This window comes from Alligator mississippiensis, chromosome 3 (assembly GCF_030867095.1).
Source record: "Alligator mississippiensis isolate rAllMis1 chromosome 3, rAllMis1, whole genome shotgun sequence".
NCBI lineage: Eukaryota > Metazoa > Chordata > Crocodylia > Alligatoridae > Alligator > Alligator mississippiensis.
Genome location: NC_081826.1, coordinates 61,772,236 through 62,815,223, shown reverse-complemented (window position 1 = coordinate 62,815,223; position 1,042,988 = coordinate 61,772,236). Strand labels below are relative to the sequence as shown.

General features: G+C 43.8%; 2 protein-coding genes and 2 long non-coding RNA genes across 16 annotated transcripts; 3 read left to right on the top strand and 1 right to left on the bottom strand.

Moving 5' to 3' along the window:
• The first annotated feature begins 85,808 nt into the window (after nucleotides 1-85,808).
• On the top strand, nucleotides 85,809-631,058 carry C3H8orf34 (chromosome 3 C8orf34 homolog). Of its 10 annotated transcripts, none has more exons than XM_019498590.2 (15): nucleotides 85,811-86,350; nucleotides 134,827-134,974; nucleotides 137,376-137,507; nucleotides 157,859-157,987; nucleotides 179,758-179,786; nucleotides 188,117-188,289; nucleotides 200,558-200,724; nucleotides 277,622-277,757; nucleotides 334,288-334,373; nucleotides 346,398-346,471; nucleotides 364,532-364,652; nucleotides 371,854-372,356; nucleotides 378,347-378,440; nucleotides 384,501-384,562; nucleotides 386,672-393,781. In XM_019498590.2, exons 1-15 carry the CDS (start codon nucleotides 86,282-86,284, stop codon nucleotides 386,768-386,770), a joined length of 2,022 nt encoding a protein of 673 aa, XP_019354135.1. In that variant the 5' UTR covers nucleotides 85,811-86,281; the 3' UTR covers nucleotides 386,771-393,781. The 10 variants fall into 10 exon arrangements, with proteins under 10 accessions (XP_059579982.1, XP_059579981.1, XP_019354135.1 ...); XM_059723997.1 differs by lacking the exons at nucleotides 384,501-384,562; nucleotides 386,672-393,781 and adding exons at nucleotides 629,932-629,990; nucleotides 630,686-631,058 and having other exon boundaries at nucleotides 85,814-86,350; XM_059723996.1 differs by lacking the exon at nucleotides 85,811-86,350 and adding an exon at nucleotides 104,693-104,714.
• LOC132249300 (uncharacterized) lies at nucleotides 475,101-486,443 on the bottom strand. The gene is made up of 3 exons (XR_009460707.1): nucleotides 486,216-486,443; nucleotides 476,617-476,757; nucleotides 475,101-475,985 (listed from the first exon to the last, which is right to left on the bottom strand). It is a non-coding gene; the product is annotated as an uncharacterized LOC132249300 (long non-coding RNA).
• Nucleotides 631,059-707,003: 75,945 nt separating the features above from the next.
• On the top strand, nucleotides 707,004-711,715 carry LOC132249076 (uncharacterized). The gene is made up of 3 exons (XR_009460468.1): nucleotides 707,004-707,115; nucleotides 708,012-708,107; nucleotides 710,488-711,715. It is a non-coding gene; the product is annotated as an uncharacterized LOC132249076 (long non-coding RNA).
• A 154,777-nt stretch (nucleotides 711,716-866,492) lies between these two features.
• On the top strand, nucleotides 866,493-1,042,360 carry SULF1 (sulfatase 1). 4 transcript variants are annotated; one of them, XM_014606809.3, is made up of 23 exons: nucleotides 866,493-866,977; nucleotides 899,811-899,875; nucleotides 902,779-902,875; nucleotides 952,084-952,156; nucleotides 952,437-952,656; nucleotides 964,716-964,955; nucleotides 977,899-978,050; nucleotides 980,261-980,430; nucleotides 1,000,962-1,001,112; nucleotides 1,002,568-1,002,743; nucleotides 1,003,691-1,003,819; nucleotides 1,004,084-1,004,140; nucleotides 1,005,294-1,005,423; nucleotides 1,019,858-1,020,074; nucleotides 1,025,134-1,025,386; nucleotides 1,027,623-1,027,719; nucleotides 1,027,809-1,027,903; nucleotides 1,028,897-1,028,962; nucleotides 1,029,451-1,029,623; nucleotides 1,030,942-1,031,084; nucleotides 1,031,191-1,031,314; nucleotides 1,032,253-1,032,286; nucleotides 1,039,912-1,040,025. In XM_014606809.3, exons 5-23 carry the CDS (start codon nucleotides 952,485-952,487, stop codon nucleotides 1,039,940-1,039,942), a joined length of 2,610 nt encoding a protein of 869 aa, XP_014462295.1. In that variant the 5' UTR covers nucleotides 866,493-866,977; nucleotides 899,811-899,875; nucleotides 902,779-902,875; nucleotides 952,084-952,156; nucleotides 952,437-952,484; the 3' UTR covers nucleotides 1,039,943-1,040,025. The 4 variants fall into 4 exon arrangements, with proteins under 4 accessions (XP_014462295.1, XP_059579973.1, XP_019354104.1 ...); XM_059723990.1 differs by lacking the exon at nucleotides 1,032,253-1,032,286 and adding an exon at nucleotides 868,277-868,373 and having other exon boundaries at nucleotides 866,497-866,977; nucleotides 1,039,912-1,042,360; XM_019498559.2 differs by lacking the exon at nucleotides 1,032,253-1,032,286 and having other exon boundaries at nucleotides 866,497-866,977; nucleotides 1,039,912-1,042,360.
• The last annotated feature ends 628 nt before the right edge of the window (nucleotides 1,042,361-1,042,988 follow it).

Here is a 1,042,988-nt window from a genome sequence, read left to right as displayed (position 1 = left end):
AAATCAGGAAGGCCACTGTGCAACTGGAGTTGCAGCTAGCACGGACATGAAGGGTATCAAGAGGGGTTTCTACAAATATATGAGCAATAAGAGGAAGGTCAGGGAACGTGTGGGTCCCTTACTGAATGGCAGAGGCAACCTAGTGACAGGTGAGGAGGAAAAGGCTTAAGTACTGAATGCCTTTTCACCTTGGTCTTCACAGGCAAGGTCAGGTCCCAGACTGCTGCACCGGGCAGCACAGTATGGGGAGGAGGTGAGTAGCCCTCAGTGGTGAAAGGAGAGGTTAGGGACTATTAGAAAAACTGGATTCGTACAAGTCTATGGGGCTGGATACAATCATCTGAGGGTACTGACGGAGTTGGCTGGTGTGACTGTAGAGCCACTGGCAATTATCTTTGAAAACTCATGGCTATTGGGGGTGGGCCTGGATGACTAAAAAAAGGGCAAATATAGTACCCATCTTTAAGAAAGGGAAGGAGGAGGTTCCAGGGAACTTTGACTTCACCATGTTGGTATCTGTCAAAGTGTGGTCAAGTTGAGGCATCAAGGTTTGGGCACACAAAACGTAGGCTTGAAAAAAAGATGTGTACTTTTTAAAAAATTCCTCTCTGATAAAAGTTCAGAGAATAGGAAATGCTCTAGGAAGCTTTGGAAGTGTCCTTTACAATGTATCAAAAACTGTAAGCATGATTATTTTGGTGACAGAGGCCATAAAACAGCATTGATAAGTAATGACCATGGCATTGTAACTATATGTGGTTTATAAATAATCTTTCTATCCTAAAATATCTTGAAAAATAATGCATTGTAGATGGAAAACTCTTCAAATCTGGACTATCACAACATCTTGGATGGAATAATGTAGTTTTTCACTGGAGTGTAGAAATAACCTGAGATATAGGACAGGAAGTTACTGTTTTTATTTGACAATTTTCCTTTTTGGTCAAACAAGCTCTCATATCTAGAGTTCGGCTCGGAAGCGGCGGGAGACGCGCGGGTGAAAGATCGCTGTGCCCCCGCTCCCCTGAAGCCCCCCAGAAACCCTCCAGCAGCCGCGGAGCCCCCCCGCTGACCCCCAGCACAGCCGGGGTAAGCAGGGCCTGTGGAGAGAGGGGGCTAACCCCTTAGTGTGTGTGTGGGAGGCGGCGGTTGAGTGGAGCCGGGCCGGGTCAAGCCCCGCCCAGGCCCCTACTTTGCCCAGCCCCCCAGGGAGCCACGCGACCGGAGCCACGCTAACAGGCTGCGCAAACAGGTGCGCTTCTCTGCCAGCGCGTGAGTTAGCGCGAAGTTCGTGCGGGAGGGCACAAGGGAGGGCCCAGGACCCTGCCTGAGCACCCCCCAGGGTAGACAGCCCCAGCCGTAGCCAGCCTACCAGAGGCATGACACGGATGGGCACGTGCCGCACCCCGAGGGTCCCCTCGGGCTCCGCGGCCCCCCCTTCTGGCACCTCAGAGACGGCCACCCAGACGGAGCCCCTGGTTCCGGCCTCCACGCAGACGGAGCCCCTGGCTCTCGGCTGTGGGGGCTGCCTGTCCCTTTTTCAGGCTCTGGGGCCTGGGAGCATGGCGACCTCCCCTTGCGGGGTTTGCTCCCTTTTGGGGTCTCTGGCGCACCAGCTGGAGGAGCTCCAGGCCACAGGGACTGCGTGCCATCAGGGACTGCGAGCAGGAGATAGACTCCTACTGCCAGGCCCTTCTCTCCTGGGAGGCGGAGGGTAGACCACAGTCTCCCTCCATGCCAAAGGAGGACTCTGGGACCTCCTGCTGTGTCCAGCCAGGGGCATGGACCAAGGTGGTCAAGGGCCCTAAGGCCCGCCGCACCAAGGCCCCTCCCCCACCAGAGCTGAGCAACAGGTATGCACCTCTTGCTGCCCCAGCAGAGCCTGCTGAGTTGCCGGCCCCCACAGGCAACATGGGCCTAACTGCAGCTCCCGCCCCTGCTCTCCCCAAGACAAAACGTAAGGTGTTTGTTGTGGGAGACTCCCTCCTGAGGGGGACGGAGGGGCCAATCTGCTGCCCCGACCCCTTAGCCTGGCAAGTCTCCGGGACATTGCGGAGAGGATCCCCAAGCTCCTCAAACCCACAGACCACTATCCCATGCTCCTTATTCATGTGGGCACCAATGACACGGCTCGGAGCACTCCCAGCCAGGTCATGAGGTGCTACAGGGATTTGGGAGCGGGGCTTAAGGGTCTGGGGGCACAGGTGGTGTTCTCGTCGATCCTCCCAGTCTCAGGCTATGGGCTGAGAAGGGACAGGAGGATCTATGTGGTCAACCAAAGAGTGCAGCGCTGGTGTCGTCAGGAAGGCTTTGGCTTTCATGACCACAGCCCGCTCTTTGGCGAGAGAGGCAGCGAGCTGCTGGGAAGAGATGGTCTCCACCTCTCTCCCCTAGGGAGGAGGCTCTTCTCAGCCAGACTGGCTGACCTGCTCCACCGGGCTTTAAACTAAGCCCGTTGGGGGACGGGGGGACTACTGCCACTGCTGGCCCGCTGAGCAATCCTTGCAAAGCCAGTGGATCACGGCACTCAAGGGAGCCCACCCCGGCCCCAGCCCTGGTAAAATCTGTGGGCAAGGAAAAAGCCCCCCAGGGGGCACTTGCCTGCCTGTACACTAATACCAGGAGCCTGGGGAATAAGCAGGAGGAGCTTATCCTCCTGCTCAGTGCAAACAATTACGATGTCATAGGGATAACAGAGACCTGGTGGGACTCCACCCATGACTGGACCACGGGGATAGATGGCTATACCCTGTACAGGAGGGATCGTGTAGAGAAAAGGGGCAGGGGTGTAGCTCTCTATGTTAAGGAAAGCTACGCGTCCCTGCATGCCGATATTGGCGACCAGGGTGGACGGCTGGAGACCCTCTGGGTTAAAATCCGTGGGGAACACGGCACAGGGGACACAATGGTGGGAGTCTATTACAGACCTCCCACCCAAAGTCCTGAGCTTGACCAGAAGTTTGCCCAGGAACTGGCTGAGGCAGCTTGCTCCAGGACCATGGTTGTCATGGGTGACTTCAATTACCCAGACATCTCGTGGGAGGATCGCTCAGCAAAATCTGAGCGGTGGCAGAGCTTCCTCTCGTGCGTGGATGACCTCTACCTGACTCAAGAAGTCTATGGGCCAACGAGAGGCAAAGCGCTGCTCAACCTGGTACTGGCTACTGGGGATGACTTAGTCGGCGACCTAGTGATCGATGGGAAGCTGGGTGACAGCGACCACGAGCTGATCACCTTCACCATCCGCCGAAAAGCTGGCAAGTCAGTCAGCAACACGCAAGTCCTTGACTTCAGGAAAGCCGACTTTGACAAGCTCAGGAGGCTTGTCAGTTAGGCCCTAAGGGACTGTGACCACAGGGAGAGGGGAGCTCAAGAAGAGTGGTTGCTCCTCAAGGGAGCGATCCTCAATGCACAAACTAAGTCTATTCCATCTCGGAGGAAAGGCAGCAAGAGGGCACAGCAGCCCCCCTGGCTCTCCAGGGACCTAGCAGACCTCCTGAGGCTAAAAAGAAAGGCCTACAAAGGATGGAGGATGGGAGTCACCTCCAAGGAAGATTATTCTGCACTGGTCCGGTCCTGTAGGGAGCTGACCAGGAAAGCCAAGGCTGCAACTGAACTCCAGCTAGCTTTGTGCATCAAGGACAATAAAAAGTCCTTTTTCAGATATGTGGGGAGCCGGAGGAAAAGCAGGGGCAACGTTGGACCCCTGCTGAACCAGATGGGGCAACTGACAACTGATGCCCAGGAAAAAGCCAACCTATTAAATAGGTACTTTGCATCAGTCTTTCATCAGCCCCGTGGGATTCCCATGCCTGCTACAGGGCCGGGAAGTCCGGGTGAGGGTGATCCCCTGCCCTCCATTAATGCTGACTTCGTGAAGGAACATCTTGAGAAGCTGGATACCTTCAAGTCAGCCGGCCCTGACAATCTTCACCCCAGGGTACTCAAGGAGCTGGCGAGCATCATAGCCCAGCCTCTAGAGCAGATCTTTGAAAACTCTTGGCGCTCTTGCGTACTGCCCAAAGACTGGAAGAAGGCCAATGTGGTGCCTATCTTCAAGAAAGGGAGGAAAGTGGATCCAGCTAACTATAGGCCCATTCAGCCTGACTTCTATCCCAGGGAAGATCTTAGAAAAGTTTATTAAGGAGGCCATCCTTAATGGACTGGCCGATGCCAACATCTTAAGGGATAGCCAGCACGGGTTTGTTGTGGGTAGGTCTTGCTTGACCAATCTCATTTCCTTCTACGACCAGGTGACCTATCACCTGGACAAGGGAGAAGAGATTGATGTCATATATCTTGACTTCAGAAAAGCCTTCGATCTGGTGTCCCATGATCGTCTCTTGGAGAAACTGGCCAATTGTCGCCTTGGGTCCTCCGCGATCCACTGGCTGGAAAATTGGCTCCGGGGTCGGACCCAGAGGGTAGTAATTGATGGAAGTCCCTCATCGTGGTGTCCTGTGACCAGTGGGGTCCCCCAGGGCTCTGTCCTTGGACCCATACTGTTCAACATCTTCATTAATGATGTGGACACTGGAGCCAGAAGTGGACTGGCCAAGTTCACAGATGACACCAAACTTTGGGGCAAAGCATCCACACCAGAAGACAGGTGGATGATCCAGGCTGACCTGGACAGGCTCAGCAAGTGGGCGGATGAGAATCTGATGGTGTTCAACGCCGATAAATGCAAGGTTCTCCACCTTGGGAAAAAAAACCCGCAGCATCCTTATAGGCTCGGCAGTGCTATTTTGGCTAGCACTATGGAAGAAAGAGACTTGGGGGTCATCATTGACCACAAGATGAACATGAGCCTGCAATGCGATGCTGCGGCTAGTAAAGCAACCAAAACGCTGGCTTGCATCCATAGATGCTTCTCAAGCAAATCCCGGGACGTCATTCTCCCCCTGTACTCGGCCTTAGTGAGGCCGCAGCTGTAGTACTGCGTCTAGTTTTGGGCTCCACAATTCAAAAAGGATGTGGAGAAGCTTGACAGAGTCCAGAGAAGAGCCATGCGCATGATCAGAGGTCAGGGAAGCAGACCCTACGATGACAGGCTGAGAGCCCTGGGGCTCTTTAGCCTGGAAAAGCGCAGGCTCAGGGGTGATCTGATGGCCACCTACAAGTTTATCAGGGGTGACCACCAGTATCTGGGGGAACGGTTGTTCACCAGAGCGACCCAAGGGATGACGAGGTCGAATGGTCACAAACTACTACAAGATCGTTTCAGGCTGGACATAAGGAAGAATTTCTTTACTGTCCGAGCCCCCAAGGTCTGGAACAGCCTGCCACCGGAGGTGGTTCAAACGCCTTCATTGAACACCTTCAAGATGAAACTGGATGCTTATCTTGCTGGGATCCTATGACCCCAGCTGACGTCCTGCCCTTTGGGCGGGGGGCTGGACTCGATGATCTTCCGAGGTCCCTTCCAGCCCTAATGTCTATGAAATCTATGAAATCTAAGAGCTTGTGAAATCCTTATATGTGTGTGTATATATATAATTCCTAAAACACTCCAGGAAAGCCCAAGTTTCAAAGATACACAGGAAAAAAAGACTAGATTTATAATCTTCCACTTCATGCTGCGAAAAAAATGTCTAGTGAAAGAGACAGCCTCAACTCTCAGAGCTTCTTAGTTCCAACCTTTCTTCATTTTAGCAGAATGCAGAAATGATGTGAAGCAGAACTGAGGTCTCACCCAAGATCTGACTTGTTTGTTAACCATCCTGATTTTCTGATGTTTTCAGTACCACTCATTACTGATATCCACAGTCTTCAGCAATGTACAGATAGGGCACATCCAGATGAGCCAGCACGTGCTTCTTGCAGCATCTCAAACTCCTTTTGAGATGCTGCAAGAGGCATGTGCAGGAACAAGAAAAGGTTCCCCCTGCTGCAGGTTTGCACAGTGGGGGCAAAAAAACCTGCACAGAAAAAAAGCAGGGCTGGGCACAGTCTCAGACCATGCCCTGAGGCAACTGGAGGCTGGGTCCTCCATAGAGATGATCTGGCTGCCAGAACATCTCTATGATTAGCCCTCACCCTGGTGCTGAAACATGAGCCAGTAGCATGCCAGCAGCAGGGAACTGGACCCAGAACCCCTGCCGGCCCCGCCTGCTCCCCCAGCTCCCCGATCCCTTCCCTGCCTGGCCCCACCCCCTGCCTGGTCCCCAACCCCCGCATACCCTTCTCTGCCTGGTCCCAGCCCCACCCCAGCCCGCTGAGCTGCCCCTGATCCCTGCCCCCACCCAGCATTGGGAAAAAAAACAACAACAAAAACCAACCCCGGCACTTACTGGCAGTTTGAGCTGCTTTTGAGGTCACTGGAGCCCAGCCCACACATGCAGGGCAGGGTGACAGCCCCAGCATCCCCAACCCAGGCCCTGCTGCTCTCCGCTGCCTTGCACTGCCCAGGGGGCTCTGCCAGGAGGCCCCGGAGCCCCCACAGCCCTTGCTTGGTGCATAGAGGCTTTGGGGTTTTTTTAAAGTCCCAGAGGCTGGGGTTGGGGTGGGCAGCCATGGGGGGATGGGGGTGCAAGTGGGGGATGGGGCCAGGCAGGGCAGCCATTTGGGGGTCTAGGGAACGGGGGCTTGGGCTGGGTGGGGCAGCCATCATGGGGGCTGGAGGATCTGGCAGGGGATGGGGCCAGGTGGGGCAGCAATCCAGGGGGATGGGGGAGCAAGTGGGGGTGGGGTGGGGCATGGGGGCCCTGCAGGAAGAGCAGCCCCTATGGGGGCACTATGGAGGGCTATAGCCCCTGTTGGAGGGCTGCAACCCCTGAGGGGGGAACTGTAGCCCCTGTGGGGGGCAGCAAAATATATATTCATGAAACAGGTATTTAGAATGTACTTTATTATTATGATAGAGACACTGGTAGTCTTTCAAATTGCTTTAACACTGTTGATATATCAATAAAGCATTGCCCAACTGATCGCTCTCTCTCTCTCTCTCTCTCTCTCGTTATAGTGGTCTTTTGTTTTAATCAGGGAGGAACATGCATTTTGGGGTATTTTACAGAGTGACTTTGGGATTTTTTTTTTATCAGGGATTTTTCAGTTCTCCAGAATTCCTGCTAGGGAGGGCAGTGGCAGGACCCTGCCTGCTCAGAGCTGGCACCTTGGACCCAGCTGGCTGTGGCTGACCTCCTGGCCCCAACTGGCCAGGAGGACATGCTTTGACAGTTCAAAGCAGGCCACCACACCTAGAACGTCTTCCGGGTGATAGCTGCCCAGATGGCCGGGCAGGGGGCACACATAGCAGTGGTGCCGCACAAAGGCCAACCCTGCAGCCACAGCCCACTGGCAGATGGCCCAGAGGGGCAGATTCATAGATTCATAGATTGTAGAGTCAGAAGGGACCACAATGGATCACCATGTCCGACCCCCTGCCCCTGGCAGGAAAGAGGACCAAGGTCAGATTATCCCAGCCAGGTGACTATCTAGCCTCTTCTTGAAGACCTCCAAGCTAGGTGAAACTTGCTAAATGGGTACTTTGTGTCCATCTTTCACAAGCCCCATGGAACGCCCCTGCCCATTATGGGGACAGGGACGCCTAAGTGAGGGTGGTTCCTTGCCCTCCATCAATGCTGACCTTGTGAAGGAACAGCTTGAGAGGCTGGACACCTTCAAGTCAGCCGGTCCTGACAATTTACACCCCAGAGTACTCAAGGAGCTGGCTGGCATCATAGCTCAGCCCCTGGCACGGATCTTCGAGAGCTCCTGGCACTCTGGTGAAGTGCCTGCCTCATCCAGGTCTGTCAGGTGTGCAGCAGGTCACAACCAGGCAGCAGCCCCCAGTGCCAGACTGCTACAGTGGGTAGAGGGTGCAGGGAACTCTCAGCGCTGCCTCAGCAGTCCAGCTGGCACAAGGGGTAGTGTCCCCAGGTACCAAGTGGCCGGGCCCCAGAAGCTCCTGAGAGCGAGTAGCCCTGAACTACTTTCCAGGGCAGCTTTTTGTACTGCTGGGGCCAGGACAGGGCAGCTTTTTATGCTGCTGGGGACAGCACAGGTGCTGGCCCTGAGCTCTACCTCCCCCTGGCCGCAGATCCGGGAGGAGCCAGGCAAGATTATTTTGCCCCAAGTGGCATAATTTGCTCCACAACAATGTGCATGTCCAAGCACATGCACTGAGGCAAAAATCCCCGCCTCAAATTTGCACTGCTTTTATTTGAGCTGCTGCAAGCGCATGTGCTTGCACGTGTGGACACACCCATAGAAATGAAGGACAATCATTGACATACTTTCTGACTCCCTCTATCAGTACACATGCCCTGAAGCTGAATCAATAGTGTTTTGGGGAAAATTCTTAGAAATCTGTTGCCACAAAATTGAGCATGGGAGGGAAAAAAGAAAATACACGATGATACAAATTCTTCAGGACTTCTTACATTTCAGGGGAGACCCTTACTTTAATTTTTCCAAGGATGTTCATATGACCTAATGAGTGCCTGCAGGCAAGACACCTGTGAGAGTGCATTGCTGCCTTGTATAAAAATATGTGCCAAACACTCTTCACTTAAAGGGGAATAGTGACTATTTCCCTTTAAATGCTATTCATAAACTGATTTTTGTATTCTATGACTACTGTTCTCCCAGGAAATTTTATACAGTCACTATATTTTTAATTGCTTATAGCAAGATATACGTATAGCAGCTCAATAGCAATTATTTAATTTTTCTTGTAAAATATTATTTCTCTAAAATCATTTCCCCTTGTCTTATATGATTTTTTCTTTGATACATTTTTCCCTTTGGGAAATACCTGATAGTAGAAGTGAGTCTGCAAAATATAACAAACCACAAACTTGAATCACCTAGAAGTCAATTGAATATGCTTCCCAGTTTTGTTGAGGTACCAAAACTGCATTTTCAGCATTCTCTTTGTCAAATCTGCTTTACAGGGTCTTGTACTGAGTGTATAATCCTGAGAAACAATTAACACTTCTTTCTCAGCAGAAAGAAGAAATACAACTCCAACAATTTGTTAAGTTAGAACTGACCTATTATCTTTACTGGGCTTGTCTACACATGCAAATGCTCTGGGGTAGGTTTACTTAAGAGTTTCTTGTGAGTTTACTCTAGAGTAAACCTGCCCTAGGCAGGCATCTACATGTGCAGGAAAATGGGAGTAGATTTGCTGCTCATGGCAGCAGTCTGTGCACACCCTGTAGGCTCCCCCTGGGTTTTAGTCCAGGGGCTAGCAGGGAGCACAGGGCCAGAAGACAGCTATCTGCTGCCAGGGTGGGCTCCACCACTGTAGCCTTGGCAGGAACAATGTTCCCCTGCTCTGGCAGCAGGGAGCTCCCAGCCCCTGCTCTGTGATCATTGTCATGGGGCCAGGAATGGGAGATTCTTATCTCAGCCTGGGACCACAGGGCTGGAAGATAAGAATCTCCTAACCCTTGCTTCCTGATTGTGATCACAAAGTGGGGGTTGGGAGCTCCCTGCAGCCGAAGCAATGGGGCACTGTCCCTAACCAGGCTCTGTTGGTGGAGCCCGCCCTAGCAGCAGGCAGCTCCCAGCAATCTCCTGCCCCCTGCTGTCCAGTTGACCGTGAGCAAATGTGTTCCTCATTGGCCTCTATGTGTGCTGTACTGCCTGGCTGACCAAAAGCACATTGCTCCCAGCCGGCTGTCTACATGTGTCGTACTGCACAGTAAGTAATTGGGAGTGAATTTGCTACTTGTATTTACAGGTAGCTAATTTGTTCCCAACTAGAGCAAATTACTGTGTGGTGGGTGTGTCTACATGTTCACTAATACTCCATAGTTACTGCACATTAAGGACATTTGTACACATGTTTGCACTGCAGCACTGGGTATTTTAAAAAGTGCCTGGTGCTGCAACACATGCATTTGTATAAACAGGTAAATCTGTGTCAGTGCTGAGAAAATGGTGGTGGTGTGCTTTTGAACTAAAACACATCATGGTGTTTTAAATTCAAAAGCACACCACCACCATTTTCTCAGTGCTGATGCACATTTCGCTGTTTATCCAAATGTATGCGATGCAGCGCTGGGCACATCAGCTTGCACATGGAGCAGACTCAATCCAATCTCTGGTGCATCAGAGCAGACAAATGTATGTGTATAAATGCCCTTAGTTTAGTACTTGGATGACCAAGTACTGAATCAATGTGCAGTAACTTGTACTTCTGCATAGTAGCACCAGCACATGGGTTTTTGTGGACATTAACTATGCAGTAGCTTACTACTACTGTGCAGTAGTGTATTAGCACAGGTTTTGCCTGACATACTACTGTGTAGTGTTATTAGGCTACTGCACAGTCGCTCATGTAGATGCACCCAGTAAGCATCTGCACATGTAGACAGTGATACTTACTAGGCAGTAATTAGCTCTAATCTACATGAGATTAAATTCTGTTTGAATCCAAGATTCTACATGAGATTAGAGCTAATTACTGCCTAGTAAGTATCACTGTCTACATGGGCAGATGCTTACTGGGTGCGTCTGAACCTAAAGGACAGAAACAACATGACAGTGTAAGATAGAGGCAAATCCTCAACAGTGTTAAACATGAACAAATGTCCAGAATATTTGGCTGTAGCTGGTACAGTTGAAGAATAGATTCATTGTGGCTGGACTGCAGGTACTTGGCATGGCAGGTACATGTTACTAAATTCTTATCTATTTGAATCCAAGATTCAGTGTAAGTTCCTATTGTCTTGATTCCTTATCCAGGAACTGGGGTATCTGGAGGTGGGTGGGGGGGGGGGAAGGGAAGAGGGGGGAGAGGCAGTGTCACTTCTTGCAGTTGTGTATTTTACTGCTGCTGAGCATGAAATAGTTGCTATCTTTAATTACAAAGCATAATGTCTTCTGGAGCTGACATACTATATATTACTACTATGAATCCAACTATCAGAAAGATCAATAGCTCCTGATTCCATTTTTAATTAAATGACTTACCAAATTGCCAGGCTTCAAAGAATGAATCCAAGATTAACGCATCAGAGCCTCACTAACTGAAAATTTGTTGACAGCTTTAACTCACCTAAATAAACAAGCTAAAATATTTTCCCTGTTGGAAAATCAGAAGTAGACTAAAGGTAATCAAATGAGAGAGGAGTCATTGAAAGCAGCCACCGATCTACAATAAGATAGCAAACAACTGCTCCAATCTATAATAAGATAGCAAACAACTGAATGTGATCAATAGTAACAGATCTGCCCATCCCTGAAGAAGTCAGTGGTCTTAATAGAATATTAAGATTTTATTAAGATATAAAATCACTTTTGATCTTGACTAGTGCCTGCATCTACATTGTAGTGCAAGGCTGTCTAACTGACGGCTTGTTGGTCACAAGTGGCTCTGAAAGGGTTAACGTGTGGCCTGTGAGTTCCTGCCCAGCTGCCACTCCTCTACCACTTGCTCCTTCTGCATGTGTTTCCCCTTCCTAGTGGCCCATGTCTTCACAGAGCACCCCATCCTCTCCTGGCTGTCTGTGCTAGAGGGGGAGGGCTGTTCCCATGGCGAGTATGGTGGGAGGGGGCAAAGGCTCCCAGTACACACAGTGCGGGGTAGCGAGGTTGGGGGGGGTGCATCTGGCAGCCCACATGGTTGGCAGGGGACCCAGGAGGTTGCTTGCCTGCCTACCTGTGGCTCCTGGGTCGGTGGCCTGTTTGGCATGCTGCCCCTGGCTACCTGAGAGTTGGACAGCCCTGTTGTAGTGTGATTGAAATCAGACTGATAACAATACTTAAATTCAAAACCTAAATTGAAACTAATCAGGCACTTTAGCAATACATTAGTCAACAACAGAATGATGCCACTCAACAATAGAAATATTTATTGTGCTTGTAGGCACCTTTCATTGAGAGGTGGGCTTACAGTGAGCTAGATGGTTTGGAATTATGACAGCATACAGTGAAAAACTAGTAGCTTGAGTAATATATGAACATAATTGGCACATGGTTAAAGTACATTGTGGGCCTGAGATGGAGAGAACAGACTGTAAGCATTTATTTCTGGACTAATTCCCTGGCCCCACTTTGAGAGAAAGCATTAACATCTGAAACCTCAGAAAAGGACTAAATTGCATCATCTAGATATTAATCACACAAGGGACAAAAATAAAATTTCTAGTGGCTTTAATTTTAACCTTCCTAGAAGGAAACACAAATTCTATACCGCTAAGAAGAAAAATAATAAAGATATCTCTCTGGTGCACTTAGAAACAAACACAGGTTTTAAAAATGATTCTGAGATTTCCCTTACCGTTTACAGTGATAGCTGAGAAGTAGTAACCCATATCTACCTACACAGTTTGCTTGCATTTGCTTAAAATGTTATGTATAAAAAATGTCCAGTGGCAAAGAGGGGGATTGTGTCTAAGTCCCACTGGTATTCCATTGGAATTGGTCTCAGAGGCTTTTCACACTGTGAATTTTTTTTTATAATGTGCTTGGTTCTTTCTGCACAGAAAAGAAAACTGACCTTTGTTTCAGGGATTTTGGGCCTATGAACAGAGGCTGCTGGAGATGAAATGGAACAACATCCAAGCAAAGCGATCAAGACATTTTTGGCTCAGAGTTTGGTAAAAGCATCTGTGTCAATCAACTGAAACCATTTACAAATAACACATTATAAAACATCCTCCACTGGTACTTAGACTTATAGGTCCAATTTATGGTTCATATGTGTTACAGTAAGAAATTTACCAATTAGGTTTATCACTTAGTTAATTTGAGGCTAAAATTTGGTCTACCTTCTATAGTCTTTACACCTTCAATTACTAGGAAAATAGGAATTGGAATTTTTGAACCAGTTAAATACAACTGGAAGAATTGTATACGCTGTATATTAAATAAGAATGTTTACACAGTGCTTGATTATTCATTTTGAAGAGGGAAGCCATCTTAGATCAAAGGGTCAATAAAAGACATGTCTTCGCTTGGAATTGAGAGTATTTAATGATAGTGCTTAAAACAGTAGCAATGGCGATACTTAGAAATGTTTTTGGTAGTGGAATATGAAACTGATAATAGGTCAGACTGTGGCTACTGTTTTCTCTTTAGAGAGATATTAACATAATAAGGATACATCAAGTGGGGTGAAAATAACAGCAATATTAGTGGGGGCTGCCTTGCTCAAGGGAATGCTAATGGAGTATTTCACGTATATATTTCTAATTCAGATAAGGATCACAGTGGATGCAAATAAAGATCATCATATGATGATGGTTGTTTTGTAGATGATGTGAAAAACAGCAATAGCAAAAAGTATCTAGTGTCTCTGCTATAACCCAAAATATTCCTTTTCCAAAGCAGGGGTGGTCACATCAGATATCTTCCTTTCTGGCTGACTCAATAAGTAAGGAGGCATGGAAATGAGCTCTATCTAGATCTAAAGAAGGTATGGCAGTATAGTTTCAAAGGTGTTGGGCAAAATGGCATTTTCAGTCTGTCATTTATGTGGCATATTTCATAGAGCTAGTTAGGTATCTTAGTGGAGGGAAGAAATAGAAAGTGCAGTCAGATTATTGCAAACTGCTTGCAGCTACCCTGCTTTCTGTTGCCAAAAACAGGCACCCAGAGAAGCATAGTGCTCTTGAGGATGCTGCTCTGGGGCACAATAGTTTACTGCTTAGACACAGCCTTTCCCAATCAGGGAATTCCAGACTGGTTTGGGGGGGAAGAGGGGGAGGAGGCAGTGCGGAGTCTCCTCTGTGGTATCCACCAGATCTGAAAGCAAAATATGCACTGTTCTAATCTAATGGCAAGTACAGTCTGCACTAGTCTGGAAGCTCAGCCTCAGCCACCAGTGTAGTACATGTAAACCAAACCTGTGAATTATGATTGTTTGCCAGTTTGGGAAAGAGGTAATACTGATTATTTATTTTCTGATAAATTTTCCAATTTGAAAGTTGAGGCAGTTGTTTTTGTCAGTGGATATCATAAATGAACACTTCCTTTAGCCACTTCACTGTTGGTCATCTCTCTACTGCTTGCTATGTATGTTAATTAGAATATATACATTAATTGTTAATATAAAACATGGCCAAGCATTTTAAGGACAAAAAGTCTTTCCGTTCAAAGCACAGAGTACCAGGTCAACAGTAAATTATTCTGATCTATATAGTATTTTGTAATAGTGCTGATTAATTGTAAAAGTAGATTATAATAAAGCCTAGTACAATCACTTTAATAAGGGGATTAGCTCTAATTTAGCACCTGTTGACAGATACAAGGAGTTGCATCTTTTTCTCTATGTTCCTAGAGAAATAATCTAATAGAATTATTAATGCCTAATAAGGCGTAAGTTACTTATGGCAAGATTCATTAATTTTCCGGCATCTACCCACAGAATGGCTGCAAAGAGACATGGCATTTATCCCAGGATAAACCATTTTATCCTGGGAAAAAGTGCAACCATACAGATGCCTATGTCCTTTACCCTAGGATAAATCTTTAAAAAGTTTCCTGACTAAAAAGTAGTAACAGTTTATCTGTGTATATAGCAAAGTACACCTGTACAGTTATTCCAGGATTGCATCATCGAATCAATTGCAGAAAAGTGGCCCTGCATTCAGTTGCTCACTAAACCCTGGTCTGTACCCACCATCCTGGGATATTTTTGTTTTGGGATAAACAAGGCACAACTTATCCAGGGATAAATGCAGTGTTTGTTTCCAACCAATGAAATCCAAATTTCAGAGTTAGGTGCCTGAGTTCCCTATACAAGCCTCCTAGAATTGCCTCAAAAGGCACTTAAAAAGCCCCATGTACTGAGCCATCTAGAGCTAGTAACTAGGAAACCCTAAGCACAGGGGATCCCTTTTTCAGATTCCAGGCATCTTATCCCAGGCATCTTACATGCAGGCATGTACCACTGTCCACTAAGGATGTACAAAAGCAGGCCTTATTCGATTCAGATTTGGATTTGGCCCAAATCAGGGACAGTGACTCAATTTGTTAATTAGGATCATTGTCCCTGATTTGATTCAGCTTGTAACAGGAGACCCTAGCCCTTTTACCAAAAGGCACGGCTGCCCCTTTAAAGCCAGAACTTTCTGGGCATGGAGGGCTGGAAAAGAAGGGGTTAAATGCTGAGCCTGGCCAGCTAGTCAGCTGACTGGAAGGGGCAGGACTATAAAAATCCTGGGCCAAGCGGCAGTTAGGGGGGTAGCCGTTGAAGGGGAAGGAGTGCCTCAGAGAGCTCCATGGAGGAGCGGTCCAAAGGTGGGAAGAGGGGAGCCCCGGAAGCCCTGGAGAGACAGGCAACCACATCACAGCAAGGATGTGAGCTCACAGTGGGGAGCTGAAGCATGGACCCTGTGAATGTAAGTGGACATGCTGCTTTTCTTTATCACATTAGCTGGGGGCAGTTATTACCCCTGGATGGGACTGTTTTGTTTTTTTTTCTTTTTGATTAATGAATAAAACCAGTGGTTTGGGTGAGGCTATTAGGGGAAGGAGACGGGCTCATTTTGGGGGACCCACTACAGAGTGGGGACCCCAGTGCCAGCGAGGGCACAGCTTTTGGGGGGCACAGGCCCTGGTGCCAGCAAGGGCGTGGCTTTTTGGGGGCACAGACCCCAGCACCAGCAAGGGCGCAATCTTAAAAAGGCCAGGGAGGTCTGGTGCACCTGGGGTGCAATCTTGTTTTGTTGAGGGTTTTTTGGATTGAGAGGGTGCAAGGTTGGGGTCGTCCCCTGGTGTTGAACCTGCGGCCCCCTGGTTGTGGGGCTAGTGCCCGGGACTCTGGGCCAGGGAGGGCTGGGCTCCAGATTGGAGCAGAAAAAGAGGCCATGAGCCTCAAGACAAAGGAAAAGGGGTTTAGTGGGTTTAGACGGGGAGGCTTAGCTAGAGAAAATCAGGGGTCAGGCCCACATAGGGGAAAGGCCCCAACATGCACAATACAATAGGCAGCCTCCCACTCACAAGAACATCATCATAATAATTTCCATCAAGACGTGGCAGAAGAGTATAGGGCAGGACATAAGAACCCCAAAGAAGGCTTCAAGTGTGCCCCACGCAAGGCGTGGATTATAGATTCATAGCTGTTAGGGTCGGAAGGGACCTCAGTAGATCATCGAGTCTGACCCTCTGCATAGGCAGGAAAGAGTGCTGGGTCTAGATGACCCCAGCTAGATGCCTATCTAACCTCCTCTTGAAGACCCCCAGGGTAGGGGAGAGCACCACCTCCCTTGGGAGCCCGTTCCAGACCTTGGCCACGCGAACTGTGAAGAAGTTCTTCCTAATGTCCAATCTAAATCTGCTCTCTGCTAGCTTGTCACCATTATTTCTTGTAACCCCCGGGGGCGCCTTGGTGAATAAAACCTCATCACTTCCCTTCTGTGCCCCCATGATAAACTTATAGGCAGCCACAAGGTCGCCTCTCAGCCTTTTCTTGAGGAGGCTGAAAAGGTCCAGTTTCTCTAGTCTCTCCTTGTAGGGCTTGGTCTGCAGGCCCTTAACCATATGAGTGGCCCTTCTCTGGACCCTCTCCAGGTTATCCACATCCCTCTTGAAGTGCAGCACCCAGAATTGCACGCAGTACTCCAACTGCGGTCCGACCAGTGCCCGATAGAGGGGAAGTATCACCTCCTTGGATCTATTCGTCATGCATCTGCTAATGCACAATTAAGTGCCGTTGGCTTTTTTGATGGCTTCGTCACACTGCCAACTCATGTTTCTCTTGGAATCCACTAGGACTCCAAGATCCCTTTCCACTTCCATGCCACCCAGCAGGTCATTCCCTAGGCTGTAGGTGTGCTGGACATTTTTCCTCCCTAGGTGCAGCACTTTGCATTTCTCCTTGTTGAACTGCATTCTGTTGTTTTCTGCTCACTTGTCCAACCTGTCCAGGTCTGCTTGCAGCTGTTCCCTGCCCTCTGGCGCATCCAATTCTCCCCATAGCTTTGTGTCATCTGCAAACTTGGACAGAGTACATTTCACTCCCTCGTCCAAGTTGCTAATGAAGACATTGAAGAGTATCGGTCCAAGGACCGAGCCCTGCGGGACCCCACTGCCCACACCCTTCCAGGTCGAAACCGACCCATCCACCACGACTGTCTGGGTGCGACCCTCTAGCCACTTCGCCACCCACTGGACTGTGTAGTCATCCAAGTCACAGCCTCTTAACTTGTTCACCAGTATGGGGTGGGATACCGTATCGAAGGCCTTCCTGAAATCTGTATACGACATCCACCCCTCCTTTTGTGTCCAGGCATTTTGTAACCTGGTCATAAAAAGAAACTAGATTAGTCAGGCACGATCTGCCTGCCACGAACCCGTGCTGGTTTCCCCTCAGCATAATTTGTCCTGCCGGGCTCTCGCAAATGTGAGCCTTGATAATTTTTTCAAAGATTTTGCCAAGGATGGAGGTGAGACTGACTTGCCTATAGTTGCCTGGGTCCTCCTTCCTCCCTTTCTTGAAAATGGGGGACCACATTGGCCCTTTTCCAGTCCTCCGGGACTTGGCCCGTGCACCACGAGCGTTCAAATATTCCTGCCAGTGGCTCTGCAATGATGTCGGCCAGTGCCTTCAGCACCCTCAGATGGAGCCCATCCGGGCCTGCTGACTTAAAGGCATCCAGTTCTTCTAAGTGACTCTGCACCATCTCAGGGTCTACGCATGGTAGTCTGGCACCTTGCTGCTGCCTCTCTACAACCCCAGTGAGAGACTTGTCGTGTCCCTCACTTAGGAACACTGAGGCAAAGAACTCATTGAGGAGTTCAGCCTTGTCCCCCCTGTCTGTCACCAATTGTTTCCGCCCATTTAGCAGGGGTCCTATTCCTTCCTGGGCCTTCCTTTTACTCCCTATGTATCTAGGAATATATCTCCCTATATATTATTAGGAAGATGGCGCGGGGGAGGGTGACCTGTTACACCGCTGAATCCAAATCTGAAGATTCGATGCTGATTCGGCCATAGACGCAGTTTTAAATGTTTTTTCTACATACCTTGAGATAGTAGGCATGGCTCATGAACGTGGTGATGCTGTGGTGGATTGAGCATCCCACAGGAGTGTGGGGGGGGGCCCTCCACGTGCTCAGCAGTGAACCTGAAAGTGGACCAGAAGTACTTCCAGGTCTGCCAGGGAGAGTTCTGCCCCCCCCCCCTCCAGTCCCCCAGCTTGACAATCAGCCATGAGGGGACCCCAGGTGCCCTGCCCAGACCCAGAAGGCACCACTCACTGAGCTGGTGTGGGGGTGCGGGTGGCCCCTCCTTGTGCATTCCCTGACAAACCCAGAAGTGGACTGGAAGTGCTTCTGGTCCACTTCTGGGTCTGCTGCTGAGCGTGCTGGGGAGCCCCTCGTGCTTCTGTGGGATGCTTCATACATCTCAGCTTTGCAGCACTGATAAGCCACCTGTTACCTAGAGGTATGTAGAAAAAACATTTAAAGCTGTCACTATGTCCAAATCTCCAAATCTTTCTGAATCTCTCCATATAGATTCAGAGGTTTCTGATTTGATTCAGAGAGATTAAAGGGTCCTCTGATTCAGTTCAGATTCAGAGATTAAGTCGCCAAATTCGGCTGAATATCCACCAAATCAAATCAGGGACCGAAGCTTCGCACAGCCCTACTGTCCACTTGGAAATCAGACAGTAGGTGCCTGAAGCCATTCTTTCAAAGAACTGAGAAGAGCTCATTCCAAACTCAAAAACTTCCAAGGAGAGTGCCCTAAACCACCAGCTGCAGGCTATGCTTGGGAAGGGGTGTTCTACACACTCCTGTTTTCTGTGCCCTTGGGTATGTAGGAAGTACTACAAGAGGTAGACTGACAGCATGCACAGGGAAGAATGACTATGTTTCCCAGTCATGAGAACACTCTCCTAAGAGTCAGATTCTTGGCTTCTGGTCCCTGCACACAACACTGTCTATTTTATCCAATATTTCTTGGAATTTCATACATTAAAACAAAACAAACCAACAGGCGTTGTGTTCCTGATGTTCTAGGGATCAGGTCTGTGCACACTCTCTAAGGCATATACAAAGCTCCAGTGTTTGGCACTGTCAAAACAATAGTTTAGATTTTCCATCTATTTCACTTTAGTATCTTGTCTAAATTTGGCTTGAGTCACTGCTCTGTAGATCTCTCCTTGCAACTAACAATTCTAATGTATAGCAAGTTATATTTAAACCGTAGTGGCAGAAAAAGTGAGTTGCTCAAGCTTTAAGAGCTCCTGGCTTCTGCTCAAAGCTTCTCCAACATTTGGAAATAAAATGTCCTTGAATTTGTAACTGTCTCAGCTTTGCATATTAGATGATAGCCTTTCAGGCTGGCTTCTGCCCATGGCTAACCCCATAACTTGCATTCAGTTTGTCACATCATAAGTTCCCCCATGTCTAAACCATCTATAGTTAATAAAAGGTCTATTCATGATTTGGAAGATTAAAATCCCAGTGAATCTGTATTTCTGTCAAATTATAATATGTACATAGCTAATTCCCCTTAAAAATTCATTAGGGATAATTGCTGTACAGTGATTATGGCTGTGCTACTTTTCAGTTTTCTAGGCAGTTTTCCATTGCACAGTTCTTAGTCATATACAGTTTCCACATGAGTATTGTTTCCATTGGCCTGGTCCAAGATTTTTAATTAAGTTAGAGAGGAAAGGTGGGGTCTAACAAAGTGCAAGTTAAGTTTCTAATGTTGCCATATACTTATATAACCTTGAGTATATTGCTCTGTATCTCTGTTTTACCATCAGTGTGAGCGTGGGTGTATTCCTGACCTACCACTGTGCTGTAATGCCATTGATCCTCATCATGCTCTCACCCTTTCCTGCCATGTCTTGATGATTTACTTCTCCTAGGAAAGTTGAAAGACTCTTTGGGAGAAGATCTGTCTGGTGGTGGTGGTGGGGGGGGAACCTGCTCCCTCTGCCTACGTGACTGGCATCCCATACCTGGATGAGGGGCTTGGGCTCCCTGGTGAGCTAGAGACTGCCAGTCTGCCCAGCAACTATTGATGCATTTCAAATTGGTTAGCTGATAGCCAACAGGTGCTGGCCTCCATTGGACCAGATAAATGAGGTCATAAGGGATATATAAGTTAAGGACTGCCCAGGAGGATGGAGGCAGCAAGCATGAGGAAAATTGAGAGGGAGAGGGAGAGGCGGGGAGGGGGAGGGGGAGGGAGAGGGAGGAGCTGGACCATCTGAAACTTGTTCTCTCTTTCAAAACATGATCAAGGAACTGCCTGCCTCCAGAGGGAATCTCCACCAGCCTCTGGATGATACTTGTGAGTAAGTTACCTGAGCTCTAACTAGATATATAGCTTGCAGTAACTCAGATGTGTGATCAAAGGCTACTCCAGCCACCCTGTTTACTCTATGGGATCTCTCTGATACTATTCAACTCTGTACCCTATTCGAACCCTACTACTTGTAACCAATAAAGTTCTCCTTTGTACCTGGTGTAGGAGACTTATTGGGAGTGGGTCTAGATTATGCTTTGGGGTCCCCTTGGTTCGGCTGACTAAGGGAGACTACTATTTGTGCTTCCGACTGAAGGAAGCTTCCCAAGTTCTTGAAGTGAGTCAAGTACCCTCAAGGGCTACTCGGCCCGTGTTTCTCAGGGGGCACAGAGCCAGAATCAAGTATATCCCTGGGTGGTGGCAGCTCTACCCTCAGGCTAGCAGGTGTGCTCCAAGAAGGGGGTCAGTCAGACGTGAGGCATCCCCAGGGAGGCAATTGGATCCTGGAAGGTGGTCAGGCACGGTGAGGTTGGTGGCTCAAAATAGGAGCACCCCCTACGGGTCCACCACACTGCCAGCATGGATTCTCCTGCCCAGCCACCCACTTCACTTAGTTTTCCCAGAGGGCCAACTGGATCCTTGCTCATGGTTTGCCTGGGCCTCGGCAACTCAGGTGGATCCAGCTGCCTGAGTCCTCTTCTGCCGTGATCTGTGCAGCTCCCAGCTTTGCTGTGTTTTCCCTGCTCCTGGGGGATGCCAAACAATGATGGTCTTTCTGATGTATCTTTAAACCCTCTGCTCTTTTCTCTCAACCAATCAGAGCTGTCTCCCTGAGGCATGTGGTCCAGTGCCCCTGGAGGCCTGCTCACCCCCTGGCTTCTCCCCAGACACTTTTCCCCAGCATGCCCTGACACACAGCCTTTCTGGACCTGCCCTGGGAAGCCTCTTGCTGACATAGCTGGTCCCACAGGTTGATAGCAGGGGCTTGCCCCCAGCCCCTGCTGCAATCAGTAAAAATATATCCCCTTTGTTTTCTTAAATGTCTAGGGGTGAGACTCACAAAAGTATTTAGGCATCTAGGCTCACTGATCCAGTAAGATTTAATTAATACACTATTAAGGTGGGGGAGGGGGTGGGGACAGGGTCTGGCCAGTACCCAATCTAGGAGACATGCTTGAAGATGGCTACTGGACCAGGCCCTCCTGATAAGATATTCAGAGAAACAACAAGTTCTACTCTGTTATAGGACTTTGGCAGAAGCTACATGCCTAGCTTATCAGCACTATGAGGAATTAGGCAGTTCTGGGCAAGACTATGTTTCTAGGAAACTTTTTTTTACTCTAGGCACTTCTAGAATTCAGGTGACTCAGATGGAAGCTAAGCAAGGATTTTGAGGATCTAAATTTTGAATACTCATGCCTGTAATACATCAGACAGCACTCAAGACTAATAGAGTAATGTAATTTCTCTCCCCTCCCTGTCCTCTTTTCTGCTTAATAAATCATGCCATGAAAAATGAAAAATATGGAGGGACAGAGATGCCGGCCCCAGAATACTATGGGGCCTGGTTAGTGCACTTATGTGGGAGATGCTGGTTCAAATCCTTTCAGAAAGTAGACAAAATTACATGTGGGTCTCCCACATATTGGATGAATACTTTGGACAGAAATGGGTCCTTCCTCCTTTGCCTGGATTTTATTAAAAAAAAAAAAAAGAGAGATGGCATAGATGTCTAATTCCAATACAGGTTATGAATTTCAAGTGGAATGAAGTGTCTTTCTACAGCTATGAGCTGGGTGTCTAACTCTCTAACAGTAGCACTTAAGACCTCTCATTCTTCAGTATTTTCTGTTCGATAAACAGGCAGTTCAGGGCCCTTCTTGGATGTCTAACAGTCCTTGTGAATTTCATAGGAAGCTTGAATGCTTAAACTAGGCAGATGTATTGTATTAGGCAGCCAGATACCTACAGTTTAGAGACTGCAACACTCAGCATTACAATGCCTAAGACCCCTGATGGGTCTCACCTTTAGCATGTAATGTTTTCAGGATAAGAACCATCTTTCAATAGGTGTAAAAAGCAACACCAAGGAAACCATTTGAAGAGCACGACAACAGGAAAGCTTGTTCGGCACTCAGGAACCATTCTATATATCCTAATGTGTCCTCAGCAGGCTCCATATTTATTAACTATTTACATATAGACAGACAACTCTCATAAACTAAGAATCGGTACCACACATTGCATAATGGGGACCTGATCTTGGCTACTCTTACCTATTCATAACCTTATGCTGTTTAAAGAAGCTGGAAAATATCCCTAAAGGAACAGTACAGTAACTACCTGGATTCCTGGGGCAATTTCTTTTGTAGAGGGACAGGTTTGCCAGCTAGGTTGATGCACTTCTGAATGCCCTTTTTCTGTTGTCAGTGATATGAGACACATTTGAGTCATAATTGTTTCAGAACTGTTTTGTGGATAAATGTTGTAACAGAGAAAATTCAGTCATGCCAGACTTGCCAGCTCAAGTCCATGTCAATTGCTTTTGAGGTTATTTGAATGATGCTTTTTCTAAAGTTTTCAAACCAAATACTATGCAATTTGCAGAGCCTGTAATCCAGTTAGTGATAATTAGTTATGGTTTTCTATATACCTCCTCAAAATAGGATATTTGCAGGAAAACATGTTCAGCAATATTGCATTTTCAGTGTAAATACCTAGCAACTCAAGCAAAGTCCTGCATTCATCATTTGAAATGCCTCCCATGCTTTGGGCATGCAGAATCTTCCGGCCTTGTTAGGTCCTTTTTACATGGTAATTTTGGGTGGCTCCTGGACCCCTTAACCCTTGGATTGCCTGCACATTAACACCTGAAACTGGTTTTAAGTAATTATTATGCAGCTCAAAGTTACTGGCATAATCCTCCAGGGCAGGATTATCTCTGATCTGTGTTACCCAGCTCATGTTACACTAAAGTGTAGCCACTAAACCAAGGCCACCCCCCACCCTCTCAACCTGGGTTAGGCCCACTGCCCCCACCACCCTCCCAAGCACCCTAGATCCCTGCTCACTGTCCCCTTCCTCCCCACTTACTTGTGGTTGCCTGTGCTGTTATGGGGAAGCAGGCAGGGAAGGTTAAAATGCCTTTCTGGCCACCTACAGCCTGGTGCTTCTCTATACCAGAAAAGCAGCAGCCTGGGAGCAGCAGGGGCAGGGCAGGCAGGTTAATCCTTCCCTGCCTGCTTGCTTGGAACAGACTGTGGGGGGAGCAACAAGGAAGTAATTCCCTAGGGACAGGGGGAGGCAGGAAGTAGGGGGGAATCTGGGGGGGGGGGAGGGCAGGAACAGAGCCCAGAATTATGGGGGTGGGCATGGGATTCTTACCTTTCAGTCAGGTAGGCCCCTGATGGCCTGAAGTGTGATGGGTCCAAACTCAAGCTAGTACTAACACCAATCAACATTTGTGTGACTCACAGTGTAAGGTGTAACAAGGCCCTTACACATCAATTTTAATTGTCTCTTGGAACTCTTAACCCCCCGATATTGTCCAGAAATCAACACCTGAAACCAGTTTTAAGCATACTTTGCACAACTTAAAAGTTAAGCCACTCTAGGATAGGTTTAATCTTTGATTCATGTTACCAGCTCACTTCCATTAATGTGTGAACTCTCCCCACAGATGAGCTACCCAAACTGCAGTCCTTCAGCATCCCAGGATGTATTGTCCACTCCCCTACACTCCTGTTCTGTGTGGATAAACTTTCCACACCCTGAACCGTACTACCCAGGGGAGGATTCCAGCACCAAGTCAACTCCCCCCCCCTGCCCCAGGGGTGCAACCCTGTGCAAAAAGCTTGCAGTGCACATGCTAGCTAGTCATATCACAAGGCATGGACAGGCCTGGGAGTGGGGTCTAGGAAGGCATTGGAGGGGAAACAAGGTAAGGAGCCAGACTGAGTCTCTATGAGCTGGGCCTTCTTCCCCAGGGCAGGGGCCATAGTTCCCTCAAAAGCACCTTCCCTCCCAGCTCCCAGCCACCATGGAATGAATGACCAACAACCCCCACACCCCAATCCCAATCCAAGTTTATTAAAACATAAAACCTTCTTTAATGTGCTTCCTCTTTATTTCCTTTTAAATTCTTTTTTTTTTTTGCTTCTTTTTATTTTATGTTAGAGTTGCCGACTTTCTTTATTTCACCACCCTTTCCCAACCCAGCTTCATGCTCTCAGCTCTCAACCCATCTCTCACATCCCCCCACCTAGAGCAGAAATAGAAGCTTTCCTGGCTCACCAGCCCCCTAGTAGCATCTCACAGCTATTGCTCCTAGTCCAGCCCCTGCTTATCAGCCCTTTAGTAGCAAGTCATAGGTGTGCAGTTGGGGGACAGACAGGAAGGTTTTTAACCATAACTTGCAACTGCTCCAAACTCAAGGTAGTGCTAACACTGATCAGCATTTGAGCAGCTCAAAGTGCAATGTATAACAAGGCCCATCTTTTCCCAAGTATTTCCAAAACTCCCTAGGCCAATGAAGAAGTAAGCAACAAGCTAGGAGGAGGAGACAACAACCTCATCTTGTAGCACAGATTTAATGTTTAATTCAACAGCCTACCGCACTGGCTGCAACATTTTAAATTTATGACTTATTGCTTATTTATATCTATTCAGTCTAGTTAGCATTCTATGTAGGGGCCTTATTCCAAAATAAACACTAAAGCTGTCTGTCTGTCTTCACAAGTGAGGAGGCAAGGAAATCCTCCCTTAGACATGCATTCCTACATACCAGGCAGGTGAAGAATAGGGAAAGCAAGCAAAACCCACAAATGCCATCAACAAAACACCTGTACTTGTCGGTAAATAGCAGATGCTTAGAAATGGTGACTGAGAAAGCGTGGGTATAAAAATTAAAATCCTGGGAAAAACATCCCCTGTCTTTCAGTGGGCAAATACATAGTAAAAAAAGAGAATAGGGAGAAAATAGAATGATGGACCCACCCTCTCTATTCTGTTGATTCAATGGACTTTGGATTGCTTTCATAGAAAGGAAGTGAGGTTTTCAATGAAATCTATTCAGCTAAGTAGATTATGACCTTACATCCCAATTACGAACTGAACTAAGACAATTCTGTAAGTCCTAAGTCAATAATTATGTAAAAGTTATTTTGAGGACTTCATTACTGATGTGTTTGTTTCATTCTTCAGAATCGATGTTGAAATAAAATGAATGATTGCTTCAGTGCTAGTGAGCAAATTCCATTTTTTTTTTTATGCAAGAAGGATGCGTTTCAGAGTTTAATGGGATGGCATGTGAAATAATATGTTTGGGGGGAGCTAAGAAGGAGACCTGCTTCTGTCCCACCTCTCAATGTATAGTTGTATGTGTTAGGGTAAGATGAGCATTCTGGCAGTAAAAGGACAGAAGTCAGAGCAGGGGTGTTTCATATAAAAAAGTATGTGATGGATTTTTATAGTAATATATGGTATGTGTGGATTAGCACTTTAAATATTTTTTTCTGGGAGAAATAGTTTTATAATATTTATGGGAGAGAGAAAATCACTCCCATTTTCATTGTGTAGGTCAGTGCTGCTCAACCTTTTTTTTTCACTGTGGACAGGATGGGCAGTGCCCCATCTGTCCACAGGCCAGATCCCACTAGTGGTCACTATCTGGCACCAGGGTGGATGCGCTGGGCATGATTTGGCCATTTGGAGGGGGAAAGTGGGCCACAGCCCAGCTGCAACCTGGACCCACAGGGAAAGGGGGCATGGCTCAGTTCTGCAGGGGAAAGAGGGCATGGCTTGGCCCTGCAAAGAAAAAGGGGTTGTGGCTTGGGCTGCAGCGGGGAAGGAGTGTGACCTGGCCCTGCAGAGGGGGAGGTGACATGACCCAGCTCCATAGGGGAAAGGGGGTGTGGCTAGGCCTCACTGGGGGAAGGGGCATGGCCTGCCCCAAACCCACTCTACATTGGGGGTGGGGGGATGACCCAGTCCTGATCCAGATGCAGGGGAGGGGGTGGGGCCCAGCTGCAACCAGCCACACAGGGCCTGGGTTTGGGTAATTTGGTGAGGAGTGGGGTGACCATATTAATGGCCACTGCTCCCCTGCTGTCAAATTTCCTGCCCCATGGGGAGCCCTGCAGGCCAGATGCAATGGCTCCATGGGCTAAAGGTTGAGCACCCCTGGCTTAGGAGGTTCCTGATTCATTATATAAAAGCAAAGAAAGAAAATTGCTTTAAAAAAGTGTTCCACATTGCACTTTGCTGAGATTTTGTTGTAGGATAATTCCTGTCCTGAATTAACAGAGAAGGTACCTTCATTGCTATGTGTTTGGCTCCTTATCAGACACATACTTTCTGCATCTAATAAAGTGTAGCACAGAACTCATTGATTAATCACTTATACCTTAATGACTACATTCAGAATTTTCAAAATCAAATAAATCAAGAGATCATAAACATTCAATGTTTAATATTGCATTTCTTGTTCATTCTAAATTGCTCCTAACATGATTTGGGGTACAGAAAGAACATATAATTTTACAAAGAACATACAGCTTTTCAGAGTTTGCAGTGAGAAATGTACAGTCCTTTTAGGTTTTCATCCCTAGATACAAAGTGCATATATTCTTCCTCAAAAATGGTAGATTATGAAATAGTGCTGTTAACAAGACAAAGCAGACACCACGGAGAATGTTTTTTTCCTCCAGAACAACCTACTGTAAACAGAGGCAAAATGTATACAATGGAAAGGTACAGAAAAAGGAAAGACTATTATTGGCTATTGCAAACTGAATTGAACTTTAACTCCAGGAAAATAAAGAACTGGCTTCTAGCTTCACTGAAATATTCTCCTCCTTTTTCCTTACTGACACTGATGTACAAGTAGACTCACTTTACAGAAACGTAAACAATTCATTTCACTAAAGCAAAGAGAAACACAATGACAACATTAACAGTCTCTTTGGGGAAAAAAAGACAACTGCACTTTCATCATTTGGTAGCAAGGTTTGGCATTGCTACTGTTTTCTCATGTATCAACATAATATATGCTGGATTTCTGACATTAATTGTAATGATTCAAAGTTTTGTATTGGCCCTGCTTTCTCAATAGTCATTTAAATGACCCACAACAGTTTAAACAGCAACAATCACTTTGTAATATATTTTTTTTGTCATGGTTCTGTGTTTCCTGATATTCCTCAGCTATGTAACTTACCATAGACTCTTTCCTCTCCTGAAAATTGTGCTCCAGAGATCAGTTTACGTGGAAACAAACATTCACTTACTAGGGACAGCTGAATGAATACATTCCTTCCCTTCATGCATAGTTTGAAAAAGAGAGATTCCCTTACCCAGTCAGCAGCTCTAGCCAAAGGAAGCTAAGTGACTCTCACAAGCTAGGGAGAAGGCAGGGTAGTACATGCTTACTAAATCAGTGATGTAATAACATACATTTTTGTGAGCCCAAACTGACTTCTTCAGATGCTCACAAGCCATCCAGAAACAGCATTTTACAAGTTGGTGTGGGATAGAGGGAACCTTGGCAACCTGTCTCCCACTAGAAGAAGCTGGATAGGTAGAAAGACCCTCTGTGCTGTTAAATAGCATAGGGCACCTGTACACAAGCAGCGAGGCGCTGTAACTACAGCGCTCCAGTAGGCTCCAGCGTCTTGTGTATCAGTGTCCCCACACTTAAAAATGGCAGCACTTGAACTAAAGCTTGTTCAATGAGCTTTAATTAAAGCACCCCCCACTGCCATTTTTAAGCGTGGGGACACTGATGCATGAGATGCTTTGGGCACTTTAATTAGAGCGGCTCTCAGAGCTGCTCTAAAAAGTCCCTCCCTTCCTCCCCCCAGAGCATGTGTATAAATGCCCTATAGTGATCTGAAGGCTAAATCCAGACCAGGATTTCAGAGTCCCCTTCTGAGTGGAGGGAAATTGCAGAAACTAGAGCTTTGACCTCTGCACTTTGGGTAATCACATGCACCTCAGTCTAATTAGGCTAACAGTTTGGGGATGGAGGGAGTACAATAGGAAAGGAGTTTTGCTGGGAGGAGTTCCCACTCAGAGGTATGATGCTTACCTTATTTACATTGTTTTAGTGCCTGGATTGCTTGTTGGGAGATGGGCATTTCTCTACTTAAATTTATATATCTAAATTCAAGTGCTGAGAGAAAGTTTGAAAAGGTCATGTTGTCAAACATGAGACAGCGATTTGGGAGTGCAAGGCCCAAGTCTTGCTGAAAGGAAATAGAGCTGAGAATGTTAAATGCCAAAGGGCCCCTCTATACATGCAGGTAAAGGCATGATGGGATTTAATGCATGATCCACACAACTGCTCCTTCTGCCATGCTACACGTGCATGGCAGGAGGCATGATTGTGGGATCACACATAGATCCCATTACTTTTTATTTCAGTGCACCCCATGCACCCTTGGGGCTGGGAGATGATATCTGCTGCAGTCTCCCAGCTGTGGGGTGCATGGTGCACCCCCATGGCTGGGAGTCCTGTCAGTTGATGGTGCTCCCAGCTGTGAGGGAATGTGCTCCTGTGGCCGGGAGTCAGGGTCAGTTGGGAGCTCCCATGCTCAGGGGTGTACATGGCCCGCCACAGCTGGGAGCTCCAATAGTTGATGGGGTTCCCAGCCAGGGGGGTACAAGCTACATGTAAAAATTAAACTTGGATAGAAACCAGCTATAAAGTTATTATACATTTTATAGCAATAACTTTATAGCTGATTGGACCTTTTTAAAGTGCCATAGTTAATTTGCATGTGTAGCCAGTCTAAATTAATTGTGCAATTTACCAGGTAATCACGTAATTCATGTAATGGGTAGCAGAGGCCTAAGTCACCTAAGTTGTATATGCTGGACAGCACTGAGCAGAATGATGCTGAAGTGCCATTAAGAACACAAGCTTTGATGTGCTCCTGGAAATTTTAATGCAGATCTTATCTGTTTGTCCACAACACAGAGCTTTCAGCAGTTAAACTTTTATATATTTTGATGTGAGTAAATATTATTATAAATATAGAGCTTTTGTCTGGTTTATTTTTTGCTACTCTTAATTTTCTTAAAGCTGGTGACATTGACCAGATTTCAGTGTTTTGATTAAATAGAAATTCTAGTTTGTTGAGAAAATCTCTTTTTAAAAATGATGAATAATGATGGCATATCAACATGATTGGTTTATAGGCTCAATTCCCTCCTGCAACACCTCCATTGACTTCATTGGAATTACACAAGAACTGAGTATAGTGTTAATGATCTGATTTAAAAAAATTTTTTTTTTTAAGGATTCTGAGAATCAGCAGCCCCAATGATTTCACTAAGAGTCAGCACTGTTGACAGCTGGGCTATGCATTTATTGAATAGAAACACATAACATGAAAATATAAGCTTCATCTACTATCTGAAAGATTCTCTGATTCAATTGGGACTGAAATAAATTTCCTAACAGTAATGTCATTAAATCTTTACTGTTTACAAAATAAGGAAATGAAATAGAAATATAAATCCAGATAATGAAACCTATTAATGAGCAATTACAAAATCTCATCCTCTTTTTCAAAACAGTACTAATATATAAGAAGCCTCTATAGACTTACTATTATTGCTTTTATTTTTATGTCTTGTATGGAACAGTTCAGCATTTGCAGATTTAATACTGTATCAACAGAAATGCTAAACCTAGTTAGAACAGAGTGGCCATTTACATAGTCAAAAGTAAACAGTACACCGGTAGATCAGATTTGTTGATGGAAGTGAGAGGGACAGATCAAATTCCTCCCAATGATGTCCTTTGCACAGCTATGGGGACAAAAGCATGATTATTATTATTATTATAAGATTAGGTGTGTGCCAAACACCTTAGTGATTGCACAAAATTGCCAAATGAAAGGCACAGAAATATGAAGACTGAATGCTTTGCTACTTCTGATAAGACCACTGATGGAAGGAAGTGTAAAAGAAATTGAATGCTTTTGGAAATTAAGAACAGATTTTTAAAATGTTTTAATAATTTCCTTGCAGGTATCTAGAGTTATGAGGAGAGATCTGCATACTTAGATCTATGAGGGAGAGACAGACAGAGAGATACAATTAAAAGACAAGACTGCCAAACACATTTAAGAGCCAGCATGTAGATGGTGACATTAATTAAACATGATTTTGACTAAGCCAAAATGTCTCTGTTATTGTTGAAAGTTTTATGTCAGGAGCATGCCAGAAGGGGAAGTGAAGTGGTGGTGGTTCACCCACTTAAGCAATGAAACTAAACGTAGAGATTAAAAGTGGTATAGGTTGTAGCTCTGTTGGTCTAGGCAGACAAGGGTAAATATGATATCTTCTATTAGACCAACTCAAATAGTTGGAAAAAATTCTTCTTTGCAAGCTTTTGGTCACAAACACCCTTTGTCACGCTGAGGAAGCATCTACAGTTGGTCTGTGCTCTTCCTGGATGGAATAAATAGTAAAGAAGGCAGAGGCTGGTAGGCATGCAAGAAAGCCAGTCAATGACAATGTAAATTTTAAGGAGTCAATGGGTGAGAGACAGGTTTGGGGTGGGGGGTGAGGAGGAGAATGAATGTAGCTGGTAAATAGTGGAGAGGTACCTGGGGAATCAGATGTTAGGCAGGTTATAATGTGTCATAAATCCAATGTCTATTTTTAGTCCATGATTTTTTTTGTATCCAGTAGGTTGATAAAGTGAAGTTCGTAGGCTCATCTGTGAAAGGTGTTTTGTAAATTCCCTTTGAGGATTAGAACTGAGAGATTGGAGAAAGAGTGGTTTTCTTGTGAGAAATGTGCCCCCACAGCTAGTTCGGTATTCTTGTCTTTGATACATTTCTGCTGTGCGTTCTTTCAGGTTGCAGTTGTTGTTTGGTCTCTCCTACATATTTTCCATCAGGGTTTTTTGGTGCATTGGATGAGATGCATTACATTTCTAGAGGTGCAGCTGTAAGATCCAGGAATGGCGATGGTTCTGCTGTGAGGTGTAGTAATTGTGGGGGTGGTGGAGATGTGTTGGCAGGTTTTACATTTCTTGTCATGGCATAGCTGGGATCCGTTCAGTGTGTTTTGGGCTCTAGGAAGTATGCTTCTGGTGATGAGGTAGCCTCTGGGAGGAAGTTGCCCATGCACATTCCTGTCCCAGGCTGCTGCTGCTGCTAGCTTGGTCTCAGGAGCTTCTGGGAAGCTGGCTAGGCCCTTTCCTGCCTCTGGCTACTATCAGCTGCTGGCTTGTTCTCAGAGCTTTTGGAGTAAGTTGGCCGCACCCCTTCCTGTCTTAGACTGCTGCTGTTGTTGCTGCCCCGCCCCAACGGGGGGTCTTCTGCTGTATGCTGCTGGCCTCCCTCAGGGAGGGGCCCACAGCACCCCAGCACTGAACCCCAGCTTCTGTACCCCTGTTCTGGCCTGCTGCCCATCCCGCCACCAAGCCGCAGTTGGGGACAGCCTGGGGAGGGAGATTTTGCTGCCTGCGGGCTCCTCCTCCACCATTCCTGCCAGAGCCTAAAGGTACCTTGCCTGCCCTAGCTGCCTTGACAGGCCACCCCCACCTTCACTTCCACTTTCACCAGAAGCACACCCTGAGTGGCTGAACTGGACAGCTCCTACCATAACTACTGCTGTTGCTGCTGCTGCCGTTGTTTCTGCTGCTGCCCCCTCTCAGGAGAGAGGGAGATTCCCTGCTGCACTACCTGACACCACACCTGCACTGGATCACTTCCTAATTGACTGACTGCTCCTGCCCTCCCCCACAGCTACTTCACTGCATCTGATCCTGATTTGTCTTCCTGCCTACTGCTCTGCTGCTGAGTGCCTGGCTGGAGGCCTGAGGGGCTTCTGGACGGATCATCCACAAACAAAGCCCCTCCACTGCTCTAGCCATCTTTTACACCTGCCTCAGCAGCCTTCCCTGTGTGTTTTTTGCCCTTGTGTGGTAAGTCCTGTGGTCCACTCTCCCTGACCTGGTGTTTGTTGTGTGGCTGAGTAAGCCAGCTCGAGTTTCTCCAGCCCTTCTGTGTGTTTCTTTTGTTTGCTTTCCCCACCCCCTTCTCAAAACATAGGCCTCCCAGTTCTTTTTTTCCTGTGGGGCTGTGGCTCAGTGAGCTTCGGCCCCCTTCCTCCCTTCCTGCCCCCACAACCCCAGCCTGCCTCTACTAGATTCACCAGCCTCATGGGATATTTTGTTTTCTTTATTATATTCCCTGCCCTCATGTGAAATAATGGCAGGGCAGGAACCTTCTGCGGGGGGGTGCAGATGCCCCCACGGAGCTTCCTGCAGCCCCCACTATAGGGGTGGATCCCAGCCAAGCCCCCAAGGGGACACATGCCCCTGCAGCCTCCACCCTGGAGACAGAGTCCAACCAACCTCCTTCAGGGGTGGGGAAGCCTACAACCTCTGCTGCAGGTGCAGGTGGAACTCCGGTAGGGAGCAAAGAGGGCCAGGGGGTCGCACCTGGCTAGGCCCCCCCAAGGGGTTCCCAAGCTCCCTCTCTCATCATCAGGACCCAAGGGCAGTGGGAAGGGCCCCTCTTCAGCCTCCTCCACAGCTGGGGGTGGAAAAGGCAAGGGCCCTGCCACCAATGCCTAAGGGGACCAGGTGCACTACACCAGCCAACACAGCCAATCAGCCTGTCCCTGGCCTTAGCCCCAGCCCCACCAATGTGGCCCCTGGGGGGGGGGGGAACCACTACTATGCACAGGCAGCTGTGGGGAGACCTGAAGCTGGGGAGCCTGGACCATCCACCACCAGCCCTTCCAGCTCGGGCAGCGGGGCCCCCTTTCCAGCACAAACCCATAGGCATGGCATGAAGTGCCAACTGCCTGAGTAGGAGAACCTGCACTTTGAGATCTGGGTGCAGGCCCTGGCTCAGGTAATGGGGGCCCCCAAGATCATGGTGGCCTCCTGCTTTCATGGCAAGGGGATCTTTTTCCTTGCCTCAGAGGCTGCTGCACAAAACGTGGTGGAGAGGGGGTTTGTGGTGGAGGGTGAATACGTCCCCATTGAGCCTCTAGAAGAGCTGAGAACAGGGTGGTCCTCGGCTCCATCCCTCCCTATATTCCCAACTGGTCCCTGCTCCCCCAGCTCCAAATCCTGGGGAGAGTTATCTCCCCAGTGGTGGCCCTCTCACTGGGGTGCTGAGACCCTGGCCTGTGCCACAGGCACTCTTTCCGTCACCAGGTCATGATCTAGCTGGCAGCAGGAGCATGACTGGAGGCTGAGGGGTGCCTGGCAATTCTTTATCAGGGTGGTCTTGTGAGGATTTTCTATACATTTCTGGTGCCGTGCCCTGGGGCACTTACATCATGAGTGCATCTGTGGGCCCCACAGCAGGTTTTGAAATGCGCAAGGCCCCTGCTGAATCATCTACTCCATCCCCCCAACCATGAGGTCATTTAAGATCATGACCCTCAATGTCAATGGCTGTAGGAAAGGTCTCTGGTGGTGCCATGTGCTCTCTTTCCTTCAGGAGGGAGGGTACCCCATGGTATTCTTGCAGGAGACCCCGATGACTCCAGCCAACAAGCCAAATTGGCAGCTGGAGTGGGGAGGCAGGGTCTTTTTAGTCGCCTCTCAGCCACCTCATGTGGAGTGGCCACTCTGTTCTCCCCAGCCTGCAGCCAGAGGTTTTCCAGGACACTGAGGTGGTGCCAGGCCGCCTGCTGCACCTCCAGGTCCAAAAGCAGGGGCTGGTCCTGAACCTTCTGAACGTGTATGCCCCTGCAACAGACCCAGAGTTGGCGGATTTCTTCCATGAGGTGGCCACAATACATCAGCACCCTCAACCCTCACAAGTGCCTGGTCCTTGGCGGGGACTTTAATGTCACCCTAGATGCATGAGACTGGTCAGGCAGGAAGCAGAACCAGGCCACCATGGATGTCTTCAAGGAGATCCTGATGGACTACTCCCTGGTGGATGTCTGGCGTGCCTGTCACCCTGCCAATCCCCCTGCCTTCACCTATGTGAGCAATACACATCCTCTGCCAGCAAAATGGGGTTGGAGGGGCAAGCTGAAGGGCTCTGGGTCAAGATACAAGGGGGGCATGGGGAGAGGGATTTAACAGTGGGGGTCTACTACAGACCCCCCCCAACCAAAGGGAGGAGCTAGACTGGGAATTTTCAGGCCGGCTTGCAGAGGCACTTAAGGCAAGGGATGTAGTTGTCATGGGTGATCTAAATTACCCAGACATCTGCTGGGAGGAGCAGTCAGCCAGGTCGGACCATTCCAGGAGGTTCCTGGCTGAGATACAGGACCTCCACTTAACCCAGGAGGTGCACAGTCCCACCAGATGAAATGCCCTGTTGGACCTGGTCCTGGCCACAGGTGATGATCTGGTAAGGGGGCTCTGGGTCCTTGACCACCTGGGTGATAGTGATCATCGCTTGCTGGAATTCATCATCCAGCGCAGGGTGTCAAGGGCCTGCAGCAAGGCGGTAGCCCTAGACTTCAAGAGGGCCAACTTCAATGAGTTGAAGAGATTGGTGGGAGAGGTGCTGGGGTTCTCAAGGGCAGGGGAACTCAGTGCCCAAGATGAGTGGTCGTTCCTTAAGGAGACGATACTCAGGGCCCAAGGGGTGACGATTCCAACAAGAAGCAAGCGGGGCAAGAGTGCCCAAAAGCCTCCCTGGCTCACCAAGGACATCCAGGAATGCCTGGTTGCCAAAAAGGTGGCATACACCCGGTGGAAGGGGGGGGCTATCTCCAAAGAGGAGTATACCTCCACTGCCCGGGCCTGTAGGGGGGCTGTTAGGAAAGCTAAGGCGGACATAGAGCTAGGACTAGCGTCCAAGATCAAAGATAATAAAAAGTCCTTTTTCAAATATATAGGGAGGATGAAGAAAGCACTGAGAAACATGGGGCCCCTGCAAGATACGCTAGGCAATCTAGCGGTTGCGCCAGAGGAGAAAGCAGACCTCTTTAACAAATTCTTCACCTCCGTTTTCTTCTGCAGGGACCGGGACTCTCTCACCGGGATTCAAGACGGACTCGAGGGGAACACCTCCAGACCTAAGGTTGAGAAGGACCGGGTTAGAGTGCTTCTGGAGGGGCTGGACATGTTCAAATCAGCAGGTCCAGATGCTCTCCACCCCAGGGTGTTGAGGGAGCTAGTAGGGGTTATTGCAGGGCCCTTGGCATGGCTTTACAAGCGCTCGTGGTGCTTGGGCCAGATGCTAGATGATTGGAAAATAGCCAATGTGGTCCCCATCTTTAAAAAAGGGAGGCGGGAGGACCCGGGCAACTATAGGCCCATCAGTCTTACCTCAATCCTGGGGAAACTCTTTGAGAAGATCATCAAAGAGCACATCTGTGATGGGCTGGCATCAGGGATGATGCTCAAGGGCAACCAGCATAGTTTCATTAGGGGCAGCTCATGTCAGACCAACCTGATTGCCTTTTACGATCAGGTCACAAAAGCATTGGATGCAGGTGTCACCGTGGATGTAGTCTTTCTGGACTTCAGGAAGGCCTTTGACACTGTCGACCACCCCATCCTCATTAAAAAAACTAGGCGACTGTGGCATCGATGCCCACACAGTCAGATGGATTGCAAATTGGGTGAAGGGTCATACTCAGAGGGTGGTGGTGGATGGGTCATATTCGACCTGGGGGGAAGTGGGTAAAGGAGTCCCCCAGGGCTCGGTCCTTGGGCCCGCACTGTTCAATTTCTTTATCAGCGATATGGACGATGGGGTGAAAAGCAACCTGTTTAAATTTGCTGATGATACCAAAATTTGGGGGGAGGTGGGCACGCTATTAGGGAGGGAAAGACTGAAGCAAGACCTGGATAGGCTGCAGGGGTGGGCTAACAAAAACAGGATGCATTTCAATACTGACAAGTGCAGGCTGCTGCACTTGGGCAGTAGTAACCAGCAGCACACTTATAAGATTGGAAACTCTTTTCTTGAGAGCACGGAGGCAGAAAGGGATCTTGGAGTCATTATTGACTCCAAGATGAACATGGGCCGACAATGCGAGGTCACGGTCGACAGGGCTAACAGGACCTTATCGTGCATCCACGGGTGCATCTCAAGTAGGGCCAAGGAGGTGATCCTCCCCCTGTACGTGACACTGGTCAGGCCACAGCTGGAGTTCTGTGTCCAGTTCTGGGCACCCCACTTCAAGAGGGATGTGGACAACATTGAGAGGAGGGCCACCTGCATGATCCGGGGACAGCAGGGCAGAGCCTACAATGAGAGGCTACGGGACCTGAACCTATTCAGCCTTCACAAGGGAAGGCTGAGGGGGGACCTGGTGACTGTCTATAAACTCACTAGGGGGGACCAGAAGGGTTTGGGGGAGACCTTGTTTCCCCTAGCGCCCCCCGGGATAACAAGGAATAATGGCCACAAGTTGTTGGAGAGTAGGTTTAGATTAGACATCCGTAAGAACTACTTCACAGTTAGGGCGGCTAGGATCTGGAACCAACTTCCAAGGGAAGTGGTGCTGGCTCCTACCCTGGGGGTCTTTAAGAAGAGGCTTGATGCCTACATGGCTGGGGTCATTTGAGCCCAGTTTTCCTCCTGCCCAGGCAGGGAGTCGGACTTGAAGATGTACAAGGTCCCTTCTGACCTTACTTCTATGATTCTATGTGAGGGAGGGTGGGGGAGGAGCAGGCATGCCACTCCTGGTTGGACCGGGTTTATATCTCTTTGCCACACTTTGCCCAGGTCCACTCCTCTGGTATCTGGCCGACCCCTTTCAGTGATCACCACCTTGTCTGGGCCCAGGCTATGCTAGGGCCTGGGCATCTGGGGTCAGCCGACTGGCATTTCAATGCCAGTCTGCTGGAGGATTTGGGCTTCAAGGAGGCCTTCTGGGAGTTCTGGCTGACCTGGCAGGAGCAACGGGCAGCTTTCCCCTCAGCTCGGAGATGGTGGGATGTGGGGAAGGTGCACATCCAGCTTTTTTTGCCGCAGCTACACTTGGGGGGCACACCCAGAAAATGGAGGCAGTCCAGGAGCAGCTCGAGCAGGGAGTGATAGAGCTGGAGAGGTGCTTGACCATCAGCCCAACCAACCCCTCCCTCTGCATAAAGTGTTGGGAGAGCCAGGAAGAGCTTTGTGCTCTGGACAATCACCATGCCCATGGTGCATTTGTCCACTCATGCATCCAGCTCCTTCAGGAGATGGACCACAGATCCCACTGCTATGCCCTGGAAAGGAGGTGGGGGCCATGAAGTACATCACCTGCCTTCTGGCAGGTGCATCACCTGCCTTCAAAGGGGTTTGAGATGCTGCAAGAAGCACATGAGGGTTCATCTGAATACGCCCATGGATGCTAACAGGGCTGGCCTGTCCTATCCTGTGGAAGCTGCAGTTGCAGGGGGGCCCGCAGCCAAGGCACCAGCGGCTGATTGCCGATAGGGGGGAGGGGTCCCACAGTGGCTGATCGTTGACCCCGGAAGCACTGGAGGCAAACCAGAAGTGCTGCCGACAAAACTGGAAGTGCCACCAGTGCTTCTCGAAGGGGGTGGGGTACCGGCTGGCGCTCCCCACTCCCTGGCCAGCAAGGATCAATTTCGGGGGGGCACATGCCCCACCATGCATTGCCTTTGGAAAACATTATTATCATTTCAATCCTTGCTGCCTTACTAGTTTTAGATGTTTGGGCTGTTCCTTTCTGTCACTAAACTAGTAACCACAGTGAATTTTGTTGCAAGTCTATATTTGGTTTAAGAACCTATATGCTCCATTTAGAAAACCATATCTTAATTAGCTATAGGTTTGTCTCCTTAGCTACTTCCTATTTTCTGTTGATAAGTACTGCTTCTTTTTTGATGCAACTTTATTTGGCTTCACTATGATTATTTATCAAGTCATTCCCATTTTGACTTACTTTTCACATGGTTTTTATTTATCTCTCATATGTATGCTGCTTTACTGAGCTGCAATAGGTTTTTGCCACTTCAAGTAATATGTTTATTCTCGTTAAATCTAACTGCCAGTAATCCATTAGCTCTGTATCAAAACAGGTAGATTGTTTTTATAACATAATGAAATATAGCATAGGTTTACATTTGTTTAAATTATTTGACAACCTCTTACACTAACATAGTATCTATTAATCCAAAGAACTGTAAATTTATTTAAAATCTGAACATACATGTGAAAATCAAGCTATAAAAGCATAGGATTATTATGCAAACTAGTCACAAATTTACCTATGTCATTACTATGGGTGCTATAATGAAGGAATTCTCAAATGCTACCATTTAGTAGCTACTGTGCTGTGACAATTCCAAGACCTCAAAAATCATGAGGTTTTCTTTCTTTTTTTTTTTAAATAAATTTTTGGTTTCTTTTTTTTTTATTTGTCATCTTTTTTTATCTATGTGTATAGATATTTTTGCTTTGCAGCCATACAGACTAAAAGCATCTAATATTAAAAACCTCTCAGTATTCTCACATGTAACACAAACATCTCAGACTTTAAGAAAAGCACTAAATATTTGTAAATTGGCAGGCCAGATGCAACTGAAAATGTAGACAGAATATAAATAGGCTACATATTATTCAAGTAGCACTTTCTTTCATGAGTGTGTATTCATTTCTGTTGCTAATTCCCCAACATTCAAAATGCCTGATTTTGTGGGTAAGTGTCCACATACAAAAAGGACAAAGTCAGATTATGCCATTTCTCCACTTTGATTAGCATTTCACTCTACCAATATTTTCTCTTATTTATCTGAGATCTTATGACTAAAATTCCCATATAAATTAAAAGTGTTGCTATTAAATGGTCAATAAGGTTTTATTTTCAGTAAAATCCTATTGAGGATGGATTAAGGAATTGGCCAGGAACTGGGTTTTATTCTTGTTCTGAAAATGAAGTTTTCCAAGAGTTCAGTGCCTTCTGGTCAATTTAATTTTTCTTCCTAAGAAACTGCCACGTACTGAATCTTAATGCGACTTGCAACAGTATCTATGTGCATCTTGCAAATCTGTCTTCTAAACTTGGCCTAACCTGCCCTTATTTAGCTTGTGAGACCTGCTAAGATCACAGTGAAGCAATACACTCTGATGTTCATTTCTGTTGCCACAATAAAAAAATAACTGTAATCTAATAAGCAGACAAGGTTCCTTGGGTGAATTTGATATCTTTTATTAGACCAACCCAAATGGTTGGAGAATAGTTATTAAGCAAGCTTTCGGGTTCAAAAACCCTTCGTTAGGGTAAGGATGCTGCAGCAGTTGGTGTGTGCTCTTCCTGGATGGAATGAAAAGTAAAGAAGACAGGGGCTGGGCTGGGCTGGGCTGGGCTGGGGAGTCAGTTGCCAGGCAGATTGTAATGTATCAAAAATCCAATGTCTATGTTTAGTCCCTGATCTCTAGTATCCAGCAGGTTGATGAAATGGAGCTCGTAGGCTCGTCTCTGGGATGTGTTGTGTAAATTTCCCTTGAGGATCAGGACTGAGAGATTGGAGAGAGAGTGGCCCTCCTGTGAGAAATGTGCCCCCAACGGTAATTGGGTATTTCTGTCTTTGATGGATTTCCGGTGTGCGTTCATTCTGGTGCACAGTTGTTGTCTGGTCTCTCCTACATATCTTCCATCAGGGCATTTGGTGCATTGGATGAGGTATACTACATTCCTGGAGGTGCAGCTGTAAGATCCTGGGATGCTGATGGCTCTGTTGTGGGGTGTAGTAATAGTGGAGGTGGTGGAGATGTGGGGGCAGGTTTTGCATTTCTTGTCATGGCACGGTCTGGATCCTTTTGGTGTGTTCTGGGGCTGAGGAAGTTTGCTTCTGGTGATGAGGTTGGCGAGGTTCGGTGCTTGTCTGAAGGCTAGGATGGGTGGCTCTGGGAAGATCTTTTTAAGAATAGGGTCTTTTTCTAATACGGGTTGCAATTTTTTGAGGATTTTCCGTACAGGTTCAAGGGATGGGTGATAGGTCATAACCAGCGGTGTGCGATTTGTGGGTGTTTTTCTTCTGTACTGCAGCAGTTCTTCACGTGGTATCCAGGTGGCTCTTTCAAACGTGTGATCTACCTCTCTGGAGGAGTGTCCTTGCTGGGTGAAAGCCTTTTTAAGATTGGTGAGGTGGCAATCCCGGGTGTTCTCTTCAGTGCAAATGCAGTGGTATCTGAGGGCTTGGCTGTATATCACAGCTTTTTTGGTGTGTTTCGGGGGATTGCTGGTTCTGTGCAGATATGTATGTTGGTCTGTGGGTTTCTTGTATACTGTGGTCTGTATTTTACCCTTCTGGATACTGATCCTTGTGTCTAAAAAGGGGATGTTGGTGTTGGAGTATTCTAAAGAAAGTCGGCTGGAGGGATGGTGACTGTAGAATTTCTGGTGGAACTCAATCAGAGATTCCAGGTTCTCACTCCAAATGATGAAGATGTCATTGATATGTCGTAAGTACAGCAAGGGTTTGATGGTGCAGTTCTTGAAGAAGTCTTCTTCCAGGTGGCTCATAAAAAGGTTGGCATACTGTGGGGCCATTTTAGTGCCCATAGCTGTTCCCATCGTCTGGAGGAAGTGTTGATTATTAAAAGTGAAACTGTTGTGTGTGAGGGTGAAGCGTATAAGCTCAGTGATATCTTTGGGTCTGTATTATGGGTTGTAATCTTGTTCCTGTAGATATGTAAGGCAGGCATGGGTGCCATCCTGGTGTGGGATGTTGGTGTATAGGCCGGTAACGTCCATGGTGGCTAGGAGTGTGTTGCTGGGAAGGTGGTCTATGTTTTTAAGTTTCCGTAGCAAGTCTGTGGTGTCTTGGACAAAACTTGCTCTGTGGGTGACAAGCGGTTTTAGGATGGATTCAACAAAACCTGATATTTCCTCAGTTAGGGTCCCATGGTTGGATATGATAGGTCTGCCAGGGTTCCCTTGTTTGTGGATTTTAGGCAGCATGTAAAAAGTCCCTGGGTTAGGTAGCGGGGGGATCAATGTCTGTAGTTTTTCTTGTAATCTTGGTGGAAATGATTTGATGGTATTGTTGAGTTTTTTGGTGAAAAGGGGAGTAGGATCTTCTTGTAGTTCTTTGTAGTAGGTGGTGTCAGAGAGCTGTTGACTTCCTTTATGTAATCCTCATGGTTTAGGATGACTATGGCTCCTCCTTTATCTGCTGGTTTTATTACTATTTGGTGGTGTAATCTAATAATGAATACAATGGGATTCTTCAGCAGAAGGGGACTATAAAAACTCACCAATTACTTGAGTTGATAAAACAAATTATTTGCAGGTAGATAGCTTTAGTCATAACAGTAGTTAAGTATTTCCCAAAGCACTCATTTGGAATAGGAAAGTACAAATAATATGATAGGGTGTCTATCCATGTGCTCCAGGGTGGAGGAGCAGATACTTTAGTTAGAGCAGCTCTAGGAGATAGAGCTGCTCTAACTAAAGTGCCTGTAGCATCACATGTATTCAGCATCCCATGCTTCAAAATGGCAGCCACTACCTTTTTGAAGCACTGGGACTCTAAATAGACATGACACAGAGGCTTCTGGAGAACATTAATTAACACGCTCCAGCAGAGACAATTAATCCTAGTTATCATGCATCTGAGCAGATATTCGACAGGTGTATGGATCCCCATAGATGCTATAGGCCAGATTCTATTCCACCTAGTAGGTGCCCAAGTAGATTTAAGTGGCTAAATATAATGGTATTCCACCCCATTCAAGTTCTGGAAATCCATTAATGCATTTACAGTACCTGTATAACACACCACACTCTTACCCTTTATAATGAGTCATTAAAAAGCAACAGGGAAGAGGGGAAGGACCCACCCACCTTCTGTATTAATCGCTTTTCAGGGTTTTTAGGGAACAGGGTGGAGTAGAATCACACTGAAATGTTTAAGTCCACTTACGCATCTTGTATGTAGAAGAAAAGCATATGGCCCTAAGTTTACCATGTGGTTATACTGAAAGCTGCTGATGTCTTCCATCAGAGATGGAGAGTGTCTTTGATCTAGTGGCAATCACAGACCTTGTTAAAGATAATGGTTGCTGCAAACATCCTCCTTCAGGTTCAGAAGCAACAAAGCCACTTTATACCATAGAGAGAGCTACAGAAGAATGGAGTCTTCTGCCTGAGGCATAGCTAGACTTGGGCTAACCCTGAAAAATGGCTCTCTGGTTAAAATTTTTGGGAGCTAGGGTACTGCTTTTGCTTTGGAAACCTCTGTCTTCACTGCAGAGTTAGCACAGAGGAGGAGGCTATCCCAGACAGCGCATTCCTTCTGATACCCTTATCTGTGTCAGTCTTATATGACTCTATCAGTGCTGGTACTGTATTACATATTGTAAAATGCTAGGACTGGGGAGGGGAGAGGGATAACTCATGGCTCTTTGTGCTACATTAAAGTGCACCAATTTATATATCCTTTCTCAGTATATTTTGGAGCTTGTCTGCCCTTCCTCAGCCTGTGTATGGAACTGCGTTTAGTCTGTCAACTCATTAAAGTAAATCTCTTCCAGCTGCATGCATCTGACTCAGGATAATGACCTATTCCTATTGCAGTCAGTAATACCACCCCTTTTCACAGCCAGAAACTGATGCAGGGCACAAGCCGCTCTAAAGGGCATGTTGGTAATAGCTCTAAGAAGGGGTAGCATGTATGGCTGAGGACCTTCTGCAGGCTGCATGAGGAGTGAAACCAGCTGATGTGAGATTTTTAAATTCCAATTTCTCTCTCCTTGGTATGCTATTGCCTCCATTTTTCTGCTCAGAAACTGCTGTATGCAAGGTTCACCTGACTAAAATAATAGTGAGTGTTTAACATGTCTTAAATGAAAATTTGCACTTTATGGGCATGTCCAAATGTGCAGGGACATGCTTTTGCACCAGCTCAAATAGAGGCAGTACAAATTTGAGCTGGGGCTTTTTGCCTCAGCACACGTGCCCAGACATGCACTTTGGTGTGGGACAAACTGTGCCACTTGGGGCAAAATAACCCTGCCTCGCTGCTCCTGGATCTGCAGCCAGGAGGAGTTAGAAGCTGGACCCAGCACCAATATAAAAAGCTGCCCTGGCAAGTAGCTTAGGGCTACTCACTCTCAGGAGCTTCTGGGGCCTGGTCAATTGGTACCTGGGGACACAACCCCTTGTGCTGAAGTAGCCCTAAGGGTTCCCCGCACCCTCTACCCACTGCAGCAGTCCGGCAGTCGGGGCTGCGGCCTGGCTGTGACCTGCTGCCTCCTGCAACAGCACATGGCCCCAAGGCTGCATGCCTGACAGACCTGGATGGGGACTGCATGGCCATTAGAAGTATCTGCACCTCTGAGCCAGCCGTCAGTGGGCCGTGGCTACACAGTTGGCCTTTGTGCAACACTGCTGCCCTTTGTTCCACCGTCTGGTCATCTGGGCAGCTATCGCTCAGAAGGTGTTCTCAGTGTGGTGGCCTGCTTTGAACTGTCAAAGCATGTCCACCTGGCCTCAAGTGGCCAGGAGGTCAGCGTCCTCCAGCTGGGTCCCTGGTGCCAGCTTTGAGCAGGCTTCTCTGCTTGGGTCCTGCCATTTGGCTCATTAGCAGGAATTCTGGTGGTCCCTATTTAAAAACTGCAAAATCCCTGATAAAAAATCCCAGTCACTCTTTAAAATACTCAAATCCATGTTCTTCCACAAGTAAAACAGAAGACCACTAGAGATATATACTAGGGCTGTGCAAAATTTCACTGAGTGTTTCATTTCAATACTTTTTTGACTCATTTTGAGCTCAAAACAGCATAATTGAAATGAAATGAAAGGCTTCTAAACAGCCTCAAAATGAAACGAGGGCACTTAAAATGTTTTGAAAGTTTCTAAATGTTTTGAGTTTTGAAGCTGGGCTTGCTTGCAGGGGAACAAAGTAAGGAGAAGGAGGGGGAAGAGGGGGGAAGGACTGCTCTGATATTGACATGTATAGCTGGCCAGTGACTGTGATTCTTCCCTGAGGTTCCTTTAAATCCCAGTCCTCTGGGAAGGGATGGAAAAACATCTGGGCCTTAACACAGGCACACGTCACAAGTTTTGCTTGTCAGCAGCTTAAGGTACAGTTTCCCAGAAACCCCTGCACCTATTTCCTTGAATATTGGCAAGTTTCATGGCCTCAGACGGGGCTACCATCTCCGAAAGTTTCATCTGAATCAGGCAAAAAATGACAAAGTTATAGGCAGTTTTGTGCTTCCCCATGATAGCCTATGGACAAGATGTCAAAACATTGTTGAAACAGCAAAACAGTTTCGACTAAATGAAACAGAACAGTGCTTTCAAAACAAAATGAAATACAAAATGAAACATTGTCCTGTTGAAACAGCAAAATGGAAGTCGAAATGAAACAGTGCTGTTTCGTACAGCCCTAATATATATATTAGGTATGACAAGTGGTCGTTCCTCAAGGACATGATCCTCGAAGCACAAAAGAAAACCATTCCCATGAAGAGGAAAGGTACCAGAAGGGCTGGCAAGCCCTCCTGGCTTAACAGGGACATTGCGGTCCTCTTGAAAAAGAAAAAAGAGGCATAAACACAGTAGAAGCTAGGGACAGTCCTCAAGGAGGACTATACAACCGTGGTTTGCACTTGTAGGGAAATGATTAGGAAAGCTAAGGCAGTGACTGATTTTAAGGTAGCCTTAAGAAGTCATTCTTTAGGCATGTATGGAGCAGAAGGAAAATAAATGGAAGCATGGGGCCCCTGCTTTACACCTTGGGATAGCTGGTAATGGACACTCAGGAAAAAACTTAACTCCTGAATGCCCACTTTGCTTCGGTATTTCACTGAACCAAGGGGAAAAACAAACAAGGATCATGGGGGGCATGGTGGGAATGATAACCTTCCCACTGTGGATGCTGAGCTGGTGCAAAACCAACTAGAAAAGCTAGACATTTATAAGTCAGCAGAACCAGCTGGACTTCACCCGAGAGTGCTGATGGAGTTGGCTGAGGTCATTGTGGAACCCCTAGAAAAACTCTTTCAGAAATCGTGGAACACAGGGGAGATCCCTGAGGAATGGAAGAGGGCCAACTTTGTGCCCATTTTCAAGAAGGGAAAGAGGGAGGACCTGGGCAACTATAGGCCAATCAGCATAACCTCCATCCCAGGGAAAATCCTGGAAAAACTCATTAAAGAATCTATGTGCGATATGCTCATTGAGGGTAAGATTCTGAACAACATCCAGCATGGATTCATCATAGGTAGGTCTTGTCTTATCAATCTCATCTCCTTCTATGAACAGGTCTCTCACCACCTGGACATAGGAGAGAAAGTAGACATTATATACCTAGACTTCCAAAAGGCTTTTGATCTAGTATCCCACAATATCCTTGTGGAAAAATTGGAAGATTGTGGGCTTAACTGCTCAACAGTTAAGTGGGTGAAAACTGGCTGCATGGTAGGACCCAGAGAGTTTTCATGAATGGATCTGTGTCATCCTGACAAGTAGTGGCCAGTGGCGTCCCTCAGGGGTCCGTGTTTGGACCGGAGCTTTTCAACATCTTTATCAATGATTTGTATGTGGGGGTGAATTGCTCCCTGGCCAAGTTCAGGGACTACACCAAGTTATGGGAAAGCGTGACCATGCTTGAAGATAGACTGCAGATACCGGCGGACCTAGACAGCCTGGCAAGTTGGGTGGATTGGAATCAAATGAGTACTGGAGAAGGGGGAAGGGGACTATGGGGTACCCCCACCTAGCCCCAGCCAACACTTACTCCCCCAGGCCCTCAAACACCACCCCACCTGCTTCTAGCTCCCCACTGGCTGCCCCACACTGTCTGGGAGGTGAGGCCACTCGGGCCAAGTGGTGCCAGTCTCTGGGTGACAGCTGGAGCTGCGCCAGCTCCCAGACAATGTGCAGCACCCTGCTGAGCCACACTGCACCCGTGCGATGGGGCAGCAGCAGCGGCAGCGCTGGTGCCAGGCTTTTGGGGCCAGTCCCTGCTGCCCCTCCCACCCTGTGCCATGTTTGGGGGCTCTGCCATGAGTCCCCAGTGGCCCTTATGGCTGTTGCTGCAGCCAGTGCCAGTGAGTGTGGGGCTTTTTTTTTTTTTTTTGGAGTAGGAGGCTGAGGCCAGGCAGGGCAGTGATGGAGGAGGGGGTTGGAGATGAGCCCTCCATCCCTGGTCCCTCATTGCCTCTCCTACTAATGCCCTGAGCCCGTTGAAATCAGCATTTTTTTAAGTCTAGGACTTCAATCCTGCTAGTCGATGTGTCAACCTTGCGGTGGACAGTGAACCTGATGTTGCTGTCACCTAGGCTACCCTCAATGTTTGAGTCACAGAGTAGGGCTGGAAGGGTCCTCCAGAAGTCATCTAGTCCAACTTCCTGCCTGAGGAAGGATTATTCCTATCCAAATGATTCTATACAAACTGTAATCTAAACTCTACATATCCAAAATGGCCTCTGATTTTTACTTTTTGTCCAGCAGGCCAATTAAGAAAATGCATCTGATTTTATTTCAGGATTCCACAACACCACCAGAATCATACATAGCTTTTCCGGGTTATGCTAGAATGTTTTATTTTACTCACTGTAACATTATACTTGCAATTATTTGGGATTCATGTACTAACCAGTTTACCACTCCTTTTATCTCTAAACCTAACTATCAGCTTGCTGCCTTTGGTCTTTAAAATTACATGGATCACTTTAGCTATCCATAATAGTTTTCTGGAAATGCAAGCATTGCCCTAATATGGCACATGTGCTAAGAGGTAAAAGGATGCAAAAATATCTTCCTTCTTCAGTGGCAAGGTGGTACAGTACTTCTAACTAGCACTTGAGCATTAAGAAAACAATGCAGCTTGTGAGTGGCCCAGTGGCACATAAACCCAGTTTAGGACACTTGTGTCCCTGTACTGCATGGAATTCCATGTGGGTGCATATTCAGGTAGCCCTGACTTCATGGGGACATTGTGTGAATATCAGGATTTGCTGGCATGAGGCTCATTGCAAGTTTAGTCTGTCTGCCAAACAGTGCATTTATTACATGCATTGCATGTTGTTTCTTTTTTGAAACAAGAGTCAAGGCATCCAACCATGTCTATCCCCACCCTAAACCATCCTGTCTACTGGGTATCTGTTGGGTTTTCCTGGGGTTGTATTGTTCCACATTCTCTGCAAACATACCCTGCAGGACTGTGATATGTAAGGGCCAGATTTTATGCCATGTATGTAATTACTTACTCCAGTAATTTTGACATATATAACCTTCTCTTTCAACAACTTCCTAATTACATTATATTCTCATGAAGTAAACGACAATTATAGTCAATTTCCTGATTTAGCTATTACCCAGTCCCAACTACACGCATCTCTTTAAACATATTGTATACATTTGAATTTCTGCTATTTTTTTCATGCTCATGTTTGAATGCAAACCAAACTGTATTCCATGTTGCATTATCTTTTCTTTTAAGGAAAGTGTGTTTTTTATCTCCATTTATTACCCTTGTGTGTACAGCTTAAAATGCTTATCTGGTGGCAGTGTCCCTGGCCAGTCTCCAACTAGTAGGAGGGGAGGGCTTTTGACTTTTTCCAAAGATGACTTTGAATTATTGTATTATATATAGCTTAATTTTCAATAGAAATTTGGATGGCACGTTCTCACATTTGCCTACTTGAGACTCCAGTTTGTTAAATGTAATAAGGTGCTCTAGATACCAATTTAAGAACCTGACTTGACAAACAGAACAAACTAGAAAGTAAACATGGTTTATTTACCTTTATGGGAAGAGGGAAATGTTGTTCCTGAATATGAGTTAATTTTGTTGTGAGAAGATATATAATAACTTGTTAGCTTGTACCAGAGTATCTAATTGAATTTATGTTGGAATGGGACAGACTAAAAAAACAACTGATTAATTTGATTGGCCAGTAATAACACAATAAAGGAAACTTATTTGTACAGGGCACCTTTGCTGTCTTGCATGATGAGACAAACAGAGCTTTCTATAAACTCAAGAGAGACAAAGATTTAGTGGCAATACTTGCAAAGAAGCAACTCAGGAGAACGGTGGAGATGATGTTCATTAGTTCAAAGAAATGAGGTAGAACATATAACTAGACTAATGATAAGGTACTGTGGGGAAGGGAACAGAGAGGATGCTGACATTGAATTAGTGCAGTGGTTTGGAATGGGAATTGGTTGCTGGGAAGTTTGAAAGAGAGAAATAAGGAGGAACATAACAGATTAAAAATCAGTAAGGTAGTTCTGAATTGGATGGGAAGATGGAACGAGGGCTGGTGATAACTCAGGATCTGAAGAGTGATTATATCCCTGCCATAATTGTATTAAAAGTTTTATAAGAAGTTAGTTTCAGAAGGACTTTAACATAGGTGGAGTCATCCTTCACAAAATTATCTTGCCCTAGTCTGGAAAACCCTTCTGTTATAGTCAAAGATCCTCATCCTCAGGTTAGTCATTTATTGTTAGCTTGATTCAAGCAAATTTCTACTTAAGTGAAGCTACTTTAGTGAAAATTGTGTCAAAGACATAAAACCTGTGCTTTTAAGCTAGGTTATCTTTATTGACAGTGTTCCAGAGACAGTAAAAGGCAAGTGTAAGAGACACCACAAAGCCTAAAATAAAAAGGATAATATTTCTAACCTTGGAACTTATGTCAGCATCTGAGGTAAAAGTAGTCATTGTGAGGCCTGGGAGATGAGACCTTTTTTAGAAGTACTCTTTGAAGTATTCACAGCATGCCACCAAAAATGGAGGAATCAGATGATGGAGGAATAGGGTCAAGCAGAAGGACCTGAGTTAGAATAAATTTAGTAATACCTAAAGTTGAGGTATTTAGTTAGAAAGAGACCCCAAATATATAGCATATTCCCTAATTTCCATATGGAATTATGAAATGTACATTATTAAATGTAGGCAGCAAGGGGCTCTGTAACCAGGTTATGGTATGTATGATGTTGATAGAGGTATTTTTTTGGTCCAGTGCTGATGTGGTCTGTGTTGATGAGGGGGCACAGCTGGATTCTGGGGCTGTTGCAAAGCCTGGTGGCTTGGTGAGAATGGGAGTTTGGGAGCCTGTTGCTGGAGAGACATTATTTATTTTGTGAGCTACTTTCAGCCCCCAGTTTGAACACATCTTTAATGACCTTCAACCCCTCCTATAAAATGATGACCCTCTCAAGGCAGCCTTGGGGGGCAAACCTGTCCTGAGTTTAAAGGCTTTGTATTTAGACTACTTTGTTTCTATACATTACCTCTTTTGAATGCAAGTCCAGTCATAGCACCTGACAAAGTAGTCTGAGCCTACAAAGGCTGATGCCTCTCCGAATGAATTATTCTATAAGCCTTCTGCTTTTTCTTGTAAGTGATACTTTGTAGGCTTCTAGTCATTTTAGTTGCCCTCTGCTTGACTCTTGTCTAAATTTTGAAGTGCAGTGTCCAAAACTGTGTCCATTACCCCAAGTGAGGCCTAACTGATGCTGAATAGAGTAGAAGAATCTTTTCTTTTGACTTGCAGGTAATATGACTGTTAATACAATATGCTATTGGCTTCTTGTTGTTGTTGCAAAAAGAGCATGCTGTGGACTCATTCATCTGGTAGTAATCTATAAATCCCCTTAAATGTCTTTTTTCCTGTGGTACTACTATCTAACCAGTCATTCTCCAATTTGTGCTTGTTCATTTCACTTTTCTGTCCTAAGTCCAGGAATTTGTATTTGTCATTATGAAATGTCATTTGTTTAATTTTTGATCTGGTCAGGATCTTTCTGAATCCAAATCCAAAGTGTCTGCAACTCCACCCAACATGGTATCCTCTGAAAATTTGCTAATTGATCATTCAAGCCCATCTTTCAAGTTGATAATGAAATATTGAATAGTGCTGGGTTGAAGACAGACCCCTGGGGAGCCCCACTCAATACTTCCTCCCATTTAGACATTGAGCCATTGATGACTACTCTTTGAGTATGATACATTCACCTTGAAGTAGTTTAATCTAGATTGCATTCCTTAGCTTACTAATGAGAATGTCATGGGAGACAGGGTTGAAAGCCTTGCTAAAGTCTACATATATCCACTGCTCTTCCTCTATCTGCAAGGCCTGTCACTTTTTGAGAGGAAATCAGATTGTTCCTAATCATTATGAATTTCTCTTATTTTTCAGTTAGATAGCACTTTCAGAGTTAGCATCCCCATTAGGAATGAGAAGACCAGTTCTTAAATATAAGTGCTTAATTAAACTCTAATTCATTTCTCTAAATTAAAACATATTGAATAAGTGAGTAGGGTAATGGCACCGGGATAAGTGATTAAGGGGTGGGTTCCTTACTGAATGAGATGACAGGGAATGGGTACTTTAGTGAATCTAAAAGCCCGCTGCAGTGGAGGGAGCATATACTTTGCTAAGTTAATCTTGGGCTATATTCCTCCCTCTATAATAAACCCTGCCATCTTGAATAGGCCTACTTATTTTTTTCCCCTTATGATCCAGCTCAGTGCCATCACTTTTTCTATTTAACCAGAAAGACTGATATCATCACTTTATTTCTGTTTTCCAGCATACAGAGAATTTTGTAACCCTTCCTGTAAAGTCTCAGGCCCTGTTTCCTGTTTGCCATTTATATGTATATTGTGGGTCTAATGCTGTGCTGATTTGACTTCATGGGAACACAAGGGATCCACTAGGTGGAATCTACGTGCCTTTGCTGTCTGTGGAATCAGCTCATCTCTCCTTTTCTCATTACGCTTCACCACAGGCGCAGGTAAACAAGTCTGTTATCTATTTTTCCTGTCATTTTGACAAAACTGTCAGTGCAGCACAGCACAGTGACTTTGACAATCATCATTGAATAAAATGGGTTCTTTCTGGTCTACAAACCTTTTCATATCCTCCAGTGCCTTAATCTGCTGTACACGGTATGATCTGGCAGTTCATTCACTTGCATTGTTCTCCTTATAGTTAACTAGTCATTCACATTTTTCCTCATCCAAGAATTTTCCATTAGCTTGCTTCATTGTGCCTCCATAAATGCTGTTTCGATTTATGTAATCCCCTCCCTGTTCCTGAAGAAGGGTGTTTGTACCCAAAAGCTTGCAAAGAACAATTTTTCAACTATTTAGTCTAATATAAGATATATTTACCCAAAAAATCTTGTCTCTTTATGTTAATTCACTTCATGTATTCCTTCTTTCTTCAGATTTGTCTCAGCTTAAGCATTAATTTTATCACTATCAAAATCAAACAAATGCAAAAATCTTTCTTTTGCTCATCTCTGATAATACAGTACTGTGCATAAATACCACAGCCTTTCATTTCTCTAGCCTGTTTAATAATGCTTATCCCTCAGTTAAAATATATCTCTGGTTCTAAAGATACAATGGAAGAGAAACATTCTCTTTGCTGACTGGGCACAGTGGATCAGGAAAACTATACTGTAATGACAATATACACTGGAAGTAGATTATGGCTCCCAAACGCACTTGCCACATAAAACAAATAATTCAAAATTCAGTCCACAAACTGAGTTAGAAGAGTCATAATCCAATTTGTTTCCATAATGCACTGCAGGGCTACGGACAGATATTACACATAAATTGGTTTAAGTGATCAGAAACTAGTTTAAACCTGTAACAGAACAGATGTTCAGTGCACATAAACCAGTTTCAAAATGGCCGAAACTGGTTTGAGGTAGACCCGGCTGAATGTAGTATCAGACTTAACTGATTTGGCTCAAACCGCTTTATTGCAATGTCTGTCCCAGACCCCTTCCTGGTTTAACTTAGCATCTCGGCATGCTCTCTGGGCTGGCCCCCATGCCCCAGCCCAGCTGGGCTGGCCCTGCCCCTCTGTTCGCCAGGCAGGGGTGGGGGTCTGGCCAGAGAGGGCCAGCCCTCCTCTCTCTCCCACCGGCAAGAACCTGAGCTGGGTCTTGCGGGTGCTTCCCCCCTCGCTGCAGCAGCAGCAGGGCACCATAACTCCTGAGGCAGAGGGGGGAAGGGAGGGAGGTTAGTGTCCCCTGTACCTCCACTGGCAACCAGGTTTGCCCACTATTGCCCCAGCACTCAGTCCCTGCAGGGAAATAAGCCCCCTGTTGTCCCCTCCACTGGATGCCAGAGGGAAGGGGGATAACCCCATCCCTGCCCACCCCCAAGGTGCCCTGCTAACATCTGGACAAGCCCCTGCCTAACCATTGCAGGTGGAGGGGGCAGGGCCTTTGATGGGGGCAGCAGCTCCTGTCATAATGTCATGGAGTGCAATCCTCTTCCCAGCGAGAGGCCCTGCTGCAGGGCGGGAAGATCTGTGTTAGGCTGTTCATGGCAGAATCAGTGTCTGGAGCAGGCCAGAGTGCTCCAAGCCCCCCACAGTGCCACCACACTCCACAGCAGCTCTGCCAGCCCTGCAGGATGAACCCCCACCAGAAAGAGGCTTCCACTTGGGGAAATTGTGGCTTGGGCAGCCATGTTCGCTCACTGCTCCTGTGGCTGGGTGGGGGTGGGGCCAGATAGCACCAGCAGGGCCCCTGGGGTGGGGCAGGGAGTGGGGTTATTCCCTGCTCTGCTCCCAGGGCACTGTGGGCACTGCAGCCGGGTCTGTCCAGCCCTGAGTGCAGCAGTGGGGCAGAAGCAGGAGCCGGAGCCAGAGTTAAAGGTGAGGGTAAGAGAACACCTCTGCTGAACCCAGCCAGCTTCCACTTTCCTCCAGCAGGTATTCCCCTGGGGTGGGTGGGGGATGTTACTTTAGCACAGAGCTCTGGCTCTGGCTCCAGCTGCCTTGCTCAGTCTGCCCAGCATGATGAGCCAGTAGGCCTGTGTGAAGCGACTAGTATTTGCTTCAGCTTTGGATTTTTTTTTTTTTTAAGAGTCGGAAGCAGGGGCTGGGTGGGGTAGACATGGCGGGTGCTGGGGGATGGGGCCTGCTGGGGGTCCCCCCCCATGGTCCCCTCCCCCCTCCCACAGGCCCCCCTTCCCTGACCCCTACTTATCATCATGGAGTTTGGGTCCAGCTCCCTGCAGCAGCAAGCAGGGACTGTCCTATTTTCCAAAAATCTCCAAATCTTTTCTGAATCAATTTGAAGAGCTTCAAATTGATTCAGACCTTTTAATTGGTCTCCTGATTCAATTCAGATTTGGAGATTTGGCCGCTGAATTGGGCCGAATCTTTTCCAAATAGAATCAGCACCTGAAGCTTCGCACAGCCCTAAAGAGCAGCCCTGTGGGAGGGAGTGGGTGGAAAGCAGCTGGAGCTGGAGTCAGAGCTCTGTTCTCTGAGCAGAAACCACTGGGCTAAAGCTACTCCCCCCATCCCGCTTGGAGTGGCTCAGCAGGAGTAGGAGGAGGAAGGGGAGTAGCTGCTGAAGGGGATGGGAGAGGAAGCTTTGTGCTGGCTGGGTTCAGCAGGGCTGTTCTCCTCCATCCACCTCTGACTGTGGCTCTTCCCCACTGTGCAGTGGTGCTCCGTGTGGGGTGAGCTTCAGTCCTGTGGCTGCAGCTCCAGCTGCTTTCCACCCACTCAGCCTGGTGAGCACTCCCTGTGGGGGAGGGGAGTGGAAAGTGCTCTGAGTTGGAGCCAGAGCTGGGCAGGGAGGGAGGTTATTGTCCCTTTCCTCCAGCATTTAGCAAAGGGGGCAGGGAAGGAGTTTATCTCCCCACTTTCCCCATGAAGGAAGCAATCGGTACTGGCCCAGGCAGGCAGACCTTGGCTGTGGTCCCCCAGCACTGGAGGTGGAAATAACCCCCCTCTCTTCCCTCTCTGTCTCATGCTGGCCAACATCTGGCCATGCCTCTGGCTCCAGCACTGCTGCATTGAGGAGGGAGCAGCACCTGGCAGACCCTGGCTCTTGTCTGTGGAACAGGGAGGGGGAAATTAAACCCCTCCTTGGCCAGTTCACGCCAGGCTACTGCTTGGGCTGGCCATGCCCCTGTCCCCCCACAGCTTCCTGCAGCCAAGGGCTCCTTTAGTGCCTGCCCCACCTCCCGGCTTCTGGCTGAGCCACTGCAGGCATGTGCCTGCATTTGCTGAATGTCTACCCACTTGTGAATTGATTCAATTTAGGCAGGTCAGACTGACCTGCAAATATTGAATCAATTCAGACTCCAGCTTTTTGAATGTCTGTCCCCAAGAAAACTTATAAAGGGGACTAGTCAATAGTTATCACACTTATGACTGATTGTTGAAACACTTACACATGTGATTAACTTGATGCTTGTGAATAGCCTGATTTTAAGACTAATCACACACATAAGTGCTTGCAGGAAAGTAGCCTATGCTTTCTTGCTTTCAGATTTTCTTATGTGCCACCCTCTTTGTATACCTTTAATTAAAAAAACTCTAATTATAAAAGGCAATAAATAATTGAATCCTGGAATGCAAATTTCAAGATAAATAGGAACCTATATCTAAGAGCAGGATTGTACAAGAAAAACCATGTTTACACAAATACAAGACAACTTTGAATTTAAGACAACACACCACTAATTAGATTCTATACAAAGAAAATTAAAAACTTGTAACTTTTCATGTATAAAATCAAATTACTGGGGGGCTATCTTAAATCCATCCCCTCCCCCCCCATGCTGGTGCCTATCCACCTCCTACTTGATCCTTTCAACTCGTGCCTCCCTGACCACTGACCTCCCCCACCCTTGCTGCTCTGGCTCAGAGGCAATCAGTAATGGTAGCCCCAGTCCTGGCCAAGCCTGGCAAAAGCTGAGGTAGGGGCTCCAAGCCCAATTGGGATCAGAATCAGGGTCAGGGTCAGGGCCAGAGCAGAAGAAAGACAGAGAGAGAGGAGTGGGGAGGTTGGGACAGTGTGTGTGGTCTCCACTGCACTCTCCCCTGCCTGCTCCCCTGCATAACACACTTTGTTGTCTGGGTGCTACCATGTAGTGTCTCCCAGGTGCTCCTTCCATACTACAAAGTCCATCCTGTGTACCCCCTGCCATGTACCCCCTCCCCTGCAGCATGAACCCTGGCCCAGGGCACAAGGTGGCTTCACTCAGCCTTCACCCTGGTCCCAAAGCTGGGGCTGCAGGAACCACCTGTCCCAGCCGGTATGTTGCACAATTTATCAATCGCTCAAATGACTAGTGAGACTTTGAGGGGGATAAGGCAAGATGCTGCATTTATTGATTAGAATATTCAAAAGAGGGCTCATACATTCACACATATTCACTCCTAATTACTCTGCAGATATTATAGTTACTGAAGTTCGTTGCTCAGTACTACACTAGGTGGCCAACCTAGAATTATGAGATGAGGAGTGGGGCCTCATACAGATGCATGTCTGTGCTCCAGTGAAGTATGCAGAGTGTTACCCAATTTCTTGATGCTAAGTCTCTCTCCTTTATAGGGGGCATCAAGTTGGTATTGGGTGACCGATTATGCCTTTCCTTACCCCGTGCCTCCTTTGGGTGAATTCCACTACTTTTCTATTCTGATTAGTGGTCAGGTTCACACATCATTGTCTGTCCCAGGTGTTGATCCTTAAGCAGTCTGTTTACCACATTCCTACATTATCACTGGTGTAGGCCATGCCAGGTGCAGATGGGGCTTTCAACCTTGAAGTGTTGCAGGCAGTGTCTTCAATCTTGTTTCTTATGCTTATCACATTTCTTGCCTGGTAGAGACTGGATTTAGAATGACATCTTCAGCCTTTTCTCAGCTTAGTCCACCATTTGGTAACTTATTTGTTAACACTTAGCCTACCCTGCTTTTACCAATCACTCTACACTCATTCATCCACACATCCCAAGTATCATAAAAATACTTTTTTGCTATATAAGTGTAGCATAACAAACTTAATTCATAATAGCAAACTTAAAATTGCTGCAGGTTGTTGAATCCAAGGTGAACCCCCCCGCCTCAGCATGTTGACTGGGGAAAAACCTCATCTTGGATTTAAATACGGTAAGTAAAAAAAAAAATTAATTTATTTGAATTAAGTCTCCAACAAAACAGGTGCTTATATCTTTTAATAAACTCAGATAAAGGCAATCAAGCAAATAGTAACCTAATCCCCAAATGATCCTTTCAATTTTTTTCCTAAAGATAATCCTTTACTTAATAAATTGTTTAGGACAAGACATCTTATGAAATGTAAATTGCATTATCAAGAACTTGAAAATTAATTATACATTTAAAATAAATTTTAAAGTTTTATTAAGGATATCATACTAGTAATCATAAGCCAAGTGTATAAAAGGAAACTTCCCCAGGAGACCAGGGAGCCAGCAAATAGGGGTTTCAAATAGGGTAAGCAGTTTGCAGGCAGTTTGCTGGTTAGTTCCTAGGCCAGTTTGTAGCCCCTCTCCCCCTTTTTGAGGGGAGTGCCTTTTAGCTTGGCATGAGGAAGCAGGGAAAAAAAGGAATCTTTTGGGGCCAATGAGCAATAAACAGGCCAGCTTCAGGCCAGCTTCCAAGTGAGTTCACTAGGGAAAGTGTGCTTGGATAAAGAGCAGTAAGAGACAGAAGGCAGATTAAGAGACCCAGGGAAATGGCTGGAGGACGTTGCAATGCCAGAGCTGCTACCACTGCCTCTGCTTGCACCTGTGAGGTTTCTGTCCGGGCAGGACCACTCACCATCAATGCTTCCACCCAGGTCCAGGTTTTGCACTGTGGGGCCTGTGGCTTGCAGGTTCCTTCCAGTGATGGCCAGGTCAGGGAGTGCCTGCGGAGTGAGCGGTGCCTACTGGTGTCTTTCAGGGAACAGGCAAGATAGCTACAGGAGGAGGTGGCAAGGCTCTAAAGTGTCCTCTGCCATAAGGAGTTAATCAATTCGATGCTGGAGGAGACCTTCCGGACTGCAGAGGAAGAAATGCCAGAGGCAGCGCTACAGAAGAGAGAGGATATGGACACATAAGAGGGTAGAAGCAGGAGGCTTGTGACTTCTGGCAGCAATTAGAGATCTTGACTTGTAGGACACATATGCAGCCCTAGCAGCAGAGAAGAAAGCGCACATTCTATTGGTGGAGGAAGACAGGCCAGGCCTCACCAAGGTGATGGTGGTTGGAGATTCCATTCTGTGGGGGATGGAGGGAGCCATCTGCCAATCTGACCTGTTGTATTGAGAAGTCTGCTGCTTGCCTGGATTTGAGATGTCACAGAGGAACTACTGAGGCTCATATGTCCCTTTGACTACTACCCCATGCTGATCATCCATATGGGCACTAACGATACTGCCAGGGTAGACCCTAAGCAGATCAAAAGTGACTATATGGCTCTGGGTACAAGGATGATGGGGTCTGGGGCTCAGGTTTTATTCTCATTGATCCTTCCAATCAAGGGAAATGGCCTGGGCAGTAGCAGGTGCACTCTGCAGATCAACACCTGGCTGCACAGGTGGTGTCACCAGCAGGGCTTTGGCTTCTTCAACCATGGGATGTTCTTCAGAGAAGAAGGATTGCTGGGAAGAGCTGGGATCCACCTGATGAAGAGGGGGAACGGCATCTTCACAGGCAGGCTCACTAACCTAGGGAAGAGGGCATTAAATTAGGTTCACTGGGAGATGGAGACCAAAGCCCTGAGGTAAGTTGGGAAGTGGGAGACCTGGAGGAAGAGTAAGTAGGAGGGGGTGACAGGGAAGGTGCTGTCATACTTCCTGAGAAATCAGAGCAATCAACTTGTTACCCCAGATGCCTTTATATGAATGCATGGAGCCTGAGAACCAAGCAGCAAGAATTGGAAGGCCTTGCACAGTCATAGAACTATGACATGATTGGAGAAACAGAGACTTGGTGAGAGAGTGCTTCAGTCATGCGAGCTGTCATGGACGGGTACAAACTGTTCAGAAAGGACAGGCAGGGGAGAAGAGGAGGAGCAGTTGCATTTTGTGTAAAAGAGCCATATGATTTCTCAGAGCTCCAGTAAGAAACTAGAGATATGGCTGTCAAAAGTCTCTGGGTTAAGGTCAGGGAGGAGAGAAACAAAGGTGATGTCATGGTGCGGGTCTGCTATATACCACCAGACCAGGAGGAAGTGGTGGATGAGTCTTTCTTCAAACAGCTAGTGGAAGTTACCTGACCACAGGCCCTGGTTCTCATGGGTGGCTTCAATCACCCTGACAACTGCTGCAAAGTTAATACAGCAGTGCACAGGCAATCTAGGAAGTTTTTGGATCATGTAGGGGACAACTTCCTGGTGCAAGTGCTGGAGCGACCAACTAGGGGCCATGCTTTTCTTGACCTGCTGCTCACAAACAGGGAAGAATTGGTGGGGAATGTAGTAGTAGATAGCAACTTGGATATCAGTGACCATGAGATGGTAGAGTTCAAGATCCTGAGGAAAAGAAGAATGGAGAGCAGAAGAGTAAGGGCTCTGGACTTCAGAAAAGCAGACTTCTACTCGCTCAGAGAATTCCTGGGCAGGATCTCCTGAGAAGTTAGTCTGATGGGAAGAGGAGTCCAGGAGAGCCAGTTGTACTTTAAAGAAGCCTTACTGAGTGCAGGAACAAAGCATCCTGATTCACAGGAAGACTAGCAAGTATGGCAGAAGACCAGCTTGGCTTAGCAGGGAACTCTTCAGTAAACTAAGTCACAAAAAGGAAGCTTATAAGAAGTGGAAACTTGGACAAATAACTAGGGAAGAAGTTAAGAGCATTGCTCGGTCATGCAGGGATGAAGTCAGGAAAGCCAAAGTACAATTAGAGTTGCAGCTAGCAAGAGATGTGAAGGGTAACAAGAAGGGTTTCTATGAGTATGTTGGTAACAAGAGGAGGATTAGTGAAAGTGTGTCCTTAATGAATGGGGGAGGCAACCTTGTGATAGAGGATACAGAAAAGGCTGAAGTACTCTATGCCTATTCACCTCAGTCTTCACAGGCAAAGTCAGCTCCTGGACTACTGCACTGGGCAGCACAATTTGGGGAGGAGGTGTGCAGCCAACAGTGGCAAAAGAACAGGATAGGGACTATTTAAAAAAGATGGATGTGCACAAATCTATGGGGCTAGATGTAATTGCAGAGCCAGTGGCCAACATCTTTGCAAACTCATGGCAATCAGGAGAGGTCCCAGGTGATTAGACAAGGCCAAACAGTGCCCATATTTAAGAAAGGGGAAAAAGGAGGATCCAGGGAACTACAGACAAGTCAGTCTCACTTCAGTCCCTGGAAAAAGCATGTAGCAGGTCCTCAAGAAATCCATTTCTAAGCCCTTAGGGTGCATCTACACATGTAAGCATGTGCGCTTGAAGCAGCTCAAATAGAAGCGGTACAAATTTGAGCTGGGGCTTTTTGACTCAGGGCACGTGCTCAGACATGCACTTTGTTGTGGAGCAAATTGTGCCACTTGGGGCAAAATAACCCTGCCTGACTCCTCCCGGATCTACAGCCAAGGGGAGCTAGAGCCTGGGGCCAGCACCTGTGCTGTCCCAGCAGTATAAAAACCTGTCCTGGCCAGCAGCTTAGGGTTACTTGCCCTAAGGAGCTTCTGGGAGAGGAGACTCTGGGAGGAAGTTGGCCACACCCCTCCCTGTCTTGGGTTGCTGTTGCTGCGCCCCCCCCCCCCCGAGGGGAAGGTCCTCTGCTGCATGCTGCTGCCCCCTCAGGGAGAGGCCCACTGTACTGCACCACACCCTAGCTTCTGCAACCCTGTTCTGGCCTGCTGCCCAGCCTTCCACCAAGCCGTGGTCAGGGGACAGTCTGGGGAGGGAGCCTGTGCTGCCTGTGGGCCCCTCCCCCACCATCACTACCAGAGCATTAAGGAACTTTGCCTGCCCCCACTTTCATCTCCACTTTCACTTTCTACCATCACTACTGCTGCTGCTGCCATTTTTTCTGCTGCTGCCCCCTCTCAGGAGAGAGGGAGATTCCCTGCTGCACTACCTGACACCACACCTGCACTGGAACACTTCCTAATTGACTGACTGCTCCTGCCCTCCCCCACAGCTACTTCACTGCATCTGATCCTGATTTGTCTTCCTGCCTACTGCTCTGCTGCTGAGTGCCTGGCTGGAGGCCTGAGGGGCTTCTGGACGGATCTTCCACAAACAAAGCCCCTCCACTGCTCTAGCCATCTTTTACACCTACCTCAGCAGCCTTCCCTGTGTGTTTTTTGCCCTTGTGTGGTAAGTCCTGTGGTCCACTCTCCCTGACCTGGTGTTTGTGTGGCTGAGTAAGCCAGCTCGAGTTTTCCCAGCCCTTTTGTGTGTGCGCGCGTGTGTGTGTGTGTGTATATGTGTGTGTGGGGTTTTTTGTTTGTTTGTTTTGTTTTTTCCCCCCCACCCCATTCTCAAAACATAGGCCTCCCGGTTCTTTTTTTCCTGTGGGGCTGTGGCTCAGTGAGCTTCGGCCCCCTTCCTCCCTACCCGCTTTCTGCCCCCACAACCCCAGCCTGCCCCTACTAGATTCACCAGCCCCACGGGATATTTTGTTTTCTTTATTATATTCCCTGCCCTCATGTGAAATAATGGCAGGGCAGGAACCTGCGGAGGGGGGAAGATGCCCCCATGGAGCTTCCTGCAGCCCCCACTATAGGGGTGGATCCCAGCCAAGCACCCAAGGGGACACATGCCCCTGCAGCCTCCACCCTGGAGGCAGAGTCCGACCAACCTCTTCTATGGGTGGGGAAGCCTACAACCTCTGCTACAGGGGCAGATGGGACTCCGGTAGGGAGCAAACAGTGCCAGGGGGTCACGCCTGGCCAGGCCCCCCCAAGGGGTTCCCAAGCTCCCTCTCCCATCATCGGGGCCCAAGGGCATGGGCAGTGGGAAGGGCCCCTCTTCAGCCTCCTCCACAGCTGGGGGTGGGAAAGTCAAGGGCCCTGCCCCGAAGCCTAGACCACCAGTGCCTAAGGGGACCAGGTGCATTACACTAGCCAGCACACCCACTCAGCCTGTCCGTGGCCTTAGCTCAGGACCCATCAACATGGCCCCATGGGGGAGAACTGCAGCTATGCTCAGGGAGACCCAAAGCCGGGGGGCCTGGACCCTCCACCACTGGCCCTTTCAGCTTGAGCAGTGGGGCCCCCTTTCTGGCACTCACCCGCAGGCATGATGTGAAATGCCAACTGCTCAAGCAGGAGAACCTGCACTTTGAGACCTGGTTGCAGGCCCTGGCTTGGGTAACGGGGGCCCCCCAAGATCATGGTGGCCTCCCGCTTTCATGATAAAGGGGTCTTTTTCCTTACCTGCCGCTGCACAAAAGGCTGCTGCACAAAAGGCTGTGGAGAGGGGGCTTGTGGTGGAGGGTGAGTACATCCCCCTTGAGCCTCTGGAAGAGCTGGGGACCAGGGTGGTCCTCAGCTCCATCCCTCCCTATATCCCCAGTTGGGTCCTTATATCCCCCAGCTCCAAACCCTGGGGAGAGTTATCTCCCCGGTGGTGCCTCTCACTGGGTTGCTGAGACCCTGGCCTCCGCCATGTGCGCTCTTTCCGTCGCCAGGTCATGATCCAACTGGCGACGGGATCACGGCTGGAGGCTGAGGGGTGCCTAGTAATTCCTTATCGGGGGCCCAGGTGAGGATTTTCTATACACTGGGGGACCTGCGGTGTTTCCGGTGCCATGCCCTGGGGCACTCGTATCATGAGTGCCTCACGGGCCAACCAGGGAGGGCATCTGCAGGTTCCACTGGAAAAAGGGGTGGCTCCAGCTGTGCCTGGACCTTCCTCTTGCCTTTATGCCTGGAGGGGACCTGTACCCACTCAGCCATGGGGTGGTCCTCAGGTGGACAGGCTCCAGCAGGAAAAGGTGAGGGTTAGGGGGTTGAGGCAGCCACAACAGGGGTATGACTAGGGGCACAGGGATCCTGCTCTCTCTCTCCCCCGGTTGCCGGTGCTGACTCTGGGACTCCACTGGGCTTGGCTGGGGGGCAGGGTCCCTTAAGCTCACTGGTGGGCTCGTAGTTGTGGCTGGGGTGCCAGAGGGGCCTGAGGGCAGTGGAGCACTGGTGGTAAGGGCCTCTTATGTTGAGGACTCCTCTCCTCCTCCCAAGACCACCACATGGGGGAGGGGAAGGAGTGGCTCAGCCTCCAGAGGCCTCCCCAGCTGTGCCTGACACCCCACCCCTGGGAAAGATCAAATGGATGATCCCCATGGAGGAGGTTTCAGGGCTGCTAGACAGTCCTGAACAGGAGCTCATGGGGGAAACCCTTCATTCTGCTGACCAAGGCCTACACCCTGACACCGTGGGTGCCAAGGCTGCAGCCTGCCCAATGGAAGGCCTGGTGGTAGAGCCTCCTCCCCCTGATCTAGAAGATACAGAGGCCCTGGGGCTCACCATGGTCAGTTCTGAAGGAGGAAGTCCCCTTTCTCAGGACCCCGAGGCAGAAGCCAGAGCCACCCTGGTGCCTGGTGGGTCTCTTCCCTTCCCCTCCCAGGAAAACCTTACTTGCAGCCTGCCCCATACCCCCACAACAGAGCAGGGCATGGTAGTCAATGGGTTGATCTTGTCAGGGACCCTGCACAGACCACCCAGGGCTCCAGCTCTACCCCACCATTTTGTGTACACCCCTGCGAAGCACCTGGAGTTGGCAGATTTCTTCCACCAGGTGGCCACATACATTGGCATCCTCAACCCTCGCGAGTGCCTAGTCCTTGGTGAGGACTTTAACGTCACCCTAAATGCGTGAGACCGGTTAGGTGAAGAACAGAACCAGGCTTCTGTGAAGTTCTCAGGGAGATCCTGATGGACTACTCCCTGGTGGATGTCTGGTGTGCCTGTCACCCCACTGAACCCCCTGCCTTCACTTATGTGAGGGTGGGGGAGGAGCAGGCATGCCACTCCCAGTTAGACCAGGTTTATATCTGTTTGCTGTACTTTGACTAGGCCCGCTCCTCTGGCATCCGGCCAACCCCTTTCAACAATCACCACCTTATAGATTCATAGATGTAGGGTTGGAAGGAACCTAAGTAGATCATCAAGTCTGACCCCCTGCCCTGGGCAGGAGAGAATACTGGACTCATATGACCCCAGCTAAGTAATTATCAAGCCTCCTCTTAAAGACCCCCAAGGAAGGAGCTATCACGAATTCCCTTGGAAGTTGGTTCCAGATCTTAGCCTGCCTGACTGTGAAGTAGTGCCTTCTAATGTCCAGCCTGGACCTACTCTCAAACAACTTATGGCCATTATTCCTTGTTACTCCGGGAGGTGCTTGGGGGAACAGGATCTTTCCCATTCCCCACTGGTCCCCCGGTAGGTTTATAGACAGCCACCAGGTCCCCTCTCAGCCTTCTCTTGTGAAGGCTGAACAGGTTCAGGTCCCGTAGGCTCTCCTTGTAGGGCCTGCCCTGCTGTCCCCGGATCACATGAGTGGCCCTCCTCTGGACCCTCTTGATGCTGGCCACAACCCTCCTAAAGTGCGGCACCCAGAACTGGATGCAGTACTCCAACTGTGGCCTGACCAGTGTCGCATAGAGGGGGAGGATCACCTGCTCGTGATGCATCTGTGGATGCATGACAAGGTGCGGTTAGCTTTACTGACTACATCCTCACATTGGTGGCCCATGTTCATTTTGGAATTGATAATGACTCCAAGATCTCTGTCTGCCACTGTGCTTTTGAGAAGGGAGTTTCCCAGCCTACAGGCGTGCTCTGGTTCTTACTGCCCAAGTGTAGTACCCTGCACTTGTCAGTATTGAATCCAATCCTATTCTCATTTGCCCATCCCTGTAACCTGTCCAGGTCCAGCTGTATCCTGTCCCTCCCTTCTAGCATGCCCACCTTGCCCCAAATCTTGGTGTCATCAGTGAATTTGAACAGGGTGCTTTTCACCCCCTCATCCAAGTAGCTAATAAAGAAATTGAACAGTGCGGGGCCGAGGACCAAGCCCTGGGGGATTCCACTGCCCACATCCCTCCAGGTCGAATATGACCCATCTGCCACCACTCTCTGTGTGTGGCCCCTCAGCCTGGGTGTGGTGACCCATCTGACCGTGTAGGCATCAGTGCCACAGTCGCCTAGCTTTTTTAATGAGAACAGGGTGGGAGACAGTGTCAAAGGCCTTCCTGAAGTCCAGAAAGACTACACCCACCGTGACACCTGTGTCCAATGATTTTGTCACCTGATTGTAAAAGGCAATCAGTTTGGTCCAACAGGACCTGCCCCTAATGAACCCATGCTGGTTGCCCCTGAGCATCATCCCCCCTGCTGGTTCTTTACAGATGTATTCCTGGATAATTTTCTCAAAGAGCTTCCCCAGGATCGAAGTAAGACTAACGGGCCTATAGTTGCCTGGGTCCTCCCTCCTCCCTTTTTTGAAAATGGGGACCACATTGGCCTTCTTCCAGTCTTCTGGCACCTCGCTAGAGCACCGTGAGTGCTCATAAAGCCATGCCAGGGGCCCCGCAATAACCCCTGCCAATTCCCTCAGAACTCTGGGGTGGAAAGCACCTTGTCTGGGCCCAGGCCATGCTGGGGCCTGTGTGTCCAGAGTCAGCCTACTGGCATTTCAGTGCTAGCTTGATGGAGGATGTAGGCTTCACGGAGGATTTCTGGGAGTTCTGGCTGGCGTGGCTGGAGCAACGGGCAGCTTTCCCCTTGGTTCGGAGATGGTGGGATGTTGGGAAGGTGCGCATCTGACTTTTTGGCCGTGGCTACGCTCGGGGGCACACCTGGCAGAGGGAGGTGGTTTAAAAGCAGCTTGAGCTGGAAGTGTTAGAGCTGGAGAGGTGCCTGACCACCAACCCAACCAACCCGCCCCTGTGTGGAGAGTGTCGGGAGAGGTGGGAAGAGCTTCGTGCTCTGGACAACCACCACGCCCATGGTGCATTTGTCCACTCGCATGTCCAGCTTCTTCGGGAGATGGACCGCAGCTTCTGCTTCTTCTATGCCCTGGAGAGGAGATGGGGGGCCAAGAAGTACATCACCTGCCTTCTGGTGGGTGACGGCACCCTCCTCATGGATCCAGGCGAGGTGCGCCAGTGTGTTGCAGGCCTTCTATGAAGAGCTCTTCTCCCTGGATCCGACCAATGCCGAGGCCTATCAGACCCTATGGGAGGGACTCCCACAGGTCAGCATGGGTGACCAGGACTAGCTGGAAGCTCCTCTCACTCTGGCTGAGTTTTTGGCTGATCTCTGCCTGATGCCTGGCAACAAGGCTCCAGGCATCAATGGGCTGACCTCAGAGTTCTACCAGGCTTTCTGGGACACCCTCGGCCCAGACCTCGTTGCGGTCTGGGCTGAATCCGAGGGAAGTGGGGAGCTCCCCCTGTCATGCTGAAGGGCCATGCTGAGTCTCCTGCCAAAGAAGGGAGATCCCTGTGACCTAAGGAATTGGCGTCCTGTGTGTGTGTGTCCCACCTCTGCATGGACTACAAGGTGGTAGCAAAGGCCATCTTGCTGTGCCTGCAGTCTGTGCTGACAGATGTGATCCATCCCAACCAGACGTACACAGTGCCTGGATGTTCCATCTTCAACAACCTAAACCTGGTTCAGGACCTCCTGGAGCTAGCGCACCGGGAGGGCCTGTCTTTTGCCCTCCTATCCCTGGACCAGGAAAAGGCATTTGACAGAGTGGATCACAGGTACCTCACAGGCATGCTGCAGGCCTTTGGTTTTGGCCCCCACTTTGTGTGGGCTCTTCAGGTGCTGTAGGCCTCTGCAGAATGTTTGGTCAAGCTCAACTGGACCCTGATGGATCCCATCCCATTCAGGAGACAGATGTGGCAAGGCTACCTGCTGTCAGACCAGCTGTATGACTTGGCCCTGGAGCCCTTCCACATTCTCCTGTGGAAGCAGGTGGCTGGGTTGACGCTCCAGGAGACGGCAGTGCAACTGGTCCTGTCAGCGTATGCTGACAACGTACTCCTCGTGGTCCAGCATTCAGGTGACCTGGTGCGGGTGGAGGTCTGCCAGGCATTGTACTCAGCAGCCTCCTCTGCCCAGGTCAACTGGGTCAAGAGCTTTGGGCTGGCGGTGGGTGATGGGTGGCAGGTGGGCTCACTCCCACCCACACTCCACCAGATCTGCTGGGGCGTGGGCTCACTGCTCTACTTGGGGGTCTACCTATCCCCCACAGACCCCTCCCTGCCAGAGAACTGGCACCAGCTGGAGGCAAGGGTGGTGGAGTGGCTCCTTGCATGGGCAGGGCTCCTGCAATGTCTCTCCCCGTGTGGGAGAGTGCTGGTGCTGAAACAGCTGGTCCTGTCCATGCTCTGGCACTGCTTACACACCCTGCCTGTGCCCCCTGAGGTCCTGGTGGGACTCCAGAGATGGGCTCTGGAGTTTTTCTGGCTGGGATAGCACTGGGTCACTGCAGAGGTCCTGAGCCTCCCCTTGAGGGATGGCATCCAGGGCCTGTTTTGCCAGGTCTTGGCATTCTGCCTTCAGGCCCTGCAGTGACTTCTGTACTGTGTTGGTGGGCATGGGGCTACCTGGGGTGTGCTTTCCTCTGCCACTTCCAGGGGCTCCAATACAACTGGCAGCTCCTCAGCCTGTGGGGTTCTTCCTGTAGGATCTGCGAGGGCTGCCAGCTTTCTACCAGGACCTCCTCCAGGCCTGGAGGCTGGTCTCTGCCTCTAGGTCCCCTGCAACATTCACCCAGGATGCCAACCTGCTCTTTGAGCCCCTCCTCTGGAACCCCTAGCTGGAGGTACTGATGGCAGAGGTACCCTGGTTGTGACAGAGGTTGATCCTGGCTGGTGTTACTCATATTGGAGACCTCCTGGACTACAATAGGCAGGAGTGGGTAGACCCCTGTGCGCTGGCCTGGTGCATGGGTCTACCCATGACACGTGCAACCTGCCCTCTGGTCCAGGGGGAAATCTGCTCTACCTCCCGACGCCTTTGCCTTTGTTGACTAAGTCCTGCATGGTGGTGGTCCCCCCCCCCCCCGGGTCCTCCAGCCCACCGGAATTGGTCTTGGGGCTGGCGCCTCACCCTGCTTCACAGCACTTCCCGCTCCACCACCTGAGCTGGCTGGAGGACACCAAACCAGTCCGCTTTTCCACCATCCATCGCTGTCATGTCTATATGCTTATGTGCTGCACTGTCCATCATGCTGCCCTCGCGTTCCACCCAGACACCAAGTGGTGGGACCTGCTCAGCGAGGGCATGGCTGGGGCACCCCAGTGGCTGAGTCTGTATTCCACCCTCATCCCACAAGCCACTGGGGACCTCAGCTGGCAGCTTGTCCATGGAACTGTTGTCATGGGTGTGTATGTGGCAAGCTTCACGGACACCCCGGTCTCCTGCTCCTTTTGTGGGCAGAGGGAGACCCTGGCGCGCATGACCCCTGAGTGCACCAGGCTGCAGCCCCTCCACCTCCACCTCCAGAGCCTCCTTTTGAGGTTCTGGTTGAATTTCACCCCCCACCTTTTTGTTTTTGGTCACCCCATCTGTGGCCCCACCAAGTCCCAGGATCTCCTGGTCGACCTCCTCCTGGCCCTGGCCAAGTGGGCCCTGTATTTGACTAGGAAGGAGGCTCTGGCCAGGAAGGTGCCCAGTGACTGTGGGGCCACTTTCCTCTCACTTTTCCATGTATGTCTCCGGGTGGAGCACCAGTGGGCGGCATCCACTGGCTCCTTGGATGCCTTTGAGGACCAGTGGATGCAGCCGGGGGGGGGGGGGGCGCTCTGCTCGTTATCCCCCTCAGGTGCACTTATGTTCACATTTTAACCCTTTGACCCACACAACACTCCTATCCTGTTTTTTGCCTTTTTTGTCTGAAGAATTCTGTTTCATCTTTCACCCATTGGCCCCACACAATAGGGTGGGACTTAGAGCCCACGATACTTTAAGGATACAAATAGACAGGGGCTTCTGGGGCCCAGGCAATTGGTACCTGGGGACACTAGACCCTTGTGTTAGCTGGACTGCTGAAGCAGCATCCCAAATTCACTTTTTAAAATACCCCAAAATCCACATTCTTCCACAATTAGAACAAAAGAGAGAGAAAGGGGGATTGATCAGATGGGCAATGTTTTATTGTTATATTTACAATGTTAGAGAAACTTGGAAGCTTATCAGTGTCTCTAGCATCATAATAAAATAAATCCTAAATCTATATGTTTTAATGTTTGGTTTGGGTTTCCTCATCACATGGTGGGTGTGTGATGGGGGCATGCGGGGTTTGCAGGAGGGGGTAGGAAGTGGGGTGGGGGGATGTGCGTCACTGTGTGGGTAGGTGTGGGGGCTGCTTAGGAGGGGTGGGTCCCCTGCCTGAATGCTGCATGCCCCCAGTGGCTGGTGGGGCACGGCATTGCTGGCAGTGGTGGGAGCATGGTGGCAGTGGTAAGCAGGGAGCTCCTGCAGATGTCACCACCACTGTCAGCAGCAGGGGGAGGGGTGGTGAGTGGCAAGCACCCACAGACATCACTGGCAGTGACAGCAGTGGCCAGAAGTGATCACTGACTGCCCACAGACACCACTGGCAGTGTTGGCAGCACTTTTTTGAGGGGGTGCACTGCCATGCTCAGGGAGTGCATGTGCACCCCCTATGCATTGCCAATGGTCCCTTGCCCCTCACAGGGCAGAGGCCCCCCCCAGCACATGGACTACCCTGCCTGCAGGGTCCCAGGCCCCCCCAGGGGTTGCAGCTTCCCCCCCACCCCAATGGTCTCCAGCCTCTGCTCATTCCCCTGCTCTTCTCCAGACTCTGGAGGCTGGAGATGAGCAGGAGAACAAGCAGAAGGCTGGAGAGAATAGGAGAATGAAGAGGAGGCTCATTTCTCCCCCCCCCCGTATTGGTTCCCCCGGCTCCCCATTTGTTCCCCTGCTCCCCATTCATTCCCCCAGCTCCCTGCTTGCTCTCACAACCCCACCACACTCACTGGCAGAGAATGAGTGGGAGGCTGAAGAGAGCAGGGGAAGTCTCCAGCTTATCTCCAGGGGCTTGTCTCCAACCCCCTGCTCCTTCCCCTGCTTGTCTCCAGCCTTGGGAAGGAGAAGGAGGCTGAGACTGCCCCTGGAGACATTCACCTGTTGTCTCCAGCTCCCTGCTCCTTCCCCTGCTTGTCTCCAGCCTCAGGATGCTGGAGAAAGCAGGGGAAGGAGCAGTGGGCTGGAGACAGTCCTGGAGGCATACCCCTGCTGTCTCCAGCCCCCTGCTCCTTCCCCTGCTCCCCTGAGGCTGGAGACAAGCAGGGGGATGGAGACAGCTCTGGGAACATTTCCCTGCTGCCTCCAGCCTCCGGAGAGCAGGGGACAGCAGGGGAATGCCTCCAGGGCAGTCTCCAGCCCCCTGCTCATTCCCTTGCTGAAGACATCCTCCTGACGTCCCCTCCCCCCTCCCCCCCTTCAGACCCGCAATCCCCTGCTTACCTGGCAAAAGCTGGGTCTGCATCCCTGTAGCTTGCATCACTGCCTGCCCACCACAGGCAGGTAGCATGCTTCAAGACCGGGAAAGGGTCAATCATAGAGACACTCTGACACTCTGCCAGAGCATCTCTGGAGGACTGAGCCTCCAGTTGCCTTAGGTTCAGCCACGGAGACTTTCCCCTGCTGCCTCCAGCCTTGGGAGAGCTGTCCCAGACCATGCCCTGACCCATTTTTTTCTCATGGGTTTTTGTTTGACCCTTGGATATCATCTAATTTTCTCCCCATGCTGCAAGTTTGCAGCGTGAAGAACATTTTTTTCATTCCTGCATGTGCCTCTTGCCCCACCTCAAAGGGGTTTGAGATGGGGCAAGAGGCACATGTGCGCTTGTCTGGATGCACCCTTAGAGGAGAAAAAGGTGATTTAGGAACAGTCAGCATGGATTTACCAAGGCCAAGTCATGCCTCACCAACCTGATTGCCTTCTATGATGAGATGACTGGCTCTGTGGATGAAGAGAAAGCAGTAGATGTAATATACCTTGGCCGTGTGTAGACCAAATGAGGGGCATGTGTAAACAACACTTTAAAGCAAGTTAAATGCATTTGTACCACTTTAATGGTGTTGGTGTTTCTATGCTTCAGTGGCATATTGTGCATTAATTCCACCCGCTGCAGGAAATTCGGCGGCATAATGTATCTTAAATGACTTGGGGCACAGCAAACTAAAACTCCTCCGAGGAATTTTAGTTTGCTGCCCCTATAGCTGTGGAGTAAAGAAATGGCCTCTGGGCAGCTCCGTGGCTCTGCAGGAAGCCCTGTAGGCAGCCTGGCAGCAGCCTGGGAAGACAGACTGCCCAAGAAAAGTGGCGAGCCTGATTTACCCCACCCCCGAGCCTGCCTGCCTGATCTGCATGGGGGCCCAGTGCTTCCCTCCATGGCTGCGGTATCCTGCAGGACTGCCCAAGACTGGTGCCTGTCGGCGGATGCCGCCTGGAGTGGGGGGTGCCATTTTCACAGAGGGAAGTACCAGCCCCAGACGCAGCCCAGGGACTACTTCGCCTGCCAGCTGCTTGCCATCCCCTCCCCGACACTGGAGAGGCAGGTAAGTGTTGGGTGTGCGCACAACACGGGGGTTTCATAGTTTCATAGTTGGTAGGGTCGGAAGGGACCTGAGCAGATCATCAAGTCCAACCCCCTGCCATGGGCAGGAAAGAATGCTGGGGTCAAATGACCCCGGCAAGATGTCTATCTAGCCTCCCTTTGAAGACCCCCAGGGTAGGAGTGAGCACCACTTCCCTTTATGAAGTGGTGGGTTTATGAACCCACCACTTCAATTTAGGGCCCCCATTTAATCTACATATGCCCCTTGACTTTAGTAAAGCTTTTGATCTGGTCTCCCACAGCATTCTTGCAAGCAAGCTGAGGAAGTATGGGTTGGATGAATGGACTATATGGTGGACAGAAAGCTGACTGGATTGTTGGGCTCAATAGGTAGTAATCAATGGCTCAATGTCTAGCTGGCAGCCAGTATCAAGTGGAGTGCCCCAGGAGTCAGTCTAGGGCCCCAGGGGTTGGTTCTGGGGCCAGTTTTGTTCAATGTCTTCATCAATGTGCTGGAAGATGGCAGAGTGCATCCTCAGCAAGTTTGCAGATGACACCAAGCTGGGGGGAGTAGTAGATACACTAGGGGGGTAGGTCTAGGATGCACAAGGACCTAATCAGATTGGAGGATTGAGCCAAAAGAAATTTCATGAGGTTTCACAAGGACAAATGCAAAGTCCTGCACTTAGAATGAACCAGTACAGGCTGGGGGCTGACTAGCTGGGCAGCAGTGTTACCACATTTGCCCATCACTTCGGGGTGCACTCATTTATTCAGGATATGTTTCTAGGGTCATTGTAATTCTATCAATGTGCTTCTTGTGTGTACTGGTGTTTCTATATGGAGCTGTATCTCTCCCTTCTGCAACTCCTCATCCCCAATGGTTGCAAGCTCATAAGTGCCTGTGATAGACAGCTGTATGGCTAAGACTTTGTGCATCAGGTGGAGAACATAATTCATTATTAGAGCAAGAGTATATGAAGATCTGCACACATGCTATTTTAATACCAGGACAACAGCCTGTAAATTTAATCAAATGAGGTTGTAGCAGAAATTTTATGCCCCAAATTACATAGCAGAAATACTGATCTTCCTTTCCAGTTAAACAAATCAGCCATCATTGGTCACCATGTATCCAGCAGTTTCCACAAGAAGTGGCTTTCTTAGGGAAAGAATCTCCAGCTGCACTTCATCAGATACATCTGCAATAGAAACTACGCTTGATTCAGGCTATGCTTGCCTGGCAAGGGAAACACTGTGACCACTGAAGTGGTCTTCCTAGTTGCACCCGGGGAAGACCGCTTTCCAGGCACAGGGATAGTATCTGCCAAGGTAATGATAGTAAAGCTGTCACTTAGCTGCTGGAGTGGGAATGTCTTGACTTTATGCCTACTTTATAGAAAGGGGAGATTCCTCCCTAGCTTGCTCCTGTGGCCATATGGATGAGGGCAAGCAAAATTCAGGGGCATCTGAACCCCAAGTTTCCGGGTTTTGGACCTGCAAATAGGATGCCCGCCAAAGGATTTGGAAACATCTGAAGTCCTTGATGGGGGTGGAGGATGTTTGCTGGTAGTCGGGCCACTTATGGTTCTGGACTGACTCATGGATTTGGAATTTGATTTGGCAAATTTGGCTTGGAATACAGAACATTTAAATTAAAAAAAAAAATCTGCAATAGCCTGAATGATGCTAATACCCACAGCATAACATATTCCCTTCATAGCATTTGATGAAGTAAGCTGTTGCTTATGAAAGCTTCTCTGATTTAGTTGGTCTACAAGGTGCAACTCTACCCTGCCTTCTGCCTGACTTCAGATAAGCATGGCTAAATACCTCTCTACCTGTGGGTGACACTTTCAGCTGAAGGAAAAGGACTGCAATCAGTCTACACAAACTTGCCCAGGTACACTCAAATGTCTTCTTTCTGATCAGATGCAAGCAAATTAATACCATCCCAAAAGGACTTCCAGTGACCAATGCACGACTCTATGTATCACACATCCTATTCTGACAAGTTATGCTTCACCTTCTCTGAGAAATTAAGAAACAACCTCTATTAGTAGGGACCTACCTAAATTGGAGCGAGATAAAGGGTTTTCTGTGGCCCACTCATACTGTGCACAGCCACTTTCATGGGCATTTTGCAGTGTCCCTGCCCCTCACCACTGATTGCCAGAGAGGGCTTCCACTTGTGTGGCCCACCCTTTGCCGCTGACTGGTGGAGAGGTCCTAGTGTGGAGGAGAGATGGGGGAGTGGCCGTCATCTTGGCTGCTCCCTTTCATGCCTCTCCGCCAGCTGGCACCATCCCATCACTGCTGGGCTGTGAAAACGAGCAGCAGTGGCCATGAGGATTACTGGCTCCTGCTGGGAAGCCAACATTTTATTTTTAACAAGTTTGAATTTTTTTCTAGGCAATTTTACAGGAAATTGCAGCAAATGCCATTTTTCATGGTGATTGCAGAAACTGCCACTTTTCTGACTTACGAAGGTCCCTACTTATTAGTGTTCTAAAAACATCAGAGTTGCAGAACTAACAAACTGTATGGAACCACCCAGACATAATAGGCGTTTATCAAGAAGAGATATCTGTGTCCACCCCTGAAGTATCACAAACACACCTTCTCTCCTTTAAAGAAGATAAAGGGAATAAAACTTTCTAAACTTACATGTTCCAACAACACCCCTACAACCTGCAGTAAGATTGTCAGCCTATTCAACCATATCCTCAGCCCAACTGAGGTGTCTGTACTCTCCCTGGGTCTTTCTTTTTGCTCCTTTCCACATCTCCGCAGGGTGCATCTATATGGAGACCTTGAGGCTTTTTTCTGCTACCTAAAACCAAGGGAATATTTCCATGACAAAGGAACCAGGCAGTGGTCAAACCACAACAGACCTGCCCCATACACATCACAAGAAGGAAGACAGCTCCTGGAATCTACCTGAGGACTACAGCCCCACTCTAGACCTAGATATAAACTGCTTCCACCTCTGTGACCACTCTGAGATTGCCAGAAACCAACAATGCTTATGTTACAACCTCAGTCTTGAGGAACAGAGATCCACACTGGGTCTTAAAAACAACCCTGATATTATCATACAACAGGCTGATAAGGGGGATGCCACTGTTGTTATGGGCAAACAGCATATACTTGAGAATCAACTTTCCAACACAGTTTGACAAACTCCTTGCCAAGGACTCCATGGCATAATACCAGAAGGAACTAAACAGCCTCTTATAAATACTACCTTCAGAAACACAGGCTAAATTGAATGCTTCCACCTCCTGAGAACCTAGGCCAGGCAACTTTTATTTATTACCCACAATCAACAATTCTGGCAATCCAGGATGCCCTGTTTTCTCTGCCACTGGCATTATTACAGAGGAAGTTTTTGGCTACATTGACTCAACTCTATTCCCATATGCCAATGGAGCAGTCATCAACTAGAAAGACACCTGATTTCCTAAAGAAACTAGGCTCCATTGGCAACCTTCCTGTTACTCGCATATTACATACCATGTTTGTCACATCTCTATACACCAATATTCCCCATGAGAATGGATTACAAGGTATAAAGAATATTATCCCAGATGATGACACCATTTTTATTTCCATCACATTCTCCCACTTTGTTCTCATACATTACTACTTCACATTTGGAGAATCCCTATAACTACAAACCAATGGCACTGTCATGGGCACACGTATGGCCCCCCAGTATGCCAAAGTATTTATGACAGACCTTGAAGTTCACTTCTTCCACAATTGCCCTCTCCTCCCCTTATTATACCAAAAGTGAATCAATTACATCTTCATCATATGAACCTCGGAGAGGAAATCTCTAGAGAAACTCCATCAGGACTTAATAACTTCCACCCCTCCAACAGACTGACTCTGGAATACTCTACCCACCATATACATGTCTTAGACACCATGGTGAAAAATTGCAATGGTCATATCACTTCCACATTGTATTGGAAACCACCCAACCACTACATGGTCCATCATGTGGACGCCCAGGAAAAAGCCAACCTATTAAATAGGTACTTTGCATCAGTCTTTCATCAGCCCCATGGGACGCACATGCCCGCTACAGGGCCGGAAAGTCCGGGTGAGGGTGATCCCCTGCCCTCCATTAATGCTGACTTTCTGAAGGAACATCTTGAGAAGCTGGATACCTTCAAGTCAGCCGGCCCTGACAATCTTCACCCCAGGGTACTCAAGGAGCTGGCGAGCATCATAGCCCAGCCTCTAGCGCAGATCTTTGAAAACTCTTGGCACTCTGGTGTAGTGCCCAAAGACTGGAAGAAGGCCAATGTGGTGCCTATCTTCAAGAAAGGGAGGAAAGTGGATCCGGCTAACTATAGGCCCATCAGCCTGACTTCTATCCCGGGGAAGATCTTAGAAAAGTTTATTAAAGAGGCCATCCTTAATGGACTGGCCGACGTCAACATCTTAAGAGATAGCCAGCATGGGTTTGTTGCGGGTAGGTCTTGCTTGACCAATCTCATTTCCTTCTACGACCAGGTGACCTATCACCTGGACAAAGGAGAAGAGACTGATGTCATATATCTTGACTTCAAAAAAGCCTTCGATCTGGTGTCCCATGATTGTCTCTTGGAGAAACTGGCCAATTGTCGCCTTGGGTCCTCCATGATCCACTGGCTGGAAAATTGGCTCTGGGGTCGGACCCAGAGGGTAGTAATTGATGGAAGTCCCTCATCGTGGTGTCCTGTGACCAGTGGCGTCCCCCAAGGTTCTGTCCTTGGACCCATACTGTTCAACATCTTCATTAATGGTGTGGACACTGGAGTCAGAAGCGGACTGGCCAAGTTCGCCGATGACACCAAACTTTGGGGCAAAGCATCCACACCAGAAGATAGGCGGGTGATCCAGGCTGACCTGGACAGGCTCAGCAAGTGGGCGGACGAGAATCTGATGGTGTTCAACGCCGATAAATGCAAGGTTCTCCACCTTGGGAAAAAAAACCCGCAGCATCCTTATAGGCTCAGCAGTGCTATTTTGGCTAGCACTATGGAAGAAAGAGACTTGGGGGTCATCACTGACCACAAGATGAACATGAGCCTGCAATGCGATGCTGCAGCTAGTAAAGCGACCAAAACGCTGGCTTGCATCCATAGATGCTTCTCAAGCAAATCCTGGGACGTCATTCTCCCCCTGTACTCGGCCTTAGTGAGGCCGCAGCTGGAGTACTGTGTCCAGTTTTGGGCTCCATAATTCAAAAAGGATGTGGAGAAGCTTGAGAGAGTCCAGAGAAGAGCCACGTGCATGATCAGAGGTCAGGGAAGCAGACCCTACGATGACAGGCTGAGAGCCCTGGGGCTCTTTAGCCTGAAAAAGCATAGGCTCAGGGGTGATCTGATGGCCACATACAAGTTTATCAGGGGTGACCACCAGTATCTGGGGGAACGTTTGTTCACCAGAGCACCCCAAGGGATGACGAGGTCAAATGGTCACGAACTACTTCAAGATCGTTTCAGGCTGGACATAAGGAAGAATTTCTTTACTGTCCAAGTCCCCAAGGTCTGGAACAGCCTGCCACCGGAGGTGGTTCAAGCGCCTTCATTGAACACCTTCAAGATGAAACTGGATGCTTATCTTGCTGGGATCCTATGACCCCAGCTGACTTCCTGCCCTTTGGGCAGGGGGCTGGACTCGATGATCTTCCGAGGTCCCTTCCAGCCCTAATGTCTATGAAATCTATGTGACCAGTTTTCACCCTAAGCACAGCATTAGATCCATTGTAACCATCTAGCTCTACATTACAACCTTATCTTCTCTTGTCCCACTGACTGGGATACACACCTTAAGGATCTAGAGCAGGGATTCCTACACTTACAACACAATCACAAAACCATAGCCACTCAAATCAAAGGAGCAGAATATGAGTCTGGCTCTGACCTGCTACAATATCAACCTCATGACAAGCAGAACAAAATCATTACAGTTGTCACCTGCAGCCCCCCAGCTTGAACTCTGGACACATCATCCTAGCAAATGACAACCATCTTAAGGTAGCCATGGGAGATGAACCTGTCCTGACTGAGAGACAGTCCCGAAAACTGAAATGGCATTTTCCCAGAGACACACTACCTAACACTCCTATTCTCCCAAAGGCACCAGACCTTGCTCTGGATTCAGATACCAGCTGTACTCCCTCATCAACACAGACCACATCAGCACTGGACCAAACAACACAGATTATAACATCCAAGGTTCACTTATCTGCTCTTCTACCACCATCCTGTATGCCGCTACTTGTTTTCAGTGCCCCTCTCATGTCTACATTGGACAGATGCGGGCAATTCTTACATAAAAGAATGAATGGTCACCAATCTGACATCAATTCCAGAAAGACACAAAAGCTCATAGAAGAACACTTTAACATCCCTAGGCATTCCATTAGTGACCTTAGGATAGTTGTTCTGAAACAACATAATTTTTTAAATCTGACTTTAATGGGAAATTGCAGAGCAAGAAATTATCCACAGACCAGATTGTCTTAAGTATGGTCACAGAGACTCTGGATTCGTATCCATTTACTTGAACTAGATTTTATAAACCCTATGACTATCGGTGGGTTAATGGGTTTGTTTTTTCTCTTTTTTACTCAACTTGCCTCTCTTAGCAGTGCTACATTGTTACCTTCCCCTTTTCCTATCCTTTGTACTTAAATCACTGCTTTCTGTTTCAAACCTCTGTTCTCTGCAGTCCATTAATAATATATATCTGTTGCTTAAAAAAATTATGCATCTCTGATTTATTTAGTCTGTAAGGTGCAACTTGTCGAATGAACTTGAGATAAAGTGCCCCTGCTGCCACTTTGAAGCATGGGGACACTGATACATAAGACATGGAGGCAGGATGGAGCATGGTAATAATCACACTCCAGCAGACTTGTAATTACAGTGCATCGGCTCATGTACAGGCCTTCTAAAATACTATGAATAACCAGAAACAAGTTCAAAGGAACTAGGGGTGAGATATGGCTGCTGAAGGGTTGTTGAGCTCTCTAGTTCAGGAAATCAAGATGACTTCTTATCATCTTTTCTTTCCTCCTTTTGAGCAAAATCCAGATGCATATGTTTGAACAGATTTTTACATAACAAAGGAGTGACCATAATCCCAATCCCAGGCTATCCTTTCCAAATTCAACTCTAATAAGGCTGATGCCAAGAACGAAATGTGTTACCCACTCTCACTTTTTCGTTATGTATGGTGTTCTTTTTTTCAGCTTCTGGAATTGAAAAATGATATGAAATCTTTTAAAAATGAAAAACTAAGATTTCCAGTCACTCATAGAATCATAGAAAAGTAGGGCTGGAAGGGGCCTTGTGATGTCATGTAGCCCAGCCCCCAGCTCAAGGCAATAATTGTAGGGAAACTTAAAAACCATGAGATAAATAGGAACCCAAATTCATGTGTATTAAAAAATAAAAACAAACAAACCCTCCCCCCCTCATGATTTTTTAAAATCTTGATAATTTCAGTTGCAATTCATTTGGTAGTGATGGTATTGTTCAATAGTTCTCAACCTTTTTAAATTCAAGGCACCCCTCATTAGATGCAAGGTGCTAAAGCTTTTGCTTTTTTTTACCACAAATATAATAGAGCAATTCTCTTGTTGAAAAGAACTCAGCAAGACTACAACAGGTCAGAGTGTTTGGATATTCTGAATTCCTATCTGAAATCTCTGGGTTTATCTTGTGAATCATGTGTAGATGTCTGCATGCCCAACAGTGCTAATATTGAGCCCTGATCCTTAAAAATATCTCATAGCAACTCAGTATGCCATGACATCCTGGTTGAAAAATCACTATAGACCTTCCAAGAGGACATTGACTCTTGGGTCTGCTCTGGAACTAAAAAAATACATCTCTGATTTAACTACCTTGCAAATCTACCTTGCCTTCACTAAAAAAAACCAGTAAGAAAGCCAACCTATATGTCTCTCTGAGAGTTTTCTTTAGGTTAGGACAATCCTCAAAAAACTTTAATTTCCATTGTTGAAGAAAAGTAACTAAAATCAGAAAGACAGTGTTCTACTTGTTATGTACATTGAGTAATCTGAACATTAGCTAAGGACAAGAGCCAGGAAAGCACTTTAGCATGTCCTTATCAGATAAGCACAAGTGTTACACTGAAGCTAACCTTATAGACTAACTAGTTTGGAGAGACAAAAGCTTTTGTAAGCGACAGCTGGCTTCATCAGATGCTATGAATGTTGGCTATGTACATCTGATAAAGCAAGCTGTTGTCTTCAAAAGCTTATGTTTTCCCAAAGAAGTTAGTATTTAAGGCTCTACTGTACCCTGTCATAGACCTTGGTATCAGAGGACAATGTGCATCCTTAAAAGCTGTGTGACTACAGCCAAATCCAAAGCTGCCTGGTGATATAGGTATGGTATTTGCATATGGAAGATTTGGGCTCTTTTTCACAAAGCAGGTTATAAATGTAAACCACACTAGCAGAATGTGACTATTTAGCCCCCTCTAGTGGCTGGCCCACATAGGACTGTCAGGGTATTATTACAGGGAAAAAAAAATGTTCATGTGGGCTGGTATCAATACAGGAAGATTTTTTGCTAGAATCTTGTTATGTGCTGCTAGCATTAATTAATAATGGTGAACATTTAAAACAAGGAAGAGGAATACAACTTGCAATTTCTATGGCAAAAGTGTCATTCATTATTAGGTTTGTTGGTTGATGCTATTACTGGAAACAAAGCTGGCCTATCAAGGAATCTATACCCTTAAGCTTTGAAAAGGTGTGGGTGCTGAGACCATTGCCTGTCATTATTTTTACTGTCACATTGTTCCCTTGTACTCCCACATTTGTCTCTATCCATCCAGACTGTAAGCCGGTTGGGGAAGGCACCATCTTTCTTCACTGTGTTTGTAGAGTACCGAGCACAGTAGGGTTCTTCTGCCTGATAAGGATTCATAGATACTAAAGTAATAATAAAATTAATAATGTATCATGTATCAAGCAGAAAAATGGTTCATAGCTTAACTGAAGGAACATGACTTTGATAAGTAAACTGACATGTCTTAAGCCACTGTTTATTTCTAATGTTGCTTTTTGCAACCCTCCTTTTGTCTGCAGTTTTCCACTATTCAGATTTTTCCTTGAGCTTCTTCCTCAATAATGCTGAGACTGTATGTGTATACAGGTTAGACCTTTTAGTATACTAAGTAAACCAAAACTCTCTTTCTAGGTAAAGAGTAATCATACATTTTCTCTTACATAGAGGCTGAAAATGGCTTAATATAATATACAGTGAACTAAATCAACAGTAAAATAAAATATTGAACTAAAGAATGAAAACATTCTTATCTAGTTATGGCTGGGTTGTTAATATGACCTTAACTGTGCTTGACTGGTACACATTATGGTTAGATGAATTTTCCGGTCCAGAAATGCTGTATGCTGAATAGAATTAGGAAAAAAAATCCTAAATCACCAAATGAACAGGGTAAGGTGAATGCAATGAATGAAAAATTGCATAACTCCCATCCCAGAATAAGAGGAAACAAAGGAAATTCTTTCCCATAGGCACAGCTATTCATTCTCCTTAAGACACACAATGGGGTTTTGAATCCGGGATTTCCTAGTGATTTATTCTTGTCTATGTTGCATGAGACTTTGAGGATAATAAATCATCAGATTCTCAAGGGTTCTCATTCTACAGAGAATAGGAAATATATGATCACTGAAGCTAAGAATTTGTGGCCACTGTCCTGTTTAAAGCACTGCTGTGACATTACTGAAGATCACAGGCTGTTCAGGACAAGATTCAGACCTACATATATCAAGGTTGAATTTGGCCCTGTTTTTAATGTTGTATGTCCCTTGTCTTGATGTAACTCTCTGAAAAAGGGAAAGAAGCTTAAGGTTGTCTAAGCTTAAAATTATGTTTATACAGTGATAGCTTTTGTTAATGCCATTAAAAAACAAAACAAAACAAAAACTATACCAAAGCTTTGGCATTTGAGTCATTCAGGTGACATTGGTAAATGAGGTGTGGGAATGACTTATCTGGGATGGAGGGCAAATTCAACAGCTCAGTAAGAAGGATATAGAAGGCTTCAATTTATTCCCAAAACTAGAATATTCCTCCATTGTTAGAGTAATGCTAAACAAGAAGCTAATGAAAAGTTTCTAGGTCAGGACCTGGTAGACCTCCATTACTTTAAGCAGCATGAAGCAGTGAAATATTCAGATGGTGTGTGCGCTTCTTAGAAAAAAATTAAAAAGGGGTTGTGGAGTTCCAGATATATAATAGAGGGGGAGAAGGATAACACAAACACTTCCTCCACAGGGGCCCTCTCTTCCTTTTGAAATATCTAAGGTACATCAATGATATCACCATCATATGGACATGTGGGAAGAAAGCTCTAGAGAAATTCTACCAGGATTTAGTAACTGCCAGCCCTCTATAAAACTGACTCGGGGAATACTCCACCCAGTATATTAGTTTCTAGGACACTACTATGATATTATGCCATGGTCACATTACCACCACATTGACTTCCCTGGCTGATGACCATCAGAAAGCAACCAACTGCTACAGCTACTTCCAAACAAATAGCTTTTGTCCCAAGCACACCACTAGATCCATCGTTTACTACCAAGTTCTACATTACAACCATGTCTGCTCTAGCTCTAATCCCACTGATCAGGATACATGCCTTAAGGATCTGGAGCAGGGATTCCTACATCTACAACACAATCCCAAAAATGTAGCTACTCAAATCAATGGAGTCCTCTCCAGCCTACCACAATGCCAATTCCATGACAAGCATGACAGAATCCTTATAGTTGTCACCTACAGCTCCCAACTTGAACACCCCTTGGATACATCATTAATGACTTCCAGCCTTTCCTGGCAAATAACAGCCATCTCAAGCTTGTCCTGGCTTACAGGCATTGTCCCAGCCTCAAATGGCATCTCTGCAGCAGCAGACTACATAAATCCTTATCTCACCAAGCCAACAGACCTTGCAACTATCCCAGGTATCTAAGCTGTGCTCCCTCATCAATACAGACAACATCAAGGCTGGGCTGAACAACATCTGGGGTTCCTTGACCTGCTCTTCTACCAACATCATATATACCATTACCTGTTTACAGTGCCCCCTGCTGTCTACATTGGACAAATGAATCAATTCCTACATAAAAGAAGAAATAGACACTAAGATGACATCAGTCCCAGAAAGACACAAAGGTCTGTGGAACCTTAACCTCCCTGGACATTCCACAAACTGAACTGTGTCTGTCTTGCTAGAGGTAGATTTAAATCCTCTTTTCTTTTTCATTTAATTTAATTTCATTTAATTTCTCTTCCTTCCATCTACATTTGTGAGAGGCTTTGTGTTGTTTTAAAAAAATACATTTTGAAAGCAAAACAGCATATAGTCAGCAGTAGTTGACCACTGACTGAATGACTCTCTCACCTCTGTCTGATATAGATATTGGCTGTGCATAAAAGTCCAGAAGTAGAAAATCAGACAGCAATAATAGAAGGAAAAAAGAGTGGAAAATAGAAGTAATAGTAAGATTTTCTTTATCTTTCTTTTTCTGGATTCCTTTGAAAGTATGGAGATTTTTGGGGTTTTTTTTTGAGATTTTTTAAAGGCAAATCTCCTGTCTCCCTGTTTCTTAAAAACCTTATAAAGTAGGCTGTTCTGTAAAATTATTTCTTATTATAGAAAAAGGTTTTTCTGCAAATGACACTTAATTTTGGGGTTAGAAAACTCTCCAAGAATCTGGCAATACTGACTTTCTCTTAATGTCAAAATCTAGTAATTTTTAATTTAGTTTCCAATTCCTGCATAGAAAATCCAGTAAAGAATTTCAGAATAACAACAGTGTAAAGAACTTACTGGGTGCCACAAAGCTGTGTCCATCTTGGAGAAATATATGTCTTTATCACACACAGATTTCTCTTAGACATAATGAAATCTCTCTTGTACTCTTGTATTCCAAATGCCATCTGGAAAAAAAAAAACTTCATTCAAAGCATATGGATCAACTTTTAGCCAGCACAGAGGGAAATTATTGACTTGGCGCTGGATATTTGTGACCCACGGGGTGCTTTTACAGACAGCCAAGTCATCAATTTCCTTTCTGCCAGGCAGTGGTTGTTTTATTCACTCTGCAGAATACCTCCTTTTCATTAACAGTCTGATTTTTTCAGAAGCTTGGTCAATGAAAATTGGGCTCTTATTGTTAGAAATGCAGTGAAAAAGATTTTTTTTTTTTTGCGATTTCTTAGTTGATCTAATAAAAGGTATCATCTCTGAACCAAGAGTTCTAGAGTTTTACATTTCTTTTTTTCTCAGACCAACACATCTACCAAATGTATCCCTGTAAATAACTCTTGGTACTTTAAGAGGGGTGGCAAAGCCATTGAAATTATGAAAAATGTTATTGTGGGAAGTGACATTATTGGATGGACCCATAGAACAGAGAAGCTGCAATTAAGGGCCAACACAAATATGACTTACCAGAACAAGAAAATATACTGTACCCATTTTTCCCTTGGGAAGAGGGTGAGAGAACAAACCTAACAGATATTAGTCAGGATGCTTAATGCACTACTGGAAGGCACTTAGAAATGACAAAGATGAGAGATAGTGAGAATGAGAATAGTATCACCAGGTTATGAGATTGAGACCACTTCTGCTTTTTTGGCCTTCTTATCCCTATTTTCAGCTCTGTCTGTCTTTATTTACCATTAGTGTTGCATGTAGCTTGAAACTGATGCCTCTGAAAGCACTCATTTTGTAGTACTTAGCTCTCCATTTTCCTCTGTAGATTTCTGCAGCCATTCTGTTTTCACAGTTCAGTCCCAACTATTGCATAGGAGGTATATATGTTGTATTCTCTTTCATGGAGACTTTATTATTGACTTTTAATCGAAGACAACTCTTGCCCTACTGAATGTGTGGTGCTTGTGTGTGACAAGTCCTTGTTTTATTTCTTGTTGGATATCTAAAACTGCACTACAAGGAGGCATATTAATGTTTTGTTTAAAGTAGCCTAGTATAAAGTTCCTCATATTAAATGGAATGCTCACATAGAATAAATTATACATGTTCCAACCTGCATTTATGATCCAAGAGGCTTTAAAAATCTGTAATGCTTTGATATTAAAATGAATTGAGAGTCAATTTTAAGACTCACTATTTTACCATCCTTTGTCTTTTAAAATCTTGTTTAAAATTTACTACTTTCTTGTAAACATGCTTCCCAAGCTTCCAGGGGAATAGAAACCTGGAAATTAGAGCCACTTATTCATAGAAATCTTAATGTTGCTGACAACAGTGTTGAGCACTCTAGGTACAAAGGGAAAAATAAAGGTGAGGGGGGAAGTGCTAAAAGTTGAAATTTCTCTTCCTGTTCCATCATTCCAGTGTGCTCAATCTCTCTTTTGGACAAATCCCCAATTTCTTATTTAATAGTATTCCATTATAGAGCTGTTGGAAGAAAACAGTAGTATCCACTCTTGAAAGCAACTTTTAGACTTTTGGTAAGGAATTGTCTGTTATCATTTCTCCCTGTTTTGTTTGGTCCATTTACTGCCATGAGACCTGATTCATAAGCTCAGGGGGGGGCTTTTGTTTGCAAATCCATGAGTTGTGCTCTTGGTGCTGAAGACCACAGTTGCTATCTGAGGTTTCCCACCTGTGGTGAGTTTTTTATCATGGTCACTTAAGCTTGCCTCTAAACTGGTTACTTTACAGCTGAATGTGGATTAATGGTGGGGGAGAAAATTGCAGAGACATAAGAGAAAAATTATATCAACTCGAACAAATAAACAGACTGCCTCTAGGTTTTAAAAGATCTTGAGGTTCAGCTAAATTGCATGTTGAAAAGTGACTTAGAGGGGTGGCCTCATTTTAAATGTTGCTTACTGACACTGCTGCTGGTTGTGTTTGCATTGTTGACTGTGGGGGTGGGGGGGTGGGGTTGGTTGTTTTTTTTTTACTGCATTCCTTATTACAGCCTGTAGAACAGTGGTAGTTTGCTGTTCCCATTGCACTTTTGCATTATGTCAGAGTCTTTTAAGGTCTGCTATAATTTATGCCATCTGTAATGGCCACAAGAGGCTGTAAAAGTACAGCTGTCTTCCTCTTGTGTCTCACATAGAGTGGAGTAAGAACTTCTATATTGGTTTTTCACCATTGAGGCTTACCTTTGTATCAGGCTAATCCTCATTGGGCTGATCAAATTTTGTAATGCCAGATTATTTTAGTGTTCCTGACAGCTTTCCACTGGAGGATATATCCTTACAACTCTGAGCTGATACAGATATAGAAGACCTGAGAATGAAAAAGATCTACAAATCTTAGATCCTGAATGGAGAGAGAAACATCCTACACAGCTTGGGCAGCATTAGTTATATTTGAGGATGTATTGCAAGGGTGCAGGATAAACTGGCTTTTTAAAATAGGCTCACACATACCTTCTTCCCAGGTGTGAGTCTAGGAGTAGTAACTAGGACTTTGAAATTCATGGATCTATACATAGTGGAACCAGAACTTACCATCTCTTGACTCCAAGCAAAATTCATTTCCTCTGGAAGCAGGAGGAGCTTCTACTTTTGCCCTTACAGCCTGATTCAGCAGCTAGACTGACTGTTCTGCATAATCAGGCACAATTTTGAGCACCGTTTGCTGTTCTTTCATTTTTCATGGGAAATTAAAAAAAAAGAAAAGTACTTTATTGTTAAAAGGCACTAGGTGAAGGGGGAAACTAATCCCTGTTGCTGATTGAAAGTGCAGAACATTTTAAATCCTGAAACCTATGATGTGGCCTTTCCTGGTAGAATGGGAATGGATGGACCTGCACTGAAGGAACTGGCTCGGTTTCTTTGAGGTAGATGGTTACCTGGCACCTTGGGAAACCACTGAAGTTTTACCCTTCCCTGCAGTGAGGCTTAGCAGAGCTGGTTAGGGCTGGAGGGAACCTCCAGAGGCCATCCAGCACAGAGGTTCCTGAACTTTTATCATAGTGTGTACCCCCTTCCAGATTTAGCAGCTGCCTGCATATCTCTAACCCTTAAATGGCAATTTATGGTAACCCCTTAAATGGCAATTATTATTATAATGAAATCTGTCATGACAACTTCTCCTGTGTACCCCAGTTGGGGAACCCCTGCCCTAGTCCAACCCCCTTCCTGAGGCAGGATCACCCCTATCCAAGCCATAACCTAAGTTATATAAGCCAACCCTGAAGCCTGACACAGCACAGATTGAACACCCTCGGTTGCTGGGGGGGGGGGGGGGCGTGGAGCAAAGGGTTTAGCGGGGAAAGTCTCTCCCTGCTTGAAGTTGTTTTATTGCAGCGCACAGTGCCCCCAGTGTCAGGGAAAGATAATATAGCCGGAGGGGGGATTCAGTCCGGGGGAATGGAGACACCTCCCCTCCCCTTTCCTCTCCGCCACTTGACGGCCGGTGCCAGCCGCCTGGCAAGTTAGATGTGGGTCTTTGGGAGCCGACGTGCAGGCGGGTGCGGCCCGACCGCCGCGGACACTTCAGCGAGGCGCTGGGCGCGCGGGCGGGGCGGGGCGGGGGGCGGTGTAGTCGCTGCTCTGCCCCCGCGAGCTGCAGCGCCGGGAGCCGCGCTCGGGAAGCGGCACCTAGTGCCATTGGCTCGGCGAGCGGCGCTGTCGCCAGGAAGGCAGCGGCTGGCGGGGCCGGAGCGGCTGCTCCGGTAACCAAGGAGCGGGGAGAGACGCAGACACACACACGCCGGCCCCGCGCCATGCGCCGCCGCCGCAGCCCCGCGGCCGCCTGAGGGCAGCGCCCCCGGCCCGGGCTGGTCCCGCGGGCGGGCTCGAGCGCTCGCCGGAGCACAGGACCCCCGACCCCCGCTCCCGGCTCGGCGGCTCTTGATGGCGTCTCACCAGCAGACCCGGATCCAAGCCTACCTGGAGAGGAACAAGATCGGGCCCCTGTTCGAGGTAGGCGGCCAGGGCGAGGCGCAGGTGCGCGCAGGCCGGGTCCCTCCCGGGCATCCTCCCGGCGCGCTCCTGCCCCCCGGGTCCACGCAGGCAGCGCGCTCGGGCGGGGGGTGCCCGGCTGCCGGGGGGGCGTTGCGCTGGGGGAAGCTCCCGAGCCGCCCCGCGGGGAGGTCGGTGCCAGCATCGTGCCCGGCAGGAGGACCGGGAGCCCGGGGAATGCGGATCGCCAGCCCGGGAAAGCGCCCCTCCCCGAGCCGGGCACGCGGGAGCGGCTCCATCCTCCTTCCTCCTCCGATCCGGCTGCGAGGATCGGGCTCGGCCAGGATCTGCTCGCCCACAGGCTGTCCCCATGGGGCTGTAGGTGCTCCTGGCGCTCGCCACAACCCACAGGACCGCAGCCCGTGCGCGGGGACACCGCCCGCTACAGCGCCGAGAGATACTAGCTAGAGCCGCCCGAGCATAACGTCACCCCACGACTCGGGCTTCCCGCTGGCGTTATTGCCCACCCCGCCGCCAGAGAGATCTGTGTCTCCGTTTTACTTCTCCTTAACCAGGAGAACTTCCTACAAAGTAACACTACGGGGTGGGGGGGGCACCCCCCTGGGGGTGGGAGAGAGTTTGAATTCCTTCTTCCCAAATAATTGTTTTGGTGGCATCTACCAACCATAATTAACCACAAAAAAAAAAAAAAGACATTCACATTTTTGGTAGAAAACATGTTGCTGAGGGACAGTTGTGAGGTCTCGTAGGGATTGAGGCTGTTATGATGGATTAAATTGCCTCAAATTGTGAGGGAGAGAGAGCGAGAGAGAGATTTTTATTTTGGAACAAACAGGCCTTTTTAACATTACAATTCATAGTAGGTGCTAATCCAATCTGTATGTCTAGCTTGTTACAGAAAATAAAGCACACTTAGGTGCTTCTAGAACATAAGACATATTCGCAGTTGAATTTTGATGAAATGCTACTTTTTTATAAAGATAATTAACGGGAACCCAACTCCTCCCTGGTAGTCAGGTGCCAAATTCCTGTTTATTTCATGGAAGTTAGGCACCTAAATATATTACTCTTTAGGATCTGGGTCTGGGCAACTATCAGAACACTTCTTGTTGAATATTTCCTGATCAACCTGCTCTTTTATACTCTTAAAATTCTAACAGCAAACAAATCTACTTGGCATAATTTTGTTGAATGTAGCTTACTGTCTCATAACCTAGTTTTTCAGGCCTGTAAGATGCTCATTTCTGTTAAGAGAGCAGTTTCCAGTCAAGAAAGGGCGTGTGTAGGTGAAATGGGGGCCCTAAATTGAAGCGGTGGCTTTTAAAAAACACCGCTTCAATTTAGGGCTGATTAAACCCCTGAGTCATCCACCACCCCTGCTGACTTACCTGCTTTCCGGGCGGGGAGGGGACGGCGAGCTGCCAACAGGCAGAGCAGTCCCTGGGCTGGCGGGATGTGGCTGGTGCTTCCTTCCAAGGCAGCAGTGGTTCTCCCCCCCGCTGCAGCTAGAATTAATGCGCAATATACCACTGAGGCATGCAAACACTGACACCATTAAAGTGGTGCAAAAGCATTTAGCCCCTTTTAAAGTGTTGTGTACATATGCTTCTTGTTTCATCTACACACGGCCAAGGATGGGATTGAAAACCATAAGAGGCTGAATGTATTGTGGTATTGCTATTAATTAATTGTAATATTAATTGAACATTGCTAGAGACCCACATTCTGCTACAGACTCATCCTGGTGAAGAAAACCTGTATAGGGTCTTGCATATGACTTAGAGCCTGCAAATTGGTTAAAAATGGAAAGACCATCAGTGCATTCTAGTGCGCCATGGAAGAGTCTCTGGGCCAACCCGTTTAGATCAGGGTATAAGGCGGGTTTGCTAAGAGTGGTATAGAAGCCTTACAAATGATATAAAGGATCTGGAGTCTTTCTAGCTCTATTTCTCCAATTCCGCCTTGCCCCCTTCATTCATTTACTGTCTATTCCACTCGTTTCCACTAACCCTTACAGGTTTTTCCTTATGCAGGTAATGTGAATTTTGTCCTCGAACTTGCTGTAGACTTGTAGGTAGTGTTTGATCGTGCCATCCAGAGATGAAGAAAATACCTTTAGAAGTTGGTGGGAATTTGTCTTGAACAAAGACTGAAAATCATTCTCGTATTCCATGCTAACTATACTTTCTCTTGTCTGTGAAAATATCATGTATATTAAGAGTTCAGTAGGTAGACAATTGGATACATTCAGTAATACTTTAGAACTTCTCATGTTTATAAAAGTTTTGCCACAAAGTAACACCTCAGGTTTCAGTCAGAAGTCCATAAAGCCCTCTTCACCCTACTTTGGAAGGGTTTGTCTCACTCTCCTTCCTGACTGTAATTGTTTGTCTTTAATGGCAGTTGGTCTTTTGCAATGTGTACAAATTTTGTGGGACCCAGCCTGTATATAGTGAAGTTAGGCAGAGCTTGGTATGGTTATATTTGCTCAGCAACTTATGTTTATAATGGTGTAAAAAACTGTCGCCAGGCTTGGTTCAAGGGAGTAGGTTTAAGGAAGTGTATAAGTACTCCTGATTAATAGTGGATAAACAGAAACATCAGAGAGAATGGGTAGATTGTCAGCAGATTTAGTCAATGAAGGTTCCTGGGAGGAAGTCGGAGAACAGAGAAACTTGCATACCTGCTCAGGTGAATGAGCAAGAATCAGAAGGAAGCTGGACCTTACTAGGTATACTGGCACAGCAAACTGTCGTCTGGAATGAAAAAAACTCAGAATTCCTGATTTATTAGTAGTTGTGATTTATTAGTAGCTTGTGGGGCAGAGGCGCCTGTTTAGTATCTGGTTTCTTCTGTTTCAAAAGTTCCAATTACTAGGGTGCTGTGTGTGATGCAGTGTATTTGTTCCTCTTTCTTCTGTGCTAAGCTGTCTTTGCTGCTTCTCCTTATCTCGCTAACAGTGGCCAGATAACACCAGCTCTTCGGAAATCCATCTCCTATTACTTCAACATACAGCACATGGAGATCAGTAAAAAAGGTACAGTTGCTTGAGAAAGCTTTACATTGTATGACTCCCTAGTGTATAATAGGAAATAGCGGTCAAAGAGGGTCTAGACCATCAAGCTAGATTAACAAAATCATTTCTGAAGAATGTCTGTCTGACCTGTTCTTAAAAACCTCTGAAGACAGAGATTCCAGTACCTCTCATCCTTTTTTTTGTGCATTCAAGGCAAGGAGTATTTCACTGAAATGTCAAAGGTATTAGCAACTGAAGTAGAAAATGAGAGTATCCCGTGTTAAAGTATCTTAACACGGGAAGATGGTGACTACCGCTTCTCTTACGTGCCTGGTAGAACTAATGATCTTGTCACAATGAGTCAGCCGGACTCAATTAGGACCTGCCTCTGCTGCTTTTCTATTGCAGCAGTAAAGTTTCCTCAATGTCTAAAGTTCTACTTCTGGGTACGTTATGAACTGTGTAATTGTTGACAGTGTTGAACAGCAAGACACCTCGCTCACACTTAAACTATATTGGGATGTACAAAACAGGTATTCTTTGGCCTATGTTGCTTGCGGGGCCTGGTTTGGTTCCTGGTCTTAGAGCAGGGGTTTTCAACCAGGGGTATGCATACCCCTGGGGGTACTTGGGAAGGCTTCTGGGGGTACTCAGCAGCAGGTGCTGCCACCACTTCCACTGCTGCTGCACTGCTGGTACTTCTGCCGCTGACACTTGTACCACTGACACTTTTTGCCACCACTGAGGGACCCCCCTTCCCTTCCCTGCTTGTTGACCAGCTGCCAGGAGACTCCTTCCTTCTTGACTGGCTGCCAGGGGTACACTAACCCAAAAAGCCTGTTTTAAAGTATGTCTTGCACAAAACAAGTAGAGGAAGATGTGACATCTCTCTTTTTTTATTTAGTAGTTAAATCCCTTGGTAAGTAGTGACCTTTTCTACTTGAAAGGATTTGAACCTTCATTTCCCTCTCCTGCTGGATTAGATGGATGCTCTAGGGCAGGCCTTTTTCAGTCTCTCTTGTTCAAGCTGCTTTTCTTTGCTTAAAGTACTTAAGGATTCATTGGGCCAATGAGAGAGTTGTTATGGCCCTAAATTACCTTATTTACTCGAATTTAAGTTGACCCTGAATTTAAGATGCCTCCACAATATGGAAGAATTATAAACTTGCTATAATTTTCCAGATATATAATTATTGGAGGGTGTCTTAAGTTCATCCCTTTCCCACTGCTACAGCTAGTGGTCAGGTAGCCCCCTTGCTCTCTGTCCCCTTTATTCTTCCCTGTATAGCCTTCCTGCCCCAGCCCTGCAATTGGCATTCACCCACCCCTGGGTCCTGACAGCCTCTGCTCCTCTGCCTCCTGCCTCCCAATCTCTGCTCCTTCCCTCTTCCTTCCCAGTCCCTGCCTCTGCTTCTGCCCCGCTCCTCCCTGTCATTGTCAGATGCTGCTTGGGCTCTGTTCCATCCCAGAGCACAGCACATGGAAGTTCGGCCCTAGCTGGGCCATGCAGCAGTGTTGGCACTGCCAATTGGCCAGGCAGGCAATGCAGCAGTTGACACTGCTGATTAGCTGGGCAGGGGACAGAATTTCCATGTGTTCTGTGCCCGGGAAAGAACTCAGCGCAAGCCAGAGCTAAACTATGCCTGACCATAACGGCGGGGGGGGGGGGGGGGAGGGCAGAAGCTGTTGAGGGCAAGCAGAAAGGGGGCAGGAGGCTGCTGTGGGTCTGATTCTGGCCCCGACCTGGACTCATGGCCAGAGTCAGAGCTACAGAAGCCACCTTTCCCGCACCCTGATTTGTATTCAAATCAAAAACAAGGGGCTTTTCCATCCATTCTCATTTGAGTAAGAAGCGGGGGCAGCACCTCTTCTGGCTATGTTTTGTTAGGCTTACGTACCTTTAGGAGAGCATTCTGGGCAATGGATCCCAAACAAATAAAAATTTACTTGAGAAACATACAATCAATCTAATGTGTGTGGCTAAAGAATTATTCATTGTACCATAAAAAATTATGTGCAGTATAGTACATTACTTTCGAGGAGAAATATATACATTTTATTTTATTTATTTTTCATATAATTAAAAGGCAGAAGAAAAATATTTGAACTCACTAAAATAACTAAATTTTTTTCCAACTTACAAAGTGGAAAGGTACTTTTACTTGCATCATGTTATCAGTTAAATACAGTTAGTTAAAGTAACTAAAATACCTGTGTTGTAAAAGCAAAAATTAACCTAAACCTGAATTTATCTCTGAGAATATTGCTATTTTTGTACAGACATTATAGAATGTCTGGTAGCTATGTTAGTAAAAGGCTGAGAATAAATTGTAGAGTTTTGGGCTAGCCTCTAGGAACATTATGCCCTCAGTCCTTAAATGTACACATCTAGGGATTGTCAGCTGTCAGTTTAAGACTCTTTACGATGTCAACCCCCTCTCCCCTTTGTAGGGAGTAACTTTTGGTACATAAATCTTATCAATAGTCTCATGGAGATGCTGTTATCCAGCCTGTTCAAGAATTAACATTTATTTTCATTTCAGTTTTAGACAGCTATATGGTTACATTCTGTCTCTAGGAAGAAATATACTTGTGCAGCATATGATTTTTACACTGAGGAATGGTTAGAATCAGACAGCTAGGTGGAGCCCTCAAAAGTGTTTCCATAGTTCATAAGCAGAATTTTAGATTGCAGTGTTCATAGTAATTAGCACAGTGAATCAGATCAGTGGCTGATTTAGCCCAGTGTCCACTCTTTGGAAGTATTCTATATTAAATGTCTCCAGAAGAAGATATAAAAATCCTCTAAAAATACTGTAATAAAAGGGTCACTTTTTCTTAACCCCATACAAACAGTGATTGGCTTATGCTGTGAAACATAAGGGGGTTTTTCTGACAGATATACTTTTAGAATATTTCATGTGTGCCAGAATGCATATTGTTAGAGTATTCACATGTTTGTTCAAAGACTGCATTCTGCAGGAATGTAAATTTTTTATTACTTTGAAAGTGTGATCTCCCCTCTGTGATAGTGGCATATCGTTGTGGATCTAAATTTAGACACAGACCAGTATATGGTCTTTAGTAGAGCCTTTTTACCCTAGGGAATGCTTTTATAAACGCGCCCGTGCATATGAGAACCGGGACTACTAGAACAGTCCTTGGATGCCTTTGAGGAAGTAGAGGTAGAGCACTGAGACTATCATTATGCTTGCATTTATAAGATATATGTGTACAGTGTTGAGGAGGTTCTTTGTCTGCTGGTTTCATATGTAACTTTGAAAAGTTCCTGTAGAATCTGATGTTCATTGGGAGCTATATTTTCAAACACCAATTTTTGTGCATTTCATTTTCCAGACTTGTGTACAAATGTATTTGCATGTCACATGCATCTTTTCCCTCCCCACCTCCCAAACTTAGGGTGTGTGTCTTAAGCAGGAAAATTGATTTTCTTTGGAATAGAAGCATGGAGTCACAACTGTGGTGCAAAATGGTTACCAGCTACTCTGAGGCAGCAAGCCAGAGGGATGAAGTCCAATGTTAACTATTTCGCAGCTGTTCTCAAATTGGCAACAGTTTTTGCCTGAGCAGCAAATAACTGCTGCCAGTTTGAGAGCAGCTGTAAAAAGATTAATATTGGACTTCACTCTTCCTGCTTGCTGTCTGAGAGAAGGCTAGCATCTATATTGCAGCCAGCTTCTCCATGACAAAAGTAGCTCTAGGCTGTGACTGACAGAATCTTTTGCATTTCAATAACAAGGTGTATGTCTTACTTGGGGTGAGGGGGACTGTGGTATGCAAGAAAATGTGGGTATGTTTGTAGATTAATGAGCAAATTGGTAATTAATTGTATATTTGGAAACTGTATTCACTCAATATGGGAATGTTGAATGCAAATGGACCATACTGCCGGTATCAATTACATTTTTTCCATATTTAAGCATGGATTTTTGTGCAGTGGCTGCCTAAGCAAATTTACAGGTACAATTTAGGAAAGTAATTTTGGCCTAGAGTGTTTGGAGATATGTACAGCAAATTCAGTAGAAGACCACCAGCAGGCTTCAGTGCAGAACTCTACATCCTGATTGACACACAAAGATAACAGACATTCATTATTACAAGTTATAAATGAGATGGGAGGCTTATTTTTTCTCTCGCCAGGTTTCTGTTGAGTTTTCTGGTAGGCTTAATGTGGCAGTGAATGTGAAGCCAGGTGGTGGGAAGCTAAAGTAAGTTGCCAGGACAGGGAAACTAACATAGGCTGGAAATGTTACATTTAGCTACAGAATATCTTTTGCTCTTTGCAGAGCTCACTACAGTTGAGCTCACTGACTCTGAAGAGTTGCTTTTTTATATGAAAATCTTAGTAAGATTATCTGTAAAACGAAAAAAAAAAAAAAAGTGAAATAAAAGCTACAGACAGGGCCTCTTTTCCAGTAAAAATATTTGATGTTTTTAGAAGATTTGCTTCTGTTGCTTTTTGAGAATTTCTACAAAGGTACCCATAATGTATTACAGCAAAAGCCATGTTATCTGGCACTTTATCAACTGGAAAGCTCCACTAACTGGCATCTGAGGGACACGGCAAAAGTGAAACTGTAAGTCCCACTTCCAGTTTCACCGCCGCAAGCAGAGTTCTTCTTTTTCTTCACTTCACTTCTTCAGCCCATGGCCCATGGCAAATTTGTGATGTAGATTTTGATTAAAAGTTATATTTGTTAAACTCCTTCAGTGATGGCAAATTGCCTTTCAAGCTCTGTATCTGAAGGAGAGCACAGTAAAAGTAATTGCAACTTCAAAAGGAAAGATGCAAGATCTCATTATTTTGTTATATTATTTTCAATGTCTTGTGACTACTTTTAAATGTCACTTTTTGTGTGGCAGAAAACAATTGATTTATAATAAAAAATCTGACATACAAAATTCACGTCTGTTGAAATGAATATGGGTTTTCAGGATACTGTCTGTATTTGTTTGCTTTATATTTGTCTTTTGTGTTTTTAGTGGTTCTCATAACATATGGATATATGCTTGCTTTTTTTTTATTAAACAGTGAAAATTATGTATTTTAAAATAAGTCAGACTGAATCCTGGTGTAAGGCAATATTCACCTAGTTGTTAAAATATGTTGAAAACATTGACTCTTTTCTGACTTTGTCGTGTGGTATAAGCTCTTGATAAAAAGCTTTCTCTCCTTCTATCCATTTAAAATTAAACCCAAAAACTGCCTCAATGCCAAATTGTTCCTTTAGGACATAATCCAGAACAAAGATGGCTTTGAAATTTTGCTGCAAAGCCAATGTAGTAATGTATCTATTTGAAATGAATCTAATGGAAATAAGGTCACATTGTTGTTATATATAGCTATATATATATATTGCTACTTCTGATTGGATTGCAAAGGGTTTTTCAACTTTCAAGTATTTAACGAATTATAGTGTAAAGAAAAAGCAAGTTGAGCTCCTTAATTGTTATCGTCATTTGATTTAATCCAGCCTCTTAATTTTAAAAGAAAATTTTAATGATGATCTTTTTAAAGATTCTTTTTTTTCCTATGCTCAGAATCAGAATTGCTTCTCTGTTATTGCTGACTTGTTTCTAGCAATACTCACAGTGTGCTAAGTACTATACAAATTCTCAAGGAATCATGACCTTTGATTTTTGATAGTTCATAGATTTTTGGAGAGAGAGCACACTTGAAAGTGTTAAAATGGACAGTACTTTAAATAGGATTCTTAATCTGTACAGACCTTCTGTAAAAGAATGGTTGCTTTTACATTCTTTCATAGATTCATAGATGTTAGGGTCGGAAGGGACCTCAATAGATCATCAAGTCCGACCCCCTGCATAAGCAGGAAAGAGTGCTGGGTCTAGATGACCCCAGCTAGATACTCGTCTAACCTCCTCTTGAAGACCCCCAGGGTAGGGGAGAGCACCACCTCCCTTGGGAGCCCGTTCCAGACCTTGGCCACTCGAACTGTGAAGAAGTTCTTCCTAATGTCCAGTCTAAATCTGCTCTCTGCTAGCTTGTAGCCATTGTTTCTTGTAACCCCCGGAGGCGCCTTGGTGAATAAATACTCACCAATTCCCTTCTGTGCCCCCGTGATGAACTTATAGGCAGCCACAAGGTCGCCTCTCAACCTTCTCTTGCGGAGGCTGAAAAGGTCCAGTTTCTCTAGTCTCTCCTCGTAGGGCTTGGTCTGCAGGCCCTTGACCATACGAGTTGCCCTTCGCTGTACCCTCTCCAGGTTATCCGCATCCTTCTTGAAGTGTGGCGCCCAGAATTGCACGCAGTACTCCAACTGCGGTCTGACCAACGCCCTATAGAGGGGAAGTATCACCTCCCTGGACCTATTTGTCATGCATCTGCTGATGCACGATAAAGTGCCATTGGCTTTTCTGATGGCTTCGTCACACTGCCGGCTCATGTTCAACTTGGAGTCCACTAGGACTCCAAGATCCCTTTCCACCTCTGTGCCACCCAGCAGGTCATTCCCTAGGCTGTAGGTGTGCTGGACATTTTTCCTCCCTAGGTGCAGCACTTTGCATTTCTCCTTGTTGAACTGCATTCTGTTGTTTTCCGCCCACTTGTCCAGCCTATCCAGGTCTGCCTGCAGCTGTTCCCTGCCCTCCGGCGTGTCCACTTCTCCCCATAGCTTTGTGTCATCTGCAAACTTGGACAGAGTACATTTCACTCCCACGTCCAAGTCGCTGATGAAGACATTAAAGAGTATCGGTCCAAGGACCGAACCCTGCGGGACCCCACTGCCCACACCCTTCCAGGTCGAGACCGACCCATCTACCACGACTCTTTGGGTGCGACCCTCTAGCCAATTCGCCACCCACCGGACTGTGCAGTCATCCACATCACAGCCTCTTAATTTGTTCACCAGTATGGGGTGGGATACCGTATCGAAGGCCTTCCTGAAGTCCAAGTATACGACATCCACCCCTTCTCCTGTGTCCAGGCGTTTCGTAACCTGGTGATAGAAAGAGACTAGGTTGGTCAGGCATGATCTGCCCGCCACAAACCCATGCTGGTTTCCCCTCAGCATAATTTGCCCTGCCGGGCTCTCACAAATGTGAGCCTTGATAATTTTTTCAAAGACTTTACCAAGGATGGAGGTGAGGCTGACTGGCCTATAGTTGCCCGGGTCCTCCTTCCTCCCCTTTTTGAAAATGGGGACCACGTTAGCCCTTTTCCAGTCCTCCGGGACTTGGCCTGTGCGCCACGAGCATTCGAATATTCCTGCCAGTGGCTCTGCAATGACGTCGGCCAGTGCCTTCAGCACCCTCGGATGGAGCCCATCCGGGCCTGCCGACTTAAAGGCATCCAGTTCTTCCAAGTGACTCTGCACCACCTCAGGATCTACGCATGGAAGTCTGGCGCCTTGCTGCTGCCTCTCTACAATCCCAGTGAGAGACTTGTCGTGCCCCTCACTTAGGAATTGGCGTACTGTTCACAGATTCTCCTGCTCTGTGTGGCTGCTCAGTCAGTGAAGGGAATCTTATTGTTAGTGCTTGCTTGGTACTTCTAGAGTTAGGATTTCCCAAATGAAGCATTTGAAAATATGAATAAAAAATCTTAAAAATAATGATTCTGTAAATTTGCTTTTTTTTTTTCTTTCACTGTTAACTTTCTAAGAGTGAGAATCCAGTAGCTTACCTTTCCTTCTTCATTCCCTTTCTTATTCCTATTGTCCCCAACCTGCTCTACCCCATTTCTGTTTAACTCCTAATCTCCCCACAGTGTCCAGTATAATCCCAGTTTGCCCCCTTCATATTTTTTCTCCCTTTTCCTCCAGTGTCCAAATTACTCTGTCCCCGACATCAGTGGTGGCCTTAGGGTTGGGACCCTGGGCAAGAAAGTCATTTGGGACCCCTTAAAGGCTTAATTTTGATGACCTATAAGCAAGTTAGACATTTTCAATTTCAATTTCACTTTGCCCTATCCATGAAACTGCAATGAAATTATCTTAATACAATATTGATAATAGAAATGTTCAGTGTAATTAATTTTTATTTTTTATAAAGTGTGGGGCCCTGGGCAGTCGCCTGGTTTGCTCTCCCCTAAGGCCACTACTGCCCCATTCCCGTACATAGTCCCTGCATGCTCCTTATTTTCCACATTCCCTTTCCATCCTTCAAATTCCCCCTCTGCATGTCCTCAGTTTCTTCTTGCTGCTCATATACTTCTGCATTGCCTTATTAACCCATTCCCTCCTACATGCATACTGTTGCCTAGTGGTAAAGAGTTACAGCCTTTGCTAGCAAGTCTCATTTCTGAATGAAAAGAACATTTTGGCCATCTTGACTGAAGGCTTTCTGTGGGTTCACCCTCATTGAAAGCAATGAGAGAGCAACCACTTGATATAAGGAACAAATCTTATGACTTTCATTCCAGGATTTAGGGGATCTAAGTAATGGCTTTTTTTTTTCTTTTGTTTGTTTTAAGACACATTCCGGCTCTTCAAAATGCCAATAAAATCTTTCACATTTGTAAGTATATTTTACACTTTTAAATAGTTTGAGAGTGCTCTAGCTATGCTTGCTATATTCCAATGGATTCCACTTTATAGAATCACTGGTTAATAGAATCAACCACTTATTTGAATCAACATGGTAAAACCAAAATTATTTGTATATTATTACAAGTAAAAATTGTGCTCATATTAGAATCACAATTTTTGGTTTTTGGAATCATTTTACCGGAGAAGCCTGGGGATTTTGCAGTTTCATGAGGAGCCTTCAGCAGGCTGGCAGAGTTCCAGCCTGCAGGGGGCTGGGAGGGAGCAGAAGGAGAGCGGTAGGGCAGGGAGCGCCATGTTTTAGCTAGCACATTCCAGCCCCTCTTACAGGTACAGTTCTCCCATCTTCCTTTCCCATTAAAACTTAACAATAACAACTAAAAAAAACAGCATAGTACAGAATTTCAAATACTTGTAATCCATCTTGTGACCAAACTTAATTAGAAATCTTCAAAGATATCAATGCTTCTGTTGTCAGGTGACTCAAATCTATTAATTCTGACCATGTCAAGCCACTCTTTAAGTTGTCTACGGACAACTTACTTGTTGCACTTGCTGTCATACTACCTCTGGAGTGCAGCTTGAAACCTCCCCCTCAGACTCCACTAAGATCTATGTCTATGTTGATTGGACAGGTTTGAACACTACCTAGTGTAGTCACAAATTTTTCCTACCTAGCTCACCATTCTAGGGAATCCTGCAGTGAAAGCAAGAGATTTACCTTTGCAGTTGGAAGAGAAGAAATGTAGAGGAAAGACAACAGGCAGACAACGTTTGTTAGGTGAATCTGATATCTTTTATTACACCAACATAAACAGTTGGAAAAAAATTCTTAGCAAGCTTTCAGGTTTAAAAACCTTAACAAAAATTCTTAGCAAGCTTTCAGGTTTAAAAACCCTTCATCAGGCTGAGGCGGCATATTGGTCTGTGTTCCTCCTGGATGGAATGAATAAAGAAACCAGAGGCTGGTATGCATGCAAGAAAGGCAGTCAGGGATGATGTAAATTGAGGAACTTGATCAGTTAGGCTCAGAAGTGGCGAGAGACGCGCGGGTGAAAGCTCGGTGTGCCCCCGCTCCCCCGAAGCCCTCCAGAAACCCTCCAGCAGCCACGGATCTCCCCGCCGCCCCCCAGCACAGCTGGGGTAAGCGGGGCCCGTGGAGAGACGGGGCTAACCCTTACTGAGTGATAGGAGGCGGCTGAGTGGAGCCGGGCCGGGTCAAGCCCTGCCCAGGCCCCTACTTGGCCCAGCCCCCCAGGGAGAGAGAGAGGAGGGGGGGTACTCACCTGTCCCCCTCCAGTAGGGCAGGGTCCCCCAAATCCCAGGCCAGGCCCCCTTATTGCCCTAAGAGCAGTTTCCTTGACAGCAGGCCCACTTGCATGCGCACAGTTTAAAAGGGCCCGCCAACTGGGAAAAAGCCCAGTTAGGCTCGGAAGTGGCGGGAGACATGCGGGTGAAAGCTCGCTGTGCCCCCGCTCCCCCGAAGCCCCCCAGAAACCCTCCAGCAGCCGTGGAGCCCCCCGCTGACCCCCAGCACAGCCGGGGTAAGCGGGGCCCGTGGAGAGAGGGGGCTAACCCCTTAGTGTGTGTGTGGGAGGCGGCGGCTGAGTGGAGCCGGGCTGGGTCAAGCCCCGCCCAGGCCCCTACTTTGCCCAGCCCCCCAGGGAGCCACGCAACCGGAGCCGCACTAACAGGCTATGCAAACAGGCGCGCTTCTCTGCCGGCACGTGAGTTAGTGCGGGTTTCATGCGGGAGGGCACACGGGAGGGCCCAGGACCCTGCCTGAGCACCCCCCAGGGTAGACAGCCCCAGCCATAGCCAGCCTACCAGAGGCATGACACGGATGGGCACGTGCCGCACCCCGAGGGTCCCCTCGGGCTCCGTGGCCCCCCCTTCTGGCACCTCGGAGATGGCCACCCAGACGGAGCCCCTGGTTCCGGCCTCCACGCAGACGGAGCCCCTGGCTCTCGGCTGCGGAGGCTGCCTGTCCCTTTTTCAGGCTCTGGGGCCTGGGAGCATGGTGACCTCCCCTTGCGGGGTCTGCTCCCTTTTGGGGTCTCTGGCACGCCAGCTGGAGGAGCTCCAGGCCACAGTCCAGAGACTGCGTGCCATCAGGGACTGCGAGCAGGAGATAGACTCCTACTGCCAGGCCCTTCTCCCCTGGGAGGCGGAGGGTAGACCACAGTCTCCCTCCATGCCAAAGGAGGACTCTGGGACCTCCTGCTGTGTCCAGCCAGGGGCATGGACCAAGGTGGTCAAGGGCCCTAAGGCCCGCCGCACCAAGGCCCCTCCCCCACCAGAGCTGAGCAACAGGTATGCACCTCTTGCTGCCCCAGCAGAGCCTGCTGAGTTGCCGGCCCCCACAGGCAACATGGGCCTAACTGCAGCTCCCGCCCCTGCTCTCCCCAAGACAAAACGTAAGGTGTTTGTTGTGGGAGACTCCCTCTTGAGGGGGACGGAGGGGCCAATCTGCCGCCCCGACCCCTTAGCCCGGCAAGTCTGCTGCTTCCCAGGGGCCCGCGTCCGGGACATTGCGGAGAGGATCCCCAAGCTCCTCAAACCCACAGACCACTATCCCATGCTCCTTATATGTGGGCACCAATGACACGGCTCGGAGCACTCCCAGCCAGGTCATGAGGTGCTACAGGGATTTGGGAGCGGGACTTAAAGGTCTGGGGGCACAGGTGGTGTTCTCATCGATCCTCCCAGTCTCAGGCTATGGGCTGAGAAGGGACAGGAGGATCTATGTGGTCAACCAAAGACTGCAGTGCTGCTGTCGTCAGGAAGGCTTTGGCTTTCATGACCACAGCCCGCTCTTTGGCGAGAGAGGCAGCGAGCTGCTGGGAAGAGATGGCCTCCACCTCTCTCCCCTAGGGAGGAGGCTCTTCTCAGCCAGACTGGCTGACCTGCTTCACCTGGCTTTAAACTAAGCCCGTTGGGGGACGGGGGGACTACCGCCACTGCTGGCCCGCTGAGCAATCCTTGCAAAGCCAGTGGATCACGGCACTCAAGGGAGCCCACCCCGGCCCTAGCCCTGGTAAAATCTGTGGGCAAGGAAGGAGCACCCCAGGGGGCACCTGCCTGCCTGTACACTAATGCCAGGAGCCTGGGGAATAAGCAGGAGGAGCTCATCCTCCTGCTCAGTGCAAACAATTAAGAAGTCATAGGGATAACGGAGACCTGGTGGGACTCCACCCATGACTGGACCACGGGGATAGATGGCTATACCCTGTACAGGAGGGGTCGTGTAGAGAAAAGGGGGCGGGGGTGTAGCTGTCTATGTTAAGGAAAGCTACGCGTCCCTGCAAGCCGATATTGGCGACCAGGGTGGACAGCTGGAGACCCTCTGGGTTAAAATCCATGGGAAACACGGCACAGGGGACACAATGGTGGGAGTCTATTACAGACCTCCCACCCAAAGTCCTGAGCTTGACCAGGAGTTTGCCCAGGAACTGGCTGAGGCAGCTTGCTCCAGGACCATGGTTGTCATGGGTGACTTCAATTACCCAGATATCTCGTGGGAGGATCGCTCAGCAAAATCTGAGTGGTCACAGAGCTTCCTCTCGTGCGTGGATGACCTCTACCTGACTCAAGAAGTCTATGGGCCAACGAGAGGCAAAGCGCTGCTCGACCTGGTACTGGCTACTGGGGATGACCTAGTCGGCGACCTAGTGATCGATGGGAAGCTGGGTGACAGCGACCATGAGCTGATCACCTTCACCATCCACCAAAAAGCTGGCAAGTCAGTCAGCAACACGCAAGTCCTTGACTTCAGGAAAGCCAACTTTGACAAGCTCAGGAGGCTTGTCAGTGAGGCCCTAAGGGACCGTGACCACAGGGAGAGGGGAGTTCAAGAAGAGTGGTTGCTCCTCAAGGGAGCGATCCTCAATGCACAAACTAAGTCTATTCCATCTCGGAGGAAAGGCAGCAAGAGGGCACAGCAGCCCCCCTGGCTCTCCAGGGACCTAGCAGACCTCCTGAGGCTAAAAAGAAAGGCCTACAAAGGATGGAGGATGGGAGTCACCTCCAAGGAGGATTATTCTGCACTGGTCCAGTCCTGTAGGGAGCAGACCAGGAAAGCCAAGGCTGCAACTGAACTCCAGCTAGCTTTGAGCATCAAGGACAATAAAAAGTCCTTTTTCAGATATGTGGGGAGCCGGAGGAAAAGCAGGGGCAACATTGGACCCCTGCTGAACCAGATGGGGCAACTGACAACTGACGCCCAGGAAAAAGCCAACCTATTAAATAGGTACTATGCCCCATGGGACGCCCATGCCCGCTACAGGTCCGGGAAGTCAGGGTGAGGGTGATCCCCTGCCCTCCATTAATGCTGACTTTCTGAAGGAACATCTTGAGAAGCTGGATACCTTCAAGTCAGCCGGCCCTGACAATCTTCACCCCAGGGTACTCAAGGAGCTGGCGAGCATCATAGCCCAGCCTCTAGCACGGATCTTTGAAAACTCTTGGTGCTCTGGTGTAGTGCCCAAAGACTGGAAGAAGGCCAATGTGGTGCCTATCTTCAAGAAAGGGAGGAAAGTGGATCCGGCTAATTATAGGCCCATCAGCCTGACTTCTATCCCGGGGAAGATCTTAGAAAAGTTTATTAAAGTGGCCATCCTTAATGGACTGGCCGACGTCAACATCTTAAGGGATAGCCAGCACGGGTTTGTTGTGGGTAAGTCTTGCTTGACCAATCTCATTTCCTTCTACGACCAGGTGACCTATCACCTGGACAAGGGAGAAGAGATTGATGTCATATATCTTGACTTCAAAAAAGCCTTCGATCTGGTGTTCCATGATTGCCTCTTGGAGAAACTGGCCACTTGTCACCTTGGGTCCTCCACGATCCACTGGCTGGAAAATTGGCTCTGGGGTCGGACCCAGAGGGTAGTAATTGATGGAAGTCCCTCATCGTGGTGTCCTGTGACCAGTGGCGTCCCCCAAGGTTCTGTCCTTGGACCCATACTGTTCAACATCTTCATTAATGGTGTGGACACTGGAGTCAGAAGCGGACTGGCCAAGTTCGCCGATGACACCAAACTTTGGGGCAAAGCATCCACACCAGAAGACAGGCGGGTGATCCAGGCTGACCTGGACAGGCTCAGCAAGTGGGCGGACGAGAATCTGATGGTGTTCAATGCCGATAAATGCAAGGTTCTCCACCTTGGGGAAAAAAACCCCGCAGCATCCTTATAGGCTCAGCAGTGCTATGTTAGCTAGCACTATGGAAGAAAGAGACTTGGGGGTCATCACTGACCACAAGAGGAACATGAGCCTGCAATGCGATGCGGCAGCTAGTAAAGCGACCAAAACGCTGGCTTGCATCCGTAGATGCTTCTCAAGCAAATCCTGGGACGTCATTCTCCCCCTGTACTCGGCCTTAGTGAGGCCGCAGCTGGAGTGCTGTGCCCAGTTTTGGGCTGCACAATTCAAAAAGGATGTGGAGAAGCTTGAGAGAGTCCAGAGAAGAGCCACGCGCATGATCAGAGGTCAGGGAAGCAGACCCTACGATGACAGGCTGAGAGCCCTGGGGCTCTTTAGCCTGGAAAAGCGCAGGCTCAGGGGTGATCTGATGGCCACCTACAAGTTTATCAGGGGTGACCACCAGTATCTGGGGAAACGTTTGTTCACCAGAGCGCCCCAAGGGATGACGAGGTCGAATGGTCACGAACTACTTCAAGATTGTTTCAGGCTGGACATAAGGAAGAATTTCTTTACTGTCCAAGCCCCCAAGGTCTGGAACAGCCTGCCACCGGAGGTGGTTCAAGCGCCTTCATTGAACACCTTCAAGATGAAACTGGATGCTTATCTTGCTGGGATCCTATGACCCCAGCTGACTTCCTGCCCTTTGGGCAGGGGGCTGGACTCGATGATCTTCCAAGGTCCCTTCCAGCCCTAATGTCTATGACATCTATGAAATCTATGAAAGCTCTTGAAAAGTAATGGAGAGTTCCCCTTAGAACCATCAGCCAGGGACATTTTGGTCAATTATAGGCAATATATGTTGGGGCAGTTGAGTTCTATCTATGTACCAGAGCAGCCAGGTTCTGTGCAGGGGTTGGGGTTGAGGGAGTGTGGGATTCCTGGAGGACAAGCCAGACACTAGTCACAGGAAGCTTGGTATCTTCACATAATATTGAACCAGTTCAATGTAATAATTGATTATCTGGGCATACTTTTGAAATGGTTACTGAGGTTTAAACTATTCTAAACTGGCTTGTATGTCTGGATTCTTGAGGCTTCAATTGAGGTCCAAGTGTTATGTCTGTCTTCACCCTGATGGTCTTCAATTGAATCTCTAGTGTTAATAATCCAATGAAATTGGCATCAAACATTTTGAGCATCTCTTTCAGCTTGGATAGGAGGAATGGATAGTAAGAATGTTGAGAGGCATTAAGGTCCCTATTCAGTCCATGTGAACATGCTCTTCACTTGCAGAACTGAAATCAGTGGGATTCTTTATATAGCATATAGGGCTAAGAACAGACAGTCAAAAAGCCCAAGGATGATTTCAGTCAGTATTTGCAGGTTAAACTGCAGAGATTAAATTGAAACAGAAGTGAACAGACATTTACCTTTGATTCAGGGAATGCAGCAACATGACTGCAGTGACTCAGGCCAGAAGCCAGGGGGCACTAAAGCATGGCTTGCTGGCACTTAGCAAACACACAGTCCATGCTGGCTTCCTCTTCCTGCTGCCCCCAAGGTCTCTGGGATTTGAAATCCAAAATCACAGCAGGATTCTGCAGGGTTGCTCATCACTTTCTCTTCCTGCTTCCAGGTGCTTCTGGGATTTGTCGTCCACAGTTGCTGCCAAGCAGTAAGTTTGAATGGGGGAAGGGGTGTTTAACCTCTCTCCCTGGCTCCAGGCCCCAGCTGGGGTTTACCTGGTTGGGGAGTGGGGGAGCATTCTGCCCCCTGTAGACTGGGCTTGCTTCCCAACCCTTGTCAGCCAGCCCTCATTGCTCCAGCTAGGGAGCAGACGCAGGGCAGCCCTGCTGTCTGGACACAGATAGCTCAGCCCAGCCCAGGGCTGCTAAACATGCTGGGGGACCGTGATTGAACTTGAACCAGGAAGGGGTCTGGGACAGAAATTTCATAAACTGGTTTGACCTAAGTCAGGTCAGACATTCAACCAGGTTTATCTTAAACCAGTTTCAAGCAGTTTGAAACTGGTTTATGTGAACTTAGCTTCTGTTATGTTACAGGTTTAAACCAGTTTCTGATCACTTAAACCAGTTTATGAGTAACTTCTGTCCCTAGCCTAGAAGTATAGATTGTTGTAATTGGGCAGAATCACTGTTCCTTTAAATGTATAATATGAATAGAGTCACCAGAAAATGGTAATGGAGTAATCAGAATCAGATTGGCAATCTTAAAATTTGAGTATTTTTCCTATTATCTCTATAAAAGTAAGCAAAGTTATAGTTTGCACATATTATCGAAATAAAAATATTTAGGAAGGGAATCCAATGACATCTTGGCTGTATAAAAAGTTACAAAAATACACAAACAGTCTTCTGGGAGCAATGTGGAGACTGTTCCAGCTTGTAGCTATGAAGGGACATTTAATTTTTTTTATTTATTTATTTGCTGTCCTTTCCAACAAAAGCATAATGCATCTTACAATAAGAGAACAAATTAAAGGCCTGAATCTCTAAAGCAGAGGCGGGCAAAATGCGGCCCACGGGCTGGATGCAGCCTGCCAGGTCATTCTATCCGGCCCACAGGGCCCCTAAAAAATTTGGAAAATTAATATTTTGCTGCCCCTGTCTGCCTGTCAAGCAGCCCTCGATGGCTTGCTAAAACTCAGTAAGCGTCCCTCTGCCCAAAATAATTGCCCGCCCCTGCTCTAAAGGTTACTCATGCAAGCAAATTATACTTATGCCATGCATAATTCCTAACTACAACCCGATGAAACTACTCTCTTGTTGAAAATTTTCCTGTGACCTTAAGTTGTTGCATTTTCCATCTCTAAAACAAGTCAATAATGCTTTCAGCATGGAAAAAGAAATATTTTTTTCTCTCTTCTTTTTAAGATTAGCCCATCAGTTAGCTCAACTGTACACTAGCTCTCTTGTGTAGCCTAGCAAGGACATGTTGACTAAATTGTCTATGACAGTTTACATTGTAGAATATATTCAAAGGAACAAATGGCAATTCTGCCTTTGAAAATGTACCCTGTTGTGTTTTAAATGTGCGGCTTGGAAGTGATAAAAAATGATTTGTGTGATATAAATATTAAAAAATTATGAATTATGGCATCCTATAGCTATGTATATTGTTCTTCACAGTTATTTCTTTCACTCCTAGGAATATGTAGGTTTCTTAGTTTACATTTATATTACCCAGAACTAACATTTATCTTAATTATTTCATGTCTGTTACTTTTCTGGTTCATAAAAATATAAATGACATTAATAATTATAGTAATCTGTAACCTAGTTAACCTATAACTTAAAGTGGAAAGTACATCCTGCTTATGTAAGCTTATATTTATTTAGCTGCCCCATTATCTCATACTTACTTTAGTTTTGGACACAATATGATAACTGTGAGCCATACTTCTGTGCAACCAACACAGTTGTCCTTTCACAGGCCTTATAGCTGCCATGCAATATCCCCTCGTGTGTTGCACTTGTACCAATTAAATTTGCAACACTTCCTTAAGTAAATATAAATTGCACATGGTGCCAGTGTTTTTCAGATTATTTACTTGATGGTTGATTGTGCAAAGGTTTAGGCATGGAAGTAGCTTTACCCATATTTGTCTCACTGAAGTCAATGGAACTAATAACAGGAGAACAGGTTTCCCTCACTTTATGCTATCTATACATGCGTTACTGGAAAATGGTGCATAACTTGAATTTGCATGAAGGGAACCCCCTCTGCAATTTGACAAATAGGGATACATTTCAAGTCTTTGACTGTACTGACTCCCAAATCCATTTCTACCACTTTTACAAGACAATTTTGGTAATCACCAACAGCAGACAGTACATACAAGCACAGGGTACTATCATAATGGGGATAGCAACTACAGAAACACGTGTTGCAGACAATGAGTGAGGAGCACAGATCCACACAGGAGACTATATTTTGGTGTGCGGTGCTCCTACAACGCACCACGTAAAGCAGCTGACTGCAGGCTTCTACCACACTGATTGCAAAAGAGTGAATATCCCTCACATATGATGATTTTTAAAAAATAAATAGAGTCATTGCATAAGAGTGAATTCACAGACACAGAACCCACATAAAGCAAGGGAAACATGTAGTTATTCTTGCACATAAGCCTTTGCAAGATCATTGCATTTAAATCCAAAGCCTTTGGCTGAAATCCTTAGTTTAGTCCTTTGAGTCCAAATGGTTTGATGTAGTAGCAAGGAGCAAGAAGGTTAGGTATTAGTAAGGAAAAGCAACTAGCAACACGATAAAATCAGTCATTCCTAATTTAACTTTTAGTTTCTTAGATCTTTCCCTGAATCCTCAGGCTGTAAGTACAAGATAAGTAGGGCTGTGCAAAATTTCATCGGCTTTTTCGTTTCAACACTGTTTCAACTTGTTTTGAGTTCGAAACATTGAAATCAAAATGAAACAAAGGGCTTTAAAACAGCCTCAAAACGAAATGAGAGTTGTTGAAATATCTCGAAAGTTTCCCCTGCAGGGAAACAAAGTAAGGAGAGGGAGGGGGAAGAGGGGAGAAGGACTGCTCTGACATTGACTGTGTAGCTAACCAGTGACTGTGATCCGTCCCTGAGGTCTCTTCCAATCCCAGTCCTCTGGGGGAGGGATGAAAAAACAGCATAAAAGGCAGCATTGTTTGAACTGGCCAGCTTTCTGCCTTGGGGAAAGTTACCAAGCTATCTTCCAAAAGCTCAGGAGCATTGGGCAACAAAAGCTACTAATACCATTGATTTGATTTCCTACTTGCTAGCCTAGCAAGTGGGATTCCGCAATACCTTTTGCTTTATTATATTAATTGATTTATTCTTTTCAATTTCATAATTATCTTTGATATTATACTATAGAATTTATAGAGGATGGCACATTCTAAATGTATAAAAATAAAACTATATTAATGTATATCTTGGATATTATAATATAGAATTTATAGAGGATGGCACATATACATTTATATATTTTTATAAAGACAAGGCACTATGAAACACACCATGAAGTGTGCTGGGAAGGCAGCTGGCAAACCTTCAGGGAGGGATGGAAGAGGGGGTAGAGGTAGAAGTATAAGTTCCTTCCCCTCCAAACTGAGATGCAGTCTCTTTCCTACAACTAGCAGGGATGACACTTCCAGTTCTACAGGCAGGAAGGAGAGGGGAGCAGTGTCAGTGCCACTGCCTGTGCCTGAGTCTGCATCCCCTTCAAGAGCACCAGCCACCTTCCTCCCACCCTCCACCATGACAACAAGCAGCAGCACCAGCACCACCATGGCAGTCTCTTCCACCCCCATTTCACTTCCCATACTGAGCCTTCCAGTGCCAGAGGAAGGCCTGGAGCTGGACCTGGACCTGAGTGCCTTAGCAAGGGAAATTCTGGGGAAGGAGGGGGAATCGTCTGAACTTGTGCTCCACACCCCTCAAGTTTCCCCTAGAGCCAGGTCTCCTCCCCAGAAGGCACTTCAGAGGAGGATGAGATAGAGGTTGTGGAGGCAGGTGGCTCAGCTGAGTCCACTCCTTCCGTTGCTATGCCTCTACCTGCTGAGAAGGGGAAAATTGCAGCACACACACATGTACCCACACCCCAGATGTGAGCTGGTAGTGTGGTCTGGGATCATTTTGAGCTGGCAGATGATCCTACATATGCTGTCTGCTTGCACTGCTGAGCCAAAACCAGCCAGGGAAAGGGAACAAAACACATGAGCACCATGGGGATGCTGATGCATTTCTGCAGGCACCACTCCCTTGCCCTTGGTCCTCCTCAACCTGGCACCAGTGGGAGTGGGCCTGAAGGGAAGTTCCCACCCTCACTCCAAAGCCCCTGTTCCCCACAAAGCAGAGGCAGGCCACCCTGGAACAGTGGGGGAAAAGGGGACAGAAAGGGGGGCCCATTGCAAGGGCAATTGAGATCACCCAGAGCATTGGAGAGATGCTTGCTGTAAATGGCTAGCCCTTCTCTTTAGTTGAGCACCCAGGGTTCAGGCAGCTCATGGTGCTCGTGGCTTCATCATACCAAATGCCTGCATGTACCACCTTCAGTAGGAAGGTGGTGCCCTCCCTGTATGAGGTGGCATGCAGGGAGTACTTGAAGGAGCTGTGCAAGGCAGGTCTGCAGGTGGCCTTACACTTCACTTCACTTTGGACATCTGGAGCAGCCAGGGTGGCGATCATGCCTACCTCTCCCTCACAGGGCACTGGTGTGACCAGTCAGGCCATTGGTGGGCTCTCCTTCAAGCCGAGGTGATGGATGAGTCGCACACGACAACAGAGATGATGGGGGTCGTGAACTGCTTGGTGCAGGGGTGGTTCATTCGCCAGGGCAAGCTCATCCTCAGGTTCATGGTCACCGACAATAGGACCAATATGGCCAAGGTGGTCCGTGTTGCCAACTTTGTTGACATTCACTGTGTGGCACACAGGCTGCACCTTGTAGTCCGGGATGCCTTGGAGCAGGACAGGGCTGCTGGTGATGGTGCCAGCACCACCAGCAAACTCATTTCCAAATGCAGGAAGGTGGCAGGTGGAACTCCACATATCTGATGCTCGAGAGGCTGGTGGAGCAACAGAAGGCCACCCATGAGATGGCCTTGCTCGGGGAGATTGGGATTCGTGGCCCCCTTAACAGAGCTGAGTGGGATACCATCTCCCAGATCTTGGTGGTCCTCAAGCTCTTCCTTGAGGCCACCAAGACCCTCAGCGCTGGCATGCTGTCCTTAGCCAGGTGATCCCTGTAGTGAGGGAACTTCAGAGACAAATGGGGAGCTTCCAGGGGATCAGTGTTCCTGACTGGGGAAGCAACTGTCACCAGATGTGCAGGCATTGGCTAGGTGGCTAAAGGAGAGCATCAGGAAACAGCTTGATCCCTTGCAGTCCAGTACAATCCATGTGCTGGCTGCCATGTGTGAACCGAGGGTAAAGGGCAGTGTATGTAGCAGCCAAAGCCTGAATCAGTGGATGGAGCTGCTGGTGAAGAGTGTCAGGGAAGCAGAACTGTGGAGGCAGGGGACATGGAAGAGGGGGATCCACTGTCCCATGCTAGCATGCCATCCACCAGCCAGTCTCCTCCTCCACCACAGGTACTGTCAATCTGGGCTAAGGGCATGGCTTCCATGGTAGGGTCGAGAGGAACCACCCCACCATCAGGCTATCAGGTAGTGCTCAGGCTTTGGTGGCTGCCTATCTCCCCAAGGGTGTGGAGCCGCTGCTGTGCAACCCCTTGGCTTACCGGGCAAACCACAGCCAGATGTGGCCAGATCTGGCCACGGTTGCCTAATAACACCTGTCCTGTCCACCAACCAGTGTTCCGAGCTAGAGGATATTCAGCATTGCTGGGGATGTAGCAACACCCGACCACACCTGCTTGGATCCTGGTTTGGTGGAGCAGCTGGTGTTCCTGAAGGTGAACCTCCTGCTCCTAGGGTTCCGCAAACTCCAGGTGCAGATGGAGTGAATGCCACCCTTCTCACTCAGTCTGCACATATTTCCTTTTTTATTTTTTAAAAGCCATTTAATGTCCTACTCTCAGGGCTGGAGGGGGCACTCGCTGCCTCACCAGCCAGCAGGGGAAGAACACGTCCCTGCTGAGCTTCCATACCCGGACAAACTTGGAGGTATGGACTGGGGCAATGGGGAAGGAGAAGACCCCAGGTCCTGGGCATGACCATTAAAACTGAACTGTGCCAGGGTCAGGAGGCCTGGTGGGACTGTGGGCTGTGTAGCAGCCCCAGGAAATGCCAGAACTGAGGATCCCTCTGGTGAAAGGCAGGTAGGAGGCACCATAACTCCAGCCACCACATGCACACAGACAGTCCTGGCTGGGGAAAGCCCAGGCCCATCACGCCTTTGACAGGCCTGAGGCTTGCTGTTTGCAGTGGAGTTGTGAGTCTCCAGGTGAGCTCAGCTTAGCTGCCTGGGATGCCAGCTTGTGGGTTGAAAAACCCTTCATCAGGCTGAGGAAGCACTTGTAGTTGGTGTGTGTGCTGTTTCTGGATGGAAGGAATAGTAAAGAAGCCAGAGGCTGGCATGTGATGCAGGCAAGAAAGCCAATCAGTAAAAATGGAAATGGAGGCATCAGGGGGTGAGGGACAAGCTGGGGTGGGGGGGGGGGAGGGGGGATGTAGCAGCGCAGGTAAAAGTGGAGAGGTACCTGGGAGTCAGATGTCTGGCAGGTTGTAGTGTGCCTCTGGCTTTTTTTCTATTCCTTCCATCCAGGAACAGCACACACATCATCTGCAGGTACTTCCTGAGCCTGATGAAGGGTTTTTCAACCTGAAAGCTTGCTAAGATCTATTTCTGTAACTATTCAGGTGGTCTGCTAAAAGATACCAAATTAGACTGAGCCAAAGGAAAGGACCTTGTCTGCCAGTGCCATGGCCTTAGACAAACACCTCTAATGCCTGACCGGAAGGATTCAGGGTCCTGGGCAGATCTAAGTCCCAGGGCTGGGGCTGACAGGGAGAGTTCTCTGGCAGCTGCTGGAGAAGAAGCTCCTGCTGGAGAGGAAAGAAAGGCTCTGTGACAGTTTGGCTGCCTGAGATGCTGCTGGTGCTACTGTGCTGCTCACTAAGTTGTTATTAGTATTACCTGTCATTATTTAAAGTGGTGGACTGACCTGAGGCTATAGGGGAGGAGGAGACCTTATTGGGGCACACTACCGTGTTGTGTAGTGGCCCCAGCGCCAGTGAGGCCTTAACACACACACAGTCACACAACACAAATTTTGCTTGTCAGCAGCCTGAGGTGCAGTTTCCCAGAAACCCCTGCACCTATTTCTTTGAAATTTGTTAGGCTTCATGGCCTTAGAAGGGGCTACTATCTCTGCAAGTTTAATCAAGCAAGAAATGACAAAAGTTATAGGTAGTTTCGTGCTAATCCATTATAGTCTATGGGCGAAACGCCGAAACAGTGAAACAGTTTGGATGAAATGAAACAAAATAGTGTTTTTGAAATTAAATGAGACTCAAAATGAAACACTGTCCCACTGAAACAATGAAACTGAAGTTGAAATGAAATGGTGCTGTTTCGCACAGCCCTAAAGATAAGTAAAAGTGTGTACATAAGACTCCAAAAGTTAATTTTTGTTGAATCTGATGAAGGCAATCAAGGCACAGTTTAATTTTGTGTTAATAATATATTCTGTGCTTGCCAGGCTGGTGGCACTCTTTCTCCTTTGTGTCTGCAGTCATTTATTTCTGTATGCTTTTGGACAAATGTAACAACTAGTGACAAGGATGGGATCCCACAAACAGGGCATGCATTAAATCAGCCTTAAGGATATGCCTTAATTGTGTGTACTTGGAATATGTTGGAACTCAAAATGGCTACTTATATTGGAACAATTGGAGCTTATGGCTAAGTACAGATGTTCAAAAAGCAGGGCAGGGTGGGCAGGGCAGGGTCAGGTTCATATGGCCAGGTTCACCATTACCCCTCTGCCCCAGCTTCTTGACAGCTGCAGCCAGGAGCTGCAGTGAAGGGCTGCCCAGCCCAGTTTTTGCTGTCTTGGAAACTGGGACCGTGGGGAAAGGAGCCCTCCCTGATGTAAGTCACTCTTGCCCAGTTTGCTGGTTGCCCTCTTGGGGGTGGGAGGAGGCTGGGTTGGGTCCCTGTCTTCCCCCCCTACCCCCCCCCCCCCAGTTCCCAGCAAGGCAAAAAGCCAGAATGGGGTAAAGGAATCTAGGATGAGGGGTGTCGGCACATGTGCACATGCAACCCCTAACTCCATGCCTCCCAGGGGCCCTGATGGAAGGGCAGGGTGGGGCAGCACAGAGGCCTGTGGCTGGGCTTCATCACCCAGCTGGGAGCAGTTCCTCCCACCTGGGCCTTGGCAGTGCCAGCAGTGGCAGGGCACAAGGCTGATAACAATGGGCAGCCATCCTGGCTGAGGAGTGGCACCCAGCCCAGCCTGCCCCCCTGCCTCCAGCCACTGCTTAGCAAGAGCCAGCCTGGGCACTCTGGGTGGCAGTAGTCTCTGCTTCTGCCTAGACCAGCTGAATCCAAGACTTTTTGTTTCAGTTTGTGCCAATTGGCTAGAATGCTGGAATAGCCTGTGAAATTCATGACTATTCTGGCCAATCTGGAATGCATGGTCAGCTTATCCTATGCCTGCATATACAGTTTTGGAGATCATAGATTCATAAATGCTAGGGTCAGAAGGGACCTCAACGGATTGTCAACTTTGACCCCTTGCCTAGGCAGTAAAGAGTGCTGGGGTTAAATGATCCCAGCCAGATGCCTATCCTGCCTTCTCTTAAAGACCCGCAAGGTAGGGGAGAGCACCACCTCCCTTGGGAGCCCATTCCAAATTTTGGCCACCCTTACTGTGAAGTAGTATACTTGCCTGGTGGTAGAGCTACACAGACTTGGTGACTGAGCTCTGCTCAGTCAAATTTTGGAACTTGATTATTGGCCTTTGCCAAATTGAAGTTGGAACTGATTTGGCCTAGAAAAATATTTTTGAAAAACTTGTATTCTCTATAAGTAGGTGCAGTAGTTTCAAAAAAGATAAAATGCATCATTTTGGGGTGAACTATGTCTATGGGTACTATATGCAAACTGCCACAACTATCTTAATTTTAAGTTTATTTTTTTCAAATTTGTTCCTCACTTCTATGTGCTCAGGGAGGGCAGGATCTGATAGTAAGGAGGGGGGAGAAAGGCTGCAGGGGGAAGAAGTGGTGAGGGGCAAAGGGGCTACCTGGCCCCCCAGATTTATTTTCCTTACTGTAGTAGTAGGTGATTGACAAATTCAAGACAAACCCCCAATAATTAGATTCTATGCATGGAAAGTTGTATCAAATATACAATTTTTCTGTATATAGAACCTAATTATAAGACAACTCCCCCAATAATTGAAATAATTTTATATTTGAGTAAATACAGTAAATATGCAGTAGAAGAGCTAGTACAGACTGATGTGTGCTATTGGTGTGCAAAATGGTCGCTTACTCTGGTCTGTCACCATCCAGTTGCTGGTTTGAGGAACGCTGCTGCTGAAGTAGGGGGAGAGAGATTTAGCAGAATTGATCCAGTGCAAACTTACTTACAGATGGAATTAGAAGAAGATTCAAAGGTTTACCTTAGCATAAACATGCAAAAAGGGCTGCATTGCCATAGTGAGGTGCCCCCAACCCACCCAGCAGAAGCAGCAGGGAGCACAACTCCATGCTGTTGCCACTGCCCCCATTGCTGCTGGGTGGGTAGGGGGTGTCTCAACATGTCAGCACGGCTGGTGTGGGGCTCCCAGTGACAGCAGCAGCAGCAGCATCAAACTTTTAGCAGGCAGCAGGGTGGGGAGCTCTGAGCCCTGTAGGGTCTGCGCTCCAGTTTGGCTGCAGCAGCCGCCACCTCCTGTGCATGGCAGCTGAGACTTGTGTGCTGCTGGGTCAGGCAGGGGTCTGCATAGCTCTGACAACTGGGGGCACCCTCCAGTTGAGCTGGGAGGAGCAGGGGGCTGTGGGTCAGGAGTGAGGGGCACCAGCAGGGGTAGGGGGTGGGAGGCTGTGGGTTGGGAGTGAGGGGAACTGGTAGGGCTAGGGGGCTATTTGTCAGGAGCGAGGGTTACTGGGGATGGGGTGCTGTGGGTTGGGAGTGAGGGCCATTGGTATGGTCAGGAGGCTGTGGGTTGGGAGTGAGGGGCATTGGCAGGGCCTAGGGGACTGCAGTCCAGGAATGAGCAGCACCAGTTGGGTTGGGCGGGGATGTGGCTTGGGAATGAGGACCAATGGCATGGGCTGGGGCAGGGCACTGGCATATCAGGGCTGCTCAGCGCTACAAAGCAGCAGGGGTGGGGGACAGCCTGAGCTGGATATGTCTTGGTAAGCAAAAGGGACAGAGAGAGCTCTGATTTTCTATGTTAAAAAAACCAAAATGAAATGCCAAAATATATAGGTATTTAGAATTTATTCTATTATAATGATTGAGGCACTGGCAGGTTTCCAAACTGCTTTAAAATTATAAATATATCAGTAAAACACTGTGTTCAACCGATGCCTGTAATTATAGTGGCTATTCATTTTAATCTCAGAAAAGCATGGATTTGAGGTTTTTTAAATCAGAATTTTGGATATTTTATCAGAGAATTAATTTGTAGTTTTTAAACAGAGAGAACCAGGATCCCTGATGATCACTTATGGTAGCAGAACAGCATTATGTGCAAATAGACAAAGTAGCTTTAAGTCTGGTGTGGGGAATGAAGAAATTTAACCAATACATGTATGAGAAACGCTTTACATTGGTCACAGATCAGCAAAACTTAGTTTGAATTACCATCCTAAGAAAGGAGTGCCTGGGACAGGTGCAACATGTATAGAACAGTTGGCTCTATCTGTCTAGTTGGTTACACTTACACTGCTGAATACAAAAGACTACTAAAGAGCTTCCATTGCACACATAGCTTAGTCACATATACATTCTATAAATAGATAAGAACCTTTTGTATTTTTGCTGTGATAAAAATGAATTTTCACATCCTTCTGTTGCAGCAGATTTTGATATTTCAGTAACATTTCAAACTCAGTATTCTCTCTTGTAGTAATGAATAGTAGATCTGTGTACAGGGAGGGACCTAGATGACTGTCTTAGAGAAAAGATGACTGAGTGGGTGATATGATACAGTTATATGAAATCATGAATGATGAGAAAGTAAATAGTGACTTGCTATTTACTTTTAGGTAGCAATTTTAAAACAAACAAAAGGAAGGTCTTTTTTTACACTTTGTGTAATTAACTTGTGGAACTCATTGCCACAGTGTTGTGGCGAGTGATAACATAACCAGGTTCAAAAGGACATTGGAAAAATTCATGGATGATAGGTTCATCAGTAGGTATTAAAATATGATAGGAGTGCAACCTATAAATTAGGTTTTCCTAGGTCTCTAAATGCTGGAAGCTCTAAGGGAAGGCAGGTGAGGGACAGATCTGTCTGGATAGGTCATGCATAAATACTATTTTCTTTAGCGTGCAGTCTGTGCCACTGTGAGGTACAGGATACTGAGCTAGATGGACCTGTGGTCTGACTCAGTATGACCTGTCTTATCTTCTAAATTGTTAAATATCTTTAAAAATCTGTTTACATGATTTTTTTCTTATTTTACACATACACTTTAGAATGTCATTCCTTTTAAGTTCATTTTTAAATCTACAGATGTTGCTCTTTCTCTTTAAACATTTAACAGTCATAAAATTCAATTGTATAATCTTTAGTTGTTTTACTAGGACAGCTATGATTTTCACATCCTAGGTTACATAGTTTTAGTTAAAGTCCTTCTCTAGATTCTCTTATCATCTCTAGCACATGAGCTACTAATTTCCATAACTATTTACTTCTAGACCCTTTATCATACATTCAAAGGCTTTTGTAGTAGCCATATTATTTCAACATTTGCAATATTTTCTGTATTCTTATGCCTTTAACTAAGATTAAATTTGCTTTGTGGATTAATTTAAAATGGATGGTAATATATTTAGTGGATCTTGACCTTTGAGAATTCAAGTTATTCTGCACAAGTTCAACCTTCTTTAGAAAATTGAAATCCAGTATTGTTATTGCATGCCTTCTCCTTTAATCTATGTATTGTTTATCACTATTTTATATGCAGCAGAAATATGCCCTTTTTCATTTTATCCTAATCCTCATAAATATTCCATTTGCAACATCTATAATATCATCCAGTCCAATCCTGCTTGTGCAGGGATGTTACTTGAAGTATGTATTCCAGTATTTTGCCATAAATATCCCATTACATTTGCTGGAGTTTTCTTCTAAGTATCTCATTTCAAGCTCTCTGAATCATCCAGTGCCTACTGATTATTTTCATGTATCTAGTGGACGAGGTGTCATTTGTTTCCAGACCTCTTTTTAACAAGTACTTCTCATTACTGCCTGACTAGGAGCACTGCTATGGGACTCCAGCTGTAGTGGGAAAGGATGATACAAGTCTGTTCAATGAAAAAAAATGGACTGCCATAATCAGTACTGACTGAATATGTTTAACTAGTGTTAAGAAATAGTGCTTTAGGACCAGCTTCATTCCAGACACTTAAATAATGTCAGAAAGCATTGTTGCAAAATAAAGTTTCAGTCAATTCGGTTAGGGACAAAAATTACACGTAAATCAATATAAGCGATCGGAAACTGGTTCAAATCTGTAACACAACACAAGTTCAGTGAATATAAGCTTCTTTCAAATTGGATTACACCAGTTTAAGATAAACCTGGATGGATATAGTATCAGATTTAAGTGGTTTAGGTTAAATTGGTTTATTGAACTTCTGTCCCACTTCCCCTCCAGATTCAAGTTAATTTACCTTCCCCTCCTGCAAACCCTCCTTCCCCCATGGGATAGGTGGGCTAGCCTTGGCCTAAGCTATCTGTTCCAGTTGGACAAAGAGGCCTGTTGTAGAGTGCCCCGGCTTCTGGCCTAAGCCACTGCAGGCATGTGACTGCATTTTTGGAATAAAAAATGAATGCCTGTTCACTTGCTTACTGGTTCAATCTATGCAGTTTAGACTAACCTGCTAAGATTAAATTGATTCAGCCTCAGGCTTTTTGACTGTCTTTACTTAGCCTTTGAAAGTAGTTTTATGAACTGAACTTCTGTTGTGTTACAGATTTGAATCGGTTTTGCATTGTTTATACCAGCTTATGTGTAATTTCTGTCTTTAGCCCAGGTGTCTGACTGGAGCAGGAACCAGAATCTTGTGTTAGGTATCTAGGCTTTCTACAGCATGCATGGGAGTGTCAGAAGCCTGAAAATGGGATCTGAAACAATAAGCATGCTGAGTAGTGAGTTGTCTAGTATATTCATGTAGAAGCTCTAGAGCTGCTGAACAAGGAAATACGGAAAACAAGGCTGAGTCTTATATCTTGCTTTCTAGACATCTTTCTTGGGCCTGCAGAAAGTCATTTCCATCTACACTGGATTTATGGTGTTGAGCCTGTTTGTTGACCCCCCATAATTTTAGAAGTAGTATTGCTGAATATGCTACTAAAAAGGCTACACTGATTTTGAGCAATTCAGCTGAACCTTAAACTGATTTAGTTTATAATAAAGCCATACTCAATAAAATAAAACATAGTTATGTACTAGATCAGGGCTGGCACTTATTTCAGGCGGAGGGCCACATAACAAGTTTTGGCTTGCTGTCAGTGGCCACATAGGTGGTGCCGCCCCTTGACAGTTGCCTCATCCCCTGGTCACCACATTGGGACCAGAAGTCCTCCCCCTAACCCCTGACCTTTGCCATCAGAAGTCACTCCCCTTGCTGCTTCCCCCCTCCCACCCACCAATACTACTTTTGGGAGTTGGGGTTGCTATCTTAGAAACAGAAAAAAACAAATCACACACTAGAAGTCAAACATGTACTATATTTTAATTTTATTACAAAAATATTTGTTATGACGTGATTGTGTAGTGTATATAGAAGGGATTACAAAATAACTAAAAAATAAAGTGTCATTTTTATATTGTGTGGGGGGGGTTGTGAGAAGGTGTGGCTGTGTAGGGGGAATAGGGTGTGCTGGGGTGTATGTATATGTCAATGGGGGTTGTGGGGACAGGGTATGTGGCGTGTGAGTTTGGGGGGGTGTAGGGACCCCCCCTCCACACACTCCCCTCATGGCATGCAGCCCTGCACTGCCTGGCAGCAGCAGCAGGCGGGGAGGTCAGGGTGCTTGTGCCTGGTGCAGGTGAGGCTCCAGTCAGCGCTGCGAGTAGGGAGGGAGTGGGGCCTGCCCTATCGCTGGGGCTCCACACCGTGCACCTGCAGCTCCAGCACTCGCAGCGGGGGGGAGCCCCGCACTGGAGCGTGCTGCCTCTTCCACTCCATGCTGCACAGGTCCCCGCTGTGCAGGTCCCTGTACTCTGCTGGGAGTGGAGGGAGCCCCAGCCCCTCCCTCCCCACCTGATCCAGTGTGGGACTTCCCCACTGTGAGTGCAGAACTGCAGGCATGCAGCACCTGAAATAGAAGCGGCTGGGCAGGCTGCACAAGGTGGCACTCCTTGCTCCCAGGGCAGTGCTGGCCATCTCTATCGCAGGGGCTCCATGCCATGCACCTCCAGCTCCAGACTTGCCGCAGGGAAGCCCCATGCTGGACTCTGCAGGAAAGCAGAGGGTAGAGCTCCGTACATTCCTGGCAGAGTGGGGACCTGCACAGCATGGAGTGGGGAAGACAGCAGGCTCCAGCATGGGGCTTCCCCCACTGCAAGTGCTGGAGCTGCAGGCATGTTGCATGGAGCTGCAGCGATAGGGCAGGCTCCGCTCCCTCCTCCTGTGCAGCACTGTCTGGAGCTGCGCCTGTGCTGGGTGTGAGTGCCCTGACCTCCCTGCCTGCTGCTTTTACCAGGCAGTGGGGGCTGTACACCATGGGGGAATGTGTGTGTGGGGGGGGGTCCCTACACCCTCCACCCTCATACCCACACTGCTCAGCTGAGCTCTGCACTCTGACTGCCCCTCTGCATGCAGGTTCTGTGCTGCACTCCTGCTTCCACCCAGCTGGAACTCTACCCCCCTGCTGCTCCGAGCGAGCAGGTTCTGGCTGCAGCAGGAGCCCTGCCCAGAAGCTGCTGGCTGGCCAGAGCCCTTCTGCCCAAGAGGGTGGGAGCGAAGCCCCATAGGGTATGTTGGTGGCTTGTACATGTGTGTGCCTCACTCTAACCCTCCTGGGTGCAATGCGTTGGGGGTGCTGTGGGCTGGATGAAAGTTCCTGGTGAGCTGGATTCGGCCGATGAGCTGTATTTTGCCCACCCCATACTAGATCATGCCTGTCCCTCAAATGTAAATTTATTATAATAGATATCATACAAGAACGTTGGTAGATAAGTAGATATTCCTAGAACTTAATTCAGTCCCATCTTGTAGTTCTACCATGTTATGCTAATTGACGTAATGATCTCAAAACAGTTTTCATAATAAAACTTCCACCTGCATAGCACAATATGCCAAATAGTATGATTTAGATTTCAGTTTGCAGATTAACAGCTTTGTCATTCTTAAAGAGAATGCCCTCTTAGGTTGGCTGATATAATACATGGGAATTTGTATTATCGACTTTCAAGCAGAACTAGAATTTCAGTTACTAAAGCTAGAAGATTCATAACTTGTAGAAAGTAATAGTATGATCAATCTCTTTGCTTACATGTGTGTGACCCACAGGCACTAACACTGACTTTGTCAAACCACTTGGCCCAGGTACTGGTAGAGTGTGGTACTGTACTTATACTTCTATTTGGAAGAACATTATTATTATAGTTAGTGAATGGTAGGCGGGCAATTGGGGCAATGAATTCTGCATGTTACCTAAGTTGGGGGGGAGGGGAGGGTGTTGCCAGGATGAAGCCAGGGACCCTTCACCTTTTCGTTCCCCATTCCCTTCCCTACCCTGTACCCCTCCACGTGCCTTGCTTCTTCCATGCAAAGCACTCTGCTCCAGCAGTAGAGCAGTGGGGAGGGCAGAGCAGTGGTGATGAGATTGGTGGTGTCTAGGTGGTGACAGTGCATAGTGAAGGGGCAATGGCCAGCAGAAGCAGTGTGCTGGAGGAGAGAGGTGCCATCAAGGGTTAATGCTCATCTCCTTTTTTACTATCAAATTGGTGTTTATTTGCTGCTCTACGCGCATTTTGGCAGCTAAAAAAGTAGATGATATTTTCCCTGCAGCAGCAAATCTCAAGCCACTGCCCCTGCACCATGCGACATCACCACCCAGAGTGCAGAACTGACTAGCGATGCCTCTGGTCTTGCTGTCTGCGTTATTCAACTGTAAGAGTAGATTTATGTTCTTTCCGCATCCACTCCTGATAGGTCATCCTCTTGATTGTGGAATACATTCTTTATACCTTAACTGATGATTAAAGAGGCTACTGTGCTACAATCTCCAGGAGGCAAAGACCAGGATTTGGTTTATTGGAAGACTACAGAACCCTGATACAAGTTTCTTTTGTCAGCCTCCAAGTGTGTAGAGAAAACGACGAGTGGAAAATATCATCAACATTTCATATACCCGAGGAAAAAAAATATTTCTGATTCCAGAACATCACAAAACCTACTTCATTATTGCTTTTTTACATATGCCTCTACAACAAGCCACTACAGATTATATGCATATATTCAGTGGATTCTGTATGTGTGATACAAATACACAGTATAGACTTGATTTTCAAAAGCGTCTTGTGACTTAGAACAAGATGGAATTCTCTGGTTTAAAAAGGCTGGTACCAACCCCTGTATTTATATTGACTCATATTTTCTATTATCAAAGATTCTTGTGAGCTTTATGAACATTTTTAATATTTCTCATGATAATAACTTTTCTCATAAAGTTTCTCTAATATATTTATTAGCTGCAGCCCTTTGAAAATCTGTAGTAACAAAGCCCTAGTCCTAGAGACTTGTGTTTACTCACCCCAATAAATGTTAAAATTCAGCTTAACTATAAATGGTTTAAAAATCAAACTTTCCTCTTACTCTCACCAGTGATGTTACTAGAATTTTGAAAACTTGCCAAAACAAAAACTGCACAAAAACACTTTAAGGCCATACTGTCCTTGCAGTAGGATGTGTAGGACTTGTAATACATAGAAGATAATGGAGTTACTGGAGCGGAGGGAGTGGATAATCCATGCTAAATCCTCCCTTCCTATTGTTACATTTCCTACCATTAAATGAAGCATGATCTCTCTAGTCAGGAGACTGCATATGAGGCAGTAAAGGGAAGGCCAGGATTATCACATACACAACCAAACTATAAATTTATGGCTTGATTATCAATCTATGAATCTTCTTATCCTGCAATAAACTGAAAGTTACTGCATTGAAAACCGGAGTTATAAGTGAGACAAGAATTGGGTTCTCATTTTTATACCTGTGGGGGTCTAACCTTTTTGGCAGGCATGCCATGAATTAGCCCCATACCCTCGCTGAGTGCCACTCGTATCCCTTTCTCCAGTTTCATCTGCTGCTCTGCTTTCAGCTTCCTGCCCGGTACTCTTTTCTCAATATTATGCTCTGGTTTCTGTCTCCTGCCTTATCTGCTACTGTGCTGTATGTTCCCTCCCTGGGCCATGTGTCCTACACAGAGGTTTCCTGTGATAATTCTGGTATGCATACCACAGCTTGGCCACTCCTGTTTTAGAATGACTCAATCTGGCTCTGTTATTGTGTGTCTAGATCAGTGGTTCTCAACCTTTTCAGACTTGAGGCACCCCTCGTTAGACTCAAGGCACCCCTTGCAAAATGACAATTTTTAGTTTTTCACTTGTCTTTTCGACTATTGGGCTAGGGACAGACATTACACATAAACCGGTTGAAGTGATCAGAAACTTTTAAATCTGTAACAGAACAGAAGTTTAGTGCACATAAACCAGTTTCAAAATGGCTGAAACTGGTTTGAGATAAACCTGGTTGAATGTAGTATCAGGCTTAACTAATTGAGCTCAAACTGGTTTATGCAATGTCTGTCCCAGACCCCTTCCTGGTTTAAGTTAAATAAGAGTCCTCCAGCATCCCAGCATGCTCTTTGGGCTAGGCTGTCTGGTCCAGCTGAGCAGGGCTGGCCCCGCCCCTCTGCTTCCAAGAAAGAGCAAAAGCAGGGGTCTGGCCAGATGCTGGCCCCAGAAAGGGAGCAAGGAAGAAGTTTATCCTCTCCCACCCTGCTGCAGCAGCATGGGGGCAGGGCTCTTGATGGGGCATCAGCCCTTGTCATAGTGTCAGAGAGCACGAGCCTCTTCCTAGTGGGGAGGCTGTGCTGTGGGATGGGCAGAGCTGCAGCGAATGGCACATATCAGCACTGGGGCTCTCAGGGGGCCAGAGCCCCACTGAGCGTTGCTGCTGCCACTCTGGTCCACAGCAGCTTTCCCTGCCAGGAAGGGGCCCGTGCTCCTTGACACCATAACAGGGGCTGCTGCCCCCATCACAGTTGCTCCCCCTCTTGCTGCTGCAACAGCTAGGCAGGGGCAGGGCCAGACGCTGGGTAGCTGGGCACCTTATGCAGGGGGCAGGATTGGGGGGTTATTGGAATTGGATTCCTTACTAGAGCATAGAGAGTTCAACAACAAATAATGGGGCTAGATTCAAGAAAAGTCAATGCATTAAATAAAATAATCACTGAATAAAACTCTTTGGCTTTTGTTTTCAGGAGGTCACACAGGAATATATTGCCTTTTCCCAGCCTTAAGCTATGTGTATGCTGTCTCCAAAATAGATCCTGTAAGCCTTTAAAAAATAATTTTAATTTTCTCCAATTTAAAATATAAACTGTTTTTCAGGCTGGGAAGCATTTCAGTAGCTAATGGAGTAGGTGGACAACTGAGGAATATTTTTTTAATTGTTTAGGTAACCTTGCAGTGTTTCTTCTTTACCGTGAACAGGCCTGCTTGATAAATACTTGTTACATTCAGCTATTGATGTGATTTAGATAGGCACAATCATACAACTGATACTGCTAAAAGAAATTTAAATTATTCTGACCACATTTACATGTGTGATGGACAGCGCAATTGTTACTTCGCAGTTATTTAGTACTTGCATAAAAAACGATGTTACTGCACAGTACTGTCACCGCGTGGTTTTTGCCCAACACTACTAAGCAGTAGCAATGAGCTACTGCACAGTAGCTCATTACTATTGTGCAGTGGTGTCACCACATGGTTAATGCCTGGCAACACTACTGTGCTGTAACAATAAACTATGGCACAGTAGCAATAAGCAATGAGCTAGTAGCTCATGTAGATGCACCCTCTGTGAATATACTTATAAAAAAAAAATTGTGATATGGAGGTTGTACAGAAAAAATGATCTTGTTGCTAGTGTTGGTATATATGAGATATAATGGTCATATACAAGCATTATATTTTAATGGGAGAATCACTGTTCCCTTGGTAGCAACCACAAGTGTACAGATGTTCACAGTATTAATCCTGGATAAAAAATTCATAGATTCATTGATTCATAGATGTTAGGGTCGGAAGGGACCTCAATAAATCATCGAGTCCGACCCCCTGCATAAGCAGGAAAGAGTGCTGGGTCTAGATGACCCCAGCTAGATACTCATCTAACCTCCTCTTGAAGACCCCCAGGGTAGGAGAGAGCACCACCTCCCTTGGGAGCCCGTTCCAGACCTTGGCCACTCGAACTGTGAAGAAGTTCCTCCTAATGTCCAATCTAAATCTGCTCTCTGCTAGCTTGTGGCCATTGTTTCTTGTAACCCCTGGGAGCACCTTGGTGAATAAATACTCACCAACTCCCTTCTGTGCCCCCGTGATGAACTTATAGGCAGCCACAAGGTCGCCTCTCACCCTTCTCTTGCGGAGGCTGAAAAGGTCCAGTTTCTCTAGTCTCTCCTCGTAGGGCTTGGTCTGCAGGCCCTTGACCATACAAGTTGCCTTTCTCTGGACCCTCTCCAGGTTATCCGCATCCTTCTTAAAGTGTGGCACCCAGAATTGCAAGCAGTACTCCAACTGCGATCTGACCAGTGCCCGATAGAGGGGAAGTATCACCTCCTTGGACCTATTCGTCATGCATCTGCTGATGCACGATAAAGTGCCATTGGCTTTTCTGATGGCTTCGTCACACTGCCGGCTCATGTTCCTCTTGGAGTCCACTAGGACTCCAAGATCCCTTTCCACCTCTGTGCCACCCAGCAGGTCATTCCCTAGGCTGTAGGTGTGCTGGACATTTTTCCTCCCTAGGTGCAGCACTTTGCATTTCTCCTTGTTGAACTGCATCCTGTTGTTTTCCGCCCACTTGTCCAGCCTATCCAGGTCTGCCTGCAGCTGTTCCCTGCCCTCCGGCGTGTCCACTTCTCCCCATAGCTTTGTGTCATCTGCAAACTTGGACAGAGTACATTTCACTCCCTCGTCCAAGTCACTGATGAAGACATTAAAGAGTATCGGTCCAAGGACCAAGCCCTGCGGGACCCCACTGCCCACACCCTTCCAGGTCGAGACTGACCCATCCACCACGACTCTCTGGGTGCGACCCTCTAGCCAATTCGCCACCCACCGGACTGTGTAGTCATCCACATCACAGCCTCTTAACTTGTTCACCAGTATGGGGTGAGATACCGTATCGAAGGCCTTCCTGAAGTCTAAGTATACGACATCCACCCCTCCTCCTGTGTCCAGGCATTTCGTAACCTGGTCATAGAAGTTGCAGTTCTGGGATCAAAATAACTGCTCCTGGGAGAATTTCTTTCAGGAGAACAGAAGCATGTGCACTTGCCTGCAACTTAACTTCTTCCAGGGTCCAAAAGCATTCAAGCTTCAGGGAAAGGTTCCAAAGCATTCTGGACTAACTACAGAAAGTCATAAAGCCCAAGGTTGAATTGATTTAATCTTCATAGGCTAGTCTAAGCTGTGTAGATTGAACAGATAAGCAAGCAAACAGGCATTCACTTTTGAATCCAGTAATGCAGCCACATGCCTGCAGTGGGCCAGGCCAGAAGCTGGGGGTGCTAGAACATGTCTCCCTGCTCAACTGGTGCACATAGCTTGGTCCAAGGCTAGCACATCTATCCTGTGAGGGCGGTGGGTTGTGTTGCTGGGGAGTTGCAAAGCATCCTGGGATGTTAGGGGGCTCTAAGTTAACTTGAATCTGGAGGGTATGTGGGACAGAAGTTCAATAAATCAGTTTAACCTAAATCAGTTAAGTCTCATACTATATCCATCCAGGTTTATCTTAAACTGGTTTTAGTCATTTTGAAAGTGGTTTATGTGCACTGAACTTCTGTTGTGTTACAGACTTGAACCGTTTTCCGATCACTTATACTGGTTTATGTGTAATTTCTATCCCTAGCCCTGGAGACTAGGGTCACCCTGGTATGGAGAAAGGGTGGTGGTTCAGCTGCTCCCACCCCTCCAGTAGACCTGGAGAAGATGGGAAAGGAGGGGAGGAGTAACTGGCAGCTGCTCCCTACCAACCTCTCTCACACCAGGGATTCTGGTTTGAGAAGCAGATGCAGAGGGTTTTTGGCACTGCCTATTCTGCTTGGCTCACACTCACTGAATGGAGGGAGGAGTGCCACAAGCCCCCTGCCTGCTTCTCTTATCAGAGTCTCGGTTGGGTGACAGCTTTACCCCACTGCTTCACTCCGCCTGGGAATAGGAGGACTTGAGGAGATGCTGATCCCTATGCTTTTTGCAGACCAGGATCACCCTGGTCTTTGGAAGACTCAAGAAACAGGGGAGAGAGGGCAGTTGCAGGCTGAATTTCTGTCCCAATCTCTCTCTTGGAATAATTTCTAGCAGTGGAAGTTTTCCAACACTAGAAATAAACATGTGAATGTGGCCAATGTCTTTAATCTTTTGTTCTTTTTATATGAAATAGTGTTTTTTGACTAACTTGATACCCGTTAGCCCTTTTATCTCTTCAGACAGTACTTTTGTCTAAAATGAGAACCTCATTTTAAAAGATTATTCTTAGAGGATATCTTTTAATAATAAGGCAAAGGTGCATGAATTTATTTATTAATGCACAAGTGGTACAATAAAGATAGGAAACAATATATGAAAAACTGTATATGTGATAGGGTGATAAAAATAGAAGGTACAGACAAAAAAAGTTCAAAAAGTGCCTCACTTAAGTCTCATCATTGGGCAATCAGAGCCCAGGAAATCCTCCTTATAAAGCAACAAGAGAGGAATAGCAATTCAGGAAATGTGATGTCTTCAACCTCCCCACAGCAAAGCAAAGGGTGCATTCATGTTCTGTTTACCACTGTGACCTCATCCATTATGGTGATCTCTATTATTCTCTTATTCCTTATTATCAGTTTGATTCAATTTACATTAATTGAATACAATTAAGTTTGTATGACGAAATTTTAACTGCACAGAATGGTGCATGGTATTTGAAGAATTCCAGCATAATGAAGATTATTTCAGTTATTCTTTTAATCTTTCTGGCTCCACCAAATTCATCTTTTGCTGCACACAGAGACACTTAATTTTGTAGGGTAGGCATGTGTTACCATGGCAAGTAGTAGTCTGCTCAACTACATTATACTACTCAGCACAGGTTTTTTCCTGAACTAAAAGTAAAGTAGCTGCTTATGTATAGTGCTGCAGATGGGCTAAATTACAGTGTTAATTAGTCTCTGCAAACAAAGCTACATTGTTTCCAGTTCAGAAGGTAGCTTCTGCAGAACAGCCTGGCATGTTTGAGGCCACTCTTGCTTGGCCTGGTAAGTGTGGGACGTAGTTTGCTTATGGTAATGCCAATATAGGAGGTGTCAGAGGTGATTTATAGAGGAATTCATTTTGTGTTGAATAATTTTGTTGAATAGTTTAATTCCTATGGAGAAGGGTGTCAAATAATGATCTTAATACCATGAGGACTTATTCAAAAAGAACTTGCCATAAACGTTATGGTAATTTTAAAAAATGGGTTTCTTCTTTTAGTTCTGGGTTGCTCAAGGGGGTATACATCCTATTTTATGAAAAAAAGACTTATGTTGTTTGATTGCTACAAAATATATTTCTCATGAAGAGTCCTGATGGTTTTGCCTATGTGTTCACATTTCAGATCAGCGTGCATTTATTTTAGTGAAATAAATCAGCATGCTGAGATGTATTCTTCTTCCTCCCCTGCCAATTTAATGCTACTACTGTATGAATTGTTTTGGGAGTACTACAAGACATGTATTTCATAGCTAAAGCTGCCTTCTAGTTTTTCTTTTTAAACTTATTTTTCCTCTCTATTTTGATTTTAGCTATTGACTGCATTACAGGCCTAATTCACTACTCTTTCTTATGCCTTATGTGGTCCTTTACACCCTGTAAAAAGTGGATGTAAAATACTACATCAAAAAAGAATGAAACGTCATTTATGTAAGTGAGAATGATCAAATAAAATCAGGCACTGGAGAATTGAGATCAAAGTATTTTGATTTCTTTTGAAAACTCCTTAATAGAAGAAGTGTCTTGAAGCTGTTCATCTAAGAAGCAAAACCATATTTATCATTAAACTAAGATGAAGTGCCTCTTTCACCCATGCCAGCCTGTTCCCTTGCACTGCTGCTTTGTTTTAACAACAGTTCTCTCCCTGCATTCCAAGGGCTAGGTATAGAATTAAAAAAACCTAAGGTGGAGTTGATCTAAGTTATATGGTTTTTGTAAGCAACATAGTTTAGATTGGGAGTGAAGAGAATACACAGTTATCATTTGGTGGAGTAGGCAAATCTGCCATTTTAAAACTAGTCTATGTGTACTGAACTTCTGCTCTAGGTATAGACCAGTTTTGTAGGCTGAACTTCTGTTATGAGTATAGACCAGTTTCCAATCACTTATAATGGTAAAAGTGTAATGTCTGTACGTGGCCCAAGGGTTTGGGGTTCCATCTATTAGAGGAAATTACTTGCTACTTTAACCAGAAATAACCCTGGAAGGAGAGATATACTTAGGCAATAGAAAAAGCTGGTTCTAGGTATCTAGTTGGATCATTCTTATAGATTCATAGATGTTTGGGTCGTAAGGGACCTCAATAGATCATCGAGTCCGACCCCCTGCATAAGCAGGAAAGAGTGCTGGGTCTAGATGACCCCAGCTAGATGCTTATCTAACCTCCTCTTGAAGACCCCCAGGCTAGGGGAGAGCACCACCTCCCTTGGGAGCCCGTTCCAGACCTTGGCCACTCGAACTGTGAAGTTCTTCCTAATGTCCAATCTAAATCTGCTCTCTGCTAGCTTGTAGCCATTGTTTCTTGTAACCCCCAGGGGCGCCTTGGTGAATAAAACCTCACCAATTCCCTTCTGTGCCCCCGTGATGAACTTATAGGCAGCCACAAGGTCGTCTCTCACCCTTCTCTTGCGGAGGCTGAAAAGGTCCAGTTTCTCTAGTCTCTCCTCGTAGGGCTTGGTCTGCAGGCCCTTAACCATACGCGTGGCCCTTCTCTGGACCCTCTCCAGGTTATCCGCATCCTTCTTGAAGTGTGGTGCCCAGAACTGCATGAGTACTCCAACTGCGATCTGACCAGCGCCTGATAGAGGGGAAGTATCACCTCCTTGGACCTATTCGTCATGCATCTGCTGATGCACGATAAAGTGCCATTGGTTTTTTTGATGGCTTTGTCACACTGCCGACTCATGTTCCTCTTGGAGTCCACTAGGACTCCAAGATCCCTTTCCACCTCTGTGCCACCCAGCAGGTCATTTCCTAGGCTGTAGGTGTGCTGGACATTTTTCCTCCCTAGGTGCAGCACTTTGCATTTCTCCTTGTTGAACTGCATTCTGTTGTTTTCTGCCCACTTGTCCAACCTGTCCAGGTCTGCCTGCAGCTGTTCCCTGCCCTCCGACGTGTCCACATCTCCCCATAGCTTTGTGTCATCTGCAAACTTGGACAGTACATTTCAGTCCCTCGTCCAAGTCACTGATGAAGACATTAAAGAGTATCGGTCCAAGGACCGAGCCCTGCAGGACCCCACTGCCCACACCCTTTCAGGTTGAAACCGACCCGTCTACCACGACTCTCTGGGTGCGACCCTCTAGCCAATTCGCCACCCACTGGACTGTGTAGTCATCCAAGTCACAGCCTCTTAACTTGTTCACCAGTATGGGGTGGGATACCATATCGAAGGCCTTCCTGAAGTCTAAGTATACGACATCCACCCCTCCTCCTGTGTCCAGGCGTTTCGTAACCTCGTCATAAAAAGAGACTAGATTGGTCAGGCACGATCTGCCTGCCACGAACCTGTGCTGGTTTCCCCTCAGCATAATTTGTCCTGCCGGGCTCTCACAAATGTGAGCCTTGATAATTTTTTCAAAGACTTTGCCAAGGATGGAGGTGAGACTGACTGGCCTATAGTTGCCCGGGTCCTCCTTCCTCCCCTTTTTGAAAATGAGGACCACGTTAGCCCTTTTCCAGTCCTCCATTCTGAGTCACTCCATTGACTCTATATGGTTTGTAGGTACCTAACTCTGTCAGTTTGGATTGTTTTCTTGAGCCCAGGTGCTTAATTTTTAGGTGTTGTAATTCCTAAGTGGAGGCACCAGCTTGACGTGCCCCACAAGTGGATAGTTTTCAGAGATTCTTGAATAAATGTAGAAAAAGTTGTAGCATTTCGCATTATAGTGTCATCTTCCTGCTAGTGGTCTGTCCAAGAGTCTCATGAGATGTTTTCTAAGAACAGCACCTGAAAATGCTTGATTCAGATTTATTGAAAGTTGTAGTATAAGGTTGCTCTTATCTTAGATTATTATTATGCTTATGGCTGTTGAAGTTTATTTGTATCATAAAGATATGCAATATCTGGTATAGTTTAGAGGCTGATGGAGTATGTCAGGAATTTGGGAGTAGTTATGGGGATTTGCATTCCTTCCCTGATGCAAAATTCTATTTAGTTTTATTCATATACTTAATGCCAGCTGTGGAAATCACACACAAGAAGGGTATTTTAACCTTTGAGGTTTAGGAGGTAAGTTAGATCATGAAGTGACAGCACCATGGATCCAAAATCTCTTCATGTTGCACCAGAGTCTGTAGAAGGTGAAAAATAAAACCTGTGATTGTTCTGTAGTCACTGTTATCAATTACAAAGCAGGATAGAGTGTCTCTTAATTAACTTAATAACCTGATAGGTGCATTTAGACATAACTAATTAGAACTTTGTTGTAATTGGGCCTTTGATTAATGGACTGTAAAGGCTGCTCCATTTTTATTAAATGCATTCTACCCAGGAGAGCACACAGTTCACTAGCAGACTCCTTCTATACCTGAAGAAGGGTGTTTGTCCCCAAATGCTAGCAAAGAACAGTTTTTTCCAACTATTTAGTTGGTCTAATAAAAGATATCACATCTACCCAAAGAACTTTGTCTGCCTCTGAATAGTCACAAGAAGATTAGAATTTAAGACTGTACTGAATAGTTAACAGAACACCCCATGGTGAACATACCCTCCCTCTTCTCCAACTTACTTCAGTCAGCTTCTGGCACTGGGAGCAGCTTGTGGGATGGGGAGGTTGGCAGGTTTGGGGGATGGTATTGGCTGGCCCATGGTGGGGAGGGTTGTCTATCTGGGGGAAGGATGAGTGTCCAGGGGGCTAAAAATAAGCCCTGGGGCTGGGGCCTGTGGCTGGGCTTTCTCAGCCTTGGGGCTGTGCTGGGAGCTATACAGAAGTTCAGTTGGACCTGATCTAAGTTAGACTACCTTGGAGGTACAGTTAACTTAGATTGGGCCAGCCATTTTTAGACCACTCTAAACTTCCCGAATTTCTGTACTGTTCACACTTAGATCCTTAGTTATGTCAATCTAAGTGTAAAGGTCTGCACCTGGGTGAACTAAGTTAGATTGGATAGCCATTTTTAATGCAATCTAACCTCCTAGTAACTTCCCTGAATGTCTGTACCTATCTTTTGAGGATGGATAAGCATTGGAATGGGCCATCTAGTGACTTCGTGGAATCTCCATCCTTGGAGATTTTTAAAAGCAGGTTAGACAGTAGTTAGCTGGTGTGGCTTAGGCTGGGATGGTGTCTCTGTAAGTAGTGGGCTACACTATGGCTAGGGACAGACATTACACATAAACCTGTTTAAGGGATCAGAAACTGGTTTAAACCTGTAATAGAGCAGATGTCCACTGCACATAAACTTGTTGGAAAATGGCAGAAACTGGTTTGAGACAAACCTGGTTGAATGTAGTATCAGCTTTAACTGATCTGAGTCAAACTGGTTTATGCAATGTCTGTCCCAGACCCCTTACTGGTTTAACTTCAGTCTGACTCCCCCAGCATCCTGGTATGCTCTCTGGGCTGGGCGGGACTCTTTGCTCGACAACAGGGCTGGCCCCTCCTCTCTGCTCCCTGGCTACAGCTCCAGCAGACTGCAGGCATCTCCCTGGCTTCCCTCTGCTCCCCTCCCTCCCCTCTAAGCAGGTATTCTGCCCTCTGCCTTACACAGACACACGGCATTAGCTAGCAGACCACAGGTCCGTGCTGTGGCAGATGGGACAAAGGCAGGTATATGGTAATGTCAACAGGTAGCTGGTAATGTCCCTCTGTTGTTTTCTTAACACAGGGGTGATAAACACTGTGTTATCAATTCCCTTCTGGGCTGGTCAGAAGGTGGGGAACCCTTCCCTAATCAGAGTGTCCTGCTGGGACCTGGCCATGCCCCATTCAGCTTAGCATTGTGGAAGGGAAGGGAGAGCTGCTCTAGTGCCCCCCAGCTTCTAGCCTGAGCCAGTGCAGTCACGTGCCTGCATTTTTTCAATCCAGAAGGGATGTCTGTACAATTACAAACTGGTTTAGCCAGGTTAGATTAACCTGCAAACATTGAATCAATTCAGCTGCAGGCTTTTTGAATATCTATCCCTAGGCTATATGACCTTATAAGGTCCTTTCTAGTCCTGCTTGCCTAGTATTAGGATCACTTAATACCAGCACAGCCCATTTTCCACCCACATAGATGAAAATATCCCATTTCTGTTGTATAAATGATTTTTTTTTTACAGGTTCTTACAGAATGAAAGTGGGGCCAACATATGTCTACACATCACGTAAGATATTTTTTCAGGGAATAAAGTGCTCTATTAGCCTCCTGCTAGCATTCTGAAAATTATTCCAAAAAAATATACAGAATATGACATACATGAGAATATTATGGAACAACATTTTTAACTCTCTGATGTTTTAGTGATATTCCTTTTACTCAACCTATTCTATATAGACATGTAGGCATTTTACAATTTTTATTTCTTGAGTATCGTTTTTCAGTACTACATTAGTTTTTATAGCAAATTGTTAACTTTTCTCATTCATTTCTTCAAAAATGAGCAATATTGGGGAACTTGTATCAACTTACACCTTCCTGTTTAGATTAACCTGACATGGAGAAAAGTCTTGCTTATTCTACACTACAGATTGTTTTGAGAAATGATACAAATCATAATCTTTTTCCTACATAATAGCATGATTTTTTGCTAAAGTGCCCCCCCTGTTGAATTCCTTTCTCTGCTTTGTCCATGATAAACATGAGATAAATCCTTTCCTGATACAGCTTCTGCACTTTAGCCTGTTAAAGAATACTGCAGTAGTTGATATGATGTTGCCAAGCAACAATAGATGGGTTACTCCAAGTAGTTGACAGCCTTCTGGATATAAAAATCCTACCATCATATTCCTTTTCTGTAGAATGGCCTTCTTCCATATGATGTGAAACATATGTGCTTGTTCACATGAGTGGGAGACTTTCTTGGTAGAATCTTTGTGGGTTAAATTCCTTTTGTTCCTTTTGTGACTGGTGCTCAATTAGGAGGTCCTCTTGTTGAGAAATGTATTTTGGCTTATCATAGATTTAAAAAAAAAACAAATTTAAACCCAGAAACCAGATATATTTTCCATCTTGGCTTCTTAAGATAAAGTTCTTACTCTCCATTTGGAGGTTTATATGTACCTTATTTTCTATTATACATAATCCTTTACACCACTCTGGAAATAGAAATGGAACCTCACAATCAGTAATTAGCTCTGTCTTTCTCCACGTGCTCCTTTACCAAACTATCTTCTCTGAAAGCAACTCAATATTACATCAGACATCAACTTCTATTAATATTGGAGGAAATATCTGATGAGCAGCCTGTAGAGGAGGACTGAAGTAGGGATGAATTTAAAGTTGTGGTGTGCAGTCTGTATTATATAGTGTTTGTGGCAAGGCATGTGCCTTGGGTGGATCAGGAGATGATATAAACTCTTTTCAAGTTTAACTTTTCACTTCTTTGGGTTTATGTCAGTTATATTAGACCTGTTCTAGCATAGCTACTTCACAATTTTTTTGGTATATTTATTGGTTTTGAGTTTGGTTTGCTTAGCCAGATGTACAGAAATAGACAGTAAAGCAAACTATGCAAAATATTTTGGTGATAAAGTAAAGTTTCTAATTTGTCTTGATTGACATACTGATCATGCAACATTCATTTTACATTCTTCCAACAAGGTTAAAATATACCGTACCATTTATTCACCTGAATCTTAAATAAACAATTCTGTGTGTGACTGGCAAGAAAACAGGTTGCTTTAAAGTGGGAAGTCAGGGTATCCAGCATCTTGCATATCTATACATTTTTGCCTTTATTCATAATCTATATTGCGACGTGTATGCTTTTTATAATGTTAGTCTGTTAAAGGATAGCTAATGGGGCATATACCATGCAGGTTGCCTTTACTTATTGATTCCATTGCATTTTCTAGGGAGACTCCATATGTTTGGGACTAAAGTACTTCAAAACTCTTAGCCATTTGGCTTCAGACAATTTGTAACCTCTCATAAAATATTGTACTATAACTACAACTGTTTGCAACTGCTGCATTCATTTTTCAAACTATGTACAGTGAAAGCAAGGACAACTCTGCTGTACAGTCATATTCATTGCCCATGAAAATCATTCATACAGCAATATCTATAAGACGATCTTCTGAGTTTCTGGGCCTAATTCTGGATTTCACTGACTTCAGTGAAATTTCTCTCTATTTGTCATGGTGGAAAGGGATCAGGATCAGGAAGTGTGCTCTCCTGAAATACTGCTTATTTGAATATATAGGCTTGTGTATATATAGGGGTCTGGAAGACATATTACAGAAGTGAAGTTCCACATGCATGCAGGTTTTCACAGATTGAATAATTTCAAATTACTAACAATTTAAACCCTCTTCACAAAAACTGAAGACATGTTTTGGCTCAGTTAATTACAGTTATTGATATTCTTTTGTTTGTCAGTATAGTGCTTGGTATAAGTTATTATACTAAATTGAATTGCATTTTTTAAAATCTGTTTAAGGAATTGATGACCAAGCTGATAACAGAAACACCTGACCAGCCAATCCCATTTCTCATTGACCATCTTCAGTCTAAACAAGGAAACCGCAGTCAGCTTCAGAGAACATTGTCAGGATCTGCTGCTCTCTGGGCAGAAAGTGAAACATCAGGTAAGCATGGGATAGTTGCGTGCTTTGAAATAAATGTTGGAATGGGCTAGTCTCCTGTAATTTGTTCAGACACAGGATGCAAAAACAAGGAAGAATTTTTAAGATGAAGAAAAACTAATATTTTCAATAAGTGATTCTTTATATTTATTTTATGTACCATTAAAGGGATTTTATGCGTTCTATGCATATGGCATAGAAGGTCAGATATTCTCCTTATCAAGTTATTCTTCTTATGGTCAAGGGAAAGAGTTTTAGTTTGCAAAATTTCACTTTTCTGTTTTCTTTGTTTCATCCAAGAATAACTTCTGAGTACACAGGAAACCGGATAGTGAGTAGGGCTGTGTGAAACAGCGCTGTTCCGCTTCGACTTCTGTTTTGATGGAACAGTGTTTTGTTTTGAGTTTAGTTTCATTTTGAAAGCGCTGTTCCATTTCGTTTTGTCCAAACAGTTTTGACACTGTTTTGATGTGTCACCCATAGGCTATAATGGATAAGCATGAAACTGGAGGAGGAGCAGCCTTCTGTGGTTGCAGGCAGAAGTGCGGGTGGGAGGCTGCCACTACCACCTAGGACTGGCACTGGGAGCTGAGCCCAGTGGAGGGAGTGTTCCACTTCCCCCCACCAGGCTCAGTTCCACAGGGTTAGGAGCTGCTGGGTGCTGAGCCTGGTGGAGGGAAGTGGTGTGCAGCCCCAGTGCTGTGTACTCCCTCCCCACACCAGGCAGCAAGCCACTGGGAGCTGAGCCCAGTGGAGGGAGGCGGCGTGCAGACCTGGTGCTGTGCGCCATCTCCCCCCACTGAGCAGCAAGCCTCTGGGCACTGAGCCTGATAGAGGGAGGTGGCATGCAGTGCTGGGGCTGTGCACCACCTCCCTCCACCAGGCTCAGCACCCAGTGGCTTGCTGCCCAGTGAGGGGAGGCAGCATGCATTGCCAGGGCTGTGCTCTGCCTCCTTCCACCAGGCTCAGCTCCCAGCGGCTTGCAGCTCCATGGAACTCTGTCCAGTGGTGGGAGGCAGAGTGCAGCACCAGCTCTGCCTGCCTCCTGTCACCGGGCTGAGCTCCATGGGGCTGGTGGAGCTGAATGGAGCACAGCCTGGTGGTGGTAGGTGGGGAGAGCCAGGTCTGCGCTACACCCCAGGCTGAGCCACATGGGGCTGCGAAGCCACTCGGAGTGCAGCCCTGGCTTTCCCCTGCCTCCCACCACCTGGCTGCTGCTTTGAAACTTGAAACGTTTTGAAACTTTCAGAATGTTTCAACTGGCCTCATTTCATTTTGAGGCTGTTTTGAAGCCCTTTGTTTTGTTTCAATTTTGCTGTTTTGAGCTCAAAACGAGTCAAAACAGCCTTGAAAGGAAACAGCTGGCAAAGCTTCGCACAGCCCTAATAGTGAATGATTGAGGATTTATATGTCTGAGAGTATGAACAGCCAAATATAACAAGTGTGAGAGGAAATCCAAGAATGAGGACTTCTGAGCTGGTTTGTGAGGCACTGCCTCCTGTCCTTAGATTTCTACTATATTTGTGGAAAAATAACTCTATGTACATTCTTATGGGACTGGGATTACATAAAACCCCTGGCTCCATCATTTAGTTCTCCTCCTAGTACAAAACCCACCAAGATCTCAAGCATTGGTTATGTGTTCAAGTCAAAAAGGGCCACAATGCAACATGAAATATATAAATTATAAGAACTATAGCATAAGTAGAAATAATAATATATAATAGTTTAGGTTAGGGCTAGGCTGTAATAATGCACATTTGTAATAATGCACATTTTAATTTGATTTCCATGAACATTTAATGGGAAGTAGCCATGTGGATCCTTGTGTAATGAATTTGTTTTGAGATTTTCAGAATAAAGGGGAAAAAAAGTTAAATAGCCTGTTCTCTAACTATAAAATAGAAATTCTACCCTTCAAGGAAGGTAGTGTTTGCTGTGATTTTGTAGCAAAAGTTGACTGACGCTCATTACTAGACTATACCAAATCTCTTTCGGCAGCTGGCAATTAAAATGTCAATTGCTTGGTGAACACACATTTAATTAATATCAACATTTAAGTGTAAGCACCATAGTTCTAGAACTACTAAAGCTTCTCTGTCAGGAACAGAGTATTGACCTTAACTTCTTTTACAGCACTAACGATTGGCTGCTATATTTTTAATCAAGGGCATGTTCATAAATTTCTCAAGGAAAATGTGAAGAGAAACAAGCAGTAATTTCTATAGTCTTGCACTGATATTGTTTAGCAAGGAAAGAGAGGAAAAAACTTGACCTTACCTGTGTTCTTCCATTGGTACTTTGGTTTGTCTGGATAATCTAGGTATATTGTTGCCTAAGTTTATTGTTATCTTGAAAAATAACTAGGCAAATGTAATCCTCTGATTGTATTGCTTTCAAACAGAAAACAAAGGAACACGAAGAGATTTCAGAAGTTATGATAAACCTTGGCAGGTTAATGCAAAGAAGCCTAAAAAGTCCAAGAGTGACCTTGCTGTTTCCAACATTTCTCCACCGTCACCAGAATCCAAGTCATGTAAGGAAGATTTAATGTATTTTTAATCAGAGCACCATCAAAATAAACAAAATATGATACTGTTCTGAAGCAAAATGCAAAGTAGGGTCATCCCTTTAAATTGAAATAACCATATATACATCTTGTTTTGTTTTAAACACAATATGGAGTGTTAGCAATAACTTGCTATTAAATATGAAAATATGATTAATTTAACAAAATCGAAGTTTGGGTATCGTTACCTTTCTCAGGTTTAAATGTCAATTTTGATTAATATTATGGTTTTCTACATGTGTGCACCAAACCTACTTCCTATACCTTTAACCCTAATAGTAACAGATTCTTCAGTGGGATCAATCAATATAAAAAGTTACTGGGAACTCACTGGTTTTATTTACAGAAGCAGTGTTAGGAGAATACGAATGTTGTTTTGATTGCTGGCGGGGTGTATGCACTAAATCTTATTTCAATTTGCTTGCCTAAATGGCAGTTACTCAGCTGTGTAACTGCTATTTTTGACACTTTCACACAGTTTTAGATTCTGTTTCATCCTACATACCTACCTACTGGGGCAAGGGAGGAAATCCTCCCATGTTTTACCTCCATAGACTAGTCCAGGAAGCTGGAAACCCAAATTCTATGCCCCCTTCACCCAGAGTGGAGCTTTGAACCTTCATTTCTTCCTTTCCGGGACTGTAGTTGAACCATCATCCCACAGGTTAGGCATTATCAGCCATTTCTCCAGCCCTTCTCTTGAGGAGGAAGGGATAAGCTAGAGGTTATGTGGCTCAGCGAAATAGATGCTATTGTGGATTCCCCTGTGTTCTAGCCTGGACCCTTGTTCCAAATGGGACAGAAATTTCTCTACTGGTCTCCCTTCATTTTTTTTAACAAATATTAAACCCAACTACAGTGGACGAGTTTTAAAGTCATTAGCCCCTGCCCAACTGCTAGTCCTTTATTTTTTGCCAAGCTGCACTTTTAGAGCTTACCTTACACATATACTTGGGTAAGTGTATAGTGCCATCTATCTGCCTGGGGAAAATGCAGCCCTACTGACCATGCTCAGTGGGTGTGGGGATGTTTGCTTGCTCATGCTGCACTCAATATACAATTTGAAACTGACTGTAACTGCCAAAAGCAACCCTTACGCAGTTGGGAAATTGCTATTAGGCATGAAAAGTGCAATAGGATTTAGCCAAACTATCTGTTAAAAAGAAGGTAGAAGCTAAATTGAATGACTGAAGAGAATATAGATAGTGATTTGTCAAGTGAGGTAGTAAATACAGTGGTAAAAAATAACAATTAGGCAGAGTAGCATTTGTGCCTACATGTAAAGCATCAAATATTACCACTTTTAATTAGTGTAGGTTTTATTGCATTTTAATGCAAGTAAGCTGATGCTTCATAAATCATTTTGAAGAATTTAAGATTAAAAAATATAATTAATATTGCATTTGGAGGATTTGTGTGTTCCTTGCTCTGGGGTCTGAGCAAAAAAGTTATTGAAAAGTGAAAGGTATAGCCCCCGTGTTGGGGACTTTGCTCTGTCCACTCTGAGATAGCTGACAATCAGGGATCCTGGCTTTCTGTGGTTAAAAAAAAAAAAAAAAAATCCCCAATTTTTGGATTAGAAAGAGTAATCCCAAATCCACATTTTTTCCATGATTAAAATGAAACACCACTAATATATATAGAGAGCTATGTAGTGGTGTTTCATTTTAATCATGAAAAATGTGGATCTGGGGCTGCTTTTCTAAATCCAAAAATTGGGGATTTTTTTATCAGAGAAAACCAGGATCCCTGCTGATAATGCTATATTTCTTGCATAGACAAAATGCAGCTGCTGGAAATTGGGGTGCATATCATAATTAAGTAAATATGGTAACAGCAGTTTCTGTTCTTAAATCTCTGCTAGAGGAAAGGGAAAGGCTGCATATGCTGCATGCAGAGGTCTCTAGCTGTTGGCTGTGGACATTTTCTCTTCTCCCTTCTATCTCTGTCTCCCACCTGCCTCTTTGAAAGGATCTCAAGGAAAGATCTTTCTTCTTCATTCTGCCTTTAAAAAACAAGGTGCATATTTTATTTTATGCATGTTCTGTGAGAAAAAAAATATAGTATTTAACTTTCTTCTGCTTCAGGGAAAGAGTTTGCACACAGGCAGCTACCTCAGAGAAGTTGACAAATAGCAATTCACCAAGCCACTTTTATTATGTAGTAAACAATTTGTCTGCCCATACCCTAGGTCACAATTATGGAAATCTGGTGTAAATACATACATAAAACTATTTCTTTGAGCCCTACTCTTATGTTGGGGGAAGAGAACATGCAGAGAGCTGGTATACAAAGGCAAAAAAAGAGCAAAAGTGTACTTTAATATAGAATGCTTTATGCTCCCACTCACACTGTAGGTGTCAGAAGAAATCATGGGTCATGTTCTGATGTTTGGCTCTAAGAATGTCAGGAATGACTTGGCTCCCTACTGCCACATAACTCAGGAACATATCAGGCTGGCAGAACCCAGGAAGTGGTCAAAATCAGACATACATGTAGATCTTCTGTAGAATAGTGCTGTGCAAAGCTTCGGATCTGGAGAAGCTTTGGATGCTTCAGGGTCTGAAGCAGCACATCTGGGTTGAAGCTCTGGCCTTGTTAGGCTTCCCCAAGCGGTTCGGAGCTTCCGAAAAGCTTCAGAGCTGCCTTGGAGATCCGGCCATAGGGTATAATGGGGAAACAATAAAATATCTATAACTTTGTTGTTTTTTGTCCAATTTGGATGAAATTTTCAGGAGTGGTAGACTCTGCAGAGAAGATAAAGTCTGCCAAGCTTCAAGAAGATTGGTGCAGGGGTTTGGGGGGAACAACACCCCAAATTTATGAAAGCAAAACTCTTGTCATGTCCATGTGTTACAACACAGGGGGGTCAAAACTGCAGGGGTGGTAGCTCTTACTGAGGCCACAACACCTGCCAAGTTTCATGGAGATAGGTGCAGGGGCTTGGGGGGAACAGCACCTCAAGCTGTGGACAAGCAAAACTCGTGCCATGGGTGCATGTGGGACTGACTGTCTCTGGCTTGGGGTGGGGAGGGGAGATACTACTGCAGGCCTGGCTGCTAATGTACTGTGTTACCAGTTACCAATCAATCAATCATGATTTACTCAGGGACCAGGGACTCAGGGACCAGCTCAGTACACAGGACCTGGCTACTACATAACGACCTAATGAGCATCAATTAGCACCTACAAAACCAGGCTAAGGAGAGGAAAGAATTAATACTGACAATCAACTGCCCCAAGACAGAGACAGTCTTGGCATGAGTTTTGTCTGTCAGCAGCTAGGTGTGCAGGGCCCCAGAACCCCCCTGCACCAATCTCCTCGACAGCTGGCAGGCATCGTGGCCACAGCAGGGGCCACCATCTCTGCAGCTGTCAACCCGCTGTGCCTTAACACACACAGGGTCACCCATGGCACGAGTTTTGCTCATCTGCAGCTTGAGGTGCAGTTCCTCCCAAACCCTTTCACTGATCTTCTTGAAACTTGGCAGGCTTTGTGACCTCAGTAAGAGCTACCACCCCTGCAGTTTTGACCCTCCTGTGTTGTAACACACAGCCGTGACATGGGTTTGGCATTCAAGAATTTGGGGTGCAGTTCTCCCCAAACCCTTGCACCAATCTTCTTGAAACTTGTAAGACTTTATGATCTCAGCAGAGGCTACCACCTCTGCAAGTTTCATCCAAATGGGACAAAAAACAACAAAGTTATAGATATTTAATTGATTCCCCCTTATACCCTATGGCCGGATCTCCGAGGAGGCTCTGAAACTTTGGAGCCGCTTTGGCCGGATCAAGGCAGAAACCCAGTCTGGAGCACCAGATCAGATTGCGGCCATCCGAAGCGGCCGGATCCAAAGCCAGATTGGATCGCTGCTGACTCGCACAGGCCTACAGTGGATATTCCTGGGCAACCTCTGAATTTTTTTTTCATGTCTGTGTACATGAAATTCCAGGTGTGCTACCTTGCAATTGCAAGTCCAAACTGAGGCACATGTATATAGGAAAATAACTTTTCACCTACTGAATACAGATGAAAACTGTAGATATTCAGGCCTATGAACAGGATGTGTGCATTACAGTGAGTCTTATATCCTCTTAGGCATGCTTTCCATAAGTGAGACTTATGATTTCACAATCATTACCCTGCCAGTGGTCTAATCTTCCCCACTGGAGTATCATGTAATTATCAACTAATACAGTAAATGAGAGAGTCCCACAGAAAAGAGGAGGAAAAGAAAAACACTAGAAGTCTGCCTATCTTGAAACAAACTAAAATAGCAATAACAGGTTCTTCCTTGCCCAGTGCAGACATGTCACATAATGATACATAGTATACATCTTAAATCATTATAGCCATAAAAAATACTTTAAAAAAGTTTCATTGAGTGAGGTGCAGTTCTGTAGCTGTAATATTTTTAACACAAGGGTAGAGCATTAACACATCCTGCCAATACACATTTTTGTTTTAATTTGTCCATCTGTTGACTGCACTGCAATATCTGTGCTGAATCCCTGTTTCCTGCTGCCTGAAATATTTCAGGGCTCTAAAAATTTCAGTGTGGGATGGTGTGTCACAGTAGAAGCGATGATGTGGACTCAAAATTATGGATTGTAAAGTCCAGGTTCTGCATTTGTATCTTAACCATTTTTTTTCATTTTAATAATACAAGAACACCACTGAGATTTGAAGCTGTGCAATTTCATCTCACTTGAGCTTTCAAAACAGCATCTGAAATGAGGTGTCATAAAACCTGTAGGAGTAGATTAACTGCACGAGGAGCCTTCTCTCTGTAACTTTCCTTCAGAAATGATTTTTGCAGGAGATTTGAGGCACAAGGCTACTGAAAGCTACTACATAAACTTATGCCTTCTGCAATATCTAATCTTTGATTTTATTCCCCACCTTCTTAGTGATGCTAGTTTTTCTCGTTACCTCAGTTTTAATAAATCCTGGTAGTATATCATTTTGTCTCAGAAACTTAGATAACAGAATCCGATGTCGCTTGAAGAATTTTGCACAGTGTTTATCCTCCCACAAATAAATTTAACAATTATATTTTAATCCTTTAAATCTTTCAACTCATTGAGACTTTTATTTGTAAGAACCAAACCTTTTAGGGTTCACACAGCCACCTGGTCTACATTCACACAGCTTATATACTATATTCTTGAAAGCAGTGTGTGTAGCCATTTGCTGTTCCTGGGAGCTACATGAGGTGTATAAGTAACTTGGGGTGGGGTGAGGCAGGTGGGACTGGAGTGGGGTTGTTGGGTTGCCCAGTTGGGGCGAGGGCTTCAATGAGCTAAAAAGAACCCAGCTGGGTCTGGATTGGTGCGGGGGGGAGTGGGAAGAGCACAGCCGTACCACTGGGGTAAGTGGCTGGTCTTTCCTAGCCACTGGGCCTCTCTAATGTGTGCTGCCCTTTATGAGCTCAGGTGAACCCTTTCTTAGATCAGGTTAACCCAATCTTGTTCTGAGTTAGCACACCTCCTACGGGCAATCTTTGGACAATTTAAGCCTTCCAAATGTCTGCACAATTGGGCATTTAGATTGACTTAAGCCCGAGTCATATGTACCCTTAAATAATTTCAGGTACAGCAGATTGGACAGATTCACACACTAAATATATATAGGAAGTTGCTGTAGAACAGGGGTGGGCAAAATGGTGGATCTGGCTGGCGGCTGGACTCCATTTCCCAGCAGCCCCTGCTTGTGTGGCTGGGTCCAGTTTCCATGGAGTTTCCAGCAGCAGCTGCGCTTTGATAGCATGAGGCCAGGGTTTCCATGGAGACTGGCCTCAGCAGTGCTGGCAGGGCATGCAGTAGCATGTGGAGCTGGTCCAGATCCTGGCTGGGAACTTGTGGCAGTAACAGCATGGTCCGGAGGCAGGGCAGAGCTGCAATCTGCAGCCTGCACGCCCCGGCCAGGGGCATGCAGGCAGCAGATCATGACTCTCCCGGGCTCTTTGCGGCAGTGACAGCATGGTCTGGAGCTGGGGCAGAGCTGTGATCCGCTGCTTTCACATCCCTGTCTGGGGCATGGAGGTTGTAGGTTTCAGCTCTGCCCTGGCTCTGGACCATGCTGTCAGTACTGCAAGATTCCAGCTGGGCTCTGGAGCAGTTTCCCACCCTGCTGCGTGCTCTGCCAGCAGAGGTTTGGGGGGGGGGGGGGGGGGGCTATACCCAACCCAAAATTCCCAATAGCTCTCCATAGCCACTCCTTCCAGGGTGCTGCCGCCACTGCCTGCCTTGCACAGACGGCGGCAGCTGAGCCTGTCCCGGCAGCTGAGCCTTTCCCCGCTCCTAACTGCAGCACCGCTCCTTCTCAGGCCCTCTTGAATCCCTCCACAAGGAAGAGGCTGGTGCCTCTGCTGCCTGCCAGTGCTGCTGGGGCCATTCTCCATGTAAACCCTGGCCCTGCGCTATCACAGCGCAGCTGCTGATGGGGTCTCCATAGAAACTGGCCCCAGCCACGAGGGCAGGGCTGCCGGAAAATGGAGTCCACTGCCAGCTGGATCTGGCTTGTGGGTTGGACTTTGCCCATCCCTGCTGTAAAATAGTTACCATTGTTCCTCTTTAAAAAAGAGGATTGACATTTTGGCCCCAGAAGATAAGAAAATTGAAATCTAGGGCAAAATTCTCTAATTTCAGTAGGGACACAATTTTACCAGAATAGCTCAAAGTCCTTGGAGAAAAAAAACAGCTTTCTTTCTGAAGGATATTAGCAGAATGAAATTTCATAAATTTCTCATTTTGGATTGAGAGTAAATAGTTATGGCAAATGTAGAAAATGACATAAATGGCTGAACAAGGAGAGTGGTTTGGGATTCTAAGGAGCAAATCCTGCATTTTTTTTAAAGGATGATGGGCATTGATCAGCATGATTCATTCGTTTTATTGTCCAAGCAATGGAGTATTGACATCTGTTTCCTCTTCATGTGACAGACTCCTCATTCATACCATTTTCTGTGTGCCAAAATGAAAGCAGTTTTAGGGTAAGTTTAGGATTGGGGCAAGTCCAGTGGATCTGTAAACAGAAAAACTAATGGCTAAAATTCCCTGCAGAAGGGACAAACCAGCACCAGAGTTACCACCAGGTTTCCAAACCTCATGAAAAACTCCTACTTATAATAGCTTTTCCCATTCTTCTCCAGCTAGGGCCCTGGACCTACCTATTAGTCATGCTTCATGCTGGACCCCTAACTGTGGCCAGTTCTCTTCCTGCTTCTCAAGGAGACTGTGTGTGTTGTATTTCCTGGTTTTCATATATTTAAAATTGGGCTACTTTAAGGCACCTGCCCTAGATCTTGGCTCAAATTTGGTGAAAGAGGGGCTAAGACTACGCTAGGGATATAGGGCCTCCCCATCCAAACACGATTCTATGGTATATTTGGATTGTACTAGTAACGGAACGTTTGTATCTGTTTCTTTTGCATGTGGCAGAGGAGTCCTCTATGCTGGTTCTCTTTGTGCTGATGTTGAGGTGGTTTGAGGGTCTATTTAAAATGGGGGCAAATCTAAAGTGTTTATAGGTAGGGAAACACAGGGAGAAGGAAGAAGGTCTTAGACCCCCAAAGGGGATAGCAAGATCACCAAGGTCCTGGCTTGTGTATGGAGGACAAAGAGGTCCTGGCTCCTGTATGGAGGACAAAGAGAAGGGCTATCATTTCTAAAAGGAGCTGCACCTTCCAGACCCCAGTTCATGGGGAAGAGCAGGAAGAAGAGCTCAACTCATGCAGAGTTGGGGATCCGCCATATCCTGAGCATGGGCCTCGCATATCCTCCCTTCAATCTTGGAACACTGTGTTCTGTATTGTTCCCCTGAAGGGTGGCAACTGTCATATTGAACTAGGGTGATGAATGTCAAGTGACTCCTAATTCATGTTCCCCCCAACTCTGACTATTAAATGTTGTTTCATTTGGAGGGTTATGTTTCAAGTGTCTTTGGCTCAAATAATTTCAGACTTGACCATCATGGCCATGTCCAGATGAGCATGACCATGTGGTACGTGGTACAGCAGACACATCTACAGCACCACATACCACACATTCAGCTGTTCTCCATGTTGCAAGGAAGCAGCGCAGGGTTGTTTTTGTTTTTTTGACCTTTTTGGTTTTTGTTTTTTTGGATTTTTTTGACCCCTGGATATCCCCAGGGGTCAAAAAAACCCACGCAAAAAAAAGTGGAGCAGCACATGTGGGGGCAGCATGCACCACTCAAAACTGGAGCCTGGCCAGCCAGAGCCATGTTTTGGCTGCCAGCTAGGCTCTGAGCAGCAGGATAGCCACTGCTGCAGCTCCAGGAGTTCCCCAGGACCACAAGTAAGGCTGCTGGGGCCAACCCAGTGCCGGCCCTAGCCTCCCCTTCTCCCCCCAGAGTAACCTGCCGCATGCCAGAGAGTGCATGGAACAGGTGTTCCCTGGGGATAACTAGTGGTAGCATACGTGGACACGGCCCACGAGGCACAGCAAGTTTTAGTGCAGCCTAGGCAAGCATATGGATTTTAGAGCAATTAAAATAGTCCACCTTTTTTTTTTTTAAAAAGGTTTTGTTTTTTTTCAGAAAAAGGTATGAAGTGTCCAGTTAACTGTGTATCTGCTTCAGTTGAACAGGAACACCCATGATAGAGCCTGAAACAATAACTGATTTGTCAACTGCTCCATTTATCTCAGTGAGGGCTTTCATTTCCCAAGCCCCAGAGGCAATGTTTGAGAATCCCCCCAAATCCCCACCCCAAATGCTCAATTTATCCTGTGTCACTTTGCTTAACCCCCAAGCTTCCCTGTTCTTCTCCCTCAGTGTGCCTCTCTTTTCCTGTCCTTCCCTATCATTCCCACTTCTGCTACATCTCTAAACCTTCTCTTCTTATTCTGTCTGTTCTTGTACACTTTAATTCCCAGTTCCACTCCCTGTAATTTTTTTGCTTATGAAATTTATTTTCATTGTGAAAATACTTTTTATATCTTCTGAATTTTCTGCTCTACTTTGATTATATTTCATTGGAAGGAAGTGAAAGCTTTCCAGATAGAAGCCTTTTTTATTATGCCTGCCTAAATTTGGTCCATGAATTTTAGGCTTGCACCTGGTTAGGCTTCAGCTGGAATAGTGTGTGCAGTTCTGGGCTCTGCATTTTTAAAATTGATGTAGAGAAACTGGAGAAGACCCAGAGCTGAGCAGTGAAGGTAGTAAGGAAATGGAATGCAAGCTATATGATAAAAGATGGAGAGAGCTTGGGTAGGTTTGGTTTGAAGGAAAGGAAATGATGGAGGGAATGTGAGAGCAGTTTTCAAATATTTGGAAGTCTGCTATTAAAAAAAAAAAAGAGGGAGAATAACTTTTCTTCTTTGCCATTGAGGGCAGGGCATGAGATGTTACAGGTTTAAATTGCAGAAAGTGAGAAGTATTTTTTTTCTGAGGTTTAATCCCAGAAAAAAATGTAAGAACAATAGAATGATGTGCCCAGGGACCTTGTGAGATCTCCTTAACTGGAAGTTTTCAAGAAGAGACTGGATAAGCATTTGTTTGGGATGATTTAAGAATGTCATGTCCAATAGGGTAAGTGAGGTGGGAGAGGGGGTGACTGGGCAAGATGCAAAAGCAGCTGTTACTGCAGTGGCTGATTGCGCTACTGTAGTTGGCACAGAAGCTGGGCACTGTACAGCCACCCCAGTGTGGAGCAGTGCTGTATACCTCTGAGCACATCCTGAATCTGTGCAGAGTATTGGATTAGCTAACCTTTGAGATTCCTTCCAACCCTATGGGTGCATCCCCACATGGAGGGGTGTATGCTTGTAGCAACAAAAATAGTAACAGTACAAGTTTTTGCCACTACTTTTTACCACAGCAGATGCCCCTGCATGTATGTTTTGGTGTGGGGCAAATTGCCACACTTTGGGCAAACTGCTTTTTCCCCACTCCCAATGTGCTGGAGGAGCTGGGGTGCAACTAAATGAGTGGAGATGGTTTGGCCAGCAGTCAAAGCATCTCCCTGGAGGACCAAGCCTCTGTGTCTGCCATTGCACACTCCTGTCACATGCACCACACTGCTTTTTTTCTTGATTTTTTGCTACTGGGATTTCTGGATGTGGTCTGCCTATGAATCTGCCTGGGGAGCTCAACACTTTTTTGTACACTGTTGAGAAGCTGTTTTGCACTTGGCAGTAGGGCATGATGGGAATATGATCCCACAATTGTGCTTCCTGCCACACATGTGTGGCAGGATATGAGGTATAATTGTTGGGGTCAGGGATCAGATCCCATCCCGCCTTTAATTGAACCTCTGACACCAGCCATAGCAATATCTGTAGTTACACACACTAACAAGTACTTGCTGTCTCATCTCAGGACATAATCTCCTTGCCATGAAGTAATGGCATGGGTTGCCTAGGAATTTCCCACCACCATTAGATGTGTATTTTTAATATGTGCAGGTGGGTGAATGAATAAACAGCTAGGTGCCATTACACTGTTAGGAGTAGCCTTCTCTTGAGCCTATTGCCAGAAGACTCAGTAAATCAAGGACTCTTTTTGGAAAGACAGTTGAATGTATTTTAAAAAAAATTAAACAAAATCGAAACAAATATCCCTCCTTTCCCCATCCTCCTATGAAGTATAACAGAATGTTCTTTTTTAGGGATAATGGTTTAATGAAGAGACTGTAGATGAGTGTATTGTAGTTGTGCATTATTTGGAAAAGAGAGAATCAGAGATACTGAAAAGGAATTTCTCAGCTTTCCAAGATATCATTATAAAATAAACATTTCTGACATGAAATCTCATTTGTATAAAATGGAAAGCTAAGTAACTTGCATACAAATTCTAGGAACACATGTCATAAATCTCTTAAATTGAACTTGCGTACTTTCAAGACAAAATATTTCTCTCTTTGAAATAACAGTGAAGGCTAATGCAGGTAATATGATGGAGGATTTAAAATACTGACACACTAATTTTGATGAATAATGGAACATAAAAAAAGTGGAAGAGACCCTGCTTTTGCAGTGGATTATATTACAAAGGGATTATACTAAATCTGCGGTGAGAAATGGTATACAGTATTATACAAGGGACCAAGCATCACAGAAATGTCTCTGCCTGTAACAGAGCTTTTCTGTAGTGGTATTTTTTTTTGCTACCACATGTAGGCAAAGTAAAGCCAGTCAAAAAGCCCAGGGCTGAATCAATTCAGTCTTTGCAGGCTAGTCTTATCTGTGTAGATTGAACTGATAAGCAAGTGAACAGACATTCACTTTTGATTCTGGAAATGCAGCCACATGCCTGCGGTGGCCCAGGCCAGAAGCCCAGGGGGGAGGAAGGGACGAGAGAAGTGGGTGACACTAGAGCATGCCTCCTTGCTGGGCTGGAGCAGACAGCTTGGGCCAAGGCTAGCATGCCCATCCTGCGAGGAGGGGGGGAGGGAGGTTGCAGTGGAGGTGCAAAGCATCCTTGGATGCTGGGGGTCTGTGAGTTAACTTGAATCTGGACAGGATGTGGGACACAAGTTCAATAAAACAATTTAATTTAAATCAGTTAAGTCTGATACTACATCCATCCAGGTTTATCTTAAATCAGTTCTGGCCATTTGAAAGCATTTTATGTGCACTGAACTTCTGTTGTGCTACAGATTTGAACCAGGTTCCATTTATTTATACAGATTTTATGTGCATGGGTGACTGGTGCCTCCTGAGTCAGCCTGGTGACTGGTGCCTCCTGGGGCACGTGCCCCGCCAGCGGCCAGTCACCAACCAGGAGGGGTTCCCCCCGCAGCCAGTCACACTGACTAGGGGGAGGGACCCCCAGTAGCTGATCTTGCCATCCTGGGGTGGGGGGTAGGGTGCCAGTGGCACTCCCGGAAGTGCCAGTGGCACTTCTCCTGCTGCCCCCACACTCCCCGGCTGGTGCTCACAGGGGGGAATGCTGGCTGTGAGGGGGTTCACCAGCACTCTCAGGGGGTGCATATGCACGCCCTACGCACGCCCCGGGGGGATGGAGGGTGAACAAGACAGCCCACCATGGACCAGAGCTGCAGCTCAGACAGGACTGGGGACAGCAGCTCTGTTTCCAGCTGCTGTGGTAACCAGTGCTATCATGGTGGTGGCAGTGTCAGAGACTGCTACTGCTGCAGGGATCAAGACAGCTGCTGCTATAGTGGCAGCTACTATTTGCCAGAGTGTGGCAAAAAGGGTCAAGTGCTGGTCTGGAAATCTCCAGGAACAGAAGTTACACATAAACTGGTTTAAGTGATCGGAAACTGGTTTAAATCTGTAACAGAACATAATTTCAGTGCACATAAACCAGTTTCAAAATGGCTGAAACTGGTTAAAGATAAACCTGGTTGAATATAGTATCAGACTTGACTGATTTGGGTAAAACCAGTTGATGGAACTTCTTTCCCAGACCCCTTCCTGGTTCAAGTTAAATCACAGTCTCTCAGCATACTTTTCAGCCCTGGGCTGGGCTGTGCTTTCTTCTGCAGAGACCAGGGCTAGCCCTGCCCTTCTGCTCTTTTGCTGGAGCAGGCATGGGGGCATGGCCAGAAGCCAGCCTAGCATGGCCCCCTAAGGCAAAAGGGCAGGGAGGGGGTTTATTCTTTATCCCACCCCTCTCATCCCAGAGCCTGCAACTAGGGTCTGCCTGGTCGGGGCAGAGCAGCCCCTGTCAGTGTCCTCCCATGCCTCGGTGCTACAACAGTATGGGCAGGGGCATGGACCGATGCCATCGGGCATGGACCGATGCCATCTGGCATGGCCCTGTCATCTGCCTACCTCACCCATGGCTAGAGCTGTGGGGGCTGCGCCAGGTTGGCCCATGGGGAGTGCTGAGGATGGATGTGGAGGGGCTGGGCTGTGCTGCAGGGGCAGGGTCCTTCTCAGCTGGATGTGGCATAGGCTGGAGCCTCAGGAGCTGTGCACCTATATTGCTCTCAGCCTCCTAGGCCAGGCTGGGCTGTCATGGAGCCACAGCCAGCTAGGAAGGGCCCTGACCCTGCAGCCTGGCCTGGACTTTCTGCACCCACCTTCAGCAGTGGCCCCAGCTGGCTCTGCTCTGTCCCGGGCAAGGCAGGCAGATAGTGGGGCTGGCACAGGCTGGGCCATGGGGGCAGGGCTCTTCCCAGCCACCTGGGGCTCCATGACAGCCCAGCTTGGCATGCAGGAGTGTCAGCAGGCTGGGCAGTGGCATGGAGGTGATGCTGCTATGGGCAGACACCTTGGCAGCTGGATTGGACACATGGGACAAGTTTATTATGCCTGTGGATGCCCGAGCAGGCTCAGAGCCCAGCAGCCACCCACAGTGGGGATTCATGTGCCCACAGCTGCCACTGTGGTGTGCCCTGCATGGCAAAGGACAGGAGGTGTGGCGGCTGTGGACACACGGGCTCCCATGGTGGGTGGCTGCTGGACTCCGGGCCCACCAGCACCTCTGCATCAGCCCAGGCATCCATGGACATGATGAACTTGTCCTGCATGGCCACTTAGGCTTCCAAGGCATTTGCCTACAGTTGTAGCAGCATTGCCTTCATGCCACTGCCTGGCCAGCCGCCGCTCATGCATGCTGGGCTGGGCTGTCATGGAGCTGCTGCCAGCTGGGAAGGGTCCTGCCCCTGTAGCCCAGCCTGGGCTGGCCCCGCTATCCCCTGCCTTGCTTGGAGGTGAGCAGGGCCAGCTGTGAGCACTGCTGAGGGCAGGCATGGAGGGGCTGGGCAGGGTCCTTCTCAGCCAGCTATGGCTCCATGACAGCCTGGCTTAGCCTGGGCACAGGGAGCTAGGACCAATCCAGGTGCACAGCTCCTGCAGCCCCAGCCCAAGCTGAAGCTGGCTGGGGAAGGCCCTGCCCCTGTAGCCCAGCCTGGGCCAGCCCCTCTACACCTGCCCTCAGCAGTGCCTGTGGGCCAGCCCAGTTCACTCCTTGAGCCCCAGAAATGGGAGAGGTGGGTGGATGGCAGGACCATGCCAGCCTGCTCTGGCCACACCCCCCACCACACACATGGCCAGTGAAGCAGAAAGCCAGGCAGACCTCACCTGGGGTCCCCTTGCCCGAGAGGGGAGACAGGGGAGTTTAATCCTCCTCCCTGCCTCACCTTCTCCTGAATTGCTGCCCCGGCCAGTGCCTTGCCATGCCCTGGGACAAACCCAGCAGGGGATGCTTCTCACCCCACTTCCCTTTCCGCCTCCAGGCACACCCCTGCGGGGGTCCCTACAGGCCAGGGTGAGGGTTTCAACTTCTCCCCAGTCATACTTAGTGGCCTGCTGGGGCCTGGCCACACCTCCCCCCCCCCCATCAGCTTCTTTCTAGCCTTGCGGCTGCTGCCAAAGGGAAGGGAGGGCTTGCTCTAGTTCCGCCCCCCCCCCCCCCCCCCCAATCCCGGCTTCTAGCCTGAGCCACTGCAGGCACATGACTGTATTTCTGGAATCAAAAGTTAGTGTCTATTCACTTGCAAATTGGTTCAATCTACATAGGTTAGACTAACCTACAAAGATTGAATCAATTCAGCTCGGGCTTTTTAAATGTCTTTACTTAACCCTGGATAGCAGTGGGTATTCCTTGCTGCCCTTCTCTGGAGGGTGGTGGCATGTCAAAAAGCCCATTGCTGCCCCAGACCTGGACCTCCTTGAGCTTTCCCTGAGCTGTCACAGTGTGCTGGGGCAGCAGTGGCTCCTTGCTGTGCTTCCACTTCTGCCCTTAAAGATAGTGGGGATCTGTAGCTCTGCTTGCCTATCACCCCCACCAGAAGCAGTGGGCTGCTCTTGAGTTCGCTACAGTGCTGAATTGGAGCTGTAGCTCTGCTTGCCTCCTTGTCCTCATAGGGTATGGAGAAAGCTGGTAGGAAGCCTTGCTTCTGCCTCCAAACTGACAGCTGCTGCTCTGTTCACCTACTCTCTCCCTGCTACTTACATGCCGGTTGTCAAGAACACTGCCTGCTGGGCACTGATGTTCACTGATCACTGGCAGTCATCCTGCTGGTCTTTTTTTCCTGGAAGAGGTTAGGGTGTGAGCTGTCAGTGATTGGGCTCCTTTTCAGGGACCAGAGGAGCAAGTCTCTATCCCCCACAGCTAATGACTTTGTAACACTGTTGGCAAAAGGGCTGTGAATGCATAGCACTATATTTTTGTACGCAAGTCTATCTATGACCTGAGATATACTGAGAACAATCCTGAAATTTTCATGGAAGATCCGTTCTGTGCAGTGGGGATGCAAAATTGAAGTGTCAATGAGATGTTTTGATTGTAGAAGATTTTGATGATTTGGGTTGTAAACTGCACAACGAAGATGCTGATTTGGGCTGTAAACTTCAGAAAGACAAAATTAATTTAGATTTTTTTTAATATAATCCAAACACCTGTGACAATTCAAGAAAAATGGTTGAGAAATAGCTCATACCTGAAACAAGTTTACAAGAATGGCCATAAATTATTTTTATTACCCAACTGTTGATTGGGCCTTTAATACACACATTTTAAGAAGAGGTTTATATTTCTCGAAGTACTGAGGATTATCACTGCTCAGGAATTTTAGAATGAAATTCAAACTTAAGCAGAAAATGTTGATTTGTTGAAAATGACAAATGTTTGAAAATAGATATGCTTTGGTGAACTTTCATTAAAATACAGGTAATAGTTGGGTGTAACCAGCCAAGCAGATTTCTGCCAAAAACCTACCAGCTCATCTAGGAGGTTGCTCAGAAACTCAGGTTCCTCGGGTCTGTTTGTCTCGAGTATACCCACCATTCATTTAGATGGCCCTGGGACTGAGGAAAGTTCTGTGCTTTCTGGATCAGTTGCTTCCAGGATCAGGGAATCTGGAAACCCCTGATGTCCCTTTAATAAGGGTACTTCACGTGGCAGGGTTGCCTTGGAACCCCCCACAGTTGCTGAGGCATATCGACAACACTCAAATCCATCTCATTTAGCAGCTGCCTACATCTCTGGGGCTAGGGACAGACATTCAAAAAGCCCGAGCCTGAATCAATACAATCTTTGCAGGTTGGTTTAACTTGCATAGATTGAACCAATTTGCAAGTGAACAGACATTCACTTTTGATTTTAAAAATGCAGGCACATGCCTGCAGTGGCTTAGGCTAGAGGCTGGGGAGGTGGGGGAACATTGAGTAAGCCCTTGGCTGGAGGGAAACTGAACTGAGGTGGGGGGCATTGGCAGGCTCCTGCAGGCCTGAGTGTGACTGGGGAGGTGTTTAAACCCCAACCTTGGCCTAGCTGGTGTGTGCCTGGAGTGGGAGGGGAGAAGCAGCCCCTACCAGGTTTCCCCAGCCCCATTCACTTGTTCACTGCTCCAGCAGCAGGAGTGGGAGCATGGCCAGACCCCAGTAGCCTGAAGAGAAGTGGGGTTTCAATCCCTCCACTGGGGAGGGGGTTGGTGCAGGCACTGATTGGCTGTGCTCATGCACCTGTGGCAGCGGTGGCCAGAGGAGTGGTGTGGGTACCAACACAGCACTGCCTCTGTCCCACGCTAAAAATCCCCTCAGGCAGGGCCTGTGCTGCAACGCCTGGGCCAAATTCCTCAGAGGAGCAGTGAGTGGCTCCCAAGGGCGAGGCAGGTTGAGCTGTGGGGAGGGGATGTGGGGGCAGGGATGTGACCTGGCTGCATGTGTGGGGGGGAGAGGGCAGAGGCAGCTGGGGCCAATTATGGAGCCCGACTCACCACTGCATCTTGCTCCTGCATGGGGGCTGCAGTTTGCAGACAGACTGCAGCTGGAACATGGTTCCTTGCCTCCCTCGCTCTCCCAGCAGTGGAATGATCCATCAGGGCAGGCAGAGGTGAGGGGCATGTGTCACCTGCCGCCTGCTTGCAGTGGTGCCAGGTACTCAGGTCGGGCTGCTGTGGGCCAGGGGCATGGGCAGTGGCAGGGGAAGTCAATGGACTGCCACAGCCCAGTCTGGCCTGGCCCCGCAGTGTGTACAGCAACTGGCCTGCAGCAACCTGCCCCAAGCACCTGGCACTATCACGAGCAGGCAGTGGGTAACAGGTGCCTCACCTCCGCCTGCTGCAGGTGCTGCTGCCAGGAGGGGGGAGGGGAGAGGGAGTGGCACATCATCTACAGCTTGCCTGTAAACTGCAGCTCCTGCATGGGGCTAGAGGCAGGAGGTAGCAGGTGCTGACCCCCACCTCCTGGGGCCACCCCAGCCTGGGCTGCACTGTTGCAGCAAGAGGCAGCAGTGAGTTGGGCTGCATGATTAGCCCTGGTTCAAATGCCCCCTACCCCACTGCAGCCAGATTACCTACCCTCTCCCCCACCAACCCATCTTGGCCTTGGGTGTAGCTCCTCCAAGGTACTCTGTACTCCTCACCTGGCTCCTGGGGCCAAAAGCTTGAGTACCATTGGTATAAAAGATAGGATGGCTTTTAATAAACTTAAGAAAGCCTTTAAAAATCTTAGTATAAAAAGTAGGATCTATAAAATAGTAGGTCAGAAGTTAAAAGGATAATTGATACATCAAAAACATAAAAAGGTCAGTTCTCTCATTGTATTATGTCTCTCCTGTCAGTGCTAATGAGTATCATGGTCAAAATATGGAAAGAATTAGAGCTTGATTTATGCTTATCTGTTTGAACAATGATCTCAGATTGCTACTGGGGAAGGTAGCCATGATACCCTTAGGTGTTTCAGTCCTTCATAGTCTGTCCAGAGTCCAGGCAATGGACCTGTCTTGTGCATTGAGGCTTAGCCTTAGGGTTTGATGTTTTTGAGCTAGCTACAACCCATGGTCCAACTACCTGTCCTCAGAGTCTAGATGTGGCTCCGTAAACTCCCTCTCTAGTTTAGGCATACTGTTCCGTAGAATCCCACCCTCCTACTTCTGATGTGCAATTTAAGTCTTTGTAAGTCATGAAGATCTTCATGGAAGGTGCAAGGAGACAGACATAGATAGTAATAAGTTTTGCAGCTTCAGAACATGCCATTGCTTTACTTAACAGACAAAACATTGTAAATTATGGATTATTAGGAGATGATAAGATTTCTGGGTATAGGTCCTCTCACTGTAGCTGCCCTTTTTGTTTGAGTCCATCTATCCTTAGGCAGGCAGGCAGCTAATGTTTTGTTTTTTTCTGACCTCAATCAGTCCTGCAACTTGAACAAGGTGGCATACCAAAAAAAAGGTTTTTTTTCTGCCCTTGTCCTGCCCTTCGCATGTCTCCCACAGTCTCTCAACTGTAGGTTCTTTTTTAACTCCTTCTTTGTCACTTCCTTCTTTTTGGGTATGTCAGTCCCACAGTCCAAAGTTTTGTTCAGTCCACTTGCCTGAATATTTACTCATGGTCGTGAGTGGGTTTTGCAAAGCAAGCCAAACCCTACATTACTGTATACTGCAGTGTTATCAGTGACCAAACTAGTTCAGTTGAAAGCTCGCTCAGGTATGCCTTATGAACTGTAGTCACACCTTTGTGTGCATATGGATATGTAGGCATATCCTTTGTCTTATTTATGGCAACTTTCTACTCTTTCCACTTTCCTCTCTCTTCAGACATGAGCAGAAAATATATTCTCACAGCACAAGTAGGGCCCTTGTTCCAAGGTGCTTCATCTTGAATAAGTGGCTGTTGAGCTTAGGGTACTCACTCGCCTTTGTTCCTGGTCTGGTAGAGACAGGCAGCAATGCTGCCATCCCAGGTGGATTCCATATTTCCTCAGAAGCATTAGTCTCAGAGCAGTATTGATAGTAACAGCTGTACAACAATCTTATACTATCAACGAGAATGTGTAACTTGTAATGGGGTCCCAAAACCATTTTAAAACCTGAAATTATTTCAAGTACCAGTTTCTACTGCACAGGTGCCAGGAATCTTTATATTATTTTTCTGTATTTTATACATACGTAGTTTGTAAATATAAAGTGAATTGAGACAAATCACAGTTGAAAATATGACAGCAGTTTAAATCAGGTGGGATCAGTGGTCATAGTTGCTTGTTTCTAAAGTTATCTTCCTCTGAATTTGATATGACTACTGTACTAGCTCCTTGTGAAGAGAGTGTTCAGACATCATCACAGATTCACTATTTCCAGATATGCCCATGTTATACACTGGAGTAATGCTGTATCTACAGACAATTCACATTTACACTTAATAAGCACTCTCCTACCAATACTCTAATTACACCAGTGCCCCAGAGACAGCTATATTCTTCCTATTCAGTTCACTTCTTTAAGCCATTCAGGGTGTTCATATTGATTTATAAAGCTGCATATGTTTTGGGTCTATGCTAAGACACTGCCTCTCTCTTTGCTCTGACAGCATTTGAGCTCAGCTTGGCAACTCAGATAATTCACTCTTCAGAGAAAATCTGGGTTTTTTTGTAAACCACAGTAAACAGAGGACCCTCAACTCAGGCTTTCCAAAAGCTAGAGCAGGAAAAAAGAAATGTATACAATCTCTTCTAATGCATAATGGAGTTGTATTTTATTTGTCTTTTTAGATTCTGCTATCTAAATTTTATAATTGTGATTTATTTAATAATAAATAATGTTATTATTGAAATAAATATTTTATATTTAAATAATGTTTTATAAAACAGTATTGAAATATATCACAGATATAAAAATTAGTTAGTAGAATATATGTATAACTTAGTTCAGATATTTCATAGGTTAGGTTCTTAATTAAGCTTAATAATGATTTACCTTGAACTAACTGGAGAATGGGTTATGCAGAGCTATAGCAAACTGTGGCACAGGACCTCTGAGCTGTTTGCTGCAACTTTTATTTCAAAGGGCACTGATTCTTCAGTCAGTTTTGTGGGGTTACTGATGAGACACAGCTAATTGTAGACGTAGCACCCTTTGAAGTCTGCTGTTGAATGGCCTTTTCTTATTTTGGCAATCTACCACAAATGAAGCAGATCGTGAACCATTCTAACTTAAATCTTGGGCCTGTTGTACACACATTAGCCTGAGTACTTGAATTGTTTTGTTTATAATAATATTTTAACCGAACCCAAAATTGTGCCCCCCTCCCCCCCTCCCCCCTCCATTTTTGTGTTCTTCTCTCCTCCTTGGCACTTACGGCACTCATTTCAATTATGATATTGATGCAGCAGTTTTAGTTGCACAGCATTATTTACATTTTACTTTTGTCTGAGAATTACTGGTTTAGTTACTCCTAGATGTTATCCTTTCTGTGGACTTGATTTTCATGTAGCTATTCCGCCAACCAAAAGAGAAATCTCTCCAGCTAGTGCAATAAGGAGGGGAAAACTTAGTCCAAAGTTATGAAGATTCTTGATCTTGTTGACTCTTTGCTTAGCTTGTTGCTACTGTAGATTTCTAAACCATGAAATCTAAACTTTATATATATTTTACCTAGTGCCAAGGTCGATAGAGCATCCTAAATGGGACTGGCGGACAAAAATAGAGAGCCGTGATTTTGATGAATTAAATCATATTCTACAGGAGAGTAAGAAGCTGGGGAAAGCCCTTGAGAATCTCTCTCGCAGTAAGTGGATTGACTTACATTTTTAATGCCATCACATTAAGCAATATGCATTTCAATAATATGCTGTGTGTGTATATACTAAGAGAATGTTGTTCTTGTTTATAATGGCATCATTTAGGAGTGACCACTATTCAGTTCAGTTTTGTGAAGGATTTTAAATTTGCTGTAAGACTTTCTCTAATACCTTTGATTCTACATTTGGGTTTGAGGATAGGTAATTTTATCATATTACTGGGAGTGGGTGGTATGGCTGCATTTCCCAGTTAATTTCCCCTTCACCATATTGTGGTGAAAGAGATCCTTGATATTCTATGAGCATACCTTTTATTTGCCATTATTTCATTTTCTGTTGGTTTAACCAATAGCATTCTGTATTATGCAGCTAGCTGATAACCTATCAACAAGCTAAACTGAGGTGTACGTTATGGGAAAAAAATTCAGAATATTCACTTACTTTGATACATGTGTATAGTCTCATAGCCTGTTCCAGTGCCTATGTTAGAAGTTTTTTCCCTTTGCATCTAACCTAAATCTTCTTTTGGAAATTAAGCTGATTAATTCTTGTTCTATCTAGTGTAGTGGTATTATAATTGATCACCTTTTTCCTTGTAACAATTTTTACTTATTGAAAGATGATTATCATGTTCTAGCACCAGTCTTCTTCCTATACTCGACAAACCAAATTCCTTCCAAATGTCCTCATATATCATGTTTCTATACTCCTTACACATATCTATATTCCTTCTCATTCTTGTTGCTTTTCTCAGGATTCTCTTCAATTTTTCTATATCTTTTTTTAAAGTATGGAAAATGGATACCAGCCAATATGCAGCCAGCTTAGGTATCACCAGTGGTGAATAGAATGGAATACTTTTCTCTGGTATCTCACATATTGTCATATATAATAAGATCTCCTCTTCATACATCAAAGAACAAAACTGACATTTTTGCAACAGTATCATTTTTAAAAATAATGTTCTGTCTCTGGACCTCTGTAACCTCAAGATCCTTTTCAACAGTACTGTTGTCTGATCAGTTATTTTCTATTTGTATGTTTCATTTTCCCTTTATAAATGCAATACTTTGCCATTGACTTTACTGAGTCTTATCAAATTAAAACCATTTCTCTGATTATCAAAATAATTTTGAATTCCAGTCCTACTATCCAAAGTGCTTGCAATGCTTCCCAGTATGGTGTTATCTGCAAAGTTTTAAATGTCTGCCAACCTGATAATGAACCACTCATAGGTACTTGTTGAGAACATTTTTCCATAATTAATTAATCCACCTTATGTTTATTTAACCTAGAGCACATTTCTCTAGCCTGCATTTGAGGATATCATGTGGAATAGTATCAAATGCTGTAGCAAAGTCAACATATAATCCATCTGTTGTTTTCCCCTTATCAGGTAGACTAGATAGATGTCCTATCAAAGGAGGTAATTTGATTGGTTTGAAAAGATTTACTTTTTATAGAATCATAGAAAATTAGGGTTGGAAGGGATCTCAGGAGGTCATCTAGTTCAACCCCTTACTCAAAGCAGGACCATCTCCAAATAGATCATCCCAGACAAGGTTTGTGTATCTGGGTCTTAAAAACCTCCAAGGATGTAGATTCCACCACTTCTCTGGATAACCTGTTCCAGTGCTTTACAACCCTCCCAGTGAGAGTTTTTCCTAATATCTAACCTAAATTTCCCTTGCTGCATCTTGAAACCACTACTCCTTATTCTGTCATCTGTCACCACTGCAGAGCTGCTGCTTAGCCAATCAGTCCCCAGCCTGTAGTGGTGCATGGAACTGTTCCATCCTAAGTGCAGGACTATGCACTTGTCCTTCTTGCACTTCAGGAGATTTCTTTTGGTTCAATCCTCTAAGTTGTCTAGGTCTCTCTGAATCCTAGCCCTACCCTTCCCCCCAGCTTGGTGTCATCTGCAAACTTGCTGAGGGTACACTCCATACTATCTTCCAGTTTGTTGATGAAGATATGGAACAAAACCAGTCCCAGGACCAACCCCTGGGGCACTCCACTTGATACCAGCAACCAAGTAGACATCAAGCCATTGATTACTACCCTTTAAACCTGATGATCCAGCCAGCTTTCTATCCACCTTACAGTCCATTCATCCAACCTGTACTTCCTTAGCTTGCTGGCGAGAGTATTGTGGGAGACCATATCAAAAGCTTTGCTAAAGTCAAGGTATATTACATCTTTTGCTCTGCTCAATCCACAGATCCAGTCATCTCATTAGAGAAGGCAATCAAGTGGTCAGGCATGACTTGCTCTTGGTGGATCCATGCAGATTGTTCCTAATTACCTTCTTTTCCTCCAAGTGCTTAGAAATGGATTCCTTGAGGACCTGCTCCATGATTTTTCCGGGGACTGAGGCGAGGCTGACTGGTCTGTAGTTCTCCTGATCCTCTTTTGTCCCTTTCTTAAAGATGGGTGCTGTATTTTCCCTTTTACAATCATCCAGGACCTCTCCCAATTGCCATTTTTCACATTAGTCTTATCAGCCAACTCCTCCAGCACCCTTGGGTGCATCATGTCCGGCCCCATGGACTTGTACATCCTATTCTCGAAGAAGCCAAAGCCCTATTGATGACACTATTGATGACACTATCTGCTCAGCCATGCATTGATCTGAAGGATGTGTCTGCTTCTGCCTGGGCCCTCCGCCTTGACTGGTAGGATCGAGGAGAACACCATCTGAGCCCCTGTACCCTTCGCCCTTGCACCCAGAGCCCTGTAGTCACTTCTGATCTGATCCAGGTCACCCCCGCAGTATCATTGGTGCCCACATGGCTGAGCAGGATGGGGTAGTTGTCAGAGGGTCAGATGAGTCTGTGACATCTCCTGGACACAGGAGGAGGGGTGGATGTCGTATACTTAGACTTCAGGAAGGCCTTCGATACGGTATCCCACCCCATACTGGTGAACAAGTTAAGAGGCTGTGACTTGGATGACTACTCAGTCCGGTGGGTGGCGAATTGGCTGGAGGGTCGCACCCAGAGAGTCGTGGTAGATGGGTCGGTTTCGACCTGGAAGGGTGTGGGCAGTGGGGTCCCGCAGGGCTCGGTCCTTGGACCGATACTCTTTAATGTCTTCATCAGTGACTTGAACGAGGGAGTGAAATGTACTCTGCAGTTCAACAAGGAGAAATGCAAAGTGCTGCACCTAGGGAGGAAAAATGTCCAGCACACCTACAGCCTAGGAAATGACCTGCTGGGTGGCACAGAGGTGGAAAGGGATCTTGGAGTCCTAGTGGACTCCAAGATGAACATGAGTCGGCAGTGTGACGAGGCCATCAGAAAAGCCAATGGCACTTTATCGTGCATCAGCAGATGCATGACGAATAGGTCCAAGGAGGTGATACTTCCCCTCTATCGGGCACTGGTCAGACCGCAGTTGGAGTACTGCGTGCAATTCTGGGCGCCACACTTCAAGAAGGATGCAGATAACCTGGAGAGGGTCCAGAGAAGGGCCACTCATATGGTTAAGGGCCTGCAGACCAAGCCCTACGAGGAGAGACTAGAGAAACTGGACCTTTTCAGCCTCCGCAAGAGAAGGTTGAGAGGCGACCTTGTGGCTGCCTATAAGTTCATCACGGGGGCACAGAAGGGAATTGGTGAGGTTTTATTCACCAAGGTGCCTCCGGGGGTTACAAGAAACAATGGCCACAAGCTAGCAGAGAGCAGATTTAGATTGGACATTAGGAAGAACTTCTTCACAGTTCGAGTGGCCAAGGTCTGGAACGGGCTCCCAAGGGAGGTGGTGCTCTCCCCTACCCTGGGGGTCTTCAAGAGGAGGTTAGATGAGTATCTAGCTGGGGTCATCTAGACCCAGCACTCTTTCCTGCCTATGCAAGGGGTCGGACTCGATGATCTATTGAGGTCCCTTCCAACCCTAACATCTATGAATCTATGAATCTTGGTTCCAGACTCTGGGCAAGCAGCAGACCCCCCAAGACAATGGGAGATGGATGCCTTTGTCCCCTGCAGAAGTGAGTCTGTAACCACCATCAGCTGTTGCTTGCTCTTGGTGGCAGTGGTTTTGATTCTCTCAACCTTGAGATGTCTGGCCTGGCCTCTTCCACCAATGGAATGTGGTTCTCCTCCTCTGTTGCTTGGGCTTCATATCTGTTTCCCAGGCAAACTGCTACAGGTAGAGATGCAGACTTTTGCTTGCTGCCAGAGGTCACAAGCTTTCAGCTTCCACCATCCTGGGAGTCCATGTCCTCTTCCTTCTCTAGCTTTTGACAAATCTGTTTTCATATTTTTATCACTGTATCACTCTGTAGGTGCTAATAAGCTGATTGTTTAATGATGCATTCTAAAAGCTATCTGGGGGTATGAACAAACCAATATTTTCTTTAGCCATTTTGAAAGGGGTATGGGAGGTTTTTGTTTAGGAGTGTACAGAAGCTCTTTTTCTATAAGTGTTATGTCAGCATGATCTTGCAGTGATACAAATGAGCTAAATTGCCCTAACTTTGACTCTAAATGAAGCAGGGTTTCAAGTCAAGTGACTTTGATACTATTACATCACTACAGAATCATGTAGACATAAGAGCTGCATCATAACAGCTTGTGTCTGTATCCTTAAATAATGATACAGTTACATCTACATATATCAGGGGTTCTCAAGCTCTTTAGACTTGAGGCACCCCTCAGAAAATGCCAGCTCCTAGTTTTTACTTATTTTCTGACTATAGGAAAATACTAGAGGAATTCTTCTGTGCAAAGAACTCTGAAAGACAACAACAGAGGAGAATGTTTTTGACACTATGGATTCCTATTTTTAAGTCTCTGCGTTTACCTTAAGATCATTTTTTCACACCTAAAATTGCTAACATTGTGTGGTACCCTGCAGCATCCTTGAGAGGATCTTCAAGGCACTTCAGAGTGATGTGGCATCCTGGGTGAAAATCTATATCCCCATACTGAGAGCAGGCCCATTAGTCTATAATTTGTTTATCCTTTTTTCCTTATTTGTCCTTTCCAATCCCTTGGCATCTCCCCTGTTCTCCTAGAATTTTCAAAGAGTTATTAACTCTCTTCTCATCCTCCCATATTCTGCCTTGTATTCCTATACCATTCTTTAAATCAAAGACATTAAGTGTCTGGTCACCATTAACTTTTTTTTGTGAAGATGGAAGTAATGTGGGCATTGAACATTCAGTCCCTTCTGGGTTATCTGTTATTTACTCTCCTTCCTTGTTACATAATGGACCTTAGGTTTTTTTCTGCCTTCCTTTTACTTCTCATATATTTATCTAGACTTTTGTATGGCCTTTTACGTCTCCAGATGTAACTCATTTGTTCCTTAGCCTTTCTGATTATATCCCTAAAGCCTTATACTATTCCATTATACTCATTTTTAGACCTTTGTCTAAAGCATAGTAGAACCCAAATATGGCAGTATGGTGAAGAGAAACTTTAGCTTGTACTGAACAGAAATATATTGCTTTCCTTACTTTCTGGCCCTGGCTTTTCCAGCATTGTCACGGCTTTGTTCAGTTGTTTAGGTCCAAAAAGTCTGAGTTTCTGTTCATTTGATTCTAATATGAACTCCAGACATTATGGAATTTCCTCCTCCTTCCTTTTCTGTATTTGGCTCTTATGTCTATCTCAGTACAGCACAATAGGTAGTTGAGAACAGCAGTAGTTGTCATGCACAGCATCAGTGTTCTTACACGGAAGCCTCAAATTTCTTTTCTCCTCATTTATAGCTAAATGCTACTTAAAAATGATGAAGACAGAATATGGCTTTCTATGCTGCAATGTACTTTATATCTGTTTTTTAAAGGCAGTTTTTGGATTCCCACAGTTGCTACACACTGACTCCCTGGGTATGTCTGTTAACTGTCAGAAGGCGAGTTTGCTACTTGGTATTTCAGCAGCTGTTGCTTGCCACAAGCAGTCATCTGTGTTGCTTATCCTTCTGGTAGTCAGTCGCGACCTCTACTTCAGGATGTGCCCATGCATTGCACCAAAGCCCTGATCCTTTTGGAGTGTAATGCCCATTGGGTTCTCGCACTTCACCCATATTTACAGAATTTCTCTTCCAGCCATGGGATAGATTCTGATAAAATAGGTCCCAACTACTTGATCCCATATGCGTGCACTGGAGACTGGCAGTTAGATAGAACTGTGTGTGCATGCATGTACACACACACACACACACACACACACACACGCAAGACAGTAGAACACTTGCATGCAGTCCCTGTCTCAGTTTCCTCACTACTCTGAGCATTCTTTGGGACTTGGTTGGAGTCCTGTGGGGTGTTTCAGCACATGGCTTTCTCAGACCATGAAGTCTTCCTCCCTTCTACACCTCTTAAGCCACCTTACTTCTTCTTTCCACAAATAAAAAGAAGTCTTGTCTCCTACAAAATTATTCTTCTCCATCTCCTCGCTAAGCTGTGTTTGTCTCTGTATCCCTCTGAAGCTTTTCAGTTAAAAACATTTTTTTTTGACCTGCTTCTGGGAAAATTCCATTTTTTCAAAGCCCACAACCATACCCAGGAAACTGGCTTCATTTAGGGTATGGTTAATCTTTTGTTCTCCCTGGGTAAGATATATTCAGTTGCTTTTAGGACTGACCTGTTGATGGCTAGACATGCAGACTTTGTTCCCTGTCTCCTTTAGTACAGGGAGTGAGGGGCCAGAACACAGTAAAAGATGGTCATATGATATAATAAGAGTGACAGCTCTTAAAATCAAACTGGAACAAGTTGTTCATAAACTCATTCCTTGGATTGTTGTCCTTACAGAAGAGACTGTGTCCACACATTCCCAAATTGTTAAAGGATATAGAGAGACTCATATATCATGAAGTACTTCAGTACACAACAAAAACTCAATGAAATATATTAGAATGGGATTTCTTAGATGTAGTTCAGAGGCATGAGCTTTTGTAGACATTGTCAGATTAACAAAGTAAACTGCTGCCTATGAAAGAGCATGCCTCCCTGAACCAGTTAGTTTCTAAGGGTACCTGTAGATGTGGAGGGAGGCTCCTTTGATGTGCTGTAATTACAGCACATATTTATAGCACGGGAGAATGCTAATTAGTGCACTCCAACACCCTCCACATCCCATCTTTCAGTGTCCCCGCACTTCAAAATGGTGGCGGGGTGCTTTAAGTAAAGTTTGTTTAAGCTTTTGTTAAACTGCCATTTTGAAGCATGGGGACGCTGATACATGAGATGCTGCAGGTACTTTAATTGGTGTGGCTTTGAGAGCCGCACTAATTAAAGCATCCTCCCACCCCTGGAGCATGATGCCACCCTGGCCTACCCTATGCCTGGCTCCTGACTAACATGGCTAACTATGTCTCTACTTAGATTTATTGTTAACCTAACTGTATAGGCTAGGTACAGACAGGCAAAAAGCCCAATGCTGAATCAATTCAGCCTGTGCAGGTTAGTCTAAACTGCACAAATTAATTTGAAACAGAAGTGAACAGACATCTACATTTAATTCAGGAAAAGCAGCCACATGCCTGAAGTGGCTCAGGCCAGAAGCCTGGGGGTGCTAGAGCATGCATCTCTAGCCGTGTATTCACTTCCACTTCCTGCTGCCCTCAGGGTCTCTGGGATTTGCAGTCTAGAATGACAGCAGCAGGACTCTGCAGGGTTGCTCATCACTTCCTCTTCCTGCTTCAAGATGTCTCTGGGATTTGTAGTCCACAGTTGCAGCCAGCAGTATGTTTGAGCAAGGGAAGGGGTGTTTAACCCCCTTCTCCCTGGCCCCAGACCCCAGCTGGGGTTTGCCGGGGGGGGGGCTAATCCTCCTCCCCCTCCCCTGCAGACTGGGCTGTATCCCCATCTGGGATTCCCCTCAACCCTTTCTCAGCCAGCCCTCACTGCTCTAGCTAGGGAGCAGTGGGTGGGGCAAGCCCTGCTCTCGGTGCTGAAAAACATGTTGGGATGCTGGGGGACTGTGATTTAATTTGAACCAGAAAGGATCTGGGACAGAAGTTTCATAAACTGTGTCCCAGCCAAATAAAACCGGAGGCGCCTGGAATGGCCTCCTGTGGCGGGACCCGAGGGAGGGGCAACCTGCCCAAGAAAAGAGAGAAAGAGCCCTGAAAAGAGGGCATACTTACCTCCCTTAGGGAAGGGAGAGCAGCACCAAGAAGAGCCAGGCACACGTGGTTTATCAGCCGCTTTTATTGCCGGCTGGCGTTGGCGCTGGTGGATGATGTCATAAAGCCACCGGGTGGCGGTTTTTTAAAAGCTGGCAGCAAGAGAATGGTGAGGCAGATGGCAGGAATGCCAGAGAGCCAAGTTGCTCCCCGGCCGCCATCCCAAGAAGGTATGCAGCTCTGGTAGGGGCAGTACCCAGACCCTCTGAAGGGGTCTTATCCATATTCATAGATTCATAGATGTTAGGGTCAGAAGGGACCTCAATAGATCATCGAGTCCGACCCCCTGCATAAGCAGGAAAGAGTGCTGGGTCTAGATGACCCCAGCTAGATACTCATCTAACCTCCTCTTGAAGACTCCCAGGGTAGGAGAGAGCACCACCTCCCTTGGGAGCCCGTTCCAGACCTTGGCCACTCGAACTGTGAAGAAGTTCCTCCTAATGTCCAATCTAAATCTGCTCTCTGCTAGCTTGTGGCCATTGTTTCTTGTAACCCCTGGGGGCGCCTTGGTGAATAAATACTCACCAATTCCCTTCTGTGCCCCCGTGATGAACTTAAAGGCAGCCACAAGGTCGCCTCTCAACCTTCTCTTGCGGAGGCTGAAAAGGTCCAGTTTCTCTAGTCTCTCCTCGTAGGGCTTGGTCTGCAGGCCCTTGACCATACGAGTGGCCCTTCTCTTGACCCTCTCCAAGTTATCCGCATCCTTCTTGAAGTGTGGCGCCCAGAATTGCACGCTGTACTCCAACTGCGGTCTGACCAGCGCCCGATAGAGGGGAAGTATCACCTCCTTGGACCTATTCGTCATGCATCTGCTGATGCACGATAAAGTGCCATTGGCTTTTCTGATGGCTTCGTCACACTGCCGGCTCATGTTCCTCTTGGAGTCCACTAGGACTCCAAGATCCCTTTCCACCTCTGTGCCACCCAGCAGGTCATTCCCTAGGCTGTAGGTGTGCTGGACATTTTTCCTCCCTAGGTGCAGCACTTTGCATTTCTCCTTGTTGAACTGCATTCTGTTGTTTTCTGCCCACTTGTCCAACCTATCCAGGTCTGCCTGCAGCTGTTCCCTGCACTCCGGCGTGTCCACTTCTCCCCATAGCTTTGTGTCATCTGCAAACTTGGACAGAGTACATTTCACTCCCTCGTCCAAGTCACTGATGAAGACATTAAAGAGTATCGGTTCAAGGACCAAGCCCTGCGGGACTCCACTGCCCATACCCTTCCAGGTCAAGACCGACCCATCCACCACGACTCTCTGGGTGCAACCCTCTAGCCAATTCACCACCCACCGGATTGTGTAGTCATCCACATCACAGCCTCTTAACTTGTTCACCAGTATGGGGTGGGATACCGTATCGAAGGCCTTCCTGAAGTCTAAGTATACGACATCCACCCCTCCTCCTGTGTCCAGGCGTTTCGTAACCTGGTCATAGAAAGAGACTAGATTGGTCAGGCACGATCTGCCCGCCACAAACCCGTGCTGGTTTCTCCTCAGCATAATTTGCCCTGCTGGGCTCTCACAAATGTGAGCCTTGATAATTTTTTCAAAGACTTTACCAAGGATGGAGGTGAGACTGACTGGCCTATAGTTGCCCGGGTCCTCCTTCCTCCCCTTTTTGAAAATGGGGACCACGTTAGCCCTTTTTCAGTCCTCCGGGACTTGGCCCGTGCGCCATGAGCGTTCGAATATTCCCGCCAGTGGCTCTGCAATGATGTCGGCCAGTGCCTTCAGCACCCTCGGATGGAGCTCATGCAGGCCTGCTGACTTAAAGGCATCCAGTTCTTCCAAGTGACTCTGTACCACCTCAGGATCTACGTATGGAAGTCCGGCGCCTTGCTGCTGCCTCTCTACAACCCCAGTGAGAGACTTGTCGTGTCCCTCACTTAGGAACACTGAGGCAAAGAACTCGTTGAGGAGTTCAGCCTTGTCCCCCCTGTCTGTCACCAATTGTTTCTGCCCATTTAGCAGGGGTCCTATTCCTCCCTGGGCCTTCCTTTTACTCCCAATATAGCTAAAAAACAATTTCTTGTTGTCTTTTACTTGGGTTGCCATCCTCAGCTCCATGATAGCTTTGGCCCGTCTAACTGCCTCCCTACAAGCACGAGCAGAGGAGGTATATTCATCTTTAGTGATCTCACCTTGTTTCCACTTTTTATGTGCTCCCCTTTTGGCCCTTAGGCTGCCCTGGATTTCTCTGGTCAGCCATGGAAGCCTCCTGGCCCCTTTCCCTCTTTTGCCTCGCTTGGGGATCGTCTTGATATCATATCGATATTGGAGAGAAGGGACAACATTGAGGGACCAGAGAGGACCACAGGCATCGGACCCATGAGTGGGGTGGGCAGAAGCCCAAACCCAGATTCTTTTGGTTTTTTTCTCGTCGTTCCACTTTGTATTTGGGAATGACCCAGGGTTGTGACCAAAGAAAGACTCTCCACGGGTCCAGGGTCATGAAGGAAGATCAAGACCAGATTGGCTGGGGCCGTGGAGGAAGGTTGGTCATGAATGCAGGGACCATCGTATGCCTCCAAGCCATCTGGGATAGGCAAATCGAGGATCAGGCCGATGACCCACCATCTGGCGGTCCTGAGGGTTGACACATGGTTGGGGTGTAGGGGAGATGGAGCCCCAAGAATGCCTCCGGCGGGTAGTACCCAGAGCAGCAAGAAACCCTGGGAAGGAGCCTCCCCACTGAAAAAGAGAAGACCAAGCCGTGGCAGGAGAGTGTTGCGGCTGCATTCAGGGTGGAGTGCGACCCAACACCTAAGTTCCAGGGACGTACCCCTTAGCCGGAGTCAGGTGAATGCTTGAAAGCTACCCGAGAATGCCTCTACGAGGTGAGACGGAGGCAAACTGGTTTGTCCCAAATCACTTATGTCTGACAGTACGTTCAACCAGGTTTATCTTTAACGAGTTTCAGCCATTTTGAAACTGGTTTATGTGCACTGAACTTCTATTCTGTTACAGGTTTAAACCAGTTTCTGATCACTTCAACCGGTTTATGTGTAACTTCTGTCCCTAGCCATAATGTATGGAGTGCACAACTGAGAGCTTGCAAGATATGCAAAACAAACAAACAAACAAACAAACTCCCAGAGACCTTTGTATATTCCCAATAATGCAAAAAAAATCTGATGATAATCTAATCAGAAAAATATAAGTGAAGCAGGCAGTTAGATTTTTATCAGTCACTTCATGCTGGTTGCATCCTTTGAAGATTTAGTTTTTTTCAGGTAGGCACAGTTGTTGGTCTGAAATGCATTTTAGTCAGTAAAACAAGCTTACTCATGATCAATTTGGCATTATCCCTGAATGCTGTTGTTATGTACACTGCTCTGCTAATCGAACCATAGTACTAGCCATCAAAATTCTGTAAAGGTTTTGTTTTTTCTTCTCTTCAATCTGAACTTTCAAATCATGTTGTTCTTAATTGACATCAATGGTTGTGATTTATTTTAAGATTGACATTTTTAGATAAGTTCAATCAAACCTGTAAAGAAGATAATTTTATCTCAGTATTGCAACTACTGTATGATACTGTTTTTTCTATAGAATTAATTTGCTTTCTGTGTGATGTATGAGTAATACTACAAAATAATGCTATTTTTTGAGCTTGAAAGAGGAGGAATGTGCTAATAATTACTGCTATTCTGTTCTTAAATAAGGCTTGCATGACTTAGAGATCTCTGTGACTTCAGTCATAGCTATCTTCTTCTTACACTCCTTAAATTTTTAATTAATTTTGCTGGGCTATTTGGCATTTTACTCCAACTTACTGCAAATTAAAAATCTCTTTGTTTATACATGTGCTCCAGCAGTTGGTGGGGTGGGGGGTTTTAATTAACTAAAGTGCCCCTGCCAACATTTTTCAGTGCAGGAATGCTGATACATGTGATGTTGGAGTTTGCTGGAATGCAGTAATTACCACACTCCAGCAGACTCAATTAATTGAGTCTGCTCTGATACTGTAATTACAGGCAGTCCTCGGAGTTATGACACAATTGGTTCCTGAAAACTGTGTCTTAAGTTAAAATGTTGTAACTTGGAACCGATTTTCCCATAGGAAACAATGCTTTAAATGGGGGATTGGTTCCTGAACCAAGGCCCGATACCCTATTTTCACCAGAAATAACCCAGAATTTTGTACTCAATCAATTATAGATGAGTAATATAGCTACATTAATGTATTTATATTGTAAATAGCAATCATATTGATTTCAAAATACTTTTTTGAGGTGACTTTGCTGGACTTTTTGAAGGGCTCTTGGTTGGACTTTTTGAAGGGTTCTTGGCTGGAATCTTCTTAGGAGTATTGGCTGCAGGTTTTTCTGGAGTCTTGTCTGCTTTCTTAAAGAAAGTGTCCAAGGAAGTTTGGACAGATGTTCTCCAGGGAGATGGGTGACACAGCAAACTTGTTCATTGGCACGGCATGGCATTGGATCAAGCGTTGTAAAGTCGAAACTGACGTCAGAAAGTTGAAACAGGGTGTCAATTTAAAAATGTTGTAAGTGCAAAACGTTGAAACTCAAAATGTTGTAAGTTAAGGACTGCCTGTACAGCACATCAGAGCAGCCTTGATGTATGTGTATAGGTGCCCTTTGTGGTTACAATAATTTGCAGAGCAAGATCTAACCAGCTAAAGAATATCCCTAGCACAGGATGGCCAGTGAAGAGCTGGCATATCAGTATGTAGATCTTTATGCCATTTCATTTCTCATTCCTACTGTAAGGGGACATTTTGAGATGTGTCGAGGATGGTCTAGCTATTTGAGCTGCTATAGAATCAGTTGCAGCTTGTAGTAGGTGAGCAGCCTAGTTTGACCTGACCTACTGAGATCAGCCCTGAAATCCAAGAGCTATGGTGGACTTCATGATGACATGCCCTCTTTGCTGGGCGGAGGAGCAACTTGCCACAGAAGAGGAGCTGGGTCACAGTATTTAGTTTTTTATACTATTTTTTGCCTCAGATATCAATTCATTACTCATTAACCTGATTCTGAAACCTTTATGCTCCTGTAAGTGCCACGGAAAATCATTGAAGTTTGTCTGTGAAATGGCTATGGAGCCAAGCCCCCAAATTGGCAAGTCTTTTTTCTTTGGATGCCCCAATCCAAAATACAAATTTAAGAATTAACACTTAAGGAGTGCCCTGTTTTCCCAGCATACATCACAAAGATTAAAGCACTTTTTTTTTTAAAGACCTGGCCTTATCCAAAATTTCCCTCCACCCTATTGGATATTCATTGGTGTGTAACTGCATTGCATCTTGGATGTAACTTTGTTTCAGTGGCATGCTATGGCTTGTATTCTTAAGTAGAATTGTTACATAATTCATAATGGAAGGTAGTATGAAAAAAGTAACTGATTACTTATAAAAAGGGACAGAGACATATAACAACATCAAGCTTTTGATTCCAGGTCTCTGTTGAAGATCAGTGAATTCTTACTGAGGATGATAAAATTATGGAAATGTCTTCTGGGTAGAAAGGGACTGAATGGATCTTATAAGAATTTAAGCAAGCTAAATGGTACTTGGAAGTCTTTGAAGGGCCTAAATCTCCTATTTCACAATATTTAAGAGTGGCTGACCTGGCTGTTCTAACTACATTGGCCAAAGTCTATGAAAAATAGTTCCATAGCCCTTGTATATAAAAACCAGAGTGCCTTATTTGACTGGTAGAAAAACTGGCTTGTGGGGGCTCTGTAGCCATCTTATGGCAGTTCGAGAAAATGCAGTAACATGTTTGTATTCACAGTTACTGAGCTGGCTAAAGGTGATTCTTTTAAATATAATATATTACAAGTAGTTTAATTTTTCCCCAAATTTTGTGCATGATACAGAATTCTTAGGGACATGGGGTGATTGCAGGCATAGAAAAAATCCCCCCAAAACAGTGCTTTACTTTACACTCGTCATGCTCCCATGCTGAGCCCAACACATGCGCAGAAGGGGTAGTGCGTTAGTTGCACCCAGCTTTCACAATGCCTTTAGAGATTACATGGTTTAGCTGGGCTTTTTTGGTGCTTTCATCTAATAGCTGATTGAATCAGTTTAAGCTAAAAGTTCCAAAAAAGTTCCAAAAGCACCCAATTTCTACAGATGCTGCAGAGCCAGGTAACGTGCTGCTGCTTCTGGTAGAGCACGTTTCTTTCCCTCCCCACCCCCCCCCCCCATCTGTCAGCACCCATGATTTTTCAGATATTTTTGAGGAAGTATACATGTAGAAAAAATGGTTTTGAAGAGGAAAGGAACTGGGTTTAACTATTTACACGCATTGTGTTCTCTTTCCAGTTTGCTCCCTCCCTAGGGGTGAGGGAGGGAGTGGGGCTGGGGCAGGCCCTGTACAGTTGGAGTGGGGCTCAGGATGGAGCCACAAGCGGCTTGTCTGGGGGGCACCCAGTGCAGGGAGGGGTGGCAGCTCCTGCCACTGCAGTTACCCCAGGAGGGCATGGGGGGGGGGGGAGTGTGTATTGCACAAATTACCAATTTGCTCAAATAATGAGTAAGACCTTATGAGGGGGATAAGGCAAGATGCCACGTTTATTGTTTAGAATATTCAAAAGAGTGCTTATACATACACACACTTACTCCCAGTCACTCTGCAGATGTTATAGTTACCAAGTCCACTGCTCAGTACTCCTAGGTGGCCAGCCTAGGAGTATGAGATAAGCAGTGGGCATACAGACACGTTTCTGTGCTCCAATGAAGTTTGCAGAGTGTTACCCAACCTCTGGCTGTTAAGTCTCTCTCCTTTTTAAGGGTTATCAAGTTGGTGTTGGGTGACTGGTTCGCCTTTTCTGATTCTGTGGCTCCTTTGTCTGAATCTCAGTACTTTTCTATTCTGACAAGTGGTCAGGCTCATGCTCTTCAAACACTTTATTTACAACATTCTTTCATTATCGGTGGTGTAGGCTGTGTCTGGCACAAAAGGGGAGATGTTGCAGACGTTGTCTTCAATCTTGTCTTTTCTGCTTATCTTTATTCTTCGCCTGGTACAGACTTACCTCTTCAGCCTTTTCAGCATGATTCACCATTTGGTAACTTGTTTATTAACACACAGTTTACCCTACTTTTACCAATTACTCTACACTTATTCATCCATACATCCAAATACTTGTTTTGCTATATAAAGATACAATAACAAGATATAAAAGTACAATAACAAGCTTAATTCATAATAGCAAACTTAAAATCGCTACATGTGCCCCGGATCTGTGCGGGTCAGGGTGGGCTGCCACTGTGGGCTGGGGGCTGTACTGGGCTCTTCCCGGTGGGGTGTTGGGTTGTGCTCAGGGTGGGCATGGTGGCACTGGGAAAAGTTGTTGGGGGCGGGAGGGGCTATGACAAATTTTGGGGTGGCTGCAGCCTCCTCCATACTCCCCTTCCCAGTACCACCACTGCCTGCCCCAAGCACAGCTCGGCACAGCCCTGGCCCCAGCCTGCAGCACCAGCCCGCCTTTGCCCTGTGTGCAGATCCTTCCAGCCGAAATAATTGTCCGTTCCGGTCTTGTGCCTCTGCACAGGGTCAGACTAATCACCATATTTGGGATCAAGAAGGTATTTTACACCATGGTCAGATTGGCATGGACGGGGGGGGTTGTCTTCCTCTGTAGCTAGAGGGTGTGGCCCTCTACCTGAGATCTCTTGAACATATATTGACAATATTTTATAGAAGCAGGACATTGGCTGTGGCAGGTTAGGGTGTTAGGTCTACGTTGTGTCAGGTTCGACAGTAGTCTTATGTAGGGTTTAGATTATGGTTTGTATGCGATGTTTTGGATAGGGATGATGCTGCCTCAGGCAGGGTTTGGACTAGATGACCTCTGGAGGTCTCTTTCAGCCCTGCTTTTCTATGATTTGATCTATGAGTCTATAATTGATTGTAATAGATGAAGTACCACTCAGATAGAACACTGCATTCCCTCTCTGCAGAAAATTAGAATAATGTGGCTATCACAGAATTATAAACTACTGCATGATTTAAAACTAGACAAAATGTCACTACTCAGAGTAAAAGGTTATTTTATTTCTAAATAAATCAGTTTGACATTAAAAAAATACATTTCAGAGAAAGGAACTTTTTGGAAATGGTTCCTCCCTCCACTTTTCTGTGAGGTAGTACTCAAAGGTCTGATTCTAAGTAAAGCTAGCACCCACAGCTTCCATCTACTTTATTTAACAGTTCATGACACCCCCTAACTATAGCAATGCAGAGAAGTTAGAAACGTAATTTTCAAGAACTGTTATAACAAGTCCACTGGATTCAGCTTTGGTGGCAATTGATGTGTTGGCCTTTTTAGTCATTAGGATTAAATTGTATTAAAAAGGCACAGGTCTGAAACACTGGGAAAAAATTAAGTGAAATGTTTACTTGCTGACCATTAGTAATATGTGTGTATGGATGCAACACAGAGAAATAATTCTATCATAAAGTGACAACTTGCTCGTGTCCTATAAATGATTGTAAAGTAATGAAACATTTTCCTCTTTGTCTACCTGACAGTTTTTGTTGTCTTCTAAGGATATTTTCTTTTTTTAAATTTTTTTTTAAGATTGCTTTCTCTTCCTCACACTTGTGAAAGACCCACATAATGGGAAGTACTTGACTACACAGGTGCCGCGTCTACCTGAAACGCCGACTGCACCATTATTACTGCGTAATCATTTAGCACTTGTTTAAACTGGAGTTACTGCACAGCCTTGCCAAGGAATGGCTTTTTCATGATGCTGACTGCACAGCAGCCCATGACTACTGTGTAGTAGCATTACATCATGCTTCCTGCCACGCAGTGCTACTGCTCAGTAGTCGTGGACTACTGTGCAGTCAGCATTTTCTGTAGACGTGGCCAGGGAAGAGTTAATGTGACTGTAGGCAAATTGATGACATCAACAGAATGTAGTTTTTAAGCTGACAATGCATTGCCTTAAAATTAAATATGTGAAAATAACCTGGTTGATCATCAAAGAGTTGACATGTACCAACAGTTAAGGGAACGTCTGCTATCTTAGATACCACAGAGTGGTAATTCTGATAGCATTTGAGTTCAAGATTCTAGATTTAACTCCAAGAGGATAACCTGCAAAGTTATGGGTCAAGGTAGTCAGTCTTAAAAACTGGAATCTTCTCTGAGTAAGAGCGGAGGAAAACTGACGCCGAGAGCTTACGCTAATGAGCACAGAGAAGGGACCAGCTCTTGTGATCTCTTCTCTACTGCATGGATGCAGGATGCACACTTCTAGAATGCTATTCCTTTCTCCTTTTCAAGTTGACAGAGTACTGCACACATTTTGAGTGTTTGTATGTACCATAATTACTCAATTCCAGAATTAGATTTTTTCCCCTCATTCAACATGGAGGTGGGGGAAGGAGAAACTTTGTCTTGTCAGAGGCTGGGGGGGCATCTTCGTTGAGGTAGTGGTTAGGAGTGTCAGGCTGTGGAGATGAGTTGTCCTGGGGTGTGGGAAGCATGGGAACACCAGGAGGATGGGGCAGGGAGCAGGAATGCCTGGAAGGGGGGTTGCCTGCAGCTGCTTTCCTTGGCTAAGCCTGGCAATGTGTGTTGTCACTCACATAAGCCCAGCAGACTCAACTGTCCCCCGTCCCCTGTGGCAAGCCCCTTCCTTTAAGAGCCAGTGAGCAGGCTGCCTGTCTCTCTAGGCTCTGGTGTGCTGTCAGGGAATGCCTCAGCCATTATCCAGTCTATTAACATGTATTCCTTAGGCACTGGGCTGCATTGCCATTTGACAGAGAACTGAGTCAGGCCCCACTGTCTTCTAGTGTGTTTCTCAACCCATGGGTCACCACCCAAAAGTGGGTTGCAAGAATATTTCAAAGGGTCATGAGCTGTAGCAGGGTAGAGGGATCGCAGGAAGGCACCTGCCCCTTCCAATGGAGGAAGGGGGTAGGGGAGAACTGAATGGCGAGACTGGTGGCACTGGAGTGCCCATGCTTGGAGGGGTAGGGCAGCCAGGAGACACTGCTCAGGGGTGGGAGGGGCCATGACCAGACTTCCTGGTGCAGTAGAGCAGCCCCAGCTCAGGGCAAGGTGGGTGCCACAGGCCTCTCCTCCCTCCAGCCTGTGCTGAGGCTGGACTTGCTCCGTTGCTGCCTGCATGAGTCAGAGCCACTGCAGCTACCATGCTACAGCCCAAGTGGGATGGGGAAGCTGGGGGCCCCTCTGGCAGGGCTGGGGGGGGGCAGGGGGCTGCAGGTCGGGAGCGAGGGACACCGAGGGGGCAGGGGACTGGGGGTCGGGCACCAGGTGTGGGTCAGGACAGGCCATGGATCTTTCTAAATGGGTCCCAGTTGGGAAAAGGTTGAGAACCACTTTTCTAGGGAATTTTCCCCCTACAGGGAGGTAGTGCCTCCCCCTGGAAACCCCCCAGCACATATTTACTGTCCTGAAGTGAATGGAACTACTCGGGCACTAAAACTCATGCATATGCATGTGCTGTTTGGAAGATCTAGGTGAAAAAACATTGAATGTTGTTTCTGCAAAGCCTGGCAAAAAAGCACCCGTAGTTGTGAGATTGGTTCATTTTAGGTTTCTAAAAGAAATTAAATGTTCTGGAGACTGGATTACAGAGTTGAGCAGGACTAAGACCTCTAAATTAGCTGTTTGCTCTACCTTTGCCCAGTGGTCATACAAGTGGGGTCAGAGTGGATTTCAAAAGAGATTGCAGTTCTTCTGGATTACCCTAAAGGGACAGACATTCAAAAAGTCAGAGTCTGAATTGATACAATCTTTGCAGGTTAGTCTAACCTGCCTAGGTTGAATCAGTCTGAACACAGATACCTCTCAGGTAAGCTAGCATACCACATGCCTAAGGTCCATGGGGCTGGAGTCCATGCTGTGGGAGGGAGGGGGAAAGCAGTGGTGGGGTGGGGGTAGGGGTGCGGGAAGCAAGACAGACCCTGCTGTGCCTGCAGTTTCCACTGGAGCTCTGGCTAGGGAGCAGAGGGGCAGGGCCAGCCCTGTTCTGTGGAGCAGAGAGCCCAGCCCAGGGCTGCAAAGCAAACCAGGGGGACTCTTGTTTAACTTAAATCAGGAAGGGGTCTGGAACAGACATTGCATAAATTGGTTTGACCCAAATCAGTTAAGTTTGATATTACATTCAACCAGGTTTATCTTAAATAGGCATCAGCCATTTTGAAACTGGTTTATGTTCACTGAACTTATGTTCTGTTACAGGTTTAAACCAGTTTTGGACCACTCAAAATGGTTTGTGTGTAATGTCTGTCCCTAGCCGAATTGGTGCATCTTTCTTATCTGCATTCTGTATAGACTTCAGTATAGTTTGTACTAATATAACCAAATAAAACTATACAATATTGAAGATAGATTAATTGCTATGAAGAGGGGGGAGAACAAAGTGCATTTTACCATAAACAATCTACTTGTAAACACTGACAGGCTAAGAAAATATTTCATTACTTTCTAGCTTATGCATTGATTGGTGCTAATTACAGTTGTTTGCACTACACTGTTTTTTTGGAACAAAAGTCAATAAAAGGAAGTCATCTGGACTGGAAATTAGGAAAATGCTGCTAACCATTAAAAGCACATCAATAAAATAAACAAATCCTGCAGTTAGGGCACATTAAAGAAAATATAAACAAGTACTGGAAATAACTTGCAGTCTTAATAGAAGTAAATCCTTACTGATGCAACAGTTTAAATTCAAATGATAGATGACTTCTCAATTTAGCTCCTAGATATAGATATAGGTATATATGCCATAGCTTATAAAATCAGGACTTGTACCCCTGAGAGCAGTATCACTTTACAAGGCTTTAATGAATGAGTTGTTACTTTAAAAACAGGCAAAATCCTGCTGGTGATTTTGCTGGTTTGCCAGTAGAAGAGGGTATATAATATTGCATAGAAAACAAATCTCTGAACTCACAGAATGTTGATCTCTTAATTTTTGTTTCCTCATTGCACGTCAGGAGTCAAGAGGGACCTTTCAAGGTTTTATGTCTGCACGTCTCTGTATGTGTTTGTTTAAAAAAGAGAAGAAAAAATAAAGCAGAGGCTATTACCCAAGCCTACCAATTGCTCAGTGTCAAGGCACTCATTTGAAATGTGGAAGATCCAGATTCAAGTCTTTTGGTTGCCTGATTCAGATGAGGGATTTGAACCTGGTCTTTCACACCATGCTGTAGCAAGGAAGTTTGGCACCTGGGGCAAGGCCGCAGCACCAGTCTGCCCTTACTCCATGTGCAGATCCAGAGGGGCACATGCCCCACAATGCTTGCCTGGAGGTGCACGCAGCAGTGGGAGCCGCCCCCCCGGGATGAGCCAGTTGTGGCTCTGCCCCACCTTGGCTGGGCAGTTCCTGCCCCAGCCTCCCTCTTTCCTCACTGCCCCAGCCTCCCTCTTTCCTCACTGCACTCCCATTGTCCCTTCCCTTCCCCCACAACAGACTCGCCAGCCAGACGGTACTCTCTAAGCTGCCAACCTGGCTGCATGCATGCTGTGGCTGTGCACATGCACATGGCATTTATCAGTCACATCAGCCAAAATTTTTTGAAATATTTATAACAAAATATGGACTTGTGACTCGCTTGTTGGTGGCCCTTCGCTTTGGAGTCCAGGGTGATCGCCCCACTTGTCCCCCCTTCTACCCCCCCCCCCCCACTATGATACTGCTTTCACATAGAAGAGTGCCCTGATCAGCAAGGTTTTCTGGGATGTAGTGTAACTGTGGTTTCTACCAGGAATTTCAACTTTGAGCATAGAAATCTTCCAATCAAATTTGGTATGTTCTCATGTAAAGTTTGCTTTTAGTGAATCAGCATTTTCTGATGCAGTCAAACAATTCCTGGTTGTTCTTTTCATGTGATGTGAGCTGTCTCTTTCCATAGCTCACAGGACTCCGCTGGTGGCTCTCCACACATCACTATGACATATACTGTGGTATATGATGTCATGAATTGATGTAAATGGGACGTGGTAAAGCCTTAAACAGGCAGCTGTACACATAGTCATTGGTAGAAAGGCTACTGTAGAAACAAATATATGAGCATTTCTCTGCTCAGAGTTTGGAAGCACTTGCTACTTTACCATTACATTAAGATGTTCCACTGAGAGAGAGACTGAACACAGTTCTTCCCTCTCACTGGTTTTTTAGCTCCATTGATTTTAATGGACTTCTGTTTTCAATGATGGCAAAAGAAAGTAGTCAGGCCCATGTTGGTCTGCAGTGCATTACTTTCACCAGATGTGTATCCAGCTGTGTTCCAGCTGGATACCGTGTGGGTGTTTTTTGGTCACGCAGGATTTGCATTATACTGTGCCTACACTATAAATATTAAGTTATTTCTGTTTTATTTTAGAAAAACAAAGAGTGGCTTTACCACTTTAATTGCATCCACAAGTTTCATAATTGTTTGAAAGTTTAGTTGGAACATATGGTACCTGAAGAAAGTTGCAGTACATTTCTTCTGATCATCTCCACTACTGGAGTAAAATATAATGATAGCTTTTATTGTATAATCATAAGCAGAAAACTGTGTGTTCTTTTAGATTAAACATTTGTTATATTTACTGTAAAAACACATTTTTACAAGGAATGTTTCTCAATTTGCTTTTTAAAATCTGCTTTGTTTTTAGGCATTGCTATTTCTGATGAACTGGATAAGGTAAGAGAAACTCTATGCCTAATGAATAATATAAAAAATAGAAGCTTATGATTATTTTGAAGAGTGAGAATTCTGTTTTGCAAGTTTTCTGCATACATTGAACTCACTGGGTTCAGAAGGAATTTGGAAACCTATCAGGTATTGATTGGGTTTGTTTATATTATGAGACTGATCCAAAGGTGACTGGAAGTTGTAGAAAGACTTTGGTTGGCATGACATAAATGTTATTGAGCTCCATGGCCTACTATGCTAATGACTTATAGGGATAGTTTTGGAGCATACTAACAGCTAAATGTTTCCATGAGTGAAAATATTTTTGATTGATTAAATCAAATTATTTTAGATTTTATAATACTTAAATTGATTATCCTATATGTTAATATTTTCAGAAATATTAGTTGGCCCCCAACCTGATTAGTTATGCAAATGTACAAGCCAAAGAAACAAATGAGTATTAATTTCAGTTTAATGAAGCATAAAATGGTCTGTTCTATTCTAGCCACTTTAAAGTGTATAGACTTCTTCTCAGGTAATCCAAGATGCTAGTTTCAAAGTGGCTTGAGGAGCACTGAGAGAAAACCATGTGCATGTGAAAAAGCCCAGTCAAAACCATGCTGTCTACTTCCAGCTGTTGTGTTTTGACCTTGATCTTTCCTTTGTCTAAAGTTGAATAATCCCATTGATTTAATTAACTATGCACATAAATATATCAGAAACAGAACCTGTTATTCCTACCACTGACATGCAACTGTAACCACACTCAGGAGTATGTATAATGAATAATAACAAAAGAACTCTTACCATCTGAGTAATTTTACTGAGGTCAAGACACAGATTTTCGTTGTTTTGATTACTGTAAATATGTGAAGTTTTACTATTTTTGAAGAAAAAAACTTTTAGTGGAAAGTCCTTTTCCTCGCAATTTTGAGGGAATATCTAAAAAAAAGTTGACAATTAATTTTGATGAAGGTCAATTTTTACCTCAGACTATGCAAGCTTTTGAAATGTCATGTTTCATTTTAAAAATGCTATTTTATGGGAAGTAACATTTTGATGGCATGGCTAAGATATTAATTTTTTAGCTACATTTTAGTAAATGTTTGCTGCCATACTTATTTTTTTTTAATATCCTGAAATATTTTGGTTATAATCTTTTTTTTCCCTTGCATTTCTCACCAGTGCAAGCAGTTTGACACCTTTACAGTGTTACATCTGTTTTAACTTCTGTTTCTACAGAAGCAGTTGAAAGGATACTATTGTTTAAAAATCAGGTTTTATTTTACACTCCCTTACAAGTTTTCAACCGTAGTAAAGCTCCTGCTGGATGTTCACCATTTTTGTTTTGGGTCCCATTCCATTTGACCTGCATATTCTTAAGCTTCCCATATCTAAATCAGTCCCTCCAACCCCCTAGCTACATTCAGCGAGGGCCACACATCCCCTTGGTCACATAGGCTAGGGACAGAAGTTACACATAAACAAGCTTAAGTGATCAGAAACTGGTTTAAACCTGTTAACAGAACAGAAGTTCAGCACACACAAACCAGTTTCAAAATGGCTGAAACTGGTTTAAGATAAACCTGGTTTGAATGTAGTATCAGACTTAACTGATTCCAGACAAACTGGTTTATGAAACTTCCATCCAAGACCCCTTCCTGGTTCAAGTTAAATCACAGCCCTTCAGCATCCCAGCATGTTTTGCAGCCCTGGGTTGGGCTGTTAGCTGATGAGGGGCTGGAGGGGGCAAGACAATCTAGGCATAGAGCCCAGTCTGGGGGAGGGGGGAAAGGGCTTCCCCCCCCCCCCCGAGGCAAACCCCGGCTCGGGGCTGGGACCAGGAAAGGGGATTAAATACCCCTTTCCCTGCTCAGATTTAACGCTGGCTGTGATTGTGGACTACAAATCCCAGAGGCAGCTGGAAGCAGGGAGAGGAAGTGATGAGTAACCCTGCAGAGTCCTACTGTGATTTTGGACTGCAAATCACAGAGACCCTGGGGCAGCTGGAAGAGGAAGGTAGCACACAGCCAGAGAGCCATGCTCTAGTGCCCCTGGCTTCTGGCCTGAGCCACTGTAGACATGTGGCTGCATTACCTGAATCAAAGGTAAATGTCTGTTCACTTTTGTTCCAGTTTAATCTATGCATCTTAGGCTAACCTACAGAGACGGAAGCGATTCAGCCTCATATTTCTTGACTGTCTGTACCTAGCCATACTTCACAGCCTGCATACCATGCCCTGCTCCAGGCATCCCACCCACTAAGCTGAGTCAGCACCCCTGCTCCTTGCATATGCTGCTGCATGCTCTTCCTCCCTATCAAATGGAAGCCCTGCCTCCCATTGCGTTGTGCCTTTGCTCCTGGACCATACAAGGTCCTCAAGTCCTCCCAAACCTTCTGATTATAGGTTCTGATGGCTGCACCACCCTCATAAGCAGGAACCAGGAGGTGGAAGCTGGAGGAGAGAGGAGGGACCTGGAGACTCTGGTTGCAGCATCTGCAGCTGGAGCAGTGGGTGGGAGTTGGGGAGGTGGGGAGGAAGAGGCAGAAGCTGGACTGGACACCTGAGAGCCTGGAAGGCCTTCCTGCTTGCCCTGTTTTAGGGGTGTCAGTCATGTGGCCTATACAGCCTGGGGCCTAATCTGAACAAGCCTTGGAGCCTATGACTTGGTCCTGTCTATCAGGGCACTCCACACCATCCCCATGCATCATGTGCAGAGCAAGGACTGGAGTGGGTTAAGCATATGATGCATATGGGGCTGGACTGGACACACAGGTCGGCATAAAGAGTGCTGCATGTGGTGCCATGCAGCATTAGCTCTGTGTGCTGGCTCTGACCCACAGAATGGCCCAGTGATCCTAATCTAGCCTGTGGGGCTGAAGGACATTGACACCCCTGCATTATATTATGTAGACAAGTTTGCTTCTGCTGTAGCTCTTCCCAGTTTGACTCCAGTGTGCCTTCTGAAAACAGAGGTTCATAAGGGAGTTTTACCTGGTGGCAGTAGCATCTATCTACAGGCGGCAGCTGCTGCTGCAGTTGCTGTTGCTGTGGGGTAAAATTGCCCTGTGTGCCTCAGGTTTCAGAGGGGACGTTGGAGTAAAACTAGGAAGGGCTGTGACAGAAGCAGCATGCCTGCCTGCATAATGTAATAATGTGATTCAGGCAAGGCTACAAGCAGCTGCTTTTCAGTTCAGCTCCAACTGCTTTTCAGTTCAGCTCAGCTCAGTTGTGCCTCCTGAAAACAGAGGAGTGCAGGGCAGGAGGAACTGTTTCTGGGAAACAGCAGGCAAGGTCAGACCAGGAAGGGCTGTGCCAAGTATGTGCTCCTTCCACAGCCACTTTTTGATCTGACTCTGGAGGAGGCGCGTGGCCCAGCTGCATCTGGCCACAGTGGTGATAGAAGTGACTGCGCTATGGCAACAACTTGGCCCGTCCCTCCTCACTCTTGGGTCTTGCCTCTTTTCCTCCACATCACCAGAGTTCCCTATGTTCTGCCTGCATACCCCAGAACCTTGTCCCTGCCAGCCAGATGACCCTGGACTCTGTCCCTTACAGTCCCAGGGTTGTACCTTACAGTCCCAAGTATTGTAATTGTAATATTTACAGTACTCATAATATATTTATATTCATTTCAAAATGGGATACTGTTACATTCAGAGAAGTTTTGGAGGAGTTCCTTGAATCTAAAAAGCTTGAGAAGTTTACTGGTTCATATGGAGGGAGAGATGAATGATTGTTATGTTACTTCACAGGCAGCCTTGCAAAACCCAGAGCAAGTCCTGACTAAGTAGGGACAAGTGTGAATGGTTCACTTGCTTATTTTCTATTAACATACGGAGAAGGCTTGCTGGTTTCTTGGGCTTATTCATATCTTAGGGAGGAATCTGAATGATGTTCATCTCTGGGTTCAACTAAGAAAGGGTAGGTAAGGGTAGATATCCTACTGGGTACCTAGAGGGATGAATTGTATTAGTTTGTAACACAAAGTCTCATCCTCTCCTAAATCAGAATTTTCCACTATTGATGCTGTGCTAATGAGCAGTGATTGATGTGGTGCTATTGCCACTGGAGATGTGCAACTTTTTTTCTAAGTACAGGCAGTCAAAAAGCCTGCAGCAGAATCAATTCAATCTAGGCAGCTTCCTCTAAATGAAATAAGTTGAACCGATAACCAACTGAACTGACATTCAGTTTTTAATTGGGAAAGGCAGGGGGAGGCCTGTACTGATCCTGGACAGTAGGCAGGGAGTGCTAGAGCCATTGCCAGCCCAGCCAAATGTCCCCAACTGCCTGTTGTCCCCCCACAGTGGGTTAAGGAGCTTCCTCTCTGGGTGCTGACCCACCCTGGGGGAGCCTCCCCTTCAGGAGGTTTCCCCCAGCCTGGGTTCCCCAGCCCAGGCAGCCCTAGGGAGCCGGGGCAAAATTCCCCCCACATTCCCCTTCCCAGCTGCTGATTGTTTCAGCTGCTGCCATGGGAAGGAGAGAGAAGGAGGCTTCTGGGCTGTATGCCTGCCCATGCAACCCAGCATGGGGCCAGCAGGGAGCCCCTGCCTAGGGTTGCTTCCCCTCTCCCCAAGCCAGGGCCCCCAGCCCAGGGCAGCCCCAGGAAGCTGAGGTGAAGACTTCCCCTCCCAAACTCCAAAGCTGCTTGCCCCTGCGAGTCTCAGGGACAGCCTGAGGTAGCCTCAGGGAGTGGACAGAAATTCTTCCACTCCCCTGCAACTAGTTTTGCCTTTAGGCAGGCAGCAGTTTAGGCAGGACCAGCTGCAGAGGAGCAGGAGAACTTCTCTCCACTCCTGATGCTGCCTGAGACTTGCAGGAGCTAAGACAAGCAGCTCCAGGGTTTGGAACAGGAATTCCCCTCAGCTCCCTGGGGCTGCCTCAGGCCTGGGGTGAGGGAAAACCCCCCATGGGCTACCCCCATGCTGGGCTGCAGGGGCAGGCACCTGACAAGGAGGACTGGGAAGGGGGAGGAGGGAAGGGCTGCCAGGGTAAAAAAATCTCCGCCACAGGGGCTTTTCCTCCTCTCATGTGCTGTGTAGACCCTGGCGGGGGGAGGGGGGATCTGGTGGTCTGTTTCCCTGCTCTCCCTGCCGTCTCTATGGGCTGACTGACACAGGCAGGAAGCAGGCTATAGAGCAAAGGGGCAAGGCAGTTCCTGCTCTACTGGAACAGACAGCATAGCCCAGGGATGCAAAGCATGCTGGGATGCTGGCAGATTGTGAGTTACCTTGAACCAAGATGGGATCTGGGACAGAATTTCCATAAACTGGATTGATCTAAATCAGTTATGTCTGATACTACATTAAATCAGGCTCATCTTAAACTGATTTTGGCCATTTTGAAAGTGGTTTTTTTTGCACTGAACTTCTGTTGCAGGTTTAAACCAGTTTCCAGTTGCTTAAACCAGTTTGTGTAACTTCTGTCCCAAGATTTTTTGGTGAAAGTTTATTTGATCAGTTTCACCAAATTTCTCCTGGAAAAATATGGTGGGAGTAGTCTTTTGTCTCCTGGGTGGAGGAGAACAGGTTCTACTTCAGGTTATGAGCCTCCTGAGATTGATATCCACATTTCTTATGTCTAAGGGGAATGACTTAAGCATCAGAGGATATGGTAATTTGGGGCCAGATGTTCTCAGTCTTTTGATACATGTTCCATTTTGCAGAAGTAATTAACATGTACAGGAACAAGGACTTGGACTGAGATGTCTTACCTCCCACACAGATTTCTTAACCACCACAGCAGAGAGTTATTTCTCTTTCACACTTTTTCTCTGGTTCAGTTAATATTTATTTGTTCTATGCAATGTGGAACAGCTCCGGTAGATGCACTCCAACAGAGTGAAGAAGCCGAAACTTTACTGAGGAATCTGGATGTTCTTACATTCTCCTGAACCCTAGGAGGCCCAGCTTTCAAACAGTTTTGCATCTGATTCAATGTTGGGACATGAACCAATATAGTAATTGAGAAAGAGTGTGACTAACTGTGTAATTAGTACAATCACCTGGAAAAATGGCATACCTGAGTTCCATTCCCGGCTTGGGAAATGGTTGTACAAAGTGGAATGCTATCAACAGAAGATATTGGGAGCTGTTCCCTCAAAACCACCTATTAGCTTGGTGATTAGGGCACTTTTGGTGGAGGTTTAGTTCAAGTGCTCTCAGTTGAGGAAATTTAACTTATTATCCCCCATATGCTGAGTGAATACCTTAATTGCTGGGCTATTGAATAAAAAGAAGTCATGACTGTTGAACTAAAAGATCAATTATACCTGTAACAGGCTCCATATTTATTGTTTCCATCAAGTACCCTTTAGCTCCCTGGATGTGGTAGAGGTGGATCAAGGGCCTGACAGATAATTTTTTTTAATTGGTCTGAAGTATGTACCAAGGCATTTAAAACATAATTGTCTGATTTAAAAATGAAGCTTCTGAAATAATCAATAGAATTGCCAAATCTTCCAAAAACAATTAGAACCCCCAAATCCAGAGACTGTCTAAAAAATCATGATATTTGACTACTTACATATCTGAGTGTTTTTTTTTTATTTGGGGGCTGATAAAGACCACTTGGCATGTATTTTTCAAGCTTTTCTCCAGTGACAAGAGGACTAGAAATATATTTGATAAAAACTTAGTTTCATTTTAAAAAACAATGAAAGCTGAGAGTCTCACATAATTACAGACCTGCACCTCTCATATAGGGTCACATTCTTTCTTATTCTAAAGTGCTCCTGTATCACTACATGATTGCCAAGGTGCTTTTAAAAGTCCAAAACAGGCAGCTGAAGATTTCTACTTGCATACAAGAAGTCCTCTGTTGATGCAGAGCCAGACACCTGCTGAGTAAACAGTATTCATGTGTATGTATACACAATAAGAATCAAGAGAGATAGATCACATATAACTTGCCTTTTAACTTCTACTTTACTTTTTTCTACTGTACCTGGGTATGTATAGATTCCAAACCTTAGTATAATTTTGATTATTTTATTTTATGAATAATTGCTAGTATTTCATACTGTACATTTGCTATAACCCAGATTAGTCATTCCAGTTATTTACAGCCCATTTAAAGACTGTTTATTATTCAGGAGGATAAGAAAGTATGGTTGCTAAGCTAAATAATCACGCTGTTGCTGTTTCTCTAGATGCCATTGTTAGTACTGTCTTGTTTATATAGCACAAATATTTAATGAGATGTAGAACCAGATAACAGTGACCAAAAAGATGTCTTCCCAAAATTGTCTCCCGTTACAATTAAGAATCTGTTGCATCTCTTCTAATTAGACGCACTGTATTTGAAATTTCTTTACTGTGCTGAAAATTAAATGTATGAGAACAGGATAAGTATCCCCATCACATCATTCCAGATGACAGTTTTGGAGTGTAATATTTTTTTTCAGTTTATGCACTACTGTCCCACTTCAGCTCTTGCTGTGCATATAAGCGTGTACTACTGAGAAAATGAAGAAGACTTACCTAATATCTCAGGTCAGTCTTGTTACACAATTCACACAGACAATTTGTTTCTGTGATTTAAATCCTTAATGTAATGCTGCACCAGTTATATGTTGTCTCATACTCATAAATCTTGCCACTTATCTTTTTACATACAAATTGATACTAAAATATATCTTAGAATGTCTTTAGAAATTCTGTTTATAAGCATGGCAATACATTGTACTTACTATTAATAATCTATTTCAATGCATGGAATATTAACCAAATAACACTTATTTTGATTTTGAATTTAAGAACACACACAAAACAAAAACCCAGCCTGATCATTTTTATTTTAAAATAGCTAGGTGCTGATTCCCTTGCTCAGTGAGATATACACACACTGAATTCATAATTCAAGAGAAAAAGAGATGTTCAACTGTCATATATTACTTTGGTTGTGTTCTTCAATATACAACTGACCTAATTCTTTACTTAACATAATTGAAACACAACTTCCTCTAATACAAGTGGGTTTATTAAAAATGCATAGCTTAAAGCCATATCATGAATGATGAATAGCTGTAATTCCTGTTTAAAATAACTGAACTCTAAAACAAAAAAGAAGGGATGTTTTGAATCCCACCCTAAGCAATGTTGCTTGAAATGTTTGGTATCTTCCAATGTCCATGAAAATTATTGGAAGTTTTTCCATAGGCTTCCAAGGATGTTTATCAGTCATTTGACATCTTAATGCACTGTTCTATTCCAGTAAGTACCAATACACCAGGCTAAGCCAAAAGCTTTCATTTGCTCCTTTTTCCAGTATGTAAACTTGTTTTAGAATGAAAAATGCAGGGTTGTATTTTGGTTTTTTATTTCTACTTAGGACACAACCGGTTTTAATGCTCCTCTTCTAAGACCTTGTGTGATTGGAGAATGGATTGGCCGTGAGGAAAACGATGCAGATCCGTTGGCTGCTGAAATGTTGCAACCACCCATACCAAGAAGTAAAAATGAACAATGGGACAGTGAGGATAGCAACAGCAGTCCTGGAGGAAGGTGAGTTCTTTGTTCATTTGCAGTCAGTTCCTTCTAAAACTAGGCTCATCACACAAGGGAACAGAAATTCAGTGCACACAAACTGCTCTCAAGAAGGGCAAAACTGGTTTAAGATAAATCTGGTTGGATGTAATACCAAACTTAATTGATTTAAATCAAATGGGTTTATGGAACTTCTGTTCCAGATCTGTTCCTGGTTCAAGTTAACTTGCAGTTCTCTAGCATCCCAGGATGCTTTGCAGCCTTTGGCTAGGCTGTCTGCTCCAGTGGATCAGGGACTGTCTTGCCCCTCTGCTCCTTAGCCTGCTTTCTGCCCACATCTGTCAGCCCATAGGGACTGGGGAGTGGGGAATAGACCACCAGACACCCCCCCCCAACTAGGGTCTACACAGCACATGGGGGGAGGGAAAGCCCCTGTGGTGAGTGCTTTTTGACCCTTGACAGCCCTCCCTCCTCCCCCTTCCCAGCTGATGACAGTTTCAGCAGCTGCCACAGGAAGGAGGGAGAAGTCCTCCTTGTTGAGTACCTGTCCATGCAGCCTAGCATGGGAGCAATGGGGAGCCCCACATTGTGGGGTTTCCCCTCACCCCAGCCTAGGGTCCCAAGGGGAATTTCCCTTCCAAACCCTGGAGATGCTTGTCTTAGCTCCTGTGAGTCTGAGGAAGCATCTGAAATTCTCCTGGTCCTCTGCAGGCAGTTTTGCCTGAGCTGCTATGAGTCTGAAGCAAAACTAGTTGCAGGGGAGTCCCTGAGACTGGCAGTGCTGAGGCAAGCAGCTCTGGGGTTAGGGAAAAGGAAGAATTCCCCTCAGTTCCCTGTGCCTGGGGGACCCTGGGCAGGGGGAAGCACCCCAAAGTGGGGGCTCCCTGATGCCCCCATGCTGGGTTGCATGGGCAAGCACCTGTCATGGAGGACTTCTTCATGCTTCCTCCTGTGGCAGCAGCTGAAGCAATCAGCAGCTGGGAAGGGGAGTAGGGAGGAATGTCCTTCAGCTCCCCAGGGGTGTTTGTCCCTAAGGTGGGCCAGCACCCAGACAGGGGGTTCCTTAACCCTCTGTGGGTATTGGGAAGCCTGTTGGGGACACTTGGCTGGGCTGGCAATGCCCAGCAGGCTGGAAGATGTGCTGTTGCACCCCATGCCTACTGGTCTGGGTCAGTGCAGGCCTGCCCCTGCCTTTCCCAATTGAAAACTGAATGTCAGTTCATTTGGTTATTAGTTCAACCTATGCAGTTTAGAGGAAGCTGCCTAGATTGAATTGCTTCTGCCTCAGGCTTTTTGAATGTCTGTGCTTATCCTGGTTGCATTTCTGGGAAAGTGTCAGTGTCAACAGTGATCACTCATGCTTGGGGCTGGCTTTCCAGCCCTGTTCCTGCTCTTGTTCAGCAGTCCAAATAGGACAGGGAGAGAGGAGGGAAGTTCTTTTACTTGAAAAAAACAGGAAAAGTGAATGCTGTATCTCTTTCCTCAGTGGGAACGAGCCAAAATCCTCACTTGAATATAGGGGGAGAAAAGAGAGGACCACTTTCTGGGCAATATAAGGCTTCAACAACAAAGTATGCTTTAATTTGCAAGGAAAGATACACTGAAAGAAGTCATTGTCAATGACATAAGGAAGAATTACCATCTGAGAGAATAATTTAAGGGGACACCAAAAATAATGGAGTTGGCCTCTGAATGGAGTGTTTGAGGAGAAAGCATGCTTCCTACGACTGCTTCATATACGGAAATAATAATGGAGCCTTGAGGAGTCAGTTTTTAGATGGTCAGGGCCTGGTTGGACGTCAGTATAAAGAGTTGGGAAACCTAATTGTAAGTAGGAAGTAATAACACACCTGGTATTAAGGGATATACATCATGGATTTCAAATTTATATGGAACAACTTTTTCCTTTTGTACCATTTTACAATCACACCATCAATGAATTTTGCAGAAATGCACAAAAATCCTTCTTATGTTTGCAAGATCCGAACAGACCAAGCTTCATCTGGAGTACTGATAGCAGTATAGTGATACAGCACAGAGCTCCGCGTGGGCTGAGTTACCAAGTATTTACACAGTGTCATGAATAGTACCATAATCTATGCTGAGCCTTATGCTGTTATAGCCATGCTATTATCAAAATCCTACCTTGGCTATGTCTAAAAGAGCTACAGTTGTACCTTTGAGTTTCAGCAGGGCCAGCCCACAATTTGTTGGGACCCCCTGATCCATCAGCAGAGACGACCGTAGCAGGGTGTGGGGAGTGGGGCAAATCAGCTTGTGCGGGTCTCCTTTTCCCATCCCACGGCCCACTTACACCGGTAAATGAACATCCTGGCACACCGGACACGGGGGAGAGGATGGTGACCAGAATTTATGGCTGGAACAGTTAATCAAACATCCAGCTTGCTGGGTGAGTGGGTAGGCTACACTGGAAATGCGGCAGCCACTGCCAAATGCGGGAGGGGCCGCGGCTTCTCCCTCTGGCTCTGCAGGGCCCCCTGTGGTTGCAGGTCCCTCAAGATAGGATGGACCGGCCCTGCGTTTCATATCCTATGTGGAATACATGCAGTATATGCAATAGACAAATATGACAATTAGTTCTACAGCACTGTTTAACTAAACTGGAAGTACATTCCTCTCTTCATTTTCCTGTAGTAATTGGAAATTGGGTTGTGCATACCCCCAGGCTCTCCCAGGGAGTGCACAGCAGTGGGAGCTGCCCCGGACAACCTGCAGCTCTGTCCTGTGCCTATCTTGCTCCACCCTGGCCGGGCAGCGCCTACCTCAGCCCCTGTCCCACTCCCTCCCTCACTGTGGGGGGCATTGATCTGCCCCCCCCCAGTCTCCTTCCCTCCCCTCTCCCTTTCTACCACAGCAGACTTAACCAGCTGCATGCAGCTCTCCAAGCTGCCGGGTTGTGCTCCTCACCACCTGCATGCTGCACTGTGGCTGTGCACATGCATGGGCATTTATCAGTCAAATTATTGGCCACATCAGGCCAATTTCTGATACAATCGATTGTCTTTATATTGGTGCTGATCCAATATCGCACCTCTAGTATAGCTATTTGATAAAGCGCTCCAAGGTAAGGCACTTTAGAACAATACTACATCCATCGAGAGTTAACTTAGAGCAGGATCTGCCATTTTTGAAGTGCTTTACATGCCATGAACATCTGTTCTGTTATGGCTGTAAGTGCTTTCTGCATGTCTAACATGTATTAAGTGTAACGCCTGTACCTAGCCAAGCATTAGCCTAAAATCTGGGTCCGCAATGCCGCAGTTTTGAACAGCCTGAAAATTGCCTTAAATCCCCACTCTTAAAAGACACCAAAAAAGGAGAGCCATCCTAAAAGACCATGCAGTGTCTGAGCCTAGCCAGAAAACAGCTCTGTTGTGGCCACCAAGTCCTTCCTTGGCCCCACATTATGTACTGCTGCAGTGTGTTAGAGGTGGAATAGAACCAGTCTGAAATGTGCTGTGCAGACATCCGCTGTCTCAGGGGTATAATTTGGAAATTAGATTCAGTCAGTCGACAGTTTGCAGTGGCGGCATACTGCAGAGGTCTGGAGAAATGCTCATAACACACAGAAAAGATACAACTTTTATATTAAACCAGCTATACATAAAAATAAGCATACGATAAATGTGTGGTTGTTATAAACAGCAACAGCAGTTGGTTAGATTTAACTGTGGTGAGCATAGTTCAAGTGAAAGTTTAAGTTTAATTAAATATTTAACAATTATATCTATAAATACTGGGAATAGCATGTTCTTTGTTTGTAGGTCTAATAAAAATTCAGCAACTATTATACTTTTAATAAATCACAGCGTTTTGTTGACTATAATGTCTAATTTACATTGTTATTTTGTTATGTAATTGTAACTAAGTTGTGTAGCCTAAAGTCATTCAGTTACATTTTAACTTGTAAGTAAAGGAGAAGGCAGTTCATAGGACTTAGTTTCTGTTTTCAGATTAATCTAATAAAATTGAATTTATCCACATTTTGAATTCGTTTTCAGGCTAATGATTTTTGATAGTCACTTGGCCATTCGTTATTCATACCTATGTCTGTGTTAACCCTGTAAACTACTGAGTACAACAGAGAAAGTGAAAACAGCAATTGGCCAAATATTTCCATGCCACATATTTTCCTACCCTTACAGCAATGTAATAATGCAACTATGTAGAGGTACAATCACTGTAGACTGAGGCCAAACTGGTAAGCCTAGACTAGCAGGAATGTTCTCACAGGTGCCTTATACTTCACACCTACCTCCCCATCCAAGTTCTTGTGATGGCTTAGAGTGTTCTTGTGATGGCTTTGTCAAAAACTACATGTTGAAAATTAATACTGTTTACTTCAGTAATGGCTTAGAAAACTAGGGCCATATAATGCTACTTTGTATATTTCCTAGAATTTGCTTATTCTGTCTCCTCTGTTGCTGCTGCACTTCCTTCATCAGCCCTGTTCCTTTAGCAGAGTGGATCAGAGAGGATGTTGATGTCATATGGCACAGTGGGTACTAAGTTACCAGTCATATACTTCCTCTGCACTGTCCTAAACCCTGGCTTGAACAAGTTTTCCCTAGTTTTCCTTCTTTCAGTAGCAGGCAATGGAGGGGAACATATCCCTTTCCCCAAAGATATAATCAGAATACCTGAGGTCCTAATCATATGTAACTCATCCCTATTTTTTGGAAATTGATTAAATATGAGGGTGAAGTTACTAAACCTATTTGGAATGGTAATGCAATCAGATTTACGTAGCTTTGTTGACAGAGGTTTGTAAATTAGACCTTGATGAAGGTTCTCCTGTATCTGTTTTCTGCAAAAGAAAGATTGCACTCATCATTGATTTTTGTTTTGTGTTGCTGTCTGCTGTGGGAAGAAAGCTGGAAGAGTTAATATATGTGAAATTGTACCATATAAAAGTGATGATGGCCATCTTTCTCTCCTGATATCTGTGTTCTGGGAGTTGGAGTGGTTTGGGGTTTTCTCCTTTCTTAAGTATTCTGCTTTAGACATTTCTGTAAGGTTCTGGGCAGTTCCAGTTGTTTGCCCTTCAGGTTGAGGATAAAAGTTAATGTTCAATAAGAAGGAGTATGAACTTAACAGAAATACATCAAAATATGTGTGTATGTTTATGTCTATGTGTGTACACTAGCGATGTGAAAAGTTAAACGTTTAAACATTTAAATGATAAACATATTTATAGCAGTAATGCATTACTGGTTAACGTTTAGCATGGGAAAGGGAAGTGGCGCAGTGCCTCAGGAATAGGAAGGCATCATGCAGGCAGGAGAAAGCAAGGGAGGAGCAAGGAGGAGAGAAGGAATGATGGGAGATTACTACCCATAGTTTATGAGGTTAGAGGAAAACCACAGGAAGCCTAATGACTCATCATTTAAGCAATTAGCTGTTTGTTCATAAGTGCCAGGAAGCCTGGGGAGCTGGGGTGGAGATAACAGGCTACTTGGGCTAGGTACAGACATTACACACAAACTGGTTTAAGTGATCAGAAACTGTTTAAACATGTAACAGAAGAGACGTTCAGTGGCCATAAACCAGTTTGAAAATGGCTGAAATGGGTTTGAAATAAACCTGGTTTAATGTAGTATCAGACTTAACTGATTTGGGTTAAACCAGTTTATGCAATGTCTGTCCGAGACCCCTTCCTGGTTTAAATTAAACCAGGTCCCCCAGCATCCCAGATTCTTTGCAGCCCTGGGTGGGGCTCTCTGTTCCATAGCAGGGCTGGCCCCAGCCCTCTGCTCCCTAGTCGGAGCTCCGTCAGAGTCTGTAGGCACAGCATTGTCCACTTGGCTTCTCCCTGCCCCTCCCCCACTTACCCTCTCCCACAGCATGGACTGTAGCCAGCATGTGGTATTCTAGCTAATGCTGAGAGGTTTCTGTGTAAGGCAGACAGGACAGTGTCCACTTAGGGCTTTTTGGAGCTAATCAACAGGTCAGCAGGTAATGTCTCTCCATTCCTTCCTTGGAAAAAGTTTAAGAAGAGTTTGAACTAATGATAGAGGCTTTTGTTTTCTTGATGTGGTTCTAAATGCTGTATTATCAACTCCCTGCTGGTTCCCTCACCAGTCAGGAGCAGCAGGGGGTGGTGGACCCCTCCCCTCCCTAATCAGAGCATCCTGCAGGGGCCTGGCCATGCTTCCCCTCAGCTCAGGACTGTAGAAGGAAAGAGAGGGCTGATCTAGCATCTCCCCCTCCCCTAGCTTCTAGCCTGAGCCACTACATGGATGTGCCTGCATTTCTTTAGTTCAGAAGGAATGTCTGTATGGTTGCAAATCAGTTAACCCATACCAGGTTAGACTAATCTGCCAGGATTGACTCAGTCCAGGCTCAGGCTTTTTGAATGTCTGTCCATAGCCTTAAAGTTTTAAACCTGTCCCCAGCCTGCATTGCCTGCTCCCTCCCTTCCAGTGCGCCGGAGGCTGCAACAGGCTAGAAAAGCCTCTCACCTGTTGCTGCTGCCCATGGCTTCACATGGGCTGTGTTGTCTGGTGGAGTAACCTCCCCCTTCAAGGGCCCCAGGGAGTAGCTCCTAGCAGCATATGTCTCTGAGTGGGTCTATGCACAACCCCTGGCTCCCTGTGCTGCTCTGGGCAGGCAGTTGTGGCCCTCTCCCATGGCATGCCAGGTCAAGGCAAGAACTGGCCTGGGGCTCTGCACCCCACAGCTGGGAATAGGTATTTGTTATTGGTTAACTATTTGACTGATATAATTAGAGGAAGTTAAACGTATATTTTTTAAAACAATATTTACATCCCTAGTCTACACACATATATATGCACGATCACATGCCTGGAAAGCGTGATTTGTGAGGAAAAGCTGAAAGAACTAGGATTATTTCGTCTGGAAAAGAGAAGACTTGCGGGAGGAGGGCGGGGAGGAGGACACGGAATTTGATAAATTCAGGTATCTGAAAGGTGATTATAGAGAGAATGGAGGTCTTTTTTCTATGGTTGTAGGGGACAGAACTAGAAGCACTGGCCTCAAGCTGCATCAGAGGAAATTTAGATTGGAGACCAGAAGGAACTTTCTGACTATAAGGCTGGTCAAACATTGTGGAACAGGCTACTTTGAAGCTGTGGAATCTCCATCCCTGGAAACTTTCAAGAGCAAATTAGATAGATTTGTGGCTGGGGTGGCTTAGTCAGGGATGATCCAACCTTGAGATGGGGCTTGAGTAGGTGACTTTAAGTCCTTTCTAGCCCAATTTTCCTTTAATCTTGTGATCAGTCAGTAAAAGAAGTAAAACCAATCATCCAGTTAAAAGGTTTGTGACTAGTACAAAATGCATAACTCTTTGCAAGGCCACTTAGCCTAAAGGCTCCTTGCATACCCCCCAAATCCTGCAGTTCTGGGACAGAAGCAAGCATCTACTCCTTTAAAAAGTTGCCAAGGCCCCAGCCACCCTTCGACATGTTCAATTAGTGACGTGATAAAAGGAGGGATAAGCCACAAAATTATTCCACAAAATATGCATAGTAACTTTGTAGCTTATGCCATTAATTGAACATGTAACCAGGGGCCTCTGTGGCTGGGAGCCCCATCACCTGATTGGGGGGCCCCCAGCTAGGGGTCCAGTGCACCCCCCGAACCTGAGAGCCTGCATCTAATGTGAATTTCTAGCCATGGAGGTGCTTCAGGTGTCCGTGTAGCTGGGAGTTCTGTCAGCTGATGTCTGGAGCTCCCTCATGGCTGGGAGCCTGTATTAGCAGCAGGATCTCAGTTGTGGGAGTGCATACTGCACTTCTGCATCCGCAATAAGGCATGATGAGATTCATAGATTCATAGATTCATAGATGTTAGGGTTGGAAGGGACCTCAATAGATCATCGAGTCCGACTCCCTACATAGGCAGGAAAGAGTGCTGGGTCTAGATGACCCCAGCTAGATGCAACCTCCTCTTGAAGACCCCCAGGGTAGGGGAGAGCACCACCTCCCTTGGGAGCCCGTTCCAGACCTTGGCCACTCTAACCATGAAGAAGTTCTTCCTAATGTCCAGTCTAAATCTGCTCTCTGTTAGCTTGTGGCCATTATTTCTTGTAACCCCTGGGGGGGGCCTTGGTGAATAAAACCTCACCAATTCCCTTCTGTTCCCCCGTGATGAACTTATAGGCAGCCACAAGGTCGCCTCTCAACCTTTTCTTGCGGAGGCTGGAAAGGTCCAGGTTCTCTAGTCTCTCCTCGTAGTGCTTGGTCTGCAATCCCGTAACCATGCGAGTGGCCCTCCTCTGGACCCTCTCCAGGTTATCTGCATCCCTCTTGAAGTGCGGTGCCCAGAATTGCATGCACTACTCCAACTGCGGTCTGACCAGTGCCCTATAGAGGGGAAGTATCACCTCTTTGGATCTCTTCATCATTCATCTGCTGATGCGTGATAAAGTGCCATTAGCTTTTCTGATGGCTTTGTCACACTGCCGACTCATGTTCATCTTGGAGTCCACTAGGACTCCAAGATCCCTTTCCACTTCTGTGCCACTCAGAATCATCTGATGCATCATCCCACATTCACACTTCCTGCCATGCACATGTGGCAAGGCAGGGAACACAATTGTGGGGATCATGCACATTTACCTTCATGTCAGGAAGGGCCCTGAGGCTAAGTATAGAGAGTCAAAAAGCCTGAGGCTGAATCAATTCAATCTTCCAGGTTAGTGTAAACTGTGTAGATTGAACTGATAAGCAAGTAAACAGGCATTCACTTTTGATTTTGAAAATGCAGCCACATGCCTGGAGTGGCCCAGTCTAGAAGCTGGGGGTGGTAGAGCATGCCTCCCTGCTTGGCTGGAGTAAGCAGCTTGGGCCAAGGCTAGCTTGCCCACCTTGCAAGAGGTGGGGGGTTTGCAGGAGATGTGCAAAGCATCCTGGGATGCTGGGGGAATTGAATTAACTTGAATCTGGAGGGGATGTGGGACAAGTTCAATAGACCAATGTCACCTAACTCAGTTAAGTCTGATACTACATCCATCCAGGTTTATCTTAAACCTGTTTTGGCCATTTTGAAAGTGGTTTATGTGCACTGAACTTCTGTTGTGTTACAGATTTGAATGGTTTGCGATCACTTTTAGTGGTTTATGTGTAATTTCTGTCCTCAGCCTAAGTGTGTATCATAAACCTGTCTGGTGGGTACCCTCCAGAGCTCCAAGTTTCTTCCTGCTGTCCTGCTGCTAATCTCAAGGATCACACCAAGGTTTTTCTGGAATAAACTCCTTACCCCTGCAAGCCTTAGCTCCACTGCCCTTTTACATTGTGCCCTTTTTATAGAATGGGCTAGCCTGGAATATCGCTGACCCAGAGATCAGTCTTTCCACAGGCAATCAGTAAAGAAACAAAACAGCAAATGGATGTGTTAGAAGAAAAGAATCATACAAGGAAAATTGGCAATAAGTTTGAAAACAGAATAAAAAGACAAGTAAAGTTTCTTATCCTCTCATGTAGCTATACCCTATCCCTCCTGAGAGTCTTGTCAGTATCTCCAGAACTCAGCAATCCTGATGATTCTTCCATCTTCGGTTGCTGGGGCTTTGGGAAAAAAAATCAAACATGCTGGCCACCCTACAGGTAGCTATTAAATTATCTCTAAGCCAGCCCCTGCTCCACAGGCCCTGTTCCCCATCAGTGCTTTAAAAGGGCCTGATCCTATGAAAATTGAACCCTTCATTCATAGATTCATAGATGTTAGGGTTGGAAGGGACCTCAATAGATCATCAAGTCTGACCCCCTGCATAGGCAGGAAACAGTGCTAGGTTCAGATGACCCCAGCCAGATGTCCATCTAGCCTCCTCTTGAAGACCCCCAGGGTAGGGGAGAGCACCACCTCCCTTGGGAGCCTATTCCAGATTTTGGCCACTCTAACTGTGAAGAAGTTCCTCCTAATGTCCAATCTAAATCTGCTCTCTGCTAGCTTATGGCCGTTATTTCTTGTGGACCCCAGGGGCACCTTGGTGAGTAGAGCCTCACCAATTCCCTTCTGCACCCCCATGATGAATTTATAGGCAGCCACAGGGTCTCCTCTCAACCTTCTCTTGTGGAGGCTGAAGAGGTCCATGTGCCCTAGTCTCTCCTCATAAGGCTTGGCCTGCAAGCCCTTAACCATATGAGTGGCCCTTCTCTGGACCCTCTCCAGGTTATCCACATCCCTCTTGAGGTGTGGCATCCAAAACTGCACGCAGTATTCCAACTGTGGTCTGACCAGCGCCCGATAGAGGGGAAGTATCACCTCCTTGGCTCTGTTTGTCATGCATCTGCTGATGCATGATAAAGTGCAGTTAGCTTTTCTGATGACTTCATCACACTGCCGACTCATGTTCATTTTGGACTCCACTAGGACTCCAAGATCGCTTTCTGCTCCGTGCTACCGAGCAGGTCATTCCTAGGCAGTAGGTGTGCTGGACATTTTTCCTCCCTAGGTGCAGCACTTTGCATTCCTCCTTGTTAAATTGCATTCTGTTGTTTTCTGCCCATTTGTCCAACCTGTCCAGGTCTTCCTGTAGTTGTTCTCTGCCCTCTGGTGTGTCCACTTCTCCCCACAGTTTTGTATCATTTGCAAACTTGGACAGAGTACACTTTGCTCCCTTGTCCAAGTCACTGATGAAGACATTGAAGAGTATCGGTCCAAGGACCGAGCCCTGCAGAACCCCACTGCCCACGTCCTTCCAGGTTGATACCAACCCATCCACCACCACTCTCTGGGTACGACCATCTAGCCAATTTGCCACCCACCGGACTGTGTAATCATCCAAGTCACAGCCTCTTAACTTGTTCACCAGTATGGGGTGGGATACCATATCGAAGGCCTTCCTGAAATCTAAGTAGATGTCAACCCCTACTCCTGCATTCAGATGTTTTGTAACCTGGTCATAAAAAGAGACTAGATTAGTCAGGCATGATCTACTTGCTAAGACCCTGTGAGGGGTTATATGAGGGTTTAGATGAAGGTGCTCTAAAGCAGAGCACTTTCATTAACTTTTGTCTGTGGATGCCAGGAGCAGGGCTGTGCTGATGCAACCCAGCCCTTCTCCTGGTGCTGTTTTTTTTTTTTTGTTTGTTTGTTTTTGGGGGGGGGAGAGGGGATACAAGGAGCTCGTTTTAGAGGTTGCTCAGCTTGTGCAAGACGATGGGGTGCGTGGAATGGGGCCCCACCGGGGTGGGAGGGCCTCCAATATACTCATCCCCCTACTTCAGCACAGCTAGGGAAACCTCAGAATGGACCTCCCTCCCCTGCCTTCACCCTCTCCCTTAGACATAATGAGAGCTGGGAAAGAGGAGATGGGGGTAAGGGAAGAGGTTGCAGAGACATAGCCTCTCTCCCTCGATCAGCTCCAAACTGGAGCTCGACCACCCACCCTCCTGACCCAACAGTGAGCAAATATCCAGGTTTTTGCTTTACCTCCACTCCTCCCAGGCATGAGCAGCTTGCATGCTTGTGGCTGCTAGCAGCAGGCAAAGTGATTGGCTGTCGGTGGTCACATGCTCTACAGGGCAGAGGCTCTGGATTGGGGTGAAGGGCAGTAGCAGGGCTGTGGGGCAGGGGCTGTGGATTGAGAGTGAGAGGCACTGGCAGGGCTGTGGAGCAGGGGCTGTGGGTCAGGAGTGAGAGGCACTGGCTGGGTTGTGGGCCAGGGCCTGTAGGTTGCAAGTGGGGCACTGGCAGCTCTGGGGGGCTGGGGCTTAGGAGTGAGGGGCAGAGGCAGGGCACAGGCATATTACTGCCCCCCCACAATCACCTACCCCTCCTGCTCCCCCCCACTCCCCACTGGTTTTCCTCCCCCCACAGGTGTCTTCTTTTTTGATCCTGGAAATATGGTAACCCTAATACTGCACTTTCTGTGAAGATGATAGTTTACAAAGTAATCATGGGCCTATAGAGTCACAGCAAACAACTGCAACAAACCACTGAGGTGTTCTGGCAGTTTACTGTTAGTTTTATTTTAAAACATGTTGCTTCTGTCCACTGAAGTTGGGGGAGTTTTCTAATGACCATTGCATCACATTCTTATATAGGAAGCAAGAGGTAGTACAAACTTCATTAAAATGAAAACAAAATTATGGGGCTGATTGGAGTCTACTAAGCATTGGGAAATGAATAACAAACTAGCAGGGGCTAAGAAAAAGGTGATGTGATATGGAATGAAGGAAGGACAGTTAATACAAAGTGGAGTCTTGTTTCATGTTGCAGCAAGATTTTGACAAACCTTGGCCAAAATTTTTGTAGAGAGAATAGTAATAAAAGGAGGTTGTGCTTTCCCCCTAACCAGCTTAAAGATGGAGCCGAAGACCAAAGGATTGAAACAACAGCAGCAGCAACATAAGAAGCTACTGGCTGCTATGCTTTCCCAGGACTCCTTTGATTCTGTCCAAAGTACAGCTCCTTCAGTGACAGAGGAAGATATTGACAATGAGGATGATGCAATGGAACTGCTGGGTAATTGAAAAAGTTAATTTTACTTTATTTATTTTTCATCTTTTTTCTTATAAAATGCATAGCAAAATCAGTGGCGAGCCTAATTCTGCTTTCTGGTATATAGATGAAAACCCGCAGTAACTGTATAGAAGTTTAATATAGTTACTACAGATTTATTTACATCAATGACTTTAAAAACACATAGAAGAACAGTACAAAGTCTACCCCTAATGGTACATTCTAATTCCATCACTCTCCTGTAAAGGACTTAACAGTGTAGTTCAACTAAAATAATTATTTTAATTTTACGTTTTCCAAACATAAATGTGCTTGAAGCTTCTAATCAGAAAAGGTATTAGAGCTGTCAACAGAGGACACAGTCTACTTCACAGGTTTTTTAACTCACTCTGATCCCCCTCAATGGGAATTTTGTTAGATGTTAACTAGCTGCTAATCATTGGTAAACATACATTATGGTTTATTCTAATCTGATTTTAATTATAATTATTTAGTAGATTGCATTATGTGTTAAACCTTATTCTAGAAGGCCATCTCCTTAAAAAAACTTTTTCCATCCTGGAATTCTGATTTACTATCACTTGAGTTAAAGAAAAGGAATAGTTAATTATATGATCTTGCTTGTCACATTTTTTTTCAAGGTCCCAGTTTAAAATGGTCAATGAAAACCACCGACTTGAGTGTTTTCCTAGGTTGTATATTGCAGACTTTTATGTGGGATCAAGATGCAAAGCTCTTACATTTTTGGGAGCAATGTAAAAATGATTTTTAAAAGAAAAACTGAGCTACAGTCTAAAGCCCAATATGAAAATAGAAAGACATGTGACACATTATTCTATAGACTGCAACTCCATAATTGATGTGTTATTACACAGTATGTATTGCATTGTAATTTAATGTATAATTCCATGTACAGTAATTTCTAGTTTGATATCACTGTACTATTTTATCAGACAGACAGCAATAATAGCAAAGCTTCATCACCCTTGGACAAGAATGAGCTAGGAGGCAGGAGCTGTTTCACCTACGTCATTCTGTTGCTGGTAGGGCTTTGCATGGAATGGGTTGGTGGCTCCAGAACCAATTTAGGGATTATAAAGAACCTTCTAAAGGCCGAGACAGTCTCCACATACAGCCCTGTTGCTTCTGCATTTTCTCCTTCCGCCTTGCTGGTCTTCCTTTCAAATATATCAGAATGGCTGAAAGGATGCTTGAGTACATTTCCCTACTGCTGTTCAGAGATCCTAAAGCTTCCCTAAGGTTGGGTTCCATGACATCTAAGGAGTATTCCAAATAAACTTGTATGCCTGATGCTTAACAGCTACATTTTGTATTGCCTTGGGGAAGACTAATTTTTAATTTGGGGGGGATAAAGGATGAGAATGACATGAAGAGCATGCCCATCCTGGCTGTGCTTCTTCAATACTTTCCCTCTGGATAAGTAAATTCCTTAGCAGGTCTAGGAGTGGAAAGATGTGACATTCTTCCATTTTTTCAGCTTACATGTCAGCCCATTTATGCACAAAGAACCCCTTATTGATGAGGACTCAGTGTAGAGGCTTTTTTGATGTTTTTCCTATGCAGGTATTTATTTTCTAGAGCTCTAGAAATGCTTTTAATTCAGGATTCTTCATCTCTTTTTGACTTTGGCATTTAATTAAAATATTTTATTGCTTACTATGAATTTTGTGTATTCAATATTCATCTTGAAAGCATGAAGTAAAACATACAATGGGGAGACTCCCCTTGGGTTTTAAAAGTTCATATTAGGAAAATTATATATTTTGGTCATAGCCTGTTCCCTCAGACCTCATTTGCTATGCATGGGATCTGATCTTATTAGTTGCTCTGAGAACTGCAGGTGCTCATCATCTGGTAGAATCAAGTCAATGGATTCTTATTAAACCGATACTGGTGTTTCTATATTTTTTAAGCAGACTTTTAATTTTCATGTTGCATTTTGCTTACTCTTCAAATTTTAGAACCAGTGTTAATTTCAACATGCTACACAATTGCTTAAAAAGTAGATGCTGTGGCAAAATGTCACACCGAAAAATATTTTATTTATTTTCTTTTAAAGTTAACACACAGAACTTAAACTTCTGTCATCAAGTACAGGTGAATTACATTGCTGCATTTTTCCAGATCAGTCATTATATGATGGCAGGAGTGAATTGTGATAGTATGCATAGCGTTACTCTATTACCTGCCTTCATACCTTTTATGCATCTTTTTACAAGACCTTTCCAAGCAGGGCCTTTCTGTTATCAGTGAGTCTCAGCACATTGATATATATAGCTACATGACTTATTCCATTTGCAATTTGCTGTTTGTTGCTTATTCAGGTTTTTCTGACAAAATTCAAAACCCTTATGTTTCAAAGTTTGAACCTTGGAAAACACCTCCATTATTAATAATAGATTATTTCAATCCATCTTCAGTTTATAATGACAGTTTTCAGTAGAAATGTTGCAAGCCTTTTAATTTGCTCAAATTGCTCATGAATCAATGTCAGAAGTTGGCTGGTAGATTTAGCTATTTAAAACATAAACAGTGCTGCAGATAGATTACTCTTTGAGTGCTTCTATCAATGTTATCAATGCAGTGCTATTTAGAATAAAACAATCCTACTGAAGAAGTGTATTAAAATATCAACATTCAGTATCATAGTCCAAGCTAGTTTTTGCTAATTTTTTAGTTCCTCAGCAATACTGTAACATTTTTCAGAGCAAGTTTTATATTTTGACCAAATCTTTTCTTTCCTTCACTTTTACCTGAGGCAAGTTGAAGGATGCCATTGATGTTTCTGGTTCTGTGCCTTATAGTTGTGGTGTGTGAGGAACTAAAACTAAACTATTTTAGGAATATTTAGGAATAAACAGTAGAGCTGTGTGAAGCTTTGGTCCCTGATTCAATTTGGTGGAGATTCAGCCCGAGTTAGTCACTGAATCTCTGAATCCAAATCAAATCAGAGGACCCTTTTATCTCTCTGAATCGAATCAGAACCCTCTGAATCGATTTGGAGAGATTCAGAAAGATTTGGCGATTCGGACACAGACACAGCTTTAAATGTTTTTTCTACATACCTCTAGGTACCAGGCAGCTTGTGGATGCTGGGGTGCATGGAGTGTCCCACAGAAGTGTGGGGGGCTCCCCAGTGTGCTTGGCAGCAGACCCGGAAGTGGACCAGAAGCACTTCTGGTCCACTTCCAGGTCTGCCAGGGAGTATGCTGGGGGGCCCCCCATGCCCTCCTGGCTCAGCAACTGGTACCTCCTGGGTCTGGAGGGGGCATCCAGGGCCCCCCTCCCCCCCCAGCACGCTCCTGGGAGGACTCCCCAGTGGACACGGATGTGGACCGGAAGTACTTCCAGACCACTTCCAGCTTCACCGCTGAGCATGTGGGGGGGCCCCCTGCACACTCCTATGGGATGCTCCATCTGTCCCACCATCGCAGTGTTCTCGAGCTGCGTTGGTACCTAGAGGTATGTAGAAAAACATTTAAAGCTGTGTCTATGGCTGAATCGCTGATTCTCTGAATCAGCATTGAATCTTCAGATTTGGATTCAGCCGAGTCGAATCAGGGACAGTGATCTGAATCAGCGAATCGAATCACTGTCCCTGATTCAGAATCAAATAGGGCCCATTTTGCACACCCCTAATAAACAGTTGTCCATGAGTCCAGGGGATTGCAGATTTAATGGCTGAGTCCTAATGGCCTTTTCCAGTCCTATGTTTTCAAATGTGGCTAACATGCAGGAAGTGAGAACTGTGAGCAGTGATTCTTTCTTGCCCATTACAAAGTTGATGATCAGAACAAAGGACCAGACTTGAATGAGAGTTCAGCTTATTGTTAGCATCTGCACTGGGACTGGGACAGCCTTGATCCTGATGCTGAAAATAGGCTGCTGGGGGAGCAGGTTGCAAAGGCTGCTAGGAGCCTGGCAATCCCTGTGCCTGACGGTCCTTTCCTATAAAATGCTGGGCTGCAAACACAATTTTTAAAGGTCTCAGTGCTCTTGGACCACAGGGGTGATCTCAGGATCCTGATGGCTGTCCCAGATAGCCCCAGGTTTCAAGATGCTCCCTGATCCTGGGGTTCCCATGCCTTGGGGCATCTAGAAACCACATGTGCAGCTGGGCTGCTTGCACATTTTTTAAAGGTCCCAGTGTGGTGGGACCCTGTGATGAGGGAGTTCCTTAAACTGGAACTGAGCCTGACAATCAACTGATTGTCAGCACTGGTCCCAACAGACCTCGTCCTGTGGCTGCTTCCATCCCAATCCCCATGATGAAGCTGGGACAGCTTTGAGCCATACTGGGACCTGTATCTGCCTGTACCCGAATCTCAATGCTCAGCTGAGCATTGGGATTGGACATGAGACAGACCCAGCATCCAGGACAAAGCTGCCCCCTTCCCAATCTTCAGGATCAGGCTGGAGGCAGCTTCACAGTGGTGTAATGTGGATATGAGGAATTTTATGCCCCATCCCATGTCTGGCATGGCAGAATGTACATTTTCTGATGGGGCATAACATTTCTAAAATTCCAATCTTGCCGTTATTTTAACATCTGCCAGGGGTCTAATTGTCATTTTACAGATGGGGATAATCATCAGTAGACAGGTTAATTGGTCTTGCTCAAACCTACCCAGGGAGCCAGTTGTACACTTCCTACTCCTGTATGCAGTCAAGTAAACTGTACTGCTTTTCTATCCTGCCCCTCCAAGCCTTAGTGCATGTCACTCAGGTGTATAACTGATACAGTTTATGTCCAGACCAATGTGTGCAAGATCTTCTGTGTGTTAACATCACTGAAATGTACGTGACGCAATTATTTTTAAAAGCCAAAATTCAGCAGTGAGAAAAGGTGATGAGATGTGTCCTGGGCACACCAGTACCTCTGCCCATGGAATTGGCTTCTCCTAGAAGCGAAGCTCTTGCCAACACCAACCCTACTCTGGTCCAACCTTACAGCTGGTTTTCTGGCCTGGTCTTGGTACACTGCTTCAGGTGCAGTGTATAAAGGGAGTGAGGGAGGATGAAGGGCCAACCTGCTTCTATTCTGGTGGCCCTCCTCAGGTAGTGCTTGGGGCTTGTGTCTGCATACCCACCCATAGTTATGCTACTGATGTCACTGGCAAATGCTAGGGATAGCATTTTTATGATACCACTGTCTCAGGACACAGGTTCTTTATTTTCATTAGAAGTTATAGCACCCTTGTTCTCATATTTCAGAACTCTTACAGAATCTGCTTTGGCAGCATCATTCTTTCCAGAAATGTCTAGCGATCCTGTCTAAAACTGAGACACTAAAAATCAAATGAAATCTGAATTCAGAGGCATGCAATACAACTCTGTGTAGGTCCCATATGCTGTTAATATGAGGAAACATTTCAGAACAGTATGGTTGAGACTGACTAGCATTAATATTCTCCTTTCAGCAAAGTGCTTTCTGTTTTTGTCAGCGGGTACAATGGGTCCTGTATCTCTTTCTGAAAACTGCTGCCCACTTCTTTATTCTTTCTTGCCATGCCTTGATGGAAACAAATGAAGTGAAGCTAAATAGTGGAACAAAAGATAATAGCGTTCTCTTGACAGAGGCTATGTCCTCTTCACAGGGCTCCACCTCCCCTACACCCTGCCCTTAGCACACATGTTGAGTTGGACCTATGACCTTCAAAGTGTCTCTGAGTATCTTGACCAATGATTCACCCAGTCATTCAACACTTATTTAGACCTTTCTACATCATGAGCTCCTCAGGGCTCAATTCGTGTTTGCTCCCCTTCAATTCCTATGTATGCCCTCGATCAAAACAAAAAACAGTCTTTGGTTATGGTGTCTCATCATGAGAGTCCAGCATCAATTGCTTAACCCTTTTGCATGCTTGAGTGAGGGATTTTTTATCAATCAACTCGGTCTCCTTTTTTAAGTCATCAATTACATCTCTACCGTCCTTGGCCATATCAACACTGTACCTTACTTGATGTGATCCTTTTGGCTGGCACTACCATCACTGGCCCATCTGCTTAATACTCAGGTTCCCAGAGAGGCCTTGCAGCTACTCCCCACATGCAGAGGCTTATCCGCCATGTCCTGAGCCCAACATTGATGGGTTGCATTGCTGGCTCTTCTTCACTGGTTACCCTTTACCAGCTTGCTGTAGTCATTTGTGGTTTGCCCTAGGCTTGGACACAGGTTTGTAGCACTCCTGGTCTTCTTCTGTGCCTCTGCAAGACATGCACTGCTTTCCTCCAGGAGACCATGCACTCCCCTCTCTGGGGGTTTATGGTCCTTGGCCCTCTTACTTTTAAATCCGCTGGGTCCCTCAGTGTCCAATCGCCTCTCCGGCTCCCCAGCCACATGGTTGCCATCTGGGGATTTCCAAAAGCTGGAGTTTGCTGGCATTTCCAAGTTCTCTCCTAGACAAACTGGCTGGTGGTGGTAGGAACCTGGTGCAGCTCCTGGCCGGGACAGGCATGGACCTTGTTGCTGCCAGGGTCCCATTTGTCTCTGGCATCAGGGTCAGCTTCCAGCCATACCTGGATGAGCACACTGGCTACTACAGAAGCCTGGCATGGCTCCCAAGTGAATAAAACAGAGACCCCAGTTGTATGTGGGGTCCTGCTCTTTGCAGGGGCTGGGAAGCAGCTCCCTGTTACAGTATCCTTTCATAGTTTTCAAGGCTATTTCATAGTTTTATAGAGAGGGGATTTTTTTTAAGGATCTGCATGCTTTCACTTGTGGCTTACAAAATAGGGATTGAATGACTGAACACATTTGTATAAAAGCCCTGCTTTACAGTTTACTGTTCCCTTCATGGATAAAACAAATATCTGACAAATATTGCTGTGTACTTTGCATTTAAAAAAACAGTTGGTGTTTGCATAATTACTTCACATTGTCCAGACAATATTTTCTCTTTTGGATAGCTGAGTGTATGATGTATAACATAGAAAATAGATTAAGGTAACATGTAAGTGGATCATCTGTAAGATTTTGAAGAAAAATCAGGATCATCAGAATCTAGTTAAAAAAGAATACTGGTGAAATATCTTAAGTTAAAAGGATGTTGGAGCTCTATTAACTTGTCAGCAATCTCAGGGAAAATGGAAAAGTATGGTAATAGAATGTATTGTTTGTTATATATTTGTTTAATTACCAACAGATCTATTGGCTTGTAAAGTCTGGTCTGATGATGTAATGGAGAGCTGGGAGTTAATATAATAAAATATGTGAATGGACATTTAATTTCAAATTATTCTTTGAAGTAGGAATATGTTTGATTGTGAAGTTCTCTAGAGGTGCCCTAGGCATATGATAATTCCACCATGTTTCCTAATGGCTGCTTCATAGTATTACACTAAGCTTTCCGCACTCTTCTATTATATATTATTATTTTCTTCTTTCTGCAACCTTTCCAAATAATGAAATAGCTAAAATGATGCCTTCCAAAAGTATATTTTGTTTTTAGACATTTAGTGTTCCTAAATTAATATTAGTGAAGTAAATAGAACTGTTGCATTCTACAAACTTTGTCATACTGCCAGAAACAATATTAGTACACTATAAACAAACATTTTAAATATCTGGCTAGAATGGATGAAGCATCTTGGATTTTGCTCTAGGGAAAATGTATTTGATTTTCTAAGTGTTAGCTGTTCTATACTACATTAGTAAGGAGTTCTGGACTATTCTAAGAGCTAAGCAGTTAAAAAAAATCACCCTGAAGTATACAGGTCTATTTGATCGTAGGAAATGCAACATTTGTTTTGGTACTATTCAAAATGGGGAGAGGTTTCATTGTTATATTGGAGAGTGCAACTTTTTTGGGTTCTGAGTTCTAGTTTCTAACAGGAGTTCTATTTTTTTCCTATAGTGATGAAGGCTGGCATTACAGCCCTTAGATTGCTTATATTGTAGCTGTGCATTGCTTGGACTATAATCATTTGGGATGACTTTGCAAAATTGTTCCCAGTACAAATGGGAATTATGGCAGCTATACAAACAAAAATGAGTCCAGTATTGTCTACATTGATAATCTGCATAAAACATAATATCTGAGCATATACAATGAAATGGAGAACATTTCAGTTTCTATACAGATATTCATTAGCATCAAATAACAAATTGTAATGAAAAAAAATCTATTCCTGAGCTGGTACTACTTGTATAGCAACTCCTCTTTCTCCTTTTAAAAACATATTTCAGTATACCATTGTCCATTCTGTCCTCTTTGGGCTCCTACACACTTGCAGGAAGCCTGCTCTGATGCACTGGAAATCCAGCTTGTTGGAGCAGACTCAATTAACCAAGTCTGCTGGAGCATGGAAATTGATGTGCTCTGGCAGCCATGAGCCATCACAGGCATCAGCATTGCTGTGCATCTTTATGCTGACAAAATGGCAGTGGTGCAATTTGAAATAAAACACATCCAATGAGCTTTAGTTCAAAGTGCCATGCCACCATTTTTTCAGTACAGGGATGCACAGCGATGCTGATACACACGACACGTGGCTGCTTTTAATTAGTGCAGATCACTAATTAAAGTGTCCAGTGCCACTCCAGGAACACATGTAAAAATGTCCGTTTACTCTGCTGGCTAACATATGGATTAATACAATCAGGAACAAGTTAACTCATTAATGAAAGTAAATTGCATACATTCTAAGGTCATTATATATAATGTGTATTCACATGGGCCAGGGGCTAGATACTGATAAGGTCATGGGGGCATAAAGTAGGACTTGATCTTTACATGCCTATAATCTATTCATGTTCATTATAATACCTGAAATAGAACAAAGTGGACTATAGGGGAGAGATGCTATTCTGCCAATTAGACATCTAAGTTGATGTCAGTTGACTTAATATGTGTCCCACCTATTCAAGTCCTGAAATCCATTGATGAATAAATTGTTTTAACACATCATCATTTTACCCTTAAGAATGAGTCATAAAAAACCAATGAGGAAGGAGAGGACTCACTCACTTTTTGCATCAACTGTGTTTCAGAAACTCAAGCAGAATAGAATCACGGCTATATGCCTTAGTCTCTTTAGACACCTAATAGCCAAAAAAGAATCTGGCCTTAGGTGTTAAGGCTAAAATCATGATCCTTGCATCAGTGAATACAGGGGGTAAAATGAAACTGCCAAATATTGTGCAAGAACCCAAAATGGAGGAAAGGAGAAATAGAATTTTTTTTAAATTATCTTCTAGTAATTTTGGGTGTTGCTTACAATAATGGTAAGTAAAACAATATTTCTCTCTATCTAATGTCTCTCTAATGCAGGGGTTCTCAACTGGGCTGCCACAAGACCCTTTCAGGGCATTGTGGTGCTGGCATTGCTGCCACCACACCTAAATTAAACCATCAGGAGGAACATGTGGAGCCTGATTGGGAAGCAGGTGATTGGGAAGCAGGTGCTCCTGCCTGAATTAGGTTTACTTGAACACTCAGCTCAGTGCTCCTGCTATCACCCATTTTAGTTCAGCCCTACCTGCTCCTCCTGGAAACAGAAGCATGCATGAAGCTTCTATCTGGGTGACGGCAATGGGGCAGCCTGGAAAAATACAGGAAACAGACAAAACTAATGCAGGCAGGAGTGCCTGCTTCTGCTGTAGTCAATGAGGATCTGCACAAGGCATATGTGGCATTTTCTCTTGACTGTTAGAGGCAGCACCCTGGTTGAGGCAAGCTGAGGCACCACAACAGTACTTCTCAGCCAAGGTGCTGCTAAATTCAGAAACATTATGTGCCCTGAATCTAAAAAGGCTGAGAATCACTGCTGCAATAAATTTAGGAATTTTCTATTATTTTGGGTTATAAGCTCTTCGCAAGCTTTAGATTTATTTAGTTAGTTATGTACTGCAACATTGCCCTTTACTCATTTAATCATTTTTATTGATAAATTAAAATGGATTGATACTGAAATTGAATGTCATGTATGTTACTGAAGGGAAGTGCAGGGAGACAGATAAAACAAACTCTCTTTATGGTTATATTTCCATGAGCTGAAATAAGTTGCATGTGAGCTGTTAAAAATATGAAAAAGGTTGTTTATTGCAGACATATAGGCTAGATAAAGACATTACGCTTAATTCAATTTAGGCACGCAGAAAGCTGTAACACAAAAAATGTTCATGACACATAAAGTGCTTTAAAAAATGGCAGATCCCACAGTTAACTCTGATTGGGTGTGTACTAACCTAAAGTGCTTTCTGTTAAAGCACTTCATTGAATGTCTGTGCCAGATCCCATCAAGGATTAATTTGGAGCACAATCCTTGTCATCCCGGGTGGCATTGCACAGGACTGCATTAGGCTTGGGCAGACCCAAGCTGGCCCTTCCCCCTTAGCTGTCACTGCCCAGAGTCAGTGACAGTCTCTGATCCCAGCCCCATGTGCAGCCTGGCCAAGGAAGGGGGGGGTTTGTCCCCACAGCTGCCCTAGCCCCATGATGCATTGCAGCCTGGATGTGGGGAGGGGATAGCAGGGGGTGCTGTGTGGGGGGTGTCTGCCACTGCCAAACTAGCTCATCTCCTCAGCCCTATCCCGTCCCCCTATCCCCCCCGCTAGCTGGTGATTGTCAGCAGCAGGTGGTGGGGAAGTGGGGATGGGAGCTCCCCTACCATGGGGGACCCTCATAGGTTGCTGGTTTGAGGCTCAGTTGGGGGGTCTGGGTTGGGTCCATGTGGCAGTGGGGCTTTGTTCACCCAACCCTCTGCCTGAGCAACCTGTCAACTGCAGTCAGAAACTGCAGAGCAGGGCTGATCCAGCTTTTTACCATGCTGGGAACTGCAGCCAGAGGTGGAAGGGAGCCCCGCCTCATGTGAGAGCTTTCCTGAAGCTTGCTGCCCACCATCAAGGGAGGGGCAGCCCAGGTCCACCTGGCACAGGGGTTCTCTTTGCTCCTCTGCCCCAATTCCTGGCTCAGCAAAACATGAAGCTAGGAAGCTCTGCTGCAGCTGCTGGTTGCCACAGTCAAGAAGCTGTGGCAGGGGGAAAGTTAACCACCCCAGCACGAGAATCCCTCACAGCTTGCTAGCTGGGGTCTTGGTGGGAGGGGGGCGTGAGCTGGCCTGGGCTGTACAGTGGGAGGGCTCCTTTCCCCACCATTCAAGCCTCTTGACAGCTGCAGGAGGGGCAGCTGGTCCCAGCATTTCCTTACACTGGGAACTGGTGGCCACTATGGCTCCCCCAAAGACTCCAGCTAGCAAGCCATATATATATATATATATATATATATATATATATATATATAAATGATGGAGGGCGGGGCTCCCTTCCCCCAGTTGCAGTCAGCAGTGGTAGCGCAGGTTCCCTGCACCACTTGCTGTGCTGGGAACTCTGGCAGGGGTGGTGGAAAAGGGGGCCCTGGCTCAGCCCCCAGGAAGACCTGATACAGGAAGCTGGTTGGGGTAGGAATGACTTTCCAGCAGGGGGGATCCATTTCCACTCCCTCTACCAGAGTTCCTAGTGCCTTGAAAAGCAGCACAGGGAACTCACACTGCTGCTGCTGGCTGCAGCTGGGGGAAAGGAGCCCTCCCACTGGGTGGGCCTCCCTATCTTTCTGGCTTGGGTCTTGTTGCGGGGGGAGTGGAGTGCCCCTCCTAGCCCTGCCCCCACCAAGACCCAAGCCAGGAACTGGGGGGAGGGGCATGCAGGGCATCTGCCAGGGTGGATCCTTTTGCACCAGCCCCACAACAGAATTCCTAGCACAGTGAAAAGTGACACAGGGAAGTAGCTCTGCCACTACTGGCTGCAGTTGGGGGAAGGAATCCCCTTGCCATAAAAGCCCCTCCCACAGCTCGCTGGCTGGGGTCTGGGGGGGGGGGCACGCTGGGTTCGTACAGTGGAGGCGGGTCCCCTCCCCCTCCACCAGCTTCTCCTGACAATTCCCAGCTTGCAGGGTTCTGGGGCTGGGGGGCCACTCTGGTAGCATCCTGGGTAATGTGCAGGAGTCCTCCTGCTACCTGTTGGTCTTGGCCACTGCAGGTGGGCACTGAGGACCCCCGCTCCCCCAACCCTCCATGGAACAGGAAATGTCTGTTTGGTTGGAACTTACTAATTTACAACTCTTTAAGGTATGATATTTAGAACACTTGCCACCAGGGGGGGTTTGACTGTCTGTACATAGTCATAGGTTTGTTTGAAAACAGAGGAAGTATATTCCTATGCCTTATTGGAAAATTAAGAGTAAAATAACTTTGTAAAAGTTAATTTAATTTTACTAATATATGTTATTTTATATAGCCATAGGTTTGTTATATATATATATCTATATATATATATATATATATAGATATATATATATAAATAAAATAAAGGTATTTTAGAAGGCACTGGGTCTCATGAGTTAATGTCAATGAGACATCCTCTTGGCTCTGGAAGCACTGGGGATCTTTAATGAAATAGCTAAATTCTTCAGAAAAGACAATATAGGGGTCATATCATGCGGGTGAAGGATAGGGTTCTTACATCAGGCTTAAGTCTCCATCTGTCAATTTCCTCCCCCTCCACCCTCACCATACTGAACTACAAAGGACTGGGTTGAATGAGACCACAGAGACAGTTAATGCCTCTCCTTGCCATCACAGTTGAATTCCCAGAATGTTCAGAAAGAGAATCTGGACCCACACAATTGAGGGTTTCTTGCTTTCACACTAATTAATTAAATTTAAATTCTAAAATTCTTCCCTTTTTGTCACAAACTTCTATTTCTAGGTTATATTTTTCACTGTGTCCTTGTAGTCTAATAAGATCTTGACAAATATTGTTATAAGTAATCAAATTAAGATTGTAGGTTTTACCCACTTGGCTAGTTCTATCTTTAGAATTTGCAGCTATGAAACAGCATTCATGGATAGTATGGAATGGGATAGAAACCTGCAGTAAAAACTTTGAAGAAAGTAACATAATGAAGCATTTTTTTTTCCTTTTTGCCCATGGAATCATTTTAATTACAGAGTTGTCACTTCATAATGAAACAAAATGCACTGTGCATTTTAAAAATCCACAAATCGGAGTGTAACGGTTTTCAGCTCTCAAGATCAATTTGTTCTCATTTGTTTTTCAGGTTAGTAATAGTTCAGCCTCTTAGAGAATGAATTTGCCAATTTTCTTTCTGCATGAATCTTTTATTTCTGTCTACAGTAGAGATTTGTGCTATTTTGGAACATAGCTCTTTCAAATTTTCCTGACTTTGAGAAGAGACACTACTGAAACCATTGTTCAAATTAATAAGAACTACATATTATTCTCCTTAATTTCAAGCATTTTTTGTGACACTAATTAAAACTTTAAGCATGCTCAGGTACACGCAGCTGGAACTGTAAGATAATTCACATTGAATTACAAAAGCTGAAATAAGTGCAGTCAGGCCTTAGGATATATAGTGATATAATAGAAAAAATGATTTGCTACATCTAGTGGTAGCACAGAGTACTGCCTGGCATCTTATAATTTTCATTTAAGTATATATAGTAATTAGCTAGAACTTAAATTTCCTTATAGCAAATTATTTTAATTACAAAAGATAAATGGAACATTCTGATATTTTCTGACTTTTGAATGTTTGCTTTGTTTCCTTAATAATATTACTTTAATATCAATTTTGTGGTGGCTGTTTTTTTAACTCTGTGTGTGTGTGTGTGTGTGTGTGTGTGTGAATTTCCTAAGATTTTAAACAAGGCATCTGAAAAGAAAGTGAAATTCCACTAGCAGATTCAGATGTATTCATTCTAAAGGGCTTTGGAAGTGTCTCACACCCCATTCTAATTTAAAAGCTAGGTGACTGTGGCATTCATGCCTACACAGTCAGATGGGTTGCAAATTGACTGAGGGGCTGCACCCAGAGAGTGGTGGTGGGTGGGTCATATTTGACCTGGAGGGATGTGGACATTGGAGTCCCCCAGGACTCGGTCCTCAGGCCCGCATTGTTCAATTTCTTTATTAGCTACTTGGATGAGGGGGTGAAAAGCACCCTGTTCAAATTCACTGATGACACCAAGATTTGGGAAGAGGTGGGCACACTAGAAGGGAAGGACAGGATACAGCTGGACCTGGACAGGTTACAGGGGTGGGCAAATGAGAATAGGATGGGTTCAATACTGACAAGTGCAGGGTACTGCACTTGGGCAGTAGGAACCAGCAGCACACCTATAGGCTGTGGAACTCCCTTCTCAAAAGCACAGTGGCAGAAAGAGATCTTGGAGTCATTATCAATTCCAAAATGAACATGGGCCGCCAGTGTGAGGACGCAGTAAGTAAGGCTAACCGGACCTTGTCATGCATCCACAGATGCATCACAAGCAGGGCCAAGGAGGTGATCCTCCCCCTCTATGCGACACTGGTCAGGCCACCATTGGAGTACTGCATCCAGTTCTGGGCGCCACACTTTAGGAGGGATGTGGCCAGCATTGAGAGGGTCCAAAGGAGGGCCTCTCGCATGATCCAGGGACAGCAAGGCAGGCCCTACAAGGAGAGGCTACGGGACTTGAACCTGTTCAGCCTTCACAAGAGAAGGCTGAGAGGGGACCTGGTGGCCATCTATAAACTTACCAGGGGGGACCAGCGGGGAATGGGAGAGACGCTGTTCCCCCGAGCACCTCCTGGAATAACAAGGAATAACAGCTATAAGTTGTTTGAGAGTAGGTTCAGGCTGGACATTAGAAGGCACTACTTCACAGTCAGGGCAGCTAGGATCTGGAACCAATTTCCTAGGAAAGTGGTGCTAGCTCCTACCTTGGGGGTCTTTAAGAGGAGGCTTGATAATTACCTAGCTGGGGTCATATGTGCCCAGTATTCTCTCCTGCCCAGGGCAGGGGTCAGACTGGAAGATCAACTTGGGTCCCTTCTGACCCTATATCTATGAATCTATAAAGGTAAGAAACTCTAGTGTTCCATCTTGTTCCCTATATATTTGAAGCCATTGGGGTAGGTAGAGAACATATGAGCTACCATGCTGTCAGTATTGTGATTAGAGATGGGTGGGGAAAAATATTCCTGTCTCACAAAAATTTCTGATTTCAAAAATCTTTCCATGTGGCAAACCTAAGACCTCTTGGAGTTTTAATAGACACTCTGCAGTACTGGGGGGAGGGGATTGTTTTGTTTTTCCTGAACAGTTTCTTCCCTATTTGTATAGTGTCATTATTTTTTTGGAATATATGCTGGGTTATGTTCTATTTTTAACTAGCACATTATAAGGAGTTTTAGTAGTTGCTGTGGTTGTGGAAAATTTTTGATTCTTGAGTATGTAGACACCTGTTAATTCTATTTTTTTCAAGCACTGATGCATCGTGTAGGATGCCGTATGAAAACTATGGCTAAGACCTCAAGAATGCATTAAATTAATTTTCTTTTATGCCTCAGGTATTTTGCTCACCTCATACTTGAAAAGACTACTATTTACCTTTGCAGTACTATCTGGGGGATAGTCGCATCTCTTTTGTCTTGGTCTAAAATGCTCAAGCTACACCTATTTCAGCATATTCTGTGGTCAGAAATAATTTCTGTCTTCCTCTGTGGCCCTCAAAGTGGTTGTCTCTGCCAAATGCTGTGTGGGGGACTGCTGGGTGTGGGGGATGGGGGGTGGGTATGCTGCAGATGGGGTGTGTGGAGGGTGTGTGTGTGGGTTTATATGTTCTATGTGTGTGAGACTGTTGTGTGTGTGGGTATGATGAAGGGGTGGGGTATGGGTGCGTGTGTGGGGAGGTGTATGTGTCTGTGTGGGGGGTGTGGCTATATGTGTGGATATGTGATATGTATGTAGGGATTGAGGTATGGGGTGTGTTTGTGGATATGGTGTGGGTGGTGTGTGTGCGTGTGGGGTGTAGGTATGGTGGGAGTCAAGGTGCGGGTGTATGGGTGTGGAATATGTATGGTGGGCTGTGTTGTTGGGGTGTGGGGTGTGTGGGACAGTATTGGGGGTGTGTATGTGGGTATGGTGAGGACGGCGGGGTGTGAGGAGGCATGGATGTGTGAGTGGGTTGGGTGTGGGGGCTTCCCCCTTGCCTGCTCTTTTTGTGGCTTAGCCCGGCTCCTCCATGGGTGTGGGGAGGGGATTGGTGCTGCTTTCCTGGCTTGCAGTGTGCTGCAAAGGGCAGGAAGCAGCTGGTGCCAATGGGCAGCAAGAGGAGCCCCTGAAGCGGGGCAGGGGCGGGGAGCAGGGAGCTGAGCCTGGCACTTCCAGCTGTCTTGATCTTTGTCCCACACCTGCCTGGTGGGGTGCAGCTGAACCAGCACAGGATCCTGCTGCTGTTGCTGTTGCTTCTGTCTCATGTGCCTGCCTGGCAGGGCTGCACCAAGTGCATGCTGGCTCCTGTTGCTGCTCCCCCTCTCCCTCTCCTGCCTATTCCATGCCTGCCAATCAGGGCTTTGTGAGCTGCTGAGCTCCTTCACACCCCCCGACTCCATCCTCATGCTTCCCTATCCCACATAAGCAGGACCAAAGCAAGCTGCAGGCAGAACCCACCCCGCTTCCCTCAGTGCTGAAGCTTCCGCTCCCTATCTGGTGCCTGGAGTGCTACAGCAGGGGTAGGAGGAGGAGTTGCTGGAATCTGGGGGAGCCCAGCAGTTCCATAGACAGCAGCAGCAGCCCTGCTCAGAAGCTATGCCTGCTGATGGGGGAGGCTGGGAATGCAGCATGCGTTGCCCCAGGTGGGACTTGGCCGCGTGCAGAGCACAGCAGGGGCAGCCACCAGTGGGGCCAGATGCAATGAATTGGTGGGTGCCTTCCTGTGGGCTGGATCCAATGAACCAGTGGTCCAGATGTGGCCTCCAGGCCGTATTTTGCCCACCCTCGCTTTAACTCAGTGAGAGGGAGGAGGTAAATGCTATCATGCTTTAGCATACTTTAACATATTTTGTGGGCATTGGCTCAAGTTAACAAGAATGAATGATTGTTTCTACAATGGTACAACAGTTCTTTCCTAGTTGCCAGCTTATTCAGAATACCAGTAACTAGAAGTCTAAGTAGCTTCCCCACAGCTAATGTGTTCATAACCTCTCACTTCTCTTCATAGTATCATAGTTCTTAGGGTTGGAAGGGACCTAAACAGATAATCAGGTCTGGCCCCCTGCCCCAGGCAGGAATGGGTGCTGGGATCATATCACTCCAGCCAAATATCTGTCCAGCCTCCTCTTGAAGACCCCCAGGGTAGGGGAGAGCACCACCTCACTTGGGAGCCCATTCCAGAGCCTGGGAGCCCTAACTGTACAGTAATGTCTCCTGATGTCCAGCCTGAACCTTCTCTCTAATAATTTGTGGCCGTTATTCCTAGTAACCCCAGGTGGTGCCCGGGGGAACAGAGCCTCCCCCAATTCCTGCTGGTCTCCCCTGGTGACTTTGTAAATGGCCACCAGGTCCCCTCTCAGCCTCCTCTTGTGGAGGCTGAATAGGTTCAGGCCCTTTAGCCTCTCTTCATAGGGCCTGTCCCACTGCCCCTTGACCATGCAAGTGGCCCTCCTCTGGATCCTCTCAATGCTAGCCACATCCCTCTTGAAGTGTGGCTCCCAGAACTGAATGCAGTACTCCAACTGTGGCTTGACCAATGCCGCATAGAGGGGAAGGATCACTTCCCTGGACCTGGTTGTGAAGCATCTGTAGATGCATGATGAGGAGTGGTTAGCCTTACTGACTGCTTCCTCGCATTGGCGGCTCGTGTTCATGCTGAAGTCAGCAATTACTCCAAGATCCCTTTCTGCCACAGTGTTGACAAGAAGGGTGTTCCCCAGCTTATAGGTGTGTTCCCCAGCCTCTTGATGTAACCTTTTTCCATTTCACCTGAAAATGCTGCATCCACTCCACTGGCATGCCTTGTTCTAGAAGACCCCAGTACAGCAATACAGTGTGTTTCTTTCTGTAGACCAGTCATTACACATCTTTGAGATAATATGTTTTTCTTCTATTATTGGAATTGGCTAATGCGTTAACTATTTACTGTTTCTATGGCTCTCATTACTGTAGCATCTGTCTGCCTCAGATATGATAATTAATTTATCCTATCATCCCTGAGAGGTGTAGAAATATTATTATCTCTATTTTCTAAGTAGGGTAGGGCACTGAAATGCAGCCAGACTCTAATTTGCCCACTGTGCCTGACAGAAGGAGGACTCCGGCATTCTCCCTTTCTGTGGTGACGGGGACTTGCATGTTTTTGGCTTTTGGATAATGCCGCAAGAAGTCACTCATGTTCTTCCTTTTGGGGCCAGAAACATTTTGGTCAAGGATTACATGCTACACTCCATATGTATTTACTTGAAGAAAGGTGACTAATGGTCATTTGCATATGATTTCATCGGTCTCTTCAGTGGTTCTTCCATGCCTTTGAAAGAATATTTGCACCATTTAAATTGGGTTAGCCTCTCTGTGAAAACTAGATGTAATCTGTCACAGGAAGTATCATATAGTATTATACTAACAATGAAACAAGCAAAAAAAGACTTCAGATACCAGTAAATTGCCTATTAAAAACAAATCGTTACATGCAGTATTGTTAATTCAGTTCTGATTTGGACTTGCAAAATTGACATACATAAGGAGGTGCCATTTGCTGTCTGATGTTCCCATACAACCATTAGTCTGCATACATACAAATGTGCTTTGCTATGCAAAATTTGAGAGGGAGAATGTGATGGATAGTTGAAGTCATTTTGAAAATCTAAAAGTCATTTCCTTATAAATCTAAAATTGCTGGTAAGAATGCTGTCTTTCATTCTAATTTTGGACCTCATATAGCTGTTGCAGAAATTTGCAATATGTTAATATGTGATACATGCTTCAACCTTCTATGGTTGTCCTTGATATTAATAAGAATGGTGACCCCTGAGTTCTGGTGGATCTGAGGAATATCTTGGTGTGAAGAAAATATTGGAAGGTGAATGCCCATCTCTTCTTTTGCCCCAGTCTTCTTGAAGTCTTCCCATGCCACCAGCTCCCAATATAGGTGTATCAGGAGTATGTTGGTATCTAGAGGGAGTATAACTATTATTTTGTATCCTGGCAGTCACTAAAGGGCTCACGTACATGCCATGATTTTTGCCTATTCATGTTTGCAGGACTGGGATTTCCCAGTGCTTTAGAAGTTTTTCTTATGCATTAAACTAAAGCTCCTTGGACTTAGTTTACTTTGGCTCTCCGGGAATTAAAGCATTGTGTCCATGAATTCATTGCGTGTGAACACAAAGGCACACAAAGATGTGTAGTGAGCCTTTTTGTCCACCAGATGGCTCTGTGACATTTTTGTAGTTCACCTCTTCAAATTGCTTTCACTTTCAAATTGCTTCTGCTTTATATTTTTTTTCTTGTGTGGTTTGCCAGCTCCCTGCTTCCACAGTTGTGTGGCAGGGCATGGGCCTGGGGTGGGTGGGCTGCTCTGGGCCAGGGGGGCAGCGCTGGACTGTCTTGCTCTCCTGAGGCACTGGCTAGGGTCCCAGCTTAATTCATTTGAAAACCTAGTGTGTGTAAGCACAGATGAGACGCTCCAAAATAAACAAGTTTAAATTTTATAAGCCTATTTAATTTAATGAGGATTAAAACCCATGGTGTTTACAAGCACTCATGAGATCTTAATTTTAAAGAAACCTCAGGTCTTTGAATTATGCAGGAGGCTCTCTTCAACCCCAGAGGTGAAGTTCTAGAACACATGAGGATTTGTGTATCTAGACTAATAAAAACACCCAGGAGTTTTAAAGCTTGTGATTTAGGTGAAGACATAAGACAAATATTAAATCAATATAGGATCATTCACAAGTATAGTTCTATAAAGAAATTGAAATATTAATTAGTTTCAGGCATTAATTTATCCGAACAGTTAAGTGGTGCTTCCGAGCTCAGCATTCTGTTTTCAGCATCACTTGAATGTCCTATCCACTCAGATATTTTCATTGTTTCAGACTAGATGCAATGGAATAGGGCATATGACAGTCAAATACAAAAATTAGATAAAGAAAATTGGAAAAAATAATATGTAGATCATTCAAACTGTCTGCTGGACTCTTCTACGCAATGCCAGTTTATTTTATTTATTTTTTAATTCCCTTTACTGCCACTTAAGTAATATTTAGAGAGTCTGATTTGTGTTCTGCTTGATTGCTTGATTAAATTAAATTAAAAGCTAAGAACCAATTCCTTTAGTAAAAAGCCTGTTTGATTTCTTCCTGAGATAATGGGATCAAAATATAAGATACCACTAAGTATCATGTTGATTAAAGAAACATTTAATATGTTTTAATGGCAGTTAAATACCTGATCCATAAACTCTTGATCTGGCCTTCTCTTTTACTGGAGCACTTCAAAATATGCATGAAAACATGCAGTGCATTGGTATTCTCCAACCAGGGGGAGGGAGTGCAGGAATCCCTGTATACCATCTTGACCTCCAGTGTTTCAGGGTTCCCTAGGACAGCCGAGTGCTCAGGACAGTACTTACTGACTGTCCATTATGATACTCTTGAATGCTGGAGTACTGCTGGAGCATACAGATTTTTCTGAAAATGCTTTAAAATGAAGCACTTGAAAGATGTTCCTCATTTTTCAAGGGTTATTTTTGAATTCCGGTTGCAGCTATATACACCTGTACCCTCTCTGTTTGGAGAGTTTCAAAGGCACTTGGAACACTTCAAACAGCATGTCCGTCAAGAGCCTGTAAAGGCTTGTCCATATTGTGGCATGTTCTGGCCAGGTCTTCATAAGCATGCCCTGCACATGTGCTCTAAATCTAGAAGTATGTTGGTGAGGCCATTCCAGGTTTATCTTTCCCACTGAACATATTGGGACACCAAGGTCTCAAGAGCAGAGGAGGAAGAGAGAACACTGGAGAAGCCTCACTAGCATATTTGTAGATTCAGAGGATGTATGCCATTCAGAAGGATGTTTTGCATCAGTTTAGTGCATCTAAATTGTTTTGTGGCATACCAAAGAAGAAGCAGTGGAAGACCCAAAAACCTTTGATCTTTGGGAAGTGCCAGGGGAGGGGCTACAAGGTGGAAAGGAATTCAAGCCTTAAAGGGTCAGAAGAGAGAGCAAGCAAGAAAAAGAATAACTTGGTGTCCTAGCAAGTTTGTCTAGGGCTGAAACCCTGGGTTATTAGTACTATATTATTAATTAAATAATTATTGGATAAAATGCATAAAGAACCTCAGGAACAGGTCCATAACCCATGTTTGCCTATCTCTTGGTGATTAATGTTCAGTTGTATTAAGCTTACCAACATGTGGGTCTGGTCACTATGAATATTCTTTTTAATCTTCATAAGCAAAGTTTGATTAAAGTAAAATGACTTTTTAAATGTAATATTTCAGTTCTCATCTGAAAACCTGCTACTTCAAACTTTCTTTCTTGCTAAACATGTATATATGTCAATATTCTTCTGGAGAAGAAATAAAACCAAATTAAAAAATTACTTAGCAGTAAAGAAGATGGAGAATTGGCTAACATTTTAATCACATCAATATTAACAAGCAGCTCATTTAAATTCACAGTGGTCTCTGTAGCCAGATTTTTTGCAGCAGATTGGTTTCAGGGGGATTAACAATCCAATACCACTTCAGTCTCTGCATAAAAAGAACATTTGGAAAAAAATATAGATAAACCACCATGTTTTGACAGGCAGAAAACTAGTGTTTTAACAAAGCAGGTACATGTGCAATGCATTCAGGCTGAGATTTACATACTGCAGTGGGAGCTGCTGGTGTCAACGTCCAAGGGGATTGCCACTGTTTCATAGGTGATTACCTGTGTAGTTAAGTATCTAATTTTAGACTCCCCAGTTTGCTATTTGCTCTTCCATTTTTTTTCAGGGGAATGTAAATCAGAAAGACATAATTACATAGATAATTAGGTCTGAGAAGAACTGGTCAGAATGCAATATCTTTAGTAGGATACATTTGGTAGGCAAACATCAGTTTGTCACATACGTACACACTGCACAGCAGAAGTCTGAGACTACTAGACACACCACCAATGCAATTGAATAATAATTGACTGAAAGTGGAATAGAAAATGTCCATCTCAGAAATTTGTATATTATATTTAAAAATTATTACAATCTGAAATAGAAAAACATTAAGAATGTTGTGTTTCTCAAAGCTGTAGGAACCTAATATGTGCATAATCTAGTCTAGGGCTATCAAACATCTGGTCTGTGCTGCCACTCCTCCAGCCTCTTGATGGGCCAGGCAGTTTGTGCTGCAGCTAGAAATGGGTGTGGCCTGTTGCAGAATTCAGGACATTGGTATCAAGGTGGGAATGACCATTGATTGTAGGGAGTGAGTGAGGACAATGCAACTCAGTTGCCTTGTGGCCACCTGGCCCACTGCTGTTTGCATGCCTTTGCCACAGCAAAAACCCTCTTGGCCTGTGGCCATTTGCCACAGTGCCACCACCACTGCCCCATGTCCTGTGCCAGATCCAGTCTACAAGGAACCCCAGGGTAGAGAATGTTCAATGTAAAGAGGGAGATGTCCCATGACACTTGTCCTGACATTTGTATGTAGTCTTTTTATTATTTTTTATAATATGACCATTAGGCGATACCCAGTGGACAATGTCTGATTGTAGTGAAAGTGATGAAGGAAGGAAATTGTGTTGACAAATATACTGTGTGGACTGTCGCAAATAAACTTTTGCTAGAGTACAGTACATGGAAACAGTAAAAACAAAGAAGACAAAGTAATGAGGAAGCTACTTCATGATTACAAAACACAAAGGATTTTATGCTGTTAGCTTTAGATAATTTATGTTTAAAAATGAAGAAATGTCAATGGCATATATACCATATTTACTCAAATACAAGACAAAGCTGATTATAAGATGACCCCACCAATAATTAGATTCTCTATATGGAAAATTTATATATTTGGTATAATTTTCCAGGTATAGAACCTAATTACTGGTGGTTTGTCTTGAATTTGTCCCCCTCCCACTGTTGACCTGGTAGCCCCTTTGCCCTTGGGCCTTCCCACCTTCTTCCCTCTGCAGCCACCCCCTCCCCCCCTCCCTTACTTTCAGACCCTGATCTCCCTAAGCACATGGAAGTAAGGAGCAAATTTGAAAAAACTGACCTTGAAATAAACATAGCTGTAGCAATTTGCACATAGTACCCATAGACTTAGTTCATCCAGAGTGGGTGCATTATACTTTTTTAAAAACTGCTGCAAGTTTTAGTGCAGGTACTCTGTAAACACACTTTTAAGAAGTGCTTTGGCACTTATTGTAGCACAGTACTGGAGTGCACCCTTTAAGAGCTCAAGCAGCCTGAGAGGCAGCTTGCAGATGGTGAGCGGGCTAATGAGAGACTCCCCTGACCAGAAGAGGGCTCAGGCTGGAGCTATATAAGCCCAGGGCCTGAACCACTCAGGTAGTCTCTGCCTGCCAGCCACAAAGTGAGGAGCTTCTGGCAGCAGAGCAGCCAGGGCTCCTGAAGGTACCTGGATTTAGGTAGAAACCCCCCCCAGCAAAACAAAAAAAACTCTGCAGGCCTGGAAACGGAGGTAAATCCCCTGGACAGAGAAAGACTGGACTTCACAGTTAAGTGGGCTTTGGTTTATGTTAAACCTGTAGAGGGTTTGAGGTGTCTGCCAGAGGGCTGTGATACTTCTTATTTATTTAAGTTCTACTAGTCACCCAGGAGCCAACAGACAAAGAGTGGGGCCCAGTAAGGATTCCAGTTGCCTAGGAAAAGGCTGAGACCCAGACCAAAGGGTATATAAGCCCAGGGAAGGACTGAGCTGGACTAGAGAATCCCTGAGCCCAGAGGAGGGGCTTCATATGGGACCTGGAGTCCATGAGCCCAAAGGAGGGGCTGCGTGCAGGACCAGGGGTCCGAGAGCCCAAAGGAGGGGCTGCATGCAGGACCAGGGGTCTGAGAGCCCAAAGGAGGGGCTGCTTGTGGGACCAAGTGTCCAAAGACCCAAGAGGGTCAAGTGTACAAATAGTTAACATCAAAGAAAGAGAACACCCATGAGGCTTGGGGTGTGATGTAGGGGAGGAAATGGAACCACACATTGAGCTGGTAAGGCTAAGGGTGCCCTGGAGGGGCAAGATAGTAGCCCTTGAAGCTGCAGAGGCCCTGCAGGGGCACAGGCCAGCTTAGGGGACCTATTGAGCTTGAGGGTTGAATCAAGGTTGTTGGGGGTCCAGGAAAGACCCAGTATACTGCAAAATGGACTAACACTCTAAGGCCTGTGGGCAGCCTCCCTTATTTAACTTCTAGTAAGAATAAGGCATGGCAGGAAAGCAATTAAGGGAGGGCTGTAATAGGGAGTGAGCTGGATGGCCGCCCCTGGGGCATGAACCTGCCACTCTTATATATAGTAAAAACTATGCTTGATATTAATCCAAACCCACAAGATTAATGATTTACCATATTTCATTGGGCTAGGCTCTAGAAGAGTTCATGGCATTTCAAGCTATGGTGACCCCACAGATCAGCACTGCTCAGTTATATGTGTGTACTCTAGATACCACCCCCCAACACAAAGGCTTCATGTGCTAATTATTCACCCAGTCATAACTGGAACAGTTTCTTGTCATGAGTCCTGGGATCCTTCAGAAATTTATGTGCAGATGAGGCTTAAGGCCATCTGGTCTGGCTTCACCTCATGGAGGGTGGGCCACACTAATTATATATAACAGGCTGAGAGAAGAGCTGACAGAGGATTTCTGGGTAAATTGTTTGGGGCCCCATTTGGTGATGTTTGCCAGACATTTAAGGCTGGTGAAGAAACAGGAATGATTGGAAATGGAAAAGAAAGGTATAACTGAGCCGTGGGAGTGAAGAGGAAGTTGAAATGTATGCAGTGTAGTGGCTCACCATGACTTGAAGAAGAGTCAGTTCTAAGGGGACTGCACTCAACGGGCACTACTGTATATCTTATTTAGATGAGTTGTACTAAGCTGTCCTTGTGGCAAGTTCCTATCAGCTTCTCAAATGTAGAAATTTTGGTTCAAGGGGATGGTGTCAGGTCTTCTGGCGTCAGCCTGGTATTGCAGTACCTCCAGGCCCTATGCCAGTTCTCTGTGGAGAGACCACCTGTTTTTTTTTTAAGAGCTATTAAAAAAACAAACAAACCAAAAAAGGTTCCTATCAGCATGTTTGCCCACTGTGGGCCATGTGTTTTATAGTTATGCTCAATATTGGCTACATTTAATAAATTTCATTGTTGCTTTCAGCAGCAGTTCAAAGATGGACAGTGTATTTTATGTAGTTTCCTTGTATGCAAATGTAAGATGAGGGCTTCTTTTCCTTCATGTTGTTTAGGCAAAAAAACTCATCTTGTATTCAATTAAATATTGTACTCTAGTAATAGAAAAGATATATTTCTCATCTTTTTTTTACTCATCTCTTATTGAATATCAAATGACAAATATGGATTTGAGAACAGATACTAATGTATTGTTTTATTAATTGCAGTCTAGTGACATGTTCATTTAGCTTGAATTCTTATTTACTTATAGAATATTAGAAGTTCAGCCACCATTGTAGAGTAATAAAATGAACATACAAAAGAAGGGTTAATATAAAAAAGGCTTTGACAAATAATTGTAGGCTAGTGCAGTTGTTTTCACTCTCCTGAGACCTATTACTCCCCTGAGACCTGCATTTTGATTTGCCTGATACTGCTGAGAGTGAATGCTTTGCATTTTATATTTGGAACATAGAGATCAGTTTACATTGCTGTTTGATCATAGGATATGATCTCGTAGAAAAGAGGTGTTCAGTAATAATCAAGAAAAAATAGTGTATCAGAGGTCCCAAAGTCAAGGAACTGACAGATTTTTTGTTTAAATTCAGCTAGGATGGCAGAATGAGGGGTTGGATGGAAGAGTCAGTCTGAGGTTGAAGTTGTAAGTATTCTCTAGTGTGTAATCTGAAGATATATTTAGACAAGATAATTCATCTCATTATGCAAGGCAAGGTGCAGTTTTATTATCAACACTTGCTGTAGAATGAAAAATCCCAACAGAGAACCAATATTTTTTTCCAGAAAAAAACAATGAATATACAGTAGTCAGAGCAAAAAAAAATTAGTTAAGCACAACTGGAAACTTTGTTTGGAGGAATATAAGGTGATAAAATATGCATGTATTCAGCAGGAGGAAGCAGATCAAAGTGACACATGAAGTTTCCACAGACAATAAGCAGCACCTCATGTACCCAAAGGCACCAAAACTGTGTGTGTGGTGTATAAACCATGATATAGAAAACAAGGCATGATTGTTTAAAATTCAATAAATGGAATTGCTTTACAAACATACGTGGCTGTGACCCATAAAAATATACTTAATTTTGAATGACAGTTAATGGTCACATGTTGCAGTGGAATGGAGATTGAGCACAGTATGTCTCCAGTTCTTACGAAGCCAAAGGGGTAAAAAAAAAAAAAAAAAAAAGTTAACTCAAAGATATAGAAGAGCTAGCATCACTTCTTCCCCTCCAGTCTTTTTAAGATAGAAATCTTTGAGCCTATGTTGTAGCTTTTTTTTTTTCTGGTAAGCATCCTTAGTGACACTGCAGAACACTTGTTTCAATTCCCTGCCATGTTACTGACTTTCTAAGTGCTTCCATTCCCCGTTTGTAAAAAGACACAAAGTAGGGAAGGATGGCATTTTAGAAACTAACTAGTATGAACTTTGCATAAGCAATGACCTACTTCATCAGGTGCTAGGAATGGGCAGCTAGGAATAACATCTAGAAAAATATGTTATTGCCTATGAAAGCTCATGCCTCTCTGAACCACTTAGTTTCTAAAGTACTACCCTACCCTACCTTCTGCCTGACTTAAGACTAACATACTTAATTACCTGTGTGCATTTGTAAAAAGGGGATAATTGTACTCACCCATGTCACAGTGTTCTATGAATACACACATTCAGTCTTGTGAGGTGCTTATAAATAAGAGTAATGGAAACGTATAGATAACTAATATAATTCTTCAAGAAACTGATTAGGGAGGGATGTCAAAAGGAGGAAAGCTTGAAGTGGGGACAGAAAGATGGATATTCAGGATGAGCAAGCTGCAGTTAGATGAGTGAGAACTTTTCTCATTTAAAAAAATCTGTGGTCCAGTCTCTTAAGATCCTTTCTTATTTTTAACTTCTTACAAACTTCACACAAAATGTATTGATCTCACTAGGAGCATGTCTGTGGACTTGTCTTCACTGCTAAGATAAGTTAGGTTATCACTTGACTGGTACCATAACTCAGGTGTTGCTCACACAAAGAACTTATTAATTCTAGCATAGTGATGCTTCTTTAACCTAAGTTAGCTGACTCTTCAGGTGATACAGGCTAAAACTTAAATGAGCATAACTCATTAGCTGGTATCACAATCACTCTGGACATAACATCTGCTTGCAGGTGTGGGAGGAAAAACAGTGCTTTACTTTAAACTTGGTGCATTCCTGCACAAGCTTAGTGTATGCTCAAAAGAGGCATTGCGTTAGTTTGACCTGGCTTTCCCAACATCTGTATAGATTGGGCACTTTAGTGGGGCATTTTTGGCACTTATCTAATAATTGATTGAGTCACTATTAGATAAATGTGCCAAAGTGTCACGCTGAAACTCCCAATCTATACAGACACTGCAGAGCCGTGGGAATGTGTTTCATCTAGGGAGTTCCCTAGTACACCCTGCCCTCCCATGTCCTCATATACACACTAAGCCCAGTAGTATGCGGGTGGTGACCGTCCAGGATGTCTTAGTAGTCACTCTTAAGATCTTGGTCTCCAGTCTGATGTTTGAAAGTGCCTGCTCTGGGTGATTCACAGATTCATAGAATGTAGCCTGGAAGGGACCTCAGAAGATCATCAGGTTCAACCCCACCTGCACCAAGCAGGAAAGACAACCGGGGTCAAGTGGCTCCAGCAAGGTGACTATCCAGTCTTCTCTTCAAGAGGGATGTGGATAACCTGGAGAGGGTCCAGAGAAGGGCCACTCATATGGTTAAGGGCTTGCAGGCCAAGCCTTATGAGGAGAGACTAGGGCACATGGACCTCTTCAGCCTCTGCAAGAGAAGGTTGAGAGGCGACCTTGTGGCTGCCTATAAGTTCATCACGGGGGCACAGAAGGGAATTGGTGAGGTTTTATTCACCAAGGCGCCCCCGGGGGTTACAAGAAATAATGGCCACAAGCTAGCAGAGAGCAGATTTAGATTGGACATTAGGAAGAACTTCTTCACAGTTAGAGTGGCCAAGGTCTGGAACGGGCTCCCAGGGGAGGTGGTGCTCTCCCCTACCCTGGGGGTCTTCAAGAGGAGGTTAGATAAGCATCTAGCTGGGGTCATCTGAACCCAGCACTCTTTCCTGCCTATGCAGGGGGTCGGAGTCGATGATCTATTGAGGTCCATTCCGACCCTAGCATCTATGAATCTATGAAAGTGTGATGGTACATTAGCAACATGTATACAGTGTGTATACAAATATAATTTTTATTTTGCAGGGCATTTTTTGTACAACATAGTCCAGATATTGTGACTTGAGAAAGTTCCAATTGATGTCAGTGGAAGCTTTGCTTGAGTAACACTGTGGGTCAGGTTTGATAAGTTTATATCCTATGTTGGAGGTTGAGGTGGCAGCAGGCCAGAACAACCAAGCTTGGATCAGAGGTGGGCTGACAATAGGACCTGGCTCCCCACAAAATGCCTCCTTTTGCTGAAGTGCCTGTTGCCTGGATGCAGGGTGGAGTGGGCACCCTCACCTCCACTGAAGACTCATTTTTATGCATATGTGTGTAATATGTAATAATCAAATGTGCACATTATATGTTTATATTAGGAGTGTGCAAAATGGGCCATATTTGATTTGGATTCAGCCCAAAATGGGGACAGTGATTTGATTAATTGATTTGGATCACTGTCCCCAATTTGATTTGGCCAAATCCGAATCTGAAGATTTGATGCTGATTCAGAGAGTCAGTGATTTGGCCATAGACACAACTTTAAATGTTTTTTCTACATACCTCAAGGTATCAGGCATGGCTTGTGAATGCTGTGATCCTGGGGTGGATGGAGCATCCCACAGGAGCTTGTGGGGTACTTTGGGGTCTGCTGCGGAGCACCCGGGGGGGCCCCTGCATCCCCTTGGCTCAATGATTGGCTGTGGGGGGACCCCAGGTGCCCCCCAAGACCCAGGAGATAACAGTCACTGAGCTGGGGGATGCGAGCCCCCTCCCCCCCTGCACTCCCGGAAGTGGACCGGAAGCCAGCATCACAGCATTCATAAGCCGTCTGCTACCTTGAGGTGTGTAGAAAAAACATTTAAAGCTGTTTCTGTGTCTGAATTTCTGAATCTTTCCAAATCGATTTGGAGGGTTGCAGTTTGGTTTGGAGATATTAAAGGGTCTCCTGATTTATAGATTCATAGATAGATTTCTAGGGTCGGAAGGGACCTATTAGATTAACGAGTCCAACCCCCTGATCTGGGCAGGAAAGAACACTGGGGTCAAGTAACCCCAGCCAGGTGTTTGTCTAATTTCCTTTTGAACACATCCAAGGTAGGGGAAAGCACCACCTCCCTTAGAAGCCCATTCCATATTTTGGCAACCCTCACCATAACAAATTTCTTCCTGATGTCCAATCTAAATCTACTCTCCTTCAGTTTATGGCCTTTGTTTCTAGTAACCCTGAGGGGTGCCCTAGTAAACAGAGTATTCCCTATTCCCTGCTGACCCCCCCGATGAGTTTGTAAACAGCCACAAGATAACCTCTCAGCCTTCTCTTGTGGAAGCTGAAGAGATTCAGGTCCCTCAATCTGTCTTCATAGGATCTTACCTATAGGCCCTCAGCCATATGAGTAGCCCTCTTCTGAACCCTTTTCAGGTTATCCACATCTCTCTTGAAGTGCAGTGCCCAAAACTAGATGTAGTACTCCGGCTGTGGCCTCACCATTGCCATATAGAGGGGAACTATCACCTCCCTAGACCTGCTCACGATGCACCTACTAATGCAAGAAATTTGGAGATTCAGCCACTGAATCGGGCCGAATCTCCACCGAATAGAATCAGAGACTGAAGCTTCGCACAGCCCTAGTTTGTGTGTGTGTTATATAAAATGTATAATCACACACACGCGCACACACACACACACACACACACACACACACACACACACACTATGTATATATGTGTATGTGTGATTATATAATGTTTTAACCAGGACTCATTGTGTGTATTCATGCATTGTATAATTATACATACATATAATTATGTGTATGTGTGCATATATATATAATGTTTTAATGAGAACACATTTTATATATTACACACATGCACACCCACATGTATAACTTCATGTGATTATAGAGATAGATATATAATCCTGTTTTAAAACATTATTGTAAAAAAAAAAAATCTTATTGATGGCCAAGAGACTATTCAATAAGATTCATTTATGATTCAATAAAGGCTTGTGCTGTATTAAGTATTAACCCTATATTAATTTGTTACAGTTAAGATTGGGCTCAATATCTGTTCTTGCTCTCCTTTTACTTTATAACCATTTTAGTTAATCTAATTGCTTAACCAATGAAGTAATTGTTAGTTACTGGTTATGATTGATTGTTTCCTTAGTTTTAATTTTAAATGCCAAAACTAATAAACAAGGGTAAACATAATTAATTTTCAGCTATGTCTGTCTCTGAATTGAAGAAATTTTGTGTATGATTGGAAGTATAAATGTTTGCATGTATGCTTTTTGGAGTTAAACTAAAGAGCTCTCTTGGAATTTACCAATTCAGTCCAAATGTCTTTGGGGCACATACAAATGTGCATTTTTTGGTAATGGAATTCAACACAATTATTTATACATCATTTTTATGGCACGATGAATAATTTTTGGATATGGTAGACTTTGCTTTTAAAAGCAATTTGTTTCCACTAGGGGGCACTAATGTTTTTTCCTTATTATTTCATTAATCTAAATCTAGACAAGATTAAATCTGTTTAAAAGACAGAACAAAGTGCTTAGCATTACAGAAACAAAATTACCATATGTGCGAGAAAATAGATGAAACAGGCATACCGTATCTTCAAAGTTGCTTTGTCTCAAAAGTTAAGTAAAATAAAATGTTTTATGTTAGATGCATGCACATTCAAATTCTGCAGATCGTATCTGACTGTTTAGTCACTGAAAAGTTCTTAAGTATTCCAGTACTGCAGCTCACATTATGTTTTATTATACTTACAATAAGATGGTTACTAGCTTTATTTATTTATTGATTGATTTATTCATTTATTTTTTAACTATTACAAAATGTATCAATTCTAAAGCCTGGTTTGGTTTTGGTTTTTGTTGGGTTTTTTTTATAACACATAGGGAATCTAAATTTCAGTAAAAATGAGGAGAGAGAAAGACCCACTGCTTTCTCATGTTAAAGTGAGTGAAAAATCATTATTTCTATGTCAGGACACAAGACAACTCATCCAATTTATACATGGAACACACACAAAAAATACAGCAGAGACTTTCTATGCCTGAAGAAGGGTGCTTGTGCCTGTAAACTTGCAAATAACTTTTCTCCAACTACTCAGTTGGTCTAATAAAAGATATCAAAGAACCTTGCCTATGAACACAAAATAAGGCCTTTCAAATGTGTGCATCTCTTGCATTATATTGTTTTTAACACTGTCTTCTTTGAACAAAATGAGTTATACTGCCTCCTTTGGTCTTATTTTCAAAGCCCTACACAGAGGGCAAACATATTGCATGCTCTACCTGATAGAATTTTAAATATCTTTCTTGAGACTGTGCCATCCCAATTAAGGCAGATGCATAAAGACTATAAGTGGAACACTAGTTAAAAGGTGGCACAATTCTAACATATCAACAGTTGAGCAGGAAGCGTGCTGCCAGTTAAAGTTGTACCCAATGTATTCCACATTTCAGAGAGTTACAGGCCTGCTCACAGAGGCACATTTGTAATTTTCATAATTTTTATAAAAGCAGTCAGATATGAAAATACAGGTTAGGGAAAGGGCTTACAGGGAAGAGAGAGGTGTTCTTTCAGCTACCTACTTTGATGTTTATACTGTGCAAAAGTGCTGAAATATTTTTTGCTGTCAGGGATTCTTAATTTAATGATACTGTATTTTATAGCATTTTAATTAAACATAGCATGTAATTCATGTTGGATTTTTTTGTATGGTACCACTTAGGTATAACTGGAAAATTATTTACCGAACTAAGTCTTTGCTTTCTATACAACATGACATAGGTGTTAATATACAGTGAATTTGCATGTGCTACAAAACTACTGTCAATTGGTATAGGACTTGCTGAAGCAATCTGGATAGAGCAAAAGGAGATTAAATTGAACAGGGGTTCTTGGTATTCTGAAATCTGCCTTTTAACTCAACCTTTCAGTTTGACTATCAACATAGGCCTATGACTTAAATTCATACAAGTCTCAAAAATGTTTATGGTAGAAAGGGATTTTAAAATTAATTTCTGAACAAATGTCAGAAAATATAAACTGTCTGGAAAATGAATGAGAAAAAACCCCCAAAAGTTGACTGAACATGTCTGGTTTCCTTAATCCGATCTGTGAATGATATATTTTCTCAATCCACACTACATAAAAACAGAACAAAAATTAAAACATTTTGATTCATCTGGATTCACTGTTATTTGGATGAATTTTTATAGGTTGGATAATCATAAGGGAAGTGTAGGAAAGAGAGACATCTTTTGTGCTAAATGTAGACTTTTTATTTGTTTTTAACATTGTAAATTACTGAACTTCATACAATTTTATGGGATTCTGTAAGATTATGTTTATTATCATAGAAACTGACCAAGTATAAGTGAAATAGTTGCTATCATGGGAAATCATTTTTTTCCTTAAATGCCAGACTACATAACATTGTAGGAACACATGGCTGGTCTACTAAGTGTGTATGCAACCATGAAAATTTGAATAGCTTCTTTTTGTAAGAGAGCAAGGTTTTTATTGTGTGTGAATCACTTTTTCTTTTCAGATTTAACTTCATATTTTTAGCATTTAACAGACCCTTGTCTTTGGTAGAATCTTGTGGCAAATTTGGACTCCCAGACCAAATGTTAAATGATATGAAGCCTGCCATTTTATTATAGTTGACTACATTCATTACGTCAGATGTGCATTTCACTTTGTATCTGGAGGTATGATTAAATGTTTTCTGTCTTACATATATCAACCAGAGCCCATTTTAAATAAGCTGGTTGGAATAGTTAAGACTGTTGATGTAAGATAATGCTGTATATCTAAGTTTATCTGGAATAACTGAACTGCTAGTTTGGTACTCAAACTGATATGAGTAAAGAAATTCTGTTTTGCTAATGATCATAGGTCACCCAAGGGAAAGTACTATCTTTATGTGAATTTCAGCTGGATGTTACCCTAAAATGGTAATGGAAAGCCTTTGAGGCATGCACATCAAAGGGCTTGCTGGCCTGTAATGGAGGAAATCACTCCCCTTACACAGCTATTTTGTGGCTAGTTTCTTACAAAAGATTAGAGCTAACCTATTCAGTGGCTCCAGAAAAATCATTGATTGTGATAGAGGCAAGATAGTGATGTTTTTATTCTGTTGATCTACAAAAGTTTATACTATTGTTAAATTTTTCTCTCCTATACTTTATATAATTTGTGATCATTTTTACAGTAAGCTAGAAAGTGCATGATGGATACTTTGGAAAAAAAAGAATTCCTGCTCTTTGCTAAGTGCAGTCAAAAGAAAGGAAAACAGTGTAGAAAGAAACTCTCCATTCTCTAGACCAGAACAGCTGGCATGAGTTAGTATGAAGAAGGAAAGTGCTGACTAGGAAAAAGAGGCATGATCCAGCTTTATATGTAGAAACTGCAGTTCATTTATAGGGAACTTTGCTCATGAAAAAACTGTGAGGTCTGATCCATTTGCAGGATTGATCTAGGGAGCAGGAATCTTGTGAATATGCAATCAGTAGCTGGATTATCAAGTGGGTAATACACGATAGGGTTATGCAAAACACCATTGTTTTGTTTCAACGCCCATTTTTCAATTTTGAAGGGACAGTGTTCTGTTTCGTTGTTTCGAAGTACTGTCCCGTTTCGTTTCATTGAAGCTGTTTCACTGTTTTGACAAGTTTCGACATTTTCCCATAGGTTATAGTGGAGAATCATGAAAATGCCTAACACTTTGTCATTTCTTGCCTGATTTGGATGATAGCCCCTTTTGAGGGCATGAAGCCTACCAAGTTTCAAAGAGATAGCTGCAGAGGTTTCTGGGAAACTGTACCTCAAACTCTTCGAAGTAAAAGTCTTGATGCTTGCCAGCAACAGCAGCCTCCTGTCATCCAGCATGCAGATCCAGGGACCTGCACCCCCAGGAGAGCTGTGGGACTGTGCTGGACTCCTCCTGGGGGTGAGACAGGACAGTTTTCAAGCAGTTCACAGGTCAGTTTGCCAACCCTTCTTTGAAGGGAAGCCTGAAAAATAAGTTTTGCTTTTTTTTAATGTAATTAGGACTGAGTAACCTACATAGTTTTATTTTAGCAGCTAAAACTCAGCAGCTAGACCAAGGCTTAAGACCCTTGTTTAACGAGAGACCAGGGCAAGGGGCAGTTTGCTTGGAAAGTCTCTCTCACATTCCTTCACTGTAAGCTTGCTGAGAAGAAAGAGGTTGCAGGGAAAAGAGAAACCTTCAGATCAAGGAACAGCAAACAGGCCAGCTACAGAAGAGTTTGCTAGGGAAGGTCTGCTTGAAAAGAGAGGCTAGATGTGAGAGGCAGCAGATTAAAAGACCCAGAGACATGGCTGGAGGACATCACAATCCCAGAGCCACTACCACTTCCATCTGTTTTTCTGCTCCCACCTGTGATGTCTATTCAGGGAGGACCACACACTGTTGAGGCCTCCACCCAGTACCTGGTTTAGTGCTGTGCAGACTGCGACTTGAAGATTCCTTCCAGTGTCATCCAGCTAGGGGAGTGCCCACAATGTGAGCAGTGCCTTCTGGTGTTGTTCCTTAGGGAGAAGGCAAGAGAGCTACAGGAGGAAGTACCAAGGCTCCAAAGCATCCTCTGACATGAGGACTTCATCGATTCCATGCTGGAGGAAATCTCCAGGATTGTAGAGGAAGGACTGCCAGAGATGATGCTAGAAAAGGAAGAGGGTTTGGCCTCCTAGGGAGGTGGAAGCTTGTATCTGCTGGCAACAAGAAGTCTTTATTCCCATGTGCAGTGGTTTGCCTGAAGAACAGGTATGGAGCACTAGCAACAGAGGAGGAGCAGGAATTCCATTGGTGGAAGAGGCCAGGTCAGGAATCCCCAAGGTGGGGAGGATTCAGACCACTACCATGAAGAGGAAGTGATTGGTGGTGGTCGTTGAGGACTCCTGTCTGCAGGGGATAGAGGGATCCATCTGCTGGCCTGACTTGTTGTCCTGGGAGGTCTGCCACTTCCCTGGAGCCTGCATATGAGGTGTCATGGAAGGATTGCTGAGACTTGTCCAATCCTCTGACTACTATCCCATGCTGCTTATCCATGTGAGTATCAATGATACTGCCAGAGGTGACCCTGAGAAGATCAAGAATGGGTACAGGGCTCTGGGTGCAAGGGTGAAGGGGATGGGGCACAGGTAGTATCCTCCTCATGCCTTTTGGTCAAGGGGAAGAGCCCTGGCAGGAGTGGATGCATCCCCCAGATCAATGCAAGGCTGCACAGGTGGTGTCACCAGCAGGGTGTTGGCTTCTTCAACCATGGGAATATTGTTCCAAGAAGAATTGCTTGGGAGAAGCAAGACCCACCTGACAAGGAGAAGGAAGAGCATCTTTGCAGACATGCTTACTAACCTAGCATGGAGGGCTTTTAACTAGGTTTACAGGGTGGGGTGGGGGAGAAAGCCCTGAGGTAAGTGGAGAAGCAGAGGACCTGGAGGAAGCACAAGGAGGATGGAGCACCTGAGAAAGTAGGACAATCGGCTAGTCACTTCAGGTGTCTCTACATGAGTGCATGGAACCTGGGAAACAAGCAGGAAGAATTGGAAGTCCTCACACAGTCAAAGAACTATGATGTGATTGGAATAACAGTTTTGGTGGGATAGTCCACTTGACTGGAGTACTGTCATGGATGGGTACACAGTGTTCAAGAAGGACAGGCAGGGGAGAAGAGGAGTTTTACTGTATGTAAAAGAGCTGTATGATTGCTCAGAGCTCCAGTATGAAACTGGAGATAGGCCTGTTGAAAGTCTCTGTGTTAAGGTCAGAGGGGAGAGTGACAAGGATAATGGCATGGTGAGTATCTGCTATAGACCACCAGACCAGGAGGATGAAGTAGATGGGGCTTTCTTCAGAAAATTAGTGGAAGTTACCAGATCACAGGCCCTGGTTCTTATGGGGGACTTCAGTCACCCTAATACCTGCTGGGAGGGCAATACAGCAGTGCATAGGCAATCTAGAAAGTTTTTGGATAGTGCTGGGAACAACTTCTTGGTGCAAGTGTTGGAGACCAAGTAGAGGTGATACTTTTCTTGACCTACTGCTCACAAACAGGGTAAAATTGGTGGGAGATGTAGAAGTGGATGGCAAGTTGAGCAGCAGTGACCATAATATAATCATGTTCAGGATCCTGAAAAAAGGAAGAAAGGAGAGCAGCAGAGTATGGACCCTGGACTTCAGAAGATCAGACTTTGCATCCCTCAGGGAACTGATGGGAAAGATCCCCTGGGAGGCCAGGAGAACTGGTGGTATTTTAAAGAAACCTTACCAAGGGCACAAGAACAGACCATCCTGTGCAGAAACACAGGATGCAGATGTGCAGAAAGAATAGCAAATGTGGCAAGTGACCAGCTTGGCTTAGCAGAGGACTCTTCAGTGAGCTTGAACACAAAAAGGAAGCTTACAAGGAGTGGAAACTTGGACAGACATTTTGGGAGGAGTATAAGAATATTGTTCAGGCATGTTTGGATGAAGTCAGAAAGGCCCAAGTGCAACTGGAATTGCAGCTAGCAAGGGACGTGAAGGGTAATAAGAAGGGTTTCTACAAGTATGATAGCAACAAGAGGAAGGTCAGGGAAAGTGTGGGGGAGGCAACCTAGTGACAGATAACGAGGAAAAGGCTGAAGTACTAAATGCCTTTTTTATGTTGGTCGTCACAGGCAAGGTCAGCTTCCAGACTACTGCACCAGGCACCACAGTTTGGGGAGAAGGAGAGCAGCCCTCAGTGGTGAAAGAAGAGGTTAGGGACTATTAGGAAAGCTGGATGTGTACAAGTCCATGGGACCGGATGCAATGCATCCGAGGGTGCTGAGGGAGTCAGCCAATGTGATTGCAGAGCTGCTGGCCATTATCTTTGAAAACCTGTGGTGATTGGGTGAGGTCCCAGATGATTTGAAAAGGAAAAATATAGTGCCCATCTTTAAGAAAGGGGAGAAGGAGGATTGAGGGAACTATAGACCAGTCAGCCTCACCTCAGTCCCTGGAAAAATCATGGAGCAGGTCCTCAAGGAATCCATTTCGAAGCACGTGGAGGAGAGGGTGATTAGAAACAGTCAGCATGGATTCACCAAGGCAAGTCATTCCTGATCAACCTGATTGTCTTCTATGATGAGATGACTGGTTCTGTGGATGCAGAGAAAGTATTGGATATAATATACCTTGGCTTTAGCAAGGCTTTTGTTATGGTCTCCCACAGCATTCTTGCAAGCAAGCTGAGGAAGTATGGGTCGAATGAATGGACTTTAAGGTAGATAGAAAGCTGGCTGGATTGTTGGGCTCAGTGGGTAGTAATCAATGGCTCAATGTCTATTTGGAAGCCAGTATCAAGTGTAGTGCCACAGGAGTCAGTCTGGGGCCAGTGTTGTTCTATATCTTCATTAGTGATTTAGAAGATGAGATGGATTGCACCCTTAGCCAGTTTACAGATGACACCAAGCTGTGGGTATAATAGATATGCTGGAGAACTAGGATTCTGAGTGACCTACACTAATTGGAGGATTGGGCCAAAAGAAATCTCATGAGGTTCAATAAGGACTGTGGTGAGCCAGTAGGGGGTGCTCCTGCATTGAACCACCCACCTCACTGCACCTGGCCACCGTCCAGGCTCCGAGTGCCGCCCTGGGGGTGCCTCACATCTGGCTGACCCCCTTCCTGGAGCATACGCACTAGCCTGAGGGTTCCACTGCCAGCACCCAGGGCTGGGCTTGATTCTGGCTCTGCGCACTCTGGGAAACACAGGTCTAGTTGCCCTCGAGGGTACTTGATTCACTTCAAGAACTTGGGATGCTTCCCTTAGTCAGAAGCACAAGTAGTGGTCTCCCTTAGTCAGCTGAACCAAGGGGACCCCAAGGCATAATCTAGACCCACTCCCAATAAGTCTCCCACACTAGGTACAAAGGAGAACTGTATTGGTTACAAGGGGTAGGGTTGGAATAGGGTACAGGGTAGAGCAATATCAGAGAAATCCCATAGAGCAAACTCGCATGGCTGGGTAGCCTTTGATCATGCATCTGAGTTACTGCAAGCTATATATCTAGTTAGAGCTCAGGTAGCTTACTCACATGTATCATCCAGAGGCAGGTGGAGATTCCCTCTGGAGGCAGGGAGTTCCTTGAGCATGAGTTTTTAGAGAGAGAGAACAAGTTTCAGATGGTTCAGCTCTCCTCTCTCTCTGAATCTTCCTCATGGCTGCTGCCCCCTCCTCCTGTGCAGTCCTTAACTTATATAGCCCTTGTGACCTCTTTTACCTGGTCCAATGGAGGCCAGCACCTGTTGGCTGTCAGCCAACCAGTTTGAAATGCATCACGAGTTGCTGGGAAGACTGTTGTCGCGGACAGCCAGAGCTGACTCGAGGTAATTTAGTAATTACTCGTTTGCTGGGCAGGCTGGTGAATAGAGAGGCAGACAAAGCTTAATGGTTGCAAAACTTTACTTATGCCGCTTGTAGCCGCGACGCAGACGGTACGGTCATTTGAACAACTATGTTAGTTGCTCCAGCTGGCAAGGCTTAGGCCAGCTCATCCGTCCACAAATCAAGCCGGCGGGGAAAGGGTATGTCAAGGATCGCGCTCGGCGACGGGGAGAAGAATCGATAGGTGATCAGTCTATCGATCAGCTCAGCCGCAAGTCAGATCTCTTTTAGAAGCACTCTGCAGCGTGCTCGAAGTTCTCCGACTTGGGCGGAAGTTGCATGAAATTTTGAACTGCTAGCAAGCCAATTACTAACCGCCATGTAGGAATAATTTAGAACTGGCCAATAGCGGGACACAAATTTGCATTCGAATGGCGGGAACTCTCTTGCACCGGGGTTTTTCTGTTGCAACAGAAAACCTTTGCTTTGCAAGAGGCTCTCATGTGGCGGGAAAATTCCATCATGCCGAGGCACCAAAATCACTGGGTTGTGACATGCCCCCTTGCCAATGGCACAACTGGAATTTTAGACACATGAGCACATCATAAGGCATCTTTGTTTCGGGATTTACTGACCTGGCAAAGCTTTAACAACCAATAAAATATATGTGTACAAACAAACAATTTGATAGACCGGTCTTTTCAACAAATTACAAAATACAACAACTTGAACATATAACAACAACTATTGATCATCGTCTGATTGAAGAACATCTGCTTGGGACTCCCCTCGGTTAGTAGTCAGTCCGTCTTCTATTAACAGACAATGTCAATAAAATACTTAATAAAATGAGAGAAAATAGTGTCATAGCAAGTCCTGAGCGAATTCACTGTCTCAGTGCTTCCTTCACAACCATCACTCTATTGACTCGAATGAATGGTAGTTTGGTACTCAATGAATCTCACAATCGGGCGGTTGTGGATTACTGCTTTGCTGGAATTAAACCTGTGAAGAAAGAGAACAACAACACAAAACAAAAGAGACTCATAATTGGATTCACTATAAGGATACTGGGTGAACGTCGGAGCGGCGAGTCATCCAGTTGTGATGAACGATAATAGGAGGACGATCGGGCTTTTCTTCTAATTGGACAGAATAGGTATTAGGATATTGTCCCAACCGTTGAACTGTTCCTTTGTGAACTTGTGGATGAGACTGATGGGGGTGCGGTATTGAGATCCACACTAACTCATCTGGCTGGAACTTGGGTTCCCAAGGTGGGGGTTTCTGGACATTAGCTTCGTCCCATAACGGTTTAGCGGTGTTCAGTGAGATGAGAACATCATGATTGAATTTAGTCCAGTTTTTAAACGTCCCTCCTCCTCTGAGGCGAAGTTGTTCTTTGTACAGACCTATGTGTCTTTCCACAACTCCGTTGGACTGCGGGTGGTACGGCAGATGGAGATGCCAGGCTACATTGTGAAGACAAGCAAATTTGTCGAGAGCGTTAGAGTTAAAAGGGGGTTCCCCATCAGACTGAATCTCATGAGGAGGTTGCCAGGTGGCAAATACAGCAGTTAAGGCAGAAATAACAGCAGCGGCATTGGTTTTTCATAAGGGAATAACTTGTAACTGTCTTGTTCCCAAGTCAACAACAACTAGTCCTTTATTTGGTGGCTTAGACCCTGGGAGAGGTCCTAGCAAATCTACCTGCCAAACTTTTCCTGCCTGAAACTGTGAAGAATCGAAAGCTCCGAGTTGATGTTTGGTTCTATGGCACTTTTCTTTTGTACATATCTCACAGGCCTGAACTACCTTTTCCCAATCGCGCCGAGCTCCGTATGGGGCCGGCTCCGTAAGGGTTCGGCACCAACGTTGATGGCAAGCCCATGGTCCTGGATGACCCCAATTTTCATGAAGCCACGCGAGGAATGGATTTACTTCAGGACCGGAGGTAGATGTGATAGGCAAGACTATGTTGGTCCGGAGTGGATCTTTTAAAAGCTTATCAATGACCTCATGTACTGGATCAGTATCTGGACGGTGGGACTTAGTGTGCCTAGCCAGCGGGAGGCGTGCAAATTTAGTTAACGTTTTCCAGATGTCTTGCCAATCATTCAAATTTTCGGAGGGAAAAGCTGTACCGGTAAGAATTTTATAAATGTATTGCAAATCAATTGTGATGATTGGAACGGGGAGTGTATCGTTATGATGTGTCAGACAATGTTCTAGTACCTTGAGGAATCCTAACAATTCACATTTTTGGGCTGAATTATCATCTGGGTCGGCTTGAAATATTTCCTTATTGTTACAAGCCTTGCAATAGTACCCATAGCCTCCACCATGTCGGGAGGTTCCATCTGAGGCCATCCACGCTGGGGCAGAAGTTCCATACAGCGTAGGGACCTTCTCCTCATCTTCTGGGCTTGGATCAGGTGCCGTGTCTTCCAACCTCCAACAGTGCCAGTTGTAATGGTGGGTAAGCACTAGCGTATTCCAGGTCTTAGACTCCCCTTGAAAATGTGGGTCAACTCTTTCCGCATCCAGCAAGGGTAATAATGTAGCACCGGGAGTGCGTAACGTCCCATGCCCCCTTGCTAATGGCTCCACCAGTTGTTCAGCTAGGAGGATTTTTCCTACAGCTCCATATCGATGTTGTGCCACTTGAAGCATCTTATGGGCCGTGTATACTAGCTCATCGTGAGGGTTATGTACAACAGCCCACACGTGGTTTGTGGTGAACCCAAGGGTTACAGTTAGTGACTCACCTAGATCGATGGCATGGAGCTGTGTATCTTTAACCGTGGCTAGCAGGCAAAGCAGGTTCCGCTGGTCTCCTTTTGTCCAGGGCGTGGACTTTCGAGATTTGTTACGGATCTGTCACTGCAATCTGGTGAGGAGTGCCAAATCACTGTGTCCAACATAATGTCGATACCAATTCAAATGACCCAAAAGCTGTTGAAAGTGCCTCTTAGTGACAAGGAGGAATGTTTTTAGTGGATCAATGTTAGGACCATCATGCGAGACTCCGTGGTGGATGGAACCAATGTATCGAGTGCCAAGGAACGTGATGTCATCTACAGGATGTAGGCATGACTTTTCCTCGTTGATCGTCCATCCCTCACTCTGAAGGTGAGCGACTAGTTGGTTGACTATACTAGCGACTACGGAACTATCACGAACCATGATGGCAATATCATTGACATAACTCCGAATTCTCAATTCCTCCTCTGGGGGAAGAGAGTATAAGGCTTGAAAACTCTTTAGGGTATTATTCATGGCACCAGTAGCTAATGACGGAGCGTTGCGATATCCTTGTGGACAAACCGTCCACCTGTACATAATGCCATCAATGCACATGTTTAGTATTCCTTCCGGGTCAGTTATCGGGATGGAAAAGAACATGTTTTTTAGATCCAATGTGACTCCGACCCACTTACTTTGTTGGAACTGTGCCATCTCAAACGTACATTGTGGCAGAGTAGAAGGATTAGGTTGTTGAAGTACGTGACATCTTTTATTAACCTCTCTATAGTCTATGACTAGTCGGGCTTCGTTAGGCTTTCCAGGTTTTGCAACTCCCCATCCTGATGACAGGTAAGTGCTGGCAGTTACAGTCTTAATACAGCCTCATCGCTCGAGTCACTGCAGGAGGTCAGTAAGGGACTGTTTTAGAGGACCCTTAGTTGGGATCGGTCGATATCACCAAGTGGAGGTGTTACGAAGCGTTGGTCGATGCCAATCCTGTTCTGGGATAATAATGGGTAATGCCTGTAGCACTTGTTCTTTAAGGTCAAGCGCTCTTATCCCCGGGATCCCTAAAATGTTGATGCCCCCTAGGACAGCCTCTAGGGGGTATCGGTGGCCCTGGACCCAAAATTTGACCTTCGTTGTGACGGCGATAGCATTAAGCCCTTGTACCTTGATCGTTTTGGTGGTCTTTTGATGAGGTATCATTGAGGTAATCACATTGGTTTGAGCTCCAGTATCGAGAAGGAAGAAAACTTGTTGTTGGTCATCCGGATCAGTAGGGTTGTAAACAGCGAGTTCGGCGTATGGACGAGGATCAGTGGGGTCAGGTTTGAGTTGGAGAAGGTTGCCAGCAGAGCCGACGGCCATTATTCGTTTTTTGGTGGGTCTTCGAATTTGAATCCTAATGTTTCGGCCAGATGACACTGGGCCCTTTCTCCCAAAATTCGCAACTGAGTCTTTGTAAGTCCGGAACGGGCGAGAAGAAAACCAAACATATTCCTTTCCTTTGTAGTTCTCTCCTTCGGGGTTCTTGGAGGTGACCACCGTGGCTCTCGTTGGGGGTTAAACTCTTGTCGTCTGGGTCTCAGTGTTTCGGCTGGGTATGCTGAAGGTCGGTCTCTTATATCATCAGAAGTTTCTCCACTTTGCTTCATGAGTGCCTGCAGTCGTGGGAGATGGCCTAAGAGATTTCCCACTTGTTGACCCGCCATTGGGTTCAAAAAGAGTCGGAGTGTAACGGCATTTGCTCCTCCGTATACCTCCACGCAGGCATCTATAGCTTTCAGGGGCGTTGGAATTGCCCCGGGGTTTGATAGGTGGCGTTGAGCCCATCTCTCTTTGCGTTGGACTGCTGTTAGTCCCATTGGATTCGTTCTCGGACTCCATGAAAGATATGACACCCCGACTATGGCCAGGAGGAGTTGCTCTGCAGTAGCCTTCTGTGGGCGGCCTTCATGCCAGGTGTGAAATTTGTGGGTTACCTGTCCCACTACAAGCGCCGGGAGCAGGATGGGCCAGTGGGCACTGTCCGTGACCACATTCAAGTTGGTAGCACGCCCTCCGCTCCATGCCGCTTGTCGGGTCAGGGCACTCGCTTCTTCCTTGTCTAAAGTGTCAGAACCAAATTCCACTATTAATCGTCCTAACCACATGGCCAAGGTTTCTTCTGGTTTTATTTTAGATTCTCTACAAAGTTCCTGAATTTCTGGTCGGGTGCGTGTGTGAGAAATAACAGTGGTACGCGTAGTACCTTCTTCATCCGCAACATGCTTCATCACAGCTATTGGGTGAGCTGCAGCAGAGAAAGAGTTAAATTCTTCATCTGGGAGTTTTGGGTACATCCCTCCTCCCATTGCCCCCTCCCCGTGGCAAGGAGGCGGGGCCGTTGGGAACGACATCACCTCAGGGGGTGGAGTCACTAGGTGGATCCCCGCCGGGTCTTCTAAAACTCCGCCCCTCTTTTCCGGGTTCCCCGGATGGCTCGCGCTTCTTTCAGCACCATTTTCTGCTAGCGGCATCATACGGCCGGTGCTTTTGATAAGCATCGCTCCGGAGCTCTTTGCTGTCCACTCCAGTGACTTCTTACCCGTCGTATGCATCTGTGCCTCTAAATTTGCGTATTCCCTTAGTAGACCCACTACTGTACGGAACAACACATTCATCATCTTTCCCTTCTTCCATTTAGTTAGACCCCATCTCGGCACATGACGGCCCTTAGTTTCCAGATCCTCCCAGAGCTGAACGAGGAGCTCATGGCCCCGCGACCCAGGCACCAAATCCGGACAGTTGAACCAGTCTGTGGGGGTGGGTTCCCCTCCTTCCCTTGGGTATCGAGTGCATTGAGCGAACTCCTGAGCGGGGGTCAGCTCTTCTGCCTTCCGCGCTTTCACCCCGGCTAAGGATATGGTTGACGTTTCCTCTGGGGGTCGATAATAGACCCGGTCACTCCCCATTATGCATCCGGACTCCCCAAGGGATAGCTTAGTTCTCCATTCTTTCATGACTGCTTCTTCTCTCTTTACAGAGAAGTAGCCATCAATATTTCTTTCATTCCCTTCTACTGCCTGGTGGTAAGCGATATGCGCCCATAGATCATTTGCATTCTCTACGCGGCGGGTCCCGGTGCGCCAGGGGCAGCACCCGATTAGGTTCATCTCTATCACCGTGCCCTTAGATCCCATCCTCGTCGCCATGTCTCGGATGGCCAGAGCTGACTCGAGGTGATTTAGTAATTACTCGTTTGCTGGGCGGGCTGGTGAATAGAGAGGCAGACAAAGCTTAATGGTTGCAAAACTTTACTTACACCGCTTGTAGCCGCGACACAGACGGTCCGGTCATTCGAAGTTCTCCGACTTGAGCGGAAGTCACATGAAATTTTAAATGGCTAGCAAGCCAATTACTAACCGCCACGTAGGAATAATTTAGAACTGGCCAATAGCGGGACACAAATTTGCATTCGAATGGCGGGAACTTTCTTGCACTGGGGTTTTTCTGTTGCAACAGAAAACCTTTGCTTTGCAAGAGGCTCTCATGTGGCGGGAAAATTCCATCGTGCTGAGGCACCAAAATCACTGGGTTGTGACAACTGTCAGTTGCTAGATCCCCAGGGAGCAAGCCCCTCAACCAGGTATGTGATGCCAGTCATATAGGCAGAGGGAGCAGGTTTCCACCCTCCCTCAGGAATGTATCCAGCTCAGGTTACCTAAAGAGATAAGGTAAGGTGTGTATCCCCTGCTGGAGCCCATCCTAACCAAATTGTCACAGAGCAGAGTTTATGGGGAGAAACAGAGGTGGCCTTCTGCCACAAGGACAAGTGCAAAGTCCTGCACTTAGGATGGAAGACTCCCAGGCACTGCTACAGGCTGGAGATTCATAGATTCATAGATGTTAGGGTCAGAAGGGACCTCAATAGATCATCGAGTCCGACCCCCTGCATAGGCAGGAAAGACTCACTGCCTAAGCAGCAGCTTTGCAGAAAAGGACCTGAGTGTTACAGTGGACAATAAGATGGATTTGAGTTACCAGTGTGCCCTTGTTGCCAAGAAGGCTAACAGCATAGTGGGCTGCATTAGTAGAAGCATTGCCAGCAGATTGAAGGAGGTAATTATTCTGCTCTAATTCTGAACTGGTGAGGCCACATCTGGGGTACTGTGTCCAGTTGTGGGCCCCTCACTACAGAAAAGATGTGAACATGTTAGACAGAGTTCAGCGGAGGGCAATGAAAATGGTTAGGGGTCTGGGACACATGGCTTATGAGGAAAGACTGATGGAACTAAGGGAGGAATAGGACCCCTGCTAAATGGCCAGAAACAATTGGTGATGGACAGGGGGGACAAGGCTGAACTCCTCAACTAGTTCTTTGCCTCAGTGTTCCTAAGTGAGGGGCAGGACAAGTCTCTCACTGGGATTGTAGAGAGGCAGCAGCAAGGCGCCAGACTTCCATGCGTAGACCCTGAGATGGTGCAGAGTCACTTGGAAGAACTGGATGCCTTTAAGTCGGCAGGCCCGGATGAGCTCCATCCGAGGGTGCTGAAGGCACTGGCCGACATAATTACAGAGCCAATGGCGGGAATATTCAAACGCTCATGGTGCACGGGCCAAGTCCCAGAGGACTGGAAAAAGGACCAATGTGGTCCCCATTTTCAAGAAGGGGAGGAAGGAGGACCCGGGCAACTATAGGCCAGTCAGTCTCACCTCCATCCTTGGCAAAGTCTTTGAAAAAATTATCAAGGCTCACATATGCGAGAGCCCGGCAGGACAAATTATGCTGAGGGGAAACCAGCATGGGTTCATGGCAGGCAGATCGTGCCTCACCAATCTAGTCTCTTTTTATGACCAGGTTACGAAACGCCTGGACACAGGAGGAGGGGTGGATGTCGTATACTTAGACTTCAGGAAAGCCTTCGATACGGTATCCCACCACATACTGGTGAACAAGTTAAGAGGCTGTGACTTGGATGACTACACAGTCCGGTGGGTGGCGAATTGGCTGGAGGGTCGCACCCAGAAAGTCGTAGTGGATGGGTTGGCTTCGACCTGGAAGGGTGTGGGCAGTGGGGTCCTGCAGGGCTTGGTCCTTGGACCGATACTCTTTAATGTCTTCATCAGCGACTTGGATGAGGGAGTGAAATGTACTCTTTCCAAGTTTGCAGATGACACAAAGCTATGGGGAGAAGTGGACACGTCGGAGGGCAGGGAACAGCTGCAAGCAGACGTGGACAGGTTAGACAAGTGGGCAGAAAACAACAGAATGCAGTTCAACAAGGAGAAATGCAAAGTGCTGCACCTAGGGAGGAAGAATGTCCAGCACACCTACAGCCTAGGGAATGACCTGCTGGGTGGCACGGAAGTGGAAAGGGATCTTGGAGTCCTAGTGGACTCTAAGATGAACATGAGTCGGCAGTGTGACGAAGCCATCAGAAAAGCCAATGGCACTTTATCGTGCATCAGCAGATGCATGATTAATAGGTCCAAGGAGGTGATACTTCCCCTCTATCGGGCGCTGGTCAGACCGCAGTTGGAGTACTGTGTGCAATTCTGGGCGCCACAATTCAAGAGGGATGCGGATAACTTGGAGAGGGTCCAGAGAAGGGCCACTCGTATGGTTAAGGGCCTGCAGACCAAGCCCTACGAGGAGAGACTAGAGAAACTGGACCTTTTCAGCCTCCGCAAGAGAAGGTTGAGAGGCGACCTTGTGGCTGCCTATAAGTTCATCACAGGGGCACAGAAGGGAATTGGTGAGGTTTTATTCACCAAGGCGCCCCCGGGGGTTACAAGAAATAATGGCCACAAGCTAGCAGAGAGCAGATTTAGATTGGACATTAGGAGGAACTTCTTCACAGTTCGAGTGGCCAAGGTCTGGAACGGGCTCCCAAGGGAGGTGGTGCTCTCCCCTCCCCGGGGGTCTTCAAGAGGAGGTTAGATAACCATCTAGCTGGGGTCATCTAGACCCAGCACTCTTTTTCCCGCCTATGCAGGGGGTCAGACTCAGTGATCTATTGAGGTCCCTTCCGACCCTAGCATCTATGAATCTATGAACTCAGTTTTTTAATTTCCCAAGGAAAAGACTGAGAGGGGATTTGATAGCATTCTTTAACTACCTGAAAGGTTGTTCCAAAGAGTATGGACCTAAACTGTTCTCAGTGGTGACAGGACAGAACAAGGAGCAATGATCTCAAGTTGCAACAAGAGAGGTTAAGGTTTTATAGTAGGAAGAACTTTCTCACTTAAGGGGGCGGTGAAGCACTGAAACAAGTTACCTAGGGAGGTGGTAGACGCTCCAACCTTGGAAGTTTTTAAGGTCCAGGTTGACAAAGCCCTGGCAGGAATGATGTACTTGGGGATGGTCTGGCTTTGAGCAGGGGGTTGGACAAGATGACCATCTGAGGTCCCTTCCAACCCTAATTTTCTATGATTTTGTTTTGGGAATGGCTGAGCCATTTTGGGGGGCTTTCCCCTCTGCTAGCTCCCCAGAGTAGGATCCACTATCTGAGGGGGAACTGAGGGCTTGTCTGCTGCTACTTATTCTGCTTCCAGCAGAGCAGAAGAGCAGCCTCTCCTTGGTCCTTCCCACTCCCCAGATTGGGGTTAGAGCCTGGTGAAGGAACAGAAAGCAGGGAGGGCAGGGGGAAGATGCAAGCTGAATGCCTGTATGTTTCATCTCCCAGAAGGATTTCTGCTGGTGGAAATTTCTCAGAATTTTCCACTAGTAGAAATAAACCACCTGTTTGTGGCGTCAGTAAAAGAGGGCTAAGCTACCATATGTGAATTCTCAAGGGACTACCAGGCTTTGTGGTACTTCCTGGGGTATTGCGGCCCCTTGCTGATGAGCCCAGGTCTGAATTTCTGTTAGTGTAGGAGTTCCCAGGATATTCAGGTTCCAACTTGGAATCCTACCCTGTGTTTCTAAGGTTCCTGGCTCCCAGGTGGACCTTCCAGGCAGACTGCTAAGCTTCCATTATTCTTGCCTCTGGGACAAGCCTGCCAAGGGGGCTGTGCCGGGACCAGACATTGGAATTTCCATGGTCTTCAGCTTGGGGAGACATCTACTGAGCAGACTGTCCCAGGGGTAGGAACCTCAACAGCTATAACACACCCATCAGGGGGACTGCCCTGGGGCCAGGATTCCAGAGGTTCCAGTTTGCAAGGTTCCATTAAAATCCTACCTTGGATTTAGCAAAATGATGAATTTAAAATGTTTTGAATGAGACATTTCAGGTTCAAAGGACCAACATTTATGGGTGTAGGTAAAAGAATTAGCATGGACATATGAACTTAATCCATCCTTTGAAGTATAGCAGTACTTTGATCAGTGTAGTCTCCATACTCTACCTATGGCAAATGCCAGAATGATAAGCATGAAGGGTATCTGAGATCTCCAGATAAAAGGTTGCTTTTCCACCAACACCTCAATAAAGGAAGATGAGACACAGGAAAACTGAGATACTTTAAGAGAAATTATATAATATATGGATTTAACGGGTCATTTTTAGGAAGATTATTCCTTTACCTCACATAAGGAGAGATTACTAAATTTTAACTAATGGTGGATTCAAGCTTCTCTTACCCTGATTTTTTGTAAGCGCTAAGATGTCTAGAACAAGGTTATAGTTTCTCTAGATCTTCAAGTTGTGCAGTGGACTGAATTTCAGATAGAGTATATGTGGCAGACAGTTCTAGACACTTGTTTGTATCCTTTTAAGGCAGTCTGCAATACAAATTGGAACAACTTTGGCTGTTCAAATTACATAGTTTTTGACAATATGAAAAAGATCTGGCTGCATCAGAGTTTAAGCAGCCAAAAAAGGGGAAGAGTTTTATTGGCTAAGACTATGAATGCAATAGAGGGAAAGACAAGTATTATCTTTACTTATACTTCAGAAACTTTGTCAGAATAATTTAGATTCCACAATCAATAGTCTAGCACCGACTCATAAAATAAGTTGCAAGTCTACACCCAGGTTAATTATAAAGGTGACATCCAAATACAGAATGCTTAAGAATCACTAAACTTTCATTTCAGTGTGGTGTGTCTTGCCAGAAATTAGTAAACAGTTAGCAAGGTTTTGCTTTGTTATCTTATTGCCCATGCATGTACCTTGTCACAAAGGCATTCAGCCGATGCTAAAGGATTACAAATTTACTTCTTACTCTGTTGGTCACCCTATAGTGGAAATAATTTATCAGGGGAAAAAAAAAATTTTAAAGGCAAGAATAAATTGAAAAAATTAGGACACTTTGGTGTAGAAAATTAAGAAAAAACATACTAAATAAAACAGAATGTGGAAAGAGTAAAGTAAAAATAGCAACAGGAGAAACATACCATCATGGGAACTGTTTCAGCACATCTGTAGGACAAAAGGGTGATTAGGAACAACGAAAATAGATTTACTGCCATAGGTTAAAAATTTATGCTTAAGCAATCTGATTTCCTTCTATAACAAAATGTCAGGCTTTGAGGATGGGGGAAGAGAAGTAGATGTCACATGAGGTAAACTAAGGAAATACAATCTAATGAAACTACTAAGGGAGGTGCATAACTGGTTGAATCATAGTACTCAAAGAAATGCATGGAATTAGATGCATCCTTTGAGGAGCAGAGTTTAAGATGGGCATTTGAATGAGCGAGTGACAGGAGGGAAAGGTTTGTTGATGGACTAAATACCATTTATCAATTTACAGTTTCCTGGAAAACACAGACACATCTTTAGTTTCATAAGATCTTTGAAGTATAAGTCATAGGGGGAATGTACGTAAACAATTGAAATGAAAATAATGTATATGTATTCTTCCAGTTGTTTACAATTCTGGTAACAAATATAAATAAATATTCATATAACCAGAACTTTTCCCTTTTAATTTTTGACCAAGTATTTCTATCTGTACAAAGAGAAACAAATCTAATTGTACCATCAGAATTTTTTTTCATTTAATTAAAATTGTGTTTTAAAAGAAAATGTTCAGTATGATTTATATTAAAACAAAAATATGGACTTTTCAAAAGATTTTCTAAATAATAAGAATAAAAATATTCTTAAAGGTATATTTCATAATAAACAGTGATAAACAGCATCATATTTATTATTCTCATTAAAGATATAGTGTATTTTTTCTTACCCTAACCACTGTTTATTGCATTGAACATTTGTTAATTTTATGACAGGTTTGAAAATGTTGCTAGTTTATTTAAAATATAAATAGTGCTTTTTGAGCAAAGAGCTACAGGACTAAGGTTCTATTAGCCCTTGTTTAAAAATTCTCACTTTATTTTTGAAATGTTAGTGCTCCTAAGTTTAAGATTGGTTAGTGAATTAATAAAATTCACTGTAAGAGAGACAGAAGTAATTATTATATGATTTATGAAATATGGGCATATAAGCAAACTAAGTCAAAAGCATCACACACAGTTGGAATCCAGCTGTGATTTGTAGGTTTTGGCTTGGAAATGAAGTTTTTATGGAGCAAAATTCTTCTCATTGCTTTCATATTTCTGCACTCTAGATGAAGGGTTAGTCACTGTTTTTTAGGACCATTGGCTTACCCTTCCTAGCTGGTTGTTCTCTACTGAGACTGGTATTCCATATGCTTAGTTTTTAACCAGCTACTACAGCAATTCCATATGTAATGTTATTCATGTTGTGGAAGAAAACTTCCCTTCTGATGCTGTTATCCTGATCAGAATATTCTCCCCTCTTGCTGAGCATACAAAGAACACTATCATAACTGATCTAACTTACTATGGCCTGTCGAATTGCTTCTTTTCATTCACCTGCTGTATGGCTGACAGGCTTTCATTCACATGTGGCTTACAGGCCACTTTCCTCATCTTGCTGCTCAGGGAGATGTACCCTTTAAAAGGGAATTCACCAAATATTTTTCTTTTATGTGCAGAACCTTTTGACATTTTAAAATAAGAATGTGAAGAACACATTTTCCTGCTGTTACTCAGAAAGATTACAAGGCCACTCCACCCAGCTCTGTGGGGCCCCCCAAAGCATGGGACCCATGGCAGTCACCCCAATTCACCCCAATTCATTCACCCCCAGAGTGCTCCCTGGACAACCTGGAAGTGGATTGGAAGTGCTTCTGTCCACTTTCGGATCTGCTGCCAAGTGCGCTGGGGACGCCCCTGTGCTCCTGTGGGACGCTCCATCTGCCCCACCATCGCAGCATTTACGAGCCACCTGGTACCTTGAGGTGTGTAGATAAAATATTTAAAGCTGTGTCTATATCCGAATTGCCAAATCTTTTCAAATCTCTCCAGATCGATTCAGAGAGTTCTGATTCAATTCAGAGAGATTAAAGGGTCTCCTGATTCAATTTGGATTTGGAGATTCAGCCACCGAATTGAATCAGGGACTGAAGCTTTGCACAGCCCTGTTGCTTTCCTGTTGCAGCAGTGGGGGAGGGGGGAGTGAATTTAAGATGACCCTCCCATAATTATGTTTTATACCTGGAAAGTTTTAACAAATGTATACATTTTCCATGTATAGAATTAATTATTGGGGGGGAGGGGTATCTTAAATTTGAAATCATCTTGGATTCGGGTAAATATGGTAATGTTATACTTTGATTTTTAAATATAGTCAGTTGCTTATAAATGTTGACATCTCTTGGTGGTATATGAAACTGCACCTTGAAGCATATATGGTTAGTGCCTTAGGTTTTAATCTCAGTCAATTGGTGGCCTCTGCAAAAATTGTTATTGCTCCAAAGTCTTTGTAATTTCACTGTCTTATTTAAAGAGCTCAAAAAATTGATTTAAAAAGACTCAGCTATATATTTATTACTAAATAGTCTTTAAAATCCATGTTAAAATACCAGAGGTCATAAATACTTTGTATTAGCTTATTTCATGGACTCAAATAAGATGTAGGAAAGTTTACAAGACAAAAGGCACATTTTGATAGCTGGAGTGCTAGATCTTAATCTCCTATGTCAGTGTTTTAGCTCATTATCAGTTTAATCACAATAGAAGGTATCAGGTTCTTGTAATTTAGTTTAATTGCTGTAGTGAAAATAGAAAGGGTATTCATATTTTGGCACGTTTAACGCGTGTTTTTTTCAATGAAAATGTCCTATCCTACCACAATTATTATTAACAATTTATTAACATGTCTTCCATTCATATACATCTGAATTTTCTGTTAAGATGCAATTTTCCAGGTTGTCTGGGTCTTGGAAATGGAAAAACTCTCTTAACTCTAGGTTCCTTGAAGGCAACAGTAGTGGGGCTGAACATATGGCAGGTTTCCTTTGTTCAGCAGATGACACCCCTTGTCATGCATAAATTTCTCTTTTCCTCTCTGTTTCTGGCACTTCAGCAGACATTTACTGCACTTCCGCATTTGCTCTTTTTTTTTTTTACCACTCGTGTCTCTTGAAATAATTTGCTGTTGCTCTGCAATAGTTTTGGTGCATATATGTCTAACATCTGCAAGCATTAGTGCTTTTTCTGCATCTCAGTGCAGAAAAATTGCCTTTATTAGTCTCTTTATTAGTTGCATAGCTGTAGACCTTGGTGCTATAGGTGTAGTACTCTGGGCAGCAGCTTTGATCTCTGTGTACCAGCACCTGGGTTAACAGTACTTCAACATCACAGAGTGTTTTAGTCCATTTTAGGGCTAAAGAACCAGAGGTGCTTGTTAGTTGTTGATTCAGTATTTCTTCCCATGTAGTGGTACCCATTTTCTTTTCTCTTAAAATAGATATTGTAGTTTTTTGCATACTGTCAATAGGATATTTAATTTAAAAGAGTAAAAATTGAAAACCTTTCTCTGTTTGTATTGTTGCATAGCTTTCATTGTACCTTTAACTTCTTTTCACTTTTGGAATATCTTCAAGCTGCTCACCCTCCAGGAATTAAAATCTTGTACACGTTTCTTTTTGGGAAAGGAATATTACTTAACTTGTAATTCTATTTCCAGGAATATCTCCTGTTGTAGGATATACAGTCCTTTATCCCCCTCTCTTCACAGTATGAAGAGTAAACTTTCTTTAGGCTTTCTATTCTCTTACGCCTTGATCTTCACAATTCTGTACGATACTTTTTCTATCTTCGGTTGAACTGGCTTTTATTTCTGGGAGCTTTTCCTCCCACTTAATTGAAAGAACTGACTTGAATTGTTAGCCAGCAGTATTTATACTCAGCAGGGGATGATGTACAATGGCCACCAGGGGATCTGGCTCGTGTTGTATTCCACTGTTGTTGACCTTGAGGTTAAACACATCTCAAGAGCTATCGGAGCTGGACTAGTTTTGTAGTGAGGAATTAAAACCCACAAGTGAGATTCCTGCAAGATTATAGGTGAAATCTTGGTGTCTTTGAGGTCAGTGGCAGAACTCCTATTGACTTCAGTGGAGTCAGGGTTTTACCTATTATAGCTGAAGAAGTAGAATTATCACATATTTTTTATGCCACACTTCTCCGTAGTGTGGATTTATCTAGTCCTCATCTAGAAAACAAAAGTAATATTTAGTGAATTGGAACATTTCTGTTTTTTAAGATACATTTCATTGCATCTACAGATTAAAATTATGGTATCTTATGCTTCAAGAAGTAATGTAGATTGTAGCACTTGTGCTGCAGGTTGATCACCCCTGCTTAATGCATGCTTTTTAATGCAGAGGCATTTCAGTGGAACATTACTGCTTGCTCCTGACTGATTCTCCAAGTGGATCCTGAAGAGTTTTCACAGTAGAGAAAATTAGTTTCTGCCTGAAGTTAGGCTGAATAAGAATTTGTGCCACCAATCTATTGTGTATGGTGACCCCCCTCTCCTCCCCCCACATCATTCCTGTTGCTGCTGTGGCTAGGATCTTTGGCTTCCCAATCTATCCCGCATCCAGCCATCCCACCTCAGGGCCTGTGGGGCCTGTGCAGTGTGCAGCTCATGCAGCATGAAGTCCCTGGCCACCCAGAAGTTGGGACAGTCCTGTTTTAGAAGACAGATATGGTCCATCACTGTACTTGTACAGTACTGACCCCAGCCTTCTCTACCACCTCCGTGGTAACTTGCCGCATGCCGAAGCACACGTGGCATGGGTGTTCTCCAGGAACAAGCATCTGCGGCGCAAGGTGTGCCGATGCTAGTTGTCCCTGAGGAACCAAATAGCCACACACATCTGGATGCTATAGTGCAGCAGCCCATGGATGCTATAGCGCAGCAGTCCACAAGCTTTGAAGGCTGCTAGCTGAATTGACCTGGTTTGAGTCAGAGGTGAACTGGTAGGTAGGAAGGCCAGTGCTATGACCCAGATGCCACTGCCACTTTTCCCTGTTGCTGGCATGGGGGAATGCCCCTGCCATCAGCATGGGGAAAACCCGAGCCATTGCTTTTCCCTATGCTGGCATGGGGAAAGCAACTGCTGCCACCCCCCCCCCCCCCCCGACCGCTGCATACCACTGAAGCTCCATTTTCATGGGCTGGATCCAGCCAGGGGGCATAGGTTGCTGACCCCTGCTATACAGAATGACACATTAGAAATGTTCGTAATAGTAACATTTAAAAAGAAAGCTATTGCAAGGTCTAGGATTACTGGAAATATCTGTCAGAAGATTATTTGGGGTTTTCATGATTCATCTTGACTTTCATTTCAGTGAAAAGTATACACATTTCTAGAACCACTTGACAATCTAGCAAAATTTAACTGCCAGAAAACTGGTAGAGAAACTTTGTGGATGCAAAGAAACGTTAATGTAGCCATCAATAGTTGCACAAAAATTGATTTACACAAAATTAAACAGCTCTATGGAGATTTGTTGTCTTTCTGCAAATTCATTATTTTATAACATCAGGGGAAAGGTCTGATCCATGAACTATGACACAACTTATTTATTGTAATTTATCCACATTGATCAGCAAAGGTTTCAGAAACTGCATATTACCACATGCAAACTGCTATAGTTCTGCAAATCTGATTTATTGAAGCCACACATAAACAACAGTCATGTGAACTTCAACATTTTGGCTCTATTTCAGGAAGCAAATGTGCTAAAATACTTCTAAAAACACACTTCTCTCCTTCAGCAAGGATCTGGAATGCAAAGAACAAACAAACAAACAAAAATCCCAAACCAAAAATAACACCCAAAAAACTCTTTAAAACATTTTTTTAATTCCTTTGTTGTTTCTTTGATGTTTTGATGTGGCTCATTATCAAATGTACATTAGTTTAAACACAGAAAATGTTGTTATGGTTGAAAAATAGATTCTTTGGTCTATTTTGTTGACTAAAAATAGCTGTAAGATTTAAATCAATGACGAAACTTTGTTCGCCAATGGCACATTTATTTAGAAACAGGAAAAGCCATGCACTCAGATACTACAATAGTATATGCAAATAAAGTCAGAAAGTAGAGATTGTCAAAATCTTTTTATTTCAGTATGTGTCTGGATGAAATGTGCTGTTTTATCAAAACAAACAGTAAAAAAAATGAAACTTTAAATGTTTTCCATAGGGAACAATAGTTTGATGTCAAAACAATTTTCTTTCAGATTTCTCAGTTTTGAAATACAGAATTTCTTTTCAGAATTAAATTAAATTTTTAACGTTTTATTAACTTTAATGTATTTATTATATATCAGTAATAGTTAAGTATAATATTAGTCATTGATTGATGGAGTTAAGCCCTTACTGTCTAGTATGGTGATCTATAGGGGTCTTTCCATCCAGCAGCATTTCTGAGTTTGATGGCTTTGACAGATATATTGATGGTCTGTCTTGGTGATGGTAGTGCCACTCCTAGATCTCTCAGGAGGCTCCAAGCATTATGGCTTCAGTGTGTAAAATCTAATGACTCCATTGCTTTGGTTCATCTTTGTCTTCTGGATTCATTGAGTGAGTTCAAGATGACTTTGCAACATTTTGGGTTTCTTGAGGCCAAGAATTCCTGGAACAGAGATCACTTTGTTCACTCCAGCATGGAGTGTATTCTGCTGGGTAGCCCTTGGGGATGTGTAACTGGGCTGCTTTGAGCACAAGCTTGGTGAAGCACTCAAAATTTTCCGGTTTTGGTGGAATCCAAGAAACAGTGAGCTCAATATTCTTAGTAAAACTTTCCCAATTAGCCTTTCTGAAGTTGTATCATGGCATGGGAAAGGATGTTATTTTTGGAATTTCAATCCCTATGTGTATCAGGACCGGCCTGTACTGACAGTTTGGGAAATTGATTAATATCGTTCTTGAACCAGATAGCGGTTCACCCAGGCTATCACCTGAGACAAAGCACAGATCAGGGTTTGCATCCTTTCTCCATCGTGAGAGTGGAAAGTGCTTCGATCTTTAGCCACAAATTGAAGGAGCAGGTTTCTGGTCATTGCCCAGTCAATGACTTGTTCTCCACAGTTTTTGTCATCTATGTAACCCCAAGCCATATGATAGCTTTTAAAATCACCAGCAAAAACTGCTGGATGGTTAACGGTAGGCAGCATGCTTGGAATCTATGTGGCATTTGGAAGTTTATACACATTTATCATAGATATATCCTGATTTTTAATGGTGATAGTCATAGGTGTATTGTTTTCCGGATTTGTGTTGTGGTGACAGTGCAAGATATCACAGGAGCTGTTTTCATCAATTTATCATCAGCCTATGATTTTGTATGGTGATATGGTCTCCTGCTGAAGGTGTCAAGGGTCATTAGGTGCCAGCAGACCTTCCGACTCTTATCAATACTCCTGTCTAACCAGTGATACCATGTTCATCTAGCGAACTCTGTCAGCAGAACCCATCTACTAAATAACATTCTCCCACAAGGATCAGTGCTTGCACCAGCACTTTTTAATGTATACATAAATGATCTTTCTGTCACCGCCAACTGTAAATTTGGCTATGCCAATGACCTAGCTAGCACTTGCTGCTCAAAGAAGGACCCAGACTGAAGTCCAGATAGATCTTTATTAAGGCCTTAAGTTAATTGAAGAGTATTTTGCGTGTTGGAGACTCCTCCCAAATCTGAGGAAAACTGTCATCACATCATTTAATTTAAACAATGCCCAAGCCAACCAGAAACTCACCATTGCTTTCTGTGGAAAAGAGGGTACGCATAAGAAGTTCCCAAAATATCTTGGCATAATTCTCAATTAGAACCTCCCCTTTCGTGAACATCTATGGAATGTTGGTAAAAAAAATAATGAAAACATGAGTTAACCTTGTGAATAAACTGGCCAGAATGACATAGGGAGCAAATGCAACCACACTTTGAATGGCCACTCTAGCACTTGTTTTTTTCTGCAGCAGAATATTGCTTCCCAGTATGGAACAAAAGCATGCACACAAAGATTATTGATACACAGTTAAAAGCAGCTATGTGGATTATATCAGGAATGCTAAAAAGTATGCCATTGCCATGGCTTCCAGTCCTATTGAACACTGCTCCCTGTAACAGGAGGCCTTTTCGGGGCCAGTCTACCAATGGCCTTCCCACCTGTTTTTGGGCCAACTGCCCATCTTCTCACCTGCCGTGCCTTGTTATAATTAGGATGTTAATTAGGTGGGAGGCTGCCCATTTCTTACTCTGATGCCAGGGGGTGCTATCTGTGGCTCCGTTCCTTCCCTACACCACAGCCCGAGCCTCGCAGATGGCATCTATAGATGTTAACATTACCAGCCCCACTCTGGGCCCCAGAATCCTACATTCTGGACCCCACTTGGATCCCTCTGCTCAGGTGGCCTACTTCACCTTCCTTCTAGGCTCCCTGGCTCCCTGAGCTGTTCCCCCTTATGGGTGTGGTCCCCCTGGGACCTTTGGCTACACTGGCCCTGGCCTCACCTCCAGGCCAGTCAGAACCCCAGGCCCTCAGCTCTGGGCATCCCTCGCGGTGGGCCCCTGGCCCTTTGACCTTTCCAGTCCTGGCCCCAGCATTGACCAGTCGGGGGATTTCAAGACAGGTTTCTGAGACTACAGCCCCACTCTATCTCCTGGGTCCACCTTCTGAACCGTACTAGTGGATAACCCACCTGGTTGTGGGAACTGGGGTTGAGGCACCCTGACCTGCCTTTCACTGGGGTGGTAACTGGCCTGGCATTTCCTGGGGGCTCCCACACCACTGAGAGCCCCACCAGGCTACCCACTCATGACAGGGTACAGTTTTAGGTCATGCCCAGAACTAGGAGCCTCCAAACCATCCCCTACAGCTCCTGCCCTTACCTCCAGGATGTTCCAAGCAGCCGTGCAGAAAAATGCTCTGTTTATATAGGTGGCCAAAGATCTAAAATGGCTGCTGCAATCAAGCACTTGTTGGCTGCTTGGCTCAGTTCTTAGTGGCAGGCACAAACAGTGCCCTGCCACACTCCCCCACAGCTCTGCCGTGAAGTCGCATAGATAAGGGAATACCATAAGGCCATCAGTAACCCAAACCTCCCAATCAATAAGGACCGGCCCACCACCAGATAGGCTAAAACCTAGAAAACCCTCCTAGAAATATACCGAGAAGCTCTATGATGATAAGAGCATTGAGGAACAATGAAGGGAAGCCTAGGCAAATACCAACCTGCAACAGAAATACGTTGTTAGCGACCCTACAATCCCCCAGCCAGGGTTTGACTTACTGAGAAAGATTTGGTCCTCCCTGCACCACAGAAAACGTGGATACTTACTCCATAAATGACGAATCAAAGAGAGTCCAGGTTGTGATTGTGGTGCAATTTTTCAGATGGTGCAACACATTGTGAATGATTACCCAATTAGATCATTTAATGGTGATCTAAAATCAATCCATGCATCTACCCCTGAAGCAGTCAAATGGCTATCAAATTTAAATATTAATCTGTGAATGTTGTAATTCTAAAATGTCATATGAAAGAGAGATTAATATTAGTAACAATAGCAAAAATTTTACATGTATAGTCCAGCAGTATAAATTATATCACATATTTCTCTTTATTTTTAAAAGTACTCATATCAAACCATTACTTATTTATTGTTGAACAAAGTGTCAAACTTTCATTGCAACAGAACCAAGCAGCATTTTGTTTCAGTTCTAAGGAGTTACTGGTTTTCATTATTTTTAATAAAATTGTTGCTGTATTCTGTTTTTTTCAATTGTATGTTATGCTGTATTACAGCATATTGATAATAGGTATGCATGGCATTCATAAGATGCACCACTACAGTTAGCAACAACTTGTTAAGAAATAATTGGAAAATAATATAAAAATTAAAAATGCAAAAGTGAAATATTGCTGGAACAGGAATCCTAGAAATCCAGAATTCTGCAGTTGAAATTGTTCAGGATTTTCAGTTTTTGAGAAGTATAAAATAGAGATTTTTCATTGGTCAGCCAAATGATAAATAATTCAGAATGCAAGTTCTGGGTTTCAACAGTTAATAGTCAAAAGAAACTGTCTGAGAAGATGAAATGCTGAGAATGATTTGTTCTGATCAGAATATCAGTGTGGTAACAGAGAGTAGGGATCAAAAAGTAAGAACTTGGAAATTGGAGAACTGTGGATGCAAGGCATAAGCTTCTTTGCTCCCTATAATAAAGCAGCACTACTGCATAATCTTTCCCTCATAATGATCTTGGCACAAAAAGATTCATGAGCATGGTGTGAGGAGCTGAAGGGTACTTACCAGGAATGCCTCCCTGGCCAGGAACACCGACCCAACCAGAACAGGACCTCCGTGCGGTGGCAGGAGCTCCTGGTGTGCCCCAGCCCAGTCTTATCACCTTGGCAGGTGAGATGGATTGGGGCAAATCCACAGCCAGGGCAATATCCAGGGGGCCAGGGGCAGAGCTAGGGAGAGAAGGTGAGGAAGGACTAACTGGCAGGAGAACGAAGGCTGGGAGCACCCGACGCTAGATTGATGCCTGGGAGCTGGGTAAGCACCCGATCAGGCTCCGGGTGTAGAAGAACCTCTTTAAAGACAGGAAAGAGAGGGGCAGAGGGAAAAAGGAAAGGAAGCCAAGGAGAGCAGATGCTCCAAAGCCAAGGATGCCGGTTATTTTATTTGTTCAGAGATGGTGATCAAGTGCCGCTGGCTGCCAAGTAACCCAGGCGCAGCTGCTGCGGGGAAGAAAATTGATAAGTGAAAGTGAGAGACCCGGAAGGAAGGAAACAAAACCCAGCCTCTCCAAGGGCCCTGCAGCCTACACCCTGAGGGAAAGAGAAGCCAGGGCTGGCTCAAGAAAGAGGGCAGGGAAAGCAGTGTCCTCTCATGGCTGATCTTTGCAATTTCATTAGAGTTGTTTTTTGCTTGTTAAGCAGCTGCGCACCACCAGTCAAGCCCGGTGCAGTCCCAATCAGCCCGGAGGGGAAAAGGGAACTCCCCAACTTGCCAGAGAACATGGGAAAGCCAGTGCCGGGAGAAGCCTGGTAACGAGCCCAAGAGGCAATCAGGACTTGCTTCCCAGACAGCCAAGTTCTCCCAAATGTTTTAATGATAAAAATAATTTTATAAAAGGAAAAGGAAGGAATCTCACCAGCCTAATCATTTAGCTATTTTCCCTGTTTGTGGCCTCAGGAACTGGGCGGGAACTGGCGGTCGGTCACAGTGGAAGTGGGTAGTCACCACCTCCCTTTCATTAACATCTCCAATAATTAAAAGAAAGATCCTTTTCAACATCAACGTCATGGCAGGCAGGAAGAGAGAGAGCATGGGAGCCCCCACTTAAACCGACCAAAGGTTGTGAGCACCCTGCGTGGGCCAGTGAATGTCCATCGGATGTAAGGGCACACGCCCCTACCTGGTGACTACCCGACACATGATCATGGCATTGCTTTCCAATACCTATATTCCAAAGTGCTTGTCATGGTGTAACAGGGAACCCTAGCCCTGTTACTAAGAGCCAGGGCTGCCCCTTTAAGACCCGAGTCTACAGGAACACCAGGCAACAGAATGGTAGGGGTTAATAGTCCAACCACCAGGTTGGTCAGCTAACAGGAAGGGGATAGGCCTCTGGGCACATATAAACCCCAGGGCCAAGGCTGGCAGGAGGCAGTCCCTGGCAAGTGGCCAGGGGAAGAAAGCTCCTGCACAGCAGAACTCCCCTGGAATGCTGTGGCTGCTGGCCAGACTGCTGCGGTGGCTAATGAGGCTCCAGGAGTCTACAAGGTACCCTGAGACTCATTGGACGATGCTCAATGAGTGAGGAGCAGTTTGGGGTTTTTAAGGAGACAGAGTGTGACTTCTATGACTTGTATTATGTTATAGCCCAGGGGCTCATATTTATGTTATTGTTTTATCAGTTGGACCGGGTAGGGCTATTTGGGGAGGAGGAGGTCTCATTGGGGTACACTACCGTGCAAAGCCCTGGCGCCAGGGAGGTGCAGTGACAGGGTGATCAGACCCCAATGCCAGGGAGGCGCAGGAACAGGGGGTGATCAGACCCCAGCGCCAGGGGCACAGTGCCAGGGAGCGAGCTGACCCAACACCTTAGGGTGCAGGTCAACATTTATGTACCATCTACGAGGCATGGGCCACTGTGTAGGGGTGATTTGGAGTGTCAGATAGTGACCCCTAGCATTGGGGTAGTAAATGGGCACCCTCCCACCTGAGTAACACCATAATTATTGTTCCATCAAGGCATGGCAGGTGAGATAGGTGGGTGGGTAGCCCAGAGTGGGTACATGGTGCAGTGAGGGGGACATCTGTGCAGTGTATGCCCTGGGGATCCTGTGGCTTGCCTTGGTGCAGCCTGTGGGTGTGTGGCCTTTGCTAGTGCAGCCCACTGCTTAGAAGTTGGTTAACTCTCCACTCAAGCATCCAGTTTAAATGCTTTTTACTTCACTGATATAATTTATTTCACTATATCATTTTATTTGATTGCAATGATTAGTATGTGCTTTGTCCACATACAATTCCAAACTCACAAGCATCCATTTAAATGTACTCTATGTAGAAACATGAAGCACATGTCAAAATGTTCCACATCTTTGTGACTGGTTTGTATGGCATCCTAAATGTGTGGCATGTCCCCGTACCCTTGTTGACAATCAGCTGATTGTTGGATTGGGATTGGGGCTGTCCTAATCCCAGCACCACCAGTTAGCTGCCTAGGGGGGTCAGCAAGTGAGAAGTGGAGGGAGCTGGTAGACTCCCCATTCCCAGAACTTGTGGACTTCTATGTCCAGCAGCCCCATGCAGAGCTGCATCAGTTGTGGCTTTTAACTTGCAAGTATACGAGCCTGCAAGCTTTTAATTTACAGATGTACATGGAGCCCTGGATCCCAATCCTGGGCTCCACATGTACTGGTATGTTGAAAGGGCATCATTGCCTGTGCCTCCAACACATGATTGGGATCTGATTCCTAGTCACCAAAATTGCATTTCCAACCATGCATGTGTGGCATGGCAGAATGTGCAGTTGTTAGGATCTAGAAGATCCCATCACACCATTAAATTAACATCTGCCAGGGGTGTAAATTGAAGCATTTAATAGGTATCTTCTCTTGCTAGTTCTGGTAACCTTAGAAACCATTCCTTTAGAAACCACCATGCTCCAGAGACGCTTCAAATGTCTCTTAACTTGATCTATCAACATTTTCTGGTGCTTCTAGATATACCTTGGTTGGCTGTTCATGATCCACAGATTACATTGCCTGTTAGATACTAGCTAGATAGTAGCAGTAGATGCCAAGCCTGCATTGATCTTGAAACCCATAAGTGATAGGACTGTGGATCAGGAATTAGCATTCAGTGTCAGGATGCTTTTACCTGAAGGCTTGCATATTGCATTGATCTATAAGGTATGACCTAGCCACATCTGAATTTCTACTGTAAGAAGATAGTCTTTGCAGTGCAGATGTCCTGCTGCAACTTGAAGTTTCCAACTTCGACAACTTGAGGCTGTTATAACTTGCTACTCGCCAGACATTTTGTTCAGCCTAAGACCCAGAATGTGACGTTATGAGACTTTTTATGGTCAAGACTATAAAATTATGTTAATAAATATGCAAGTTCCAGCATCCTCTCTGAAAATCCATATGGATTCCTTCAGCTCTTATCTACCCTACTGCAACCTTGGTTCATCATGTCACAAGATTTTATTCTAGGCCTGCCCCATTCTTACATTTGCTCTGTGATACTAATTTATCTCAAACATTCCCCTCTACCTAAGAAACAGCCTGCATAATTTAAAAAATGTTTTCCAAGTGCATCGTCTGCTAACTGACCATGATATTAATTTGTGTCTTACTGCTGCTGAGAGTTCTTTAAACTTTTTAGAATTAAGCTCCTGATGTTATCTTACTGCCTATAAGCTAATGGTGAAATAGAGTGGGTAAATTAGATTCTGGAGCAATAGTGCTGCTATTTTTTGAGGAGAGTAAAGAAGTATAACACACAAGCAGAGTGAACAAATAGATGGCAACAAATTTTACAGTGTGTGTGTGTGTGTGTGTGTGTGTGTATAGATATAGATATATAGATATAAATGCTGCAACAGGGGGATTAATTTTGAATGAAGCATCTTCTGTAGCATGGGACTCTTAAAGTAAATAATATAAATGTTTTATATGGAAAATTATGAGGCATACCTCTGACTTTTGGGGACAGGTGGGATTCCAAAGTCACATATTTATCAGAAAAAGTCAGAAAGTTTTGGATCACATTGTTTCAAGTAAAAAAAAAAAAAAAAAAAAAAAAAAAAAATTACAAAAAACCCCTAAATTATTTTAAACTATGTAATGATCTTTAACTGATAATCTGCAGGGATCTTATACTGTTTAAGTCATTTAAAATTGATACTATATATATCTAAGTATGTTGTTCATTGTTTTAAAAGTCCTATTTGGTTATCATCTGGTTGAGACAATAGAAACCATGACTCTTAATAGAAAAAAAAAAACACCCTAAAACTTGCAGGTGTTTTTGAAGACAGAGACTCTGCAGCCTTACTCAAATGGCAGTGAATTACTGTCTTACTAAAATAACAGTGCTGAAATTCTGAGTACACAGATGCAATTTTTTTTTTCATTTAGCAGTAGACTGTAGGTAAAACCTCTGTCAAAGGGTTTACATCTGTATAAGTAGATGAAAACTTTTGGCCACAGACTTTTAATGTTTTGGGCTTTGAGATATTCATTGCAACACAGGCCTTATGTTGGTAAGAGTCAGTTTTTCATACCTTTCTGATGAGACTTAGGTTTGGTTTCCAAATTTGTGGTTCCCTGTTGTCTAGTATGCTTCATATAAAATCACTGGGCATGTCTACACATGTACATTTACTGTACAGTAATTGAAATTATTGCATAATGCAGGTGCACATCTACACATGCATGCCCATACTGCACAGTAAATATGGAGACTTACATGGACTTGAGCATAAATTTGATACCTGCATCATGCAGGTCTCAAATACATGCCTGATAAGTTACTGCACAGTAATGTAGATGACTTACTGTGCAGTAACACTGTGTGTGGACTAACTTGGGTCTAACTTTAGTCTGAAGTCAGACTACACACAGCACTAATGTGCTTTAATGCCTGCATGTGTAGATGCCGGCCAATTCCCTGTGCAATAAATTTAAGCCAGCATAAACATACATGTATATACACCCACTGAGTCATATTGTAGGGCTAGGATTGTGTTCCATGACAGAAAAGTAACTCTCTCTACAGCAGTGATTCCCACCCAGAGTAATAGAATAATGTGGGGTGCTGCCAGATCTTTTGAAGGGTGATGTGAAGTTTAAGGAGGTAAGTGTGCTGTTAGAAATTTAGCAGATAAACTAATTGGATATGCACAGGCTCAGGCTTGTCCCTTCCTAAATGATCCCCCATTTCCACTGCCAGGCCACTTTGCAAGAAAGTAATCACTGTAATCTATAAATAATTTTTTTTTTAATTGGATACCACTCAATTCACAAAAATTATGGAGGGGTACCATGGGTCCACTGTGAGGTGCCCTGAGTGCAAAAAACTTGAGAACCATTCCTGTACAGGAATATTACAATGGAAAGAGATTAAGTGGAAGGAAACATACCTTAAAAGGTGGCAGGAGGTGGGATCAAAATGAAAGTAACATACTTATCTAGGCAACTTACGCTCTTGCTCTAGAAAGAGTTTCATTTTCTATACATGCCCAACCATTACCAGACCAAACTTACGTGGAAGTTGTGTGAGGCTTTGAAGGACTTTACAATGGATGATGGTTGTTCTCTCACTCTCATGCAAGTGGTCATCCTCACAGAAAATGAATTAGGTCTTTTTATTTCTTTATAATCATGCCTTCTTTTTGTGGAAAATACTTTTGTCAATTGATTACCCTATTGTTGCTAAGTAAAATCACCCAGCTATGTTGTCAGTATTTGGTCTAACAAGGGAACAGAAAAAGAAACAAACTCAGTGTTCTAGGAAGAACCAATGGGTCAATGAGAAGTGTTTTAGCAGCTGTTGATGTTTCTTGACATGATGTTACATGAAGTATTGAATGTTTTTGCGTATTATTGTATATATTTTTGTATTAAACTTAATAACACTGCTATTAATGATCAGACTCCAGAGAGTATGTATCTGTTGCTAAGTAATCTCTTCATGATGTAGATGTTGATATACTGCATTGTTGACTGGGTGATACTAGTAATAACTGGTTGCCAGATAATGACTAAAATTATGGAAATCAAATCCAGCGTGTTTTTCATTAGTATTCTCAAAACGTTTTAGGAGTTGAAGTTTTATATGTTCAGGAAGATGGCCAATACATTCTGCTTGTTGCATGCAGTATCCTTAAAATTTGATCACAGCCCTCGAAAAATATTGGTCAAGTTTTGTGGCTACCAAGAACCAAGCAGTTTCTTTACCACCAGTGAGGAGAGTGTAGCATCTGCACATCCTATCTGATGTATTCAGAAATTACTGAAGATGCAAAGTACGGATGGGGGCATACTTAACATTTGTTGCATGTTAAGAATCTTAAAAGTTCAGTAAAAAATTAGTGGAAATTATGAACAGTATTATTGCTCTGCAACTTAGCCCTTCCTGTATCAAAAGTAGCCATGGGTGAAACAGGGATAACTGTGTTATGCTTTAGAATGAAGAGCATTAAGTTATATCTTTCCACCCCAACCCGTGCATAAGGGGGAGTTGGTTAGCTCAACAGTAACTCAGAGTGCTTAGCCTTCCTCCTCACCCACCAGGCAGGCAGCCACTCAGTGCTAACTTCCTTACTGTTTTGATGCTATAGGCCCAGCATGACCTAAAGTTTTAAAATTTAAGGTGCAAAGGTAAGTGGTTGCTTCTCATCTCCCAGCAAATATTGTTCCTTAAAAGCAAGGCAAACTCTCTCGGCCCCCTACCTGCCAAATTGACTAGCACTTCAGAATGCTGGGATCTGCACAGTGCTCCACGGCTGAAAGCAAGCAGAAGTCCTTCGTCATTGAAACCAGACCATTTGTGGAAAGACTGTGTTGGAGATGGCAGCTAATGGGTAAAACTAGAAATGGTATTGGCGTGAGGGCAAGGCAAAAATCTTTAAGTCCTGGCAAGAGGGCATGGAATGGCAACTAGCTTTGAATTTCCAGTGGTAATATAAGGAGCAGTCACAGTTGTCCTCACCAGAGGCAACCCTACTCCTCAAGGATGGAACCATGGAAAAATGGGACCATGGAGCAGGAGGTGTGCCAGCTATTAGACAGTTCAGAGGCCATGGACACTGTCAAGGATTAGCTGCCTGAGTTACCCAGAGGGAATTCCTGCATGGTTATGTATGGAAATCATTAGTGGCCACATCTACACTTGCACTTTAATGTGCATTAGCCTATTTTAATGTGCACTAAAGTGTCACTTAAAAACCGTGGCCTTTAGTTAATGTGCATTAAGACAGGCTAATGCACATTTTCCTAGTACCACACAATGGAGGTACTAGATTTAATACACATTAACTAAAGCATGTTAATGCATGTGTAGACACACCAAGAGATTAGCAATGTACCTTGATTCTGGAAGGATCACTGGAATCCTTCCCTATCCTCCAGCCAGCTACAAGCACCTAGAGACCTGCAATGTATAAGGCCTGTAGCGTGTAATGTAGAAGACTAGTTCTAGTTGCTATTTCCTTGTCAGGTGGTGAGGCTGTAGATGAAAGTGTCTGGGCCCCTGTCAGAGAGACTTCAAAAGTGGGAGGTGGAGTAGACCTTGAGAACAAAACCAATCTTACATTCTTTAATCTTGGGGCTTGCAAATATTCATTTCTAGATCGATGGTTTCTGGCTATTCAGCAAATTGGGAGAGGAAGTAGTAGTTTGGGGGACTTCTGAATTCATCTCATTCATGAACCAATGATGCAACTGTGACCATGCCATAATCTTATTTTTGGGAATGAAATACCAACACTGCTGAAGGAGGACATGGGGATCATACCATAAAATCTACCATATCCAGTAGCTGGGAAAAACTCAGACAGGGTAGAAAGATGAATAATTAGGTTAAAAATCTCTCCTATTAACATAGATGGCTTCACCAAGATTCATAGAACTGCTTGTTCAATGCCTGTAAGGTGAAGAAAAATAATATCCATACTCTGCTGCCACTGGGAATGCAATGGGTGTGTAAACAAGTACAGTTCTTAACCTTAAGAAGTATTGCCCAGAAGACTGGAGATCAGATCCCATAAGGCTTTGTAGTTTCCACCCTGCAAGACTTAGAGGAATTATAGCCAAAGGGAATTCTGAGACCACTACTCCTAATTATCTACCTGTGAATTGGCACAATAATATTGACTTCAGCAACATTCAAAATGGCTTTGTTAGGAGAGGAGCATATATCTATGTGCCTCTTATACCATGCAAATTAACTGCTTTACATTCTGACTCCATTTGTAGTATGGATCTGTCCAAACCCATTCTTGGGAATGCAATTTAAGTTAAACAAATATATTTGTTAATCAGGCTTTGGTTAAATGGAATTGCATTTATAATTCCATTCTGAATACCAGTGGATTTCCACATAGCTTGCACAATAGATTGTTCCTACCCCAATACCCCATGCAGAGTACTGCATTATGTAAATGAGAATTCTCTGAAAAATCTGGTAATATTTGTTTAATTGTAATAATTGTATATTGTAGTATATTTAAATGCTGTTTGGTTAAAAAAAGAAGGGGAGGACAGTGATTTAGTTCCTGCATGATTCTTCATATTTGTCTGTAGATGCAAGTAAGCACATTCGTGACATCTAAGTTTCTAGCCAAACTTCACTTTCTATTGGCTGGAAAAAGCCAGAATAGTAACTAATCAAATGTTTCACTGAGTGTGAGTGAGTGACGAGTAGCTTGTAGTGTAAAGAACGGAATATAACATTTATGATGGAGGCGATCATATGATCATAGCACTACTGAACCTTTCAAAGTTGTAGTATAGCCGAAAGTTAACCAAGAAGAGAATTGTTGGAAACTTCATTTTAAACAGTAACATCTGTTCATCTGTTTGGAAAAACTGAGGCATATGCTGCTATTTCAATTAAACTCTAATCTATTCAGTGGTTTACAGCTACTCAAGAATTATGTAATTTTCCACACCTCTTAAAAACAAAAATAAAGAGAATTTACATGTTTGTATTGAAGTTTACTGCTACTTATTCTGCCTTTCTGTTTACATTTATATAATTCATTGCATGGACACATTGACGACACCTTGTTTATCAAAGGGAAATAATATTTTTGTGAATCTGATCCAGCTACACGCACTTTAAAAGGCAGTGATATGTCAAGATTATGAGCTGTGATCTCAGCAGTTATCATAAGCACCAGCAGACTTGGTTCACACTTGAGGAAAACCAAAGTGCTGCAGATATTGGTGTTGGCCATTCAACACCTCAGGTACAGCAAGGTATCACTCCACTCCACGTCTCCACTTAATCCCCATTTTAGAACATGGATAAAAAATGTCTGTATAATTTTTAAAAAATGCTCAGTGAGTTTCTTTCCTAACTCTGAGGCCTTTACTCTCTCTTTATGACCATCTAATATTTTCAGATCACCTGAAATCTACTCTCCTTCTATTTATGTACTATTTCTACTCTTGATATGACTCTTTGAAAACTGTGTATTAAGCTTGCATAATAACAGAGTATTGTTCATTGTAGTGGTAGGACCACAGTATTAAGGGGAAAAGGACTCTAAAACCAAACATGATATACTCATGTCTACTTTATTTTAAGGTTTACCATCCTGTGATGGTGGCCTCCCTTCAATCTGGGTCATAGATTCATAGATCGTAGAGTCGGAAGGGACCACAATGAATCATTGTGTCCGAACCCCTGCCCCTGGCAGGAAGGAGGACCGAGGTCAGGTGACCCCAGCCAGGTGACTATCTAGCCTCCTCTTGAAGACCTCCAAGCTGGGTGATAGCACCACCTCTCTTGGAAGCCCATTCCAGATCCTGGCCACCCTTACTGTGAAAAATTTCTTCCTAATAGCTAACCTAAATCCACTTTCAACTAGTTTACACCCGTTATTCCTAGTCACTCCCTGGGGCACCTTAGTAAACAGCACTTCCCCTATTCCCTGTTGACCTCCCTAATAAATGTATAGGCAGCCACAAGATCTCCCTTCTGCCGTCTCTTGTGAAGGCTGAAGAGATTCAGCTCTCTGAACCTCCCCCCATAGGGTCTATCACGAAAGCCACTAATCATGTGAGTGGCTCTCCTCTGGACCCTCTCGAGATTCTCCGCGTCCCTCTTGAAGTGCGGCGCCCAAAACTGGACACAGTACTCCAACTGCGGCCTGACCAGTGCCACATAGAGGGGGGGGGGGAGCATCACCTCCTTTGTTCTATTAGTCATGCACCTGCTAATTCATGACAAGGTGCGATTAGCTTTGTTGATGGCCTCGTTACACTGCCGGCTCATATTCATCTTGGAGTCAGTTATGACTCCAAGATCCCTCTCTGCCTCTGAGCTGCTGAGAAGGACACTCCTCAACCTATAGGTGTGCTGGGAGTTCCTCCTTCCCAGGTGGAGTACCTTACATTTATCTTTATTAAATTGCATCCTATTTCTCTCTGCCCATTGATCCAACCTGTCCAGGTCAGCCTTAATCTGCTCCCTGCCCTCCTGTGTACTAACTTTGCCCCATAACTTGGTATCATCAGCGAACTTGGAGAGGGTGCTCTCCATGCCCTTGTCCAAATCGCTGATGAAGATATTGAATAATATCTTCCAGTGAACAATTCTGTCTCTTGAGAAACATCCATTTTAATCGTGTTCCTTTGTCCTTCTTTGTTCAGACTTTTTCTTCTCTGGATCTTGTACCTCAGCTGCAGAGGCAGCAGAATTGTTAATAATGGTGTTTCTGTCACTGACCCTTAACAACTCTTAAGCCACTTTTTAGCCAGTGTCTAAAGCCATTTATTCCTTTTCCCTGTTTTTCCAGACAGATTCTTGTTGAATTAAACTAATTTTGCTATAAAGAACGCACACTGAGAACCATAAATTACCATGAGGCTCTTTGAACATATAACCTTTACTTACAGTACAGGATATCCTGCCTTTATATTTAGTTTGATATTTTAAGTCTCACTGTGGTCTAAAAAAGTATCTATGGGCAGAATCCTACTGAGGTTGAAACTGAGAAATTCAGTTATATTCATGGAGCCCTCGGTGTGTGGTTAGTACAGACTTCAGCTTCAGGCAGAATATCTAATTGTCTCTAAATCAAAGAACCAGAAGGTGGTAGCCTTCCAACTTTCCTGATTGACAACTCCCTCCCATCTGAGCTCTGACCAGCTCTCCCAACATTTAAAATGCTGACATCCTGAATCATTTATCTCTCAAACAGGTGGGAAAAGGAGGGTTGACAGTAACCCTGAAAGGGAGGATATTGCTATGAGAGAGAGGGGAAATAGAGGGCTTGTTGCATGATGCAAGATGTTGGAGGTTGAAGGATATCCTTGAAATAGAGGTAGATTTTATAGAGAATTGGCAAGGGGACATAAGGAAATGGAAAGATGGAAAAAAGTCCTTACTTGGTGCAATAAGTTTGGCACATTTGCAGGCATATGGACACATTTATATGCTCTTAAATTGATACACGCAAGTACCCGATTATGGAAGATGCATTCAGAAAATTTTTTTTTGTACTTTCACGATAGGTATTTGCCCATTGACTGGATCTATAAAACTGTGTGCTTGCAGTTGCATAAATCTAACTGAAATTTTTTTTGTGATGCACTGTATAATGTAACAAAACAATAGTATTACCCAAATATAAATTCTATATTAAAAGGCCATTATTAACATTGCATAGTCAAACACCCAAAAGTTAAGAAATGTCAGAATTAGTATTACTGATGCACAGCTAGGCAATATTTTGCTCTTGTCCTTTTGTTTAAGTCTTGGGGTCACGCATTGTATATTACAAACTACTCAAACATAGACCTTCCTTTGGGAACAGAATTACCAATTAGCTTATAGGATTTTCTATGACACTTAACACTATGAATGCTTTCCAAACATAAAATTATCTTAACAAAACTCTTATGAGGTTATATTAACTGCATTTTAAAGATAAAAAACTGAGATACAGAAAGATTAAGGCCAAATTTTGGTGCCCAATTTGCATTGCATAGAAACTGATTTTTCAGAATACTTAGATTTGTTTAGCATTTCATAAATATAAGCATAGCTTGCATTCACTTGAGTTACAGTTGTGAGAACACTGAACTTCTGTAAATTGGACCCCAAGGTATTAAGATAAGTATAAATAAACAGGGAATACACAATTAGTTTGGTTGAAGGGATTTTTTCAGCATCACCTAGGACCTTGGTAAGAGAAGCAGGGATAGAATCTAATTCTCCAGGGTAGCACCCCAGAAACCTTTAACTCAGAAATCTCCTTTTCTCCTGTTGCAATTCACTGTTTTTATTTGCTTTAACCTGCTGTAAAAAATGAAGCAGGTGTCCAGCGACAACAGTTTTCCTGATTATACAGTTCTTCATTGTACATTCTTAGAGCAGGTCCATTCTGCATACTGAAGGAAGCAGCATCTTTGAGAAGAAATTGCATATGGTCATATGAATTTAAGGCTCTAGCATACACACAGTGGCCACATCCACACATGTGTGGATGTTTGGTTCCCCAGGGTCTCCTACCCTGAGTGGGGTAGGGGAGTCCGGGGACAGCACTCAGATGGCCCCACCAGCCTTTCCTGGGATCCTGGGGGCCTCCCAGGTCTACAGCAGTGGTGATCCTGTCACATGGAGTCTGGCCAGCAGCCAGAGCATGGCTCTGAGTGGCCTAGATCCAGGTTTGAGCGGGGCATGCTACCCCCGCATGTTCTGCTTTGCTTTTTTTTCTGCATGTTTTTTTGAACCCTGGATTCAGGGGTCAACCCCTCCCCGCGCTGCTCCCTTGCAGCACAGAGAACAACTGAATGTGCAGTATGTAGCACCACAGATGTGTCTGCGGCACTGCATACCACACGGCTATGCTTGTCTGGACGTGGCCAGCGAGGATGAATTAAGATTGCACAGTGAAGGTTAACTCTGCCATTTCCTAACTTTTAGTGTTTACTTTGCAACCTCAATAATGTTTATTTAACACAAGTTTCCTGTAATTTCCTTGCTCTAAAAAAATGAAATAGATTAAACATTAGTTCCATAATGAGTTGTCATATTGATACCCACCAGGTGATTAGCAGGATCAGAACCTTTATAAACGCTGTTACAAACTAACAGAATAACTGATAGCAATAGTTGGTTGACATCCTCTATGTAGGTCAGAGATAGGGGGAAATGAGAGAGACATTTTGGTAGTGGATTTCATAGTTATATGTGGACAGCAGAGCAACTGTGAGCATTGGAAACCATGTATTCTATTCCAGGTTCTTGAGGACAATGTTATCTAATGGGAACAGACTCTTCAATCTGTTCCTTTCCTTTCCTTTCATTTCCTTTCCTTTCCTTTCCAACCTATACCTGCTTCAATCTGGTCTCTTCTCCATCTCTGCCTCCTTGTTCCAATCCTTTTCCCCTTATCTCCCAGTCTTCACTTCTAGTGCCAGTCTCTTTGTCCAGCCAGTTATAGTCTTTTTCTTCAAGATCATTGTCAAAGTTACAATCTACAACTGTATTTTTTAGACTCTTTCTCTTCCTCCCACCAAATCCCAAATTCCCACACAAAGCATCATTTGATAGTTTGGGAGAGAGTAAGGAACTGACAATCTCAGTTTCCCTCTCTGAGTTCCTCATCCAATCTCAGTTTCCCTCCCACATTCCTTCCCTAGCTCATTGTCCTTTTCTTTGTCCAGCCAGTCCCAATTCTCCCCACAATATTGCTGTTCCTCCATTCTGTCTTCTCTGCTTCCTAATCTCTGCATTCTTGTCTATCCAATTCCAGTTCCCCCAGTCAATTAGTTCCTAACATTCCCCATTTCCCTTATCAGCTCCTAGTTCATACCTTCCAAGTGCAAAGTCCTGTACTTAGGACTGAAGAATCCCCTGCACTGCTATAGGCTTGGGACCAACTGGCTAAGCAGCAGCTCTGCAGGAAAAGACTCAAGGGTTACAGTGGATAATAAGATGAATATGAGTCACTAGTGTGCCCCTGTTGCCAAGAAGGCTAACAATACACTGGGCTGCATTAGTAGGAGTGTTGCCAGCAGATCGAGGGAAGTAATTATTTCCCTCTATTCTGCACTGGTGAGACTACATATGGAGTACTGTGTCCAGTTTTAGGCCCCCCACTACAGAAAGGGTGTGGGCAAGCTGGAGATAGTTCAGCAGAAAGCAACAAAAATGGTTAGGAGACTGGAGCACATGACTTCTGAGAAGAGGCTGAGGGACCCTGGGTATATTTAGTCTGGAGGAGAGAAAACTGAGGGGGGATTTAATAGCAGTATTCAACTACCTGAAGGGTGGTTCCAAAGAGGATGGGACTAGACTGTTCTCAGTGGTGGCAGATGACAGAACAAGGAGCAATGGTCTCAAGTTGCAGCAAGAGAAGTTTAGGTTGGATATTAGGAAAAACATTCTCAATAGGAGGGTGATGAAGCACTGGAACAGGCTACCTGCAGAGGTGGTGGGATCTCCATCCTTGGAGGTTTTTAAAGCCCTCTTGACAAAGCCCTGGCTGGAATGATCTAGTTGGGGATGGTCCTGCTTTGATCAGAGGGGTTGGACTAGAAGACCTCCTGAGGTCCCTTCCACCCCTAATTTTCTATGGTTCTATATCTACCAATTCCGAATCCCTTGCTGAAACAATCCCAGCCCTCTCTCCCAATCCACTCCACAGTCCATGCCTCCCTACCATGTCTGTCCCAGCTTCCTGTGTCTGCCTCTTTTCCTGTTAGATTCCATGTCCCAATCTTTTCCTTTTTACTATAATCTGGTATGGCTCATGACCTCTCTGAATTATGGGATGGCTTCCTCCTCCACAATGACTTTGTGCACATTGCTTGGTGGTCAACTGAGAATACAAGCTCCCTGCTCTAAGTTCTAATGTCTGTACTGACTTCTCTGGAGCAGCAGGGAGTCTCATTTAGAAATGCTTTCTGAACTCCAGCAGCCTCAAGTTGGAGTGCTCAGGAGGGCTGAGGCTTGAACAGTTTCATCATATCCTGGAATCATGAAGTTCAGACATGCTCTTCAGCTAAGATAAATCTCTACTGAAAATGTGTGAACTATATTTTTTTTCAATGGGTATAACAAAAGGCCCATCCCTGACCCAGGGTCCACTTCTTACAAAATTCAAATCCATTTCCAAAGAACATTTCAAAGAACAGGTTTCCAGGCCCTTCATCTCTGTGTTTTAAGAAGGACAATATCTAGTTAATGTCCCACTTAGAAATAGGTGAACTGTGTTGGCTGAAACTTTCAGGAAGGAAGGAAGGTCAGCTTGATGCAACTGCCGATCATGGAAAATTTCAGCACAAATGGTTAAATTATAGAAAAGATACCAACACCTGAAAACAAGATTTTATGATGTGAAATATTGGGCACCTTTAAAAATAGCCCAGGCTTCAATCTCTGCTTATTATAGATCTCTATAAAGGATAATTTAATAAAGAAATTGCTCTTTTGGGAAGTAAGAGACCTGTTTTGAATTCCTGTCTTACCCAGAAATTCCTTTGTGACTTTGGATGAATCAGGTAATGTACTATATGTTTTAGTTAGTTCTGCATTTGTGACATGGAAGAAATCTCTTTCTCACAGAGGTTTTATGAGGATAAGATATATTAATGACTTAAGGTGCTTCCATATTATGGTTATAAAGGTCACATAAGGACACACAGAATATGTCATTTATTTGTATAGCATAATATATGTTATATATACTCATATGTAATGTAATATATTATTTGCCAGATTAGGCGGGGTCTCCTTTGATTTTAAGAATGCCTTTTCAGTGTGAGATGACAAGAAAATACAACTATGTCTAAAGACAACTATAAAGAAGATACATGTATTCTTCTAATAATGGCTGCTGACAAAAACCACAAAAAACTGCACTGTACTGGAAGAAGCAGCACCTTACTTTGACCCAGCTCTGCAGCATCTTTATAGATTGGGTGCTTCAGCAGGGCTTTTTGGTGCTTTTATCTAATAGCTTATTCAATCAGCTATTAGATAGAAGCACCAAAAACACCCCACTAAAGTGCCTGATCTATACAGATGTTGGGTGAGCTGGGTCCACCTAACGCGATGCCTCTTCTGGGCATGCTCTATCTAGGCTCAAGAGTGTGCTGGGAGTGCATGAGTTTAAAATAAAGCACTGTTGTTTGGTGTTTTTTTCCCCAAGTCTGCAAGTAGCCTAGACGTCTGTTTTGGATTGGATCCTTTATCCCACATATCTAAATGGAATTGTTGGATGCTGTCTCCCACAGATAAACTTACAAACTTCTTGTAAATGAATGGGCAGAACAGAGCCTGGAAACTCTGGCAGCACTGCTGAGAAATAATATAGAATATTTTTTTTAATACTGTATATTCTTTTTGAGACTATGTTAACCTTTAAAGAGATGACAAAATGCATTTGTAAAATGATACCTACAAGTACAAGTAATTGTGCCTATTTTCTACCTCGTATTTGGTCACTATGTCAATATTTAGTGATTGTAGAGGATAAACATTCTTATTTTTGTGACAAAGTTTTTTGGGTAAATATGAGATCTTTTATTAGACCAACTAAATAGTTGGAAAATATGTTCTTTGCAAGTATTTGGGTACAAACATCTTTCTTTGGGTACAGGGAGAGTTTGTTATTGCTTTGTGTACTCTCCTGTGTGGAATAAAGCCAGTATGCAAAATGCAGGTCTGGGGTTATCAGATGGCAGGCAGGTTATACATAAATCCAATGCTGATATTTTATTCAAGATTTTTTATATTTTATATTATTGTTGTGCGATTTCATTTTTTTCATGGAATTTAAATTTAATTCATCCAGTCATTTGTGTTGTTGCAGAGGATCTTGATGATTTAAGAATGGAAGGAGTAACCAGTTTGATGTCTTCTGGGAGCAAATTTAACCAAACTCGAAGTGCACATCCTGTTGAACCTCAGGCAAAGGTCACACTGAACATCTGCGCAAGGTGTGCCAGGTAAGCAAAGCAGACAATACTAACAAGCAGATTCTTAGTCCATTTTCTTAGGTGACTATCGTGATTACCCATGAGCCAGGCAATAAGTTCTCTTTTTTTAAGGACATGTTTTTTGCTCCTAACTATCCTTGGTCATGAAGGGCCAGTTGAGTTGTAGAACCTACATTTATGCATGATACTGCTCATATCAACAATGAATCAAGGCGCGTAGGCAATCTTCACCCTTACTTCACAGCTTGAAACTATTTTAAGCCCTTCTCTCTGTTATTTGAGCTTCTGTGGCTTTTCAAAGGATGATTTAGAGAATTTGGAGTTTCAAAACCAATTTAAAGAGCATTGGTATAAATCAAAATTTAGTTGCACAGATGCAGTTCAAAAATTTAATCAGTTTGATCCCCATTTGGTTTTGGCAGCTGGAAGTAATTTTTGCACTTACAGTATGAGGGCCAAACAACCAGCTTGATATTCCTGAAGCCAAGTCAATTAATAATGTAACACTAGCTGAAACTCTTTAAATTTCTTAGATTCAGTCTTTCTGTATGGACAAAAGCTCATTTGGAAAAAGGAGTTAATCCTGTTTAAATGACAAAACTAGCCTTCTCACCCTTATGTAAATGGTGCAGATTAACAAGAACAATGCAGAGGTCTGCCAATATTATCTCCTTGCATTTACCCTTGACTGCTCCATTGTCTTGTTTGAGAGGGGATTAGTAACCTGTAAATAGGAGCAACCTGTGGTGATCTTAAGTCAAAAGTTTGAGCATGTGCCATCCTACTTTTTTATTTTATTTTAAGGTTACCACATTTTAAAAGGCCACTTGTTTAGGGAGTTTGTCTGCAAAGATTAGGGACAGACATTCGAAAACCATGAACCTAAATTGATTCAATCTTTTCAGGTTACTCTAACCTGGCTAGGTTGAATCAGTTTGTAACCACAAAGACATCCCGTCTGGACTGCGGAAATGCTAGCACATGCCTGCAGTAGCTCAGGGTAGAAGTTGGGGGGGTCCTAGAGCAGCCTTTCCTTCCATAGTGCTTAGCTGAGGGAGGCATGGCTAGGCCCTGGCGCAATGCTCTGATTAGGGAGGGGTTCCCCCACCTCGTTGATAACAGAGCATTTATCAGCTCTGATAACAGCATTTATCACCTCATCAGAAGACAAAGCCTCTCTCATTAGTTCGAGCTCTTCTTAAACAACTTTTTCCAAGGAAGGAATGGAGCGACGTTACCAGATAATTGTTATTTAGCCTCAAAAAGCCATAAGTGGACACTGTCCTGTCTGCCTTTGTCCTGTCTGCCACAGCACAGACCGGAGCCAGCATGTGGTATGCTAGCTAATGCTGAGAGGGGTCTGTGTAATGCAGAAGGGAGGGGGGAATCCCTGCTTAGGAGGAAGTGGTGAGGGAAGGGGGAGAGGGAGCAGGGGGAAGCCAGGCAGATGTCTGCAATCTCTGCCAGAGCTCCAGCCAGGGAGCAGAGGGGAGGGGCCAGCTCTGCTGTGGAGCATGGAGCCAAGCCCAGAAAGCATGCTGGGGTGCTGGGGGAGTCTCATTTAATTTAAACCAGGAAGGGGTCTGGGACAGACATTGCATAACATGCTTTGACCCAAATCACTTAAGTCTGATACTGCATTCAATCAGGTTTATCTTGAACCAGTTTCAACCATTTTCAAACTGGTTTATGTGCACTGAACCTCTGTTCTGTTACAGGTTTAAACCAAGTTCTGATCACTTAAACTGGTTTATGTGTAATATCTGTCTCTAGCCAAAATGTTTCCTGGTACTCCTAATATATACCCACAGACATGCTAAATCTCCATACTATACTGTCCCATCAGCAGGACAGTTCCCAAGACATGGAGCCTTTGAGAATGACATCTCAGTGTGTTGGAAGAGAGGCATTAACTATACTGCCACGTAATTCTTAGAAATTTTGTTATCAAATGTGTGTTAAAAGATAGTATTCCTGACTGTCTTCCTAAATCACAGGGAACAAAATGCTTACATTGTAAATGTTTCAAAACAACCAAATATGTGGAAGTAACTTATTTTCTCAATAGTCTATTCAGAGCACCTGTCAAAGTAAGCTATTGTCTTATGAAAGTTCACACCTTAAAGAGTTAGTCTCTAAGGTGCCATGCTGCCCTACCTTCTGCCTGATTTCAGACTAACACAGCTAAGTACCTCTCATTTTCTCAGCTGGCATAACTTATCTATATATTAAAGGTGATAAATAAATTATAAAACTTTGGGTTTTCCACACACTAGATATTTCTGTGTGGTACATGTACAAACAGAAAAGTACAAGGGATGTATGTCAAAATTTAGCAAGGATCTACTCCAGTGGTACAGAGTTGAAAAATACCTTTGCAAATAGCTTAAATGACAATATTGTGTCAATTACTATATAAGATTATTTTGTCCTATAATTTCACATTCCAATATCTGTTATTTTAAAGTGCAAAAATAAGCAGTTCCCTGCTCAAACATCTGGCCCTTGTGGTCTATTGATCAGCCACACAACTGTTATTTGCCATTTAAATTGTTTCTGCCCATGATCAGTGGGCCCATGATCAGTTTTTGAACCAGATGTCTGTTACTGTAGATAAGTTTACACTGGAGTAATTAGTCTATACACTGGTGTAAAAAACCAAAAAGCCACAAACACATGACTTGGAGCTCTAGACCAGTGTAACTTACTTGTGTCTGGTGTCAAATTGTCACGGGAGAAATCAAAAGTGAAGCTATGTTGGTGGATTACCTTGATTCCTGCCATGTGTTCATTTAATGCTATGATCTGCAATCCTAACAGTCATGCCTCCAACTGTACCACATGTCCATGGCAGGAGGTGGGATTGTTTGGATCAGGGATCAGATCCTATTTGTGCCATTACTACTTGCTAGTGCAGGTGGAGCCTGGCATTATAATCCCAGGCACTCCCTGCACCAGCAAGTCCAGGCTTATTTTGGCTCTAGCCCCAGGGAGCCCACCAGGTACTTAAACCTGCTCCAGTGTGGTCTGGGGCTGAAGCTGACAACAGTTGATTGTCAGGGCCAGAGCCAACAATCAGCCTGGACTACGAACCATACCAGAAACAGTTTAAGTCTGCAGTGTGGTGAGATGACAATCAGCTGATTGTTAGCCCTAGCTGGGACAGCTTTAGGTCCAGTTGCAGACTGTGATGGCCTGCTGGGACACAGGGATCAGAGGCTTCCAGTTGTTGTGGGGGGGGCAGAGCTGAAAGCTTTCTCTCTGGGGTTTTAAAACCCTTCTGGGAGACTTTGGGCATTTATACACATGCTCTGGGAGTTGAGGGGAGTGGTGCTTTAATTAAAACAGCTCTCAGAGCAGCTCTAAGGCACCAGGAGTATCATGTGTATTGGTGCCCCTCTACTAAAAAATGGCAGTGGGGGTGCTTTAACTAAAACTCATTGAACGAGCTTTAGTTAAAGTTCCGTCACCATTTTTCAGTGCAGGGACACTGATAACATGATGCTGGAGTCTGTTGGAGCATAGTAATTACCATGCTCCAACAGACTAGATTAATTGAGTCTTCCCTGACATGCTGTAATTACAGTTTGTCGGAGCAGCTTCACTGCACGTGTATAGGCAGCCACATACACCACATTCAGCAGGAGCCCAGCCAGGATTCCCACATGAACCAGGAGCCCAGCCAAAGTTGCAGGCACTCTTTAAAGCTCCCTGATATTGGGAGCCAGAGATCAGGCTCCCTCTCCCTGCTGTCTGGGTCCAGGTGCCCAGGGAGAATTAGAAAGCACAGCCACAGTCCAGAGATAGGCATGGTTTTTAAAGCTCTATGGTGCAGGGCATGGGAAGCTGGGGAGCTGAGAGCACCCAGCTTCCCAGCTGCCATTTACACAAATGACTAGGAACTTAAAAAAAGCAGATGTGCAGGTAGGGCTCCAATTGCATGCCTGCTTTTTAAAGGTCTGGTAGGCAGTGAGCCTGAGATTGGGGAGATGTTCCCTGATGTCAGGCTTATGGAGCCCTCCTATCTGTCTCCAGGAATCCAGTGGAGGGAAAGGGAGGTGAGAGGCTGGATCAGGACCTAATGCTACCCCCAGTCCAATCCCACTGATTGGGTAGGAGATGGCTGTGTCCCAGACCCTAGGGCTGCCAACACCAGATTCCTATGCTCAGGTGTGGGTCAGGATCTGTTATGGGTCAACCCTTACATGTCATACATTCCTTTTAAGACATCATACAAATAAGCCACAAAATATATTGCGTATTATATGTGGAATATCTTTGTGGCATGTTTCCTATATTATCTCACCAGAAAGTATAGAGACAGACATTCAAAAAGCTTGAGCCTGAATTGATTTAATGTTTGCAGGTTAGTCTAACTTGGCTAGGCTGAACCAGTTTGTAACCACACAGACATCCCAGAAATTCAGGCACATGCCTGCAGCAGCTCAGGCTAGAAGTTAGGGGGACTAGAGTAGCCCTCCCTTTGCTTCCACAGTGCTGAGCTAAGGAGGGGTGTGGCCAGGCCCCAGCAGGATGCTCTGATTAGGGAGAGGATCCTTTCCTCCCTCCCTAATCCCCCCTCCCTCTGTAATCCCTCCTTCCCTAATCCCACGCCATTGACAGAGCATTTATGAGCTCTGTTATCAGGATTTATCACCCCATCAGAAAATAAAGCCTCTCTCATAGTTCAAGCTCTTCTTAAACAGCTTTTTCCAAGGAAGGAATGGAGGGACGTTACCACCTACCTGTTGATTAGCTCCAGAAAGCCCTAAGTGGGCACAGTCCTGTCTGCCTTACACAGACACTTCTCAGCACTAGCTAGCATACCACATGCTGTCTATGGTCCGTGGTGTTGGAGAGAGGAGGGAGGGGTCCCTGCTTGAGCAGCATGCAGTGAGGGGGTGGGGCAGGGGAAGCCAGACAGATGCTATTATGCTTGCAAGTCTGCTGGAGCTCCAGCAAGGGAGCTGAGGGGAGGGACCAACCCAGCTCTCTGGAGCAGAGAGTCCAGACCAGCCCAGAGAGCATGCCAGGATGCTGAGAGACTCTGGTTTAACTTAAACCAGGAAGGGGTCTGGGGCAGACATTGCATAAACCGGTTTGATCCAAATCAGTAAAGTCTGATATACTACATTCAACCAGGTTTATCTCAAACCAGTTTCAGCCATTTTCAAACTTGTTTATGTGCACTGAATGTGTGTTCTGTTACAGGTTTAAACCAGTTTCTGATAACTTAAACTGGTGTATGTGTAATGTCTGTCCCTAGCCAAATTGTCTTTATTGTCTGCCCAAGTTGCTATTCGTGGTGCAATTAACATTTTAATCACATCCTAAATTTGTCATTTGTCAGGGCTTTTTGTGCAGGTGTTATGTCCACAGTTTATCCCCAGATAGCTGTTTGTGTGCTCCCCTTCCACCTCTACCCTGTGGCAGGGTGTAGTAGTCACAGCCTACTGGATGCAGCTGTACCAAAATAGCGGGGTAACTGTTCACTCAGATCCCAGTGTAGTTTATCTTCATGTAGGAAACCAATGTAAATTTTAATGATATAAATGTGTTATGCCTAGGCTGCTTTGCAGTTCTCTAATAGTTGCCTTAATTGTATTCTTTAATTTACTACAGGGGATGAACCAAGATATGTGGGAGGGGGCATGAGGGTATCATAAAGCCCTCTCTGCTTTCTCTAATGTATAATGCTTTGGTACACTTATGGATTAAGCCCATAATAGCTTCCTCTTCAAGCTCCTTTTAATTGAAAGTTTGTCCACCTGTCTTTTTTTATAACACACTTATTACTTGAGTACCTAATTACCTGCTTCTGTAACTTGGACTCATTTATCGGATATAAGTCATGGTAGAGGTATACTTTATAGACCAGTGGGGGCCACCTTTTTTGTCAGCCTAATGAAGCAAATTAACACCACACATTCCCTCCAGTTCCCTTCCCCTGCCCAATCTGCTGCTCTGCTTTCTGCTTCCTGCACTGTCTACCACTGGGATGCCCCTTCCCTCCCAAATCTGCTGCATGCCACATGCAGAGGCTGACTGTACCACACATGGTATGTGTGCTGTAGGTTGCGCTCCCCCCCCCCAATTATAGACTAACCAAATCAGAGGTGCATAAACTTTTGTGATCAACCCTGACAAAGTGAGCTGTTGCTCATGAAAGCTTATGCATATGTGATTCAATTAGTCTTAGAAGTTGCACCTCTACCCTGCCTTCTACCTGACTTCAGACTAACACGCAGCTAATTACCTCTCTTTCATTGATCAGTTTCCTTATGTGTGAGAAAGCATTTTTCTCCACTTTATCACCAAGGAGGCAGAAGCTTGAGAAAGGTAGTAATTACCACTGAAGGCCATGTTGAAAGGAAACAACATAATTAATTAATTATTCATTGTTTAATAATCATTTTCCAACTATTTGGGTTGGTCTAATAAAAGATATCAGATTCACCCAAGGAATCTTGTCTGTGAAAGGAAACATTAGCATTTTTGTTTCCAAATCAGTAAGTTGTTAAGGATGCTGTTGGAGTTTCAACTGCTTGTGACACAGTGTATGGCAAGAAAGATACTTTTTTTCTCTGTACACAATAATACAGTGGCTTCCAACCTTTTTAAGTAGGAGATCATGTTCAGCATTAAAAGTAACCCCCAAGATCTACCGTGGGCCCACTGCCACCCCAGCAGGTAAGTCTGTGGGGAGGGAAGTGGGGGGGAAGATCAAGGCAGAGGGAGAAGAAATTACTTGGGGGCATGCGTCCCCAGCAGGTAAGTCCCACCCAGCTGGGGCACCACTCAACTTACCCCTGCTCCTGCCTGTGCAGTTTTGTCCCTCACTGGGGGGGGCCTCAATCTAGCCCCTGCCCCTTTCCTCCCCCATGGACTGACCTGCTGGGCTGGGGTGCATGTGTGCATGCACATGAACACTCAGCCCCCACCCCAGCCTTGGATGAACTCCAAGAGGATCCGAGATCTACCGGTGAATCAAGATCCACTGGTTGGTGAGCACTGCAATAATACAATTACCTGGATTTCTCCAAGATTTACTTGCAAGAAGTGTATTACTTAGTGGTCCAAAAACTGCTTTTGTTTCCTGTTTGTTTTCAAGTGCAGTTCATTATGGTGTTACTGACCTTTAATGCACTGACTACCCAAGAGACCACTTCTTCTCTTAGGTTCCAGTTTTGCTGACACTCCCTAGCACTGAATGTTTGGGAATCTCAGGAGAGGTCTTTCAGCTCTGACATTTATTTCCCTCATTAGTATAATAAAGCCTTTTTTTTTATCTTTAGGGTATGGTACAGATTCTACTTGTATATTTGGATCCTTTCCTGAGGGTGGGAATTGTGTTTTTATTTTATTATTGTATCGTCTTCTCTGTTTAATTCATGATTATAGTCATTATAATATTATGATTATTGTATCGTCTTCTCTGTTTAATTCACCCTATGCTGTATTTATGCTTTTACGAAGTTGGACCTTAAGAAATATAAATCAGCATTAATAATAATAATCCATACTTTTAAATACAGTTAAACAGGTGTCTTTTCCCTTAACTTTGCTTAGTTTATGCCTGTATAAGGAATCTTGAAATTAATGGTCCTGTTTAACTTCAATGAATATTCTGCAGGTAGTAGGCTTGTCAAATCAGGTTACCTTTTACCATAGGTATTTTGGCTTCCTGTGGAAGGAATAGGAGTTTTTGCCTCATGCATTTCTGGCAGGGATTCAAATGTTAGGAAACATGCTTCCTGGATCAGACAAAAATGTGATATTACCCTTATGTTTTCATATCCAGATCCTCTCACCTTGCTGTATTTTTAAAATAAGTCCTATTTATGTTATTATCAAGCAAAAACTGCTTCTCTGATACATCCACTGGAAGTTTTTTATCTTCCTAACAGAAGGCAATACTGTTTGGAGAAGACTTTATTAAATAACTAAAACAAATTATCTAGCTTAGCCTAATCATTATAATTAATTTATTTCCTTTAAATCTGAAAATGATACATAGTTTACAGTTTGCATCATAAGTTTTCACCATCATCTCATTTTATTCAATGTGTAAGATAGGTTTCCACCTCATTTTCGTGCCATAGATCAAACACAGCCATTTTAACACTGCAAAAGTTAGTGTAATTTAACATTCCTTGGCTTGACTGTTTATTTTAAGCTGTTATGGGTTCATTCTTTACATTATTTATATAATTTGGAAAACTAATGTTTTTCACTTTAATCACCAGTAAGCACAGAAACCCAGATTCTTTGCTTCGCCAAATTTCTGTAGGCTTCCAGACATCAGAAGATCTGTGCAGCCCTTAGACCTGGGCTCCTCTAACTTATGTCAGCTGGCAGCTGCTTTTAAGAAACAGCCACATACCAATGGAGTACAGATGGAGTACACGGTGATCTACCCCACGTACACCCATACATATATTCCTCGCCATTCATATTCTATATATGTGGGCTGAGTGAAGCAGAGAGTATGGCAAAGCAGTAGGGGGCATCATGAAGAGTTCCCACATACAGGAGAAATATCAGAAGGCCACATCAAACTGCTTTCAACTCCCTTGCACAATAAAACAACTCAGATCACAACATTTAGTCATATAAAGCTAGTTCTGGGTGATTTATCCCATCTTTCTCAGCCAGTACAGTTTTTTCCCCTTTTGCACATTAACTAGACTTTGGCTTAATCTAGTATTAAATGTGCCAAATAATTGGCTTCCTAGGACTTCCCATAAACTTCACTAGCTAATAGACCTCATCTTGTAGCTGTTATAGCTCTTATTTCTGATGTAGTATTAGAGGAGCTTCTTGATACTAAGCAACATCAAATGGGAATAAATATATCTAAAGTTACAAATCTAATTTGTTATAAATCCACTGTGCTCTAAATGAAACCATATTTGTATCAAGTGTAAAAGCTTCGCTAATATCTAGGCACATTAACCAGAGCAGTCACTCTTATTTCAGCTCACTCTCTCAGACCTTGTTTTTTCTCTCAGGAAAACTGGGAGATTTCTGAAGCAATGAACAGGAGCCTTTGACTGAGCCTATTTTGAACCAGCAGCAAAACTTCTTAAGTTCCTCTTTAAATTGATGGGTTTAGAGACAATTACCTTATATTCTTTCTCTTTTTCTAAACCATAAGTGTTGATAATTTCACTAATGCTCTTCAAATGATAGATATATATCAGAAGCTAGATCAGTACTATTAATAAAACTGGAAAATAAAAAAGCAGGTTTCTTTTAAGTCATTTCACCAAATAGCTTTGTGCAGCTTTATGATACAAAAAGAGAGGATTAAATCTCCAGGACTATAAAGAGGTTTGTTGACTAGAATACAGCTGTGAGAAACAGAGAGCTTACTGTTTTCCATGTAGATGTTTCACACATGGTGAGGAAAAAGCAGATGGATAACAGCTTAAGAGGGTTTTCAAACCGGAAAAATAGCAATAGAACAATGTTATTCCCATAGCTCTTCAAAAAATAACTAAATTGCAAGTTAGGCACCATATTAAGTCATCTAAACAAAAGGGTGACATCATTTATGAGGTGAAACAAAGGAAGGTTCACAGGTAGCAGAAAATATAGGTATTTAAAGATAGGAGTATATACGCAAATAATCATAATCAGGAAAGCTTGTCAGTTAAAAGGGAGAATTAACAAAGAACATCATAACTCAATTTGATCTAAATTGTTTGAGTAAAACATATGTCAGTTCTCTTTCAGTAATTAATTTCCATTCTTTGGCACAACTATCTCCACTGACTCACAAAATGGATTGATTCACTCTACAGTAGATAGTATAACTCCTTGCTCATATACAAGTAAAGCAAAATTAATTTCAGTTGTTGCTGATGATTCATAATAAGACATCTTCACACATAAACAAATAACATATGGGTTTAATATATGCCTAATTACAGTTTAGCAGAAAAGCTTTTTATATTTTGCTACATTTTCTGTCTTGCACTATGTTGAGTTTTTGTAACATTTTCACTAACATTGTGTCAGAAAGAAAAGGATATGTAGTCACTAAGGCATTAGCTGAGCAGGTATAAGAAAAAGCAAATGTCTTCCACAGAATGGCCATTTCAGTGGAGTTTATGGGGATTTTTTATTGAAGGACCACCCATTAGCCTTGTATGCCCATTGCCATGCTCAAAAGTTAAACCTCGTTCTTGTGTACTCCTGCCAATGCATTCCTGAAAGTAAGAAGCTTTTTGTTTTTAATAGTGCAAGGGTTGCATTCATCCTTCTTAACATCAGTAGCACACAAAAAGGGGTTGCATGCGATTAAAAAATAAATAGGATTATAGAAAACATACTGTGCCACAAGCTTGAAGGTTTCTGAACAAGAATGTTATGAAGGAGTGCTAGTTGCATGCAAATACGCATTTAAAACAAAATCTGATGATGTTGGAGATAATGTATATGCATCCATTTAAAAATTGCCTTATAACAAGTTAATCTAACAGGCCCTTAAAATTATGCCTCTTGTCAGCTTGCCTTGCCTGAAAAAGGCTTCCTTGAACTGGTCTATGAATGAAGGATATTTCTCCGGATACATAAAAATGCCCTCTGCTTATTTCCCTGGATCCTACTCAGAAGCCTTCAATTGCTTCATAGCTACATGTTCATAGCTAGGTCTTTGGCTTTACCCTGTCTTCATTTTTCCCCAACCAACAATCTCCAGGTTTGCCTATTTATTTACTGAAGCCTGTCTCATTTCCTTTAACCAATCCAAGTCTTTCCCTCTTTCCACGTGTTCATTTGTCTCCACCAGGCTTAAGCACCTCCACATTTTTTCTGGTGCCTGAAGTATCCTTGTACTATATAATATAAAAAATAAGTTGTGAATTGTATATGGAAATTATGAAAGACACAGCTGAACCTTACATGAGTGGTTAATAGGAAATGGTCATTGGAACCAGGAAGGCATAGGGAAGCCAGGAGAATGTCTTGTGTAAATTAGCAAGGGGAAAGTGAATATTGAAAATTTCTCTACCGTCACAGCAGTCATCAACATTATTTTCTATACATTCATCAGCAAAATATTTACAAAATGACTAGGGAGAAAATAGAACTGCTGTCTGAAAGGACTGCAATACAGCTTTTAGGAAACAGAAATAGTAAATTGTTTGGGCAAGGGAATACTCTGCTGTTAATTTTACATGGGCATTTCAGATTCATATGGACAGCAAATTGTATGCAGCAGCATTATCTGACTATCAGAAAGCCAAAAGGATACTAATGGGTTTGGGGGTCATTAAGAAGCCATTTAGTGGAAAATTTGATAATGAGCTATGCAGATGACAGTGTCTGAGGATTGACAAGTGAATCTTATGTAGCTATTACAAGCAAAAATGTTAATGACTATGTTTAGTAAAAGGCTTGCTGCTAAACAGGCCATGCTACTGTTTAGAGTTTGGTATAGTTATCTGCAATTCCCAAATAACTTTACCAGAACTCCAGGAAACAGTGAGAGAAATAAATGAAACCATGTATCTACCTTATGAAAAATATTAACAAAAGAATACATTTAAAATGGAATTAAAGAAGTTGGCTCTATGTAGGCCTTCCCAACCTTACTTATTGTTGTCCTTTGTGGGGAGAAGAGAGATGGCTTATCATGCTTCCTCAGATTTTATTTCAGGATGCAACTGGCTAGCCTTCCTTAATATTTATTGCAGGGGTGTCAACCATGGGCCAGATCCAGTGTGCAGAGCCATATCATCCTGCCCCTGGTGCTGCTTTTAGGACAGAGTGACCCACAGACAGCATGCTGAGCATGCTGGGTGGCTTTGTGTCCTGGATCGGCCACATGCTACTCCAGGGTCGTGCTGCATGCAGTAGCCTTTCTGGAACCATGTTGCACAGCCTTGCCATTGCAATGGCTCTGGGGCCAAACTGCACATCCCCACAGCTGTGGTGCTTCTGGAATATGGGGCTGATCTGTGAGTAGTGCAGCTTGAAAACCAGCCTGTCCTAGAGAGTGGAAACTGCCAGGGAGAGAGTGCCCTGGCGGGACATAACGAGCACAGCTGTGGGTTGCCCTGGCAACTAATGAGTCAGCTGGCCGGAAGGGGCAGGGCTTGGCCCTCATAAAGCCCAGGGCTGAGGCCAGGCTGGCAGTTCCCTGTTAGCAGCTGGAGAGGCAGGAGCTCACTCGGTCAGGATATAGAGAGAACCCAGATTGCAAGTATAGCTCGCGAGAGCTCCAGAGGCTGGAGCAATGATGTTGAATTACAGCCAGGAGGCTTATGTTGTTAGGGCCCAGTGCCTTGTGTTTTGGTTGTAGTCAGGAGGCTTGTGGTTGCTTTAGTGTTGTGTATTACACCAGTGATTTGGGTGAGGCTATTAGGGGTTGGAAGAGGCCTCATCGGGGACTCACAAGGGAGTGTGAGGACCCCGGCGCCAGTATGGGTGCAACTTACGGGGTGCGTAGACCCCAGCCCTGGAGAGGGGCGTTTTGAGAAGCCCCAGTGCGGGCACAACGAGCCCCAGGAGGGGGCAGTACCAGGAAGCCCGAGCGTGGGTGTGGTGAGCCCCAGGAAGGGGGCGCGTACTTTAGAGAAGCCCAGCGTGGGCACAACGAGCCCCAGAGAGGGGGCGGCACTATTAGGGAGCCCAGAACGGGCACGGCGAGCCCCGAAGAGGGGGAGCGCCTTATTGAGAAGCCCGAGACGGGCGTAGTGAGCCCGGTTGAAGGCTAGCACAGTGGTAGACCTCAGACAGGGGTAAGGTGCTGCGGTGGGCCCCGACGAAAGGGGTTAGCAGTACGGCACCCCAGGAGCAGGGCAAGGTGCTGCGGTGGTCCCCGGCTAAAGGGGATAGCAGTGCGGTGAGCCCACATAAGAGAGGGTAGCAGTGCGGTGGGCCTAAAGGACCGGAGACCCGCTAGAAAGTCCTGTAGCAGGCTAGATTATTTTAGAGAAGGCCCAGAGTGAGCTCGACTTGAGTCCCAGTGAGGAGCCGCATATTAGAGAGAGCCCGGAGTGGGCCCAGGGAGAGCCCAGGAGGGGGAATTTCCATAGAGCTTACAGAGAAGGCCCAGGAGGGGGCTAGACTACGGAGGAGGCCTGAGGAAGTGGGCGTGTTGACAGACCAACGTCCAGTACATCTGCGAGGCTTGGGGTATGGTATTAGGGGTTGGTAGGAGCCACGTGTAGCCCATAAGGCTAGGGTGCCTGAGAAGCACCCAGAGTACAGGGAGACCCCCGGTGGGTCCGGGAGACCACGGGGACACAGGTCCCAGCTAACCGTGCCGAGGAGACGTAAGGCAGCCTTCCAACTTAACTTAAGATCAAAGACGTGGCGGGTGAGAATAGAGGGTGCCCTTGGTCCAAATTGGCACAGACAGAGGACCTTAAGGAGATCACGGCCCTCCTATAGGACCCCGCCCTGACACAGCCCCATGCCACGTATCCAGCTTGTAGGGCTGGATGTATTCAACACCCTTAATTTGAGGGGTAAGTATTACTTCCAGACATAGTGAGTGCCTGTCCACTGGGCCACTCACACTTTTAGCATTACACTGATCTCTTTTAGGGGAGATATTTCTTAGTTGGGACTTGGGTGCTCATCAACCATAATCTTTGCGAAGGATTGGATAAAGTCTCTTATTGTTCTATTCCTGTCTTTTGTAAGGGAGTTCCTTGATTAAAGCAGTGGGGTTCCTTCCTGTTTCTTTTTTTAGTTGCTGTTAAGGTGTTGAGTATGAGAAGGATTCTTCAGCCAATGGATTTTCTCTTCTTCCTCAGTGAGCTCTGTTTTAACGATGACAACCAATGGGAAACATTTCAAGATAACCATTTATGTGACTAGGAGCCAACAAACCCTAGAAGAATCTTTTCCTCTTACGTTATTCTGAGCATACTTATCAGTGTATAAAGTATATGTCAAACTGAGGTCATCTATGCTGTGAATCACTGGTGAGACTGCAGCTGGGTACATAGGTGACGTGTAGGGGGAGTATGGGGGAGCACATGCCCCCCCTGAGATTGGCCCTCAACAGCTGGGGGGTGATGGCCGGTGCCCCCCCAAGCTCATGGGGGCTCCAAGAGAAGCACCAGCAGCACTTCTAGGTTTGTTGCTGGCACTTCTGCTGCCGGTGGCGATTGGCTACTGCCCCCTCACCTCCCCCATCAGTGATCGGCCACTGGTACCTCCCCAGGATCAGGAGGCACTAGTTGCTCATGGCTGGGTAAACATACCTGAGCTAGGGTTAAATAGACCAGCAGCTGCAACTGTACTGTTATCAATAATTAAGATAGCTGATTTAAAGATTATCTACATATATTTACATAAGGTGCAATTACACCTTTAGATTGCAATGTAGATATACCCAGAGAATGCATGGAGATAGATAGAGGTGGGCCCTAACCCATGAAAATGTAAAGTAGCCTCCTCTCAGTGCACTGCTGTTATCTAAAGGGATAACATTATAACCCTGAGTTGGGAAGCTTTTACAACTACAGCCCCCATCAACCCCCCCCCCTAAAACTAGAACATGCATTTTATAGTGACAACATGGATATGGTAGATCCAGAAGCTCAGATAACTAGCAATTATGGGGAAGAAAAGGAAGAAAAGTAGAAACAGCAGTACCACTAAGCCCTGATTAACAGCTTCCTCTTGTTATATTGTAACATCATGTTATAATTAGGGCTGTCAAATGATTTTTAAAAATTGATCATGATTAGTTGTATGATTAAAAAAAGTTGCAATTAATCCTCATGTTAATTGCAGAACTATAAATTCAAAATTATGTGCAGAAAAACTCAAAAGTTTTATGCAAAATTCTGCAGACACTTTATATGGTTGGGAGGCAGGTGTGGGGCCTGTGCATGTGGGGAGGAATTTGTGAAGGTGTGGGGGGCTATGGGTGTGTGTGTGTGGGGGGGGGGGTTGGAGCCTGGGGAGGAGGGTTCCTGCATACCCTGGCAGGATGTAGGGTACTGTGGGTCAGGAGTGAGGGGCAGCAGCAGGGCTTTGGGGGCTGTGGCTTGGAATAAAGGGCAGAGACACACACACACACACACACACACACAGACACCGCCCACCATGCAAGTGTGGAGGGGATGGGCATGTGGGAGGGAAGTGGTGAGGGGGGCAGATTGAGGCCCTCATGGTGAGGGTGGGAGTGGGACAGAAGCAGGGGCATGGGCTGGAGTGAATGGGGCCCTGGGGCTGGGGCTGGGGCTGGGGCAGGTCATGAAATGGAGCTGCGGGAGGCTCATTCAGGCACTCCTCTGTGCACACCTCTGGGAAGGCATAGGTGACATGTGCTCCCCAGATTTGTGTATGGGGTGGAGGCAGGCTGCTGCTGAGCTCTTGTCTCTGTGCCCTGCTGCTGTTGCCCCAGGAGCCACACAGTGCCATGCTGTGTCTCCCACCACTGGGCAGGCAGGGGATGTGGCACAGCCAGCATGTGGCTCCTGGGGTAAAGGCAGCAGGACGCAGACCCTCAGCCCACATCAACAGCTCGCCTCTGTCCCATGCACAAATCCCAGGGGCACATGCCCTCCATGTCTCCCCCAGGGTGCGTGCAGTGATGGTTGCCCCCCCCCCCCGCAACCCTGGACAAGCTGCCCATGGCTCCATCCTATGATGTACCCTGCCCCTGGGGCCCCTTCCACCCAGACCTTGCTCCTGCCTCTGCCCCACACCTTCCCTCACCATGGAGGCCTCAATCTGCACCCCCATGCCCCTTCCCTCCTACAGGCCCTTTCCCCTTCATTGACTTGTCTACTGGGTGCTGCTCCACACACTGCTGGGCTGTGTTCCTGGCTGCCTGCAGGCTGCGGCTACGTGTCTGTGCCTGGCTGTGCCCTTCCCCCCACCACTGCAGCTGCCTGGAGCCCACACCTGGGCTGCCCTGCAGTCCCCATTGTGCCACAGCTGCCCCACAGGGCAGCCTGGAGGTGGCAGTGATGGTGGCAGAGCTGAGCCCAGGCACAGGCTTCAAAACCACATGCACAGTTAATGGATTTAAAAAAATTAATGTGAACAACAATTAACACAGTAATCGTGTGTATTAACCACAATTAATTGACAGCCCTAGTTATAATGCTAAGTATAGGCCTATTGAAGTCTAAGAATTTCTTTTCTAGGCCCATCCATAGCTTCTGGCTGCATATTTTCTTGTTTTGCCATTACCTAATTACCTTTCTTTCTGCATATAATAATTATTATTAGTTTTCATTTTAAGCATTCCAGGTGACTTGCATCATATTTTTTTCTTTGCTTTCTTTTAATTTTTTTTTGTGTAAACTTCTCAGTTTTGTAGTCAACTTCTTGCACCTGAATCATTATGATCTCCTTTTGTACTTTCCTTAAAACAATGTGCTAAGTTAATGTGTATATTTATAATATTTTAATGTATATGGTTTTGTCTAATGTGCAAGCTTTTATATAAAAATGTAACAAAGTACATTAGCATTTCTTGTTTAATTCCTTAAGTTTTGTTCTTATAAAAATGTCTAGTCTTTTCCTTGTAAAAACAGCTTTGAAAATATAAACTAATTTTTTGGTTTTAAATGAACAAGCAATTTAACTTCACTTGGTCAGTAGAAGGATTATGGGCCTGAGCAATTCCCTTATATACTTTTTATATAAAATGTATCAATTAAATTGAGGTTTATCATGAAGCTGGCCCAGGCAGGAGGAAGAGTCTAGACAGGGGACTCATCCCTCTGTGTCTTCCTTGACTGCAGGCTTTTGGTTTTTGTCTGAAAGGCGTAGTTATGGAACCTGAGATGCTGGATCCAGCATGGTCACCCAGACACCTGCAAAACACCAGAAACATGTATGTAGATGGCACTGGTGACATAAGAACCAAAGGGGATTCTTGATGTGGGATGTTAGAATGGATAGTCTGGCAACTGCTTGAACTTGTGGTGCTGCAGCACTTGAACAAGTTACCCAGGCAGTGCAATGCTCTGCAAAGGTCCAGGAATGAAGTCTATGGATGGCCAGCCACTCCCTGAGGGACATCTCACATACTACTGTGGAGTTGAGAGAGTCACGACACCAGGATAAAGAGTTTATGCATAGGATCAAACACTGCTATGGGATCCAGCTATGACACCCCTGAATGGCATCATTGCTCTCCTGGGCTGGAGTGGTGGGGCAAGCTACCAATACCCCCTGCCTCTGAGCCCCCCCATCCCCCCCGGCATGGAGAGCCCTACTCCAGGGACTCCTCTCTGGGATGACGTGCCTGAGAGTCCTACGCAAGGTGGGGGGCTCTGGATGGCTCCACACTGCACGTTGATTGGGAGATGGGGGGGCGGGTTGGGTCCAGAACAGGAGATATGGTTTGTGAGAGCCATTGACTTTTGGTCGATTGAAGGTATCCAGTGGGCCCCACTCCAGGGAGAAGCAGTGCAGCAGGGGGGGTTGTTACTTAAAATTGCCAATAGCTCAAATTAAGAGCGAGACCTTAAAAAGGGGGAATAAGGCAAAATGCCATGTTTACTTGATTACATGAAGCAGATACATAAGCTTGGAAACACCACTTATACAAACAGACATACACAAGCATACATACAAACAGACATAGACAGACCTACAGACAAAACCACTCCAGTAAGATGTTATAGTTACCAGCAGATGTTACTCAATATTAGCACTGTATGGCTGGGTCCAGGCTTATTGAGGGTGATAGGAGCGGGGGAAGAATGGACATGCATGCCTGTGCTCCAGGAGGTTGCAGAGAGTGGATTCTCCATCTTGGCTTGTCTGCATCTCACTTTTATAGGGATTTCAAATCTTTGTTCAGTACTGGGGTTTTTCCATGCTCAGTTTTTAATTAGAGGTTGTTTCTTCTTGTTATCTCAACTTGAGGTCATTCTAGTAAAGCTGGCATCTCCATTGGTATCTCAATCTTGATCTTTGCCTTGAAGCATTGTAATTCAAATGGCAGGATATGCAAAATTCCTTCTTCTTTGCACCTGATCACAGACAAATTCTTCAGCCATTCATTAATTAGCTTAATTAGTTTAGTGTCTGGTAACTTATACATTGGTGTCTTGTTGCTTACACAAACAGTTAAATCTTCTTCTGTTTTCATGCAAATAGTTAACATTCTTTCACCATTCACCCTCTCACACAAACAGTCATGTACACAGGGCATACAAAGTTCATCTACTCATGTCTAGAAGGGAACAAGCACAAAATGGAGTTTTAGTTGTTCATACAATCATAGAGGTTGCAAAAATTCATACTAGAGAGGGACACCAGGTTGTTAAAGACCCGATGCCAGGGCCGGCATTGTCTCAGCCCACCCATCACCAGGGCCAACTCACTACTACCCCCAGCCCTTGGCAGTCACCAGCATAGGCACAGAGCCCCAAAGCAAATGGGGGAGGGGCAGCTTACCAGCCCACTAGGCCTGATTCCTACTGTAGGGGATTGGTGCAGCCTCTGCAAGGATAGGTAGCCCCTGCCCCCGCCCCCGCCCCCCCTGGGTTTGGGTCCAAGTTTCAGAGTGGGCAGTTTTCCACAGTTTTTCTTCATTATGTACACAGAAAGTTTAGTAGCTGCAGCATTTAATTAAACTGAGGGGTACCAGTTTTGCACATGGCATTCCCCTATGGCTCTGCAAGGATAGGCAGTCCCCTGGGCTTGGGTCCAAGTTGCAGGATGGGCAGCATTGCACAGTTTTTGTTTAATAAACATACTAAACGTTTGGCAGCTTCAACATTTGATTAAAAATGAAGCACATTTCCTCTTTGCGCCACATTCCCCCACACCCCACTGTGTGTCCCTGGGGGCAGTTGTGGGGGAGAGGGGAAGGGGATCGGTGTGGGTTGTGAGTAGCAGTGACAGCAGGAACACATGGCTGGAGGAGCCCAGGGCTGGAGAACCATGAGTCAGTGCCAGGGCATGGTCACTCAAAGCCCTCCATTCCTACCCATTTGGGGAGGGCTCCCAGTCTATGCAGATGAGGAGTGGGGGTGGATACAGGCATCTGGGACACATGCGCATGTACACACACACACAGAACCAGATGTGTGTGACATGCGTGCACAACCCCCCGCCCCCCCACCCCAGGCATCTGACACACACACACTTGGTGGGTGGACAGGGCACTGGGTGGCAGGAGGCTAGGTCATAACAAGCTGCTGCTGCATCATGTCCAGGTGGGCAGTGTTGGTGATCAGCCGATCAGGAGTGACTTAGCCATAACCCCTCCCTCCCCCCCCCCACCTGCTGCACTAAGTCCATGCAGGCAGGCTCCAAGCCCTCTGCCCAACCCCCCAACAAAGGCTAACGTGTGTTCAGTTTCCTTCTGACCTAAACAGGGGTGCTAAGAGTAAAGCTTGAAAGTTAGAGTGCTTCTACCAGTCTTCTTAAATGCCTGTACTTAACCTACAGTACTTGCTTACAGGAAAGATTGCAGGAAAGTGAAGGAACACATTGAAGGAAAACAATAGTTCTGACTGGCCCTAATCCACATTGTAAATAATTAATATAAATTAATTTGGAAAATGTAATTGATTGAACTGGTAAATTATCAAAGCAACACGTTCTCTTTTTCTTCTGTCTGCATTAATTACTGTCTCACTGGCCTTTCTTCCTGGAATTCAGAGGATATAAACTATACTGTCAATGCATTTTAGATCATTCTAAAACCCAGAAGTGACCTCTCGAATGTTCGAGATATAATTCAAAATGACTGTGTTTTAATCAGTTTCATAGAGAACCAACCCCTTGGATTTTTCATTTAAAAACAAGGGCCTGGGTCTCTCAAGTCTCAAAATCATAGCTAAGTCCTGGGAAAAACAATATAAAACAGAAGATTTATGTCAACTGTTCAGCAGACTCCCAAGGGCACAGATTTTTTCTGTTAAGTCTTAACCAGATTTTTCCACTGGGTAAATCCCACAGCAACAGTTTCAAACCAGAAGTTCTATACATGACGTGATAATCAAAATATTCTCCATTATCAAGAATTTGGTAGGCTGTAAAGAAATTTCTATCTACAAATGTAGCATGTATCTCTGAAAAAGGAAAAGGAAGAATCACTGGGGTTTACAAGCCCATGTATTACATAATATTTTCAGAGATTACACTTTTCCCATTGAGTTTGTCTTAACAACTGTATTATTTCCTTAGAGGCCAAACATATGTTATGTAGTTGTTTTTGGCAGAAATAATTATCAGTCAGTAAGGGAAAAACACAAGAATCTTGTTTGTTTGAAGATGCATATAATTTAAAAAATGGAAGGTGTATATAGAACTTCTACCTGCATAGATACACAAAGCATTAACATACTGCTATAAGGGTGTGTCTATGTGAGATGTTTACTGCAGAGCTGGTTAATTTGTTCATCAGTAAATGTCTCAGAATATACACATTATTAGGGCTCAGGAAACTAATCAACTCCACAGCAGGGTAGGACTTGTTATAAGTATCTAGGGGAACGTTTGTTCACCAGAGCGCCCCAAGGGATGACGAGGACGAATGGTCACAAACTACTACAAGATCGTTTCAGGCTGGACATAAGGAAGAATTTCTTTACTGTCCAAGCCCCCAAGGTCTGGAACAGCCTGCCACCGGAGGTTGTTCAACCGCCTTCATTGAACACCTTCAAGATGAAACTGGATGCTTATCTTGCTGGGATCCTATGACCCCAGCTGACGTCCTGCCCTTTGGGCGGGGGGCTGGACTCGATGATCTTCCGAGGTCCCTTCCAGCCCTAATGTCTATGAAATCTATGAAGTCCTACCCTGCCGTGGAGTTAGTTTGCACACAGCAGTACTGTATACATATAGAAGCTCACCTGGCTAGCTGGAACATGAGGGTGCTTCAGTGAGGGGGCTACTTGCTGGCTAGTCTCACACTGAAGCACCCTTGTTCCCCTGCCAGCCCCTCCACAAAAAATTGAGCCTGGACAGAGCATCCCTGGGCTGGCAGGCTGACCCCCCGGACCTTCTGCCAGCCACGACTGCTCCAGTCCAGCTCAGTGTGCTGTGGTCTGGGCACACCTGTAACCAGCATGCCCTGGAGCTTTCCACGAGCAATAAACTCCAGAGTTTATTGATGTGCATTAATGGTAAATGTAGACGTGCCCTAAAAATTCTTTAATATTTGTTACTGTATAATTGTGACAGCATCTGATTTTAAAAGAAGGCAGTTAACCTGCATTCACAAAATATGTCTGTGCATACAGGTTATTGTACATATATCAGCATGTATTTTGTGCAAATAAAATGCACTTGATTGTGCATGTCGCTACATCTTATAGAGTTCGTAGATGCTAGGGTTGGAAAGGATCTCAAGGGATCATCATGGCCGACCCCCTGCCAGTGGCAGGAAAAAGTGCTGGGGTCATGTGACCCCAGCCAAATGCTTGTCCAGTCTCCTCTTGAAGACCTCAAAGGTAGGAGAAAGCACCACCTCTCTTGAAAGCCCGTTCCAGATTCTGGCAACCCTCACTGAAGTTCTTTCTGATGTCCAACCTAAATCTACTCTCTATCAGGTTGTGGCCATTGTTTCTGGTTATTCCAAGGGGTGCTCTGGTAAACAGAGTATCTTCTATTCCCTGCTGCTCCCCCCCACCCCCTGTGAATTTGTGTACTGCCACAAGATCCACCTTTTCTTGCAGAGGCTGAAAAGATCCAGGTCCCTCAGCCTTTCCTCATAAGGCCTTCCCTGTGGGCCTCTAACCATATGGCCCTCCTCTGGACCCTCTCAAGGTTGTCCACATCCTTCTGGAATTGTGGCACCCAGAACTGGATGTAGTACTCTAGCTGGGGCCTGACCAGTACCGCATAGAGTGGGAGCATCACCTCCCTGGACCTGTTCGTGATGCACCTACTAATGCATGACAAAGTGCAGTTAGCTCTGTTAACTACTTCATCACATTGATGACTCATATTCATCTTGGAGTCAACAACTCTGAGATCTCTTTCTGCCACTGTGCTGCTGAGAGGGTCATCCCCCAGCCTATAGGTGAGGTGGTGATTCCCTCTCCCTAGGTGCAGCACATTGCACTTGTCCTTGTTGAACTGCATCCTGTTGTTCTCTGCCCGCTTCTCTAACCTGTCCAGATCTGCCTGGATTCAGTTTCTTCCCATCAGTATGTTTCTATGCCCCATAGTGTGAGAATCTGAGAATTTGAACAGAGTGCATTCCACTAGGACTGTGCGAAACAGCACCATTTCATTTTGATTTCTGTTTCACGGTTTCAACAGGACAGTGTTTCATTTTGAGTTTCATTTACTTTTGAAAGCACTGTTCCATTTCGTTTTGTTGAAACTGTTCCACTGTTTCAATGCTGTTTTGACATTTTGCCCATAGGCTATAATGAGGAAGCGTGAAACTGCCTATAACTTTGTCATTTTTTGGCAGATTTGGATGAAAACAGCAGGGATGATAGCCCCTTCTGCAGGCATGATGCTTGCCAAGTTTCAAGGAGGTAGGTGCAGGGACTTCTGGGAAACCACATCTCAAATTCTTGTAAGCAGAACTCATGTCACAGGTGTGTGTTAAGATGCAGTGGGGTTAAACCTACAGGCATGGTAGCCCCTGCTGAGGCCATAAGCCTTCCAGGTTTCAAGGAGGTAAGCAAAGAGGTTTCTGGGAAACTGCACCTCAAGCTGCTGACAAGCAAAACTTGTGACATGTGTAACTGTGTGTGTGTGTGTGTGTGTGTGTGTGTTAAGGTACACCCTCACTGGCACTGGGGCCTCTACATGACACAGTATTGTGCCCTAATGAGGCTTTCTTCTCCCCAAATCCTTGGTCTGGTCCACCACTTTAAATAACAACAGGTAAAATAATAACTTAGTGAAGAGCAGCACAGTAGCACCAGCAGCATCTCAGGCAGCCAAACTGTCACAGAGCCTTTCTTTCCTCTCCTGCAGGAGCTTCTTCTCCAGGATGTGTGTTAAGGTGTGCCCTCACCGTGTCCTTCCCCCACTTTTCCCCCTCCCTCTCCTTACTTTCTGTTTCCCTGCAGGCAAGCCCAGCTTCAGCTTCGAAACTCAAAATGTTTTGAAACTTTTGAAATGTATCAACTGCCCTTGTTTCTTTTGAAGGCTGTTTCGGTTTGATTTTGCTGTTTGGAGCTCAAAATGAGTTGAAATAGCATTGAAATGAAACAGCTGGTGAAGTTTTGCACAGCCCTAATTTCCACGCCCTCATCCAGGTTGCTGATGAAGATATTGAACAGCACCTGCCCAAGGATCGAGCCTTGGGAGACCCCCTTAAGTCAATTTGCCACCCACATGACTGTGTAATCATTTATGGCACAACCATTCAATTTCTTTATAAGAATAGGATGGGATTCCGTGTCAAAGGCCTTCTTAAAGTCCAAGTAGATGACATCTACCTCGACTCCTGCATCTAAGTGTTTAGTGACCTGGTCATAGAAAGAAACAAGGTTGGCCAGGAAAGATCTACATGCTATGAACCCATGCTGGTTGCCGTTCAGCATTATATTACCTGCTGTGCTCCAACAAATAGAGGTGAGACTAGCTGGTCTATAGTTACTCAGATCCCCGTTCCTCTCCTTCTTGAAAATAGTTACCACATTGGCCCTTTTCCAGTCCTTGTACATCTGTATAGGTATCATTAGGTGATTCATTTTTTAAACATGTAAACTTAATGCAGTATATTCACTTCTGGTGTTACTCTATTGGAATTTGATGACTGCAGATTACTATCTAGTTTGGGTTGTTCTTAAAGAAAATTACAACATACAGTATTGTGAGTTAATATTGTCTCATTACCTCATCTCTTAGAACTAACATTCAGTTGTGCCTAAAATGTCTTTTTTTCTAACTAAGTTTTGTGTGGAAAAATAATATTGGAAGAAAGAAGTTGGCAGATTTCAAAATATTTTTAAAATTCATTCTGACAAGCCCAGAAGAAGACAGAATTAAATTACTTGCTGCTTTAAAAAAAATGCTAGCTTTTATTTGCAATATTGGCACAGGTACAGCATATTTTTATAATACATGTCTAAAAAAATCTTATCTTCATTTTTGCCTGCTTGTGCAAAAGAATTATTACTGTGTGTTCCCTTACCAGGTTGACTTTGTTTTAAATGAAAGTAGTGATTGTGCCTTTTCCTTGTCTTTCTGCCACCTGTAGAATTCAAACAAAGCCCCTGTTTCCACCTCCTCATATCAAATTTACAATTAATAATAAAAAAAAGAAAAAAAAAAGAAAAAGCTGAGCCCTTCTAGTGTGTCCTGCAAGCTAATTCATGGCAGTGTCAGTAGACTCTTTCAGTTTGGTGCTGAACTGTGATGAATATCAGCAACCGCAGCATGTCTGCTGGATGCAAACTGTACTGGGAGAATGACAGGGAGCTCACAAGCTTGGAGAGGCTTGTTTGCCAGAGTTTGAAACTCTGGATAACAGTTTAGTGCAGCTTTAAAAAAACAAACCACAACCCTTTCACAAGTTCCGAAAAAAAAAAAAAAAAAAGGCTCACAGAGGAAGAAAGAGAGTTAGGTCTGAAAAGACTGACAAAGATTGTAATTTTTCTCCTGTGAGATAATGGTTTGAAGCCAGCAGCAGATAAAAGATTGCCATAAGAATGGCTTAATTCTCCATCTTGTAAAAGGATTAGATAATTCAGTCTCTTTATGGATTCCTTACTCTGGGAAATGTATTTCCACTTTTGGTTCTACTCAGAAATAGCTGTAGAATGTACTTATTGAAATGCACAAAGCAGCACATTCATACGTTTTGAAAAGGCAAACACCACACAGAAAAGGTTATTTTTCAGACCGTGTCGGTGTATAACTCTTGCTCAGCAAGTGAACATTCTAACTTCACCGACTAAAAATGTAATGGCCTATAATAATAATAATATATTTTCTATTCAAATCTTTGAAGATTGACTAAACATGAATGTATTTAATTTTTGAAAAGTGAACAGATTGCAAAAAGTCCTTGTTTAACTATTATTTCAATGAATTTCTGAATCGGTTCCATTGTTTAAGTGGCTAACACTGAGAAACAGCCATCCCTTTAAATAAGGTGCAAAAGAAGGAGGGTGAGATTTAGAATCTATTAGCACTAATGGACCTAGATTTATACCTGCATATATAAGGTTAGAATTTAGCTCAGAGAATGTAAGTGTTCTTCAGTACCACCAGTATGCTTAAGTAGTTCTACAACTCTCTTTATCTAGTCTTACAGCTTAACACTGGAGGAATTTGTATGTTTATTCTTAATGGCATATTATATTAGTTTAATCTGCATGTCTTTATGAGCTCAGTATCTTATGTCTGTAGGGGGTAGCTCTTTCCCTAATTATGGTATATCATGAAAATAGAAAATATGGCATTGATTTTTATTGCAACAAGGAGGCATTTTGCAGGGATAGTTCAATCTTATGAAATGTCAAGAGGTCCCATTGCTCACTGACTTCACAGTTCTGCATATTAATTTTTGCTCTTATAGTACTAAGATACTTTTCTTTTATATCTTGGCTATCTAATACTACCTACTGAACTTGTCTGCAGTAGGAAGTATTTTCCAATATAGCTGTACTGGCAAACAAGTATGCAATTTCTCATATACAATCTATAAATAAAATAAGCTACACAGGCAAAGGACGTTCTGGCCATTTTCTAGTAAATGCATTAAGGTATCTCTGGAAATAGCTTTTTATGTAAAATATATTAGTAGAATAGACAGTAGACCAAAATTTGCTGTGGTTTAAATGGGTGATTTCTATCTTGCTTTGGATTTACACCACTGCAGCTGACCGCAGTTTGTAGGAAAAGAACAAGGTAAATTAGGTCTGACTTTGGATCAGTATGTTTTAAAACAAAAAATAAAATCAGCTTGGCATATTATAGGCAAATCAATACAAGGGATGATTACTAAGCCTGGAGCAGAGTGAGTGGTGTCATAGTGAGGTTGCTAGGGAGAGGTTCAAGAAAACAATGTGTGTTCTGACCATTTTTGTTTAACCTAAAAACAGAAACGGTGGGCTTCTAAGACTTTTGTTCTGTGTATCTGCCCCATAAGCTCCCTTGAGGGATAAGAGTGTTTGTGTCTTAGGGAATTTCTAATTCAACACTGCAATGATGTCAGAGAATGCTTTACAATCTGGAAAGGAAACAAAGACAAGAGAAACTCTAAATTACTTGCTCTGGATGCTTTCTGAAATATCATTATAGAATATATTTTTAATATTTTCCTTTTAGCTATTAATTTTAAAATATTTTTGAAGACTACAAAATTTGTATTATGTTATTTGAAACTGAAACCAATTTTATAAAGTAAAATTGCACTCTTAAGGAACAGATTACTAGGCTGAAACCCCCCCCCCCCCCAACAGCGTGCTATTTTTTTTAACTGAAGGAGACTTAAACCTGAATTTTCCCGTTTCTCACCAACATTATGTAGAATGAGTTAGTGAAATTTGTATTATGGCTGGCTGGGTTGTTTTTTGGGGGGTTTTTTTACAACTAAATCCTTTTTCATTGGAAAATGATGATTCATTGAAACCAAAATGCTTCGCATAAATGATCTAGATTTGTCAAAATGTTGCTGACACACAGACAGGGCAGAGAACCTGGCTCATACTCTCAGCGTTGATGCTCCCCTGCTGTAGAAGAGGGAGTCTGGAAGATGAGGGTCACTAGATGGTTTAGGCTTCTTGTTTCATGGTGTAGGACTCATTCTTCAGACCATTACAAGTGGGGCAGCCCACTGTTCTATTTTGTTTTGTAACAATCCTGCAGAAACATTTCGATAAAATGTAACAAAACTTTTCAGATTCCCATTAAGAAAGAATACACTTTTAGGTTTTTCTTCACATTCAGAACAAAAACATATGCAAAATATTAACATCTCTCAAGGTATAGTGAGCTAATTGAGTGCCCAGGTCAGGGTGGAGGGTAGTGGGGTATGCCAACCACTGTAGATGTAGGGGGGAGGGGAAATGGACAGATAGATGGATGTGGGTGAGGGGAAAGGAAGGTGTACCTTCCTGCTTTAGCAGTGTTAGCTCTACTCCAGTGGCAGCAGCCCCATGGATGGGCTCCCTGCTAGCTGGTGCCATATTTAATCCCTCCCCTTCTCACATATATGTAGATATATGGGGCTGCAAGACCTCTAGGGCAGGGGAACACCATTTTACTCACCTCCTCACCCCCCAAATATATGATTGGTACAGCATTGCCATACTTGACTCCTGTGGCCAGACAGGGGCAGTGCAAGGCTGCCACTGCTGTGGCAAAGACTTTGGTGGGAGGGGATCCTGGCATGCCCTTGTAATTGGCATCTGGGGGAGGTGCTTCCCTCATCCTGCCCTAGTTACCTTACTGACAGTTCCTACATAATAGCATTTCTAAGTTTTACCTGTATTTCCTAAAATGAAATTCTCTCTTTTCACCCCCAAATTGTTAGGGCCAGCCACCTTCTCATGAAGTTCCAGAGCTATTGGAAATGGTCATCTCAAACCAAAAGAGTACACTAAGAGACTGTTCCAAAATATATCTGAAGAAGAGAAAGATTCCTATTGAATTCCCTCACCTTGGGCTCAGACTGACCAAAGCTCAGACTGTGTCTGTAAATGAGCAGTATTAATTAGAACATTTTTCAATCTATCCAGCAAAGCTTTTATGCAAGCTTTTTGTTCTATTTGAATATATGCAAACACAAGGAGGCTACTATTTGCTGGTGAAGTTTTCATTTGAGCAGTATGCTTACATAGTATTTTCCACCACAGATACTAGTTTCACTCTGGTTATTTGCACTTTTCATGCAAACCAGAGTCACAACCATTGGCTCCATCCTGAGCCTGGTCTATGGCTACATGTTAGCAGTAGAATATCAGTTTTGTTCAAGCCCAAATCTTTTCACAAAAGCCAAGAAGTATGCAAAAATTAATGATGCACAAAATCTAAAATTGGTATGATTTTCCTATCTGTTCTATGAACATTGGACACCTGTGTAATTGATATGGTATTGTTTAATCTTTCCACCATCAGTCATTTATGTATGTGCATGTGCATCTGTCTGTGTGTGTATCTGTCTGTCTATTTCCATGTAGTTTTTTAGAATTTAGGATGATCTTTTTTGTAAACCCTCACACATTCTTCCCCCTCTATGGTATCTAGAGTATCCTTTTACTCTAACAATTAATTTAATATATTTAGAAAGCATCAAGTACCATAATGTCAAGGAGCCATCTAAATGATTCACAAGCATTAGATATTGAGAGATATTGGGGATATTTGAAAACAGCACTGTCACTTACTATCACTTTGTCACTTCAAAAGAATGGAAAAAGGGCTAATATTTTTTAGATGATTAAAATGAAGAAGAACAGTGTGTTCGCCTGAATTTGACAGGTGATAGTGATCTATTTTTCCATCAAAACTGGCAAGTTCAAAGAAAGGAATATTTAGAGAAGGGTGGTTAATGTTAACTTTATCACATAATTTTCTAGTACCAGCAATAGCAAATGGAAAAATCTAAAGTTGTTGCGCTAGATTATGGTTGGCATACAAACTCTGCCTATGAAGTTGTAGTGTATTTGTCGCAGGGCACCTCGGTACCCCCTGCTCCTAGAGAGGAGAAACTGCCAGGGAGCGAGTGAGCTAGCCCTGGCCTGACATAACGAGCCCAGCTGAGGGTTGCCCGGGTAATGAGTGCAGTTGCGGGTTGCCGGAGCAACTAAGGGGAGCCAGCTGCCTGTAGGAGGCAGGGCCTGGCCCATATAAAGCCCAGGGCTGAGGCCAGGCTGGCAGTTCTCTGCCAGCAGCCAGAGAGGCAGGAGCTCACAGGGCAAACAGCAAGTACTGCTTGAGTGGAGTTAAGCCATGAGGTTAAGTTATAGCCAGGCGGCTTTGGGTTGTGTTTTGAGTTATAGCCGGGAGGCTTGAAGTTGTGTTTGTGATATTACAACCAGAGGTTTGGGTGAGGCTGTAGGGGTTGGAGGAGGCCTCATAAAGGGCCCCACGGGAGTGTGGGGGCCCCAGCACCCGAGGAGGGCGCAGTGTCCTCATAGGGACCCCAGAGAGTGTGGGATGCCCTAGCGCCAGTGAAGGTGCAGCTTCCACACCAGTGAAGGCACAACTGGTGGTGAGGAGCGCAACCAGTGGGTTGTGGGTGCAACCAGTGGGTTGCGGACGGGGGACACAGCCCCCGGGTTGTGTGCGGGGTACGTAAACCCCAGCCCCAGAGAGAGGGGCGATTCTATCAGGGAGCCCAAGGTGGGCATGGCGAGCCCCAAAGAGGGGGAGCACCATATTGAACTATTGGGAAGCCCAGTGTGGGCACAGCAAGCCCTGAAGAGGGGGAGCGCCATATTAGGAAGCCCAGGACGGGCGCAGCAGACGCCAGCAAGGGCGTCACTTGCGGGGTGCATAGACCCCAGCCCCAGGGAGGGGCCATACTGAGGAGCCTGGGAGGGGCCATACTGAGGAGCCCTAGAGTGGGGCGATATTGAGGAGCCCGAGAGGGGCAATATTGAGGAGCCCTGTAACAGGCTAGCACCGCGGAAAACCCAGAGGAGGGCAAGGTGCTGTGGTTGCCCCGAGAGGACGGGGAGTAGCAGCGCGGTGAGCCCGTATCAGAAAGGGTGGTAGTGCTGTGGGCCCAAAAGACCGGTGGCCAGAGAGAACGTCCCAGAGGGGACTAGCCTAGTATAGAGAAGGCCCAAGAGTGGGCTAGGTTATAGAAGAAGGGCCCGGGAAGCGGGCGTGCAGACACAACAACGTCTTTCACATCTGCGAGGCTTGGGGCGTGGTATTAGGGGTGGTAGGAGCCACGCATAGCCCATAAGGCTAGGGTGTCCGGGGAACACCCACCGTATCGGGAGACCCCCAGGGGTCCAGGAACACACGGGGACAGAGGTCCCGAGTAGCCGTGCCCAGGGAGTCATAGGCAGCCTCCCAACCTTATATTTACCAGCAAGACGTGGCGGGCGAGAATAAGAGGGTGCCTTGGGCTGGCCTTGACACGGAGCGAGGGACCTCGAGGAGATCACGGCCCTCTGAGAGGACTCTGCTGTGACAGTGTTCATTAAAATTATCTAATATAACTAATGTTCTAACACTTACCATTACCATTTATCTGTCTTTCTCAAAGCACTTTTATGCTCCAGGCCTTTCTACAGCAAAGTCTTGACAATGTTCAAGTACCTTATGAAATACCTATTGCTTGTCATGATAATATAAGATTAGTCTACGTTCCTTCCTCCCTTTTTCCCATTTCCATACCCCTTAAGGCATATTTTAGTTATCTGAAGAGTAAACTGTAAAAACAGTACGCTTGCCTGGAATGCCAGCATCTGGAAACTTGCTGCTAATTACTGTGGTTGCAATTCCTGACCTGAATAGACATATATGGAATTAAACTGTAATTCTTAAGTGAAGCAAAATCTAAAAACCATTTAGTTATCCTACTGAGATGCCAGATCAGCCCAGTGCTTATATTTTAAAGTAGTTTTTCTTCAACTAATACAAAAAAGCATTATCTCCTAGTGAACTATGTTAAAAGTGTGAAGTTACACATTACAATTAGAGCATACTAACTTTGTGGAATGTTAAACTGTGTTAAAGTTAGAAAATGCTTTAAACAGTAGCATATTAGGAGTTAATATGAGGCTGCTCACAGGGGTTGGAGGTGTTGGGAACAGACCCTAACACTCCTGGGGACCCCGGTGCTGTGGAGAACTTACCCAGGATGGGGCCGGGGCTGGGGCCGGGGCCGGGGCCACGCGAGCCAGTGCTGTGCTGGCTTTTCAAATGTCTGTCAGTCAGGCTAGGCAGCAGCCAGCTGATGACATCAGCTGTGACTGCTGCAGTAAGAGATTTAAAAATCCTGGCAGAAGCTGGGAACTAATGGGGCAATGTGCCAAGCTCACCAGGGTGCATCCCAGCCAGCGCAGGTTCCCCATGATGCTGAGCTGCCAGAGGTTGGCAGGAGCAGTGTAGGGGAGACAGAACAGGCTTCCCATGCAGAGCTCCCTGAGAAGGGGTTTTGGGCTCTGTCACTGCCTTGTGAACTCTGGATTGTTGCAGCTGTCCTCGAACCCACAGAGGGCATGGCTGTTCCAGGCTTGGTGAAGGGACAGAGAAGGGTCAAGAATTAGGGATGAGTGCCAGGCTGAAACCACAAGCCTGCACTTCCCACAGAGGCTGAAGTGGGTGATGCCTGAAGGGAGGCCATAAGGGGCTGGAGCCAATAACTGGGAATGGCGGCATGATGGCCCATGCGGTTGGCGAATGGACTGGGGTGTAGGGGAGGCAGAGGCCGAGGACCAGCCGCACAGATCCAGTGAGTATTACTGTCTCTGGGACAGCACAGGAACACCACTGAACCCCTCTCTTCAATCACATTTCCATCAAGTCATGGCAGGAGCACCAGGGTGCCTGGCCCAGGGAGCAGGGAGATACTCACGCTACCAACTGAGGACATCACAATAGTGTATTGTCCAAGAAACTGATAGAGGATCAGTGATCCCGATCCCAGCCATGCAGCCAGCAGCCATGGACCACACAGATCTCCTAACTCAGGCCATTCAAGCTATAGGGCAAGTGCTTGAGATGCAGCAAAGGCAAGTGGTGCATCAGCAAGAGCGGATGCAACAGAATGCATCCCTGTGTAAGGTGCCCTGAATGACTAGGGACGATGACCCAGAAGCCTATATAGAGGCATTTGAGTGGACAGCCAAGCAAATCAGGCTCGATCACTCACAATGGTACCCACCAACTAGAGGCCCAAGTGGTCAATAAGGCCCAAACGGCATATCAGGCATAGTCAAGAGAGGAAGCCCACAATTATGAAACCGTAAAGGCCGCCATCCTATACTGGCTCAATCTCACCAGAGAGCTAAAGGCAAGCTTTCCAGGCATGAAAGGCATTGGAAGCAAAGAGGCCTTGTAGCCTCCTGCAATATCTGAGAGATGCCCTCCCTGAACAAATGACTCCCTTTGAAATGATTTCATCAGGAGGGCATAATAGACCAAGTCCTACTAGAGCAGTTGTTATGGGACTTGGAAGATGAGAGACAGACATGGGTGAGGTGGCATCAGCCTCGAAGTTGTGAGGAGGCATCCTCAGTCTCAGAAATTGAGCGTGGCCGGGGTTCGGGTTATGCTCCTTGACCGTAAACCCCATACATGAGTAGGAGAAGAAGCCGGGACCTCAGCAGGGGACAACAAAAGGGAGTGGTTTGCTACTGCTGTGGCAAGTTCAGTCATGTTTCCCAGGAATGTGGCATGGGCCTGATTGATTTAAACTGTGGGGTAGCACCAGTGCCTTTTCCTAGAGACAGGCCCAGGGAAGCAGGGTGTGGTGAACCCATGGACCGTAGTTTCAGGTCTGCATCACAGAAGGGCAAATGGGAGTGCCCTGTAGTGATGGCATGGATCAGAGGCCAAGCTGTTCAGGCAACCTTACACACTGGGTGCTCACAATCTCTGCTCCACACTGACCTAGCACCACAAGTCAGTGTGAGGAGGGCAGGACCCCTTCCCATGATGTGTATTCTAGGAGGAGAGATGCACTTTGAAAGCTGTTATCTGCCCTTCAAAGTGATGGAGTTTCACGACAAGCTGAGGGCTGGGCTGGCACCATCATTGGCCTGCAAATTGATTATAGACAGTGAGTTGGATCTGATCTACACTGTATTGGATTGGGTTAGAGCAACTGAAGAAGAGAGGAAGCACCTGCAGAGTGGCAAAGGCTGGGCAAGGGAAGCAAGTCCCCAGCAGATGGAGGAGGATGAGGCATATGTCAACCTGGATCAAGTGGCTAGCGCAGCTCAGTTTTTACAGGCCCAGCAGGAGGACACAGAACTACAATGGCTGGTGGATGAGGATCCATGGGAAGGGACATTGACGACAGAGGTTCACTGTGAGGTAAGGGGGGGGTCTACTATATTGGGTCCAGAGGGGGCAAGAGACTAGGGTGGAGAGACAACAACTAGTGGTGCCAGGTGTGTTCTGCCATCAAATCTGGTGATTGGTACACAATACCCCACTGAGAGGGCACCTGGGACACAGCAAGCAAAAGGCACAGATCACCCGTGAGCTCTTCCGGCCACATTTGCAACACGATGTAGAGCAATGGGCTGTGGCATGTCCCGAGTGCCAAAAAGCTCAGGAGTGGAGGCCTCCTAAAGCCCTCTTACAGTCAGTGACCATAATTGAAACACCATTTTCACAGGTGGCATTGGACATTGTGGTACCGTTACCAAAGTCCAATGCTGGGCATCAATACATACTGGTCCTGGTAGACTACACCACACGATTCCCAGAGGCAATACCGCTCAGGTCAATCACACAACTTGGGTGGCAGAAGTTATTAAAATGGATTTCCTGTGTCAGGATACCTTGTGAAATCCTCACCGACCAGGAGATTAATTCCATGTGGGGAGTAGTGAAGGCCCTATGCAGCACCTTAGGCATTACCCACTTGAAGACACCCGTGTACCACCCCCAGTCCAGTGGATTAGCAGAGAGGGTAAATGGAATGATCAAAAGAATGCTTCAGAGGTGCTCCCAGGAGGATGTGCACAAGTGGGATACAGTAAGATTCATAGATTCTAGGATTGGAAGAGACCTCAGTGGGCCATCTAATCCAACCCCCTACCCCTGGCAGGCAAGAAAAGGGTCACCAAACCTGGGGTCATGTGATCCCAGCCAGGTGTCTGTCCAGTCTCCTCTTGAAGACCCCCAAGGATGGGGTGAACACCAACTCCCTTGGAAGCCCATTCCAGATCCTGGCAACCTGGACCATGAAGAACTTTTTTCTAATGCCCAGTTTAAACCTACTCTCCAGTAGCTTATGGCCATTGTTTCTTTTTGTTCCAGGGAGTGCCCTGGTAAACAGATCATCACCTACTTCATGTTGCTCTCCCCTTATGAATTTGTACATTGCCACAAGGTCCCCTCTCAGTCTTCTCTTGGAGAGGCTGAAGAAGTTAAGGTCCGTTAGCCTTTCCTCATAGGGCCTTCCCTGCAGGCCTCCAATCAGATGATTGGCTTTTCTTTGGACCCTCTCCAGGGTGTCCACATCCCGCTTGACCTGCGGTGTCCAGAACTGGACACAGTACTCCAGCTGCGGCCTGACCAGTGCCACGTAGAAAGGAAGAATCACCTCCCTGGACCTGTTTGTGAAGCACCTATGGATGCACAACAAGGTGCGATTGGATCTGTCAACTACTTCATCACAATGATGACAAATGTTCATCCTGGAGTCAACAGTGACTCCAAGATCTCTTTCTGCCTCAGTGGTGCTAAGAAGGTCGCTCCCCAGCCTATAGATATGATGGCAGGTCTTTCTCCCTAGATGCAGCACCTTGCACTTGTCCTTATTGAATTGCATCCTGTTGCTCTCTGCCCTCTTCCCCAACCTGTCTAGGTCAGCCTTGATCTGGTTCCTCCTCTCTGGGGTTAGCTTCACCCCATATTTTTGTGGCATCTGCGAATTTGGACAGGGTGCTTCCCACCCCTTCATCCAGATCACTGATGCAGATGTTGAACAGCACCAGCCCCAGAACTGAGCCCTGAGGGACTCCACTGCGCACATCTTTCCAGGTTGACACCAACCCATCCACCACCACTCTCTGTGTGTAACCCTTGAGCCAGTTTGCTACTCAGTCTACCGTATAATCATCCAAGGCAAATTTCCTCAGTTTATTTATAAACTGCTAAAAGGGGAGCATATAAACAGTGGAAACAGGGAGAGATTACCAATGAGGAGTATACCTCCTCTGCTCGTGCTTGTAGGGAGGTAGTTAGATGGGCCAAAGCTACCATGGAGCTGAGGATGACATCTCAAATTAAGGATAAAAAAAAAATGTTTTTTAGATACATAGGGAGTAAAAGGAAGGCCCGGGGTGGAATAGGACCCCTACTAAATGAACAGAAGCAATTGGTGATGGACAGGGGGGACAAGGCTGAACTCCTCAACGAGTTCTTTGCCTCAGTGTTCCTAAATGAGGGGCACGACAAGTCTCTCACTGGGGTTGTAGAGAGGCAGCAGCAAGGCGCCAGACTTCCATACGTAGATCCTGAGGTGGTGCAGAGTCACTTGCAAGAACTGGATGCCTTTAAGTCGGCAGGCCCGGATGAACTCCATCCGAGGGTGCTGAAGGCACTGGCCGACATCATTGCAGAGACACTGGCAGGAATATTTGAATGCTCGTGGTGCACAGGCCAAGTCCCGGAGGACTGGAAAAGGGCCAATGTGGTCCCCATTTTCAAAAAGGGGAGGAAGGAGGACCCGGGCAACTATAGGCCAGTCAGTCTCACCTCCATCCTTGGCAAAATCTTTGAAAAAATTATCAAGGCTCACATTTGCAAGAGTCCGGCAGGACGAATTATGCTGAGGGGAAACCAGCACGGGTTCGTAGCAGGCAGATCGTGCCTGACTAATCTGGTCTCTTTTTATAACCAGGTTACGAAACGCCTGGACACAGGAGGAGGGGTGGATGTCGTATACTTAGACTTCAGGAAGGCCTTCAATACGGTATCCCACCCCATACTGGTGAACAAGCTAAGAGGCTGTGACTTGGATGACTACACAGTCTGGTGGGTGGCAAATTGGCTAGAGGGTCGCACCCAGAGAGTCGTGGTGGATGGGTCGGTCTCTACCTGGAAGGGTGTGGGCACTGGGGTCCCGCAGGGCTCAGTCCTTGGACCGATACTCTTTAATGTCTTCATCAGTGACTTGGATGAGGGAGTGAAGTGTACTCTGTCCAAGTTTGCAGATGACACAAAGCTATGGGGAGAAGTGGACACACCGGAGGGCAGGGAACAGCTGCAAGCAGACCTGGACAGGTTGGACAAGTGGGCAGAAAACAACCTAATGCAGTTCAACAAGGAGAAATGCAAAGTGCTGCACCTAGGGAGGAAAAATGTCCCGCACACCTACAGCCTAGGGAATGACCTGCTGGGTGGCACAGAGGTGGAAAGGGATCTTGGAGTCCTAGTGGACTCCAAGATGAACATGAGTCGGCAGTGTGACGAAGCCATCACAAAAGCCAATGACACTTTATCATGCATCAGCAGATACATGACAAATAGATCCAAGGAGGTGATACTTCCCCTCTATCGGGCGCTGGTCAGACCGCAGTTGGAGTACTGTGTGCAATTCTGGGCACCGCACTTCAAGAGGGATGCGCATAACTTGGAGAGGGTCCAGTGAAGGGCCACTCGTATGGTTAAGGGCCTGCAGACCAAGCCCTACGAGGAGAGACTAGAGAAACTGGACCTTTTCAGCCTCCGCAAGAGAAGGTTGAGAGGCAACCTTGTGGCTGCCTTTAAGTTCATCACGGGGGCACAGAAGGGAATTGGTGAGGTTTTATTCACCAAGGCACCCCCGGGGGTTACAAGAAATAATGGCCACAAGTTAGCAGAGAGCAGATTTAGATTGGACATTAGGAGGAACTTCTTCACAGTTCGAGTGGCCAAGGTCTGGAACGGGCTCCCAAGGGAGGTGGTGCTCTCCCCTACCCTGGGGGTCTTCAAGAGGAGGTTAGATGAGTATCTAGCTGGGGTCATCTAGACCCAGCACTCTTTCCTGCCTATGCAAGGGGTCGGACTCGATCTATTGAGGTCCCTTCCGACCCTAACATCTATGAATCTATGAATCTATGATGTTATGGGATACCATGTCAAAAGCCTTCTTAAAGTCCAGATACATAATATCCACCTTGACTCCTGCATCTAAACATTTAGTGACCTTGTTGTAAAAAGAAACTAGGTTAGTCAGGCAGGACCTGCCCTCTATAAGCCCACGTTGGTTACCCCTCTGTATCACATTAGCCAGCGGGCTCCCACAGATGTGTTCCTTGATAATTTTTTCACGGATTTTCCCAGAGATAGAGGTAAGAGTGACTGGTTTATAGTTCCCCGCTTCCTCCTTCCTCCCTTTCTTAAAGATTGGGATGACATTGGCCCTCTTCCAGTCCTCCAGGACCTGACCTGAGCACCATATATCCTTGCTAGTGGTTCAGCTATGACACTCGCCACTTCCTTCATTACCTGTGGGTGGAGTCCCTCTGGCCCCGGTGATTTGAACATGTCCAATCCCTCCAAGTGTCCTTTTACTGTGTTGGCACTGACCATTGGTCAGCTGATGTTCCACTTGTTGGTATCCGTGATGCATAGTGAGGGTTCGTCTAGATTCCTATTTAAGAATAGAGGCAAAAAACTAATTGAAGAGCTCTTTCTTGTCCTTGCTATCTGTCACTAAGCCCCCCTGCCTGTCCTGTAGGGGTCCTATGCTACCCTGCACCCTCTTTTTGCTCCCAACATACCTAAAGAAGGACGTTTTATTGTCCTTAATCCCTGCTGCTAGCCTGAGTTCTAGAGCTGCCTTGGCCTTCCTGGCTGACTCCCTGCAGGTGTGGGCCAAGGAAGTGTACTCCTCCTTGCTAGCTACCCCCTGCTTCCACTTCCTGTATGCTTATTTTTTTGCCCTTAAGGTATCTTTTATGACCCTGGTTAGGCAAAAGGGGCTTCCTGGCCCTTTGCCCCCTTTCTTCTGCCATGGGATTGTCTCACTCTGAGCCCAAAGAATGATATCCTTGAGGAATGACCACCCATCCTGGACCCCCAAAGCATCTAGGCTCTTGGTTCCTAGTACCCTGCTAACCAATCCCCTGAGCCTATTAAAGTCAGCCTTTTTAAAGTTTAGAACCTGTGTCCTGGTAGGTATAGTGCCCACCCTTCTCTGGATAGTGAATTTAATCATTTGGTGATGGCTGTCCCCTACGTTGCCTTGAAACTGCAGGTCCCCCAGCAGGTCATCCCCTTTGGCCAACAACAAGTCGAGCAAGGTGTTACTCCTGGTGGGACTCCTTACCTCCTGTGTTAGGTGGAGGTCCTGAATACAGGTTTAGAACCTGCGTGAGCAGTCAGATCTACCTGACTGTTCCTCCTAGCATATGTCTGGGTAGTTAAGGTCCCCCATGACTACCATATTTCTAGACCACACAGCCTCTGAGAGCTGCTTGGAAAATTCCCTGTCTACCTTGTCCTCCTGGTGCAGAGGCATGTAGTAGACCCCTACCACCAGGTCCTTTTCCCCCTGACCCCTTTGGATCCTAACCCACAGAGTCTCTGCTTGTCCATCCTCTGATCCCAATTTGATTAGGGAAGATATGTACTGTTCTTTGACAGAGAGAGCAACACCCCCTCCTTTTTTCCCTCCTCTATCTCTCCTGTACAACCTACAGTCATGAGTAGAGTCCCACCAGGTTTAAGTTAGTCCCACTAGGTCAAAGTTATTGCTTGCAAGCAAGAGTTCTAGATCCTCCTGCTTGTTTCCCATGCTCCTGGCATTTGTACATATACACTTAATTCCCCTGGTGACTGCCCCTGGAAACCCCTTATACTGCTGTCTAATAGGTTCTTTGATATGCACAAGATCAGCCCAGGTAAGTGTTCCATGGATCAGCCCAGGTAAGTGTTCCATGGATCCATGGTTCAGTGTTCCATGGATCCATGGTTCAGTGTTCCATGGATCCCTCTGTCTCTGTCCTCCCCTTCCCCCAATGAACCTAGTTTAAAGCCTGCCAGAGGAGATCAGCCAACCTGAAAGAGAACACATGCTTACCTTTGGGGGAGAGATGAAGACCATCCCACCTGAGCATGTCTCTGGTTCAGAAGTATGGGTCGTGGTCCAAAAAGCCAAAGCCTGCCTCATAACACCAGCTCTGAAGCCACAAGTTGACCTCCCTGATGCAGGTCTCATGGCATCGTCCACCTCTGCTCACTGGGAGAACAGATGAGAAGATCACCTGTGCCCCTGTCTCCTTGGCCCCCAGAGCCTTGTAGTCCTTCATGAGGTGTTCTGGACTGTTCCTGGCCACATTGTTAGTGCCCACATAAATTAGGACCATGGGGTAATAATCAGTGGGCCAGATAAGGTCTCGGATCATCTCTGTCACATCCTGAATCTGAGCTCCAGGCAGACATGAGACCTCACATGTCATGGGATCAGGGCAACAGATGGGCCCCTCTGTTCCTCTCAGGATGGAGTTACCAGTGATGAGCACCCAACGTCTCTTCTTCTGGCTGTTCTGGCCTCTTCCCATCTGTGTTGTGTGTGGAGTGGCCTCCTCTCCAAGGGTTTCCTCCTCTCCTTCTCTTCCTCCAATATTGCCAGGGCCTCATACCTGTTCCTCAGCTGGACTGGGGGAGCTGATACTGTGCCACCGCGAGCAGCCCTGGCTCTGGAGGGAACCTTCTGCCATTCTGCTGTAGAGGGCACCTCTTGGGGTGCTTCTTCATTTGGTGCTTGGCCCTGCAGAGAATGGAAATACCCATCAATTTCGTCCTCTGCATCCCTGATCCCCCTTAGCCTGCTAACCTCCGCCTGGAGCTCCCTCACCTGCCCCTCCAAGGCCTGAAGAAGGTCACATGTGGGACAGGTGGGGAGACCCCCACTCCCTGCCCCCCCTGGCCCTGCAGGGCAACCCCTACAAGCAGGGGGACAGGGTGTCTCCAAACCCCCATGGACCCTGTCTGGGTGGAGGCCTCAGAGGAGCCCTCCGGGCAGGGGCGCCCCTGGGTAGGGTCCCTAGCAGCACCCTGCATCCTTGCCATTACTGTAGTGTATGGTGCATTTTTCTCTCCCTTGCCAAAGACTTCCTCCTGGCTTCTCCTGTTTGCCTGCCTGAGAGAATGCTGGTGCGCCCATATAGAGGGTGCCTGTTGGCATGCTCTGTTCATGTGTGCGGCTCGGGAGCGTGGCTCCCTGCCACCTTAGTCAAAAGGGATCTGGGGGGGTCTGCAGCTGTGCCAGCTCCTCTGCCCCACTTACCTTTGGGGGAATCAGCTGCTGCTGCCCCCGCCGCTGCCTCTGCTGCTTCCACTGCCGGTAAGGCTAGGGGGGCACATGTACGTTTGGAGACCCATGTATGCCCAGTTTGCTCCTCTCCACTCTTCCCTCAAGCCCCAACTCCCTCAAGCTCCAATTGACTCAATTCTCACCCTTCCAATTCCTGATCAGGGAAGAGTGGGAGAGGCTGGTGGGACCTAGGGTCACAGCAGAGGGTTACCACTGGGAGCTACAGGAACAGCTGTATTGAGCACAACAGGTCACTAATCAGAATCTGTAAGAGTCACAATTGTGGCAGAAGGCCCAATACGATCACAGAGCAAGGTTGAGAGCATTCCAGCCGGGGGGGTATGGTACTGGTTCTACTCCCCACATCCATGAGCAAACAACTCATGACATAGCAAGGGCTGTTCAAGGTGGTCAGAGAGATGGGACCTATAGACTACAAGGTCTTTAAGCCTAGACACCAATGGGAACGCCAAATTTACCACATCAACTCACTCAAAGAGTGGAAGATGCCGCAAGACTGGATGGCATTACATAATGAAGAGGACAGGGAGTTGGGACCCTCTTATCTGGAGCTGAGAACTGGCAAGATATCAAAGACAAAAGTCCAATTCAGGGAAGAACTGACCACAGGGCAACAATGGGAGTTGGCTGAGTTGGTGAAGGTGCGTTCCAGGAGACTCCTGGACAGGCTAGAGGAGTAGAACATGAGATTAGAACACCACCAGGGACACTAGTCAGAGAAAGATGCAACCCATCCTGCAAAAGCTGCAAGAAGAGGTCCACCAGGAGATAGATAAAATGCAAAAGCAGGGCCCATCCCGTAGCCCATGGCGCAGCCCCATAACATCTGTCGCCAAACCAATGGGTCACTTTGATTGTGTATTGATTACCAAAAATTAAATGCGTTAGCAACCTGTGACACCTTCCCCATTCCCCATGTGGCCCATCTATTGGAAAAAATATGAGAAGCAAGATTTATATCAACCATAGACCTAGCCAAGGGATACTGGCAGATCCCCATGAAACCCTCACATTATGCCAAGACAGCATTTGGAACACCATGGGGCTTATTCAAAATCTTATGTATGCCATTCAGGCTTAATGGGACTGCAGCCACTTTTCAAAGACTGACGGACTTACTACTGGCCCCACATGTGGCCTATGCAGCCGCCTATATCAATGATATAGTTATCTTCACAATGGAGGTGTCATGGCCAATCCAAGCCCTGAAGGCCATCCTTAGGGGAACTAAGAGCAGTTGGAATGATGGCTAGTCCTAAGAAGTGCAAACTCGCTGGTCAGGAAATCAAATATTTAGGTTTCTGTATTGGATGAGGAATAATCAAGCCCCTAAAGGATAAAGTTGATGAGATATGTCGCTTCCAGGAACCACATGACGGATGGCAACTACGATCGTTCCTGGGGCTCATCAACTATTATTGTAGATTCATACTGCACTTTTTGGAGCTAGCCACAGCCCCTAATGGATGCTTTATGAGGTAGGTCCTCAAGTGCCCCACAGTGGTCTCCCGAGATGTTCAAAAGTTTTGAAAAATTAAAGAAGGTATTGTGTAAGGATGTAATGGTACATACGCCTGGTTTTGCAGCACCTTTTATCTTGCAGACTGACCTGTTGAACAGCATGTTGGGACACATCCTGCTGCAACAGTGAGAAGGAGAAGAGCTCCTGGTAGGGTTCACTAGTTGTAAGCTTAACTCAGCAGAGGTCAGGTATGCAACTATCGAGAAGGAGTGCTTGGTGATTCGCTGGGCAATAGAGTATTTTATATATCTGCTAGGTCGGGAATCTATAGTAATCATGGACCGTGCCCCATTGCAGTGGTTAACAAGGTCTCACATAGAAAACGCTTGTATAACCTGCTGGGCATTGGCCCTACTGCCATGTGAGTCCCAGCAAGGACAACCTCGTTGATAATTTTCTTTCTAGGTATATTAGCCAAGAAGACCTGGCAGAAGAAATGCTACAAATACACCAGAGGCAGCACCAGTTGACACTAGAAGACTGACGAAACATTGAGACACCACAAGACAGCTTAAAGGGGGAAATCTGTGGTTTGGGGCCTCTCACAGGGGTTGGAGGCATCAGGAACAGACCTCAATGCTCCCAAAGGCAGACCCGGGGACCCCGGCACTGTGGAGAACATACCCGGGAGGGAGCCAGAACCAGGACTGCATCAGGTTTTTAAATATCTGTCAATCAGACTGGGCGGTGGCTGGCTGATAATGTCAACTGCCACCACTCCTGCAGGAGATTTAAAAACCCCAGCAGAAGCCAGGTACATCAGAAATGAATGGGGCGATATGCTGAGCTCACCGAGGTGCATCCCAGCCAGCGCGGGTTCCCCACAACGCTGACCTGCCAGAGGTGAGCAGGAGCAGTGTAGGGGAGACAGAATGGGCTTTCCACACAGAGCTCTCTGAGAAGGGTTTTTGGACCCTGTCATCGCCTTGTGAGCTCTGGATTGTTGCAGCCATAATCGAACCCATGGAGGGCACAGCAGCTCCAGGCTTGGCAAAGGGATGGAGCAGGGTCAAGAATTAAGGACAAGTGCCAGGGTAAAACCACAAGCCTGCACTTCCCACTGAGGCCGATGGGGTCGATGCCTTATGGGAGGCCATAAGGGGCCAGAGCTGGTAATTGGGAATGGCAGCACGACAGCCCGCACAGTTGGTGAGTGGACTGGGGTGCAGGGGAGGCAGAGCCCCAGGACGAGCTGCACCAAGCCAGTGAGTATTACTGTCTCCAGGACAGTGTGGGAGCATCACTGGACCCCTCCATCAGTTACTTTTACATCAAGTCATGGCAGGTGAGTTGGGGTGCCTAAGTCAGGGAGCGGGAAGATACTATAACACCAACTGAAGACATCACATACTGTTTCTTGTCTGTAGAGCTCTGACTTGCTACTAGTGGGTTTTCCTATGAATGTAGGTACCGTAATCTATGGGCATTTTTACAAATGTATGTGTTGCAGTGCGGGGCGCTTTGAAAAGATTGAGAGTAGATTGAGGAGTCAATGGGTGAGAGACAGGCTGGGGGGGGAAGAGAGAGAAGGGGGATGAGAGTGGAGAGATACCTGGAGAGAAGGGGGATGAAAGTGGAGAGATACCTGTGGAGTCAGATGTCAGGCAAGTTATAATGTGTCATAAATCCAATGTCTATATTTAGTCCATGATTTTTAGTATCCAGGAGGTTGATGAGGTGCAGTTCATAGGCTCGTCACTGGGAAGTTTTTTGTAGGTTTCCTTTGAGGAAATGGAACTGAGAGATTGGATGGACTGAGAGATTGGAGAGAGAGTGGTTTTCTTGTGAGAAATGTGCCCCCACAGGTAATTGGGTATTTCTGTCTCTGATGGATTTCTGGTGTACGTTCATTCTGGTGCGCAGTTGTTGTTTGGTCTCTCCTACTTATTTTCCATCAGGGCATTTGGTGCATTGGATGAGGTATATTACATTTCTGGAGGTGCAGCTGTAAGATCCAGGAATGCTGATGGCTCTGTTGTGGGGTGTAGTAATAGTGGGGGTGGTGGAGATGTGTTGGCAGGTTTTGCATTTCTTGTCCTGGCACGGTCTGGATCCCTTTGGTGTGTTCTGGGCTTGAGGAAGTTTGCTTCTGGTGATGAGGTTGGCGAGGTTCGGTGCTTGTTTGAAGGCTAGGATGGGTGGCTCTGGGAAGATCTTTTTAAGAATAGGGTCTCTGTCTAGTATGGGTTGCAATTGTTTGAGGATTTTCCATACAGGTTCAAGGGAGGGGTGATATGTCATAACCAGTGGTGTGCGATTTGTGTGGGTTTTTCTTCTGTACTGAAGCAGTTCTTCACGTGGTATCTGGGTGGCTCTTTCAAACATGCAATCTACCTCTCTGGAGGAGTGTCCTTGCTGGGTGAAAGCCTTTTTAAGATTGGTGAGGTGGCAATCCCGGGCGTTCTCTTCAGTGCAAATGCGGTGGTATCTGAGGGCTTGGCTGTATATCACAGTTTTTTTTGGTGTGTTTAGGGTGATTGCTGATTCTGTGCAGATATGGATGTTGGTCTGTGGGTTTCTTGTATAACGTGGTCTGTATTTTATCATTCTGGATACTGATCATCGTGTCTAAAAAGGAGATGTTGGTGCTGGAGTATTCTAGAGACAGTTGGATGGAGGGATGGTGATTGTTGAATTTCTGATGGAACTCAATCAGAGATTGCAGGTTTTCAGTCCAAATGATGCAGATGTCATCGATATATCTTAAGTATAGCAAGGGTTTGATGGTGCAGTTCTTGAGGAAGTCTTCCAGGTGGCTCATAAAAAGGTTGGCATACTGTGGGGCCATTTTGGTGCCTATAGCTGTTCCCATCATCTGGAGGAAGTGTTGATTATTAAAAGTGAAATTGTTTGTGTGTGAGGATGAAGTGTATAAGGTCAGTAATATCTTTGGGTCTGTATTCAGAGTTGTAACCTTGTTCCTGTAGATATGTAAGGCAGGCTTGGATGCCATCCTGGTGTGGGATGTTGGTATATAGGCTGGTTACATCCATGGTGGCTAGGAGTGTGTTGCTGGGAAGGTGGCTTATGGTTTTAAATTTCCGTAGAAAGTCTGTAGTGTCTTGTACAAAACTTGCTCTGTGGGTGACAAGCAATTTTAGGATTGATTCAATGAAACCTGATATTTCCTCAGTTAGGGTCCCATGGTTGGATATGATAGGTCTGCCAGGGTTCCCTTGTTTGTGGATTTTAGGAGCATGTAAAAAGTCCCTGGGTTAGGTAGCGGGGGGATCAAGGTCTGTAGTTTTTCTTGTAATCTCGGTGGAAATGATTTGATGGTATTGTTGAGTTTTTTGGTGAAAAGGGGAGTAGGATCTTCTTGTAGTTCTTTGTAGTAGGTGGTGTCAGAGAGCTGTCTGTTGGCTTCCTTTATGTAGTCTTCATGGTTTAGGATGACTATGGCTCCTCCTTTATCTGCTGGTTTTATTACTATTTGGTGGTTAGATCTTAGAGAGTCTATGGCCTTTTTCTCTGGTATGTTATGGTGGTGTGTGTTGCTGATTATTTCATTGTTCATTCTTTCACTGAAGCAGTCAATGTAGCGGTCAAGGTTACGGTTTCGTCCACTGTGAGGCGTCCAGTCTGATGTTTTTGGGGGCTTTTTGGCGTTGATCTTTTCCTGAATGTTGTCAGAGGATGAGTTGTTGTTGGGAGTGGGTTCAGTTTGGTCGTGGAAATATTCCTTGAGGCGGAGGCATCAGAAGAATTCTTCTAGTTCTCTACATTGAAGTATTTTATGAGGGTATTTTTCTGGACAGAAATTTAAGCCTTTGGAAAGGACAGATTTTTCAGTTTTGGTAAGTATGTGTGTGGAGAGATCGATAATATTTGTGGGTTGGTTGCTGCTTTCAGTTTTATCAAGTCTGAGGTTGGAATGTTGTAAGGTGTTGGTGTTGTTCCTCTGATGGTTGTTTTGTGGCTGGGGAGCTTGTTCTTGAAGTAATTTGTTCCATTTCTTCTTTTTATTTAGGATGAATGTTGTAGAAAGTTTTTCGTAGTCTCTTTGTATACATTGTATATTGTTAGGGAAGATGATTGGATTTCTGTCTTTTAAGTTGTTGTAGTATGTGTGATTTGCTTCCTGAGTTGGTCTCTTTTGGAGTAGAGTAGATGAAGTAGATGATTTCTAATTTTCTCTGAAGTTCTTCTGCATAGGTGTGAAGCATATTTGGAGTTGTGTGTAGTAGAGGATTGTAGATGTTTAGTCCTTGGGGAATGAAGTCCTCGGGGAACGAACTGTGAAGACTACATAAAAGAAGCCAAGAGACAGCTCTCTGACACCACCTACTACAAAGAACTACAAGAAGATCCTACTCCCCTTTTCTGCACAGAACCAGCAATCACCCTAAACACACCAAAAAAGCTGTGATATACAGCCAAGCCCTCAGATACCACCGCATTTGCACTGAAGAGAACACCCGGGATTGCCACCTCACCAATCTTAAAAAGGCTTTCACCCAACAAGGACACTCCTCCAGAGAGGTAGATCACATCTTTGAAAGAGCCACCCAGATACCACGTGAAGAACTGCTGCAGTACAGAAGAAAAACCCACACAAATCGCACACCGCTGGTTATGACGTATCACCCCTCCCTTGAACCTGTATGGAAAATCCTCAAACAATTGCAACCCATACTAGACAGAGACCCTATTCTTAACAAGATCTTCCCAGAGCCACCTATCCTAGCCTTCAAACAAGCACCGAACCTCGCTAACCTCATCACCAGAAGCAAACTTCCTCAAGCCCAGAACACACCAAAGGGATCCAGACCGTGCCATGACAAAAAATGCAAAACCTGCCAACACATCTCCACCACCCCCACTATTACTACACCCCACAACAGAGCCATCAGCATTCCTGGATCTTACAGATGCACCTCCAGAAATGTAATATACCTCATCCAATGCACCAAATGCCCTGATGGAAAATATGTAGGAGAGTCCAAACAACAACTGCGCACCAGAATGAACGCACACTGGAAATCTATCAAAGACAGAAATACCCAATTACCTGTGGGGGCACATTTCTCACAAGAAAACCACTCTCTCTCCAGTTTCTCAGTCCTGATCCTCAAAGGAAACCTACAAAACACTTCCCAGAGATAAGCCTATGAACTCCACTTCATCAACCTCCTGGATACTAAAAATCATGGACTAAATATAGACATTGGATTTATGACACATTATAACCTGCCTGATATCTGACACCCCAGGTCTCTCTCCACTCTCATCCCCCTTCTCTCTCTCCCCCGACCCCCCTCGCCTGTCTCTCACCCATTGACTCCTCAATCTACATTTTCACTGACTACCTGTCTTGTATGCATACCAGCCTAGCCTCTGGCTTCTTTACTTTTCATTCCATCCAGGAAGAGCACATACCAACTGCTGAAACTTCCTTAGCCTGACGAAGTGTTTTTGAACCCGAAAGCTTGCTTCATAATTATTTTCCAACTATTTGGGTTGGTCTAATAAAAGATATCAGATGCAAATGTGTGCATTTTTGCATAGTAGTTCATAGGATTACTGAAGCAGTCTTGTCATTCATAATTTTTTTATTTTTGAAGTGAATATTTCTTGCTAAGGAAAAACAGACTTAATTTCTTTTATTTTTAGATGGGTAAATCACGTTTTGTAGTTTTACAGTCAGTGCCAAGAAAATAATTAGTACTGTAGTTAAGAGACTACCTCTATTTAAGCAATGTTGTCATATATATTTTAAACAGCTATAAATTTTAAGCTTAAGTGTCAGAAGCATTTGTAGAAAGTATCACCCTCTCAGGAGATAAAAATTCAAAACAAAATATTTTCCTAATTTGACCATAATAGGAACCTATGTATTTATTATCTCAATGTTGTCGTTAATCACTGCCATTTCTTTCATAGTTTCATTCTTTGATAACACTATGCTTGTGGATTTTCAGATGTGTGAAAAGAAGCTTTTCATAGTAGTGAATGAAAAAACTGTTCTAATTTAAAACCTTGGATTTATTTTTTGTAATTGTGGTGTCTTAACTCTGATGAGGACTTGTAAGATTTTGATACAAATGTTTTAAAAAAATGAATGTAACCAACATATTTTATTCTTTTTCAGTAGCATTATTATAATATCTCATTTTCTAACCCAGGGGGCATTATTGCATTCTTTTACATATATGCCTGTCTATACTAAAGGATCCATTAAAATTATGCCAGGACTAATCTTTAATCACATACAGACAGTGGAAGTCTTGTCAGTTTAAGTACTGCAACATCAGGCCATAGCTGAAAAGTCTGACAAGTAATGATTTTTGTATACAAATGTACAAGAGTCAGAGTAGACAAATTGCTGTATACTCTATAGTTCAGAATTTTTTCTACAATTTGAAAAATAAATTCTATAGGGCCAACCCTAGATTACATCTTTGTCAACTATTTAATTGAGACCAGGTAGTGGCTCTGCATGAGTCAGTGCTCCTTGCAGCAGAAATAATATCCTGTGGAATTTCTGAGCAGAGATTTCTAGGCGGACCCAGAAGTAATATCATAAAATCACTTGTTCCACACCTTGCTGTCCCCAGACTAATATACACAACACTATTTCTGCTGTAAATCTCAGGAGAAGCAACTGGGAAATAGTGTTCCTTGTCTGTGGGCAGGGGACTGAGTAAAATACATGAGAACAATTATTTTCTTATGCTTTAATATAAGGAGAACAGGGCCAAAGGGAATGGCATTGTTAGCCAAAATACAGTAAAATGATTTGTGTTTATCTGTATCTGTGATTGCTGGAGACCCAAAATGCAGCTAGTTACTCTTAACTGTACCAATGGCCCCAGGTATGAAAGATCATTGCAGAAAAATATTTATGTAGAAAAATTACTGGATTACAAATATTGGAGAAAATATCCAGTAATGCTAGAGCACAAATAACTATTTTATGAAGATCTAGTTATCTGATTTGAATGTTGCAGGATACATAAGCAGCTTAGGAATCATGGCCAAAGATTTCAACGCTAGTCATTGTTTTTAGGTGTCTAATCTTTTGGGGTGGTTAAAAGACAAGGGGTCTCATTCTCTATTACCTTCAACTTTGCATCATCATCTTGCATCCATACCACGAGTAAAAAATACTACCAAATGGATTTGCATGTTTCTCATGGCTCTAACTCAGAGGCGGGCAATTATTTTGGGCACAGAGCCACTTACTGAGTTTTGGCAAGCCATCGAGGGCCGCATGACAAGCAACCAGGCGCATATAAATATTAATTTTCTAAATTTTTTAGGGGCCCCGTGGGCTGGATAGAAAGGCCTGGTGGGCCACATCCAGCCCCCAGCCCACATTTTGCCCACCTCTGCTCTAACTAGAACTTACCCTTAGTCCTGTGATGAATCCTGGTCAATAGAACCTCATGCATGAATTCAGATCTGATCATTTGCAGGATCAAAAATGAAATAGTTAATAGTTCTCCCGTGGTACACATCTTCCCACATACATGGTGGTTGAAGCATGATGCAATATTGCTTTCCTTAGGAAGCATTCAGGAAGAATGAATACAAGAAAACTGCATAAAATTAGGAAAGAGTAGAAAATCTGAAACTTTTTAAAATTGATGCTACTTATTTTATGTATAATACCTAGATTCTAAAGTGACGACAGTTAGAGATACTGAAAATAGAACAAATTAGGTAGAGGCTCCTCTTGGATGAGTGGAGACAGAGTTCATCTCTGATTTGATGTATGGTATTTGGAGACTTTAGTATAGAATTTAAAACACATTGTATGAGGATAACATTTATGTTTGTGTTTGCTGAAACACTTCAGATTATAAATATTTGTGTAATAGAAAATTAAACAAAGAAAACATTTGGGATTTGAGGATTCTGAAGATTGCAGTCAGCAAAGGAAAAATATTTGATTATTAAGAGTCACAATTGTTTTGGTTAGCAATGAAATAATTGCCTTCTTTAGTGGAAGAGTCGTGCAATGAGAGAATTTGTTTTATGCTTAATAATTGAGGATTTGTAGAGGTTGTATAATTTGACCTTGTAAGAAGCGTTGGGGAAATCTAATTTAATTTTACAAAAGGAAAGTCTAGTCTAATGCAAAGCAACATGGAGATAGTTTAAATAAATGTATCCTTGCAATATGAAATGAAATCCAGATTATGCTTTATTTGCCCATAGGATGGGGAGATCATATAAGTAGTTTTTTCTGTATGACCCTTTATTCAGTCCAATCCCATTAAATGGAGGATTTATGTACTCTTTTAAAGGGGTTATATCCTGAAAGGCAGCAGAGGCTGCTTGTGTATGATCCTATTCATCTACAAGATCAGTCCTTTGCATAGGGAGGTAAAAGACACCTGTATTTATTGGAGCAGGAAGAAAAGAACTATTGGTAGATGACAACCATAAACTGAACTGGACTCCAACCAGATTATCCACTGTTTTCATATCCAGTTCTTGTCCTGCTGCTTCAGTTGGTCAATGAATGAGATTTACTATAATTATAAAACTGCGTAGGTTACTAGAGATGGCCTGGAGTTTTTTAGTGATTCCCTTCCCCCCAGAAAATGTAAATTAATGGAAGGCAAAGCTTTTCTGGGAAAAAAATATAATCAAATCTTTAAATATATGTACATTTTAACATTTTCTAGATAAATCCTTTGGAGGGGATCATTTCAAAATAAAAATTCATAATTAAAAAATGAAATGCAGAAATAGAAATGTTTTGAAGTTGTCAAACAATGTTTTTAATGCTATGTTGGTTTTTATAAATGTTTTTGTGCACATAACTGATTTGGAACTGGAAAGATGTCAAAATCTTGAAAACCTTCATGGGATGGGAAACTCGTATCCCACACATTTCTAGTGATTATCCTTGTGTGGCTTCAGCATAAAAAAAGAACCATGTTCTTTCTGGGTGTTATACGTTTTGTTAATTAACCAAAGAAACCAACTAGTTTTCTAGACATATAGATAATTTAGTGCAGGGGAAAAGGATGGGGCTTTACTTAAAGGTCAGGTGGCCTACAGTAATTATCCACATACAAGCTCTCTCCCCCAGTAAGTAGAAACTAAACTGCAGTAAACTGATATAGTTTCTACATACTTCAGGATAATTGTCTGCACATGGTCAATTACCATAGAGCTGCTTACAAGCCACAAAACTTTTCCCTGTTTTTCCCTGAGGTAAATTGCTTGTATATTTACACCAGTGATGCTCAGCTCAGGTTCCATGCCACCCTAGGCTGCTGTGAGATCTTAAGGGTGCTGCAGCACTCAGACCCTAAGCAAAAAAGGTCAATAAGCCTAGGTTTGTTTGTTTGTTTTCTAATTAAAGAAAATAATAACAGCCAAACCATAGGTCTCTTTTGCTAAAGCCACACAGGGATAATCACTAGAGATGTGTGGGATATGAGTTTCCTATCCCATAAAGATTTTCAAGATTTGACATTTTTCCAATTCCAAATAAATAATTCCCCCCATTTTGTGCCCCATTCCTGTCCCAGCGTCTCAGGGACAAAGTGAAAATAGCTGCTCTTCCAGAGCATGGTGCTGCCATCTGTCTTCCAGCAGTCCCTGAGTTGGCAGTCATTACACACTGAACAATACACTCTGCCATGGGTAGGTGAGGGACATGGGGTCATGTTTTTCAGCTCTGATCATCCCTTCTGCTTCTTCCATGCTCCCAGGGCTGGTGGAGGGTGCTTGAGGGGGAAGGTGGCTTTAGTTATTGATATATGAAGGCCCAGAGGAGCAGCTCTGGTGGCTTGGGACATGCTTGCCCTCTCAGGTAAAGACTGGGGACAGCAACTACAGTCAGTCTCCTCAGATAAGGACTGGGGACTATCTCCAACTATCTCCAAGCCAGTCTCCTTTTCTTTTTCTTTTTCTTGTTGAGCCAGCATTCTCTTTGTGTTTATGACTGTTTGGAAAATCTTTGCACAGGTTATGAATTGACATTGAAATTATGAATTTGTGTATAAATTTAACCTTAAGCGTCTTAAATAGCTGTTTGCTGACAGGAAGCATATTAGGTATAATGTCCCTTATCTGACAACAGCTATAGGAAAATCAAGGACTTTATTACTTTACTTGGCAATTCAGTCAGTATCCCAGAGAGATGGACCACACTTAGAAAAATTGGTGGTGCTGAGATATTGGAGCTTGGTTTCAGGAACTTGGACGTAGAGGTCACAGCAGAACATGCTTTTGTGCTTTTGGAATTAGAGGAAACTTTTTGACTGTCAGATCTGAACAAGTATGTTGCGTGGACAGAGAAAATAAACCTGAAGGCTGCTATGCAAAACACAACCATAGTGGCCCCTGTGCTAGGAAATAAGATTTCAGTCCTCCCCCACCACTAGATTGGGTTGCTGTTGAATTCAGAAAAGTTATGGAAAGGGTCCTTGCGTCAAAGTTGAGAACCACTGGTCTACAACATTGGTAAGGTTGCAGAGTGACTGTGTGTCCTCAAGATCCTAAGTTTATGCCCATGTATGGAGAGGAGTCAGTTTTGAATGCAAAGAGATCTGTCATATTTGTTGAGGGCTTAATCATTTCCATGTTTATTGTTGGAGATGGTAGACTTCTTTCTGGCTGAGCATTGTTACACACATAGTACTGTGCAGTACCACTGAATTTGTTCTTGGATGGCTATTAGCTTTGGAGGAGCCTTTTCTCAAAACAAAGTTAATAACAGGTCATGTGAGCATGCTAAATAAGCAGAGTGCCATTGCCATTAAGTCAGTCAGATGGAAGGGATTCATAAATCACATTCTCAGCAATCAGACAATGTTACCATTTTGAAACAAGCATAATGTAAGCCCTCTGGAATATTGAGCAGAAGGGGAACACAGGACACTCATGAAGCTTCTGTTGTTTTTGAAGTTAATTGTAGCCATTAAATGGCTCTCTAATGGTACCTCTAAATGCTTTTTTCTTCCTGCCTGATAAATTTTGATAGTATTTTGGGAGGCAGCCTCCTCAAATGAAAGTCCTTCTGGGTGCATCCATATAAGTGCACACGTGCCTCTTGCCCCAGCTCAAACCCCTTTGAGGTAGGGCAACAAGCATGTGCAAGAACAAAAAAACCTCGCAGCACGGGGAGAAAATTAGACCCCTGGATATCCAGGGGTCTAAAAAAATTGACGTTTAAACAAGCAGCACAGGCAAGTGGAGGCTGGGTCCTCCATGGAGATGCTTTGGCTGCCAAAGCGTCTCTATGGTTGACCCTGGCCCTGGTGCTGAAACATGCGGCCAGCCAGGCCTCATGTTTCAGCACCAGGGCTCCAGTGCCATCGAGTAAGGGATTGGGGGGGGCTGGAGGAGGGGGGAGGGAACCATGGGGGGGACCCCTGATGGCCCCGCCCACTGCCCCAGCCCCCCAACCCCCACCAGCCCCCTCTAGGCCCCCGACCCCTGCTGGGGCTGGCCCCTTCCACCAGCCTCCCTGAGGCCCCGACCCCTACTGGGGGTGGTCCTTCACTCTGCCAGCACCCTCCAATCCCCTGACCCCTGCCGGGGCTGGCCCCTAACCCCGCCAGCCCCATGGAGGCCCCTGACCTCTGCCAGGGCTGGCCCTTCCCCCCACCAGCCCCCTCCAGGCCCCCGACCCCTGCTGGGGCCGGCCCCTCCCCCAGCCAGCCCCCTGAGGCCCCCGACCCCTGCCCTGGCTGGCTCCATGCCCCCAAGCCCTCCCCATTCCTGCCTCCCCCACCCTGTAGCTTAAAAAAAAACAACCCCCCCTGGCCCTTACCAGCAGTTGGAGCTGCTGTGTGGCTGACTGGGGCCCCTCTCGCACAGTGCAGGGCAAGCTGACAGCCCCAATGGCCCCAGCCTGAACCCTCCTGCCCCCCCCACTCTCCTGTGCTGCCTGGGGGGCTCTGCCAGGAGGCCCTGGAGCCCCCCCTACCCCTGCTTCTATGGTAAGCAGAGGCTTTTTTTTCCTATTTTTTTCTGGGTTTTTTTTTTAAGTGATGGTGCCTTGGGTTCTGGGGGGTAGCCATGGGTGCCTGGGGGTGCAAGTTGGGGGGGTTAGGATGGGTGGGGCACCCACTGGGGGGTCTGGGGAAGCAGGGGGGTGGCGCTGCATGGGGTAGCCATTGGGGGGGCTGCAGCAACTCGTGGGGGATGGGGCCAGATGGGGCAGCAATTGGGGGGCTGGGGTGAGGCATGTGGGCCTTGCAAGGGGGGTGGTAGCTGCTGTGGGGGCCATTTGACCCCCACTGGTGGACTGTACCCCTTGTGTGGGGGTTGAACCCCCTGTTGGGGGTGCATACCCCTTGTGTGGGGGTTGAACCCCCTGTTGGGGGGCTGTACCCCTTGGGAGAGTGCCAAACCCCTTGTGTGTGGGCCATCACCCTGTAGGAGTGCAGCAAAACATGTTTTCATGAGTTCATGAAACATGTATTTAGAGTTCACTTTATTATTATGATGAGACTTGCTTTAACACTGTAAGATATATCAATAAAACATTGTCCAGCTGATCACCGTCTCTTTCTTGCCCTCTGTCTTTATAGTGGTCTTTTGTTTTACTTGTGGAGGAACATGGATTTGGGGGTATTTTACAGAGTGACTCTGGGATTTTTTTTATCAGGGATTTTTCAGTTTTCCAATAGGGAACACCAGAATTCCTGCTAGTGAGGTCAGTGGAAGGACTCTGCTTGCTCAGAGCTGGCACGTTGGACCCATTGGGCTGTGGCTGACCTCCTGGACAAATGGGGCCAGGAGGAGATGCTTTGACAGTTCAAAGCAGGCCACCACACCTGGAACATCTGGGTGATAGCTGCCCAGATGACCGGGCAGGGGCAGATATGGCAGTAGTGCCACACAAAGGCCAACCCTGCAACTGCAGTCAACTGGCAGCTGGCCCAGAGGGACAGGTGCCTCTGCTGGCTCTGCAGTCCCCATCTGAGTCGGGCAGGTGCACAGCAAGTCACAGCCAGGCAGCAACCCCCACTGCCAGACTACTGCAGTGGGTAGAGGGTGCAGGGAACTCTCAGGGCTGCTTCAGCAGCCCAGCTGGCACAAGGGGTAGTGTCCCCAGGTACCAGTTGGCTGGGCCTCAGAAGCTCCTGAGAGCTAGTAGCTCTGAGCTACTTGCCAGGGTGGCTTTTTATACTGCTGGGGACAGCACAGGTGCTGGCCCCGGGCTCTAGCTCCCCCTGGTTGAAGATCCAAGAGAAGCCAGGCAGGGTTATTGTGCCCCAAGTGGCACAATTTGCTCCACAACAAAGTGCTTGTCCAAACACGTGCGCTGAAGCAAAAAGCCCCAGCTCAAATTTGCACTGCTTCTATTTGAGCTGCTGCAAGCGCACGTGCTTGCATGTGTGGATGTGCCCTATGGATATAAATTGGTTTTCAGGGCACAAAAAAAACCTTACCCTAAAAGCAATAAGGGAAAATCATTAAATTAGTGGGTAAACATGCTTTTCCAGGAAGGTATAGGTAAGGATATGACTTATGATTCAAATGTGTCAGAGGGTTACACTAGCAAAAAACCTAAATCATCAAAAGATGTTTTGAGGGGAAGAGGCTTTACAGCTTCAAAGGTTAATTTGATACTAGACTTGAAAATGAGGCAAGATGTAAAAGAGCAATATAGATTGGGTGGATCAGGTCACATTTAGGTAGTGACAGAGAGTGAAATTAAAAGTGAAAGGGACATTTTTGCATGAAACATGATTCATTGTCTCTAGCCCCAAGGTTTTGCCCCAGTGATCTAGAATTGTGTCTGGGTCCTAGACTCTGCCAGATTCATTCCACTTCTATATTTATTTTTTAATTTTCTTCTTGTGTAATTGACCATTCTAAAGGGCTACAAGCTGCAAGTTGTTTACCAAAGAACAAAGACAATAACCATGATTCAGAGGAGCCTGAAGAAAGATAGTGGGACTCACCTGAGCAGTTGATTAAAGATATTAAGCAGAAGGATTTGACTACAGTTAGTAAATGCATGGAAAAACTGTAAAGACAAGATGGCAGTGAATGACAGAAAGATCATTTTAAAAAACAGAAAAAAGAGTTCCTATATAAGTTTTTGTTCTATAAAAGTACACAACTAATATATGGAGAGATACCTTGGGTTGTTTGAAGTAGGTTATAAAAATAATGTATTCAAGGTAAACACTTTGTTCCACATGGAGACATGGAAAACGCAACCCTCTGCTGGAGTATATTTTCTTTAGGCCTCCTTTAAGTAAGTATTAAGATAAGTCTCACCCAAATCCCTATGTTAGATTTCAGATGAATTTTCTCCCAAATCAGCTTCTTTTGCTAAATACTGTGGGATGATATAATGTTACGAATAGGGGTTTTCGTGGTTGAACTATGAATATCTGTTTTCAACTGCTATTCTGCTCCTCATAGTAGGACGTTACATGGTGGGCATATAGGCTGCTTGTACACCTGATGGGGGTTTAGTTTCCCTAAATTGAAATGATGGGTTTTTAATTGTGATGATTAAAAACCCACTATTTCAATTTAGGGGCTTTTTTTAGGCAGAACCAGCCCATGGCCGGGGGGTTGGCTGCCAGCAGGTTCTGAGCTGCAGGGGCCCTGGTCCTTCCTTCCATGGCAGTGGCACCCCCCAGACCTCCCAGATGGGCTGCTAGTGGGCCAGGTACTGGGTCTGAGCTAAGGCCGCACTTGGCCTTCTGATAGCCCATCCAGGGAGCCCCAGGGGGGGTGAAACCACTGCAGAGGGTAGGACTGCCCCCCCCCGGCTGCCTTTTTTTTCCCCCAGGGCTTCCAGCACCCTATGCACTGTCTTTACCATCTGGGACCACCCAGAAACAGGCTGGCTTGCCCCTGAGGACAGTGCAGGAAGGTAGAAGGAGGGCAGCTGGGTGTGCTGGCACCTGGAGGAGGTGGCAGAGACAGTGCATCGGGCACTGGAAGCCTGAAAGGGCTCAGGGATGCATGCAACACTCCAATTTATTAGGTAGCAAACTAAGATACATTGGGATGTGTTTTAGTTTGCTACATAACAGTCATTTCCTTCGCAATACACCACCACACATGTACAATGTGACAAAATTAAATCGCAACGCACTGCTGCTCATGTAACATGACACAATTAGACCTCTAAAAAGGGCAGTTTCATCACATGCACAAGCAGCCATATGCTCATATATAAAACACCTAAGTTTCCTATTTGTGGAACAATATTATACTATGCTTTTATTCAATGTTTTATTGTTTAGACTGCAAGGAGATAACTTAGTGGAACAGGCGGAGGATGTGTCGCTCATGTCTCAGGGTCCTGAGAAAGCACTGCCTGACTCTGATGGTAAGTTACATGATGCATGTAAAGCTGCTCTTGTATCAAACTATGTTATACTGATTAAGTAGTGGCTGTAAATAAAATATGTAGTCAAATTAGAAATTATTAAAGACATTTAGTATTTAAAACTGCAGCAACAACAACAAAAAATCAAATCCAGCTCTCTGAGCACCCTGGATGTAGCTTTAGAAAACACAATATTATCACACAACACTTTTTCTTCTGTCGCTCTAATCACAGATCTGGAAACAGCAGACCCATAACTTATGATTATTCCCCCAAGAAAAATCTTTCCAGATCCTGCCTCATCTCTCCTTCAGTTCCCACTGTAAAAAATGGGCTTTACAATGTGCCAGAATAGTTTACCAGTCATACCAAATGATGTTGAGCTTGGTCTCACTGTTGCTATATATTCCAGGCAGTCCCTCAAATAGAAACAATTTCCAATGAAGTATATGTAGACCAGATGAGTTTTGGCTTTGACTTGTTAGGACTTTAGCAGCCACCTACCGGTAAGGCTATTTTTTACTTTGGTGAATAAAAAATTAATAAATATATAAAGCACCTCAGAACAGATCTAAAATATACTATTATACTTATTCCATCTTATGTCTGCTACTCTACACAAGGCCATTCAGAATCTTTTTATAGTTTTGAATGTTCTTTAATTGTTTCAAAACAATGGCAACAGAAAGTGATCAATAAAATAGGGGGCTTGGCTGTGTAACAGACTCTCTGCAGCTGATGGGGGTTCAAAGGAATTAAGACCCTGAATCCTATACCTCTCCCCCAGAGAGGGAGGAAGACATAGGTTGGAACCTTTTCCTTATGTACACATCTACCTCTTGTGGGTAAACAGCTACTCACTGACAACCCATTACCCAGATAAACAGAAAATAACTTAGTCCCTTAGGGAAGAAGGTGTGAGGGAAGTAGTTATGTGCTGCCAAATATTTTACAAGGCACGCTCAGAAATGTTCTGCCTCCCAACGTATGCTTTTTCCTACAATGTTTGCTAGTAATATATTTTGATTGAAAAATACAACTGTCTATTACAAGATAGCATTGCCCAGAAATAGGAACAAAACCTATCAACCTATACCAGTGGTTCTTAACCTTTTTTGCACCAAAACCCATTTGTAAACATTGATGTCCAGTCCTGACCCAAAGCCCCCTATTCCTGCCAGTTGACCCATCATTCCCAACCCACAGCTTCCTGGCCCTGCTGGTGGCTCTCACTCCCCACTCACAGCCCCCTGGCACTGCCAGTCCCCCTCACTCCTGATCCACAGCTCCCTGGCCTTGCTGGTGCCCTTACTTCTAATCTGCAGCCCCCTACCCCACCAGCCCTGACAAAGGGGGCCCCCAGCTGCCCCCACCCCACTCAGGCTGGAGCGTGGTGTCTGCAGCAGCTCCAGTTAATGCAGCTGTCAGCAGAGCGAGTCCAACCCCAGCATGGCCTGAGGGGAGGAGGAGGAGAGGCCTGTGGCACCCTGCCCCGCTCTGGGCTGGGGCTCCCACACCACACCAGGCAGCCTGATCATGACACCCCCCACTTCAAGCAGACTATGGGCACCAGCCCTGATGCCGCTGGCCCAGCCATGCAGTTCCCCCCAACCCTTTTCCCCCACTGGAGGGCCTGGTGCTTTGTCTTTCGCCCCCTGCCCCGACACAGCCTCGGCACCCAGCCACCTTCCCCCAGTGCCAGCAGGCACCTGCCACACCCATTCCCCTCCACACCCACCCACACACACACGGACAGTTCCCAAAACCTGGACCTCCAACCTCTGCTCCCCTTACACTTAGCTGTATCCAACTGCTCAGGATGTTCCCTTGACCCTGCCTGGCTGCACACCAGCCATGTGCATGTGCACATGCAGATGCACATGCTCCCCCTGCCTCCCATCATCCCAAGTAGCTCCTTGCAGGCTGGAATGCTGCCAGCCTGCAAGGGGAAACCCATGGTTTCCCACCTTTTTCTGGGACTTGCTCACAACCACAGTCAGATGGGTCACTAACTGGCTAGAGGGCTGTACCCAGAGAGTGGTGGTGGGCGGGTCTTATTTGACCTGGAGGGATGTGGGCAGTGGGGTTCCACAGGGCTCAGTCCTCAGGCCCGCACTGTTCAACATCTTCATCAGCAACTTGGACAAAGAGGTAAACCCTCTTTGCACCCTGTTCAAATTCGCAGATAACACTAAGAGGTGGGGTGAAGTGGGCACGCTAGAAGAAAGGAATAGGCTGCAATTGGATCTGGACAGGCTACAGGGGTGGGCGGATGAGAACAGGATGGGTTTCAACACTGACAAGTACAGGGAACTACACTTGGGGTGGAAGAACCAGCAGCAGACCTAAACGCTGGGGAACTCTGTTCTTGTCAGTGCAGAGGCAGAGAAGGATCTTGGAGTAATTATTGATGCCAATATGAACATGGACCGACAGTGTGGGGATGTGGTCAGGAAGGCCAAGCATACCTTGTCATGCATCCACAGATGCATCTCAAGCAGGTCCAAGGAGGTGATCGTCCCCCTCTGTGCAACACTGGTTAGGCTGCAGTTGGAGTACTGTGTCCAGTTCTGGGTGCTGCACTTCAGGAGGGATGTGGACAGCATGGAGAGGGTCCAGAGGAGGGCTACCCACATGATATGGGGTCAGCAGTGCAGGCCCTATGAGGAGAGAAGCTAAGGGATCTGAACCTGTTCAGCCTCCACAAGAGAAGGCTGAGGGGGGATCTAGTGGCCATTTACACACTAGTCAGGGGGGACCAGCAGGCATTGGGAGAGTCCCTGTTCCCCCGAGCACTCCCAGGAGTGACAAGAAATAACGGTCACAAGCTAGCAGAGGGTAGATTCAGGCTAGATATCAGGAGGCACTACTTCACTGTCAGGGCAGCTAGGATCTGGAACCAACTTCCAAGAACAGTGGTGCTGGCTTCTACCCTGGGGGTCTTTAAAAGGAGGCTGGATGAACACCTTGCTGGGGTCATTTGACCCCAGTACCCTTTCCTGCTATGGCAGGGAGTTGGACTTGATGATCTGCTCAGGTCCCTTCCGACCCTACTAACTATGAAACTATGAACCCTTTCAAATATTCTTGTGACCCACTTTTTGGTTGCGACCCACAGGTTGAGAAACACTGGCCTATACTATATTCATGGCTCCCAAACTAATTTCTGACTATATTGTACTTCTTTGCTTCTCGAAAAATTGTGTATATGTGGTGAAGATAATATATTTCTTCAAACAGTACTGGCATACATTTAAATACTGTCAGAAAACACTGTAGTATCAACCTGAGCTATTAGATTGTGCTCTTAATTTTTGGTTATGTCATTTAGGAATGTATCATACCACAAAAGTGGCACAGAGTTTTATCTTGTCAGGCTTGTCCAAGGTTATTATAAGTTTTATTTTCTGCTCATAGTGGATTGCAACTAATCATGCTGCACTCCCTTCTGGGAGTAGACTATACTCTGAGAAATGCTGATATAAAACATTGGTTCAGAAACACACAGGCACAATGCTGATGCTTAGCATAATTAAAGTGCATGCTTCTGTTTTTGGATAATGATCTACAACTTGGTTAGTGGGCACAATATTAAGTTATTAGATCGGGAGTACCTCTTGTGGCTTTTTGCAGCCCTGGGTTCAGAATTAATTAGCTAAATATCTGATGTAGCAACCCTTACTCATGAGTAAGCTTTACTTATTCAATGCAGCCAAATAAAATCACAGAGATGACTCATGTGAGAGGATTGTTTATGCAGTATCAGGCACTAGATGGGGTCCACTGAAAATTCAGGGCCTGATTCTAATTTTCATTATATTGATTTAACACCAATGTAATCCTACTCAGATAAATAGATTTATATCTAAACAAATGCAATTGAGAGAGGAGAACAGGCTGTCAACTGTATGATTTCCAAACACAAACTTTTGAAATCCCGTAACACCTGCATGTCATGAACCATATCCCATGTATCCTGAATAGAAATAATTCGCTGAGGGAATATGCAGTTCAGTAGCAAATACCAATCAGTACAAGAAACTTTAGTGTCATTTGGTTATGCTATAGGGTTTCCTTGGAGGGCTGAGCATCAAACTCCAGATCCCAGATGGTGCATGGGGATAGAAATACTCAGCAAAGCACCCCTCATCTGCCCTCTATAACAAGACCATATAAGTTTCCTTCCTTTCAAAACCTTCTCTGACTGTGGTATGGTGGAGATGGAAATTTGTCTACCTGTTTGCATTTTTCCAGCTTTAATACCAAAAAAAAAAAAAATTAGTAACAACTTACTGTGTTAATTTAATAACACCTGCTATGAGCCTAAGCCTTGCCTGCTCATGGTGAGAAGAACTTCACTCTGCAAATGGTACCAAATGGTATCAGGCTCTAAATGTGAAAACTATAATGAAAATATATGTACTGTTTTGAAAGTAACATCTTTGCAGTCAGCGTGTACTTCCATGGGGAGGAATCAAATAAAAAGTTAATATGAAATAAACAGAAAAATGAACTGTGATGGTCAGCCCCTTGCACTAAAATACTACTACAATTGATACCTGTCAAGTAGACCATGAAATAAGATTCTTTATGATATGGCACTCTATTACATAAATTTCTAAAATACAGGAGAAAATTTGCTTTCTTTAGCAGTCTCATGTGAAATATTCTGAACAGCACAAAAAAGAAGCATCATAGCTAGGGACAGGAGTTTCACATAAACCAGTATATGTGATTCGAAAATAGTTCAAATCTGTAACAGAGCAGGGCTAAGTACAGACAATCAAAAAGCCCAAGTCTGAATTGATTCAGTCTTTGCAGGTTAGTTTAAGCTGCAAAGATTGAACCAATAAGCAAATGAACAGACATTAACTTGTGATTCAGGAAATGCAGATACAGAGAAATCCAGGGCAGCCTAAGGGCCAAAAGGGGAGCACATAAAAAGTGGAAACAGGGTGAGATCACTAAAGATGAATATACCTCCTCTGCTCGTGCTTGTAGGGAGGCAGTTAGGCGGGCCAAAGCTACCATGGAGCTGAGGATGGCAACCCAAGTAAAAGACAACAAGAAATTGTTTTTTAGATATATTGGGAGTAAAAGGAAGGCCCAGGGAGGAATAGGACCGCTGCTAAATGGGCAGAAACAATTGGTGACAGATAGGGGGGACAAGGCTGAACTCCTCAACGAGTGCTTTGCCTCAGTGTTCCTAAGTGAGGGGCACGACAAGTCTCTCACTGGGGTTGTAGAGAGGCAGCAGCAAGGCGCCAGACTTCCATACGTAGATCCTGAGGTGGTGCAGAGTCACTTGCAAGAACTGGATGCCTTTAAGTCAGCAGGCCCGGATGAGCTCCATCTGAGGGTGCTGAAGGCACTGGCTGACATCATTGCAGAGCCACTGGCGGGAATATTTGAACGCCGGCAGTGTGACGAAGCCATCAGAAAAGCCAATGGCACTTTATCGTGCATCAGCAGATACATGACGAATAGGTCCAAGGAGGTGATACTTCCCCTCTATAGGGTGCTGGTCAGACCGCAGTTGGAGTACTGCGTGCAATTCTGGGCGCCACACTTCAAGAAGGATGCGGATAACCTGGAGAGGGTCCAGAGAAGGGCAACTCATATGGTTAAGGGCCTGCAGACCAAGCCCTACGAGGAGGGACTAGAGAAACTGGACCTTTTCAGCCTCCGCAAGAGAAGGTTGAGAGGCGACCTTGTGGCTGCCTATAAGTTCATCACGGGGGCACAGAAGGGAATTGGTGAGGATTTATTCACCAAGGCGCCCCTGGGGGTTACAAGAAACAATGGCCACAAGCTAGCAGAGAGCAGATTTAGATTGGACATTAGGAAGAACTTCTTCACAGTTCGAGTGGCCAAGGTCTGGAACGGGCTCCCAAGGGAGGTGGTGCTCTCCCCTACCCTGGGGGTCTTCAAGAGGAGGTTAGATGAGTATCTAGCTGGGGTCATCTAGACCCAGCACTCTTTCCTGATTATGCAGGGGGTCGGACTCGATGATCTATTGAAGTCCCTTCTGACCCTAACATCTATGAAAAATCTATGAAATCTATGAAAAAATCTATGCCTTCAGTAGGTCAAGCCAGAAGCCAGCATGGCTCTCTGGCACATAATCAGGATGGGCTGTGTGTTTGCTTCCTCTTCCTGCTCTCAAAATCTCTGGGATTTGCAGCCCACACTCACAGAAGGAGGACTCTGCCGGGTTGCTCATCACTTCGTCTTCCTGCTTCCAGGTGCCTCTGGGATTTGTAGTCCACAGTCACAGCAGTAGTAAGCCAGCAGGGCAGGGCAGCTCTGTACTTGGGGAAAGGTGAGTTTAACCCTCCCCTTCCTTGCCTCAGCACCCAGCTGGGGTTTGCCTAGAGGGGCCACCGAGCCAGTCAGGGAGTTCAGTGAGCTAGCAAGCCAGCTCCCTCTGCTCCAGCTAGGAAGCAGAGGGGTAAGGCCAACTTTGCTCCCTGGAGCAGACAGCACAGCCCAGCCCAGGACTGAAAAGCATGCTGAGAAGCTGGGGGGGACTCTGATTTAATTTGAAAAAGGAAGGGGTCTGGGACAGAAGTTTCATAAACTGGTTTGACCTAAATCAGCTAAGTCTGTGTCTCAGGGCACCTCAGTGCTCTGGTCCTGGAGAGGAGAAACTGCCAGGGAGAGAGCCCTGGCAGTGCCTAATGAGCACAGCTGCAAGTTGCCAGGGCAACTAATCAGAAGCAGCTGGCCAGAAGGGGGCAGGGCCTGGCCTTTGTAAAGCCCAGGGCTGAAGCCAGGCTAGCAGTTTTCTGCCAGCAGCCTGGGAGGCAGGAGCTCTGAGAGTGAGGATGTGGAAAGGAGCATGACTTGCAAGTACAGCTCATAATAGCCCTGAGAGGCTGGGCACTAAGGTTTAGCCAGGGGGCTTTAGGTTTGTGTTACAGCCAGGAGGCTTGAGTTTGTTTGACTTTGTTATTACACCCGGAGGCTTGGGTGAGGCTGTAGGGGTTGGAGGAGGCCTCAATCATAGGTGCCTCATAGAGGGCCCCACGCTGGTGTGGGGAGCCCTAGCGCCAGTGAGGGCGCATTATTTTCACAGCGCCAGTGAAGGCGCAGCTCGCACGCCAGTGCTGGAGCGACTGGCGGCGAGGAGCACGGCCAGTAAGTTGTGGGTGCAACCAGTAGGTTGCAGGTGGGGGACGTAGACCCCGGATCGCATGCGGGGGACATAGACCCCAGCCCCAGAGCGAGGGGTGATTTCATTGAGAAGCCCAAGGTGGGCACGGCGAGCCCCAAAGAGGGGGAGCACCACTTTGTATTATTGAGAAGCCCCGGGTGGGCACGGCGAGCCCCAAAGAGGGGGAGCGCCATACTGAGGAGCCCTAGAGCGGGGCGATATTGAGGAGCCCGAGAGGGGCCATATTGAGGAGCCCGAGATGGGCATAGCGAGCCCGGCCGCAGGCTAGTGCGGCAACACCCCTCAGGCCGAGGCAGGGCGCTGCGGTTGCCCCCGCGAAGACAGGGAGTAGCAGCGCGGTGAGCCGGGGTCAGAGAGGGTATCCGTGCGGTTGGCCGGAAGGGCCGAGGCCCGCTAGAGAGTCCCTGAGCGGGACCGCACCAGCAGGGAAGTCCCAGAGTGGACGAGAGTCCCAGTGAGAGGCTGGGCACGAGAGAGAGCCCAGAGTGGGCTACACTATAGAGGAGGCCCGGGAAGCGGGTGTACAGACCTAACAACGTCTATTACATCTGCGAGGCTTGGGGCGTGGTATTAGGGGCTGGTAGGAACCACGCATAGCCCATAAGGCTGGGGTGCTTGAGTAGCACCCATCGTATGGGATGACCCACGAGGGGTCCAGGAGCTTACGTGCCCGAGGAAACACAAGGCAGCCTCCCTATTACATATTCCAGCAAGACGTGGCGGGCGAGAATGGAGGGTGCCCTCGGGCTGAAGTAGCGCGGTGAGAGGGCCTCAAGGAGATCACGGCCCTCTGCGAGGACCCCGCCGTGACAGTCTGATACTACATTCAACCAGTTTTATCATAAACCAGTTTCAGCCATTTTGAAACTGATCTATGTGCACTGAACTTCTGTACGGTTACAGGTTTAAACCAGTTTCTGATCACTTAAACCAGTTTGTGTAACTTCTTTCCCTAGCCCAGAAGTTCAGTGCACATAAACTGCTTGCAAAATGGCCAAAACCAGTTTAAGATAAACCTGGATAGATGTAGTATCAGATTGAACTGACTTAGGTTAAATTGGGTTACTGAACTTCTGTCACAGATCCCTCCAGATTCAAATTAATTCACAGTTCCACAGCATCCCAGGATGCTTTGCACCTCCCCCACAAACTCCCTCTCACAGGGCGGGGAAGCTAGCCTTGGCCCAAGCTGTCTGCTTCAGCGAACAGGGAAATGTGCTTTAGCACCTCCTGGCTTCTAGCCTGGGCCACTGCAGGATTGTGACTGCATTTCCAGAATCGAAAATGGATGTCTGTTCACTTGATTGTTGGTTCAAGATACAGAGCTTAGACTAACCTGTGAAGATTTAATTGATTTAGCCTTGGGCTTTTTGACTGTCTGTACTTAATCCATATGCTGCTATATATAATGTGTACATAAGTTTAGTTGTTATTAGGGGTACAGGTTATATTGTGTCATTAATGAATGCTATCAATTACAGAAAACAAAATTCAGTATACCTTTCATATGACTTACTGGCTTCTTTGTTTGTTTTTTGTAATTAATTACCAAATATTTTCCACTTCAAAGTGCTTAAAGGACTGTAAAAAGTTCTTCAAACTCTTTTTCTTTAAGCTGTTGATCAAGTAGAAATTTTCTGTTCTAATGTAGTGGAAAATACTGTTAATAGGAAAATGTCGTTCACTAGTGTAACTACTGTACCACACATGTTCAGTATTCTTTCTATTGACTAAATTCTAGATAGGAATTAATGGAGAGGATATTTGAGATTTAAATCATTGTATAATTGCTCAACACAGAGGCCCATATTTTAATTTCAATTACAGTTGTCTTTTAATGTTATTGGAAGACGATTCTTACGCTGTGAGGTTTTTTTGAACATTGCCATCTAAGATTGCTAGTATTTTTCATGGATGTTTCACTTTAATTGTATTCTAATGGGAGCCTAAATTGATTCAATTAAGTTAAAGTTTTTCAGTTGTGCTACTGTGAAACCTAAAAGACAAGTGGTATTTTGTTTTAGTAGTGAAAAAATAATCTACAGACATCTTGGCAGCTGTACTTAGTTCTTTGTTGTCACACTACAGGTACTCCTCACTTAACGACCGAGTTCCGTTCTTACGACTCGGTCGTTAAGCGAATTGGTCGATAAGCGAGGAGCCGGGCTGCGAGCGCGGGAGCTGTCCGCCCCGCGGTGCTGAACCTGCGGCGCACCGTTTCCACAATACAGGTACTCCTCACTTAACGACCTCCTGCTCCGAGTACCGACTGCTCGGAGAGCTGGTCGTAAGTCCGCGCGGTCGTTAAATAGGTAGGTCATTAAGTGAGGAGTCCCTGTACTCAAGTTAGAAATACTGTTCCACATTTTATAAAGTCATCCTTCATGTACAGTAGGAGGGCTGGCAAATGTTAACTTAATGGAATGTTGGGATCTAGTCTCTGATCCCAACAGTTGTGCCACATATGCATGGTAGGTGGTTCAGTTGCTGGGATCTGGGACCAAATCTGAATTGAACCACTGCCAGCAGACAGCCAGGGGCATGAATTTTCAAGTGCCAGATGAAGATTGACTCATCCTGCCTGCCGTCTGCAAACCCATTGGCTCCACTCCAGGGTCCCAGGTTTGGAAAGCCTCTCCCCATTCCTGGGGTCCTGGTGCACTGGAACCTTTAAAAGCTACAGGTTATAGCCCAGCCAGTTTTCTGAAATTCTGGCACAAGGGAACCCTGGGATCAGAGATCCTCTCCCAGATTCCGAGGTCCTGGCACAAAGGGGACCTCCAGATCAGGGAGCCTTTCCCCAGTACAGATGTTCCTGTGTTCAGGATGTCTAAAGTGCCTTATCTGAAAAGTAGGCCTGTGTGAGTTGACAGTGATTCGATCTGGCTTCAGATCCAGCTGCTTCTGATGGCCGCAATCTGATCTGGAGCTCCGGATTGGGTTTCTGCCTCAATCTGGCTGAAGCACCTCCGAAGCTTCTGAGCCACCTTGGAGATCCAGCCATAGGGTATAATGGGGAAGCAATGAAATATCTATCACTTCGTTGTTTTTTGTCCAATTTGGATGAAACTTGCAGGGTGGTAGCGTCTGCTGAGAGCAAGAAGCCTGTCAAGATTCAAGAAGATTGGTGCAGGAATTTGGGGGGAACTGTACCCCAAATTCTTGAAAGCCAAACTCATGTCATGGCTGTGTGTTACAACACAGGGGCGGTCAAAACTGGAGAGGTGGTAGTTCTTACTGTGGCCACAAAGCCTGCCAAGTTTCAAGAAAATGGGTGCAGGGGTTTGTGGGGAACACCACCTCAAGCTGTGGACATGGGTGACACTGTGTGTGTTAAGGTACAGCAGGGTGACAGCTGCAGGGATGGTGGCCCCTGCTGAGGCCATGACGCCTGCCAGTTGTCGAGGAGATCGGTGGGGGGGTTTCTGGGGCTCTGCACACCTAGCTGCTGACAGACAAAACTCATGCCAAGACTGTCTCTGTCTTGAGGCAGTTGACTGTTTGTATTGATTCTTTCCTCTCCTTAGCCTGGTTTTGCAGGTGCTTATTGATGCTCCTTAAGTCGTTACCTAGTAGCTAGGTCCTGTGTATTGAGCTGGTCCTGAGTCCCTGGTCCCTGAGTGAATCTTGATTGATTGATTGGTAACTGGTAACACAGTACGTTAGCAGCCAGGCCTGCAGTAGTGCCTCCCCTCCCCGCCCCAAGCCAGAGACAGTCAGTCCCACATGCACCCATGGCACAAGTTTTGCTTGTCCACAGTTTGAGGTGCAGTTCTCCCCAAACCCCTGCACCTATCTCTGAGAAACTTGGCAGGCATTGTGGCCTCAGTAAGAGATACCACCCCTGCAGCGCTTTTACCCCGCTATGTTGTAATGCCTAGACATGAATTTTGCTTTCAAGAATTTGGGGTGCTGTTCCCCCCCAAACACCTGCACCAATCTTCTTGAAGCTTGGCAGAATTCATCCTCTCTGCACACTCTACCACTTCTGAAAATGTCATCCAAATAGGAGAAAAAACAACAAATGTTATAGATATTTTATTGTTTCTCCATTATACCCTATGGCCAGGTCTCCAAGGCGGCTCTGATGCTCTTCAGAAGCTCCAAATCGCTTTGGGAAGCCTAACAAGGCCAGAGCTTTGACCCAGGTGTGCTGCTTCAGACCCTGAAGCGTCCAAAGCTTCTCTGGATCTGAAGCTGTGTCCAAAACCTCGCACAACCCTACTATAAAGGGCACATCATTTTAAAGTGCCCTGCTCCCCAGCTGCCTCAGAGCTATAGGACAAGGCAGTCAGCCTGCCAGCCACAGATCTTCCTGTGATTCAGTGTTTCAAAGTTTATTTTTCCACAACCCCCACAGGGGGTTGCCAGGCATGGGGGTTACCAAGTTCCCAGCACAGGGAGCCCCTCACCTTTCCTCCCACCAAGAAAACTTGCAACCCACTCTCTAGGCAGTCCATTTCTGGCATTGGGACTCAGGCTTTCCCAGTCCCAATGCCAAACCCCACCCCATCCCAATGCTGGTGCTATTAATCCACTGATTGCCAGCATCAGCATAGGCACGACACACATTCCATATATGATACCATACAAATGATCCATAAAAATATTCTACATTTTTTGCAGAATGCCTCTGTGGCTGATTTGCCTCAACAAATTAATTGCACCTGAAATGTAACTTGTGCTGGGGGCCTGAGCCCACACACAATTAATATCAGTATGAAGTAATTTAAAACCAGCTCTTTACCGTATGCCAGCAGTTAATTTATAAGCCATACATTTTCTAGGAGATTAACTATGGTTACTTAATAAAATGAATGTGACTTTCTTCTACCTCTTTTGAACAGCTTCAGTGCCTGGAGTGAAAACACAGATGGAAGATACTAATGACTTTGAAAGTGCATCTCAAGTAATGGGACCTGTAAGTATCCTTGCTTTATGGATGACCTTTCAAAACAACCCAGTGGATTAAGAGAGTTTGCATGTAGTAGAGATGTATATTTGACAAATGATACCTGGAAAACTAATTCAGTGCCAGTGTTGTTTCCTTCAGCCCTGTAAGAGGCATCCTCTTGAAATCAACTTTTATGTACACACTTTTATGTACCACTGATGAATAGATCCAAGGAGATGATATTTCCCCTCTATCGGGCACTGGTCAGACTGCAGTTGGAATACTGCGTGCAGTTTTGGGCGCCACACTTCAAGAGAGATGTGGATAACCTGGAGAGGGTCCAGAGAAGGGCCACTCTTATGGTTAGGGGCTTGCAGGCCAAGCCCTATGAGGAGAGACTGGGGCACCTGGACCTCTTCAGCCTCCACAAGAGAAAGCTGAGAGGCGACCTTGTGGCTGCCTATAAGTTCATCACGGGGGCACAGAAGGGAATTGGTGAAGTTTTATTCACCAAGGCGCCCCTGGGAGTTACAAGAAATAATGGCCACAAGCTAGCAGAGAGCAGATTTAGACTAGACATTAGGAAGAACTTCACAGTTCGAGTGGCCAAGGTCTGGAACGGGCTCCCAAGGGAGGTGGTGCTCTCCCCTACCCTGGGGGTCTTCAAGAGGAGGTTAGATAGGCATCTAGCTGGGGTCATCTAGACCCAGCACTCTTTCCTGCCTATGCAGAGGGTTGGACTCAATGATCTATTGAGGTCCCTTCCGACCCTAGAATCTATGATCTGCTTGCAAAACTTCCATTGAGAGCAGCCAAATCTCAACACCAGGACTCAAAGCATTCTAAGCAGCTCATTAATGTTTATATTAAAGAATATCAAATAACTATTCCCCTATCTTAATAAGCTTTATTTTGTTGCAATCAGTTTCTGCAAAATCAGTCTAAATTCTAACATTAGTTATGAAGCTTACAGTTAAAATCTCTACGGCAGCTCTACAAATTAAACAGATACCTTGAAACTAATAGAAAAGTGAACGATGTACCTATTTAAGTGATCTGATTAAAGGGGATCTGATAAAAATATATAATATTAGATACAATAGTATTTTCATCAAAGTTTCTTCCTTTGAGGTATAGAGCAGTCATATAAAGTTTGTAGAAAATATAGCCATGATTAAAATTATTTGTTAAGGGCCAATATTACCAAAAATCTGGCACTAGTGCTGTGTGTAAAGACAGATTTTTTTTCTCAAAATAAAAACTGTTAAAACCCAAAGATCTCTGTGCTATTGCTTATGTTTAGGAAGTGTCATACAATTAAATTCAGAAGTAGTAATTTTTGCTGAGTTTAGTTGTCTGAGAAACTTAGTTTCCATATATATTCTCTTTAATTCAGTTGATAAAAGGAAATTATTATCTATTTATGTAAGTGGAAAGCAAGTGCGCCAGCTGTTCTTTCGACTAAGGAAAAAAGAACCACATTATGAACACGTATTAACATATTTCTAGGTAATCAGGCAACCACCTAATAAATGCTAATAATATTTAATAACACTTATACTACCTTCCAACTGATGACATCAAAGCAATTCACAAACAAGAAGCTCGGATCCATGCCTAAGATTCTTAGAAGGTCTAGGATAACATGATTAAGCTTCTGTGTACAGTTGTTAGGAATGTGAGTCAGAAGAAGAGCAGTGCTGTTGTGGATTGGCTGGAGACTTGTTATTTTTCCCAGTCATGTTCTGCTTCACAATGAACAAATGGCAAAAGTTTTAATAAATTGACTTTCATTTTCTGAACACAGGAATTTTTTTCTTATTGAATTGAACCCATTACTATCATTTTTAATTTGTCCAACTCAACAAAAAAAAATAACATGGGGAAAGAGCAAATATTTCTGTGTCTTGCTGTTTTAAATTGAATTAAATGGAGGAGGAAGGAGGCAGAAGGAAAAAAGATCAGTCTGGATATCGAGCAAAGATTGCTGCAGCATTTTTATATCCTTATGTATTGCACATTTTAGATAGATAAGTACTGTGTATACACATATATACCCATGTATGAATATTATTTAGTGTTCTGCTGTCAGCCACTTTGTATCTTTGTTTAATGGCCTAATCTATTGTAAGATGTTGTGCAGCGGTATCTAGGAATTCAGACATTTCTTTTCTTTCTGTTATTTTTCCAAATCCGATTCAGATGTTAATAGTTATACACTAAAATGTAGCACACTCAAAAGAAGGCAGCCAAGGAATCTGGTGAGTGAGGTTCAATTCTTGGCTCCATTGTGTGTTCTCAGGTAAGCTTCTGTGCTTCAGTTCCCCACCTGTAAAATATAGTAACAACATTCCTGTACCTCATAAAGATGTTTGGGGCATAAACAGGAAGATAGCAAGGTGCTCAAGTACTACATTAATGAGGCCACATCCTAATGTAGACAAGGGGGAAAATCTGTACAATTACTTCATCAGTTTTGGAAAGTACATTTATATTTTCATATAGACTAGGAAATATGGGACCAGTTTTCTGATGGTGATTTAAGAGCTTTGTTTTCCCTATGATGAATGGAGGAAAAAAAAAGTCATCTTGGAATTGAGTAAATATGGTATATCTTAAAAATACTAAAGATACATACAACAATCAGCTTTTAAAAGTGGTTCTTCCCTACTGAAAAAGTTGTAAAGCTCAAAGTAATAGAAGGAAAAAATATTTAAAGAAACAAACCTCTATAAATCAATTTTGTGGTACTGATTTGACAGTAAAAATGGACAAAAAAATAAAGGCCATATTTATGCAAAAAAAAAAGGCCTCCTGAAGTTTGAATACTCTCTCTCAAATGCGTTAAGCAGTTCTCACCATCGGTCTACTTCAAGAGCCACAATGAGTTTCGATGCTCCACAAGGTGAAGATATCCCCTTATTAAATGTGCCATTGTAGATTAAAAGTACTTTCTCTTCCAAATTCCAAGCAGAGTTTAAGAACTCTGGAGGTTACTAGTACTTCAGCTACTAGTACATTTGAGAAGCATAGGAGTTCTGTATTATCTGTCTACTGGCTCCCCACCATTCCATTAGCTGGCGTATGGTCTGTGGGCTTGAGAGTCCATGTCTCTTGGGCTAGGGACAGACATTCAAAAACCCTGAGCATGAATTTATTCAATCTTTGCAGGCTAGTCTAACCTGGGTAGGCTGAACCAGTGAACAGACATCCCCTCTGGATTGAAGAAACGCAGGCACGTGCCTTCAGTGGCTCAGGCTAGAAGCTGGGGGTGCTAGAGCAGCCCTCCCTTCCCTTCTACAATGCTGAGCTGAGAGGGACATGGCCAGGCCCTGGGAGGACGCTTTGATTAGGGAGGAGGCCCCCATCCCTACACTGTTGATAACAGAGCATTCAGTTACACAGGGAGTTGTTAGCATTTGTCAGCCCATCAAACAAAACAAAACAGCCTCTCTCATTATAGATTCATAGATGTTAGGGTCGGAAGGGACCTCAATAGATCATCAAGTCCGACCCCCTGCATAAGCAGGAAAGAGTGCTGGGTCTAGATGACCCCAGCTAGATACTCATCTAACCTCCTCTTGAAGACCCCAGGCTAGGGGAGAGCACCACCTCCCTTGGGAGCCCATTCCAGACCTTGGCCACTCGAACTGTGAAGAAGTTCTTCCTAATGTCCAATCTAAATCTGCTCTCTGCTAGCTTGTGGCCATTGTTTCTTGTAACCCCCGGGGGCGCCTTGGTGAATAAATACTCACCAATTCCCTTCTGAGCCCCCGTGATGAACTTAAAGGCAGCCACAAGGTCGCCTCTCAACCTTCTCTTGTGGAGGCTGACAAGGTCCAGTTTCTCTAGTCTCTCCTCGTAGGGCTTGGTCTGCAGGCACTTGACCATACGAGTTGCCCTTCTCTGGACCCTCTCCAGGTTATCCGCATCCTTCTTGAAGTGTGGCGCCCAGAATTGCACGCAGTACTCCAACTGCGGTCTGACCAGCGCCCGATAGAGGGGAAGTATCACCTCCTTGGACCTATTTGTCATGCATCTGCTGATGCACGATAAAGTGCCATTGGCTTTTCTGATGGCTTCGTCACACTGCCGGCTCATGTTCCTCTTGGAGTCCACTAGGACTCCAAGATCCCTTTCCACCTCTGTGCCACCCAGCAGGTCATTCCCTAGGCTGTAGGTGTGCTGGACATTTTTTCTCCCTAGGTGCAGCACTTTGCATTTCTCCTTGTTGAACTGCATCCTCTTGTTTTCTGCCCACTTGTCCAACCTATCCAGGTCTGCCTGCAGCTGTTCCCTGCCCTCCAGCGTGTCCACTTCTCCCCATAGCTTTGTGTCATCTGCAAACTTGGACAGAGTACATTTCACTCCCTCGTCCAAGTCACTGATGAAGACATTAAAGAGTATCGGTCCAAGGACCGAGCCCTGCGGGACCCCACTGCCCACACCCTTTCAGGTCGAGACCGACCCATCCACCACGACTCTCTGGGTGCGACCCTCCAGCCAATTCGCCACCCACCGGACTGTGCAGTCATCCACATCACAACCTCTTAACTTGTTCACCAGTATGGGGTGGGATACCGTATCGAAGGCCTTCCTGAAGTCTAAGTATACGACATCCACCCCTCCTCCTGTGTCCAGGCGTTTCGTAACCTGGTCATAGAAAGAGACTAGATTGGTCAGGCACGATCTGCCCGCCACAAACCCATGCTGGTTTCCCCTCAGCATAATTTGCCCTGCCGGGCTCTCACAAATGTGAGCCTTGATAATTTTTTCAAAGACTTTACCAAGGATGGAGGTGAGGCTGACTGGCCTATAGTTGCCCGGGTCCTCCTTCCTCCCCTTTTTGAAAATGGGGACCACGTTAGCCCTTTTCCAGTCCTCCGGGACTTGGCCCGTGCGCCACGAGTGTTCGAATATTCCTGCCAGTGTCTCTGCAATGATGTCGGCCAGTGCCTTCTGCACCCTCGGATGGAGCTCATCCGGGCCTGCCGACTTAAAGGCATCCAGTTCTTCCAAGTGACTCTGCACCACCTCAGGATCTACGTATGGAAGTCTGGCGCTTTGCTGCTGCCTCTCTACAACCCCAGTGAGAGACTTGTCGTGCCCCTCACTTAGGAACACTGAGGCAAAGAACTCGTTGAGGAGTTCAGCCTTGTCCCCCCTGTCTGTCACCAATTGTTTCTGCCCATTTAGCAGGGGTCCTATTCCTCCCTGGGCCTTCCTTTTACTCCCAATATATCTAAAAAACAATTTCTTGTTGTCTTTTACTTGGGTTGCCATCCTCAGCTCCATGGTAGCTTTGGCCCGCCTAACTGCCTCCCTACAAGCACGAGCAGAAGAGGTATATTCATCTTTAGTGATCTCACCTTGTTTCCACTTTTTATGTGCTCCCCTTTTGGCCCTTAGGCTGCCCTGGATTTCTCTGGTCAGCCATGGAAGCCTCCTGGCCCCTTTCCCTCTTTTGCCTCGCTTGGGGATCGTCTTGCATTGTGCCCGAAGGATCGTTTCCTTAAGGCACAGCCACCCTTCTTGGGCTCCCATCCCTTCAAAACTCCTCAATAGATCATCATTAGTTCAAGCTCTTCTTAAACAACTTTTTCCAAGGAAGGAACAGAGGGACATTACCCAGCTACCTATTGATTAGCTTCCAAAAGCCCTAAGCTGACACTGTCCTGTCTACCTTTGTCTTATTTCCCACAGCACAGACCATAGTCAGTAGGCCTGTGCGAGTCAGCAGTGATTTGATCCGGCTTCCGATCTGGCTGCTTTGGGTGGCCGCGATCCAATCCAGAGCTTCAGACTAGGTTTCTTCCTCGATCCGGCCAAAGCAGCTCCGAAGCTTCAGAGCCTCCTCGGAGATCAGGCCATAGGGTATAATGGGGAATCAATTAAATATCTATCACTTCGTTGTTTTTTATCCAATTTTGATGAAACTTGCAGGGCGGTAGCATCTGCTGTGAGGAAGAAGCCTGCCAAGATTCAAGAAGATCAGTGCAGGAATTTGGGGGGAACTGTACCCCAAATTCTTGAAAGCCAAACTCATGTCACAGCTGTGTGTTACAACAGAGGGGGGTCAAAACTGGAGAGGTGGTAGCTCTTACTGCGGCCACAAAGCCTGCCAAGTTTCAAGAAGATGGGTGCAGGGGTTTGTGGGGAACACCACCTCAAGCTGTGGACATGGGTGACACTGTGTGTGTGTTAAGGCACAGCAGGGTGACAGCTGCAGGGATGGTGGCCCCTGCTGAGGCCATGATGCCTGCCAGCTGTTGAGGAGATCAGTGGGGGGGTTTCCTGGGGCTCTGCACACCTAGCTGCTGACGGACAAAACTCATGCCAAGACTGTCTCTGTCTTGGGGCAGTTGACTGTCTGTATTGATTCTTTCTTCTCCTTAGCCTGGTTTTGCAGGTGCTAATTGATGCTCCTTAAGTCGTTATATAGTAGCTAGGTCCTGTGTATTGAGCTGGTCCTGAGTCCCTGGTCCCTGAGTGAATCATGATTGATTGATTGATTGATTGATTGATTGGTAACTGGTAACACAGTAGCTTAGCAGCCAGGCCCGCAGTAGTGCCCCCCCTCCCCACCCCAAGCCAGAGACAGTCAGTCCCACATGCACCCATGGCACAAGTTTTGCTTGTCTGCAGCTTGAGGTGCAGTTCTCCCCAAACCCCTGCACCCATCTCCATGAAGCTTGGCAGGTGTTGTGGCCTCAGTAAGAGCTACCATTCCTGCAGCTTTTACCCCGCTATGTTGTTACGCCTAGACATGACATGAATTTTGCTTTCAAAAATTTGTTGTGCCATTCCCCCCAAACTCGTGCACCGATCTTTTTTGAAGCTTGGCAGAATTCATCCTCTCTTCACAGTCTGCCACTTCTGAAAATGTTATCCAAACTGGACAAAAAACAATAAGTTATAGATATTTTATTGTTTCCCCATTATACCCTATGCTCAGCTCTCCAAGGTGGCTCTGATGCTCTTTGGAAGCTCCAAAACCGCTTCAGGAAGCCTAACGGGGCCAGAGCTTTGTCCCAGGTGTGCTGCTTCAGACCTCAAAACGTCTGAAGCTTCTCTGGATCCGAAGCCCCGCACATCCCTAATAGTCAGCATGTGTTACAGTAGCTAATGCTGAGAGGTGTCAGTATAAGGCAGAGGAGAAGGGAAAATCCCTCCTTGAGCAGGGAGTGGTGAGGGGGAAGTGGGGAGCAGGAGGAAACCAGGCAGACCCTGCTTTGATTGCAGTTTCTGCTGGTGCTGGAGCTAGGGGGCAGAGGGGAGGGGCCAGCCATGCTGGGCTGGAGCAGAACTCAGAGCCCCACCCAGAGTTGCAAAGCATCTGAGATGCTGGAGGTCTCTGATTTAACTTAAACCAGGAAGAGGTCTGGACAGATATTGCACAAACCAGTTTGAGCCAAATCACTTAGGTCTGATACTACATGCAACCAGGTTTATCTCAAACTACTTTCTGCTATTTTCAAACTGGTTTATGTACACTGAACATCTGTTCCATTACAGGCTTAAACTAGTTCCAGATCACTTAAACTGGTTTCTGTGTAATGTTTGTCTCTAGCCTCAATTACTCTCACTCGTAGAGAATTCTACAGAGCTAAGAAACTCAAATTTGTGACTGTTGACTATAAATGACTTTCAAAGTATACAGTCTTTTCAAAATATGCTTTATTCCAACACATATTCTAAAATGCATATGGCTGCAGTATACCCTACTCTTTATCATCATTCACAGAATATAATATACTTACAGTTTGTAGACAAATGCGTTTTACCTGTGGCCAAAGTTTTGAACCCTCCAAGTCACCATGTTTGCTTAATTTAACGACACATCAAACTTTCATATGGGCAGCTTGCTTTTTGTTGAAATAACACATAGATCAAAAATCAAGCCCTTGCTGTCCATCCTGCAGCTATAACTGAGCATATTTGAGTGAACATGTCATGGAGTGGGGTCTTGTAGGATGGCCGTGATCTCCCCAAGGCCCCCCTAACATGACAAGTTGGTCCAATGGGCACCCTCGATTATCACCCGCCACGTCTTTGATGGTAAATATATGTTAGGGAGGCTGCCTTTACGTCATCTTGGACACAAATTGATGTACTCTGACCCTGTGGACTCCTGGACCCCTTGTGGGTCCCATTCTACAATGAGTGTTTCGGAGCACCCTAGCCTTATGGTTCTATGCGTGGCTCCAACCACCCCTTTACCATGCCCCAAGCCCCACAGATGGAACTAAAGTTGTTCGGTCTGGGTCTTGTTATAATTTGGCCCCCTTGTCCTCCCTGGGCCCTCCGTGGCCCCTGTCTTGCTCTGCGCCTTCCAAGCGCTTGGGGCCAGTGCACCCCCAATGCTGCACCCTCTCTGGCACTTGGGGCAGTGCACCCCCAATGCTGTACCCTTTCTGGCACCGGGGGCCCCACACTGCCGTGGGCCCCCTATGAGGCCTCCTCCTTCCCCTAATAGCCTCACCCAAGCCACTGGTCTTAAACAGTAAACAAACACAAGCCCCTGAACTGTAATATAAACTCAAACTGCCTGACTATAATGTCATTCAAACCCTACCGGGGAATCCTCCATCCCACCACAGTATCAGGAGCTGCTCATGCAGTCAGGCCTCACCGTGTTTCTTACTCCAGCAGAGCTCCTTCCCCCTTGACTGCTAGCAGGGAACTGTCCTCCTGGCCTCAGCCCTGGGGTTTATATGTGGGCCAGGCCCTACCCCTTCTGGTCAGCTGACCTCTGGCAGGTGTGGGCCACTAGTTCCCTCTGGTTGCCCTGGTGACCAGCAGCTGGGTTCCCCACTCACTGCTAGGGCTCTTTCCCCAGTGGTTTCCACTCTAAGGAGCAGGGCACCTAAGTGTTCTGCGACAGACCAGTTGGACAGCTAGAATGAATTAAGAACCTGGGCCTTGATTCAGAAAAGCATCCTTAGTACAGAAAGGACTTTGGTTAGAGCTTCATTTTAAACCTCATACTTAAGCATCACTCAAGTCAGTGGGATTTAAGAACATATTTGCGTGCTTTTCTGAACTGAGTCCCAGAGGTAGTGCTTCATATTTTGCCAGCACTATATTTCCAAGACATTTCTAGAACAGGATTAAAAAAAAAAGTCCAAGTCATCTCAGTCATGCAGAGATCCATAAGGTCTCACTGAAGCCAATGGAAGTATATAGCAATCATGAGGAAATATACATAATTTTGCAGGATTAGGCCCTAAAATGGGAAGGACATTGTCCCTGACCTGAGTAGTCTTAATTAAAAAATCTCAAATCTTTTAAAAATTCATTTTAAATGGAAATATTTTGCAAATATTTTAATATATTTTTAAATGTAAAAGGTCAATGATGCTCAGAATTTTAGGATTTTATTGATATGTGGCATCCCAAATCCAAGTTTTTTATCCCAAAAATAAAATATAGCTGAACTTGTAATGAAATTAGTCTGTTGCATACATTTCACATGCTGAAGCATGTGTAATTCCCTAGTCCCCACATACTTTCTTCCCCTGTAAATAGAAGAACTAGTCATAATTCAGCCTAAACTGCAATATGCAAAGAGAAAGCTCAATGCGTTTTTTATTGTAGGTTTGGTATAAAATGCCTGGCTGTCTGCCACATGGAGCAGAAAGCTTGTAAATTCAATTACATGGCATTTCAAGTAGAACGGGTCCTAATGTTGAAGATAGGGATTAGAGATGGCTGCCAATATTGCAACAAAGCTCTGAGGAGGATTATTATTTTTAGATTACCTTAAGAACTGAGTTGACTAGCTCACCCTGTGTGTTAAACAGATTGCAGAAACTGAAAGATTAAACAGTGGGTGAACTCAAATAGAAACATGAAAGTTGTGTGAAGAACCTTCACATACAATGTTTTACAGGAAGATTAGCTGCTTTAATAACACTCACACTTTTCAGTTTTTTGGTCAGGATCTATCAGAAGGGCAGACTTGCAGATAATTGTTAAAAATGGCATTGTGTTACTGATTTGGAAGCATCTCTAACAAATGTTTCTATTTAAGCTTGATAAGCTATAAAATAGTAAAATTTACATGAAAAAGCTATGAGTGATCTTGTGGTATATTCTGAACTTGCTAGTAAAATTTGAAGTTAATTAAAAATACATGTGTAGTGAAAAGTTCAGTCAAAACAGACTTTATATTTACAACTTGTCATGAACTAATTACTAACCAAATTGTTTTTTTAGGAAGACCCTAAAATGATTACACTTTTATTGTTTAATTGAAATCAGACACTTTGAGCCTGCTTTATCATTGTTTATTTGCCTTCTGTGCTTTATTCTCAGCCCAGTGCTAGGGAATACAAGATGCTCTTGGAACCTATTGTCTTTGACTGCAGGAAAACTGGAAATCAAAGACAGGCTTCCTCCTCATCTAAATTTCATCTTTTCATGCTCAATGAGTTCTTATGGAGTGCTGTGGTCTGAGGTGAAAGATACTCTGCCAGGAAACAATATGTTAGTCTGGTCTATATCTCTGATAAAAAGTGGTCTTTAAAGATGGGGGAGTTCTTTTTCCTGAAAGTCTGGGCCTTCTTGTGGAGCCTCCTGTGCTGTTCTGGTGAAGCATGTGTATGTGTGTGTCTGTGAATAACTAGGCCTTCCATCTTTAAGTATATCAATAAGGGTAAAACCCTTCAAGGTCCTTAAACAGGGCTACTTTTGTGCATCCACAGAGCACTGTTTTTATCCATATTACCCCCAATTAACTCCTGGGTATTGTTAGGGGTTAAGAGTTCTTAGGCTTTGATCCAGCCATCAGGTCCACAAGTATAAACTATTGCATTTGTATAAAATGTCATTGAAATAAATGGAGCTTCGTGTGAGTGTGTGCATCTATTACAACAGACACAATTTAAAAATCAGTGCCTTAGGGTTTCTTCCAACAAGAAAAACCACAGTGACTTGCACCACTAAGCAAATGAAGTGCTAAAGTCTAGTTTGCACTATAATAGCTGAAAGACACTCTCATTAATATAAGTTATTTATAACTGATTCTTTCCATTCCACTTCTGTAATGTTATAAAATGCAGGGAACCAGTTAAGGCAGTGATTTAATTTGGGCCTCTTTCCTTTGTAATTTTTCATGCCAGGAATAATTTCCCTAAGTAATTTAAGTAAAGAATACAAAAATAAATAGATTGTATGTGAACAAATAATGAAGACATGGAAAAATACTGTTAACATTTTGATACATGGCTAACTGTAAAAGCAGGCAAATGTTTCCTGAAAAGACCATGTTGATGTATTTCTGATGCTATGTTACATTGTCTTACCTTACTTCAGAGTGAATGAGGCCCAAAGCAATTTCCCTAAGTGAAACTTGCCAAGGATGTTTCTTCAGTAATGTCTTTTATATTGAGGTGTAAAATTCACTGTAAATGTAAATGGTCCATTTATATACTATAATACATTAAAGACCAGGTGTAGGTTGGAACCTTGATCTCAAAGAAAGTATTAAATAACCAAACCCAGGCAAATTTATACCTAACTCTGACTAAACCTTTCAGGTTGCAAAGAATAGTAGCTCCCCCCCACCATGGTTCATTAGTCTGGATTAATTGCAGTTATGTTTGCCTAGAAATATTTCTGTGTTTGTATTTGGCACATGAAGATGGTATATTATAAACTCCGCTTTTGCTATCATTCAAAGCCAAGTTGTATTCATGTCATCTATACCTGGCCAATAGGTGTAAGGCTAGTGAGAAGCTGGACAGAGAGGTAACAATACTATCCCTCCCCATCAACACAATTCCCTTGCAAACTTGAGGGTTTATTTTTAATATTTGACCTAATATTGTTCCTGCCATCCACTTTCTTGGGCTCTCTAAGGAAAATAGGCAACTTCAAGTCTTTCTGAAGTTATTTAAGACCTGAATAGCATGACACAGAGAAAGTTCCCATTTCCCAACCATCATGGTCATGTACCCTTGTCTAGCCATTACAATCTACTTCTCAGGTTTTTCAAGCCAGTCAGCATAAGGAGGTTGCAAAGTTATGTGACTGGAGGCACCAGAGCCCTTTGTCAGAATTTATTCCGGTATAAACTCTGAGGTGAATATTGTCCAAATCTGAATACTTTTTCATCCAAACCAGTATTCATAGACAAATGGCATTTCTGTCCTGCCAGATGATCAGAAGCTTTTTAGGTGAGCTTGTGGACTACCTAGCGCCAGAAGAGATTATAAATCACTAACTACAATTTTATTATCATAATAAATTTAGGGTTGTTTGTGCTGGTTTACATGGCATTGTGCTGACTTAACATAATTATCAAATGACTAGCTTTTATATACCATTTTCTATTGCTTTAACTGGGTTTGTCACTAAATTAAATTTCAGATACTAGGTGCTTTCATTTATTCTGTATATAATAGCACAGTATTGTTTTGGCCTTTTGCCAAATTATACCTCGGCTAATAAATAGCTGATATTTATGGGGTTACAGATGCTATAGCACATTTCATCAACATTTCCAAGGTATCTGATAAACTGATTACAAAGGGTGGAACAGATTTTATCCTCAGATATTTTATTAACTTCACAAAGAGTTAAAAGCATATGCCTGAGGGGAGAATTTAGATAAATAAAAATATGTATGGGTATAGACTGACAGTATATGTTATCTCATATGTGTGTGTATTTCACTAAAGTCTCAATACATGTTTACAGAACTCGTGTGTGTGTGTGTGCCCACAAAGATATATACATATGTAAATTATATGTTTAAGACTTAGTGTCTATGTATGTATGTTATTGCTGCGCACAAACTGTTGTACAGATAGTGACACAGATGCAAAAAATCATAATCTTACAGAGTTTACTTATAGATGAAGTACCTGACTTCTTCCATTAGTTTAAGTGCCTTTATGGAGGATGAGACACTGGACTACCTTTCCTTAAAATGGTCGTTTTAGTTCTGTATGGGTTTAATCCTTCGGGATAGGGACAGACATTCAAAAAGCCTGAGCCTGAACTGATTCAGTCTTTGCAGGTTAGTCTAACCTGGCTAGGCTAAATCAGTTTTGTAACCAGACAGACATCCCAGAAATGCAGGCATGCACCTGCAGTGACTCAGGTTAGAAGCCAGGGGATGTTAGAGCAGCCCTCCCTGGGGTGTGGCCAGGCTAGCAGGATGCTATGATTAGCCCAGCAGGGAATTGATAACATTGTTTAACACCCCAGACTCAGTGTTTATCACCCCAAACTCAGTGTTTATCACCCCATTAAGAAAATAACACAGGGACATTACCAGCTACCTGTTGATTCAGCAGGGACCATAGCCAGCATGTGGTCTGCTAGCTAATACATGGACACCAAAACAGAGGGGAGGGGGCAATTCCTGCTTAGTGGGGAATAATTTAGTGGGGGAGAGGTGAGCAGCCTGTAGTCTCTGCTGGAGCTGCAGCCAGAGGGAAGGGGCCTACGCTGCTGTGGAACAGAGAGCCCCACCCAGCCCAGAGAGCATGCCGGGATGCTGGGGGAGTCTGATTGATCTTAAATCAGCAAGTGGTCTGGGATAGACATTTCATAAACCAGTTTGGCCCAAATCACTTAAGTCAGATGACACATTCAGCCAGGTTTCTCTCAAACCGGTTTCAGCCATTTTCAGACTGGTTTATGTGCACTGAATGTGTGTTCTGTTACAGGTTTAAACCAGTTTCTGATCACTTAGACTGGTTTATGTGTAATGTCTGTCCCTAGGCTCATTGTTACTCTACATGTAGGCAAGAGAGAGGTGGAAGGTTGGGTACAAAAACTAGAACTCTGTGGCAACACCAAAAGGTACTAATAAATTGTGCTGCTGTAGTGCAGAGGATGTCTATTTGCTTTATGGTGGGAGAGCATGGGCAGCTAGAGCTGCCTGCAGTCTCCCGTTGCCCCTGGCAAGTGCTCCTGGGATTTGAGAGGCCTGATCCTGTGCACTATGGCAATTCTGGCACATGATTGGGTACCTCAAGCCTCAGAAGCACCTGCCTGACTTTCCCTGCTTCCAGAGACACATTACTGGCAATCTTCAGGGTGGCCTCTGGAAGCAAGGGAAAGTTGAAGTTCACCACCTGCAGAGACTCAATCTCCAGGAATCCCAAAGATTACTGTGTGCATCTCTGAAAGCAAGGAGTATGTCGCCCTTTGTTCTGCAAGATCAATGGGACATCAATGGGCAGTACAACAGGCATGTGTCTTTTGCCCAACAAAGTGGATCAGCTGTGCTGGAACATATCCCCACATAAACGATCTGTTTCATTTGGCAATGTTTGTTTCTAGCTGAAGAGAGGAAAAGGGCTAGAGGAGAAGAAGACAACTCCTTCCCTATACATGTAAAGCTATGGTTCTCAACCTTGTTAGATTCGTGACACTCCTTGGAAAATGCTAGCTTTTAACTTTTATTTTTTACTACAGACAAATAATAGAGCAGTTCTTTCATGGCAAAAAATGTCAAGACCACAACTGGTCAGTGTTTTTTACACTGTAGATGTCTGTTTAAAATCTCTGGGTTTATCTTGTGAATCATGTGTAGATGCTTCCTCCCTGTGGCACTGTGGCTGAGAATTCACTGCCTTAAAGTTAACAGAGTAAGTTGAATTTATTTGTGTACAGTCATTAGATAGCTCTCTCTCTTATGCCGTTTGGTTGGATTTTCAATCTAAAATAATCTCTTTCATTTTGGAGAGAGTTATTGAAACTCAGGTGGCAAATAAAGAAAAATGTGATTTACTGAATAGTAGCTAGCTGAAGCCAATTTTTAATTTTGCCTCTTGGTATTTGAACTCTTAGGCTTAACAATATTTGTTCTCTCAGCCAAAGAGTATGAGCCAAAGAGTCACCAGATTCATGCCCATATGTCAGGAAATAATATGTGAGAGGCAAGGATTTCTTCGGGTGATTCGAAAGCTTGTCTAACTTTATCCCAGCTATATAATTGGTATAATAAAAGATATCACTCAACGAAATCCTTGACTCTTGCATAAGCTCTGGATCATCATGGCAACAACCTCACCCTTACACTACTTACAAAATAATATAAAACATAAATATAGAAATATAATATAAATGAATATAAAACAGGAAATTCTTTAAAGTTTGAAGGGGTTTTCTGTACTATTTATTTAAGTTCTGCCATCTCATTCTCAGGGAAAAATGACATTAGGATTTAAAAAGTAAAAATAACATGTATAGCCCTAGAAATATCTGGATATATTCTGATCCATATAAAACTATAATATAGGGCCTGATTCTGATCTTCTTTGCCAGCAATAAACTTTCTGAGGAACCTCATTTTCTCAGCAAATAGTCCTATTGGAACTATTCAAGATAAATAGATATAAATGGAAAAGCTAATGAAATACAGTGTTATTCAGCTTGAGTAAGAAGATTGGCATCGGGCCATAAATAACTAAAGTAAAAATTTAAGTTCTTGATCTTGTACACACTAATGCATGTGAGTAATTTCACGCATGTGAATTTTGCTAATGAGTCAAAGGGCCTGATTCTGGTAACTTCAAATTCCTTGGAGCTCCCAGTGAAGTCACCTCTTAGGACTGAGACAATTGGGGGTATCTCTTGAATCTGACATTATTCTGCTTGCAGGATTAGCTTTAATTCTATGCTGTTTTCAGTTACAGATATTCAATTTAGACATTACTCGGGACCAAACATGAATATATTTTTTGAGACAGATCTGCAATGTAAGGAAATTTGAAGAACAAAAGCGGGGAAAAAAAATAACTATAACAATTTTAAAGAATTACATCAGTAAATAAATATGCCAGTTAAAGTCCTGAACAGCTTTGGTCATTCTAATTGATATGGTTTGAAATATGGTTAGTTTCTTTTTCCTGAGCAAATGTAGAACTTCACAGTTTAGCTATTTCTTTATAAACATGACCTGCGGTGATGCGGTCAAGTATGGTAAAGAATGTATGCTTCAGAAGGTTTAGATACTTGCAAGACACTCTGGTCTTTATTTGGAACAGATACTGTAAAATATATTCAGTGTATTCTGATTGATGCACAACGTATTCTCATCTAAGAACTATATGTCTGTCTGTTCAAAGAAAACATTTAACTTGCTTTTCCTGTCAAAATGAAACCTAGGTATTGGGATGCAATGTTTTGGCAATGTAATAAATGGCAATGTATAGTCTGTGTTCAGATAAACAGATAAGAATGTTTTAATTAATCTTTATGTTCATTGTTTTTTATGATTAAGCCCTGCCCGCTTGGTCAAATATTTTAGTTTATCACGAACAAATAGAAACTTAACAAGTTTACCTCCTTATGTTGTATTTTGAAAGAAATATTTTAAAACTGCGTTGAACAAGCTCCAAAAATAAGTTAGTAACTCTGAATACCACAGTGTTCAATAGTCGAATGATAGAATAGGTGTTTTGCTTGCCAGTATTCCTTCCAAATTGCTATAATGCTGTCTTGATTTTGGTTTTTTTCCTGAAAGGAATACTACTTGCAGTGATAAAAAATGTTGATTAGGAAATGCTATAATATTCCCAGAAGTGCTATTTTGCAGAGGTATGGGGTCAAATTATATGGTAATTTAAACTAAGTACAATCCCACTAAAATTGATAGGTGCATCCAGGTGAGCATGGACGTGCAGTGTCTGGTACCACAGACCTGTCTGCAGTGCCATACAACACACATTCTCCGTGATACTACTTTGCGGGGGAGGGGGAGAGGTTTCTGACCCCAGGAAATCCCGGTGTCAAAAAGATCCACACCAAAAAAAACAGGGTGACGCATGTGGCAGCAACGCATGCCCAAAACCGGAGCCTGGCTGGCCAGAGCCACACTTTGGCTACCAGCCACGCTTCCTGCTGCAGGCATGCCATGGGTACAGCTCCTGGATGCCTCCAGGACCCCAGGTAAAGCTGCATAGTTGCTGGTCTCAGCCTCCCCTACTCCACCTGGAGTGAGCTGCTGCGTGCCAGAGTGCACATGGCAGTGGCATTGCCCAGGGACAAGTAGCAGCAGCACAAGGTGTGCTGCTGCTACTTTTCCCTAGGGAAGCATACATTCCCAGTCATCTGGATGCGCCCAATGGAACTATGCAGGTCGTAAACCTTTGCAGAATTTGATCCAGAATGTTATGTTAGTTTGGAACAATGGTTTATATAAAAGTATATATACGTGTGTGTGTGTGTGTGTGTGTGTGTGTGTAAAATAACTGGATGCTAGAGATGGGTGGTAAGTTTATCAGGGGTGACCACCAGTATCTGGGAGAATGTTTGTTCACCAGAGCGCTCCAAGGGATGACAAGGTTGAACGGTTATAAACTACTGCAAGACCATTTTAGGCTGGACATAAGGAAGAATTTCTTTACTGTCCAAGCCCCCAAGGTCTGGAATAGCTGCCATCGGAGGTGGCTCAAGCACCTACATTGAATACCTTCAAGAATAAATTGGATGCTTATCTTGCTGGGATCCTATGACCCCAGCTGACTTTCTGCCCTTTGGGCGAGGGGCTGGACTCGATGATCTTCCAAGGTCCCTTCCAGCCCTAATGTCTATGAAATATATGAAATCTATAGGCCAGATAGGACCCTGCACACCAGAATCAGGCCTGCATGCCAGGATTGGGCCCTGTGTGGTCTCAGCTGGCTCCTTTATGTAGGATTGGGTCCCACACTCCAAGATCAAGCCCTGGAACCTGCTCTACCTCTGTCCAACCCCACTTGCTGGGTTCAGGGTCCTGTGCCACCTTCACCTTGTCCTGTATGCTGGGATCAGGTCCTTTACTGCCCTGTGTACCAATCTAGTGTGCAGATCCATGGACTGGATGTCACAGAGCCAGGGAACAGATCTGGTCTGCAGGCCAGGGGTTGAGAACCCTAATAAAAATTGATATCTCATACTAAATACCAGTAATTTTTTATTTCAAGGCAGCATTTCTGGTAAATTTACTTAAAACTTCAGAGCACTAATTCCTTTTAAATTCCTAAATTAGGAAAGTATATTGTTCCAGCTTTCTTGTAAAACTTTGGATATGCATGTAAAAGTACATATAAAGATCTTAGTATTTCTCTTCTTTCCAACTGTTAGCATCAACCGGCATGGGACCTGGACATCATGTGCATCAGAAATGGAGGTTCCCCAAGCCAGAAACTCTTAAAAGATTCCATAGCGGCTAAAGAATTACAGACCATGGAAAAACACCTGGCTGGTATGTATAGTGACAAAAGATCTTAAAACACTGAACCCTATTCACCCAACCGCCATTAAAATTCATAAGTAAAAGAAAGGAGGGCTTAGCTGATATGCTGACAAGGGTAGATGAAGAATTAATTGTAAGCTCTCTTTCTTTTTCATTGGCTTTTCATTGGACAGACAGAAAAAATACAACATTTATTTGAAGACACAGAATTTTAAACTTTTAAATTTGAATATGTATGATCATTTAAAAATATCCCGATGACTTTCTGATGTACACATTTTAATAGCTACTGATGCAGTGCTTGGTGGTCAGGTATTGGTGTTAGACCTAATATTTATAAGACTTCCAAAAGCCTTCAGCTGGAATGAGCCAGCTTGGTCTCTGGGGCTGTATATAGATAATCAAAAAGCGTAAGGCTGAACCAATTTAATCTTTGCAGGTTAGTCTAAATTGCATAGATTGAACTGATAAGAAAGTGAACAGACATTCACTTTTCATTCTGGAAATGCAGTTACATGCCTGCAGTGGCCCAGACCAGAAGGCAGAGGATGCTAGGGCATGCCTCCCTGCTTGGCTGCAGCAGAGAGCTTGGGCCAAGACTAGCCTGCCCATCCTGTGAAGGGGGGTTTGCCAGGGAGATGCAAAGCATCCCTGCATGCTAGGGGACTGTGATTTAACTTGAATCTAGAGGGAATTTGGGACAGAAGTTCAGTAAACCCATTTAACCTAAATCAGTTAAATCTGATACTGTGTCCATCCAGGTTTATCTTAAACTAGTTTCAGCCATTCTGAAAGTAGTTTGTGTGCACTGAACTTCTGCTGTGTTACAGATTTGAACCAGTTTCTGATCGCTTATCCTAATAAATTTCTGTCCCTAGCCTGGGAGATTTCATGGAGAACTAAGGCAGTGTAAAATCAGCAAGATTATCCCCATTATATGCAATGTCATTTGTGCTGAAGCACTGATAGGATTAGTATTTTTTTAAGAGTATGAAAGGAAAACAGTTTGTGTGAAAGTATTTTGACTGGGGTTTTGTTTTAAATATACTTCAGCCACTTGGAATACGGCTTTCCCTCCTTCCTTTTTTCTCCCTCTAATTGTAATGAATATTTTTGTTTAGACTGAGCATAATAAATCATTCAAAACATACACCATTTTTACAAAATCATATTGGTTTACTCTGAATAACAAGTTATATTAAACAATTCATAACCTAGAAATATTTTGAAGTATACAGTTCTGCAGGTCTGTGCTGTACTTACTAGACATCATACCACTTCATGCTGATACCATAGCAAATAGCAAGCCTGCTTTTTAATAAATGTGATTCTGGAGGTTTGAAGATGTGGTACATGAAATAGAATTGACAGATATAAAAAGGTAAGTTATAATATAAAACTAATTCCAAATCAACTTTTCTCCTAACCACAAAAGTATAGGGTCAGAATACTTTAGGCCAGAGGTGCACAACCTCTGTCCCATGGGCCAAATGTGGCCCTCAGAGCCTTCCCCACAGGTTGGGAAATTTGGTGGTGAGGGAGCAGTGGCAGGTAAAACTGTTACCCTTCCCTACTGCTAAACTCCCAAGCCCCATGTGAAGGGTCGCAGCTGGGCCACAATCCTCCCCCAGCGTGGCCAGATTGGGGCTAGACCATGCCCCCTTCCCTGTGTGCAGATGGTTTGGGGCTAGTCCATGCCCCTCCCACCAGTTCCAGACCACTCCCCCTTCTCTCTGCCCAGCCAAGTTGGGACCAGGCCACACCCCCCCCATAGGGTTGGGCCATGCCCTGTTTCCTCCCACCCAGTCAGATTGAGCCCAGGCCATGCCTCCTTCCTCCTGTGGGGTCAGGCCACATCCCTTCCCTCCCTGGGGCTTGATTGGGTCGGGTCATGCTGCCTTCCCCACACTCAGGGCTGGGTTGGGGCCAGGCCAGGGCCCCCGCTGTTGGGGTCAGGCCCCTCTTCTCCCATATGGCTGGATTGGGGCTGGGATGCTTCCCCACCCACCTCTGCATGGCCAGATGGGACCCTGCCACTCCTCCCAGGCACCAGATTAGGTCCGCCATCTAGATCTGGCCTGCAGAGGGTCCAGTGGCACTACCCATTCAGCCTGCTGGACAAAAAGGTTGAGCACCAGTGCTCTAAACTTTCAGGTGGAAATAAATACAGGACCTGAGTCCATGGAGTGACAACAGGTTGGGCAGTGAGGGGTTCCTAAATTCCAGATGCACCTTTTTAAATAGTGTATTATGGCCTTGGGTAGTTCACCTTCCTACCTCATTATTTTTTGGTGATAAACCACCTGTGATAAGCCACCAGTCTACAGTTTTGATCATACTTTTTTAAGAAGACTGCTGCAATATCCTGCTTTGAAGTATCATTTTAGCACTTTCTGACTGAGGCCTCTTTAACAAACTCCTTTAGTTTCTCTAATTCTTTATTAAAATGTACATCTCTTGTCAGCCAGGTGTCTTTCCCCAGTGCTCTCAGGTTTTTGGTTTGGGTAGCTAGATGAAGATTCAAATTCTTTAAAGCCAGCTTCCTGTTAGAAAGAAACCTACCTTCTGGCTGTTTTCTCTTTTCAGAGCATACATTGCTTGGAAATGTACAATGTTTTAAACTTGTGTAGCTATATAAAACAGATTGATCAACTGTTCTTAATATTTTGAGCATTCTGTCAGAGCTTTTAAGTTTTCCATCCTTTTAGGCATAGTATTTTCTTACTTTATTTTACTTCTAGTACTGATACTAACTATATCTCAGAAAACAGTTAAAGACAGAGAGTCTAAATGAGATTTACTTTAGTATTTGTGTCTAACCTATCAACTTGCTACAATATGAACCTTCAGATAAGTTAATAAGCAGTTCCAACTGTGGCCAGAAACATACTGAAGTGAATGAAAACCAGGTTCTTAAACCCTATGATTTCTTTTTCACCCTGAGGTGCATAGCATACAGAACAAAGGGTTAAAACAAGAAATGATGTATTTACATAATTTCATTTCCTACTGTTTAAACCTTAATGTTTCCTTGCAAGTTTTGGTAAGTTCTTTTCTCCCCGGTTACCTCCATCTGTGTGCTAGGAGAAGCATACTGCTTTTTGAGTTGCTCTATCAGTGTGCATCTCCACTTTGGACTACTGCCCACACAACCCTGTTTCTCCAAAGCTAATGTCTTTAAAGTTTCAGTATTTCTTGTGTTTCTAAACTCAGGCCTGGAAAATGGAGCTAGGCTAGGCTATAGCCCACTGAATACCTTCTCTTTTGTCCCCTCAAACTCTCTTGGTATTCTCTACAATATATCTTTGTTTCACTTTTAGTGTGTTTCCCTTCTGAAAAGTTTCTTTTAATTTAACTCCTTGCAGTCATGCAAGATAATATGAAGCAGGTAAACTGTAGTGCATATCTATACAAAGAGATATATTGCATATAGTTCCTTTATTCTTTACTTTGGTACTCTAACACACTCATATTGGGGTAGTCTGCAATACTTTATCTGTCCTCATACAGTTTGTGCTGTTGGTAGGTGACACTACACTGTGGAATTGTCTTGATGTATTTCTGCCCTATAAGCTGGCCTCAGCTGAGTACTGTAGCAGTGGGCCTTCTTGATTAATCTGTTCCATTCTTCCACATTTTTCAGATGTGGTCTTACCTGTTCTACTCTCTTTATTTTCTATATCTAAACTTGTAGAATTTGGCTTTGATTCAGCAGAGGTGAGTACAGCATTTTTAGCAGGTATAAAGTTTCTTCTGTCTCTGCAAACTGCCTAGTAACATTTTTCTTTCATAAGTTACAGCTGGCTAAGGACAGCTTTGCACTTCCTGAAGGTTGAGCAGTTTTTTTGTTGGAAGTTAATTCAGCCAAGTTGACACTTTGGTTTGGAGTAGTTATTCTGTGGTTACTTTTCCCCTTTAGAATATGTTTTATCATAAAAATAATTTTTCAATACATAAAAATCTTGTAAATATGTTATAAATCAAACTCTAAGCCTGGCATTTCTGAGATGTAAGTACTTGTAACAGTCGATTGTCCACATTTTATTTTCCTTAAATGACATTGACAGGTGGTTTTCTTAAAAAAAAAATCCTAAATCATGCCCCAGTTGCAACATTTGATACGTAACAAATAATGCTATCATGTTGGAAACATGAAATGAAGTTTATGCTTTTAATTGCTTTTAAAAAGTTGATGCAGAAGCAAAATCAAAGTGATAATGTGTGGAATAAGACTGTAAAGTTTCTGTTGGGGAAATCTTCTGAGTTTTTTTATATATATATATATATATATATATATATATATATATATAAAGAAATGAGTAAAAACATTAGTTTATCTGCAAACTAATTTACTGCCTAAAATTAAGGAAACATATGCCTATAAAAAACAGTGTAGAATTCTTATTAGGATATGGTGGGTACATCTACAGATGAAATTAATTCAAGTGAATAAATTCCAGCTCATATTGTGTGGGAGTTTATTGCTCCTGGGCAGAGCCGACTCAAGCAGGGTGACAGGCCTGGGGCAAATCAGCTCATGCAGGGCCTTGCCCCCACTTCAATCCTGCATGCCCTGGATGTGAAGAGAAGGCGGGGGGGGGGGAGCAAGCGGCCGGATGCAAAGCTGGTGGTGGTGGAGTGGAGTTGCCACAGCCACTTTGCCTGGCTTTGCGGGGCCCCCCAAAATGCAGGGCCCAGGGTAATCACCCCGATTCATGCCCCACTAGGGACAGCCCTGGTCCCGGACACATCTTCATGTGCACCCAGGACTACAGCACATTGAGCAGCCAGGACAGAGTAGCCCCAGCTGTCAGGGGCCCAGAGGGTCAGCCTGGCAACTGGAGCTGCTCTGACCTGGCTTAGCTCGCTGTGACAGGGCTGCATAGTGCACAAGGATGCCCCTATGCAGGGTTAGCCTTCAGTGTCTACACCTGTGTTGCTGCACAGTAAACAACTCCAACTGCACGATAGTACTTGTATTTACACAGACTAACCTGCAATGGACTTAATTAGTGTCTTGCAGCCTAATAGGGTTGCATGTGTAGATACTGAGGATTTACTGTAGAGCTAATTAGGCATCTGTACTGTAAATGTCTTATGTAGATGTGCCCAGTTATTTCAGTTTTCCAGCACATTTTCCTCAGGATCAAAGGAGGAAGTAAGAAACCTCAATCATTTTGCATAGATGCAGGTAAATAAATTTTTTACAAATGTTCTGTTTGGTTTAAATGATGAAACTTGCATTATCGTGTATTGATCCCGGGGATTTGAATCGGTTATCTTATGAATTCCAAAGTCATATGTATTGATTTTTTTTTTTAAAAGAAGCTCAATGTAAGACTGCTTACAAAGCATAATTATTTTAAAATGTAACAAGCTGATTTTATGAGGTGAGTCTTTCAATTAGATTTTTAAAAAATTAAAGCAGCAATAAGAAATATCCTCAACTATCTACCAGAAATATAAACAGTCACTGCCCTTTTAAATTTGCTAGTAGCAAGACACTTGATCATTAAAGAGTTAGGAGATTATATCACTTGAGACTTCACTAATAATGTAGGTCATTCATCATCATCTTTAATAACAATGTGTTTTCATGTTTTGAATATATTATTTTACACAAACAATGAACAAATTGACCTAATTAATTAAAAAATTACATGTGTAAAATGTGAAAAATGTGTAAAAACGAATAATTTTAAAATGGCAAGCTGATGTTATTAGTGGTTGTTCATAATTATTAAATGAGCAGTGTAAACATTTTTATGCAGTAAACACAAATGGAAATGAATGAGAATGGATTTTAAATTATAATAGTGTAAATTCAGGATTCATTCTTATTTTAGGATTTATGTTTTCCTCAATTAATTGCTGTCACAAAGGTTTTGTGTAGGTTCACTTCATGGGGCTTGAAGTCAATGGTGCTGTATGGATTTACAGTAGCTGCAAATGTGGCTCATGCTGCTGTTTGTTCTAAAGGAAACCAGTTGCCTTTATTAAAGCAAAGGTGAAATAGAGACACCTTCCAGTCAAGGTGTGAAATTGAGAAATGGTTAGACATAAATTAGATGAATCAGTAAATGCCTCCTTCAGCCCTCTTGACATTTTTTTACTGTGTCACCTTCCAAGCATACCAAACTATCCTCATCTTAATAATGCTGGTATGTAATGAAATGATGTTATACACCTGAAAATTAGAAGCATAAAAGTTTTTGTTGAAATGAATTCAGAAGCACAGATTCTTCACAAACTCTGAGCTGTCTTTTAATATGTTGCTTGTCCTTTTGTATATTCTTTAGATTTCAGAAAGGTAAACTTCCATTCAAATCACTCAGGAGTTTGATTTATATAAAGAGTAGGACAGGACGCTCCTTAAAGGACCAGATTCACTCTTTAGGTTTTAAACCGGAAGTCAGCATCATTTTTGGGCAGAGTGCCAAAAACTCCCGTAACCTTGACTTTGAAGATCTTGGCAGAGGCAGATGGTGGGGGAGCCACAAGGGGCCTGGTCCTTGTTGTAGCAGGGCAGCCCTGGTCCCTTCTCCACCGTCTGCCCTGAGGCGGCTGTGCCAAGCAAAATTCTTTCATGTGCCATGCTCTGACACCCATGCCAAGGGTTACCTTACCCCTATTTTAGACCATGGCTGAAGTCAGTGAAGCCTGTGCAACTGCAAGCTAGAACCATCAAATCTGGATCCAGATTTGGTCAAATTTCCAATTGCAGGAAAGTTTAAGGGTGTTTGGATATAGAGGGTTTTTTTGGCCCATATAAAGAGAGGAGCCAAAAGGAAAAATCACAACTTGAACCAAGTTCATGTTCCACTCTCACTACAGTTAAGGACTCTCAGAATCCAGAATTTTGTTCTAGCTCTCTTCTATAGAAAAGAATAATTGCATAGAAGTTAGTGGTATAACTTGGGTGGAATGTTTGATGATATTACTGCTTTTAAAGCCAGATAGAAAAGGTAGATTGAAAAATGTTGTATAGAAAAGTGTATAAAAAAATATGGTATGTCTGATTTTACCATAAATCAAACAAACAAAAAAACTAGAATTTAAAGAATGAGTTTTCACTAGTTTTATCCCTGAGGCCTGGGAATCACTTGCTCAAACCTGAAATCAATTAGCAAATTATGAAGAAGTGTGAAATCCAAACCATTGTATCCATTCTTTCAATGTAAATATTACTATTGTCTTTTTCTACATGCAGACATTGAAAAGGACTTAGCACTCTGGGAAGAAGCAAGGCTGTCAAGGAGCCCTAGTAGTCAACCTACTAATTTAGTTACTTCAGATCATCAAGGAAACCGTCAAGCCACACCAAGCCAAAATTCAAGGCCTCAAGTGCCAACTCAATCTGGGAAAAATGTTCAACTCCAGCTGCAAGGAAATAAATCACCACCACTGCCTAATAACAGCAGAACCCAGGTCTGCAGTATCTCAAACAGTAGGCCTCAGACTCCCAACATGCAGACCAACAGGCATCCAATTCCATCAACAGGAAACAGACCTGTGACTCCGAATAGTTTGCTGTCACGACCTCTAACACCTAGCAACCAGGAAAATAAGGAAGGAATCATTAGTATGCAAAGAAGCAGGTCTTTAACATCTAAGAGCCAAATGGGGAGGACCCTCGGAACTCCTTCAGGGCTAGCTGTCCAAATGAGTGGAGACATTGTTGGAACTGTCACTCAGAGAAGCAGTATATCAGAAGTAAGATTTAAAATTATTTTTTCCCCTCTAGTTTTAAGATTATAAATACTATGAAATCAGAATTTGAGGGTGCGTTTTAGTTTGTGTTTCACTTTAAATGAAAACACCAATACCTTATAATAACGTACCACCAAGATGAATCAAAGTCATATGGCATTAGAAATTTGAGAAAAGGGACAAGGTATTTTCAGGTTTGAGTATTTGGGGAGTGATCTTCCTGTAGTTATGCAAACTACATTTCCAGTGGGGTCAATGGAATGTTTACTTACATAATGGACAGCAGAATTAATGCCTACTGAGAGCAATACTGTTTCTAAGACTGTGCTTATGTACAAAATATTAAGCAAGAGCATTTTTGTGGAATTTCTGAGTTAAATTTTTCATAGCACTGATTATTTTCAAGTTTAACTTTCTACAAGAAAAATATCTGAAATATTTGGCAAGTAATGATGTTAATTAGATGCATTTTGAATTGGTAGGTTTTATCTTTAATAATACAAAAATACATTCTGAAAAAAACAGACATAGTAGAGCAGGACTTAATAAGTTTAATACTGCTTTCCAAACTGGTCTAATTCACAGAATAAAAAAGCTTTTTCCTACATAGTCATAGGTTTTACATAATTAGTCTACAGTGAAAAGAAAAACAAAGTACTTTGGAAATGATACTACCAATTTTAGAATACCTTTTAAATAGATTGGTTAGCACAGAGTCTGCAGTGCTATTTTTTTTCCCCAGATGAGTTTTCTGAGAGACATTACTGGCCTTAAAAAAGTGTTTGGAAATGACAGAAGGGCATAAAATAAGTCAAATGAGGCTAATTATTCTGTAGTGGGAAAAATTAAATACCGGCATTGGTTACACTGAGTTCTAGGGATGAAATAAAATCAGAGGTTATCATTGGATACTTTTTTAATAATCCTAATGTACCTTTCGTTATGTGCTATGGAAGACAGAAAGCAGAGACAAAAATGACTCCACATCTGCAGAAGGTGGAGAGCAATCTTTCCCATAATTGCCAGTGTTTCTGAACATCCTCACAAGCTTCATTGCTAGAAATTAGAATCTATGTAGGTTCTGCTGTTGTTCTCCCTGTCTTCTCCCTTAGAAACCTACATAGTCCTTTGAATTGTAAGTGTGGGTATTCACATACTTCTGATTCATCACAGTTATCTTTTGCAAACCCCTTAGACAATAGTCTGTGGACTCACAGGGGTCTGTGGACTACAAGTTGAAAACCACTGGTCTAGGATGAGTAAGGAATCCCTAACAGCAACTTTGTGGCAAGAATAACCCTGGCTTTTTCTGAATGTGTAGATAACATGGGAAACAGTTAAATTAGAACTGTAGGAAATTTGAACTTTATAAGGTATACTACTTTGTACAGTAATTGTACACACTCCCACTTCACTACATGGACCACATAAAAGAAAGGAAAGTTATATTTATTACCCTTTAGGCTTGTGCCATAGAACTTCTATTAGATAAGACTGCACTGCAGCTACAGTACATCTACTGTATGAGATGCTATGCTGAAAGCCTGAGATAAACCAAAAAGACCACCTCCTTCTTCAGAGGAGGAGTATATCAGGAGTAACTACTGAAACCAGTGGAGTTAAACTCGTTTAAAGTTGGTGAAAGCAAGAAAAAAATTACTTAATTGATAAAAGTAGATTTGCAAAATTCTAGCAAACAGTTTCCATATTTTGCATGGGGATCTTGTTAGGATATGATTTACTGAGCTGAAGAATTCACTGTGTAGACCTGTAGTTTAAAAGTACAACTTATGTTATCATTAAATGGAATGATAAGCTAATTCAGTGAAGTGTTCTTAATATATTTTAGTGCTTTATGTAAATTTGCTATGCAGGTTTTAAAAACTAATAAGAAATAAAATCCAGAAAAAGTTATTCTTGGGTTTGTAGTAGAGATCATATTAAAACCAGGCATGGTTTAATGGTGTTATAGAGCAATTCTCAAATAACTTGCAAAGATTTAACATGTCAGCTGTTAAGCTTTTAAAAAATGCTCAGGATTTTAGCTGTGTGACCCCCATCAAAAAGAATTACAAGTTGTCTAATGATCTGAGTTTTTGTGCTCAGGAATTCTTGTCTCTTGACATAAATAATACTTTATCTACAGTTCTAGCAGGTGCATTATATTGCCAAGTCTGTTCATGGGTAAACTGAATATAATAAAGATATGTTACCTAGAGAAATATCTTTATAAGACTAATAAATCAAGTCTTAAATCTTTTTTTTCCACATACATTTATATTCCACATACACATATATATTTAGTATTTCCATTTCCTTTGTATTTTACATAACTTGACAAAGAAATGTTGAATTTTGTTTATCTCTTCAGGACAGGATCTGTTAGTTTGATACAACTCAATTATAGATCTCAACTGTTGTGAGAGGAAAGTACCACTGACTTGCTTAGTTCCAGTTTCATATCTTGAACCACTGGATTTTTACAATCAATGTACAAATGCGAATAACTGAAAACCGTTTAAATATCTTTTCATTTTTCGTCCTGTCATTTACCATGCATCTTTACAATAGGAAGATTTAACTAATTTGGATTTCCTATTGAATAAGACATTATACCTAAATGAAGAGACTCTGTTCTTATTACCCTGGTATAAATCAGAAGTAATTTATTTAATATCAATTAAAATGCTCTTGATATACACTGATGCAAGTGAGAATAAGACCTTTGCACTAAATTAGAGGGCTGTGGTGGCATGGGGAAGTCCTAGATGTCCTTGGAACAGCCCAACATTGATATATGTATCTTACAGCCACCATAGCTTCCTCCTCCCCTTGGGCATCAAGCTCTATGCTAAATCTCCTAGAAACACAGCACAGGCTCTGACCAGAAGAACAGAATTGTATTGTATGCAAAGGAATTTATTCATGAAACTGTATGTGTGTTTACTGTACATTTACTGTATGAGATGAGGTGGACAGAGCAATGAGATCACTTCCTCATTTCCTGAAAAGGCTTGCTTTACTACATTTTGGAAGATGTTACTAAGTCTGTTCTGTGTATTGTATCCCTTGGAAAACTCACATGCATAGTTTCAGAGCGGACTTTTATGCCTCTTTTTTAGTTTTCTTTGCTGTTTTTATTTTTCCATTTTATGATCACTTATGATCAGATTTTGGAGTATTATAGATAGGTCCATTCTTTGTCTTGTGATAGATAGCATTGCTAATACTAATGGAAGAACTTAATGAAGCACTGACTACAGGGATTTTCCTCAATGGACCTGAACAGTCTGCTGATTTTGCCCCCAGTATAATGAACTGGAAACCGTTGCCTCTACCCACTGTCACAGAAGAAAAGCAGGACTATAGACATACTTTGAGTTGGATTGGGAAAGAAGAAATCGTGTGGGCATGTCTAAACTATGTCAGACAGTGCAAGGGGGTTCACTGCTTTGACAACATGCACTACTCACTCACTCCCATTTTCAGGCCTGCATCTAGGACATTACCAGCATCATGTCTGGGCTGCCTTGGCTGTTTGCAAACATTAAGAAAACCCCCAAAGAATGTGCATCACCAGAAGAGGCAGCATATTACTTCGACTCAGCTCTGCAGCGTCTGGATAGATCAGGTGCTTAAGTTGGGGTTATCTAATAGCTGATTCAAGCTATCAGCTATTAGATAAAAGTGCCAAAAAGCCCCACTTAAACACCTAATCTATATAGACATTGGGCAAGCCAGATCCAACTAACATGATGCCTCTTCTGGGTATGCGCTAGGCTCAGCATGCGAGCCCACCAAGTTTAAAGTGATGCGCTTTTTTAAAAATGTATTTAATCAGCCCTTTTGAGTCTATCTAAAGTTTTCCTAATGGAGCCTACATGACATTTTTTTGTGAGGCAGCAGGGCCTTTGTGACCTTTTCTTTCATTGTCTTCTTACCCCAGAACACACACTATTGGTGTTCCTCTGCAGCTCCTGCTGCTTCACTTGACCAAAAAACCCCCCAAAATCAAAGTGCATATAACACAATCCCTCTAGGCAGTTTTATTTGAGTGGCACTTCCACGGCAGCAAGTTTATGCAGCAATTCATTTGGCAGTAATGTGTGAGAAAATGTTAAGGACCAATTCTGTACTGAGAGACCCATGCATACATCAGTGCTGAAGGCCTCAGTTCAGATTTTCTTCAAAACCAGGTATGTGAACTTTATTTTTACTGAAGAATTCTATTTATAAGAGAAGGTGTCTTGATCACAATGCTTTTGCATCAGTTGGACTCCACATATCCCTAACACAGGATCTAAGGCTAGTGATGGGAATATAAACTTTTATGCCTCTTTAGTAGCATGCTTTGATTCCGTTCTATAGTGTTGCTTGACCAATTCTCCTCTCTTTTTCTTTCCTTATTGGTTAGGCTATTAAAGAACACTAAGATGATCAAAAGTGATAAAAGAGCAGCCTAATCATGTGATAGCAGCAGTGCACCCATACTGCAGGAAGCCTGCTCCACAACCAAATGATTGCAGTCAAAGCCTTCATTCTGATACTAATAAAATTCATTGAAATGAAAACACATGCATAAGGCTGAAGTCTGTGGACCTTTAGCCCTGTACATAGTGTTTTTAGTGTTGTAACTTCCCTTTTTCTTAACAGGATCACTGACTGAGTAAATAATTTACTCCCAAAAGTTAGGTCTTGCCTGGTCAGTCCTATCTTCAGCTTATGGCAGCTGAGTAAAGCAAACAATGTTTCTAGTTTGAAATTGATTATCTGATTTAACATATGTGAAGTGTTAACATATGTGAATTCTGAATCTGTGGAGCCAGATTTTCAGGTTGATGTATCTCCCTTAGTTACACCTGTTTAGTAGGAGCTGAGTATCTAGGACAGGGGTTTTCAGCCTTTTTTAAGGAGTATACTTCTGGTGGAGTGGGGTGGTAGATGGCGGTGGCCACCACCATAAATGAGCTCCCACCCACTGCGTTCAGTTGGTGGGGTGGTACCTGTGCAGCCTGCAGAAGAGATCCACTGCCCTCACCCCGCCCCAACCCTGCTCTTGGGAGGAGGCAGTGTGGGGTGGTGGTGCGCCATCCCTGCCCGCCCGTCCGCGCGTGCCCCCCTAGCCCCTTTTCCAAGTACCCCCAGGGGTACGTTTACCCCTAGTTGGCAACCCCTGATCTAGGATGTTTACAGCCTTTAAATTATACTCCCAATCCTTCATCTTCAAACATACTGTCGCATCGCAGAATTCTGCACTGCTGTTGAATGTTAAATCATTTCTATACATCAGTTACTAAATTGTCTCACTACTCTCTGAAATTCAGGAATATTGTAAAAAAAGTTGCCATTTCATTTTTTATGTTTGGAACTAACTTTAAAAAGTTTAAATATAACCATATTTCCAATTGTCTTTTACTATAAACAGTTTAAACCTGTTGATGATAAACATTTCCATATTTCAGTGGCTTTGAGATACCACGAGGCAAAGGTATCCTGCACCTATTGAAGTCTGCCCCCATGGAAGCCTGTGGACAAAATTTAATTGACTTTCATTAAGTTTTGGATTAGGTCACAGGGCTTTGACTTTGCAGTATGGGAATCAATGGGAGTTTTACCATAGAATCAAAATCAAACCTCATTATCGGAGGTTTTCTAACTCCTGTTATATGACAATTCCTAGAAGTGCTACGAATCAAAGAGCATTGGCATTCATGGTATTTTTTCAAAGGAATTTTTTTTACCGTGTCTCTGAGATGAGATCCAGGAATTATAAAAGTATTTATTCAGGGAATAATCCTTTCCCAGAAGAAAAGAAAAAATAAATTTAGAAAATGACCCCAAAGCTTGCACAGTCATTTACATGTTTGGTTATTTTGATAGGGAAGACTTCGATTGGTTTGTCCAATTACTTGTGGTCACAGTGTTGGCTACTGTCTATATTTTTATTCAATGTTTAAAAGTAACTTTATCTAAAAGAAATCTGTTTATGACAGGATGAATTCTTACAACAACTTCAACTTGTCCACCAACCCTGGATATTGCCAAGTGACACAGAGAGTGAAGGAGTGGAAGCTGATCAAGATAAATGTGAGTGTGTTTGTTGGTCATTGATTGTATATTAGAGAGTGTATGTAAAAAATACTTGTTCCCTCCCCTGATCCTGTACTCCTAAATCACACAAGTAACCTTGATTCACTAGGATTATTTACATAAGCGATAAGTAAGAGCTGAATGACTGAATGCATAGTCTTAAAGGGTTTCTTAACATAGGTGTTCTTACAGTTAAGACTGTATGTTCTGAATCATGTAAGCACCATAGCCCTGTTGCAGGCTGTTGGTAGAATCATGCTAGCAAAGGTCAATGGGATCCTGACCTAAATGAGAGAAGGGCTAACAAGTAACACACTCTTTAAATCTCCATATTTTGAAGTCTTAACCAATTGTATCTGGCCATTAAGTATTGTAAATAATTTTGCTTGAAATATCAGAAGTCCTGCAAAACTGTTTGAAGCACAGTAGTTTTGTGATCTGCCAGTGTGAAAATGTGTGCTATTTCTAAAACTATTTCAGGTTTTATTGCACGTCGAACTGAAACTGCTTAAATAAGTAGCATTAGAGTAGGTTAGGTCATTTTGCTAATGGAATAGTTGCAGATATGGCATTATTTATAATTAGTGAAAATCATGTATGATAAATGGAATATCCTTTTTCAAATGCTGTCCCTTAAACGTTTCAAGAATTATATCTGCTCATGTGACTCTGTCAATTCACAGTTAGCCTGTGATATGACTTGCACATTAAAATTGAAATGTTGTAGTTCCCAAAGTATGAATCAGAACATTCTCAATGTCACAACAAAATAATTTTACATTTCCTGTCTCTACATTAGTGCAATGGATTTGGGCTCAGTTTAGGTTAAACCTAAAATTCTTATTTATTTGATGAGTATCATGAAGGTGATACTCAGCCCTGGGTAAAGGGCTAGATCCAGAGCTATATGGTCAAGGGACCCGCTCCCCAGGGGTGAAAATTACCATGGATTCACAGGCAGTGCAGGTTTAAATGCATATTGAATTGAGCCCACTGGGCACATCTACACATGTGCTTTAATGATAGAATCATAGAATCAAAGGACTGGAAGGGACCTGTAAGATCATTAAGACCGGTCCCCTGCCATGGGCAGGAGATTATTGGGCTCAAACGAGCTCAGTGAGATGCTCATCCAGCCTCCTCTTGAACACCTCCAAGGATGGTGACTGCACTGCCCCTGCTGGGCATGTGTTCTAGATTCTAGATACCCTTAAAGAAAAGAAGTTTTTCCTCAATTAGCTTGTGCCTGTTGGTCGTTCTCCCTGGAGGTGCCTTTCTGAAGAGTTGTTCCCCTAGATCTTGGTGCTCACCCTTTACCTACTTGTAGGCGGCTATCAAGTCACCTCTCGGCCTTCTCTTGCTAAGACTGAACAAACCTAGTTTCCAGAGCCTAGTAACCTGTTGTACTGTGCATTAAAGCATCACATAAAAAAATACAATTATGCTAACGTGTAGTAAAATAGGCTATTGCACATTCAGAGCCACTTAAAAACTGTGCACATTCATTATTGTACATTAAGGCAGCCAAGTGCACATTTGTTTAGTATCTCACATTAGAGGTACTAAATTTAATGCGCATTAGGAAAAGATTCTTAATATACATGTTGATGTGCCCACTGTGTAACTATTATAGAATCTCTTTGATGCTTATACCACTTTTTGATTTAGCTTAAACTTGTGACAGAACAGAGAAGAAAAAATTATAAATGTAAACAATAGTTTCTTTCGTGAAAAGAATTTATAGCTGTAGTGTGCTTGCACCTTGATTGTAAGTCTGTCTGGCATCTTACATAGTTGTCCATTGTGCCATTTAAAGTGGTTTATTCTTTGTACTATTGTAACTATAAGAGCAGAGCAAAATATTTTGATCTAAGCAATATTGCCATGTTATGTGACATATGAGAAAGGTAAATTGGGTTGAAAAATTAGTTTAAAAAAATAATAATTATGTGCTAATAGCAGCCATCTGGAGGTGGAATGCTAGTGCTGTAGCCAAGCCCATAGCACAGAACTGCAACTGTTGGAAAATAGGAGCTGCAAACCCCCCAGGTGTTGAAATAACTGTAATGTAGAGAGCCAATGAGCAGCCTGGCATACTTGCTGATGCCAGTTCTGGGTGTTCACTGAAGGTAGAGCAGCTGGCAAGGTATGAATTGATTACATTTCATTTTTCATCCTAAATTTAATAAATCTGTGTGGATGCTGTATATGTGATTTAGTGTTGAAGGGCTTGAAAGTTCATAATTTATGAGTCTAAGCAGAAGAGCTGCAGAATTAATCTTTACAATAGCAACACCTGTTCTTTGACTCAGCTTTTAATAAATTATATGTGGGTAATATTTACCACATTCTTTGACTTCTCTGAGATAATAGCAACCATGTGTAAAGCTAGTCTTGGGCAATAGGAAAACTCTATCTATGAAAAAAGTTAGGTGAGAAGGCACATGAGTCACCTTGTGTTCTTTTATAGACTTCTTTAAATGAATATCCTCTAGTGAGTATTGTGCTTCAAACTCAATGACAAGTTTATATAGGGTAGCATTTCCAAATGTGCCTAAGTGAATTGGGAACCTAAAAAAAGAATCTTAAAATCAATCATGACAGTTAAGCACCCGATTCCCATCTACCTAACTTATCATTTGTATCTTTAAAAATCTGTCCTTAAACCAAATTTTCAAGAGTTCCCTTAAGAGTCTAAATCTCTTTGGAAAGTCAATTGTATTTAGCTCCTAACTGATCTTTTAAGTTGTTCTTCAGCTCATAAGTTATTTGAGGTTCTTTGAAAAATTTTCCCTTTGTTTGTAAAATAAAGTAGAAAGAATCCAAAAGAAATGGAAATGAACAATGTTTTTTAAAGTTTCACATTGGGATAAAGGGGAAAAAACATAATTTATTTTTCTATGATAAATCCCAAGATAGAAAAGTCTGGAACTCTTTAGTTATATTACTATAAAGGAAAATCCAATAGAATTATCCTGAAGAATTACAGAAATGCCATAATGATGGGAGAAAAAAGGAAGAGTTTTATATTAACTGCTACTTTGAACCCAAAATAATATAACAATTGGGTTTCTTAATTTGATCTTAAATAAGATTGTATTGTGATTACAGTCCAGTCAGTCAGATTTATAGATGTGTAAATCTGTATCACTCTCTGTTGCTATATCTATACAAAGCACTTTACTGTGCATTTGACTAACCTAATGGCCCCAGCAGCCTTACCTGGGGTTCTGGGGGACTCCCAGGGCTCCAGCAGTGACAGTCTGAGAGCACGGAGCCTAGGCTGCAGTTTCAGGTGGCACACATTGCCGCCACATGCACAGCCTCACTTTGGACTCTGGTATGGGTTTTTTTGACACCGACATTTCTCAATGTCAGAAAAACCCCACCGTACTGCAAATTAGCACCTGCATGTGCAAGCACCCGCATGTGAGGCATATGTGGTTTGAGGCACCACCGACAGATTTGCAGTTCCACAAACTGCACGTGCTCACTCGTCTGGATGCACCCAGACAGCAGGAGCCTGACTAAAAACTGATTTGGGGTGGGGAGATGCTCCTGGTCAGCCCAGAAGCATCTCCCCACCCAGTGCTTAGTCAGGCCAGGGAGTAGGGGCCTGACTAAGCACTGATTTGCGGGGGAGGGGATGATGTCCTGGCTGCGGGGGCAGCTGTCTCTCTGCCATGTGGGAATCGGGACCCATCCTAATGCCCATGTGGCTGGGAGTGCTGTCTTGGCCAGGACTGCTATTTCCCAGCTATGTGGAGATTGGGTTAGGACCTGATCTTCATGTGGCCAGGAAAGCCATCCCCACTGGGCAGGGATGCTGCCTGCCAGCCAGCCACATGGGGATCATGAGGGTCTCAGCAGGTACAGGTCTCTTGGCCACATAGGGACTGGGAGGGTCCTGGTCCCGAACAGGGAGCATCCCAGCCACATGAGAATTGGGACCAGCCCTTATGCCCCCTGCTTGCCTGGGGGCTGGCACCCAAGCGAGTCTGGAGCTCCACCTGGATGCTGCAGGGGTGTGGAGTAGGGCAGAAGCAGACCTGGACTGGGATGCTCCTATCAGTTTGGGACACATGTGTAGACATGCAACCCATAGCAGTTTAATACATTAATTACATGTGTAGATGTATCCTGTGAGTCAAAGGCTGCATACAGGCATTCAGAACCACTACAAGAATTCTCACCAACTCTCTCCAACTAGAAAACTCTACCAGGAGAGGACTGTACAGGCATTCCAAGGATCAGGTGAATGCTGCATAGACAGCCTGCACTGCTGAAGGTTCATAGCCCAATACCCAGCATGCTTTGCGGGCTCCCCTGACTGCCAGGGTGCCAAAAACAACTGAGCACACAGAAGACCACTGAATAACTGGCCACCCAAGGGGATCACATCCACCCAAAGAACTCCTAGCTGCAAGCCCATCCTTGCATTGAGAGAGCAGAGCCAGAGCAGAATACTACCAATCTTGAAAATTTTCACTTCAGCAGCTCACAATGAATCCATAACCCTCTCATTCTGAAAGCTCAATTTCCTGCTGCATTCCTCTTGCCAAAAAATCAGGTTAGTTTGGAGTATCCTTTCTGACTTCATGCACTAGAAGCTCATGATGGCATACAGCCTCCTTCAAATGGCTTTGGGTTGCATGGCTGCACTCCTGCCTGAGACCCCTTACAGGTGCTTCTGCCCAAGCAGCCTCTTGGATTTCACGGAAGACTTCCATGAGGAAGAAGAGGTTGTACAAATTTCTATGCAGTCCAAGGTACTCTGGAGGCATCTGAAGACCCACCAGTGCTTTGGGATCCATGAGACAAGTACTGGCAGGTGGGAGAGCCTTGTCTTGGGAGATTATATTTTGTAATGCAGGCACGTAGATCAGCACCTGGTCATGCAGGAGTAGGGCACAGAGCAAGTTGAGTCTTAATTTCCTTCTGTCTGGGGTTTACATAAAAAACATTTTCCCCTGGCAACCATGAGACAATCAGGAAGAGGGTAGCCCTGGCTGAACACCAGCTTTGATGTGGGGCATCACCTAGCCATGTGGGAATAGGGCACAGGAATTAGACTTGTCTCAATTTATAATTTTTTCATTAATGAAATACAGCATAAAGCCACCCCAGTCACCTCTGAGACCCCTGCTCTGAGCTCTATCTCTGTAAGAATCTGGGGCGCTGGAATGGTGGGCTGTGGCCAGACCTTAGAGCTCATGTTGTGTCCCATGCCATGGAATGGTTGGCAGGTGGATGGCTCATGGGGAGAGAACTGCAGTGTCTAGGGTGCGTGACTCCATGTACCCCATGTGCTGCAGTCTACCTTGCATCACTCTCCCCTTCCCCTTGGAGAGGAAATGTCTAATCACTCCTATTTCCCTCATGCTCTTCCTGCCCCCAGTCACTCAGGTTCCAGAACCTACGACCCCACTTCCCCTTTCCCTACTTTGCCTTCTGCTCTTTATGCCCCCAATCAGGGCACTGCAAGGTCCATCCCTCCTTGCCCTGCCTCCTGGGATGCTGAGGGCAGGCCTCTGACTACCCCCACCCCCTCACTGTAGGAATATGATTCTTTGGGGAGAGACTTGGGGGGTGAGGGGGTGATGCCTTTCACATGATGCAAGGCGATGGTGACTATGGTGTGGCCATGGGAGAGGGCAGCAATGTGCGTCTGAGCTTTTAGAAGTTATCCAAAAGTATTCCATGACACTGTCATGAAACTTACTCTCCCATATCAGGGACTCAGCCAGCACTTCTATGATGGTACTATAGAGAAATCAGGGTTCCTGTTCAACATGCAGATAAAGCCAGAAAGTTACTTTAGTATGTGATATGACAAGCTCACTGCTGAATACATGGAGATTATCACAGACACAGTTGATGTAGCTCTTGCCTTCTGAAGACCAGGTTGAGCAACTTGTCCCCCACCCCCATTCCAGGCCCAGCTCTGTCTGCTGTGACCCTCAGCTGTCACACATGCTTGCAGTGCTTGCTGAGGAATGGGGACTGAACTGACCTGCCCTTCCTGTGCCCTTTCTCTCATTCTTTAACCATGCATAGTTGGGATCTGGTTACACTGCTGTTGCCATGCTGTGACACAACGGGGAAAGACAGGACCTCAGGTGGGTAGATCTTTATTGGTGCGGGGATAAGGATAGGGGCAAGGGAGATGTACTTTCAGTGATAAGGGTTTGGAGAGCCTAAAAAATGGTAGTTTTTGGTTTGAGTATTGGAACTGCTTGCCAGCCACAGACTTTCCATTGTAACCAGGTGCTTGGAGCTATGAGCACTGCTCACAAACTGCTCTGGACTCATAGCATGGGTCCACCTCCACCCTAGAACCAGCTAACTGGGACTGTTTGGCTTTCCTGGGACCCTTCCCTTCTTTACAGTACCTGTATTTGTGGGGTGGGGGGAAACTGTATATTTCTTTTTAGTACATTATATATATATTTCTCTGACGTAATGTTGGAATTGGAATGACCTAGTCAGTAATTCTGCTAAAATGTTTTTATTAAATCCAAAGGCCAATAGCAGTTATACAGTTAATTTAAATGAATGCTTTAAAATATTTTAACAAAATACTAACTATAAGTTAGATAGCAGTGTTACAATACTTGCTGAAGAATGCACCCACACGGTACCTACTAGGGGTGTGCCAAACAGGCTGTATTCGATTTGGATTTGGCCCAAATTTGGGACAGAGATATGATTCATTGATTCAGATCACTGTCCCGCTTCGATTTGGCCGAATCCAAATCTGAAGATTCGATGCTGATTCAGAGAATCAGCAATTCGGCCATGGACACAGCTTTAGATGTTTTTTCTACATACCTCAAGGTACCAGGCACAGCTCATGAACGCTGCAATGGTGGGGTGGTTGGAGCATCCCATAGGAGTGCAGAGGAGCCCCCACGTGCTTGGCAGTAGACTTGGACTTGGTCTACTTGGCAGTAGACTTGGAGGCACCAGTCACCAGGGCAGGGGTGGGGGGAGCGTGTCCCCTACACTCTTCCCGGTGGATCCGGAAGTGGACTGGAAGAACTTCTGGTCCACTTATGGGTCCACTGCCGAGCACGCTGGGGACCCCTCCACACTCCTGTGGGACACTCCATCTGCCCTGCCATCTCAGCATTCACGAGCCACCTGGTACCTTGAGGTATGTAGAAAAAACATTTAAAGCTGTGTCTATGTCCAAATCATTGAATCTCTCTGAATCGATTCGGAGCGTTCTGGTTCGATTCAGAGAGATTAAAGGGTCTCCTGGTTTGATTCGGATTAGGCGTTTTGGCCGCTGAATCGAGCCAAATCTCTGCTATATCGAATAAGTGACCAAAGCTTTGCACAGCCCTAGTAATTACAGTTACAATGCATTTGATCCAAAGTATGTACGACTGGGCTAGAGAAGGAGAACATAGATGTCCCATGCTGGTTGGCTGCAGCATATCATCTCATACTACCTGTGAGGGTTTGGCTGGGATGCAGGTGGCTAGCCCTGCTGTAGGCCACAAGGAGTGACCTGGGTTCAGCGGGGCAGGGGCACAGGTTACTGGAGCCTAGAGGGGAGATCCAAGAGATACAGTCTGAGACATAGCCTGAGGTCAGGAACCAGGAGTGAGAGAACCTGTTGCTGAGTTCCAAGGAAAATCTGAGGTCAGAGTCAAGGAAGCCAAGTTGAGTCAGGATGCTGGAGAAACCAGAGAGAGTAGGGTCAGCACTGAGGTTCAGGGGAGATCCAAGATCAGGGTCACAGAAAGCGAAAGCTGAGTCAGGAGCCTGGGGAACCAGAGAACAGTGAACACAAGGCTTGCCAGAACAGATTAAGGCTATGTGAAGGCATGCCTGCAGCCTGAGGTAGCAGGTACTTCCTATAAGGAGTGAGTGGCACTTCTGCAGCCAATCCAATTGCAGAGAACTGGAGCAGTTGCATTAGCCAGGGATTACGGACACATGCAACAACTCAGATTCATGGCCCAGTCAGGTATTACTGATAGAGGCCCTGATGCTAGCAAAGAATCCATCTTTAACATTTAGGTTAAACTTAAAAGGTCATCCTTTTTTTTTTTTTTTTTCAAAGAAACATTTGCAAGTAGAATTCAAAGCTTCTAGGAAACATTTTTGGCCAAGCATCATATCCTATTGTCTTAAGACATCTACTTCATTACAAGCCACTAAAGAATGAATGTGTGCATTTAAATTCAAAATATAACAACAATTATCATCTTTTTCAGTTGCCTGGGGACTGCACTTATCTGTGCCCAACGTATTTATTTCAGAAGAAAAACACAAAAATAAAATTCAGTGATATTGCAGTTCTGAGTGGGCTGTAAACATGCTTAATTTACTTAAATATAAGTTATTTCATAACATTTATTAAATGATTCATCTAAAAAACTTTAATCTAAAAGCACATTTTTCAAGAGAAGTACATCAGGATTATTATTCGTATAAACTCTAAAAAGAAATGGAACTAAAATGTTCTACTAATTTATATCAGCTTAAATCACTAATAGTTTGAAGGGTCAGCAAATGTTGCTGAACTGTTCATAAAATGCATCTAGTTTTCCATCAAATCTTAATTAAATCAACTGTTACCAAAACAGAGCAAACAGCGAGCCCTATCTAATTTTCCTGGTTCTTATACTATAACTAACATGCTGGCATCAGGATAGGTTAGTGTCCTCACCCCAGTCAGAAAGAATATTGTAGTATCATAATACATTTTATCTTATCTTTAACTGTCACATATTCTTAATTTTTCATTAGTTTTTATCAGTGTACCAAGAGAGTACAAAATGCTATTAATTGAGAATGGCATCCTTGTACTCCTAATTTACACTCACTTTACACAGGTGTAAATAACTTCATACTGTGCAAGACCAGGGAGAATCTGGTGGGAAGTGCAGCATTCTACACTGCCTAAATCCTTAAACAGATTTTGGCTCTGTGGCTAGGTGATTGATTCAACATAGAAAACACGTTCCTACAGAAATCAGGACAAATGTAAATACTTAATATGTTTCCAGAGTACAGAAATGACCTGAAGGTGAACAGCTCATGAAAAATAACATTTTTTTCCTGTGATGCATAATACACTATACCCTTAACACTTTAAAACCTCTTCCACAGCCATATAGTACACTCTACAAGCCTTATAATTATACCAGCTCAATGATATGAAATCTCCTCTGAGCATTCAATGGAATAGCTTAAATTTATGGGGGGGAAAAGTATGGGTGTTGTATGCTTACATGTACATAAACTTTAAAAAAGGTTTTTTTTAAAAACTGTTAACAACCTTTGCCTTAAGTCACATACATGTTAGTGGGCAGGTTCTTAGGGTTTAGGGGCTAGATACTCTCGAACTATAGTCTTTCTACCAATTATATATTGATCGACCATAAGGCCATCAATAATTCTCTCAGTATGCGGTACTAACATATGTAACACTTAGTATGTAGAAAGCATTTCAAGTACTGTAAGCATTAAAAAGATAAATTGAAGAAATGATTAATTAAAGCTTGAATGGTGCTTTATACATTTAGGGCCACATTGTGGTCTCAGATTGTTTTTATACTAGTGTGACCTCAGTGGCTTCAGAATTACTCATACTGGTTTATTATAGTATAAATCCATAGAGCTAGATTCATAGCTATTTAGTTGACAACACTTAACTTATTACTTTTCTCTCTTCTATTAGAAAATCAAAGCATCAATGCTCAGATTATTTTTTCTAATCAAGTCCCTTCTAAAACTCCTTTCTGACTGAGTAACCTGTTGCATACTAACAAAGGTATCTGCTGTTTGCTGAACATGTAACAATTCTGCAAGACAAGTAATACAGGACTTGACATAATGGTCATTCTATTCCTAAACTTGCTAAATGCTTGACCTTAATGATTCTTTTTTTTTTTTTTTTTTTTTTTTTTGGAGCTGCAAATTCCACAAGATAAATATGCATTGTAGATTGTAGAAATCTACAATTGTAGATAGGAGAAATGTAACTTCTCTCTTATATATTTTTTCCATTACATTGAACACCATGTAGGAATCCCAAATTCACCTTCTTTCTGCCATTCCTTATTTTACATACATTGTTCATTATTCTTATTCTAGCTATTTAAATTTATGTTCTTTATTTTGTATATTGTACATCATGAACTTCTTTCTTCTATGTAAACTGAGCAGCCCCAGTCTTTCCTGTCTCTCCTTATATGGAAGGGCTTCCATGCCTCTACTAACTTTCAGCATTCAGCTCTGGGCCCCATCCAGAAATGTTCTATCCTCTTTGAGATAGGATGACAAGAAGTGACCATGGAATTGCAGGTAAGGTTATATCTTAATGTAATGACCTTTGAATAACATTGTCTTCTATTCTTTATATACCTTAACAATTCCTTACTTTTACCTCTTATTGGGTTCATCTACACATGCATTTGCTGCAGCACCAGTTTGCTTGTAAGTAAATTTCTCATGGGTAAATGGTGCCGGGCAAGCATCTACATGTGCAGGGAAGTGGGAACAGATTTGCTGTTAATCTGCTCCCGCTTCCCAGGGCCCTACAGTGGGCCCTGTTGCCTCTAGCAGGTAGCTAAAGGCTCCAGCTGCAGCAGCCAGGCCTCTTCAAAAGGCAGCCCTGCTCTCTGGCTCTGGCCAGCCACATCCCTGGCCAGAAGCAGCATGCCCAGCACAGGGACAGCATGTGGCAGTGCTCTCCTTGCTGCCTCTACCTCCCTACACCATGGCTGCTCTGGCCCCTGCTCCTGGCAGAGATGACCAGTGCTCTGGGCTCCTGCTGGCTGGCACACTAGCCCTGCTGGCCTACCATGCTGACCGCCACCTGGACCACAGCCATCTTGCCCCCCCTGGTTGCCCCACATGCAGCAACTACTTGCCAGGCCACCACATCATCCCATATCTGTCACCTTAACCCCTTCTGCCTGACTGGACCCTGGCAGGGATGCCAACAGTGGGCTCTGGGTTGCAACTGCTGAGGCTGCCGTCACCCTCCTGGGCCTCCAGTCCCACCACCTCTGGGCCCACCAGGCCAGCCAGGACTGATGGCTGCACATCATCCAGCATACCTGGAATGATGAGCAGTGGCTGGAGATGTTCAAGATGACCTGAGCCACCCTTCAGGATCTCCTGGTGCAGCTCTGTCCACACCTGGAGCAGCAGAACACTGCTATGCAACTGCCCCTCTCCACAGACACCTGGCTGGCTCTCACTCTCCTCAAGTTAGCCACGACTGCCAACCTGTGATATGTTGGTCACCTGTTGGACATGGGCAAGGCCAAGGCAACCACTAGGAACACTGTCGTGGAAGTGTGCAGCTCTCTCCAGGACATGCTGGGGGACACCATGCTCCATGTGCATGACCCCTTGGCAGTGGTGGTGGGGTTCCATGTCCTGGCATTCCCCTAGTGTACTGGGGCCTTGGGAAGGGCCCACATCCCCATCACCTGCCCGCCCCAGGGGATTTCACTCCGTGGTGCTCCAGGCCATTGTGGACCACTGTCGGGCCTTCATGCACATGAGCAATAGCTGGGTGGGTAGTGCCCACAATGCCTGTGTCTTCAGGAACTCTGGCCTGTTGTCTCTAGTGGATAGTGGGCACTTTTTGCTGGGGGTACCAGACCTGCAGCTGGGTGCCATGGCCATCCCACTGCTCCTTATTGGGAACCCCATCTACCCACTTCTGTCCTGGCTCATGCAGCCCTATACTAGCCACCTGGACCCCTGCTAGGCTCACTAACTCATGCCTGGTTCGGACCCATGCCCTAGTGGAGTGCACCTTTGAATGCCTGAAGAAGCCTTTGTGCTGCATAACATCTGCAAGACCCAAGGGAATCTCTTCCACGAGGCCTGGACAGAGGAGGCACAGTGTGCAGAAGACACTTGGCGTAGAAGCATCAACTGCAGTGGCAGTGGCGGTGCCCCCCCCACCCATTCCCAAAAGGCCTCAGGAAAGCTGCATACCTGTCAGCAGGGGCCAGGGCACCAGGTATGGGAGGCACTGGCCAACCACCTCCTCCAGCACTCCCCACTCTAGCCTTCCTGCACCACTGCCCACTGACCCTCCCACCCCCTCTGCTCACCCCCAGTACCATGCTCACTGCAGACACATCTCACAAGAACAAGTTTTTATTTTCCTTACATCAACCAGAGCCCCCTTCCCTCCCCAACAGATCCTCCCTCCCCCTTCTCTCCCCAACAAACAGAGCCTATCCACCACCCACCCCACCCACAAACAATAAAAAAACTTTCTTCCCCATGAAAACTGTGTACAGTGTCCTTTGTGGGCCATCCCAGGGTGGGGAGTCAGGGGGGTGGAGACACCTAGAGGGTAGAGCCAAGGGACAGGCAGCCAGTACCCCAGCATTTGGCTCTTCGCTCATGGGTGCACAAATAACAGCGAGTGTGGTGGGTGCAGGGCTTGCCCAAGGGCAACAGCCCCCAGTGCTCCCCTGGTGGGGGAGGCTTCTCCTCCAGCAGGTGGTGGCAGGGTCAGCAGGGCTGACATGCAGTTCTGGTCCCACTGCAGGCAGCTCTGGCTTTGCACCTGCTTGGAGTGAAGGCAAGCGGCAGGCCTGGACCCAAGCAGGGGGGCTAGGTGGTGCCAGACCTGAGGCAGGGGCTGGGCTATGGGATCCTGGCTGCTGGGGGTGGTGCAGAAGATCCTCCCAGGCCCAGGTGGGGGCCTGTTGCTGGGTGGTGGGTGGCTGCCAGGGGCAGGCAGGGCTAGGGTCAGGTGCCAGGCAGCGGGTGGCACAAAGGTGAGCTCCAGGGCCAGAATGGTGTTCAGCATCCAGCAGTCATTGTCCATGGCCTGCACTGCCAAGGCCAGGATGGCATTCTACTTCTGCAGTGCTTCCACCTGTTCATGCTTCAGGACCAGGACCTATGCCCAGAACTCCCTGTCCACCCAATCCTGTGTGTGCTTGCAGGCAACATCCTCTGCTCTGCCACCTGTCCTGACAGCCTACGTTTTCCACCTACCAGGCCCGAGCATCCACCAGCTGGTGCTCTGACGCCATGAGGATCATCTCCAGGTGATCCAGGAGGAGGGTCAAGGTCCTTGTTGGGTAGATCTAGCACTGCCACAGGGCCCTGGCTGTGGTCAGTGGTGACCCTGAGGCTGCATCCCAGCTGCCAAGTGTAGCCTCTCCCCCGCATGCATCTGCAGGCCCTGTGGAGCAATTCTTTATGTAAGTTTGCAACATTTCAGAGATATGATGTTTTGTACCGGGGCTGTGCCCTGGACAGCCTCAGATTGAGGGTCAGGAGTGCATGGGTACTCAGAAATCATGGTAAATTGGCTGGGCAAACCTGGGCCCAGGTGTCTGTTGACTGAGTCCTTTGTCCCTGCTTGTTCGCTTGGGGCTGGTGGGCTGCTGGGTGCTGGCCACAGACAGCCTGCCTCCCTGCCCCATTCCCAGGCCAGGAGAGGGCAGGCTTCTGGCAGCACCTCTTGCCATGGCTCTAGACTCTACTGCCCCCCTCCTCCTGCAGGCCAGTCTGTATCCTCTGCTATTGCCCAGCCTACAGCAGCTGGACTTGAGGGACATGGGGCTCCCTGATGACTGGGATGAGGAGCTGCCCACATCTCGACCCTCACTACAAGGGCCTCTCCAAGGAGGTGCCCCAAGGCCAACCCCCACCCCCATATCACTGCTGTGCCCCAAGAGTGCCCCTGATGCATGTCGTGGGTCCTATACAAGAAGCTGTTTGCATAAACTGAGGGGCGCCTGACCCACTACACCCTGCTGGTGCCCAGGACAAACTTGCACACCTGACATAGAGCCCTGAGCTACAATGGCATGGGGAGCAAGCCCGGGCTGCCCTGCAACTTTTGCCACTGCCCTGAGGGCTAGCTGTGGTTGCACTACATGACCTTGCCCCTTGCAGCTGAGGAGGACATTGCTGCCAACTTCAACGTGTTCCTTGGTATGTGAGAGACCTGTGCCCACCTACCTGCAGGGGCATGGACAGCTCCATAAAGTTTTGCACTGTCTCCCGCTTCCCTGCAGGCTGTGGGGGGAGAACCTAGGAGCCAAGGGTGTGGGAGGCTGGACATAGAGGTGGGGCAGGGGCTGGGCCAGGGAGGATCCTCTCCCTGGTGTAGGCCTTATCATGGCTGGGGCTGAAATGGCTGGTGACTCTGCTCTGTCCTGGCTGTTGGTGATGGCATGTAGCTTCAGGTGGTATCATCAGATGTTGGGGCACAGCAGGCAGGTGCCTGGCTGGGGACCTTGTCCAGGGAGGAGCTAGCACTGTTTGTGGCCAGTGGTGTCATGGCTGGCCGTGCCTTGCAGGGACTGGGGCTGTGGAGCTGGCACAGCAGGCACTGGCCCAGACTCCCTGAGCTGCTGGTGGAAAATACAGCTGGGGAGCTCAGTAGGATGTGCTGCTGGATGCCCAAGGGGCCCTCCCAAGGTGATGTGTTGCTGCAGGTTCCAGCCCAGAGTGGGAGCTTGGGCAGGCTGCCCACGCTGTTGTAGACAACACAGCTGCAGCCTGGGTCCCAGGGCATGTGGTTGCCCATCAGTTGCTACATAAAGGGTATGGACTTATGGGTATTCCCCAGCCAACAACTGTGGTCGGTGATGGAAACCTACTGTGTCCTCAAGGCCTTGACCTTTATGTGGCACTACTGTGCTGACTGGTTGTGCCTAAACTGCTGTATCCAGGCTGACAGCCACTCATAGACATGGGAATTGGAGAGCCCACCCCTCTCACACTGGTGCTGCACCTTTGTTCACCCCACAGTGCCACAAGGTCACCAGTCTCCTCCTGCAACCAGTTGGGGCCCCAAGTGGCGGGCATGGGCATGGGTGCTAGTAAGGAGGATGCCACTGGGGATCCCATGCCAGCTCTCTGGGCCTCCTTGTGGCTGTACCTGTGCTGATGGTCCTGGGTAGCTGCCTGCAGCACCCAGCGCAGGGGCCCAGTGTGGAACTGGCAGCTGCATGGCAGAGGCAATGCCCCACAGCACTTGCAGGCTCAGGGCAGACTGCTGAGAGTTGGCTGCAGGCAGTTGGAGCTGGCCCCTGCAGCCAGAAGCTGCCTATATCTGGGCCTAGGGGGGCTGGTAGGTCTGGCTGAAGCTTGCAGCAACCTCCAGGCCTGGACAGCATGGCCTGGCAGCTGTGAGTGCCATAGAGGAAGCCCAGCCCTGGAGCAGAAGAGGCTCCTAGCCTGAAGCCCTGGGCCTAGCCTCTGGCTGACTCCCTAGTAACAGGGCTGATGCTGGCTTGCATCTACACGTGTGTTACTGTGCATCTACACATGCATTACTGTGCAGTAACTAATTGGGAGTAAATCTGATATCTGTATTTGCATTTAAGGGTTTTTATTGTTCAGGAAGCATGTGCACATGGAGAGGCATGTACTTACTGTGCAGTAAACTACAGTACTACACAGGTAAGCATCTCATGTAGACGGGCCCATTGTAAATGAGTAAGAAGTATTTTCTATGAACTGTCCAAAATATCAAACAAGTCTTTACAATCAATTTAGAATCCAGCATTGTCTATTAGAAGTTCATTTTATCCCTTCTAGGTACTTTACATTTTTTCATAATCTTAAACACTAGGGCTGTGCGAATCTTTGGTCCCTGATTTGATTTGGCAGAGATTTGGCCCTATTCACTGGCTGAATTGCTGAATCTGAATTGAATCAGAGGACCCTTTAATTCAGTGATTCAGACATAGAGACAGCTTTGAAAGTTCTTTCTACATACCTCTAGGTAGCAGGGGCTCATGATTGCTGCAGTGCTGGGGCACATGAAGCATCTCACAGAAGCACAGTGGGTTCCCCAGCACACTTGGCAACAGACCCAGAAGTGGACCAGAAGCACTTCCGGGTCCACTGGGGAGTGTGTTGGACCCTCTCCCCCCATGCCTCCCTGGCTCGGTGACTGGTGCCTCCTGGGTCTGGGAGTGCACCCATGGTCCCAGGCCAATTGCTGGGCCAGGGGGCACAGGAGGGGCCCCCAGTGCGCTCCCTGGCAGACCTGGAAGTGGACCGGAAGTGCTTCCAGTCCACTTCCAGGTTTGCTGACGAGCACGCTGGAGAACCCCCCCGTGCTGCTGTGGGATGCTCCATTCATCTCAGCACCACAGTGGTCACAAGCTGCACTGCTACCTCAAGGTATGTAGAAAAAACCTTTAAAGCTGTGCCTGTGTCCGAATCACTGATTCACTGAATCAGCATCGAATCGTCAGATTCAGATTTGGCCGAATCGAATTGGGGACAGTGATCCAAATCAACAGCTCAAATCACGGTCCCTGATTCGGGCCAAATTGAATAGGGCCCATTTCACACACCCCTACTAAACAAAAGCTTATGTAAGAGGGCTGCCAATTCACCTAGATTTCTTGGATCCCTATGGAAATGTGGGAAGTGGGGTTAAGTTAATGCAGAAGTCTGAGTGAGTGCTGAGAAGGTTAGATAAAAGGGCTGGGAACAGGAGCAAAGAGGAGTGGGAGGATGGGAAATGCAACAAAAAATGCACTCTGTCCCTCTTCTGTGTATGGGTGCAGTGGGAGGTAAGAGGGGATGTGTAGAGATGAGTACAGTGGTAAGGGACTCAAGCATTGGAGACATACCACTGGCTGGAAACTGAGTCACAAGCTAGGCCATGTATGTGGGTACTGCTGGGGCATTTGGCACCTTCCAACACATTCCCACCTCTCAGACCCACAGCTCAAACCTCCTACAATCTTTAAGGACTAGTTCCAATGCCTACTTCTAGCCACCATGTTAATGTCATGTCTAATGGTGAGAATTCATAGGAATCTGGTTGAACAATCATGTGTTCCACAATGGAAGGAAAGTGGGAAGACATGAAATGCGTTCTGTGGCTATGATCCTGTTTCCCTTCACAGCAAAGAAGATCATAGTCCCTGGCGCTTTTGTGGGTGGTAGTTATGAGAAAAATGCCTAAGTAAATCAAACTCTAACATATTTGCTGTGTTTTCCCTATACGTAGTTTGTTACATAAAATTCAAATAGTGATAATGCCTGTAGAGGTGCACCAATACATCGGTCCCATATCAGATCTGCACCAATATGAGGAAAATTGAGAGTATTGTCCATCAGCTTTTTTTATCGGTTGTGGCCAATAATGTATAAATGCCCCATGGCTGTGCAGCTGTGGTGCAGCATGCAGGCTGCCAGGAGCACAGCTCAGCAGCATGGAGAGCAGCTGGGTCAGGCTGGTCAGGTTGTTGTGGGGGAAGGGGGGAGGAGGGAGGGAAGGAGCATGGGGAGCCCCCCGCAGTGAGGGAGGGAGTGGGGCTGGGGCTGGGGCAGGAGCATGGGCTGCACAGCCAAGGCAGGACACGGGAGGGAGCTGCAGCTTGTCCGGGGGGGAGGGGGGGCAGGAGTGGCAGCTCCCATTGCTGCACACACCCCGGGAGGGCATGGCGAGTCATGTGCCCCTGGATCTGTGCAGGGTACAGGTGGGCTGCCACTGCAGGCTGGGGCTGGGGGTGCCGCCGGGTTCTTCCTGGTGGTGGGGCTGAGCCAGCTGTGCTCAGGGTGGGCAGTGTGGCACTGGGATGGGGGACTAGAGGCGGGCTGCAACCACCTGAAAATTCTCTGTAGCTCCCTCCTATTGCCACTGCCACTCGCCCTGAGTGTAGCCCAGCCCAGCCTCTTGCCAGGAAGAACCCAGTGCTATCCTGGCCCCAGCCTGCAGTGGCAGCCTGCTCTTGACCTGCACACAGATCTGGGGGCACATGCCCCCTCTGCCCTCCCAGGGTATATGCAGCAGTGGGAGCTGCCCCCCACTGTGTCCACCAGACAAGCCATGGCTCTATCCTGTGCCCCATCCCGGCTGTGCAGCACCTGCCCCAGAGCCAGCCCCACTCCCTCACTCCCTCCCTTACCATGGGGGTCTCATCTCAAACTGTCCCCCCTTCCCACCGCCCACCCATTCCCCCACAACAGACTTACCAGCTGGATGCTGCTCTCCATGCTCAGGGCTGCATATTGGAATTGGATCAGTATTGGCTGATATGGCTCGTTAAAAATCGGCCATTGGTATCGACCAAAAAAATCTCTATTGGTGTACCCCTAAATGCTTGAATCAATGAGAAATTAAATCTGTCTAAAGAAAGGAGTTGCTAAAGCTAATGCATGACTGAGGAACACTGAATATAGTGGTAGCACATGGTAAGACTATAGTTCGTATTTCACAGGCATTTTTTCTGTTCTGATGATATTCATTCTGTCACCATGTTTACTATCTGTTGAATACTGATGTACAAAGCTGCTACAAATAATGTATAAAATTCAGACCCAGCATCTGTCTCAGGGAAACTTATTCCTAAGTAACCTATGTTGTTAGTTACCTCCACCCAGCATAGTTGTTCCTTTGGCCTTTCCTTGGCTTTTTAAAGAAGTATAGTGTATTTACATGCTCCAAAGAATGTAATAAATGTGGTGTATTTTTAAGGTTTTGTTGTGCTTAGAAGATCCAGGTGAAAACTCCTAGAATGGAATATTTGCTCAAGCTTACAAGCAAATTTGGGTTTGGTGTCTTCATATCCCTTTAAGAGCTGGACGCTGTAAATATAGTAGGCTATCCAGTTGCAGGATTAGATGCAACTTTACTTTCTGTGAATATTTAGGGTAATTGTTTCTGGCAAAATGTTTGCTGAAAACAAATATCAACATTTCAAGAACTTATGCGACTCTGTGGAAGCCTTACTTCAAATTTCAAGTTGGTATTGCTCATTCAGTCAGGAATAGAAGCATTGCTGTCTGACATCTCCAATTAGCCACTATTAATCAATGCATCGAATGCTTTTAACAGTGCACACTTTTTATAGTTCATTACTAGAATGAACACAACAAAAATTTTCATTTTCACTTTCAAACAATAAGTAAACTCAATTAAATTATTATCTATTTACATATTTTAGTGATTTGAAAGAAATTCCTAGTTATTTGGTACACATATTATATACACTATTTTAACTATTGAACATGAAAATAAAAAATCTACACAAAAAAGAATGTTTAAAATATTAATGTTTTTCATCCTATATTTGGATATATAGTGCTTTCAGCCCTACTTTCTTGTTCTTTTTTTCCCCACAGGTTTGTGAAATCAGTGAGAATGCTGAAGAATAACATAATTAAAACAAAATCACTAGTATCAAACCTACACCTGAAGATTTGTTTCAGTTTATGTATAATAATTTTAAATAAAGTTATTTTTATAATATCAACAATACTTAAGTGGAATTACTCTGTGTGGATGATGTAATGCGCTGAATCAGAGTACTATCTGTGCTACAGTGGCCTTAGGGAGGGAAGGTTAACTGTTGCCTTTTAGTACTTAGTGGCCACGCCTACACAAGACATCGACAGCACAGTCATTTAGTACTTGTATAAACATGTAACGACTGTTGCTGCACATTTAATAGAAATACTAAATGACTGCACAGTAACAGTTGTATACACTTGTAACAGTTGTATAAACAAGTACTAAATGACTGCGCAGTAACCAGAATTACTGTGCAGTAGTGTTGCCAAATGAGTTTTTTGTGACACTGACTGCACAGTAGCCCAAGACTACTGCACAGTCTGTGTCTCATGTAGACGTGGCCAGTTACTATACTGTATATTGTTTAGTTTCTACCCCTGTTATCTTGGACTAAACTTGATATATTAAGCTCTGCCTGATCAAAACAAACTTTGCTTAAAAATGTAATGTATTTTAACTTGTCTAAGGTTTTCTACTCCTTATATTTTTGTAATCTTTACTCTTTTTTAGATGAATAAACATTAAAGTATTTACTCAATAAGTATGTACCATTCAAATCTCACAACGCTAGCTGTCCACTCATAGTCACCTGCAAAGAGAGGTCAGTGGAGGAGAGAGTGAATGAGTGTGTTATGTATGTGGATAGTAGAAGCAGGTGTTCCTGTGTCACATAGCTTTGTACTAAGTTTATTTACTTTGATCTTAAAAAAATAAGCAAAGAATGTTAAAATAGGAAATATGAATAAGGATGAAGCATGCATGCAAAATTAAAGTACTAAATGAATTTCACATATATGATTAAAATTATTTACCCATATAAATTACTAAAACAAAATGTCTGTTTAATACAAGCTAACTGGTGTATGCTATGTGCTTGGAATTTTAAAACATGCTTGTGCACAGATATGAAATGAAGGGATGTGATGACTACATTTATTAATTTCATTTAACTGCTAATTCTGTTAAGCATGGTTTCAGTTTGTAGATTTATTTTGCCTTCAGTTACATACACTCAACTTCTGTATTTTAGGCAAAATGGTATAATGAAAATTGCTTGCAAGTATTACAAAGATAGAGTATAACCACCATCAACTTGTTTAAGAAATAAAAAAAATGAATTCTCTGTCATGAACATTTGAAGAGTGTGGATATCTTTTTTTTTTCCCCTCACTCAGGTATACAGGTAAACGCTAAATATATGAAGGAGACATAAGTGAAAGGAAGTGCATAATGGTTTATCTTAGGCATAAGCAAGCTAAAGTGCCTTCTTAATTAGGAGATATTTGTTTCATGCACCAATAACATGCCAATTATCCATAAATGTATGGAAAGACTATAAAAAGCAAGGCTAAAAAAGCCTGTTGGTAAAATCTGTTAAAAAAAAGGGGGGGGGGGGCGGGGAGGTAAGCCATCCTTAAAAATGACTAAATAACCAGGACTTGGTTGACACTCTGTCATCAGAAGGAAGCCAGAGGCAGTTTTGAAGAACAGACAGAGAAGAGCAGCATGACCTGGTGTCTGAGTGGGAGTGCAGCACCCTGAAAGGAACTTTTATTAGGACTTTGTGGCTCATGGGAGTCTCTGTATCACTCTCCCCACCCAGCCATGTGCTGCTGCTGTGTCCCGTCTACCTGTAACACTGCTCACCTCATGACTAGACAGACAGTAGTTCTGCTTTTGAGTCTGTGCCAGGACAGGGTATGGCCAGTGGGGCAAAGCTGGAGTGTGGGCAGCACAGTGCAGGGTGCAGCCAGCGGGATATCAGGGTGTGAGGATAAATAGAGGATCCCTGGAGTGGGAGCAGCAGGGTATATAACACCATTGCTAAAGTCAAGCAGGGCTAACAACCCAAGAAAAATTTATTTTAACCCAGCCCTGGCATAATGTTATATATATATTATGTAAAACATATGTCAGTAAAATAGTCCAGCTGTCGGTAAGAAGTTTTCAGACTGTCAGTAAAAATAATGTGTCTTGGGTTGGCAAGCCTGATACCTTAGGCTGTGTGCAAGAGACTGAAGCCCTGCTTCAGTATAACCATCAGGAGCTTAATGTAGGATCTAGGCGTTTGTGCTTGTCCCTTATTCATAGATTAGTTATGCCCTGTACACTTGAAATATGTTTGATGATGGATGCACATAAAGGAATATATTGTAGTGCCAATATTATATTCAGTCAGAAAAAAATGAGCTATGAAAATGATAGCACCATTCCATATTTTCATTTTCTTAGTGACCTGTATTTCAGATTTTCCATTGTACAAGTAAAAGCATAACATGGGCTGTTTGTTTTTTTTCCTTCCAATCACTCTATTGCACGCCCATGAAGCTTTATTCTTTTTGCTTCATGCATAATCATGAACTGTAAAGATTCAGGATGAAATTATGACCCCCACTGTATTCAGTGGCAAAGTTCCCACCAACTTCAGTGGGGCGAAGGTTACATACTCACTTAGAACTTGGCTGGTTATGTTGTGGCTGGACACATGAAAGAAATTGGATTCCAGCCTGCTTTTTTGATCATCTGTTCTATTGAGTCTCAAAGCTCTTACTAACAACTAAAAAGATGCATATGACTAGAGAGTTGAGACTTGGTGTGGTGGATGCTCTTGTCTTTTGTGTAGAAAGACAAGGCAAGCCTTATGCTTCTAAGTGGAATATAGATTTTGCCTTAGTCTTTTGCAAAGGAATAAATGTCACCATCCTTGTAAATGTAAAGACAAGTACCTTCCATAAAACTACTGGGAATTCACGAAGCAGATTAAGGAAAAGTACATCACTTGGAGTTTCAAATTGTATTGCCAGACTGCAGTATTGCGTTTTCACACATTATGGTATTATATGAAGCCTGATCTGGTGGAATCATGAAATAAGAAAGAATAAGTTTGTAGTTCCCATGCTGGTGGAGAAAAACCTGAAATGATTAAAGCACCGAAAGTAAATCCTTAAATAATTGACATGAGTTTTAATCAACCTCAGGATCTTTGATATATGGACAATACTTTCTGTAGAGTATCTGGCAAACAAGAGATTGAAACTTTGGTCTGTCCTATTACCCTAGCAGATAACTAGAGGAATTGGGGAGAGGCGGTAGCCACCTGATACCCTGGCTGCAAACAAGCTGGCAGCAGCTTTAAAAGTCAACAGAGCTCTGTGAAGGATTCATAACAGGCTTAATAGGCCACAATAGGCCACAAGCAGCTGGATCCATAGGGTTTAAGAATATAAATAGCAGCTGGGAATGCTATGCACAAGGCATGTGTAATAAATTTGTTTTTACCTTTGAGCTATGGGCAGTGTTACACATTTTCTGTTGACCTTTTGGATTCAGGAAGCACCTTCCATTTGCTGACTGCTTATGGGATAAACTGTGCCACTCTGGTACCTAAACTGAATTGAAAATCATCTGGGCATTACTTTTCCCCAATACAGCTACTGTAACTGTTACATTTTGTTACAGTATCAAGGTTTGTCTCTACAGCACTTAAAATCTTCCAAGAAAAGTTCAGTATCATCTACTGTAGAAATGTGCCTCTTCCTAACCACACAGAATGAATTGGATTTACGCATTTCATAAAAGATACATTGCGGGCCAATGACAAAACCTAAAAAACTTCTTTTAATGCAAAAGGGAGGTTGGAATATCTTCCCCCTATCAATGTACTTAAATATTTTTTCAGCTTTTATAATGTAAAGTTAGTATATATACCCATATTTAAACAGTAGTTTGCTGCCAAAAATATATTACTATAGAAGTGTTCATTTAGAAAAACCATACCATGAAAATGAATCAATATTTATGGAAAAGCACATTGCCTGCCCACAGGCAATTGCCTTTTTTCAAACATCTCTTAAAGAGTTTTTGTTATAATTTACAGCATGTTTTACCCAACTGCATTTTCCTATCTGAGTTGCATGCCACAGCTGCATTTTTCTATATGAGCTGCATGCCACTGACCTCAAGGTATCCCTGCTTCTGTAGTGTTACAGCATTAATAGTCTCACTTGTATGTTATCTTACTTTAAGCATTAACATCACTTGTCAGTTTTGCTTGAATAACTTTCTCTTACTACAGTCACTGTCTGCAAGAATCTAAGGTGTGTGTAGAGAAATTGGGAAGAAATTTCTTTGCAAAATTTACTTGAGTAAGATAGGTTCCTTTCTGAATTGTAATTGTGGCAGCTTTCCACGAACAAAATCTTAAAATTGAATCTATGAAAATGATCAACCAATGAGCCAATGGATGTTTCATAAAACATGAACAAGACCAGTGTAATATAACAATCTGGCGTGGTTCATGGTTTAAGTCGATTCTTCTGCAAACATGAATTTCTGTAGAGAGACAACACAGTGAAGTTACTGCAGTGTAATGTAGAAACAACTGACTAAGCTTTAAATGAGTTAAGAAACAGGCTAAACTATCCCACTCTGTCCTGCTTTTCATAAACTATTGGTAGTACCTGAGCTGGCTAATTTAAAACTAGCTCAGATATCTCCACACAACCCTGAAGTCAACATGACTACAATGTAGACCAGTGGTGGACAACTTTTTTGGTAAGTGTGACACAAGTTAAGCTTTACCCCCTCCCCGAGTGCCACTCTGATCCCTGACCCCAGAGGTGTATCTGATAGCATAGGTGACTGGGGGGGGGGGCGGGGCACGTGCTCTTCTGACAGGGCCATCCCCACGGCTGCCACCACTGGTGGCTTCTGCAGGTGCTTGCCTGCTCCACCAATGCTGCCAGTGGCTCCTGCAGGTGCTCACCAGCTCTGTCCGCACCCCTGCCGGCTTCTGCAGGTGCTCGCCATCTCTGCCCCCAGTGCCACTGCCACCAACTTCTGCAGGTTCTCGTCAGCTCCATCCCTGATGCCAATGCTGACTTCTGCAGGTGTTCCCCCAGACTCAGGAGACACCAGTCACCCATGCCTGATAGAGTTTGCCTCTGAGGAGCTGGAATGCAGACAGAAGGACTTGAGCCTTGGGTCACATGGAGCATAGTCCCCACACAAGTACATGTCACCAAGAGCCAAGTTTTATCTTGCGTGTTGCCACAGACACTGTAGTTCTATATGATGAGTGAGGTTCCACACTCCTCAACTGGGTGGCAGCAACAAGGCCAGGAAAAGTTTAGCTTGGCTCTTGATGGTAACACTTCCCTCTTGCAGCAGCATCCTGCTCCCACTCTGCTCCATGGAGTGCTTTGCTTCCTGCCTCCATTCTGCTGCCTCCTTTTACTGAGCTCCTGGGGATTGTGTGCTACACACAGCAGCTGCCTGTGCCCTTGTGGTGCAGATTCTTCAGGTTGACCACCCTAGTGTAGACTTACCTGTGTATTTTATCCAATTAGTCTTTAACTTAAAACACAGAAACTGTTCATGGAGCACTGATCAGAAACTGGTACTGACTCCTTCCAGGTACATATCCATATAGCCTACAGTAGTGGTCTCCAACCTTTTTAAGTACGATATCACCTTTGGCATTTAAAAGCAACCCAAAATCTACTGTGTGCTGCCACCCCCACCTAGTAGGTAAGACTGTGGGGAAGGAAGTGGGGTGCAGTTCAAGGCAGAGGGAGAAAAATTATTATCCCCAGCAGATAAGCCCCACCTGGCCAGGGCCATGCTCAACTTAACCCTGCTCCTGCCTCTGTGGCACTGTCCCTCACCAGGGGGGCCTCAGTCTAGCCCCCGCCCCTTCTCTCCCCCACAGACTGACCTGCTGGGCTGGGACACGTGTGCATGCACATGGGCACTCAGCCACCCACCCCAACCTCGGATCAACTCCAAGAGGCTCCAATATCTACCATAAGAGGCTCCAAGATCTACCAGTGGATCGAGATCCACTGGTTGGTGACCACTGGCCTACAGTTACGCTCCCTCTTGTGAACTTTTTCTCATTCTGGTTGCGCAAATCTTGAATTCCTTCTAGACAGTGGCACAACTTCAACAGAAATATGGAAAGTACCTTCATCTCTACAGAGTAACTTATTGTTCAGTTGTTAGGGCACTGCCTTTGAAGAGGAAGATATATATTTGAACCCATATAGGCTGAAGAGAGAACAAAACCAAAGTATCTCATTTCCTGTTAACCATTAGTCTATTATGTAAAAGGTGGGAGTTGGCACCATCACTAAAACTTTTTAAGAGAAAAAAGTAAGCCCTCCTCTATTTTTTCAAAGAACAGTTGAACCCCTCCAGGAGAGGATTCTGGGCTGTGGATCTCAAGTGGGGGAAGGTACTAGACTCAAAACTGTTAGTAGGCAGAGCTCCACTCTCTAGCTACACCCCCTGTACTTCCATGTCCCATTGGCTGACATGCAGCTTACTGCTCAGTATGTAGATTTATTGGATAACCTTTCTGAGGTGACTCATTCTTCTTGGAGAGCCTCGGTAAGAGCTTGTGTGGATTTTGATTGTATTATTTGGGCCAAATGCTTGTCTTATAGGCATTTTAATCTAGCCCAAAAATGACTAAGCAATAGTAAATTTGTTAATTAAGGACCAGGCCTCACGTGAACATTACGTGAGTAACAGGTTTGGCAATATTAAGACATTTAATAAATCATTATTATTGTACCTGCTAAATTCACATCCAGACAGAAAAATTAACTTTTAAAAGTAGAATTACTTTCATTGCCTAGTTGCTGTGATAACCCAGATTAAACCCTCACTGGCAATGTGGGTTATGAACTATCCTCATTTGCAATAACTTGAATTTCTTTATTTTATTATATTTTGATGCAAAGCTATAATTTTAACCACCAGTTATTTTGTTAGTTTGCCATTTCCCCCCCAAAAAGATACTTAGATAAATTAATCTGCCTTTACTTTTTAAAAAAAGATGCAACAAGTTCTAAAATGAATACTGTCAATAATGCTGTCAGATCTTTCATTTTGACATTTCTAATGTGATGACATACAGTAATAAATCAAAACATAATTTCCAGTTTTAGCACTGGAATTCAGGTTCATTTTGTGATACAGCACACTAGCTATATTTTATCTTACATGTTATAAACCAGTACATTGACTAATAAGCGCTCTCTCTATATAAATGTAGCTTTTTGCAAGCTGTACATCTTAATCTGTATGACTTCATGTATTTCTAGAAAATCCCTGTGTTCCATAGATTGAAATAGTAATTCTAACTCTTTAAATGTTAAGACTTTTGATCCAAACCTTTTTACGGGAAATATATCCTAGAACCAGATTAATGTTGTTAGATTCAAATAAGAGTATTATATGTGTCTGAGTTCACTTTCTCAGATTTTGCATTGCATAATGATGCATGAAAGTACTTTATTGGCCTGCTGTAGGTAGATAAACAGTAATGTAGTCATTAAAGGTATGTCCCTCAGTGGATTTCCTTGGCATTCTCAGTAGTGTAGTTAGACTGATGTTATAACTATGATGGTCCAGGAATTTTGTAAGAGGCAAGGATTTCTTTGGGTGATATCTTTTATTGGATCAACTGCATATATGGGATAGAGTTAGGCATGCTTTTGAATGCAAGGGCTGATAAAGAATGTCTTGCATTCAAAAACTTGCCAAATCCTATCTCAACTAGGTGGTTAGTCTACTGAAAAATATCAACCTAATAAATCCTTGCCTTTTTACATTCTTGCCATAATGAGTCAATGCCTGGACTCTGCATTGCTTTGTATGCTTAGTTGGACTATGCAAAGCTTTGGTCCCTGATTCAATTTGGCAGAGATTTGGCCTGATTCGGTGACTGAAATCCAAATCTGAATTGAATCAGAGGACCCCTTAATCTCCCCGAATCAAATCAGAACCCCCCAAATCTATTTGGAGAGATTCGGAAAGATATGGTGACTTGGACATAGACACAGCTTTAAATATTTCTTCTACATCCCTCTAGGTAGCAGGTGGCTCATGAATGCTGCGATGGTGGGGTACATGGAGTGCCTCCTGGTTCTGAGGAGGCACCTGAGGTCCCCCCACAGCCAATCACCGAGTATGCTCCCTGGCAGACTGGTAGTGGGCTGAAAGTACTTCTGGTCCACTTCCAGGTTCGCCACCAAACATGCAGGCCCCCCCCCCCCACGCCCCCCCCACGCTCCTGTGGGATACTCCATCCACCCCAGCATTGCAGCGTTCACGAGCCACACTGGTACCTTGAGATATGTAGAAAAAACATTTAAAACTGTGTCCATGTCCGAATTGCTGATTCTCTGAGTCAGCATTGAATCTTTAGATTTGGATTCAGCCAAATCAAATCAGGGACAGTGATCCAAATCAACTAATTGAATCACTGTCCTCGATTTGGGCTGAATATGAATCCGAATCAAATAGGGCCTGTTTTTCACACCCATAATGTTTAGTCACATGGCAACTCATTCTGGTTTAGCAAAGACAATTACTTTTACATTACTAAAACTGGCAAAACAGTAGACTATCTATTTTAGAAATGTAAATGTAAACCATTCCCTGTCTGACTTTAATTCAGTAGCTTGAACACTAAGCTCTTGATTTTAGCCATTGGTTCTCACACCCCCTTCATGTTTTTGTTTAGTAACTTCAGCATTGCTGAAAATTACATGTGGGCATTGAGAAACTAGATGTAGTTCTGTAGTACTTCTGTAGTACTTCACTGAATAAAATGTGAGATTTTCCATATATCGTAGCTTAGAATGATAGACTTTGAGACAACTTAGGGTCAGCTCTGAGAGTTACCTTTAACTAGCCCTAGCCATATGGGCCAACCTTCCCCATCCACTTGTGGATGCTGAACATTTTACTCCCTGTTTGTCTCACAGAACCCTTATAGAAATCAGTCTTCTTGCTACCTTGTCTTGCCTTCTGTGTTTGGCTCTAGAGGCAATAGAGGCAAGAAGTGAAGAGCAGATGGCCCCAAATTCAGGAACAAGGATTTGTGAGATTTCATTGGTGGCTGCCTTCCTATACTCCAACCAGCAATGCCAGAATAAGTTCTGAGAACACTATATTGAAGTCTGTGTTGGGAGCAAGCTCAACATCAAGACCTAAAGTTCAGGAATGCTTCTAAAGCCAGGCTGGTCTTCAGGTGGAGATAAAATTGAGGAGTTTTTAAGAGCAAGCAAAACCTTCATGGTGGCACAGAATATGACACTAAATAGTAGTGAACTGTAATAGTAGTGCAGGTACCCTAAACACACTAATCATTCATCTCCCAGGATTAAAGTAACAGGAGAGAAACTCTGAAATAGGAGCCACGAGTGGAACAAGAATCTAGAGCTGGAGGAGTGAGCAGTTTTCTTCACCATAAAAATTTCTGAAATTTCAGTCATTAACTGAGCAAAAGGCAACTGACCAGGGTTGCCAATCCAAGTATGTTTTTACTGACAATCTCAAAACTTTTTACTGGCAACCACATTTTTACTGACATATGTTTTACATAATGAAATGTAACCCTTCTACCAGGCCCTGGAAAGTAGTAACAAGAGCCGGATTCAGATTTAGAGATTTAACACCAACTTTTAATATAGTCTTCCTTGACTGCAGTTGTGGTTTTGCACTGAGCTGTCCCCACCCCAACAGTCTCCTACTCGCTCACATCCAGATAATGCCCTGTACTGTGCTGCCCCCTCAGTGTACCCTAAGCCATGCCAGCCCAGGTCCCCTCCCATCCTGTCATAGGGATCCACCTGCCATCTATCTTCCCTCCCAGGCCTGCAGGTCCATCCTAGCCACACTGCCCCTCTCCCTGTCCCTCACAGTGCCACAGACAACCCTGGGCTAGTTGTCCCTGCTTATCTTTGAGGCAAACAGCTACCACAGGCCAGTGGTGGGATGCAGTGACAGCATGTGGCTGGTGGTGGGGGGCTATGGAGACTCCTATCAGCCACAAAGCCCTTATTGAGAGCTCCCTGCAGGTTGCTGAGCTGTGCTCCCACTTAGACACATCAGTGCTCTGCCCATCGACAGTTACATCTAGCCTCATTCTGATGATAGATCTTCAAGCTCACTGTTTTTAGTGTTTTACAGACGGCTCAATTCTTTTGCAGATTGTACGGACAAGCAATTTTAGCCTTTTTTATAGGTTGTTCATAAATTTATAGACAGTTGGCAACCCTGCAACTATTCAAAGGTCAGATTCCTATTCTGCTTAATTTGAAGCAGGAAATTCAACATCGGTCTTCCCTGTTACAAGTGAATGCTCTATAACCCCTAAGCTATTCTGGCATCAGTCTTTGTTGATGGCTGCTGTTGGCTTAATGAATGTTTAATTGTTTCATACAACAGAGAGACTGAGAGAAACCAACCCAGATTATCCAGTTCCTTGTGGTCATGGCATTCATTTGGGGTTCAGAAAGCACATATTTAAGTCCCTGCTCTAATTAGGCAAAGCTGGGACATGAACCTAAGTCATGAACCTGTGCTTCATATGAGTGCTATACCCATTTCCCTTATCTGGAGACTCACTCTCTCTTTCTCATTTTGACCACCCTGGACTTGAGAAACTTTTCTGATCAAAGTTTCATCAAACAAATTCGTTTTCAATTAATTGGGAATTTTGATCAAAAAAGGCATTTTGTCAGAACATTTTCTACCAGCTCCTGAGCTATAAAGTTCTCCTGATGCCTTACTGACACACTTCTGGGCCTCCTATTCTATCCTTTCAGGAGGAATGTTGTAGTACCTGATCGAAGCAGTACCAGGTAGCATGTCCCATCCAGCCCCTTTCCTTTTGAGGCTATCAACCTGCTACCATCTCCTGGGTAGGAGCTCATCCCTTTATACCAGCACCATGCTTATTAATAGCTCATAGACTCCAAATTTTCATCAGAAGCCCAATAATGCTGGATGCTATGCAAACATAGAAAAGAGAGTGCAAAAGGTTCTCAGTCTGAAGACCCAGTGAAATGAGTAGAAGCAGGTGGTTTACAATATATTAGCAAATAGATATGGTGAAGACTTGACCAACTTGGATAGTTGATGCTTCTTTTTCTTCCAAAATGAAAACAGTTGCACTGAATCACTCAAACTTTAGAGAAAAGAACTCCACAGTCTCTATGATGCTTTCTGAATTAAAAACGCCAAGTGGCAGATATGGAGATTACTTACTCCCACCACACTCCATCACACACCACGAACTTAAGTGTGTAATCTTGCTTGGTCTTGGTTTCTGGAGTGCTCCTTCAAACATATTTCTTCTCCTTTCATGATTCTCTTCCATTTGTCACAACTGAAGATGATGCAACACTTGAAAATGCTGAGTTTGGATAGCTAACCAGAAATATTAAGGTGAAATCCTGACACTATTGAAGACTGACCATTCTGCCATTCATTTAACTGGGGGCTAGGAATCACACCCGTAGTCTTCACAGATGCTAAAAAGACATTTTTATGGGCTATTAAATCTGCCAGTCTCTAATAGGGCTAGTGGTCTGCAGGCTATGCATGATTATGCTATGAGAAGTCCTGGCACTAGCACTGGCAACCACATATGATGAAGCAGTAAAGGCCATTCAAGCATACACACTTCAATCATCACAACTAGCTTTAAGAAGCACATGAGAAATTCATGAGTAAATTTCAAACACTTGCCAAATTGCTCCCTGAAGCCTGGGAAGTACAGGAATTCAAAATCTCTCCCTGAATGCCTCCAGAAATCATTCTGTTGATGTGTGTAATCCTATACCTACATGTTCACAATTCAAGGTTGAATAGGTATGCAGCCCTTTTGTTGAGATTCCAGAGCAACTTATGCCTCCTATTCCCTTCAGTAATGCTACTTTCTTGTTTCCAGAACACATTATCTGTCTCTGACTGCAGCTGGACAGAGATCTCACAGAACATAAAACCTCTTCCTTAGACAAAAGCTAATGGGCTTGCCTAGGGCATTTAAATATATAAGCCTTTTGGGAAAGACATTAGCTTCAGCTTCAGCCACACTTTCACATCTGCTGTACCCAAAGGCAATTTAGGGCTCTTTAGAGGATGCAGCTAAAATCTTCAGGACAGATCACAGCCAAGTTTCCTCTCTGGGTATATTTAGTACTTCCTTTATAAAGCAGATTAACTCAGACCATAACAAATTTAATTCTGTCTTCTGTCACCTGTTGTATGCGGAATGTGCATATGAATCCATAACAAATTCCATTCCTCTAACATTTTCCTCCTACTTAGATGTAAGAGAGTAAAGTTAGCCCATTGTAGAAATGGATTTCATGCCCTACAGGTTTGAAAAATCATATAATTTATCATATAAGAAGAATAATTACAGAAGAGTGGATTTTTTTTTTTATCCCTAGTAATATGAAATCAGTCTTGCCTTTCATTAGAATATTTTACTTTTGTACAAGACCTGATTGCATGTATAAAAACACACCATTCATGAATGCCACATGCCCCCAGAGGCTGGGGGGGCACGGCAAGCTCCCACAGGTGACTGCAGCGCTGCCAGCAGTGGGGGGAGAGGGGATGGTGAGTGCCAACTGCCCATCGGTGACCACCTGCAGATGCTGCCGGCAACAGTAGTAGTGGCCAGCAGCGATCGGGAACTACCCGCAGACACCGGCGGCAGCCTCAGCAATGCTTTTTTCAGGGGGTGCACTGCCAATCCCAGTGGGTGCATGTACACCCATGTGCACTCCCTATGCATCCCCAGTGACACCATTTCTTTTTGTCTATCACATTCCATTTAACTCCTATTTAATAAAGAAGTTCTCTAAATTCTAAGTAATATTTTAAAATGCATTAACTTCAGTTTCATCTTTCCTACGCATCTGCTAGTGAAGACTGAAATCCATGATAAGGGTCATAAAAAATAGCATTTCATTTGATCTCCCATTGTGCTCTCAAAGAAAGGCCATGAGAAATTACCAATAGAAAGTAATGCTCCACAGAAAATTTATGGGAAATTGATGAGGCTTTTTGCTTAAACTGTGCAACCTGGGGTGTCACCCATGCTGAAACTGCGCTTTCGGTTATGTGCATCTGGTACTTTTCTGTTCCTTCAGCAATTCTGTTTTTTAAACCTCAGTCCCATCATACCAGAAATTCCTTGAGATGGGCTTTGAAATAATAAGAGTATTTCCATTTGCTTCAATCAGATGCCACTTAAGTAGATTACTACACTCTCTCCATTGTAAACTTTCCCATCAATTTGCCTAGTAAAAAACAAACAAACCCCAACCTGTTTAAAAACCCCCAACTAATTCTTCCTGCATTTTAATAAGCTTATGTCCAAACTTCCCTATTGTGTTTTCACACCAGACTATTTGATTCCTCCATGGGTAATATTAAGCTTGTCTAAATAAGCAGCAGTGCCCTATCAGCAATTCCACAATGATGCCATATTGAGGGATTAGGCACATCATTGCTGTGAGCCATCGTCTCAGATAGACTCTAGGCCACACAATGAAATCACAGATTCTAAAGCCGCAGTACTCCCTGGGTTTATGAGTTTGGAAGTCATCCAGTTTCATTCTTGGATATATATTAAATGTCATCAAAATGTTTTAATCATTCCAGGCTATTTTTGTGGTATTTTTGTTCACTGGGAGAACATGGAAAAATGTTTAATCTTGGGGTTACTGGGTTTTTTCCAATCTGAACATCTGCCTCCTTTAATGAAACACTAGTTTATTCCAGTTCTTATATAAACTTCCCAGTTGAGGTAGGTACCTTGAGCCAGTTTTAGTGTTCTTGAGCATTACTGGGTGCATCTACACTTGGAATCAGCATGTAGCAATAAACTCCAGCACAGTTTACACCTGAATTTATTGCTCCCCGTTGCAGCATGTTGAGATAGGGTGGAGCAGCCCAAGCTCGCAGGGAGGCCGGGAGGTCAGCCTGTCAGCCTGGAGCTGCTCCCCGCCCCCCCAGCTCAATGTGCTGCAGAGGTGCTGGCTGGGGCACAAGGGTGCTACCATGTGGGGCTAGCCAGCAGGCAGCCTGTACACTGTAGCATCCTCATTCCTCATCCAGGTCTGGCAACTGTCTACATGTGTATTTCAGTGTGCTACATAATTCTGACATAGGCTAGTATTTGTCCTGGACAGTACTGTCCAACAGGGGAGTTAATTAATTTACTGTGCCTAATAGGGGCACACCTGTAAACAGTGATACTTTACTGTGGAGCTAAATAGTCAACTCCATAGTAAAGATCACATACAGATGCGTCCACTGAGAAATTGGCATTAGTTGTCTCCTTCACCACCAGGGTAAACCCTGATTACCAAGTGGTTTGGGAGGGCTATTATGATAGTTCTTTGAGATTAACTTGAACTTCAAGTGACTAATTTTACATAAAGTCTATTAAGAGTGCAATAGGAGATGAAGGCACCTTAAGGTTTCACTTCACTCCTCCAAGCAGTTATTGAAGTGGAACTCAGTTACTCATTTCTTTCAAAAAAGGTTTGGCTTTATCAGTTTGTGTGCTAATGGTATCTTCAGAAGGAAAAATGGAGGTTGAGATTATTTTATGCATTTTTATTTCCTACAAGTTTGAGCATGGTCATGGGCTTCATAAGATTGAAAGTCTACCACAAAAGTGCCTAGATACTTAACTTATTCCCCCCTCCCCACCAACTCAAGTTGGCATACCATTAATATAGCACTTAAGTGAAGGAATAGCATGAGATTCCACTATACCCATTAAAACCTGTAAATTGCCAATACAGAGGTATGAATTACAGATTTTATGTATACTGGCTAGTCTTAAGAATATGGTGAGCCAAACATGTTTCATTTGAGTATTTTAAAAATAAAATCAAAGGGACTTTCTATACAAAAAAGTAATTTCAAGTAAAAAAAACCTTACATTCTTTAATTTTTCAGAGTATTTTCTCTTTTTTTGAGCCACAGTTTGGCAAAATTAAGGTTGGCTCTTAAAATATTTCAGGGTTTGTATTTTTTCCCGAACACAAAGTAATTCAGCTGGAAAATTGTCACCCAACTCAAAACAGCTCAGCAAGATTCTACCTTCCTGTGCAACCCATTTAAGTATCAATATTGTATTCTTACCAAATTAGTTAAAATGTACATTTTGATATAAAAAAAGTCCAGAGGCTGAACTTCTCCCTTTCTGAAATAAGCTAATGAGAGGCTTTTCTGATATAAAATGTACTCTCTCCATATTGGGTACCCATATTTTGGGATTTGTTTTATTTCTTTATTGAAGATCAATTCTTTAGTTTGTGCATTTTATTTCTCTAGTCTTTTTCAGTGCTGGTGAAAACATGGAATATTTTATTCAGATAGCATCAAATTAAACATTTTTCTCAACTTCCTGAAGCACTGACTTTTAATTCTTGAAGTCCACTGACGTTTGTTACAGACTAGTTTAGGTCTGCAGTTAAGCAATTTGGTGAAGGTGCCCCCTTATTGAACAGGATGCTTAATTTATATTTAGTTTGTAATAAAATGTCTTGTGCTTCCAAGTGAGTAAAAAATTGCTGCATTTAATTTTCTTCCTGGAAAAAAAAGAAGTCTAGCCTTGATCTGTGTGGAATATACAGATTAATATTAATTTGATAACCTGTATGAATTCCATTGCTTTTTTAGCAGGACCATTAAAAGATGTTTTAATTTCACTTTCTTCATAATTTATTTCTTAAATGCTCTCAGATCTCCAGTTGGTTCTAGGTTGATCTTGGTGAGGTATTTACAGATCTTGGCCCACCAAATTCCATAGTTTGTTGTAAGAGCACTATTTATTGTGAAACATTTTTGACCTAGAAAATTTTCAGACTTGTCTTTTACCACATACCAATATAACCAATATAATCTATACAAAGAATAGGTGGCCCATTTTATCTTCTATGAGAGAGAAACTACCTGTAAACTATAACTTCACCCTTGCACTAAGAGGTGGGATGTTCTCTTTTTACATGACTTAATATGGTAAATTTATTGACCACCTTTTTGGTTTTGTATTTTAAGGGTGTAGATAGGCATAACAATTGTATCAATATTAAATGCTGTGGCAAGAGTTATTATGATGGAACTGTTAAGCAATACATGTATAATAAAATCATTGCAGCTTTTAAACCCATTACAATCAGGATAAAGTTTTAGTGATTGTGAACGTGTCAGGGGTAGGTGCCCAAGACTGGCATAGGGATGCCACCACCTCTTGTCTTTCTAGCCCACCATAACTTGTTAAATTTTAATTCATGTAACAGGAGGTAGTTCACCATTATGTCATGTAATCCTCCAACAGGCAGGATTTATCACTCTTAGTAGTCACAGTTCAAATTGGGCCTGTCCCTTTAAGGGCTGGCCAGACTTGCTGGTTTGGTTGCCCTGTATGTTTAAACAGAGCACTGCTGGCTGGGAGCTCCACCAACCCTTCACTCCCTCCACTTCCAGCGATGTCCAATAGAAATACAGGCAACCCCCACTTAGTGCTCTGAATTGGTTCCTGAAAAACCAAGGGTTAAGTGAAACTGAAAGTATTTGATGACCCAAGATGGCGACCGCAATTGTTTTTAATGACCCAAGATGGTGACTGCAAGTGTTATAATGAAACTCGCTGAGCGCTAAGTGAAATCAGGTATCAATTTAAAATGAGCATTATAGCGAAATAGCACTAAGTGAATTGGCATTAAGCTGGGGTTGCCTGTAGATGAAATGAAAGAACAGGAGCCCTTCACTCAGGCTGGACTCTAGTAGTTTAGCCAAGCAGGGACCAGAACACACCCCTTTCACAAACCAACACTTTGCTGCAGGGAAAAATGGGTGGACTCTGAGCAGTCTAGGGATTCATACAGATGTTCAGTTTCACCTGGAAGAGTTGTTGCTCTCCCAGAAGAAACCACATTTGTACAGATGTTCAGTTTTTTTCTCCCATGGTAAAAATGTCCACTCCAGGAGAAAAATAATCTGGGAACAACCATGGTTAAATCACTCCCACAAGTTTCTCCTGGGAGAGCAAATATCTTTATATGCCATGGCTTCTCTCAGAAGAGAATGTAGTCCTCCCTCCTTCCCAGGGAGACAGTGTGCCCCTCACTGGACTCTGCTGTTTCATCAGAGAGCAGAATACATCCCCTTCACAATTCCCACATTGTGCTGCAGGGAAACACAGGCTTTGATACGCACTGCTGCCATCCATGACGAGGAAAACTAAAGAAGCCTGTAAAGCATGCTGAGATGTCCCCCCACTGCACAGTGTTAGCACTGCAAAATCTTCACTTTTCAGAGCCTTAGCATGAGAATGTCTGTACATGTGGCTCTGGGTAAGTTTTTCTACCAGGCGAACAAACCAGGGAGAATTCTCCCAGGCCATTTGAACATAAGCCATGGTGTAACAGTTGATGCACATTCTCAAGCAGCAACTCCTCCCCCTTTTATAACAATAAATTGCATGTGTTCATAGCCTAGACAAGGGTTGGCAACCTGCAGCACTCAGGCCAAATGAAACCCACCAAGAAGCATTGCGGGAGGTACTGGCAACTGGGTCTCGGGAGAGGCAGCATCAGGGGACACAGCATCCCACCTTCAGAGCCAGCTGCTGTTAATTTGGCCCACTGTGCCTAAAATGTTGTTGGCCCCTGGCCTAGAACTTCCATGTTATTATCTGCAAGGGTGTTAACATTAAATATTCAAAAGTGAAGACTTTAATCTGCCATTACTGCTTTACTTTTTTAAAAAAACCTGTTTATTTTGTGTGGTTTTGCTGATTTGTGATGCACAGAATATCTCATATTGACCAGAATACCACAATATTTCAGGACAGTTGTTCTTGGGGGAGAATAAATCTGGATAAAATCATGTAAGATTTTGAAAGCAGGTAAAATAAAGAGCTAGATCATGTTCTTAGTCTCCCTATTTTAATTTTAATGTGATTTTGTATGAGAGGCTTAAAACTTAGTTTTGCAATACAACACAGCAGAAAAACAAACAAGCAGTAGTTTTTGCCCCTTTTGTAAAGTGTTTATATAATCCTAGTGGTGACAGCTAGCACCATTATTTGATTTATAGCAGAGGCCCTTTCATTTAATATTCACCATATGGCAATTTTCACCACTTATATTGTTCGAGACCTATGTCAGTCATACACAAGGCAGTGAACCTTATTCCAAAGCAATTCCACTAAGGCAGGGGATGCTGCAGTGTGGCATATTGATTGATAGCACAAAGCCCTGATAATTAGATTTCTTTGAGTTCTTCATAACTGGGCTCTGGGCTTTTGAACCTGACTGCATTACTCTGACACTATTGAATTATAAAATGTGCTAGCTTGCTTTCAAACTGGGTGTTTGAAGTATGTAGTGGCAAATAGGTGTCAGAGAGCAAATGTTCCTAATGACCTGTATCCTTGCAGTAATTGATATTTCTTCATTAAAAGTTTTTTTTTATTATTTGTACTAGGTAAAAAAGTCTTAATATAGCCTTAATCAATGCAATATCTTAGATCATCCGAGACAATATCTCCAATTTTCTATAATGAGAGGAATTGTTTTTCCCTAACTTCACAAAAATATTTTTATAGTTATAAAACATTGTTATATAATGAAATAAAAGCAAATATTTACTTGAAATCCAAGATGACTTTGAATTTAGGATGCCCTCTCTCCCCCTCGCCCCTCATTAAATACTAGACATGGAAAATTTAAAATTTGTTAACATCTTCCATGTCTAGAGTGTAATTATTTGGGGTTGTCTTAAATTTGTCCCTCCCATTACTGTGGCAAGAAAATAGCTGAAGGGAGGGCAGGCAATGGGAAAAGCAGAAGTGAGGGGGCAGTTGGGGAGGGAAGCAGAGGTGGGGAAAGGAGGGACAAGGAGCAGGAAGGCAGGGATTCAGAGGTGGGTAGGAGAAAGCAGGGGTGTGAAAAAGCAGGGGCAGAAGAGCAGGCTACTGCTTCCCCTGCTGATCCAGGCACAGGTCGAGCCCCAGAGCTGCTCCTGCCACACTCTGCAAGAATCAGCTGTATCTGGAGCCTGGCTCTGCACCACACAGATTTCTCCTTCCCTGCCCTGCTTCCCCTGTCTGCTGAGCTCCCAGCCAGCTCCCAAAATATATACTGATTTAATGATTTGGTTAGTGTGTCTGTGCAGAACTATCCTTTAAAGGCATGATTCAGAATTTGCTTTACTGAATGCCATAGACCCTCTAGGCTAGATGTTGCCACTCTTATTTATGTTTAATTATTTAAAATTAGCTCTGGATGTCTACACAAAATTGCAGTAACACAGTTTAGTACAGTGTAGACATACCCAGAGAAAACAAGCTGTTGATGTAAAATATATGGAAAAAATAGTCTGACTGTCAAGTAACATTTTCAATACAAGACTAGGTCATCCCATTGATTTCACTGAGAGTTATGTCAAACTTTATGAAAGTATAAATAAAATTTGATGATAAAAGATAGAAATACATTTTGCTCAGCTCTGCTGAAAATCAGGTGCAGAGATGCCAGACAGAATTGTAAGAAAACAATTTCTGGGAAATGCAAGAGTGATAATTTTGGCGGTCAGGAGGAGAGGAAAGGGATTGAAATGGTACTTTGTAGGGCTGTGCAAAGCTTTGACCCCTGATTCAATTCGGCAGACATTCACCCTGATTTGGTGGCTGAATCTCCAAATCTGAAGCAGATCAGAGGACCCTTTAATCTCTCCGAATCAAATTGGAACCCTCTAAATCGATTCAGAGAAATTTGGAAAGATTCAGCGATTCAGACATAGATACAGCTTTAAATGTTTATTCTACATATCTCTAGGTACCAGGCGGCTCATGACTGCTGCAGCGCTGGAGCAGAGGGAGTATCCCACAGTGTGCTTAGCAGCAGACTCAGAAGTGGATCAGAAGCACTTCCAGTCCACTTCTGGGTCTGCCGGGGAGTGCACTGGGGGGCCTCCCGCACCCTCTCAGCTCGGCGACTGGCTCCTCCCTGGTTTGGGGGGGGCACCCAGGGTCCCCCCGTGGCCGATCGCCAAGCTGGTGGGTGCAGGGGGGCCCCCCTGCGTGCTCCCCAGCAGACCCAGAAGTGGACCGGAAGTACCACTTCGAGGGTCACTGCCGAGCATGTGTGGGTCCCCCGCCACACTCCTGTGGAATACTCCATCTGCCCCAGCATTGCAAGCTGTGCTGGTACCTCAAGGTACATAGAAAAAATGTTTAAAGCTGTCTACGTCTGTGTCCGAATCGCTGATTCTCCGAATCAAAATCGACTCGGGGACAGTGATCCGAATCAACAAATCGAATCACGTCCCCAATTCAGGCCAAATCTGAATTGAATAGGGCCTGCTTCACACACCCCTAGTACTTTGTTGTAAACACATGGATTTCAGTGCATCATTGGTAGCCTTTTCAAACACTCAGTGCTAAAATGAGTTACTGAAAACATGAGTATTAGAATGTACATCTCTACATCATTTGGTATTCTGAGCAAATAGAACAGCTTACATGGACCACACTTAATATACCAAATTACCTAGAAATCTACAGTAATCAAATTATTCCAGCTTCTAGATGTCTCAACCGGATATCACTATTCAAGTGTGTAAAACCAATACAAGCAGTTAAATACATAAATCTAACAGCCCCCTTGGCATCTACCTATTAGTATCTCCTCTGACTTTTCTTTCCTCCTAGATATTATTGACCAGGAGCAGGTGCTGGAAGGAGGGAATGCCTGCTGCTGCCTTCCATCCCTAGCTGAACCTTTGTAGCAACACCGTGAAGCTAAAGTCCCTAGGCTGGCCAGGGACACCCAGGTGATGGGGAGGGGGATGGAATAGGGACCCACCCACTGCCACTGAGCTCAGCACCCTGCACAGCTGCTTATTGCAGTCCCCACTGGTTCAGGGCAGGAGCAGTCCTGGGGCTTCCTCCAACCATGAGTCAGCTAGAGACATCAGCAGCAATGGTCAGGTCCCTTCTTTTCCTTCTCCTTCTCCTCCTCCTCCCTGCTTGATTCCCCAGGGTGTCCCCTCCCAAACTGGTGTTCCAGCTACACTTTTAACTCCTCAGGGTACCCAGGTATCTCGGGCATGGGAACTAGAGTTGCTGGCACATGAGGTACCCTCTGGAAGGTCATATGACTGTGCCACTGCACCCTCCCAGATTCTCCCCTGGCACTGTTAGGTGTACAAGCATGATTCACAAAATAAAACCACAGTTTTCAAATAGGAATCTATAGTGTCATAAACATTCAGACCTGTTTTGCTCTTTCTGGGTTCTTTGTGACAAAATAATTGCTCTATTATCTTTCTGTAGTAAAAAAAGTGAAAACTAAGAGCTGGTATTTTCTGAGGGGTGCCTGGAGTCCAGTGAGGAGTGACTCAAATTTATTCAGGAGTGCCTTATGACTAGAAGGGTTGAGTACCGCTGATGTAGACTCTGCAAGGAAATTGGTTTATATAATTGAGAGTAGTATATAATGAACATTTCTTGTGTTATAGCCTTTATTTATGAAAAGAAAGTACAATTATTAGCTCATTTAGCTGAAGATCATTAGGTAGTAGAGGTCAGCTCCAATGAAGTCAGCTACAACAATTTGCTCAAGATGAAGACATAGCTCTTAACTTAGGTGGAGCTTCCAGTTAAAAATGGAAACAACTTATAATAACTGCAATGATGCAGAAAAACATATCATTTTCATAGTAGAACTCTAGTAGAAATTCACTGATCCAATAAAGTGTACTTTTTTTTCAGAAAAACAATAACTGGCCCTTAGAGAAAGGGCCCCAAATTCCGTGTTTATATCCCACAGTCCAAGTAAATATGAAGGGGTAGACAAATCTATCTACCGACATCTCAAATACATGCAGATAGTGACTTCTGCTGAGGAGAACATTAAGGTTTCATGACAATGCTGGTAGGAAATTACAAAGGTAAAGATAAATTTAGTTCATAGGCCATAACCTTGGAGAATTAAATAAGCTAGTCTTTTTTTCTTTTTTTTTAAACTTTATTTGAATCTTCTCTTGCCAGGATCATATGTTTTACCTCCCTTCCAGGAAACATGTAGTGCAACTGATTAGAAAGGAAATCTTTAATGGGAGAAAAGAAAAGTTTTTAGACTGACAAGGTTAAGATTCCATAAGACTGTGTGTAACCATGGTCCCATGGAAATCAATGAAAGCTTTGCTATTTTTTTTTACCAAGGGCCCAAATTTCATCTCCTGTATTTCTAGCCATTAGTAATGTACTTGTGCTAAACAAAAAAGAAGAAACTACACCAGGATGTAAATAATATTGGTTGTAATAGCACCCCACCAAATGGAGAAGTAATTACTGATGCCATCATTACCAACTATTACTTTTGTTTTATTAAGTACAATACTTTATTATGTATAATGCTTTAAAGTTAATAATTGTTTTGTGGCAATTTAAAGGATGCCAGCATTATACTGGTGTCTCTTTTTAGAAGATTAAAAAGCCTAGATGCTTTCTATTTCAGAAATCTGTAAGCTGGATGTCTGAAGTCAGACAGCTTTAATTATACTAAGCATCCCAGTGAAAAAATAGACTTTCCAAAGTTGTCTGACTCCTGTTGAGACAGAAATGGAGACAAAACTTACTTTATCTGATTGCCAATTAGCAGAATAATTTCTCAACTTCTTTTAGCTGTAAAATCTCTCAGTGGGTTGAAAGATTAGCTAAAAGGGTCTCTGGAAAAATTCCAGGTTTTTTAAAAGGAATGTCATTTTTTTTTAAATAAATTTTGGAATAGCACAGTTTTCTTCACCTGCCTTCTAAAGGGCTGGGAGGGCAGCTTTCTCTTCCAATACTTGAAGTTATATGGTATTGTTTTGCAAAACTGTGCAAAGCTCAAGTCTTATGGTCATATCCACAGGTGACTCACGTGCCCTCCCTGAGATTGGCCCCTGACTCAGCACCACTCAGGAAGGGGCATTTTTTTTTTGCCGGCAGCATTTTGGGGGTGGGGAGACACTAAGCTGCGACACAGAAGTATAGGAGTGGATATGGGGCTTTTGGCCGCCCCCAGGCTCACCCACAAATTGTGCCTCCCCAGGCTTAGGAAGCACCAGTCACCCCTGGTCATATCTCAACTGTAGCTGACAGAAGATTGCCTCCCTGTCCCTTCTTGTGTTAGGAAAGACTGTAAAGGGCAGGGCTGAGGAAAGACATGGGTTACAAAGATAGTATACAATGTTTCCATTACAAAGTCTAGATATATCTTAAAGGTTCAGATCTTTTTTGCATACAAGGTTGTGCAAAGTGTAAGGACATGCAATTTTTAAATTTTTAATTAGGCATAGAATCCTCTTATGTTCCTCACCAGCACTTGGCTTCATTGTGCACAGTGACCCTGCTTCATTAACCTTTTGCTATTATGTGATCTGTAAGTGCTATGGGTAAAATTCAGACAATGCTGACATGCATGGCAAAACTTCCATTTACTTACTTGGATTTAATTTGATGTTTCCTTTCATGTTTTCTCATATATTGATGCTGATGTAGTACAAAGCTGTATCTGTAAAGCCATGAATATTAAACAGGAGATGCCTACATACATAATACATTCAGATATTTACCAGGATACAAAATCATCATGACCTTAAATGCATATTTTTAACTGTTGCTGAGGCATAGAGTTGTGGCTATAGGCAGTTTAATATTTTCATGACTCCTAGGTTCAAAGCTAACCTTTTTCCTGGTATAGTTGATACACTGATCAAATGTAATCCTCTCTGATTCACAAGATCACACTTTCAAAAACAAAAAAATATATTTTGATAAGCTATCACTACTATAATCAGCTGATGTAGAATATACAGGAAAAATGGCTGTATCAAGAGCTAATTGAGAATTTTCTAACTATTAGGGATCCATTGCTCATCTTCAACAGAAGCATTCTTTGGATGTCTACATTTTAGCTGTTTAAAATAGTTGCTAAATCTCAGTGACTGTCTTTAGCATTGCTAAATAAAAGGACTAAAGATTAAGTCATGTATCTCCTGAAAATGAAGAAAAAGTTAACAGTAATATTTAACATTTAACTGTAAAAGTTAACATTTAAAAGTTAACAGTAACATTTTGTTACAGACACATTTTAAAAATGCATCATGATCAAATCCTTGTTATCTTCCTTTCTCATACTTATTGCAAATGTAATCACCTTTAATATTCCAATTTCCTAGTTAGTTCACTTACACAATATCTAACTTCTTTGCTCTTAAGATTTTGACTCAAAGTCTAGGAATTGATCACCACTGGAAGGATAGGGTAAACTTATGGCCCCATTGAAGCCTTTTTGGCTATCTTTCATAGCATTTCATTTCAACTTAAATTTTACACTATAAGATAATTTTCTTTGTATGCTTGGTTCATAAAAACAGAATCAGATACAATACAGAATGTGTTAATATTATGACACTATTGACCGAGTTCAAAGCTCAAGATCTACTGTAACGGCAGAGTTGACAAATTAAGTCTGCAGTAAAGTCTCTGCATCTACTTGTGTGGCCCTATTAGGTCACAGTAAACTAATAAACCCCACCAGAGGATAGTACTTGTAAACACAAGTGCTATCCTGCAGCGACATTATTTACTGCACAGCAACGCATGTGTAGATGCTGATGGGGATGGCTGGGGCATGAGGGTGCTTCAGTGTGGGGGCTGTCTGCTAGCTAGCCCTGCACTGGAGCACCTCATGCTCCAGTGAGCCCCTAAGCAGCGTGTTGATCTGGGTTGGAGCAGCCTTGGGATGCCAGCTGGGCCTTCTCTGACCCAGCTCAATGTGCTGTAGTCCTGGGCACCCTGGACCAATAAACTGTGGTACAAACTGCACCAGAGTTTATTGCTTCAAATTAACTGCATGTGTAGACACAGCCTAAGTATACAGTATCTTGTCCCATCACCCTGCATAATCCATTTATAATTGGGGAAAAAAAGCTCTTGGGTTTGTACACTGATGATAAACCTGTTTAAAACAATGATCAAACATAAGAGATTCCTTAATCTGGAACCAGAACATCTGAAATTATCTCACAAGTATTACACTAGGATCAGAGACCTCTTTTTTTTCTAATGTTTTCTTTGATATCTTTACACTTTAATTACTGGGCATTACCTATTTAATTACCCTTTAGCTACTTTAATTATCCATTCCCAAAAATCAAATATGAGCCCATTCACATAAAGATACTGCTTCATATATGTGTATTTAGATAACTTGGCCTTTCTAAATGACAAGCTGCTAAACTGAATTCTGCTACAGTCAATATTTAACCAATAATCCAATTTGCACATATTTTGAAATAGTAGGGTTAGACAAGTGTTGAAGTCCTGATAGTGCAAGAAGTATACAAGAGGTTATGATATCTTTTACTGGACCAACTATATAATTGGGAGAGATGTTGGACAAGCTTTTGGGCATCAAGTGCCCAACGAAAGAAGGGCACTTAACTTGAGGAAGGGCAGTAATGCCAGAAAGGTTGTCCAGAATCTCTCCCAACTATACAGTTGGCCCAATAAAAGATATGATAAAAACCCTTGCCCCTTATATTTTGAGATACAATTTTAGTCAATTGTAGTCTGTCTCTGAGACTGTAGAGTTTTTTATTCCAAAAACAAAACAATAAGACAATATTAAATGGGAAAGTAAAATTGTAGAATGGTTCTTACTTTGAAAATCATCTGAGACACATGCTGCATTGTTGAGTTTACATCTTTTTGGGGGTTAAATTTAGGAAAATCACAAACTAAACAGTGGCTTAATATGTTATTCAAATTCTAACATTTAAAAAAAAAACATAGGTCTTTCTTTCCATCAGTTTGCAAGAGAATTATGGAAATAACTGCTATTACAGTTACTGGAGTTAGTCCATCTTAAATCATAACTAGAGCAGTGGAAAACTAGACCATTAAAACATAGTTAAGGCAAATGAATGTCAGAAGGCAAGCATATTTTTACTTTAAATCTGATTTTCTTCAAACTTATTTTCCCACAGTTCTCTAAATACAGTATCTAATAGAGTACTACAGATTAACACTTCTAGTGGCACTTGTCTGTTTCAAATATGATTACAATAAATTATGTGTATAGGTAATTTATTTAACATTAACACTTTAACATTGCATTGAAATACTTAATAATTTAAATGTTTATTAACTAGCAGCAACGCTTGAACTGTATATTTAGAGGACAGATTAAAAGATTATGCTAAAGCTGTGCCAATGTAATTATTAGAATTTGTGGCCTCTATATTTTTAATTTAGAAACTGTGGAAAATAACTATATTATGTATCATTTTAATAAATACTCCTGAATAGCATGTTGTTCAGCTCCCCATGGAATCAGACTGGATTACAGAACTAGTCTTTTTTTTCATTATCAATAGAGTCCAACAGAGATCATGGTAGACTTTTAATGACCTCTTCTTATAAAAACATCAAAAATATATCTCTTCTAACCTGACAGCTAATTAAAAAAGGTTTATCTCCAGTCTCATGTGGATTTTAGTTATAAAATCTCTTAAAACAGCTTCATTTGTACTTACACTATATTATGAAACAATAAAGTTTAATAGTTCAGCCACTTTTCCTGTATGGAACACAGACTTTTTTCTCTGAAGGTATCAGAACTGGCGCGTTAGAAACACAAACCAGCATTCAGGCAATACTGCTATTCCTCAGTTGTGACATTAATGTGAGCTCTTGGCAAGTGAAAGCATAATGATCAGAGCAAAGCTGTTACCCACATTTAAGCTAAATTAAGCTTACATTCCTAGCGTAGATCCTCCAGTATCCACTGAGAGCAATTAGGTAAACTGACTATGAGATCAAGCTTCAAGCCTGAAGAACTTCATGCACTTTTTCCCACAACCCTACCACATTGTACCTTCTTTTCTTTGTTCCTCTATATTTTCAAGAAGCAGGAAAGGAAAACAGTTATGTGTAAATAAGGAGGATTGGTGCCACCTCAACTACAATGATAGCACTAAGGCAATCCAGCCTCATGGTTTGGGTGCAGCTTTGCTGACAGGAGGTTTTTCTGCCTCCAGAGCACCCCTTTTTCTGCCAACAAATCTGTGTCCACACCAGGGTTTTTCTGGCAAACCTGCTTTGGTTATGTGTTGTGTTCTGCCAGCATAACATTTTCATGTAAAAAGGGGCTTAGTCATGTTTGTGACAAGAGGGTTAGTCAATACATGAATAACTAGAAAAGTTTATCCAAATTGAGTTAGATTGTAAATTAAAAGTGGGTTACACATTAAATACCATATTTAATTGAATATATGACCTTGACTATTAAATGAGCCCTCAATAATTAGATTCTATATATGGAAAATTATAATATTATAAGATTTGTTATAATTTTCCAGGTATAGAATCTAAGAATTGGATGTTTGCTTTGCATCCCTCTCCCCACTTCTAGATCAGACAAAGAAGTGGCTGAGGGGTGGTCAGCTGGCCCCCAAAATCTCTCACTTGTTGGGATGAAACCAAGGCATTTCAAAGTGAAAATTCAGAGAGAAGCTTGCCCTCTGACCCAACATAGCTATTTAATGGTCCAGTGGTTAAAGCACTCAGCCTGCTCTGCCTGATTCAGAATCTTGATGATCCTTATTTCAGGTGAATATGTTGACAGAAGTCTTTCTCTTTCATTCCACCTTCCCAGTGTATGGGATATTTAACAATTTGTACAAAGTGCAACAGCCCAGAAGCATACCTGGCACTTCTCTACCCTGGATGCCAGTGGTGAATGGGGCAGCATCAGTGCCTGGGCTGCTGTTTTTCATGTCCCCTGCAACTCGATGCCTGGGACTGGTGTCCTGGTGACCCCTCTCCCCCTCCTCCCTCCCCACCCCTTAGCTATGCTACTGGAACAGCCACAACCTACCAGAGAGTCTCCTTGTCTAGTTTGTTGGTTAGGACACACAGCTGTGATTTGAGAAGCTAAGGTTAAGCAGAACTGGGTTTTGAACTTTATCACTTAAATTTTTGACTGCCCTAACCTTTGGCTATGGGCTATTCTGGAGTTGACATGTCTCTTTTGCTCACTTATATTTTGACCAGGAATTCCAACCTTTTCAAAACACTTAGATACAGCCCTACAAAAGTTCTAATTTTGATAAATTAACATTTCCTAGTGAAAAGGTGTTTCATCAGAAAATCGCAGTGCAGCTCTGGTGCTGAGTCTATATGAGTTGCTGAGAATTCTAAGTTGAACTGAAGAAATTGAAAAGAGTCAGCAGTTCATAGGTTCAGGCCATTAGCAGCCAAAGTAAATAATATCGGACAAAGTCTGTACTGGCCAGACCTATTTGTCAGCTCAGAGAGGCTTTTCATAAATGACACTGCCAGTCTAGCCCATCATTCTAATCAATACACATACCCACATCAGTATTCTGCAAATGATGTATTCAGGCCATTTAAAATTTCCAGGCTCCACATTTATTCAAATGGGTTCTCATTGCTGACTCATGTAATCAACTCTAATGAGCAATTACTGTAACAAGGATATAAATATTTGTAGTCTGTAATTATGAAAGGCAACTTAGTAAATACTGTGAAGCTACCATTTATGTGATCTTTTGATCACAGATTATAGAAATTAGAGATGGAAAGAATCTAGCAGGCATCCAGTAATGCCCTCCACCCTGCAAGATTGTTTCATAGTCTCTATTTTCCTGCATAGCTGCCAACTCTTCAAAATAAAAAAGAATGGCTTGGAATCCATAAAAGCTAATGTCATATTAGTCAGCTGTTAATGATATTCTTCCAAAATCCACCTTACCCTCTTACATACCTTCTATTTCCATCTTTTTTCTCTTACCTATGCTCCAAACTTCCTCTTATTATCCCTTTGGCTGGAACTGAGACACATGAAACACAACACAGCTTTTCAGAAGCAGTCTCATCAGTGTTGCATGGTTATCTCCATGCTCCATGACATTGCTTCTGTATAAACAGTTCAATGTAATGCTGACTTTTTTAAATCCCAAATTACAATGCAATATCATACCATTTTTTTGAGCATTATCATTTAAAATTGCCTTGTATTTTTCAGGTAGATTCTTATTTTGGGCTAGATCTAATAAAGGACCAATTTGGCAATGCAATGACTAGCATTCAGTGACTTTAACTCTAGGCTAGGAACAAAAATTACATATAAACTTGTATAAGTGGTTGGAGACCAGTTCAAATCTGTAACACAGAAGAAGTTCAGTGCACATAAACTGCTTTCAAAATGGCTGAAACCAATTTAAGATAAACCTGGATGGATGTAGTATCAGACTTAACTGATTTAGGTTAAATCAGTTTATTGAACTTCTGTCCCAGATCCCCTCCAAATTCAAGCTAACTCACAGTCCCTCAGCATTTCACCAGTTTTGCACCTCTCCTCCATCCAGGGTGGCCAGGCTAGCCTTGGCACAAGCTGTCTGCTTCAGCAAGCAGAAAGACATGCTCTAGCACCCCCCTGGCTTCTGGCCTGAGCCACTGCAGGCATGTGGCTGCATTTCCAGAATCAAAGTGAATGTCTGTTCACTTGCATATTAATTCAATCTATGCAACTTAGACTAGCCTGCAGAAATTGAGTCAATTCAGCCTTGGGCTTTTTGAGCATCTATACATATGCTCTGGGGTGGAGGTGGGAGGGGCTTCCTATCCCTGGACTAGGGGGCTGGACTTGATGATCTTTTGAGTTCTCATCCAGCCCTAATGTCTAGAAATCTATTAAATTTCATAATATTAATATCTATTAATATTAAATTAATTAGAGCAGCTGTCTAATTAAAGCACCAACACCGTCGCATATATTCAGCATCCAGTGCTTCAAAATGGTGGCAGGGGCACTTTCAAGCTTATTCAATGAGGTTTAGTTAAAACTCCCCCACTGCCATTTTGAAACATGAGGATGCTGAATACAGAGCTCTGCCATGTGTGTAGGTACCCTTAGACTGTCTGTACTTATCTCTGAAGTAGAATCCAGAATCCTAAGTAAAATGCCTAGATTTTCTATTAAATGCATGGGGATAGTTACACAATCAGAATGGGATCCAGGATTACCAAGCTGAGCAGGAAAATGACTAAAATGGCTAAAATGATCATGCAGTTTCCTAGAGCTAGCCAAGAAGTAGCATTGAGGAGAGGGATGAATATTAAACCCCAACTTCAGGAATGTCAGGAAGACCTTGAGGGAGATGCATTCCTCCACTCAGGTCCATAACCTGGAACTCCTTTCTAGAAGTATATGCCCGTGCTCTTTCTTTCAAAGAACTGATCAGAACTCGATGTCTTTTAAAATGGTGGTGGTGATGGCAGTCACTTCTTGAAGTATTTCTTAGTTATAATTTAGCATCTTTTGTAAATTCAGTTGTCATGATCATTCTTTCCTCTTCTATATTGGAAACAAAGAGAGTGCAAATCACTTCTCTAGTAAAAATACAACTATAAAATTCGTAGTGTGGGGTGCTATGTCAGTTATTTTTTGCTGTATTTTCTATTATGAATATATTCAGAATTCAATAAAAATGTAATAGGCAGGCAAGGTTTTTTGGGTAGATGTGATATCTTTTATTAGAGTAGTTGGGGAAAAGTTCTTTGAAAGCTTTCGGGCACAGTCACCTGTGTGGGCCGTGAGCGATCCGGGCCCTTTTTTGCGCCGCACGGGCTGTGGCCAGCAGCCCGGGCACGCTGGGTTGGAGAAAACAGGCGGCACGCTAGAATTAGTCACGGACGCATAATGGTTGATTCAAGATTGTTTACTTACACTGAAGATGGTCGCGGTGTAGGCTGGACAGTTTCCCAGGCACAGCTCCGATTAAATCCTCGTTTGAGGACTACGACAAGCTCGGGTCTCTCCCACGGAGTTGTTGAGGCTCCATGGGTCCTTTTGCGCGCAGGGAGAGGGATATGTCGAGGATTGCGAACGGCGACAGGGAGAGGCTAGAGGCTGATCAGACCTCTGTTGCCTGCTTGAAATGTGCTGGGTCCGATAGGCTCCGCAGCGCTTAGAGAACTTCACACAGCGTGAAGATCCCTCCTCCTGGTGTTCGTGGAGTCCTCCAACTTGGGTGGAAACCACTCAAGCTTTTTATACGGCTAGCAAGCCAATCACTAGCCGCCACGTGTGAATAATTTCACACAAGCCAATAATGGGGCTCGAATTATCATACAAATGGCGGGAACTCTTTGCAATGAGCATTTCTTAACTGCAAAGAAGAAATGCACACTGCAAAGAAAGCTACAATTTGGCGGGAAAATAATTCAGTGGCGCCAAAGCACACACACAACAAAAATCACACCCTTGGGTTGTGACATCACCCTTCTTCAAGCATAGTGTAAGGCCCATCCCAAAAAGGGTTCTGGGAGAAGGCTAAGCTGGCATCCCGGAGAGGGGGTCAGCTTTGCGGAACCCAGGAGCCATGGGATAATGATGTAATGCAGCTGCTGTTATTTAGATAAGATTAGAAAGAGGAACTGCTCATGCCTGACCCAACGGCTCTGGAAAGAACTTCAAAATGACAGCTTTGCAGCATGAAACAATAGCTTTGCTCCAATCCATAAAAGGTAATAAGGCTAGAAGGTACTTTGATTGGAGGACCCAAAGGGACAGGAAACGGGAGTGAAAGTATAAAAGTCATGAGAACTAGGCCCTTGGAGGAAACACTTCAGGAAAGGACAAGGCTGAGGACCCGATAAAGGAGACAGTCTCACCACCCTGGACGCAGGGTGGGGTTCCTGAGACAAGTCAGGTAATGACTTAGGACAGGGTGGGGAATGCCTTTCCTCCAGCCCGATGTGCTAGCAGTTTTGTAAGCCCTGGTATTGAGTTGCTACCATTAGACCATTTTGCTGTTACTCGCAATAAAAGTTATACTTGTTGCTTTGACCCTGGTGTGTGACTTGTGGGTTACTCACCTTCCCCCCTCGGAAGGGATGGAGCCCTGACACATAGCAAGTTTCAAGCAAAAAAAAAAAAAGAAGTAGGAGCCTTTACCACTTTGAGTCTTGCAAAAGCAGATGCCACGCTAGGAAAGGAAACTAGATTCTTTTCTATGAAACCAGTAGAATTGTTACGAGGTCCCAATAGAAACTGTGCCTGAAGAAAGGTGCTTGCACCCAAAAGCTTGCAAAGAACATTTTCCCAACTACTCAGTCTAATAAAAGATATCACATCTACACAAAGAAGCTTGCTTGCCTAGGTCCTTAGACCAACATGCCTACAACCAAAAGCTCAGCATAAAAAAGGTTCTTTCTAGCTTGCACATAATCTCTAATAATACAGAATCTATAGGTCAAATGTTTCTCTTGATAACAGTGGACTTGAATGGTAACTTAGCACATGATTTGAAGATGATAATTTCTATTGGGACCTTGTAACAATTTTACTGGGTTCACCAGCAAATATGAATCTGAATACAAAAGTAGTGTAGAAATATGCTATTTTTACCTGGTATCCTTTTATGGTAGCAGTAACTTCCTGAACTGAAAGAGAATAGTCTTTTCTGATGTTTCCTCTCCTCTTTACTAGCTAGGAGCACCTGGGGATTTTTTTTATGTAACAGTTTTTCCTTGGAGAATGCCCATGCATAAAAACTTTTATTTTTCACAGAAATGTAACTTTTTTTTTTATCAAGAAAGGTTTCTTAAGACAAGGTTTGCATTGTTGGTCAAAATGAGTGTGTGTGTGTGAGAGAGAGAGCGAGAGAGAGAGAGATTAAGAGAGAGAATAGCAAAGAAAGGTTTGAACCTTAGGTCTCCCATATCCCAAATAAATGTCTAATTATTTTGACTTGACTATTATGGTGTGAATGTGTCTTTCTAAAAAATGAGAGACATTTCCAAAAGTCTCACATTTATCATAATATCAACCAGGAATATCTCAAATTGTTCAAACTTGGTGAAAATTGCAAGCTACAGGAGTAGTATGTTTAAGACAAGATGCAGGCTACTGTATCCTGTACTAGTTTAGGTTTCCAAATAGATTTCATAGACATTAGGGGCTGGAAGGGACCTTGTGAGATCATTGAGTTCAGCTCCCCTGCCATGGGCAGGAAGTCAGCTAGGGTCAAATGATCCCAGCAAAATAAACATCCAAACACTTTTTGAATAAGTCCAGAGTTGGTGCTTGTACCACCTCTGAAGGGAGTCTGTTCCAGACCCTGGACACTTAGACAGTAAAGAAGTTTTTCCTTATGTCTAGTCTAAATCAGCTTTCCAGGAGTTTGTGGCCATTAGACCTTGTTATCCCCTGGGTGGCCCTGGTGAACAACTGTTCTCCCAGATCCTGATGCACCCCCCCTTATATACTTATAGGCTGCCACCAAGTCACCCCTGATCCTTCTCTTCTCCAAGCTGAAAAGTCCCATGACCCTCAGCCTCTCCTCACAAGCCTTGCTTTCTTGGCCTTTGATCGTGAGGGTGGCTCTCCTTTAGACTCTCTCAAGCATATTCATGTCCTTCCTGAAGTGGGGGGCACAAAACTGGACACGGTACTCCAGCTGCGGCCTTACTAAGGCCAAGTAAGGTGGGAGAATGATGTTCCTGGTTTTGCTTGAGATGTATCAATGGATGCATGCCAGAGTTTGATTTGCTTTGCTGGCCACAGCATCACATTGATGGATCATGTTCATTTTGTGGTCAGTTAAGACCCCCAAGTCTCTTTCGGTCATGGTGCTAGTGAGCGTAGCACTGCTGAGCCTGTAAGCATGATGCTGGTTTTTTCTACCAGGCTAGAGCACCCTGCATTTCTCTACACTGAATGCCATCATGTTTTGGTCCACACACCTTGTGAGCATGTCCAGGTCAGCCTGTATCCCCAGCCTGTATTCCAGTGTGGCCGCCTTCCCCCAATAGTTTAGTGTCATCTGCAAACTTTAGATTTAAGATGTGAACCCAAGTACAACTGTACAACATTTAGAATTTCTAGAGGAAATTATAGCAGTTGAATATTTTTGTCCATTTCAGAACAAAAGGGCATTTTTACATGTTCAAGCACCACAGCTCCAGATGCTTTGAAAAGCACCTGTGCTGCAACTCTTGCACATTGTATAAGCACCAAAATTCAGGTCAGTGCAAAGAAAATGGCAGCAGCACGCATACAAACTAAAACACCTTGGAGGTGCTTTAGTTCAAAAGCACACCACTGCCATTTCTCCACACTGATACGCATTTCGCCACTTATACAACTACAAGCATTGTAGGGTGGTGCTCATCAGCTCCTATGCAGAGCAGATTAATCAAGTCTGCTCCAAAGCGGTGGATCTCCGTCATGTCCAAGAACTAAAAGGTATGCGTATAGATGCCCAAAATGACCAAAAATTGATTGGGAAATATGAAAAAGTATTGATATGTTTTTTATAAAAATGCAACATTCTAATGTTGACAAGATTAAAATGTTTTATTTTTCTAGCTGATCTCAATATCAAATTCAATTTTTATATAGTGATTTAAGGGATTTTTGTTTCCAGACCTCCTTCTCAATTATGGGCAAAGTGCCTTGGCTCAACTACATCTCCCATGATGCACTCAGAGTCCATGATTCCCAGGAGGTACTCTGGACAAGGAAATTAATTATGGAAGATTGTCTACTTCCCACAAGTCTATTCCATAGAGGAGAACTGGAACTATAATTCATGCAGAGCAACATCCCAGAGATAAATAAATTTTAATGTGTTTTGAAACTGATTTGAAATGAAATGTTTTGGGTTAGATAAAAAAATTAAACATTTTGATTTTGGTTGAACTGACCCTAAATGAAACCTTTTATTTCAATTTGCCCAAAGGAAACTTTGAGCTGTATCTTAAGCCAGGGCCCTAACACGTAATTTAAAATATACATTTGTTGTTATGAAGAGATTTAATCACAAGGTTTTGATTTTAATCCAATATAAAACAAATGCAAATCTGAGAAGTTGCTACAAAATTGAATTGTCAGCCTTTGCTCAGTCCTACTTCATAGCCTGTTTGAAATTTCTTTGCAACTTAAGGTTATTACAGAGCTTCATCTTAACTTCTTCCAGGAACCATGGTGTGGCCACTCCTGTGCATATGTAAATTCTGATGATAATAAATCCAGGACTAGGCCATAATTTTAAAATATATTTTAGGTATCCAGCTGATTTCTCACAAACACAGCAACAGTGTTTGTCTGGAGGAAGGACAAGCATCCTGACCTGTCTTGAAGTACACTTACAGTATTAAAGCCTAATATGAAATTTGGTCCTTTCCCCACAAAGCTATTCCCAGTATGTTTTTGCCATATGTTTTTATCTTTCTGTATCTTACCTGTATATAAATATGCATTTACTTCTACAGTACTGTACTTTCCAATGGAAGTTCTCAAACCCCTTCACAAACTAGAATGGATTTTGTCTCTTTTATGGCCACGATAGGTGTATATTTTCTCTGTTTTATGTAGGGTATGCCTTGTGTAGTTAAGTGATGGGGGCTCAAGGTCACCCAAAAATTCTGTGGCAGTTTGTTACAGAGTATAGAAAAAATGACTCATAGTTGTGTTCTTTAATTGTCATTCCACTTTTCATTATAATACACATGAAAAAATCTGCATGTTAAGTAAATGCACACTGCCTTGTGAATGATAGGTTATTCATCCAGTCCTTCAAGTCATTGTGCATAGGCAGATCCTTTGCCACTAGGATTATGCTTTGGTACAAAGATCCCATTAAGTTGATTTCAGGTAAATTTTGTTGTGAAAGTTAATTTATTTCAAGGGAAGAAGAATTAAAACTGTACTCTTTGAAATGTGTTGATGAATAAGAATGCACATCATTCAATAGCCAGAACACTTATATTGGAACACTGTAGCATTCTACTCCCAATCTTTTAAACTCTTATTAAAAAACTCCCCAAACCTCCAAAAGCCCTAAAAAAACCTGGCAAAGGTTCCCATGCTACAAGGAGGTAGGATTCGTAGCCAGCAGATATTTTAATTTCTTTTCCTTTTTAAAAGGCAGTGCTTTTACAACCAAGGAAGTCAATATAACTTACCAAACAAATGTCTGCTAAGTACATTTGTAGGAACATTTATACTTTAATCCTAGAAATTGTACTGAGATATGCAATTGTTCAGCAGGTGTTGAACCCACAGAAGGTAGAGGAATATGGTCCTATGGAATGTGCAAACTAGTCAATTCCAAAGGCAAAAATAATTGAGCATCAGATTTTTTTTATGATTCCCAGTGATAAATTAGTTTAAATATTGATTATTACACCATATATGTTAAAGTATACGTACAGATCTAGTATAGTGCTGTACATCTAAAGCAGGGGTGGGCAATTATTTCAAGCGGAGGGCCGCTTACTGAGTTTTGGCAAGCTGTCGAGGGCCACATGGGTAGCTCTGCCCCTTGACAGGTGCCCTGCCCCCTAGTCGCCATCTTGTGACTGAAAGTCCCACCCTCTAACCCCTGACCTTTGCCATCAGAAGTCCTTCCCCTTGCCCCCCGAAGTACCCCTTTCAGCAATGGGTTTTGCCATCTCAGAACCAGAAAAAGACCAAATTATATTCTAAAAAGTGAACATCTAAAACATTCATTAATTTGGTTTCAAAAAATATTTTTGTCCTGGTTTACATGTGTTTTTGTAATGTACAAAGAGGTGATATATAATAGCTTAAAATGAAGTCTTACTCTTGTAGATTGTGGGGGTGGGTATAGGTTTGTGGGAGGCTGTGGGTATATGGTGTGTGGGGAAGGGTGTGGGTGTGTCTGTGGTGGGTGTGGGTGTGTCTGTGGGGTTAGGGAAAATGTGTGTGTGTGTGGATATATGGGGCCAGTGATGACACATAGGGAATGCATGGAGGTGCATGTGCACCCCCTGAGAGCACCGGTGTACCCTCTGTCAGGCAGTGCTCCCTGTTTAGCTGGTGAGCAGGGGGGTAGGCAGGAACACCTGTGCCCGCCCCCTGTGAGCACCGTCTGGGAAGTGGGGCCACCAGCAAAAGTGACCATGCCACTTCCAGAAGTGCCTGTGGGACTTCTGGAAGTGGTACAGCTACTTTTTGGTGAGTGATATTGGCCCCGGGGGGTCCCCCTCAGTGTCAGTGGGATCGGCCACCAGAGGACCCCCCCCCAGTTGCTGAATGGTGTCACCCATGAGTCAGCCACCCCAAATCAAGAGACACCAGTCACCCATGTGTAGGGTGTGGGTAGGTATGAGGTTTGTGGGGTGTTGTGTGTAGGGGGAGGGTGACTAGGATGTGTGAGGGGGTGTGGGTGTGGGGGTCTGCATATAGTGCAGTGTGTGTAAGGGGGTATGGATGCATGTGTATGGTGGAGTGTGCATGTGGGACTCACCCTACACACACACACACACACACACACACATAGAGTCCCTCCCTACATACACACACACAGTCCCTCCTATACACACACACACACACACACACACACACACATGGGTACCAGCATGGTCCGGTGATGCAGCCACATGGTACTGGAGCAGTGCGGACAGGAAGGCAGGGAAATGGCTGGGGTGGGGCAGGATGGACTGCTGCATCCTGCTGCTAGCTCCCCTTTGGTCCTACTGCCCCTGGCTCCTGTCAGCTTTGACAGACAGCCAAGAGCGGATAAATATTTTTCAATTTTTTTAGGGGCCCCGCAGGCCAGATAGAATGGCCTGGTGGGCTGAATCCAGCCCGTGAGCCAAATTTTGCCCACCCCTGATTTAAAGTGTACATAGAGCACTTCAGAAAACACAGAACCAGCCAGTTCACTTAATGTAATTATTTTAAAGCATTGTACTTGATGATGGTTATAACTTGTCTATTAAAATTACTTCTCCACGACAATTAAAGTATAGTGGGTATATAGTTTCATCTAGAATGAACTCATACAGAAAAAAAGATAAAGGACTCACCAGGGGGAGAACACTTTTCACAGAATAACTACACCATCTCTGACTTCAGTTTTTGTTCTCAAGGGAAACCTGCACAATTCTTTCAGAAGATGGGTCTAAGAACATGAAAATGAAAAGGGCCCCTAACTTTACTGGTCCCTTAAAACCATGGACTTAACACAGATGGTGTTTTATGGCTCATTTCAGTTTGCCTGTTAATATACTGTATTCCACAGGTAAAGACAGCATTTTTCCCTTTTTCCTTTTGAATAATCTTACACTTCTATTGGTTTATCTATTTCAATTGTTTTCACTTGAGGGTGTGTACAGAAGTTGCGTTTTTGCCATTTAAAGCACTTCATTGCTGTGATTTAACAGAATGCACAGCTTTAGCACTTTAAAAATGGGTACAGTACTTTAAATTAACCCTTGTTAAATGAGATATTAAATTTGAAGGGCTGTATTTTACAGCACTTTAGCAACCTATAGCACTATATATAACTTCTGTACACCGGACAAATTTATGGCAATTCCACCAGTATCCTGTGGGCTTTGCAAGGTTGGTTAGTGCTCCCTGGCACCACCAGGGGTAGCCCAGGTGTATTAGCCAAACCTGCAAAAGCCGGAAATCCACCCTGCTCCCAATAGCCAACTGAGACAGCAGTGATCAGGCCAGATGGGACTGGGACGGGATGCATCCCAGCACCTGGGAGCATGACTCACTCTGCAGCCAGAGTGGCTGGCTTTATGCTGGGGGACCCCTGGCCCTGTGGCACTTCTGCCACCCCAGAACGCCCATGGGTGCTGGGCAGGGCTTGCAGGCTCTGGGTTGTGCAGTGCTGGGGGAAGGGGACTGATTCAACTCTATGTGTACCAGGTAAGAGCCGAGCATTAGCACCAGCTCTATGCTGTCCTGCCCAGCTGGGGACCTGCTCCCTCCTGGCACTGCTGCTCTCCACAGTCTCCTGCAGCCCCAGGAGGCTGTGGAGCACTCCCTAGCTCCTACCCTGGAAAGTGCCAGAGAGGCTCAGAGGTCTCCCTCCCCACACCAAACACTGCTCTTCTTTCATGTTGAAGAGTGCTGTAACTTTATAGTGATATAAAAAAGTGCTCTAAATTACAGCACTGTAAAATGTGCAGAGTACTTGGTCTGTAACCAGTTATCCAGAGCCACTGGCCATAATCTTTGAAAACTCATAGCTATCAGGAGAGATCCCAGATGACTAGAGAAGAGCAAACATAGTGCCATATTTAAGAAAGGGAAAAAGGAGGATCCAGGGAACTACAGAACAGTCAGCCTCACCTCAGTCCCTGGAAAATCATGGACCAGATTCTCAAGGAATCCATCTCTAAGTACTTGGAGGAGAAGGTGATTAGGAACTGTCAGCATGGATTCACCAAGGACAAGTCATGTCTGACCAACCTGATTGCCTTCTATGATTAAATGACTGGCTCTGTGGATGCAGGGAGACCAATGGATGTGATATACTTTGATTTTAGCAAGGCTTTTGATATGGTCTCCAACAACATTCTCATAGGCAAGCTAAGGAAGCACAGGCTAGATTAAATTGAATATAAGAGGGATAGAAAACTGGATGGAGAATTGGGTTCAGATAATAGTAATCAATGGCTTGGTATCTAGTTGGTAAGAAGTGGAGTGCCCCAGGGGTTGGTCCTGGGGCCAGTTTTGTTCGATGTCTTCATCAATGACCTGGAAGCTGGGATGGGAGCTCAAGAAGGGGAGGAAGGAGGACCCGGGCAACTATAGGCCAGTCAGTCTCACCTCCATCCTTGGCAAAGTCTTTGAAAAAATTATCAAGGCTCACATTTGTGAGAGCCCAGCAGGGCAAATTATGCTGAGGGGAAACCAGCATGGGTTTGTGGCGGGCAGATCATGCCTGACTAATCTAGTCTCTTTCTATGACCAGGTTACGAAATGCCTGGACACAGGAGGAGGGGTGAATGTCGTATACTTAGACTTCAGGAAGGCCTTCGATACGGTATCCCACCCCATACTGGTGAACAAGCTAAGAGGCTGTGATGTGGATGACTACACAGTCCGGTGGGTGGCGAATTGGCTGGAGGGTCGCACCCAGAGAGTCGTGGTGGATGGGTCGGTCTCGACCTGAAAGGGTGTGGGCAGTGGGGTCCCGCAGGGCTCGGTCCTTGGACCGATACTCTTTAATGTCTTCATCAGTGACTTGGACGAGGGAGTGAAATGTACTCTGTCCAAGTTTGCAGATGACACAAAGCTATGGGGAGAAGTGGACACGCCCGAGGGCAGGGAACAGCTGCAGGCAGACCTGGATAGGTTGGACAAGTGGGCAGAAAACAACAGGATGCAGTTCAACAAGGAGAAATGCAAAGTGCTGCACCTAGGGAGGAAAAATGTCCAGCACACCTACAGCCTAGGGAATGACCTGCTGGGTGGCACAGAGGTGGAAATGGATCTTGGAGTCCTAGTGGACTCCAAGAGGAACATGAGCCGGCAGTGTGACGAAGCCATCAGAAAAGCCAATGGCACTTTATCGTGCATCAGCAGATGCATGATGAATAGGTCCAAGGAGGTGATACTTCCCCTCTATCGGGCACTGGTCAGACCGCAGTTAGATACTGCGTGCAAATCTGGGCGCCACAATTCAAGAGGGATGCGGATAACTTGGAGAGGGTCCGGAGAAGGGCCACTTGTATGGTTAAGGGCCTGCAAACCAAGCCCTACGAGGAGAGACTAGAGAAACTGGACCTTTTCAGCCTCCGCAAGAGAAGGTTGAGAGGCGACCTTGTGGCTGCCTTTAAGTTCATCACGGGGGCACAGAAGGGAATTGGTGAGTATTTATTCACCAAGGCGCCCCCGGGGGTTACAAGAAATAATGGCCACAAGCTAGCAGAGAGCAGATTTAGATTGGACATTAGGAAGAACTTCTTCACAGTTCGAGTGGCCAAGGTCTGGAACGGGCTCCCAAGGGAGGTGGTGCTCTCCCCTACACTGGGGGTCTTCAAGAGGAGGTTAGAGAACCATCTAGCTGGCGTCATCTAGACCCAGCACTCTTTCCTGCCTATGCAGGGGGTCGGACTCGATGATCTATTGAGGTCCCTTCCGACCCTAACATCTATGAATCTATGGAGTGCACCCTCAGGAAGTTTGCAGATGACACCAAGATGGGAGGAGTAATCCAGCGCACGCTTGGGCAGCGCATGCTGCTGAAAAGGGAACCAGGCCAGCTGCAGCCGTGCTCTGCTGCTGACCAGGCTCTGAAAAGCAGAATCACCATGGCTGCAGCCCTGGGAAGCCCCCAGGGCCCCAGGTAAAGCTGCTGGGGCCAGCCCAGTGCTGGCCCATCTTCCCCTACCCTACCCCACCCAGGGCAACTTGCCTCACACCAAAGTGCACATGGCACAGGCATTCCCTGAGGACAAGTAGCTGTGGTGCAAGGTGCACTGCTGCTAGTAGTCCCTGGGGAACCAAATACCCACACATGACTGGATGCCCCCTAAGGCTCCAAAGGCTTGGAGCCTTGTTACATGGCTCTTGTTACACTCTAAGGCTTAGAGCCTTGTTATACAGTACATTCAGTATATGTTATATCTACATTGTAGTAATCATTAATACAACTCAAAGTTTTCTGAGTAGTCGTATGATCTGCTTACTATGATCTAAATACGGATTGTACTAGCCCACTGGATTCTTGAACTGGCTCTGGTGCCATCCCAAGGCTAAGACCTAAAATCAGCTGAACCAGGGATCAGTTTCAGCCCCAGGTTCAGCTGATTTTTAGTCTCAGATTGTCAGTTCCGGTGTCCCCACTAGTCTCTGATGCTATTAACTCTGTGGAGCAATCAGACATTAATTCAACAAGTTTATCTCTTCTTAACTTTACCAGAGAGACCTTTCTAAGGCACAGCTGCCAATAAGGAGATATTGGTATGTTCTGTAGCCTTATACAGCTTCTTCATTCTTTACTTTTTGGAGTGTGATGATTTTTTTAAAGCTAATTTAAAAATTAATTTGTGTAAGGAAAATCTTTTGGATCCATGATTCATCTTCCTCGGGCTTTCTTAATTCATGCCCTCCTATCTTTTGATTTTAAAACTCTGTTTTTACACTTGGTTCATGTGCTAAAATTTAATTTTCACTAAGTGACAGTCAACATACAGAATTTATATTTGTGGAACTACAGTTGTTAGAGTATATGTGTTGTAAAGTACATGAAAGCATTTAAAAGGCTGATCTCATCAACTTTAGTTCAGTCCATTTTTTTATGCCTTCCACTGGTGGATTGAAACCAGCTTTTCTGGCTGCAACTCTCTGAGATCTGAATTTGATCAGTGATAGAGCATTGGAATGTCTGATTTGAAGTATAGAAGATTTATAGCAATGTTAGTGCATGCGAAGTCACGCCATCCTGTTGGAAGCTACCTGCTGCTTCCCTCCCCTTTGCTTACCTTACTGTACAAAAATGCACTTGCACTCTTTTCGAAGGACTTTTTTGTGATTCATTCAGAAATGAAATAATTATGATCAAAGCATATTTTATAAATTGAAATTAATTATATTTTTAGTGTTGGCCCATGAACAATAAACTTGTTCTTGTATGGAACTATATTAGAGATTAGTGAAAGTTCAGAACTTAATTTCTTTCCAGTACATTTTTGGGGGGTAATAAATGATTTCATACAGACTTTCTGGCTCTGTGAGCTTTTCTTTTGGCACAAGGTTACTTAAAATAAAAATGTAGAACAGACAGTAGCTGTATTTCATAAATGATTCTATTATTTCAATTTTATTTTTATTACTTTGTCTAAACTGACACAGAGAAAAAAAACTTGGCAAGATTGTTAGATAATTGATCTGTAATACTCTTAATTTATAAGGAAAATTGTAATTCATCTGTAAGCAAGGAAACTTCTTGGGAGTTAATATCTTAAAAACAAAATTTTATCCCTGCTAGCTACCTTAGAGACTTGATGTTGCAGTAAAAAAAAAGAACCTAACTTGCAAAAGACAAGGCAGCAGTTATTAGTAATAGTAGTAGTACTGCAATTTGTAAAATGTATGCATTCATATAGGGAACTTAGCATAGTGATAGCAGTTTGCTTATGACAGAAATCCATTTGAAAAGTCCTTTAACCATACAGAATTTGTTAGATGTGCCTCTTCATTGTGTCATAAGGGATCTGATGAACTGTTCTAATTCAGAGTGTTCAAATGAAATGATACTTCAGTCCTTGATGTATGTGATTCTACAAAAATGCTAATTGCTTATATCAGTGGTGGAAGAAAATCAATGCAATCAGAAATAGATCACTATAAAATGTGCCAAAACCTTGTGAGTTATTGTAAGAGATGAGATGCAGCATAATTATCCAATCACCATCCGACAAGAACAAGGAGAGACAGTTAATTCCTAATGCATATATCCAGTATGTTCAGTATCATTACAATCTACAAAGTGTTTAAAATGTCTCCCATGCTAGATTGGGCCCACAGACCAATCCTATGCACCAGATGTTGCCCACAGACTGGCTTCTTGCCACTCATCCTGCCAAATGAGTTAGCACCACTGGGGTAAAATGTAAGAGATGGTAAAGTATACAGAGGGTAGATTACATTTTCTGTCTCTTTCTTGTAGGTGTCTCTTCAGAAGTGGATCTTAAATAAAGATTTCAATATATGGCTGTTGTTGGTTGGTGGAGAGGGCAAAGGAAGCTAGTGTGGCTCTTATGGGCAAAGGGGTTTGATTAACATTGTTCCTTCTGCTTGCTTAGGGTACTGGCATAGCGAAGTACAAGGAATACCAAGTATTTGTAGGTTCTATACGTGCAGCGGAAGGAAGCATGATTGCAGCACATGAAATCAGCTAGCTAGTTCACTTATCAATAGCTATAGCAGCACAGATTTCACTGGAAGCTAGACAGCAAAGCACCTAGGACAATGACTCTCACCCAGAGTGTCAGAAGATCCTTTGAAGGGTGTTTTTAGGTGTGATGAGATGAGCACAGTGCGAGGAGATAAGCAATAGGCCTGTGCGAAGTGACTGGTATTCATTTTGGATTTGGATTCGGCCAATTCAGGGGACAGTGATTCAATTCACTGTCCCGAATCAAACAGGCCCCATCTCCCACCCACTTTCCCAGCTCCTTCAATGGCTGCACTGCCTGGCCCCAGCCTCCCGACTCTTTAAAAAAAAAATCCTGGCATTCACTGCTGCCCCCCACTGCCCCGCATTAGCATGGTTTTTGCCAGCTGCACTAATAAGCTGTAGAATTATTCATTAAGGGCATTAGGTGTCTCTTGTAGACGTGCCCACGGTGTCCCACTTCTTTCAAATTTTAATTGAAAAGCTGGGGGTGTGGTCAAGTCAGGCATGCAGGTGGAGGTAGGAAGAGGAGGAATTTGATTGCCTTTTGAAGAAAAAAATTAACAAAATACAGGAGTTAGGTTCTTGTAAAAAAATGTTTGGAGGAGAATCCATTTACCTGGGCTGGTAAGTAGTTTTTAGAGGCATCTAATCATCAGAGCTGCTAAGAATGAGGCACTCCTAAGTTTTAAGCTTAGGTCTGTTGCTTGTGACCTTAGATATACCACTTGCTCCCTTGATTTTACTACTTATAAATTGGGTTAAATATTTACCTTCCACATGTTACAGTGAGGATTAATTAGGCAAGGTGGGTATTAGGATTCATAGACAAAAACCTGCTATGTAAATGATGCTTGTTTTGTGAGAGACTACCAAACTGAAGTTAGGCAGTGTGGATATAAACTGGCATGTAGTCCTACCTCTGTCCTCAACAAAGCACAAACAGCTTGATTTTCTATCCAAACTCATCATTTTTCCCTATTCTACAAATATTCTTCAGTATTTATTTTTAAATTGGCTGCTCCTCTGAATATTCCATTCACTAGAGAACTGGCAGAATGGGAGCATAAACATGGCTACATTCAAAGCTAGTTACTTGAAAAATACTCATTAAGATTCACTAATACGTTGATGAAATATTTTCTCAGCTTTCTCTATAATGTGTTTTTCAGCATGCCTGTCTGAAGCATGCCTGCAGTGTATTTGGCTTATCTGTCATGTCTTGTTTACTGTGCACTGCTTATTTAAATGGAGAAACATCTCTGTTCCCTGCTGTAGCAGAATGGCTGTTTTGTGTTCAGGTCTACCCTGCAAAAAGGAGGATACACATATATGAGCACATACATAAGAAATGTGCTCATTCATGAAACCTTAACTTTGATTTTTGTTGCACTCCATATCAATTAAAAGTTGGGGACTGAATCAGTGTGTTTGCTCTTTGTGTATGTATGGAGCAGAAAAAGCAACAGCAGACACATGACAAATCCAAAAAATTTCTATTGATTAAGGTATTGGATTTACCCAAAGAACCTTGTCTGCCGATGTTCTTAGACAAACACAGTTACAACCTATACTTCTGTGTCCCTGTGGTGGTGAGAAGCCCCCACAGGCACAGAGGATGCTGGGGGCAGGCCCAGGTATTCCTGGGGGGAGTGAGCAAGCCCTCTGTACCCCGGCAAGTTTACTACCGGGACAAGCAGGAGTGGAACAGGAGCTGGGCAAGCCGGCATTATTCTGCCGGCTCTTCAAGTGGCTGCTTCCTGGGCGGGACGGCAGCCAGCTGATTGTGGCAGCTGATGCCGCTGCTGTGGGAAATTAAAAAACCTCCCAGAAGCCGGTGTGGAGGGAGAGAGAGCGAGCCAGCTGGGAGCACACTGGGCAGGCGGTGGCTCCGGAGGCTGGTTATAACAGCCCTGGAGACACTGTCCCTACATCAAAGGCAAGGGGCGCAGTGTCCGAATTTAGGCTGGGGACGGACAATCCCCAGTCCCCTCAGTTTTGAAGCTCATAGAAGTGTCCCTCTCCCTCAGAGCGAGGAGGATGCCAAACACTGGGAGCTCAGCCCTTTGGGATAAGGGACTGAGGCTCCAGACACATTAACATTGAGGCAACCATCCAGTTTGCCGAAGCTGACACCAGACCCCCATAGTAAAGGGGCTTTCAGAGATTGGTGGAGCAATGAGCAGAACACCAAAGCAGTTGGCAAGTGGACAGGATGTAGGGGAGGCAGAGCCCTGAGGAACACCACTACACTTCTGTGAGTACCCCGTCTTTGGGTCGATAGGGGAAGAAGAACACCACTGAACCCCCTCCTTATCTTCAGGTGACAACAAGTTGTGGCAGGCAAGTTGGGGGACCCCGACCAAAGGGGCAGTGTTGTACTCACAGCATCTGCTAGAGATGCCACAGTAGTCCCTATCTATAAAGTTGATAAAATACTAATCTATATGAATACCCATAGATAGAAGGAATGAAATTAAGTACCCTTTTTTCATTCCACTAGTGCTGAATGTAGAGAAAGCAAGCTTCTTCCCTTCCCACAAGTAACAGAATATTTGGACTAGATATGTTACTGAATTTACCTGCAGTTCTCTAAGGGCTAGAAGGAGCCAGCTACTTATTTTGGAAGCAAGGCTAGTCTTAGGGAAAATGGTGCCCTGGATGAACTTGTATTTTGGTACCCTTTCCTTTAGTCTATGTACTAATATTAGCAAAAGTTTCAGAAATAAAGCCCCAGAGAGAGCTGCTGGACTGGATTGGGAAACTTGGTTCCCTACGGGTGGGGCAGGGGCAAGGAATGCACTGCTTTGAGTGTGGGCTGCTCACCCCCCCCTCCCCCCCCCCCGACCATAGCACACTAGGAAGTTGCCCACATCACCCACTCATAATGCTGGCTGTTGCCAGGAAGACATCATAACCAAGATGTAGTTTCAACCTGCTCTGATGTCATGGAACAATGTACAAAATAGAGCGAAGAAGAAAAGGTAACAATCAAAACTTCATGGTTTAGTCTCCAGCACCTTTTTATAGTTTCAGATTGTATAAAACCAAAGCATTGCACAAACTTAGAGGGTTATGAATCTAATCACATTCTTTAGGTTCACCACCCCCCATGCTCAATTTAAATTTAACAAAGAATTATCCAGTATTGCAGATGCAGAAAATTAGGATGTAGACACACACACACAAAATGCAAAAAATACATATATAAATAAATGTATATAATAAAGTCAGTAGAAATGTTTTTCATTCACAGAGTCATGAATGAACTTAATCCACCTGTTTCTAAGAGTCTGTATCTGTTGTGCATACAAAATGGTGTACAAATGACATCATTTAAAAATGGGAAAGACTAGTATTCTATCAAATGCTTTATTTTTAACTCAGAGGCAAGCTTAGTGTAGGTAAGAAGTGATTATATTTTTGCATCAAAATCATATTTCTCTTATAAAGATGCTACTGGTATTGTTCTACTGATTTTGAATGAATGATTTTACTGAAGTACTCAAAGGTAAGGCTACGGATCTTCAATATTTATTTTTAAAAGTTAACTTAAATTTAAACATGAGCTTGAGAACCATTGAAATGCGTCATCATGTGCCTACTTCATAAATGGTATAAATCCTGTTTATTTTTTTGTGTGATTTATTGCAATTATGTCATCTATGCTGTTGCCTCTCACTCTGTGCCTGCCTACACAAACTTGATGCAGTCAATAATTCTTTCTGTTGTGTTGAATCATTGTGACTTCAGGATTTATAATTAAAGCCTTATAAGAGGGATCTTAGTTGTCTTACCTGTAACAGATAAAAGTTATTTCCTCTTCTGATCTGTCTACCACAATCTGTCTTGACCAGTTTAATGGCAAAGAAAGTCACACCTCAGGAATTATAATCGTCTCCTCCTTTGGCCTTAATACTTATCATGTCACTTGCTTCAGATCCATTACAACTGCTGTTATTAGGATCATTTTCCTAGCTTGTTACTCTGAACAGATAACTGCTCCCTCTCCTACTCTTTCCTCTTCTTTCTCCTCCTCCTCTTTCTCTGGAAATCCATACACTGACTCCTTCTCCACCACTCAATCAAGCACAAACCCTTCGGTTGTGTGGCTCTTCATTATTTAGACAGTGCTTCTGAGACTGTGGCTCCCCCAAACATGACAGCTCCATTTGCTGACTTAAATATGTCTTTAAATATCTTTGTGCTTTCTCCCACTGCCTGAGAAACTCTTTGTCAGAAGTCAGGAAGCTCATATATTGTGAAAGATCCCCTCTGAAAATCTACCTCTCTTGCCTTGATACCAACAAATCTGCCCCATCATTTCATCAAGTCACAGTTTCAACCCCTCCCAACACCTGACTTGTTGACTACTAATTGTTATGTCCTTGTCTTTGTTACTTGGCTGTAAAGTACCACCACCTAAGATTTGTTTCCTTGTTTGAGATTCCTAACTGTAATAGAAATATACTATATATGAGACTTCAAAGTTCAGAGCCTTATATTTGTAGATTGTTACCTACCAGAGATCTCAGGAACCATTTAAAAAAATATTTTCTACTATATAGTTTTAGCTCTGATAATGAATATACGATACTTCTGAGGTTGAACTGATCACAAACAATTATTTATACAGTGCCTAGCAAGCAAAATGTTAGCTGATATTATACCTGCTATGCTGTGCATATCAGATGCAATGCCTGCTGGAGTCAGTTCCACATGGAGAGTCATGTATACCCAGATGAGCTCATCTAACTTCGAAAATCTATCCCACATGGATATATGCTTACAGTGATACATATGGCATGCATGTCTTTTATTAAAGGTAATAGAAATTATCTCTGAATGAGTTGAAAGTATGCCCCCTGAGCTAGTAGTTTAACATTTATTTCTTACCTGCTTTCTGGTTTTGGAAATACTGATATGAAATATTCCTTATTTCCCAGGTAGACTAAGAGAAAACAATATAAACATTGTATTTTAGCATTAAAAAAAATAAACAGATGAAATGTACTTCAGGATTCATTTTGCCAAAGTTTTTCTTGGATGATATCCATCAACTTATGTAATTATTGTCTATATTTTGCCTAAACTATACTCATTTCCTTGCTACATGTTAAGTTACCTGCCTCAAATGAAGGTACTAAGCTATGGGTAACATCTAAAAATTTGGAGCTTCATTCTGGATTAGCCCCTCTAAATTAGGACATGCTTTTGAACCTCATGTATAGTATAATGCAAATGTGTTGAAATTGTGCATTTAGTCTTGTCCCTTTTGGCTAGGGACAGACATTATACATAAACCAGTTTAAGTGATCAGAAACTGGTATAAACCTGTAACAGAACAGATGTTCAGTGCACATAAACCCATTTAAAAATGGCTGAAATCGGTTTGAAGTAAACCTGCCTGAATGTAGTATCAGACTTAACTGATTTGGGCCAGATCGGTTTATGCAATGTCTGTCCCAGACCCCTTGCTGGTTTAAGATAAGCCAGACACCCCCAACATCCCAGCATGCTTTCTGGGTTGGGCAGGGTTCTCTGTTCCACAGCAAGGCTGGCTCCTCCCCTCTGCTCCCTCACTGGAGCTCAGCACAGTCCTGGAGGTGCAGAGCATCTGCCTGACTTCTCCCTACTAAGCAGGGATTATTCCCCTCATCCCTGCTGCTTAATGCGACACCTCAGCATTAGCTAGCAGACCACATGCTGACTATGGTCCATGCTGTGGGAGATGACCAAGGCAGACAGGCTTTTTGGAGCTAATCAACAGGTAGCTTAATGTCCTTCCTTGGAAAAGCTGTTTAACAAGAGCTTTTGCTCCCCACCTTTTCACTACTCCCTGCTAAGCAGGAATTCCCCCCCTCCCCTCTGCCTTGCCAAGAGGTATCTATGTATTAACTAGCAGACCATGAGTGATTGGTGCCACCTTAGTTGGGGGGGCACCCCCCCTAGCAACCAGTCAGTGACTGGGGGGGGTCCCCTACAACTGATTGTGCTGACTGGGGGGGGGTGCTCCTGGAAGTGGCCATAGAACTCCTACTCCCTGGCTGGTGTTTGCAGGGGGGTCACCAGCACTCCTGCCTGCCCCCCTGCCTATTACCTGAGCAGGGAGTGTGGCCTGTCAGGAGGTGCACCAGCACTCTCAGAGGGAGCACATGCATCCCTGTACACCTCCTATGCATTGCCACTGTAGCAGACCACATGCTACGGTCTGTGCTGTGGGAGAGGACAGAGGCAGACAGGCTTTCCGGAGATAATCATCAGGTGGCTTAATGTCCTTCCATGGAAGAGCTGTTTAAGAAGAGATCCATTAGTTAATGGATAGAGGCTTTGTTTTCTTAATGAGTTGTTAAACACCGAGTTAGGGGTGATAAACATCCCTGCTGCGCAGCTCAGAAGTGGGGGATAATAAGAGTGTCCTGCAGGGTCCTAGCCATGCCTCCCTCAGCTCTGTCCTGTGGAAGCAAAGGGAGGGCTTCTCTAATGCCCCCCAGCTTCTAGCCTGAGCCACTGCAGGCATATCCCTGCATTTCTGGGATGTCTGTCTGGGTTACAAACTGATTTAGCCTAGCCAGTAGGACTGTGTGAAATGGCTATTTTTCAATTTGGTTTTGGATTCGGCTGCTTTGGAAGGACAGGATTTGTTTCGGTGTTCCAGATCACTGTTTCATTTTGATTCGGTCGAAACTGTTTCGGAGTTTTGATGCTGTTTCAGTGATTTGGCCATAAGCTATAATGGAGAATCATTAAAATGCCTATAACGTTGTCATTTCTTGCCTGATTCAGATTAAACTTGCAGGGATGGTATACTCTTCTGAGGTCATGAAGCCTGCCAAGCTTCAAGGAGATAGGTGCAGGGGGTTCTGTGAAACTGCACCTCAAACTGTTCAAAGCAAAACTCATATCACTTGCCGACAGCAGCAGCATGCTTTCATCCTGCACGCAGATCCGGCCAGGGCGGGAGGGCTGCGGGGCTGTGCCAGACTCCTCTTGAGGGGCATGGGGCCCCAGATCTGGGTGCAGGATGACAGCAGGCTGCCACTGCTGGCTGGGGCCAGCACCAGCACTGGGTTCTTTCTGGCACTTGGCATGGGATGTGCAAAACAGACTCATGTGCTGGTTCCGGCGCCAGCCAGCAACGGCAGCCTGCTTTCATCCTGCACACAGGTCTGGGGGCCCACACCCCCTGGGAGGGCGGAGGAGCTGTGCCAGACTCCTCCCGGGGGGCACAGGCCCCTGAATCTGTGCACAGGATGACAGCAGGCTGCCGCTGCCAGTTGGGTCTAGCACTGGGTTCTTTCTGGCTCTTGACACGGGCTGTGCTAAGCAGACTCAGGTGCTGGCACTGACCTCAGCTGGCAGTGGCAGCATGCTGTCATCCCACACACAGATCTGGGGGCCCGCACCCCCCGGGAGGGCTGCAGGGCTGTGCGAGACTCCTCCTGGGGGGATGTGGACCATGGATCTGTGTGCAGGTTGACAGCAGGCTGCCTTCCTTCCCCCAGAGCACTGGGATTGGAAGGGACCTCAGGGACAGATCACAGACACTGGTCAGCTACAGATGTCAATCTCAGAGCAGTCCTTCCCCCTCGCTTCCCCCTCCCTCTTCTTAGTTTCTTGTTCCCTGGAAGCCCGGCTTCGAAATGCCAAATTTTTCTGAAATTTTTAAAAATGGTTCGGATGGTTTCATTTCATTTTGGAGATGTTTTGGAGCCTTCCATTTCATTTTGGATTCAGTGTTTCAGACACCAAAATGGGCCAAAACACCTCCAAAATGAAACGCCTGCTAAAGTTTTGCATGGCGTACTAGTCAGGTTAGACTAACCTGCAAAGATTGATCAATACAGGCTCAGGCTTTTTGAATGTCTGTCCCTATCCTTTGTGGCTGAAAACAGGTGTCACATATGGTATGACACTTTGTATATAAAATTAATAAAACAAATGTGTACTTTTTTATTTTTATGGTGCCTCATGCTCAAGAGCTTTCAGGTTCCTAATAAAATGTAACTAAAATAAGTTATTAAAACCAGAAGCAATAACAGTACAAGTAAAACTACCCCAGAGCTGCTTACAAAAGTTCTCTATTTCTATCACCTTTGCTGTGCAACCCTAAATAGGCAATACACCCCTTGCTTTCATTTCTCACATAAGTACTATTAAGCTGAAAACCATGGTTGATGGCTTGGTTAAATCCTTGCTTTTCAGTTAAACTTAAGGGAAGGTTACCTCACTATTGCAATCTAGAGGGCTGCTTCTTCTCTAACTTATCTATTTTTATACAAATAGAATTAACTTATGTTTAAATATTCACACACATCATCTTTAGACAGTTGCCTTTGTCATTCTAGGCAGAGTTGTGGTAGAATTGAAATATTATTGTATCCACAACAATCTGAGAAATACATAAGAACAACGGGATTTCTAGGTGATCCCTTGAACTGAATCAACTGTATACTTAAGAGATGTTAGAAATGTTAAAAATGGAGATATTATGAAGCTTATCTGACATCTCTCCTAACTATACAATTGGTTCAATAAAAGAAATCACCAAAAAAACCCAACCCTGTGCTTCTCACATATGTAGAGTTGAGCAGAAGTAATTTAACCCTGTCCATCATCTTATGGTTGCATCTTGTTATACTTAACAGACAGCTAATAAGATCATATTGGCATTGCTACATTTAACATCTCAAGTTCTGGAATTTGTGATCTTCAATCAGGGAGACTCTCATAATCATACACAGGTCAATACAAAACTAGAAAATCCACAGCCCTTACCAAATACTAATAAAATGTATAATTCAAATCTAGGCCAGAGCTGAAAATGAATTTCATGATTTCCAGCATAAGCCTTGAATTTCACTACATGACTTTGGAGATCATAGTGTTATATTTATACTGTAGCATTTAACTGCCTGACATGTTTTGAGTTAATAAATCTTCCAAATCCATCATAAATGATTTTTATAAATTCATAAATTATTATTGTCATTATTAAATAAGAGTTTGATAACCAAATAAATCTATAGAGAACTGCCCAAAATTGAAATTTTATATGTACACTGTCTGGATTACTACTAGACTAGGAGAGAGAGGGGGCAGCCTTTCATTATTATAAAGTGTGTTATTCAAAAACAATTTTTAGCTCATTAATCTGAACTGCCTTTGCTGTTGGGCCAAGTTTTATTGATGCACACAAAATAATGAACCACCTTACAAGCTGTATTTGTGGGCTTCTCTTTTTTGGTGACATCAGAGCAAACACTATTTGGCTTTAAGTGCATTTTAAACAAGTATGCATTCTTAAATTCTTTGCCTTTAATTTAAATGGTACTTAATTATTTGCATCAATGATGTATATATCCAGAAAGATCCCAATGCATTCATTTTAAAAATTATAAGCCAAATTCTGAAGTTGTTACTTAGGCAAACTCCTAACTGAAATCAAAAGGCAGGCCTTTAAGAATAAAAACTATGTAAACATATCATGAATTAGTCTTGAAGCTAATATTCTTCAAAGAAATGTCTTTAAAAAGAAATGTCTGGTTCCCTTGCCACACAAGAAATCTAAAAGAAAATAAATGTTTATTTAAGATGCGCTTTATCATATATTAATTAATTTCACTAACAGAATCTGTCCCATTAAAAATAAGTCAAGGTCTTTACTTCCAGCCCAACACACACAAAATGTTGCTCAAAATACCAATACCACTACAATTGAAAGCCAGTACCATAGCAATTAATCCACAGGTTTGTTTTACCTCAGCATATGGATGAGCTCTGTAATGTTTCTCCACTGAAAAATGACACATTAGGTTGATGTTACAGGTTTCTTTTATAGTAAGGTATAGTTAATTTATAAAGTTTCACACTGCTAACTCATCTTGGTCAATCACCACATCATGATCCCATCAATGTAGTAGCTAAGCACTATCATCTGGTAACTTGCAAAAATTTGGCATTAACCAGTCTCACCTTGCATGAAAGATCATATAAACTCCACTAATATATGTGAAATCACAGCAATTTACATATGCTAAGGCTGTGGGCCAAAGTCTGTGAGTAAAACCATCCTATGCCTAGGTTTGCCAATACCCGAGGCATACATCTGTGTTAAACATTCAAAATTCAAATTCTGGTAGAATTGGAAAAAAGAAAATAAGTGTGAAATACTAGCAGTAAAAAAAGGCTTTCCCTGATAGTGATTCCATTTTCAACCCTCCAGAATGGAAATTTCCTTAATGCATTGAGAAGGCTAGTAGATGGCAAAAAAGTGCCTGTAACCAATGGATATACTGAGCACTCTCTACAAAAATGAGAAGATGAAGACAAAGGTTGCCTTTACTCATGAATGTCCTTAGCAATAAATGCTCTGAAGATTAAATTTATTTGTCCTCTTAGCATCTATAGTTTTTTGTGGTATACTAACACCACAAATATACTATTAAGGATCCTCTAATAGCTGGGATCTATAAAATCCAAATCTTTCAATAAATTGGCAAGAAGAAAAGTATCCTTTCATTATTAATTGATTTAGTGCTAATGAAATAGTACTTATGTTAATGAGTTAATTTGGCATTCATATGGATTTCATATATTTCCAGGAGGCTGTTTTAATAGAATCTAAAAATACATCTAATGGCTATTTAAAATAAATTCTCTTTCTTTGACTCTGTTGTAGCACGGAAACTTTAAGTCTATTTTGCTGCAGATTTTTAATAGCTACAGTAGACTATCAGTAAGTTAAACATGGAATGGACTTTCCAGTTCAGGGCCACATTGCTTCACTAAATTCCAGGGCTTGTATTAGCTTTAGATTTATAGAATTTTTATTAACGTATTTGAAATAAAAGATTGTAGGATTGGAATGTCCTGAAAAATTGCCAACATTACTTATTATGATTACCTGCTGTCTCAGACACTTTTTATTGGTTATTTTTATGTTCAGTAACTTTATACCACCTAACATGTTGAAACACAAAAGAGCATTGCTGTTAGTATTCCAATTGCTGTTTCTTCTTTTCCTTCTTAAAAAGAGTAGACATTGCATATTAATTTGAGAGGAGATAATTCTGGATGGTCTCCAGAGCTGCTCATCTACAAATGTTTGCTTATTGTGAAAAAAATACTTCTTAATATTAAATAAGGTGCTGCAGAAGTAGCCCAGATGCAATTCAGCTACTCCTCACTTAATGTCATAGCTGCATTCTTGAAAAATGTGACTTTAAGTGAAACAATGTTAAGTGAATCCAGTTATGTCACAGTAGTTACTTACTAGCAGGCAGCGGCCAAACAATGTTATAAGCAAAAATTATGTGACTTTAAATGAGTATGTTCTCTAATAGATCAGTGACATAATAATGAAACAACGTTAACCGGGACGGCATTAAGTGAGGAGTACCTGTACCAACTTTTATAACAAAGACTCCCTTCATAACAATCAGGGTATCATGGTGATCATGTCAAATTGCAATATTCAATGGATCTAGCACATTCTGGATTTTACCAGGGGATTGTCCAGAAAAACCTAGATCATGGTGGTGTTGAGCCCCAGCTCAAGTCTGGGATCGTGCCCGGTATGCAGAGGCCAATAAAGATACCAGGGGTGAAAGTACAAAGAAGGTTTATTGCTAGCAATAAAAGGTGCAAGAGGATTAATTTCACATAACAAGCACACCAGATCACTACCACTAAGCATCTTTTATACAGGAGTTTTCAAGTTCTCACCAGCATATTTGTTTGCTGATTGGTTGTAAGGAGTGACGCAAGAAGTTCTTTACTGAGCATGTCTCTATACCTGTGTTTTAGCTATGTATCTCATTAACATACATGTATGTTTCATTAGCATACTTTTTCCCCACCCAGGGGTGTGATTTTTAGTATTTTAATGAGCTCTTTGACCCAGTACTCTGATTCTGCTTTTGTTTTCAAGCCCCCTTTATCTAAGACTGTCTCCTCCTTATCATTGCAGATGGGCATCTGTCACATAACATTCTCCTCTGCTTTGTCTTGGGTAGTGTTTTCTAGGTCACTCCTTACAGTGGTAAATGATTTATCAGCAATTCCTTACCTCACAAGCCATAAGTATACCAATATCTTAATACAAAGGAAGGGGGTCAGTATATTGGAAGTGAGATCTTTCAGATGTGTGGTCAATTCATCACCTTGACTAGTTCTGATTATTAATAATCTCACACACTTTTTTTCAATAATAACATCTCTGGTCCATCCAGGACAAATTCCAACTTTATAGCACATTTAGTTCTTCACATTCTTTTGATCTAAATTCTCCATGTTATTTTAGCTGGGTATGATGCACTTCACTTTCTGTCAACTACTGTTTAAACAAGTACTGTATTCTGCCTCAGAGTAGGGGCAGTTTATCAGGTGAAGTGAATCTTTTTATACAGTATATATGCTAGCTTTTAAAGCACTTTTGCAGGTTTTAGGATAAAAGGCATGAAATACTCTAGCAGAATGCCATTAATTCTATATATTATTAAAACTGAATCTATGACAGCTGGAAGTTTAGTTCTGCCTTTCTCAAAACAGCATAGCCCCTGGTTGGCAGATCTGGTTACAGTAAAATCATCAAACTTCATAACATTATTATCTATCCTTAGACAAACGTTTTATTAGGCTAAAAGCCAAGATTTTCAAATCCATATTTTCCATGCTCGTAAGGGCATCCAAACTACCTTGTAGCTTGAACTGCTGGTTTGCTCTTTAGTATTGTATATAATGAACATAAAGCTGTAAATTCAGCTAATCAGATCCTTCTTTAAACTTAAAGGGACCAAACCCAAAATAACATTTAAATTAAAACACAGAGGAAAGCACAAAAAATCTTTGCCTACCGCAAGCAAAACGAAAAAAAGAAAAGACAACCGAAGTTTCCCTTACACAGAACTTTAACTAAGCATTTTTCTTCTGTTCATGCACTAGAATCTTTAAAACCTTTAAAGCATGTCCACATGTAGATGTACCTAAATCGCCTTAATGTGCCTTAAGCAAGGACATATAGATTTAGGTGTGCATAAATACATGTGCAGAACCAGACTGAGTCAGAAAAATTGCAACAATTTCAGAGTTTTCAGAAATGTTTCAACCCACATCAGGACAAAAAGCAAAAAACTCAAAAATATTCACTGAAATATGTTAATGGGAAACCATTAATGGAACTTGGTGTTTCTGAAATAAATAGGCTGTCAAGTCAGCAGCTGCTAAATGGCATTGATATGATTCTTCTCAGTCACTGCTCAGTGAATGGCAGTAGTGAAAGTGATGCAATTGATCAGTACTTCTGGCAAGACTTCCATAATTGTGTCATTGGGGAATCCCATCCATGCCAACTGTTGTGCATCAGGAGACCCCAGGGCTTCCAGACTTACAGGTTAGCTATCTTTCCAAGCTGTCCAACTTTCAGTATGGTTGACTTCCCAGGTTATTGGACACAGGCAGTCCAGGAAGCCAACTAACCTTAGGAGAATGGCAGCACTGAAGCGCCCAAGCTTGTCACATGATGAAGATGCTCCATCACATGATGAAGAGAGCAGGGGAAAGAAAAATAACAGGGTCAGATGAAGACAGTTGTAAAATACAAGGCGGAAAAGACGCTGTTTATGGAAAAGGGAATAGTTGGACATCAGGAAAGCAGGAATGAGAGAAGCTAAAAATGTGACAGGATGTCAGTGAAAATATAAAAGGGTAGAAATTAGAAAAACAAAAGATAAAACAGGGAAGGGAGAATGAAGAAAAGCAGGGAACAAAAAAGGCCAAAGGGGACTAAAGACAGACTTAATGAACTTTCCCAGGGACATCATCAAGATTGGAACCTTTTATTCCACAGCAGGGACCTGGACCACTTGAGCCGAGCAATTGATAGTTCCAGTAATAGTGCTCTGTAGTAGGTTTCATAGATTCATAGATGTTAGGGTCGGAAGGGACCCTAACGATAGATCATCGAGTCCGACCCCCTGCATAGTCAGGAAATAGTGCTGGGTCTAGATGACCCCAGCTAGACGCATATCCAACCTCCTCTTGAAGACCCTCAGGGTAGGGGAGAGCACCACCTCCCTTTGGAGCCCATTCCAGACCTTGGCCACTCGAACTGTGAAGAAGTTCTTCCTAATGTCCAGTCTAAATCTGCTCTCTGCTAGCTTGTGGCCATTATTTTGTGTAACCCCCAGGGGCGCCTTGGTGAATAAAACCTCACCAATTCCCTTCTGTGCCCCCGTGATGAATTTATAGGCAGCCACAAGGTCGCCTCTCAACCTTCTCTTGCAGAGGCTGAAGAGGTCCAGGTTCTCTAGTCTCTCCTCGTAGGGCTTGGCCTGCAAGCCCTTAACCATACGAATGGCCCTTCTCTGGACCCTCTCCAGGTTATCCGCATCCCTCTTGAAGTGCGGTGCCCAGAATTGCACGCAGTACTCCAACTGCGGTCTGACCAGCACCCGATAGAGGGGAAATATCACCTCTTTGCATCTATTCATCATGCATCTGCTGATGCACGATAAAGTGCCATTGGCTTTTCTGATGGCTTCGTCACACTGCCGACTTATGTTCATCCTGGAGTCCACTAGGACTCCAAGATCCCTTTCTGCTTCCGTGCCACCCAGCAGGTCATTTCCTAGGCAGTAGGTATGCTGGACATTTTTCCTCCCTAGGTGCAGCACTTTGCATTTCTCCTTGTTGAATTGCATTCTGTTGTTTTCTGCCCACTTGTCCAACCTGTCCAGGTCTGCTTGCAGCTGTTCCCTGCCCTCCAGCGTGTCCACTTCTCCCCACAGTTTTGTGTCATCCGCAAACTTGGACAGAGTACACTTCACTCCCTCGTCCAAGTCACTGATGATTGTAGGTTGTATCATCATCATCTATATGGAGCAATGACTAGTGTGGACCTGGGTTTTGCCAGTTGATTTCACACCTATTTACTAAATAATAGTACACTGTTGAGACTCAGGACATTTAAGTTCATTTTCAAGTTCTGAAGGGGAATATGCATCCTTGGTTATTGACCCTTCTGCCTATCATCCCAAAATCTACTCCAATCTACCCCCTGCTCCCCCTACCCCCTCCTAAGGTCCTGTCAGCACCTCATGTCTGTTTCTCACCCCTCTGAAGTTAAGTCAGATAGTTTCCTCAATCTCTGCTATGCTGTACCAGTACCAGCAAAGTGGTCATGGAGAGATCGGTTCTACATGAGCCCTTCAAATAAAATAGGAAGAAAAGTTCTCTTGCACTGACATGGTAATGGCTCATTTCTGCTGTATGGAAGGGCCCCAGTATTTCCAGGTTTTAAAAACATGAGTCAGGCCACAGCCCATCATGAAACTGGCTTCACAACTGTGATATTTTTGCAAAAATAATATTTTTGTTGTTGTTTTCATTTGACTTGTGTTATTTTAGACTTTATATTATGTTCAGATTAGGTTTTCAAGTGTATAATCATGTAACCATGAAACTTATTGGAAAAAAAAAAAAAAGAAATGGAAAACAAGATTCTTACATTATCAGATGAGTTCAGCAGCTGAGGCTTAGGCAAGCCATCAAATGTCACCAAGACTTATAGTAAAAACCATTACTGTTGCCATGTTGAGGTCTGATCAGAATGTATATGCAGGGTTGATGCAGTGTTAAGCATCTTCAATGAATGAGAATTTAGCTACCAGCTTAAACAGGCTGCTGCTGAACATGTATATATTTTGCTTCTTGAGCAACTTATTCCCTGGCCATTTGCGCAGATGTTCACAGGGAAAGCTAAATGGTCTGTCTTGACACCAGAGTAATCCTTTCCATTGACAATTTCAAGTTCCTGCTCCAAACCATAGAAGTACTAAAGCTCCTCAATGAAACAGTTATAATATGTGTGTGCATGTGTGTGCATGCACGTGTATGTGTGTGCGTGTATTACTATGGACAGAGATTTTACCCTAACATTATTCTGGGAAATAGTTAAGCTATTTTAGCTGAAATAATCCAAAATAATTCATCCTGAGACAGGTTATCAGTGTGAAATATTTTAGCTTGACTGAGCAATTTGTTTGGCAAAGGTTTGGCAACTGAAAAAAGGGTCTTATTGTAGAAAAACTAAGGTAGTCTTAGCTGTCAGTGATGCATCCAGCCTGAATTTCAACTAACATACAATGACTTTCGGTAATAGAATTATAATTCCATATGTTATATAACTTTAAATCACATGCCTTATAAATATCTAATTTTGTGTATTAATGGATGATCTCTCTACAGTATTTTTAAAATCATCCTAAAGTTGTGTTATTTTTGCAGGGAAACACGCTTTTGTCAGTGTCTTGAGTTCCACAAAAACATTTTCTAAATTCAGAAGCTGTTTAAAAGTTGTTTACAAAAAAAAAACCTTAGCATTCAGGGACCATGTTAGTTAATTTTGCCTTTATAGCAGTGTGTTTGGGCCAAATACTTCTTTCTGGAAGCACAACCGCTATTCAGCAAGTTAGCAACAAAATAAGCATGATAATATTAGAATTTTCCACAGCTCAAAGGTCGAAGGTCATAAACCTGAACACTGCTGTTAAGTAGATTGCTCCATATTTTATGGGTGTCCACTTTACTTACATAATTGCAGACAAGCCAGTGGAAGAACTAGAATCTCTGTAAAATTGGCTGTGGTAGGGTATATCCTTCTCTATTTTATCACATAAACTTACATTTATCTTAATATATAATTACTCAAAAGTTACAAGAATCTTGGAAGGCTACTCCACAGAGTACTTTCAAGTTAGTTTGAATTTCAGTTAGTTATGACAATGTATTCAAGAGGTGGGATTTGCAACATATCTGTATTTTATTGTATACCTTTCTTATATGAAGAGAAGTTGCAAACATGCCAGTTCCCTCTTCTCCTCTACCCCCAAACTCTATAAAAGTAGAGCTAGAACTCTTATAAACTGCTGAAAAATTACATCAGTTTTCTAGGTACAACTATTAAAGCTGTTAAATACCTGCACTGTACCTAAGAGGTACATACAAGTGATAAAACTGTATGTGTGACACAATGTCTGGCTGGTTGTGGAAAAGGAGACAGTTGAAATACCCAGGTCTATCATTAAATAACAACTTTCTTATGAGACTCGCTGACCTATTAAATACAAACATCTGGTTTAGGTGTTCAGGATTCAAATGAATTTCCCACCAAAGATTAACCAGGCATATTACTCCCAGTATGTTTCCAGCAACCAAAAGCACCCAATATTTCATGTGTGGAAAAACTTCATGTTTTGTTAAGGGTGGGGCTGGTCACATAGATGTTGATTTTTCCAATGCTGACAATATGACTTTGTGATTTGTGTTATATTACACAAATGTGTGTTTATATACATAGTCCTATTGTATGACTGTAATGTCTTCTTGAACTGTGCTTTATTTTGCTGTCATATTATACCCATTTAACATCATAAGCTATGGATTTCATTGTCTAGGTCCATGCCATGTTAGCTTGCACTGTGATCACATCCTAGCTAATAATTTATTATTGAGTCTGGGCAGAATGAGAATCCACTAAAGAAAGCCAGTTGTTGGTGCTTCAGTAAGAAATACACTTTGGAGTCTTTACTAAGCAAAATATTTCAGTGCAGCATCAGGGGTGCTTCTGTGCTGCAAGTAGTACCATATTTTTGGAATGAGATGTAAAAACCTAGTGGCCACATCATTTATCAGTTCTATTTTTTCTTTTTCACATCATGAACTCAGTATTGGGTCAGGAATTCCATTTGGAAATCATACTTCCCTTAGTTTCCCAGTGGGTACAGTTTGTCTTTATGCTCCAGTTATTAATGTTTGCTGCTGTGGCCATGCCATGCAGAATTTTGACTTATTTTAGTAAGAATTTACTAAAAGTGAGTGAATCTCAGTACTAGTCAAGGGAGACCAGATATTTGTAGACATATTGGAGTAGTGCTAAACATCTCTCTCTCCCCCTCAGGAGTGAAGGTACTCCTAGAAAGAAGGGGTTGTGGCTGGAATTTCCTGTGTAACACAGTTTTTCATTAGCTATAAGAGCTTTTCTCCTGTTCATGCTCTTAGACCAGGAGAGAGAATGGCCAGCTTCTGGGCAAAAGCAAAGAGAAAAATGATTTGGCTGTAGACAGTCAATTGCAATCTCTTGCCTGCCTGTCCAACTGATGGAGAAAGTGGATATAGCTGGAAGGAGAACACAGACTTCAGCCCAAGTTGGCATCATAAAAGCTGCTAGGTGATTGGTAGGAGTTAACCAAAGAGTTAATTGAGCCCAACTGCGCAGGCCAGAATCTCCAGTTTCCTTCTGCCCAAATTTTTGCCACCTTCCCATTTAGTGAGCCATAAGTTGAGAGAGGCAGGAATTAACCTATTGTCCTACAGAAACTGATGGATGGAAGAATATTCTTTGGTAACTCCCATTCATTGTTTCATGATTAAGACCCCTAGAGCAACCTCTTAGCACTGTATGGAAATGGCAGTCTATATGTGTGCATGATTGTTCCTTGTTGTGATGTCATGAGATCTGTGGTGCTACAATCTCTAGGTGGAAGAATCTATCAAAGTCAATTCAGTTTTCACTCAGGACACTCCACCATTGATATGATATTTTTGGTCAAGCAACTCCAAGAGAAGTGTCAAGAAAACAATAATACCACTTTACAGAGCCTTCACTGATCTGATGGAAGTCTTTGATACAGTTAACAGATAGGGTGTTTTTACTGTTCTAAAGAAACTGGGTTGTCCCCTGTAACAGGGAACCTTAGCCCTGTTACCAGAAAGCCGGCCAGTCCCTATAAGACCAGAACTTTCCAGCTACAGCCTGCTGGCAGGGTGGAGGTTAAAAGCTGAGCCTTGCCAGCTACTCAGCTGACTGGAAGGGGGCAGGCCAGAACCATAAAAACCTTGGGCTTGGCAGCAGTTCTGGGGCAGCAGCCAGGGGGGAAGGAGTTCGTGTATAAGAGCTCCACTGAGATGCTTGACTGCCTGTTCAGCTGCTGTTGGGGGAACTCCTGATGACTCCCAGAGAAGCTGCAGCATCTCCACAAGGAGGAGTGTAACAGACGGTGGGAAGCAGGAGCACAGAGACATGAAAAATGTTCATACTGCCTTCTTTAATTTTTATTTTTTTGTGGTTATAGCCTGGAGACTTACTGTTTATATTTTGACTGACACCAGTGGTTTGTGGTTGAGGCTGTAGGGGAGGAGGATACCTCATTAGCGCCTTGGGGTGCAGTCATAAGAGGCCAAAGGGCCTAGTGCACTAGTGGGCACAGCCGTATAGGGCCATTAGGCCAGAGCTGGCTGCAGGACTTTGAAGCCGGGTCCCAGTGGGGGAATCTTGGCTAGCAGCTCAAGCTATAAGAAAGGGCCAAGCCTGAGGAGGCAGAAGTCCCAACAACTTGGTGTCCAGGAGGCACAGGGTGAAAGGGGGCCAGAAGGCATAGTGAAGGGGGCCATCACTCCGTAGTAAAAGCAAAAGGAGGGCCACAGGCCCAGAGAGGAGTAAGGAGCTAGAGCCTCAGAGTTTAACCCTACTTGGTAGGTTTAGGCTGGTAGGCCTAGCTAAAGAAAGATGTGGGGGGGGCAAGACCTGTGGTGGCTGAGAACCCCAACATAGAAGTACAACAGGCAGTCTCCCGATTGTAAGAACATCTATATAATGTTTACATCAAGATGTGGCAGGAGAGTAAATGCGGGATACAAGACAAAAGATAGAAGTGAAGCATTAAGGGACTTCAAGGGTTCCCCTCCTAGGCCACTAAAATGCCAGAAACAGTTTCTGAGAGATTTCCTGTTTGCAAATGACAGAGCTTTGGTTGCCCACAGTGAATCTTCCCTGCAAAATATCTTGGGCAGATTTTCTGAATCGTGCAAGAGCTTCAGGATCACAATTTGTCTCAAAAAGACTGTGATCATGTACCAAAGGGTGAAAAAACCCATACCTGACATCACACTGGAGGATAAGTCTCTTGGTGGTGTTGACAGTTTTTGCTACTTGGGTTCTGTTATCAGTAGGAATCTTGACCTTCAGACTAAACTGACTAACACAATTGGAAACACAGCTAAGAATTTTAGGCTATTACAGAAACATGCATGGAATAACAGTAAACTATCAACTAAGGTGAAGATATGAATCTATGAAACTGGTGTGCTGTTATCCCTGCATAATTGTTCAGAAATGCGGACTACATATGCCAGGCATATCAAGAGACTGAACAGCTTCCACATGAGATGTCTGTGTAAGATTCCAAAAATAAAGTAGGAAGACAAACAGAGAGGTACTGGAGCTCACAGAACTGATAAACTTATTCTTGAATCACTGTCAAGAATAAAAGGTTGTGATGAATCAGCTATGTCAGGGGAATGGGAGAAGACCGTATCCCCAAGTATATTTTGTATAGTGAGATTCAAGATGGGTCTAGAAAGTGAGGCCACCCTTTATAGTGGTACCATGATGTATGCAACAATGATATGAAGTCGTTCAGTATCAACATAGAAAGCTGGGAAGAGTGCACAGAATCCCATCCAACCTGGAGGGAACATCTGGCACTTGGTGCAGCTTAACATGAAGTTACTTTTATCCAGAGGATGGAAGCAAAGCAAGAAAGAAGAAAGCAGCATGCTGTATAATTGGACAACAACCCAGACAATATATGGATCTATGAAACTTGTAACAAACTGTGCCGCTCTCAAATTTGGCTTGTCAGCCGCAAATGGGATTCATCAGGCATCTGACTAGACTTCATCATGATCCAGAGGATCAATGATTGTCTGCTACAAAAATGTAGAAGTCCTTGTGAATCACAGTAATTCCTATTCTTTCATTCTCTTCCTTTCCATTCCTCTTGCTGTTCCTCACTTTGAATTAACGTGCAATCTTTGTAAAAGTGATCTGTGAATTCTTTTTGTAAATCTAATTTACCTGGAGTCAGTAAATTGGGATTCCTTCTAAGACTGACAAGGAATAAAACATTTGTCTGTGCCAAAACATCCTATTATTTTCTTATCCTGATCCTCAGTTTCATCTCCTGATTGTGTCTCTCATTTGCCATCATCTTAGATTCTTGCTTTTTGAACCATTCAAAAACTATTATTTACCATGACCACCTACTACTACATTTAAACAGTAGAGAAATGTAGTTTGTGTTGATTGATAGTGTGTCTGTACTACTTCATAGTGGGCAGCATAAACAGGCTGTTAAATTACACTTTAAAAATGGTCACCAAAGCTGTTAAATCATTGCCATGAACATCAGTGGCAATGCAAAAATAATTTTATTTATGGGCAGGAAACTTTATAAACAAACACAGTAAGTGCTTTACATTTCCAGTTGTGTTCTCCACTTATTCTCTTCATGTCCTGTTGTTGTTTCTGTGTTTATTAATACTTTTCTTATGACTTAAATTGAAAAAATGTTAGTAAGTGGCATAATGTGGAGACATTATTAACTGCACACATTCCTCATATGTTGTTTTATGAAGTTAAGCACAGTATCATAAGTTAATTTCATATATTATTATACCAAACATATTTATTGAGGTTTAAGGATAATACCTTAAGCCCAAATAATTCACATACTAGAGCTGCTGATTATCAACAAATGTGGTTTCAATAGTTTATTCTTATTTTACCAGCATAAACAACTTTCTTATTAAATAGTGTGTAATTTTGGATTCCTGATAAAAGCATTCCTACAATATTTTGTGCAGATGTTATAAAGCTGTAAAAATCTGCAAAGGAGTTTATTTAAATTTGAGTATTCTAGGATTATGAACAGGATTGGTAACCAAGTTGGTTGTTCATGACATTACAGACTATAGGTGGCATGAAGCAACTGTATGCAGCCTTGTTTGTTTATTTGGCAGAGGAAGTCAAGTTCTGGTTCTCGTAAGGCCCTGTTTCATCATACACTATGTTGTGTTACAGTAAAGTTAAAGTGGTGTTTTAGCCATGATGGTCTTTAAAATGTATGAGGGGCAAGACTTTCTTGTGATATCTTAAATTGGACCAAATATGTAGTTGAGAGAGAAGCTTTGGTGCACAAAGTGCAGAATTTTGAAATACTATGGACTAAATTGTTACTTTACAGTCTAGACCAGGTAAAGAGCAATTTAGCTGCACTATCAGATGTGGACCAGTGAATTAATTGTGACCCAGACACGCATTTCACTTCTCTGCTCTACACCTGTTCTGAAAGGCTCCCTCTACACATTATAGGTATCATCAATTAGCTGGTGTGCACTAATTGTAAGATCAAGACCAGTTACACGTACAAAGTAGCTATCACATGATAAAAAGCTCCAACCAGCTATAAAGTTAGACCTCAAAAATGTGTACTAACCTTATATCTGGTTGCTACTGAGCTTTAATTTGCACAAGTAGCAGGGTCCCCCTTTGGCTGGGGGCCCTGTCAGCTGCATCGTGCCCAATGTGAAACCCCTGAGCCCTGGGGATCATGGCTGCTATAATCCCCAAGGCTTGGGGGCATGTGAAATCCCCATCCCATACGGGGCTCTCAGTTCTGGCTGTGCCTCTCACAGAGCCGGGACCAAGATTCCAACAACTGACGGGGCTCCTGGTTCCAGCTGTGCAGCCAGGGCCAGGAGCCCTATCAGTTGTGGGTCTCTTGGCCCTGGCTGTGTGTGGCCTCTGTGGCTGGGAGCCTCCAAAGCAAAGGGGGCTCCCAGCCATGGGAATCTGCTTCTTGCCACTGAAGCCGGGGGGGGGGGGGCAGGAATGGGCTCCAAAGGAGTGCCAAAGAAGGAGAAATCAGTAATTTGTTATGGAGAATTTTGTTGCTTCTTGTGTACCTTTTACCTCCTTTTGCTATGGAACAGAGAAGGTAGAACATGAATGTTCCTTCCATTCTTAACTTTTGTCTACCCTTGTGCTTCCCCATTTGCTTGCTGCAGAGAGTATTAGGCCATACTCTTCACTGAAATCTTTCCCAGATGGAGAATTTGTCACCATCTCTGCAGGATTGAACAGGAGAAGAAGTGGTGATTTACTTCTGTGCCCATGTAAGGACTGTGACCTAATGCCTAGCATCAGATGAAGTCCTGACCTGCCTTGGCATCCAAGGAAGAGAAAAATGAATGAGTTGTGCAAGAATCCTTCACCAGGAAAAACGGCATGAAAACTCCAAAGCTATCCATCATGCCACACAGACCTTTATTCACAACATTCCTGTTCTCAATCTTCTAATAAGATTGTGTCTTTCCCCTTCTGATGAATACTTTTTATTGTGTATTTCCACCAAAAGCACATGATAGAGAAACAGAAAGTTTCACACGTATAATACAGATAAGGAACTGGCTGGGTATTTCACTGGATTTTATCACTCAGCTGGTGAAACTAGTATGCACATCTATACAAGACACTACATTGCCGTAGCAGCAAGCTCATCGCTATGTTGACACAGCATTGGCAGGCACAAACTGTGACATCTAAAAATATCCATGCGCCGCCGAGACTGCAAAGTACTGGGACGTACCGTGCAGTCATTTAGTGCTTGCAGTACCCACCGGTACTCTACAGTCCCAATGTTGCATGGGTCATTTCCTAACTTACATTGTGGTAGTGACAAACTACGGCGATGGAGCTCATCACTATGGCAACATAGTGGCAGCATCACAGTTAGTGCCCGCCAATGCTACATTTCCGTAGTGATGAGATACATCACCATCTTGTGTAGCATCTCATGTATGCAACATAGCATCTCGTGTAGACATGGCCACTAAAGCAAGTTTTAAATGGCTGCACAGTACAAAATGCGCAGTCAGGGGTATGTGTAGATGCACCTACTGCGAAATAAGATCCTTTTGCAACCACACGTTTTACCTATTATTTCCCAAAGCAGAATCCTTTTTCTGCCAGATAACCCTTCATAGGTTATAAACAGTACTGTCTCCTCTGACAGCCAGGGAATCTGCCAACTCTGTAGAGTCATTCTGTAAGTCTTAACTTTCTTTTAAAAATGCTTCTAGTCTTTGTTGTTGTGTAGTTAGTCTGGCAAACATGAACCAAGTGTAACCATTCTATTATGGCCTTCCTGAGTTGAAGGTATCCTGGAACACTTAGTTCTAGGAGGTATTAACCCTGTTTAGTTCAATGGGATATCGGCTTTGACATCTAAGTTGACATTTTAAAAGTAAAGTTTATTTAGGTACAGAAATATTTCATCCTGAAACCAAAAACATTTCTTTGTGTAATGCCTGTGTGAGTTGAAATTTCAAATTCTGATACACTCACTTTTCTTTATATACCAAGAGGGAAGGTATGGTCCATTATAGGTGAGGGAGTCCAAGACCTTAAGGTAGAACCTAAGAAACTGCAGAGACATTTCCACATTGAAGTTTTTGTGTTCTGGTTAAAATATTTCACTCTTTGTTTTTTCACTGAAAAGCCCAAATCTTTTACAGAAAGTACTGTTTTCTTATCACCTCTACCAAAAAAAAGCAAACTATGGAATCCTTTATCCACCATGTACAATGAAATTTATTTTTTTTAAGATTAATTTAAAAAATAAATAAAATGGAAGATAAAATGGATCAGTGGGACTTAACCCCAGGTGAAGCTACGTTTATGGCTGGGTTTTTTTTTCCCCATCAGAGCAACGCAAAATAGCCAGAATATACAGCCCTCTTTCCTGCACTCCCACTATCAGTTGGCTCTGCTATTCTCCCCTACATTACACACATACATACACACACACACACACCAGTTTTTTTCCTCCCTTCTGAGCAGATGTGTTATTACAGTTATATTTAAGAGTGCTTATTTTTGCCATTACTTTTCATCACTGAAAATTTATCTATCAGCTGACTTTAATTTTTTTTTTTCCTTTGGTGAAGCTCATTAAGAATTGTCTTCCTGCAGAATAGCAGCTATTTCCCATTGTTCTTAATGACAGTAAAGTCAAATTCTCTTAGAGAAAAGGGTGACCTCCTATATAGATGGAGACAATAGAATCCCATTAAGAACAATGGGTAAGAATGACATATATAAAATGACTGCCTTGCTAAGGTCAGCTGTGGTTTCAGTCTTATAGAGAACATGGGAAGATGGCAGTCATTTTGAAAGAAAAAATTCTTTGTGAATTCTCTCCTTTGTTGTAGGAGAAACTTCTAGTACTGATGAATAATTGAGAAAAAATACAATCAAGCATAAATAATTTTCTAAAAAATGTTTTCCCCCAGAATCTAAACTATATTAGTCCTTCAGTTTTCTTATTTTTCAATCTACTCTTTGAGGACTTTGCAGGGTCAGACTAGTTGTATGGATAAAAATCTTAATTATGCTGTTTCATGTAACTGGTATATACTCTGGAGGCTATACTCCTATAAATCATTGTTTTATTCCCATGTAACACATGTGACTCAAATTTAAAACATAAAATCTTTCACCCCAGTAACAATAGTGAATATATTAGCTCATGAGTAGAAAAGCCATAAAATACTATGAGCTCTCAAAAAGGCAGGATTGTACCTTATGATTTGTCATATCATTAAATTAAAAAAGTAAGAAAGTAAAAATCAGTGATTAGTTTGTGTTTTGCTCTCATGATGGAAAAGACACTTTATTTATAGGCCTGCCACAAACTGCTGCTAGAACCTAATGTTCCATCTAAAAATTAGTGCCTATAAATAACTGACATTGTAAAGAATAAAATCCAGCCACAGTTGCACACATATTGTATTTGAACATCTTATCTAGTTATTTATCTTTGTGTGTTTGACCTATGTAATTTTTCTCTATCTGGACAAATTTAGCTTTAGTGAATTAAATTTAAACAAATATGTAGCTCTGTGAGCATAACTAAGCATGTTCTGAATTACAACTTCAGTGCTCAGTCACACATTCATTTGACAGAAATAAATGTTGACTTGTAGCTTAATTTGCTAAAATCAAATTGTATAACTCAAAGTCTATTGCATTAAAAAACGAGAGACAAACAACAGTATTTCTTTCCTGTGGCTATAAATATGGATGCTGATCTCCAAACATCTTTTGTGTAATTCTGCTGGCCTGAGTGATATACTTTAGATAGTGAGGAAGAAATCAGGCATCTTACTATAAGAAAGTCTCTTGAAGCAGCATCTGTTACACAGATATTTTGAAGGTTGTGTATGAGTACCATATACAGTATATAGCTTAGAAGGAAGTTCTTTGATGCATTCAATGTTGATCCATGTAATCCTAGTTATACTTCCTTGTCTTGAGTGTTTATATCTAGCTACAAGAGGTCATTTGACTCTTTTCCTGTAACTCACTTGTTGAATTTTACATAAGAGCCAGGAAATATTCATTTCCTTTTATTTCAGCTACAGGATTTAAAAAATATCTACTCCAGACATTTTACAGCACTAAGAAAATTGTTAGTAATTTTATGAAAATGTTAATAATTTTCTTACCTCAGATATCACTTCCTGTAATATGGTGATATAGTGGTCCCAGCTCATAATTATCAAGGTCTTGTTTTAGAGTCTGATATTGAAGTAAATTGGAACTCTGCTGTTTAGTTTGTTTGAGACAGCCTGAGACCCTTGCTGAACTAGTTCTGTACTGAAATATTTAACATTTTCATGTGGAAATTTCAGAATGAATATTTTATGCAAAGGTGATGGTAAATATTCCAAATAACAACACCAATTCAGCAGTCTTATTTGGATATTAGGCTAAGACAAGAAATCAGTTTGTTATTTATTGTAGAAGCTTTCTATGTTAGGGCAGTATAGAAGGTAATGGAATATTTTTCATGTGATTTTTTTTTCTTTTTGCTGCTGAATTTTATGCATGTGCTTAACTTTCAAGAATTGAGTGAACTTACTACCTTCAGTGGAACTACTTGCTTGCTCATTAAAACATTTGCATAAATGTGTTTGCGGGATCATCACCTTAAAATTCATGTCTATTTTTTAAAATGTTATCACAATAATATCTAATGGTGATTGTTATTATACTTTTTGATTAGAAAAATATAGTCAATGGACTCTAAAATGGTCTAAGCATCACTAGTTTTTCTCCTCAATAAAAATCTGATTTCTGAATTGCCATAAGACATAGTATTCAAAATACCCTGACTAGCTGTAAGATGGAATTTGATCACTTTATGAAAAGGGTTATTTAATGTAGTTGCCTGTAATATACAGGATTGGACTTCATGACACAGGAGGTTCCTTTCAACTCCTAGTCCTATGTACCTGTTAAATCCTTATGGTTGTTATTGCTGTTTTTAGTCTTCAGACTTTCATTTGAAATATTGCCCTGCAGAGCAATGTGGGTTACATTCAAAATTTGCACTGACAGGACTTATATAAAAGTAGTTCACTGATAAAGATTTTCTTTGATTACAGACTCACTGGTCCATTTCAGCAATTGGCTAATAGAAACCACTGCAGTATCCATTGCTTTATTCCTCCCTACTTTATCCTCTTTTAAAAATGTACCCTGTAGGTGTTCATGTTAGCTGGTATTTCCTTTCAGTGTCTCCAGTAAGTTATCCTTTCTTTGTGGGTAAGTAAGAGTTTGCAAAACTTTGCACCCTCATTCTTAAATTAAATACTGACAAGGAATGGAAGTGTAAAGCATGCTAATAAGCAAGACCTCCCTGTGGGAACCTGTGATAGAAGACTGTTTCACATTGAGAGGCAGACAGCGCTGTTGACACTGGCTGTCAAAAAGGCTTCATGTCTTTGAAAGAAAATCTTAATCTTCTTTATTCATGTGTGAACAGGTCCAGGCCTTCATCCCGCAGCTCATACACATTGACTGTTTAAACTGCGGGTTGCTAGGCTTTGGGTAGGGTTTGTTTGCCTGTGTCTACATTGTACGAATGGATGAGGACTGAAAATTAAAATCTGTCTGACACAGAGCACTGCTTTTCTGTCTCTGTTTGAAGAGACATGGCAACCTGGGGTGAAATGAAAAGGAATTTTATTGAGCGCAAAACCGCTCAGTGTTTAAACGTTGGATGCAGGAACTGAATGGTCAATTTGGGAGGCTTGTAGGTTGTTTATAGACATTGGGATGGCTGTCAATCACAGCACAATGGTGAAATTTGTGTCAGAAAAAAAGTGCTTTTTAGTGGCTGAACTCTTGTTTCCTGTTAAGATGCTCACATCAACAAACAAAAAGAGTTTTTGTCTGAAGTTTACAAGCAAGAAAATTTCAAAATAACAGAAATGCTGGTACTGTTGTGGCATCTTTTGATCATTGAAACACCCTCTAGTTAACATTTAAAACCAAATTTTACAGAGAAGAACCCTATCACTTTGTGAGTCTGATTCCGTTCTCCTTATGCAGCATATAAATCAGGAATAATTCCATTCAGTGAATGGACTTTAACTGTTGAAAAACTGGCCTGACGGAAAAGAACAAGACTTCCTCTGCATACATAGCTGCAATAGTAAATATTATCCTTACATTCGGTATTGTTTATATATGTATATATGTATAAAAATATATCATATCATATCATGTCATATCATACATTAATATGGGCAAGTATAAATATATTGTAGTCAATGGCAAGGAGAAGCAGAACAGAAGCATTGTCTATAAAAAAAACAATCTCTTTCAGCAGTTGTTAATAGTAACAAGGGACAAGAGGCTCTTATTTCAGAAGCAATATTCCTCTTTACAGTTACTGTTAAGGGTAATTATCAACATTTTGCTACCTCAGTTTACAGTTTATATTACATCAACTGTAATATTTCCCTTTTTGCTGAAACATGGCCAAATAGCAAACTTGTTACTATAAGTTTTGAAAGATAAAGTTGGGGAATGGGTCATTGAAATGTAGAAATGTTCCTATTTTGAATTCAGAGGATGCAATTCTTAAAGATACTGGTTGTAAAAAGCTTTTCATGCTATTATAATACAAATGATTTTGTTTTACACCACACTGGCTGAAAACATATACCAACCGAAAACTAGCCTATGCCTTTGGTTCTAGGACCCTGTGAGATCCAGGGAAAAGAAGAAATGAGCAACTCAGTCCTTCTTGTTGCTTTTGCTTCTGCTCCATATCTTGCAGCCCTGTACCCCGTCTGTAGTGCACCTTCTAGACCTCCCAGCTCCAGGGATAAAAGAGCAGTGTGTATGAAGTCCTTGCCACAAGCTTACTCATTACTACTCCAAAAATCCTAGCATACCCCTCCTCCCACCGTGAACAAACCATTTTTTCCTGCAGTGGATTTTAGGCCTAGATGGGCTGTAGTAAAAGGTTAGACTATTAACCTAAAAGAACTTTGATCCCTCTCAACTGTTATCATCATTAAATGTCTCCCTCAATGTTATCTGTATAGGACATAGAACCATGTAACAGTTCTCCATTGAAAGAATAAGAAAGAAGAGGACAGAGCTATGTGGATGCATTAGGATCAATGAAGACTGTGTATTGACAGAATAGGAGAGCTAAATGTCTATGCAAATTTAATTAGGATTAGGCTCTGGAGTTGTACTTCGCTACCATTGTGAGAAAAGGGAATCTATCCATCTCCTTGATTTGGACTGAACTCCAAGGCAGGGCACATAGGCTATGTACAGATATTTAGCTTACAGATGTTTAGGATTTCTCTCCCAGAGTAAAAATAGCCACTCCAGGAGAAGAATAACCCAGGAACAGCCAGGATTAAATCAATCCTAGGAAATTTTCTCCTGGAAGATTGAGGCTAGGTACAGATGTTTCATCTATTGTGCTATAAGCATGCAGAAAGCATGTTATAGCCATAACAGAACAGATGTTCACAGCTCATAGAGCACTTTAAAAATGGTGGATCATGCTCTAAGTTAACCCTCAATCAACGTGCTATCAGACTAAAGTGCTTCAAGTTAGAGCATTTTTTAATGTCTGTGCCACATCCCATAGGCCATTAAGCTAGATTGCATTCACTGCCATCGCAGGGCAGGGTGCTTGTCTGCTCTGCCCAAGTGTTGGGCAGGCTCCACCCCCTCAGCTGTCACTGACCTGTGTCAGTTGCAGCCTCTGATCCCAGCCCTTTTCCTCCCTCTGGCAAGCTGGCTACAGGTGGAGGGGAAGAGGGAAAAGGGGCTTCTGCCCTGCAGCATGCTGCAGCCTGGCTGGAGCAGCTCCTTTCCCCCAGCTGCACCACTTTTTGCTGCATCAAGAACTGTGGTGAGGAGGGGGGGAAGTAGAAAAGGATTCTCCCTCCAAGACCTGAGCTAGGAAGCCTGGCCCCGACAAAGACCCAAGTTGGGAAGGTGGGGTGTGGGAGTTCCCAGCAGGGGGCTCCTTTTCCTGGTGCAGTGAAAAGCAGTGCAGCCCCACACCATGACGGTGGCTGGTAGGGAGCAGGGCTTGGGGTAAATGTATATTCATGTGTGTGTGTATATGTGTGGGTCTCAGCAGATAGGTTCCCCCACCTGGATCCCAGCCCTGGGGTGTCCCCAGCTTATCCTAGAAGTCCCTTCCAGTCCTGCTTTTCTGTGATTCTCTGATTCCTGTTGCTGCCAGAGCAGTTTGGGGGGGGGGGGGGAACACACTGGGGGGAACTTCTCTCCCATGCCAGGTAGCCAATCAGGGATGGCTTGCCCGTTTGGATGCGCTTAGGAGTCTCCAGCAGTGGGGCATGCTGGGAAGCATGTGAGACCACCCCCACCTGCTGGCCTCAGGCAATGCAAGCTCCTCCCATCCCCACCAAATGGCAAATGTCTGTTTGGTAAAAATGCAGTCAATTTACAGTGCTTTAAATAAAGCATGATAATTAGAGTGCTGTTGCCATGGGATTTTTGAACATCTTTACTTAGTCCAAATGTCTGTATAACTTAGACTTCTGAGAGAAGCCACAGTACAGTCCTCCTGCATCCCAGGGTGCTGTGCTTCTGCTCCCCCCACACCTGGATTATGCTGATCTCTCTCTCTCCCTCTTTCTTTCTCTCTGGATTATGCTGCTCCAGATGAACAGGGAATAGACTATATCCCCTTCACAGTCCCACAGGGTGACACAGGCTGAGTGTGAGCTGCCCTCTGCCATCCTGTTATTCTGTCTCTGGGCAGACTGAAGGAGCCTGCAGAATACAATGAGCTATGTGCATATGAACTCCCTGGCTGCACAGCATCAGCACTCTCCTCTTCAGGGGCTCTGCACTTGAATGTCTGCTCAGGTGTTTCTAAGTAAGCTTTTTCTACCAGGAGAACATACCCAGAATTCTCCCAGGTCATTTGAATGTGTATATACAGTCATCATTTTCACATTAGTTATGGGAAAGACTTGGGTGTAAATTAAAATCTACACCACAGCATTCAGAAGACTAACCTGAGGAAATGCCCCTGCAGGGCAGGCCTATCTATTACACATAGGGAGACTATGGGCTGAGGTCTACACAAAAAGCATAAGCTTCTTTCTTTCCTGAAAAGGGGCACTAAACATGTAACAACTGAATAAGTGGGGTAACTAAAGTGAAAACAGGGATGGGAGTGGAGATCAAAGGTTCATAACTGCTCTAAGGATTGCTGGGTAGGAGGCAGGATGTTAGGAGTCCTCTCACCAACTGCTCCACATAATCCCCATTGCTCTCTATTTTTTTACAGACTCTGACTAGTGAATACCTGAAATCTGAAGTCTTTCCCAATCCATTTAGCTGCTTGACATAGAGAGCAGGTTTGAAATGTAAAACAGCAGCCATTTCCCTGCTTGCCTTTCAGCTGCCTGATTCCTGTTCACTTTTAGCTTTTTATTTTCTCATTTGTATAGGAATTTGTATAGGAATATCCTCCAGCTTTTGTAGTGCCGGCTCTTTAAATCTGGCACAGCCAAGCAGCTGTAGCCCTAAGTAGATATTGAGCAGATGGTAAGTATTAGTATATCTATTATCATTTACACCTATCCTTCTTCCTTAGGCAGTATTGGGAGGAAGAGTGAGTATTATCTTTTCCTTCTCTTTGGTCTTCTGTTTTGTATCAGACTTTGTTGGGTACTTTTTTATAACAAGTAACTATTCCCAAGATAAATTATTGTGGATTTGGTTTCATAGCCTTCTTCTGGATTGTCTGTAGTAGAAGGATACACCCATAGGCCCTACATCTCTGAGAAAAGCAATGCCATCAAAATACTTCAATTCTGTTTCTGACTCTGTTGCTGGCCTGTCAGGTGACCTTGGATGAGGTGCATTTTCTCTCTAACTTATTTTCCCCAACCATAAGATGACAGATAATGATACTGACCTCCTTAGTAAGTGCTTGAAGAACTAGGCTGATGAGCCTAGCTGCTATAAAAAATAGCAACTAGACTCCTCATCAGGAGATAAGTAGTTGCTATTTTTATTACAGCAAGTGATTAATATCATTAATCAGCAGGAGATGCCTTTTTAGTGTGCATGAGATTCTTCCTCCATGTCTCAGGACAGCCTCCAGTATACAAAGCTCTATGTATGGGCTAGATTCCTTTCTTGTATTCAGGTGGATCACACTGAGATCTAAAAAAGCAGGGGTAATTTCATGAGGTTGCTTGCAAGGGGAATCTTTCAATTAGGTTAGGGAGCTGCTTATGTGGCTGCAGTGCTTGAAGAGCAGCAGACATTTATAGAACCACCACTGAGCTCACTAATAAGTAAAACAAAAATATGATAATATTTGTTTGAGGAAATGCCTGTAATGTGCTAGTGCTGAATATACAGCAAACCCATATAAAGACAGGACAAATGGGTAGGAAACACAAGGACAACATGCAAGTGAGAGGGCCAGGTAGTGAATAAACACATTCTGTTAATAAAAAGCTTTAAAAACATGGCAACATGGGGCTTTAATAATGTTTTTAGATAGAGCTTATCATAAAATTACTCTAGGACTATTTCCATGTCAGCTAGTTAGCTATTTGTTGGCTTTGTGGTATAGGTAGATGCAGGGGTTATTAAATGAATGTCTTTGTCTAGGCAAGGCAGACATTGTTTAGTAGGGGTGTGCAAAATGGGCTGTATTCGATTCAAATTCAGTCCAAATTGGGGACAGTGATTCGATTAGTTGATTTGGATCACTGTCCCTGACTAGATTCGACTAAATCTGAATCTGAAGATTCAATGCTGATTCGGAGAATCAGCTATTCAGCCATAGACACAGTTTTAAATGTTTTTTCTACATACCTTGAGGTACCAGGCATGGCTCGTGAACACTGCAATGCTAGGGTGGATGGAGTGTCCCACAGGAGTGAGGTGGGGGTAGGGGGGGGCACATGCTCGGAGGCAAACCCGGAAGTGGACCAGAAGTACTTCCGGTTCACTTCTGTGTCCATCAGGGAGCATGCTGGGGAGCCCCGCTGTGCCCCCCTGGCTCAGCAATCGGCCATGGGGGGGACCCCAGGTGCCCCTCCCAGATCCAGGAGGTACCAGTCACTGAGCCAGGGGAGTCTGGGGGGCCCTGTGCATGCGCCATGGAAGTGGACCAGAAGTGCTTCTGGTCCACTTCCGGGTCTGCTGCCTAGCATGCTGCAGAGCCCCCTACGCTCCTGTGAGATGCTCCATCCATCCCAGCATCTCAGTGTTGCCAAGGTGCTGGGTACCTTGAGATATGTAGAAAAAACATTTAAAGCTGTGTCTATGTCCGAATCGCCGAATCTCTCCGAATTGACTCAGAGGGTTCTGATTCGATTCAGAGAGATTAAAGAGTCTCCTGATTCAATTCGAATTTGGAGATTTGGTCACCCAATTGGGCTGAATCTCTGCCAAATAGAATCAGGGGCCAAAGCTTCACACAGCCCTATTGCTTAGGTATGCAGCTGAGTGTGATGAAAAGGGGACATGAGTGGCTAAATAACAGAAAGAATTATGCAGGCTGCTATCTAGTTACTCAAATAATTATACATGCACTGTATTTCAAGTTATTATTCATGATGGCAGATACATAAATACAATATGCAGCAGTCAAGCTTTAGTGAGCCAAGTCTGGCTGAGTCTGTTTCTCTTTGCTGCACTCAGGTGGTATGATAGCAGCATGTTTAGACTTACCCTAACCATTTTTAATTTAGTTAGCTCAGATTCCGATCTACACTGCAGCACACACAAGCGTGCACAGACATGAGTACTAACAACAGTGAAGCCTGGGTGGCATGGGTTTCATTGTGGGCTGCAGAGGCCCATCTAAGACTCTGGGTACTTATTTGGCAGCTTAAGCTTGTGCTGCTCTAGCTTTACTCTTGTTGAAATCCAAGCTGAATAGATGGAAGCCAGCTTGGGTAGGTCTACTCCTCAGTGTATGTGCAGCCTCTATATCTCTCTGCTATTCTCTAAAGTCATTCCCTTCCATTTAGCACCCGTTTTCTCACTTGCCTTTGTGACCACTCTTCTCCTGATTCCCATTCAGTAGCTTCTCCTTTTCTTTCTATAGGAGGTCCCTTAGAGTTTTGTCTTTGCATTCTTTTTTCCTCCCCTTGCATCTGTATCCTGGGGCCTCTTTATCTAACTCTCATGGTTTTAAATACCACATCTGTGCTGATGCCTTACAAATCTAACTATCCTCAGCTTCTGCAGTTCAGTCTGCCTACCTGTTCCTCTAATATCCAGTACTCATTAGTATTCTGCCAGGTATAACTTAAGCTATACAAAAACCTGAGCTATTTCTCTTTTCTTTTCTTTTTTTGACACCACCATCCTCCTAGTTTTCCAAACTTATCAGCTCTCCTCCATGCATGTCCAAGCTGCCAGCAATTCTTACTTCTGGTTCTTCCTGAAAGGAAAAGAAATAGACCTTTTCATTTTGACTGTTACGAAAAAATTATATCCGTCTCTTCTTTTCTCTGGTCTGTCCATTCTTGTTCTTCTCCAGTCTGTTTAAAATTTAGCAGGTAAGAAGGATAAATTTGCTAACTAATCAAAGCTTTTTTATTTATTAGCCTGTTGCTTATATATTGCCCAACTGGTATTACCTTGCCCACTTAATTGCCCTTTTCTTCAAGATTAATTGCACAGGGTATCTCCTGGCCCAAACTTCAAGTATCACCTTCTCTCACTTGACTACTTTTGCCTTACCACCTTGCTCTACCCCTGATGCCAAGTGGCCCTCTTCATTTGTTTCTCCCACTTCTATGTTCACATCTTTTTCCATTCTAACATGCTGTACTGGAATTATCTCATAACCCAATGGGTCAGATTTTGCCCCCCCTCCCCTTTCAGTTCTTTCTAACTTATTCCCCAATGACCACAACAAAGAAAAACTAAAGCTGTCCTCTCAGTCTGCTTCGTTTTATTTGTCTGCCATTTGCAATGTAAAGTCCAGGAGGCAGAGATTGTATTAACAATTGTCTTGAACAGTGACAAGCATATTGTCAGTGGTTTTAACAATAATTAACAATGCTTACTGGTATAAGGGACTGTTAGAAGCTTTCCAGAAATGGTTGGGAACTGTATACCATATGAGGTAGTCCAGCAATAAGCTATATCTTTTAGGCAGCGAGCTTTTTTTCTTCTTCTCCCTCTTTCCTACACTTCAGTCTGAAGGCCTAAACGTTTATAACAAAAGAAACAAAAAAGAGTTTTATATAAATGGAAAAGCAAACACAGCTCATCTCAAGTTACAGTTCAGCCAGGAGTGGAGCTAGGCTTGCTCTGAGGCCTCCCTTTGCTGTGAACTGCATGTGAGTTCCTACTGCTTCCTCACTTGTTTCTGAGTGCATGTCTGAACCTTCAGTCCCAGCTGCACATTAATCCACACTGTACATTTACGGTAGGCCTCTTTGTAGGTCTCTTTGTAGGTCTAACCTATACAAAGCCTATAAAGGCTGCACCCAGGTAGATGCTACCACAAAGGTCAATGGAACCTGATGGTACACAATACCTCTCAGTTTTCCATTTGGAAAGTGCTTTACTTTCAAACACGTGAATAAGTATCTTTGTTGCACAGGGTCTCTGGTAATTATGTGGGTCTCTGATGGTTTAAAAATTGGGTCTTGAATGTCTACATTTTAGGAGCTATTTTATAAAAAGAAGTTACAACACACAAGTTTTCTCAAAATGTAAATTGCCTGTGAACTGTTTAACAAAGGTGGAATACAACTTTTATAAGGCAAATGCAAAGAATGTCTGTAGAATGCATGTGAAAACTAAGGGAAACCACAAATTACTGCCGAGCTTTCAGGCTGATTGATTGTAATTTTGTGTTAAGCTGATTTTGTAGTTGACAAAATGTTCTCTCTTTTGTCTTCCTCTAAATGAAAACTTTCCTAACTTTATGGTCTGTAAAATGATAAAAATTCTGGGAGGAAAAAATACAATAAGAAAACTGCTATGTTCCAAAACAAAATGGAAAGTGTGGTCACTGGCAGGAACAATTTTAACTGGATTCATTGTATGGAACAAATCACTATCTGGCTGCTTGTAGGATTACCTCAGTATATAAAAATAAAGGAAGAAAGTAAGAAGCTGGGACAGGAGTCTCCAAGTAATGAAAACATGACACAGAGAACATCCCACAATTCTTTCCTACACAAATCTAATGCAATGTCATCATATCCAAAAATTCCATGCTGCATGTTGTTCTTTTGGTCTTTACATGAGAAGGAGGCTTGAACAGATTTCAGGAATGATTTTCTTTAGTTCCACAAAGAGGCCAAATATGGTACTGAACCCAGATAACCTTTGAACCACGGGCAGTCCTGTTTGATGAAGTGTGCGGATTTGTTTTGGAATGTAATCATCCTTTCCACTTCGAGGTTACCACATCAACACTTCCAAAATGTTGAGCGAGTCATGTACACTGAAAGCATGTACACTAAGGAGACAGAGCAATTCACTGATCTTTGAAGACAACCTATTTTTATGATGCAACATTTAAGTGTTGGAAAACCAGCTAATTGGTTTCTTTCCTAATTAGTTTCTGTCTTCCATTAGATGAGATGGCCATCAGTGTTCACAGTTCTTTGTTTTAATTTATCCTTGTAATTTATCAGGGCTGTATACTCTATAGTCACATCTCTGTTCTCAGGGTATTAAACAGTGAATTATCTATTCACTTCAGAGACATCCCTCCCAATTTCAAGAATGAATACAAATGGGCAGTTGGATAAATACTTGATTGTCTCTGGTAATTTAAAATCTACTAAAAAAACATGCGTGTGGGTTTAGAGGGGAGGGATCATTCAGATTCTATTAACAATAGAAAGATCTATGGATGGAAACAGTCCTTCTCATGAGTCGCAGTGTCACACAAGAAATACTGTACACGGATTCACAGATCTACCTCATTTTTATGCCTGTTCTTTTTCTAAAAAAGATTCTAATGCTGCCAAGCAGTGAGTTTCTGATACCACTATCCAGTTAGCTTTCCTTTCTCCAAGAACGAATATATTGCCTCTGATTGGTTTGCCCTTTGTCAGCAGAGGGTTTAGAATTCTGGATCTTGTCTTTAAGTCTACCGTGCAAATGGCAATGTAGTAAGTGGCTGTTCATTGCTTGAAGGAACTGAGAAGTCTTCATTCCACATAATAACAGCTCTGGCAAAAGGAAGCCAAGAGCCTTGCAGGGGGCCGGCAGGTTTTTGATTCTCAGTCTGAATTTGTTTCTGGGCTTTTTCTTAATATCACAATGGGCTCTTGCTGTGTACTTCTAATGCCTCAGCAATGAAGTCAGGGTATATTATGCCATCTGTCCAGGAGTCAGCAGTGCAGGTCAAGTTAATTTAAACTGGCACTTTTCATCTCCCTGTGCCTGTATGCATTACATGTAATAGTTTAAGTGAGTGATTGTATCTGTTGACCTCTGTAACAAAGGACAAAGCTTATGTTTATATTTTTTTCATTATCTTGAATTGCCAAGGATATGGACATCTGATCCTTCCAGTGTAAAATAGAGTTAAACCAGTGACTGGTATTTAACCTCCACATTATGAAAACCATACAGATTTTCCTTTTTTTTTTCTTTGCATTTTTTTTTTTTTTTTGCATTTTTATTGTAAGATAAGTAAAAAGGCAATAAAACATGTGGTGACATTCAATGATTTTAATCTCTGATTTGAAAAAGTTTAAATTTGAGGCTTGCCCAGCTTTCTCACAGTGAAAGATAAAGGTTTACAGTGTCTGTTTACCCAATTATACACAGAAAATTTATGTGCAAAACAGTGCAAAACATTATGCCCATATATCGTCTGGGTACCAGTGGAAGAAGAAACCCTGAACTGTTGCCTTTTTAAGCAAGAAATGAACTTTGAAGAGTTCTAATGTTCTGAAGAGAGGTTTTAGTATTCATAATTGGGTGTAAATAATACAAAATATATGTTAAAGTGCAAAAAGGATGCTACAGTCCTTCCAAGAAGGTGGTATGCAGAATTGCAACTCCTTTTCACTTCTCTGCCTGCTACTTTTTATCCTGGGGTCCGGTGCACTTCCCCACACTACCAAGTTTCCACTGTGCACGCTGACAGCTGTAACTCACGGCACTTTACAGGAAGTGCTATGAGTTACAACAATCTCCCCAACCCAATAGACATGGGCTTCATGGTTGGGGGGATCAGGCTCCCGTTTGGAGCAGCTGCATATCTGCAGCCCCTCTCCCCTTGCTCTGCCGTTCCCCAACTTCCAGCTCTGTTGCTGTCTTCAGGGTGAAGAGGGAAGAAGGGAGAGGAGGGAGCTTGGGTTGGGGGTGGGTGGCTCCAATCCACCAGCACCACCCTTCAGTGCAGGCAGGGCAAATCCCAACCCAAGCTCTCTCCCCTCCCTTCTCCCACCTCCCATTCTGAAAATAGCACCAGGGGGGTGGGGCTTAGCTGCATCAGCCCTGCTCTGCTCTCGACAGGGACTGACAGAAGTTAATGAAGGCAATCTCCTTCTGAACCCTCATGTAATGAGGGTTCAGACTGTCGTGCAATCAGGCACTTTTAAAGCACTCTGCAGCTGTGCATTCATGTCAAGGCATGGCTATAGAGCACTTCAGGGGGCCTATCACATGACAAAATGTCATTTCTGTCAGCAATCTATATTTCTTCTTTTTCCCATGAAGGACCAGATAGAACCATTGTTCATGGAAGAAAAAAAGAATAAAGTAAATGCACTTGCACAGACAAAACAGATTTTTAGGATGTCTGTAAAATTGATTCTGAAATATTGTGCAAATTTTTAGCTTTTCAATAAAGTCTTTTTAACCATTACAGATACAAACATTAGACTTAAAGAGACTTCTGGAGGTCACCTTGTCCAACCTGCCATTCAAAGCAGGATCAGAGACCCTAAATGAATGCTTTGTACCCCTGTATATTGCAGAGGGTACTGGGGAGATTCCCATGCAGGAATCTTTCTAGCAGATAGATCTGAAGATTTGGATCAAATTCTCAACAGAAGAAATTTCAAAACAAATTGATAAACTGAACAGTAATATGTTGCCAGGATAAAATGGTATCATCATATCATACCCATCTTAAAAATTAAGTTGCAACAGGCTTGGAGGAAAGGTTCTTTTGTAGATGGGTAAAAAGATAAGAGGCAGAAGGTAGGGCTAAATAGTCATTTTTCAGGGTGAAGACCAGTCCTATTGGAGTCTCCCAGGGATAAATGCTGGGGTAGTTTTGTTGAATATTTTCATTAATTACTTGGAAAAAAAGGAGTGCACACTAAAATTTCAGTTTGAAGATGGGATTAAATTATTGCACGTAGTCAAACCCAAGCTGATAAATTAAACAGGCTTAAGTGAATTAGTTTACTCCAGCTAATAGCTCTGCATGTGTAGACATCAAGACATTTACTGCAGAGCTATTTAGTATACTGCACAGTAAATATCTTGTGTAGAGCCCAGTGTTGATAAGTGTAAATAATACACATGGTGGGGGGGGGGGGAATAACATAACCTACACATGCACAATGCTAGGCTCTGAACTATCTACTATGGCTCAGGAATGAGACATTGGAGTCACTGTAGACAGTTCTCTAAAAAGTTCAGCTCAGTGTGCACTGGCAGCCAAAACACCAATCAAATGTTGAGTATCATTAAGAAGGTAACTGAAAACGAAATGGAAAACATCATCATGCTACTATATACATCCATAGGATGTCCACATCTTGAATACTGTGTGCATTTCTGGTCTCTGCCTCTTAAAAAGTACAATTAGAAAAAATACAGAGAACAGCTACAAAGACAATCAGAGGTACGGAGCAGCTACCATAACAAGAGAGATTAAAAAGGAAATGACTCTTTGATTTGAAAAGAACGGCAAAGAGGGACTATGATAGATGTCTATAAAATTATGAAAGGTATGGACAAAATGGATCAGGAGCTCTTATTCACCCAGTCTTATTCAGAAGAACGAGGGGGCACCCACTGAAATTAATGGGGGATAAATTTAAACAAACATCCGTGTGGCGGACTTACCAATTCAGCCCAGCTCAAACGGGCTCGAAAAATCTTTGTTTCGATTGGTGGAGCCCATCCACCAATTAGGCAAGGGCTGGGTGGGGCCAGCCCAGTCCTTTGTGTGGAGTGGAGGGCAAACAGCCTCCTGGACCTGACTGAAGCTTATGTTCTGCAGGTCTGTTAAGACTTTGGAGGTAGAGCCTCCAGAGTGAATAAAAGGAGCTGCATGCCCAGCACACAGCAGATGCGTTGAGGGACAGTGAAGAGGATGGGCTAAGAAGAGCTGATGTGAGCTGGCCAGTGGGCAGAACCAGCTCCCTGAAGAGCCCGAAAACACCTCTTCATGAGCAGGAGTGGTGAGTGGCTGTGTCCCCAGCTTCCCCGCGGGGAACACGGTATGCATGCACAGGTTCAGTGCATGGAGCACAGACCCCAGGAGCCATTGGAGGTGGCTCAGGTCTGCCACCCCTGGCATGAGACCAGGGACCCAGTGAACAGGCTGGTTCATGGAGTCCAGACCTTGGGAGCTGCACAAAGTAGCTCAGGTCTGCAACCCCCGGTGAGCAAATGGGACCTTGGTGCACAAGCATGGAGCTTGAGACCCTGGGAGCAGCTTGAGGTGGCTTGGGTCTGCGATCCCTGGCAAAGAGCCAGAGAATTTGGTGCAGGTGACACTGCATGGAGGGTCTGGGAGCAGATTGAGCCCTGGTGCCACATGAGGTGGCCCAGGCCTCCAACTCCCAGAAGAAGGCAGAGCCCTCCATGCAGATATGGCACACAGGGCCACCTGTGAGCGGCAGCCCAAGGGGAGCCAGTGGGCTGAAAGGCCATGCCCATGAGGACCAAATCTGCTGAGGGGGATGAGGACCACCTATCCAGGCCCTGGAGTCATGAGTTGTTGGGGATGGGATTTCCACTGTGGGCAGTTTATCCTTGGGAAAGCTTGAGTTAATTGATTGCTAAGGTGCCTTATATTTTGTTGGACATTTTGACTTTGTTAACTTCTTTAGGTACACTGCTGGGACCCCCTTGCCTTATGGTTATATATACTTATCCATGTATATTTGTGTTTTGACTGTTTTATTTATACTTGCTAACCTATTCTATTTATCAACATATTGTTTGAGGTGTAATGGGCTACATGAAAGTGTGTGTGTGTGTGTGTGTGTGTGTGTGTGTGTGTGTGTGTGTGTGTGTGTAAGACTTAAGCAATGGTGCCCAACATTTTTGACATTGTAGGTAGGATGTGTAGTGCCAGGTTGGTCCTTGGGCTGGAACCTGTCATTGGGCCTAGTCTGTCTGTGCCTGTGGGCCCAGTTCCTCCATGAAGTTCTGGCATAGCTAAGACCTGAGCCATCTTCATGGAGTGTGGAATTTTGGTGGCCACCACTCCTTCACTGCCATATTCCCAGATCCTTGAAGAGCCCTGCAGGCCAGATGACATGACTCCATGGGTTGGAGTGTCCCATGGCACATCTTTGGGAATCACTGAATTAGACAAATTCATGAAGGATGGGTCCATTAATAACTGCAGTCAAGGATGAATCATGCCTACAACAATGATGGTGGACAGCAAGGAAAATTATTCTCAATTATACCCTGTTCACGTGTTCCCCTGCTAAAGCATCCATGGTCCAAACCCAGAATACAGGGATAGATGGACTGTTGGTCTGACCCAGTATGGCATTAATATTCTTATGCTACCCTGTAAGGGTGCTGGCTAGCCTGCTGGCTTCTGCAGCTGAGCTTTGCTTCCTGAATATCTCCTCATCCAGTCTTCTAAAAAAAACCCACAAAAAACCATAACCTTTAAGCAGCAAACAAAACCAAACCCTTCTGCCCTGTCCTGAGCACTAGGAAGGGAGCTATTTGGCTCTGGTCCCCAGCAGTTGCCTGGTCCCTTCTTATAGCAAGTTCTACTCTTCTGCTTACTTTTCTGAGAACTTTTTAAAGCTCCTAGCAGGACCTCTTTGTCTATCCAAATGCCCTGAAACTGGGCTCTCTCAAAGTTGACTGTTGCCTCTTAAAGGGACAGACCACCCTGTTACATACCCTTTCAGTTTTCTATTCTCATAATCCCAGATATTCTAACATTTCCTCATATCCCATGTTTTCTTAGACCACAGGGAGGACCTGGTCCTGGGCATGACCTAAAACTACACCCTCCCACTGGTGTTTTCTTAGACTTCTAATAATTTCTCTCCTCTGAACTCTCTAAATTTTCCATAGAACTTTCAAAGTGGGGTGTGCAAAACTGGACACAGTACTCCAAGTGAGGCCTTACCAGTGCTGAATAAAGTAAAAGAATCACTTCCCATAACTTTTATAAAACTTTTTTTTCCAACAATATTACATTGTCAACAGACTCATTGCTGACCATTTACTGTACTCTTGTTCCTTTCTGTAGTACTATCATCTAGCTAGTCATTCCCCATTTTGTGTTTGAGTATTTATTTCTTTAAGCACCTTTACACATGCCAGACCTCTGCTCTGGTGCATGCTAATTAGTATGCATTGAAGCAGACTCAATTAATTAACATGCTCCAGCAGCCTCCATGTCATGTGTATCTGGTGTCCCTGCATTTCAAAATGGCAGCAGGGCCTCTTTAAATAAAGCTCATTGAATTAGCTTTAGTTAAAGTGCCCCCACTGCCATTTTGAAGTGTGCGGACACTGAATACAAGTGACGCCGTGGGTACTTTAATTACAGTGGGTCCCAGAAGCACCCCCCACACACATATACCCTGGACCACATAAAGATGCCCTTTATTTCCATCCCATTTATTTTGGGGAAAGCAACCATGAAAACATTTGCTATTTTCTATTGTTGCCTTGGCCTAGGCATGATTTATGCAAAGAAATTGCAACTGTTTAACTGGAATTCATTTCAGAGCTGATCTATTTACATCTATGCAAATACTTGTAAGGGGGCATATTGGTTAAAAAAAGTGCAGCATGTGTTTAGACCCAGCTCCCCACTCATGCAGAAAGTTAGGTCTGGCCAAGCAGTAACATAAAGTTATTCATTTGCCACCTTTATCAAGTGTGAACTGATTGGAGTTATTTACAACGTTAGCTTTAATATACATCATAAATGTTTAATTTAAAAATAAGAATAATTATATACATACACATATCTGGATCTGGTCATAGGCTAAGCAGGCATATGTGGAGAGACCTATTGAGTGTGGATTCCCCTCTCAGCTATGCAGAACTAGGTGACTTGAAGTTTTTCTTCCTTGAGGTCTCCCCTCCTTTCTTGTGGATCCCAAGGTGGGCACTTCCCCTACCTCAGGCAGACCATAGGAGGAGCTGTTGACTGCACAGTTCAGGTGGAGTTGGGGGAAATGCACATTAGCCACTCTGACATCCAATGGGATAGCTAGAGCTTGTATTGATTTTTCTGCAGTAGCTTTCCCATTTGAGATGACTTTGTAAAGAGAGCTTTGGGATACATGCTGGTTGTAAAGTCCTTGGCAGCACCACTAAGAGAGAAGGCAATATTGCAAGGGGCCCAGAGTTAATGCAAAGCATAGGACCTCTGGTGGATCTTCAGTTTTGAAGTGTTTGTGGACAAGGTTCAGTAGATTCTTTTGGGGGTGGAAAGGGAGGAAGAACTCCAAAACTGAAGCTGCTGATTCCCACATAAAGGTACTGTGTGTACCAGTCTGAAGATTACACAACTGCAAGAACGTTGAATTGCCAAAATTTTAATGCTTTTACAGCAACTTACTCATTTTATATATACTCTGTATATTAGTGGTGATATATGATAATAACAGAAATATATATATGTGGCAAAGTGGGGCTCCCCGCCTAGCCACAGTACTAGACTCCACACTTGCCTTTGGGCACACCACCCACCTGACTCATCTGCCATGCCTTCTTCTTAATTAATTATGATGTTAATTAAGGCAGGAGGCTGTCCATTCTTGCCCCAATGCCAGGGGGCACTATCTGCGGTTCTGTACCTCCTCTACACCACAGCCCATTCCTCGCAGATGGCATCCATAGTTCCCACAGTCACTAGCCACACACTGGGCCCCAGCCTTCTCCAATCAGGACCCCTCTAAGATCCCTCCATTCCAGCCACGTACCCCACCTTCATTTGGGCTGCCTAGCTCCCTGAAACTATTTCCCCTCTCAGGCATGGTCCCCCCCAGAACCTTTGGCCACACAGGCACTGGCCTCACCTCCTAGGCCAGTCAGGACCCCAGGCCCTCAGCTCTGGGCATCCCTCATGATGGGCCCCTGGCCCTTTTGACTGTTCTGGTCTTGGCCCCAGCATTGACCAGTTGAGGGTATTCTACCTCAGGCCTCTGAGCCTCTAGCCCCACTCTCTCTCTGGAGTCTGCCTCCCCTACTAGGAGTTATCCACTCGGTGATGGGAGCTGGGGTAACTTACACCATGACTGGTGTTCCAGGGTCTCATGGGGATTCTCACTCCCCCCCCCCCCCGGAGCAGCAAGTCATTGTGCTCACTATAGAACTTGCCTTTGCCCCCCACTCAGCCTCCCAGTGGTGGAGGACTTACCAGGGTCAGGACTTGCTCTCCTCTCTTGGGCTGAGCCCTTTTTACTCAGCCTTTGGCCCAAACTTCAGCTTCAGGCATCTAGAGACATACCTTGGCCAACTCCCCTCACTCGGTGCTCCAGATGTCTGACCCTCACTTGGGGCCACCCCCTCAGTGGGGCTCCACACTGCCCCCTCACTCAGGGCCACAGGGAGGAAAGGGAGGACCAGGAGTCTCCTAGCCATCCCCTACAGCTCCTCCCTTACTTCCAGGATGATCCCAGCTGCCTTGCAGCTAAGCAATGTTGCTGCCTGGCCTGCCAGCAGCAAAATGCTCTACTTATATAGGCAGCCCTGAGTCTAAAATGGCTGCCACAATCAGGCATCTGCTGACTGCTTGGCTTAGGTTTTAAAGTGGCAGGCACCAACAGTGCCCTGCCACACACCTTCCCCCTTAAAATGGTACCTGGGGGAGGTTTCCCCTACTGCTCCTCCAAAGCAGGCTCCCCTTGGAGCCTGTGAGAGCCGTAAAGTAATGAGCACCCCCAAAGGTGCTCTGCCACACACCTCCCCCTTAGAATGAGATTAGGAGGGCTTCACTTGGCTGCCTTCCCTGCTGAGCTCTGCCCCAGCCTACTGCAGCCCCTGCCATGTGGCGAGCACCGCAAAGGTGCTCCACCACAATATACATTAAATTGCTCACAAATCAGGAAAAAAAAAAATAGGAAATGCATTATATAATGTGTAGCCTTTGCTTGTAACTGTAAATGATAAACATTATATAATTCCTTGGAATGATGTAACACTCTTATTTTCATAAAAATGCAATTAAACAGAGGAGGTAAGATAATAAATAGCTAGGCTATAGACCTGTAAGAAGTAGATTTAGGGCAACAGTTGAAGAGATACATAATTATTACAATCATTCTACCAAAATTTTCATTATTGGCCCTCTTATTTTAGTACTCTTTCTTATTTCAGTTGTAGTTGAAATATATTTAAATATAGTATATCTTGATTCTGCTTTATTAATCAAAGTGTTGTAATAAAGCATTTCTTGTGGTAATTGTGCATTAAATATTGTGTTCTGGATAAAGGTTACATGTCCAAAAGCTAGATTTGTAATTGGAAAGCAAGACTAATGAGATATTAGACTATTGGTGAAAAAATTATGAGAAGCTATAATGATGACTTCATTGGGTATTATAAATCTTGCAGTGTAATGATATAACACAGGGCCATGTACTTAGAATGCCATTAAATTAGTCTAGTTATCCAAAGATGTAGACAAAAGAGATTTTAAAATGACAAATAAATTATTCCTAGTCCAATATACTGTGAAACCTCCCCTGTTCCTTATCCCCCTCTACTGTCCTGCTTCCCCTGAAAGACATTGTTCATGGCTAGATCAGACAAATACAATTGGAAATTATGGAAGGTACCATTATTATAAATATTAACAAGAAACTAAAATGGTTTGAAATATAGTAAATTTGCTTTTTCTGTATGTGAACATGATTTAACCAAGCATTAATCTACTCAGTCCTTTTGAAAGCCTCACAGAAAACAACATTGCCAAATAATGTTTTGGAAGACAGGGGTGGGGGCAAGTTTTCAACAACAGACTTGAAAATAAGATGTATTTGAGGAATATATCTTTACTAATATTCACAGTATGAAGATGTTTCATACTGCTGCGCCCACATCCTACACCAATTCATGCCCGCTGGCAAGTGGCACCATGGTATAGCCCCCACTCCCAGTGCTGATGCAGGCACAGCAGTGTTGGGAGTGGGGGCTATGCCCTGCTGCCGCCTAGAGCAAGCCATCACCCCCCCCCCCCGCTCACTGGCTGAGCAAGTGGCAACAGGGCATAGCCCCTGCAGCTCCAGAGGCAGTCACAGCCAGAGTAGCCATGGGAGGAGCCACCATGGCTGCCCTGCCCAGCCCCATCCCCTGCCCAGCCCTGCCTCCCAGCACTATTAAAAAAAAAAAAGCCCCATACTTACCAGCTGCAGGAGCAGTGATTGGAGCCTCTGAGCACTCGTGGTAGAGTCCACTGTGCAGTACAGAGCAGTGGGGGGCAATGGGGATCACCCTTCCAGCTTGGCACCTGTGTGGCAGCTGCCCCATGGCACAGGTGCAGCTTGGCTTGGCAGAGTAGCACGCACTGTTTGGGAACTGGGGCAGCTCCTGCAGTCATCCTGAGCCCAGTAGTGCTTGACCCCAGCTCCCAGACAGTGTGCAGTGCCCTGCCAAGCCACACTGCACCTGCATGATGTGATAGCTGCTGCACGGGTGCCCAAGTGCGGGGGAAAGATCCTCATTGCCCTCCACTGCCCCACACTGCACAGGGGGGCTCTGCCACGAGCACAAAGAGGCCCCAATCACTGCTCATGCAGCCAGTGAGTACAGGGCTTTTTTAAAAGCTCCACAGTCACTGACTGCAGGAGCAGTGATTGGGGTCTTTGGACACACATGGCAGAGCCCCCCACTGTGCCACCGGGTAGTGGGGGGCAGTAGGGATCGCCCCCCTGGCCTGGCACCCATGCAGCAGCCATTGCATCATGCAGGTGCAGTGAAACCTGGCACCACTCAGCCCCAGTGGCTCCAGCTCCCAGGCAGCATGCGGCACCCTGCTGAGCCAGGCTGCACTGATGCCATGGGGCAGCTGCCATGTGGGTGCCCAATGGCGGGGGGGCCATCCCCACTGCCCTGCACTGCACACGGGGGCTCTCCCATGACCACCCAGAGGCCCCAATCACAGCTCCTGCAGCTAGTGACTGCAGGCTTTTTTTTCTTTTTTTTTTTAAAGTACCAGGACTAGGCTGGGGCTGGGTGGGAGATGGGGCCAGGCAGGGCAGCCATTGGCTGGAGAGAGGCAGGTACAGCCAAAGGAGCTGCCTGGCTGTACCTGCCTCTCTCCAGCCAATCCAAATCACCAAATCTCACCAAATCTTCTGAAGCTGCTTCGGCTGAATTGATTCAGGACAGTGATCCAAATCTCCAGACTGAATCACTGTCCTCCGAATCAGCCAAATCTGAATCTGAATTGAATACTTCCTATTCACACAGACCTAATAATATCACTACATGTGAGAACCCAAAGTCATGAATGGCTCGTGACGGTGATCATAGACAAGAACTTTTTGCCACAAAAGACTCTTGCAGCTTGTGTCAGTACTCATTTAGCCCAATTCACAGCATTAAACTGCTGTCACCTCAAGAATGCCAGCTGATACTCAGTGTAGTCTTTCAGTCCACATAGTTTGACATTAGATAGTGAAACAGAATGCTGATCTATATAGTATATTATCACTCCTTTATTTCATACTCAGATATGCAACCTGAATAAGACTGAGCTATATTGTATATATATATAATTGTTAAACTGGCCACTAAAAATTAGCCTGTCTTTGATCTGCGTAAAAGAGAAGATCATTAAGGGAAGCCTGCATTTTGTCAGTCCAAACATTACAAGCAGAAATTCTAGGTGATAGTTAATAATTTAAATGATATCTGTTTGTGTCTTAGATGAACATGTTGATTTGCATTTAAAAGGGACTTCAATAGTCCACATCTGACCATATCACCTCATCGTTGTCAGCATCGGGGGTCCCTCACAGTTGAAGATGATCAGTTCTACAGGTCATGTAAAGGGTTGTAAATGAGTCCATTGATGGCTAAGTAGACCGATCCTAGAGCCACAGAATCTCTGGCAGATGCCACGGGTGGTAGTTAGAGGGAGGATCAGACCATGAATTTTTTGGTCTTGTTTCCATTCCTTCTGTTTCCACTGTTTTTCTGCTTCCAGAGCGAAATGGATTTCCTCAAAAAGATGTACCTTCTCTCACAAGGTGTCACCATGTAGCCCTGTCCCAGGTTAGTTTTTCCCAGTTTGTGGTTTCAATACTACACTTCTTAATATTCACTTTGAGGGTGTCCTTGAAGTGTTTCCTCTGGTCCCCAAGTGGCCTTTTTCCTTGGCTGAGTTGGGGCTATGGCAGTTGTTTTGGTAAACATGCATCAGGTATGCACACTCAGTGCCCTGTCCACTGCAGTTGACATTGAATAATCAATGCTTCTATATTGATAGTGTTAGCATTGGTGAGGACACTGGCATTTGTGTGATGATCCTCCCATTCTATGCCAAAGATCTTCTGGAGGTAGCACTGGTGATGACATTCCAGGCTTTTCAGGTGGTCTCTATAGGTTGTCTTCACAGCTGTAGAGAAGAATTAAAATTAGTACAGCCTTCTATAGTAGGAACTATATTCAAGTCCTGATGTCATGATCATTGAACACACAATGATTCAGTTTTCTGAGGGCAGAACTAGCACATTGGATCCTAAATTGAATCTCCTCATTGATGCTAGTGTTCTTTAAGAGACGGCTGCTGAGGTATGCTAAGTGTTCAACATTCTCCAGATTTTGTCTATCAATGAGGATTTTTGCCAGGGGAGTTGATTGGCTCGGAGCAGGTTGGTGAGGCACCTTTGTTTTTCTGATGTTAAAGGCCAGTCCCAGGCACTGGTATGCTTAAGGGCCATTTGTAGGTCCTGCTCCATATGTGCAATGACAGCACAATCATTGGTGAAGTTACATAATCAAAGCTGAAGTAACTTTGGTTTTGGCACAGAGGTGGGTGAGATTGAAAAGGTTCCCATCCATCTTGTACTTGATGCCAATGCCATGTGGCAGACTGTCATGGATGAGCATCTTCATGACCATGTGAAAGATGGATAACAAAATTGCTGCGATCACACAACCCTCCTTGATGCCCATTTAAATGGCAAAGGGCTCCATAGTGAAGCCACTGTATGGGATGGAGGTGGTCATCTGGTCCTAAAGGACTCTTAGGTTGGTGATAAATTTCCCTGGGCAGCCAAACTTCAAGAAGATCTTTCAGAGAGTTTCACAGTTAATAGTTGAAGTCTATGGTCAAATCATAAAGACCATATACAGTCCCTGGTATTGTCCTCCACAGCTTTCCTGGGTCTGCTGGGCCACCAAAATCATTTCCATGGTGCCTCTCAGTGGTCTGAAGCTACATTGAGACTTGGGAAACATTTTCGTGGCAAGAGGGAGCAGTTGGTTCAGTAGATTTTGAGCAAGTATCTTCTCAGGGATGGAGAGGATGGCAATAGATAGACAGTTTCCAAAGACAGACGTATCTCCATTTTTAAAAAGGGTGACAATATTGGCATTCCTTAGGTCAGTGGGAATTTCCTCAGTGTTCCAGATTTTAGAAACAATGTGTGGAGCTTGTTGGTCGTACTTTTCCCATGAACTTTGAAGACTTCAGCTGGTATGCCATCAGGGCCAGATGATTTGTTCTTCATGTATATCATCTTTTGATGAACTTCTTCAGAGGTTGGTGGACTAGCAAGTGCTTCCCTTACTGGATGATGCTGGATACATTCACTCATCAGTCACTGATGATTCTCAGTTCAGGAGCTTTTGTTAGTGATCTTTCCAGTGGTTTTTGATGGACTCGTCTTTGAGTGTACTGCCTTCTTCAGTTTTAAGCGGGGTGAGTCCTTAAGAGTTTGGTCCATATACAGTCTTGATTGCACTGAAGAAGCTCTTCATGTTCTGATTTTCAACACATTGTTAGATTTCTTTTACCTTCTCTTCCCACCATTTGTTTTTGATTTCTTGAATCTTCCTCTGGGCTTCAGCTTTAAGCCATTGAAATGTTTCCTGTTTCTGACTAGACATAGGATGGTTTTGCCAGTCACAGAAAACTTTTCTTTTCGAATCAAAAAAATCTCATCATTGTTTTAATCAAGCCAAGCCTATTTGGCACACCATTAACTCCTCTCTTAATCTGCTCATTCTCCTCAGTAGTATGATGGAAAATCATAGAATCATGGAATCGTAGAACTGGAAGGGAACCATAGGATCATCAAGTCCAGTCCCCTTCTATGGGCAGGAAGTTATTGGGCTTAGACAAGCTCACCAAGGTGCCTATCCAGCCTCCTCTTGAACACCTCCAATGATGGTGTCTGCGCTACCTCTGGTGGGAGTGTGTTCTAGATTCTGGTGAGCCTTACGGAGAAAATTTCTTCCTTATATCTAGCCTGAGTTTGCCCTCTATAAGCATATGTCCATTTGTCTTTGTCCTCCCTTGCAGTGCCCTCCTGAAGAGTTACTTCCCACATGTTTATGTTCTCCCCTGATGTACTTGTGGGTGGCCATCAGGTCACCACTCAGCCTTCTTTTACTCAGGCTGAACAGGTCCAATTCCCCAAGTTTCTCCTCATCAGTCTTATACTCCATTTCTTTGACCATGGAGGTGGCCCTTCTTTGTACCTCTCGAGCTTATCCATGTGCCTCTTGTAGTGCGGTGTCCTGAATTGGACACAGTACTCCAGCTGAGGTCTCACCACTGCCGAATAAAGAGGGAAGAGCACCTTCCTGGATTTACTGGACACAAGTTGGCTAATACATGCCAGAGCTCTATTTTCTTTCCTAGCGACCTCATCACCCTGCTGGCTCATATTCAGCAGGGGTTGATCAGAACCCCCAGGTCTCACTCAGATTCTGTGCCAGCCAGTGGGTCACCACCCATCGTGTATTTGCGGTAAAGGTTCTTCCTACACAGGTGAAGGACTAAGCTGCCTAAACTTAGACTGGGTGTAGTGAATGCTTGTTCGTACCCATAGTGGTTGTGTTTGCCTTGGAGTTTTAACATGCTACACAATTTGATATTTTTGTAAAAGTCTCCATTCCAAGGCTCTGATTTATTGATGGAATTGAACAAATAAGTGTTTGCCCTTTTATCTTGTAACCAGATTTCTTAAGTCCTAACTTGCTCTTTTTTCCTGGGCTGCCAATCACTCTCATACTAGGATTTACAGTATCTGAGTACTGAGTCCCATTAATCATGCTCCTAGGATCCTTTTCCACAGCTCTGTCTTTTCTGGGAACTCTACCAAACTGAGCCAAGAACTTTTACCTTACATCCTCAACAATAATCATACGCTCCTCACCTCGCAGGTGGTGTCCAGAAATTGCATTCCCAAACTAAGACCATAAAAGAGTTACACCCCTGTAACAGCTGTGCAGGGCCTGTCTCTGCGTTTTCTGGACACCCTTTTGCAGTGTGTGTGTCCATGTAAATATCCACAGTCAGTACTTTCAACTATATAAACTATAACTGTAATTTGAACTGTAGTTGGCTTGGTTTAGTAATCCAATCCTCAGAGAAGAGATTAGCAAGGACTTATCAGTGTAATATTAAAAGCTTAAAATTGAAAATGGATAAGACTCTTGGGGTATGTACAGACATTTGGGGAGGCTAGGAGGAGGTTACATTATGTTAAAAGTGGTACCCAGTCTAAGATAAGTTGGGATAGCAGGGGTGAGTAGGGAAGGGGTCTTCAGGGCATTGGGGGAGCAAGCGGGGTCTGTGGGGGGCTTGGGGTGAACTGGGGGCAAGAAGGGTCTTCAGGGGACTTGGGAGGTTCAGAGAAGCAAGCGGGGTCTGTGGGGGGCCTTGGAGTTATTGGGGGGCTAGAAGGGTATGTGGGTGGGGGTTAGGGATGTTTGGTAGGGCCTGGGAGGGTTTGATGGAATGTGTGGACAATTGGGGTCTGCAGGGGGCTTGTGTGGGGGGAGGGGGCAAGTGGGGCCTGTGGGAAGGGGCTTGGGGAGGAGGGGGGTTAGTGAGGTCTGCTGGGGAGTTGGTTCGGTCTAGCAGGTTTTAGCAGAATCATGGGGGTTGATGGGGCCTGCAAGGGGAGCTTTGAGGGATTGGGGGGGTTGGCAGGACCAGAGGGGCTCCCCAATACTGCTAAACATACCTGGACCCCCCCCCAAGCCCACCCTCCAGTGCTGCTAAACTGCTCCCAATCCCACAAACTGTTCTGAGGACTAGTTTTACCAGAGTTCACCAGTCCCAGAAGCCTGATTAAAGTAAGCTGTTGTGGGAGGGGGCAGGCAGATCAGGCAACTGGCATCTCCATGTGGGTGGTGAGATGGTCTGGTAGGATCTGGGGGCTCCCCTCCCCCCAGTACCAGGGGCTGGTTGTAGCCCCTGACCCTTTGCCCCACCCCCAGATAAGCAACCCCCTCCAGTGAACCAACCCCTCCCACCAAACCTGCCTACTCCTCCCCCCTTCTGGTACTGGTAAATGCTAGCAAAACTAGAACTAGGAGTGGCTGGGATGACAGGTCCATAGGGCTGTATGGTCCACAGGGGGTGGAAGTTTTACATCTGGGGGTGGGGTGAGGGGCTGGGGAGTTAAAAACAGCCCAGTGCCAGGGGCTGCACTGGAAACTATACAGAAGTTCATTTAGATAAGCCTCTCCAGACCCTATCTAAATTAAACTACCTCTGAGGTAGGGTTAAATTAGATTGGGCCAGCCATTTTTAAACCAATCCAATCTTCCTCAACTTCCGTACACTTAACTAGTGAGCTAATTGTAAGGCCCTCATCTGGACAAAATAAGTTAGATCAGGTGGCCATTTTTAATGCGACCTAACCCCCTCAAACATCTGTACCTAGCCTTGGAAAAACATGCTTAAGTGTACATAGTAGATTGCAATTTGTATGCCTAACGTTAGGCATACAAGTATCTTTTTTAGACACCTGAGGTAGTAGCCTGACTTTTTCTAGCCATGGAGAGTGCTTGCATGTCTGTATGAGGGTCAAAGAAAGTGTTTATCTTTAAAAATCAGTGATTTTCCTTTATTCTGGTATGGTTGCAACAGAGGGTCTCAAGGTATATCTACAGTGCAGTCACTGTAATGACTGGCGTGTGTGGAGACATACTTGAATTAGCTTTAAGCTAGTTATTTTGGGTAATTTTAGCAGTGTAGCCTTGGCAGTTCATAGCTCAACACATGCAAAACTTGCCTGAAAAGCTGGTTACCTTGCTCTGAAGTCCATGCTCCTGAAGGTACAATACAATAAGGATCTTAGCTAGCTATGTCTATGTGAGTTAGAGGTAGCTTATACCTTTAGGAGTTGTGGGTGACTCACAGCTCTTTGTGGCTCCATCCAGCTTCATGGACTTAACTGTAATGCTGAAATCTGTGGACTGAATCCTATCAAGTCCCTTCTTCTGTTTATATAGTTGTCTGTGCCTACCCTTTTTCACCTTACCAGTAATGGTAACTCTTGTGAACAACTTGCTTGTAAGCACTTCTTGGGAGGAAAGTGCCAAGAGGTACATGCATAGCATTGTTCTGTATCTGACTATGCATACAAACTTTGAAATAAAACAATTATTCACTTTCAAGATAACATCTAAAAATTCCTTGGCCTCACCACTATCAACTATTGTACTCAGGCCTTTTCATATTTACTTTATTGCAGCTGTCTAATTTTGAAGATCAGGGCCCTAGAGTTGGATTTTAACTGCATGTCAGTGACACCCTATGCACATGTCACTTCACATGTAGAAAAAATAACTGATTCCCATTCTTTCTGAGGGTAAGCAAAAAGAGGATTTTCTAAGGTATAATAAAGTTCATTTTTCCTTACATGAACTTGGTGATCCTGAGATGACAAAGAGCCAACATCTGGGTATGTTTTCTCACATTAGCAACTGCTGTCCTAAATGGTTCTCTTGTGTGTGATGTTAAACAGCTGCCATGCTTCACCTGAGGTAGGAGGAGTGGTTTGCGTATCCTTTACAGTTTTAAAGTATTTTCAGAACTGTTCAGATGGAAAGTGTAAAAGCTGTGGCACTGAAACACTGCATTGTACTTTGGTATCACAGAAAATAATTGGCTAATGCAATAAAAAGTTGCTGACATAATATAATGCTTGTTCTTGGCACTTATACATTATATTATCCACCACTATTTCCTATTATCTAAATACCGAATCGTTCAAGTCAGTAATTTGAGTCTGTCCACAGCATGTACTAGCTAAATTGCTGCCATGAGTAAATAGTAACAGCCGGTCCCTTACAAGGTGTTGCTGCCTTCCAGAATATATAATAAAACTATCCTGCCAGCAGCATCAACCCATAATGCATACCACATCGTCTGGTGGTTTTGGAAGCTGGTTATACAAGTCTGCTTTCTTGTCAATTTATTTTTGCCATTAAATGGGAAGAAAGAAAAGTTGTCTCAGGTCAGAGGAAGAATTCTTTGTGAGTTGTTCATCTTTAATATAATTACGCTCAGGAAGTTCAGAAGGGATACAAAAAGCAAAGGTTTTATAAACTTTGCAGGCATTCTTCCTGTAGGGATTATTCACAGGATGCTGAAATATAGCACATCAGTGACTGTGGTTTTTGTCTTCATTTTTGTGTCTTAACTGAGCTGAAACATACCATTATAAAGAAAAGGCATGACTTAATGCACCTGCACTTGATAGGACATTCACATCTGCATTGCATTGAACTATTTATTGCCCTGTGTAAACATGTTCACAACAAACGAAAGAGTACAGTTAATGTTAATTATAAAACTTTAGCCCAAAGGATAATTGTCTATGACTGAAGAATGACTGAAATAACAGTTACCAGTAATATTCAGTTTAGACTTGGCAGCCCTGCACACCCACCACATCAATTTGTGGGTGGGGTTAAGTAGTTCGAAACTTAACATTATGAAATGGTCATGGAAAATACAAAGCCAGACTAAAACCTGTATAGAATTATGGAATTTACCTTACAGTCTAGCTAGCATTGTTTAAAATAATGTTTTTATCACCAGAGCACTTTTATTCAAAATAATCAAAGTTCTTTTCAACCTTCTTTGGTGAACTCTGTAAAATATCCATATATTCTGAAGTATGGAGAAGTACCTGCCTGAAAGTAAACTGGCAGACCTGAGTACAGAATCCAGACATTTTAACTTCTAGGGTATGTTTGCACTGAAGTCAAAATGTGACTGCAGCTTTAAACAACCTAGCTTCAATACCAGTAACAGTGTGGCCATAGTAGCACAGAGCAAACTACAGGTTATAAACCTACCCAATAATCTGGGAAAGTACTTAGGTGGATAGGCAGACAAGGTTCTTTGGGTAGACGTGATTATCTTTTTTTAGACTAACTAAATAGTTGGAAGAAATTTCTTTGCAAGCTTTCGGGCACTAGGAGACTCTGCTGCTGTTACATGTTCTCCAAAGTAAAGTATAACAAGAAGTCTGTGAAAATGCAAATGATTGGAAGTTTGGAAGACAATGGGTAGAGATAGGAGTGGGAGATGGAGGGAAATGTGTGAAGGAATGAAAGCGATCAGCTTGAGGCAGGTTACCTGGTGTGTCAGATGTCAGGCAGCTAAGATGTTATAAATCCAATGTCTATATTAAGGCCATGATTTTTTGTATCCAGTAGATTTATGAAGTGAAATTTGTAGGCTTATCTACAAAAGGTGTTTTGTATGTTCCCTTTGCTTAGGTGGATAGTTTATTATGAACCCTGTAGCATTGTCTACACTACTATCAGTACCTGAATTAGTTAGTTTAAAATTAGCTCTCATATGTCTCCTGATCAAGCAGTCGCAACTTATATTGCAATATATAAATACTCATATTCTCTAACTACTAGAAGTCATTGTCACTTAAAAATATCCCCATTGCAAAAGAAGTAAAATGTGATTAGAACAAAAAGTAAAAGCATGTTCTTTTTATATGCACAAAAAAATCCAATTTTTCATTTATCTTTAATTTATAAAACTTTTACTTTCTCAAGGTTTCTGGCATTCTTTGTTGCAATTCTTGTTGAGACAATGAAAATCTGAGTTCTGTACTGCTTAATTAATTAATAATAGGTTGTTATCTCTGGGTACATCTATACTTGCACATAAATGTGTTTGAAAAAACTCCAACTATTACTCTGGAGTTTATTCAAGCTGGGTGCCCCAAGGGTCAGCCTACCAGCCCAGGGCTACTCCCCCCAGCTCAGCGTGTTGCAGATGGGCTGGCTCAGACATGAGACTGCTTTAGTGCAGGGCTAGCTGGCCAGTAGCTCCTATATTGAAGCACCTTCATGTCCCAGCTAGGCAAGGCAGCATCTACACATGCACTGCTGTGGAGTTTTTTACTCGTTTTTCAAGTACCATCCCGCTGTTGAGTAAATTATTTTTCTCCTGCCTAATGGGGGTGCACATGTAGACATGAGATGTTTGCTATGTAGGTAATTAGTCTATTGCTCAGTGTAGATCTGATGTAGTTGGGCCCTTTAGGTGCATCCAAATGAGCGTGCATGTGCCTCTTGCAGCATCCCAAACCAGTTTGAGATGCTGCAAGATGCACACTACAAATGGAAAAGTGTTCCCCACACTGCATTTTTACAGTACGGGCTCATAATTTAACACCCAGAGATCTAGGTATCAAAAAATAGCCAGGGAAAAAAAGCAGGGCAGGGCATGGTCCATGCCCTGAGGTAACCAGGAAGCCAATCCTCCACATGTGCTTCCACTGCTCCAGCACGCAGGTCATGCACCCTTAGCGTGCAAGGGCAAGCAGAAGCGCAGCAAGGATTGGAACCCAGGAGTTGTCAGGGTTAATTAGGGACTGTGGGGGGGCATATGGGGGAAATGAGCTTGTGTGGGGGGATTGTGGGGGCTTGGGGGGGGTTGGGGGCTGGTCAGGGCGCATGGGTCTCCCACAGGGTGCACAGCCCCCTCTTTCTCCACAGCAGCATCAGGCATGGGGCACTCAGGGCCCCTTGCTACCAGCCCTCCCATGGCACAGTGCGGCCCTGATTGCCACAGACCTAGCACTGCCTGTGCCACTTGTCATGGGATTGGCCCGGCTCGCCACAGCACTGCACAGGGCCATGCACCTTTCTTCAGCACCAGGGCCACTCATGCTGTCACCTGGGGACCAGTGCCACTTATGGGGACCTCGTGTCATGCCAGTCCAGGTCCTGCCTCCATGGGCCTCATGCACTGCTGAGCCAGGCCAGTTCCATGGAGGCAGTACCTGGCATAGCTTGCAGTCCCCATGAGCGGTGCCAGCCCCCAGGTGACAGCACAAGTGGCTGTAGTGATGCAGACAGGCACATGGCCCTGCGTGTCACTGCAGTGAGCTGGGCTGATCCTCTGATGAGCAGCACAGGCAGCACCAACTCTGTGGTGATCAGGGCTGTGCTACACCACAGAGGGGCTGGCAGCAGCAGGCCCTAATTGCCCCATGCCCACTGCTGCTGTGGGGGTGAGTTGTGGGCCCTATGTGGTGGGGCTGTGGCCCTACATGATGGGGGCTATGGCCTTGTGGGTGTCTGGGACCCTGCAGGGTGGGGCTGTGGCTCTGTGAGAGGATTGTGGCCCTGCTGGGTGGACCTGGGGCCCTGCACTTGGTGCAGCCATGGATGGGGTGCCCAAAAATAAAAAGGTGGGGGGATAAAGTTCAACCAGAACCTCAGGAGTAGGTTCTGGAGGTGAGGGGCTGCAGTCTGGTGCACTCAAGTGTCATGAAGGGGTAGAAGACCAGGGTATCTATGAAGCTTGCCACATACATGTCCATGGCAATGACTCCATCGAGGAGCCACCAGCTGAGGTCCCCAGTGGCTCATGGGATGAGGGTGAGTACAGACCCAGCCACTGGGGTGCCCTAGCCACACCCTTACCAAGCAGGTCCTGCCACTTGGTGTCTGGGTGAGATGCAAGGGTGGCATGATGAATCATGTGGCATATGAGCGTGTAGAGGTGGCAGCAATGGATGGTGGAAAAGTGGACCTGTCTGGTGTCCTTCAGCCAACTTAGGTGGTGGAGCAGGGAGTGCCATGAGGCCAGGTGGGGTGCCGGCCCCTCGACAATCTCTGGTAAGCTGGAGGACATAGATGGGGGGCGGAGACCACCACCACACCGGACCTGGTCAACAAGAGCAAGGGCATCAGGAGGTAGGACAGATTTCACCTTCTGAACTAGGCAGCACCCCTGAAGCTCCTGACTATTTGTATCACCCAATTATCATGGACCCTGAGGCCCATGCACCTAACTAATAGCCCCTATTGTATGGGGCCAATGGATGGATGACACAACAAAATACTTGGGACGACTAATGAAAAAAACAGGATAGGAGTACTGTGTGGGTTAAAGGGTCAAAACATGAAAATAAGTGTGGCTGAGGGGGACACCAAGCAGAATCCCCCGGGCTGCAACGACCAGTCCTCAAAGGCATCCAAGGAGCCAGTGGATGCTGCTTGCTGGTGCTCTCCCCAGAAACGTGCATGGACAAGTGTCTCTGGGCACCTTCCCGGCCAGAGCCTCCTTCCTGGTCGAGTACAGGGCCCACTTGGCCAGGGCCAGGAGGAGGTTGACCAAGAGGTCCCGGGACTTGGTGGGGTCACAGATGGGATGACTAAAAACAAAAAGGTGGGGGCAAAATTCAATCAGAACCTCCAGAGGAGGTTCTGGAGGTGGAGGTGGAGGGGCTGCAGCCTGGCGCTCTTGAGGGTCATGTGTGCCAGGCTCTCCCTCTGCCTGCAGAAGGTGTCTGTGAAGCTTGCCACATACATGCCCATGGTAATGGCTCTATGGAGGAGCTACCAGCTGAGGTACCCAGTGGCTTGTGGGATAAGGGTGGAGTACAGACTCAGCCACTGGGGTGCCCTAGCCACTCTCTCACTGAGCAGGTCCCGCCACTTGGTGTCTGGGCGGGATGTAAGGGTGGCATGATGGACAGTGCAACACACGAGCATGTAGAGGTGGCGGTGATGGACAGTGGAAAGGTGGACCAGTCTGGTGTCCTCCAGCCAGCTTAGGTGGTGGTGCAGGGAGCACCGCAAGGCCAGGTGAGGTGCCAGCCCCTCAACAAACTCCGGTGGGCTGGAGGACATTGGGGGCGGTGGGGCTACCACTACACTGGACCTGGTCAACAAGGGCAAGGGTGTCAGGAGGTAGGGCAGATTTCACCTCCTGGACTAGGCGGCACCCCAGAAGCTCCTGAGAGTAAGTAGCCCTGAGCTGCTTGTCAGGGCAGCTTTTTATACTGTTAGGAACACACTGCTTACCTCAATAGGAGGAAGGGGATAGAAAAGGTGCTCCCCCCAAAAATCCTGATGAGTTTACCACAGAAAACTCCAAACAAAACACAGAACTATACAGGCCATATGGGGGAGTAATAAAACCAAGGAAATCCTTGGATGGTAACAAGTGTGATTCAAAAAGGATTTATGACAGACTAGAATCACTGTATAGCCCTTGCCTAATGGATTTATTTCAGTAATGAGCAATTATAGTTCCACCTTGTTGAGTGATAAGGCACACATTCTTGATGGATGGAGTAATCAGTTCAAGAATCTCTTGAACTGCCAGTCCAGCACATGAAATGAGAATATACAACAATTACCACAAAGCATAATCATGGAGTCTCTTAGTGAGAAACTTTCATTGCTAGAGACTGTCAATACTGTGAAGTTCCTCTCTGGTAGTGAGGCACCAGGTTCCTATGTGCTGAGCTATACCAAACTGAAGGACATAGCTCAGACCACGATAAAACTTTTCCGGCTGATGTAGTGGAAAGAAATCATTCCAAAAGAGCTCACAGATGCATTCATCATAAATCTGTTTAAACACAAATGGATCAGATGTGTGTGTGATAATTATAGAGTAATTTTCCTGCTTGTTCTTTCAAGGAAAATCCTTGCTTGTATTATCGTAAATGGTTGTGCTGAGTATATGGCTGAGAAATTCTTGACTGATAGGGTAGATTTAGAGAAGGCAGATGTACTATCATTATGATTGTTACTGCCAAGCAATTTCAGAAAAAGTGTTGAAGACAAAAATCTGGCTCTTTAATGCCTCTTTGTGTAGTAAAGTCTTTTGATACAATCAGCAGAGAGGGCTTTTAGAAATTATTAGCCAGATTAAGTTGTCCAAAGTTCATCCAAGTGATCCATCAGTTCCATGACTGCCTCATAGCTAGTCACTGAAGATGGTGATATACCTAATCCTTTTCCTGTCTCTAATGAAGTCAAACAGGACTGTGTTCTAGTTCTCACATTGTTTAGTACCCTGTTCACTTTTGTGTGTATATGTGCCTTCAGGATCTTAGAAAAAGTGGAGTATAAATGTTTTAGTTTGCGTGTCAGCTTATACAATCTTCACTGCCTACAGTCTAAAACTAAGTCTTGTAGAGAACAGATTTGGGAGACCTCCAGATTTGAAAAGACTACATGTACTTTGTCCACACAGAAAAGATCTCCAGGTCATCACACACTGTCGTTCAGGAGCTTATAAGTATTTTGATCTTGCTCTTTAGTCTCAAGAAGATGAAAATCATGTAGAAGTGTGCCCTGGCAAAAGAGGTATTCCAGGGCAGCCTTGCCCCTGAGACAGCCATGATGCACAGCACCAGCTGCCATTGTGATTGTTTTTGTGCTTCCTCAGAAACATAGACCCTGAGTCTGCTGCCCCATCACCTCCCCTTCCCCTGCTCAGTTAGGCTACTGCCTGGCAAAATTTATGTTCTGTCTAATTTATGCTCTATACTGAACAAATTCATTTACCTTCAAAGCACAGTATCACATAATATACTTTTAGTGTATGGTTTATTTTGTCATCTGTCCAAAACCATTAGTGCTTTTGGAAAGCTCTGGGGGGTGGGTGAGGAGGAAAGAGAGGCATTAATTTGGAAACAAAACTTAAACACATAGTTTTGCCATCTTTGTGTTTGTTGTATGCAACAGTGAACTACTTACAGTCATGACCTTAGGAAACTCAAATACATTTAGGTATGTAGCGTCAAGAAAGTTGTGAAAATTTGCGGGTTACATAAAATAGGTTCTTCAAAGCAAATATGTTAAGCATAGAGGCAATCATTGCAAAGGTGCAGTTAAACTGTATTAGCCACCTAGGCCAAAAGCTTGATGGCAGCCTACCCGAGACAGCTTTCTGCATTGAAATGGTAAACAAGTTATTGGTTCTCAGCTTACAAAGGATACATATTGCCTAAAGTCTAAACTGAAAAAATGTGGAATTTCCATTGACAATAGGAATGTGATCCTTGTGACAAAAAGGTTAAAAAGCTGATTTATATTGTCTGATTATATTTGAAATAACTCATATTCAGCTAGCTGAAGAAAAACAGCTCAAAGGAAATGCAGGAAAGAACAACTTTTAGGTCAATCTGACATTTGTTGTCCTGTATATTGGGAAGATGTTCTTCATGAAAATTGACTCAAAAGCCATCTGAGAAACCATAAATAAAATTAATGCAGAAAAGGAATTGCTGGTTGTTATCACTGACAATGGTGGAGACCTACTACCAGTGCAGAAATTGAGTAGCACTGTCATCAGTACTTGTGGCTGTGTTTTAAAAGACAGTTCATGTAGCTTTTCATTATACAGGAAATAGTAATGGTGCAGTGCAAGTAGGGGATACACAGGGCCAGAGGCCTATGGGTAAAATAAGCTTAAAATCAGTAAGCCCATGCTTGAAGCCTAGAGAGCAAAAAATATGTAATCCATATTCAACTCATAGCTGTAAATTCAGCTGTGAAGTGATAAGCAAGTGGCACAATCAGTTGTATGTACGTGTAGACTAGGTAGATTGCTTAATATAGGCCAAGTCCTTCCTTCAGCAATCCCTTGCAGTCAAGGACGATTATCAGGGCCGTCCCTAGTGGGGGGGTGAATCGGGGTGATTGCTCCAGGCCTCGTGCTCTGGGGGGGCCCTGCGTACCCGGGTGGAGCAGCAGTGGCGCAGAGCTGGGCGGAGCAGCGGCTCCGCTTCCAGCTGCTCGCTACCCCCCTTCCCCATTGCTGCAGCAGCAGTTTCTTCATGTCCGAGGCCCGTGGGATTGGAGCAGGGGCAGAACCCCACATGGGCTGATTTGCACCGAGCCTGCACCCTGCTTGTGTCACCTCTGGTGATTGTCTTCCATGGTTGTCTTATCTCTGTGTCCAAAATAGGCTAAATACAGATGTTCAAAAAGCCCCTGGCAGAAGAGCTGTATTGTGCCTTAGTTAAAGCGCTATAAGTTAGAACACAAGCAAGCTGAGCAGAAGCTCACTGTTTGGGCAGCAGAGGGAGGTGGAGTTCAGAGCCTGCCCGCACTGGCTACTGGGGGCTCTCCCACACACCTCCCAGGAGGTTAGTGGAGTGGCTGCTTTCTCTAGTCCTGTGATGTTGTCTAGCCAGGGTGGCTGTGGGGAAAGGGGTCCAGGGTCTCTACCCCCTTAGCGGCCCTGCCTGGGGCAGCTGTGGGGACATAGACCCTAGACCGCTTTCCCCACAGCCACCCTGGCTAGACAACATCACACTGAGGAGCTGGGCCTGCTGCAAGGAGAGAGACTGCCCCTCACAGCTGGCTGGAAGGAGGAGGCAGGACTGGAATTAGAAGCTGCCACTGACTTGGGTCGGCAACAGCTGAGGAGGTAGGACTGGTCTGGTGCTAGGGCAGAGCAAATGAGACCTGCCTGTGGCTAGAGTGCAGCCTGTGCAACACCACCTTGGATGGCAGTGATTGTGCTCTAAATTAACCCTTGATGTGATCTGGCACAGATGCTTGATAAAGAGCTTAGTGTAATATTTCATCCATCAAGGGTTAACTTAGAATATGATCTGCCAGTTTTAAAGTGCTCTGAGAGCCATCAACATCTATTCAGATATGCCTTTAGAGCACTTTTTGCGTGCTTAAAGCACAATAGGTGTAATGTCTATACCTAGCCATAGGAAATATTGAGAAGCAATGAAGCATTGACCATTGCAAAATCTTTTTCACATCCAAAGTATTTTTCCATAATGGTCATATTTATGCGCTTGAAACTTTATGGGGTGAAGAAATGCCAAATGGTCAAAACTTAAGCATATAAGCAGATATTATAAAGGCATTTGTGGTGGCCCAGGATGACCAACAACTTTCTGAGTGTCCCTGGCTCCAGGGTTTCTGTAGGGGGTATGAGTGAGGAATGGAACAAGTCTTACTTGTTATATCTTGTTTGTGCATTCATTTGTTTTCTGGTGCACTCTCTTATCACATATATTTTGGGTGTTTTTCTGAAAGTTTCCATTCGAGTTACTTGTCTTCACTGGATACTTTCTGTGGGCTGCTGCAAATGTCTGTAGTCCCTAGAAGCAAAACTAGCAAAACACAAGAATCTTGGGTATAATTTTAATAGTAGCTATATTACCATCAAGCGCCTCAAGGGAAAGAGGTAGAGAAATGTCTAGTTTCTGGATGCTCATAGAGTGCAGACATAAACTTGCTCAGCCTTTTCAAAACTGAAATGCATGAACAAAAGTGGAACGTTAGGCATCTGAGGAATTTAAGGTCTAAACTGAGATGTTTAAGGAGTTTGGTCACCTCTAGAGTTAAGTAGCTGCTGGCTTTCAGATTTGTAATTTTGAACTTAGATGCCTAAATTCTGCCTAAATCTTTTTACAGAGCTAGCTCTCTAGCTGCCAGGACCTTTTCTCTGGCACCTTTTGAGTAGAAAATTAATCACTTTTAAAATAGCTGGCCAAAGCAGTCCTTGATGTAACTAATGCAAATTTTAAGAATTCTTTATCCTACTAAATACCAAACACGTTATTAATCACTGAATGCTGCATATCACTGTGCATTTGAAGCAAACAGTCATATACACATACACTTTAATTTTGTAGACAATACTGGTTACTTCATACAGATACTCTGTTGATGGCAAATTACATTAAAAAATGTGTATACATCTAAATTAATAGGAATTATGATATGTTTTTAATTTGGAAAAATAAATAGCTATGTACCTCTTGAGGTGCAACAGTTTGTGCCACATTTTCAAAACTGGATTTCTAGTGATTGTACCTTGTAGAATACCATCATTCAGTATTTTTTACCTTATAAGTAAGTATTTTTATATAGGCAACATATTGTAAATGCCTGCTGTAATAGTCTTTCATAGGTTCCAGTAGTAATTCCTCATTTCATGTGTAGAATCTCTCACATATCTGAAAAACCTTTGGGAAGCAGAGCAAGGGTGAAATACCATCAATTCCTCATGTATTTCAGGTCAAGATGTGCGTGTGAACACTCACTATCTCTGATAAAGGATCCTATCATTATCTGGCATGGGAAGAGGTGAATCTTCATTTTTTCTTCTTTTTTAAACAAATTCACTGTGGGCATCCAGGATTGAAAATGTGACTGTGAGCAGTTAAACAAGCATTTTTTGTGATACCATATCAACCTATAGCCAGAGAAGAGGATGCAAATATAAATGTTGACAAAGTTTAAAGGCTGTGTGTGCTATAGAATGTTGTTCTGTTTGGCCTTTTCTTTCAAGTTTGTAAATGAGGAGTATCTTGGGTCTCATTCTCTATGTTATTCCTTACCGTTTGCAGTGAAAGGCATTCATACTATGAGAGTGAAAAGAAATTTCTGTAAAGTATTCCATTCCCTTGAGGCATATTTCTCTGCATTCACCCCACATAACTTGCCCTTTTTACACATTACAAGTGTTGCTGAAGTCACATCAGTATGGTGGTGAGTCTCCTCTAACTAAACTTTCTTTTATTTTAGTTTGTTCATTTTCTTTTTTCTTGTGTGTTCATCTAAGATTGATGAGAGCCCCTGTTACATGCTATATGTTCTCTTACATCAGACTTTTTTACACTCAAGTCTTTGGAATATGGAATTTACAATGTCCATAAAACCTTAAAATGTTCTGAATCTGACACAGAAAACCAACAGTTTAGATCAGGAGTGAACAGAACACACATTTGCCCTTGGGTGGGGATTGGTGGGGGGCACATAACTTAGACCAGGGTCTAGCATTTTTAAACCAGTCTGTGTGCCGAAATTCTCTTCTGTTATGGCTATACACCAGTTTTGTGTGCCAAACTTCTGTTACAGGTATAGACTAGTTTCTGATTGCTTCTATCTGTAAAAAATGTCTGTATCTGGCCCTAAAAAGAGAGAGAAAGAAGGACTGTTGGGCTTCTTAAGTGAGGGAAAGAGGAAGTGAGGACACCAGCTGAAAATGCTAATAAGTATTTAGATTCAGGAACTACTTCAGGAAAATCTCACAGCCTGTACTAACCATGAAGTCAGACTCAAGGATATTGTGGTTTTAAAATAAATGAATTGGCAATCCTGGTGAATTCAATGGGAAAAGTATGTATATCCAAAGGTGATGTGTGTAAAAATTGCAGACCGATGTGTGTGTGTGTACACAGCACAACAGGGCACATCTTTACATGAGATGGCATATCTGACTCTCTCAATTCACTTCCTCCCAAAACAGTAGTGCCATTTTGTGCCCAGAAAGACCATCTCAGTGTATAATCAGAGCAATGTGATATGGCCTGGTTATAACTACTTTATGTTGAAATGTGCTAAATAAAACCCAGTATTTGGAAGAATAAACATAGGTTTGAGATCCAGGATATCTTGAATTCAAATTCTCCTTTTTTTCACAATTTCCCCCTTCTGCCTCAGTGTGCTCAACCAAAAACAAGGAAAAATAACACAGTAGCTTTTCACTGAGCATCCAAAAAATGTTGCCAGTTCATTAACAGCTGTGAAAGATTTAACACTATACTCCATCCTGGCTTGCTTGCTGTTACAGAGAAAAGGGACAACTATTCTGCATTGTGGCCTCTCCATATTTCTACTCTTCCATGCTTCTATTCTAGCAAACAAAAGTCAGCTTTCCTGGTTAAGATGTGCACCCCAATTTTGGATGGCTGGGTGTGGGGGTTAGGTTTGTTTTTTTTAGGAAAAATGTGTGTGTGGTATATGAGTAAATATGGCATTTGCAAAGTATGTGTCTACTCCCATTCTATTTATACACTACAACCTACTATTGTTGTTATTTGCTCTGTTAGTTCATGTAGCAAAGACCGTATGTATCTGACCTGCTGATTTTCAATGTGGGTGTCCATATGATCTACATGAAGGGATTTCTCTTTCTTGGCAGGTTTGAAACACTTAAAATATAGAAAATACTTACTTCCCTCTTTCTCCCATGCTTATTCATTGTAATACCATTTTTAATTATTTAATCTCATTTTTTCCCCATAAAATCCCTGCCTGATTCAGTGCTCAGGATACAGAGTGCTCACTTAATGAGCAGCCTGTCTTCTCTTCGTTGTGCAATGGACAGCCCTGTGCCTTATTTACTGTACACTATTTAAATCGTTCTTTGAATACAAAGTTATAAGTTTCCTCCTGGGCTTTGCTAGATGTTCATAATTTAGAATCAAAGTGCTTCACACATTAATGAAATTAGTCTTCTCACATGCCTGTGAGGTAGGATACATGTTATCTCCATATTATAAAAGAAACCCAGAAAGATTCAAGTCAAGTGTTTGCTAATCTTGGTCTCATGCTGAACACTCACCAGATTAGAAACATGCAATTAATAACCACTTATGGAAAGCTTGGTATAAACAACATGACTACCAATTACATAGAAACGGTGTGGTAAAGAGACAATCCAGTTCTAATGGGAAGCATAATGGATTATGCACTTTCTAACTTCTTCAGCAAGGTTTATGACAGCAGCTTTCTTCTCTGTACAGTGATTCATCCCAAAAACCTGCTTCATCTTAAACAGAGTGATTCAGGGATCCTGTAGACAAAATATATGTGAAATAAGACAATTTCGTAACGTATATGCAGCAGAGTGCTGATAAAAGCTGCACTAGCCACCTTAATTTGCGTTTTTCATAATTTTTGAGTGCTTGACCTTGTAACATTAACAGTCCTTTTTTGATGCAGTGTGTGTGCATGTGTTAATATTTAATTCATTGCACTTTTGTAATTGCAGATACCCATTCTGTTTATATTCCTAAACAACATTTTCTAAAGCTTTTGCAAAAAACATTCCTGTTGAACATAATGTAACAAAGTCTTTTAGAACTGAGAATTGCTCTTGTTTCTTCTAACTGTATTTACTACTACAGCCCTTCCAGTTAGTCTTTCATAGGAATAAAAGCAGAAGTGGAAATGGAAGGCTGGCTATGGCTAAAAGTGGAATAAAGGATGGATCTCAAGCGCCCCACTGTTTTTTTTCCATTAAACATTTTAATTTGATATACCATGTTCCACAAAATCTGTGTGACCCCACCTAGCATTCACAATTACCATTGCAAAATATGTTTGAAAAGCAAGATATGTGCACTGTTTGGGCTTGTGCTTATTTGCAGAATTTCTAACCGTTCATAGCCATTGCTTTGCCTTGGATGTCACAAAATCAAATCCTTATTCTATCCCATGAGTTCCATATTAGTCTGGAATTCCAATGGAAATGTATAAGGGCTTTTCTGTCTACAGAGTTTTGTAATGTGGCTATCATTACCACAAAGAATGTTTTTCTTAGAAGCTGGATATCCACACACGTTCTATTGGTAAGCCACTAGGTTGCTGAATTAAGATTTTATTTACCGCTGGAACAAATATTCTACCCAGTATACACATACACATGTGGGGACCATTCATGGACTATATCAATGTCAGTTAAGTTGTTTGATATTTAAATATATACATTAAAACTGGGAAATATATCTTCAAAATCAAAAACTTTGTCTTCCTTTGTACATCTTGATCTTGATTCTGAAATTATTTAATTGCTCTATCCATCATGCTTTGAACTTGTTTGTAGGGAAATTTCTATTGTCTCTCTCACTCAGTGGTTGCGAAAGGGATTTCTGCTCTTTCACTTGGTGAAATATACATTTTTTTTACTGGACCAGTTTTCACTTTAATGTGAGTAATTATAGTTTTCTTAAAACAAGCCAATTTTAAAAGGATCTATGGCTGTGTAATACACAATATTGGAAACTAGAATAAAATATGTGTATTGGCCTGATTTAGTGTTTTACATCTGAATTGCTTACCCCATGAGATGATGGGGCATGTGTAGATGAAATGGGAGCCCTAAATTGAAATGCTGCTTCAATTTAGGGCTGATTAAACCCCTGTGTCATGCACACACCTTACCTGCCTCTCCAGCGGAGAGGGGAGGATGAGCTGCTGGTGGGCAGAGTGGTCCCTGGGCTGCAGGTGGGGCTGGTGCTTCCCTCTGTGGCAGCGGTGGCCTCCCCCACACAGCACCTGTCCACAAGCACCCGGCTCGGGTGGTCCCGGCGGGCACCGCAGCTGCAAAGCACCGGGCCCCCATGCAGCTCAGGCGGGGAGTGGGGGGAGATCAGGCTCGCCACTTTTCTTGGGTGGAGTCTGCTTTCCCAGGCTGCCTGCAGGCCCTCCTGCAGAGCCATGGAGCTGCACGGAGTCTGATGCTTCACTCTGCAGCTCCTTCGAAGAGTTTTAGTTTGCTGCGCCCCAAGTCATTTAAGGTACATTATGCCATTGAATTTCCTACAGCAGCACACAGTATGCTGCTGAGGCATGCAAACAACAACACCATTAAAGCAGTGCAAAGGCATTTAGCCTCTCATTTCGTCTACACACGATGGATAATAAGAAACTAAATGCTAATCTTAAGCATTTTTCAGACTATATTTAATAACCCATTTATTATTTTTCCACTGGTTATTTATGGCTATAATAAATTGATACCATATTTTAAACAGATACTTCATTGTCAGCTTGTAGGGGCTGATACACCTGTCATAATATCTGTTTACAAAATATACAACCCTTCTGTCAAGTTAGGTCATGGTTTACAATGTGGTTAGAACTGAATTTGCAATACACTATAATTTTATACAACAATCTGTACTTGTGAAACCCAAGGAATTACGTTAATCATAGAGAGTTTTATTAAGCTGCAAACAGGGATATTGGAAATACCTTGCTGAAGTACACTAAAAATAAAATTTATACAATTAATCATTTTGAAATGAATTTTACTTTTCTCTGTGTATTTTTGGTTCAGGATAATTAGCTAACCACAGTTTATTTATATAAGGTGTGTGTAATCTGTTTATAGAGTATGGCAGCTGACATAATGTAGTTTTTGGCCAGCTGTCACATTCCCTTCCCACAAGTAACATTTGAAATGATAAAACAACATTCAGAGGTATAACTCCCCATCAGGTAAAAATCATTACAACCCACATTCTCCAATAATATTTTCAATCCACCTTGTTAAACCTTTTCATAGAAATAGGCCCAGGGTACAATACTGTGTGCTGTAACTGAAGAATAATTATTTAGTCAGTCAGAGAGATTCAGACATGTAGTTGAAATAAGATTTAAGCTATTGAAAATGTATCTGTTGTAGACCAAAATGTTATGAAGTGATTCAAAAAAGCAGTAAACTGAGTCATAATGTTGTTAGTTGAAAGGTGTATACATGTATATGAATATAATTTGATGAACACGGTTACAAAGGGAAAGTTTTATGCATTATGTAGTAGGGGACTTGAACCAAAATATTTACCAATCACTAAGACCCAGATTGTTCCTGTTACATTGAACATAGGAAGGAGGGCATTTGGACCTAGTTCTCCTGGATCCCTCTCCACACTCATCCTGCTTGGTAGAAGTTGTTTCAGCTACCTACACAGTATCAGCTCCCTTCTTCTGTAGGCACCATGAAGGATACTTTTTGGATCAGTGTCTCTATAGAGTCAGAGAGTATTTGGGTGAGGAGCAGCAAGCCTAGAGTTGTGAAATGCATACAGCTTCCTGCTAGAATTGCACAAATTTCTTAAGATCATTCTAGTGCTTTTTATCATGTCTGTGACTTCTGCTCTGTCCTAAGGGACCCAGGGCTTCTTTGGATAAGGTTATGTTTCTGGTCTCATGATGCATGGTTGCATTGCTTGGGAGCTTTGAGGGTGGAGGGTAGTGCTGCCAGGAGCTATAACTAATGCACGATCATATGGATTATATTCCCATAAGACTTGAAAAATGAAATTCTGACCCCATTGAAGCCAGTAACAAAACTGTTTTAGTTTCACTGGAGACAGAATTTAACTCTAAGGACCCATGCAGATCCACCAGGTGGGTGAACATGCCCTGGGACTTGTAGGGCCCAAGCACTAATGAAATTATATGGGGTGTAAAGTACTACCAGTAAGTAGCAAGTTAGCTGATCCATAAAATAGCTTAAATAAATGCAAGTAGTATGTTCAAAAGCAGAATTAATTACTCAATAATAACTGCTTGGCCAGGGGCCAAGCACTGTGCCATTAACATTCAACATCATAGAATGAAGGAGGGAAAAATAAACATGAAGAAGAAAGGAAAGTAAAATAAGCAGGGGTATTGACAGAGCTGTGTGGAGAAACAACCCTGGCTTCGCCTATGCTGTATCTGCAACTCTGGATGAAGGGAGGCTTTCATTTCTTAGTGCTCTCGGTCTGGCACCTTTCATGGCCACAACAACAAAAAAAGCAGTGAGACAAAGAAATGCTGCTTAATTATGCTGCAGATGTTCTTTCTCATGGATCCTAGTTCTCCTCCTCATCCACATCCCCAAACGAAGCCACTGGTATACATCATGCCCCACAAGTTATATAACAGTGATATCTATATCTAGATAGATAGATAGATAGATGTGTGTGTGTGTGTGTAAGGCATGCATGCAGGCGTGTGATTTGGTATTCGTATGTTATACACCCAGTGGGCACCTCTCACAGTCATTGTCATTGTATTCCCAGTAGGTAATATGAATTTAGAAAGTCTGCTAATCCTCATCATCGCCTGTTGGCAGAGTGCTTTATGAACTTATCTGATCCTGCAAACATTACTCATTGGAGTAGCAGCTCTTTCAATTTTCCTGAATAGCAATGCTCCTCTCTGAATACAAAAGGCCCATTCACCCACTATGAGTAGTAACTCTCACTGGCAAGGCAGGGAGGCCCAGACCACCACTTTCTGCAAACTGTAACCTTTAGTTTAAAATTGGTTTCTGACTGATATGGTTGTGAAAAGGAAGGTGATGGTCTAGAGTCAACAGAAAATAGCTTTTAGTGTTGTCACTGCTGATAGCTTTGTCATGGTCTTATTACTGTTATTCAAATCCCCCTGGCAAATAGTGAATTGGATAGTGACAATTTTTTGCTGCTGGGCCCAAATCCTAAGAACGTTTACCTTCAGTCCTTTGAATTCAGTGGAGCTATGCATACCTGCTAAGGACCTGCTCTGAGTAGAAAAAGCGTATCTCCATTGAAGAAAATGGGAATTTTGCTATTTAATCCAGCCATGCAGGATTTCATGAATGAACACAGGATTTGGGAGGACCAAAAAGCTTGAAATAAGAATGATCTGAAGCAGTGAAGAACCTTACTACAGACTAAGATAGATGTCAAGTGAAAAAACATTCCCATTTACAGTAATCAGGAAGTAGGGGTAAAAAAAAAGAACAAGCAGAGGCATACAAAGGCAGCCAGGTGCCCAGATCAGTGGGATGCATGGGGCCAATGGTGACTTCTCGCTGCTGACAGCACAGTGGTGTAGCTGTGACAGCAACCAATATTTTTTTGGTCCCCCTCTCCCCATGTCACTTCTGGTGATGCCAGCCTGGGTTAAGGGAATCACACTGCTAAATACTTGTAGTATAGCATTGTACCCTCAGTTTAAAGGTGTGGGATGTAGGTATGATGTCCCTGGAGCTTAAGTGCCTCCTTATTCTTCATATTTCAATGTTGTTATCCTGCCTTCAGCAGGGGGTTGGACCAGGTGACCTCATGAGGTCCCTTCCAGTCCAACTTCCCTAAGACCCTGTGATCATCAGTGGTGGCCAGCAACTAGTATACCAGTATTTAGTTCTCTACTTTTCCACCTCTAGTAGGTGTCTGGTGAAGATTTTTCCAAGCAACATTCAAATGCATTGCATTCAACAATTGCAGCCTCCAACCATAGCCCGCCTTGCTGTGCTTTGGTTTGGTTTAGTATTCTGGGATATTTTCTGAGTTAATGTGCATTCTCTCCAATGAGATGTTCAGTAACTGGTCTGGATGGTGGGAAGAAGGAACAGGGCATGACCTGCAGATTTATATGTTTATATTGGGTATGAGTGTGCTCTCAAGCCTCCCTTTCAAATGAGCATCAAACAATGTTGCCAATGAAGACTTTTCCATATCAAGTTTCTCCAAATGTGGTGTCCACAGTCATATTTGTTGTTCTGCCAGTATTATTGGAGCAGTATCTGTTTTACATTTAAATGCAATTCATTTTACTGAGGGGGAGAGAGATGAAACTGTAGTATCAGTGTCTGACTTAAATGTGCACCAGTGCTATCAGTTATACCAGAGCCTTTCAGTTGGTGAAATGGTAATTTAAGTAGCCATAACTGCCCAACGGTGATGTGAGGATATCACCTATTTACTCAGTTCCAGAAGTTGCTCATATGCTTGTAGCATATAGGAGGGGTCAGTGACCTATGACTTGCAGGCTGGATCCAGCCCATGGAACCTTTTAGCTCTGGCCCACGGGCATGGGGCTTCAGTCGCAGTTGTTTTCCCATGACAGCATTGACTGGGTCAGTCTGGTCTGCAGCCTTTAAAGGTTGCTGATTCCTATTGTATAGGATTAGGTGATATAATTTAAAATAGTTTGGGAATGTCTTAGTGGGCTTTTCTCTTTTTTTTTCCCCTGCAGATGCCATCAGAACCATTCCAAAACAGTGCACATACACAACTAGGTCCTGTTTATTTGTACAAGTTAAACATTTATTTGGCATCCAGCTGTACAAATGTGGTTTCTTTCTATTCTTAATGTTCAGAGAGCAAGGACACAAGATATTTAAGTAAGTAGCAATGTTTTGATTCTACTTCTGTGAGCTACTTTTTATGTAATTCCTTTGCTGCAACTGGTTTCAGGCTTTAAATGACTGACTCAAATCATCACAAGTTTTATGTCCAGTTTTTATATCTGAAGTTAAAGAACAAGTTTAAGTAGCATATATAGCAAGGGCTGCCTATAGCTGCAGCTCCTAGGGGACAGCTTTGTTCATTCGTTTTGTTGAGGGGGAGAGAAATGAAACTGTAGTATCGTGGTCTCAGGGGCCATCTTGGCTAGGGACAGAAGTTACACATAAACTGGTTTAAGTGATCAGGAACCAGTTTAAACCTGTAACAGAACAGAAGTTCAGTGCACATAAATCACTTTCAAAATTGCTGAAACTGATTTAAGATAAACCTGGTTGAATGTAGAATCAGACTTAACTGATTTAGGTTAAATTGATTTATGGAACTTCTGTCCCAGACCCCATCTTGATTCAACTTAACTCACAGTCTTCCAGCATTCCAGGATGCTGTGCAGCCTTGGGCTGTAGTCCCTGCTCCAGTGAAGCATGGATGGCCTTGTCCCCAACTGCCAGCAGGGACTTTCCATCCCTGCCAGCCAGGAACTGGACGTATTCCCTCGGCCCCACCCTACCTCCCTCCTTGGCTGGGGGAATCAACCCAGCTCAGGCAGGGGGAATAAAACCCCCACTGTGGGCTTCCCCTCTGTGCTGGGCACAGTGGGGAGGCATTTTACCCCATGGGAAGGGAGGCATTTCACCTGCTGGGGAGATGGCATGGCCAGGGAATTGCCCCAGCTCAGATGAGAGGAGTAAAGCTCCCACTGCAGGTTTCACAACCCTCCCCCCCCCCGCCCCGATCCAGGTGCAGTTGGCTGGGGGTCTAGAATTGGGGTGGGGGAAGGAGGGGGGGGTTGTTTTTCCTGTGCTGGGGGGGGGGTTACTGTTTTTCCTTCCCATTCCTTTCTCAGCCAGCCTGCCAGCTGAGGAGGAAATGTCATGGGGTGATTGGCCTAGCATCTGGCTGCAGGGAAGCCCACAGTGTGGGAGTTTTACTCACCCACCTGAGCCAGGAGCCTGGCCATACCCTCTACTTGGCCAGCAGGCCAGCTGAGGAGGGAGTGTGGGGAGGAAATGACCCCCACTGTGGCCTTCCCATCCCCTGTGCAGGGCACAGCCTGGCTGGGGGTCCAAAGATGGGCAGGGGTCCATTTTCTGCCCCCGTGCCCTTCTCAGATGGCCTGCTGGATGAGCAGAAGGCATGGCCAGGTGATCAGCCTGCCTCCTACCTTGAGCTTTGGAGTGAAGCCCCAACTGCAGGTTTCCCCACAGCTGGGAGTCGGGCTGATGAGCCAGCCATACCCCCTACTCTGTCAGCAGGTAAGTTGAGAAGGGAGTGGGGAGGGCGGAAGGTCCCCCTCACCAGGCTTTGGTTCCCCAGCCAGGTTGTGAACTGGCACAGGAGATGGGAAGCCCATAGTGGGGGCTGTTCCCCCCACACATACTTCCTCCTCAACTAGCCTGCGGGTGAAGCAGGGGGTGTAGCTGGGTGATCAACCCACCTCCCAGCTGTGGGGAAGCCTGCAGTGGGGACTTTGCTTCCCCACTAAGACAGGAGATGGCTCAGGTGGGGAAGTAAGTACTCCTGAGCCATCTCCCGGCTCAGGAAGTACTTCCTGAGCCAGGAGATGGGCCACACCCCCTGCTCAGCAGGCAGGCCAGTTGAGAAGATAGTGTAGGGGAAAATGACCCCCACTGAGGCTTTCCCCCCTTGCACATGGCACAGCCCAGCTGGGGGTCCAGAGCTGGGTGGGGGAGCCCATTCCTCCCCACTCGCCCCTCAGCTGGCCACTGGCCAAGGAGGGGGCATGGCCAGGTGATCGGCCGACCTCCTGGCTCTGGGTGCAGGGGTGGGATTTAAAACACCCCACTGGGGGTTCCCCCTTCTCTCCCTCTCCCCAGCTGACTAGTGTTGTCCCCCAAAGCTCCATTCTTGAACCTGTACTCTTTAATGTCTTTATAAACAATCTGGACACTGGTGTCAGAAGCAGACTTGCTAAGCTCTCTGATGACACCAAACTTTGGGGAAGAGTATCCACATGTGAGGATAGGCTGGTGATCCAGGCTGATCTCGATAGGCTTGCAAGGTTGGCAGATGAAAACCTGATGGCATTCAATATGGGGAAATGCAAGGTGCTCCACCTCGGGGGGGGAAAAAACCTGCATCACACTTATAGGCTTGGCAATGCTACACTTGCTAGGTCCATGAACAAAAGAGACTTGGGGTCATGATTGACCACAAGATGAACATGAGCCACCAATGCGATACCACAGCTGGCAAAGTGAGCAAAACTCTAACTTGCATCTACTGATGCATCTTGAGCAAGACCCAGGATGTCATCCTCCCACTGTACTCAGCCTTGGTGAAGCCACAGCTGGAGTACTGCATCCAATTCTGGGCTCCACAATTCAGTAAGGACATGGAGAACCTTGAAAGAGTCCAGAGGAGATCCACACGCATGATCAGAGAGCAAGAGAGCAGGTTTTATTCACCAAGGTGCCCCCAGGGGTTACAAGAAATAATGGCCACAAGCTAGCAGAGAGCAGATTTAGACTGGACATTAGGAAGAACTTCTTCACAGTTAGAGTGGCCAAGGTCTGGAATGGGCTCCCAAGGGAGGTGGTGCTCTCCCCTACCCTGGGGATCTTCAAGAGGAGGTTAGATAAGCATCTAGCTGGGGTCATCTGAACCCAGCACTCTTTCCTGCCTATGCAGGGGGTTGGACTCAATGATCTATTGAGGTCCCTTCCAACCCTAGCATCTATGAATCGATGAAGTACATAAGGGATGTACATCAGGATCTGGGGGAACACCTGTTCACCAGAGCACCCCAAGGGATGACAAGGTGCAATGGTCACAAACTCCTCCAAGACTGTTTTAGGCTGGACATAAGAAAAACTTCTTTACTGTCTGAGCCCTCAAGGCCTGCAACAGACTACCCCCAGAAGTGGTGCAAGCACCTACTCTGAACACTTTTAAGAAACATTTGGATGCTTAACTTACAAGCCAGCCCAGACTGAGGAGGAGACGTGGCTAGCTCTGGGCACAGGGAGAGAGGGAGACACACCCCACTGAGGGCTTCCCCCCTGTGGCTTTCCCTTCCAGTGGTGGGAGTTCCCTCCATGCCTGCTCCTCAGCTGACTGGTGGCTAAATAGGGGCATGGCCAGGGAAATCACCCATGTCCAGCTCTCTGCACTGCCTGGCAAACTGGGAGATGTGTTCTAGCACTCTCTGGCTCCTCCACAGTTCATAGATTTCTAGGGTCAGAAGGGACGTATTAGATCACTGAGTCCAACCCCCTGCTCTGGGCAGGAAAGAGAGCCTGGGCAATAACCCCAGCCAGGTGCTTGTCTAATCTCCTTTTGAACACCTCCAAGGTAAGGGAAAGCACCACCTCCCATGGAAGCCCATTCCATATTTTGGAAACCCTCACCATAAAGAATTTCTTCCTGATGTCCAATCTAAATCTACTTTCCTTCAGTTTATGGCTGTTGTTTCTAGTAACCCCAAGGGGCGCCCTAGTAAACAGAGTATCCCCTATTCCCTGATGACCACCCCCCCACGATGAGTTGTAGACAGCCACAAGATCACCTCTCAGCCTTCTCTTGTGGAGGCTGAAGAGATTCAGGTCCCTCATTCTGTCTTCATAGGATCTTAACTTCAGGCACTCAACCACACGAGTAGCCCTCCTCTGAAACCTTTCCAGGTTATCCACATCCTTCTTGAAGTGCAGCACCCAAAACTTGTATGGACCACTGCAGAGGTATGGCTGCCTTTTACTTTTGAAAAGCAAACATGAGTTCATTTTCTTATTAGTTCAATCTAAGCAGTTTACAGAAACCTGCAAAGATTGAATCAATTCAACCTTGGGGTTTTGGGCTGACTGTACTTAGCCCTTGTAAAAAAGGAAGTTATATCTCTCCCTCTTATACTCATTATGCTTCTCTTCTTTCTTTCAGAAGGAAATATGCTTCTCTTCTTTCTTTCACAAGGAAATAACTTGCTTCTAGTAGGAAGCAGATTTATTTTACCCAGGGCATGCTGGCATTGAGCATGGTTGCTTAAATAGTGATCTAGGCTTACTAGGAGCCTGCTAGTGAATGCTTTGAAGTACTAAAGTAAAATTCAGTCATCTAAGAGGTACGAAAATATCTCCCACCCATATTGTATTGGTCATGCCTATGAAATAAGACTATGATGTAGGCAGTCTTGCCCAGTGGTTAGGGACATGTTCTAGAGCAGTGGGTCCAAGGCAGGACTGAGAAGTCTGGAACATGCTAGGGGTCAGAGGTCAGGAACAAAGACATGAAATAGCAGTCATGATTGAGAGTGTGAGAGCTAAGCAAGCTGTGTCAGTCAGCACTGGCATGCTTAAATCCAGGACCTTCCCAGTCAATCAAATCATACATAAGCACAGCTGCCCATCTAGCCAATCAGACTGAGCAGGTTTTTTAGTTAGCTTTCCTGACAGCAGAGGTGTATCAGAGGGATAGCCAGCATGGGTTTGTTGCAGGTAGGCGTGCTTGACCAATCTCATTTCCTTTTATGACCAGGTGACCTATCACCTGGACAAGGGGGAAGAGATTGATGTCATATATCTTGACTTTAAAAAAAGCTTTCAATCTGGTATCCCATGATCACTTCTTGGCAAAACTGGCCAACTGTGGCCTTGGGTCCACCATAATCTACTGGCTGGGAAATTGGCTCCATGTTCGGACCCAGAGGGTGGTGGTTGATGGAAGTCAATCGTCATGGTGCCCTGTGACCAGTAGGGTCCCTCAAGGCTCTGTCCTTGGACCTATATTGTACAACCTCTTCATTAATGATGTGGACATTGGAGTCAGAAGCGGACTGGCCACGTTTGCTGATGATACCAAACTTTGGGGTAAAGCATCCACACCTGAGGACAGGGGGGGTAATTGAGGCTAACCTTGACAGGCTCAGGAAATGGGCTGACGAGAAACTGATGGTGTTTAACACCAAAAAATGCAAGGTTCTCCACCTTGGGAGGAAAAACCTGCAGCATGTGTATATGCTTGGCAGTACTATGCTGGCTAGCACTACAGCCAAGAGGGACTTGGGGGTCAGGATTGACCACAAGATGAACATGAGTCTTCAATGTGATGCTGCGGCTAGTAAAGCGAGCAAAATGCTAGCTTGCATCCATAGATGCTTCTCAAGCTAATCCAGGACATCATTCTCCCATTATCCTCGGCCTTGGTGAGGCCGCAGCTGGAGTACCGCATGCGCTTCTGGGCTCCACAATTTGAAAAGCATGTGGAGAAGCTTGAGAGAGTGCAGAGGAGAGCCACGCGCATGATCAGAGGTCAGGAAAACAGACCGTACAATGAAAGGCTGAGACCCATGGGACTCTTCAGCCTGGAAAAGTGCAGGCTTAGGGGTGATCTGGTGGCCACCTATAAGTTTATCGGGGTGTTCACCAGAATCTGGGGGAACGTTTGTTCACCAGAGAGCCCTAAGGGATGACAAGGTCGAACGATTATAAAGTCCTGCAACCAATACAGGCTGGACATAAGGAAGAACTTCTTTACTGTCCGAGCCCCCAAGGTTTGGAATGGCCTGCCGCCGGAGGTGGTTCAAGCACCAACTTTGAATGCCTTCAAGAGAAACCTGGATGTTTTTCTTGCTGGGATCCTATGACCCCAGCTGACTTCCTGCCCCTGCAGCAGGGGGCTGGACTCAATGATCTTCCAAGTTCCCTTCCAGCCCTAATGTCTATGAAATCTATGAAATCTATGAAGAAGACAGAGCCATGCCTACAGCAGTCACCAACACTTGGGGCAGCCTATCAGCAACACGTAGGGTGGCACAGGGGGTGGGGAGTGCCGGCCAGTGCGCCCCGCCCCCCGAGAAGTGCCATTGGCCCTTCAATTTTTTTTCCAGTGGCACTCCTGGTTTTCCACTGGCACTTCTGGGGGTCGGCGATCAGCCACTGGGGGGACTCCTTCCCCCCCCCTCCCCCCAGTCAACGATCAGCTGCTGGTGCCCACCCACAGCCAGGAGGGACCAATCACCCATGGGGCAGCCCAAGCTCCTGCTATCCTGATTGCAGCACTGTGGTCAGCTACCACTGCATCAGTGGCTGCTTTTGGTCTCCATCCACAAAGGCTGCTGCTCCAGTGTCTCCCCGATCTTTCCCCCCTTGTTTATAGTACTGCCTGACAGTTAATGCCACAGCTTTTAGCTTTTAGCAATGGCATGCTGGAGCAGTCTATGATGTTCTGTGCATGCTACCTCCCATACTAAAAGTTACTTCCAAACCTTTTAAAGCTGTGAGCCTAGGCTACTGCAAGTAGAACATTGAACATGGATTACAGCAATATGGGCTGATTTAAATTTGATTTGATTAAAAGTTTGATAGAAACTTCTACAAATGCGAACCTACTCCTATAAATAAGGTTTGCAATGTTTATTTTTCAGCCCAGTGCAGCAAGTTGATTCAGAGCATGTTTGCTTTCCCTGGCCATAGTTTAAGCGCTCAATAAAGTTACATTCTGTTATTAAGTGCTGACTCTTCGCCCCCTTCCCTGCCCAGATTAATGGGTTTTGGTCATCCGGAAGAAATGAAGTCTTTTAAAGAGAATGAAATGTGCTGAAGTGAGTAACACTGCAGAGATTGAGTTTTTGTCCTTTTATGGTATAAAGAATACAAATTTTTTTTTCCAGATTAATGGCATGTGCTTACTTCATACTTTTAATGGTGCATTTTTTTATGAGACTTCAGGATATATTGTGGTATTTTTCCTAATGAAATTAAGGTCCTGCGTTAAGGGCCTTGGTCAGATACACCCTTTAAAAAAATTCTAATTAAATAGTTTCAACGTTCAACATAACCCTAATAGAATGAGCTGATGAGGAGGTTAGAATGCTCAGGGATGTTAATACAGTGACTAGAGCTGATGAAGTAAAATATAATTTTTTAATATATCATTTGCTAAATCTTGCCATTTTAATTGATTAAATGATTTCCTGAATGACTGTTTGAAGTGTTGAGCTGGCTGTCTAATTTCATATGTACCCAAAACAAATCTAACGCTAACATTTTCTCTCTGGAAGCTGAGAGTTAAAATGAGCATTTTGGCCATATACACTGGTCTCAGTTTAGTTGCTATTGTGCATTTATCTATATTGTTCAACTACCACACAACGTGGCTCAGACTGTGTTTGATAGTTTTTGATCAATGAGCAACTTGCACTAGAACAGTATGTGTGATGCAGATAAGGATACTGCTATGTTGACACTGTGATATGGGGAACTTTTTAAGTGTTCCTGCTCACACTATGCTTTATTCTGGCCTTTGCTGGTATAACAGAAGCAAATCATATTTTTTCATTTTGTTGTAGTGGCAATCTATTGTTTTCTTGGGAGAAAAATTCAAAATTTGTTTTGAATAAGGGTGAGCAAACAGAGGAAAGGGTTAAGCAATATTAATCAACTGTCAACAATATATGAGAGCACTACAGGGACACTTCCTTGCTCTTTCCTCACCGACTCTTTAACCTTTACAGGTGGTCCTTTCTCAGTGCTCAGTCCTTTACTCAGGAGAACCTTTATAGACTGTGATTCCTCACGGTGAATTTCCAGGGTGTAAGAAGTGACCTATTATATTGTGCTCAAGACAGCGAAGCTGGTTAGTAAAACAATTTTCACTTTTAAAATAATGCTGTCATATGAGAATAGCTTTTGCTCTCAGTTTTGTCTTATTACATACCCGCCCGAGTTTTCTTCCTAGTTAGTAGTCCTTAGTGGTTTCTGCTTCTGTGAAAAACTAAGGTATGACATTAGTATAAATGTGTATATAGATAAATAATATATTTTTCTTCTCCTTTTCATACTTTTCCACATGTTTAAAAGCCTCTTAGTGTTCAGATTCTGTAGCACTTTTTATAAATGGCTGTCATGCTTAGCATTTAGGTGTCTGGGTCCATAAACAGAATTAAAAAATAAATAAATAAAAATGAGTTTTATGCCCTGGAATGGCATACCTTGAATGGAGACATTTAAGTATCTCTTAGTTGAGATTCACAGCAGCCAGTGTGCTAAGGAAAGAGATGTATAGGCTAGCTAACAGGAAATGTGGAAGCCACAAGAAAGAACTCCTGAATTTTGCCTCTCTTCTGGAATTAGGCAGTCTTTATGCTCTTCTCTGCACCCCCAAATTAGGTGTTTTGGTTAATGTTGGATCCACAAACTGAACCCCTGGCTAGACTTATGATCTTAAGTAAAGCTGTACACCTGGTGGCCTTCAGGCCGCATGCAACCTGCATATGTGCTACCTGAGGGGTGGGAAGGAGCCACATACTGCCTGGGTGCAGGAAGGGAGTGGGAGCAAATGCTACCAGTTCTGCCCAGGGAGAAGCTAACCCTTGTAGTCTGCTGCCCATGTGATGTGCTTTGAATCAGGCATTTGATCCTGCTTACTTATACAGGCTGTTCAACCTCATTTTTATTTTAACATAACCAATACCCCAGATTATCTTGGAAAAAATATGCTTGGCTGATTTTTTTGATGAATAAATTGGCCAAAAAATAATGATTTGCTTCATTTTCCATCAACTTCTGTGAGGTCCATTTTAAGGAATAATTGTGAGTAATAATCTGAAGAATCCTTTCAAAAGGGTTTATTTTCTCTATAAATTAAACTTCATTGAGGAAATGTTTATTATTTTTTAAATTTCTAAATAATGACAAACATTGAAAAAATCTTTGACATGGTACACTGTTCCCTCTCTACCAGAAAGAATGGAGACCACCTTTATCCATGGAATTTATGTTCTCCCTCACCATAGTATATTAGCACTTCACCATCTTTAATATGTCTATCTTCTCAACACTTCTGTGAGGTAAAGAGACAGTGTTATTCCACATTTTTCATATTTACTGAAAATTATATTAGGAATAAAATCTTATTGAGAGTAGAATGGACACCAAAGGGTTCCAACTTCATTTTTCATAATGAGAATGTTGACTATTAAAATTAAGTACCTTTTCAAAAACATCCAAGGATATGCTGTTTACAAATAAGAAAAATGTGGGAAAGCTAAATTGTTTAGGTAACAGGCAACTTAGGGCTATTTTCAGCTGAGCTACGTGAGTTCAGCTGGTACTAATAAACTTAGATTTACATTGAGTTAATAATTTTTTTTCAGTCTAGTTTTCGTTTGAAAATTGTTGCATCAAATAGTTTGAAAACTGTTCCAGATGTAGTTGTTCTTTCACATTGGGAATGTATGAGCAAATGGAAGGTGGATCATTGAATCCATTAAAAATAACAGTCTGCCCCGGCATTCAATCTTAACATATCTGACAAGCAATTTCACTATTAATGAAACTAAACCTGAGAGGCCTTTTACTAACAAAAAAGAAAATTCAATTGTAATTATGTACTTGGTCAAAGAATTTCTACAAACCTGAAAGCAGAGTCTACATCTTAACTATTACTATAGCTTTTACATGATGAAATCCACCAGACTCAGTCATTCAGCATTAGATATTATTGGAAATTTTCTGTCAAAGCCATGCTTCTGTGGAAAATTGGGTTTTGAATGAATGATTTTTCTTTCAGATTCCCCAAACAAACTATATCACCTATAAAGAGTTGTTAGGGCTCAATAAGAAATGAGATGTGGTGCATCATTGGATGTCTATCCAGTGAGCCTCATCCACTGAAGAAAATGGGGCCATGGTACACCTGAAGTCCTTCTCATGAAATATTACAACATAATTTCTAAATAAAAAAATATTTAAAAGGAAAGTTTATGGCCAAAATGATTTCGTTTTCAGTTTGAATTTTCTTTCTCTTTTTTGGAAATTTTCAAATTATTTCGCAGCCTGGGGCCCAAACATTTTCTAACTTCTAAATTCAGCTGTGGAAAATTGAGGACGGATTGCTAAGATAACACTGGTTGAAATTCCAGCACTACGAGGGACAATACTTGGTGCTTGGTCATTTTTATGGCAAATGTTAAAAAAACAAAAGAAAACAAAAAATACTCCGCATCTAACTTTCTCATTTCCTAGTTGAAAGAGCACCTGCAGACAAATAATCTGAATGAATCTTAATTTAGTCAAGGATGAGATGATGCCATTAAGAGGAAGGAAGTACTTAACAAATAAATATACTTAAAGAAATCTTGCTCTTTTAAATCAACTAAATTTCCTGTGCAGCTTCAGAAAGAAGGTAGTGCATATAGTAAAATTAAACAAATATAAAAACAAAAAACCTAGCCCTCTCAATAAAGTTGCACAGAGAATGGCCACTTCATTTTATGGACAATTTTAGAATTTCAAAATTTAATTTCAAAATCCAATTTGGGCTCATGCCCCCATAATTTGAAATGATTTGTCAATCTGTATAAAAATTGAAATAGTTCATTCTGAGAGTGTTTAGTGGAATGTAGTTCTAAAAGTTTGTTGAGACCCTGGATGTGCTCCTGCCAAAGCCCCACTTGGCTTCTGTGGCACTTTCCTTTAAAAAAAAAAAAGGCATAACCTCCTTTGCCACCTATAATTTTGACAAGTAATTCATTGATGGAAGACCAGTTTCTCCCATAAGCTACATGAAAAATATGTTTCACTTGATTCAAATTTATTTCCAATTTTGCCTCAGTCACCAAATAATTTTGGCTCACTTTTTCAAGTCTAGATTCATAAAACCGATGAGGAAGTGGCAGGTCACTGCTTCTCTCATACTCAACAACCCAGCAATAAGAGCACTCATGCTGCATGTAAAAGACTCCAGAATGATTTCATTCTCTGCTGAGGTGGTTTGAAGTCATATTTGACAACTGCCCAGAGGATGTACCAACAACTGCAGAAGTGCATGGCTTTACAACACTTTAAAAATGGGTACACCACTTTAAATTAACCCATGTTAAGTGAGGTATTAAATTTGAAGCATGTGTTTCACAGCACTTTAGCATCCTATAGCACTTTAAATAACTTCTGTATGCTGGAGCCTGCCTAGAGCTGCTTCTGTGTAGAGTGCCCCCTGCCGCCTAGCCTAGAAACTGCAGGGAGGCTCAGCATCCTCCCTCCACTCCCAATCAAACACTGAACTTATGTCAAGTTTAATAGCGTTGTAACTTTATAGTACTATAAAAGTATTCTAAATTACAGCACTGTAAAACATGCATGGAACACTTCTGTGTACACCCCTACTTTGTATAAAATACTTTGGTTGTTAGAGAAGTGATGAGTACTCCGTTATCTCCCCAATTGGATGAGTGTCCAGTTACCAAACTCTACATAGTTGTTTGTTTATGTGAGCAAAGCTTTGAAACAGTATAGTCATCCTAAATCAAATGTCTTTTTATCCATTGGACAACATGGAGTACATTATTTTCTGGTGATCCAAATGTAAGTCCCTTTAGTGTTACATTTACCTTATTTCTTAACCATTGAATAATTATATTTCCTTATTTTTTTTTCTAAGGCCTGGATCCTTCCCATACTTATACACTTCACTTTACAACAGGAAGTCCCCAATTGATCTAGTGAAGTTATAAGCACATGTCTAAGTGTTTGCAGTATTGGAGCTTAGGTTTATAATTAACTGTCATGTTGTAAAGTGTTTTGCAACAATGTTAATTCACATACAGACCTTCCCTAAAAGTCTGGGTGAAAAACTTCCTCATTAAATTGTAGGGTTTGAGAGCAATGATATTTTTGAGGAAAACTTTTATTTTTTTCCTTAATTTTGGAGGAGAGGACAGGGCCATGGCAATGGAAGGGACCTAAAATATATACCACATTTGAACATTTTACAAAATTTATGATACTGACATTGTAGAAAAAGTTTAATTTTCTTTGTTTTCACCTTTTTAATGTCCTCCCTCTTCTTGTTTTCCCCACTGGAAAAATGTGGAGGAAAAGGGAAAGATGCTTCTTAATTCCTTACCCTTTCCTATAGAGAGAGAGGTCCCTTTTGAGTGAAGAAATTTGAAAGCAATGGGGTTTTTTTTCTCCACAAATATTTCTCCACAATTAATTTCAGATTTTCTTTGGGTGAGAGGAGGAATAAAATAAAATGCCCAATGAAATAAGATTTTTTTTAAATGTGCATGCATTTTAGTGTTATACTAGCTATAATAAAAATGGGAATGTGACAGAGAATGAATGGCAGTAAGTGTGTGTAGGCTTAAATTCAGCCCACTAGTAGTGACTGAATCATTAGATGTTCAAGAAGGCTTTGGTCTTAGTAGAGCTCCTAGTGAAAATGAGGCAATGCTGAACAGCAAAGGTTTTCAAGTGCCTTTTGATTTTTAGGTGCTTCAGTTTTGAACCATCCAACTTCCCCTTCCCATGAGCTTTAAGCTTTAAAGTAAAGTGCTTGCTTTGGATCTCACTTACACCCCTTTTTACATTGACTTTCCTGGAGCTGCATCAGATTACTTTGGTGTGAGAGCAAAATCAAGTCCAAAATATCAAATCTTAAAACTTTATAAACTTACTCATATGGCTGGGATCTGTTATTCTGTAGCACTGATTTATGGTAAGATCATGTTACTCATTAAGGTATTATTCATAAATTTGACATTTTAATAGAACTTAATAGAATGTTTTTAAAAGCTGACCAGCACTTCAAAATATAATTCCTGACATGTAATAAAAAATATTTTTTACTCCAAATTACAGTACATCTAAGCTGGTCTCAGTCAAAAGGGCCTTTTAAAAAAACCACAAAGGTCTTGTATATATTAAAAACTGGTGTTTTTTCAAGGCTGTGGGGCAGTTCTGAAACTGCATATAAAGGTGCCAATTATAATGCCTCACAGTGACAATTATAAGGATAACTTGTCCATTGGCAACCAGACTGAGATGTATATTTTATTTCACACAGACCACCAAACAGGTGTCAGATTGTAACAACTGTTGGACTTTTACCAAACCAACTTGCTGCTTAGAGGCAGAAGGCTGTAGATAAAAATGGGGTTTCAGTATAATCAAGCAGAGTTTTGCTATTGATTTCCATGTAGCCAGGATTTCAGCCCCTGCATCTCATCCATCCAGCCTTTTTAATAGGAGTATAAACTGTAAATGTATAGATTTTTCTCTAAAAGTTCAATAGCTAACAGAGTAGTTCTGACACAGATAATATTTATTTTGCTTCTAATACATTTTGAAGTGAATAGGAGGCTGTGTGTACTTTTTATTAATATTGCTCATTAAATGAAAGTTTGCATTTGACTAACTACTCTTATACCTCTTTCACCCCCTGAAAAAATTCCTTGGAGTAGTAAAATTTTTAGTGTCTTTAAAACCTGTAAATGTTAAGCAGGTATTTTATATAATTGCATACCACATGCCACATTTGGCACACATTTGGTAATATTTTATAATGTTTCTTACTGCTTGGTAACTAGAACTTGGTAAAGTATTTCATCTAGTTCTAAAGCTTCTTAAGCACATACGTAACCTTAGCATTCTGACATTCTGCTGTCATATGAGGAAAAACGAGAGAGAAAAATCTGTAACGCTTTAAAGCTTTATACAATTACCTCACCTGCCTACTAGATCACTGGGACTTTGCTCATATACCATGTCTAACATCATTGCATAATTCTCTCAAATTAAATTCATCTGTAGTTTAAGCTGCAAATTTAATGCATACAAACATCTTTCTATCTATCTGGTATCTATTTTAAATAGTATATTATGTATCTGTATGTGTGTGCATTTGTGATGCCAAAACTTTCAAACCTTGGTATCTAACTGTGAGTGATCCTTGATCAGTGAATAGGAATTTCAGTGGCCTTATTTTCAAAAAGTGCTGAACACCCACTATCTCCCATTAATTATGCACTGTAGTGAAAATATTTTTCCTTCTTTGAATATTATTCTCAAAAGTTGAAACAGTTTTGTCATCTATTTTAGAGCAGTGGCTGCCCTCAAGAGCCCTCTGAATAAGAAACTATATGAGTTACTAAGGTGGAAAGAGTTCTAACACTGATAACTACATGTTTGCTAGTCCCTTAAAATTGTTACTATTTATTTCTGTTGCTTTAAAAAAAAAGGCTTCCCTAAGGGTAAAGATTTCAAACCAATAGATTTTGGCTCCCTTTGCTAGATGTCAATGACATGAATGAAGCCATAGGGAGGAAAAACAATCACTTCACGAAACCAGTGAAAATCATGTTTCCACTGGAGTTGCCCAAAGCTAAAGGCTTGGTGCATTCTTCACCAGTATGAGTTTTCAGCTATGTGAAAGGATATTTTTCTCACAGGCAAGATTTACAATTTTGTTTTAAATGTGTCCACTCTACCTGGACAAAAAAGCTGTGTTTTCTTTTTTTCTTTAATAAAGTGACTCCAATGAAAATGAAAAAAAAATATTCAAATGTAAATGTATGTGAGATTCTCACTGAACAATTAACTGTTTGCAAAGCAATTAGTACTGAAAACAACTTTGGACAGGGCTTATCAACATACCATGGAAAAGAAGCACGTCTCTTGCAATTGTTTTCTTTAAAGTATATAGAAATTACAACATTTTGGGGGTTTTTTAGTAAGAATGTTTGTTCAGGTTTCTCACAACTCTGACCACATATGGCATACTTTAACTTTTAATCTCTCTGTTTACCTAAAGCATTAAATCAGATCATGATCTAGAGTCATCAAAGGGATAATGGACCATGAAAAGACAAAGTTAATTCAGTTTCAAAAACCTGATTGTCATTATATAGTGCACAGGTAAAGCAAAAATTAATCAAGACAATGACCATCAAACATCTGTGCCTAGGGGAGATTAGACAGTGGTAATAATGTAGATAGATTTTACCCCAATGAGCCAAATTCTGTGCTCTACTGCTAGTACAACAGCTGTTTTCTAACAATGCTTAATATAAAAGTTCTTCTTTTTGTGTAGGGTGCAAGTGTTTAATGGAATGTCCTTGCATTGGATATTAAAACCCAGATTATCAGGGAAGAATAATTACATTTGGAAAGCCAGAGGAAATATAAAATCCAAATGCCATTCAAGTGAAAGGTGAAAATATCAGTGCCTGAAAAATGTTATTTTCCTGTTATACTCCCTTCTCTACTGAAGGCTCAAGGCTGAACTCCTCAACGAGTTCTTTGCCTCAGTGTTCCTAAGCGAGGGGCACAACAAGTCTCTCACTGGGGTTGTAGAGAGGCAGCAGCCTCCATGCGTAGACCCTGAGATGGTGCAGAGTCACTTGGAAGAACTGGATGCCTTTAAGTCGGCAGGCCCAGATGAGCTCCATCTGAGGGTGCTGAAGGCACTGGCCGACATCATTGCAGAGCCACCGGTGGGAATATTTGAACACTCGTGGCACATAGGCCAAGTCCCGGAGGACTGGAAAAGGGCCAATGTGGTCCCCATTTTCAAGAAGGGGAGGAAGGAGGACCCGGGCAACTATAGGCCAGTCAGTCTCACCTCCATCCTAGGCAAAGTCTTTGAAAAAATTATCAAGGCTCACATATGCGAGAGCCCGGCAGGACAAATTATGCTGAGGGGAAACCAGCATGGGTTCGTGGCAGGCAGATCATGCCTAACCAATCTAGTCTCTTTTTATGACCAGGTTACGAAATGCCTGGACACAGGAGGAGGGGTGGATGTATACTTAGACTTCTGGAAGGCCTTCGATACGGTATCCCACCCCATACTGGTGAACAAGTTAAGAGGCTGTGACTTGGATGACTACACAGTCCAGTGGGTGGCGAATTGGCTGGAAGGTCACACCCAGAGAGTCGTGGTGGATGGGTCGGCTTCAACCTGGAAGGGTGTGGGCAGTGGGGTCCCGCAGGGCTCGGTCCTTGGACCGATATTCTTCAATGTCTTCATCAGCAACTTGGACGAGGGAGTGAAATGTACTCTGTCCAAGTTTGCAGATGACACAAAGCTATGGGGAGAGGTGGACACACCGAAGGGCAGGGAACAGCTGCAAGCAGACCTGGACAGGTTAGACAAGTGGGCAGAAAACAACAGAATGTAGTTCAACAAGGAGAAATGCAAAGTGCTGCACCTAGGGAGGAAAAATGTCCAGCACACCTACAGCCTAGGGAATGACCTGCTGGGTGGCATGGAAGTGGAAAGGGATCTTGGAGTCCTAGTGGACTCCAAGATGAACATGAGTCAGCAGTGTGATGAAGCCATCAGAAAAGCCAATGGCACTTTATCGTGCATCAGCAGATGCATGACGAATAGGTCCAAGGAGGTGATACTTCCCCTCTATCAGGCGCTGGTCAGACTGCAGTTGGAGTACTGAGTGCAATTCTGGGTGCCACAATTCAAGAGGGATGTGGATAACCTGGAGAGGGTCCAGAGAAGGGCCACTCATATGGTTAAGGGCCTGCAGACCAAGCCCTACGAGGAGAGACTAGAGAAACTGGACCTTGTCAGCCTCCACAAGAGAAGGTTGAGAGGCGACCTTGTGGCTGCCTATAAGTTCATCACGGGGGCACAGAAGGGAATTGGTGAGTATTTATTCACCAAGGCGCCCCCGGGGGTTACAAGAAATAATGGCCACAAGCTAGCAGAGAGCAGATTTAGACTGGACATTAGGAAGAACTTCTTCACAGTTAGAGTGGCCAAGGTCTGGAATGGGCTCCCAAGGGAGGTGGTGCTCTCCCCTACCCGGGGGTCTTCAAGAGGAGGCTAGATAACCATCTAGCTGGGGTCATCTAGACCCAGCACTCTTTCCTGCCTATGCAGGGGGTCAGACTCAATGGTCTATTGAGGTCCCTTCCAACCCTAACATCTATGAATCTATGAATCTACTAAGGATGTTCTGCTTCAAAGGTGTGTCAACATTACAACTGCTGTAATGGAAGATAGCAAGGAATTTTTAAATGATTTGTCTTGAGCAATAAATTTTACTGGTGATAACAGCTGCAACAACTTTCATTTTTTTCCAGCTCTTTAATAGTGCTTATGATGGCTTTTTGAGTAGTGTGTCAAGAGAGTGAAAAATTAATTTCGTTGGTATCATTAAAGTACAATATGCACCGGAATTTTAATGCATTAGATCAAATAATTATTGAAAAGGTAGCAGTAATCAAAATTTAGCCCCAAAACGGGATAGTAATAAAATCCTTATATATATAAAACACTAGCTTAAAGCTTTGAGAGAGACTGCACAATGCAGTGCATTCTCTGTGCAACTTCCTGTGTCTTCCTTGTCCTTTTGCTCACTGAGGCATGGAGTATCCCAACTCGTACAGGTAGGTCACAACTAGGGCCCAAGATCCAGATAGCCCTAACACGGAATTTGAATTCCTTTCACTAACTTTTTACATAGCTGTGTTAAGACAGATAATCTAACCCAAAGTTAGTGTCTTCTGAGTCCTAATGGTATATACAGGTATTAAATTTAGATCAACCTAACTTTCGTTAGGTTGACTAAATGCGCAGTCATGAAGATGTTTGTAGGGTTTAATTGGCCAAAAAATGGCATGCCCAATCTAAGTTAAGGCACCTGAGTAGATGCACTAACTTAGACTGAGATCAGATTAAACCAACCTCATGAATGCCTGTACACGTTCACAGCACAACCCTTGTACATGTTCCTACACTCCCAATGCCTGTACATGTTCCCTCCCTCCCCCCATGAAAGGGCTATTTGTACCCCCTCCAATCCCCACCAAGTTACTTACATCAGGCTCCCTGCACCACTCCTGGAAACAGTGAATGGCTGCAAGTGCTACTCCTGGCAATGACAAATTTATGCATATGCTGCTCCCGGTCTAGCTCTAGGCAGCTTAAAATAAACCGCCTAGACGTAGACCAAGTGCAGCACATGCTTGTTCACACCCCTGAGTCTTTTGGGATGAGTTTAAGGAACATATAAATGCAAGAAGGGATATAAATGAGAAAATTAATTTTTATGTTTGTACAGATGGAAAAGGCAATAGCAGCAGCTTCTCTGTATAATCATATAACATTTACAGCACCTTAAATAATACTTTGAATTCTTATTCCAAGTTTCCTACTGAAGCAAACTGAATCACTCCTTGTAATTGTCATTAACATCAAATATAAGAAAGAACTTTTACTCTTCTCAAAGACAAGAAGTCAAAGTCACAGAAGCCTTGAGGAGAATCTTTGTAGAAAGATAGAGGGGTGGCTATTTGAAGGGTTACAGCAAATTAACCTGGGAGTAATTTTGTTCTGTAATTTCAAATCCACCAGTCCTATCTCATAAGAATAATTCTATTCAAATATAAACAGAAGAAGAATGTTAAACTACAAGTAGTATGAAGTGCAATGGATTTGGCATTTAGAAAGAAATGGCTGATTTACTGCCCCTGAAATACTACACTTTGTTAAACAAAGTAAAATTAATGATTATCCTTTGTGGAGAAAATATTTTGCTTGGCTTAAAAGTTAAAGATTTGGGTTTTGACTTGGAATCTGAGAAAGGAAATCAGCTTTCTAATCTTTCATGCCAGGTTCTTCCAGTCCATTTCTGGAACCAAGACTGGTAATTAACAAAGGGATGTGCTTTTTTAAAAATTTAAGCTGACATTATGAAGCATGTTTTGACTGAAAACAGATCCCAGAAACAGGTTCTATTGGAACAATTGAATACTGACAGTCATGCACATGTGCAATACTCATTCTACCTGTCATGAGCAGAAAACTGTTAATTGTGGTTAATAATAAATAATAATAAATAACTGTAATACTGTCACTTTCAGTGTAGGAAACAGCAAGTTCAAAGTAACAGAGTATATCCCAAAGGCATGTACTAGTAGAAAAGCACTCTTCTAGTACCACAACACAGAACTTTTCAATGAGATGGAGGTTTCTGATCCATTTAAAATTCAAGGAAACTCAAACCGAGAACAATTTTAAATGGTTTTACTTGCAATATACCAATAATTAGAATCAGCTAAATTCTCTCAATGATGAACCAAATGATGATATGTGACTGTCCTTATATTCTGCCCAGTAAAGAATTTATTTTAATAATTCATAGACCTTCAGTGTGTATGCCTTTTGTAGTGCTATATAAAGTAAAAGTGGAAAGATAAAATAACTATTCCCAAAGCTGTCCACATCAAACCTAGTCCCTACATTAATCATCTCTATCACAAACAGTCCTTTGGCTGTGCTCCATACAGACAAGAGAGTGATTTCACAAAGCCAGTGAAGCCATTTTTCATTTGCTTGTGGACGTCCTCAGTCTGAGAGGTAATCTTTCAATAACAGAGAAATCTAACCTGACAGCACAGTTATTGACAAGCAAGGTTAAACAGCTTGAAAGAATATCAAGCTTCACCCTAGTTTCCAGAAAGAGAAGCTTTTCTTTTAGTTCAAAAAATGCTGTAGCCATTGGCCCTGGAAATGTTAGGCCTAATCTTGATGGACTGACTCATTTATACTTCTTTTTCTTTGCTTGAAAATGTCAAATGATGTAAATATTACTTTTTCTGATATATCAAAGGGAAATGTTTGTATGCACAGGGTGAGCGCTGGTACCCAACTCTCATTGACTTTCAGTTTTATTCACAACTCCTTCACTTAACTACCATCAGCTATTCAAAACTAACTATTGAAATCCATAACATCCAAGACTACAAGTAAACCTCTGCATGTCTTTTGACCTGAGGGACTGTGGTATCCAGAGTACAGCCAATAGAAAGTCAGAACTTTCATTAACAGGAAATTCTGGGGCTCCCAAATTTGTGGCAGAGAAATATAAGGGCATTCTAGGAAACTTTAGCACTACAGCCCACCACCCTTTTCTTGATTTGGACTATTGTTCATGCAGAACCTTAAAAACTGTTGGCAAGTGACTAAGGACCCCTTGGGGCTTTATAACTAGAATGGCTGGAATTTTCAGAGCAAATAGCAAAAGCAATATTCTCCTTTGCACTTCACCATATGTTATAATTTGCACTTTATACCCACTCTAAATCTCTTTGCACTGCTGCAGATGACTGTCCAAGGTATTGTACAGCTGAGAAATGGGCTCTAGGTGTATTTATTTTGTTTCCTAAAGTGACTAGTTGGGAGGGTGTGCGGCTGAACATACTATTAAGGGTAGGATTTTTAGTAGCTAGCCTCCATTGTTTTTCACCCATGAATTACTGAAAAGCTGCACATTCAAATTTTCCCCATGCATTATTTATTGCCACATGTTCAGTGGTGCTTGCAAATCAAGTCCCTAAATGCCCCATTTACCTTACAAATGTTTGTCAGAACTTAAGGTGCTGAAGCAAAATGAAAGTTTCAAACAGTTGTTCTGACTCACTATCTAAGGCCATAGTGGTCTCATCCATGCAGATATACATGCACTATTTGCTAGGAGGAAAAATCATTAGCAGCACGCACAAACAAGAAATTACTGGGTAGTTTAAATGCAACTGCATTTAAATCCACGTACACAAATCTACAATCTGAGTATGCCTTACTAAGATTTTATAGGTATCTGATGCATCATTCCTACCCTAAAAACCTGACACTAAAAATATGACTTATACCTCTGTTACCAATACAGATCTAAATACCTGTTGTTCACTTTTGAGAGAAAGGTTCCTTGCTGAGATACAGGACCTCCACTTAACCCAGGAGGTGGACAGTTCCACCAGGGGGGATGCCCTGCTGGACCTGGTTCTGGCCACAGGTGATGACCTGGTGAGGGGACTCCAGGTTCTCGACCACCTGGGCAACAGTGATCATCACCTACTGGAATTCACCATTCAGAGCAGGGTGTCAAGGGCCTGCAGGAAGGCAATGGCCCTTGACTTCAAGGGGGCCAACTTCGATGAGTTGAGGAGATTAGTAAGAGAGGCACTGGGGTCCTGGAGGGTAGGGGAACTGAGTGTCCAAGACGAGTGGTCGTTCCTTAAGGAGATGATCTTCTGAGCCCAAGGGGTTACAGTCCCAATGAGAATCAAAGGGGGCAGGAGTGCTCAAAAGCCCTCCTGCCTCACCAAAGGCATTCAGGAACACTTGAAAGCCAAAAAGGAGGCATACACCCAGTGGAAGGGAGGGGCTATCACCAAAGAGGAGTATACCTCCATCACTTGGGTCTGTAGGGGGGCTGTTAGGAAAGCTAAGGCAGATCTGGAACTAGGGCTAGCATCAAGGATCAAGGACAACAAGAAGTCCTTTTTCAAATACATAGGGAATATGAAGAAGGCACTGGGTAATGTGGGGGCCCCTGCAGGATACGCTTGGCAATCTGGTGGTTGCACCAGAGGAAAAGGCAGACCTTTTTAACAATTTCTTTGGCTTCATTTTTTTTGTGCAGGGACCGGGGCTCCCCCACTGAGATTCAGGATGGACTCAGGAGAGACTCCACCAGGCCTAGGGTCAGGGAGGACTGAGTTAGAGAACCTCTGGAGGGGCTGGATGTGTTCAAGTCAGCAGGTCCAGATGCTCTCCACCCCAGGGTTTTGAGGGCATTGGCAGGGGTTATTGAGGAACTCCTGGCACAGCTTTATAAGCCAGGTGCCAGATGACTGGAGAAAGGCCAATGTGGTCCCCATTTTCAAAAAAGGGAGGAGGGAGGACCTGCGCAACTATAGGCCTGTTAGTCTTACTTTGATCCTGGGGAAGTTCTTTGAGAAGATTATCCAGGAGCACATCTGTGAAGGACCAGCAGGGGGGATGATGCTCAGGGGCAACCAGCATGGGTTCATTAGGGGCAGGTCATGTCAGACCAACCTGATTCCCTTCTACGATCAGGTCACAAAATCATTGGATGCAGGTGTCACGGTGGATTTGGTCTTTCTGGACTTCAGGAAGGCCTTTGACACTGTCTCCCACCCCATTCTCATTAAAAAGCTAGGTGACTGTGGCATTGATGCCTAAACAGTCAGATGGATCACAAATTGGCTGAGGCGCTGCACCCAGAGAGTGGTGGTGGACAGGTCACGTTCGACCTGGAGGGATGTGGGCAGTGAGGTCCCCCAGGGTTTGGTCCTCAGGCCTGTACTGTTCAATTTCTTTATTAGCAACTTGGACAAGGGGGTGAAAAGCATCCTGTTCAAATTCGCTGACAACACCAAGATTTGGGGCAAGGTGGGCATGCTAGAAGGGTGGGGGGGGACAGTGAGAACCAGCAGCATACCTATAGGCTGGGGAACTCCCTTCTCGAAAACACAGTGGCAGAAAGAGATCTTGGAGTCATTATTGATTCCAAAATGAACATGAGCCACCAATGTGAGGACGTGGTCAATAAGGCTAACCGCACCTTGTCATGCATCCACAGATGCATCACAAGCAAGGCCAAGGAGGTGATCCTCCCCCTCTATGTGACACTGGTCAGGCCGCAGTTGGAGTACTGCATCCAGTTCTGGGTGCCGCACTTTAGGAGGGATGTGGCCAGCATCGAGAGGGTCCAGAGGAGGGCTACTTGCATGATCTGGGGACAGCAGGGCAGGCCCGACGAGGAGAGGCTATGGGACCTGAACCTATTCAGCCTCCACAAGAGAAGGCTGAGAGGGGACCTGGTGGCCATCTATAAACTTACCAGGGGGGACCAGCAGGGAATGGGAGAAACCCTGTTCCCCTGAGCACCTCCTGGAGTAACAAGGAATAATGGCGATAAGTTGTTTGAGAATAGGTTCAGCCTGGACATTAGAAGGCACTACTTCACAGTCAGGGCAGCTAGGATCTGGAACCAACTTCCAAGGGAAGTGGTGCTGGCTCCTACCTTAGGGGTCTTTAAGAGGAGGCTTGATAGTTACCTAGCTGGGGTCATGTGAGCCCAGTATTATCTCCTGCCCAGGGCAGGGGGTTGGACTTGAAGATCTACTTAGGTCCCGTCTGACCCTACATCTATGAATCTATGAAAACATAGACTAAGATTCCGCTGTTTCAATGAGAGGGAAGAAGCTCCACACTTATGTTTTGTTTGTTTCATTACTTGGTTTCAATGTGTCATAGATGCTGGGAAAGGAAGAAGAAAACTGAAAAAAAAGGATTTTTTAAAAATTGTCTTTGAACTAGTTCCTACAATGTTGAGATTTATGAAGTCTTATTGTCTAGAGCATGGGTGTCAAAGATGTGACTCATGAGGCCATATAATTTGGCCCAGGGGCTCCTGGAGTGCCTGGGAATTTTGAGCTGGGGAGAGTGAGGTGACATCTGAAGCTGAATTCTACCATGTGGAGCCCTGTTGGAGATATGTGATGGTGTTAACTCCTGCAGGGCCCCAATGCCATTTGCCCCAGTGCTACTGCCACTCACCCTGCCACTGGAGCTGTGTCCACATCCAGCTTGCAAGACTTACCACTGCTCAGATCTAGCCTACAAGAAAACTTGTGGTTCAATTCTAGGTTGGTTTGCCAAGGGTGTTTGATATCCCTAGTCTAGTGGAAAGGGTTATTAATGGGTACAAGAACGGTTTACAATAACAAAAACTTTATATTGACTATAAAAACTGGAATGAAACATTATAGACTGAGAGCAAGTTAAAAGATAGGAAGAGAAGGATAGGCCACTATTCAGGATGGAGGGAAGTCAAAAGTGATGTCCCGCAGGGGTCTATACACAGTGAAATTTCCAAGTTTGCAAATGATACCAAATTATTCTACATAGTCAACTTCCAAGCTGATGGAGAAGAGCTACAGAAAGATCTCAACAAGTTAAATGAAAGGGCAAAAAAATCGCAGATGAACTTCAATGTTGACAGGTGCAGGGAAATGCACATGAAAAAAAACAAACCTAAATTAGAAGTTCATAATGCTGGGTTCTGAACTTGGTAAAACCCAGGAAAAATATTTTGAAGTAATGGTGCATAGTTCTCCAAAAGCAGCAGTTAAATGTATAGTAGTGACCAAAAAAACCCACTAAAATGTTGGGCATCATTAAGAAGGGAATAGAAAATGAAAAGGAGCACATCATTATGCCGTTATACAAATCCATGGTACAATCACATTATTGCTGGTAGGTGTTGTAAGGCTTTGGTCCTTTTCTGGTTGGTGCCTGGTTCCCTAGCGACGTTAGGGTGAGACTGCACCCTGGGGCCACCTAGATGGTTTTGGGTGCTGCCCCTACTCATCTGCCACGTCTTTCATGTTGATTGATGGGGAGGCAGTCCCTGTTGGTGGTCCCAAAAGGGGTCTTGATCCTGGTCTTTTCTTCATGGGGCTCTAAACCTCCCCTTTACTCCACCCTTACCACATCTGTGGCCTGGGAAGATGCTGTTCCCTGCAGTCTTCCTGATCTCTTCTCATACACATTACCCACCTTGACCTGGGTCGGGTCCTTTCAGCCATCAATCTTTCCTGGATCGATCCCTGACCTCTGGATCACCTTTAGGGCAAACTAAACTTGCCCCAGCATGGGATAATGGTAACTTAGAATAATTCTCAACTAAAAAAAAGATGTTCAGCATCTTCCAACAGGCGCCCAGGATTCTGACTTCCAGGATCCCTCTGACTAGAAGCTAATCACTCCTGGTCCCACCACCTGGTGGTACTTGTCACTTCCCTGTAGGGCTCCGATGCAGCTGCTGCTTGCTTCTCCCTCTTCACTGGGGTGCTTGCGGGGCTTAGCCATCACTCGTTACCCCTCCCCACCACAGTACCTGAGTTCTCTGCTGCTGTTGAGACTTCGCTCAGACTGGTAATGGAGAACTGCTTCTCCCTGCTGCAGTTCTCCAGTGATCCTTAGCTCCCAGAGGCCGGATTCCTTGATTCATCAGCTGGGCTTCTCCGGCTGATGCTAGGGCTTCCTTTCCCATGCTCAGGGCTGCCGCTGCCTGGCTCCGCCACCTGCGTCTCCGGGCCAGCCTGCTGCTCCTTTCCCTCTGTCCAGTTGAATCCTTTTCCAGCTGCAGTTTGAGCAGCCTGAAGTCCCCCGAGGCCCCACCCCTGGGGCTGGCTGATTCACAGGCTCAGGCAGCTCCGGTACTGCTGAGCCTGCATCAGCATTTCCCTACAGCTGCTGCTTGTCTCCTCCCCTATGGTAAGTAACGGAGCTTATCGGGAGTGATCCGGGGCCATGTTGGGGGTGCTTTTGCCTCCCCTCTCACATACATTTTGAAGACTGTGTAGTTCCGGTCTCCACATCTCAACAAAGATGAAGTAGATATAGAAAAGGCACAGAGAAGGGCAACTAAAATGATCATGGGTTTGCAGTAGGTGCTACACTAAGAGAGACTAAAAGAGCTAGGACTCTTCAGATTGGAAAGCAGAAGGATGAGGGGGGATATGATAGGGGTCTATAAAATCATATTAGGTGTGGACAAAGTAAATAGGGAACTGTAATTCACCAAGTCACAGAATACTAGAATTAGGGGGCACCCACTATTTAAAACAAGCAAGAGAAAGTACATTTTTTATGCAGCATGTAGTTAACTTGTGGAATTCATTCCCACAGGAGCTTGTAAAGGTAGATGCAATAACCAGGTTCAAAAAAGGAATAGACCAGGGGTGGGCAAAATACAGCCCATGGGCCATATTCAGCCTGCAAATTGATCCTATCTGGCCTGCTGGCCACCGATGGGAGCATGAGGAGGAAGGGCTATGCTCCACACCGCTCCACTCTGCTGCACTTGGGGCTGGACCAGGCTACACAGCATACAGACTCCTCTGCCACCCTGCATCCATCCCTCCTCCTGTCCAGTTTCTTGTTGGCTGCACAGTCTGTGACAGGCAACTGGGCCCACATGGGATGGGGTGCAATGCAGTCCCACATCCTTGCCTGCTGCAATGAACTGCTGTTTCTGTGGCGCCACTATTAAGTGAGTGTGTGCTGGCCACAGGATGGGGAGAGGACTCCGCCTGAGGCAGCTGTTCCTGGCTTTCCTCATGTGGCACAGCAACTCATGCTATTCAGCATGTTGCATCATGCCCCATCCCATGTGAGCCTGGCAGCCACTGTGCCAAGATTGCACAGCACCAATGGGAAGCTGGGTGGAGAGGGGTGGTTGGATGTGGGGGGAAGAAGAGTCTGCATGCTGTGTGGCTTGGCCCGGCCCTGGCTATGGCAGAGTGGAGCAGTGCAGCTCATAGCCCAGCAGCAGCCAGCAAGTCAGATAGGAACAATTGGCATTCCCTTCCCACAACCCCCATCCTACCCCCAGCCCTCAACAGCTCACCAAAACTTGTTAAGTGGCTCTTCAACCCAAATAATTTCCCATCCCTGGACTAGACAAATTTATGAGCAACAGATTTATTAATAGCTTTTAAAAAGTAGAGTGAGAGATGGAGCATCTGGCATCTCTGAGCCAATGGTGGTGGATGCCAGGGAGGGTAATAAATAGGTTATAAATTACTCTAGATATACCCAGTTCAGTGTTCTCCCTCAAAGTATCCACTCCTGTCTCTGTCACAGACAGGACAGATGGACCACTGGCTTGACTTCTTATGTTTTTATATTTCATCTTGTATTCAAAAATATTCTTTACTGTGAGAGAGTCTTTATTATGGAGGGAAAGGGACTGATTTTACTCTCAGTCACACTTAAGTCAAGACCAGCGCTATTGATAATATTAACATAACACTTCTGTAATTAGAAGCAGAGTCTGGCCTAGCATTTCTACCTTGCCTACAGTTTGCTCTAGCACCAATAGGAATTTCTAGTCCCTGGAAAAGTCAGAAATTGTCAAAAGATAAATTTTATAATGCAAAGTAAAATTTTCACAATCCTCAGCAGAAAGTAAAAGAATCAAAACTATTTCTAAAAGAAAAGTCTAAATAAAATCAACTCTGGGATTTTACTCTGCATCTTCCCAGCTCTCAGCTCACCAGGAGTCTTCATGGCACTTGGAAGAGGTTCCTGAAGATTGGAAGAGGGCCAATGTGGTGCCAATCTTCAAGGCAGGAAAGAAGGAAGATCCAGGGAACTACAGGCCAATCAGTTTGACTTCAATCCCTAAAAAGATCTTGGAAAAAATCATCAAGGAAACCATCCACAACAGACTACCAGAAGCCAACATTCTGAGAGACAGCCAACGTGGCTTCGTTGCTTGTAGGTCTTGCTTGAACAACCTAATTTCCTTCTATAACCAGGTGACACATCACCTAGACAAAGGAGAAGAGGTTGATGTCATATATTTAGATTTCAAAAAAGCCTTTGATTTGGTCTCCCATAATGTGTCCTCATGGTAAAACTGGGGAACTGTGGCATCAACAACCTTATGGTCCAATGGCTGGGGACCTGGCTCTGTGGTCAGACCCCGAGAGTGATAGTCGATGGAACCGAGTCAACATGGTGCATAGTAACCAGTGGCTTCATAGTTTCATAGGAGTTAGGGGTCAGAAGGGACCTGAATAGATCATCTAGTCTAACCCCCCGCCATGGGTTGGAGCACACACTGGGATCACACGACCCTAGACAGATGTTCATCCAACCTCTTTTTGAATTTACCCAAGGTAGGAGCGAGGACCACTTTCCTAGGAAGTTGGTTCCAGATCCTAGCTACCCTGATAATGAAATAGTACCTCCTAATCTCTAACCTGAACCTATTCTCCAGCAGATTCTGGCCATTGCTCCTCGTCACCCCAGGTGCTCTGGGAGGAATAGGACTCTTCCTATTTGCTGCTGATCTCCCCTAATGAGTTTGTAAGCAACCACCAAATCCCCCCTCAGCCTCCGCTTGCTGAGGCTGAACAGGTTCAGGTCCCTCTGCCTCTCCTCATAGTTGCCTTCCAACCAAGCAGGTGGCCCTCCTCTGAACCCTCTCAAGGCAGACCACATCCTTCTTAAAGTGCAGTGCCCAGAACTGGACACAGTACTCCAATTGAGGCTGGACCAATGTTGCGTAGAGGGGCAGTATCACCTCTCTGGACCAGCTTGAGATGAATCTTTGGATGCACAACAAGGTGCGGTTGGCTTTGCTGGCTGCGGTCTGGCATTGGCGGCTCATGTTCATCTTGGAGTCAGTAATGACTCCAAGATCCCTTTCTGCCTCTGTGCTCACAAGGAGGAAGCTCCCCAGCTTGTATGTATGCTGTGGTTTCCTTCTCCCCAGGTGCAGCACCCTGCATTTGTCTACGTTGAACCCCATCCTATTACCATCCACCCACTTCTGTTGTCTGTCTAAGTCTAATTGCAGCCTCTCTCTCCCTTCGAGCCTGCCTACCTCTTCCCACATCTTGGTGTCATCGGCAAACTTGGACAACATGTTTTCCACCCCCTCATCCAAGTCGCTGATGAGGACAACATGGCATTCCCCAGGACTCAGTACTCAGACCAGTACTCTTAATATACTCATAAATGATCTGGATTTGGGTATCAGAAGCAGACTGGCTATGTTTGTAGATGACACCAAATTATGCTGAAGTGCAATCATGCTAGAGGATAGGCTAGCAATTCAGGCCAACCTAGATAGGCTCGCAAGGTGGGTGGATCAAAACCCGATGACATTCAACACAAGAGAAATGCAAGGTGCTCCACCTCGGGAGAAAAATCCACATCATACTTATAGGCTTGGCAGTGCTACACTCAACTAGCACTGTGACCAAAAGAGACTTGGGGTTCATGATTGACCAGAAGATGAACATGAGCCACCAATGTGATGCCACAGCCAGCAAAGCAAATAAAACTCTGGCTTGCATCTACTGATGCTTCTCTAGCAAGACCCAAGAAGTCATCCTCCCACTTTACTCGGTCTTGGTGAGGCTGCAGCTGAAGTACTGAATCCAATTCTGGGCTCCACATTTTAGATAGGATGTGGAGAAGCTTGAGAGGGTCCAGAGGAGAGCCATGCACATGATCAGAAGTCAAGAGAACAGGTGTTATGAGGAGAGGCTGAGAGGCATGGGACTCTTTAGCCCAGAGAAGTGAAAGCTCAGGGGGGACTTGGTGGAAGCTTATAAGTATGGTGTGCATCAGGAACTGGGAGAATGTCTGTTCACCAGGGCAACCCAAGGGAAGACAAGGTCTAAAGGTTATAAACTGCTGGAAGACCATTTTAGACTGAACATAAGGAAAAGCTTCTTTACCATCCAAGTCTCCAGAGTCTGTAATAGATTCCCTCCAGAAGTGGTGCAAGCACCTACTCTGGATATCTTTTAGAAATGCTTGGATGCTTATCATGCTGGGGTGATCTGGCCCCAGATGACTTCCTTCCCCTTGGACAGGGGGCTAGACCCAATGATCTCATCCGAGGTCCCTTCCAACCCTAATGTTTATGAACCTGTGAATCTAAGTTCTGGAAACCAGGCTGAACCAGGAGACTCCATTTGGCAAGCAGGATTCTGGAGTCTCAACTCTGCAATAGGGAGCCTAGAAGCCCTAACAAACCTTGGATCCTAGTTTTGTGGCAGCAAGCCTCTGAGTCATGAGAGTCCTGACTAAAGTTTTCAATTTATAGGGTTTCCAGACCTCCTGACTAAAGTTTCAGACCTCCTGCTGCAGAGCTAGAATTCCCACGACTTTTGGGTTCCCAGTGTGGCAGGCTCCCTGCTTTTGCCCGGCATGCCAGGCTTGGAAAAGAGCACTTCTGATTGGTGGAATATTTCCACCAGTAAGGTAACAGTTGGGAAGGGCTTGTCCCACCCCTGCCCAGAGGGGGTGGGGGGGCAAAGAGCCCTGGACCTGAGTGAAGCCTGTGCTTTGCAGGTCCAAAAGACTCTGGGGGGCATGGCCTCTGGAGAGAATAAAGGGACAGCATGCTCAGCATACAAAGCAGACGCGTTGGGGGAACGGAGAAGAAGGGACAAAGGAGAGCTGGAGAAGAGCTACCCCATGGGTTGAGCAGCGCCCAGAAGAGCCCTGAAGATTCCCTCACTGGGACCAATGTCACAGCCCCATTGGTGCACAGAGCAGCACACAGGACACAGACCTAGAGGCTGCTCAAGGCAGTCTGGGTCTGCATACCCTGGCAGGCAGCCAGGGTGCGGTGCAAAGTTCGCCGCATGGAGCTCATACCCTGGGAGCTGCTTGAGCCAGCTCAGGTCTGTAACCCTTGGCAAGCAGCAAAGGGCAGGGTGCAGAGATCACGACATGGAGGATCTGGGACCAGATCAGGGCTCTGGAAGCTGCTTTGGGCAGCTGAAGCCCCATCCCCTAACACGTGGTCAGGTAGCTGATGCAGGCAGCATCGGGTCACAGGGTCCCAGAGCTAATTGAACCCTGGTGCCTCATGAGGTGGCCTGGGCCTCCAACCTATCTGGGCAGAAGGATGAGCCCTGTGATGCACAGGTCGGTGCATGGAGACATGAGTGGGCCTCTGCACAGGAAGAGAGAGCTGAGGCAGCGAATGGCCACCCCAGTAGGAGCTGGACACAGCCCTGTGACAACAGAAGTTGTGAGTTGCAAGGGAGAGGGGTCTCCCACAGGAAAGGGAACCCTCAGGAAGGGAGCCAATGCGAGCCTTGCAGGGTAAGGGTCCTGACCCAACCCGAGAGAGACAGGAGGACCTGGGACCTTGTGCCTCTTTCTGACAAATAGCAGCTAGGGCTCCCATCACAGAACCGGGGGGGTGGGGGAAGTCCAGGTATACCTTCCCTCATTGGCACCCCGAAGGGTGTCAGAGCGCCTTACATTTTGTCAGTCTGCGCCTTATGTTTTCTTATATTCAGGTTGTTTTCAGCTCACTATTGTATGAGCACAAGTATATGTATATATCTCTTATCAAATGCTTTTTGGTTAATGGTTTTTCACAATTTGTAAATAGTTACCTGTTGTTTATTCTGTAATATCGTTGTACTTACCTGCACTTACTTGTTCCAGGATCCACCTGCTCACCTGTGGTGGGCGTGGACTATTGGCATTTCCTTTCACTTATTGTTATTGTTTCACTTGTTATTGTTCAGGGCTCAATATTGCCCTGCATTGGATTTGAGGCCACTGATGGTAGTACTGTTCCTGGGTTGTTCATTATTGAAGATAGCATTGTATGTAAAGTTGAATTGTAAATATTTATCATCAGTTGAAGGTTTTACTTGTATCTATGTGTGTATATATATAGATTCAGGTAGATGTTAATAAATTTCTAAATAGTTAAGCCATCTTGTCCTGGCCTGGCTCTATAGAGAACAGAGATACTGGTACAGAGACAACCAAATCCCTCTCACAGCACTACCACCTGACCACTCATCCCTTCCATTTGTGGATGGGACACACCCTTGGGTTTACCCAGGCTACACCAGCTTTGCGGCCAAGAGTTTTTCAGGGCTTTGGAGCTCCTGCTGTAAGATAGGAGGCTGAAATCCCTGGGGCCTCTGACTCCAGAACATGTACTATATTATAGACCCTGGCATTTGAACCCTGCCTGCATTTCATCAGAAGTGCCTCAAAACCCTTGTTTCTACAAACCATGTTAATTCTGAAAAAATGATATGGGTATGTGCTACAGAAAACCTGTTCTGCTGAATAATTCCCAACTAGTTCCTCTAGTTTTGTCCCTCACCAACCTTTTTTGCTATTTACTACTCTGATAGATTTTTAGTCTTTTCTTTAAACTCTGTGGTGGATATTATGGGGAATACAAAAAAAAAAGAGGGTGAAGATCATTATTCCATGCAGTCAGTTATGTATATTGCCAAAACCCAAAATAAACTTCTTTGAGAGCTATGTATTTTGGATTACACAATTTTTTTTTCATTTTTCTGATACCAACCTTCAACCAAACATCTAAAACTAGTATACTGTACTATAATAGAGCCTTAAAAATATTTGATACAATCTTTTAATAGTATAGAGGAACTATATAGATGGCACGGTTGCCATAAATTATCTAGAAACTCAGTTTTGCTCTTGCAGAAAAATTGTAACCTCTGTCAGGCATTAACTGTATGTAATGAAGCAGCAAAAAAAGTAATCAAACAAAATATTTGGGTTTTGCCTGACTTTTAGAAGGAGAGCAAGTAAAACATGGTGGTATTTCATAAAAGTAACTTTCAAATTTTATGTTTATTTGAAATAAAATAGGGAAATAAATTGCTGGAGATCAAAAGTAGAAAAAAAAAATCTGTATGATTCCCCTCTGAGATGTGGTTCTATTTTCTATCTCTGCGTTCTTAGCAGTAAGCCAGTGTGTTATCATTTAAGCAGCGGTACATCATATCCCTGCTTTGAGTGACATTGTGAGACATTGTATAATCATATGAAGTGCCTGCATGATTAAATGATGGCCTCTATTTATTTATTTATTTATTTATGCATTGGATACGTACCAATTTTAGGAGCAGGTTTTCCAACTTAAGTGAAGTGGTAAAGCAGCAGATTGTGGATGGCATAAGTGCCCTCATTATTCACACTGTAGACAGGCAAAGTGTCTTCATTATTCACATGTGGTTTCATTGTGTTCAAAAGAAAATATGTATCTTTATAGTTGACACCAGCCCAAAGCAGCACTTTATCAAGTTTTAAGTCTCCAAATTAAGAACATAAGCCCATGACCTATTTAACCTTTTTTTTAATGTTGCTCCTATCACACTGAACACATTAGCTTTGGGACTGCAGGACTGGAGATAGAGACCTATTAGATCACTGAAGCCATCTCTTTGCCAGTGCAGGATTTAGGCCCCTTAATAAGAGATGTATCAAATATTACACTGAAGTTACACTTGATCATAACCACGTCTCCAACAACCAATACCTCATCCATCTGCTTTTTTTTTTTCCAAATCATGTTACTAACTTGAAGGCTAAAATGGAAATTGTGTTAACATGTAAGTGAAACTAATACCATGTGGATTTAAGGTACTGCACAAAATATATGGATTAACGAACATTGATATTTTTAAAAATCATTAAAATACACAATAAGATGGCATTTATTATCTTTAAAGACTATCAGTCCTGCTAGAATATATCTATTTTATTATTATACAATACTGATTTAGGTTTTTTTAATAGCTACACAATACATCATTTTTACTTTAATGTATATCAAAAGCAAACAATCTGTCTCAGACTTTGAAAATCATCACTGAGTCTGTTTAAATCGTTTTTCATATGCAACATAAATGTTGAGAAGTTGTCAGGGAAAATGTATGAGTAAATGAAAGTCCCTTCGCAGCTGCTTACATCACGTTTCATGTCAGCAGGGATACAGAGGACTAAATGGTAGTGACAAGCACGATTTGCTGATAAATGGCCTCCAAAAAGTTGCAAATTAACATTCACCAGACAGAAAGAGCAAAGGCTAAGCTTAAGGATATCAGATAAGCAAAGCAACACAGGAGCTTGATTCATCTTCTGGAAGAGGTTCATTGAATTTTCTGTACAAAGGCCACTGTTAATTGATTGTCTCATACATAATAAAAGGGTGACAAATATTAATGAACAGTCCACAGACAATTTACACAGTGCACAATGTGATGATTGTAATCATCAGGCAGCAATTAGAGCCTTTAAGGATGTATACAAATATTTGGAAGGGAAGGGGGAGGTTAGATCCCATTAAAAATGGACACCGGATCTAACTTACTTTGTCCAGGTGTGGACCTTACATTTAGATCCCTAATTAGGTCCACCTACATGAAAACTGCACAGAAGTTCCATGAGCATTAGATCAGTTTAAAAATGGCTGACCTGATCTAAGTTAACCCAACCTCAGAGGTAGTCTAACTGAGATCGGGCTCACCATTTTTAGAGTGATCTAACTTTTCTGAACTTCTGTACAGTTCCTAGCACAGCCCCAGGGCTGAGAAAGCTGAGCTACTGAGCTTTTTCTTCCTGGTCCCCCAGGCACCGGTCTATTTTTAGCCCTCTGGCCTTTCCCTGCTTCATGGACCAGCCAGCCCCCACATCCTGCAAGCATCTCCTGGTGCCTGTTTTATCAGTGTTCATTGATGCTGAGAGCCAAGAATGTAAGTCTCATTAGGGGTAGGGGCAGGAAGGATGAGGGGTAGGTTCACTAGGTGAGGTTGGGGAACCAAAAATAACCCCTGGTTCCCTCCCAAAGCCCCCTATGAGTTTCCTTGATCCTGCCAGACCCTCATAGTTTCATAGTTTCATAGTTGTTAGGGACCTCAATAGATTATTGAGTCTGACCCCCTGCCCTGGGCAGGAAAGAGCACTGGGGTCATATGACCCTAGCCAGGTGCTTGTCCAGTCTCCTCTTAAAGACCCCCAAAGTAGGGCAGAGCACAACCTCCCTTGGAAGCCCATTGCAGATTCTGGCAACCCTTACCGTAAAGTTCTTCCTGATGTCCAACCTAAATCTGCTCTCTGTCAGGTTGTGGCTGTTGTTCCTGGTTATTCCAAGGGGTGCCCTAGAACAGAACATCTCCTATTTCTTGCTCCCCCATGATGAATTTGTAAATGGCCACAAGAACCCAACTCAGCCTTCTCTTGCAGAGGCTGAAGAGATCTAGGTCCCTCAGTCTCTCCTCGTAGGGCCTTACCTGCAGGGCATATGAGTGGCACTTCTCCAGACCCTCTCAAGGTTATCCACATCCCTTTTAAAGTGCAGTGCCCAGAACTAGATGCAGTACTCCAACTGCAGCCTAACCAATGCCGCACAGAGGGGAAGTATCACCTCCCTGGACCTGTTCATGGTACACCTGCTAATGCATGATAGAGCACAGTTAGCTTTACTGATTACTTCATCACATTGACAGCACATATTCATCAGGGAGTCAATTATAATTCTGAGATACCTTTCTGCCTCTGTGCTGCTGAGAAGATCATCTCCTAGCCTATAGGTGTGTTGATAATCCCTTTTCCCTAGATGCAGCATATTGCACTTGACTTTGTTGAACTGAATCCTGTTCTTTTCTGCCCACTTTTCAAACCTGTCCAAGTCCACCTGGATTCTATCCCTTCCCACTAGTGTGTTAAGTTTACCCTACAATTTCATGTCATCCACGAATTTGGACAGAGTGCCCTCCTTGCCCTCTTCCAAGTCACTGATGAAGACATTGAATAGCACCAGTCAAAGGACCAAGCCTTGAGTGATCCCACTGCCCACATCTTTCCAGGTCGATACTGACCCATCCACCACCATTCTCTAAGTGAGACCCTTAAGCCAATTTGCTGACCACCGGACAGTGTAATCATCTACGTCACAACCACTCAATTTGTTTATGAGAATAGGATGAGATACCGTATCGAAGGCCTTCTTAAAATCCAAGTAGATGACATCTACCTCAACTCCTACTTCTAAGCATTTTGTGACCTAGTCATAAAAAGAAATAAGGTTAGTCAGGCAGGATCTACCTGCTATGAACCTGTCCTGGTTGCCCTTCAGCCTTATTTTTCCTGCTGGGCTCCCACAAATGTGATCCTTGATAATTTTTTCAAAGATTTTCCCAAGGATAGAGGTGAGACTAACCAGCCTATAATTACCCGGATCCTCCTTCCTCCCTGTTTTGAAAATAGGGACCACATTGGCCCTTTTCTAGTCCTCTGGGACCTGACCTGAGCACCATGAGAGCTCAAACAGCCATGCCAGTGGCTCTGCTATGACACTGGCCAATTCCTTCAGCTGTGAACACCTTGTGCCTCCCAAGGCTGGGGGGCCATGGTGATGGCCTACAAGTGGTGGTGGCAGTGGGGGCATGGTGGCATTGAGCTGGGACCACTCACAGATGGCCACGCTGACATCAGCACCAAGGGTGGTTTGAGTGGGGACCACTCACAGGCAGCCACAGCAGTGTCAGGAGCAGGGGGAGCGGAAGGTGGCGAGCACCGATCGGCAGTCAGCAACCACCTGCAGACACTGCCAGCAGCATTGGCGGTGGCCAGTGATGATCGGCAACTGCCCAAGGATGCTGCTGGTTGTTGGTGACAAGGGGCTGGGGTGGTGAGCAGTGACTGCCTGCAGGCATCGCTGGCACTGGCGGTAGCAGCCAGTCTCAGGGGGTGCACTGCCAATCTCAGGGAGTGCACATGCATCTGCATGCACCCCCTACACATTGCCAATGCCTTCAGCACCCTTGGATGAAGATCATCCAGGCCTGCTGACTTAAAAACATTCATCCCCACCAAGGGTCCCTTTACTAGTTTGACTCTGACAGTTGGTGGGCTCATTTTCCTCCTGTGTCTATCTATAATGCAATTGGGAGATTTGTCTTGATCCGTGTTCAGGAATACAGAGACAAAAACTCATGGAAGAGTTCAGTCTTGTCCCTCCTATCTGTCACCAGTTGCCCTAACCTGTCTTGTAGGGGTCCTATGTTACCTTCCTGGACCTCACCAACCCCCCATGGACCCTGAATGCTCCCCTCCCTTGATTCCCCACCGCCACTAGCAGACCCTGCCTGCTCCCTGCTCCCTCCCATAGATCCTGCTATACCTCTGATCCCCCAATGGACCTCCCCACAATTCTTCCCCTGGGTCTGGTTGGCCCACTGATCCCTCCAACCCCCCTGCTGACTCCCCCCTCCCCAATCCCAACTGACCTTAGGTCAAGAGCTATGCTAACCTCCCCCATCCCAGCTGACCTTAGATTAGTATAAACTCAATCTAACTTCCCTCTAACCTCCCTGAATGTGTATACCCAGCCTAAGAGTATGAGGACATAATTTTTAATGTGGGCAATGATGAAGCCATTTCATTGCATTTTAAACCATATTTTTTCAAAGGTTTAAATTCCACTAGGAAAATTGCATTAAATTAGAAAGTCCTTATGGAGTAGCATCAACACAATGTAGATCACAATTTTAATCAGCGTAAACAGGTGCAAGTCATGTCAGCTAGTCATGTACAAAAACTAAGGAAACTACTTACCAGTTAGGTTTTTCAAGTAAAAAAAATAGTTCTCTAGTTTGATAGTGGCTGGTGTATCTGCAAAAATGACCATTGCTCTAGAGCAGGGGTTTTCAATCTTTTTTGCCCTCCAGATATGGAGTGGGAGTTCCCCCAGGGGCAGTTGCCAAGTGGGGGAGGGGTCCCCTGGCAGCCAAATGCAAACTGGTGCCGGATGCGGCAGCACGCAATAGTGGACATTCTGGCACACTGTGTACCCCCCTGGGGCCTTCCCAAGTACCCCCAGGGTTATGTGTACTCCCGGTTGACAACCCCTGATGCAGAGTGATGAGACAGTGAGGATGTGTCATCATCATTGATCCATTCACAGCACATGCAAACACATAATAATGCTTTGGGTGCGAGCTAGTTTGCACAGAGTGAGCATGGTGCCACCTCTCACCATATAGACATTTTCTGCAGTGGTAACAAGCTGAGTTAGTGCCCAGGGCAAGCCCTGTGGGAGAGTCGGGGGAGGATACATAGTTCCAAGAGTCGGGTTATGGGTGTGGATTCTGAGAACATCGTAGGATACCTCGTTCCAAGAGCAGGGCAGGGCAGGACACCAGTCTTACCTGTTCTGGGAACTCCTAAGCAGTCCCTGGCTGAGCTGCAGCTACAGCTGCAGCCTCTGAGTTCTCTGACCACCCTAGCTATTGCTCTTAAAGTGGCAGCAGAAGCCAGGTACTATTTTGTTGTTTCTGGCAGGATACTCATGCCAGGATGTAGACTTTAGGGGGTTGTGGGGCAATTCTGGCACCTCTCCTAACTTGGTGCCTGGAGCAGGTTCTCTTCTTGCCCACCCCTAATTATGCTACTGATACACAGAATTACTTCAGTCCTGCTTTGAGTTATTTCAGTTATGCTGATGATATTTTCTATCAACTGGATCTTTAGCAGTGGAAGTGAAATAGGATGCTAAATCAGGAAATTTACACCAACGAAATAGACTAACTGGTCTTAACTTTAGCCTTTCGGTGCTACAGGACTGAGGTAAAAAGATAAGCACTCCATTATCACTTAAATACCATTTAAACTCTTATTATCAAATTAAAGCCCAAGGTCCCATTTCTGCAACTGTCTCTGTGTGTGGACCCAAGTACTTCTGTGTATTTTGCAACAGTGATCTGCTGGCACATAGTTGTTTGATAGGGTAGGGGAAAGTTATTACATAACTTGATTTTACATTTTAGTTTTTCTGTCTTACATTCTCTCTCATGTATTTCTGGTTGGCATGAAGAGAGTCTCGGCTGTCTAGAAATCAGACAGACTAATTGCTGTTAAATTTTGGTTGTTGTGATGGGTGGGGGCAGAGTGTTTTATGTTTTTATGTTGGAGATTCGAATAGAAGAAATGAGTGAATTTTAAAAAAGGCAATCCCAATATATACACTAAACACACTTAAAATCTGAATTTTTAAATCTGTATTAACCTGAGAAAGTGGGGGAAAAACAACCCCCCCCCCCCAATTAATAACATTTCCATGTCTTTTGCTAAGTAAATCATATCTTCTAGAACAAAATCCCATCCTGTACAGGGGAGGTGAAAATGGCAATTTGACGATAAAAGGGGACTTTTTACCCTTTACTATCCTCAGTGTACTTGTAGAACAGGACTCCACGGGTAGGGTGGGAAAATAATTAATGCCCAGCCCAGTGGCTCAGACTTTCTAATTGTATGGTGTGGTCACAATTTGGAAGGTGGTCCCTACTCATCCTAACATGTACCCTGTACAACTATCAAACAAAATATCCTATATACTGTATGAGACAATAATATTTATTCCACAGCATTACATTATAAGGGAGGAAAAGGTGAAAAGTGACAAGTGCATAGCAGGTAATTGAAAACAACCAATATATTTCAACAGTGAAACTATATATATAAAGCATGCTTTAAAATGCAGCTACTAGATTAACTCTCCAGTTAACAGTGGGTGCATCCCCATGATACTTCTACTGTGCAGTTGACTCATTAACTGCATAGTAATTGTCTCAGCATCTACATGTACACCCCTATTAGAGCACACAAATCTAATAAAATCCATAGCAGGGTAGGACCTGTAAATGGCTGAACCTCTGAGTCCCTTGCCAGCCTGGGCTTCTGCAACCCAGATCAATGTGCTGCAGTTCAGGCACATATGTAAACTCACCCTGGAGCTTTCCAGGAGCAATAAGCTGTGTAGCAATAAGCTCTGCAGTTTATTGCTGCGCATTAATCGCTCATGTAGATGCATCCACTTTGAAGCTAATAAATCTTTCTGAATGGCAAATGGTAATCAAAGTTGATCTTCCTGAATTTACCTTAACAAAGAGTAATGTTGAAGTTGAGTGCTAATGGAAAAGGGGAAACAGAAAATCTTAAAGCTGGTGAACTATATTAAATTAGTCCTTTAGTATTTTTCTTGAGAGAGCCACTTTATCTTTGCTTGCAAACTAATTTCAAAGTCCAATTGCAAATCCTTTGAACTCCTTGAACTAACCCGGACTTTAGAATCTGTTAAATCTTGATTTAGATCCAAACAAGAGAAGGGGACTATCTCAAGTATTCATGTCTGAGCCTAGGAAAAACATTAACAATTCCAAAATCTTCCCTAGTAGAGAGGCCAGCCAGTTGGAGTCACTTCCTGTCACTTAGCATAACCCCAGGGCTGCTTTTTCCTCAGCTATCTTTCCAAAATCTTACACTTTCTTTGAGTTTACACTGCCAAATCTCTCATGCAGGATTTCATCTCTTAAGTACTGCTGGCCCCTCTTCTTTGGTTTTTCCAATATATATTGGCCCTCACTTCCAGTATGTCTAATACAAAGACAACTGCTAAGATCATCTTCATTGTTCATTATTTGACCATTTCTTAAAGCTCTTCAAATTATGGGACTCTCTGTCTTCATAGAATCATACAAAATTAGGGTTGGAAGGGACCTCAAAAGGTCATCTAGTCCAACTTCTGCTCAAAGCAGGACCATCCCCAACTAGATCATCCCAGCAAAGATTTTATCTACCTGGGTCTTAAAAATCTACAAGGATGGAGATTGCATAACCTCTCTGGGTAACCTGTTCCAGTGCTTTGCTGCCCTCCTAGTGAAAAAGGTTTTCCTAATATCTAATTTAAACTTCCCTTACTGCAACTTGAGACCATTGCTCCTTTTTCTGTCATCTGCCACCACTGAGACCAGCCTAGCTCCATCCTCTTTGGAACTACCCTCCAGGGAGGGAAGGTTGCTATTAAATCCCTCCTAAATCTTCTTCTCCAGACTAAAGAAGCCCAGTTCCCTGAGCCTCTCTTCAGAAGTCATGTGCCCCAGCCCCTTCACCATTTTTACTGCCCACCACTGGACTCTTTCCAACTTGGCCACATCCTTCTCTAGGTGGGGCGCCCAAAACTGGATACAATACTCCATATGTGGCCTCACCAGTGCTGAATAGAGGGGAATAATCATTTCCCTTGATCTGCTGCCAACACTCCTAATAATGCAGCCCATTATGCCATTAGCCTTCTTTGCAACAAGGACACACTGTTGGCTCATATTCAGCTTATTGTCCACAGGAACTCCTGGGTCCCTTTCTGCAGAGCTGCTGCTTAACCAGTCAGCCCCCAGGCTGTACTGGTGCCCAGTTTTCCACCAGGGCAGATTCAAAGTTCTACTCATTCTCCCAAATTCTCCCTACCTTAGTTACCTACTTTCATTTGTTTTTGCAATCTCTTTCCTGAAGTTTTGACTGATTCTTATACAAAACTCTGCACGTTCTGCCATGCTGTTCCCTTATGTACAAATCATCTTGCTCTCAAGATCTGCACTTTCAAATAATCAACCAGTCACTAAGGCTAGGTGATGTGGCAGTCCAAGACAGTTAGTTTTATATTAGTTTCAGGCATTTCACATCTTGTTCTAAATTAGGTTGTAAAGTATTAAGAGTAAAGGTTAATTTTGCCTTTTTATCACACCACAATGATGCCAGGTTCTGATAGAGGCCTTCAATTGTTGTGCAATCCAAATATGTAATAAATTAATATTTATTATTCTTTGTGTTATTTGTTTTTATTAACAAGACAGGCTTAAACCAAAACTAGGAGTCTGAATGCTCTGAGTGCTAGGAATGTTTTCATTCAGATGCATTTGGGTTTGTTAACTAATACAGGAAAACCCACAGCTATGACTTGGTGGTTGGCTAGTTATTGTTTTTAACAGTGCTGCAGTATAACGTCCATCATGTTACCTGAGAACCTGGACATACTAATGTAATTAGCCCCTATACTAGTATAACTAGACAAAACAGTGGTGACATATAGGGAGTGTACAGGGGTGCATGTGCAACCCCTGAGAGCACTGGTGCACCCCCTGTCAGGCAGCATTCCCAGGCAGGGGGGGCAGGTGAGAGTACTGGTGCACCCCCTGAGAGCAGCAGCCAAGGAGTGGGAGCTCTCCCAGAAGTGCCAGCGCTCTCCCGGAAGTGTCAGTGGCATGCCCAGAGTGCCCCAGTTGACGGGATTGGCCATGGAGGATTCCGTGCCCCCCCCCCCGTCAGCAGGATCGGCTTAGGAGCAACCCCCCCCGTCAGTGACTGGCCACTGGGGAGGCAAGTGCCCCCCCAACCCACGAGGCACCAGTTGCCCATGGCACAAAAGAAATAGACTGATATAACTTAATCAAATCTGGTGTAGAATGACTATTTGAAAAATCAGGGGTTAATCTAAACTAGCATAAATTATGCTGGCCTTTGTTCATAGAATCATAGAAACAAAGAAACTTAGGGTTGGAAGGGACCTCAGGAGATCATCTATTCTGACCTTCTGCTCAAAGCAGGACCATGCCTAATTAGATTATCCCAACCAAAGCTTTGTCTAGCTGGGTTTTGAAAACCTCCAGATTTTCAAAGGAAGTTTTCAAAAGGGTGGAGCTTCCACCACCTCTCTGGGTAACCTGTTCCATGTTTTACTACCCTCCTAGTGAGCAAGTGCCTCCTAATATCTAACCTAAACTTCCCTTGCTGCAATTTTAAACTGTTGCTCCTTGTTCTGTTGTCTGTCACCACTGAAAGCAGTCTAGCTCCATCCTCTTTTGAAACCCCCTTCAGGTAGCCGAAGGCTGCTATTAAACCCCCCATCAGTCTTCTCTTCTCTAACCTAAATAAGACCAGTTCCCTCAGTCTTTCCTCCTAAGTTCCCCAGCCTCCTCACCATTTTTGTTGTCTTCTGCTCGACAGCCTCCAGTTTGTCCACATCCTTTCTGTAGTGGGGTTCCCAAAACTGAACACAGTACTCCAGATGTTGCCTCATCAGTGCTGAATACAGGGGAATAATCCCTTCCCTTGACCTACTGGCAACACACCTACCAATGCAGCCCAGTATGTCGTTAGTCTTCTTGGCAACAAGGGCACACTGCTGGCTCATATTCAGTTTATTTTCCATTGTAACCCCCAGGTCCTTTTCTGCAGAGCTGCTTCCCAGACAGTCAGCCCCCAGCCTGTACTGTGTTCTGTCCTAAGTGCAGGACTTTGTACTTGTTCTTAGTTTACTCCGGGGTAGCTATTTGCTTAATGCAAATGGTACAAATGTGCTCTGCTGCCAGCTACAGTCATGGTGCTGTAATATCACCTACTATATGCAGCTATCCCCAGGTAGCTGTACTGTCTACTTCAGATCCCAGTGTAATATATAAAGATGCACAAAACCCATACATATTACACCAATGGAAATGTCATTTATCCAGGCCCCTAGTGGTGATGATAACCAGAGGGTACAGGTCAACTGGAATGTTTCCCCCTTTCTCAGTCTGGCCTGGGGCCATCTGCTTGTTTTCATTGTTCTCTTTCAAAAAGGAAATTCTATTTACTATTCCCCAGCTCCTCACATATGTGAAAAGTCATTCCTCCTAGCCCTAAGTAAATTGTTTTCCCAAAGCTAGCTTGGCATATAGTTTTCAGACCCTTGCAAAAAGGAAGAAAATTGCATAGTGAATATTGTGCTTTGCAAGTTAGGACTTTAGCTTAAAGATTTGCAAGGGCCCTCAATTTGGTTGAACTGATATGATCTCTGTGAAGGGCTAAGCAGAAGTGAGCACCCCAAATTAGCAGATCTTTTAGTCTGGCTCCAAACTTTGCCACTTCAGCTTACAAAATTCTTGAATTTTTAGTATTGTTACATTTCATTATACATACATTACATTTTACTCACATCTGCTCAGTAGCTTGACTGTTTCATATTGTTTTCCAGAAGAGCAGAAAAAAGCTTAATCCAAGCTAGCTTTTATGGTTTGATTCTGATATCTGTTCATGGCAGCAAGCATATCAACCAAAATTCAAACCACCTCTCAATTCAGAAACTTGCACTGTGATAGTCAGACAACTTACACTGTCCTCTAAATGGTATTTCAGGATAGATGTATAAATCTAATGCATCTGTGCTCAAAGAGCCCATAAAGGAGACCTCAGAATGGGAATACATCAGTTGGTCTATACCTTAGTTGTAAGTTGTAAGGCTGAAACTTAGACCATATCTGCCAGAACCATGGTTGTGAAAACCTCATTCACAGCTAAGTCCATGTACAGGGAGCTGCCAAAACAAACAATGTATTATATTTTGTAGGTTGCGCTACCTTTACAAAGAAATGTGTCTTTTTCCAGAAATCTACATTTCTTCTAAGAAAGATCAGATCTAAAACCATTTGGTACATATGCTTTATAAAATTTCATTTTAATATGAGGACCGGTGGATGCAGCCCAGGGGGCTCTGCTTGGTGTCCCCCTCAGGCGCACTTATTTTCATGTTTTGACCCTTTGACCCGCACAACACTCCTATCCTGTTGTTTGTTTTTTTTAACTAGTTGTCCCAAAAGTTTAGTTGTTCCGTTTGTCCATTAACCCCCATAAAAACAGGCTACTAGTTAGCCAGGCGGGCCTTGCTCGTGGTAATCAGATGGACAAATATTCAGGAGTTTCTGGGCCTCAGCCAATTGGTATCTGGGGGCACTACCCCTTGTGCCAGCTGGACTGCTGAAGCAGCCCTGAGAGTTGCCTGCACCCTTTACCCACTACAGTGGGGCCCAGATGGGGACTGCACAGCCAGTAGAGGTATTTGCCCCTCTGGGCCAGCTCCCAACATGCTGTGGCTGCAGAGTTGGCCTTTGTGCGGCACTACTGCCATGTGTGCCCCCTGCCCGGCCATCTGGGCAGTTATCACCCGGAAGATGTTCTGGGTGTGGTGGCCTGCTTTGAACTGTCAATTGGCCAGGAAGTCAGCCACCTCCAGCTGGGTCCAAGGTGCCAGCTCTGAGCAGGCTTCTCTGTTTGGGTCCTGCCACGTACCTCCCTAGCAGGAATTCTGGTGTTCTGTATTTGAAAACTGAAAAATCCCTGATAAAAAAAATCCCAAAGTCACTCTATAAATTAACCCAAAATCCATGTTCCTCAACAATTAAAAGAAAAGGCTACTATATATAGACAGAGAGAGAGTGAGAGACAGTGATCAGTTGGGCAATGTTTTATTGATATATATACAGTGTTAAAGCAGTTTGGAAGCCTACCAGTGTCTCTATCATCATAATAAAATGAATTCTAAATACCTATATGTTTTGCTGTTTGCCTTTGGTTTTCTTACCATAGAGCAGTTAGAGCTCCCCCTGACTCCTTCGCTAACCAGGATGTGGGGACAGCTGCTCCTGCAGCCACAGCTCCTGCCAGCAAGTCTCATCCTGTCTGGCAGCTGAGCATGCAGGGTGTGTGCTGGGGAGATGTGGGGTTCGCAGGAGGGGAGTGAGAAGGGGTGGGGGGATGTGGGTGGCTGTGGGGTGTGTGGGTGGATTGTGGGGGGATTGTGTGGGGGGACTGCTCAGGAGGGGTGGGTTCCCTGCCCCCTGCAGGGAGCAGCTCCCCTGCACAGTTCACGGACTTCCCCGCCGCAGGGCTAGCCCCCAAACAGGGGCCAAACCCCCCCAACATGGCTTATAGTCACCCCCAACAGGGGCCGCATGGCCCCCAAAGGGGCTACTCCCCTGCAGGGCCCACATGCCCCACTCCCCCAGGCCCCGTAATGGCTGCCCCGCCTGGCCCCATCCCCTGCTTGCACTGCCGATGGCTGCCCCTCCCCCCCACCAGCCCCAGCCTCCTGGCACTTAAAAAAAAAAAAAGGCCTTGCACTCACTCACAGTAGCAGGGGTTTTGGAGGCTCTGAGGCCATGTGGCAGAGCCCCCTTGCACAGCACAGGGCAGTGGAGGGCAGAAGGGCTCCCCAATTGCCCCTTCACTCGGCCCCACCCTTGATGCCCCTTCCTCCCCCACCTGGCCCCAGCAGTTTGGGAGTTTGGGACTCAACCCCCCCCCAAAAAAAAACCTAAGGAAAAAAAAGCCCACACTCACTGGCAGTAGCAGCTGCCGTGGGGGGTCATTGGGGCCTTGTGGCAGAGCCCCCTGTGGGGCACAGGGCAACAGGGGGCAGCAGGGCATGGCCCCATCTGCCTGGCACCCACACTGCCATTGCCCCATCGTGCAAGTGTGGTCAGGGTTGGCAGGGCGCTGTGCGGCTGTGCGCACTGTTGGGCAGCTGCGGCTGCTGCGGCTGTCACCCAGGCCTCGTGCTGCGTGGAGGCCTTTGCCATGAGACCCCAGTGACCCTGGTGGCAGCTGCTACTGCCAGTGAGTGTGGTGTTTTTTGTTTTTCATTTTAATTGCTGGGATGCTGGGGCCGGGCAGAGCAGCAATTGGGGGGGAGGGAGGCTTGAGGGTCAGGCGGGGGGTGGGGCTGAGCTAGGCAGTGATCTGGGGGGGGCTTTGGGGGCTGGCAGGGGTGGGGTCAGACAGGACAGCCATCAGTGAGGCTTGGGGGGCAGGCGAGGGATGGGGCCAGGTGGGGCAGCGATCCAGGAGGCTGGAGGAGTGGGCAGGGCTGGTGGGGGTCCTCCCATGGTCCCCTCCCCCCTCCTCTACCCCATCCACCCACTACTTACTGCATGGGCAGATAGCATGCTTCAGCATCAGGGTAAGGGCCAGCCATAGAGGGCCTCTGCCTGCCTACCAGAGTGTCTCTGTGGAGGACCGAACCTCTGGTTGCCTCAAGACATGGTTCCTGACCTGATTTTTTCCCCTGCAGTTTTTTTTGACCCCTGGATATCCAGGGGTCTAATTTTGTCCCCACACTGCAAATTTGCAGCGCAGGGAATGTTTTTTCATTCCCACACGTGCCTCTTGCAGCTTCTCAAATGGCTTTGAAACGCTGCAAGACACACGTGCATGCTTGTTGGATGTACCCTAAGAATGCAATCCCATCGAGTGTGATGCTGGAGCTACAGTGACCTGTGACTTAGACAAAGCATAAAGGAAAAGAGGTATATTTCTTATTTAAGTGCTGGATTACTTTCTTAACCTGGAGAGCAAGGGAATTCAGCACACAGTGCTAGAATATAGGAAATGGTGACTGTTTTATTTTATTTGTAGTTCACCATTTAGGTGGTTCATGATACCTGCGAATATCACATTTGTTATTTCAATCACAGTTTGTCCATGTCATAAGTTATTCTACTTCTTAGATAAGAAAACTGAAATATACAGGCCTTGTTACCAAGGGGTATTGCAAGACAGGATTTCCAGCTGGTTCCCAAGTGTCATGTAATTCAACACACTCTCCCTTTCCCTGCCCAGCCCCCCCCCCCCCCCCCATGTAGGCTAAAAATAGCAGAATAGTAACACACAACTTTTCTTTTAAGTGAAAATGAGAGGTTTTATTTCTTTGTAGTTCAGAAAATAATTAAGCAAAATCCAATCTGACATTGCCAAAGTATTAGCTCCCAGATTTATGGAAAAACAGTTATTGATAATATTTTGATGATAATTGGTTAAAGTGCTGTAAAATTACTGTTAGTGCTTTAATATTTTAAGAGTGTTATGAAACAGCTGCAAGAAGGTATCTCTTTTCTGAAATGCCATATCTTGAATGACAAAATAGCCATGAGAGAAAACTTTTTGCTACTAAATAGTGTGAGTTTTGTGCATGTTTCATACATTAAAAACTGTACTTCATTAAATATAAAAATAAAAGGGTTTTTTTTTCTTCCAAAAAGATTTAAACATTAGTTCCTTTACCATTTTACTTGGCATAATATGTCTTTAGTCTTTTTGGTTCATTTTACAGATCGTCAATCAGTAGTGCCCCACTGTGTATTAAAAATGTGAATGTGAACATACTGGGTTATGCAGCTATAAATTGAAGTGATTTGATGCGTCAATAAAATTATAATGGCAAGTACCAACATACTTTGGCTCCATGTCAAGTCTGATGTAAGCATTTCAAAGAATGACATGGTCCATTTTTCTTGCCTGCTTATTGCATTGGCCCCTGGGGCTGTGGTAACCAGATGTTAGTAGCACTTGTGTCTGATGTATTTAAAAATGTAATAAAAAGAACTAAACAGGTCTAATATTTCTTCCTTTGACTTCTAAATATGGTGTTTGCATATTCAGTGCTACTTTTTCATAAATATCTTTATTTTAGCAAACTTTGGTGATCATCATGATGGTAAAAATAAAAAGTAGAAGAAATATATGGATATTCACATTTTTGTGATCTAAATTCCAACATCAAAAGGAATAAATATTAACTGGTCACTTACTATAAACAAAATCAGCATTCACCAGTCAATATGACAGTTATTTCCTGTTTTAGCCACAGTAGAAAATTGTTATTTTGGGGAAACAAATTATACACTGTAGTAGCTTTTAGCAAATACTGCTTTTGTATAGTAACTCCTTGCTTTTTTTTTTTAATTGTATACTCCTGTCACTTGGCTTGTGAATGTCTTTTGGGGCATCAATTGACTTTGGACAAAAAAAACTTTCAATATGGTATCTCCATACACAGAAATTTAACAAGCAGGTTTGGTAGCCTGGGCAGAAATGCTATTGGGTGCCAGAGAGCAGGGGGTGGGAATGCTTAATGTCAAAGAGGTATAGAGGACAATGGGGGTGAAGTGCTGGATGGTGCCTCCTCTTAATTGGCTCCCCAGGCAAGTCTGCTACCACAAATATGAGTCAATCACAGTGCACAATATTCAGCAATTCAAGGATGTATTCAAAGTGTGCAGTAAATTAATATTATGGAAGTGCACACTTTAAAAAATTGCTGACCTGCAGAAGATAGTCAAGATGGGCTTCTTGGTTTTGACCAGCAACTATGGTTCCAGATAGCTAGATATGGCCAGGTATTAGATTAACCAGTAACAGGTTGTACCAGTAGGATTCCTCATGCAGACCAGAGGGATAGTACTAGGTGATTAAAGATAATTGTGCACGGGAACACATTTGACTGACAAACAGGCACCTGCAATAGAAATAACTTAAGTGAGCAATGAGCTCATCTTATTACATTTACTCCCCAAACTGTAATTCTGCTAATAGCTCCTTTCCACTATTCCTATTCCTTTAGCTTCTGCCACAATCACAATATTTTTCTTCTTCAACGTCATCTGTTACATGGAGAGTAAAACTAACTGCAATGTCTTTTTTACCCATGTTGATATTGTTTATTAAACTATGGTTCCTAAGAAAGGTTACAGAGAATGAAGTGTACTGTTCAGATACTTGGTGGATGTAGTCTAAGGCTCGTTCACTTACCGTATTTTATGATGTATAGGTTGATGCAGCGTGTAAGTCAACCCCATTTGTCTGATCCAAAAAGTTATGAATTTTGTAGATCCAGTGTATAAGTCAACCTAACTTTTGGATCAGAAATATGGGGTCAACTTATACCAGTCCCTGCATGCCCTCACTGCAGGCTGGGCACCTGGGGGGTAGACACATGCCACAGCACCACTCAGGGGATGGGGCCACACCAGCCAAGTACTGAGCCTGCTCCTGTCTGCTGCAAGTGGCACTGCAGAACACTGAGTTCAGCTCCTTCCCCTGAGAATGGGGCCAGGCTTGGTGCTCAGCTGGCACAGCCAGACTTGGCACTTAGCAGCACCATTTGCAGCAGACAGAGCCAGGCTCAGTGCTTGGCTGGCACAACCCAGGCGGTGCCACTCACCAGGGATGGGACCATGCCAGCTGAGTGCCAAGCACAGCCCCATCCCTGTCCCCATCTCCTGTGAGCAGTGCTGGGCTCAGAGCTCAGCTGGTGTGCCCCCATCCACTGAAAGCAGAGCTGCCAATCACTGAGCCCAGTCACACCAGCCAAGCACTGAACCCAGTGCCTCTCACAGGGGAGAGCCTGGGTTTAGTGCTCGGCAGCACCACTCACAGCAGACAGGGCCAGGCTTAGCACTTGGCTGACATGGCCTCATGCCCTGCAAGTGGCACCAGGCTTGGTGCTCAACTGGTGCAGCCCAGGTATGGGACCGCATCAGCCGAGCCCAGCACCTTCACCTGTGAGCAGGTCTGCAGCATGTGTCCACCTCCTGGGTACCCAGCCCACAGTGAGGGCATGCAGGGGCTTGTATAAGTCGAGCACCTAACCTGTTCTGCTCACAGGGGACAGTGATACTGTGTATAAGTCAAGGTTGTATTTTAAAAGTTAAAAATTGGGTTCCAAAACTCGATTTATATGCCATGAAATATGGTATTAAGAGCTTGTCAAAGTGTCAGATGTCTTCCTCAGAATGAATGCTAGGGTGAGTGTTTTAATCAGGGTATTAAAGGAATATGATTTGGTCACACTAGGCACGTCTGTAACAGGGTGCAGACAGAAGTGCAGCTCCCCGCTGTAACTCAGAACACTTTGCAGGAGTATTCTGAGTTACAGTGATCCCCCGAACCAAGCAGAAGTTCACTGTTGGTTCCAGGGGGTAGGGGAATCTAGCTGCTGGCTGCAAGCCTGCATCTGGTTTCCCTTAGCAACAACCCGTTCTCCCTTCCCTGCCCATGTTTTCAAAATAGGAGCGGGGAAAGAAAGCAGAGGGATCTTGTTCTAGGGGTTTCCCAGGTGGTGCTGGAGGGTGGGGTGGCTGAATTGGAGCTCCCCCAGCTCATGGTGGGGGGGAGGGGGCGGCAGGGACTCCAATACACCCCACCCCACCCTCCAATGGGCAATGAAAATACCCAAGACCAAAATCCCTCCACTCCCTTCCCCCCCCCCTTCTGAAAACAGTGACAGGCTGGCAGGCAGGCAGACACAAGTTACAGAAGATACTATGTTTTGAAACATCTTCAACTGAAAGATTATCACTCAATTGGCCATTTTTATGCACTTATGTTTGGCCATAACTATAGACTGCTTTCTGTGGCCAGACCAGGTGAAAATTATCTCTTCTGTCTGTGCCCTTAGTATTGTACCAGGCAGCTCATAGTAAAACATGTCATGCTGTATACATGCTACCTCTCCAAATTAATGCACTGTTGCCCCCTTAGCTTGGTCTCAGGTTCAGGACAGTAAACTCTTTCAGTTACATCCATTTTAAGAGTTAATGCATGAAGAATGGCCTTTATGTCCTTCACTGCACCACTCCCTCTCATGGAACTGAGACATGACCAGAAGTGATGTACTTTAGCTTACATCTGATGTGGAAGCAGCTTAATATATAATACTACTTCATGTTTCCCATGATACAAATAATTCCAGTAACAGATATTGGATACACCTAAAACAATTAAATGAGTTGTTATTAGATGTAGCTCCTACTCAGCTCTCCGAAGTCTTTGAGTCTCTTGTTTCACTTATGAATGATTATCTCGATCTCTTTCAATATGAGATCTCCATACCCACTTATTCCATGCCTACTTACTCTGATATGTGTAGGATTCTTGTGATCTTCAAATCCCCAAAACAGAATATGAATTAAAGATTAAAAATTAAGTCATTTAAGGTCACTGACTTAAGGTAGAGCAATAGCTTTTGCCTCCTGCTAAACTGAAATTTCAGAAGAATGGCAGCGTTTCATGTTATGACCTCTGAAGTTTTCCTCCTTCAAATATTATCAACCAAAGCATTTCCTGGCATTGTCAGGGGCCTAGATAGTCCTGTCACTATGGCTTGACTGGACTGGATTATAAGAGTGCCTTTAAGATGTGCAGGGATGCTGCTCCAACATGCTGTAATTACAGCGTATCAAAGGAGACTCAGTTAACTGAGTCTACTGGAGCATGCTCCAGCAGCCTCCTCGTCTTGTATATTCAGCATCCCTATGCTTCAAAATGGCAGTAGGGGTGCTTTAACTAGAGCTCATTTGACTAAAGCAGTGCCCCTGCCACCATTTTGAAGCATGGGGATGCTGAATACATGAGATTCATAGATTCATAGATGTTAGGGTCGGAAGGGACCTCAATAGATCATCGAGTCCGACCCCCTGCATAGGCAGGAAGGAGTGCTGGGTCTAGATGACCCCATCTAGATTCTTATCTAACCTCCTCTTGAAGACCCCCCAGGGTAGGGGAGAGCACCACCTCCCTTGGGAGCCCATTGCAGACCTTGGCCACTCGAACTGTGAAGAAGTTCTTCCTAATGTCCAGCCTAAATCTGCTCTCTGCTAGCTTGTGGCCATTATTTCTTGTAACCCCTGGGGGCACCTTGGTGAATAAATACTCACCAATTCCCTTCTGTGCCCCCGTGATGAACTTATAGGCAGCCACAAGGTTGCCTCTAAACCTTCTCTTGCGGAGGCTGACAAGGTCCAGTTTCTCTAGTCTCTCCTCGTAGGGCTTGGTCTGCAAGCCCTTAACCATACGAGTGGCCCTTCTCTGGACCCTCTCCAGGTTATCTGCATCCCTCTTGAAGTGTGGCACCCAGAATTGCACGCAGTACTCCAACTGCGGTCTGACCAGAACCCAATAGAGGGGCAGTATCACCTTCTTGGACCTATTCGTCATGCATCTGCTGATGCACGATAAAGTGCCATTGGCTTTTCTGATGGCTTCGTCACACTGCCGACTCATGTTCATCTTGGAGTCCACTAGGACTCTAAGGTCCCTTTCCACTTCCGTGCCACCCAGCAGGTCATTTCCTAGGCTGTAGGTGTGCTGGACATTTTCCCTCCCTAGCTGCAGCACTTTGCATTTCTCCTTGTTGAACTGCATTCTGTTGTTTTCTGCCCACTTGTCCAACTTGTCCAGGTCTGCTTGCAGCTGTTCCCTGCCCTCCGGCGTGTCCACTTCTCCCCATAGCTTTGTGTCATCTGCACAAAGATGCTGTAGGCGCTTTAAGTAAAGCAGCTCTCAGAGCTGCTGTAGTTAAAATGCCCCCCTTTCCCTCCCCTAGAGCATGTGTAAAGATGCCCTAAGATGTCAGCTAATCAAAAGATGGCAAGGTAGATGGTCCATCACTTAGGATGTTTATACATGCCATGAGATTTCCCATTTACACCGCCACAACTGCTTTGTGTTTGCACAATTGGGATTTCCCGCCACTTTAAAAGTCTTTTCGGCACATTAAACTAAAGCTCCTCAGACATGTTTTAGTTGTGTCACTGCTGCTTACATTGTCGTATCTATGGATGTGTGTCGTGCAAACACAAAAGCACTCAAAGACGTATAATGAGCCTCTTTGTCCACCAGATAGCGCTGTGGCTTTTTTGTAGTTCACCCCTTTGTCCACCTTTGAACTGGCACTTTGAGCTGGCATGATGCAGCAGCCCCATCCCCAGGGGTGAGACATGACCAGAAGGTGATGAAAGCCAGGGCCAGGTGGGGTGCTACAAACCTCCCCTCCCCTTCCCTCCAGTGTGCACTGGAGCCAGATGCATGCTGCCACCTGCATGAGACAGAGCCACCACACTCTGGCCCGGTTAGGATGGGGACAGCTGGGTCCCCTCCAGCAGGGCTAGTGGGGCAGAGGGCTGTGGGCCAGGAGTGAGGGGCACTGCAGTGCTAGGGGACAGGGGTGGGGGGTTGGAAGTGAGGGGCACCGGCAGAGCTGGGTGGGGGCTGTGTGACAGGACTACAGTCCCCAGCATCCCCCAGCTGTCTGGGATTAGTACAATTTCCATAGGGACCCCCGGATCACTGTCTCATCTCGGGGACTGCATAATGTCCTTTCTTCATCAAGCCATGCAGTAGAGATTTTCTTAACACTTGTGTGTGTGTTCCTCTAAATGTCTCCAGTGCAATAAAGCTGCATGTTTTTCTGTCTGTCCGTCTCTCCCTGCTTTGTTGGGAAGGAGTGAATATGCCTGCTTCTGGATGGGATGGGGGTAGGGAGGAGGAGAATAAAATCCCTCAGTTTCTGTTGCTCACAGGAGAACAAAAGAGATTTGACCTGAGAAAGGGCTAATTGCCCTCTTTGAAATGTAACAGGTGCTCTCCCTGCTTTGCAATAGGTGGTTGGCTCACTCCTGATTGTGCCTGTAGAAAAGTAAAAGCTAAGTTAGGAGATGGGGGTGGTTACCTAAAGGGTCTAGAAATGCCAAACATGGCTACAACCAAAAACCCCAAAACACTTACATAATATATTTGTTCTCCATATCTCCCTCATACATAACTCCTTCTTACACTGAAAAAACCCCTCAAAAGAACACTGCATGTAACTAAAATAAAATAGCAAGAACTCCTAGTCATTTGCTAGGGTTTTTTTTATAGCCCTGATTTTGCCTATTTGGTTGCTTATTAATGCCAAGCCACAGCACTCCCCCCAACCCTGCTGATGCCCCTCACTCCCAATCTCTGTGCCCCCTATGGCCTCTAATTGCCCTCCCCCTGGTCCCACCAGTGAAGCAAAGCATTGTATTCTGGGAACTGTAGTTCTACCTAGTGGCGGCCATGTTGAAAATGAACCCAGGGAGGAAATTTATAAAACCCACTGGGACACAGCACAGGGGGCAAAAAAGAGGACATGTCTGAGAAAACCCTGTGCTGCCCAGCTGGCCATGGAGTTCCCCGCTGCCCTCAGAGGCAACCCCCACCCCTCCTGACTTGTAGCAGCCCCAGCCTTTGCTCCTGCACCCTGTCCTCGCCCCTGCCCCTCCCTGCCCTGACCAAATGTCAGGGATTTTGCTTTACTCGGCTAGTGGGGCCAGGGAAAGGGTGATCCAAGCTAGATTGGTATTTGTCTCTCCCTGCTGAAATTTGTGGGGAATTATACACAGGACTTAATTCATTTGAAAGTCCATGTTGTGTAAACACAAATGCAATGTACCCAAATAACCCAGGTTAAAATTTTTAAGGCAAGATAAATTAATGAGGATCAAATACCATGGCATGTACAAATGCCTCTAGAGCCCTCTATAAAGCCCTATAGTACAAGCCTAGATAACAGTACTTTATTGTTGCTTCAGGACACTGCACCTATCCTAGTCAGATGAAGTCTGTCTAATATTAAGATGTGATAGTTGCCTCTGTCATTTTCTGGCCCAGGCAGTTGGATGGAAAGACTGGGTTGGGGGAGGGGTGGGATGGGGGATGAAGAAAAGTAGAAGAAAATATTGAACCTGTTGAATACCTGATACTGGAAATAATGGAGAATAATGTTTTCTATGGGTCCTCACCAGGCAGACTCTTCCTTGAACCAGAAATGAAAACATTTTAATTTAACATTGCACATATGTGCACACCCCTCCTTTTCCATATAGACTTTGTGTAGGAAGCTGGCCTTATAATTTTCTGTAGACACATTTCTATAATTTTATCAAATCTAAGAGAAATTTATGAGAAATGTGCATATATTTTTCTATGGTTAAAAACAGGCAAAGATCTGAGGTGATATTTTGGCTGTGAGGCCTCTGTTAAGGGTGTGGAAAGAAAATACAGAAAGGTTAGTTGAAGGTTAAGCTGTGTTCTACTGATGTAAAAATGTTGTCTTTAGAATAAATTAGCTCTTGGGGACTTGGTGACACAGTACATTTCTAAAGCTTTTGTTTTTTTTAAATATATGTACAGGTTGCTTCAAGCTTTAAAATGCCAACGAAAAATGACCCAGTAATCAAATCTGTCATGTGTTTACTTTTGTAAAAAATCATTTAAAAATGGAATTTCAATTTTGTTGGCATTCCACTTGTTTAAATGGACTATTTATTCTAGGCTCCTTTAGAATATGGTTTATTGCAGGTTATATGGCTATATTGAAACTGTATGAACTGAAGTACCTAAGGGAATGTTTGTTTTTTAAAAAATTGGGTTGGATTGAAACTCAGTATGAATCACCAGAGAAATTTAGAAGCAGATGAAGATAAATGTGCCTCATATGACATAGAGAAAAACATCTGGTAGGAGATCCTGTATAAATAAATATCTAAAAGGACACTGGCCTTAACAAATATCAATACAGGATGAAATCATATTCTAAAAACCAAGAAATGTATACTATTTTTTTCATTTAGTCAGAATAGAATAGATTGTTTCAGAACATGGGGAAATAAGGTATTCTATTGCAAATATAGTTTTAGCAACCAATGAAATAGCCAACATGAATACAATTACTCAAGTCCCAAGGGAAAGATCTCAAAGGGACTTAGATGTTATGATGCTGAGGACTGAGATATTTAACTTTTCATCTTTAGGCTCCCAAAGAAGAATCCACCGCCCTGAGTTAGCACCTTCCTATATATGTAGGGAGACTTGGGTAGCTCAGAATAGGATTCACAAGAGCCTGGACTGCAGAACAGGAAGCTACTTAAGCTAGATAATGCAGAATGCCAAAGGGGAATTTTTTGTAAATTCTGGCCCTCTAAGGCAGAGGTGGGCAAAATGTGACCTGCGTGCCAGATGCAGCCCACCAGGCCATTCTATCTGGCCCACAGGGCCCCTAAAAATTTTAGAAAATTAATATTTATCTGCCCTGGGCTGCCTGTCATGCGGCCCTCAGTGGCTTGCCAAAACTCAGTAAGCGGCCCTCCACCCAAAATAATTGCTCGCCTCTGCTCTAAGGTATGATATGCTTAACCTTTAAGTGTTAAACCCTGAGGTCAATGTCAGATAAGGATTCACAGTCTAAAAACAGTGAATTAGACACCTAAAACAGATCAAGGGATAGTTGTGCTTTTCCAGAGTGGGAGGAGGGAAGGAAGGGCATAATAAAGACGCCTTCTTTTTGTAGAATAGGTCAGTGGTTATAGCACACATCCAGGATGTGGGAGACCTGGGTTTTGTGATCTCTTCAGACAGAACTCTTCCAACTCCTTGGAAATTGTTCTACCATATTTATTGAATATAAAATGATGATTTTCCCCCCCAATCAGCATGGGGAAAAGTGCTTCTTATGTTATATTTGCATACAAGAAAACTTCTTTAAATACATTATCTATCATTGATCAGCTGCCAAAACCAGCGTGTGCTCGGTAATGGAAACCGAAAATGATGTTGATTAAATGCAGTCAACACTCAGCACATTTATAAAACACATGGCCTGTATTAGGCAAACATACTTTTTTTTTGGCAAAAATATTTATTTCTATATATAAAAATAAATATATATATAATTCTACCTCTAACAACCTGTCAAGTGACCACTGTGGAACACTTGGCAGATCAAAACATACATTGACAGTTTAACTATTACAGTCCTGCTACACAGTTTACACCACATACCCATGCACCTATCACCATTCCAGTGCTTGTTCCATTGTTCTTTCAGAGGGTTTGCTTTTGAAAAAATCTGTGCTAGACCTCTCTCCACCATATGAGGTCGGCCACTTCTTTCCCATCATCCTCTTCTGTCTTTCTGTAGTACCAGTACATTTCACTCAGCCCCCTTTTAATACAGTCCTCAACTGGGGGGTCCAAGTGTCTGTTGATGAGTGGGTTCCTGGGTTTCCACAGGGCATACCTGAAGCAGGATATAGACTGGTTGCAATAAGCTGTCAGGGCCCCTTGCTGTTTGGTCCAGTGCCCATAAAGAACCGCTTCTCTGGTTAAGGTTCTGAAGCCTGTCACCACCAGGAACAGTGCACGGACTTTCTTCCACACCTCTCTGGCATATGGGCAGTCCCAGAAGAGGTGATCTATCATTTCTGCCTGCCTACGGGTGTTCTGTCTGGGGCAGTTCAATGGACCTCTCTGCCCTGAGCTATTTTTCCATGCCAATATGAGGAATGCCTGGTGTGTTGCCTACCAAATAAGGTTTCTGTGCTCCTTCTGCAAGTCCTTGTGGAAGATTTGCTCCCACACGGCCTGGTAGCTGTCACCAGGTAGAAAGTCCATGGGTGATATGATGTCTTTTGCCCTTACCACTTCCCATATCTTGTGGTGGTTCATCAGGGTCATTGAGGTAGCATTGTTCAGCTGATATTTCTCCTGGAAGCTTTCCAGGACCTTGTAGAACCATGGGGACACCATGGTCCATGGCCTCCCATTGGTCATACTGCATACCTGCTACTTTTGCAGCAGCTGCCCTGCAAAATCTTGACAAAGCTGGCTGTTTTGGATTCCACCCTGGTGCCAGTTTGCTAACCTGGCTCATGTACTTGGCCCATAAGAAGAGAAGTATATCTGGCACTTCTCTGCCTCCAGACCATTTCGCTTTGTACAGCTTGGCTCTCACCAACTTTTCCCATGTGGAGTTCCAAAAGAAAATTGTGCTGCCTGTCAATGGTGGGTCGCACTGATTAAGGCAGTGCTACTGCCAGTACTTCTGCACACCACCTTAGTCTTCCCCACCTCAGAAAAAGTTGTGTGCACAAGGATAGGTTAGCACAAATAAGATATATTGTCCTGACTCTTTTTCAAGTCATGGTGAGTCACAATATTAAATATATTTCAGTTTCCCATTCACTTCCACAGCTGAGCTGTGCCTTTCTTTCCCATTTCTAATGATTCTTGATTCTTCACCAGCTTTAAATGTCTGGAAAACATTACCAAATGGGGCACAAACAGTTCACCCACTGTTGCCCCCTCTCTCAGCCTGTCATATATGATTAGTGTGACCTGGAACCAGTCTAGGTTGGCCTGAATGTCATCTGCATATAAATTTTTGGAGGAACCCGGGACTCATGACAAGAATATCCAGTTCCAGTCATGAGTGGAGGGATAATTAGCACATGGATTCTTTGTAGCAGGTATCTGGAGCACATGTATCCTTTGTAGCACAGGTATACACATATACTGAGCAGTGTTGAGCTGTGGTGTCACCATCACTTCAAATGCCATCAACTCTGCTGGGGCCCAGCCCATTAAACTATATGGGGAATCATGAGCCTTTTGGCTTTGGACTAATATCATGCATAGTTTGTACTATATATAAGCAGATACAAAAGTGCTGCTTAAAAGTGTGTTTATGCAGTACCTGTGTTAAAACTTGCTGCAGTTTCAAAAAAAGATAAAATGCATCAATCCTGAATGAACTAAGTCTACGTGTACCCATAGTAATTTACCTATATGCAAACTACTACAGGCATTTTATTTCAAAGTCAATGTTTTCAAATTTGCCCCTCACTTCCATGTGCTCAGGGAGAGCAGGGTCTGACAGTAAGGAAGGTGTGGGGAAAGGGCTGCAGGGGGAAGAAGTTCAGGGGGCAGAGGGCAAGGGGCCATCTGACCCTCCCAGATGTATTTTCCCTGCTGTAGCAGTGGGAAGGGAACAAATTTAAGGCAAATCTCCAATAATTAGATTCTATACCTGAAAAATTATAACACATTTATACATTTTCAACATATAGAATCTAATATTGGGGAGTTGTCTTATATTCAGGGCCATATTATATTTGAGTAAATACTATACATGGATATAGACACTTTGGGGAAGAGACACTCTCCACATCTTTTGTGGGCTCTGTGCCACTTTGCAAAAATATAATAAAATCCTAGATAACAACTTGGGTTTCCCACAAACTTGTATAAAGGAAAACACATCATGTCCTCTTTTCAGCTGTATTTTGGATTAAACTGGTTGTGACAACTGTGTTAGGTGTGGTCAGGCCTCTCAGAGGAGATAGGCAGAAGAATGCTTATTTTGAGAATCCCAACTGGACTTAATTCTAGATAGGCACAAAGCTGCTCAGCCTTGCCAAGCTGGCTCAGTTCTGGGCATGCACTGAAGCAGAACTTTACCAGTGAAAGCTTAAATGCCCATGGATTAGGTAGGGCTTTTCAGGATCATGTTTTTAGAATTAAGCACCTCAATTCTTGCTCTTATTCTGGGACTAAGTTTTTGAAAGATCGGGTCTTTGGAATTCAAGTAATATAAATGTTTCATACAAAATCCTTGATTCAGCAAAGCACTTCAAAGTATTCTGAGATTTTAGACTAAAGTGAAGTTTCTATATGAAGTTTATTCTAGTCTCTCCCATCTCCCATGTTAACATAATTTAAAATGCTTTAATTTCTTGAAGACCTAATGGGTTGTTTTTTTTAATATTCCATAGATTTCATAGACACTAGGCTGGAAGGGACCTTGCAAGATCATTGGATTCATCCCCCTGCCCAAAGGACAGGAAGTCAGCAGGGGTCAAATGATCCCTGAAAGATAGGCATCCAAGTGTTTTATGAAAGTATCCAGAGAAGGTGCTTGCACCACCTCTGTGGGGAGTCTATTCCAGTCCCTGGGGACTGAGACAGTAAAAAAGTTTTTCTTTATGTCCAGCCTAAAACAGTCTTCCAGTAGTTTGTGACTGTTGGATCCTGTCTTCCCATTGGGTGCCCTGGTGAATAGATGTTCTTCCGTTCCTGGTGCACACCATGTCTGTCAGCCTCTCTTCATAAGGCCTTCTCTCTTGTCCTCTAATCATTCAAGTGGCTCTCCTTTGGACTCTCTCAAGCTTCTCCTCTTCCTTTCCAAACTGCAGAGCCCAGAACTGGACACAGTATTCCAGCTGTGGTTTCACCAGGCCAAGTAAAGTGGGAGGATGAATTCCCAAGTCTTGCTTGAAATGCATCGGTAGATGCAAGCCAGAGTTTTGTTTGCTTTGCCAGCTGCAGCGTTGCATTGGTGGCTCATATTTATCTTGTGCTCAGTCATGACCTCCTAGCAAGAGTAGCACTTGCATTTCTCAGTGTTGAATGTGATCAGGTTTTGATCTGCCCACCTTGTAAGCCGGTCAAGGTTGTTCTGGATTGCCAGCCTATCCTCTAGGGTGACCACACTTCCCCATAGTTTGGTGTTGTCAATGAATTTAGCCAACCTGCTTCTGACACCAGATTCCAGATTGTTTATAAACACATTGAAGAGTACAGGTCTGAGAATGGAGCCCTGGGGGATGCCACTGGTCACCATGCTCCATGTTGATTTGGTTCCGTCAACTATCAGTCTCTGGATCTGCCCACAGAGCCAGTTCACCAGCCATCGGGCTGTGAAATTGTTGAGGCTGCAATTCCCCAATTTTTCCATACGTGCATCATGGGGCTCCAGGTCAAAGGCTTTCTTGAAGTCCAAAAATATGATATCCACCTCTTCTCCATTGTCCAGGTGATGGGTCACCTGATCACAGAAAAAAATGAGATTGGTCAGACAAGATCTACCCACAACAAAGCCATGTTAGCTATCTCTCAGAATGTTACCTTCTTTTAGCCTATTGTTAATGGTTCCTATGACGATTTTTTCCAAGATCTTTCAAGGGATTGAGGTCAAGCTGATTGGCCTGTATGTTCTCTACCTGGCCTTTCTTCCCCAGTTTTTGTAGCTTATATTGCACGTATGTTCACCAGTAACTGGATAGAAAGTAAGGTTACAATATATATTTTATTCTTCATTGGGCGTGGGAAACTGGACAATATATTTTGTAATAAGGCTCAAAAAGGCAGCCTTGATACATAACATTCAAACCCTCTGTCTTTTATGAACTTTCACACAAGCTTTGCTTTTTCATGTGATTAATGCCAATGAAGTAAAAAGTAAAACAAAAGGAGTAAAGCACACAATTTTTTTGTGGAAGTAGAGCCTATGTTTTGGTATTTGTCCTAGGTCTAACTTATTTGAATAATAAAGTTAGATCTAGTATCTCCAGAAATGTAATAAATATTGGACAGTTTAAGAGAAAATACTGCTATTGTTTGACCAGCTCTATAACTGTTACAAAATACTGAAAAAAAAGGAAACCCCTCTCCAAAACCCTCAGGGGAATAATTTGTCATGAAATGTGCTACCATATCTTTCCATAAACCTGAAACCAAACAACCTAAAGGGTTATACCATCTTAGTAAATATTAAAATGTTTGCCTGAACCATTGAGTTTTCAAACTAATTAATTTTTTATTATATTTTTGTCTGTTCTGTATATTCTGTGTGTGATGGTACAAATAAATGTTCTTACTGTCCGGAATTTTGGAAAAAACAATTAATATTGGAGAAAAATATTATGTAAACTGTATTTCAAATCTGAATTAACAGTGCCACTCAAGTAGTACCCATCCAAAAACTACTTAATTCAGTGGGAGTTTTTCCATTGAGTTCGATAGGCTTTGGATGAGGTCCATACTGGATACTGAAACAAAGAATTCATTTATAAACATAGACCATTAACTGTGCTGAAATTTTGGTGTGAATAATTTTGAATAATGAAAAAAATGTATGAAGTTTGAGAGACAAAGATTTTTGAAGGTGACATTTTTTATTGTAAAAACTGCATGGTTGTGAAATGTGTGAAGTTTAAGAGAGAAAGATTTTTGTAGGTGACATCTTTTATTGTAAAAACTGCATAGTTTTAGACAAGCTCTTGAAAGAATATTCTGCATTCAAAAGCTTTTCTAAACTGTTTCAACCATGCATTTGGTCCAATAGAAGTTATCACCTACAAAAATCCTTGCAACTTATAAATTTCTTGGACCATCACAGTTACAACATCATTCTAACAGTATGTATAAAACTGGACTGCTCTTGGACCATTGTGAAAAAGTTAAAGAGGAAAAAAATGAGGAATTCATTAAAGTAATCACTGGGCACATCTACATGAGACTGTTTACTGCTGAGATGCCTAAAATTAGCTCCACAGTAAACTCTCAGCATCTACATGTCCAGCCCTATTAGACTGCAGTAAATTAATTAACTGTGCCATAGGTTAGTAGATTTAAAAATAAGTACTATCCTGTGGTGACATCCTTTAGCACACAGCAACACACGTATAGATGCTGATGGGGCCGGTTGGGGTACAAAGGTGCTTCAGTTAGGGGGCTTGCTTTTGGCTAGCCCTGCACTAGAGCACCCCCGTGCCCCAGCCAATCCCTCCACAGCACTGAGCTAAGTTAAAGCAGCATTGGGTTGCTAAGCTGACCCCCTGCACTGCCTGCCAGCCAGGGCTGCTCTGACCCAGTTCAACATGCTGCAGTCCCAGACACATGTGTAAATGTGATATGCACTGGAGTTTATTGTGTTGCATTAATTTCACGTGCAGACACAGCCACTGTGATTGAGATAGGCAACTGCGGTACAACTAAGAGCAGCAGTGGTGTTTGACAGCAGGATTCTGAAACCAACAGCCTTCTACCAGATAACAAAGAAAACTTAGCTTTATCCTGGAGTTTGCTTACTAGGGTCCACATAGATGTACTTTTATATTCAGCATCAGGCCAAGTCAGCAAAGTGCTTGGTATCTCCTGTAACTTGCAACAAATTTGCATTAGCTTTTCCCATCAGCAACAAAGTACGTAAGTATCATAACTCTTATCTAGATCTCTAATCCTCTGATTGGTTTAATCTCCAGAACTGTCTCTATTCCTTTTTCTTAGTTCACAGTAGTCAATAAATAACCAAAGCAATATTCACATACCTGTCATAAGACAACAAAGAAATTGGAATTCCAAAATACCTTTGGAATTACAAACACAAAAGGTATGAAACTGTGGAAAGGAGTCCTGTCTGCAAGATGCAAAGTTAAGCAGAAAATATCTGTGACTAGAACAACTAGAAAATGAATGCCAATCATAAACAAAAGTCAGTCATTTGATTCAATTTAGATTACGGTTGGATATTTGACCTGTCAGATAAAGTTTGGTCAATTGACTGATCAAGTATCGGTCAAAAATTGTAAAAAAATAAAAAATAAAAAAAAATAAAAGGCAATAGGTCCAAATAATATACAGAGAAAGCACAAATTTTCAATTAAGAAATGTGTCAAAAACAATTTAAAAAATCATATTTCTGTCAAGAAAAATACAAAAAAAATGTAGTTTTTTATAAAATTCATATTATCTTTGACCAGTCAAAAATATGCAGTCACTTGAAAATATTTGACCTGTCAATTGACTGGCTTGCCAATCCTAATTTAGATACTGGTTAAACAGTAGTTTCTTATCCATGGTGACATGAGGAAAGTACCCACTTTTCTGCATGGCAGCATGGAGAAACCAATGCCCCCTGCCTCTGGACACTGCCAAAGCCTTGTGTGTTCAAGCTGGTTCTAGTGGCTCTGTGGGACAGATGTGACACAGGCTGTATGTTGCCAACCTCTTATTTAATGGATTGCTGGTATCACAACCAAAAATAACTTTTATACTTTCCTGCAAGTTTTCTATTAAAAAAATTAATAGCCTCCCTCAAATAGTATTTACAGAACATACCTGAGTCTTGAGGCTCAGGCCCAAGTAGATGGCCATTGGACTAAAAAGGGCTTCTGTGCTTCTTAGAATTTCATGCTTTGATTTTTAGATTTCATATGAATCAGTGTGATTAGGTTTTACTCATGACAGAGGAGATCCAATCTGTCATGATAGTGATAGAAGGAAGTATTAAGACAGACAGTATATCTGCTCAACTTATTAAAAGCGACAGCCTAGTAGTTTAGGCTGTAAAGTTAGGGTATTTTTTTAACAAAATTACAGATACAGGGCATGTATAAAAGTTATATTTTTGTTGTGATTATGCTCCTGAAAGTGCTCTCCAGCCATTTTGTGATGCATGTGGACAGCTGCAGAGCACTTTTCAAGTGGTTGATGGTACAACAAATTAACCCTCCTCAAGTGAGATATTAAATGAAGGTGCTCTGATTTAGAGCCCCTTAGGGAACTTGTGTTAATTTTTCACGAGTTGAGAGTTGAGCTGATGGTAGGAGAGCTGATGCAGGCAGGCTCGTTCCCCTTTGATTGAGCAGGTAAACATCTGTCATATCTAGGGCAGGAGGGAGGAGTGGGGAGGGGTGCTCTAACACATGGCACATTATGTTAAGTGCCATGAGTTACAGCAGGGATCTGAATGCCTGTCTGTGCCCATAGGTGTTTTTGTTATTTTTTTTTCTATTCTAACAAATCCGGTTCTGAAACTAATTTAATAGAGGAAAACTGCAGAAAGTCTGCTATCACACTTGAAAATCAGACTTTCCTCAACAAACCACATAGAAGTGTGTTGATAATATGTGCTTCACCCTAAGAAGGTATACTTTTTGAAATTCTGAAGAGAACCTGAATAATGGCATGACTCCCATACATAAGTATTGTAAAAATAATTCTTTTGGAGATTCTTGTAGAGTGGAGCATGTGGCAGAGAAAGAGCTTCAGCTCTCTCTAAGAGGGCACGGCATATCCCCATGCTACCACCAGTACAGTTAGAGGCTGGGACCAGGATCCTGCCTTTGCTTTATCCTTTTTATGATGCTTGCAGCCCTGAAGGCACTAATTAAAATTGCGAATGACAGTAAAGTAACTAAGGGTAAGCAAGAGGGGCACCTGCCCCAGGTACCAAGTTAAGATGGGGAATTATCCCCCACCCTGCAGAGTCCATGCCCTGGCAGAACACTCATGTTGGGAACACCAAAACAGTCTCTGGCTGCTGCTGCTTCTGCAGATTTCAGAACAACAGCCACAGTGGGCAGAACATGCATGCAGCAACAGCAGCAGCAGCTACTCAGTTGCTGCTTTCTCCTTTCCTTTCCCCTCCCTTCCCCCCGCCCCCTTTGTCCTCCCCTCACCCCACCCAGGGTTTGCTCTGGGTGCCAACTCTGCTTCTTATACCACTGCCTAATAACCTTCCAGTAAGCCTCAGGCCTTGGGAGCTTCTGTCATTTGACTTCCTCAGATACCTACAAAGGGACAGGCCACAAACTATCCTGAAATAACTCAACGTAAGAGAGTGTATATAAAAAGGCAATTTTTTAAGTATGCTTTTATCTGATAATAATATAATAAGGAAAAATCCATAAAGGATTCAACCATGTAATTTCTCTGTACTTGAAGATTAAAAATCTATAGGATGGAACTCCAAACCCTGTCTGAATTACTGAGCTAAAAAAATTTGCATGATTTTTTTTCACTGACATTTGTTTTGGGTTAAACATGACATTTTTTAAAATGTCTAGACTTTCTGTGAACTGTTCATCATACAGAGCTTTATATGTAAGTGCCCAGCTGTAAGTATAAGTGTCTGACAGCAAGTGTTAAGTGATATTTTCTTCTGAGCCAACTCTTTATTTGAAAGAATTGATGCCATTTGTGAGTCTAAAACTTGCTGTTAAATGTATCAAATAGTAACATAACTGAGTGATCAGGCAAGGCAAATTTTGTACTATAAGGAGTGCGAACAACCCTCAAGTCTACTGAGATGAACAAAATTTTTAAAAAAGTACATACATTATCTGTAGCTTTGGGCTGCTGAACAAAGACATTTTCTGGCATTGTTCAAACAAGAAAATGAGCGCAAGGGTTAACCAACAAGTATACAATTATACATATTAGTCACTTTGTTGGAAACCTGTCTGTCTCACTTACCACTCACAGAAACTTTAGACCAGACAAGGGCTCAGGTTCACAGTGATGAGTGAAGACTACTAACTGTGTTGTTGATGTTAAAAAGAGAATAATAACTCTTTCTATCTACAATTTGTGTATAGAAAAGCCATGTAATTTAAAGCTCTCCCAAATCACCGTTCAGGGTAGGGTAAGTATGCATAAATACTTCCTTTGGGCAACTTAAAAGTTCAATGCCTCCTCTACACATTCCAAAGCTGAGATACCAAAATGAAGACAAATATCAATTCTTTTGTATATTTATCCTCTTGTGCTTTGAAAGGACTATTTGCCTTTTAAAGAAATACATTGTTTTTCCTGACCTATTTTTTTTATAGAATGTAGCTGTCACTATTAGGGCCTTATTACACATTGCACTTCAAGCTGCTCAAATGTTGATTGGTGTTAGTGCTAGCTTGAATTTGGAGCAGTCACACATTCAGGCCACGACCTTGAGGACTGAAATGTAAGAATCCACCCTGCTCCCCTCCCCTCCCCTCCCCTCCCATTCTGAGTTTCCCCCCTGCCTTTCCTCCACCCCTGTGGCTTCCCTTGTTTCCCCACCTTGGGGGCTCCCCGCTGCCCCTTGGGGCTCCTTCTCTGCCTCCCCCAGCCTCCCTGGCTCATCCAAATGTCCCAGCTTACTTACAGCCACCCACCCAGCCCAGAGAGTGGCAGTGGTGGCTAGGCAGACAGATTATCCTCCCCTGCCCAGTCCCCTGGGAGAGTACCAAATATGTCAGGATGAGGTAGGTGAGCAAGGATCTGGGGTGCTGGAGGGGAGGCATGGGTCCAGTCTGGGGGGGGGGGGGAGTGAGCCCAATCCAGGCTGTGGATCCCCCCTGCCTCTCAGGGTTCTGCCCTGCTCCCCCCACTCTCCACTTGAGGCTCCCCTTTGCCCTTCCCAATTACTTTGGGTTGCCACACTGTCCCAGGGTAGCAGGCATGGAACAGAAACCTGCCTGCTTTGCTGCCACCACCCCCACTGCTGCCACTGCTGCTAGGCTGCCAGTCCTCTCTAGGCTGAGCACACCCCAGAGTGGCAATGGCAATAGTGGGCACCAAGCAGGCAGGTTCTCTTTCTGTGCCTGCTTCCTCAGGACAGCAGCAGCAGCTAAAAACAAGCCACAGGGGTGAGAAGGTCTCTATAGTGTTGGGGGAGGCGGGGGACAGCAGGCCTGATCCAGAGGATTGGGGTCATGGTGCTGATCAGGACCAGTGGGGGAAAAGGGTAGGGGGAGATGACCATGGCAGGGGGGAAGGCAGTGGGCCCAATCCAGGCCATCAGAGAGAGGAGTGTAACAGGGAACCCCAACCCTGTTACTCCGCTGAGGGAGCGAGGGAGAGACAGAGGTTAGAGCAGGCAGTCTGAGGTGGAAAGAACCACATCAGGGGAAACTAGGTCCTGGCCTTTTAAGAGCAGCAGGAACAGGGGCTGCCCTGTAACTAGGAAATTAAAAACTCCTGGACCAGCGGGAAAAGAGTCCAGCAATTAGTAGGGAGAAGGTGCTCTCCAAAACATAAGCCCTGCTCCAAAGCTGGAAGTGTGGAGGTGGAGAAAAACCCAGTTGCTGATGAGGGAAGGTGCTGGGGGTACAGAGACTGGAAGACTCTGTGACCTAGATGCTGAGACCTCAGGAGGTGCCTCCAACCAGGGCAGCTCATACCCTTCTGTGAGGTTTTTTTCATGCAGAGGAAAGAACCCTGATAAAGCAGTAGCGCACATGTTTTTTTTCATATTTCCTTTGGACATACTGAACCCCAGTTGGGAGAAGTTTTGTTAAAGCAGCAGCTGACCTTTTTATTTAAGATTGCCCAGTGAACTGTATGTGGCTGTAGGAGTGTTTGCAGAGGCCACAGTGGAGATCTGGTAGGGTGTTCTAGGGCTCAGTATCCTGCTAGGGCCTGGTGTAGGCCTGGGATAGCCAGGAGTCATAGTCCACAAGAGCAAAACCAGGGTCAGGCACCAGGAACTGAGAGGGCTGGAGATCATAAGCTGGGCTCTGGTGTGGTAGGCCTAAGCTGAGGGGGTCCAATGAGAAAAAGGGGGCAGAAACCTGGAAAGGTTGAGACCTTGACAAGTGCTTGGAGTCCTGAGTAGGCCAGATTGTACGTTGAGGCAAGGTGCCTCCTGAGGATGGTAGTTGACAACATCTGCAAGGAATGGGGGTGATATGGGGGAGGCTGGAGATCACAATTATTGCGCTTAAGGCTTGACTGGGGTAGCCTTAAAAGGTGAGGTTCACCCTGTAGAGTTCAGGCAGGGAAGCCTGAGGCTTCACACTGGGTGAAGGCATCAAGAAAGAGACTATCCAATCTCTGTCATCAATCTCCCCAGTTAGGAAACCCATAAAGATCAAGTCTTGCCAGGCAAGAAGTAGGAGAAAAAGTAGAAAACAGGGGTTGAGAGCAGGCAGGTCTGGCCACTAGGGGACCCCTGACACCAGACAGGTTGCAGGGGGGATATGTAGTATAAAGTGGCTATACACTAGTGTAACATAAACTGCATAACACAGATCAGAGAGAAACAGCTTGCTGTGGCATAACTTTGTCACCTAAAGAGTGCTTAAAACTAGTTTCCGGTGTTAATGTGTGGATAATCCAGGGGTTAAGGGCTCCCAAAGCTGCATAAAATTTACATGTAACAGGGCCCTTAGTGAGGTTACTGCTGTATTGTGACATTTTCCCACTGCTACATTTTTTAAGTGTGCTTCATCTATTTTTATTTTTACATTGCTTACAGCATTTTATTTGAATCTTGCTTAGGATTACATGCAAATACCAATTTATTTTTCCAACTAAATCTGTGCTGTTATTTTGTACAGTAAATGGTTAAAAAAAGCCTTAGATATGTGTATTTGGATAATTAGCAAAGGTATAGTCTGAAGGCATGCAAATGTGTGCGTGTGGACAGGAGATTAGCTTTCTGAGCTGCTATAATGTTAAAGTAGTGGCATAAGGTATTAGTCTGTCTTTAGGAAGATTGAAAATAAATGCCCTTTCCTGACTTGAAAACAAACCTCCAAAGACCAGTTAAGTATTCCCAGCTCTCTCCAATCCACACAATCATTTTCTTGTAGGACAAGCAACTAACTTACGGTTGTATTGACAGTCTTGATATTCACATGCTACGGTGCCTGAATCTATAGTAAACTACAAATTGAGATGATGTGATTTAATTTAGTAGTTGAAGCTGAAAGTAAGATAAACTAGGCATCCAAACTGATCTTTCTAATCTCTAATTTCTTTGTTTACAAGAAAGGTTTTTTCTATGTTGGTTGGTGTATGAACATACTACTGCCCTCTGCTGGATAAATAGACTTCCTCTGGGTTTACCTCCTAAGTCTTATAAATACAGAGGATTTGAGACTTATATGATTTTCTTTTACCTCATTTGGGTACAGATCTGTAACTCTGAAGTGGATGATCCTAATTTCTCCTCTTCATGATGCTGGTTTAGCTAGTGATCTTGATGCCTTTCTTTATATAACTGCAGATTGTCTGTTGAATTTGGAACATGAGACAAGATTTGAATCCAGCTCTTCAGAACTCAAAGGCCTCATGCAAACCTTTTGTTTGTCCTCACCTCTTTATTTGAAGAGCATTGCTGATATGTTGCCAACTTCTCTTTTAACATAATGAGATGTGACTGAAGTGAATTACTATTCCTTTCCTCTCCTTTCCATTGCACTCCAATACTATACCTATGAAAGAATAAATTCCATGACATGCAGACTGCCCAAGTTAAATTCAGATCTTTTAGCAAAATTAGGCTATTAAATAAAATATGAGATCACTTCCTGTTACACAAGGCAGCAGTCTTTCCCAGAAAAGAAAATATTTGTATTTCCAGCAAAAGCAAAAAAAAAAAGACAACATTCTCATTTAGTCTCTCAGTATTACAAATACATCACCAGACTGACAGATAAACCCACAAAGTAACACCTGGCCACCTACCTTAACTCATAAACCAGCAAACTGCAAGCATTAAAAATGCCATCACCTTGCTCTGCTGACTTGAACTGTGAAATCTGTAATTATGTAGAACCTAAACCAGTCAAGTTGCATGATGTCATTTTGTAAAGGGAGAACTACAGTCCTGTAGCTCTGAGAGGTCTCTATGCATCCATTTTAGCAAAGCATGTGTGTGTTCTCTTCAGTGTAAAATGAGCGCTGTATAATTAATATTCTAGCACAGTATTAGATATTTCGGACTGTGCAGGGGGTGCATTATGTAATTAGATCTGCCAAAAGGACACAGCCAAATATATCAGGCTGCTTAAACAGGGAACGACATTCATCTATTTATGTTATGGTCTATTCTAATCTAGGGTTAAAGTCTTGTTAGTTGAAGTGAGGGATGGCATGGTAAATGTGCCGATAATGCAGTATGTTCACACTAGTTGTATTCAGGTTTAAGTAGGGTGACCATGTATCATGGTTTGGCTAGGATATTTCCAGATTTCAGAGGCCAGTCCTGGCCAGCTGGTGAAGATGAAAACAAGCCTCTCAGGTGTGAGGCACCACATGCAGTCCAGCAGACAGGCAGAGCTCTTCAAGCTGTAAAATAGAGAGCCCTAGCAGACAGCAAAATTGTCCTAAAATAGGTTAGCTGGATTAGTGGAATGACCATTAAAAAGGGAAAAGATTATTGAAATGTGTGAAGTAGAGAACAATGGATCATTAACAGGCCATTGACTCCCTTAGATACCTGAATAGTAATACCTGAGATGTACCACCCCATCCCAGCCCACCTTTGCCTTTGCCTGCTGTGGTGCCACTGACTTGCAGGAGGGGGAGCGTGTCCCAGCTTTTCCCATATGGTCACCCTAGGCAGAGCATTTTTCTTCATGTCAACTGTCTTCTGGTTATCTATCACATCATTCTTATTAGTTTCCTGATGCACTGACTTTTGGGAGATTTTATGTGCTTTCTGGGATACTTTAAAGAGCCTTGAGAAATATGGAAAGAAGTAATCAAACTCCCAAGAATTGCTAGGAAATTCTAATGATTCCCTCAGAAATATCCTTAAATCTTTCTTTCTAGCACCCCTTCATAATCTTCTCACAGTGCAAAAAGATCTGGGCACTCAGTTCTTGTTCCTTGCTCGCACTGAAAGTTTTTTGCAAGAGCTTTTGAACACTGAAATGAGTACCAACTAGATTTTATCATATAATAGCCAAGTTAGTCCCGTGCAAAACAAATGGACCAAGTGATTTGTTGGTGTGGTGGTAATGGAAAGAGTATTTGTGCTTCGAGAAATATTAATGCCAACTCTGCCCATCAACAGTCACAGCACAACAGCAGAGACTGATGTGTTGGAGCACCACACACACTTAAGAGTCCCCAGATGTGAGTCTATTCAATATGATGATTGACTATGGCTGTGCACAGGTGAGAGTATTTTTGTGTATGGATATAAGGTGAGACAAGGCAACTCCCTATTGGTAAGCCCTCCAATTTCTTTTTTCTAAACTATATAGACCCAAACCAACCTTAGCTACTTTCCCATCCCCCTTACCACATCCTTTCCCAAGTTGTATTACCTTCATGCAGAAGAGTTACATATCGCAGAAGAGCACTCTGAGCAAATAGCAATGTATGTCATAAGTAAGATCTGTCCATGGTACTCACCGTTAGGCACCTCAGAGGTGTCTGAGCATATAAAAGAGCCATTGTATTCATTTGTACATAATCAGTAAGCCTAGCCATTATATAAAATCATTGATGTGCAGACATTACACATAACAATATCACACACTTTTCAGTCAGATGTACCAAGGATTCCATCCATGGTGACTGAAAACATAAGAAAAATATTATATTATTTTAATAAATCAGGAATTCAAGCTAATCCCAGGCCATGAAGTCATGCAGCATAACACTGTATAAAAGATATAAAACTGTAGTGTTGTCTACAGTTAATTTTTACCAGCATAGCTATATTAGCTATGGGTATGACATAGGCATGCCAGTAAGAGTCCAGGGTATCAATATAAACACTTTTGTGCTGATTCAATTGTATCCACATAGTGTCTTTTGCCAAATTAACTGTCCCAGTATAACTACATCTGCAAAGTCCTCCCAGTTGTTGGCAAAGATCGACAATACACTGGGTGCATCTACACATGCATTTACTCCAGCCTAGATTTACTTTTGGGTAGGGTTTTTAGGTAGGTGTCTATACAAGCCGGGATTAGGAGACAGATTTGCTCCCAGTTCCCTACAAGCCTTCAATGGGCCTCTACCACCACTGAGGGGAGCTCCAGGCTCCCCCAGATGCTAGCTCAGGGGCTGGCAGGTAGCACCCAGCCAGGAGACAGCTGTCTCCTGACCCCAGGGGACAACATCCCCTTGCCCTGGCAGCAGGGAGATCCTCGCCCTGGCCTAGGGACATGGGCCTTGAAAGAGCTGCAGGGGAGGGCCAGGTCCCAGCCTGATAGCTGCTAGCTGCCCCACCAGTGGATCAAGGCAGGGGGCTGGGACCTACCCCACCCCTGCAGCTCTTTCCCAACCCTTTGACTCAATCACCCAATCAGGGCATGGCCTGGGACCGGCCCCTGCCCAGGACAGTTCCCAGCCAGCCCTGGGCTGCATGGGGAAGTCTGCATGTGCAGCCCAGAGCTGTCTGGGGACTGCCCAAAACAGGACAGTACCCAACCACCTCCTGGCTGCAAATGCTTCCCCCCTCAGCCTGGCACTGGCTGGGAACTGTCCAGGTCAGGGGCAGGTCCCAAGCAGGTCCAGGCTGGGTGGAGAACTGTTCCCTATTAAGGAGCTTCCAGACCCTGCTCCACGATTGCAATTGCAATCATAGATTTGGGCCTGGGAGCTTGTTCCCAGCAAAATAAATTGTGTTGAGGTTGGGTAATTTGTCATAGCTTCTAGTGCCTAGCTAAAAATATTTCATTTGTTCCTTCTTGCCCCTTGCCTCAGTAGATTAGAGTGCAATTTGCTCAACCTTTAGTTAAAAATGGTATGGAAAGGACATATTCTTCTTAGTTACAACTTTAGGGCGTGTCCAGATGAGCACATACAGAGGTGTGTATTTGCTACAGCAAAAATAGCAGTGGCACAAATTTGTACTGCTGCTTTTTGTCACTGCAGACTCCCCTCACAAGGGGTTTGGTGCAAAGCAAAATGCCCTGCTTTGGGGAAACACCTGTTCCCCGTTCCCCCAGCTCCAGGCATACTAGAGGAGCTGAGGAACAACTAGAGGATGGGAGAAATTCTGGCCAGCTGTTAAGGTTTCTCCCCGGAGGACCCAGCCTTTGTGTCTGCAGGTGCATGCTCCTGGAGTGTGCACCAGGACACTTTATTTTGCTGCAGCTTTTTGACACCAGGATCTCCCAATGTCAATTTTGGTGCTGCACTGCAAATTTGCAGCATGGTGAACAGTTGCAGGTGTACCGTGTGTGGCACCTCAAACAGTGATGAGGAGCTGCAAACTGCATATGTGTGCTTGTCTGGACCCACCTCTGCCCTGTACAGGTGCTGTGAGACCTCAGAGGATGCATATGGCCTGCCTGCTTTCTAATTCTCTTGTCCATATACACTGGCCACTTTTTCCTGTCTCTGCTTTTAGTGTGACCACATGGACACAGGTTGTAAAATGTAAAAATCCTTCTTGTCATTGTAATATATCTGTAAAATGTATTTAGTACTAATTACTCACATGTCCATTTTAATGTCTTGTATAAAGACCAATACTGAAATCAAGCCAGAGAAATAAGGAAACCACATTGCATCAGAATTCAAGATATTCACAAAATCAGGTTGATTTTGTATTATTTCATTTTTTTTTAAACTTAGAAAAGTATTCTGAAAATAATGTGTTGAAAACAAAATGTTCAAATTGAAACTCATTTTTGTTTTGAAAGTTTTGTGTGTTGTACTTCTACAATACAAAAATAAGTCCATATTCCAACAATATTTTCAACATACAATGTATTGCTCCAAAAATTGTCTTTCAGAATTTTCCTTCAGATTTTTTTTTTTTAATCTGGCTTTGCTCAGGCTTGGAATAAAACCAAATTTAAAAATTTCAAAATACTCTATCCTCAGCACAACAGCAGCAGCAACTAACTTCTGTTGTTGCGAATATAGGAATGCTTTTGGTAACAGATGCTGAAAGCTACCAGACAATACAAAAAACATGGCTCGAAAATGATTAGATGAACAGAAATCTTGAGTCTGAGAGGTTTTGAGGTTAATGGAAATAAGTGAATTGGATAATGCTTCCTGTTAATACTACCATGAACCAATAATCTGCACAATTCTGTTTTGATTGCATCACCTAGTACTTGAAGGGTATTGTTAGTGGCTGATAGGCTCTTTTATAGAAATGATTTCTTATTGCGTTAGTTCAAAGTATCTGTTATAGGAAAGAGGTGACTGAATGCATAAGCAGAAGTGAAGACTAATACATTATAAAACCTAGGAAGAAACAGAACATGTACTACAAAGAAATCACATGTACTACTGAGAAATCACAATCAATCCATGGCTACATCTACTGTATAGTTATAAGGTGCTTTAATCAGTATTGTAATATGAAAAGTAGAATTTTGATAAGCTTGCTGTCAAGGCTAACAGTTTATTTCACAAGACAACAAAACAATGAAATTTCCTTATGGCAATTTCCAATTAAACTAAATCAATTATTGCTGCATTAATATAAGACTATCAGTCAAGGTTTTTGCTTACATTTTTCTTTATATTATAAACTCTCATTTATCTTTAGACTGATTTGTCAGAAAAGTGTAAAAACTCAAAACTTAATATGATGATACTAAATTCACAAAAAAAAGGCCAAAGGAATTACATGGGAGCTGTTACTAGGGCTGTGCAAAGCTTCAGTCCCTGATTTGATTTGGTGGAGATTCAGCCCGATTCGGCTGAATCTTGCTTTGGAGAGATTCGGAGAGATTTGGCGATTTGGATATAGACACGGCTTTAAATGTGTTTTCTGCATACCTCCAGGTAGCAGGCAGCTCATGAACGCTGTGATGCCAGGGTGCATGGAGTGTCCCACAGAAGTGCAAGGGGCTCCCCAGTGTGCTTGGCAGCAGAACCACAAGTGGATCAGAAGCACTTCCAGTCCACTTCCAGGTCTGCCCGGGTAGTGTACTGGAGGCCCACCCCCCCACACCCACCTGGCTCAGTGACTGGGGCCTCCTGGATCTGGGGGGGAGGGCACCCAGTGTCCCCCCATGGCCAATTGCAACCCCCTGAAGCCGGGATCCCCCCGTACACTCCCCAGTGGACCCGGAAGTGGACTGGAAGTACTTCTAATCCACTTCCGGGTTCACTGCCAAGCACATGGAGGGCCCCCCTGCACTTCTGTGGGATGCTCCATGCACCCTAGCATCACAACATTCACGAGCCACACCTGGTACCTTGAGGTATATAGAAAAAACATTTAAAGCTGTGTCTATGTCCGAATCGCTGATTCTCCAAATCAGCATCAAATCTTCAGATTCAGATAAATCAAATCAGAGACAGCGATCCAAATCAATTAATCGAATCACTGTCCCTGATTTCAGGCTGGATCTGAATCTGAATTGAATAGGGCCCACTTTGCACACCCCTATCTGTTACCTTATTTGAATGTACAGGCTTATAGAAACAGAACTTATAGACAGTGGGCATTTATACACATGCTCTTGGAGGCATTGGGGGGGTACTTTAATTAGCGCAGCTCAGAGAGCCACACTAATTAAAAGCTCCCAGATTGTCATGTGTATCAGTCTCTGTCCTGAAAAACGGTGGTGGGGTGCTTTGAACAAGCAGGGGAGATCATGTTTAGGGACAACCACATGGCTTCACTAGAGGTAGGTCCTGTCAGACCAACCTGGTTGCCTTCTATGAGCAGGTCACAAAATCCTTGGATGCAGATGTCGCAGTGGGCGTAATCTTTCTGGACTTTAGGAATGCCTTCGACACTGTCTCTCACCCCATTCTCACAAAAAAATTAAGCGACTATGGTGTTGATGCCTACACAGATGGGTCGCAAATTGGCTGGAGGGTCGCACCCAGAGAGTGGTGGTGGATGGGTCGTTTTTGACCTGGAGGGATGTGGGCAGTGGGGTCCCGCAGGGCTCAGTCTTGGGGCTCACACTGTTCAACATCTTCATCAGCGACTTGAACAAGGGGGTGAAAAGCACCTTGTTCAAGTTTGCAGATGACATTAAGATGTGGGGAGAAGTGGGCATGTTAGAAGGGAGGAACAGGCTACAACTGGATCTGGACAGGTTATAGGGGTGGGCGGATGAGAACAGGATGGGTTTTAATACTGATAAGTGCAGGGTACTGCACCTGGGGAGGAAGAACCAGCAGCATACCTACAGGCTGGGGAACTCCCTTCTCATCAGCACAGAGGCAGAAAAGGATCTTGGAGTCATTATTGATTCCAGGATGAACATGAGCCGCCAATGTGAGGATGTGGTCAGTAAGTCCAACTGCACCTTGTCATGCATCCACAGAAGCATCATGAGCAGGTCCAAGGAGTTGATCCTCCCCCTCTAGGCAACATTGGTCAGGCCGCAGTTGGAGTACTGTGTCCAGTTCTGGGAGCTGCACTTCAGGAGGGATGTGGACAACATTGAGAGGGTCCAAAGAAGGGCCATTTGCATGATCGGGGGCAGCAGGGCAGGCCCTATGAGAGGAGGCTATGGGACTTGAACCTGTTCAGCCTCCACAAGAGAAGGCTGAGGGGGGATGTAGTGGCCTGTTACAAACTAGTCAGAGGGGACCAGCAGGCACTGGGGGAGTCCCTGTTCCCCCTAGCACTACCAGGAGTGACTAGAAATAATGGTCACAAGCTGGCAGAGGGTATATTCAGTCTAGACATTGGGAGGTGCTACTTCACAGTCAGGGTGGCTAGGATCTGGAACCAACTTCCAAGTGAAGTGGTGCTGGCCCCAACCCTGGGGGTTTTAAGAGGAGGTTAAATGAACACCTTGCTGGGGTCATTTGACCCCAGTAATTTTTCCTGCCATGGCAGGGGGTCAAACTTCATGATCTGCTCAGGTTCCTTCTGACCATACCAACTCTGAAACTATAAAATTATGACAGGGGATTTGGTGGTCATCTTTAAACTGACCAAGGGGGACCAGTGGGGAATGGGAGAGACCCTGTTCCCCTGAGCACTACCAGGAGTAAATAGGAATAACGGCCATAAGTTGACTGAGAGGAGGTTCAGGCTGGACATCAGGAAGCACTACTTCACAGCCAGGGTGGCTAGGATCTGGAACCAACTTCCAAGGGAAATGGTGCTTGCTCCTACCTTGGAGGTCTTCAAAAGGAGACTAGATAATCACCTTGCCAGGGTTGTTTGACCCCAGCATTCTTTCCTGTCCATGGCAGGCGGTCAGACTTGATGATCTGCTCAGGTCCCTTCCGACCCTACCAACTATGAAACTATGAAACTATGGTCATATGAACTTTAGTTTAAAGCACTCCTGCTGCCATTTTTCAGTGTGGGGACACTGATACATGTGACACTGGAGGCTGCTGGAGTTCGTTAATTTCCACGCTCCAGCAGGCTCAATTAATTGTGTGTGCTCCGATGTACTGGAATTACAGTGCGTCAGAGCAGGCTCCCTACACGTGTATTGGAGCCCCGTAGGTCCAACCTACGTTTTCAATATCTTCCTTCTTGAGCTGAAGGAAAAAGTACATTTCTGTTTTCCCATAGGAACTTGACTTTGAGAGGTTGATCTTGTTTTCTGATACCAATTGGCAGAACCAGGGGTATTATGCTATATAAAGGTACACGTGTATATGTTTTTATCATTTACAGAATGATTAAACTTGTGTTTTTCCCCATTCCACATGTAAGAAGTAATAGAAAGCTCAGAGTAAATACAAGCTTTTAGATTGTTTTCCATTGTGAGGGCAAAATGGTATGGGCTACAAGAGAAGATTAAATATAATAGATTACCTATCCTTGGTTCATAGCCAAATCAGAGATAAACCAGGATGCAACGAGGAGTGAAGCCAAATTACAAGAAATGTAATATATGAAACATTATATTTTCTAAAAGGTACTGATAAAACAGGAATCTCTTTTTGTTTTTTAAGGGGTTTTATTTTATATGGGTAATAAATCACTGTTTTATCTATTCAAATACCAAATTAGTAAATTCCATTTTCTAAAACCAGTGTGTTTATATCTTTCAGTAAAAAAAGGGAGATTGGTTTCGATCTTGGATAATGGTGTTTGACAAAGAGATGTTTCAAGTACTAGCTTCCTTAAAATCATCAGGTTTTCTAATGTAAACATTAAAGGTTTCAAAGGGGCAGGAGGTTCCAGTTTCTTTTTTTTTTTAAATTGCAACAGTTTAAAGTACTTTCTTCTTTGTTTTTGTTTTCTTTTGTTTTTCTATGTGAATAGGTTGGAGACAAGGCTTAAAAAAAGACAAATGAAGCAACTTCATGTAATATAATAATGAAGACTACACCACAAATGGTATAGCCAAACAAAAAGAATGCCTCAACTTTAGACTTAGACTGGAGTTTTTCAGGACAGAGCACTTGAAGTCCTGTCAAATACTTAATGGTTACAAAGAAAGTAGATTAGGCGTTTCTGTTTATTTTGACAAAACAAGAGAAACAGTTAATGAAAATGAAGGGCAGCCAATTTTAAACTGATAATTAACAAATACTTTACCTAGAATTCACAACATGCCTGTGAAATTCATTGCCACGAGCCTTCATACAGGCCAAGATCTTTAGTTTCCACACACGAACACAAGTTTCTGCTCTTTATGTCGTTAACAAGAATATCTAGAGTTACAATAGTACTGATTTTTTGGAAGGGGTATACACCTTTATGTTTCAAGTCAACATAAAAACCTCTAATCAAGGGGACTGAGAGAGAAAATGTCCCTGTGCGTGAATTATTCCATAACTGTTTCCTGTAGGGTTACATGTACCAACCCCAGATTCATCAGGTGCTGCCCGATATTGCATAGTAAGAGAAGGGCATGGGTCTGGCCCAAGCATTGCCACTATATCTATGAGTCTACAGTATAGCAAATGGAAGAAACTGCGTAGTTTGCTTTTTGTATGAAAAAACATTTCAAACCCAGGAGATCAAGGTTCCAAAGGAAATGTAATAATGGTATACAGCGCTCATGAAGAAAATACATATCAAATATCTTCCCTTGACATTTACGTTATTAATTTCTAGCAATATACAATATGCCTGGAAAACACATGAAGTTAACATCAAAATCTATTGATGCTATGGATCTATGGATGCTTGTTACTCTCCCTGGAGTTTCTAATATAGATGGAGATTATTTAGACATATTTTTGGAATGCCTAAATGGAAACATAGATGTAAGTTATTGATGCACAATTGACCATTTATGACCAAGCCCTTATTACAATTTTTAATGATATTCCCTTTAATGAATACTCATGAGGTAGCTCTGCAGTATTAGCCTTTAGTTAAATTCAAGACATTTTTTCTACCATGTGGATGGAGGTTTCAGCACAAGATAAGAGTATAAAAGGGAAAGAAGTAGGTACAATAGGTACGGTGCCATCTTACAAGTAATTGGGTTATCACCAGGAATCCTAGTTTTCTCTGTTTAGACATTGCAAATTCTCTGATTAAAAAAACACAAATTCTCTGATTAAAAACCTCCAAAAGCCATGATTAAAATGAAAAGCCACTATATATATAGGCATCAGTTGAACACAATGTTTTATTGATTAATCTATCTACAATTTTAAAATAATTTGGAAGCCTACCAGTGCCTCAATCACTATAATAAAATTATTTCTAAAAAATTCTAAATACCTGTAAATTTTGGTATTTGATTTTGGGTTTTTACTATGGAAAATCAAAGTTCCCCCCACCCTGCCAAAGTTCCCTCCATCCACCCAGCAGCAGCAAGGGGCACAACTCCATGTTGCCACCCCTGCTTCTGCCAGAGGCAGACAGCACTTCACCAGGGTGGCACAGGGCTCACAGCAGCAAGAAGCTTCCCTGCCTGGCCCTGCTCTGCCCTGCTGTGCCAGGTGCTTCCCACTGGACTGTGGAGGCCTCAGGGGGGCAGCAGGGAAGAGACCCCAAGCCTGCAGTGGGCATTTTGCACCCACCCTGCACACAGGTCTGGGGGGCACATGCCCCCTCTGCCCCTCCCCCCCTCAGGAGTGCACACAGCAGTGCGGACAGCCATCTCCCCCCTGCCGCAGACAAACCATCTGTGGCCCCGTCCCGCTCTCTGCTGGGACCCTGCAGCTGTGCATTTCGGCCCTGGGCCCCAAGCCCCATGCACCGCCCAGCCTGGCAGTAGCCCCAGCCCTGCCCATCTCACTTCCTCCCTTCCCACTATGGGGGCCTCAATTCCTCCCCCACCAGATTTACTTGAGGGAGCTGCTCTCCAGACTGCCAGGTGGCCAGGTGCATGTGTGCATGCATACATTCACATGCTGCCCCCTTCTTCCACCCCCTCCAGCCCCTTGCAGGCTGGAACTCTGCCAGCCTGCAAAGAGTTCTTTGCAAAAGTGGAAAATCCACGTTTCTCTGTTAAAATGAGAAATCCATATTTTTCTCTGTTAAAAGGGAAAATCCTTATTTTTCCCATTTTTCTGTCAGAAACAGAAAACCCAGATCCCTGGTTATCACCAAGTAAAATAGAGTTTGTCAATTCGTATAGATACAAGCAGACATACTGGCACAGCCTCCCATATAACATGGTCTTCTACCTAATTTTCTTAATGGGATTTTAATATAATGTTTTTCACCTAATTGGCTCTAAAGTATTTCTAGCTTGATGATGAATATTTTGAATTTTTCACATTACTCCAAAGACCATTCAGTGTGTTTCAGTTATGTCTACAACTACCTTCATGAACTTATTTTTCCTAATCTGATACCAATTTGAAAATTTGGTTATAGTGGCAGAGAGGTTAATACATCCTATTAATCACATTAGAAGGCATATTCTGGGTATGTGCAGAATGCTGATCCTAGTTGACCTAACACTAAATGCATAGATGGCTGTTCAGACTAAGGATCAAAGGAGACTGGCTGTGACCCCATCCTTCTCTTGTGTGCCATGGCTATAGAAACTGCCATGCCCAATGACTAATGACTTGGCTTTTACTTTTTTATTATTTATTTGCTTTTTACTTGAGATAATAAAATAATTTACTTTCCGGATAAAACCAGCCATTTTACTTGCTAAAGAATATAGATTTCACTACATATTACACTCCTCCTAGTGTCACAGTTTGGTTTGTTAAGCAGCAGTGATTTTTAAAATAAGGTATGCATACCTCCTGGGGTCTGCAGTGTTTTGCCAAGGAATACATTCCTACATTTTAATAATGGCAGTGAAATATTTGATTGGTCAATGCATGGTGAGTAATGGCACTGTCACACTTTGATGCTATCATCGACATGCTTGCTGTGACGTTGGAGAGCTTCACGTCCAGTATCACCCTCCGTTAGGTAGCCCCTCCCCTCGTCCCGCCTGCCATGACTTTGATGTTATGGGTGATTCGAAGGAGGGCTTCAGTGGAGCTCTTTTACCAGAGGGGTTCCCCGATGCGGGTGTACTCACGGTTGAGGCTTCCGTTGTTCCATGGGGCTCCGCCACCCCTACACCCCATCCACTCGCCAACCAGTCACTTGCTGGTGGGATGGTGGCCTGCTGTTCTCTGCAGGCTTACTTGCTGGGAGGTGTCCCCCGACCGTAGGGACCTAGGGCTAATGGTCGCCTTCAGCCAGCCTGCCTTCAAATCCTGCTGGCTCCTCCGCTAGCTCAGATCATCTCCCTTTTCCTCCCCTGGGTTTAGAAATAATATTCCTCCGGGATGGGGAGGCTTCCCGGATCAATGCCCTGGCCCCGGCAATCCCTAGGGACCACTCCTTCTGCCCCTGCCGGGGGGGTTTGGTTTTAGCTTCAGCTGCTGGGCTGATGCAGAGCTGCCTGATGGAGGCTCTTGCTCAAGGGAAGCCGCAGCACCACCGATGTGCTACACATCTTCTCTCTCCTTCCCTGGCTTCTCCCTCCCACAGGGTTTGCTGGGGCTTTTCAACCTTCCTGCGGTGGCCGCTGCAGTCGCCGCGATTGGCTTAGCTGTTCCCCTTACTGGGAACAGCTGTTTAAACAGCCGGCGTAATGCCGGCTTGCGTGGCTGTAATGGTGGCTGCGGCTGCTGCCGTGGTCCCAGCTCCGATGCTGCTGTCCCTCCTGGGGGTAAGTAACCTGGCCCGGGGTTTTGTCTAGGGGCTGTCACTGCCTCCCACTCCTTCCTGCCTTTTATCTGTGCCTGTGACGGCGGCACGCCGCCGTCACACTTGCTAAGGAATGAATATGCAGCAGTGCATCAGGTGTTGGGGGTATAAGTAGCAGTATTTTGCAGATACAGGAGTATGTGGCAGAAAAGCTTGTACACCACAGTTATGGAGTAAATAGCAATATGTGTGCACCTGTAGAGACTTTACTTATAGAAAAAACCCACTTTGAATTACTTTGCCTTTGATTTCATTATTTTCTTTCAAAGTACACGTTTATTTTAAATTGTTTATAATTGATTAACTTGATAGCCTTTTAAGTGCCTGGGAAGATGGATAGATATGAGAAGTATTGATGATGTAAGTAGGTCCAAAAAAAGGTTGTTAGTTCTTTTAAAGCAGTGATTTTTAACCAGAGTCCCATGACACCCTTTCATGGGTGTTGCGGAGTGCTAGCAATGTTAGTACTGTTAAGTGTGCAAACATGATTCACAAAATATACTCAGAGTTTTCAAATAGGAAACCCTAGTATTAAAAATTACTGACCTGTTGTACTCTTTCTGAGTTCTTTGAGATAGAAGAATTGCTCTGATTTTGTTTTTTTTGGGGGGTTGTGGTGAAAATATGATGAAAACTAAAAGCTGGTACTTTCCAAGGGATGCCTGAAGTTTATCAAGAGGTGCCACAAATCTGTTCAGGGATGTCTCAAGTCTGAAAAGTTTGAGACCTACTGTTCTAAAAGGATACCTTTTAGTAACCTAGCACCACCCCAACTATGTTACTATTTCTGGTGCGCTGAACTCTGACTCTTTATGGTTGTTTATGCTTTTCTGAAGCATATTTGAAAAACTGATCCTGTGGTCTGTCATTTACTAAGTTTACTAATTTGCCTTTTAAAGAGAACAATGCATGAGTATAATTCATTCTGTGTTTAAAAATGAATTTATATTGAGAATCTGTTGAACTAAATGTGAACAAAAAACTATTTATTAACATTCCTAGACTATCTGAAGGATTAATGAATGATAAAACAGTCTATAGAAATTATAAAGAAGAGAAAGTCCTACATGTCAGATTATTCTAATATAATAGAAGCCATGGCACTTCTGGCAGTGTGTCTGTCTGTCTGTAATGCTTCAGGCCAATTGCGCATGCACCACTCAGAGCCTTACTGACAGACAGACACACAGGCGAGGTGGAGGCATTGCAGCCCTGCGGGGGGTATGGCACGTGGTGGCCGTGGGGCGCAGGGTACGGGGGGCATGGCACATGGGTGCATGGGGAGTTGGCACAGGATGCCAACCTGCTGGCTGCAGCACATGGCAATGGGGTGGGGCATACCTCCCATACCTGTTTTCCATATGGCACCCTGCAGCTGTCCTCCCTTCCCCACAGGGAGTGATTGCCAGCTGCAGCTGCAGGGTGTACTGGGTAGGGCTGGGGCATGGCTGCAGGATGCCACATGGGGAGCAGGCACAGGGGGTGGGAAGGAGAGAGGGATCATGATGGCCAGCCACTACCACCAAAAGGGCTCTGGGGGCCTGAGGCTGCACTAGGCTGATCCCAGCAGGAGGTGCTGTGCTCAGGCCAGACCAAGCTGTGTGGCCAGGGGAGCCCAGCGGCTCCTCCAGGGCTGGGGGCAGGCAGCTCCCACCACTGTGCACACCAGGGGAAGCCAGGGCAGGGGGGTCGATACCACCCCTGGGCTCCCTGGTTCCATGCCTCTGCATGAGCTACTGGGCTCTGATGGCCCCATGACCCAGCCCAACTGAGGCCCCATCACAGTGAACACAGCCCTGTCCAGGCTGGGCCATGGGACACTTGGAGCCCAGCAGCTCCTCCAGAGGTGGTGCCAGGGAGCCCAGGGGGGCATGTGACCCCCAGTCTGTGCATGGGGCAGGGGAGGCTGCAGCTGTGGCCTCTACTCTGCCTCTGCCCCCACCTCGCTGCCCTGACTCTGACTGTGGGGGAGCACCATGTGAGTCCCACCACAGGGCGGGCCGGGCCGGGCAGTGAGGCATATTTGTGTGGTGTGTGGCTGTGGCTGTGGCTGTGTATGTAGCTGGGTGTGTGCAACATGTGTGCAGCATGTGGCTGGGTGTGGGCAGCGTGTGGCTGGGTGGGCGTGTGTGTGCCTGGGTGGGCATGTGTGTGTGGCATGTGGTTGGTTGAGTGGGTGGTGTGTGGCAGAGTGGGTGTATGTATGGGTGGTTGGGTGTGCATGACTGTTTATGTGTGTGTGTGGCTGGCTGGCTGGCTGGCTGGGTGTGGCATGTGGCTGGGTGGGTCAGGTTGGGGGGCACATGGGGCCAGACACAGAGCAGGGGGTGGGGCATGCATGGCCAGACACAGAGTGGTGGCTGCATAGGGTGGTGGGCGATGGCACTCCGTCCCCTCCACCCAGCTGTTTGTCATGGGATGGGGTCCTTAAGGATGGCTGTGTTCTCCTAAGGCCCCTTGACCATGCTAATTTGGCCCGATGGGCACCCTCAGTTCTTGCCTGCCATGTCTTTGATGAAAAATATGTAAATAGGACGGCTGCCTTTAAGTCGTCTTGGACACGGTTTGATAGAATTACTGAACCCCATGGGTTCCCGGACCTCTTTTGGGTCTTGTTCCACAATGGGTATTTTGGGGGCACCCTAGCCTTATGGGCTATATGCGTGGCTCCATCCGTCCCTTTACCATGCCCCAAGCCTCACAGATGGTACTGGCATTGTCTTGCCTTGGCCTCGTTATAATTCGGCTCCTTGTCCTCACTGGGCTCTCTGCAGCCCTGTCTCTGTACCCTCACTGGCACCAGGGTCTCTGTACCCCAAATGCCATGCCATCTATGGTGCTGGGGTCTCTGCACCCCAAAAATGCTGCACCCTCAAAATGCCATGCCCTCCCTGGTGCTGGGGTCTCTGCACCCCAAATGCTGCGCCCTCCCTGGTGCTGGGGTTTCCACTCTGTAGTGGGCACCCAGTGAGGCCTCCTCCTTCCCCAAATAGCCTCACCCAAACCACCGGTCTTATAAAACTACAAACAAAACATAAGCCCCTGGGCTATAGCTTAACGTAGGCTACCAAAAGTGTGCTCTGCCCCTTTACCATTACCCAGAGCAGAAGTTAGTCAGGCCTCTTTCCCTTCTCATTCTAAGAGGGCTCTTTTCCCCTTAGCCACCGGCAGAGAACTGCTCCCTTAGTTTCAGCCTGGGGTTTATATGGGCCCAAGGCCCTGCCCCATCCTGCCAGCTGACTAGACACAGGTGCTGACTAATTTCTGTCTTAGTCAGTTGCCATGGCAACCTGCAACTGGGTTCCTCCCTGGATCTTTGGGCCCTCTCCAGACAGCTCCTGCTCTTCCCCACCTTAAGACACATCTCCCCACCTTAAGACCCACAATCTTTGGGGCGGGGGGCCCTCACTCATTGGCACCCGCATCCTTTTCCTTAGGCTGGTCACACTTTTTCTCGTGCTGCCTGACAACTCAGGAACGTGGAAGTGGAGGTTTTCAGGCACCTCCTGCTCGCCTTTTTCCCAAGGACGCACTGTGTGGGATTTGATGGGAGCTACCCCACCACAGGTAGTCCCCCCACATTAGCCAACCTTGGTAAAATGTCATTTCAGTTGGTCAGGCCTCCAGCTTTTTAGGGCCAATAGCATTCTCCTACACTATGTCCTCTCTCCCCTTCATTTTTCTAGTCCAAGCCTGCCAGTGGGGCATCCAGAACCTCCTCCCTCCTCACAGGAGAGTTCCCCTCTATTGGTTGGGGTGTCTTCTCCCCAACTCAAGCTCGACTCTGCCCAACCACACTACACCACTCTACACTACACCACTTCTCAGAATCAGTCGTGGGGCCTCTTGTTTCCCTATGATTCCTTGTAAATTCATTAGCCTTCCCCAGATCTCCCGCTGCATTTTTAGGCCTTTTCAGGCGTATTCTTCAGCCCAAAATTCTATTATGCCCCAGCCGGTGGGTCTGCCTCCAGCTCCCACATAAATCCTTACATAGGCTACACCCCCCTTACCTGGGGGTCTCCTCCCCAGCCTTTGGTTCCCCCCTTGTTTAAGGGCCTTTGGGTCAGTGGAAACCCCGGCTCTCTTATTCGGGTATGCAGCCTGTGCCTGGGACGGGGTATGCCTCAGCATGGGACGTGGGGCTCAATGGCCCTCCTTCATTATAAGGCTCTAGGCCCAGCTCTCCTTCCTCAAAGGCCTCTTTAGGAGGTTGCCCCCTCCTTTTCCTCTCTGGCCCCTTGGTCTGAGTCCCCTTTCTAGGCTCCCCTAATTCCTGTTTTCTAGGGTCTCTCTGGGGTTCACATAGCTCAGGTGGCTCAAAGTCTAGGGCAGTCTTTTCCCTAAAATTTGGGTGCTTTACCCTCTACAGGCCACCTTGGTGAATCAGGTCCCTGGGCCCGCTTCTGGCACTGGGCTGCACCCTTTTCCCCATGGCCGCTACGTTGGCTGTACCTGTTCCAGTGGGCTGGACTCACTCTGGCACAATGGACACCTCTTTGTCGCATCTACCAAGGAATTCTTCCAGAATTCATCTTACTCGGTTTGTCTCAACCACATGTTTGTTCACCAGCTGTTCCCATCTCTAATCCAGGTACTGCATAAGGGCCAATAGGATCTCTTCTCTTAAGCTTGTAGGGTCTACCTCCAGGGATTTCTCCATCATCGTACTCCTTTCTAGCTGCACTGGATTCACTCTGCATTGTGGCTTATCCAGGCCTTGGTGTTTGGGTGGTTCCTCCTGTTCCCGAGGCTTTAGGACCTCTAGCCATGTAGTCTCCAGTTGTGTCACTGTTTCCCACAAGGCCTCTTTCAATGCCTCAGATTCTTGGGATTGCCCCTGGCATTCGGCTTTTGCAACAGCTATCCACTCCACTAACTGTGCTCCCAGCGCTCCCATCTTCTCCTCAATCACGTCTGTAGCATCTGGGGTTTGAGGCCTCTGCTCTATTTTGGTCAGCGTTGCCATCTGATCTGTCACCTCTCATAGCTTTTTGTTCTCTAACTCCAATGCCTGTGCTTGTTGTTTTGCAGCTTGCACTTGGAGCTGTAACTGCTCACTTTCTGCACCTATTACTACCTCTCTAACTGAGTCGTGTCCACAAGGACTTTCAGGGACTGCACCTGGGCCCCAAGTTGGTCCTTTTCAGCCTTCACTCTCTGCAGCTGGGTCTGTAATACATTGTTCTCCTTACTCAAGGCCTCTACTTCCTTTTCAAGGGCCTGCTTCTGGTTTTGTAACCCTTCATAGTTCTCCACATAAGTTTTCAGTTTCTCCATCTCCCCTGCGATTACCCTTCCAGTTTCTTCTGTCTGGATGTGGCTTTTGACCAGATCATTTCGCAGATCCTCTGCCTGATGTTCAGCCAGTCTGCACTTTTGTTGCCATGCCTCTAGCTCTTACTGGAGTACTGATATCTGTTCTTCCTGGTGGTGCAGTCCTATCCGAAGGGCTACTATGATGCCCTGGGATGCCTCTAGCTTCCAGGAAGCCTCCTCCTGCTCCTCAGGCCATACTGTGTCGATTTCTGGGGGCCTCAACATCCACGCCATCAATTCCTTCTGCATCCTTCCGCATCTTCTTCCCGCTCCCAGCTCTTCTGAGCCTCGTTCGTGATGAGCTGCTCTAGGGCTCATGTCCTCTCAGCTTCCGCAGCTATCCAGTGCCTAATTTCCTTAGATCCTCCTTCCTTCTTGTCTGACTGGACCCTCTGCTCTAAAGTGGTGACCCTTGCTTCAGCTTGGTTTTTTCTGGGATTAGGCCACTTCTAACTCCCATTCTAACCGGGCCACTTTTTCCTGTAATTCACCCACCTGTAACAACCAGGTGAAGTCCTCTGATCTTAGGCCTTCTGGGTTCTCTGCCTCAGCCATAATTAAACTGGCCTTTTTCCCTTACTGGTCGGGGCCCAAATACTCCTCCCTGTACAATCTCTGGTGGTGGCAATTCCCTGCTCCGCTCAACCTCTAGAGCTGTGGTGCTGCTGCCTTATCAAAAATAACTCTTAGTTCCTATTATAGCCCAAAGGTTCATTCCCTTTCTTGGGGACACAGGTCTCTGCCCTGTGCGCGTCTGGATTCCCAGCCAATGCACCAGTTTGTCATGGGATGAGGTCCTTAAGGATGGCCGTGTTCTCCTAACACCCTTTGACCATGCCAGTTTGGCCCGATGGGCACCCTTAGTTCTCACCCACCACTTCTTTGATGAAAAATGTGAAAATAGGGAGGCTGCCTTTAAATCCTCTTGGACACAGTTTGATGGAATTACTGAACTCCGTGGATTCCTGGACCCCTTGTAGGTCTCGTTACACAATGGGTGTTTTGGGGGCACCCTAGCCTTATGGGCTATATGCGTGACTCCAGCCACCCCTTTACCATGCCCCAAGCCTCACAGATGGTACTGGCATTGTCTTGCCTTGGCCTCATTATAATTCAGCCCTTTGTCCTCACTAGACTCTCTGCAGCCCTGTCTCTGTGTCCTCACTGGTGCCGCTTGTCTTCACTGGGCTCTCTGCAGCCCTGTCTCTGTGTCCTTACTGGTGCCGGGGTCTCTGCGCCCCAAATGCTGTGCCCTCTCTGGTACCAGGGCCTCTCTGCCCCAAATGCCATGCCCTATCTGGCATTAGGGTCTCTCCACCCCAAATGCCATGCCCTCTCTGGTGCCAGGGTCTCTATGCCCCAAATGCCACATCCTCTCTGGTGCCAGGGTCTCCACTCTGTAGTGGGCCCCCAATGAGGTCTCCTCCTTCCCCAAATAGCCTCACCCAAGCCACCTGTCTTATAAAACGGCAAACAAAACATAAATCCCTGGGCTATTACTTAATATAGGCTACCAAAGGTGTGCTCTGCCCCTTTACCATTACCCGGAACAGAAGTTAGTCAGGACTCTTTCCCTTCTCATTCTAAGAGGGCTCTTTCCCCCTTAGCCACTGACAGAGAACTGTCTCCCTTAGTTTCAGCCTGGGGTTTATAAAAACCTTTTTAAGGAATTAAACTCTGAGTTGACATTTTGCAGGCCACAAAGAGATTTTAGGTTACATTTAAAGTAGGTTTCCACAAGTGACTTCAGAAATTAACTATTTAATGAGTTATTTGATTGGAACCTATAAACAAGAATTTTTCAGTTCTAGATATCATATTCTGGTTAGTAAAGCCACAGTACTTACAATTCCTCTGAAACATTTTTTTTCAGTAATTAACCTTTAGAATCATGACAAGGAAACAAAACAACTTTTGGCTGACATTTATAGTGAAATAAAACTTCCTCATTCTTATACTACATTTTTCTTTTCATTGCAGATTATGGAAGGACTACTTTGGGCCTGTTTTATCTTTCATCATTTTCTGATGAAAAGTATGATGATAGCCACCTTTTTGTCTGAAATAAAAAAGTGTGTATAGCCTTTTGAAAAAAAAAATCCATAATTATTCATTCTAGCCAAAGGACCCATCAGAGAATATACCATAGCAATGATTAGCCCTTTTCTCCACACCATCAGTAGCTCCAGGATATGTGTTTGAAGAAAGGAGGATATTCAGGCTCTGTTCACTGTATCTACAGCTGTGATCTGACTGGAGAATGATATATTGGTATTCTGTTTCTATTTGCTCCTTTCTGTTTGGCAATCTGTCCGTATTTAAGCAAATGATGTACCACAGTGAAAAGAACCTTGTAAAGGCAGGTTATGAAAAGTCAAAGTACACCAGAAAAATTAGTTCTCAGATCCATATCAAACTGGTAGTGAATAGCATAAGAATGCTATGCAGAACATCATGTAGCTCTGATTATATTTACCCAGGAAATTTCTTTTTAAAAAGTGGTAAGGATTTTCAAAATTGGCCACTTAACTTGCACAGGTGCATGCATAAAATGTATTGTTCCCTTTTGCAAAACTAAATCCTAGTTCATACGTGGGAAAGCAGTTCCTCTCTCTTGGCATATCCAAGGACACAGTTTTGAAAGTGTAGTTCTCAACCTCAAACCACAATGAGTATCAGCAGCATTAATTATATGGGCCACTAGTTCACATAGGAAAGAAACAGAATACCTAAGTAATCAATATACTGGTTGAAGAATAAAAGCAAACTGTCACTGGTAGGTGCTGTAAGGCTTCAGCCCCTTTCTGGTTGGTGCCTTCCTCCCTAGCAATGTCAGGGTGAGACCGCACCCTGGGACCACCTAAATGGTCCCAAGCGCTGGCCCTACTTGCCCCCTACTTACCTGCCATGACTTTGATGTGGAGGCAGTTCCCTGTCCAGAGGTCTTGGTCCCAGAGGGGTCATGACCGTGCTTTTTCTTCATGGGGTTCCAAACCTCCCCTTTACCCCACCCTTACCCCATCCATGGCCTGGGAGGACTCTGCTCCCTGTAATCTTCCCTGGGATGATATCTTCTCACCCATGAGGCCCCCTCAATCAGGGTTGGGTCTGTTCAGCCATCAATCTCTCCCAAATTGATCCCTTGTCTTCAGACCAACCTTTGGGTAACTAAACATGCCCCAGCCTGGGGTTAACAATAACTTTGAAGATTCTTAGCTAAAATAGAGGATGTTCAGCATCTGCCAATGGAGTGCCTGGGACTTTGGCCCCAGGACCCCTTTGCCTCCCTGGGATGGGAGAAGGAATTTTGTCCATTTCTCTGGGCACTCTTCCCAGGGACCAGCAGACTAGGAGTTAATCACTCCTGATCCCACCACATAGTGGAACTTGCCCCTTCCCCGCTGGGCTCTGGGTCAGTTGTTGCCTGTTCCTCTCTCTTAACCAGGCTGCCTGCAGGGTTTTGCTGTCGCTTGCTGCCCTTCCCCGCTGTGGTACCTGAACTCTCTGGAGCAGCCTGGTCTTCACCCGTGATTGTGAGGATGATCTTCTTTTCCATGCCGTGACCCTCCAGCAAACTTGGGCTACCTGCTCTGCCATTCCTACCAGACTCTGCTGCCCGCATCTTTCTGCCAGTGTTCTGCCTCTCACCACTGGCGTTCTGCTCCTCTCCACCCAGCTCTGCTGTCCCCCTCTCTCCACCAGCATCCAGTTTCTCTCTACTGGCATTTTGCTCCTCTCTGCCCAGCTCTTCCATCTGCCTCTCTCTGCCTGCATCCAGTTCCTCACTCTCCAGGCAGCTGGGACTGCCGAGCCTGTGTTGGCATTTCCCCGCAGCTGCTACTCGTTCTGGTCCCTGCCGTAAGTATCGACGCTCATTGGGTGGGGTCCCAGGGCATGTTGGGAGGGGGGCTTCTACCTCCCCTTTCACACAAACATCAATCAAAATGGTAAGTGAAAGATCTGAGCTAAATAAAGAGTTTAAAGCTTAAATTAATCCATTGTCAATACAAAAAAGTTAGAAATAATAAATAACAGACAGATCATAGGAATTATGTGGTAATGTTCAGTGACACAATTTTATATAAAACATCTTTTCTTAATATCAAAGGTCCTTAATATCAAAGGTTTCCTTAATATCAAAGGTCAGATAGTATGGGAATGAGGGTCATATAAGAACAAGGACAGAAAACAGCACACTAGTTTTGTGTTTAGTTTTTTTACCATTGTATATGCATGAAACAAGTCCATTGCAACAAGGAAGTCAGAGAGTTAATTTACAGATCTGCTAATTAGAATTTTTAAGCTGCTGCCAAGTCTTATGCCATGGTATAGCTCATTGGTGTTTGCCTTTCCCTGTTCAATTCACAGAAGATATGAAGAATTACAGAACTTGGCCAACTACTAGGTCTATGCAAAGTGGCTAGTATTCACTTCAGATTCAGCTGATTCAGGGGACAGTGATTCAATTTGGTGATTTGAATCACTGTCCTGAATCCGGCCCTTTAAAAAAACAACCCAAAAAAGCCCCTATTCACCGGTTGCTGCCAAGCAGGTTGGCAATCTGCATAAGCCTCCAGAAGCCCCAAGGCCACTGCAGCAGCCGGTGAGTCCAAGGGGATTTGTTTTTTTTTCTTAAAGAGCCAGGAGCTGAGGCAGGCAGGGCAGCCATGGGGTAGGGGGCTGGAAGAGTGGGTGGGGTTGGGGACTCATGGCAAAGTCCCACATGCAGCAGTGGGGGGCAGCAGGAATCACCCCCCCACACACACACACACCCGGCAGGAGCTTGTGATCCTTTTTTTTTAAGGGCTGGGAGCTGGAGCGGGTGGGCAGTCATGGGGGGGCCTTGGAGAATGGTCAGGAGGTGCTCGGGGGGGCTGGGGGAGCAGGCAGGGGATGGGGCTCTCCTACTCCAGCCCCCACCTCCTCTGGCCCGTACTTTCCAGCTTGGAGTCTGGGTCCAGCTGCCTGCTGCAGTGGGCAAGGACTGACCAAATCACCAAAGCCCTCCAAATCTTTTCTGAGTCAATTCAGAGAGCCTCAAATTGATTTAATTGGTCCCCTGATTCAATTCAGATTAGGAGATTCGGCCACTGAATCAGGCCAAATCTCCTCTGAATTGAATCATCACCCAAAGCTTTGCACAGCCCTACCAACTACCTGCTCTTTTTCCTTTTCCCTTTCACTTTTTCCCTTTACTAGCTTTGGTTCTTATCTCAAAGTATAACAATGCATGATTTTTTACTTCTGGAGGGTCCCTGGTTCAAACCTTTGGTGTCAGCCAAAAGTCAGTTGTCACATATGCAAGGGGGGCCTATCTAGAAACTGAACTGTGGTGGGTTTCATGTGCCTGTGATGATCTTCCTCTGGGAAAAAAGAAATAAGTAACCTTTTGTGAGAGAATGGGTGTGTATATGTATATTGGGTCGTTCTCTGTGCTCAGTTCACAGAAGATATAAGCTATTATGGCACCTGATTGTTTAGCCTTCAGCTCAGGCTGTAATTTTTTTTGTGGGGTTGGTGGGTAAGAGTAGCTCTGGAGGTCCCTAGTTTAATCCCCTTTGTTTCAGCAAGATGTGGTTATCTAAGACATTGGGTATGTTTCAGCATCCATTTTCAAGATGTTTTCTTCTAGAAATCTGCCTCCCTCCCTCTCTATTTATATTTTAGGTAGGCATTCATTTTATCTTCTAGTTACTTTCCCATTTAATGGCTTGAGTCATAGAATAGTAGAGCTGAAAGGGACCCTGAGACATTCATAGATTCATAGATGTTAGTGTCAGAAGGGACCTCAATAGGTCATCGAGTCCGATCCCCTGTATAGGCAGGAAAGTGTGCTGGGTTCAGATGACCCCAGCCAGATGCCTATCTAACCTCCTCTTGAAGACCCCCAGGGTAGGGGAGAGCACCACCTCCCTTGGGAGCCCATTCCAGATTTTGGCCACTCTAACTGTGAAGAAGTTCTTCCTAATGTCCAGTCTAAATCTGCTCTCTGCTAGCTTGTGGCCATTATTTCTTGTGATCCCCAGGGGCACCTTGGTGAGTAGAGCCTCATCAATTTCCTTCTGCACCCCCATGATGAATTTATAGGCAGCCACAAGGTTGCCTCTCAACCTTCTCTTGCGGAGACTGAAGAGGTCCAGATGCCCTAGTCTCTCCTCGTAGGGCTTGGCCTGCAAGCCCTTAACCATATGAGTGGCACTTCTCAGGACCCTGTCCAGGTTATCCACATTCCTCTTAAAGTGTGGTGCCCAAAACTGGATGCAGTATTCCAACTGTGGTCTGACCAGTGCCCGATAGAGGGGAAGTATCACCTCTTTGGTTCTGTTTATCATGCATCTGCTGATGCATGATAAATGCAGTTAGCTTTGCTGATGACTTGGTCACACTGACAACTCACGTTCATCTTGGAGTCCACTAGGACTCCAAGATCGCTTTCCACTTCCGTACTACCAAGCAGGTCATTTCCTAGGCAGTCGGTGTGCTAGACATTTTTCCTCCCTAGGTGCAGCACTTTGCAGTTCTCCTTGTTAAATAGCATTCTATTGTTTTCTACCCATTTGTGCAACCTGTCCAGGTCTGCCTGTAGTTGTTCCCTGCCCTCTGGCGTGTCCACTTCTCCCCACAGTTTTGTATCATTTGCAAACTTGGACAGAGTACACTTCACTCCCTCGTCCAAGTCACTGATGAAATCATTGAAGAGTATTGGTCCAAGGACCGAGCCCTGCAGGACCCCACTGCCCACGTCCTTCCAGGTCAACACCAACCCATCCACCACCACTCTCTGGGTATGACCCTGGAGCCAATTTGCCACCCACCGGACTGTGTAATCATCCAAGTCACAGCCTCTTAATTTGTTCACCAGTATGGGGTGGGATACAGTATCGAAGACCTTCCTGAAGTCTAAGTATATGATATCTACCCCTACTCCTGCGTCCAGGTGTTTTGTAACCTGGTCATAAAAAGAGACTAAATTAGTCAGGCATGATCTACCTGCTATGAACCCATGCTGGTTTCCCCTCAGCATAATTTTTCCTGCTGGGCTCTCACATATATGAGCCTTAATAATCTTTTCAAAGACTTTACCAAGGATAGAGGTGAGACTGACTGGCCTGTAGTTGCTTGGAACCTCCTTCTTCCCCTTCTTGATAATAGGGACCACACTGGCCCTTTTCCAGTCCTCCAGTACCTGGCCCGTGAGCCACAAATGCTCAAATATTCTTGCCAGTGGCTATGCAATGACATCAGCCAGTGCCTTCTGTACCCTCGGATGGAGCTCATCCAAGCCTGCCGACTTAAACGCATCCAGTCCTTCCAAGTGACTTTGCACTCTCTCAGGGTCAGTGTTTGGTGGTCTGGCACCCTGCTGTTGTCTCTCTATGATCCCATTGTGAGACTTGTCTTGCCCCTCATTTAGGAACACTGTGGCAAAGAACTCATTGAGGAATTCAGCCTTGTCCCCCCTGTCTGTTACCAATTGCTTTTGCCCATTCAGTAGTGGTCCTATACCTCCCTGGGCCTTTCTTTTACTCCCTATATATCTGAAAAACATTTTTTTGTTATCCTTAACTGGGATGCCATCCTCAGATCACTTAGTCCAAACCCCCATGAGGAGCAGGATCATTCCTATTCAAACTATCCTATTTAAATCCATTATTTAACCTAGGGGCAGGCAAAATATACCCCACAGACCAAATCTGCCCCACGGCTGCACCTGTAATACTCTGCATGGGGCTGAGCCACACCCGCTCCCACCTGAGCAGGTTGCACCTGCACTCCCCCCAGGCCTGGTCCTAGCCAACGCACAGCTTCTAGAGGGGCTGTTCCAAGTGCAGCTACAGCCATCCAGATGTTTTTCTGATCCCCTGTGGCTGCTGGAGGCAAGGGAAGTACAGCAGCATCTGGGCACCTGCCACTCCTGCTCCTGCTGCACCATACTGCACTGTGCTGCTCCAGGTGGGTGTGCAGGGGGTAGCTTCAGCAGGAGACTCCTGCCCAGCACATGGAGATCCAGCTCCAGCTCCCAACGACCTTCCACCTGCTGTGCCCCCCCCCACAGGAGCTGCTCATCAAGCCAGGCAGGTGAAGCAGGTGGAAGGTGGCTGGTAGATGGAGCCAGAGCTCCATGCACTTGGCAGGAGCCTTCTGCTGAAGCTTCCCCCTGCCTGCAGCAGCACACCTCCCACCATACCCCCAACACACATCCACAACTCCCACACACACTCCCACCCCCTACCATAACCCCACACCCTACAACAGCCACCACATACAGTCCAACACCTCCCACTATAACCCTACACACACCCTGTCAGCACAGTATAGGATAGGGCCATGGTGCCCAATGGCCGTGTGCCCTATGGGACTGTGGTGTGAGGTTGTGGACCTGCCAAGTTTGTACAGTCAACAGAATTTACCCAATTTTCATCTACCATGTCTTGCTGTTTTACTTGTTCTAGCTGGGTGGTAACCTAGTTGCACTGTGTGCTATCTTGGATGAGTTGGATCCAGTTTGTCTTTGGGGCTCCAACCTCCCCTACACCCCATCCTAGCACCACCCAGTTGTTATTGTGCCCCTTGTCCTGGGTCTCTCTAGGAGCATTTCTCTTCTGTCCTTTACTCTGCCGCACTGTGGCTGTATTGAGCCTGCTTTACTGGGGCCATGACTCAGGTGGTCCTCCAATCATTTAGTCAGGCTTGAGTCATGGAGAAGGAATAATGGATGACTCAGCTTGGAAGGAAACTCAGGTAAATCCTTCCCAAGGGTGCCTATGGGGAATAGCTGTGTCCCTGGGCCTTGAGCCTCAAGTGTCCATTGAGTGTCAAATAATCTTAGGCCAGTGGCCCTCCCAAAAGAAAACAGAAAAGAAAATAACTGGATGAGCCTTCCTGGCCCTCCTCACCCCAGCTGGGATGATTGCTACTCCTTAGAACAGGGGTTCCCAACCTTTTTATATTGTGGACCACCAAACTGTGGCCCAGAAATGACCACGGCCCAGTCCACAGACCGGAAGTGACCGCAGACCAGCAAGCTGCAGACTGGCAAACTGCAGTCCGGAAGTGACCAGTGTACTGTGGAGCAGCAGCCAACCCCTGCTGGTCCACAGTATGACAGTCACTTCTGGACTTCTGGTCCAGCAGCCAACCCTTCTACAGACCAGCAGCCAACCCTTTGTGGCCCAGCACTGGGCCACAGCCCAAGAGTTGGAAACCTCTGCTTTAGACACTTTGGCATCCCGCAATCAAAACCTTCAGCACTTGTCGCTTTCCCTGGCACAGCAGGTTTGTCCACCCGCTCCCCCCACTTAACTCTGGCGGGCCCTTTAAAGCCAGTTCCCTTGCCAGTTTGCCTCAGCCAGCTCTGGCTTCTTTCTCTCCCCATCTCTGTTTCCCAAGTTGATCATCAAAGAAAAAAAAAATTCAAGTAAACTTAACTGCAAGAGTGTTGCAGTGCTGGCTTCTCCAAGTTGTGACTTTCCTCAGGGCTTCTCCCGACCAGCGCTGCCTGCAGTCTCCACTCCTACAGCATTCATCCCGGAGAGCTTCAGCAGCAAAGTCCCTCTGGGCTCTTGAGGACCCTTCCACCGACTCCTTAGGGTCAGAGGCTCCTCTTTGGGCATCCCAGTGTTCCCAGCTCTACTCCACTGTCCGCCGCTCATCTCTCCTCCCCCCCAGCCCTGGCAGCAGGCCAGAAATAGTTGCACTGCCATGGGTGGGATGATCCTGATTGAGCAGCTGTTGACAAAGCATTGCAGCTGTCGGTCTTTTTGTGATTTTGGCTCCAGTGGGACTGGTGAGTTCTCCCCTGTTATGAACTCGGGAGTTTTCTTTCACTTTTACACACCCCCATGCACTCCACCATATCCACAGACACACTGACACCCTCCCACACACCCCACCATCCACCATACCCCCAAACACACCCACATTCTCCTACAGACCCCACATACACTCCCACCCTCCCATCCCTACAATGCCCAGACACACATCCTCCCCCACACCCCACCCCAACCACATACTCCACATCCAAACCAGTCCGCACCAACCCCCACCCTCCCCAACACAACCCACTCACCATACCCACACCCCACATACATACCCTGACACCCTCACAGCTACTCCCCAACCACATGCCCCCCCCACACAATATACAAGAGTAAGAGTGTATTTTGAGCTATTATGCAATCGCCTCTAGATATACTATGCAAACACACATAAATTGGACAAAACTATTTTTTAAAATAAAATTAAAATACGTTATAGTAGATATTTGGTTTTTTTAGTATATCTTTTTTTTTTCCAGTTTCAAGATGGCACCCCCCCACTCCCAAAAGGAGTACTTCTGAGGCAAATGGAGAGACTTCTGGTGGCAAAGGTCAGGATTTAGGGGAGGGATTTCTGGTCCCAAGATGGCAACCAGGAGGCAAGGCAACTGTCAGGAAGTAGGGTTACCCATGTGGCCCTCGACAGCTCGCCAAAACTCATTAAGTGGCCCTATAGCTGAAATAATTGGTGTCAATTATTAGTAAAACTATACAGTCAACCCTGACACAACCACAAGGCATAACACCTTAACATGCCACAGGTAAACAAGGGAACAATGGGGGCTAATATCCTGCTGCTGCAAGGGTTGTTAAAACACACATGAAAGATCCAAGGCCCCACTATAGAGGAAGACAAATCCCCCACAACCAGAACCCCCCACAGTCTTCCAAATGGAGGAAAATTTCTTTCTGACTCGAAACATGGTGAACAGTTTGACCCTGAGCAGAGTTATATCAGAGATCAGACCTTGATTAATGCTTTTACAGTTTTCTTGCACACTGTGCCTTTAATGCTGAAAGCTGTGATATACTGAAAGGACATAGAGAAGGAGTAGGAACATTTTTTAAAAAGCCATACTGGTACATAATTCTTTCTGATTGTTTTCTGATGTCTGCAGAGGCAAATGAAGGAAAAAAGGAGGAAGCAGAAATAAGAGTGAAAAGACTGAGCAAAATGCCAGAAAAAGGGGAAGCAAGGGAAAAGGTCCTCAAGAGAAGAGGCAGAGCAAAAGAAAAAGCTTTGAAAGAAAAATATACTTTTCTAACTAGAAGCAGAAATCCAGGATAAACATGGGACTGAAAGTGTATGTAAATTTTTATTTTTCTCTAAAAAGATATAAGGATATAAGTGCAGTATAAGGTCGTAAGTGATTATCAGGTACTCTTTCCTGAGCTTATTTTCTGGGCAGTACTTCTTTATTTGTAAGCTTGTCCACTCTGTTGAAACACTCTTACTGCCTCTTCATTGTAGTCATTTGAGGTAATTTCAACTTCATTGTGTTTCTGTGTATTAGCCAAGACACATGTGCGATCTGTGGGTCTTTTCTGTAAAAGCCATGGGATCTCCAGCTTCCCCCTGAGCAATGGTCTCAGATATTAAAGACAGATCCTTCTCTCAGAACTGTAGCTTGTGTAATACAACAGTAAAACATTCATATAAAGCAGCCAAGGACAGCACATTATCTGAACTATTTCCCTTTAAAAATATGAAGACAATATTTCCCTTTAGCAATCTTCCAGTAAGGCAGGTTGCAGCATCAAATGCCAAGAAGGTCAAAAGTGATACATGAAAATTGTAAGAAAAGCTAGATTTTGACTAATTACATTCCTAGAATGAGACTAGGCACAAGAATCAAGAGCCTATCACTGAATTATTGTATTGTGTAAGAATCCTTTTTTCCCGCTGACAAACAGTGTAGGGAGAATAAAAGCCAGATGTTAGCATTTTACTTCAGCCAAAAGAATACTTCCCATAACCAATTGTTTTTAAAGTTTTATTTTATGTAAAGACATTATTAATTGTCTTCTGAAAAATAAGAATTAACATTCATCAGTTTTTAAACTCTGCTTGATTTCTAGGAAGCTATAATAATGCTTTGGATTAACATAAAATATTCAGTTTATACACCTATTTTCAGTTTTAGGAATGTCATGATTTCAACATCAATAACCCATTTTTTATTTTAAACTTCATTTCAATGGGCAGAGCATTTGCAAAAAATGATAGTGCAGCTTGAAGTTGGACAGGAAATAGTTGTTTAAAAAAAATTAATGGTTTGAATTAGTGAATGGCTAAAATATTCATGAAAACACACCTTCCAGACTCTGAAGACATTGTTAAAATGGATCCTGGGTGAGGTCTGTTCCTGATTTTGATTTTGTATGTAACAAGACTCCGGTTTCTGAAGTTCTGTCAAATCAGGATTAGCCCTCTTCATCTTTTTCCTCTCCTTTTTGAACTGAAGATATCAGTTCACCACTTTTAAGTCATAGCATGGGCGAGGTAGAAGGCAGCTTGATGGAACTGGCAATGGAAAAGCAGAAGAACAGGGGGAAAGGATGAGCAGCTTTGCCTACTCTGGCATCCTTCCCCTCACCCCCAACCAGATTACTTGTGGAAATGATGTTTGGAAGGGAGGACTGGAACAGAGATTTCTGTATTTCTCTTTCTTACTAGCTATGCTGCAAGGAGTGGAAGGGTGGAATAGAAAGTTAATTCAACCTTAACACTGAAGGACCAATCCTGCTGTGGAGATATTTAACAGAAAACAGGATTTTCTTTGGGGGGGGGAGGAGGAGGGGATGAAGGGAGGAAGAGGCTCTTTGGGTAGTCCTTGCCTCGTCAGTCCAGTCCCAATTAAAATATTGAGTTAATAATGCCACTGCCTTCTGCTTGAAATCCATCCCTGTCTGTCTAGATTTCCTGTACCTCCTGACTGATGCCTAAAAGGAGAAACTGCTCCTCGCTCGATGACAATGTGTGTGGCTGGTTATGTCATAATCCTGTCATGCACTTGGGTGCCCAGGCTCCAAAGAAGCCTTTAATTTTTAAACAGGCAGGGGAATTACTATACCTGAATGGAAAGTAGCTGCCTGTTTGTCTCTAGAAGATACCACCCAAGTAGGCCACAGGAGCGGGGGGAAGGGGAAGGTCAGCCATGCTGCTGCATATAAGCAAAAACTAGAGTAAGTCTAAAGCAGTGTAACATATTATTAATTCAGCTTTTTCCTTCATATATATTCAATATTGTTAAAAGTATTTTAGCAAGAGCATCTCAGTCAATGCTAGACAATAGGTGGGAAGTGAAATAGGCTGCCTACTTGCTCTTTAAATGTGAACATTTGGAATAGAAAAATCGATTTCAAAAGGTAATCCATGATGCCACAAGAGTAATGAAGACTGCTGGGACAGAGCCTTGGGAGAAAGGCTTGTTGGGTCTTCTGGTGAGCTTGCAGGAAGAATTTTCTGCTATTATAAAATGTAGTGTCTGAAAATCCAGAAAATCTCTGATAAAATGTTGTGTCTTGCCAACAAAATTGCAAAATTAGTGGCTTCAAAGACTTGAAATATTTCTGGCAGTATCAGCTAATGTTTTATTCCTGATCCAACCCAGAAAAGGGTTATCCATCTGTGCTATGTCTCTATATGGAGCTGGAATGTTAACAATCTAGACTATGGTGGTGCTCTTTGGCACCAGTTCCAATGGCTAAGCAAAGAAAGATTGATGCCAGGGTGGTATGTGATGAGACCAATGGGTTTCAATGAAAAAATCTACAGAGCAGTTGCATTTCTTAGTAGTCTTACTTTTGGTAGTTTTACTTTTTCCAAGGAAATATTGATGTACTTACTTATTACAGAGGCATGCTTTGCTTGACTTTGCTAGCCAAGAGGAGCAGAAGCTAGTCTTTAGGCTTCCAGATTTCCATTCAAGTGATCAGTCCAAATTCCATTAAATCAGCTAGAATACATGGCATTGCTCATTCCCCAGTTTTAGTTGTCTTGGAGTGTTACCAATCTTATTTTGTTTACATGATATTATAAAAGCTGTTCACAGGATATGGATCTTATCTGAGAAACTATGCCAGTTAATCAGTTGGCATACTTGCCTAAAACAGTCACATAGGCTGTGTGTAGATTAAACGAAATTTCCTGTTTACACCAAAGCAACTGCATTTGTTTTTGCATGACCTGGGAATTCCCACTGCTTTAAAGTCCATTTAGCGCCATATGCTAACACTGCTCAGAGAGGTTTTAGCATGTGTTGCTGTCATGCTACGCCGCTCCATGTGTCAATTTTGTTCATGCAAACAGGCAGAGACTCTGAAGACTTGTAATTCATCCCCTTTGCCATGAGGGGCCACCGTATTCCAGCCTTTAGCCAGCAGGGGGTGTTGTGCATTCTTTTTTTTTTTACCCTCTTTCACTCCTCACCCCTTCCTCCTCCCTCACCCCTCCCTCCTCTGCAGTCAGGTCATGTCATGACATGTGTGCTTCCTTGCTTGTTTGTTTGCCTATCCTTAACTTGCAACAATTTTATTACTTTTATTACTTTCAATCAAAAGAAAAATGATGGGTCAGAGAAATTTCATTCTCTACCCACTCTTATTTGTTCCCGCACCTATTGTCTATGTGTTAACACCACCACCACCATGACCCGTGGACCCTCTTGTCCTCCAGCCTCGCCTCTCTCGGTAGCCTCCACCTGCTGTGACCCCCTTCACTCTCCGTTGACTGCCAGTGCAGTGGCCATGGCTCCCAACATCTGTGACAGCTATGACAGTACTAGGGGAATGGTAATTTTTCTGCGACTATATATTTTGAAACTTTGTTGGAAGGAGTGAATAGTTACATGAATTCCTTCAATATTGCAACCTGAACTTGCATCACATTCCATTCCAGAGCCATGAGCCCAAGATGCAGCCTGCCAGACTTGGTACCCAGGGTATGCAGTGTCCCGGATTATATTTAGGCAATATGTCCCACCAACACTGTGTGTGTGGGGGGGGTTGCAAAGTCTGGTTTTTTTTATCTGTGAGCCAAGGCCCCCTCCTCTTCCTCTTCTTTTCTTTTTCTTTCTCCTCCAGAAATCTTTTGTGGGAGGAACTCTGAGGAAGAGCCCACAGGCCAGTGTGGAAGTTTCTGAGGTCGACTAAACACTGTTTGTTTGTTTTTACATTTTCTATTTTTGTAACATTTCTGTTCTATTTCTGTAGCATTTTATATTGATTTTATTTTAATTTTATATGTCAATTTGTACATTGTTGTTTTTTATATTCATTTCCATATTTGTTTGATAATCATTTCAGAATACTTTTTTGTTCTCCTATAATGATGGATGTCATTCTTTCTTTGGGAGGGTTGGGTTTGTTTGATCATGCCTACCTCAATGGTGGGGATGCTGTGCTGGGGGGAATGGGGTTGGCATTACACTACTCGACACACTTGCAAAGATTTGCAGGATGAAGAATTGCTAGCCCTTTTGGTAGCATTTGTTAAGTGCTAGCTAGGGTGTGGTTCAGTCACATATGTCTTGTAAGAAAAAAACATTCCCCTTAGCTTTTATCAAGTCTTTAATAAGTCTTTAAAGTGCATTATAATGCATGGTCACCCAGCAGGGTGGGGGGCTCAAAAACAGCTTCTTTGCAGGCAGGCTGTACTGCTATGGGAGGTGCAATGCAAAAAGGTTTTTTTCCAATGCTTTCTTTGAAATGCACAAAAAAACATCCTTCAGACTCCCCCCACTCCCCCCCCAATTCAACCTGCTCCTGCCCCCCAGTTAGAGCCTGGTCATTTCAAGTGTGCAGGCAGGTGTTTGCAGGGGAAATAGTCAGAGTTAGGTTTGCACCTCCAGAAAAGGAACAGGAGCCAAGCAGAGTCTGGAGGGGGTATCTAGCCATGTCTGCGGGGTGGGGTGGAACACACCAAACAGCAAGCTGCTGTTTGAAAAAAATTCCAAAACCATTTATAAAACAATTCACAACAAACCTCCAAAAGCCACAGTACTTGGGTAGGGAATGGGAGGGTTCCAATGGGAAACTGGTTTTGGGGAGGGTGGCATTATGCACCATCACCCACATCTGAATGAGCTCCAACCCCCCATTCCTTTTGGCGGGCTAGGCAAGCTGGCCATGGGGCACCTCCCTGAGGAGGCGTCCTATGGGGAGGGTGGGGGCATGGGAGCTCTTTCTCCCAGCCATCCAGGAGCCCCACATCCCCTAAGCTCAGGTGCCATGGCCTGGGCAGCAGCACATGATAGTAGCTGGCCTGTGGTGTGGTGGGGGAAGTGGGATCTGGAGCCATGACAGCAGGTACTGCCAGGAGCTTGGCCTGTCCCAGCCTGGAAATGGTGTGAGGGAGGCAGGCTGCCTGTGGCCAGCACCCAGTGATCCACCAGCCCCAAGGGAGTGAGTGGGAATGGGATGCTCAGCCAGCAGCTGCCTGGGCCCAGGCCTGCTTGTCTCTGGTCACCCATGCACACCCAACTCCTGATCTGAGGCTGGGTAGTGCAGGACACCTGGTACAGAACATCTTATCTGAGAACTGGTGTATACTCTCACAAACAGCTTCTGTCTCATGGCTCAGCAGCTTCTGCAGCTGCACACAGGGGAGAGGCCATCCTTGGCAGCTGGGATGCAGCCTCAGGGTCATTGCCACCCACAGCCAGGGCCCTGCAGATTTTCCAGCTCCACCAGAGAAGGACCCAGCACACCACTGTCCTCCTGAAGCAGATGGTGGCAGCATTGGAGGACCACCTGGAGGATTCATGGGTCTGGTGTGTGGAGAACTTTGCCTGCAAGGATGCATGGGACTGGGCAGACTGGGAATTCAAGGCACAGCTCCTGGCACTGGCATGCAAGCAGCTCAACCTGCTGCAGGAGCAGAATGCCATCCTGGACTGGGCAATGCAGGCCACAGATGATGACTACCAGGTGCTGGACACCATTCTGGCCTTGGCAGTCCCATTCATGCTGCCTGCTGCCCAGCCCCTGATGCTAACCTCATCTACCCTCTGGCAGCAACTCACCACCCAGCAGCAGGACCCATTCAAGCCTGGGAGGAGGTCCTGCACCACTTCTAGCAGCCAGGAGCCCCTTTCCCTGACTCCACCCTGGGTCTGGTGCCACCTGGCCCCCCTGTCTGATCTCAGTCCTGCTGCTTGCCCCAGCTCCACATGGGCACAGAGCCAGAGCTGCTTGCAGCAGGGCCAGGACTGCATACTGGCCCTGCTGGTCCTGGTCACTGGTTGCCAGAGGGGGAGACCCCTGCACCAGGGGACAAGCATCTGCTGTTACCCTTGGGCAAGCCACCCACCTGCTGCAATTGCTATGGCGCTCACATCTGAAGGAGACCAGCCAGAGGCCAGGGTGCTGGCCACTTGTTCCCAGGCTTTTCCCCCTAGGCTGCCTACCCCACAACCCCCCACCCGAGCATGGCCCACAAAAGGTATTGTAAATAGCTTTCATAGGGAAGAAGATTTTTTATTGTTGGTGGGTAGGTTGGGTGGTGCAGGGGCTCTGTTTGTTGAGGTGGGAGGGAGGGAGGACAGGGGATCTTTGCTGAGGAGAGAGGTGGACTCTGTTTGTTGGGGAGGGAGGGGTTTTCTGGTTGATATGAGAGAAATAAAAGCTTGTTCTTGTGAGATGTGTGTGCAGTGAGCATGGTGCTGGGGGTCCATCAGTGGTGGTGCAGATGAACTAGAGCAGAGAGTGCTGGAGGAGGTGGTCAGCCAAGGCCTCCCACACCCAGTGCCCTGGCCCTCACTGGTGGGTGCACAGCTCTCCTGGGGCCTTGGTGGAGGAGGGGACCCATCGTTGCCACCACCGGTGGTGCTCCCACTCCCAGGTGTCCTCCATGCACAGCACCTCCTCTGCCCAGGCCTCACAGAAGAGCTTCCCCGGGGGCTCACAGATGTTAGGCAGCACATAGACTGTGACGATGAGCCAGGGGAGGTTGTTCTTGGTAACCAACCAGCACTCATGTGTAAGAAAGCCCATGGTGGTACACGATGGCCTGGAGCATCACAAAGTGAAAGCCCCTCCAGCTGTAATAGGGCTGGTCTCCATGGGGTGGGCATGTTATGGGGATGTGGGTCCTATCCAGGGCTCTAATGCACTGGGGAATCCCAGGGCACAGAACCCTGACACTACTGCCAGGGGGTTCTGCATATGGAGCACAGTGTCTGCCAGCACATCTTGGAGGGCACTGCACACCTCCCGGACAGCCTTCCTGGTGGTGGCCTTGTTCATGCCAAATGGGTGGCTGACGTACCTCAGGCTGGCGGGTGTGGCCAGCTTCAGCAGGACAAGGGCCAGGTGGATGCTTGCAGGGAGGAGCAACCGTATACCAGTATTCTGCTACTCCAGGTGGGGCCAGAACTGCTCCATGAGGTCCTAGAAGGTGGCCCAGGTCATGTAGAAGGCCTCTAGCCACTGCTTATCATCCCAAGTGTTCTGGACAATGTGCTGCCACCAGTCCTCCTTGGCCCAGCAGGCCCAGAGGCAGCCAGTCTAGAGGCCCAAGAAGGAAATGGTGGCCCTGGAAGTGGCATCCAGAAGGCCCTCATTGGTGTCCCTGCTGGTGGGAGCTGTTCAGTGGCAGTGGCAGCCTTGGGATGGTGCACTGTGGCCAGGCATGTGGTCGCTGCATGGCAGGGAGCCAGCTGGGCTTAAACAGCCATGGGTGAGGTGGCAGTCCATGCGGTGGGCCAGCAAGGCCACTGTAGTGGCAAGCAGGAGCCCAGGGTAATGTTGCCAGGGGCAGGGGCTACACTAGCCATAGCATGGGGAGGCATAGTGGGCAATGAGAGAGCTTCTGCATGCTGTTCCTGCACTGCACTCCCAGGCAAGAAAGTGGCTGGCCATAGAACAGAGAGCAGAGCTGGCTTTTGAAGAGGGCTGCCAGCTGCTGGCAACTGCATCCAGAGTGTGGAGCTCCCTCTGGTAGCAGCAGGAAGTTTAGTGCTAAAATCAGCAAATCTGCTGCCTAGTCCCTGAATGTGGCACCTGCCTGGGAACGCTTAATCCACAGAACTTTACTCCTGAGTAAACTGAGCCTGGATCAAATGCATGTGTACATATTCCCATTGTGAAGTCTCAGGACCACCTACAGCATGAGTATATATAATAGTCCAATATATAGTTTTATAATATTCAATCTCATCAAAATTTTATTTTTCTGTATAGGCAAACAATGTTGGCTTTTGTATTTTGTGTAGAATGTATATCTTTTAGTTGAACTGGTGTTTCAAGAGTCATTTTAATATGCACCTGGGGCCTCAGATCTATGCTAATCACAGAAAGCCAAGTTTGAGCACTATGATACATCATTAGAGGGAGGAGTACTCATTGAGACAACCTAGTTCTCTTATGAGACTTCATAGACTCAGAGCAGCATGTAATGAACCAGATAACCTTCAGACAACACCAGAACAGACAACACAAAGGATACGGATAGAATCCCAAACCTATGGTTTATAGCATGGGTTGTCAACCGGGGGTACATACCCCTGGGGGTACTTTGAAAGGTCCCAGGGGGCACACGGGGGTGGGCAGAGACAGAGTACCACCACCCTGTGATGCTGCCTCACAGGAGCAGGGCTGGGGCGGGGTGAGAGCAGAGCTGCACAGACATTGTGCTGCCACCACTTGCCACACCCCTGCTCTGCATCTGGCCACGCACCACCCTCCCCCCCAGGGGTACACTTAGTAAAAAGGGGGCCACCGGGGGTACACTTATTAAAAAAGGTTGAAAACCCCTGGTATATAGTGTCAAATTGTAGCCAAGGAATTTTAAATGGTTGTTTATGTTGCACTATGACAGCAAACTGTAAGGAGAGAATGTAGCTGCCAAACTTTAGCAATAGTAAATTCCCATGTGACAATTTAGAGACTAGTTGAAAAATTGTTTGCATCTGTTTAACATTTTCTGTATTAACAGATTATTTGTCATTTTGATATATCATAGCAGGTTCTCAGTTAAAAGCTCATTTAATTATGCTGTGGTCTACATTCTTCTATTTTCTTTTGTGATATTTATCTAGGCAAAAATATCCCAAGTTGTTGCTTACTCTTTGAAGTGACTTCGTAGCCAGTAATGACATGGAGATTAGAGACTGGTAAAATCAGGCTGTTGGACTAATTTGTACTAGGGCTGTGCAAAACAGCACCCTTTCATTTCGACTTCCATTTTGCCATTCCAAAGGGACAGACAGTATTTCGTTCAGCTGTTTTCAAGCACTGTTCCGTTTTGTTTCAACAAATCTGCTTTGCTGTTTCAATGCTGTTTCGATGCGTTTCAACATTTCGCTCATAGGCTATAATGGGGGATCATGAAAATACCTATAACTTTGTCAATACATGGCTGACTTGGATGAAAATTGCAGGGATGCTAGCCCATTCTAAGTGCATGAAACCTGCCAAGTTTCAAGGAGATAGGTGAGGGAATTTCTGGGAAACCTCTCCTCAAACTGTTCAAAGCAAAACTCATATTACTTGCCTGCAGCAGCAGCTTGCTGTCATCCCAGGTGCAGATCCAGGGGCCTGTGTCCCCTGGGAGGGCTGCAGAGCTGTGCCAGAGTCTTCCCAGGGGATGTGGGTCCCCGGATCTGCATGCAAGATGACAGCAGGCTGCTGCTGCCAGCTGGGACCAGTGCTCAGTGCAGCCTGCACCGAGTGACGGGAAGACTGGTGCTGCCACTGTCCCCAGCTGGCAGCAGCAGCCTGCTGTCATCTCACATGCAGATCTGGGGGCCCATGCCCCCTGGGAGGGCTGTGGGGCTGTGCCAGACTCTTCCCAGGGGCCTCAGGCCCCCAGATCTGTGTGCAGGATGACAGCAGGCTGCTGCTGCCAGCTGGGGCAAGTGCCAGCACCCGAGTCTGCCTGGAGCAGCCCACACTGAGCACCAGGAAAAAACAAGTGTTGGAGCTAGCCCCATCCAGCAGCAGCAGCCCACTGTCATCCCACATGAAGATGTGGGAGCCCGTGCCCCAGGAGGGCTGCAGGTCTGTACCAGATTCCTCGCAGGGGGCGCAGGCCCCTGGATCTGCGTGCAGGATGAGAGCAGGCGCACCCCCAGGAAGAGGTGGAGAAATGATCAGAGAGCTGGGGGAAGCATCAGAGAGCTGGGGAGTCAAAGTGGGAGCCTGATGTAAATATTAGAGCAGTCCTTCCCCCCTCTTACCCCTCCCTCTCCTTAGTTTCTGTTTAGCTGCAAGCAGGCCTGGTGTCAAAACTTGAAACATTTCAAAACTTTCAGAACATTTCAAGTGCCTCATTTTGTTTTGAAGCTGTTTCAAAGCCTTTTGTTTTGTTTCGATTTCGCTGTTTTGAGTTCAAAACGCGTCGAAACAGCTTGAAAATGAAGCACCCATCTAAATTTCACACAGCTCTAATTGTTACACATTGTACACAACTGTAACACATTGGTATGCCTATCACACTAATTCACATATACCTGACATTTTAATAAACAGATTATCTTTTATTCCCCTTGTTGCTACAACTGGGTGAATGCTACAGAAAAATTTGTAGTAGGGTTGGAGTGTTGCTATAGCCATAATGGTCCAGGAAATAGCCAAAGGTCAAGGCTTTTCTGCATTATCTTTTATTGAACCAACTGTATAGTTTAGAGAGCTGTTGAACAAGCTTTCAAGAATTATGTGTAAAGGCACCTGATGCCTGAAAGCTTGTCTAACAGTTCTCTCAACTATACAGTTGGTTCAGTAAAAGACAACACAGAACAGCCTTGCCTCTCAGACATAAAAGTTCCAAAATGTCTGTTTCTAAATCCATTCACTTCAGCCATTTTCATGCCTCTTTTGTTTGCTTTTCATTATTGGAGTTTTCCCAATTTTTAATTTCTGTAGACAATTATTTGTGCCTGAAATGATCACAGATGAGAGAAAAATATCATAATGCTTTTATGACCAACCATAACTGGGCACAGGTAAGACATAGGTTGGGAGCAATTGAAGGTACCCAAATTCCAACTGAGGGCTGGAGGCAAAGCTCAGAGTCCAAAACTGAACTGGAGGACTTAACCAGGGATCAGAGATCAGTAAACAAGCTAAGGTCAAACCAGAGTCCAAATACTGAGCCAAAAGGTTAACCAGGAGTCAGAGGTCAAGAAGCAAGCCAAATCCCAAATACTGAGCCACAGGGTTAACCAGGAATCACAGAATATAGAAACCAGGAATCAAGGGGATAGAAGAGTTACTGGGACAGAAGCTGCACAAGGCCTGAGACCAGTAATTTGTGCAACAGGGATCAGATACTAGATGAGTTCCTTAAAAGCAGCCCAACAACCAATCAGAAGGAAGGGTGTGAGCCTTACTGCATTAAATATGGCTGATCTAGTTACACAGGGTGCAAGGTAGAAGCCTTACAGTGCTTATGCTCCTTGGAGAGAATTTGATGTCTTCAAAGGGCAATTCAGAGCATCTAGACACCGAGCAGGAAAAACCTAGATATTTACCCAAGGAATGGGAAATCCAGGTTCTAGAGCAGCGGTAGGCAAAACGCAGCCCAGGGGCCAGATGCGGCTCACGAGGCCGTTCTATCCAGCCCACAGAAAAATTTAGAAAATTAATATTAATCTGCCCTGGGCAGCCTGTCACGTGGCCCTTGATGGCTTGCCGAAACTCAGTAAGCAGCCCTCTACCCAAAATAATTGCTCACCCCTGTTCTAGAGTCTTATTAGCCCATGCAGAATCAAACTTTCATCTCCCACTTCCCAGGAGAGTGAATTAACCAGTGGGCCATGGAATAATTTGAGAAACCAGTCTTCACACTTCTTGTTGAAGCTTGGCCACTATGCACCCAAGAATGTGAGAGACGTAGGACCACTAGGGAAGTAGACAAAAAAGAGAGTGTAACTCTGGAGCCCAGTCAGGAGGGTACCTTCTTTAGTTAAACAACAAGAAAAACACTGGCAGCAGGGACCAAACCTCATGATTCCTTCCTCCTGCAGGAGTACCCTCATTATTATGCTTAAGAGTCAGGTTCCCTCTTATTTGTTTTTCCTCTGTCCCTATGACAGTTGTTCAGCTTCTTCCATTCTTGATTGCCCAAATGGCATAGTGTTAATAGGAAAAGTGTATGGTGCACCCACCCAGTCTAGTCTATCATCTAATGATGAGGACTCACAGGAAGCAGGAGATGTGGATTACCTGACATACAAAGTTACTTTCACAACATCCTCCTCCTCCTTTTCCTGAACTCAAAGCTGTCAGTACTAAGCGGAGCAAGAGTGAATGAGGTACCTAGGTGTGTAAACTAGACCTCCTCAGAAGCCTAAATCCAGGTGCCTGAGGAACTTTTAGGGCTGAAATGGAGGTGCTTAATGATTTAAAGCATTTAATCAGTTTTGTGACCGTGAAGTGGAGTAGATCTAGATTGCCTTTCTTCACTTTGGTGTTTAAATTTTGTCTAAACCCTATCTAGATGCCTATGAGAATTATCCACCCATAAAAAAAATAGCAAATGATATATATACATTGACAAATAGGTTCTTAATTCCCTTAGGCCACAGGTATCCAAGATACTGCGGACTGAATCTAGCTCATGGAGCCATTTTATCCAGCTCATGGGGCTCCCACAGGGCCAGAAATTTGGCTTTTGGATAAGCAGTGGTAGCTACAGCTCCGTGAGCTGTAGCAATTCATGCTGCTGTTGCACATTTCACCACCAAATTTCTGACCCCATTGGGAGCCCTGGAGCCAGGAGCCAGAGTGTGAGGTATGTCATCTGGCCCACTGGGCTGCACGTTTGGCAGGAAATTTGGCAACAGGAGGAGTGGCAGCTGCTGCAGTTCTCAGAACAACAGTGATTAATGCCGCTGTCACCAAATTCCTGGCTCTGCAGGCAGCCCTGTGGGCCAGGTGACACAGCCCTGCACTCCAGATTCAGCCTGTGGATAGGCCCCCAGTTTAGGCTATTTTGAAACCTCATGCCAAAACTTTGTTGCTTTACAACAAACTGTAACATTTTGTTAATATTCCTTTAAATGATAATATGTTCTGAACTTTGACTATACAAAATGTAGTTACTTAGCCTGGGATAAATGTGATGGTCATTTTCACAATACTTAACATAGTCATTTATAGTTTCCCTGTGTGACTTCCTTTTTTATATGACTCATCATTCTATATTGCATTAATCTTCATTATAGTGACCTTAACTAAAACAGTCTCTTTTTAGCACTTCAATGATTTGGCTTCAAGGATAATGATGACAATTGGACAGTATTTATCCTAGCACTGAAGAAATATAGTTGTCTGTGGCAGTTGCTGCATTCCAAATTAAACATTTTTTTAATTCCTGAAATTACTGCTTGAAAACAGATGTTACATTAGTACCATTTACTATTATTAGTACTACTTTCCTTGTGAAACAAATATTGAACCAAGTTAAGTCTTGGTGGATCCACTGTATTGTCTTATTAATGTTCATGTCATCATGCCATTTGCATCATCATGCCATTTGCATTATCACGTCATTCAACCCATAAGGCAAAGGTTAATTATATCCCACTAATATAAACATAATAAGAATGTTGTGGTAACATTTAAAAACTTTAAATGTATGAGGCAAGAGACAATCTTGATTGAAACAGGCCTATGCTAAATAAAAGTGATGACCTGCTCAAAGGTGCATAGCCCCTTTGTCTGATTCTATGATAATGACTACGATTTAGATGCATGATTAGTTGATATGCTTCCATGCATGATGGATGCAGCCACCACATTAGAGAGTATAAGATTAATGGGAAAACAGGAATGCTATAAGAAAGGATCAAGTCTAGATAAATATATAAATTAGTGTTGTAATATGTAGTGTTGTCAACCTCAAGCGTTCAAAACCCATAGTTGGTGAAAAAATGAGGGTTTTTTTAAAATAAATTTTGAGTACTTTTCTTTGTCTTCTGATTTTTGAGCCCTCGGACTATGTTCTGAACATGTTTTAAGCTTGTCTTTGCAAACTTCAGGACCAAAAAATGAAACCTGAGGTTCAAATAATCACAGGACTCTAAGAGTTTGGGCCTTAAGTAAAAATTTAATATTGAAAGATTACAGATAAAACCATCTCAGTTGACAACACTGTGAGTGTAAGAGACACATTTGATAGATGCATAATATGTATTAACTATAATAATGCATCATCTTTACATCTGGCAGTTTAGTAGAAATATGTTGTACCTGAAAAATAGGCTACCTCTAAATACATTTATGGGTAAAATTTCCCTGGGTAATTGAAATCAGGGGAACCTTGCTGATGCATCCCGCCTTGAGTGGGTGGCCAAAGCTGTGAGTAATGTAATACATTTTTGTGCTGGGGATTTGCTGTATTTTTCTTTTATTTGACTGTCCGTTCAAATTAAACCTCTGCAATCTTGCTTTTTATGTCAGTTTTCTTAACTGAGTCCAAATAGAGGAAACTTAATCTAATCAAACTATAGACTAAAAATAAACAATGGAAGAAAAAACAAGCAGTCAATATTAATATTATTGAATTCTGTAGGGCCTTCCATTGTAGTCAATACTAGCTTTTCTGGAAATCTCTCTAAGGGATCTCTGTGTAAGAGTATGCATGTGTTGGTGTGTATAAACATTAAAACAGAAACTTCCAAAAGGGTTATATTGTAATGAATAGTTACTTGGCAATTTTTGTACATTTCCATTTGATCACAGTCTCCTTGATCAGTTGAATCCATTGAGGGTAACATAACAAGAGAATCCACAATAGCCAGCAGCCAGTGGTTTCTATGTTGTTGGGTTTTTTAACTTGAAAGGCATGTTGTTTATTACATGCTATGGTGAACCAACTTAAGTCTAAGAAAAGTTCCGACAGAAACTATCCAGCTGTTCAAGCAAAGGATGGAAAGGCAAAAGACAAAGAATATCATTATGATCTCTAATACAATATTGAACAAGATTATCACAGACTTCCTTCAGCTAAAAAGGAACAAACACCCAGCCTCTGTCACTTGTGCTAAAGGTGTAAGCACATTAACTGATAGTAATCACAAGTTTCTATGCTGGACAGAGATATGATCACACATTTGTCAGTCTGTTATGCTCTCCCACTGTTAGGAAGAGCTTATCCCACGTAGACAAAACCAACAAGATTTCAAATCCCCATCCAAGTCAACATTGTATTATGATCCCTTCAATACAGGACTTCAGTATGGAATAGAACTTCTGCTATGAAAACTAAATTCATTTGCTGGCTTTGTAGTAGCTGGAAGCTTGTTACTCTTTCATGGTAAATGCAATGAAATTCTGAAAGAGAAGCAAGGAAAACAAAATTCATTTAAATATACTTTTAAAGGTAATTTGAGTTAATGGGAAACTCAGGGGGAAACTGTTCATTTTACCTTACCTTTTATAAGAAAGCTAACAGAAGGCATAAAGCATTGAAGAAAACTTTGGGAAAATGACACAATAAAGGTGAAATTTTTCCAGAAGCAGACAACAACAGCCACTGATGTCAGAGTGAAGAATTAGGATCACTCTATTTTGTGAAATGCATTTCTATAGCATACTCTTCTGCACCTCAGCTCATTATTGTTTAACTCTGCAGGGTTAACAAACCTTCCTTTAATGTCCAGTTTCTCTCCAAAAAGATTCAGAAGGTTCATAATCACCTTCTATATGTGATCATAGTGACTAGGTATCCACATTAGAAAAACTACCACAATAATTGGCACTCTCAACAGAAAACATGGTATCTTATCTTTGTTGCAGCTGTTTTGCATGGGAGGGTTGAAATACACTAGTTGAAAAATGTGGAAGCTAGCATAGATGTTATACCTCTCTAGTGGATAAAAAGAAAACTTTAGATTCTGACTTGGAACAGTAAATTTACTTTTTAAAAATCCTAGCAGAGATTGCAACACCAGATAGAAAGGATAATGCATAGTTAAAGGAAAGAATAGAATCCAGGCAAAACCTAGGCTTTGTGTTATGTTTTTTTTAATTGGAAAAAAAGAGAATTTTTCCATTAGTTCTCCATCTGTATGGTCAAAGTCTGGAATATATCAAAATGCATTGAATATGTAGTGGGTTGTTTTACTTAGCAGTCATCCCCCACAATTTCCATTATTCTTCAAATAAAAAAAAAAAACAAGAATCCTAAGGGTGTCCACATGCTGAGTAATTGCAGATAATAGTTGCATCTCCTTTATTGAGCAAATAAATGGATATTTTCTGAGTAAGAATTTACAATTAGAAGATCACATCATAATAGTGTATATATTTATAAAAAGCAGAAGTACTGGAACTGAACTAGAACAAATATCTTTTGGCTCTTTTGTTAAATATAAAACTCTCCTTTTTTCAAGAACTGCAGCCAGAAGGTCAGGTTGTATTCCTGCAAGTGCAAGTCCAGTTTTTTCCTGATTTGTTGCAAATTTGCTTGCTGAAACATTTTTAAAGCTACTGAATACATTTAGCAAGTATTTGCTTGGCTGATTCTCAAGGGAGATCAAGAAAGGAAATGGAGTACACCAGTAATAAACTATTCCCAGGAACATTATTAAACTGGCAAACTCTCAAAATTATATTTTACTAAGATTTAAATGGATGACAAATTCTGTATAATACTCTGAAAATAAACTAAGTTAATGCACTCTGGGCTAACTGTTAATGCAGCATGTTTAAGATAACTATGACATGATGGAGCTGTTATGTTTTGTTTTGTTAAATATTTTAGGTAAACAGTCAACTTTGATTCCAAACAAGTCAGAAAAACAAAGGAAAAGATACTAATTTGGGGGGTGGGTAGTTTGCTGAGCTAGTCTTATATTAAGGATGTAGGCATTGATTTCATTATTATGATTACTGTATATGTGTGTTTCCTTGAAGAATTTCTTTAGTAAACTTTTTCTATGAATTATTTGTATTCCCTCCTTCTCCCATGCCCAGTACATGTCCACTATTTCAGGCAGTGTTCTTTACTTTGTCACAGAGAATTTTCTTATAGTTCCTTGAATGTATCTAGTGTAACCAGGTTCTGTGCCACTGGTTGGAAATGTGATATGAGTGGTGAAATTCCTGTAGAACCGATTAAGTGGCAGATGATAATCCAGCCTTTGAGCAGTTCTGTAGTGCAGCGACATGTCTATTAGTGAAAGATTAGGAAGAATTAATATAAATAGTATATATAACATTTACATAACAAGAACATTCCTTTTAATCAGATTACCTGTTCCATTATTCCTTCTACATTGTATATAGCAATGAGCCAGAGGACTTTAATAAAATAAGAAACAATTAGTGTTGTGTGAGTCTCTTGCAGTGAAATATACATCTAAGCAACCACTTACTAAACTGGCCAAGATTTGCTTCTACTGTTGCTGACATCCTGTGCAAACGAGATATCAAAATCAAAAATAATTTTACCAAGTTCTATGTACCATTAACACTATATTCTCTTTAAAGAATCTATGTTTAGAAGTATATGTCACAGTGTATATGCCAATAGTATAGTGCCCTATAGATACTTGAGTTGCTAAGGCAAGTTCCATCTAAAATTTTGCAATGGATAGCTAATAGTTTGCATGAACTGGTAAAACAAACAAACAAACAAAAAAAACCCTTCAGTGCAGAGATGTGGAAGACAGGAACTCTTTGGGGAAAATGATGAACTGAAACAGGCAAATCTCATTGCTGAAGTTCAACTGTAAGAATTATAATTTTTGTCAAATCCATATAACACACTTTCTTTATTTTTAGACCTGCTACTTGTCTGGGGGACATATTTGCCTGTGAATTATGGATGAAGACAGAAACAAGTGAGTGGATATGTGTGGATAGGGCAAAGAAGAGGTAATGAATTTATGGAAAATTCAGTACACAGCCCAAGTAAAAACCACCAAGGAGGTCGAGGGAAAGAAACAAAAAAGGAGAATAGGAATAAGTAAAAATGGAAAGATTTAGAAGAGGTAGAGGAGAAAATTAGTTGGAGGGAAAACACTGGAAACCAAAAGGAGAAAAAAGAGCAAAGGGCAAAAGAAACAAATGGCATGAAGAAAAAGCAAAGGTGAGAAAATACTACTGAGTTAGTAAATTCTGTGATATTGTATTCTACAGAAAGTTTGTTAATCTAGATGTGTACATATCCAGTAAAATATGCACAAATATTTTCATTATAGGTTATTTTTAGATAAAGCCATGTGGCATGTTATGGGCCATTCCTACATTGTAAACCTATTTGTAATTATCAACAAAGTACCTTCCTTAATTTGACACATCTAGAAGGGTTTTTGATAATCCACCTATGTCAATGAGTTGTAAAAAAATCACTTTTTTTACATGTATACAAAATTCTGTTTATATTACCTTGTTCTAGGGAAATATTCTGATATTTTGGAGTGGACTATAATGTTTGATATTGTCTATTTTTAATAACTAAAGTCAGTAGTATGAAGTGTTCTAGTAAACAGATTTTCATCAAGAATCAAAATACTTTTTTCTTGCCTGCTTTCAGATTTCACAAAGATGTACTGTTTCCCTGAACCCACTTGAAACCTAGCAGGGGCTTGAATCCATATCTTGCCCTGGGCCCTGTTAATCCAGACTGTGGCTGTTTTCATCTGAGTTTAAACCAGGAAGTAGTAGAAGTATCAAGCAAAAGACTGATACTGTGAGATTTCCAAACCTAAGAACTTCAGATAAGCTCGTGTAAGCTTTGAACCTTCAAATCTTTTGAAGTTCGTCTGTCATTGAATGTTACTAAACTGCTGTTCGCAGACAGCTTTAGAAATTGAATAGAAACAGATCCTTATTATGAAAGGGCATTTGTAGGTGGATATTTGAATTAATAAATAAAACTATTTATGGAAATATGATCATGTTCATAATTTCCTGGCTCTGTGTCTTTGATATTTTCCTGTATACATGGGTGCAATGCCAGCTCATAAAGTGTACTTGTTTCCTGTCTACCCACCTCATTTTCAGTTGCTAGACTTGTGAGGAAGGTGATATCCTTCTTTAATTTTCTTATTCTTTTTTTGTTTCCTTGTCACCAGACTATTCAGAGGCATATGTTTAGTGAGAACCAGTGGTAACTAGGAGGTAAACTAATGGAAGAAGAGTAAGCGGTTGATGGCCACTGGGAAGATTTGACAGCTCATATACTGTTAGCAGCTGCACATAGCAACTACATATCAGTGAGCACAGAGGCAAAAACTATGGGTTGCCTTGCTAGAGTATGAAAGGGGGAATAAAAAAAAGGGAGATACTGGGAAAGGTTGCCTTTCCCTGAAGGAAGAGGTTGGGAATGCTGCACACTTCTAAAGTCTCAGCTGTTCCTGGTGCCCTACTATGGAATTACAGGATTAAAGGCTTGCATTAAGGAAGAAAAATGAAGTACATCAAACAATCTGTAAACAGTTTACATCTATATTATCATTGCATTTATTGTTTCAATAAGCATGGGTTTGATATTTCTTTCCTTCTCTCTGTAGTACTGAGGCCTTTAGTTGCACTTTAAAGGCCAGACCTCAGCATGTGAGTTCCAGAGCTAGAAGGTTTAAAGGGGAAACCAGAAGTCTACTCACCTTATCAAGAAAGGGGGAAATCTTGTTGATAGGTTTCCTTTGCATAAATAATTATGCTTCCTTGCAGTGTTTTAGGTTGTAGTATTTGGAATGTGGTTGTGTTCTGTTTGTGGAAGTGATATTGAATCATGCAAAAAAAAAAATCAAACCATTTATCACGGTTAGGGGACTGAGAGAGAGAGAGAATGCGGGGAAAGCACTTACATTTACTGCCACAGCTTTAATCAACAATACTGGGAGACTGAGTGTAACCATTTTAATTACATTTCTCTTCTCCCCTGACCACCCCAAAAAAAAATCTACCTACTATAGTAACTTTCCTCAAGCAGGTGCCTGAGTGAGCATACAGGCCCTGCAACTTGCTATGAATTTAAGCAAAACCTGTCTTTGGCAAATATTTAGAGGAATGGCAAAGCTATTCTCTACTCCTATTTTCTACACTAGGTAGACTAAGTATATATTATTAGATGATGTTCCTGAGTGGCCTAAATTTAGAGTAGGAAATCAATGAGACTTAAACTGATACTTGAGCTTAAGCATGTGTTTAAATAATTTGCTGACCTGGGACTTAAGTCATTGCTCCATTTCAACACTGCTCAAAAAGAGAGTTGGTTGTGTGTGGTCCAAAAGCAACTTATGTATTATTTTTACTATCATTTGGACTAGGAATGGAGTGGAAGTGGTTAGGATGTAATTGGGTATTGGTTGGAAGCACCAAAGAGGGAGGGCAACCCTTGCACATGGTAATGAGGAACAAATAACAGGAAAATGAGCAACTAATAGAAAACAGAAAAATAAATATACATTTCTGTACTAAAAACATGAAATGATTCCAGTCTGGGAATGAATGAGATGTATTTGTTGTACAGAAGTAGAAGAAGCAACTTGGCAAAGCTATCTCTATGTGGTTAGCTGTTCCTGAAAGAAAAATCAATTTGTTCCCCGTACCATCAACTACATCTTCAAAATTAACCTCTCTTTTCAGAAAGCAGAGATTTTAATTCACCATGGAGCACTTATCACAGGTATTCATTCAGTACCAGTCAACAAAGTATATGTAACCCAGGCAGTACTCCAAGAGGTACCCCCCTATTCAATTGAAGGGATCAAAGCAGGTGCACAAGCTCTGTGGGAGGTGTAGGGAATCTCTTCCCCCTATAGAGCAAAGTCAGACCACCAATGGGGACTTAACTATATACCTTTTAATGAGGGAACAATATTGGGAACATAACCAGTATAAACCAGGAGGGTATAGGGGACACTACAATGCCCCAAAGGGACAGGATTCAACAAAGGTTAGACACTTACCATCATAGACATATTCATCCAGTTGACAAAAGACAGGGTTAACCAAAATGTAAACACAAACAGCAGAAGAAACAATACTGGTTGGTAGTACTGGAAATACAAAAAGGCACAAAATACAAAATGTCAAATGACAAGGAATATAGGGCCTAGGTACCTGGACGGGGAGAAGGGGGGAAAACACAATGGCCCCTTTCCACTGCAAAAAGATTTGCTTCTTTTTAGCTCACTCAACCCAAGTCAGCCCAGCTAGGACTTGAACTCATATCTCCCACATGGTAGGCAGAAATACTGCCACACAGTCACCACTGGTAGCACTACTCCAAACTGCTAGGGGTCTTGACCTTCCCGTAGCCCCGGCTGTACATCGAGCTGCCTGGCCTCTGATTGGAGGAGCTGGAACCCAAGCTGGGAACCTCTCAGGTCACTGCTCAGATCCTTGCTGGAGCTGGGGAGTCTCTCCTGCTGGGCACAGCCTCTCATAGGCAATCCTGGAGCCCAGCGGGGAGCCTCTCTTGCTGGCTGCATGCCGCACTGCTGAGAGTCCAACTGCTGCCTGCAGGTCCCACTCTTTCAGGCTCTTCTGTGTCAACTGCTCCCACCCTGCTGGCTCAGCTCTTTGAAGCTCCTTCCTTGTGGTCCCTCGCTGGTCTCTCCTAAGTCAGCCACGCTGCCCCTTTTATCCCCCTCCAGGTGAGCCAAGGGGCCAATCAGGGGACACAAAGGGTGAGTCTCTGGGGCCTGATTGGTGAGGAAAGGGAATCCCAAGTCCTCCAATCATCTTTTACCACTTCAAAACCCCTGGGGCAAATCATTACCAGATCAGTGAGGAAAGGGAATCCTAAGTCCTCCAATCATCTTTTGCCCTTTCAAAACCCCTGGGCTAAGTTGCTGCCAGCCAGCCAGTCACATATGTCAACATTGAAACTATCTGCAGCACTTTATGCATGTCTATCATCATTCCTATGGTATGCATATTTCCTTCCTACCCTCATGGTTCTTTTTCCTGAACCATCCCATTTACTAATAAGGACACTGTGTGTGTTGGCAATCTAAAATAGGCTTAACATTTGTTTTACTTACTCTAAACCTCCCTTGAAGTTTACTATTGGTATATTTAATTTTATTTAACTATTGTATGTAACTGAATTGCTGGTGTGTTATTTTGAGTTCATTGAGAATGATGATGATAAACAATGAGCCAAATTCTGCTATCCTTGTCAGGTGCATCTCTACCACCTTTTTTTAATTTAGTAAGGTCACACAGGTGTTACTGTGGGTAAACTTTGGCCCATTTTGTATAAACATTATGATTAAGATTAGTCTATTTTAACTACGTAAGCCTGTGAAACACTCCTGCCTTCTGTGGTTTCTTGGAAGTCAAGTGATTTATCCAGTGCCTGCACCCAAAGCTGTTCACTTTGAAGCCAATGGCATGACTCCCATTGTTTGATGAGAACAGAAACAGGCGGGTTTGCTTTCTGCAGCTGAATTAAGGGGCTTTTAAAAAATGTTTGCTTCTGCAGTGCCAGAAGTCTTGATGACTAATAATCTTGGTTTCTTCATGGCATATCTGAATTCCATTATAGAGCTGTTGAAAACTATTCTCATGAATTTAAAAAATGTTGTGATGGGGAAGATAGTGTGTAGGTAGCTAATATGTGACTGCTACTGTAATCAGCTAATTCAATCTCCTATTAGATAAAAGCAGCAAAAAAGCCTTACTGAAGCACCTGATCTACATAGACATTGGGTGAGCCAGGTCAAACTAACACACTGCCTCTTCTGAGCACGCACTGGGCTTGGTGCAGGGGCATGCCAAGTTAAAGTAAAGCTCCATTTTTGGGGTGTTTTTATGTCTGTAAGCAGCAGCTGTCTGTTTAGTGGAGACTTGGACTTAAGTAAATACTAGATTCAATCAATGACTTATAGGTTAGGTGACAAGCCCACAGACTAAAACCCAGATCACTGAGTTAGGTGCCAGGATCCCTATGCAGAAAAGTTAGGCAGAAATCCCAAACTGTTCAACAGGAAGCTATCTATAGCTATCTAATAAGGAAATACTGAGGATGGGGGTGGTATTCAAATTCCAGTTCCTCTCCAGGGCTTAGTTGCCTCTCACAGTGATGCAGGAAGGCAGCTCCCCTCTCTTGAGATCCACAGTCTGGAACCCTTGCCTATACTCTCCCTTTCAAAGGATTAAAGAAGGCTCACTTTTTTTAAACCTGGTCAAAGGAGGAGTTTGTTCCCCACCTTTATGGAAATAGCTTCCTGGTTAGAGAATTTTCATGTGGAGTAGAACGCCCAGGTTCAGTTTCATCCTGTGCTTGAAGGGGGATTCACACACACGCATCTACCTCCCAAATGAGTATCCTAGTCCCCAGCTTGTGGTGGGGAGATCCTTTCAATCCCCTTCTTTAATTTGTGCCAAAAAAAAAAAATCAAGATTTATTTGGCCAAAAAGAACCAAAGCGAAGTGTGATTTTCAGGCTTAGGTCACTTGCCTGAGAGGGTGAGTTCTGGGTACATTAAATAGTCACTGGATAAAAAAACAGACCTTGGAAGTGAGCCTTTCACTTTCTGATACCAGCTGACTGCACTAAGCATAGGTTACAGAGTCAGAGCACAAAAGGGAGACTTTCTGGCCCAGTGTATCTTGATAACTCTCCTGATGAGCCAGCTTCAACAAGGATAGAGAAATCCCTTCCTTTGCATCTCCTCCCCAAAATAGCCTATGACTTTATGGTTAGGTCAATCAGGTACTGCTGCCTTGATGACACTACTACCATGTCCATTTTAATATTGGAATTTCTGCATGTACTACATGCTGTTCTAACTAAAACACGCCTCTTTTATTTTTTGAAAGGCTACATATAGAAAAAGATGTTTCCAGAGTTATGTGTAACATAAAGTATGTCTTCTTGGAAACACAGAGTGTCCAGGAAGTGTGGCATCCCAGGAAAAATGTCTGTGTGAGGCAGCAGGACTTTTTGGATAAGGCAAGACAGTAGGGCTGTGTGAAACTTTGGTGGCGGATTCAATTCAGAGGAGATTCAGCCTAATTCAAGAGGGATGCGGATAACCTGGAGAGAGTCCAGAGAAGGGCCACTCATATGGTTAAGGGCTTGCAGACCAAGCCCTATGAGTAGAGACTAGAGAACCTGGACCTTTTCAGCCTCTGCAAGAGAAGGGTGAGAGGCGACCTTGTGTCTGCCTATAAGTTCATCACGGGGGCACAGAAGGGAATTGGTGAGGTTTTCTTCACCAAGGCGCCCCCGGGGGTTACAAGAAATAATGGCCACAAGCTAGCAGAGAGCAGATTTAGATTGGACATTAGGAAGAACTTCTTCACAGTTAGAGTGGCCAAGGTCTGGAATGGGCTCCCAAGGGAGGTGGTGCTCTCTCCTACCCTGGGGGTCTTCAAGAGGAGGTTAGATAAGCATCTAGCTGGGGTCATCTAGACCCAGCACTCTTTCCTGCCTATGCAGGGGGTCAGACTCAATGATCTATTGAGGTCCCTTCCGACCCTAACATCTATGCAATTCGGAGGCCAAATCTCTGAATCCAAATCTAATTGGGAAACCAATAAAAAGGTCTGAATTGATTCGAAGCCTCCAAATGAATTCAGAAAAGATTCGGAGAGATTCGGAGATTTGGCCAGTCCCCGCTTGCTGCCACAGGGAGCTGGACCCAGACTCCATGCCAGTAAGTAGCTGGGGGGTGGGGGCAAGGGGGCTGGAGAAGAATGGAGGGGACATTGGGGGGACCCACACCAGGCCCCATTCCCTGCCTCCTCCTCCAGCCCCCCTGGGCACTCTCCCAGCCCTGTCAATGGCTGCCCCACCCAGCCCCAGCATCTCGGGACTTAAAAAGTGAACCAAAGATGGCGGCACTGGTGTCATCAGGAAGGCTCTGGTTTCCATGACCACAGTCCACTCTTTGGAGAGAGAGGCAGTGAGCTGCTGGGAAGGGATGGCCTCCACTTCTTTCTGCTGGGGAGGAGGCTCTTCTCAGTCAGACTGGCTGACCTGCTCCACCAGGCTTTAAACTAAGTCCGCCAGGGGCTGGGGGGACTACCGCCATTCCTGGCCCACTGAGCATCCCTTGCAAAACCAGCAGGCCAAGGCACTTAATGTATCCCACCTCTGCCCCATTCCTGGAACAAACTGTAGGCAGGGCAAGTGCCCCCAATGGGACACTTGCATGCCTATACACAAATGCCAGAAGCTTGGGGAATAGACAGGAGGAACTTGTCCTCCTGCTAAACACAAATAATTATGATGTCATAGGGATAACAGAGACCTGGTGGGACTCTACCCAGATCTGGGCCATGGTATAGATGGCTATACCCTGTATAGGAGAGATAGAGTGGACAAAAGGGGTGGGGGTATAGTTCTCTATGTCAAGGAAAGCTACGCGTCCCTGCAAGCTGACATTGGCACCCAGGGTGGACAACTTGAGACCCTCTGAGTTAAAATCCTTGGGGAACATGGCACAGGGGACACTATGGTGGGAGTCTACTACAAATCCTCTACCCAGGATCAAGACCTTGACCACAAGTTTGCCAGGGAACTGGCTGAGGCCGCATGCTCCCGGTGCATGGCTGTCATAGGAGACTTCAACTACCCAGACATCTCATGGGAAGAGTGCTCAGTTCAATCCGAGTGGTCACAAAGCTTTCTCTCATGTGTGGACGAGCTCTATCTGACACAAGAATTCTACGGGCTGATGAGAGGTAAAGCGCTGTTCAACATGGTACTGGCAGCTGGGGACGACCTAATCAGCAACCTAATGATTGAAGGGAAGCTGAGTGATAGTGACCATGAGCTGATCACCTTCACCATCTGCCATAAAGCTGGCAAGTCAGTCAGTAATACCGAAGTCCTCAACTTCAGGAAAGCTGACTTCGACAAGCTAAGAAGGCTTGTCAGTGAAGCCCTCAAGGGCCACAACCCAAAGGGGAGGGGAGTCCAGGATGAGTGGTTGCTTCTCAAGGGAGCAATCCTGGATGTGCAAGCAGTCTATCCTGTCTCAGAGGAAAAGCAGCAAAAGGGCACAGCAGCCCCCTTGGCTCTCCAGGGAACTAGCAGACCTCCTGCATCTTAAAAGAAAGACCTCCAAAGGATGGAGGACTGGATCCACCACCAAGGAGGAATACTCTGCACTGGTCTGGACCTGCAGGGAGTGAATCAGGAAAGCCAAGGCTGTGATGGAACTCCAGCTACCTACATATATCAAGGACAATAAAAAGTCCTTTTTTAGATATGTGGGGAGCCAGAGGAAAGCAAGGGCAACGCTGGACCCCTGATAAACCAGATGGGACAAATGACAACTGACGCCCAGAAAAAAGCAAACTTGCTAAATGGGTACTTTCCCACTTTGATGGAGGGAGATTCCTTACCCTCCATCAAAGCTGACCTTATGAAGGAACATCTTGAGAGGCTGGATACCTTCAAGTCAGCCGACCCTGATGGTTTACACCCGAGGGTACTCAAGGAGCTGGCCAGCATCATAGCTCAGCCCCTGGCACGGATCTTCAAGAACTCCTGGTGCTCTGGTGAAGTGCCCAAAGATTGGAAGAAGGCCAATGTGGTGCCTATCTTCAAGAAAGGGAGGAAAGTAGATCCAGCAAACTACAGGCCCATCAGCCTGACCTCTATCCCAGGGAAGGTCTTGAAAAAGATTATCAAAGAGGTCATCCTTAACAGACTGGCTGATGGCAATATCCTGAGGGATAACCAGCACAGGTTTGTTGCGGGTAGGTCTTGCTTGACCAATCTCATTTCCTTTTATGACCAGGTGACCTATCACCTGGACAAGGGGGAAGAGACTGATGTCGTATATCTTGACTTTAAAAAAGCCTTCGATCTGGTATCCCATGATTGCCTCTTGGCAAAACTGGCTAACTGCAGCCTCAGCCTCACCGTGATCTGCTGGCTGGGGAATTGGCTTTGCAGTAGGACCCAGAGGGTGGTGGTTGATTAAGTCAATTGTCGTGGTGTGCTGTGACCAGTGGGGTCCCTCAAGGCTCTGTCCTAGGGGCTATACTATTTAACATCTTCATTAATGATGTAGACATTGGTGTCAGAAGCAGACTGGCCAAGTTCACTGACAACACCAAACTCTGAGATAAAGCATCCACACCTGAGGACAGGAGGGTGATCCAGGCAGACCTTGACAGGCTCAGGAAATGGGCAGATGAGAAGCCGATGGTGTTTAACACTGAAAAATGCAAGGTTCTCCACCTTGGGAGGAAAAACCTGCAGCATGCTTATAGGCTCGGCAGTGCTACACTAGTTAGCACTACAGACAAAAGGGACTTGGGGATCATGACTGACCACAAGATGAACATGAGCCTTCAATGTGATGCTGCAGCTAGTAAAGCAAGCAAAATGCTGGCTTGCATCCACAGATGCTTCTCAAGCAAATCCCGGGACATCATTCTCCCATTGTACTCGGCCTTGGTGAGGCCACAGCTGGAGTACTGCATCCAGTTTTGGGCTCCACAATTCAAAAAGGATGTGGAGAAGCTTGAGAAAGTGCAGAGGAGAGCCATGCATATGATCAGAGGTCAGGAAAACAGACCTTATGATGAAAGGCTAAGAGCCATGGGACTCTTCAGACTGGAAAAGCACAGGCTCAGGGGTGATCTGGTGGCCACCTATAAGATTATCAGGGGTGCTCACCAGGATCTGAGAGAACGTTTTGTCACCAGAGCACCCCAAGCAATGACAGGGTCGAACGGTCACAAACTCTGCCACGACCGTTTCAGGCTGGACATAAGGAAAAACTTCTTTACTGTCCAAGCCCCCAAGGTTTGGAATAGATTGCTGCTGGAGGTGGTTCAAGCACCTACTTTGAATGCCTTCAAGAGACATTTGGATGTTTATCTTGCTGGGATCCTATGATCCCTGCTGACTTCCTGCCCCTGCGGCAGGGGGCTGGCCTCAGTGATCTTCCAGGGTCCCTTCCAGCCCTAGTGTCTATGAAATTGATGAAAAATTAAACAAAAAAACCCCCCACTCACTGGCTGCTGCAGTGGCCATCAGGGCCTCTGGGGGCTCATGGCAGAGCCCCCCCCCCCCCCCCAGACACCACGTGGCAGTGGAGTGCAGTGGGGGGCAGCAGGGATTCCCCCCCCCCCCCAGCATGGCAGGAGCTGGTGAGTGCAGGGCTTTTATTTATTTATTTTTGAAGTGCTGGGGCAGCCATTGACAGGGCTGGGACAGCAGGCAGAGGATGGGGCCTATTTGATTCGGAGATTTGGCCGATTTGGTGGGAGCTGAATCTCCGAATCAGATTCAGCCAAATCGATTTGGGACAGTGATTTGAGTCACCAAATCAAATCACTGTTCCCTGAATCGGCTGAATCTAAATTGAATACTAGCCACTTTGCACAGGCCTAGAAGACAGCAACAAGACTAGGCTCCAGACCCTTGTGAGGGCAGTAGCAAGACTGTTACTTCCTTACTATAAATTGTTCTTTATATAAGGTCCTGTAAATAATGAAGTGTGGTTTCTACACTGCAAGCCTCATCAAGATACTAAAGAGTACAGCAGCTCACTTGCTGTCAGCCAAAAGCTACTGCCTCTGCAGTGTCTGTAAGAGGGACTCTACCCTTGCACTTTGCAACCCCCAAGAAGAAGCAGCAGCCATCTTGGAAGCCATGAATCAAGGTGTCTGCTTATTCTATTTGCTTCTACTTCTGTTCCAGTGAAGAAACACCAGCTTCCCCACTTAAGATATTGAACACCAGTTTTGGAGGGCTGATTTTGTGGGGGAAACATACCTGTAGTATATGAATAAACATGGTATATAGAAAGGGCTTCCTCTTTATACACTTTTTTAAAAAAAGCATCCGCAACTGCTTTTTGTAGAATGCTAAATCTTGCTGTTGTGTATTAGGCTTGCTCTGAGACCTCCTACCAGACAAAGACTCATCAGAATTAGCCAAGGCAATGCCTAGATTCTTGTCCTGATGGGTCTTAGTTATGAAGAAGATGCTGTACTGTCAACCATGATAACTGGGGCAGTCTGAGGCAGGAACAAAGGCACAATTGTAGGCTCCTACTGAACTTTAATGTCACAGATTACACAGTACTGTACTGCAGTGCCTATGGAATTTGAACCTCATTACTAGACAGCAGATTGGGGTGGGGTTCAGCTTTATGCGATTTGAAATAGGTGCCTAGACCCTTTTTTTAGATATAGCTTCAGATGTTAATTACCACCTGGGAACAGGGTACTTTTAAATAAAGAGAACGGGAGTTGCTGAGCAACCTGAAGGCTAGGTTGGTGCTGAGACTATCACTAGGGCAATCAGAAGAAAGTTGCAGTGTGGGGGAACTAGAATGTATTAATCTGGTGTCAGGTTGATCACAGGGAACCCTGGCAGCTGCTGAAAGAGCGGGTGAGTCAAAGTTTTCAATGTATACCTGGAGCCTGGAAAGTGTCTCTGAGAACTACTCCCCAGGCTCTTTTAGTGTCTGCACTAGAGACTGCAAATTTAATTGTTAATTGTAATTTCTTGGCTTGAAGAAATCCAAAAAGCTGAACTTCACATAACTGCCTTGTAAACCTTCCTTTAACATTGTTTTTAACCTTTGTTGGCCAATGAGGATAAACACAGTCCTGACATCTGTGGTTCAATGAGAAGTCCCATAGCAAAAGCTCTGTATCTGACCTGATTCTTCCTCTCAGATGTCCCATTGATTTTGGAGCTAGAAGGCTCCAGCTCTATTCTTCTGTTATAATGACTTTTGGCTTAATTTGTGTCGAGAGACATGTGAACAATAGGTCTTGGGGAGCACTGCGCTTGGACTCTCATTACCATTGCTAGATGAGCTTAAATAGCACAACATGTTAACTAAATGGAAATGAGTAGACTCAGTAAGAACATCTGCCTGTTTTATGTTATGATTCCCCAAATAGTCATGTGTGACACTTTATTATTCCAGAAAACCTCTCAAGCTTATAATTGAAACCTCTGGCTAGAGTTGATGTTTCAGCATATTCGTTTTATCTGCAGCTGGATTAATCATGTAATGGCCTCAACTGAATGCACAAAATATCCTCAGATTTCATGTGGTGGAGGAGGGAAAAATTGCAAAATGAGAGTTAGCATCTTCTCCAAGAAGGAAGGGAGGAGGAAGATTGCGACTGTACAGATACAGAAGAGTATTAGCAGCAAGAGTCAGAAGTAGTTTATACAGAAATGATATGATCAATTAAAGTGAAATAGTACCTGGGATAAAAGCAAAATCACAAACTATCCTCTATGGGTCAAGGCCAGTACCACAATATGATTTAAATTCTAACCCTAGCACAGTGAATCACCTGTTCTATGATTTTTGTGAAGAACAGTCTACGGTTCCTCCTGCTAAGTAAAGAATATCATTTTGGAGAAATTCTTCTAACGGCAGAGAACATTTAGTTTAAGGTTCAGCTCAGCTATTTTTTTAACTAAGCATATTTCTGGGCCATATTCTATCAAGATATTTTGCACAGGACAAAGCTGCAGGAACTGAAATGACAGCTAACATTTTGCTCAGCCTGTTGTTTTGTTGGCAGATACAGCTGGCCAGATGCAAAGGCTATAACTTTTGCAAACCTGTTCTGTTTGTAAATTTGCACAGAATGCTAAAAGATTGAAAGCCAGGAGAAGATGATCAAACTGACTTCTAAGGCCTTCTGTTAGGCACCTGAGTGGACTTAAATGCCTAAGCGTGGTTCTATTCCACTTCTGTTCAAGTCCGGAAAGTCATACTGAATAAGTCTTATTGTTTTATTCAATGTTGTAAACATAAAGACAAATGAAAGAATATTCTGCACTTATCTCGTTCTTGTCTGGCAAGCAGCTTTGGAGTTGAAGGAGCTATGTAGGAGAAATGGTGGCAGCAGAGTTAGATGCCACCACTTCCCCACTACCAAAATTTTGGAACAATGGGAAGCCATGCGGACCAGACAACATGGGTCCATGAACCAAATCAGGCCAAGGACTGGCAGTTGAGCACCACCTGCCTATCAGATATCAACTTAGTGATAGGACAAGTTCCAGAGATGTATCTATAGGAGAATAAGCAAAACTAATTTTACCAGCTGTGTCTATAGTGGTTGCACTTTTGGAGAATGATGGAATAAAACTAGTTACGTATCATTTTTATAGCCTATAGATTTTGAGGCCAGTACGACCAAGTGATATCTTTATGTATATAATCATAAAGGCATAAGAACCAGAATGGTGTCTGCTAAAGACTGCTCTAATATATATCTAGCTCAGTGATTCTCAACCTGTGGGTCACAACCCAAAAGTGGGTCACAAGAGTATATGAAAGTGTTGTAAACAAACTTTAAAAATTGATCAACAAACTTTAGGCAGACAAGGTTCTTTGGGTGAACAAACTTTAGAAAGTGATTCTCCTTTAAAGGAGAAAAACATGGGAAACTGGCTTTTTCCTTGCAGGCTGTTAGGATTCCAGCCTGCAAGGGGCTGCTTGGGGCCCCCCATGCCCCACACACCTGCCCCTGGCTTGCCCCACACACTAGGGGGCTGGGACCTGAGGGCAGGGGGGCAGAGGGTCAGGAATGAGGGGCACTAGGTCAAGACTGGCTATCAATGTTTACAAATTGGTCCTGGTACAAAAAAGGTGGAGAACTACTGCTTTAGCTGCCCATGATGTCCAGAAAAGTTTCTAGGAGCAATATTCCAGCAATAATGTCATAAGCGGGGAATGTCAATATAGCTACTTAAGCTGGATCTGGCTGTAGCCTCTGTGTTATAACATAGCTGAATCCTCAGAAGCCATAGGCAACAAATATAATTTTTCCAAAAGTAAGTATTTTTCATCAGCCTTTTCATCACTTTTATTCCAGTTGATTCCCACCTTTGCTTTAAAAGTCCTCTTCCCTAAACAGAATCCAGTCTCCTGGTCCTCATTGATCTGATCTGTTCAAAAAGGAGTAATGATTTTAGTATATTATAAATGATTCCTCCTTCACTAGACTTCCCTGTTTGAAACAACTGATGCCGAAGAGTGGGGAAAGTACTGGAAAATTTTTAATAGAGTAATTTGATACAAAAAATGTTGGGTCAGATAGAGGAGAAAACATTTTTTATCCTTTTCTTCACTTCAACAACAGTAATAAGACCATATTTGTGATGCATGTAATGATTTGGAGAATCTGTCTGTATACAGTTTCTGAATTCCATTAGTATGATCTCTGTTTATTAAACCTTTGTGATTATCTTTACACTGTGCTCATTCACTTTGTCATAAGGAAACAGAGAAGAGGTGTCTGTCTATGACTAGTTCAATTCTTAAAGACTATCAGCACACGAATAAATTAGTCCAAGGAAGTACACAGGAGTAATTGCATCCTACTTAAAATATTTTTTCTTAAACTCTTTTGCTAAAATTTGAAGGAATGTATTTTCTCCTGGAAAGGGACAAAGAGGTAAAGTATGCAAACAGACATTAAAAAAAAAGAGACAGAGTTGGAGCAGGAGAGGAACAAAGGAATATGATTTCATATGAGGAGGAGCCTACTGATGACAGGACTGAGCAAAGCTGGAGAAAATTGATTGTAGAGGTGAGAGAGAGAGTAATTTCGTGATTTACAAGGGTAAAGGCCTGAAAGGACACAGATCCATATGTTATGTCTGGTGAAAAAACTGAGGTAGGAGTTGGTATGCAAGTATTTATTGTTTTGTCTATATCTGTAAATCTCCTGTCTAAAGGAATGCGTCATTGAGTTAGAAAATGTATGCAAACTCTGTATGTATTTGCTTCAACTATGGTTTGTTATTGAAGAAGAAAACTAAATTCTAATGCCAACAAGTTTTCAGTTTTTGGAAAGGGTTCAGGAAATGTGGAAAGTCTATGGAAGCAGGAATTAATCTACGAGTCTAGCCAGTTGAACCACAGGGTTCTAGCTTTCAGAAGCAGGTGTTAGAAAGAGAATTTGCACCCCAAGAATGTACCCAGAAGCCTAGAACTAGAAGCTGTTCCTGGACTCTGCTCAGACTTAGCAAGCCAAAAGTACATGGGTCCAGGATGTGGAAACAGAATGGCCTGGTTAGTGTCCGGCAGGCGGATTTGATCATGGCTGTGATAGTTATGAATCATCATAGTTCCATGGAAATTGTTTATTTATATGTTTTATAGTGGTATTATGTTAGCAATGTGGATGAAATGCTATCCTTTCGAGAAATCTAAAATAGATAGTTGGGTGGACCCATGGAGAGACATAGTCTACTGAAGACAAAAATCATACATTTTACAGTCTGATCACACATGCAAACACATTCTTTTACTATTTTTGTTTACTTTTAAATCCTAACCCCTGTTGTCTCTTCTTTATCTTTCTTAAGCATATTCCTGAAATCTTGTTGGTAGGTGACACCCTGTATGAAATGCAAGAAGTCAACAGGCTCAACCCTTCTCCAGTTACCTTTGATCATACTAAATTAAATTATCATACTATATTAAATGCTTCCTTCTTTGAGAGCATCTCACTTGCTTATTAAGGGTGCATCGAGATGAGCATGCATGTGCCTCTTGCAGCGTCTCAAAGCCTTTTGAGACGCTGCAAGAGGCACATGTGGGAACAAAAAAATGTTCCTTATGCTGCAAATTTGCAGCACAGGGGCAAAATTAGACCCCTGGATATCCCCCAAAAAGCCCCTCACTCACCGGCAGTAGCACCGGCCATCAGGGTTGCTGGGGCCTCCTGGCAGAGCACCCCCTTCAGCACATGGCAGCAGAGGGAAGCAGGGACCAATCCTGGCTGCCTGGTACTGGTGCTGTCACTGCCCCATCGCATGAGTGCAGCCCAGGTCAGTAGGGCATCACATGGCTCCGCACACTGTCAGGCAGCTGGGGCCACACAGGCTGAGCAGTGCCAGGCCCCAGGTGACAGCCAGGAGGCTCCAGAGCCCCCACAGCCCCTGCTACAGCCAGTGAGAGCAGGGGGGCGGGGTTAAGTGCTGGGACCCTGGGTCTGGGTGGAGTAGCCATTGGAGGGGCTGGGGGAGCAGATGGGGGCATGTGGGCCCTGCAGGAGGGAACCCCTGCAGGGGGGATGTGGCCCCTGTTGGGAGGCTGTGGCCCTGTGTGTGGACAGTCTATGAGCTGGGTGTGGGGGGCTGTGCCCTGCAGGGGGAAGAGAATGCACCCCTCCTGAGCACCCCCCCTACAATCCACCCACGATCCACCCACACACCCCACAGCCCCCCACTGCCTCCACAGCCACCCACATTCCCCCCTCCCCCCTTTCCACCCCTTTCCTGCAAACCTCACATCCCCCCAGCACACACCCTACATGCCCAACTACCAGACAGGATAAGACCTGCTGGTAGAAGCTGTGGCTGCAGGGGCAGCTGTCCTCACAATCTAGTGAATGAAGGGGTCAGAGGGAGCTCTAACTGCGCTATGATGAGAAAACCAAAGGCAAACAGCAAAACATATAGGTATTTAGAATTAATTTTATTATGATGATAGAGACACTGGTAGGCTTCCAAACTGCTTTAACATTGTAGATATATCAATAAAACATTGCCTAACTGATCTCTGTGTGTGTGCATGTGCGTGTGCGTGTGTGTGTGTGTAGATAGATTAGGGCTGTGCAAAATGGCACCATTCTGTTTTGACTTGCATTTCAATGGAACAGCATTTCATTTCAGTTTGAAACCTCTGTTCTGTTTCATTTTGTCGAAACTTTGACGCTGTTTTGACGCTGTTTCGAGTTTCGCCCATAGGCTATAATGGGGAAGCTCGAAACAGCCTCTCTCATCAGGCAGGCAGATCGGGGAATGCAACCTCAGGAGGGCTGCAGGGGCTGTGCCAGTTCTCCTGGGGTTGTGGACCCCTGATCTGCCTGCCAGATACGGGAGGGAACCCTGGTGCTGCTGCCTGGGACTGGCGCCAGCACACCGCTGGCCCCAGGCAGCAGCCCCCAGCTTCTCTCATCTGGCAGGTAGATCAGGGGCCACTACCCCGAGAGGGCTGCAGGGGCTGTGCGATCAGGCTCAGTTCCCTTCCCCAGGCCAATTAAGCTGAAGGGAACTGAGCCTCATCTCTGAGTTCCCCTCCCCAGCGCTGTGATAGATCAGGCAGGGGAAGGGAACTGAGCCTGATCACTCAGCTCCCCACCCCAGCACTGTGATCCATTGGGCTGGGGAAGGGAACTGACCCTGATTCAGCCCAGCTGAATTCCCTTCCCCAGATCTAGGGTCAGCTGAGATGAGTTCCCCTCTCCAGTGATAAGATCAGGCTGAGCTGCCTTTCCCAGCCTGATTATAATGCTGGGGAGGAGAACTCAGCTTATCTGGGCTGAGCTGCCTTCTCCAGCCCAATGGATTGCAGTGCTGGGGAGGGGAACTGAGCGATTGGGCTCAGTTCCCTTCCCCAGCCCAATCCTAGTGCTGAGGAGGGGAACTCAGCCAGTCTGCCTCAAACTCATTTTGTTTCGAGGCTGTTTTGAAGCTCTTTATTTTGCTTCAATTTCACTGTTTCAAACTCAAAATGAATTGAAACAGTGTTGAAACGAAACAGCCGGTGAAATTTCGCACAGTTCTAATATATATGGTGGGATTCATCCCATGACTGGACAGTTAGCATTAGGGGCTATAGGCTCTATAGGCAGGATAGAGAAGGAAGGAAGGGAGGGGGTGTGGCGCTCTATGTCAAAGAGCAATACACATCCTCTGCCAGCAAAATGGGGTCAGAGGAGGGACAAGCTGAAGTGCTCTGGGTGAAGATACAAGAGGGTCATGGGGAGAGGGATTTAATAGTGGGGTCTACTACAGACCCCACAACCAAGGGGAGGAGCTGAACTGGGAATTTTCGGGCCTGTTTGCAGAGGCACTTAAGGCAAGAGATGTAGTTGTCATGGGTGATCTAAATTCCCCGGACATCTGCTGGGTGGAGCAGTCAGCCAGGTCAGACCATTCCAGGAAGTTCCAGGCCAAAATACAGGACCTCCACTTAACCCAGGAGGTGCACAGTCCCACCAGAGGAAATGCCCTGTTTGACCTGGTCCTGGCCACAGGCGATGATCTGGTAAGGGGGCTCCAGGTCCTTGATCATCTGGGTGATAGTGATCATCGCTTGCTGGAATTCATCATCCAGCGCAGGGTGTCAAGGGCCTGCAGCAAGGCGGTAGCCCTAGACTTCAAGAGGGCCAACTTCAATGAGTTGAGATTGGTGGGAGAGGCACTGGGGATCTCGAGGGCAGGGGAACTCAGTGCCCAAGATGACTGGTCATTCCTTAAGGAGACGATACTCAGGGCCCAAGGGGTGATGATCCCAATAAGAAGCAAGCGGGGCAAGAGTGCCCAAAAGCCCCCCTGGCTCACCAAGGACATCTGGGAATGCCTGGTTGCCAAAAAGGCAGCATACATCCGGTGGAAGGTGGGGGCTATCTCCAAAGAAGAGTATACCTCCACTGCTCGGGCCTGTAGGGGGGCTGTTAGGAAAGCTAAGGCGGACATAGAGCTAGGACTAGCATCCAAGATCAAAGATAATAAAAAGTCCTTTTGCAAATATATAAGGAGGATGAAGAAGTCACCGGGAAATGTGGGGCCCCTGCAAGATACGCTGGGCAATCTGGTGGTTGCGCCAGAGAAGAAGGCAGACCTCTTTAACAAATTCATCACCTCCATTTTCTTGTGCAGGGACCGGGACTCCCCCACCGTGATTCAAGATGGACTCAAGGGGAACGCCTCAAGACCTAAGGCAAGACCTCCATCCTTGGCAAAATCTTTGAAAAAATTATCAAGGCTCACATTTGTGACAGCCCAGCAGGACAAATTATGCTGAGGGGAAACCAGCACAGGTTCGTAGCAGGCAGATCGTGCCTGACTAATCTAGTCTCTTTTTATGACCAGGTTACAAAACGCCTGGACACAGGAGGAGGGGTGGATGTCATATACTTAGACTTCAGGAAGGCCTTCGATACGGTATCCCACCCCATATTGGTGAACAAGTTAAGAGGCTGTGATTTGGATGACTACACAGTCCGGTGGGTGGCGAATTGGCTAGAGGGTCGCACCCAGAGAGTCGTGGTGGATGGGTGGGTTTCTACCTGGAAGGGTGTGGGCAGTGGGGTCCCGCAGGGCTCGGTCCTTGGACCGATACTCTTTAATGTCTTCATCAGCGACTTGGACGAGGGAGTGAAATGTACTCTGTCCAAGTTTGCAGATGACACAAAGCTATGGGGAGAAGTGGACACGCCGGAGGGCAGGGAACAGCTGCAGGCAGACCTGGACAGGTTAGACAAGTGGGCAGAAAACAACAGAATGTAGTTCAACAAGGAGAAATGCAAAGTGCTGCACCTAGGGAGGAAAAATGTCCAGCACACCTACAGCCTAGGGAATGACCTGCTGGGTGGCACAGAGGTGGAAAGGGATCTTGGAGTCCTAGTGGACTCCAAGATGAACATGAGTTGGCAGTGTGACAATGCCATCAGAAAAGCCAATGGCACTTTATCGTGCATCAGCAGATGCATGACAAATAGGTCCAAGGAGGTGATACTTCCCCTCTATCGGGCGCTGGTCAGACCGCAGTTGCAGTACTGAGTGCAATTCTGGGCGCCGCACTTCAAGAAGGATGCGGATAACCTGGAGAGGGTCCAGAGAAGGGCCACTCGTATGGTTAAGGGCCTGCAGACCAAGCCCTACGAGGAGAGACTAAAGAAACTGGACCTTTTCAGCCTCTGCAAGAGAAGGTTGAGAGGCGACCTTGTGTCTGCCTATAAGTTCATCACAGGGGCACAGAAGGGAATTGGTGAGTATTTATTCACCAAGGTGTCCCCGGGGGTTACAAGAAATAATGGCCACAAGCTAGCAGAGAGCAGATTTAGATTGGACATTAGGAAGAACTTCTTCACAGTTAGAGTGGCCAAGGTCTGGAATGGGCTCCCAAGGGAGGTGGTGCTCTCCCCTAGCCTGGGGGTCTTCAAGAGGTTAGATAAGCATCTAGCTGGGGTCATCTAGACCCAGCACTCTTTCCTGCCTATGCAGGGGGTCGGACTCGATGGTCTATTGAGGTCCCTTCCGACCCTAACATCTATGAATCTATGAATCTATGAATAAGGTTGAGGAGGACCAGGTTAGAGTGCTTCCTGGGGGGCCGGACGTGTTCAAGTCAGCAGGTCCAGATGCTCTCCACCCCAGGGTGTTAAGGGAGCTAGCAGGGGTTATTGCTGGGCCATTGGCACGGCTTTACGAGTGCTCGTGATGCTCGGGCCAGGTGCCAGATGATTGGAAGATAGCCAATGTGGTCCCCATCTTTAAGAAAGGGAGGAGGGAGGACCCGGGCAACTATAGCCCCATCAGTTTTACCTCAATCCTGGGGAAACTCTTTGAGAAGATCATCAAAGAGCACATCTGTGATGGGCCGGCATCGGGGATGATGCTCAAGGGCAACCAACATGGTTTCATTAGGGGCAGATCATGTCAGACCAACCTGATTGCCTTTTACAATCAGGTTACAAAAGCATTGGATGCAGATGTCACCGTGGACGTAGTCTTTCTGGACTTCAGCAAGGCCTTTGACACTGTCGACCACCCCATCCTCATTAAAAAACTAGGAGACTGTGGCATCGATGCCTACACAGTCAGATGGATTGCAAATTGGCTGAAGGTTCATAGTCAGAGGGTGGTGGTGGATGGGTCATATTTGACCTGGGGGAAGTGGGCAGCGGACTCCCCCAGGGCTCGGTCCTTGGGCCCGCACTGTTCAATTTCTTTATCAGTGATTTGGACGATGGGGTGAAAAGCAACCTGTTCAAATTTGCTGATGATACCAAAATTTGGGGGGAGGTGGGCACGTTAGCAGGGAGGGAAAGACTGAAGAAAGACCTGGATAGGTTGCAGGGGTGAGCTAACAAAAACAGGATGCGTTTCAATACGGACAAGTGCAGGGTGCTGCACTTGGACAGTAGTAACCGGCAACACACTTATAAGATGGGAAACGCCCTTCTTGAAAGCACGGAGGCAGAAAGGGATCTTGGAGTCATCATTGACGCCAAGATGAACATGGGCCAACAGTGTGAGGTCACTGTCGGCAGGGCTAACCGGACCTTATCGTGCATCCACAGGTGCATCTCAAGTAGGGCCAAGGAGGTGATCCTCCCCCTCTACGTGACACTGGTCAGGCCACAGCTGGAGTACTGTGTCCAGTTCTGGGCACCCCACTTCAAGAGGGATGTGGACAACATTGAGAGGGTCCAGAGGAGGGCCACCCACATGATCCGGGGACAGCAGGGCAGAGCCTACAATGAGAGGCTACGGGACCTGAACCTGTTCAGCCTTCGCAAGAGAAGGCTGAGGAGGGACATTGTGACCGTCTATAAACTCACTAGGGGGGACCAGAAGGGTTTGGGGGAGACCTTGTTTCCCCTAGCACCCCCCGGGATAACAAGGAATAACAGCCACAAGTTGTTGGAGAGTAGGTTTAGATTAGACATCTGTAAGAACTATTTCACAGTTAGGGCGGCTAGGATCTGGAACCGACTTCCAAGGGAAGTGGTGCTGGCTCCTACCCTGGGGTCTTTAAGAAGCGGCTTGATGCCTACCTGGCTGGGGTCATTTGAGCCCAGTTTTCTTCCTGCCAAGGCAGGGGGTCAGACTTGAAGATCTACAAGGTCCCTTCTGACCCTACTTCTATGATTCTATGATTCTATATGTGTATATATATACATATATATAGATAGATAGATAGAGAGAGAGAGAGAGAGAGAGACAGAGAGTGGTCTTTTGCTTTAACTGTGGAACAACATGGATTTTGTGGTATTGTACAGAGTGACTTTGGGATTTTTTTTTACCCAGAATTTTTCAATTTTTAAATGAGGAACACCGGAATTCCTGCTAGTGAGGCAAATGGCAGTACCCAGGCAGAGAAGCCTGCTCAGAGCTGGAACCCGGGACCCAGCTGGAGGTGGCTGATTTCCTGGCCACTTGTGGACTTGGGGCTAGGAGGACATGCTTTGACAGTTCAAAGCAGGCCACCCCACTGAGAACATATTCCAGGTGATAGCTGCCCAGATGGCCAGGCACGTGTACACATGGCAGTAGTGTGCCAGCTCTGCAGCCATAGCCCGCTGGCAGCTGGCCCAGAGAGGCAGATACCTCTAATGGCCATGTAGTCCCCATCTGGGTCTGGCAGGTGCACAGCCTTGGGGCCACCTGCTGTAGGTGGCAGCAGGTCACAACCAGGCAGCAGCCCCCACTGCCAGACTGCTGCAGTGGGTAGAGGGTGCAGGGGACTCTCAGGGTCAGCAGTTCAGCAGTCCAGCTGGCCCAAGGGGTAGTGTCCCCAGGTAGTAATTGGCCAGGCTCCAGAAGCTTCTGAGAGCAAATAGCCCTGAGCTACTTGCCAGGGCAGCTTTTTGTACTGCTGGGGCCAGCACAGGGCACCTCTTTATACTGCTGGGGCCAGCACAGGTGCTGGACCCAGGCTCTAGTTCTCCCTTGCTGCAGATCCAGGAGGAGCCAGGGAGGGTTATTTTGCCCAAAGTGGCACATGCGCTGAGTTAAAAAGCCCTGGATTAAATTTGCACCACTCACAAACAACAAAGGTAGAATTTGAATTTTCATACTTTCCCATAAAGCTGGAAACCACTTGATGGTGGTTGAATATAATAATATCTGTGTCTCATAACATCAAAATGTGTGAAGTAGCATGAAAATCTAATTAATGTATGGAAACATTTCTAAATTAGACTTTCTTTTCAAGTGCTGAAAGTTTGACAGTCTTTTAAGCTGTATTACAAAACTGTGCCAGCAATTCCATAGTTATGGGTATAATCATCTTTAAATTATAAATTTTATTTAAAAAAAAAAGAAAAAAGGAAACATCCATCCCATGACTTTGGAAAATAAATATAATGAATGTGAAATTTCTTATGCATGGTCTTCAACAAGAGAGGAAATGTGTTTGTAGGGAAATTAATGGCAGTCAAACAAGCTATTAGAAAAATGTTGATTATGCAAACTCTTACTCGTTAATTTTGTAAATACCTCCACACTCTGTACAATTGACTAATTCTAGTAATAAGCATAATATTATTTATATATTAACACCATACTGTGCTTCTTCATATTTTATAATGTACAGAAAGCTATTGCAGAAGAGAGAGAGTCACAGAGAGATAGTGTCAAGTGGTTATTGATATGGCAAAAAAAAAATCGGGGTTATTTAAGAGCTTTAATGTGGAGTGTTCAAACATTCACACTTTGATTTTCAGAATTTTGACATTAGATTAAAATATTGAGTTCAAACACTTTTAAAATAGCTAAAACACTAATAACTAGCACTATCTGGCAGGCTCCCATCACCTTTCTTCAGTTGATTAGTGGGCAATTACCAGGCAGAGTCTAGTGAACCTTCTCCTTCAGAAAAAAAGTATTGGAACAAGTGATTGCAAATATTCTGCTGTTCCGTGGCTCAGGTACCCATAACAACGTTTACATTCTCTATTGGGCAGACTTCAAGGCTTGCCCTTCTCCAGCAACTGCAGGCACATGTGAAACTACTCAGCATTTTTTACACTGTGAGAGAAGATATGGTAAGGACAAAAAGTAATGGCAATTCTGTTTTCACATTTAATTTTCTGTATTATCATAAGTTACTCTTTGCTTAATAACTAAATACTAATAACTGCCTCAGTTTAGGATTCACAAACAGGAGTCACTTCACCTAAGCCCACAGAGCACACTTAACACACACCGGAAGAATCTAAATTCAGTATCTGTGATGACCTTTATTGAAAAACACTGAAGGTAGTGATACCTCCTGTTGCACAATACCCTAGAGATTAGTGTGCTCATCCAGGAAGTGGGAGACAACCTAGGCTAGGACTTCCCAAAGTTTTGTTCATGGAGGGGGTCACTTAATGAAAGGAACATCACACTGGGAACAACATAACAAAATGAATCTGCAATGTAATACTTTTATGTTCAAAGGATGTAATGTAATAGGCCTTCCTTATACAAATTTATAATCACTAATAATTTTTTCTGACTCTGTTACTACCAAACAGTCATTAAGATACTACCTTGTTGATCAGCTGCTTCTGTTCAAGATGGCCATTATTCAGAATTCCCCAAGTGATCTGCATGTAAACATTTTGCAGGCCATAAGTAACACTTGGGTTCCACTTTGGGACACCAGTTATAGGCCATGTAACTTCTCCCATCTCCCAGGAGGTTCGATAACCACAATGGCACTGCACCTTCTGTTGAAGTTGGGCTACCAACCAGAAAGGAATGTATAAGTCATTCAGAAGTCATGGGACAGAAGGAAAGCAATCCAGAAGGAATCTGAATTTATAGCCCAGTGAAGATGGTACTCCCCTACAAGGCAGTGGGGAAGTCCTTGATTCTGGTCCCTGCTTCCAATAATTTTCACTTATTTTATCCAATTATTTCCTAATATAAATTGTATAAACAGCCTTACTCAGGGCTGCCTGTAGCCACATAATCTGGGAGAGAGGAAGGATTTTACATACCCTCATTTTGGTGTTTTTTTTACTGTTAGGCTTGTAGTGTTCTGAATCCTAGTCTAAGGAGTCTTGCTCTCCCTGTTAAAATTACACAGAATGCGAATGTCTTAGGTCTGGTCTGGTCTGTGGAAGCCATAAGCAAACATTTAAAACAGCACAACAATGTCCAGCATCAGCATGCCTGGTCACCAACACCATACTACTGACTTCTTCCAAAAAATACTTTTATTTCTCTAAGCCTCCATTACTTTACTTTCCATTCCTGAAAGAAATGGACTCAATATTTTTTTCCTTGTTACTGAGTTCTTCAGCATCACTGTTGCCTTTTTTAACCAAACTTTGTTAAAGGATAAGAAAGGAACAAGACAGGAAGTTGAATATACAGTTATCACAATTGTAAATTCAAGGAAAGAATAATTGCTTATTTGGATGGTCATTTGGAGGAAAGGGGCATCAGAAGGGATCCAGAAGGGAACACTGAGCAGAACATACCAAACAGTGTCTGCTGTCCCCTTAATGAGTCAAGAAAGCTTATGGACGCTGAACAGTGAAACTCTGCCCAGGGACATGAGCAGAGGAGTGACAGGAAATCAGCCCCACACATGCCCACGTTTCTCTTAGGCAGAGCCTCCTTCCTGGTCTTGTAGATGGCCAGTGTGGCCAGAGCCAGGAGGAGGTTGACCACGCATAAGGTCCCAGCAATGGCAACTGGTCAATATGGGGTGCTCAGGCACCGCCCCAATTTCAAAATGACATGATAAGTGTCATGATTATGCTTATGCAGCATGCATACACAACAAAAAGTTGAGTATGCACAGTAAGCACCTCGGGGCGATCGCCTTACTGCCTAAGTGGCACATGAGAAGTAGGAACACTTGAACAGTTAGAATGGATTGCAATAACCACTTGTTTAAGTGGGCAGCAGGGTGCCTGTACTGATGCCCCAGCGCCAGTAAAAAGCTGTTGGGAGGAAGGCGAAAAGACAGGGGGTACCATATGCAGAGACATGCATATAGCCCCAGGCAGCCTGCAGAGCAGCTCCAGCAGGTAAGTGGAGAGGGGGATTGAGGCCCCTGTAGGGAGGGAGCTGGGCAGGGCTGGAGCTGCTGCCCAGCTAGGTGGGACTTAAGGCTGGGGCTGCAATGCATGTCTGCAGGGCCCCAGTTGGGAGCAGGACGGGGCCACAGGTGGCTCATCTGGGGGAGGGAGAAGGCTAGTTCCTCGCTTCCGCATGCAATCCTGGGGAGAAGAGGAGACCTGTACCCAGGGAAGGTACAGGCTGCGGATTTTAGCTCCTGTCCTGCTTCCCTTCCCCAGGGCTTCTGGAGTTGGTGGGTGCAACCCGGTGGGGCTGGGGACAGTGGGGCCATGCGGGGATTCCTCACCACTTCTAGCTCCCCACCCCCTCTCGCTGCCCTGGTGATGTGCCTCCTGCATCTGCTGCTGCTTTGATGAGCCCCATGCCACTGCCTCGGCAATGCACCCCCTGTGTGCAGGGCTGGAGTGAGGGCAGTGGCACTGGACTTCTCAAAGCAGCAGCAGGCCTAGTAGGTGTCTCACCAGGGCAGCAGGGGAGGGCTAGAAGTGGCAAGGAATCCCTGTACAGCCCCACTGTCCCCAGCTGCACTGTGGCATTCCTGGTGTGACAATCCATCCCTCCCACCTGTCTCATAGTTCACCAGCCATGCCTGGGTCCCAGGTCTTGAGGGAGCCATGAATGGAGAGTGCATAACAAAAAAGGTATGGGGAGAAGTGCAGCTAGAACCTTAGTAAGAGGTTCCAGATGAGGCAGAAAAGAGGCTGCAAGATGGGCATACACCAGGAGCTTCCTCTGTTGGAAAAAGGGGCAGGTGTCAGGGGTGTCTGTAAAGTATGCCAGATACATATTCATGGAGATGACTTCATGAAAGGGCTGTCATCTGAGGTCCCTGGTGGCTCTTGGGATCAGGGTGGAATACAAACTTGTCCACCAGGGACTCTCACCTCTGCCCTTGCCTATGGTCTCCCACCATTTCTTGTCAGGGCAGGATATGAGGATGGGGTGATGGTTGTGTGGAGCACAGTCATATAGAACTGGTGGTGTTCAGTTGTTCAGAGGCAGAACAGCTTGATATCCCCAAGTCTGCTAGAATGGTGGGGCAGGGAGTGCCATGGGGCCTGTCAAGGCAGTGGCCCCAGGACTGGCTCTGGAGGGCTGGTGAATACAGGGGGCAGGGACTGTCCTCATGCAGAACCTGGTTGATATAGGCGAGGGCAGTTGGCCAGTCTTTACCTCTTGGAGTAAGTGGCAGGGAGCACATAGCATGACCAGCTCAATGCACCAGGCCAGCACAGACGGATCTGCCTACCCATACTTGGCATAGTCTAGGAGATCCCCAATATGAATGACGTTGACCAGAACCATCCTCTGGTGCACCCAGGGCACCTCTCTTGCTGGCATCACCAGCTGTGAGTTTTTTAGCAAGGGCTCAGCAATGAGGTCAGCACCCCAGGTGACCTTCTCTAGGTACATGGAGGCAGAAACCAGCCTCCAAGCCCTGAGGAAGATCCTGGTAGACATCTGGCAACTCCTCCGGATCCTGCCTGGGGATATCTTGCAGGTAGAAGAGCTGCTGATTGTATTGGAGCCCTTGGAGGTTATGGAGGATGGCACGGTTGATAAGGCACCATGTCACCTGGTTACCAGCACTGTACACAAGCCTCTGCAGGGTCTGAAGATGACAGGTGTGTGCTTGACTGTGGAAGCAGACCAGTGTCTGTCCACCCTCCCACAAGAAGAAGCTTAGGACACCTGCAGAGACCCAGTGCTGTCCCAGCCAGAAGATCTCCAGTACCTTTCACTGGGGGTCTGGCCAGGGTGTTGAAACAGTGCCAAAGCATGGACAGGACCAGCTGGTTGATGACCAGCACCTTCCCTTGAAGAGAGAGACACAGCAGCAGGCCTGCAGACAGTCAGACACCCTGACATCTAGCGGATGCCAGTTCTCTGGTGGGCAGGGGTGACTGGGGCACAAGTAGACCCCCCAAATAGAGCAGAAAGACCACACTCCATTAGATGCTTTGGAACGCAGGTGGGAGCAAGCCCACCTGCCATTGGGCAACCAGTGTCAGGCCAAAGCTCTTGACCCAGTTGACCTGAGCAGAGGAGTCTGCTGAATAGAGGGATTGGCAGGTCTCCACCTGCACCAGGTCACCTAGGTCTTGGACAGTGAAGAGCATATTGTTGGCTTATGCTTACAGGACCACTTCCATAAGCCAGTTCCTAAAGCACCATCCCTACCACCTCCTTGTACAAGAGACATGGGAACAGCTCAAGTGTGATGGCACAGAGCTAGCCTCACAGTGGACTACCCTGATGTACTCCCCACCTGAAAAGGATGGATTCTGTCAGCCTCCAGGTGAGATTGACCATGCATTCTAAGAAGGTTAACAGCACCTGAAGAAACTGCCTGAAGCAAGGACCAAAGCCAAACACCCTCAGCATGCCTGTGAGGTACCCATGATCCACCCTATCAAACACCTTCTCCTGGTCATGGAACAGAAGGGAAAATGACAGTCAATCCATGCAATCAAGCTAGGGGAGGTCCTGTGCCAGGTACAGGTTGTCAAAGATGGAATGCCCAGGAACCATGCACATCTGGTTGGGGCGAATCAAATCCACCTGCACAGACCTCAGGCACACTGAGATGGCTTTCACTATGATGTTATAGTCTGCACAGAGAAGTGAGATCGGGTGCCAGTTCCTCAGGTCACGGGGAACCCCATTCTTCAGCAGCAGGGATAGGATGACCCTCCTGCATGACAGGGGAAGCTCCCCATCCCCTTCAGACTCATTCCAGATCAGTGGCAGCCTGTCAATAGCGGGCACTGAGGCACTGTCCCACCAATTTCAAAACAACACACAAAAACTGTATCAGCTAAATAAATAAAAAAAATATATAGTATTGTTAATTGGAAGTATCCAAAACAGCATCAGCTGAATTAACAATGTAAGCAAAAGTAATAATAATTTTTTCTTGCCTATGTCTGCTAGTAACATAAATAGTGATTATGCTCATCCACTATGCATACACAAGAAAAAGTTGAGTATGTGCAGTAAGCCCCTTGGGGTGATCTCCTTACTGCCCAAGTGGCACATGAGCAATAGAAACACCTGAACAGTTTGAATGGATGGCAATAACCACTTGTTTAAATGGGCAGCAGGGTGCCTGTACTGATGCCCCAGCCTGGAAACCATGAGAAATCCTGTCTGGAGGGGCAGGGGGAGAGGGAGGGAGAGGGGAAAGGGCGGGACCTGATGCTCTCAGTCACCCAAGGCTTGACTCAGTTGATAAACATAAAAAATTACATTATGTTTTATAGCATTGTTTTAAGCTGGCTGGGGGCTGACAGAGTGGTGAAGTTTGCAGCCATCTGGGCACTCCAGCTGGGAGTGGGGGGGGTTGTAGCCAGGGAGCAGGGGGGGGGGGGGGGGGTAGTTTTGATAAACAAAAAATTACATGATATGTTTTATAACATTGTTTTCATAAACAAACAAAAATTGAATAAATAAAATAAAATTTATAAAAGGTTTGAAACTGGATGGTACAGTGTGACGCTCCAGTCGGTATTATGAAAAACTTTCTCACTAGATGGGTGGTGAAGCACTGGAATGGGTTATCTTGAGAGGTGGTGGAATCTGCATCCTTGGAGGATTTTAAGGCCCAGCTTGACAAAGCCCTGGCTGGAATGAGCTAATTGGGGATACTCCTTCTCTGAGCTGGGGATTGAACTAGATGACCTCCTGATGTCCCTTCCAACCCTAATTTTCTATAATTCTATGATACAAACTGGTCATCTCCAAGTCATACACAGGGACATAGATTTTTACCAGGCTGAGGACAAGTCCCTGTATTTGGACCCTGAGATGAAGCAGGCAGCCTGGCACCACCTCAGCAATGAGAAGGACCTCCAGCTGCAGCCTTGGGGAGAAGAGGGTCACCACTCCACAGGATTTCTCTATGAGGAGGCTGAAGTAGACCATATCTCCTTACTCCAGCTGCCAGTTGACTTTGGCAGCTGGAGTTGTGTGGGTGTCCTGTAGGAAAAGCAGTTTCCTCCTGGAGGAAGAAGAGTACCTGGCATCTGTGAAGACCTGCGCTGCAGCTGTGCATATTGATAGTCACCACAGAGAGGGACCTCATCAGTGGAGGGTGTTGTTAGGTTTGGCAGGGCTTTTGCAGGAGGAAACCCCAGCTGCAGGGCCCATCAGCAACCCTGATACCCTCTCATAGGTGTAGAGGGTGTTGTGGATGCTGAGGGCCTGGTGGTAGTTTTTTGGTGTTGCTCTCCTTATGCCCCTTACTTTCCCCCACCAGAGCCCTACTGAGTTGAGAACTTAGTGGAAATCCTCCCAAGCAGTGCAGGGTGAGCTGCACCTTCTTCTCAGAGTGTAGTGTGGTCTCCATGAATTGGAGCAGCTCCTTCCTGGGTATCACCTGGGCCAAGAAGACAGTGGACTCTGTGGAACCCACAGATTCCCTGTCATCCTTTTCCGGGTTCTGTAGTTCGATGAGCTCCTCCTGGATGCTGGCTGGAGTGGCTGTTCCCCCCCACCCCTGCTCTGCCCTCATGGGGAGCAGAGGCCCAGAAGAGCACTGCCCAAACCACCTGATCTGCTACATTCCACAACACCAGGAGAGAAAGAGCTGCAGCCCCTTGGGGTGAAGGAGGGATTAGCAAGGGAAGTGGCAGAGCAAATAGCAGGGCGGGGTCTCTGGAGGGTCACCCTCAAGGTTGGAAAGGTAGGGTCCCCCACCAAAAACTTCTCCACCCTGGAGCCAAAGGACACCTCAGTCTTTGGTAGGGGTGGCTTCAATCAGGGTTGGAGGAGACCTGGGTGGTGATGGTACCCTCACCAGAGGCCTGGGGAAGGGATTTTTCCCCATCAGGGCCCAGTGACATGAGCCTTACGTTAGACGTGCCAGGAGTGGCTGGAGCTGGGGCTGGGGCCTCAATGCCTGTAGCAGTGGGAGGCAGGTCACAGCTGGTGGAGTTGGGGGTCTTCTTCATGGGCTCTCCTACCACAGGATGGCCGCACCATCACGGGCCATCCTTCGTGGTCATAACTACCTTTTTTTTCCATGGGTGGGATTCCTGGAATAGCTTGGGAAGTGGTTGGCATGACCTTCATGTCAGCCCTTCTCTTAAGTGGTGGAAGGGGAGTCTCCTCCATACTAGAGGATCCAAGCTGCACTTGGGCCTTGCCCTTAGCCTTGCTGTGGGTGGAATATCACTTCCCTTACAGGACCAGCATCTACCCAGGATTGAGGTAGCTTGGGGAGGAATCGGCCTGGGATTTTGGGAGTGATGTGAGACTAGGAGGGGATGGTGGTGGTGGTACGATGGGGATAGATATGCCCCCTTCCCACCCTCCCCTTCCTGGAACAGCCCCCCCCCCCACCACCACCACACTGGGACCCCACTTGGGGCTGTGGCAGGGTCCCCCTAAGCTTGCGGGGGGGCTGGGTATTGGGGCTGAGGTGCCAGGGGTGCTAGTGATGGTGGCATCCCTCTCCTCAGTGGTGACCTCTGGTGCTCCCCACTGCGACTGAGGAGCCACTCTTGTAGCAGTGCCACGGTGCCCAACACTGGAAACACTTCATCTCCCCCGCAACATAGAAGACCTTGTTGGGAGACCCCTGGAAGAGGACCATAAAGGACCCCCTTTGCCTCTGGCCCTGCCACCAGCTGGATGTTGATCTGGTGGTGGAAGGATTGGATGTGGCAGTGGCTGGGGTCCTGGCACCTCAGTGACATGGTAGTGACTGGGAGAGGACTCTCTCAGACCTTGCCTAGTCAGGGAGGTAATGAGGGACATGGTTGAGGACTATTCAGGTCCCAAGCTCTTCCAGGGGACATGCTTGCCCCCCACAGTGAGCCCCCTCTCCACCACATCCTGCATGGCAGCCTCCATGGAAAAGTAGAAGACACTCTTGTCAGAGTGTGTGGAGGCCGTCATGATCTTTGGCACCTCCACTTATGTTTCAAAGGGGGCCAGCTCTATTTCAGGCATATTGCAGTGCAACCCATGGCACCTGCTGATAGCAGGGAGGGGCTCCAATTGCCTGAGGTTGTATGGGTGGAGGTAGTGGAGGGCCTAGGCTCTGTGATTGCAGGTTTTCCTGCAGCTACCAGGGCATAGCTGCAGCTGCTGTATGGAGCAGCCAGGTTTGCAGAGCTATGGGAAGGCTGAATGGCCAGGGCACATGGGTACTGCTGGTCCCTGCAGGTGTTGATAGCTTGTTCCTGGCAGGCCCTTTACCTTTTCCACCCTCTGTGGAGCCAGAGGATGAGAAGCTCTTGCCTTTGCCCCTCCCCTGGTTGGATCTGGGAGGCTCCTTGGTGGGAGACTAGCTCAAAGGAGCACCCTGGCCCTGGCCCTGTGAGGTCTCCGTTGCCTCATTGGCTGCCTACTTACCTTTCTAGCTATGCCCAAGCATATGATTAGAAAGAGCTGCTATAAAAAATCTACAGCCTTAGCAGAATAAGGAGGAGCTACTTACTGCCCTGGTTAGGGTTTAGAGCTATAGGCTGAGAGAGGTTATGGAAGAAGCACTGTGAGAAAGAAAGGTCACTGTGAAGGAGTGAGATGAAACTCACAGCATGGAGGGCCAGCAGGGCTGCAGCTGGACACTGGAAAGGAAGGAAAATACCCACCCCACTTCTGGAGCAGCATCTCTCAGGATTGGAGGAGGGAGGCTGCCCAGAGGTATTTCTGGCCCCGGAGAGGGGCAGAGAGGGGTCAGTCCCCTGCAGGCCGCAGGGAGAGGGGGCAGCTGAGCATCACAGCAGGCAAGGGCTGTGGAACTTGCCAGAGAAACCCTGGGAGTGACCCTAAGCAGGAGGTAGGCAGAGGCTTGCACACACATGGCTGGTGATAATCTCCAGGGCAGAGCTGCAGTTGAGGATCTGGAGACAGGGAGTCCACAAGGCCTGTGATAATCTCTGGAGTGGAGTTTTCAACAGAGGATCCAGAGGAGGGGCCTGTGGGAAACTACAGTTACAGGTAGAGCCTTCCTGCACAAGGGGGAGACCCCAAGGAGACTGTGAATGTTCAGAGGGGTGCAGGGCAGGCCGGCATATAACAAAGACTGGACTAAGGGATTTTCTTTATCATTGTGATTGGGATTTTGAGAACCTGATTCCAGGTAAAAGGGGACATGGACTGAGCCTGACAAGGAGGATGAGACCAGCCAGGGTTTCTTTGGTTTTTTTTTTCCTTTTCTTTTGATACTTGAGCACAGGCCAAGACCATCCCTGGAAGGGTGTACCTAATCGAGACCAAAGGTCACCCTGGAGCAGAGGGCCAAATAATACCACAACAGGCAGCACTGCGGCCTGGCTACAGAAGAATTTTTTGTGAGGACCATCTGGAGAGGCTAGGCTGAGATAAAGGGGAGATTTGGAGTCCCACAGAAGAAGCAGGGATCAAGCCCAGGCAGGATCACCGCAGGCAGAACCTCCTGGAAATATATTTCATCAAAGTTGGGGCAGGTGAGAAAACATAAGATCAACTTCCTGACAGACCAGGTGATCCAAAGCTGAGGTCCACCCTCTCACTGCCTGTAGGCGGATGAGCTCAGGGCAGTGGTAGCAAGCCCTACAACACATACAGCCGTCACAGTCACCAAAAGGGAAGGTTAGGATGCAGCAAGGAATATGAAGGAATGATCCTCTATTAGTTAATGTAGGGCCTGAGCTGCCTTAACTTCTGTTTTCTGTCCTCTACTTCCTCCCTCCAGTGTGGAAGGGGATGTGAGGGACCTGGAGATAAAGGAGCTAAGGACTATAGAGCCCTAGACTGTGGGGAGGCTCAAGCTTGTATTTTAAGGCATGACTTTGAGCTGCTTGTAACCATGAGGGCTGAACCCCTAAGTTAAACAGAAGGTATTGTGGGTGATCTGTGCTTGTCCCAGCCAAATAAGAGAGTATCATGGATGCCGTATCCTTTGGACAGTTATCTGTAGGTTGTGATAGCTGGTGCATATAAGCATGTCTCTCTCTGTGTCTATGGAGATATGGAATTTCTCAACTTCTATTGCCCACTAACTTCATTTTACCTCAGTACTAACGTCTCTACCATTATTTTTCACTGTCAAACTCAATTCTTAAAAGTTCAGCCACTTAAGTGTAATGTTTAGACAGATACTAATGCCAGAGCACATGGCTTATGCAAACCTCTTTCTAAAATAGTATTTTGTTTCATATGGAGGGAGGGTTCTTGACTTTAACAAATGCTAAGAAATGGGGCATTTTAAATACTATCCATAATTGCATAGGAGTGGTGTTTAGTACAAGGAAGGAAATAAATCTGATGATAAAATCCTTAATACAGTTAGATAAACTTGTTTTATCTGATCTCAAATTCACTCTAACATCATGGGTTCAACAGTTCAGTTTGGCTTGGGGTTTGCATTTTCCTTGGGAGATAATTGTGGATAAAAAGAATAGAGAGAAAAAAATAAGATTGGAAAAAAAAACCATGAAGGGCAGGAAGGGAAATATAACTAAATAAAATATGAGTGTGTTTAATCAAACCTAAGATGAGGGATTTTTTTCCCCTAAAAAACCATTCATCTTAAATTCATGTACAAATCTGAGGGGGAATGAGGTGGCTGCTGCAGCTCTGACTCTGGCCCACAGCTCGGGTTCAGGCTAGAGTCAGACCCACAGTAGCCTCTTGCACCCATCCTCCACTTGCCCTCTGCAGCTTCTGCCCCCTTCTGCCACTTGGCCTAGGGACAGGCATTACACAAAACAGTTTAAGTGATCTGGTTTATGTGGGCCATAATTCAAAGATGGTGTTTGGAAAATGGCCTCAGTTGCATGTCGAGTAGGGCACTGAGTAGTGACACCAACCCAGACATGCTCGGGGATGCCAAGTGTGAGAGAGGAAAAAAGCACGACAACTAGTAGGTGAAGAAAATTCATAAGTTTACTTACAAACCAACAAGATGATTAACGAGTTGATGAATACAGGAACTAATTACAAGGACTATTTACAGTAGCAGGTGGACACAGACGACGTGGTGCGGAGAATGAACAGATGATGGGTAGCAGCGAGTAACAAGCAAGGTGCAATCGTGAAGGTCGACTGCAGCTGAAAATACTATCAGTACAAGTATGATGCCTAGTTGGGCAACACACAGGGCGTTCCAGATAGCGCGTGGTCTAGCTATAAGCTGTGGTAGCCTATGCTAGGAATCTAGCTAGAGGCCTAGTGGTCTGTCCAGACAAGACAAGTGATCAGGCTGTCTTCCTTAGTTCGGGAGCGTCTGGGGACCCTATGCTGAGGCGCGCAGTCCCCTTTATAGACTCCCTAGCCAATCAGGGTCCCCCCTTGATGGAACATTCTGGAGGCCTCAGCATGCTGGTCCGGCCAGTCACACTCTAGGGGCAACTTCTGATTGGTTAGGCTACTAGCGATCACTCACTGTCTGCATGATAGTGCAGGTTAAGGTCACATTCCTCCGCCACTGCATCACCGAATACCAGTCATGGGTAGCCATGTCACTTAATGTCTTAAACAACAATCTGGTGGAGTCACATCACCTCCTGACAGTTTAAACCTGTAACAGAACAGACGTTCAGTGCACATAAACCAGTTTCAAAATGGCTGAAACCATTTTGAGATAAACCTGGTTGAATGTAGTATATCAGACTTAACTGATTTGGGTCAAACCGGTTTATGCAATGTCTGTCCCAGACCCCTTGCTGGTTTAAGATAAACCAGACACCCCCAGCATCCTGGCATGCTCTCTGGGCTGGGTGGGGCTCTCTGCTCCACAGCAGAGCTGGCCCCTCTCCTCTGCTCCCTGTCCAGAGCTCTGGCACAGACTGCAGGCATCTGCCTGCACCCCCACTCCCCTCTCTGTCCCTTCTGCATTACAGACACCTCAGCATTAGGTAGCAGACCACATGCTGGCTATGGTCCATGCTGTGGCAAGACAAAAAGAGAATCAACAGGTAGCTGGTAATATCCCTTTGTTTTCTTAATGGGGTGATAAACACTGTTATCAATTCCCTTGGGATGACCCCTCCCTTATCAAAGCATCCTTCCAGGGCCTGGCCATACCCTCCTCAGCTCAGCACTGGAACAGATGGGAGGGCTGCTCTAGAGCCTCCCTCCCCCCCTCCCACCCTGGCTTCTAGCCTGAGCCACTGCAGGCATATGCCTGCATTTCCTCAGACGAGAGAGAATGTCTGTTCAGTTGCAAATCAGTTCAACCTAGGCAGGTTAGACTAATCTGCAAAGATTGAATCAATTCAGGCTCAGGTTTTTTGAATGTCTGTCCCTAACCCTAATGTCAGGTGCAGCTCAGCTCTGGCTTAGTCTGGGTTCCCTCCTGGGTTGGAACACATGAAAATCCTGTCCCCTGCCCAGCCAATCAGCAGCACCAATGCTGCTGCATGGCCCAGCAAGGACTGAACTTCCACATGCTGTGCTCCAGGAGGGAGCAGAGCTTGAGCAGTATTTTACAGTAAGGAGTGGGGGCTAGGGGGGAGAGGCAGAAACTACAGGGAGTGGGGGGGGAAGAGCAGAGATTATGCAGAGTGAAAGGAAGGGTAAGAGGCAGTGGGCAGCTGGGGGAGGGGGGTACCAGTGGCAAGGAGGATAGGATGGCTGCAGGGGGAATTAGTGGGGGGCAGAGGGCAAGGGGGCCACCTGACCTACCCAGTCACTATTTTTCCTATTGTATTAGTGCAGGGGGGATGAATTTAAGACAATCCTCTGATAATTAGATTCTATACCTGGAAAATTATAAGAAATTTATAAGTTTTCCATATATAGAATCTTACTATTGGGGGTGGGGTCTTAAATTCAGGGTCAGCTGAGATTTGAATAAATACGATGTAGATATAAATGTAGATGCACGTCATACAAGTATCCATTTGTGTCAAGATGTTTTGTATCTAATACTTCTGTGTGATTGCTAAGTTATCTTTGAGGCTTCCTTTGTTTCTGCATTAGGATAAGTTAGATTCTATATGGCCCAACCTCACTCTAGCTAATGACTACATTAATTGAAAGAGGGTTTCATTTTTTAGAGGCTTTATTGGTGATGTGAAGAGGGGAAACCAGTTGTCTTGCTCACTAGGAGACTTTTACTGGGCTGGCAAATGTCATGCCTTTCATATAATACTCACTGATTTGGCAGTCTTGCATCACCTGTTTGCCACAACTTAAATCTCATGCATTGGGATAAAGTGTTGACAGGAACTCTAGCTTATTTTGTGGCTGCCAGATGCTACTGTGGGGCAAGTAGCCTAAATGTCTCTCTTCTGCCTACTTCCCATGATGGGTCTGAGCAGGAGCTACGGCAACAGTGGGAAGTGGAAGCAACAGGTGAAGACAGCAAATATTAGCCTGGGGCTCCCCCAGCCAACCTTTCAGCCTGGTTCTTAGATAGCCCCAGAAAAATTCTAGGGCAAGGCATTCTAGAGTGGTCCTCTGGCCACCCAACCACCCTGTCCTCTGTTCCTGGCTGCCTGGGTTACCCCTTGCCCAATGAATAGAACTCTATAACAAATCTGCCCTTCAGATACAATTTCTCTTGCATCCAGACCCCAAGCCTAAAGAGATTCCACAGCCAAACAATATTATCAACTTGCCCCAATCAGTGCCTAAGCTATGAGGCTCCTAGATGGACACCAGTCTCCTCATACACGCTATCAATGTACCTACCCACCACACTCTGGCATCACTGACACCCACTCAACCCATGCAAATGTTCCCAAGATCTGTATATACTAGTTGCAACCAATGCTGATTCTTCTTTCTCCCTCAACTACCTTTTAGTACATACCTGTCCACACAACAGCAGTCATTCACCCAACTCAGCAATCCTAGAAAAGAGCCTGAAACCTCTACCCCAACATCCATGGATACTGTCTTATGCATAGCCATATTAACCTCAGGTAACTACAGGTCTTTCCCCTATCAGTGCATGGAGTAGGTTTTGTTGGCTAAATTTAATTTAAACTTAATTTATGGTGTTCAATTAACATATAATATTTGTTATGTGACTGGCATGTTGAGTTAAACATGGAGCTCAACACAACTTGGCAGCTTTGCCCATGAGACTGAGGCTGTAGCCCTGTCTGGCCATATCACTTCCATCCCTTTTCTTATCATAGATAGATTAATAAATTCATAGATGCTAGAGTCAGAAGGGACCCCAACAGATCATCGAGTCCAACCCCCTGCCCTGGGCAGGAAAGAGTGCTGGGGTCAGATGACCCCAATCAGATGCCTACCCAGCATCTTAAATAGGCCTATCCCTATGCCTTCTTTTAAAGGCCCCCAAGGTAGGGGAATGCACCACCTCCCTTGAAAGCCCATTCCAAATTCTGGCCAACCTAACTATGAAGAAGTTCTTGATGTCCAGCCTAAATCTGCTCTCTGTCAGTTTGTGACCATTGTTTCTTGTAACCCAAAGAGGTGCCCTGGTGAACAGAGCATCTCCAGTTCCTTGCTGCACCCCCCTAATGAATTTGTAGGCGGCCACAAGATCACCTCTTAGCCTTCTCATATCATATACAGTTGTGAATTAGCAGGTAATCACTTGGAGACAAAATCTAGTGAAATTTCTCCTCCAGGAAAAAATAGCATAGGAATAAGTGATTGGATATGTTCTGTTGTTCTATGGCTCCGATAACCATAACAATGTTATACATTCATTCTTGTGCAGACTTCAAGGCTTTCCCTTCTCCAGTTATGTAGGCACTTCTGAAACCACCCAAAAACTAATGACAACACCATTTTCACATTGTGTTTTTTATTAATCTGCTTGGTTCCTCTTAGTGCCACTCAATACTAGTTCTCTTCTGTTTTATTTTTGCACTTATACTGCAGATGGCACATTTAAGTTTCTGAATTATCATAAGTTACTGTTTCTACCTGTGGTTGCGTAATATGTATATGCTGAAAATGGTACACGTTGTGAGACTGTAAAGAAAAAACTTGTTAATAGACTTGCTAGACTTTTTTTTTCCCCAAGAGCTAATATTTTAGTTGTACTTAGCAATTGTTAAAGAGAAGAAAAGTTAGGGTCGGTATACAAAGCCCTAAGCATGCCTAGAGCGAAGCATGGGCTCATTTAAGCTGTCCAAAGTGGTTTGGAGCTTCTGAAGTGCTTCGGATGCTTTGGATGCTGAAAGTGAAAGTTAGAAGAGGAAGGGGGAGGGAGGGGGAGTGTGGGGGGAAGACTGACATGTGTAGGTGTCCTGTGAGAAGGATTTCTCTCTGGCTGCCTTTCCAATGACAATGTCTGCAGGGGGGGGACCTAGAAACAGCATAAAAGCCTCTGTTTGGAGGCATGCTGTGCCTTTTGCTAGCTTGTTCCCTCTCAGGAACTGCATGAAAAAGGTACCCTAGCAGACTCAAACATCTCAGCTTGGTTACTTTACTCAGTAGTTGAACTTGCCTGCTCCTCTTTGTTGCTAGAAAGGATTGGGTAGGATTTAGCTTAGCTTAGCTTAGCTATCCAATTACTATTACTATTTAATTAATTTCTTTCAATTTATATTTGGTCTTTTTTTTGTGCAAACGTTGAAAAAAGAAAGCTGTGTTTTCCCTGCCAGCGTGATCAATCACTATGCAGGGAGGCACACAGATTGCACACATTCACACACACATACACAATATAAAGAAGAAAAATCAGATAGTCATAGGAGAAGACAGACAGACAGCACGCAAATTTTACATAGCTGTTAACACTGAAGCAAACAATCAAAGAAGAGTCCGGTGCACGCACACAACAGAGGGAATAAAACACACAACACAAAAGGAGTGACACACACCCAGAGAACTTTTGCAGCACAGGAAAGATTAATATGAAGCATGCTAGAAAGGCAGGTGCCAGGTCTTCTGGCAGGGGAGGGACAGGGGGTAGTGGGAGAGCTAGAGCTCAAGCCAATACACAGATGCATTCTCTTCCCAAGCAGCCATGACATCAGTGCTGCCACTGGAAGCAAGGAGGTGGGAGCAGTATCTGCACCTGACGTCCCTGCACCTGCACCACCTCCCCTCAGTCTAGAAGTGGGCACCAGCAGTGGAATCACTGTCTCCTGCACCCCAATGTCATCTCTCAGTGTGAGCCTCCCACTGCCAGAGGAGGAGCTGGGGTTGGAACCAGGGATGCTGAGTGTGCTGGCTCAAGCAATTCTGGGGACTGAGGGGCAATCAGAGTTTGTGCTTCACACCCCTCAAATTTCCCCTAGACCCAGGTCTCCTTCAGAAAGCAGCACCTTGGAAGAGGCTGAGGTTGTGGAGGCAAGTGGCTCAGCTGAGGCAGCTCCTCCTGCTGTTCAGCCTCAGTCTGCTGAGGGGTGGGATAAGGCAGGATCCTCAGCCTCAACCCAGAAGCGGGGGAGTAGTGTAGTGTGGGAGCATTTTGAGCTGGCAGATTATCCCAGGTTTGCCATCTGCCAGCACTGCCGAAGGCACATGAGCCATGGCAAGGATGTGAGACACTTTTCCACCACAGCGATGCTGCTGCATCTGAGGAGGAAGCACCCCCTTGCCCTTCTTCCTGCTCAGCCTGGTACCAATGCAAGTGTGCTGAAAAGGAAGTCCCCCACTTGCTCCAAAGCCTCCTTCCCCCCAAAGCAGAGGCAGGCCACTCTGGACCAGTGGGGAAAAGGTGGACAGAAAGGGGGGCGTGTTCCCAAGGCAAGCAAGATCACCCAGAGCATTGGGAAGGTGCTTGCTCTGGATGGCCAGCCCTTCTCTCTAGTTGAGCAGCCAGGGTTCAGGTGGTTCATAGCCCTTCTGGCCCCATTTTACAAAGTGCCCTCATGCAGCACCTTTAGTAGGATGGTGGTGCCCTCCCTGTATGAGGCATGCAAGGAGTACTTCAGGGAGGAGCTATGCAAGACAGGGCCGCAGGTAGCCTTGCACTTCACCGACATCTGGAGCAGTCAGGGTGGTGATCATGCCTACCTCTCCCTCACAGGCCACTGGTGCGATCAGTCAGGCCATTGGGGGGCTCTATCACAAGCCAAGGTGCTGGATGAGTCCCATACGGCAAAGGGGATCATGGGGGCCATGAACTGCATAGTGCAGGGGTGGCTCATTGGGCAGGCCAAGCTCACCCATCGGTTCATGGTCACCGACAATGGGGCCAATATGGTGAAGGCTGTCCATGATGCCAGCTTTGTTGCCATCCACTGTGTGGCACGCAGGCTGCACCTAATAGTGAGGGATGCCTTGGAGGGGGACAGGGCTGCTGGTGATGGCGCCACCACCAGTACTCCTACAAGCCAGCTGATTTTGAAATGCAGGAAGGTGCCGGGCTACTTCCACAGCACCATCATGGCAGGCAAGATGCTGTGGGAGAAACAGGCAGAGATGAGCATCCCGCAGCACAAAATCATGAAGGATGTGGAGACTCAGTGGAACTCCACCTACCTGATGCTCAAAAGGGTGGAGCAACAGAAGGCCATCCATGAGATGGCTTTGCTTGCATAGATTGGGATCAGTGGCCCCCTGAACAGAGATGGGTGGGGTACCATCTCTCAGGTCTTGGTGGCCCTCAAGCCCTTCCTCGAGGCCACCGAGAGCCTTAGTGCTGGTGATATCCTCCTCATCCAGGTGATCCCCCCAGTGAGGGAACTGGAGAATCAAATGAGGAGTTCCAGGGGATCAGTGTTCCTGGCTGGGGCAGGCTGCTGTCACCAGACGTACAGGCACTGGTGAGGCGGCTGAAGGAGGGCATCAGGAGATGGCTGGATCCCTTGCGGTCCAGTACAGTCCACATGATGGTGGGCATGTGAGACCCGAGGGTGAAGGGGAGCATGTGCACTGCCAGCCCCAAACCCCTCAATCACTGGACACAGGTGCTGGTCAACAAAGTCAGGGAGGCCAAAGTGCAGAGGCAAGGGGATGTGGAAGAGGGGGATTCACTTTCCTGTGCCAGCACTTCCAGCGCCAGCAAGTCTCCTTCGTGCCAGCTGTGGTAAAAATATAGCATAATCTATACATCCTGCTTTTATAATTGCTTTTGCATATTATCACAATTGTTTTGCTAAGGCATGTAGGCTAATGATAGATTTACGAGTAGCACTAAACTTCTACAGACAGAGCCAGGAACAGATGCAATAAATAACTCCTTACGAGAGATAAGAGAAGAGGGGCAGGGAAAGATGCTGATGTGAAGAGACCAGACCCTGACCGAAGGATGACTGGGAGGGGGCTTAAGAACTGCCCCTGGGAGGGGATTTAAGATGTAAATGAGACATGTATGTAAACTGTCATAGAACATGTAACTGCTAGACATACGATGCAAGACGTAATGCTAAGTCTGCCAATAATTGCATGATACGTTGAAATCTATTGTTTACATTGGCTATAAAAAGAAGTTGCAGACACAATTTGTGGTCGACTCTGATTTGAGCGGTTTAGCTCCCAGGTCGATCTGTTTGCAAATAATAAATCTGAAATTGGACCTAGCCTGTGTGTGTGACTCTTTCCTGGGGGTGGATTGGACAAGCATCCAGGGGCACAAAACTAGCCGTTTCCAGGGTTAGAGCTCAGTGAAGGATTAAGTCTTACTTATCTGATGAATGCTTGATATCTTTTTCGTAACCTGGGGTTCCACAAATAATCTTAGCTCTATTATTATTATTATTCTGCAACACAGCTACTGCCAATATGGGCCATGGGCATGGCTTCAATGCTGGGGTCCAAGCGCACCAGACCCCAGCCTCAGGCAGGTAGTGCCAAAGCTTCAGTGGCTACCTATCTTGCTGAGGATGTAGAGTCACTGGACTATGACCCCTTGGCCTAATGGGCTAACCGCAGCCAGATGTGGCAGGATCTGGCCACGGTTGCCCGGCAACACCTGTCCTGTCTACCAACCAGTGTTCCAAGTGAGAGGGTGTTCAGCATTGCTGGGGATATTGTGACACTCCACCGCACCTGCTTGGATCCTGCTTTGGTGGAGCAGCTGGTGTTCCTAAAGGTGAACCTCCCAGTGCCGGGGATCCCCAAGCTTCACCTGCAGATGGACTGAGTGCCACCCTACTCACTCCATCTGCACCAATTTCCTTTTTTGAGTTTTTTAAAAGCTGAGTAATGCCCCACTCTCAGCTGGAGGGGGTACTAACTGCATCACCAGCCAGCAGGGGAAGAACATGTCCCTGCTGAACTCATTACCCTGCCAGGATGAACTTGGAGGTAAGGGATTGGGGCTATGGGGAAGGAGGAGGCCCCAGGTCCTGGGCATGACCACTAAAGCTGCACCCTACCAGGGTAGGGAGGCCTGATGGGACTGCTGGTGGGACAGCAGCCCAGTAAATGATTCCTTGGTGAAAGGCAGGTAGGAGGCACCATAACCTTCAGCTAATGCACGCACGCATGCACGCACAAAGTCCTGGCTGGGGAATGCCCAGACCTGTCATGTCTTTGACAGGCCTGACACTTGCTGGTTGCAGTGCAGTTGTGAGGCTCCCGGTGAGCTCAGCTTAGCTGCCTGGGATATCAGCTTCTGCATTGAAAACCCCTTTGTCAGACTGAGGAAGTACCTGCAGTTGGTACTGGGTTGAAGGAACAGTAAAGAAGCCAGAGGCTGGCCTGGCCCACAATGCAGGCAAGAAAGCCAGTCAGTGAAAATGGAAATGGAAGCATCGGGGTGAGGGACAGGCTGGGGTGGGGGGTAGGGGAGAAAGGGGAATGTAGTAGCTCAGGTAAAAGTGCAGAGGAGCCTGGGGTGTCAGATGCCCGGCCAGTCACAGTGTGCCAGAACTCCACTGTGTATATTGAGTCCATGAGTTTCTGTACCTACTACTTAGGAGGCTGATGAAGTGCAGTTCATAGGCCCAGCTCTGAAAAGTGGTTTGCATTGTAATTTGTTCCCACTCAGGATCAGCCCTGAGAGACTGGAGGCCGAGTGTTTTTTTGATGAGGAATGTGCCCCCACAGGTAGTTGGGTTTTGTTGTCTTTGATAGATTCTGGTGTGCAGTTTGGGTGGGTACTGGAGATAGTTGGCAGGTTTTGTGTTTTGAGCTGTAGGAAGTTGGCTTCAGTTCTGGTGATGCGGTTAGGTGCTTGTTTGAATGTACAAACCACTTTTCAGAGCTGGACTCCCTCATCAAGACACATACACAGCTGGCAGGCTTCATGGCCTGGCAGGGCCCATCACCCAGGCCTGCAGTAGATTTCACTCCCCTGTGCCCCAAGACAGATGCAGTCGCCCAAGCACACACCCACATCACAAGTTTTGCCTGTTAGCAGCCAGAGGTGCAGGGCCCCAGGAGACAGACTCCTCCAGCAAGACACACACATAGCTGGCAGGCTTCATGGCCTCAGCAGGGGCCACCACCCCTGCAGTTTTCACCCCCCCTGTGGTGTAACACATAGATGTGACATGTTTTGTATTCAGGAATTTGGGGTGAAGTTCCCCCCAAACACCTGCACCTATCTTCGTGAAACTTGGCAAGCTTCATGCTCTCAGCAGATGCTACCGCCCCTGCAAGTTTCACCCTAAACAGAGACAAAGCAAGAAAGTTATAGATATTTCATTGATCTCCCATTATACCCTATGGCCAGATCTCTGAGGCAGCAAACGCTATGGCCTGATAGAAGCCGCAAACCGATCCAGAGCTCCGGATCAGATCTCTGACATCTGAAGTGGCCAGATCCTAAGCTGGATTGAACCTGCCTACTCGCACAGGCCTAATGTTCATGAATTTAGCTTCAAATACAGTTGTTGGTACCATTTGCAGTTGTGGAAATTATTCTTTAAAAGCATAATGGAAAATGAAAGTTAGAAAAATAAACAAGCCAGTACTGTTAAATTGAACATTTCTTCTGGACAGAATAATGCAGATGTAAAGGTAAAGATACAGACCACAAGAGATTTATTTGGCTACTTAGCATGTAAAAAGGCCCTTAAGAGGAAGATATGGGTAAAAGAGACATGAGTCTTATTGATGCCACTCTATATCTGTGGATTTTTCAGATTCTCTGAGAGTCAAACCCAAGGCTCAGGTCCACAGGGACTTCTGCAGCGACGAGGCAGAAGGAATGCTCCTGCCAGATATTGCATTTTCAGGGTAGCAGTAGTCTCCTCACAGCTCCTGTGTACATTTGAAAGCTGACAGATCTGCAGAGTATTGGATCCACTAGCCCCCATTGGCTAATTCCATCTTCAGTGTCCAAATCATATCTTTTCCTCCAGTCTTACCTCTTCTTCTTTGGGGTTCTTCATTTCCTTCTATTCCTATACCAGGGGAGGTGAGTTGGAGTGTGATCTTCTTCTGTCCTATTACGTACTGCTTCAAAAAATGGAAATCAAAGATGCAGCCATGCTACTTGAAGGAGAGGAGGGAAAGGAGCCATACTGAGCTGCTGGAATCTTGCTTTGCCTGTCTCACTCACTCTCATTCCTTCCTGGAAGAATAAGAACCCTGAGCAAAGACCTGCTAACCTTCTTCTGTTATTCCTTCAGAGGCAGGCAATTGGGAACAGCAACTAATCAGTAGTAGTGTCTTGTCCACGTGTTACTAAACATGCCTGCCCCTCAGCAGCTCACCCATTCTCAGAAATCTGCTTCCTGGGTCTGTGATCCATTATGGCCTTTCACATTTTTAAATACTGACACCACCACAACCATTGGTAAGGTGAAATCGTACTAAATCTAATGCATTCAATGGGTCTGTAGAAGGCAAGAAGCTAGATATCACCCAGCATCTAGAAGATGAATTCAAGAAAGGTATGATAATAGGTGTTGTGTTTGTTAGACCTATCAGCGGCATACGACACAGTCAGCCACTGAAACCTGCTTACCAAAGTCTATGATATCATACACAACTACCACCTAGTGCAGCTGATCTGATCTCTTTTGGAGAATAGACATTACATAGAACTGTGCAAGAAGTGAAGCTGCTGGAAATGACAGCAAAATGGCCTCCCACAGGGTAGCATGCTAGCACTGATCCTTTTTAACATACATACCAATGACCAATCCATACAGAGTAATACAAGGAGCTTCATATATGCTGATGATCTATTCATCACGACTCAAGAGAAGGACTTTGCTAATATTGAGGACAGATTAACATGTGCACTGAGCAACCTCTCAGATAACTACAATAAGAACCAGATTCATACCAACCCAACCAAGATGCAAGTCACAGCTTTTCACTTATGCCATAGAGCAGTCAAGTGAAAATAAAACATCACCTGGGATGGAATCCCACTGACTAATCACTTGAACCCTGTGTACTTGGGGGTAATATTGGACCAAACATTTACCTTCAAAGCACGTGTAGAGAAGATAAAAATGAAAGTTAGCACCCACAACAACATACCTTGAAAGTTGGTCACCTCAAAGCAATGAATGACCCCAGCTACGTTGTGAACCACTGCTATTTACTTGTGTTACTCCACTGCAGAGTATGCATGTCCAGTATGGGAATGATCAGTTAATGCTAAGAAACTAGACCCAGTTCTAGACAACAGCTGTCATGAAATAATGGGACGTCTAAAGCCAACACTAATGAATAGCTTGTACTTACTGGCTGGCATTGCACCACCTGATATCAGAAGAAAGGAAGCTAGCCGTAAAGAAAGATCAAGGCAGATGTAAGACCTCAGGCATCCACTCTAATATCATGAAGTTCAATAAGGAGAACTGCAGAGTCCTGCACTTAGGATGAAACAATTCCATGCACTGGTACAGGTTGGGGATAAGTAGCAGCTCTGCAGAAAAGGACCCAGGGGTTACAGTGAACAATAAGCTGAATATGAGCCAACAATTTACCTTTGTTGCAAAGAAGGCTAATGGCATACTGGACTGCATTAGTAGAAGTATTGCCAGTACATCAAAGGAAATTATTCTTCCCCTCTATTCAGTACTGGTGAGGTCACATCTGGAATACTGTGTCCAGTTTTGGGGCCCCTACTACAGAAAGGATGTAGACAAATTAGAGAGAGTCCAGCGGAGGGCAATGAAAATGATGAGGGGGCTGGGGCACATGATTTATGAGGAGAGGCTAAGGGAATTGGGCTTATTTAGTCTGGAGAAAAAAAGACTGAGCAGCCTTCAACTACATGAAGAGTGGTTCCAAAGAAGATGGAGCTAGACTGTTCTCAGTGGATGGAGCTAGGCTGCAGATAACAAAACAAGCAATGGTCTCAAGTTCCAGCAAGGGAAGTTTAAGTTAGATATTAGGAAAAACTTTCTTACTAGGAAGGCAGTAAAGTACTGGCACAGGTTACCTTGAAAGGAATCTCCATCCCTGGAGGTTTTCAAGGCATAGCTAGACAAAGCCTTTGCTGGGATAATCTAGTTGGGGATTGTCCTGTCATAAGCAGGGCGTTGGATTAGATGACCTCCTGAGGTGCCTTCCAGTCTTAATTTTCTATTATTCTATGGTCACAGAGAAGCTGCTAAATAGCTTAAAGCATGAATGTTTTGTGACCAGTGTTGTATCATTGGACACAACGGCTGACAGGGTGTGACTGGGGTTATGGAAGGAAAGATTATGCACAATCAAGTGATCTGAAAAGGACCTGGAACTCCAAGAGGACCTTCCCAGAGGGGCTGATCTAGACTGGTCAATATGCCACTGCCTGAATCACCTGCACACACAAACTGGAAGATCAAAAACAAACATGATCAAATGGGGATATGAATATATTCAAGTGCAGTTGAAGTGCAGACTATGGAGCACCTGCTTGTTTGCCAACTCCTTGGTGAGACCTGTACAAAGTAGGACCTCATTGCAGCATCAGAAAGAGCCATCACTTGTGCACCATTCTGGAAAAACACCTAGTTTATGACAAGGACATGAGAAAAAGAAGAAGTACAAAATCAGATAGATTGAATAGCTGGGATTAGTGCATTCTGAGACTTTGACTGTGAACTCCACACAGGAGCTGGGAGAAAACAAAATGTTCACATGAAGCTCTATGAAGCAAAACCACAGGGTTTCACAACATAGTACTTAGTTTTCTAAAATAAATGCTATGGATGAGCTACTTACTTCACTGCGAAGATCTTCCATTTGAGATGATCTAAAACCATAAGCAAAACAACAACAAAAATCATGTTAATATAGATACAGTCTGAGAAAATGTTTTCTTTATTAAAGGACTGGAGGTGGATTTGGATAGCAGTTTCCTGTCTGGCGGTCTGCATTTTCTGCAAGCCACCTGAATATTAGAATAGAATAAATGAGCAGGCATCCTGTGGTTATGCTTTATGCCAAAATAACAAGGAAGACGTGTGGTCAAGTTGTTAATTAGAATGGAACACAACTAGCCCAAATTAAAAACATGGAAGAAGTAAGTAAAAATGTTCATGAAAACAGACACCCTTTCCTTTTACTTTGAATTTACTGTAGTTTGAGACATGCATTTTGGAACGGAGCATTACGTGGTCTGTTTATAGCTACTACAGTACCAAAACTATAATTGTTCCATACAGGTTCTCAGTATAGGTCTTGTAAACACTGTCTATAACTGGTTGGTTTTTTTGGGCTGGGAGGTTGGAACATGAAGGAAAAATAAAGTCAGGGATTGCAATAAATGATTTATTTTAAAATCAAATTTAAATATATTTTGTTTTTAATTCAAAATCAAAGACTTTTATATTTTGAATGTCCAATCATACTATTCCCATGGGTGTTTTTCTGTACAAATACATTCTTGTTCCATATGAGTGGGCAAGTTATCATTCTGTTTCACAATAAAAGGCTGCCACCTACTATGAACTCCAGGGTTAGAGCTCAGTGAAGGATTAAGTCTTACTTATCTGATGAATGCCTGATATCTTTTTCGTAACCTGGGGTTCCACAAATAATCTTAGCTCTATTATAGTCTACTGTACAGGATTAGAGGGCTAGGTTGAGCATCCCAGTGTGGTTTTTTTGGAGCATTGCTGTAGCAGACATAGTAGATTCATAATAGATTGTGGCTATGTAGCAATCTTTCTGGTTAATAGAGTGAAAAGATGAGGTTGACACTGGCTTACTGTCAACACTTGAGGTCATAGAGGCCCTGGAGAAGTTGTTGAAATATATTTATGGTATAGCCAGGTAATAGATCCATAACGTGGAACTTCAGCAGTAAAGTAATCTGAGTTTGGGGTTATTTTGGTTTAGTTTTTTGCTTTTTACTATCTCTGCTGTATTGGATACACGGGGAATTTCACTTGCTTGCAGAAAGTAACAGTAGGCACAACTTTTGTCTTTTGTAACATACAATATATAACTAAACATTTGTAACACATCATTAGTGTTAGGAACAGTGGACTTTATGTGACACTGGGTTTTTCTGTGTTTATTGTAGAAACTGCATCAAATTGGTAAGTACTAACCAGCCTCAGTTGTTGTATGTCATCCTTTCTGCAGCTTCTCCTACTTCAAGGTGGCCTCTTCATTGGCATACACTTCTTTTCTTGTGCTATGTGCTGGAGATAAATATCTGTGTCTTATATGACTGATGTCTCAGCTGAAAGATGTATATCGATTGGTCAGCTGCTACCACTTCAGTTATCTTCCCTAACTTGTATTATTCCTTCCCATTTCCACATTGTTTCTGCCTGGCTACTTTTTAAAAGGTATATCCCAAAATTGTTCATTGTAGATCTCCAACCTAGTCTGATGGAGGGGAACTCTTCCAAGCCTAATATAATTAATGCTGCTTAATGCTTTGCCTTTTTAAATGATTCCATCTCAGATCTATTTTTCTATGCCTTGTTCTGTTGCATAAGCCCAGAACTGCTATCATCTGACTGGTGTCTTGCTCTTTTTATCTCAAAGACTAGAATAATCTTTTCTCAAGCATAGGTCCCCCTCTGCAGAATCCCAAGAACAATAGCAAGAAAATGAGAGCATGGACAAAAGTCAAATGATTCTTGTCTCTTACCCTTTCTCAACTTGTATTCAGTATCAGAAAGTGTTTAAGTACGAAGAAAAAATAAGTAGAATTGCATAGAGTGAGTAGTGATAAGAAAGCCATGCTCTGCCTGTAAAGGAACCATGTTAAATACTGAGAAGTATGCCACAAAACATCTCTTATATCTTCATTTTCCCTGCGTCTTGCTCTTGTAAGAAGGGAATTTTTTATTGAGAGCCTTTTCTTGTTTGTGAACCCAGATAGCAATGTATGAGGAAGCAAAAAGCTATTTTTGTTCTATTAACAATAATTACTAAGAAATACGAGCAATCCAACTCTTTTTTAAATGGCCACTACTTTAATTACATTCATTGCCTAAGGGGCCATATTCAGAATGATTAACTGGGTCTCTAAATGGGACCTAGACCACAAAAGCAGACCAGACTAACCTCATTCCACTGGAGGTATTATTAACTTATTAGGTATCTAATTTATTTTGTTGCCCATATTTCAATTCACAAAGATTTCTAAATGCCTAAACTTTGTGTATGTATGAAATTCCCCAGTGTGAGAAGCTAGGCACCTGTTTCCCACAGAAGCTCTGATATAATCCTGATATGAGGCAGAACTGAGCCTATGATCTACCTAAATGTCTGGAAGAGCCTAGTGAAGTAGTTTTGCTCAGAGCGTGCCTATACATGAGCCTGGAGGCTGCTCTGACATGCTGTAATTACACTGCATTGGAGCAGACTTGATTAATCCAGCCAGCGTCTGCATCTCGTGTATCAGCATCCCCACGCTTCACAGTGGTTGCGGGGATGCTTTATTTAAAGCTTGTTCGACAAGCTTTAGGTAAAGTACCCCTGCTGCCATTAACGCTCCAGGTACTTTAATTAGAACAGCTCTCAGAACCACTCTAATTAAAGCACCCTTCTCCCTTCCTCCTTCCCCACCCCCTCCCAGAGCACACCTAAAGATTCCCAGAGCTACTTTGAATCCAGCACAAAATACAGGAGCCACAGTTGCTTTCCTTCAAGACAGCGGTGCCAGTGCTCATCTTTTGTATAGTAGCTTGATGGTTAGTGCACTTTCCAAAGAAATGGTAGATGGGATTCAAACCCACATTAGGAGATTGCCTTCTCAATTAGGCAATAGAATAGTCTGGATGGGGGCATCCTAGATGAGCTGCTATATAACCAAGAATGCAAGATTAGAGGCTAGGAGAGCAGAAAAAAGGGGGCCTGACAGCGTAGGCTAGTTATTATGACACCTGGTTGGGAGAGGAGAGAGTCAGGTTGTAGTCCCTGCTCCCAGGACTATTTTATATATTTTATGTATATTAGATAGCCATTGGATGAAAATCAGATATAATCCTGGGAGTAGAGACTTAGGGCTCAAACACATGACACATTTATGGTGTAGTAAATTGCCTTTACAATGTAGTAAATGTAGAATAGACACATGACATATGCGACATATGCATACTAAGTAGTAAATCACTTAAATTTAGGGTGAAGTTACTTCTTGAAAAATATGCAGTACTACATAGGAAAGCTATTACATGGGATATGTTTGCTTCCTTAGGGTGTGTACAAGCATTCAAATGAACCATGGTTAGAAAGCTTACCACTAGGGCACTGTATAAGGATTTGAGGGTCTGGAAGGGTGTCCTGTGAATGCATCCCAGCATTCTCTGTGGGCCCCCTGGCTGAGAGCTGCCAACTGCAAAGGGCAGCTCTGATTGACTGACCACCCCAGGGGATCACATTCCCCTGGGGACCTCCTGCTCACAATCCTTTCTTCTTCCACCCCTGCTATGTGGTTTGATAGAAGAGATCCAGAGCATGTCCTGTCTCCTGTTAGTTGCATGCACATCAGTTTCTGTCCCTGTTCCCTGTAATGGATCCCTACCCCTCTTGCAAAAGCCAACAAACCCCAGCAGCTGCATCACCATCTCCTTGCCCTTCTGCACTTACCTTGCTGCAGACTTAGAAAGATTTGGCATGCCCATCTTAAGGTGACCCAAGAAGTGCCTGAGTGGCCACCTGGCCTCCTACATATGGCTCTGTGCCATATACTTCTACATAAACCTGCTTACCTATGTGTACAGCCACCAAGCCTCCCGGATCTGGCCAACAACAGATGGTTGAAGAAGACAACCTTCCACATGGTTGAGGAAGACACGGCTCTACAAGACACCATGCAGTCTAGGGTGCTCTGGGAACACCTCCAGACCATCAACCAGTGCTTCAGGACTGGGACCTTCTACAGTGACAGGACTGGAAGGGTATCTTTCATGACATGCAGGGTGGGGGTGGCTATGCCATCTCCATGTAATGGAGTGCCAATGCTCTGAAAGGTGATCCAGGACCTCCTTCAGGAGCTCTCTCTTTTGCTTTGGGGACTCTGTCAGTGCTTTTGTCTTGGCCTTTGGCTGCCCTCATGAAGATATCTGACACCCTCCCCTTTTTCCACATCTGCAAGTGCTCCTCATGCTGATGCAGCAGCTGGAAGTACTAGCTCTCAGTGTTCTGGAACATTCCCTTTGGGGGTAAGGCCCCTACTGGATGGAGGGGTCTTACCCCCAAAATGGGGGGCTATGACTACACCAATAAGGGCCCTTTGCCCCTATGATTTCAGAGGGAAGCTGCCCAAAAGCCATCAAATAATGTTTTGAGGATGAGCCATGGGTTCCCTGTGCACAGCTCCCACCCTGCATCCCTGTCCCTGGTTCTGGACCTGGCACTACCCCCATCCCAGGTAGTGAAGAAGGTTGGAGTTTTACTTTTCAACTGAGTCCCCATCACAGTGTAGTGTAGACTCTTACTGTGTGTGTATGCAATGAGCTTTGTTTTGGACACATCACCCTCTCCACTGGGACCAAGTGGAGTGGTGAGTGGTCTCTGGCTCACTGTGCTGAGACCAGGAGGACTAGTGGATGGTCTCTGGATCACAGAATCATAGAAAATTAGGTTTTGAAGGGGCCTCAGGAGGTCAGTGGCAGGGGTTTAAGCTGTCCAAGAAAGGGGCATGGAACAACTGGAAATGGTGTCTCTGGGCATGTAGCATCCTCCGGATTCTCAGGGGTCAAGGTCCATGGGGGAACATGTGCACTTCCTGGTGCCATCTGTGACAGAGATGGCATGGCATTGGGGTCCACATGCTCCTGTTGACCACTGTGCTGTTGAAGCTATGTCCTGTGTCCTGCCCCATAGTGCCTAGGACTCCACTGCTCAAGAACAAATTGAGGGAACTCAAATCCAGCTCCACCTGCATCTGCACTCCTGGTTCCCCTGTTTCTGGGGCCTTCATGCACACTCTGCTCTTGGGGGTGGGTTTCTGCCACGTGTTACCCTGCCTTCCTAGTAGTGTCAAAATATTTATGGCCATGGCACATAGATGTATGACAGCTCTTTAAAAAATGGCATGCTGTGCCTCTTGCCTCTGGATGTCTAGTCAGCATCCCAGTCATGCCCCCCACCACACTCATCTGCTCAGCAATCCTCTAATAAAAGTCCTTGTTCTAGTGCACAGTGAAGAAGTGTGACTGAGTCTCCTCATCACTCCAGAGGTTGAAGAGGTCCCTGACTTCTTCCTGGGTCCAGTTACTACCACAGTTGTAGGTTCCAGAGAAAAAAACGGCCAGGCTTTTCATGGTGCATGGGTGTGCCTTTGGAGTCCTGGTATTACTGAGCAGGTGTGGGTCTCAGCATATGAGTCTCTTTCCCCCTGTGTGGGTCTGGGTCAGGTCAGGTATGCCCACCTCTCCAGAGTGACCTTAGGTGGCCTATACACACTCAACCAAACCCCAAATTGTCCCAAGTCAGATTCCTGCTGGCCCAAATCTTCCTGGCCATGCCTACTCCAGCGCTGAACTGTCCTGGGTCATCTCCCTGCCAGCCCAAACTGGCCTGGCAGTGCCAACCCAAGCCCTGAACTATCCTGGGTCAGGTCCCTGTCCACCTGAACTGGTCCGTCTCATCTCATTCCCTCCTCCCCCCTATAGACCTAAATGCTAGATCTGGCTTGGGCACTTGGGAAGGGGGGCAGTGGTGAGCCTGCTTGTGATAGCCATAGTATGGTAGGGGCTGGAACTGGGGCTGGGGATCCAGAGGTCCAGGTCATGTGCAAAGGACATAGCTGCCTTGGCCTTTTGTGTCTCTCTCCAGCCTTGGAGTGCTGCACAGCACTTTTACACACCCTTAGTCACTTTCATTCTGGGTAGGGAATTTGCTCGTAGCAAACACACACTTACTTCCCCCACTCCCATTTAGTGGCCAGCTTGGGCATTTTGGTCATATGTCTGCTACATATTATGGATAAAATTGGAATAAATTAATCTTTAGTAATCATGCCATGTGTCCTTGCTTAGTATTTTCCTGTTGACTAGCTCTAGGGGGCTCCCTGCTCAATTTCTGAATTCTCTGAATTGTCCTTCATAGCATGGGGGTGAAGGGGTAGCTAATTCTTCCCATTGGCTATGTAGGGTTTCAAGGCACTTAACCTTGTTTTGCTGAATCGTTCTTCTGAGGCCAGGTGCCTGAATTTTAAGCATGCCAGCATCTAAGTAAAGAGGCCAGTGAATCTAAACATTTCCCCTATGGTCTAACTTTCAGCATTCCCTTAGCTTAAAATGTCTTGTAAAACCCTGGGCCAAAATGAATAGGGAGAACTGTAATGGGGGAAAATGGCCATTGAAATAATGACACAGCCTTCCCTTGACTAAAGGAGGACTAAAGTTACACAGAGTGAAGGAGCATTTCCAAAGGTAGGCTCTTAGGTGCCCAGGCACCTGAATATTAATGCCAAGAAAAAACAAACAAAAAGAGACATGTCCAATTGAAGCGGCTGGAGGTAGAATACTATATCCAAGACAATAGTTCTAGGATAGTAGCAGATCCAGCAGCTAGTACTAATAGGCACAATCTCCAAAGATGATATAGGATGCAAGGAGCATGTTACACTGGCCAATATCCACTGTGGCAGGGCACTGTTGGTGCCTGCCACTTTAAGGGCCAAGTCAAGCAGACAGCAGGTGCTTGATTGCAGCAGCCATTTGAGAACCATGGCCACCTATATAAAGAGGGTAGTTCACTGCTGGCAGCTAGGCAGGAAACATTGCCTGGCTGAACTGCTGAATGGAACAGCTGCAGGTAGGTGCAGAAGGCTCTTGGTTCTGGCCATGACCTAAAACTGTACCCTGCTGGGAGTGGGTGATCTGGTGAGGCTTCCAGTGGTATGGGAACCCCCAGGAAATACCAGGCCAGTTATTGCCCTGGTGGAAGGTGGGTTGGGGCACCTCAATAACCCCTAGCCCCCCACATCACTGTGGGTAGAAGTTGAGGCCAGGCATGACTACAACCAACTGCACCTTCACCTGGGAGAGAAGCCCTGTAGTCCCAGTGAGGGAGTAGAAGTGGAGCCCTGGGGGACCAGAGAGCTGGGAGCCCAATGCGTGTGTATTTGTGTAGAGTTGCCCTAGGAGGAACCAGGGTAAGCTTGGCCCAGGTCAGGTAATTGGCTGGCCACTACCCTGGAGAGGGTTGCAGGAGAGGCCCTTAAAGGTGATATGTATGCCACCCAAGGTGTGCACTAGATAAAGCCTATGGCCTACGGGGGCTGCTCCGAGAGGGAGCTGGGTGGTATATACTGTTGATGTGTGAAAGAGACCCCGTGAGAGGGGGTGGAGTGTGAGAGGCCTTAGTGAAAAAAGGGCAGTATGAGGGTGTGTATGAATAAGGCCTGATAATGAGAGCTAAGCTTGGTCCAGCTGTAGGCCAGGAGCATTGTCACATGGATGTCACCTGTGAGGCTTGGGCTGCAGGGTAGGGGAGGATCAAAGCTGCAGAGAGTGTCCCCTGGCATCAGGGTGAGAACGGGCAGCCTCCCGCCTAATTAGAACCAATTATGAAACAACAAGGTGTGACAGCAGAGTGAGGTGGGAGAAGGCCCCCTGTTATGCACACAAACACACACTTCTTATATATACGCTTTTGAATTAGTAAGCAAGAGCAGCTTGCCTGAACAAGATTTGCATTCTGCAAACAAAGAAGATGAATTCATTTTTTCACTAACAAATAAACATCTTACACTTTCTCCATTGAGGCAGCCATGAATTTTGCTCCCCTGGGGCATGCTCAGCAGTCACAGAACCTAGGTGCCTGTTTGATGTTTCTGTTCTTCACAGTTAGTAGCAAAATGTGTGTTAGTAGCAGAATATTTTATAACTGAACCCTGAGTGAGGTTGATGAAATTTTCTGCTTAGAGGAAGCATTTCCAATGAAGGAACTTGAGAACTTTTGTCTCTGGATCAATAGCATCAAATATATGAATAGCCAGCTACAATTAAGGCGGGTATTTTTAAGGCTATTTAATTATGTTTCATCAGTTCTTAAAAGGACCTGATAATCGGTGTTCACATAACCACAAAGCCTAACCATGTTTGACCAGTGCTTTTCTGATAATCCCATCTGCTTCCAGTTTTGCTTTTCCTTTCATATTTATTAATGATTGCTCAAATGGGAGTATATTAACAATCTTTGAATTCACAATTGTATCAACATGATCATAAACATTTTAAAAAGTTAGTGTTGGAAAGGACCCCAGGAGGTCATCTAGTCCAACCCCCTGCTCAGAGCAGAACTATCCCCAACTAGATCATCCCAGCCAAAGCTTTGTTTAGCCAGGTTTTGAAAACCTCAAAGGATGGAGCTTCCACCACCTCTCTGGGTAACCCGTTCCAGTGCTTTATTACCCTCCTGGTGAGAAAATTCTTCCTAATATCTAACATAAACTTCCATTGCTGCAACGTGAGACGATTGGGTTGTTTTGTTCTGTCGTCTGCCACCACTAAGAACAGTCTAGCTCCATCCTCTTTTGAACCCCCCTTCAGGTACTTGAAGGCTGCTATTAAGTCCCATCTTGGTCTTCTCTAAATTAAATAAGCCCAGTTCTTTGGTCTTTTGTCATAAGTCATGCCCCCCAGTCCCTTCGCCATTTTGTTGCCCTCTGCTGGACTCAATCCAATTTGTTCACATCCTTCCTGTAGTGGGGGGCCCAAAACTGAACACAGAACTCCAGATGTGGCCTCCCCAGTGCTGAATAGAGGGGAATAATCACCAGGGATCTGAGTTTTCTGTTTCCCATGGGAAAAACAGAGAAAACCATGGATTTCCCATTTTTATCAGAGAAAACACGGATTTTCCCTTTTAGAAGAGAAACCTGCAGATTTTCCCCTTTTAGTTTAGTTTAGTTTCCCCTTTTAGTTTAGTTTTGGTTTAGTTCCAGTCTGCAAGAGCTGTTTGCAAAAGGGGCAGGAAACCTTCAACTCTGCCTGGAGGGGAAGGGAGAGGGGGAAGGGCGAGGTCCAACACTTGCACTTACTAGAGACTGCTTCACGCTCACACTTCTTGCTGGAGGTAAGTGGGGCTTGGGGATTGTGGGGCAGGGCTGGGGAGAGGGGAGAAGCTGGCTGGGGGCTGAGGGAATGAAAATGTTTGCAGCCGGCCAGACACTCCAGCCAGGAGGAGGTTTGCAGCCTCCCTGCTCTTGGCCAGAGTGCTCGGTCTGCTGCAAACCCCTGCTGCTCCTGGTCAGCTGCAAATGCCATCTCCTGGCTGGAGTGCTTGGCCAGGGAATGCCTGAGCTGGCTGGGGGATGAGGGAGCAGGGAGGTTTGCAGCCAGCTGGGCACTCCAGCCAGTGGGGGAGGTTGCAGCCTCACCTGCTCCCTCAGCCAGCTTGGAGGCTTTCTGGCTGGCAGGAGGGGTTTGCAGCTGGCCAGGCACTCCAGCCAGGAGCGGGGAGACTACAATCACCCTGCTCCCATGGCTGGAGCACCTGGCCAGCTGCAAACCCTGAGTCACAAATTCTGTGCTCCCCTCCCTGCTGCCCTCCCCCAGTCCCTCCAGAGTGCAGCATGTGTGACTGACACATCAGGGCACAGTGGGGCCATGCACAAAAGCTGCCTGCTTCTGCAAGCTCTGTGCTGCCCTGGCCACACTTCCTTTGTGTGCTTAGGGGCAGAACACACCTTCCCTGCCCCCCCCCCAAAAATCTGAGGGGCATGGGTCCCCCCTGCCCTCCAGCAGTACACACTGCCACTGGGAGCCAGCCCTGCCTGAGCCTGCAGCAGGCAGGCAGCAAGGGGAGAGCTGGCTCGTGCTTTTGCTGTAGCAGCCGCTGCCTTCCATTGGGAGCAGGGAGCTGTGGACCTGGGTCTCTGGCCCATAACCATGGTAGCTGGGGGCAGAGGCTATGGGTGGGGGGCCAAGGGCACAAGCGGGACTGGAGGGCTGGGCAGGGGGAGGTGAGGGACAGCAGGGCTGAGGGGGGGCTGTGGAGGACATTTAATTTTAACCACAGATTTGGGGGTCTTTATCAGAAAAAAAAAATCACAAATTCTATCATGGAAAATCAGGATCCCTGATGATCACTTCCCTTGACCTACTGACAACACACCTACCAATGCAGCCCAGTATGCCATTAGCATTCTTGGTTTAAGCATGAAAAGATATTCTGAAATCCCTCAACTCTGAGCTGTTCATAATAGATGATTTAGCAACATAATTAAATAATTGTAAAGAGCTCCATAAGGGCCACATGTAGGCATTTACATCAAAAGGCATAATATGGTATTCATAATGACATACAAATTATATGTGTATTAGATCAAATGGATTCCTTTTCCATGAAGTTCTTGCCCTGCCACCTACAATGGATAGATGATACTGAAAAAATCATTGAATATTTGATCCTTAAGCACTTGAAAGAAGACTCCTATTAATAGATGAAGTATTTACATATTCCCACAACAGAGGAGCAAGACAGCATTACAAACTTAATGGTAATTGAACATTGGAATGTACTTGAATTGGAGTCTATTATTCTATTTATGTCAACTGTCATAATGTTATTTATGGTGACTTATGTTTGAATTTCACTTGGATTCAGAATTCTTCCTCCTTCTGTTTTGATGTTTTTCCTGATTGTCCTACATGTTCTGATTGTTCTACGAGTGCTGATTGTCACATAGAGTTTTTGGGGAGAAACAGAAGTGGCATTCTGTCACAATTTGGTTAACATGGTCCCTGCAGAGGGCAGACATCCCATCTCTTTAGGTAACCCAGAGTTGGATACATTCCTGAGGGAGGGGGGGGAAACCTGCTCCCTCTCCCTATCTGACTGGCATCAGATACCTGGGTGGAGGGCTTAGGCTCCCTATTGTTCTAAGTAATGCCAGTCTACCTGGCACCAGTGTTGCATATCAAATTAGTTGGCTGGCAGCCAACAGGTGCTTGCCTCCATTGGACCAGGTAAATGAGGTCATCACTTTTATATACGTTAAGGACTGCCTAGGAGGAGGAGCCATGATGAAAAAACTCAGAGAGAAGCTGGACCATCTGAAACTTCTCTCTCTCAAAACTTGTGATCAATGAACTGCCTGCCTCCAGAAGGAATCTCCACCTGCCTCTGGATGATTCTTGCGAGTAAGGTACCTGAGATCTAACTAGATAGCTAGCATGCAGTAGCTCAGATGCATGATCAAAGGCTACCCATGTGGAAGAACAAGCTTCACTTTATTGTTTGGTCATGAAGTTGTCAGAGGCCTTTATTATACAAGCAGCTGTAGGGGAGGACACCGAACAGACAGAGCTTCCTCTTATCAGTTCCGCATGCCCCCCCCCCCCCCCAATAGACAGTTAAAGCAAGCTTTTATATGTTTTAATTCAGGTTACATGACGTAAGATATTACAAACAGAAAACTGGTTTGGACCAGAAAGCTGCAAGAGGGCATAAACTGTGGTTTGACCTATTGACCTCATAGGTCTACTCAGCTCAACAAGGGAAAAGGGTGGGAGAGAGAGCAGATTGCAAAATAGGCGGGGAAAAAGCAATCATTAGCAAATAGTGCACTAACTCAAAGTCAGCAGAAATTAAGGCCTGGGGTTTTCATCTTCCACATTCAGCCATGCCAGTTTGGTCTATGGGATTTCTCTGATATTGCTGTATCCTATTCCAAACCTATTCCTTATAACCAATAAAGTTCTCCTTTGTACCTAGCATGGGAGACATTGGGAATGGGTCTAGATTATGCCTTGGGGTCCCCTTGGTTTGGCTAAGGGAGACCACTATTTGTGCTTCAGACTAAGGAAAGCACCCCAAGTTCTTGAAGTGGGTTGAGTTCCCTCAAGGACTACTAGGCCTGTGTTTCCCAGGGGGCACAGAACCAGGATCAATCCAGACCCTGGCTAGTGGCAGTGGAATCCCCAGGCTAGTAGGTGTGCTCCAGGAAGGGGGTCGGCCAGATAGGAGGTGCCCCCAGGGAGGCATTCAAGGCCTGGCAGGTGGTCAGGTGCAGTGAGGTGGGTGGTTCAGCACAGGAGCACCCCCTACTGGCCTGCCACACCAATTTTTATGGCTATACTCTATCTGACCAGTAAAAATGAAAGGGCTGTGCACATATAGTTCAAGAAGTGATTTGTTACTGTATTTTAGGAATCTGAAATATTACTATAAATAGTTCTTTTAGCTCACCTGCCTCTCATGGAATGCTAGAGGGAATCACTGAGATTTCACATTGAAATGTTGCCACCAGTTTTATGGAGTGGCTGTAACAGCTCCCCTGACTCAGACAAGTTTGTTTCCTTATCTGGAACATTGTTAAACTATTTCTGTGTAAAGTGGATTATTTCTGGGGTTCACAAACATGGAGCTGAAGAACAAATTATTATGTCTTTGAAATGAATTAGATTGCACCAAAATATGCTCCAGCAAATGATGCATCCTATATTGCTATGCAAGATCTTCCCCGATGATGTTTTTAATGATACAAAATGAAAAGTTCTGCTTTATTTCCAGAAGGTAACCTATCCAACAATTGCATGTTAATACCACATAGGTAACGAATTCCTTTTAAGTTATTGAAGATGATTTGGTAGCTAGTTACAAGATCTGAATTCAGTAACTTGCTCTCCTGCTGACTTCCCATGTGGCTTTGGGGCAAGGGGTTAGGTGCCTAAAATTAGCATTAGATGAAATTCAGGCACACGAATCTAAATGACAAGCATATGGACACCCTGCCTAAACACCTACCTTTTTGCTGGAAGACTTACCTAGGTCCCTAAAGTTCAAGAACTGTGCGTGCCCAAAGGGACCCTTACCTTGGTTTTGAGCGTACCTAACAACAGCTGACATCAGTGTATTCAGTACTCACAATCAGTGTCATTTGAAACCACAGCTAGTTGTGCTGGTTGCACACACCTCACTTTTTATATAATAGTCCAGGGGTTAGAGCATTTACCCACGATATAGCAGATCTGGTTATGACCCTTTTTAAGCTTGGAGAGGTTCAAAATCATAATTCCTGCCTCCCAGCAGAGTTCCCACTCACTAAACTGTAGGCTAGGTAGAGAGCGAACAGGAGAGAATGTGACTGTAATCCAGTGATGCAGCCACTCACTGGAAGAAGGGAATGTTTGGGTTCCAGTCCTTGCTCTCAATGTTGTTTATGTGTTTTATCCCATGAATCTTTAGTATAAAGTGCATAAACCCTGTTGGGAGCAAGGACTAGAACCTAACACTCACCTTCTCTCAGAAGATTGCCCTCATCACTCTGCTGTGGTGTAATCTTGTCTTCCATAAAGATACAGTGGTGCTGGAATGCAAGCTTGTTTACCAAGTAGTGTTAACTTCTACTGTAATGATATTAAAGGGAAAGCATTTTGTTTCAACTTGAAAATCAAAAGAATAGGCATCTTGCTTCCTACTCCCTTGTCTCTGTAAAAATGTGTATCAAATGAAATGCAGGGTTTATTGATCCTGTGCCAACCCTGCAGCCTCAAAAACTGGCACAAAAAGTAAGGGGAATTTCGCCCTTCTATGTAGAAAATCATATGGGGTTAGGGTCGCAAGCCAATGGGAAAAGGTAAAAACATCAACATTGCAGTAATATACACTCTGCATCTTAATTTCACTTCCCCCTCCTTCACCTCTGGAAGTGTCCCTAAACAAGCCTTTAGTCCCTAGAGCACTCAAACAGCAGCCTGCAACTGCCCTCAAATCTAAGCCCAGCTTCTTAAATCCACAGTCCTGGCTGACTAAGACAGTGACATCTCCAGCTTTACTGTGCACTCCTCTTTGTAGGGCTGACCAGGTAGGTCACTCCTCTTTGAAGGGCTGACCAGGTTCCACATGCACACAGCTCTCTTTTTCCTGTACTCCAGTCCTCTTTCCCATGAACGACTGGTGCCTCCCATGACTGGAGGGGCATGGCAGTGAGTGGCCAGTGGGGACCACCCACTCTGTCAGCGGTGGTGAGCAGCAAGCATAGGAAGCATAGGAAATCTTAATTCTTGTATTTCCTAACTTTTGATGCTTAATTTTACAAAATGTAATGTAATGTAATTTGGGGTTGTAATATTTATGTATACTGTCGTAGCAAGTGGAGGTCTTAATAAAGGATCATAGATTCACTGTGCCAGATCTTACATCTATCCTTACAGAATACTTCAAAAAAGGAAGAGGTGAAACTTGGTGGCCAATACTCCAAAAAGGTTACAATGATCAAAGTACCTAGTTAGTGGCAAAAGATCAAAATAACATTCTGTTGTGAGAAGCACAAGTTAACAGTGAGACTATGTAGTAAGTAGCATTCACACCACTCCAACTGTCTAGACAGCATTAAATGATTTGTAGGTCTCATGACAGAGGTGATCATTAAGAAGAGACTCCTTACTAGGAGTTCTTCCCATGCATTAGAGTGGCATGGGAGAAAGTGCAAAGATGTCTGGTGGGTAGTGAAGACTGACATCATTATTAAAGCAGAGATGGCATTAGATGCAAGAGATTATGACAAAGCTGCAGGTATGTAAATTCTTAAAGAAGACAAGTCATTTGTGTTTGCTACAGTGAAAGCAGGGGAGCTAGTGAAAGAGGCAAATACAGCGTGTGATGAGCCAGGAAGATACTCTTTGCAGAAGCATTTAGAATAGACAGAGAGAGACAAGTTTTGCCTGTAAATGTCATGTCTTAATCCCCACCACATTCCACCTCTTCCACATAAATCAGAGGTTTTTTTCAGTGATATATTCCATCCTCCCATTATTGGTTGCCCTCCCTTATAACACTGGCCATTGTTTTGTCTTCATGTGTTTGCCTTGTCTAGTTTAGATTGCAAAAGCTTCAGGGCAGTCAGTAAAGCACTGGGTACATTTACACAAGGCTTTCAAGTGTTCTAAATTCAAACATATCTGTGAAGAAATGAACAAGGCAGTTTGCTAATCATCTAAATTTATGAAGTAACATTTAATTCTGAAAAATGAAAGGGAAGAGAATTACTATCATGACTGTCCAGCCACTATCTAGCTTTCATTATTATGCTAACAGTTTGGGTAGACATGCTCATGGAAATATCTTTTGGTTTGGATTTTTTAATTTTAATTTTTATTTTTAGACATGAATAATTCACAGCACAACTAATACCATGCAGTTTGTTCAAAGTATTCATCAGTACCATTCTGGCAACATATTATCTTAGATCAGTGATTCTCACTGAGGCTGCAATGAGATTCTTTAAAGGGTGTCATGAGGTGTAAGGAGATAAGTGAGGTGTGCGGAGATAAACTCAGACTCAGGCTTATCCCCCATCCCCACCTGCATTCCAACTGCCCCTCTGCAAGGAAGTAAGCCTTGTAATATGTACATTGGTTTTTGAAATTGGGTTCCACTCATTTCACAAAGGCTATGGAGGAGTGTCTTGAGTCCAGTGAGGGGTGCCTTGAGTCTAAAAAAATTGAGAGCCACTGTCTTAGATGACAAAAACCAGAAACAGAAAAGTAGACATCATAGTGTCCTTGATTGCAAGTATTTATGAAGTTTTTATATATAGAAATGCATTTACCAGCAACATAATTCTATCTTATTATATGTACAATAATATCCGTGAGTGTCATTTTAACCTAATGCTGTTTGTTGTGACTGAATTCATTATATTGAGTTCATTATTCTAGTAAAAATAAGGAACCAATAATACTGTTCTATATAAAATGACTTTTTCAACTTTTAAAATTTCCAATTTTAGAGATTTCTAGAATTACAGTTCTAGAAAAAGTTTCTAGAATTTGAAGTTTCTTGTTAAACTGTATATACAATTTGTATATACAATTTAAGCGAAATCATTTTTAACACTTGTAGTATACAGCCACCTACATTTAGAAAAACATTCAGTATTTAATAATTTCTATAATTAATTCAAAAAAGTAATAGTTGTGGGTAAACTCACTTCTGTCAACTAGTTTGACTGAAATCAATAGAACAAATTACAGACTAAGGCACCAACACTCAGCATGGGTGAAATCCATGGCAACACTAAAGTGGATAGCAAAACTTCAAACAGCCAAATCTGGCTCCCCATGTGTATAGCCATAGGCAATCCCTCACAGTCAAGGATGATTGTCTTTCATGTTTGTCTTATCTGTGGGTCCCTATCTGGGATCAACAGACTCTGTTGCAGCTCAGGCACATGTTTCCATGCAGGGTGGGTGGCTTTAGGTTCTTGGTTTGGTCTGCAACTTGCTGTTTTTGCCGCTTTGTTTTTTTCATCTCTTCTTGTCATTGGAAGGTTTCAAAGCACTGAGGTCTTTGCAGCAGACTCTTCCTCTATTTGGGGAGGTTCTGGGCAAGTTGATGTTACATTTTTTCAAGTTGGCCTTGAGAACATCCTTGAAGCACTTTCTCTGTCCTCCTCTCAAGAGTGTGCCTTGACTGAGCTGAGAAAATAAAACTTGCTTCGGGAATCTGGAGTCGGACATCTGAATGAAGTGGCCAGCCCAGTGAAGCTGATGTCAGATGATCATCACCTTGATATTCATGGTGTTTGCCTGTGAGGGGATGTTGTTGTGTCCGTCTTCCCACTAGATTCAAAGGATCTTCTACGGGCAACATTGTTGGTACTTCCCAGTGACTTGAGGGGTCTCCTCTACACTGTCCACATCTCAGCTTCATACTTTAAGGTGGGAATCATGACTGGTGGATGAACCATGAACTTGATTTTGGATCTGATGTCATGATATTCAAACACCTGTTTCTTCAGGCATTCAAGGGCTGCACTTGCACATTTGAAGCAATGTTGGATTTCTTCATCGATGTCATTCTTCTATGAGAGATGGCTTCTGAAATACAGAAAATACTCAGCATTCTCCACTCTCACCATGAATCTGAATGACCAATGCCAGGGACTTCTCATTAAGAGCTTGCTCATGGAGGACCTTAGTCTTCTGAATGTTAAGTGTCAGTCCCATTTTCTTGCATGCCTCAGTAAAGATGTTGATGATTGCTTGAAGGTCTGCTTCAGAGTGAGCACACACTATAAGATCATCAGCATACTAGAGCTCGATGACTGAGGTTCGGGTCATCTTGGTTTTGGCTCATAGTCAGCTGAGATTAAATAGCTTACCATCCATTTGAGAGTTTAGCTCCACTCTGACTGGAAGCTTGTCATGGTCAGATGTAGCATTGTGGTAAGGCATATTGAGAAGAGTGTTGGAGTGATGATGCAGCCTTGCTTAAATTCTGTCTTAACCTCAGGGGGATCTGTGATAGATCCGTTATTGAGGACTGCCACTCAGATATCATCATGAAGCAGGCAAAGAATGGTGATGAATTTCAGTGGGCATCTGTATTTAAGAAGGATCCTCCACTACACTTCCTGATTGACAGAGTTGAAGGCTTTTGGGAGGTCAAAGAAGGCCATGTAGAGAGGTTTATGTTGTTCCCAGCATTTTTCTTACAGCGGGTGAGCAGTGAAGATCATGTCAGTTGTGCCCTTTAATGCTGGGCGGAGGTTGTCAGCAAGTGGAAGGAGTCTGTTTGGGAGGGTTCTCACAGTAATATTTCCTGCAGTGGACAGCAAGGTGATCCCTCTGTAATTTCCATAGTCTGACTTGTCTCCTTTCTTGAAGATTGTCATGATCATGGCATCCTTGAGGTCATCTGGGGTTTCCTCATCATTCCAGATCCTTAAGAGGAGGGCATGCAGGTGTGAAGTAAGCTCCTCTCCCTGCTGCTTGAAGATTTCAGCAGGGATTCCATCAGCTCCAGCTGCCTTGTCATTCTTCATCTACTTGATGGCTTTCCTCACCTCATCAAGGATTGGAGGGATGTCCAAGATCATCTTTGACACTGAAAAAACCATGCATGTCATGGATGTCAGTGAGATGTTGAATCTCCTTTGCCTTGTCTTCCCACCATCTGTTCTTCATATCGTGGATCCTCCTCTGGACCTCTACCATGGCTTGTTGGTGATTCAGTTTCTTTTACTTGGAGCTGATGTCATTGTGCCAAGCACAAAAGGCCTTGTGCTTACAATTTATCAAATCTTGGATCTTTCAGCCATTCCTATCAAACCAGTCTTGATGTTTCCTGGTAGAAAAATCCAAGTGTCATAGCACTGTCAAAGGATATATGTGGCTTTTCAGGAGGGAAAGCATTACCATCTGCTGTCCCCACTACATCCTGGTGGTGCTACTGCTGTTTGGTTCATGACTGCTTATTTGTCAAATGTTATCCTTGCTTTTTTCACAGTTAACCTTCCCTGCAGGTCATTCCTCTATCCACCCCCTGTGGATGCTCTGGATAGCAGTACAGCTTTGCTACATATTACCAGATGTGTATAGTATATACATGTGCATATAAGGATAAGCAGCTATTTAATTCCAGATTACTCAAAATGAATCAGGGCAGCTCATTGCTTCAGTAATTGTTTCTTTTATTATGTAACATTTTCATTGCTGGAAGTTTGCAACCATGGGTGCCCATCCTTCATGAGCTTATGATGGACTCATTGCATGAATAGCCCATGTTTTCATTCCATCATGCATCCAAGATTTTCTCTTCCCTTCTCTTATTCTTCTAATTTCAGTGTCCAAGATAGAGCAAAAGTGATGTTCTGGAAAAATATACATCCGTTGAAGAGGGACAGACCAGGGTCCAATTATTAGAAATTTACATCTGGTTTGCATTAAGTTATGGCTGTGAAGCGTAGACATTCAAACAGCCTGTCACAAAGATACTATTTCTCAGGAAAATTTCATATGGATTTTTCCCTGTATGGGTTTTGCAACTGTGCAGATACTAATTATAAATAATACCACTATGGAATAAAAATAGGGAGTCATTAACATCAATATTTCCCTTGATCCATTTAATAAAGAAACATCTGTAGTACAGCATCACTCTATTCCATAATTTTGGCCAGGATGTTACTATATCAGAATATATCTTTGAGACATTAGATTTCCGGCTTATAATGCATGTTTTTTGAATTGCTTTAAAGGTGCATTTTCATCATAGACCTTAAAGTCACAATAAGGAGTCTACTTTCCTGAGCTTCAAAAGTAGATTATTTTCCCTTATTTTGCCTTTCTGTAACTCCACTGTATAAAAAGTTAGAGTATGGTTTTAAAAAGAAATTCCAGGAAATTTAGAATTAATAAGAATGATATTGTAGGTATTGTAATATTTGTGGTTTGTAAAAACCCTCAGTTTGAGATCCCCATAATATCTAGGGGCAAGAGTGTGGATTAAAGACAGAGTTCCAAACTTATATCTGAATTTCCTGAGTTTTGTCTTTTGGAGTAGGAGCAATATTTATTTTTAAATATATAGATATTTTCTGTGTCAATTTTTTTAGTAGTCAACAAAAGAAAAAAAATGCAATAGTATCATTATATAATGTTATTTAACAGGAAAAAAATATCCAGACCATTTTGATTTCTGTCCTTTTCTTTTTGGAGGCTGAGAAAAACAAAAATAAGGTAGAAAATGTGCATTTCCCTTTGGAAGAATGCAGTTAATGTTTTGTGTAGCCGGATCTAGCTAAATAAAAAAGATGCTGTGAAACCATTCTTAAAAAAATGCATTTGTACTCTCCCTCAGAGCTTTGTAGTACATAAATATACTTGCTAGTTCTTTTACACTCCACTCTTTCAAAACTCTTTACAGAAATTAACTAACGAATCCTCCCAACACCTTTGTGAGGTTAGCAAGCTATAAAACATCTTTAGTGAAACACAGTAGGTCAGCCGTGTGCTCTCTTAACTGTCTGCTAGTGTTTAAATTGTAATTTTGGTTGTTAGATAATGTCTTTGTTTTTTCTACTTGTTTGCTTCTGACAAAATATGTAGGTTAAGGGAGAGTGCTAACCTTTCAGGAGAGGAGGGACTGTGAGAATGAGCTTTTATTGCTGTTGTCCTCCTCTTGTTTTCTTACAGGCTGGTCTCAAATATTACTTCCGTCTTCAGTTCCTTATCTATGGACAAAATAATCCTCTAGAAAAATGAAGGTAGCTTGACCTCTCATTTATCTGTGTTCACAGCCCACTGTCACCAGCCTGTTGAAAAGTCTGAAAAGGTGGGGTGGAAAGGAGTCAGTCAGCAGGGCCTGTTAATTTTAAGCTAGCTGTCTGACTGGTTTTGTTTTGGGAGTATAGACTTTCTTTCTGTTAAGTGAACAAATTATTTTCTTTTTTGTCCGACCTAGACTATGGAATGATGGGGCCCCTGAAGAGTAAATTAGACCTTGATGGCTGTGGTAACAGAGAAGTTGAAAAGTCAATGGGGTTGTTAAAATAAGCCTTTCCTCCCAAGCATTGCCATACATGCCAGCACCAAGTGTTCCTGACAGGAGTGAGAAAATAAGCAAGGCAAAAATTAAAAGATTCCAAATTAGGTCAATGTAATGCATGGATGAAGCTCCTGCTGTAAACGTCCAGAAAAAGAGTGAATGTGTACACCCGAGCTGCTGTAAAATGAGCTTCAGGTGCAGTAAGCTGATCAAATGGGAGCCCTTGGACATTTGTACCTCTCCTCGTACATGGGAAGCTTTGCATTGACTGACAGCTGTCACATCTGGCACACTGTTCATTCTTTTCTTTTACCATCCCCCTAGCCTTTAAAAATATGTACAGCTGTGTAGCAAAGAGGGAAAGGTGGTGTGTAAAAGAGTGTAAATGACAGGAATTTCAAATGGGTCCATGGGGATTCTTTTTTCATGTCAGTCTAATCTGTGCACTCTGAGCTATAATCCCTTCTGGATTATGCTCCATGCTTACCCCAATGATTCCTGAGTCAGGACAGGGTTTGTCATGGTCAAAATGTATTCTGGCATATACAATCAAGCATTACTAAGGAACCAGTGATCTGCTGTCAAGATATAAGAGAGAGAGAGAGAGAAAATGATAGTAGCACAGCAAAAAAGGAAACACCTTTTTAGCCATCTGGTATTAAATGCAAAGTATATGAAGACTAGTATCCAATACAGTCATCTCTGCATATTTAAAATCACTCCTACTCACAGTGTGAACCTAAAGAATAAAAGTTAACAAGTCCTGGTGTTTTGCCCGCATGGGCTTTTCTGAGTATTAGTGGACTCATTTGATTGTCTTTTAATGGCATTTAAGGGCCAGACTCCTTCTTCCAGTTCCCCCCATTTTGCACTATTTCAGCAGGGCAAAAGATACAGATAGTTACCCTCATAAAGTAGCTAGGTTCTTCGCTAAAATAGAGGGAGCATCCCACGTCATACAAAGTCTGTGTAGTCAAGTCTAACCCTGGAATTCCTTCCAAATACCGAGGATAAGACAGGTTAACTCGATTTCTCCAGTGATGCCCAGCTGGTAGAGCAGTTCCTAAGAGCGTGAAGCTTACAACAGTCCTTTGCCAATCACTACAAGTTTATTGTTCTTAGACTGGAGTTCTGACATTCAGAATAAATTAACATTGGCATCAACTCCTACTCCCATGGAATGAATGGCAGAATTTCATTTGCAATAACAGTGAGATCAGTAGCAGAGGAAGATAGAAGCCTGTGTACCCAGATCACACCACTTAGGGGTCTTCCTGTCCCTGTTATTTAACAGTCGCCATCAGCCTGGGTGCTTGCTGTCAGAAACCTCTCCCAGAACAGGGAATGCTCTGAATATTTCCTGTTGAGGGAGAGAATAAGAAAGTTGTCCTACAGCAACGTCTGCATCTACTCCTTCAGGTTCTCTGGGGTAAATCCTGCAATTTCCTCTCTCCACTACTCCTTAGTGTGGTTTCCTGTGTTAATGCTGATTGTCTGTGTGGTAAAGGTTAGGCAGTACTAAAGAAAGAGTGATCAGTGCAGGGAGGGAAGGGAGATAGAGGCCCTATTTGTAAGAATTATCCCATAAAACCAAACAGCTGGGAATGGGCCTCCCTGTTGGGGACACTAAGGATAGAGAGAATGGAGTAGAGCCTGGCTGAAGTTTGGAAGGAGAACGATCAAGAGCAGGACCTAAGGTAGGAGAAAGAGCACCAAGGAGCTATATTAGGATGGAGATTTTACTTCAATGGTTTATGAAAGAAAAAAGATAGCATGAAGAAAGTCTGTCAGTATACTGCTATAGCCCTCAGGGTTGGATTAGAAAATGAATGGAGATTTTGAGAGAGAGACCACAAGGAATTGCATTGTTATGGGGAATCCTTTAATTTTCTAGGTAAAGACCATAAAACGAATGCTACTAACAGTGCAGAAGAAGTCTGCATGTGATACCTGGCAGATTTCTTCATGAAATAGTTACTGAATCAACAAGAGATTTGGTATTGTTTTTGTAAGTAGTGAAGACCTAGAAGAACTAGTCACAGAAAATAATCTTGGATCAAGTTATCACAATTTGATTCCATTTAAATTAAATGGAAGTATAAGAAAAATAAGCCTGTAACTAAAAGGGCAAACTCACTCTTTAAGGAAAATGATTAGTAAATTTAAGTGGATTGAAGAACTAAAGGAAGACCTTTGTAGAAGCAAAATTTCTTTTAAATCAAAGGGGCAAAAACTCCTTTTAACTCATATCTATGCAAAGGGAGAATAACTTGTAGAGAGAGGCTCCAGACCTAACTGGATGAATAACACTACAGAAATTATATTAGGAGTAAGCAGAGAGCCTATAAGGAAAGGGGATATCAGAAAAGGAAGTTAGGTCTTGGATATCATGAACTGTAGTGATGAAGTGAGAATTGCTGAAAGTCAAACTGGATTAAATCTTAACAGATAGCATAAGGTTCCTCAGCTATGTAAATAACAAGAAAAGAAGGGGGGAGACATTATTAGTGAAGAGGGGTAGAGACTGAAGATAATCTCCATTAGTCCCAAAAACTAAGTGAATCCTGTGTCTGCTTTCAATATGGATGATGTTGTTGATTATGGAGGTAAAGGCAGGTTTATGAGAATGAGAGTAGGCAAACAAATTACTACACTGAAGATGAAAAATAAAAGCTTGACAAATATAGCATGCTTAAATTGAGGTAACTGGATAATCTCCTTCCTGGATTTTTTTAAGGAACTGGTACTGGTGTAATAGCAAATATTTTTTAATAACACTATCTTATTGGGAGTGGTACCATATGATGAACAATAGCAAACATTGTACCTATATTTAAAAAGGAGAAGAAAGTGAGTCATGCATTTACTGGCTTGTTGATGTGAATTTCAATGATATACAAAGCTTTAGAATGGATTTTAAAGAAAAGACTTGGAGGTAAATGAGCATTAGATGAAATGCAAAGCATTATACTAGGGCTAGATTATGCCTAATGTGATATCTTTGTTTGATCAGTTGAGCGACTTTCTAGCCAAGGGCAAAGTGATGCAGCCAGTTTCATCTGGACTCCGGTGAAGCACTGGATATGGTACCTTATAGTAGAAATGTCAGATTCATCAGGCCCCACAGGCTCTGGCCAGCTGTCCTCACGCTGGGTGCCTAACCCAAGCAGCCTCCACTGCTCCCTGGCTGTCAAGGCTTGGGCCCATGCACCACCCTGCATACCGTGGGACCTGACCGCTTACTGGGAAATGGGGCCTGGGCTGCTTCATTGCAGCCCCAAGGCCTTTGCCCTGTGTGCTGCCACACGCACTGTGTGGCCTGCTAGCCCTACCAGGGTTGCAGGCTCGAGCCGCTGCTTGTGGCTGCCAAAGTCTGGGCTCCGTGCACTGAACTGCACACTGTGATGGGCCCAAGCAGTCGCACACTGCTCCCAGGGCCGGGTCTCTGCACACCGTCCCCGTGTACCATCAACAGCCTGAGCAGTCTCACACTGCTCCCAAGGCTGCTCCTCCAGTGGCAGCTTCAGGACCCTTGGGCCTATTGCCCAATGGGGAAGAGCTCCCCAGCTTTTCTTGGCTCCGCTCTTCTTGAGTCCCTTGCCACATCTGCCCCTCATGCTGGGCACGCAGCTCCTTTTATATGCTCCAGGGCTCCACCCTTGAAGTCCTCCAGACCTGACAGTTTGCAGTCTTCAATCAGGTCCAGGGTAGCTATTCTCCCCCTCCCCTCAGGAAAGGGGTGTGACTTTATTTCTCTTGCTGCCACCTGATTGCTGGATGGGCTCCACCAATCAAAACAGCAGGATTTCAAGCCTGGGACTCAACCGAAGTTCTGAAAGGTGAGCGTTCTACAACTATTTAAGTTAAGGACAATGTTAGAACAAGGAAAAATGGGTCTATACTGGAGATGGATATACTTAGGCTGGAAATTAGAAAAAAGTTTCTGATAATCAGAGGTGTTGTTGGTTGTAGCCATGTTGGTCTAAGGAGAAAGGCAGACAAAGTTTTTTGGGTGGATGTGATATATTTTATTAGACCAACTAAATCGTTGGAAAAACTGTTCTTTGCAAGCTTTCAGACATAAACACTGTTCTTCAGGCATAAGGAGAGTTTGTTGCTGTTTGCGTTCTTTCCTGGGTAGAATAGAAGCCAAGATGCAAAATGTTTTGTAAATTCCCTTTGAGGATTAGAACTGCAAGATTGAAGAGAGAGTGTGCACCCACAGGTAATTGGGTACACAGTTGTTTGGCTTTTCCTACATACTTCCCATCAGGGAATTTAGTGCACTGGATGAGATGTATTACATTTCTGGAGATGCAGCTGTAATATCCAGGAGTAGTGATGGTTCTGCTGCGGGATGCAGCTATTGTGGCAGTAGTGGAGATCTGTTGGCAGGTTTTACATTTCGTGTCCCAGCATGGTCTGAATCCATTTGGTGTGCTTTGGGCCATAGGAAGTTTGCTTCTGGTGATGAGGTTGGTGAGGTTCAGTGCTTGTTAGGATGCGTGGTTCTGGAAAGACCTCTTTAAGAATTGGGTCTTCTTCTAGTATTTGTTGCAATTGTTTAAGGATTTTCCGTATAGGTTCCAGGAAAGGATGGTATGTCATAACTAATAGTGTGTGATTATGTGTGATTACCTGTGGATGCATGCTTCTCACAAGACAACCTCTCTCTCCAATCTCTCAATTCTAATCCTCAAAGGAAATTTACAAAACACCTTTCATAGATTCATAGATGTTAGGGTCGGAAGGGACCTCAATAGATCATCGAGTCTGACCCCCTGCATGAGCAGGAAAGAGTGCTGGGTCTAGATGACCCCAGCTAGATACTCATCTAACCTCCTCTTGAAGACCCCCAGGGTAGGGGAGAGCACCACCTCCCTTGGGAGCCCGTTCCAGACCTTGGCCACTCGAACTGTGAAGAAGTTCTTCCTAATGTCCAATCTAAATCTGCTCTCTGCTAGCTTGTGGCCATTGTTTCTTGTAACCCCCATGGGCGCCTTGGTGAATAAATACTCACCAATTCCCTTCTGTGCCCCCGTGATGAACTTACAGGCAGCCACAAGGTCGCCTCTCAACCTTCTCTTGTGGAGGCTGAAAAGGTCCAGTTTCTCTAGTCTCTCCTCATAGGGCTTGGTCTGCAGGCCCTTGACCATACGAGTTGCCCTTCTCTGGACCCTTTCCAGGTTATCCGCATCCTTCTTGAAGTGTGGCGCCCAGAATTGCACGCAGTACTCCAACTGCGGTCTGACCAGCGCCCATTAGAGGGGAAGTATCACCTCCTTGGATCTATTCGTCATGAGTCTGCTGATGCACGATAAAGTGCCATTAGCTTTTCTGATTGCTTTGTCACACTGACAACTCATGTTCATCTTGGAGTCCACTAGGACTCCAAGATCCCTTTCCGCTTCCGTTCCACCAAGCAGGTCATTTCCTAGGCAGTAGGTATGCTGGACATTTTTCCACCCTAGGTGCAGCACTTTGCATTTCTCCTTGTTGAATTGCATTCTGTTGTTTTCTGCCCATTTGTCCAACCTGTCCAGGTCTGCTTGTAGTTGTTCCCTGCCATCTGGCGTGTCTACTTCTCCCCACAGTTTTGTGTCATCCGCAAACTTGGACAGAGTACACTTCACTCCCTCGTCCAAGTCACTGATGAAGACATTGAAGAGTATCGGTCCTAGGACCGAGCCCTGTGGGACTCCACTGCCCACACCCTTCCAGGTCGATACCGATCCATCCACTACGACTCTCTGGGTGCTACCCTCTAGCCAATTCGCCAGCCACTGAACTGTGCAGTCATCCAAGTCACAGCCTCTCAACTTGTTCACCAGTATGGTGTGGGATACCGTATCGAAGGCCTTCCTGAAGTCATAGACGAGCCTACAAACTTCACATCATAAACCTACTGGATACAAAAAATCTTGGACTAAATATAGACATAAGATTTATGAGACATTATAACCTGCTTGCCATCTGATAACCCCAGGTAACTTGCCTGCATTTTACCAGCTACATTCTAGCACCAGTTCAGCATTCTCCCCCCACTTCCCTCCGCTGACCTACCTGTCTTGCACCTATTGTCTTCCATTCCCTCTAATCCTCACAGCTACACACTTGCATTGTCAAAGACCTGTGCATGGGTGACTGGTGCTTCCCAAGTTTGGGGGTCCCCCAGCAGCCAGCTGGTGACTGGGGGGGGGCAATTACTTTGGCTGGAGGGCCACTTAATGAGTTTTGGTGAGCTGTTGAGAGCTGCAAGGGTAGCCCTGCCCCTTGACAGGCGCGCTGCCTCCTGGTTGCCATCTTGGGACTGGGAGTCCTACCCCTAATCTCTGATCTTTGGCACTGGAAGTCCCTCCCCTTGCTCCCTGGAAGTACTCATTTTGGGACGGGGAGGGTTGCCATCTTGGAACCAGAAAAACACCCAAATCATATGCTAAAAGTCAAACACCTACTATAATATTTCAATTTTATTATCAAAAAAAGATGTCATAATTTGTGTTTGCATAGTCGATAGAGAGAGGATTGCATAATAACTCAAAAATAAAGTCTTACTCTTGTATATTGTGTAGGGGGTGGTTGGGAGTGGATGAGTGTATGGTGGGGTGTGGGGGTAATGTGAGGGGGTATGTCACTGTGTGTAGGGGGCAATAGGGTATGTTGGGGGTGTATATGTGGGGAGTTGTGGGGGTGGCGTGTGAGTGTGTGGTGTTTGTGGGGTGTGAGAGAGGGTGGGGGTTGTGGGGACCCCCCACACACTTCCTCCCATGGCGCACAGCATTTGCTGCTGGTGGCAGCAGAAGTAGTAGGTGGCAGGCACTCTGGGTGCTCTTGCCCTACACAGGTACTGCCACCTAGTGGCATGTGGCTCCAGCCAGCACTGCATGTTGCACCAAGGAGTACAGCCAGGCTGGCCCACCACTGTCACATGGGGCTCCCCACAATACACATGCACCTCCCGGCACTCACACCACTGAGGAAGCCCCATGCAATGAAGCCATCTGCCTTCGCCACCCCCTGCCTGCAGTGCAGGTCCTAGGCCTCCACCAGGAAGCAAGGGGTAGGGCTCCCCTCCACTCCCAGCGGCATCCCAGGACCTGCATGGCAGGGGGCAGGGAAGGCATCTGGCTCCATCACATGGGGCTTCCCCCAGTGGCACATGAGTGCCATGAGCTGCACATGTTCTGCGGGGAGCCCCACATGATAGAGGTGGATCAGCCTGGCTCTGTCTCATGTCCACCCCGCCCTGACTGCGCCTCATCTGTTCCACCCCTTTCTCACTGTAGGGGGTGTTGATCTGCCCACGCCCTCCCCTCCCCCACTCCCCTTCCACCACACCAGACCTACCAACTGCATGCAGCATTCCAAACTACTGGCTCTGCTCCTTGCTGCCTGCGTGCTGTGCTGTGGCTATGTGCATGCACGGGCATTTATTGGCCAAATTATCAGCCACATCTGGAACCTAAACCTTTATTTCCCATACACCCTTGGTATCTTTTTACATGATTTCTATTTACATGGTGTTTTTTCAAGAATGTAACCACTGTGTAAATGGAGGCCCAACTGTACTTATGGACAGACTCATAATAAAACATTATGGGTTTCTTATTTTTACATAAGTTTAAGAACGGGCTGAATTTTTTCTTAGTGATTATGTACAAGGAAGAGTCCAGCTTGTCTTTCAAGAAATGGGCTGGATTTGCATGATCTAGTAAAAAGGAAAAATATTTTTTTATTTGTAAACCTAATAGATTGCATACCGAAACTCCTGAGATACAGCTCAGAATGGAACTATATAGTGCTATTTTCAGAATGGAACAACAGTTTAATGAGATTAGGATTAGAATCTTTCTTTTTTTCTTTTTTTTGGTGGTTTTTATCCTTCCTTATGATATCACTTTTAGTGAGTGTGTGTTCTCTACAGCATATTCCAAAATGCTAATCTCAATAATGAATAATGTACTTAGGAATGTTTTTGGCATTGCTTCACTATGCATAGTTTTTGATCATCCTATCTGTATCTTCTTATTCTTATACTCTGTATATCAAGGAAAAGAAAATGGTGATTTACTGGGAAGCTGTTTATGCAAGACATACTTTCTTCTGATCTAAAAAATGAAGCTGCAGTTATAGTTGATTATTTTTTTACATTTAAAAGAGCCATTATCTGCAAGAACCTTGAATACAGCACTCACTTTGTAAATGCCTTTCAGAGAACTCAAAAAGCAGAAACAAAATATGCAGCCTTATTTTAGGACTGATTGTAGAAACTTCAGATATAGATTACTCACCATTTAAAAACAAAGATATCAATTTGTAAGGCAGGATTTTTCCTTCTTGGCAGATCAGTTGCTAAAATGCACACCTGTTAGTTTAAGCTCAATCCTTAGTGTATATAAGATGGTTTTCCTTGCATGTTCATATAATTAGCAATTTTAAGACTAAGACTAATCAACCAACTCTTTTTAATTCCAGTATTCTATATCTAGAATATATGCTATACCACTGTCTTCAAGCAAGATATTTACCTAGCATAGTGATTGGGATCTCCTGTAAAACTCTGCTATCAATAGCAATGTTTGAAATATCTGCTTTGCCCTCCTGCTGTTCAGGCATTGCAAATTGTCAAATTATATGTGACAGACTGATTATGATTAATCTTTTTTGTGATGGGAAAAAGTGTTTTCCTCACCCTGGGAAATAGCATTCAAGTTCATCAAGAGATCATTCAAATCCTACTTAACTGTTGTTTTGGAAAATGTCAGTCTGTTTTGAACAAGTGCCCATAAATGTCTTTCATATTATTTTGTAATTGATAGTTTTCTTCCATTATTAGTGCATTGTCATATAAACATTCTGAACATTCTATAATATTTTTGGCTGTGGTAATTAATATTGGTGAGTGTTTTGGTTTCTACATCATAGGAAAACTTGAGCTACCCCTCACCCTGGGCTGGTATTCCACAAAGGGAAGGTGCTGCAGAAAACCATGCTCCAGCTTCTCACTGTACCCACAAATGAAACAGCCATGGTTTCAACAGGTGAGGAACACGTGAAGGATAGGAGAGAAATTGGCTGCCTAAAGTTGTTGACAGCTGCAAAAGCAGTAATTTTATTAGGAATATTTTGGATGCTGAGCTGACTGCGCTGGAGGAATACTGGTTACACCTGTACAACATTTATAACAAATGGCATCTCTAAGAAAGGAAGAACAAAAAACAAACTGTATTAGCAATGTCTCTCTTTCACCACTTTGCATATTACATGGCTAACTCGTGTAGTAATGAACTAATATATAATAAATAGCATGCTCAAAACCTCATCATCTCTAACCTGCAATACAAGAACTATTGGGTGTTTTAGAACAATAACAAAACTAGGCTTTTCAGCATTTTAAAAAGCACCTGTTCAGGACCACATTTTTAATAACTGATTGAATTAGACAAGTATATTTTTGCTGAAATCTTAATCAGCTCTTTAATTAGACATTACACATAAGCCACAGCTGTCTGAAGACTAAGCCTAAAACAAAGCAATTGTGGTTTATCACATATTCTGTAATGAACCTTGAGTCACAGTCAGAAGCACTCCACTTCAAATTGATCTGTATAAGAGTAATTTGCTTTAAAACTAATACATATCTTTCTGATGCTAAAACCCATGCAGGATGTTATCATTTTAAGACTATTTAGGTAGGCTTCTTAAAGTCAGTCTTACAGGTGATCCTTTACCTTGATTAGCCTTTAAGTGTGCATGTCTGTGTTTATAGAGATAAATATATATTTGAGAGATTTCAAAAAAGGGAATGAAAATGTTTTTATAATGATCTATAGTTTAGGAATTTGAAAAGAAAAAATGTCCTTGTATGGCATGATGTTGCTTTAATTTAGAACATATGTTTTTTGTCATTAATAGTGCTTCTTACTCCTTTAACTAGTTTCTATGTTGACACAAATCCAGCACTGGCTGTACTTCAAAACCCCTGACCACAGAGCATAAATGTTCTCTACCTGGTCTTCTGGGATCCACTCTGGTATGTTTTCTCTCTGCAACTTCATGAAACCTTCTTTGTAATGCCATACTTCCCCTGACATGAAATGGATAGAAAAATATAGCATTTGACTTGGTCTTCCATATCACCGTCTGTGAAAGATCAAAATATTGAAAGATGTGAGCTGATGCAGTTAACTCCTTTCACGTCTTTTTTAACATCCTGGACCCCCTACATCCAATTTTGAATGGAGAAAGCAGAGCCCCGAGAATGACAATGTAAATTGTGCATGGTGCTGCTGCCAATAGAATAGAACAATAATTAAGGTCCTGCTGTCACTTTCTAGTGTTTCTGCTTGGTATGTCACTGTAGGGGGACAAGCCTGAGACATTGATAACAGACCATATCACTCACTGGGAAAATGCTCTTATATTCTGGTATATTTCTCTCTGGTAACAGAGAACCTGGGGCTCCCAGCTACTTTAAGGGAGAAAGGGCCCAAGGAGAGTCCCAGGTATGGAGAGATGCAAGGGGAGAAAGCTTCAGGAGAGCTTGCCCAGGAAAACAGCTATTGTGAGTGTATACTGCAGAGCTGGTTGATCTGCAGTAGCACGATAGGACAATGCTAGCTGCTCCACCGTAGGACTGCAGGCTGGAGTCCTGCAGGAGAGCCTAGGCACTGCCACAGGTGAGCCACAATAGAAATCAGGCAGTGAGTGGAAACAAGGAGCACATGGCCAATTTGGCTTGTTTTGTGTGTAGCAAAACAAAGCAAAGTAGGGAAGACAGCTAGAGTGAAGTGTTCACAAGTTAACGTAGGTGTGCTGGGTAAATGCAAACTATCTATTACAAGAATGTTTTCAGGTGCAAGAAAAAAATTCTCCCCTTTAATGGAAAAAAATTGTTTATTCTTTTTCAAAAGAATTGGCATAGGCTGTTCTTAAGGAGAAAATTTTTTTTTGCTATTTCTTTTCCACCCAAAAGATCAAAAGAAGATTGAGCCACTGTCAGACTTACTGGGCATGTTGATGAGATACATGTTAAAAGAACTAAAGCATCATTTATAAAGTGCTTCATATGAAAATGATACCAGGAATCACATATTACTCTGATGCTTTGCAATGCTTGAGTTATGAATGATAAAATCATCCTGTTCAATACCTGAAATACCACAATTTTGAATCATCAGAGTAGAATGGCTTCAAATAAGAGTCAGTCAGCCTTTACTGCAGAATGCACTGTAGAGTCTCAAATGAGTCTAGTTCTTTCAGGTTCACAGAACTTAGAGTCAGTGCTCTCAGTCTTCAGAGCTGGAACAGTATGTCCTCTATTGCTTTTAAATTACATTTCTATGCACCGCCCATGTCATATTGAAAGGTTCTAGATGAGACCCACCCAGACCTCCTCAGTCAAAGGATAGGTTTGTCCAATGTAGAAGGCAATAAAAGACCATATTATCTGTTAGTGCTGAGCATCTGACTGGGAGAAGGACAATAGAAATTAGTTCTTCCCCAAAACACTTAGTGTAATTGTTTAGAGTCTAACTGAACCCTGTATTCAGAGGCTGTAGGCTTGATGTATTGTTTTCACTATCTCCTATCAGATCTCCTAGTCCCTTTCTTTTGGTAGGTGAAGGTATGTCTCTGCCCTCTTTGTTCTGGCCAGATGTGTGAAAATAAATATGTGCTATTGGCTGTTTAAGAGTCCGTCTTACTTCCAGCAAAGTAGGGAGTATACGTTTCAGTACTGATACCAATTTGTTGTAATTGGATCCAACCACTGGGCCACCTACATGGTTGTAAGCCCAATGGGGCCAAATTGAGTCTATCTCTAGGTCTGTGTCTATTCTCATGCCTGGATCTCTTGACTGAGCCCTTTCTCTATTGGAACAGACATGTGATAGGTTTATGGTGGAAGAGTGAGGTTGGTTGGGAGTTCAGCACAGAACACAAAATGGAAAGTTCAACAGAAAATTAACCTCAAGTGAACCCAGAACTATCCCACGGTTACAAGACACTTCAGAGAATCTGTGCCTCAAGTATCTCTGAGGCACAGTGCCCTTAGACTCAGGCCTTTGCTTCAGATAATACGTAGCTAAAAGAAGTGACAATTCTAATACATCTCCCAGAAACTAAATATTAATATTGGTGTTTATCGTGAAATTAAATTTACTAACAGTAGCGATGGATAGGTAACATCAGGTGCCAGCTCATTTCAAAGCAGCATTCAAAGTGTGATGCTGTCAGACACAGATAGATTAAAGACTTTCACTTGGCAACCTTCCAGGGTTTTCTTTTTTCCTTTGTACTATATCATTTGGCTGCATCAAAAATATTGCAAACATAGTTTTTGTGGGTTTTTCCCCTCTTATTGTGATACTTTGCCTTGGGTTAGCAATGTACAACTCTTCTGCTTCTTCTAGCTGCCACTGGAGATGAGATGATGGGTCATTTCCCAGGATAAGAAGAAGAAAAATCTCATACTAAAAGTGGCTGGTGGCTGAATACTATACATCAGTGAGCATTCGCCTCATTACAGAATTTTTATGATTCTTACAGTGCTGTAAAAATGTGAGGAGGTTTGCCTACATGCTCTACTAAGAAGATAAATCTGCCTTCTCCCTTTCCTAAATAAATATCATGAAAATAGATTAGATCTTTGGGATGTATGTGGACAAATTTGGCAGCCTCTTATTATTTTCTAGGACTGTAAGACATAACAGGCTCACTAAGAACCTTGTCTTTTTAAAAATCTGATTATGTTGCTTGTTTTAGAAGCTCAGGTATGAAAAACTTTTTTTATCACAAAAGTGTTTCTTATGTTTTCTAACTTAAACTGATTGCTACTTAAAAGGAAGCATTTGCTGCTCAGAGAGAGATTTAGCTCACCCTGAAATTGCATACTATAAACAGGAAAATACTGAGATCCTCAATATTAGTAATAGTCATATGCTATGCTTTTTTTTTTTTTTACACACTGTTGAAGAGTCTAAAGGTCTAGATCCTATATATGGCTTTCCACAGAGCCTTGTAGATTCAAGAGGGACTCTGTACAGGTGTTACATTAGACCAGCGATTCTCAAGCAAGGTGTTGTGGCACCCTGGGGTGCTTTAAGATATTTCAAGTGTGCTATGGAATGCCATGCAGTGTTATTACTGTTGGGATGAAAACATAATTAGCAAGATAAACCCAGAGATTTAAAATAGGAATGCATGGTGTCAAATACATTCTAACCCGCTGTGGTCTTTCTGAGTTATTTGCCACATAAGAACTGTTCTATTATTTTTTGTAGTAAAAAACAAGTGCAAGTATTTAAAAAAAAAAAGAGCTGGGGTTTGTTTGTTTTTTTGAGGGGTGCCTTGCGTCTAGCGAGAGGGACCTTGAGTCTAAAAAGTTTGAGTGCCACTGCCCTAGACCCTACCTAGGCCCCAATTTAGTAAGGTAGAAAAAATGTGTGATTTTAAGCACATTTTAGTCCTTTTGAAATCTATGGATACATGCAGACATTCACCATAACCAGTCTACAATCACGTACTTTATTTTAACCTGCAGGATTGTAAATTGGGTCCAGCTGATGCATATATTTACCAATGCCATGATCTATGTTTGGAACCCAATCTAAGTTGGGGTGTGGAGAGGAGCAGGCAAGATCCAAGGGGGAGGGGAGGGGAGGGGAACTAGTGGGTGTATGGGCAGCAGGGTCCAGAGGATACTGAAGGGATCAATGGTGGGTGGTAGGTCTTCGCGGGGGGGGGGGGGTGTACTGGTAGGTCTGCAGGGGCAGGAGCTGTCCCTTGGCTGGGAGGGCTAAAAACAACCCAGTCAAAGTGGGGGGAGGGGGAGTAGGAAGAACATGGCCCTAGGGCTAGTGTGGATAGCTCAGCTTTCCCTACTCCCAGAGGTGCTCTCTGAACATGTGGAGATGTTCCTTAGATTGGGCTAACCTGTTCCTGACTGACTTAGTTCATCTCCACAGGTGAACTAAGTTAGATTGGACAGGCCATTTGTTGCCTAGTATAACCTCCCTGAACATGTATACAGATCTGCAGTTAGATTGACCTAGCCCTTGTTGGGTTGATCTAAGTGTAATATCTGTACATACCCAATGAGAGCATTCATCAGCTGAAAGTAAGGCACATGATTAAATCCTTCTCTGAATTAAAGTACAACATAGCCAAAAACATTTTTACATTGACCCCAGTAGGGCCAGGATTTCACTTAAAGTGTTGGGAAGGAACCAAATATAACCATCTTTCACTGGCTATGAATTCCCCAATCTCAGATTCTGATGGGCCACCAAAAGGTGCATCAGGGAACTTCAAACTCTGCGCCTCTCCTTAGAAGAAGCCTTGTATATAGGTTAGAAAGTGTTTGGTCCTAGGAAGGAACAGCAAATGTTCCCATCTGTTCTGCTGTGCCATAACAGGGCGAGGTCTCAAAACTATTTTTTCAAATAAGAGAACTTACTGGACTGTTGTGGCTGTCAGCATTATATATGTGAACAAGTGATCAACAAACTAGAGCAGAGACTTTGAGTAGAGGTGTGTATTACTGCATGCATAGCACTATAAGTAGGTAGCATTTGGCATCAGTTAAGTACTTCCACGTAATGTTGAAGGATAGAAAATAGTATATTCCACCACTTAAAAATGGGTTATAGGAAAGAGAGGTCACAGCTTTACAACCAGCATTGCATGATGAAGTGCACAACAGCTCATACTGTCACTTGAGACTATAGAAGGAGCATGGATTTTATAATACTTTGAAGGATTTAATCATACTTTGAAGTTGGGATCAGTTTGGGGGTATATGCATTTCATGGGTGTACCACCTGTACCTAGTCTTCCATATGTTCTTTTTGATATGTATCTATGTATCTTTTTCCACTGCAGCCAATGCACTTTCATGTAGCAACTTATCTCTGCCAAGCTTTGGGACAGAGATGTCTAAAAGAGATTTACGATCATAAGTCCAACTAAAAATCTGTTAGTTGTGGCTTTCCAGGACTAGCCAGTACTATTTAGACACAGATATTGTGTATAAATTGCAACAAACTTGGGAAATACAAAATAAGGAAATGGAAACTGTAAGTTTAATGAAATATTTCTCAGAGGAATCGGTAGAGTGAATTTATGTCTAGTAGTATAACACAAAGTTGAGTCTGCTACACTGTGACTAAATTGAGAGGGACTCTTAGATGCTGCTTTCAAACATTTGCTGTTTAACAGGCTCAGTAAAAGCTCTTCACACATCAGTAGACATTAGACATTCTGGTTATCATTCATTTCCTGCTTGGTGAGTCATGTGGGAAGGGCCAAAGCACTTATTCAGGGCTTTTTTCTTTTAGCAAAGTATATTATTGCAGGTTATTGAGGCTTATTAAAATGCCTAACATTTTATTAATACCATGTATAGCACAAGCCTTCAAATTTATTCAAAATAAAGTTCATGTAGCTTTAAAATCAGTATTAAAGGCAACTCCTGTATTGCTTACACATGCTAATTTTGTTAATACTTTTATTTTTCTTCTAAGGCTTACGTATTGTTTTCTATTCATAGAATGACATTGTTGAATTGCATTTCTTAGAATAATTTGATCTTTCACTGTGTTGACTATGAAACAGACCTCTGTTGAAAAACTATTAGAATGGTACTGTACAAAACTTCACAGGAGGAAGGAAAATTAGAAAGGCGGAAGTATAAATGCTGCATAGCTAAAAAAATCATCAAGTTTTCTTTGTATTAGGAAAAGTCCTATTTTTTCCTGTCATCCATGTAATCTTTTTCTCAATTTTTTTTCTGTCAACATATCCCCCTGATGATTTTTGGCAGGATCTTTTGGCTAAGAATAACAGCAATTAAAACTGTAATTACTAACTCATGTGCATAACTAAACATTACATGATGTTGTCTCATTTTAGAAGAGCCTGTCAAGATAGAAACTATTTCCTTGGTGAAATACTGGATGGGAACTTCAGTTTTTTTTAAGGGGTTTTTTTCTTTCTCAATTAGCAGATAATGAGCCAAGTTCATTCCTTCTGTGACTCCTTTGCTTTCATTGAGTTATACCAGGGGCAAACCTGACCCCCTAATTATTGTATCCAGTCATTTATGATAAGTGTGAAGCTTGGAAGATGAGGTAATTGTTACCATAAGGGAGTAATCATTCAGCTTTTTTGTTCATTTTGAGTTATTTCTGGTCATTTTGGAAGACATACAACTTTACTGTAAAATAAATAAAAATTTTGACATTTCCTAAAGCTAAGTTTCCTTGTTCCTACAGCTAAGTTTCCTTGTATAAAATAAATCTAAAACTGCAGTTGCAAGACTAATTAAAATTTGAGATGCAGTTTTGCTCAGATGCTCTTTTTTATATAGTAAAGACAGTCTATAAATAGTTAAATCTTAATCCGACAAAACCCACATTTTTATTCCTGTAGTAGAAGGCATTAATAAGTGTGAGAATGTAATTTAAAGTTCTGTGTCAATCACATATAAGTTCATTAAAAACTTCATTTTTATATATTTTATTAATATTGCTTTTTTTCTTCCAATTCTTACTTCTCACATACCTTCTTGTATTGTTACCAGAAGCTGGTGTCAGTGGGGATGATCACAATGAGAGAGACCCTGGAAAATTTATGACTTTCACAAGTTTCTTTTGGATTTTATCAATATTTTGTTGAGAGCAAAATGGAAGTTTCCAAGTATTTAGGTTATTTTATTAATTATGCATGTTGTTGATGCCAAGGAAATATGTCTTCTTGAATTAACTTCTTGAAGCAAATGATGAATGGATGAAGTATAAAAGAAGTATCTTAATTTGGGACTAATTAGGAGCACCATGTAAGATGGTATATACATAACACATTCTTAAATTAGTCCCAGAGAGTTTATACTGGTGTAACTTAAACCAGGAGACAAGGATTAAGACTATGCAATTAAAATGTAAATTAAAGTGTGGACCACATTCTCCAATTTAAGTGATCAGAAACTGGTTTGAACCTGTAACAGAACAGACATGCAGTGCGCATAAACCAGTTTCAAAATGGCTGAAACTGGTTTGAGATAAACCTGGTTGAATGTAGTGTCAGACTTAACTGATTTGGGTCAAACTGGTTTATGCAATGTCTGTCCCAGACCCCTTTCTGATTTAAATTAAACCAGACACCCCCAGCATCCCAGCATGCTTTCTGGGTGGGGCTCTTTGCTCCAGCCCAGCTGGGATGGCCGCACCCCTCTGCTCCCCATCTGGAGCAGGGACAAACAGGGGAAGGGGTCTGACCAGGGAGGGGTTTAATTCCCCCGCTCCCTGTCCCACTGGCAGGGACCTGAGCTGAGTCTGCCAGTTGTTTCCCTGCTCCTGCTGCAGCACCAGGCACCATGGCCTGAGGTAGAGGGGGCAGGGAGGGGGATTGGTCTCCCCTCTACCCCTACTGGCAGCTGGGTCTTCCTTCCCCCCTCACCGCTCCAGTGGCTGGCCAGCAGCATGGCCAGACACTGCAGGCTGGGCAGATCTGGCCTGAAGAGGGGCTTTGAGGAGGTAGGAAAGTAAAGTCCTCGGATACTGAGTACAAGGTACATGAAGTGGCCACTCAAGCTGCCTAGCCAAGCACTGGGCCAGCTTGGGACCTTTTAAAAGCACAGCAGCCCATTGGGGCAGGTGCCCAGAATGGGCACTAATGAAGGGTGCCTTCTGGCATTGCCCTTTGGTGGGGATATTGCTTCTTACTTTTGTTTATATTTTGGAATAATGTATTCAAAAGGAGAGGATGAAGGGATTTGGGGACAGTCACAGCCCCCTATGAAAGGGGAGGAACAGCATGAAATAGACAGCAAAGACTCTCCTGCTTGTGAGGAAGGCGAGTGGCAATGGGTAGGAAGAAGGGAAATATGTGAAAGGAGAGGGTTGGTTGATTTCTTTTATGAACTAAGTGAAGTTGGGTTGGGTTGAAGGGATGCTTGCCTTAGATGCAGAGGAGAAGGAGGGACTGGGATGGAGTGTCTTGCTTTTGAATTTGGGACTTTGGGTGGCTCTAAGTGTTGTTATACCCTCTTATTTTAACATTTTATTCTATTTCTATCATTTCTGGCTTGTATTGTAGCCACCCTGTGCCATTTTTGGGAAGGGAAACATATAAATCAAACAAATAATAAATCTAATAAATGAATAAAATAAATAATCTATGTTTATGAAATTTAGTAGCTCAATAGCTCTGTAGTTCTATTCAGATAGAAGTGTAAAGGCATCAATGGTAGCAGCTTTCCCTGTCATCTTTGGACTCATTGAGTGTGTATAGTGATTAAACAACAGATGAAAGATATTGTCCAAATATTGTATGCAGGGGTATAGAAATGGGATATTTTGTCTCTTCAGGTTATGATAATCTCTAGGGCACTTTATCCTGCCAGTTTTTGACTGCCTTACAATGAAATCAAACAGCAAATTAGTCAACATATTCAATTAATTGCTATTTTGAAAGAAGCAAACTCTTGGTGCCTATATTTTCTTTTATTTGGCTTCAAGAATTAATCAAAATCTGTCAAATTCAAAGCTCAAATTATCACTCACATGCTATGTACATAAAAATCCATATCTACTCTGAAAAAAATAAGAATCATCCTCGCACACTGAACTACAATTTAATGGAAACTAAGGAAAATCCAGATTCTATGTCTTCTTTTCAGTTCCTAACTTGCATAATTACTACTTTGCCTGATATTGTTGTTATTCATTGCCATTTAATGCTATTTGGAGTCTTGAGCAGACTTGATTTCACTTCCAGCTCTTAATTTCCCCAGCCAGTTGTGAAAGAAAACTAAAGATCAGGTAGAGAAGTTTAACTCTTCACATGCTCTGTTACATACAGCCAAGAAACACATTTTATTAAAATAATCTATCTATTATGACTGCATACTGTATACAGGTACTAAGTGGAGCTTTTTTGTTGGACTTTGTTTGTCTTCCTTGGATAGTTTTATCCACATCCCCTTCTGGCATGCCTGTCATGTATGTAATAGTCTGAAATACGACTCAAATTTATTCTCTTTTTCTTTAAGAAAAAAGTTTCTAGATGAAAATTGTACCAACATCAAAGGAGCAAATTTCATTCAAGCATTCAGAAGTGGAGCTGTGAATGTCATAATGCTCAAATAGCATTTAAAAGGGATAAAGATCATACAGGCCAGGGCTGTACAAATGGTAGCCTTCAGGCCATATACAGCCTGTGAAGAGACAGTATATAGCCCGTAGGCCCCTGCAGTTCCCTCTCCCACAGCCATGCAGTAATGGGAGGGCTCAGGGATGAGGATGGTGTGCCATTAGTGCTATACATTTGTCGGGGGGGGGGATCCCAAAGGGCTGTGTGCTGCCTGTGCACCTCACATAAAAATGGTAGAGAGCCAGAATGTGACCCCCTGCCATGTATGGCATGAGGGCTGCTTACCACTGGCACTGCCCACAGAGTTGCTAGGTGATACAAACTGCATGTATGGCCAGTGCTCTGTGTGGTCTCTGGCCCCAGTGAAGTTGGACACTCCTGATGTAGGAATTACTTGATACCATAACAATTTTCATAGAACAGTGCTTCTCCAAATTTGTCATCCCCATTAAGAACATTTGCCAATTAGCAACATTGATTGAAGTGAGAATTGTTGTGGGACAATCAGAGCCCAGCAGCTTGTCCAGGGGTGTGGGCAGGCAGCTCTCGCTGCTGCACGCACCGCTGGGCCAGGCTGCGCTCAGGGTGGGTGCCAGTGGCAATGCTGGGAGCACGGATACAGGAGGGGCTGCGGCCACCACAAAATTTTCCGTACAGCCCCCCAACCTACTCCCAGCTGAGCCTGGCCCATCACCCCTGCTGGGAACAGCCTGGCACTGCCCCAGGCCCAGCCTGCAGCAGCCCACAGCCCGCCCTACCCTGCATGCTGATCCAGGGCCACATGCCTCCCCCATGCCCTCCCAGGGATGCACATAGCAGCAGCACTGGGAGCAGGGGCCAAATGGGCAGGGCTCACACGTGGTAGCTGCCGCTGCCACCACTACCACTGCACTGGTTGGCCGTGTGCACACCACTTCTCCATGGCTGGTCACGGCTCCATGGGCTACTGACTGGCCTCACACCTGGCCAATTGCACATCACTGGGGGTGGGCACAAAACACACTTGCCCCCCGCCATGGAGACCCTTGCAGCTCTGCTGCAGGGGTAGTAGCCAATCTGGAGAGTGAGCTGTGGTGGGGGGGCGGGGAGGCACCACAGTGTGCTGTGTGGGGCCAGCAGCACCCGGCACATCCCTCCCCTCCTCCTTGCCTGGCTAAGAGGCGAATGAACTGTGGGAGATGCTGCCACTGCACCCTGGGGCAAGCTTCGTTCCTGCCTGCCCACCTGTGCATACCCCCTACAACCTTTCTAAGTACCCCTGGGAGTACACGTACCCCCAATTGGCAACTCCTGATTTAGCTTATTGTCTTGCTTTCCAATCTTTTTCTTTAGAGTGGATGATGAAGCTGCATAGAACTTCTAAATGACAAAACACCGTTTATACAAATTCTTCAGAGCAACACAAATCTTAAAAACATTCCTCCAGACCAGCAGGCATGAAAATATAATACTTATCTGAATGCCCAGCAAGTTATTTCATACAGTTATGCAGGTTTTGCCTAATTAGCTGATTATATTGGCTTTATTATGAAAGAAAATAAACTTGATCTGGAATTACTTTGCTCCTTTATAGATACAATGTTGCCATAAAGCAATTAGATTATGGAACAAACAAATGGCTAAGGCAGAGAGAGAGAGAGACAAAAGAGATTTTGTAAGAATTGTAAGAAACTGTTTCAATTTATTCCATGTTGCAGGGGTTTAGGTTGTAGCCGTGTTGGTCTAAGGATATGGGCAGACAAGTTTCCTTGGGTGAATTTGATATCTTTTATTAGACCAACCCAAATGGTTGGAGAATAGTTATTAAGCAAGCTTTCGGGTTCAAAAACCCTTCTTCAGGCTAAGGACGCTGCAGCAGTTGCTGCGTGCTCTTCCTGGATGGAATGAAAAGTAAACAAGCCAGGGGCTGGGCTGGGCTGGGCTGGGCTGGGGAGTCAGTTGCCAGGCAGATTGTAATGTATCAAAAATCCAATGTCTGCTTGCTTAATAACTATTCTCCAACCATTTGGGTTGGTCTAATAAAAGATATCAAATTCACCCAAGGAAACTTGTCTGCCTATATCCTTCCATATTCGATATCTTCCATGTTGCAGGGGTTTAGGTTGTAGCCGTGTTGGTCTGGCAACTGACTCCCCAGCCCAGCCCAGCCTATATCTTTAGACCAACACGGCTACAACCTAAACCCCTGCAACATGGAAGATATCGAATTCAGCCGTCTGAAATGGAAACTGTACAACATGAAAAAGAAAGAAGCCAGACTCAACAGCGACATATATTTTCTAAGCCTTTGCAAGAAACACAACTTCATTCCCCGAGGACTAAACATCTACAATCCCCTAACTACTACACACAACTCCAAATATGCTGCACAGCTATGCAGAGGAACTTCAGAGAAAATTAGAAATCATCTACTTCACCTACTCTACTCCAAAAGAGACCAACTCAGGAAGGAAATCGTCATACACTACAACAACTTAAAAGATAGAAATCCATGCATGTTCCCTGACAATATACAGCAGATACAAAGAGACTACGAAAAACTTTCTACAGCATTCATCCTACATAAAAAGAAGAAATGGGACAAATTACTCCAAGAACAAGCTCCCCAGCCACAAAACAACCATCAGAGGAACAACACCAACACCTTACGACCTTCCAACCTCAGACTTGATGAAACTGCAAGCAGCAACCAACCCACAAATATTATCAATCTCTCCACACACACGCTTACCAAAACTGAAAAATCTGTCCTTTCTAAAGGCCTAAATTTCTGTCCAGAAAAATACCCTAATAAAATACTTCACTGTGGAGAACTAGAAGAATTCTTCTGACGCCTGCGCCTCAAAGAATATTTCCACGACCACACTGAACCCACTCCCAACGACAACTCATCCTCTGACAACATTCAAGAAAAGATCAATACCAAAAAACCCCCAAAAACATCAGATTGGACACCTCGCAGTGGACGAAACCCTAACCTTGACCGCTACATTGACTACTTCAGGGAAAGAATGAACAATGAAATAATCAGCAACACACGCCACCATAACAACCTCTCTCTACCAGAGAAAAAGGCCATAGAATCTCTAAGATCTAACCACCAAATAGTAATAAAACCAGCAGATAAAGGAGGAGCCATAGTCATCCTAAACCGTGAGGATTACATAAAGGAAGCCAACAGACAGCTCTCTGACACCACCTACTACAAAGAACTACAAGAAGATCCTACTCCCCTTTTCACCAAAAAACTCAACAATACCATCAAATCATTTCCACCGAGATTACAAGAAAAACTACAGACCTTGATCCCCCCGCTACCTAACCCAGGGACTTTTTACATGCTCCCTAAAATCCACAAACAAGGGAACTCTGGCAGACCTATCATATCCAACCATGGGACCCTAACTGAAGAAATATCAGGTTTTGTTGAATCCATCCTAAAACCGCTTGTCACCAACAGAGCAAGTTTTGTTCAAGACACCACAGACTTGGTACGGAAACTTAAAAACATAGACCACCTTCCCAGCAACACACTCCTAGCCACCATGGACGTTACCAGCCTATACACCAACATCCCACAACAGGATGGCATCCATGCCTGCCTTACATATCTACAGGAACAACATTACAACCCAGAATACAGACCCAAAGATATCACTGAGCTTATACACTTCACCCTCACACACAACAATTTCACTTTTAATAATCAACACTTCCTCCAGACGATGGGAACAGCTATGGGCACTAAAATGGCCCCACAGTATGCCAACCTTTTTATGAGCCACCTGGAAGAAGACTTCCTCAAGAACTGCACTATCAAACCCTTGCTGTACTTACGATATATCGATGACATCTTCGTCATTTGGAGTGAGAACCTGGAATCTCTAATTGAGTTCCACCAGAAATTCAACAGTCACCATCCCTCCATCCGACTTTCTTTAGAATACTCCAGCACCAACATCCCCTTTTTAGACACAATGATCAGTATCCAGAAGGGTAAAATACAGACCACAGTATACAAGAAACCCACAGACCAACACACGTATCTGCACAAAACCAGCAATCCCCCGAAACACACCAAAATCTGTGATATACAGCCAAGCCCTCAGATACCACCGCATCTGTACTGAAGAGAACACCCGGGATTGCCACCTCACCAATCTTAAAAAGGCAAGGACACTCCTCCAGAGAGGTAGATCGCACGTTTGAAAGAGCCACCTGGATACCACGTGAAGAAGTGCTGCAGTACAGAAGAAAAACACCCACAAATCGCACACCGCTGGTTATGACCTATCACCCATCCCTTGAACCTATACGGAAAATCCTCAAAAAATTGCAACCCATATTAGAAAAAGACCCTATTCTTAAAAAAATCTTCCCAGAGCCACCCATCCTAGCCTTCAGACAAGCACCGAACCTCGCCAACCTCATCACAAGAAGCAAACTTCCTCAGCCCCAGAACACACCAAAGGGATCCAGACCGTGCCATGACAAGAAATGCAAAACCTGCCTCCACATCTCCACCACCTCCACTATTACTACACCCCACAACAGAGCCATCAGCATCCCAGGATCTTACAGCTGCACCTCCAGGAATGTAGTATACCTCATCCAATGCACCAAATGCCCTGATGGAAGATACATAGGAGAGACCAGACAACAACTGCGTACCAGAATGAACGCACACCGGAAATCCGTCAAAGACAGAAACACCCAATTACTGGTGGGGGCACATTTCTCACAGGAAGGCCACTCTCTCTCCAATCTCTCAGTCCTGAACCTCAAGGGAAATTTACACAACACATCCCAGAGACGAGCCTATGAGCTCCATTTCATCAACCTGCTGGATACTAGAGATCAGGGACTAAACACAGACATTGGATTTTTGATACATTACAATCTGCCTGGCAACTGACTCCCCAGCCCAGCCCAGCCCAGCCCCTGGCTTGTTTACTTTTCATTCCATCCAGGAAGAGCACGCAGCAACTGCTGCAGCGTCCTTAGCCTGGCGAAGGGTTTTTGAACCCGAAAGCTTGCTTAATAACTATTCTCCAACCATTTGGGTTGGTCTAATAAAAGATATCAAATTCACCCAAGGAAACTTGTCTGCCTGTTTCAATTTACACACAGACCAGATCACTTGGTAATCAACAGTGATGGCAAAGAGAATCCAGAACATTTATAGAGATTTACTACAAACAAGTTTGGATGATATACATTTCAGATTTGTAAAACCTGCCATAGTGTAACTATGGTCCTTTAAAGGCAGGTGCATTACTACCAAATCTTAATTTAAGTTGTTTTGCATGCTTTTGACTTATTTCTAAAATTATTTTCCAAAAATCAGCTTTGTTCCACTGCATGTGTTGAAAACTTTTCTCCAAGTCCAGCAGTTGCTATAAAAGCAGCCTTTTTCAATAGTGCTATCAGAGATACTACAGTTTTTACTCCACACTTAACAAGGAAGTAAGTTAACAATTTTTACTTAAAGATAGCTCTGTGTGGTTATTTGTTTATATATATCAACATTGGAAAACAGTTATTAGCTTCTGTAGGAATATAGATAAGTGGTAGTACGAATCTTATCTATACCTTAGCCATTAAAGACAAAACTGTAGTTATACACTTTGCACCAAATAATGCCCTTCTCCAATTTAAATACTTTAAATGTCTTTTTTTTTTTGTCCTAATCCTTTTTTTGTCCTAAACACTTGTACATGGTCTCTTGTGAAAAGCTATCAATTTTCAGTAAGATTTAGGAAAACTAAACTTCATGGCTGTGAAATACATGACAATAGAATGGGAACTTCCTCTTTGCACACCTTCTCTAAGTTTCCTGGCCTTTGTTTACTTTATGTATGGTATTACAAAAGCAGCACTCCTCCTTTTTTTCTCCCTCTGAACCTTGCTTAGAGTACTACATGGTTACCACTATAGTAAGTCAAGCTGTCTTTTAACTCAGAACAAGTGAAAATGGAGAGAGATGAGCTGTAAAGGAGCATATGGAGATTGAAAAGTATTTAACATTACTTACTGCTGTATTTATGGGTGCCAAAGAGCTCTAGCAGATGGGACTTTATCTTCAGTGTTTAAACACTTTATTGTTCAGGAGAGAGCCATGAAAAAGTCAGGAAAAAGTCAAAGTCAGGAATGCTTGTAATGCTGTAGTGCAAACATTATCTGAAGAGTAAAGCACAGTTGTTGAAAAAAAAGAAGGAGCAGGGCAGAAAAAGTCCAAATCGGTTGTTGAGTTAACTCATTTTTTCCCACCATCTTCTTTTCAGGATTGAGTTCCTTTTACATCTTAAAGAGTTTTAACAGTAAAATCTCATGGCAGCGGCATACTAGAATTTTAGAAGTAGACCCGAAACTGCATAATTTACTCATCTCAACATGTGGTCCACTTCTGAGTGCAGCTTAAGTGCTGTAGCTCTAAAGTGGTTTGTGGACCACTTAAAGTATTTGAAAAAGTTGGAAATTTACATTGCTTGCTTCTGTGTTTGTGAACATCAAAGGGTACTACCAGATGCAACATATTTTTACTTTTTCATACTGGGATGGCTTTATATACAGCACTGAGATTTTTAAGGAGCTCTGCATCCCAAGAAAGAGCCACAAAATATTAAGGAGCTCAGTCAGCTGAGCTCCCCTTTATGGAATAAGCTAAAACAAGGTTAAGATTTGTTACTCTAAAACTGGATTACAGGGACTGGCTTCCTACTATTGCCACAGAACTGGTGTGTGATCAGTTAAAGAAATAAGACATATATAAGTCAGCAGGACTGGATGAACTCCATCTGAGAGTGCTGAGGATGCTGGCTGAAGTCATCGCAAAACCCCTGGTGAAACTCTAACCAAAACTCGTGGCACTCCAGGGAGGTCCCTGAGGACTGGAAGAAGGCCAATGTTGTGACCATCTTCAAGAAGGGGAAGAGGGAGGACCCAGGTAACTACAGGTCAATTAGCCTAACTTCTAACTCAGGGAAAATCCTGGAAAAAATCATTAAGGAATCTATATGTGATAGGCTTGCAAAAGATAGAATTCTGAACGACAGCCAGCATGGTTTCATCGCGGGCAGGTCTTGCCTCACCAGCCTCATCTCTTATGATCAGGTAACTCACCACCTGGATAAGAGAGAAGAGGTTGACATTGTATACCCTAACTTCCAAAAAGCCTTTGATCTGGTATCCCACGATGTTCTTGTGACAAAATTGGAGGATTGTGACCTTAACTGTGAGACAGTTATGTGGGTATGAAGCTGGCTGTGGGGTAGGACCTGGAGAGTCATAGTGAATGGATCTGTGTCATCCTGGTGAAAAGTGGCCAGCGGTGTCCCTCAGGGGTCAGTGCTTGGTCCAGTACTTTTCAACATCTTTATCAATGATTTGGATGTGGGGGTGAAGAGCTCACTGGCCAAGTTCATGGATGACACCAAGTTATGGGAAAGCATGGTCACGCTTGAAGATAGGCTACAGATATAGATAGATCTGGACTGGCTAGCAAGCTAGGTGGGTCAGAACCAGATGAAGTTCAACATTGAGAAATGTAAAGCTTATTATCAGGAAGGCATTACTACCCTTCTGTAGTCCTTTCTGCAGTCTCTTCTGTAGAATTTATTATGCCACTCCCACAACTGGAGGACTCTGCACTTCCCAGTAGTATGTTACACCCTGTGACTAGTATTTATTGCATGCGGTTTATTTCATCCTCTTATGATTTCTTCAAAAAGGAAATAATGTGCACAGTGAAAGGTTTGTTCTAGTAGGATTTGTTTCAGTGGTCAACATATGAATAGGATGCATATGCAGCTGTAGGCTTATATGAAAGAAGGCAAGGTCAAGGAATAAATTATCCTAGTTTTTGTTGCAGCTAAATCCATTTTCCTAGCTCCAGAACTAAAAAAGTCTGACTATTGCATCAAGAAGTTTTACTTTTGTAGTAGAAATTTCTATTGTGATTGTGGGCCTCATTAAAACTGTAAAAATCCATATCATATGATGCTCATCATAATTTAAAGGTGTTTGAACCAATATTTATTATATCTGTTCATTTTTTAAATAAAACCAAAACGTGGGGTTATTTACTGAGAGTCAGGGATGCTCTTTTTTAAATCAAGGAGTTTGAAAGAACAGCCCCAAACTGGTTTGGTAGGATTTTTGATCCATTCTGTAAGGGGTCCTACAGGAGCCATGAGCCTGCTAGTTTGGCAGTCTATTTGTTTTAAGTTGTTTTTTAAGCCAGACACTCATGATTTCATCTCCATTCAAACCATAGCAAAAATAAACTTATATTTCCCAAGCTGCACAGACTAAAAGTGATATAGAAGAAAAGAATTTCAGGCTTCTAATGAAGTATGGCAAACAACGGAGAGAAAACTACCAAAATAAAAAAAGATAACATGGCACAAATGATTAAATCACAGTAGGCCTGCTTCTTCCATCCTTATTCACCTTACTTCTGTAACACCCACACACACATTTGGTTGTTGTATATTGTGTTTTTATGTGGTCAAGATGGCTCCTGCTGTTCTGTCCATGTGCTCAGCACATGGCAAGCTGGGGCCTGTATCTGTGTAAAATATGTCAAACCCTCTGGCCTCATCTGGCAGAGGATACAGGGGATTGTTTAAGCAGATTGGTTGGGAGGAAGGCTGCAGTGTGGTGCTCCTTGACTGGACAAGGTCAGGGTGATGTCATGCAAAGGGATAAAAGGTAAGCTAGACTGGTTTGGGAGAACAGAAGCTGCTAGGGGCTGCTGAAGAGTGAAGTCTCTTCTAAGGCAGCAGAAGTTACAGATAGCAAAAAAGGGATGCTCAGGTTAGAGAGGGGAGAGAGGGAGAATTGTCTCAGTTTCTAGGAACTCCTCTCTCCTACTTTTCTTCCCCTTTTTCTTTTTGAGGTTTTAAGAAATTAGTACTGGGGGGGGAGGGGGGGGGGAATTGGTTCCTTGGGTTTGCTGGCCAGGATTTAGGTCTGGTAGTTCAACAAGGGTTGGAACCTAGCTGTTTCTAATCCTCCAGTTTTGGACTGGCTGTAACCATTAATCAACCTGGTTCCTTTGGAGTTTTCTTGCAGTTTTCATTTCAGCAGGCCATCTAATCCAGCCCAGAAGTGTAGGGTGCATGCATGCTGCCTGGAGCCACAGTCACTCCCCACACACATACACAGCCTCTCCATGGGAGCAAAGATTGCTACACCACTATCCCTCTGAGAACATGGAGGGGTCCCTTGCACTGCCAAAGAACCTGCATGCTTAAGCTGCTTCCCCTGGTGCAGCGCAGCCTGTAGACTGTCATGTAGTTAGTAGTGTTTCACATTGCATTTGGTGTTTTTTCCTGTTTTCTGTATTAAATCTGTTTCTTGGCTACACTGCTTGCGAGGAGGGGATTTTTATTTATGCGGGACACCCTAGTAATTAATTTAGTGTTCCCAGATTTCTAGGTGGGGGCTCAAGCCATGGGTATAACATATGAGGTACCCCAAAATATGAACCCAGCTCTTGTGCTGCTGACCAATGCCTGGTAGAAGGGTTGCACTTTATAAACAGCTTTGTTGATTTCAGTGGGGCTTCTGTGCTACTCTATATGAGTAAGGGGAACAAAATCAGGTCCAGCCTAAGCATTCATTGGCAATCGATGCAAATGTTAGTTTGTCAAATCTATTTTACAATCATATTGAGAAAAAATTAAATTAATTACAGAAACAGAGTTGGCATCGCTGAACACAGATTGTAATTATGAAGGAAGATTATATGGATGGGGAGGGAAGATTGGCACACCTTTTAACCAGAGAGACTTGGATAGCTGACCAAGAGTGGGTAGTAATAATTCCATGTAAATAAATCTAAATTAACTTAAGATGGATGCACTTCAAATGGAACTAGTTAAACAGAGCACATACACACAGTTTTCTTTGTTCTATTTGTTTTTTGAAAGTTCTTTGTTTTCTCATAAAAATAAAATTCTAATGTCCTGGTAAGCTCAGTTTGGTGCATAAACTAGGGTAACGGTAGGCTTCAACCGTTTTTTCAGTTGAGTGCAGGAGGAAATACATGCTTGTAAATGTGGCACAATTAGCTATGCCAGTTCCCCATTTTGAGCATTGTTTTCTACAACTACACAAGTGAATCAGGTTTGGCATTTTCTATATTGCTTGTCTGATGCCATTTCTTAGGAGAGTTCAGAGAGAGAGAAAGAAATAGATTGTGATCACAAGTCCAAGTGAAATGATTAAATCATCCCTGCCCTCCCAACCCCGCTACACTCCTCTCGCTCTCTCTTTTTTTTACTTTAGAATTTCAGTGTGACATATAGGTTTGTGTGGTATTTGTTCCCCAACAAATACTGCTTGGGATATGTAAATTTTGGGCAAATAAACAATAATCTACAGCCTCTGTCTGCAAGGTTTAATAAAGGTCAATTTAATGGAAGAGTTATAGGAAAATGGAATATTTGTACCATTTTTGCTAGGAAATTAGAGTATTTAGCATATTATTCTCAAACTGGAGTAATAATTCCTTATATATGCACAAAAATTAGTTTGAATATATATATATAGTTGAAATCCTGTTGAAATGGGCTAGTATAACAGCTTATATTGAAGAAACAAAGAAAAATATGGACGCACGTCATCACTCAAGACCAAAAGTATATGTAAACCCTCAATAAAGAGAGCTGTATCAAAGGAGAAATTTGCTGGGTATCATATTAGGTATGTGAATGGAGAGGGAAAGAAGTGCGAGACAGGATAACAATAGGCATAGAGAGAAAAAACGAAAGCCAGATGTAGAGATGCTGGTAGTGAGACCCTAAGAAATAAACCTAGGAGGGAGAGTTGGGTTGGGAGTAGCTGTGCGTCAACTTGAGACTTATTTTTTTAAATCAAAAATGATAAAATGAACAAAAATAAACATAAATGATTTTTATAAGTGAATTTTAAAAAGTTTGAGACCAAGAAAAAGAAGAGAAGTGCTTAGGAGTAAGGTGAATATACAAGTGGAGTATAAGTGGAACTTTTTATGTATTGAACCCTGAAAGAGAATTTCTTTGGGGATTTTACAGAAACATATAGAGCAATAATTGTAGCTTGTAAACCTAAGAGCGGTGCGTGGTGATGTGGGGTGTATGTAATAGAATATATAAACTGCATGGAACTGTCTGCTGATCAATAGTAAAGCTTTGCTGACTTTATAGCTGTTGAGGATGTAGCACAATGGTTCTCAACTGGGGAGGCTGTGGTGAAGGCACAGCTGCTGTGACCAGGTGAAAGTGCCCCGCGTGCATCGTGCACAGCTAGACCAGGAAGGACTGAGACAGGAGCACCCACTTTTGTCACAGCCCTCCCCACCCCCCTCGCCTCCTTCCAGAAGCAGAGGTGCACAGGACAGTGCCACACATGTCTGTTTCCAGGGGGTGTCTACACAAGATCCTTTACTGCTCAGTAGGCTAATCTACTGCACAGTAAGGTGTCACCATTTAACCTTGCACAGCAGCTACTGCACAGTAAATTAGGTGAATATGCGGTTTTCTACTACCTACAAATATAGGTACATTAACTGTGCATTAGCTACCGTACAGTCGGCCTGTGAGAGTAGGCAGGTATTCAATCCAGATTTGGATCCGGCCACTTCAGATGTCAACGATCTGATCCGGAGCTCCAGATTGGTTTGCTGCTTCAATTTGGCCAAAGTGGCTCTGAAGCTTTAGAGCTGCCTCGGAGATCCGGCCATAGGGTATAATGGGGGGGAAATGAAATATCTATAACTTTTTTGTTTTGTCTCTGATTTCAGTGAAACTTTCAGTGGTGGTAGCCCCTGCTAAGTGTATGAAGCCTACCAAGTTTCAAGAAGATAGGTATAGGGGCTTGGGGGGAACAGCACTCCAAATTCTTGAAAGCAAAACTCATGTCACGTCTATTTGTTACACCACAGGGGGGTGAAACCTGCAGGGGTGGTGGCCCCTGCTGAGGCCACAAAGCCTGCCAAGTTTCAAGAAGATCGGTGCAGGGGTTTGGGGGAACTGTACCTCAAGCTGCTGACAGGCAAAACTCATGACATAGATGACCCTGTGTGTGTTAAGCCACAGCGGGCTGAAAACTGCAGGGGTGGTGGCCCTTGCTGAGGCCACGAAGCCTGCCAGCTACGTGTGTGTCTCTCTGGGGAAGTCTGTCTTCTGGTGCCCTGCACTTCTGGCTGCTAACAGGCAAAACTCGTGATGTAGGTGGGTGCTTGGGTGACTACGTCTGTCTTGAGGCACAAGGGGTCAGAATCTACTGCAGGCCTGGGTGCTGGGCCCTGCCAGGCCACACAGCCTGCCAGCTGTGTGTGTGTCTCGCTGGGGGAGTCTGTCTTCTGGGGCCCTGCACCTCAAGCTGCTGACAGGCAAAACCCGTGATGTGGGTGGGTGACACTGTGTGTGTGTTAAGGTGTGCCCTTCCTGGCGCTGGGGCATCTGCACAACACAGCATTGTGCCCCAGTGAGGTCTCCTCCTCCCCTACAACATCATGCCCAGTCCACCACTTTACACAACAATAGGTAAAATAACTTAGTTGGCTCAACACCAGTAGCATCAGCAGCAGCATCAAAGGTACCCAAACGGAACTGTCACAGAGCCTTGCTTTTTATAAAGGAATTGACAGCAAGAAGTAAAGATGTTGTGTTGTATTGGATATATGATGTAACTCATGGTATATGATGGCTTATCTTGTGTTATTATGTCTATAAGTGTATTATGAAAAAAAGAAGTACTTAAAAAAATGTATCTTTGGAAGCTTTAGGCTTGAAAACCCCTTTGTGAGGCTGAGGAAGTACCTGTAGTTGGTCCTGGATGGAAGGAATAGTAAAGAAGCCAGAGGCTGGCCTGGCCCACAATGCAGGCAAGAAAGCCAGTCAGTGAAAATGGAAATGGAGGCATCAGGGGGTGAGGGACAGGCTGTGATAGGGGGGAAAAGAGGGTGTAGCAGTGCAGGCAAAAGTGCAGAGATGCCTAGGGTGTGCGTGAGTTAGCTGGAGGTTATGGCACCTCCTACCTGCCTTTCACAAGGCAATCATTGGTCCTGGCATTTCCAGGGCTGCTGCGCCACCAACAGTCCCACCAGGCCTCCCTACCCTGGCAGTGTACAGTTTTAGTGGTCATGCCCAGGACCTGGGGCCTCTTCCTTCCCCATAGCCCCAGTCCCATACCTCCAAATTCGTCCTGGCAGGAGAATGAGCTCAGCAGGGACATGTTCTTCCCCTGCTGGCTGGTGATGCAGTTAGAGCCCCCTCCAGCTAAGAGCAAGGCATTACATGGCTTTAAAAAAACTCAAAAACAGAAATTGGTGCAGATGGAGTGAGGAGGGTGACACCCAGTCCATCTGCAGGTGGAGCTTGGGGAACACCAGCACTGGGAGGTTCACCTTTAGGAACACCAGCTGCTCCACCAAAGCAGGATCCAAGCAGGTGCAGTGGGGTGTCACAATATCCCCAGCAATGCTGAACACCCTCTCACTTGGAATACTGGTTGGTAGACAGGACAGGTGTTGCCGGGCAAGCGTGGCCAGATCCTGCCACATCTGGCTGCGGTTAGCTCAGTAGGCCAAGGGGTCACAGTTCAGTGGCTCCACATCCTCAGTGAGATAGTTAGCCACCAAAGCCTTGGTGCTACCTGCCCAAGACTGGGGTCTAGTGCGTTTGGATCCCAGCATTGAAGCCATGCCCATGGCCCACATTGGCAGTAGCTGGCATGGAGGAGACTGGCTGGTGCTAGCGCTGGTGCCAGTGCCGGGGCTGGGAGTACTGGCACGGGAACCTGGATCCCCCTCTTCCACATCCCCTGCCTCTGCACTTCATCCTCCCTGACTTTGTTGACCAGCACCTGTGTCCAGCGATCTAGCGTTTTGGGGCTGCCAGTGCACATGCTTCCCTTCACCCTCAGGTCGGGACTGCCATCAAGTGGACTCAGAATGTCTCCTGATGCCCTCCTTCAGCCACCTCACCAGTGCCTGCACGTCTGGTGACAATGGCCTGCCCTAGCCAGGAACATCGATCCCCTGGAACTTCTCCATTTGGTTCTCCAGTTCCCTCACTGGGGGGATCACCTGGCTGAGGAGGGCATCGCCAGCGCTAAGGGTCTTGGTGGCCTCGAGGAAGGGCTTGAGGACCAGCAAGATCTGGGAGATGATACCCCACTCAGCTCTGTTCAGGGGGCCGCTGATCCCAATCTCCCCAAGCAAGGCCATCTCATGAATGGCCTTCTGTTGCTCCACCAACCTTTCGAGCATCAGGTATGTGGAGATTCACCGAGTCTCCACATCCTGCATGATTTTGTGCCGTGGGATGTGCAGCTCTGACTGTTTCTCCTGTACCATCTTGCCCACCTTGATAATGTGGTAGAAGTAGCCCACCACCTTTTTGAATTTCAAAATCAGCTGGTTTGTGGCAGTAGTGATGGCGGCACCATCACCGGCAGCCCTGTCCCCCTTCCAAGGTACCCCTCACTATTAGGTGCAGCCTGTGTGCCACACAGTGGATGGCAACAAAGCTGGCATCATGGACAGCCTTCACCATATTGGCCCTGTTGTCGGTGACCATGAACCCGCGGGTGAGTTCAGCCTGACCAATGATCCACCCCTGCACCATGCGGTTCATGGCCCCCATGATCTCCCTTGCCATGTGGGACTTATCCAGCACCTCAGATTGCAGTAGAGCCCGCTGCTGGCCTGACTGATCACACCAGTGCTCTGTGAGGGAGAGGTAGGCGTGATCGCCACCCCGACTGCTCCAGATGTCGGAGGTGAAGTGCAAGGCTACCTGCACCCTGCCTTGCACAGCTCCTCCCTCAAGTACTCCCTGCATGCCTTCATACAGGGAGGGCACCACCATCCTGCTAAAGGTGGTGCATGCGGACACTTTGTAAAATAGGGCCAGAAGTGCTACAAATTGCCTGAACTGTGGCCGCTCAACTAGGGAGAAGGGCTGACTATCCAGAGCAAGCATCTCCCCAATGCTCAGGGTGATCTCACTTGCCCTTGGGAACGTGCCCCTTTTCTGTCCACCTTTCCCCCACTGGTCCAGGGTGGCCGGCCACTGCTTTGGGGGGAAGGAGGCTTTGGAGTGAGCAGGGGACTTCTCTTTTGGCATGCTTGCACTGGTGCCAGGCTGAGCAGAAAGAAGGGCAAGGGGATGCTGCCTCCTCAGATGCAGCAGCATCGTTGTGGTGGAAAAGTGTCTCACATCCTTGCCATGGCTCATGTGCCTTCAGCAGTGCTGGCAGATGGCAAACCTGGGATCATCTGCCAGCTCAAAATACTCCCACACTACACTACTCCCCTGCTTCTGGGTTGAGGCTGAGGATCCTGCCTTATCCCACCCCTCAGCAGACTGAGGCTGAACAGCAGGAGGAGCTGCCTCAGCTGAGCCACTTGCCTCCACAACCTCAGCCTCTTCCAAGGTGCTGCTTTCTGAAGGAGACCTGGGTCTAGGGGAAATTTGAGGGGTGTGAAGCACAAACTCTGATTGCCCCTCAGTCCCCAGAATTGGTTAAGCCAGCACACTCAGCATCCCTGGTTCTAGCTCCAGCTCCTCCTCTGGCAGTGGGAGGCTCACACTGAGAGATGACATTGGGGTGAAGGAAACAGTGATTCCACAGCTGGTGCCCACTTCTGGACTGAGGGGAGGTGGTGCAGGTGCAGAGACATCAGGTGCAGACACTGCTGCCACCTCCTTGCTTCCAGTGGCAGCACTGATGTCATGGCTGCTTGGGAAGAGAATGCATCTGTGTTTGTACAGTGGAGAGGGCTTGCAGCTCTAGCTCTCCCCCTACCCCCTCTTCCTCCCCTGCCACAAGACCTGGCACCTGCCTTTCCAGCACGCTTCATATTGATCTTTCCTGTGCTGCAAAAGGTCTGTGTGTGTGTGTCACTCCTTTTGTGTTGTGTGTTTTATTCCCTCTGTTGTGTGTGTGTGTACTGGACTCTTTTTTGATTGTTTGCTTCAGTATTAAGAGTTATGTAAAAATTGTGTGCTATCTATCTTCTCCTCCTATGAATATCTGATTTTTCTTATTTATATTGTTTATGTGTGTGCGTGTATGCAATCTGTGTGCCTCCCTGCACAGTGATGGATCATGCTGGCAGGGAAAACAGCTTTCTTTTTTCAAAGTTTGCATAAAGAAAAGCAAATATAAATTGAAAGAAATGAATTGAATAGTAATAGTAATTGAATAGCTAAGCTAAAATAAGCTAAATCCTACCCAATCCTTTCTAGCAACAAAGAGGAGCAGGCAAGTTCAACTACTGAGTAAAGTAACCAAGCTGAGATGTTTGAGTCTGCTAGGGTACCTTTCTCATACAGTTCCTGAGAGGGAACAAGCTAGCAAAAGGCACAGCATGCCTTCAAACAGAGGCTTTTATGCTGTTTCTAGGTCCCTCCCCCCAGACATTGTCATTGGAAAGGCAGCCAGAGAGACATCCTTCTCACTGGCCACCTACACATGTCAGTCTTCCCCTCCTGCTCTCCGTCCCTCCCTCCCCCATTACCCCTCCCTTTTCTAACTTCCACTTTCAGCATCCGAAGCTTTTCTGAAGCGCTTCGGAAGCTCTGAACCACTTCGGACAGCTGAAATGAGCCCTCACTTTGCTCCAGGCATGCTGCTTCAGATGCCAAAGCAGTCCCAGATCTGATGCATGATCCGAAGCCTCGTACAGCTCTACTGCGCAGTACTGCTTATGTTGACAGCTGAGTAGGAGCAAATTGCTGCCAGGCAGCAGGGGGCAGGGGAAACTTTAATGCAAACATTGGTGAGTCCAAGCAAACCCAGATTTGTTGACTTTCCAAAGATTGTATATTTACTCCTATTTCTTTTCTGAGAGAATAAGCTGAGTAGAGGAGATTATTTCTTTTACAAAATACTACAGGTATGTTTTTGACATTTTTGTCATTTGTTTATATTTTGATGGTACCTGATATCTTTTACATGTATAAAAGAGTGTTTGTGTGCAAGTAATAACATTAACAGATATCTTAATCAACATATATCTCCCCAAGCAAATGACAACTTTCTATATAATAACAGAAAGCAAGGCAGAGTGGCACTTTGGGGGCCAGCTCATTCAGACGCATTAGGCATATTTTCTATGATGTGGAAGTTAGTCACAAGTCTAAAGAATGACATCATCAAGCAAGTAGGAACTCAACCTTGCTTCTTGTGCCAGTTTCTGGGGCTGCAGGTGTGTGTGTGTGTGTCTCAGTTAGATCCCAACCCCCAGAAGTCTTTTTCTACTTATGTCTTGCTCCCTTATTGAGGACCTGGCATGTACTACTAAGCTTAGTGCTTTCTACTGGAAGTACTTGCTCTACTTTTTCGATTGGCCCAAAATAGCCTCTTGGCTGTTATTTGAATGTGTTCTGATGACTATTTGACCATTTCATCAGCTAATGCATTATTCTCCATTCAATTTAACAGATTGGTTTTTGCATGATGAATCTGTCTTCCCACCAGATGGATTAGCTGTGGTTCATCTGGCTAGCTATATGCTGCCCAGTCATACTATTGGCAGTGGAGGACTAGGAAAAAACCATTTGTACATTTAAATAAATGTTTCCTACAACTGTGTTTGACTTAGGTTTGTATTTATTATTTTATTTTTTGTGAAGCACTGTTAGTTTATTAATGACCACGGTTTGCACTAGGAACCTACATAACTTATGCCAGAGCGTCTTGAGACATTATTCTCATATGCTTACAGAAGGGGATAAATATATCATTGTAGAGTCCAACACCAAAAATAATTTGTAGCAGAGAGTCTTAATACTGATCTCAATAGAAATGTTTCCCAGATAATATGACACAAGTGATATAGTCCAAACCAGCTGGTTGTCATTGTTTACAGGCAGTTAAAAATAATTCTGATTAAACTGGGTGTAAAATTGCATTAGATTTCACAGGTGGAAACCATCCCTACATCTAATTAAATAAATGGATCTGCTGTTTGTGGACAAAAGACAGTACTCTCTATAAGAGGTACTGTCTATGACATTACATTTTGAATCAAGGCCTCTTCTGCCGAGCCCTGGTGGCCATGTGTTTGGGAGCTGGATTTCACATTGCACAATTTCACGTGACTACGGGTTAAATCCAATGGCTTGCCCAACATTTCCCTCTCATGCTATAGTAAGTTGTAATAGCCAAAGTTATGCACATGTTGTTAGGTCATATCACTGATATATCATTTGCCTTCATACACTGCAGTAACTAGTGCAGAATATACTCAGAACTTTTTGAGTATTTTGTGATAGATTGACTATGAAAGGCAGTATGTAAAACCAGATTTTATGTGGACATGGGAGATTTATGAATTACTGTATAGAAGGCAAAACTTAAGGTGTTGTGTATAGTATCTACTGTTTTATTGAAAACATTATATTGAAGTGTTATGTATATAAAATGCACCTCTATTACCATAGTTTGCATATATTTTCCTAAATATTTTACCTAAACAGCCACTGTTAAGTAATAATCTTGATCGTTGCTGAGACACCATGTAAGAGACTAAGTATGAGAGGACACCAACATTTCTGTTGCCAGGAAAGGTGTTAAAAGATGATTATTGTTTATAGTGTAATGGGGCTTCAGGCCAGTGGATCAAAGGAGGGTTTAGGGTATTTTTCAGTTTCTAGAGTAGAGGTTGCCAACCACTTCAGCAATCCTGTTGCCTTGTTCATGAAACACTATTTGGCACTAACTTCAAGGGCCATTCCAGCTGCCTCTGATTGACCTTTGCTGTACAGAACAGAAAGATGAAGTCGTCTTTCTGGGATTACTACACTCTTTTCCATGTTTTATTTCTACCAGGCTAAACTGAGCTTACTGTGGAAAATCTAGTTTACAGACTCATCAGTGTCTGGATAGGCACAGTGTTCATAAATCAGTGGGTAAAAAACAAGATAGAGTTAAAGTTTAAATGTTAAAGGGGGAGTGAAGAGAAGTAAGAAAACTGCATTTTTTTCATTAGTTACTAAAGCATATTTTAACATAAGAACTTAATGTACTCAAGAAAAGCTTTAGCCTACCTGATAAATTAAAATTTAAAACATATCACTTTCACATGGCCGCATTTATGTTAATTACTATTGAGGTTGGTTCAGCTGTTCTTTAAGGAACAGTTTCAATATAGACGTGATCCAGCACTGTTTAATGCAATGGAAGTTTTGTCATTGACTTCCACCACAACAACTCGATTAAATGTAATGAGATGCATTAGGAAACTTCCATTTAAATTTGATGAAAAAAATATAGTGATTTGTTCCCCCCCCCCCTTTTTCCAACAGTGTTCATTTTAATTGACCTAAAAGGAGTGGCAAACTCTAAGTTTATTTTATTTGCAACAAAGAAGACTTAGAGGGATTTCTTTGTTTATTTGAAAGATTAAAATGAACAGGCTAATAGTAGTTAAGAGCTTGGTACTTTATTGTTACTATTTAATAATGAGAGCCAAATGTTTTATCTAAAGCCTCTTGAGGTCAAAAGGAGTCTTTCCATATTTCCATTGACTTCAATGGCTCAGGGTCAGATGCTAAGAAAATAATCCTTTTTTCTTCTGTATATAATCATATTTAGTAGGAAATTGTTTTAAAAAACAGTGAGCTCAATCAGGGATTGATTTGGATATAGGTACATGTAAAAGAAACTGAATGTGTAATGTGAAAAATCCTGAAAAAGATAGAAAATAGTTAATTTCCTTAAAATCTAATATTTACATCAATTTTAGCAAGGTAGCAGTGTTTTATGACAGAGAACACAGGTAAAGAGAGTATAACAATCAACACATTTCAGAGGTTGTAAATATCAGAAAAATATCTAACGTTCTCCTCATTAGCTTATATCTAACATAATCTATACCAGGCTACTTAACTTGTAACTTAATAGTAAAAATATTTTATAGTGCTAGTCTTCTGTGGAAAGGAGAGTGATTTTGTTCTATAATTAAATTATCACTGTCCAATTTATCCCTTCATACTAAATAAATATGGGGCAAACATGACTAAGTTTCCTTTTTAACAGGATAAAAAATACTAAGCTTCACAAAGACTTATATTTGAGACTAAATATAATTTATCTAACATGAACATTTCAAATTCTCAGTTTATTTGTTGTACATTCTCCAATCCAAAAGAGAAGGCTGAGGGCAAGTAATGAGGGTACCAATTGCCAGAATACTGAGTCCTAAAAGACTTCAAGATGGTGAACCGCCTTGATGATAGAGGACCTAGTTGCAATCTCTGCCAGAACCTTTAGGACTAACTTTCTAAGCAGCAAAGTGACAGGAGCTTTATATTTAAGGCACACTGGTGGAACAGTGTGGCTAGGGATACACATAAACTGGTTTAAGTGAGCAGAAACTGGTTTAAACCTGGAACAGAACAGAAGCTGAGTGCACAAAAAACAGTTTCAAAATGGCTAAAACTGGTTTAAGATAAACCTGGTTGAATGTAGTATCAGACTTAACTGATTTGGGTCAAACTGGTTTATGAAACTTCTGTCCTAGACCCCTTCCTGGTTCATGTTAAATCACAGTCCCCTGCCATCCCGGCATGCTTTCTAGCCCTGGGCTGGACTGTGCTGTCTGCTCCAGAGAGCAGGGCTGGCCTCGCCCCCTCTGCTCCCTAGCTGGACCAGTGAGAGCTGGATGACAAGGCGGTGGCAGTGGGGACAAGCCCAGCTGGAGATGCAGCCCAGTCTGTGGGGAGGGGACGGCTCCCGCAGGCAAACCCCAGCTGGGGTCTGGGGCTAGGGAGTGGGGTTAAACACCCCTTCCCCCACCCAAACCTATTGCTGGCTGCAACTGTGGGCTCTAAATCCCAGAGGCACCTGGAAGCAGGAAGAAGAAGTGAGATGAGCCACCCTGCAGAGTCCTGCTTCTGTAATTCTGGACTGCAAATCCCAGATACCTCAGGGAAGTGGGAAGAAAAAATGAGATGAGCCACCCTGCAGAGTCTTGCTGCTGTAATTCTGGACTGCAAATCCCAGAGACCTTGGGGAAGCAGGAAGAGGGAGTAAACACAGCCAGAAAGCCATCCTCTAGTGCTCCCTGGCCCCTGGCTAGAGACTGCAGGTATGTGGCTGCATTTCCTGAATCAAAGGTAAATGTCTGTTTACTTCTGTTTCAGTTTAATCTGTGACTAACCTGCAAAGACTGAATTGATTCAGCCTTGGGCTTTTTGACTGTCTGTACCTAGCCTGTGTGTCTGCACTAGTGATTGCTGCACAATTCCTGTTCTCTGACTAATACGACATTTCAGACTTTAGGCCTTAGCTAGGATCTTTCATTCCTTTAATATTGACTTAGAGAAAAGTAAGAGTAGTACAGCCTTTTAGGCAATAAAAATAATTGCAATTCAAGCAAGAATTTGAGAGTCCTCAGGAAACATCTCTGACCATTTAGTGTTTGGCTTTGAACCATGTAGGTACTTTGCAAATTGTTTGAGTCTTTATGCGCTGAAGTAATTTCAACTGAACCAATTTCCTCTGTTAAATTTAAGGAAAACATCTTGGCACCAAAATAAAAGTTGTTAATACTATCAGAAACAAATTGTGTGTAGCTATTTGAAGTAACAATATTTTATATATGAATAAGGGGCTTAAATTGCCATTTTGATGATTTTCGATGTCATTTTCAAAAAGTATTTCTACTGGAGATATTTTGGATTTTGATTGCTGATTACATTATGAACGTGCACATTTACAATAATTTTAGACAAGGAGATATTTTACAGTTTCTTTATAGTCATCCATATTCATCTTCAACAATTACATTCCTCATTACTTTTTCATGACAAATTTTTCATAGTGATTCTTGGCATTCTATTAAGTGTATTGTCCCATTTAAAAGATGAGAATGTTCTTTCTTTGCTGAAATCTACCTATATTCTTTTTCTACCTTAATCTCCCTCATCCGTATCAACTTAGATTCCCTCAACAGTTTGTGGAAGAGGCCAGTGCTTCCAAGTCCTTTTTCACTGACTTGGAAGTGACTGTAGAACTGTCAGGACCAGCACAGCATTTAGAAAGCTACAAGGCCAGTTATAGAACCACAAGGGCACTGCATTCCAGACCAAACTGAAAGTGTACAGGGCAGTTGTCATGAACTCTCTGTTATATTTGTGAGATAATGATAATATTCAGCATCCTTATGCAAAAGTTGGGCTCATTATATCTAAGGTTATCTAAAAAAATACGAAAGTGAGATGGTAAGGACCAAATCTCAAATACAGAAATCCTTCAACAAGTAGAGATGATGGCATTTGTTCCATGATCATGGAAGCACAGTTGTGAAGGTCTGGCCATGAAATGAAGATGTTGGAAAAACCTTTACCACAGAAGCTTTTCTACAGTGATCTGACCTCTGGCAGATAAACTGTAAGGGCATGTCCACATGAGCGCACACATGCCTCTTGCCCCATCTCAAGCCCCTTTGAGGAGGGGCAAGAGGCACGTGCAGGAACAAAAAAATGTTCCCCGCACTGCAAACTCGCAAACTGGAAGAAAATTAGACCCCTAGATATCCATGGGTCTAAAAAAAGCAAAGTTTAAAAAAGCAGGGCAGGGTATGGTCCTTGACTGTGCCCTGAGGCACCCGGAGGCTGGGTCCTCCATGGAGACCCCCTGGCTGCCAGAGCATCTCTATGGTTGGTCCTCACCCTGGTGCTGAAACACACAGCCGGCCAGGCCGCATGTTTCAGCACCAGGGCTCCGGTGCCAGTGAGTAAGGGGTCAGGGGGCTGGAGGAGGGGGAAAGTGATTGTGGGGGAGACCCCCAATGGTCCTGCCCACTCCCCCAGCCTCCCGACCTCTGCCAGCCCCTCCCGAGGCCCCCAACCCCTGCCACAGCCAACCCCTCCCCACACCAGCACCCCCCCCGAGGCCCCCAACCCCTGCTGGGTCTGGCCATCCCCCCGCCAGCCCCCCTGAGGCCCCCAACCCCTGCTGGGGCTGGTCCCTCCCCCCACCAGCCCCTGGGGCCCCTGACCCCTGCCCTGGCTGGACCCATCCCCCCAAGCCCCTGATCCCTGTCCCGCCACCCCATAGTTTAAAAAAACCAACCCCCCCCGGCACTTACCTCCAGTCTGGCTGTGTCTGACTGACTGGGGCCCCTCCCACACAGTGCCGAGCAGGGTGACAGCCCCAGTCTGAACCCTGCTGCCCCCCTGCTGTCCTGTGCTGCCTGGGGGGGCTCCGCCAAGAGGCCCTGGAGTTCCCCCACCCCTGCTTCTAAGGTAAGCAGAGTCTTTATTTTTCCTTTATTTTTCTAGGGTTTTTTCTGTTGTTTTTTTTTAAGTGATGGTGCCTGGGGTTGTGTGGGTAGCCATGGTGGCCTGGGGGTGCAAGTTGGGGGGGTGAGGCTGGGTGACGCAGTCATTGGGGGGTCTGGGGGAGTGAGGGGTGGGGTTGGGTGGGGCAGCCTTTGGTGGGGCTGCAGCAACCGGTGGGGGATGGGGCCAGGTGGGGCAGCAATTGGGGGGCTGGGGTGGGGTATGTGAGCCTTGCAAGGGGGGTAGTAGCCCCTGTGGGGACCATTTGGTCTCCATTGGGGGGCTGTATCCCTTGTGTGGGGGCTGAATCCCCTGTTGGGGGCCCATACCCCTTGGTTGGGGGTTGAAACCGCTGTTGGAGGGTGAACCCCCTGTTGGGGGGCATACGCCTTGTGTGGGAGCTGAACCCCTTGTTGGGGGCCTGTACCCCTTATGTGTGGGTTGAACCCCCTGTTGGGGGGCCGTACCCTTTGCGAGAGGGCCAAACCCCCTGTTGGGAGGCTGAACCCCTTGTGTGGGGGCCAGCAGCCTGTGGGAGTGCAGGAAAACATGTATTCATGAGTTCACTTTATTATTATGATAAGAGACTTGCTTTAATACTGTAATATATATCAATAAAACATTGTCCAACTGATCGCTGCCTCTGTCTTGCTCTCTGTCTTTATAGTGGTCTTTTGTTTTACTTGTGGAGGAACATGGATTTGGGGGTATTTTACAGAGTGACTCTGGGATTTTTTTATCAGGGATTTTTCAGTGTTCCAATAGGGAACACCAGCATTCCTGCTAGGGAGGCCAGTGGCAGGAACCTGCTTGCTCGGAGCTGGCATCTTGGACCCAGCTAGCTGTGGCTAACCTCCTGGACAAATGGGGCCAGGAGGACATGCTTTGACAGTTCCAAGCAGGCCACCAAACCCAGAACATCTTCTGGGTGATAGCTGCCCAGATGGCCGGGCAGGGGCGCATATGGCAGTAGTGCCTCACAAAGGCCAACCCTGCAACTGCAGTCCACTGGCAGCTGGCCCAGAGGGACAGATGCCTCTACTGGCTGTGCAGTCCCCATCCAAGTCCGGCAGGTGCACAGCAGGTCACAGCCAGGCAGCAGCCCCCACTGCCAGACTGCTGCAGTGGGTAGAGGGTTCAGGGAACTCTCAGGGCTGCTTCAGCAGTCCAGCTGGCACAAAGGGTAGTGTCCCCAAGTACCAGTTGGCTGGGCAATCCTGAGAGCTAGTAGCCCTGAGCAACTTGCCAGGGCAGCTTTTTATACTGCTGGGGCCAGGACAAGGCAGCTTTCTATACTGCTGGGGACAGTACAGGTGCTGGCCCCAGCCTCTAGCTCCCCCTGGCTGAAGATCTGGGAGGATCCAGGCAGGGTTATTTTGCCCCAAGTGGCACAATTTGCTCCACAACAAAGTGCATGTCCGAGCACGTGCGCTGAAGCAAAAAGCCCCAGCTCAGATTTGCACCGCTTCTATTTGAGCTGCTGTAAGCACACGTGCTTGCATGTGTGGACGTGCCCTAAGAGAGTTAATAAATACTTTAAGGACTGCCTGAAGGCCCAACCCAAGGCATGTGGCATTGACTTCTACAACTAAAAGCAACTTGCTGAGGACAGAACAGCATGACGCTGCTTAATCAGTGGTTCCTGTTCCTTCTGCAAGAACAGAGACATATTCCCACAGACTTAGAAATAGTAGTCTAACATGTAAATGAATGTGTAAATGCCAGTATTCTGTATTATATTATACATGTGGCATTTAATATTCTGACAATTAAAGGAGAAAGCAGGAGTTTTCTGTATTGGAAATCTCCCTATAGGGGAGTGCAGATATAGCAATAAGAATACTTTTCTAAGTTCTAACAAATTTATCATGGTGTTTATACATTAAGACAACAATGCAGGCTAGGAAATGGGTGAAAAATGAAGCGCTGACCTTCATTATACAAGCAGCATCTCCTGCTTACTGTAGAATAAGCACCCCAGTGATTTTAGGTGAAAAAAGACTGACTGCTCTATGGAACATACTATGAGGAATGAAAAAAGCCAGTTCTTGAATTTTGCTACTTAAGTTTTCCCATGTCACAGCAGGATAGTTTCCCATAACTTGTGTCTCTCTGACAGTATGAATGAAAAATTATCTTTAGTTTAGCCTGTCCTCTCTGTCTGGAAAGTTGTTTAAATACTAATGTGGTAAGTTATGTTTATCCACAGCTTTTTATTATGAAAACAAAATAATAGGTAGGTGGAGCTGTATGTCACTTTCTCTTAATATTAGGGTTGTTAGCCTGTAACGTAACCACCTGATTCTGATTTTATAACAGTGTAAAATTGCTGTTGGCTGACTCCTTTTTTTTTTTTTTTAATTGTCTTTTTTCCTTTCTAGGCACCTTTGATTCCAGCTTTCTCATCCAGAACCTTATATGGTATGTTGTCTGAAATCTATTATTTTTTAACTATGATCCCTTCACTTCTTACCATATTTACTGAATAGATGACCCTTATTATAATACGACCCCCCAATAATTAGATTCTATATATGGAAAATTTATAAATTTGGTATAATTTTTCCAGGGATAGAATCTAATTATTGGAGATTTGCCTTTAATTTGTCACCCTCTCACTGCTACAGAAAGGAAAATACATCTGGGGAATCAAGTAGCCCTTTGCTGTCTGGAATACCCCCAACTTTTTCCAGGCCCTTGACCCTTGTTTTGCTGTCAGATCCTGCTCTCCCTGCACACATGGAAGGGAAGAACAAATTTGAAAACAACAACCTTGAAATTAAACATGACTATAGCAAATTGATGCTTTTCATAGATTTTCATAGACATTAGGGCTGGAAGGGACCTCGGAAGATCATTGAGTCCAGCCCCCCGCCCAAAGGGCAGGAAGTCAGCTGGGGTCATAGGATCCCAGCAAGATAAGCATCCAGTTTCATCTTGAAGGTGTTCAATGAAGGCGCTTGAACGACCTCCGGTGGCAGGCTGTTCCAGACCTTGGGGGCTCGGACAGTAAAGAAATTCTTCCTTATGTCCAGCCTGAAACGATCTTGTAGTAGTTTGTGACCATTCGACTTCGTCATCCCTTGGGGCGCTCTGGTGAACAAACGGTCCCCCAGATACTGGTGGTCACCCCTGATAAACTTGTAGGTGGCCATCAGATTGCCCCTGAGCCTGCGCTTTTCCAGGCTAAAGAGCCCCAGGGCTCTCAGCCTGTCATCGTAGGGTCTGCTTCCCTGACCTCTGATCATGCACGTGGCTCTTCTCTGGACTCTCTCAAGCTTCTCCACATCCTTTTTGAATTGTGGAGCCCAAAACTGGATGCAGTACTCCAGCTGCGGCCTCACTAAGGCCGAGTACAGGGGGAGAATGATGTCCCGGGATTTGCTTGAGAAGCATCTATGGATGCAAGCCAGCGTTTTGGTCGCTTTACTAGCCGCAGCATCAAATTGCAGGCTCATGTTCATCTTGCGGTCAATGATGACCCCCAAGTCTCTTTCTTCCATAGTGCTAACCAACATAGCACTGCCGAGCCTATAAGGATGCTGCGGGGTTTTTTTCCCAAGGTGGAGAACCTTGCATTTATCGGCGTTGAACACCATCAGATTCTCGTCCGCCCACTTGCTGAGCCTCTCCAGGTCAGCCTGGATCATCTGCCTGTCTTCTGGTGTGGATGCTTTGCCCCAAAGTTTGGTGTCATCTGTGAACTTGGCCAGTCCGCTTCTGACTCCAGTGTCCACATCATTAATGAAGATGTTGAACAGTATGGGTCCAAGGACAGAGCCCTGGGGGACCCCACTGGTCACCGGACACCACAATGAGTGACTTCCATCAATTACTACCCTCTGGGTCCGACCCCGGAGCCAATTTTCCAGCCAGTGGATCGTGGAGGACCCAAGGCGACAATTGGCCAGTTTCTCCAAGAGACGATCATGGGACACCAGATCGAAGGCTTTTTTGAAGTCAAGATATATGACATCAATCTCATCTCCCTTGTCCAGGTGATAGGTCACCTGGTCATAGAAGGAAATGAGATTGGTCAAGCAAGACCTACCCGCAACAAACTCGTGCTGGCTATCCCTTAAGATGTTGGTGTCGGCCAGTCCATTAAGGATGGCCTCCTTAATAAATTTTTCTAAGATCTTCCCCGGGATAGAAGTCAGGCTGATGGGCCTATAGTTAGCCGATCCACTTTCCTGCCTTTCTTGAAGATAGGCACCACATTGGCCTTCTTCCAGTCTTCGGGCACTACACCAGAGCACCAAGAGTTTTCAAAGATCCACGCTAGAGGCTGGGCTATGATGCTCGCCAGCTCCTTGAGTACCCTGGGGTGAAGATTGTCAGGGCCGGCTGACTTGAAGGTATCCAGCTTCTCAAGATGTTCCTTCACGAAGTCAGCATTAATGGAGGGCAGGGGATCACCCTCACCCGTACTTCCCGGCCCTGTAGCAGGCATGGGCGTCCCATGGGGCTGATGAAAGACTGATGCAAAGTACCTATTTAATAGGTTGGCTTTTTCCTGGGCGTCAGTTGTCAGTTGCCCCATCTGGTTCAGCAGGGGTCCAACGTTGCCCCTGCTTTTCCTCCGGCTCCCCACATATCTGAAAAAGGACTTTTTATTGTCCTTGATGCACAAAGCTAGCTGGAGTTCAGTTGCAGCCTTGGCTTTCCTGGTCAGCTCCCTACAGGACCGGACCAGTGCAGAATAATCCTCCTTGGAGGTGACTCCCATCCTCCATCCTTTGTAGGCCTTTCTTTTTAGCCTCAGGAGGTCTGCTAGGTCCCTGGAGAGCCAGGGGGGCTGCTGTGCCCTCTTGCTGCCTTTCCTCCAAGATGGAATAGACTTAGTTTGTGCATTGAGGATTGCTCCCTTGAGGAGCAACCACTCTTCTTGAACTCCCCTCTCCCTGCGGTCACAGTCCCTTAGGGCCTCACTGACAAGCCTCCTGAGCTTGTCAAAGTCGGCTTTCCTGAAGTCAAGGACTTCCATGTTGCTGACTGACTTGCCAGCTTTTCAGCGGATGGTGAAGGTGATCAGCTCGTGGTCACTGTCACCCAGCTTCCCATTGATCACTAGGTCGCCGACTAGGTCATCCCCAGTAGCCAGTACCAGGTCGAGCAGCGCTTTGCCTCTCGTTGGCCCATAGACTTCTTGAGTCAGGTAGAGGTCATCCACGCATGAGAGGAAGCTCTGTGACTGCTCAGATTTTGCTGAGCGATCCTCCCACGAGATGTCTGGGTAATTGCAGTCACCCATGACAACCATGGTCCTGGAGCAAGCTGCCTCAGCCAGTTCCTGGGCAAACTCCTGGTCAAGCTCAGGACTTTGGGTGGGAGGTCTGTAATAGACTCCCACTATTGTGTCCCCTGTGCCGTGTTCCCCACAAATTTTAACCCAGAGGGTCTCCAGCTGTCCACCCTGGTCGCCAGTATCGGCTTGCAGGGACGCGTATCTTTCCTTAACATAGAGAGCTACACCCCCGCCCCTTTTCTCTACACAATCCCTCCTGTACAGGGTATAGCCATCTATCCCCGTGGTCCAGTCATGGGTGGAGTCCCACCAGGTCTCCGTTATCCCTATGACATCGTAATTGTTTGCACTGAGCAGGAGGATGAGCTCCTCCTGCTTATTCCCCAAGCTCCTGGCATTAGTGTACAGGCAGGCAAGTGCCCCCTGGGGGGCTCCTTTCTTGCCCACAGATTTTACCAGGGCTGGGGCCGGGGTGGGCTCCCTTGAGTGCCGTGATCCACTGGCTTTGCAAGGATTGCTCAGCGGGCCAGCAGTGGTGGTCGTGCCCCCGTCCCCCAGCGGGCTTAGTTTAAAGCCCGGTGGAGCAGGTCAGCCAGTCTGGCTGAGAAGAGCCTCCTCCCTAGGGGAGAGAGGTGGAGCCCATCTCTTCCCAGCAGCTTGCTGCCTCTCTCGCCAAGGAGCGGGCTGTAGTCATGAAAGCCAAAGCCTTCCTGACGACACCAGCGCTGCAGTCTTTGGTTGACCACATAGATCCTCCTGTCCCTTCTCAGCCCATAGCCTGAGACTGAGAGGATCGATGAGAACACCACCTGAGCCCCCAGACCCTTAACCCCGCTCCCAAATTTCTGTAGCGCCTCATGACCTGGCTGGGAGTGCTCCGAGCCGTGTCATTGGTGCCCACATGAATAAGGAGCATGGGATAGTGGTCTGTGGGTTTGAGGAGCTTGGGGATCCTCTCAGCAATGTCCCGGATGCGGGCCCCTGGGAAGCAACAGACTTGCTGGGCTAAGGGGTCGGGGTGGCAGATTGGCCCATCCGTCCCCCTCAGGAGGGAGTCTCCCACAACAAACACTTTACATTTTGTCTTGGGGAGAGCAGGGGCGGGAGCTGCAGTTAGGCCCATGTTGCCTGTGGGGGCCGGCAATGTTGCTATTCAATGTTGCCTTTTTTGAGACTGTTACAAGTTTTAGCAGAGATGTTAAGGATCTCTAAAGCAATCAGTCATCAGAGATGCACTGCCCCACATCAAAGAGAAGAAAACAAACCCAGATATAACAAACGTAGATTAGAAAATCATATGACAGAGGGGTGGGGGGTGTAGGTTGTAGCCACGTTGGTCTAAAAACGTAGGCAAACAAGGTTCTTTGGGTGAATCTGATATATTTTATTAGACCAACTTAAATAGTTGGAAAACAATTATTAAGCAAGCTTTCACGTTCAAAAACCCTTTGTCAGGCTAAGGAAGTTTCAGCAGTTGGTGTGTGCTCTTCCTGGATGGAATGAAAAGTAAAGAAGCCAGAGGCTGGGCTGGTATGCATACAAGACAGGTGGTCAGTGAAAATGTAGATTGAGGAGTCAATGGGTGAGAGACAGTCGGGGTGGAGGGAGAGAGAGAAGGGGGATGAGAGTGGAGAGATACCTGGGGAGTCGGATGTTAGGCAGATTATAATGTGTCATAAATCCAATGTCTATATTTAGTCCATGATCAGGACTGAGAGATTGGAGAGAGAGTGGTTTTCTTGTGAGAAATGTACCCCCACAGGTAATCGGGTATTCCTGTCCTTGATAGATTTCCGGTGTGCATTCATTCTGGTGCGCAGTTGTTGTTTGGTCTCTCCTACGTATTTTCCATTAGGGCATTTGGTGCATTGGATGAGATATATTACATTTCTGGATGTGCAGCTGTAAGATCCTGGGATGCTGATGGCTCTGCTGTGGGGTGTAGTAATAGTGGGGGTGGTGGAGATGTGTTGGCAGGTTTTGCATTTCTTGTCATGGCACGGTCTGGATCCATTTGGTGTGTTCTGGGCTTGAGGAAGTTTGGTTCTGGTGATGAGGTTAGCGAGGTTCGGTGCTTGTTTGAAGGCTAGGATGGGTGGCTCTGGGAAGATCTCTTTAAGAATAGGGTCTCTTTCTAGTATGGGTTGCAGTTGTTTGAGGATTTTCCGTACAGGTTCAAGGGAGGGTTGATATGACATAACCAGCGGTGTGCGATTTGTGGGGGGGTTTCTTCTGTACTGCAGCAATTCTTCACGTGGTATCCGGGTGGCTCTTTCAAATGTGCAGTCTGTCTCTCTGGAAGAGTGTCCTTGTTGGGTGAAAGCCCTTTTAAGCTTGTTGAGGTGGTAATCCTGGGTGTTCTGTTCAGTACAAATGCGGTGGTATCTGAGGGCTTGGCTGTATATCACAGCTTTTTTTTTAGTGTGTTTAAGGTGATTGCTGGTTCTGTGCAGATATGGATGTTGGTCTGTGGGTTTCTTGTATAATGTGGTCTGTATTTTATCATTCTGGATACTTATTGTGTCTAAAAAGGAGACGTTGGTGCTGGAGTATTCTAGAGACAGTTGGATGGCGGGATCGTGATTGTTGAATTTCTGATGGAACTCAATCAGAGATTGTAGGTTCTCAGTCCAAATGATGAAGATGTCATCGATATATCTTAAGTATAGCAAGGGTTTGATGGTGCAGTTCTTGAGGAAGTCTTCTTCCAGGTGGCTTATAAAAAGGCTGGCATATTGTGGGGCCATTTTGGTGCCCATAGCTGTTCCCATCATCTGGAGGAAGTGTTAATTATTAAAAGTGAAATTGTTGTGTGTGGATGAAGTGTATAAGGTCAGTAATATCTTTGGGTCTGTATTCTGAGTTGTAATCTTGCTCCGGTAAGGCAGGCTTGGATGCTATCCTGGTGTGGGATGTTGGTATATAGGCTCGTAACATCCATGGTGGCTAGGAGTGTCTTGCTGGGAAGGTGTTCTATGTTTTTAAGTTTCCGTAGAAAGTCTGTAGTGTCTTGTACAAAACTTGCTCTGTGGGTGATGAGCAGTTTTAGGATTGATCCAATGAAACCTGATATTTCCTCAGTTAGGGTCCCATGGTTGGATATGATATGTCTGCCAGGGTTCCCTTGTTTGTGGATTTTAGGGAGCATGTAAAAAGTCCCCAGGTTAGGTAGTGGGGGGATCGAGGTCTGTAGTTTTTCTTGTAGTCTTTATGGAAATGATTTGATGGTATTGTTGAGTTTCTTGGTGAAAAGGGGAGTAGGATCTTCTTGTAGTTCTTTGTAGTAGGTGGTGTCAGAGAGCTGTCTGTTGGCTTCCTTTATGTAGTCTTCATGGTTTAGGATGACTATGGCTCCTCCTTTATCTGCTGGTTTTATTACTATTTGGTGGTTAGATCTTAGAGATTCTATGGCCTTTTTCTCTGGTAGAGAGAGGTTGTTATGGTGGCGTGTGTTGCTGATTATTTCATTGTTCATTCTTTCCCTGAAGCAATCAATGTAGCGGTTAAGGTTAGGGTTTTGTCCACTGTGAGGTGTCCAAATTGGATTTATGACACATTATAACCTGCCTGACATCTGACTCCCCAGGTATCTCTCCACTCTCATCCCCCTTCTCTCTCCCCCCCCTCCCCAGCCTGTCTGTCACCCATTGACTTCTCAATATACATTTTCACGGACCACTTGTCTTGTATGCATACCAGACCAGCCTCTGGCTTCTTTACTTTTCATTCCATCCAGGAAGAGCACACACCAACTGCTGAAACTTCCTTAGCCTGACAAAGTGTTTTTGAACGTGAAAGCTGGCTTAATAATTGTTTTCCAACTATTTAAGTTGGTCTAATAAAAGATATTAGTTCACCCAAAGAACCTTGTCTGCCTATGACAGAGTTGATCATTATTACATATTCAAGGTGTTAGGAAAAATGAGATTTCCAGAGAAATGTATATGTTGGATAAGGTTATTATGTAGAGAAGCAGAGAGTCAAGTTGAAATTAATGGGCACCTATGCGGGGCCTTTCAAATCCATACAGGGGTGAGACAAGGGTGCCCGTTGTCACCACTACTATTTGTATGCAGCATGGAACAGTTAGCACAAAGAATAGGAAAAGACAAAGTCATAAGGAGAGTAAAGATACTGGGAGGGCATGAAGTAAAACGCATACTATACATGGGTGATATACATGTAGTAGTTAGAGATAGACCTTCAGGCTAGAGACAGACATTCAAAAAGCCTAAGCCTGGACTGATTCAATCTTTGCAGGTTAGTCTAACCTAGCTAGGCTAAATCAGTTCTGTAACCAGACAGACATCCCAGAAATGAAGGCACATGCCTGCAGTGGCTCAGGCTAGAAGCTGGCAAATGCTAGAGCAGTCCTCCCTTCCCTTGCACACTACTGACCTGAGGTGGGGCATGGCCAGCCTCTGTCAGGGTGCTCTGTTTTTAGCCCAGCAGGAAATTGATAACAGTGCTTACCACCTCTAACTCACTGTTTATCACTGCATTAAGAAAATAACAAGAAGGACATTACCAGCTACCTGTTGATTCTGCCTGTTGAACCAGCATGCACTGTAGCCAACAGGTGGTCTGCTACCTAATACACAGACACCTCTTGACCAAGGCAGAGGGGAGGGTGGAATTCTTGCTTAGCAGGGATTTGCGGGGGGGGGGTGGGATGAGCAGCCTGGAGTCCCTGCCAGAGCTGCAACCAGGGTGTGGGTGGGTTTGTGAGGGTGGATAGGTGTGGGGGGGTGGCTGTGGGGTGAGGGAGCATGTGTGTGGATATGTGGGGTGTGGGTGGGTATGGGGTTTGTGGGGCCTGTTTGTGGGGGGATGGTGGCTGGGGGGTTTGGAAGGTCTGGGCTTGGGCATCTGTGTTTATGGCAGTCTGAGGGGGGTATGGGTGCATGTGTATGGTTGGGTGTGCATGTGGGACTCACCCTACAAACAGACACACACACACACACACACACACACACACACTGTCCTTCTCTCCTTCATTGTACACTCTCTCTCTCTCGCTCTCTCTGTCCTTCCCTCCATTGCATACACACACACACACTCTCTCTCTCTCTCTCTCCCTCTCCCCGTCATTGCCCTCCCTCCCTTCCTCATTGCACAGACACATACACACACACAACCTCCTGCTCCTGGCCCTGGGGTACCAGCACCAGCGCTGTGCTCCCATGGTCCAGCCATGCAGCCAGGAGCCATGTGGTGCAGGAGCGGCTGGCAGGCAGGCAGGGAAGCACTGAAAGTGGTTGGGGGAGGGGAGTGGTAGCTGGGCAGGAGTGTGGGTTGGTGTCCTGGGGCCAGGGCCAGTGGGGCAGTAGAAGCATAGGTCCGGGCCAACAGGACTGTATGGTGCTGGGCTGGGCTGTACCAGCAGGGAGAGAGGGGAGCCAGCCTGGCACCATAGCCTGCTGTCCCACTCTGGGTGTGTGGGGGAGGGTGTGAGTGGGTCTGTGGGGGGGTGGGCATGTGCCCTGTGCTCCCACCCAGGTGTTGCTGTGCTCTGTTCACCCACTCGCTGCCACTTCCCCCCCACCCCTGCCACCTGAGGCTGCTTTCAGTGCTTCCCTGCCCGCCTTCCTGCACCACATGGATCCCAGCTACATAGCCTGACTGAGGGACTCAGCAGAAGACAGCCCAGCCCAGCCCCAAGGACTGAGGTGATCCCCACAGCCCTCCTCTGCCTCCTCCACCCCTACTCTTACTTGCATTTCCCTCCACCACAGGAAGGTGGGAACAGCCAGAGGGTCCCAGGCCAGAAGGCTCTGCTAGGCAGAGGCTTCCAGGGGCAGGGGCAATGCTGGGTGGGCCAGGCTGCTGGGTCCTGCCGGCTTCCCCTGGGTTCCCCTGTTATCTTTGACAGGCAGCCAGGGGCAGATAAATATTAATTTTCTAAATTTTTTAGGGGCCCTGTGGGCCAGATAGAATGGCCTGGTGGCCCTGGGGTACCAAAATACCAAAGTATTTGCAGTAGTGTTGCTATCACCTTTTCCCATGTTGTATTACATTGTGTTGCTGTATTGCAACACTACTGCAAATACTTTGGTTATGGTCCAGAATTATACTGTCCTTTGCCAAAAAAGTGGTGGTGTTTAAGACTGTGCTATGATTATTCTATATACTGGAATTGTATTTGAAATGACTTGGCAGCAAATAGCAGAAGTACAAAGGGAAATATGTGTGTTCTTCTGGAATGCCAAAAGACAAAGGTTGACTAGAGCTGAACTATACAAAGCAAGAGAGATGGGGGGATGGGGACTGCCAGACTGGGATTTTTCATCTATGTGAAATCTGTAAGTGCAATATGCAAAATGGTAATGGAAGGAGAGGGGAAAGCAGCACATATCGCTCAATTTCACACATCTTCAATTTCGAGGAAATGGGGAGTATATCAGACTTCTTTGAAGAGTCCATGGGCATGGCAACCACCAACTCATTACATCAAGTTGGAAGGATTCATGCAGAGGTATAAAATAGGGAAGGTAGGGCTGGAGGTCATGAAGGTTCATAAGAAATTGATGAAAGCAGTTATGGAGAGAGATAGGATGGTGCCAGTAGGAAACTTCACAGAAAGACAAGTGAAAAAGGTGTGGGAAGTGGTGGCAGGTAAACAACTAAAATGTGAACATGCTGACCTAGCATGGATGGTTGAAAGAAATATTTTGCTACTGAGAGAAGTGCAACACAGATGGGACTTGATGATCTAATCAGGGTGCCAAAGGGAGAGGTGCAGGGAAGAAGAAACAGTGGGATGTGTTTTGGGAGTGTACAGATGCAAAGGGGGTGTGGGAAAGGATTTGCCACTTTGAGTGTCACCAAAATAAATGTCATTAGCAGGGGAAATGGTACTATATGAACTCATACCAAGGAAATCAGAGGAAACATTATTAAAACTAGTTTATGGAAAGTTAGAAAACTTTGGATCTTTAAGGGGTCGGCTTTCACTGAAAAAGAGAGTGCCTGGAGCTGGCACTGAAATACTACATTGATCAAGAAAAGGAAGAGATCAGAGAGGAAGAGGCAGAGAAGAAGTGGAGGAAAAAGGACTGGACTTGCTTATTTCACCAACAGAGTGAACTGATGGGGGTGCAAAAAGTTTCAGGTGGTTACTGAGGTAACAATTTTTTCATGGGGTTCCTCTATGAAGAAGATTTCTGTGAAGGGTTTTTTGTGGGAAGTTGATATATGTTGTTTAAGGGTTTAATATGTGTAGTTGTATATTTTTGATGTGTAGTTGTTTCTGTGATAAGAAATTTTTGTAAAACAAGGATGCTCAATATGTGTAGCTTTTTAAGTGTAGGGTGATAAGTGTGTTTTTAATAAAATTGTTTGAAAAAAAAGTTCTCATCAGTATATTTGCCCCATGTAGGCAATATGTTTTATAGTCATACCCAGTTTTGGCTGCATTTCATCAGCTGCATAGTCGATTTCTATTGCTGAACACATGCTGCTTTTGACAACAGTTTAATGGTAGACTGTGAGATTTCCTTGTATGCAATTATAAGACGAGGGGCTTCACCCCCCAGGTCAATTTATGGGGTGGGGGACCTCAGCTTATATTTGAGGAAATAAGGTAACGTCTCCTTTATTTGTGTAACTTGTTTTGTGCCAGACATCTAGTCATTCTCCTGTTTTTCCTTATACACTAACAGATTTTTCACACCAGTGGCTTGGTAGCTGACAGTCGCTTTCAAGAACATAGCTGTGGCATCATTGGGACCAGGTACCTCCACTAGCAAGATTGATTTTTGTGGATTTTGGAAGCTGATTTAGTTTCTGCCTTAGGGCAGGGAGGATGAGTTGCAGTGTATATAACTCTTTCTCACTCTCTCTCTGACATTTGCTTTGGAAAATTTAATATCACTTCCTGCTTTCTTTTGGATTTATACTTTCAGGTACCACTTTGGTTGCAGGATCATAAGTAATAGCTAGAACCAATAAAAAACAAGAGTAAATACTAATTCAGTTCTGCATAAATAATGGAGTTTATAATTAAAATTTGCCCTTGTAGGGGAAGGAGTGTTTTTACAACCTTCTAAGCACTATACTGTAGTCCAGTTTACAATTTAACTTTTTTCTTCTATAAGGATCCTTTGAAGTTAAAATAGATATGTCTTGTTAAGCAGTGGGATAAAATACAATCAAAGTTCAAATTGTCCTTTTACAGTTCCTCACTAATTTAATCTTTTTATGATCTACATTTACTACTACACAGCATGAACAGAAAAAAAAGGAAAAATAAAACCTCTTCTGGAATCATGTATCTCCTCTGAGTAGTGAATTTTTGTGACATTTTATTTCCTAGGGGTGAATCACAAAAAAAGTGTGTCCTTCCAGGAAAGTACCTTAAAAAGGGATACTGCCACTATTCTTTATTGTACTCTCACTGATATCAAATTAAAGAGGAAAAGAAGAGCTAGCAAGATATACAAGTAGATGCTACCTGCTAAAATGCAGAGATGTATTACGTGGCTGTCAGGGTGTGCGAAATATCACTGAGTGTTTCGTTTTGAAGCTGTTTCAATGCGTTTCAAGCTCAAAACAGTGAAACTGAAACAAAACAAAAGCCTTTGAAACCACTTCAAAACGAAACAAGGGCACTTAAAACATTTCAAAAGTTTTGAAACGTTTCGAGTTTCAAAGCTAGGCTTACTTGGCTTCAGCACTGGTCCCAGCCAGCAGCAGCAGCCTTCTGTCATCCAGCACAGATCTGGGGGCTGCACCCCCAGGAGGATTCTGGTAGAGCCCCAGGCCTCCTGGGCATGCAGGCTCCCAGATCTGTGCGTCGGATGACAGCATGCTGTCACTGCTGGCTGGGGCCAGTGGCAGCACCAATCTTCCCAGCACTGGGTGTGGGCTGCACCCAGCAATGGTCCCAAGCAGCAGCAGCAGCAGAAGCCACCCGTCATCCAGCAGGCAGACCGGAGGCCCGCCCACACCCCTAGGAGGGCTGTGGGGCTCTGCTGGACTCCTCCCCAGGGGTGCGGGCCTCCAATCTGCCTGCCAGATGACAGGAGGCTGCTGCTGCCGGCTGGAGCCAGCGGCAGCACCAATCTTCCTGGCACAGCCAGCAGCAACAGCATGCTGTCATCCGGCATGCGGATCCAGGGACCCACACCCTTGGGAGGGCTGCAAGGGTGGTGCAGGACTCCTCCTGGGGGTGTGAGCCCCCAGTCTGCCTGCTGGATGACAGGAGGCTGCTCCTGCCACCTGGGACTGGTGCTAGGCACAGCCTGCACCCAGCGCCAAGAAGATTGCAGCTGCCACTAGCACCAGGTGGTAGCAGCACCCTCCAGTCATCTGGCAGGAAGATTGGGGGCCTGCCCACATCCCCAGGAGGGCTGTGGGGGCTGGGCTGGACTCCTCTCAGGGGTGCAGGTCCCTAATCTGCCTACCAGATGACACGAGGCTGGTTCTGTTGGCTGGGGCCAGTGATAGCACCAATCTTCCCGGCACTGGGTACAGGCTGTGCCCAGCACTAGTCCCAGGTGGCAGCAGCAGTCTCCTATGATCTGGCGGGCAGATTGTGGGCCCACGCCCCCAGGTGGAGTCCAGCACAGCCCTGCAGCCCTCCCAGGAGTGCAAGTGGGCCCCCAATCTGCCTGCCGGATGACAGGAGGCTGCTGCTGCTGACTGAGACCAGTGCTGGCCGAAGCCCGTGCTGAGCACCAGGAAGATTGGTGCTGCCACTGGCCCCAGCTGGCAGCGACAGCATGCTGTCATCCAGCACACAGAACTGGGGGATGCACACCCGCAGCCCTCCTGAGGGTGCAGGCCACTATATCTGCAGACTGGATGGCAGGAGGCTGCTGCTGCCAGCAAGTGACAGGAGTTTTGCTTGTCAACAACTTGAGGTGCAGTTTCCCAGAAACCTCTGCCCTTATCTCCTTGAAACTTGGCAGGCTTCATGCCCTCAGAAGAGGCTGCCACCCCTGCAATTTTCATCCAAATCAAGCGAGAAATTACAAAGTTTTAGACATTTTAATGATTCTCCATTATAGCCTATGGGTGAAACATTGAACGAAAATAGAACAGTACTTTCATAATTAAATGAAACTCAAAATGAAACACTGTTCTGTCGAAATGTCGAAATGGAAATCAAAGCGGAACAGTGCCATTTCGCACAGCCCTAGTGGCTATGTGTTTCAAACTAAACAGCCAAATGTTGAAAATCCCTTAGACTGAAATGGATTGCTGGAATATTTTAGGAACCTTTGGCTTTTCAAATCCAATAGGCAAAGGGAGGTAGTATTAGTTAGCTGTATAAGTCTGAATCAGGCAGAAGGTAAGGTAGATTTGCACCTTACAGACTAACTAAATCAGAGATGTGTAAGCTTTTGTAAGCAGCAGTATATTTCAACCAGGGCCACCCCTTGTGGGGGGTGAATTGGGGCAACCACCCTTGGCCCCGTGCTTTGCGGGACCCCACAGAGCTGGGTGGAGGAGCAGTTGCACGGAGCTGGGTGAAGCGGTGGCTCCTCATCCAGTCGCTCGCTACCCCCCCTCCCCGCCCCCCTGCTGACACCAGCTTCTTCGGGTCCGGGATTGGAATGGGGGTGGGGCCCTGCATGGGCTGATTTGCTCTGGGCCCTGCACCCTGCTCAGGTTGCCTCTGACTTCAACAGAAACTATGAAGGAACTCATGGGTGACTGGTGCCTCCTGAATCTGATCGGGGGTCCCCCCCAGCAGCCACTTGCTGAGTGGAGGGAGGGGTCCCACTGCAGCTGATCGCTGAGCCCAGAAATGCTGCTGGCAAAACTGAAAGTACCACTGGTGAAACCAGAAGTGCCACCAGAGGACTAACCCTCTGCCCCCTCTATCAGTACGCCACTGCACGGAGGACGCATCGATCACCCACTGATGCCGCCAGCATGCCCCCCTGTGCACTTCCTACATGTCACCTGTGAAGGGACTGGTGCTTATGCTGATACTTATGCATCTCTGATTTAGTTGGTCTACAATGTGCAACTCTACCCTGGCTTCTGCCAAGCCCTACAAAGTATTGTATTGCAAAAATCCAGTGAATATTAACTAAAACCAAAAATCTCATGAATAGTTTCACTGCCAGTTTGGGTTTTTTTTTCTTTTCCACACAATAAATTTACAGTTGTGAAGGCTCATGGATAATTTCCAGACTGAAAAACTATTTTGCTTATTCATGAATCTAGGTCAGCTAATCGCAGAACAGAAGAAGCATTATTGCTTGACCAGTTATACAATGCAAATAACCTAAATAGCCACCAACTAACAAATAAACCAGTGACTAAAATGTGTGCACCAAAAATTAATTGAACAGTTGTAAATAATGAACAAAGTCATGCAAAACTTTGACCAGCTTGTACATTATTCTTGAACATTAAAAAGCATCAAATTATTTGCCACAAGTATTTTGATTAACTCAAGCTAGTGTAATGCTGGTGTACTCCTCATGAGACAAAAAAGACATAAAGAGATTATACGACTTAAATCAAGAATCTTCTTCTGTAGAGATACCCCTATTTCTTTTCTACAATCCTTTTTCCATTTCTACCCCTCACTTCACCTGAAAAAGAAATTATAGGATCTGAAAGCCTGGGAAGAGCCCTCCTTCTTTTAATCCTGGAGGTTCATAGAAATCCCAAACTCAAGATAAAGTTTTAATGTCTTCTCCTTTTGAAATTTAGCAAAAAGTAATCTGTCAGAGAGACATTTAATTTGTTTGATTTGGCTCAGAATTGGACAGGCTGAGCCTGCCGGGAAAGTCCCTTGCCACTGCTGAGTGAATGAGTGAGTGAGCAAGCAGGAAATTCTTAGTTTTTAAAATATGGGATAAAACATTGATCAAACAATGTCTTGTAAAACATTAGTCATGTAAAATGAAGCCTGCCAAAAATGGCCCTTATGACCTCTGTTTAGAGGAGTGGAGGAATCCAGAACCAAAATAAATTAAATTAGCTAAGAGCAGAGAAATCACCTGTGAGCAATCAAAGGAAGAAAAAAAGATCTGTGCACATAAGGGTGGGCAAACTGGTTGGATAAGCTAAGAACTGACCTGACCCTTCAAATATCTATGAATCTACATAAGAACCAACCCTGAATCACCACCCAGAATTTAAACTGAGTTTCTTTCAAGGTTTGAAAAAAGATTAAAACATCATTAGGCCAAAGCATCTGTTGCTATAATTACATTAATGATCTTTCAGTTTAACAAATCTATGCATCTATGGTTCTTGTTAGGACTGGAATCAGGGTGATGAAAATACATACAAAGAAGGCCAATGAGAAAGAGAAAAATGTAAATTGCTTGATGGACCCAAAGCAAAATCCTGAATTCTAGAGAAGAAGGAATGCCATATCAAATCAGACAAAATGTTTCATCTGTCCAGTATCTTGATACATCAGAGGAAGGTACAAGAAACATTGCAGTAGGTAATTACTGAATAGCTTTAAAGAATTTTTTTTCCTGACAACGTAAGAGATACCATGTCCAGAAACATGAGGATTGTTTTTGATTGGCTAGCTTTGTTTTCTTTCTAATCTTTACAACCATAACTATGGGTGTTCCATTTCTGAATAAACATTCCGTTCTTTTGTAAATCTTGATAAGCTCCTGTCCTCAGAACTATATATGAAGTATGGGGTACAAAGCTGATTTAACTTCTAACCTGATGAAAACTGCTAAGAGTGTGCAACCTTGAGACATGTATCTGCACAAATTCAGACTCTGGATTATGGTCTAGGCTGCTATACTGCTGAAAAAGATATGGGTGGTCATTCTGCTCTGTAAACTGAATAAGAGCCTGTAACAGACAACCCTAGCCCTGTTACCAGAAGGCAGGTTGAGGGTTCAGAAAGACCCCAGATGAAAGAGAAGAGAGGCAGGTGTGTAACAGGAAACCCTAGCCCTATCATCAGAAGACAGGTCCACACCTTTAAGGCCAGAACTTTCTGGGCACAGAATGCTGGTAAGGAGGGAGTTAAATACTGAGCCTGGCCAGTTAGTCAGCTGACTGGAAGGGGCAGGCCAGGACTATAAAAACCCTGGGGAGTGTGGCAGTAGAGGCCAGCAGCCAAAGGGGAAGGAGTGTATCCCAGAGCTCCATGTAGAGGTGTGGTGAGTGGTCCAAAGCCTGGAAGAGGGGACTACAGAAGCCCCTGGTGAGACAGCAGCCACCCCAGAAGCTGACGGTGGAGAGCCAAAGCATGAACCCAGCATAAATGTAATCTGGCATGCTGCTTTCTTAGATCACATTTTTTTTCTTGGTGGCAGTTATTATCCACAGACAGGACTGTCCATATTTCTTTTAGTTATTGAATAACACCAGTGGCTTGGGTGAGGCTATTAGGGGAAGAAGCAGGTCTCATTTGGGGGTCCACTACACAGTGGGGGCCCTGGCACCAGCAAGGGCATGGCTTTTTGGGGGCACAGACCCCAGGTCTAGTGAGGGCATGGATTTTAGGGGTACATAGGCCCTGGTGCCAGTGGGGGTGCAGGATTTTGGGGTGTACTGACCCAGCACCAGAAGGTGCAACCTTAAAAGGCCACAGTGGTCTGGTGCACCTGAGGTGCAACTTTATTTTATTTATTTATTTATTTATTGACTAAGCTGAAGGGAGTTCAAGGCCATTCCCTGACCTTGAACTTGTGCCACCCTGGCTCTGGGGCCAGGGGCTGCGCCTCTGGGCCAGGGAGGCTGGGCTCCCTATTGGAGCAGAAAAGAGGGCCCCAAGCCTCAAGACAACGGAAAAGCCTAGAGCCTCGGAGTCAAACCCTGTTTGGTAGGTTTAGATGGGGAGGCCTAGCCAGAGAAAGACTGGGGTCAAGGTCTGTGGAGGCGAAAGACCCCAACATATGAAATCCACTAGGCAGTCTCCCACTTTTAAGAACATCAGCATAATAATTTCCATCAAGATGTAGCAGGTGAGTAAACAGCGGGACACAAGAAACCTTAAAGGGGACTCCAAGGGCATCCCACATAGGGCACAAAGAATAGGGAAGATGGCACTGGGGAAGGCAACCTGTTACAGAGCCAAAAATGTGTGTTATATTAACAGCTGAAAGGTTAGGGACCTCATATGGTTTTGTTAGGGGCCTTGTACCTGCAGACCTCTAACCTCATATGGTTAGGGGTCTGCAGGTAAGGCTCTGTGAGTAGAGATTGAGGGACCTGGATCTCTTCAGCCTCCACAAGAGAATGCTGAGAGGAGATCTTGTGGCTGCCTACAAATTTGTGGGAGGTAGGGGGGAGCAGCAAGGAATAGGAGATGCTCTGTTTACCAGGGCACCCCTTGCAGTAACTAGAAACAACAGCCACAAACTGACAGAGAGCAGATTTACCTTGGACATCAGAAAGAACTTCACAGTAAGGGTTACCAGAATCTGGAACGGGCTTCCAAGGGAGGTGGTGTTCTCCCCTACCCTGGAGGTCTTTAACAAGAGATTGGACAAGCACCTGGCTGGGTCATCTGACCCCAGCATTCTTTCCTACCCAGGGCAGGAGGTCAGACTCAATGATCTACTGTCCCTTCTGACCCTAAAAATCTATAAAATCTATTAAATCTGTATTATTTGCAAATCAAGAGAAGTGATCCTTCCACACTATTTGGCACTGGTGGGGCCTCACCTGGTATATTGTGTCTAGTTTTGGGCACCACATTTCAAAAAAGATGTGAGTAGATTAAAAAATAATCCAGCAAAGTGAAAAACATACCCAGCGGCTAGGGAAACATGTCTTATGAGGAAAGGCTGAAAGGACTAATATTGTTTAGTCCAGAGAAGAGAGCATAGATTGGGGATTTGACAACAGACTTCAAATACCTGGAGGGTGATTTATAGAGGATGGAGATAAATAGATTTTTCTTTGTGACCCTAGGGGACAGAACCTCAAAATATGGCAGACAAAACTTTGGTTGGAGATTGGGAACAGCTTTTGGACTAAGCGAGGGGTTAAACCTTGGAACAGGCTACCTAGAGAAGTTGTAGAATCCCCATCCCTGGAAATTTTCAAATGCAGATTAGACACCTGACTGGGATAGTCTAGTTAGGGATGATTCTGCCTTGATGAGGGAGCTGGACTGGATGACCTCACAGGCTAGGGGCAGACATTCAAAAGCCTGAACCTGAATTGATTCAATCTTTGCAGGTTAGTCTAACCTAGCTAGGCTAAACCAGTTTTGTAACCAGACAGACGTTCTAGAAATGTGGGCACATGCCTGCAATGGTTCAGGCTAGAAGCCAGGGGGCACTAGAGCAGCCCTCCCTTCATATCTACAGAGCTGAGCTGAGGGGGGCATGGCCAGGCCTCAGCAGGGCACTCTGATTATTCCCCTCCCTGGTCCTGAGCTGCCCAGCAGGGAATGTTTATTACCCCTAATTCATTGTTTATCAACCTCTTATGAAAACAAAGCCTCTCTCCATTAACTAATGGAGCTCTTCTTAAACAGCTCTTTCAAGGAAGGACATTAAGCTACCTATAGATTTGCTCCAAAAAACCAGCCTGCCTGTAGTCTCCTGCAGCATGGACCATAACCAGTGTGCCATCTGCTAGCTAATGCTGAGGTGTCTGTGTAAGGCAGAGGAGAGGGGGGGAATAACTCCTGCTTAGCAAGGAGAAGCCAGGCAGACACTGTGTGCCTGTAAGTCTCTGCTGGAGCTCTGACTAGGGAGCAGAGGGGACTGGCCTTCCTTGCTGTAGAGCAGAGAGCCCTGCCCGACCTAGAGAGCATGCTGGGATTTTGGGGATGTCTGGTTTATCTTAAACCAGCAAGGGGTCTGGGACAGACATTGCATAAACCAGTTTGACCCAAATCAGTTAAGTCTGATACTACATTCAACCAGGTTTATCTCAAACTGGCTTCAGCCATTTTCACAACTGGTTGTGTGCACTGAACATCTGTTCTGTTACAGGTATAAACCAGTTTCTGATCACTTAAACCATTTATGTGTAATGTCTGTCCCTGGCCACAAAGCTTCTTCCAACCCTATTTTCCTATGGTTTTATGATCCTGATTCTTCTGAGTCTGCAACTACAACAGCTCTTCGTCCTATGTTTCTTTTTCTATCTGTCATCTTGTATGTGGTGAGGGGTAGAACCCTCCCCCCATCCCCCTCCAGTCAAAAACAAATTCTTACTTAAATACAGTCATTTTTCCTTTTGGGCATATGTTCATCTAGCATACTTGAGAGAACATGGTTCACTAGGGATAAGTTGGTAGTTGAGACCCCTGAGAGACATAAAACTAAAGGTGTGATTGGATCTGATACATGATCCCCACAATCATGCTTCCTGGCATTCCACACAATTGTGACGATTGAGCAAAACTGTGAGGATTGAGCATCAGATACCATTCTACCCTGTTGCCAGTGTAGGAATGTCTGGGATCATGATCCCAGGCTCCCCCTGCACCAGCAAATAGCGAGCTTGGTCCCCTGTGTTCCTCTGGAGGGGAGTCTTATAGGGCTCCAGTGTGTTCTGGAGGCTGGGAGCACTGGCCACACGTTCAATTAAAGGTGTGATCAGTACCAGCCACAGTTACTACACATTTTGTGTACTATTGCATAGATTTTGTGTAATAACTTTGTGGTTTATTCCTTGTTTTATCACACTATTAAAATTGATTGAAAATGTGGCTAGGTCAGTACTTAAGATATGATTTAACTAATTAATCACATCTGAAATGTAATATCTGTCAGGGGTCAGAAAGTTAATCAGAGCCAGTGACTAAATCAGGGATGTTCAAGCCCTGGCCCATGGTCCAGATCTGGCTCCCAGTGCTGTGTCATCTGACCCATGGGACTCCCCAGGGGAAGCATAGCTCCCTTGCTGCCAAAGTTTCAGACCCCAGGGGAGCTCTGTGGGCCCCAGAGTGTGGCCCTGTGTGTTGGATCAGACAGGGGACCTGATCCTGCTGATTCTAGCACAAGGAGGCCAATCCAGCCTATGAACCAGCCCCAGGCCCCTCATCTGACCTGCAGGGCCAAAAAGTCAAACATTGCTCTAAATTGTATCTTGATGGTTTCTTAGAGAGATCCTTCAATGAGAAATGAAGCACATTTTCCTAGATAGCATTTTCTGACTAGAATACCATGCCCAAGGCAAGGTTAAACAAAAATTCAGCACATAATATAAAATGGAAACCAAAATGCAGCTTACAAGACAAAATGGAGTTCATAGTTCAACTTGGACATATCTCGTGTTGTCACAATGAATATTGTAGTTTTGTAGTCTTGATTCAGCATGGTATTCAGCATCTTGAAGAACTGAGTTCATGCTTACCTAAAATGCCAGGCAGATTTTTTTTTTTCATTTATTGCATTATAGAGCCAGCCAGCAATGCTAATGAATACTGTGCGGGCCGGGAGCGATCCGGGCCCGTTTTGCGCAGGCGGGCTGTGGCCAGCAGCCCGGGCACGCGGGGTCGGAGAAGACCGGGGGCGAGCTAGAATTAGTCACAGACGCGTAGTGGTTGATTTAAAGATTGTTTACTTACACCAAAGATGGTCGTGGTGTAGGCTGGACAGTTTTCCAGGCACAGCTCCGCTTAAATCCTTGTTTGAGGATTACGACAAGTTCGCTCTCTCCCACGGAGTTGTTGAAGCTCCGTGGGTCCATCTCTTTTTTGCTCGCAGGAAGGGATACGTCTAGGAATCTGTTGGCGACGGGGAGAGGCCAGAGGCTGGTCAGGCCCCTGTTGCCTTTTAAGAAATGCGTTGGGTCCGTAAGGATCCGCAGCGCTTAGAGATCTTCACACAGCATGAAGTCTCCTCCTCCTGATGTTCGTAGAGTCCTCCAACTTGGGCAGAAACCACTCAAGCTCTTTATACGGCTAGCAAGCCAATCACTAGCCACCACGTATACATAATTTAATGTGAACCAATAATGTGGCTCGAATTTCAATACAAATGGCGGGAACTCTTTGCACCGAGCATTTTTTAGATGCAAAAAGAAATGCACCATGCAAAGAAAGCTACAAATTGGCGGGAAATTCTCCGTTGCACCGGGGTTCTCTTCTGCAGCAGAGAACTCCACCGTGCAAGGAAGCTGCAATTTAGCAGGAAAATAATTTAGCAGTGCCAAAGCGCGCACACAACACAAAATCACAACTTTGGGTTGTGACAAATACTACCAAGGATATCTCAGCACAGTAAGGAGTACAGCATTAGCAATTTTTTCTTGTATGAGTGATACAGCCAATACTCTTATAGCAAAGAAGAAGCAAGGCATGTTCCACCAGCCAGCCAAGATTCAATTTTTCCCTAATGTCTGCCAAATCGTTCAAAACTAAAGGAAGGATCTGGCAGAACTTAAAAAGGAGTTTTGTGGATGAAACAACTCAAGATGTACTGCTTTACCTGGCTAAGCTCTGAGAGAGACCAATAAAGATAAAACATACAGCTTTTGGGGACTTTGGGTCAGCCAACAATCTCCTTGCAAAACTGCAGATGGAAGAATTGCCTGGTCATTGTAATGTAATAAGGAACTCAAAGATGATAAACTATATGCTGAACTTCAATTTTGGACACATTTCATTAAAAAAAATTTAAACTGTGTTTTGGATAATTGTGAATCTTTTTAATTATAATGTATGCTCCATGTGAATTTCCATTGTATAAAGTTTATTTACCAATTACTTTAAAAAATGTACTGCTATATTCAGCTAATTGCTGTTACAAAGTCATGAAATCTATTTGCCAGAAGCTTTAGGTACCTAAGTGATTTATAGGTCTGGGTGGCCAGAACACACTATTTCAGTTTCCCAAAAAATATCAAGGTTTTGCTATTTTGCTATCCCATTTCATTCTGCATTGATTCAAGAATCTTTAGATATTTTTGAGTGAGCCACCTCCTCTCCCATACCTCGTGCTTGGAGATGAAGAGCACTGACCTAGGCTTAGGTGACTAGATTCAGATTTATATTCCAAATTCTGTGGATGGATTACCCATCCTAAGTGAGTGTTCTAACCATTAGACTAAAGGAGTGTTTCAACTTATATTAAATATTCATTGGATCAATGAGAGAATATCTGTCTAGACTCTAGCCTCATGGCAAGGGCACTCACCAAAGTTAAAGTCCCTGCTGTGAATTTGAAACACTAGATATATGAACCTGGGTCTTCTACTTCTTAGCTGAGCAACATAAGCACTAAGCTTTTTTTTGTGTGTGTGTCTTTCTTACCATCACCCAGATAAGTTCCATCTTAGACCTGAGGGAACTTCTTGATGAACGTTTCATTGAAGCACGTGCATTTCTGCAAAAATACTGTGTTTTCATCAAATATCTGATTTTTCTGAAGAAGAGTGATTTTTTTTTTTCTTTTTTATAAAAAATGTTCTAGCAGCCCAACCTAAAAGCCTAATTTTTATTTAGAGAATTGACTTAGCTGCTTAGGAACCTCAGTTGTTTTTTTGTTTGTTTTTTTTTAATCACTTTTGACAATGGGACTCCAAGAGAAGCTATCTTATATTGCTTTCCCTTCCCTCTAGCATCTCCATTCTTTCTCTCTAGAGTACAATGAATCATATTCATCCTCGACCTTGGGAGGTCAATGAGATGCATCTATCTGTCAGTTCCCTGATCTAAAGAGCTGTATATTGATTGAGAGCAAACCATGCCATAAAAGAGAGTGGGTAAGGTAGCTACTATAAGCTAGTTAGCTAAACCAGGTTATTCAAGACTACTGGTTTCCCCATAATCTTTGATTAAGATAGTATTACCCTATGTTTTCATTTGGGTTCCAAATTTGTATCAGAAAAATGTTTTTCTTACCCCTCAAGAATATTTTACATATTTTTTATACTTGGTATCTGCAAAATGTTATGTACTATAAGATGAGGATGGTATCAGATCTTTTAAAGATAAATAATAAAAACAACATTAAGTATTCCTCAGGTGATAGTACTCAATAATATTGTCAATGCTATCACACATGAGGAAATACTAAGCCAAACACACTTTAATTATGACAGCATGAGGTCTCATGGCACATATGCTGGTGAAATTTTTAAAAGTTGTCATTAGCCTAAATCAGCTCTCAGTGGCTGCCTCTACATGAGATACTGACTGCGCAGTTGTTACTGTGCAGCCAGTTAGTACTTGTACACACAAGTACTAAATGACTGCACAGTAACTGGCATTACTGCACAGCTTCTTGGTGATGCTGATAGTGCAGTAGCTCGTTACTACTGTGCAGTAGCATCACGTGCTTTGCGCCGCGTGATGCTACTGTGCAATAGTAATGAGCTGCTGTGCAGTAGTAACAAGCTACTATGTAGTCAGTATCTCGTGTAGATGCACCCACTGAAGCTGAGGCAAAACTTCCATAGATTTCAATAGGACTACTTTTCAAGAATAATCTATGGAAAGGGAAAAATAGAAGTTTAAGGCTATAAATTAGTGCTTCTCAACCTTTTTAGACTTGAGGCACCCCTTGAGAGACATGACACCCCTCAAAAATACCACCTCCTAGTTTTCACTCATTTTTTCACTACAGAAAAAAATAGAGCAAATCTTCTGTTGCAAACAACTCAGAAAGACCATAACAGGGCAGAATGTTTTTAACACTAAGGATTCCTATTTGAAAATTCTGGCTTTTTCTTGTGAATCGTGTTTTCGAACCTAACAGTGCTATCTAACACTGTGTGGCATCCCATGGCACCCTTGAAAGGATCTCAAGGCACCCTGCAGTGCTGTGGCATCCTGTTTGAGAATCACTGTTATAAATGTATAGTTCTCAACATGTAATATTCTCAACCTGATGCCAATGTGGGGCATTCAGAGACAGCTCAGAGAAGTAAAAATGAAGAGGATGTAGTCTGGTGCACTAGGACAGAAAGATTATTGCAAAGATAGCATAGAATCAAAACAGTCATTAAGAACAGTGAAAATAGCAGTATTAGCAAAAGACAGAGGAAGGATGTGAGAAAAGATAAGAGCATACGTGTAGAATGGGCAGGTCCTTGTAGTTAAAAGAAATATTCCATAATGTAGAAGAGAGGGACTAGTAGAAGGATTCATTTCTCCTTGAAAACAGTTCAAGCAATGGGCAAAGATAATTTTAGTGCTACTTTCTGACTGCCCTGAAAGGGACAAAGAAAGAAAGACTGCAGAAGAGTTTATAGGAAAAAAATATAACAATGCATATATATTGTATACTTTTACTGTCATTCTCTGTGTTCATCTTGATAACAGTACTGCAGAGCAAGTAATGGAAAACCTCAATCTCAGTTTCCTGTTCCAAAGACTCAAAACTAGGCCATCTGTAGTTGATTTCTGCTTGATGATATTTCTGTGGAAGAATTCAGAGGTTAAGCTATAAAACTAGTTAATCTTATTTATAAATTCTGCTGTGTCATATATGTAATCGCAAAATCAGCCCAGAAGAACATTAGGATAAAGCAACAGATTATTTTCCCATCATAAATTAATTTTAAACTCACCCAACAGCAAACATATTTAAAACCTTATTTTGGTCTTAGAAGGAATTTAGTCTTTCATTATTCTATATCCACGTAGCCCAAACCCTGTTGGAAAAACTAGGTTGAGTAATTCCACTGGCTTTTTTCCCAGTACACTAGTCCTTGATTACAGCTAACAATTTTGAAATCACTAAGGCTCTCTCTTGCTTTTTCTCTTCTTGTTTTTATCCCCCATTTGATGGCAGGTATAGAGGGGATGGTGGCTGAATGGCCTCCCTTGATCAACAGGCTGAGGGTGTTGTTTGAATTAATTTCCTTTGACTATTAAAAAGTGAATGAACTATCCAAGAACTATAAAACCCTCTCTCCAACCTGTGTCTAGAGCACAGAGCATTTTGTCATATTGAGCAGATAGCCTGTGTTAACTATGCAAAATGCTTTAGATTTAGTATTAAATAATTACCATTTTGACCATTTCTTCTGAAAAACTGCAAACTGAAAAATAACCAAGTTCTCTTTTCATGTGATAGATTCACCTTTTTAATGGTCTATAGATCCTATAATTATATGAGGTTATTTGACAGCGTGTGGAGTTTTCTGCTAAATCACAGTGAGATGATGATCAGGCTGGTACTGAAAAATAAAGTATTAGGAGAGGCTTTATAAGATTTACGGAAATAAAGATTGCTGTTGGCAGCAGCTCAACATTTCATTTGTGACTAGTAGGAAAAATGTACTGTGTCAAGATAAGACACCATTTCCATTAGCCTTGGAATAAGGCTTGAGGGTCTGTTTCATTAAGTTCTTCCCCAGCTCTTCCTTTTGCATGTTACTAGGGTCTCTGATGACATGACTAAAATCCAAGAAGAGTCAATTGTCAAGGATATTGACTTAGAGATATTTTACACTCCTTTAAATAGATGTTGAGTAAATGGACTCATAGCAGGTAGATTGATATGAAAAGGGAAGACCATGCAGCTCTAAACATTTAGCTGAGCACATTTTTCCAGGGGTGGCCTCTTTGGAATGAACACAAGGTTTTTAAAGCTACATGTATTCAGAAATCTTGGTAGAGGCAATATCTTTTATAGATATTAAAAGATATTTTACAGATATTAAAAGTTATTGCCTCTATCAACCAGCTTCTAGCGTGGATCTTTGAAAACTCTTGGCGCTCTGGTGTAGTGCCCGAAGACTGGAAGAAGGCCAATGTGGTGCCTATCTTCAAGAAAGGCAGGAAAGTGGATCCGGCTAACTATAGGCCCATCAGCCTGACTTCTATCCCAGGGAAGATCTTAGAAAAGTTTATTAAAGAGGCCATCCTTAATGGACTGGCTGACACCAACATCTTAAGGGATAGCCAGCACGGGTTTGTTGCGGGTAGGTCTTGCTTGACCAATCTCATTTCCTTCTACGACCAGGTGACCTATCACCTGGACAAGGGAGATGAGATTGATGTCATATATCTTGACTTCAAAAAAGCCTTCGATCTGGTGTCCCATGATCGTCTCTTGGAGAAACTGGCCAATTGTCGCCTTGGGTCCTCCACGATCCACTGGCTGGAAAATTGGCTCCGGGGTCGGACCCAGAGGGTAGTAATTGATGGAAGTCACTCATCGTGGTGTCCTGTGACCAGTGGGGTCCCCCAGGGCTCTGTCCTTGGACCCATACTGTTCAACATCTTCATTAATGATGTGGACACTGGAGTCAGAAGCGGACTGGCCAAGTTCGCAGATAACACCAAACTTTGGGGCAAAGCATCCACACCAGAAGACAGGCGGATGATCCAGGCTGACCTGGACAGGCTCAGCAAGTGGGTGGACAAGAATCTGATGGTGTTCAACGCCGATAAATGCAAGGTTCTCCACCTTGGGGAAAAAAAACCTGCAGCATCCTTATAGGCTCGGCAGTGCTATGTTGGCTAGCACTATGGAAGAAAGAGACTTGGGGGTCATCATTGACCACAAGATGAACATGAGCCTGCAATGCGATGCTGCGGCTAGTAAAGCAACCAAAACGCTGGCTTGCATCCATAGATGCTTCTCAAGCAAATCCCGGGATGTCATTCTCCCCCTGTACTCGGTCTTAGTGAGGCCGCAGCTGGAGTACTGCGTCCAGTTTTGGGCTCCACAATTCAAAAAGGATGTGGAGAAGCTTGAGAGAATCCAGAGAAGAGCCACGCGCATGATCAGAGGTCAGGGAAGCAGACCCTACGATGACAGGCTGAGAGCCCTGGGGCTCTTTAGCCTGGAAAAGCGCAGGCTCAGGGGCAATCTGATGGCCACCTACAAGTTTATCAGGGGTGACCACCAGTATCTGGGGGAACGTTTGTTTACCAGAGCGCCCCAAGGGATGACGAGGTCAAATGGTCACAAACTACTACAAGATCGTTTCAGGCTGGACATAAGGTAGAATTTCTTTACTGTCCAAGCCCCCAAGGTCTGGAACAGCCTGCCACCGGAGGTCGTTCAAGCGCCTTCATTAAACACCTTCAAGATGAAACTGGATGCTTATCTTGCTGGGATCCTATGACCCCAGCTGACTTCCTGCCCTTTGGGCAGGGGGCTGGACTCGATGATCTTCCGAGGTCCCTTCCAGCCCTAATGTCTATGAAATCTATGAATACTCTTGCCTGTAGACCAACACAGCTAAAACCTGTATTCCTTTAAAGCTAAATGGCATTCTGCGAATTCCACATATATGTTTCAGACTCATTTGAAGGAATTGGTATGGTGTCAGAAAATATCTGGTGAAGCAAAAGAGCTTTACTTTAACAGGTGCTATTTTGCAGGTTGATTGGGTACTCTCATCAAAGCTGAACTGAAATTACATATGGAAAATAAATGAATGCATGTGGAAGAATTTACTAATGTTATCCATAACTGGTCTCTCAGAGTTAAGGTGGGACAAAGCCATATGAGTTATATGCTCTCAGTTGTGTCAGATGTCCTATGACAGTTATATGCCCTCAGTTGGGGTTTTTCTTTTTTAAAACAAGTCACAACTAGCATAAAACTGAAGTAATTATCAGATTAGGATCTAGCCACAGACTTCCAGATCAGAAGTTAGAGAGAAAATTATAGGTATCATCAGTAGAGAAGGAACTACACAAAGCAATGGCAGGTAGCTGTTTTGCACAGATTAATAGAATTTCCTGGCCCAATAACTAGGAATTAATAATATGCTATGTAACATTCTTATGCACCTGGAGAAAAAGAGAACCATATACAATCTAAGGTGAAAAGCTTTAAGGAAGAGTGTTTGCTGACTCAACAAAGCATAGATTAGTAGTTGTCTTTTGTGTTTACAAATCTTGTTAGGAGAGAAGTAGGAATTAGGAAGCCTGGATGTGGTTTAATTTTTTTTAAGTGATATTTCATTATTCATTACTTATTCTAAGGCTTTTGCAGGGTATAGATATAATGCAGCCACTGCTGTGCTCATCTCCTGTCAAAACACTTGTGCTAAGTTTAAACCATCTAGTCCCCAAAATATCAAGTTTAACACAGACTAACTGTCCAAGTATTTTATTCAGCTTCTCAGGAAGGTTTTGCAGCAGTGAGCAGTTTTAGTTCATTTAAACGATGGTGTCAGTGATTTTTAACTGATTTAAAATGAACCAATCTCTTAACTATTTTTTGTCATTTTATTAGTGAAATAGGAGGCCTGGCCTATGTCTAAAAAATCAGACAACCTTGACTCATCTCTTAAATAAACTTAAAGCTTAGTTGTTTGGGATGGCATGTGGCTACAGCCAGCTGCCACCGCCTTCTGCTCACTGCCTGAACTCTCAGGGCTTGATTTTCCATTCGATTTTCTCAATGGAAACTAAGAATAATGCTACTGAAGCCAATGAAGTGACAGCACTGGAGAATCTGTCCCCAGATCTCATTATGGGATAATTATATATCAATTATCAAAGTGAAAGTGTTAGTTTGAGAACTCCAGTATATCAGCAGTCATTCTACAGCTAATTTTATGTGGCTATATGGTTAAAATATGGTCAGAGTATATTGCAGACAATGAATTAGAAGGAGTGCATTCACTAATTAATCCTGCAAACAAGGAGTTAAGTCTGGCTTAGATTCCCCACCATAGGTGTTCAATAAGAGCTGAATTGGGAGAGGTTTTCTCTTTTATTTTTTATATTTCATTAAGTATTTTACTTTTACAAATGCTAACTATTGATCAAAATACATGAGCTGATACAGAGAGGAATGTAAGTATGCTACCAATAAGTCTTATGTGGGCAAATGTCTTTAACAAGAGGGTAACTGTTTTAACTGTGGTCTCTTTTGGAAACTGAAAAAGAGTCCTTAAGTTTCAGTTTACCAGCACTTTGGCACATCACTACCATAAACACATTTTTATATGTCTGCATATAATATTAATTATATATAATGAATTGAGAAGGCCTGCAGTGCAGCTGAGGCCTGTGGTTCTTTTAATACACATTTTCTTCCCAATAGTTGAAATAAAATGTCAAGAGTGGAGATTTGCAGTTGGAAAAAGCAATGTAAACTATTTATAAAAACAAATCAACTGTAAAAAAAAAAACCAAAAAAAACATTTTCTACACAGTTATGACTTCAATGGTTTAGCTGTAAGACTGAATTTTCTAGTAAAGTATTCATTCTCTTTAGTGATTTCATTTAGGGGTGTAGTGGTTTTTTGTTTGTTTTTTAAGGGACACTGGGTGCATCTACACAAGACATTTACTGTGCAGTTGACTAATTAACTGTGCAGTAAATGTCTCAGCATCTACACGTGTGCCCCTATTACGATGCATGAAACTAATACACTTCACAACAGGATAGTACTTCTAAATACAATGGCTACCCTGCTGCAACAAGTATTACCCTGTTGTGGACCTGGCTCCCTGTGGGCCCCCTGCCAGGCTGGGCTGCTGCGACCTAGCTCAATGTGCTGTAGTCTGGGCGCACATGTAAACTGTATGCTTGAGAGCTTCCCAGGAGCAATAAACTGCAGATCTTATTGCTCCACAGTTTATTGGTGCCCCTTAATAGCATGTGAGACTCACCCAGTGTAAAGTATAATAGGCCTGAATCTTTACCCAAACAATTTCTACAAGATGGAGATTAACCCATTTTGAATGCCTTATTATTTCACCCAAACTAAACAAATTCATCTGAAATTTTACAGGACAATCTTAAGCAGTGGCATGGTGTTCTTTGGGAAAACATTAAGCAGATCAGTAAAGATGGTTTAGACCAGTGGTCTCCAACCATTTTAAGTAGGAGATCACCTTTTGGCATTTAAAAGCAACCCAAGATCTAACATGCGCTGCTGCCACCCTCTCCCTGCCCCCCACCCAGCAGGTAAGGCCGGTGGGGGGGGGGGGGCAGATTGAGGCAGAGGGGGAAAATTTATTTGGGGACATGCCTCCCTGGCAGGTAAGTCCCACCCAACCAGGGCCCCACTCAACTCACTCCTGCTCTTGCCTCTGTAGCACTGTCCCTCACCTCAGGGGGCTCAATCTAGCCCCTGCCCCTTCCCTCCCCCATGGACTGACCTGCTGGGCTGGGGCGTGCACACACGTGCAATCATGTGGGCAATCAGCCCCCACCTCAGCCTTGGATTGACTCCAAGAGGCTCCAAGATTTACTGCAAGAGGCTCTGAGATCTACCGGTGGATTGAGATCCACTGGTTGGTGACCACTGGTTTAGACATATATATCAGTCTTGTTGAGCTCATAAACTGTGCCATGGCTTTCTAGCTCAGTATTACCCATAGCCAAAAATTGCAATGTCAAGAAAAAAACTACACAAGGATGAGATCAGTACCATATGATCTGCAGAAGCAGTGTTTTTAAAACTGCCATGTTCATTCTAAGTCTTTACAGCAGGTGTTCACATCTTTAAAGGAACCTTTTTCCTCTTCCTTGTGTGTTTGTGTTGGACTTCAAAATATGCCAGAGCCAAGGAACTGAAGCCCCAGAGTGGCTATTTTGGAACTGACTGTTATTAAATTACCCTCTTTTATAGCTGGCTAGGTCTTTTTACTCCTAAAAGGGCATATCTACATGTGCAAATTTACCGCTCGGTAACTACAATTACTACACAGTACGGACGTGCGTCTATGTGTGCACTCCCACACTGCCCAGTAAATATGGGGACTTATGCCTACTTGAGCAGAAATTTGATACCTGCATTATGCAGGTATCAAATTTACACCTGATTAGTTACTGCACAGTAATGCATATGTGAACACCTTACTGTGCAGTAACACTGTGTTTGTGGACTGACTTTGGACTAACTTTAGTCCCAGGTCATTCCACACACAGTATTAATGCGCTGTAATGCCTGCATGTGTAGATGGTGACTTTTCCTGCTTACTGAACAGTAACTTACTGCACAGTAAGTTTAAGCCAGTGTAAATGCATATATAGACACACTTATATTATCACAGGGAGTCTGTCTAGTCAAAAGCATTCACCATGACAAGAAAGAATTTTAAAATATGGAATCTTGGGGGCAGCACAGAACCTGTACTGAGGAAAAGGAAGTAGAAAGTCCCTTGAGAAAATGAGAGGGCCTGAGCATGAATGAGATCTGTCTGTGTTGTTTCCAATACCTGCTAGAGATGTTATATAAGTTTTAAGCTAAACCAAGCCTTTGCTGCTGAGTAATTCTTAAACTCTTAATTAATTCTTAAGGAAATCCCCATGCAAGGAATATGCCACAATGGAATTAATGTAAGCTTGTACCTATTTATCAATTGCTTAAGTGAGAATGTGCTAAAAAGAAACTTTCTTTCCATGGAGAAATTGTCTTCCTGCTCCCTTCCCAACCCTCCTTCTCCCCTCACCCTTAACAGACCAACAGGAGACCAATAGATATTTACAGCTTTAACTCTATTTTAACATAGTGTTTGTTTGAAAAATATTTTTGTTTTTAAGTGATACTATGGGTAGATAAAATATTAAAACTTTAATATAGATTCTAAGCTCAAATAGATTAATATTTTACTTGCTGAAAACAATCAAAGGGATTAGACTATAGCAATATCATTTTTCATAAAGTAAAAGTACAGAAAATAATATTGTTTTTTGATTTGATAGAAATAATGCTTCTATCTGATGTGCCTGTAAACTCAAACTAATATTTTGGCATCTACCATCCGTGTATAATTTCAATTGGTCTCAGTAACAAGGTTCTCTACATTGATTATGGAATAAAATGTATTTAAATGGTACTGCTCTCACGCCCATCTTGCTGGGGTCATCAGACTCCAGTAGTCTTTCCTGCCCAAGTGCATGGGGGCTGGACCCAATGATCTGTAAGGTCCCTCCCAGACCCTAAAAAACTATGAAAACTATGACAAGTTTGCAGCTATTTTGGTGAGAGGAATTAATATGGATGATCCCCTAGGAATACATATGTTTGAATAATTATCAACTTGGATTGTATGATTAAAGGCAACTGGTAGGGGGCACATGGGGGTGCACGTGCCCCCCCCAATGGGGCCGGTGCCCCCCCAGTGGCTGATACTGATGCTGTCAGTAGGGCTGGTTCCCCTCTGACAGGGGCACCGCCGTCGGCAGCTTCTGCGGGTGCCCCCCAGATTCAGGAGGTACCAGTCACTCATGTGTATGATTGTTTTTCTGAGGAGTCTAAATGTAGGCTATTGCTCGATATAATTTAAATATAGCATATGGGTAACTAGGGTTGATGGTATATGTAAGTACTTTGTATAGAAAGGAATAAAAAAAAAATATACTTCAGAAGATTGGACATTTTATCATTACAAAGGCTGTTTGTTTTTACTCTTATATCTTCCATAACTCAACTCAATCCTGTTCCATTCTTGCTAGTTCTGAATAAAATCTTTTATTATACAAGTTGAAGAAACATATGGGGTTCACTGCCTCCATTAGGCTGTTGACACCCAGTTCTATTTGCTTCTCAATAAATCCAGACTGTGCTGTCATACAGATGACACTAGAATTGGCAGGGTTAAGCATATGGATGGAGGAGAGTTGCCTCAGAATAAACAGGGAGAACTCTGAGGTGATGCTGACTGAAAAAGGAAAGGATTTTAAGGAACTCTCCTTACCATTTTGGACATTTGCTCCCCCACTGTAAAGATAATGGCCAGTTTCTGAGTCCTATTAGATTCTGAATTTATTATGGACATAAATCATAAAAGCATTGATAAATATGTTTCTTAATCACCATAGCCCAGCACGGTACAATTTCTTCAGGGTAAGGACCACCCCACCTCTACGCTTAGATGGAATTAATTCCAATAATTTACTTTATGGTAGAGGACCTTTTACAGTAGGGCTAGGTACAGACATTCAAAAATCCTGAGGTGGAATCAATCTAAGTTATGTGGTTTTCTGTAAGCAATGTAGTTCAGATTGGTAACAGAATGCACATTCACCTTATGAGGGTAGGGTGGGAGGGCAAATATTAGACCAGGGTCCACCATTTTTATACACCATTTTTATTTTTGGTTTCTTTGCACCAAACTTTTGTTCTGTTATGGGTATAAAACTTTAGCACACAAACTAGTTTGTTCTGTAACAGGTACAGGTTTCTCTCGATTTATGTCAGTTCTGTATATGCAAATTTACTCTTATGCATTGACTCTTTTTATATCCCAAATTCATTATATGCGAGGTAAATTCACTCTTATGTGATCGGCTCCAGGGATCTGCTTGTCCCCACTCACCCCAGCCTTTGGGCTGTACCATACTGTGGTGCAGGCAGGTGGTGTCGGCTGCTCCTAGGGCTGCTGCAGCAAAGGCTGGGATGAGCAGGGAGAAGTAGAGGCCCGGGATGTGGTGAGGTAAGTCTGTAGGGAAAGGGGAAGTGGGGAAGGGTGCAGTGCAGCCCATCGGCCACTCCTAGGACTGTAGCAGGGAGCAAAGCAGAGGAAATTGTGAGTGGGTGAGAGGCATGGGATGGAGAGACATGACTCTTGCTGCTACACACGCCCTAGAAGAGCTGGGGGGCTGCGCTAGGCTCTTCTGAGAGGTCGCATCCCCCCAGATCTGTGTGTGGGAGGGCAGCAGGCTGCCGCTGCAGGCTGGGGCTGGTGGCGGCACCAGGCTCTTCCCAGAACTCAGGGTGGGCCACAGCAATGGGAGGGGGGCTGCTGCCACCCCAAAATTTGCAGTAGCCCCTCCCCCAACCTGCCCTCCCAGCCCTGCCACCCAGCACCAGGAAGAGCCTGGTGCCACCACTGGCCCCAGGCTGCAGCAGCAGCCTGCTGTCTTCCCACATGCAGATCTGGGAGCACATGCCCCCTGGGAAGAACCCAGCACAGCCCCCCCAACCCACAGCCCTCCCAGGGTGCGCATATCGGAGAGATACCGCACCCAGAGAGTGGTGGTGGATGGTTCCTTCTCGGCCTGGAGGGAGGTGGGCAGTGGGGTCCCTCAGGATTCGGTCCTTGGACTGATATTATTCAATATCTTCATCAGTGATTTGGACAAGGGCGTGGAGAGCACCCTCTCCAAGTTCGCTGTTGATACCAAGTTATGGGGCAAAGTTAGTACACCGGAGGGCAGGGAGCAGATTCAGGCTGACCTGGATGGGTCGGATCAATGGGCAGAGAGAAATAGGATGCAATTTAATAAAGATAAATGTAAGGTACTCCACCTGGGAAGGAGGAACCCCCAGCACACCTATAGGTTAGGGAGTGTCCTTCTCAGCAGCTCGGAGGCAGAGAGGGATCTTGGAGTCATAATTGACTCCAAGATGAACATGAGCCGGCAGTGTAACAAGGCCATCAACAAGGCCAATCACACCTTGTCGTGCATTAGCAGGTGCATGACTAATAGAACAAAGGAGGTGATGCTCCCCCTCTATGTGGCACTGGTCAGGCCGCAGCTGGAGTACTGTGTCCAGTTTTGGGCACCGCACTTCAAGAGGGACGCGGGGAATCTTGAGAGGGTCCAGAGGAGGGCTACTCACATGATTAGAGGCCTTTGTGATAGACCCTATGGGGGGAGGTTGAGAGAGCTGAATCTCTTCAGCCTTCACAAGAGACGGCTGAGGGGAGATCTTGTGGCCGCCTATAAATTTATTAGGGGAGGTCAATGGGGAATAGGGGAAGCGCTGTTTACTAAGGCGCCCCAGGGAGTCACTAGGAATAATGGGTGTAAACTAGTTGAGAATGGATTTAGGTTAGATATTAGGAAGACATTTTTCACAGTAAGGGTGGCCAGGATCTGGAATGGGCTTCCAAGAGAGGTGGTGCTATCACCTAGCTTGGAGGTCTTCAAGAGGAAGCTAGATAGTCACCTGGCTGGGGTCATCTGACCTCGGGCCTCTTTCCTGCCAGAGGCAGGGGGTTGGACACGATCCTTTGTGGTCCCTTCCGACTCTACGATCTATGAATTTATGAATCAGCAAGAGCTGTGCCCGCCCATCCCGCGCCCCACACCCACTTGCAGTTTCCTCTGCTTTGCTCCCTGCTGCAGCCCCAGGAGCGGCCAACAGGCGGCACCACGCTCCTCCCCCCACCTCTTCTCTAGTCCCAGCCTTACTCCCTCCCTCTCTCACCACTGCAAAAATGTCTCCCTATTTGTTATGTTATAAACTGGGTTCCCTTTACGCAAATTCAATTTATGTGCACTTTTCCTGGAACACATATACGGCATAAATCAAGGGAAACCTGTATAGACCAGTTTCTGATCGCTTATACTGGTAAAAGTGTGATGTTTGTACCTGTTCTAGATGTAGTTCATGCAGCTAACTCCTAGGCAAAAATTCCAGTGCTATATATATATTTGCATTAGGTTATGAAACAAATAACATTGAATTGAAATGTTTGTTCATTCCATTAAAAGCTACTTGGGAGATAAGTAATCCAAGTAAAATTTTTATCGATTTATTTAAAAGAAAACATCATTAAAGATATATTTGATACACAGTTATTTTTATAGCCCAGTAATCTAAATTATGTATTACAGTGATAACATGGCATTACAACTCAGAGGTAAATGGATAGACTGTTAGATTTCATCACAGTAGTCATGCCACACTGGAAAGACTTGTTAGGGCTACCAGTTACCAACAGAACAAGCTAGTTGACATTAGGAACAACAATTAAACCCAATATCAAGGTGCCATTCCAACAGCATAGAAATTAACAATCAGATGAAAGTAGATGGTGATGATGTGATACTTGAAAGGAAAGTATATCAAGACCAAATTAAAACTGTTTTATATGGAATACTGAAACAAATTACTTAAAAAGAAAATTATCTAGCATTTAATTCTTAAATCTCCAGTGAACTGTGCATTTTCAGCTCTTTCAGGGCATTCCTTCCCTCCCCCACTTCTCAGATTGGGTCATGGAGTACCCCCCATTTTCCTCAGAATGCCCAACTGCATGTGCACCCTGCAAGGCTTCCATTTGGGATTTCTCATCAGTGTATGTGGATAATAAGATAAAACAAAGTATTGTTTAATCTCAGTAGCAGGAGCAAAGCTAACATGCAAAAGGGTTTTTTTTCTTACAAGGTTTCTGCTCTGATTTGTCTTGCAAGAAGCTTAGGTAAATCTTATCTAGATACTCCTCCTGTTCTTGAGCTAGGGTTGGTATACTTTGGAACAGCCTGTATGTCCCTTGGTGCCCCAACCCCCACATTTCAGGAGTGGACCTTTTATCAGTTGCAAAGTTCTTTGTCTGCTTGTCTTTCTTGAATCTGGTCAAACCAGTTTATGCAGCCTGCAGGAGCGCAGAAATAATGTGTCAAAGTTAATATTGCTGGGTGTTTGCTAATGGACCTTTTTGTAGACTATTGTCCATCTCACTAAAAAGCTTCCTGACTGCCCAACTACTGAATTAACTCCTTGAAATCTTATAACAAAAAACAAAATAACAGTATAACAGATAGATGAAATGCATAATATTCATAAAATATTACCAACATCTCTTGTGTCCTTCACATCAGAGGAAAAGAAATTCTCTTTTGTAATTAAAAAGAATTAAGTAAGGGAAAAGTTAGGCAGAATATCAAGAAAATGTCCCTATCGCTGAGATCCATTAGTCTTGAAATAACCTCCTAAAGGGACTGGTGACATTCCCATAAATTGGGATATTTAATACTAAGTTAGCCAAAACACTAGTAAGTGTACAATAGGGAACAATTCAGTATCAGCAGGAAAATGGATTAAATGGCCTTAATAGGCCTTTAATATAGATTCTATGATTCTAACACCAAGAATTCACACCTCCCTACTGCTTTCTCTACTCCCTGTGGCTGCCATAATGGAAGATAATGAAGTCACTTTAAATGTGGGCAATTAACTATTCTAATATAATTTGATAATGTAATGACGATATATTATTTTTACTCTTGCTTGTGACTCAGAAGTATATTACTCCTTTATGATAGTTTTGACACAGGGAATGATCTGTGTAAGAAAAGCATATTTTGCTGTACCACGGAGGCTTAGGGGGTTTTCATTTTGTGTCTAGCAGTTGGATTTTTGTTTTGTTTTGGTTTGGTTTGTTTTTATTGATAGAAACACAACATATTTGTGTTTAGGATGCCTTTTTATTTCTTGCACTCTAAAGTGTGGTTCAATGACCATCTGAACTCAGAGTAAAATACATATTTTACCTTCTCTTCCTCTAAGGATAGAGGGAAGGTGTCAGTTGCTCGCATTCAAATAAATAAGTATCCATTTTGTTGGATCAAGTTGATTTAGTCTTATGCCTTGTTTGTAAAAGTTAAATGACTAGCTCAGCTGTAATTTATCAGTTTGTTGTTTAATAGTCTTTAGATATTGACTGAGGACAAGTTACTGTTTAATAAATATCGGTGCTTACTGTTCTCTATGAAAACTTTCACTACTTCGTGGGAGATACACTGTGGCCTTAGGGCCAGACAGTAGGTTGTATCAAAATCACATTGGGACAATGGGAACTTGATTTAGTTTTAGTAGGGATAAGGTCAGTTCATTGTAATCTGAAAAAGTTCTACCAGTGGAGATAGCTTTGCAAAACTGTGCCTCACTGTCTAGAAATGATTTTCAATTGGACTCATTTATTTGGACCCCCTTAACTACTGTTCTCTTGAAACTCATGCAAATAATTACCTTCTTCTATTACAGCTGAAAGTGGCCAAATCCACTCAGCAAAAGGTCAAATGTTTTTCAAATGTATTCTATGCTGTGGTTTTTCAACATAACTTTGCATGATAAATATTGTGCTTGCAGATCTGCTGCTAGTTCTGGACTTTGAATACTAACAATTTCTAAGTAGCATAACATGTGGATATCAAACTATCTTCAACAAACTGGAATTCATAGCCATAAAGAGAATCTTATATAGTAAAATGTGTTTGAGGTTACAAAAATGACTCTAAAAGTGGCAGCTTCTTAACAGATGGGGTTTCTCACTGAACACATATAGAATCATTTATGCTAACTTGAGTGATGAAATAAACACCATGGAGTCAGCATAGTGACGGGAAAATGAAATGGCTTCTATTCTGGCTTTCACACTGGACTTATTACCAGAATTGTTAACCTCTAAATTGTTGGGGCAAATATTATTCTCCAGTTACACTGCCTTTAAGGTAGTTAAACAGTTACAGCCTTGGACAGACTGTAGCCTGCAAAATCTTTCACTTGTCATGATATATACATAAGCCAAACAATCTTAAATACCTTAATCTAAGATGAGTTTGCAGTAGAGTTAGATACCTTAGAAAAAAGGGGGATTTTTTGTCTGACTGATCATACTGATCCAATGTTTCATGTACAGAGCTCTGTGCAGTAATAAGGGGATTCCATTTGGATTGCAAGAACCTGGATCTTTACATTAGAAGAGCTTTGTCATCAGTGCTGCTGCTTGCAGCAATGAGGTGCAGTGTGACCTCAGAACTATTGTTTAATTCTCCAAGCACACCTGAACTTCCTGGATGGCATCCCCTCCCCCTCCCCCCCCCCCCCCCAGTGTCAAGTTTTAATGCTCAGTATAAATTTATGCATTAGCTAGAATATGCTTTTATTTGAAATAAAAATAAGAGAATACGCTTCATTTGACAAGTGAAGAGAACAATGTATACCAGTTTTACCTTGGCTTGCAGTGGCCCACTAGAGGGCTAGTATTGCATTTCAAACCCAGTTCTGAGCTGGCTGCATTTTCATTTCATATGACCTGTTTCATCATTCTAGGACAAGATTCTTGATTGTTAATGTAAAAGGTAAGCACAGTGCTGGTACGCTTAAAACATTGAACAATCTTTAAAGCACCCTCCCCCCCATTTTGAACTGCAGGGATGCTGATACCCAAGACGCAGACACTGGCTGGAGCACAGTACAGGTGTCCCTCATTTTATGCGGGTTCTGTACATGCAAATTTACTTTTATGCGATGACCCTTTTCATACCCGATATTTGTTATATGCAAGGTAAATTCAATCTTATGTGATTGGCAGCAGGTAAGTGTGTGGGGGGAGGGGAAAGGGCCATGGGCAGGGGGGCAGATCGAGGTCCTGGCGGTGAGGGAGGGACAGGGGCACAGGCAGGAGCAGGGGCTGAGGTGAGTGGGGCCTTGATCTGCCCCCACACCGGTGGTGAGGGAGGGAGTGGGGCTGGGGCAGAGGCCAGGCACTGCACAGCTGGGCCAGGGCACAGGATGGAGGACATGGCTCCTGCTGCTATGGGCTGCTGGTGTGTGCTGGGGCCAAGCCCCAGCCCCAGCCCCACTCCCTCCCTCATCACCGGTGGGAGGGCAGATCAAGGCCCACTCACCCCAGCCCCTGGGACTGGGCTCTTCGCAGCAGTAGGGTTGCGCTGTGCTGCACTTAGAGTGGGCAGCAGCAGTGCTGACATCAGGGTCGAGGTGGCTATGGCAAATGTTGTGGTGGCTGCAGGCCACACCCCGATAGCCACCTCCCAGCTCTGCCACCACCTGCCCCAGCGTTTGGGAGCAGGACAGGTGGCGCAGCTCCTGCTGCTATGGGCTGCTGCTGTGGTCTGGGGCCGGGGGCTATGCTGGGCTCTTCCTGGAGGGGAACTGGGCCAAGCTGTGCTCAGCAATGGCAGCACTGGGGAAGGGGCTATGGGGGGGGGCTGCACCCACCCCAAAATTCACCGTAGCTCCCCCGACCCTCTTCACAGCGCTGCCTCTACCTGCTCCGAGCTCAGCACAGTCCAAGCCCCTCCATCTGCCACCAAGAAGAGCCCAGCATGGCCCCTGGGCCCAACCTGGAGCAGCAGCCCGTAGCAGCAGCAGCCATGCCCCCCATCCCGCAGCCTGCCCTGGCTGTTCAGCACCTGCCCCTTCCCCAGCCCCAGTCCCTCCCTCACTACTGGTGGGGGGGGGGGCAGATCAAGGCTCCACTCACCCCAGCCTCTGGGGCCAGGCTCTTCCCAGTCTTGGGGGTTGGGCTGCACTGCACTGGGGGTGGGCAGCAGTGGCACTGAGAGGGGGGCCAGGGGGCTACAGTGAATTTTGGGGTGGCTGCAGCCCCTCCCCATAGCCCCACTGCCAGCATTGCCACCACATGCCCAGAGTGCAGCCCAGCTCAGCCCCCCACCAGAAAGAGCCAGGAACTGCCCCGGCCTCCGCAGACTTACCTGCTGCCAATGCATTCAAGGTCTTAGAGCCTATCCCTATTTGTTATCTTGTAAAGTGGGTTCCCTTTATGAGAATTCAAGTTATGCGCATTTTTTCAGGAATGTATCTACCGCATAAAGCAAGGGAAACCTGTAATTATCATGCTCCAGCTGACTTGATTAATCATAATTACAGTGTGTTGGAGCTGCCTCCGCACTCATGTACAGGTACCTAGGGTTTTTGTGTAGTGGAATATGTTGAGGGCTTTCTATTTGCATTAAGAAAGTGAAGGCTTTCTTTAACCAGATAGAGCAACTGGGAGGGGTCAATGACACTCTGAAGTAAATCAAGATTTTTCTGCAGAGTACAGTTTATGTAATAAATTTGAAATATTCTGTCAAACTTCAGTGCATTCATTCAAAATAAAGAAACCAGATTCTTATCCTCAGTGGGCATGTCTACACATTCATTAATGCACTGAGGTAACTTGCATTAAATCTAGTACCTCCACAGTGAGGTACTAGAAAAATGCACATTAGCCTATTTTAACATGCATTAGCTGAAGAGCATGCTTTTGTGATGCTTTTAATGCTCCTTAAAATAGGCTAATGTGCATTAAAGCACATGTGTAGATGTGCCCAATATATTGCTTTGTGCCATTGCAGTGGTACAGAGGTGGCTTAAAGCTTGTCTAACCAGGCAACTGGGATCACTCATCTACAAGATTGTCCTTATCTGGCAAGCAGTCTGACAATAGTCCCCTGACAGTAGTCCCCCTCCATCTTGAGCAGCATACAGTACTCTGGCAATCCCCACCAATATAGCTGTTCCAAATGGGCCATTGTAATCCAGGGCATTTTACTAAATAAGGTTATGGGCAAAACTAGTAATTTATTTTTCCGCTGGATCAATGAGATGGAAAGCTTTTGGGGTTTCCTGCTACCTACAAGTGCAGGATTCTGCTATAGTATACTGGAGGACTTGACCTTCTCTTTCAGGTTATTTTTATATTTCATAATGCCGAGTGAAAAACTGTAAGGGATTCAATAGGAGTTTATTCAGACAAGCAGGCAGTAAGATCCATGTACAAAAGGCTGTTGTATGCATTGTCAATTCCATTCTTACATGTTTCATATTAAATATCCAATTAATTACATGGGAATTTTAACACAGCTGGGTAAAGGCATCTGTTTTGAGGGTTATAGGAAAAGAATAGTCCTAATTTTAAACACTTCTTAAAAATTGTATCATGGTGCTTCCAGGCTTGTCTGTGAACAATTTTTAGTTCATATTTGTCTGAATTTCAAGTAAGAGATGCCTGAGCCATCTGCACAAACTCTGCCTTGGATCTGAAAGTCAAGCTTTAACTTCTTGCTTCTGTATTCTCATAAGTAATAAAAGTTTTGCAAGGCAAATACTGCCCTTGTAGCACAGCTGCCTTTAAACTAGTCCTCAGCTACGCTGCATGACAATTGTTTTAAGTTAGGTTTGGATAGATTTCACTGATGTCAAAGTGTAATGTTGGGAATACATTAGGAATATAATTCATCACACTATTTCAGCTGTACTAGCTCAGTAACACATACTTCGAAATCCATGTTAAAAAGGTATTTTAGCCCTCAAATTAACAGAAAAAATGTCATTTTTTTCTTAAGTCTTATATTGTCAATTTTCAAAGAGTCTTTATTAGAAGACTTTCAGGGCAACGTCTTTTTTTTTAATGTTAATAAAGTTATTAAAACAAACTTAGATTTGAGAGCTTTGATTGCTGCAGGTTTTGGAATAAAGTACTAAAGTAAGAGTAAATTAAATCTAATATATCTTATTAACAGTACAACACCTAAAATATCTAAAAGTCTTTGTCAAGCTCTTATTTCTTTTTAATTATACTTAATAGAAATTCTCCTATATCACTTCACATTTTTCTTTAAATGAAACTGCTAATATTTTTAAAGTAAATATATGCAAGGAATAGGATCTAAATGATGACCATAATCTACAGGCTTTGTTAGAATGCTTGTATAAGACAATCCACAATTACACATTTGACAGAAGTATCATCTTAAACTATGCAGATGGTGGTATTTAGATACCTTACTAGATTAAAAATTCTGTTATATTCAAAAGGGTATAAATGCTTTTTTGGAAATATCCAAGTGCTGGCTTATCTCTCACCAACTTCAGTTAAAGTTTCATTAATGACTTCAAAAACAGCAGAGTTCAGGTTGTTCTTTCTGAAAGTCCCACTCTAGATCTTTTCAATGTCCTACATAGCCATAAATGTTTCTTTTCAGAATTTCTTTTCAGAATGTTCTCATGTTTTGTCCTACTCATCATTTTTTTTTCTTTTAATACACTGAGTTATGTTTGCTAAACAATTTGTGACAGAGAATTTTAATTCTAACCCTGGAAATCTCTCTACCTTTGTACCATGGAATAGTTAAGATTTTTACTTCTATACAGTCACTTAACTGAGACAGCTGGTCACTGCTGTGATAAAGCTAAGTCCTTAAATATTACCAAACTAATACCCTTGTATGGTCACATTGAATGCAGATTAGTGAAAACCATAATCCTATTCAATTTAACACAGTCTTGGAGATTTTCCTCTATAAAGGACTTAGTCACATGCATGCTACATAATATTTTGCATAGTTCTTATGTATATCGTCTTTGTCTAAGAGAGAGTCTGTCTGCTGATTTTTGATGGCACTTATTAAATCCTGGTACACTTTGGATCTCAGTCGATGCACAGTTATCGGCTACAAATAACTCCATAGTGAGTTAGACTCTTTTGTGACTCTCAGATATACTACAGATTTTTCTTTGAAGTTTTTTTTTACTACTGTTTCCACCGAGAATGGTATTCTCAATGTAGTTCAGATCACTATGGACTACAACTAATTTCACCCAGATTATAATCCAGCCAAGATTCAGTCATTTAAGAAACTTGACATATAGGGTTTCACTGAACTCAATTCTAGATTTTGGGGATGAGCTGACAATTTCTGATTTATAGTAAGGGTCCAGTTCTAAGTGCCTTCAAATCTTATATTTTCATTGTAAGTGGAGATCTTTTTGAACAACCCAGAAGCCATCAGCAACCAAACCTGAATACAATGATAGTCCCAATATTGTCTTTCATGTTTACAGAATTGGGTGTACTCCTCTCATATCCAGCATTCAGCATTTTTTACATTTCTTCAGTGTTTCGTTACAGTAAATTATAGACTGGGGAAGCATGGGTTAAAAAAAGTCTCAGCTAAAAGTTGTCTGGATTTGAGAGAACAAGTTGTTCTCTTTTAAAATGAAGCTGTTTAAAAATGCATATATATATTTCCCTGAAAGTTTCAAGTAGCCTTTTTCTCTATTAGGATAATTACATAAATGGTGTAACAAACATTGGCTATGATGAACTTTGGGTGCTGACAGAAGTGGCCCAGTTGGCCCTTGAAAATGCTCTATAGCTGTGCCCTGACAGAAATTCATGGCTGCAGAGTGCTTCAAAAGTGCCCAATCACAAGACAAATTAACCGTCATTACATGAGGGTTCAGACGAAGGGACTCCAAAGCAAAGCACCTTCATTAACTTCTTTAAGTCCCTGTGCACATTGCACAAACAGGACTGGGCTGATGTAGCCTGCCTCTGCCTCTGCCTCTGCCCCTGGTGGAGTCCCACCCCCTCAGGGAGGCTCTGATCCACCTGCCCCCACTCAAGCTCAGGCTGGGCAAACCTCAGCCTCCAGCTCCCTCCCCTCCCTTCGCCACCTCCCATCCTGCAAACAGCCCTGGAGCTGGGAGTGGAAGGACAGGTCTAGTGGAGACAGGCTACAGGCAGGCAGTTCCTCAGCTGGATCAGCTCCAAAGTGGAGCTTGATTTCCCTCCCCTCCAACCTCCTCCCGAAATCAGACATCTGTTGGTGGGGGCAGGGGGGCAGTCTAACTCATGGCACTTTATGAGAAGTGCCATGATTTGCATCAGAGTGCTGCATGTCTATTAGCACCCTGTGTATTTTATTTGCAAGCTGGGCTGATAAACTGCATGTGACATTGTTGCATGGTTTTGGTTCGGTTCCTTGATTGGCTAAGCCAATCTGAATCTGAAGTATCCATCAGGGTTGGCATGAGCCATTTGAATTTTCTCTCTCTTTTTTTTTTCTGTTTTCTTTTTGAGCCAGTCATTAAAACAAACAAAAGTAACCTGTGCCTGGTAGCAGTGGGAAGTGGCCCTTTGCTTCTTGATGTAGTATTTATGGGGAAGATGACAAAGAAGATCTCACATGAAACTTGTCCTACCTTCAGAAGGAATATGAGAGGAGGATGGTCCAGCAAGCAGTGATAATAGAAAGGCTTATATTTTTTTTCCTGGGATCCTGTACATCAGAGGACCTTTCAGAAGGTGAGAATACCTGGAACAGTTAAAATGGTTTTCAATTTGTCATTTTCAGTATCCAGTAATGCAGGCACCATGTGAATGGCTGGCGATTGTTGAACACATGCTGTTGTTGTTAGCCATATTTGTTATGGTACCGCACTGTACACATACTGAGTAACTCTAACTCTGTCTCAAAGACTTTACAATAAAAAAAAGACAAGACAAATATAGAGTAGGCAGTGAGGCATAGCATGCCAGAAGAATTGATCACGTGCTGGCTAACAATGGAATGTATTTAGAAGAGACAGAAGTATGGGGCCACGAAAGGGTGGAAAATAACAAAAGGAACAGGTAAGACGTGAGGAGACAGAGGAGGAGAAGGGAGTACACAGTCCACTCAAAACTAGAAAATTCTCTAAAGGTCCTCACTTTGGCTGCTTCTGTTCTTTACCTATTTCTACCAGCTGCAGACTCCTGGCTGGGTCTTCTATGAACTATTTTTCTAAGGACACAAAAGGGCTGTCCAGACAAGCATGGATGTTTGGTTCCCCAGGGACAACTAGCAGCAACGCACCTTGCCCAATGCTACTTGTCCCTGGGGAACGCCTGTGCCACATGCGCTTTGGTGTGCAGGTTACCCCTGGTGAGATAAGGGAGGCTGGGGCCAGCACTGGACTGGCCCCAGCAGCTTTATCTAGGGTCTTGGGGTCCTTCCAGGGCTGCAGCAATGACAATTCTGCCATGCAGAGCCTGGCAAGCAGCCACAGCACAGCTTCTGGCAGTCTGGCTCAGATTTTGAGCAGTGTACACTGCTCCACTTTTTTTTCCCATGGGTTTTTTTGACCTCTGGATATCCAGGGGTCAAAAAATCCCACAGGGAAAAAAAGTGGAGCAGCGCAGCATGAGCAACACACCCTTGCAGAGCAAATAACATCTAAATGTGCGGTATTTGGCACCGCAGACAAGTTTGTGGCACCACATGCCACACGGCCGTGCTCATCTGAACATGTCCAATGAGGATGCACTCTCAGTGTGAATTCTCATGCCCCTTCATAGTCCTAGCTCCATATGTGTTCTAGGAGGGTCCCATTTTACCATAGCCTCCTTCCCAGGTTAGAAGTCTTAGCTTTGCCTGCTTCTGCTGATGCTTCTGCTGCCTGCTGCAGCATAAGTTTCTGGATGACTCTTCTGATCCTGAATCTAACTCTATAGAGTGCTCTGTGAGGTGGGGGAGGTAATGAAAGAGCAGGTTGTCAGGGATACTTGCTTAGTGGAGAAGAAAATAGAAAAGTTGTTTGTTATTTTTAAAAATGCATATCAGCAAACATGCATAACTTGATGACACTTTCCTCTTCCATTAGGTCAATTTACATATAATTATGGTGTGCCTGGTTTACTGAATACTTTCTTGCTATGTGGTAGTACATTTTGTCTTTGATAATGGTAGGGTGGCACTGTGTTACTTTTTTTTGGGGGGGGGGTCACTGCATGCAGATTAGAAAAATTGATAATGCTTTGTATACACAGGTCAGCTCACCTATTGTAACAAATGATAACGACAATACTAACAGAAGTAATTACCATTATGCCCTCAAATACTCATCCTTTTATCTGACATTATAACACTTTAGTTCAGTGGTATGTCTATTTGACTTTTTTGTGCAAAACAACATTTATCAGTGTTTGATATAGAGGTAGAGTGCACATCATCCCTAACTACTACTGCCCCTAGCTGACCTGCCAAAAGCCTGAGTAACTTCTAATGTATTCATGTATACTCCATGTCCTCTATCCACAACCAAAAAATTTCAAGAGGCAACTTGTTAAATTTGTAGAATTATAAAATGTTGTGCTAGAAATGAAGGTGGTATGTAAACAATAATAATAAATGTGACCCTAGAAATGTCTTGTAAGACAAAACAATGAGAAAAAAAGGAATCAGCCACAAATCATTTTATTTCTGTTTTACACTTAACGTATCTATGGTATCTTATCGGTGAATTAAGTAGATGTGGTTTAACACAATGCAGTATTTCTTAGAAAGCCCTCAAAAATATGTGGAATGAATACAAAATTCTGACATGGAAGAAAAGCCCACTGGAATAATTCTCTAAAAATAAATAACAGTAGGTAGGTTTTGTTACATACAAAGAATGTGACACAACATATATCACTTTGAATTAGGGAACCAGTAACAACAGCAAAGCATCCTCCAAAACATAAGCTCCATTCATCTTCTCGTCATGTAAAAACTTCCTTATTGCAATCTATGAATATGAATTTGTCCTTATGAACAAATAGTATTAATTATAATGATGGTACCAAAGTGTTAATAATAATGAATTTTAATTCCACTATTGATGTGAAGGTTAAATCAGGAAAATAGATATTTTCAAAATCTATCCAGTTATTTTGAACTTACTTGATACCATTACAAAACCATTGTTCTGTCAGAAATTGGAAAACAATCTCAAATACTCCCTTAAGATCATAACTTATTATGTTGGTAAAGATAAAATTAACAAATGTTACTTTGCTCTGATTATCTCGCCTTGAAAATTTTCTTTCTCTTCATGCTAAAAGTCTTGCAGATTTCCAAGTAGTTCCAGAGTTCTTTTAACATAATTTCAGCTCCTTTGTGAATCTCAGTATGTGATGGAGAAGTTTTACCTTTCATAAAACTCCATTGAGAGTTTCATAGCTTCAGGTCAGCATTTGCAATTCTGCAGGCTTTTCCCTCCAAGGCTTTTCATGTTTTCTTTTAGAGAGCCTATTCTATTAAATAAATCGAGCTTAGATTCAAATGTATCAAAACGTGCTCACAAAGCAGGAAATGTTAATAAAACAGCCTGTGGGTGCCTTGGGCAATGATGGTTTTCTAGAAAGGAGAGAATAGATAACTTGTCAGCCTCACGTACAGTGTTACGTGCTGCTGTTGCTGAGGGAGACTGCTGTGGGGATGGAAAGGCAAGAGAATCTCTCCTTGCCTTTTAGCTGTCACAAAGTATGTAATAAAATATTGTCTTTATATCTGATATTGTTAATGCTTTTTTAAAAAGAATCTTTAAAAAACATTATTTACAAAGATATAAATTGGGAAATAGACTTCTTTATCAGAGTTCCAGTTGATAAATGAGTGTTGTCTAGAAAATATATTATAAAAATATGTCAAAATGGTCCTGGTCATGATTTAAAGTCACGTCAGAGGCATTTTTAAAATGATTTCACAAGTAAGAGAAACCTGTTAAGTCCTTTCCTGCCCTCTTAACCCCTTAAATGATACCATATATGGGTACAAGAGCAGCCTCAAAGAAATGCAGTGTGACAGCAGTCGGACTGGAAGTTTAATATTTTTTATCTCACTCTCCCCACACTTCTCTGTGGTTATAACTTATCACCCAAGAGAAATCCTATAGGGGAGGATCAGCATTTGTATGATGCCATTGGTGAAATGTTGTTCAAATATCCACAGTATTCATCACAGATGATCATTTGGTTCATATCTGCTTTGTCTATTGTTATGTCCAGTTTAGTCATCAAGACATTACCGGATCCTAGACCTGTCTTCATAGTATTTTGATGTTAACTGCCTTGTTTTATACTATGCAGTGTTCTGAATAAGAAATGGTTAATAACGCACCGTGCCTTTATTAATTGCCTGTTATTGGATATAAAACCTTAATGAATTCTGTAGCTTCCTGTTGACAGCAAGTTAGTGACCAGGGCAGATGCATGCCTTGCCTTCTATATATAAAGTATATACCATACAACAGAAGGACAAATAATTGCATGAATTTTACTTTGCAACAGAGCTGATGAAATAGTACACCGTCACTCGAGACTAAACATAACCTTGCCTTGCAATTGCTCCCAGAGATGTCATCACTTCTGTAGAAAAAAGATAAATGATTATAATGACCCGTTATAAGATCAGGAAGACTGGATGAATCAAAAGAAAATGCACTTCCTCACCAATTCCTATCTCCATAGAAACTCCTTGACTCTCCTCTGTCTCCTGTCTATACAGATTAAGCAACACAGTTTTCTGATAATAGACAGTGAAGTCTGAAGCCTACATAGTCTCATGGAAGGATATCTTGAAGAGCAGAAATTAAGTATAAAAAGAGAGCTTTGCCAAGTATTTAGCATTGCCTTCCCAACTTTTACATTCTTCTTGTGACTTTTCAGGTTCCTAAGAAAAATTTACATGAGCAGCATACACAATACTGATGATGCCTTTGTCTGCTGGCTTGGTTTCAAAGGATGCAGTGTCATTGAAAGAGTATTACAATTAATGTCACTTTTTAGGAGGACAGGAGCATCAAGAGTAGGCTAAAAATGCTAATTGAAACTTCATTTTAAAATGCAGTTTTAACATTTAAAACACAATTAACAGTTTAAATGGTGGACTGATGTGCTGCATTGATAGTTCAGCTTTATAGACAAAAATAGAAATGGTTTTCTATTAACTGTTGTACATATATAATATAAGTTTTCCCTGATTCTTTGACTGCCATAAACAAAAAGAGTTAAGGGGCTATCAAATTGAGCTAGTTTAATTCTTTTCCCTTTAATATCCCTATTAATAGTGTCATGACCCAAAGGGTATGATTTTGTGTGTGCTTCGGCACTGCAGAATTATTTCCCGCCACATGGAGCTTTCTTTGCACGGTGCAATTCTCAGTTGCATAGAGAAAACCCTGGTGCAAAGGAGTTCCCGCCACCCGTATGTAAATTTGTGTCGCACTATTGACTGTTTCTAAATTATTCCCACGTGGCGGCTAGCGATTGGCTTGCTAGCCGTATAAGAGGCTAGAGCGGTTTCCGCCCAAGTTGGAGGAGGACTCCACAACCATCTCGTGGAGGAGGAGAAGGAGGACTTCACATCTCGTGAAGAACTCTAAGCGCGCTGTGGAGCTTAATGAACCCAGCGTGTGCCTTAAGAAGGATATAGGGGCCTGATCAACCTCTAGCTCTCCCCGTCGCCGCCTGATCCCTCGACGTACCCTTCCCTGCGCGCTCAGTCCACGGAGCCTAGCAAACTTTGTGTGTGTGTGTGTGTGTGTGTGTATCCAGAGCTCTTTCCGGGTTGTATCAAGAGGCTCGAGTTTTCTACAGGTCTTGTTCGTGCGAGTTTTCTTTTCGTTTGTAACTGCACTTAAGCGAAGTTTTCCTGCCTGCACCGCGACCATCTACGGTGTAAGTAAAATAATCTTTAATCAACCTCTACACGTCCGTGCCTAATTCTAGTCCGCCGTGCCAAATTCCCCGACCCACGTGCCAGGGCTGCTGGCCACAGCCCGCCACGCGCCCCCGAAAGCCTCGGACCGCTCCCGGCCCGCACATGGCGATGAGGATGGGATCCGGGGAAAGCACGATGGAGCTAGAATTAGTTAAGAACTGCCCTTGGCACAGTGGAAAACGCCAAGTAGAGAACTTCATGGAACTGGAGGTGCATATCGCTTACCACCAGGCGGGCGAAATGGGTGAGAGGTTTATTAGCGGATGCCTTTTACTGAAGGGAGAAGAGGGAGCTTCCGAAGACGGAGCCCCAAGAGAGAGAGAAATGTGTCTTCACCCCACGGCATTTGGGTGTATAATGAATAATGAGCGGGTCCTGTTTAGGCCCCTCGACACTGTGTCCCTCGACAGAGTCAACCCGGCAGGCGCAGTAAACCCGACCCTCACCCAGGAGTGTGCCCGTTGCCTAAGATGTGCTCGGGAGAGTGAAGAACTGGTGCCAATCAACCGGTTCGCCCCCTTTATGCTGGCGTCTAGATTGAGGGGTCGTGAGCTTCCATCCGAGCTCTGCGAAGACCTGGAGACGGAGGGACGTGCCACAGATGAGAGGGTGGCCCCAAAATGTGACAAGGGGGGAATGCTAACTGCAACTTTTCGTACTGTAACTGATTTAATGCAGAAGAATTTAAGTTTGAAAGCCCAGCTGCGTATGGTCGTTCAAGCGGTCAAAGAAGTGGCTGCGAAAGAAAATCTTGAGACGCCACACCAAGATGGCGCTGAGCAAGAGGGAGACCGCGTGGAAGAACCGGAAGAGAAGGGTGGAGCTTCAGAGGAACCCGCGAGAGTTCGGCCGGCAACCCCGCCCACCGACGCAGCGTCGCTTCTGGCGACCACACCTTCTTGCCGACGGAAGGGAGAATCGAGCGGAGGAGTGCATCCGCCCCTCCTGCCTGAAGCAATAACAGCATCGACTCCCTAAGTAACAGCTCATCCTGTAGCAACAATCAGCCCAGTGACTGATGCACAAGATGGAGTTTGTGCCGCCACCAGTCGCATTCGTGCTTGGACGGAATTACAGGAGCTGTACAGAGAATCTGAAATGGAATCTGACGAGGCTATAGTCTCATGGCTGGAACTCATGTCCATGGAGTTTGAGTAACCTCCTTCATCAGTTGTCATGACTGCGTATCCTGATGGAGCCAAGAATATCTAGTGATCGGGAACGTCGACACCCGACCGAAGCTCAAGGCGCAAGACAGCGCGAATCCGATCTTCCATCATTGCCACAGAGAACACCAGAGGAGCGATACATGTTTGGATTTCTCCTACAGCATTCTGGACTCAATAAGCGGCAACTTCGGATTTTAGGGGACGCAGGCCAATGGCAACTGGCCTATGAGTTAGGTTTTCATTATCTGGAAGAGCTAGACGACGGCTCCTCGACGATTTCATCCAGTTGAGTGTGCAAGAGACAGTTGTCCGGAGTAGCAAACACCTGTATTATATGTTTTAGAAATGATAGTGTGGTTCCATGTGAATTTTGTAAATATTAGTGAAATAACTGTTTTAAGAGAATTCTTTTCACAGATCCGGAATTCAGAGTGCGTGGCGGAGAGAAGCCCCAAAAAGGATAACATCATTGGCAGAAGTGAGGGCTTGACACGCGACTTCGCCATGACGCCCACTGAAGCCCTGATCGTGCAGTTTTTTGTTATGAATCTGGTTATGTGTGTATGTATTTGTGCCGGCTATTATTTAATTTGATCCCTGGAGGATGAACTTCTTATGTTAGCTGATTTTGTGTTTACCTGTTTAGTTCAACGCCCCGTTATAAGAGCTACTGGCAACCTGAGTGATGAGCATGTGGTATAATTCAGCTGTGCCTTCAGCAAGGGGGGATGTCATGACCCAAAGGGTATGATTTTGTGTGTGCTTCAGCACTGCAGAATTATTTCCCGCCACATGGAGCTTTCTTTGCACGGTGCAATTCTCAGTTGCATAGAGAAAACCCCGGTGCAAAGGAGTTCCCGCCATTCATATGTAAATTTGTGTCCCACTATTGGCTGTTTCTAAATTATTCCCACGTGGCAGCTAGCGATTGGCTTGCTAGCCGTATAAGAGGCTAGAGCGGTTTCCGCCCAAGTTGGAGGAGGACTCCACAACCATCTCGTGGAGGAGGAAAAGGAGGACTTCACATCTTGTGAAGAACTCTAAGCGCGCTGTGGAGCTTAATGAACCCAGCGTGTGCCTTAAGAAGGATATAGGAGCCTGATCAACCTCTAGCCTCTCCCCATCACTGCCTGATCCCTCGACGTACCCTTCCCTGCACGCTCGGTCCACGGAGCCTAGCAAACTTTGTGTGTGTGTGTATCCAGAGCTCTTTCCGGGTTGTATCAAGAGGCTCGAGTTTTCTACGGATCTTGTTCGTGCGAGTTTTCTTTTCATTTGTAACTGCAACTTAAGCGAAGTTTTCCTGCCTGCACCGCGACCATCTACGGTGTAAGTAAAATAATTTTTAATCAATCTCTACGCGTCCATGCCTAATTCTAGTCCACCATGCCAAATTCCCCGACCCACGTGCCAGGGCTGCTGGCCACAGCCTGTCGCGCGCCCCCGAAAGCCTCGGACCGCTCCCGGCCCACACAAATAGAATAGGGACATTCTATTAATCAAAATAATGAATGAATACACTCATAGGCCGTGCCCAGACAAGTATGGCTGTGCGGTAAGTGGCACAGCAGACAGGTCTGGGACACCGCATACCACACATTCAGTAGTTCTCCACATGGAGCAGCGTGGGGGCATTTTTTTGACCCCTGGGTATCCAGCAGTCAAAAAAAACAGTGCAAAAAACCCAGCAGAGCAGCACATGCCGCTTAAAACCAGAAGCTGGCCAGCTGGAGCCACACTCCAGGTGTGAACCAGGCGCCGAGCAGCAGGATCACCATTGTTGCAGCCCCAGGAGGCCCCCAGGACTCCATAAGGCTGCTGGGGCCAGCCCAGTGCTCTCCTCAGCCTCCTCTACCCCACACTGGATAACCTGCCATGCGCCAGAGGGCACGTGGCACGGGCATTACCCGGGGACAACTAGCAGTGGTACAAGATGTGCTGCTGCTAGTTGTCCCTGGGGAAGCAAATGTCCACACTTATGTGGATGTGGCCAAAGTGTTTAAGGGTTAAAAGACAGTTATAGACAGATGTGTAAATCAAAAACCATTAAATTTCATCCATTTGCCCCTCCATTGAATAGACCCAGGTAAATTTTTATCAAACAATCAATCAAAATGAAATTTCAGGTTAACTAAACTTCAAGCTGAATTTACCTACATTTCTATCTTTGAATTTAAAAAAAAATCCCCAAAACAAACATTTGGTTCAACTAGAAACATTTTTTTTAATTTTTTTTGCAGTTGGCAACTAAACCAAAAAACCCCACACAAAAAAAGAATTTGCATAATTCTCTTACTGAGTCCAGTAACATGTTTGATAAAAGGATATCTTACAGAAAGAAAGGTATCCAGTCTTGTTCTAAAGTCTTCAACAGGTACAGATTCTCCTGGTTTGCCATTAATAAGTTCAACCCCTCTGCCTTCCCCCTTGCGCACACATACATATGCACACACACATACACATGACTAAAATAAAATTTGTATTTGTCAGGCATAAAAATGAAATCTGATGCCATTCTCAGCTACATGAATGTTCCTTGTATTTTCTTCCCAGGGACATACTTATACCCTATAATCAAATTGCATCATAGTCTTCTTTTTTAATAAATGAAACTGAGTTCTTTGTCTCTCCCCATAAGGCAGTTCCTCTAGCTCCTGAATTCTTTGGCTCCCTTCTATACACTCCCCAGCTTTGAACATCGTATAAGTATGTGCATTATTTAATGGCACCCACTGATGCTGTGCATATAGATAAAATACTGTCCCTACCCACCAGCCCCAAGTCCTACCTGCTGTGTTCCTGTTTACACCCAGGATGCATACAGATGAGTGAGCACATGCCTGCTGCAGAATCTCAAAGCAGTTTGAGATACTACAAGAGGCACACTGGGAATGAAAAAAATGTTCCCTGTGCTGCATAGTTGCAGCATGGATTCTAATTTTGATACCAGGAAATCCTGTAAAAAAAAAAACTGAAAAAAAAAAAAACTGAAAAAAAAGCAGCATGGGGCATGCTTCTGGAGTGTGCCTTGAAGCAACCAGAGGCTGGGTCCTCCAAAGAGTTGCTCTGGCACCCAACCAGAGTGTCTCTATACCCTACCTCCTTCCCCTGCTGCTCCAGCATGCTGAGGCAGTGTGCTGGAACAAATAGGAGCAGAGCAAGGCTGCAGCGATGTCTCAGACCTAGGTTCTGTCCCCAGTAGGTAGGGATGTGGGGATGGGGAAACTGGGGGGGGCTGTGGGTGTGAGGGGGACTTTGTGGGTGAGGGAGACTGCTTGGGAGGGGTGAGTCCACGGCCTGCTTCCCCACATGGTGTACAGCCCACCCACCCCCACAGCAGCAGCAACAGTGGCCATCGAGGTGCTCATAGCCCTCTACTGGTAGAGCCTCCCTGCAGTGGGGCACAGCCCCAGCTGCCTGACACCCAACACCACCTGTGCCACGTGGCATGGGCCTGGCTTGGAGGCATGCACCTTTGGGCAGGACCAGGCCACTCTTGCTATCACCCGGAGCCCCCAGCATCGTACACAAGATCTATGCATCCTCAGACCTGGCCGGGTCCTGCCTCCATGAAGCCAGCCTGGCTGAACAACATGCAGGGCACTTGCAGACAGGACCTGGCCTAGCCCAGGGGTGCACAGCTCTTGCCTGCAGTGGTGGGGGCCCCCAGTGACAGCAAGAACAGTCTAGTCCTGCCTGAAGGCACACACCCCCAGGCCGGGCTGGGCCTGTGCCATATGGCACAGACAGCACTGGGTCCTAGGAGGCCAGGGCTGCACCACGCTGTGGAGGTGCTCTGCCAGTAGTGGGCTATGAGTGCCCTGACAGCTGCTGCTGCTGCTATGAGAGGGGCTGTGCGCTGTGCAGGGGGCGCAGTCAGGGGACCCACCCCTCCCAAGTACTTCCCCCAACTCATACAGCCCCTGCACAATCCACCCACAAAGCCCACATACCCAAAGCACCCCCACAAATGCTTCACCCCCAAACCCCTGCACAAGTCTCATACCACCCAAACCTCACCTCCACAAACCCTACACCCACTCACAAACAAGAGGACATGCTTTGACTTCAAAGCAGGCCACTGCAACAAGCACATCTTCTGGATGATAGCTGCCCAGATGGCAGAGCAAGGGCACCAGAAAACATGACAGCAGTGCTGCACAAAGACCAGCTGTGCAGACATAGCCCACTAGCAGCTGGCCCAGAGGTACAGAAGGCTCTGCCACAGTGCCCATTCCACAGCACAGGTGGCCTTCTGGCCCCCGTTTGGGTCTGGTAGGTGCACAGCCATGGGGCTGCAGGTCCAAGGGGTTGGATGTTGTCACAGGTGGCAGCAGGTCACAACCAGGCATCATCCCCCACTGCCAGATTGCTGCAGTGGGTAGAGGATGCAGGGGCTACTCTAGCTTAGGGCTGCTTCAGTAGTCCAGCAGGCATAAGGGCTGGACTACCAAAGTGTTCCCAGATACCAACTGGCCAGGCCTCAGAAGCTCCTGAGAGCAAATAGCCCTGAACTGCTTGCCAGGGCAGCTTTTTATATTGCACTTTTTATACTGCCCCAGCCCCTAGCTCCTCCTGGCTTGAAGGAGGGAGGAGCTGGGCAGGCTTGCCCCAAGTGGCATAATTTGCCACACACTAAAGTGTACGTTCAGGCACGTGTGCTGAGACAAAAATCTCCAGCACAAATTTGTGCCGCTGCTATTTGAGCTGCTGCAAGCAGACGTGTATGCATGTGTAGATGCATCCCCAAGGGTTATATTTCTCTCTTTTCCTAGAGAATCACTATAGTTTCATAGTTTCATAGTTTGTAGGGTCAGAAGGGACCTTGACAGATCATCAAGTCTGACCCCCTGCCATGGCAGGAAAGAGCATGGGAGTACATCTTCAATTGTGTATCCAATATGACCAACCTCCCCCATCCTCATGGGATGCTGGAGGACAGCAAGGTAACTTGAGATGGGAGGGGATCTGGGACAGAAGTTCAATTGACTGGTTTAACCTAAATCAATTAAGTCTGATGCTACATCCATCCTGGTCTATCTTAAACCAGTTTCAGCCATTTTGAAACAAGTTTATGTTCACTGAACTTCTGTTTTGTTACAGGTTTAAATCAGTTTCTGATCACTTCAACTGGTTTATGTGTAATGTCTGTTCCTAGCCCTAAAGTCCAGGCTGAGGACAAGAGGGGTAGAAGAGATGTGGAAGGAACTCTTGGACCTCTAGTAGCACTGTCTGGATTCTTGCTTTGAGTGATATTTTAGCTGAGAGAAGTGAGAATAACAAGATCAGATGGTTAACTAATTTTATGTTTTGTGTAGAAGAAGGATGTCACATTCCCCCCCCCCCGAGATTGCTGATGCCCCCTCTGACAGTGAGCACTCCAGCTGGTAGCAGGGGCACAGAGAGCGTGAGTGCCCCTCCTGATATTGGCTCCACCAGTGGCACATTGGTGGCGCAAGTGCTGGCACTACTGCTGCTGCCATGCCACCAGCACACTCAGCAATTGGCCACTGGGCCTCCCCCTCCCCCCCCCCGGTTGCCGGCTGGCCACTGGGGGGACCCCCTCCCCAAGTTGTGCCCCACTGGTGCCCCCTGAGACTCGAGAGGCACCAGTCGCCTATGCTTGACATTTCCCTTCAGATTTTTCTGAACTTCTGGCAGCTCTGCATCTCGGGTTCTCCAGATACACTACAGCAACCTGAAACTTTCCCTAACTAAAACAAATCTGTATTATTTGTGAGCATATAAAAATGCAGTTAGGCACTGCTAGCCAACCCAGGTCCTCCTAAAACATATTGAAGCAGGGAGTCAGTTACTGGAACTTTTGGAAAGAGCAACTGAGGTGCTTCTTTTTGGAACTGATGTTTGTAACTGGAGTCACATTTATTCCCTGTGAACTAAAAGGCAAGGTGCATAGAAGAAAGCACAACACAATCTGAATTCTGTAGAATTTTCAGATATATTATTTCTCCATATCTAACAGCAGAAGCTCTAATTTCCTCATGTTTACCAGAGGTATCTTGGAAAAAAAGTTTTGAAATCACATGTCTTCAACTGCATTTTAGTTTCTAGTGACAAGCTAGTCAGCAACCAACTAGTGGTCTTTCCGAATTGGAGCTGATCACTGTTGTTTCATCATGTTGGTCCTTTTGCACTTTTCAAACCAGTTTTTCACCTACTTCAGGCAGTTACTAAAAGACAGTTTCCTGTTAATTCAGCAGGTAACTGTCAATTATTACATAAGACTGTACTTACATATGTTTTTAAACCATGTAGAAATAAACACGTATTTTAAAAGACGGATTTTTTTGTTACAGTTATGCCCATTTTATTTCATTCCTGCTGCTGTGGATCTCTTTTTATGAGATCCACAGATTAGAGTTCAATTGTTAAATACCTGATTATTTTTCCAAGAGTAATTTAGCTCTGAGTCACTTCTTTTTATATATTTATGTTGAAAATTGTGGCAGTCCACAATCAAGACCTACTTTCAGTACATTACAAAAACAATTACTGTTTTTTCTACTAAACCTTGAAGTGGAAATCCTCTTATTGATTGGTCAGACATTTGTACAATTTGTTAATGATTTTCTTAAGAGACACATTGGTGGTATTGATTTATGGCTGAGGAGTGGAAGAGGTTCATTACTTTGTTTAAACACCAATGTCAAAATGATGATTGTTAAAGGTGCAAAAGGTTGACTAAACAGATTCTCTTCATGGCAGGGTTTCTTCCTCCAAGAAGTCAGACTAAATGCTCTATGCCCCATTTTCCATGTGTTTTCTTTCGCTATGACGACTAGTTAAATGTGACCCTGATTTTGTAAAACCATATGTTTCCTTGTGCAGTAGAAGAGAGTTAAAAAAGATGAAAAGCTCCTTTTTAATCTTTTTTCTCCCAAAGGAAAGTTAGGAGTACTAAGTGATTTCCTCTAACTTGGGGCAACCTAATAGGACAACTCCATTTAATTAAAATAAGACAGAAAGAAAGGGAGCACTATATCTTTAAATCATGGAAAGTTACAGATGGAAGGCATATTTATACTGGGATAGTTAATGGAAAAGTTTTGACCAGACCAATTAACATTTTATGGCAACATATAGGCTTTCCATGGAATCCCCACACCTTCCACCTACCTCTATCCCCCTTTTATTTTCTTGAAACAATAAAAACTTGAAAAATTTTGCTTTCAGAATAAAGTTATGGTTCTTTCTGGGAGTTGTTATTCAGGGCTAAGTACAGACAGTCAAAAAGCTTGAGGCTGAATCGATTCAGTCTTTGCAGGTTTCTCTAAACTGCCTAGATTGAACCAATAAGCAAGTGAACAAACATTCACTTTTCAAACCAGAAAGGCAGCCAAATACCTGAAGTGGCCCATACCAGTAACCAGGGGTGCCAGAGCACTCATTCCAGCCTGCTGTCCACTGCAAAGAGCCTGGAGCCTGGTGATTCCCAAGCCATGTTCTCTCCTCAGCTTCTGGCTGCTGAGGAGCAGGTGTGGAGGGACCACCCCGTCCCCTGGTGGGGTCTCCCCAGAATGAAAGAGGGGTCCGCAGTGGCAAATCCCCTAGCCACTCCCACTCCTCAGCCCTGAGCAGGCTGAAGAGTGGGCATGAGGGGAACCCCCCCACACCTGACCACCAGCCGGGGTCTTCCTGGCATGAGGGTCAGGGGGAAGCCCCCAGTGGAATGGTTCTCCCTTTCTTGCCCCAGCCTCCCCTCCCCCACCTAGAGCTGGGACCTGGGCAGGTACCCTAGCCATGCCCCCTCTTTAGCCAGTGGGCAGGCTAAGGAGGGAGTATGGAAGGAAAAACGTGCCTCCCACCCAGCTCCAGACCCCCAGCTGGGCTGTGCCCAGTGCAAGGCTAGGGGAAACCCTGCAGTGGAGGTTTTACTCCTCCTACCAGAGATAAGAGCTAAGCTGATCACCTGGCCATGCCCCCTCCTCAGCCAGTGGGTCAGCTGAAGGAGTAGCGGGGGAAAATGGCTCCTCCCATCCAGCTCTGGACCCCCAGCTGGGCTGTACTCATCACCGGCAGGGGGGGGGAAGCCTGCAGTAGGGGTTTTACTCTCCCTGCCCAAGCTGGAAGCCTGAGGCCAGGCTGATCATCCAGCTACTCCTCTCCTTCACCAGCAGGCCGGCAGAGGAGGGAATGACAGGGGGCTCACTGCTTCCAGGTTTGGTGTGGGGAGTAAAGCCCTAACAGTGGGTTTCTCCCCTCCCTACCTGGCTCTGGAACACCAGATGGGCTGTGCCCAGTGCAGGTGGAGGGGCAGGCCACAGTGGGGACTTTACTCCCCCCACCCCAGCTGGAAGCTGGGAGCCCAGGCATGCCTTCTTCTGGACCAGCAGGCCAGCTGAGGAGGGCATGTGGGGGGAAAACAGCTCCCCCAAGCCAGCTCCAGGCCCCCAGCAGGGCTGTGCCTGGTGCAGGCAGGGGGGAAGCCCACAGCCAGGACTTTACTGCCCCCACCCAAGCTGGAAGCTGGGACCCAGGATGATCACCTGGCCACACCCCCTTCGCAGTCAGACTCAGACTGGCTGAGAAGGGAGTGGGAGGGGGAAGCAGCCCACAGTGGGGTTTTACTCTCCCCACCTGAACTCAGAGTCAGGTTGACCCCCCCTGGCTGAGGAGAAGGTGGAGTCAAAGGAATCTGTCTGGCTCCCAGCTACCAGGGATGGAAAAGTGCCTGCTGAAAGCTGGGGGCAGGGCCAGCTCTACTCTGCTGGAGCCGAGAGAACAGCCCAGGACCACACAGCATCCTGGGATGCTGAAGGACTGTGAGTTAACTTGAATTAGGAGGGGATCTGGGACAGAAATTCCATAAACTGGTTTGACCTAAATCAGGTAAGTCTGATGCTACATCCATCCAGGTTTATCTTAAACCAGTTTTGTCCATTTTGAAAGTGGTTTAGGTGCATGGTATTTCTGTTCTGTTACAGATTTAAGCCTGTTCCCGATCACTTAAACTGGTTTATATGTAACTTCTGTCCCTAGCTCAGGAGGCTTGTGATCCTCTTCACCTCTGAGCCAGATTTCCTAGTGAGGTGGCATCTCCCATTCCACATCACAGGGATTCCCAAGATAGGTAGGGCTGCATGGTTCCACTGATAAGCCAAAAAAATGGAGAAAAGTAACTGTTATATGAAACCCAAGCAATTTTTTGCTCACCAAAATAATAATTTTTAAAAATACAGAAAAGTTAATTTTGTATGGAACATTTACTTGTTGGGTATTTATAAGAAAAGCAAAGGAAATGAAAAGCTAAATTAAACAAAGTACCTGTCATGGTAGTGTCATAATCTCTTTCTAATCGTTAGCCCATTAGTTTGGGTGCTAACTAGGGTGTGGAAGATATAGGTTCCACTTTTCTCCTGCCAGAGAGAATATTCCATATTTTAGGAAAATACCCTAACCTTGAGTTAATATAGTGTTCTGCAGTAGAGGGCTTTCAGACTCTTTTGTTGAATCCGTCCCACTGGCATAAAGTACTTCCACAAATATTTAAATATTACTAAGAACAAATGCTAAGTGAATCTTTTTGACAGGGTAACTGGATTCCTGACTGGATACTTGAGTAAAGGAAACAAAGGAGATTAAATATATTTGGACTTCACTAAGGTTTTTGACATGAAAATGCTATGTTGGACTGTAAGTTCTAGAAGGAACTACTATTAAGTGGATACACAATTGGTTGACAGACCATAGGCAGTGAGTAGTAATTAATGAATATGTATTAAACTAGAAGGATGGTACTGAGTGGAGGGGATCAGTTCTGAGTCAAGGGCTGTTCAACATTTTTATTATCATATTTACTCATATATACACTCTTATATTACCATATAATATGGCCCTGAATATAAAGTGACCCCCAATAATTAGATTCTATATATGGAATCTAGTCAGATATAGAATCTAATTATTGGATGTTTACCTTGAATTTGTCTCCCTCCCACTGCTACAGCAGGGAAAATGAATTTTCCCCCTTGCCCTCTGCCCCCCCCAACTTCCTTCCTCTGAAGACTCTTCACCTGCCTCCCCTTACTGTCAGATCCTGCTCTCCCTGAGCATGTGGAAGTGAAGGGCAAATTTGAAAACATTGACTTTGAAATATGTATGCCTGTACCCATAGACTTATTTCATCTAGAATTGATGTGTGTTACCTTTTTTTTAAACTGTTGCAAGTTTTAGCATAGGTATTCCATAAACACACCTTTAAGCAGCATGTTTATTTATATTTATATACAGTACAAATTATGTATGGTATTAGTCAAAAGCCATAAGGCTCATGATTTACCATATAGTTCATTGGGCTGGGCTCCAGCACAACACAGTTCAGTATGTACTCCAGATACTCCCCACAAAGGATTGATGTGCTGATTAGCCCGCCACTCATGACTAGAACTGGGTATTCTTGTCACAAGTCCTGGGATCTTCCAAAAATGTATATGCAGATGAGGTCTAGAGCAGCCTGATCTGAATCCACCTCTTTGAGGGCAGGGCCACACACATTATATGTGAGAGGCTGGGGGAGGGACTCTGGATGAACTGCTTGGGGCTCCATTGCTGATATTTAGGGCTGGTGAAGTAACACGAATCATTGGACAGAAAGGTACAACTCAGCTGTGCGAGTGAAGAGGAAGTTGAAATTTATTCAATGTAGTGACTCACCATGACTTGAAAAACAGTCAGCACTGAGGGGGACTGAGTGAAATAGGCAATACCATGTATCTTATTTATATTGAGTGCACTAAACTATCCTTGTGGTAGAAATACTGTGACCACTAAGGCAGTTTTCCTAGTTGCTGGGTATAACTGCTTTTTTGGCACAGGGTAGTACCTATGGAGGTAATGCATAGTCAACCTCCCACTTTCACTTCCAATGGGAAGATCTTGGCTTTACACCCACTTTATGGAAATGGGTCACTCCTCTCCACCTTTCTCCTGCAGTCATATGGCTGAGGGCAAGCAAAACCAGGAGGCATCTGAACCCCAAGCCTCTGGGCTTGGCCCTGCATGTAGGATGCCTGCCAAATGATTTGGAAGCATCTGAAGCCCCAGGTGGGGGTGGAGGATGCTTGCCAGTAGTAGGGTCATATATGGTTGTTGAATGACTCAAAGATTTGGGATTTATTTGGCTTATTTGGCTTGAAGCACAAAACATTTTCCATAAAAAAGTAGGTTCCCATCAGCATATCAAATGTAGCAATTTTTGCACCAAGGGGTGGGTGTCAGGGCTAGCCCTGGTGCCAACCTGGTACTGCAGTACCTCCAGGCCCAGAGCCAGTTCCCTGTGGAGGGAACACCTGCCTTTTATCTTAAAGGGCCATATACAAAAAAGGTTCCCATCAGTATGTTTGTCCAGTATGGGTCATGTGTTTTATCGTCATGCTAGGCACTTTTACACATGCTCCTGATGCAGTGCCGGGCACTTTTAATTAGGAAGCCACACTAATTAAAAGCACCCACATGTCACAAGTATCAGCAGCACAAAGGGTCCCCACACTGAGAAAATGGTGGTGGGGCATTTTGAACTAAAGCACATCAAATGTATTTTATTTCAAAGTGCACTGCTGCCATTTTCTTGGCACAGACATGCTGCACCTCTGAGACGTGTGATGTGCGAGGCTGCCAATTAGTCAAGTCTGCTCCAATATGCTGGATTTCCAGCACATCGGAGCAGGCTCTCCGCATGTTTGTAAGTGCCCACTGAGTGTTAGCTGCATTTAACCAACTTCATAGTTAGTTTCCATTACTGAGCACATGCTGCTTCTGTCAGCAGTTTAATGAGAGGCAATGTAGGTAACAAGGTTTCCTTATATATGAATGTAAGACAAGGAGCATTTTTCCTCATGCTGATGGTGGGGAGGGGCGGGTAGCCCCATCTTATATTTCTGTAAATACAGTAATTATTTGGTTGAAGTAGAGGTGAGGCTTGATATATTGGCAGATGACACAAAAACTACGTAAGATAGGATGAGCCTCAAAAGATAGGATTAAAATACAAAGCAATTCCAAATTGAAGATTTGTCCATGAACATTACATTTAATAATGACAATTGTAAGGTGCTTCATGTAAGAAAAGAGAAACAAATGCTCAAGAATAATATGGGGAACAGCTGTATGGACAGTCCCATTACCAAGAAGGATCTGGGGAGTATAGTGAATCCCAAACTAAACATGAATCAGTACTTTACTGTAAGCTGCTCAAGGCCTCTTTGATAAGGGCAGCATATAAAACTAATACATAAATGCCGTTGTATCTAAAATGTTTCAAGTAATAGTTCCAGTCTATCTGGCACTATTTAGACTTCCATTAGAATACAATGTCCAGTTTTGGGAAACGCATTTTAAGAAGCATAAGAATAAATTGTAAAGGATCTGAGAGAGAGCAAAGATGGTTATCAGAGATTTGAAAAACAAACCATATGCAGAAAGGTTGAAGAAACTGGGAGTGCTTAGTCTGGAGAAAAAATGATTAATGAGGTGACATGATAATGATTCTCAAATATGTGAGAGGTTGTCATGAAGAGAAAAGCAAAATTATTTCTATCTGCTAAACATAGAACAGGAATCAATGGGTTTATACTACAGAAAGTAAGTTTCAGGTTAAAACTCAGCTGAAAAAAACTGTTTTGCTATTGGAAATGCTATTGGAACAAACTGCCTATGGGAATGGTCAGCCTCATTGGAGGTTTTAAAAAGATATTGGGTAGATATCTGTTGGAGTGGGTACAGTAAAATCTAGTGAGTTGGTGCCTGGCATCTCTCCTATGAGGTGAGTATTGTAGGGTGTTCTTCGGTGGATCTCCCTCCATCAGTATAAAATATGGATGGACTAGAGTAACTGTCTCCCTAACCTACGGTTACCATATTTCCAGTTTAAAAAAGAGGACACCCGTGGGAGAGGAAGAGGGGGAGGAGGAGGAGAGGGGAAAGGGGTATATGATTGCGGGGGGGGGCAGTGATAGGCCCATGCCCTGCCCCTCAGTCCCAAGCCACAGCCTCCACCCCCACTCTGCTGCTGCCCCTCACTCCTGACCCACTGTACCCTGCCCCCCAGACCCTGCTGGTGCCCTTTGCTCCTAACCTGGAGCCTCCTTGTCCCTACTGAGACCCCTCACTTCCAACCTTCAGCCCCCTGCCCCCCAGCCCTGCTGCCCATGCAGGACACACACACACTCTCTCTCTCTCTCTCTCTCTCTCTTACCTGCTTGCAGCTGCTGGGGTCTGTGCACAAAGCATTTGTTGCCCTGGCCTCCAATTGCCTTCCCCCACTGACCCCAGCCTCAAGCAACTCCTTGATGGAGCAGAGGCAAAGCAAATCCCAGACATTTGCTTGCATTTCCAAAACCCACCTGGACCCACCCAGACGTGGGACAGAGGACCAAAAAAGAGGACATGTCTGGAAAAACCCAGACAAATGGTAGCCTAACCCTAACCAATTTAGGATAGGGTAGGTAACCCCACCCTACCCAGTAAAAGATGTGTCATTTGTCATCCTTTGTAAATCCACCGAAGTCCAGCCAATTTAGCAGCCTTGGGAAGCTGAAATTTGGGTGTTCTCCACTCGGCTGCCCTAAATTTTTATCAGTTATATTCTCCTAAGAATCTATCTGCACTGAGCATGCTCCAGACTTTAGGTAAGCAGGACTTTCCCTGAATTGTAACTCTGGGCTGCTGCAGGCCATGTCAGACTGTGTCCAAGCCCTTGAACTGAGAGCAGGACACCTGTTTTTCCTGAGGTGGCAACGTCCCTTTGCTAGGCCCAAAGAATGTGGAGGAGGAAACTGCTGAATCTAGAGAGGCAGAAAATGGTTCAGAATGGAACAAGCAGCCTGAGGGAGGGAATGGAAACAAACTGAAGGTTTATAACAACCTGTGACTGGTATCAGTTACCATGTTTAATCGAGTGTAAGATGACTTCGCAATAATTAGATTCTATATATGGAAAATTTATACATTTGTTATAATTTTCCAGGTATAGGATCTAATTTTTGTAGGGTTTTCTTAAATTCATCCCCCCCACCTTGCTATAGCAAGGAAAGGAGTGGCTGGGAGATCAGGTGATCCCCTTGCCCTTTGACTCCCACACCACTTCTTCCCCCTGCAACCTTCATGTCCCTTCACCACCTGCATCCCCCCACTCAGTTCCACACAGCCTCTGCCCCTTTCTCCTACCCACTCCCCACAGACTATGGCTCTTTCTTCCCACCCTCCTCCCTCTTACTCTCCAACACTGCTTGGGTTCTGTTCCCTCCCCAGTCATGCAACACAGCACACAGAAGCTGATTGGCCAGGCAGGAGATGGGATTTCCCTGTGCTCCAGGACCCAGGAGAAAATCCAGCCCAAGCCAGAACCAAGTTCATCTGACAATAAAGTTAAGAAGGGGCCAATGGGGGCCAGAAGCTCCAGAGGGCAAGCAGAGGTGGGGTGGGCAGAAGGCTGCTGTAGGTCTCAATCTGGCCCCAACCTGGGCTCAAAGCCAGAGTCAGAGCCACAGCAGGACTCTTCCCTGCCCCCCCCACCCCATTTTGTATGCAAATCTAAGATGAGGGGCTTTTATTCCCCATACTGATGGGGGACTTGTCTTAGATTTGAGTAAAAACAGTACTTCAAAATCTAAAGTGGCAGAAGTCTGTGTGGTAAATATGTAATTTCCAACCCTACTGATCACCAGGGATGGTCCTGCCTTGAGCAGAGGGCTGGGCTAGATGTCCTGAGGTCCCTTCCAGCCTTATTTTTTCTGTAGTCTATGATATTCTGGTCATTCTCATCTTATATAGTTGTGGGCCAAAAGGAGAAAATAAAAACTGGGGGAAATGTTTGTTTTCTAGATGTTTTTAGTAAGTATAGTGAAGGTGCCTACCTATCACAGCAGTGGCTAAAGTCTTTCCCAAAGTACTCCATGCATGGGAAATGCAAAACCAATGTGTAATACCATCTCTTAGTTGATGCATTTAAATCAAGTGAATCATTACATTCTAGGACCCAGAATCAGTGCAACTATCACAGCACATATCACAAACATCCATATTGAAGGTGGGAAGAAATCTAGGGTGGGAAGGAATGGCGTAATTGTGTGCACACAAACCAGTGGACAGATCTAAGAATAAATCCATAGTACTTCCTGAAATCTTTCTTCTGTTAAGCCACTTTACAGGCTTCCACATATAACAATATGCATTGTATATGCTACAAGCTACAAGGTAAGGCAGGATCTGCAGACTCTACCATTAATTTCCTTCTTTTGCTTATCCTGGTATATCAGGTCTCACTCCCTAGAGAATTTTTATGATTCAGTTTTCCTTCAAAAAGATAAAAGATAAAAGGGAAATGCTGACAAACCCTTAACTGTAGCAGTGTGAATGCACCACTATAATTAACACCCCAATCTACTCCCTCTTTTTTTATTTTCAGCATACAAGTCCTGTGGAGTTTGCAGATTGATTCAATTGCAAAGTTAGATTCCTGCTGTGATCCTCTTTTTCAAATCATACGGCCTTTCTGCCTGGACTGCCAGACAAGGAACAATGGGTGCTAATTAAGACCCTTCTTGAAAGGCTACCGTTTACTTCAGCATTTGAGGCTTTCAAGGGGCATACATGGAAAGGATGCCTTGTTCCATTTATGCATATGCAAGCACTTAGTGAGCAAGGCAGCTAACTGTGGGTCAGAAGAACACTACAAAAGCTTGATGCTTGTAGGAAAAGACTGGATTTAAACCTGATGAGGATAGTTAACAGAGGAGACTGAAGGGGCCCAGCTGTGTTTTCTGCCAAGATTTGAGGCAAATTTCAAAACAACGCTTGCTCTTTATCCCTTGCCTTTGTTTCAAGTTTCAGGTTCTCTGTCTTCCCATAGTAAACTGAGCAGGTCTCATAAAGTGCAAAGGTGAAAAATAGTACAATTCTCTTTACTGTTCACACTTGGAGGTTAAAATATTTTAACAGTTGTTGGTAGTGACCAGATGGGCTCTCTGGTAAGGTGCATGTTTGGTCTAAAGTTACTTATATACTGCAAGTGGTATGATTCTTGCTGCAGTGTCTTTTTATTTGTAAAATATGTGTATATAATTTTTGGTGTTTATCCATAATACCAAGTACTGAGATATATGTTGTCTTCTAAACCCTGTGTTGTGGGAAAAGGGAACAGACCTACTGGTACTTTAACTCTACATCCATCTGACCTGTATTTCTAAAAATGATGCTTAAAATATTCATCTAAACCTTTTTCCACTGACAGGTCTTCATGTTAGCATTCAACAAGGGGTCAAGTACTGCTTTAGATTTGATAAAAGAGTGGAAAATAAATATCATAAATATATTTCTCAATAAACCACACAAGTTCTGTTTGCTGCTGCTGCTAACAGGTCAGTTTTACCATGCTACCATGTGTCTCCACCACCATGTCCTGCATTCTGTCCAGGCATCTGGAATTAAATGAGATGACTCTGAGAGAAAGATCTTTATTGCTTGGTATAATTAGGGGGCAGAAGCTGGCCAAATATCTGTGGAATCTTTGCTCAAATGTTGACATTTGAAAAAAGTTTGTGACTCTTGAAAATGTTGTGTTTTGCCAAAAATGAATAATCATGAACAATTATTATGAGCAGCTTATTTTCTATAATTTTCCCCTTAAAAATACTGTCTTCCAACGAAAGGGCAGGAATTATAGTATGTAGCATCCTGCATCATCGATACTGAACAGTGAAAATGAAACATTAATATTATTAATAACCCTGTAGTTTGACAAAATATTACCTCAGACTCAATGATGAACACCAAATGCTTATGCAGAAATCAGAAATGATTTTTGAAGGAATCACAGATGGAGAAAAAAAACCCATTTCATCAATTTCTAAAATAATCCATTATTTTTTTAATTAAACCACCAACAAGTAATTTGTCAGACCAATGCTAAACATTTCTAGGGTAGAACAGAGGGGAAGAAAAGTTTTGCCAGGTTCTAGTTCTACTTCCTGTTTTTGCCAGCCTCCCTGTACGGTTTTGATTGCTCCAATGGAAATCACCTGTTATGAGAAGTCATAAGAGGTAATTATCAGGTAATTATGACCAGTCTGGAGAGCTTTGAAAACTAGCAGAAAGACCTTGAGCTGGAATCCACATTTAAGATGAAGACCATTCTGAGAGCAGTGCGCTGAACTGATGTGTTCACATAATTTTTGTCACTAAGCAGGGATATTGATATATAAATATATTTTCCTGTAAGTAGAGCTTTTCAGTTAGTGGAAGTTTCTCAATCACAGGCCCTGGTTCTCATTGAGGATTTCAATCACCCTGACATCTTCTGGGAGGGCAATACAGCAGTGCACAGGCAATCCAGGAAGTTTTTGGAGAGAGCTGGGGACAACTTCCTGGTGCAAATGCTGGAGCGGCCAACTAGGGTCATGCTCTTTTTGACCTGCTGCTCACAAACAGGGAAGAATTGGTAGGGAATGTAGTAGTGCATGACAACTTGGGCAGCAGTGACCACAGAATGATTTAGTTCAGGATCCTGAGGAAAGGAAGGATGGAGATCAGCAGAGTAAGGACCTCAGACTTCAGAAAAGCAGACTTTGACTTAGGGGACACATGGGCGGGATCCCCTGGGAAGCCAGTCTGAGGGGGAGAGGAGTACAGAAGAGCTACCTGTTCTTTAAAGAAGCCTTACTGAGAGGCCAATTATAGAAGCTGAGATCAATATAACATTAAATTAATATAGCATGACCTGCATGTTGTGCTAACGTTTCATTTCTTGCTATCTCACTTCCTCATTTTTTCACAACACACTTTGCCACTAAATGCAATGTCCGGATTGACTACATTCTCAGAACCTAAATATATGCTAAGGTGTTCTGAATGGCCCTATTTACAGATGCCTGGATATGTTCATCTCTAGATGACTACCAGTGTCTGCACATTAGCTTCTGGCTGGCTGGTGGCAAGCTGATAGGCAGAACTCCTTTAAAGTCTGATAAGCTTGAAATAGGATGGTAGAGATGGCTGCTAAAGCTTGATTCTGGGAAAATAAGGCAGGAATTATCTCCACTGTGTGTTAACATTGCTGCTTGTGCTGCTTGCAATACACAAGACCACTACCCATTAGCACGAAAAGAACCAAATGGGCCCTCTTGTCTGAACACCAGTACTTACAGGGATGTTCTGAATGATGCTCTATAATGAAAAATAATTTGCCCAATTTTTGTCCTGTCCTATTACAAATTAGAAAGCATCTGACAGCCCCTGAAAGCACCCTGTATCTGTGACTTCATACACACGCACAGCTGCAAAGCACTTTTTAAATTGCTGATTATGCAAAAAATTATCCCCAGTTAAATCAGGTGTTACATTAAGGCACTCAAAAGCAGAATGCCTTAGGAAACTTGTTGTCCCTCCAGGGTTAATTTTTTGCATTGGGGGCAGGGCTAGTGCCTGCTCTGCCCCTACCCTACCTGGGGGGAATGGAGCTCCTTTGCCTCATGGGCCTGACCCGGCTCCCCACAATATGCCAGCTGCAATAGCTAGGTTGGGGCTGTGAAACAAGGGGGCACCATTCTCTGCCCCGCCCCCCCACAAAAGCTCTGGCCATTCAGCAGCTGGGAGCTCCCTCATTGACAGCCCCGGAGCTAGGGGGTAGGGCCCTGGGCTAAGGAGAAGAGTGGTTTGGCAGCCTCCTGGGAGCTGCTGCAGCACCCCTGCCAGCTGTCCAAGCTTCAGCCCACCCCGAGCCAACAAGCAAACATCTATTGGTTTGGGGGGAGGGGGAACTCTAGCTCATGGCGCTTTATGTAAATCACCATGAATCAGAGTGGGGTCCTCATGTTTGTCTGCACCCTGTGTGATATGGCAGCCTCAGTGATGGAGGAGAACCCTTCCAGACCTATGTTCCTGTATGCTATAGTGAGTGAAGATTGGTTTGGTGGAGGGTGACCCAGTGCTTAGCTTTAAAGAAATCTGTTCTGATCTAGGATACAGTGTAAACCTAGTTGGTAGTATCTTGTGTTATGGGTGTTGATTTCATAGAGTTTTAAATGGCTAAATTTCTGTAGTGTGGACAAGTTCACCCAGCTCCCAAACTACAGTGTTTCTTCGGGGTAGGGTTGGAATGTTGTTATCAGCATGATGGTCTAAGAAGTATACAAGAGGGAGGCAAGAATATTTTTTTGGTGATATCTTTTTATTGGACCAGCTATATAGTTAGGAGAGAAGTTAAACAAACTTTCCGGTAAGTACAAAGTACCCTTTCACTTTCAAGTACTATCAATTATAAATAGAATTTTACCCTGCCTGCATGTCTGCAGGAATGGAAAATGTTTGTTTCTGTTTGTTGAATACAACAATCCACTCAGCATGGACACATACTGACAAGCTGATTATGGGCTCTCAAGGGTATTTCCTTCATGATAACTATCATTGGCTTTGTAAATCTGTGCAGCTGCTTAGTGTACACCAAGCAGAGAGGTCAAGAATGTGTAGAGCTTTTCGAAAATCAGAGCTACAATGTAAAAGTTTTTAGCCAAGTCCTGATAATCCACAAGCTTTATTTTACTACATGTTCATGCATAAGTCTTTTGCTATAATCTAATGAACTAAAAGCTTGTGACTGCTAGTGCATATTTTAATGTAGGTTTGTCTGATTCAAGCAAGTTATCTGACTATCACTTAACCTAGTACTTGCCCTCCACCAGCATCTAACCAGAACAGCAGGCACAGTGTGATATTTGAAGCTAGTCTAAAACTGTCCCAACTTCATTTGACTGTAACCTGTTAAGTATTATTCTAAATATTCTCCAGAGTAGATGAAGGTTTTACCAGTGAAGCTTATAATCTTGCTACTGGTGCTCTGTTTTCAGAAAAATATACGAATCGTCTGTCACTAAAAAATGAAAGGTTAAGTATGCCAAACAGGAAATTATTTATTGCCATTTCATCCTCCATGATTAATCTCTACTAGTTGCCATGAGACGTACTCATTACACATGGCAACCAGTATTTTGATTGGCAATAGGAATGGGCTATAATGCACATTTGTTTATATCTGACAGTCTTTGCAAACCTACACATGCTATTCTTAAGAACCCATGGGAAGTATAGCTTTTAAATTGTTTATTCTATAATTTGCTACAGCACTGCAACAGAGAAAAATTTGGCAGTGATGCCAAACTCTCTATCACTATTTTCTAGTTTTCAATATGCTTTTCAAAGTTTTTATGGCCAAAAACTCTTGCAAGAATGGATAGTGCTCACGTATATCAAAGTAGTGCCTAAATGTGATAAAATTATACTTACTGCAGAAATTCTTTGGACATCCTTTCAATATGCTGAGATGAAAATTCATTTAACTAAAATGTAATTTAACTACAATTAATTAGTGTCCATTTATTTAATGGTGTAAACAAAGTGTATAAAATATGCAGGTGTTTTTGGCTAAACATATAGAACAGTATTTGCCTGTAAGTTAGGAAGGAAAACTTGGTGTTGAGTGCAATCACCTGAAACTTTAGTTCATCTTAAAGAAAAATCTGTTCAGAGAAAATCCTGTTCAATATACAGATCTATGTACTAATGTATTACAACTAGGTAATACAAGTGTGTACCTAAGCATTTTGCAGTAGCATTGGTATATGTTTGTGGAGAATTGATACAACTATATCAGTTTTTATTCTAATATCAAGAATCATTTTCTAAATTTGGGAGGAAGGACACATTCTGAAAAATTCCAGAGAAAAAATAATTTAAAGGGGGAAAAAATCTTAGTTTCAATCTAGCTCTAAGGACTTTAGCAATGCACATACAAGACATAAATAGACCACTGTGATCAACTCCTAAGGACTTATAGTAGTTTAAAATGCTTGGTGACAATATACAGAACTTCTATATTGCTCCCACTTGCCTCTTTAAGAACTACTTAAATAATCTGGAGCATGTTATATGATACCATGCGCTGTTGTTTGCTGGTCTCAGACAGTCCACCACAGTGGAATGATAAACTTTGCAAGAATCATACTTTTCCCTTAGTAATATTTATCAGCCTTTTCTTAACAGGTCATTATTCTTCCCCATATTTACAGTACCTCAATTCCACATGGATTGGGTGTTTTGTTTTCATAGTTTTATCACTTTGAAGTGGTAGACTGCTGCAGGAAACTGGTTGTAGAAAATGGAGTATGTTGTGCTAAAGTCACCCTTGGTGTAAGTTCATTGATTGGAATGGAAACAAGCAACTAAATTAGAATCATAGAAAAACAGGGTTGGGAGGGACCTCAGGAGGTCATCTAGTCCAGCTCCCTGCTCAAAGCAAAACAAATCCCCAACTATATCATCCCAGCCACAGCTTTGTATCTCCAGGTCTTAAAATCCTCCAACAATGGAGATTCATCTAAAGCTGCTTGGAATAAGCAGAAGGAATGCTCATATAAGTCTCTGGACCAAATGTAGAATTGATATGAATAATGGGAACACAAGGACATAAGAATTAGATGGCTTTAGGTGTGGGTTGTGTAATTTGTGCTAATTTATCCTATAGAGGTGCAAAAGCAATGTAAGTTATATGATGAAGGAATGGAGTAGTACAAAGAATTAACAGGGACCTAGTTTTTACCCTTCTCTCTTTCCCTTTCTTAACTTGACCCCACCCCAACTTCTCCTCATGCACTGCTTGGGCATGTCCTGATGAGCATGTGCGTGCAGTTTGTGGTACCTCAAAGCAATCTGAGGCCCTGCAAACCACACACAGTGCACATGCAAGCATTAACAATGCTGCAAATTAGCAGCATGGTGGGTTTTTTTTTACACTGGGGTAAAAAAAATGCCACTGAAGAAAGCAGTATGGCACATGTGGCAGCAGTGCTCGCAACAAGAAAGGGAGCCTGGATAGCCACAACTATGCTCTGGCCCCCTGGCCGGGTTCCAAGCAGCTGGCTCCACACTGCTGTTGCCCTGGGAGGCCACCAGGACCCCAGGTAAGGCTGCTGGGGCAAGCACAGATGCTGGCCCCAGCCTCCCCTACTCCACCCAAGTCACTTTGCTGCACAGCAGAGCACGCATGCAGGGTTGTGCCCAGGGACAAATGGCAGTGGCACAAATATGTTCTGCTTCTCTTTGTCTGACAGGAAACGCGTGCCCCTGCACATGTGTGCTCGTTGGAAGGTGCCTCTTATGTCTGCACAATCTCAAACTTCTGATCCCTAATTCAATTCTGACAGTAAATGGATGAGAATTTCATTGATTTACACCAGGAATTAATTTTGTCCCTAGGGAATACCACATTTATTTTGTACACACGTGGATGCCAAGTCAGTGTAAGTTGCAATATATGTAATCCATTTATTTACTTATTTACACTTGACATGTAGTATATGCTTTTGGTTATGCCTCTGCTGCATCTGGGCTGTTACATAAATTAATGTCACACAAGACTGGATGGTTTAAGGGACTTGTATACAGTACCTACCCCCTATAAACTAATGGTTTAAATTCTAATCAAAACAAAAAATCTAACTTAAACCAAAAGTTGCCACTGTAGGATGCTGATGCAAAATGAGTTAGGTGTCATGTCAGTCCTTTTCATATAGGTGTCAACATTACAGTTAAGTCTAATCAACATACTCTTTGGCTATTCTGGATGAGAGGGCAAGGATTTTAACAGGCAGGGAGACAAAATAAGCCTCTTGTCTCACCTTCAGGTTAGGTCTAAGGCATGGTTCATTAGTCCTGCTTCTGCCTGTACTATAACTAGAAGGCAAGGCAGGGTGGCATCTTATAGACTAACTTGTTCAGATCTATTCTTCACTCTCTGGGACTATTTATCTGATAGTTTTCACAAGCATATTAATATTAAAAATATTTAGACGTAATGACTTTATCCCATTTCTGTTCCAGCTTTATATGTGTCTGTTTCTTTGCCTCTAGTGTTAAGATGTATTCTACAGTAAGCAGGAGGTTTGTCTGATTTTGACCCCCTCAGGATCTTTGTTCCAGACTTCATTCTTGGCAGGTGGAGAGCTGTGTAACTAGTTAACATTTTCAAGGCTAGTTTGTGGATCAAATATTTTGTTTTATGTTTTCCTTTTTGGTTTGGATGAGTTCTCAAGGTTTTCTGAAGTTTTTGGGAGAGTTTCATGAGCTTCATAGTGCCACCACACCTTTCCTGAGCCAAAGTAGTTGCTTTCCTCATTGAGAAATCTCACTTCAAAAGAAGTTTCAATGTTATTAGAATTACAGCTTCAGATGGCTTTTATTTCCAAATGCTTGCATCATTCAGAAAATTTGAGTTCATCCTGTTTTGTGGTATTTCCGATTTATTCTTCAAGTTAACGGACTCTTGGTTTGCTGTGTTTACTGTATGTGTGCCTATTTTCCTTGCTAAAAAATATTTAAAATCCAGAGTGACCTCTGGTCTGATTTCAGTTTAAGGAAAGAAAACAGTAATGTAAAAAGATACTGGTTCTCTGCCATTACAATGAAAAACATCTGTTGAGACATTTGTAGGCATAAATCTCCCTTACCAGAACCATAACTATTAATTAAAACATCAGAATTATTTTAAAATAAGGATCTTATGTTTTTTAAAGTTGTGCTTGAATGTCATAATCTTAACAATGAAAGGATGAATTCTGTTTCTGTGTTTTAGTGTTGCACTAAATGGGAAATTGCCAAACTGTGGTCCAAGGAGAATTTGATGGTGGTCCAGAAAGCTGGTTGGTCATATGCTGCTGGCTCCTCCACTTTATTTCCTGCTGCTAAATTACATGAAAAGACAACTACGTTAAATACTTCCCAACATTGTTCCTTCACATAAACAACAACAGGAAGTGTTACTGGGATGGTACAAGATCACAAAGTGATCATGAATGTGAGAGACAAGTCTCTTTCACCATACTGTTTATATTTCAACAAATCTATAATGCCTAATTAAATGTCTTTAAAATTATGAAGACACCAAATCTCTATCATCAAGGCCAGCTTGACTGTGTATATTATGCTGTCTTTAAGTGGCAGGACTCTGTCTTGGGTCTTTATTTGTCTAAACTAGGCTTTGCTTTACTTCACTCTGGCCTGCTTGACTGTTGACTGAAGAGTCAGCAGGGACTAGCTTTTCCCTTCCCTGCTAGGAGGCAGGTTACCGTGGCATGGTGTCTTTGAGGAGACAATGAGGCTTTCTAGAAAAGAGTCCTACTTACCTTCCCCAAAGCATTTTCCATTAAGAACTGGTAAAAAAAAACTTTCCTATTAAGAAGTCCAATCTGAATGCACGAAGCGGCTTTCTTTAATTACATGGCAAGTTCTACATTTATCACCAATCAAACACCTCCATAATGATTTATTAAAAGCAATCCCTTCCCCCAGTTAACGATGGCAAGCAGAGTTAAGTGTAGTGAGTAAGAATACTGTTTCTGTTCAAACTGAAAATGTATCTTTAGTGAGAACCCCTTTGGGCACCCCTTTTTCTTTCTCCATACCCATATCTAATCAAAAAGCATAAATCACCTTTCAAGGTACAGTAAATGTATTGGGCATGTTATGCTGCCTCCTAACATTTAGCTAATGAATCTAGCCATGGATATACTCTAGCAACATTTGGTAGAAATTGTAAGTGATGCCTATTTTTATTGGAGTGAAGTAACATTTAACCATAGGTAATATAGATGATAAACTTGCAACACTAGCTAACTGAAAAACACATGGGAGCAGTATGTACGCCAAATCAAATACAGTTTTATTAAATACACCTGATTTTAAGCTACCTTTTAGTATTCCCATTTAACAGTTTAATGAGAACCAGTTATAACAGATTTTTCTGTATATTTAGAATTCAGCAAACTACCTCTGAGATGCATATCAATTTACACAGAGAGCATCAGAAAAAACATAATGAAGGCCTTTACTGTAAATAAATATAGGAAATATGTGGCCTTCTATACAAACACATTATTTTCACAATCTGCTGCAAGCCTCTGAAGCAGAAGCTATCAAAGTTTCCTTGAGACATTTTTTAACATAAAGACCATGTCATGAATTAAAGAGCTCAAGCTGTTGACTACAAGGGCTCTAGAATTACCAATGAAGAATGGTACCTAGGAGTGACCATTCTTATATTAACATCTGCAGCCATTGAAATGGCCACTTGCTCCTGAAGGCAGGGGAGCAACCTATTATGGACGCATCACAGTGTCCTCTTTCAGCTGCCATTTCACTGAAGTGCCAGGTGCAAAAGATGTGCTTTAAAGGAGACTGTAGAAGAGGGTAATGGTCACAGTGATTAGAAACTGATAATTGCTCACTCAGTATTTCCTCATTTCAGCCAACTGGCTGCTTCAGTAATTATTTTCCTGTTCTTTATTGCTGTAAATGGTGTGCCCAGGATTGGGGACTCCTTCTCCTTTTTGCAGATCTAAGCCTCTATTGAAAGCCTGGAAGTGTAGCATTAGTGTAAGTGTGTATGATCAATGTAATCACAATTGTAGTTCTGGAAATAGTTTGCTTAGTAGTATATGTTAGTTTCTAGATGATCCAAAATCCCCTTTTCCCACATACTCATATATTTAAGAACTTGATAGCTTCTGGGGATTTTTTTTTTTTTTGGCTGTGTCTGAGAGAAAAGAATTGACTTCAGACAACCACATTCTCAGTAACCTTATAGTTCAGAGTCCTGTTTTTGGATAAACGGGAATGATAAGGGTCATGTAGCACCATACATCTTATAAAGTTAACTACTGTGGCTCTTGCTGCTGATTTATACAATAAAGTATAATGGTATTCATTATAATTTGGGGACAGTTTACATTTTTTTTAAAATGCTATTATTTCCTTGGTATTAAGGTCCCAAGTGAATTGAAATAATTTGATTAATCTAAAAACACCAACAAAAAAAACAGAGAAATATGATTATGAGGCCTAATCTTCCTACATTTACTTAGTCTTACTGTCACGAGACTAGAGTGTGAGGTAAAGAATCCTTGCTTAATTAAGGATTTCAAGATCAAATCTGAATGAACTATATTTATTTTCTACAATTTGGGGATCCAAAGAAGATTTTGTAGGGCAGTAAATTCCATAGCACAGATTACTAAGAGCTCTCCTGTAGTTTCAACTGAGTTAATGAAAGGGGCTAAACAAAGCAAAAACTGCAATTCCCTTTTCTTAGAGCAGAGGTAAGTGAACTGTTTGAAGAGGCCAATTACAGAAGCTGAGATTAATATAGCATTAAAATCAGTTGGGGCAAAACACCAGATGATGACAGATTAACATATGAATTATATCTTTACTTGATGCAATAATTACCACAGCACCTGTTAGAAGCTTTCTGTTACTATTTCAACACAGAAAACCTTCTTTTATTGATGAACAAACAACTCAATAATATTGATTTTTAAAAGAACAAAGCAGACAGAGTCATTACTTTGATTAAAAGTTGCAATCTAGTGAAACAGATAAACTATTCACTAAAATCTAGCAAATTGCAGACAATTACCTATTTTTTCATAAAATGCGACTGATCAAGTTGTTTTATAAAAGCTAGATTCATAGCAAAGTAAACTCAGCATTACCCATCATGCCAGTGCATGATCCCTTTGCAGCTTTCTTGATGGCTGTTAGAAGGTTTTCCTTGGATTTACTTACAGGTTTCTCTGCAATTATTTGGAATAAGCACTTCCCTTAGCCACTAAATTAAATACTAGACAGACCATCCACAACATCTGTAATCACAAATGAGTCCCTTTGATAGAGATTCAGTCTAGACATAAGCAGAAGACAAAGTTTTCTGTAGTATTTGTTTGTGCTAGCTGTTGAACCTTAGATTATAAATTCATGGATAGGTTCTCTCCCTGTCCTTGAAAATGTATGTCTGGGAATTTGTCTATTTCTAACCTCAGGAAACTCAAGGCTGCTGTATCTTTTTAATTTGTTGCAGAAAACTTGTATTATTTCACACTAAAACACCATACACTGAAATCAAAGATTCTTGTGAATTGAGCATTATTAAACCACATTGGAAATGGGTTTACTGAGATGAGAGATTAGTTTTTATCCAAAACAAAGTATGAGCTGATTCCCATCCTAAAATAATTATTGTATACCTGCCAGGTCCTCCCACTGACCTCCACTGCTTTGGGGGGATACCTGGAGCAGCTTCTGGCCCTTCTACAGCCATGGAGTAGGCAGCCAGGTGCTGTCTTTTGTGAGTCCAACTTCTGGGGATTCACATATACATGTGATAATACGGATTATTTAGCAGCCATTCCATATACTTTAGCTTGGTCTCATCCTGAGATCCTGGAATTCATTGTCCTCTACGGAAGGAGTCTATACAGACCTTTCCAAATGGCAGTCACTTAGTGTAAATCTAAAGCAGGTATTACAGCAAATTCAGGAAATGGGGTATGACTTAGTCAATGCCAGAGTAAGGGAAGAAACTCCACCTGGGTTTATAAGAATATTAAAGACCCTAAGAGAGTTTACACCATTTTCAGGTATATTGAGGAAATGGACCATGAACCTGCTGGAGATCCTATGACTCAGCCTCTGTATTTTTTAGACTCCGATTGATCCTGAAATCCAGGTTATGATAGATTCAGTGACTTCCAAGGATAACACAGTCACAAGAGCCCCAAAGCAGTAGTCTGTCAACTGTAACTGATCCAGAGAAATTTCTGGGAGAAACTTCATTTTTCTCAGATGCCTCATCACCCTAGTTCCAAGCTCAATTGCAATTTGGATAGGCTTATTATGAAAAGGACCAGAGCTTTCACTAGTGTGTTCTCCATGCTGTTTGACACCACTTCAGAAATGCCACTGGCTGACTTTCAAAACCCAGACGGATAATGGGGTGAAACAATATAAGGAATCATAGGAATGTGACTCTGACCCCAGCTCCTAGAATTCCATTGTCTTTTGGTGGATATGCTATAATATAAAGCATGAAAAACAATTACAGAATGCATACAGTGCAGCAGTGGAAGAGTCCTCCAGGGGTTGTCTGACCAGAGTTCTGAGCACTTATTTTAATCAGAACTCTTGGGGAGGTGATATCTTTTTTTAGGCCAACTAGATGGTTGCAAAAAACCCCAAACTTTATTTGGAAGCTTTCGGTCACATGCACCCTTCCTCAGGCATAGAAGAGTGCAAAGATGGTAAAATTTCAACTAGGTGGAAACAAAAATTCATATTTCACAGGAAAGGTGAAAGGTAGTATAAGCTCTACAGTTTGGAAAAGTTCATTTTATGCAAAATAGGCTCAGATAAAAGTTCAGTTTTTATCCGGGCCTATTTTGCATAAAATGAACTTTTCCAACCAGGTGATATTACACAACCTTTCAGCTCTCCTGTGAAACATGAATTTTCATTTCTACCTGGGAGAAATGTTACCATCTTTGCATTCTCCTATGCCTGAGGAAGGGCACGTGTGCCCAAAAGCTTACAAATAAAGAATGTTGTTTTTTTTTCAATGATCTAGTTGGTCTAATAAAAGATGTCACCTCCCCAAGAATTCTGAGTACTTTTGCCTGCAGACCAACATGGCTACAACCTCTATATGCTTGGTGTACACTAAGCAGCTGCACAGATTTACAAAGCCAATGATAGTTATCATGAAGGAAATATGCAGTCACCTCTATATACACCACACAACCCTGAGTACTTATTTTGAAACTTGGCAGGGGCTGTGGTTGTCAAAGGTGATAGCCAATAGCCAAAATACAGGTATGTACAAATAATCACAAATCCTAACATGATTATAAAATGCAACAGCAGACCAATTTGGCTCTCTCCTTCTCTTAGCCTTTCACTAAGAGTGTTTGTTTGGTCATTTACACCTCAGGTGCTTAATTACACATGAAAGCTGCAGCAATCTTAGGTATGTGCAGACAAATTAGTTCCTGTGAGGTGAATAGTGAAGGACTGGCTACCTATCAACAGCTCCATGTAAGTGTCTCTTACCCCACAATGAAAGTGTCTTTTCCCCATTTCTTTGTTGCAGCTTGCTGTTGAAGTCAATGAGAACTGTGAAAGAACAAGGCTTGAAGAAAAGTGAAGTGCATGATCCTGCAACAAAAGTTGCATGTTCTTTATTATGTGAAAGCCCAGAACAAAAATCATTAGTTTTTTGTGGCTCTATTTGATTAAGTTTCCAATCAATTTCCATGAATCCTTTTGGGACCTTATAAGATTGGTTTAGAAAATGTCTGTGGAATAATGCAAAGTGAGTCTTTATTGAACAATAAGAACCAAGATATGTTGGGAATAAGAATGGAAGGCCAATACTTTAAGTAGAATCATTACAAGTTATTTGTCCCTAATTAAAGTTTGATGAAGGTTTTTTTTTTTAAAAAAAGGATCTAGGTACTGTTCTTTGTATATAATATCAATTTCAGTCAATCCTTTGACTAGAAAAAATGTGACAAAGCACAAAAAATAAACACCTGATCAAAAACTATCTGAAATCAACAGGAGTCTTGCCATTGATTCTAACAAGATTTGGATCAAGACCAAAACACATACATGGGAAGAACATTTATGGTTTACTGATCTAAAAAGCTGTATGTAGACAGACCCTCCATTGACTAAAATAACTGAAAGACTTCATCTTAAAATCTAATACTCTGATTGGATTTTATTAACTTGAAGGTAGAACAAAATTCCAAAGAACATAACTTAAGTTCATGTGTCATTCAATACCATGGGGCAGTAGGTGGGTTCTCCTTCAATATACAATATCAAGTATCAAAAGCCAAACAAGGGGCAGATTTCACTATTGATGGACTTAATAAAATGCTTAAAACAAAGGGAGAAAATTTTACAAGAAGAATTCAAATACAGTTCAGATTTCTTCAACCTTTTTCTCTAAGTTTGTTAGAAATCTTCATGTTGGTATTTTTCAGTCATGTATTCACTGAGTTTTTATCATCAAAAAAACTATTAGTTTCCAGTCTTGACTGACTGTTTATTCCTACTTTAAATCTTTTTCTTGACCTCCACTGGTTCCTGACCTTTTATTGAGAACAACTGGGCTAACGTACAGAAACAACAGAAGTCTAGTCCTTCAAGTGCCACATCTTTTGGACTGTCACAAGAATCTTAATCTTACTGTTTAAAACTGTGAAAATCAAAACACCCCAATGATGCAGACAGTTTTAGTAAACTGAAAACCCAGAAAGTAGCTGACATTCCAAATGGATCATCATCTTGATCTTTTTTTTTCTTTTTTAATAGAATTGTAACTCACCACAGGAATTGGAGACAAAGCTGTGTGAGGGACATTGTGCCTGCGGCTCTTAACCTCAGGGTGGATTGTCTTCAATTCCTTATCACAGGGACGGGCAGAATAAGGCCCATGGGCCACATTCAGGTAATTCTATCCAGCCGGCAGGTGCTCACCCATTAATTGTGCTCCACCCAGCCCACACGCCTCACTTCCACCCTGGTGCATGGAAGGGCCCAACCTAGCCAGCATGCAGCTTACAGGTAGGGTTTCTGCTGCCAGTGCTGCAGCCACCAGGGGACCTGCTCAGCTTCCCCAGACTCCAGTAGCTCCTCCTTGTCTCCCTGCTACAGCACTCTCTCTGGGCAGCAGGTAAGGAAGCCGTGGAGATGGGGGCAGAGCTGCAGCAGGAACAGGGAGCATGGGGCTGGGGCTGGCAGAAGTGCAGAGTTCTTACCCAGGAGGGTGGTGGGAGTGCCAAGATCAGTTGGGCAGGGTGTGGATGTTGGGGGAGGACCCCCCACATACTTCCCCCCCCCATGGTGCACAGCCCCTGCTGGTGGTGGCAGCAGCAGCAGGTGGGGGCCCTCAGGGCAGTCATGGCACTGCTGCCCCAAGGTGTACAGCTCCGGCCAGAGCTTCACATGGCAGTAAGGAGTGCAGCCAGGCCAGCCCACCTCTATCACGCAGGGCTCCCTGTGATGCACATACAACTTTTGGCACTCATGCACCACTGTGGGAAGCCCCACACGATGGAGCCAGCTGTCTTGCCTGCCACTTGCAGCTGCCAGGACTCTGCTGGAACTGGCAGGGAGCCCCAAACCCTGCTTCTGTGGCAGCAGCCAGCTCCATCATACAGTGTTTCCCCCCCAGTGGCACATGAATGTCGGGAGCTACACATGTGCCGTGAGGAGCCCCACATGATAGACACAGGCCAGCCTGGCTGTGCTTCTTGTTGCCATGTGCATTTCTGTCTGGAACCATGAGCCATCAGGCAGCAGTGCCACAAGCCCTCCAAGGGTTCCTGCCTACTGCTGCTGCCTCCAGCTGCGGGGTCTATGCACCATGGGGGCAGTCTGTAGGAGATCCTCACAGCCCCCCACTATCCCTCACAACCCCACACACACACGTCCTGGGCCCACAAACCCCCTCATATATACACACACCCCAGAACATACCCTACACCCTCCCCCACACACAACCACACCCCCTCACAAACCGCACACACCCACACATGCATACATACCCCTACACCTCATCATACATATATACACACACCCACAACCACACCTCACCTACTCCCCCACACACAAAATACAAAAATAGGACTTAATTTTTTCCTTTTATGCAGTCACCTCTATATACACTACACAAACACAAATCATGACAAAAATGTTTTTTGTAATAAAATTAAAATGTGTTATAATAGATGTTTGACTTTTAGTATATGATTTGGTTTTTTTCTGGTTCAGATGGCAAGCTCCCCTCCCAAAAGGAGTACTTCTGGTCAATGTTCGCTCTAAGCTGTGTGGCTTGCATGGCCGCGCAAGTGCACACATGCCACACTGCCAGGCGCACCTGTACGGCTGCATGCACCACGCAGCTTAGAGAAAACGCTGCTTCTGGTGGTAAAGGGGAAGAGTTAGGGGGTAGGATTTCCAGTCCTAAGATGGCAACCAGGGGGCGGGCCCCTGTCAAGGGATGGGGCTACCCTTGTCACCCTCAACAGCATACCAAAACTCATTAAGCAAACCCTCCAGCTGAAATAATTACCTACCCCAGGTCTAGTATAATAATGTGTGTGTACCAAACCAAAGTGTGTAAATGTACAGTTAAAACTCCAAACATGTAATGTCAGGCAGATACAATGAATGATATTTGTCCCATAAATATGCATCTGTTTAAGAAGTGGCTTGATTGTACAAACCAGTACAGGAAGAATTTCAGTGCCAAACTTACTAAGTGATAACTGGGAGGGGGGAAGGGGATGGCTGTTTGTTTTTGAAAAGTAGTCAAAACATTTTTAATTGATTTTTTTATTTGATACTTGAATATTCATTGTCTGACACTGCTTTTGAAACCTGAATTCAGAGTTAAAATACAATGGTTCTGCATTGAGCAATTTATTAACACTTTGGCTAGGGACAGACGTTATACATAAACCAGTTTAAGTGACCAGAAACTGGTTTAAACTAGCGGTGCACCAATAGAGATTTTTGGGGCCAATACCAATAGCTGATATTTAAGGAGGCATATTGGCCAATAACAATCAGATTTCCGATACAGCTGCCTCCAGGTGTATCGTCTGGTGTGGTGGAAGAGGGGGGAGGGAAGGGGCATCAGGGAGGCAGATCAATGTCCCTCACAGTGAAGAAGGGGGCAGGGGTAGGCGCTTCCCAGGTGGGGCAGAGGGGACCGGAGTCACGGCTCATATTGTGGGGGGGTTCCCACCTCTGCTTGCACCCCGGGATGGCATAGGGAGAGGAAGCATGTGCCCCCCTGATCTGTGCAGGGGGGGGCAGCTACAGCTGGGGATGCACATGGCTCTTCTCAGCGGAGGCTGGGCTCAGAGTGGGAGCTGGCAGCACTGGGAGAATGCTGCATCCACCCCAAATTTCACCGCCGTAAGCCATCCATCACAGCCCTGGCTCAACACCCCACCTCCACCTATGTACCAGGAAGAGTCCAGTCTGCACCAGGTGGCTGGTGGCAGTGGCACTGGGAGCTGAGCGGTGGCAAAATTTGGGGAAGATGCAGCATCCTCCCAGAGCCTCTGGCGTCCACTCCAAACCCAGCCTATGCTGAGAAGAGCCTTGTGCAGCTCCAGCTGTAGCCCACCCCACCCTGTGCAGATCTGGGGGGCACATGCCCCCCACCATGCCCTTCCCAGGTACAAGCAGAGGTGGGAGCTGCCCCCCCCGCCCACCTGGGCAGCGCCTGCCCCTGCCCCCATCCCCCCCTTGGGGGCATTGATCTCTGCCCTCAGAGCTGGGAGCCATGCCCCCCTCTCAGCTGACCCAGAGGATGAGAAGGGGACGTGGCAGGAGACTTCAGCTTCTCCTCTCCCTCCTTCCCTCCTCCCAACTCTGGGGGCAGAGCTAAGCCCCACTGTGGGCTTCTGCCTCCAATACCCCTTGCTGGCTTCAACCAGCCCAGAGGTTGAGAAGGGGATATGGCTGGGGACTCCAGCCCTGCAGTGGTGGGATGGGGGCATGGCCAGACTGGGCCCCTTGTGGGGGCAGGGATGGGGTTATTCCTTCTCCTTCCGGGGTCCAGCGGAGGGGACAGCAGGGGGCTTATTCCCCCACAGGGTGTGAGCTCAGCAATGGCATCAGGCAGACCCAGGTGCCAGTGGGGGTAGAGGGGAAACTAACTCTCCTCCCTGCCCCTCTCTGCCTTAGCGGCCATGATGCCCCACTACTGCAGCAGCGAGGTGGGAGTGCCTGGGAGACCTGGCATGGGTCCCTGCTGGTAGGATAGTGAGGGGGAATTAAACCCCTCCCAGGCCAGTTCATTCTGGACTGGCCACACTTCCCCCAGCACCTTTGAGGGTACTCACCACCTGGGGGCTCCCACAGGCTCTGGTGGGAGCCTGCTTTGGAGGAGCAGCAGGGGAAACCCCTAGGTACCATTTAAAGGGGGAAGGTGTGTGGTAGGGCATTGTTGGTGCCTGCCACTTTAAGACCAAAGCTAAGCAGCCAGCAGGTGCTTGATTAAGGAAGCCATTTTAGATCTCTGGCTACCTATATAAAGAGCTCAGTTCCCTGCTGGCTGGGAAGGCAGTAATATTTTCTAGCTGTGAGGTTTATGTATCATCTTGGAGGTAAGGGAGGAGCTGTAGGGGGTGGTTAGGAGACTCCTGGTTCTGGACATGACCTAAAACTGTATCCTGCTGGGAGTGGGTGGCCTAGTGGGGCTCTCAGTGGTGCGGGAGCCCCCAGGAAATGCCAGGCCAGTTATCAGCCCAGTAAAAGGCAGGTAGAGGCACCTTAACCCTAGCCCTTACCTTCGGGTGGGTTTGCAGAACACTGGAGGTAGTTGGGGACCAGGCACAGCTGCAGCCACCTAAGCCCTGTAGGGTGCAAGACCCCAAGGAGGGAGAGTGGGGGCCAGGCACAGCTGCAACCACCTGAGCCCTGTGTGGTGAGAGACCCTGAGGAGGGAGAGTTGGGGCCAGGCATGGCTATGGCCACCTGAGCCCACTGGGGAGCAAAGTCCTGTGGCCCCAAGTGAGGGGATAGAGTTATGGAGCCCAAAGTGAGGGGGGAGATATGGAGCCCCAAGTAAGGGGAGTAGGCCCGGGTAGGTAGGTGGATGCCTCAGGCTGAAGTTTGGGCCAGAGAACGAGTAATGGGGACTCAGCCCCAGAGTGAGAGAAGCGAGTCCTGACTCTGGTAAGTCCTCCACTGCTGGGAGGCTGTGTGGGGGTCAAATGTAAGATCTCAGGGTAGCACCATGACCTGCTGCTCTGGGGGGCAATGAGAGTCCCCTGTAAGACCCTGGAGCACCAATTGTAGTGTGAGGTACCCCAGCTCCCCACATCCAGGAAGGTGGACCTGGAGAGAGTGTGGGGCTAGAGAGGCCAGAGGTAGAGTGCCCCCTCGACTGATCAATGCTGGGGCCAGGACCAGAGGGGTCAAAAGGGCCAGGGGCCCACTGCGAGGGATGCCCAGAGCTGGGGGGCCTGGGGTCCCACCTGGCCTTGTAGGTGAGGCCAGGGCCTGTGTGGCTGAAGGTCCCGGGGGGGACCATACCCGAGAGGGGAGATAGCTACAGGGAGCTCGGCAGCCCGAATGATGGCAGAGTGGGCCGCCTGAGCGGAGGGATCAAAGTGGGGTCCTGATGGGAGGACTCTGGAGCCCAGTGTGGGGCGGGTATGACTAACAGCTAGATGCCATCTGCGAGGCATGGGCTGCCGTGTAGGGGAGGTACAGAGCCACAGATAGCACCCCCTGCCATCGGGGCAAGAATGGGCAGCCTCCCACCTTAATTAACATCATAATTAATTAAGAACAAGGCATGGCAGAAGAATCAGGTGGGAGGTGTGCCTAAAGTCAAGTGGGGAACCTAGCACTGTGGTTAGGTGGGGAACCCCACTTCGCCACACTCCCCAAGCAGAAATAGTTCTAACTGCAGAGTTTAGTGGCCCACAAATGTATCTACAATCGCTTCTGGTTTGGGAGCTAGCACATGCCTCAGCACATTAATAGTGCATCTCAGCACAGTACTAGTTTGTGCTCTATAGACATACCATAAATGAGCAATCTAGACCTCCTTAGCAGTTTTCTTTGTCTGAGACACCTTGTAGTCATTGCATTTTGGAAAACCTACAGTACACCTGAAGTCGACTCTGGGGTATTTCAGGGAACAAGGTGATATAGGTAGGGAATCACTGGAATTTGCACTGCAAGTACATGGCGTAGCAGCTTCTTTAATCTTGGACTTATCCCCCCATGAACCCCCACCCCAACTGATTGGCAGATGGGCCCTGTCAGTCACTGCGTGTCACCTGCGCCTGATGTCCAGGAGATGAAAACTACAGTTTTAAATATGCTGCAGTTTTCACCATCATGCCACACACTTACAGCACAAATTCTGGAGATTCCTAGATATAGGAAATTTTCTTATTCCCCAGGAACTGCTAACAAGGAATATTAGAGGAAGAAGGCCTCTATGACAACATGCTACCAGAAGAAAGGATCAAGCTAGCCAGCTTGGAATGAGGCAACAGGATTGTGGCTATACTTTTAATATAAATAGAACTTCTAAAGGGTTGAATTGGATGTATAATTAGGGTGACTTTATTTTCCAGGTCTCAAAACGGGGCACTTTGATCCTGCTCTCTGGCATTCTTGACTGTCTCTGAGCTCTGTTCTCAAATGAGACTGGACTTAAAGGAGGAGGGGAGTTTAAACAGGTCTGGTTCAAATACCCATCCTAGGCATGCTGATGAAAAATGGAACAAACATTGTCATTTTCCCTAAACAACAGGATATCTGGGGCAGGTATTTGAAATGGGACTGTCCTCAAGAAAAAGGGAAATATGGTCATCCTATATACAATATTGTAATTAATACATTTTATAATACTGACAATAAGGTTGTAGGTAAAATTCATTATGGGGTTGTAAGATAGGTTATGTCATCAATATATAATAACACATACATGAGACCAATTTATGTTTGAGCAGAATCAAGAGATGACTATATTATGATTATGCTGGAAGAATGCAGCTGAAAGGAAGCCCTGGCTATACTTTTTTCCTACTCCAGTGTGGAATTGGATAAATAGGTAGGTTCCAATTAGATATGTCCCTGATGGCTGCTTAGCAGAGTTCTTGGTATAGGGTAGTCTTCATCTCACACCATCTTGTGCAGGAGCACGCTGGAAGTCATCTTTTCATTGCCTTTTACAAAAATATGTAATGTATGTAAAGGAGTGAGTGGCCTGTGCATTGAGTCTGCATCAAGGGCCCATTTATGCTAGAATTAGGAATGTAAGTTTGTGGTGACTTTTACTACTTAGCAGTAGCTTGCTAAAGTAAATGTCTGCAGTGAAGGAAAGAATTAAATCATGATGCCCTGTCCTCCTGTTTATAAAAATCAATAACTCCAGGCCTTGGTTTGGAGTCTCAGTTGTTGAGTTCTGTACACGTTCTTCAGCCAAACAGAAGGGAGGAAAGCTACCTCTCACTACTATCTGACTTCTTTATTTGATTTTGATATTGGACATGAAGGCAGGGTAGATTTGCATTTTATAGTCTGACCAAAGTAGGTTACACGCACACGCACACGCACACCCAACAAGCATTTGTAGTCTGAAGCTCACTTTATCACATTCTTGAATACTGGTTTTGTAAGTTTTAAATTAGCAAGAACATCCAACTACTTTCTTTTAAAAGAAAATGTTTTATGACAACAGCTATGTTTCCCAGCTGTATGCAATACCATGCTGCTACCACTAATTTTGACAATGGGATATCATGATATATGGAACAACTAGTGATTTTGTTCTGTGTAATCATCTTTTAATGAGCAGCAAAAGCCTGGGAAGAATAAAATAATTCCCCACATCTACGCTTTCTTCTCATTTTTAAATTAAAGCAGAAGTTCCCCATTGAATGCACAGACTAATCTTTATGAACAATCTGCCTGGTTCAGCTGAACTGGTCTAAGCATACTGAATTTTACAATGCAAAGGAGCAAAACCTATTAGGGTTGGAGTACTTAAATTTTAAAGGGTCCAGTATTTCTTAGCTGTTTCAATTTTTTCCCTAAGTATAGAGCGATTAGTAATTACAAAAGTTCAGTTTTATAGATGGAATGATACTAAAAAAGTACCAGTAAAAATTTTAAAGGTCTCTAAAACATTTTAATACTTTTTAAATGTGGAATATACAGAATTCTGATGGTGTGTAAGGGATAAAGTTTTTATTAGCACTCTTTTGGCATGACCTGCATAACTTTTGCTGCTCATATGGTGTTCCCATAGTATTTAACTGAAACGGCTATCCTAAACCAGTGCCAATAAAAACTTTGATGCAACACCCTGCCATTTAATTTGTATGTGTATATAAAAACTAGTTTCAGGAACTATCAGTTATAAGATGTATAATGTAACAAAATACTAACAGTTTATATTAAAATGCTGAAAAACTCCTTGTACTTAAAAATGTTTTCAAAGAACATTTTTTTTAAATAAAAAATCAGGATTTTTAAGAAAAGGCAACAAAGTGTTAAAATGAGTAGTAAAACAGCTGCTAAAGGAACCAAATTTGTTCATTCACATGCACATGTGTGAGTGCACATACTCTCTCACACTGCAATACATTTAGAGGATTTCTCTTCAAGTAAGTGAAGCAGTACTAATAGGGTTTTCCTTCATGGATTTTATCTTTGACAAACCAAGGGATACTGAGCATTTAATCAGCCTGTCCCAAGACTGAACAATGATCATGTTGTCATGAATAGTGAACTGGATTCTGAGGTGATCTTTGTTTTCCATGTCCCAACTCTCTTGGTAAGGGCACTAAATATTATAAAAAGCTTACAATCATATAATTTCTTGCTAAGTGAATGTCCCAAATAACGTGCATATGCATCCAAAATGTTAATGGACATGATGTTATTTTTTCCTTGTACATGATCAGCAGGACATTGAAAGGATTAAAAATCAGTTTAATCTCATGAATATGTGCTATATATTCTAAGCATTTAATCGTTTTTTAAAAAATCCAATTTCTTTCCATCAAGAAACAATTAAAAATGACTAATTCTGTTTGACAAAATGTATTTTATTGTCTTACAAGGCAAAATAGACAGCATGCACTGGAAGGAGTAAAGCTAACTAACCTGCTCAGTATTCCAGAGGTTTATTGACATCCTGAATGAGCGTGTTGGGGATATCAACTGGGAACCAAAAAAATTTAAAAATCATTGCATTAAAATCACAGATTATTCTGTTTAGGTCAAATGAGGAAATATTTTGTTTTCCAACTTTCTAGAAATAAACACTCCCATACCCCACAAGGAAAACTTAAAAAAATACTCTAAAACCTCCAATATTTGTCTTGGTCAGTACTATTTATGCTTATAGAGGGCATTATTTTTCAGACATGTTGAAGATCTGCAAATCACCTACTAGCTGCTGGCTGTCAGCACCAGAGCTGGCCGGGGGGGGTGGGGGGGGAGGAGTAAATGGTTTCCCCATCCAGTAACAGCCCATAGCGTCCTAGTTAGGGAACTCATCTGCAGTCTAGAACTTGATTCCCATTTGCTGATGTCTATCTCTGATCTCTTGACTAGAAATTCTATCCTGGACATGAGAAATCTTCCTGATAAAAGTTTTTTTCAGCTGGAATAGGCCCATAAAAAACTGGGGTTTCAGTGAAAGCACATTTTCCAAAGGAAAAAAAAAAGGCCCGACAACATCTTGTTATTAGGCCTTTAGTGATACAAGTGAAAAATAATAGACAAAATTTCAGTTGATAGTTCTACCTTAAGAATATAATCAAAAGTACAGTCTTAGTTTGCAACCTAGCCCAGAACAATGAGCAATGTTGTTTTGCCATCCTTCTGGCCCTAATTGTGCCGGAGAAACACTATCTATACTTGTTACTGACCACGTCTAGACGAGATGCCGACTGCTCAGTTGTTACTGTGCAATCATTTAGTACTTGCATACACAAGTACTAAATGACTTGCAGTAACTGGAGTTACTGCACAGTAGCATACTTGAATGGCTTTTTGATTACACTGACTGCACAGTACCTCGCTACTACTGTATTGTAGCATCACATCATACTTTGTGCCACATGATGCTACTGCTCAGTAGTAACAAGCTACTGCACACTCAGCATCTCATGTATATGCAGCCACTGTGTAGGCTCTTCAGTGTTTCAGTGGAACTGCTAAGTGAGTGTATTGTGGGGGAACAAGGGGAACATGGGCAGTGGAAGCAAGATTCCCCACCTTCCCAACACTTGTCTGTGTCTTTGCAACACCTGTGAGAGGAAGGACAGTGACATATTTCCCATTCTATGAATAGGTAACAGGTATGGAAAAGCCAAGTGATTTTTTTTTTCCCAAGGTCATATAGGAAGTTTGTAGCAGAATAGAGAACTGATTATGGGTCTACCAAATCACAGGCAAGTATAGTTCCCTCTGAACCATCCCTCCCATGCCACTTATGTAACAGATGGATACAGCTGCTTGCTTCCTGTGTGTGGTGGTAAGCAGTTGGCATGATATTGACTGACATACATGGGTGGATAATAGCTTACTACTACTGGTTTGCAGTAGTTTAGGATTAGGCATGATGGAAGAGTAGATAAGTAACTGAGAAAGGAAGCTGTAACACCTCTTGTTAGTGCCATCATTTTTGTTTAGACTTTTTTTTTAGACATACAATCAGTTGTCCATTTCCTTAACTCTTCTCTTGATAAACTAGATTTTATAGGCCATTTTTGAATGGTATTCCATGACTTGAAGGAACTGAAGGTGGAGGGGTCCAAGATGCAGCCAGCTGAATGGAAGAAGCTTCCTTTCTCCTAGTGATGTTTGATTCATAGCTACCCCAATCTATTACACACAGACTCTTTTTGTATAATAACTTTGTTTAGAGCTTACAGGCATCTTAAGCAAAACTGTTATTGAAGTCAACGGGTGCAAGAATAGGTTCTCTTACATTTAAGGGCTTTTAATTGTTTTCACAATGACTCTTCTAATGCATAGGGGCCAGATAAAGTTTCCATAGCACTAAGAATTGTGTGCCAGGGCTTGCAGTCAGCAGGCTTGTAGGATCCCAGGCTGGATGTTTACATAAGATCTGTATTGATCTAGCCTGGAAGATCAGGGTAGCCAGGGGAGTCTCTGGTGGCAGTGCAAAGCTATGGATAAAAATGACCCTTGACTAAGGAAGACTTATAGAAATCTTCATGTTTAAGGGGCTAAGCCCTCTGCATGTTCTGTTTTAGACACAAGTCCTTCACATGCCTAGGGAAATGCAGTGATGGAGACAGTTTCCTGTATCCTGTATGACCATAATTCATTGAACAAAATTATACAGCTCTATACGCTCCTTAGATAACATGCCTGTTGATTTTTTTTTTTTTTTTTTATTGTGAGTTTTGTCTAGGTCAGGAGTGCTTCATGAGACACATTTAAGCTATTGGACAAGACATTTCACCTCCACTTCCATTGATGAAATTATGTCAATTTTCACCAAGTGAAAATATGGCCCATCATTTTTTATGAGCTGCTTTTCACTTGCAAATATATGTTGTGCCAAATTATTGAGAGTACTGTAAAATAGCTTGGCTATGTCATAAAATATAGCTAAGAACTTCTGGCATCTAATTTAATTTTATGTAGTGCAATTCATAAAGAGAATCAATTAAATTAATAGATGCATAAAATCAATTACATATAATCATTAAAATAATGTCATGGTCTTTTTTTAAAGTTTTGCACTTGTATTAAAAATGAATGGATTTTTCTCTGAATTTTAAATTTGCCTGTATTTATTTTTATTTCCTAGCAAAATTTGAGATGGATATTAAAATATAAAAGCTTTGTTTACTTTTTTATCACTATGAAGAAACATACATGTTTGCACTAGATCGTAAGCTTTAGATAAATAGATAACCTGAGAGTGGTTTATGTTCGTTTAAAACACTGCACTTCAATGTAAGACATATTTTGGGGATGATATTATACCATTAATCTTTAATAAACATTTTTAGTCAGATGGGACTGTTTTCAGTAAATGATCTTCATACCCATAAATCACCACTGGCAATAGCAGTGGGCACAAACTAGACCATAGAAACCATTCAGGGGATTATACCACAGACTTCTCTATTGCTGGAGATAGTGGGGAAGAACTGCTGGGAAGTTTTCTTGTTTAGACACAGTCTGAGATTATTAATATAATTTTTAATAAAAAATTTCACATTGGGGTTTTTTGCTCCAACAAAGAGCCAGTCATGTTTTTGTATCTATCATGTAATCTAATTCTGACCTGAAATGCATTTTTCTCTTACTTTATCACACACATTAATATATATATATCCACAATATGGATTTCTTATATATATATATATGTATGTTAGAGGTGTGCGAAATGGGCCATATTCGATTCAGATTCAGCCTGAATTGGGGACAGTGATTCAATTTGTTGATTTAGATCACTGTCCCCGATTAGATTCGACTAAATCCAAATCTGAAGATTCAATGCTGATTCAGAGAATCAGCGATTCAGCCAGAGACAGTTTTTTAAATGTTTTTTCTACATACCTCGAGATACCAGGCATGGCTCATGAATACTGCGATCGTGGGGTGGATGGAGTGTCCCACAGGAGTATGGGGGCGCCCCCCGCATGGTTGGCGGCGAACCTGGAAGTGGACTAAAAATACTTTTGGTCCGCTTCCAGGTCCACTGCTGAGCACACTGGGGGACTGGCTGGCGCCCCCTGATACAAGGATCAGCAGCAGCAGGGCCCTGGATGCCCCTCCCCCCCCCACCAACCTAGGAGGCACCAGTTGCTGAGCCAGGGTGCGTGGGGTGGGGGCAGCACACTCCCCAGCAGACCCAGAAGTGGACCAAAAGTGCTTCTGATCCATTTCCAGGTCTGCTGCTGAGTGCACTGGGGAGCCCCCCTGCATTCCTGTGGGACACTCCATGAGCCCCAGCATCACAGCATTCATGAGCTACCTGCTACCTAGAGGTATGTAGAAAAAACATTTAAAGCTTAAAAACGTTTAAACATTATGTCCGAATCACCAAATCTTTCAGAATCTCTCCAAATCAATTCGGAAAGATTAGAGGGTCTCATGATTCGGAGATTCGGCCACAAAATTGGGCTGAATCTCTGCTGAATCGTATAGGGGACCGAAGCTTCTCACAGCCCTAATGTGTGTATGAATATATAAAACACATATGTGTGCACACACATCTCTCACACACTTTATCATTTTGTTTTGATGCAGCTGTTATTCCCACTTCATGGATGGCTTCCTGAGCTTTAGCACATGTGTGTTCAGGCATGTAAATTGCTTTCCATACCTTAAGACATTCTCCCTGGAGAAGTAGGAAAAAAACCTTTTATATTGAAATAAACCCTCTTTGGAGCTTAGTGGTTCTAACTTTTTGTGGTGCTTTTCTTTTGTTTATTTGTTTTAATAAAGACTAGAAGCAGCAGGGGATATCTAGACCTTGAAATCACTATCAAATGTAATGTTTCCACAACATTGAGATGCATTTAGTGCAAAGACAAAACTTAAAGCCTTGCTTATTGCTTGTTGGCAGCAAAAGCTATCTATTAAAAAGATATATGTATCGACAGGAGATAAAACATGAAAATGGATACTGTATATTAATATTAAAATATGAAAATGGTAGCACATATCTATCTTCAGGGAACTTTGCTGCCCTTTCAGGTCTAAATTTAGTGCTAAAAGGAACGGGATTCAAATGTAGTCTTGCTATCCAGGTTTACAGTTGCTAAGTGGGTGAACTGTGTAAAGGCTATTGCAATCAGAATCTTATGTGAGGAAAGAGAAGAATGGAGATAAAGTCTGGAATTTTGTAGATTTCTCCCTGACCCTGGGGAGCTACCTGCTGCTGGAGTGGGCTCCACCACCAGAGCCCAAGCGGGGACAACGTTCCTCTGCCCCAGCAGCAGGGAGCTCCTGGCCCCAGCTCCCTGATTGGGGCAGAGGACTTGGAAGGAGCTGCAAGGGAGGGACAGCTAGGGATTCCCCTCCTAGCTGGGATCTCACTCCTAGCTGCCCCACCAGTAGATCAGGGCAGGGGCCTAGGACTTGCCCCTCCCCTGCAGTTATTTCCAAGCCTCACACCTCTATCGCCCAATTGGGGTACAGGACTAGGACCTGTCCCCACTCTGCAGTTGCACTATGGGGGCTGGGGTGCCTGTTCCCTGCCCAGCTCTGTGATTACAGAGCTGAGTAGGGAACAGGCTGGGGAGGCAAGTGATCATGGAGCAGGGGCTCGGAACTGTCCTGATCAGGGCAGATCCCAGCCCTGTGCCCCAATCGGGTGATCAAAGTGTGGGGGTTGGAAACAGTTGAAGGGGAGGGGCAGGTTCCAGTCTTCTGCCCTAATCTACCAGTGAGGCAGCTAGCAGTGAGCCCCTGGCTGGGCAGGGAATTCCTGCCCAGCCAGGGGCTAGCTGCTAGCTGCCGCACTGTTGGATTGGGACGGGGATAGGACTTGCCCCTCCCCTGCAGCTGTTTCCAAGTCCCCTGCCCCAGACTGGGAAGCAGGGGCCAGGAGCTGGGAGGTCTCCAGCCTGTTCCCAGGCCCCACTCAGCAGTTGTGGACCTGCAGCTGGGAACAATCTCATGATTGGGGAGTTGGGGCTGGGAGCTCCCTGCTGCTGGGGCACGGTCCCAATCCAGGCTCCAGTGCCCAAGGAGCAGTCAGCTCCGAGGGGTAGGGAGCAATCCCTACCATCTGCTGCCCAGCTCACTGGGAGCAAATTTGCTACTGGTTGGCTGTCTACATGTGCTTTACAGTGCAGTAAGTAATCACAAGTAAATTTGCTACTTGTATTTACAGATAGCAAATTTACTCTTGATTAGAGCCAATTACATGTAGACAGTGATGCTTACTGCACAGTAATTAGCTGTAATCTTGAGTGTATCATCCTGTGTAGATGTGCCCCCTAAAAACTTTCCTGATGAAAAATAAAGATATTTTATATAGCCTTTTCTTTGTTTCTTTAAAGAAGGCATATATGGAACATTGTTCAGGAATATACTTGCTCAAGACATACTCAGTGTCCAATTCTGATTTGAAAAATAGCAGAAAGCTTATCAGGATATTTAAAATAACAATTATTAAAATTAATTACACTTTTAAATTATTATTTTTTTCTCTCCTTCCCTCTCCATGCCAACTCTGTTTTTAAATCTACATGTATCTCTTTGAACTCCAAGGTAGTACTTCAATCCCCTCTCATCCCTCTGTACCTTTTCTCTCTACTCTACATCTGATGAGTTTTGGGCTATTACAGAAATATGCATGGAGTAACAGCAAACTATCAACTAAGGTGAAGATGTGAATCTATGAGACTTGTGTGCTATCATCCCTGCTTTATGGTTCAGAAACATGGACTACATATGCTAGGCACATTAAGAGATTGAATAGCTTCCACATGAGTTGCCTGTGTAAGATCCTGAAAATAAAGTGAAAAGACAAAATACCAAACACAGAGGTGTTAGAGTGCACAACACTGACACACTTAGAAACTGCTATCAAGAAGAGGAGGGTCCAGTGGCTTGGCCATGTCAGGAGAAGGGGAGGAGGCCATACCACAAGAATATTTTGTACAGTGAGATTTGAGACAACTCTAGAAAACGAGGTTTCTCTATGGCATTACCATGACATGTGCAAAGATAATATGAAGTAGTTCAGCATAACTGTAGAAAGCTGGGAGGAGCATGCAGAATCCTTTCCAATCTAAAGGAAACATCTGGTACTGGGTGCAGCACAACATGAAGCTGCTTTGATCCAAAGGATGGAAGCAAAGCGAGAAAGAAGAAAGCAGCATACTGTAAACTTGAACTCCAGCTCAGACAGTGCATAGATCTGTGAAACTTGTAACAAGGTGTGTCACTCTTGAATTGGGATTGTCAGCCACAAGTGGATTCATCAGGCATCTGACTAGAACTCTTATGCATACACCATGATCCATCTGCCTACAGATCTGGTGACAGATATATTTATTTTCTACAAGCTTTGTTGCCTCATGTTCTCATCTTTGCCTTCATTGTTCTGTACATAGTCCTCTACAGGGGCAAAACTAGGTGAGGAAAATGCTGTTCAGGAAAGTGGATGACTGCAAATTACATTTTGTGATTGGATTATCAAGATGCAGAGAATGTTTCTGTAAGTCTGCTCTTAGCAAGAATAATGTTCCACCTCCCTTCCCACAAAAAATATAGCCTTCCCCTCCTGATTTACAGGTATGGGCAAAGAGGATGAGAGTTCCATTTACCAGACTCCAAGCTTCAAACACCTCTCCTAGTCCTAAGTACACATGAAAAAATAACAAAATGACCATTCTGAGTAGAGTCCCCACTTCACCAGTCAGGCTATGATTCAGCTGTCCATACCTATTCAGAAAGCATTTAAAGCAAATGCTTAAAGTTAAGCATCCTTGGCTGAATAGATGGGCTGAAGCATGTATTTAAATACCTTGAAGTACTAGCTCCATAGTGAGGTTACTGGGTGCATCTATACAAGATGCTCTGCTGTGAAGTAGTGTAGTTTATGGGGAGTAAACATGTACACCAAGATCTCCCAGCATCAGCCCAGCAACTGCGGAGCTGAGGCAGGCAGCCAAGGATCTCCCAGCACTGGCCCTGTGACTGCAGAGCCAGTGCTGGGAGATAAGGATCTCCCAGTTCCAGCTCCACAACCACAGAGCTGGCTCTGGGAGCTAAGGATCTCCCTGCACCAGCCTTGTGACTGCAGAGCCAGCACTGGAAGATAAGAATCTCCCAGCACCTTCCCGGTGACTTCAGAACTGGTATTGGGAGATAAAGATCTCCCAGTGCTGGCCTCGCAACTGTGGAGCTGGTGCTGGGAGATAAGGATCTCCTAGCACTGGCCCTGCAACCATGGAGCTGCTGCTGGGAACTCCCTGCTGGTAGGAGCTGGAGAGCTTGTTCCCCACCCAGCTCTATGATTACAGAGTTGAGTAGGGAACAAGCTTTACAGCCTGTTCCTCACCCAGCTCCACAATCATGGAGCCGAGTAGGGAACAAGCTTTCCAGCTCCTACTCTCCAGCCATCACAGAGCTGGGGCTGGGAACTGTCCCAGTCAGGGACAGGTCCCAGCCCCATGCCCCAATTGGGTAATTAAGGCATGGGTCTTGGAAAGAGCTGCAGAGGTGGGGCAGGTCCCAGCCTCCTGCCCCAATCTGCTGGTGGGGTATCTAGTAATGAGCCCCCAGCTAAGTGGGGAATCCCCGCCTAGCCAGAGGCTTGCTGCTAGCTGCCCCACTGGTGGATCAGGGAAGGGGGCTGGGACCTGTCTTTCCCTGCAGCTTTTTCCAAGTCCCCCGCCCTGATCAAGGAGCTGGGGCTGGAAGCTCCTTGCTGCTGGGTCAGGAAGACATTGTCCCCACCCTGGCAGCAGGCAGCCCTCCAAGGGCAGGGAGCAATGTCCCACCCCTGGCCAAGAGACAGCTGTCTCCTGGCCTGGTGCTCCTTGCCAGCCCCTGGACTAGAATCCAGGGAGAGCCTAGAGCTCCCCCGGGTGGCAACAGGGGCCCATTGTAGGGCCCAGGAAGTGAGAGCAGTTTGCTGCCATTAGTAGCAAATCTGCTCCCACTTCCCTACATGTGTAGATGCCTGACCAGGAGTGTTTACTCGCAAGTAGTTTAGTTATGAGTAAACTGCTCCCGGATCTAATACAAGTGTAGACACATCCACTGGCCATGTCTATTCGTTCATTAATGCACAGTAGTTGCTGCTCATTTAATTTAGTCCTTGTTTAATTAAGTACTAACTAAACTAACTAGAGTTACCGTGCAGTAGTGCCAGCACATGGGTTTTTAGTGATGCTTATCACGCAGTAACCTAATACTACTGCACAATAGCATATTAGCATGGTTTTGTCCGGCACACTAGTGCGCAGTGTTATTAGACTACTGAGCATTAAGCATCTCATGTAGATGCACCCACTGTGTACCTGCCTATCTCTACTATTTGTCCATGTCTATCGCAGTCTTGTTCAAGAAGAATTTAGCCATCTCTCTGTCCTAGGCCACTTTTTGCATTGAACATTCCTACTTGCAGGGTGTGTCTACATGTGCTATTAATACGCCTGAATTTTCTTCACAGAAAATTCAGGCATATTAAACTGCACCCCTGTACACATGTGAACATGCACACCTCATGAGCAGTTCACTCCAGGGCTGCTCCTGTCCTGCTCTGCCCCCCTGCAGCAGTCAGGGGGAGCTCCAGGCTTCCCCAGGTGCCAGCTCAGGGCTGGCAGGGGGCACCAGGGTTAGTTCTGATCTCCACAGGGTGGAGGAGAGTTGTCCTAGTGGCCGAGCAGCTGTGTCCCAGCCATGTGGAGATCAGATCAGGTCCCATATGCCATAAGCATCTCATATAGATGTGCCCACTGTGCTACACCTGACTCTGTTTTCATCACTATTACTAGGACTTATCTAGCCAAATCCTCCTCCTCTCCCATTGTATTCAGCTGTAAGCTAACCAGTTATAGGGAAATATCTGCTCCTCTTGCTCCTACCAGTAAAATGTTATGAGAGGTTTTGCACCTAGAAACAAAAAGTTTCATAGAATTCTTCTAGCTTTTCACAGATTTATAGTGTGTAAAACCAGAGAAGAACATTAGATTATCTCATCTGTTCTATATGTCACTATATTTCAACTAATTCCCCCTGCTTTGCATCCTGATAACTTATATATGACTAATGTATAACTTGTGTTTGGGCGAAGCACATTTCCTGAAAGGCATATAGGCTTGGTTTGTGATATCCAGAGATGGAGTATCTAACATTTCTTTTCCTAGACTTGTTCCAGTGGTAAATTACCCTTAGTAATAAAAAATGTGCATCTTATTTCTGATTTGAATTTATCTGTCTTGTTATGCCTTTCTCCTACCTATTTCATTCATTGTATCTTCTCCCCATGAAGGTACCTATGTCCTTTAACCAAGTCACCTCTCAATCTCCTCGCTAAAATAAGAGATTGAGCTCTCTAAATTTATCATTGCAAGACATTGTCTACAGTGATTCATTTCTGTGACTCCAGCACCTTCCAATTTCTTAACCACCTTTTTAAGATACTTGTTTTGAAAGCATTTTACAAAAATATACTATATTTAAATATAACCTAAGCTAGATTTAGGGAGTGAGTTTGGGTGTTTCAGTTTTTGGGTACCTAATTAGATAGGATCTAATCTATGGATGACACAAGGGGGTATGAAATTTTCCTTCTGAAAGATCCAGAAGTTCTTTATAAAGAATCACTAAAATGCAGGCACTCACAGTGCAGATAGTAGCAGCCAAAAACTGTTTAGGTGTCTGTACAACAGTAAGGCCAGGAAAAGAAGGGAACTTACACCAAAGATACCAGGGCAAACAGTTATTAAAGATCATGTGTCACTTTTCCTGTTCAGAGACAGGACTTCATTTTTTTTAAGCTTGCAGCTGAAAGATCCAAACACAATAATCATGGGTGCGTGTAATTTTTTTCCCCTCCTCTTTCTTGATCCTGAATTTAAATCATAATGGCAAACTTGTGACGTCACACTCAATCATTTCCACATGGCTTCACTTGTAGGATCAAAAAGAAGATGAAGCTCTCTTGTGTCAGGCAGAAAGCTGATTTTTGGACAAAAAAATCATTCAGTGCAATTCACAGTAATAACAAGGAGACTACAGAGGAACTTCAGGTAAAGTACATTTCATTTTCTTTAAATATTTGCTTTTCTCCAGTTTACCACATGCGAGATGTTCAATTTTAAGTGGAATTTTTTGTTGAGTAGAACCCAAAACTTCAAAAGTTTGAGGGCCTTTAGAAAAATGTTTAATTTCTAATTTTTATTAGATGAAAAACTCTGAGCAGGCATCTACTAAATAAACCTTAATCACAAGCAGGGCAAGATAATAGCACATTAGGTGACACAACCCCATACTTCCATTTTCTCTGGTACATTAGTTTTCTAAAGGTAGCATTTTGGCTCTGATCGAATGGAAGGGCAAAGGTTACAGAATGTGAAGCTGTGGTTGCTGGAAGACAGAGCAGCTATTACAATGGTGGGGAAATACGGGCCATCAGCTTGAAACATAGAGAGATGTGTGAAACTGACAAGGAGAAAGAGGATGTCATTTTATGAAAAACCAGGAAATGAACTCTACATCCAAATATTTCTACTTATTCTATATAAGCATTGCAAATATTTCAGAAGATACCTAATATGAATACAAGGATATATTTGTTAGGTCACTTATAATTCTTTGCCTTTGCATTGGCTGCCTTTGTTCACAATGGCAACAATGGAAAAGAAGAGATTTGAAAACATGCTTCTTCTGGATTTCAGCTCCTGGCAATATATTTTTAAAAAGTAATGTAACCCAAAGAGGGATATCCTTTACAGATTATGAATCAAATTCTGTTCCATGCCACTAATGTAAATGTAAAATAACTCTGTTGTCCGTAGACTGACAGCAGTAGTTGCCCCTGTAATTATAGTAGTAAGAAAGGGTAACTTGGCAACTGTTAAAGTGCTAGACCTTCCTACATAATGTTTTTAAAGGGAGCCTTCTCCTGTCTGCCTATTATACAATCCACCCATTACTTCTCTCCTCTTTTTCCATGATGCTCCTGCATATGATCTCCCTGTTCTGGTCAACCAGTACCTTTTCTTAATTCAGATACTTTCTTCTTAAGACTTACTACTATCATGATTCTTTAAAGCAGCAAGTCTGTAATAATTGATTACCAGTATTAGGAGAAAGTTGTCATCATAATAAAGACATATGTATATAAACTGAGTAACTCTTCTGTACCAGGTCCCTTCCCAAACTATTTATTACTTCCAATTTCCACCTCATATCTGAATTCTGTTTTAAGATCAAAGTCAAGACTTGACTGAACAGCTGTAACTCCCAAAGAAGTCCTCTGTTGATGTATTTGAAATCAATAGCAATTGCAGTGCCCATCATTCTTCAAAATCAAACTACTAATAAAGATTCCAGTGCCTATTTGAAGCATGTATGCTTGAGAATTCTGGCCCTTGAATATCAAAACAATTAAGAGAAATAAATGATGATTAAAGGTTAAATTCTTCTCTTCTAAACCTTTTTTATATTTAACTTTTAAATGTCTACATTCCCCTAAGTCTCAGTCTTAGGGATGCATAGGTGGTTTAATATTCCCTTCTTTATTCTTCTTCCCTCCTTTCCTTCTTGATTTGGCATGTCAGGATTAAGACAAAGGCATTTAAAGAGAGAGAACAAATATGAATTTTGGGGAAGTAATTTTAATATTTTTATGAATACGTGGAAAAAAATCAAATTGGGGCACACTCATGCATTTATGCTCCCCAACATAAGACAGAGTGTCATTCTGCCTTTCAAACTGGATGTGCCCCAAGATCTGCTTAAATCTGTAGACACCTACAGAAGCCATCACTCTCCACATGGTAGCCTAACATCAAGTAGCCATTTCCACAACAAGCCTTATATGTGTGGCAAATGGCTGCTTGTGTTTGACAAGGGTTTTTCATTATGCACAATGGGAGCTATTGGTCATCCCAAAAATGTATACCATGGCCAAAAGCAACTCTCTAACTCTGCCATAACCAAGCCATGTGATAGAAGTCTCCCACCTGGCCCCCTTGGCTGTTCTGTGCCTTATCTGCCATATTTCATATTGGGAAGTTCTGAGTATTTCAGGGATGACCAGGAAGAACTCCCTGGGCATGTCCCCATGAGTGGTACATGCATTCCCCTGGGACAAATCACAGTGGTGTGTATTGCCCCAGGTGGGGTAGAGGTGGCTGGAGCCAGTACCTGGGTCAGCCCCAGCAACTTTACCTGGGGTCCTGGGGGCTTCCCAGGGCTCCAGCAGTTGCAATCTGGGCTCATGTAGCCTGGCCAGAAGCCAGAGCATGGCTCTAACTGGCCAGGCATGTTTTGGGCAGTGCATGCTGCTGCCACATACACCACACTGCTTTTTTTGGCATAGGTTTTTTGGACACTGGGATCTCCTGGTGTTAAAAAAAAACCCCCACCATGCTGAAAATTAGTAGTGTGGCCAACAACTGCACGTGTGGCACGTGTGGTTTGTAGTGCTGTAGATGAACCTGGGGCACTGCAAACCACACATGCATGCTCATGCGGATGTGCCCCCTGAGTGTTTTACTTAGGTCAGTACTTGGAGAATCAATGAGACTCACATGACTTTAAAGGCAGCTAAAGTCTAAAGCGAAACCTGGCAAAAATGGCCATCATTTCCTGGGAAATAGGTTCAGTTGTTAATTCTATTTTGAGAGTAGGGACATTTTCTAGTTTTTGACAAAGTTTGCTGCATTTTTCTGTTTGCCCTTTAGCTAGCTTTAGCTCTAATTTCTAATCCTTTAATGTTTTTAATGGTACCTCTCCACATGCAGCTTACTGTGGAATAGACTAATTAGCTCTGCAGTGGGCACATGTACCATGAATGATGCATGCCCCCGAAGGCTGGGGGGCATGGCGACTGCCCACATGTGGTGGCAGTGGTGGTGGCGGAGGCGTGGTGGCAGTGAGCGGGGACCACACACAGGCTGCCACCGTAATATTGGCAGCCAGGGTGGGCCAAGCAGGAACTGCACACAGGCAGCCGCAGCAGTGTCAGTGGCAATGGTGGGTTGGCGAGCAGCAAGCAGGGACCTTCTGCAGCTGCCATTCATGTTGTTGGTAGCAGCGAGCAATGAACAGGTGGCCACATCAGCAGCAAGGGAGGGCGGTGACCAGCTGCTGAAGCCAACAGAGGCTTCGGCGCCAGCCAATCACAGGAGGGACACATGCCCCCTGTGGCCCCCCCTACACATCACCTATGAGGTCTACACAAGCATTTGATCCAAGATCAATTTACTTGGACTTTCCCCAGTGCATTGGAGCATTGGACAGGACCCACATCCCTGTCACTGGCCCTACTACAGGTGGAGGGGCTTTCACTCCATGGTGCTCCAGGCCATCGTGGACTACTGAGGTGTCTTCATGCATGTGTTGGGCAGTGCCCATGATGCCCATAATACCAACCTGCCAGGCCTGGTGTAGAGTGACCGCTTCATGCTAGGGGTGCTGGACCTGCAGCTGAGTGCCATGGTGGTCTCACCCTTCCTCATCAGGGACCCTGCCTACCCATTCCTGCCCTGGCTCATGGGGCCCTACACCAGCCAGCTGGACCCCATCAGGCTCACTTTAACTGGTGCTTGGAGGCCAGACCTGCACCCTAGTGGACTGCACCTTTGGACTCCTGAAGGGACACTGGTGCACCCTCGCCACCCACCTCAAGTTCACCGAGGACAGAAAGGTCCCTTAAAAGGTGCCAGTCTTACACCTATCCCCTGGCTACCCACCTTCACTGCCATAGAGGTGTCCCAGCCCTGGGGCAGGAGAAGCTCCCAGCTAAGAGGCCAGCCCCCTAGTGGCAGGGCTTTCCAGGAACAGACTTGCTCCCAGTTGGTATCTACACATGCGTTACTGCTCAGTAGCTAATTGTAAGTAAATTTGCTACCTGCAAATGACTAGGGTCATTTAGTGTGCAGTAAGCATGTGCACAAGCATGTGCACATGTAGATGTGCACACTTGTTGTTCAGTAAACTACACTACTGGCCAGAAAAACATCTTGTGTAGACCTGACCAATACAGCATCACCATCCACATATGTGTAGTTTAGGGCTCAGTAAATTAAGTAACTCTGCTGTAAGATAGTATTGTTAGGACAGTACTATCTTACAGTGGGATAATTAACTGTGATGAAAATCAAGTGTGGACAGTGACCGCAGGTGTAAATTGTGCCCAGAAAGCCCAGGCAGCAGGAGGCCAAACTCCTGCCTGCTGCTTACCCACATGGCTCCACACTTTTGGCACTCTCATGCCCTAGCCAGCCCTGACACTGCTTTACACTGCCACCCAGAGTCTGGGGCTAACCTCTCAAGTCTGCTGCCAGCCTGGGCCTGCTCCACCATGGCTCAAACTGTTGCTGTCCTAGGCACACATGTAGATGCTGCTCCTGGGAGCAGTGTATTCTAGCCCAAATAGCTCCAGAGTATATCACTTGCATTAATTGTACATGTAGATGCACCAACTATGTCCTTCATATTGTAATTCTTTTATCTTCAAAGCCAGCAAGAAGGCAGCACCTGAGAAGATAAGTTAAAGGTAAGCAGTAACTAGCTGCAAGATTGTCTGTACAAAGCAATGGGTGAGTGTGGTTTGTGTGGTTGTATCCTAGAAGGTTTTAAAATAGCTAGGGCAGAGACCAACAACAGCGAGGCTGTAATAGCATGGATTTCCATGTATCTATGTTGCTAGGGTATTTATCCAGGGTCTCAGGCAGGATTTATAGCCTTGCTATCAACAACTTCTTGCACCTCAGTTAGTAAGCTTAAAGCTAACTCTGGTGTTTCTACATGAGTTTCAGGCATACCTTTGATTGTAGTGTAGACATAATGCTGTTTTTAACTTATGATGCACATTTGGGTCACTTATTGGCTCATAGCTTGTGTATTCAGCCCCTGATCATGTGTGTGATTCTGTAAGCCATAGCACAGAGTATGTGTGTTAGACATGCAGTTGGTCACTAATTTTTGGAGAAACTGTTCTCTTGGTTGTAAATCCTCATTTGTTTATAGCTTAAACCATTTTTTTTTCCACAGGAAAGGGTGAGTCTGGGCAACCTGTCACTACAGAGGTTTATTGGGTCTAGGATCAAAGTTCTTGAAGAGGTAAGGAGAATGAGAGAGACCCACCATTGAATAGCCAGCAAACTATTGAGGGTATGGGAAATCCAGATTCAAGTCTTTCCTCTAAACCAGGGTAGATCAAGCTGCCCTCTCCCATTTTTTCCCCAAAAAGATGTCACCCTAAAGTAGAGTAGGAAAACTTTTTGAAAACTTAAAATGTTGTCTGGTAAAGAAAACCATTTCCTTCCTAGCTCTAGTTGCAGAACCTTTTCCATGCCACTTTCCCCCTGCCCTGCCTCCCCAGAAAATTTGGGGAAGGAGCTGGAGTCTGAAATAAATACCCACATCATTCCCTCATTATATTTTACATGTGGATGAACTTTTATCCTTGGCTTTACCATTCTCATCTTGTTATATACTGATCTCTCTAGTCCTAGTTCTCATATACCTACACACATTCTGAATTGAGAGTGCACCCTGCATCTCTCAGTTGTTCTACTGTCCCCACCTCTACCTGCAGTCTTCACATTGCTCTTCTACTCCTCCAAGCTTCCATGTGCAAAATCTCAGAAAATATCTAATATCTCAATCTAAACCTGAGAATTAAACTAGACAGAAATGGGATTTAAGTTTAAATTGAATGGAAATTAATTTTAAATTTAAATAGGATTTAAATAGAGATCTCCGAGGCTTTAAAATCCCTGTACATTTTCTGATTACAGAGTGTACATACTATGAATTGAAGCTAAACTGGACCATTAGCTGGAATTGTGGTTAGGCTTGATTTAAGGCCTGATAATACCACATGTACTTACAGTCCCACTGGGTGCCTGTACACACATCCAGAGGCACTCTGACATGCTGCAATTGCGGTGCATAGGAGCATGGTAATTACTTTGCTCCAGCAAGCCTCTGCGTCCCGTGTCTCAGCATCCTTGCACTTCAAATGGTGCTTCTTCAATAACCTTTAGATAAAGCACCTCCACCACCATTTTGAATTGTGGGGATGCTGATACATGAGATACTCCAGGCACTTTAATTAGAGTAGCTCTCGGATCCACTTTAATTAAAGTGCCCCACCACCACCACCACCACCACCCCAGAGCATGTGTAAAAATACCCGTTGATTTTAGTGGAACTAGTCCTAGGGGCAGACCTACCCATCTTGAGTAAGGGAATTAAATTAGAGCTTTAGATGAGGAAAGAAAAAAAAAACCCTGTTAAATTAGATTACCAAAATTATAAAAATATTAGTGATCTCTTTTATGGGACTAAATAAATGATTAGGAGTTTTCCTCCTGGCTTCCCTACTAGTTTGCTGTGAGATCTAAGGTATTCTCATTGCACAGATGGGAAAATTGTTAAAGCTATCCACTCTGGAAGAATTTTCACATCCTTGGATGGAGGATATGAGAAAGAGGTAGTTTCTGCCAAGAGGCCTGTGTGGAGCCCCAGTGCAATCACCCTGCAGGCATAATGGTTTTTTTGGAGGCATAGGGTCTAAATTTACAATATTTTTGTTATTACTTAATGTTTGCAAAGTTCCTTGAAGCTGTAAAGTCCTACAGGAGAACTTTGCAAATCCACACTTGGAATAATAATAATAAAGTATCCATCCCTACTTCTCATCAAAGGTTTTAATGTGTTCAGTGTGTAAGGGAGTTAGGTGTTAATTTGGATGCAGAGGAAGTGGCTTACAAATTTATTACCTTATATTACCTGTGCTCTTAAAGATTGTGACCCACATTGCAATTTGACAGAATAAATTGGCTTTTTATATTTTAATATATTTTATGAAAAACAGCAAGCAAGGAAATATTTCATTTATCAAGAACATTACAGAGCTAATTTACTCCAATCTCACAAAACTAATTAAGAATTGAGCAATGTAATAATCAAATTGAGATTGCAATTAAGATCAAATCAATTAATGGGTTCAAGTTATTAAATTTTCAAATTAATACAATGGGAAACCAAATTTAATGATGAGGTTAACATGTAAATTACTTCATAATAGTCTTGTCTTGGAAGAAGTTGAGGAGGAGTCAGCTTCCTTTCAATCTGATAGTGCCAGCCAGTGTTTAGTGATTTCAGTCTACAGAAGAACTAGCTGGTGAAGGACATAGGTATATGGGACACGAATACATCTGGAACCCAAGTGTCTTTTCTGATCTTAGTCCCTTGTTGCATGGAAATCATAAAACAGGCAATGAAGATCCTTGTTTCAGTTTAAGAGAGTGTAGCTATATAAATGTCCTAGATGGGCGCATCCAGATGAGCACGGACGTGCCTCTTGCAGCGTCTCAAAGCCCTTTGAGACGCTGCAAGAGGCACATGCGGGAACAAAAAAATGTTCCCTGGGCTGCAAATTTACAGCGTGGGGGCTAAATTTAAATCCCTGGATATCGAGGAGTCAAAAAATAGCCCAGGACAAAAAAAGCAGGGTAGGGCATGGTCCTGAACCACGCCCTGAGGCAACTGAAGCCTCAGGTCCTCCACACAGATGCTCTGGTAGCCAGCCAGAGTGTCTATATGGCGGACTCTCAGCTCAGCCCAGTGCTAAAGCATGCTGCCTGCTCATGCAGGGCAGGCAGTGTGCCAGCCAAAGGGAGCTGGACCCAGACTCCATGCCATTAAGTAGAGAGTGGGGGGGGGGCTGGAAGAGGGGGGAGGGGACCATGGGGGGACCCCCACCCACTCCCCAAGCTCCCTGGATCACAGCCCTGCCCTGCCCCATCCCCTGCCTACCCCCCGGATCCCTCCAATCGCTGCTGACCATTGCCGGGGACTGGGTGACAGCTGTAGTGGCCCCACCTGCTCGACAGTGTGTGGAACTGAGCAACACCCTACCGACCCAAGCCACACCTGCATGATGGGGCAGTGGCAATGCAGGTGCCAGGCAAATGGGGCCAGTCCCTGCTGCCTCTGCTGCCCCGTGCTGTGTGGGGGAGCTCTGCCAGGGGGCCCTAGTGACCCCAATGGCTGCTACTACTGCTGGGGAGTGCGGGGTAGTTTTTTAGGGGTTCTTTAAGTGCCAAGAGGCTGGGGCAGGGTGAGGCAGCCATCAGGTATCTGGGGGTGCAAGTGGGGGGGGGGCCCAGTGGGGTAGCCATCAGGGGGACTGCAGGAGCCAGTGGGGGATGAGGCTGGGCAGGGCAGCAATCCAGGAAGCAGGGAGAGCAAGCAGCGGTGGGGCACGTGGGCCCTGTGGGGAGGGTGGTAGCCCTGTGGGGGGCAGTCTGTGAGCTGGGGGGGGGCGCTGCACCCTGCAGGGGGCAGGGAACCCATCCCTCTTCAGCAGCCCTCCTCCCACAGTCCCCCCATGATCCACCCACACCTACCCACACACCCCATGGCCCCCCACATTCCTCCACAACCCCCCAAAGCCCTCACCCCTCTTTCCATCCCCCTTCTGCAAACCTCACATCCCCCCAGCACCCACGCTGTGTGCCCAGGTGATTCATAGATTCATAGATGCTAGGGTCGGAAGGGACCTCAAAAGATCATCGAGTCCGACCCCCTGCATAGGCAGGAAAGAGTGCTGGGTCTAGATGACCCCAGCTAGATGCCTATCTAACCTCCTCTTGAAGACCCCCAGGGTAGGGAAGAGCACCACCTCCCTTGGGAGCCCATTCCAGACCTTGGCCACTCGAACTGTGAAGAAGTTCTTCCTTATGTCTAGTCTAAATGTGCTCTCTGCTAGCTTGTGGCCATTATTTCTTGTAACCCCCGGGGGCGCCTTGGTGAATAAATACTCACCAATTGCCTTCTGTGCCCCCGTGATGAACTTATAGGCAGCCACAAGGTCGCCTCTCAACCTTCTCTTGCGGAGGCTGAAGAGGTCCAGGTGCCCCAGTCTCTCCTCATAGGGCTTGGCCTGCAAGCCCTTAACCATACAAGTGGCCCTTCTCTGGACCCTCTCCAGGTTATCCACATCTCTCTTGAAGTGTGGCGCCCAAAATTGAACGCAGTATTCCAACTGCGGTCTGACCAGCGCCCCATAGAGGGGAAGTATCACCTCCTTGGATCTATTCGTCATGAGTCTGCTGATGCACGATAAAGTGCCATTAGCTTTTCTGATTGCTTTGTCACACTGACAACTCATATTCATCTTGGAGTCCACTAGGACTCCAAGATCCCTTTCCGCTTCCGTTCTACCAAGCAGGTCATTTCCTAGGCAGTAGGTATGCTGAACATTTTTCCACCCTAGGTGCAGCACTTTGCATTTCTCCTTGTTGAATTGCATTCTGTTGTTTTCTGCCCATTTGTCCAACCTGTCCAGGTCTGCTTGTAGTTGTTCCCTGCCATCTGGCGTGTCTACTTCTCCCCACAGTTTTGTGTCGTCCGCAAACTTGGACAGAGTACACTTCACTCCCTCGTCCAAGTCACTGATGAAGACATTGAAGAGTATCGGTCCTAGGACCGAGCCCTGTGGGACTCCACTGCCCACACCCTTCCAGGTCGATACCAATCCATCCACTACGACTCTCTGGGTGCGACCCTCTAGCCAATTCGCCAGCCACTGAACTGTGCAGTCATCCAAGTCACAGCCTCTCAACTTGTTCACCAGTATGGTGTGGGATACCGTATCGAAGGCCTTCCTGAAGTCTAAGTATATGACGTCAACCCCTACTCCTGCGTCCAGGTGTTTTGTAACCTGGTCATAAAAAGAGACTAGATTAGTCAGGCATGATCTACCTGCTACGAACCCGTGCTGGTTTCCCCTCAGCATAATTTTTCCTGCCGGGCTCTCGCAAATGTGAGCCTTGATAATTTTTTCAAAGACTTTGCCAAGGATGGAGGTGAGACTGACTGGCCTATAGTTGCCCAGGTTGCATCCTGTGATAGACAGGATGACCTGCTGGCAGGAGCTGTGGCTGCAGGAGCAGCTGTCCCCACATCCTGGTTAGCGAAGGAGTCAGGGGGAGCTCTAATTGCTCTATGGTAAGAAAACCAAAGGCAAACAGCAAAACATAGGTATTTAGAATTCATTTTATTATAATATTAGAGACACGGGTAGGCTTCCAAATTCCTTTAACATTGTAGATAGATCAATAAAACATTGCCCAACCGATCACTGTCTCTCTCTCTATATAGTGGTCTTTTGTTTTAATTGAGGGAACATATATTTCAGGGTATTTTACAGAGTGACTTTGGGATTTTTTTAAAGGGGATTTTTCAGTTTTCAAATAGGGAACACCAGAATTCCTGCTAGGGAGGCAAGTGGCAGGACCCAGGGAGAAGAGCCTGCTCAGAGCTGGCACCCAGGACCCAGCTAGAGGTGGTTGATCTCCTGGCCAATTGGGACTCAAAGGACATGCTTGACAGTTCAAAGCAGGCCACTACACTGGGAACATCTTCCAGGCGATAGCTGTCCAGATGGCTGAGCAGGGGCACACATGGCAGAGTAGTGCTGCACAAAGGTCAACTCTGCAGCCACAGCCCACTGGCAGCTGGCCCAGAGGGGCAGATGCCTCTACTGGCTGTGCAGTCCCCATCCAGGTCTGACAGGTACACAGCAGGTCACAGCCAGGCCACAGCCCCCAGTACCAGACAGCTGCAGTGCGTAGATGGTGCAGGGAACTCTCAGGGCTGCTTTAGAAGTCCATCTGGGACAAGGGGTAGCGTCCCCAAGTTCCAATTGGCTGGACCCCATAAGCTCCTGTCTATTTGTGTCTTCCATATTAATGTGGGCCTTAAGGCCCACCCAGCTAACTAATAGCCCCTTTGTGGAGCTAAAGGGTGAAAGATGCAACTAATTTCTTGGGACAACAAAAGCAAAAACAGGATAGGGGTGATGTGGGGGTCAAAGGGTCAAAATGTGAAAATAAGTTCTCCAGAGGGGGACACCGAGCAGAATACCCAAGCAGCACCCACCGGTCCTCAAAGGCATCCAAGGAACTGGTGGATGCCGTCCACTGGTGCTGCCCAGAAGCGTGCTCAGACAAGTGAGAGGAAAGTGGCCCTGCAGTCTCCAGGCACCTTCCTAGCCAGAGGATCCTTCCTGGTCAAGTACAGGGCCCACATGGCCAGGGCCAGGAGGAGGTTGACCAGGAGGTCCTGGGACTTGGTGGGGCCACAAATGGGGTGACCAAACAAAAAAAGATGAGAGGTGAAATTCAACCAGAACCTCAGGAGGTCCTGAGAGTGAGTAGTCCTGAGCTACTTGCCAGGGCAGGTTTTTATACTGCTGGGGCCAGGACAGGACAGTTTTTTACACTGCTAGGGCCAGCACAGGTGCTGACCTCAGGCTCTAGCTCCCCTGGCTGCAGATCCAGGAGGAGCCAGGCAGGTTATTTTGCCCCAAGTGGACAACTTGCACCACAACAAAGTGCATGTTCGGTCATTTGCGCTGAGGCAAAAAGCCCCAGCTCAAATTTGCGCTGCTTCTATTTGAGCTGCTGCAAGTGCACGTGCCTGCATGTGTGGATGCACCCAATGATTCTGTTTAAGCTTTTCCTCTTTAAATCTCATTCTTTTATACATTTTGATAGGAGTTTTTAGTTCCCCTATACAATAACATAATCTCTCCATAGACAGGACAATAGCAGCTCTTGAATACTGCTACTTCTTAATGTAGAAGAATATACTGACTAATTCAATGGTAATTTGATGTTACTTTTAAGAAACAGTAAAAGTACCATGCATATACACAAATATAAACAAATACAAAAAGTAAGAGAGAAAGGTGTGTTTTGATCAAAAGAAACGAAAAATGCCAACTTTTAGAATTTTTTAAGAATTTTAATTCACCTGTTGATGGTGGTGGAGGTTGGAAGCAGTTGGTAGAGCTTTGGCTGGAGCACATAAAATATGTTTAAAAGGTTACATAGGTTGCAAACTAGTGAGGGCTGACGTCGGCAGAAATTAAAATCTTTTACTTCTCCCCCACCCCCACCGAGGCGGCCTGTCCAGAGAAGGGAGAGGTGTATAGCTTCAGGTGCTCTGGAAAGCACAAAAGAATGAGAAAACTGATTTTTTGTTCTTCCCCATAGTCTTAATTTTATAGGGTTTGTTTTCCATTTGTTCTGCCTCACAGACCACATTCATGGCATCTAAATATTCAGGTGAATCTAAGTATTCAGATTGATTAGTGCAGCCCAGTTCTCCTCATGGAGGACAATCTTCAGGACTTAAGGCCATTTTGGAAGGATCCATGATTAAATAACCCATTTTTTTGAAAAAGCAGATATATTATAGTCAGATTATCACCCAAACTTTCCTAAAATGAGACATGAGAGGGTCATTGTCAGGAAGGTCCTTCAATCAACAAAAACAATCTGTTTATAAAAATATGTAATGACTTAATAAGCACTTTCTGTGTCTGTATCTTCTTCTGGTGATAAATTCATTGTTCTCAGCATTTTGTAATCTTTTCTGGAGTCTACCAATGAAGAATAGGAGAATGAATATAAATTCATGACTCATTCTAATGACTTTTGACCTAGAAATACAAGCTGCTTTTACATATTTATCAAAATAAATTTTACTTATAGTTAAATAATTCAAATTTTCCTAGGCCTAACTTAGAATTAGACTTATGTTTTTCACAAATACAAACAATCAGATGTATTTTTACTGCATATGGTCTAGTGTAATCTCTAGGAAGCTTTATAGAATGCAATTATGGTTCATAAACTAAACATTCAGAATAATGCAGTTTTCTTATTTTTTTGTTTGTTTGTTTTAATTTTGTTCATTGAAGGAGAAACTCTCAAAGGGCTGTTATTCATAGTCAGGGAGAATTAGGTGTCTGTCTGATCATTTCCCCTTTACTCATTAATTTTCCAAACTTAGTTACCTATGAGGAGTGTCTTAGTTGCCAGTGGACATGTCTACATGAGACATTTACTGTGGAGGTGCCTAATTAGCTCTGCTGTGTCTAATTAGCTCTCTGTGTCTACATGTGCAGCCCTATTAGGACACAGGAAACCAATAAAGACAAATATTATTCAGCTGTGAAGTTCTTTCATGTACAGCAATGCACATGTACAAGCTGACTGGGCTGGCTGGGGCATGAAGGTGCTTCAGGGTGAGGGCTGCCTGCCAGCTAGCCCCAAACTGGAGCATCCTTGTGCTCCAGCCAGCTCCTCTGCAAGTTGAAGTAGCCCCTGGGCCTCCAGCCAGCCTGGCCCAATATGCTGTGGTCCCAGGCACATGTGTAAACATGATATCTGGGAGCAATAAACTCTAGTGTGATATGCGCTGGGGTTTATTGCCTTGCATTAATATACATGTGTAGATGCACCCAGTGTGAGTTAGTAAGGTCTTGTCTTGTGTAAGTACTAAATGTTGGTGTTAGATCAAAATGTTAGCTAATATAATGAACGCCATTCCCTGGATTCCACATGCATACTGAAATATTTGAAAGTAGGTATTAAAATTGGATTTTTCATATTATTTAAATACTGTCCTCAGTTAGATACATACATTTTCCATTTAAATTATATTGTACTCTGAGTATTACCAAGGGTAAAATGTGGATGCCAAGATACAGTGATTCTGAGTTGAGTTTTGAGTTAAAAACCACAGACTTCTGTTACTGATCATCTTTAAACTGCTTTGAAGAAGTGATCGTTATAACTGCGTTTAATCTGTTTTGAAAACAGACTGTGAAATAGCCATTGTGCATGAACCTTCTGTTTTTATAACTTCTGTGCTTTGATATTGTAATTGATGCAAGTGCATGCAATTAAATCTTTATTTGGAAACCTGCACTGATGCAAGTCATTCAGAAAAAGCGGCCAAGTACTTTGACTCTAGATTCTCACACATATTTACACTTACAATCAAAGCTTTTGTTCAGTTAAACTAACAAGAGCTGTTTAGCATAAGAAAGAGTTAACACAAGCTGCTGTAGGTTGTGCTCATTTCAAGAATAGCAATGGGATGGGAAAAAAATCTATTCCAAACAACATTCCCTCCTTCAAAAACAATAACTTCTTCACATACAATTTTGTTATGTCTCCTTATTAGGATATGTGACCCATTTCAAATGGAAAAGCTTGTTGTTAAAATGATTAAAGTATACACGATTGCCAGCTCTTGCTAATGGGCAAATGTCTAGCCTCTGGTTCCTTAAGCCATAGAAAAGATGGATCAGTTCTTCAATATAAGCTACTTCCAAAATAGCTAAAGAACTCCAGTACTTCAAGGGATTTTTGCTTGTTTTATTTTTACTTGGCAGTGTTTTGCAAGCCTGTCCATACAGTAAGGTTAACATTAACATTAAGTTAACATTAACACGCTGTTTGCCCAAATGCCAGCATTACCCCAGATGTACAATTAATTATCTTTTCACTACATCCTCAGTGCTCATGACACTTTTTTACCTACATGCCTGCACTAATTCATGCAAGCCAATTCCAATTCCTGTGAATGGACATTTGTGCTAGTGGGGAGCCCAATACGTACACTCCAGTGAGATTCTGTTTGTTTGGTCCAGTTGCAGGATTAGGGTCATAATAGCATGATGCTGGATAAATAATGCCATTTTGCTTCAAGTATTTCTATAAAGGTGTCAGAGTCATTTATATTTTCCTTCTTTAGCTCATTGAAATGGGATCTGCTATTATAACAAAAAATTTCTATGTGGATTTTATTTGGAAAGTAAAATAGAATTTTTAACATCTGCAGGATCTGTTTTCTTAGCAAGGCCATGATATCAATGGGTGTATGCCTGCAGCTGTTCCCCATTTGCTTCCTAAAGAACCTTCATATGCATTTATCTGGCAATTGTGCTACATGAAGTAGCAGCACCATGTTACCTTACTTAGTGCTGGAAAGAGAGGAAATTCCAGAGGGCCTTCTCTAGCGGGAAATATCCTTAGTTTTTTTGCAGCACAAGCTCTGGAAGGCCGTTAATCCTGTACCTGTATGAAGCTAACTTATTCAAGGGAAAGGTCAGTCTAGTATAAACTGTCTAAAACAAATACAAACTACTCTGTAGGCACTAACAACAAACCTGAGTCTGTCTGCTTCTGTCATCACCAGAAAAGGAAACACAAGACCACTAATGAAAGTTTCTACACTTACAGGCAAGGATGATCTTACATAACAGCAAGACAAATGGCCATTAAAGATGCCCATATTTTGGTAATCCTTTGTCCAAAGAAAGTCATCATATTACAGGTGGGTCCAGTATCCAGGCTTGTGGGAAAGAAAAACTCATTACCAAGACTTTCCTTAACTACTGCCATACGTAATGGGATCAAAGGGTGAAGTATCTGATAAAGTGAATTACCCAAAATATATCTGAGCTTTTAAGGGTAGAGTAAATTTAGCACTATTTACAGCTGCAATTAGGCACCTAAATACCTTTTGAGAGCTTTTGAAAATGAGAATTTCACATCTCAGGCCCCTGCCCTAACCACCAAATTTTGCTTGCTCATTGACAATTTGAAACCTCTTCCTGAAAACTCAGGATTTCAGTTCAAAATGAACATTTTTACACACATGAATTATTACAGAAGCATTGGAACAAAATCTAAACATTTCTGAAGTAAAATATAAATTTCAAAGCATCTAATAATGATTCTAAATGAACTTGCCATCTTCTGTTAAGTTCTAAGAATATCCAGGAAAGGAAAACAAACCAGCCATAGAAATTAAACAGAATTTCCTGGCACTGCCGAGAAATAACTTCCCTGTTACGTGGCTCCATCCTCTTCCTGACCACTTACTTGCTATAATGGAGGGAGAAAAGCGTGCGTATCTAAAGTTCACATAAACCACCCCTTCCTCCCCTTGACTACTCCCAGAATGGAGCTGTCAACCTGAGTAAAACCAAATACTTCAAGCTGCTGCCTTTTTAAGTCTCTCCCAGCTGCAAGCATGTTGGGAAGACTCTAGATACTATATACAATAACAGGTATAAAGACCCTTAATGAGGAAGATTTGGAATAATTTTGACCAAAGGTAAAACAGGAAATGAATTGCAGCAGTTATAGTAGATATTAGTAGCTATCAGTAGCTATTCTGAGAGCTACTGTAATGCATTTTATTTTGACAGAATAGGGGTACGTAAAGAAGAGGAAGATCTTTCTGAGAGCTCTCCAGAAAGGCCTATGGAGCCTGAATATATGTCCATACCACTAACTTACTATGGCAGGTATTGCCATTCTGAAACATGCTCTACACTCTCTGTGCCAAACTAGAAGTCACGTAGCTGTAGTCTGTGACACGGTGGGTTGACTACTCACAAGACCAAAGTAAAGTGATCCTGGTAGAAAAAGTTACTCACCAACAGCTATTAAAAACTGGGATTGTTCTGACATGTCATGTAATTATAGCAGAATCTACCTCAGTTAATCTTTCCTATTTGGGTTTTTCTGATATATGCAGTTTATACCATCCTAATGTTTGCAGTTTTCTATATTTTGCAAATACATGCTACATTTTTTTCTACTGATAACACACTTAAGAGGAGGAGGTAAACTGGTGATTTTGTCAATGAAATAGACAAATACAGGGCTTTGGGCATGCAAGAAGGCCAAACAATTATTTTGGGATTGTGAGGTAAGCAGGCTACCCAGTAGGTTTTACATTTAAATTATCATCTTCAGATTATTTTATAAAGAACTTTTATGCTATTCATGTATGCTTCTTAAATCTGCCATGTTAACAACAAATTATTTTGCCTTAGAATTTCACGTATGCAGGATCTTGTCTCTGCTGACACATTTGGGACTGAATCTTGACAATTTTGGCATTTCCTTTTATACAGGGGTTGTACTAGTTACTGTAGAACAGTGATTTTTCTCAACCCTTTTAGACGCAAGGCACCCCTACTGTAACTTTTTCTAAATTTAGCACTCCATTTCAAAAACTGATTTCCCTCTTTTTTTTTTTTTTTTTTACTATAGAAAAATAATAGAGCAATTCATCTATTGCAAAGAATTCAAAAAGACCACAGCAGGTCAGAATGTTTTTTTCTATGCTGGATTCCTATTTGAAATCTCTTGGTTTATCTTGTGAATCATGTGTAGGTGTTCATGTGCCTAACAGTGCTAATATTGTGTGGCACCCCATGGCACCCTTAAAAGGATCTCATGGCACCCTGGTTGACAATCACTGCTCCAGAGAGAGCACTGTGAAAAACCTGGTTCAGGTAAGTGCATTTCCTTCTGGCATTGTTTGTTGGAAAAAGTTACTCGCCAGTGTAGAGACAGTATTCCCTCTGGCATGTATGATGCCTTGCTGTCTTGGTCAGTAGATAGGCACAAAAGTAGAATCAGGAGTGAACAATAATTTTACTACCAGAGTAGTCTAAGAACAACTATACTGAGAGATCTTTGTACAACTGTGTCAGATGTATTCTTTCTGAGTGCTCTTCTACTTCCATACATCCTTGCCTCTTACAAACTGATTCTTGATGTGATCACACACAAGGAGGTTAATAATAATACTTTTCTGAAGTGTCATGGGATTGAGATGATCCTTTGTCAGCATAAACATAAAAGGACAAGAGGGGTTGTTACTTCCTTGATCTACTAGGAAAAAATGAATCTGCACATTATACCAGGTATATTCCCACGCTCTGTCCAGAATAACATCATTAATGTGATTTGTTTTCTTAGGCAAGTAGTACCTTGATTATATGTAATATTATAGGCCAACTCAAAAGGGGAAATGGTGAGATTGAACCTTTATAATGAAAGTTGTACAGAGTCTGGTTGGCTTTCATTAATCAATCATTTGAACTTTTCACTTTTTTTTTGTCATCACGGGTTTCAGAGCTGGGAATGAAGGGGAGGGGGAGTATGATTAGAACTGTGAAGAGGGAGAGACTTAAAGATGATCATTTGTCCCCAGTTTACTTATTTAACACTAAAAACCTGTAAGAGATTTTGGTTTCTATGTTGTTGGCATATTTTCAGTTTTGCTAAGTATTGGTTTACCTCAAAATTTTACTGTAATGAAATTGAGCTGTGTCCAAAAATGTGAAGTCAGCACAAGTTATGAGAGCCTATAGTTCATTGTGTTCTCACACTTTAAAGCATTATAGGCCTCATATGTCCTCTCCCTTTAGCATTTTCTACATTGATGAATAGGAGAGCACCTATATAGTGCTGGCTGCTTTAAGATCAATGATTTTTTTCTTTTCTTTCCTCCATTTGCCTTTCTCCTGTTAAATGCCTAGTGTAGTGACCTCCTCTCAAAACTCACTGATCACTTCTTTACTATGAGGAGAAGTTAGGATTCTTGGCCAACTGGCAGCATTAGGCAGAAGAACTATAGTTAGGTAGTTAGGCCCTATTTCAGAAAATCTTTCTGGCTTTGTCATGATCTAAAAAATACTTCATTTTTTCCTGTTGTTTTTATTTTAGGGCTTTTTTTAAGTTCAAGAAATATATTTTTAATCAAAAAAGTTTGTTTAATGCTGTCTGCTAGGATAAGATGCATACTTCTTTAATTAGGTTTTTATTAGTATATAAACTTATTTGAAAATAAATTAAGCAATTAGTTGTTAAAGGAATAAGCTTGGAAGAAACAATAATAGGGAAAAATAAGCTTAGCAGAGGATGCAAGTGGAGCTACACAAATTTGGGACTGACAACCATTGCAGTTCTCCTTTCATCTTTTGTGTGTGTGTGGTAATGGTGACAATAGTAGATTGTAGAGCCCTGTGATGAATTGACTATTGTAAACCTTTGACCACCTCACCTGCACTCTGCCCATATACCACTACTATATCTTCCAAGGGATTATTTCCAGCATTCCAATCCTGAGATCACTATCAGTAGCACATAAAAATAAAAAGGTTAAGTACTAAGAAATTACATATAAAAAGCAACTATGTTTATATTTGCCATCCTGGGCACTGATAAAAAACCTCAACTCTGGCAATTCCTACTATATGTTTTTGACTTTCCAATGTTAATCGTTTGATAATGTTATTTTGTAGATTGTGTGATATGGGTGTGATGTGCATGCACATAAGGGTATCAAAATTTTAGATGTTATTTTACATTAGTCACTGAATAAAATACATTAAGAGTTCTAGGAACACGACTGAACCCAGGTCTGTCCCCAAGCAAGGAACTTGTCATAAGGGTACAGAGGCCTCTTGCAGATTGCACTGTCTCTAGCCCAAAGAATCTTGAATTTTTTGTATGGTGGCTCTTCTCCACAGGAGCAGGGAGAGGTTTCTTTCACCACTCCCCCCACCCCCAGCACAGAATAATCTATTTCTTAGTTAAATACCTCTACTGGGAGTGGGTTGAATCTTCTCCAACAAAGGCTGAGGAAGTGAACTAAGGTATCTCACTTCCTGGGCAAATGCTGTAACAGTGACTCTCAACCCAGATACAGGGGTACTCCAGGGTGCCATGAGATCCTGAAAGGTATCACAGGAAGCATGAGGAAATAAGCAGATAAAGACAGGCTCAGGCTCCCCTGCCCCAGTTTCCCAACTCTGCAAGGAAGTAAGCAAAGCGCTGTAATATATTCATTATTTTTTGAAATGGGGAGGTACTTAATTCACAAAAAGTTATGGAGGAGTGCCTTGAGTCTAATGAAGGGTTCCTTGACCCTAAAAAGGTTGAGAACCACTGTATAGCATAGAGCGTGCCTGCCACAAGGATTCTCAAGGGCAGTGGAATGTCTGGTTTCTGAAGCCTGATAGGGCTCGGGTAAGAGTTAGGCATTGAATAGCGCAGCTGTTTCAGAACTGGGGAACTTTTGAAGTCAAAGGTAAGACACCTACGGAGTTCAGGTGCCTCTGGGGTTAGACAGCATCTCAGTGGGGAATTTTCAGGATTGCAATTTTGGACTTGGGTCGAATTTAGCATCTAAGTCCCATGCTAAAGTCCTCTAGTTACTTAAATACGAATTAAGTATAATTGGCATTTGTTGGAACCATTGTGGGGTGCAATACTTTTTAAAATCAAACCTACATGAATCTTAGGTTCCTGTTTATGAACTCTGGAGCCCAACTTTAGACATCTACTCTTTTAACGTTTTAGCCAAAATTTTAGGAACTTCTAACTATTCAATAGTACTGATGGGATGAGCGTGGACATTTGTTTCCTGGGGACAAGTAGCAGTGCCACACCTTGTGCCACTGCTCCTTGTCCCCATGCATGCTCTGGCATGTGACAGGTTACCCCAGGTGGGGTAAGGGAGGCTGGGGCCAGCATCTGTGCTGGCTTCAGCAGCCTTACTGAGGTCCTGAGGGCCTCCTGGGGCTGCAGCCATGGCAGGAAGCCTAGCCAGCAGCTGAAGTGTGGCTCTGGCTGGCCAGGCTCTGGTTTTGGGTGGCGTGCGCTGCTGCCACATGTGCCATCCTGCTTTTTTCATCGTGGGTTTTTTTTAACTCGGGACGTCCTGGGGTCAAGAAAAGTCCCTGTGCTGTGAAGTAGCAACCCGGGGAACCCCTGCATGTGCAGTGTGTGGTGCTGCAGACCGGTCTGCGGTGCCACATACCGCTTGTCCACACTCGTCTTGATACAGCCATGGAGTCTATAGGTTACTGAGTGGCCAAACTTTACACTTAGATATGTGCATGTCTGAGACCAGAATCTGACACTAGGAGTATCTGAATTATGTATTATCTATCTATAGATGTAAATAAATAGTGAAACATGTTATGCTTCTAAATATGCATATACAAGTCTAATAGACTCCAGTGGGGGTTATAGGGAGGCAATAAAAGGAAAAATGGATTCTGTACTGTGTACAGTATGGGGGAGTTAAGGTAAAAAACAATTGCACAAAATTACTTATGAGTTTTTGACACTGTAATCCCTTAATGTGAGTAATATTAACACAGTCTTATGTTCATGTGTGCTCATGTGTATGAATATTCAAAGCCAAACTGCCAAGGTCATCTGTGGAGGGAGAAAGGTGGTGAGCTCAGCCTAGACAAAGATGAGTGAAGCTCAGTGCACTGGTTTGTAAGGGGCCCGTTGGTTACCATGGAGACTAATTAGAGCTAATAAGTAAAGGGACATGTTAACTGTGGGAACAAAATAGGAGTGACTATTTTTTCAATATCACAGTTACCTACAATTAATCTTGCATATTAGGATTGTTCTTGAGTTACTTCCAGCAAAACATTATTCACTTTGTTATGGGTCTTATCTGAGCAGGGTCATTCCAACTCTTTAAGTTCACAATTTTGAGAGTCAGCTTGAAACTGTATTTTATGATGCATAACCTTAACAATATTTCAGGTATAGTTCTTCCAGCAATGCTTTTATTTCAACTTTTTAAACCTAAACTCTTTGCAGATGGCAGTCTGCATAGAGAAGGGTAATGGAAAAGTCAGTTATAAACTGTCACTGCAAACTAAATCTGGCTCCAAGTCACAGCCAAAGCGGTTAGGTTATCCTGCAACATCAGCAGCAGTTTTAGTTGAAAACATGATCATACAGTGTTTTAAGAATGGTAACTGTCTTTTGATTTTGGATCTGAAATTTTACATTTTAGGTTGCTAGAAAACTTTGAAGACCCTTGTGTGTATGCATGTGCATGTAAAATATGCAACAATGGGTCTTTTATGATCTCTTCCCAATTTTACATTGTAACTTCACAGACTTAAGTAGACTCCTCTGATTTTTACTGGTGTAAAAATAACAGAATTGGGCCTGTACATTGTGTAGGAGTTTAATATATGTTATATGTAAACATTACATAAAATGCTGGTGTTGCACTTAACTGTTTTTCCTCTTGGTAGACAGCGATATGACAATTTTAATTAATGCCACTTAAATAAAAAGGTTTAGTTGCTTCCCACATGAGTAAATAAAATAAAACAGTCCCTCGTCCGCTGATCAGTGTTAGGCAATTATTCAGAATGCAAAATAATGAAATGTCATGAATTCTTTTTGTGACTTTTATTATTCCACATTTCTATTTTGCACTTTTAATGTAATGTTACTAATTCAATGGTAGTAAAAATACAATTAAGAATAATTCAAACTACTTAAATAATACCTTTAGGGTTTTCCAGATCTACAAGGCTATCTGGACTCTTTGAGATCTGTCTGGTAAAGCAAAACAAAAGAACCTGCTTTGAAGCAACAATTGGCACTGCTTAAAATCTTATGGTACTCAAGGGACCATTGTTTCATCCCTGGCTGGCTCACTTACCATTGCTGAAAATATTCTGTTGCTTGTTTATCTGGATTTATCAGATTAAGGAATAGTGTTTTAGTGAATACCCAGCCTCTGCAAAAGCAGTTTCAGTTTAATAGGCTGAAACAGAAACCATACAATCACTTGTGGAAAGAACTTGAACAAATGTAATTAGGGCTTTAGTAATTTTTATCCTCTCCTCCTTTTCTTCTGTAAGTCAACTATGGTCAGCTACTGAACTGGATTGTCTAACCTCAGATTTTGTAGACCGTTTGATTTGCCACTACTGATTCTAATATAGTTCCTAACAGCATGCACTAGGTATTAAAGACCAAGAAAACCAAATCACTGTTTCTAGGCTTTAAGATGGGTTTAATATAGAGTGCTGGAACACTTTCTCTTTCCAACCTCCAGCCTTTTTACACTTTGGATTTTTAGCACTTGAAAAGTAACTTTTAAGGCCAAAACAACACTTTTACTTTTCCCTGTCTCTCTCCCATTTCAAAGGAAGGCAGCCTCTGTCATAAATGTGACATGCAGATTTAATGCAAGTGGCAAGGCAGGCACTTGTTAATAAAGTAAATCCCTGGCTCTGTGTGTGTGTGTGTGTGTGTGTGTGTGTGTATACATACACACACACACACACATCTATCGATTGATAGATATATATGTGTATGTGTATATGTGTGTGTACATGTGGGGAGTGTATGTGTATAGATGTGCATGCGCACGTATATCTGTGTGTGTGTGTATGTATGTATGTGGGGCATGTGTGTACATACTTGTGTGTGTATATTAATAATATATATATAATATATATATATATATATATATATATATTGTGGGTGTGTGTCTATCGATGGATATCTATCCATCTATCTGATAGATAGATAGATAGATAGATAGATAGATAGATAGATAGATAGATAGATAGATAGATAGATAGATAGATAGATAGATAGGCTAATATCTATCTTTCTTGCACACTATCCTATTTCAGTGAGCCGGGATGGAGAGATGTGTTTGCAGGGCAGGTTTTCGCGGGGGGCTGGAGCCCGGCGCGGAGGTGAAGGGCGCTCGTGTCGGCGCGGCGCGGCTGGAGCCGGCGCGGGCAGGGGCGAGCGATGCTCGCGGCGCGGAGGCCGGCGGGGCGGCGGGACAAGGCGCCCCAGGGCGCCGGGAGCCCGGCATCCCCCAGTGCAGGGGCGCAGGGCGGGGAGGCGGAGGCGGGGTCAGGGCTGCGGGCTGGGGGCACGGTTTCCTGGGCTGAGTGAGCGCTAGCCGCAGGGAATGGAAACTTTAAGGCAGGAGGCAGTGGGGACGCGCCGCTGCATCCAGCATGAAGACGCCCCGGTATTTCCTTTTAGCCTTTCCGGCAGCCGGGCGTGTGTGACGAGCAGAGCCGGGGGGAGGAGAGGAGCCCTGTTCAATGTGACCGGGTCCCGGGTAACTAGAAAGAGCGCTGCTTTCTCCACCGAAGCGCAACAGCTTGGTGCTGCTCCTCTCTCCCCCGTCCTGGAGAGCCGGGGGCGGCCGCAGGGCGATCGCGGGAAGGTGGGAGTTTGCATTGCGAGGTGCCAATGTCACATTTCGGTGCAAACGCCGCCTCAGCACTTGGGCCGGGGCCGGGGCCGGGGCCGGGGCCGGGGCCGGGGCGGCGCGCGGGGCACATCGCCCTCCACGGACCTGCCATCGAAGCAGCCCCGAGCGCGGCTCTGTGCTGCCGGGCGCCCAGCGGCGAGGATCCCCGCACCAGGCACGCAGGGAGTTGTGAGAAGCACCACAACTGCCTCCGCAAGAATCCACTCCCTCTACCTTCCCTCTAGGACCTCCCACTCCTCCTTTTCCCCTTCCCTTCCCTGCCTCTCCCCAATCGCAGCCCTCGCTCTAAAGCTCCGGTTACTTCGCTAAGAGTTCTCAGCCCCCTCGGTTCTGCCCTTGTCTCTGCCTCCAACTTCTTAAGAGCCACCCAGCCCCAGCGATTGGATTGGGCAGCCCGTCTTGACACACCACTGTGCTGAGTGCTTGAGGACGTGTTTCAACAGATGGTTGGGGTTAGTGTGTGTCATCACGTTGGAGTGGGGATTAGAGAAGGGAGGCAGCCTTGCTGGAGCTGTGTGGTCTTCTCCAAGTGTGAGCTGCAAGCAAGAGGAGAGCTCTGTAGCTGTTGGGAGAAGAGGGAGGATTCCTTGTCAGCAGCTGCAAGGGGGAAAAAAGCCCAGTTTGTTCAGGTAAAGTAAAAGGCTTTACTGCTGCTGCTCATTATTATTATTATTATTATTATTATTATTATTCATGGCTTTGAATGGAATGCTAGCATGACATATTTGTCAAAGCCAGTTGCTGTTGCCTTATCAGTGCTCCTATTGTATGGCTGACAGATAACAGCCAACATAGCTTGATGCTTGGCTGTCTCCACAAAACTAACAGTCCTAATGTAGTTAAGGTCATGCTTTTGAAGGTATAGATTAGACAATCTCTGTTGGAGCAGTGTATCTGCCACTTAAATGTCCCTTTCCTCCCTCCCTCCCTCTCTTTCTCTTCTCTCTCTCACAGTTACTCACTCTCTCTCTTTCTCTGTCTCTGCAAGCTACACATTCTCCCTCCTCTATCTCCCTCCCTCTGCTGTTTTCACACACATGTGCTAAAATCTTCAGTAAATCACAGAAAATTAGAGTTGGAAGGGACCTCAGGAGGTCACCTAGTCTGACCCCCAAGTAAGAATGCCAGTGATTATCATACCTGTCTTCAGTTTCTTACAGGATAAGTGTACAGACATTTAAACACGTGTGAAAACTACTCGTAAAACTGATCCGGCACAATGTTTCTACTGTGGAACAAACCAGAGTGTTTTGAAAAGTGCATTTGAGATGTCTGTAAAGTCTGAACGCTCCTTTATAGAGAGAGCTGGCTGGTCTTCTGATTATCACTGTATAGATGGCTTGGTGCACACATGGACTTAAAGTTTGAGAGGGAACCAGAAAGAAAACCAGAAAAGGTGGAAGTGGCAGAGTACAATGTAATACTGCCCTTGCAGCTGCAGCAGAGCAGATGGATGTAATTCATTTGCAGATCTGTTTGTGGAAGTTTTACAAGTCATTGAAAACTAAGTAGCATCACTATAATGGATCATTAAAGACTCACTGTATTTATAGATTCTAAACAGGCTATCTGAAGTGTTAATTAAAAAGAAGAGTTTTTTTAAGGTTAGGGAGGATGGGAGGCAGAACTTTAATTAGAAATTAGTGATAGGAAGTACTTTACTGTCATTTTCATTTAATATGACTATTAATTTCACTGGTAGTTGGACTGGGGAAAAGCTACCAAATTAAACTGAAAGCCAAAATGCTATCCCTAATTAGATTCTGAATATCTCAGAATTAATCTTTTCAGCTTATTGCTTCAGTTTCCCTGCTTTAACAGGTCCTGAAGGCTGAAGTGTTATTTTTCTTAAATACATTTTTCATTGCACCGAAGTGTCTCCCCCTGAAGAGTAACTAAATTATTTATTTCTTTTGCCACTATAACAGATCTTCATACAGAAACTCTCACATACCTGTGGTGCTTATGAATTATTGGTCTCTCCCACTTGTGAAAGAAATCTAACTCTATCCTTACCATTTACAGGTGAGGTATTCTATAAATAATACTGTATGTAATCCATTCTGAAATAAGATCTGTTTAGTAGGCTGAGCAAGGGGATTTATAGCTGGTGCTTTGTGATTTTGGCATTCAACTGTGTAACGGTGCCCATAAAACCATGTTTCAAGTTGCACGCATTTTTTGCCTCTAACCAACTTTTTAGTTAACTTTTTTTTTGAACAGGCTGTTTGGCTGCTTTACAGATTGTTCTCAGCTTGTATTTTCAAACAGACTTTTTAGTAAGAATGTATTCTTATAAATGACCCACAGCAATTTCAAACAGAGTACTAGCTAAATCCTAATAACACTCCACAACCAGACTAGGAATTAAGTAACTAAACTGCACCATTTTGCTTTTTCACTTAGCCCATTTTTTCCCTTTGTAATACGTGATGGAAACTTTTGCAGCCTTCAAAAGAATCTCTCAGCTTATGCCGAAATTTCCCATGCAGTGCACATTAATTTTACATTCCTTGTATCCTGCCCATGTTATGTTGATGGGAAGTTCCTTAGGCCAGGTACTGTCCCTGAAGACATGGTTTAGGCTTCTAACAAAGAGAAGGTGCTGCAGTCTGTAGAATGCAAACTGCACATATTGGTTCTGTCACAGTCTAATTTTTTAAGGGTGTCTTCATGGATTTCTGTCAGAAGGTTGATCAAGTGGTCAAATATTTTAAGAAAACACTTAGATAAACATATACGTCTTATTTTACTGTTGAACAGTACTTTGCCCAGCCCTGTCAGTAAAGCTTATGAAGAAACAGGGAACATGAAATCATGTTTTCCCGTCCTAGTAGTGATGGTGCTGTTTAAAAGACAATGCCCACAGGGTAGTCCAGCTTCTTGTCAAAAAGTAATCTACTGTTCCAGATGGTAAACATTCAAAGACATATTTATGGTGACTTATACATACCTCAGTTTGACATTTGGTTTCTTCCTGAGAGCACTTGTGCTGGGTATACAGATGAAGTTCCCATTAGCATCCTAACAGCTGTAAAAGTGTTCACAGGCTCACAGAGATGTCCCTCACAGTGAGATAAAAATAATCTGAGAAAAAGACCTGGGACCAAAGCACCCAGTATGTCCCAGCAGATCTATCCATAAACAAACAAGGTAAAACATTCCAGAGGGACAAAAAGATCTCTAAACTCCTGCATGAAAACTGTAATATGTATTTGTTGCTGCCTCGCTCATCTTCGCTAGGCAGAATACTAAACATGCCATGCATGTCTGTACTACTAGTTGTTCTTGAGAAGTGAGGGGACCTATGATGAAGGAAATCTATGGGTTTCTTTTTCTTCCATATTTGTTCCCCTTAGTGAAGATCATGTCAAATACACACAGTGACTTCCTGGAGTTGTTGTCCAAAGTATTGTTTTTTACCGAGTTGCAAGCGAAGGCAGAATCTAAGTCATTTTTGTTCTAGCCAGAATGGGTTTTTGCTGTGAACCATCTTAATTATGTGTCAATTTACTACTTTTCAAGGACTTTCTCTTCTTAGCACTTTAAAATCAAGGTGAGTGAGCTTGCGCAATGTGAATTTATTCATTTAATTGTTTTGTTTGGCTGCTTCCTTGGGCTTTCATTTTTTTGGTCTCCATTTCAGAGAGGAAAGCTTAATTATGCACAATGCAAGTTTGCATTTTCAAAAAAACCCAAACAAAACTTGGCTTCTTTCCAAATGGCATGTGAGCATACTTCTAAAAGTAGAGTAAGTGGAATGGCATTAGAAAGAAAGGTAAAGATGAATTGCCTTAGGTACGGTAAGTATCAAAGTGAGAATTAAAATCACAGTTTTTCTTTCAGGCAGAGACTGATAAAAGTATACTATTAAAAATGATGTGATGCTAGAACATTATTTCCAAATACAGAACATATTATAAGCCCACACTCAGTGCAAGATAGGCAACAATGGAAAGAATGATTTTTGATTGATTTTAAAATTCTTTTGCAACTAGATCATTTTATTGCAAAGCATTCTGAAAGTGTATTATCTGGTTTAGTTCATCCTGCACACTGCATTCAATTTTATATTGTATTACTTTCCACAGAGCATCAAGAGTTTAGAGCGCTGTATTACGGTTGTGTTTAACTTTATCTGTACAAGGCTGGATCCTAGTCATACATGCCATGGGAGTCATGGATTCCATGATTTTCATGGTTTAAAAAAAAAAAATCCATGACATTTGGGGATTTATAGGGGGGGGGGGGAGGAGAACGCATGTGATAACAGTTGAGGAAAATTCATGTTGAGTGGCTTGAGACCTGGAAAGTTAAATAAGGAGCGAGAGGTCAGTGTCAATTCCACAGTAACGTAAAAAGAATCCAAATTAATGGATCTTCCTGCCATGTACATTAGATTTCTCCTCAGAATTTTTTTCACTGTTGTTACCATCAGTGAAGTTTCATTAGAGGACCCAAAAATGGGATTATCAGTGTGATTTTTAGAATGGCTGCTGGTTATTTTAACCATCATGTCATTCTGTTAATGGATGACCCAATGATTGAAAAACCACAGCATAAATTTTGCTGCTGTTGCCATCAGAGTGGTGATTTAATAGTCATACCAATGGTGGGAAGGTTTAAGGAAACAGGCAAGGTACATTGCATTTGTGTGCAGGGGTAAGGGGGGTATTACATAATCCTTTGGGTCATATGCTTATCACTGTATTTCTCAAGTTGAAAAACAAAATTCCAATGCCTTTTTTCAAATATATGTGGAAAACCATGTTAATTCCTAAACTAATGTCACTTAGAGAATATAATTGTCTGACCATTTCCCATGGCTTACTTAGGAATCATCTGTATTTCAAAGTTAGACTAGAGCCCCTGTTTGCCACCAACTTCTGCTTCTGACTTATAGCCCCAGCTGTGATGGGGAAAGGCAATATTTGAAAAGTTGGTGAAGAAGGGAGTGGAAATTGTGCAACTCCCCTTAGTTTTCCTCTAATGTGGAGACCAATGTGTAGGGTTACCATACTTCTGGGTTTTCCCAGACATGTCCTCTTTTTTTGGCCCCCTGTGCTGCATCCAGGCAGGTTTTTAAAATAAGAGCAAATGTCTGGGTTTTTTGCTCTTCCTCTGCTATCCCCAGACTGGCTGCTTGGGGCTGGGAGCAGCGGGCAAGATGATTGGCTGTCAGGGGTCATGTGCTCCCCATGCAGGCCCCGGCAAGCCAAGTAAATAGATGGAGAGAGAGACAGAGTATATGTGTGCATGTGTGTGTGCAACGTGGGAGCAGCTTGGGCAGCAGGCCTGGGGGGACAGGGGCTGCAGGTCCAGAGTGCAGGGCACCAACAGGGCTGAGGGGGTAGGGGGTTATGGGTCAGTAGTGAAGGGCGCCGGGGGGGCAGGCAGGGGGATATGGGCCCAGCATGCAGGGCACTGGCAGGGCTGGGGGGCAGGAGTCTGTGGGTTGGAAGTGAGGGGGGCTGGCAGGGCTGGGGGGGGCAGGGGCTTAGGAGTGAGGGGCAGAGGCAGGGCATGGGCATATCACTGTCTCCCCACAATCATATGCCTCTCCCTTCTTCTCCTCCCCCGCTCTTCCCTCCCCTTCCCAGGTGTCCTCTTTTTTGATGCTGGAAATATAGTAACCCTAGGTTAACAGGAAGTCCTAGCTACAGCAGTGGACATACAAATCAATTAATCTTCCTACCCTCCACTACAGATTATTAGCCTAAAATCCTTATTTTAGGCTACTAATATTTTTCTAGTTTCATCATCTGAGCTTATGTCGGTGGTTGCATTTTTCCCTGTTCCAGTGCAGTGGGATGTAGCAACCATTCCATTGTCCCTGTTCCTCTTAACATGCTTAAATTAAATGTTATTCGTGGTCTTTTCCACAGTTTCTGTGATTTGGAAACCAGTCACTGTACCAAACAAAGGCAATTGTTCATCCAGGCCATGATAGGGACATAGTTCCATATGCAGTTTTGTGACTATGTCTATGGGGGAAGTCACCTCATAGAACCCAGAAATAGTAGTTAGCTTTCACCATAAATCATGAAGACTGTTATTCCTTAAACATTTTTATCACAGTGAGTGTGTGTCTGTGGATGAAATTTTTATTAGCTTTATCAATGTCTAGTCCTTTTTGAATCCTACTCTTGGACTCAGTGTCTGTGGAACTGTGTTGCCTAGAAAAGTGATGCTATTTAAATGAAAGCTGAAGTTGTTTTTAATGTCTTTATTTCCCCCAAATTTTCATGGTCATGCTCACAGGATTTTGCAGGTAACTAAAAGCTCAGGGTATTTGAACAGCTCATTATTATTTTTAGGTATGTATTGAAATAGGAGCTTTGAACCTGTTCATCCGAACTAGTCCATCACTAGTGATTTGGTTACAGTGAAACATTTTCATAATAGTTGATCCTTTTCCTAAAACTTTTCATGGCTTCCCTAAAACTTTCCCTTGGATGTACCAGTCAAGAGTTGCCTTTAAAAAAGTTCACCAAACAATTACAAATTATATTGCAAAATTTTTATATGACTTTTAGGCTTTCCAGCAGAGAGAATGCTGGTAGAAACCCAACTGTTTGGTGGGTTTTTTAGTTTACCTCTTCTGTGTTGTCATGTTGGCTCTGCTTGTATGGCAGTTGCATGTTCCTTGTGTAGCATGAGGGATGAAGACTGGCTGGCGATACCAGGCAGAAGGTGGGGTAGATTTTCACCTCATAGACTAAGTAAATCGGAGATGCATAGTATCGGGCTTACTTCATCAGATGTTGATACCAACTCACAGAAAAGAATAGTTGCTCTTTGGCATAAGAATTGTGGGTACTTGCTTCTGCAAAATGGGCAAGTGAGGCAGTTGGAAGAATGTGGGTTAGTTTCTGAAAAGCCTCCATCAAGATGGACCAATACTGCAACTGCAGCATTCAGAGCCATTCATCATTGCATGATGCTCTCAAACCGTGGGGAGCATGGCTAATAAAAGCATATGGCATGAACAGCATCTGAATTGCTTTAGTTATTGTCATTTTAAAAAGAAAAAAAGTGTTATTGGGCCTATAAGTATTTATGGTACTGCCAGGGTTTGTGATTCTGATATATTGCATCTTTCTTGAAAGCTCTGAATGCTGGTGTCTAAAGGTTACATGAGAACCTAAGATCTCACTTATAAAATAAGTTTTATAAGTGTTCCTCATAGTTGCTGAGAGAGTCTTGAAGAGCAAAACAAGCATGGCCCACACAGTCAAAAAACAATAGGCAGGAAAAGTGTATTATTTAAAATTTACAATTTTCTGCAAATTCATAATTTGTGAATGCATAGTGTTAGCAATACTGTAACTGTGTCTTGCAAGTATATAAAACAACGTTAACCTTTTCACTACAATCAAATCCTGAGGCATTTCTGAAAATTTGCCTGACACATGTCTAACTTTATTAATAGGTTTTATTGCAACTAAGAGCCAAAACACTGTATTTGTGACAATGCGGGAAGAGAGGCTTGTAATGAGGATGAAGTCTTAAGTATGGACCCACGTAATGAGTGAAGGGCTACAAGTGTGTGGTTTACTTAAAGAAATATCTGCTTTTATGGAGACAGTTGTTCCACCCTGACTCAGAATACTGATAGCCTGCTTACAGCTATCATATTAATTAAATAAATAAACTGAAAGCAAATTAGAAGAAGCAAAACTCACACATTGACTTGCAAAAGCATCTTTTATAATTAGAATATAACATTTTCTTCCTTCAGCTGAGCATAAGGTTGATTTGTGTCAAGAAGATGAATGTATCTTACATTTTTAAGTACACCCACAGGTGATAGGTGACAGGGATGAACAAATGGGAGTGAACACTGATTTAACTGAAGCAGGTTTGAAATAATTCATATTGGTTGTCTAAAGCTGTGTTCAGCCTGTCTCCACAATAAAAGGAATGAGGCAGTGTTGTTTGGTTTTTTGTTTATCTTTGTTTTATGGAGCTATTCCCTGAGAATCTGCTAAACTGATGAAATTGGAGCTGTAATTTAAGATTATTTCAAGCATGTTGCACTTTGAAATTATCTACTCAAGGGTTTGGTTTTTTTATTTAAACACAACTGAGGCCCCAATCCTGCAATTGGATATGCTAAGGGAGCACTGCACCTGTTAGGAGCTTCATCAAAGTCATGGGAGACCTTGTAGAGGTCTGTGTTGGCAGATCTAACTGCAAGATCAGAACCATGTTCTTTTATTCTTTGAATATCACCCACTGCTGCCACCTGATGGAGTGTCGCCAAAGGTGGAGCACGAGGGGAAGGAGTGGAGGATAGGGAGAAATATAAAGTAGAACAGAGACTGGGAAGGGGTGGTTGGCATATAGAGATGGAAGGGATTAGGTGGAGTGAGGAATAGTGAAGGTTATGGGAAGATCTGGCTGAGGTGAGAGAGAGAGCAAAGAATGAGAGAAAGTGAAAGAAGATGGTGAAAGATTCATTATCATATGTTTCTGCCATAGTTGTTCCAAACCTTTTGAGGATTGCTGTCTACTAATTTGGCTGCTTAGAGGCATGCCAGTCCAAAATTATTGGACAGTTGTGTCTTAATGAACTGAAAATGCTGTAAGTAATAAGCACTGGATACTTCTTAACTTTCAGGTTTTTATGTACTCCAAAAAAGCAATACAATTTTAAAGATAGATTTTACAATATTATTTTGGTCTTTAAAAATATTAAAAAATACATTCATTCAATCTTTGTACCACTTCTCAGAGACTTCTCTTAATATCATCATTCTCCATTATTTCAACTAAAAGAAAAGAATAGCCCTAATATCTGAATTCTTTAATCTATACCTAACACAACACATACAGGAATGTACTTCAGATTGTTATGATCAAGTTTACATCTAGAGTCAATTTATGAACTGAGATGGTATCTATATCTACTTAGCCACCAGTGTGAGGGATTTAGGGAGACTAGATACTTTGAGCAATACAAATGTTCAGAAGTAAACCCAAGTCCTGTTTATCTGCCAGGCATTATATCAGTTCCTTTTATCTTAGTACCAGCAGAGGGTCAGCGTTCTTATCTTACTGTAAACTTGAGCTGAGAGCTGGTACATAGACTTATAAGTGAAAGTTTCCTGCATTCTTCTACTCTGCAAATTTAGATTCCTAGCTCGCAGAGCTACAGAGCTAAGTCTCTTGATCCTCGGCTCGCTTCAGAGAAGTACTCTTTGAAGGGTAGTTCCTATGGGAGGAGAAAAAATGATGAGCAGTGGAAAAAACCTGAGCCGATAACTTAATGCTTAAGTGACTTGATTAGTAGCTCCATTCATGTACGGGGGGCATACACAAATTAAAGCCCCTCAAATAGGAAAGCATGTCCTCTTTTTCTTTTTTTTCCCTCCATTTCACCTTTTTTGCTTTCCCACTTAGTTCCTCTCTCTTCATAAAGCCCTCTTCCTACTTTTTTGAAAGTAGGCTTCTCTATAGTACACCTTGTCAAAGGATATAATTACAATAAAGTTGTGCCTTGATGCATTTAAGAGAACATTCTGTCTCGCAACATCAAGAAAAGCTTGTAGAGTGTGTTGTAAATTACACTGATTATTCCCATGGGTATAGGAACTAGGGAATTCTATGAGTTCCTCTTGGAGGCCTTCCTCTGCATTCTTCCATTTGATAGATCAAGGATGGTCTCTTTATGCCTTGTGAAAGAAACAGAAGAAACAAGCTGTCAAATCCTGCAAATTCCTTGGAATCTAGAGAGAGCAGAGGATCATCCACATTGAGACTGTGATTAAGTACTGGTTCATAGGTACATCTCCCCAACCCCTGCAACTCTTTTTCTAAGGATATGTGTCATCCACAGTGGTTGCATTTTGTGTAGACATACCCAAGTTGCCTTTGGCTGCGCAAACACTGGTAGGATGATAATTAAAGGAGCCCAGAGCTGAGTAGGGACTTCAGAACTTATTTGAGCTTCATCCTGCCACAGCTGCACAGCTAGCTGTACCTATCAAACTAATTTAAAGCTACTTGAATATGTCTGCAAATTGCACTGGATGACAGCAATGTAGACATAACCTGACAGTGTCTGTCTGACCTCTTTCTCCCCCCTTACCCTCCCCCCACTCCCTGGCTTATTTGAGCATGGAGGGTATGTTAACTGTTCTTCCTGATTTTCTATAAAGTATGAAGGGAAGTAAAGTTTAGGTACATTCCTCCCACCTCTAGCCTATCACTCCCCAGCTATTCATTGCCAGAAAATTGGAATGCTGTTGACAAACTACTGAGGGTGGAAGGAATGTTGTGTTGAACCATTTCTCTTCTTTGTCCCATTCCCAAAACACTCTGCATGAAGAAAATGCCATCTGCAATCACACAGTGGTAAATCCAGTTTAAACCCTAATTTTTAACAATCCTATTTTAGAAAAAATATTCAAGCATTTAATTTAAATAAAGCTGCTAGCAAAGTATTTTTTGCTAATTGTTTAGATAGTTCAGGTCAAACAGCTATCCGTGCTGCTGCAGTGGTGGCTACTGGAGACTTTAGTGCATTGCAGTGCATAATTCAAAACCAAGAACTTAATTAAAATGTCACTATTGGGAAAAAATAAACCAATTCCCAGGTCACTAGTAAGAGGGAAATGCACATAGGTATTTGTATAACATCAGATTGTTAATATGCAGAGTTTTTGTCCATTTCTTTCCAATCCCCATCTAACAGCTGCCAACTATATTATTTTTATGTTTACAGCTAACAATATGATTGTTAAATCCAAATGGAAAGTGCACATTGGTGACAATGATTCATGTCCTTGTGGCCCTTGGGCTTATTTATAGTAATGTTTAGCTTCTACATGTGAAGCCATCCACTTCTGAAAAATCTCCCATCATTCCAGAGCAAAACAGGTTTTTGCTGGGCAAGGTTTCCATGTATGCCTCACTCTAGTGTTCCACACACCTCTTTGAATAAGACCTGATATTAAATGAGGAGCCCACATTTCAACCATTATCTTCAAAGCCCTTTGTAGGAGGGTTGGGGATGTTGGACTCTCTGTCTTGTGTGGGGGACTTTCCTGCCGTGACTTTAAGATGGTAGAAAGAAGAATTAATACCCCTTTAACGAACTATACAACACATGTGATTAAATTCTAGCCAGTGACCAGGATTTTGTTTATTGAATAATGCCTTCAAGCCTGTTAACAGAAATAAGAGTCAGTCACTTTAAAAGGCAAACCACTGCTTTTCCCTTGCTCTCTGAGCCCATCTCTGGCCCCAGCTCTCTCTTCCTTTAGTGATCCCTGCTCTGGTTCTCTCAGCAGTGTCCCAGCAACTATAGTGATCAGGTAAATAGAAAAATCTTCCTCACCTTCATTGGTGGTGGGATCAGCCCTGGTTCTGCTCACCTAGCTGAGATCCACTCGAGGTCCTCTGTTCACCAGTCTCGTTGGGGCTCTCGTCCTATTTGTGCCCCCTGGGGCAATCTCTTGTTCTAAGTGGCCACCTTTTATCCTCCCCCTGTGTGTCTGTCCCCCAAAATTAAAGTAATTGGCTGCCGGTGTTGGCTTGCTTATCAGCTGCACTGGCATTCTTGCCGTGCTTGCCCCACTCCTGACCCTGTGGGGTTATTCTCGGGCATTACAGTAACAGGGTTGCCATGTCACCCTGTTACACCCTTTATGGGTCTGGATTCATTTTCCTGCAGAAGTACTTTGTCCTGAATTATCACATCTTGTATCAACAAATACACTCTACTGAAACAGTTGAGCTGTAAACTTTAAGAGCAGAACTCATATGGGCGGGCAGAAGATGGGGGTTTCTTTGCAAATAGGTTCTCTAAGAGTGTGGTGTTGGGTACCATAAAGGACCCTGGATAGATATGGACTTCTGAAATGGGCTATGTAGGAGTATGGCTTAGTTCAGGGCTGTCCAATTGGTAGCCCATGGGCCTCATGCAGGTTAAGTTGTGGTCCCTGGGATCTTACCCCTCCCAACTTTGCTCCACCTGCAACAGCAGCTAGAGTCTGGGATCCTCTGTTGGTTTCTATTTCCTGTCCCAGCCACAAAGAGGTATAGGTGCAGCTGTTGTGGGGGTCCCCTTTGTAGTGCAGAAGTGGGTTATGGTGCTCAGGGGGCTTGTTGTTTGCCCTAGTGTGGCCTGTGAGCATGCGTCCTCTTCAGGTACAGCTCCTGGCTGCTTAGAACAGGGGTGTTCAACCAGATCCAGCCCTTGGCTGTGTCATTCAACCTGTGGACCTCCCCATGGATATGTGGGGACCATGGCCCTGCATGTTAGATTGGGTGTGCAGGGTGGCATGAGGACCAGGTAGTAGTGGCAAGGGGTCCTTGGAGCCCAATCCCAGCCAGGTGGGAGAGGCATGAGACCTGATCTGGCCCATGGACTGGACTTGCATCATTCATCTGGCCCATGGAACCACAACTCTGAGCACACTGGCTTAGAAGTTGGACAGCCCTAGTCTAGTGGATCTTCCTAAGAAACATGAGACTCTTCAGGGAAGGAAAATAAGAGATAGGGGACATTTAGGATGGATAGGTAAAAAGTTCTGGGGCTAAGTCTTTACCCCGGCACATTCATCTGAAAAATTCTCCATGGACTTGTGGGAAGTTGGTCACTTTAGGAGTGTGACACAAACTTCTAAGACCTGTGGCTCTGCTCCCTCACTTAGGTTTTTTTCTTTTAATCTTTTTCTTTGTCTTTTCACATGCCTGTCAACCTGGTTGGCTAGGCAGCCAACTTGCTGCCTATGTGACCTGGCTCAGGTAGGAGGGGGTGGATCTAGCCTCTCCCTTGTTCTGACCACATGACATGGGGACTGGACTTAAGCCAATGTCACTCCAATAGGTAACACAGATATTTTTCAAATTGATTGGTTGGCATCAAATAACACCTGTTCCTGACTGGGTCCAGGTGATGAGGTCAGTAGGACCATTTAAGAGGGTTCCTCCATGTTGGGGGGGGGGCGGAGGGAGGGACATCTTCAGGTCACTGAATCAAGCTATGTATCTCCAGAATCCTCTGGACATTGCTATGAGTAATTTATCTGAATTGTAGCCAGTAACTTGGATCTAAGTGTTCTAGACGCATACTAAAAGGGCCAACGAGCCCCTTATACTGTTTTGCTCAAGGCCGTTTCCTTTCTCTATTCTACTGTATTATATTCCTTCCTCATGCTCTCTCTCTGTAATCAGTAAAGCTACCTGTAATGGCAAGCTTTGTGGTAAGTGCTTAAAAGGGACTGGACAAGCCTTTTTGTTCCCTTTGTTTGACTGACTAAGGGAGGCTACTTTCTATGTTTCAGGCTATAAGAAGCACTCAGATATAGCCTGTTGAGGCTAAGCAACCCCCAGGTCTACAAGGTCTGTGTACTCCAGGTGGCATTGAGCCCTATCGGAGACCGGAGCTTGGGTGGTGGCGGCGGTTATCCCAGGCTTGTGGTTGTACTCCCAGAGGAGGATTGGCTGGAAGTTGGAGCCCCTGGGGAGGCATCTAAAGCTTGGTTTCGGTCGGGTACAGTGAGGTGGGCAGCTTTGTGCCAGAGCACCCCCTACTGGCCTGCCACAAGAAGTACTTTCTTTTTTCTCTTGGAAGAATGGATGGACTGGCAAGGGAGCATTAGAAAAGAAACGGGGGGTGCTTTTTTATTCTTTTTTTTTTTTTCTCCTTTCTCCCTTCTCCATTCCATTGCAAGATAAGAAAGAATACATTCTCTCCATCTGTCACTGATTCTGGCAACTGGTGATCCACTGATCCACTCTTCCTCTAACTATCTACTTGTCCAACTATATATTAATCAGCCTCTTTGACCTGATGGGAACAAAACCTCAGTTCATGCACGTATAACTGAACAGCAATAATAATCATGCTCTCCAGCAATTGTATTATTTTATCTCTATGCTTTAATTTCTCTTGTGAACCTGAAGAAATGGTATTGCAAGAGAGGAGGACAGCTTGTTTTGCCAAGATGTGTTTACTGTTGCTGATGGGACATTCATCTTTTGGTTTCCTTTTTATTGGAGCTGGGAGAAAACTTGTTGCCTTTTGAAGTCTTATGTAAAGCTAACATATTTTATTGACATGGAAGACAAGTTTAGGGGACTGTGTAGTTTATAGTTTAGCTGGTTATGGAAAGAAAGATTATGTGCAATCAGGTGCTCTGAAATGGACCTGGAACCCCATGAGGACCTTCCCAGAGGGTCTGATCTAGATTGTCCAACATGACAATGCCTGAATTGCCTGCACGCAAAAGCTGGAAGATGAAAAACAAACACGATCAAAAGGGGATACTCTAATGACATGAATAAATGCGTGTGTGGAGAGGTGCAGACTATGGAGCACCTATTCATTTACCAACTCCTTGGTGAGACCTGTATGAAGGACCACACTGCGGCAACAAAAAGAGCCTTTGCTTATGCATGATTCTGGAAAAAATATTTCGTTTATGACAAAGACTTCATAAATTTCATAGACATTTGGGCTGGAAGGGATCCCGGAGGATCATCGAGTCCAGCCCCCTGCCCCAGGGGCAGGAAGTCAGCAGGGGTCATAGGATCCCAGCAAGATAAGTATCCAAATGTGTCTTGAAGGTGTTCAAAGTGCGTGCTTGAACTGCCTCCAGCAGCAATCTATTCCAAACCTTGGGGGCTCGGACAGTGAAAACATTCTTTCTTATGTTCAGCCTGAATTGGTCGTGGCGGAGTTTGTGATCGTTCGATCTTGTTATCCGTTGGGGTGCTCTGGTGAACAAATGTTCCCCCAGATCCTGATGAGCACCCCTGATAAACTTATAGGTGGCCATCAGATCACCCCTGAGCCTGCACTTTTCCAGGCTGAAGAATCCCATGGCTCTCAGCCTCTCATCAGGTCTGTTTTCCTGACCTCTGATCGTGTGCATGGCCCTCCTCTGCACCCTCTCAAGCTTCTCCACATCCTTTTTGAATTGTGGAGCCCAAAACTGGATGTACTCCAGCTGTGGCCTCACCAAGGCCGAGTACAATGGGAGGATGATGTCCTGGGATTGGCTTGAGAAGCATCTATGAATGCAAGACATGAGAAGAAGAAGTAGTAGTAAACTTGAAAAGATGGGAATAGAAGGATAGCCTAGAACAGAGGTGTAGCAAGCTCTTTGAGTACCTGGGGCAGAGAGGGGAGGTATGTTAACCAGTGCAGATGGGGGAGGGGGAGTGAAGTCTCACCTGCCTCAGCTCTATACAGTGAAGGCAGCTCTCACTGCTGCCACTGATATAGCAGTGTTGTATTGGGCAGGAGCAGCCCTGTGGTGTAGACTACTGGGAAACTGGCACTGGTGGCTCCATTCACTCTCCCAGCCCTGCAATATGCTGCTGAGCTGTACCTGCAGTGGCAAACACTCCCTGAAGGGGGTGGGATTCTGGTAGGCCCACTCAACCCCAACTCCCCCAGGTACATTGCTGGGTAGGGTGACCACCTTTTCAAAAAGCAAAGGTGGAACACATGCCTGCCCTTCTCCCCTGTGGATGGCACAGCTGGAGCACAGCTCATGGAGGGCAGGGTGCCCACTGCAGGGCTGGAGGTTCACCATCCTGTTGCCCTCCCCCTGGGGCCTCCACTGCCCAGTGGGCAGGACCCAGAGCAGGAGGGTGGAGAGGCTCAGCAGTAGCACAAAGTTGTGTCCTCCGTTGCTGCTGGGTGGGCAAAGGGTGGCTTGCCATGATGGCCTGGCTGTTGCGGGGCTCCCAGAGGTGGCAGCAGCACCAAGCCTCCTTGCCCCACTCTACTCTCCTGCTCTGGGTCCCACCTGCTGGGATGTGAAGGCCCCAGGGGGAGGACAGTAGGGTGAGGATTCCCAAGCCCACAGCAGGCAGGCCACTCCATGCATAAATCTGGGGGGGGCATGTGCCCCACCATTGCACCCTCTCTAGGAGTGCCTGCTGCAGCAGGGAGCCAGCCCCCCTGACACCCCCAAACTCATGGCTCTGTCCCACTCCCCCAGTCACACATTTCTGCCTAGGCCCCAAGCACCATCCTTGCTGGGTATCGCCCCCAGCCCCAGCCATCAACCTTGTCTCACCCCCTTCCTCACCATGGGGCCCTCAATCTGCCTCCCCCCCGCCACCATAGACTTAACTGCAAGCAGCTGGGGGACCTGCTGTCCGCTGCTTCCCAGCTATATTGTTGGCCATGTGCATGTATACACATTCACACATGCACATGGCACCCCCTGTGTCCTGCTCTCTCCAACCCCAAGCAGCCCCTTACAGTCCGGAACTCTGCTAGTCTACAAGGAGAAACATGCCATTTTCTGCATTTTTCTCCTTCATAGGAAAAAAATCTCGATTTCCAGTGACAAGTGAAAAACTTGGATCCCTGTCATGATACTGGGATGATAGTGAGTGTGTCCAGGAGAATCTGAAACAAATGCTGTCCCAGAGTCATTCAGCCAGGGACCAGGACTTGATGTTTATATTCTGGGACTGTCCCACCTAATTAAGAACAGGTGGTCATCCTACTGGTGCAGGTGGGGCTGAAACTGCCTGGCTCATCTTGCTGGGCTGCAATACTGTTCCTGCCACAGGGCAAAGAGTCCCCGGGGCCATGATTCTGCTGCCCCTTCAATAGTCAGTTCCTAGGAATGGCATCCTGTTTACCTCACCCTACTTATGCTACTAGCTTGGAATGCCAGGTATTAGTAAAATCTAGCACACTTGGGCTTTTACCCTTTGGTTCACCTAGTCTAGTACCTGGTGTCACTCTTCTATGGTGTTGGAAAGCAATTTCAAATGAAAGGACAAAACGTCATTAAATATTTCTAATGGAAACAAGAAAGCAAGCAAACCTATGAATTTTGCAGTTTTCATATGTGGCTTGGATCTGTTCTACATAGATTTACTCTATGCATGAGCACATTGGCCTCTGTTAACCTTAATCAAGAAAAAGGGCAAGTGGGAAATATTTCAACTACAGCCTCTCCAGTTTAACAAAGTATATGTTCTATAGTCTATCTTCACTTTTCCCAGATATCAACAGTCATCTTCCCCTAAATCAAAAAAATTAGATTGGCATTTTCTAGTAGACTGTGTAGATAGAATCGATAATGAAAGGTGGAACTTATCCCCTTCAGGTCACTAGCTATTGTTTTGCGCTGCTGTATATACGTGCCAACTAAAGTAAATTTCAGGAGCATAAGACAAGATGTTTCATGAACTTTAAATGAATCTTCCATGCCTCTATTTTCCCCAGCCATCTTATGATGGGTACTAAGAACTGATGTGACAATCTATATTTTCAATATACAACTAATAATTTGATTTGTTCTACAAAGCCCAACAAGTGTGTGTATAAATATAGGGGTTTAGGTTGTAGCCGTGTTGGTCTAAGGACATAAGCAGACTCCTTGTCTGTATAAATATATATATTGTTGTTGGAGTATATATATGGAGCAACAACTACTGGTACTATGTCTATTAACTTTGCACGTATGAAGAATGTGAGAGAAGAATCTTAGGGCTCCCCCTTTTTCTTTGACTGCAGCAGATATATTCAAAGAACCTTTGGAAGATCTGTGCATGGAAGAATGTTAGAAAGAAGGATTTGCATCTCTCAGTGCAGCTGTCTTTTGAGGGGAAGGCTCCTTGCCCATTCTCCAACTGACATTCTTCAGGGAAAAAGCCCCATTTATGGCCCTCCCTCTCTTTCAGAGCCAGTGGAAAGCATCACTAATACTGATACACTTTACTTTGCACTGTGTAATGTCTCCATTGTAATGCCACAGAGAACTCTGAATGCTGGAATGTAAGAGAGAGCCCCCATCATGTCACTTTTTTTCTTATTCCTGCCACAAAACTTGGTAATATAATAAATACTAACTGGCACTTCACTTATAAGTCTTAGCGGAGAGGCTAAAGCTAGTCTTAGACTATCTTTGCTAGTCAAGAGCAAAGACTAGTGTTGGGATAGTTTCATGGCTTGCACCTTACTGCTTGCCTTTCTGGTAGGTCTTCTATAGAGAGAAGACTTCAGTTCCCTCATCTGTCTATCAGGCTCCTGGCAAAGGCACTAATTTTTTTAAGCAAGTTGCTTCCTCTATTTATAAAGATATCAGTAGAATTCCTAAAACTAAGTTATTGTGTTTCAAATTAAGTCTTATTCTTAGCTCATTTCCTAAAATTATTCTCTGAATGGTATTGAATATGCTGGATGTTTATAAAATATTATATCTGAAAGCCACCTTTGTACTATATCTAGACAAGAGTTCCTAATCTATACCAAAATAGATAATGTTTATTCATTTGAAGCTTCAGGCCAAGTATTTATGTAAAATTAGCTCACATGTCATGATTGCTTTCTTGTAGCTGCCTTGCAGGTCTCTAGCCACAGTTATCACTGTATGGCAGCCACTTTTTATTATCTTTCATTTTCAAACACTGTTTTTATTGTTAGCCTGAATGTAGACTGGTACAATACTTCTGTAAGCATAGAAGCCAAGGCCAAGGGAGATTTTTCTGAGTTTTGTGTTTGTCTCAAGTTTTAGGTCTCTAACAAGTCCACCAAAAGTTTGAAACACCATTTAGCTGAGCTTTGTGACTCTTGAAATGCTTTTGATTTTCAAACAAACCTCAACCACAGTTCAGAGCCTTCAAGATCATTTAGAACAGAAATACAAAGTGAAACTTTGTACACATAGTAGGCTTGCCTTTTGGAGCTTGGGTTGAGTCCCAGGCTTGAAATCTTGATGTTTTGATTGGTGGAGCCCATCCATCAATCAGGAGGCAGCAAGAGGAGTCATGCCCTCTTTCCTGAGGGGAGGGGGAGAGGAGTTCCCCCCTACCCCTACCCTGGACCTGATTGAAGACTGCAACACTCAGGCCTGGAAGACTTCAGGGGCAGAGCCCTGGAGCATATAAAAGGAGCTGTGTGCCCAGCATGAGGAAAATACATCCAGGACAGAGAAGAGAGAAGAGTGGGGCTTAGAAGAGCTAAGGAGAGCTGCTCAGCAGGGTGAAGCAGCAGCCCAGAAGCGCCCCTGAAGACTTTCATCAGTGGGGAATGGCAGATGGCTCCAGCAGCAAGGCTTTCAGTGTGTAGCACTGTGTCCAGACACTGGAAGCTGCATGAGGCAGCTCGGGTCTGCAACTTCTAGCATGCGGCCAGAGACATGGTGCACAGACCAACGCACAGAATAGGACCTTTGGAGCACTTGGGCGGCTCAGGTCCTCAACTCCGAGAATGAGGCTGGAGCTCGGTTCAGGAAGCGCTGCATGGAGGGTCTGGGAGTGGACCGAGCCTGGTGCTGCATGAGGCAGCCCAGGCCTCTGACCCATAGCAAAAGGTTGAGTCTAGGGAGCCAGATGGTGCTTGGGCTACTGCACCATCAGACAGGGCCAAGCCAGAGGCCCCAGAAGCCCTGCATAGAGGAGTCATGTTCCAGGGGACAGAAATCACCCTCCACGAAGCCCACTGCCGGCAAGAGAGCAGGTTGACGCAGAGGACGAGGGCCACCCTCCAGGCCTGGGAGCCGTGAGTTTCAAGGAAAAAAGGATTCCCACAGGGGAGGGGGAGCTCCCCCAGTTAGTTAAGAGCTCCTGAAAGGGGAGGTCCCATTGGGAGGGCCCCCCTAAAGTTACCAGCTTCCTTGTAGGGCTTTGGAAAAGCCCAAGGGCATTGGGGTTTCTTCTTGAAATTAAGTTTATCTTTGGGGTTCTTTCACCATAAATGGTGTGATGTCATGCCTTACATTTTGTGAGCTCTCATGTTTGTAAATTAGTAGATGAGCAGAGTCCTGGGCTCTGCTGGGACCCTCTGTTGCTATTATTTCACCTGTTGTTTTTTTGTATTTATTTGTGGCTTATTTATTTTTCACCCATACTTATCTATAGTTTATCTGTTAGCTAGCTATGTTTATTTTGAGGTTTATCTGCTTCAGATCAGATACTTACCTGTATCTGGAGCACTGGTATAAGGTTTTATGGCATTTACCTAGCGGGTATTGTTTGTTATTTGTTTAGATATCTTATATAGTACATATGTTTATATCCATGTTTCTTTTCCTTGTGATAACTATATACAAATTTATTTACATTAACTTAAGTCCCCTGACTGTCCTGGCCTGGTTCTATAGGGACAGAGGGAAACTGAGTGCTCTGCAGTTCCCCCAGAGCACATCTGCCAGCTAACAATTCCCTTCATTTGGAGAAGGGGAGTATGTATCTGAGTTATCCGGGCTACATACATAATCGCTGCACTTTGTTCTCATGGCTTTTCTGATCATAAAATTTTTTCCTGCACAGTCACCAGCAGTACCTGCCTCTTTCCCTTTATTTCATGTTGTCTATTTCTTCATTAAACTCTGTATCATGTTAATTTAATCCTCAGAAATTTTGATTCTTCTATGTCTTTGTTGCTCTAGTATCTTTAATTAAAAAAATATAACTTTAGTTCAGAATCCTTTGCATACATGTAACTATCAATTGTATAGTTTTATGCTACCTTTTAATTACCTTCTCTGAATGACCAAAGTGTTAATAAGTATAAGGACCTATCCGTTAAAAAGATTGCTAACTACCTTAACAATTAGTTTCAGTAATTTGATTTCCCAGTTAGTCAGTTACTGATTTCCACCTGGTTGAGTCAACGCAAATCTATTCTCCAAAAGCTCCCTGTTGTCTAAAATTAAAAACTTTATGAATGGCATCAACTGTCTGTTAGTGTATTCACTACCAAGCTTTTAATTAGGAACACATAGCTTCTTCCAGCAGCTAATATTATCTCAGAAAACACATTTTGAATTTTTACTTTCCCTTAGTTTCAAGGCAGAATATCTGAATCACCTTTCAGGTAGACTGATTGTTTGGGTTAAAAAGAATGAAAGCTGGGAGCATCCTGAGTTCTGATCTGAGATAAACAGCTGATTCACTGCATGACCTTGTACAATTGGTTTGACCTGTTTGTGGTCAAAACCTATTTAGCATATTGGGTATAAACCTGATAACTGATCCACATTCCACATATGAGATACACTTTCTGGATAACAAAATATGAGGGAGTAGGAGAGAAGAGTTGCATTAATGTTTTTAAGGAAAAATGCATTACAAGGCATACAAGTAATATAGCACCTTTGATTGCCTGATCTACCTCTATGACTAACTCCATTTTATGTGTTATTAGAAATTAATGCTGAGGGCAGTCAGTGATGTCAGACCATACTGAAAGGGACAGCATAAAATGAGGGACAAAACAGAAGAAATAGGTTTAATTTAAAACAGTAATTTTCACTAATTGGATACAGAATTCTAGAATTCGGACAATGGTTGTTCAGGTGAAATGTTTAATTACAGAGGCATACACATTACACCAGGTGCAGGGTTGTGTACCAGAAGAATGATTCTGGAAAAACATATAGTTTATGATAAGGACACAAGAAGAAGAAAAGGAAGAATATGACTCTATCACGGGAAAGGAAGTCAGGGTGCTGACAGGTGTTGGGAAAAATATAAACCCAGAGCTTTAAACAGAAGAGGAACTGCATCAATTTGACCTGGCTTCCCAGTGTCTGTATAGATCACATGCTTCAGTGGAGCTTTTTGGTGGTTTTATCTAAAGCTAATTCTGTCAGATATTAGATAAAAGCACCAAAAAGCCCCGCTGAAGCACATGATCTATACAGACTCTGGGTGAGTCGGGTCAAACTGACACAGTTCTTTTGAGCATGCATTGTGCTTGGTGTAGAGCCAAGCTGAAAGTAAAGTGCCATTTATTTAATTTTTTTTCCATGTCTGCCAGCAGCCTTAGTGACTAGGTCAGAGTTCGTCCACACTTCCTTTCATCATGAGCACAGCTGTGAAGTACATTCCACCTACCCACTCTGCCTTATTTCTGGCATTAGCACATACTGCACAAATGTAGACCCCTTCATATGACTGCACGTGTACCAAGACAGAAAGAGTCTTTGACCATTGGTGCAGAGCTTAAGGTGGATCCTGGGGATTTGGCCAATGGAGCAAGAGTAAATATGCAGAGCATGCTTCATGTCCGTGCTCTCAGGCATAGCATAGAGGGAACGTAGACTTGGCTTAAGTGTTCTTGCACCCTGCCTGTGTGCTAGAGATGAGGGCTGGTAACTGCATTACAATCTACAGATCACAGGCATAACTGAACAGTTCTGTACCCTCAATGGCAGTGCTGCATAGGGCTGCCACTGCAGTCAAGCTTCTGGCAGAGGCACCCAGGCCAGTAATACAGTGACTGCTATGTTTTCGTAGCTCCTTCCTTCCATCCCGCTCTTCCCACACCTTAAAAAGGAGGTCTGGAGCTAGTGTTCTCCGCTTCCCTTCCTACACTACAGCTACAGATTGTGGAAAGACTTTGCAGTGTATAGAATCAAGGTTAGACAAAAGAAAGCAGAAGTGTACTGTTTGTAAGACATAATACAAATACCATATCCATGAACATAACCAATTGCTTCATATCCTTGAGAGAATTAAAGGGAAAGCTATTAAGAAATTTCTTGTCTGCAGACTAAAATATGACTTGCTTAACTGTGTAGTATTGTCCAGACTTTGCTTGCTGTACATGTGTAGGGTGTGGAAAAGTTGCATGTGAATAATAACTTGTTTCACCATCATTTTTTAATAAATGAAATGAACATTTGCTACCAGAATAAAACAAAAGTTTGTAAATATTTACATTCCCAGTGTTTGGCATATTTAAACTTGTTTTAGCTTTCTGAATTAAGTTCAGGGTTTTTTCCTTTTCTGCTTTATGATAAGCAAGACTTTCAGTGGATTCAAATCTGTAGTTCCATGAGAGGCTGATTAAATGTACAAGTTACAGAATGTAGTTAATCCGTAACTATTTTCCATCCATTCTTAATCCAGATTTACAAACACTGGTAAGTAAAAGGAATGTTTCAGCAAAGCAGGAATAAAACCCAGGTTCCTCCCCACCCCCTGAACATTGTTTGTGGTATCTTGTATTAAACTCTTAAATATGTCTCTAATTAGGGTGATAAGCCATATGTTTTATGATAAAAAAAAAAATTCCAGTTGATTATTAAAACAGCCTTGCTAAAGGTTATCACTGTAATAGGTACAAATCTATTCCATAACTGTTTAAACCTCAGTAAATATTGTGTTACCATAAAGCAGCAGCTTAAGTAACATAAACAATATAAATACATAGGAAAGTCTAAAATATGTTTTGAATTTCAGAAAAACATCCTGTTAATTTTTTTTTAGTTTTCATATTTAGATTCTGAAACAAGCCAATAAGGTTTTTCCAAAGCATTGAGAAAAATGTCATGGGAAAAGTATCTTTTCTGTTTACAGTCATGCTGCCATTTGGTAATATTTCAGCCCATTGGAAAAAAGTGCTTGTAAACATGATAGAACTGTTTGGAGGAGTTTAGATTTAATTCTGTAACCTTTAATATAAGCCAAAGCTCTTTGTGTCTATGGACTATTTACTTATTTCTGTGAACTAATGTAACAAAAGGCAATCCATTCCAACACTCTAGTGCCATTGACTTTTCCTTATTAGCTAATTAAATTATGAATTATAATTGTCTAATTAAAGCATAAATGTTCTTATGTCCATGCCAGAACAGCAAATATCACAGTCACTAGTGTGGTGGGGTCTTCTTTGTTGTTTGTTTGTTTTGTTTTGGCTTCTCAAGTATTTAAATGCTGCCGAACTCTTTCTGGTTATAATGCTTTTGGATGTACTAATTTTAATTCTATGCCAATGAAACCTTTATATTGAAAGGGTAGAGGGGAAATACACAATAGTCAGGTTTCAAACCACAATGACTTTTAAGTGTGTTGAAATATAGAAAACTTGCATTATTAAACCTCTCTTTTTTCCATCTAAGCTATCACTGCCTCTAGTTAGTGTCTCTCACTGAACAGCAAACTTTACTTGGCTGCTGAAGAAACAGATCTGCCAGAACAGTGAAGCAAAGAGAGCTGCTGATATTTTATCAACTAAGAAAGCACATATATAATTGGAGACGCATTAACCTTCATCGAGTAACATCTAAAGAAATTTCCTGTTCTACCTCCTACCTTTGTTTACTTTGAATTTTGTTTTACACTTCAAAACTATTTTTTCATACTTTTCATGTCAGGATCCAAAACTCTCTTAAAATCATGATACATAACTTTTACAAAGCAAATTGTTTTTCTTCCCCCACAAGTGTGTGGTGGAAGTTTTTTCTTAAGTATACTTTACAGACTAGGCGCATTTCAAGATGTATTTACTATGTCCTAGATTTACTCTGGTGTAAACTAATCTGGAGTAAGCATTTTTGGGCATGCATTTACACATGCAGGGATTATGGAGCTGATTTGTACTCAGTTCCCTGAAGTCCTGCAATGGGACCCAACTGCCACTGTGGGGAGCTCCAGGCTCCCCCCAGGCAGCTTTCTCCTGGCCTCAAGGGTGCTACCTGCTGCTGGGACAGGGAGCTCCTGGCCTTGGCACCCTGATCAGGGGCGGGGGACTTGGAAAGAGCTGCAGGGGAGGGGCAGGTCCCAGCCCCTGTCCCAATCTGCCAGTGGGGCAGCTAGCAGCTAGTTCACTGCAATCTGTCCCACCAGCAGATCATGGCAAGGGGCTGAAACCTACCTCACCCCTGCAGCTGTTTCCAAGCCCTGTGCCTCGACTACCCAAACAGGGCATGGGGCTGGGACCTGTCCCTGACAGGACATTTCCCAGACCCTGCCCTGCATACTTGGTGGAAGCTAGGCACCTTGTTCCCAACCCAGCTCTGTGAGTGTGGAGCTGGAGAGGGGAACAGGCAGGGGGGCTTGTCCCCCACCCAGGTCTGTGAGTGCAGAGCTGAGTGGGGAACAAGCTCCCCAGTGTGCTTCCTCCCCACTCCACCCCAAGCTCCATGCTCATGGAGCTGGGCAGGGAAGAGGTTCCTCTGCCCCTGCCATCAGGGAGCTCCCAGCGCCAGCTCTGTGACCAGTGCAGGGAGATCCTTATCTCCCAGCCTGAGCTCTGTGGTCATGGGGCTGGTGCTCGGAGATCCTTATCTCCCAGCCCAAGCTCTGTGACTGTGGGGCCAGTGCTAGGAGAGACCCTTATCTCCCAGCCTGAGCTTCGCAGTCATGGAACTTGGACTGGGGGTAAGGGTCTCCCAGAACCAGCCTCACAGTTGCAGAGCTGGTGCTGGGAGATAAGGTTCTCCCAGACAGACCCTGGCTCCCTAATCACGAGGGTGGAGTGGGGGCTGGGAAATAAGGACATTGTCCCTGCCCAGGCTCCAGTGTTGGATCCTGCCGTGGCAGCAGGCAGCTCCCAGGGGCAGGGAACAGTCTCCTGCCTCCTAGTAGATGGCTGACTGGGAGCCAGATTTTGCTCCCAGTCAGGGGTCTACATGAGCACTATGGCGCCGTTACTAATTTCATGTCACAGTAAACTATGCTAATGCCAAATTGAGTAGGAATACTGTCAGTAACTGGGCAATCAAATTTTAGTCTTTTTGGGCTAGATTTTTCCATGGTTGGTCACCCTAGCTACACTTTCAGCTGTGACTAGTTCCATTAGGATGATGATTGGGCTATTCACTGGGCACATCTACGCATGTATATAAAGGTGAAGCAATAAACCCTGGCACAGTATGTGCCCCTGCACTGAAGTACCCAGGGAGCTGGATCAACGTCTACGTGCTCATTGTTGTGCATGAGAACTCTGCAGCAGGATAGTAGTTTCCTTCAGCCTAATAGGACCACACATGTAGATGCCAAGACATTTATTGCAGAGCTTATTAGTCTACTACGCAGTACACGTCTCGTGTAGACAGCCAACAGAGTAAAATTCTTTGTGAGTAGAGTTGCAGAATTAGACCCTGTGTAGTTAATATAATTTCAGAATGAATGATAAAGAAGTTGTTTGATCACATGAAATGAACAAGCTTTTTGAGGACGTTCCATATTTTTCTTGCCTATGAGTTAGGGCAAAGTTCTGTTGGTATTGGTGTAAATCTAAAGTACATTTTTTAGTAATCTAAGTTTTCAGTGAATATGGATTTCTCCCTTGTGTTGTGGAAATCAAAGAGTGAAGTCCAGTTCTGTCACTAGCTAGAAAAAGCACTTGTGAGCAAACTCAAGCCCTTATGCCAATGTATTTTTACAATGCAACAAAATGTCTTGACATGTTAGGCTATCAATTGGAAGATTCAGAATCCCCCATCAGTCGAATGATATAGCAGGTGCACAAAATCATAAGCAAAGGTTGTTTGCCTAGAAAAAGACTTTTGTCTTTGTTTTTCAATTATATTCTCCTTTCTAAATAGTATAAAATTCAAATCCTAATTTAATAGTAACAAATCCTGGTTTCCTCATATAGGCAAAGCCCCCAGTGCAGTTTTCAGGTATTTTGTCTGAAGTTAGTGAGTTAATAAGGAATTCAGAATGTGGCCTGTTATCATTAGAAGAGAAGTATTTCACATCTTACCTATTGATGATGCTAATTAAGAGGTTTTTAGACATGCATTGTTTTTTTTCCCTGAATGGAAATGAACTGATACTTGATCAGCTCAGTGCTGCGTATTACTTCTACCATCATTGAACATTCCATTGAAGGAGCCGATTTAATTTTTACAGCGGTTTATAATAAAGAACTTCTTTTCTCTGTTGATAGAGCCCTGGAAGGGCCTGGCAAGTCAATTTTAAAAACCATCGTTATTTATGTTTACAAATAGAAATACAGAACATGTTTTATTGGCTTATAGGATCTGAACTACTAGCTATGTCTACATAGCATATTTGTCTAAATCAGGGGCTTTCTACCTTTTTTAGTAAGTGTACCCCCAGCAGCCGGGGTCAAGGGGTGTCGCGTGGCCGGACACAAAACGGGGTGTGGGGGTGGTACGCAGCTGGACATAGAGCCAAAGTACACTTACTAAAAAAGGAGCAACAGCAGCACCGGGTGGCAGGAAGCTTTCTGCCTCCGCCCCATGTCTAGCCAGCTGGGCAGCACCTGTGTGGCCAACAGAGGGGTGCAGCTGCCCTCACCCACCCCCAGCCCTGCTCCTGGGAGGCAGCAGCACTCCATCCCCGCTTGCCTGAACGTACCCCCTAGGGCCCTCCCAAGTACCCCCACCCCTGGTCTAAATTTTCCACTCATCTTTATGCCCAGGCTGCTGCGCAAGTGGTAGCCATGGTAGGAGCACTAGTGTTCCTAAGCACTAATGTGCCATTTGATGACATTTCTGCCACCAGGTAATCTGGATCTGCTTACGACATGAGAACAATACCAAAAGCCATTAGAACTTTGTAGTAGAACTCCCATGTTTATCATCAATAGAGCCGAAACATTAGGAAGTGTTAGGGTATTTTCTCTGAAAAGATCTTTCAGAGAAGATCCTTCCTGCTCACTGTAATCCCCACTAACGTCAGTGAGTAAAACTGGCATAGACAGGGCTTTGAAGAACTGAGTGCCTGGAGGACTTTCTCCTAAGAAAATTATGGGTGCTTACCATTAGAATCAGACACTCCCCTCCCTTCTCTGGTATTTACAAAGCTAATAAATTACTATCAAAATATACTGGGCTGTTTATTTTTCTTTGCAGTTAGTAGTTGTTGCAGGGAATTATTTGTTTTTGCAACTTATATTTATAGAATCTTTAATCCCCCAATTTACCAAAGCATGACACAACTGTGTGCACAGGAATTATTTCATTCACCAGTGAAACAAAACTGTATCTGGGATGAAATGCTAAGTTATTCTGTGCAAGCATTTGTATATACATATATAGTTGTTTTTAGGGAGTAATGCTGAGTAACTCCATACTCAGGAGTTAAATCTGAGTAGAAAAGCCTTACACTTTCTCCTCTGAAAGACCTCACTTCCGGCAGCATGCTGAGTGCTTAAGTTCAATGCTGACTCAGAGACTGCCTCTTTAATGAATCACCAACAATACTTCTGCAGCAACTTGGCTTCTCCTTGGAGGTAGCTCAGCTATGCTTCTCTTGTTATCTAATCTCACATCATTACAATCCCTGCATGTAGACTGTGGTCAGCTATATTGCCTCTTCTTGCACCATTGAGAATATTCAGAATCTCAAGACATCACTGATGTGGTGATACCCTAATGAAAATATACCCTCCTGTGTGTTATCGGTTGCATATATGCTACTCCAAGAAAAGAGGGGCCAGCAACTATTCAAGACTTGCAGATGGCAGGCAATATATCTCTGATTCTAATTAGTTTATAAGGTGAAAATCTACCCTGCTTTCAGGCAGAAATATGATCAGTCAGGAAGTCCCTACCTACTCTACATGTATTATCTCTATATTTTAGTACACTGTGTAGACTAGGCTTGTTTTTATTGTGCCACTCTGTTAAGTTCCCATCTCCATAACAAATTGGAATCATTTTTATAACCAGATTCCCTGATGTAATTGTATACAGGGCTCCAGGAATGAAGAAGAGTGTGGATAGTACAGAGGATAGTATAGCAGTGTGAAGGAATAATACTAGCAGCATCTGAAAGAAACTGGGAAACAAATTTTACAAAACGTCAGGATTTTGGAATGACTAGTCCTTTACTCTTATACCATGATCATCAGTCCCTTTGTCCTTTGTAATATACTACTGCCATGCTGTAATATATAGACGGAGGGAGGAAATACATATATGGAATCATTAAGGCAGAAGTACCACTCCCTAGGCATCTGATCCATAGATTTAATACATTTCATAGACATTAGGGCTGGAAGGGACCTCGTATGATCATCGGGTCCAGCCCCCTTCCCCACGGGCAGGAAGTCATCTAGGGTCAAAGGATCCCAGCAAGATAAGTGTCCAAATGTTTCTTGAAAGTGTCCAGAATAGATACTCGCACCACCTCTAAGGGGAGTCTGGTCCAGGCCTTGGGAGCTCGGATAGTAAAGATGTTTTTACTTATGTCCGGTCTAAAACAGTCTTGCAGGAGTTTGGATCTTGTCATCCCCTGGGGTGCTCTGGTGAACAGGTGCTCCCCCAGATCCTGATGCACACCCCTTATGTACTTATAGGCTGCCACCAAGTCACCCTTGAGCCTGCACTTCTCTAGGCTGAAGAGTCCCATAGCTCGCAGCCTCTCTTCATAAGACCTATTCTTTTGCCCTCTGATCATGCATGTGGCTCTCCTCTGGACTCTTTCAAACTTCTCCATATCCTTCCTAAATTGAGGAGCACAGAATTGGATGCAGTACTCTAGCTGCAGCCTCACCAAGGCTGAGTACAGTGGGAGGATGACATCCTGGGTCTTGTTCGGGATGCATCAGTAGATGGAAGCCAGAGTTTTATTCATTTTGCCAGCTGCAGTATAGCATTGGTGGCTCACATTCATCTTGTAGTCAATCATGACCTGAAGGTCTCTTTTGGTCATGGTGCTAGTGAGCGTAGCGTTGCTGAACCTATAAGTGTGATGCGGGTCTTTATTCCCGAAGTGGAGCACCTTGCATTTCTCCGTATTGAATGCCATCAGGTTTTCATCGGCCCACCTTGCAAGCCTATCAAGGTCAGCTTGGATCACCAGCCTGTCCTCAAGTGTGGACATTCTTCCCCAAAGTTTGGTGTCGTCAGTGAACTTGGCCAGTCCACTTTTGGTACTAGTGTCCAGATTGTTTATAAAGACATTAAAGAGTACAGGTCCAAGAACGGAGCCTTGGGGGATTCCACTAGGCACTGAGTGCCATGGTGATTCAGTTCCATCAGCTACCACACTTTGGGTCTGACCTCGGAACCAGTTCCCCAGCCATCAGACTGTGGAGTAGTCAAGGTCACAGTTGCCCAATTTTTCCATGAGGATATCATGGGACACCAGGTCAAAGGCTTTTTGAAGTCCACATTATATGACATCAACCTCTTCCCTTTTGTCCAGGTGATATGTCACCTGGTCATAGAAGAAAATGAGATTGGGCAAGCAAGACCCTACCCACAACAAACCCAGGCTGGCTATCAGTCAGAATGTTGCCTTCTGTTAGCCTGTCTAGAATGGTTTCTTTGTTAATTTTTTCCAAAATCTTCCCAGGGATTGAGGTCAAACTGATTGGCCTGTAGTTTCCCAGCTCTTCTTTCCTCTGTTTATTGAAGATGGACACCACATTGGCCCTCTTCCATTCTTCAGGTATTTCGCCTGAGCGCCCCGAGTTAATGAATATCCTCGCCAGTGGCTGTACTATGATGTCTGCCCATTCCTTTAGCACTCTTGGTTGCAACCTATCCAGACCAGCTGATTTATGGGGGTCCAGCCTCTCAAGATGCTCCCTCACATGATCCACGCCAATAGTGGGGATATATTCATCCCCACCCTGGTCATCCCACATCATGTTAGGCAGGGTAGTCCCTTTGGGCTGGTGCAGAACCAACGCAAAGTAATCATTAATCCAATCTAATGCCACTAAAGTAGATGTAAAAAAAAATCGCTACTAGGTTAAATGAGTATTGGATAATGCCTTGAATCATTACTGATATGTAGTATCCAGGGACTTTTAAAAAAAAATATCACTCTTCTATGCTAGCTCACTGTTTTTATTTTATTGTGTGTGCATGTGCACATGCAGACAATAAGGTTTCTGTAATCACAGTGTTTCATTACTATATAGCTGCTGGTGATGATCTTTGTCTTTGTTTTCTTATGTATCAGTGTAGCATTATCCAACATATGGGATACAGCGGTGAGCAAAGCAGAAAAGATAAGAAACAATTAATTCCAGTCCAGGAAAAACATGGATAACTGAAGCAGGGAAGAAAATGCAACTGCTACCATATGTGCACAGTCAACTTTTTAATGTGAGCAAGGAAAATTTGAGGGCTGCTTTTTAGGTCTCTTCCCTCAGCAATTTTCTTTTTTCTTGCTGTTCTTTCTTCATTAACTTTTGTGCATCCTGACTATTATTTTTCATGTTCTTCTCTGCTTTTTACTTTCTTGGCCAGTGTAAATCACTTTTCTTTCCAAAAAATCTTCACCCAATTTGTTTCCCATAACAACAACAATAATAGAAGAGAAATATTCCTTTTAATGGCAAGGTTGAGGCCAAAATCTTTCTTCTGGTGCTTCTATGCAACCATCCTTGATTTCACTGGGATTTCTGCTTATATTTCTGAGGGAAAATCTGGCCCTTACCTTCACTATCCACCCAGCAATGTAACTACAACAAGCAACAGCCACAAAACAAAGACATCCCTTAATTTTTTTTTTAAATGAAAGAATGATTTGCTATTCTTATTTTTTTTCTTCTAACGCTTGTAAAGCTTTCCCCATGCTCTCATATTATGGCTGACCTGACCACTGATCCCTTGTGTATACTCCAGACTGTGAGCGCCTAACAGGGATATCCAGACCAGACTTCCTTAGCCAATAATAAGTTGTTCAGTGTAGCACCTGTGGCTCTTCATAGAAAATTATATCAAAAGAGTTTTTGTTGTCATTGTTTACTATATGCATGGAGTATATCTTTTCTGTAATCATGAACAGTGCAATGTATTGGATCTCTTTCTCTCTATTGCTCATGGTAGAACTATTGCAGGTTTGCAATGTATATTTGGCTAAGACTGACTTTGTATGCTCCTGGGCTAGTCAGGGCTGAGCATCATTGGAGTAACACAACAAGGAAATTGTACTATCCTTGGTTTTTTACAACTTTTAATTATGTCATTTTTTTTTTTTTGTGGAGCAAAAAGTGCTGTAACTAAGAAATGTGATCAATTCAGTTATGTGGGGGGGAAAAAACATGTTCCATTGACCAAGGCTTGGCACTAGCAATCAGCAGTTCAGTTCTCTTTCAAGCTCTGTTACCAACTGATTGGGTGATTTTATGTTAATCACAGATCCCATCTACACCTTGGTTTCGCCTTCCTATAAATGAGGATTAGGGTCTCTGTTCTCAGATGTGCCAGTGTAGAACATGGTGCAGCTGAGACTGGGGAGCTGAAAGACTTCTTTCTGCTTTACTTGATTCTGTTTCTGGCTGAGCTCTGAACTGGCTTCTGGCAGTGTAAAAGCTGCTGTATCTTGTGCTGCTTGTGATGGCCCTCCAGAGACCATGACACTGACAAAGTTCAACAGACCATAGTGTGCTCTGGCCCCAACCCAACTCATACATTCCTCCCCCTAATGTAAGGGTTTGGCAGATTGCTGGCTTTATGCCCCCTCAGGATTTCCCACATGTTAGTATTAGAAGTAGAAATTACCTATTATGTTGTATAGTTCATTCCCTTGCCCACAGAGGACTATTCCCTATTACTGCATTTAATACTGCTTTGTCCAGCCTGGTTCAGCCTGCATCTCATTTGCACATGAATTCTGATAATACCAAAAATAAAATGTCTGTTTCCAAATGATTTTGAAAGAAAGAAGTCCATAGATAGCTATATCTCAAATCAAAGTATAATCTTTGCAAACTGATTTGACAACTGAAAATGCAACAACAGATAAGGAACAAATATTTATGCAGTGTAACTACTTATGGTTGATTTGGGGTTTAATTTTATCCAACTGGTCCACTTGTGCTTAGATATAATGTTGCATTTTGTGTACTATAAATGCTGCCTGGTGTGACTTACTTTTTGGAGACAGTACTGTAATTCATTGTATCATGGCCCAGCATGATGGATCAGCAGAGTACAGTATTCACTGAAAGAGGCAATTCCTCAGTAGCTACTTATACCTATATGTATAACCTTATTTGAAAACAAAATGTTTTTGCTTTCATTTAATGTGTAGTAACCCTGCTGCTCTGATTATCTTAACTATCACATCAGCATTTGCTTATGTAAATTAGAAGACTGTAGACAGAAAATGCACAAATACTACAAACTTGAGATAATCAATCCTTTCAGAAAGTGAGAGAGAAACTGTATTATGAAAAAGATACTTTTTAATTTTTTTTACCTCTGATTATTTCATATCTATATGCTTGTGCTCTATATTACCTTTCCCCTTTTCAGACTCTGGACTTAATATCTGAAGGTAGAAAACCCCCAGTAGACTTACTGGTTTTCACAGCCATTATCAACTTGAAAATTTCATAGCAGATGCAGTTTTTTCTCAATTTATAGAGGATAAAGTTTAACCACAAACTTTATGGTTAGGGTCTAAATAGGGCCTTCTGTGTTTTTGCTTTTTGTATCTAGTAACAGAATTAGAAAGCTACTGCCACCTATAGCTACCAGATAGTCTCAAGCTACTCCTCTGAAGAAAGGAAATGCATGTGCAACAGAGACTTCTCAGTATATTAAGAAAACTTGGCAAAAAAACTAGCCCATTATACTGAAACTTTGCCCATTGAAATGAAAGGCAATCTACTCTCTGTGACAGTCATGGGATAAGCTTAAAACCCTCTACTCAATGTAACATTCTTTTACTGTGTTGGAATATATGCTTGATAAAAGTGCAGAGAATAACTAATGCTTTTTATTATTATTTCTTCCCATTAAAAATTGTTAGCTTATTGTTCAGCATTGATTTTAAGATTCCTATTTTTAATATTTATTGTAGTAAGAAATTGAATTGTGGAAGAGTGTGAAAAAGATGACAATATTTCTTTCTTTCATCAGAAAAAGGTAAGTTTTAAAGAAAAGTAATTTTCAGTTATTTATAGCTTAATAATAACTGAGCGCATCTACAGGTATATATTTACTGGGCAGTAACCAAAATTACAATACAGTAGAAGTGCAAGTCTACACATGCATGCTTGTCCTGCGCAGTAAATATGAAAATTTATGCCAGCTTGAGCATCATGCAGGTATCAGATTTACACCCAATTAGTTACTGTGCCGTAACATACTTGTGGTATTAATTTGAAGTAGGCTTACTGTGTGGTAAAAATACCATGCAGTAACCCTACCCAGGAGCATGTCTACACATGCTTGGGAGCAGATTTGCTTCTAATGGGAGCAGCCGGGTACAGGACTGTTCCCGCCTTGTTCTGCCCCCTTGTAGCAGCCAGGGGGAGCTCCATGCTTCCCCTGGGAGCTAGCCTGGGGGCTGGCAGGGAGCACAGGGCTGGTCCCCATCAACAGAAGGTCAGGAGAACTTTGCCCACTGTAGTGGCACCTGTCTTCTGGCCCCGTACACATCAGGAGGGGTCCTGATACACATGGGACTGGAAGCGTGCTGCTGCTGCAGAGCTCCCCCACTCGGTGCACATGGGGACAAGACCTATGCCCAGCGGGCTTCCACATACAGCCTGGGGCTGGCCAGGAACTGTCCCATTCTTAGACAGGTCCCAGCCATTTCACAGGCTGCATACTGTGGAGAACTCTCCATACAGCCCAGAGCTGGCTGGGACCTGCCTCAGAATGGGACAGTTCCTGGCCAGCTCCAGTCTGTGTGGGAAAGCAGGGAGCCCCTGAGTCCCAGCACTACGCAGCTCCCAGCTCCTGTGAGAAGCTGGGACCTGAGCAGCACCAGGGTGGGGGAGGGAGGCAGTGGGCAGAGAGCTTATCTTGTCCTGGCACTGCTTGGCTCCTGGGGGAAGCTAGGAGCTGGGAGTGCCAGGACCAGGGGAGTTCCCAGTCCCCTGTGGCTCCCTAATGTAGGGGCTGACTGGGGGCAAATTTGTTCCCAGCCAGCATCTACACATGCAATACTTACTGCACTGTATCTACTGTACAGTTAGTTTACCACTGGTATTTATGGGTAGTAACTAACTGCACAGAAGAGTAAATTACTGTGCTTTAAATGTGCACACATGTAGATAGCAATGCTGTAGTGCATAAGTCTACTGTACATTAATTAGTACTGTGTAGATGAATCTACTGTACAGTAAAGCATCTCATATAGACACACCCACAGTATATTCCACACTCAGAAACACAACTGTGAAGACATTCTGGGGCATCAGTCAGTAGCAGCTCTTCAGACTTTTGTCTCTGGTGTGCTTGAGAGCAACCACTGGGGATAATTCTCAAGGACCCTGACCAACATTCCAAGTTTGGAGTGTGCATGTGAATTGTTATAGAAGGTGGCCTGTGTGCTCAGACCAGTCCTGGCCAGGACACCATTGTGGTGTAGACATGTCAAGAGAGACTTCTGAAAGAAGCAAAGAGATAGGGTGGCTTCTGGATAGGCTTGCTTCACATGGAAAAGGTTTGGTGCTGTGAACAGGAAAACTGTCTTCTGTTGTTTACTTTGTACTGTGCTCAGGAAAGTACATTATTGCATGTAAATAGAATTAAATCAAAGCTACAAGACCACCAGTTTCTTCTAACTTGAATAACTTAGACCCCACATTTTGGCTAGCTGCTTGGGTCACGAGAGATAACAGTAGCTATGAGCTGGCTTACACTTGCTACAGGAAGAAGAGACATGTTAAATTTAACTCTGATGGCTCAGTCGAGTTTTACATAGGACACAGTTAAAGAAAAACTGTATCCAAAACCTCTAAAAATGGCACAGATAAATTCAAAAAAATTACAAGTAGAGCAACTGCAAATTATTCATTTTTTTTACAAATTATCAAGAAGGTAAACTGACAGATGGAGCACATAAAGATTAACCTATGGCTAGATCCCACAGAATGTAAGGTCCTCTAAAATAAGGATTACGAAGATTCACTAGAAATACTTGAAAAACTTATGGAATTTAATAGGATGGATATCTTTGTCCACCGGTTTTTAGAACCATCCTTTAACAGTACAAAGGAGAGAGATCTTTCTATTAAATTCTAAAATAGATTCCAAACCCAAAGATATCATTTAGTAGGACTTTCTTATAGGGAGTGTAACTACAAATTACTTTTACCTTCTACTACAATAGATATCATAAGACACAGTAAATTATAAACAATTATGCTGTCTTTAATTGTCATTATAAATTAATCAACTCTGCACAAGAGCTCTCTACAGATGTCTATTGTTATGGCAAACCTTTACTGAATAATAGTGGTATTGTTCTATGAATCCTAAGTTCTATACATAAGGAAGATTTTGGTGTATGCTAAAAACTAAATGATCAGAATTACACGTGTGAATGCTCTTACTCCATGGCAAATTTAGAATAGCTTATCCCTCATTTAAAATGGATTTACAGTTAGCAGTTTATAAATTTGCATTTTCAGTCTTGATAGATTGGCTGATGTGTTCTAATTTTGCACTCTGACTTGCCTCATGGTTGTTTGTCTGTTGATACCTTGAACTAATTTTTCCCAAATAAAATGTTTTTGTGGGTTTTCTTAACTAGAGGTCCAAGCTTTGGTTATAGGCATAGCTACGTATTAAGTACTTCAGAAATCAAGATAGCATGAGGATATCAAGAAGCTTTTACATTTGTTTTAAATTCTATTATGATTTCATTATCTTAACTGTGACAATTTTTTTAATTTAGGCCTTGATTAAATAAGGTAATTACACTTGAAATAATGTGGTTCTCCAAGCACAGTTTAAATTCCAAGATGAACAGGCCTCATGAGACAACTAAAATGTATGATATGCAGCAGTACTAACTCATTTTGATCTCTTTGCAGGTCCTACATGCAATAAACTTACTAGACTAGACATACAGACTTCTTTCAATGATATGAAAATTAACCCAGGCACATCAGCTGCAGGAAGTCTTCAAAGGTACAGAAATCAAACACTTAACCAGTAATTAATTAAACCAAACAAGCCATCAGCATATGCTGCTTAGCCTATGTATTAACTTAGGTCAATAATGAAGCTAGAGTAAATCTCCTGGAGGTTCTGTCCTGTCAGACTTTAAAGCCTCATTCCTAAGTTGAGGATCTTAACTTTTTAGAGATCCAGTAAATGATTTCACAAGATTGCTGAGCTGTTGCTTCTATTTAGCATTATTTTCAATACATTAGAATTTTTTTTTTCAACAGTGACATGTAAGCAAAAAGTGCTTCTCCAATTCTTCTGAAAACAAGTATTTTAGAGGCCAAGGGAAGTCATGTTAAGATAAGAGAGAACTTTAAGAAAAAGGTTTATATCCAACAAAAGTAATGTTTGGGGATTCTTTCCTTCATTTGTGTTTGAATTTAGTGATCATAAAAGTAAATTGCCAACTATGGTGCATTCAGACACTATGTAAGCTATCCCACATAGCTCTGCCAGTGAAATCCAGACCTGATCTGCAATATTTCTGTCATTCCAAAGGCACTGCTGACTTTTAGACCTAATCTGTCAGTTGACAACAAGTTGTGTGGTCGTTTTGTTATGTGGCAAAATAGGCATAAAGAGACCAAGATAAACCTAGTCATATTTCTCACCCGTCAAAACCTCATTTCTCAAAAGCAAAGCACGGACTAAAATGGGAGCCACGTGACAGATTACAGTGCAAGAAATTAAAAATGCTCTGAGTTTTATTCCTTCAGCATCCATAACATTTTCTGTCACCTCATTTTCATGATGCAACGCTTCTGGTAAAATAATTTGTACAGATATATCTATGAGATAATATAACAGTTATATGTTAGAATATGGATTTATTTTACATGTGACAGAAATCTGTATATAAGTCCCTTTTTTAGAGATACCAAGCTAGTGCATATAGTGGTCTCTGATGAAGGTCTTGTTTACATCTAACTTATATTTATGCTGTTAACTAATGATACATTTTCAAAAAACAAATAGATTAGCTACATTTTATAACAGTTTTAAGGAAGGGAAGAAAGAAGTAGTTAGCCAGGCTAGTGTAAAATTAGGCAAAAGGAAGGGTGGCAGTACCTGATAGACTAATTGGTTCAGAAAGACACGAGCTTTCATAGGCTGCAATCTACTTTGATGAAAGCTTGTGCTTATCTGAATGAGTTACTCTATAAGATGCCATACTGGCCTGTTTTCTGCTCATTATAAAGGGTATAAAATCTTCAGCCAGTTACATCCCTCATTTTGTTGATTATTCTGTTTTTAAAAAGAGGCTTGTCTAATGAAGTATCCTTTGGTTTGCTGCTTTGGTTCTGATAGGAGAGGATTTCTAGTTTTCTTACTTGTTTTAACTGATGATAGAAAATACATTCTTAAGTGACAAGATTTGGGGGAGTTTAGGTTGTAGCCGTGTTGGTCTAAGGACATAGGCAGACAAGATTCCTTGGGTGAATTTGATATCTTTTATTAGACCAACCCAAATAGTTGGAGAAAAGTTATTAAGCAAGCTTTTGGGTTCAAAAACCCTTCGTCAGGCTAAGGAAGCTGCAGCAGTTGGTGTGTGCTCTTCCTGGATGGAATGAAAAGTAAACAAGCCAGGGGCTGGGCTGGGGAGTCAGTTGCCAGGCAGATTATAATGTATCAAAAATCCAATGTCTGTGTTTAGTCCATGATCTCTAGTATCCAGCAGGTTGATGAAATGGAGTTCATAGGCTCGTCTCTGGGAAGTGTTGTGTAAGTTTCCCTTGAGAATCAGGACTGAGAGATTGGAGAGAGAGTAGCCCTCCTGTGAGAAATGTGCCCCCACCAGTAATTGGGTGTTTCTATCTTTGATGGATTTCCGGTGTGCGTTCATTCTGGTGCGCAGTTGTTGTTTGGTCTCTCCTACATATCTTCCATCAGGGCATTTGGTGCATTGGATGAGGTATATTACATTTCTGGAGGTGCAGCTGTAAGATCCTGGGATGCTGATGGCTCTGTTGTGGGGTGTAGTAATAGTGGGGGTGGTGGAGATGTGTTGGCAGGTTTTGCATTTCTTGTCATGGCTTTAGGGGAGACATTTTGAACAACTCTTTCAGACAAACATCTAATTCTGATTTTAAAATCTCTTCAAGTGATGAAGAATCAACTAATGTTGTTGTTCCAGTGGTTCATTACCTTTACCATTAATTTTACATAGGCCTTATTTCTAGTCTGAATTTGTCTAATTTCAACTTGTTGTCATTATATCTCTTCATAACTTTGTCTGATAGACTGAATAGCTCCTATTATTAAATTTATTTCCTCTGTATAAGTACTTCTAGACTGTGATAAAGTCACCCTTTAACATTCACTTTAAACAAAACAGATTTAACCCTTCAGTTTGACTATAAGTGCTTTTCAGCCCTTTCATCGTTCTCAAGGTTTTTCTTTGTACCCAGAAGTAGCCATGCTATTTCTGGAAGTCATACAAGTCCCCAAAGTGGCAGTAATATAACCTACTCATTCTTACTTGATAGGCCCCTGTTAGACTCATAGAATCATAGCAAATTAGGGCTGGAAGGGACCATGGGAAGTCATCTAGTCCAACCCCCTGCTCAAAGGAGGATCATCCCCAATTATATCACCCCAGACAAGGTTTGTCTAGCTGAATCTTAAAAACCTCTGAGGATGGAGCTTCCACAGCCTCTCTGGTACCTGTTCCAGTGTTTACTACCATTCTAATGAGAATTGTTTTTCCAAATATCTAACCTAAACTTCCCTTGCTGCAACTTGAGACCATTGCTCCTTGTTCTGTCATCTGCCACCACTGAGAACAGTCTAGCTCCATCCTCTTTGGAACTACACTTGAGGGTAGTTGAAGGCTGCTATTAAATCCTGCCTCAGTCTTCTCTTCTCCAGACTAAATAAGACCAGTTCCCTCATCCTTTCCTCAGAAGTTATGCGCCCCAGCCCCCTAACCCATTTTTGTTGCCCTCCACTGGACTCTCCAATTTATCCATGTCTCTTCTGTAGAGGGCAGCCCAAAACTGGACACACTGCTCCAGATGTGGCCTCACCAGTGCTGAACAGAAGGGAATAATCACTTCCCTTGCTGGCCACACTCTTACCAAAGCAGTCCCGTATGCCATTAGCCACCTTGGCAACAAGAGCACTTGTGGGCTTATATTCAGCTTCTTGTCCACTGTTCATGCATCCAAGGTTTATATTAGCTCCTTTAGCTACAGTATCTCACTGGGAACTCCTGGTCAGCTAATCATCCCCAAATCCTTTTCTGAGTCACTGCTTTCCAGAATAAAGTACCTTATTCTCTAACTACCTTGATTTTATTACCTCTAAATTTGTTCCTAGATATATAACTTTGGCCATATTAAAATGCAAATGTTGCAATGAAAATGTGAGTTATCAATATAACTACTTCGCAGAAGTTGTTACATCAACTACTTCATTTGTCAGTCCAGCTTGTAAAATCATCCAAATATTGAACTATCATTTTGTATCACATACAGCTTGCACCTTTCCCCCCAAAATGAGCCCCCCAATACTGGACTGTGTGTTTTAAGTGGGGAATCTGTATTCTTCCCTGGAAAAGAAGTACTCATGGAGATGCTATTTCATGCAGCTGCCAAGATGACTACTACTTGTGTTTGCTCCATTTACCGATTTTAAATGTTGGCATAATATTAATTTTCTTCTAGCCTTCAGGAACTTGTTGCCAAGAATTTTAATCTGGATTTGCTGTCTAATAGTTGCTGATTAACATCCTCTTTAGTTTCATTTAGAATGAAAGGAATTCATTTTCATACAATATGAATAGATTGCTCTTTTTTAACAGAGCAATCTCTTAAAATGTCCTATAGGTACCTTCTTTGCAACTGTTTGGTCAAAATGGGTTTTGTGTGCGTTTTTCATTTATGTGGTCCTGAGTGCATCTACATGAGATGCTACTTTGCTGTAGCGATGAGCTATGTTGCCATAGTTCATTGCTATGGCGACATAGGGTCAGAAATGACCTGCGCACCACTGGGACTATGCAGTACTGGCGGGTACTATGCTGTCATTTAGTACTTGCTTTAACTAAATGACAGCGCAGTCAGGGGCACATGTAGACATGCTCCTAGTATAGTAAATTGCTATTGCTATGTATTTGGCCAATAAAAAAACAATTCACTGTAGACCAGGGGTGGGCAATATACAGCCTACCAGGCCTTTCTATCCAGCCCACAGGGCCCCTAAAAAATTAGTAAATTAATATTTATTTGCTCCTTGGCTGCCTGTCAAAGCTGACAGGAGCCAGGGGCCATAAGACCCAGGGGGAGCCCTCAGCAGGACTGAGTAGCCCAATCCTGCTCACCCCCAGCCATTTCACACTCTTCCTGCCCCCACCCTGCTTCAGCACCACATGACTCCCAGCTGGACTGGGGAGCACAGGGCCATGCCAGTACATCTGTGTGTGTGTGTGTGTGTGTGTGCACGCAGACAGAAGCAAAGTGTCTGTGTGTGCATATTCATAGGGTGAGTCCCACGTGCACACCCCACCATAAACATGCACCCACACCCCCCTCGCACTGCCATACATGCAGACCCCCACACCCCCTCATACGCCCCAGCCACCCTCCACCCACACACAATTCCCCATAAACCCCATACCCACCCACACCTCACATACCCACACACTCACAACCCCCCACAAACCTATACACACCCCCCATGATATACAAGAGTAAGACTTCATTTAAGTTATTGTGCAATCACCTCTATGTACACTACACAAACACATGTAAATCAGGACAAAAATATTTTTTGAAATCAAATTAATGAATGCTGTAGATGTTTGCTTTTTAGAATATAATTTAGCATTTTTTTGGTTCTGAAATGGCGAAACCCCTTGCTGAAAGGAGTACTTCCAGGGACAAGGGGAGGGAGTTTGGGTGGCAAAGGTCAGAGGTTAGGGGGTGGGACTACCCATACAGCCCTTGACAGCTTGCCAAAACTCAGTAAGCCACCCTTCACCCAAAATAATTGCCCATCCCTGCTGTAGACCATACTGATAGATATTTCTCAATTAGTAATGAAGTGATGAAAACACTTGATAATACTCAGAAGGCTAAGGTAGAAGATATTAGTTGCAAAAAATGAAAAAGAAAATAGTTATGATGGATCCAAGTTTCAAAGTGTACATAAGGGTTCCAGTTTCAAATTCTGCTTCTTGGTGTTAATCTCTAATTGATGGATGGGTGACCATTTTGAATCAAAGAAGAGCTTCTCTCACTAATATCCCCCAACCCTAATTACACTTTTTTCAAGCAAATCAAAACTACATTCTTTATTTAAGCCCTTCAGTGTGTGTGAACTGTATTTTCTTTTCCCCAGAAACAGAAGCTGCAGGCAGAAATTGTAGAAAAGCACGAGCAGGGTCAGGAAGGATTGTGTGGGGTTTTGGGGTGGTTTTTTTAATTTTCCGAGCCTTACCAAAAGCTTGTAGTACTAAGCATCTTTTGAAGGTCTTCTATTGGAGGATTTTCAGTTAAGTTATAATTTATTTTTTTTAGAAAGACTTTGACTAAGCAGTGAACTTTACAGAGCTCATCTAACCTGATTCTTTTAAGATTCACTCTAAACTGTGTCTGGCTGAATAAAACATTTCAAGAAATTTGTTATGAACATAGTGCTTTTCTGTATATTTAACATCACAATAACTCCCCAAAAAAGCCTGTCTTATATACTCAAATAAAGAATGCATGAATGTAATTCATATCCATATAGGACATCAGGAATGTCTTCAAAAAGTTTATAGTAAATTGAAACATTATCACGTAAACCATGGGTGTACCAGGTGGAATGTGCCAACAAAAAGCAGTGAGACAGCTTTTTGATATGAGGCCTGAAAGTTTTCTCTTACAAGTATAAATTATTGATAAGCCTTTCAGCACAGTTAGATATTACTGGCATATTATCTGTTGATGTTCTGACAGATAAGTTCAATTAATTAATATGGCAGAATTTAAGACTTGGAGCCAGTATTTTCAGAAATATTCTTTAGTGCATAGAAATCATGCATTCAGCAATAACTGATGACTGATTGAATCTGTAACTGGGCATGTGAATCCTAGGTGACTCTTAATTTAAGACAACCACCCCAATAATAATTATATTCTATACATGGAAAATTTGTAATAATTTTCCATGTATAGCATCTAATTAGGGGAAGGTTGTCCTGAATTCATCTACCCATTGCTGTGGCAGGAAAAACAGTGGTGGGGGGCAAAGAGCCAGACCCCTGCACCCTGCCACCTGCCCTTCTGTGCCTGTGCCTGCCTCTCTACCCCTTGCATCCATTCCTGTGTCTGCCCTCACATTCCCTGCTCACTTCCATCCCCTCTTACCTTCTTGTGCAGCTCCTTTCCTCCGGGTCAGCCAGCAGTAGCACAGTCACAGCCTGGCTCCAGCCTAGTCTGGCCCCTGTCTCCCCTACACTCTCTTTCCCTTGTAGACTGCCCACCCTACCTATGCCTGTGCCCATCTCCCTACTCCCTGCCTAGCCCCCTTTACTTTCTGCTGCAGTTCTACTCGTATGGGATACTCAGAAGTAATATGGCCCTGGCCAATCCCAGCCTAGCCTGCCCAAGTAGAAGTGGCAGCAGCTTCCACCTGGGGAGGGTGAGGGCTGGAGGAACTAGAGCTGGAGCAGAAGGTAAGCTGGGAGGGGAGCAGAAGGCAGGCACAGGTATGGGAAATCAGTGGGTGGGGAGGGGCAGGCTGCAGATTTCCTACTTCACTTTCCTCCATGCTCCCCCCAGCCTGGGGCCAAAGCTGGAGCCAGACCTGCCCTAGGCAGGTACTCAAATCCAAGATGGGGCTCCCCCCACCCCATCCTGACTTGGAAGAAAAAACTTCATCCTGGATTTGAGTAAATATGGTAACTGTGAATTCTTTGTGTGTGTAGTTGAGTCATAGAAACATGCACATCTTTTGCAAACCTTGGTGAACTAACTTTTTGAAAATCTGGTCTTGATGTTTTAGGTTTAATGATGGATAAAGGTTCTTCTAGCATGCAGCATATGATGCTACCATGTTGAGATTTCTGTCCAAATCTGATTGGAGCCTACTCTAGGCAAACAAAGATGGCAAGCACTGTAAAAGACAAAGTAGGTGACTTCACCACTGTGTCCATGGGGGAAAGTGGGGATGTTCTCACACTTAGTTCTATTTCTACCTGAAAGGCAGGCCGTCCCAATTCATAGTTTTGCTAGGGAAATGAAAAGGAGGAAAATAGAAAGTCTTACCTAACATGTGCACTCCAGCCATGCCTCCATTCCCAGTTAAACTGTTTGCTTCCTTAGTTTGGAAAATATGCTCAGGCATTCAAAACCTCATTTTATAAAATCTGGAATATGTACATATGTTATTGAGACAATCCTAGTAAGAGGTCTGTGCAGTCACCCTCCATCCCAGTTATTCTATTCTGAGTTTAAAGCTGTGGACTTAGTGTGAATGTACCTGGATTCAGTTTCAGATTAGTACCTGGTGACTTCAACAAGAAATCTCCAGGAAAATAATCAATAGCTGTCTAATATAAGGGAAGTTCTAGAACAGGGGCAGGCAATTATTTCAGGTGGAGGGCTGCTTACTGAGTTTTGGCAAGCCATCGAGGGCCTCATGACAGGCAGCCTGGGGCAGCTACATATTAATTTTCTAAATTTTTTAGGGGCCCTGTGGTCAGGATAGAATGGCCTGGCAGGCCTCGTCTGGCCCACAGGCCACATTTTGCCCACCCCTGTTCTACAGCCAGTACAAGATGACAGGCAATTTGGTCTCTCAAATGAAAAGGCAGCAAATTTATTAGAAAAGTTTAGGGTGGATATGGACCCATCTTTTCTGTATTGCATTTGCTCAATATAATTTTTGAGTACCTACTACATTCCCCCTCCCCCTGGGCCTAGGTTGTGTTCCCAATGTTTCCAGTAAGCACAGGAAAGCATAGTAAATTGCCCTAGTACTTACTGCTGAGAGTATCTGCATTATATACAAAGTCCTTTTGCAGGGTTCTTCTTTCAGTGTTGTTACAATGCAACATGAGCACTTCTATGAAGCATGGTGGGGTTTTTAATCATGTTGAAGCTGTGGCCTATCTTTGCCCAGACTCTGCAGTCTCTTGTCTCCTATTCTGGAAGTTGCTTCTTTCCTTCTGACTAATAGGGCATCAGGGAGTGATTATTCTTATCCCTCTGGAATGAAACCATCAGCAAGGAAGGAGTGGGAAAGGTTAATTGCAATGGCATCCTCCTCTTGACCAAACACGTGGAACATGACTCGCCATCACCAACACCTTGTTCCTCCAAAAAAACAGGTACAAGACACCATGGCAGCACCTGCAATCTAAGCATTGGCACTTGATTAACTATGCCATTGTTTGTGCCTGGGATCACAAAGATGTCCACTTGAGCTAGGCTAGTTTCTGCTGATTGCTGCACTGATCACTGGCTTATCTGCTCAGTTATGTCACTCACACTGAGTCCCAAACAAAAGCTGAAGCAGAAGCAATGCTGACGGACGGTCAATATCAAAGGACTCAAGGACCCAATCAAGTGAGACCTCTTCTACCACCATCTCAACAAAAAAATTGCTGAATTCCAATCAAAAACAATGGGAGAATGTCCACTATGTTTTAGATGCCTTCAAGTCCACTGTCATCAGCACCTGTGAAGAGACCATTACCATTACCATTTCACTACCAGGAAACTTCAAGATTGGTTTGATGAGAATGACTGGGAGATACAAGAGTTGGTCAACCTCAAGCACAAGGCATTTTGTGCTTGGCATAATGACACCAACTCCAAGCAAAAGTAATTGAATCACCAACAAACCAAGGCAGGGGTCCAAAGGAGGACCCATGATATGAAGAACATATGGTGGGAAGACAAGGCAAAGGAGATTCAACATCTCACTGACATCCATGATAAGCCATCTATGATCCGAGCACTCAGGTACCCTCTGGAGACCTAAAGATGGAGGAGACCTGATCAAGGAAAGGAGAACCATCAACATCCACTGGAAGGAGAATTTTGAAGACCTTTTCAATCTAGATTCTGTTGTTGACAAGGAAGTTCTCAATTCCATCCCACAACACTCAGTCAGAGACAGTCGCAGAATTCCTTCAATCCTTTACAAGGTGAGGAAAGCCACCAAGCAGATGAAGAATGAAACAGCATCTGGAGCAAATGGAATCCCTGCCAAAATCTCCAAGTGAAGGGGAGAGAAGCTTACATCACAGCTCCATGCCCTTATATTAAGGATCTGGAATGATAAGGAAATCTCAGATTACCTCAGGGATGCCATAATTATGACAGTCTTCAAGAAAAGAGATGTCAAACTGTGGAAATTACAGAGGGATCACCTTGCTGTCCACCACAGGTAAGATCATTGTGAGAACCCTCCTGAATCATCTCCTTCCACTTGCTAAATGTTAGACCTCAACTCCATGAGGCGCCCAACAACTAAGACGACGACAATCCAATTGCTCATGGATCCTGTTACTCATTAACCAGAGCAGGCAGGGAGCAAATACCAGCACACATTGCTCACAACAGCTTATTTAGAATGGAGACAGCTTTGGACTTCTGTACCAATCACCATTCATCTTTTTGCACATGTTCATTTCAGATTCTGTATTACTTGTTGGTTTTCATATTCCAGTCTATTTTTCTGTCTCATGTTGTACCATCTTCCACATTCCTAAAACTTCACCTCATTTACAGCACACAGACTCACACAGACTTACTTGCTGCTTTTTTCCTCAGAAAATGGTTGACACAGTTAAGATGGTTACTTAGCATAAGCAAATGGCCAGCTTAGCTATCATTCTTCCTTGTGGTCAGCAGCTCTTGCTAGGCCACAGGTAATGCCTTTATTCAGCTGAAAATTCAATGCTCCCCAAAAATCCACATAGTGTTACCCTAATACTGAAGACCTCCCAGAATCTCAGTGCGGGTTTAGGTCATTAAGAGGCACAACTGACATGATCTTCACTGCTTGCCAGCTGCAGGAAAAATGGTGGGATCAACATAAACATCTCTACATGGCCTTCTTTGACCTCACAAAAGCCTTCAACTGTCAACTGCAAAGCAATATAAAATCCTGCTGAAATCAGATGCCCACCAAAATTCATTACCATTCTGTGCCTGCTCCATAATGGTATGTTAGGAGTGGTCCTCAATAACGGATCTACCACAGTTCCCTTTGAGGATAAGATGTGAGTTAAGCAAGGTTGCATCCTCACTCCAACACTCTTCTTGATGTGCCTTACTGCAATGCTACATCTGACCACCAACAAGCTCCCAGTCAGAGTGGAGCTAAACTACTAAATGAAAGATAAACTGTTTAATCTCAGCTGACTCCAAGCCAAAACCAAGACTACCCTAACCTCAATCATTGAGCTCCAGTACACTGATGATCCTGTAGTATGTGTTCACTCCAAAACAGACCTTCAGACAATCATCAACATCTTTGCTAAAGCACAATAGAAAATGGGACTAATACTTAACATTCAGAAGACTAAGATCTTCCATCAGCGACATCTTAATAAGCAGTCCCCAGTTCTGGTAATTCAGATCCATGTTGAGACTCTGGAGAATGTTGAGTATTTCCTGTACTTCGAAGCCATCTCCTGCAGATGGCTGACATTGATGAAGAAATCCAACATTGCCTCAAATGAAAGTACAGCCTTTGGACACCTGAGGAAACAGGTGTTTGAAGATCATGGCATCAGATCTGAAACCAAGTTCATGGTTTATCAAGTAGTCCTGATCCCCACCTTACTGTATGGAGTTGGCCAAAGTATAGGAGACACCTTAAGTTGCTGGAGAAGTACCATCAATGCTGCCTGTGGAAGATCCTTCAAATCCAGTGGGAAGACAGACAGACACATTAACATTGTTTCCTCTTGTAAGCAAATACCATGAGCACCCAGCATCAAATTCGCTGAACTGGCCACATCAGCCGGATTTCCACCTCCAGACTCCTGAAGCAAGTTTTATTTTCCCAGCTCAGTCAAAGCATATGTTCAAAAGGAAGGCAGAGAAAGCTCTTCAAGGATGTTCTTAAGGCCAACTTGCAAAAATGCACCATTGACATCAGCTTGCGGGAGACTATTGTCCAGGACCTCCCCAAATGGAAGTCTGCTACAAGGATGTCAGTACTTTGAAACCTTCTGATGGCAACAGAAGATGAAAAAACCAGAGCAGTAGAAATAGCGTGTTGTGGACTGAATCAAGAATGCAGAGCCACCATGTGCCCAATATGTGCTGAAGCTGCAACAGAGTCTGCCAATCCTGGATCGGACTCATCACCCACCTTTGAACCTATAGATAAGACAGTCATGGAAGACAATTATTCTCGACTCGCCAGTTACTGAGGGATTACTGATGATGATGATTTTAGCCCTTTGTTACATTAACAATGGTCTTCTAACCAAAAGACGATGTTCCTACAAAGGGGACTCCCAAAAAAAGAAGAGGCAGGATAATTATCAGTCAAGGATGATTTAGGAAAAGCATTCATGCAGTGGGTTGGATCAGATGACCCTTGAGCCCCACTTCTAACTCTGTAATTCTGTGATCCTGAAAGTTTCTTCCTCATCCCCTGACAAAGTGAAAGCAACAATTTTTGTGCAGATTTACTCTTTTTTGAAAATGTTAGTGTCTGGGAAGTGTGTATGAGCCTTTTCCTGTATTTATGTTGTTCTTATCATGTTAGCTGAGTCACTCCCTGTCCAGCCAGTGTCAATTACATTGGTTTGCCTCACTAGGGAATTGCTTCTATTAAAAAGCATCAAAATAGAATGGATGTGGTCAGATATAATCCCATTTATTTTAAGGAATGTTTTTGAAAAATGGATTTTCAACCAGATAGCGTGTGACAATCTTTCTTCTACCCATTCCAAGTGTTTCCATTTGAATCAATGATTAAGAGGAATGCATGTTGTTAAACCATGTATATCTGTTGCCAGAAACTTGATCCAAAAGTGTCTTATTGTTTTTCTTGCAAAAATTCAATATGTCTTTATAAGGAAGGAACCTTATAGCATGATTAGGATTATAACTATGCATTCAAGGCATGGAAAAAATCCTGAGAATGAAAAACCTGTTCCAGCTGATGTATTAAAAATAGAATGAAAAACCCACTGAATTCAAAAACGACCAAACAAACAAAAACCCCTAACATGCACACACAACTTGTTGTAATTCTTAATAGATCACATGCTATTTTTATTATAATGTAGGTGGCCAAGATTAAACCACAAAATCTAACACTTTTGCATGGAGGATATTGTTTGGTGATTAATGGAAGTGGTATAAGTTGCAGGTCAGTAAAGTAGTTATGCACCTGTGTAAGTCTGTTTTCCTTCAGGAAAGTATTGAAGCGCATGCTTAACATCATGTCTTTGCTTATGTCATATTGACTTTCATGATGAAGTCACCTACTGAATCAGGGGTTAAGAAAATGAATTGAGAGATCTGCAACCATTTATTGCTTCCTTGTGGATTCCAGTACCTGGAACATTACCATGACTGTTGTCACATCAAGCTGTAATAGTCTTTTTTTTTTCCCCTAAGAAGGAAATGAATTATTTTCCATGTCAAGGTAAAACATTAGACAGTTTGGGAGGTCTTAGTTCTGATAATCAATCAGATTGTTCACTCTTTAAAATATAGTTTCTCACTGGAGGTAATGGTGGGAGTGAGGAAAGCAAAACTGACCACATTGTGTTGATTTTTTTTTTCATTTGAAAGCAAGATGGTAGGATTTCCAGCTAGATTTGTAAGTCTTTCTTACAATGAAAATATGTTTATTACAGGAGAGGATCACTAGTAATAATTAATTATTGTAAACAGTACATTTTGATATCTTCCATATTTTGGTAGTGTTGCAATGGTGGTATAGCCATGATGGTGCAGGAGATTCATGAGAGGCAAGGTTTTTGGTGGGTTACACCTTTAATTGGGCCAGCTATATAGTTGGGAGATGTATAGACAAGCTTTCAGATACCACTGTCACCTGAGGTGCTTAGGACCCCAAAACTTGTCTATACACTTCTCAACTGTACAGTTGGTCCAATAAAAATATCACCTACAAAAATCCTTGCTTCTTACATAGTAATAAGTTAGTAGGACTGTGCAAAGCTTTGGTAGCCAATTTGATTTGGAGGAGATTCAACCTGATTCGGTGGCCAAATCTCCAAATCCAAATTGAATCAGGAGACCAATTAAAAGGTCTGAATCGAATCAGAAGCCTCCAAATTGATTTGGAAAAGATTCAGCCATAGACTAAACAGGCAGCAGTCCTCACCACGCTGGACAGAGCTGCCTCCAGGAGGTAAGTCTGTTGTGGTGGGCGGAGGGCGAAGGGAAGGGGTGTGGGGGAGGGAGGGATTGCGACTGGGGCTGGGACCAGCTGCGGCAGGGGGGCACAGGACTTGGGCGTGGGGGGGGGTGCAGGATGTGGGTGCGACAGCGCTTGAAGTGGGGGCTATGCCCTGCTGCTGCTTGCCTAGCCAGGGCAGGGAGGGGGCATGCAATGCAGGCACAGCTCACTCTGGGTGGAAGGGTGCAAGCGGCAGTAGGGCATTGCCACTGCTCCCCGTACTGCCACACCCACATCCCTCTCCCCCCCACCCCAGATGGGCAAGTGGTGGCAGTGCCCGCATCCCATGCTTCCCCGCTCCAGCTGTGGGGGGCAAAGGGGCAAGCAGCAGCAGGGCATAGCCCCCACTCCCAGTGCTGCCATACCTGCATCCCATGCCCCCCACCCCAGCTGGGAAAGTGGCAGCAGCGCCCACATCCTGCATCACCCCCATCCCAGCTGGGCAAGCAGCAGACTATGCCCTGCTGCCACTTGCCCAACCAGGGCTGGGGGGTGTAGGATGCAGGCATGGCAGTGCTGGGAGTGGGGGCTATGCCTTGCTGCTGCTTGCTCCCTTCCACCCGAAGCAAGCCGCACCTGCATTGTGCCCACACTGGCTGGGCAAGCAACAGCAGGGCATAGCCTCCACTCCCAGTGCTGCTGCACCCACATCCCATGACCCCCCCTCCCCGCTCCCCTTCCTGAGTCCTGTGTCCCTGCTGCCTGTTTAGTCTATGGCCGAATCTCCAAAGCAGCACTGAGTCTTCAGATCTGATTCAGCTGAATCGAATCACTGTCCCTCTGAATCAGCTGAATCCGAAGAAAATACTTGCCACTTTGCACAGGCCTACAGGTTAGTCTTTATAATCACTTCTGTCAATCATATTGGGCTCTGGGGTAAAGTATGAAGAAAGTTGGCTTAGTGTTAGGGTATTTACGTTTGAGAAACCTAGTTTCAATTCCCAGTTCTAACACATTTTTTTCTGTATGACAACAGGGAAATCACTTAATTTGTCTATGCTGAGGTGGGCAATTATTTCGGGCAGAGGGTTGCTTACTGAGTTTTGGCAAGCCATCAAGGTCTGCATGACAGGCAGCCAGGGGCAGATAAATATTAATTTTCTAAATTTTTTAGGGGCCCCGCGGGTCAGATAAAATGACCTGGAGGACCACATCTGGCCCGCAGTCCACATTTTGCCCACCCCTGGTCTATACCATAGGGGGAATAGTACTTCACTGTCTTGAAGAGGAATCATCAGGATGAATATGTTAAGAGATTATAGTCTTGCAAGTGAAAAGCCACTGTCAATTTCAACTGAAGACATTCTCAGCTCCTTGTATAATCAGGTGCATAGCTTGTATCGTATTTTGAAATCCTTTGGAATAAAAGATGCTATAAAATGTAAATCAAGAATATTAGGACAATGAAATGCAACTGTTGATTAACAAAACAAGACTTTATAATCATTAGTTCTGCATTTATAAACTACGTCCAACCATGCGGCTAACTGAAAGCAAACAAAGATGTCATGACACAGTAATTGTAACTGACAAGAAAACAGTTTTCACAGCCTTTTTTTAGATTCTCACACATACAAACATTTGTTAATATTAACAGTACCTTCAACTTAAACAGTAGACCCACCCCACAATGTTTTAGGAGCTAAATGAAGAAATGATGAGCATCAATGGTAAAGATGTTAAACCATAAATTATTCTTGTTAATATACATAACACCAAAAAAGGATGTTATTAGTTATGAAAAGCAATGTGGTTTTCTGTTAGTAGATATTGTATCTAGGCCATGTTTTTGAGTAATTTATTAATGTCCCACTGCACAACCATGAACTACATCAGATGAATGAAGAAGTGAGGGGATTATTAGAGAATAGTTCCTCATTTTGAGAAAGTGCTGATGTTCTGAGAGAAGCTTTTCTGATCCACAGTGAAATGATCTTAGTTGTAGACCATTAACTTATAATGTAATCAGTTTGATAGTTTGAATTCTTACTCTCTAGAAAGCAAGATAAGTGTTTTAAAATAGGTCTACACCAGGGGCAGGCAGTTATTTCAGGTGGAGGGTCACTTAACGAGTTTTGGTGAGGTGTTGAAGGGCACAAGGGTAGCCCCGCCCCTTGACAAGGGCTCTTTCCCCTGGTCGCTATCTTGTGACTGGAAGTCCTGTCCCCTAACCCCTGATCTTTGCCATTAGAAGTCTCTCCCCTTGCCCAGGATGTACTTTGGAGGAGCAGGGGGATTGGCTTGTATATTGTGTGTGACGGGGCAGGGGAAGGGTGTGTGGTTGGGGGGCAGTATGTGGCTGGAGGATGTGTGTGGAGTGTGGGCATGGTTTGGGTGTGATGTGTTGAGGTGTAGGAGGGGTTTGTATATGTGGGTATGGTTGAGGTGTGGGGTGTGGGACTTCTATATGTGTGTGTGGGTGGGTATGGTGGGGGTGTGTGGGTATGGTGTGTGTGGGGATGTGTGTGGAGGGGTGTGTGCATGGGGTATGTATATGGATGTGTGGGGGTGGGATTTGTGGTTAAGGTTTGGGGTATGTGGGACTGTTGGATGTGTGTGTGGGTATGATAGGGTTGGGTGCATGTGTGGGGAGGTGTAAGTGTATGCGTACAGTGTGGGTATATGTGTGGATGTGTATGTGGGGTGTGTGGCTGAGGTATAGGGTGCATTTGTGGGTATGGTGGTGTGTGGGGGTGTGGGTATGGTGGGGTCAGGGTGCGGGTGTAGGATATGTATCGTGGTGTGTGTGGTTGGGGTGTGGGGTGTGTAGCACTGTGTTGGGTGGGAATGGTGTGGCATGAGGTATGTGAGGAGGTGTGGGAGTGTGTGTGGGGTGTGGGTGGGTTGGGTGTGCGTGTGTGGGGGGCTTCCCCCCTGCCTGCTTATTGCGATGTGGTTCAGTCCAGCCCCTCCGTGGGCAGCGGGAGGAGAAGGGGATCGGCACTGTCTGCCTGGCTTGCAGTGCACTGCAAAGGGCAGGAAAGCAACTGCTGCTGGTGGGCAGCAAGAGAAGCCATGCGAGAGGGGATGTGGGGCAGAGAGTCGAACCTGGAACCGCCAGCTGTCTTGGTCTCTGTCCCACACCTGCCTGGTGGGGCTGCAGCTGAGCCAGGGCTGGCTGCTGCTGCTGTTACTTTTGTCTCATGTGACTGCACAGCAGGGCTGCACCAAGTGCATGCTGGCTCCTGCTGCTGCTCCCCCACTCCTGCCTCTCTCATGCCTGCCCACTGGGGCTTTGTGAGCAGCCAAGCTCCTTCATGCCTCCCCACTCTATCCACATGCTCCCTTACCCCAAATGAGCAGGACCAAAGCAAGCTTTAGGTAGAGCCCACCCCACTCCCAACACTGCAGCTTCCCTTCCCTATCTGCTGCTGGGAGCGCTGCAACAGGGACAGGAGGAGGAGTCGCTGGAGGCTGGGGAAGCCCAGCAGTTCCCTGGGCAGCGGCAACTGCAGCAGCCCTGCTCAGAAGCTGTGCCTGCTGGTGGGGCTGGCATCCTCTGGAGGGGGAGGTTGGCAATGCCGCACTGAGTTGCCCCAGGTGAGACTCAGCCTCATGCAGAGCACAGCAGAGGCAGCCACCATCAGGGCTGGATACAATTAATTGGTGGGTGCCTGCCTGCGGGCCAGATCCAATCAGTGGTGGGCTGGATCCAGCCTGTGGGCCGTATTTTGCCCAACCTCGGTCTACACAGTAATCTTACTATCCCCCAATGGTTGTGCCCTCCAGGCACTGGGAAAAAGGAGCTATAGTACCCACATTTAAGAATGGGAAGAAGGAAGATCTGGGGAATTACAGACAAGTCAGTCTGACTTTCATACCTGGCAAGATCTTGGAGCAGGTCCTCAAGGAATCTGTTGTGAAGCACTTGGAGGAGAACGAGATGAACAGGAACAGCTGGTGTTGGTTCACCCAAGAGTAAGTCATGGCTGTACAACTTGATTTTCTTCTATTATAAAATGACAAGCTCTGTGGATAAGGGGAGCAGTGGATGTGACATACCTTGACTTTAACAAGGCTTTTGACATGACATTCCCATTAATAAGCTAAAAAAATACAAACTAGATGAAGGTACTGGAAGGTGGATATACAATTGGTGTGGCTCCCCAGGGGTCTGTCCTGGGTCCAGTATTGTTTAACATCTCAATAATGATTTGGACAATGGGATTGAGATCAGCTTAGAATATTTGAAGAGGACTTCAAGTTGAGTGGAGCTGAAGACCTTTTGGAGGGTAGAGCCAGGATCCAGAATGATCTGGATAAACTGGAGAAATGGTCTGCAGTCAATTAGATGAAATACACCCAGGACAGATGTAAACTCCAGCATATGGGATGGAATACTTGTATATACAAATATAGACTGAGGAATGATAGGATAGGCTGTACTATTGCAGAAAAGGGCCTACAAGTTATACTGGACCAAAAGATAAATATGAGCCAATAATCTTCTCTAGTTGCGAAGAAATATATCTTACAAATCAAGGGAAATTGTTTTCCCATTCTGCTTGGGCCTGGTGATGCCTTACCTGGAGTTCTGGGTCTAGTTTTGGACTCTGCATTCAAGAACAATGTGAACAGATTAGAAAGAGTCCCGCAGAAACAACAATTATTTAGAGACCTGGGAAGCATGACTTTTGAAAAAAGGCTGAACAAAACAGGACTGTTTAATCTGGAAAAGAGAAAATTGAGGACAGGTTCAATAACCGCCTTCAAATACCTGAATGGTGATTATGAAAAATACTTTTCTTTGTGGCTGTATGTTATAAGACTAGGAGCAATGGCCTCAAACTTCAGTAGAGTAAATTTATGTTGGCAATTTAGGAAGAATTTTCTGACTTTGATAGCCTGTTTCAGTGTTTGACAATTATCAAGAGAAGCTGTGAATTCTCCATCCCTGGAAATTTTCAAGAGCAGTTTAAACAGCTGCTTGACTGGGATTCTTTACTCAGGAATGCTCCTGCCTTGAGCAGGGTCCTGGGTAGATGACCTCCATGAGGTCCCTTCCAGCCTTGCTTTCCTAGGATACCTATGATTGCTAAAACAAGTAGGTCTGACACTGTGTACAAAGAACAGCTTTCTTGAATAAGAAGATGCCATTTTACATACTTCTCAAAGCAGTACTACACTTAGCATGTTCCCTTAATGTGTCCATTGCACTGATGATGAGATCTTTTGATGGCCAAATGCTTTAAAATAAATACTTTAATTTGTGTATTGGAAGTGATAAAATAGTTTAAAGATTTCTAGCTATTACTATTGTTGACAATTTATTTTAGTAAAACTTGCATCTTATAATATCAGAAAGGGATTACGTTTTGGAATAGACATTTTGTACAATATAAAGTACCTACGAGGGATCATTTCACCCATCATTGAAATGCAGCCAGTTCTCAGATGCAGGATTTATTAGTGCCAACAAAACTGCACAAGGGTTTAGTGATGTATAGAATAACTAGTTCAGTTAAAATGAGAAGGGAAAGACTACAACGTAGCTGTTTGAATTTATTAGAATTTCTTGTATGTATTATATATATGTTTATTTTAAATGATCAGTATTTTCCTAAGCTGTGTGAGTTCAAATGGCACTTCTACGAAATGGGATGTTTACCTGCTCTAAACTACAAAAAATGTTTGTGATTGTACTAAATCCACAAGACCTGGCTTAATGTTAGTGTCAGACCGGTTCTGCATTAAGCTCATTTAACTTACCTTTAGGCTATAAGGTGCTATTCACCAGCAGCAAAGGTCACATGCTTTCAGGTATTGACAGTGCAAGTAATGACAAGTTGTTTCTGTGTTTAAGAGTCAGGGTCTTTTTAGTATTCATTCAATGAAGCTGGCAAACTACAGCATCTGCCTGACAGGCTCTGTGCCTTTGAGCTTGCAGCATAGGGAATTATTAAACCTCTAGTCTGAAATCTATAGCTCCATTTAGTTCAGACCCCCAAAGGAATTTTTATGCCTTTAGTTAAATAGTAAGCCATTTTGAAGCTGACTTTATCTAAGTAGTAGATTTCTTACTGATCATAAAAGTAATAGAAAAATTGCTAATTTTAGATAACTAATTTTAAAAAAATAATCTTTCTTTTTTGAAAATATTTGTACATGACAGGTCAAACTTCACTTACAGCTTCATTTCTGTCTAATTATGGCTCTAAAACTTTGCTAAGAATTGAAACTGGTCAAATACCTAATGCTTAGAGCTGGAGATGAGTGGGTGTACATTGTTTTCTTGGATCTTTTTTAGCCTTGTTGTGTGACCTTAGGCAAGTCACTTGATAGTAATATTGGGTATCCATGTGATCATTGACAATGTGTAGGGGGTGCACACAGGTGCATGTGCACCCCTTGAGCATGGCATTGCACCCCCTGCGAAAAGGTGCCACTGCTGCCTGTGCACCGCTGGCTGACGCTGACAGTGTTGACAGCGTCTGTGAGTGCTTGCCAACTGCCGGTTGGTGCTCCCCCCCCTGCCACCGACAGTGCCACTGCCGCCTCTGGGAGCTCCCCGCTTACCGCTGCTGCTGCTTCCCGCAGGAGCTCACCATGCCCCCCCCAGCCTCCAGGGGGCCACACGGCGTTCATGCATGTGTTATTGTGAATCAGGTTTATTAGCATTTGAAACATGTTTTAAGGCTGTTTAAAGGGAGGCATTACAGGATGTCAAAGCATTTTACAAATGTTAGTGAACTGTTCCTCCAGCATGCTATAGCACTGAAATGTATTCAGAAAGAAGTTTTAAAATAAAAGGAGTTTGCTGTACCTCTGTTTGTACCAATTTAACTAAACTGTTTGGTTAAAGAACTATAATTCTGTAGGTAGACAGGGTCTTGGTTGCATCCCTCCTGCTTTAGTGACCTCTTTCTTCATTTCCATCTTTTCACCTCCCCTTGATAAACTTCTCGCTAACCCGTATTTCTCCTTTTCCCCATCCCATCCCAGTGTTCCTACTGCCTCATTGTTATTTACAGGCAGTGAAAGGTAAAAGACTGAAATTTCCCTTGGTTCCATCTCACAGGGTAGAGCTGAGGGAAGGCTATAACAGACATTCATATCTACCAGTAGGAACTTTGACTGGGCAGCAGGGGCAGCATTTAAAGTCAGGGAGCTGGGAACGGGGCTTGGGGAATCCCTGAGATTCTCTTACAGCTTCAAGACTGCCCAAGATGGGGCAGCTTTGCAGCAGCAGCACAACTATCTCCTGCACCTTGTAAGCACCCAGTTTCACCAGAAGCAATACAGGGAAGTAGGGGACTATTCTCTCATGTCTGTAAGGCTGTCTGAGTATGGGGAGCCTTGCAGCTGCAGAATTATTCCCCACCCACCACATGGTGGAACTGGAGGAGTTCATGGGTGGGGGCTCTCCTCCCACCACAGGAGAACAGTGGGACAGGTTGGTGGATATCAGCCAGGAGAGGGGGAGAGAGCAGAAAATTCTGCGATACTGGGTGTGTCTCCTGAGAGGAGCATATAAGAGTTTGAGTTAGATCAGGAGAAGGGAGCTTTTTCTTATAGGTCTAACTTCTTACAGAAGAGCCCTTTTTCTTCCACAGGAAAGCCCTTGAATGTCTGTGCATTCTCCTTTTTGTGCCAAGAGCAAGAATTTTCTTCCAGCACAAATGAAATGGTCTAAAGGGGATTCTAGCAGAAGATCTGGGCTGGGGATTCTAGCAGAACTAATTCTTGAGGTTTTCATTGATTGTGGAGCCCAGAGTGCTCCTAAGAACAGCTGAGTAGGGAGAGGAAGGTGACAGCAGAGTGGAGTTTTGGGCCCAGATGGAAAGCAGTCCTGGGCCCGGGACAGAGTATGTGGCTATTAGCTTCTTACAGTGGTGCTAGGTAACTTCTCCCTGCCTTACCATGACTTAAAAAAGTGAGATGAGCGAGAGAATACCTCCATGAAGTAGCAGTTGTATTTAGTCTGTCTGTCGTTGCTTAAAAGATGGCAGTGTTACCTATCCCACATCTTCATAAAAAAATTGAATTCAGATTTATAGTAGTATTTTTTAATATTAATGTGACTTCTTCCCTCCCCCTGCCACATGTTAGTTTCACAGTAACATGATTTTTAGTGCTTTCCTAGGAAATAAATATACAAAGCTCAACAGAACTGATATACAGTTGTATTAAGAAAGAAAATAATATGTAAGTATAAAGCCCAGACAAGGTTTATTACAGTAATTAATCAAGTATCTTTAGTATTGGGAAAAGAAATGAAATCATTCACAACTCTGAGGAGATTTTTGTCTATGTATGGCAGACATGGATTTATTTATTATTTTTTCTTTTAGTTTTGTACCTTTTAATATTTTTTTTGGAGATGGGATGAGAGGCTTAACTTAAAAATTACGCCAACGCACATATCTTTAAAATACAATGTGATTATTCATGTGTACAAGTATGTATCTGTAACTGAGCCAAACTGCTGATTTCCAAAACATATTACATCTAATTTTTACTCCTTTTGTGATGGATGGATGGATGGTCCCAAATTTAACAGAAGCATAGAGTATGGCTATCTATGTTTGCATAATTTACTTAAGAATACATTAGCTGCTACAAGAAGGGTAGATAAAGGTGTCTCTTTGATGCTGGGGGGATTTTATAGAAATAAGAATAATTTCTCTAGACAAACGTGCCTGTACCCAGAATGCTGAGCAAAGGTTTAATAATAATAACCTATTTCAACTAAATTGCATGTCCCTTAGTCTCTCACTCCACTCATCTATCTAAAATGAAAATATTCAGAACAAAAGTGAGAAGCTTAGCCTGTTGGTATTAACCAATTGCTAAAGGCCCTCTCTTCCATAAACTAAGAACATTTGGCATCTTCAAAAGTTGCTTGGCAGTCTTTCAGGGTTGAGCCCTTAGGGCTTGTTCAGCCCCGTATGAAGTTCCAGTGACAGGGCTATATACAACTCAAAATCCTCAAATAGGATGTAAGTCTTTGTACTTGGTCCTGCATATAAAAGGCAAATTTCACCCTAAGTTAAGAAATTCTTGTCTTTTAATAATGCGGGTCCTTGTCTTGTTTTTATATGGAGCCAGTTGATGTCCATTAAAAATACAGAAGGTCTTGCATTTCCTTTAGTTTTAGAGCTCTCAAACTCCTGTCTTATTGGTTACCCCAACAGACTTATTGACTGTGCATACAAAGTAAAAGCCTGTGCAAGAACTGCTCATGCCGGTCAAATATCAGAATAAAAATCCCCATATTGATTCAGCAGTCAGCATTATGTGACCATTCTTGAAACCCTTATGCCTTTAGACCCTCAAGTTTATTTTAAACAAGCTACTTCCTTTCTTTGCAGTGGCAGGACATTGACAGTGCCCTCACCCCCTTCTTTATCTGTGGCAAGTTAGGGTGTTCTTGATGTTTTGGGGCATTGAGCCTACTACTTGCACGAGAGGGTTGTTTGTTTTGTTTGGAATAGGATGAACAGACACGTGTGTCCTGCCCTGTGTCCGGCCCTGAGAGATGGAACCAAGGGGAATTCAAGTCTTTCACCTTTCACTGCCTGTAAATGACAATGAGGCAGTAGGAACTCTGTGACACTTTTGACCTGAGGTCCCTTTGAGCCTTCCTTTTCTATAAATCTATGTGAGTAATTTCCACTGATTCTGGCAACAGCATTCAGTGTGTTCCAAAAAGCCAAGCCCTATCTGATATTTAAGGGTTTATGAGCTTTCAGTGTCCAGATTGGTTCTGTAGAAGAAAAAATTGTAAGTTGTCAGGGAGAGATTAAATGTTGCCAAAGTTTGCATTATGCAATTTCTTCTTAAGATGCCATTGATTTTTCCACTTTATTAATGTATGGTAACTGTTAAAGCTGCTGTAGTTGCAGTATTTTAAGTATCCATGCAAGATAGATGGATTAAGGAACAAGACTGTTGTTAACAGCAGTTAGTTGGGATGAGTAATTGCCCATGGTATTTCTTTGCAGCCAAAACAATGGGTGTGTGGAGAATTCTAGACAATAAAATATTAGGAAGTCTCCTGACTTGTTTGCAATTGCATATTTATTCTTGTTTTCTTGATTTTATTTTCAACAACCTTACTTCAAAAGGAAATAAATTATTTTAAATCATTATGTGGTCTTATAAATATTCCATAAATGTCATACAACAGCTATACCACAGAAATTAGGGTCTATGGGCAGAGACAGGGGCAGATCAATTGGGGGGTGCAGTAGTGCAGCTGCATCCCCTTTCTGACCATGGGGCAAGACCAGCAGCTGGGGACTCTTTCAAGTCCTCAAAGAAGGTAAGAATTCCCCCCTTCTGTTCCTCTCCATGCTAGGAAGCATGTCCCTTCTCTGCCTGCTGCTACCACTGTCCCAAGAATGCAGGGAACTCCTGGCCTATTCCAGTTATACTGCATGGGCGTTGGGCTCAGCCCAGGAAAGTTATAGTGGTGGCATTGGCAGGCATACAGGTTCCCTTGGTTCCCCTGGGTGTTCCCCACCAGCTCAGGAGCAGGTGTGAGTGAGCCCAGCCCTGCACAGCCCAGCTAGAGTGGTCCCAGAGCTTTCCTTACCCCTGGGGCAGTGACAGCTGCAGATGGGAGAGGAGCAGAGAGGGGAGAGGATGTGCAATGGGAAAGGAGGGGAAATTCTTACCTCTTTAGGGGCTTAAAGTCCCTGACTGCTGCTCCCACAGTGTCCTAGTGGTGGAGGGTGAGGAGGCTGGAAGTGGGGGTAAGGTATAGCCACCCTTCCTGCCGTGGCACTTGTTACTCCCACATTCACCTTCGTAAAATCCTGGATCTGCTTCTGGGTAGACTAAAACACAATCAAAAAACATGAACATGTACTGATAAAGGTCTCTGTATATCAGTGGTTTTCAACCTTTTTAGACTCGAGGCACCCCTTACCAGACTCAGAAATACCCCTGGGAAAATGCAAGCTCTTAGCTTTCACTCATTTTTTGACTACATAAAAATAATAGAGCAATTCTTCTCTTGCAAAGAACTTGGACCACAGCATGTTCTAGAATGTTTTTGACACGATATATTCCCATTTGAAATCTCTGGCCATGTCTAGATGAGTAGGGGTGTGCACTTGCAGCAGCACAAATAGTAGCTGCACAAATTTGTGCAACTACTTTGTGCTGCAGTGCACACTCCTGCATGAGCACTTTGTTGAGAGACAAATTGTCCTGCTTCAGGCAAACTTCCCATGCCCAGCTCCTCATGGCTCCTGGCCAGGTTCCATGTGCTACAGGGAGGGCTGGCTGGGGCCCCTGCATCCCAGTCAGCCAGGGAACGACATGTGGAGATAGAGGAGCAGGCAGGGACTGCCTATGCCCCCATCTCCACATTTGTCAAGGCAAATGCTCCTTTCATATGCTTTGTCCTTCCTTTTTTTTATCTGGGCTTTTTTTTTGCTACTGGGAAATCTTGGTAATAAGTTTTGCCATCATGCTGCAAATTATAAGCATGGCACATGGTTTAATGTGCAAAGTGTGCAGTTAGTGGTACCACAAACTGCATGTGCCTGCATGTGTGGACATGGCCTCTGATTTTATCTTGTGACTTATTTGTAGGTGTTTCCACACACAACAGTCCTAATATTAAACAATACCTCACAGCAACTTAAAAAGGGTCACATGGCTCCCTGTTGAGAGTCCCTGGTATAGACTATGAATAATCTTTCAATTTCTTTAGTAACTTTACATCTAAAGCTCTTCAAGTCCTGTACAGAGATTAATTATTAAGCCTCAGAGCTTTTGAGATAAATAAGGGCTATACTGGAATCATTTTCTTGAAAGTGGATATGGATAAGGTGGAATAGAATTGCACGTAGGCACCTAAGTCTACTTAGACACCCAATAAGTAGAAAAGGACCTGGTCCAATATGTCCAGAGTACTGAAAGTATTTATCTTTAGTTCAAACAAGATTGAGATATGTTACATTATTTAAAAAATGGAGGGCTATAACATTTAAAAACATTTTCAATATAGTTGTTTATAGATATGCTCCAGGAGTGTGTGGGGGGGAGAGGGGGTCTTTAATTAGAGTGTCTCCGAGAGCCACTCTGATTAGAGCACCTGGAGTGTCACGTGTATCAGCATCCCCATGCTGAAAAATAGTGGCGGGGGCACTTTAACTCATCAAATGAGCTTTAGTTGAAGCGTCTCCGCCGCCATTTTTCCGCACACAATGCTAGAGTCTGCTGGAGCACAGTAATTACCACACACCAGTAGACTCAATTAATCAAGTACTTAGAACTCTATTCTGAAACTAACAGTCAGCCAGTGCAGTGTTCAGTACAATATAATATTCTGTGATTCCTTAGTAATATAATGAGGCTCTTCAGTGTGTTCAAAACAACATATTGCTCCATGCATAGAGTAGTCTCATAAAAAAAAAAAGGCATGGATATTGCTGGTGAGGTTTGCATTCAAGAGAAAAGTTCTCATTCTTTTTGTGAAATACAGTTGAAAAATGCTTTTATATTCTCAATTGTCAGGACACCAATGGTATATGCTCTTTCCATCTGGAAACCCCTACACAATTTTTAATGAACAGTCATGGTCGAGACTTATGCTTTCCCTTGGTTAAAAGGTGGCACCATTTACAGTATTGTATCCTTTAACAGAAGGGCTATTGTTCAATGCCAGTGCATCTTATGTATATGGTGCCTGTCTATATTTGCTTGTTCTGGGTTCTGGTAGCATCTGGTGAAGTAAGCTGTTGGTCTTGAACATTTATGCATCTCTAATTCAATTAGTTTATAAGGTATACCTCTGCCCTGCCTCTTGTCTTAGCTTGACATGTGATCTCTGCCCTACAAGAGAATGTGGTAAGGCTAGAAATGGATACAGAACAATGAAACGGGAAAGTGATGGCCATGGTAGTGTAACATTTATTTATAATAAATAGTAAATAAAATATCTCCCAGTCCGACTTTTGCAAGCCAGTTTCCCAGAAGATAACACGATATATTCACACCAAACTCTGAAAACAAAATTCTCAGTATGCTCTGTGGAGTAGTAAGGATTGTCCTGTTCTGAACCCAGTCAGGGTTCAGGGTGATAGTCTCAGAGTATTTGGACAAAAAAATAATTTTGTATTTCAAACCACTGGCATTTAGGATGCTTTTATCAAAACTATTTCTAGTGAATGCATCAAATGTGAAAGATGCTATGTCAGAGCTCCTAGAGGCTGAACTGCATTTATCAACAGCGCATGAAACAAAGAAGAGCAGTGGATGAAAGTTATCCAATACATTAGCACCAATTTTAGATCAGCATAACAAAACTAATTCTTAGCACAGAGCCCTCTTGGGTATTGCTAGCTTCTAGTGATGAAAAAGCCAGTTAAATAGTAGCAGCAACCACAGTCAACACCCTTTTGTTGGAAGAGAAGGGTCACCTCTCCTAAGGAAAAATGGTGTCAACTGTTTTAGAAGGAACAAATCTCCTGCCTGCTTACTGAATGGACATTCTTCTAAAAAAACAAACAAACAACACCCCCCTCCCACACCAGAAGCAGAAGCCCAGTCAAGATGAAGATTTTTTGGGGAGACAAAAGAATCCTTACCCAGTACCTTTTCCAAGGTCAACGGAAGACCTGTGCTACATGATGAAACCAAATGGGCTGATAAAGCAGATAAAACTTATTGGCCCTGAGTATGAGAACCTCCTCAAGCTCTTCATCTTTGGCATCTATTGGATTAGGTCTTTGTGAGAAGGAAACAGAGAATTATAAAATCATAAGTCTATTCAAAATGTCCAACAATATATATGAAACATGGTCCAAAGATAGATATTTGACCTGATTCAATAGAGAAATTATTTATATGAGTTTAGTCTGCATCCTCAGTGAAGATACTGGCTAGCGCACTGAGCATATAATTGAAAATCAATATGCTGACTAAAGTTTTTGACCTTTTCTTGGTTTTGCACAGCAAATTCCCAGTTCTGTCAGAGATTCAAATGTGAGAAAGGAAAGACATTCTTAGCCAATGGGTGTTGATGACTTGATTATAGGATTATAGCCAGAAATAGCAGTAGAAAAGAAATGGCACTTTAGACAAATTGTAGCTGAACCCTCCAATAATACTGGAGTATTCATTAATGTATTTTAATGACTTTTTTCAAGACCAAATGCCAGTTTGCCTTAGTAGAGGTAACCAGCCCTAAGTTACAAAAAGTCATGTTTTGATTAGGATCCAGTTTCCTGGAGAACCAAAATAATTCATCATAGCCTGAAGGTTGAAAAAAAAAGTAATACTATAAGAATTAATTGTGTTTGCTCATTTAATCTAGTGTTGCACAAAATGCTGAAAAGTATGGTGTCCCCCAACAGCGTGTCATCAGAATTCTGTCTGCCTAAGAACTGAGACTTCCAGGGTTGTGACTATCATTTTTATCAAGCATCTCTTATTTGTTGTTTCTCTTACTGTACAGTCTCCTGGCGTTGTGCAATTCTGAGAATCATATCTTTCATTTAAAAAAAAAAAAGTTGTTCAATCTTATGCTTGCCAAGAAAAGCTTCAAGATGTGAAACCTAAAGGCTTAAAAGCCAAAAGGCAAATAAGAGACCTGGCATTTGTTATTATTTAAAATACTGTTGTTTTAAGCCAATTTTTCTGATTATTCTCAGGGCTTGACCCATGATTTTTAAACACTTATTCTTGGCAGTACTGGAACTCTCCATTTTTCACCAGTCACCCATTTCTGCTAATATATATACTTGAACACTTTTATCATTTTCAGTTGTTATGATTACCTTTATTCTTTAAAATTCCTGCTATTATTGAAATACATAGGAGTTTTGCCATTGAATTCAGTGGGAGCAGGATGGAGCTTATGAAATAGTTTAACAAAAACATCTTTGAGAATACTTGAGTGGAAGGGAGTTAGTTCTTAAGTCTGTTTCAGACTAGATCTATTGTGCAGCCTAATTAACCCGTTGTTATTCTTTTATTCCCCCTGTATAAACAAAACAGTGGTATAAAAATCTTTTTGATGTCTGGAATAATATATATCATCACAGGAAAACTAAGGGAGGTCTCCTAAGCTGACTAAATAAAACCAACAAGAGCCATGGGGTGGGGGAGGGAAGCTTGCTGGCCTGATCTGAAGAGTTTGCAGTACCAATCCTTCAGCTGAGGATTGAAGTTTCAGTAGCAGACCGATGACTTTTGATGTGATAATTGCTGGCTTTCTTGAGACTCTAAAAGGGAGCCTGCATATTAGGGGTTATGAGAAAATGATTAATATTAATGATGCTTTTGCTTTTTCATTCAAGTGAGCCTAGTGGTTACATGATTTTTTTTTATACAATTCCAGCAATTTAGACTGCCCAGTTACAAAATACCCTCAAAGCCCTTCTCTTTCTGCAGTGTAAGAGTGAGGTTGTACCTGTGATGGTCAAGAAATTATCCCGAGGAAGAATAGTTTGCATTTGAAAACTTGTCTAATTTTATCCCAACTACATAGTTGGTCCCCAAAAAAGGTATCACCCTAAGCAATTCTACTCTTTTTGCACTTTCCCAAAGAATGCTGTGTATTTTTGTGAGGAAAGAACATATTTTAATGTTGAAAATAATATATTTATTTTATTTTTTCTTTTAAAACCCATTCACCATAGAACACTTAGCTCAACATTCATTGATTATCGAATATAAACATTTTAACTGAGACTTTTTTGGTCTTAGGGTTAGCAACTACAGGTTTCCCTTGCTTTATGTGGTAGATGTGTTCCTGAAAAACTGTGCATAACTCAAATTCACATAAAGTGAATCCACTTTACAAGGTAAAAAATAGGGCTATGTTCCAAGACCTTACAGTAGCCCCCCCCAACCCCTCTTCCAGTGCCACCGCCACCCACCCCAAATGCAGCCTGGCCCAGCCCCACCACCAGGAAGAGCCCGGCCCCAGGGGCTGGGGAATTGAGCCGGGGGCTGGGAGAATGTTCAGGTCCCTGAATATTTTCCCCAGTTCCTGGTTTGATTCCCCCAGCTCTCTGATCTTTCCTCCAGCTCTTCCCAGGGGGTGTAGACTCCTGAATGATGTGGGATGACAGCAGGCTGCCGTTGCCAGCTGGGGATGGTAGTGGCTCTGGGCTATTTCTCTAGCCAGCAGCAGCAGCTAGCTGAAACCCCACACACAGATCCAGAGGCTGTGCCACCCGGGAAGAGCTGGGGGAATGATCAGACAGCTGAGAAAGCAAACTGGGAGGTCCGGCTGACATGTGGAGCTATCCCAAAATCCAGGACAGCACGTAGCACCCTACTGAGCCCCACTGCACCTGTGCCATGAGGCAGCTGCCTTGTGGGTGCCAGGTGGAAGTCAGGGCGGTCCCCACTGCCCTGTGCTGCATGGGGGTGCTCTGCCACAAGCGCCCAGCAGCCCCAATCACCGCTGCCAGAGCTGGTGAGTGCGAGACTTTTTTTTTTTAGGTGCCAGGTGGCTGGGCTGGGCTGGGCTGGGCTGGGCTGGGCTGGGCTGGGCTAGACTGGGGATGGGGCCAGGCAGGGTAGCCATGGGGGCTCCGCCCTGCTGCCACTTGCCCAGCCAGTGCAGGGGTGGGGGGCGCAGTGCAGGCATGTCTCGCTCCAGACGGCAGCAGGGCATAGCCGAATCTCCAAATCGGCCAAAGCTTTTTCCAAAGCTTTTCTGAATTGATTCAGATGCTTCAAATAGATTCACAGCTTTTACTTGGTCTCCCAATTCGATTTGGATTCAGAGATTCGCTCTCCTAATTGCCCCGAATCTCTTCTGAATCGAATCAGCTACCGAAGCTTCACACAGCCCAAGCAGGCAGTAAATGGAGATTGAAAATCAAAGGATTTACACAAAGAATGAAAATGGTTGGCCATTTGGACTGTTTCCTGACTTATGTGATTTTGGGGGGTTGTTTTATTTTGTGTTGGTTTAGTGTCTAGTTTTGTTCATTGTCATTTGTTTCTATTGCTACTAAGACATAATAAACTGCAGGAATGGGGAGGAAACAATTTCACATTTGAGAAGCAGTCCCATTATTGCTGCAGTGACAATGTTCATAATCTGAAAGAACCTCCATGGAGGACTCCCTTGCCAATGTATATTCTTTTTTGATGAAGACTTTGATTTGCTTGCATGATACAGTTTTGTTGGAGGAAGGAAAGAGGTACGCAGTAAATGTATAATCACTGGGCATCAGAGAAAAATTGCTGAATTCAGGAAGCACTTGTTAAAATCAATCACTTAATAATAAGAGCATCAGATCCTCTACTGTGAAGTTCCTTTTCTAAAGGCTGATTAAAAAGAAGATATATGATAGCCATAATTACTGAATATTGTATGTCACTGTGTAATTAGTCACTGGAAGTTAGATCAGGGACAGTGTAGCTGTTTTGATTCCTTAATAAACGTTTAATGAAAGTCAAGAGAACTCTCATAGCTAGGTGGTAAAAGTTCCCATCTTTTGGCATTTTACTGATACTGGTATGGAAAAGACACAGGTAAAAGGCATGCAATAATATTCTGGCTCATTAAAAACTAGTTCCTGAACCCCACAGTATTTTGGGGCCTAATTTATTCTAAGGCATCTTTCCACCATCTTGGTGCCCACTTTTAATCCACTTCTATATTGCCAAATTGGTGAGAAAGTGTCTTAGCATAAATGAAGATCTGGCCTTAGCCTGTACTGTGGGATTTGCCATATATCCTGTGCTAAACACCTTTTATCTTTTTCTGCTGTATAGCAGTAATAGATTAATATGCCAACAGATGGGAACTACTGTTAAATCTTTCATATGTCAGTAAATGCCTTTCTTTGGAGTCCAAACAAGTTGTGAGAATTTTTTTCCATGAGTGCTTGTAATCTAGGGACCTATGAACAAAGAGGCAGGATAATAACAATACCCTAAGTACTGGTTCAGCAATCAGATAGGCTGGCACAATCAGGCTAATTTTACAGTCTTTTGAGATGCATGTGCTGCACTTGCTGCAATTGATGTCACACACAATTAACAAGCAATGTGTCATACTACAGTCCACATTACTATAGCAGTTGCTCATGTTTAAATGCCCCATATATAATTAAATGTAAATACCCTGAACCATCAAAGGGATAAAATGCGCAATGAGTTCTAGGAAACATTTTCACCTAAAGTTTGCAGTCACTACAGATTATGCTGGCAAAAGGCTATGACCCTGGGGAATATTGCAACATGAAAAAAAATTTACTGCATTACTGAATTAGTAACATGAGAGAGTTTTGAGCAAATGTGATCTGTGCAAAAATCAGATATGAGAAAACACTACTCTGTTGGCACAAATATTAACCAAGCAAAACTTCAAGGCTCCTTTTAACCATCACTCTAACTGCATAGCTGCATCTCAACTTAAAACAGTGCTACTGCTGACTGCTAATGCTTAATTCAGTGCGATACCAATCTGGTATCATCAATGTATAATAGAGGTGTTGTATTATAGCTGTTTTGTTTTTCAATTGATACCATTCTCTCCATTGTGCTGAGAGCTGTCTTATTCAGTTCCTGAATTGACACATTCTCCATTTTAATCAAAGAAATAATACAGGCCATAGATTCCCCCGGGGATAAAACATTTATAGGGCAGTTTTACTTTGAAGGGTCACTAAATATGGCCTGGCATGGTCCCATGCTTTTTGTCTTTATTTCTTAATGGAGTATGCTTGATTTAAAAGTAAAAAGACAAACTAAATGAAGACATAGGAAGACATTTGGTAAGGGTGAAATGTAGAATGAATGGAAATAAGCCAGGAATATATCTTTGTTGGAGGCTTGCTTTGTCAATCATGCTAGCAAAACATTTCATCATCCATAACAAATGATTAAATGATGTTAGTTCTGGAAAGTTCTTCTAGCTTCATATAGTCGACACTAGTACCTTGGGATGTAAGGGAAATCTTATGTTTAAGACTTCTGTTATTTCATTTTGCATTTTACATGATTTATTTCATTACGATTAATGCTGGCCAGAGATTTAATAAGTTTCAAGTTTTCAAAATTTGTTTTTGTTCCACATTTGAAATCAAAACAACACCTTTCAAGTGTCTTCACAACATGGAATCGTGTTCAATCCGTTTGAGGACTGAAACAATCAAGTTTGCCATTTAGATTTCTCTCTCTCTTGGCATAAGCAGCACGTGAACTTCTAAAAACCTTTCTGTCAGAAACATTGTCAGAATAAATGTGTGTCGGTAAAACTCTTTGGCTTTAGCAAAAAAAAGCATGTTTTGACAAAAATTTGTTCTGACCAACTTTAGTTAAGATAGAGTATATGGCCTTTGTTTCTTGAATCTACTGTAGGTAAACTGTGATTTGGGACAAGTCACTTTAATCTTTCTCCATCTTAGTTTCTCAATCTCTATCTGTAAAATTAGAATACCTCACAGGGGTAGGATACAATTAATTAATTTTTTGTGAAGTGTTTTGAGAACCTGAGACTGAAGACGCCATATAAGACATCATTGTAGCATTATTAATGGAAGTATTGTAGCCACCATAGACCTCGCAGACAGAAATAAATATTGATCCACTAGTCGTGTACCATTAGATTTTTCCATAACATACAGCATAAGAATGATCTTTGAAGCAGTAAACCGTAGTCTGTGTGTAGATAAAAGGAGAAGCATGTGTGCATGACACTTCAAAGCGGGCTAAATGCTTTTGCAGTGCTTTAATGGTGTCAGTGTTTGCACGCCTCAGCAGTGTATTGCACATTAATTCCAGTCGCTGCAGGAAATTCAGCAGTGTAATACGCCTTAAATGACTTGGGGCACAGCAAACTAAAATTCCATCAAGGCTGCCCCTACAGCCATGGAGTAAAGCACCCGGCTCCGTGCAGCTCCACAACTCTGCAGGAAGCCCTGCCCGGGAAAGCAGGCTCCGCCCAAGAAGAGTGGCAAGCCTAATCTCCCCCCCCCCCGGAACCTGCTTGAGCTGTGGGGGCCTGGTGCATCCCTCTGCAGCTGTGGTACCCCCCCAGGACCACCCAAGCCAGGTGCCTGCAAGCAGGTGCTGCCCGGGGGGGGCCACCGCTGCCACGGAGGGAAGCACCAGCCCCCTCTCCACAGCCCAGGGACCACTCCACCTGCCAGCAGCTTGCCCTCTCCTCCCCGCCTGATTGGCAGGTAAGTCAGCAAGGTGTATGCATGACACGGGGGTTTAATCAGCCCTAAATTGAAGCGGTGTTTTTTAAAACTCACTGCTTCAATTTAGGGCCCCCGTTTCATCTACACACACCCAAACACATAGAGATTATATTAAATGTGAACTTGTGGAATTTGTCATGCTCTCTTTAAGAGATTCATATGATCTGTGTTAGTCAGTTAGGTGCCTGGGTTTTAAGAAATTTCACACTAAAAGGAAAACTAATTAGCAACTGCTCTTTGCTATTTGGTCACGGTTATCTGCTTCCAAAGATTGCCTTCCCACTTGTCCTCACCTGCAAGTTAAATCCTTTGTTTATTACAACTGGCATACATTTGGTTTGGGAGACTGAGATGAATACTAAACTGTGACAAAGGCAGAGAGGCCCACATCTATGCTTTGCTAAGTTGTCCCTCTAAGTCTTTGAACATTGCAGATAGGAAAGTGCAATAAATATATACCCATCTACATGTTCTTAACATTAAAGTAATAAGACTTACTGGGAAATCAGAATTGCCAGTTAAGGTGATAATTTATGACTAGCTTTATTTATTTAATCTTTTTTTTTACATTCCTATTTGTATACTATCCTGTACTATTGATTTATCAATAGCAATTTCCTGGTGGAATCTGCTTTTCCATTATAACAGAGTGTGTGTGCATGTGTTTGTGTGCTTGTGTGTTGGGAAAATGTATACATTTACAATACAGGGATTTTGTTCTTATATAGCTGTATCAGAGATATCAAACTTACAGTCTATGGGTTGTTTCCAGCCAGTGGAGATGCTCCATCCAGCCCAGGGAAATTTGGGTTGTTACCTAGGAGAGGGTACTGCCTGCCAGGGACTTAGGGACCCTAGGGCTCTGCTGGACGTGGCCCATGTTGTCAGGTGGGCAAGCAAGGCCTGTGCTGACATGGTCCAGCTCACCATACAGCCACTTGGTCTGCAGCTGCTTGCCCAGCCCCCACCGTTGCTTGTGCTACTGCTGCTGTGGTGTGCAGCTGCTCAACCCATGGCCTTTGACCTTACTGCCACTGCCATTTGCCCTACATATCTTACCCACAAGGAGTCCTGTGGTTCAGGTCTGGCCCAGGACATGGGGTGAGTTTGAAATCTATATGTAAAGCAGTTTCCCTCTGTGAGCACTGATTACTCCCTTTGCAGCTGATGCTTTCAACACCCATATGGTTGTAACTGGTACTCAAAGCACTGGAGGGTTTAATTTATAGATACATCAAAGTTGAATTCAAGACATAAGCACACGCTAATGCTCAGGCACTTTACCTACACTTGAATTGAAGACAAAGGATTTTTTCCCCACTCAGTAAGGTGGGGGGAAGCCCCTTCTCCTGGATATGAGTATAAGGACAGAGATGGGGGCAAGTGACTGCTGTGGCGCCAGCCCTGACCTGGACTCAGGGTAAGAATTGGAGCCACAGCTACTGTTGCCCCTCCCTGCTTTCTGCTGCCTCTGTCTCTGTCCTTCCTTCCCCTTCACTGCCCTCCCCACCCCACTTCCCTGCTGCCACATACCCTCAACCACAGCTCTGGCTCTGGCCCCATTCTGCACCAGGGCACAAGGGCACAAAGCACATGGTGACTCTGGCCCTCACTTGGCCATGCAGCAGCAACTCCAGCTCCAGCTTCAGCTCCAACCACACCCTGAGGCTGGGGCACAGGCTGCCACTACATCTACTGCTACTTGGCCAGGCAGGGGCTGAAACCATTGTGTTCCATGCCCTGGGACAGAGTGGAGATGAAGCCAAAGCCACAACTGACGGTAACTAGTAGCAGGTGGGGAGGGGCAGGTGGGAGAGTGGTACAGGCACAGTGGGGTGGCAGGTAATGGGGTGGCGGGGCAAGTGGGAGGGGTGTCGTGGCATGAGACAAGGAGTGGAGGTCAGGCTGCTTGATTCCCCTGCCACTGCTTTCACTGCTGCAGCTTCGGGGGCTGGGGTGACCTTCCAATAATTAGGTTCTATGCATGGAAAATAATAGCAAATTTATAAATGTTCCATGTATAGAATCTAATTATTGGGGAGGGGTTATCTCAAATTTGAAGTCATCTTGAATTAGGGTAAATATGGTATTTCCTCAACGCTGTTCTATAGAAAATCATATATATAACTTAATGTGGTAATAAAGCCTAAGTCTCAAGGGAGAAAACAGTGCCCTAAAAATGTTTCTAGGATTCAGAAAAAGATTCTGAATTATAACATTTATATAGACCCCAGAATGTGGTAAAGACTTTCCAAATTAAGAAGGAGTGAAGCTTTCTGCTTCTAGGAGCTTGCAGCTTAATAAAAACTAAAACTATGGGTATCAGTTGTAACAAAAGCTGGTATCCAAGTAACAGATTATGGCGCACACATTTTTTGGTTCCATGATCTTTGTCCCATGCTTCTGGAACCTGGGCTTTGGTCTTTCCAAGGTATTTTTTTTTCTTTCATTTTTTTTGTACAGGCCCTTTGTTTAACAGCAAATCAATATGGCATCTTAGGAGTTTACAGTATCATTTGGGCATTTGCTTTGTAGTAAATTACTATAATTTCCTGCAATTTGCATCATGAAACTACACAAGAATAGAGAATGGTTTCAATTCAGAGAATTTTGGCTACTAATGCTCAATGCTGGATGATCACACTAAGGGCCTTATTACACATTAATTTTAGACAGCTCCTGGAGCTCTTAACACCTGGATTGTCCACATGTTAATACCTGAAACTAGTTTTAAGCACACTTTAGGTGGCTTAAAGTTATACCATTCCAGGGCAGTTTTATCTCTGATCCATGTAACCTAGCTCATGTTCCAGTAATGTATGGCCACTCTCCACAAATGAGCCAACAAATTTACAGTCCTCCAGCATCCCAGGATGCAGTGTCTCCTCCCCAGCCCTCCTGTTCTGTGTAAATAAACTTTCTGCCCCCTGAACTCTGGTGCCCAAGAGTGCAACCATGTCCAAATAACCTGCAGAGTACATGTCAGCCATCCAGTTCACAGAGGATGGATGGGTCCAGGAATGGGATCTAGGGGAGGATAAGTGAGGTGGTGAGGAACAAGGTAGGGGGCCAAATCAGGTCCCCATGAATTGGGACTTCCTTCCCAGGGCAGAGGTAGTAGCTCCCCCAAAAGTGCCTTCCCCTCACCACTCCCAGTTCCCAGCCATGCCAGGAAGCATGACCAACACCCCCATACCTCAATCCCAAATCCCAATATATTAAAACATGAGACCTTCTTTAATTTACTTCCTTTTTATTTCTCTTTACATTTTTTGCTTACTTCTTATTTTACCCTTCAGTGGCTGACTTCCTTCATTTCACCACCTTTCCCCTAGCCCCATTTTCTTTCCACCTCCCATTTCATTACCCCTCCCATCTCATTAACTCTCTGCTTCCCAGCTTCATGTTCCCCCACCCCTCACCCTCACCCCCCACAATGAGCCTGCCTCCACTCATGGGCCCTGTAATGGCAACTCACAGCTATAGCTCCTAGTCAGGCCCCTGCTCGCCAGACCTCTAGTGGCAAGTCACAGCTGTGCAGTCTGAGAAGGTTTCTAGCCTTAAGGTGTGACTGCTTCAAACTTCGAGCTAGCACTAACACTAATAAACATTTGAGCAGTTCAAAGTGCAACATATAACAAAGCCGTAAATCACATGATAGGGCAATAAAGTAAACAAAGCTATTGCCAAGATCCTGTTGCAGAGTTTTTCCCTGACCGTTTTGAATGTGTTTGCCACCTGTTTTATGAGCCGTGAGAGATTTACATGTTGCTCCATCATTCTGCATGGAAGTCTGTTAAAACTGTGGCTTTGACAGCTAAGCTTCAATACAGACATGCTACGAGGACTTCCTTATTGTCATAGCTGCCTTCAAAAATGATCCCCACTGCAGAGAAGATACTGCAGAAATATATATTAACAACTTTGAAATCCTCATCTAGATGGGGCCTAAGAAATATACTAATTCCATACTAATCATGGAAACAATTATTTCTAGCATATGCAGATCTTCATGACATCTTCAAGAAGAATCAATTTATATAACAGATTTGGAAATGGTAGGAATGTACATAATTATAAATACATTGTGGTGAAAATAAAATAGCCGCATATGTAGTCCTGATGGCAATTTAATCTAGTGGTGAGTGGTCATCTTAAATTATATTTAACTCCTCTAAATAACTTGGGCCATTAGAATTTGTCTGAGCTTGAAGTAACACGACTTGCTCTGCAGCTCATCAGAGTAAGGTTGACAGTGCATGACGTTTGATGGATAGCCAAGGCTGCATTTCTCTAAGTTTTTACAAATAAGTCGCATCCTCCTATTGAGCATATGTATACCCTGGTTTTCCAGTAAGAGAGAGATTGAAAGGAAAATTCACTCCTCATATGGGCAAATACAGTTCCATAGAGTATCAGCATAGTTTCATAGAGAAGTATAATTCCAGAGGGTAGTATAGTCCCTGAGGATAGTGATTTAAACTGATTATACTTTTTCTATACCACTAAGAGACTCTGATCTTTTGGCCCCTTTTTTGGTTAGTAAATTTTGTCAAAAGTCACAAACCAAGGTGCAGAAATATACACATTTTGCAAAGATGTTGAAGCTTTATGCATGCAGGTAATAACAACACCTGTTTTCTCATATATAACACTTCTTATCTGTAAATCCCAAAGCACCTTATTTTAGAGGTGAGCATGATTAACCCCATAAAATTAAGGCACAGAGAGATCAAGTGACTTGCCTCAGATCACCCAGCAGAACAGTAGCAGAACCGAGAATAGAACTTTTTTCTCCTGAGTCATTGTCCAATGCTTAATAACCTAAGGCCAGAAAGCAAACTTGTACTGTAGAATTTAAAGATAAGAAAGCAAGCAGAAAAAAATGAAATGTTTAATTAAAATGTTTTAATATTTAACCTATTTTTTTCATTCATTGAAGATCCGTGACAAGCTCTTATTATTTATAGTCTCCAGCTTTGATTGTACATATCACTAATCTGCTAACAAACCAATAAAGCAGTTTACATAGTATTTTATGGAGCAGTTGAAGTTTGTCAACAGTGCTACAAAACATGAAATCCCATACCTAATAAAGTAATAGTTTCACGTAGTGAAAAGCACTGACAGAAAATAGGTTTTAGGCTACTTACATGAAAACTTCACTTTAAATTCAACCATATGGGACAGTGGGGGCCTATTCATTTAACTCCTGATACATTACTCTTTTTTCTTGTTTATTTTAAAGGACAGTATACACAGAAACATATTCATGGCACATGAATTAGCTCCAATGTTATGAGTGTTCAATGTGGTTAATGTGAAGCATTTGCACCCACATGGCCCATCAATAACCAGTCAGACCATTTGTTTCATTCCAGCTGTGTCCTTTACATTTACATGTTAGTCTGGCAGAGGAGGTCAAATACATCTTTCTACGTAGCTAACTCTTCTTTTTCAAATTTTGATTACTTAAACTATAGTATTTCAGTTTCATTAATAACAAAATAAAGATGGTTAGGACCAAGTTCATCTCCCAGGTGTAAGAGCCTAAATCAGTGGGAAGACTTTTATCAATCTCAGTAGTCTTTGGATCTAGCCCTACATAAAGTCATTTCAGGACAGCAGTCCTGTACTACCAGTATTGTGAAAAGTTCCTTGCTATTTTTCGTTATTTAAATCTATTATGTGGGAGGATGAGTGGGAATTCCACTCAAAAAGAGAATAATCCTATGCATGGAGAAGTGCACGAGAGACTGGTGATAAAATGTTATCTGTTGATCCAAGAATAATCTGAATATTAGAGCTTGCATTAATTTAAACATTGTTGAGATTCAAACGTCCACATGTTTTTCTACCATTAACTTCTGGTTTGTGGTAAGACCATAACTAAGGCAGAAACAGCATTTATGGTACATCTTATTATGGTTTTAGGAGGAACCAAAAAGTTTGAGATTATGAGGTACAGGAAAAAGATCAGTGGGATTAAAGAGTTAAACTGACTTTTTAAAATCTCATTATTAGTTCATTCAAGTTTGTTTTCAGTTGAGGGCCAAACTTTGGTAAAAATTTTTATCTTATCCACCCCAGGTCACTCATCCCAAACAGTAAGGCCTCTTTAAGTGAATATCAGGAGATATTCAATGGGAAAAAAAATTAAGTATTATAAGTAACACGTGACTAAAGAATGGCATATACTGCTGCTTTATACTGGCACAAATTACATTGCAGGGAACCCAGTGGTAGATTGTCCATCCAGAAGGAGACTGTGGCATGAGATTTGTAATGATGGCCTTTCAAAAAAACTGTATACAACAGACCCATATACTAAGGTAGAATGATATGGATCACCATGACCCAGGAAGCACCTCTAGGGGAATGCCATGTCTTTTGAAGATCTACCTGATTTAAGTAGAGAGGAGCATGGATATTTTGCCCTTTTCCTTCTAACCTCATTCTCCTATTAGCTGGCTGAAATACATTTGGCCCTGCCTACCTTTAACCCACGATGTAACATTTAAAAGGGGATACCTAATGGTTAACGGCTTCCAGTTCTGGTTTGCCATCTTCATGCATAATGCATAATCAGGTACTGTGGCATAAAAATGTCTCCCTGCTCTATAACTGCTAAAAATAATTCAGCCTGATTCTCTGTCAGGTGTCTTTGTACAATTCTAGCTCACCAACATGCTTACAATTAGTTCTCTTCAAAGATGGTATTAAATCAGATCTTTTTGTTGTATCAGAATTTCTTCTAGTCGGCAAATAAACAGGAAATAAACATATGCATGTTCAAACATATCAAGGCAAATGTCTTCTCTGCTGCCTCAACTTGTAAATTTGTATAACTGTATATATATACTGGCTTGTGCATTTCAAGAATAGGGAAAGTTTTGCCTTTGCAAAATAAGGTCCATGCTCATGTGCACTGATCTGTTGTGCTTGTTTCAAATAAACTTTTTGATTGAAAGTTAAACCAGGGTAATGTCACTGACCCATTCTTAGTCTCTTAGATTTCAATCTGAAGAAAGCATATAAGAAATTTTTCGATTAGTTGGTGTTTGGAATTCTTGCTGTATTGTTAGCTTTGTTTGGACAGATTAATTGAAGATGTTACTTTTATGCCTTGACTGAATGGTCATGACATTTTAGATTCGGCTTTCTGGTAAAAGTACTCCCATTTCTGAAATTTAGAATCCCTATGTTTGCATACACTTGCTGTTTTTATACACAATATTGATGGTTATATCTGTTGAGGACATGAAAATGCCCTTCAGGAGAGTTCCTGTTCAATTTAAAGTGAAGAATTTAGAACCTTAATTCTGCAAGGATAGGTATGCTTAGATTTAAGCAAGTGAAACCTGTTGAATTCACTGGGACTCTTCACTTAACAGTACACTGAGCACATATATGAGTGTTTGCAAGATCAGGGCCTAAATCTAATAGTTGAATTTTATTTTGAAAACATTTGCTCTAAAAATGGTTAAGTATCCCTTAAAATATACTAATAATACACAAGTAATATTTTTCCACCTGCTGTGATGTGGTGTGCAGTTCTGGAATGCCATTCTTCCTCCTGGCTTTGGACCATGGGCGTTGTAGAGATGATATTCTTAGTTTCCTAGTGGCAGGGGTCAATTGGAGGTCATTCCAAGAATCCTCTCCAAGCATTTGCAGGTGGATGTTGAGAGCAAGGCTTTAACATTGAAAGTAGGGATTGTAGGATAATGAGGATGGTGGAATAGATGGAAGAATTATGGTGGAAGTAGATAAAAGTCCTGTGTTTTATTTACCTTATAGTCCTATTTGTAAAACAGTTGTTTGAGCTCACAGAATACCTGAGGCCTTCGTATTACAAAAAGACAGTGAAAAATAACATTGATATAGTGGGTGATATACTTCTCAGTAATGCCTCAAGTCACTGCAGCTTCCTCACTGACTAGCCTTTATGGAAAAGGATATGAAGCATCTGTTTTCTGAAACAGATTTGTTTTGTTTGGTCTAACTGTCTGTTTACCATTATTAGTCTGCTGATTTCTCTATATTGTAGGCTTATCAGATAGAAATTTATTTAAACGCTCATCTTTTGATCTTTTGAAAATGCTCTCTTACATACCTCAAAGTGTGTAATAGGTTAAATTGGAAAACTACATAATATGGAAGACCTTACTTAAAAGAAGGGTATTTAAGGGCTTCATCCTGCAGACTCTGACTCACATACGAAGTTCTAGTACTTTGAATTTTATGGGATTACTCACAGGATCACATGTTTTCAATATTGGACTTCAAGTTTGGAAGTCAAGGGAAAATCACTGGATGCTATATATCCTCCAACATGGATAGATATATACACATACACAACATAAGCATCTTAATAATCCAGTAGGTTTATCAATACTAATTTATAGCCATAGGATTTCCAAAAGCATCGAAGGAAGCCAGGTGTCTTGTTCTTATTATAAGTCACTGGAGGTAGCTGTCTGATTTCTAAGTGCTTTGAAAATCTCTCACCCTTACAGGTTGCAACTACATTTATATTTGAGACCGTTTTTCAGAAGCACATGAAGTACAGCATGTATTATTGTACATATGCTTATGTATATATATACCCTTAAAATATTTTATGTGTATACATACATGTACTAAAATGGAGAGAAATTGACATATTCTCTCTCTATGTAAAGCCATCAATATGTACATATTTAAAATGCTTTCCTGAACAATTTCCATCTAAAGCAGGTTTTACTTATATTTAAGCACAACTTTAATACAGAAATCTAAAAACTGTGTCCCTGTTGTTCACCGCTGTGATATGCTGTCCTGTCGCAAGACTACTTACTTGATTGCTGAATCCTCACTATGTTACTGTATAGTATGTTTTAATAATGCCCCACACTGTTGAACCGAGCAAGGAAACAGCAAAGATATGTGGTTTTTAAGAGGAATTTTAAAATTACCCAAATTCCTTCATGCACAAAAGTCACTGTTTATAGTTGAAAAATATTTGGAGTGGTTTGCCAATTATATTACCTGGTATCCAGAAATTCAAGATATGATTAAATTTATTTAAAGATCAAAATCTGATATTAGAAGCCTGTTTAGAATTCAGTGCATAACTAATTACTTTTTTTCTCCCAATTATTTAGCAAGCACTAGTAAACTGCTTGTATGATGACACTCATAAGTTTAATAAGCATATGCATTAATAGATTTTTTTTTTCCTTTTCGAAGGTTCACAGACACAGAATTCAATCACAAGCTTCTTGCATTATAACTTCCAATATAACATCAGGTTTTAATAAGCCTTCTGTTTGCTGCACACATGTGCTTAAGACTGCCTGGAAACCAAATCAGCAGAGAGAAGGGATTACTTTAGATTACTTTGAAATATGCATTGTTTGAAATGGCCTCTGGTGACCAGCTTTCATGAATGGCTGATTTTACTTGTGGGGCACGTCATCTGGCTTAATTATATCACCCTTCTTTGTAGGACAAGTGAACTTCTTGGCTGTGTTGAAATAAGAAATTTTAAAACAAAGTAAATTAGATGGTGAGAAAATAAATTTAGGAAACAGTGAATTATTAGAAGTTTGTAACTTAACAGAAAGCACTGTACAAGGTGATAGATAGGCTAGAACTTTCTCTTACAACAATTTTTCAGATAGTGTTCAGTTAGTATAAAATGTGAAGCTGATTCAAGATTATTTTATGGCACTGCAGTAAAAACTATTTTCCTCTTGCCAAAAAAAATTGATTTCTTATATAACTATAGTCTGAGAATTTTATTAAAATTTGTTTTGCCCCATGGTTACTATATGCTATATAGTTGGAATTTTTTTATCCAACAAAAATTCTCCTTGACTTGCACACAGTTAAAGTGGATTAGAAAGTGTGAGTTATGCTTTCAAGTCACTGCATGCTTTTTTTCTTTTAAATCAGACTATGCCTGTATTTGTTTGTGAAATTATAGTGTAAAAAATTATTCTAAGGTTATGAATCTCTATGCCTGCAATTACTTTAAATTATAGTTAACAGCTATATTAATATAACCTGAGGCTCTGATGAAACATTTAAATAATGGACAGATTATATTTTGAAGGTGACCAGATAACTCCAACTGGTAAAGTATATTGTAGATCAAATAGGTATAGATTAGACCTAGATAGTAACTACATTCTTTGTGTTCCCTATAAATCCTGTGCTTTACAACTGAGATTAGTGGATTAACCTCTAAAAGAGGTGGTAGATCTTTCTGTTTCCTGATTTTGTTGCACTGTAAATGTATTTTCTATAGCTGAAGGCTTGATATCCCACAGGAAATTGAACTGCAGATTTACTCTGTTATGCGTGATAGTCTATGATTTCTATGCTTTTCTATTTGAAGAAAAAAATGTAAGACTTAAGCAATGTTAATAACGTTCTCAACTCCTAACAATAATGTCTGCCAGCATTTTTTAATGGAACCACTTGAAAATAACTGTGAATTCAGACTTCTAATTTTTATTACTGCTCTAGAAATTTACGGCTGGTCAAGACAACATGTTTTGAAAGGAGAGTAAAGTTTTCTAAACTACCATGCTGGTTTGATGCAAATTTAATATCTAGTCTCACATAGCCTTTAATTATGTCATCTTTTACTTTCTGCACAATTAATAATTTCATAGCTAGCTCAAATCTTTATCACTACACTTGTTATAACTCAAATTATGATAAGCACAAAAGCATATGTTCTATCTCTGATACACACACATAATGGTATCTGTGTCTGTGTGTTGAAAAAATAATTTAAAAAAAAAATAATCTTTTTTGCGTATCAGAGCCTTTCTGAGTATAAAACTCCCACTGACTTAGAGATGTGCTTATGGAATTGTTAATTTTGGATATTTCAGAATCATTCTTTATTGGGTTTTTTCTCAGCATCTTTAAGGAAACAACTAAAAATGACAGGCATAAAATATTGATTCTGATTTTCACTGGATTACTGGTTGTCCAAATCAGGTGAGATCTAGCTAGATTTTCAGAATTTTCTGTGAGACTTGCCATTCTGTGCTAGATGGGTGGGTCAATTTTATTGGCCTCTAAAGCTATGGTGACAGTTTTAAAACAGTCTCAAGAAGTATAGAGTCCCATAACTGCTTTATTATGAACAGCCAGACTTCCTTGTGGCCTCTGTCATTTGCTTCTCTCCAGAAGCTCTGGTTTTATTGACAGCTGTGAAAACTAAAATCAAATTCCTGCCAGATTTAACTAAACTACTAGTACTGAGTCAGATGATCAACATTAACATGTATCAAATGATACTGACCACCATGTCTGGGGTTATATAGGAATATTCTCTCAAGGTAATTGGTGTTGATTTGTTTTCTTCTAGAGCATCATATAAGAATAATTTTTTTTTTCTGAGATTGTGACTTGGCTTTTTCCCCCTCCCCATCATGTATTATACAGGATAACCTTTTTTTTACAGGAGAAAAGGCAGTTTATTACACAGGCTGTGGTAAAAACCATCATGCTTCTTATGTCCTATGTGTTTGGTTATTATATTTTCCTTAATAATACCATAATAATAGCATTGGTGTGCTCATTTATAGCTCCTCAGGATATATCAAAAACACCTTACAAAATCTGATTAAGGTTTACAGAACTCATGTGTGGCATATATGTAGGTTATATATAATTAGCCTGTTTTTACAGATAGGGAAATTAAAGTACAGAGAGCTTGACTTGTCCAGTAAAATTTTAGATATTGGGTGAGAACAGAACTTCAATTACACGAGCAGAAGTCTCTTATATTAGGACTTCTGTTGTACCTAATTTATGTTCTGTGATCAATAGGTCCACAATAGACACAGTTACTGCAAAGATCTCACAGAACAGGACAGCCAGATCTCACAGAACAAGATCTCACAGAACAGGAGATCCAGAACCGTATCTCTGGTTCTAGTGCCTCAAAAGCACAGGGCACTACCATTTAAGAAATCTACTATTTATGAAATCTCCGTCAGTTGGCACTAAAGCCCTTCTTTCATCTCTGTGCCACTAAAGCAGTGGTCCCCAACCCGAGGCTCATGAACAGCATGTTACTCACAGAGCCAGCTCACTTCCTTAGAAAATTAAAAAGTTAAAACAAGTTGACAAGGAGTGAAAATTATGGAGCTTCCTACAAATTGTAGCATGCTGTGTATTTTTTCTGTAGAAAAAGGAAGGTTGGAGTCTTGTGATATTTGGAAGCCATGTCTCTAAGATATCAGGTGAAAAATTGCCCTCAGGCCATATCTCCAGGATATGAAAAAGAGTGAAAAAAATATCCCAGGGTAAAAGGTAAAATATAGCCTGCCATGATACAATGTCTATGAAAAATTTAATTGAAACCTAGCAAGTGTTTTATTAAAGCTGTTCACAAGATGGTGCCCTCAGTGAACAACAATCAAGATTCCCAGATATGTCTAACTTTCATAGGGAAAACACTCAGCACTGAATAAAATCAGCCCTTTTATATGGTGTCATAAATCAGGAGCTAAAGACAGGGGCAGTAGAATCACAAATTACTTCTAAATATTTTGCCAAAATGTGTATGAAATGTGAGGACAGTTTCTTACAATGGTTTTCAAGAGTGAAGTCCTCAAGTGCACCCATTGCATAAGTACTGTAGGTTCTTCCTAGTTCTTCACCACTATACTTTAAGCCTCTCTTGAAGGAACTGTCCTAAAGATTTAACTGGGCTTCAGTCTCCATGCCCATCAGTCCTTAAACCATCTGCTGAAATTATCCATGAAGATACAAGCTAGAGTGCTAAATTGCCTTCTTTTTTTTTAACCATTGGATGAACATTGGATGAATGAGTGCAAACATTGGATGAATGAATGCAAATTAAGAACTAGTGATTACTAGAACTAGTAATAAAAAACAATGACTATAAACTGAAAATTATATCCAAATGAGGTAAAATGGTCTTCTTGGATTTTCTTATGCCGTGGTTACATATGCACTGACAACTTTTCAGTTGTCATATAGGAAAAAAACTTTTAAAGTTCCCATATAGCAAGTATCGAAGTTACAATCCATGTTTTCATTTACCATTCTGAAGAAAGGCAACTTGTAATCGGGTTTTGATTTTTTGGATACTACACAATGCTTTAAGTTTACTTTCCATGTATGAAGTAAAAAAGGTCTCTTTTAAAATTTCTCCTATTTTCAACTGTTTCTCAAGACAAATTGCAGTGTCTCTAAGGGCACTTGTAGACTAAGACCAAATAACCAACACAAACATTGCATCCTTGTCTCCTCTATCAAGCCAGCATTTTGTCTGTTTTCTCCTTTACTTCATTTCCTTCTCTAGTTGGAAACCAAGCTGTGAGAGGATGACAGGTTTTACAAGGTCATTTTTGAATAAACAATTGTCTGTGCAAAAAAGGATGCAGTTATTCAGAGTACTATGAATGACCAATGATTGCTGTGCTCTTGTGCAAGAATCATTAAGTAAACTTAAGGTCATTTTGTTAAGTTTTAGATCAATTCATATGTTTCCCTTCTCATATCAAGGAAAAAGACACAGTTGGTAAGTAACTTCACCTTTTTTTTTCCAGAAGAGAATTGTATGACCAGGGTGTTGACTTCATAAAACAAAATTTAAGCTAAGGGATATTATTTTAATGACTGTCTAATGTAGCCCAAACAAGATGAATTGAAGAATAGTTGCTAATGTTAGTTAGGATTGGTGTAAATTTTATTAGCACTGAGGTGTAATTGTCAGGAACTTGCAGTTTCATACTGCAGGGGATTATTCCAACACATTGGTGCCAATGTTTGCTCAGTGTAGTCAGGATGACTGCACTTTCTAGGTCAACATTGTCTGAAAAAGTCTGCTGTACAGTATAACTGATGTAAGAAACTAAACACTGAGTCTCACTTCACATATCCTTTCAGGCTTTGTGAGGTGAGTCAAAGTTTTGCTATTTAAAAATCAGGCATTTAGAGAAATTGTATTTTTGCTTTTGCACCAAAAGCATGTGATGTCTGGTGTCTGTCAGAAGAATGCTTATTTCTTCAGTAATCCTATTCAGTGCTTTTGTCATTTTGTACGTGAGTTAGGACAAATGCATGGAAGCTTGAAGTATTTTTAAAACTGAATCCAGATTAATTACACACTTCCCATTTACTTATTATCTCGGTGTCACACAATCACTGCCTAGCATTTAGTTTTAAATGCTGATCCTGCGTGCTGGCTTTGCATTGCTAGAATGTCAGTCACAGACTGGAATGTCTGTTGGTGCACAGACAGTATAACTTTGAAACAGACACTTGAATTCTTGTTTTAAAGACGTTCACACTCTTCTGCTGTAATTACAGCCTGCCACAGTGAGGAGCATGAAACTGTTTATAGGGTACCTTGTGAAGTTTAAAATAATAGGTGTGTGTGAAAACAAGAACAGGATCTTTTTTCTAGCAGTCCAGTGTCGAGTCCCTTCCACTCTGCTCTGTTGAGGTTTAAAGCACCTTCCTTTTGTTGTATTTTTAGATGGGTGATGGGGCCCTTTATTTTCTTGCTGTGCATTGCTTGCATTAAATTAGCTCTGTGTATTTGTCTGCACTACTTAATGTTGCATATCTAAAGATGAAGTCTCAGGTGTGGGAGTAGAGATCTTCTGATGAATTGTTCTTCATTCTAATTAAGGCTTGTGCAGCCTAGTTTCCTATGCCGACTTTCCCAAACGATTTTTTCCTTATTTTTTCCAACTGAGGAGGCAGCTATAGTTCCAAAATAAAACTAACACTGTCATCAGGTTAATGCCCTAAAGTGAGTGGGCATTACTCCAAGCTTTTATTTCCCCTCTATTGTATAAGCTGAGGTTTTTTCCAGGGCTTCAGTCAGTAATGCAAAAAATGTTAAAAGAGTAAATGGCTAACCTTTCATCCCAAGGCCAATCAATCATCTTCAGTTGCAGGTTTAAATCTGCTGCAGCAAAGCAAAACCTCTGTGCTTGCATCAAGTCTTACAAAAGCAAGGCTGTTTGACAGACTAGCACTGAGAGGGGGTTCTGATAGGCATACTGAGACGAGTCTGGAAAGAGACTATTGAGGACAAGGGTTTGCCAGAGGTACTGTGCATTATAGATGATGCACTCAGTTGTACTGTTGATTGATGAGAGACAGTGACGTGCTTTCACAATGCTGGATAAGATCATCCAGACTGTCACTTAATATGAGCTCTTCTGTCAGCAGAAAGATGACTTTTTAATGTAGCAGTACAATGCAGATTACAAGTGACAGACTTACTGTCCTCTTTCTGCTTTGTGAGTGTTTAATTTCTGATGCAGGTGAGTTAACGTAAAATAACACTCTTATTTTCCAGGTGCCACCAGCCTGAAATAAACGCTTATTTGGAGAGTTTTTGGAAAATTCACCTAATAATGATGTGATGGTATAGAAATTGTTTATCTCGAGATAAATCTTTAGTCTAAACAACAGGGAAGACATTATTTAAACTGACTGCATAGGCATGGTGAATCTTGGAGAGGGATGTTCTATTTTGTTATTTTAGGATAGAAAAGAGAAGCTGTGATGTTCAAGTCTGGAGACTTACTTCAGAGCACACAAACAGTTATGAGGTCTTAGACTGACATGCCTTCTGCTTTTTCTTTCTTACAGGGCTCCTCCTACTGATGTTCTGAATACTTTTGCATCATAGCAATTCATTACTGTACCAGGACCTGAATTTAAGGTATACTGCCCTATAAAAAGATGGGAAGAAAAAGTATGTATTATATACTGGAATATATGCATTCAGTGGAATAACTGGAATCAAAAGTAAAATAAGAAAGTGAAGTTGCAAAATGCCTAAATTTACTCTTATAAAATGACATAGTTTAAAGCTATTATTAATTTATATGACTTACAATCACGTTTACTTGTCAGATTTGCTTTTTCTGGGTATTGCCTTTACCCATATGATTTTGCAAATTTATTCACTGTTTTAACATAATTTCTTTTGCTCTTTACAGACCTTAGGGGAAAAAAAGATCAAGCACTTTGGGACTAGAGGAACTACAATGAAGTATTCTTGCTTTGCACTCTTTTTGACTGTGCTCAGTACTGAGTGGATAAGAAGTCTCTGTTCAACTGTCAAATCTCCAAGGTTCAGAGGACGTGTGCAGCAGGAACGAAAAAACATCAGACCAAATATTATTCTTGTACTCACAGATGACCAAGATGTGGAACTTGGTGAGATATAATTGTTACTTTCTTTATTTCCTTTGTACACATAATTCAGTATCTTTCTGCTTCCTGATATCTGACATCCTGAAATGTATCTGTCCTGAAACACCTTCAAGCATATGAGACAAGACTGAAAATTATATGGATAAAAATTGCTTTATATATATATTTTTTACTGATTATCCCTTTTCCTGATTTAACTCAGCCTGTTCCACTTTAGGAGGTATATATCCAGCAAAACGTACTATGTTATCCTAAGAATGCACAAAAAATATGGTAATAAAAATTGCAAAAAATACAAAACCATTTAAGAATTCAGACTGCCTCAAAGAGGAGGAAACTCCTTTCATGAAATTTGTTATTTTATGATGGTCTGCTTTTATATAATATTCTTAAAATGTAAAGTTATTTTAAAGTTATCTATGCCATGGTACCAGATGGATGAAAATTTATATTCTCTTTCTGTTTGTCATATACCATGTCTGGTCTGCTATAATATATACATATGCAAAATTGGCCTAGTTTCAGTTTATTATTTACGTGTAATTGTACATGCCTTAAAGTCTGTCTATTTTCATTCTCTGTCATGTATATGATAGCAGATCAGGCTTGTTGCCATATGCACATTACATTTTTGAGAACAGCGTGGGCACCCAGGTAGGAAATGATATTCACATACTTTTCTTGAGGGGACAAAAATTTATAACATTTACAGGATGTTTCTGGAGACTTTCTTTGCATGTTTTCCCATAAGTAAGCTATAAAAAAATATTAACTCCAGCTGTGCAAACAACTGATTTTTTTGGTTCACTGTCTGAACCAAAATATCGGGGTGGGAGAGGAGGGAAATATTTCAGGTCAATCCAAAATATATATTTTTTAAACTTTTCAGAAAATTAAGGTTAAATAATATCATTTCTGTTTGAAATGAAACATTCAGTTTTGAGAATTTAAAAAATTTTTAAACTATTTTTTCCTGCACAAAAGTGCAGGAAATTGCTAAATGGAATATTTTGGTTTGGAAAATAAAAATATCTGCTCTGTGTTGAAACAACGTGTTTCAACTTTTGGGGAATTTCCCAGTGTCCTTTCTGACCAAAACAGTTTGCCAAAATTGCTTTGAATTTTACTAAATGTTTCTGTTGATCCAAATCTGCATTTGTCAGCAAAAAATGTTAACCAGAAGAAATGGCTGAGCTCAGTATAAGTTAATTAATTGTTCAAGCTATTATTATTTTTATCTTTGTCAAATTTTGCTCCTGACTTAATATAACCTTTTTGTGGCCCTAAGGCTGTCATTAATAACAAGTATATCCCATTTTAAGGCTAACCCTGTTATCAGGTATTGTGCACTGAGTTCCAAGTTTGGGCTTTTAGATCTGTGACTGTCTAAACTATTTTATGTCTTATTCTAATGCTTATTCTCTCTAAAAAGACAACATGATAAATAGCCATTTTTCCAGTGCTTGAAAAAAATCCTGTATTACTAGCTTAAAATAACCTATAGCTATTGTGTATGTATGTGTCTTTTAATTGCAGACATTTTAGAAATGGTTAAGTCCTGGCCTCTGTTTTTGTGATTAGTGAGTGCCCTATTCCATTAGGCCAATGAATCTCAACCAGAGTGCTGCTAGATCCCTTTAAGGGTGCCCTGGAGTGCTGTGCAGTGTTAGCACTGTTAGGTGTGCAAAGACCTACACATGATTCACAACATGAACATGGAGTTTTCAAAGAGGAATCCATGGTGTCAAAAGCATTCTGACCTGTTTTGGTCTTTCTGAGTTCTGTGAAACTGAAGAATTGTTCTACTATATTACTGTAGTGAAAACAAACAAACAAACAAGTAAAAGCTAAAAGCTTATATTTTTGGAAGGGTGCCTTGGATCTAAAAATGTTGAGAATGCCTGCATTAGGCACTGAAGCCAAAGTGCAGAGTGGCCATTTGGACAGAAGGTGCCTCCTATAATCATAGAATCAGAAGAGAGGATTACATATATTATAGGAGAATAGCAAAGATGCACCAAGGCTTTGGTTCATATTAAATAACTACTATCTTAGAAAATTGCATAGGAGATTCAGAGGCCTATGGCTACTATGCTGGATCTGTAGGCTATCTATGCACGTGCCCGATGCCTGCTTCAACACATTCTAATTAGAATGATTAATTGAGTGTGCTAATTTGCACACTCCAGCAGCTTTGACATCACATGAATTCAGCATCCCTGCACTTCAAAATAGCAGTGGGGCACTTTAACTAAAGCTCATCAAACAAGCTTTAATTAAAGTGCCTCCATCGCCATTTTGAAGCATGGGATGCTGAATACACGAGATGCTGTGGATGCTTTAATTGGCTCCCGGGAGCCACTCTAATTAAAGGCCCCTCTCCTCTCCTCCCCACCTCCTTCCCCCCCTCCCCCCCCCCCGATCCTGGAGCACATATAAAGACTCCCATAGTACCTACTACAGCTTTTCTTGCATATCTGCTTTACTTCTCAGTTGAAGGAAAACTGTGCTCCATAATACCTGCATCATTTTCCCTGGACACAGTAAATTTGCATGTCCTTTTTGTAGGTGATATTAATTCTGCCTCAAGACCCATAATATCTGATTCTTTGCAGTCTCAACAATAGATCCTTCTGTTTATTTGACAGATTAAAGATGCACTCATGTGAGTTATAACCTTGCCCTTTGAAAGCCTCAGGTGAGCAAAGCTAAATTTCACACAAGTGAGAGCTGCTTATGCTAAACATGGTGTCAAGTCTAGGATTTATAGAATGCAGCAAACTAGATTATTCAGCATAGATTATTTTCTATTCTATTTTGAGCATAAGTATTTCTAATATCTCCTCAAAATACATGCTTTTTTAATATATAAAAATATATAAGATATATAAGTACAGTAAAATATTCATTCTCCTCCCTGCTCTAAATCATAGCACTGAATAAAACAGTGGAGTAAAATACAAAATATAATGTCCAGGATTAAGGGAAAGAATTATTATAGCTTATAGTGATTTAACATAAGCAATTAGTATTTGAAGTTTTGTGATCAGTTTTTATTAAGAGGAACTGATCATGCAAACATGTTTATTTACAAAGAATGTACCTAGAGTCCTTTTTCCCTGAGTGTAATAGGATCTAACATAAATAGACCATGTCTTTGCTCATAGTTCCAAGCCTCTTTTGAGCCAGCACTCTGTCCAAAAATCTCTCCTCCTTAGTTTTCTCTCAACATTGCAGTACAAGTTCTTTGAATGCTCTTTGGAGTTTCCTGGCTGGCTTCTCTGTCTGTTTCTGTGGTATTTCTGCTGCATCTCCTTCTCAGACGTATACAGCTTCCTCAAGCAATACTCTGCTTCCTCCATTTGCTTCATTCTTCAGTAAAATCCCTTACCCAAGTAGCTCTGGTTCTTAAGCCTTCAATCTGGCTGTTCTTTTGTAGTATGGCTTCTATTATTTTAGCTACCTATTCTAAAAAGCAGCTTAGTTATTACATAAGCAGACAAGGTACTTCGGGTAAATCCAATATCATTTATTAGACTGAGTCAAATAGTTGGAAAAATACTTCTTTGTAAGCTTTCAGGTATAAATACCCTTCACCAGGCTGAAGAAGCATCTACAGTTGGTGTGTGCTCTTACAATTATAATAATAATTATTACATTACATTTCTCATAAATAAAGGGTGGCTATTCAGTCAGCTACACCAAGGATTTTTCAACCTCTAGCATTAACAATAAATCATATGGCTAATGTCTTAAAGATGTTGGGGCTACTAAAATCTCATTATGATTTCCAGTGAATAGAAAAATATTACTAGCATAAATACAAGCGATTTTACCTTGTTCTATTTTCTGATACCAGATATGGGGTTTTTGATGGTTTCTAATTTTGTGGAAGACACAAGGGAAAAGGGGGGAAAACAGATGACAAAGACGAGGCATTTGTAGGCATTTGTAAATGTGATGGGCATTCACTCTCCCTCCTTACCTAGGGCCCCATCTGCCACTCAGTGAAGCCCATATAAGGATACCAATTGGCTTCAACAGCAGTTGAACTGAGTCCATAATTTTGTAAAGTAAAACATGTTTAATGCAAGGAGGAAAATTATGTGATTTTATTCTTCTCAAATTAGCATATGATTCATTCTTGAAATCAAAATTAATCTCTTTTTATGAATGAGGGAAAAGGCATATTATGTTCACCTGCTCGAAGTAGCAACTTTCAAGCTGGGAAAGCTAGAGCTAAAGAAAAGTTTTGAACATAGGTGTCAAACTTAAGGACACTGGGGCTCCTAGAGGGATCAGGAATTAGGGGGCAGGATAAGCAGGGGCAGGGTGTACCACCAAATTCTCAGCTATAGAGCCCTGCTGAGCAAACTGGCTGCATGGGAGCAAACAGTTGTATTAACTCCTTGACTGGCATTTGCCCTGCTGCCACTGCCAGGTCCAGAATGCAATCTGTAAGAAGCCCTCTGGGCCAGACTCAACCCACAAGGAGTTCTGCAAGCCAGATCTGGCCCAGAGAGGTGGATGGGGTTGACACCCTGGTGCATCCAGGTGGTTTGTGGAATCTCTACAAAAGGGGTGGACAATTATTTCAGGCGGAGGGCCACTTACCAAGTTTTGGCAAGTTGTTGAGGGCCGCATGTCCCTTTCTGGCACAGGGAAGCAGGAACAGCCCCATGGTCCCAGGCCAGAAGCCTCTGCTAGGCAGGGGTTTCTGGTTGTGGGGGCAGGGCTGGGCAGGCCTTGCTGCTGGGTCCTGCCACCAGTTTCCTCTGGGGCCTACCGCTCCTGGCTCCTGTCATCTTTGGCAGGCAGCTAGGAACAAATAAATATTAATTTTCTAAATTTGTTAGGGGCCCCACAGACCAGATAGAATGGCCTGACAGGCTGAATCTGGTCCCCGGGCTGGATTTTGCCCATCCCTGCTCTATAAGCATCTTACAGGTTTGTTGGTCTGCACCTTCACTAGAATTTGTGAAATACTCAGAGCTGCACAAAGAGGTATTAAAAGTGAGAATATGTCAATGAACTGAGAATTCCTCTCTCCTTGCTCCTCAAATAGATGATCAAAAAGTATTCTGGAATTTTGTCATAGTGAGAGCTTGTTTTGGAGGGACATGTCTACACTACAGCAGTATTAGGAACTGGCAAAGTCAGGGCCTAGCATGCTTTATCCCCCAGCTGCACCAAACCTAGAGGTTTTCTGTACAGACACTCTGAGATTGTCCCTGTGTGTCCATTCTCAAAACCTTATTCTCTGGCATTCCTGAAAGTGGCCATTGCAGATAGAGGCATGGCATAGCCCAGTGATTCTCAACCAGGGTGCTGGGGCACTCTGTGGTGCCTTGAGATGCAATGCCAATACTGTTAGATGTACAGACATGATTTACAAGATAAAACCCAGAGATGTCAAGTAGGACTCCACAGGCCAAGTACAGACATTCGAAAAGCCCAAGCCTAAATCGATTCAATCTTTGCAGATTATTCTAACCTGTGTAGATTGAACCAGCAAGCAAATGAATAAACATTCACTTTTGATTCCAAAAATGGAGCCACATGTCTGCAGTGGCTCAGACCAAAAGCCAGGGGGCACTAGAGTGAGCCCTCCCTTACTTTCAGCAGTGGCTGAAAGGCTGGAGGGAAGTTGAGCTGAGGGTGGGGGAACATGGCCAGGCCCCAGCAGGCCAAATAGGGAAGGGTTTAAACCCCCACCCTGGCCTGCACAGTGCCCAGTTGGGGTGTGCCTGAAGGGGGAAGGGGGAAACAACTTTGCCAGGTATTTCCCACCCCGCCTGCACCATTTGAATGGGGGTGCAGGAAGGTGGGAAATACCTGATGGGAACAGGAGATGTTTAATTCTTCCCCCTCCCTCCCCTGTTCCACTGGCATGGACCCCAGCTGGGGTCTGCCAAATAGGGGCACAGCAGCCCCTGTCAGGCATTTCACCCTGCTTGTCACTAGACTGGCGGGGGGGGGGGGGGGCCATAGCCAGCCCTGGCAGCAGCTTCAAGTGAACGAGGGGATGGAGGGGGGAGAATGAAACCCCACTCTGTCCCCCATTTGCTTGAGGCTGGTGCCAGGCCTGGCCAAGGCCCACATCACTCCACCAGTGAGTGGGACATAATGCCTGACAGGGGATGCTGCATCCCGGCCTGGCAGACTTTGGCTGAGGTCCATGCCGGCGGGGTAGGGGAGAGGGGGCAGAATTAAATCTCCCTCCATCCTCCATTCGCTTGAGATTGCTGCCGAGGCTGGCCATGCCTTCTGCCACTCCAGTAGCAAGGCAGGGGAGAATGCCGGACCCCCTGACAGGGGTTGCTATGCCCTAGCCAGGCAGAGCCTGGATGCAGTCCCCTGGGGGTAGAGGGAAGGAAGGGGGGAATAAACCCCCTCCCTGCCTCTTCACCTCAGGAGGCCATGCTGGCTGGTGTCTGGCCATGCCCCTGCTCCTGCCACTGGAGCAGCAAGGGGGGAGAGACCCTGACAGCAGCTATGTCCCACCCAGGCAGACCCCCACTGGGATTGAGGGAGGAGGGAGGAGGGAGAGAGGGGGGAATAAATCCCCTCCCTGCTCCCTTCACCTCAGGGAGCCATGCTGGCCAGTGTCTAGCTATGCCCCTGACCCACCACTGGAGCAGTGTGGTGGGAAGGACCCTGACAGGGGCCGCTATGCCCCAGCCAGAGTGACTGCAGCTGGGGTGGGTGGGTTGAGAGGGGAGGGAGTGGGGAATAAATCCCTGCCCTGCCCTCTTTGCCTTAGGGGGCCATGCCAGGCTGGCATCTGGCCAAGCCCTCACCCCTCCTCTGACCAGAAAACATAGGGGCAGGGCCCACCCTGCTCTTTGGAGCAGACAGCACAGCCCAACCCAGGGCTGCAAAGCATGCTGGGATGCTGGAGGACTCTGATTTAACTTAAACCAGGAAGGGGTATGGGACAGAAGTTCCATAAACCAGTTTGACCTCATTTATTTAAGTCTGACACTGCATTCAACCAGGTTTATCTTAAACCAGTTTCAGCTATTTTGAAACTGGTTTATGTGCATTAAACTTCTGTTCTGTTACAGGTTTAAACCAGTTTCTGATCACTTAAATTGGTTTATGTGTAACTTCTTTCCTTAGCCATAGCGTCAAAAACATTCTGTCCTGTTGTGGCCTTTGCGTTATAACAGAAGACTTGTTCTGTTATTTTTCCGTAGTCAAAAAAATGAGTGAAAACTAAGAGCTAGCATTTTCTGAGGAGTGACAATGTTGAGAACCACTGGAATAACCTCACTAGTAAGCTTTCAAGTTTGGAGCACATCAGCAGGGGAAAGGTAACAGGGCATACTCAGGTCTACCCTTACCAGACATATTGCTGCTGCCACAGTCTAGGCCAGGGGTGGGAAAAATACGGCCCATGGCCCTGATCCAGCCTGCCAGGCAATTATATTCAGCCTGCAGGGCCCCTAAAAAATTTAGAAAATTAATATTAATATTTATCAGCTCCTGGCTGCCTGTCAAAGATGATGTCAGCCTGGGGCAGTAGGACCCAAAGGAAGCCAGCAGGAAGCAGCAACAAGGCCAGCCCGGCCCAGCCCTGCCCCACCCCACTCCCCGCCTGCCCTGGCTTTCACTGCTTCCCTGCATGTCTGCCAGTGGCATACCATGGATCTCTGCTGCCCGGGGACCAATGCCTGCATTTGCGTCCCACCCCCGGGGACAATCCTAGCAGGGCGCGGCACCCCCTCTCCTGCCCCACAGCACTTTGGTGGGGAAATTGACACTGCGGCACACCAGACTCCAGGGGAGTGGCAGTGACTGGAATTTCTGGCTGTAACAGGTAGACAAATGACCAACCCTCTGGCTGTGTGGGTGGGCCACACATCAAACATGGGAGGTGCGATGGCCTATTGGCTCAGCTGGCACCCCCCAGTCATTGCCCAGGGGCCATGGCCCCCACCCGCCCCCCCCATGTTGGTACACTGCCGATGCCTGCTCCAGCACCACGTGGCCCTGGGATGCATTGCTGAACCATGGGAGCACGGGGCTGCACTGATACCCTGCGGCCAGGAGTGGGAGGGCATGTGTGTGTGTGTTGAGGGAGGGACAGAGAGAATGTGTGTGTTCATAGGGCAAGTCTCAAAAGCACACCCTGCCATATACGCAGACCCCCACGTCCCCACCCACTCACACCCCAGTCATCTTCCCCCACACACAGCCCCCACAAATGCCATACCCACCCACACCCCACATATCCACACACACACCTACATGCTCCCTCACCCCACACCCTCCTCCACATCCCACATCCCCACATGCCCACAGCCCCCCACAAATCTATAACTAGGCCTGTCCTGGGAGGGGGGCGAATTGGGGCAACCACCCTGGGCCCCACACTTTGAGGGACTCCGCAGAGCTGGGTGGAGTGACCTCAGCCCCTCCTGCAGGGCACCATGGGCTTTGCATCCGGCCACTCGCCACTCACCACCCCCTTGCACCCCCTCCCCCCCACCGCTGACTTCTTCACATCTGGGCCCCACACAGCCTGATTTGCCCCCAGGACCCGTACCCTGCTAAGATCATCTCTGCCTATACCCACCCCACATCCCCACAATATACAAGAGTAAGACTTCATTTTAGCTATTGTGCAATCAGTTCTATGTACACTACACAAACACATATAAATCAGGACAAAAATATTTTTTGAAATCAAATTAATGAGTGTTGTAGATGTTTGATTTTTAGAATATAATTTGGTATTTTTCTGGTTCTGAGATGGTAAAACCACTTGCTGAAAGGAGTACTCCTGGGGGCAAGGGGAAGGACTTCTGGTGGCAAAGGTCGGGGGTTAGGGGTCGGGACTTCCAGTCCCAAGATGGTGACCAGGGGGTGGGGCACCTGTCAGGAAGTGGGGCTACCCATGTGGCCCTCAACAGCTTGCCAAAACTCAGTAAGTGGTCCTCCACCCAAAATAATTGCCTGTCCCTGGTCTAGACAAACCCTGAGACGTGACAATGGGAGACATGACCACTTGTTGCACAGTTAGTCTCCAGAATAGTAAGGCTTCTTCCAGAAACATTTGGTTTTTGAATAAGGATCTGGCTTCCAAATAGATTCCTCTAGCAATTCATAGCATTATAGAATAGTGGGGTTGAAAAGGACCACAGAAGGTCATCTGGTAGTCCATCTCCCACTCAAATCAGAATTTCCCTGAACAGCTAGGCTGAATTTTTGATCTGCAAGTGGCAAAGATTTGAAACTTGGTGACAACAGCAAATTTCATCCCCCACTTGCATTTTGCTGTTCAAAGGAAGCAGTCTCACCTGCTCTCAAGTGTTTGCTTCCATTGGGCTAAATCTATTATCAGTGTCTACCTGGAAGAATAAATTATGGAGTCACATGTAGGAGGCTGGCAGGAGCAGGAAGCTGGCCCAATCTGAGGAATGAGGATGCATTACAGCAGCCTCTCATTTATAATGCATTGAAGCCAGAGAGCACATATCACTGCTGCTACTGCTGCAACAGTACGCCAGAGTGCTACTGTTCTTTTGCACTTGCACCCTGTAACAATTTTCATCTAAGGATCAGAAAGCACTATGCAAAGGTGAACCAGTTAAACTTCTCAACATACTTCTAGAGAGGCTGAATCATCCTTCATAATTCAAAGGTGTAAACTGAGGCACAAAGAGCAATCATGCAGGAGTCAAAAGCTGTAAATGAAGAAACATAAAGTAAGGATATTCTTTCATTTGACTTTTATTTAGCAGTCCAGATAAAACTCCGGCTGAAGTAAACAGGAAAACTAGTCCTTAACTTCCCAAATTATCTCTCTTTCAATCTCTTCCTTTATATATATGAATCTTGCATTTTCCTAAATATGTTAGTAAATAGTAGGGCTGTGCAAAGCTTCGGTCGCTGATTCAATTCAGCGGAGATTCGGCTCAACTCGGTGGCCGAATCTCTGAATATGAATCGAATCAGGAGATCCATTCTGGCCAACTTCTGGGTCTGCTGGGGGGCTCACTGGGGGTCCCCCCCCACACCCCACTGGCTCAGCGTCTGGTGCCTCCTGGGTATAGTACTTCCAGTCCACTTCCAGGTCTGCTGCTGAATGTGCGGGGGCCCCCCGCCATGCTCCTGTGGGATGCTCCATCTACCCCAACATCTCAGCATTCACGAGCCACACCTGGTAACTCGAGGTATGTAGAAGAAACATATAAAGCTGTGTCTATGGCTGAATCACTGATTCTCCGAATCGGAATCGAATCTTCAGATTTGGATTGAGGCGAATCGAATCGGGACATGTGATCCAAATCAGGTAATTGAATCACTGCCCCCTGAATCGGGCTGAATCCAAATCAAATATGGCCCACTTTGCACACCCCTAGTAAATAGGTATGCTGGCAAAAGGGGGCACTGTAAAAAGTTAATGAGCTTTGCTTCCCATGGGCCCAGTCCTGCAGCATGTGTTTTTTGGAGGCCACAGGTCCTAATATTGTGGGAGATTAACTTTACCAATTGAAAGGTCTGTTGGCTCCCACAAAGACTAAAATACCTTGTTTTCCATTCCCACCCCTTCCTTTTACGAATTGACAAGAAGATATTCATATACTGAGTTAAATTTAAATTACTTTAGCCTGACAGAGCCAACACAACAGCATTTGGAAGACATGGTCAGTTTGAATTCAAGCAAATGGTTTTAAATGGTTTCAGATCTCCACCTGCCCTTAAGCATCCCTCTCAATTTTGTGGTTTTACATTTTTCATGGTTTTTAAATGTTTTTCTTAATCCTCTTGCTTTGTGAAAGACTCAAACAAAACAGCAAATGAAACTGTTTATGCGACATAGCAATTGACCATAAACAAAGTGCTGTCAGCTGTACTAAGTAAACTATTCTTTTTTTTTTTAAGAAGAAAACATTTCTACAAACCACTTTTGAAAATCCCTCACAGTTATACAAGTACTGCAATATACTGAACCACTTATTTTGGGCCTGTTAACCCCTCCCTGGTCATCTGTGGCTTTTTGGATGACTGACCCTGGAAAACCTTTGGTAGCTGTGTACACAGGCCATAGCAAAAACTGTTCAGCTTTTCTGCAGCAAGAGGCTGCTGCAGATCTGGAGATTCTACCTCACTTCTTCATTTTTTCCATAAAAAAATAGTTGTAAAAAGTCTGAAAAGTTTCCATGCCCTTAAAATTGGATTTGTACAGAATGGTGTCTCCATACTGAACAAAACATTTTTTTGTAATTTTTGAGGTGTGGGACTATTAACAAAAATTATCATGCAGCTTCATCCTCTATGCCAAAGATGACTCTGAATTAACACTTAGATATTGAGAGTGATCCACATGCCCCCTATCTGCACAGAGACAAAGTTCATTCAAAGGGTTATTGTCATTGAATTTTATCTCTTAGTGTCTTCTGAAAAATAATTTAATGCTTTGCCTATTAACTGATGATAAATGTAGAGTTAATTGCTGTTTCTGACTTACTATGGGAATGTAATGCTCCCCTATTATTGAAAGGCCTGGAAGCTGTGCACATGCCACAGCCAGGGGCAGTGCTGTACACAGAGGGAAGAACAATAGTGGTAAGGGTGTAGCTGGAAATTGCCTGGCCCTGGCTCTGCTCTTTGCTTCTTAGTGCTGGCAAGTGGGCATAGGCAAACTTCTCAGGCTGTACAGCTCAGATCTAGTGGCTCCATGGGCCATATATTGCCAACCCCTGCCCTAGGTAACTGATAGTTTTTCTACAATAACAGTCAAAGACCCACTGGTCTGTGAATTTCATGTGTCTAACATCTTAACCTTAAATAATTAGGTTAATCTATACTTTTGCTTCATGATTAAGCAAGAAAGAAAACTAACTCAGACTACTTAGACTTCTGAAAAAATATTTTTGAGGTCATGATATAAACTGTTTACCATTCACTTAAAATTAGAGCCAGCCAAGTTACAGGGTGGCCAAAGCCAGTGACTGAAGGCAATTAATTTGACCTTTATATGTTTTTAAGAAATCGGGTAACATGGCAAATACATATTTAATTGTATTGTAATCAGTTATTTTTTATTTCAGGGTCCTTGCAAGTGATGAACAAAACTAGAAGGATCATGGAAAATGGAGGGGCCACTTTCATCAATGCCTTTGTAACCACCCCAATGTGCTGCCCATCTCGATCCTCCATGCTAACAGGGAAATATGTTCACAATCACAACATATATACCAACAATGAAAACTGCTCTTCTCCTTCATGGCAGGCAACACATGAACCACGTACCTTTGCAGTGTATCTCAACAACACTGGGTATAGGACAGGTAAGAAACAAATCCAGTGTACAGTAGATTTTTATTAAAAAACAAAAAGATGGTGGATATTAAGGGTGTATTCAGTAATAGGTTTTAAATTTCTGCCTAAAATGATGCAAATGTGGTCTTGGATTAGGTTTAAAGAGCAAAGCATTGTGTCAATATTATGGCAGGGAAAATGTGTGTCAGGTTGGAGTGTGGCACTGCATACTTGTGATGGCTTGCCTAGCCTTAACACCAACATACTAAATAAGGAAACTTACTTATAGTGACCAGCATATTTTCATGTCTGGATGTCTCGGGTAGGGAATAGACTGTGGAACAGTTGCACCTGAGGAGTGAGAAGTACGTTTTCATGGCATTGTGGTGTTCAGCTGACAGTCCTGGCTGTGACTGTGGTTAGTATTATGGCTTGCTTGTGGAGAAGTCACTAACATTTATAGAAAAAGATGTTAGGGAAATGGTGCCAAAGACCTCAGAGGAATGAAGTACCTACAGAGGGAATGAAACAAGGTGAAGACTATGATATGCCTTTAATTTGGGGTGATATTCATTTGCATTTTCTGAAACTGAACTATGTATTTAAGCAAGATTGTTCTGCTGAACAGCATCATAAATTGATAGTTTTCTTGTAAATTCCTGGTGGTTTTCTGTGGTCAGGAGATCCCTTCTCTATCTACAAAGAACTCTTCTCATTCCCTTCGGCTGAGCTTCAGCTTGACGTAAAGCCTCCAGTTCATATGTTTCACTTATCCCCTTAAGAATAAACCTGTACACACTTTAGGCTCCAGTCTGACTCTTTTGCAAAGTTATAAAGGCTGTACACGGTCATCAAGGTGCAGATTATCCAGTAGTATCATTTGACTGCAAAGACTCTTCTTTACAGAACCAAAGAGGCATAAGTCCTAGTGCCAGCTGGGTTCTTTACAAAGTTTGGTGGCAAACAAGTTTGTCTCCATCAGTGTGCAAGGCATGGGAACAGACTGCTTTGAAAATGTATAGTGGATGAATGTCCCCATGCTGTCTGCTTGGACCAGTGATTTTAATTTAGCTGTATCCTAAAACTATCTGCCTCTGCACAACAGTCGCTCACAAGCCTTCAGAGTGACTGAATCATGTTTAAACCACAAAACAAAACAATCACTTATTTTCTTGGGGTCAATCTTGGCACTGTCCGTCATCCCGAATATTACTTTACCCCCGAGTATATCGATGATTTCAATGGGATTATTGGTGGAGTAAAGTACTATTTATGAGTAAGGATGGTAGGATCAGGCTCTTTGGTCTTTACTCTGTAATGCTGATTTCAGTTTCCAGTGTAATTAGAAATATTTCCAGGTTGTTGGATTTGTGCTCCCAATCTGGTTTGTACTCCAAGCCTTTCTCACATCCACCTAGAAGTTGTCAAGTGTGTTAGAGCATTTACTCTCTTCCTAACATAAGGTTTTGTAAAGCCAACACCTACCTATGTGAATCTGAACCTCCTATGTGAATTTTATTGTAGTAGTGGATTTTCTCTGGGCCTTCTCCCTCTCTAGAAGACATTTATATCAGCTGAGCCATGGGACGTGTCAAAGAATAATAGTGCAAAAGAAAATTGATAGGAAAGTCCCACAGAGAACAAGCACCACATGGCCATTAGTTTTAGGAAATTGTCAGGAAAATGGGGTTTTAGGAGGGAACTGTCTCAGAGAAGTTAAGAACATGAAATAAGTGAAATACTTCCAGAAGCATACACTGTTTGCCTCTACAAATACCTGCATTGGGATGGACCATCAGCATCAGAGCTTACTCAGTCCGTTGTCTTTTCAGATAAGGGCTCCTTTCCAATTATCCTTCAGTTAAACTTACAGTTGACAGCTTAATTAAAATCAGGCTTTAAAGTATCTTCACCATTGTGCAAGGACAATGTTACTTTATTACAAAATTATGAGAAGCCCTGCATGTTAAATTTTAGCAGTATATGCACCCATGTAATGCTGGAAAAGCAAGCATGCAAACGTTCTCACTTTTCATAGTACCACAAAGATGGTGCATCCACTACAACAAGCATGCTACTTCTTCAAAGAAGAACTTCCGTGTAGCACTGTGTTCTGTAGTGCTATGTGCACCATCTGTCCACTTGCATGTAGCACTACAGAGGGTCTCTCAGACCCACTGCATCCACAGTACTCCACACCTCCTCTCCACCCCCAAGGAGGAGGTGGCTGACTCCCTGACAGCCTGCCCAACAACAGAGAGCCGTTGCAGAGCCATGCCAGGACCCTACTGCTACCACTACAGGTCTCCTGATTCCCAAGTCCAGTGCACTAGGCATGAGGGAACAGGGTTACACATAATGCAAAATAAATTGAGCCCGGTTCTCTATTCTGAATTAACTGTACCTAGCTCTCACTTTGCCTAGGATAGCACAGGTTCAAGTTAGTAGGAAACCTACACTCTCCTGCTTATATACTGCCTTTAATTCCCAGGTCCTCAAATATTCCCAGGTCCTCAAATATTCATAAGTCATCAATATTCATAAATCATCATCTTTCTTTAATCTACTCTAATCTTAACTCTGTGCCCAATTCTTCAAATGATAGCCTGAGGGGCAGACTGCTATCGTGGAATGGAGCCCCATTGAAATCACTGGGACCCTGTACAAGTATGTTGTCCATTTTTATACTGTTAATTGGAGGGCTGGGGTCTGAAATGTGCAGCTATGAATTGCAGTCATAGTTTGAGTTTATTGGGAGGGAAAATGTCATACTACAAAATGAAATTTGCCTTTTTTTTAATCTGCTCAATTTATCTACTAATATAGGAGAGGATGCTACATTGCACAGGAACCTCAGACAGTGCGTATAATACACCACTGTTCAGTAATAGCCAGAAACTGTGCTGTGCAGAATTGGGGAAATTCGTGTTCAGAATCATTCTGACTTTTAATTAAATAAAAAAATTAAAAGATGTCATATTATCCAATAGCACTTTTTAAATGAGCTGAAAACTAATGCAGCCATGAACCAGGAGCAATACAGATTCCTGATTTTAAAAAACATAGGAACCTGTGGATATTAAAACAAAAATTGTTAACAGTGGGAAATGGCAGGGGACAGTGCATGAGGTATGTGGGGAAATGAAACTAACTATAGAGAAATGAAGAGGACTAACACATTTGTTTTTACTTTATCAAATCCATCTGTTCAGATGAGGTGAATAGTATATTCTGAAAAACTAAACCTGTAGAGAAAATCAGGAGAAAAAACTTTAAAATCTTTTAGCCGCGTGGTTTCTGATGTCAAAAGAATTTCTTCATGGCATTTAGATCCTTGTATTTGATGTATAGGATCACTTGGTTTTGTTTAATGCTTTCCCATTGGTCTGTTGCTTTCCTGTTCTTTCATCAGCTGTAGTATTGCCGTTGTTTTTACACAACTTTATTTCACCATTTTCCATGTCCCAGTCTCCAAGCATGGAGGCTAAAGCCTCTCTTTTCTCTGATATCTGCTTTCTAGTTCTCTAAATATATTCTTAACTTGTCTTGAGCTCCCAAAAACAATATCCTGATTTTCACCACAAGAAATATATATGAAATATAAGTCTCTATATACCCTGATATAACTTAATACTATGGATGCACATTAAATTTTAGCACTATATTTACCCTTGTAATAATAGAAAACCTCTACAGAGGGTCTCTCAGACCCCCAACATCCCACAATACTCTTTGCTTCCTCTCCACCCTTCTAGGGGAAAGAAAAGCAGTATAGCTCTGCCTTTCAGAAGGTAGAGAATGGCACTTGCAAAAGGTACTGTTTATTGGTAGCAAATATAACTAGGCAGTAGATAAAGAGTTTGAGAGAACCGTAATATGAGCATAGCAGATATTTAGCAAATGTCACTGCTGCTTTTAATAGTATTTTATTTCTATTCTATAGGATTTTACATTTTCAACAGTTAAAGTTTCATTAAAGTGCAGTTTAGTTTGAAAAGGATTTGTAAAATTGGTACCCTTTACTCATCGGATTTGATTTTTATATATACTCTGAGTCATACCTGTTTAATATTGCTGTATATCAGTGTCAACTCCTTGTAGCCCTGCACAGTCAACACAGCTATGAGAAAGGAAGCTGGAATCTGTGTGGTTCGAGCACCAACAACAGAACCGATAAGTTTTATGTTCCAGTAAGTTTTACATTCCAGTTCTAGGGATGGATATTGCCCTTACTTTTGTATTTGAATAAAATCACCAAAAGAATCACTTAGACTTTTTTTTATATGGTTGACTTTGGGAAGACTTGATGCCCAATTTTGTATTCAATGCTCACAAGTATAAGCTGATCAAAATATTTTAGATTCATGCATGCCAGTGTTCCTGGCAAAACTAATTGCAATTCTTATCTGTTCATAGAACAGAAATAATACCATAAGAATGAAAGTGCCATACTGGGACAGATCAATGGTCCATCTAGCTCAGTGGTCTCCAACCTTTTTATGGTGAAGATCACTTTTTGTAAGTAAAGAGCACCCTGCCCCACCCCACCCTGCCCCTCCGCCTCCTGGACAAGCTGCCCAGGCTCTGATGCCATTCACCCATCCCAGCTTGGGTGGCAGGGGGTGTGGCTCAGCCCAGCCTAGCCACATGCGTCCTGCTGCTCCTGATCGTGGAGCCTCTGACAGACTGAGATCGACTGTCAGAAGCTCCATGATCGACCAGTCGATTGAGATCGACTGGTTGGTGATCACTGATCTAACTTAGCATTGTGTCTTTGATAATACCTTTAACAATGGAGCAGGGCTTGTAGTTTTCTGATGGGCCTACACCAGGGGTGGGCAAAATACAGCACGAGGCCATTTTATCTGGCCTGCAAGGCCCCTAAACATTTTTGAAAATTAATATTTATCTGTCTTTGGTTCCTGTCAAAAATGACAGAAAGCAGGGACAGTAAGACCCAAGGGAAAGCCAGTGGGCTCCCGCAACAGCAGAGCCTGCCCGCCCCAGCAGGGGTTTCTGGCCTGGGACCATGTGGCTGCACTGCACTGGAACCTCAGGTAAGGGGTGGGCTTGGGCTGCGAGTGGCTGCAGCAGGGAGTGCCGGCCATGGGGCAGGCAAGGGGCTGCTTTTCCCCACGTTCCCTGCTGGGGAGCAGAGGGTCTGGGCTGCATGCTGCCCCCTGCCAGTACTTCAGGGCTAGGGGGCACTGGGAGTGAGTGGGTGCATGGGACCCACACCAGTGTCCCAGTGCCAGTGCCAGCACCAGTGGGACCCAGAGCAGAGCAGCAGGAGTACAGGGTCCCAGCCAGCAGGGGCTCTATGGAGCCAAACCAGCTCCCCCCTCTCCCTGCTGGTGCAGCCTAGCCCAGCTCCACAGACCCCTGCCATCCTGTGCCCCACCAGCACTGGCCCTGGGACATTGGTCCCAAGATGGTGACCAGGGGGCGGGGTACCTGTCAAGGGGTGGGGCTACACATGTGGCCCTCGACAGCTTGCCAAAACTGGGTAAGCAGCTCTCCGCCCAAAATAATTGCCCACCCCTGTTTTAACCCCCTGCAGGTCAGGTGCTGCTCTCAGGTCACCAGTTGTATAGCTCTGTTCTACTACATTTTGGGGAGGATGCAGTAAGACTGCACACAGTATTCTAGATGCAAACACAGCATGAATTTGTATGGTGGCATGATGATCTTTTCCACTTTATTTTCAGTTTCCTTCTTAATGATGCCCAGCATCCTATTTACATTTTTGTTTGCCATTGTGCATCGAGTTGATGTTTTTAGAGAACTATATCTGAGCAATGAGAGCCCATTTCAGTTTCAAATATTTGAATTCATATAGTAAAATACTCAAAACAAAACTAGAAACATTATATTTTATATTATTATGTTACCCCTACTCACTGTATTATTCTTTATATGTAGCTATATGTATAACAAAAAATTACATTTAAGAAATATTATCAATATTATTAAGACAAAGCACTCAAATTAGACAATGCCAAAATTAATGTTTCTTTTGTAACCTTTACTCAACCCTCTTTGTCGCATGCATTATGATACAGCAAATAATCACATCTTTTGTGTACATTTTTTATATTAAAAAAATGCTACAAACTAAAATAAATTCCATCAAGTGGTTCTGTAGTTGTATCCACATGGGTCATCAGCCTAGAACTCTACTGTTTGAGCTGATGAAGTAATTGGTAGGAGTAATAGGTTGTCTGGCATCTTTGTAGAGGAGGAATTGGTATTTTCCCACTAGCTTTCAGGTGTATATGCACACAGCAGGGGAACAGAGAGATTTACCTGAGGCTCTGAAGGGGTGCGCATTATTGTGGACATACATTCTTCTACTCAGGTAAGGCTCCTGGGGCCAGCACAGTTTCTGGCCCCAGCCTCCCCTACCCTACCTGGGGCAACTTGCTGCACATCAGATTGCATGTGACACAGGTGCTCCCTGGGGACAAGTAATGATGGCACACATTGTGCTGCTGCTATTCGTCCCTAGGGAAATGCACTTCCCCACTTGTGAGTATGTGTCCTCCTATTCTGTCCCTCCAGCCTTTCTGAATTCTGTCTCTTCTTTACTCCTGCTTCCCATTCCCAGTCCCATTCTGTTCACCCAGGCAGTAGCTGGCTTCTCATCCGAGTCCCAAACTCCCTCCTTATAATAAATTCAAGCCAAATTGGACTCATAGACCCCTACTCTCTGCCTTGACTGGTGTAGTGAGTCAGAAGCTCCTAGTGCTAGGTGACCAGGATCACTAAGACAAGGAAGCAGCAAAGCTCTATTCTGTGTTCTTAAAGCTAATAATACAACTGATGAGCTGTCTAAAAGGGAAAGTGACCAGGCACTTCTCGTATAAGGGCAATTGGTACTTTCTTCCGCACTCAGAATTCTTCAAGAAACTCCAGAGACTGATCCATTACAAGGTATGCTGCCATGTCTGTTCTTTTTGGCCATTAAGAGAATTTACTGCACAGTAAGGGCGCACACATGTAGACACTCACCTGTACTGTGCAGTACATTAGCCTAATGCTCAGTAACACATCTCATGTTGATGTGCCTACTGAGAATTGTTTGGAAGTGGCATGTCTGCTTGTATCTATTATATTTTAGATCCAATTCAAACCTCACTGTAATGATAGAAATTGTGATTTAAGGACACTCTTACTTAGAAGTCTACAGAAGCTCCTCAACCCAAGTGCACCACCCCTTTTATCCCCCTCCAGGTGGCCGGTGGGACCAATCGGGGGACATGAGAGTTGAGTCTTCACTCAGGTCTGGTTTCTCTACCTGGCCCTCAGGTGAGGCAGGGCAAGCCTTCCCCCTTTCCAGGGGCCTGATTGGCAGGGAAAAGGAAATCCCCCCTCAATTATTTTTGATCTTTTCAAAACCCCTGGGCCAAGCCACCACTGGCTAGCCCATCACAAAAGCTTATACCTTGGCCAACATGGGCACTTTTTTATAGATAGCAAAAATAACTTACCTGATAGAAAAGCCACACTTGACAAATTTCAAGTGCCTACTCCAAAGCATGAAATCTTGAGGGTTTTTAAACAACAGCTTGCCAGATTTTGTTTCATAGGGCATAAACATGTTTTCCACTAGCATTGTACCCAGTGTACCATGTTAGAGGAAAGTTTCCAACAGCAAAAGAATGGACCTGCAACAGACTCCCAAGCTAATTGATTTTAGACCAGACAGCTTAAGTACAGAAAAGTTATAAGCAACCAAAAACAGTGTCTTATAATTAGATACATCAGACTGTCTTAATAATAGCAAACATTACAGAGTTGCCTAATAATAAATTATTTATTTGTATATAAATAAAAAAGGATCCTCCAGGACTGACAATATGTATATCACATTATAGAATAATGCCCTTTGCAACTGCTGAGTTGTTAAACTGTACATTCTTTTTATGGTTATAATGAGGGCTACTGAGAAATGCCCACAAAGCTGTGAAAATAGAAAACCTGAACTCTTCATAAGAAAATAGTCTTGTGGTTAAGTTACAAGGCTGGGAACTAAGAAATCTGAGCACTGTTTCTGGCAGTGCCTTAACCTTGCTGTATGACTTTGGGGAAGATGAAGGTTAACTATTGTGGGCCTCAGTTTCCAAATGGTAAAATTGATATACTAGGAACCTTAACTGATTGATATTTGTAATTTGAAAGAAGTGCTTTAATGTTGCCAAGTAGCATACAACTTGGGGAAACCAAGAAAACTTTTCAGTTTTGTAAATATTTTTGAGAAAATAGGAAGAAAGCAGGGAGACATTTACTGGAATACTACCGGACTTTTGGTTTTGTTGGGCTCTGTCCCCAAAAATGTTAAATCATTGTGTCAGCACTGAAATGTCATATAAACAGTTCTTTGCAACTCCAGTAAGTGGTTTCCTCATAGTTCATCTTGTTAAAGGAAGTGAGCTGTCTACTTGAAGCTGTTGTCTGGGTCGTGATGAGTAAAACCTTACTGTATCATGTCTTTTTAGAGATTTTGTTTTGCTTAAAATCAGAAATGTTCCCACAAACTTGAATGAGTAATGAGAGCATACTATGTAGCATATATTCTTTGGTCTGTGGGAAGAATATGGTGTTTCTCCATTAGACATACAGTTCAGGTATGTGGTATCTATTGATGCAGTTAGAAGTAATGGGTAATTGTCTTGTGTAATGCTTTAGAAATTCAGTGAAAACATTTGATATTAAGAGAATGAAAATATGTGTTGAGTACTTCGAGAAGTTAAATCCTATTAAATGAAAACTTCCCCGTAGAATCCACAAATATGTTGGATCAAATTATTCCATGCTTGCAACCTCTTAATCTCGCTATTTTGTTCTCCCATCTAGGTTGGGGATCATTAGCTAATTGTTAGGGGGAGAGATAACAAAAAAAAAGCAAGCTTTAAGAAATGCATTTTACCAGATACCTGCATTTCTCTAGATACTTACATGTTTTAGTGACAAAAACACTCCCATGGCACATAAATATCCAGCATAAGTGCTCACTATGCCATGTGTTGTTGTTTGCATAAACTTAATTGAACATAGTCACAAAGGCTGCAGTTATTCTGATGTACTAAGCTACTGTACATGTGATTAAAAAATAACAATGTGTCCTGGGAACAGTTAGCAAAACTGCCAGAATGCAGATAAAACCTGTCTTATTAAAATGCAAAAATCTGTATTTATCTTTGCTGATATCCCTGTGGGGGCTATTACTGACAATAAAGAAAAGATGTCTACTGAAATGGTATTACTTTTTAATGAGCCTTTTTACCCATTGAGGTGTAATCTCTATTTTATTAATTACAAACAGAAATGACTTCCTAAACCCCATTGCTGTGCTCAGTTGATTCTAAATACGTGCCTCGCCTGCAGCTGTAGTCTAGCCAGTACTCAGACTTGGGCAACTCAGAAAGCTTAAAGCTACAGCCAAGTCAAGGATGTGGGTTAATTCTCTAAGCCAAATATATGAAAAGCCAGGGATAAGGTTCACACATTCCCATGCCAGTTCCTGGGCAGACCTGTAGCACACACCATATTATTTTAGTTATTTACAATCCTTTGGTTTTGAAAACATACACAAAACACTCTCAGTGTCCACTCAGTGACCAGAGTTTTGCCCCACAAATGGGCACTGTAAGGTCTGTAACCTCAGTCTGTAACTTTGTTCATGGGCAGAGAAGCAGGTCCTGGCTGCTACTATTGTGCTTGAGCATTGTCTTGTCCTCTCTTACGTTCAGTAGTGTTCAGGAATGTCAGTGGAGAAACAGCTGAACTCTTGGTTTCAGTAAAAAGACAAATATATCTAATTATTCTTGTTCTCCTGAGCTTTTGACCAGTAAATCACCCTTGGTTAATGTAGGCTACATACATACATTTAAATAATCTGGGAGAATTCTCTCAGGTTTGTTCTCCTGGTACTGACATTCTAATGCTGAGGCCCTGAAAAGTGGAGAGCTTGTAGTGCTGCAGCTGGGGGTGTGGGGCAGGGGAAGCTATGCACATCTCAGCACTTTCTACAGACTTCCTTAGTCTGCTTGGTGACAGATGGCAGCAGTCCATAGGTCAGCCTTGATTGGCTGGTGCAGACTTCCCATGGTCATCCTGTGTTATGCTGCAGTACAATGTGAGAATTGTGAAGGGATGTGTGTGTGGGTGGGGGGGGGGGTTCTGCTCCTTCATGGAGCAGCAGTGAGTCTCCCTAATGGGGGGAGGAGGAGGAATGATGAGGATAATGTTATCTTCTAAGAGAAGCCACAGCTTGTGTAAATATTCACTCTCCCATGAGAAACTCTCCTGGGAGTAATTTAACACTAGTTGTTCCCAGGTTATTTTTCTTCTGGAGCAGCCATTTTTACTCTAAGAGGCTGAACACACTCATGGTTTCTCTTGTGAGAGCAGCAAATCTCCCAGGAGAAATTAAATGTCTGTATGAGGCCATAAATTGACAAGCTCAATCTGTTATCAAGGCTGCTGATGTTCTGATCCCCTCATCCCTTATGCCTAAAATTATATAAAATCTTATATTAAAAAAGCATGATTAAGGTTGCAAAATTAAGCACTTACACATGGAAATGCCAGAATTAAGTTTGCCTATGTAGGCTTAATTTGTCCTTAAATTGTACAGTATGTCCCTGCCAGCCTCAAGTCTCCTTTTCAGTAACTTAACTGATGGGGGGTGACTCGGGCAGCAGCCCCAGGTGCTGCCTGTGTGTGGGAGCACAAAAGCAGCTTTTGCTGCACTTGCAACTGATTGCACTGTCACAATTGGCATGGCTGGAGCTGGCACTGCTGCAGATGTAGATCCACACTGATGTGCCTCTATTCCTCTTCCTTCCTAAGTCCAGCTTACTTCCCTGCCCTCATTCTTGTCCCCTCTGTATTCAAGTCAGGTAGCTCCCAGTACTGAAACCACGTATGACCTGAAACAACAGATAACTGCAAGTTTAAGGGCAGATTCTGCTGAAGCCTTGGCTGGAACATACTTAATCTTAATTGATTCTTGGAGAAATTAAGCTACAAAACTCTAGCAAGTCTCCAGTGATCATATATATAACAAAGTTTTACAAAGCTTATAGCTTGTAAAATATGATAAATTTCAAGGGGCCTCCCCTGCCACCTCCACTGCTGTGACACGGGCAGAGGATGCATCACCAGGGCAGCTCAGAGCTCACAATAGCAAGCAGCTTTCCTACATGGCCCCACTATGCTCTGCAGCACTGGATTGCACCTGCTGGGCTGCAGAGGACCTGGGGGAGGGCAGCAGGACAGGGATCTGAGCCCGCAGCAGGCAGTGTGCAGCCCCCATACCATGCACAGATCTGGGGGGCATGGATCCCCCCTGACCCCTAGGAGTGTGTGCAGCAGCAGGGAGCTAGCCCCACACCCTGATACCCAGGGGGCCTTTAATTTTAATCATGGGGTTTTTTTGTTTTTATCAGAGAATTTGCAATTATTTTTGATTAGGGAAAACCAGGCTCCCTGCTTATGAGTGGTGTTCTGGTTGGCATGAGAGTGGCATCAGGAGCAAATGTGTGACCATCATGCCAGCTGAATGACACTTGGCAGATACGTAGCCTGATCATACCACATTAATGTTACTTTTACTAAAGTTAAACTGAAGACATTCCAACACTTTTCCCAGTAGAGACTTTCCAAGCCCATTCTTATAGAATGTGAATTTTTAACATCTCTGCCCACATGTGCTTTTTGTTTTGATCTAAATTAAGGCGCTGTCATGCTGCTTCCAATTATTAGTAAGAAACAGAGTGTGGGGTATATGGAATGGAACTAGAAACACTGCCAGGGAATTCACAGTGTTTCCTGATGGCAGCAAACATTCAATTTTTTTTCCTCCTGGAGCAAAAATGGCTGTTCTGGGAGAAAAATAACCCAGGAACAACCGGAGTTAAATCTCTCCCAAGAGAGTTTCTCCTGGGAGACTGAATGTCTGCATGCTTTCCCCTGGCTTAACTTATCCTGAGGACCAGAAGGAGTGAAGCTTGGGAAAAGACTGGGGTCACCGCTATGGAGAAGGTGCAGGGGCTGCTGTTCCTGCCCTTCCTGTAGACCAGGACAGGAGGGAAGGACTTGCCACCAGCTGCTCCCCACCAGCTTCTCACACTGGAGTTCTCAGTATAAGAAGCTTTGTTGCGTGGCCCCCGCTACTCAGCTGTTGGGCACTGGGAGCCAAGTGGCAGGAGCAACATATCCACTGCTCCCTGCATCTTCCCCAAGCTGGGCACTTTGTGCCAACACTCACTTCTCTCTGTTCCCAGAGACTGGGAGTGGAGTGGAGGAGGTTGCTCCCTGCCTGTTCCCTAGACCCTGGTCAAGGGAAGGCATGGGGAGTCAGTCCTTGCTACCACACTCCCCCTGGGGATCAGAAGGAGTGAAGCAGGCACACTGCTTCTCTCGCCTTCCCCACACCTGAATCACCCCAGCCTTGGGAAGGTACAGAGACTGGGCAGAAAGAGCAACTGCAGATTGAACATTGGTGCTGCTTTCTCTCTCAGAATGTCTGTTCATAGCTATAATCACATGACTCCAGAAGTTGCTGTGTTAGAAGAAACCCCAAAATAAAGATAACTGGTAATACTGATATAAACCAGATCTGCTAAACACCACTTTTATAATAATAAAAACAAACACAAATGAATGAATAATATGAACAATAAAAAGCAGATGTTAAAATTAAAAAGTTGGTCTAATAAAAGATATCAAATTCACCCAAGGAACCTTGTCTGCCGATGTTAAAATTATGCATTTGTTAAAACCCCCTCAAACTGATTTTAGAAAGCAGATTTTTAGGTGAAAGCAGCATTTTGACTTACACTAATCCATATATTGTTATCTATAATAAAAACACTTTATTCACATATTTATGCATTTGCATTATGCATTTCAACTAGAAAATTAATTTTGTAAAGCCTGATGTCTGTTCCTTCTTTCCATTCACAGCTTTTTTTGGGAAATACCTCAATGAATACAATGGCAGCTACATTCCTCCTGGGTGGAGAGAGTGGGTTGGATTAGTCAAGAACTCTCGCTTCTATAATTACACCATTTGTCGGAATGGCAACAAAGAGAAGCATGGATTTGATTACACAAAGGTATTTTCCAGACACATTACACAGTATCAAATGACTCCATCTATTTAAAAATAGTTTTCTCTTTATTAATTAATAATAGCACCCAATATGTTGTTTTCTTATGGTGCATTTAAGGTCAGTCTTTTGTCCTATTGTGGAATGGCCAAAAACTTAAAACAGCTCTATAATTTAGTTGGTTGATTTCTAATCCTCAGATAGAAATGGGTGGCTCTATATAAATACATACATAAATAAATAAATAACAGACCTTTCTGAAGAAAATTTTGGCCTTATTCTACTGAAATCAAAGTTAAGACTACAGAGTAGCTGCTAAGACAATAGTTTTTACTCTCAGAAGGAAAGCTTAACTGGTGCTGTTTTCCATTATACAGTGTAAAAAACTGTGTGGCTGTGGTGTCAGACTCCGGATATGATAAGTTAAAAAAAAAAAAAAAGAAGGGTTTGGAAAACTTCAGACTTTGTTTGCACTCATGACAAAATCTGGAGGATATGCCAAGGTGACCTGCCCACTACAGTGAGATTTCTTATAAATATTTAGTACTACAAATCCTAGTTTCCAGCCTACATAAAACGAATTGGAATTTCCTCAGTGTGTAGCTCACCGAAGATAATACAGATGTTGCAGCTGTGGTTTCTGACCCATGTAATGAGATTTTATTGGAAGCTCACAATAGCAGTTTCTGATTTACCCACCCACAGAAATTACATGTTACTGATTGCAGAGAACATAAAGTAGAAAATAAAGACTTATTGGTTAGTCGAGAATTCCTTATGCACCCTATGTCCATAGCAAGAGTGAACAACGTATAGGGAAACAAGAGGGAAATGAACGCTTTGGAAAGGCACCTATCCAGGCAGTGTTCTAATCTGGGTCTATTTCATACCAAAAATTGGTATGAACTCTGGTACTCTGAAGGGAAACCAAATTTTCACTGTTTTTGTAAACGAGTAATACTGCCTCCATCATATTGTTACAGGAGCATGATCATTTAATTTAAGGCTACTATATTGGGGGAGTTGGGGGGGGGGCGGGGTTTCTGAGTGAGAAGGTCCCAGCTGGTTGGCTTGTCCTAACACTGACATGCATCACAGGCCCTGTCCCTCAGGCACTGATTTTGCAGCTGTTCAGGGCCTTGAATCCACAACATGTGATTAGTCATGCCTGGAAGTGTTTGACATTACAAACATTGTCTCAGCACTTTCTCAGTGAAGCTCACACTAAACCTCCAGGCCGATGATGAATGCTTAATGATGGCAGGTGGTTTAATATAAGTGTTCATCTTTTTTTCTTCATTTCATTTCCTCCTTTTCCCTGTAGGCTTCTACTTGCCACCTTGGCTGTGGGTTAAGCCAGTTTATTAGCAGCTCATCACCTTAGCCTCACCAGCTGCACTCCTTTAAGTTGTACGATTAAAAGAACCTGAGCCTACAGGAATTCAGCTCCTCCCTATATATATGTTTGCAATTTCTTTGATTAAAGTTTTTCCTAGACAACTGTATTTTTGCAATGTGTTAAGTGTTGTAGATTGCTCCCGGGTCTCACAGATGCAAATTTATATTTTAACAAACGCACACAAAGTCTTCAGGAGTAAATATGAGTCCATATTAAATGTGCATAGTTTTCTATAGTTTGGAGTCATGTTTTTTCAAGAGTTTCATCAACCACATTTGAGAAATCGATATATGTATGTTATCTGCTGCTTGTATGTTACAAAATGTCCTGTTGTCAACTTTGGTGGTCATAGTTAATAGAACCCATTATTTTCTGGATAAGAGAATTTTGCAAAATACACTCCCATCTCATATTGTGCCTACTTTAAAAAAGTCATTAGAGCTTGGTTTCCCCTATGTTTTTCAGGCTCACATGTCTCTTCAAAGGTATGTTTTTACTTCCTGATCTAAGCTCTAGTGATAACTTGGAATACCATGACTTAATAGACAGATAAGGTTCTTTGGGTAAATCTGATATCTGTTATTAGACCAATTCAGTTAGTTGGAAAAAATCTTCTTTGCGAGCTGTCTGGTACAAATACGCTTCATCAGACTGAGGAAACATCTGCAGATGGTCTGTGTTCTTCCTGGATGGAGTAGTAAAGCAGCTAGAGGCCAGTACATATGCAAGAAAGCCAGTCAGTTAAAATGTAAATAGAATGTGATCTGGTCAATTATGCACTATATAACTTTTGTTTTGTCTTAAATGTATGTTACAGGACTACTTCACAGACTTAATCACTAACGAGAGCATTAATTATTTCAAAATGTCTAAGAGAATATATCCTCATAGGCCCATAATGATGGTTATCAGCCATGCCGCCCCCCATGGCCCTGAAGATTCTGCACCACAATTCTCAGAGCTCTATCCAAATGCTTCACAGCACATGTAAGTAAAATTCAGACTTTTGTCAATACTGGCTATTTGTGTTGCCTCTCACAGATTTGTTTTTTGAGACACTGAAGCAAAGTAGAATTCAAATGTAAGGAGTCTATAAAAAGCTGTCCATATGAGTGCTTTTTTGCTGGACTCACATTGTACTGATATTGTTGTTTTGTAGTTCCTAGTAACACTTCCTTGGTTCTTAAACTAGAAACAGGCTGTTCTCTCTGGGTAAGTGACGTGAATCTCGGTTCTATGGGGGGCAGAGAGGAAGGAGAAGGTGTTCAGCTTCTTACAATGCCCTGAACTGTGTGGACACTGATGGGAATGGAATCCAGAGTTGTTTGTTCATATTCTTCCAGAACATGTTTTTCCTGGGGTCTGGTTATCTGAGTGCATTAATAATAATAGAGCCCTTTAGTAGCTTTTGTGTAAATATATGCACTAGGCTTAACTAGAAAAGGCCTGGTTTCCAAACAACCTGCCAAACTGTACTTTTAATAGCATATTGCTTCTTATTTTTAGTAGATGGTTATACTATTATGAAGCCTCTCTTTACTGTCCTTGATCCCAGGGCCAAGCCCAGTCATAGTGGCCACATCTGCACCTTCTTTAATGCACTGTAGTTATGGCGCATTAAGTTTAGTACTTGGATAGTTTAGTACAGGCAGTCCTCGGACTTACAACACAATTGGTTCTTGAAAACCACGTCTTAAGTTGAAATATTGTAAGTTGGAACCAATTTTCTTATAAGAAACAATGTTAGAATGGGGGATTGGTTCCTGAACCAAGGCCTGATACCCTATTTTCACCAAAATACCCCAGAATTTTGTACTCGATCAATTATAGATGAGTAATATTAATGTATTTATATTGTAAATAACAATCCTATTGATTTGGAAGGACTTCTTTGAGGTGATTTGCTGGACTTTTTGAAAGGCTCTTAGTTGGACTTTTTGAAGGGTTCTTGGATGGAGTCTTCACTGGAGTCTTGGCTGCAGGTTTTTCTGAAGTTTTGTCTGCTTTCTTAAAGAAAGTGTCCAAGGAAGTTTGGACAGATGTTCTCCAGGGAGATGAGCAGCAGAGCGAACTTGTTCGCTGGCGTGGCGTCGCATCGGATCAAGTGTTGTAAAGTCGAAACTGATGTTATAAAGTTGAAACAGGGTGTCAATTTATAAACGTCGTAAGCATGAAAAGTTGTAACTGAAAACGTTGTAAGTCGAAGACTGCCTGGACTACTGCATAGTACTGAAGGCACACAGGCAGTAACATATTAGCAAGGTTTTTGCCCAGCATGCTAATGTGCAGTGTTATTAGGCTATTGTGCAGTTATCGTCTTGTATAGATGCGCACTGTTACCAGCTCATTAAGAGGCTTTGGAGTTGTTAGAATTTGGGGCTCTGGGACAGTACATTATTATCTATATTGTCCTGTCAGGATATTTTCAGAAATGTACAAGATGGATGGAAACCAAAAATTTTCATTTTTCTTCTCAGTAATAACACAGGAGGAATCTCAGCTGTCTCCTGTTCTAAACCCTACCTCTGGAGTGTCCAGGGACTTTTTAATCATAGCATAAACTAAAGATCTTAATTAACTACCTGTGCTCTCATTCATGATCAAGTAAACCAACTTTGCCATTCACGATCTCATGACACCTTTTGGCTACCAAAACTCAATGTTAGCTTTTGAAAATACAGAAGAGGAAATAACCCAATATAGTCAGCCAGGCCTCCATGGAGAAAAATTGCTGTCCACAGACAACATTTTAGGTAACCTGTTCAATAGCTCACTCTTAACTAAGGATATCGTTTGCACTTATATTAGGAAGAGTGAAATAGCAAGAGATATCAATCATCATGTTTCACTGTGTAAATCAGTCAGTTGCTGGGGCCAGAAAGTGCTTTACTGCACATGAGTGACTTAGACAAATTGGAGGATTGAGCCAAAAGAAATCTTATGAGGTTCAACAAGGACAAGTGCAAAGTCCTGCACTTAGGACAGAATAATTCCATGCACAAGTACAGGCTGGGGGCTGACTGGCTGGGCAGCAGCTCTGCAGAAAAGGACTTGGGGGTTGCAGTGGACAGTAAGATGAATATGATTCAACAGAGTGCCCTTGTTCCCAGGAAGGCTAATGGCATACTGGGCTGCATTGGTAGGTGTGTTGCCAGTAGGTCAATGGAAGTGATTGTTTCCCTCTATTCAGCACTTGTTAGGCCACATCTGGAGTATTGTGTTCAGTTTTGGGCCCCCCACTACAGAAAGGATGTGGGCAAATTGGAAGGATTACAGCAGAGGGCATCAAAATGGTAAGGGCATGACTTATGAGGAAAGACTGAGGTAACTGAGCTTATTTAGTCTAGAGAAGAAAAGACTGAGGGAGAATTTAATAGCAGTCTTCAACTACCTGAAGAGGGGAGGAGGGGGTTCCAAAGAGGATGGAGCTAGATTTGTTCTCAGTGGTAGCAGATGACAGAACAAGGTCTCAAGTTGCAGCAAGGGAAGTTTAGGTTAGATATTAGGAAGGATTTTCTCACTAGGAGTGTAGTAAAATGCTGGAATAGGTTACCCAGAGAAGTGGTGGGAAGCTCCATGCTTGAGGACTTTCAAAACCCAGCTAGACAAATCCTTGGCTGGGATGATCTAGTTGGGAATGGTTCTGCTTTGAGCTGGGGGTTAAACTAGATGACCTCCTGAGATCCCTTCCAACCCTCACTTTCTATGATCCTATGATTTTCATTGCCTTATATTCTGAACATTGTCAGTAGTCCTCACCAGGCTGGAATGTTTCACGAGCATGTTAGGTATCTGAAATAATTCCTTCCTGCATGCACAAGTACTGGTATTGTTAGTTCACTTGGAATGTGTGCACTTGAACAGCTAGATGGTTCTTGAGAAGAGTGGTTCTAGCTGGACTTAGAATTGAGTCTGTTTTCTGCCTTCTAAAGCAGGGGCTCTCAGCCCTTTTGGATTCAGGGAACCCCTTCATAACTTCTTAAAAATTTGGCATTGCCTTGGTTGAGAACCAGTGTTGTGCTGCCTCAGTGCTTCTCAACTGAGATGTTGCCGCAGTCAGATGGAACTGCACTGTATGCCTCATGCACAGCACAGCAAGAGTGGGAAGGGCTGTGGCATGAGCACATGCTTTTGTGTGCATCTGATAAATCAAAAGCAGGGAGAACAAACCAGTCCTCAAAGGTTTTTCAGTAGAGACATTAAAAACATGGCTTTATCATGCAAGACCATTAGATATATTTTGTGTGTGTTACCTGAAAAGGTCAGGCTGCAGATTCTAGCTGTGCATGTGAACATTTGGTTCACTTATCATGAAACTGGTTTTCATGCTGTTTGTATGGATGTGGCAAATTCATCATAATCAAAGTAACCTAAATTACTTGTTACAGAAGCTAGAAAACATAGATCAGGTGTGTTTCTTCCTGTCTCTCTTGGTGGTCTTCATTTCTTGGCATCTTTGTTGCAAAGTGTTCCTTCTGTAGCAGCTACAAGATAGAGATTTGGGTGGATTGTTTTGTTCTCTGAATGACTACACAGGTTAAGAGTTCAGACAGCAGACAAAGAACTAAGACGAATTGAAGACAAACTGCCAATTTTGGTGGGTGATACTACTAAAGAGCCAGTTTCTATAGAAAAAACATAAGTAACATGTTCTGACTGAAGCATGTAAGAAGTTAAGTATCTTACCAAAAATATTTGACTTTCCTTGTGAAAGCAGTGAAAAAGCAGTAAAATCCCTCCTGCCACGGTTTATGTAACTTGAATGTTTAACCCTTCAGTTTTGTTCCTTGGTGGTCAAGCATCACTTGGGTCACTTTTGTCTGACCTGGGGTGACAGCCACCTGACCTTGGTTTCTGTTTTAAAAAAATGTTGATGCTGTATCATGTTACTGTAACGTTTACCTCCAACAAAGAAAGGAAACCAGGTCAAAAGCTGTTTGCTGACTTCACAAACTGCGATGGAAGGTTATGCCTACAGACTATGAATTAAGAGAGTCTGTTAACCACATGCAAGCAGAGATTCTGTTTAATAAGACAGTAGCTTAAGAGGCCCTTAAATTATGTGGTGGTAAAGAGTCTATCATTTGTTTAAATATTACCTGTTCAAAATACATACACACATATATATAATGTTTGATTAGAAATGTGTTCCTAGTTAATTTGTATGAGCCCCAGTATGGTTGTTATCCTGCAAGTTCCATTCCTCAGTATTTAAAATTTGGCTTTGTTGTTGTCCCCCCATTTTTTGATTGAAGAGAGAAAGTCAAAAGCATACAGCAGGAAGGCTCACATCTGAATCACATGTGGCAAAGACGCCTAAAGAAAAAAGATAGATTTACACATAATCATAATTTCTTAGTCCCCATCCTTCCACACCCTCAATGCAAACAAATGCTTGTATATTGAATGAAGATTGTCAAAAAAATATGCAAGAGTGATATGTTTGTGGCAAATCCCTATTTAAAACATTGTGTCAAGTTCATCAGTGTAAAATTACAGTGAAAGATAAACTGAACAATTATCAATACCAGTTGATATATATGTTGTGTAGATATGCAGGACACTGTATCTCTGCTTTCAGATTTTTTCTGTTCCCCGTTTGTAGAATTATTCCCATAGTGTTCACTGTTTACAATCTGTTACCATGTTGGAGTGATAGTTTTTTTCAAAAATAAATCATCCCAATATATCTATTCAGTTTTACCCAAAAATTTTCTCCAGGGAAGCAGTTGGAACTGGGAAAGGTGTAGTATGTTCATGTGAGATGGGCTTCTTTGACAGGGGGTTGTCAGCACTTGGGACATAGAGTGACTAGACCAGGTCAGCCAAACCATGGCACTGCAGCCTCGATGTGTGGTACACAGCAGATTGGGGAGGGGGAAGGCAAGTGGAGTGGCACTCAAGGAGGGCACAGAGCTTACCTTGTGGCATGCCTACCAAACTTGGTCTCCACTAGATTAGACTTTAGGAAATGCTGTAGCTAAATAAAAATTACATGAAAGATGTCTCTCTCAGGTAACTGTTAAAGCAGAATTCTATTCCGTGATCCAAAGAAACAGAAAGGCTTTGCTCAGAGGATACTTCTTTGGCTTTGATGTTAACCTAACCTCTCAGTTACATGGAAAGTTAAATTCCTTTTACTGTTCAGTGTTAAATAGTCTTAGGTGAACTGTGAATAAGGCTGGAGATCTTCATAAGACTTCTGAAAGAAAATTCTAGGAAGTAAACCAACTTTACAAGCAGAGACCTGTAGGAGGTAGCTTGACTGGAGGATGTCAGACATGAACAACTGAAATGCTTCTTCATGTGCTGAGCTGAGCTTCTTCAGTGTAATGCGCTCCAGCCCTGGGTGTGCCTGTGAGAGACACTTCTGGGGTGTTTCCATACCTTTGGGGTACTCTTCTGCCCCAAGCCACTGTCTGCTGATTGACCACTAGGAACCAACTGAGGTGCGCCAGAGGCCAGTTCCTGTGGTGCCTCAGTCAGGCCTGTCTCATTCAGGCCTTGTTGGCTGTTAGCAGAGAGGATTTTACAAGCTAGAAGGATCACAGAAAGGACCCTTGTCTCTTCATATGTGCAGAAAAGATAGATCTCCCTTTCTGTAAAATAGGCAAACCCGTGAGGTCAAATGTCCTGGAATCACAGTTAACAATACGTGGGTAAAAAGATTTTAAGGATTTATTATTAAAAACCAAACAAACAAAAAAATAAGAACCAGCATAAGGTCTCTGATCTGTGAGAACCACTCCATTTCCTCAGCTTGCTCTACTCAGCCTCTCTGGCTGAGGGACCACAGCCCTCCCTGCACCTGGGAGGACTGAAAACAAAACCATATTCTCAAGGCAGGCTTAAGTACGGTTGCTTATCTGGTTATTCACATATGGCACCTCATGGATTCCTGGGGGACCAAAACTCTGCCTGTCACTTCCTGCCATGGGTGACTGGTGCTGCCTTGGTCAAGGGGGGCTGTGCCCCCCCAGTGGCCAACCTTGCTGACTGGGGAGGGGACCCAATTCCAGCTTCTGAAAGTGGCTGCGGCCACTTCTGGGAGCACCATGGTGCTCCCAATTCCCGGCTGGTGCTTGCAGGGGGGACACCGGCACCCCCGCCTGCCCCCCCTGCCCGTCACCTAAACAGTGAGCATGGCTGGTCGCACTCATGGGGTGCACATGCACCCCTGTGTATACCCTATACATCACCAGTGCTTCCCGCCCCCCTCAAAGATGCATGTTCCTTAGAGCTGAAATCTGTCTTGGTCTAATTAAGACAAGGAGCATACATGCATCCTTTCAGACATGGAGATTTGCTAATCAACTATAATGTCTCCTATCCACCAATAATTTGGCTATCCAGGGGTTACTTTTACAATGTAAATTCAAGGCAGACAGTGAACAACTCAGGTCAGATGCTTATTCTAAGCCATTACTGCTCTTCAAAGCATGGCTAGATAAGGGCCACTTAAGTTAATCACTGCCTCACTAAAACAGTGACTATAATATAAAGATATAGCTGATGTCTCAGCATAATTCTATTGTCTCATGAGACAGATGCCTACTACATTTATATCAAATATCACAATTTATGCAGACATAAGAACAATACGGCTGAATATAGTTTAAGGTTACCTATATGTAGAGATTACACATGCCATATTAGTAAAACAAATTCAAGAAAGCATGCAAGTCACCCCCACCCCCCATCCAGTTCATGACACTCAGATTGGCAAAGAAGTACTGCAAGATGTTAAGGTTATCTGGCAACAGTCCTCTTGCCAGATAAAAGATCTCAGCACAGCCAGAAGTGGTTTTAGGGGAAAAGATCAGTAACAATCCAAGAGTAGCATTCAAGAAATGAGATCTGGTTTAAAATGTGCAAGTGGATGGGCTGATGGTATTAGTGGCTGATGGTGACTCAATATAAATTTACTACAACTACTAATAGTGCACGGTTTTCCATACGGTTCCTCAAGCATACCTCAGATGCTGACCTTGAGGTACAGTTTATTAATTTGTTTTGCATATTGGGTACTTGGCACCTCAAATGAAACTCTCTCAATCTGCCAATTTTGGTGGTCTTTCTTGTCATGGGGGCACCTATACATTCAGAACTAAAGCTGGATCACACATTCACTTCATAGAGGGCACAAATCACATAAATATGTTCACATAACATGTCTTCTATCATGACTTCTCTGAGGCCCAGGAACAGATCCAGGGAATGAAGTAGCACCCCCCCCCCACACACACACACTTTAACATAACACAGTTAGCTCTCTGGTAGACACAGGTCACTGCCTACTGCCAGTCCAGGCAGTAGGAAATGAGCTCTGACATGAGGGTAGAGATGGAGCTAAGGCATGGCTGATGCAGGGAGCTGGTGGAGGCATCTGGGGCTTTAAGGAATTCATGTCTTCCAACTCCGGCCTGAGCACCATGCAGCACCTGGTGAAGCAGCTCAAGCTGCAGCAGGGATCAAGGTGGAGGATGTTGGGGCCCGGAAGGATTTGCAGCCACTCCTATGGTGCTGTTCACATCTGTAGCATCCCCTTTTCAAAGTCCTAGATTCTGAGGCCTGTTTAAACTAGTGACTGGGAGGTGAATGTTCTGAGCCATCCAGTTCTGTAGCAACATAATATTAGAACAGGAGCAGAAGTAGGAATGTTCATGTAGAAATGTAATAATGTAATAAATGTAATATATACATTCAGCCTTCCTGCAGCCGAAACAAAAGGGTTTTTTTCTGAAGTAAAAAGGCAGCTATGTTCAACGGTCATAAATTTCCTATGCTGTATCTTGAATTTGGGTTATGTTATGCTTTGGCTGCCAAACTTTCATGCCATATATCCTCAGCAAAGTAGACTTTCCTGTTTTTAAAAGAGGAAGCAGAAGGTGACAGAAATAGACAGATTAGGGAAAGTCAGGTTTAGCTGAATACTAAGTCTGGAATCAAGAATGTGTTTCAGACTTTTTTTTTTATTTAGTCAGAATCTGGCCTTCAATTCCTTAAGGATTATCTATTAAAAGCTATACCTGGAACTGTAGAACTGTGCTTGGGAAACATTTAATTTGACGAGTTTAGCTCTCTCACACTTCTTTCCTATAATTATTGCTTTAAAAAATCGTTGTTTTAAAATTCTGTATTTTGCAGTTGGTAAGGACTATCCCAAGTCATAAAAGTTTTGTTTCTTTTCATTGATTGGATAAATATCAAATCCAGAAACAGCTTGCAAGGAAGCTGGGCAGATGTTTCTCAGGTAGATACCGCCCAGAAATAGTTATTTGCACAAAAAAATCACAACACTTTAATTAAATAATTGTGTAAACACAGTTTTGCTTTTATTGGATCTGCACAGAAAGGTGTATAAAGGTTTCAAATACAAGCATGTATGCATTTTATAAAATGAACAAACATTTGCACATGCGTTTTTAATATTAATCTATATTTTATAGTAATATAGAGGTTTAGAGCAAAGTTTTAGAAAGAAGAGGCTCACTTACCAGTACAGTATTAGATATACAATAGTTAGGAGCACTCTAGGTAATGATTAGGAGCACTGACACATGCATTAATCACTTTATATTTTACATATAGCTGGAATGATTTAAACAAGTAAATTCCCATTTGTTCACACAAGCCTGTAATTGTGTGCACAAATAAAAGCATTCAGGGGTCCTTTTGATGTCTGTATTTTAGTTCCTATGAAAGGAGGTTCAGTTAGTGATAGATGAAGTGTGTTTAGGAAGCAAAGCCCAGGAGACAGTCCCAGATGTTCTACAAATCTCTGTAGTCTCCACCACTTCTAATTCCACTTATTGTGGCTCCATAGTGCAGAGCTGTGGTTAGGCTAAATAGCTTGCTACCAGGCAGAGGTTGGGCAGAGGGTTTCATAAACAGCTACCTCCCACAGAAAGCATATTGTCCACGTTCATGCACATCTGTGCCAGGGGAACTGCATTCACTTGGTGCTAAAAAGTAGAGCTAATTTGCTGACATGGACACAGTGCCATGTGAACACTGAGATGTTGGTTTCAGGTCAGAAAATAGCCAGTAGAGCTACCTCTCAACCCAGATGCAGGTTAAATACATTCCGACACCACTAGAATACTGTATTTGCTTGAATCCAAGACAAGATTTTTTTCCCTATTTAGGATAGGGGGGAAAAGCCCCTCATCTTAGATTCCAAGTACAAGGTGGAGAGGGTAGGCAAGCAGCAGCTGTTGTGGCTCCAGCCCCGAGCGTGGGTCAGAGCCAGAGTCAGAGCCACAGCAGAAACATATTCCCCCCCTTCCACCTGTTCCTGCAATACTTGCCCCCTCCCCTCCACCTTACTGTCAGGCACAACTCTGACTCCATTCCTTCCTATGTGAGGGCTCTGTCCCCTGCCTAGCCAATCAGCAGTGATGACAGCTCCAGGTCCTGGGATACTGTTATAAGGCTGGGCACAGGCTGCACTTCCATGTGGTCTGTGACCAAGGTGGGAATGGAGCTGGTACCGCATCTGACAGTAAAAAGAGAGGGACGGGACAGAGGCTGTGTTGAGCTAGTGATGAAGAGAACAGAGGCTATACAGAGTGACAGAGGCAGAGTCTGTGGGGAGCAGATAGGGGGGAGAAGCATAGGCTATGGGGGTACAGGCAGCAGGAGATGCAGGCATCATGGGGGAGGGCAGGCTAAAGGCAGAAGAAATTAGGGGGCAGAGGGCAAAGAGGTCATTTATCTCCCCTACAACTACCTGCCTCTCTGCCACTGCTTTTCCTGCTGTAGCAGCAAGGAAGATGAATTTAAGACCAATAATTAGATTGTATACCAGGAAAATTATAACCAATGTATACATTTTTCATATATAAAATGTAATTATTATGGGATCATTTTAAATTCAAAGTCATCTTGGATTCGGGTACATATGGTACATACTGTGTACTCTCAGCAGAGGTATGGAGCTGTAACCTAGTGCTGATCTAGGACCACTTTTTCAACTTCAGGAGAAACATCCAGGTATGAGTCCTTGGGGATACCAGAACACAGCCTCACAATTTGGAACCATCCCACTTTGCTACAATTTGTGATTTAATATAATTTTTGTCTTTTGCTTGATAGCATGGGTTGGCAACCTTTAGGAGTGTTTGGCACTAGGCCCAAATACAGGCTGCCATTGCTAGCACTTTCAAACCTTCATTCTGCACCCCTCCACTGTCCCCACCTCATTGCCAACCTGTGACCAAACTGCTGCCAAATTGTAGTGGGAGCAAGGGCTAGGGCCCTCTGGTGGCTGAGGTATTAACTGCTGGTCCCACTCTCCATTCCCATCACCCCTGGATTCTGAATTGTGTGAAGGGGTCTCTACAATATCTTGTCACAAGGTTTAAGTCGAGTCCCATTGGGTGTCTTCACAGGACTCTGCCTTCCCTACACCCTGCCCACACCTCTCCCAAAGAGTGTACCATTACAGTTGTTGACAGCTCCTCCTTCAAGGTGCTCCTTGGTCCCTCTTCTTCTTCTTGGAGCTGCTCTAATTAAAGCACCACCCCCTCCACTCCCAGAGCACATGTAAAAGTGCCCCGGCAGCACAGGTAATTTAAAGCAAGTAGCTTACTGTTGAGTAGAACTAGTGAAAGTTTGGATTGCCACTCTGAAAATTCAGAAAGAAAATTTCTTCCATTTTGGAATGAAAAGAAGAAATTTTGAAATTGGAAACAAAAGTCTGATTCAATTTCAAGTTTTCTTTTAAAAATATACAAACGAAATTGAGCCTGGGAACCTAAACTGCAATCTGCTGCCTAACCTAATCTGAACTGTCTGTCACTCGTAAACAGAGTACAGAAACCCCAGGTACCTTGGGGCTTAGAAGGCATGGTTCTCCAGCAACCCATCAGGCAAGTTGGCAAGAAATCAGATAAATTTCAAATGGGAACCTACTAGTGATTCACTGGATGTTTGTCAAAACAGATACATGCCCATGAAAGGGTTTAGGTGTGATGGATCAGCATTTTCCAATGAAAAACTGTATCACTGGAAAACTCCTGATCAGTTCCATTGCTGAGTGATGAGCAATGATCAGTTCCAATCCTGAATGATGCCAAGGAGAGCCAGCTGCTGAAGTAGTCTGAAGTCTCTCATTCCTAGGGCCACTGTCAGCAGCCTCCTGCTTATAACAGATAGTCTTTGAAAGCAGCACTCAGATTCCTGGTGCAGCTAAAACTTTTCATAAGCATTTTCCACATGTATTTTAAGTTTCTGGGTGAGAAAGGCAGTAGCTATGAAATTAAGTGAATATCCTTCTAGGCAATCCAGGGAGGAATATGAACATTGATTTTCTGTAAAGTATGAAATACTGGTGGATGGCATGGAAACATTAATCAGGGATTTTAAAAGAAGAAGAAACATTTATAACAAAGAGGCAAGAGGTACTCAGAGTGCCAGCCAAATACTAGTTCTTTTTGTTCTGAGTGGAAATATGCCAGAGCTGTTACCTGCTGTGCCAGAATATTCCAATCTGGTCGGAATATTTCTAATTTCTTAGCCATTGCTTGATTAATCAATTGTGATCATGTTTCTTTCATTTTGATGCCCACTGTTTATTATAGTCTATTGTTTTGAGGCAGTTTAATTCTTCTATGTAATTTTCAATCTAATAATCATGAGATCTCCCTTTCATGCTGTCTATCATTCTATGATGTTCCATTTTTTTTGGTAAGCTTCTGAGGAAAATTGAGAAGCATCTACAATGCCTAAACTCCTCTTTTTAAAATGTTTATTCCTTTCAGTATTAGAAATGTGAGACTGGAAGGTTATCCTGTTTATATCCTAGAGACTGCACTGAATTGGTAGGTTGGTGAGCAATGGAAAATGGTGAAGTGTGTTACTTGTTTTAGGGCTGCCAGAGTCTTTGGCACCAGGTCTACTTATAAGTCAGTAAGTTTTGTTTACGTGCCTCTTGATCTTGGCTGGGATACACTAGAGTACAGTTGTCAAAGTTATGGCCCATGTGCTGGATCTGGCCCATGGAGTCTAATAAAAGATATCAGATTCACCCAAGGAACCTTGTCTTGCATGGCAAGGTGCTTTAATAGGACAAACTGTGGTAGCTAATCAGGTTGGGGCCAGTGCCAGCATGTGCTGTGTGGCCCAGTGTGGTGGAGCACCTTTGGGGTGCTCGCCACGTGGAAGGAGCTGCAGCAGGCTGGGACAGAGCCAGAGGAGAAGGCAGCCAAGCAAAGCCCCCGTATGTCATTCTAAGGGGGAAGGTGTGTGGCGAAGCACCTTTGGGGGTGCTCACCACTTGAAGGCTTTCATAGGCTCTGAGGGGAAACAACAGCAGCAGGGGAAACCTCCCCCAGGAACAATTTTAAGGGGGTGTGTGGCAGGGCACTGTTGATGCCTGCTACTTTAAGACCGGAGCCAAGCAGCCAGCAGGTGCTTGATTGTGTTACCCTGTGGAGTCAGGCCAACTCTCAGGATCTCAATATTGCACTGTTAGACAGGAAGGCGTAACACAATTGCACATATAAAAACACACAAATCAGTTAGGTGCATATACACGCACACTACCAGCTCAGGCACATACACATTCAAACCAGCCTAGGCGCATGCATACCTATTACCAATTCAAGCACATACAGTATGCACCCCAAAAATTAGACACAGATCACTAATTTGTATATCATGTACACAATGCCATACACACACACACATACACACACACACACACACTCTCTCACACTAGCAACTCAGGTACACACACATTCAAAATAATTAGTCTAGGTTCATGCACACCTATCACCAGTTTAAGCCTATACACGCTACACACACCAAATTTAGACAGAATCAGTTACCAGTTACCAACACCTACACATCCAAGACACATACGTGGATTACTAATTCATATACCACACACACACACAATGATACAATGATATCTATATATATATGTATGTGTGTGTGTGTATGTATGTATTCAATAATTTACACACATACCACCCACCTACACATAAACACAAGTGAGTTCCTAAGTTGGGTATTGTGATATGTATGTATACATGTATGTATGTGCTTGGTGTACTTGGGATACCTGGGGAAAGATTAAGGTAAGAAAGTAGAAGTGTAGGGAGTTAAAGTTACCAGGATCAGGATTAGAACCAGTAGACTACAGGGGCCTGGGTTGAAGAACTGAGGCTGGAGGTAACTTTAGGTTAATTGATCTTAATTGATTAAAAGACAATGCCCAAAGCCTGCTGAACAGGGAAGCATGCCGGCACAGAGTCTGGGACTGAAGCCAGAGCTACGGGGAAGCTCAAAAGGTAGATAGGGAGAGGGGAAAATGGGACTAAGGGAAAGTGTGGGTGTTAAAGAGGTGCTCTGGGTGTAGGGAGCCAGAAGATGGCTCCAGAGCAGTTAGAGAAGTTGCAGGGAGCGGCAGTAGGTGCTGGGAGCTGGAGAAAATTGCAGGACAGCTAATAGGAGCTGGGAAGCTGCAGTGGGGGGGAGATTACAGAAGATTCAGGGGAAGCCTGAAAACAGAGAGATGGACAACAGAAAATCACAGGAAAAGCAGCAGGCAGCAGGGACAGCAGGAAAGCAAGGAGAGGCTGAGAGGTGGCAGAAAAGGGGAGATGGAATTGGGAGGAGATCGGGAAACTAGCAGAGAGGGTGGGAACTGGAGCTGAGAGAGAGAGAGAGAGAGAGAATGAGGCTGGAATTTAAGATAGGGAAGGGACTGGGATTCAGTAAAACATGACCCAACTCAGTGTTGCAAATGACAATGGTTTTATTGAACAGGGGAGATGGTGACACAATGCCAAATTGGTTCCCTTGCACCCACACCCACCCACCCACCCACACACACACACACACACACACACAATGGCAGCAGGGGTTAAAGAGGCTTGGTGCAGGGGCTGAAGTCCGCTGAAGTCCAGGAGGAGAGAGAGAGAGACAGAGAGAGAGTCTCCAAATTGTAGGAGGAGGTGTGCAGGTAATATCTACCTATCCAGGCTGGAAAGGGGTCTTTGTCCAGTAGGTGTTGTCCAGAGGGGGGTCACTGGCAGGGCCTCTGAGTGGATAGGTGGTGGGGATGGTGCTGGTCCAGATGGAAATGGCGTTCCCACTGGGTCTGTCTTCACTGCCCCTTTTTATAGGGACAGACCTTGTGTGACCCTAGTGACAGGAGGCATGCCCAGGCAAGAGTTACGCCTTGGCGTACTAAGCATGTGTGCTCCATGCAGGTATGTGCAGTTTCAGGTGTCTGTAATGGTGAGAGTTGCTGGTTTTGCAGGGTCCTTTGTCTTTCAAATGCTGGTCTTGTCTCTGTTCCTGGGTGAAATCCGTGGTTCCTGGATGAATCAATGTGAGGTGATGGCTCAGTCATTACAGGCCATTCAGTAGAGGCCTGCTACCATTGTATTACAATCATTCCCAATCACGCTTATTCATCAGGGAACCAATTTACATGGGAAGGATACGTGATTCATACAGTTGCAACATGGGATGCCCAAACAGAGGACAGAAAATGGAGGCTTGACATATAAAATGGAAACTTGACATGACTTTAGTTCACTTACAAACACAGGCTTAAACCATACAATATCCATATGAAACAATAAAAATCAGTACGAAAATGATAATAATACAATATACAACAGTAAAAATCAATACAAACCTAATAATAATACAATATAAAATGGTGGATATCCAAAACCAAAAACTTGCTACCAAAATAAAAATATGAGCTAAGTCTGAGCTCACTTATACTTATCTATAGGGAATAGAGAAGGAGAGAAAATGTCAGAAATGGTAGGGGAAAGGGGAGGGAATGCATTTTAAAATAAATTTAAAAAAAAAAAGAAAAACTGGGGGTTTTGCTATAATTGTGGCAGCCACTTTAGATCTCTGGCCACCTAAATAAACAAGGCAGTTCACTGCAGGCAGCCCAGGCAGCAACATCATCTGGATGTAAGGCTTCATGTATCATCCTGGAGGTAAGGGCAGGAGCTGCAGGGGATGGTTTGGAGGCTCCTGGTCCTGGGTATGACTTAAAACTGCACCCTGCCATGAGTGGGTGGCCTGGTTAGGCTCTCAGTGGCACAGAAGCCCCCAGGAAATGCCAAGCCAGTTGTAGCCCTGGTGAAAGGTGGGTAGAGGCACCTTAACCCTAGCCCTCACCTTCAGGTGGGTTTACATAGTGGGGTCAGGCACAGCTGTGGCCACCTGAGCCCTGTGGGGTGTAGGACCCCAAGGAAAAGGTAGTTGGGGCCAGGCACGGCTATGGCCACCTGAGCCCACTGGGGAGGGAAGCTCCATGGCCCCAAGTGAGGGGGGCAGAGTTGAGCCCCAAGTAAGGGGGGCAGAGTTGAGCAGCCCCAAGTGAGGGGGCAGCCCCAGGGAGCAGGTATGTCTCCAGATGCCTGAGGCTGTAGTTTGGGCCAGAGGCTGAGTAAGGGGGCTCAGTCCGAGAGAGAGGGGCGAGTCCTGACCCCGGTAAGTCCTCCACTGCTGGGAGGCTGAGTGTGGGTCAAAAAGAAGAGCTAGAATAGAGCACAATGTCCTGCTGCTCCAGGGGGAGTGAGACCCCAGAACACCAGTCGTGGTGCGAGTCAAGAATGCCCCAGTGAGGGGTGGCCCCAGAAAGGGGGCAGAGATGAGGAGCCCCAGTGGAGGGGGAGAAAAACCAGAGGGTTAAGAGTCCAGAGGGTGTGATTGTATAGAGTTGCCCCGGAAGGGGCCAGAGCAAGCTTAGACCCAGTCATGTAATTGGCTGGCCACTACCCTGGTGAGGGTTGTGGGAGAGTCCCAAAAGACGGTACGTCTGCCACCCAAGGTATGACCTAGATAAAGGCTATGGCCTAAGGGGCCCACTCCAAGTGTTGCCCTGTGGGGTCAGGCCAACTCTCAGGATCTCAATATTGCGCTCTTAGACAGGAGGGTGTGACACAATTGCACATATACAAACACACAAATCAATTAGGTGCATACACACACACACTACCAGCTCAGGCACATACACATCCAAACCAGCCTAGGCACACGCATACCTATCACCAATTCAACCCCAAAAGTTAGACACAGATCACTAATTTGTATATCATGCACACAATGACATATATACATATACGCGCACACACACATTCACCAGTTCACACACATACAACCCACCTACACATACACACAGGTAAGTTCCTAACTTGGATGGTACGGTGTGTATGTGTGAGCTTGGGGTACCTGGGATACTTGGGTGAAGGTTCAGGTGAGAGAGAGAGTTAAAGTGTAGGGAGTGAAAGTTGCCAGAACCAGAATTAGAACCAGTGGACTATAGAGAAGCTGACTGAGGAACTGAGGCTTGGGTTTACTTAAGGTAGACTGGGGCTGGAAGCTGAGGCAGACAGCTGAGATATTGCGGGGGGGGGGGGGGGGGGACAGATAAGTGGTGGCAAGGAGGAGACAGCCAGGAAAGAAACTGAGGCAGAAATCTGGTTGCTCAGGGGAAAAGGAAAAGGCAGTGGGGATAAGACAGTGGCAAAGAAACAGGGGGTTTGGAGGCCAAGAGGAGCTCAGGACAGGTGTTGGAGGTGGCAGAGAGCCAGAAGCAGGAGAGGGAGAAATGAGACAGAAGTTAGAGGGGCAAGGAGCAGAGATTAGAGCAGGGCCAAACCATAGTAAAGCAAAACCCAACTTAGGGGTCCAAATAACAGGTTTATTAAACAAACAACACACTACACAGCCCCATGAAGTTATTGGTATACACACACACACACACACACACACACAGTGGCAGCAGGAGAAAGAGACTCAGTGGAAGGGCTGGAGTCCAGGTAGGGAAGAGAAGCAGAGTCCAAGTCCTTGGTTGAAGAGGGGGTGGAGGGTGATAGCTACCTCTCCAGGCTAGAAAGAGGGGTCCTTGTCCAGTAGGTGTTGTCCAGAGTGGGGTCGCCAGCAGGGCCTCTGGGTGGATAGGTGGTGTGGATGGTGCTGGTCCAGATGGAAATGGCGTCCCACTGGGTCTGTCTTCACTGCCCCTTTTTATAGGGGCAGACCTTGTGTGACCCTAGTGACAGGAGGCATGCCCAAGCAAGGGTCACCCCCTGGTGTACTGACCATGTGTGCTCCATGCTGGGATGTGCAGTTTCGGATATCTGTAATGGTGGGGTACAATGGTAGAGTTGCTGGTTCTGCAGGGTCTTTTGTGTTTCAAATTCTGGGTTCTTGTCTCTGTTCCTGGGTGAGGTCCATGGTTCCTGTATGAATCAATGAGAGGTTACGGCCTGGTCATTACAGGCCATTCAGTAGAGGCCTGCTACCATTGTATTTCAGTCATTCCCAATCATGCTCATTCATCAGGAAACCAATTTACATTGGAGGGGTACATGGATCATACAGTTGCAACACAGGGGATTCCCGGGCAGAGGACACAAGATGGAGGCTTGACATACAAAATGGAAACTTGACATGACTTATGCTAACTTACATATATAGGCCTAAAACAGTAATCACACAATATAAAAGCAGGTCAAACATAATAATTACCACTTATAAAACAGTGGGTATCAATATCAAAATAGCAGGGAGCTTATTTGCAAAGAGGGGACAGAAAAACAAAACTTACTACCTAAAATAAAATGTTAAAGCTTATCCTACATCTTAGCTTACTTATACTTATCTATAGGGAATAGAGAGGGAGAGAAAAAGTCAGAAATGGTTGGGGAAGAGGAGGAAATGCATTTTAAAAGAAAAAAAGAAAAACTGGGGGTTTTGCTACACAAGAGGGAGCAAGGCAGAATAAGTTGTTGATGCATGAAAGAGACCCTGTAAGGGAGGGTGGAGTGTGGGAGGCCTTAGTGAGAGGAGGCCTGATGTCGAGGCCTAAGCTTGATCCAGCTGTAGGCCGGGAGCACTGTGTCATCTGGATGCCATCTGTGAGGCTTGGGCTGTGGTGTAGGGGAGGAACAGAGCCGCAGATAGCGCCCCCTGGCATCAGGGCAAGAATAGGTAGCCTCCTGCCTTAATTAATATCTTAATTAATTAACAACAAGGCATGGCAGAAAAGTCAGGTGGGTGGCATGCCCAAAGGCAAGTGGGTAAACTAGCATTGTGGCTAGTCGGGGAGCCCCACTTTGTCACACCCAGGTTGGAGTGGGGCCAGAGCCAGAGTTGGAGCTGTAACTCAGAGCATAGATTGTGGTGTTGGGTGAGTGGAGAGAGGAAGCCAGTGTAGGCTGAGTGTCAGGCACCACAAGGTGCAGGCATTGCAAGGGGAAGGGTAAAGGACCAGGAAACACAGGTACTCCTGGGGGAGGTACTGGGGAGACAAAGGCACAGGGGGACAGGCAGTAGGTGGGGGCAAGTGGTAGGGGAGAACAAGCAGCAGGGGCAAGGGGTAAGGGTAAGGTTGCTTGACTTCCCCTTCATCTACCCCCTGTTACTACTTTTCCTGTCAATGGGGGAGGGGGGGGGGAAGCAAATGTAAGTAGATGCTCCATTAATTAAGCACTATATATGGAAAACAATAACAAATTTATAACTTTTCCATGTATAAAATATAATTATTGGAGGATCATCTTAAATTCAAAGTCGTTTTGGATTCAGGTAAACACAGTATATATTTCTGCAGTGCCTTAGTACAGTCTTATTGTTAAAGAATTTAGTCAAATTGTCATTCCCTTTCTAAACTGTCAGAATTAATAGAAGGAGGAGTGCTTCAGTGATGTGAATTATCAGGTAAATATTTGAAATGGTGCCAAAATAGCTGTTTTCTACATACTGGAAAGCAATGCTGGCTATGGGGAGAGACAAGAAAAGCTGAACACCTAACCTGTTTCCAGATATTTTGTAAGTGCTTCCTAAGTGTAATGTATGTTCAAAAAATGCCAGTTTGTAAACATTTAACATGCATATAATGTTGATTGCAATGTCTATGTAGACTAATAAGAAGTAGGCATGTGGATTCATTATGAGTAAGAGAAATAACATGAATCCAATTTCACATCATGCAAAAGCAACATTTTTTTCACTTAAATTTGGATTGATTTTTTTTTCTAAAATAATGAGATACATTTGGATGAGATGATATTTCTAACATAACAATTAGATGTTATTATATTTGATTGTGTATCATTAGAAATAATAATTAGAAAACATTAAAAAAAAAAAAGAAAAACGCACAAAACGTAAATGTCATAAAATACATGAAAGCCTCAGTCCTGGTAAATGGCTACACTTGTGGTGGCAGCAGAAGAAAGAAATGTCTGGGTCAGGATCAAGGTATAATATGCTAATTCTAATATATAAATATTATTTTGTTTCCCTTTTTAATTTTTGAAAGAGATGCATTTGTGGCATATAAAGCAGGATTACTGGGACTAGTGAGCAGTGCTGGCACTATTCATATTTGTGTGTTTAATTTTCACCATCCCATTCTTTAAATGCAGTAGATATGAGATGAAGTATTTGTGTTTCTTACATGATGTGCTTTTAAAATTCATGACCTCTGGTTAGAAAATCACCTACCACACAGGCTCTTGACATTTGTGGGAACTCTTGAAAACAAAAAACAAGCAAAGCCTTTGATTTTGTAGAATGGGATTTGACCAAGATCAATTTAATGATGCCAACAGAAATTATGTAGATTCCATTCTAGGTCTTAGTAGAAATACTAGTAGTGGTATTAATATTTTGGTGCTTCTGTGGCTCTCCTCATTCTTGATATAGGTGGAAATGGTGCTTTGCATGTAAAAACAAAGATAATATCTCTTCAGGATACAGCCAATAAATAAATATTTATTTTCAGTATAGTTAGTATTTGCAAACATTTCTACCAAGTCAGTTAGATTCAAAGCTTCTACTGTGTGTCTATTGCAGGGGTGTCTGCTTCCTGAACATGGTTTTATTTGACTGTGATGGTAAAAAGGGGAAATAAATCAGCACTTTGATTCTCTGAGGGACAGTAAAAACTGAAACCTAGTAACACAGTGCCTGCTTTTCTGACATTAGCAGGGAAAGCTAAAATTTCATTGTCCTATTGGAAAGATTTTCTTTGTGAGTTAAATTTATATAATTGTTAATTTAGTGACAATTTCTCCTTGTTATGCGGCACTACCACAACTTACTATGAATGGGAGAATAGTTTTCTTTGATCTCTGTTGACCTTCTTTTCCATTTGGCTTGTATGATGTGAAGGTGTCTAATAACACATAACTTTGGTGTGTCTTCAGCATTTTAAAGATTAATTTATAATGACAGATTTTTCAAGGTTTATTTTTAAAAACAGGGATTCCCAAACCATGGCATTGGTACTACTGGTGGTAAGTGAACTTGATATGAAGTGAAATGATGGAACCACAGTTGTGAATAATTAGTATGTGAAATGATACATTTTGGGAACTGATGCCCTCAAGTATTAATGCTCACTGCTGTCAGATAGTCAACTTGGTCTAGGCATATCACTAATCAATTCCTTTGTTTCTATAATTTCTATAAATGTTGTGTAAATTCTTCAAATACCCACCTTTCCTTCCCCCCACGCTCCCCAGAACGCCAAGCTATAACTATGCACCAAACATGGATAAGCACTGGATTATGCAGTACACTGGCCCCATGCTGCCTATCCATATGGAATTTACAAATGTCTTACAGCGCAAAAGGCTTCAGACTTTGATGTCAGTTGATGACTCCATGGAAAGGGTAAGTTGATCACATTTATTACATAGTAATATAGTTTCAGTACAGAATCAGATTCTTCTTTCACTTCCATTGGTCTTATGAAAATGAATTTTATTGTCTTCACTGAAGTTACTCTTGATTTTACCCCATGCAAGTGAAAAGAGAAACATGGTTAGATCCCCTGTAGTGATAGAAACCCAATCTACTTATTCAAGTATATGCTTTGACAAATTATCTTACTCTGGCAGTCCTACATAGCTGTTTTGATGACCACTTTAATTGGTAGGAGATTAGCATGATTTTAAAAGGCAAGAATTAACTGTGTGTCCAATAAACTTAAAGAATCAGGTTCAGTAGGTGATCCAGGAGAAGGAATGTATAAAGGAATAGTTAATCTGGTAGAAAACCATGGTACATATGTATGTACATATACACATGGAGAGTTTTCTACGTTGCATGTACACCACCCTGTTCTCTTTGCAGTTCATCCTTTAACAAATTCTGGGCATCTCAAATAACCAGAAGCACTGACAAAAGCTCACGTGTCAGTCTGTTAATATTTATAGGCACCTGTTTAGCTGTCCACTGTATTACTGATACATCAATAATAACCTGAAATGTTAGGAGGAGTGTGCAAGACCTTTTATTACAAAACCACTTTCTATCTCCTACAGATCCAAGGATTATTCCATTGATACTAAACGAGAAACTCCCTTAACTTTCAGTAGTGTTAAAATGTATATATAGTCTCTTCCCAAGCCATTAACTAGAGGACAAGATACTTGCAAACTCAAAACACAATTGATCGAGTCTGGAAACCATCTACTGTACAGTTGTAGTACAGTTATTCACTAACCAGTTTATGGTTGTGAGCATGCGTATTTGCAGACATGCAAAAAAAATGACACTTCAAACTCAGCGAATTTCTGCCCAGAAGAGGCAGTGCCTTAGTTGGACCTGTCTTACCCAACATCTGTATAGACTGGGCACTTTAGTGGGGCTTTTTTGGCACTTTTATCTAATAGCTGACTGAATCAGCTTTGGATGAAAGCACCAAACAGCCCAGCTATCTATACAGATCTATACAGACACTGCAGAGTCAAGTCAAACTAACGTGCTGCTGCTTCGGGTAAAGAGTGGGGGGTCGGGGGGGGGGGTTGGTTTTTTAACATCTGCAAGCAGCCATATTGATTTCTAGGCAATGATAGCACAAGCCAAATAGCACCTAAGATTACCATATTAAACTTTTTTAAATCCCCCGGTTGCAATTTCCTATATATTAAAATATGGATCTAGTTGGCAGGGAACAAAATGTGCCAAATTCATTCCTGGCCTTATTACTGGTTTCAGTAGTTTCACCAATGACACCCAGTGAGGCCAAATCAGACTTATGTGAGAAAAATAATGGTTATATATAAATATGAAAATTATGTCTTGTTATATTTGATTTAGAGTTCGTTCTATGCTGTATTTCAGTTATACCATATGCTTGTGGAGACGGGTGAACTGGAGAATACCTACATTATTTACACCGCTGACCATGGTTACCATATTGGGCAGTTTGGACTGGTCAAGGGGAAGTCAATGCCATATGACTTTGATATTCGAGTTCCTTTCTTTATTCGTGGTCCAAGTGTAGAGCCGGGATCAGTGTACGTTCTCCTATGTCTACAATGCAGCTGTCAAACTTAATGTGAAATCTTTTTTAGCACATTTGCTTGTCATTCTAAGCATGCAGGGGGTGGGGAGCTTCATGAAGGATACCCAGTTTTTGCCGGGTGCTCCTTCAGAAGAATAAAAGATTTTTTTCTTTTTCATACATTATAAATGGGTTGAAACATACAATAGAAAATAATATCATTTATGGTTTTATGTTGAGGCATTGAGCTTTGTTTTTAAAAGTGGGGAGGTTAATAGCCTTCAGCCTGGAAAAGTGAAGGCTCAGAGCTGACTTGGTGGCAGCCTATAAGAATGTAAGGAGTATGCATCAGGAACTGGGAGAACATCTGTTCACCAGGGCACCCCAAGGGAAGATGATGTCTAACAGTCACAAACTCCTGGAAGACCTTTTTAGGCTGGACATTAGGAAAAACTTCTTTACCGCCCAAGTCCCCAGAACCTGGAATAGACTCCCACCAGAAGTGGTACAAGCACCCACTCTGGACACATTTAAGAAACACTTGGATGCTCATCTTGCTGGGATCATTTGGCACCAGCTGACTTCTTGCCCCTTGGGCAGGGCGCTGGACCCAATGATCTCAGAAGGTCCCTTCCAGCCCTAATGTTTATACTCTGGTTCAGTAGAATGGATAGAGTCAACCTTTATTGTGAGGGGTTTAGGAAGAATAAGGGGGCCAAATTCACTTTTTATTTAATTGTGTTTAGTTCTGATGCTCTTTCTTTGTGACTGTATCAAATATTGGTCTGCTATTCTCAAAGTCACTGTCCTCCTGAAGCAGTCTTTAAACTTAACGCTTCTATAGAGCTTTACATCTTCAAAGTACCCATAAACATTAATTGTCATTCTAACTCCAAGAGAATGTGAAAGATTATGGAATGTACATATAATACAACTATGACCTTTTCTATTAATTTGCAGAGTGCCTCAGATAGTGCTGAATATTGATCTTGCTCCAACTGTTCTGGATATTGCAGGACTTGACACACCTCCAGATATGGATGGCAAGTCTGTCCTAAAACTTCTAGACTTAGAAAAGCCAGGAAACAGGTGGGTCATTGCCATTTCTTAAAGCCAGGGCTGGAGCCAACACCTAAGTAAATCAACTGAATGGAAAAGAAATTGTGGCAAAATAAGCTGTGTCAGGACCAGTGACCACAGCTGTCAGATTTTAAAACTGTTTTTAAATAGCACATTTATAAAGATTCAGGTATACCTAAGCAGAGAGGCTTTTTAAAAAAAAAATTATTAACATTAACAGTGCTTTTCAAAAATAGTCACAGTTGCAAGCAGTAAATATTATTTTGCTTTCAGATTTCGAACAAACAAGAAGACGAAAATTTGGCGTGATACGTTCTTAGTGGAAAGAGGGTAATTATTATAATTGAGAGAGTTTTGGGAAACTTGCCTAGTGGAAAAACTCACTTACATGCATATATTCATATCCTCATTCTTTCTCCCTCCTTTTTTTATGATCGCAAAGTTATAAATTTTGCAAGCAAGCACGGAATGAATTGTTTCCAAGTTCCTTATTGCCACTTATACAGCCCATGGCCATCTTTGCTCCCTGCTTGCATAAGAGATTTGGATGGGTGCTTTCTACAACAAATTTACTGGCCAGTCCTTAACACGTTTTAAATGATTTTAACTTCCCCTCCACTGATTTTTAATCATCACTCGCCTGGCTGATATTCCTTCCTATCTATCACTTTGCTCGAATTCTTGCTATTTGTAAGATGTGCAACTTTCTCCTGTATTTTTTCCTCTTTGGTTAGGAATCTTTCTCCATTTTGTTTAGTAAAGAAAGAGTCTATGTGTAAATGAGATGCATAAAAATACACCTATGCATATTTCCTGGACCATCATGGCTACAAAACCACTCCAGCACTAGTAAAAGAGGGAAGTTATTGAAATTTTCTGCTCACAATAGAAAATCCATAAAGAAAATGCATTGCTTTTGAAAATTTGTCCGAATCTGTACGCACTGGTCCACTAAAAGATATCATCCACAAAAATCCTTGCTTCAGGCAAAAACATAGTTATTACTCTTTTCCCTAACATTCTTATAATTCGTCTATTGTTACTGTGAAAATTCTCAGAGTGAAAGTATTACAGAAATTCCCTTTATGGCATTCCTGACTTCACAGGTTCTGTGGACTTCACAGGTTCTGTGGATTTCACAGGTTCTGTGGATATGGCCATATGATTAGTTTATGTAGGGCACATCTTTACAAGATGCTACATCACAGTGACGTAGCATCAGCAGGCACTAACCATGACACCACCACTACTGTGCAGCAGTAGCTACTGCTGGCTACTAGAGTAGATCTTCAGCACATCACTTGAATTACCCATTCACCACAGGAGCCCTTGTTAAATCTTACTAGCACACTAATATTTTTCTCTTCAAGGGTAGACACTAGAGGATAAACTTTGATTTTTTTTTAGTTAATTTCATCCTCTCCAAATTTTTGAGGGTACACTATATGTGAAATGTTAATCTTTTTTTCACCTTTTTTTAAAGCAAATTTCTGCGCAAGAAGGAGGAGCCCAATAAAACAGTTCAACAGTCTAATCATTTACCAAAATATGAGAGAGTAAAGGAATTATGCCAACAAGCAAGGTACCAGACAGCGTGTGAGCAACCAGGACAGGTGAGCAATGAACAGCAGAAATACTGTATATGCCATAATGAAATGTGATTCCAGGGATGATGTAATGAATGAATGAAAATTTTCTGGAATATACTACAAATACCATTTTCCTCAAGTAGCTCTAAAATCATTTATCAAAAAAACCCGTTGTGGTATATCATAGTGTTTTAAGAATTTGATTACCTCTTCAGGGCAGCTCACAGTTTGCCCTTCACACCCACACGGGGAAATAAGGAAAAATAAAGAAGACCTGCTACCTAGCTCACATGGAAGTACACATATTGCAAGTTGCAGCATGGTGGGGAAAGATTTTTCCATGAGTTTGCTATTTTCCATCCTGTACAGGCTGGCAGTCAGGGGTGGGGAGATTCATTCTTGTTCCTTGTCTCTGCAATGCATCAGCCAGCACATCAGTGGCTGGCCAAGTAAAAGGTTGTTTCAGGTTACTTCCCACCATGAAGCCAAGGAGGAATCAGAAGCCAATGACTTTGAGTCACAATTCAGTGCCTGGATACATGGATTGGGCAACAATACATTGACCCCTTATTCAAGGCTTGAAGTGAAACTCCCTAATCAAATGTTATTTATTGTGTAATTGATGAATCTGTAGCCACTCATGGAAGATTTGAAACATAATTCCATGTGCATAATATTGTCTTTAAGGCAATTATTATTTAAATAAAACAATTCTTCAATTTAAAAAAAAAATTGTTAGTGAGAACCACAGTCTGCTTACGTAACTCAAAAAGTTACTGAAGCCATTGGGTAATATGGGTAAAGCATGCAGAAACATCATCTCAACTTTGCTGAGGTTAACAACTAGAATATATAAATGTTAATCATCTGTCAAGCATGTTTTTAGCTGTGTCATAGTTTCATACTTGGTAGGGTGAGAAGGGACCTGAGGAGATCATCTAGTCCGACCCCCTGCCATGGCAGGAAAGAGTACTGGGGTCAAACGACCCTGGCCAGATGTTCATCCAGCCTTTTTTTAAAGACCTCCAGGGTAGGAGCCAGCACCACTTCGTTTGGAAGTTAGTTCCAGGTCCTAGCCGCCCTGACAGTGAAATAGCGCCTCCTAATGTCTAGCCTGAAACCACCCTCCACTAGCTTGTGTCCGTTGTTTCTTGTAACTCCTGGGAATGCTCAGGGGAACAGGGACTCTCCCAATGCCTGTTGGTCCCCCTTGACTGACTAGTTTGTAGACTGCCACTAGATCCCCTTTCAGCCTTCTCTTTTGGAGGCTGAACAGGTTCAGGTCCCTCAGCCTCTCCACATAGGGCCTGCCTTGCTGACATCTGATCATGCGGGTGGCCCTCCTTTGGACCCTCTCCATATTGGCCACATCCCTCCTGAAGTGTGGCTCCCAGAACTGGACACAGTATTCCAGCTGCCTGACCAGTGTCGCATAGAGGGCAGGGGATCACCTCCTTGGACCTGCTTGAGATGCATCTGTGGATGCACGACAAGGTATGGTTGGCCTTCCTGACCGCGTCCCCACTTTGTCAGTCCATATTCATTGTGGCATCAATGATGACCTCAAGATCCTTTTCTGTCTTGACACTGGTGAGAAGGGAGTTCCCCAGCCATGAGAAGGAAGTTCCCCAGCCTGTTAATTGGTACATAATAAATAGAAAGGCCTTCCTGTTGATTATGGGCAGTACCTTTACTAATACCTTTACTTGATGATGAGTGAACACTCATGAACAAGTAAGATTGTCTTCCAAGGATCTTAATAGTGAGTCCGCAGGTGTCTCCATAGCCCAATTCTAGATCCACATGTCTTGTTGCAGTGAGGGCAGGTGTTTCCAGGAGGGATGGGCACTGTGTAGCTGCTCTGGATGTTCTGGTGTTCTTTTTGCCATTTCCTCTTTGCCTCTTCTGCCTGTCGACAAGCTGTTTCAAAGTGTTGAGGTCCCTCCCAAAAAGCTTTCCTCCATTTTGGTTGGTCCTGTGCAAGGGTCTCCGCTTGAAGTGTTGATGTCGATGTTTGCTTTCAGGGTGACTTTGAAGCATTTCCTTTGCCACTACTTTGCTGACCTTCTTTCAGCTGTTAGAAAAAGATTCTCTTTGGAAGGCGGGAGTCAGGCATGCAAACAACATGACCTATCCAGCAAAGTTGGTTTTGGATGATCATGGCCTCAATGCTGTTGGAATTTGCTTCAGCCAAGTCACTAATGTTTGTGCATCTATCCTCCCAGCTTATCCGAAGGATCTTGTGAAGGCACCATTGGTGGTTCTTTTCCAAGCTCTAGAGATATCTTCTGTATGTGGTCCAAGTTTCCGAGCCATACAGCAGAGCTGGAATGACAATGGCTCAATAAACCAAGAGCTTCATTTCAGCAAGAATGTCATGATTTAAAAAGACATCCAAAGGCTGCGCTTGCACATTTCAAGCAGTGTTGTATTTCCAAATGAATGTCTGCCTTTGATGAAAGATGTTTTTCCAAGATAGGCAAGTCATCCACATTATGTAGAAATTCTCCATTGATTTGAATGAAGGGGTGGTTTGTTTCTCCATTTGGAGCAGGTTGGTAAAGGACTTGCATTTTCCTGATGTTTAGAGTTAGGCCAATACACTTGTAGACTTCCGAGAATACATTAAGAATGGTCTGGAAGTCTATTTCAGATTAAGCAATGACAGCATTGTCTTCCGCATACTGGAGCTCCATTATGGATGTTATCATGGTCTTCATTTTGGAGTTGAGTCTGTTGAGGCTGAAGTCTTCCATACATCTTATACACAATGTCAATTCTAGGTGGGAGTTTTCTGTCAACAAGGTGCATTATGGTGGAGATGAAAATGGAAAATAATATTGGAGTGATGATGCAACCTTGCTTCACTCCAGTTTTCACCTCAAAAGGTTCTGTTTGATTCCTGTTGCTGAGAACCCTTGCTGACATGTTGTCATGGAGAAGTCTCAGTACACTGATGAACTTGTTTGGGCAGCCAATTTTGGACAGGATTTTCCATAGGGATTCACAGTTTACAGAATTGAAGGCTTTAGAGAGGTTGATGAAGGCCAAATAGAGGTTGATTATGTTCACGACACTTCTCCTGGATTTGACATGCTGTAAAGCTCATGTCCGCAATTCCTCAAGATGGTCTGAAGCTGCTTTTGAGATTCTTGACAACAAGGGCATACTGTTGTTCATACCCATCTTAATGTCCACTGTAACCCCAGGTTCTGTTCTGCAGGGCTGCTGCACAGCCAGTCAGGCCCCAGATTGTACCGGTGCATGGGACTGGTCTATCTTAAGTGCAGGACTTTGCACTTGTCCTTATTGGATTTCACAAGATTTCTTTTGGCCCAATCCTCTAATTTGTCGAGGACACTCTGAGTCCTAGCCCTACCCTCCAGCATATCTACTACTCCTCTCAGCTTGGTGTTATCTGCAAACTTGCTGAGGGTGCATTCTGTGCCATCTTCCAGGTCATTTTGGTGAATAGTGAACAAAACTGGCCCCAGGACTGATCCCTGGGGCACTCCACTTGATGCCGGCTGCCAACTAGACATCAAGCCACTGATTACTACTCTCAGAACCCAATGCTCTAGCCAGTTTTCTATCTTCCTTACAGGGTATTCATCCAGCCTGTACTTCCTTAGCTTGCCTGTGAGAATGCTGTGGGAGACTGTATCAAAGTCCTCACTAAAATCAAGGTATACCACATCCACCAGTTTCCCCGCATCCACAGAGTCAGTCACCTCATCATAGAGGGGAGTCAGGTTAGTCAGGCATGACTTGCCCTTGGTGAATCCTTTCTGACTGTTCCTAATCACCTTCTCCTCCAAGTACTTAGAAGTGGATTCCTTGATGATGTGCTCCATGATTTTTCCAGGGACTGAGGACTGGTCTGTAGTACATCCCTGTCCCCATCCCCGTCCCCCCCCCCCCCCCCCCCGCCCTGATCCTCCTTTTTCCCTTTCTTAAATATGGGGACTGTGTTTGCCATTTTCTAATCATCTGGGACATCTCCTGATAGCCATAAGTTTTTGAAGATGATGGCCAATGACTCTGCAATCACATCAGCCAACTCCCTCAGCACCCTTTGGTGTATCCCCTCTGGCCCCAGGGACTTGTATGTGCCCAGCTTTTCTAAATAGTCCCTAACCTGTTCTTTCACCACTGTTGGCTGCTCACCTCCTCCCCAAGCTATGCTGCCAGGTGTAGTAGTCTGGGAGCTCACCTTGCATGTGAAGACTGAAGTGAAAAAGGCATTGAGATCCTTACTCTGATGCTCTGCATCCTTTCTTTCCTCAGGATCCTGAACTCAGTCATTTTGTGGTCTTTGCTGCCCAAGTTGTCATCTATTAATACGTTCCCCACCAATTCTTCCCTGTTTGTGAGCAGCAGGTCAAGAAGAGCATGGCCCCTAGTTAGCCTCTCCAGCATTTGCACCAGGAAGTTGTCCCCAACACTCTCCAAAAGCTTCCTGGATTGCCTGTGCACTGCTGTATTGCCCTCCAGGCAAAAGTCAGAGTGATTGAAGTCCTCCATGAGAACCAGGGCCTGTGACTGGGAAACTTCTGCTAGCTGTTTGAAGATAGCCTCATCCACCAATGCCTCCTGGACTGGTGGTCTATAGCAGATTCCCACCACAACATCACCCTTGTTGCTCTCTCTTCTGACTCTAACACAGAGACTTTCAACAGGCCTATCTCCAGTTTCATACTCTGAATTCTGCAATTTAACCATTCCTATTGGTTGCTTTGGTGCCTCTGGGCATTCTGAATCATCCATTGGAAGTGCCTACCATTGTCTGTGCTCTGTATGAACCATTCTGGCACCTAAAACTAAATCACTTTTAGTTGTCCCCAAAGTCTGTTTTTTGACTGTGTCAAAAGCACCAACTTGGATCATTTTGAAACATCCTACTGGGGCAGGGACTTAAAAGTTAGGTGAGGCAATACCTAATTTAAGGCCTATAGCAAGAAAATTTGAATCCCGGCCCTAGTAAATAAGTAATATCTTTCATGACTTTCTAATATAATAGAATGTCAAAATTAAACATCTGAATGACTGTACTTTAAGCTGTACATAATTACTGAAGCATATATAAAGAGTATTTTCTTGATTAGCAAAAAGAAGTACCAGATTTAGAGTACAGGCTATATTTAGTTGCAAATCAGCATGCCTTAACCAGTGAGTATCTGCCTGTCTTTAGAAAAATAAGTATAAATACATATGCAAAACAAAATTAAAATTCACTATTGCTGATTTCAGTTTTGATTAAAATTGGTGATTTTGAATCACTTTGATTTAAATCAGCCCACCTTGTTTCCTAATAATATGCCTGCTTTTTGCTAAAGGATCAGATTTTCAAATCTTGGTAGATATAACTGAAGGTATGCACTGGCACAGGCACACACACCCTTGTACACAAATGCATGTTGCACCCATATTGGATGCATTTTGTTACGCAAAGATATGTAAGGTTTCTGACTGGCCACACAATAGTGCACAGCTTCCCAATTTTGCATTATTTACTGTCAGTGCCTCCATCTCATCTGGATTTCAAGCTCCTCCTCCTTCACTTTATATTTTGGGATGTTTCAATACAGTTTTCTATTATATTTGGAGTATGAGTCACCTATGCAATTCAGATATTGCTTAAAGTTCAAATTCCAGTTCTGACTCCATTCTACCCATCCTGTTCCAATGCATGTGCTTGGTGAGACAGAGTTTTTAGTCAGGCCCAACTATAATATACCATACCATTAACCAGGTTCTCTGACCACAGTACTTAAGCAAAGAAAATAAAATAAAAACTACATATTTCCCAGTGTGGGAGTATCTTGTAGGTACAGAGATGGAGTAGCAGGCTCCTTATTTCCTCCTTCCCTAGCAACTCGGAGAGGAAGTGCGGCAAGATAGTGCTCTGGATGGGCCCTTGAAGGTAGCTACAGCAGAAAATCTGTATATTTCCTTCTTGTATAGCTTAGTGTTTTTGCCTTAAGTGGATGCAACCTTATTGACCTCAGTGGAGTTCAACTCAGTTCCTTCATTATTGGTTATCTGTCTCTGTGCTTGTCTATCATGCTATTTTTTTGTAATTTTCCATTAGTCAGCGACAGGTCTATCCCCAGATCTTTTATGCTGATAAGATAACAATCAGGAAGTATTTATTGCTATACCACTATTGGCATTTGTGCTTAAAATTAGAAATAACTGACATTCATTTGCACATAAATTCTTAGCAGTGCCAGCAGTAGGGCACAGATGATACAGTAACACATCAGGATAGAAGGTTAAAATGTTGTGCATTTAAAAGAATCACCTTACATTAATAAAAAGAAGATAAGTGGTGGTGCAAACAAATACTGCTGTAGTATTTAACTTTGTGGCACCAATTCTGCCCTCAGATACACTGATACAATTTCTACTGAAATCAAGAGTGGGGAGTGCACGATAGCGAGAGGTATCAGGGAAGAAGAAGGACATGCAGCTTACCCTACTACTAATTACTTATTCTCTTGACCCTTTCTCCTCTTCCACTAACTTTTAGACACCCACTAAATGTCAAACTGCTGTGCAAGTAACTACTGTACCATTAGTGCTTTCCTTTGGCCATATAACTTGTCACTCACAGATCAAGTTAATGCACTTCCCCCTTCCTCCCCCTATATTGGAAATTACCCCAGTATTTAATTTGGCCTATGTAATTTCACAGTATTTCCCACATGACTATCACTGGTTGTGGTCCATGAACTGATGCTTTACTTCTTTCCACCACCGGATGAAATCCATTCTTTTTATTCAGTATCAGATTAACTAGACTTGGTTACTCTCAAGGTCTAAAATTTCATCCAAATGGAATTTTAATTTTAAATCTCCCCAGCATAAAAAAACAAAACAACTCTGCAGCCTCTCCAACATGAAGAATATAATGCTCAATGTTAATATTTCAATTTCTAGGTTGGTTGACCCAACCACACCAAACCCATAGGCAGGGCTTGTTTATTTTATGGCCATGCATCTCATGCCATCTGTGCCATACTACCTGCCAGCTCTCCTCTTATGAACAGCAGAGGATTGAAACATGCAAGAATTCTGCACTTGTAAGGTGTCGGTCTGCTGCCAGTTGAAATGAGCAGAGCCAAATGGCAGAATGGAAAAATAGCATCACTGTACACAGGTTTACATAATATGCATGCTTATGTACTAAACCAGCCTGGTGTAGGTATAATGTCATATGTCCCAGCTTTCACTGTGTTCCTTTAAAACCTCTTAATTGGAGATGCAAAATGTTCCACACTCATGTGGATTTCTATCTTAGAACTGCCCTATAAGGTAATGTTATAGATTTGGTTCTATTTTAGAACTATGCTTAAAGCCCATACAATTAAGTTTGCTTAAACTAGAAGATTTTTTTATGTCTTTTAAAGCTTTACTGATAGTCACTACAGAGATGCTGCTGAATCCAAACATCAGTTTTGCAGTAAATTTGTAAGACTCTTGGGCCCAAGCCAAAAAGCATTTCATATTGTATGTACACATATGTGCCTTTTATTTCTCATGCATACTTTTACTTTAGGTCTTTAAGTGACAGAATTGTATTTTATTTTTCTTCATGTTATCTCATCAGTATTCAGTTAAAGGCTTGTCTGTTTGTAATGCTAATAGGACCCCTGCCATCATTCAACCTACAGATAATATTGTAAAAAGAAATTAGAATGTAGCTTATTAGGTGTAGCCTGGTTTGGCTCAAGTATCTATGTTCTCATAAAATAAATATCCCTGAGACCATACATTTGTAAAGGCCAGCTTTATGACCAGCTGCAGAGTATGAATAAAAACACATAAGTCGGTAAGAGCTGGATAGATGTTTCAGATGGCTAGCCAGGAATCGACGGCCAGATCCCAGGCACCCACTAAAAGCTAGCTAAAATTATGATACAGCATATTAACATCACTCAACAATTCTGTTAGTTTCAAAACAACCTCACTACAGTTATAGCAGCAATAAAGCATTGATGATGATAAGCAAGTGAAGTAGAATCAGCCTACGGCTTCATGCCTTATTTTGCCCATTGCCTCAGCTTGTCATTTTCCATGTTCTTGTCTGCCATAAAAGCAGCTTTAAAAAAAAATCCTACATACAGATACCAGTAACCATCACCAGTCTGGTTTGTTACATAATTCATTATCTTCACTGTCAGCCATTTAAATTTGTTTGTCCAAAGTCTAGATACAAATACAAATATTTTTTAATGGAATTTGCATGTTTAAAATTAGGCACTAATGAATGCTCCATTTATGTAAACAAATATAAAACTACTAATCTGGCAAAAAATATAAGTCAGTTCTTTGACTAATGGTTATTATTTAGTACCAGTACTTATTTGTATCTAAGATGGTGATAACTTAGCATGTCCAGATTCCTGCACAGAAGAACACCTATGCCAGCTCAGTACCACTTCCTCATATGTCCCTTGTCATCACCCTGTCTGGGACCCCTGTTCAATAGAGCACTTAAACTTACTATTAGCATATTATTAATTTCAGTGCTACTGTTCATACTTTTACAATTAAACTTGTACTTCAGTGCTTTGCTGAATTTTGCCCTATGTGCTCTTTTATCTCCTCCTCAGTCTAGACCCATCCCTTGAAGAATCTAAAATCATACCAGGTACCTGACAGACACGGGCCCTCTCTGCACATTACATGTATTACACAATTACCTGGTTAAATGCACAATTGATTTAGACTGGCTACACATGCAAATTAACTATGATGTCTTAAAAAGGTCCAACCAGCTATAAAGTTATTGCTGGAAAGAGTCAGTGTAATCACTTTATAGCTGGTTTCTCTCCAGCTTACAAATTTGTACATATAGCCTGGGCCCCCATGGCTGGGAGCCCCATCAGCTGACTGGAGCTCCCAACTGGGGGGGGGCCCATGTGAGCCTGGGAGCTCCCAGCTGATGCTGGCTCCCAGCTATGAAGGTGCAACTGCAGCTGCTGCAATCTCCCAGGTGCAGGATGCACCACATAGCAGCTTGCGTCTTCCATCTGGAGGGGTGTGTGAGGCAGCCTTGTGACTGGGAGCCCCGTCTCCTGAGGAGCTCCCAGCTGCAGAAACTTGAGCAGAATCGGGCTCCCCCTGCACCAGCAAGAAGGCATGATGGGGTCTGATGCTGGATCCCACAATCACACCTCCTGCTGTACATGTGTAGCATGGCAGTAAGCACGATTGTGTGGATTACACATTAGATCCTATCGCACCTTTACCTGCATGTGTAGAGAGCCCCACAGAGTTGCAGTTTAGCTACCCAGTAATTTCTAAGAATCATCAGGAAATGTTATATTACTCTCTGGTAGGTAACATGCCAACTAAATATGAAGATAAAGCATTCTTTATTATTGGAGAAAATCCTTCAGATTGGGGTGAGAGAAGAGAAGGTGAATACCATATTTCAATCCAGGCTTTTCCCTTAAGTAGCAAGTATTTTTTTCCAGGTTTGCCAGTTCCCTTCCTCTTAATTTGGTTCACTATTCTACTTCAGTGAATGTTTGGGAAGACCTTTGTTTCACAAGTAACATCCATTTACCATGTGTTTAAAAACAAACTGATTTCTATTTTATCTCCACCTCCTACTTCTAGGATGTTTGCATCAGTGTCACCATTCTAAATCACATTTCATTCTACTGGCCACATCAGTTCAGGGTTTATATATGTATAAATGTATTCACCTTTACATTTCCCATAATTACAGCAGCATGGTGTAACATAGACCTTCTCTTACATGTGTTTCATCCCTGGGTTTAAAGCTTCAGAATCCTTTGACCTATTAGGCATAGCGCTATTATAATAACACTGCTATTATAACCTCATAGGCACATTGTATCCTGGACTGCCCAGGGTGTTCTTTGTATATGTCTGAATGCAGATTTGGATTTCAGCCTAAACTTGAAAGATTCATCACAGGTTTGATAGATGATCAGAGAAACTTGTACTGATAGTATTGAGTTGTAAGCGCTCACAAGAGTATCTAGAAGATCCAAGAGCGATTACTGAGATAATGTATATTGGATGTCCATTAATAGACTCAACATAGGACATAAATGCATATGTTTCCAGTATTGATTTTCTTCCAAATTAAAGTAATCTTTAAGCTGTCAGAGGAAAAGTGATATCCTTAATGGAAAAGTTGGCAAATAAATGGTTTTCTTATCTATTGAACCTGACTCCTGGATATCTATTCTTTAACTTTGTTTTGCAAACTACTTTACCTTTTACATTGTAAGATTGGTTGAAGTTTAGCTTTTTTAAACAGTAGCAACTATGCATTTCTTGTATACTGTGATAAACTGAGGACTTTTTATTACATAGTTTTGTTTTTAAATGTAATTATTTTTCCTTTTTTTTTCCTCCTCACTCGCTTTTTCTTCTGAAAGACATTATTCAAAGTTGGTCATAAAAGGGAACATTATATAAAGTTAGACAGCAACTCTAAAAGACTTGTAGCTGTATTATAGTTCCAATTGCCTATTTTTCAATGTTTTATAGCTTGGCTATAAAACTTGACAAGATATTTAACATTAAAATGTCTACTGCAAATGTTCAATAATTGCCTTTCATAAAACTCTTAGCATGCCCACTGCTAAGACACTTTTCACAAATTGCCTAATTAATTTCCTCTGCATATGATATGTTGCAGCAACTCCCTCAAAGCTATCACAGTCTATTAGCTGAACAATGTCAATTTAAAATACTGCTTAAGTAAATGTTTACTGTGTAGTAGGCTGCAGTGACTCAGGCTAAATTAGTATTTGTGAGGGGATTTAATTATACTGAGTAAAGAAATACATTTAATTTTGAAGTAAAGGAGCAAACTGATAAGAGTTAGGAAATTTGAACACTTGTGTCAACTCCTTTGCTGTTGTCTGTCTGTCTTGCTAATAAAGGGTGTAAGTTACAACTGGAATTGTGCCAATACTAATGTAAGGTTAAATGACCATGTACAAACACTGTCACCTTAATTAGCCCATCTGCTCCCATATGTCTTCAAATTTATTCAATCTGGACAAAAGTCTGCCCTCAACTATAAACACATAACTCCCAGTGAAGTCATCTGAGGACAAGATTTTATTGCTTTTACACCATAGCAGCAGTCCCATTAAGGCACATGTGTGGATAGACTTTCTGCGCAGAGCCAAGTGACCACACCTCATTAGCAGCAGTTCTTTTATACTTCCCCCTCCTCTGAGTTACAACTGCACTGTTCACCCACAAGAAGGAGAGCACTCTGGAGAGAAGACAGTAGCACTATATATACACATCCAGCCAGCCATCTGTAGATACGTGTTTCCATCAGTAAAGATTTGGCCTGTGCTTAGACCCCATTCTGGACCCCACATTGCAATGGCATTGGTGTATTGTGTAAATAGTTACCATGTTTACCCAAATCCAAGACAACTCTGAATTTAAAATGAGCCCCCCCACCCCCAATAATTCTGTTCTATACATGGAAAAATTATAAATTTGTTATAATTTTCCATGTTTATAATCTAATTATTGGAAGGTCATCTTAAATTTGTCCTCCCTACCACTGCAGTGGGGAAAGCAGTGACGGGGGGCAGGTGCTGCAGGAGGCAGTGGCGGAGTCAAGCATCTAGACCCCTGCCCCTTGACCTCCCCCTCACACGTTGCTCTCTGCTGCCTGTCCCCTCCACCACTTGCCCCCTACATGTCTGCACCCCTGGAGCATGCCCTCCTGCTGGTGCCTTCCCCCTGACTGCACCCCCCTGCTGCCTGCCTGTTCTTGCTGTCCCCACTCCACCACCTCTGTCCAACCTACAGCCTCTCCCCACCACAATGTCTCCTCCTGTCCTTCCTGCTGCTTACACTTTCTCTGGCTCCAGCAGGCTCCTACCCCAAACTCACTCTACCCTGGGGCACAGAGAACATGCTTGCTCTGGCCCCAGCCTGGCCTGGTAGCAGCAGTTCCAGCCCATGCTGCAGGTCCTGGCTCGAGCTGCTGCCACCACATCAGCTGTTACAGAGAGCCCAGAATTGATGAGCCTAGATTTCAAAGCATAGTATGGGGGAGGGAGGAAAGATGGAGAGTTGAGGTCTGCACCGATCATAGCTTTCTTTTAGGCATAGGCTACTTCTGAATGCCAGAAGAGTGGTTGTTACGATATTTTAGACTGACTCTCTGCATTATACATGGTCAGTTCTTGACTATGTTAACATAATTATAGAATCATTGAAAGTAAATATGAAAATTCCATTGTATAACTCAAAGCCATTTTATAGTTAGACTTTTATTATTTTTAAGGAAAAGAAAAAACAAGGGGATCTGCAGAATTTATTTAATACATTTTAATCCAAGAATTTTTATGGATTAAGTCCATGGTTAAGCAGTTTAGTTTAAATATTTTTTAAAACCCCCCAAGACCCTCTACTAGGCCATTGAATCCACCTGCAAGAGAAAAGGCATTTCAATTTCAATTGTTATGCTGGACAAAGAAATACATATTCATTCTGAATTTTTAAATAGCATTATATTTCTAAAGAGTACTAGAAATAGTTGCTTATATTTCTAAACATCTGGTATATATTTAGTAGATACAGTTAATTCTCAAATTCAATCTGTATTTATCTTGTTAATAATAATAGCCAAATTGTCTTAGATCCATGTGCATAGTAAAGATTCTGCAGACCAGATCAAGGCTGTGAGTCATAGATTGCCAATCCCTGACATAAGGGGTTTAGTATGCTAGGTTAAAAGGTATGTAGTAGATGTAGGAGTACCGCTGTCCATGCTTGAAGAAATCTATATGCGTGTACTAATCAGTCTTCTCAGTATTCTCCCTCTCTTTCCGTTGGAGATACTAAGACCAACATTTTTAAAAATGGGTGCCTAAAGTAAGCAATCAAATCCTTATCTAAGACCCTACCAAAAATGATCTTTTTTTCTTCTCTTTTTCTGTCTTTAAAGGTCCAAGCTGTGTATGTTCATCAGCTCTGACAAAAAGGGCACTTTTAGTTAGGTGCCTAAATATGAATTTTCCACAAATGTACTTTGTCATTGATGTTGCTAAAGCAGTGCAATGAGGAAGTGGCAGATTGGGGATTAAACTCAGGAGTTCCTAGATCACAGGCCTTAGGCAACACTTTCAAGCAAAAGTGTCATAATAAAAATTAAAAGATCAAGGGAATCTATGGCAATGTAGTTGTGTTGACTGAAAATAGTGGGCTAAGAGTTTGTAATGTGTTTCTTAATTAGAGATACAGGCATAGTGTGAAAAGAAAAGAAAAGCCTCAAGTGCTTTTACAATTTAAATGGAACCCACTACAGAAATCCTTGTGGATCCTGGACTGTTGGCATTAGAATCAGACAGACATGGCGCAGACTGTTTGAAAGGAACTCTGCTTCTTCTCATTCTTTCTCCCTCACTATGAGACTCAGTACCGCTAAGCTTGCGACCCAGCACCCTGCCATGGGCTGCCTATCTTCACCTCCTGGAGCATCCAAGCTGCTTGCTCTTACCCATGCTGCTCATCCACTGTCCTGCTGTAGGACAGCAGCAGTGAGGGTAAGCACAGGCACAACAGAGCAGCAGGGAGGACTGCAGAGGGAGGTGCTGCAGAAGGGAAGGAGCAGCATGGCACAGCTATGTACTACCTAATTGCCCCGTACTGTCCTAGGCCAGGTTGAACCTTTGCAGGCTGGATCCATCCCGTGGGCCATAGGTTGCCAATCTTTACTCTAAGATGCTTCCCTCTCCCTTCCCTGACAGGCTATATGTGACTTTTCTCACTCTGATAACACCCTTCTGTCCCCTCGCATAAAATATATGGACCCAGCAGAGTTTGGTAGCATAGGGTGACGTGGGTAAATACTCTAAGGAGGGCAGATCATAAGATTAGACTTTGTTAAGGATGTAAATTAATTGTTAATGCTTTATGCATTAGTATAAATCACATCAGAATTTGTTCCTCATTTCATGGAATCCCATTATTGACCTGATCTCAGTCCTTCTCCTTCATCTCTTTTCCTCTGAATCACATTAAATTTCAAGTCATAGAATAAAGACCCAAAGTTTATTTTTTCAAAGGAAAAAAAAGGAGAGCTGGTGAAAACATCCCTGACAGCTGTACTCTGTGGCTCAGTAAATTTAAGCTTTTTACTTGTTCCCTTCAAGGATGTGTTTAGTCTAGATTCCCTTGATTTATATATCTTTTTTGGCTGGGTTGTATTTTTTATGCAGATTTCCACTGATTTAATTAAAGTTCATGCTTGCCTAGGATGAGACAGAAGAATGTGAGTGAATTTAATCCTTGAAAAGGTTTCTTTTGCAAACCATCATTTAAAGAATTGGTTAGCTTTTAATGCCATCTCCCATTATGTTTTACAAAAACATTCTGAAATAGGTGGAACTTGGAACCGTGTTGTGAATTCATCTCTATTTTCCACTTACAGAAGTGGCAGTGCATTGAAGATACATCTGGCAAACTTCGAATTCACAAGTGTAAAGGATCTAGTGATATGCTTGCCATCAGGAAGAGAACACGAAGCATACACTCCAGGGGATACAGCAGTAAAGACAAAGACTGCAACTGTGAAGATACTGATTACCGAGCCAGCAGGACCCAGAGGAAAAATCAAAGACAGTTCATGAGAAACCCTAATACACAAAGTAGGTGATATCAGGTAGCAGGAGTGAAGTTAACTGAGAAATGCTGTAGCAGCAAGCAATTATATATGTAACAAATACACCTGTAGTCTACATTTGAGTAATTGCTTCTTTGAGGAGTCGGAACTTACTTGGCTGATACCACAGTAAGAAAACTATTTAAGCCAATTGTAGTAATGATGATGTTTTGGTGCCACCTATTGTGCTGGTTGAATATAAAACATAAGAGTAACATAAAATCAATACAACTATTATTTCATCAATACTACATTGGTTAAAATGTTGTTCTTTGAAATTCACTAGGTGTTTCAAAAAATCAGACATTAAAAAATGTTGTCAAAAGTTATATCTTAATAACCTGAGGATTTTATCAAAACTAACATAACGTTTTTGTAGTTTAATGAGTTAGAAGCTAGTGTACTCTGGTGGACTGCACTGTGAAATGAAGCCGCTATGAGATTAAACATACTACTATTCAACTGACATTAGACTTAAAAAAGATTTCAAATGGCTGAGTACATAAGGTTGGACCCAGAGAGTATTAGTCGATGGAAGTGAATCATTATGGTGCTCCATGACTAGTAGTGTCCCCCAAGGCTCCGTCCTCGGACCGGTTCTCTTTAGTGTCTTTATCAACAATGTGGACACTGGTGTCAGAAGTGGACTGGCCAAGTTCGCCAATGACACTAAACTTTGGGGTAGAGCATCCACACCTGAGTATAGGATGGTAATCCGGGCTGATTTGGATAGGCTTAGAAAGTGGGCAGATATAAACCCGATGGTGTTCAATACTGAAAAATGCAAGGTACTCCACTGGGGGGGGGGGGGGACCCACAGCAAGCTTATAGGTTCGGCAATGCTATGCTCGCTAGCACCACAGCTGAAAGAGACTTGGGGGTCATGATTGACCACAAGATGAACGTGAGCCACCAATGAAATGTTGCAGTTGGTAAAGCAAACAAAACTCTGGCTTGCATCTATAGATGCTTCTCAAGTAAATCTCAGGGTGTCATCCTCCCACTGTACTCGGCCTTGGTGAGGCCGCAGCTGGAGTACTGCATCCAATCCTGGACTCCACAATTCAAGACAGATGTGGAGAGGCTTGAGAGAGTCCAGAGGAGAGCCATGCATATGATCAGAGGGCAAGAGAACAGGCCTTACAATGAGAGGCTGAGAGCTATGGGACTCCTCAGCCTGGAAAAGCGCAGGCTCAGGGGTGACCTGGTGGCAGCCTATAAGTATATAAGGGTTGTGCATCATGATCTGGGGGAACGCCTGTTCACCAGAGCGCCTCAAGAGATGACAAGGTCCAATGGTCACAAACTCCTCCAAGACCATTTTAGGCTGGACATAAGGAAAAACTTCTTTCCTGTCCAAGCCCTCAAGGCCTGGAATAGACTCCCTCCAGAGGTGGTGCAGGCACCTACTCTGGACTCTTAAGAAACATTTGGACACTTGCCTTGCTGGGATCCTTTGACCCTAACTGACTATCTGCCCCTGGGACAGGGGGCTGGACTTGATGATCTTTCAAGGTCCCTTCCATCCCTAATGTCTATGAAATCTATGAAATAACAAAACAAAGTACTAGTTTGGGAAGGGCTCAGGTAGAAGAAGAAACCCTCCAAGTTTCAATTTGTGAAGGTTGTCTTCAACCATCCTCCCCTTGTTGGACTTTGTCAAGCTCAAATTTGGACAGCTCCGCCATTTTCCCAGCCTAGTGGACTTCCTGGATCTACAAGCCATGGAACAAAATTCTCAACAGCCATCATGCCACCACAGTTCCATTAAAAGTTGCAATATTGTTGGTTGTAGGCATAACTAATGAGTTTTGAACCATCAGCAGAGAGCCTGGAGGGAAGAGAGGGGTATCAGTCTTACTGTCCCTGGAGCTTCAAAGACCATGGCTGTTCCTGCTGTGGTGTGCACTCCACAGGGCTCCCCTCTAAATTGGCACTTGGGGCTAGTGCCCCACTCATCCACCCCTATTTCCACTTCTGCTGTGACAGTCATAGTGTAGATTCAGCTCTGAGCTGCCCCCATACTATGCCCTCCTGCCCACATACTAGGTTTTCTCACACACTTTTCCCAAAATCCAGCAGCTGGAAATTGTAGAGCAGAGCAAAAGATGGCACCACAGAAAGGCATGCTTCTTTATCCCACCTCCAGACATTAGTTTGTCTTACAAAACTCTTTTGAATTCCATCCAAGCAAAGAACAATCAGAGGGGCATTATGGTAATCAGACACAGTTCATAGGCAAAGGAAAAATTCAGACTTTTTTTTCCAAACTGCTCTCAGATAACATTGGAATATGTTCCAAACTGTATTTCAGTCACTTGATTAATAAATAATGCAGTAGGAGATTTGGGCCTTGCAGAATCTATTTGACCCTGCATATCTTTAACCACTCCTTCATTACAAAACACAGGATTGTAAATCAGAGAAATGCATGGAAGCTGGCGTTCTCTTCTGAAAGGCATACATCTTCGTTGAGTCTCTGGGAATGGTTTTTTTCTATACGTCAGCAGGCATCCATTGAACTAGTTTAGAAGGAAAATGTGGTTTGAAATAAATTTTAAATGAGGGTCACTGTTTGCACTTCCAGAAGATTCTTGTGCAGAAGGTTCAATGTGGAGTGTCTAAAAAATGAATGGAAAGTTTGGGATGTGATCTGCTTTATCTGTCAGTGGATATACTTTCTCACAACTCCCTGAGATGATAATTCTTTTTTCCTATGTTACACTAAGAATTTAGCTGAAAACATAATATTAAAAGTTCCAGGATTTCACATGAAGTCTTATCTATCAGACACAAATATGAAATGTTATAATCTGTTTCCACTTCCCCCTCACTCCCTTAACATGATGGCACTGAATATTTAACGTATATAACGATTCCAATATCATTTTAGTTCTGTTCAAAAAGATGTTTGTTTCTTCCGTTTTAAATATATTATTACCTACCTAGTGACATTGTTTCAATTTACATGAGGGGAGTCAATGACATAGCTCATGGAGCCTCATCACCTGGCGTCCAGTGCTGCCTAATGGACGCATATGTGGCATGCCATGGAGCAGCCTGTGAACCACATGCAGCACATGCTAACTCTGGCTTTGGCCCCATCCCTGCATGCTGCAGGGGGCATATGAGGACCAGTCTGATGCATGCCACATATGGCAGGGAGGGCTGATCCAGAGTGCATGCTGCAGGCAGCATGAAGGGCCAGTATCTAGGCCCAATCTATCCCACAGACCAGACCCACAGTACTCATCCAGCCTGTGGGACCTGATGAGTTTGGTACCTCTTGTTTACAGGAAATAAACTATCCCCTTCTGAAAGGTCTACAGTCTTATTACTGTGTGATTAACTGTATTGTCAGATGTTTATATATTATGTAGACTACAAGATGGTGTGGTATAGCTTGAAAGTGTTATCACCAAGAGTTTGGGATACCTATATTTGATTATGACTGGTAAAATGCTTGAGTTATGCAGGTCATCCAAGTTGAATCCAAATAAAATATTTATACCATTCTCTTCTTACATTTATTGGTAAAACAAACAAACAAATATATTTAGAGAGTATTTCACATTTTATTGGGATTTTTTTTATTATCTCTCTACCTTTAAAGCAAAGTGACTTAGTTACTTGTAGGATCTGTAAAATAGGATTTATGGTATTTTAAAATTGTAACATTTCTAAGTCTAGAAACTCAGGCCCTTCCAGGCATAGAAATGAGTTCTAGATTCCCTTGAAAATGGGAGAATCTTTTCTAGCCCTGCAAGTTGCAAGTTATAGGAGATCCATTATATGCACATGGAGGGAAAAGGTGGGGGTCAAATCTTGCCCTTTTAACTTTGAATGGAAAAAAGGTGCCACTAGATCTTAAACAAGCATTCGTTTACCAGTGCACAAGAAACCATGTATGAGGCAAATGCCATGTGGAAATTGTGTCAATAACATGATTTCATGTGGATCTACAAGTGCTGAATATGTCTGAAAACCAGTCCTTAGGTGTCAAAAGTTGGGTAAACAAAATTGTAAAGCACCCAGTCTCAACTCTGACTTGCTGAAGATTATGAAAAAAAAAAATTTTCAGGTCAGAAAAGTGAACTGAGGTATCTCATGTCTGTGCATCAAATCACAAGTTCATTCTCTTTGTTCTGTCTATGAAATTAGTATGTACCCAAGAACTGAGAAGGCCTCAGTGAGGAGGTTGAGGCATGACTACAGGAGTGGCACAGGTGCCTGCCCAGCCTCTCCTACAGTGGCCAGGTCCTGCTCATCAGCAGCCTGGCACAGGTGTGCTATCCTGGCCCTACTAGTGACCCTACCCAAAGGGCTCTAGAAGCTCCACATGGACTTCTCGACCACATTCAGATGAAGTATGTGGCACTAGAGACACGTCTGTGGTTACATACCCAACATTCAGCTGTTCTCAGTGCTGCAAGGGGGGGGAGACTGACCCCGGGAGATCTTGGGGTCAAAAAACACATGCAAAAAAAACCAAAGCAGAGCACGCAGGGACAGTGCGCTCTGCCCAAAACCAGAGCCTGACCTGCCAAAGCCACACTGCAACTGCCAGCCAGGCTCCAAGCAACAGGATCACTGCTGCTGCAGCCCCAGGGGGTCCCCAGGACCCCCAATAAGGCTGCTGGGGTCAGCCCAGTGCTGGCCCCAGCTGCCCCTACCCCACCCGGGGTAACCTGCCATGTACCAGAGTGTGCATGGCACAGATGTTTCCTGAGAGAAGTAGCAGTGGCACAATGTGCCACAAGGTGTGCCACTGCTTTTTGTCCCCGGGGAAACAAACATCCACGCTCATGTGGACATAGCTCTGGAGGGCATGGCAGAGAGGTAGCTTCAGTCTCTGGTGATACGGTGTTTTTGTTGCTGACAGGGCGTTTTTGTTGCTGGGGGACCACACACTTTTGCACTTTTACCTTTTTGTTTTTAATATTTTTGTAATAAAGGTTTAAAAAGTCACATCTCAAAGTACTATTACTACTACTATTAATCATTCAGAAGTATATAAGCATGCATGTTTTCCTCTCCCATTGCAGAGTACAAACCAAGATTTGTTCACACTCGACAAACTCGATCTTTGTCTGTGGAATTTGAAGGTGAAATATATGACATAAACCTGGAAGAAGAAGAATTACAAGTGCTAAAATCCAGAAGTATTACTAAGCGTCATAATGCTGAAAATAAGGAGGATTTGGAGAACACTGATGGTGCTGGAGCTGATGGTGAAGAAATGCTAGCTGATGGCATCAATATAGTTAGCCAGCCTAGTTCTGTCAGAGTGACACACAAGTATGAATGCTTTATCTATTTTTAAATTCTTATACTTTTTCTTGTGTTTTTTAATATTTTATAGTTTCAGCATGCCAGAATACAAGAATATCATAAAAGAATGATTTATGTTTTATATTTTCTTTTACCAGGTCAAATTACTTACCTATTAAAGTAAGTCTTTAGGGGCAGCGAAAGTCCAGTCCATGGGCCAGATTGGGTCCATGGCAGACTCCATTTCACAGCAGCCCTGCCCATGTTATTGCAGTTAGTTTCCAGGGAAACCCCAGCAGCAGCGGGGCCATGACATTGTGGGGCCAGTGTCTTGACAGTGCTGCTGGGCAGGGAAGTACTCCAGGGCTGAGGCTGGGATCTTGCAGTGATGATAGCATGGTTCATGGCCAGGGCAGAACTGTGATCCACTGCCTACATGCCCCCAGACTACATTGTCACCACTGCAAGATCCCAGCCCCAATCCTGGAGGAGTTCCCTGCCCAGCCATGTGCCCAGCTAGTGCTGCTGGGGCCAGTCTCCATGGAAACCCTAGCCCCGCACTGTCATGACCCTGCTTCTGGGGTCTCCATGGAAACCAACCATAGCAACTCAGGCAGGGCACCTGGGGAATGGGGGGTGGCCACTGGCTGGATCCACCATTTTGTCCATCCCTGCTATAGATTAACTAAATCAGAGGCATATAGCATCAGCTTTCATAAGCAATGGGCTTACTGCTTCTGATTTATAAGCTTACAAAAGCTTATACTGTGCATCTCCAGTTTATAAAGTTCAAATCTACACTTCCTTTTATATAAAGCTGGTTAAACTTATTTACAATTGGTTTCGCTTGCTTTTTATAGAAGGCCCAGTTGAACGTACAATTGAGCAGAACTGAGCTGGAATAGTTTTCCCAACCTAGGAGAGTTTTTCAGATGTCAAAGTTTAATGCCTTTTCTGAATCAGACTACAAAAAAGAAAAACCTTGAATATTTTTTGCAAACTTTGCATCTGAAAATATTTTTGATAGGCTTAATAAAACATTTTAAATCCAATGTTTATGTTTTAACCTTTTTACTATATTTCATAATAAAAAGTTCATTTCAAACTAGCAATTATTTTTTCTTTGGAAAATGCCAGATAATTTGCACAGTCCCCAAACTTTTTATTAACTTTGAAATTGGGAAATTATTAAAACTGACCTTTTCTCACAAACTGTTTCAATTTGAACAGATCAGTGTTTTCCAACAAACAAAATATCTCTGTAGAAAATTCCAAACCAGCTCTACTATAGAGAGCTAACCTACTATGGTCAGGGATGGAGCAGTAAGTAATCTCTTCTGTCTCTGCTCTGTACCTGTGTGACTCAAGCAAAAATTAAAAAAAGAAAAGATAGTGGTATCAGATCAGAGCAGGACAGGTGATGGTGTGCCCTTAAATTTTCAGTAATGCATAGTTAAGGAAGCTCTGTGTGACAATCAGCATCTGATGAAGTAGGCTGTTACCTGCAAAAACGTGTGCCTCTCTGAGGCTTTATGGTGCCTTCTGAAACAATTAGTAAAACGGACTGTGAGAAGATAATAGCCTGAAGATTTTTCTCTCTCATTCTATCCCTCAGCATGCTGTTTTTCTTTGCTTAGAGACATTTTCCTGAACAGCTGTACATCAATTAGGCACTTTATTACCCAACTATTCATATTTTTACCACTTATTTGAACTCTTTTTCAGTAACATGATAAATTAAGTGTCATGTAATTGGCAGGCATGTCTCAGTCTTACCTTTTTTGTGCACTTGGAATTGGACTCATGGTACTGTGGCAAGATAAAAAAGGAATCTTCTTCCCTGAAGCTGGTGTCTAAATAGGCCATGGCAAATCTGGCTAACAGAGTATTTAGATATCTGAGGGGGTTGTTTTGGTTTATTTTTTTGACTGAACTGAGTACGCCTGACATGGTAATATTGTTAAATTTCAACACAGCAGGCATAGAGCTCTTGCCTTGAACACGTTTTCTTTGTGCCGGAGTGAAAACAGATGGAAGCAGTTATTTGGACTATTAAACCAACACGAGCCTCGGGGTGTCATTGTTGAATTTGTTTTATTACTTGGTAGAGGACAGAGTACCACTGGAAAACCTTGAGGGAGGGCAGAGTGGGAGGGCCGGAAAAGAGACTGGAAGAAGAATGAAGAGGTGGATGGTCAAAAGGAAAGGTATTGATCTTTGTATTCATTATTTGTTGAATGACTGCTAATACTTATATTCGTAGGTGTTTTATTCTTCCAAATGACACTATCCACTGTGAGAGGGAATTATACCAATCAGCCAGAGCCTGGAAGGACCACAAGGCCTACATTGACAAGGAGGTTTGAGCTGTTTCCAAATCTATTCTGAATGAAGACTCTTAACATTTATGTCATCACTGTGTAACTCTGATTATAAATATACTTTGCAGATTGAAGCTCTCCAAGATAAAATTAAAAATTTAAGAGAAGTGCGAGGACACCTGAAAAGAAGGAAACCTGATGAATGTGATTGTAGTAAACAGAGGTAAAAAAAAATCACCTGCAGCACTGCTTGTGTTATTAATTTAGCAGACTCATTACTTTTTTACAGTGGAAAAGATTTAACCTTGGTATAAATGTTCTTTATTAGCCTCTGTAAGCTTAGTGTCCAAAACAAAAGAGCAAAGTTTGTATTCTGATCCAAAAATTGTCAAAACTGTTGGATCTGGGATTTTATTTAATTTCATTATATATGAAGAAACCAGTATGAATGAAATTAAGACTCAGAGCTGTATTTAACATTGAGTGTCTATGGTTACATATTTGAACCCATCTCTAGCAGTACAGTATATACTAATACTGTACTTACTTGCATATGGCATACGCCTTTTTTCCCCAAAAATAAGCCCTCCAAAATTGGGTTGCTGGTCTTAAGTGAGGAAGCTGATTTTCTTTGCTAGAATTTCACTGCATGAAGGCATAGAAGGATATGCTGTGATACAAGATTAGATTATTGCCAGCTTCTCTATCTCTGCCAAGACCCGGGAGGGGGCACTCAGTGTTAACACTTTCATAGCCACTCTGAAATTGGCACTGGTTTTGGCAGGTTTTAGCAAGGTTTGGCAAGGGTATGGGGGACGTGTAGTAGTGAGGTGGCACCCACCACAAGTTGAGAGAGACTGTGACAGGGTTAACACTAGACTGCACCCCCTCCTGTTTCCAGACAGACAGAGAAGCTGTCAGCCACCCTGTAGCGTGGTGTGTCAATGAAAACACTCAGCTCTAGCCATGAATCTGGAAAAAACTTTTTTTCCTTATGTTCATATTTGGGGGGGAGGGGTACTGTGAAAGAGAAAGTACTGTGTGTCGTCATGCAAACACTAGTACTGCTACTATTTCAATAAAACAACATAAAAGATCATTTTCAGCTCAACACTTAAACAGATGGCATATTTCAATTTAGCTTTGAATACAAAAAATAAATTCTGTTTTCCATGACTTCATAAAATTTAACCTTTTTTCATAATGTTGCTCATAGCTATTACAACAAAGAGAAAGGGGTGAAGGCTCAGGAGAAACTGAAGAGTCACCTTCATCCATTCAAGTAGGTGTAATGCTTTTCCACTCTAATATTATGTAGCTTTTCAGTAATTGGGGAACGTCAGAAATAAATCAGTCATAAACACCAGCTCCTGGGCAGCAAGAATACTGAAAGATAGCAGTACTGAAAGCTTGGGAGCTGAACCCTCAGAAATTCGGGAAAGTGATTCTGAAATTAAAAATAACAGCAAAATTCCAATGGAATTAATCATTTGAAGGACAGACTGACTGACTGACTGATGCCTTGTAGGGTCCCATTACCCTTAGATACAATACTTAATACAGCATTTATCAAACTTACAGAAGAAACCATTGTGCCATAACTCCCTCTAGTAAATTTTGAGAGAGGTGTTAATTATCTTCCCTCTCATGTAAATGGTTTCCATGATGCAGCCTTTTAAAACCTCAGATAAAAATCATAATTGTTAAATCTCTTTTTAAACAAATAGAAATTATTCTTTGTGAACTACAAATTGCTTTCCTTTTCAACAGAGAAGCAGTACAAGAGGTGGACAGTAAAATTCAGTTATTCAAGGAAAACCGCAGGAGAAAGAAAGAGAGAAAAGGGAAGAAGCGCCAGAAGAAAGGAGATGAATGCAGCCTTCCTGGACTCACATGTTTTACCCATGATAATAACCACTGGCAGACAGCACCATTTTGGAACTGTGAGAACCTTTCTTATTATCTTCACATGTAGACATTAATGAGGGTCATCCTCTCATGTGTGGAGATATAATTTCTAACCATCTCAGACACTATGGGCATTATTTGAAAAATAAGTACTTATGTTGCTGCTACAAAATGCAGAAAGGCTGTTCAAATAAATTTATGAAGAGCTGCATTTGTAATTCTTGCTTCTATTATCTCTTTATTATGCTGTATCACTTCGAAGCCCCAGTCAAGTTCAGGGTCTGACTGTGCTAACCACTATAGAAAAATAAAGAAGACCTGTCCATCAGCTATTTAGTTTTGTGTCACCTCTTGTAGATTAAGCTATCTAAATGTTTGGGGGGACTTCTAAATACGTGGTTTTATAATTGTAATAAGAAAAAATATATATGCTCCATTTTTTCCAAGGCCTTATGTCCATTAATTGCTCATTATTCCTTACAATAGCACTGGTCAAATTTTGATGTCTCACTTGTGAAAAACTGCGGTCAAGATTTTTTATTGATGTAGGTTGTAGCCATGTTGGTCTAAGGACATAGGCAGGCCAGGTTCTTTGGGTAAATCCAATATCTTTTATTAGACCAACTCAAATAGTTGGAAAAATTCTTCTTAGCAAGCTTTTGGGCACAAACACCCTTCATCAGACTGAGGAAGCATCTGCAGACGGTCTGTGTTCTTCTTGGATGGAGTGGTAAAGCAGCCAGAAGCCAGTATGTATGCAAGAAAGCCAGTCAGTTAAAATGTAAATTGAGGTGGTCAATATGTGAGAGACAGGGTGGTGAGGGATGGAAGTGTCTGTAGTCAAAGGATGAGAGAGACAGGGGGAGGGGAGGGCGGGGGGTGGGGGGCGAGAATGAGAATAGCTGGTAGAAAGTGGAGGGTTTACTTGGGGAATCCAGATTTTTTATGGTATTTTATAAGCCTTATATAAGTTTCCCTGCTACCTCTCCCCTCCCAACTCCCATGAAATCAGTTTCTGTCATTTGAAGTCAAAGCAGAATTAATTGTAGGATTTTTACCTTAGGGGTTTTAATTTATAGGATTTTTACCTTCTGTTTATTTCCAATCCATGCTTTTTAAAATGTGTGTTCATAGGTATGGGTTGTTTTGGGGTTTTTTTGGGGGGGGGGCAGTGGGCGGAGGGAGGGGGTTGGTTCTTTATTTTTTAATACCTTTTAACTTTTTAAAAGTTAAAGAATTTTCAAGAGAATCAAGTAAATAGTGTGTCAAATCATCCAAGATTCACCAACTGAAGAGATATTTCTTTGTCATCTTATTCTTCTAAAATTAATGGGGATTTTTTTCCTATTACAGTGGGCTCCTTTTGTGCTTGCACAAGCTCAAACAACAATACTTACTGGTGTTTGCGAACAGTTAATGAAACCCACAATTTTCTCTTCTGTGAGTTTGCAACTGGATTCTTGGAATATTTTGATATGAACACCGATCCTTACCAGGTAAATCTGTTTCCATGTTACCAACTGTTCAGCACTAGCCTTCTGTATCTTTGCACTCCAGTTAACAAATGCTTTCTTTTTCCATCGTTCTGCTTCCTCTGCCCAGCTGACAAATACAGTACATACTGTGGAAAGAGGCATTTTGAATCAGTTACATGTACAGCTAATGGAACTGAGAAGTTGTCAAGGTTACAAGCAGTGCAGTCCACGACCTAAAGGACTTGAATCAGGTAAAAAAGAAGAAAGAAAGAACAGATCATTTATATTTTAGAGCTATGTTTGTTTCCTTAATCAATAAGTGGATCCATTAAGTCTTTCTTCATGAAATCCTTGCACATCTACTAATATTGCATACAGAGGTATGAGAACACACTATCCAGAATAGTTTCATAGCTATAAAAAATCTTTAAGTCTTGATTGTAAGTTTCTAAAGGTTACTATGGATAGACAATACAAAGTATTGAGAAGAAAGATTATCCTGGCATTACTCTAAACAATAGTAGATGTTCAGGCAGACCTTGCTTATTAATATTCATGGCCATTTTGTAGGACATTAATCCATTCTCTCTTACAGGATTAATTATGTTTAGTAATTTGCTTTCTTATAGTATCCCTGCTGGGCAGAGAGCATATGAAGTGTTAAAGCTATTTTATGTTCATGTTCCTGTCTGTCTGTGTGATCAACTACAACTTCTACATTGCAACTAAAAACTTAGTTGCAGAACTCTAATCAGTACATCCCCTCACTTTTTAAGGAGAGTAAGCTCTAAACCACCCTTTACAAATATTTCTGAATAAAATAATGAGCTATATTTATATATTGATAATTTAGAATTAATTTTGGTTGACTAAAAAATTACGCTTTTTGCAGGAATATTCCCTTCTTCATATTTTACACAATCACTTCTTTATTTTTTCTTTTTTTTTCTATGAAACATTGTCTTCATTTATAATTTATAATTGGGGATTTTGTTTTTTGAAAATCACCCATTTTTCAGTTCTATATCCAAAGCTTTCAGGAACCCTTTGTTGGACTGCAGTTCTGTCTGTATTTAACACGGTACATTTCTTTTTAGGAATTAGATGCTGTGCATGGAAAACTACATTGTGAGTGGTTTTACAAGTTCTAAACACTAACAAAAGTTACTCTTGTATTTTCCTATATCAGGAAATAAAGATGGAGGAAGCTATGATCCACACAGGTATCCATACTTTTTTATTCTCCTCAGCAGCTTCTTTCCAAATAATTGCATGATCCAGTCCATTTCGACTAATGTCTGTATCCTGCCATGTTGCACACAGCATAGAGCTTTTGGTGCATGCATTTTCTAATAATAGTCTACACTGAACTTGGCCATTGGTTTTTAGCGCTGCCATTCTGCATTTAACTTTGCTCATTATCACAACAAGACTTCATGAAGCTCATTTAAATTATTCCATGTCTGTGTTTCTTAAATGCTTACCTTATATTGGGACAATACAATAAAATATGCAATAAAAGCGTACACTTTTTTGTTTAGGAAGACTACATTTTACATGTGAAACCAGTGTCATTAAATATGCTGTTTGGGTTGTATGTACTCTAAGCGACAAATTAAACATTCACTGAGGTCAGTTGGAATCTTTCCCCTGACTTTAGTTGCCATTGCAGAAGGTCTCCAGCACTTGAACTGGGGTTAGGGTTACGTTTACAGTACCTACATCCATAGGGAAAACAGGGTCAGAAAAACAGTTTTCCTAAGGGACATAGGCACTAAGAAAGGTGGTGTTATAGCATCAGTCTATACTCAGTTCTTCTCCCACTTTACATTAATTTTATGCCTTTGTAGCCCCATTTACTTTTCTTGGTGTTACTTTTGATATACACCAAGACTGCCCAATTAGTAGTTCATGGGCTGCATGCAGCCCACAAGAAGTTAAATCATGGCTCACAGGGCCAAAAATTTTGCAGTGGGGGACAAGCAGCAACAGCATAAATCGCCACAGCTGCCAGAACTGTCATGTCCATGGGGCCAGCACCCAAGGGGTTAATGCCACTACTGCCCCATTACAGATGCATTTATGCCCCATATACATTAATGCCCCATTACAGATGTATGTTGAGCTTCCCCACTGGAGATACCTTTTAGTGGTGACATTAACCTCATGGGTGCTGGTTGCCCTGCTGCCAAATTTCTGGGTCAAGATGCCTTTCAGCAGTAGGGCTAGCAGTAGCAGCACTATCAGCATGCAGGGCTTAATGCTTCTGCCTCTTGCCTTCCCAGCAGAGTTAGATCATCTAGCCTGTGAGATGCCCCACAGTCCAGATCTGGCCTGTCACCTGAAATATATCACCTAAAATAAGCTATATAGCCCTGATTTATATCGAATTCAGGGTGGGGGAGAAAATCAGGCTCCTACAGGACACAGATGTATTAATGATCTATTTTACAGTGGAAACAAAAGAGGGCCTTATTGTTCTCTCTCTGCATCAAACATAGTAGTTGGGTAATAATTAAAATATATTGTATTGCTTTGTAAATCTCCTACAAAGCCAATTTTATATTTTTCCCAAAGTTGTAGTTCCATGACTGAAAGAGAAAAGAACGTAAGAAGTGCCATCTTAGGTCAGACCACTGTTCTGTCTAGCCCAGTATTCTGTCTCCCACATTGGCATAAATGGATGCTATAGAGGGAGAGCACTAAACTGCATAACTCTAGAATGATCTATCCCATATTCAGTACTCTCTCTGGCACCTACCATTGTTCATTGTTGTTTTAGAGAAGCCAGAGGAAACATCTCAAACTATTCTGTCCAATAGCCATTAATAGATCTATCATCCAAGAATTTATCTAGTCCCTTTTTAGACTTGGCTATACTGTCTGCCTCCACTACCTCCTGTGGCAATGAACTGTCCTGTGAAACCTTTAGTTATTTCATAATTGTTTGCATTTCTGATTAAAGCCCAGTAGGAGCTAGTTATTTGCTAGGAAGGTAAAATAAGATTCTTGGTTTTGGTATGCTTTAAATTAGCCTTTTAAGTGTTTTATATGTTGATTTTCTTCCAAACATTTCTTGTTACTGCTCTTAACAACATCTAACAGAAATGGCATTTTTTATTGTAGGATTGTATGACATTATATGGAACAAACATCATTAAAATATATCTCATCACAGAGTTTAATGAAAAAAATAATTTTAATCTCTGATAGTGAGACATTTAAATATTATTTTATTGTTAAATATAATGGTATAGTATAACTAAAACAATGCTACTCAGTGCAGTAGAACTGAGGTTTCCCAACTACTTTTGGGACCTGAAGTTCCCCAAAGTTCAAGTGTGTTTAAGTTCAAAGTTTTGGTTCACACTTCTCCCTATGAAAATGTGACATTTGTCAAAGAAACTGTAATTATGTCTTAGTAAACTTTGAAAGAAACATCGAAGAGGAACTGATCATATATTTACCAAATCTTCACAGGAATTAAGCAGGTTAAAAAAGAGGTAGCTCCATGCTGCTTGTGGAGCTTGCGCCCCTCTCACCGCTTAGTCTATCAGGGTGTTGCCCCTCCCCTCAACTTGCCTGCCACGACTTGGATGTTAAATGCAGTCTAAGAGGGGTCTACAGTGGAGATCCTTGCTTGGATGGGCTTCCCAATAGACGGTGGTACTCACGGTCGTCTGACGTGATGTTCCACAGGGCTCTGCCTTCCCTACACCCCATCCACACGCCAGCCAATGGGTGCTGCGTTAGAGATGTTTTCCTGGCCCCGTATGACGGCGTCAGACCGTTTCCCCAGGTTCCAGTCGCTCTCCCTTCCTTCGTGGGGGAGATTTCTTTTCTTATAGAAAATATTCCTCTGAGTCAGGAGGAGCTGTAGGGGTATCCCCCTTATTCCACCTCCCTCTCAGATTCTCAGCTGCCTCCTCTCTCCTACCGCAAGCAGGGAGCTCCCTTGCCTCCTGGGTGTAAGCCTCTTCAGGTGGCTGAAAGGGTGCTCCTGCTTGACCTGCTTGTCTGCCTCCTGCTCTGCCTCCCGCAGAAGGCTTAAAGCATTTCTCTGGGCTGCCTGCTGGAGCCTCATAGGCTGGGTTGCTTCCTCCCCGTGCCGGAGCTCGCCTCACGAGCTGCCAGCCTGTGCTCTCTGTCTCCGGCTCTCACCCGTCCCCACTCCGAAGGGGTTTTTAAATCTTCCCGCAGCGGCCGATACGGCCACTGGGATTGGCTCAGCTGTTCCCCTCGCTGGAAACAGCTGATGCCACAGCCGGCGTAATGCCGGTTTGCGTGGCTACGTCCGCGAACGCAGCTCCTGCTCCCGCTGCTCTCCATGAGGTACGTATGCCCCTCTGGGGGCTTGCGCTCAGGGTTTGGGGTCCGCGGGCTCTTTACTCTCTCCCTTGAGAGCCTGTGGGGGCACCTCACCGCCACACTAAGTCACTTAAAATAGTCCTTAGACTTATAAAGTCCTGTTTAATAGTCCAGCTTGGGTGTGTTGGTGTTTTAAAAATTCTTTAGTTTATAATTCAGTACAGAACTAAATGTGCTTATTTTCATCCAGTACAACCTGCACTGGGGCTGTAGGCTTCTGTGTCAGTTAAGTTTATTAAACACTTGTGGAAAGAATGAAGAATAAAGGTCAATTTCTAGCCACGGATGTGCTCAGGAAGCACCCTTAGGGGATCTTCATATCATATGCCCAATGGAAGGGCAGAACTTCACAAGATAAGTAGCTTCTCAATTAGCATGAGCTATGCCTACAGGCTGAGACTGTCAGAGCTGCCTAAGGAACTCTGATGTACATTTTTCTTCTAAAGGGGGAAAGGGTTCCAGATCCTTAAGGAAACTTTGAGAAAACTGAGCTACAGATTGTCATGGGACTTTCATGGTATAAAGCTAAATGCAGAGAAGCTCAAGTAATGTGCGAGTAAAGCATCCAAAGGTGTGTGTGCTTGTTTGTGAAACTTTGGCAGCCAGTTTTCTACATTGGGTCCAGTATGGATCTGATAATTGTGAGAAATTCTGAGAAAGAAACACCTCTATGTTATACAAATTGTCAGTGCTTACCTTCCTCATGCTTATGTAAGGTTTTTTTTTTATTCCAAGGGAAACATTTTTCTATCTTTTCCCTCTTCACTTTATTTTCTTCATATAGAACCAAGCTTGTTCAGTTGTGAAATTGAGTTGGGTTGTGAAATAACTAATTCAACCAATCACTTGATAATCAGTTCTGGGAAACTAGCATTGCTTACTTATTTTTAAACTTGTATGGAAGCTTCTTTGTACTTATATTAAAAAACAAAACAAATCCTTTCTGGATCACATTAAAATGATAAATTCAGAATCCATCATGGCCCTGAAATGAGACTTTGTTGGGAATGTGGAATATCATATCAGTTTATTTCTCTATATATTGCTCAGAACAGAAGATGGTTTGGAGGTTAAATCACTGATAAAATTACAGATATGCTGCTTGAATTGCATAGAAAAAAATGTAAATATTGTATCATCTGTACTTCATTTGATACATGGGAGAGTTATATGAGTAATACTCATTAATGATACCTCCCTTCTATTACCCTCACTAGGCCCCTCTCCCCTAAAAAAAAATTTTTTTTAAATACCCAAAAACATCATCAGAATGTTACTGGGAAAATAGATCTCTCTGGGTGACATTTCTAGACATACATGATGTTGGTGAGTGTTTTGCCACTGGGTTTTTCTTATCCTTTTTCACAAAATTCCAAGAAGGACACATGTAACTGACGGGCCGGTATTCTTATAAGCTTGCCATGTAATAAATTAGCAAAAACTAAGTGAACCCAAACTACAACAAACAGAGGTAGTGCTGGTGTAGGCTCTGTAGCTGGATAAACAGAGTTTAAGGTTGACCATGTGGTCTGTGACACTGTAACAAGTATCCAAAAAGCTGATGTATGGATTGCACCAGGACTTGCATTCAAAGACCTGTCCACTGGGTGGGAAAACCCCCAGCTACAGGCAGCACTGGTGGTCTCTCCCGTGCCATGTAATCCAACAAGCCATACATGATGTCCCCTACACAATAGAAGATAACTATAACAGGTGAGGACAGGAGGGACCAGAAAAAGAGATGGAGACACACCCAAATGGTAGGTGTAAGGGAGAGTTCCTCTCCCAGGTTGGGAGGAGGTATGGTAAAGATAGAACCACAGGATCAGGTGTGAGGTTGCTTGAAGGGGATGGGCATAAATGAAGGGGATGTTTTGAGGAAACCCCCTTTCCTAGGTGGAAGGTTCATGGCGATCCCTGAGAAATGTCAGGGTCAGCAGTTGGTCCTAGCTGTTCTGTTGGCCCTAGCTGTTTGGGGGTCATTTGATTAAGCCAGTGGAGCCCACCATTCTAGTTCTGTGGGCTGGATGAGTGATGTAGGCCCAGTCTGCAAGCCAGATCCCACACAGGGTTGGCCTGTGGGTGCAATCTAGCATGCTAATCTAACCCTACATACCTAGATCTGGCCATGCACTGGCCCAACCTCATTCGCCTGGATCCAGCCATTCACCGACATGATCTGGCATGCAGAGTCACATTATCTGGCTCACAGGCCTGCTCTCCACAGATCTGGAAAGTTGGCAGAAGAAAAGCAGCAATTAATGCTGTCACTGCACTTCCACAAAGTTTCCAGGCCTGCAAGAGCCCTGTGCAGTGGATGACATGGGTACACAGGCCAGATCTTGCCCACAAGCTGAGGGGTGAGCACCCCTGGGTTAAACTATATAGGGAGAGAGAAAAGACTGAGTTACAAAGTTGGTATCAGTGGATGGTTTTTTTGAAAAGTTGCTTGTGCTTTAGGGATGAAATTCATTCTTAGCACAAAGTCCAGTTTCTGGAGTTTTGTCTGAATCATTTTATAGGAAATAAGGGGAATATACTTTCCTGTGCTGGTGGCAATAGTGGCTACTGCCACACTGTTATGTTGGTATGGGGTATTCCAATTAGCAAAGAACCAGAGTATGACCTATAAGACTCCCTGACTTATCAAGTATACTTAAGAGTTTCAGACTGCAATTACCTGAAGGAAACAAAGCAAAATAATTAAAATACAGAGAAACATACTGTGTACTTGGCCACAAAATAATTAAAATTTATGTCATAACTTTCCTAAAAACATTAATTCACCAGGCTGTTTTTCCTGTTGAAATCTTATTTTTCCCACAGTAAAGATGGTAACTACCATGACGTACTCTGAACTATTCACTGCCATAAAACTTTTGGATGTTTTTGTGTAACTCTTCATTCCTCTACACAGGATTTAATGGAAAAGCATTGCAGTTTTTCCTTAACAAAATACTTCTTTAATTAATTTGATAGCAATTCTGCCCACAATAAGGGAAGGGAACGATAAAGACCTCTCTGTATACCCGTCAAGCAGTGCAAAGAGAAGAGAAACCACCTGGAAATCTCCTCACCCTAACCCTAACTCCTGCCCGACCTTAGATTGAAGCTGAAATGTGGTTCCTCTGTTCCCAAAGAGGATCGGTGCAAACATTTTAGAATGGGAGTAAAGTACAAGGATTTCTAACCTACTAGAACACCCAATATATTTCCTTCTAAGATTGAAACATGCCCACTCATTGCAGATTTCAACTTCTGGCCCTCATTGATTGTAACAAAGCATGGAAAATGTGTTCAGTATCAGTAGTTCCTGTGTTAAAAATGGAGCTGTACTATTATGCATTTGAGATAAATTTCTTGAATTAACATTGACAACCAGTGGTCTTTGTTATGAAACAAGCTTTAAACTACCTTCACAATGTTAGCTATTTTAGAGTGAGTAAATATTCTAGGGACTTTGATCACATCTGGAACCTTTCAGAGATTTCCTTAAGGTTTTTCTTTTTTTTCTGAATGTGCTAATATAAAATCCATCTGAATTACACTCATATGTATGCTTCTCATTCAGGCAAGCTTTTCATGGGTGTCAGTGCTATCCTGTACCCTCATATTACTGGATAAATCAGTTTTGTATCTTGTAAATTAAAAAAAGAGAATATGCAATACCCCCAACCCATCCTCAGACTAAGGAGTTGTGGTTCTGAAGTTGAACATTGAGTTCTTTTTCCTAAATTGATCTATTGATTGATAACTGCCTAGATAAAACTAAGGTCCTATAACTAAATTAGTCCTGAGGGGTTATTTTTATGAAGCTGTTTCATCTGTGAACTCCTATAAGCAGAAGTGTGCATTTACATAATAGTAGTAGTAGTAATACAATACAAAATCTTCTCTAACAGCCACTGCTTAAAAAAAACAAACCCTTGAGATAGCTGACGAATGCAGACAGCCTAAAGACCAGGTCATGCAGTGGATCCCACTGGCTTCATGGGAGGACTGCTCACTGGAAGCTTGCAGAATTGGGCCTACATATATCTGTTTGTTTCCTCCATAGTGCAGTGAGAATAATTGTGTAAAATAATGTGTGACAATTGTGAAAAGCTAATTGGTTGTTTATTAGAACAATTTTTCTCTGTATTTGTAATGTCAGGACTGCAGGCACATCATTCTGTTTTGGTCTGAGTGTTCTTGTTACACCCATGCAATTCCATTGACTTGACTCTGGTTATGTAGGAATAGAGAAGGCAGAATTTGTATGTTCAGCTCAGCAGGAGTCATGTACGTGTCTACCAGTATTTGGCCTTTCTATGCGAATTACTAAGATGTGAAAAGCATGGCGAGTATTACCCAATAACTATGTACATTGTTAATGGCTAGTGCATTTCAGCACGCTTGAACAGCAAGGAAAGGCATGTGGAAGCTCCATGCTTTCCTTATTTGGTGATCACCATTAGACTTTGTTTATTTCTTTTAACAGAGGAGAATTATGGGATGGATGGGAAGGTTAACCTGCCAAATTTCACTGAGGACGTCAACTGGCAAGGACTGGAAGATTTGTACAGTGTGAATGAAAGTTTATATGAATACAGATACAACTATAGACTTAGTCTGGAGGACTGGACTAATTACTTGAAGGATTTAGATAGAATGTTTGCACTGCTGAACAGTTATGATAAGCAAAATAAAACAGACAAGAATAAAACCACTCAAAACAGTGGTTACCTGGACAAGTCGCCTACACAATGTACCTTGCTGGAAATGACCTCTGCTGAGTCAGACGAGGAATCAAGTGGTCTGACTGCAGAAGAATTACGGCCTGTTGTGCTAACTGACTTTGAAGCCCTATCTTTGAGCGCAGTCATTTTAAGTCAAGAGAGGAAACTTGAATTAAATAATGATATCCCTGACAAAAGTCGTTTGAACGCAACACACTGGAGAAATAATCAAGCTGAAAAATGGATGGAAGGTAAAGAGTCAGACAATTTTGAAATAGATTTCAGTGGAAATGATCTAATGGAGCTGGAGTCCAGACATAGTTTCATTTTACAGCCCATTAGCATGCTTCAGAAAGACTCACCTGAGGATGGCGGTGGCCCTATGGAAGACGTTTTTGAAGAGCAGATCTATTTTCCTGTGAGGTCTGGTGAAGCCATTGTACACCAGGCTATAAGTGTATCCATCAGGGATCCCTCTATCAGGTCTCAGAAAATGGAAACTACTTTGGAAAATATAGAACCTAATTTTTCAGGGGAGACATCGCAAATCATAAATGTAGAAGTCAGTGCCTCATCTGCACTCTCCCTAGATTAGATCAAATTATGAACCGTATGAAGTTCTCTTGATTTTTTTTAATGGCAAATTAATAAAGGTAATCATGACAACTGACATTCCATGTTTATTGTAGATACATTTTGCAGTTAAAGTGAGCCCAACTGTGTGTGTGTGTGTGTGTGTGCGTGTGTGTGTGCGCGCGCACGTGAGTGCCTCTGTGTGTGTGCGTGTGTATTTCATATATACATACACACATGCACTTTCACACTAGCTTTTCAAAACTGGGAAAATAGATTTCCACAGTGTTAAAAAAAGACACAGTATTAAGTTTATAGTGCAGTGATGCATAGATTTTGTAAGCTAACCATGATTTTCTTAAAACAAGATCATTGAATCATGTCTTTCTTTCTGAAACATCCCACCATAAATGATTGTCTCACTTCACTCAAACTGTCTGCATAATGTATTTTTGATAAATTATTTTTAACCACTGGAATTTCTTAATGTCACACTTTTGAGTAAAATGATATTGCACTTTTATAATCTGTATGCCATACCATTTATTAATCTGATACTTTACATGTTCTTAATTAGTTTATTGTCTGGTGTAATTGTGAAATACTAGGTTACCAGGAAAAAGTTATTCAGTGTGGATTGTGAAAACAAATTGAATATTATTTAAACAGAAAATATTGCATGTTTTGTTACTTTGATTTACTGAAATTTACTCTCAGAAAGATATGGCTAATGAATGTTTTGAGTAGGAGGATTTATTTTCAACTTGGCTTATTTTCTCCTATGTTGGTATCATCAGTGTTGAAAATCCCTGAATGTTCTAATTTTTTTTTGCTGATTTCTTCAAGGTTTACATGAGTAGAATATGTTTTTCATCCTATTAGATTTATTAGTCTGCACAATATCTTTTTTCTGAAAATATTATCTTTTTAATTTTTTTTTAAACAGGCATTAAAGGGAAGTGTAAAATCATATTAGATTGATATATTTTGATACAAAAGGCACATGGGGTCAGAACAGTAGTCTGGAGTCTGTTGTTCTTGTAATGTGTTATAAAGCTTTTTTGGATTTTACCAAACATTTAATTTTAGAAAATATATTTCAGAATTGACTTTAAAAACGAGTTACTGTTGAAAACTTAACATCCTCTTAGTTTTTTTTTTACATTATTAAAAAAAAATAAAAATAAAAAAGGATTACCTCACACGCACACAATTCCACCATGTCCAATTCACAAAGAAAGTTTCTTATGTTACGTGTTGTTTAGCATAATGGGTGCTTCTTTTAGTCTATTGCAAGCATTGTGGGATAAGTTTATATTCTTTTGCTTTGTCTAAGCTGACCTTTTTAAAATTCTTTTAGTAGGATTTTAATAATTTTAAAAAGCAACCTTTATGATGGACTCTGTAAATATGTTAATTAACTAGCTGTTTATCTGTTGTATGTGTCATGGGCTGAATGACAGAACAAACGTATTTATGGTCATGAATGATGCTATTTGTAAATAGAATTCAAGTTACTAGGACACAAACTGTCTTTTTAAATCTTGTATAATATTTCTGTGATACTTTTATAGAACAATTCTGACTTCAGGAAAGTCTAGAAGCAATATTTCTTGAAATAAAAAGTGTTTTACTTTACCTGCTTCAGAGAGAGAAACATCATCCAGTTTTTATAGTAAATTTAAATGTTATAATTTTAGCTTAATTTTGTTTATTGTTTTATTCGAATCACAATTAGACAATTGGTAATAAACCTATATAATACTTTGCATAAGGAAACTGCTACTTAAAACCATTCCTCATGGTTATGAACAATGTATTACTTGCTTAGTAAATATTGCAAATAATGTAGTTCCCAATCCATCAAACCATTATTTCCATTGTAAGCAAATGAAGCAACCTGCATGCTTAATCCACTGTCCTGAGCTCAAGGGGATAACCATCTATTCCCTTTCTATGGATAAATGGACTGGGACCTTTAAAGCAGTCGCAAGCAGAGGATGTGGGGCTGATATTCCTGCTCCTAGCCCAGTCTTTACAGCACTTGCTCATGAAGTACAGTAGGATTGTTTTCCCTCTTGAGTCAAACCCACAATTCTTGCCTCCCAGAAGAGCACCTTACATATGGGCTATAGGCTGGGTATGGGGAAATCTACGCTCGTATTGCAGCTAGGACTCTCTTCAGAAAAGAAAGCTGTGTAGTAGGCTCATCTTTCAGAGCTTGGGTTGAGTCCCAGGCTTGAGATCCTGCTGTTTTGACTGGTGG

Bases quoted from the DNA above. Each gene is read 5' to 3' on its own strand.
- SULF1 (XM_059723992.1), top strand. From the start codon at position 952,485: ATGAAGTATTCTTGCTTTGCACTCTTTTTGACTGTGCTCAGTACTGAG. The intron at 980,431-1,000,961 runs GTAAGTAAAATT...CACGCTCCCCAG, and splicing joins CCAAATGCTTCACAGCACAT to AACGCCAAGCTATAACTATG. The intron at 1,031,315-1,039,911 runs GTAAAAAAGAAG...TTCTTTTAACAG, and splicing joins ACCTAAAGGACTTGAATCAG to AGGAGAATTATGGGATGGAT.
- C3H8orf34 (XM_019498590.2), top strand. From the start codon at position 86,282: ATGGCGTCTCACCAGCAGACCCGGATCCAAGCCTACCTGGAGAGGAAC. The intron at 179,787-188,116 runs GTAAGAGAAACT...ATTTCTACTTAG, and splicing joins TTTCTGATGAACTGGATAAG to GACACAACCGGTTTTAATGC. The intron at 334,374-346,397 runs GTAAGTTACATG...TCTTTTGAACAG, and splicing joins AGCACTGCCTGACTCTGATG to CTTCAGTGCCTGGAGTGAAA.